General features: G+C 39.5%; 3 protein-coding genes across 10 annotated transcripts; 1 reads left to right on the top strand and 2 right to left on the bottom strand.

Moving 5' to 3' along the window:
* Positions 1–356: 356 nt before the first annotated feature.
* TMEM60 (transmembrane protein 60) lies at positions 357–5,514 on the bottom strand. Of its 5 annotated transcripts, none has more exons than XM_089526870.1 (2): positions 5,420–5,514; positions 357–1,017 (listed from the first exon to the last, which is right to left on the bottom strand). In XM_089526870.1, the coding sequence occupies exon 2, from the start codon at positions 969–971 to the stop codon at positions 567–569; it is 405 nt and encodes a 134-aa protein (XP_089382996.1). In that variant the 5' UTR covers positions 972–1,017; positions 5,420–5,514; the 3' UTR covers positions 357–566. The 5 variants fall into 5 exon arrangements, with proteins under 5 accessions (XP_089382996.1, XP_089382999.1, XP_089382995.1 ...); XM_089526873.1 differs by lacking the exon at positions 5,420–5,514 and adding an exon at positions 4,882–5,270 and having other exon boundaries at positions 357–979; XM_089526869.1 differs by lacking the exon at positions 5,420–5,514 and adding an exon at positions 4,882–5,270.
* A 585-nt stretch (positions 5,515–6,099) lies between these two features.
* PHTF2 (putative homeodomain transcription factor 2) lies at positions 6,100–96,624 on the top strand. Of its 3 annotated transcripts, XR_016281256.1 has the most exons (19): positions 6,100–6,198; positions 26,900–26,979; positions 43,421–43,477; positions 52,378–52,447; positions 54,085–54,243; positions 55,789–55,954; positions 56,541–56,705; positions 68,385–68,586; positions 71,763–71,921; positions 74,966–75,184; positions 75,373–75,501; positions 77,547–77,819; positions 78,187–78,318; positions 82,456–82,542; positions 86,930–87,085; positions 87,754–87,793; positions 88,716–88,811; positions 91,161–91,286; positions 92,988–96,624. XR_016281256.1 is itself a non-coding variant. In XM_089524608.1 (18 exons), exons 2-18 carry the CDS (start codon positions 26,935–26,937, stop codon positions 93,006–93,008), a joined length of 2,262 nt encoding a protein of 753 aa, XP_089380734.1. In that variant the 5' UTR covers positions 6,100–6,198; positions 26,900–26,934; the 3' UTR covers positions 93,009–96,624. The 3 variants fall into 3 exon arrangements, 2 of the variants coding, with proteins under 2 accessions (XP_089380734.1, XP_089380736.1); XM_089524608.1 differs by lacking the exon at positions 87,754–87,793; XM_089524610.1 differs by lacking the exons at positions 56,541–56,705; positions 87,754–87,793.
* Positions 96,625–183,914: 87,290 nt separating this feature from the next.
* MAGI2 (membrane associated guanylate kinase, WW and PDZ domain containing 2) lies at positions 183,915–973,593 on the bottom strand. Of its 2 annotated transcripts, XM_089524611.1 has the most exons (25): positions 973,217–973,593; positions 818,604–818,720; positions 568,070–568,189; positions 518,347–518,562; positions 503,541–503,751; positions 490,288–490,367; positions 444,920–445,000; positions 416,810–416,867; positions 405,025–405,146; positions 401,329–401,457; positions 400,325–400,507; positions 369,398–370,033; positions 325,708–325,739; positions 314,135–314,324; positions 296,202–296,243; positions 288,477–288,568; positions 285,438–285,630; positions 284,119–284,205; positions 278,635–278,883; positions 263,210–263,395; positions 256,814–256,988; positions 251,432–251,672; positions 244,009–244,152; positions 221,768–221,906; positions 183,915–186,895 (listed from the first exon to the last, which is right to left on the bottom strand). In XM_089524611.1, exons 1-25 carry the CDS (start codon positions 973,527–973,529, stop codon positions 186,096–186,098), a joined length of 4,836 nt encoding a protein of 1,611 aa, XP_089380737.1. In that variant the 5' UTR covers positions 973,530–973,593; the 3' UTR covers positions 183,915–186,095. The 2 variants fall into 2 exon arrangements, with proteins under 2 accessions (XP_089380737.1, XP_089380738.1); XM_089524612.1 differs by lacking the exons at positions 284,119–284,205; positions 401,329–401,457; positions 444,920–445,000.
* Positions 973,594–1,153,433: the final 179,840 nt, after the last annotated feature.

The raw sequence follows: 1,153,433 nt of genomic DNA on the forward strand, positions 1-1,153,433 counted from the left end.
TTTCAGAGATATTTCACTTATTAGTGTTCTATCTTAATTCACTCTCTGTATACAACATTGTAGCCATACCTGAGTGCATCTGCTCTGTTACTGACTTTATTTGTATCAGTGTTGTTGGAGCTTAATTACGTGAAAGACTTTATCTTCCAAAATAGACTTCTGTGCCTCAGATCAGTGTTTAACTTTAGAGCATAAAATGGCTGCTGAAATTGCAGAAGCTTCCCATCTGTGCCTAAATTTTGGAAGATCTAATTCCAGCCATTCTACTATATTGTGCAATAGAAAGCGTTATCCTCTTGTGACCCAAATTCAGTAAACACACCACTTCACACATTAAAGCACAAACACAGAGAAAATACATAGAAAAAAACTGGCTGTTTTATTTACAGTATGTACAGAAGTCCAGACGGCGATGCTCCGTACATTGAATTGTCAGTTCCGGCAGGATAAAGAACATCGGCACATGGCTCCATCTGTAGTTCCTTTAGGTGTGTTGAGCACGTAAACAGGATGATCAGGGATGTGACCTTCATTAACAAAAGGCTAACCCTAGTTTATAAAAGAAGTTAGTCCCTTCGTCCGCAGAAGATGTTGTATCCGAGTTCTATCATTCCTCCAATGAGCAAAGCCCAAAGGGGAATAAAGACATAAGCTAGCCTCATTACAGCAAACTGCTCCAATTTTGCACAGAGCGCAAGGCAGAAGGCCAGCTTAAGCAACATTGCTACCAGGTACCAGGCTTTCTTCTTGAGGTTTAGGGAGCCATTGCGGGGATCAAATCCAGACTTACAGCGGCGAGCCATTTTCACTATTATCATAACCAGAAGGATGGTGTCAAATATCCAAACCGGTATAAATATTAGGAACCAGTTCCATGGTGCTTTTTCATCCAGTTTTAACACCAACATGATCAAGAAGAGTAATGTGAAGAGCCATGTGAGCAGCACTCTCTGTGCCAAGGACATTCTCATTTAAACAGCTTTAGTAGGTGGTTCGTAAGAGTAGAAAGGATGGTCCCTAGAATAAAGGGAAACAAAACAAAAAGTAAACTGGAGAGAGGTGTCTTGCATGCTTATCAAAAAGACATAGTCTATGTCTACAAATGACGCTACCTCCCAACTTCCATCTTTTTATGAACAGCCTTTCATGCCAAGAGTAGTTCCTGCTTTTTTCTCCCATGAGTTGATTTAAACTAGTGGTTCCCAAACTGTGTCCTTTCAGAGATCTTGGACTTCAGCTCCCAGAAGCCTCAGCCACATTCCTTAATCAAACTATTTGCTTTGTAAGAGTTTTATCAGATTAGACTTTATATATCTATACAGGAGACGTTTAGAGTAAGAACTTCATTTCTGTTTACTAGAAACCTCTCCACCTGCTAAGTATTTCTGTCAAATGCTATGGCATCTAGTGGATTTCCATGCCTCTTACAAAAATTTTTGTATTCACATATCATCCAGTATAGCTTTTATATGACTGTCTGGCTGTTCCAACAAATTCTTCTTATGTGCTCTACCGTCTCAATAATTGTAGTTGTAAGAAATGTAACAAAAAAGTCTCTGTATACCGATTTAAGATACAGTGCACCAGGACACTGCATTAATACCAGTTCATATACTGGTACCAGTTATACCCTTTGAGCATATAGGTGCCATACAAATTTATGCACTCTTTGCCATTTTATTGTCAATACTTCAGTCAAAGAAACTGGGAACAGTAATATGATGATGGCACCAAAGAAATCCCACCATAGAACTACAATTCTCTGAAAATATAGAATGACAATTATGCAGAATGATCTTTATGGCAGCTGAAGGGTTGCTTTCTCTAATACTAGGAACTCTGTTATATCCAGACTCCTGGGTCAGATTTTTAAAAGGCCTTTAGACCTCCTTGTTGTGCAGATGTAGGAAAAAAAACAGCAAAAATGTAATGGCCCAGAAAGAATATCAAACTACTGACTGAATGTATTACACATTTCTTTTAAACTTGACATATTTTACATGAATTAATTTGACAAATTTGGGCCAAACAGTTTCACATTCACTGCTTACTTCTAGTCCATGTTGCTAAGAATTACAAAATTTCTAGGACTACTGACTATAACAATACTGTACCCTCTGTCTTTTATATTTGCTGCGCTGTCAGTCATTTAATGCGTGGTAATGCCATATCAAGTTAGCCAGCCAAGTGCAGTTCAACATATATTATAGGTTGCTTTCAATACTGAAGTTTTATTTCCCACTGATTTTATTATTTCCCTGACAACTGCAGACAAAAATAACCTCACAGGAACCACAAATGCAAAAGAACTGCCCAGTTTGTCTCCTAAAGAGAAGACTTCTCTAGGCATTTGTAGGTTCTCCAACGCAATTCTATGGTCAACCACTGGCAGATGTTGACTATTGAGTTACACTGGAGGACCAGGGATTCATAAAGAGATGTTCTCTCAGGTTAAAAAAAGGGTTTTCCCACTTTCATGGGGGTTCTGCACTCCTAACCCCAGTGAATGTAGAGGGCCCACTGTAGTTCTTTCAAATATTACTCAGTGGACATCTATTGGTAAGCACATATATGGTTTGCACACATTAACTGACCACTGTAAAGATCTGCAAGGCCTCTATCATCTTATGCAGCCTTCTGAAAATTTAAGACATGATTTGCATCTTTCAGGATCCTATTACGTTCCAGCCGACTCTCACAACTGTGTAAATATGCTTTCTATCCTGAGGCCTCAATATCACCCTGTATTGCATCTGAAGAAGTGGGTTTATATCCATGAGAGCTCATGCTATAATTAAAAAGTTAGTCTCAAAGGTCTTGTTACATTCCTTCCTCCTCCCTTCCACCTTCCTCCTTTTTATGCTGCAAGAGACTAGCACTTCTTTGAAAGCACATGTATATAATATTCATACTGTGCTGGCCAAATGGCCGTAATAAAGTTATTATTATTATTATAATATTCATACAAAGCCACAGCATCCATGTATTATAAACCAGCACACAAAACTAAAGCAATCACAATATTTCACCCAAACAAATTGTTACAAAAGCCAACAGCAACATGTATAACCGCCGCAACAATGGCATGCAACAAAGTGTGTGCGCTTCCATCATTATGTTTGCTATTGTCCTCCTACTATTTCCTGCTTCGATTTCTATGCTAATAGGTAATACATTTTAATGCGTTGCTAGCATTTGACATCACACAACCCCAAATGCTTTGAAGGTGCAAGAATATCAGGATGATTGATTGGGTGCAGTATGGAAATGTACTAAGAAGAGAGAAACTAGAATACCTAATTTACATCAAGGATGAACAGAGGGTACAGTTAGGTGTTACATCTTTCATTGAGTTCTTGCCAACTACTGGGATCCTTGCAACACAGACTAAATGAACTCATGAAGCATACTCTTGCAGTATATGCTCAAGGTAATTTTGCCAAGACTGGTTAAACCCAAGCTATTAAGAGATAGAATCATAGAGTTGGAAGAGACTGCAAGGGCAATCCAGTCCAACCCCATTCTGCCATGCAGGAAATCACAATCAAAGCATCACTGACAGATGGCCATCCAGCCTCTGTTTGAAGACCTCCAAAGAAGGAGACTCCACTACACTCCGAGGGAGTTTGTTCCACTGTCGAACAGCCCTGACTGTCAGGAAGTTCCTCCTAATGTTGAGATGGAATCTCTTTTCCTGGAGCTTGCATCCATTGCTCCGAGTCCTGTTCTCTGGAGCAGCAGAAAACAACCTTGCTCCCTCCTCAATATGACATCCCTTCAAATATTTAAATAGTCAACTTCCCTTTGCTTACATTCCCAAACTTGGCACCACCTCACATGAAGGTGGCAAAACATTACAATTGCAAGTATGGGTTCATGTAACTTGGCATTAGAGAGCCACTGTGGTATATTATGAGTATATGAAGACCCTGAAGACCAGGATCCGAATCCCTGCTTGGCCATGGAAGCCCATTGGGTGATGCTTGGCAAGTCACACTCTCTCAGCTGCAGAAGAAAGGAAGCGAATCCCTATGATAGGGTCACCATAGGTCAAATGGCTTGGAGGCAGACAAGGACAACTCCTCTGTTGTTTTCTTTCTGTCTCAATGTACAAAACCAGATAACAAGGAATGGCATGGAAGCCCAACAAAAGCATGGACCTCAATCTGGGGCCTAAAGCAATACATTCTAGACACAGACTCATCTCTTGACTGGTCTGGATGCCGCTCCTGCTTCCTTCAGCCAACACAAAGTGGCACAACAGCATGCCTTTTCACCAAACCTTTTAGCAGGTGAGTGCTATGTTAGCATCAATATAAAGACTCCCTTGGTCAGAGTGACATGTCCTACATTTAGCCAGGGCATGTCCTACATGCCGACCTTCTGTCCAGGAGGAATTCCAAAGCGTCCTCCATTTTGAGCATGACTAAGAAGCACAAGAGGAGGACGTTTTTGCTGTCCTGAGAAGTTGGGCTACTTGGCAGCCTGTGCTCTCTGCAAATAGGTCAGGATGGATCTGTCGAAGGTTAAAGGCTTCCACAGATGGCATCCATGGCTTTTGCTGTGGGTTCTTCTGGCCATGTTTGCTGCTAGCAAAACACAACTTTAAGCGTTTGCCTTCAGAGTTCTGCAAGTGTTCTGCAAGCCAATGAGATGAATCCATGCGTGTGCTTCCAGCTTCCCTTTGGCCACAGACAGAGCCCCCCCCCCCCTCAGAGCCATGGACTCGCCCATTTGCCAGCGCTGAAAGGCCCCTAGGGTCGTACCAACGGGGCAAAGCGGGGGGGTGCTCCCTAGTCACGGACCGAGCCTTGTTTCGTCAGCACCCCCCCCGCCCTCTCCGCCTGGTGGTCTCTCCCGCTTCACTTTCAAATTACCCACCAGTCAAGGCTCCGGCGCCCCCGTAGCAACGGCCGCCTTAAGAGGGACCCCTGACGACCCCGCTCATCACAGCGTAGCTCCACTTGAGCAGCCACAGGAAGGACATTGAAGCGAATGGGTGCCCATATAGGCCTACACCCGACGAGGGATAAAACCCTGCTCCAGGCTATCATTGGTTGCGGTGGTTGTCCGTCACAGCCGTGCTCCACGCTCATTGGGCCCTCGAGCTAGGGACACGCCTCCGCGAGCGCCCCATTGGGCGCAATCTCCGCTTCCTTTCCGAGCCCTGGCCAATCAGAGAGCCTGGTTTTCGTCACTCAGACTGCGGCATTAGGATTGCAGACCGTTGCGTTTGGTCGCGGGGGCTGATGGGAGTTGAAGTTCACAACCTCTAGTTGCCAAAAGGCTGGCATCGTTATCATCATCGTTATTATAATTATTGTCCCGCCCCCTCGGCTCTCGCTTTCCCCCGACTCGTCAGAACCCATGCCTATCCCCGCCCCCCCCCCACAACTGCGCCACCGCCAATCACTTTTACCCGCTTCCTTTTCTCGGCTTTTCATTGGGCAAGGCGCGCGCGGTCAGTCAAGCCCTACCGCCTTAAAGGATTCTGCCGTCCAATGAAAACAACTTGTAGGTCGTGCGGCTGCGGGCAGACAGACAGAGAAAAAAAGTGGGCGGAGCCAATCCCACGCTGGACAAGAATCTCATGCTAAAAATGTCTCTCGTCAGCGCGCGCCTCGCAATCCCCGCCCATTAGCGGGAGGGAACTATAGGGGGAGGGAGGGACGATTAATTGACGCGCGCCTCGCAATCCCCGCCCTCCAATGGGAGGGGAGTATAAGAGGAGAGATGATTGATTGACGCGCGCTTCGCCATCCCCGCCCTCCAATGGGAGGGGACTATAGGGGAGGGAAGGCGGGACGATTGATGATTGACGCGCGCCTCTCAATCCCCGCCCTCCAATGGGAGGAGACTATAGGGGAGGGAAGGCGGGACGATTGATGATTGACGCGCGCCTCGCAATCCCCGCCCTCTAATGGGAGGGAGGGAGGGAGGCTTGATTGATTGGCGCGCGCCTGCCTCATTTTATTTATTCATTTTAACAGCACGGCAGCGCGCTGTTGCTGCCGCCGCCGCCGCCGCCGCCACTAGTGCTGCTGCTGCTGCTGCTGCTGCTGCTGCCTGGGCAGTGCGCGCGCGGCAGCCATCCCTCCAGCCAACCGCTGCCTCGCAGCCTTCTCTCTCCGTCTGGCGCGTGCCGTCGTTCCCGCTGGGACCGTTCTTCATCTTCTTGGAGGAGGAGGAGGAGGAGGGGTAAGGAAGGAAGGCTCGCAACCGAAGGCTCGGCGCCTGTGGGTCTGGCTTAACGGTCGCCGGGGAGAAGGAGGAGGAGGAGGAGGAGGAGGAGGGGGGCACTTGTAGGCAGAGCTCCGCCACTTGTGGCAGCCAGTATGAAGGAGCCTGTGCTCCAGGAGGGTCTGGGAGGGAGAGAGAGAGAGAGAGAGAGAGAGAGGGGCGGCGGGGAGGGGGCTTTCGCGCGTGGCTCCAAAAGGGGCGTCGGCGGGGGACTGGAGGAGGTCATGCGAGGCCAGGACTCGGGAGGAGGAGGAGGAGAAGAGCCCTCCCTCCTCCGGTCCATCATCTGCCTTGGTCCAGGCCTCAGAGGGAGAGAAGAAAGCTGGACCTGATCCTCCCCCCCTCCTTTTGTGCCCTGTCTCTTCAGATTGTAAAGCCAGAGGGAAACGTCTAATTAAAAACCATGACAATTGCCAGCCCTGCCAATGAAGAGCAGGGTATCATCATCATATAATAACAATAATAACAAATGATTTCTTAATAGCCCACCCAATCACAAGGAATCCAGGCGGGTTACGGCAATACAATAGATATAAACACGCTCTTCCCTCCATGTTTATGGATTTGATGATTTGCAGATTTGGTTAATATGCTCCCTTTAGGAATCTCTATGGTCAGCTTTAACTACAAGTTGCACTGAAAGACCTAGAGATTCCTAGAGAGAACACTCTACTAGGCCTTTGTAGCTCCTCCATTGCAGTTCTATGGCCTGTGTATGTCAGATGTTGACCACCTAGAGATCCCTAGAGAGGTGTCCTCTCAGGTAAAGTACATGCTGTTTTTGTTGTTTGTGGTGTTTCCACATTCACGGGGGTGTTGTGACCCCCAACCCTAGCGAACATGGAGGGACAAGTGTGCTCTCAATAACCCTTGACCACCTTCTGTCAAGGAGCCTGTCGCGGTCTTAAGCCGCAGCCTCTCAGGGGAGGAGTGTGGACAGGCACCCTCCTCTGAAGAAACCCTGCTGAGACAACCCCCGTTAGGGTCACCGTTTAAGATCCTTTAAGGTGTAAATACCGTAAATGAATAAATAAATGGGTCAGAAACAGCTTGAAGGCACACAACGACAACAGAAATAAAGCCTGTGGACATCCATGCCCTAAGTCGGCTGGCAGCTTGAAGGCACAGACAGACCCATGTGAAGTCAGAGGCTTTCACAGCCACCATCCATAGTCTTTGTGGGTTTTTAATACTATGTGTCCATGTTCTAGAAGACTTTCTTCCTGAGGTTTAGCCGGCATAAAGGATCAGGGTTTTTTCCCCCAGCAGACAATGGACCTCTAATGAAGCAGACACTAGTCCTCCTTGTATATCCTCCCCCCCTGAGGCCTTGCCATCAAGAACAGAACAATACACCGATTAACATGGGAATCACTCTTCCCAACCTGGAGTCACACAGTGTATATTTACCTAACTCCTTTCCATGCCAGCATTCTCTGAAGATGCCAGCCACAGATGCTGGCGAAACGTCAGGAATAAACCAATTGCCCTGACTCCTGTCCTGCTTGGGATTTGTAGTTTGGGTGAGGTATGCAGCCTGGTCTGTAGGAGAGCCCCAGGTGCCTCGCCAAACTAAAGATCCCAGGATTCTGCAGGACAGAGTCATGGCTGACAAAATGGTGTCCCACTGCTTTCATTCTGCAATGTGGATACACTCTTAGGTCCAAAACACACTGCAGAAATAACCCAGTTTGATACCACTCTAACTGCCCTGGCTCAGTGCCAGGGAATCCTAGGCATTGTAGTTTGTTGTGGCACCGGAGCTCTCTGACAGAGAAGGCTAAATGCCCCACAAAACTACAGTTCCCAGAATTCCCTAGCATTGAGCCAGGGCAGTTAAAGCAGTCTCAAACTGGATAATTTCTGCAGTATGTTTTGGACTTAAGTGATCATTGTTATGATGAGTTTAGTACATTCGGACTTTGGTATCTGTTGGGGTTTAGTTTCAGGAGCCAAAATTGGGTACCAAAATCTGTGGATGTTCAAGTCCTATTATATATTATATTGTGTCCCTTATATAAAATAGCAAAATCAAGCTTTGCTTCTTGGATTTTATATATGTATTATTTATTCAATTGCAATACTTGATACAGCTTTCTATCAGAACCACCAAAGCAAAGTACTGTACAACAAACATTTCCTATGCTCTTTGTAATTATGGGATTTCGTCTGAATATATTTCAGGGTGTATTGCATTTAGGCTACCAAGTTGTTTGTTTTTTCACTGAATTACTCTTTTTTCCCTTCTGAGCCAAGGAGTCAATTCTTAAGCGGCTGGGAGAGGTATTGCCCAACCTTACTTTAAGAGTATGGCCCTTCCAGAAGTGCAGAAGATAGTGGCCTGTTTTTGTTTGTTGTCAAAGTAAGCTTAAGTAGCCAGGATTTATTCTCTAACCTGCCAATGCCCTGCTAAATGACCTCAGGCACGTTGTGAAACAACATTTAATTATGTGCTTTACACTGCAAAGTCAGTTTTATTTCATGTGATTAGTCAATGTTATGAGGTCCTTTGAAAAATAATGGTCAGATAGTACAGAAGAAATGGATCCATTTAACACAAATAGCACAGTCTTTGTCGTGAAAAAAAAAAAAGACTGAACACACATTTAGTACAACAATCTGAGCATAAAAATGAAAGCCCTGGTACTAAGAAGCCGTTAAATGTAGTTTCTGGAATTAAAGTGTTGTTAGCTTTTTTTCACCACTGGTAAATATAGAATTGTACTTGTAGGTTCCTGAAATCATGGACTTTCTTTACAATGTGGTTATTAACTCTCTCTGTCCTTTCCATCCAGTCCCAAGGAAGCTGATTCTGTACTAAACCAGGGTCTGCTGTCAGTAATGGACTGGAAGAGGGAAAACAAATTGAAACGTAATCCAGACAAGACAGAGGTGTTCCTGGTCAGTTGTATGGCAGAGCTGGCAGTAGGGACTCGGCCTGTGCTAGATAGGGTTACCCTTCACCTGAAATCTCAGTCTTGCATCTTGGGTGTTCTCCTGGACTCTACTCTAAGTTTGGATGTCCAGGTTTCAGTTGTGGCCAGGAGTGCATTTGCACAGCTAAAACTAGTGTGCCTTGAGACATCAGACCCAGTTATGGTGATACATGCCTTGATTACATCCCATTTGGACTACTGTAATGCACTCTGAGTGGGGCTGCTTTTTGAAACTGGAAACTTCAGGGGGTTCAAAATGTGGCAGCCACAATGGTTGAGCAGGGCCAGTTATCGCAAGCATGTAACTCCTTTGTTAAAACAACTTCACTGGCTACTTGTTCTTTTCCTGGCACAGTTCACAGTGCTGGCCATGACCTATAAAGCCCTACACAGCTTAGGTCCAGAATATTTGAGAGACAGGAATCCTCATACGAACCTGCTAGAGCAAGATCTTCAGGAGAAGGCTTTCTCTTGGTCCTCTCTTGGTGAGGACACGAGAGAGAGCCTTCTCCTTGGCTGCTCCCACTCTTTGGAATGCCCTCCCACGGGAAGCTAGATTGGCTCCCACCCGGTTGGCATTTTGCTGGCAAGGCTTTTAACATATAACCGTGTCAGGGAGGCTTTTATTTGGCGTGTGTTTTTTAGTTATATTTTTAACTTCTGTATGTGGTCATGGGGATGATCTTATCTAAACTTTGAAGTTCTTTTAAATGTTGTTTTATTTAGTTGTCTGGAACTTTATTATGTTTAATGTATAAAATTTGGATGTTAGTTATTTGATGGAGCATTTTATAATTCTGAATTTCTGTCATTGATTTTACATTTTAATCATGCGAATGGCCTTAAGCATTAATAAAATTGATTGATTGATTGAACTTCTGTATGTGATGTGATTCTATACATTTTTAGCTAGTTGATTTTAATTGTCTTTTTAAATTTCTGTTGTAAAGTTTTAAAACAGTTTTATTTGTGAGCCTCCTTAGGTTCCTTTCTGGGAGAAAGTCAATGTAAAAATGGAATAAATAAATATATATTTGTTTATTCTTTAAATGAGTAATGTGTTTTAATACTGTATCATTTTAATTCTATCATAACGTTCACTTTTGTATGGTTTTAGTTGTATTTTTTAAAAATTGTAAGCTGCTTTGCGTTCAACTTTGGAAAAAGATCTGGGTATTAATAATAATAATAATAATAATAATAATGGTTCACTATTCTGTAGTGACAGATTTATTTTGGTGTTTTAACTTTTCTTTATGGAAAGGATTATTTCACAGCAATATAAATTTGTAGAAAGATGCTTTGGACTCCAAGAACTGTGTTCAAAATATAAATTTAGAGCAAAATCGAACTAAATCAGATTTTATCCATGGATTGGAATTATGAAGTTTTCCACATGCTGCTGGACTGCAGTTCCCATCAGCCCTAGCGGACATAGGCAAATTAGAAGAATGATGGGAGCTGTAGTCTAAAACATCTGGAGAGCTGCCTGATTTTCACCCCTGATTTCGTTAGGCCTTTACTTTTAACTTTTATTTTAGGGATTTAAAAAAAGTTTTATTGGATGGTACAGGAAGAGTGATTAAAGAAACATTTCTGTAAAATCTTTATAGTTTTTATGAATCATATAGAATGAAGTATGATTAATATAAAATATGAATATTTCATGGAATTGAATTTAAAATAATATATAATTATATTGGATTGCAGTTTAGAGGAATTTTTTCTAATGTTAAAGTTTATTCCAGGAATGAAATGGTGACAAAGGGACCTAAATATTCTAGTACTTTTGGCAATCCTCTCTGTGCATTGGCACATGAGACATAGTGCTAAATCCAGCATCTGCCTTCTGTTAATGGAAAGCTTTCAATCCTCTCTTTAGATCATCCCATTCAGCAAGGTCACCTAACTCTGTGCACCATTTTCATTGGATGGGGAGGGGGCTGTGAAGTCCAAGTCTGCATACTGTATGCTTAAATCTTGATCTAGCCCACTGTCTTGAATGCATCCAAAAACAAATGGATACTTGAAGATTGGTCTCTACAGCAATTTAGCCCATCTCTTTGGAGAACCTTTACATAGGAACTAGTGTACTTTAACAGCAGAATGGGTACATTTGTAGCATGGTTCTGTTTGCATTTACCCTGAATAGAGTTCCACTCACTTAAATAGGATTTAATTTCCAGTAAGTGCCACTTTTCTGTTTTAATTACATTTAAGTTATTGGCTTTACCTGCTTTGGGAATGTACAAGTGTAAGAATTAATGCATTAAATTCCTTGGCCAGGATCCCAAGAACTACTTTAGGCAAGCTCAGTGGGTTGTGTGTGTGTTTTTAAATGGAATAGAGGTCAGACTTGGTATGTTGGAAACTGCTTTGAGAATACCCCTAAATTTCAAAATCCATTTGTGGAGATGTTTGCTTGGATACTCGAAGACCTTAGCCCTCCTGGGTGTTTGTTACTGTTGAGATTATGGGAGCAGAGGTGGGGGATCTAATTAAATCCACAAGCTTTCGCTTTTTGCTGGCCCCCCACCAGTTTAATACCTTCCTTCATTAGCTGTACCTCTAGTCTTCCAACTCTGCTCATGAGAGCATGCAGAACTCCCCTGAAATGGGAAAACTATTTGTAAAACTGAGTGTGAAAAAGCAGTGCAGAGCTGCAAGTGAAATGACTCTCCTCAAACATACACTTGGTCTCACAGAGACACAGTGGAGTGAACCAAGCAGTGAAATGATAGGGTTCTTGGATAAAGTAAAGAGAAAACAGTGGTTTAGGGGACATTGCACAGAACGATTCTCTGTATTGTATGTAGAAGTAAACATCTTATCAATAGATGCCAATGTATTCTCTAAAATGTTTTACTTCCTTGACAAGGATGACAAGCTATTTTGAATAACTATTTGTGTGTGTGTGTGTGTGTGTGCGAGAGAGAGAGAAAGAGAGAACAGACCACTTTAGAATTAAAGAATTCAGAGCCATCGACTCCCCCCCCCCAAAAAAAATAATCAGAGCTCACAGTCCTTCCAAAAAAAAAAATCTATTACTGTATATACTCATGTATAAATCTAGAAATTTTGGTCAAAAATTTGACCCATTAAACCTGAGTTGACTTAGCCATGGGTCAATGTAAGTACTGTATCTTAACTCTTATTTAAAAGAAGGAACCATCCCCTGGTGAAAAGCAAGAGTATAATCTGTCTTGGAAGCACCAGCCCCCACTACTCTCTGATCCATCTAATCTTAAGACTAAATACTAAAGTTTTTGATATTGCTTTGCTTCATCCTTTAGATCGTTTGCTATATGCCCCTAAGTTTTACCTTTGGAGTATCCACGGGTCACAGCAAAATCAATGGTTTTGGCCCTAAATCTTGCCCTCGACTTATACATGAGGTCAGTTTATAGTTGAGTATATACGGTTTTCTTCATTTCAGCAGTTGAATTTATATGTTTGTGAAATGAAGAAAGCTCACAGGAGGAAAATCAACTCATTTGAAATGTGGTGCTGGAGAAGAGTTCTGTGGATACCATGGGCCGCTAAAAAGACAAATGAATGGATCCAAGAGCAAATCAAGCCTGAATTCTTCCCTAGATGACTAAACTGAGGCTGTTATACTATCGATATATGAGGAGATCTAAATCATTGGAAAAGATGATAATGCTTGGTAAAGTGGAAGATAGTAACAAAAAAGGAAGGCCACGTTATGGGTGGATTGATTCAGTCAAATAAACCACAGTTCTAAATTTCCAAGACTTGAGCAAGACTGTTGATGGAATAAGGTCAGCATAGGTCAGCATAAGTTGAAGTTGACTTGACAGCAAACGACAACAAATTCTCAAACATCTGAGAGTCCGAAATCCTTGCTGATCATTCACAGTGGATCCAGATTTACTGGCTCGGTTGCTGATCCCTATGCCAGATGATCCAGATTATGTAGAAGAATCCACTACCATGGTTCCTTCCTGCATCAATACATCCCAGTTTTTAGAAAGGTCATGGCACGGGGATATACAGTGGATCCTTGTTATACGCTGGGGTTTGGTTCCAAGATCCCCCGTGTATAACAAAATCCGTGTATGCTCAAGTCCCATTAAGTATAATGACATAGCAAAATGGTGTTCCTAATAAAAAATGGAACATCAAGGTAAATTTATACTTTTTTGAACATTTTCAAACCGTGTATGCATAAATCCGTGTATAAAAAATCCCAGAATTTGTCACATTTTCTTGCAAAAACAACCGTGTTATAAACAGAACATTGTTAATCACCATATAATGTGTTAAATTCTGAATGGCCCATTTGAATTTACTTTGGACAGTTGACTGGTCAAATTTTATGTTGGCCACAGGTTTTTTTAAGAGTGAAAGACTTCATGAAATCCTGGGAAGACTGAGTGAAGTTGTATGGTAAAACCGTTACAGGTGATTTTCTTGTCACCAGTTGTTAGACTATTTCTTAATGGTGATGTAGCTGGGAGCTGTATATGTCCCCCAGCAGCCAAACAACAAGGTTAGAATTTAGCAAAATAAAGCTCAAGAAATGTTGCATGAAATTCTAAGCAAAAGTGAAAAGTGTGATTATGAAAATGGTACAGAAGTTATCCTTCCTACACTGCCGTACAGTTCATTTCTCAGTGACTCGGTAATACATTCCTTAGGATACATGTATATATAATTACATAGCAGAAACAGTCTGAAATTGCCTTTATTGCAGGTCATTGTGATAATTTTGACGTTTGTATTCATTTTTAAAGGACACATCCACAGACACGCACACATACAAAATGCTTGTGAACACCAGTGGGGGAATTTGTTGAAACTACAGTGGACCCTTGTTATACGCTTGGGTTTGGTTCCAAGATCCCCCGTGTATAATGAAATCTGTGTATGCTCAAGTCCCATTAACTATAATGACATAGCAAAATTGTGTCCCTTATAAAAAATGGGAAATCAATCTTTGATATTTTAAATTTATACTGTTTTTTGAACATTTTCAAACTGTGGCTGTGCCTGAATCCGTGTATAAAAAATCCGTGTATAAGAAGGGCTGACTGTATATAGAAGATTCTTCAGGAGAGAACATTTGGTGAATCTCCAATTTTTTGGTGGTTTCCTGATTTTAAAAATACATTCCTACACGTTTTGGAGCTACACTCCTGCAGTGTAAACACCTTGCCCTATTGCTCATTCTAAAAAGAAGCAGTAGCAGCAGCTGAATTTTTTGGCAGCGCCTCATCTTGCGCCTCTGTATAAAATTGCTGTAACTCCTTTTGGAATTACTAAAGCAATTGAAATCTTTTTCACACTTTATCTGTCCAGTTCTGTCCCTCTCAACTTGCCCTTTGCTTTTTACAAATAATTTCATTGTGTTTTGAATATGAACCTGTTAATTAAATTATTTTATCTCTTTTCAGTATCATCACAATAATTATAATTAATATTATGGGCTGTCATAGAAAATTGATAAAGCTTTTAAAAGAATGATTTATTAAAAATTATTTTGGAAAAGGTAATACTTGACCAGGGAAATGAGGTGTGTGTGTGTGTTTATGTTTGTGTATAAGAATAATGATGAAGTAAAGGAGCATGTTTATGTATTACAGGAATATGACATTTAGCATTGCTGCTTCCAGTCATAAACAACAAAGCTGTAGTTGTACAGGCAGAGTGCTGGCATTCATGGCTCTGCTGACACAGGCATTTGGAAAGAATTAGGAAGTCTTTCTTTTCAGTAGCCTTATGGATGAATGATTTTATTTACTGCTGTAGAGCTTTGTCATAGACAAGGACATCTGTGTGTATATATCGCATAGTACTTTAGAAAAACGTTCGTGTTACAGATTCTTATTTTAACATAAATTACAAGATAAGAATAAGTGTGGAAAGAGGTGCTTGTTTGTATTTTTGGATGAGGTGGCTGTGATTCAATAATGCAAAGTATTATTTATGGCTGAGATCCTGCATAGTGCACACACAGTGTCATCACTCCATGCATGCATCTCTGTAGTGCCTCTTTTCCCAGGCAGCTGCCAAGCCCTTTATAGCTATTAAACATGGAGCAGGAGGCAGGAAAAGAAGCAGCAAAGCAGCAGGGATTACATTTGTCCCTGGACATTTGCAGCTTTGACACTCGCTGTTTTGATTATTTGTGAGGTCAAGGCTGCTGCCCACGCACTCCTGCTCCCCATCCCTCCCAGGCTTTTCCCCTGGAGAGGGAAAAAGCCCAGCAGGGAGAAGCCGGGAAGGGTGCACACATCAATCCTGGCCCTTTCCAGGACAGAGAGCTGCCTCTTCCTCCAAGCAGCTCCCTTGTCTTGGGAAGAGGTTTGGGAAAAATAATCCCTCACTCTTTTCCAGGACAGGGAGCTGCCTGGGGAAATACAGCTCTCCTGCCTTGGGAAGGAGTTTGGGAAAAGCGAACGCGCCCTCCTTCCTGCCATTTCAAGGCTCCAGAGAGCTCCCTGGAGCTCCCTGAAGCCTTGGAATAGCAGGAAGGAGGGAACCGCAAATGTGCACTCCGCTGCCCTTCCAGCACCCCAGAGAGCTTGTTAGAGCTGTTTGAGGCTTCAGAAGGGGAATGGCACGCACATGCACACTGTTCTGACCCCTGCTTTATTCACAAATTTTGACTATCACGGGAGTCTTGTACCCTTAACCCCCATGAATGTCAAGGGTTGACTGTACCTCTCATCCCCAGCAGTGGCGTCACTAGGGTTGGCATCACCTGGTGATGCCATGTGTCACCCTCTCTTCACTGATCTCCTTCCATACCACACCATATAGAATCTTTAGTCATGTTTTTGTACTAATGTTACTTATTGTAATTCCTCCATATCACTGACATTACGGTAATAGTGGTGATATAAACAACTAGCAAAATTAAAATTAACTATATACCTTTCAAATACAATATCATACGCACAGAGTGCATTTCCATATACACTCATCCCTCCATATTTGCGGATTTGATTATTCACGGATTTGATTAATACGTTCTCTCTAGGAATATCTAGGTTCTCCAATGCAACTCTATGGTCAACTTTAACTAAAAGTCGCACTGAAAGACTTAGGGATTCCAAAAAGAATACCCTTCTAGGCATTTGTAGCTCCTCCAGTGCAGTTCTATGGCAAGTGTCTGTCAGACATTGACCACAGAGTTGCACTGGAGGACCTAGAGATTCACAGAGAGGTGTCCTCTCAGGTAAAAACATTGTGTTTTTATTATTTGCGGTTTTCCCATATTCACAGGGGTCTTGTGCCCCTAACCCTAACACATATGGAGGGACAAGGGTATATAGTTTGATGTGGTTGACGTGAAAATTATTCCTTTGACCAATGAGACATGCAGTCAGGAGGTGTCTCAGGGAGACAGTGATCAGAGCTAACAACTTTCTGGGTGGAGGTGAGATCCCAGCAGAAAAGATGCTGGCTATCCAGTCAGACTGTTTTTGTATTTCAAGATATTGTGGAATGGAATGTGCCTGGATGGCTTGCCCTGAAGGAGGCTGTTCACCATCCAGCGGGGTGCAGACCTCACCAATTGATACCCAGAACCAGGGGTGACACCTGGTTGGATCTTCCTCCTCCTATGGGGTGGAAGGGGTGCTTGCAAGCCCTTGCAGGCTCTGTCCTGGGCTTCCTCTCCATGGAGAAAGCCCAGGATGCAGGAGGAAGGCCAGCATATCACCACCATCACTCTAATTGCTGTCCAAGTCAGTGTGGATTTGGAAGGCATGTGGGAGGGAGGTTTCCCTTTTGGCCCTGTCCCTATAAGATCTGCCCCTTGGATGCCTCACCCCCTGCCCTGGGTGACACCCTGGGCAAGGATGCCACTGTCCCCATCCACTGTAGGGAATAGCAATTTAACAAATCAATGAGATCCAGACAATTAAGGTGTTGTCAGAAACTGAACTAGCAATTTCTCAAAGAAGTGTTAGTCTCTTGTAGCATTAAAAAAAAGGTGGGGAGAAAAATGTAGCAGTACCTTTAAAGCTATAGTAATAGCAATAAAGTCCATTTCTATGCCACCTATCAGTGAACTAACAGTCTCTAATCAGTTTATAGTAACAGGACAACACTGGAATGCTTCTGATGGATGTGTGCATTATATAGCATGTAAAAGGTGCAGGAGTCTATGCCCAGGCACCTCATAGTTGGTATGTTGTTTCAGAATGTAATGAATGTTAGTTTAAAAGTATCACCTGAAGTAGTCTGTTTAGTGAACCAGATAGTTCTACGCAGCTATTAAGTACCGCCAAAGTCCTATAAGAGCAAAATGTTGCTCTTACAAATACAGCAAGTGATATATTTTAGTGGTGATTTAATGCACTTGGCTTCTTGATATAAAACAGTTGGATTGCTGTTTTTTAAAATATAAAAGCATTATACAGTCTTGTTAATAAATAAATCATCATTTTGGTCTAAGAACAAATGTTTGAGTCTAAGTAAATAGCTGTTTGGGTCTAAGAACGCAAACTGTTAGAGGAGAAATGGGAATGAGTCTGAAAATAAGCAGAGGGTATTCACCTAGTTTTTATGCCATTGGTCATAAGAATGACTTACCCCAAATTTGGATGTCTAACAGAACTATTCCTGACATGTCTAAGGTTGAAGCACTAGTAGAGACAGTATAAAAATTTAAATTCTAAGTTTTTTTCTGACTTATCTACATATTATTTCAATTACACTGTTACAAACGCTTGCCATATGACATTTTAAAAAGAGCCTGTTATATTCATTTTAACAAACAGATCAGCGTTCAAATGCCAAACTAAAAAACCCCACCGAGTTGGATGGAGTAAAAGTAGTTTTGAAAGATGCAGAACACATTTATAATAGTGTCGAGATTTCATGGACTGTGAGCTGCTTAAGCAGATTAATGTAATGTTATCTAGAACTTAAAGTATGCATTCAGTGAACATGCTTGAGGATGAGATTGTAAACAGTGTAGTCAGTGGAAAATTAAATGCAGAAAGTATTAACAGAGATACATTATTAACACTATCTGTTCAAATAATTGTTTGTTGATAAACATCCTGGTCCTAGGTAAGTCATTTAACTTATAGTGTGATAAGAATCCTTTATATTTATTCATAACTCATAATAGGATTGGAACAGCCTAATGATTTGTAATTCAGTGCTCCAGTTTCCCTTGAGGTTTTGTTCCACAGTTTGTTGAGGTTGGGGACATAGTCCCCTGGGAAGCTAGTGTCCTTCCACTGGTTTTTAAATATTGCTATTTCTGTTGCTAGATTTGCTTCCATTTATTTTGTTTCACAGAGACTAGCCAGTTTGTCCTGAAGTGAGTACAGAATAGCATTGGTAGCTCAAGGTCACATACATCGCTTTGGAAGATGAGTAATGATTTATGTAGATAACATTTCCATATCCTGTAATAGTGGCAGAATAACTATGAGGACAGAGTTGCTGTCAGGGTTTTTAGCAGGGTCTTGTGCCTCTGCTTTCTTTCTTTTATGCAGCCTGCTGTTGTTTGTGAGTAATTGTTTAGGGTCCTATATTTTCCCTTGCTATGTCCAGGCCCACCACTCAAGGCCTGTGAAAGGAAAATGCCTTTGGACAGTTTGATTATAGGGAGCTTGCATAGTGTAGTGGTTTGAGCATTGGACTACAGCTATTAGAGTATAGTTCCCTGCTCTTCCATATAAACCTAGTGGGTGACCTTGGGCAATTGACACACTCTCAGCCCCAGAAAACCTTACGATAAATTCACCTTAGGTCTGCCATGAGTTGGAAACAACGTTCGGGCACACAACAACATCAATAAGATGATTATAGTCATTGATACTTCAGTATACTTTAGCTGGGGCCTGTAGATGACAATAAGTTCTATTCCATGCCTTTTTTTACTTTGACTCTTTCCTATATTAAATTATTTTGGGGTACAAGCCTGGTCTTCTCAATTTCTTGCCTCCCAGAACCATTGGGTGGATATTGAAGTTTGAGAAATGTCTGGTATAAATCATAATTGCATATAAATCCATTGCACTATATTGATATTTTTGTGTTAGCTGGTCATACCTGAGGTATATTTTCAATGCAACTTTGGCCCAGACTTTCAGACTAGTTCCCAATCACACTTTGAACCTAATGTTAGAACAAAATTTGCAAATCTTGCAGAATACAGACTATCTTCAAATAATTTTTTAGGAATGCAATTCAGGATTGGGCCAAGCATATATATCTTTTGGCATAATAACAAGGCTTTTGCCTAACACAACTTGAACTCATTTGCTTCTTGACTGCTTCAGATTGTTCCATCCATGCCTGGAAATATTCATCCACAAATCGAGATAAACTGATGTGTTAAAAGGGCTTATCAGTCTGGGCAAACCCTCAGTTTTTAGGCATCCATTAAGATGATTAAAATGCCAGGTCAGAAAAAATAACAACAAACTACTGATAGCTAGAGCTCAGAAAATGAAACTGGTAAAACTTTCAGGTAACAAAAATAGTATCTCCCCTATGTGCTTTTCTCTTCCATTGTACTTGTTCTTGCTTTGTCTCTCTTGACGCTGCTGACTGAACACTTCGGTAAGTGAAGTCCAAACAAGATGTGTCTGAATGCCCTGTCCATGCCTGTTTTGTTGGCTAAGTAGTAGCTGAGGAGAACTCTTTCCCACTGACCTATGTTGATAGGCATATAATAGGCTTTCAGCAGTAGTCAAAACTAGAAGCTTTTTTGTGTTTATGAAAAAGGGTCTAGTCACATAAGAAATGGATGACATAACTTGGCAACCACAGTGAAATGCTGGTTAGCTTTCTTCCTAGATGTTTGTTTTTGGTATGGTAGAGTATTGACATTTAATTTAACAGTAAATACTTTTTATTGAAAATTCGTAGAGAGAGTCAGCATGGTGTAGTAGTTTGAGTGTTGAATGACGACTCTGGGGACATACAACTTTGTCTAAGTGTTTTGTGTTGAAGGCATTGCGGTAAATAGTGATGCATTATACAAACATGGTCTTCAGATTTTTGCAGAACTGTTTATCGTTCTGTGCTGTTTATAGTAGTTAACCTGTTTGAAAGAAAAACATAGAGCTACTTATGGCTTAGGGGTTTTCAACTGGTGGGTCTTCTCCCCTCTCCTGGGGTGTGTGTGACCTCTAGAGTTTTCCAGCATCCCCTTCAGCATCAGGCTGTATGGCAGGGAATGAGAGAGGAAGAGAAGGAAGTGAGTGTCAGGTTGTGGTGGGGCTTCTGTGTTTGTGTGGTTGTAGTAAAACTTGCTTTTCCCCATTCCTCTTGACTCACAAGGTGGGTGGAAGGAGCAGCGGTTGCAGCAGATGTGTGGAGGAGGGCAAAAAATAGAGATGGCTTAAATTGTAGTTTCCCCCAAAAAATCATCAGAGAAATTTCAGAGCTTGAGGAAGGTTGAAGGGAATGTCTCCCTCAAAGGCAATACAGAGCTGTGCTAGGGCAGCAGGAGAAAAGGGGATTTTAAGCCCCTTGGCAGCATTTTGGATTAGTATTTGACAAGAATATCTTGCATTAAGTGAAAAGGCTATGAAACTGCTCATACTGTTTGCAGGTTCCTACTTTTGTGAAACTGGGTTCTCAGCTCTGGCAGCTATGAAGGGTAAATATTGTGCAAGACTTGATGTCACCAATAAACTGAGAGTTGCTCTTTCTAATATTATTCTTTATTTTAGTAAACTCTGCCCTCAGAAACAAGCACATGCATCACTGTAAATATAACCATTGTTGAGTTGGGTGTTGAATTTATTGAAATAAAAATGTTCTAATTTGAACAGTATTATTCCCTTATAATGAGTATACGTAAACGTGTGAATGAAGATACATTAAAAACCAAAATACTTTCGTTCATATACTGCATCAAGTACCGGCTCCTGACATGCGTGCACATGTAGATGTAAAAGTGGGGCCTGGGGGAAAGTTTAAGAACCACTGATTTAGAGAATTGCATACTATTTGGATGTACTGCTTTGGGGTAAGTTTAAAATTAGATTGAAAGATTCTTCCTGTACCTGATCACAGACTGTTATTGGAATGCATGTCTCAGCATCTGCAAGCAAAAGAAGAAACAAAGCTTCACATACTTATAGATGGTTGCATTTTATTCTTTTAATTTTTAAAAAGGTTTTATGATTATCATGTTTTGCAGTGTGCCCAACATGTTTCCAGCCTTTGCTCTTCAAAGAGGTGGTTGTTGTTGTTGTATAGCAGTCCAGTTATATGGAGAGAGATTTTGAATCCACTCCAGAAATTTCTGCTGTGGAGAGATTGAATGTCTCTGAAGAAGGCAGTGTAGTAGTTTGCACATTTGGGGGGAAATGCTGAATTACATGGCATGATTGTTTTTAGAGAATAAGTTCATGTCTTCTATAGACTGGTTTCGTTACTCCCCCCCTGTTTAACTGAAATTATTCATGCCATTATATTAAAAAGAATGTCCCCGAGACATTTATTTAAAGTGTCTGTAATGAAATTCTTTAAATGTGGTGTTTTTCATCCTTAACCCACCCCCACAGGCAAATATTCTAGTTCCTTGTTGTAGTGCAGCATAACTCATAATTAGATCGTCTGACTTTCTATCACCCAGTTCCTAGGTACGTGGGGGGAAAATCTGTCAGTGTTGATAAATGTGCTGGGGTAGTAGGAATGCAGTTGTTCTACAAAGAGCAGGAGCTCTTGAACTGCTTTTCAAAACATGTTACTGGTTCTGTTAGTCCATGCCTAACAGAGCATCCAAGCCCTGTAACTGAGGTGAGATACATTGTCTCTTTCACACATTGGCATGTGTTTTGTGTATGTGTGTACAGTGTTCTCTTCTCTGTAACCCTGCAATTGCATTCAGACTGGAAATGAGGGAAATGGCTCCATAATGACTTTGCTGGTGGAGGCCAGATTAGCTGTTGAGAGATTGAAGGGCAGGCTTAGAATCCAAAGCAGTGTCATCCTCCAATGCAGTACTTCTTAATGTAACAATGAATTCATTTACTGAATACTAAAAATGTATGCAACCAAATGTTCTTAGGGTGAGAGTTAGAACTGTTCCGTATTTCCAGAGATTCAAACATTTAAAAATAAAATTTGCTCTTACTTGTATGTCCCTACTTTGGATTCTGTGCTTTGGATTTTGCAGAGTATACCTGTGTGTCAGAAGGGAATTTGTTAAATTGCATGTCAGTATGATAGCCTTGTGCTAAAAGGAATGTGAATGTCACAACATCCAATAGTCCTAATGTGTAACCTGTACTCAGGACAAGAGGCTGCCGTCAGAACAGAATGCAGAGAAACAGAATGGTTCCCAGTCATCAAAGGGGTCAGGCAAGGCTGCATACTATCATCTTATGTATTCAGTATGTATGTAGAAAATGTACACAGAGCAGGGTTTAAATTCAGAGGCAGGAGAATTAAAGATAGGAGGAAGGAACATTAATAACCAAAGATACACAGATGATATGGTACTACTAGAGGAAGCAAGACTGGGAGCAATTATTTGAGAAGATCAAGATGGAAAGTGTCAAGGTCTGATTAATGCTGAATATTAAAAAACAAAATAATGACCACAGAAGATCTACAAGAATTTACCATAGACAATGAGAAAATTGAAATAGTCAAAAGAGTTCACATACCTTGGTCAAATATTTATCAGAATGGAGATTGCAGTCAAGAAGAAGAAGACTAGGATTGGAAAGGGCAGCCATGAAAGAAGTGGAAAAGATCACAAAGTGAATTAAATGAGAATTCAGTCTTCCAGTTGTCAATCTGGAGTTTTTGATGGCATCACTTTTTGAGATAATTGCATACTTCAGTAAAATTATTTTAGAGTGAGTGTTATCTTTTTCAGTTTGATTCATAGATTAATATATTGCCCAAAGCCACAGTTATTACATGTTTTAGCTCAGGAGAGCTACAACTTGTTTTGCCCACAAATAATTACAGTCGCCCCTCCATTTTCACAGACCTGAGATCTGTGGTTTTGATTATTGGGCGACCTCCATTAAAGTTAATGGTGCACGCGCCTGTGACACGTAGACATGGCCTTACTCAGGAGCACACAGGCATTCAAATCTGTGGGGCTTGAATATATGCGAATTTCCAAATTCATGAAGGGGGGTCCAGAATGGATCCCCGCAAATTCAGAGGGATGACTGTATTTTATTTTTTTGGCTTAGGGAGGGTTGGGGGTACTGACCACAAAAGAGGTCTTGGGAACTGCATTGTAGCCCTTTCTCTAGCTCTGCTCCAGAGTGACGAGTTTATACATTTTTAAAATATTTACAAGCATTCTCTGAACAAACCTTGCCAAAAAAATAGGTTCACCTTAGGATCACCATGAGTCAGAAACCATTTAAAGGCACACAACAGCAGCAACAAATATATTTACAGCATTTATGTCTGTGTTTACCTTGATTTTCATCCACTTCTTGAGTTTCCTGTTTCTTGTTTTGGGTAAATGTAGATAAAAGCTGTTGGAGAACAAAGGGATGTGTTCTGTGTTTTAACTGGATGATTTCAGATCATTTTCTGATAACCGTAGCAAGTGTACAGTGGAAGAGGTTTTTCCCTCCATTACACAAGGCCACTTGTTGTGTGCCTTCAAGTCATTTCCAGCTTATGGCGACCATAAGGTGAACCTATCATAGAGTTTTCTGAGACTGAGAGTATGTGACTTGCCCAAGGTCTCTCACTTGGTTTCCACGGCCAAGGGAGGACTCAAACTCTGGTTTCCAGAATCATAGTCCAATATGCAAACCACTACACCACGCTGGCTCTACACAAGGCCAGTATCTGCTATTTAAGTTACAGGAGTCTTGATCTGCTTTGGTAAAATTTACAATGTAAGTGTAATTTTGCATACAATTTTTCTATAGACAATTACAAACTGGGTTGGCATGTATTTGTTCAAAAACATTTGATAAGTTAATCAGATAATCACATATTTAAAACATTATTATTTAGGACAAGAACCCAGAGTTGCAATACTTATCAAACTGTGTTACCCTAGAAATGTTACAAGTTCATTCCTTTATGGAGCATCATGCCAGATCACATGGAGGCCCATGTTCACTACAGCAAATACAATAGATCCAGTAATATATTTAATTCTTGGGTGCTGTTAGCATGGTATAAGATTGTTTATTGCTCATAAAAACTCTGGTATCTCGAACTGAGCACCTGAGCACATGTAGAATTCCTTTGTAAGGGGTAAAAGTCTGAAAACAAACTCAGGAACACATAGGGAAGAATCCTTTTACCTTTCTTTGGGCACTGGAATCTGCCTAGATTTCCCACACAGATGTGCACTGTCTGAAAAATGATCTTGGGTTCTGATGGTTGACAGCCATATGGAAAGCTCAAGCTCTAGTTTAGTAGGACTATCTGCATGATATCTGAGAGGTACAGGGCTTTACAGATTGCATATGCCAAAACAGCACCAGGTACTTCTGTGATCTTCCTGTTAGTGGGTATAGCTCTGCAGAACAACATAGTGATTGTGTTCATAGCCAAAACCTTTGGTAACACACATGTACATCATTGCTAATGTAGGAGCCACTGGCAGCTTCCTCCCTATGTAAAATTCTTCCATTGGTCTGTGCCAGGAATAATAATTATTTATAGTATTTATACCCCGCTCTTCAGCCAAAAGGCTATCAGAGAGGCTTACATTATTTTAAATTAGACATTTCCCTGCCCTCAGGCTTACAATCTAAAAAGACAAGACACAAATGGAGAAGGGAATGGAAGTGGGGAAAGGGGAAAGTCCAGCAAACCTTCTCTCCCTCTGAGGCCTGGACCAAGGCAGATGGACTGGAGGGAGGGCCCTTATTCTTTTTCAGGCAAGGCCTGGAGTTGGCCTGCCCATCTCTACCTCTGGATGGTGGTGGATAGAGGGAGGGCCTTCTGAATACGTGCTTAAGTCTTCCTTCTGAGACATACGTGTTTCTAATCAGAGATAAGAAATGTGAAGGCCTAGGTAAAATGGAATAATTCAGGGGAAAACTCCTCACCCCCCCCCCAAAAAAAATCCTTTTCCAGAAATGGGGGAAAATAAATTATGGTTTAGGGTTTTTTAGAATGACAGCTAAAATTGACAGAGAAGATGTGCATATATTTATTTCCTCTACATTATTTTTAAAAACTAGCAAGTAAACTTTTATGTAAAACTATAGACATTGTGCCCACTTACAGTGGTGGTCCAAGGTAACTGCCAGTATGCACAACCCATTAACTTGCAGTCCACAGCAGATTTCCAAGAAGGAAATAGCAACTGAAGCCGGTGGGTACAAATATGAGATAGGCTGAGAAGGACTGATGACTGCAATTCATGGTGCAAGTAATTGTAACCATTGTAATTCATGCCTCTGGTTTTCTTTTCTCATTTTTTTTATGAGCATCTGGATTTTACATCTGCTTGACACTATGGGGGACTAGAGAAGACAAAATAGTTTTTTTTTTACTCAAGTTGAAGGCTTATCCTTTTCTTATGTTTTTTCCCTTTAATTTGCATAAATGGACAAAACCAGAGTTGTTTTTGTTTGTTTTTGCAGCTCAGGAACTTCTCCATTTGTAAACAATTTTTAAAAAAATAAATAAATGCAATTTTAGAATTTTTTTCCTGAATAAACTACTTTCAGTTTACTAAACATGTTAATTTTATGGCAAATGAAGTTATATATAATGCATGTTATGTTCCTAAACTAACAAAATGACTTTCAGCCTGTAAAAGGTGCTAATACTGTATTTTTCCATTATTCAAAAAAGAAGCAATTTTTGAGGGAGCTCTGCTCCCCCAAAAAACATACCCCTGGCTTCAGAATTTCAGCAAAATTTTACCTCTCTGTCTGAAATGTCAGTCATTAAGCAAACAGCAAGCAGAAGAAGCTACGTAATGGAGATTGTATGGAAAGGTTGAGGATAGTAACGCTTTGGAAAAGGGCAATAGAAGACCATGGGCTGGATACCACTTGAGGGCTTGCTGACTTCCCTGTTGCCCTTACCTCTGATCAGTGATGAAAGAGAAAAGATTTTCCCCTTCTTCCTCCTACACTGCAGTGAGTCTTTAAAAATGCATACTTTGGTGTAAGTGGAGGCTTTTAAAAGGTTAATTGCAGCATGAAAAGAATTTAGGGAGGTCACCTTCCTAATGCTGCAACCCCACCTTTAAAAAATTGCCCTTTCATGCAAGGAGATTTTGTAAAAGCATGATGGTGCATGTTCTCTCCCTCTCTCTGTATGTGAGAGAGTGAATGTGAAAGGGTGAGTTGGGGGTCGAGGATGAGGGTGTGAGATCTCAGGAGTTATATCAGAGTGATTGGCTCTAATCAGTTCTGGCATATGGCTTCCAGTGTGCTTGCCCCAAACCAGTTTGGCCCTTAGGCTAAAATGCTCAGTCATGCTTTAGAAAAGGCTGAAGGCAAAGCTGGAGTGTCTGATGAGCATGGTACAGAGAGATTGATACTGGCATCTGTAAGTCTAGGAGCAAACCACATGCACTCCCATCATCCCAGTTCAGTGACTATAATATAATAAGAAGGTAGTGTGTTATTCATACAGCAGTGATCTTGGCTTCAAGGAATATGTGACAAGATTAGAACATGAAAGAGCCTTAATGGTTTAGTTGGCAGTGTTTGACTGGCCAGTAAACTGGTCACCAAACATTAAACAATATGTTTTTTGTTTGTTCTTTATATTACTTTATATGAATGTAAAATTGTCCCTCTTTTTTTTTACAGCATAAAATGATTACTGTATAAATGCCACAGAATAAATGGCGTCAAAGGTTACAGATGCTATAGTCTGGTACCAGAAGAAGGTAAGATGTTTTAATCTATAATGTAAAAATGTATACAAAAATCTATAAATGTATGCATATAAAACATGTCTTTCAGTTTGTTTGATTATTCAGTATAACATTTAATTTTTAAGAGTGCTTGCTTACCACTCTTCTTTATCCTTTTTCTCTGACATGCACACCCATTCGTCTGCTGATCCTTCCTCCCACAGTTTCCTCTAGGTTTCCTCTTGTAACTTTGACTGGGCACTAAAAATGTAACAGAAGGAGTCTGCCTGAATTTTAAACTCTATGATATATGCATGTTGGATGCAAGGGACGTCTGTCTTTTCAGGTTTAGGGTAGAGTTTCTGTGACACAGTGGTTTAAACAGAACCACAATATTGAAGCTCTTTCTTTGCTTTAGGTATTTAAAGAACTAGTAGTTCCTCAAGATTAGAAGGAAGTGAGAAAGCCACCTTTCTATCCTTAGAAGAAAGAGAACTACCCTGGTCGCCTCGAAGTTTTGCATGTCTTGGTTCAGTCTCTGACATCTCAGTTAAAGGATTTTGGATAGGAAGATTGGGAAAGTTCTCCAAGATTCTAATGTTTGTACCAATCAGGCCTCCAGTGAGAGTGAATTACACAATCAGGGTGCCCCACAGAAAAGGCTAGTTTTCTACTTAATATTTATTTAGATATCAGTTCTCTATCCTTCTGGTATTTGGGTGGCTGTTTTTTCCAATATTATATGTAGACCCTTTTGTATGTGATGGATATAGAAGCATTATTATTATGTTTAATTAATTTTGTTGAACAATAGATACATAAAGTAAAACCTGAATAACATTCAACAGTAGCAAAGTACATACAAGTTACTACAACAACATACTACAAGTGACAGAACTATACTACAGGTAACAAAATACAAAAGCAAAAGATTACTTCCAGCTAACTAGGAGCCCTGGTGGCGCAGTGGTTAAATGCCAGTAGTGCAGCCACTCACTCACAAACCACAAGGTTGTGGGTTCAGTCACAACCAGGGCTCAGGGTCGACTTAGTCTTCCATCCTTCTGAGATTGCCAAAATGAGTACCCAGCTTGATGGGCGCAATTAGCTTACAGTTGTAAACTGCTTAGAAACTGCTTGGTGTGGTATGAAGTGGTATATAAATGAAGCTGCTATTGCTATTGCTATCTCTTCTACAGGTCCCTTTCACCGTTAATTTCATTCCCTCCCTATCCAAACTATTAGTTACACTCCATCTGTGTTTAACTCATTTTCATTGATAAAACCAATAACCATCAAATCACCCTCTTTTTTCCACAAAAAATCAGTTAATTTCCAGTCTACAAAAGAGGATTGATGTCTGCTTGATAGTGCTCATTGTCTGCTGAGAGATTTCTCATTTGCATTTGTTGTGTCTTTGTCTTGCTATCTTTGAGGACTGGTAGCCAAACCTTGTTTACTTTAAGGGTTTCCTCTTTTCTGTTGAAATTGTCCAGATGTTTGTGAATTTCAATGGCTTCCCTGTGCATCCTGACATGGTAGTGGTTGGCATTGTCCAGAACTTCAGTGTTTTCAAACAGTATTTTATGCCCAGGATGGTTTGTGGCATGTTCTGCTACTTCTGATTTTTCTGGCTGGCCCAGTTTGCAGTGTCTCTCGTGTTCCTTGATTCTTGTTTGCACACTGTGTTTGGTGGTCCCTATGTAGACTTGTCCGCAGCTGCATGGTATGCAGTAAACTCCTGCGGCTGTGAGAGGGTCTCTCTGGTCCTTGGCTGAGCGAAGCATTTGCTGGATTTTCTTCGTCAGTTTATAAACCATTTGGAGGTTGTGCTTCTTCACCACTTTGCCTATTCTGTCTGTGACTCCTTTGATGTATGGTAAAAATACCTTTCCTTTGGGCGGCTGCTTGTCTTCACTTCTCTGGGTTTTCCTGGGCCTGGAGTCCTTTCCAGGCAAACATTCTCTAAAGATGCCAGCCACATATGCTGGCGAAACATCAGGAAGAAACTTTTCTGGAACATGGCCACATAGCCCGAAAAACGCACAAAAAACTATAAATTAAATCATTTTACCTTTCTGAGCATATAATATCCTTGCCACTCACACCATATATCAAACTATTCTTCCATGGATCTCCAGCTGTTCATCCATCATTCTCAGCAGAAAAAGTTCAAGTTTCAGTTGAATATTAATCATTACATTTTTTGCAGCATAATGTATATTTGAGTCCAATATCTTTTAGCTTTTTTGTATGTTCACCACATACAATAAAAAGTTCCTTCTTGTTTGCTGCATTTCCAATGTATTCCATGATCCTTTATACATCTGAGACAATTTCTCTGATGTCATGTACCAACCATTCATCATTTTACAAAAGTTCTCTTTAAAATCATAGCATAAAGTAAATTTCAGATCTTATGACCACATTCTTTCTCACCGCTCATTTGTATATCCAGAATTTTACTATACAGTCTTTCACTTGCTCATCTTCCATCTCAAATCTTAATAAAAGTTCATAAATTTTACATGATGGAAAGTAGGCCAGTGTTGTTATCCTAATATAGTATCTGAGGAGGAAGCTGAAAGAGAATGACTTTCCTAAGATTGTCTATTGAGGTAAACAAGGTTCTGCTTGATACACTGTTCAGTTTCTTTGCCTCTAATGTCTAATAGAACATTTTTTTCTGTTTTATGGAGTTTCAGTGGTGGTCTGTATGAAAAGTGGGAATATTCAGTACTGTTCTTTGTCTTAAACAAATGTTACAATAATGGAATGCAGTAGATTCTCTAGGTCAGTGCTTCCCAACCTTTTCTATGTCCCACACCCCTAGAAAATGTTTGATTAATGCTCACGTGCCCTACAAAAGTAATATCTTTAAGTACAAGAAATTAGAGATTTGTTTTAAGGGGAAACCCTGGAGGTTAATATGAATGTAAAGAATACTATTATACTAAAAGATGAAAGAATACTATCTACAGCAGCGGTTCCCAAGCTTTGTTGGGCCGCGACCCCCATTCCGAGCGAAAGTCCCACTCGCACCCTCCCTCATTGGTTGGGAGGCGAGGAAGGGGCGGGACTTTCGACTGACTACAAGCCCCAGCGGGCTTTGCGGCCGGATGTCCCACCCCTTCCCAACCTCCCAAACAATCGGAGGCCACCGGGGAAGAAGGGGCGGGACTTCCGGTAGCAAAAGCCGCTGGGGTTTGTAGTCCCGGCCCTCTCGCCTTCTCCTCGCGGGTGCCTTGGAGGGCACCCACGGGGAGGAGGCGAGCAGAGGAGGCAACCCCGGCCCTCTCACCTTCTCCTCCCAGGTGACTTCGAGGGCACCCGTGAGGAGAAGGCAAGGGGAGGAGGCGACCCCAGCCCTTTCTCCTTGCGGTTGCCAGCACTAGCGCCGGCACCCGCGAGTAAAAAGGGAGGAGGGGGGCAGGGGGAATCCCAACCTGGCGACCCCCAGGTTGGGAACCCCTGATCTACAGTATTGTTTATATGTGTAAGTGTTTCTTTAGTATAAATTACAACTACTGTAATTTAAGTTAAGATGATGCATGGGAGGTAAGCCAGTAGAATTTCTTAAGGATTACAAGTGTCACAAGAAAAGGATAGGATGTGATAGAGAAAAAGATTGTACAGGTCGTTCCAGTTATTCGGGGATAGGAAGTATGTTAAAATTAACAAAATTGAATGTAAATATTAATTTGAAAGAAACAGAGGGGATTGTGGGGTATGGGAAAATATGTTGATGTAACAATATCAAAAGACATATGATGTACTAGGTAATGAAAATAAAATTTTCATTAAAAAAAAAGACATAATAGAGTTTACAAAATGAATTAACACTGCAGTTGCATTGACTGCCTTAGATGCAATTAAAGATGCAAAAATCAATTTTGATCATCTGGACTGACAGTATATGTTTGAACTCCTTAGATGCATGAATATGGGCAAGAGTTCGTGAACATGCTTCAGAAACGCTCAAAGATTTTCACAGTCCTATGGTACCAAACAGGGATGCCCTCTTTCACCTCTGTTATTTGTTCTTACATTAGAACCATTAGCTAAACTAATTTGCAGAGATTCAGTCAGTAAGAGTGTGTTGATAAAAACAAGGATTATATAATAGTCTTTTTGTTGATGCCTCCCCCCCATGCCCTAAATAAAATTTTAAGTTTAAAATGATTTTGAATGTTATATTCTGGCCTAAAAATCAACTATGAGAAGTGAAAATCGTTTTGTATAAGCACCTCAGTGGAGGAACAGAAACAATTCCAGGTAATCTCACATCTGTCCTTCAGCTACTCTTATACAAGATATCTACAGTAGGTGTAGGTTATCAAATTATAGGCAGGTATGTCAAATTAAAATAGAAGAAATGGTCTGATTTAAAGCTGCCAGGTAAAATAAAACTAGTAAAAGCTTATACCTGAATTTCTATTTCTTTTTCAAACTATTCCCTTAAACCCTGGGACAAAACATCTGGAAAATTAGTAAATAAATATTGAAATGTTTATTATGGGATGGGGGCACTTATGATATAGCTAATAGGATGAAATATAATCAAGTTACAATGGCAGAGCTTGCACTTTCTAATTTAGAGAAATATTATTTGGTGTTTCAGTTAGTATAATTTACTAAATTTATTAAAGCTTATGGAATGGATGTATGTGTTTGTTGTGTGCCTTCAAGTCATTGCCTGTTTATGGTGACCCTAAGGCCATAAAAGTGTCTTCATGGGATTTTCTTGGCATGTTTTGTTCAGAGGAGGTTTGTCTTTGCCTTCCCCTGAGGTAGAGAGTGTGTGACTTGCCTAAGATCACCCAGTGGGTTTCCATGGCCAAGGGGGGAATTGATCCCTAATCTCAACTCACTACAACACACCGAAACAGTTAACATGGCTTCAGATGGAAAGGGATGACAGTTTAGGTATAGCAAATGCCTTTTTTTTTTTACCAGTTTTTAGGAAAAACATTGGATTAACAAAGTAACTATGGTAATCAAAACATATTCCTTTGGGTATCCACAGTTTTACTGCTTGACTATTTATCCTTTTATTCTTGTTTTTAGTAGTTAGATTTGTAGTTTAGCATGATTGCTTTCCCCTATAAATTTGTTTTATGTATATAGAAATGTAATGTTTTGATTTGTTATTGTTATTGTTTGTGTTGTGGTTGTTGTAAGTAATACAATATTTAAAAAAACAACACATGTGCTTTACTGATCTTATCAATTTATGATAAAGAAATGAAAATGCCCTGTGTAAAGGTATTATTTCTACCTTCCTGTATTCAGCAAGGATGGAGATAGTGGAAGAATTTACTGTATTTGTCTGTTATTAGTTAGACACAGTTTGGACACTTGCATTATTAGAGAAACTGACATATGAACTCCACTTTGCCAGAAGTGAAATAGCTGAAGACACCTATAAGACTACATGAATAATCAATTGTTTTCCCAAACCAGTGGGAGTAGTTATGGATGGTGTTGTTAGCTGCTGTCCGGTGCACCATGTATTTTATGACGGTAAGCAGAGCTTAGCGAAAACCTTAGTGTAATCACTTTATGATTTATGGGTGGAATCTTTAACAGCAGGTTATTTTGAACGGCTTCCTTCAGGCAAACACAGATTTCTGCATATAAGTGATTGGGGTCTGTTTTCAGGATAGGCATGTAAACTCAACAAATTCAGGAGTGTTTAGAAAGCAAAAATATTTGTACAAATGCTACTGCATTTGTGTCTGTGCTGTCCATTCATTAAACTGTAGTTTAATTGGAATAAATCCAGAAGTGTATCGATTCTCACTTGAAATGTGTGTAGTTTCTTTCAGTTACAATGTTTAATTTGTATTTGCAGTACCTAACTTGCATTTATATTCTTTGTTAAGGCTTGATGTAATTTTTTTTTTAATGTCCTTAAAATAGTGTAACATTGATTAAATTATATTTTTGATTTGGATTGTCATCTTGAAGGATGGTCGTCCTCTTGGGCATGAATTATAAATGTCTTCTGAAATATTTATTGTTTCTATTAGAAACAGCAGGCTTGGTGAGTATTGGACTACATGGTGATACTGTCACAGCCTATGCTTGAAGTGAATAGCACCGTCTTTCACAAAGCTCAAGTTTAATCCTGGAAATAATACATGTTATTCTTTCCATAGTAAAGCTGCTGAAAAGAACTTATTATGGATTTAGTTAAAGCCCTAATTTTAAAAATTATCTGTGTTTGAAATTTAGAAACAAATTCACTGTTTAAAAGAAAATTACAGGTTTCTAGTTTTCAAAAGAAAATTCTGACTTAGGGATCTTTTGCTATTGTGTGCTACCTACCCCTTTTTTATTTTTACTAACTTCAAGTAAACTCCCCTATTGATATGTTTAATTTCACTGTCTGATATTTGTAAGAGACCTTCTCTGATACTGACTGATCTATAAAAATGAGCAGAGTAATATGCCAGTTACAGGTAAGTCCCTTCAGATTTTATATTAGATCAGAGGAACACAGAATGATATTAATAGGCAGTTTACTTTTTTGTTTGAGAACATGAACTGTATGACTATAATCCCCAAATTTCATAGTTTGTGGTACTATAGTAACTGTAATAATTTGAAAAAACATAGACTGTATTAAACCATCTTGTTTAGTTGTATTGTGTTTTTCAACCCTCTTTATGCAAACTTTCATAAGGTTACTGTATGAGTTAGAGAAAAACAGGGAGACGTGACTATGCAATGTCAATACGTATGTCTATGAAATTTATAGAGAACTGTTAGTACCATGTTTTCCCGAAAATAAGATACTGTCTTATATTTATTTTTCCTCAAGAAGACACACTATGGCTTATTTTCAGGGAATGTCTTATTTTTATTAAGTATGGTACAACAGTCTACATTTATTAAAATATAGTTGTCTTCTTCTCAAACATCGTCATAACCCTCCAAACCCTATCACTATGTCTTATTTTCGGGGTATGGCTTATGTTGCGCAAATGCTTAGAAATCCTGCTACGGCTTATTTTATGGGTATGTCTTATTTTCGGGGAAGCAGGGTAGTTCTTTTGAAAGGTTGTTCTAGGCCATGATCTATTAGCTTATTCCAGATAATTTATACAGTGTTACATTTTTAATGTAAAAAGAGATAAGGAAAGAAAAGGGGGAAAATTTATTTTATTTATTTTTATTTATAATAAAATATACTGGGCCCAGACAAAATGCTAAGCACTGGTTTAACTCTTTGTGTGTAAACACTAAATTCATGGTGTCTCTTACTGTGTCCTGGTGCAGCTGCAAGGAGAAGATTGGAAGTGCTGCTTACACTTCTAAATTAACCAAAATATAAGTCTGAATCCAGTGGAAATCTGATTAGTTTAAGATGAGATGGATGAAGTGCAGCCCATAGGCTGTTTTTGTGGCCTCTAGGGGCCAACTTTCTCTTTTGTTTTTGGCTTCGTAATGCCCTAAAATGATCTCTAATGGTTGAGCAGGACATTTCCATCATGTTTCGAACGCCTCTAGTCCTCACAGGGGTCAAAACTGCAGTCTTTCTAAATTGTCCATCTCAAATGCCCAATGAAGCAGAGCCCCAAAACATTGTGAGAATGCCCCCATGTTCCTTAGAGGGCATATGAGAGCAAAACATGTGGAATTTTTTAATGGTGAGGGGATGGCAGCATTTGCACATGTGGTCCTCCAAGGTCTCCTGAGGAGACAGCTCGCCTTTCACATTGCTTCCCCTGGTTTTAGCAATTTTTTAAAAAAAAAACTAAATCATCATAATAAAATGCAGCTTGATTTTAGCCTTTTGAATAAATACTATGAATTAAGCAGCATTCCCATGAGTTTGGATGTAAGTAGAAGAGCAGGGAACTTAAAACATGAAGTAAACAATCCAGTTCTCCTTGCAGGCACACATGAGGTTAGAAGCTGTGGGGACCACACAATTACTGGTTCCTTGGACTGTTGTCAGATCTTCTCTTCAAAGAAAAAACAAATCTTTCCATGTCTGTATATTAATTGGATTGTTTTATTCTCTTTCTCTCTCTTTGCTTACGCTGTTAGACCAGTGTTTGTTGTTGTTGTTGTTGTTGTTGTGTGTTTTCAAGTCATTTCCAACTTGTGATCAGCCAGTGGTAATCAAACTTTTTATCCTTGGGATGCTGGCCTGCATTCTGTTCTTATTTGAGCAGAAAAGCTGAAGTGGTTTTCTGCCTTTATTTGCAGCCTTTATGTTGGTTCCCTTAAAAGCTTTCAGACTACTGAGATGCAGACATTTTTTTCAGCAGAAATTTTGTTTAATCAAGGCACCCTGAAGGTAAGAATGAACAAAAGGTACATAACATCAGTTTTCTCTGCTACCAGAAGCTTGGTGGCTATTTTTGAAACAAGTCCTTTTGATCTGACTCATGGCTGTTTTTGCCTCCTTGGCATAAATGTTTGGTCGCTAGGATTCTTTAGGAATGAATCATAAATTAGAAAAATGAACAGATTTGCCGAGCAAGTATTTTTGTCACTCGGCAGTTTGTCAGTTGAAACTACATACTTGTGCTTTAAGGTCAGCACCACAGCCTGTTTCACATGTCATGTTCAATGATGAAGAATGAGTTACAGTCACTGTTGTGTTCACATATTTACCGCACCCATCTCCCTTAGAGTAGTTGTAAGGCTTTGGAAGCTTTCATTTTATCTCTACTTAATAACAGCTTGTTTTATCATCTAAGCCAACAAACTGTGTTTACGTTTAGCTGTGGGTTTTGAAACTGAGTTGTTTCAAACAAATCATAGACGCTTTACAGACCGCCCGAAAGGGCAGTCTGCCGCCGTCCTTGTTTGCTGCGTGAGGGAGCCAGAGCGGACAAACCGTGCGGCTCCCCCGCGCAGCAAAAAGAAGCCGCAAAGTGGCTTCTTTTTCCAGCGCGGTTGTGACGCCGCAAGGCGCCAATGGCGCCCTTGCGGCATCACAAGGGTGCCGAGATATGCGGACGCTAGGCATCCGTCACATCAAAATGGCGGCACCCATGTGTATAGGGCACTACCATTTTGATGCCCTCGTCACGTGTGAGGGGTGTCTAAAAGCGCTGCCCCTCGCACGTGACAACGGCGCCTCTATGGGCCCATCTATAAAGTACCGTAATTTACTTTAATCACATTTTTTTTTTGTTCTGAGTGATGGTGCAAATTAGACTAAGTGAAGTACAGCGAGCTCTTCCCATTCATGAGGGTTTGGTTCTGCCCCCACCCCACATACGGAAGGAAGAAAAACGTGGGAGCTCTATTATTATTATTATTATTATTATTAACCTTTATTTATAAAGCGCTGTAAATTTACACAGCACTGTACATACCATCTTTTTAATTAGACGGTTCCCTGCCCTCAGGCTTACAATCTAAAAAGACACCACACAAAAGGAGAAGGGAGTAAGTGGTAGGGAAGGGGATGAGGTCCAGCAGTTCCTCTCTGCCTAACTCTAGCTCTAGCCAATATTTGTCTGTGGGAGGTGATGTGCATGTTTTGAAAAGGTGCACACTGCCACTGGCTGATAAGTGGTAGAGTGATCCACTGGAGTGTCAATCTGTGGATAGCTTGCAAATTGCTATAGAAGCAAAAACCTCTATGATCCTCCTCTGTGTGGCAGCAGAGAAAGGAGGAGTGCAAGGACTGAGAGATTACTGTGGCTATCCTTGCCATACTGAACTGTGGTAATAAAACAGAACAACTCTGCCTAAGCTTTCTTTAATACCAAAGGTTTTAGACAAGCAATTTTCTAATTGCTACAATTGCTGGCTAAACCCATTAGCACAGTGGTTCTGAAATGCAGATGTAAAGAGGGGTCCCAAGGGTAAAAGGTTTGAGTAGCACTGCTGCAGAATATTGAGACATTGCAATATGCAGAGAAGTTATCCTTTCTTCTTCCCTTTCACATTTTATATGTGCAAAATTAGATCCAGAGAAGACCAAGTTACCTTTTTTCATATTGCTCGATTTGATAACTTCCACGCATTATTCCCCAGTGATGCTTCCCCAGAGTTGTTTCTGAAGGTTGAGGGAATATGGAATAGAAACGTTTCATAAGATTGGGGTGGGTGGTAGTGATGATGTGTACAGTCAAATGGGTAAATTGAAAGAATTGGTCGGGGCTACCTTGAGCAAGCCAAAGTGCCCTTCCTTTCACGTAAGATACCTTTCAATACAAACCTGCCTTTGCTGTAGTGAAATGAAGTCTTAGAAACAGATTTCAAAGTTTTTTGTGGGTTTTTCGGGCTATGTGGCCACGTTCTAGAAGAGTTTCATGGCCACATAGCCTGGAAAACCCACAAAAAAACTATGGATGCCGGCCATGAAAGCCTTCGACTACAGATTTCAAACTTGGCGTACATTTTGGGTTCTAAAGGTCATAGAGCAGTTTGCCCAAACATTATGTTTTGGATTGCAGTTCCATTCACTGTCAGTAGGAAAGGATTGTAGGGGTTGGTGCAAAACAGCTGAAGGATGCCAGGTTAAAAATGATGTTAGAAATTAGCAAGCTTGGCTAAACCCAAACATTTAAAAAGTGTTATTTATATACTGTATGTCATTATTATTTGTATCATTCTGCTTTGGACAAATAAGCGTATCCCTGTATTACTGTATTCTGAGTTTATTTACTTAAAGACTAATGTCTGCTCAGGTTGGGTGTTAGGCAAAATAAAAGGCTGTCCCATAAATTGTACAGTGTAGTAAATAAATAGAAGTGAAGAACATTTTCTTTACAACACAATAACCCCATTTCTTGGATTTTGTGGAAAGGAATGGCTAGGTAAGCATCTCCACCTTTCTATTCTGCAGTGGGATACTAGCTGTTATGTGAAGGTATCTGGATATTTACCCTCAGTGGATAATGATTTACAGTAGTTTCCTTCTTAGCTGAAATTTTTTTGGGGGGTGAAGTTCCAGATCTATGTTACTGACTTCCTGTGTCAAATGCAAACTTATATTCATGATCAAAGCATACATCTGAATGCAGACTAATGTAGACTGGATTAACAGTTAAAACAATTCTGACTGTTAAGTAACAAAGATACTGGATTGAACTAACCTATTCCTGTTTGTCTGCATTCACCTTCTATACTAACAAAGACACACTGAAGATATAAACATTCATTTGAAAGATCATCATTGTGTAAGTGGCTTGTAGTTTACCAAGTTAATTTCCTGTTATGGTAAGAGGCAGTAGTTTGATGACTGAACTATTGTAGTTATTATTCAGGTTGTCAAAATTAATGACAAGCATTATTAGATAAGTACTGAAGGATAAGAGCACAGTCTGAGTGGCTCCTTTATTAATGGTGTTTCTTTCTTTCCTTGTATTTTCATTACTAGTAGACTTCATCATTGATTTTCAGTACTAGAGTGCCTGCTAATTCCTTTTCCTTGGTCTTGGTCTTTTCCAGCTATCCTTTGTGTCACTTTAGTTTGAATTAACAGATTACAGTAAATTGTGCTTTTGATTTTAATCTGTGTATGAAGCCTTTACATTACCCTATAGATAAAAGAGTTGTGGAGTAGTCTTAATTTAATCCCAGATTATATTCAATCACTTTAGAAAAAGAAAGAACAATTTCCTAATCACTGTAGACTGTAAATTTTGATTCAAGTAGGAGGTCAAAACCTATTGGTAAATTTAGTCTTCTCCCATCACCTCTCTGTGAATTGCAACTTGTTGCCATCTACATTCCAAACACTGTTTAATGTTTCACATTACTGAGTATTGGGAGTTTATTCAGTTCTTTTCTGAAGTGAAGCCCAGCAAGAGAGGCAGGGCCAAATGCTCTCAAATTGTTTCACATTCAGGCCCACACAACTGTGGAGCTGGAACTTGAGCTGGAAAATGTGCTTCATCATATTGACGTTTAAAAAAAAAAAGGTTCAGGCTTGATTGTATATGCTTTTTCAGCTGCTGTTCTGTTTTACATTTTTTGTTCTGTAATTATGACGCTTAGATACTTGTATATTACTGTGACTCAGATACTGCTTTACGTAATGTAATTCACTTAAGCAGTGGACAAACAATCACTTTTTTCACCCATTTTTTCCCTTTCCTTTCTTGAACATAGTTGATATACAGTGTTTTCTTGCCAATATAGTTTGTCTTTACCTGGTTTTATATTTATATGTGGGGGAGATACATCAGATTTACAGTGTACAGTGGCAATTCATTTTAGAATTCTATCTGGAAAGAAAAGATGTGGACCTTGGGTGTTCACTGTATATGAGAACCACACTGTCACACATTTTCACTACATTGCAGATTAAGGCTCTATCTACCATGTAGTGCTGAAATCCCCAATGTGAGTCCCACGAAGTGCCCTCTGCCCTCCAGCACATGCCATGGCACCCACCAAGGTCTCCTGATCCTCTTGATATTTTATTTTTTTTTAAATTCAAAACTTGTTTTTCCATAGTAAAGTCCCTAACTTGCATCTACCTTCCACCTTCACTTTCCACTCCACCTGATTGCAGTTTACAAATATTGCTCGGAATGATGATGGTGGGTGCCTGCAAGTTAGGTGCTTCATTTTATGGTACAGAAAAATGCTTGCTAACCCAGGATGTGCAGCTTCAGTTATCTGCATATTTTGGACTTTGTTGTTACTGTATTACTGTCAGGTTGACTTCATTTTATGGCACCCTGTGAATGACAGCCCTCAAAAGCCCTGATCATCATCTGTCCTGTTCAAGTCTTCCAAACTCAGGGTCATGGCTTCCTTGATTGAATCAGTCGTTTCTAGGTTCTCTCTTTTCCTACTGCTTTCCACTTTGTCAACTATTACTGCCTTTTCCATTGAGTCATGTTGTTTCATGATATGTCTGATGCCTCTTAACTTCTAGTGAGATTTGTTTGATTTGTACTGAGGCTTGATTTGTTCTAAGACCCATTCATTTGTCTTTTAGGACTCTTCTCCAGAACCAGGTTTCTTCACTGTCTGGCTTTCACAACTGTACATACAAATCAGAAATACAGTGGCTTGGATAATTGTGACTTTGAATTTAATAATATGTCTTTATACTTGATGATCTTATCTAATTCCTTCATGGCTGCCTTTCCAAGTCTTAGCTGTTTTCTGATTTCTTGGCTGCAGTTGCCATTTTGATTAATTACTAAGCCAAAGTATAGGAAATCTCTAATTAATTAATTATGTTCATTAATCAATTTAAAGTTGTGTAAATCATCTGTGTTCATTATTTTTTTCTACTTAATATTTACCTGTAACTTTGCATTTTTATCCTCAGCTTTCTTTGGTAGTCATTCAAAGTCTCTTTTCTGCAAGTAATATTGTGTCATCTGAACATCTTAAATTGTTGGTGTTCCTTTTCTCTGTTTTCACACCTGCTTCCTTTGAGTCGTAGTTTCTGTATAATATGTTCTGCACATAAATTAAACAGATGGGTTTTTAAAATGCAGGCTTCCACTTTAACTGCCATAATTCTGGCCTCTGGAGTCATGGGATTTGCAGTTTAAGGAGAGGTATTTAGAATACTTAGCCAGAGAACTCTGGTACAGTAGTTCTGAACATTTGGCTTTTCAGATGCTTTGGACTTCATGATTGGCTGGGTTTCAAGGAGCGGAGTCCAAAATATTTGGTGAACCAAGGACTGAGAGCCATTGCTCTAGTATCTTAGAAAACCACAAACCCTAGAATTCGATGAAATGTTACTGTGTAGTTAAAGTACAATATAGTGCTATAATTGTGTCATGTGAAAGGGTCCAGTAAAATATAAAGAAAGATCTGAATAGTTCAGTATTTTAAAGTGAGCTTTTACTGACACTGCAAGCTTATACTTCTCTGCTTAGAAGCAAGCCAAAATGGAATTCAATCATTCGTATGTGAGAATAGAACTACAGCTCTAATGTGCTTCCTAGGAATACTTCTATAGCTAAACGTCTGGTTTTGTATAGTGATTTCTCTTTCAGTGCACCACCTCTGAGTTTCCCAAGGGTTGTTACCTTGAGGTTAATGATGTCCTTCTATTTAAAACATCTCCTGGCACTATTTACAGGCTTTGCAAACAGGAATTGCTTCATAGTATGACGGAATTACCTTAAGCACCTGTAACTGTATCTACAAATGGAATTTAAGTAGACAGAGTGTATGCCAAAACTAGGTTTAGCCATGAAAAGAGGCTTAAAATACTGTAAGATTTTGTAGATAAAAAGCCAAATCAGTCTTCCTGTTAGGAAGATCAAACATCTTACAGCTATCCTCTTGTGCTATATGTTGCAGTTTTCCAAAAAGTATGACTTTCATGATCTGTAAAACATCTAGGGGTAGCTGTATTGGCCATATAGCAAATTCAATAATATCCAAACAATGATACCTTTATTGGGCCTACCAAAATGCACAGTACATGATCTCTGTTAAACTTCTTGACTGTTCAATATGTGCTTCTTTTTAAAACTTATTTTATTTATTCTTTACATTTTTATATGGTGAATGTGTACGTAGCATGGGTCATGATACTCCTTTAAAGTTTGATTAAGCTGAATGATAGTAAAGGGACCAAGGATTTCAGCATATTTTCCTTGATGCAACACTTTAACTACTGTATGTATTACAGTGGTTCATGAAATGAATATTACTGTTCCCTTACTTTCTAGTAGAGCTTCTATTCAGGGTTCCTGGTCTTGAGTGTGGCGCGTTACAGGCCCCTTTGGGGCGGCCTGTAGGCGCACCTTTCCCCGCCGGATCGGGGCCTCAGTGTCTAGAGCGGCAGCCGCTGAGGCCCCGATCCGCCGCTTTCTGGGCCGCGGGGAAGTGGCAAAAGGCCCCTTCCCCGCAGCCTGGAAAGGGGTGTCCTTGGGGCTTCAAGCCCCAAGGACAACCCGCGGCGGCGGGGAGGAGGAGGAAGGGGCCGTTTGACCCCTTTCTCTTTTGGTCCGCTGGGCGCAGCCGTCTGAAGGCTGCGCCCAGCGGACCAAACCAGGAAGAAGCTCCAAAATGGAGCTCCTTCCGGGGTCGTGGAAAGGGCGCCCTAGGCGCCCTGCCGCAACCCCAATACGTCACAACCGCGCCACCTCGTTTGGAGGCGGCACGGTCGTCACGTATAGATGGCGGCGGCCGTGTGGAACGGCCGCTGCCATTTTGTGCGCGCACAGCGCGCACTAGGGTTAGGGCGGTGCAGAAGCACCGCCCCTCTTAACCCTAGTATGCGCTCCGCGCGTACTTTTAAGCCCGTCTGTAATGGGCCTGTGTCTTCTTAAAATATGCTGTAAATTGTAAGGCTTGCAAGAGAGGTGTTCTGCCCACAGTTCTCCATTCTTTACCAGACCACATTTAACTGCCCATGACTACTGAGCAAGTGAAGTCAGTCCTCTTTGGTGGAATGGTGCAGATTTAATGTCTCCCTGAGCAAGCTATTTCATCTAGTTTCTGAAACAGCAAAGTATGATGGAATGAAACTGTGCAATCTCTGTGTGTGACAAGGATGTGATACAAGAACCTGAGATTTTTCTTGTAATGTATGGTTCAGCATAACATCATAAAGGTACTTTAGCTTTTACTCCTGTACAGTCAGTACAGTGGAAGCCCAGAGCCACTCTTCATTGAATGCCTGATATTTGTGGGATGATAGTCTTCAGTTGCAGTTCTTGTTAGAACATTCAAACACAAACATTTCTTGGTGGAATAAATTATGTCTGTTGCAAAATCTAATCAAGGCCTGGTGTAAGAATCTAGGATCAGACCAACAGAAGAAATACCTGGACATGTTATGCAGATTTTGAGATGGCATTTCTGCATGTATGCTTTTTTGAGAGCTGTTCTTGTAATTAATCTTAGCACCAAACAATTTATTGTGAAGAGACTTTCAGACTGCAATTTAACAAGGCATTCTTTTTATTTTGATGGGGTTTGATGTATTCAGTGGATAGGACACATATTTAATATTGTTTCTTTACCTACTAGTGACTAAGGTGCATTGGCACATTTCTAGCTCTGTTTAATATGAAGTTGTGTATTTTGACTTCAACTGACTTCTAGTTTAGATTGTCTAATACCACCCCTCGTATTATGAGTTCTTAAATTATTTTCACTGGCCCAGAAAGATTACCTACAAAAGAGTTGCCGTATTTCCTTATAATTCTTAGTATTATATCTTTTGTATAGTGGCTACATACCAAAGTACTGTAATGCAGTTAAACTGGAAACATACCATAGCGTACCAGCAAATCTGTTTAATCAAACATGGTATTTACAGATGCATAACCAGAGTGAGGCCCCTGCTAAATAAATTCCTAATGCTAAGAAGACATTAAATTTACTCAAAGCTGTGTGCTAGGCTCCTCATGATAATTTTGTACTTGATAAATTGAATCTTGTTTCTGTCCTGTTTTTGACATTGTCCTGATTTTCTCTGATTTTCTTTTCTTTGAAAGATACTGCATCATGTAATTATGTTCTTCAATCCTGTTTTAATATGGACTTTCCTCTTTCCTGTTAGATTGGTGCATATGACCAGCAAATATGGGAAAAATCTGTAGAACAAAGAGAAATCAAGGTAAAGTTTTATCATTTCATATTTTGTGGCCTTGAGTTTCAAACTTTCTATCTTCCATAAACTCATTTTGCATTTATTAGTGTAGAATTCCTGTGCACAGGATTCATGAATATACTGTTGCCTAATATGAACAATGCTCTTAAACCTGGCTCTTCTCCTGTGGAAGTAATGTGCACCCAAGAGTTATCTAGTGCAGTCCACCCTCCATATTTGTGGGTGTTATGGACAAAATACCTGCAAAGTTGGAAAAACCATGAATATTGTTACTCCTTCCCCATCAAAAAATGTATGGTACAGACTCGTGTGATTAGTGCCAGCCCATCACTTACTTTCCCAGCTTGCCAGCGTCACACCTCATCTAGGTTTTAAACCCCTTCCTTAGCCCATCAACCTTGCGTACCCCACTTCTCTTTCTCCCAGTTGTCCTTCTCTTCCAGGACCACTAGCTCATCACTCCAGGTTGGTGCTGGCAAGCTGGGAAAGCAAATGAGGGGCTGGTGGTATTGGAAGGAAAGGAGATTGAGAGGAGGAGGATTGGGAGGTAGATACATTCTTGTTTAGCTTCCTTTCTATTACTTCTCTTATTGAGGTGTCTGTATACCAAGTTCTGAGAAGCAACATGATTTAAATAATAGAGTTTGAAAACCATTTATTTCCATTGCACTATAATCCATAATTTACTTTGAAAATTTTAATACATATAGTTGGATCCAGACTTAACACCAATCAGAGTGGATTCAGTAAAATCTACAGGAGCTCTAATGACTGATTTATCCATTGATTTTCATGACTGACCTATGTTCCATTTGCTCTGACTTTGCCTGAATCCAACTTGTTGGATATGACAGTTAAGAATTCTTACTCATTTTGTAGCTTGTAATAGTAACAGCAGTATTTTGTTTGGTTAGTTCTTATATATCTGCAGCATTTAGAGCCAGTTTCACTTCTCTTGAAGTGAAAGACTTGCAGAAGAACAGGTTGGGGGGGGGGTGTTTAGGAAATCTTTATCTTATTGAGGTGTGGATAAATTGTATGTTATATAAATCTAAACTCCTTGCTGTTTTGGTGTGTAGATGCTGGTTTATATGTAGAAGAACCTGCTTTTAATAGAGGGAAATGCTCTAGATGATCTTTTGGGGAAGTTCCATATTCCAATGCTCTAATAAAATGTTTTAGTTGGCATTGTGTGTGTTAAACTGTGTTTTCAATTTGCCGTATCATAGTATGCTTCCCCTTATATTTTTATGTGAATTTTATCATATATCACTGGTTTTCACTTCGTTACCTTTATAGTTCCAGTTTACTTTTCCTCCTTTTTCATCCTATCATTGTTTTGAACAGTTTATTAAATTGGTAAGTACTTGATGATGGAAATTTGTGTTAAACAAAACAGCTTTTGTAGATTAACTGTGTTTCTGCATCTTAGTGTGACTAACAAAATCCCATTAGTATCTGATAAACTAGTATCAGATAAACTAGGAACTACTTCAAAAGCATCTGAATGCTTTAGCATCCTTTCTAGAGAAGAGGTTTAGGCTGCTGTCCTATACGTACTATGTTATAGTAAGACCCATACATGAACAAGATGGCACTGTTAAGTTCACTTTTAGGACTCATACACTCTTCTAAAAGCATTGCAAAATATAATTATAAGATTATAATTAACTGTAATTGTTGTAGAGAACAAAAAACCATCTGAAAGTGCTTCTAAATGTTGGCCATTTATTATGTTTCTGACATACTTTCATATATTGCATATATTTTGCATACATCATACTTTCATATTTTGTTCATAAGTTTATTTTTCCAAACTGCATCTTTTCAGTTTTTAGGAAAGAAATAGAAGGAAGCCATTCGATTTTCCAAGGGCTGCACAGGCAAAAAAATAAGTTTAAAAATTCATTCATTTGATAACATTTCCAATGAGTCAAATGTTATGATCAAAGTGTTGGGAGCCTAATGGCTTCTTCTACAGATGCTAGAATGAGACTCCTTGTTAACAGACATTAAGACACCCTTGTAACTTACTGCTAACCTCCAGCACTTGTCTCTGTGCAAGCAGATATTTAGCAAATGCATCTTCCTACTCATTCCTCCTTTTGTTGCTTACCTGCATGAACCCTTTTCAGCATGAGGCTTACAGCCACCACTGTACTTTGTGGCACCATCTAGGGAAACATAAGTGGCCAACAGGAATTGTGTGTGTGCATTATGTCTGCTAGCAAAGAGAGAGAGAGCGAGTGAGAGAGAGAAGGAATGAGGCAAGACTGAGTGCTGTGCCTGCTGCATGTGCATCCATTCTCTCTTGGCAGAAGGAATAATTCAAAGTAATGGTAGAACTGGGAGTGAGAGAAGACTGGCTACTGAAGTAGTGGGTGTGCATATTAATGTTTCAGTATTTATTAACAAGGATGCAATATAATTAATCAGTTATTTGCTCCTGTTGAACTGTATAAGCTCTTCAGCCTGCCTTAATAGATGTCCATCTAGTTAGGCTCCTTCTTTGTCAGTGGCTGACCAAATGTCCTTGGGATGCAGAGTTTGGGAGAGATACCCCATCCCTCCTCTATTACCTGTTTGGTAATCAGGAGTACACTACTTCCATATGTCAAATTTTCATTTTCACCTGTTTCATTAAATGGTGTAGTATATGAAGAATAACATTTTATCTTGATTTTTTAAAAAATTAAGGCGGTTTACAGACCGCCCGTTTGAGGCGGCCTGTAACCGGCCCTTTCCCCGCCGGATCAGGGCCTCAGCTGCCACAACGGCAGCCTCCGAGGCCCCGATCCGCCGCTTTCCAGGCCGCGGGGAAGCGGAAAAAGGCCGCTTCCCCACGGCCTGGAAAGGGGTGTCCTTGGGGCTTCAAGCCCCAAGGACACCTGATGGCAGCAGGGAGGAGGAGAATCTCCCTTGCGTCGCTGGCGCAGCCGTCTAAAGGTTGCGCCAGCGACACAAACCACAGAAGGAGCTCCGTTTTGGAGCTCCTTCTCGCGCCGCAGAAAGGGCGCTCTGCACCCCTGCGCGGTGCGATGACGTCACGTCTGCGCCGCCCCGTTTGGAGGTGGCGTGTTCGTGACGTCGTAATGGCGGCCCTGTGTGGAACAGGTGCCGCCATTTTGTACGTCCTGGGGACGTACTAGGGTTAGGTGCATGCATAAGGCACGCACTTTGCCTAACCCTATACGCCCATGCGGAACGGGCCTAAGTTTCTATTGCAAGTGTAAAAAAGAAGAAAGATGAAAAGGGGAAAAGTACATAGGAGGTAGCCACGAAGTAGGTACTTACATTGATACCAGCTGACCATATGACCAAAAAAACCTGCCTGAACAAGAAATTAATGTCTGGAAAATGCATCTATTAATAGCACATGCATGCTTTGGTAAAGCAGCAAGATTCTTTGGCAATTGAACAAAGATTAGTGAGGCTTTATGTTCCCAACCTTGGTATATAAATTATTTAGTACAACACTCATCCTCCAGCCACACTGACCACCAGTTAAGCTCAGAATTTCAGAAATATACATCTAAGTCTACAGATATCAAACATTTTTCTATACAGTACTAATGTGCGGCAAAACATAAGAGCAATCAATGGGAACACCTATGTCATATGTCACAGGGAAGTGTTATGTGTGATACACTCTGAAAGATTTAGCTGAACTAGCCTTTTCTTCATTAGGAGATACAGTCATGTCCAACACACTCAAAACACAAATTGAAATCTAGAAAAACTTTAGATTGTGAATCAGGAGCAATTTCCCCTTTTCTAATGTATATGGGATTGTCTCTTTATTGCACTCAAAACTAACGAGCATCAAACTTAGAACAAAGATTTAGAACTTTAGAAGAAATGCTGATAAACTATAGTTGGTTTTTTCCCCTGTGGATGCAGTTAATACTCCCAGCACACCAAGAGTTGCTGAAACTCATAAAGCTGATAGCCTGTATAAGAGTTTAAGCTCGAGTAAAATGGCAAAGAATATAAATGTGGAGTTTTCTGTACCTTTTCTACTTTGCAGTATGCTTTTTACTATAAGAGGAAAATTCTACCTGTGTGCCTGATATCATCTTTATCACAAGGTGATAAATCTTGCTATTTTTATACTTGTTGAAATAATTTTTGGTATTTTTTAATGTAACACTAATATATTCACTAAATTTCCCACTGTGTTTCCTAGTTTGTTGTTAACCGTTCAGACTATGTCAACAGTTTATATACAGAGAGACAGAGAATTGGGTTTGTTGTTTGCTTAATTGGATCTTATCTGCTATTATGTTGTCCTTTCATCAAATCTGGAAATAATCCTTTTTCAGCAGCATGTTTGCTTTGGTGTTATTGTCTTAACACCCTATGAGGAGCGACTTAGGGAGCTGGATATGTTTAGCATGGAGAAGAAAAGATTAAGAGGTGCTATGATAGCCCTGTTTAATTTTTTTTTTGAAAGAATGTCATACTGAAGAGGTAGCAAGTTTGTTTTCTGCAGCTCCAGAGAATAGGACCCAGAGCAGAGGATGCAAGCTACAGGAAAAGAGATTCCACCTCAGCATTAGGAAGAACATCCTGACAGTAAGAGCTGTTTGACAGTGGAACACACTCCCTCGTAGAGTGGTGAAATCTCCTTCTTTGGAGGTCTTTAAACAGGGGCTAGATGGTCATCTGTTGGGGTACTTTGACTGTAAGTTCCTGCGTGGCAGGGGATTGGACTGGATGGCTCTTGTGGTCTCCTCCACCTCTATGATTCTGTCATTCTTTGGAGATTACTGCACATCTTAATAATGTGACTTACCTCTCCCAAGTTGAAGTCTAATTTGGGCTGCATCCAGGTCCTATCGCATGGCTTATGTCTCTAAATTTGCCATCCGAGTACAGCCTGGCTGCAGCCCAGGTCCCTTAATGTGCTTTGGCAGCCATTTCTCAAAGCTGAAAAGCTCCCGACTTTGGGAAATGGCTGCCGTAGTGCATTAAGGGACATGGGTTGCAGCCGGGCTGTACTCGGGTGGTGGATTTGGCAACAAAAGCCATGCAAAAGGACCTGGATACAGCCCAAATTAGACGTCAGTTCTAGAGAGGTAAATCGCATTATTGAGATGTGCAATAATCTCTTATGAATAATTAGTGACTGTTTCAGAATATTTTCATGTAAACTTCAACAAATAGAAAGGCACACAGTGTGTAACTGGTACCTATCAGTGTATTTGTACTCTCTCTGTATTTCTACCTTTCTTTGCGTTAAAAACCCCCAAACTTCTGATAGAACTTTGCCTATCATCGGATATGATGAAGCACCAGATGCGGCGGGTGAGGGGTGCAGTAGCCAATGGCTTGTACTTCTCTGCTGGAAGGCAGAGCTGTGAAAGCCAAACAGCCCTTTCTGGGTTTTAGGGTAACCTCTTCCCTCAGCTGTAGTGGAGGGTGCTGTCTCATCACTAATATTAAAGTAAGATTAATCTGGGAATCCACTAGCTTCTCTGTTTCCTCAGGCAGCTAAATATCTTGGGCCAGCCCTCAAAGGACCTATTCTGTGATAGGATGGGAAGTTTAATTTTAATTATATCACTCTTAACTTTTCAATAACCTTGCAGGGAAAGCCACCTTCCTTTGGTGAAATCTTACCTGTTTTACTTCATCCTTTTACCACATTTTTATTTAGACATTAAGATGTTCTCCTGAAATATAACATCTCTGCTTTGCATGTCTTTCAGTTTCATTGAACTTGCTTTTGCAACACTGCTATGTTTCTTTGAGTTCTCAATGAATGTCTTTGTCATCTAATGGTATCATGCATATATAATAGACTTCTTTTCTGTTGGTGGTGTTCCTTCTTACTTCACTGTGGAGCTAATCCAAAAATTATTTCTTGACTGCTATTGTCAACTGAAATTTTAGTATGTGCTACTTTTGTGTCTTGTTCTACAGGGAGTAATCTTACCCTCACTATCTTAATTTATTGTTGTTTAACTAAGCATTATTTGAAATTGTATGTTCTTAGCGTTATTTGTTTAGCCTGAACCTTTGTCAATTTAAATAGCCTCCATGGTGATTTGACTCTCCTAAAAGAGCTTTTAGAGTTTCCTTTTAATCATAAGTGGAACCACACATTATCTTGGCAAATGTATCTCTCAGCCCACCATTACTGAATTAATGTGATATATGGGAACAGAAGAGACATATGTGAAGAGAAATTTAACAATGGAAGTGGTAGGGTAAAACAGTCAGCCTCAGGTGGCATGACTATGGAGGTGGAGACGAAAGATAACATTGTTGTCTGGATGATGCAGCCTATCTCCGACAGCTAAATGTCTTGGGCCAACATGTGGCAAAGTGCTCAGCCACTCCATGCCTGCTACTTCTCTTCTGCTGTTTAATCGTGCTGAGCTGCACTAGGCTTTGGATTCTTGCTGGGGTTCCAACCTTGGCTGGAAATTTTTTGGGAGTAGGAGAATTGGTGCACAGGCAAAGGACGAAGTTCCACTGCCATATTTGTTTCACAAGGAAAGCAGGAGTGGAGGACCCATGTTTCTCATACTGTGCCATTTCTTTCTTTCCCTCCTGCCATTAAATATTGGGCCTGTACAGACAGGCCAAAATAAAGCTGCTTCAGGTCACTTTGGAGATATGCTGTTTAAATGACATACGCATCTTAAGAAGCCAGAAGCTGTGTCAAAGCTGCGTTCCAATCCTTAGGACTGGAGTGTGCCTTTGGTGCGGCTTCTGGCATCTTAGGACGCATGCATCATTTAAACGGCATACTTCCAAAGTGATCCGAAGCAGCTTTATTTTGGCCTGTCTGTACGGGCTCATTGTCTCCTTTGGGAGATCATTCGGACATTGATTAGTTGAGCTGATCTGATGGCATGGAGTCTTGCATGTAAAGATTCCATTTGTTCAGAATAGTAAAACTAACAATATTACAGGGTGTTTTCTGTTTCTTCTTTGTTTGTTTTTGAGGGAGTGGGAAACTTTTATATTATTTGAAACATTTTTGCCACGAGTTTGCATGACCTGAGTAGGACAGGGGAAGACCAGGGGTCTTAGAGATCTCTCATCCATAGGGTTGCCATAAGTCAAAGTCAATTGGATAATAAATAACGATAACAACAAGAAGGAGCATTGTGCTGCTGGCAGGAAGAAAATAGACGAAAAGAAAAGAAAATCAGTTCTGGGGATGGTGTGTTAAGAAGCTAAGTGGGGATCAAGTTAGTAGGTCTTAATACTGAATGATTGTGATTTGGCAACCCCAAAGACAGCAAGCTGGGACATACTAATTTGAGAAATTTAAGCTTGGTTTTATTATGAGTGCACTGCACTTCTATTACCATTTGCAGTTCAGCTATATGTTGGAATTTGGTAGCACTCTGGACGCTGTTTTAAACAGTTGGATAATGCATTCATTTATTTATTTCACTGCTTTCCAGTAGAATTCCATTGATGATTATTTATGTCAGAAGAAAATATAATACTACAATGCGCATTAGAACTTGATTAGGATTAATACAAGAGTTGCTTCTTGCATTACTGTGTTAGATTCAGGATTATGAACTGGACAAATTGATATTCTGAGCTAGGTAACTAGCAGTACCTGCGGAGAATACCAGTGAGCTTTTTTTAATCTTCCCATGGAAAAGAATATAAATTGGTCACTGAAAACACTGAAAGCAATTAAATGTTTCAGATGGGCCCTTTTGATCTTGTTACCGTTGTGCCTTATCTCCATTGATTAGCAGAAAACTTGACAGAGATGTGTATCTTTCTTTTCAGGAAAAGTTAGTAATTAAGGTTCTTTCTGCAGCTGAATACTTGGTCAGTTAAAAAGGTTTTTCTCCAGTGTTCCAACTTACTTTAAGGCAATACAGATCCTTAATGGTATAATGCATTTACAAAACTATCGGCTTTTGAAGCTGTGTATATTCGATACAGTCATGCTGGCCATATGACCACCAGAGCAGTCCTTGGACAACGCTCGCTCTTCGGCTTAGTAATGGAGATGAGCACTGCTCCCTACAGCTGGTTACAACTAGACAGTCATGTCAAGGGACTACCTTTACGTTTACCTTTATATTTACAGGAGCTGTAACTTGGAAATTAAAGGGATAATTCCTGATTTCCATGCTTATTAAGGTACATACTTGACCTTATAGAGGAACATAGTTTATTGCAAAGATTCACATTTATCACAGTTGAGAGGAAGGATATGATAATTCAACATCTATTATTGCATCACAGTTCAAATATCAAAGTCTGATGAATGATGCTGCTTTAAAAATTAAAAGAGAGAATTAAATAGATATTGCAAGAAATATACTAACGTTGGAAGCATGTGTATGTGGTTGCATAATTGAATTAACATCCCTAGGTGTTTTAAAGATGATAATAAAAGGGACAGTAATTTTAATTATTTTAATTCCTGTTGATCATTTTGAAAATGTATTTGTTGCTTTATCACAACATTTAGTAATGATAAAATATGTTCAATCCAGAGTCCCCTTCATCCAGTGGTGGCACTCCACAAGTGCTCTGGATGTTCTGGTCATTGGGCAGAGGATGGGTAAACTTTGTCCCTCTCTCCCTCCATCTGCACCTGTCAGTGCCAGCCCTTCTGCTGTTTTGGAGTGCAGGAGTGGGGGAAACAGAAATCTCCTATTTGACAGTGGAAATGCTTGGTAGGACCAAGAATTTTCCACAGACAGAAGAAGACTTTCTGTACATAGGAAACAGATTTTATATTCAAGTCAATTTAAATGGGAATGTGTGTTAAACTGAACTTCAGTGTAATAAATATTACACATTTGGAGGAAAAGGGAATGTGGAAATTCAGGTTTGGCACTATTACTGGCCTCTTTTCCAATTTAAACATTTTTTCTTTTAGTATAATAGTTATGATTCTTTGAATATTGCAGGGTTTGAGGAACAAGCCAAAGAAAACTGGACACGTAAAGCCAGATCTCATAGATGTTGATCTTGTGAGAGGTAAAGATGAATCTTCTAAACATGCAGTGCTAATCAATGTGAAGTGATTTAGTTTACATATTTCAGCATTCCTAATGTGGATTTTTTTTATTAATTGAGGACATGCTTATTTTTCATGGGGGAAAAAGGATATAGTAATAAGAGCTACATTTCTATAATTCTTCACACTGAACTAAGCAGTCTCTAAGTGGTTTGCAGTGTGTAAGCAAACTGCTTCCAGCATGCTGGGTACTCACTTTAGCGACCTCGGAAGGATGCTAGGCTGAATCGACCTTGGAGGTCTTGTCTGGAATCAAACTCATAACCTTGTGGTTGTGAGTGAGTGGCTGCAGTACTGGCATTTAACCACTGTGCACCAAGGCTCCTTAATATACCCATAGTCAAGACATCTTGGAACTGGTATATGGATAAGAAATGTTCACTAGCCTAATATGCAGTTTATTAAGGGTATGGGGTTAGTTGTAATGGAGAAGTTTCATGGGCTGATTCCTGCCTATCTGGTGAGAGAGAATGTGGATACTGCTAAAATGCACATACTTGGAAATTTGAAAAAAGATAATGAGTAATTTGAATTGTTATGAATAGTAGCTTTCAGTTACAGTTTCACTAAAACACTAGCCTTGCTTCAGTGTAGTTAATGCACCACCTTCTAAATTTGGTATATCTGAAATAACTTCAATAAATGTAAGCAAATTAGCTGTTCCCACTGATTTGACATAGTCGATATAGACCTGAAATCCGCTCTGTGGTATGATGAGTGGGTGCTGGAAATACCTCTCCTATCTTAGCCTGAAGACCTTAATGATGATGACTTCAGTTGTCATTACATAGTACATATAATGTAGCTGCTAAATTGTAGCATGTTGATTACTAAATCTTTTAGAAACATTGTTCAAATTCTGGTGGTTGTGTTATGGATCAAAGATGTGAATCATGCAGCTCTTCAGAAACTGCTGGATTGCAACTCATTCCTTGGTATTGGTTATGCTGGCTTGATTTTATGAGACTAGCAATTCAACATCATCTGGAGGGCCACATGATTTCTACTGTTATTGTAAATAGTAATATAATCAGTCATTTCAAACAGATTGATATAAAATTAATAACGCAGTTTGGTAGTAAATGCGCACCAAATGCCAGTCTACTGTATTTGCAGATTTGCAAATCTAAAGATAAGCATACACACTCCAGTCTTTCTATACAAGACAGGAAATCATAATTTCCCTCTTAATTAAGGAAAGAAGGCTTTTTATCCTTCTTACTTATGAAAAACTGGTTTTGAGAAAATTAAGCACAGATCTTTGTTTCATTCTGTTGTTCTATTTCTGCAGAACACCGGCAGAAAACCTGTTCCTTCATGGGCAACTTTTTAACCCACTCCCCTATCCCTGCTCAGCCTCTTCCCATCTAGGATTTATGTATTGGATTTATATCCTACCTTTCTCTCAGAATAGGATTCAAGGCAGTCATTCTTCCATGATGGGACTTTTTTTTCATATAGCCTTTCTTCCTCAACAGGAAGCTTGTCATTGGGTTCTTTACATATATATTTGAAAATTTAGTGTTGCAGCTTAGATCAATAGTAACTAGAACTCTTCTGTATTGCTAAAGAAGTAATTAATTTTTCTTCTATTTAGGCTCTGCTTTTGCTAAAGCTAAACCAGAAAGTCCATGGACCTCCCTGACTCGAAAAGGAATTGTTAGAGTTGTTTTCTTCCCCTTCTTCTTCAGGTGGTGGCTACAAGTGACATCAAAGGTTATTTTCTTCTGGCTCCTTGTCCTTTATCTTCTTCAAGGTACATCTGAGTGAGATCCTGTGTCAAACACATACCTTAAAAACACTTAACTTCATCTTCCTGAGTTCTAGTAGACATTTTAATTTCTTTCTTTAAAATGCAAATTAACTGAAAAAATTGAAGTTGTGGTTAAGAAGCTAAATTACATTAATTCCAGCAATAATATAGAACTTGACCATGTTAAAAAGAGAGTTGAGAGAAGCGTATAATTTTACCATTGTCCCTAATGTTGGGGCCTAAATCTGGTTGTTGGTCCCAGCTACAGTAGACTCATTGATTAATGGGATTTATATAATCATTCAGCAATTGATCAAATGGGCCTACTCTATAGGTTTGCTCTAGCAGTTGGATTTAAGCCCAGCAGAGCAGTATTAGAAAGTTTAAGGAAAGTTTGAGGTTAGAAGGGATTTAGATAATTAAAAAAAAATAGTTGACAATTTTTCTGCATTAGAATAATGAGAATATAAGAATAGTCTTGCTAAGTCAGGTGAAAGACCTTTTTTGTCCAACATTCAGTTCTCAGTGGTCAACTAGTTGAGCGAAATAGCACTCTCCCATTCATATTCTCTAGCAACTGGTGTTCAGAAGCATACTGCCTCTGATACAGGATCCTTATTATATAAGCATAATGTGAAGTAGCCATAGATACCTTCTTCTCCATAATGATAGTGTTCTATCATGGCTAATATTTGTTCTCAGGGAGCAATAATATCCTTATACCAATGTTTCAGTTGAACTTTTCATTTATCCATTGTACAGCATTTCATTACACCACTCGTACTAATAGATGAGTGCCAATGTGGTATAGTGGTTTGTGTGCTGGACTAAGACTCTGGAGATCAGCATTCAAATCCCGCTCATCCATGGAAACCCACTGTGTGACCTTGGGCAAGCCATATTCTTTTAGCCTGCAAAGGCAAAGCCTCTCTGAACAAATCTTGCCAAGAAGAGCCCATGATAGGTTCACCTTAGGGTCTTCATAAGTTGGAAATGACTTTAAGGCACATGACAATAACAACAATTAATATATATCTAGTCCCTGCTAAACTGGCAACTTGCCTTTAGGTACTTTTTGTACAAATCCATACATATATTAGACAGACCATAGTTAACATGTAGACTCTTATTTTGTTCTGATTTCTGTGATAGTTTGGAAAGCATTGCATTTTAGAACTTTCTTCTCAGGTCAGCACACCTGAGAATTGCTTCCAGGAATGTTAATTGTAAGAAGATATTTGTACTTGTACATGGCATAGGATTTAAGTAGTATTGCCAGTTGCTAGCATTTTAAGGCTGTGTCACTTATGATTAAATATCAGAAAACATGTTAATACATAGCACTCTCGAAACAACATCAAGAAAATTAAGACCCATTTGGTATATGTTTGATTTGGAATTGTATTAATTTCTAACTAAATGAGCAATGATCTCCAATAATAATAGGAAAAAATCTTCAACTGAACAGTGTTTCTGTTATTTGTGTAATTATGAATTATTGATGCAGACTGGATACTTTACTTTCTCCTCTTTTATTTCTTTTAAAAGTTGCTGCAGTAGTATTGTTCTATACTATAGAAGGCCCGCATAATATACCTCTGACTGAAGTAATAGGGCCTGTATGGCTTATGTTGCTCCTTGGAACAGTGCATTGTCAGATTGTTTCAACAAGAACACCTAAACCACCTCCAAGTACAGGAGGGAGAAGGCGAAGGTACAGTTTGTGCTAACATTGTGGGTCCCTTATGCATGCAATTGCACCAGTTTACTTCTGAATCTAAAATATTTTTGAAAAACTTCAATTAAAACCTGATAGTATGCATTAAAATACATTGTGTCTATGTTTTTATTGAGTCTTGAGGATTTTTAAATTTATATTGTTCTTCTTACAACGTAGCCCCTAAACATGGGAAGGGTTACCCTATAAATACTGTTGGGTAGTTTTATTAAACTGCATACCATATACATTAGTATTTTGTTACAGAGAACTAAATAAAATATTAAAAGGTTCAGCACTGAACACTGACTGTGAACCCACCAGAACTAAAGTAATTAGCCAAAAATGGGAAATGAATTGAAGTTCTTGTGTTTTTTTGGGGTTGTCTGATAAGGAAACTGTACTTAGAGAGGGTGGTAATGAAAACTTAATTTCTGTCATGTGCAATAGCAAAGCATTTTAAGCCAACATGATGGCTGGATTTAAAGCACATGTTGCATGCTTACAAGAACGCTAATCATATTTTAGTGTTAGTGAATGACACTTACAAGATCCCTTCCACTTTTGATCTCTTCTGATGAAGGAAATTAAGGAAAGCAGCACATTTGGAAGTACATAGGGAAGGAGATGGCTCTAGTACCACAGATAACACACAGGAAGGAACAGTGCAGAACTACGGTACAAGCACCTCTTACAGTATTGGCGCTGTCTTCAGAGATATCTGGCATGCCGCTTTCCTTTTATCAGGGTTTGTATTTTATTCAAGCCTATGTCTGTCTTGAAGATGCACTATCCCCTTTCGGACATAGTAAGCAGTTATCTGTTTCCAACGTACCTCTGTACATTCAGCTAAGTGAGTGGTTCCAAAATTATGTTCCTTCAGATGCTTTGGACTTCAGCTCCCTGAATTCCACAATTTTGGCAAAGCTATCTGGGGCTTCTGGGAGCTAAGGTCCAAAGCACCCGGAGGACCAGAGTTTGAAAGCTACTGAGCTAAGTGTTCCTGATTCCTGATTTATTACTTTCTCTTTAATGTAATCTATAAGGATGTTGGGACTTGAATCTCTGTTTAGACAAAGAGCCATAATCGTCTGATGGTTTAGATACAAACTTTTTTTTTTTAGAAAGACCAAATTAAAACAAATTAGGTTCTGTTCTTCTGAATTATTTATTATCTTGCAGTGCTTGTTTCCTTATTCTACTTTTTAAGAGATTATATTTCCAGTTCATCAATGCAGTCAACTTTAACTTGTCTGTGTCAAGGACTCTTCTGTAATCTCAGTCAGTAATACAGAGTCTATTTTTAGTTCCTTCAATTTTGTTTGCAAAATTATGACAACAGGATATTCAATACTGTTCAGTTTGTGTCAGACTAAAACACATGCTGATTTAATTGATTCAAAAACTGAGGATGGCAGGACAAAATAGTCTCATCTAGATATCATGGGGAGGAACAAGATGCAGAATTAGGGATTGCCTGCCATTGTGTAGGATAAAAAAGATGAAACATGAATGGGCATTTTAGGAACTTTTTGGAAAGACGATCTGTACTTGACTTATCTGCTACTGCTCAGATGGATCATTGATCAGAATAAAAAATTAGAACATTAATCTAGGTCTAGATGGGGAAAGAGTGACCCCCTAAGACATGCACCATCCAAGGGTATTTTTGAGACTTCCTTTGCTTTCAGATACCCTCAATGCCCTGTGGGTGGCATGGGGACAGTTTTGTCACAGCTGTGGTCCAGGAGATCCGTTTTTATTCCCAACAGGGAGTAATTGAAGGGCTGGTGGAGACATCTTCCAAGGTACTCTAGAAAGCCAAGCAGCCTCCTGACCCTGGACAGTTGCCCACCTCTGCACTAGGGGATGTGGGGGGCAACATTGTTATGCCTTTGCCCTTCTCCATGCAATTTAAGCCCCAAAGAGGCTTTTATTTAACCATGATGTAAACATGAACTCAACTTGGAAGGATTGTTAAAAAGTGAAATACCCACCTCTGATTGTTTGTTTGAAACTGTAAATTCTGTTGCGTTGGCCACTGTTTTTAAAAGCAAGTGATAATATCTAGATATAGATGTTTTCACTCTTTATTGTTTAAAAGCAGCCATTGCAGTACACTCATCCCCCCACATTTGCGGCTTTGACTTTTGTGGAGTTGATTATTTGTGGATTTTATTATTATGTTATCTCTAGGAATATCTAGGTCCTTCAGCACAACTCTATGATCAACTTTAACCAAAAAGCACACTGAAGGATTTAGAGATTCTTAGAGAGAACACTCCACTAGCCATTTTAGCTCTTCTAGTACAATTCTGTGGTCAATGTCTGGCAGATGTTGACCACAGAGTTGCACTAGAAGACCTAGAGATTCCTAGAAAGGTGTTCTCTCAGGTAAAAACATAGTGTTTTTGTTTTTTGTGTTTTTTCCACATTTACAGAGGTCTTGTGCCCCTAATCCCAGCAAATGTGGAAGGATGAGTGTACAAAGCAGTACGGTTTCAGGCAAGCAATCAGCAATTGCCCTTTTTGCTTTAAACTCTCCTAGTGCTATCTGAAAGAAGGGGAAAAGGGAAAGATTTCGAGAAATACTTGACTATTAGTTGCCCTTCTATTTATTGTTTATTTAACAGTGCTTATAGCATTAATGCAATTCAGTTTATGGCTGTTCGCTGAAACATTGGTGGATTGTGTTCACTAAAAACCAGCGAAACAGTGAGCTGAAATAGCTCTACAGTGCACTTTATGATTCACTGACAAATTATATGAATTACAAAGATAGTTGTACTGGTTGGAATTTATATAAAGCCAAGATTTGTAGATTAGTATAGGCTCTATAAGAGAGCCAATGTGGCATAGTGGTCTGAGTGAACTATGACTCTGGAGACCAGGGTTTGATTCCCTACTCGGCCATGAAACCCACTGGGCAAGTTGCATGCCCTCAGGTTCAGTGGAAGGCAATGTCAAGCCTCCTCTGAATAAATCTTGCCAAGAAAACCCCATGATAGGTTCGCCTTACGGTTGCCATAAGTCAGAAACGACTCGAAGGCACACAACAAGAACAACAACAGGCTCTAACATTAAAATTACTTGTGAAACCTACTAAGGAACATCACCTCACACTTGATTTTTAAATTATAAACCTAACTAAACATCAATATATTATTTCTTCAAATTTTGGTTCAGATGTTTGAGAAAAGATCTGCACACTCATGCTATGTGATAATGTATTACTGTTTTTACAGTATCAGGAAAGGGGATAGTGCAGTTTACTAATTAACATATTTTGTATCTGTTACACTAATATGTGTCATACCTGTATTGTCGATGACTGTGATGTTAACTAAAATTGTGGCATATATGTTGGTTTCAGCAGGGGCACTCATGTTTCATCCCACTTTAGTTTGCATAAATCAACTCATTTTCATTGTATGAAACATTTGAAAGGCACAAAAGAATCATATTTAGACATGGTTTGACTGAGGCATCTTCGGAACAAGAGGAATGTGGTCATACACACTGCTTTCAGCTTTTCCTTCTCTTTAACAAGATTCTCAAAAGCATGGACAAAACTTTTATATGGAAAATGAATAATGTGAAATGTACTTAAAGTTTGGCTTGTTATGTTTAATGTGTGATAAAGCTTTAACGCTCTAGTAGAGGGAATTCCAAGCTAGAGTTTAATCTTCATAAGATTTATTATAAAACACTCTGGTTTTTATTTTTAAAGGCCACACAGATTGTGTTTGCAAATGTTTTGTGTATGATATACATATGTGATATGTGCATCATGCTTGGATAATTTTTTAGACATTGGTGATTTTATGCAAAGCTTTAAAGATATTAGCCTAAACTCTATTGATTGTCCCAATTAGAGAAGGCTCATTTAGTAAGTTGAATTTACTTGTGTATTTTCTCATCATTCAACAGTTGATTCAGTGGGTTTACTCAAGGTGGGACTAGCCAACAAGATTTCAATCAGCCTTATTTAAAATAGTGTAATGAAAAAGTCGTTGGAATATGATATAGAAGGGAGCCCTTGTACATGGAATGGTAGTAGACAAATGCTTTAAATAACTAAATAGAAAACAGAGTGAGAGGACGAATGCCACCTTTTCAGGAGAAAGATAATCCAGCAGTCTTGGAATGATTACTTCTATTACTGGTACAATAAAATTGTACTATTGAAGCAACAGTCTCTGCTTTTTTCAAAGTCAAAATACTTTAAATAAAGCTCTGTTTAATCATAAATGTGGCAATGCATTTTTTTTATTTCCTTAATCAAAAGAATCTAGTTTGCAGTTGAACTCTACTACTTTTCTAATGGAACTACTAATACAGAAAATTCTATTTCTGTATTTGCTGTTAGTATTGAATGATCATCTTATTATCTTGATTTTTTTTAACATCACTGGAAATTTTATCTATGAAACAGAATGGTTCTAAATTGGCGAAGGGGTAATGCAAGGCTGCATTCTGTCACGGGAAGTATCATTTGAAGAACAGATTTAGACTCAGAAGAAAGAGGCATGAAGATAGGAAGAAAGAACTCGATAGTCTAAGTTAGGCAGATGACCCCATAATATTAGTGCAAGCATCATAGACTTGGAAAAAATACTAAGGAAAGTTAAAGAAGGAAGTGGAAAGGCAGGCTTACTGCTGAACATAAAGAAGATTTTCACATGGGGAAAAAGTGTTAAGGAATTGTATTTATACCATTATTCTTGCCTGAATAAAACAAACGCTTTAAAAGCATGGATGGCTTAGCAAATGCAGTTCATTTGCACATTTGCAGAATGTCTGAAAATTTTTATGACAATATAAAGACATTTCACCAATCCATCCGGGTATTGCCTCAGAGTGAAGTTCAGCTGAAACACTTCCTGTGTCACAGGAGGATTAAGTAAGCGGCAAGAGGTTAACCAGTTTTTAACCCCCATTACAACAAAATGTCTTTTTGAAAGTCATGAATTCCAGCAGAAAAGTAAAAGTAATCACATGCTCCAGATATGGACCATGAGTGTACTAACACTCAACAAGGTCTCCACATTCTTCGTTCTTGCTCAAGATAGCAATAAAAAATCATTGCAAATGCAATAGCCAACAAACTGCCGAACTGCCAAAACGTCACTCTCGTCCCATCTGCGCAGATACGAGATTTCCCAAGAATTATTAGCAAACGCTAAAGGCTGTCAATGTGTAGAAAGCAAATGTGCTATTTTCCATTCTTGAATTGTTAATGAAGCATTATTGCCTTCCGTGTGTGAAAAGTAAGTTTTTGAAATTGCTTTTATATCATTCTTGCCAATTTCAATATACTAACGCTATAATAACATTTACAGCCCCTGTGTGAAAATCTTCAAAGAAAACAAAAATAACAAACATATAGGATCTACATAAATTCAAATTAGACAATAAGGAAATCAAAGTAGTCAAAGATTTCCCAATCTTGAATCAAATATTGATGAGAATGGAGACTGCAGTCAAGAAATCAGAAGATTAGGAAAAGGAAGGGCAGCTATGAAACAACTAGACAAGAACCATGGTATGGATGTGAGAGCTGGCCAGTGAATAAAGTGAACTCATTTGGGATGTGGTAATGGAGAAGAGTGCTGAGGATACTGTGGATGGCAAAAAAGACAAACAAATGAGTCTTTGAACAGATCAAGCCTGAACTCTCCCTGGAAGCCAAGATGACAAAAACGAGGCAGTGTGTGTTTGGGGGGGGGGGGGGGGGAATAAGAAAAAAAATCAACTCATTTGAGATGTGGTTCTGAAGAAGAGTGCTGAGGATACCATGGACACCCAATGGGTTTGAGAACAGATCAAGCCTGAAATCTCCCTGGAGGCCAAGATGATCAGGCTGAGGCTGTCATTCTTTGGCCACATCATGAGAAGTCATGACTCATTAGAAAAGACAATAATGCTAGGAAAGTAGAAGGTAGTATAAAAAGAAGAAGACTGCATGCCAGATGGCTGGGCTTAAATCAGGGATATCATGGGCCTGCACCTACAGGACTTAACTAGAACAGTAAAGGATAGGGAGTCTTGGAGATGTCTCATCCACAGGGTTGCCACAAGTCAGGATCAATTCAAGGGCAATTAACAACAACAAAATTTTTGCATTAGTGATTCATGTCCATCTCTTGATGTGACTTTGGGCTCTATTACTGCCAGGTCATGTCAAATACCTGGTGTTTTTTTAAAAAAATAAAATATAAAGTATAGAAAATATTATTGCATATTAAGCTGCTGAACTTAATTAAAAAAACGATTAAAGAGATAAGTAAATGTGCCAATTCTTTGAGAGCTTTTTCAGCAGGTAGCAAGAATTAAAAAATGCCCTTTACCATAGATTGAGGCTGCTGCCACACTGCAGAATTAATGCAGTTTGACACCACTTTACCTGCCACAGTTCCATCCTGTGGAATCCTAGGATTTGTAGTTTGTTGTGGCATCAGAGCTCTCTGAGGGAGAACGACTAAATATCACACAAAACAATAAATCCCAGAATTTTGTATCATTGAGCCATGGCAGTTAGAATAGTGTTAAACTGCATTACCTCTACAGTGTAGATGCAGCCTGAGAGTAAGAGACAGGTTTAATGTGTCTGTTTTTGTGAAATGTTTCATTAGCCAAATGTATTCTCTTCCTTTGGGAGATACATGTGAAACCTTTCCTGACTTATGTTAAGATCTGTAGTTGTGATTGTGTCTATAGTAGGTTGCATGTCTTAATTGTGAGCTGAGCTGTATCTACATTTTTAACATAGTATTATGCACACTTCACATCCCCACATGGTGAGAAACAACTAGGTCACAGTGATTATTTGAGTTTTGTTTCTGTTAGAAGGTTACATCCCCAGAAATATATGGTGCTCCTGTAATATTTACCAATCTACAAGATGGACACAGTTGAAGACATTGATTTGGTCTTCTGTTCGGATGCGGAAAATCCGTGGGCGGAAATAACTAATATTTCCCCCCTGCCATGGACGGATCACTTCCTGGTTGAGGCAAAAATCAAGGTCTCTACCCAGATCCCTCCCGGGGGTGGTGGACCTATTAGGATGGTCCACCCTCGAAGGCTGATGGAACCCAAAAGGTTCCAGGAAGCCCTAGAGGGACACATGGTTGGAAGTGACGGCGACTCTGTTGATGCCCTGACTGGTATATGGAATACCGGTCTTTCGAGGGCTATACACAGCATCGCTCCCAAGCGCCCTCTCAGACCCGCTTCCAAACGTAAGCCCTGGTATACGGAAGATCTCCGGGCAAGGAAGCGGGAACTGCGACGGCTAGAGTACCGTTGGCGAAAACACCTTCGCTTAGACGACAAGACTCTCCTAGACCAACTGTTAGTGGACTACGGAGAGGCGATACGAGCAGCTAAGAACTCGTTCTATGGTGCTCGTGTCGTGTCCGCGGAGTCGCGTCCAGCAGAGTTGTTCAGGGTAGTCAGGGAGCTAACTCAGCTCCCTCCTGCCCCGAACCAGATCCTTGAACCTTCTAAGGCCTGCTGTGACCAATTTAATAACTTCTTCGCGGATAAAACTTCTCGGATAAGCGAAGGTCTTAACGCCGACATTCAAGCAGAACCTAGGGTAGAGGCATCCAGAGCCTCCGTGGACTTTGTTAAACTGGATCGGTTTGAGTTGGTAAGTACCGATGATGTGGACAAGATCCTCGGAAGTGTTCGGAAAACGACTTGCTCTCTCGATCCCTGTCCCTCGTGGCTAGCAGCCCAGGGGGGACCGGCTGTGACTTTATTGTTATGCCGGATTATTAATACATCCTTGAGGGATGGGCAATTTCCATCTGATCTTAAATTGGCCATTGTAAAACCTTTATTAAAAAAGCCCTCCCTCGACCCCCTGGTACATAATAATTATCGGCCAGTTTCACTGCTGCCATTTTTGGGGAAGGTGATCGAGAGGGCGGTTGCAATCCAGCTTCAGGCGGTCTTGGATGAAACGGATTATCTGGACCCATTTCAAACTGGCTTTCGGGCGGGTTACAGGGTTGAGACGGCCATGGTCGCCTTGGTCGATGACCTCCGTCTGGGCATCGACAGGGGAAGCGTGTCCCTGTTGGTGCTCTTGGACATCTCAGCGGCTTTTGATACCATAGACCATGGTATCCTTCTGGGGCGCCTGGCAGAGGTGGGAATCGGGGGCACCGCGCTCCAGTGGTTCCGGTCCTACCTCTCTGGGAGGTCCCAGATGGTGCAGCTGGGAGACGTGTGCTCCAATGAGAGGGCCCTTAACACTGGGGTCCCTCAAGGAGCCATTCTGTCTCCCATGCTATTTAACATTTACATGAAACCGCTGGGAGAGATCATCCGGAGACATGGGGCGCGGGGTTATCAGTACGCTGATGACACCCAAATAATCTTCTCTATGTCTCCGACTGATGCAGTGACTGAGGATGGCGTCTCTCCTCTCGTGGCCTGTCTGGAGTCAGTAATGGGCTGGATGAGGGAAAACCGACTCAAGCTGAATCCAGAGAAAACTGAGGTACTTGTGATAGGTTCCCCTGGTCCAGGAATGACGGTGGTTCCACCTGTCCTGAACGGGGTCATGCTCCCTGTGAAGGACTCCGTGCTCAGTCTGGGGGTGCTTCTTGACTCGTCCCTTCACCTGACTGCTCAGGTGAATGCGACGGTCAAGAGCACCTGTCATCAGCTTCGGCTTATTCGCCAGCTGCGCCCATACCTGGCCCAGAGGGACCTTGAAACTGTGGTACATGCTCTGGTAACCTCGAGACTGGATTTCTGCAACGCACTCTACATGGGGCAACCCTTATACCAAACCCGGAAGCTACAAATGGTACAAAACATGGCAGCCAGGCTGGTCACTGGTACCTCCAGGGCCAGCCACATTACACCAGTGTTAAAAGATCTGCATTGGCTGCCGATCCGCTTCCGGGCGCAATATAAGGTGTTGGTGATGACCTATAAAGCCCTAAATGGCTTGGGCCCAGGATACCTGAAGGACCGCCTCTCCCCATACATTCCATCCCGCACCCTCAGAACATCTGGGCAGCAACTATTTAGGGCCCCCGGGGCTAGGCTTGTCTCCACCACTAGGAAGACATTTTCCATCGCCGCCCCGGCCCTTTGGAATACGCTGCCCATAGAGCTCCGCTCGGCCACCTCCCTGGCCCAATTCAGGAGGGAGTTAAAGACCTTCCTTTTTAATGTTGCATTCCCCGATTAAAAATCCTATGGGCCTCCCTCCTCTTCACTGGCAAGGGGATTGGCTAACTCGGGGCTTTTCTGTTTTTATTGAATTTGTATTGTATTGTATTGATGCTTTTATTGTATTGTTTTAATGTGTTGTTAACCGCCCTGATCTGTTGGAAGGGCGGTATATAAATAAAAATTTTATTTTATTTATTTTATTATTGCTTAAAGCTTACAAAATGCCACTCCCCCATATCTACCCTCCAGAAAAGTGGCCCCTTAAAAGGCAGTTTCTTGAGCTGAAAGGCAGCTATTTGCTTAAGTTTCATTCAAAAACTGCAATTGGTGGCCTTCTCACATACAATTGGAGAACTTCTACTGAGAAATACAAATTGTATTGGGATTTCACAATAGCTTTAAAGCACTTAAAATGGTTGTTTGGCTTGTATCCAGTGTGTTGTATAATTCCCCACGTTTGCTAGTTATGCTGCTTCATTTCCCCATTTGGTGTGGCTTCTGTTGCAGTTCATTGATCAACAGGTATGAACACATTAAGGGTGTAAATATATCTTCTTGTATTCACGTGTTTTGTTTTGGATTGCATCACATTTGTGGACTTGAGATAAAGAATCTTTTTAGAGAATGTTTGATAAAGTTATTGGTCACTTCTGTTCTTTGAATTTGCTCTGTACACAGACACAATTTAGCATGTGTTTAAAAAGTTGTAATTTCCCAGAGCTTGAAAATAATGAATTGATTAACCAGTATCAAGTTATTAACTTGTTAGCTTTTCCAACCAATGTGGATTCACTTGCTAGATTTCAGTGCTAGGTCCTATATTTTCATATATTAGTTATTTTTGGACACTAGAACTAAATTAAATAAAACTTCCCTGTCTACTCAGAGGGACCATTTCCTTCTCTCCTGGCTTTCCTTTCTCTTTCTCTTCCCATCCCTCCTATTCTTCTGTACACACCCACATCTATTATATCACACACTTTTTTTTCTGTAAGCTTGGGGCTTACAGCCAAAAGATGAAACTAGTTAAATTTATATCTTTCCATCCCTGCCTTTTTCATTCTTTTTAAAAATATCTATAAAGTAAGCTCCATGGAGTTAAATAATGAAAACATTGGCTTTGACACTGATCTTTGCTTATTGATAGGGAATGGGGAGGCTGAAAGCATGGAGGGATTCTGTGGTGTAAAAATATTCTGCATGAACATAGAGACACTCCAAAAATTTCTGAGTAAGAATTCTCCATCCTTCATTCGCTATCCACTTACTGCTGCAGTGGATCAGGGTCTTCTAGCTGAAATTAACATATTATTACTTATTAATCTTTCATTTCACTACTTACGAATCTTCAATAATTGATACACAAGTGTTTGAAGAGCAACTGAACTATGCACTTTTTGGTGAAGTTAGAAGGGAATATATGAAAAAAAAGGAGAGATACAAATCAGGGACAAAAGATAAGATCCCAAAATTTAGAGCAACCTTTTCTAATATGACAATTTCCAAATATGTTAAAGACTCACTGACACCCGACAACAGTTGCATTATAGGCTTTGCAGTCTATCTTGGGGGGGAAGATAGGTTGACATTTTCTACTTTGGAAGGTTCCAATAACAAAATGTGCCCATAGGGTCAATGAGGATAACTTGTATGTGATTCTCTGCTAATTTCATGGCCAAGTAACTCCCACTTAAATAATAAGTTGATTGACAATTTCAGACCTAAGTTCTGAATTGTCCTTAGAGGTTTCATCTTCTTCCATCTGTGATTTTCTTTTTGTGCTTTTGTTCTCCCCACCCCCCCACCCCATCTGTATTTTTCAAACACAGATATACTAGCACTGGTTTACTTTTTTTCTTTCACTGATGTTCTCACCTTCTTCCTTCATGACTTCATCCTTTTTCCTATTTGATGAGAGAGCCCTTCTGTACTGGGCCCAATAGGTTGGAGTTGAAAGTTGATTGACAAAATAGAAGGTGGGCAAAAGTTTGTTATCAACTTCCCTATTCCTGATTCTTTTCTTTTTGTTTGGGGGCAGGGGGCAGATGAAGTCCAAGCCCTCTTCTTCATAAGGGTAGAAACAAGAATTCAGAGGGGCGTGTTAGACTTGTTCTGCCAGAATTTTTTTTCCTTTAAAGCCAGAGGGGTTGCTTTCTTTTCTAGTATATCCTGTTGGCAGCAGTGTTGATGATACTGTTGTTAAAAGCTGTGTTGTGTTCAGGGACATTTTATCCTAAAGTTTCTAACCTACTACTTAAGCCATACAGAAAGTTATCTTTTGACAGCTAATGATTAAATATGCATAACATGCAATAAAGATCAATGAAATAATAACAGAACAAGCAAACTAAAGTAACTTGGCCATATTATATAAGCAGCGTGTTCCAGTCACTTCCTTGAACCACGTATTGCTGTGTTTCTTACTGTTTCTTCTGATACCAATTCTCATAATCTTAATTAATATATACTTAGGTAAGCAATGCTTTCGGTTTTTTATGAAGTTCAGAAAACTTTACTTCTCATATTATAAATGATTATGTCTGTGTGAGCATTCATGCATATGTCAACGTTCTAATGAACTGTAAACAGTATGAGTAAATAGGAGTACCTATGAATTAGATGGAAAAACAACATTACTGTAAGACTCAGTGAGTTGTTTTGCAGTATTCAAACCTTTCTGCACATTATGATTGTACTTTCCATTCACCCCATTCATCATCATTCATCCCATTCATATTTTTAATAACAATTGCCCTCAATTCTTTGTCTGCACTTCATTTAGTTTCTTTGGTTTTTCAGACAGAGGAAAATCGCCATGTAATCTTCAGTTCAGCTTCTGCTGCTTAGAGGCCTTACCTGTCTAGTATTATTTTAAATGTTACAGGCAAATACGGGCACGCATTCAACATTTTCTCCTTTTGTGGGAAGCCAAGGCCTTTTTGCCCTGAGCATACTGGATTAAGGAGCTGTGTATTTCAGTGGGCATAGCCAAATCTTTGTTAAAAGAAAATGTTGCCTTTGGGGAAAGCAGTTGACTTTGACAATTAGCTTTATATATCCAGAATCATGAATTCTTTGGGGGCATTTTGTGTATTAAAATATAACATTAATATACCACATGTTAAATTTGGTATGCATATTACATCTGTTGCATAGCAGTTGGAGAAAAGGAGGAACCTGTAGCATAAATAGTGACTCTTAATTTCATGTGTATGTTTAACTCTAGAGTGAAAAAGACCAAGAACTCTATAGATAAGTCTACAGAGACTGACAATGGGTACGTCTCCCTTGATGGAAAAAAGACAGGTAAAGGCAACGAAGATGTTTTACAGTCTCCTGAGTCACACTCTGAAATTATCAGATCAGAAGAGACATGCTGGAGCACAGGAACAGTCAGAAATGCATATAGTAATCCAAATCATCACAAAGTAAGTGTCACTTGTAGACTGTTTTCTGAGCTCATTATCAGTATTTTCATATTTTGACAATGTAAGAATTGCCATGATAGGTCACATCAAAAAATGATCTTGCTCAAGTTTCTGTCTCTTATAGTAAGACTTCCCCATCATGTCAAAAGTTTTGAACATCTGTTATGTTCTTATGATGACCCCATGAATGTCTTTGTTTTCGTAGGCAGGGAATACTCAGAGGTGGTTTTCCCAATTATTTTCTCTGACAGATAACCTACAGTAGCTGGTATCCATTGGTGGTTCCCCATTCAGGTTCTAACCAGGGCTAGCCCTGCTTAGCTGCCATGACCAGACATGACCTGGTGTCATTAGGGTCTTTAAACAGGACTTTTAAGCTCTAGTTTAAAATAGTTTCTCTGAAACAGACTTTTTAGCTAAAGGATTATCACAGTTCTGGAAACCTTTAGCCTACCCCACATTTAGGGAAACTAGACTATAAGTAGCTGTTGGTAGTTATTTCAGCAAATGGTGGAGCCAAGGATGCTCCACATACTTTCCCTCTGCACAGTTGATCAGCCAGTATAGTGTGGAGGAAGAAACGTACAGGTGTTGCAGAGAAGCAACAACATTTGTGAAAATCACTGGAAAGAAACAGAGAGGTTTCAGTCTCTATGCTGTCAGCAGTCCTTATACAGATCTCTTTTCTCACAACAGTAAATTGGGGGGGGGGGAGTGATCTGGAACTCCTCTAGTCTCATCTATTGATCTCATCAAATGGGGAATGGGGGTTAAAATATTCCCATTCCTTGAGGGTGGAGGATTCATCACGTGTGAAGTTTTGATCTACCACCTAGCACTGCATGTTGCCCTTAGGGCCAAATTTTAAGTACCGTGGATCCTTGTTATACACTGGTTTTTGGTTCCAAGATCCCCCGTGTATAACAAAATCCGTGTACGCTCAAGTCCCATTAAGTATAATGACATAGCAAAATGGTGTCCCTAATAAAAAATGGAACATCAAGGTAAATTTATACTTTTTTTGGAACATTTTCAAACCGTGTATGCTTAAATCCGTGTATAAAAAATCCGTGTATAAGAAGGGCCGACTGTATACAGTCTTCCCTCCCGATTCATGGACTTGGAGTCTGAGGTCTCGATTATTCGTAGACGGCAACCAGAGAGGGACAAAATGGTGCATGTGCCCAGGCGCGCGCAACCATTCAGATCAATGGGGCTTGGATATGTGCAATTTTCTGGATTTGCAGGGGCTCCTAAATGGATCGATCCCCTGCGAATTGGGAGGGACAACTGTATAAATTTAGATGTGATAGAATACCTGATAGAAATGTCTTGGCTCATGACATTTCCTATAAGGAGATTAAATGAGAATAATATTATTTCCCATTTCCTTGATTTGTAACACTGGCAACCTAATACATGGAAAAATACATTTCCATAAAAGAAGTTGCATTTAGGTTTGTATAGCAAGTCATTTGTTGTTGTTGACTTAAAAACAAACTGTTTTCAACATTTGGACGAGACGGCTTAAATTTAAAAGGATTTCGCAACCTTTTAGTCACCATTTCCAGAAATAGGAACATAGAAGAATCACAAATAATCCTCCTTTTTTTACTTTTTGAGGATGTGTGCTGAACCAAGCAATTAGTGTTGTTCTCTATGGAGCTGTTGTTTCAAGTGATAAAATACAATTGAATCAGTCATTCATAAGTAAATTGAGATGGTGCTTCATTTTGACTTTTATTTCTCTTTTGATGCTAAAACCTGAACCAGTATAAATTATTAAATTCAGATTCTATTTTCAGTCTATAATATGTTTATTTTTTCTTTGCACTCCTTCTTGTTACTTAAAAATTTTCCCCCTGTCAGTTAATTTTATGGTAAAAATTAGTCTTTTCAAGTTTTCATTGTAATTTTGTTTGTTCCAAATTAGTCTGTTGAAGAAAATAAATTTTCAGTGCAATAAACTAACTAGTAGGCAAAATTTAGTGCCAATGCTTATCTGTATTTTTTGGATGAGGAAGTTCATAGCTATCATCAGACTTTCAGAGAGGTCCATGACTCAAAAAAGGTCAAGAATCACTGGTCTGGTAAATTATTTTAAGATTGTTCCTGGAGTATTTCTTAAATGCTTTGTAATTTTCTGAAGCATCAGTTATGCCAAATACATTAAAATGTATCTGTATTGTAATTATCAGGTTAAGTGTTTCATAGAAAGAGGATAATTACGATTATTCTGATTGAGGAGAAATTGTTTCCTAGGACAAGTAACATACTGTTTCCCGCTATTAAAAGGCTATCCCTGTTAGATTAAAGTATGGTCAAGGATTCTCGCCTCTCCTATGGTGGTTGTTGGCTCTTCTTTTTCTTTATTTTAATGTCGTAACAGTGGTCTAAAGACATCTGCTATAGTGTATTTCTGAAGAAGCTATGGTCTAAGAAAGGAGAGAATTCATAAATGCTGCCACATTACCTTCCTTTGAGGGAAGGTGGATTGGAAAAGTAACAAATCAGATAAAATTACTTGCTAGGGTGGAAGGAAGCCCCCATGCTTCAGAATGCCATAACTGCATGAAACAGCATGACTATTTCTAAAATAATACTTAATAGCAACAACATTTCCAGTGTGTCCGTTACGTTAAATCTTTGACTAATTGAATTGTCAGCCTCTTCCTCTTTCTCCAAGCTTTTTTAGCTTGTGGTCTGCCCTATTCAGGAAATGCTACTGCTGCTAATGTATGAAAGAAAAACGCTGTTTCTCTAGTTTGCTTGCCATCTGACTGGCTTTAGCAACAGTACCATCCATGCCAAGATTTTCCCACCTATGTTTGGTTTTGTGTTTGTATGCGCTTAGTGTACTCTTATTGTAAAAAGGATAACAAAACTAGAATGATATAAACAGAATTGCTTTCCTTTTCAATTCTTTTTATACATAATGGAATTGAAGACTAAGACTGAGTGCTTGCAATTTCTCTAGCCAGAAAAGAAATAACATGAATGTATTCCCACTGCTTTCTCTCCTGTACCCCTTTCAAGTTCTTGATTAAATTTGCTGTTGACATGTACTGTACAAACATATGTGCATTCGATTCTGCACTGAATTGAATTACTAGTCAATTATATTTAAAGTAAAAGCAATGTGTATTTTGCTAATAGCTAATTCTTAATTGGACTAGGACAATCACAGAACAGTGACAAATGTTTCTGATGAAGTTTCAAGTGAGGAGGGGCCAGAAACTGGATATACCTTGCGCCGTAACGCAGAACGTGCTTCCAGTGACTGTGCATTTCGAAACAGGAAATCCCATCACTATAAGAAACATTATCCTGTGGAGGTATGCTGTGCACTGACCCTATCTATCATCTTTTCCACCCATCTACATTTATCTATCCAAGTATAGACTCTTTTTTCCCTTTATGATTGGAAAAACATGACTGTCAACCTCACGTTCACTGACCCTTCCCTCACTGGTGGATGTCAGGGACAGAGCCTTCCTGTCCCTTTGGTGGCATCCAGGCTGCAAAATGGTCTTCCTGCAGACATTTTACCAGCACCAAGTGTTTTTGTTTTGTTTTGTTTTTTCATTTTGATGCTGGATTAAAATTTTTTAAAATTATGGATGTAATAATAGATGATGACATGATGGTAGTTTGCTGTTTCAAATATGTTGCTTTTTTGTTATTACTGTCATCAGTGCAACATTTTGTCTTGAATTGTATCTTAAATAACAGTAGAAAGAAAACTATGTTTTCCTCACCCTTTTTAATATGTCTCACATTTTAAGAGTTGAGTAACTCTATAATATGATCAAGGCTTCATAATATAATATGATTAAGGCTTCATCCAGGTATGGAATTCATTTCTGCATAATGTCATCCCATGACATTATCCACAATCATATAGCCACAATCATAGCATTGCCTCTTTTGTCCACACTCCCCAATGGCATGAGATCATATCATGAGAAAATAGTTTCCCATCCCACTAGGGGTGATATGGCTATGAAGAGGCTGCTCTTGGTGGGAAAGATAGCACTATAGGAGAGAGCATTGTATGTTTGCTAGTATGATATCAAGAAATCCTGAATGTACCACCCAGTACTTATCATTCATATCACTACTTGCTGTGTAAGATACTTGTAACTTGTCGAAGCCAATCTTAGACCCTGAGAATGAAGTAGGCACAAATAGAAAATAGATGTTTTCTGAATGATTGCTAAAAACCTTTTCCCTTTTAAAATAACAATGTGATGTTTTATATTACCTGAACAATTCATACAGAGTTAAACATACTTTTAAATTAGACACACTTCTACCCATGTCTCAGACTCTTAAGGTTTAATTTAAAGCTATAATTTACACTGTGTTTGGAAAGCTTGTAATAACATAAATAATATTATATAACCATATAAATAAATTATGTTAACTATGAGTTAAATTATATTAATTTAAATTCTATAAAGTCTATAATTATTTAAATTATATAAATTACAAATTATATAATCATATACATGTAAGGCCCTCCCTACATCTTGGCTGTTATCATCCGGGCCTCGGAGGAAAAGAAGGAGAGGGAAGCACAGCTCCACCATGCCTAGCTCCAGAAGAAGATCAAAAGTCCTCCTTCATTCTTGGCTGCTATTGCCTTGGCGGGAGAGAAGAACCAGCAGTATCTGCTGGACTTGATCCCCTTCCCCACTGCCATTCTCTTTTCCTTTTGTGTCTGTCTTTTTAGATGGTAATCCTGAGCTCAGGGAACTGTCAAATTAACAGTGTGTAAGTCACTCTGAGAGCCTTTGTGGCTGAATAATGGGGTATAAATACTCATAAATAAATAAATAAAATCATAAAGCATTGTTGGCACAAAATAATGAACAAAGTCTATGAAAAGGTTTCTGGATGCCTTAAGGAAAAAGATATGTGTGCATGTTTGGCATAAGTTGAATCCAAATATCACCTCCACCATCCACTGTTCACATTTTGCAGAAGGCAGACTATTGAGGCTGGGAGACAATCCACTTTTTAAAAAATGACACACACTCCTCCCAGTTCATGTCCTTATCCGTCTTCCTTTCTTTGGCTGCATACTTACAGAAGACTCCCACTGACTTAGTGGGACTTAATTCTGAGTAGACCTGCATAATATTATTTTGTCTGTTCCATACATGCGCACACCCTCACCAGCCTAAATCTTGTAGCCTGAAAAGAAGAGAGTAAGGGCAAAGCTTCCCTGTTCCTCAGTCCTTGCCTAGTCTCCTATAGTGAGAGCCCCTGCCCAGAAAGATAAATGTGTTTGGGAGTAGGAGAGTACATCAGCTGCCTAAAAACTGCATCAGCTGCTTAACAGTAGCTTCTTAACAGTAGGGCTAGCTTTGCATGGTAATTATTATTTTGAAAGAAAATCCATTTCATAAGAGACTTGAAACAAAGAGACTTATGGGTGCTGTTGGAAGCCTCCACAGGTGTGAAGTTAACTGATTCACTCTGTTAGGAACCCCAGTGTTTCTCATGCATCCCTGTTCTTTGACTGTTGCATGCACTGAAATTAGTTAATTTTTAAAGCTAAATTCAACTTGACAGCTTAGTACTATTCTGCATTTTGTCTGCTCACCTGCTAGAATGGCATATATCATTTTTAACCATTTCACCCATTGTACAAGCACCTGTACATCATATATAACTTAGAATTGAGGTTTCTTATTGCTGAGAGTTTGGTTTGTTACACGAATTGAATCAGAACTGTTTCCTTAGATTACTGGTGTGGAAGCCACAATAGGAAGTTTTTCCTGGGGAAGAACAAAGTGGCAGTATGCATTAAAGGAAGAAATAAGTGTCACATGTTGTATCTGATGTTCATTTAAATATTTTCTAATAGAAAATACAGTACATTTTTAACAGAGCTGAAATAGCAAAAACAACAGAAGACATATTCTTTTGGTCTTATATATGTAAAGATTCTGGGAATTACAGTCTTAAATGTAAATTACATACACAGTAGTTCAAAAGTTATTGTCGTGTGCTTTCAATTTGTCTCTGACTTACGGCAAACCCTATCACAGGATTTTCTTGGCAAGATTTCTTCAGAGGGGATTTGCCTTTGTCTTCCTCTCAGACTGAGAGACTATGACTTGCCCAAGGTTACTCAGTGGGTTTCCTTGGCTAAGTGAGAATTCGAACCCTGGTCTCCAGAGCCATAGTCCAACTACTGCAGCACACTGGGTCTCTAGTTCAAAGTACTTTGACTAATTTTTTGTGTAGCAGAAAACATTTTATTTTGTCAAAGGGCCTATAAGTGTGTGTTTGATTATAAATCAAGGTAGTTTCAGATTACAGAATAAAACCATTTGGACTTTAATATGTACCTAATGTATATGTTTAGGATGTCCCTAAATCTGGAACTAGTTGCAGTTCACGATGTTCAAGTTCCAGACAAGATTCTGAGAGCACAAGACCAGAGTCTGAGACAGAAGATGTGTTGTGGGAGGATCTTTTGCATTGTGCAGAGTGTCACTCATCCTGTACCAGCGAAACAGATGTGGAGAACTCTCAAGTCAATTCATGTATAAAAAAAGAGTATAGAGATGACCCCTTTCATCAGGTTAGTTCAAAAAGAACAAATTGTACGTATCTTACCGTATTTGTCATTAATTAAATGTGGCGATTGAAGAATTAACAGCATGAAGTACAATTACCTGTGAATACAATGTAATGTTCACTTTTATAATGATGAATTAATCTTGAATATTCTAAGCAGTTTCCTCTCCCCTGTTATTTCCCCTCCACCAGAGCCATTTGCCCTGGTTTCATAGTTCTAACCCTGGCCTAGAAAAAGTGAGTGCAATTGTTTGGGAAGGTAATGACTGCAAAAAGGCTGATATGTCAGTGCTTGAGATAAGTGGCATGATTATGAACCGGGTGAGTATTTTTACTTTATTTGGATATACATAACACTGTGAGCTTAGGTTAAGATGTTCTGTGTTTCCCAGAGGGGTCATAATCTATAAATATGCTTGTACTTTGTTTAGGTTTTAATTTATTTAATCTACTTTAGATTTTACTTTGTTTTGTAATAAAACTGGACATGAGACTAGGGTTGCCATAATGGAGGACCTCCAAACCGGGACAAATGTAGGACAAGGTTTGAAAATGTAGGACATTTTTTAAAAAAAATTTCCTGGCTAGGAAATTAAAAAAAAAAGTCCTAGATTTTTAAACCTTGTCCTCCTCCTCCTCCTCCTCCTGGCCTGGGAGGGAGCCTAGGCCTGCTCCCAGGCCGGGAAGGAGACGGGGGCCGCCCCTCATCGTGGCGATCGCCACGAGGGGAAGCGGCCTCCTCCTCCTCCCGGCCTGGGAAGAAGCCTCGGCCGGCTCCCAGGCCGGGAAGGAGGCGGGGGCTGCCCCTCACCGCGGCGATTGCCGCGGTGGGAAGCGGCCTCCTCCTCCTCCCTGGCCTCGCGTAGGCCTTGGAGGACCCCGCGGCCGGAGCTCCGACCGCAGAGCCGCCTCCAAGGCCTCGCTGGGGCCCGGGAGGGAGCGTCTCCGCGGCTGGAGCTCCAACCGCGGAGAGCCTTCCCAGGCCTCAGCAAGGCCTTGGAGCCGCCGCGGGGGCTGAGGTGGCCGCGGTGGGCGCGGCCGTCCCGGTTTGGGCGCCAAACCGGACCGGGACCGGGTTGGCACCGCCCAAACCGGGATTGTCCCGCCCCCCGGCGGGATATGGCACCCATTCATTTTTACAGCAAGTAGGACAGACATATCTAATATGTGCCTTGCCTGGTTGGCACAGCATATAACCTCTACAGGGCATTCAATAATTTCCAGTCCTTTTAAAAATATAAAATAAGTTGTGGTTTGTATCAGTTAGAATACAGGCCTGGTCTCTTTTATCCAAAATGCTTGGGACCAGAGGTATTTTGGAGTTTTTTTGGAATACTTGTATTTTCATATATGTACATAATGAGATACCTTTGAGATGGGTTTTGTTGTTGTTGGGCCTTCAAGTCATTTTTGACTTATCCCTAAGGCAACCCTATCATGGGGTTTTCTTAGAAAGATTTGTTCAGAGGCAGTTTGTCATAGGGAAGTCACATGCCCTCAGGTTGAGAGCATGTGACTTCCTCATGGTCATCTAGTCGGTTTTATGTCTGAGTGTGGAATTGAATCTTGACCTCCAGAGCTGTAGTCCAACACTTAAATCACAGGGGACCCAAGTCTAAACACAAAATTCATTTATGTTTCATATGCATCTTACACATGTAGCCTGAAGTTATTTTATACAATAGTTTAAAATAATTTTGTGAATGAAACAAAGTGTGTGTCCATGGGACCATCAGAAAGCAAAGGTGTCACTACCTCAACCCCACATGAAAAAAAGATTTTGGGTTTTGGAATATTTCGGAATTCTGGATAAGGGAGATTATAGTAACCAATAGTAACATTTAGATGTTAACTTATTCGGTCCGTTTGACAAAGCTGAGAGTTCAGTTTGAACCATTTCCCAAACAGATTGGGTCACTTGTGGTAGTAGGAAGAAGGGTACCTTGTTTTAGTTGATTATGATCTCTAGCTGTAGGCCTTCCCCATGCCACATCCCATTCCTTGCATGTTGGAGAGGAACAGTTCACTTCCATTCAGTTTTTCAGTGCTTGTAGCAGGAATGAAAAGGCCAGATAACCTCCTCCTTTGGAAGAACTCTGCTTCAGGTTATTAAGATTCAACCCCTTATCATTTTTGAACCTCTGGCAGTTTATCATCTAAACATAATAATCCTACAAAATGTCTAAAAATTATGGTGTTATTTCAGATCACAGTGATTGTTTCTCTTATACTGACTTCTGAATTGCATTTTAGCAATGTTTTAAAAATGCATGACTATTTTGACTATAACTACTTTTGTGGAGCAGAATTAAACAGGATTTATTATGTTACAGTGTTATAGCTTTGTTTTGTTTTCTCATGTTTAGGTGAACAGCTATGTACCAGGAATAGGCTATCAGATATTTGGAAATGTTGTGTCTATAATCCTGGGCTTAACACCATTTGTATTTCGACTTTCCCAAGCTAAGGATCTGGAGCACTTAGCAACACATTCTGCTACTGAACTTTATACTATTGCTTTTGGGTCAAATGGAGATATCATGGTCCTTTCCATGGTAATAGTATGCTTTATTGTTCGCGCCTCTCTTGTATGGATTTTCTTCTTCCTCTTATGTGTGGCTGAGAGAACTTATAAACAGGTAGGCATTAGTATCAAACCCTTCACATTTGAGGAAGGAAACCATAATATATTCTGACTTGAATGTACTATTTTATTTTGCATAGTCTGTTTCTAATGTGCTTTGGTTTGGATATTTATAATATTGTACTATTTATTACAATCCAGCCTTTAAAAATACTATTTTGCAGGATAGCTGTTGGCATTATAAAAGAAAAAATATTCACTGAAACACCCAACAGCATAACAACTGTTCATGCATTCTCTTTCCTTTCCAGCAATTTTCCTCTTCCCCACATCCAGATAAAAGTAGTATAGAGTGATGAACCAGTTTCAGAGATATGTTTTTGTAGTCATTTAATTAATTTAAAATAACTTTTATTTTGCAGAGGCTACTATTTGCAAAACTATTTGGTCATTTAACATCTGCAAGAAGAGCACGAAAATCAGAGGTTCCTCACTTCAGGTTAAAGAAAGTGCAGAATATTAAAATGTGGCTTTCCCTCCGCTCCTACCTGAAGGTTTGTTGGACATTATTTCTTTTTTGACATTTTACAGTGCAGTCTTAGCTATGTCTACTCAGAAATAAGGCTCATTCAGTTCATTGCATTTATTTTTCAGATAAGAAGGTATGAGGTTGCACTTTTATGCTATCAACCCAAATTTATGTTATTTAATATACTTCTGATTTTGAACATTTAACATTTCCCTCCTTTGAATCTTTGCTTTTTTGAGTTTTGTGCTTCAAACTAGTAGCCCAGTATTTTTCACTGAGTAAAAGATAATGTAGATTTCTTTGTTTTACTGTACTTCCTTTCTTCCAATATGGGACCCATATAAATTAAAACAAATTATAGCTAGACTATTTATAGTAGAAATGTTTAAAACTAAATAATCCTGTTAAAACATTATTTTGAAACAGTTTAAAAGTATTTAATACATAATAGTGAAGATGAAGGGAAAAAATGTAGTGTTTGAGTGTTGGAGAAGGGCCTCGGGAGACCAGAGTTCAAAACCCCACTCAGCCATGGACATCCACTGGGTGATCTTGGGCAAGTCACACTCTCACAACTTAGAAGGCAGTGGCAAACTTTCCCTGAAGAATTTTTGCCAAGAAAATTTCATGATTGGGTTGCCATAAGTTGGAAATGACTTGAAGGTACACAATAACAACAATTGAAGATGAAAGTAATAAAAGTCATCAGATGAAATACTCTGCCAGTTTTGACCACTCTTTGCATAAGGACAAGTTTCTTATTTCTAACTGCAAATTGGATTTAATCTTTTCAATTTTCCATTATTCTTAACTACTGTCCAGCCTGTAGACAAGAAGCATGTACATAGTGCCTTTTTGTCAGCTTCTTGTTTGCTAAATCATGGACCTCAGTTGTAGAGGAATGAAACTGTAAGGCCATTATCTTTATTGATATCAAAAATATATGCCTGAAAAACATTGTAACAGAATAGATAAATTCTGTCCAAAAGCATACTAGCAGCAAGTACAGTTTGTAGTGTGGTATACATTCTGAACTAATAATTTCTTTTTGAGGTAATGCCAGGATTTTATTGGTCTTCATTATTTACACAGCTAGTTTGAAAGGAGGAGAATTGGATTTTGGGATAGAAGCTTTATCTTAGGCGGGATACAGACGGGCAAAAAGGGGTGTATTCATGACGTCATGAAGGTAGAGCCTTCAGACGGCCCTTACCTGAATGCCGCCATGAACACGCCCCCCGCACGCCCCAAGCGGGAAGAAGCGGCATTAAAAAGGTGCTGCTTTTCTCCGCTTCTTTTCCGTTTGATGCGCAGCTGCGCAGCTCCGTCTGTAAGCTGCTGCACCGGTACGCCAGAATTGCTACGCCGCTAATTTAAGTTGCCCATTTAAAAGCTCCGTGTCTGCTGCGTCGCATAATGAGTCGGGGTCCTGGAACATGCGCAGTTTGCAGTCAGGCTTTAATTGCAGCGTCAGCTGCCATGCAGGTGTGGAAGCTGCAGCACAGCTGCAGCGCATTTTAAGACTCGTAACGCTAACCCTAACCCTAACCCTAACCCTAACCCTAGAGCAACATGTACGCATGCGCTGCTTGGAAAGTTTGGACTTTAAAGTGAGCCCCTACACACATTCCTGTGCCATTTTCACCTAACAATAAAAACCGCTAAAACTGTAAATATTTACATATGTACAAGGGAGGTGATGGGGGATGGCAGGGGGACAGCGGTGGCAGTGGCGACAGCTGTGGCTGCGCATTGCAGATTCAGCAGGAGCGCGGGGACCAAAGGAGAGGAGGCATCTATGATGCTGGTGACACTGGCAAAGTGCAAGCGGACAAGGATGCCAACACCAGCTGATCACCAGCTGGCAGGAGACCACCATTGTTCTTGGGCAGAGCGGGGGGAAAAGTTTTAAAGGGGTTTGGGCACTTTAAATGTGCCCATAGGCTTTCTGCCGCCGCTGCTTAGCCGCCCGTGAGGAAGCTGCCTCTCTCTTTGCAGCGTCCTCCGAGGCGGCAGTTTGGAAACTGCGGGTCAGAAACGGCCCCAGGTGAGGCGTCTTCACTGCCCCCCATGTAGAAGCCCCATCTCCTGAGCCACGCCCCCGGGGTGGGCGGTCTGGAGGCTCCGTATTCAGCAGAATACACCTCCAAGACGTCTTCCCCTGCCCGTCTGTATCCCGCCTTACTGCATAATGTTTTTCAATCTTTGCCTCAGTATGTTATAGAACTTACAAACCACCAGTCGGAATAATTACTCATAATTATTCTTCTAGATCCTGTTTAACAACTGCCAGGCTGTGGATGAAATTGCCCAAGCACATTGCTTTGCTAGAGGAATAGCTATTATTAATAATGCTTCTGAAAGATGTTTCTCAGAAGCTGTGGTTTCTTGATTCCCAAGTCATCCTCATTGTACTTCCAGCAATGTAAAGAAATTTAGTTGGGCCTTGCTATCTGCAGATTTGAGCATCCATAGACGGCAAGCCCTGTTGTCCCCATTGGAGGTGTGTGCACTGCAGATACAGTGCAAGACTAGTGCACTCTCCTCTGACATGTATGTTGCAAGTGACTAGTACTAATATACTACCATCTCTGTGCTGTGAAAACATAGCCCCTCTCAGTCTGGAAAGTTAGTATGCAAAGGAATCTTGTAGCCTCTTTGAGATTAAGTGAAAGAAAGGATCTACTTGCAGGGGCTTTTGTAGACATGAGCCTACTCCGTTGCTACCAGATCTTTGTTAAGCATTATAGGAGCTGGTGTCACGGAGACATCATTGTATTAATATTGAATACAATACTAGAGTCATATTTTTCAGTATTAGTTTATAATAGCAAGACTTTTTGATGCTGTTCAACTATGCATTACCTAGTGTCACACTGATATTGTAGGGCAGTGATGGTGAACCTATGGCATGTGTGCCAGAGGTGGCACTCAGAGTCATCTCTGTGGGCACATGTGCCATCATCCCAGCACAGAGTTTGCCAGGGTTTGTTACTAGAAAGCCAGAGGGACATGGCACTTTGCAATAAATAAGTGGATTTTGGGTTGCAGTTTGGGCACTTGGCTTCTAAAAGTTTCTCCATCACTGTTGTAGAGAAAGCACTGTGGCTGTGTGTTATTTCCTTGAAAAGAGAGCAGACGCTAAATTCAGAGTCCATTTAAGGATACCTATATGTTTCTTTAGATTCTATGTATCATAAAATAAAAATGAACAAGTCTTTGACTAGACATGTATTTCTTCATGTCTCTTCCTTTGCACTTGTCAAGATTTAATATTGTGGTGTTGTGAGAGTCCTTTTGTTGCTCTGCAATCCAGTAGAGGGAGCTCACCTCTCAAAGGATGCAAATACTAGCTTCCTCTTCTGTGAGTATCTAATAGTAAAATTTAAAAATGATGAATCTTTCTATTCCATGTTACCATATCAATTTATAATACAAATAATTCCACAATACTACCAGCAGAAGGTCAGACTGATCCATAGATCATTTTCTTAATAATCCAGTAAAGCACTTTTCATCCTCCTGTTCAGGAGCTGCTGTGTTCTCAAGACTGAGTTATAATATCTTCCTTAGCAATCAGAGCTTCATGCAGCCACAAAACAAAACACAGGGCAAAACAAAAAAAGTACCCAAACCCAAAGAAAAAAACGAAAAGAAACAAAAGCTCTCACAGTAAACTATTTCCTTCCTCTTCAGTCTAGTTGCTCTATGTCTTTCCAGTGGTGTGAGGTTTTTGTATCTTGGAAGTACTTCTTTTTAGTTTTCATATACTATATGTTTTATAGTAGCTGCTTTGTTAACTTTGTAGTAAAGATTCAATTTTTCCATATTTGTGTACAGCTTATTTTGAAGTAAAAGATGCATTGCACAGCTGAGATTCAGCCCATTGTGATCAAGCCAGTCATATGCCATAGAGATGAAACTATCCTATTAACAGGAATGTTTTTCACCAGTCACCATGTTTCCCTATACATTGTATAAATATGAACATGCTGCCACATTATCATATTTTATCATTAATTCCTGCAGGCAGTTCTCTGAAGATGCCAGCCACAGATGCGGGCAAAATGTCAGGAAGAAACTCTTCTAGAACATGGCCACATAGCCCGAAAACCCCACAAAAAACTATAGTCACTTAATACATATTTCCTTTTATTTTCAGCGGCGAGGTCCTCAACGATCAGTTGATGTTATAGTCTCATCTGCTTTTTTGTTGACCATTTCTGTTGTGTTCATCTGCTGTGCACAGGTAAGGAAAACATATCAGGAACTATTTTACTTCGTTTTTAGAGTAGAGGAATAACAGTGAGTTCTCCAACAGTCATGGAACAAGAGCAAATGCAAAACAGAGGCAGGTTCATGTGTTCATCCAACAGATCCCAGAACACCACCCCAGTTGTTCCTAGTCTTCTAATTGACAACTCCTATTTAGATAGATAGCTAAAAGCCTGTATATGCAAAGATAAATGTGTAACATGCAGCAACATTCATCTCCTCACAATTGAAAGGCCCTGTTACTCCCAGCTCCATGGTCATACAGCTGCTCAGTTGGTTAGAGAATTTATCTCCACTGGCCGTGAGTATCAAAAGTTGAGGAATCAACAAGAAAGTGAGTTACTGTATATACTCCTGTATAAGTCTAGAAATTTTAGTCAAAAAATTGACACAAAAAAACCTGAGTCAACCTATTCATGGGTCAGTGTAAATACTGTACCTGAACTCTTATGGGAAAAGAAACCACCTACTTCTTCGAGTATAGTGGCAAAGGTTGAGAGCTTAGTCCATCCTGGTAGCACCTAAAAGAAGCTACTCCCCCACAACTCTCCCTGCCATGGTGCTGCTTCTGGCCTTTTTGAATGCTTAGGTGGGGAACTGGTGGTGGCAGGAGCAGCTCTTTGGCACTTCCTCTAAAAGGAACACCAAGAGGAATTGGGTTTTGAAGGATTTGAATTCAGACATTTGTTTGTCAGGTTTTCTGGGTTAAAATCAGGCAAAATTATTACATTCAGTTAAAGGCTATAACTACTGCTAATGCAGTTGCCATTTTCTTTGCTTTGCCTTTTCATTCTTTTTTACATGTGTAAATTTTCTAGCCGCACCTGCGCCTCTTAGCCTCCCACATACATGCCATGATTTATCATAATTCCCTCCTCATCCAGCCAGCCTTTGGCTGAGCACAAACAATTATGTCTGTTGGAATTTTGTAAGTTCTTTGGCATTGTTTTCCTTCCCATCATTCTTACATCCTTCGATACACACCCCTAAGTCTTACCCTCGACTTATCCATGGATTATATCAAAATCTATAATTTTGGCTCCAAAACCTGCCCTCATATTTATACATATGGTCAACTTACAGTTGACTATATATGGTGGATTTAATTCTTTACATTTGTGTCAGTTTTATTCTTGGTGAACAGGGCAGGCTCCAAAATCTGCTCTCAACTTACATAAGGTCGACTTATAGTTCAATCAGTCAATCTTTATTTATGGCCAGTGGACCCAGCAATATCTTTAAACAAATTAAAATAGAGAAGTTACATAGGAAGATACAAATAATTTACATGCTATCAAGTTATCAGATTGAGTTACAGCACAAGATTTGTTTTTTATAAATTTGGCTTATATTATCATTAGCCAGACCTCTTTTTAATAATTCATTCTCTCTAATTTTAGTGGCTAGAGAGATTTTTTTTCCCCCAACTGACAAGGTAATATTCAAGCATTTGTCTTGCAATAATATTTTGATGTAAAATATTTCAGAATGGTCCAGCTTACAGCTCAGTGGGGCGAGGGGGAGGAATTAGCTGGTTATGGCTGTTGTTATAAAAGATACATATCAAAATGTGTGATAATGTTTCAACTATTTGCCATCCACAAAGGCAGAATCTAGCAGAGGTGGGTAGCCTAGCATATCTACCAAAAAGTAGGTTAAAAGGAAAAACATTGCATCTTGCCTTAGTGAAACAGATGTGATACCTTGGTACCATTAGATTTTTAAGGTAAGAAAGCTGACGAAAGGTACCTACATAATGACCATTTAAGGTACTTGTAGAGCAAGATGTAATAGAGTTGGTCCTGAGATTGCAAAAGGCAGTGCCCCAGAGTTTAGTCTCAGTGATTTTAATGCAACCTCATGGCCTAAATTTAAAAGCAGGGATGCAGAAAAGCCAATGGAGGCCACTTTATGAGCAACATATTCAACCACCAACTAGTAAAATTATCTGAGGCCTACCAAGGCCACACTTAATTTGAAGACAAATACTCTGAGCTAAAGTTTGAACATAAGCAACCAGGTCTTAATAGAAAGAGGACATTCTCCCATTTCTAATGAACTGAATTGGGGACACTTCTAGGATCACATAGAAGAACCCATAGAAATTTTACTTGAAATCTATCAAGTTCAGAATTGGCATCTTTGATCCAAGTAGCTATTGCATATAACAGTTTAGCTGCGATCTTTGCATTAAAAACTTTGAGGGTCATTGGTATGAATTGATTCCCTTTAGTATGAAAGAATCTCATGTTACTAGATTTGCTACCCAGGAATCCATTCAGCACTAAAGATCTATGATGGCTCCACAGGACTCTATGATGAAATGTTAACTGCAGGTATTTAAAGCTTTTAACTTGCTCTAGAGGGCAGTGTCCTATGTCTTCATCTGCAATGATGATAATTATGCTCAAAGATGAAGATTTTAGACTTGGTGGCATTTATTTTGAGGTCCTTTTCTCTAACAGTAGAAGGAGTATTTACAAGGAGGCATTTGAACACCAGTCTTGTTCTAGAGAGGATCACAGTATTGTCAGCATAGAGCAGAACTGGGATTTTCCTATCACCTAATTTGGGCAGCTCGATTTCAATATCATTTAGGTAAAGGTTGAACAGGGTTGGTGCAAGGATACAACCCTGTGTCACCCCTCTGTACGTGGGAATGGTTTCAGAGAGATGCCCCTCCCTTACTGTTAGTTAATTTGAGTTGGGAACTAAGGCCCGTTACAGACCGCCCAAAAGGGGCGGTCTTGGGCCGCTGCCGGTTGCAGCGTGGGGAAGCCGCTGCAGCCAAACCGCGCGACTCCCCCGCGCTGTAAAAAAGGAGCGTGAAAATCGCGCTCCTTCCGGCAACCCAGAAGAGACGTCGCAAGTGCCAAAGCGCGCACTCGTGACGTCTCTTCTGGGTTTAGACGTCCGGATGCTGTGCGTCCGTTACGTCAAGATGGCCGCACCCGTCTGTATAGGGCGCCGCCATCTTGCCGTATGGAATACGCGCAAAGGGTAAGGCGCGTCCGGAAGCGCCGCCCCTCGCTCGTATTCCTGGCGCAATGACGGTGCCGCTTAGGCCCGTCTGTAAGGCGCCTAAGTTTGATGATGTTTTCAATGGTCACTGGTTCCCAGGGTGGAGCCCTTTGTAGCTGAAGCTCAGTAGATCTGTCATGAGTGCTAGATGTAGCATTGTCCACATCAAAAATTTCCCTGAAATTTCGCATACCTCAGAAGGGATGTCACAACTGGAGGTGTGGGTTCAGGAGCTTAAGGTGCCAGATACCAGCTTCCAAAATAGTTTGGTGTTATTGTTGAGAGAAGCATTTAGTAGCAGAGATCAGGAGTTGAGGTTTTTTATCTTTTTAATGCACTATAAGGGACTTGCCTGAATTTGTATCCCTGTTCTTAAGAAGTGATAATTTGAGAAGTTTATAGTTGAGTATTTATGGTAGGTTTAATTTTGCACATTTGTGCCAATAATGTTTTTCGTGAACAGTGCATCAGCATGTTCTTGTGTGCTGGTGGACCAAAACAAATGGGAACTGCTCAAGAATCTTAGAGAATTATAGAACTCTAGGATAGAATGGACCACAACAGCCAACATCCTGCCATGCAAGAATGGACCGTCAAAGCACTCATGAGAGTTGGCCAAAAAAGGAGTCTCTACCACCCTCTGAGGCAGTCTATTTACATCATTTCCACTCTCTGCACTCCTCCTATCATTTCAGTGAGGGTTCCATTGAACAAATTCTATTTTAGCATTAGAATCCAATCCTTTGTTTGTTCCCTGAAAAATAAATCCCACTGAATTCATTTGGACTTACACTCAAGGAAGTGATTACTGTATATACTCATCTATAAGTCTAAAACTTTATGCCCCAAAATTGACCCCAAAATCCCAGGTTGATTTATTTATGAGTAACTATGGAAACATGATAGCAGCTCTTTCAGATTTCCCCATGCTGTGCGGAGTGGAATTTAGCAAGAAAGAGCCAAGCAGAAAGAGTCCTATGTGACTGACTGGTATTGCTGTTTGTTTAGGAGTCCCTCCCCCACCCTCACGTCTGGCTGAATCAAAAGCTGAAACAATGAAGAAAAGGCTCAATGAGAGTCTCTTTTGCCATACATACACATACACCCACTGAAGGAACCTCCAAGTTTTACCCTCGACCTATCCACGGATTATGGCAAAATCCATAGTTTTGGCCCCCATACCTGACCTCCTCTTATACATGGGTTCGACTTATGGTTGAGTATATACCGTAATAACATTCACAGTAAAGTTAAGCCTCTGCAAAATGTAAGTATTAGAACATTTCCTATTTTCTGAAGTATTAATACTTCAGTTTTGTTTTTTATTTCCTTTCTTTCAGCTGCTTCATGTACATGAAATCTTCCTTGATTGCCATTATAATTGGGAACTAGTGATATGGTGCATTTCACTGACTTTGTTTCTTTTAAGATTTGTTACACTTGGATCGGAAACGAGTAAAAAATACAGCAATACCTCGATATTACTTACTGAACAGGTGAGAACTTTGTTGGAAAGAATGATAATGTGTGGTGGTGTTTGGCATTTCATCCTGTTTGTGCTCAAGGAGAGTTAATAAATATATCTCTTTCTAATATGAATCTGTAACAAATTTTACCAAATTGTATTTATACTTATCACATATTGTGCATTCATGAAATAATATACACAGGATACCAGATTCAGTCTTCAGATTATTCCACTGAGGAAACATTAAAACGTCCAAAATTTTCTGGCTATTGAAATAGTACATAGATGCTATTGCTTGAAGTTCTAAAAATAGATACATTCTTTATAAGCATATAAGAGGCTGTTGCCATTATTTTTCCAGTGTGTATTTACCTTGAATAAGCTATCCAGCCCAGTTAGAATGTGTAGATTTTTTTAAAAGGCAGTCATACAGTTTCATTCTGAGGTCAGATAGAGATCATCTTCAAAACTGCTAAAACTGTCTTTCCAAGATGAGGTTTTGTTTGAACAGATACTAAATTTCTGATGTGAGGATTTTTGTGAAGACTGCAAGGTAGACTACATATTAGTTATTGAAAATTATATTAACATACATACAGAAGGAGAGCTAAATTTTCCAATTTATTTATATTTCCCCCTTGATTTTCAGATAGTTCTCTTAGCATTAATTTCTGTGTGTTTATGTTTCTTCATCAGTATTCTTTACAATATTCGCTGCACAGCGTGACAGTTGAGAGTGAGTATAGAAGTTCAGTTGATACTTAGAATCATTATTCCTCATATGCATAAGTCCTGTTTTGCAAACTGCAAAACATTAATATGGTAGCCTGAGACAAAAATAAAAACATACATACATATATATATAGCTGTGGCACGTGATGATATTTGATTACATATATTTAAAGGAATTAAAAACCTTTCTGTTACTATTTTCTCTCTCTTAATTTTCTTGCTAGCGAGGCTTGTTTTTCTTTATTTTTCTGTGTTTGCACCAACCCTTTGAATCTTCATAAATCAGCAATGATTCTGCCATTAAGATAAAGATTACTAAAATTCTTAACTACTTAGAGCATCTGCATTGTAGCATTACACCCAAGAGATGATTCAGAATTTAGGAGTTTCTTAAGTGTTAAGATTGTGCTAGAAGGGACATGATTCTGGGTAAATGTGCATAGGATTGTGGTATGAACTTTTAAGGTAAGATAAACACAAGGTTACTGAAGATGCATCTTCTATCAACACTGCATTCATCTTCAGCATCTTCCTGTGTTGTGTGTGCGTTTTTAATTAGTGGTGACCAGCAAGAGACCATCTTGATTGGTGTTAAAATTGGGATCTTTTCAGCACCAGCCTGAATACTTTTCATGTGTCTAGGCATTAAAGCAAGTTGTGTGGCAGGGTTTAATTTACATTTTTGATATTGCTTGCTGCTTTCTTCTCTTGTTAATTTATTTTATTTTCATTTTGAAACTTGTGTGCTGTCATGAGACGCTTATGGTGCAGGGTGGCTTATGCATTTTTCGACATAAATAAATTTTAATTACAGGGTAATGAGTGGGAATCACTGTGAATATACTCAGGTGTCCAAGACGCATGATATTAGCTCTGGAAGTGAATTACTCTTTTAAAATTTCACTCTGGTTTGTTTATTTTTTAAGATAAATTTGTACTTGAAAATGGAAAAGAAGCCGAACAAGAAGGAAGAACTGACATTAGTGAACAATGTTTTAAAGCTTGCAACAAAATTACTCAAGGTAAAAATAAGCACCTTAAAATAGATCAGGCCTTAAGAGTTAGATCAATTACCATTACATGCCACAGTCGACAGGTGACTTAAGGCACATACGTACACATCTTGCTCAATCTGCCTGTCTGTCTTTCTCTAGCTAATTAATTTGGAAGTTGTATCCAGCTAATTCATATTATTTATTTAAAAAGTTATATCTTACTATTTCTGCCCCCAGCAGTGCCAGATGTTACTAATAACAAATTAAAAATGGGTTAGTAACCATTAAAAACCAAAATATTGATACAATACAAAGGAATGTAGAGCTTACTTTGCTCCCATTCCCTCCCTAGTGGAAGAGCATTAAGGTTGACCCTCCATATCTCAAGATTGTTGATTCACAGATTCAACTTCCATGGCTTGAACATATTAAAACAACAACAAATTCCAAAATGCAAACCTTGACTTTGCTATTTTATGTAAGGGATACTATTTTACTATGCCACTGTATTTAATGGGACCTGAACATCCATAGATTTTGGAGGCCACAGTGGATCCTGGAACTAAACCCCAGTGAATACAAAGAGCCCAGTATACTTTTGCTTTTCTGTGAAGTAACTAAAATGGGGGCGGGGGGATCATTTTTCAAAACATTACATAACCAGTTGTTGTTATTGTTGCTGTATGCCTTCAGGTTGTTTCTGACTTAGAGTGGCCCTAAGGTGAATGCCTCTCACAAGAGTTTTATTATTGGAAATACAGTCAGCCCTTCTTATACACAGATTTTTTATACACGGAGTCAAGCATCCACAGTTTGAAAATGTTCAAAAACAGTATAAGTTTCAAATATCAAACCTTGATTTTCCATTTTTCATAAGGGACACCATTTTGCTATGTCATTATATTTAATGGGACTTGAGCATACAAGGATTTTGTTATCCATGGGGGATCTTGGAACCAAACCCCAGCGTATAACAAGGGTCCACTGTATTTGTTCAGAGGGGGTTTGCCATTGCCTTCCTCTGTGGATGAGAGAATGTGACTTGCCAAAGATTATCTAGTGGGTTTCCACAACCAATAACTATATGAATAGAGACAAAGTAGTATGCACCTAGATTCATTCCTCACATTCAGTCCTGCAAATTCATTATGTATGCATGAAAGCTATTTGACACAATACCATTGTAGAAAAAATGATAAATGTATTTTAAAATCTTTTTTAAAAGTTTTTAGCTGTTTTCAAACTATTTAAGCTACAGATAGCACAAAACTTTCACATACAGGAAATTGATATTACATTTGCAAAGTTATCTAATACTACTTTCATTATGTAAAAGTGCTTAATTTTTCAAACCTAAATCATGATTTTGAGTCTGTGTCTCCGTGTGTATGCACACAAGTGAGATCCTACTACATAAGAATGTGTGGAATGTGTTTCTTTAGGGTTCCAGGCTTTGAGTTTTATCTTCGTTATTCCCTCTGACAGTCAGTTGTGATATGTTAGCCTGTTTTGGGTTACATTTCTCAGTCTTTGCATTCTTCATCATTTAATATCAAAAATGTGAACTTTTTTGTTGATATCTTTATTCTCTGTTCTTTGGTTATTTTCTTTTGAAAATAGCTTTTCAGAAAAGTTTTAGATGCATTTTTATCACGCCATTGCATTGCCTCATTCATTGAATTGGAGGAGGGAGCTGTTGATGATATAGTCCTTCACTTGTAACCCTCCCTTCCTTTTCCATCCCTTCTTCAATTTTTTTCTTCTCTGCAGAAAACCATTAAAAACAAAAAGAGGGAATAGCTGCATGATATCTTTTAATTGCTAGCCTGAGGAATCTCCAGCTGGACCAAAGAATTTTGTCCAGATAATGAGATGTTTCCTCTGGCCATTTAATATGTCCTTCCTTCGTCAGCTAGTCCATTCATTCCCTTTGCATGCTTACCCAGAGCATGTCAGGTCCTGCAACCCCTAGGCTCAGTTAACCAACATGGTTGCAGCAATGAATGCTTTATGAGGCTGTTCTGGGGTAAAATCCTTAAGGATTTTACAACTTTTTAAAAGCATGTCAAAAATGTAGTTACCTCATGTCTCTTCTTGCCTCCATCTTGTATATATGTGGTGGACTCTTATTTTCAGCTCCATGAACGCAAGAAGATTTGAATTGGAAATAGTGGAGAAGATTTTCTCTTCTTTGAAGTGAGAACTCCATTACCACCACAGCACTGTTTTCATGATAGCAACAGCAGTCAGGGGGAGAGAATTTTGTTCAGGCTTTCATAAAGTAGCAACCAACATGGCTCTCCAAGGCTTGGAAGGAGACCTCAGTTATGTGACATTTCATAGGCTTCTATTTATGTAACTATTTCTCATTCTTAGGAACTGGACAGCCCCTTCAGGTTATATGGATTGACGATGAATCCTCTACTTTATAACATCACTCAAGTTGTCATTCTGTCTGCTGTTTCTGGTGTTATCAGTGACTTGCTTGGATTTAATCTAAAGGTAAAATATAGCCATAGCCATGTTGATCATAAAATTAAGGTCCATTTGGTGATTATACTGCTAGCAGGGGTGTAAAGAAGAAACAAAATCTCGCTGTTGAAAAATATGATTTTATTCTTGCAATTAGCCCAACACATTTTGGCCTAGTAAAATTTAATGGCCTCCTTCAGGGGCTATTAAAAAATAAAATAAAGAAATGGGACAATACATAAACAACAAATTATAACAGGAGACAAGTTACAATTCGCAAAATGATTCAGTTTTAAAAATGCCTATTAACCCAAATAAACTTATGCAAGTACAAAATATTATTTATAGTGCAACTTTAAAACTGCAAGGATTCCAAAAAGAGTATTTCCAAAGCTCATGCCAAGCAAATGATAGATAATTGCAAGAATAAAATCATTTTTTCACAAGCTGTATCTTCTCTACATCTCTTCTTTTGGGGTATCACCAGTCCTCTTTGTTGCCACCCAAAAAGGGAAAAAAATCTCAGGGCACTAGCTTTCGATCAAAGATGTTTGGAGTGTGGGGAATTAAGATGTTAGAATCAGATAAATAAATAACACATTTATTTATACCCCGCTGTTCTGCTACAGGAGCAATCAAAGCAGCTTACATGATTAAAAGACAGTCAATATACACTACATACAGTCTGTACATTAATATATCTACCCCCCCTTAAAAAAAGGATTAAACACATTACAATTTAAAATCAATTGTTAAAATACTGATAATAACAACAAACTACTGGGAAATAGTAGAACAATACTTTAAGGTGGGGAGAAATCATTAGCTGATTGTTTTATTCGGGGACAGCCTGCTGGAGGAGATCCGTCTTAACAGCTTTTTTAAAGTTGTGTAGACTGGAAATTGGATGGATCTCCTCCAGCAAGGCACTCCACAAACCGGGAGCGGCATCATAGAATGTCCTCTGGTAGGTTGCAGCTAGTCTGGTCTTTATAGGTTGCAATAAATTCCACCCAGAGGACCTGAGGGTGTGGGGTAGATTAGATAGTCTTTATGTTGTCTTTTGATGGTATGGAGAAGAGCTTGCAGATTCTCAACATAAGTTAGTCATGCACCACCCTCAACTGCCCTGTGTTTGCTGGGAACAAGAAAAGTAATAAACAAAGTGATAAAAATTTGGTTCTCCTGAAGATTCCCTTTGGATTTTTAAAATTCTCAAATATAATACCACATTTTAGAATCTAAAAGCAATTTTTCACTGTTATTGCCTTAAACAATAAATACAGTTTGAAAACCCACAGTAATCATATTTTTAAAAATTAGATTATCCATACTGTTTAAAATAATTTTCTTTTTGAATTATACAGTGTAAACTTGCAAGGATTATACTGGTTTTGTAATCTTCCTTGAAATTCGGTCTTAAATATTTACCTTATTATGTTTATCATGGAACCCCAAATTAATAATCCTGGAACAATACCATACTAGTGTGGTTAGTGACACTGCACTGTTATCTTGAATAGTTATTTGATTTGAATATTGGATTTGTAAGAAAAGGAGTTTTAATGTGAATCCACTATCTTTAAAGGTAATAATAGTTTTCAAGGAGATTCTAGCATACTGATGAAATATGTTATCGTGTAGGAGAAAGCCAAGCAAAGGTTATAACGAAATGGTAAAACTACTTTTGAACTTACATCTCAACATGTTCTCTGCTGGCTTAACTTTTAGCTCTGGAAGATCAAATCCTGACACTTCTCAAAAAGGAGACGGAGGTCAATACTCTGGAAAGAGAGCTGATCGACTAAGCTGCCTCACTGCAGTTGCTGGTTCTGCATTTCAGATGTTATAATCTCTCTAAGGATATCATTTGAAAGAACTGAAGTGTTTACATCTGACTATCTTGTGCAATCTTTATATTTATTTTATCTTTTCACTTTTTGTAAAGGTTTATTTGAGCTGACATTGTATTTTATTTTGAAACATTAATATGTGTTGGCTATTGAAAAGGTCAAAAATGGATATCAAGATACTTGGGGTCCTGGTAACTGGTCACATTAAATTACTGAAACATGCTTCATCTGTTATGAAAGATGATGCCCTAATGCTAGGCTTTTGTACTTCAGAAGTTCTCAATACAACAATGTCATGCTGAAGTCACTTTATTGAACTTGTACTATAAAATGTTTAGGACATTTTATTTTGTACCATTCTTTCAGGGGTAGTATCAGAGCACCAGCATATTGTTGGTTACAGTAGAAGACGACGCTTACTGTAATGACAATGTTTTAGGACTGATAGCTAAATTTTTATATAGATATAGATAGATATAGATATATAAAAATATAAATGCTAGAGCCAGCAGGTATCTTAACAGAATTGATTCCAGGATCTGAAATACTTTGAAATGAAGTTTGAGTATTAAGTATCAATAAGGTATTACATAACATGTCAACAAGTGCTCTTTGATAACATTTTTATTAGAGCAATAACTGTAAACTGTTACCATACTGTAAGATATTTTGATAAAGATTAGCTATGCTATTTATTTTAAAACACTGAGATGTTTGCACAGTGCTGACTGTGCCGCTCAACATGTGCACTTTTATTGTTACTTTTAATAATGATCTTTATATATATATATATATACTAAATAGAATATAGTATGGTGGACTGTGGTGCAATAGTGTTACTTTTGCAAGAGGGATACATTATGTATGTTCAAGATAATTGCTCTCCCATAGTACACTGTAGTATATATGACTTGTACCACACATAGATTATAAACTAAACAACTATTCAGAACTCCTGAATTTTAATTTTTTATAGAAACAATTTTAGAAATTTTAATTTTCAGAGCTCAGTCCTAATCCTGTTTATAACTTAGCACTGATTATTTCAGTTGGACTTTCCCCCATGCAGACATCACTGAATTGCAAATTTAGGCTATTGTTCCATCCTGACTTTGGGATGAATCCTGTTGAACCTCTTGGGTTTACTTCAGAGAAACAGACTCCTGTTTAGTTTAAATGTTCTTTATTCAGATTAATGTGTTCACTGGGTTTATATTCAGATAAGTGTGCAAAAGACTGGATCTATATTGATTTCTCTAGGAAGGGAGCAGATAGATTTGCTGGACTAAGGCTAAATCATGCTCACTTCTTATTTGGCAGTATCTATAAGCAATTTTTTGAAGATTGGGACTGCAGTCTCAGTACATACTTACTTGGGAATAAGTTTCATTGAAATGAATGCAGTGAATGCTCATTTTGATGCCTGTAACAGTGTTACCATATATTAGTGATGTGTTGTGATATGTTAAATGCACACAAAGTATTTGTTTTGTGCCTACAAGATTTCTGGGATTTTCCTATTCACTTCAGTGGAGTGGTCAACTTTACACGCACAAAGATATGTATACACCAAGCTGCCTCTCCCTAAGTGAATGGAATAGTTCTTATTCTCTGTATATGCACTGGAGGAGGCATACACATCCATACAGATAGAACTAAGTCCTTGGTTTTAGGTGGTAGATTGATTCACTGTTTGGAGAGCTTATTTTTTAATCTAAAAAATGTTGGGATCATCAGTTTGGGCTACACTATGAAACTTAATGAACAATGTTATGACAGCTGATAGTATAATGTCAAGCATATATAGCATATTCTATACTAGAGAATGTGTGCATTGTGATTACAATTCCAAAGCACAATTCTTTTGAACCATAAAGAAAAAAATAGGTAGGTGATATAAAAAGAAGTAAAAAGAGGTAAAAATATTCCAACTTCATTCCCTTCCTTTCAGAATTATTATATTAACTTGTGTGGTATAACATTCAGGGGTAGCTGTGTTGGCCATTTAACAAATACAAACAAAAAATCCATCAGTGATACCTTAATTGGCCAACTGAAATGCACAATATACTTGTTGCAAGCTTTCAAAGCTCCATGGGCTTTTTCATCAGGAAAATGTTACAAATCAAACAGGAGGGAAAAAAACAATTGGAGATGTTAGTCAGATGCCTGCAAACAATATCTTCCTTATCATAACTTCTTTACTAAGGACTGAAACAACATGCAGGCATGTGACTAACATCTCCAGTTGTTTTTTCTTCAGTTTAGTTTGTAACATCTTGCCTGATGAAGAAGCCCATGGAGCTTCAAAATATTGCAACAAGTATATTGTGCATTTTGATTGGCCAATAAAGGTATCATTGATGGATTTTTGATTGTGTGGTATAAGGCATTTTTATATATAAAGCAACACAGACATTTTGTATTTTATTTGTTGCTGTACTAATGTTTAATAATGACCAAAGTGCTTTCTGTTGTTGTTTCCCCCCCAAGGAATGTATTATCGGAGCTTTAAGAACATGCTATGTCTAGTTTATCATGTAAAAAAAGTCTGATCTGTTCTTCTTCCTCTATGTTGTCTGAAGTTAGGGGTGTGTTTAGGAATTAAGTCTATTTTATATATTTCCCAAATGACGGTACAGACCTACACACAACTAAGTTTTGCACAGAATATATTTCAAAAAGAAGAAAAGTACAGTGTGCTTTGTGTAGAGGTAAAAGGTAACTCTCCATTTTCACAGTCTGCTTCTTGTTTTTTAAAGGGGAAACAGTTGTTTTCTGATAATTACTTTTAGACACTTAGATGTTGACTGTGATCTTGTCAGAGACAGCAGTTTGAGTTCAAGGAAGAAGTTTGATTGTAATGATACAATACCTCAGCAACTAGCAATATGCTGGATTGTTGCACTACTTAAGGCAGCATGGGAAAACCTAAAACTGAGGGCTAACAAATATGAATTGTACCTCATGATAAAGAAAGTTATGTTTAAACGTGCTGTTTTGTATATCAATCATACTTGTAAAATACTAAATATATTTTACATCACTTTGACGAAATAGAGGAAAGCAGAAACATGGCAGATCTTGTTAACTGTTTTTGACACATGTTTGTAACAGACAGCGTGATCAAGCTTAGAATAAAACATTCTGTGGCTGATGGTACGAAAGAAACATTGAGTTGTGTATTTGTCTATTTTGGGTTTTTAAAAAAATGCTTAAAAACTCAGTAGTGGTCTTCAAGAAAGTAGAATACCAGGGACTGTAATTCACTTCCCATAGACTTAGAACAGTGATGGCGAACCTTTTAGGGACCAAGTGCCCAAACCAAAAGGCTTTCTGACACCAGGTGTTACCCGGTGCTGGAGGCGGGACTTCTGGGGGGGCTGGACTCCCAGGGTGGGACTTATGCCCTCTGGGGGGTAGAGGAGCAAACTGCAGGCGTCCGGGACGCCGGGATATGGAAAAAGCCGTGTTTGCGCTACCACTCTGATAGTCTTGGCGACAGGGAGGGCTGGGCAGGCAGGGAGAGCTGACCAATCCAAGCAGGCTTTGTATACAAGTTTTCCTGCTAAATACCTGCAGGTCATAAGCATTTGAATTAAAATTACCATATTGAAATCAAATCTGATGTTTTTTAAATTTTTATTTGGTGTGCGTTGGAAGAGGGGTAGTCTTATATGGCGAGTATATCCCAAACTATATTTTAACTGGAAAGGTTGGGGGTCGTCTTATACATCCAGTCATCTTATATGCTGGAAAATACAGTATGACATTAATTAACATACTTTTTATTATGTAAAGCTTTGACGAGCTTGTATTTCAGTGTCTAATTTTGACATGAAGCAGTGAGATTAACTGGAAGTTTAAACTGTATAATCAACTTTGAGATTCTTAATTAATTGCAGTTTTGTGTGTACTTACCTGGGAGTAGGCTGCATGAACACGCAGAGATTTTGGGATATAAATATCCATTAGATTGTGTTGTAATACTAGGATGAGAAGTTAGTGCCTTGTGTAGAGCAGACACACTGAAACACTGATAAACTCTAAGGGGCAGATATGTTTTTATCAAAGGTACTCTGGGAGGTACACTCTCAGCAAGGTTTGTTTCTCCAGAACATTATCGTCCAACTAAAAGTCTAGGGAGGAAAGGATGGTATCTTAATTTTGCAGCCTCCCATTTAGATTCCAGCAATAGGAACAGATGTGGGTCATGTCTTATACCAAATTTACTTGAGGAGCTTGATCTTATTGATGCTTGGTGTGAGATTCATCCAATGCATAAAGATGATACCTTCTCCTCCAACAACAATGTCTTGTGAAAACTTAAAGACAAGTCTTATTTGGCATAAACTTCCCTGGACTGCAACCCACCCCTTCAGGCAGAAAATATATTTGCTTCAGTAGACTAGCACAATTACACTTTTGTGAATTTCCACAAACTTGATTTATACATTATAATAAATACAAGCAAAATTGGTTGATTGTATAACAGCAATTAGAAAACTCGTGCTTTGTTAGATTATCCTATATTAGTGAAAATCAGGACAAAAAGATGCTATACAGGCATCTGATTTGAACAATATTATCTAGGAAATAGAATCTGTCTATTTTCAGTTTTGACATCTGTCCTTGTGTGCGTTTGAGTGTGTGTGTGTGTGAAACAGAGAGAGAGAGAGGTCCCTTTTCACCAAACAGAAGACCAATGAGAATCTAATCAGGGAACACAAACATTTCAACTCCCGGAGTGGCTATTTTGAATGCATCATTTGAATGTCTGGAGTGGCTATTTTGAATGCATCTTTCCCCCTGTCAAACATAACTACAAATGTAGCATACAAATACTGTTTTTCTGCAGTGTCACTGAGTTTGCAAGGATCTGTGTGCCTGTTCAGTTGCAGGCCTGGCTGGTTTATCTGTCACATTTTCAATAGATTGAAATTAGTCTCTGTGTTTAATGATTTCTTGCAAAGGAAGAATTGGGGTTGAAGAGACTTACCTTCTCATACGATTACTGAGTTAAGCATAAGTTTCTAGGTTGCATTTATGATTACGTCAATTACATCATTCCTCTGACAATGGAGGACTCTTTCAATAGCTGTTGGACAGAAACATTGCTGACTCCTTTTTTGAGCTGATGCTCTATTATCAAGCTCGCAGAAGATTGTTTTTTTCACAGTGCTGGGAAACCCAGGGGTTCCTGAAATGCTTTTCACTGAGATTTATAATACTAGACAAACTTGCCTACTACTACCACTCCTAGCTTCCAGTGTGCACTCACAGCAGGGAATATTTCTTCTGAGGCACCTTAATTTACCAGTAGTAATGGCAATACCTGCTCAATTTCATTCTTGCATTCCTCTAACAGTGAGGTATTAACTAGGTACAAAAAATGCTCCTACAGTAAATGGATTTCCTATACTTTTTGATAATGGATGCGCTTCTTTTCATTGTAATCGAACAATGGCCGGACCCAGTCCCTTGTTGCATCTCATTTGACCTAATATAAACTATTTGCTTGTTCAGTACTAGCAAGTCTTCTTTTATGCCTGTTCAGTCCTTAGAAGCCATTATTTACTAACTGCTTCCAAATGAGCTTAATCTATCTGTTAATGACAGTTATTTATGAGGGATTAGGGGGCTGCCTTTCTAACACCATCACAGTCCAAAGCCCTGGAGGCATGATAGTCAATTAAATGAATCTCTTGCTTTCTCTTTTTCTGAACATACAGCCAAATAGGATGCACATCATATTAACAGCCCAAATGGTTGTTATTCTCTGAAATCTTCAGATGCTAGTGTTAGGGTATATGCTCAACAACTTGTGTGGCAAAAGGGGACCCAGGACCTCAAAAACACTGCTCTGAGTTATTACTGAGAGGACACTTAAATTGTCATCAGCTTTTTATTTTCCACAGCTTCTACAACTTAGCCCAAGTAAGTCTAACTGCTCTGATCACTTGTTCCTTTTAGCCCTGCCTCTATTTCTTTGCTCTTCATTTATCACATGTGTTGTTTTTTCTCTTGGAACAGACCTGTTCTCTAAAGCACCACACCTATGAAATATATAAGATATATAAGTAATAAAGTGTTGGATTGTTGTTGTTGTTATTTGGGAACTGTAATAACTTACTTTGAAAGGAGCCATGACAGTAAGGAACAATTTTCATATACCCCTCTGCTATTATAATGATCAGAAGAACAAAACCAGATTAAGGCCATTGTCCAGGGTCAAAATCCAATTATTCGCCTTTTAGAGTTAACTCATTATTTCAATGGAATATATGTAAGTGCTGATTGAAGCTGCATCTGCACTGTAGAATTAATGCAGTTTGACACTGCTTTGACTTCCACAGCTCAGTGCTGCAGAAGTCTGGGTTTTGTAGTTTTGCGAGATGCTTAGCTGCCTTTGTCAGAGAGTTCTGGTGCCACAACAAACTACAGATCCCAGGATTCCATAGGATGGAGCCATGGCAGTTAAAAGTGGTGTCATACTGCATTAATTCTACAGTTTGTCAGAAGCCTGAGTTATTAATTCAATGGGTCTGTTCCTGCCAAGATTAACTATTGGGTGCAGGTCTGGGGTCCAACACCTATCTGCGTCCTCCAGCATATTCAGTGATCAGGAATTATGAGAATTGGAGTCCAGTAATACATGGATGGCCACAGGTGCATATGAATAGACTTGCTTAAAAATGTAAAGATGCTTATAGACAAGTCTTGTACTGTTCAGTTACCTGATAGAGACTCAGAATTTTACAAGAGTCCCTGACAACATTGTAATGGCCTTTCTACTTGTCACCCTCTTGTCTTTTTCTATTGCTGCTTCCATATATATTTTTTCTTATCATACATGTACACATCTGTTCAGGAGGAAGAAGCAGAACAACTGAGCTGTGCTTTTGGTTTGGTGGAAGTAGGAGCTGTTTCTTTGGAAGTACTGTGCAGCCTAATCAGGTGTTACTTACCTGTTCTTTAACATGTGGCCTAGCCTCTGTCCGCACTGGAAAGTGCCTCAAAAGGAGGTTTTTCTGCTGGTGTAGAAGCTGTCCACAACTCCAATGCTGCATCCACACTGCAGAAATCATTGTTTGACCCCACTTTAAGTGCCATGGCTTAATGCTGTGGAATTCTGGGAATTGCAGTTTGTTGAATTTTGTTCTACAAAATGCTAACTACAACAAACTGCAATTCCCAGAATTCCTCAACAAACTACAATTCTGACAGTCCCATAGCATTGAGCCATGGCTCTTAAAGTGGGGTCACACCGGATTATTTCTGCAGTGTGGATGCCACCCAAGATTCTTGATGTTCCAGAATCCTGACACACATGGAGAGCCTCCACAACAACTTGAACTTGTCCAGATGTGTCACTTTACACATGAAACAAGCAATGACAGAGTAGATGAGTCTAAGCTTTCCCCTACTTCCTTGCTGAAGAAGTTGACAAGGGATACCTGCACAAAGTTCAAGTCTTGTAAATGAAAAATTAAGCCCCACCAACACTCAAGAAATCTAGCTAGATAGAAACATTATTCAGGTATTCAGAAAGAACCTTACTGTGCCATGGCTTCACTCTTGGTGTTTGTAGTGCATGGTTCATAGGGCCTCCACCACAGCATCTGCTTCTATGTACAGTGGGCCCTTGGTATCCACTGTGGTTTGGTTCCAGGATGCTCCATGGATACCAAAATCCATAGATGCTCAGGTCCTTCCTTAAATGCAGTAGCATAGTACAGTATAAAATGGCAAAATCAAGGCTTGCTTATTGAAATTATATATATATATATATATATATATTATTTTCAAGCTGAGGATGGTTGAATCCATGGAAAGCCAATTGTAAAATGGTATCCCTTATATAAAGTGGCAAAATTAAAGTTTATTTAATGTGGCAAAATAAAAACTTTTTGAAATTTTGAATATCTTCAAGCCATGGACAGTTGAATCTGTGGAAGCAGAATCCATGAATATGGAGGACCGGCTATACAATGAAAGCATATGCAAGGATGTCCATACCGCTGTGAGTTAGGATCTTGAGCTATTACGATGGTGTCGTGGCACATATGTGCGTAGTAATAAATGTGGCTTGAGCATTGGACTATGACTCTGAACTATAACTCTGGAGAGCAGGGTTTGAATCCCTGCTAAGCAATGAAAATCCACTGAGTAATGGTGGGTAAGTCACAGTCTCTCAACGTCAAAGGATGACAATGGCAAAACCTCTCTAAAGAAACTTGCCCTCACCCCCCCAAAAAACTGACCCTGACCCTCGACCTTTGACCCTTGACCCCTGACCCTTGACCCATGGCCCTTGACCCATGGCCCTGACCCCCTGACCTTTGACCTTTGACCCAGATCCTGACCTCTGACCCTCGACCTTTGACCCTGGCCCTTGACCCCTGAACCTGACCCTTGACCTTTGACCCAGATCCTGACCTCTGATCTCTGACCCCTGATCCTCGACCTTTGACCCCTGTCCTTGACCCTTGACCCTTGGCACCTGACCCCCCCTTGACCCTTGACCCCTGGCCCTGACGGTTTTTATACTGGTCTCCTTATTTTCCTGCCCAAGGCGGGAGATGCCACGCTTCCAGAAAACTGGCGTCCCATCACCCTCACTAATGTGGACTACAGGATTTTGGCCAAAGTCCTGAATAATAGACTGGTAAAGGTCATATCGAAACTGGTGGTAGGTACTCAGACGAGTGCGGTGCCTGGGAGGAAAATGACAGCATCCTTCGCTTTGTTGCGAGAATTCTTCCAAGGGACGGGGAGCATTAAGGACACGAACGGGATCCTGCAAGAAGATCAATCTAACCCTAACCCTAACCCTAACCCTAACCCTTGACTCTTGGCCCTTGGCCCTTGACCCCAGACCCCCGACCCCTGACCCTGACCCCTGACCTTGACCCTTGCCCCTTGCCCCTGACCCTTGACCCTTGACATTTGACCCTGCCCCTTGACCCTTGACCCCTGCCCTGGCCTCTGACCCCTGACCCTGCCCCTTGACCCCTGACCCTGGCCCTTGACCTTTGACCCCTGACCGTGGCCCTTGACCCTTGGCACCTGACCTCTGACCCTTGACCCTTGACCTCTGACCCCTGACCATCGACCACTGGCCCTGGCCATTGACCCCCCTGCCCTTGACCCTTGACCTTTGACCCTCATCCTGACCTCTGACCTCTGACCCTTGACCTTGACCCTTGACCCTTGGCACCTGACCCTTGACCCTTGACCCCTGACCCTGACCCCTGACCCTGACCCTTGCCCCCTGGCCCCTGGCCCTGACCCTGCCACCTGCGTTTTGCAAGTCGTTTAGACCGGATTTCGGCAGAAAAATGTTGGATTCCGGAAAGTACCAAAGTAATTCTGACTCCATGGTCTGATCATGGGATGCTTAGGATAGGATTCCGGATGGGAACCAAAGTAGAGAAGGGGAGGCCTCTTTGGAGGATCTCACCCCGAATGATGGAGGACGAAAGATGTGTCCTAGAGCTGGAAAAGAAAATCGCTCTTCTGCAATTGTTAAAAGGAAAAGGAGACTTTGTCCCAGTTTCGTGGTGGGAAGAGCTCAAGAGAGCCATGAAAGAACGGTGTGTGCAGTTACTGAAGGGCTATTATAAACAAGAGCTAAAAGATGACCAAGAAGCACTTTATCTCTTTTTGAAGATCCATTATAGGATTAGTAAGGGGTTTCCTTATGATCAGCAAAAGCTGGATCAAGCCAAGATGAAGATTAGAGACTATCACAAACAACAGAGGAAGATCAGGGTAGAAAGGCAGAGGAATAGGACAAAAGGACCGGTTTTGGAGAAAGGAGAATGGGAAAAAGACAGGATAGGAAAGATTAGAAGTGAGGAAATGACTAGCCTCCAGAATAAGAAAGACGGTCAGACCGTAAGCAATACTAGGGAGATGCTTTCGCTGATGGGACAGCTGTATGGAGAATTGTACGAGGGACAAAACATTGAGGCTGAGACGATAGATAACTTCTTGAAAAGGGTGAACAGGGATAGCCATCAGGGCCTCTTGACGGAAGAGGAGAAGGAAGAGTTTTGTAGACCCATCACACCGGAGGAGGTCAAGAGAGTGATTACGGAAGGGAGGGTCAAGTCGGCCCCTGGCCCCGACGGTCTCAATTATAGCTTCTACAAAAGGTATAAAGAGACCATGAGTACCATTTTGGCAGGAGTTTTTAACACCGCTCTGGAGACAGAGAACTTGGGAGACGGTTTTTATACTGGTCTCCTTATTTTCCTGCCCAAGGCGGGAGATGCCACGCTTCCAGAAAACTGGCGTCCCATCACCCTCACTAATGTGGACTACAGGATTTTGGCCAAAGTCCTGAATAATAGACTGGTAAAGGTCATATCGAAACTGGTGGTAGGTACTCAGACGAGTGCGGTGCCTGGGAGGAAAATGACAGCATCCTTCGCTTTGTTGCGAGAATTCTTCCAAGGGACGGGGAGCATTAAGGACACGAACGGGATCCTGCAAGTAGATCAATCTAACCCTAACCCTAACCCTAACCCTAACCCTAATCCTAACCCTAACCCTTGACTCTTGGCCCTTGACCCCAGACCCCCGACCCCCTGACCCTGACCCTTGACCCTGACCCCTGACCCTTGACCACTGACCCTGACCTTTGACCCCTGATCTTGACCCTTGCCCCCTTACCTTGACCCTTGACCCCTGACCTTGGCCCTTGACCCTTGACCTTTGACCATGACCCTTGACCTTTGACCATGACCCTTGACCTTTGACCCTGGCCCTTGACCCTTGACCCCTGACCCTGACCTTTGACCCCTGACCTTGACCCTTGACCCTTTGCATCTGACCCCCCTTGACCCTTGCCCCCTCGCCCTGACCCCTGACCCTGACCCTGACCCTTGACCCCTGGCCCCTGGCCCTGGCCCTGACCCTGCCACCTGCGTTTTGCAAGTCGTTTAGACCGGATTTCGGCAGAAAAATGTTGGATTCCGGAAAGTACCAAAGTAATTCTGACTCCATGGTCTGATCATGGGATGCTTAGGATAGGATTCCGGATGGGAACCAAAGTAGAGAAGGGGAGGCCTCTTTGGAGGATCTCACCCCGAATGATGGAGGACGAAAGATGTGTCCTAGAGCTGGAAAAGAAAATCGCTCCTCTGCGATTGTTAAAAGGAAAAGGAGACTTTGTCCCAGTTTCGTGGTGGGAAGAGCTCAAGAGAGCCATGAAAGAACGGTGTGTGCAGTTACTGAAGGGCTATTATAAACAAGAGCTAAAAGATGACCAAGAAGCACTTTATCTCTTTTTGAAGATCCATTATAGGATTAGTAAGGGGTTTCCTTATGATCAGCAAAAGCTGGATCAAGCCAAGATGAAGATTAGAGACTATCACAAACAACAGAGGAAGATCAGGGTAGAAAGGCAGAGGAATAGGACAAAAGGACCGGTTTTGGAGAAAGGAGAATGGGAAAAAGACAGGATAGGAAAGATTAGAAGTGAGGAAATGACTAGCCTCCAGAATAAGAAAGACGGTCAGACCGTAAGCAATACTAGGGAGATGCTTTCGCTGATGGGACAGCTGTATGGAGAATTGTACGAGGGACAAAACATTGAGGCTGAGACGATAGATAACTTCTTGAAAAGGGTGAACAGGGATAGCCATCAGGGCCTCTTGACGGAAGAGGAGAAGGAAGAGTTTTGTAGACCCATCACACCGGAGGAGGTCAAGAGAGTGATTACGGAAGGGAGGGTCAAGTCGGCCCCTGGCCCCGACGGTCTCAATTATAGCTTCTACAAAAGGTTTAAAGAGACCATGAGTACCATTTTGGCAGGAGTTTTTAACACCGCTCTGGAGACAGAGAACTTGGGAGACGGTTTTTATACTGGTCTCCTTATTTTCCTGCCCAAGGCGGGAGATGCCACGCTTCCAGAAAACTTTAAAGATAATGAAGGCTTATGCATTGCAATTGAAATTAAGCTCAAAAATATGACAATACTAGCGGTAGGAATATACGCGCCCTCGGAAAATCAAGAAAAATACTTTGCAGAGATTAAGAAGCAAATAAAAGATACCAACTATCAGAATATTATATTACTGGGCGATTTTAATGCAGTCCCCGATCCTATAGTAGACAGGAAATCAAATACGGGGAGAAAAATAAGACCAAACCAGGGAAAACTGCCACTCTCCTTTTTTGAACTTAAACAGGATAATGCTCTAGAAGATGTATGGAGACTAAAATACAGGAATGAGAAGGGCTTTACCTTTTTCTCAGAAAGCCACAATTCCTTTTCACGTATTGATTTATTTTATGTATCGAAAAATTTAATACCTCAAGTCCAAGATATGGATATCCTCCCGAAAAGATCATCGGACCATAATCCCATAAACTTAGAACTAAAAGAAAGAAAAGTGGAATATAATTGGAGATTACAAAACAATTTACTAAAAGATGATAAGATCAAAGATAAAATCAAAGAAACCTTGAAACTATATTTTAAGGAAAATAAAACAGAAGGAATAGCGAATAAAATCATCTGGGACGCAGGGAAAGCCGTAATAAGAGGCGAACTTATAAAAATGCAAATAGAACTTAGAAAGAAAGAGAAACAAAAAGAGAAACAACTGATGGAGGATCTAAGATCTACAGAGAAGGAATGGAAAAGGACAGGAGACATAGTACTCAAACACCGAATAGAAGAGATACAACATCAATTAAAGATAATAACATTGAAAGAAATAGAAAGAAAATTAAAACTAGTCAAACAAAAACATTTTGAATCAGGAAACAAGACCGGAAAATTTTTAGCAAGTAAATTAAAATATTATCACGGAAGGAAAATCACGACGGAACTAATGTATAAAGGGAAAAGATTGACTGCTCAGGAAAACATCTTAAATGCTTTTAAGGAATTCTTTGGAACCCTATATAAAGAAAACCTAAAAACGGAACAGGGAAAAAAAGAAATATGTAATTATCTAGACAAACAGGAAGTCCTAAAATTGGACGAGGAAGAAAAGACGAAATTGAATCAACCCTTTACCACTGGAGAGATTAGAACAGCAATACAGAGATTGAAACTCAGCAAAACACCTGGTCCAGATGGTTTCACCTCCGAATATTATAAACAAATGCAAGAGATCCTGATAGACCCTCTGAAAGAGACTCTAAACGAAATTAATATTTACGGGATTCCTGATTCATGGAAATTTGCCTACATATCTCTGATCCCAAAAGAAAATAAAGACAACAAAGAGGTCAAGAATTATAGACCGATCTCTCTGCTCAACGTCGATTATAAGATATTTTCTTCTATCATAGCAGAGAGATTAAAAAAAGATCCTAGGTAGAATAATACACGAAGATCAGAGTGGCTTCCTTCCTAGAAGGCTCTTAAAGGATAACATCAGAACAACGATTGATATTATTGAATACTTTGAACACCACAATGAAAAAAAAATGGCTATAGTTCTTTTGGATGCGGAAAAAGCATTTGACCGGGTAAATTGGCAATTCTTGTTGGAGACTATTAAGAGAATGAACACAGGAGAAAACTTTTTGAGTTGGATTGAGAATATATATGGAGACCAAAAAGCTCAAATAATTGTCAATGAAGAAAGAACTTCTAGTATCAATATTGAAAGGGGAACAAGACAGGGATGTCCTCTTTCACCTTTATTGTTTATAATGACTTTAGAAATTCTGAACACCAAAATAAGAAGTGACCAATTAATAAAAGGTGTTCAAATCAAAAAACATCAATTTAAGTTGAGAGCCTTTGCAGATGATACTGTTCTTTACCTAGAAGATCCTAAGACATCTATAAAACACATAGAAGAGATCTTGATCGAATATGGAAGAGTCTCAGGCTTTAAAGTAAATCAAGAAAAGACGGTAATGTTGACTAAAAATACAACACAGAAAGAGGATAAAGAACTCACTGAGCTATCAGGATATAAAATTCAAAAAGAAGTTAAATATTTGGGAATAAATCTGACTAAAAGGAACATAGACCTTTTCCGTAACAATTATTTAAGAACTTGGAAAGAAATACAGAAAGATCTAGTGAAATGGACCAAACTACAACCTTCCTTTTCTGGCAAAGTAGCTGCCATTAAAATGAATATTCTACCAAGATTTATGTTTCTTTTTCAAAATCTGCCGATCATTTCACATCTGCGCTTCTTGGAATTATGGCAGAGAGAACTTTCTAAGTTTCTGTGGTCTGGCAAGAAAGCAAGAATAAGCTGGAAAGTACTAACAGATGACCCCAAAAGAGGAGGCTGTGCCTTGCCGAATTTAAGACTATATTTCTTTGCATCCTGTTTACTATGGATAGAAGAATGGGTTAAACTAGAGAACAAGAAATTGTTATGCCTGGAGAGTGTCAAATTAAGATACGGATTCCATGCCTTTTTGTGGTATGGAAAACAGAAAGAGAATAAGGACTTTTCCCATCATTTTGTGAGAAATGCGTTGTTAAATTCATGGCTCAAAATTAGGGATATCTTTTATAACAAGCTACCATCATGGGTATCACCCCACGAAGCTCTTTGGCAAAGAACACAAACAGGTCATGAAAATAAGTATATAACTTATAACGCAATACTTGAAGGAAGAAAGGATATTAAATTAAAATCATTGGAACAACTACAAGAGGAAGAAATAGTAAAGGACTGGTTCATGTACAGACAAATGACAGAGAGATTCAAAGTAGACACAAAAAACATGGGAATAAGTATGAAGCATAATGAACTGGATGAGATTATCTTTGATAAAAAATCAAAACATGTTTCCAAATATTATAAATTGTTAAAAAGTAGAGATCTTGAAAATGAAACTATAAAACACAACATGATAAAATGGTCACAGGACCTTGGGAAAGTTATAGAACTGGAAAAATGGGAAAAAACTTGCTCATTTTCCAATAAATTTACACTTTGTCAGAATTATAAAGAAAACTTCCTGAAAATGTTACATCGATGGTACATTTCCCCGCATAAAATTAATTTAATATACAAAAAACAAGACGCAGCTTGCTGGAAATGTAACAAAAAAGATGCAAATCTCCTACATATATGGTGGACGTGCAAGGAAGCAGGGAAATTCTGGAAAAGAATACATCAAGCAATGTGTGAGATCTTAGACTGTACTCTCCCATTTGACCCCTGTCTCTTCTTATTAAATATGATCCCAGACCTAAATGTTGGAAAAGAGAAAAGATATAAATACATTATACTGTACATGGTAACAATAGCAAGGATCATCTTTGCCAAATCGTGGAAAAACCCTGTATCACCCAAGTTAGAAGATTGGCTTTCAAACCTTTATGAAGCCATGGAGATGGACATACTAACAGCTTTGATGAGAGGTAAAACAAAGGAAAAAATTGAAGAAGATTGGTGGTGCGTAACAAAATATAGAGAAAAAGAAAAAAAGAAAGAAAGAAAACAAGAATGCGAGATGGAAACAAGGATATCTACATAATTTATCTGCTCTTTCCTCTACTCTCCTTCCTTACTTCTTATGTATTAGTCACAACACTAGATCGTATGTGGTATAAGAAAATAATTTTAATTGCTAATGGGGTATAACGCCTCTAGCTAGAAGCCTGCAAACACCATTGATAATTTCATATTAATCCCCTTTCAAATATGTAAGAAATGTATTGTTACCGCTTGTAGGCAACTAGGAAGCATGTTGACATAAAGCTTACATTATGATATGGGAAATACATAGAAAGCCTCAAAGGAAGGTTGGAAAATCTATCTCGGAAGTAATTAGGAATATTCAGTTATAATAAGGTATAAGGCAATCTATGTTTACTTGCTACTTTGGCATAGTAGCGATATGTGTTGTTTTGTAAAGTGTACGTCAATGTGGATGTGGACGTATGTTATTATGTGTTTATGTGAATTCCCAAGTGTTGTACTTTGTACTTTGTAAAAGTGTATGTTAAGGTGGATGTATGTGAATTTATATTTTTAATAATAAAAATTACAAAAAAAAAAAAAAAAAAAAAAAAAACTGGCGTCCCATCACCCTCACTAATGTGGACTACAGGATTTTGGCCAAAGTCCTGAATAATAGACTGGTAAAGGTCATATCGAAACTGGTGGTAGGTACTCAGACGAGTGCGGTGCCTGGGAGGAAAATGACAGCATCCTTCGCTTTGTTGCGAGAATTCTTCCAAGGGACGGGGAGCATTAAGGACACGAACGGGATCCTGCAAGTAGATCAATCTAACCCTAACCCTAACCCTAATCCTAACCCTAACCCTTGACTCTTGGCCCTTGGCCCTTGACCCCCGACCCCCGACCCCCTGACCCCGATCCTGACCTTTGACCCAGATCCTGACCTCTGACCTCTGACCCCCGAACCTGACCCTTGACCTTTGACCCAGATCCTGACCTCTGACCTTTGACCCTGGCCCTTGACCTTTGACCCTGGCCCTCGACCTTTTGACCCCTGACCTTTGACCCCTGACCTTGACCTTTGACCTTTGACCTTGACCTTTGACCTTGACCCTTGACCCTTGACCCTTGACCCCTGACCTTGACCTTTGACCCCCCCGGCCCTGACCTTTGACCTTTGACCCCTGACCTTGACCTTTGACCCCGACCCCGACCCTTGACCTTTGACCCTGACCTTTGACCCTTGACCCTTGACCCCTGACCCTGACCTTTGACCCCTGCCCTTGACCCTTGACGCTTTGCACCTGACCCCCCTTGACCCTTGCCCCCTCGCCCTGACCCCTGACCCTGACCCTGACCCTTGACCCCTGGCCCCTGGCCCTGGCCCTGACCCTGCCACCTGCGTTTTGCAAGTCGTTTAGACCGGATTTCGGCAGAAAAATGTTGGATTCCGGAAAGTACCAAAGTAATTCTGACTCCATGGTCTGATCATGGGATGCTTAGGATAGGATTCCGGATGGGAACCAAAGTAGAGAAGGGGAGGCCTCTTTGGAGGATCTCACCCCGAATGATGGAGGACGAAAGATGTGTCCTAGAGCTGGAAAAGAAAATCGCTCCTCTGCGATTGTTAAAAGGAAAAGGAGACTTTGTCCCAGTTTCGTGGTGGGAAGAGCTCAAGAGAGCCATGAAAGAACGGTGTGTGCAGTTACTGAAGGGCTATTATAAACAAGAGCTAAAAGATGACCAAGAAGCACTTTATCTCTTTTTGAAGATCCATTATAGGATTAGTAAGGGGTTTCCTTATGATCAGCAAAAGCTGGATCAAGCCAAGATGAAGATTAGAGACTATCACAAACAACAGAGGAAGATCAGGGTAGAAAGGCAGAGGAATAGGACAAAAGGACCGGTTTTGGAGAAAGGAGAATGGGAAAAAGACAGGATAGGAAAGATTAGAAGTGAGGAAATGACTAGCCTCCAGAATAAGAAAGACGGTCAGACCGTAAGCAATACTAGGGAGATGCTTTCGCTGATGGGACAGCTGTATGGAGAATTGTACGAGGGACAAAACATTGAGGCTGAGACGATAGATAACTTCTTGAAAAGGGTGAACAGGGATAGCCATCAGGGCCTCTTGACGGAAGAGGAGAAGGAAGAGTTTTGTAGACCCATCACACCGGAGGAGGTCAAGAGAGTGATTACGGAAGGGAGGGTCAAGTCGGCCCCAGGCCTCGACGGTCTCAATTATAGCTTCTACAAAAGGTTTAAAGAGACCATGAGTACCATTTTGGCAGGAGTTTTTAACACCGCTCTGGAGACAGAGAACTTGGGAGACGGTTTTTATACTGGTCTCCTTATTTTCCTGCCCAAGGCGGGAGATGCCACGCTTCCAGAAAACTTTAAAGATAATGAAGGCTTATGCATTGCAATTGAAATTAAGCTCAAAAATATGACAATACTAGCGGTAGGAATATACGCGCCCTCGGAAAATCAAGAAAAATACTTTGCAGAGATTAAGAAGCAAATAAAAGATACCAACTATCAGAATATTATATTACTGGGCGATTTTAATGCAGTCCCCGATCCTACAGTAGACAGGAAATCAAATACGGGGAGAAAAATAAGACCAAACCAGGGAAAACTGCCACTCTCCTTTTTTGAACTTAAACAGGATAATGCTCTAGAAGATGTATGGAGACTAAAATACAGGAATGAGAAGGGCTTTACCTTTTTCTCAGAAAGCCACAATTCCTTTTCACGTATTGATTTATTTTATGTATCGAAAAATTTAATACCTCAAGTCCAAGATATGGATATCCTCCCGAAAAGATCATCGGACCATAATCCCATAAACTTAGAACTAAAAGAAAGAAAAGTGGAATATAATTGGAGATTACAAAACAATTTACTAAAAGATGATAAGATCAAAGATAAAATCAAAGAAACCTTGAAACTATATTTTAAGGAAAATAAAACAGAAGGAATAGCGAATAAAATCATCTGGGACGCAGGGAAAGCCGTAATAAGAGGCGAACTTATAAAAATGCAAATAGAACTTAGAAAGAAAGAGAAACAAAAAGAGAAACAACTGATGGAGGATCTAAGATCTACAGAGAAGGAATGGAAAAGGACAGGAGACATAGTACTCAAACACCGAATAGAAGAGATACAACATCAATTAAAGATAATAACATTGAAAGAAATAGAAAGAAAATTAAAACTAGTCAAACAAAAACATTTTGAATCAGGAAACAAGACCGGAAAATTTTTAGCAAGTAAATTAAAATATTATCACGGAAGGAAAATCACGACGGAACTAATGTATAAAGGGAAAAGATTGACTGCTCAGGAAAACATCTTAAATGCTTTTAAGGAATTCTTTGGAACCCTATATAAAGAAAACCTAAAAACGGAACAGGGAAAAAAAGAAATATGTAATTATCTAGACAAACAGGAAGTCCTAAAATTGGACGAGGAAGAAAAGACGAAATTGAATCAACCCTTTACCACTGGAGAGATTAGAACAGCAATACAGAGATTGAAACTCAGCAAAACACCTGGTCCAGATGGTTTCACCTCCGAATATTATAAACAAATGCAAGAGATCCTGATAGACCCTCTGAAAGAGACTCTAAACGAAATTAATATTTACGGGATTCCTGATTCATGGAAATTTGCCTACATATCTCTGATCCCAAAAGAAAATAAAGACAACAAAGAGGTCAAGAATTATAGACCGATCTCTCTGCTCAACGTCGATTATAAGATATTTTCTTCTATCATAGCAGAGAGATTAAAAAAAGATCCTAGGTAGAATAATACACGAAGATCAGAGTGGCTTCCTTCCTAGAAGGCTCTTAAAGGATAACATCAGAACAACGATTGATATTATTGAATACTTTGAACACCACAATGAAAAAAAAAATGGCTATAGTTCTTTTGGATGCGGAAAAAGCATTTGACCGGGTAAATTGGCAATTCTTGTTGGAGACTATTAAGAGAATGAACACAGGAGAAAACTTTTTGAGTTGGATTGAGAATATATATGGAGACCAAAAAGCTCAAATAATTGTCAATGAAGAAAGAACTTCTAGTATCAATATTGAAAGGGGAACAAGACAGGGATGTCCTCTTTCACCTTTATTGTTTATAATGACTTTAGAAATTCTGAACACCAAAATAAGAAGTGACCAATTAATAAAAGGTGTTCAAATCAAAAAACATCAGTTTAAGTTGAGAGCCTTTGCAGATGATATTGTTCTTTACCTAGAAGATCCTAAGACATCTATAAAACACATAGAAGAGATCTTGATCGAATATGGAAGAGTCTCAGGCTTTAAAGTAAATCAAGAAAAGACGGTAATGTTGACTAAAAATACAACACAGAAAGAGGATAAAGAACTCACTGAGCTATCAGGATATAAAATTCAAAAAGAAGTTAAATATTTGGGAATAAATCTGACTAAAAGGAACATAGACCTTTTCCGTAACAATTATTTAAGAACTTGGAAAGAAATACAGAAAGATCTAGTGAAATGGACCAAACTACAACCTTCCTTTTCTGGCAAAGTAGCTGCCATTAAAATGAATATTGTGCCAAGATTTATGTTTCTTTTTCAAAATCTGCCGATCATTTCACATCTGCGCTTCTTGGAATTATGGCAGAGAGAACTTTCTAAGTTTCTGTGGTCTGGCAAGAAAGCAAGAATAAGCTGGAAAGTACTAACAGATGACCCCAAAAGAGGAGGCTGTGCCTTGCCGAATTTAAGACTATATTTCTTTGCATCCTGTTTACTATGGATAGAAGAATGGGTTAAACTAGAGAACAAGAAATTGTTATGCCTGGAGAGTGTCAAATTAAGATACGGATTCCATGCCTTTTTGTGGTATGGAAAACAGAAAGAGAATAAGGACTTTTCCCATCATTTTGTGAGAAATGCGTTGTTAAATTCATGGCTCAAAATTAGGGATATCTTTTATAACAAGCTACCATCATGGGTATCACCCCACGAAGCTCTTTGGCAAAGAACACAAACAGGTCATGAAAATAAGTATATAACTTATAACGCAATACTTGAAGGAAGAAAGGATATTAAATTAAAATCATTGGAACAACTACAAGAGGAAGAAATAGTAAAGGACTGGTTCATGTACAGACAAATGACAGAGAGATTCAAAGTAGACACAAAAAACATGGGAATAAGTATGAAGCATAATGAACTGGATGAGATTATCTTTGATAAAAAATCAAAACATGTTTCCAAATATTATAAATTGTTAAAAAGTAGAGATCTTGAAAATGAAACTATAAAACACAACATGATAAAATGGTCACAGGACCTTGGGAAAGTTATAGAACTGGAAAAATGGGAAAAAACTTGCTCATTTTCCAATAAATTTACACTTTGTCAGAATTATAAAGAAAACTTCCTGAAAATGTTACATCGATGGTACATTTCCCCGCATAAAATTAATTTAATATACAAAAAACAAGACGCAGCTTGCTGGAAATGTAACAAAAAAGATGCAAATCTCCTACATATATGGTGGACGTGCAAGGAAGCAGAGAAATTCTGGAAAAGAATACATCAAGCAATGTGTGAGATCTTAGACTGTACTCTCCCATTTGACCCCTGTCTCTTCTTATTAAATATGATCCCAGACCTAAATGTTGGAAAAGAGAAAAGATATAAATACATTATACTGTACATGGTAACAATAGCAAGGATCATCTTTGCCAAATCGTGGAAAAACCCTGTATCACCCAAGTTAGAAGATTGGCTTTCAAACCTTTATGAAGCCATGGAGATGGACATACTAACAGCTTTGATGAGAGGTAAAACAAAGGAAAAAATTGAAGAAGATTGGTGGTGCGTAACAAAATATAGAGAAAAAGAAAAAAAGAAAGAAAGAAAACAAGAATGCGAGATGGAAACAAGGATATCTACATAATTTATCTGCTCTTTCCTCTACTCTCCTTCCTTACTTCTTATGTATTAGTCACAACACTAGATCGTATGTGGTATAAGAAAATAATTTTAATTGCTAATGGGGTATAACGCCTCTAGCTAGAAGCCTGCAAACACCATTGATAATTTCATATTAATCCCCTTTCAAATATGTAAGAAATGTATTGTTACCGCTTGTAGGCAACTAGGAAGCATGTTGACATAAAGCTTACATTATGATATGGGAAATACATAGAAAGCCTCAAAGGAAGGTTGGAAAATCTATCTCGGAAGTAATTAGGAATATTCAGTTATAATAAGGTATAAGGCAATCTATGTTTACTTGCTACTTTGGCATAGTAGCGATATGTGTTGTTTTGTAAAGTGTACGTCAATGTGGATGTGGACGTATGTTATTATGTGTTTATGTGAATTCCCAAGTGTTGTACTTTGTACTTTGTAAAAGTGTATGTTAAGGTGGATGTATGTGAATTTATATTTTTAATAATAAAAATTAAAAAAAAAAAAAAAAAAACTGGCGTCCCATCACCCTCACTAATGTGGACTACAGGATTTTGGCCAAAGTCCTGAATAATAGACTGGTAAAGGTCATATCGAAACTGGTGGTAGGTACTCAGACGAGTGCGGTGCCTGGGAGGAAAATGACAGCATCCTTCGCTTTGTTGCGAGAATTCTTCCAAGGGACGGGGAGCATTAAGGACACGAACGGGATCCTGCAAGTAGATCAATCTAACCCTAACCCTAACCCTAACCCTAACCCTAATCCTAACCCTAACCCTTGACTCTTGGCCCTTGGCCCTTGACCCCCGACCCCCGACCCCCTGACCCCGATCCTGACCTTTGACCCAGATCCTGACCTCTGACCTCTGACCCCCGAACCTGACCCTTGACCTTTGACCCAGATCCTGACCTCTGATCTTTGACCCTGGCCCTTGACCTTTGACCCTGGCCCTCGACCTTTTGACCCCTGACCCTGACCTTTGACCCCTGACCTTGACCCTTGACCCCTGGCCCTGACCTTTGACCTCTGACCCTGACCCTTGACCTTTGACCTCTGACCCTGACCCTTGACCTTTGACCCCTGACCCTGACCTTTGACCTTTGACCCAGACCCTTGACCTTTGACCCCTGACCTTGACCTTTGACCCCTGACCTTGACCTTTGACCTTTGACCCTGACCCTTGACCTCTGACCCCTGACCTTGACCTTCGACCCCTGACCTTGACCTTTGACATTTGACCCCTGACCTTGACCTTTGACCCCGGCCCTGACCCTTGACCTTTGACCCCTGACCTTGACCTTTGACCCCGACCCGACCCTTGACCTTTGACCCTGACCTTTGACCCTTGACCCCTGACCCTGACCTTTGACCCCTGCCCTTGACCCTTGACCCTTTGCACCTGACCCCCCTTGACCCTTGCCCCCTCGCCCTGACCCCTGACCCTGACCCTGACCCTTGACCCCTGGCCCCTGGCCCTGGCCCTGACCCTGCCACCTGCGTTTTGCAAGTCGTTTAGACCGGATTTCGGCAGAAAAATGTTGGATTCCGGAAAGTACCAAAGTAATTCTGACTCCATGGTCTGATCATGGGATGCTTAGGATAGGATTCCGGATGGGAACCAAAGTAGAGAAGGGGAGGCCTCTTTGGAGGATCTCACCCCGAATGATGGAGGACGAAAGATGTGTCCTAGAGCTGGAAAAGAAAATCGCTCCTCTGCGATTGTTAAAAGGAAAAGGAGACTTTGTCCCAGTTTCGTGGTGGGAAGAGCTCAAGAGAGCCATGAAAGAACGGTGTGTGCAGTTACTGAAGGGCTATTATAAACAAGAGCTAAAAGATGACCAAGAAGCACTTTATCTCTTTTTGAAGATCCATTATAGGATTAGTAAGGGGTTTCCTTATGATCAGCAAAAGCTGGATCAAGCCAAGATGAAGATTAGAGACTATCACAAACAACAGAGGAAGATCAGGGTAGAAAGGCAGAGGAATAGGACAAAAGGACCGGTTTTGGAGAAAGGAGAATGGGAAAAAGACAGGATAGGAAAGATTAGAAGTGAGGAAATGACTAGCCTCCAGAATAAGAAAGACGGTCAGACCGTAAGCAATACTAGGGAGATGCTTTCGCTGATGGGACAGCTGTATGGAGAATTGTACGAGGGACAAAACATTGAGGCTGAGACGATAGATAACTTCTTGAAAAGGGTGAACAGGGATAGCCATCAGGGCCTCTTGACGGAAGAGGAGAAGGAAGAGTTTTGTAGACCCATCACACCGGAGGAGGTCAAGAGAGTGATTACGGAAGGGAGGGTCAAGTCGGCCCCTGGCCTCGACGGTCTCAATTATAGCTTCTACAAAAGGTTTAAAGAGACCATGAGTACCATTTTGGCAGGAGTTTTTAACACCGCTCTGGAGACAGAGAACTTGGGAGACGGTTTTTATACTGGTCTCCTTATTTTCCTGCCCAAGGCGGGAGATGCCACGCTTCCAGAAAACTTTAAAGATAATGAAGGCTTATGCATTGCAATTGAAATTAAGCTCAAAAATATGACAATACTAGCGGTAGGAATATACGCGCCCTCGGAAAATCAAGAAAAATACTTTGCAGAGATTAAGAAGCAAATAAAAGATACCAACTATCAGAATATTATATTACTGGGCGATTTTAATGCAGTCCCCGATCCTACAGTAGACAGGAAATCAAATACGGGGAGAAAAATAAGACCAAACCAGGGAAAACTGCCACTCTCCTTTTTTGAACTTAAACAGGATAATGCTCTAGAAGATGTATGGAGACTAAAATACAGGAATGAGAAGGGCTTTACCTTTTTCTCAGAAAGCCACAATTCCTTTTCACGTATTGATTTATTTTATGTATCGAAAAATTTAATACCTCAAGTCCAAGATATGGATATCCTCCCGAAAAGATCATCGGACCATAATCCCATAAACTTAGAACTAAAAGAAAGAAAAGTGGAATATAATTGGAGATTACAAAACAATTTACTAAAAGATGATAAGATCAAAGATAAAATCAAAGAAACCTTGAAACTATATTTTAAGGAAAATAAAACAGAAGGAATAGCGAATAAAATCATCTGGGACGCAGGGAAAGCCGTAATAAGAGGCGAACTTATAAAAATGCAAATAGAACTTAGAAAGAAAGAGAAACAAAAAGAGAAACAACTGATGGAGGATCTAAGATCTACAGAGAAGGAATGGAAAAGGACAGGAGACATAGTACTCAAACACCGAATAGAAGAGATACAACATCAATTAAAGATAATAACATTGAAAGAAATAGAAAGAAAATTAAAACTAGTCAAACAAAAACATTTTGAATCAGGAAACAAGACCGGAAAATTTTTAGCAAGTAAATTAAAATATTATCACGGAAGGAAAATCACGACGGAACTAATGTATAAAGGGAAAAGATTGACTGCTCAGGAAAACATCTTAAATGCTTTTAAGGAATTCTTTGGAACCCTATATAAAGAAAACCTAAAAACGGAACAGGGAAAAAAAGAAATATGTAATTATCTAGACAAACAGGAAGTCCTAAAATTGGACGAGGAAGAAAAGACGAAATTGAATCAACCCTTTACCACTGGAGAGATTAGAATAGCAATACAGAGATTGAAACTCAGCAAAACACCTGGTCCAGATGGTTTCACCTCCGAATATTATAAACAAATGCAAGAGATCCTGATAGACCCTCTGAAAGAGACTCTAAACGAAATTAATATTTACGGGATTCCTGATTCATGGAAATTTGCCTACATATCTCTGATCCCAAAAGAAAATAAAGACAACAAAGAGGTCAAGAATTATAGACCGATCTCTCTGCTCAACGTCGATTATAAGATATTTTCTTCTATCATAGCAGAGAGATTAAAAAAAGATCCTAGGTAGAATAATACACGAAGATCAGAGTGGCTTCCTTCCTAGAAGGCTCTTAAAGGATAACATCAGAACAACGATTGATATTATTGAATACTTTGAACACCACAATGAAAAAAAAAATGGCTATAGTTCTTTTGGATGCGGAAAAAGCATTTGACCGGGTAAATTGGCAATTCTTGTTGGAGACTATTAAGAGAATGAACACAGGAGAAAACTTTTTGAGTTGGATTGAGAATATATATGGAGACCAAAAAGCTCAAATAATTGTCAATGAAGAAAGAACTTCTAGTATCAATATTGAAAGGGGAACAAGACAGGGATGTCCTCTTTCACCTTTATTGTTTATAATGACTTTAGAAATTCTGAACACCAAAATAAGAAGTGACCAATTAATAAAAGGTGTTCAAATCAAAAAACATCAATTTAAGTTGAGAGCCTTTGCAGATGATACTGTTCTTTACCTAGAAGATCCTAAGACATCTATAAAACACATAGAAGAGATCTTGATCGAATATGGAAGAGTCTCAGGCTTTAAAGTAAATCAAGAAAAGACGGTAATGTTGACTAAAAATACAACACAGAAAGAGGATAAAGAACTCACTGAGCTATCAGGATATAAAATTCAAAAAGAAGTTAAATATTTGGGAATAAATCTGACTAAAAGGAACATAGACCTTTTCCGTAACAATTATTTAAGAACTTGGAAAGAAATACAGAAAGATCTAGTGAAATGGACCAAACTACAACCTTCCTTTTCTGGCAAAGTAGCTGCCATTAAAATGAATATTCTACCAAGATTTATGTTTCTTTTTCAAAATCTGCCGATCATTTCACATCTGCGCTTCTTGGAATTATGGCAGAGAGAACTTTCTAAGTTTCTGTGGTCTGGCAAGAAAGCAAGAATAAGCTGGAAAGTACTAACAGATGACCCCAAAAGAGGAGGCTGTGCCTTGCCGAATTTAAGACTATATTTCTTTGCATCCTGTTTACTATGGATAGAAGAATGGGTTAAACTAGAGAACAAGAAATTGTTATGCCTGGAGAGTGTCAAATTAAGATACGGATTCCATGCCTTTTTGTGGTATGGAAAACAGAAAGAGAATAAGGACTTTTCCCATCATTTTGTGAGAAATGCGTTGTTAAATTCATGGCTCAAAATTAGGGATATCTTTTATAACAAGCTACCATCATGGGTATCACCCCACGAAGCTCTTTGGCAAAGAACACAAACAGGTCATGAAAATAAGTATATAACTTATAACGCAATACTTGAAGGAAGAAAGGATATTAAATTAAAATCATTGGAACAACTACAAGAGGAAGAAATAGTAAAGGACTGGTTCATGTACAGACAAATGACAGAGAGATTCAAAGTAGACACAAAAAACATGGGAATAAGTATGAAGCATAATGAACTGGATGAGATTATCTTTGATAAAAAATCAAAACATGTTTCCAAATATTATAAATTGTTAAAAAGTAGAGATCTTGAAAATGAAACTATAAAACACAACATGATAAAATGGTCACAGGACCTTGGGAAAGTTATAGAACTGGAAAAATGGGAAAAAACTTGCTCATTTTCCAATAAATTTACACTTTGTCAGAATTATAAAGAAAACTTCCTGAAAATGTTACATCGATGGTACATTTCCCCGCATAAAATTAATTTAATATACAAAAAACAAGACGCAGCTTGCTGGAAATGTAACAAAAAAGATGCAAATCTCCTACATATATGGTGGACGTGCAAGGAAGCAGAGAAATTCTGGAAAAGAATACATCAAGCAATGTGTGAGATCTTAGACTGTACTCTCCCATTTGACCCCTGTCTCTTCTTATTAAATATGATCCCAGACCTAAATGTTGGAAAAGAGAAAAGATATAAATACATTATACTGTACATGGTAACAATAGCAAGGATCATCTTTGCCAAATCGTGGAAAAACCCTGTATCACCCAAGTTAGAAGATTGGCTTTCAAACCTTTATGAAGCCATGGAGATGGACATACTAACAGCTTTGATGAGAGGTAAAACAAAGGAAAAAATTGAAGAAGATTGGTGGTGCGTAACAAAATATAGAGAAAAAGAAAAAAAGAAAGAAAGAAAACAAGAATGCGAGATGGAAACAAGGATATCTACATAATTTATCTGCTCTTTCCTCTACTCTCCTTCCTTACTTCTTATGTATTAGTCACAACACTAGATCGTATGTGGTATAAGAAAATAATTTTAATTGCTAATGGGGTATAACGCCTCTAGCTAGAAGCCTGCAAACACCATTGATAATTTCATATTAATCCCCTTTCAAATATGTAAGAAATGTATTGTTACCGCTTGTAGGCAACTAGGAAGCATGTTGACATAAAGCTTACATTATGATATGGGAAATACATAGAAAGCCTCAAAGGAAGGTTGGAAAATCTATCTCGGAAGTAATTAGGAATATTCAGTTATAATAAGGTATAAGGCAATCTATGTTTACTTGCTACTTTGGCATAGTAGCGATATGTGTTGTTTTGTAAAGTGTACGTCAATGTGGATGTGGACGTATGTTATTATGTGTTTATGTGAATTCCCAAGTGTTGTACTTTGTACTTTGTAAAAGTGTATGTTAAGGTGGATGTATGTGAATTTATATTTTTAATAATAAAAATTACAAAAAAAAAAAAAAAAAAAAAAAACTGGCGTCCCATCACCCTCACTAATGTGGACTACAGGATTTTGGCCAAAGTCCTGAATAATAGACTGGTAAAGGTCATATCGAAACTGGTGGTAGGTACTCAGACGAGTGCGGTGCCTGGGAGGAAAATGACAGCATCCTTCGCTTTGTTGCGAGAATTCTTCCAAGGGACGGGGAGCATTAAGGACACGAACGGGATCCTGCAAGTAGATCAATCTAACCCTAACCCTAACCCTAACCCTAACCCTAATCCTAACCCTAACCCTTGACTCTTGGCCCTTGGCCCTTGACCCCCGACCCCCGACCCCCTGACCCCGATCCTGACCTTTGACCCAGATCCTGACCTCTGACCTCTGACCCCCGAACCTGACCCTTGACCTTTGACCCAGATCCTGACCTCTGACCTTTGACCCTGGCCCTTGGCCTTTGACCCTGGCCCTCGACCTTTTGACCCCTGACCCTGACCTTTGACCCCTGACCTTGACCCTTGACCCCTGGCCCTGACCTTTGACCTCTGACCCTGACCCTTGACCTTTGACCTTTGACATCTGACCCTGACCCTTGACCTTTGACCCTGACCCTGACCTTTGACCTTTGACCCCTGACCTTGACCTTTGACCTTTGACCCTGACCCTCGACCTTTGACCCCTGACCTTGACCTTTGACCTTTGACCTTGACCCTTGACCCTTGACCCCTGACCTTGACCTTTGACCCCGGCCCTGACCCTTGACCTTTGACCCCTGACCTTGACCTTTGACCCCGACCCCGACCCTTGACCTTTGACCCTGACCTTTGACCCTTGACCCTTGACCCCTGACCCTGACCTTTGACCCCTGCCCTTGACCCTTGACCCTTTGCACCTGACCCCCCTTGACCCTTGCCCCCTCGCCCTGACCCCTGACCCTGACCCTGACCCTTGACCCCTGGCCCCTGGCCCTGGCCCTGACCCTGCCACCTGCGTTTTGCAAGTCGTTTAGACCGGATTTCGGCAGAAAAATGTTGGATTCCGGAAAGTACCAAAGTAATTCTGACTCCATGGTCTGATCATGGGATGCTTAGGATAGGATTCCGGATGGGAACCAAAGTAGAGAAGGGGAGGCCTCTTTGGAGGATCTCACCCCGAATGATGGAGGACGAAAGATGTGTCCTAGAGCTGGAAAAGAAAATCGCTCCTCTGCGATTGTTAAAAGGAAAAGGAGACTTTGTCCCAGTTTCGTGGTGGGAAGAGCTCAAGAGAGCCATGAAAGAACGGTGTGTGCAGTTACTGAAGGGCTATTATAAACAAGAGCTAAAAGATGACCAAGAAGCACTTTATCTCTTTTTGAAGATCCATTATAGGATTAGTAAGGGGTTTCCTTATGATCAGCAAAAGCTGGATCAAGCCAAGATGAAGATTAGAGACTATCACAAACAACAGAGGAAGATCAGGGTAGAAAGGCAGAGGAATAGGACAAAAGGACCGGTTTTGGAGAAAGGAGAATGGGAAAAAGACAGGATAGGAAAGATTAGAAGTGAGGAAATGACTAGCCTCCAGAATAAGAAAGACGGTCAGACCGTAAGCAATACTAGGGAGATGCTTTCGCTGATGGGACAGCTGTATGGAGAATTGTACGAGGGACAAAACATTGAGGCTGAGACGATAGATAACTTCTTGAAAAGGGTGAACAGGGATAGCCATCAGGGCCTCTTGACGGAAGAGGAGAAGGAAGAGTTTTGTAGACCCATCACACCGGAGGAGGTCAAGAGAGTGATTACGGAAGGGAGGGTCAAGTCGGCCCCTGGCCTCGACGGTCTCAATTATAGCTTCTACAAAAGGTTTAAAGAGACCATGAGTACCATTTTGGCAGGAGTTTTTAACACCGCTCTGGAGACAGAGAACTTGGGAGACGGTTTTTATACTGGTCTCCTTATTTTCCTGCCCAAGGCGGGAGATGCCACGCTTCCAGAAAACTTTAAAGATAATGAAGGCTTATGCATTGCAATTGAAATTAAGCTCAAAAATATGACAATACTAGCGGTAGGAATATACGCGCCCTCGGAAAATCAAGAAAAATACTTTGCAGAGATTAAGAAGCAAATAAAAGATACCAACTATCAGAATATTATATTACTGGGCGATTTTAATGCAGTCCCCGATCCTACAGTAGACAGGAAATCAAATACGGGGAGAAAAATAAGACCAAACCAGGGAAAACTGCCACTCTCCTTTTTTGAACTTAAACAGGATAATGCTCTAGAAGATGTATGGAGACTAAAATACAGGAATGAGAAGGGCTTTACCTTTTTCTCAGAAAGCCACAATTCCTTTTCACGTATTGATTTATTTTATGTATCGAAAAATTTAATACCTCAAGTCCAAGATATGGATATCCTCCCGAAAAGATCATCGGACCATAATCCCATAAACTTAGAACTAAAAGAAAGAAAAGTGGAATATAATTGGAGATTACAAAACAATTTACTAAAAGATGATAAGATCAAAGATAAAATCAAAGAAACCTTGAAACTATATTTTAAGGAAAATAAAACAGAAGGAATAGCGAATAAAATCATCTGGGACGCAGGGAAAGCCGTAATAAGAGGCGAACTTATAAAAATGCAAATAGAACTTAGAAAGAAAGAGAAACAAAAAGAGAAACAACTGATGGAGGATCTAAGATCTACAGAGAAGGAATGGAAAAGGACAGGAGACATAGTACTCAAACACCGAATAGAAGAGATACAACATCAATTAAAGATAATAACATTGAAAGAAATAGAAAGAAAATTAAAACTAGTCAAACAAAAACATTTTGAATCAGGAAACAAGACCGGAAAATTTTTAGCAAGTAAATTAAAATATTATCACGGAAGGAAAATCACGACGGAACTAATGTATAAAGGGAAAAGATTGACTGCTCAGGAAAACATCTTAAATGCTTTTAAGGAATTCTTTGGAACCCTATATAAAGAAAACCTAAAAACGGAACAGGGAAAAAAAGAAATATGTAATTATCTAGACAAACAGGAAGTCCTAAAATTGGACGAGGAAGAAAAGACGAAATTGAATCAACCCTTTACCACTGGAGAGATTAGAACAGCAATACAGAGATTGAAACTCAGCAAAACACCTGGTCCAGATGGTTTCACCTCCGAATATTATAAACAAATGCAAGAGATCCTGATAGACCCTCTGAAAGAGACTCTAAACGAAATTAATATTTACGGGATTCCTGATTCATGGAAATTTGCCTACATATCTCTGATCCCAAAAGAAAATAAAGACAACAAAGAGGTCAAGAATTATAGACCGATCTCTCTGCTCAACGTCGATTATAAGATATTTTCTTCTATCATAGCAGAGAGATTAAAAAAAGATCCTAGGTAGAATAATACACGAAGATCAGAGTGGCTTCCTTCCTAGAAGGCTCTTAAAGGATAACATCAGAACAACGATTGATATTATTGAATACTTTGAACACCACAATGAAAAAAAAAATGGCTATAGTTCTTTTGGATGCGGAAAAAGCATTTGACCGGGTAAATTGGCAATTCTTGTTGGAGACTATTAAGAGAATGAACACAGGAGAAAACTTTTTGAGTTGGATTGAGAATATATATGGAGACCAAAAAGCTCAAATAATTGTCAATGAAGAAAGAACTTCTAGTATCAATATTGAAAGGGGAACAAGACAGGGATGTCCTCTTTCACCTTTATTGTTTATAATGACTTTAGAAATTCTGAACACCAAAATAAGAAGTGACCAATTAATAAAAGGTGTTCAAATCAAAAAACATCAATTTAAGTTGAGAGCCTTTGCAGATGATACTGTTCTTTACCTAGAAGATCCTAAGACATCTATAAAACACATAGAAGAGATCTTGATCGAATATGGAAGAGTCTCAGGCTTTAAAGTAAATCAAGAAAAGACGGTAATGTTGACTAAAAATACAACACAGAAAGAGGATAAAGAACTCACTGAGCTATCAGGATATAAAATTCAAAAAGAAGTTAAATATTTGGGAATAAATCTGACTAAAAGGAACATAGACCTTTTCCGTAACAATTATTTAAGAACTTGGAAAGAAATACAGAAAGATCTAGTGAAATGGACCAAACTACAACCTTCCTTTTCTGGCAAAGTAGCTGCCATTAAAATGAATATTGTGCCAAGATTTATGTTTCTTTTTCAAAATCTGCCGATCATTTCACATCTGCGCTTCTTGGAATTATGGCAGAGAGAACTTTCTAAGTTTCTGTGGTCTGGCAAGAAAGCAAGAATAAGCTGGAAAGTACTAACAGATGACCCCAAAAGAGGAGGCTGTGCCTTGCCGAATTTAAGACTATATTTCTTTGCATCCTGTTTACTATGGATAGAAGAATGGGTTAAACTAGAGAACAAGAAATTGTTATGCCTGGAGAGTGTCAAATTAAGATACGGATTCCATGCCTTTTTGTGGTATGGAAAACAGAAAGAGAATAAGGACTTTTCCCATCATTTTGTGAGAAATGCGTTGTTAAATTCATGGCTCAAAATTAGGGATATCTTTTATAACAAGCTACCATCATGGGTATCACCCCACGAAGCTCTTTGGCAAAGAACACAAACAGGTCATGAAAATAAGTATATAACTTATAACGCAATACTTGAAGGAAGAAAGGATATTAAATTAAAATCATTGGAACAACTACAAGAGGAAGAAATAGTAAAGGACTGGTTCATGTACAGACAAATGACAGAGAGATTCAAAGTAGACACAAAAAACATGGGAATAAGTATGAAGCATAATGAACTGGATGAGATTATCTTTGATAAAAAATCAAAACATGTTTCCAAATATTATAAATTGTTAAAAAGTAGAGATCTTGAAAATGAAACTATAAAACACAACATGATAAAATGGTCACAGGACCTTGGGAAAGTTATAGAACTGGAAAAATGGGAAAAAACTTGCTCATTTTCCAATAAATTTACACTTTGTCAGAATTATAAAGAAAACTTCCTGAAAATGTTACATCGATGGTACATTTCCCCGCATAAAATTAATTTAATATACAAAAAACAAGACGCAGCTTGCTGGAAATGTAACAAAAAAGATGCAAATCTCCTACATATATGGTGGACGTGCAAGGAAGCAGAGAAATTCTGGAAAAGAATACATCAAGCAATGTGTGAGATCTTAGACTGTACTCTCCCATTTGACCCCTGTCTCTTCTTATTAAATATGATCCCAGACCTAAATGTTGGAAAAGAGAAAAGATATAAATACATTATACTGTACATGGTAACAATAGCAAGGATCATCTTTGCCAAATCGTGGAAAAACCCTGTATCACCCAAGTTAGAAGATTGGCTTTCAAACCTTTATGAAGCCATGGAGATGGACATACTAACAGCTTTGATGAGAGGTAAAACAAAGGAAAAAATTGAAGAAGATTGGTGGTGCGTAACAAAATATAGAGAAAAAGAAAAAAAGAAAGAAAGAAAACAAGAATGCGAGATGGAAACAAGGATATCTACATAATTTATCTGCTCTTTCCTCTACTCTCCTTCCTTACTTCTTATGTATTAGTCACAACACTAGATCGTATGTGGTATAAGAAAATAATTTTAATTGCTAATGGGGTATAACGCCTCTAGCTAGAAGCCTGCAAACACCATTGATAATTTCATATTAATCCCCTTTCAAATATGTAAGAAATGTATTGTTACCGCTTGTAGGCAACTAGGAAGCATGTTGACATAAAGCTTACATTATGATATGGGAAATACATAGAAAGCCTCAAAGGAAGGTTGGAAAATCTATCTCGGAAGTAATTAGGAATATTCAGTTATAATAAGGTATAAGGCAATCTATGTTTACTTGCTACTTTGGCATAGTAGCGATATGTGTTGTTTTGTAAAGTGTACGTCAATGTGGATGTGGACGTATGTTATTATGTGTTTATGTGAATTCCCAAGTGTTGTACTTTGTACTTTGTAAAAGTGTATGTTAAGGTGGATGTATGTGAATTTATATTTTTAATAATAAAAATTACAAAAAAAAAAAAAAAAAAACTGGCGTCCCATCACCCTCACTAATGTGGACTACAGGATTTTGGCCAAAGTCCTGAATAATAGACTGGTAAAGGTCATATCGAAACTGGTGGTAGGTACTCAGACGAGTGCGGTGCCTGGGAGGAAAATGACAGCATCCTTCGCTTTGTTGCGAGAATTCTTCCAAGGGACGGGGAGCATTAAGGACACGAACGGGATCCTGCAAGTAGATCAATCTAACCCTAACCCTAACCCTAACCCTAACCCTAATCCTAACCCTAACCCTTGACTCTTGGCCCTTGGCCCTTGACCCCCGACCCCCGACCCCCTGACCCCGATCCTGACCTTTGACCCAGATCCTGACCTCTGACCTCTGACCCCCGAACCTGACCCTTGACCTTTGACCCAGATCCTGACCTCTGACCTTTGACCCTGGCCCTTGACCTTTGACCCTGGCCCTCGACCTTTTGACCCCTGACCCTGACCTTTGACCCCTGACCTTGACCCTTGACCCCTGGCCCTGACCTTTGACCTCTGACCCTGACCCTTGACCTTTGACCTTTGACATCTGACCCTGACCCTTGACCTTTGACCCCTGACCCTGACCTTTGACCTTTGACCCCTGACCTTGACCTTTGACCCTGACCCTTGACCTTTGACCCCTGACCTTGACCTTTGACCCCTGACCTTGACCTTTGACCTTTGACCTTGACCCTTGACCCCTGACCTTGACCTTTGACCCCGGCCCTGACCCTTGACCTTTGACCCCTGACCTTGACCTTTGACCCCGACCCCGACCCTTGACCTTTGACCCTGACCTTTGACCCTTGACCCTTGACCCCTGACCCTGACCTTTGACCCCTGCCCTTGACCCTTGACGCTTTGCACCTGACCCCCCTTGACCCTTGCCCCCTCGCCCTGACCCCTGACCCTGACCCTGACCCTTGACCCCTGGCCCCTGGCCCTGGCCCTGACCCTGCCACCTGCGTTTTGCAAGTCGTTTAGACCGGATTTCGGCAGAAAAATGTTGGATTCCGGAAAGTACCAAAGTAATTCTGACTCCATGGTCTGATCATGGGATGCTTAGGATAGGATTCCGGATGGGAACCAAAGTAGAGAAGGGGAGGCCTCTTTGGAGGATCTCACCCCGAATGATGGAGGACGAAAGATGTGTCCTAGAGCTGGAAAAGAAAATCGCTCCTCTGCGATTGTTAAAAGGAAAAGGAGACTTTGTCCCAGTTTCGTGGTGGGAAGAGCTCAAGAGAGCCATGAAAGAACGGTGTGTGCAGTTACTGAAGGGCTATTATAAACAAGAGCTAAAAGATGACCAAGAAGCACTTTATCTCTTTTTGAAGATCCATTATAGGATTAGTAAGGGGTTTCCTTATGATCAGCAAAAGCTGGATCAAGCCAAGATGAAGATTAGAGACTATCACAAACAACAGAGGAAGATCAGGGTAGAAAGGCAGAGGAATAGGACAAAAGGACCGGTTTTGGAGAAAGGAGAATGGGAAAAAGACAGGATAGGAAAGATTAGAAGTGAGGAAATGACTAGCCTCCAGAATAAGAAAGACGGTCAGACCGTAAGCAATACTAGGGAGATGCTTTCGCTGATGGGACAGCTGTATGGAGAATTGTACGAGGGACAAAACATTGAGGCTGAGACGATAGATAACTTCTTGAAAAGGGTGAACAGGGATAGCCATCAGGGCCTCTTGACGGAAGAGGAGAAGGAAGAGTTTTGTAGACCCATCACACCGGAGGAGGTCAAGAGAGTGATTACGGAAGGGAGGGTCAAGTCGGCCCCTGGCCCCGACGGTCTCAATTATAGCTTCTACAAAAGGTTTAAAGAGACCATGAGTACCATTTTGGCAGGAGTTTTTAACACCGCTCTGGAGACAGAGAACTTGGGAGACGGTTTTTATACTGGTCTCCTTATTTTCCTGCCCAAGGCGGGAGATGCCACGCTTCCAGAAAACTTTAAAGATAATGAAGGCTTATGCATTGCAATTGAAATTAAGCTCAAAAATATGACAATACTAGCGGTAGGAATATACGCGCCCTCGGAAAATCAAGAAAAATACTTTGCAGAGATTAACAAGCAAATAAAAGATACCAACTATCAGAATATTATATTACTGGGCGATTTTAATGCAGTCCCCGATCCTACAGTAGACAGGAAATCAAATACGGGGAGAAAAATAAGACCAAACCAGGGAAAACTGCCACTCTCCTTTTTTGAACTTAAACAGGATAATGCTCTAGAAGATGTATGGAGACTAAAATACAGGAATGAGAAGGGCTTTACCTTTTTCTCAGAAAGCCACAATTCCTTTTCACGTATTGATTTATTTTATGTATCGAAAAATTTAATACCTCAAGTCCAAGATATGGATATCCTCCCGAAAAGATCATCGGACCATAATCCCATAAACTTAGAACTAAAAGAAAGAAAAGTGGAATATAATTGGAGATTACAAAACAATTTACTAAAAGATGATAAGATCAAAGATAAAATCAAAGAAACCTTGAAACTATATTTTAAGGAAAATAAAACAGAAGGAATAGCGAATAAAATCATCTGGGACGCAGGGAAAGCCGTAATAAGAGGCGAACTTATAAAAATGCAAATAGAACTTAGAAAGAAAGAGAAACAAAAAGAGAAACAACTGATGGAGGATCTAAGATCTACAGAGAAGGAATGGAAAAGGACAGGAGACATAGTACTCAAACACCGAATAGAAGAGATACAACATCAATTAAAGATAATAACATTGAAAGAAATAGAAAGAAAATTAAAACTAGTCAAACAAAAACATTTTGAATCAGGAAACAAGACCGGAAAATTTTTAGCAAGTAAATTAAAATATTATCACGGAAGGAAAATCACGACGGAACTAATGTATAAAGGGAAAAGATTGACTGCTCAGGAAAACATCTTAAATGCTTTTAAGGAATTCTTTGGAACCCTATATAAAGAAAACCTAAAAACGGAACAGGGAAAAAAAGAAATATGTAATTATCTAGACAAACAGGAAGTCCTAAAATTGGACGAGGAAGAAAAGACGAAATTGAATCAACCCTTTACCACTGGAGAGATTAGAACAGCAATACAGAGATTGAAACTCAGCAAAACACCTGGTCCAGATGGTTTCACCTCCGAATATTATAAACAAATGCAAGAGATCCTGATAGACCCTCTGAAAGAGACTCTAAACGAAATTAATATTTACGGGATTCCTGATTCATGGAAATTTGCCTACATATCTCTGATCCCAAAAGAAAATAAAGACAACAAAGAGGTCAAGAATTATAGACCGATCTCTCTGCTCAACGTCGATTATAAGATATTTTCTTCTATCATAGCAGAGAGATTAAAAAAAGATCCTAGGTAGAATAATACACGAAGATCAGAGTGGCTTCCTTCCTAGAAGGCTCTTAAAGGATAACATCAGAACAACGATTGATATTATTGAATACTTTGAACACCACAATGAAAAAAAAAATGGCTATAGTTCTTTTGGATGCGGAAAAAGCATTTGACCGGGTAAATTGGCAATTCTTGTTGGAGACTATTAAGAGAATGAACACAGGAGAAAACTTTTTGAGTTGGATTGAGAATATATATGGAGACCAAAAAGCTCAAATAATTGTCAATGAAGAAAGAACTTCTAGTATCAATATTGAAAGGGGAACAAGACAGGGATGTCCTCTTTCACCTTTATTGTTTATAATGACTTTAGAAATTCTGAACACCAAAATAAGAAGTGACCAATTAATAAAAGGTGTTCAAATCAAAAAACATCAGTTTAAGTTGAGAGCCTTTGCAGATGATATTGTTCTTTACCTAGAAGATCCTAAGACATCTATAAAACACATAGAAGAGATCTTGATCGAATATGGAAGAGTCTCAGGCTTTAAAGTAAATCAAGAAAAGACGGTAATGTTGACTAAAAATACAACACAGAAAGAGGATAAAGAACTCACTGAGCTATCAGGATATAAAATTCAAAAAGAAGTTAAATATTTGGGAATAAATCTGACTAAAAGGAACATAGACCTTTTCCGTAACAATTATTTAAGAACTTGGAAAGAAATACAGAAAGATCTAGTGAAATGGACCAAACTACAACCTTCCTTTTCTGGCAAAGTAGCTGCCATTAAAATGAATATTGTGCCAAGATTTATGTTTCTTTTTCAAAATCTGCCGATCATTTCACATCTGCGCTTCTTGGAATTATGGCAGAGAGAACTTTCTAAGTTTCTGTGGTCTGGCAAGAAAGCAAGAATAAGCTGGAAAGTACTAACAGATGACCCCAAAAGAGGAGGCTGTGCCTTGCCGAATTTAAGACTATATTTCTTTGCATCCTGTTTACTATGGATAGAAGAATGGGTTAAACTAGAGAACAAGAAATTGTTATGCCTGGAGAGTGTCAAATTAAGATACGGATTCCATGCCTTTTTGTGGTATGGAAAACAGAAAGAGAATAAGGACTTTTCCCATCATTTTGTGAGAAATGCGTTGTTAAATTCATGGCTCAAAATTAGGGATATCTTTTATAACAAGCTACCATCATGGGTATCACCCCACGAAGCTCTTTGGCAAAGAACACAAACAGGTCATGAAAATAAGTATATAACTTATAACGCAATACTTGAAGGAAGAAAGGATATTAAATTAAAATCATTGGAACAACTACAAGAGGAAGAAATAGTAAAGGACTGGTTCATGTACAGACAAATGACAGAGAGATTCAAAGTAGACACAAAAAACATGGGAATAAGTATGAAGCATAATGAACTGGATGAGATTATCTTTGATAAAAAATCAAAACATGTTTCCAAATATTATAAATTGTTAAAAAGTAGAGATCTTGAAAATGAAACTATAAAACACAACATGATAAAATGGTCACAGGACCTTGGGAAAGTTATAGAACTGGAAAAATGGGAAAAAACTTGCTCATTTTCCAATAAATTTACACTTTGTCAGAATTATAAAGAAAACTTCCTGAAAATGTTACATCGATGGTACATTTCCCCGCATAAAATTAATTTAATATACAAAAAACAAGACGCAGCTTGCTGGAAATGTAACAAAAAAGATGCAAATCTCCTACATATATGGTGGACGTGCAAGGAAGCAGAGAAATTCTGGAAAAGAATACATCAAGCAATGTGTGAGATCTTAGACTGTACTCTCCCATTTGACCCCTGTCTCTTCTTATTAAATATGATCCCAGACCTAAATGTTGGAAAAGAGAAAAGATATAAATACATTATACTGTACATGGTAACAATAGCAAGGATCATCTTTGCCAAATCGTGGAAAAACCCTGTATCACCCAAGTTAGAAGATTGGCTTTCAAACCTTTATGAAGCCATGGAGATGGACATACTAACAGCTTTGATGAGAGGTAAAACAAAGGAAAAAATTGAAGAAGATTGGTGGTGCGTAACAAAATATAGAGAAAAAGAAAAAAAGAAAGAAAGAAAACAAGAATGCGAGATGGAAACAAGGATATCTACATAATTTATCTGCTCTTTCCTCTACTCTCCTTCCTTACTTCTTATGTATTAGTCACAACACTAGATCGTATGTGGTATAAGAAAATAATTTTAATTGCTAATGGGGTATAACGCCTCTAGCTAGAAGCCTGCAAACACCATTGATAATTTCATATTAATCCCCTTTCAAATATGTAAGAAATGTATTGTTACCGCTTGTAGGCAACTAGGAAGCATGTTGACATAAAGCTTACATTATGATATGGGAAATACATAGAAAGCCTCAAAGGAAGGTTGGAAAATCTATCTCGGAAGTAATTAGGAATATTCAGTTATAATAAGGTATAAGGCAATCTATGTTTACTTGCTACTTTGGCATAGTAGCGATATGTGTTGTTTTGTAAAGTGTACGTCAATGTGGATGTGGACGTATGTTATTATGTGTTTATGTGAATTCCCAAGTGTTGTACTTTGTACTTTGTAAAAGTGTATGTTAAGGTGGATGTATGTGAATTTATATTTTTAATAATAAAAATTAAAAAAAAAAAAAAAAAAAAAAACTGGCGTCCCATCACCCTCACTAATGTGGACTACAGGATTTTGGCCAAAGTCCTGAATAATAGACTGGTAAAGGTCATATCGAAACTGGTGGTAGGTACTCAGACGAGTGCGGTGCCTGGGAGGAAAATGACAGCATCCTTCGCTTTGTTGCGAGAATTCTTCCAAGGGACGGGGAGCATTAAGGACACGAACGGGATCCTGCAAGTAGATCAATCTAACCCTAACCCTAACCCTAACCCTAACCCTAATCCTAACCCTAACCCTTGACTCTTGGCCCTTGGCCCTTGGCCCCCGACCCCCGACCCCCTGACCCCGATCCTGACCTTTGACCCAGATCCTGACCTCTGACCTCTGACCCCCGAACCTGACCCTTGACCTTTGACCCAGATCCTGACCTCTGACCTTTGACCCTGGCCCTTGACCTTTGACCCTGGCCCTCGACCTTTTGACCCCTGACCCTGACCTTTGACCCCTGACCTTGACCCTTGACCCCTGGCCCTGACCTCTGACCCTGACCCTTGACCTTTGACCTTTGACCTCTGACCCTGACCCTTGACCTTTGACCCCTGACCCTGACCTTTGACCCCTGACCCTGGCCTTTGACCTTTGACCCTGACCCTTGACCTTTGACCCCTGACCCCGACCTTTGACCTTTGACCCCTGACCTTGACCTTCGACCTTTGACCTTGACCCTTGACCTTTGACCCCTGACCTTGACATTTGACCCCGGCCCTGACCCTTGACATTTGACCCCTGACCTTGACCTTTGACCCCGACCCCGACCCTTGACCTTTGACCCTGACCTTTGACCCTTGACCCTTGACCCCTGACCCTGACCTTTGACCCCTGCCCTTGACCCTTGACGCTTTGCACCTGACCCCCCTTGACCCTTGCCCCCTCGCCCTGACCCCTGACCCTGACCCTGACCCTTGACCCCTGGCCCCTGGCCCTGGCCCTGACCCTGCCACCTGCGTTTTGCAAGTCGTTTAGACCGGATTTCGGCAGAAAAATGTTGGATTCCGGAAAGTACCAAAGTAATTCTGACTCCATGGTCTGATCATGGGATGCTTAGGATAGGATTCCGGATGGGAACCAAAGTAGAGAAGGGGAGGCCTCTTTGGAGGATCTCACCCCGAATGATGGAGGACGAAAGATGTGTCCTAGAGCTGGAAAAGAAAATCGCTCCTCTGCGATTGTTAAAAGGAAAAGGAGACTTTGTCCCAGTTTCGTGGTGGGAAGAGCTCAAGAGAGCCATGAAAGAACGGTGTGTGCAGTTACTGAAGGGCTATTATAAACAAGAGCTAAAAGATGACCAAGAAGCACTTTATCTCTTTTTGAAGATCCATTATAGGATTAGTAAGGGGTTTCCTTATGATCAGCAAAAGCTGGATCAAGCCAAGATGAAGATTAGAGACTATCACAAACAACAGAGGAAGATCAGGGTAGAAAGGCAGAGGAATAGGACAAAAGGACCGGTTTTGGAGAAAGGAGAATGGGAAAAAGACAGGATAGGAAAGATTAGAAGTGAGGAAATGACTAGCCTCCAGAATAAGAAAGACGGTCAGACCGTAAGCAATACTAGGGAGATGCTTTCGCTGATGGGACAGCTGTATGGAGAATTGTACGAGGGACAAAACATTGAGGCTGAGACGATAGATAACTTCTTGAAAAGGGTGAACAGGGATAGCCATCAGGGCCTCTTGACGGAAGAGGAGAAGGAAGAGTTTTGTAGACCCATCACACCGGAGGAGGTCAAGAGAGTGATTACGGAAGGGAGGGTCAAGTCGGCCCCTGGCCTCGACGGTCTCAATTATAGCTTCTACAAAAGGTTTAAAGAGACCATGAGTACCATTTTGGCAGGAGTTTTTAACACCGCTCTGGAGACAGAGAACTTGGGAGACGGTTTTTATACTGGTCTCCTTATTTTCCTGCCCAAGGCGGGAGATGCCACGCTTCCAGAAAACTTTAAAGATAATGAAGGCTTATGCATTGCAATTGAAATTAAGCTCAAAAATATGACAATACTAGCGGTAGGAATATACGCGCCCTCGGAAAATCAAGAAAAATACTTTGCAGAGATTAACAAGCAAATAAAAGATACCAACTATCAGAATATTATATTACTGGGCGATTTTAATGCAGTCCCCGATCCTACAGTAGACAGGAAATCAAATACGGGGAGAAAAATAAGACCAAACCAGGGAAAACTGCCACTCTCCTTTTTTGAACTTAAACAGGATAATGCTCTAGAAGATGTATGGAGACTAAAATACAGGAATGAGAAGGGCTTTACCTTTTTCTCAGAAAGCCACAATTCCTTTTCACGTATTGATTTATTTTATGTATCGAAAAATTTAATACCTCAAGTCCAAGATATGGATATCCTCCCGAAAAGATCATCGGACCATAATCCCATAAACTTAGAACTAAAAGAAAGAAAAGTGGAATATAATTGGAGATTACAAAACAATTTACTAAAAGATGATAAGATCAAAGATAAAATCAAAGAAACCTTGAAACTATATTTTAAGGAAAATAAAACAGAAGGAATAGCGAATAAAATCATCTGGGACGCAGGGAAAGCCGTAATAAGAGGCGAACTTATAAAAATGCAAATAGAACTTAGAAAGAAAGAGAAACAAAAAGAGAAACAACTGATGGAGGATCTAAGATCTACAGAGAAGGAATGGAAAAGGACAGGAGACATAGTACTCAAACACCGAATAGAAGAGATACAACATCAATTAAAGATAATAACATTGAAAGAAATAGAAAGAAAATTAAAACTAGTCAAACAAAAACATTTTGAATCAGGAAACAAGACCGGAAAATTTTTAGCAAGTAAATTAAAATATTATCACAGAAGGAAAATCACGACGGAACTAATGTATAAAGGGAAAAGATTGACTGCTCAGGAAAACATCTTAAATGCTTTTAAGGAATTCTTTGGAACCCTATATAAAGAAAACCTAAAAACGGAACAGGGAAAAAAAGAAATATGTAATTATCTAGACAAACAGGAAGTCCTAAAATTGGACGAGGAAGAAAAGACGAAATTGAATCAACCCTTTACCACTGGAGAGATTAGAACAGCAATACAGAGATTGAAACTCAGCAAAACACCTGGTCCAGATGGTTTCACCTCCGAATATTATAAACAAATGCAAGAGATCCTGATAGACCCTCTGAAAGAGACTCTAAACGAAATTAATATTTACGGGATTCCTGATTCATGGAAATTTGCCTACATATCTCTGATCCCAAAAGAAAATAAAGACAACAAAGAGGTCAAGAATTATAGACCGATCTCTCTGCTCAACGTCGATTATAAGATATTTTCTTCTATCATAGCAGAGAGATTAAAAAAAGATCCTAGGTAGAATAATACACGAAGATCAGAGTGGCTTCCTTCCTAGAAGGCTCTTAAAGGATAACATCAGAACAACGATTGATATTATTGAATACTTTGAACACCACAATGAAAAAAAAATGGCTATAGTTCTTTTGGATGCGGAAAAAGCATTTGACCGGGTAAATTGGCAATTCTTGTTGGAGACTATTAAGAGAATGAACACAGGAGAAAACTTTTTGAGTTGGATTGAGAATATATATGGAGACCAAAAAGCTCAAATAATTGTCAATGAAGAAAGAACTTCTAGTATCAATATTGAAAGGGGAACAAGACAGGGATGTCCTCTTTCACCTTTATTGTTTATAATGACTTTAGAAATTCTGAACACCAAAATAAGAAGTGACCAATTAATAAAAGGTGTTCAAATCAAAAAACATCAATTTAAGTTGAGAGCCTTTGCAGATGATACTGTTCTTTACCTAGAAGATCCTAAGACATCTATAAAACACATAGAAGAGATCTTGATCGAATATGGAAGAGTCTCAGGCTTTAAAGTAAATCAAGAAAAGACGGTAATGTTGACTAAAAATACAACACAGAAAGAGGATAAAGAACTCACTGAGCTATCAGGATATAAAATTCAAAAAGAAGTTAAATATTTGGGAATAAATCTGACTAAAAGGAACATAGACCTTTTCCGTAACAATTATTTAAGAACTTGGAAAGAAATACAGAAAGATCTAGTGAAATGGACCAAACTACAACCTTCCTTTTCTGGCAAAGTAGCTGCCATTAAAATGAATATTGTGCCAAGATTTATGTTTCTTTTTCAAAATCTGCCGATCATTTCACATCTGCGCTTCTTGGAATTATGGCAGAGAGAACTTTCTAAGTTTCTGTGGTCTGGCAAGAAAGCAAGAATAAGCTGGAAAGTACTAACAGATGACCCCAAAAGAGGAGGCTGTGCCTTGCCGAATTTAAGACTATATTTCTTTGCATCCTGTTTACTATGGATAGAAGAATGGGTTAAACTAGAGAACAAGAAATTGTTATGCCTGGAGAGTGTCAAATTAAGATACGGATTCCATGCCTTTTTGTGGTATGGAAAACAGAAAGAGAATAAGGACTTTTCCCATCATTTTGTGAGAAATGCGTTGTTAAATTCATGGCTCAAAATTAGGGATATCTTTTATAACAAGCTACCATCATGGGTATCACCCCACGAAGCTCTTTGGCAAAGAACACAAACAGGTCATGAAAATAAGTATATAACTTATAACGCAATACTTGAAGGAAGAAAGGATATTAAATTAAAATCATTGGAACAACTACAAGAGGAAGAAATAGTAAAGGACTGGTTCATGTACAGACAAATGACAGAGAGATTCAAAGTAGACACAAAAAACATGGGAATAAGTATGAAGCATAATGAACTGGATGAGATTATCTTTGATAAAAAATCAAAACATGTTTCCAAATATTATAAATTGTTAAAAAGTAGAGATCTTGAAAATGAAACTATAAAACACAACATGATAAAATGGTCACAGGACCTTGGGAAAGTTATAGAACTGGAAAAATGGGAAAAAACTTGCTCATTTTCCAATAAATTTACACTTTGTCAGAATTATAAAGAAAACTTCCTGAAAATGTTACATCGATGGTACATTTCCCCGCATAAAATTAATTTAATATACAAAAAACAAGACGCAGCTTGCTGGAAATGTAACAAAAAAGATGCAAATCTCCTACATATATGGTGGACGTGCAAGGAAGCAGAGAAATTCTGGAAAAGAATACATCAAGCAATGTGTGAGATCTTAGACTGTACTCTCCCATTTGACCCCTGTCTCTTCTTATTAAATATGATCCCAGACCTAAATGTTGGAAAAGAGAAAAGATATAAATACATTATACTGTACATGGTAACAATAGCAAGGATCATCTTTGCCAAATCGTGGAAAAACCCTGTATCACCCAAGTTAGAAGATTGGCTTTCAAACCTTTATGAAGCCATGGAGATGGACATACTAACAGCTTTGATGAGAGGTAAAACAAAGGAAAAAATTGAAGAAGATTGGTGGTGCGTAACAAAATATAGAGAAAAAGAAAAAAAGAAAGAAAGAAAACAAGAATGCGAGATGGAAACAAGGATATCTACATAATTTATCTGCTCTTTCCTCTACTCTCCTTCCTTACTTCTTATGTATTAGTCACAACACTAGATCGTATGTGGTATAAGAAAATAATTTTAATTGCTAATGGGGTATAACGCCTCTAGCTAGAAGCCTGCAAACACCATTGATAATTTCATATTAATCCCCTTTCAAATATGTAAGAAATGTATTGTTACCGCTTGTAGGCAACTAGGAAGCATGTTGACATAAAGCTTACATTATGATATGGGAAATACATAGAAAGCCTCAAAGGAAGGTTGGAAAATCTATCTCGGAAGTAATTAGGAATATTCAGTTATAATAAGGTATAAGGCAATCTATGTTTACTTGCTACTTTGGCATAGTAGCGATATGTGTTGTTTTGTAAAGTGTACGTCAATGTGGATGTGGACGTATGTTATTATGTGTTTATGTGAATTCCCAAGTGTTGTACTTTGTACTTTGTAAAAGTGTATGTTAAGGTGGATGTATGTGAATTTATATTTTTAATAATAAAAATTACAAAAAAAAAAAAAAAAAAAAAAAAAAAAAAAACTGGCGTCCCATCACCCTCACTAATGTGGACTACAGGATTTTGGCCAAAGTCCTGAATAATAGACTGGTAAAGGTCATATCGAAACTGGTGGTAGGTACTCAGACGAGTGCGGTGCCTGGGAGGAAAATGACAGCATCCTTCGCTTTGTTGCGAGAATTCTTCCAAGGGACGGGGAGCATTAAGGACACGAACGGGATCCTGCAAGTAGAGCAATCTAACCCTAACCCTAACCCTAACCCTAACCCTAATCCTAACCCTAACCCTTGACTCTTGGCCCTTGGCCCTTGACCCCCGACCCCCGACCCCCTGACCCCGATCCTGACCTTTGACCCAGATCCTGACCTCTGACCTCTGACCCCCGAACCTGACCCTTGACCTTTGACCCAGATCCTGACCTCTGACCTTTGACCCTGGCCCTTGACCTTTGACCCTGGCCCTCGACCTTTTGACCCCTGACCCTGACCTTTGACCCCTGACCTTGACCCTTGACCCCTGGCCCTGACCTCTGACCCTGACCCTTGACCTTTGACCTTTGACCTCTGACCCTGACCCTTGACCTTTGACCCCTGACCCTGACCTTTGACCCCTGACCCTGACCTTTGACCTTTGATCCTGACCCTTGACCTTTGACCCCTGACCTTGACCTTTGACCCCTGACCCCGACCTTTGACCTTTGACCCCTGACCTTGACCTTCGACCTTTGACCTTGACCCTTGACCTTTGACCCCTGACCTTGACCTTTGACCCCGGCCCTGACCCTTGACCTTTGACCCCTGACCTTGACCTTTGACCCCGACCCCGACCCTTGACCTTTGACCCTGACCTTTGACCCTTGACCCTTGACCCCTGACCCTGACCTTTGACCCCTGCCCTTGACCCTTGACGCTTTGCACCTGACCCCCCTTGACCCTTGCCCCCTCGCCCTGACCCCTGACCCTGACCCTGACCCTTGACCCCTGGCCCCTGGCCCCGGCCCTGACCCTGCCACCTGCGTTTTGCAAGTCGTTTAGACCGGATTTCGGCAGAAAAATGTTGGATTCCGGAAAGTACCAAAGTAATTCTGACTCCATGGTCTGATCATGGGATGCTTAGGATAGGATTCCGGATGGGAACCAAAGTAGAGAAGGGGAGGCCTCTTTGGAGGATCTCACCCCGAATGATGGAGGACGAAAGATGTGTCCTAGAGCTGGAAAAGAAAATCGCTCCTCTGCGATTGTTAAAAGGAAAAGGAGACTTTGTCCCAGTTTCGTGGTGGGAAGAGCTCAAGAGAGCCATGAAAGAACGGTGTGTGCAGTTACTGAAGGGCTATTATAAACAAGAGCTAAAAGATGACCAAGAAGCACTTTATCTCTTTTTGAAGATCCATTATAGGATTAGTAAGGGGTTTCCTTATGATCAGCAAAAGCTGGATCAAGCCAAGATGAAGATTAGAGACTATCACAAACAACAGAGGAAGATCAGGGTAGAAAGGCAGAGGAATAGGACAAAAGGACCGGTTTTGGAGAAAGGAGAATGGGAAAAAGACAGGATAGGAAAGATTAGAAGTGAGGAAATGACTAGCCTCCAGAATAAGAAAGACGGTCAGACCGTAAGCAATACTAGGGAGATGCTTTCGCTGATGGGACAGCTGTATGGAGAATTGTACGAGGGACAAAACATTGAGGCTGAGACGATAGATAACTTCTTGAAAAGGGTGAACAGGGATAGCCATCAGGGCCTCTTGACGGAAGAGGAGAAGGAAGAGTTTTGTAGACCCATCACACCGGAGGAGGTCAAGAGAGTGATTACGGAAGGGAGGGTCAAGTCGGCCCCTGGCCCCGACGGTCTCAATTATAGCTTCTACAAAAGGTTTAAAGAGACCATGAGTACCATTTTGGCAGGAGTTTTTAACACCGCTCTGGAGACAGAGAACTTGGGAGACGGTTTTTATACTGGTCTCCTTATTTTCCTGCCCAAGGCGGGAGATGCCACGCTTCCAGAAAACTTTAAAGATAATGAAGGCTTATGCATTGCAATTGAAATTAAGCTCAAAAATATGACAATACTAGCGGTAGGAATATACGCGCCCTCGGAAAATCAAGAAAAATACTTTGCAGAGATTAACAAGCAAATAAAAGATACCAACTATCAGAATATTATATTACTGGGCGATTTTAATGCAGTCCCCGATCCTACAGTAGACAGGAAATCAAATACGGGGAGAAAAATAAGACCAAACCAGGGAAAACTGCCACTCTCCTTTTTTGAACTTAAACAGGATAATGCTCTAGAAGATGTATGGAGACTAAAATACAGGAATGAGAAGGGCTTTACCTTTTTCTCAGAAAGCCACAATTCCTTTTCACGTATTGATTTATTTTATGTATCGAAAAATTTAATACCTCAAGTCCAAGATATGGATATCCTCCCGAAAAGATCATCGGACCATAATCCCATAAACTTAGAACTAAAAGAAAGAAAAGTGGAATATAATTGGAGATTACAAAACAATTTACTAAAAGATGATAAGATCAAAGATAAAATCAAAGAAACCTTGAAACTATATTTTAAGGAAAATAAAACAGAAGGAATAGCGAATAAAATCATCTGGGACGCAGGGAAAGCCGTAATAAGAGGCGAACTTATAAAAATGCAAATAGAACTTAGAAAGAAAGAGAAACAAAAAGAGAAACAACTGATGGAGGATCTAAGATCTACAGAGAAGGAATGGAAAAGGACAGGAGACATAGTACTCAAACACCGAATAGAAGAGATACAACATCAATTAAAGATAATAACATTGAAAGAAATAGAAAGAAAATTAAAACTAGTCAAACAAAAACATTTTGAATCAGGAAACAAGACCGGAAAATTTTTAGCAAGTAAATTAAAATATTATCACGGAAGGAAAATCACGACGGAACTAATGTATAAAGGGAAAAGATTGACTGCTCAGGAAAACATCTTAAATGCTTTTAAGGAATTCTTTGGAACCCTATATAAAGAAAACCTAAAAACGGAACAGGGAAAAAAAGAAATATGTAATTATCTAGACAAACAGGAAGTCCTAAAATTGGACGAGGAAGAAAAGACGAAATTGAATCAACCCTTTACCACTGGAGAGATTAGAACAGCAATACAGAGATTGAAACTCAGCAAAACACCTGGTCCAGATGGTTTCACCTCCGAATATTATAAACAAATGCAAGAGATCCTGATAGACCCTCTGAAAGAGACTCTAAACGAAATTAATATTTACGGGATTCCTGATTCATGGAAATTTGCCTACATATCTCTGATCCCAAAAGAAAATAAAGACAACAAAGAGGTCAAGAATTATAGACCGATCTCTCTGCTCAACGTCGATTATAAGATATTTTCTTCTATCATAGCAGAGAGATTAAAAAATGATCCTAGGTAGAATAATACACGAAGATCAGAGTGGCTTCCTTCCTAGAAGGCTCTTAAAGGATAACATCAGAACAACGATTGATATTATTGAATACTTTGAACACCACAATGAAAAAAAAATGGCTATAGTTCTTTTGGATGCGGAAAAAGCATTTGACCGGGTAAATTGGCAATTCTTGTTGGAGACTATTAAGAGAATGAACACAGGAGAAAACTTTTTGAGTTGGATTGAGAATATATATGGAGACCAAAAAGCTCAAATAATTGTCAATGAAGAAAGAACTTCTAGTATCAATATTGAAAGGGGAACAAGACAGGGATGTCCTCTTTCACCTTTATTGTTTATAATGACTTTAGAAATTCTGAACACCAAAATAAGAAGTGACCAATTAATAAAAGGTGTTCAAATCAAAAAACATCAATTTAAGTTGAGAGCCTTTGCAGATGATATTGTTCTTTACCTAGAAGATCCTAAGACATCTATAAAACACATAGAAGAGATCTTGATCGAATATGGAAGAGTCTCAGGCTTTAAAGTAAATCAAGAAAAGACGGTAATGTTGACTAAAAATACAACACAGAAAGAGGATAAAGAACTCACTGAGCTATCAGGATATAAAATTCAAAAAGAAGTTAAATATTTGGGAATAAATCTGACTAAAAGGAACATAGACCTTTTCCGTAACAATTATTTAAGAACTTGGAAAGAAATACAGAAAGATCTAGTGAAATGGACCAAACTACAACCTTCCTTTTCTGGCAAAGTAGCTGCCATTAAAATGAATATTGTGCCAAGATTTATGTTTCTTTTTCAAAATCTGCCGATCATTTCACATCTGCGCTTCTTGGAATTATGGCAGAGAGAACTTTCTAAGTTTCTGTGGTCTGGCAAGAAAGCAAGAATAAGCTGGAAAGTACTAACAGATGACCCCAAAAGAGGAGGCTGTGCCTTGCCGAATTTAAGACTATATTTCTTTGCATCCTGTTTACTATGGATAGAAGAATGGGTTAAACTAGAGAACAAGAAATTGTTATGCCTGGAGAGTGTCAAATTAAGATACGGATTCCATGCCTTTTTGTGGTATGGAAAACAGAAAGAGAATAAGGACTTTTCCCATCATTTTGTGAGAAATGCGTTGTTAAATTCATGGCTCAAAATTAGGGATATCTTTTATAACAAGCTACCATCATGGGTATCACCCCACGAAGCTCTTTGGCAAAGAACACAAACAGGTCATGAAAATAAGTATATAACTTATAACGCAATACTTGAAGGAAGAAAGGATATTAAATTAAAATCATTGGAACAACTACAAGAGGAAGAAATAGTAAAGGACTGGTTCATGTACAGACAAATGACAGAGAGATTCAAAGTAGACACAAAAAACATGGGAATAAGTATGAAGCATAATGAACTGGATGAGATTATCTTTGATAAAAAATCAAAACATGTTTCCAAATATTATAAATTGTTAAAAAGTAGAGATCTTGAAAATGAAACTATAAAACACAACATGATAAAATGGTCACAGGACCTTGGGAAAGTTATAGAACTGGAAAAATGGGAAAAAACTTGCTCATTTTCCAATAAATTTACACTTTGTCAGAATTATAAAGAAAACTTCCTGAAAATGTTACATCGATGGTACATTTCCCCGCATAAAATTAATTTAATATACAAAAAACAAGACGCAGCTTGCTGGAAATGTAACAAAAAAGATGCAAATCTCCTACATATATGGTGGACGTGCAAGGAAGCAGAGAAATTCTGGAAAAGAATACATCAAGCAATGTGTGAGATCTTAGACTGTACTCTCCCATTTGACCCCTGTCTCTTCTTATTAAATATGATCCCAGACCTAAATGTTGGAAAAGAGAAAAGATATAAATACATTATACTGTACATGGTAACAATAGCAAGGATCATCTTTGCCAAATCGTGGAAAAACCCTGTATCACCCAAGTTAGAAGATTGGCTTTCAAACCTTTATGAAGCCATGGAGATGGACATACTAACAGCTTTGATGAGAGGTAAAACAAAGGAAAAAATTGAAGAAGATTGGTGGTGCGTAACAAAATATAGAGAAAAAGAAAAAAAGAAAGAAAGAAAACAAGAATGCGAGATGGAAACAAGGATATCTACATAATTTATCTGCTCTTTCCTCTACTCTCCTTCCTTACTTCTTATGTATTAGTCACAACACTAGATCGTATGTGGTATAAGAAAATAATTTTAATTGCTAATGGGGTATAACGCCTCTAGCTAGAAGCCTGCAAACACCATTGATAATTTCATATTAATCCCCTTTCAAATATGTAAGAAATGTATTGTTACCGCTTGTAGGCAACTAGGAAGCATGTTGACATAAAGCTTACATTATGATATGGGAAATACATAGAAAGCCTCAAAGGAAGGTTGGAAAATCTATCTCGGAAGTAATTAGGAATATTCAGTTATAATAAGGTATAAGGCAATCTATGTTTACTTGCTACTTTGGCATAGTAGCGATATGTGTTGTTTTGTAAAGTGTACGTCAATGTGGATGTGGACGTATGTTATTATGTGTTTATGTGAATTCCCAAGTGTTGTACTTTGTACTTTGTAAAAGTGTATGTTAAGGTGGATGTATGTGAATTTATATTTTTAATAATAAAAATTACAAAAAAAAAAAAAAAAAAAAACTGGCGTCCCATCACCCTCACTAATGTGGACTACAGGATTTTGGCCAAAGTCCTGAATAATAGACTGGTAAAGGTCATATCGAAACTGGTGGTAGGTACTCAGACGAGTGCGGTGCCTGGGAGGAAAATGACAGCATCCTTCGCTTTGTTGCGAGAATTCTTCCAAGGGACGGGGAGCATTAAGGACACGAACGGGATCCTGCAAGTAGATCAATCTAACCCTAACCCTAACCCTAACCCTAACCCTAATCCTAACCCTAACCCTTGACTCTTGGCCCTTGGCCCTTGACCCCCGACCCCCGACCCCCTGACCCCGATCCTGACCTTTGACCCAGATCCTGACCTCTGACCTCTGACCCCCGAACCTGACCCTTGACCTTTGACCCAGATCCTGACCTCTGACCTTTGACCCTGGCCCTTGACCTTTGACCCTGGCCCTCGACCTTTTGACCCCTGACCCTGACCTTTGACCCCTGACCTTGACCCTTAACCCCTGGCCCTGACCTTTGACCTCTGACCCTGGCCCTTGACCTTTGACCTTTGACCTTTGACCTTTGACCTCTGACCCCTGACCTTGACCTTTGACCTTTGACCCTGACCCTTGACCTTTGACCCCTGACCTTGACCCTTGACCTTTGACCCTGACCCTTGACCCTTGACCCTTGACCCCTGACCCTGACCTTTGACCCCTGCCCTTGACCCTTGACGCTTTGCACCTGACCCCCCTTGACCCTTGACCCCTCGCCCTGACCCCTGACCCTGACCCTGACCCTTGACCCCTGGCCCCTGGCCCTGGCCCTGACCCTGCCACCTGCGTTGTGTAAGTCGTTTAGACCGGATTTCGGCAGAAAAATGTTGGATTCCGGAAAGTACCAAAGTAATTCTGACTCCATGGTCTGATCATGGGATGCTTAGGATAGGATTCCCGATGGGAACCAAAGTAGAGAAGGGGAGGCCTCTTTGGAGGATCTCACCCCGAATGATGGAGGACGAAAGATGTGTCCTAGAGCTGGAAAAGAAAATCGCTCTTCTGCAATTGTTAAAAGGAAAAGGAGACTTTGTCCCAGTTTCATGGTGGGAAGAGCTCAAGAGAGCCATGAAAGAACGGTGTGTGCAGTTACTGAAGGGCTATTATAAACAAGAGCTAAAAGATGACCAAGAAGCACTTTATCTCTTTTTGAAGATCCATTATAGGATTAGTAAGGGGTTTCCTTATGATCAGCAAAAGCTGGATCAAGCCAAGATGAAGATTAGAGACTATCACAAACAACAGAGGAAGATCAGGGTAGAAAGGCAGAGGAATAGGACAAAAGGACCGGTTTTGGAGAAAGGAGAATGGGAAAAAGACAGGATAGGAAAGATTAGAAGTGAGGAAATGACTAGCCTCCAGAATAAGAAAGACGGTCAGACCGTAAGCAATACTAGGGAGATGCTTTCGCTGATGGGACAGCTGTATGGAGAATTGTACGAGGGACAAAACATTGAGGCTGAGACGATAGATAACTTCTTGAAAAGGGTGAACAGGGATAGCCATCAGGGCCTCTTGACGGAAGAGGAGAAGGAAGAGTTTTGTAGACCCATCACACCGGAGGAGGTCAAGAGAGTGATTACGGAAGGGAGGGTCAAGTCGGCCCCTGGCCCCGACGGTCTCAATTATAGCTTCTACAAAAGGTATAAAGAGACCATGAGTACCATTTTGGCAGGAGTTTTTAACACCGCTCTGGAGACAGAGAACTTGGGAGACGGTTTTTATACTGGTCTCCTTATTTTCCTGCCCAAGGCGGGAGATGCCACGCTTCCAGAAAACTGGCGTCCCATCACCCTCACTAATGTGGACTACAGGATTTTGGCCAAAGTCCTGAATAATAGACTGGTAAAGGTCATATCGAAACTGGTGGTAGGTACTCAGACGAGTGCGATGCCTGGGAGGAAAATGACAGCATCCTTCGCTTTGTTGCGAGAATTCTTCCAAGGGACGGGGAGCATTAAGGACACGAACGGGATCCTGCAAGTAGATCAATCTAACCCTAACCCTAACCCTAACCCTTGACTCTTGGCCCTTGACCCCCGACCCCCGACCCCCTGACCCCGATCCTGACCTTTGACCCAGATCCTGACCTCTGACCTCTGACCCCCGAACCTGACCCTTGACCTTTGACCCAGATCCTGACCTCTGACCTTTGACCCTGGCCCTTGACCTTTGACCCTGGTCCTCGACCTTTTGACCCCTGACCCTGACCTTTGACCCCTGACCTTGACCCTTGACCCCTGGCCCTGACCTTTGACCTCTGACCCTGACCCTTGACCTTTGACCTCTGACCTTTGACCTTTGACCTCTGACCCTTGACCTTTGACCCCTGACCTTGACCTTTGACCTTTGACCCTGACCTTTGACCCTGACCCTTGACCTTTGACCCTTGACCTTGACCCTTGACATTTGACCCCTGACCTTGACCTTTGACCTTTGACCCTGACCCCCGACCTTTGACCCTGACCCCTGACCTTTGACCCCTGACCTTGACCTTTGACCCCTGACCTTGACCTTTGACCTTTGACCCTGACCCTTGACCTTTGACCCCTGACCTTGACCCTTGACCTTTGACCCTGACCCTTGACCCTTGACCCTTGACCCCTGACCCTGACCTTTGACCCCTGCCCTTGACCCTTGACGCTTTGCACCTGACCCCCCTTGACCCTTGACCCCTCGCCCTGACCCCTGACCCTGACCCTGACCCTTGACCCCTGGCCCTGACCTTTGACCCCTGCCCTTGACCCTTGACGCTTTGCACCTGACCCCCCTTGACCCTTGACCCCTCGCCCTGACCCCTGACCCTGACCCTGACCCTGACCCTGACCCTTGACCCCTGGCCCCTGGCCCCGGCCCTGACCCTGCCACCTGCGTTGTGCAAGTCGTTTAGACCGGATTTCGGCAGAAAAATGTTGGATTCCGGAAAGTACCAAAGTAATTCTGACTCCATGGTCTGATCATGGGATGCTTAGGATAGGATTCCGGATGGGAACCAAAGTAGAGAAGGGGAGGCCTCTTTGGAGGATCTCACCCCGAATGATGGAGGACGAAAGATGTGTCCTAGAGCTGGAAAAGAAAATCGCTCTTCTGCAATTGTTAAAAGGAAAAGGAGACTTTGTCCCAGTTTCGTGGTGGGAAGAGCTCAAGAGAGCCATGAAAGAACGGTGTGTGCAGTTACTGAAGGGCTATTATAAACAAGAGCTAAAAGATGACCAAGAAGCACTTTATCTCTTTTTGAAGATCCATTATAGGATTAGTGAGGGGTTTCCTTATGATCAGCAAAAGCTGGATCAAGCCAAGATGAAGATTAGAGACTATCACAAACAACAGAGGAAGATCAGGGTAGAAAGGCAGAGGAATAGGACAAAAGGACCGGTTTTGGAGAAAGGAGAATGGGAAAAAGACAGGATAGGAAAGATTAGAAGTGAGGAAATGACTAGCCTCCAGAATAAGAAAGACGGTCAGACCGTAAGCAATACTAGGGAGATGCTTTCGCTGATGGGACAGCTGTATGGAGAATTGTACGAGGGACAAAACATTGAGGCTGAGACGATAGATAACTTCTTGAAAAGGGTGAACAGGGATAGCCATCAGGGCCTCTTGACGGAAGAGGAGAAGGAAGAGTTTTGTAGACCCATCACACCGGAGGAGGTCAAGAGAGTGATTACGGAAGGGAGGGTCAAGTCGGCCCCTGGCCCCGACGGTCTCAATTATAGCTTCTACAAAAGGTATAAAGAGACCATGAGTACCATTTTGGCAGGAGTTTTTAACACCGCTCTGGAGACAGAGAACTTGGGAGACGGTTTTTATACTGGTCTCCTTATTTTCCTGCCCAAGGCGGGAGATGCCACGCTTCCAGAAAACTGGCGTCCCATCACCCTCACTAATGTGGACTACAGGATTTTGGCCAAAGTCCTGAATAATAGACTGGTAAAGGTCATATCGAAACTGGTGGTAGGTACTCAGACGAGTGCGATGCCTGGGAGGAAAATGACAGCATCCTTCGCTTTGTTGCGAGAATTCTTCCAAGGGACGGGGAGCATTAAGGACACGAACGGGATCCTGCAAGTAGATCAATCTAACCCTAACCCTAACCCTAACCCTTGACTCTTGGCCCTTGACCCCCGACCCCCGACCCCCTGACCCCGATCCTGACCTTTGACCCAGATCCTGACCTCTGACCTCTGACCCCCGAACCTGACCCTTGACCTTTGACCCAGATCCTGACCTCTGACCTTTGACCCTGGCCCTTGACCTTTGACCCTGGTCCTCGACCTTTTGACCCAGATCCTGACCTTTGACCCCTGACCTTGACCCTTGACCCCTGGCCCTGACCTTTGACCTCTGACCCTGACCCTTGACCTTTGACCTCTGACCTTTGACCTTTGACCTCTGACACTTGACCTTTGACCCCTGACCTTGACCTTTGACCTTTGACCCTGACCTTTGACCCTGACCCTTGACCTTTGACCCTTGACCTTGACCCTTGACATTTGACCCCTGACCTTGACCTTTGACCTTTGACCCTGACCCCCGACCTTTGACCCTGACCCCTGACCTTTGACCCCTGACCTTGACCTTTGACCCCTGACCTTGACCTTTGACCTTTGACCCTGACCCTTGACCTTTGACCCCTGACCTTGACCCTTGACCTTTGACCCTGACCCTTGACCCTTGACCCTTGACCCCTGACCCTGACCTTTGACCCCTGCCCTTGACCCTTGACGCTTTGCACCTGACCCCCCTTGACCCTTGACCCCTCGCCCTGACCCCTGACCCTGACCCTGACCCTTGACCCCTGGCCCTGACCTTTGACCCCTGCCCTTGACCCTTGACGCTTTGCACCTGACCCCCCTTGACCCTTGACCCCTCGCCCTGACCCCTGACCCTGACCCTGACCCTGACCCTGACCCTTGACCCCTGGCCCCTGGCCCCGGCCCTGACCCTGCCACCTGCGTTGTGCAAGTCGTTTAGACCGGATTTCGGCAGAAAAATGTTGGATTCCGGAAAGTACCAAAGTAATTCTGACTCCATGGTCTGATCATGGGATGCTTAGGATAGGATTCCGGATGGGAACCAAAGTAGAGAAGGGGAGGCCTCTTTGGAGGATCTCACCCCGAATGATGGAGGACGAAAGATGTGTCCTAGAGCTGGAAAAGAAAATCGCTCTTCTGCAATTGTTAAAAGGAAAAGGAGACTTTGTCCCAGTTTCGTGGTGGGAAGAGCTCAAGAGAGCCATGAAAGAACGGTGTGTGCAGTTACTGAAGGGCTATTATAAACAAGAGCTAAAAGATGACCAAGAAGCACTTTATCTCTTTTTGAAGATCCATTATAGGATTAGTGAGGGGTTTCCTTATGATCAGCAAAAGCTGGATCAAGCCAAGATGAAGATTAGAGACTATCACAAACAACAGAGGAAGATCAGGGTAGAAAGGCAGAGGAATAGGACAAAAGGACCGGTTTTGGAGAAAGGAGAATGGGAAAAAGACAGGATAGGAAAGATTAGAAGTGAGGAAATGACTAGCCTCCAGAATAAGAAAGACGGTCAGACCGTAAGCAATACTAGGGAGATGCTTTCGCTGATGGGACAGCTGTATGGAGAATTGTACGAGGGACAAAACATTGAGGCTGAGACGATAGATAACTTCTTGAAAAGGGTGAACAGGGATAGCCATCAGGGCCTCTTGACGGAAGAGGAGAAGGAAGAGTTTTGTAGACCCATCACACCGGAGGAGGTCAAGAGAGTGATTACGGAAGGGAGGGTCAAGTCGGCCCCTGGCCCCGACGGTCTCAATTATAGCTTCTACAAAAGGTTTAAAGAGACCATGAGTACCATTTTGGCAGGAGTTTTTAACACCGCTCTGGAGACAGAGAACTTGGGAGACGGTTTTTATACTGGTCTCCTTATTTTCCTGCCCAAGGCGGGAGATGCCACGCTTCCAGAAAACTTTAAAGATAATGAAGGCTTATGCATTGCAATTGAAATTAAGCTCAAAAATATGACAATACTAGCGGTAGGAATATACGCGCCCTCGGAAAATCAAGAAAAATACTTTGCAGAGATTAACAAGCAAATAAAAGATACCAACTATCAGAATATTATATTACTGGGCGATTTTAATGCAGTCCCCGATCCTACAGTAGACAGGAAATCAAATACGGGGAGAAAAATAAGACCAAACCAGGGAAAACTGCCACTCTCCTTTTTTGAACTTAAACAGGATAATGCTCTAGAAGATGTATGGAGACTAAAATACAGGAATGAGAAGGGCTTTACCTTTTTCTCAGAAAGCCACAATTCCTTTTCACGTATTGATTTATTTTATGTATCGAAAAATTTAATACCTCAAGTCCAAGATATGGATATCCTCCCGAAAAGATCATCGGACCATAATCCCATAAACTTAGAACTAAAAGAAAGAAAAGTGGAATATAATTGGAGATTACAAAACAATTTACTAAAAGATGATAAGATCAAAGATAAAATCAAAGAAACCTTGAAACTATATTTTAAGGAAAATAAAACAGAAGGAATAGCGAATAAAATCATCTGGGACGCAGGGAAAGCCGTAATAAGAGGCGAACTTATAAAAATGCAAATAGAACTTAGAAAGAAAGAGAAACAAAAAGAGAAACAACTGATGGAGGATCTAAGATCTACAGAGAAGGAATGGAAAAGGACAGGAGACATAGTACTCAAACACCGAATAGAAGAGATACAACATCAATTAAAGATAATAACATTGAAAGAAATAGAAAGAAAATTAAAACTAGTCAAACAAAAACATTTTGAATCAGGAAACAAGACCGGAAAATTTTTAGCAAGTAAATTAAAATATTATCACGGAAGGAAAATCACGACGGAACTAATGTATAAAGGGAAAAGATTGACTGCTCAGGAAAACATCTTAAATGCTTTTAAGGAATTCTTTGGAACCCTATATAAAGAAAACCTAAAAACGGAACAGGGAAAAAAAGAAATATGTAATTATCTAGACAAACAGGAAGTCCTAAAATTGGACGAGGAAGAAAAGACGAAATTGAATCAACCCTTTACCACTGGAGAGATTAGAACAGCAATACAGAGATTGAAACTCAGCAAAACACCTGGTCCAGATGGTTTCACCTCCGAATATTATAAACAAATGCAAGAGATCCTGATAGACCCTCTGAAAGAGACTCTAAACGAAATTAATATTTACGGGATTCCTGATTCATGGAAATTTGCCTACATATCTCTGATCCCAAAAGAAAATAAAGACAACAAAGAGGTCAAGAATTATAGACCGATCTCTCTGCTCAACGTCGATTATAAGATATTTTCTTCTATCATAGCAGAGAGATTAAAAAAAGATCCTAGGTAGAATAATACACGAAGATCAGAGTGGCTTCCTTCCTAGAAGGCTCTTAAAGGATAACATCAGAACAACGATTGATATTATTGAATACTTTGAACACCACAATGAAAAAAAAATGGCTATAGTTCTTTTGGATGCGGAAAAAGCATTTGACCGGGTAAATTGGCAATTCTTGTTGGAGACTATTAAGAGAATGAACACAGGAGAAAACTTTTTGAGTTGGATTGAGAATATATATGGAGACCAAAAAGCTCAAATAATTGTCAATGAAGAAAGAACTTCTAGTATCAATATTGAAAGGGGAACAAGACAGGGATGTCCTCTTTCACCTTTATTGTTTATAATGACTTTAGAAATTCTGAACACCAAAATAAGAAGTGACCAATTAATAAAAGGTGTTCAAATCAAAAAACATCAATTTAAGTTGAGAGCCTTTGCAGATGATATTGTTCTTTACCTAGAAGATCCTAAGACATCTATAAAACACATAGAAGAGATCTTGATCGAATATGGAAGAGTCTCAGGCTTTAAAGTAAATCAAGAAAAGACGGTAATGTTGACTAAAAATACAACACAGAAAGAGGATAAAGAACTCACTGAGCTATCAGGATATAAAATTCAAAAAGAAGTTAAATATTTGGGAATAAATCTGACTAAAAGGAACATAGACCTTTTCCGTAACAATTATTTAAGAACTTGGAAAGAAATACAGAAAGATCTAGTGAAATGGACCAAACTACAACCTTCCTTTTCTGGCAAAGTAGCTGCCATTAAAATGAATATTGTGCCAAGATTTATGTTTCTTTTTCAAAATCTGCCGATCATTTCACATCTGCGCTTCTTGGAATTATGGCAGAGAGAACTTTCTAAGTTTCTGTGGTCTGGCAAGAAAGCAAGAATAAGCTGGAAAGTACTAACAGATGACCCCAAAAGAGGAGGCTGTGCCTTGCCGAATTTAAGACTATATTTCTTTGCATCCTGTTTACTATGGATAGAAGAATGGGTTAAACTAGAGAACAAGAAATTGTTATGCCTGGAGAGTGTCAAATTAAGATACGGATTCCATGCCTTTTTGTGGTATGGAAAACAGAAAGAGAATAAGGACTTTTCCCATCATTTTGTGAGAAATGCGTTGTTAAATTCATGGCTCAAAATTAGGGATATCTTTTATAACAAGCTACCATCATGGGTATCACCCCACGAAGCTCTTTGGCAAAGAACACAAACAGGTCATGAAAATAAGTATATAACTTATAACGCAATACTTGAAGGAAGAAAGGATATTAAATTAAAATCATTGGAACAACTACAAGAGGAAGAAATAGTAAAGGACTGGTTCATGTACAGACAAATGACAGAGAGATTCAAAGTAGACACAAAAAACATGGGAATAAGTATGAAGCATAATGAACTGGATGAGATTATCTTTGATAAAAAATCAAAACATGTTTCCAAATATTATAAATTGTTAAAAAGTAGAGATCTTGAAAATGAAACTATAAAACACAACATGATAAAATGGTCACAGGACCTTGGGAAAGTTATAGAACTGGAAAAATGGGAAAAAACTTGCTCATTTTCCAATAAATTTACACTTTGTCAGAATTATAAAGAAAACTTCCTGAAAATGTTACATCGATGGTACATTTCCCCGCATAAAATTAATTTAATATACAAAAAACAAGACGCAGCTTGCTGGAAATGTAACAAAAAAGATGCAAATCTCCTACATATATGGTGGACGTGCAAGGAAGCAGAGAAATTCTGGAAAAGAATACATCAAGCAATGTGTGAGATCTTAGACTGTACTCTCCCATTTGACCCCTGTCTCTTCTTATTAAATATGATCCCAGACCTAAATGTTGGAAAAGAGAAAAGATATAAATACATTATACTGTACATGGTAACAATAGCAAGGATCATCTTTGCCAAATCGTGGAAAAACCCTGTATCACCCAAGTTAGAAGATTGGCTTTCAAACCTTTATGAAGCCATGGAGATGGACATACTAACAGCTTTGATGAGAGGTAAAACAAAGGAAAAAATTGAAGAAGATTGGTGGTGCGTAACAAAATATAGAGAAAAAGAAAAAAAGAAAGAAAGAAAACAAGAATGCGAGATGGAAACAAGGATATCTACATAATTTATCTGCTCTTTCCTCTACTCTCCTTCCTTACTTCTTATGTATTAGTCACAACACTAGATCGTATGTGGTATAAGAAAATAATTTTAATTGCTAATGGGGTATAACGCCTCTAGCTAGAAGCCTGCAAACACCATTGATAATTTCATATTAATCCCCTTTCAAATATGTAAGAAATGTATTGTTACCGCTTGTAGGCAACTAGGAAGCATGTTGACATAAAGCTTACATTATGATATGGGAAATACATAGAAAGCCTCAAAGGAAGGTTGGAAAATCTATCTCGGAAGTAATTAGGAATATTCAGTTATAATAAGGTATAAGGCAATCTATGTTTACTTGCTACTTTGGCATAGTAGCGATATGTGTTGTTTTGTAAAGTGTACGTCAATGTGGATGTGGACGTATGTTATTATGTGTTTATGTGAATTCCCAAGTGTTGTACTTTGTACTTTGTAAAAGTGTATGTTAAGGTGGATGTATGTGAATTTATATTTTTAATAATAAAAATTACAAAAAAAAAAAAAAAAAAAAAAAAAAAAAAAAAAAAACTGGCGTCCCATCACCCTCACTAATGTGGACTACAGGATTTTGGCCAAAGTCCTGAATAATAGACTGGTAAAGGTCATATCGAAACTGGTGGTAGGTACTCAGACGAGTGCGGTGCCTGGGAGGAAAATGACAGCATCCTTCGCTTTGTTGCGAGAATTCTTCCAAGGGACGGGGAGCATTAAGGACACGAACGGGATCCTGCAAGTAGATCAATCTAACCCTAACCCTAACCCTAACCCTAACCCTAATCCTAACCCTAACCCTTGACTCTTGGCCCTTGGCCCTTGACCCCCGACCCCCTGACCCCGATCCTGACCTTTGACCCAGATCCTGACCTCTGACCTCTGACCCCCGAACTTGACCCTTGACCTTTGACCCAGATCCTGACCTCTGACCTTTGACCCTGGCCCTTGACCTTTGACCCTGGCCCTCGACCTTTTGACCCCTGACCCTGACCTTTGACCCCTGACCTTGACCCTTGACCCCTGGCCCTGACCTTTGACCTCTGACCCTGGCCCTTGACCTTTGACCTTTGACCTTTGACCTCTGACCCCTGACCTTGACCTTTGACCTTTGACCCTGACCTTTGACCTTTGACCCCTGACCTTGACCTTTGACCTTTGACCCTGACCCTTGACCCTTGACCCCTGACCCTGACCTTTGACCCCTGCCCTTGACCCTTGACGCTTTGCACCTGACCCCCCTTGACCCTTGACCCCTCGCCCTGACCCCTGACCCTGACCCTGACCCTTGACCCCTGGCCCCTGGCCCTGGTCCTGACCCTGCCACCTGCGTTGTGCAAGTCGTTTAGACCGGATTTCGGCAGAAAAATGTTGGATTCCGGAAAGTACCAAAGTAATTCTGACTCCATGGTCTGATCATGGGATGCTTAGGATAGGATTCCGGATGGGAACCAAAGTAGAGAAGGGGAGGCCTCTTTGGAGGATCTCACCCCGAATGATGGAGGACGAAAGATGTGTCCTAGAGCTGGAAAAGAAAATCGCTCTTCTGCAATTGTTAAAAGGAAAAGGAGACTTTGTCCCAGTTTCATGGTGGGAAGAGCTCAAGAGAGCCATGAAAGAACGGTGTGTGCAGTTACTGAAGGGCTATTATAAACAAGAGCTAAAAGATGACCAAGAAGCACTTTATCTCTTTTTGAAGATCCATTATAGGATTAGTAAGGGGTTTCCTTATGATCAGCAAAAGCTGGATCAAGCCAAGATGAAGATTAGAGACTATCACAAACAACAGAGGAAGATCAGGGTAGAAAGGCAGAGGAATAGGACAAAAGGACCGGTTTTGGAGAAAGGAGAATGGGAAAAAGACAGGATAGGAAAGATTAGAAGTGAGGAAATGACTAGCCTCCAGAATAAGAAAGACGGTCAGACCGTAAGCAATACTAGGGAGATGCTTTCGCTGATGGGACAGCTGTATGGAGAATTGTACGAGGGACAAAACATTGAGGCTGAGACGATAGATAACTTCTTGAAAAGGGTGAACAGGGATAGCCATCAGGGCCTCTTGACGGAAGAGGAGAAGGAAGAGTTTTGTAGACCCATCACACCGGAGGAGGTCAAGAGAGTGATTACGGAAGGGAGGGTCAAGTCGGCCCCTGGCCCCGACGGTCTCAATTATAGCTTCTACAAAAGGTATAAAGAGACCATGAGTACCATTTTGGCAGGAGTTTTTAACACCGCTCTGGAGACAGAGAACTTGGGAGACGGTTTTTATACTGGTCTCCTTATTTTCCTGCCCAAGGCGGGAGATGCCACGCTTCCAGAAAACTGGCGTCCCATCACCCTCACTAATGTGGACTACAGGATTTTGGCCAAAGTCCTGAATAATAGACTGGTAAAGGTCATATCGAAACTGGTGGTAGGTACTCAGACGAGTGCGGTGCCTGGGAGGAAAATGACAGCATCCTTCGCTTTGTTGCGAGAATTCTTCCAAGGGACGGGGAGCATTAAGGACACGAACGGGATCCTGCAAGTAGATCAATCTAACCCTAACCCTAACCCTAACCCTTGACTCTTGGCCCTTGACCCCCGACCCCCGACCCCCTGACCCCGATCCTGACCTTTGACCCAGATCCTGACCTCTGACCTCTGACCCCCGAACCTGACCCTTGACCTTTGACCCAGATCCTGACCTCTGACCTTTGACCCTGGCCCTTGACCTTTGACCCTGGTCCTCGACCTTTTGACCCCTGACCCTGACCTTTGACCCCTGACCTTGACCCTTGACCCCTGGCCCTGACCTTTGACCTCTGACCCTGACCCTTGACCTTTGACCTCTGACCTCTGACCTTTGACCTCTGACCCTTGACCTTTGACCTCTGACCTTGACCTTTAACCTTTGACCCTGACCTTTGACCCTGACCCTTGACCTTTGACCCTTGACCTTGACCCTTGACATTTGACCCCTGACCTTGACCTTTGACCTTTGACCCTGACCCCCGACCTTTGACCCTGACCCCTGACCTTTGACACCTGACCTTGACCTTTGACCCCTGACCTTGACCTTTGACCTTTGACCCTGACCCTTGACCTTTGACCCCTGACCTTGACCCTTGACCTTTGACCCTGACCCTTGACCCTTGACCCTTGACCCCTGACCCTGACCTTTGACCCCTGCCCTTGACCCTTGACGCTTTGCACCTGACCCCCCTTGACCCTTGACCCCTCGCCCTGACCCCTGACCCTGACCCTGACCCTTGACCCCTGGCCCCTGGCCCCGGCCCTGACCCTGCCACCTGCGTTGTGCAAGTCGTTTAGACCGGATTTCGGCAGAAAAATGTTGGATTCCGGAAAGTACCAAAGTAATTCTGACTCCATGGTCTGATCATGGGATGCTTAGGATAGGATTCCGGATGGGAACCAAAGTAGAGAAGGGGAGGCCTCTTTGGAGGATCTCACCCCGAATGATGGAGGACGAAAGATGTGTCCTAGAGCTGGAAAAGAAAATCGCTCTTCTGCAATTGTTAAAAGGAAAAGGAGACTTTGTCCCAGTTTCGTGGTGGGAAGAGCTCAAGAGAGCCATGAAAGAACGGTGTGTGCAGTTACTGAAGGGCTATTATAAACAAGAGCTAAAAGATGACCAAGAAGCACTTTATCTCTTTTTGAAGATCCATTATAGGATTAGTGAGGGGTTTCCTTATGATCAGCAAAAGCTGGATCAAGCCAAGATGAAGATTAGAGACTATCACAAACAACAGAGGAAGATCAGGGTAGAAAGGCAGAGGAATAGGACAAAAGGACCGGTTTTGGAGAAAGGAGAATGGGAAAAAGACAGGATAGGAAAGATTAGAAGTGAGGAAATGACTAGCCTCCAGAATAAGAAAGACGGTCAGACCGTAAGCAATACTAGGGAGATGCTTTCGCTGATGGGACAGCTGTATGGAGAATTGTACGAGGGACAAAACATTGAGGCTGAGACGATAGATAACTTCTTGAAAAGGGTGAACAGGGATAGCCATCAGGGCCTCTTGACGGAAGAGGAGAAGGAAGAGTTTTGTAGACCCATCACACCGGAGGAGGTCAAGAGAGTGATTACGGAAGGGAGGGTCAAGTCGGCCCCTGGCCTCGACGGTCTCAATTATAGCTTCTACAAAAGGTTTAAAGAGACCATGAGTACCATTTTGGCAGGAGTTTTTAACACCGCTCTGGAGACAGAGAACTTGGGAGACGGTTTTTATACTGGTCTCCTTATTTTCCTGCCCAAGGCGGGAGATGCCACGCTTCCAGAAAACTTTAAAGATAATGAAGGCTTATGCATTGCAATTGAAATTAAGCTCAAAAATATGACAATACTAGCGGTAGGAATATACGCGCCCTCGGAAAATCAAGAAAAATACTTTGCAGAGATTAAGAAGCAAATAAAAGATACCAACTATCAGAATATTATATTACTGGGCGATTTTAATGCAGTCCCCGATCCTACAGTAGACAGGAAATCAAATACGGGGAGAAAAATAAGACCAAACCAGGGAAAACTGCCACTCTCCTTTTTTGAACTTAAACAGGATAATGCTCTAGAAGATGTATGGAGACTAAAATACAGGAATGAGAAGGGCTTTACCTTTTTCTCAGAAAGCCACAATTCCTTTTCACGTATTGATTTATTTTATGTATCGAAAAATTTAATACCTCAAGTCCAAGATATGGATATCCTCCCGAAAAGATCATCGGACCATAATCCCATAAACTTAGAACTAAAAGAAAGAAAAGTGGAATATAATTGGAGATTACAAAACAATTTACTAAAAGATGATAAGATCAAAGATAAAATCAAAGAAACCTTGAAACTATATTTTAAGGAAAATAAAACAGAAGGAATAGCGAATAAAATCATCTGGGACGCAGGGAAAGCCGTAATAAGAGGCGAACTTATAAAAATGCAAATAGAACTTAGAAAGAAAGAGAAACAAAAAGAGAAACAACTGATGGAGGATCTAAGATCTACAGAGAAGGAATGGAAAAGGACAGGAGACATAGTACTCAAACACCGAATAGAAGAGATACAACATCAATTAAAGATAATAACATTGAAAGAAATAGAAAGAAAATTAAAACTAGTCAAACAAAAACATTTTGAATCAGGAAACAAGACCGGAAAATTTTTAGCAAGTAAATTAAAATATTATCACGGAAGGAAAATCACGACGGAACTAATGTATAAAGGGAAAAGATTGACTGCTCAGGAAAACATCTTAAATGCTTTTAAGGAATTCTTTGGAACCCTATATAAAGAAAACCTAAAAACGGAACAGGGAAAAAAAGAAATATGTAATTATCTAGACAAACAGGAAGTCCTAAAATTGGACGAGGAAGAAAAGACGAAATTGAATCAACCCTTTACCACTGGAGAGATTAGAACAGCAATACAGAGATTGAAACTCAGCAAAACACCTGGTCCAGATGGTTTCACCTCCGAATATTATAAACAAATGCAAGAGATCCTGATAGACCCTCTGAAAGAGACTCTAAACGAAATTAATATTTACGGGATTCCTGATTCATGGAAATTTGCCTACATATCTCTGATCCCAAAAGAAAATAAAGACAACAAAGAGGTCAAGAATTATAGACCGATCTCTCTGCTCAACGTCGATTATAAGATATTTTCTTCTATCATAGCAGAGAGATTAAAAAAAGATCCTAGGTAGAATAATACACGAAGATCAGAGTGGCTTCCTTCCTAGAAGGCTCTTAAAGGATAACATCAGAACAACGATTGATATTATTGAATACTTTGAACACCACAATGAAAAAAAAATGGCTATAGTTCTTTTGGATGCGGAAAAAGCATTTGACCGGGTAAATTGGCAATTCTTGTTGGAGACTATTAAGAGAATGAACACAGGAGAAAACTTTTTGAGTTGGATTGAGAATATATATGGAGACCAAAAAGCTCAAATAATTGTCAATGAAGAAAGAACTTCTAGTATCAATATTGAAAGGGGAACAAGACAGGGATGTCCTCTTTCACCTTTATTGTTTATAATGACTTTAGAAATTCTGAACACCAAAATAAGAAGTGACCAATTAATAAAAGGTGTTCAAATCAAAAAACATCAATTTAAGTTGAGAGCCTTTGCAGATGATATTGTTCTTTACCTAGAAGATCCTAAGACATCTATAAAACACATAGAAGAGATCTTGATCGAATATGGAAGAGTCTCAGGCTTTAAAGTAAATCAAGAAAAGACGGTAATGTTGACTAAAAATACAACACAGAAAGAGGATAAAGAACTCACTGAGCTATCAGGATATAAAATTCAAAAAGAAGTTAAATATTTGGGAATAAATCTGACTAAAAGGAACATAGACCTTTTCCGTAACAATTATTTAAGAACTTGGAAAGAAATACAGAAAGATCTAGTGAAATGGACCAAACTACAACCTTCCTTTTCTGGCAAAGTAGCTGCCATTAAAATGAATATTCTGCCAAGATTTATGTTTCTTTTTCAAAATCTGCCGATCATTTCACATCTGCGCTTCTTGGAATTATGGCAGAGAGAACTTTCTAAGTTTCTGTGGTCTGGCAAGAAAGCAAGAATAAGCTGGAAAGTACTAACAGATGACCCCAAAAGAGGAGGCTGTGCCTTGCCGAATTTAAGACTATATTTCTTTGCATCCTGTTTACTATGGATAGAAGAATGGGTTAAACTAGAGAACAAGAAATTGTTATGCCTGGAGAGTGTCAAATTAAGATACGGATTCCATGCCTTTTTGTGGTATGGAAAACAGAAAGAGAATAAGGACTTTTCCCATCATTTTGTGAGAAATGCGTTGTTAAATTCATGGCTCAAAATTAGGGATATCTTTTATAACAAGCTACCATCATGGGTATCACCCCACGAAGCTCTTTGGCAAAGAACACAAACAGGTCATGAAAATAAGTATATAACTTATAACGCAATACTTGAAGGAAGAAAGGATATTAAATTAAAATCATTGGAACAACTACAAGAGGAAGAAATAGTAAAGGACTGGTTCATGTACAGACAAATGACAGAGAGATTCAAAGTAGACACAAAAAACATGGGAATAAGTATGAAGCATAATGAACTGGATGAGATTATCTTTGATAAAAAATCAAAACATGTTTCCAAATATTATAAATTGTTAAAAAGTAGAGATCTTGAAAATGAAACTATAAAACACAACATGATAAAATGGTCACAGGACCTTGGGAAAGTTATAGAACTGGAAAAATGGGAAAAAACTTGCTCATTTTCCAATAAATTTACACTTTGTCAGAATTATAAAGAAAACTTCCTGAAAATGTTACATCGATGGTACATTTCCCCGCATAAAATTAATTTAATATACAAAAAACAAGACGCAGCTTGCTGGAAATGTAACAAAAAAGATGCAAATCTCCTACATATATGGTGGACGTGCAAGGAAGCAGAGAAATTCTGGAAAAGAATACATCAAGCAATGTGTGAGATCTTAGACTGTACTCTCCCATTTGACCCCTGTCTCTTCTTATTAAATATGATCCCAGACCTAAATGTTGGAAAAGAGAAAAGATATAAATACATTATACTGTACATGGTAACAATAGCAAGGATCATCTTTGCCAAATCGTGGAAAAACCCTGTATCACCCAAGTTAGAAGATTGGCTTTCAAACCTTTATGAAGCCATGGAGATGGACATACTAACAGCTTTGATGAGAGGTAAAACAAAGGAAAAAATTGAAGAAGATTGGTGGTGCGTAACAAAATATAGAGAAAAAGAAAAAAAGAAAGAAAGAAAACAAGAATGCGAGATGGAAACAAGGATATCTACATAATTTATCTGCTCTTTCCTCTACTCTCCTTCCTTACTTCTTATGTATTAGTCACAACACTAGATCGTATGTGGTATAAGAAAATAATTTTAATTGCTAATGGGGTATAACGCCTCTAGCTAGAAGCCTGCAAACACCATTGATAATTTCATATTAATCCCCTTTCAAATATGTAAGAAATGTATTGTTACCGCTTGTAGGCAACTAGGAAGCATGTTGACATAAAGCTTACATTATGATATGGGAAATACATAGAAAGCCTCAAAGGAAGGTTGGAAAATCTATCTCGGAAGTAATTAGGAATATTCAGTTATAATAAGGTATAAGGCAATCTATGTTTACTTGCTACTTTGGCATAGTAGCGATATGTGTTGTTTTGTAAAGTGTACGTCAATGTGGATGTGGACGTATGTTATTATGTGTTTATGTGAATTCCCAAGTGTTGTACTTTGTACTTTGTAAAAGTGTATGTTAAGGTGGATGTATGTGAATTTATATTTTTAATAATAAAAATTACAAAAAAAAAAAAAAAAAAAAAAAAAAAAAAAAAAAAAAAAAAAAACTGGCGTCCCATCACCCTCACTAATGTGGACTACAGGATTTTGGCCAAAGTCCTGAATAATAGACTGGTAAAGGTCATATCGAAACTGGTGGTAGGTACTCAGACGAGTGCGGTGCCTGGGAGGAAAATGACAGCATCCTTCGCTTTGTTGCGAGAATTCTTCCAAGGGACGGGGAGCATTAAGGACACGAACGGGATCCTGCAAGTAGAGCAATCTAACCCTAACCCTAACCCTAACCCTAATCCTAACCCTAACCCTTGACTCTTGGCCCTTGGCCCTTGACCCCAGACCCCCGACCCCCTGACCCCGATCCTGACCTTTGACCCAGATCCTGACCTCTGACCTCTGACCCCCGAACCTGACCCTTGACCTTTGACCCAGATCCTGACCTCTGACCTTTGACCCTGGCCCTTGACCTTTGACCCTGGCCCTCGACCTTTTGACCGCTGACCCTGACCTTTGACCCCTGACCTTGACCCTTGACCCCTGGCCCTGACCTTTGACCTCTGACCCTGACCCTTGACCTTTGACCTTTGACCTCTGACCCTGACCCTTGACCTCTGACCCTGACCCTGACCTTTGACCTTTGACCCTGACCCTTGACCCTTGACCCCTGACCTTGACCTTTGACCCCTGACCTTGACCTTTGACCTTTGACCCCGACCCTTGACCTTCAACCCCTGACCTTGACCTTTGACCCCTGACCTTGACCTTCGACCTTGACCTTCGACCTTGACCCTTGACCCTTGACCCCTGACCTTGACCTTTGACCCCGGCCCTGACCCTTGACCTTTGACCCCTGACCTTGACCTTTGACCCCGACCCTTGACCTTTGACCCTGACCTTTGACCCTTGACCCTTGACCCCTGATCCTGACCTTTGACCCCTGCCCTTGACCCTTGACGCTTTGCACCTGACCCCCCTTGACCCTTGCCCCCTCGCCCTGACCCCTGACCCTGACCCTGACCCTTGACCCCTGGCCCCTGGCCCTGGCCCTGACCCTGCCACCTGCGTTTTGCAAGTCGTTTAGACCGGATTTCGGCAGAAAAATGTTGGATTCCGGAAAGTACCAAAGTAATTCTGACTCCATGGTCTGATCATGGGATGCTTAGGATAGGATTCCGGATGGGAACCAAAGTAGAGAAGGGGAGGCCTCTTTGGAGGATCTCACCCCGAATGATGGAGGACGAAAGATGTGTCCTAGAGCTGGAAAAGAAAATCGCTCCTCTGCGATTGTTAAAAGGAAAAGGAGACTTTGTCCCAGTTTCGTGGTGGGAAGAGCTCAAGAGAGCCATGAAAGAACGGTGTGTGCAGTTACTGAAGGGCTATTATAAACAAGAGCTAAAAGATGACCAAGAAGCACTTTATCTCTTTTTGAAGATCCATTATAGGATTAGTAAGGGGTTTCCTTATGATCAGCAAAAGCTGGATCAAGCCAAGATGAAGATTAGAGACTATCACAAACAACAGAGGAAGATCAGGGTAGAAAGGCAGAGGAATAGGACAAAAGGACCGGTTTTGGAGAAAGGAGAATGGGAAAAAGACAGGATAGGAAAGATTAGAAGTGAGGAAATGACTAGCCTCCAGAATAAGAAAGACGGTCAGACCGTAAGCAATACTAGGGAGATGCTTTCGCTGATGGGACAGCTGTATGGAGAATTGTACGAGGGACAAAACATTGAGGCTGAGACGATAGATAACTTCTTGAAAAGGGTGAACAGGGATAGCCATCAGGGCCTCTTGACGGAAGAGGAGAAGGAAGAGTTTTGTAGACCCATCACACCGGAGGAGGTCAAGAGAGTGATTACGGAAGGGAGGGTCAAGTCGGCCCCTGGCCTCGACGGTCTCAATTATAGCTTCTACAAAAGGTTTAAAGAGACCATGAGTACCATTTTGGCAGGAGTTTTTAACACCGCTCTGGAGACAGAGAACTTGGGAGACGGTTTTTATACTGGTCTCCTTATTTTCCTGCCCAAGGCGGGAGATGCCACGCTTCCAGAAAACTTTAAAGATAATGAAGGCTTATGCATTGCAATTGAAATTAAGCTCAAAAATATGACAATACTAGCGGTAGGAATATACGCGCCCTCGGAAAATCAAGAAAAATACTTTGCAGAGATTAAGAAGCAAATAAAAGATACCAACTATCAGAATATTATATTACTGGGCGATTTTAATGCAGTCCCCGATCCTACAGTAGACAGGAAATCAAATACGGGGAGAAAAATAAGACCAAACCAGGGAAAACTGCCACTCTCCTTTTTTGAACTTAAACAGGATAATGCTCTAGAAGATGTATGGAGACTAAAATACAGGAATGAGAAGGGCTTTACCTTTTTCTCAGAAAGCCACAATTCCTTTTCACGTATTGATTTATTTTATGTATCGAAAAATTTAATACCTCAAGTCCAAGATATGGATATCCTCCCGAAAAGATCATCGGACCATAATCCCATAAACTTAGAACTAAAAGAAAGAAAAGTGGAATATAATTGGAGATTACAAAACAATTTACTAAAAGATGATAAGATCAAAGATAAAATCAAAGAAACCTTGAAACTATATTTTAAGGAAAATAAAACAGAAGGAATAGCGAATAAAATCATCTGGGACGCAGGGAAAGCCGTAATAAGAGGCGAACTTATAAAAATGCAAATAGAACTTAGAAAGAAAGAGAAACAAAAAGAGAAACAACTGATGGAGGATCTAAGATCTACAGAGAAGGAATGGAAAAGGACAGGAGACATAGTACTCAAACACCGAATAGAAGAGATACAACATCAATTAAAGATAATAACATTGAAAGAAATAGAAAGAAAATTAAAACTAGTCAAACAAAAACATTTTGAATCAGGAAACAAGACCGGAAAATTTTTAGCAAGTAAATTAAAATATTATCACGGAAGGAAAATCACGACGGAACTAATGTATAAAGGGAAAAGATTGACTGCTCAGGAAAACATCTTAAATGCTTTTAAGGAATTCTTTGGAACCCTATATAAAGAAAACCTAAAAACGGAACAGGGAAAAAAAGAAATATGTAATTATCTAGACAAACAGGAAGTCCTAAAATTGGACGAGGAAGAAAAGACGAAATTGAATCAACCCTTTACCACTGGAGAGATTAGAACAGCAATACAGAGATTGAAACTCAGCAAAACACCTGGTCCAGATGGTTTCACCTCCGAATATTATAAACAAATGCAAGAGATCCTGATAGACCCTCTGAAAGAGACTCTAAACGAAATTAATATTTACGGGATTCCTGATTCATGGAAATTTGCCTACATATCTCTGATCCCAAAAGAAAATAAAGACAACAAAGAGGTCAAGAATTATAGACCGATCTCTCTGCTCAACGTCGATTATAAGATATTTTCTTCTATCATAGCAGAGAGATTAAAAAAAGATCCTAGGTAGAATAATACACGAAGATCAGAGTGGCTTCCTTCCTAGAAGGCTCTTAAAGGATAACATCAGAACAACGATTGATATTATTGAATACTTTGAACACCACAATGAAAAAAAAAATGGCTATAGTTCTTTTGGATGCGGAAAAAGCATTTGACCGGGTAAATTGGCAATTCTTGTTGGAGACTATTAAGAGAATGAACACAGGAGAAAACTTTTTGAGTTGGATTGAGAATATATATGGAGACCAAAAAGCTCAAATAATTGTCAATGAAGAAAGAACTTCTAGTATCAATATTGAAAGGGGAACAAGACAGGGATGTCCTCTTTCACCTTTATTGTTTATAATGACTTTAGAAATTCTGAACACCAAAATAAGAAGTGACCAATTAATAAAAGGTGTTCAAATCAAAAAACATCAATTTAAGTTGAGAGCCTTTGCAGATGAGACTGTTCTTTACCTAGAAGATCCTAAGACATCTATAAAACACATAGAAGAGATCTTGATCGAATATGGAAGAGTCTCAGGCTTTAAAGTAAATCAAGAAAAGACGGTAATGTTGACTAAAAATACAACACAGAAAGAGGATAAAGAACTCACTGAGCTATCAGGATATAAAATTCAAAAAGAAGTTAAATATTTGGGAATAAATCTGACTAAAAGGAACATAGACCTTTTCCGTAACAATTATTTAAGAACTTGGAAAGAAATACAGAAAGATCTAGTGAAATGGACCAAACTACAACCTTCCTTTTCTGGCAAAGTAGCTGCCATTAAAATGAATATTGTGCCAAGATTTATGTTTCTTTTTCAAAATCTGCCGATCATTTCACATCTGCGCTTCTTGGAATTATGGCAGAGAGAACTTTCTAAGTTTCTGTGGTCTGGCAAGAAAGCAAGAATAAGCTGGAAAGTACTAACAGATGACCCCAAAAGAGGAGGCTGTGCCTTGCCGAATTTAAGACTATATTTCTTTGCATCCTGTTTACTATGGATAGAAGAATGGGTTAAACTAGAGAACAAGAAATTGTTATGCCTGGAGAGTGTCAAATTAAGATACGGATTCCATGCCTTTTTGTGGTATGGAAAACAGAAAGAGAATAAGGACTTTTCCCATCATTTTGTGAGAAATGCGTTGTTAAATTCATGGCTCAAAATTAGGGATATCTTTTATAACAAGCTACCATCATGGGTATCACCCCACGAAGCTCTTTGGCAAAGAACACAAACAGGTCATGAAAATAAGTATATAACTTATAACGCAATACTTGAAGGAAGAAAGGATATTAAATTAAAATCATTGGAACAACTACAAGAGGAAGAAATAGTAAAGGACTGGTTCATGTACAGACAAATGACAGAGAGATTCAAAGTAGACACAAAAAACATGGGAATAAGTATGAAGCATAATGAACTGGATGAGATTATCTTTGATAAAAAATCAAAACATGTTTCCAAATATTATAAATTGTTAAAAAGTAGAGATCTTGAAAATGAAACTATAAAACACAACATGATAAAATGGTCACAGGACCTTGGGAAAGTTATAGAACTGGAAAAATGGGAAAAAACTTGCTCATTTTCCAATAAATTTACACTTTGTCAGAATTATAAAGAAAACTTCCTGAAAATGTTACATCGATGGTACATTTCCCCGCATAAAATTAATTTAATATACAAAAAACAAGACGCAGCTTGCTGGAAATGTAACAAAAAAGATGCAAATCTCCTACATATATGGTGGACGTGCAAGGAAGCAGAGAAATTCTGGAAAAGAATACATCAAGCAATGTGTGAGATCTTAGACTGTACTCTCCCATTTGACCCCTGTCTCTTCTTATTAAATATGATCCCAGACCTAAATGTTGGAAAAGAGAAAAGATATAAATACATTATACTGTACATGGTAACAATAGCAAGGATCATCTTTGCCAAATCGTGGAAAAACCCTGTATCACCCAAGTTAGAAGATTGGCTTTCAAACCTTTATGAAGCCATGGAGATGGACATACTAACAGCTTTGATGAGAGGTAAAACAAAGGAAAAAATTGAAGAAGATTGGTGGTGCGTAACAAAATATAGAGAAAAAGAAAAAAAGAAAGAAAGAAAACAAGAATGCGAGATGGAAACAAGGATATCTACATAATTTATCTGCTCTTTCCTCTACTCTCCTTCCTTACTTCTTATGTATTAGTCACAACACTAGATCGTATGTGGTATAAGAAAATAATTTTAATTGCTAATGGGGTATAACGCCTCTAGCTAGAAGCCTGCAAACACCATTGATAATTTCATATTAATCCCCTTTCAAATATGTAAGAAATGTATTGTTACCGCTTGTAGGCAACTAGGAAGCATGTTGACATAAAGCTTACATTATGATATGGGAAATACATAGAAAGCCTCAAAGGAAGGTTGGAAAATCTATCTCGGAAGTAATTAGGAATATTCAGTTATAATAAGGTATAAGGCAATCTATGTTTACTTGCTACTTTGGCATAGTAGCGATATGTGTTGTTTTGTAAAGTGTACGTCAATGTGGATGTGGACGTATGTTATTATGTGTTTATGTGAATTCCCAAGTGTTGTACTTTGTACTTTGTAAAAGTGTATGTTAAGGTGGATGTATGTGAATTTATATTTTTAATAATAAAAATTACAAAAAAAAAAAAAAAAAAAAAAAAAAACTGGCGTCCCATCACCCTCACTAATGTGGACTACAGGATTTTGGCCAAAGTCCTGAATAATAGACTGGTAAAGGTCATATCGAAACTGGTGGTAGGTACTCAGACGAGTGCGGTGCCTGGGAGGAAAATGACAGCATCCTTCGCTTTGTTGCGAGAATTCTTCCAAGGGACGGGGAGCATTAAGGACACGAACGGGATCCTGCAAGTAGAGCAATCTAACCCTAACCCTAACCCTAACCCTAACCCTAATCCTAACCCTAACCCTTGACTCTTGGCCCTTGGCCCTTGACCCCAGACCCCCGACCCCCTGACCCTGACCCTGACCCTTGACCCTGACCCCTGACCCTTGACCCATGGCCCTGACCCCTGACCCTTGACCCCGAGCCTCACCTCTGACCCCTGGCCCTTGACCCTTGACCCCGAACCCGCAATGTAACAAACACCTGATGGTTTTCCCAGGGAATCAACACTGGGAATCAACCACTAATGCCTTTAACTTCAGATTAACAAAAACATCAATTGGATTTAGGAGACCACCAAGACAGGTGAATAGGAAAGTAGTCTGGAAACACAGCAGAGGGTAGGTAGGAAGTGTTGGCTTACTCACATTTGCCTTTGTCTCCAGTGCAAGGGGACATGAGGAAAGCCTGGGGGGAGAATGAACTGGAGGAAAGTAGGAAGACAGGAAGGTTACATGCCCAATGGATGGACTTTATTAAAGAGGTCATGGGTTTTATGTGGTTGCAAAAATTAAGCAGGGCAGGTCTTGGAGATGTCTCATCCATAGGGTCTCCATGAGTCGAGGTCGACTCGAAGGCAGTTACCAACAACAATAGTACAAAACCATAGACTTGAATGTAGTTGTTGGAAACACTTACTCAATGGAGCTTACATAAATCTTAGCTTACCAAGTTTGCATTGTTTTCAGTGTTGGGTGTATTCAAATTTTCCCTTCTGAAACCAAGCCTCTGTTCTGGCTACTGGATACAGCTTAAATACAGAAAAATCAGGCATAATAAAAGACAAAAAAATTATATGATCTGAAGAAAAACCAGAGTATATCTAAATCAGAGTGTCTATAAAATCCAGCATGACAGGTTTTCTGTAGTTGTTCTTGCCATATGATGCAAGGTGCAGGTGGCTACCAGAAAGAGGACATTCTTTGTGGTGGGAAACCAGTTGTGGAACATTCTGCCACGGAGACTCATTGAGCATCATTTTCTATGCCAGGTAAACACCCTTTTTGCTCCCCAAGCTTTGAAGATACACATTTAGTCCTTCTGCTTTATGCCGCTTTTATGATTCTGTGGCTTCTACTGCATTTAAGTAGCACATGCTTGCTCAGGAGTAAGTCCCATCAAGATCAATGGTAGAGGACCTTCCTAGTAGCTGCTCCCAGTAGCCACTCTGGAACTCATTTCCAAGCATGCATCTACATTGTAAAAATAATGCAGGGTGATGCTACTGTAAGTGCTGTAGCCCTATCCTATGGAATCCTGGGGTTTGTACTGTTATAAGGTCTTTAGCCTTTTCTTCCAAAGAATGACCATGCCTCACAAAACTACAAATCCCAGGATTCTGTGGGATGGAAACATGGTGCCAAATTGCATTATTTCTACAGTGTAGAGGCACCTTTAGAGCAATAGGACCCTCCTGGCTCTCCTTTCGTAGGAAGATAAAAAACCTATTTATTTCAGCAGACCTTTGAAGGCTGACTGTTCAGGTGGAAGGGCCTTTCATGGGTTGCATTTTAAACTTTTTAATGTTTATGCTTCTACCTGGTTTTAATTTTATGGATAGTTATAGTTTTAACTTTTGTATGATGTAATTTTTGCATTTGTTTTAACTTGGATCCTGGACTGGGAGAAAGGCAGGAAGCATATTATTGTTGTTGTTATTATGGTTAGATGATGATGATGATGATGAAGATGATGATGATGACGACAATTTTATTGAATAATTTTATTCTTTTCATCCTGGCAATATAGTTGATGGATGGTCTAAACACAACTTAAATATCATCATCATCATCATCATCATCATCATCATCATCATCATCATCATCATCATCTTGCCCATCCTCCAAATCTCTATGGTTCATTCTATTGTTAATAGTTGGGCTTTTTATAATGAACTCTACACTAGGATGGCAGCCATTTCTAATGAACGCCAGACTCAGTGTGGCAGTTTAGTGTGTTTACTTGCATTACCTGCACACACATGTCCTCCCCAAATGCAATTCCCTTCCTCTATTCCCTATGACAGAATGAACATGTGCCTACCATATTCAAGAATGGCTCAGCTTATTTCTATTTAATTGGTTGGCTTTGTGTTCTGGCTACTGGATACAATACCTAAGTTGCCACAAAGAATTAGTCTCAGCGGCAAAGTTAAGCAAATCACATTGGTCAAGTTTGGAGGAGGTGCAATTCCTTGCAGTAAAGCCATCTTTTCAAGCTAAGTGGGATGTGTCTTCTCAGATCTGGCCCAACTCGGGATCACACCAAGTCTGTTATTATCCCTTTTATTTGTTCAAACCAACAAGTCTAATCCACAGTCTCCACTACTCTTATCACTGACCCTGTGGTGAACTTTCCATCCCAAGGTAATCCTACAGTTTAGCAGGTTATCTTAGCCAAAGAGAAAAAAAAGCACCTTTCCAGTGTTGAAGATCCAAATGTCAGACTTTTAAAGAAAATCAAAAAAGCTTTTCTTTATGAGTTCTATCATACTGCAAACTTGTCACAAATACATTTGCAGCAGGGCTGGAAACCCTTTGTCTCTCCCAATACATTCAAGATCAACCCCCATAGTGTCTTGCCATTGACTCTGCTGGGTTTCTGATGATCATAGTGACAAATTTTCAAACAAATCTAATAAGGCTTGGAACTTCTTCTTCATTTTAAACATCAGAACATTCTTCTTAGCAAGGCTTTCCCTTTATCAAATCTTCATTTATAGTAACTACATGTGAAAAGATCTGGAAATCCATTGAAGCTTTTACTTAGGAGTTTATCACTCAGAAGCAGAAACTAGATTTAAAGTGAAAACAACCAGCTTTTGCGGATTGTTTTGCACATGACGTTTGAGATTAACTCGAACAGAAAGGAGAAAACCCCCACACATGGGGGTTGTTTTTCAGATAACCTGTGGGTGAAAGAGAAATAATGTGAAAATAACCCTCTAAACCTGCTGATTTTCAGGATTTTATTGACCGAGAGAAAAATACATGTATTAGACTTGTGCATGTAATTTTGCCTTCCCTCTTGTCACTTTTACAGGAATGAGGATGTTGTTAAACTTCCAGTTCCCACTACCTTCAGCTATGGACTTCTTGGTTGATATGGATCAATTCAGCTGGTTCGATTTTTGGTGTCTCTTTGGAGCTGTGGGGGGTTCTTTTCTTGAATGTAAACCACTGTTCCAGGTTTGGAAGATTTAAAAGGGCACAAAAAGACCCTCTTAGATAATGCCTCCTGGAATAGCAGAAGCGGGAACTTATCTAGTAGCAGTGGAACAGACTACTTCAGCAAAGTTTAGGGAACTTATTTCTTGGAGTACAACTCCCCAAATGGAGGTATTTCGGCCAGCATGGAGGTATTTCTGCAGAGGCTGTCATGGGCTGTGATGTAGCTGTGCACTTCATTGTAGACGAGTCTATCTGATTTCCAAGGTTCTTTTCAGTACTGTCATTCAATTATCCTTCTGCATTCTGTTTTCTACAAAGCTTCCTAAAGCAACCACTTGGTGAAGCAACAACTCTTCTGTGCCCACACTGACAATATCACAATCTTCTTTGTATACAGCAGGGCTTATTCAAAGCACAATGATCCCTTAATGGCTTAACATGCCTGTTTGCTTATACATTCATTCATTCATGTTTCTTTGAGACTATCAGTCAGAGGTGGAGCACATACACTGAATGCAGAAGATTCTGGCACAGGTCAAAAAACAACAACAAGGAATGGAGGGAATGCGGAAAATCTCTGATGTCAGTCACATACAGCGCTAGATTGACAAATAGTCTGATTGGGGAAAAACAGCTTTGTATTCATGTATTCACATGTGGAAGCAAATATGTATATAATGAGTTACGTAAAGAAGTAAATGAAGTGAAAAAATAGATGAAAGAATTTAGTAAGGCCACATATCTGCACACACTTATGCGGGAGAACCCCTATTCAACTTGGTAGGATTTGCATCTAAGAGGACTGCAATCTTTCTTCTCTTTATTGGTTTTATGCAGGCAATCAACATTTGTGTCAAGGGTGGAAAGGGAAGAAATTGTTGAGATTGTACATCATTATAGAAAGGGACTGGATCTGCATAGGTAAAATAAATTCGTTTTTAGGGTCATTGTTGAAGGTGACTGGAGAAGACTGTTTCTGACTATGCAAAGACTGCTATTATGTTATCCCTATCAACTCACTTCTAACAAATTAGAAATCAATTTATTCCTAACCAATTAGAAACCACCACTTCCATATGGGGTACTCCCTTTACGTGTAACATTATACATCTTTGTGTATTATATATGAATAGTGTTTTCAGTATTTGATAGAAGTACCCACCAGGGTTTAAAAGTATGAACATTATTTCATTTTTGCTTACTGGGCTAACAAAAGATTATTCCATGTATCTGATCTCTTGATGATTCCCTCTCCTTGCCACAAGATGGCTCTGTGACCAAACAAAAATGTATGAGGCTGGCTTTCTGAGTCAACACAGAGTCCCTGCACAGGAACATGGTTTATTTGCCTGGAGTTAACTATTGCCACACATTATTTTGTCAGTATGCTGTAATACAAAGAATAAAAGCCATCACCCAGTCTAGAGAAATCTCTGCTAATATATAGGCTCTTGTAGATATATATTTTTGGTGGATTGGACATAGATATGCCTTTTACTGCTGTCCTCCCTATACTGTCTCAGATCAGCTGGCTGAGTGCAAGCACCACTGAAAAGAGACCTCTGTATTTTCTATGAATCAAGGTATCTCTTGCCTGACTTGCCACTACCTTTTCAGTCACTAAATATCCATAGATGTATGATTGAATCAAACCCTGTTAAGTGTGTGGCAAAAGTCTCATCAGGGACGTAGCCAAGGGGGGGGGGTTCTTGGGGTCCGGACCCCCCCTTCCATTAGAAAAATGAATGGTGTGTGCTGCTGCGCCACCATTATAATGGTGGTACTTAGTCTGGAACCCCCCCCCCCTTCCTAAAATCCTAGCTACGTCCCTGGTCCCATTGCTTGTAAATCTGTGATTGGTGTAAGACATACTCCTTCTCATCCTGAAAGGACTACAGCAACATGTTTCACCAGCAGGGCGCCCCTCCCATTAGGCAGAATGGGGCAACTGCCTCAGATAGAAAATACTAATGGGGTACAATCAGGAGTAGCTCAGGACTTCCTGTCCTCCATGACGATCATGGATATCCACACCTTGGCCCATTCCCACTACATAATAAACCGGTTTGCAAACGGGTTTGAAGTGGTTTAAATGGCCCTTGTTTGCACTTACACTGAATCCCTGGTGCGGTTTGTTTGGGGGGGGGGTAGTGCTAGACCCATTTAAAGTATTTCTTCCAGATCTGTAAATTCCCTGTGTCTTTTGCTATAAATCAATTCAGCGTTAGTGTGAATGGGCTGCAGATTGGAATCAGTTCCTATGGCGCGGTCACCCCTATGAGGTGACTCCATGTTAAATCGATCCATCGCTGAATGTGAATGTGAAGTGGATTAAACTGAAACAGGTAGGTAAATCAAAGGCTCGAGTAAATTGCGTAATCGATTCGACTTAAAAAATGATTTGTTTTGTAGTGGGAATGAGGCTCTTGATCACCATCATTCAACCCAACAAAGAAAGCCAGTTACTCATGAAGGACATGAAGGTCCCAAACTGCTCCTGACAGAGTGGCCTCAGCATGGATGTTCAAGTCTCCAAGCATAATAAACTGAGGAGACTTCAGCATTGCTGCCAAGGCCAACTCAGCCCAGCTCAGGAAAGGAGATAATTGAGAAGCAGGGTGGTTGGTTGTTTGTTGTTGTTATTGTTGTTGTCTGCCTTCAAGTCAATTCCGACTCATGTCGACCCTAAGACAAATCTGTCATGGAGTTTTCTTGACAAGATTTTTTCAGAGGAGGTTTGTGATTGCGTTCCCCTGAGACTGAAAGAGTGTAGCTTGCTCAAGGTCTCCCAGTGGGTTTCATGGCTGAGCTGGGAATCAAAACCTGGTCTCCAGAGTTGTAGTCCAGCCCTCAAAGCAAAAGGCCACAGTGACTCGTATGGCAAGGAGGTGGAGTTGCAGTGGTCTGTTAGGACTCCATCTCCCCCACCAAATGCCCCATCTCACAGTCTGCTTTGTCTGAGTGTTTGTACCTGAAATTGGATGGCCAGAGCAGAATAGGGATTCTATTGGGGTAGCCAGTACACCAACAGAATCCCTATTCTGTCCTGGCTACCCAACTTCATGCACCTGGTGCAGTAGATAGAGTCCTAGTTGACCACTGCGACTCCACCTCCTCATCTCCAGGCCTTGCCTGCTGCTGCACTGAGCATCCTGGAGGACAAAGCTGGGAGAGGTTCACCCCTCTGCTTCATCCAGTCAGGTTTCTGTTATGCAAGCCACGCCAGCATGCTCATTCAGGATTAAGTCTTGGATTAGAGGTGTTTTTCCAATCACCAATGTGGGTTTAAGCAAAATAATTTTTAGCCCAGCAGGGCCTCTTGCCAAGTCTATCCTGACTATTTGCAGTGGGGGACAATTTGGAGGCAGCCAACACCCGGTGGTTTCACTTTCTCTCATGCTGATGCTACTGTCTGTCCACTCTATCTCTTATTGTTGGAATGGCTGCTCCTTGGGCTTCTTCCCTTCCCATGCTCTCCAGAACACACCTTTTTTCCTTTGGCTGGCCAGGAAGAATTGATTAAAAAAAGAAATGTATATTGGTTTAAAATATAAAAAATAGATTAAAAATATAACTAGAAAAAGGAAAGTCATTCCTACTACCAAAAAGACTAACTGCCTCTTGACCTTCCTCCACTCATGAAGTGGCTGCCCAGAAGGGTGACCCCTTTTGGTGTTGCTCTATTGGCACTGACCCCACTGGTGGGAAGCCTGAAGCTCCAGCAGGTAGCTTATATCCCCTTGCAGAAAAGGGACAGGTGTGAGTCTGGCTGACTAGCCAGGTGGTTAGCTCAGTATCTGGGGTCTGGTTCTGCAGGCACTGGTGGTCTTACAGGCAGGCAGCATTCTGCAGGACAGAAAGAGGCAACTCCTGGCAGCAGCAAGCAGGTAAGCTTAACGGGGCCCAGTGGCAGTACTAGCTCAGGTGTCTACCATTGTGAAGGGCTGCTGGTGGTCTCCCTTGCCTCCTCTCCCTCTCCAGCTGCTGTGTCACCCTTGCTGGGCAACTAAGGCAGTGGAAGGAAACAGAAACCAGGTGTTTGCTCCTCCTGCTCCTCCATCTTTGGGTTTCTTCCCCAGAGAGAAAGCCTGGCAATGGAGAAGCTAGGAAGGGTACATGTTAGGAGGGCCTAACTGGGAGTCATCCCTCCTCTGGGGTGTCACCCAGTGTGGTTCACACACCCCTCCCAGTGATGCCACTGCTGGGGTCTTGCTAATAAGGATCCTACATCTAGGGATGTAGCTACATATTGTAGCTATGATAATCTCCCATCGACCCCCCCCCCATCTTTTCTCTGCTGCAGCCCCTGGAGCCCAGGCATTTCTGTGTCAGTGGAGAGCATCACTTTATTTTTTGATAGCTGGATGCAGAACAACGGTGTATCTGTACAGACCTGGAGGTCCTTGTAGCCATCTTTCACTGTGTATCCACCTATGGGAAAATAAAGGGATGCTTGTTGGGCTGCTCTCCAGCAACCAGAAAATGGGCAGTTCAGGGAACTACAGATGAGAAGTGGTATTTTTCAGGGGGGATTTGGGTTGCTGGTAGAGAATTCTAGCTCCTGCAGTGACTAAAAAAATGTGAGTTGTGTGGGTGTAACTCTGGCTTTTATTGTTGTTGCGTGCCTTCAAGTTGTTTGTAACTTATGCTAACCCCAACACTGTAAGTCTTGGGTTTTTCTCGAGAAGATTTGTTCATAGGGGGTTTGCCATTGGTGCCTTCTGAAGCTGGGAGATGGTAATTTACCTTCACGCAAGCAGTTTCCATGGCTGAGCAGGGATTTGAGCCCTGGTCTACCAGAGTGCAGGACTCAAATAACTACACTATGCTGGCTCTCAAGTCTGACCATTGCCATCATAATTCACCAGCAGAGTACCAACCCTTACCTTGATGGTACAGAGAAGGCTAGAGGAAGTAGTCTGTTCCTCAGCTGAAGCCAGAAGACCAAGCACTCAAGCCCCAAAAAGAATACATGAGACACATCTCTTCCAAGTGGCAGATTGTCATGAGGTCATATATCACTGACAGGGTTAGCTATCTGGATTATTACTTTTAGGCATGGATATTATAAGATCAAAGTAGAAATCTAGGATTTGGAATATTTGCCAAGAGAAACGGTTTCCCCCTCAGTCCATGGGACCATCAGTGGCCCCATTTCTTTGCAAACCCTGTTTCACTTACACTGTCACTGGTATAATAATCTACCATTGCTCCAAAAGGAGGAACTGTTGTACTTTTGTGCTTGAATATAAGTTAACCTTCATATTGACTTCTTCCTACCCTTTCACTGTAAAAATGCTTAGTTCAGCACATGGGCATGCTTCCAAAGTGCATTATGATTACTTTTCCTTTTTTTTTTTTTGTCAGAAATCTCTATTGCTCACTTTGAAACTACACATTCAGCTCATCCCCGTACTAATAGGATGGCGAGGGAACCCTAAACACATCTCCTTGAATGACAGTAAAGGAAGATGAATAAAGCTACCAAGACATGGAGGCATGGAATGATAGAAAATAGGACAAAATTCATTCTAAAAATATCTCACTACATTCTTTGGACAGGCATCACAATTCCGTAGCATAGCTTATGCTTCCACACAGAATGTCCCCGATTAAAATCTTCATTTAGAAAAATCAGTGTTCTGATGATGAGATCACTTCTTCACAGTATTGGAAGTAACACTTTAAGTAACAACATTACCTGTAATACATTTGTTTTGGGGTAGTAACATCATAACAGAATTATTCTGTAAAAGTTAACTTTTATTAAATATGATTTTTTTTAACTGAATCATGTTTTAAATTACTGTAAGTCACCTTGGATTCCATTCCAGGGTGTACAATCAATCAATCAATCAATCAATCAATCTATACTATGGTTAGATTCCTGCTGATGCTTTATGCATGCATAAGTTTCCTTACTGAAGTGGTGGACATTTAGCGTGAGAGTCTGTATTGCAAAGTGTAGTAAAAGTTCTACAGGTGGACTGGCCTAACCACCTACATTTTTAATGAACCTGTCAGTTTGGTGGTTGCTGATAGCATTAAATTATTTAAAGACTGGGAACGGAAAGGCGTATATTGTATTCATGATCTTTACTGCAATAATTATCCTAAATCAGGAGTGCAGTTGTAAGAGCAATCACATCATCTATTGTGCAATCTCCAACTACAAAAGTGAAGGCATTACAACCACTGAGTAGTACTGGGAAAAATGTTTAAATGGCAAGAATTCTATGAAGGATTTAGCCTTGAAACTTTACACTCTGGCATTAGAATTCTTTTATGGCAAACTGGTAGAAATTAAAGATGTTTTAGAAAAAGATCTGGGAATTTAGGTTGAAGCTATATTTTGGAATGTTAAATGGTCTGAATCTCCACTGAAATCTGTCTCCCCATTGGAGGGAACTTCTTCACAGATGGTATCTAACACCAGTTAAATCTATCTAACTCTGATTTAAGTGAATTATGTTGGTGCAGCTGTGATGTTTTCAGCAGTTAGATGTATTTGTAGTGGTTTTGACCATGGACAGAAGGTTTCTGGACAGCTGTTCTTACAAAAATGAGCTTAATTGCAGGCCAAACATTGCAAGCTTCACCAAAATTTGGATTTCAGTGGATGGATGACGGACAATTAAAACATAACAGTTAATAAGTTTATGTGTGCAGCAGTATATTTAGAAACTGCTACAATCCGAAAAGGAGTACCTAGTCTGTTTCTGGACAGAGGGAGAGAAAGATTATGTAGTTCAGTCTAAAATTTTGAATGGTATACAAACGACTAAAAACTTTACATGTTTTGCTATCATTTACAGTGCATGTCAATATTTGCTTATGTACCATTTGTCACTTAAAGATACATGTCAAATTTTGTGATGATGTGCTTTTTCTCTTAAATTTTGATCAACGGACTAGACACAGTTATTGCTTTCTTCCCTTTCAATCGAAGATGTCCAACGTTTGTTGTTTTTGCTTATTTCATGTAAAGCTACTCTTTTTTTTAATCGTTGTGTTATCCAAATAACAATGTATTATTTTTATTATTGCAGACTTCAATACAAACTACCAGAGACCAGACACTAATATCAGACACTAAGGAGCTTTAAAAAAAACATATTTGAAAAAAGAAAAAGAATTCATTGCCCTTTGGGTTTCAGAAAGATAATACATTGTGGATTTAAGAGACAACAGGATAGCTGCCTGGATCAAAAAAACATTTATTAAAGTATCAGTAGTAGTATTTTGTAGTTAGATGTTTTTGTGTTAGCTGTGCCAATGATATACACAAGAGTTCAGAAAGCTAAAAGGCACCCTCTTCTGTCTGGATAATTTTGCACACTGGATTGGGAATAATGTGGTTTTACAGATATTATGGAACATCAGTTCCCCAAGGACTGTCAAATGATGTGAAGTATTGAGATTTTCAGCTCAACTTTGGGGTGGAGTATACAATTCCTACCCCTGTTCTACATGAAATGAGATATTATGTGGATTCCTATCATGTATCTACATGATACATGATACATATATCCCATGGTACATGAGAGCCATCATGGTGTAGTGGTTTGAGAGTTGGACTAGGACTCTGGGGATCAGGGTTTGATTCCCCACTCAGCCATGGAAAACTACATGACTGAGCGAGTCGCACACTCTCAGCTCCAGAAAACCTCACGACAGGTTCATCTTAGGGTCACCATAAGATGTAAATGACTTGAAGGCATACAACAGCAGCAACAGCAGCAGCACAAGCAACAACAACATCTACCCATAGTTATTGTTGTTATGTGTCTTCAAGTTGACTATGACTTATGTCTCCCTATTATAGGGTTTCCTTGGCAAGATTTATTCAGATAAGGTTTACTATGGCCTTCCTCTTAGGCTGAAAGAATGTGATTTCTACAAAGGCACCCAAATGGCCTTTCATGACTCAGTGGGGATTCAAATGTGCCCCCCCTGAGTCCTAGTCCAACACTCAAACCACTATACCATGCAAGCTCTTTTTTACTGTTTAAAGCCTAGCGGTTAAGATGCTGACTTTGACAATTGCAAGGCCAGCAGCTCAGTAGTTCGAGATCCAAGCGATGCATGATGGAGTGAGCTCCGATCACTAGTCCTAGCTTCTGCCAACACAGCAGTTTGAAAGCATGTAAAAGTGCAAGTAGATAAATAGGTACCATTATGGTGGGAAGGTAACAGTATTCTGCACAGTCATGCCGGCCACATGATCATAGAGTTGTCTTTGACAACGCTGGCTCCCCCAGCTAAGTAACAGAGATGAGCACTGCCCCCCTACAGTCGGATACGACATGACAATCTTGTCAAAAGGGAAACCTGCCATATAATTTCTTTTTGTGATTTGCAATGTTGAATGTTTCTGCCTGCTCACCTTCATATAAAGCACCAAGGAATAGTACACTATTGGGTACACTGGTCACTAAACTTTGTTGTATGTAGTTAAATATCTTCTAAAGATATACACACCACATAGAGTGTCTGAAGTGTCGGTCTCAGCAGATTACATTTCCTAATAAGATATAATTTGTGGTCCCACAATCCTGATGACAGGTGTGTGGCAACTTTTTTAAAAAATCTAGAACTGGCAATAAAACCACAATTTATCAATTCTGCCATCTATTCCATGGATGATGAGCTACATCCAGCAAAGATGGTCACATGAGACTGTTCAAGGGTTCAGCAGTAAATATGAGCTTACGTTGCTGCTATTGTGGGTAGGTGGGGAACCCATTATACAAATCCATGTCCAGATTGGTACATGGGTGAATACTGTGGCAATCCATTGGTTCAGTATTCATACACATGGGAAAGCAATGCTCCATGACTCCCACCCTGCTTCTAAAATTTCTAATTCAGCTCTCCTCAGTGGCAGCCAGCAACCAGAAGCTTCTGTGGCAGTTGCATGGTAAATTTGTTTCTGGTTTCAGTTTGGGGACTGCATTTAATAACTTGGACAGCTGGACAGTTCTTAACATTCTTTAACATTCAGACTTAACCCCAATATGACTTCATCACCCCATGGACATAGAAAATCATGAGCTCTCCTTGCTCCTCACTGAATGTCCACTGGTACTGTGGGCCCTTGGGGTTTGGTTCCAGGACCCACTGTGACTGCTCAATGAATGCTCAAAACCCATCATATGCATTGGGTGCTGAAATGGTGTCCTTTATATAAAATGACAAAATCAAGATTTGCTTTTTGGAATTTTTTGGAGGATTTTAAACCATGGATGGTTGAATCCATGGATGCAGAATCCATGGATATGGAGGACCAACTGTATATCAGTTGGAAAATGGGTTCCTTTATTCTCCATTCATCACAGCACAGGCATGTCAGGGGAAAACACACAGCCTTACAATAACCTTGAGTCTCAGATCCAACTCAGTGAGATGCCCAACTGAGAGACTGGGGTGGGGACACTGCCATGACCCCATCCCACATTACATTGTTAGTGTGGTAGTTGTTGATCTTGTTTGGACCACTGCGATAATGTGAAAAGTCCTGCGTGAAACAGAAGGCTGTATAGTTGCTTCTTCCCATACCAACTTGAGGCTCTACCCCAGTGAGATAGGAAGAAGCACTGCTTCACTCCACAATGAACAGCGCACCACACTGTAACATTTGTTGCCAGTGATTTTTTAGTAGCAGTGTGCACTACAACAGTTTGCAGAACACTGGTAGTGGTGGCTTATCAACGATTTTTAATCTGAAAGAAGAACTTGATGGAAACAATTGGAAGGGAATGCTGGTAGAATAAGAGAAGCCAATCTTGTTAGTCTTACATGAGATACTTGTGTGGCTTTGCATGGAGAAATTAATATAATAAATTGGCATTGTGTATATCAGTCTTTAGTTTTCATAGTATGTATTATTCCTCTGTGAGTGCGTGCCGGTGGCATCAACCCTTTGGTACCAAACAGCAATTTCTTTCACTCTATGTATGCTTTCCTTGAGATAAGACCCAAAACTCCTTCCTCTGTGCTGTGGTCCTAATCCTCTCATCTCCACCTCTAGTATCTTGCAGATCATGCTTTTTTAAAGGAGATTTCTGTAATCTCAAGTGATGTACCAGGGAACTTTAAGAAAAGAACTGAAAATGTCCCAAGACAAATCTAGATTATACACATTGGTGATGTGATTACACACAGAATACTGTGTACAGTTCTGGTCAACACACCTGAAATCAGTATATTGTGTTGCTGTAGAATACGTAGAAAAGGGAAGTCATAACAACCAGGGACTAAAGTGCTTTTCCTGTCCAGAAAGATTACATTTGGGGATTTTTAGAATAGATATTAAAGTCAGTTGGTAGTAGTGGTGGTGGGAGGTAATGATGTGAACAAAGTGACTAGACAGATGTTTTTCTTGCTCCCCCTGAGTATTAAAATCAGGAAATAATCAGAAGGTCAATGATAGATGCTTCAGGACAGGTAAGAAAAAGTACATAATTTCAGAGTTTCATAATCAAACTTTGCTATGGCAAAGTGGCCCAGTGAAGCTTGGGTGGCTTTCAAAACAAAGTAGATAAACCTAGGATGGACAACTGGTAATGGTTATTAATCATGATGGCTGCATATTACATCTAGTATCAGAAGCATATTACATCTAGTATCGAACCATTTCCTGTATTGCAATGTACTTTATATGTATTAGCCTACTAGCCCCACCACCTTTCCCTTCTCCTTTTATGTCATGTCTTTTTAGATTGTAAGCCTGAGGGCAGGGAACCGTCTAATTAAAAAGATTGTATGTACAGCGCTGTGTAAATTTACAGCGCTTTATAAATAAAGGTTAATAATAATAATAATAATAATAATAATAATAATAGGCAGTATTGCAAGGGAACACACTGTTGTGTCGTATATTGTTTGTGGGTTTTCCATGAGTATTTATTTGGCCAGAGTACGAAGGGAATATGGAACTAGATAGGCCTTTAGTCTGAGCCAGTATAGCACTTTGTTTGTTGTTAACCATAGCTTCCGCATCAGAACAAAACAATGGCATAATATGGCAATGAAATTGTGTGTCTTTCTCCCCAGGCACATACAATCAATATTTTCTTAATGAACAAATTTCCCCACAAAGTGCCCTGTAATTAATTACACAGTATAAACAGTTGGGAAAAAAGATTCTTGGATATATATTTTATTTGAGTGGTTTAGAATATCATACAGTAAACAAGATTTCTGTAAAAGTTAATTTATCCATAGTGGTGCGTTTCATAAAAATAGTTGCTCACTTACAGCCTTTCTGTGACTATTAATACATGGAATTATATTTATAGCGATAGAGCTGTACAAGGTAAATTCACAGCTAACACTACACAGAAATATTATTTGGAATGGGGTTTAGATGATGTGCTGTCTTCACAGGTTATCAATTACAGCCGCATAAAGCAATTACTGCACAAGGAATCGCTGGGCACTGTGCAAATTGGAGTTTATGCAAGCATAATCTCGACTGTTTGTTTTTTCCCATTGCTGTTTGTTTCTGTTCATTGTGTGTAGGAAATAATATAGTTGGACATGCGTTTCCATTTTGATTAGGGAAACACTATCCGAAGTCCAGATTTAATAAATTAACATCAAATTATGCCAAATATCTAGACTGGGGATAAAGATATATCTCTAATTTCTTAATTAAAAACTATATATATATATTTTGTAAACAGCTACATATCTTTGTGCTTTCTTAAAAAATTATAAAGGGACTAGTTCTTAAATAAGCGTTTTGTTTCAAAGGTGCAAAATCCTTTCTTTCCCAACTACTATGGCAGAAATATGTCTCCATATCTCCTGAAGGAAAAACAGAACTTCAGTAGCTCTCATTGAGAAATGCTTTAGGAGAGCTAGCAAGATGCTGATCTCTTGCACCAAGAATGATCTTAATGGCTAATATCCCATCACCTTTTCACGCTCTTCTCCAAATCAAAACTTCCACTGACTTTCAACAGTAACTGGACTTTACTCAAGTCATTGAGCAGTGCATTTCCAGGTTGCATGAGAGTCTGCCTAGGACATATTCCCAAGTGTTGCATCTTTGTGTGTGTGGTTGTTTTTGCTCTTCTTTGTATTGCTGTTGATATTTTTTTTATCCTCTCAGGGATAAAGAGCTGATAAATGGAGCTCATTGGAGAAGCTGCACTTCATCGGTGTGGAATAAAATGTTCTTGTGGCACTTACGATTTTGAACTTTAAAAGCAAGACAGACATAAATAAGAACATAGACGGAAGAAAAGAACAGGATGCCTGATGAATGTATGACCATATAATGAGGATTTCCCCTCTAAATCTCTTATCTTTGAATTTTGACTGTGGGATGGAGGACACATGTGAAAGATAGTCATATCAAAAGAAAGTTGACCAAATGTTCAGGTAGTTATGAATTCCTGCAGGAGACAGAGGCTGTTTTGAAAGGAAACTGCAGCTTTTAAAATCTTCCAAGAATCACCCTGACATCATAGTGGTGTTTGAAAACTGTATACTACAGTTCTCCATGTTGAAATTGGTGTGGCATCTGGTAAATCCAGTGTGTGTGTGTGTGTGTGTGTGTGTGTGTATACACACTTGTGAGTGGGGTAGTAACTTGTGGTAAACTGCTTTTGAGGCTTGATTTGCAAGTACAATTCCACCCTAACTCTTTCCCGAACATACAGAAATATGGTTTGTTCACAAAAAATGGCAGTAGAAATGGTATCGCACCAGCTAATCCACTAGGGTTCCTCACCTTGCATAATGAATTATGCTACTGGTATTGGGTGGTCTATTCCAAAGTGTTAACAGTAGAGACATGTCATGGATGTACAATTTCAAAGGTTTCAAACCCCCATCTGGATATGTCAATAACAATTTATTTACAACATTTAACTCAGATAAAAGATTCTATTTCCACTTTTAGCTTGCTCCGTGCAGTTTTATTTAAGGCGATGTTCCAGTTTGTGATTGCTCTAACTTCTTCCAGTTTCTTGATATAAAGTTTGAATGAAAAATCCCAAATCCTTCATGCAGTGGAAAACAACAAACTAAAGCTACACTGCACTGTCCTCATGGTCAACTGTCCTTCATATTATTTTGGTTTCTTCCATAGCTGCCAAAGTCTCTGAAGTGAAACTGGGGACTTGTGGGTCACATTTAAATACTGTGTGGTTATTATGTTGCTTCAACTTATTAAGACATTATGCACGTTTTGTCATGGAATTACATATTACTGTTTCCGTTCCTCAATGTTTTGAGTATGTATGGGTGTGATAGTTAAAATAAATTAAAGTAAATCAATGTGAGACAGAAGCTAAGAAGGATGTTCTGCGTCACTGTGAAACAGTTAGAAGGCAACAGTCATGGATTTATCTGCTCATAGCAGAAGTGCCAGATTTTAGTACACCTGGCAGCTTATCAGAACCTGGAATCTTCCACGGTCCTGGTGAGACCGTTGCCTTCCGAGCTGTTGTGTTGGTGCTGCGTGTGTTAATGGAGTGGAGATGTCCCTTCCGTGGGAACTCGCCGGGCTTCCTCTCTGATTCCTTCTGGTTGTGATCCGTATCACTTCCATGAGAACTGCAGCTATTGCTACTGTACGCCTTTGTAGCACCAGTGGAATCCAGCTTGACGTGTTCAGAAGCTGCAGCCGGTTTCTTCACTGCGGCAACTGTGGTATTATGGTCTTTTATGCCAAGAGATCCTCCTCTTTTGCTTTCCAGCCACTTGTATCTCCCGGCCAGTTCATCATTGGTTCCAGCACTCCCATGATCTTGTACTTGAGCCTCGGCCATTGCGTTCAGTCCGACCGCCTTACTTTCTGATGCCGGCCTGCCACTTTCACCAGTCTTACTCTTGCCTTCCGAGCTTCCTTTCCTAGAAGCCTCTTCATGCTTTGACCTGTCTATCTTTTTAGGACTTACAGACCTTTCTCTTTGCTCACCTAACCTTTTCTTTTTGTGGCCATTTGCTGAAAGCTCCTTTGGTTTTCTTACATCATGTTCCCTCTTAGTATCCCAAGTTGTTTCTGGGTTTATATGGTGGGAAGGGTCAGAGGGTTGGGCTAGATGTGATGAAGATAATGGTGAAACAATGTCATCAAGGGAAATAGTTACTTCCGGCAGACCTGGGGAGGCGGCAGTGGGAGAACTCCAGGAGTTTGGTTCGTCTGTTGTAAAAAAAAGGAACAAGGTCAGTTCCATCAGTTTTTTACAGAATGAATATTATAAACAGAGGTTGGACTCCATTTTCTAAAATACTCCCAGGCCATGCTGGCTAGTTGGGAACTGTATAATTGTTTGGAATTGGTTGCAGCCATTCTGTCTGGGAGATTTTAGAAAATGGGCTCCATAACAGTACCTACTTCAAGGTCTCTCTGCAACTCTTAGTTGTTAAATTGAAACTAAACTCAAGTTTAAGCTACATTAAGATACTGGAGACTTTGAGAGGGAATAGAGAAGTCAAGGTAAATGTAATCTGCACTGTGACTCCCGGAGATCTGCTGACAGAGCAACCGAAGAGGGTAATCTGCCAACTGAGATCAGATGGCAGAAGAATGAAAAAGAGGGTCTAGAAGAGAGTGCAAGTATTATGCCAGATCCAAACCTTCTCCAGCCCAGGGAGTCAGCCACAATTCTAGCACAAAGTTAGACTAGGCTGAATGAGATTTAGATTGTAGCTGGGCTGAGAGAGGTTTAGATTTAGCACAGCTTCAATTTGCCTAATGTTGTCTTAATTGACCTCAGCAACCTTGGTTATCAGGGTTCACACTCTTGATAGGAACTATGCAACGAAGGCGATAGACAGAAGGCGTTATTCCCACACTGAATTCCTGATCCAACTGCTGCCTTTGCAACTAAAAGCAGGCAGGGTAAGACCTAAGTCAGGTAACTGGCAAATAGTGGGAATTCTCCTTCCTCCACGCTCCATTCCTACTTCAATTTCCATAAAATATATATAAAATAAAGACATTGGGAGTGCCAGTCAGGGGCATTCTACAGCACATGTAGTTTGATCCTTGCATGCAGGATTAAATTAGCTACCAATAAAATTGCAGTGAAAAATATGCTATATAAACCATTATGATATACACCCTACCGAACAAAGTCAAAATGCAGCCAGCATTCCATTTTAACTGCAACCCTCTGAAAGCACAGCACCGATCTTTGAAACTTCTCAGATGGAAGGATTTTTTATATCCACATATCATGCAGATAGTTAATTGACCTTTCAATAATAAATTGGGGATAGCTTTAGATATTATATATATCAGAAAAGGAACAACCTTCCACAGTGGAACCTCAGTATACGCAGGGGATCCGCTCTGCCCCTCCCAGCAGATACCAAAATCTGTGTATGCTCAAGTCGCATACGCATAGCACCATTGAGGACAATAGGGGTTGCACCTAATGGCGGCATGGCCGTGTGCATGCACCGCCATTGGTCACAATGTGGGCTTGCTGTCCTCAGATGGTTAAATCCTCGGATGCCAAGTCCATGGATACTGAGGTCCTACTGTATGTATTTTTTAAAATCACATCACATTTTTAAATGGGTTTTGCAGCATATGATGGTTATGTGTTTACTTCAGGGCCAGTATTAGTAACCCCACAGGTGAGGCAGTCACCTCAAACAGCAGATGCTGAGGGATGCGGAGGAGACAAAGCTGTGTGGGCCATACAGACTGCCCTGTGTCCCCTTGGCTGGCCTGCTGGCCTCAGTGAGTGTGAAGGATATTCTTCACTCCCATTCAGTGGCATCACTAGGGGGTGCTGGGGTTGAGGCCTGCACCGGGTGACATCCTAGAAGAGGGGTGACACCCAGTCCAGTCCTCCTCTCACTGCACCTTTCCTGGCTTTGCTGCCCACTCACAAGGAAACTTCTACAGTGGCAGTGAAGGAGGAGGCAAAGTGTGTCTCCTCTGGCTTTGCTGCAGCAGTGGAAGTCTCCTTGTGAAGAGGCCTCCACTGCAGCAAAGGAGAGGGCTGAGCATGTCCTTTTGGCTGCCACCGCCATGGGGTGACACCAAAGATGGGAACATTACTGCCATCACTGATGAACCAAAAAAGCTGTCAAGACGAATTTCTTCTAGAAGGCCTTTCCCAAATAAATTCCCCGGCCACAGATTGATTACCACCTCACACCATGTATTTACTACCTCCCTGCCTATGTTATCTTTATTATAAATTGATTTTAAAACTCTTTTAAATGTAATATATTTAATTCTTTTTAAAGGGGGGATATTATAATTTTACATATTATATTGTATGTGGACGTTTTAGTGTGAGCCACTCTGATTGTCTTGCTACAGAAGGGTGGGATATAAATAAAAGTTTTATTTTATTTTATTTAAGACTGGCTAGATTCTGTGGATGCCCTGGGACAAAAGCATCATCTTATCTTTCACTTCAGGCATCAAAACATTTTGGACTGTTCTCAGTATTACTTTTTGGAGAATATACACAAGAAGCCAGGCAATCAGTGCGTGTTCATACAGAGCCCAGATAATGGAACGCTGCATCTAGAATTATTTCAGGGATTGTCCATAAACTATGACACATTTTAAAATAACCATTAATCTTACCTGTCCCCTTGTAACATTTTGCCCTATATTAACAAATATCCCATCTAGGACTCTGATCCTCTCCTCTTCTTGCCTCAAACATGCTTTCCATGAAGGAATGTAACAATGTTTTAAGACTCTAGTAAATCGGGGTTGGATTCAGACTGTTTGTTGACCTTTGTTTCCACAAAAATCAATGGGACTTCAGTTAAGTCATGATTATTTTGTCCCATTTATTTCACTGATGCCTATGTTCAGATAACCTAGTCTGAATTGTTGTGCCCAAGTTTATGAGTACTCATTAGCTTTTCTGTAATTAAAGGGTTTATTTGGACAATAAGGCTGCAATCCTATGCACACTTACCTGAAAGTAAGATCCACTGAACACAGTTAGACTTGCTTTGGAACAAGCATGAACAGTGTTATGTTCTAAAAGTTAAACAAGCCCAAAGCAAAAACAACAAGAGCCACTGTTCAGAACATGCAAATATTCAAGAACCAACGTCATTAACCCATGTCATTAATTATCTTCTTCCGCTTTTATGCACAGATAAAAGACAACACAATACTGGGACACTGTAGAAAAATATTGTCTAATGTTTCTACAAATAAAGCTGAAGTGAGCTGGGGGATGAGTTCTGTGAGCATTCTTGGATGCCTGTTTTTGATGGTCCAAAATGGTGAAAATGATCACATGCAATGTACAGTATTTCTATCACCTTGATAACTGCAATGCTACTCCATTTTACTTCCCTGCTCTAGGGGAATGAATCTACCATAGCAAGGCAAATCAGGGAGTATTGTTTGCATGATACCCTTCAAAGACAAATTGTATTTAAATATAAATATAGGAGCACATTCTCTTGGTAAATTACGACTGTGTAAGTTGGAGTTCTGCCATCACAACTTGCTTTTTTGGTTGTGGCAGAGCTGGAATTCTGTTCTGACCATGCAAGGGTCCAACTCCCCATACACCCACCATGTATGCAGCACAATGTTCAATGTAGTAATAGCAATAGCAGCTTCATTTATATACTGCTTCATACCGCACTGAACAGGCTCTAAGTGGTTTATGAATTGTCTCCATCAAGCTGGGTACTCATTTTAGTGACCTCGGAAGGGTGCAAGGCTGAGTCGACCCTGAGCACCTGGCTGGGATTGAACTCATAACCTTGTGGTTTGGGAGTGAGTGGCTGCAGTACTGGCTGTGTAAGCAGCACAATATAAGCAGACCATGTAAGTGGCCCTCACAACACTGCCATTTCCATATTTTCAGAGAGCAGCAGGGGTGGCAGGTGGGGGAGGAGGATCAGCAAGGTCATGCCCAGCTATTTCCCTGTAGCTGGATGTACTGCAATGACATCTACACCCTGTTGTTAGTTGTGACTTGGTTCACAGATTTACCTATGTGCTAACCTACCATTCAACAATTGATCAAATAGGTCTACTCTAGTTGAAAGTAACCAACGATCTACAAGGACATCCTAAAGGTGTCCAGAGGGTCATATAGATGTTGTTGCAGTGCATCCATCTACAAGAAAACAGCAGGATGCATCCACACAGAAGTGGGTGTGTTGTGGGGGGCTGCACTGTTTACAAGATGGGTTTTGTTGGGGTTAGCATCAGGAGATACAGCAATAAAGATGAAGCTATGTGATACAAATGCCTTGACAGAAAATCTCAGTCAATGTCTATTGGAATGTACAGTATGTACTGAATGAGATGCATCTGTGAGTGTACATTTCAATGAGCAATAAGAGCTACACTGCAGAATTAATACAGTTTGACATCACCTTATCAGCCATGGCTCAATGCTATGGAATTCTGGGATTTGTAGTTTTGTGAGATATTTAGTCTTCTCTTTCAGAGAGCTCTGGGGCCACAACAAATTACAAATGCCAGGATTCCATAGGATAGATCCATCACAGTTGAAGTGGTATCAAAATGCATTCATTCTGCAGTGTGGCAGCAGCCCAAGTAGCTCTAAGTTACAATGCAGCACCATTCAGCCTTATAACACTATCGTACGGCCATATCTGAAGACACCTGTGATCTCATAATATTTACTATGAGATTCTTGATTGGTTGAGTGAAAATAAAGGTTACTAATATTAAAATATGTCACTGAAATGGCAGCAGTTTAAGAGAACGGTGGGGAGAAAAGGAAGGAAGGAAGGAAGGAAGGAAGGAAGGAAAACGTCATGAAGAAGTGGAAGACAAGTTTTGTTGGGGAGAGGAGGGAATGCTTTTCATGCCCCTTGAAAACACACTTTTTGCCTTTAAATTGTTCTATGGGACACATTCAGCACCATTCTGCATCCATCCTCATAAAGGCTGTTAACAAACAGTTCCATTTTGCTGTCTCTTTAAATAATTATTAAAGATGGAAAACAACACATACACGGCTGGTCTAATCAGCAATTACTGAGCCAAGGCTACACCAAATTATGGTCCACATAAGTATAATTATCTAGCACATTCAAAGCTAATTTCACAAATTATATTCATGGGTGATGATAGCTAACAGATTTTAATCTCTGCCTCCTCATATCATCCTTAGCAGCAAGACGGGCCTTGCCCCATGGGGATCAAAATCTAAAGTCCAACAATGAAAAGGAGACAGAAGGAGGAAATGCACCACTACTGCTAAGACTCTCATGTAACTTGGGATATAGAAACTTGGATCCACATAATACATGTGTACTGGGGCTGTCAGAAGCAAACTCCTCTGGCCATTCACCCCCAGTGTAACCCCTCTAGCCCCCTAAAAATCCCACAAGGAGGGCTGAGCCTGGCTGACTCTCCAGTGGAGGAGGAAGTGATGCCTATAAATCAGTTGGATGCATCTTCTGTCAATGGAGCCCTTTGGCAGAGCATAAACTGCCCCCCCAATTCCATTGTGTTAAACTGAGCCTTCCTTTTTGTGTGTTTTTTCTTCCCCACACCCCAATTTTAGTTTTTCAGTCTGGTCCCCCTGCTGTTGTGGATCACTGAGTCCCATTCTGCCCCAAGAACTTCTTGATCATCTTACATTCTACTGCATTTATTTTCATCTACTTTTGCGTTAGAAGTGTACAGTCGTTTCAAATGAAGTAGTATGAAACACACAGGTCCCTAGAGCTACATTTCATTTGTCTGGATTTCCTGTCCCAGAACCCTCCAACTTCCCATACCTGTTTGGGTGGACTGCTGTAGCTATTGTGACATGTTCTTGCAAGTGACAGAGTGGAAGGACCCCCTGCAGAATGAAAAGGGGGGAAGCTGGAAGTAAAGTGGGGCCTGAATTGTGTGCTACTCTTTCACAGCATGAAACCCAGAAAGAGCCATGTACCACTGAGTTCAATGGAAGTTATGATCAAATAAGTGTCAGGTAGGGCCAGGATGCAAGGAACTGTGTGTGAGGAGGGCCATCTGTTCAGAGAAGCATGGAAATGGGGGACTGTTTCTTAGAGTCTGGAAAAGTTACTTTTCAGAGTACAACTCTCAGAATTCCTCGGCTAGATTCTGGTATTTACATTAAAAATATTAATTCTCCAAGTTTCTCCCCACCCACTCACCCACAAGCAATATCTCACCTCACCTGGCTGGGGAGCAATCCTTCCTATTTGATTTATCTACCTGGCTAACTTTCTGCTGCTAGGCCTTTTCTTTCTTTCTCTAGCTAAGGGTGCCCAGGAAAGGATTTGAATTTCTTCTGTTGCAGTTATTCATTTAATGGCTTAACTCTCTCTTCCCCTCCCAATATATCTCAAATATATCATAGGACATTAAGATCAAGTGCGTTGCTGTTCAAAAGGAAATCCTTCAAAGAGCTGTGTTCAAACTTTAATAATGGTTCATTTGGATTTGTTCAACCATCACTAAGGTGATTGCTTTTCATAACATATCTAAGCATGAAAAATGCACAATTTTATGCTTTAGAGGCACGAGATTAATCATTTTGCTCTTTTTCTGATTACAGGAAATTTCTGGAGTCATTTATTAGTGTCTAAAGTGTGTATTTGTCTTCACTTGTTAATACGTTTCAAAGATGGAACAAAACCCTATGCTAATATGCATCAATATTATATTTTCCTCCTTCCCACATAATCCCATTTTAAAGTAATTTCAGGCTAGAAGCACATAAATTATGGTTGCTAAGAACATCTTTGTTGCACCAGCTGAATCTATGGAAGATTCACATATATTAATTAATGTATCTGCAGACTTCTTCTTCATGATGGGGACACTTTAGATAAAAAGGCAGTGACTTGTTGAGCTTTCACAGTGACCTAAACAACCAAGGGTGCTGCTACACTGTAGAAATAATGCAGTTTGACACCATTTTAAATACTGTAGCTCCATTATACGGAATCCTGGGATTTGTAGTTTTACAAGGTCTTTAGCCTTCTCTGACCAGAGAATGCCTCACCAAATTACAAAGCCCAGGATTCTGCAGGATTGGCACCATGGCAGTTAACATAGTGTCTAACTGTATTATTTCTACAGTGCAGACACAACCTCTGAGGGATTTTAGAATCTATGGGCTTGAACAGACAGGCCAAAATAAAGCTGCTTCGGGCCACTTTGGAGGTATGCTGTTTAAATGACACATGCATCTTAAGAGGCCTGAAGCTGCGCCAAAGCTGTGCTCCAGTCCTAAGGACTGCAGTGTGGCTTTAGTGTGGCTTCCAGCTTCTTAGGATGCATGCTTCATTTAAACAGCAACTTCCAAAGTGGCCCGAAGCAGCTTTATTTTGGCCTGTCTGTTCGGACCCTATGTCTCCTAGGGCTAAACCCACCATGCCAGCTACACAATCTCACTTCTGCTCCAGCAGGTATGCAAGAGAGTGAAAATATTTTATCACACTGATGCTGTGATCTTATGCTGGTTTAGCAGACCCCAAAGCTTGACCAAAGAGATCTCTGCCTCCTTTCTCCCCCCTTCCCTCTGCATGCAACTGATCTGCTTTCTGTAGGAGTATGATCCCAAGGCCATTTAGTGCCCAGAGGAGAGTGGGATTCCAGGCAGCATCCAGTTGCATTTCTGCAGTCAGAAGCACAAAAATGGCTAGTGGCCCTGCTATCCTAGGAGTTTATCACACAGGGGAAATTCCATGCAAAAATGGGATTTAAAAGGTAGAAAAAACCAGCAAAAGCAGATTGGTTTTCACACATGTCATTGTTAAATTTGTGTTAACCTAAACGGAAAGTAAACAAAAGCCACTCCTTTTTATTTTGGGAATTTTTGGAAGTAAAAAGGAGCAGCATTTGTCAACTTTCCCTCCACTTTCTGTTCCGGTTAACATTAGTTTAACAATGATGTCATGTGAAAATCAACCCACTTTTGCAGGTTTTTTCCAATTTAAACCCCCATTTTTGCACAGGATTTTCCCTGTGTTATAAACTCCCTACTTTGTGTCTTATTGCACAAGAATGTAGTCGGATGCCCCCCTCCACCCCAGTCACAAAGTAGTCAAGGTGACACACTGTCAGATAATGGTCTATTGGTCCTCTGAAGAAGATTATGCAAGAATATACTGGATACTTTCTTTTGCAATGACCTTGAAATGACAAATACTGGCATAGGGAGTGTGTGTGTGTGTGTGTGTGTGTGTGTGTGTGTGTGTATTAAAATTAGGTTTCTAAGAACATAATCATACCAAATCCCATATAAAACATATATACTAAAATGCATAACCTATTGCATATTATTACATTTTAAAAAATACTTATCCATTAAGAGCAAATACTGACATCACCATCAATTTTGAAATCTTTCTCTTTCCATCTAATAACCTTTCACTAAGTATTTTCACTCCCTATACTCTCTATATGTATATTTCCAAAAGGAATTCTAGCCTAGGTCTTCTAAACTGGTAAAATCTATCAAGGAATTCAGCATCTTCTAGCCCCAAAACCCCACGAAAAACTATGGATGCCGGCCATGAAAGCCTTTAACTCCACAATCCAGCATTAAGTTAATGGAATTATTTAAGTGATTACAGAGATAAGAGCACTAGGTTCCACTTTAACTGCAATGGCAACACCCTACAGAATACCTGTAGTTCAGGGAGGGCCATATAGAAGTCTCAGCTAGAGATCTCTAGTGTCTCACCAAACTACAAACTCTAGGATGTTGCCATGGCACTTGTGGAATTATATTGCTATAATTGTATAGTAGGGAAGGCATCTGGAACAAAGCATCTAGAGTTGTCTTGTTTGTAGCACATGCTTAGGCTGGCGATAAGCCTGAATGAGGGGATTGCTTCATACCTCAAAATTCAAGTGTCATGAAAGGGCAGCAAATTCTAAATCATGCATTTTTTAATTGTTCTGTTTTTGCTGGTAGACGGGGGTGGTGTACGTGAAAGATCTGTCCACTGTGACAAAATAACTTGGCCAGCTATGCATCCAGATTGGGTGGGTGTCATTTGCTGCTCCCATCTCAGGCAGCAAAATGGCAGCCTGCCCTTCCTTCAGCCATTATGCCATCATCATCATGCTTTAGGTGCATCCTCAAGGGACAGAATATTGTTATATGGCTGTAACCAACATCTTCGGGCAACCATGAAGAGTTAAAATAAGCTACAGCATGACTTCTTTGACAAAAAAGATTGCTAGAATGTGGTAATTTTTGGACTGCAGATACAGAGAACAAAGGCGATGATGATTTCTGATACGGCCAGAATAATGTTACCTCTCAAATGAATTTATAGCCCTTTGTGATGAACTCTCAGCATGCATATGATTGCCATAATTTTGCCCTTCTGCATTTTCCAGTTAATATGATACCCATTAAGCCTTTGTTTTGCAAAGGCTCCTTCTGCAGCTCTTTAAGTTGGCACCTTCACTTAGCATTTATTTAATTAAATACAAGCAGCAAGAAGACCGTCAGTCCCCCCCAGACCTTTGCATCTTGATTTATGGTATTACATATTCCAACTTCTCTTTTTGCCTCAGATGGGGACAGAGTTCTCTTAAGCCTGTAACTGCATAGAGAAAAAGAGCAGTAATATGCTGGGATCCCTTTTCACAGAAAGAAAGGTAATATGCATTTAAATAAGAGCAACCTCAGGAGGCATACACTAATTCTTTCTTCCTACAGGCAACCTAGAACAGGTTTCTCCAGTGCTTTCATTACCAGATCCTCAACAGCAGTGTTTCTTTTTCTGCTGTTTCCCCCCAAATGGGGTGAAATAGCAACAATGGAACTGAACAGAAAATAAAATACATATTCATAAAAAAGAAAAGAAATCAGATGTACCTATTGTTAAAAATACAAAGAGGAGAAAAGTAAGAAAACAGAAAAAATTAATTTCAGGAAAATGTAGAAGGAACATTATACTGAGATCGTCATTTTGTTAATTTGAAAACTTTCTGATTCATTGAAGAGAGAGTTGTAGAAAAGGAAGTAATGGATGGTGTATGCTGCATGGTAGTTAACTGTTTAGTATGTTATGTTGTGTTCGCTGTGCAAATGTTTTATAATTATTTTAATTATTTTGAATGACATTAACAAATATAGTTTTTAAAAAATAACATTGGTGTGGCTGAACATCAAAATTATGCCATTCAGGATACAAACTGGACATGCTTGTCCAGTGCTCCTGTATTTCAGTATAGGCAAATCCCTTTGAAGGCAATTCTCTGTCTTCTCTGCTGCCCTCACTTGTGGTATAGGATGCTCTCCTGCTTCCACTGTTGATGTTAAATCCAACAGCCAGTTGGGCTGCCTTTTGTACAGAGAAGGAAGAGGGAAGGAAGAGAAATCTATTTCTTCTCCAGTCCTTTCAATGCTACCTTGGTGGGAAGAATGAAAGGGAAAAGATGAAAAGGGAGGAAAATAGCTCACTGTCTTTGTTCCAACTGCCATTGTGGTCAGAGCAGCTCCAGTTGTAGTAGGATAAGAGTTGATTGTTTGTACTTCCAATAATCTTTCTGGGAATGGGGATGCAGTATGGTACAACTGGGGTTCAAATTATGCCTAGGAAGGTGTGGAATAGTTGTCTTTCTCAGACCTAGGTCTGAGCTGGAACTGGGATGTGTGTGTGTATGTATATTCTTGTTACTGTCAGGGACATATGCCAGAAAGAGAAGCATGGTTGATATGCATGCAAACCTGGCGGAACCACCACTATATCAGCATGGCAAGGGTTACAGGATCTGTGCTAGCCATTACCAAAGGTCATGCCATCTTGAATTTCATTTCTTTTACCTTTTCTTTTTCAGTCTGTGGAAGAGAGAAGTGAGCCAGGCAGTGATCTGAGCATCTTTTCAGAGAGTCTGTGCTCCTTGGGATGCCTTTATTCAAAAGAGGCCATTGATTTCTCCCTTTTGCTCCCTGCTCTTAAGAGATGAGGACTCAAATACGGGAACCTCTTGAAAATCACTGCCACTGCCTTTAAAATGGTGGAAATATTATGTTGGGTGGCCAGAGGCTCACTTAACACAGAATTAAGATAAATGTTTCACAGAATTCACATCTCAGAGAGGTACAAGGAAAGGGTTATCGGAGTATCAAGGAGGTTGAAACCTTGTGTGAAGTTGAAGGCTTTCATGGCCAGCATCCATATTTTTATGGGTTTTTCAGGCTATGTGGCCATGTTATAGAAGAGTTTATTCCTCACATTTTGCCAGCATCTGTAGCTGGCATCGTCAGAGAATGCCATTATCTGAAGATGCCAGTACCAGATGTTGGTGAAATGTCAGGAATAAACTCTTCTAGAACATGGCCACATAGTCCAAAAAGCCCACAAAAAACTTAAGCTGTTTTCTGCATTCATTTTTATTGAATGGTTGCTTTACAGAATAGTGATTTGATTTGATTATCTTAAACAAGATAAACAAGAATAGAATCATTGCAGAATTAGCATGGATCTAAATAGATGAAAATCATTATCACAAAGAGCCCCTTATTGGACTTCTGCTCCTTCTCTACTTACACAGTTACCTGCATTATTTCCTAATGGATAAATTATAATGAAAAGCAAAAATGCATTATGAATTTTCAGCACCCTCTCTAATGCTAGGATAATTTATCCTTCTGCAGCAGAGTTAATGACAACTCTTGTGTCTCAGGGCAAAACCAATTTGAACTTTGGCTTTTCTTTAATAGCAGGCCACAGAGGGAGCCACTGCTCTCGAGGAGCAAAATGCTAACTGTCAACGCTAGGACTTAAAACTATTCCAGCATGTGGGAGCAGCGTAATGTATCAGAGTGAATGAATTATTATAATTTAAACTGTTCCTTACTGTTCTAGCATGCCCATAAGTGTTCTTTTGTGATAGAGACTGCAACATACTCTAAAGGATCCTGGAGGAGCTAAGGGAATAAACTCATATCCTACTAAACAAAACAGATTTCTATACGTTTTCAACCATTAGATAACATTATAATGTATAAGCCTGTTTTCGTTTGAAAAGGAAAGGAGGGAAGGAATCTAGTGGCAGCTTTAAGGTTAACTGATTTATTTCGGCATGAGGTTTCACAGATTTCAGTTCACTTCCTCATGTATTAATGGATGCATTAATGGAATAGACTCATCAAACCATGAGCATTTAAGCATCTTTACATAGCTGCAAATGTGAAATTAGAGTGTAAATGGATACAGAAAGCTTCAAAAGGAATACAGTATACATTCAACCACACTGAGGTAAATGAATTCTGAACTTGATTGCAGAACTAAATGACAGTAACAAAAAAGGGAAATAAAGGAACTGTGGGATGAGTGGTGAGATGAGTGGCAGGATGAGGTAAAAAAGAAAAGAGTAGCCAAGGCCCTGTAGATAGCTGCCCCCCCCCCCCCCCCCCGAGGAGAACAAAATAGGTAAGACTTATTCAGACCAATCAATCAAACACACATACAAAAAGTCAGTCCTGATCAGTTGACAGAAGATCTATATGCAACACATTTATAATTACAATTTATGCCAATAGACCATAACATAAATGTTCTGTTGGGAAAGAACAGCTATGTAAGATAATTCGGGTCTGTCAAGCAGCTGATCTGTTAGCCTGGAGATTTAAAAGCAATAAGTTCTGCTTACCCAAAAGTAAGAAGATTATCCCACTTGTGTCCAAAGTGAAACCTGCATCAGTATACACCAGAATCCCAGATGAGGTTACCAGTTTAAACATTGGAGAGGATTTGTATATCTTGCCTGGTTGTTGCAGAAATTGGTATTCTTTCCCACCCTTTGCAATGACCAAAGCTGCCCCCTCACTACAGCCACTAAAGCCACCAATGTGGCCACTCCATGGCTGGTGGGGAGAGAAGACAAGTGATCAGAGAAGTGTCTGGCTATGTTTCAGTAAGCAGACACAGAATGATTACAGAATCCATTGAGACTTCTGGAAGACCCTAGTGGATGTTGGTGAGTAATGTAATAATTTTATATCTGGCTACGGGGACATACCTAGATGTTTCTCCAATCTCCTCCACTCTCTAATAGTAATGGAATGGTTGGGGTAAGCTATAGAAGCTAAATGGTGAATCTTGGGGGTGTTGAGAGAAGAGGTGTAGTGCATTATCGCATGCAGAACTATTTCATTTTGTGGTATGCAGGATCATTGTCTTTGAGCATTGGCACCCCAGTCATTCATGTGAATGATTTGGTACATCAAATTAAATAGAAAAGGTAATTTTGATTTCTGGTTCTCCTTTAAATGTACTCTTCCTTGGCATAATGAAATCCTGCCAACATGTATCTTGCACAGAGCAGAAGGAAAAACTATATCACAAGTTTCTATATAATTAGAAATTATAATGACTTTCAGATTCATTTTCTCTTAGTATAACTAAGTTATAGTCAATCATACTCATGAGTAACTTCACGATATGGGTAACATTAATGAACGTACAAATGAGGTTGATATTATATACACTGAATCATTTGGGAGATAAGTAGTACACAATTTGTTACCATGGTGTTTATCACACTATGCTCTTAAAGAGGTACTATTCCAGTGTGACTCCTCTAGCTGCCTCCTGTTGCATGCTGGGATTGGCAGTTTTAAGGAGGGGTATTTAGAATTCTCAGGCAGAGAAGTTCAGCTCCTTAAAACTGCCAATCCCAGCATGCAACAGGAGGCTGCTAGAGGAGTCACGCTGGAATAGTAGCTCTTTAAGAGCATAGTGTGATAAACATCCCAGAGTCCTTTAGAAGAAGTCAGCACTTCTTAAGTCCATCCATTTCAGCGGCAGTCATTGTGCTTGGTGATTAAATGTATTTATTAGCACACTCAATAAGCATGATCATTTTAAGAACATCACCCAAAACAGTGAAATGGTGTTAAAGGGAAAAAAATATATATATGAATGAATTGGTAACCCAGCAATTATGTGTGAAGTGTATTGGATGTGTGTACAGTCACATGCCCCCAACAAGCTGCAACATGAAAAAAGTGCTGTGGACATGTACACAGCTTTATCCCCTGCAAGAGCAGATAGACAAACCAGGTCTTCCATTCAGTTGATTCTTATTTTGTCCAAACCAGGAAACCATGGGACAAGCTGCGATATTATGGCATGGTATGAAATTGGATTAATAATCTGGCTTTTGTTAACCATGATTTCCAATTTTGGATAGAATCCAAACCGGGGAAAATCCGGGTTTGTATCCTTACTCATGTAAATGAAAACTGCTACCAACTTAGGTGTGTTAGGTCTATAGTTCGTTTCAGTTTATTAAAGCAGGGACTTTATTTAAAACTTATTTAAATCTTTGCTCTACTTTTACTGCAAGTTTAATTCTGCCTTTCCTCTTACAATGGTCTTCTTCTTTCTCATTTTACCAGGCTCCTTTATTCCATAATTTTCTGTCAACTATTTTAACAACATTGGCTTGAAGGCCTGTCATTCTTCTTCAAGCTGTTTTTTCTGCTCAGACAGCTCTTCGTAGTTCCTTCTCTTTCTTACTGGTATGCTACTTCAAATATTTTCAGTTTTAAATCTCCATCTATTTATTTTGTCATAAATGCTCTTGCTGGATACCTTATTTTCAAAAAATGACCTGAGCTGACATTTTTTAATGGCTACGCATAACATTCACATGCTGTGATAAAGGTTTGTGAGACTATTAATACTTCAAGTCAGCAATATCTGGAAGTTGCTTTGGATTATTCTGCTTTGGAGATTTATTTGGATAATTAAACCATAACCTAGGCTAGTAGGTTCTAGTAGATGTTTTGAAATGTCTTCTAGCAATCCCTGACCATTGGACATACTGGCTGATGATGGCCACCCTGGCAAGTTCTGGGAACTGGGGTCCCAAGTATTTGGAAGACTAAAACTTGATTTGGCTACAGGTTTGTAATTACACAGACATAATGGCCCCACATAGGTATACCCCCCAATTGCCCTGATCTGGCAGGGATATTCCTGATCAATTCTCTGCCACCCCACTTTTCAGCTTTTCTTAAAATGTCCTAGTTTCTTGCTCCTCCTTCAACTCCCCCCTCCCCACTGTACTCAGCTTACTTCAATTGCTACAAACTGAGTTCATGTCAGGGATGATGGGAGTTGTGGCTCTTCACCTCTGGCCTGGAACTCACCACCTGGTTGTGCACCACGCTGACCAGTTTTGGCCAGTTGTTATATCTTTGCAAGAGTTGCAGAGAACAGGCTGAAGACCCCGACAAACTCTCCAAGCCTTCTCACTCTTGCTTCCACAGAAGTCTTCACCCTTCTTCACCAGGGTCCTGCTGGTTCTTGTAGCTTCACCCAAGACACCAGACAACTCAGTAGTCTTATATAAAAGATCTACTTTATTCTACTATATACACAGCTCCACAACAATACTCAACTCCTCACTCTAATACCCACACAATACAATGGGATCCATAGTCATTATTATAGTCAAAGCATGGTACCACCCACTGTGGTCTGTTTCCACCCAGTAGGCGTGTACATCATTCCCATTGGTTCTCTTTGTTCATCCTACAATTAATGATTTCATCATCTCAGCCTTGACCACTTTACAATTGTCAGGTGTGTCCAATTATTCACTATGCATTTCTTGTCCTTGGCACTCAGTACTTGTTAATTGTATTACCATTCACACCTGTGTGGTTCTCCATTGGCTTCTGCTGAGTCACTCTGACTCTCACATACATGTTTTATTTCACTTACTGTATATCCCATGTGGCTTTTTCCTTAACAGTTCAGGTTGTAAAAAAGTTGTTTATATTCAAATAACTGAGCTGGGGGGGAACACAGGGGGCAGAAATCTGCATTTCCCACTAGACTCAGGCAAAAGCAAACTGTTTTAGTCTCTCCTAGCTTACGTATTTTTCTTCATTGATAACATTTGCCATCTTGATCACACTTTGACATTGCTTGACCATATTGCTTGGTTTTTATCTATGAAATGGAAGGTATCCATATGGCTTTTGTGTAGCCCTCCTTTATCCTGCCTATTTTGCATTCAATGCATGGATATTGTCTCACATAAACCTGGGATGTCATTCACTTGACATTAAGAACTAAAACTATTTGTACAACAGAGGTTTCCAAAGGACATATTAGGTTAGATCCAACCATCTAAAGCAGTGGTTCCCAACCTGTGCTCCAAGGAGCCCTTAGGGCTCCATGTGCACTTTCCAGGTGCTTTGTGGCCACTCCCAGAAAATGAAAGAAATAAAAATTAAATGAAATTAAAGAACAAGAAACAAAAAGTAACACTACTCCCAAACACCATTAACTTGTAAGACATAGGGTAGGCCCCTTAGGGGCTTCGTCATAGAAACTGATTCTAAAAAGGGCTTCATGAGTCAAAAAGGTTGGGAACCCCTTATCTAAAGCAAACTAGTGTCCTCCAGATATTTTGGACAGTGAACTCCATAATCCTTGATGATTGTGCATGTTAACTGAAGCTGATGGGAGCTGTAGCCCAAAATATCTGGAGGGCACCATGTTATGGAAGATGCCATAGATTTCTAAAGGACTGCCTTCAAAATGACTACCTCTAAAGGGGGATGGGAATAAAAAAAAATCTGATTACCCAAATGACTATTTTATCAAAATGTCTTGACCTTTGAATTCTCTTTTAAAAGAATATTTGTATGCAGCTCACCTCTTTTCAAACAGTTCTAATTTTCTCCTCTGAATTTAAATACTAGATATACAAAAAACCTGCTAAAGATATGTCTGCACATCACTAATATTTTAACAATTCAAGTGCGCTTATTCTCATCCTAACTGCTACTTATTTCTTATTGAATTCTGTATTTCCACCTTGAATAATTGTTTACCCAGAGGCATAAGACTGCTAGAACCTTTTTGGATATGATATTTTAATTGAGTGCTATAAGACAATGTTATTAACTTCTATTTTGATCCATTTAATTAAGCTCTTCTTTTCCACACCACAGGTTTTTGAAATTGGTAATGATAGCAAAGGATGGCTACTGGGAATGAAGCAGTAGTATGAATAAACATTCTTAGCTTCATGGGGGTTGTCACACAATGAAATGACAACATTAGTATTTCTTTTTGACAGTACGCAGCAAGGGCCTGAAAGTCAAAGCCTTGAAATATAAGGGTCAAGAGAAGGCTGTATGAAAAAGAAAATACTGAACGGGATTGGATACCCTTCCGATGGAGAGATGCAAAGCCAATGGAGATGACAATTAAAGACAACATCCTGGGTTTCCAATGCATCATCTGTGGGCTCAAGGGCACCTCTCAGGGCAGGCTGTACCCCCCAGCTCGCGAATGGTGTGGTTCTTCATTCATTTGAGAATGGGAGATAGAGAGGAATCCCTATCTTGGCTCAAAATGTCTGGGGGAGTAGAAATTCACCATTAAGAACCCTTAAGGCATCAAGGTCCTTGCTGAGAAATGGCATCTTTTCTCTTCCCCCAAGTAAATAGAGAGAGAAATTGTTCCATTTATTGCAGGGTGGGGAAGAAAAGAGAACCAGTGGGAAGAGAAAAGAGAAAATGAAAGAATGGTTAGACAGAAAAAAGAAAGTTAGGAAGGAAGGAACAAATGCATGCCACCTAATGGTAGGTAAAACTCCAAGGAAGAACACATCCCAGCCAGGGTGATAATATCCAATATACCCCTAAAGGTTGCCAGGTTAGCAGTGTCTCGTTCCCTGACATTTTTTTACTCTCTCTCTGTATGTGTGATGGAGAGTGAGACAAACAGTGTGGATTTCCTGCACTATCTACTAAATAAACATTAAACAGATGGCCAGAGGCTACTACTCATACATATCTTAAAGTGCCCCCAAATATATGTTCCATATAGACAATAATTTATGGCCTAAATACCCTAGAGGCGCCAGATCTCATCTGATCTTGGAAGCCAAGCAGGGGTCATCCCTACTTAGCACTTGGATGAGAGACTGGCAATGAATACCAGGTGCTGTAGGCTATATTTCAGAGGAAGGAACTGGCAAAACCATCTCTGAGTGTTCCTTGCCTAAGATAACCCTATGAAATGCATGGGATTGCCGTAAATAAACAAATGACTTGAAGGCACATACACACATACTATAATTTCCTACATACATGTTGGTTTAAAATAGTTAAGCATGACCTAGAATCTGCTTAATTTAGAATTTAGACACTGCCGCCAGAATCCTGTTGGGCAATTGCTGCATATTCAAGATCCCTACACAGTTCCTAGTTTAGAGGCTACGTGGGGACCATGAACGTCCCCTAAACCTCACTTACAAGCAAGTAGCCACTGTGATTGAAAGAGGACCATTTCCCTGTCAATCAGGAAGGAGTTGTGATTGACATTCCCACAGCATGCCACAGATCACTCACGGGTATAGCACTTGATTCTCAGTGGAAAAGGGAATGGACAAGGGAATTAGTAAATGAAGTATAGAGGACTTTGATGGTCCATATGTAGCCAAATATTCTAAGGCAAGTATTGCATATTGTGTTACCAGTTAATATAACAGAATACTTCATTGGCATAAAAATGTCTGAATCCCAGCTGGGTATGAACAAGTCTTATTGAATGTTCCACTAAAATGTCTAATGACAACCATAAGATTTTGGAATATCACATCCCCTAAAACTGTGCTGTGACTGCAAATGCTCAAGAGGAATCATCCATGGCTTTCATAAAGTTTAAGGCCAGCATAATTATTAATGCTTATTAAATACATTTTGCACACAATAACGCTGAGGAAGACCTTTCCTTTTAAAATAAAAATACTTCTCTGGAGAGAAGGGCATGCATGTACACATGTGGATCATTTATATGTTTATACCTTGAGGGGTCAGCCTAGTTCTTCCCAAACAGCATTCCAAACAACATGCTTTATGGTTTATCACTTCCCACAAGTTCCCCTTTAACATCAGTGTGTCATGAAGTGGCTACAGGATTGGATTAGAGTTGAGGAATCCAGGTTCTAGTGAACCATGAAACTCACTGGCTAACCATGGGTGAGTTACTCACTGTCTGTTGTGAGGATAAAGTGGGAGGAACAGAGCCACGTATGGTGCCTTGAGCTCAGTGGAGTAATCATGACAAACTGGTTTCTCAGATGCCAGAAAAATGGGTCTTTTGAATCCTACCTGCTTGGCATCAATTTATATGTAACAATGATCTGCTCACTAACTGAAGAATCTTTAATATTAATTGTTCTTATTACTCTTGGTAGCATGTTGGTAACTGTAAATTACTTCAGGCAACTCCTTGTTGAACTCAAACAAAAGACCTTATAGATTTTGAAATTTGATCTCAGGAGTGAGTATAAAAGGAGGAGGCACTCCTGAGATCAACCCCCACCTTTTTCCAGCATGATTCCTATTGGCTGCCCCAAATAGTCTATTCTGCCTATGTTTCTCCACAGTAATGAGGACAATGAAGGGAACTAATAAAATAATTAATATTTTTAATATTCCTTTCCTGCAAAAACCTGTTTGAAAATCCTTTGAATTAACATTGTTGTGTATAGTGGGCCTTTGGTATTCGCTGGAGTTTGGTTCCAGGGCCCCCTGTAGATACCAAAATCTGTGGATGTTCATGTCCTATTATATACAGTGTGGTAGTAAAATGGTGTCCCTTATATAAAATGGCAAAATCAAGGCTGACCTTTTGGATTTTTTGGAAAAAAATATTTTCAAGCTGTAGATGATTGAATCCGTGGATGTAGAATCTGTGGATATGGAGGGCTGACAGTATTTTCAAGTTTTTTCTGACATATGATGATTGGAGACCCGAGCTCAGTTCCCAGCTCACCCATGAAAGCCATTGGATGACCCACTTGGGGAAGTCACACACCCTTCATAGACATCATTACTGTTTTCTCGGCAGGACTGGTTCAGAGGTAGCTTGTCATTGCCTTTCCTTGAGGCTGAGAGAGTGTGACTTTCCCAAGTGAGTCACACAGTGGGTTTCATGGGTGAGCTGGGAATTGAACTCTGGTCTCCAGTCACAGTTCAGCAATCAAACCACTACACCACACTGGCTTTCTATCACATTATTGTACAGCTGTCAGATGTATGCAAATTCACTTTTAAAACCCTTCAAGTGATCCAGCATATACGGATATTTTCATTTATCATGTTGGCTCAAGATACTATAACAACTTTTCAGCTATGAAGGAATAGATGGAAGTGGGCATGGAAATGCCAGCAGGAGTTAACTAACAACTGCACCCAGAAGTTGTAGCACTTTTTGCCATTCTCACTGGAGCTCATGTCTAGACAACCTCACCACATGCAACGTTGTTGTAGATTGCCAGCCCACTGGGAGAGTTTCCCAGGCTCTGCTCCAGGGCTGCCATAAATTGTGCAAGAAGAAGAAGAAGAAGAAGCATGGATTGTGTCTCTGGGGCTCAGCTCACTGCCTTCTTCCAAATGGGTACAAGTGCCTGCAAGTCTTTTGCCATAGTCACCTCCTCCTTTTGACTTACTCAAGGGCGACACCTTTGCACTGAGCCAGTGAGTCTTGCTGCCAGTTGGCAGCCATAAGAAGGTGTTCACTCTTGGTTTAACAATCATCTCACAGAGTAAACACAAACCTTTTCCTCCTTGCAGCACTTGCCTTAAGATTTGTTTTCCTGATGGAGAAGCACAACAGCTCCCTGATTTCAATAAGTGTCCTGAGACCCAGCAACTGTTACAATCAACAATGATTTGCAACATCAGATGACATTTTTTCAATGACATTTCCCACCACATGTAAAAAAAAATGTTATGATTACAAATACATCTGAAATTAAACTATGAGAAATTAGAGAAATTAGGAGCCCTGGTGGCGCAGTGGTTAAATGCCTGTACTGCAGCCATTCAGTCGAAACCACAAGGTTGCGAGTTCAAGACCAGCAAAAGGGCCCAAGCTCGACTCAGGCTTGCATCCTTCCGAGGTCGCTAAAATGAGTACCCAGACTGTTGGGGGCAAATTAGCTTACTTGCTAATTAGCTTACTTGCTGTTCACCGCTATGATCTTTGGAATAGCGGTATATAAATAAAACAAATTATTATTATTATTATTAAACTAGATTTTGTCTTGGCTAATTTTCCTCTTTGTGGCATAATTGACTATTCTACTGTACTTTCTTTCCCAAACAGGAACAAATGACAGATGCTTACTTCACTGCTGAATCTTGGATACCTAGCCATGATGCTTCATTAAGATCAATGTACTTCATACATGCCTCTTTTTGCTTAGAAGAATATTCAGAAGTTTTTGGCACTATGATTAATACCATCTGACTGGATGCATGCCTTTCTGAAAAATGGATCTCCTGACAATTCTGTACATCTCTCTATAACTCATTATTTGGTTACATCTGTTTCCACCGCCTTTCCAATAAACACATACCTCATGGCAGGCATGATACAATTAAAACCATGCTGTTTAGGGATGGAAAAAGAATTTAAAAATATGGACAAACCTCCTTTAGTCAGTGGAGAAAAGGCGATCCAGAACTGATACATTAAGAAAAGTGTTTAAGGTGTGGACAATATGGAACACATATATGGAAAAGTCTACATTTTTATAGAAGGAAAAACACACAACACCAAACGTTGGCATTTTTCAGTTTAGCTCTGACTCCATTGTGTAAGGTACTTAGTATAATGAGTAATCTTGCCCTGCTATTAGATCAATCATACTCCTGGTACACATAAGGACAGGGGGCAGGTAGAGAAAGAATAGATTTAGGGAAGCTTGGCCTTTAACAGAGGATATAGTTATGGGACAGGGCAAAATGAGAACATTGACCCTCCAAATGTGAATCTTGCTCCTCCAACAAAATCTTCCTACAGTCCCCAATTTCTTAGATTACAAAGCGAGACACTGAAAACCATTCATACTCAGAACTCTTAGATTTACTGTGTTCGCATTCCCTTGGTAACTTTGGCCCCATACAGACAGGCCAAAATAAAGCTGCTTTGGGCCACTTTGGAAGTATGCTGTTTGAATGACACACACATCTTAAGAGGCCACAAGCTGTGCCAAAGCTGCACTTCAGTCCTTAGGACTGGATTGTAGCTTTGGCGTGGCTTCCATACTCTTACGACGCATGCATCATTTCAATAGCATACCTCCAAAGCGGCCCAAAGCAGCTTTATTTTGGCCTGTTTGTATGGGGCCTTAGTCTTGCTAAATGTTCAACTGCAATGCTAGAAATTTGAGGAGTGAAGGAAAAATTCATAGAGGGAAGAAGAATTCTTATTTAGGGGAGAAATGGCTTCATTTTGCTCCTCCCGCAGCTACATCCCTGGTCCCTTGACTAGATGCAATGCAGTTATTTGGTCTTTCAAATGCTTGTGTACAGGGGATATTAGTAAGATGTGCTTCTGTCATGACAACTGTAATCTATTGGAGACCTGAAGATAAGAGTACACTAATGACAGCAAATGGGTTTCCCTCCCATCCTGATCCATATGTTCAGTTATTTTAAATGATGGAAACAAAGCAGGCTTTAATCAGAAACCCCATTAGCTGGAACTGTACACATCATACAGTGTATGTGACTTTCCAAATGCTGTTGAACTTCAACACCCATTTTCCAGCACAGCCATTTTTGAGGGCTGCTAGGAGTTGTAGTCCAGCATCTGAAGTTCCAGAAATTGTCTACCCTTGCTATCCCCCCCATCTCCCAGACTGACTGTGAAGCAGTGAAATCCCCCCACCCGCTCATGACCATTTGTGCCTGGAGATTGGGGTCATAAAGAAGAGTCTGGCTATTTTCCCATAGTCATATGAAGAATTATTACATCAGTTGCTGAGGCCTCCACAGGATCCTGGTGGATGATGCAGTCACTTCACATCTGGCTATAGGGACATAGTCAGGCACTTCTATGATTCCTCACTCTCCCACAATAATGAATGGTTGTGTGGGGACTTAATACTATCCCCTGATTCATTTGGAGCTTGCCCACATTTTGAGTAAAAGCATTTACTAAATCTGTGAAGCCTGAATATGTCCCAAATAAAATGCAGTGCGCCCTTACTTTACGCGGGGGATCTGTTCTGGACTCCCCCGTGTAAAGCGAATACCACCTATGCTCGAGCCCCATTTAAATGAATGGGGCTCGTGCGCATGGCAGTGCGGCGGTGTGGTGGCACATTGTTGGCGTGCATGTGCCATTGACACGCACCCCATTCATCCCTATGGGACGCGCCACCCCTTCTCCCCGCATGGCTTTCAGCGTATGCTGAAAGCCACGTATGGCGTGGGTGCACTGTACTACTTCTCAAAAACTAAATTTCAATGCAGTGTTGTTTGCTTTAGTCAATTTACGCTTCCCAGCTTTTGGCTAGTGAGCATATCTCCCAAATAATCCTGTCTTTATATGAAATGGAGATGAGCATAGAAATGAAATAATGGCATGGAGAATCTCTTGGCTCCATGCCTTTTGGCTGTATGAATTCAAAACTGGGCACATTCAAAACATGTCAGCACCAGCTTCTGCTAAACTGGAGAATTTCATTTTGAAAAAAGTTTGTGACTGAAAAAAATCAACCAAGCAGGAAGTCTTTTATTTTGACCTCTTAATTAAAGAAGGAAGGCCAATTTGTGTGCCACCAGCATATCATTCTGCCAACTCCGTCAAGGTGCATTTCAAAGGAACCAAATAAGCAGAGCACTATAGGATACAGACAAAAGTATGTCTATGCTTCCAACTATGATGATCGGTATGCTGTCTGTTTTTTATGAAGGTCACACAAAAGTCATAGATTTTATAATGGGAAAATCTATCAGTACAGTGCAACATTATTAAGCACTCCTAAGAACTGTGTTGTTTTCTGTAGGAGAGTCCAATTCTATACATGCTTATTCAGATATACTAAGGCTGCATCTGCACTGCAGAAATAATGCACTCTGACACAGCTTTAACTGTCATGGCTCAGTGCTAAGGAATCCTGGGATTTGTAGTTTGTTGTGGCACCAGAATGTTCTGACAGTAAAGGTCAAATATTTCACAAAATTGCAAATCCTAGAATTCCATAGTATTGAGCCATGGCAGTTAAAGCAGTGTCAAACTGCATTATTTCTGCAGTGCAGATTAGCCCCTGGTTCCTGTGATTTCACTGTGAATTACTCCTAAATTATATGATTAGAAAACAACTTTTTAGACTCTCTTAGCCAGCATGGTGAATGTGTTCTGGAACCTGTAGTCTAAAAGGTAACTTTTCCAAGTTCTGTGACTGTTTATTGGACTGTAGCCTTAAGAACATTTTAAGGGTGCATCTGTACTGTAGAAATAAAGCAGTTTGCATACTGTATCCTACAGAATCCTAGGAGCTATAGTTTTGAGAAGTACCAGCATTCCTTGGTAGAGAAAGCTAAAGACCTTGCAAAACTACATATCCCAGGATTTCACAGAATGGAGATGGAGCTACAGCTTAAAATGGTGGCAAACTGCATTATTTCTCTTGTACAGATGGATCCTAAAGTCTGCTCTTGCCTCTTCAGAATCAATGCGATCACAAAGTGCCTGTCTTTAACAAAATAATTTGATATATTTTTTAGGTTTTTATTTTCGAGTGGAACAGAAAGCTTCTAGATTTGTTTTAATGACATTACAAAGGAAAGAGCTGAGCAATAAAAATGACAAATCGATAAAAGTTTACAAAATGGATGCAACTTTTTTTTAAAAAAAGGCATTATCTACATAAAAGCTCTTTGGAAACTGGTCAAAATCCTGTGCATGTAATTTCACACAAGAAAATTATATATTTTACTTTCCATCTATTGTGCTGGTTGTAACACAAGTGAGAACCATTAGGAAGGGATGTTTCACGTATTCATACATAATCATATTTGCACAGTGTTCCCATATATTTGGGAACCAGAACACATTCCAGCTCATTGCCAACTGCCTTACCAATGGCCATTGCTGTAGTCTCCAAGGGAGAGAAGAACCAGCAGTTTCTGCTGGGCTTAACTGTCTTCCCTACTGCCATTCCATTTTCTTTATGTTTCATCTATTTTTAAAATTGTAAGCCTAAGGGCAAGGAATTGTCAAATTAATCATTTGTAAGCTGCTCTGGGAGCCTTTTGGGCTGAAGGTTAGAATATAAATGATCTAAATAAATGAATAAATAAATAACCATATGACATATACATGACATCTATAGCATGTACTGATGTCTATGTCATCAGTTTAGCAGAGATACAGTGCTTTAGTGGGTACTTGTTATAACTGTAATAAGACAGAAAGGACTGCATATTACAGAAGAAAATTGCTCAAGGTCCACAATTTACGTTGTAGTATCAAAGTAGACTTCTACATCTCTGGGAAGCTTTGTTGCTTTCTGATAATCACATCACACCCTGTTTTATCTAGAACAGTAATTCCCAAATTTTGGTCTCCAGCTCTGTTGGAATTCAGCTCTCAAAGCCCCAGCCAACTTGCCCAAAGATCAGGAATTTGGGGAACTGAAGTCCAAAACACCGGAAGGACTGAAGTTTGGAAACTTTAAATATATGTTCTAGATCCACAGCACTTAAAATGGTGCTGTAGATCTACAAATTGAATATATGTTCTAGTCCTAAAGTTCTAGTTCTATATTCAGTTTCTATTTTGACAGCACTGTTTTAAGTGCTGTAGATCTAGAACAATTTACTCTAGCACAGAAGTAGGCCTAAAAACAGCCTGAACCTCAAAGAAAGCAATTGGGAGATGGGTAAAGTCAAGCCACCCTGCTTCTAAGGCACATAATAGTAACAATTTTAGGGGAGCAACAAATGCTTTAGCATTATATCCAAACTGGACCAATGAATTCAATGACGTTCTGTAACTGTACATATGATTGCAGCCTTAGGATATTGCCTTCTTGTATTTGATCATTCATGTTAAATACTAAATAAATGTTCTTTATAAACCCCACAGAAACATATGAAACATCCTGAAATGCAGGGATGTGGGCGAATTTACAGAATAAAAAGTCCCATCAATTAAATAAAAAACGTTCATGGATTTGTTTTTTAAAATGGCATTTTAACTTGACTCATTTATTGTATTTTCAGTTCCAAGCAGACATTAGTATTAATAGAGGCACCAAACAAGTTAAGATGTAAGAGAAAACATGGCAAAGACTCAGTTAAGACAGTTCTGTAAAGTGAAAGTATATTAGAGAGCAATAAATATACATGCAGAGTTTACACACCGTGTCTTTAGGGTGGCCCAATAAGTAGAAATATGGGGAACCATGCTTGTCACTTTTCATGCACATGGAGAGGCTGGAAGGTACCATTCCTAAAGGAAGGGGAGGAACAGCCTAGGACCAATCATTAGAATTAACAGAACCAGTGACATAAGACATTATTATTATTATCATTGCTATTATTATTGCAAAGAATACTTAGTTTATTAGAATAGCTGAGCAAGATGTTTATAAGTAACAGCCTACAACTTACTTTCTAAAATAGGTCAGACAAAAAGGCATGCAGACAGTTAATATTAGTGAAATAATGAACTGCTCTACCGACATATTCTAGCAAGATATGGGATAAATCTTGAGTTACTTGCAAAAGACATCCTAAGTCACTGTAACAGACATATAATATGGTCTGGAACCAAATTATTTATATGAAAAGATAACAGTTCTGCCCTTCATAAAAAAAAAGCAATGTAGGATGGAACCTGAAAATTCACTTTCGATTTGGCTGTGCATGATTCCTGAATGTATTCACAGTGGACAGGTTCCCTCCACCCCAAACCATACAGATAACTATAGGGGTTATGGGAGGTTTCTTTTTTGACAGAAGTACCAGTTATTACCCAGAATGCACAGTTAACTCAATTTCTGCTTATCTATCAGATTTTCCCATCTTCTCCCTAGTTCTTCCCTCTTTTGATCCTAGCTATGGAAGTACTGATGCTCTGGAAGTATCCAGTTTATGAGCCACCTTGAGTCCTACTCCAAGAAAAAGGCAGCATATAAGAGAAATGAATGAATGAAAGAATGAATGAATAAAACTCTAGGAAGAAGAGGGAGCAATGTATAGACCAGTTGAGAATTCACCACCCTCCCATTCTGGGTAATGGCTGGCAGGCTGTGGTATGCAAACCTTAATGGGGCTGAGAAATCTGGAGAAGAAGATGGCTATAAAGGAGTATAAATCTTCATTGGTTCTGATGGTGATCTCTTTGAGGTCCTCCAGCTGCCTATGCTTAGAGAGGGATTATATTTAATGCCATAGGGCTTCCTTGTTTATTGTTGTTGTATGCCTTCAAGTTGTTCCTGACTTATGGAGGCCCTAAGGCAACCCTCTCATGGGGTTTTCTTGGCAAGAATTGTTCAGACGGGCTTCCTTGTTATGTACTACATATTTAACTATAAACCAATTCAATAGTTTGGGGATTTTCCTGGATCCATTCCTAGACCTCAACGCCCAGGGCTATGTGCTTATTTATTTCAAAATCATGCCTTCACCGAGAGAAAGGATTTTAGAAGTTATAGGAACACACATTAAATTGAAATGTTAAACAAGGTAAAAACAAGCTACAATCTGAACGTTTACACATTGAATTTGAGAGTCATAAAAGTGCTGCTAAAATACATTTTCCCCAATGCCTAGGCAAACCGAATACATTGATGGAGCTGGCTAACTGCTTTTGCCCAGCTGAGGCTGGTTCACTGACAACCATTTCTAGAGGTGTCTGGCTACAGTGACACCAGATAGGAGACAACAATTCTACAGTCTAATGGAAGGAGAAAGCAAGACACATCTGCCTCTGTCCTGAAAGAATATGTGGGTATTGGTATGTGCATGTGGGTAGGTGTGCACTTCCACATTACGCAATTAAAGCACTTTAATGTATGTGGCTGTGTCATATGGAATCTCACAATTTGAAATTTGGTGCGGGCACTAGAACCAGTGGTGTCGCCACCCAGGGTGTCATCCACTTTGGGGGCAGAGCTCCCACGAGTGGGGCCAAAAGGGCACTGCCCACCTCAGTACTGCGTGCTGCTCTACCTGTAAATAGAATGGTGTGTGGCAGGGAGAGGGGGCTAGGCATGCTCCCTCCCTGCTGTATGCTGTTATATCTACGTGCAGAGTGTCATGCGGCAGGGAGGGAGCATATTCACCCTCCCTGCCGTGCACCATTCTAAGCATGTGTACAGCCATACACAAGAGTGGGGCTGGCATGGTTCCTCACTGCTTCACGCAGGGGATGGCACCAAAGTGTGTATGTGCTCAGCTCCTTTGGTGCTGCCGTGTCATTCTCCTCATGATACTGTTTCCATGACAGAATGAGGCAAAAGCACCAATGGCAATGGGGGGGTGGGGGCAACCAGGTGTCACCCCTCTTCTGGGGTGTAACCTGGTGCAGTCCACAGCCCCCACACTCCCCTAGTAATGCCACTGACTAGAACTCTCTTATTGAGAATTCTACATACCCCTCCCTAAACGCCCTAAACAACAGAGCCAAGGCAGTTAAAGCTGAATTATAATGCTATATTTGAGTAATGTGAAAGGGTCCTAAAGGGTGGACAACTTTGGTGGAGACCATTTTTTTCTGAATACTTGCAGCTTGCTCTTTGGCCCAGAAATGGCAAATGTACACATAAACAATTATACAGTGATGGCAGAGTGATGAGTCAGAGCACTCACTATGGAGATTTTCACATGGGGATGGGATAGGGACAGGGTCCTTATCCTGTCTTTAACCTGTTGGTGACTGCAGTGGTGCAAAAGGCTTTCAAATCATAGCGATGATCCCACCATAAACTGTCATTAAAGCGGCATTGCATTAACACAAACTTCCTTTAATGCAAACTGCTGGCCAATGGCACTTTTATGGTGGGATAATGATGGGATCTGCATGACTTCATCTGAAAGCCTGTTGCATGATCACTGTCATTTACCTTCCCAGATGGGATAAGCATGGATCCTATCTGAAAGTCCTTCCCATGATCACGCAGGAAGGACAGGAACATGAGGGGACAGGACATCCCTCGTCCGATAATCTACATAGAAGAAACAGAGGCACTCTAGCGATAGGGTGGGTTGACAGGGCAGAACATCTATAAAAGTGGTTCTCCCATTCAAAGGGTAAAGGACTCCCTAAGCCTTAAAGAGGGAGACTTCCTCTGTCCTATGGGGTCTCTGGGGTGCCTTCCAAGAGAGCACAGGATTGTAGCCTGAGCTGTATCCCATTTGGTTTACTGCAATACAGTCAGGGCAATGGTAAGATATGCTGAGGTCCAAAGATAAGTCATTATTTATAGGCCCCATAGCCTTCTACTAAACAAGTGTATTATTTTAACAATTATGTAAAACTTGAAATTTAGTAATTGTGTATATGTGTGCATATGTATATGGAGGTCCTTAGCTTGCAGACCACTGCAGTAGTTCTCAGACAGTGGGGTGGGACCCCCAGTTGCTTGGGGGGGCGGAATGAGACCTGGAGGCCCTGATCCCCCTCCTCTTCCTCCCTCTCCTCCTCCTCTTTCCAAACCTTTTCTGACCTAGAGGATAAGAAAAAGACACGGAGGGCACTTGGAACCTCTGCTTGAGGGGAGTGGGCAGGAGGAGCAGAAGGAGAACAATGACAATGGGCTATTTCCTTATAAGATGTTAAAAAATGAATATACATGAATGTGTGAATGTGTAAACAAAGAAAATATTTTGATTCCTATACTACATCAGGTGTGGTGGAGCAACAACTGGATGTAGATGTAAAGGGAGATCATAAGGATAAAATATCTGAGAATGACTGGCCTATTCAGCTTTGAACATGTTATTTCTGGTGTTGCTTTTGGTGACTGTTCAGCAAGTTCAGAGTCCTGTTGTCAGGTGCATTTTTTTTTGGGGGGGGGAGGGAATAGATATAGGAAATACATGACTCCTAGGTTACAGAAGCTACACTGAGCTGTGGTCTAGTTCTAGGCATAGGGCCTATAGAGCTATGAAGATCTTCATAGGAAAATCATTAGTGGTATAAGTAATTCACATTAATTCTTTCTATAAACCACTGGTGCCTCAGCCATTGCCTGGCCCACAGGAAGAAAGGATATTTTTCAAGAATCAAGCTGCTTGATACATCAGTATTACTGAAAAGCACTGAGAGATCCCTTCATTTAGTTTGAATCAATCACAGCACTTTAGCCAATCATGATACGTATATATCCAGACTCTCCTTTTAAAAGTCCACAACCTCTCTAAGGAACTTGTTCCTTCTGTTGATTTGATTACACAACCTTTTTAAAAAGGTACTAATCATATATTTCTTCTTGACATGGAAAAGCCACCATTAGGTGACTTGTATTATTTCAGTTTTGTGCCATCTGTTGTATGAACATACACTGACTTTTGATGGCGAGAGTTTACATTTGTTACTGAAAAGGAATGCTAGTTTTCAGTGGGTTGCTTCATTGTGATAGTAAGACTTAAAAAACCCCAGCAAAAACCCTGGGAGATAAATTGACTGCATTCACAGCACTTTTTGCTCTGGCTTTTGGGGATGTGTGCTGCTTTCAGATACATTTTTTATGAGCTCTTCACTATCCTCTCCCCATACCTGAGAAAAATAACCTGGATGTGGAATTCAAAGCTGTTCAAACCCCTACGCAGTTAATATTAATAGCTTGCCATGCCATGAAGTAAACTATACATATGCTATATGAAAACATGCCATTTTTTTATTTTGCACAAGCCTGAATATTAACATTTTATTTAGTTAGCACAAAACTAAAATTAGTTTTTTGGTCCTGGGTTCTACTTCTAATTCCTGATCAAGCTTGTGCGTCTTTTAATTAGGGCATTTTGCATTGTCGCAAGTCTCAGAAGCTTCCTTGTTAGCCAGATAATTGAACTACCTTCAGAAAAACAAGATAGGAAATTCAAACAGGGAAGTCAACTGCTGAAATGAAATGAAATTTGGGGACTCAGAAATTAAATTTTCATGTTGAATTTTAAGTGCATCTTGGCAAACTGGGAAGCAGACTGCTATGTCAAAGTGAGACAAGGCAAGTCAATGGCCTTGATTATGTTTCTTTTCCAAATGTGGACCTCATTCCTATTAAACAAAAATAAAGCAAAAACAACAGTGAAAGGACTCATGTGCATTGTCAGGTAATTTTATATGATCTGGATCTATTTTGTTTTATTTTATATCTCAGGGTTGGGTCACACACAATTAACTGGGATCTACTATGCCTGAGGGATAATTCCAATCTTGTGTGGTGTTTTGCGGGTCTGTGCTATGATAGACAAAAAAAACACTTATACCTGTATGTATGTAGATTTTACCAAATCCTCCATCTCTTTGGGAAGGAGCACATGATTTGGGAATACAGTGAGCCAAGGCTTCAAGCACTTAAATGTATCTGCTGCACTCCACCCCTTCCTTCCTTCCTTCCTTCCTTCCTTCCTTCCTTCCTTCTTCTTCTTCTTCTTTTTTTTTTTTGCTTCAAAACAATTTTCCTAATGTTGGTGGGTGCAGTTGGGTTTGGACACTCCGTTACCCATATTTCCCTCATTAAATATAGTTGGGGGGTTATTCAGCTATTAGATGGTGCATCCTTCCATGAAGGCATCTCAGAACATCAGTTATTTCCTTTACTCCTATAGATAACAGTAGCATATGGGGATGTTCTGGCAACACGTTAGGGCCATGTCCCTTTTCTGCCTTAATAACCGGATCTTTTAAATCTTCCCACACTAGTCTTGCATTCCCAGAGACAGGTGGATTACTCTTTGTATTAATTGTACATCAAATCGCTCTCTCAGCTTATCATCACCAAGGAATCTTAAGTGATGCTGTTAGTCAAATCAGCTCCTAACAAGCCCCCAACCCACCTCTTGGATGTGTATGTTGAAACTCACAGTGTGTTTTTTGAAATGAACCCTCAAACAAATGCAGGTGGATAAAGTTGTATATGGACTGATTATTTATCCATCCTTTCTTACAATTCTGGCACCATTATGTGCTCATAGTTTCATTTCAAAACTCTCCCTATGGTTGTCAAATGCTAAGTAAGATAAAAACTAGAAAAATACCTGGCTGCGCAATCACGGTGTCATGACATTCTGGATTGGAGTGATTGCTCATAAATATAATCCTTGCTAATTTAAAAGCATCATTTAGCTCTTCTGAGGAGATGACAAGCTGGGCACTGTTTTCAACTCTCTTACTCTAATTTGTATGTTCCATTTTATTCATTATTCTGTGACATCCCTACATTTTTATTTTTATCTATGTGAAGTTTGTGCCTGTTAGGGGACCCCCCCCCCCCCCCAAAATATCTGATGGTTTATAACAAAAATGCCATCTTGCATTGTTTAATGCTTGGTCAGTGCAATAGATGAATAAAATCTGCTCTAGGGATTCAGTGCCTCTAGAATTCTGAAATACTAGACCAGAAATGAGAAAAGTTACTGTTTTAGCTAAAACCCCCAGAATCCCACAACACTGGCACCTAATAGTAATTTTTCCAAGCTCTGATAGGATAACTTCTACAAAATGACATATCACTGATGAATAACATTTTAAAAATTTTTTTTTGAGATTAACTAATGAACCTCTGAAATATAAATCTAATCTAATCTAAATATAACATAATCAGATAAGCAGATGCTTATGAAACAAACCCTTAATTAGATTAAGCAATAAACAAAACTGTAACTTGTTGGTGAATTACAATGATGTTAATTGGAGTTACACCATTGCAGCTCACTTTTTTTAGTGGTTGAGGAGTCCAGAATTCACTACCAACCATGCGGTGACCAAAATCCCTAATTGGTAGAGTGTGATGATAGGGGAGGCCAGCAGACAAGCATCCAGATATTTTCTTAGAGCTGGATGTGGAACAATGACATCATATACAAATACATCGAGAGGGTCCCTGGAGGTCCTTGTAGAGGCTTGTCACTCCACATCCCGCTATAGCAGTGATCCCTAAACATTTGTCCTCTAGGTGTTTTGGACTTCAACTCCCAGAAACCCCACCCAGCTTGGCCAACAGCCAGGATCTCTGGGCATATCAGAAGGACCAAAGTTTGGCAACCACTGCTCTATAGGAAAATCTTTGGACGCTTCCTTGCTGTTCCCCAGCAATCTAACCAAGCCAGAAATGGCCAGATTTAGGGTACAGCAGCTAAGAAAAGATGGGTTTTGGTTGGATGGGAAATTATTGTTGCTACATCTTATAGCTCTGTTTCTTGAGGCAGAATCATGACATTATTTTTCCATTTAAACATACTTTAGATTGTTAGCAATCAAAAGTCCCCCTCCCTCACTTTGAACCGGCCAGCTTAATTTACCTCTTATGTCCCCCGGACTTACTCTCTCAGCTGAGCATACTCTGCAGGTGTATTTCTATTGATTTATTCTCATGAATGCCTGGGAACATATTTAGTCATCTATCTCATCATAACAAGGGGAGTCAGTGCATTTTCAAACAACAGGATGGGGAGAGGAAGGACTAAGAAAACGACTCAGCCCATCAGAGCATGAAAAAAATTACTTTTGGACTACAACTCCCAAAATCACCCAGTGAGCCTTACCAGTGACCATACTGGCCCGAGGATTTAAGAGCTGTGTTCCCAAAAAAGTAATTTTCCCAGTGCTGCAGGTAGCAATTCAGTTAAGGCCCAAGATATTTGTTAGGGATGTTGTGGACTTTCTTTCATTGAAATTTGTCTCCCAGAATCTAGGTAAGTACCAGTCAGGAATGGTTCCAGGACCAGTTAAGAATGTATCAGTATATTCTTTGGCAGATGTGGTGGTACACATTTTGAAGTCAGAATCTGGAGGAAAGGTTTCCAAAATAGCTTCAAGCTAAACAAATATTACATGGCTTTAAAATTTGTAAAGATAATTATTTAAGTCTAAATCCGTTACTCTAAACTAGAATAGATCAACTGAATCATTCAATTCAATGCATTTATTTTAGTCAGATACTATATGTGAAAAACAGGAAAAAGGGAAAATGACAATACAGCATTACATTCAATCAAGGGAATTTACCAAGTTCTCATTAAATTAATGGCTTTATTTGAACTGAGACTAGCACCTGGATTTAGGTTTTAGGCTTCTATGTTTTTTCATATTGACATAAAAAAGAATTTGAAAGTAAGACTATTGCAAGGGGAAAATGACAAACTGTTTTCTTTCGGAACAAATTTCTAAATTTCTAATTGCACCTTGGAGACTATTCCTTTAATTAAAAGTGTCAAGAAATAACTCTAGGTTACTTAATATAATGAAGGGATGCCTGCATTCTAATATCCCCCTGCCATCCTCATTTTTAAAAACATAATGTTTTTGTGGTTATATTGAGAAAATGCATAAATGGCTGGTTGTACTATGCCGAAATAAAAATGATTGTTATTCCTTTTTAAAATGTGCATTCCTCCTTTTCCCCACATTACAACCATGACAATAAAATCAATTCCATCCAGCCCGCAAAATAAAAACATCAGAGCAGTAGCAAATCCCCCAAATAACCCCAAGGAAGCATTAATAGAGAAATAAAATATATATGTTATGAAAATACTTGTAACTATTTAACTCTTAGAAAGTTTGTTGTTACCAAAATCTTCCCATGCATCTATCCATGTGCATATACAGTTCTGTTTATAAAAAAGCCATGTGAAAATCAGTCAGAAGACATTCCATTGGTGCTTAAAGCATCTCTTATCCAACCAGGTAAGTCATGAAAGTATTTGGGATCAATATAATAGAAAGTAAAGCAGTTGCTGCAGCTAAGTATCTCTAGAAGTCATACAACCACTTAAGTAAATGTTACAGCATGTACCTCCATCTTGATTTGGGGCGTTTACAAGAGATGCATAGCATTGAATGGGTCCCATCTCAATGCACCAGTCTGCCAGTGAAACAGACACCACTGGAAGAAGGAATTTCCTTTTCCCCCTTGTATCTGCTTCACCTCTTCAAATCATCTGAAGAGGGTAGAGGCACCCTCCCAAGCAGATCTGAAAAGGTGTAGAGAGGAAGGGGAAATCCACTAGTACAATGCGGGATGGAGTCCTATACATGTAATTTAAAACACAAAGATGCTGCAAATGATTCAAGAATAAAAAAAGTGAAAACCCACCATATTCTGGGACTTGTCCAGTTCCACGTTTCAATAGCAACCGCACTCTCCTGCCACCAGATTTGATTAGTTCTATTGCTCTGGCGTGTGTCATGTCCCTTGTGCTCTCCCCATTAATTTCAATTATTTGATCTCCCACCTGCCAGATTAAAGAAAAGAAAAGAAAGAAGAGAGAGAGATGCAAAGTTAAACAAATGCAAATAGTGTATTTAATTTTGCATACTCAAATGCCTAATATGTACAATTATGTGCACATATTATTCACATACCATAAGTTTTAATGTACATGGATTGCAGCTATATATCTGTATACATGGAACAAGGAGACACCAGATTCCTCCTTCCTCAAACCCATTGAAAATACTTAATTGGCCTAGCTGGCCTAGCTATACCACCACCAGCCATTGACAGAACACAGATGCAAATCTTCTACCACTAGAGGCCAAATCAATCTGCCCAATGGGATAGCTGGCCCTGATGCGATAATGACAAACAAAAAAGTAACACAACATGCAGTCATATCTTTCTGCCATCTTTGATACTTAAGTGCTCTTTTGCTGAAATCGCAACTTGTACAGGATACAAGAACCACTTTGCTCAGTACACTGAACAACTGCTAGGAATTTTGAGAGTATCCCATACATAGAAGTAGTAAAGAAGGATGCAAGCCTGAGTCGAGCTTGAGCCCCTAGCTAGTAGTGAACTCGAACCTTATGGTTTGTGAATGAGTGGCTGCAGTACAGGCATTTAACTACTGCGCCACCAAGAAGACTCTCAACAAGACTGTCTGAAAATATTGAGAATGCCCAGTTCTTTTTGTTTTGATTGTACCTAGTAGTGTTGCTGGGTTGTGTGTGTGTGTGTGTGTGTGTGTGTGTAGTGGTGCAGCCCACACTGGGGTGAGGGTGCCCTTCCTATTTTTGCCACCGAGGCTATGTCTCTTAAGAAGGGGACTGCACTAGCACTGTACTTGAGAGTAGGGAGCTGCTGTGGTGGTCTGCTCACAAGCAGGGAGTCATTGCCACCCCTACTTGCAAGTAGATCATTGGGGTCAATTCCTACTCATGAGTAGACCACCACTGCTTCCCCCTTTGCTGCAGGGAAGGAGAAGGCATTAATGGACCCTTTTGGCCACACCACTGGCAGCCCCTGCAACGGGTGACACCAGGGGGGGGCAATGCGTCTGATTGTACCTGCATTGTCATAGGTTTTTCTGCTTTTCCATCTAATCCTTTTGTAAAACATGCCAGGTTTCCCTTTCTCCCTTATGTCCCTTCTCTCCTCCATCTCATTGATCATGTGTCACATTGAGTGTGAAGTAGCATTTCAAAAATCAATTTTCACCAATTTCCATCCATTTCCACAGAGCCTTTATTATTAATCAGGAATTACAGTTATTGTACTAAAGTGCTTCAGCAATATCACCAGTTAAGTATTAGAATCAGAATCTTTTAGTGATAACATTCCTCTTTCCCTCACTTGATCTCTGTTGAATCTTCATCGTGGAAATAACAGCAGTGCTTACTTGGTAGCCATCTTTACTAGTTCTGAGATAATTAGAACACATAGGCAAGTACCTAATCTTTTTATTTTAGAATGCATTGGGTTAAAAATAAATCCTCCCCAGGCATGGGAATAAAAAGGTCTTGGCAGTACCAAGAATTCAGTGGAAATATAAAAAAGCAATCAATATGTCACCAGGATATCAGAAATAAAATTGGTTCGATTATGGATAAAACTGGCATTTTAAGAGATTTTAATAAACCATCTGGATGCTGCCTAATGCATTGTTGGTAGTGCCCAATATCCTGGCCCTGCATTTGTCCCTACCTGTCCCACTTAACTTGGTTTCTGTTCTCACACTGCAACAGCTGTCTGCATGGGTGTCCTGCAGAGCCACCTGGTACAGCTATTGCCACCATAGGCTGATTGCTTCTGAGGTCAGAATGATGCACCCCGTGATAGTCAGGTGGTGGGTGCCTCATTCTGACCTTGTATATATAACAAGGGAAACCATTTCTGCTGGGAAACCATTTGTATATTTTGTACAAATGAATCTTTCTCAGTGAAGTTCCAAAGTGCAAAGAACTTTCCCACTTTTTGTTGTTGAGGATGCAAATATTAACATTAGTTCCTAGCACAGTGCCGTCACCAAGGCTGGTGTCACCTGGTGTGGTAACTCACAGTGTCACCCCCCTCCATTCACCTTGTCCTATACTACACCATACAGAATCCCCAGTAATGTGTTTTAATAAATAATAAATAATAAAAATTTTATTTGTATACCGCCCTTCCAATGATCAGGGCGGTGAACAACACATTACAATTACATACAACCATATACAATAAAAACAAACTCTTAAAAAAGCTAAAACCCCATCAACCAGTTACCATTGCTGTCAGCAAGGGGGAGACTAGCTGGAACCTATTTCAGGGAATGCCAAACGAAACAGGAAGGTTTTTAATTCCTTCCTGAATTGGGCCAGGGAGGTGGCCGAGCGGAGCTCTATGGGCAGCGTATTCCAGAGGGTCGGGACGATGATGGTATATGCCCTCCTTGTTGTGGAGGCTAATCTAGCCCCAGGGACCCTCAGTAATTGCTGCCCAGATGTTCTGAGTGTGTGGGGCGGAATGTATGGGGAGAGGCGGTCCTCAAGGTATCCTGGGCCCAAGCCATGTAGGGCTTTATAGGTTATAACCAACACCTTGTATTGTGCCCGGAAGCGAATGGGCAGCCAATGCAGATCTTTAAGTACAGGTGTAATATGACTGGCCCTGGAAGTACCAGTGACCAGTCTGGCTGCCATATTCTGTACCATCTGTAGCTTCCGGGTGTGGTACAAGGGTTGCCCCATGTAGAGCGCATTGCAGAAATCCAATCGAGAGGTTACCAGAGCGTGTACTACCGTTTCAAGGTCTCTCTGGGCCAGGTATGGGCGCAGCTGGCGTATAAGCCGAAGCTGATAACAGGTGCTCCTGACCGTCGCATCCACCTGAGCTGTAAGGTGAAGCGACGAGTCTAGAAGCACCCCCAGACTGCGCACGGAGTCCTTCATAGGAAGCGTGATCCCGTTCAGGACAGGTGGAACCACCGCCATTCCTGGACCAGGGGAACCTATCACAAGTACCTCCGTTTTCTCTGGATTCAGACTGAGTCAATTTTCCCTCATCCAGCCCATTACCGACTCCAGACAGGCCACGAGAGGAGAGACGCCATCCTCAGTCACTGCATCAGTCGGAGACATAGAGAAGACTATTTGGGTGTCATCAGCGTACTGATAACCCCGCGCCCCATGTCTCCGGATGATCTCTCCCAGCGGTTTCATGTAAATGTTGAAAAGCATGGGAGACAGAATGGCTCCTTGAGGGACCCCAGTTGCGAGAGCCCTCTTATCGGAGCACACGTCTCCCAGCTGCACCATCTGGAACCTCCCAGGAGGTAGGACCGGAACCACTGGAGCGCAGTGCCCCCGATTCCCACCTCTGCCAGGCGCTCCAGAAGGATACCATGGTCTATGGTATCGAAAGCCGCTGAGATGTCCAAGAGCACCAACAGGGACACGCTTCCCCTGTCGATGCCCAGACGGAGATCATCGACCAAGGCGACCATGGCCGTCTCAACCCCGTAACCTGCCCGAAAGCCAGTTTGAAATGGGCCCAGATAATCCGTTTCATCCAAGATCGATCGAAGCTGGATTGCAACCGCCCTCTCGATCACCTTCCCCAAGAATGGCAGTAGCGAGACTGGCCGATAATTACTATGTATCAGGGGGTCGAGGGAGGGCTTTTTTAACAGCGGTTTTATAGTGGCCAATTTCAAGCTGGATGGAAATTGCCCGTCCCTCAGAGATGTATTAATAATCCGGTGTAACATCGAAGTTACCACCGGTCCCCCCTGAGCTACTAGCCATTGAGAGAGCAGGTTGTCTTCCGAACACTTCCAAGGATCTTGTCCACATCATCAGTACTCACCAACTCAAACTGATCCAGTTTAATAGAGTCCACGGAGGCTCTGGACGCCTCTACCCTAGGTTCTGCTCTAATGCCGGCGTTAAGACCCTCGCTTATCCGAGAGGTTTTATCCGCGAAGAAGTTGTTAAATTGGTCACAGCAGGCCTTAGAAGGTTCAAGGATCTGGTTCAGGGTGGGAGGGAGCTGAGTTAGCTCCCTGACCACCCTGAACAACTCTGCTGGACGCGACTCCGCGGATGCGACACGAGCACCATAGAACGAATTCTTAGCTGCTCGTATCGCCTCTCCGTAGTCCTCCAAAAGGCGGTCTAGGAGAGCCTTGTCGGCTAAGCGTAGGTGTTTCCGCCAGCGGTGCTCTAGCCGTCGCAGGACCCGCTTCCTTGCCCGGAGGTCTTCCGTATACCAGGGCTTACGTTTGGAAGCGGGTCTGAGAGGGCGCTTGGGAGCGATACTGTGTATAGCCCTAGAGAGACCGGTATTCCAGATACCAGTCAGGGCATCAACAGAGTCGCCGTCACTTCCAACCATGTGCCCCTCTAAGGCTTCCTGGAACCTTTTGGGTTCCATCAGCCTTCGAGGGTGGACCATCCTAATAGGTCCACCACCCCCGGGGGGGATCTGGGTAGAAGCCTTGATTTTTGCCTCCACGAGGAAATGATCCGTCCATGACAGGGGGGAAATATTAGTTATTTCCGCCCACGGATTTTCCGCATCCGTACAAAAGACCAAATCCAGTGTATTTCCTGCAAAATGCGTAGGACCCGAGATCAGCTGGGACAGGCCCATGGCCGTCATGGTATCCATGAATTCCCGAGCCGCACCGGATGGAACGTAGTTGGCCGCAAAGGGGATGTTGAAATCGCCCAGGACAAGTAGCCTGGGCGTTTCCAACATCAGCTCCACAACCAGCTGTGTCAGCTCGTTAAGGGAGTCTGTTAGCGCACAGGGTGGCCGATACACCAACAAAATCCCTAGACTATCATTTTAGTCATAAATTATAATTCCCATATAGCAATAGCATTTACATTTCTATATCATTCCATACTGAAGTGAGTAGGCTCTAAGAGGTTTACAGCATGTAAGGTAATTGCCCCCAACAAGCTGGGTACTCATTTTACCAACCTACAAAAGGGTAGAAGGCTGAGCACTGAGGCACTGGGATCGAACTCGCAACCTTTTGGCTGCAATACTGGCCAACTGGTATTTAACCACTGCACCATCAGGGCTCCCTAATCACTGAATGTAATGGCAACAGTTGTGACAGAAACCCTAGCAAAATTAAAATTATACCTTTCAATTACAATATCACAGGCAAAGCCCAAATGCATTTACATGTACAGTACATAGTTTCATGTGGTTAAAGTGAAAAATTGATGATGTGATGTTTTTAATTTTTTTTAAAAAAAGAATATTTTTTTAAAAATTAAATTTAAATTATACACACACACACACACACACACACACACACACACACACCTCTTTTCTCCTCCCACTGAGCCTCAGCCCACTGAACTACCTCTTCAGCCTTTTAAAAGGCAAACATCGCAGTCTGTTTCTGCCCAAAGGCAGATGCTTGAGGAGCAGTGGTGTCATAATCTTAGGGTATCTGCACTCCCTGCCCTCCCTAGTGATGCCCCTGCCCTAGGGCATACACAGAGAGGAGAGAGGTAGAAATCGGCCATCTATTCATTCATGGTAGAAAGACCTTATGAAGGTTGGCTGCTCTTGTTCCTTTAAAAAACAACAACAACTACCCCATAATTCATCTCCAGCAAGGTCACAAACTGCATCACTTCTGCTCCAAGCACAAACATACCCTTTGTTCATGGTTGCAATGTAACTGTTGTCTTGCTTGACAAACATTTAGAAGCTTCTCCCCAAGAGCAATTCTCTTCATTTGTCAAACAAGCCCAGACTGTGAAGAACAGACAATGCCACACAATGGCTCCCTAAACCCCATAGCTCAGCTGTCGCTTGACAGGCCAAGGGTTATCACTCATGCGGCCAAGTGAATGTGCAGTCAGTCAAAGAAGTGTGGTATCAACAGAACAACAGGTTGCCCATCAGCTCCAGCTAAATAAAACTTCAATTCCTTTGGCTGGGACATTTGATCACTGTGGCATAAAATGACGGATAACTTAGGAAGCTTTTTCTTTGAAAGGCAAGGTACAGCTGCTAGACAGGAGGACACATGGCTGAGCAGATTAAATAAACACAGTTATCAAGAGAAGAGCAATGCATCTGTTTTGCAATCGCTCAATGTGAGCAGAGTTCTGTCTGCCAAAGAAGGAAGAAGTCAGACTATAGGAGGTATCTGGCCACCAATACATAGAAATGCCATTTTAGTGAGAATGGGAAATAGATTATATGGCAGTGGTCTCTTAGAGGATAAACAGGATAAGATTTCAGAGTTCTTTACAATAAATTAGAAAAATTAAGTACACTGAAATTACAAAAAAGGAAAGACATGTGATGGATTCAATCAATGTGGCTTAGTTCATCTTGAGAGAACCTAAAAGAAGCACCAATCCCCTCTATTCTCTTGTTTCTTTTAGGGGAAATACCAAAGAGCCACCACAGTCATTATTTTTCCATTCAGGCATTCAAAAAGGCCAGAAGCTGTGCCACAGTAGAGAGAGTAGAGGGGGCTGGTGCCTTCTTTAGGTTTTCCTGGGACAGACTAAGCTCTTGCCTTTTGTTACCCTATTCAGAGAAGGGGATGGTTCCTTTAAAACAAAGAATTAAGGTACAGTACTTATATTGACCCATGAATTTGCTGACCCAGGATTTTTGGGTCTATTTTTTGACTAAAATTTCTAGAGCTATACATGAGTTTATAGTCGGCCCTCCTTATTCCCGGATTTTTTTATCTACAGATTCAAGCATCCACGGTTTAAAAATATTCAAAAGAAGTATAAATTCCATATAGCAAACCTTGATTTTCCACTTTATATAAGGGACACCATTTTGCTCTGCCATTATATTTAATGGGACTTGAGCATCCACAGATTTTGTTATCAACAGGGGATCCTAGAACCAAACCCCAGCAGACAACAAGGTCCCACTGTATACAGTACATTAGCAGGTAGGTATGTATTATTAAATAGGATGGCCAAGTGGTTTCACATGTCTTTTTCTGTAGTTAATTTACAAAGGTGAGCCACTGCTTAGCCAGCCAGTGCTTTCATATTGGAGCGTTGTGTATCCCTAGGCAGTTCCCATGAGGCTAGCTATATTTTTTCTCATTGGAAGCATGATCATGCAGTGTCATTCCCAGTGATATTTCAGATATTGATTTTAAAATTCACCTGCCACTATGTCCCATCATAAGAATCTCTCCCACTGAACTTCACTCCACAGAGCATTTGTTGCCCTGCAAAAGGATTTCATGCTCCCTGCTCAGTTTCCAAAAGATACAGCTGAGCCCAATTTAAATAATCCACACAAATGCCTGAAATCAATAAACAGAATATGTTTTTTTTCTCTGCAGAATGAAGTGCTCTGTCACATTCACAAATCATTTGCACTTCTTTGATACAACTGTAAGCTACATCGTCATTATTCTTTTCATTGACACCTATTGAAAGCAGGGGAGTGCTTTGCTTAAAAGAAAGAGTCATTGCAGCTCAGATTAATTCAGATTCACCAGCCATGCACCGGAACAACTGAGCTATGAAATTGGGCGGCTTGTTTTGTAACAATAATGAGGAGATAATATTCCAAGGGAACATCTAAGTTACATTATTATTGATAGGTTAATTATGAATAAAAGTGTATAGCTTTTAAAAACCATTAAAATAACGAGACTTGGATGAATGCAACATTTACACATGTTTAAAAAATACTTCTGGTTAGCAAGAAGATCATTGATGTCCTTCTTATCATGCCTTTTGTGTAAGATCAGGAAACATCTATCAATTTTCTTTGAATTGCCACAGACAAGTATGTTTACATGGATCCTGCAGAATGAAGGATCCTTGATTTCCATTAAGTCAATGTTTCTTCATGTATCTGATGTGGAAGACTGGCAATTATTAGTGCCAGGGACCAGCATTACAGTTGTGCCCACTGGGTATTTATTTATTTATTTCATTTGTATGCTGCCTTTTCCCCAGAAGGGACCCAAGGCAGTTCACACATAAAAACATTACCAAAAATTTTAAAATAAAAATTAAAACAATTAAAATAATTTAAAAGTAGTATAAAATTACATAAAAAATTGTTATATACAATTGTTTTTCTCTCTTGGAACTTGCCAGGGCCAGCTACCAATGGCTCAGAGCCTCATGGACGCTGGTCAAAGGACCACCACTGAGTAGCTCTGCCTTATGTCATCTTCATCTAAGTTTCTAAGGGATCTGGTTTGGTATTGCTGCAATATCTGAGAAGTCAGAAAAGTGTTCTTACAGTAAAGAGTTACAATGAGGTGCTGAAATATGCTGTAATAGCACCCAAAATTTGGTTATATTATCTTTTTGAACTCCAAATTCCCAGCCAGCATGGAAAAGCCTGGGAAATGTAGTAAAAAAGGTAACTTTTCCATGTTCTTCCCAATTGTGCACCCTCCACATTCTGCTGTAGCCTCCTGTTATTGTATTCTTTTGCAGACAGTGGCCTAAATCCAATTGCTACCCTAAAGTAGAGTTGACTCATTGAATACATAAGTATTGAATTACCATTTAGCAGTGGATTCACTGGGTCTTCTTTAGTTGGGACTAACAGCTGCATTTAGGCCAGTGATGTCCTGCATGCCAGCAAGGAGTGATCCATATATATTGAAAGAACTGGGCAATAATTGCAGCCCATCTTTTTGAAACTGATATGCAGAGGCACTACCTCAAAACCAGGGGCAGACAATGTGCAGCCCTTTAGATGATGCACTGCAACTCCCACCAGCCCTAGCCAGCACAGCCAATGCTAAGGGAAAATGGAAGTTGTAGTCCACCAACAGCTGGAGGGTCACAATCTTCTCATCTCTGCCCTTAATGGTCTTCACTATTGGGTCAAATCTCAAAATAACTCAGCTTTAAGTTGACAGTACAAGACTCACATAGAAAGAGACACATAAATTTTCTACATTGGAATTTCTTATACAGAAAGGTTGGGAAGAAATCATGGAGAAAGACTAGCTAGAAAACTGACAACGGCGTTGTGATCTGTGTCTTGGAAAAAAAAATCCAGAATACTGAGGAGGAGATGGTCTGTGGTGGGTTTAGTGGGAAGGATACTTATTAACTGGAGCATGCGATGGCTTGGAATAAATGCAAGTTCCTAGAGGTATTTAGAGGGTTAGTAAATATTGTCAGGCAATGTGCACGGTTGACTTATGACGTCTCAAAGCAATTACAGTAGCCTAACTTAAAGCAAGTTGCCTGCTGTGCCATTCTTGAATAAGCAAGGCTCTGCCAACAAAAAAAAGCTCATTACAGGTGCACCACTTCCCTGCTGCACCAGAAATGAATGTAATTGCTGGCATAGGCTTTCAACCTGTGTTAAGTGAGGAAATTTAATGGTAAAAACAGCACCCGATGATTGTGCACAAAGGGCACTGCTGTCTGTCGTCTTCTTAATGCATTTTATAATTAAACCTCTTGAAAGAGACTAATTGCCCTACGGAAAGTGACATCTCCTGTTTAGACATGCATTGCGGTTTCCAAATTAAACACTCAATATCTTATTATTATTTTTTACCGGCATCCTTGCTGCTGACAAAAAGAGGCAACATGGGAAGGCACAGCATTATGAAATTTTCTTAACAGCAGTGGTCCCCCCTTGCCCCTTCTACTTGTGGATCTTTTGTTGGTGAAATATAACTAATTATAGAAGTTGTCATAACAGCAAACAGATTCAGGGAGTCAGCTGGGGTCATACATGGCTGGTATATGGTGCATGAGACAGGATCCTCTTGGTTCAGTTTTTATCTCAGATGCTAATGTACTGTGTGGCCTTCAATAAGTCACTCTCCTACATCCGCAGCAACACTTCTGTAGTATGGAGACAGTAACACTGGCCAACCTTATGTGACACATTCTGAAACTTAAAACACTACATAATATTAAGTACGATTACAATAGGTGCGTACATTTACAGTGACTTTGTATGCTAGGGCTATTTCACAGTACACAATTATAGCACTGCACACTACACATTTATAGCACAGTCTAACTGCTGTGGCAACATCCTATGGAATCCTGGGAATTGCAGTATAGGGAGGAATAATTACATTTTTAATCAAGAAGGCCCTCGTGTCCCCACAACTACAAACCTCGTTTCAATAGGATTGAACCATGGCAGTTAAAATGGCATCAGAGTACTATAACTATTCATTATGAAAGTGCCCCTGATTACTACCACCAATCTAGCCTTCATAGAAAAGGCCTTATAGTTTTTCAGCGGGACCTTGCTTAGTGGAGAGATGTGTCTTCCTCATAAGTGGATCTGCAAACAGTAGAAGCATAAGCCAATAAAGCACAAGTTCTTCGCTAATTCCTTGGTCTGTGTTTCTAATAGAAATCATCCTTACTGAACTGGTGGGGATGATGGAGTTTAGACAAGAGCGTTCTCTCCCTGCTCTACAGAATAAACCTGGTGGACAGCAACCTGTAGGGACAGCTAAGGTAATTCCCTCATCTTGGACAGGTAAGCAACCTTAAGCTCTCTGGATGTTTGGCTTACAACTCCCACTATCCCTACCTTGCATCACCAATGGTTGCTTGTAGGAGTTATAATCCAAGCCATTTGGGAGACCAGAGATTTACCATCTTGATTTAAGGCTAGTTAATAGCAATAGGCAACCACTTCAAAAGGCAACCATGCCACTTCTTAGAACCACAGTCATAGAATCATAGAGTTGGAAGAAACCACAAAGGCCATCCAGTCCAACCCTCTGCCATGCAGGAAATCTCAATCAAAGCACCCTCTGTGACAGATGGCCATCCAGACTCTGCTTAAAGGCCTCCAAAGAAGGAGACTCCACTACACTCCAAGGGAGTGTGTTCCACAGTCGAACAGCCCTACTGTCAGGAAGTTCCTCCTAATGTTGAGGTGGAATCGCTTTTCCTGGAGCTTGCATCCATTGTTCCAGGTCCTGTTCTCTGGAGCAGCAGAAAACAAATTTGCTCCCTCCTCATTCTTGCTTGCAAGAATGTCATGGGAAACGTTATATATTATATATCCATAGCATCCCCTTCATCTACCAAGCTGGTAATTTTATCAAAGAAAGAGATAAGATTTGTAGACTGAAACGTATGTTGATTCTTTGTGATTATGGAATTGCCTTCTAAATATGCACAGACTCTCTGTTTAATTATCTGCTCTAGAATCTTTCCAGGTATTGATGTCAGACTAATTGGACGATAAATGTTAGGATCCTCTTTTTCTCCTTTTTTGAAGATGGGGACAACGTTTGCCCTCCTCCAGTCCTCTGGGACTTCTCCTGTTCTCCAGGAGTTCTCAAAGATTATTGCCAATGGCTCCCATAACATTTTCCAGTTCTTTTAATACTCTTGGATGTAGTTCATCTGGTCCTGGAGACTTATATTCATTTAGATTAAACAGGCATTCCTGTACTATCTCTTTACTTATTCTGTGCTGAAATTCCCCCGTTCTGTCCTCTACTCTATTTTCCTGAGGATGAGCACCCTTTTCCTTTTCTGAGAACACAGAGGCAAAGAAGGTGTTAATTCTGCCTTTTCTCTGTCTTCTGTTAGCATTTTGCCATCTTCTCCGTTCAGCAGCCCTACCATTTCCTTCTTCTTCCTTTTGCTGTGGACATGCCCTTTTTATTTTTTTAACCTCTCTAGCAAGCCTGAGTTCATGCTGCGCTTTAGCTTTTCTGACTTTACCCCTACACAGGCTAGCTATTTGTTTGAATTCCCCTTTGGTGATTTCCCAATTTTTCCATTTTTTATACATGTTCCGTTTAAAGGTTAACTCAGTTGAAAGCTCCTTAGTCAACCATCCATCTGTCCACACAGAACTTTTAACCGCCATGGGATTTTTAGACAGGGTAAGGTGGAGTGGCATGACAGGGGAAGCAGAACAGCAATGCCCACACACTGGAAATGTTTTCTTAAAGAAAGATCTGCAAATCAATTGGAGCAAAACATGGTTGTGTATGGCTTTATGAAAAAGCTATTGTCTTGAAGGGGACATCCACACTGCAGAATTTGGTTTGACACCACTTGAACTGCCATGGTTCAATGCTATGGAATTCTGGGAATTACTGTCAAAACAGATTGTTTCTGCAGTGCAGATGCTTCTGAAATCTCCTTAGAATCAAACTACTCTTTGTCCAGATGACAGTGCCCATGGCCTCCAAAGTAAAGCAGTAAGCAAAAATGTTAATTTATTCTGCTTTCCATACCCTGCTTCTTAATTCACCAGCCTTCCTAAAATAATAATAAAAAATAATCCTCCAAATTTACTTAAGTAGTGACACTCCTTTGGCTTACATGTTTGTTTTAACTAGAAACCCCAATACCTGAATCTGGAATCTTCTGTGAGGAAAAAAATGGATTCTGTTATTCTAGGCATTTGTAAAAATACCTTCTTGATTTTTAATAATTCAATGAAATATTGCAAAACTCACAAATAGGTCACTTTCTCGGTTTGTCAGGAGTTCTGAGGAGAGATGGGGCTGGGTATATTTCAAACTAATACACCTCTCCTAGCAGCTGCCAGGGATAGCAGCCAATCCTTTTCTGGCATTTTCGTGTCTGAAAAATATTGAGGGAGATCTGGCAAAAGGTCCAGGCAAAAGTTATTGTTGTGTGCCTTCAAGTCATTTCTGACTTATGGTGACCCTAAGATGGACATGGTGGTTCCATGGTTAAGACTGTGACTCTGACGATCGGCAGGTTGGCAGTTTGAGACCCAAGTGCTGCGTGACGGGTGAGCTCCTGTCACTAGTCCCAGCTTCTGCCAGCCTGGCAGTTTAAAAGAATGTAAAAGTGCAAGTAGATAAATAGGTACCATTTTGGTGGGAAGATAACAGTGTCCTGTGCAATCATGCTGGCCGCATAACCATGGAGTTGTCTTTGACAACACTGGTTTGGTAAAGGGGGAACTTTTACCTTTATCCTTTTAATTTTGGCAAGATTGATTTAGAAGGAGTTTGCCTTTGGCTTCCTCTGCTGTTGAGAGAGTGTGACTTGCCCAAGGTCATCCAGTGCATTTCCATGGCTGAATGGGGATTTGAACTTTGGTCTCCATTCATAGTCTAAGGTTCAAACCACTACACCATGCTGGTTCTCTCCAGGTGAGCACATGGGGTATTAAAAGGGGTTGGGGGCTGCAATCTCCCCACTCACATTTTCCCCATGAAGCATGCGTGTGGGTGTTTTGGTGTACACACACTGAGCCTAGAGAACCCCATGAATTAAAAATCAAAACAATGGTGTTGGATTCAAACAACCTTTTTTCCCTTGGAAGAAGTTGCCCTCCTTCTTGCCCCATCTCTTCCCTCCTGCAGGCTTTTGCTGCCCACTGACTCCTTAACTCCAGTGCAGCATAATACAACTGGACTAATTTTTTCCTTGTTTTCTATTTGCTAGACCTTCACTCTTTGGAAAGTGATGAGCTGCTTCTCTTTGATCTCGCTGGGACTGAACGTTCTTTTGCTCCTGCTGTAAACAAATGATAGGAAGGGTTGTCTTTCATCGCCCTCGGTTGGATAACTGGAGCTACCGCATATTAGTTTGGTGTCCCTTGACTGAGAAGATAACAAGAAGTTGAGGGTTTGATGTTGCTGCTAGTATTGAGGAAGATGTTGCATTTATTTTTCTCTCTGTGGCTCCCACCTGAATGCCACAGAAGACAAAGAAATTGTAAAGCACCAGTGTTTTTCAGAATACAGTTTTAATTATTTATGTGGCTAAATCTTACCCATGATGCTCTGATAAGAAGTCTTGAGGTTTGTCTATTTGACATCTTTGAGAGCTGTAATTTTATTTAAGTACATATTCTAGAATATTATGCATAATTTACCAGGGGCTATGCTAATTCAGTTTACAATATCAAAAATGTGTATTTTATAATAGGACATGCAGGCTTAAAAACAATAGTATTTTACATTCCAGTCTCTCTCTCTCTCTCTCTCTCTCTCTCCGGCTGTGTCTGCATGGGCCAAGTAGCATGTCCTCCCTCATCCTCATGCAGATCAGTCCAACTGACACAGGGCCTAATCCCTGGTTCTGGTGCAAACTATCTAGGTGATGCACAGACAGTTCAGCATCAAATATGCCTTATACCATCCTTACCACAGATTTTAAAAACTCAATTTTCACTTCACTTCTTCCCAAAAAAATCTGGGGCTCTTTGAAGTGACACCAGGTGGCTGTTTACTTACAATGCATCCCAATGTGCCACCCAGCGCTGCTGGTACAAGAGGCTCCCTCTGAGGTCAGAATGAGGTGCCCAACCTTGTGTTTTGTTCTCAGAAACAGTGATTTGCAACAGCAGTAGTAGTAGTGGGTGGCACAGTGGGATGTTGTGCAGACAGATGCCCACTGTCGTTCCACAGTGCCTGGGTAACAGGACAACTTCAGGGCAGCTTTGGTGCCAGAATACTCTGGACTGTTCCTGGAGTATCCCTGGCCCATCGAGACACCACTTCTCTTTCTCTCTTCTACTACTGTTAATTAAACCTGATTTAAAGTGGCTATTGTTTCTTTTCTGGAGGTTTTAAAAATTTCTCATGCTCCATGGAACTATAAAGACATATGTAATGAATCAAGCAGGGGTGGTTTGTGAGAAGCAAGTTAGCCATACCTGAAAAAAATGGGTAGCCTTTTCCTTTTCCTTTATCTTTCACTGGATAAATACTATTGTGTTCGTTCTTGGCTTTTATAAAGGTACTGTATAATGGATTGCCTATTTGCTCCTGATTTACGATGGAATCAGCTGTACAGCTGAACTCCATTTAGCATTCTAGAGCATTTCTTTGCCACATTTGTGCTACATCCAGCCAATTTGTGTCTCTTTGCCTATGCAAGCTTCTTTGGGACCAGCTGATTATGGAAAGCAGGCTAATGGATGTCTCGCTGTGCTACACAGCTTTATTATTCAGTTTGGTTCCAAGAATTAACAGGTAAATTAGAAGCTAGAGACAACATGACTAAAAAGGAATACTGATATCTGCCATAGAGAGTCAGGGTAAAGTCCTCCAAATGTGTTTGGAGTCAGTGTTTCAGAAAGAAAAGGAAATTTTTGAAAACTTTTGGGACTTATCGTTCAGCAATAGATTTCATGGGTCTACTGTAGTTGAGACTAGTAGCTGGATTTAGGCTTTACATAATTTATTTCCTGTAATCTTCCACAGATTCTGGCACACTTAAACAGATGCATCTGATGGAATGGGTTAGAGTTTATGAACGATTATAGTAAATAAAAGATTATAGCAAATAGAACTTGTTAGCCTTTAAGGAGCCACAGATTCTTGGATTGTCTTACTGCAATGGACTAACAACATTGCTACAGTTCTGTAGCTGGGGTTTGGTATGATACTGGTGTCGTCATAACTGGTGTTGCATCTACACTTTAGAAATAATACACCACTTTAAGTGCTGCAGCTCCAGCCTATGAGATTTTAGGATTTGTAGTTTTACAAGGTCTTTAGCCTTCTCTACCAAAGCATGCTCCCAGGATTAAGTAGGATGGAGCATGGCTGTTAAAGTGGTGTCAAATTGTATTATTTCTACAGTCTAGATGCAGCCTAAGTTCTCTCACTATCTCCTGCACCCTCCTCTGAATCCTCCTACAGCCATTACATGGCCTGGGGACAATGGGAGATAGCCATTCATCAAATGGCTGTGCTTGAGCAGCCAGCCCCAGCCTTTCAGCTTCTTGAGGATGCCTCTGTTGTCGTACTGAATCACAGGGGAATCAGGTTAGAGCATGGATGGCAGAGCTGTATCTGAACTGACCATAAAAACACACACATGCATGTCACCAACCTGATGCCAGCCTATGTATTTATGGGATTGTATTTTCAGCTATCCTTCCTCCAAAAAGTTTTATGTTGTTTGCTCTGTTAGGCAGGTTATGCAGAGAGGTGAAAGGGATTTTTGAAGGCCATCCAGTGATGTTCAAAGTTGAAAGGACTTGAACCAACCCAAGTGCAAAATTTTGTTAGCTACAGAAGAGTCCCATGCAGAAAACAAAGCATGTATAAAGGAGGGGTAGTTGGGTGAGTGGGAATGCTGCTCATGGATCGCCTGCTTTCCACAACCTCTGCCTGCTTTCCAGAGACTGTGAACAAAACCCACAGACATATAAAGTGCAGCAAAAATCAGTAAATACTAATTTTACAGAATTTGGTACAGAGATGATGAGACTGCTGAGCCAGCAGGGAAACATGTCAAACAAAACCTCATTGTATCAGGATTGTTGATTGCAAAAAGAAAGCACCTCCAGGTAATTTTAATTCCCTGTTTGTTCTCCTAAGTATCTCTATATCATTGTAAACCCAAGGCAAAGAGTTCTCCTGTTTACTCAAATATTTCATTAGTTCAGTGCTAGATGTGCTCCAGGGCATCCAGAAAATGAAATTTCACTGTATTTTTGTCCCCAGCACCTGGGAGACTTTGATGTTTTCCACTTGTTGAACTCAGACAAACTCTGTTTGTTTCCTTTTCCAGCGGGCATTTTCAATTGTCTTTTAAAAATGTCTTTGGTATTGCTACTCATCTGTCTTCTATAAACAGATACCTCTTCTCTAGTTTCTGATAAGCTCTGTACTCTCGTTCTTGTGTATCCATCATTCTCAGTTCATGCATTTGTACTGAGTCTATTGACCCAGTCAGTGATCTTCTCTGAAGAGGCTCTCACATCCTTTACTGAATGCACTACTGCTGTTTCTCTTTCTTCCTCTATTTATTCCTGTTGCATGAGTTTGCTGAAAGGGCTTCATCATACCAGCAACTGCAAGCTTTTAAACTTTGGAAACCCTGCAAGTTTATTCCTCTCATTTCTCTTTTGCCTTATAGCATTTCACTTGTTCTGATCTGAGTGCTATAAGACTAGGCACAGGTTAATTCTTGTGGAGGGGACATATATGTATATATATAATATAGTTTAAAAAGGGACACATGTATGATAAAAAGCAAACACAACAAAATTGTGCCCCCGATGTAATTCTTCAGTCTGTTCAAGGGACTTTTTGATATCACACCTGCTTAAAATTCTGTATTAATGTCTGTGTTTAATAATGGAATGGACCAAAGAATTTCAGAAGAAAATCAGCCTGTGCTTTATAGATTACAGCAAAAAACTTTGATTGTGTACATCATGCAAACCATTATTTGCATTCAAAGAAATAGGTGTGCCACAACACCTGATTGTCCTGGTGTGCAACCTCTGTTCATGACAAGAGGTCACTGTTAGGACAGAATATGGATAAACAGAATGGTTTCTTATTGACAAGGGGGTCAGGCAAGTCTGCTTTTTATCACCCTATGCATGCATGGTATAGATGGAACATAACACATAGAAAGTGGGAATAGAGATGTGAAAATTGAAGGAAGGACCATTAACAACTTAAGATATGCAGATGATAGCATATTACTTGCAGAAAATAGCAAGACTTAGAATGACTGCTGATGACAGTTAAGGAAGAAAGTGTAAAGGCAGGTTTCCAGCTGAACATTAAGAAAACTAATATAATGACGGCAGATGATTTACGTAACTTTAAAGTGGGTGAGGAAATAAAGATTCTATACCTTGGTTCAGTCATTAATTAAAATGGAGGATGTAGTTAAGCAATGAGAAGACTGCTAAGACCTGGAAAGATAGCTATGAAGGAATGAGAGAAGATCCTCACGTGGAAAGATATATAATTAAATACCAAAATCAGGATTATCCATGCCACAGTGTTCCCTATTTCTATGTATGGTTGTGAAAGTGGAACAGTCAAGAAAGCTGATAGAAAGAGCCCAAACTCATCTGAAATGCGGTGCTGGGGGAGAATTCTGCAGAGGTCACAAGCTCACAAGCTACTGATACAGTCACTAAGGTGGAGAATCTGGCGCCATACGTTGACGTGTTGCTTCACGCGCTGCATAACAACGTCAAAAGCGTTTTAACACTGCCAAAAGGAAAACAAATGGTTCCTAGAGCAAACCAAGCTTGAGCTCTCTCTAGAAGCCAAAATGACTAAACTGAGGTTATCATACTTTGAGTACATCATGATATGGCATGATTTACTGGAAAAGCTAATAATGCTCTGTAAAGTGAAAGGCAGCAGGAGAAGAGGAAGACCGTGCTGTAGATGGGTTGATTCAATCGAGGAAGCTATGGCTCTGAATTTGCAAGACCTGAGAAGGTCTGTTAAAAGCAGGATTTCTTGGAGGTTTCTCATTCATAAGGTCATCATATACTGAAGTTGATTAGATGACAAACAACAACAGTGAATTAATGTCAGCAAAGAGCATTGTCAGAAGGACTCCTCATATTTGTAATTATAAGGCATTATGAGGCTGCTTTGCCTTTTTCTCCTTAACAAATTTTCTGCAGTAATGAAAAAGATGTAACAAACAGCGGAAAAATAAAGGAGGGTTACAAATAAAGGCTGATGAAATATGAAGATCCTATAAAGGATAATGGAGTGATAAAAAACATTTAATATCTCACAATGCAATCCAAAATGCTACATGTGTTCTTCCAATTAGACATTCTAAAATCATCAGTGGTTGTTTTTCAAAAGCTCAGGCACTGTCTGTTTCATAAAAACAATTTAAATTTCTGGCCTGTTTTGATAGCTGTGAGAGATACTTAGAGCCTCTTACATTGCTCTTATACCCATGATTCAGACAACTTTCTGACACATGTAGCCTTATGTCTCTACAGCAAATAAAGCTGATTCTATGCAGACTCCAGCCCAGACCATTCTGTGAAAGCAATGTTCTGTGGTAACTATATATGGGAGGTGATCGCTCAACTAATCTTTCATCACTGGTTTCAAACAGGGTGACTCTAAGCAGAGTGGGTAAATGGCAGAATTAGGAAAAACATCCAACAGTTCCTCCCATTAATGAAATACAACTGATAGTTATATGTCCAGGGAATGCTAATATAGTGCCAGAAAGGAGAGACAAATGCACAGTGTAAGAAACAAGCAAGTCTCTACATAATTTCTTCCATATATACAGTGCTTTTTCATTTATACTGATATTGCATTATTGATGTTTGTAGCTCTGTGAGTTTACTCTCATCATTCACAGCTACAAAAATGTAATTTTCTCATTTGCAATAAGATTTTTTTAAAGTACAGATTAATATTTATACAGACTGAGTATATCCAAAATGCTTATGACCGGAAGTAATTTGGATTTGGGGGGATTTTAGATTACCTGTACAGTACTTGCATACATGTATATAAAGAGGATATCTTGGAAATGAGACCTAGCTAAGGACCTTATTACACTAGAGGAATCCCGCTAAGAAATGGGATTTAAAGTAGATGTGAAGTAGAAAAAATGCGAGAGGTTTATCACACAACATTTCTGCAAACCTGAAATAACAGGAAAATAAAGTGAATATAAAGGGGAGAAAAATGACACCTTTTTAATTTCGAGATGTTCCGAAAGTAAAAAGGTGTTGTTCTTCTCCCCTTTATGTTTGCTTTATTTTAGTGTTATTTCAGGTTTGCAGAAACATGGTGTGATAACCCTCCTGCATTTGTGGGTTTTTCTACTTTAAATCTACTTTAAATCCTGCTTCTGAGCTAGTGTGATAAGGTCCTATGTCTAAACACAAAATTCATTTATGTTTCATATGCACCTTATACACATTGCCTGAAGGTAATTTTATACAATATACTGTAATAATTTTGTGAATGAAACAAAGTTTGTATACATTATACCATCAGAAAGTAAATGTGTCACTATCCCAGGCACACATGTGGACAGTTCTGGATTTTGGAATACTTCAGATTTCAGACTTCCTGATAAGGGAGACTCAATCTGTATCATGTTCTTCTGAAGTCAGGCAGTTCCATCTGGCATGTTAGTTTCCCTGAAAACCCCTAGCTGTGAAGAGATGACTATGCAGTTATGGTTTTTAGTACTCATAATAATTGTTATTTTAAAAGAAGGTGGGTAGAATCCTGTTGGGCAGTGACAAATACATAACCTACAGCTATGCAATCATAACTGCTATGTATTCACAATCCCTATGTAGCTCCCAGTTTAGGGGCTACATAGGGACCGGGAAAGTCGTTCAGACCCCACATACTGGTAAGCAGCCACTGGGATTGATGGGGGTCTATTTCTCTATTGATCGAGAAGCAGTTTCCTCCCCTTCTTGCATGAGTGATCTCAAGTGTGAATGGGATTTGCAACAGGGGTACTTTATCTGCCTTCTGCATTAGTGATTGTTCATGGGAGGGGATGTGAAAGTCAGGCAGTTACTTCTTGACTGACAAGGCAACAGATCTTTGTTGGTCCCAGTGGCTGCTTGCTGGTAAGTGGGGTTTGACGGGGTCTGGCTGGAAACCACTAGGTAGCAGAGTATTTGCAGTGCTACATAGTACATAATGGTTGTATAGGATTCCACCAGCTGTTTTCTGCAGTAAGAAGAAGGGGAACCCACAGAACATTTGGATGAGTTTAACTGACAATTATGTAGGAATAAATAGGACCAAGGTTCCTTTAAAAAAAAAAAATCTCTCTGCACAGGCTGACCTGTTTGTTCAGAGGTAACAGCATGGCATAGTGGTTTGAGTATTGGACTACAACTCTGGGGACCAGGGTTTGATTCCCCATTCAGCCATAAAACCCACTAGGTGACCTTATGGGAAGGCAATGACAAACCACCTCCGAACAAATGTTGCCATGAAAACCCAGTTATCTGTTTGCCTTAGCGTAGTCATAAATTAGAAGACACAGAACAACAACTTGAAGGCACACAACAACAGCAAAGTCCCACTAAGTTCTGTTGGGCTTCTTTCCTGGTAAGGAGGCATAGCATTGCAGCCCAAGGATGCATTTCTACAGCCCAATGTTCTAAGCCCCACTGAGTTCAGACTCACAAGATAGAGTTGCTTATAAAAGACAATTGTAAGGTCTTTAGACCCAAGTCCTGTTGCCTAGTCCGAGCAAGAACGGAATCACTAAATCAATTCCTGAATGACAAATCAACAGGTAGGCAAATCCAATTGAAACAATGGGCTTACTCTAGCTTGTACTAACAGTATCATTTAAGCCATATTGGCTAGGGCTCTGTAAATTGACTCAGAAAGAAGCACAGCATGAATCCAATTTCACAAAATAATACCTCTAAGTAAGAGATAAGAAAGAAGTCTTGGAAAATCCCAGGTTTTGTTCTTGTCCAAACCAATTTTATTTTGTGGCTCCATCCTGAAGCATTTCCTGTGAACCTTCGCCCCTACCAAGGATTTGTCATTCCTACTTCCCAGGTCAGTTCAAATTAAGCTACTATTTTTTAAAGTTGAAATTTTGTTATCAATACTTGGCTGTCAGTTTGTATTATCCCAGAATTAACTACGGCCAGCATGGGGCAAATAAGGCGGGGGTGTGGGGTTTACATGACGCATACCCCCAAAGTGACCGGAAGCCAGAAGCTGCTCTGAGGCCATGCAGGGGAAAAGCTGGCCCAAGAAGGAATGGATTTAATCCACTCCTGCCAGTGGTCCAGCGGCAGCCTGCTTTGGAAGTGGGCCATGTGGTTGCTGTCGTCCTGGCGCAGTTGAGGCTGGAGCAACCTAGGCCACTCCTTCCAAGCCATGTGCTTCGGCACTAAGATGGTTGCTACCAGTAAATGCAACTATTACTTCTAGGACATAGTTTCAACAGAAATCAAGCAAGAGAAAGAGGAATCCCTGTACCCAAGCAAAATTATCCTAATGTAATTTAACTAGTGTAAGAGTGCTAATGTAATTTAATATTTTGTCTATAACTATTGAATAATAATAATAATAGGCTTAGTGAAAATTGGTGAAAATCAGTTTCTGAAATGTTGCATGAATCTAAGTGCGACACATGATCACTAAGGGAGGTTTGAGGAGAACACAAGGGTGTGTGTGTGAGGGAAACCTAGGAAAGTTCAAGAAAGTGTTTGGATGCAAACCTGGGACTATGTAGGTAAAATCAGAACTGGAAACTCTCAATATTTCTGGAGACTGTTCTCCCTTTCAGATGAGTTGTGTGCAAAAGAATGCACCCTTGCAGCCTGAGTCTCTGCCTGTTTACTTGGAAATGAATTTTTACTTTGTTTAATATTGCTTCCTTTCAAATCTCCTCAATCTGTCTTACCCTCATCCTTCCATTTCTTATTGCTGGCCCATCTTCTGCCAACCTCAGGACATAGAGATCCATTTTGTACTCTCGTCCTCCTCGAATACTGAATCCAAACCCTTTGGCTCCCTTTTCCATGTCGACAGTAAAATAATCAAAATCCTGTGTGAGAAACACAGATAAAACAGATTATTTGGTTTGCGATCCATTTGAACATATAAAAAGAACACAGGGAAAATAGATTATTTTATTTGCAACAACACTTTTTTTCTGTAATGAGATTCAGATTCCTAATTCACAGCTCACTTAAATGAAAGCACATAGATCAAAATGATTTACTGTTTAATACCTGGCCCAATTCACACTAGTTGGTAGCAGCCCTGGTATTATTAGTGAGCACCCAATCTAAAGTACTTCACATGGGGTCCAAATACACAACCTTTTGAGGGTAAAAATTCATGAAAACATGGTAGTCACACACTCAGGACTTCCTGCAGTGTACCTGTGTCACACATTTTGGTATGTGGTGGAACAGAGAGGTGGGTGTACATGCTTTCCCCATCAACGGCAATTGTTGCCATCTGGAAAGTGTCCAAAGTAGACCTAACATTTACTGGTTTGGACATCACAATAAATAATAATTTATTGCACCAAGAAGGAACCTAAACAAGAAGTGGCTTTATGTGCTCTTTCTCACCCCAACTGCTTCTCATCTCATATTACCAAGGCATTCCCAACAGATATCCATCCAGCCTCTGCTTCAAAACCACCAAAGAAAGAGACCATCTTTCTCTGAGGCAGTGCATTTCACTGCTGAATAGCATTTACTGTCAGAAAGTTCTTCTTCGTGTTTATCTGGAATCTCTTTTTCTGTAGTTTGCATCCATTGCTCCAGGTCCTAGTCTCTGGAGCAGCAGAAAACAAGCTTGTTCCATCCTCAATGAGACATCCCTTCAAATATTTAAACATGACTATCATGTCACCTCTTAATCTTATCTTCTCCAGGCTAAACATACCCAGCTCTCTAAGCTGCTCCTCATAGGGCATGGTTTCCAGACCTTTCACCACTGTTTACTGAAATATAGTATACCCAACTTGATACAAAGGCTGTTGTGAATTAGTCTGTTTGAATGAAAATAAATAAATAATAAATACAAACCCACAAACCCACACACCTCCTGCTAGTTAAAGACTCAAGTTAAGGCTTGAGAAACTGGAGTGTGTCCAAAGGAGCATGACTAAAATGGTAAAGGGCCTGGAAACCATGCCCTATGAAGAACGACTTAGGGAGCTGGGGATGTTTAGCCAGGAGAAGAGAAGGTTAAGAGGTCCTGTTTAAATACTTGAAGGGATGTCACATTGTGGAGGAAGCTAGCTTGTTTTTTGCTGCTCCAGAAACTAGGACCCAGAGCAATGGATGCAAGCTGCAGGAAAAGAGATTCCACCTCAACATTAGGAGAAATTTCCTGACAGTAAGGGCTGTTCGACAGTGGAACAAAATCCCTCGGAGTGTAGTGGAGTCTCCTTCTTTAGAGGTCTTTAAACAGAGGCTGGATGGCCATCTGTCGGGGATGCTTTGATTGTGATTTCCTGCATGGCAGGGGGTTGGACTGGATGGCCCTTGCGGTCTCTTGCAACTCTATGATTCTGTGATTCTAAGGCTTTCCTCATCTCAGCTAAAATTCTACAATGCCAAGAAATCAGAAGTTACATCTGAAGTCTCAACAGACATACCCTTTCTTTGGGAATGATGTTGGGAAATGTCATGGGTTGTACTTGCATACTATTTAGTCAACTTGCACTTGATCTTTCAAGCTGAAATCCATAGGAGGAGGAGTCCCTTGGATATTGATTTTAAAGTACAGTGGTTACTTAAACACTACCTCAATTCAGAGCTTCTGCCAGATAATAAGTAGTGTAATGCTCAGAACCCACCTTACCTTTCAAAAGGTTTGCAGTACACATCTCAGTTAAATGTAGCACTCCATGGTCAATATAACAAAAGAGTGTGTGCAGAGGAAGATATCGTACTCGCAGCCATTAACACATGGTTAATCAACCCACTTTTTTAAAACATCTGCCTAGCTATGTAGATTTCAGTGGCGAGTCCCCTTAAAAACAGTTTTTCCATCTGAGGATCAGTTTATGCCATCATCAGAATTAAGGAGAAAACCTTTTCTTGAACTCAATGTTAGTGACTATGAGTAGGTTTAGTAACTATGGCCCTGTACAGACTGCTGGAAAGTAGTGGCATGTGGCCAATTTTAGGGCTCAGGAATACGGAGTGTCCATATGCTCCCAAGCCCTATCGGGCACTGTTGGTGCCATGATGTGCCCCATCCACATGGGGGCTGCCATGGTGATGCAGGTGTGGCACAGCATCCAAATGTTGCCGCTCCATGCGTGCGTCATCAGTGCATGCGAGTGTGCCAATGGCACAACAATGGCGCCTGGCGCATGGACTAAAACGAACCCACTTTCAGCAGGTTCTTTTTAGTCCTGACGGAGGCCGTGCTGTTTGGTGCAGCCTCCTTGCAGCATAAAAACGGGTGGCTACAGACCACCCTTTCAGCTCCTATGTTAGATTATGAGCTGGGTGAAGATGTGTTACATGTCTGGAGTATTTATCAGACATTGCACACCCTCTGTAAAGTCCTGAGAAGAACAAAAGTAGGGGTGCACATGTGAAATGGGTGTGCTGCTTATATAATATGTTTTTTATGTGCTTAATGACTTAAAAGCAGTATTTTCATTGGGTTGATTATTTAATTTTTTTAAAAAACCTTTGCACCAAACTTTTTAAAAAGTTATTTTGCTTTCACTTATTTGGAAATTTCTTTGAGTCCTCTTTTGGGAAAAAGCGAGGATGTAAATTAAATAAATGAAGAAATAATATGGAACACATCCTGATATGCATTGGCCAGGAAGTATGTTATCTGCATTCGGTCTCTACTCATTCCACAATGAGGCCTGAGACGCATTGCAAAATGTGATGCCAAAGTGTGTCCATTATGCATTATAATTACACAACAGGGTGCTGGGGTGTGCACATTTGGCAGTGACCCACAAACACTGCAATGTGGCAGCATCCAGCACTGGGACTATATAAAGCAATCGTAACTCCATTGGACAGTTATTTACAACACACTGCAGCAATATAGGATCTCAGCATATGGCTCCCAATTGCACCTGTTTTTTGTATATTTGAATATTTCTGCAGAAGAATCTATCTGCATGCTGTAAACCAGCAGGTGACAGAGCAGGCATATAGCATGGCACATTCCCAGCACACTATTTTTTGTAGATGAAGAGAGGGTTTCCTTGCATAAGAACTTTTAAGCTGTAACGTTGCACCCAACCAGTCTAGTAAATGCTTTATTACTTCATTTTGTTGATTTGCTCCCCTGAATTATGCATGTGAATCTACACACAGAGAGAAAGACACATACTCAAAGAGGGAAAGATTATATAGTGTATATATTTTTTAAAAAGTACTGCACAGAAATTCAGAAGAGCAGGGAAATATCACCTTTGGAAATTATGCATAAGCAGACATTTAAAATATTGTAAGAGACATGTCTGATATTCTCTTGATCTCCTTTGCCACATTGTCTGTAATCCACAATTAAAATAGTAAGATTTAAACAGATTTGCATCCCAATCTTATAACAGTTTTTTGGGGAACTGCGCCAGTGTGTTTGTTCTAGCCTCTTTGATTCTATTTGTATGGATATATTTGCCTATGACAAATCTTAATAAGCCAGTATTGCGATAATAACATATTTCTGACATTGACCTTTCACAGCTGTAGATATATCCTCATCCTAACCACTTAACTGCTGATAGCCTAAGTACTAATATGTGCTTGGATGTCACAATACATAAACCAGAATAGGAAAACCTCTGGCTGACTCTAAGAAGCTTATTGCACACATTTTTTTCCTCTGGGAAGGGGACACTTGGGGCTGTGCGTGGCAGAGAAAAAATGGATTTTAGCGCACACCAAAGTGTCTCAAAATGCATCCATTCCATTCCCCAGCCCCAAGCCATCCCCATTCAGTGCTGAGGCATGCCATTTTACTTGGCTGGAAGACTTCCGACCCGAACGTTTAATGCCCCTCAGCACTGAATAGGGACGGCTTGGGGATGGGGAATGGAATGGGGCCATTTTGAGGACACTTTGGTGTGCAGTAAAATCCATTTTTACTTGGTCACATGTGGCTCCGAGTGTCTCCTTCCCGTTCCCATAATGAGAAAAAATGTGTGCGATAAGCTTCTAAAGCTTGCACACTATCTTCTTCATTTCACCATCTTTTCTTTCACATGACACTACTACAGCTTAGGTCCAGGCTATCTGGCAGACCATGGCTGCACCCACACTGTAGAATTAATGTAGTTTGACATCACTTTAACTGCTATGGCTCAATGCTATGGAATTTTGTAGTTTTGTGAAATACTTAGCCTTCTCTGTCAGAGAGCTCTGCTGCCCCAAGAAAATACAAATCCCAGAATTCCATAGCATTGAGCCAGGCCAGTTCAAACGGTGTCAAATCTGCAGTCTAGATCTCCCCATATGAGCCACCTCGGACCCTGAGATTATAATGAGAGGCCCTTCTTTCAGGACCACCATCTTCAGAGGCATAGTGGCTGGTATACAAGACAGGGCCTTTTCAGTTGCTGCTCCTAAATTCTGGAACACCTTCCCCTAGAGATGCTAAAATGGGCCTTTGTTGTCCTTGCATTAGCAGGCAAAGACTTAAAATTTTTTTGACAGGATTTTGGAACTGAAGGTTTTTACGGAAAGTGCATTTAAAAGTGTGCTGTATTGTTTTAAACTGTATTCTTTGTAACTGATTTTATAATTTTTAAAGTATGGTTTTAATTGTTTTAATATCGTTAATAATTCAGTCTTAATGGTCTTCTGTATGTTTTTAACTATATTGTAATTACTTCCCAATTTTTGGGAACAGGTAGAGTCTAAATAATGATGATGATGATTTTTTAATTAAAAAAGGAAAGGTTTTTCAAAAACAAATAATTTAATTAGCCTCATTTTCCCTATAAGCAATGTATTTTAATTTTGTAACAATTTATTTCTTTTTTTTAAGGTATCACTTTTCTATGTTTTTAATATTATTTTTTTAATGCTGTGACTCGCTCTGGGTCCTAGTTTTGGGAAAAGTGTGGATGATGATGATGATGATGATGATGATGATAATGTCATTTGAAACTGACTTCTTTTGAAAAAAAGAAACTAATCACAGTTTGTCAAACCTGGATGATACAACAAACTGTGGTAATCAAAACTAGAGGTGAAAGCTTATTTTCTTCTACTCCCAGCAAGGACTGGAAAACCCTCATGGTCTCATCCAACTCTGTGATTCTATGATTTTGGTATGACCATTGTATAAGTAGAGTGACCATGACGGGGGAGGCACATGTGAGCACATCTCACTTTCTTAATGTAAATTGTAAACGTTTGGCCTAATGTTGTATCTGCTTATTCTGTCTCCCTGATTCCCAGCATTTATGGAGTTATTAGACTGTCGAGATTGAAAATGTCAGGATCTGAGCGCTCTGTGAAGAGAGGCACCTGTTCAATTCATGCAGAGATAGTGTCTGCTTCCATAAAATTTAAATCACAATGCAAGGACACGCATACGTATGACCTTTTGAACAAACAGTAGCTTCCCTTGAGTGCTTTTGCAGGGAGTTTTATGATTTTCTAATTATAAGCAGTCTCTGTCTAAAGCAGTCACCGAAGAGACAGCATTTATGCAGCAAGTCCCTCTGCTTTGTATTTACGCAATCTGCTTGGTGAGCCTGCTTAAACTATTCATATGATAAAAGAGGTTTTCTTAACTTTCCCCCCCAAGTATCCAATTCATTGAGCTGTATTATGCATGCAAAAGGTGTTACAAGCATGGAGCGAGACCTTGGTTTATGAACATTATTACCCACATTTTATAACAAAAAACACTTTTGAAATCTTGAAGGTTTATGCAACATTTGTAATGTTGGTACCGGTTGCTTCCATTCAGAATAAAAGTATACGAAATAGCAATTGTATTTATTAATTAAATATATTTACAATCTGTTCTTCAATAACAAAAGAGTCATCAAAGCAGTTAATAATTAAAACTATTAAGAAAATGTTCTCAGTATTAATATAAATGGAGGCACAGAGAAACTGACAGACAGATATTAAAATAGAGAACAGGAGAACATTAAAAACATAGGTAGTTATTTTAAAGCACACCAACTGAGAATGAGGACAAAAATACATGTTAACAACAGAGAAAAGCCCTGGTTCACTAAAAGGTGCCAGACAGACAGAGTCAGTGCCAGGTGGGCCCTCTGGGGAGGACATTCCAAAGATGGGGCACTACCACAAACAAAGCCCTATCTCTGGGTTTCCCACATGTCAGGGGATCTGAAAAGGGCCTTAGAAGGATATTTGCATGTCCATGTGAGTTCATGTGGCAGTAAGCCATGTTTGTATACGCTGGTCCCAAGCAATTAATAGATTTAGAATTAAAACAGAATAAATCAATGCGAGACCTTGAATTATATTTGGAGTGAAGCCAGTACGTAGTTTTATTTGAACACTAGCAAGTAACACTGGCAAGTAAACACTGGTCATCACTTCTTTAACCAGTTTCAAAATGGAGTTGAAGACTATATTATTCAGGGAAGTGTTCCCAGGCACTGTGTGATTTGATATCTGACTCTTTTTGATACTTGCTCTGATATGTGAACACTGGAGGTCGACATTGTGCAACAAGGAGTGAGTGATTTAATTGCGGACCAATGCAGTTTTATGTGATATTTGATGTTTTTAATTTGTTGCTTGCTTATTTTATCTAATGCGATTTTGTATTATTATCCATTGTTTTATATATGTATTTTGTTATTATCCTGTAGAATGTACGCTATTGGTTTCATTTTCATTTTTATCAATTTTTTAACTGAATGTACAGAGCTGTGAAAATCTACAGCACTATATAAATAAAGTTTAATAATAATAAGTAACTCATCACTTCTGCATTTCTGAAAAGTAACATCTAAGACAAAATGTAAGCCAGTGAATCACTTTTCTTCTCTTGTATGACTTTTAACATCTTTGCCTGATGAAGAAGCCAGTGAAGTTTCGAAAGCTCGTATGGTGTATTTTGTGCTTTTCAATTGCTACTATAAAGGTATGACTGTTTCATGGAATTTGGATTTGGTTTTATTTCCCTGCATGGCCAACATGGCTACTCCTGAATATGCCACTGTGCTTTGGTTCTTGCCTTTTTCTGATGCAAAAAATGTGGTGATGCTAATTTGGAGTTTTTAGTTTCATATTCGTAGATAGTAAGGTCAAGTTCATTACAAACTGCTTTGGGCATGTTTCATGGAAAAAGCACTATGGAATTTATACATACAAGCAAACAAATACCTGGGGCGGTCTGTAATCTGATAAGGGGTATTGCCTGGTATCAGGAGAATGTTGTCTGTAGTCTATTAAGGGGGGTTGCCGGTAGTCCAGAGGAGGTGGTTGCTGGTAATCCAATACTGGAGGATGCCTGTAGTCTAATGGAGGTTGCCTATAATCCGTTGAAGGCTGCCTATAGTCTGTAAACGGAGGTTGTCGGATGTCAGGTTTCACATCCTGCCTTGCTTTTACCTCTGACCTGTAACTAAGTAATAAAAAATAGTTACATTAGAAGAGTGACCATCTTTACTATACTTTTTATTTTTATTAACAACAGCAACAATTTCTTACCCGTCTCTCCCTGCAGATTGAGGTGGGGACAATAATAAATAACACAACACATCACATAAGAGCATATTGAACCAATACATATTAAAACTCATCAATATGTACTTTAAAAACTATAATATAAAAATAGTATGGATAGGCCTGCTAGAAGGGACTGATTTAAACTTAGCTTCTTGAGCTGACAAAGCTCTTCTGGCAGGTTATTCTACAATATGGGGGTACACAAAGAAAATATCCTCTGGGTTACAGTAAGTCTAGTTTTGGCTGACTGAAGTACATGTCTCTGAGAGGACCTTAGTGTATGGAGTGGATTATATGGGAGAAGGTGATGCTGTGGTAACTCGGACCCATACCATGTAGAGCTTTAAAGGTAATAACCAACACTTTGTACTTTACCCAGAAACTAATTGGCAGCTGGTGGAGTGATTTCAATATTGGCATAATGTGGTCACTCTTAGATGTACCCATAACCAATCTGAATGCCATGTTTTGAACTAATTGATGTTTCCTAACTTTGTATAGAGGCAGCCCAATATACAGAGCATTGCAGAAGTTCAACCTTCAGGTTATCAGTGGATGCACTACCATCTTTAGTTCCTCCAGTTCTAGGAAAGGGTTTTTGTACACTTAAGAACTGGGTAGCTGCTACAGAGTCAGCATTGTGTAGAGATCTGAGCACTAGACTATGATTCTGGAGACCAGTGTTCAAATCCCTGCTCAGCATGGAATCCCACTGGGTGACCTTGGGCACGGGACACTCTTTTACCCTCAGAGGAAGGCAAAGGCAATCACCCTCTGAAAAATTTTGCTCAGGAAACCCTGTGATAGGGCTGGCATAAGTCAGAAATGACTTGAAAGCACACAACAACAAGCTGCTACATAAAAATCAAAAGCATACTGCCAGATTGTTCCTTTAGGCTTCTCTAAGCAATAAAATCATGAGATGACATAACTCATTGGGAAAACCCCCCCAATAATATTGGACAAATGAAACGCAGTAAGAAAAGCAGAAGACAATAATACAAGTGGATTGGATCAGTCAAGGAAGCCACAGCTCTGAGTCTGCAAGATCTGAGCAGGACTCGATGATGAGGGTGCTCTTGAAGGTTTCCCATGGGTTGAAACTGACTTGACAGCAAAGAACAACAATATGATGCAATAAAACCCTACACAGAATTTGAAAAAGTTCCTTTTTTTGTACAACTCCCAGAACTTTCCAGCCCACGTGGGCATCTCTGAGAGCGGTGATCCCAAAAATAAACATCTCTAATCTCTTGGTCCTGAATGGTTTTGAATTCTCATATGTTTGGAGGACAATTTCCAAAATAATCATGTCTTGGGTGCCACGAATCCAAATCCAAAGAATGAGAGTATGCCACTCCTGGTTGCACTATGACACATGTGCTCCATGAACAGCTGGTAAAACTGTATGTCCTTTTTGGCAATCCAGTTTTAATAGCAACTATATGTAAAATTAAGCATGGACTTATTATGTTAGTTTTATCCCCCAATTTATTTTGAAACCAAGGGAAAATGTATACAGTGGCGTTGCTGGGTGTGTGTGCGGTGGTGCGACCTGCACTGGGTGATATCCTAGAAGAGGGATGACACTGAATCGGGCTCCAGAGGGGTGGAAGAGGCAAGTGTGCCCCTCCAGTTTTCGTCACTGAGGCCACAGCTGCTCTGGGAGGGAGGTGCACTGACAGTCTATTCATGGGTAGGGGACTATTGTCATCCCTACTCATGGGCTACACACTAGGGCTACTCCTTACTTGTGAATAGACTGCTGCTGCTGTCCCCTTTGCCGCAGGGAAGGAGAAGGGGTTAATGGGCCCTTCTGGCCATGCTTCCAGCAGCCCTCCCTGCACTGGGTGACACCAGGGGAGGGGCAAAGCCAGTTAATATATATCTTGACCATTTTCTTGCTTAGAGATGTTTGAAGCCATACTTCCTTTTTAAATGATTTTCTGCATCTCAGCTGTTAAGCATATGGCTGTATCTGCACTGTATAATTAATGCACTTTGATGCTGCTTTAACTGCTACGGCTCAATGCTATGGAATTCTGGGATTTGTAGTTTTGTGAGATACTGTATTGACCCATCTCTATCCTCTGGCGCCACAACAAAATAAAAATCCCAAGATTCCATAGGATGGAGCCATGACAGTTAAAGTGGTTTCAAACTGCATTAATTATGCATGGCAGCAGGTGATAACTGATTAGGCATGATTCATGGAGTGTGAACATGGGAGTGTGCTTCATGGAGTGTGAACGCTCTGTCAAATTTTTGTTACTGACCAAATACCACACTTAGTATTGTATAAGTTGATGCAGGGAGGTCCATATGACCTCCATACATCAATTAAGCTGGAGACCATAGAGGAAGTTTTTGAGTCCAGACTGAGCCCTAGAAACTCCCATTGTTTATTTCTACTCAGCACTAAGAATGCAAAGAATTGTGCCACTATTTCTACCCACTCAATGTTGCTCTGGATTTGGGCTTCTCTGATAGCAGTCCTTCATCCTCCAAGACAAAAGGTTTTGTTTATTTGTACTCAGGGAAGAAATACCTGGCAGTCTGCCATTCTGAGTCAGGTTTGCTTAGCTTCTAGAAGACTTCAATCTTCTTAGTTTTGGAAAAGCTGCTATATCAGATACCTCCTTTGGAAACTGAAGCAAGTTTCAAAATTTGTGCTACAGTATAGGGAAGTCTACTGTGCAAAAAGTTTTCTTTTAAATATACACTTGTATCTAGAGCCTACCTTCTCCTAAAAGAATGGCTCTGCATGACTTAAGGGAGTATCCTTCCCTCACTCCATACCTTAGTTCACCCCATCAATTGTATCCCTTGACCTTCTGGAGGGATGGCCAGGAAAGAAGGGGCCAGGAAAGTCTGCTTTCACTAGCCTAACATCACACCTCTGAATCTGTCTCCAACCTACAAAAACATTAAATACTCCTGGTTCTGGGAGCTGAAGCTGTTTGGAGCCTGGATTTACAAATATTTTACATAACTGCCACCCCAGTCTGTTGCACATTGTTTGAAAATTGTAGGAATTTATCTTAAATTGTGTAGGAATGTTTAATAAAAATGACAAATGGGGCATTATCTTTGAACCCCTGGCAATTAATCCATTTAAAATACATTATGGAGGCTGCTGTTTACTGTCAAGTCAATGTGTGGTTGAGGTATATTGGTAAATCAATGATGTGAATGATAATGTGTTTGGTTACATTTTACAAGGCAAAAACTAATCCAGTGACAAAATATAACTGTCTGGAAATTACAAAATGGCAGCAAACATTTTAAATTGATTAATTTCTCTTAAGCTGGTATTTTCATACTTGTGCTGAGCTGGAAGAGGGGAAGGATAGTCAGAACTAACATGGAAAAATGAGTAATAGTAAAACTGTGACTATAAACAGAGACAGTTCTCAGGTTGCTTAACAATCTGTTTTGTAATGTTGATTTAATTGTGTGCAGAGCATTGGGAGCCAGTCTTATTAATAAAAAGATGGAAGTTTATCATTATTGTAACAAATCTAACTTTTATGGTCACTTTTGATGTAAAACGAGTTAGCATACATTTGATTTAGTCATCAGTGAACTTGTGCTGATGATTGTTTCACAAGATGTTTTTGCACAAATTGATTTTTGCCCACTATGCTTATATAAAGGTCAACATGAATTGAGCTTTTAAACAATTAAACAACATCTTAAAGCATCTGGAGATGTGTTGCCTTCATTTGTGGACTCTGTAATTAGCAATTATTTTATTTCGAAGGGAACAGAACCATAAAAAAAAAGGTCCCCCCAAAAGAGAACAATATGTTGACTATTGCCAAGTGAAAATGGGGACATATATGATTTACTGAAACGTTTCCTTCAATAATTTTTAGCCTTATCATTTACAATGAACCACATTTGATCTCTGGAACAAAATCTGTCAATGGAAGAATATATAGCTTGATACTTATTTCCCCAATAGGGCTGATAGGATGAGGAACAAGTGGTCAGAAAACCCTTCTACAGATCAGAACTCGGACAAATCCCTGAATTCCCCAGCCAGTATGTCCACTGGCTTGCTGGCTGGGGGATTCTGGTAGCTGTAGTCCAAACAAGTAAATTTCTTAAGCTCTGCTATGGATCCAATTGAAAATGCTGAATGTAGTGGAACCTTGTTCGCTGGGTTTGGTTCCAGGATGCCCTGTGGATAACAAAATCTGTGGATGCTCAAGTCCCATTAAATATAATGGCATAGCAAAATGGTGCGCACTTAGCGCGGAGCAGAAAGGAACTCCGTTTCGGAGCTTCTGTCTGGTTTGGTCCGCTGGGCGCAGCCTTCACACGGCTACGCCCAGCGGACCAAAGGAGAAAGGGGCCAAGCGGCCCCTTTCTCCTCCTCCCTGCCGCCGCGGGGTGTCCTTGGGGCTTGAAGCCCTTTTCAGGCTGCGGGGAAGCGTTTTGCCGCTTCCCCGCAGCCTGAAAAGCGGCATATCAGGGCCTCAGCGGCTGCCGTTCTAGCAGCTCAGGCCCCAATACACCGGGGAAAGGGGCGGGTACAGCCTGCCCCAAATGGGCGGTCTGTAACCCGCCAATGTTATATCAAATGGCAAAATCAAGGTTTTCTTTTTGGAATTTATACTTTTTTGGAATGTTTTCAAGCCATGGATGCTTGAATTCATCGATAAAAAAATCTGTGGAAAAGGAGGGCCAACTATACTCTTGCTGGTCTTCCACACTGGAAAAATAAAGCAGCTTGACCCCACTTTAACTGCCATGGCTCCATCCTGTAGAATCCTGGGATTTGTAGTTTGGTGAGGTATTCAGCCTGGTCTGTCAGACAGCTCTGGTGCCTCACCAAACTGCAAAGGATTCTGTAGGCCAGTGCCATGACAGTTAAAGTGGTGTTAAACTGCTTTATTTCTGCAGTGTGGATACACCCCTTGCTTGCTATATTTACTCTCCAAGCCTCCCCCCCCATCCACACTTAGAAAATCCTGTTTTTATACTGTATATCTAGAAGAGGCAGGAATGGGCTAGAGATTCTTTCCTTACCTGTTCTCATGTCCTTGAGACTGGAGCGGCTGTGGAGGTGTTGGCTGTGCTACGGGGCTCTGCTGTGCTACAGGACTCTGCTGTGAGTGGGGACTTTGCTGAGCCATTGGGCTGTGCTGCTGTGCCATGGGGCTCTGTTTCTCTGAGCTGGGTGCGGAAGCTGGGCTGTTCAGCTCTGCAGAACAGAACATAGAAATTAGAGACCTGATCCTACATGGCATTCAGTAAAGGGCAAAGAGAGGCAATCGCTGCTCCACTTTAGACAAATCCTCAGTGTCTCCCTTTTATTACTTTAGATCATACTTTGACTTTAAAACCCTCAAATATAATTTTATTCATTTGGCATTCACCATAATTTTAAATCCCATACAGGATGAGTCTCCCTTATCTGAAATGCTTGGGTCCAGAAGTGTTTTGGATTTCAGGGTTGTTTTTTTTTTGGGGGGGGGGGATTTTGGAATATTTGCATATACATAATGAGGTATCTGGGAGATGAGACCTCAGACTAAACATGAAATTCATTTATGTTTTTTTATATTCACATACTGAAGGTAATTTTATAGATAATATTGGCAATAATTTTGTGCATGCATCAATGTTTGTGTACACTGAAGCATCAGAAAGCTTCACTATCTCAGCCACCTATGTGGACGGAGTCACTATCTCCGTCACTCACATGTCAGCATCCCAGTCACCCATGTGGACAATTTTCGATTTGGAATATTTTCGATTTTGGAATTCCAGATAACGGAGACTCAGTCCCTATAATTTCTGCTGTATGCTTGTGACATAAAACTTTGTTGCAATCAGCACATCAGTTCCATGTTACACAAACCTTTTATAGGTATATGAGCAGTACAGAAATTGACCCCATTGTGAGCATTTTGTTGTTATGAAACCTGGACTTTAAATAGCTTAGGGCCACATGTCTCAAACATGAGGAGTGGGCAGTGCAGGGCCCAAAATGTGCTACAAATAACAACAGTATCTGTACTGTGCCATTATGGATATAATGAAAGACATTTTGAAAATAACAACTCTAGTAATGTTAATATTTTTTCCATGTAGCGAGTAACATTTATTCATTCTTTTTTCTTGTTATGGTGGGGGGAAAGCTAAAATGTAAAATGCTTTCAGAGCATTTTGAGCAGATATTTAAAAAATCTTACTTTTTATATCTCCCCCCCCCCCCCCCGGAAAGTAACAGAAAAATAATGGAAATGTAACAAGTAATGCAATGATCTTAAAACAACAGCAACAGTAACCATAGTGACCTCCTGCAACCTTTCTAGCCAGAAGAAGGAAAAATCTTTCGGTGAAGTGGAGTTATTGCCAGGACAAAATAATGACAGAGAGAAAATCTCCATCAAGTGTGGAGAACCTTTTTAAAATAAGCATTGCCCAGAGCATAAAATGTAATCATATGTTTTAACAACACAGTTGATTTTAGGATTTATGATTTTAGCATTTTACTCACCACTCTAAAAGAAAAGGAAAAAATGGTTTGAAAAAAAAAAGAGGAAATGGCTTTCTTCTGAATTCCACCCCCCCCCGCCTTCATTTCTATAAACCTAACAAATTAATCAATTTCAATTATTGGTGATGTTGAAGGCTTTCATGGTCAGCATCCATAGTTTTTTGTAGGTTTTTTGGGCTATGTGGCCATGTTCTAGAAGAGTTTATTCCTGACGTTTCGCCAGCATCTGTGGCTAGCATGTTCAGAAAATGTTGACCTGGAAAAGAGTGGGTATATATATACTGTGTGACCCTGTGTAAGGAAGAGTGAGTCCCATGTTTGAACATTGCCTCACCACAAGCTATTTCTAGTGGGACAATGGATTCTATCAGCAGAGAGATGGGCTAGCAATGGGAAGCCCTCTAAGCCCTGTGAAACAGCACCAAAAAAGCCCATAACATAGTTCTGATATGTGGATAACACTTTCACCATTTGGAGCCATGGAGAAGAAGATCTGGCTGTGTTCCTGAACCATCTGAACAACATCCATCCTAACATCCAATCAGTCAAAGCATTGGTGTGCAAGAATGACAAAGGAAACTCAGCCTTTAGGCTTATGGTAGGGATGAGGATTATATTAAACTTCTTTTCCGGGTCCCCTAAAACCACCACACAGCCTTGCTGATAGTTTTGTGTGGTGATGTGTCCTGCTCTTCACCTGCTTGCATGAGCTCTCTCCCTTAGCTGTTTCTTTCGCTAGTTGTGGCAGTGGCAGTTGGGAAGCTTTCGTGAGGTTTGGGTACAGGACAGTGTTTCTGTGGCTCAGAGTGGTGCCATTTGGTGTAGACTGACTGACCAGAGCAAGGCATTACAGCATGTAGTGGTGGGGGAGAACTGGTGGCAAACAGGAGCGTTCAGATTTGGATCCTGTTTAAGGTTTGTGAGCTTTGCTGGGACTTGACTGGCAGGTTGGAGCTGTGCTGCTTTCTTTTACTGGAAAGGATGAAAGAAGAGATAGCAGAAAAAAACAGTTTGTGTCTGTGTTGTGGGAGGGTACATGAAGCTTTGTGGGGAAGACATGTCTCTTGGGAAAGAGGCGAAGGGGTATCCAAGGTTGATTCTTGGAGGCCTTCGCCTTGGAGAAACTCCTGTAGTTAAAATGTCTCTCTTTCCCCGTACAGTCTCCAGTCCAGAGCATGTGGCCTCTGTAAACCGACACACACACTTGTTGCACCCCTGTCTGCCCCAACAAAGAAGTTCTTCCTTACCAGGGATAAGCTTCTCCCTTTGCACCCAGTCACCTTGGGAGCAGCAACCTAGAAGCCTCTTGCCCATGCTGGCCTTTGCAACAAGGCTGGCACAGGTGAGAGGCTCCTTGGTCGCTGCTCAGTTGCTAATCCCAAGGTGACTGGATGCAAAGAGAACAGTAACCAAGTTTGGTTGTTTTGAATTTGCAATAGAACAACAGATCTCATATTAAGAAATATGCATGGGGGAGGCACTAGAGTTGTTGTCAAGAGGAAAGAGGCTGGTATCCCAAAAGGTTTTGCGGACTATTGCTCTAAGGCAGGGGTAGGCAACCTTTTTGAGCCGGGGGCCGGGTTGCTGTCCCTGAGACAACTGGGGGGCCGAAAGGGGGGGGGGAGCTTCCACCCTCCGGGGGCGGGGCCGCGTGCTGGGGGTGGAGCTTCCACCTTCCGGGGTGGGACTGTGTGCCGGGGGTGGAGCTTCCACCCTCTGGGGGTGGGGCTGCGTGCCAGGGGCGGAGCTTCCACCCTCTGGGGGCAGGGCTTTCTCTGCTCCCTTTCCCAACCTCCCGCTGTCTGAGAGACAGCTAGAAGGGGGGGATTGGGAGAGGGGGTGACAGGCGCGCGCCTCCTCCTCCTGCCCTTCCGTGGACCCCAGCTGCCTCTCAGAGAAGCAGTAAGGGCCCGTGAGAGGCAGGAGCAACAGGCGCGCGGCCCCAGCTCCTGTCCTCGGGGCTTTGCCAGGCCTGAGGTGTCCTCCGAAAGACACCTCAGGGCTGCCAAAGCCCTGTGGGGAGGAGGAGGCGTGTGCCTGCCCTCTCCTCCTTCGCCCCTTCTTTCAGCCGAAAGGGCTCCAAGGGGCCCTTTCAGCCGAAGGGGAAGGCCGAAACCACTCTCACTGTTAAAGCAGACCTTTTAGCATTGAAAGCACTGAAAATACACAGAAATGCACTTTGGAAAGTCACACTGTCTCACCTTCAGAAAGAGTGCATGTCCCACAAACTGACATATCACCATCACTACCACTCTCCTTGTAAAAGCACACCTTTCAGCATTGAAAGCACTGAAAATACATAGAAATGCACTTTGGAAAGTCACACTGTCTCACCTTCAGAAAGACTGCATGTCCCACAAACTGACATATCACCATCACTACCACTCTCCTTGTAAAAGCACACCTTTCAGCATTGAAAGCACTGAAAATACACAGAAATGCACTTTGGAAAGTCACACTGTCTCACCTTCAGAAAGACTGCATGTCCCACAAACTGACATATCACCATCACTACCACTCTCCTTGTAAAAGCACACCTTTCAGCATTGAAAGCACTGAAAATACATAGAAATGCACTTTGGAAAGTCACACTGTCTCACCTTCAGAAAGACTGCATGTCCCATAAACTGACATATCACCATCACTACCACTCTCATTGTAAAAGCACACCTTTCAGCATTGAAAGCACTAAAAATACATAGAAATGCACTTTGGAAAGTCACACTGTCTCACCTTCAGAAAGACTGCATGTCCCATAAACTGACATATCACCATCACTACCACTCTCCTTGTAAAAGCACACCTTTCAGCATTGAAAGCACTGAAAATGCATAGAAATGCACTTTGGAAAGTCACACTGTCTCACCTTCAGAAAGACTGCATGTCTTCATCTTCCTCCTCCCTCCCTCCCTCCTCCTCCTGCTCTTTCTCTCCTTCCTTCCTCCTTCTTCATCCTCCCTCCCTCCCTCCTCCTCTTGCTCCTTCCTTCCTTCCTCCTTCTTCCTTCTCTTCTTCATCCTCCCTCCCTCCCTCCCTCCCTCCTCCTCTTGCTCCTTCTCTCCTTCCTTCTCTCCTTCCTTCCTCCTCTTCTTCATCCTCCCTCCCTCCCTCCTCCTCTTGCTCCTTCCTTCCTTCCTTCCTCCTTCTTCCTCCTCCCTCCCTCCTCCTCTTGCTCCTTCCCTCCTTCCTTCCTCCTTCTTCCTCCTCTTCTTCATCCTCCCTCCCTCCCTCCTCCTCTTGCTCCTTCTCTCCTTCCTTCCTCCTCCTTCCTCCTCTTCTTCATCCTCCCTCCCTCCCTCCTCCTCTTGCTCCTTCCTTCCTTCCTCCTTCTTCCTCCTCCCTCCCTCTTCCTCTTGCTCCTTCCCTCCTTCCTTCCTCCTTCTTCCTCCTCTTCTTCATCCTCCCTCCCTCCCTCCTACTCCTGCTCCCTTCCTTCCTTCCTTCCTCCTTCTTCCTCCTCTTCTTCATCCTCCCTCCCTCCTCCTCTTGCTCCTTCCTTCCTTCCTCCATCTTCCTCCTCTTCTTCATCCTTCCTCTTCCCTTCCTCCCTCCTCCTCCTCCATTCCTCCTTCTTCCCCAGCGCTTGCCCCCGCCCCCTGGGAGGCCAGAGGCCATCCCAGGGGGCGGGGGGAAGGAGCGCTCCGGCGGCCCCAGCGCTTGCCCCCGCCCCCTGGGAGGCCAGAGGCCATCCCAGGGGGTGGGGAAACGGAGCGCTCCGGCGGCCCTAGCGCTTGCCCCCGCCCCCTGGGAGGCCAGAGGCCATCCCAGGGGGTGGGGAAACGGAGCGCTCCGGCGGCCCCAGCGCTTGCCCCCGCCCCCTGGGAGGCCAGAGGCCATCCCAGGGGGCGGGGAAACGGAGCGCTCCGGCGGCCCTAGCGCTTGCCCCCGCCCCCTGGGAGGCCAGAGGCCATCCCAGGGGGTGGGGAAACGGAGCGCTCGGCGGCCCCAGTGCTTGCCCCCGCCCCCTGGGGCGGCGGCAATCGGCGGCAGGGTCGGCCAGGGGCCGGTCCTACAGTGCTCGCGGGCCGCATCCGGCCCGCGGGCCGTAGGTTGCCGACCCATGCTCTAAGGGTAGAGCCAAATTATCTTTAGGCAGTACTCAAACTATTCTAGATGAATTAGGTTTTTTGCTAAACTAATTAAGTCACAGTTAATGTTTCACACAGATTTCAGAGGAAAGTAAGCACAACTAACTCATTATTACTATTTAGCTAAGCAAAATAATTACCTTTTAAATTTACCTTGGCCAGAATAACAAAAGTAAAACATAGACAGAGGAAAACAGAAGGAATAATCAGATGGGGGAAAAAAATTCAACAAGTGTTACTCCTAGTGGGGAAGAACATATCACTTCCAGGTTGTAAGGTAACTTTACAAAATTAAGCCCCAATGTCATGTCAACTTAAAGCTCTCTCCTTACAGCAACACTGCTCAAACAAAAGCAGGTATACCAAGTGAAAAGCTTGTAAAAGAGGTTTCTAAAGCTCAGTACTCATTTTGTTAGCACTCCTGTTGTTCTGAGCCTGTTCTCAGTTGCATAACTGGAAGAAAAACCCCAAAGCAAGCCAATCAGTTGACCTGAGGAGAGCTGTAATTATGTAAAATGATGGAACAGGGTTGTTAGGGATTATGTCAACTGCTGGATAATGTTACTTCTCCCATGAGCCAAAGGAACAGACCCTGAAGTGCTTCATCAAGGCTTTTCCTGGTGGTTCAAATGTGCTTTTGCCATCTGAAGTGTTTTTGAAGGGCTTGGACTCTGTTCTAGCAGGGTCTCTGGTGATGCAGCAGTAACATTTACAGAATGCGGCACACTAGCTGCACAGATAAAAACTCCCTTAACTTTCCCAAGGGTGCAGTTCAGATTAATTGGTTGCAACTTCTATTTTCCTCTTGGGTTTTAAGGGTCAATTACTTACCCTCCTGAGGAATGATGCGAAGAGTTACACTAAGACCAGCATCTTTAATTAGCTTCACAATATCGGCATGAGGCATGTTAATAATAGACTGGCCATTCACAGCTAAAATCCGGTCTCCGACTTTTAATTTCGCACAGCGATCAGCAGGGCTTCCATCAATTATCCGGCCTATTTTATGGGGTACAGCTAGAAAACAGAAATATATGCATACATAACTAACATAAGTCAACAGTCAACATGATGTCTTAAGCAGAAGCACACAAACACATGTTTATATATAGGCAAAATGGCTCCTACTGGGAAATGTCTAGACCATCATACTGTGTTCTATAAGTGGCTGCTGCAAGCAGCATCTCTCTCTCAATCCCTCCCTCTCCCCCCTTTTTTCACACATAAGCTTCTATCTTCAGCCCACTTGGAGTTCGTCTTCAAAATCCCAGCTGCTAAATTATTGCTTCCGGAGCCTAATGCTGACAATAACGTACAGAATCAATAGTTACTTTGGAAGACATGACATCCATAATAAAATGTTTGTGTTTTTTTAAGATTAACCTGGAGAAAATCTCTTTCTTTGACTAAATTCATAACTTTGCCATTCATGCAGTTTTGGCTGGTGAAGGTATAACCAAAGAATAGTAATGTTTCTGTCTTTTAAATGATGGTAGTGACACAAATCTGACCAATTAAAAAAAAATAACCCTTTATGAATGTTCTCTGAAGTTTCTTCAGGAATGATGCAAGGTAGAAGAGATAATAAAAGTTATAAATGTGGAATACTTGTGGATATTGCACCCAACCAGCACACTGAAACTATATTAAGAGCAGAAAACAGGATGAGGATGCTGTGGCTCAGTGCTATGGAATTTTGGGAACTGTAGTTTTAGGAGACATTTAGCCTTCTCTGTCAGAGAGCTCTGGTGTCACAACAAACTGCAGTTCCCAGAATTCCAAAGCATTGAGCCATGACAGTTAAAGTGGTGTCAAAATGGATTATTTCTACCATATTCATGTTTTGGTTAAATCTGAGTTAAGTAAACAAATAAGGAACAGGAAGAGAGAGAGAAAATCCTATGAGAGTCACATACAAAAAACTTCCAGTCTCAGCAAATCAATGCTGTTAAACAAACAATTAAATTGTACTAATCACTCTGCTAGCATAAACCATGGCATTTTATAAGCACTTGTAAGGGCCAAACAGTTCATATTTCTTTTCAGTGGAAACAAGAGGCTAGAATTAATCACACGGCAGGAAAGTCCAATAAATATATTGGTTATTATGGTAAACTGGATTTTTGCAAGTTTGATTTCTGTTTGCCCCTAGAATTTCTGAGTTTCTGTGTTACAAAAAAAAGGATCACCCATTTTGATCTGTCTTTATGTCTGTTAGGAAGATACTTAAGATGATGCAGATGAAGTTCTATTTATACATTTAGAATGGAGCTGCTCAACAGCATCTGAAAGCTATTTTAGTTTTGGAGCTGTCCCCCACAAAGGCTAGTTAAGTCCTCCATTACTTTATTCAGTCGTCTTTGGAAAGCTTGTAGAAAAAAACAGTTTTGGACAGCAACTCCCCTGGCCATGCTGGTTAGGAGGTTCTGGGACTAGCAATTCAAGATACTAAAGGTTCCAAACTTTGCATCTTTGCAATAGGATGCTGCTATGCTGGTAAAATTTCTTTTTAAAATTATTTTTATTGAATAAAAACTACATGAAATAAAAAAACGAATAACACAATTAACACTAACAGACAAAGTTACAGCACTATTAGCCCACTTTGACTACCATGGCTACATTCTGTGGAATAACATAATATGCAGTTTTGTGAGGTACTAGAACTCTCTGGCTGAGATTTCTAGGACCTTTGCTAAACTACAAATACCAGGATTCCACAGGATGGAACCATCACAGTTAAAGTGAAATAATAGCATTATAATTCTGTAGTGTGAAATAGCCCCCAACATTTTTTCTCACATCACATAACACACTAAAACCAGGGGTAAGCAACTCCCCCCCCCCCCCCGCAGGTATTCCTAGGGTAAAACTCACACCAGCTCTGGCCACTGGGTATAGTAGGCAATGGCTGCTACAAACAGCTAACAAATGGCTCATCTAGGTTAATAACATTTGGAGGCACACAGTCCATCTCTAATAAGTAACTATATTCAGGCTCTCAGGGTGCAATCCAGTATGCTTACTTGGAATGAGTAAATCCAGTTTAACTTCTGAGTAGAACACAAGTATAAGACTACTCATATTTGTAAGCTTCATTGAGCTCAGCAGCAGAACTTACTCCAGCATAAATATACATCAGTTCAGCAGCAGGGTACATTTCCTTTGACCTCAGATGATTGGAAAGGATGATTCTTTTCCAATCATATATTAAAACTGTAAAAGGACACAGTGCAGGGGGAAACCCAATCTGCACTTTCTTATTTGTTTCTATTAGGACCAACCAAAACATCATTAAGTCTTGAGAATTTCCCCCAGTTTCTCTGAATTCTTCAGGTTCATTATCTGGAGACTTCTAGAGAACCTGAAAGCTTGCTCACAGTGACAGGGTAGTTGGCCCTGACACAGAGGTATTACCATGCTGTGGATTTGGAATTTACATCATTCTCATCAAATTGATTTGATTGTAGTGCTACTTATTCATTTCACCCAGAAGCAAGTCCTCAGTGTAAGTTTATTCCCAAGTGAGCCCAACTCTACATATCCACACAGAAGCAGGTTTTGGAATTTCAGTAGGATTTTACTGTCAGGAAAGTGGGCACAAGATTACAAATGACACTACTCAAAAGGGACCCCTTTGTCTGGTAGCCCAATCCAATGCATGCTTACAATTCAGAAGGACAGCTCATTGCATTTTTGAGTGGCTTAACTGTAGGTGAGCACCTTGACTTTCAGTGGGATTGTTCCTTCCTCTCACAAGCCCTTCACTTGGGAACTCAAAGAGGAAAACATTCACCTTCCAGCTTATTTCCATGAAAATGCTATGTTGGCTAGGGATCCACATCTCTCTTTGTCTCATGCCCAGAATCTTCCCAGTAATAAAAGACTGCTTGCTGTTGTGAATTGCTTTTCTTTGAGGAAAGATTGCATTGCTGCTGTCAAGGCAGAAAGGTGAGACTTTCTTTCTATGCATCTGCCTGCTATAGTTCTATTCATATGTGCAGAGGAGTGGGGGCATGTTTCTTTCTGGAAAGAATAAATTTTATGAGTTAGGCAAAGGCCACCAGTTTAAGAGTAGAATTAATTACAGATCCCTTTAAGGAAAAGGACCAGTGGCATGAGCTCAGGCAAGAACCTTAATATGACACGTTGGCTACTACATGTTGTCCATGGCTTTCTCTCCCTTGCTCCCAAGAAAGTAGGAGGTGATTACAGAGGGGCTAGATAGGCAGCTGGATTGTGGGAATGCAGGTCTTTCTCCTTCCCTTGCTTCTTTTACAGACAACTTGGAAAAAAGAAAGGAGAGCCAACCATAGCTGTTGCCACAGCCCACCACTAGGACCTAGTAGAAAACTCAGCCGTTGTCTTTACTCCCAGTCCTTGCTCCAGTCATCCTGGAAAGGGGTCAGATGCACCACTCCTAGCAATCTGCTGACTCAGGTAGCTGCCTCACTTTGCCTAATAGGTTGGCCAGCTAGCCTTGAATCTCACTGACACTGAAGCCAACAGCTACCACAAATGATGGCACCCAGGAAGCAATGGCTCAAGAGATTTCATCATCTAAGGCAAAGTACAAGATGGTGGCTCTCCCCACTGGTTGTACAAACCTGACTGGCCTTGCCCTTGAACCATAGTTTAACACAGAAAACAGGAGAGTGTCTTCCATTATACCTCAGTGGAGTCTTACAGAGAGGGCACAGCTCTGTGTCTTCTAAAACTATGCCAGCAGTCTCTTTCCCTCCCCATCCTCCACCTGAAACAGCTGTCTAAGGGGTCATTCCCACTTGTTGGTTGAATCGAATCCTGATTTGCTCTCGCTGCATTTTGTCATTCACTTAAAAAATGCCCCTTGTTCCCATTATGAAATGGGTTTTTTCTTATCCCTATGAAATTGGTTCTATTTGTGGCTCGGTTGTCATTCCCACTAGCTGCCCAATACATCAATCATTGTGATGTAAGCAGCAGCCCGGACTTACAAGCGGGGAGGAGGGGGGCTGAAATGGAAGGTAGGACATCAGTGGCAGGGGGGCATACCCCTGCCATGTTTGGATCACTCAATCCAGGCATGGCAGGGAGGAGGGGGAAGAGAATGAGTCAAGAAAGGTCACAAAATCGATAGTGTGATTACATGCATTTGCAAGTAATTGCCAAATCAAACTATCAATTTATCGATTAACTTTTATTTAAAAACAAACAAACGAAAAGGCAGCACGGGGTGTGTGTGACATCTCCCACCCCCGCTGTCATTTGTTCCTCCCCCTCCAGAAATAATCGATTCCGATCTGTAGTTCCCACTTGCTGAACACTCTTTGGAATCGATTCTTTCCAAAAGAACCACTTTGAAAGTAGTCTCAGGAAAGATCTTTTTTTGCATTTGCCCTGCTTTATCGCCACTAAAATCGATCAAATAAGGATCAGGATTGATTTCAAGTGGGAACTAGAGTCATATAGTTGAATGGTGCTTCGGATTAAATCGTAGTGAGAATCACCCCTTTATCTGTCTCAAGGGCCATGGCAGGGCTGGTCTTGTACCTAGCAATAGCATTGCAACCCAGTGGGAGAGGACTGTACTAAAGTGTGGCATGAGGCTCTTCTCTGTGCTTGGGAAAACAGGGTTGTATCATTTTCCTCAGGACACAAAGAAAAACCTCTTAGAAGGACTGAAAATGTTTCACTAGAAGAGAGGACTTTAGTTTAAACACATTTCTTTTCTCTTCCTGCAGAGTTTAAAACCGGCAAATATTAAATGTCAGATTAAAATGGAAGTGTCTAGATGAATCTTGGCCTTTTCACTATACTTTCCTTCTGTGCCTGAAACACTTCTTGAACTTCTTATTAAGTACATCTTCTTAAACTTGCTGATAAACTATAGTTTTTAAAACAAAAAGTGCTTTCACGGTGCTTTCTTCTAGCAACAGATAATGATGCCTGGCTTTTAGCACAGAAGTAATTTCTTCTCATTAATTTCTAGTGCTTTATTTTTAAAAGCACTTTTAATTAAGCAAATTGTAATTTGATTTAATGTTCTGGTTTCCTAGAAGCCACTTCATTGTGCAATGACAAATAAATACCATCTTTGCTTGTTGTTCCTCCAGAAGCACAAAACTGGCTGCACATTTTCAAATCATTACATCTAAGGGGGAAAATAAATGACATTTATAACTTTAACAAGATAACATTATTTATGCTAGGATATGAGTTCTAATAAAGTTGCAGGATAGGCATAATGACTTATACAGTCGTCCCTTCCAATTCGCAAAGGATCTGTTCCAGACTTCCTGAGAATTGGGAAAATTGCTAATATTGGAGCCCTATTAATTACAATGGGGGCATGTTCCTGGGTGCGTGTGCCATTATGTCCCTCCTGGCTTGTCGTAAGCGAAAGACCGAGGGATGCGAATGGCAAGACCGCAAATCAGGAGGGATGACTGTAGTAGCCACAGATCAGGGGATGGGCTAAGTGTGCTCCTGCAGATGTTGTTGGATTGTAACTCCCATAATTCCTCACCATTTGCTGGTGGCAGGGGCTGACTGGAGTTGTAGTTCTACAATATTCAGAGGGCTACATTTTGCCTGCCCCTGCCATAAATATTGATCACTCATATAGGTCTCTGCTGTGTCCTGTAAAGGGTACGAAAGGTTGGATAAAGCCTTAGCATAAACATTTGGTTCTATTCTAGGTACAGATAGGTACAGAATAGGATTTTTCATTTGATCACAAAACATCACCATTTTGGCAGTTCTGTTTTCTGCAGCCATAATTTACATAATGGATTTTATGTATGTATACCAGTGGCATCCATCCCTCTGTGTCTATTCAGAGAACGATCACATCGCTGCCTTTTTGAAATGTTATGTACTCTTTTCATTTCTTATCTACAACATGAGTAATATTTATTCCCATACATGCTAACACAGTTGTTCAACACTTAACCAGAGAAAAGCAAATTTTTCTGATGAAGGAGGAAATTTGGAGGAATTTCAAATGGACTACAAATCTGCAGAGAAATCATGGAGTGTTAGACTTCATTGACATTTCAGATTATTATAGCAGAATGGCTTGTACAATTTTGCATTTATTTCTAGTTGCTGTCATTTAGTTTACACAGCTATTTTGCATGTGGAAAATATTGTGTTGATTTGCTTTTTGGGGAAGCATCACAACAGACTTTCTAATTAAAATGTATTAGTTGGAGGTTATTTTTTGTCATTTCCTACCAAAATGTTTTACAGAAGAAACCTCTCTTATAATGACCAATGAACAAACCCTTTTGACCCTGATTTTTTTTTGCCTCTGTCCCTACGTATGAAAACTGCCTCATGATATCCCTGCATGTATGTGGGATGGAAAAAAGTATCATTCACAGTTTCTCTTTCTCTCTCACACACGCTCTCTCTGAGTGTGTGAATGGATTTGTACCATTTGATTCACTTCATAATGGATTACTGGCCATAATGAACACAAGAAAACTCATATAGCACTAAATACAGCCTGAACTGGATAGTTGCAGTGATAGCTTTTAGAAGTAGTTGCTGTGAAATGTAATGAAGGACACACAGTGTTTAATCCAGCACCAGCAGATGAGGTTTTAAAATCATCCTGGTCTATCCAAAATGCATATAGCACAGTGGGGTTGATGAGCAATAAAAATCAAAGGCAGTTGAAGGGAGCATTTGGTTCAGGACTCAGTTCTATTTGCTTGGATGACCTCTATATGGGGGAAATGCCTCCCCTTGCCCAGAATTCCCTATACATATTTTGAGAGTAGAGAACTTATTCCTGGTAGCTGTAAAACTATAATTTTATACTTTTCTTTGGCTGATATCCATCTCAATCATAAAACCCTGTGGTTTCTCATCTTTGCTTTTTTTTTTTTTAAGAAATATTTCTTGTAACTCATGAGCTTCCCCTTATCCTTTTCCTGTTGTCTTCTCATTATCCTCCTTTCCTATTCACTCAAATTTGCATGTTGTTATTATACTTGGTGTCACTTTGGTAGAAATTGCATATAGCAGGCAGTTACATGGATATTTCCCTTGACTTAAAATTTTTAAACTAAGAGGCAGGGATGCCAGATTGAAATGTTAATGTAAAGCTAAGAAATACTAGGAAAAAAGCCCCCCAAAAGCCAAATGTATTTTAAATATATTTTTCATATTTTGTTGCTAATAAATGATTTATAAAAACAGCCAAAGGTGTCACAGTTTCACCACGAAACCTTATTACTTCACAGTAGTTGAGTAGGATTATAAGTCACATCCAAATGCTTTGGAGGCCCAAGACAAACTGGAGGAAGAGTGAACATGTGAACTCTCTGAAGCCCTGCCCTTGTGCTGGACATTTAGATGGCTACTATGTTCAGTGCACGACTCTGGGGCATGTTTGCCCAGCAGAAATTCATATACTGCCAAATGTAACTGACCCCAAAAAATAAATAAAAATCAAACATTTCTCTTAAAGGAAAATGATTTAGAAAAAAGATGGTATGTAATTTTCTTGAAGGTAATTTTAGTATGTTAAAAGAACCAGGAAAAATCCAAAAATCCAAATTAATTCTCTGATGCTAATCAATTTTTTAAAAAGCCACCTTTCTAGTATCTGGCTTTTAAAAAACCATTCTAACAACTGTGCTAAAAGGAACCAGATAGAATGCAGTCTTGAGCAGAGGATCAGCAAGACTTTTGAGCAGGAAACACTATTTAATCCCTTCACCTATGGCCATTTTGTTCACTCAGCCCTACCTAACCCCCAATCACTTTTTTCTTTGCACGTGGAAAGATAACAATGGGACCTACAGAAAACATATTCAGGGCTATCCATGTTGGCCCTACAGCAAAGTACAATAATATCCCAAATCCACCAAACAATGGTTTTATCCAGCCAACCAAAATTGCCAAAATACATGATGCAAGCTTTTGAAGCTCCACTGACTTCTCCATCAGGCAAAAGTACAGGGACGTAGCCAAGGGGGGGTTTCTTGGGGTCCGGACCCCCCCTTCCATTAGAAAAATGAATGGTGTGTGCTGCTGTGCCACCGCACACAAGCCCCATTATAATGGTGGCACTTAGTCTGGACCCACTGCCTTCCTAAAATCCTGGCTACGTCCCTGAAAGGTATTAAAAAATCATACAGGAGGAAAAAAAGTAAAATTTTTTCTTCTGAGGGTAAGGTGGAAAAACAGAGAAGTGGTTAGAAGGGGGAAAAGTAAACAGCCCCACCAAATCTCTGAAGCTCCTTTTGGTTGTAATAAGAAGCAAATGCAGGGAAAGCATAAACAAAACTGAATCTCCTCTAAACCTTTAGTCTCATTTATACCGTAATTCATTTATTGCTATTTCCTCTTATCTCAAAATGTATAAAGCATTTTTGAAAACCCTGCCATGTAAAAAAGTAACATATTAGAGGGAAAGCTTCTAACCTAGCTAACTCCCTGGGCTATCCAATTTTCACATGCAGGGAACTTTTAAAGTAATTTCAGACAAGCACTTGGTTTTCTGAGATGTATTGTAAATGGAATTCTAAAACCATTAAATTCATTGGTCTAAAGCAGGGGTGTGAGGTATTCCCCCCTCCATACCTTTTGGACCACAAGGCTTTACCATCAGCTATGCTGTTTAGGGCTGGAATTGAAGTCCCAAATGTTTAGAGAGCCAAAAGTCCCCCAGCTCTAATTTTAAGGCACTGGAAAAATGTACCAAATACATCCCTCTTGGAATAAATGGAATACCAAGGGTGTAAATCATAGTCTCAAATACTAATGGCCACATATCATTAGCACAAAGATAATGAATTTCCGCTCTGCATTAGCCAGATCTCCCACAGTCTTTCCATACCGTACAAGACCCCTGGCTGCCAATTATCTCAGCTGTCAACTACAGAGCTGGGCACCAATGCAGAGAAGTTTGCACTTAGTTCTGAAAACCGCAAGGGTCTTTTATCCTTTCGTTTCCTGGCAGTATACTCTTCTGCCCACAACTAGATCTGAAGGTGTTTTGGAAATTCAGAGGAGATTCAAAGGGATTTTTAAAAAGGTGAGCAGCGCATTACTAAGGGGGAACCATTCTTTCCTTCATCTTCCACAGCTATGTATTTCTGTATGTCAAAAGGCTAGGATCATGTGGTGCTGGGCTGCAATCACAGGGCCGAACAAAAGCCTACTTTAAAAGGTGAAGGATGGAGAGAAATGTTACTACATACTTTTTTGACAAAGGAAACAGGGAAATATATTGCTTTAAGGTACAGTTAAATGTTTGCAAAGATTTATAGTTATATATTCCAGGTACGTAAACATTTGGTCTATTTATTTACTGACTCCTCTGCATCACGGTGATTCCAAAGTGGACATGCTGATTTTCCCCATTGACACTCCCCATTAACTTCCAATGGAGATCTGTATACCCAGAGATACACATGTAAGCCTGTGTGGCATGGTAGTTAGAATGTTAGCCTGGTCATGGAATTACTTTTTTCAAGTACTGGAGAGAACAAACTTTGGTAAAAATATTATTTGTGCTATAAAGACAATATACAGTCAGCCCTTCTTATACATGGATTTTTTATACACGGATTCAAGCATCTATGATTTGAAAATGTTCAAAAAAAGTATAAATTTCAAATATCAAACCTTGATTTTCCATTTTTTATAAGGGACACCATTTTGCTATGTCATTATATTTAATGGGACTTGAGCAGCCACAGATTTTGTTATCCTCGGGGGATCTTGGAACGAAACCCCAGCGTATAACAAGGGCCCACTGTACTCAGTTGAAAAAGCCCAGAAATTGTTGTTTTATGGTGATCTTTTGTATTTTTAACATGGTGTCTGGGAACTCAGATAAAGAAAGATACTTCTTAGGGAAGGCAAAAATCTTAAGTGGTTCACTTCTCTGCATCTTAAGGAAATATTTGAACAAGATCAGAGAGATTTAGACACAGAGCTACAGAAAATGATTGATACTTAGAATTGTGTAAGGATGGCTCCATCCACACTGCAGAAATAATGCAGTTGGACACCACTTTAACTGCTATGGCTCAATGCTATAGAATTTTGGAAATTGTAGGTTTGTGAGACATTTAGCCTTCTCTGTCAATGAACTCTGGTGCCACAACTAACTACAATTCCCAGAATTTCATAGTACTCAGTCATGACACTTAGAGTACAGTCAAAATATTTCTGCAGTGCAGATGTTGCCAATTATGACAATTTTATTTAAAAAGTGTATAAATGTCTTTTGAAACTAGAGGCAGAAGATGAAGTTGTGGAATAGTATATGATAAGGTGGGCACAAAATTTTATACATAATGCGCTAGTAGATGGACTTTTTGAGCAATAACAAATCCAACAATGGAATAATTTGTGGCTATGGCTACTAGTAATTTTAGTAGTTGAACTATCTTGTTGGGACTATAATGATAGAATAATATATTTTGTCTTTCTTTTTGCTTTTTTCCTTCATTACAGTCTTGATTGAGGAGTCAGAACCCTTTTGTGTTTTAATTAGTACAAAGTGTTATAGCATTTCAGTACTGTATTATGCAGTAGTTTTAGTTATATAAATGCATATATTTTTATTTATTTGTCTTTTTTGTCTTCTCTTTGTCTTCATGTTTTTCTTTTTATATAGTTTGGGTTATAAATTAGATTGTTTGCATTAAAACTGATAAATGCATAACTCACAAAAGGATATTTGCCTGGAACTTGGAAAATCTGGGTTGAATAGTCAGCCATGAAAACTTGGCCTAGACTCTCTGACCCACCTTCCAGATGGGGTGAAGATAAAGTAAGGAACAGACATATTAATCTCAATAGAGGAGATACGGAATATAAAACCAATCATCATAAAGCAAATAAAGCTGGGCCTTTGAATGAAGTTTGAAATTTTCTGTATATATATCATAGGTTTTTCCCAAGGAGAAAAACATCCCAGGATTTTCAGATAGTATTCTATGGCGGGTTACAAACCGCTATAAAGTACGTATTCACTACATATTAGGGTTAGGAAGGGGCGGTGCTTCTGCACCCCCCTAACCCTAGTATGTAGTGAATACGTACAATATGGCGGTGGCCGTTCCACACGGCCGCCGTCATATTGACGTAGCGGACGCTGTGCGTCCGCATGTCGCGCGGCGCTTATGACATCGCGAGTGCACCATTGGTGCCTTGCGGCATCATAACTGCACCAAAGAAAGAAGCTCCATTTTGGAGCTTCTTTTTTGCTCCGCGCGGGAGTCGCTGCTGTGGCTTCCTCGAGGAGCAAACAGCAGCGCCAGCAGACGGCGGTCTGTAACGCACCTATCTTTCCCTCATTCCACAGGTTTATGTAAGGTAAATGCTACAAAAGGTAAAACCTGTCTTTTATTATGAAGATGATATTCTTGTTGCCTTTATCATTTACATACAGAAAGCTCAAAGAAACAAGGAGTGCCAAACAAAACATGGTGCCTTTCTCTGTTTCTCTCTTTGTATGTTTAAACAAAAAATAATAATCCTCCTGACAGAAAATCACTAAACTCATACTGAGCTCCAGCTAATATCACAGCATGCCCCCAGACAGCACTGATCATTACAAGCTGGTGTCACTGACAAATAATGTTTCACACGTTTACATGTACAGTGTCTTTTCATCTGTTTGGTATGTATTTCCCTTAACAGTTGAGAGATTGTATTTTGTAAAAAGCCACTTGCCTGTTTTCTCACATTTATTCCTATAATAAAGTAGGTAAATGTCAGAAGTGATCAGGTGAAAGGGGATGGGGAAAAAACTCCTCAACCTGACCCTCTCTTATACTATATCCATTGGCAGATAATAACTTCTTGCAATATTTTAAAAAGTAAACAGAGATCTGATACTACTAAACCAAGCAAATGAATTCTCCAGAGCTGCTTGTCCTATTCAATATGTTAACCAGCTGATCGCATTGCGTCCTCAATTCTCCGTAGGTTTGTGGGCTTTAATTGAGCTTTAACTCCCAGCATGTTACAATTTAATTGGGAGAAATAATAATAGTCCAGTATCTTAGCTTGTAGCCTTCAAATGTGTTCTTTGTAACCAACAGCATCTTTCAGTAGGCCTATGCAGTCATTCAGTCTAAACAGGGGATTTTCAGTGCATGAGTAGGATACAACCCTGTGTTCCAGTAAATGTTAGCTCTACTTCCTCAGTTCAGATGCTACTGAAATGTTTGTGACAGATCTATTCCTTTAACCAGGCCAGATTTGTTAGGAGTTGTCTGAACTGGCAAAATAAAGTGGCTTCAAATAGACTTGAAGCCAAGCTGTTTAGACATATGATGCAAAACCGGGTGGGAACTGACACGAAGCCACGCTCCAGGGCTAAAAACTGGGGAAAAAAGAAGCTCTGATACTCTGCTTCACCACGGAAAATGTGTGTCATCACACATGCATATAAATAGCATGATGCGAGTGCGGGGAATGCAAAAGTATGACATATATGGCAGGTCACCAACAATGGTATGGATGTAATTACAACATACACAAATCACAGTCCAATGGAAGGGGGGCATGAGGAGACAGGGAGAAAGGGGGCATGTATGAGCACACTGTGCTTTGCCAGTATGTCACTGGATTCACTGAACAGGTGGTGTATCACACATGGGACTGTGTGGTCAGTCACATGGAGTGTCTAATGGGATGACAGCTGGGCAGGAGGAGGGAGGTAATTGGTAGTCACAGGTGGTGTGTTTGTGTGATGGTGAGCATGCATGGATGGGGATAGGCAAAAAAGTTAACTGAGCAGTGCAGCTTGCTGCCACGTGGTGTGGAGGTGGCTATGCAGACAAAAGGGCTTCCACCACTTTCATTAAAACTGGTATCAACCCATTTTTTCTACCCATCTGCTCAGTCCCTTAGACTGTCCAGGACTAAATATAGATAGCCAAATCTAGGTTTGTTGTTGTTGTCTGGGTAACTGGCAGATCTATTCCATCAGAGTGACTCTCAGTTTTATGGCCAGTCCTTCTACAGGTGTTCTGGATTGTACTGGAAATGTCCCAAACTGCTGGACTCCACTCCCACCAGAGATTTGGTACAGGGAGAGCTCCTGTACCATCTGAAGCACCTGCAGAAGCAGCAGGTCTAACACCAAGAGTGAATTCAACTACCCCCTACTGAAAAGGCAAGGGTTCTTGGGTTGTGGCTTTAGATAGATAAGGAACTTTGGAATAATAAAGTTTACATCTCAAAGGCTTTTAGTGAATTTAAGCCTTTCTCTTGATTGCATCAAATTGTTTCTTCTAGCCTTGTTCTCTTGAAACTCAGGAAGTTTCTGAAGCTAAAAGGTTTTATAGCAGCAGCAGCAGCAGTCCAAATAATTTCTTAAAATGTCATGCCTTCAGCAAGTGAAGGAAGAAAACACCAACAAACACCTGCAACACATTTCTACAATGAAATCATGCCACAAATGAAGATCTAAGTAAGCATTAACATCTGAAATTAGGGAATTTGCAGCCAAAAAAAAACACACAAAACAAAACACACACAAACACCTACAATAAATGTCTACAATGAAATCAAGCCATAAGTGAAGCTCCAAGTAAGCATAGCCATCTGAAATAAGGTAATTTGAAGCTATACTCTTGGAAAATTTTCTTGGAGGAGTGGGGTCATCACAATTCAAAGCATCCTAAAAAAATTTCTTAGGTGTACCATAGCCACTGGATTTTTCTTCAACCTCTGAGGGCACCAGGATACTTAGGAAGAAACTTGCAGAATCCCTAAGCCAACTTTTTTCTGACCAAAAATAGGATGAATTACTGCTCCCTTTGGGAGACAGCTGGGCTGGGGAAGTGACTATATTGACCCATGAGTAAGTCAGCCCAGACTTCTTGGGTCAATTTTTTTGTAATTTTTTTTACCAACTTATACACAGGTATATATGGTATTCTTGCAGTAAGGTGATGTAGAGTACAGATCTCTTTATGGAGCAGTTACAGATCTCTACCTCCAGGTTACAAAAGGTAACCACAATACAGAATGCCAGGGACTATTTGTTGTTTCGCTGTTTGTTGTATGCTATGCTTAGTGCTCATTGGTAGATTTATTTCTGCAGAGGATAGCTTAGAGGGAGGCAGAACTGTTCATGCAAACAATGCATCAAATCATCTGTGACAAGCACTGAACATTTTAAACAGAAGGCTGAATGTAGGTGCAGTTCTTCTGTACACCAGGGGGGGGGGGGAAATCTGTACCCACCTCGGTTCTCATTCTATAGGAACACACAATGCAGGTCTGTTTTAGCAGTGAAAGTGCTTGTTTTAAGCTTTAATGTGACTTTTGAAAACTTACTTCAGGCTCTGAGGTTTCCAGAAAAATCTGGTCTTTTTTACATGTGCCCATCTGCATCGGGGCAGTGGCAGGATAGATAGGTGTGTGGCAAGCATCACCATTTAACAATTATGTTCAGGGTTTTTTTTCTCTTTGGGATCACTGCCTCTGGGCTTTTCACCTTCTCTGAGGTCAGAATGGGGCGCCCATCCATGAGAGCAACAATGATGGGGGACGGTGGTTGAGCAAGCTATCACCTCCCTGTAGACAGCGAAGATTATCACATAGGGTCTTACCATGAGTCAGTCGTCAAGGAAATGTTGGGGAAGCGTGCGTGTATGAATGCCAGGCATGCCCCCCAAACATCATGGAATCGTGAACTCCCTCTAGTGTCCTGGAATCATTTCCGTTAATTGGAAAGTCACTCTCCCTGAACGATTCCAGAATTCTGGAGGAGCTCACAATTCCATGTCGTTGGGGAAGCGTGCCTGGCGTTCATACACGTGCACTTCCCCAATGTTTCCTTGATGACTGACTCATAGTAAGACCCTGTGTGATAATCTTCAGTATGGCTAGGTCCCTTGTCCCAGGAGAGAGAAAGTGGTGCAGAAAATTTAATTTGGGCAGAATACTCTGAAATGCAGGTGGATTATTTTGGCTGGTATAGACAAGTCCCTGGTCATACTCAGAGCAGACTCACTGAAAACAGAAAGACTTAAATTAGTCACAACTAAGTCCCCTTAGTTTCAGTGGGTCTGCTCTGGGTGTGGCCAAATCTAACTCCAACTTAGACATGCAAAACAGCTAATCAGTCTCTTGACTCAATGGACATCTAAGCAGGTGTAATGCTATAAACACTGGACTGTTTGTATAATTGGTATGCAAACTCATGCAACTGGCAGAGAAGTTTTTTTGGGGGGGGAGGTGGATAAAAAATTTGGAAGAGCAATTGGCAGAAAGATTTAACTTACTTATTGTAGATCCTGATTCAGGCCTGTTCAAGGAGCTTATGATAACGAAGCCAAACCCTTCATTCTCTTTGCGATGGATGACAACATCACTCGTCTGCAAGCTGTGTGAAGCAAAGCCCTCTGGGGGTGTAGCATTGCTACTTGATCCAGCATGGTTGCTGTTTGCGTAGGTGGCATAGTCGCTTCTTGGAGAACTGTGGTGTGTTGACACAGAGCCTGGACTTCTGCCATTCTCTGGGCATGGTTCTCCTGAAAAAGGGAATTGAATTGAGATTAAGGCACTGGTTTGTTGACAAACACATGCTTTTCTTTAATAAGACAGTGAAAGCTCCCTTCTTTATACTAATTCCAATGTTATAATTGGAGCTGTAACATTCCAGGCTAACAAGCACTATTGAGTCCTGAGTCAAATTAGACATGATCTCTCTGGATTTTTTTTGAAATCACACTTAATCTGTTTTTATTCGACTTGCCATACAAAAATCCCACCTTAGTCATTTTTGGAATAAATCATCTTTGCCCTTATGCTAGGTTACTTAAGGTACACTCATAATAATAATTACAGGTAACAATGACAAGCAAAAGAAATAGTGGGATCAACACTGACCCTTTCAGTGGTGAAACCCGGATCTGAAATTTGTCTCATCATAGAAGATTTCCTATTGAGTGTTGAGTATGGTCTATTTTCAGCAGCATATCGCCTTTGAAAGCTGCCAGTTTTAAGTCTAGCCCTTGCTGGCTGTGCCACTATTTTTTTATTTAAAAAACAACAACACCTTAGCAATCTCTTTATATATTTTGTTGCTATTTGTTGTTGTTGTGAGCCTTCAAGTAGTTTTCAGTTTATGGTGACACTAAGACAACCTTATCACCAGGTTTTCTTGGTATTATAGATTTTAACTTTTCCTTTAGGCTACTCTGAAAATCCAGGCTAGATCAGGTACTCTCCAGGTGGGGACTGGAAATGAGTAATACTTAGACTTCTGGATAATGTTCAGGCCTACCACTGCTGTCACCTTCAACATTTCTTTTGACAACAGGGAGAAACCAAAACTATATAAGGCATTTTCTCCATAGATCTGGGAACACTGACAACACAGTGCATTACATTAAAAATAACCACAACGTGCTATATAAATTATATTGTTATTGAAACAGAGCCAGCATTGTGTAGTGGTTTGATCATTGGATTACGACTTGGTTATACAACCCCACTGGATGATCTTGGGCAAGTCACACATTCTCAGCCTCCCAAAACCCATAGTAGGTTTGCCTTAGGGCTAACATAAATTGGAAACAACTTGAAGGCACACAATAACAACACAACAGCAGCAATTACTAAAGGATGCATCGTTCCAAGAAAGTGAATCAAAATTATTTGTCTATGTGCTCTGGGTCATATATTTTTAGTTCAAAGTCTAGTTCAACACTGAGTTCAATATACTAAATACATAACTTCAAATTAAAATAAGTGACGTGAACCAACACAGGATTAGCTGTACCCCCTTTAAAAGGACCACTTATTCAAAATATTTTGGGAAGTGGGCTATTATTCAGCATAGCCTAAAGCAAAATCTCTCTTCCCAATGAACCAATCTATATTTGGCAATAGAGTAATTATACATAATGATGATCATGATAATGATGATAAAAATAAAAATAACAGAATGTTATGACAGAATTATGATTATTCTGTTGTCAAATATAATTATTTTTCTTAGGAAAAAGGAAGCTATCCCTGCATACAGAAATGGAATAATTAGCATTATTTACATAGTAGACCAGAGAGAACCAGGGATGGGGAGAGTGGGTAAGAAAGGCATAGGGAAAAAAAAATGAGAGTTCATAATAATTATATCTTTCACAGCAAAAAATTTCAAAAGGTTAAACCTGCATTTTAGATAATACACAAACCACTGGCAGATGCTCTATTGCAGAGTCATCTGTAACTTCCCAGTCTAATTCCATGTGCTATAGTGGAAACTGTTTTAGTGACAGAAGCTGGTTTGTTGTGACCACTGGGCAGTACTATGCCCAAATAGGCTTCCCAAGTCAGGAGTATCACAGACCCAAAATGTCGGGCTGAAACCTGAGATCAAGGGACTTCGCCTATCCATTAAAAAAAAAAAAAGAATGATGCCTTAAGGATCAACCACAGCTGCACAGAACACATAATTTGTACAATAAACTTTAAAGTCTAGCAAACGTCAAAAATATTTCTCAGATTGGAAACCAGGTTTTCCAAGCCTTACATTGAACATGGAAAAAAAGCTTCCCCAGCTACATTTGTAATACCTTTGCAAGAACTCTTTTGATGAGCACATGGGAGCTGTAGGCTAACCAAAGTAAGTTTCTAAAGCTCTGGCATGAACAGTAAACAGGTTACAAAAGCTGGTCCAAAGCAGCCTGTTGCAACAAGGGGCCAAAAACACACAGATATGTAATGTTTAGGGCAATGCTCTTGCCCCAAGGTTTCATTCCCTTGTCCTAAGTATTAGAGAAGAGAGGCTAGGCTCTAAGATCTGGGAACCCTAACTCTAGAATTGAGAATTAGTGTCTCTCTTTCTCTTTGGCTACTTGTGTACACATCTTTGATACAGAGTATCATATCCTTTTCTTTTCTTTTTGCCAAGTTGTCAGGGGGCAACACAGTTTGTCTTGGATCAGTGGTGATCTTGGGCATCTAGCGCTGGGTGAGTGTTGTTGGTAGTACAGTTCTATGTGTCACGGAAGGCTTTGATGAGATACCAACCAGGAAGCTAGACAAGGACTTTATTGTCTTTCTTGGACAAGAACTGAACAGAGGAAACAGCTGGCTCCATCCAGATAAACTAAATCCAGTGCCAGCTAAGGCCCATTCACACTATTCCAGTTTAATTGCCATGGTCTTCCATCCTATAGAATCCTGGGATTTCTAGTTTGTTGAGGCACTAGAACACTCTGGCTGAGACTTCTAAATGCTCCTCACTAAACTGCAAATCCAAAGATTCCATGGAATGTTGCCATGGCAAACTGGAATCATAGCACTATAACTGGGCAGTGTGAATAGGCTGCAGTTGCTGAACTATACAATGATGCTCTCAACATTGCTATACATGACTAGTGAGAAGAAACTCTGTAGAGTTAATTGGTGCCTACCTCCAACTAAGCACTTAACGTAGCTGGGAACTAACTCCCAGCCATGCAACCAGCTGCCTGCTGTTTAATAAACTAATACTTCCAGCACTGTCATTTCAGATAAAATCAAAACCAACAATTAATTCATTGATAGAGAGGCATATTACAAAACCACTGGTTTGTTTTCTTCCTATTATACGTATCTCAATATACAAGGCAATATCTTCGGAGTACAAAATAATGCTTTGTGTCCCTGAATCCAGGAAAGTTATTCTTTTCTCAAGCAGGTAAGTATGTCCTTCTACAACTTTGAAATAAAGTGATTAACAGAAGGAAGATGAAAGCAAAATAAACAATCATTATGCCACTACATCCCAAATTGAAAATCTCCAAAAGTTACTGAACCAAAGCTGCAACTAAATGCTATTGTCATTGACAAGAAAGATCTCATTTTCTGGCTGTCATGTTTTAGAAGGCTCAATGCTGTTAATGTCAATGTGGGTGCAAAAGAAAGAAAATTATCTCACCCTACTGAATTACCAACTGCTGTCTCTGCTATAAATGAATGTAACAGATTCCCATTAAGCACTGGAAAGAATGATGTACCAGGTAAAGCAGATTTTATATGGCGATTGGATTTCCATCTATTCTGAAAAATCTACTCACTGCTGGGTGCGAGGGGGGGATGGTAATGCTCAGTTTTAGGAGTAGTCTACGTGTGAGTGTGTTATGTGCAGTGCTGCAGATTTCCACACATTCACATCAGTGGTTAACAGTCTTCACTTTCCTGTGCAAATTCACATCTATTCACTCTTACCCGGCTGAAAATGCACAACCACTCCAATCTATTCAAAGCAGACAGACATCCACATGTGTGATACTGTACGTTTCTGTGGATTTCTGCAGATACACAGGTAAAAAAAACCATGAATCTCTTTTATGCAGTTTAAGTAGTCCCCCCCCCCCCAACAACCCGAACTCCTGTGAATTGCATGGGGCAGGATCTTTCAAACTGTTTACTTTCAGAGTACCAAAGCTATAGTTGGTGGCTTCCATGTCAGTGGAATGGTGAATCCACTCTGAGTCTTAGGATTTGTCTACATCGGCCATAATACTCTCGGTTACTCCCAGAGTTTTCTGGCTCTGGAGCAGTCCTAGATCCCCCCCATTACCTCTATACCATTGGCATGAGTCACTCCCTCTGAGGTCTGACACAAGGCACCTAGCATTGATCACATAGCTGGGCATGTTGTGACCTCAGTGGAAGTGACCTATGCCAGTTGTGGCAGCACTAGGTGACAGAGAGACAACTGCCCAGCATCACTACAGAATGCTCTGGATTTTCCTGCAAAATCAGGAGCAAAAAGTAATTTTTAAAAAATGGCTTAAGGGAGGGATAGGACGGATTCGGTGTAGAAGTGGCCTTAGGCTGTGAAGACAGCCCACATTCCAATCAGGGATTTGGCCCTGAGTTATGAAGACAAGTCTTTGTGAGGACTCGGTGAGACTGTTTTATTTGGCCCCTGTAGATGAAGCCAATGTTTGAACTTTAAAGGAGCTATCCAAGGTGTTGAATCCTTTTGACAATAGTGTTTCAGCACCAAAGACCTGACACAGATGGGCTGACAAGAGCAGCTTTCAGCCACTCTGGGGGCATGGTGTTTAGATGACACACAACCTCAGAGCATCTGGACACCCCAGGGTTGGGCCAAGTCTGCCTAAGATGGCCCAAAACCCGCCCAAAAGGAGTAGATATTTTCTGCTCCTTTCCGCAGTCTATTTAGGACTGCAGCAGCAGGAGCCTGTGGGACCATGATGTGTGGTCGCCGCGGTCCTGAGGTGATCAGGTCGGGAGTGGGCCCTGACCAAAATGAGGAAATAAATGATGCATGCAAAAAAAGATAGCAAAAAAGAAAGAAAGAAAAAAGAAAAAAGGGACAGAGCCCTATAAAAACAGCCCTAAAATCATAGTTCCAATAGATCTGTAGGCTAATTATTTGTGCAATTTTTTTCAAAAACAGACAACTAGAAATGAAATAAAATGAGAAACAAAAATAGTTTTACAGTGGAGTGTTAACTGGAGTGCAACACTAAATAACTCTGCAGCCCTCAAAGCCTAGATTCTCCTTTTGCTCTTTCCTATATTAGTGAAATTGCTGTGTTCTACCAACATCTGGAAGACTGCCTGTTCCCCATCAGAATATAATGGAATAAGTGGCTTGGAGGTATCAAAGAGAATCTTTAACTAAATTTTTCAGATATGCAGTTACCAGCCAGGGTCAGCCACAAATAAAACGGACCATTTCACAAGCAAAAGCAGAAATCATTTTCCCTGCTAAGGTGCCAAATAGGTGCTGTGTATATTACCTTGATTATTGGCCATTTTCCTAGGGTTTGGGGAGCTGCTAGGGGGCGTTGCACCAGGCTGGAGGGAATTTTTCTGACTCCAGGAGTCTACAATGGGCAACAGAATACATCAGTCTCCAAACTGGGATGACTGTGACAAAAGGAATGGGATTGTGCCAAAAGGGTAGATGGCACTATAAACAATAAGATGGATTTGGGAATATTAAAGTTTTGCCAGCTAAGGCACACATGCTAGGCACAGAATGCAAAGGCTGGGGAGGTAAATGGGAAAGGGAAAGGGCTCTTTGTGACAGAGAAGACACAAGGGGGTTGAAGACATGTCTGCTTATGCCAATATGTCCCACATATTCATGAAATACATTTTTAGATGTACTCCTAAAAATGTAAAATGTAAAGGTGACAAACAGGTGTCTGCAAACACGAGTAGTATAGAGGTATATCTCAAAGAAGAGGATTGATTACAACTTTCTGCTGTTACTGTACAGCGTACAGTAGAATGACCCACAAAGCATAGATGCTGAGATGTCAAACACAGGTTCCTCAACATTTTTTTTTCACTTAGCAAGGAAATGAACAGATTGATCTAAGGAATCTCCAGTTGAAAAACATGATTTAGGGCTAGGGATAGAGGAGATATTTCTTCATATTTTAATGGAAACTTAACTATTTTATCATGCTCAAACTAACATGTCAACTGAAACAGAAGACCAAAACACAGTGAAGAAGTAACCCAATTTGAGTCAGGTTTAACTGCCCTGGCTCAATGGTAGGGAATTCTGGGTACTGTTGTTTTGGAGCCATGGTAGCTGAAGTGGTGCCAATCTGCATTATTTCTACAGTATAAATGCACCCCTAGTTTCTGCTAAAAGAGGTTTTTATTATGCTCCAATTGAATGAGTTTGAGCCAAAAATGCAAGCAATGACTTCTTGCCTTGAAGAACTGATAGTTTTGATGCTTATTTCATCTGCATGCACTCTGTTGGCCATTTATGGATGTGAACAAAACAATTAGCAAAAGGACAGTATGTGTGCTGATGCTGGAGATGTTGGGAGAACAATTTAACATGGAATGCAGAGTCACTCATGACCATTACAGTTCTCTGCAAGTTTTAATTTCTCACTCTCTATAAAACAAGTAAAATGCTTTAGCGTTGATCTTACATGCACTGCAAGAGAAAGCTGGAACACAATTATTTTCTATGTTTTCATTTATAAGAATGCTTTTTACATATGATTTGACTTTGATTGTATCTTATTTCGTATCTTAATTTAATCTTAATAAGCTATATTTGACTTCCTTCTTTTTTCTCTCTGCATACCTGTGGATAGCACCTTTCTTCTCACAGTTAGATTCACTTGACCATTTCGAGCTGCATTATGCATGAGATCAATCACATATCGGTGGGTTTTGCCAGCTACTGGAATTCCATCTACATAAACCAGCTCATCACCAGGATGCAGGCGACCATCTCTGTCTGCTGAGCCCATGGCAATTACTGCTCCAATTAGAATCTAAGACATAACACAAAAGGAATGGTACAAAAATAAGTCTAACATGGCAAGGCGCCAAAGAAATTCCACAATATTTCTAGCAATCATTATAGAGAACTTTCCTTTTCTTCAGTGGTGTTAAAGTCATCCTTCTAAAAAATCTTGGAGAAGGGACCCATGGGCCACAATCACTCAATTTCCACAACCCTCAGACTTATGTTGGCCACACATGTACCTCTGCAAAAATCTTCAAAAGGCTGTGGTCTGGATCTCCATGCAGTGTTTAGGGAGAGGGACAATGGGAGGATCCTGGACCTCAGCAGTAATTCAAGCATAGGGGGAATATGACAGGACCAGTGTCCTCTACTGCTCAAATGAAGGGATTTGGGACTTGGGAGTGTTTATAAAAAGTCTACATTCAGTTTGGGGAAAAAGGGGAGCTCACTTCATTTTGAGTTTGAAGAAGATAGGGTAGGGTAAGCCCTCTCTTTCCACCTTAGAAAAAAACAGGAGATAGTAAAATTATATAATAAAGGAATACAAATCATATGAATTATATTTTCCTGAGGAATCAGTCATCATATGAAGAAAGTCATCAAGTGTGAGATGCTAAGTGATGGAACACTGAGAGAGGCATATGTACACATCAACCATCCATTACCAAAGTCATGGCCATAGGCAGATGCAATGACATTCAATTGTTTCAGAGGTAAATATGCTGACACCACTGTTAAATATCAGAATTTAAACAAGCTAGGTTCAGCATTAAAAATATGTATATTTTTACTTTTCCATCCTACAAAGGTTTCTTTTAAAAGCTGACTGTAGTTTAACTATGTAGCCCGATGCAATTCCTACTTACTATAACAATGGCTTTAAAAAGAAGAAATAAAACATGACATTCCAGACTTTTTTTTTTTTAAAAAAAGATTCCACATATTTATTGTCTCATCTGAAGAGTTCAGTGTTGCTTTTGGAAAACAAAACCACAAAGAATTTTTTTAAAGAAAAAAAAACTTTTCCCTTTTACTTTTTGTTGCTGTGTGAGAGAGTACTTTTTCATGTCTCAGATCTTACAGGTAGGAAAGTTAAGCAGCTAGTAGGACAAATTAACCTCATGTTCAAACCAGTTCCCATCTTTCATTTAGCATATTTTCTTTTTGCTTGTTGCATCAACACAAAACTTTGTATTCCCAAATAATATAGGCATTCTTCTTCTGGAATTTTTGATCTTTGATGTTATGGCTTCCTCTCCAAATAACACTGAATATATATGCCTTCCTGTTTCATCATTTCCAACAATTGTGAGTTGGTGACTTAGAGTCCGAACAGACAGGCCAAAATAAAGCTGTTTCTGGTCACTTTGGACGTATGCTGTTTAAATGATGCATGTGTCCTAAGAGGCCAGAAGCTGTGCCAAAGCCACGCTCCAGTCCTAAGGACTAGAGCACAGCTTTGGCGCAGCTTCTGGCCTCTTAAGATGCATGTGTCATTTAAACAGCATACCTCCAAAGTGACCAGAAGCAGCTTTATTTTGTCCTGTCTGTTCAGGCTCTAAGTCACCAACTCAGAATTGTTGGCAATGATGGAACAGGAAGGTACCAGACTCCTCCTTGGACTTACATAAATCATGGTTTTTCAGACTAAGATCATTACGCTTGTACTGAATCAAACTGCTGGTGAATGGATAATGAGTGCACTGGCAGATTTCAAGAAGAGTTGTGATGAAGTTTGGGGAGAGGACAGAGTTTGGAAAATTATCTTAAAGAAGAATGACATGCCAATCTGTCCATAAATGAGTAGTGGCACAATGATGCATGTTTGCCTGCCCTTACTCCAAGCAGCTATCACTAATGTATGGCATGTACATTCAAAATGGTGAGAGGGTGAATAAGTTGTTCAAGATTACATATGTTGAATTAAATGTCTGCTTGACACATTTGTGGGCAGCCACATGTTGAATGTGATATGTTAATAGTATTCTATAAGGATTTCTTCCCTTCACAGTCAGTTGGACAAAGTACCCATACTCAGATGCTTGTGTATCCCATCTTAAAGGAAAGGGGAAGGAGAGTTTATAAGGTCTAAACAGAAAGCACCAGAGACTTTTGTTTAACACCCCATCATGTTTGGTATAAAAAAAATGCCTTGGATCCCAAATGACTTGCAATCCATGCAAATCATGGCATTGCAAAATAAAACAAATAATCCTTCTGCTTGATATGTCTGATGCACTGTTGTAACTCATAAGTCCTTAAAGCCGTCACAGGTTCAAGAGAATTATAGGAACTGGAAATATAATGTCACCATACTGACACAATACAATTTTCTTTTGGTGTATGACTAATGCAAGTCATTATGCAATGTGTTCCAGAATTCAATTTACATTATTGCAGGACATGGTGAATATTTTCACAAAAGAGCAATATGCACAGCAGACAGTGTCACACCTTAAAATTACTGTATTTGTCAAGCAAAGGATTTCTTAGTATTGCAAACTGAATCATAGCATTCATTTGCTTCCACAGAGTTTAAATGTTATTTTTGTTGGTCCTGTTGTTAAAACAAGCCCTTGACCATTGGTGGAAGCCAGCCATGTCCTGTAAGTTAATAACTGAAAGATGTCAAGCAAAAAGAGTGCAGGATGTTAAAGGCTGGAGAATATATCCTTACTAGCTTAGCACAGACTGATTCACAGTGACAGCTTATAGATGGAGATGCTGATAGCTTGAGAGACCTGTCTTTTTCAATGTCTGAACAAGAAAAAGTGCCATTCCAATATGACTGTTATACAAAGTGATATTTTATCTGACAGATAACAAAGATACCAAAGTTATAAAGTGGAAACTCAAGAGGAAGCAACTCACGGGCTGTCCAGGTTCATCTCCTCCAAGGATTCTGAAGCCAAATCCAGATTCCATTCTCCGAAGATGAACATCCAACTCCTTATAATCCGGACCTAGTTTAAAGTAAAACCTCATTGAATTGCAGTGTTTTGGGGAGAGATCCTTAAGAGACCTCGCTTACTGATGTTTAGTTCAATGATGCATGACATTCTCACTAGAGCCAATGCAAGCATCAAAGAGACAATGTGTGCTGAACACAGAGAGGCAAGAAACATGGATGGAAGGACATATACATATCTCTGTTGAGGAACATGGGAATGTAACTAAAATCAAAGTAGAAACTGGCTGAAAAATCTCTTGCAAAGTTACCTTTAAGAAGAATGACTATAAAGATAGGCTGACTCCAATCATAAATGAGCAATGCCAGGATGATACTTTGGGTCTCAGTACTGCTCAATTATGTCTACGTTCAGCATGTCATTATATTTATTTTTCTTAAAAGTAACTTTTCAATCTCTGTTCTAAATAGGAACATGTGTGTTGGTAAAGACTCGCTATTAGGAAAATATGGTTTTATTGAAATGTCTGGGGCATGCTATGTGAACTTTTTCCTATTATGAGTGCAGGCTTTAATTGGGAAGGTGATGTAAGAAAAATATAATGTGAAAAGTGCCCAGCAGTACCACAGATTTTAAGGACACTAACTCCCAAAGGGTATACACTTTGTAACATTCCTCACAGAAATGATGGCAATAAACACTCTAACATCATTTAGTAGCTGCTTTTCCTTTGTCCCACTTCCCATAATGGATGCGATACGAGCATGGGCCCTTTCATACTTCACATTTATAGCACCATGATTCCATCTTAATTGTCATGGTTTCATCCTGTGGAATCATGGAGAAGCGTTTAGGTAAAGAGCATTTAACATTTTCCCCAGAGAAGATGTGCCATGGCAGTTAAAGTGGAATTATAGTGCTATAATTGTGCAGTATTAAAGGTACTAATAAGAATAACCTTGCTGGATCAGACCAAAGACCTATCTAGCCTTGGTTGTATCTACATTCTAAAGATAACTTTAAGTGCTGTACTGCCAGCCTATGGAAACCTGCAATTTGTAGTTTTACAAGGTCTTAAACCTTCTCTGCCAAAGAGTGTTGGTGCCCCACAAAACTACAAATCCCAGGATTCTGCAGGATGGAGCCATGACACTTAAAGTGGTGCCAAACTGCATTATTTCTACAGTGTAGATGCACTCCTAGTTTTGCACAATCACATTCATTTTTTTCAGACTGATTAAAAATAACATATACATTCTTTAAAGCTAAGCTAGTTTTGGAGGACCTGAAGGCTGCAGCAAATTTTTAAGCTCTGTGAATGAAAATGCATGACATCTGGATATGACAGCAACTCTGCTAATATATGGCAGAGTGGGCCATTTTTTCCTGTTCTCGCTGCCAACACTTCCATCTTGAGAAATGCTGGTCTGCAACAGCACCAATTTATCAAGGAGAATCTATAAAATGGACTACATAACAAATCATCAGATTCTCTATAACCCACTGAAAAATCTGGTGTGTAAAATACCTGTTTGGTATAGGCATGGCTAACAAGATTTCCTGTTCACTGCCATATTTAAAAGGGACAAATGGATTGTGAGTGACAAGTTTGTTTGTTTAAATCTGGATTTTCTCTAATTTACACACTGAGTGTATATCTCTGTGTTGAATTTTAACATTTTAACACCAAAAGAGGCTTATATGTGACGGATGCTGACACTACCCTCATCCTCTTTATCTTCAGACAGCCTGTTGCCTATATGCACTAGGCATTTTCACTTCACCTTGTTCCAGTAGTGGAACTGAACTTAGTTCAGCAAATACAACTTTCAGTGGGTGGAGGGATGGATGCATGCCCATCATCATTGCAGCCAGCTTTCTATATTGCAGCAGATGTTGACTGAAATGAACAGAATTACTGCCTTTTGATCCCAGCTATCATAAATTTGCCTCCAATGAATCTAAGGGGCTTTAAGGTGTGATCAGTTTTACAGATAATGAAGGATGTAAACAGATACATCTTGAGGACTCACAACACAAAATATTTCTCAGGTGCTGTTTGACATTCATTCTGTACATTATGAGATGCTGGTGAAATGGACTTCTACATTAACAGATTTCTATAGAGACTACTTTAAGTATTTTCTTAGTATTTACATTCCTAGAATGAGCATCATGCCAGATTCTTACTCTTGAATAGTATTCAAGGTTTTTGTACTGCAGAAGTTCCTTTCAATCTTAAACTTCTAATATTATTAAAGAAATCATTTAATGTGTTAACAAGTGTTTACCTGGTGGCACAGTGGTTAAATGCCTGTACTGCAGCCACTCACTCAAAAACCACAGGGTTGCGAGTTCAAGACCAGTAAAAGGGCTAAAGCTTGACTCAGGCTTGCATCATTCCAAAGTTGCTAAAATGAGTACCCAGATTGTTGGGGACAAATTAGCTTACAGTTGTAAACCGCTTAGGCAGTATGAAGTGGTATATAAATGAAGCTTGGGGTTTTTTGTTTGTTTTCTATAGTTAATAATTTAAACATTGCTTTAGACACTGGTGTACTGAGAGGTGATAAATAAATATTAATCTAAAATAAAATAAACAAATGCATCCAGGAATAAAGAATGGATTTCCGTTACCACATCAGGCCTCAGACAGTAGACCTGCATATTATGAATGTAGCCACAAAAACACACACACACACACACGTCCCTATATGCAGAATACAAGCATACCAGGGAGAAAAGTTATGCTAAATCTGTTTTGATACACTTTCTACATTCAAGAAGGGGAGGTATCTGTCTGTCTGTACATCTGCATTCAGAAATGCAGATCTCATTTGTGTAGTGTGTAGTGCCTTCAGATCTCATTGTTAGGATGTTCATACCCTTTTGAGTCAGAAAATGTGTTCCAGACAGATTCTTTTTAACATTTGTACTAGTAAAAGTCTTATGTGACCCCTTCAAAAGTCTTATCAGCCCCAGCTGGCATGGCCACTGGCTAATGGGCCAAGGAGTTATAGCCCACCAAAAACTTGAAGGGCCTCAAGCTGTTTAGGTTCTAATCAATTTCTATATGATACTGTTGTAAATATATTAGGACTGAGTGCTGATGGAATCTGTGCCAATAGAAAATCCATATAGATTTTCAAGAAACATTTACAAGTGGGACTTAAGGTTTTTGAACTGCAAAGATTCCCTGAAAAACTCCAAAATGTAGCTTTCCATATGTGCTCATTCATTGGAATGATTTCAAATGCTTTTCAGTGAAAGAAGATGTTATATAAGAAATAGCCTGGCATTTTAAGCTGATTTTTAAAAGGAGGGCATTCAATGCCAAATCAACACATTTGGCACATGAAGGCTGTGTTGTCATTGGGTATTTTGTTCAAATTTTGCAGAGCTATCATATATATAATTCTGTCAATCTGTCACAAGAATCTAACATGAAGCAGGGCTATAGCGGTCTAAAAATTTTGATCAAGATAGCTTTTCCTATGAAACATGTTATATTCCCTTGTGCCATAAAACAACCATAGGGAATATTTAGTTTTCCAGTTCATTTGGACTGTTAACTTCTATAATCCCTTACTCTAAGGCTTCTGGGAACTCCAAGTGATTTGGAGGGCCAAGTAATCCATTCCTGCCACAAAACAAAATGGATTAATTCTGTTCATATGACAGGTCTGAAAGCAGATTACACCTAATATGAACAACTATAATCATAGTTTGAAAATATAATGAATTCAAAGATCAAGATGATTTTCCTTGGCGATCTCCAAAGTAGCAAACAATTTTGAACGTTGTAATACCTTTCAGCACCCTGTCATGAATACAACACAACACTGGTGTTGCAGGCACAGACTCCATTCACACTACATAACTATAGCACTGCATTCCATTTTAAATGCCACTGTAACATACTATGGGAACCTTGGGTTTGTAGTCTGGTGAGAACAAGAGCTCCCTGTAAGAGAATACTAAACACTACTCCCCAAACTGCAAATTCCAACATTCCATAGAATTGAAAGATGGTAATCATATTGTAGTGCTAGAATTATGTAGTATGAAAAGGGCCCTGGAGTGACAGATATTCCTAACCCTTTCTCTTCCATTTCTCCTGCAGCTTATGGCCCGATCCAGACGGGCCTATAGTGTGCCCTCGTCACATGCTAGGGGTTGGCCGAGGGCACACCACCCCTAGCACATGACGAGGGCATCAAAATGGCAGCGCCCTGTACAGACGGGCGCTGCCATTTTGACGTGACGGATGCCTAGCGTCTGCATGTCACAGCAACATAATGATGACACAAGTGTGCCATTGGAGCACTGCGGCGTCATTATGGAGCCGCAAAAAGAACCGCTTTTTGTGGGTTCTTTTTGCTCCACGAGGGAGCTGCGTGGTTTGTCCGCTGCGGCTTCCTCGTGGAGCAAATCAAGGCATGGACAGACAGCCCTTTTTGGGTGGTTTGTACCACGCTTTAACTACCTTGCATTCTGGAGTTCCCCTGCATGGAAAACTAGAGTGGGAAGAGATTGCCTTCTCCTACTTTTTCCTGCTTCCACTGTTCCACCAGCAGCTATTCAGGACTTGATCCTGCCCAATGATTTGTGGGAAGGAAAAGAGGGCAGTTTTTAATAAGATTATTTTGGGGGGGGAGGAGAAGTTTGATAGCTTAAAACACTCCATTTCCAGGGGAATGCCACAATGAAATGTGTGTGATAAACTAATAATTGGTAGGTGAAAAATATTTGCATATAAGAGAGAAGGGATAACAGAATGCTGAAAAGCTGGACATTTTCTCAGTGTTTGGATATCAGTTACTGTCAGTTTTGGCACCCTAAACTCAACATTTTTGAACGCGGTCCTGAGCTCAAAAAATATAAGGGAGCCATTGTTGTAAGTAAAATATTTTTCATTATATGGCAAAAATATAAGCATTTGAACACCTCTCCTCCAGAGAATAGCAGCCTTGCACTGAATAACAAGATTTTTTTTATATAAAAAGAATTTCCTGATACATTTCAACCCTGCAAAATTTCAACAATACCCATGACAATGGTATTAACACTCATTTGTTGATCTGAAATGTGAAACTTAAATTTGAGTTAAGAATACACTCAAGGATAAAATATTTCAAGGAATGGACTTTATTTGGAGATATTGTCAATAAATAACAGCAAGATCTGAGATAGTCCTTCAGTATGAAAACACTACCATTTTTCAAGTGGAATATTTCATGAGGCACATCTGAATAATTTCTCATTGATAAATGTAGAAATCTGTGTTGAAGCCTCAAAACTGGGCTAAAGCAATGTTTCAGGGGATTAACTTTTCACACGGAATGAATCTACAAATACAGCATTATATATTACTCTACTAGAATACTGTCTGGTTTTTAGTGAAAAGAAATAGACACCCTCATAAAAAGGACTGATATCTGTGTTCATTCAGTTTGCCTGAAAACTACAAATTTTGGAAGTCTACAAAAATGACTCCTCCAGGAAAACATTGTGCTAATTTTTATATTGTACAGTGCACTGGTAAGACACTACCAATGATAAGAAATGGTTTGAGACAGACAGACAAATGCCTCTTTGTCTGAAAGATAAAACATAAAGATGGAAAAGGTATATTCCAGCCTTTCAAATACATGTGGAAAACAGTGTAGTGAATCTAAAGTTTCTGCTCCTCCAACAGAAAGCCCTTCCTCCATTGGACAAAGACTCCTCCTGGAGAGATTTCCTTCAGTCAGAAAAAGTGAATCTTTGGATCCAATCTGATGGATTGGATCTAGACTTAATCCTGTTGAAAGATGACCCACTGCAATCAATGGGACTGACAACTGTCACAAATAATTTAAATCCCATTGGCCTAAATCCAATGTAAAATTAAGGGAGGATAACAGTACAGAGTTTGGCTTTTACAATTGTGCAAGTGGCAGCACACTTTTCCTCTGATCGCCAGGCAAACAATTGATCACACAACTGACCTCACAGTTGCATTCTACACTGGATTATCCATTTATGCATAATCTGGAATTAGTATGGTTATGTGTTGATCCACCCCAGTGTTTTCATTTCAGCAAAAGGGGAAACTGCAGAAAACTAGAGCAAGAAATATGATCATTTTAATCATGTGGATCTTCCAGAAGAAAGTTTAAGGCCAACCTTTAGTGTTTGGGTTATATTTGGGCAGGGGCCATATGCACAACAACAGCTCTATAAGAGGTAGTAGTTTAATCAGGGACGTAGCCAAGGGGGGGATCTTGGGGTCCGGACCCCCCCTTCCATTAGAAAAAAGAATGGTGTGTGCTGCTGTGCCGCCGCACCCAAGCCCCATTATAATGGTGGCACTTAGTCTAGACCCCCCCCTTCCTAAAATCCTGGCTACGTCCCTGGTTTAATAAATGCTGCTTTTCCCAGTATGGAGCAGCAGGTTTCATATGTATCAAGAGCCCTACCATATGAACAAGGGACACAGCTTTTGTTTATTTCAGTGTGTGCCATAACATCATATTGTCACCATCCTTTTTTATTTGGAAAAAATGAACACAATTAAAAATATCCAGAATACAGTACTTAATGTTAATGACATAGGGTTAAGGCCACAAAGGATAACTATTGAAATAGGTTCTTTTAAAATAAAGGAGTAAGTGGCATTTCAAAAGGATGAGATTGTGCCTGATTTGTAACAGGCTTCTTTCACAAGACATGAAGTTTAGAGATCAGAGCTTCAGGAAAGTCCATATGTTTTGCTTCTTAATGAATATGTTCTCTCACAGATATTATTAAAGCTACTAGCCTAATGAGAATGAGCATGATCCAGTGTTTTCACACAGACTGGAGTGGAACAGACGCCCTGAATGGGCAACTTGAAGCCGCCCCTGAGAAAGCCAGATTGGGGCTGCGACAATCACATGTTGCCACCCCAACCTGCCTTTTTGCCAGTACAAAAAGAAGCAGCAAACTGCCGCTCCCTTTTACGCTGGCAAAAAGCCAGCTTTCCTTGCCCCACTGAGGCTTTACAGCACTCCTGCAGCATGCTGTGTCTAAACATCACACTGCCAGAGCCCAGAAACCACCCCACATGTGGGCAACTGGGTGGTATGAAGCCAGCATCTGGGTAGCTTCAGAGCATGTGGCATCAAAACGCCACACTCTGAAGCCATCCAGATGGTGGTGCAAAGAGGTGGTGTGTTTTGCTCCATTGTCTCTGAAAGTTAAGCTCTTTTTTCATTTTACAACACATATATATATTAGATAAAAACTTTCTGTTTAGTAAATTACCAGGGTTGGCCCTAGAATTAGGTAGAGTGAGGTGGATGCCTTAGGCAGTCATGAAAGGGGAACGACTTGTTAGCTTTTTCTAAAAACTGTTATAATTGCACCTTTACTGCCAAAGATGCAGAGTGGTGACTGTGGGATTTTCTGTCCCAAAGCAAGTGGACTGCTTTTGAGTCATATGCATCTTAACTTAGTAAAGTAAATGGGCTTCATCTTAGGCAGCAAAATGTTTCAGAGTAACTTTGTTAACTATAAAAACTAAAAAAGCTATATTATGCAGCATGGTGACTGGATACTCATGACTGACTATGTCCCTGAACCATGATTAGAGGAAGCACAGTCACTGAAACATAAAATGGAGGACAGTTATGTTACTGCACAATGAAGGCTGAAGAATACTTGCCAGAGGAATCCATTCGAAAACCAGTCCTGGGCGGCACTTGCTCTGAATAGGAAAATGTGGAATTAAAAATGAAATAAATTTCTCCAGACATTTCAATATGCAATAGTGTTTTCCCTGCATTGGCATGAAATATCAAACTTACAATTGTGTAACTTTCAGCAAGTAAATTTTACTTTCATACTTATATGTCTGATTTTTGGGTTAGTATGGCTTTTTTATGTTTCCAGAAATATTATTTGTAAAAAAAGATAGTAAGTTAATTCAATACCATCACAATTGCTGGTTGTTGCTATTATACAGTTTTGGTAATCATTATTTATTTTTAAAAAAATTGACCATATTTATTCTTTGAATGACAGTTGTCAGGGTTGGTTAAGTACTTCAACTGAAAGGAACCTGTGGTGCTACATATATCTCAAGCAGAGAACCTGTTTTATAGATGCACAGCACACATGTTATTGGTCACACTTGGATGAGGCCAGGATTTAAAAGTGTAGCCTTTTTACTGGAACATTTTCTGGCTCTTACAGGCTCTTTCTCGAATAGTCTATTTAAATACAAGGTGAAATACTGTTGTCTGAGAAGAAATACACATAACCAGTTGATTTTTATTAGGACAAATGGGATGTTTCTGGAAGCGTCTTAGAAGTGCTTTCTCTTTTGTTATCTAGCATCCCTGAGACAATGGATAACTGGAACAAAATTGTCCTTAATCTGTTTTTAAAGAATGTTTTTGATGCAGATAAACAGGTAGACAGAAGATATGCAGTGTGTTTGCCTTCTGTGCTTTTCTAAACAGAATTACATCCTCATGACTATAATACCCTCAAGGAAGTGTGCAAATAACTAAGGTACAGAGGTAGGTTTATTACTCGTATACTAGTGGCATAAATCTACCATAAGGGTGTAAGCCTTGGCAAAATGTCCCACTGAACTCAGAGTAGACAAGCCTACCATCCCTCTATACAATACACTAACATTCTGTAAAATTCAGTACACTAAAATAGCTACTGAGAACGCATTTGCTTTCAACGCTGGGTGCTTCAGTGAACAGATCTAACTTAGGGGGCAACTTGCCAGTTTCTAATGTCTAACCTCTCAACTCTTCATTTCAAAAGCTTATTGTAAATTTTTTTGGTTAATTTAACCCAATGCACTAGCACATTGCCAACAGGCTTGCTAGAAACTCACCATAGCACAAAACACAGGTTGGCTTAACCAGAAAGTTAGGTTTATTCTTTTACTTAGCAAACATAAGATTTCAGTAAGAAAAATATACATAACGTAGCTTCTAGCTTGATGTACTTTCCCTAAGTGTTGTAACAAACCAAAAGTTTTATTGCTTGTCTGGTCACTAAATCCAAAGGTAGTACCCAAAGATTCAGGAGACTCTTACCTTTTGGACAAAGAAACATACCAGCTCACTGACATTTAACTGCTAACAGCAGGCCTGACTATATATTTATAAAAAGGATATTGACTGACTATGGGGAAAGAATGATACCTGGACAACAGAAAGGCAACTTGAGACTTGTTATAGTAAACAAAACATTTGCCAATATGCATTTGGGCATAAGATCTGTGATAGTACAGATGAAGACCAGGAACAGGGTGGAGCTTTGAGCATCTTGAATAATAAGAAATAAGGCACTGTTGCAAATATAGGCCTAGATTTATATACACTTACACAATCTCAAACTTCTCAGCCCTATATAACAATCCTGAACTTCTATTTGGATTAAATGCCCAGCAATAAATGCCTGTACTGCAGCCATTCACTCGAAACCACAAGGTTGTGAGTTCAAGACCAGCAAAAGGGCCCAAGCTCGACTCAGGCTTGCATCCTTCCGAGGTCGCTAAAATGAGTACCCAGACTGTTGGGGGCAAACTAGCTTACTTGCTAATTAGCTTACTTGCTGTTCACCGCTATGATCTTTGTAATAGCGGTATATAAATAAAACAAATTAATTAAATTAATTAATAAGTCTTATATCCCCTGGAAAATCTTGCAGCGGTGCCATAACTAACTTCTTGTAGAAGAAAGAATGCAACTGGTCTTGATTTTCAATTTGATCAATACTGTAATTATACTTTAGACTTAAGACCAACCATTATTTTATGATAAATGTGGTGTGTTGAAGCATATCAGAATTAGTAACTGATACATGGGGAGATGGGGGATTTAATCAGGTTCGCAATATGTGAAAAGGAAGTATAGCTCATTCCTCTCTACCTAGAATCATGAAGAAAATTCCTCCCCTGGTGCAGCTATTAGCCTTAGGAGAATGAAAGATCTTTCACTGGCACGAATGGCTTCCTACCTGGGCTTAACAACAGAGGGGCACATCTGGATCACAGTGGAATTGTTAGGCTTCCCATCTGTACACTATAAACCTGGCTAAAACTGCCCCCTCCATTTGCTATGAAAAACCAGCATCAAACTTCAAATGTGCTTTCAAATGATAAGTTTGGTATCATAGCTAGCTTGGCCTTTAACATAATATAAATTTAATCTTCCCATTTGTTGGGAAAATGGGAAACTATATTTCTATGTGGGCGGTTGTGTTTTCAGACTAAGGCTGCTGCCACATTGTCGAAATAATCACAAAACTACAAATCCCAGAATTCCATAGCATTGAGCCATGCAAGTTAAATGTTGTTAAATTGCTTTATTTTTGCACTGCAGCAGCAGCCAGAATTCTAAGTGACTTCAGCAAAATCCAATCCCAGCATGCTCTGGAAGTTTCATAGGAATCAAACTAGTAGAAGACTGACTTAAGTTTGTACTACAGCTATAATCCAAGTCTTTGTGAAGAGAATCCACATTGGTTTAAATTATGGCCTAATACACCTATTTTATAAACATTCATAATATGAAATCTATGTGTAAAAGGAAATTAACCAAATAGTATTAAAGAATATTGACAAATGGGAATGTAACATGAAATGAGACTACAGTTATTGAAAATGCATAGAACAAATAACTGAAATAGTATATGACATACTGTGTATATATATTTAAAAATTCTCTCTCTCTCCATGCAATTTAAAAGGTAAATTAAATTATTTGAAACCTCTTCCAGCACTGGAGAGTGAACTGTAGGCAACATGACCTGAAATGAGGGCTCTTGTCTGGAATGAGCCCTGCAGGTATGAACTGACCACATCAGATCCCAGATAACATAATGGTAAGCTACTGAAGAGAAGTATTCCTGGGGTTGGAGTCAGAGGAGATAGGCATGGAAATTTGAAGAAGGAATATCAGCAATCTAAGGTATGCAGATGACACCATGATACGACCAGAAAATATCAGAGATATGGAAAGGTTATTAAAGAAGGTCAAGGCAGAAAGAGCAAAGGCAGATTTACAGCTGAACATCAAGAAAACAAAAATTATGACCACAGAGGTTCTACATAATTTTAAAGTAGATGACATTGGCGGGTTACAGACCACCATTTGGGATGACCTTAGGATGTCCCAGTTTAAAAAAGGGGCGTCTTCTAGACGCCCCTACTCCTGTTACGGACTCTGTCCACAACAAATGGCGGCGGCCATTCCACACGGCCACCGCCATCTTGACGTCTTGGACGCGTAGTGTCCAGACGTGTCGCGGAGGAAGTGACACTGCGAAAGCGCACCTTGCACTTTGCGGCGCCACTTCCGGGGCCCAGGAAGAAGCGCGATTTCCGCGCTCCTTCCTCGCAGCGTCTGGGAGTCCCGTGGTTTAGAAGCTGCAGCTCCTGGATGCTGCAAGCAGCGGCGGAGCCAGACCGCTGCTTTCGGCGGTCTATAACCCGCCATAGAGACTGAAATAGTCCAAGGTTCTCCATACTTTGGCTCAATCATCAATTAGAGCGGAACCTGCAGTCGAGAAATCAGAAGAAGACTAGGACTTGGAAGGGCAGCTATGAAAGAACTAGAAAGGATCCTGAAGATATATAATTGAATACTAAGTTTAGGATGCCCATTTCTATGTATAGTTTTGAAAGCTGGATGGTGAAGAAAGATGATAGAAAAAAATCAACTCATTTGAGATGTGGCGATAGAGAAGATTTCTGAGAATACAGTGGGCTGTTAAAAAGACCAATAGATGGGTCCTAGAGCAGATCAGGACCAAACTCTCCCTGGAAGCAAAGATCACTAAACTGAGGTTGTTGTATATTGGCCATAACATGTGAAGACAGGACTCACTAGACAAGGCTACAATAAAGTGGAGGGCAATCGGAAGACTACATTCCAGATGGATAGACTCAATCAGAAAACCCATGGCTGTGAGTCTGCAGGAGCTGAGCAGGGCAGTTGAGGAAAGGGTGACTTGGAGGTCTCTCATACATAGGATTGCCATGGGTCAAAATCAGCTGGAAGGCAATGAACAAGAACAAGAATGGTAGTTCATGGATAGATTATGCAGTCAAATGTGTCCAGTTTCTGGAGCAAGAATCCAGCACTCATACACTGTAATGTACTCATTCAGTTAAGTCCAGTATATGTCACTAGAGGCTACAATCCTATAAAGCAGTCCTCATGGCACCCCACTGGATCTGCCTCTAAGGAATCATGGACAGTATAGAAGTGTGAAAATGCATTCCTATGGGCCCACAGTAAACACCAAAGAACATACTGCTGAGTACATATGATAGAATTCACCATCAGATCCTTATAAACAATGATTTCTAATTTTTTATTTGCATTCTTTCAACCACAAGGTGAAAATTCTATGGTATGTCTAGCCCCTCTGCCAATTAAATCTATCAGTTTTTTAAAAATGAGAATAACGACCTGTGCAACTTTCTGCAAAGCTTGCAGTGTTTATGGGAAATGGATTGCCACATCTTTAATACAGCCATCAATTGCAGAGTTGACATTTTCTATTAGCATAATTCCTCTGGGGCCTTCTTGCCAGCCAGCAATCAAAACCTCTACTCATCCATAGTACTTTCTCTAGTGCTGATATTTTCATAATCTCATCTGAAAATGCTTTTGGATATATTGTCAGCTCCTATAACCAACAAAAATATTTTGTCATGATGAGTAACTCTCTCTACCAAGATGAAGAGTACAGGGGAAAGTTTAGTTATTGTTGCTTCCATTTTCCTCTCCATTTGAAATATATTCCCTGGAAAAGAGAATAATTTTTCCATCTTTTTTTTAAAGGGTTTCCATGCCATTTGTGGCAAATAGGATGTTTTGATGATACCCCTATGGTTTATTTAGACTTCTTTAAAAAAGATATGCCCTACTTAATATAATACATTAAAAATACTTTTAAATGTAAGCAAAAGGTAGTCCATCTTATATTTTATCTGAATGAAGACAGATTAAATAAATTCAAATATTTTCTTTTTTGTACATTGCTCTTCTCCCTTTTTGTTTTTACCAGAGAAATGTGGACATTACAAAGTTGTCATTGCAACCCACAATAATCATGTCAATAAGAATGAATGGCCCGAAACAGATGGGCAGGAAAAAGTGGAGGGAACCTGCATTTTCTGGAAGCGGGTTGAGACCCAGCTGTCCTCATGGAACGTTCTCAAGATGGCCTGAATGTACCCAGCATGGCATCAAGCTGTGCTGCTGGGCAATGTTTTTGGTCACTCCCCCCATTGTACAAACACACTAACAGCGACTGTTTGCTGCCTAGATGCCATCCTATTGGGTAGTCACCCCTTTGATCCACCATATAGTCGCACCTGTGATCCTCTAAAGGTACAGGGTGTCAGAGCATTGGTGTGCCCAGTAAAATACTGGTAAAGCACAATTATGCCCTCCCTCCACATGTCCCCTTCACCTTCCTTCACCCCATTCCCCCTCTTGGACTGTCTGGTTTATGTATGTTGTACTTATATCCATTGGAGGTATCACACTTTCACTTTTCTGCATTGCCATGCCAACTCCTTGAGTATGCCAGCTCCATCCTTTTTTAATGCACACCTGCATTTATGCATTTATATGCAGATTTAGGGTTAGAGTTAGGGTGGATGGATCACTACTTCAGAACTCCTCTCACATCAAGGCATTTATATGCACTACTGTGGATTCTTTTTATTCTGTTTTATATCCCTGTGGCTTCAATCTGGTTTCTACCCACTTTGGAGATTTGCATCATCTAAATGCCCTGCCTTCAAAGTGGGAGGAAACCACTTTTTTTGGCCAGTCTGTTTCACCTCAGTATTCCCAGTCACACCTCCACTGATGTTACAAAGCCTAGCTGAAACTTCTTTGGCTTGTCCCAACTAGACCAACTGAATCAAGGGTTGAAACACTGGGTTTAATTCAGCTGGATTTATAAAAGGGTCAGTCCACTAAGGTTTGAGCAGACTTAGGCAAGGAAAGACCCCTGGCAGAATCTTACCAGGCCCCCTTATGACTGACTTGTGTCCCCTCATCATATATTGACTGGGCAGAAGCTACTGTTGCTAGGTCTGCAAAATAGCAATAAGGGACAGTTGAAATTTCTGACATGCAAGGTTGACAATCAGGAAGTAGATACTAATGAGTTTATGTTCTGCCTAAAAACCAAGTGAAAGTATTAATTTCAGTTATGCATTTCTCTATAAAATTAACATATTGTCCATGTTCATAAATTGCATGATGGATGCATTTCTGTTTTTATGAAGGGTCCACATCCCCAAATAGAGGATTTTTGGCAACTTGTCCAGTCTATATGAAAAGAAAATATTTCCTACCCTCAAATAAGGGACAACACTTATAATCAGGGACACCTGGCAACCCTCACAGTAGTTGGGGATGCAGCAATAAGTCAAATATTTATTTATTAAAAAAATAAGCTGTTCTTTATTTTTCAATCACTTTTTAAAAAACAGCCCATCATGGATAAGAGAATTAGCCACCACAACCTTTATTTTTCCGATTGCCATGGAATTTGCCACCAATTACGGCCCCACATTATATCAAGGCCAGAGGTATTGTGGAGAAATAAAGATGGCAGTGGCTGAGCCGATCCATACTAGACCATATAAAACAGTTTTAATCCAGATTTTCAGACTTGCTTAATCTGTATGTCACAAAGCCAATATTTAACAAGGAGACATATCCATATAAAACTAATAGATTAATATAAATAAAACTTTCACAAAAATCAATATTATATATAACAATCTTAACATTTTAGATTGCCATGATATCCCTCTATTAAAATTTCCCTATTTCAACACAAGAAATGAAAAAGCCCACAGAGGTGAATGTAATTAAGATGGATCATGAAGCTAATATTCTTAGGTTGCCTAACAGTCTACAATGTTATCTTTTACATATTTTCTCCTGATATCTGTTAATGCAGGCTAAACAATTGCCAGCTTTGCAAGTTTGATGTTTAGCTTGCCTATAAATACCTAACTTTATAGGCAAGCTATAAAGCAGATAGATGATAATCTCACAGATGAGCCTCCCCACCTATGTCCTCAAAATCTGTTGTGCATATTGTTCTCTTAGTGTGATACACTAAAGACAATAATAATATGTTAATAATATGTTAAAGGTACTCCACCTGTTTTAAACCATATAGGCAGTAAGATTGCCAGACCCTGAAATTTCCAGGCCAAAACCTGAGACTTAGGGACAGCTCCTGATGATGTTTTATGCCTTAAATACCCACCACAGTAGCTGACTATCTGACATTCAAACAAGTACCTTGCTTGAAAGAGAAAATATGTTTTCCTATTTGGACAGAAGTCTGAAAAAGCCTGTTTTATCAAGGAGAAATGAGAGGATTCTTCCTTCTTACTTGTTTAGGGAGATGGGAAAAGAAACACTTAATCTAGGCCACTTTCTTCTAGTCAGAAAGTGGATGAAGATCAGATTAGAGGGTGAGCCCTGGCAGCACAATGACTGAGAGACAAGTAAGAAGCTATGCAAATATACAGATCCCTTCTAGAGAGTATTTGGAAATTTCAGGAACAACTGAATATCATTTAAGCCCTGCAAGCTGCTGCTCTACTAACTGCATTGGAGATCCGAACACAGGCCTTTCCTCCTGCCTGGAGATGAGCCCACCAAAACTGGGATTTTGTACCTTGGAGATGATCCATGAAAATTGGAGATTCAGGGCCAGGCAAGCTTAGAAAATGACCTTTTCATGTATCTTCCTTCTAACACCATTGAGGCATAAAATTTGTGTTCCTGTTCTGGGAATACTGTAGTGACTTAACAGTCTACTTTATTATCACTCTTCTGCGGATGCACTACAGACACTCTTCTACCAATTTGCCTGATTGCATATATACTTAGCTAATTCTCCAATTTATCACCTGCACTTATATATGTGAGGATATTTAAAGTGTGAACTATGCATTAAAATGCATGAGGATGTCAATTACAGAAAGGGTTATTAATAAGTCTTGGCATGAAAAAGTTTAGCCGTTTTTTTCCATGATAGGAAAATAATGTAATATAAAGCTGCATATACTAGATTTGTTTCAAGTGACTTGTTTTACATTACTTGTTTTGCATGAATCTTAGATCTTTCAGAACCTTTCCTATGTATATATCATTATATCACAAATATAAGAGAGCTGAAATTAAATCTGCCTGATTAAAATTAAATAAGTCTAATAATTTCAAATAAATTTGTCACATCTTTTACCAGAAAGGCCAATATGCCAAGAGTTCGCAATGAGGAACATATCAGACATGCACTGTTGCAGTTCTCCACAAGTTTCTAATTGAGTTTAATGGGACCCAGTCACAGTTAAATGGGTACAGAATTGAAAACTGGGTCTGCTGTTCATGTTTATAGGGCAGAGCTGAAAGTGTCTGTCTTTCACTTTCAATCAGATATTCTCACTGGTTTATTGTGTTGCACTTTTATGTCCATTGCAATATAGAGTGCCAGAAAGCTGTAATGATAATGTCTATAATTTTAATCTCAGAAACAAAAATGAAAATGTTGTTGTTGTTGTTGTTGTTGTTGTTGTTGTTGTTGTGTGCCCTTAAGTCATTTCTGATTTATGGCAACCCTATCATGGTGTTATCTTGGCATAATTTGTTTAAGGGGCATTTACTCTTGCCTTCCCATGAGAGTGTATGACTTGCCCAAGCTCATCTAATAAGTTTCCATGGCTGAGTGGGGATTCGAACCCTGGTTTCCCAATGTCCTCGTCCAATACTCAAACCAGTAAACCATGCTCGCTCTCTGCATAATATTGCTTTCCTGGAAAGAAAAACACAAAGGATATTCCATTGTATACTTCTCAGTTTGTGTGTGTATCTTTGACAACTTTATACTTCGGTGCATGATTGATGTTTTAATCTAGAAAGCTTCAGGGAAACTCTCACTTTCTAAGCAGCAGCCAGTTTTCAAAGCAGAACAATAACTGAGAGAAGGTGGGGGACAACTAATGTAACATAATAGGCTCACAGGGTAAAATAAAAACCTACTCTGTTTTTGTAAACCCTGCCTAGCTCATTTCAATCTCTATCTAAAATGTTACATGGATTTTTCTTAATCTAAGCAAGGAATATAACTCATTTCCCAATTAAGGGTACACATCCTACCTCCGTTGGGGGAAAGTCTTGGAATGTAAAAGATAACAAAAGTAAGGGCCGGTACAGACAGCCCTGAAGGGATGGCTTCATACCGTCCCTTTGAATGCCGGATTGGGGCCTTGGCAACTGCACACTGTGGCCCCAATCCAACTATTTGCTGGCTCAAAAAGAGGTGACAAAATGCCACTCCTTTTTGAGCCAGCAAAAGGTGCCCTTTCTGCTGCCACCATAGCTTTTCTGTGCTCCTGTGGTGTGTGGCGCATGAACACCATGCCTCCGGAGTGCTGCAAAGCCAATGCACATGTGTTTGGTCAGGCGGCTTCCTGCTGGCTTGGGGGTGTGTGTCATCTAAATGATACACCACCAAGTTGTCAGGAAGCCATCCCTTCAGGTCTATCTGTACTGGCCCTAAGTTACATAACTATGGACTTCATCAGTTAAATGTGGTGAACTTACATTATGGTGCAGTCTGACTGAATGTTGTGATTGAACTGAATTACAAATAGTCAACATCCACAGAGGTACATGGAGACATTAACATGTATGACAAAGTTTAAAAGAAACTCCCTCAAGGCTGGATCTACCATTTGACATTTTGAGTGCCCTGGCCATTCTATTTCACGTAGTTAGTCCAGAGCTGACAAAGTTAATTTTAAATTCGTTATTAACAGTGTTTAAGAAGCAGCCTGTTGTCATTTGTCATTACGATGATGCAAAGATGAAAACCTACGTAATCAATTATTGCACTGCTTGTTACTTCTCCTTCACTTTCTGATAGCTTTTGTGGGGGAAAAACCCCTAAAGACTGGTAAAAGAATAGACTAGAATTTGAAACATAGCTGTCCAAATGCCTAAACAAGTGCTATTTCAAAATAAAATATAAAAGTAGCTGTGCAAGTAAAAATGTGAAAGTAATTACTTACATAATTTCATTCTTATGCATTATGTTATTTTGGAAACAAGGCAATGTTACATCTTTATTACCCCAAATTAACTAGTTACTAGTTAGCATTGCTTATAACATGTTTCTTCCAACAAGTAGCCCACAGATTTGATGGAAGATTCTGTCTTGTTGCCAATGTTGAAATGAGATTCAGGTGCCACACCATTTGGCTTCTTTACATGCAATGGAGGAAGCAAGTATCTTGTTCTTTGTCTCGGGCCTCATCTGTACTACAGATATAATGCAGTTTGTCATTGCTTTAACTGCTGTGGCTCAATGCTAGGGAATTCTGGGATTTGTAGTTCTGTGAGATATTTAGCTTTGTCTGTAAAGAGCTCTGGTGCCATCACAAACTACAAATCCTAGGAGGCAGATGAGGCCTCAGGCCCCAAATTTCCAGTCCTCTCAATTTAAAGAACGCATTAGTGTTCAATACAAAGAAGACTAGTTTTGAAGAAAGGAATGATAAAAGCCCCCAGTAGGGCTATCAAAGAAATGTTCTTGGAACTAAGTGCAGAGAATAATTTTTCTGTATTATCTTGACAAGATAGTAAGTTGCACACAATTAAGTAGACTAACCAGAAAACATATTAACAACAAGCTGATATAGCCAGAAAACAGAGAAACATCATATTGCAGCAAGATGGAAAAAGGTATTTGGCTGTGTAGTTTTAAGGCTTGCTTGGCAATGGTTTTCTATAATGCATGTCTTTGCTTATGAACGTATGGTCTCTGAAGCCATTGGCATAATCGACATGGTATTAAATATTCAAATAATTTTATTACTATCACACATATAGGGGGAAGAGTTGGGATGGCAACACAAGACTCCCCAAATCACTGTCAATTGTTTGCCACTGAAACAGTAATATTAGATTAGTACATTTTAAAGATATCTCTTTTAAAAATATAGTTCTAATTAGATATTTTAAACAAGACATCTGTAATAAAAGACACCCCACTTCCTGTATTTAGATGAGTAAAACTTTTGGTTTGAAATGTAAAACCTTAAAAATTGGAAACATATATATATTTCATCATATGTACTGCATTGCTGATCAAAGTTATCTTATACAGAAGCTTAAAACAAAACTTTTAGTTTGGAAAGAAAAATAATTAACAAAAATGCCATGTAAATAAATAAGAGGTAATTTCTCAAAGATATTTTTTCACCTCCACTCAAACATCTCCCAGAAAATATACTCTAACTCTGCCAGAGGGACCATGGTAGTGTTATCAGTAGACAGGAGTATATTGGGGGGAACTAAGGTTGTAGCTTCAGGGGGACAAAATAATAACCAGTGCAAGGCTCTGTGAAAAGATTTCATTTACAGCTGAGTGAATCCCGTATGGGAAGCAATTATTAAAGTACGGACGGTCCTGTCTTTGCCTTCCCCAGATAAGAATTCTGCCCCCATTAAATTATCCTTCAGACTCCGAATTTTTACCACTGCAGAAAATGAGAAATTGAAAACAATTCACAGCTAGAACTTTTATACTGGCTGTATTTGCATTCTCTTGGTAATGATGTCTGCCCCTTTCCTTTGGATACTTAAACTCTATTTCTAAATGCTCAAGTGAAATTTTAAATTATAGCACTGCCAGAAATTTGGGGACTAAAATTTCATTGGACAGCAGCATTCTTATTTTGGGGGCAATGCGTTCATTCTCCTTCTCATAACTATAACCCTGGGTACTATATGTGATGAATTATGACTCCTGACATCCCTCTACACTAGTCAAACTGGTTTGATATGGTGAGAACAGGAGTCTGCATTCATCTGGAAGGTTCCTCAGCTCCAGAAACTGTAGTAATTTAAACTGAAGATAATACAGCACTGTTTTGCTGAATTCCCCTGGTAAACAACAGTATTTAGGATCCCTTTCTAAGGCCTGTTTCAGACTGCCAAAATAAAGCTGCTTCGGGTCTCTTTGGAGGTATGCTGTTTAAATGATGCATGGGTCCTAAGAGTCCGGAGGTCGCACCCAAGCCACACTCCATTCCTAAGCACTGGAGTGCAGCTTTTGGTGCAGCTTCCGGAATCTTAGGATGCATGCATCATTTAAACAGCATACCTCCAAAGAGACCCAAAGCAGCTTTATTTTGGCAGTCTGTAACAGGCCTAAGAGTTTTAAAAATGATTGATTTTAAAAATCTACTACATTTTAATCACTTTCTGCTTAACTTTTAGGCTTGGAATGAATTTTATACCTAATATAAATATGATTTGTATCCACAGATACCCTAAAGGCACTGGATCTTGTCTAATCTTGGAGGCTGAACAGGATCAGCTCTGGTTCATATATGGATGAGAGACTTCCAATGAATACAATATGCTGTAGGCTACGTTTCAGAGGAAGGAACTGACAAAACCACCTCTGAATATTCCTGGCCTAATAAAACACTATGAAATTCATGGAGGTTGCCAGAAGTCAACAGGTGATTTGAAGGCTCATACACTCATGGTGTACTTATAGTATACACATAATGCAATTCTATACATGAATCTTGTGATGGAAGACGGGCATGAATAAAATAAATTAAATAATAAATAAATAAATGTGTGCTCATAATTAAGCCCTACTGAATTCAATGCTCCAAATAAGTGTGCATAGGACTGCAGATTTAATATCAGAAAGAACATTGAAAAGTGCCTTCTTTGCCTTAGGTTTGATGGTTTTATAATCTCTCTTGCTCATTCACCCCTTCTTTATCCCTCAGGTTTTGTACAAGTGTGTGTCTGTTTTCTGCCTTACTAGGTCAAAGTTAATCTTCACTTTCTTGACTTGTCTATCGTAGTTTTATTCAAGAGACTCCCTGCTGAATAACAAGTGCAAGGCTCTGTGAAAAGATTTCATTTACTGCTGAGTGACTCTCGTATGGGGAGCAATTATTGGGAAAGGACTGCCCTGTGTTTAAAATGTTAGATCAAGTCAAGTATCTTTTAAGCATAGATGCTGAGTTACAACAAAGAATTCTTGCTAATTACAGGCCCTTCCTTCATTCTTTCTGACAGTCATTCCCAGAAGGGATATCCCTGGGGTATAACCTTTCTGCCACTAAAGCTATGGATGTACAAGGCAGAAAAGAGGAAAAGTCAATCTGTGCTTGAGAGGTTTTCCAGATACGGGTTTGAATAGATCCATTGCACTTTCTGTTTGAAGTCTCTTAGTGCATATTTGTAAACCAAATCAAGGAGATTCATTGAAATGCCAGGACTGCAATCCATAGCTCTAACTGCTCACTTCTTTGAGACCCAGCAAAGAAACAGGGCTATGGGGAAGATCCATATTTTGTAGTGTTGGAGAGACTCTTATAGTTTGAATGGAGGTTCTGCATCAAAATTAGGAATCATGTGCCCCTTCATATATTACTGAACTCCCAGATTTCCTCAGCCTTGCTATGATGGCTAGGGGCAATGGGAGCTACAGTCCACAAGCATCTTATTCCAACTTCAAATCTGGGTTGGTGGGGAGCATTGATTCTCTAGAGCAGTGGTTCCCAACCTTTAGTTCTCCACAATTCATGACTGTTGGCCAAGTTAGATGTGGCTTCTAGGAGCTGAAGTCTAAAACAAACAGAGCACCAAAGGTTGGAAACCACTGCTCTAGAGGGAAGCCCTGCCATCTTGGATGAGACAGACCATGGCTGAATCCAAACATTACACTAAACCACAGGATGGCATTGCTGAAATGAGCCTGGGTGAACTTGCTGTTTGCACACTACTCTCTTATCCTCTCCTCATCTGGTTCAGTTGAGAACAGGAGATCAAAAACATTCACTTCCATTTCCCACTAATGTTTAGGTAACTCTTATGTCCGAGCCAACAGTCTTAAGTACAATTTTAAGGAAATACACAGACTGTCAACACTAATTTGAGGCCAAGCATATTTAATAGATTTGGTGGTGGTGGGGAGGAGGAGAATCTGTGTCCCTGCAAGAATCCACTGTGAGCCAAAACTCTGGCATCATAATATAAAATAAATACATAATATAATAATATAAAATATAACATATTTATATAATATAATATATTATAAATATTTATATAATATAACATATAAATATGTATATAATATGAAATAATATAAGATAAGTGTTGCACAGCATGGTCTAATGGTTTAAGTATTGGACTAGGGCTCTGGAGACCAGAATTCAAATCTCCACTCAGCCATGGAAAACCACTGGGCAATGGCAAATCTGCATCTGAACAAATCTTTCTAAGTAGACTCTGTGATAGTCACCTTAGGGTCACCATAATTTGGTGGAAGGCACACAACAACAACAACAACAACAACAACAACAACAACATTCTTCACAAGTTTTCTTCTCAAAGAAAGCAACAAGTAATTTTTTCCACTATGAGAAAGTCTTCAAAAACCATTGAGTTTTCAAAGCCTATTTGCAATTAGCTATTTATTTTGCATAAAATGTGCATGTACCCCACTTGCAATATTGTGTCCAGTTCTGGACACCACAATTAAAAAAGGATGTTGAGAAACTGGAGCATGTCCAAAAGAGGGTGACTAAAATGGTGAAGGATCTGGAAACCATGTCCTATGAGGAATGACTTAGGGAGCTGGGGATGTTTATTTAGCTTGGAGAAGAGAAGGTTAAGAGGTGATATGATAGCCCTGTTTAAATATTTGAAGGGATGTCATATTGAGGAGGGAGCAAGCTTGTTTTCTGCTGCTCCAGAGAACAGGACCCGGAACAATGGATGCAAGCTACAGGAAAAGGGATTCCACCTCAGCATTCGGAGGAACTTCCTGACAGTAAGGGCTGTTTGACAGTGGAACACACTCCCTCGGTGTGTAGTGGAGTCTCCTTCTTTGGAGGCCTTTAAGCAGAGGCTGGATGGCCATCTGTCGGGGATGCTTTGATTGAGAGTTCCTGTATGGCAGGGGGTTGGACTGGATGGACCTTGTGGTCTCTTCCAACTCTATGATTCTATGTGGTTGTTTTCCACAGAAAGTGGCATTTTCTGTAACAGAAATAACATTTTCTGCAAAAGAAAAACTGTATCCTGTGCAGAAAAAGGTATTTTTATGCACATCATCCATTTTGGGCGATTTTGCACAGAATAACTCACCAGTTACTGAATTTTCTCTGCAGGAAACAGGGTTTTTTCTGTACATAAAATGCAGAAAACAACCACTTACAATTTTTTTCACAGAATAAGTCTCAAAGTGTGAAGATTCTCATCAGTCCAGATTCTTCTCATCAGAAACCATTTTTCAACCATTTTTGAATATTCTTTTCATCCATACACCAACATTATGTAGCAGACTGGAAATGCTGCTTTAAAATAAATAGGGAATGCTTGCTTTAAAAGGTTTTGAAGGTTTTCATCTGAATCTCAGTGGCAAACTGGAAAAACAATGCAACTGAACACTCCCTGATTATTGTAAAGAAGCATTCCTGGTTTGCTACCAAACTGAAGTGATGCAGACAGTTACTGAATTTTGATGGTGCAGTTGTGCCCCTGGTGTATTAAAAAGTAGTCTTGTTGTATGTGGCCTTTGTGCCACATGTTGTTACCTCCTGCCTAAATCTGTGTTAAGATGAACCGTGATTCACTGTAAACGGAAATGAAAATTTTTTCCCATTTCCTTGCATCTGAACTGGAAGATAGAGAAAAGGGGAGTGCATGAAATAATGCATGTGGTGTTAAATCATATTTTACTGTGAAGGGTGGCACACTAAGTTCATGTCAGTGAACTGAAAGGAACAATTTTGCTTTTGCAGTAGAAACCTGTATAAGAGTTGAGAATTAGAGAGTTATGAACAATTCTGAGCTAAGAAAGAACCATATACAATTCCCAGTTAAGTCATACATGATAATTCTCCATTGTAAGTTTTCTTCATCTGGCTTTACCCAGCTAATTGTGAATGATTAATTGTTAACTTAATAAGAGAAGTGTAATGTGTGTAACAGCGCTTTATAAATAAAGGTTAATAATAATAATAATTCTCCTGCAGAAAGGAAAGGAAGCTTTCCTCAATTCTTTCTCAGGAAATGGAGTTTGGATTTAGTTTGCAGAGTACAGGATCAGCTCAAGTCTGGAAACACATTCCTTAGCTCCACCTGTATCAATAGTTTCAGTATTGGGTGAGAGACCAGGGAATAAAGATGAAAAAGCATGGAAATGGGGATGGTGAGAAAAGATCCAGCAGTCTCCACCCATCCCCCCACCTTCTGTATCAAATGTGATATATGTTTGGCTAGCGTAAAAATATGAATAAATAGCAGTACACTGCATGATGACTGAATTCCAATTACTAAGCAGTGGAACATTTGGAATAGCTTTGCAATCTCTTTGTATTTTTTTTTAATGAGCGTCAATAAAGTATAAAGTATAGTTATAAAGTTTTTTTAAAAAAAACAACAGCATCAGCAGCAGCAGCAACAATAAGAACAACAATAACAACAACAGCCCAATTTGCATGATGAGGGAGCAAGACTGTGAATTTCATTTCTGCTTCCCTCATATACTATTCCAAGCTCTCCAATCGTCCACAATAGGCATATAAGTGAGCTGGACCTGTATATGTAAAATCTCACATTGCACAAATGCTATTGTTCAATAAAATCTGGGACCCCTGATGTAATCTGAGATATCAGTTGCATTGTTAAAATTAAAATATTATGTCCAGGTATGGATTTGCCTTGGACCGGAAGGTGACATAGGTGTGTCACGTACATAGAGAGAAGGCACATTCTGGAACCTGAATTCTACAAGAAATAGGTGAAACCATAAAGCTAATGAACCCAAAGTAGCAGTAATAGCAGTAACAACAATAACCACCACAACAATATATGTTGTGATATGTCTTGGTTCTTTACATGCATGGCCTCATGTTAATACCCACACAGTTACACCTGAACAAGTCTCATCCTCATTTGTCCCTTTCTACTATCACAATGCTCCCATTGTCATGTCTAGTCTGTCCCTGGAGAACTTAAAGGTGTCTACCTGGCACCCTATATAACGTGCTGATTGAAAATACACTTTACATTATCAGTAAAAATCTAATTGTTAGATTTTAAAACTCACTGTTATAACAATTAAAAATGCACAAACAAATTAACATGTGTTTTAAATCATTTTGAAATATAAAAATAATGGGGCACTGATGGTTCGGCATACTCGGGTGGAGATTCAGAGCAAAGAAACCTCAACAAAATGCCAATGTACATGGACCAAATGAGTAAAGGCACAAAATGGAAGGCACGGCTATTGGGCAACTCCCTCTACATTTCCACTTAAATTTGCCAGTAGAAATTTTAGATGGGTTGCATATTCAAATGGAGGCAAATTTAGGATCCGTGCATGAATGCAAGAATGTATAGTTAGAATTGTTGTTTGGTTTGCTTTGAGTTCTAATCACCAGTGCCTCTGTGCCAGCTCTGGAGCATGTAAAGGCCAATATTTAAAGTTTTCAAGTGCTCTGCAGAGGGGGGGACCATAGTTTTCACTTACGCCTACTTTCATAAATAGCTCGTGATTTTTCATACAGCTCATATGGGTCAGGTTTTCTTGGGTCGAAGGCCTCTGTTGAATCAGGAAAAGAACTCCTGTGAAGGGTGGGTGGAAAAGGAATATTCTGTGGTATAGCTGGAGCAGATAAACTCGTCTGAGGACTGCCTTGATTCTCCCATCGTTCCATCACCTATAATAAATAATAGAAAATCAAGCAAACAAGATTTAGATTGAAATGTTGTAAGGACAGTCTATGTCCACAGTACCTGGAAGGAGACTGTGTGTGGGGATGGTGGTCTTCTCTGTCCCCTCCCCTCCCATTTTCTCACTCATCTGCCCTCTGGCCAAGGACCACCTTCCCAGTTGCCCACCCAGGTCTGCTGGGAGCTGGGTGGTTAACCAGGTAAGTGAGGCAACAGGAGGAGATGAAGGGACATGCACTGCCCTTCTCTCTCCAGTGCTTTGGCTCCCTCATTCGAGAGAGACATGGCAGTGGAGAAGGCAAGACGAGGGACTGACTGGGTGTCATCCTCATGTGAGGTGTCATCCAGTGGAGTCCAAACTTCCTGCACCTCCCAGCTGCTGCATACACAGTACCTGGATATTTTACAGTGCAATCCAACATCTAAGAGTAAGTCATGCAGAGCTCAATGAGACTTCCATAAAGGTAGGGCTTAGAAAAGTTACTTTTTGGGAGTACAACACACCCTGCTGCTGGCCATGCTGGCTTACGTATTTTATAAATAATAAGTGTTGTTATCAATAACTGGAGCATATTTTGCATTCTAGTTTGTTATGCTGTCAGGAAATACACACTAGAACAAATGCCAAAACTTCAACAAGTTTCAAAATAGTTGATATTTAGCTGCTATTTAGGCGAACTTTTTTGAGACACGTTATCTGCCCAAGGCAAAGTATTGATGTACTTAATCAAAAACTTAAATATTTAAATATTTTAACATATTAAAAATAAAAAAAAATAATTTTAAAATTTAAAATATTGAGAACAAAGGTTCCCAGTGCTGCATGCAATAAAATCAGTCCAGTAGCCGTGCTTTGCACTCAGCTTCTGAATGATTTTCAAGGGCAGCCCCATACAGACCATATTGGTCTGATTGGGAAGTTATAGGGTCGTGAATTACTTAGATTAGACCAGTGGTGACCCCCAACCATAAAATTATTTTTCATTGCTACTTCATAACTGCAATGAAGTAGCAGTTGGTCCAATGGTTTTAGGTGACCTCTGTGAAAGGGTCATTCGATCCCCAAAGGGGTCATGACCCACAGGTTGAGAACCACTGGTTAGACTATCCCTGTCCAGGAAAGGCTGTGCCGATCAGGTATTTTTCCAGCCCCTCAAATCCAGGGAGCTACTTTACATATTTTACAAATTATTATAATTATGGGTATTACTAATTTCCCCGATTATGCAAATTCAACACATTAATCATTGCATTTTTCCACCACTGTGTTTCAGCCTTTGTAACTACTTTTCTGAGACAAGAGCAATGTTTATAGTTCTGGGCTTGGAACACAGAGACACACTTTCAGATCATGGTTTGGTCATGAAATTTACCATGTGCGCTTTAGCCATCACTGTCTCTCCACCTCACAGGGTTGTTGTGAGGAGTGACAGCTACGATAAATAACAATAACAATCTCTTGTCGTGCATAGGCACTTCCAATGCTATTGTATTCTCACATTGTAGTTGTGTACCTTCAAGTCATTTCCAACTTATGGTAACCGTAAAGTGAACCTATCGCAGGGTTTTCTTGGCATATGTCTTCAGCATATGGATTTGCCACTACCATCCTTTCAGGCTGAGAGAGTATAACTTGCCCAGGGTCACCAGTGGTTTCATGGCCGAGCAGGGACTTGAACCCTGTTCTTCAGAGTCATAGTTCAACACTGAAACCTCTACTCCACACTGCCTTGCCCCTGTGTTATCATAGATCACTATCATTTTTTTAACCATAATTTTTTTTAATGATGGAAAAAACTGTACCAATCCATGAAAGTCCAAGAAAGCCCATCTTGTACCTTGACCATGTCCTTTGCTTCCTGCACTCCACTGCTTGCATCTCTCACCCTCCCTTCCTGCTTAGACTATCTCTCTTGCAGCTTCCATCTTTTATGCCCATCCCTCTTGCTTCTAGTTGGTAGCAGGGGGAGCAGTGAGGAGGAAAGCGAGATGAGGGAGAAATAACATGACAAAATAGGATTAGCTGAATAGCCCAGAGAGATCATTTTTGAGAGCCTATGGAGTTATAGGCCATCTTCCAGAATTGGGGGGGGGGGGCAAAATGAATACTAAGAAGTGGTCTCGATGGAATTTTTCTGGCTTGTTGGGTTGCTCTTATCCAGTTTTGTGCTACTGGTGAATTTTATGAGCATGGCTGTCTAAAAAGTTGGGGGTTTCTTGGCATGTTTCTTTAGAGGGGGTTTGCCATTGCCATCCTCTGTGGTTGATAGTGGCCAAGGTCACTAAAAAGGTTTCTATGGCTGAGACTCCTGCCCTCCAGGGTCATCGACCAATGCTGAAATCTGGCCCCCTGGATAGTTAGACCATTTTCTGGAGTCTAAATGATTTGCCTGGAATGGCACAAGAAAGTGATTCCTGAGGAATTTTTTTGGGGTGTCTTCTGGCACCACTCCCATCTAGTTTCTTGTAACTGGTGGATTTCGTGGGCATTCTGTGTGTTCTTTTCTGTTAACAGATTGTTTCAGGGCATTAAGGGTTTAATAGAGGACAATTCTTTAACACTTCCATTTTGTTATCTTGTTCTAAGGTATGCCTGACAAATCCCAAAGCTATTTGCTTGCTTGTTTGTTTGTTTAAATATTTATATCCTGCCTATATGTCAGGATCTCTTTTACTATCAGTTTTTTCCTCTCTCTCTCTCTCTCTCTCTCTCTGTGTGTGTGTGTGTGTGTTTTGGCCCATTCAGTTGAAGCTTTTACCTTCAGGCAGCAGGGGAAGTCTAATTGTACCTAAAAAACAAACAAACAAACAAAAAAAAAAACACCCCACAACAAAAAAGGTACCGATTTTTTTTGAACATGTAATAAAAATGCACACTATTGCTACATGAAATAAATCATGAAAAACAATAGGTGCCATGGAATCTTAAATATTATCACAATATTCCAGGTTTTACCCTGCATGGTTACAACCCTCTTTCTGCACTCTAATGCTCTGCTATTTTATGTGCCGTATTTCCAAAAATTTCTGCAAAACAGACTTCAGTTGGACTGCTCTTGAAATGTGATAGGTCTTGGTAAATGTATATCTCTATAGTATACCATAAAGGCATCAGATCTTGTCTGATCATAGAATCATAGAGTTGGAAGAGACCATAAGGGCCATCCAATCCAACCCCCTGCCACGCAGGAAATCTCAATCAAAGCACCCCCGACAGATGGTCATCCAGCCTCTGCTTAAAGGCCTCCAAAGAAGGAGACTCCACTACATGCCAAGGGAGTGTGTTCCACTGTCAAACAGCCCTTACTGTCAGGAAGTTCCTCCAAATGCTGAGGTGGAATCCCTTTTCCTGTAGCTTGCATCCATTGTTCCAGGTCCTGTTCTCTGGAGCAGCAGAAAACAAGCTTGCTCCCTCCTCAATATGACATCCCTTCAAATATTTAAACAGGGCTATCATATCACCTCTTAACCTTCTCTTCTCCAAGCTAAATAAACATCCCCAGCTCCCTAAGTCATTCCTCATAGGACATGGTTTCCAGATCCTTCACCATTTTAGTCACCCTCTTTTGGACATGCTCCAGTTTCTCAACATCCTTTTTTAATTGTGGTGTCCAGAACTGGACACAATATTGCAAGTGGGGTACATGCACATTTTATGCAAAATAAATAGCTAATTGCAAATAGGCTTTGAAAACTCAATGGTTTTTGAAGACTTTCTCATAGTGGAAAAAATTACTTGTTGCTTTCTTTGAGAAGAAAACTTGTGAAGAATGTTGTTGTTGTTGTTGTTGTTGTTGTTGTTGTTGTGTGCTTTCCACCAAATTATGGTGACCCTAAGGTGACTATCACAGAGTCTACTTAGAAAGATTTGTTCAGATGCAGATTTGCCATTGCCCAGTGGTTAGTTCCTCCTAATGTTGAGGTGGAATCTCTTTTCCTGGAACTTGCATCCATTATTCCAGGTCCTGTTCTCTGGAGCAGCAGAAAACAAGCTTGTTCCCTCCTCAATATGACATCCCTTCAAATATTTAAACAGGACTATCATATCACCTCTTAACCTTCTTTTCTCCAGGCTAAACATCCCCAGCTCCCTGAGTCTTTCCTCATAGGACATGGTTTCCAGACCCTTCATCATTTTAGTCGCCCTCCTTTGGACACGCTCCAGTTTCTCAATGTCCTTTTTGTATTGTGGTGCCCAGAACTGGACACAATATTCCAGGTGGGGCCTGACCAAAGCAGAATACAGTGGCACTATTATGTCTCTTGATCTAGACACTATACTTTTATTGATGCAGCCTAAAATTGCATTGGCCTTTTTAGCTGCCACATCGCACTGTTGACTCATGTTCAACTTGTAGTCTACTTGGACTCCCAGATGCCTTTCACACGTAGTCTCCTTCAGCCAGGTGTCCCCCATCTTATATCTGTGCATTTTATTTTTCCGCCCTAAGTGCTGTACCTTACATTTCTCCATGTTGAATTTCATTTTGTTAGCTTTGGCCCAGCTTTCTAGTATATTCAGGTCATTTTGAATTTTGATCCTGTCCTCTGCAGTATTAGCTATTCCTCCTAATTTGGTGTCATCTGCAAATTTGATGAGCATGCCCCCAATTCTGTCATCCAAGTCACTGATACAGATGTTGAATAACACTGGCCCCAGGACAGTCAACCAATTACAAATCCATGTAACAGTTACCTTGTCTAGTCCACATTTGACAAGCTTGTTTGCAAGAATGTCATGGGAAACCTTGATCGTGGAAGTTAAACAGGATCAGCCCTGGCTAGTACTTGGATGGGAAACCACCAATGAATACCAAGTGATGTACAGTATATTTCACAGGATGCAACTGAGACCACCACCTCTGAATATTCCTTGCCTAAGAAAACCCTGTGAAATTCATGAGGTAGCCATGTCAACAGGTGACATACATACATACACACATACACACATCTCTATTAATACCATTTGAGAATTCAACTGGCTGAACACATGCAAAGGCTTGGCAGATATGTTTTGTGTGGCTGTATACAGTGAGCCCTTGGTATCCACTGGGATTTGGTTCCAGAACCCCCTGTGGATAACTAAATCCATGGGTGGTCAAATCCATTAAATACAATGGCATAGTGAAATCGTTTCCCACATATAAAATGGCAAAATCAAGGTTTGCTTTTTGGAATTCATATGTATTTTAAAATATTTTCAAGCTATGAATAGTTGTATCTTTGGATAAGTAATCTGTGGATATAGAGGGCCGGCTATATTTTATTCCATAATTCTGCTTGTGCAAGGGCTAGAGATTTTTTTAACAAATAAAAGCTTAGAACCTGGGACAGATAATAATCCAAACAGGCACTGGGTAGAATGCCAAAAGTCAAGATAAAGTTTAGCTAAACTGGGGATATGTTAACCCTATTGGCAGATCAGCTGAAGCTGTTCTCAAGCACTCTGAGCCATAAACTCCTCACCTAGGCCACCAATATCAGAAACAGATCTATAACCTCTCCCAACTTACACACTTGCTTCCTCAGGAGTACTACAACCTCGTTCATGTCAGGGTGGTTACCCAATTGGTTTACCAAGTCTTTCTGTCTTAGCAGAATTCATCTCATTGGCCTTCATATAGCCCATGACAACACCCAGGCACTGGTCCAGGCACCTGCATAGCCCCAGCAGAGTCCAACAACAATCAATGGGAATGTGGCAAGTCAACAGTTACACAAATACGATGAGTAGAAACCCTTTCCAATTGTTCTGCTCTACTTGGGAGTAACAATAGGATTAGACCTGAGCTTGTATAGTACACACTTTTCTTAATGCATTAATGAAATATGTAAAAGGGGAAGGGGTAGGATTTTCAGACTAGATTATATAGTAGCCTGGTTTACTTTCCATTATTAGAAGAAATTAGCAGATAAAACAAACCAGGGTACAAATTCAGATGAAACAAACAACAAACAAACAAACAAAAAAAAAAAAAAAAAAAGGAAGGGAGGGAGGAAGGAAGGAGAGAGAGAGAGAGAGAGAGAGAGCAAGTGAGCGAGAGGAACCAATCATACAGCTCTTGGTATCACTTTAATGAGAAGATACTAGATTTTTCATAGATAATTAAAACAAACCAGAAACTTCAACACAAACAATGACATAAAGATAAGCAAGATGGCTGGACCACCTTTTGTTTGTTACAAGTGAGCACCCATGAAAAATAGCTGGGAACATTCTTTTAGGAACACAGTCCATTATATATTGGAATCAATCTGTTTTATCTTTCTCTAATGAAAAGAGAATGCAGCTATAGTCAGATCCCATAATAACACAGAGGCATTTTGTTGTCAGATGAGCCATTGCTCATCTGCAAGTATTCATCCCCCCTCCTGATTGTCTCCTGCTAGTTCACAATATGGTTTTATGTTCTCTTTTACAAATGACTAAACAAACCCCAAGGCAAGGTGCATGCTATATACAAATGTGCTTAACAAAGATTTATCAGTTTTAAATGGGAAGAAACAATTTTAAATGCAGAAGAAATGGGAAGGAAAAAGAAAGTGGATACTCAGTTCCTTGCCTAGCTTACATTTTTTTCTGTTTCACTTTTTCTGCTCCTCCCTCTGTTTTCATAAGCTAATTTTGAAAACAGAGCAGAATTGTTCCCAACTGTAAGCATCAATCCAAAACACACTGCAGAAATAATCCCTTTTGAGAACGCTTTAACTGCCCCGGTTCAATAGTAGGGAGTTCTGGAAAAGTAGTTTTGTGAGACATTTAGGTTTTTTTGTGCTCCAGTGCCACAATACACTACAATCTCCAGGATTCTAGCACTGAGCCAGTACAGTTAAAGCTGTCTCAAACTGGGTTATTTCTGTTTGTCTTGGACCATCATCTTGCCTGTTCCTCCCCATCATTCTTTTCATTGACACAAAAAGCCTTATGTTTTTGAAAATGTTATTGGAAGGTATAGCAAAGCCAAAAGGGACAGGAAAAGTCAACCTTTTTATTCATTTTAAAGTGACATAAATGATCTGGAATGCTCATGTGTACATGTGGAGAGGAACACATTCTTTCAATGCTTAAAAATAAAGATATCTAATAAAAGACATGAAAACAGTTTCCAGACTACTTGAGGGCAAAGCTACTGTCATAGACACTAACAGTAGTGTTCTTCAAGAGTTTTCTTGGCTTTCATTCATTTTCTTTGATTCTCATTTGCACCATCTGAATGACAGTGTTCATTAGAACTCAACGATCTTTTAAATTTTGTACTTGTCTGAAATTTGCATTGAGGCTTTGGGCTTTAAATTGTACGAAGATTCACATAAAACTGTAATTTACAATAAAATGCACATTTTACTATAATGTGTATAAAAATATGCAGTGCACTATAAACTGCACATAAAATTTCAAATTTTACCATAAAATATTATAAAATCAACCTTTTAAACCATAAAGCAAATAAATATCTATATATATATATATTCATAAGGTAAATGTTTACATTCCTGAGGAAATAGAATGAAGTCTACGAAAGCTCATGCTGCGGATCTCTTCCTTTCAGTTAGTATCAAAGATGCTACAAGTTCTTTCTACATACTCATTCTACAGACTAACACAGCTGTATCTTTATATCCCTCCACTCCAAAATCCCAAAGTTTAATGGAGAAATGGAATGGAATAGGCTTAAGAAGGAAAACATGGGAAACTGATCTGGACCAAAAATCATCTGATCACTTTGTTGCCACTCAAAAGGTGCTCACAACATCAAAATGTAGAAATATTTATGGCGATACCACTAGGATTAAGTTTGGCTTTTCCAGAATTTGCCTTAAAGTACTAAGAAAACCTACAAATTCAGTTTGAAGAAAGATCGTGACTATGCAGCACACATAGTATATGTGTTTTTTATAGGTAACAGTGGGTCCACCATCCAACATCCAGCTAAAGTGTGTTAATATTAGAAAAACCTGGGCAAAGGAGAACTTTAAACAACAACAATGAAAAAAAAAAAGCTGTTAAGGAACTTGTGCTTTCCCCTCTTAGTGTTTTGTTAATGTCCGAATTGAGATCTGTCAGTTCCAACTTGACAAAAAAGAAACCTAAGGACTTTAGCATATGTGGCTTTCAACAATGCCTTTGGAGGTACTTATCATATAACAGTGTCTGCATCTCGTGCTGGCCAATTGGCCGTAATAAAGTTATTATTATAGTGTCTCCACTATACACTTGCCCTCCAAGTGTTGTTAAAATGCCCCTTGTCATTGACAGGGAAAACCTGTCATGAAGTCTCAAATGTGCTGCTGTAGCATTAACCCTCAGATGTGATTAAGTTTCTCATGTGACAGTTCCAGTGTTGAGCAGTCATGTGGTGTCAGTGTCTTCTCCTCTCCCTCGGTCCCCCCTACCCTCACTATTCTCAAACAGGTTTCTTTTCTTTTTTTTAAAAAATGTTATTTTATTTTATTTTTAAAAATCATATTAGTACACTTCTGGAATTGGATTAAAAAACACAGCAACCCAGAAAGGCACACTGGGTAAGGCATAGGGCAGGAAGGCTAGAGAGGAGTGCAGAAGAGAGCACAAGGGTCGAGTCATGCAATTGCAGAGATGTGTAAGACAGAATGATCCCAAATGGTATGTATCTGGTTCCCCTTCTTAGTGCGAGCACAATGGGAACTGGGCTCATATGGTAAATTCCTGAGTCACTCTGTAACCCTTTTGTCATAGTGGGCCTTCATGAGAAATCATGTAGAATGAACGTGATGAGGGCTATCAATACAGTGGTGTAGGCCCTGTACAGACAGGCCAAAATAAAGCTGCTTCAGGTCACTTTGGAGGTATGCTGTTTAAATGATGCAGGTGTCCTAAGAGGCCAGAAGCCATGCCAAAGCCATACTCCAGTCCTAAGGATTAGAGTATAGCTTTGGTGTGGCTTTCAGACTAATAGGACGCGTGCATAATTTAAACAGCATACCTCCAAAGTGAGCTGAAACAGCTTTATTTTGGCCTGTCTGTACGGGCCCGTAGTTAACTTAATTAGGATTATTGGTCTGTTAGGAGTTCCTGTATTTAGATCAAGGGTGGACGGACTGTGGTCCAGAGGCTATATTCCACATCCCAGGAAAGCCCTGAAACTTCATCTCCCCATCTACTGCCAACATGTCTCTTTGGCAGATTTCCCACCAAATTCATACAGGGTATTGTTTTCCTGTTCATACCTACTCCTCCCCTCACATATTCCAATAAAGAAGAGCCTTTCCTTGCTCATGCTTGGGGGAGAAGATAGGAAACAGTCTTTCCACTTCATTCCAAAAAGGAGAAGAGGATTGCTAGCATATGTATGAATATATAACCTATAACACATGTAGCTCTTGTTCTAGATGGGCCTTCCTGCCAAAGGTTGCCTTCTTGCTCATTTGGCTGTGGGAACCCTCTCCTCTACTCCAAAGCTCTACTCTGATGGTATCTGCTCAGCTGGTTGTTGTGTGACTGCTAGCTGAGTTTATAGAACTGCACACAAATAATCATTTTATTTGGAAAGCCATGCAGTTGATAAATGCCACAATCAACAATTACACTCATGCTATGTCATTTGCCCTTGTGTTATATGAAGATTACAATGACTCTATAATTAACCCAGTTGGATGAACTCTCCAGTATGCCAGCAACTGTAGGAACAACTCTCAGTGACAATATGTCAAATTACCTTAATATGGAACCAATCAGCCACAATTATATGAAACACTACAGGGCTGATTCCATTTTGAGGGGTGTTGTCTGTGGGGTCTTCCTTGGCAAGATGTACTCTCCTTATGCTTGAGAGGTCTCACCTTACCATTATCTACTGTATGCCTCAGAGCCTCTAGCCAGCATGGACAATGATGAGGCATTTTGCTCTGAAATGCATTTGGAGCTACCTGAATATAAATAAATTAGCATTCCATGGGAAAATCTGCCTTGTGAATTTTATTATTATTATTAAAGAGGATTAGATCTGGGCTACATGTTCCACTCACCATTTGAAAAGTATTTAGACTTTGCTCTAAATTGGGTGACCTTGGGCAAGTCAAACTCTTTCAGCTTCAGAGGAAGGCAAAGGCAGTGTGGTGTAGTTGTATGAGCACAGGACTACAATTTTGGAAACCAGGTTTCGTGTCCCATTCAGCACTCGAAACCCATTGGGTGACTTTGGGCAAGTCACACTCTCCTGGTTTCAGAAGAAGGCAAAGGCAAATCCTCTCCATGATAGGTTCACCTTTGGGTTGCCATAAGTAATAAACAATGTGAAGGCACACAACAAGAACAAAAACAACAACTTATCAAGAAAGCAGATATATATATATATTTATTCCTTGGAGCAAAGCAAAGATAGTGGTTTAATCAAATGCATGTTTAGGTGCTCTTGAACTGCCCTGGTTAAGGAAGGCAACTTATTAGCTTCTTAATTTTCATGGTTCTATTCCAGATAGGGCTAATGTTGCATTTAGCCCGCAGATAAGCACCACTAATTCCAACAGGACTTTTTTCATTGTAACCACACAGTTCTTTATTTACATCAGTGGTGAGAATCATACAGTCCATAACTTAGCCAGCATAGGCAATTGGTGGAGAATACTGGGAGTTGCAGGTCAACAACATATTGAAGGCCACATGGTTTCCACCTCTGACTAGTGTTCAATGATTGATATATATATATATATATATATATATATATATACATACACACACACACACACACACACACACACACACACACACACAGACAGACACACACACACATTAAAACCAGCTATTAAATCAAGAGCTTATCTTTCAAGCAAGTAAATAAAATGCTTTCAGGAGGTGCTGGAAAGAAAGCAACATTGTTAACTGTCTAACATCATCTGAAAGAAACTTTTGCAAAGTGGGAGCTGGTCATTAAAAGATCTAAAAAGGGACTTTAAACGTTGGAACCGACAGGAAAGCTGACAACTTCAGTAACTGTGTTGAATATTAAAACTGGTCATGTTTCTTATGCTTACGGTAATTGTTTAGGACTTAAATCTGTCCTAGTAGGCTGCACTCATAAGCATGCCTACTTGGACTTGAGATAGGATTAAAATCCTTAAGAGGTAAGGATAAATGATAATTCCTAATTGTGCATATTCACAAATTATCCTCATTAAGTCTTGTGAGATATATTTTCAAGTACTTATAGATAGCATGGCAATATAAAAATAAAGAAATTGTTATCATACACAACCCAGCCAAAGTAAGTCTGCTTGTTTTTGGCGGGAAAGAGTTAAGCACATAGTCAGTTCTATCCAACTGAAAAGGATGAGTTTTAAAAGCACCTTATGCTCATGGTCACATATACAAATAATTTTTCCAAGAAAACTTACAGGCTTTGGAGTCTTCCATGGTGAAAAGAATCCTTTAAAAAAAAGAAAAGAAAAAAGCATCAGTGCATCTATCTTTTATTTTTATGCTCCAGAAGGGCTAACAATACAACTATTTTCTTCTTGTTGGTTCAAATATGTACCTTTTATTAAGAGACAGTGAGGGAGAAAAGCCCTCAGAGAACATTATAGCTGCTGAACAAAAGCGTCACATCACAGGTCACTGTGATATGCACTTGGTGAAGTCAGAAGTAGGTTTGCTGTTATCTTTAGAAAGAGTGGGGTCAAGTATAAATAATCTAATACTGGATTCTTTATTTGTTCATGAGATAACAAAAGCCAAAAGAATTACTGTATTCCTATATATTTCAACTGCACTCCAGGTTGATTTCAAGGTACCCAGCAGAGTATCATTTACTTTTGGCATTGGCTCAAAAGACTTGTATTGATTAACAATATATCCCAAATGGCACATTGGCCATCAAGTGATATTGCCTACAAAAATGAAATATGTAATTGTTTTGGATAATTAAACCACAGTTATTTCTTCAGGAAAATAACTTCCTTTTTATCTGTGACTTCAAAGCTGTGAACCATCTTAATTTGGGGTAAATGGCCTTTCTCAAGTGAAATTAGCATCTATATATTTATGCAATTTCATTGCAAAATACATACACACATTGCAAAATCTGTGGATGCTCAAAGTCCTATTAAATACAATGGTGTACTGAAATGGTGTCCCTTATATAAAATGGCAAAATCGAGCTTTGCTTTTTGGAATTTATATATTTTTTAAATATTTTCAAGCCACAGATGCATGAATCCATGGACAAAGAATCCATGCTTATGGAGGGCCAACTGTATATCACAAAATAAAGAGCAACAAAAACCATCTAGCATACGAATCCGATATAATTTTAAAACATACTTACAGATGCAATTAAAGAAAAGACATTTCTTAACACAGAAGCAGAACACATGGAAAGACATTGCTTCATATATTACACCAAATGTAAATAAAAGATTAAGTAAATAAGTTGGTTGGGTGGTTGTGGTTTAGGAATGCTGCTCCCTCAGCAGTGTGTCCAAGAATTTATCTATGTGAGAGGCAAAATGAATGCACTGTCCTTTGAGTAAGGATTCTGCCCACCTAAATAATATTTTTGTTCACTCCACTATCTATCCTCTGGATTTGACTAGGGATGCAATTCTTTGCTAATTTTTTTTCTTGAAGGAAGCAGTGAGTAATTTCAGCAGTGTTCTTCTCCCTGGAGGAAATTGTTGAAAACTGTTAAAGACTATTTGCAATTTGCGATTTATTTTGTGCAAAATTTGCATGTGGTTGTTTTGTAAAGAAAATAGCATTTTCTGGCAGAAAATAATATTCTGCACAGAAATGGCTTGTTTTTGTGTAGAAAATTATTTATGCTAAAAACAACTTTGTGCAAATTTGGTGTAGAATAAGCCCTGAGCTGTGAAGATTTCTTGTCATTCCAGTATTCTTCCTATCAGAGTTTCTCAGCAATTGACAAACATATTTTTCCTCCCCCCTAAAATGTTCAAATATTCTTCCCATCCATGCAACTGATATAGTCCTTTACAGTGGACCCTTGTTATACGCTGGGGTTTGGTTCCAAGATCCCCCGTGGATAACAAAATCCGTGTGTGCTCAAGTCCCATTAAATATAATGACATAGCAAAATGGTGTCCCTTATAAAAAATGGAAAATCGAGGTTTGATATTTGAAATTTATACTTTTAAAAAAACTTTTTCAAACTGTGGATGCTTGAATCCGTGTATAAAAAATCCATGTATAAGAAGTGCCGACTGTATTACATTTTCTTGCCTATCACATAAGTTCAGCTTTAATAATTGCTATTTCCCCCAGTTTTAAGTCATCCAACATAGAAATATTCCAGCCTGTTGCAACAATCCATGCCTGGAGTTATCTGATCAGGGAGATAACAGAAAGGGTAAGGGAAAGGGAGTTGTGATGCCGTGCATTCCAAACACAAATGCATACACTGACTCACAGAAGACCCTAAGTTCAGGTACAACTAAAGTCTGGATGACAGAAGGAAGGTATTTTGTGTGAAGATTGGGTGACTGAAACTATGCCTTTGCAAAGTTTGTAAAGATGGCCACTATCCAGTGAACAGTCCTGAAATCAGTGACCGTTAAGTATGCCTAATAATGCTGTGCTGGACTTAAAATATATTTCAACATACCAAAGAACTTTGGTTTAAACAAATATCCTTGCATTGTTTTGGAAACTTTGAAAACATCTACATGCCAAATTACGTCTTTATGAGATTGACAGGATTTATGGTGTACTTCTGTTGGAAGTAGTTGAACACAGAACCTTTAAGCTAAGGTGTCAGGGATGCCATCTTGTTTCCACATCATTTGTCTCATGAATAACAACACCCACAAGACTTTGCTGATCTTACTGCATTTTGAAACAGAATTGCACATTCACATATGGCTTCCTTAATCTGTTGAAGAGTACTATATGAGATCGTCATTGGAAATTTACAGATGGCTTTCTGACACTTTTCTGGGGGATAATAGAGCCTTGGCGTGTACTTTGAAGGTCCTGAGAGGTGTGTATTTTAGTTAACATAAAGCAAAAACTTTGCTTCCAGAAATGTCATTCATTTCTTTTTAGATTTACATTTTTTGAGTCTATATCCAAAACGACATACTTGATGTTCTACCTTTGATATTAACAAAGTTAACAAACATTTCAAATCTGTGAAAGGCTGTGAGTTAGACCTTAAGGGTACCATTCTGTTCATGAAAGGGTATTTGATGCAGTGAAAGCCCCTGCTAATGGAAAAGAGATTTTTTAACTGATTCTTTCTACTGTAAGTCCTTTGCAGGGCCAAAGGAGGAGTTGGTAAAAGCCACTTCTCACCCTTTGAAAGCGGGTGCCTGAAATGCCCCTTCAAGAGCAGGATTCTGCAGGAATAGGACTCAGTTTAACCCATCCATCCATCCATCCATCCATCCATCCATCCATCCATCCATCTCTTTATTTATACTCTGCCTTTTCCCCAAGACAGGGATTTAAGGAGACTTACAGATTGAAAGAAATATAAACAAAATCACATATAGCTAAAACATAGAAAAAATCAAGATTGAAACATTATTGGACTACCTGTAAAACTAATACTATTTAAAAGATCAAAAGCACATAATAATAATACTAGTACAACACACTAAACAGAAAGATGTGCATGCAACACAGATTCAAGAGTCTTATTGATAAATAAGACTCATAAATGAGTCTGATGTTCAGATTCAAGGATTCAAATCAGCCTGAGAAAAGAGGTTGTTTCAAAGCCCAGACATGAGGCAAACCAAAATGAGGTGGAAAAAAGATGTCAGTGAAAACAGCAGCTGATTGACTATGTACAAAGGGCTGTCTCTCACCCTCTCTAATTCCATGATCTCTTGTGGTAGAGAAGTCTTCCTGCCATCCTCACACACAGATAACATGGCTCTGCTTCCCAAGTTCTCCAGGTGGGGAGAGAAATCTCAGGATGAGAAGAGGGGGAGGATGAGAAAGTATGGTTTTTCTAAGTGAGGTGGCTTTAACACCAGAACTTCAATTTCTACCCATTCCCATCTGTGCCAGGGATCTCATGTTGACTGTAAATAATAAGTGACTTGAAAGCACATAACAATGTGAACAAAGTTTGGCTACCAGTCCTGAAAAACAGCAAAATCAGGACTCAGCAAATGCAAATAAGAAACCACCCAAGGTCAGGGGTTTTCCTAGCAGACAGTGATCACTAATTAAACAGACACTAATCCTCTTTGCATATCCTCCCACCTTGAGGCCTTGCCATCAACAACAGAATAATACACAGATTAATATGGGAATCACTTCTCCCTACGCAGGGTCACACAGTGTATATATATATATATACACACCCAACTGTCTTCCATGCCAGCATGCCAGTGAAACATCAGGAATAAACTCTTCTATAACATGGCCACATAGCCTGAAAAACCTACAAAAAAACCTATGGCCTGTTACAGACAGGCCAAAATAAAGCTGCTTCGAGTCACTTTGGAGGTATGCTATTTCAATGATGCATGCGTCCTATGAGTCCAAAAGCCGCACCAAAGGCACACTCCAGTTCTAAGGACTGGAGTGCGGCTTTGGTGTGGCTTTTGGACTCTTGGGACACATGCATCATTGAAATAGCATACCTCCAAAGTGACTCGAAGCAGCTTTATTTTGGCCTGTCTGTAACAGGCCTATGCCTCTGAATATTCCTTGCCTAAGAAAAACCTATGAAATTTTCATGGGGTTGCTGTAAATTGAAAGGCTACTTGAAGGCATTCACACACCCATCATAAATGTGATAGCAATATTTTGGTGTTGTGGATCTTCATGTCATTTCTGACTTATGTGACCCTAAGGCAAACCTATCATAGCCTTCCTCTGAGGCTGAGATCATGTGACTTACCCAGGGACACCCAATAGGTTTTTATGGCAGAGCAGGGATTCACACTCTGGTCGCCAGGGACATAGTGCAAAGTAGTGAGAGGATCATCAGCATTAAGACTTTTGACTATTAGTTGTAGTGGTGCAAGGCGGTGGTGTAGTGGTGGGGAGAAGGCCCTCTCTTAGGCAGTGAGCCTTCCACTTCTGCAGACAGTCCCCACATGTCATATTTACTGCAGTTAAGGTAGTGAGTGATAGATTTAGCATTTTCAGCATTTTAAATTGATTTATATTGCATTTTAAAGGTGTGTCTATGATTTATTTATGTTGCATTTTTAAAGGTATATCTGTGCATGAACCACTGAGAGAACATCTGCAATATGTTCCATGTAGACACAGTTAATTAATAAATACAATAAATAAGCAATGCTAACATACACAGGAAAAACTCTAAGGGGTTTTTAATCGCCTTCTCCCAACAGTAGTATTGTAGTGATGGATTAGAACACAAAAATGGATGAAAGAACCTAGTATCATTACAGCCAAGGATGTTTAAAGCCCAATTGTAATTAAAAAGGTTTAGATTTTAATTGAAAGCATGGCCATTCTGACAAATACAACAGCCTATGTTGGCAACTAGCAAGAAATATGATAATATTTAGGTACCCACTAATCCCACAAAGAAAAATAATCACCATAACTTTATACAAGCTCTTAGAGAATTAAAGTGTTTTACCTTGTGGTCAAGAATAGATTATAGGTGATGGAAAACACAAGCTCTTTAGATACAGTTAACTGTTCTAATTGACTGGCCTTTGCATTTCAGAATGATGATGCTGTGTCACTGAACACACTTAGGCTAATCTATCTTTTGTTATTACCAAAGCCCAGTATAAAAAAGCATAGTCAGGCATACAAGGACAGCCCCTGTGCAGTCAACATGAATCACAACAGGGTGGCTCAGATGCAGAACAAATCCCAGTCACCTTTTGCACCTCCATATACCTCCCTATACAAATGGAAATCCATATCTCAGGCATGGCACATATCATCAATAAGCGGCATACCAGCACTGATTCTAGGGTTAGGAACTGTGCGGCAACCGCACAGTCCTTAACCCTAGTACATGCAGGCAGCGTAACAATGGTGGCACCCTGTGTACACGGGCACCACCATTGTTATGTAAGCACCGTGCAGTGTCTGCACATTGCTGCATGGTGCTTACATAATGAGTGCACTAGTGGCACACTTATTAAGCCACCCCTGCGGCTTAAAAAGAACCTGTTTTTCCGGGTTCTTTTTCCTGCGGAGGGAAGCCACACGATTTGGCGGCTGTGGATTCCCTCAGGAGGAAATTAGGCTGCTGCCAGCCTGGACATTACCAAAAGTATGTACTAGGCCTCAGTTACTATAGGGTTAGTTTTTTTGTGGGTTTTTCGGCTATGTGGCCATGTTCTAGAAGAGTTTGTTCCTGATGTTTCGCCAGCATTTGTGGCTGGCATCTTCAGAGAATGCTGGCATGGAAGAGAGAGGGGTATATATATACTGTGTGACCCCGGGTAGGGAGAAGTGATTTCCATCTTAATCTGTGTATTGCTCAGTTGTTGAATGTTTTGTTGTTGTATGGTTTTATTAGTGATCGTTGTCTGCTGGGAAAACCCCTGACCTTGGGTGGTTTTCATTTGCATTCTGCTGGGTCTTGATTTTAGTGTTTTTCAGGACTGGTAGCCAAACTTTGTTAATGTTAAGGGTTTCTTCTTTCCTTTTGAAGTTGTCCAGGTGCTTGTGAATTTCAGTGGCTTCCCTGTGCATTGTGACCTGATAGCTTTTGGCATGGTCCACAATTTCAGTATTTTCAAATAGCATTATATGCCCAAGAGGTTTATACTGTAACATTTTCTGCTACTGCTGATTTTTCTGGCTAACCCAGTCTGTAGTGTCTGGAAATCACTTCTCCCCACCCAGGGTCACAGAGTATATATATATACACACACACACACACACACACACACACACACACACACACACACACTCTACTCTCTATCATGCCAGTTTCGCAGCAGATGCTGGCAAAATGTCAGGAATAAACTCTTCTAGAACATGGCCACATAGCCTGAAAAATCCACAAAAAACTATGGATGTCGGCCATGAAAGCCTTCGACTTTACACTATAGGATTAATATCACCAAAAACTCCCTCCCATCCTTTCAGTAAGAAGCAAGCCAGGGGACAGGCCATTTTGGATATTCCAACATCTGATATGGAGTTAGGCTACTTTGTTGTAACTTAATGGTACAATAATCTAAGACATTAGATGATTTTAGTCTAAGATATTTGACAACCTCAGAGTGTGGTATATTAACTTTACAGACGCAGAGTTTCAGGGTAAGGAACTATTTTAAATTATTGCTAGTTGTCAAGGTTCCCTTGATAGTAGAAATAAATAAACTAGTTTGTTAGTGTTACAGCTACATTTTTTTAAAGGAAATAACACTTAATTTCCGCATTTCTCAAAAGTAATCAAAATAAAGCTTTGTCACTTTAAAAAATAGACATCTCAGTGCCAGAGGCTGCTGGCCTGACATACAAAGCACACTTTTCTCCCATTCAGTGGCATCACTGGGGTGTGCGGACTAGACTAGGTGACACCTGGCGGCTCCCCCAACATGGCAAGGGGGTTTGCTTGTGCGTGCACTGCTTTCACACAAAAAATCCGCTGAACAAATGATTGCCGGTGCTAAGGGGGGGGGCTGCGGAAAGGCACACAACAAGTAACAATGGGGGGGGGGAAGAGGGCACATGCAGGGAGAAATGAGGGAAAGCGTGAGCATACCTGTGGAGAGGATAAGAGCGCTCAACGGTCACCGGCACCCTGAGGTGCCTCTTTCCCCTAAAGCGAGAAGACCTGTTTTGGTATCCTATGGTGCATGGCAGAGAGGGAGAGGGCCTGGCACCTCCCATCCCTACCCTGTGTGGCTTTACTTGGAAGGCCCGGTGCCCCCCCCCCCCCCCACGTTCCTGGCTCACATGGCTTTACTCATGAGTAAAGCCATGTGGGACAGGGAGTTTGGGGCACATCTTTTTAGTTCCACCCCTAAAATGCTAACCCCACACTGGGTGACATCCCAATGTGGAATGCCACTGCTCCCATTGCCTAAACATTCACAGCAGAATGCAAGGCAACAGGACAAAGCAGGGCAAGAGCAATCTCTGAATCCATATTCTTTCTCCAACATTTAATAGATCACATTCTCAAAAGTGATGAAGTTATCACTCATACAGGTACAATAATAATGTAGCTAGGTTGTACTCTCATATTGGGGAAAGGAATTGATTAAAATTAACTAATCACTTGTAGAGACCCAGTGTTGTGTAGTGGTCTGAGCACCGGACTAGGAGTCTGGAGACCAATGTTCAAATCTTGGCTCAGTGGTGGAAACTTACTGGATGACCTTGGGCAAGTCACACTCTCAACCTCACAGGAAGGCAAAGGCAGACTTTCTCTGAACAAATCTTGACAAGAAAAAACCATGATAGGTTCACTTTACTAATCCCATAAGTAGGAAATGACCTGAAGCCAAACAGCAACAACAATCACTTGTTTTTTCCTCTAAAAAGTATACAGCTATTTCATCTTTTTAAAAGTTCATGGCTGCCAAAGCTTGACCTCACATGAGGTCAAGCTTTCACTGATCTCAGCACAGTCCAAACAAAAACCAAATAATGCAATGCCTTGTCCAGTGAGTGATGCACCATCTCTCCTGCTTTTCCCCACCAGATCTTGAAGACTGCTTTATTCTGGCAAGCTTTAGTTGTTCAGTTGTCAAGAAACTCTTTATTCTGACAGATTGTAAGTGACAGATAACCTCCAACTGTTTCAATTTGGTTGGGACACTCCCAATGAATCGTCTGTCATCCCACTTTTTGAGCTGCTTTTAAAATGTCCTAGTTTGTCTCTACTACTCCCACTTTCTCCCTTTTGTCCTAGATTTATTTCAGTTTGTAGAAACTGATGTCAGAATTCAAAGGTAACTCAGCAGATGGGAAGAACAGGACAATATGGAGCCCACCCTTCCCAGTAGGTTCAGGCAAAAGCAAACTGCTACAGCAGTGATTCTCACACTCTGGCCCTTCAGGTGTTTTGGACTTTGGCTCCCAGAATCCCAGACGATTGGCCATGATAGCTGAGGCTTCTGAGAGCCGAAGTCCAAAACACCAGGAGGACAAGTGTTTGGTATTCAGTGTGCTACAGTCTCTCCTAGTTTATGTGGTTTTCTTCATTAATAACTGTTGCCACCTTGATCATGCTCTGATGTTGCTTGGCCACACAAGTCTTGGTTTTCACCTGTGAAGTGTTGGAGGGTATGGATAATGTTTGCTGTTTAACTTGGTCTTGCTTCACCAGTTTGTTTTAACCTGCTGTTTTTATGAAATAGCATTTTAACATATTGTAAGGCAAGTGGTGTGGGTTTTTTGTTTTGTTTTAGAACAGCAAATGCAGATGTTGAAGCAATTAATATAAAGTAAAGTCAAATACCACAGCCCAAAAGAAGAAAACCATGAAAAGTCCACGTAGAGTAGATAACACAGGAAAAATGAACCTGCCTTAAACTACAGATGTTATCATATAGACAACAGAGTGTAGAGTATAACTGACAATGAAAGCACACAGAAGGAAAGATTTATTTCACTTTCAAACCTGACAGATGACTTGTCAAATGTTTTCAACATCTGTGCTATAAAATATCAAGCAGTACTACACAAAGCCGGAGAACCAGCATAGTGTAGTGGTTTGGGCACTGAATTATTACTCTGGAGACCAGGGTTTGATTCCCAGCTCAACCATGAAACCCACTGGGTGACCTTGGGCAAGTCACATTCCATCAGCCTCAGGGGAAGGCAATGCAAATCTCCTCTGAACAATTCTTGCCATGAAAACTCCATGATAGGTTCCCCTTAGGATTGTCATAAGTCATAAGTAACTTGAAGGCACACAACAGCAGAACATGGCAAGCCAGGCAACATATCTACGGCACAACATAGTCCAATGACATAGATTAAAACACAATGAACTGTCTACAAAATCTAGGCTATAATTTTGCCACCACTGGAAAGGAGAACAAAAGAAAGGGAGATGAACACCAGATTCCATGCTGAGCAACCTATATTTAACATGAGGATAAATATGAGAAGCCATTGGGCAAAAGAGCTATTGGTCCTCTCTCACAGATGGAAAACACTGAGGTCCACAGAACATAAATTATTTCATGTATTGATGGCAAATAATTTCAAGCATGGAAATGAACACTGCACCTATTTCTTGACCAAGATAAGAGAGGTATGCACATGTCTTAAGCTGGCTAGGGTACCACACTCAAAGCATGACAGTCTGGGAAGCTGCAGAGATGTTTGGAGGCAGGGCTACATATTTGGAGGCAGTCCTACATGCAAGAGACTTTGCAGCTGAGTAGTTTCACTGACCATGACCCTGAACAGGTAGACTCAAGTGCTAAAGAAATATAGAGTTCTTTCAACCAACCAAGTCCAGTTGCACAAGAATTTCCATGCACCAGGTTCCTGCTTGAACAAGTGAGACTGGGAAAGAGAGAGCAGGCCAATGCCTGTTAAATTGGAAACGGAATGGGCTCTGCTTGCCCCTTACCTAGGCTCTGCACAGTAACTGGAATCAGATCCAGATCTCTCCTGTAAAAAAGTGGCAGCCTTGCTTAAACCCTGAGCATGGAAAAGTTACTTTTTGGGGATACAACTCCCAGAATTTTCCAGACAGCAGGCTGGGAACTCAGGAGTCTGTTCACAGGGACGTAGCCAAGGGGGGGGGGGTTCTTGGGGTCCGGACCCCCCCCCCCCTTCCATTAGAAAAATGAATGGTGTGTGCTGCTGTGCCGCCGCGCTCAAGCCCCATTATAATGGTGGCACTTAGTCTGGACCCCCACCTTCCTAAAATCCTGGCTACATCCCTGCTGTTCATGCAAAGAGAGTGGTTAGAAAGTACTTGCAGCTCTGTTGGTCAAAAGATAGTCTAGTGAGGCAGAATTGATAACAGAAATGGGAAAAGAAAATGTGTTGCTGATTTTTTTTAAAAAACCCATAAAAAGTGTAACAATGAAGGCCTACCAACCACAGATTGACTGTGCGACAACTACCTCCCCCTTGAGTCAATCTGCGGTTGGACAGCCTCCCTTTCTCTAATAGTAGGGTCTGCCTTGAGAATCAGCCATTGCTTTGGTTATATTAAGGCATAGTGATGATGATTTCAGGAAATTTAACATGTTTCCCAGCAGGGATCTGGCCATCAGTAAAGGTCAGGTGCTGACATAGTGGTTATTATGTGCTTGTTTCCATTGGAACAAACAAAGTGCTACCCATTTTATGTGCTTCCCCATTGCTCTGTGAACTGTCTATCAATGCATTTCTTAATTTTTTTATATAGTTTTTTTAGAAGATATTGAATAAAGACCAACAGTCTCCAAGGAATCTAAGCAGAAAGCAAAGTGTTTCAAACATGTTATACTCAGAGCAACATAAAATAATGTGTGTACTGCCATGGCAGTCCCAGGATGTTTTGCTGTCGACCAATGGACAAAATGGTGCCTTATCCATTCTATGTATAGATGCAAAATGGCCCAGAAATTGATTATACTTCAACACTAGAGATGGGACAGCACCTTCCACAACATGCGAGACTAACAGTCAAATTTATCACAAGAGGAGTAGCCGTATGGCACACTACTACTGCTGACTTCCAGTGCCTGCCACTTGAGGTATCTGCTGGTCCTTTGCACTGTTTTGTTTTTACTCAGTAGTATATAATTAAAATGTAAAACTAAAACAACAGCAACAGTAACATATCAAAATTCTCCAATCCAACAGATTTGCTTCCATTCCAGTAGATTTTATTTTAACATGTGAAAATATCATTGTAATTGCACTGACTATTAAGTCAGGCTTTAGAGAAGTATTTTGATATTGAATACCTAGAATGCTGGGTTTGGATGTAGAAAACTTAAGTTCAAATCTCTAGCTGATATTACTGCACAATAGTTACTTTTGGAAATTTCACACTTGGTTCCTCAGGCTCTTTTATTGTAGCCTCTTGGACTTTGTTTTTAAAATGGACATTGGTGGCAAACTTTTGTCAGTGGGGGTAGAAATGACATTGACTGTAGGATTGACTATTCCATTGACTATAGTTCATGAGACAGTCAGCATGACAGTGAACATGGTATTGCATAGTCACTAATAGTAGATACTATCTAAATCAATTTAAATAGTATTTAAAGAAGTAAACATGTTAGTCTGTGGCAGCATAAACAAGAGGAAGGAAGGGAGAGAAGGGGGGAAAAATGAGATAGTACCATTAAGACTTATGGAGACATGAACAGATAATATGAAATATAATTCAAAACAACAAAACCAAAAATCTTTTCAGGAAAAATAGCTCCCTTTTATAGATTATATTAATACGAATATTATACCAGTTTCTCCCCCATTTAGCCATTGGCCTTTATGATCCGATCTATTTCAAATAAATTGAATTGTATAAACCTTTAATAACAGATGTTCTTGCATGACGTGAAAGTTTTTACACCATTGTTTTATAATTGTAAGATTTTAATCATTTTTTAAAATTTCCTTTTGAAAATTTTATTACATTTCTTAAAAAAAAAAAAAAGACTTTTTTGCCCCAGGTTTCATGAATATATTCTCAGCTCTTTGGATGTAGTATCAAGTGACAATTTAAGTAATTCTACATTGATTAATATATAAATATAAATCTTATATGTAGCATGAGTTGAGGGATTTTTTGTTGATAATGAATGGGGCATCTGTCTTTGTTAATATGTAATAAAGTTAGTCTTTCCAAATATGAATTAATGAAGTATGGAAGACTGAATAATTTGTCATTAATTTAGTGTGTGTTTTGGGGAATTTATTAATAATGAAATTTAAGTATAAAATAGAATAAAACAGAAAAGCAATCTGTTTTAATAGATTTTACATTTTTTTTATTTTAAAAGTGCACTAAGCTCCATCCCTTCCCCTTGGGTGATGCTGCTTGGGTGGGCTTCATTTTAGCAGTTGCCCATGCTGAAAAGTTGCCCTTGACACTGTGGTATTTTACTATACCAGGCATGCTTTAATTTTGTCACAAGGAGCAAAATGGAAATTTAATTTTTTTTAAATGGCCTGGCATATTTGCTTTTATTATATCTTTGGAAGACTGTAACCCTAGAAGACAGCTTAAAAATCTTAAGGAGGAAGGTTGTGTACCTTCAAGTTGTTTCTGACTTATGGCGACCCTAAGGCAAACCTATCATGCAGGTTTCCTGGCAGGATTTGCCATTACCATCCTCTGAGGTTGAGAGAGTATGATATGCCCAGGGACACTCAGTGGATTTACATGACCAAGCCGAGATTTGAATCCTGGTCTCCAACACTCAAACCACAGCCACACTATGCTTTTATTTTATCCTTGGAAGACTGTAACCCTAGAATACATCTTAGAAATTTTATGGAGGAAGGTACCATAAATATATTATGGTAAATTTAAAGTGGGATGGAATAAATAGGCTTGGCCATTAAAAATAACACCTGGAATCAATGAAGATAAAGACAAAAAATAATGGTGTAAAAGAGCCATCTGATCTTGAAAGCTAAGCATGATCAGCTTTGGTTAGTACTTGTATGGAAGACCACTAATGAATACAAAGTGTTGTAGGCTATATTTTAGAGAAAGGAACTGGCAAAACCACCTCTGAGTATTCCTTACCTAAGAAAACCTTATGAAATTCATGGGGTCACCATGACTCAACAGCAGGCTTGACAGTGCATGTGTACACACACATACGCACACATAGCATAAAAAAGATCAATACAAATAGATGATGTAGGGTAAAATTTGAAAGATTAAATACATACTCTAACTTAAAGCTACATAGGTTGTGAAGGCTGGCACAGCATTTTCTCCTCCAACAAGAATTCTGTGCACAATAGAAAATAACAAGTTAAGTTCTGGCAGCTATTGGCGGGAAGTGATTTCTCAGTTTCTTCCCCCGTTCTCTCCATCTGCTATCAAAGCTGATGCTTCAGCAACTTCCATTGCTTCTGACTGAAAATGGTTCACTCCCTGGGTGTTTAGTATCTATGCAGGACACTCTAAGATTAAACTATTCTGAAAGAAAAGGGTGAATTTTACATGCAGATGTTAGATAATGATCTGTGGCAATTAATCTCCTCACAGCCTCCTTTGCAAAATGTTTGTGTCAAAAGTCTTCAGAGAGCAGCTAACGCATCATTAACTAAAAGTATATACTATGAAATGTTTCCTGCAAATGCAAGAGTGGCTTTCCTTATAAAGCTACAACTAAGAGGCCCAATAACTACTGGGAGCATAGGTGATTTTTTAAAAAAGTGGTAGTGTTCTGGTATACTCAAATATTGCGACAACAAAAGACATTACTGAGCAATAAACACTGATTCTATCTCATAGCAAGACAGAGGTCTATGACCTTCAAACTGAAGAGAACAGAAAAAAGCAAGTGGAAAGTGTACTGAGCAAAGGCTCTACAACAAAACAAAAGGCACCACTTCAGAAGGAATGCTCTGTTCTTCATCTCTTGACTTGATCTTCCTACACTGAACAGTGAGTGATGCAAACAGGGGGTGCAAACAAAGGCTGGTACTGTACACTCTGTGCATGTGTTCATTTATGCCACCACTTTAGAAAGAGTTTCTCCTAATCCCTCTACACAGATCCCTAACATCATCAGCCTATAACTCACATTACCTTCCGGTAGCAAAATTTTTGCTAGGCACTCAGTGGTGAATTTTAATCCTATGGATTCATTTAGCAATCATAGCAAAAATGAAGTTTAGGTTTCAATACCTAGATGACACAATTGCTTTTCATAATGATAAATACAGGATTAAAGCTATGTTCTTCTCCAAATTCTAACACATACATGAGATGGATACTGGGGTGGGGAATCTATGGCCCTCCAGGTTCTGATGAACTACCATTCTCAGCGTGCCTCATCATGATCCAAACTGAAGGAAATTTTAGCCAGGCTCATGAGAGCTTGGTTGTAGCTCCTCCCTCTATACGGCTTATCAGTGAACTCATGATACTACTCATGATGGGAATGGTAATTCATCAGAACTTGGAGGGTCGTAGGTTCCCCAGCCTTGCTTTACATTGGAACATGTAAAATGATGCCAAAAAGGGGAGAAGGCAAAAGAAACTGCCATTAATGTTGGGGGAAGTTTCATTCATGCAAACAGAATGACTAACATTCAAGGTCCCTAAACAAATTGCTCATACTGAAAAAAATATTAGAAAAATACCAGGAAGTAATAACCTGAATGCTGCATGTAAATATATGAGGTTTAATGCAGCAAGATTATTCAGAAATGATATAAAGGAAGGAATGTAATTCAAAGGGAAGGAACTCTAAAAGCTCCATAACACAAACAATGGAAAAGAGTGTAAGTGGTACCAGAAATAGTTTCTTTTAAGTAGAGTGGGAAGACTGATGGATGATAAGATAGCTGAGATGCTTTCTTAAGATGAGATGCTGAACTGTGGAAATTTTGTTTTATCACAATTATTGCACAAAAAAACCCTCCTCGGTTCTCATACATTACCTGTCTAGTGACTAATATTAAATAATGCATCTATAAATGCTAGGATTCACCAAAAACATTTGGCAGCCTGGGACAAAAATCAAGATGTCACCCCCAGCCATTCATTGTACATTAGATGCCTCGAGTAGCCAATGGCACATAGCAACAATAGACCCAAAACACATTGCAGAAACAATCCAGTGTGAGACTGCTTTAACTGCCCTGGCTCAATACTAGGGAATTCTGGGAACTGTAGTTTTGTGAGACATTTAGCCTTTTCTGTTAGAGTGCTCTGGGGTAACAATAAACTACAATTCCCAGGCTCTCTTAGCAGTGATCCGTGGCAGTTAAAGCAATCTCAAACGGGATTATTTCTGCAGTGTATTTTGGACCAATGTTTTCTACTGCAGCTGAAGGCAGTAGGCTACCTTAGGTAGCTCAGAGAACACCATATGTTGCAGAATTGTAAAATCTAAAATTTTGTAGTTTCCCCCCAGTGCCTGCTGCCTGAGACAACTGTATCACTCTGCCTAATGGCAGAGCCAGTTCTAATAAAGGAGCTTATTGTGTTGCTTGTAAAACCGGCTTACCTCTAACTGGTTTAAATCTTGAATCAGGTGGCATCTTGATGTTATCAAATGGATTTGGCCACCTAATCTGCCACCCGGGTGCATCCTAGGTGCATCCCTGCTTCCAGGAGGGCTCCTCCTGGCTCTTTTAGGATCCGGGAGTTTTCTGATTTAAGAAAATGGCTGCCGGAATCCTCCTGGAAGTGGAGATGGACCCAGGATGCACCTGGGTGGCAGATTAGGTGGCCAAAGATGGATAGGTGGCCAAATCCATCTCATAACATCAGATGCCACCCGATTTAAGCCTGTTAGTGATAAGCTGGTTTTACAAGCGATGCAATAAGCTCCTAAGACATGCAGAACTAAGTTCATTCCTGTGCTTTTAACTTCTACTCCTGCCACCAATACATGGGTTAATTATTCGATCCTTCTCCCACATCTGGCCTTGCATAAGCTCATTTGTCCACTACCATATTATCTGCTATCTAGATTTTTCTTTATGCTTGCCACATTTTCCCTTTCAGACTGTTTAGAATTCAGACTTCCCCATTGCCAGTACTGTGCAAAGGCAGTGCAGCACCAGAGAGGTAATTTGTTTGGTTTTAGTAGTGCTATAAGAATCCATTCTGGTCTGCTGATAAGTGCTGTCAGAAGCTAAAGGTGACTTATTAAGAGGCATGCATGATCAGGCTTAAGTAAACCATGAAGGCTGTTTAAGAGATTTAGTGAACACAGATAAGAAATAGATTAGAATCCCCTTGAATGAAAAGGAGGAGGTGGAGGAAAGGACAGCTCTCAGCAGGAATCGCCCATCACCGTAAGGAGATGGCCATGTTTCACTGCACTTCATTTTTACCAGATCAGGTGATGCATTCAAGACCATCTTCATGTCTTGCAGCATCGAAAGACAAAGTCTGAATCACTGGGAAGATGGTGAGATAAAAGGAATAAGAAAACATAACCAAAGCACCAAATGTTGCCAACAAGACCAGTGAGATATTTTGTTAATTTTCCTCTAATGCATTAAATAACCACTTTATGGCATATTGTAATTATTGTAGAATTACAATTATAATATGGTAAATTTCAATTTGGTATAGTACAATATTGTAACTAACAATATCATAACTTATAATGTATTAAGTTTGAACTCCTAGGTTGAAGATGCATAACCTGCGACCGTATTTTGGAGTAACGTTAATTTGTTTTAGAAACCAATTTTTATAACACTGATAAACGTCAGTATATTGGTAATATAACAGTCCATTTTCAGCTAGCCTATTTTAAAAAACATAGCTTAATGAACAATGCTGATGGCTAAAGCAATCATTTTTAAAGCAATTATTGTACATGGCAAAGGTAATTAGAGCTCATTTAAATAATAGTAGATTCCTGTTAAACTACTAATTCATCACTCCCATGCCAGGTGTATAACTAATTTAACAGGGTAATGGTCACTTTCTGGTTGGTTTTCTACTGAAAAAGTTGACAACAGTTAAGAACAACAACCACAACAGGTAGCAATGTAGCAAAGAAAAAAGAATTGTAATCATGTAGTAATCCCCCTGATAACTGTCAGATAATTCTATTGGGCTGCCATTCAAAATAAGCATGGAGTAATTGTAAACTAGCAGCACATTTAATTTCTGAGATTCCTATCAAACATCTTTCCTTGAGAATGCCATCCAGAAGGAAGGGATTCTCAAGGCAAATATTCCGTTTTTAAAAACAGCTCTGCATTTGTTTGTCTCAGCTGAGCATTTAAGTCACCGTCCAATATAATATTGGAATGTCCATGTTGACTGGGAGACTATGGGAGTTCTAGTTGAACAGATATTCTCCCTTCCCATATGTTTACTATGATAGAAACCAGGTAAGAAGGCACTTATTTCACTGGGTTATAAATTGTTAGCTAAATTATAATTGTTTTTTTGCCCTTGTGGAGCAGTACTAGGTCCCAAAATGCTTTCCCAACATGTTTTTAATGAAACTCTCGAACTGCTTCTTTCAGAGCAAGTCCTATTTTTAGTAATACAGAACACAGCCAGACAAAAACCAATTTCTTTAGGAGCAGGAAACCTGCGAATGATATTCAGGAGAAAGCATTGTAAGCCTGACACAATCCTTTCACAAGACAAATCCCAGCAAAGAATGGGGTGGGTGGGGGCGAGAACAGTGTTACATGTGGGACCCATAGGAAGCTTTCACGGTTGTCAGCACCATAATGTTCTTCATTTAACATGTCATGTTTATGCACCATTTCCAATTTCCTAGGTACTGAGGGGGTTACTTTCGTTTTGTTAGCCATGCCTTTTAAATCTCAGCAGTCTAGTTCTATTTCTGTCCCAACGAGAGATGGAGGACTGTCAGAACATGCAAGAGGTGGGGGCATGTCACTTGTTCACAGCTGTGTTTACTTTCTTGTCCTTCCAATGTGCTTATTTAATATTGATATGAAGCTCTCCTCAAGGGTCTTGGAAGGATGCTTTATCCACATGGCTTTCCTCTCATGTGCTCCTTCATTTTTTAAATTACATTGTGCCACACAAGACACCTTGTGTGGAACCTATGTATGGCCCCATACAGACAGGCCAAAATAAAGCTGCTTTGGGTCACTTTGGAGGTATACTGTTTAAATGCTGCATGCGTCCTAAGAGGTCGGAAGCTGCACCAAAGCCATGCTCCAGTCTTAAAGACTAGAGTGAGGCTTTGACACAGTTTCTGGCCTCTTAAGATGCATGTGTCATTTAAACAGCATACCTCCAAACTGACCCGAAGCAGCTTTATTTTGGCCTGTCTGTATGGGGCCTATGTAAACTATATAAACACCCTAAAGCCTTGAGTGCTAGTGATCCCCTTGCATTCAACATTTATTTATTATTTTATTTTTAAATTTCATTTCTATGTTGCCTTTCTCTCTGAAAGGAACCCAAGGAGGCTAACAGATAAAAAAAGATTTTAAAAACTTTACAATAAAATTTTAAAAACAATTAAAATCATCTAACAATCTAACTAATAAAATTGTATCACCATACAATATCTCAGATATTTTATTTTATTGATATGCCACCTTCCTCCCAGAAAGGGACCCAGGGCAGCTCACAGATAAAAATAATTTAAACTTACTAATAACAATTTAAAACCACTAATAAGCTTGGAAGGAGCAAGCTACAATTAACATAATTACCACTGACAAGTTAAAATATTCTTGGGGGGAAAGCATAACAAAGCCACCTTTTAAAACTAAAAAAGCAAGTAGAAATAAATTGAACTTTGGTGCATGTGCACACAGCCACTTCGATCTTTACTGAAGAGGTGGGATAGAAATAAATTATCATCATCATCATCATCATCATCATCATCATCATCATCATCATCATCATCATCTCTGTATGTTTTCTAAATTTTGGGCCACTTCCTTATCAATCTTGAGAAGCTCCCTCCCACAAAGTAATAGAAACATAATATAATAAATATTTGTAAAAAGCAATATAATAAATTATTTGTAAAAAAAAAGGTACCAAAGCAAAAATAGTGCCTCAAGTTACAGAAAGAAATTACTGATACTGTTGAAAAGTAACTTTCCAAGTGCTGCAATAACTTTCTTTTGCCTTCCAACATCTCCATCAATCCATTATTTTCTTGTTTACATGAAAACAACTAAGCAGCTTCATCATTAGTCTAACTCACTTTGTAGGATCATCTATTTTGTACTTGATCACTAGGCACCTTTTTCTTTTAAGCCTCCTGACACCTTTGTTTTCTAGCATCCTTCTGATTTATATACAGTCTGTGTTTGTGTTACTGTTTAGCACAGACATGAAGAAGAACTTCTCGTTTTGAGAAATAGAAATTATGCACGACCTTCTCCTGACCAGTTTAACTTAAATATGTGGGAAACATCACATATTCAGGACATCTAAAGCTGTCAAAATCACGTCAGGTGAAAAAAACAGTGAGTGACAAGACAGACAGGCAAATATCACTGCATCAATCTGAGTAATTGGGCAGTTCAGTCTTCATCTAATCCAACATTTGAGTGAGCCTGTTACTATTTTAAAGATAACTGTTTAAAAGCTCTAAATAAATGTGAATGGGCCCGGTCTAGACTGGGAGTGGCATAAATAACCAGGTTTAGATTTAAAGAATTTATCAGCAGGGGACTTTAAATAAAGTCTTCAAATGCAGAAAAAAAACCCTTCCCTTTATTTAGACTCTGTTGAAAGTTGACATCCCTTGCCAAATCAATGGTCACATCAGTTCTGCAACACTTTAGTGAGTGACAGGAACTGTTCAGGAGTACAAATGTGAATGATCTATTAAAATTGTTTAGAGACAGTCTGGGGAAGAGGAATAATCCAAAATGAGTAAGTCACATATTATCTTCCCTTTTATATAATCACATGTAAACACTTTCATTTTCTTTCATGGCTGGCTGAAGGACATTCAATAAACCTCCCTCTATAGAGGTATAAACATCTATTGCATTTCTGTTTGAACCAGTTTTGAAAAGTAAAGGGAAGGAAAAAATCGACAACGATCCCTAAATGAGTAAACAGAATAGCAAGACGAAAAACTTCTGCTTTCTAGCCCCGGAGTTGTTTAACAGAGACATTTATTTTTGTTGTGTGCCTTCAAGTCATTTCTGACTTATGGTGACCTTAATGGTGTTTTCAGGGCAAGTTTCTTTGGAGGGGGTTTGCCATTGGCATCCTCTGAGGCTGAGAGCATGTGATTTGCCCAAGGTTGGTTTATATGGCGGAGCCAGGATTTGAATTCAGGTCTCCAGAGTCCTAGTCCAAACCACTATTCTACACTATTCTACACTGTCACTTGTTGTTTCACATTTGTTAACAATGGATCCCCATCCTTACATTATGTGTTTTGGACAGAGATGAGTTGAAAGAGAGCTTGATTGAAAAAGCTACACTGATTTACACAAGGCAACATTATATCATGCTAAAGTGGCAATGTGTCTCATTTTATAGTGGAGCCTTGTATTAGAAGATACAATCTAGGACAGGCATATTCCTGATTCTGAAGACATAATCTATTCCAGTTCAAGTCTAGTTTAAAGATGAAGAACAATAAGAGGGGAACCAAGTGAAGTTGCACATCAATAGAGCACCTGCATAACTCTCTGAACATGCCACCAATTAGTCTTCCTCATTATGGTGAGAAGCATTGTATGAATATTTAAACTTCTGTTTCAATTGTTTAAATTTATTACATTTCTATTTAAATTTCCACTTATATTTTTGAATGCATGTGTATATGCCAAATATGTCATTCCCCCCACCACAGCAATCCTACATTCTGTTTGAGCCTCCTTTTTGGTGAGGCTTTTTTGAGTGTTTCCTAAGTGGCCAATTTGTTGTAATTGTGTACCTTCAAGACATTTCCAATTTATGGCAACCCTAAGGCAAAATTATCATGGGGTTTTCTTGGTGAGATTTGTTCAGAGGAGGTTTGTCATCCCCTTCCCCTGAGGCTGAGAGCATATGACTTGCCCAATACATAAAACATCTGCTGATTGTGCTGTTCCACATCCCTATCATCGTGTGTTCCTAAGTGCACTACATAGGAAGCATTCAATTTAGAGCCAGATCAGTAGTGCATCTAGTTCAGTACAGTATTGACTACAATGATTGGGAGCATAAGAAGGAGGAAAAGAAAGGATGGGTTTTATGAATGGAAAAGAAATGGAAAGGCTGTGAAGTGTAAATAGTGGAGATGAAAGGGAAGGAACAAGTGAAGAATAAAATAAAGTTTGCGGCCGGATGTTAAGAGAGAAACTTTGGGACTAAGACTTAATGACTGAAGGAAGGTTAACAATGGATATATTTTAATTGGAGATTGGTTGAATATTAATATTGGTATGAAAGTATTGGTATATAATTATTAATATTGGTATTATTGGTATGTATGTATACCGTATAAACTCAACTATAAGTTAACCTCATGCATAAGTCGAGGGTAGGGTTTGGGGTCAAAATTATGGATTTTGATATGATCCATGTATAAGTCGAGGGTAAAACTTAGGGGCATGAGACAAAGGATCTAAATGATGAAGCAAGAAAAACAATGCCAAACAACTTACAAAATTCCAGCAGGCACAATTTTTGAGCCTAAAGGCTGAATGGATGAAAGAATAGAGTGTGTGTGTGTAAATGTTTCCAGGACAGATAATACTCTTGCTTTTCACCAGGGCATGGTTTCTTTTAAATAAGAGTTAAAGTACAGGACTTCTATTGACTCATGGATAAATCAACTCAGGTTTCTAGACGTATACAGTACATGAGTACAGTGGGACCTTGTAATCTGCTGGAGTTTGGTTCCAGGATCCCCCATGGATAACAAAATCCATGGATGCACAAGTCTCATTAAATATAATGGCAGAACAAAATAGTGTCCCTTATATAAAATGGAAAACCGAGGTTTGCTATTTGGAATTTATACATTTTAAAAAATATTTTCAAGATGGGGATGCTTGAATCCATGGATAAAAAAATCTGTGGATAAGAATGTTTGACTGTATATACAGTAAGTATAGATGCAATAAAATATTTTTTTTAAAAGGAGGAAGAGAGGGAGAGGGGAAAAGGGAATGTGGTAGCATCTTTAAGACTAACCAGTTTTTATTTTTGCATGACCTTTCATGAATATAAAATCCCTTCTTCAGATGCAGTGCAGAGAGCTATCCAAACCTCAAAATATAAAGCATGTGGACAGAGTGGTGGGAGTGGGAATGAAAACTACTACAGTGATTGGCAGCAGTTTTCTAGGGTTTTTCACAAGAGATTTCCCAAAATCTAATTTGAGAAATTAGGGACTGGTATGAAGCACTGACTCACCACCCATGTGTAGTTAGTAGTACACCCACATATTAGTAGTACATCCACTGATTCAATGTGCTGGCGGTACACATAACAGAAACATTATGGGATATCTCTTTATGCATTCCCTGTTGTGGAGAGTGAGTCCCAGTGCCAGAGACTCCCATTTCATGAGTGTGAAAAGGGAAGCGTGTAAAGGATAAAACTGGAAGAGAGCTTGGGTGGAGATATAAACCATGTTCAACACTTCACATTGGTATACACTTTGCCAATATCATGGTTACATTGTGCTTTGCATAAATATGGGTTATAAATGTTGAAAAAGCCACATTTTTTTTTACTGCTTTCCTATGTCCCAGCAATATTTCCAGACAGGCTCCTTTTATCTTTTATTTTTAAGTTGTTTTAATCAAAAGTCAGTTGCACAACTACTTTTTATAAACAATTGGTACGTTTTTGTTCTGGTGAGATATATAGTTTGAAAAATGGTATGTTTAGTCTGACTGAATGGTAGATACTCTCCCAAGAGCATTTCCAGACTCCAGATACATCAAGCCAGCTGCATGTAATGCACACTCTATGCTTATGATTACATCAATTCTCCCACTAAAATAGTTAGGAAAACTAAAAAAGAAATAGTACACACACCTAATAAAGTCCTATCCAAAACTATGAATGTAGAAGGTAAAAGCAAAAACAAATGTCACCCAATGTCTTTTCAATTGTTTTTGTGTGCCTTCAAGTCATTTCAAATCATTTGTGTGCCTTCAAGTCATATGCTGACCCCTAAGACAAAACTGTCGTAGAGTTTTCTTGGCAAGATTTGTTCAGAAGAGGTTTGCCATCCCCTTCCCCTGAGGCTGAGAGCAATTTTCCTCTGAGACTGAGAGAGTGTGACTTACCCAAGGTCACCCAGTGGGTCTCCATGACTGAGACGGCAATCGAACCCTGGTCTCCAAAGTCCTAGTGCAACATGCAAACTATCATACCACATTGGCTCTCTAGTGAATGTTCACTTGGTAGTCCCAACTAAACCCATTGAATCAACAGGTAAATGGTAAGTTGATAGTAATGTAAATCCCACTGATTCAAAAGGGCTGCTTTGTTTGGGACTTCTAGTTGGCATTAATTCATCATGCCACCTTCCCCATGGGACTGAGCCTTCTATATGGGTCCCTATCTAAATTGGCCCAATACATTTGGCTACCTGGGGAAAGCACAAAGTGACCCCCCATTACATGTATAAATGTCAAGATTGGCAAATGAATGTTAATTCAGCAGTGCCTGTCATCAACCAATGCACACTTGCTTTTGAGGTGCAGAACAGATTCTGTGGTGCATAGCCAGCTCCATCCTCCAACATCTTGCCAGGATTCCCTGTCTTCTGCATCTGTGAACTGAGGCACATCATTCATCCTTGTAGTAGGGCTGATCCTAGGGTCAACACTCATGGACCAGTATGTATGCAGTGATTAGAGACTGGGATACTGGGAAGTCTCACTGCAGAGAAATGGAATCTAAAAGAAATGGAATCTATTCTATCCACATTAGAACAATTATAGGATTATAGCAATTGTGGCAGTTGAATGCCTCTTAAATATAGCTCCATCCTACGGAATCCTAGGCTTTTTAGTATAAGAAATATTTAGAACTCTCTCCTAGATGGCCTTGCAGTACTTCCAAGTTCTATAGAAGATACTTTTGAATACTTCACCAAGCCATGATTCGCAAGATTCTGTAGAATGGCCTCATGGCTGTTAAAGTGATATCAAACTGCTGTAACTGTGCAGCATGGATACGCCATCCAGGAAGCCATGCAGAAAAGGAAAAATAGTTCTATTCAGGTATGACTACCTGAAGCCTTGGAGGGTGGAGCAGCTCCACACTTGGCTTCTCATTCTAAGTGGGAAGTTTGGAAGCGGGATTTTTCATGCCATCACTTCCATCTCCTCTCAGATTGTTCCATGATCTGGAATCTGGCCCTATTGAGGTTTTTGATTGTTGGGAGGAATTTATGCAATAGATGGAGCAGGACAGACAGCTCAAGTCTCCCTCCATGCTATTAGAAGGTGTACCTGAACCTGAACAGAATGCTTGCAAGCTCTGACTGCAAGGGCAAAGGGAGCTTTGGGATAGGAGCATACAAGGCAAGGAGTTTATTTAGGGTTATGTAAGGATCCAGTTCAAATTCAGGACTCCTATTGAAACTCATTTGGATTAATTGAATTAATTAACTGAATTATTTCAAGCTTCTAGCAAGTCAAGGTATGCAGGCTAATCTCTGATGAGAGGAATATAGTAGCCTCTTTAAACTTGTCATAAAAAATCCTGAAGGTAACCTCCCAAGGACATTAGGAACAAAGCATGGTTGTGTAGTCTTATTTCCAGCAATGTTTGTAACTCCAAATGTCCAGATCATACTGAAGTAGCAAAACTATTTGAAACTCCCCTACCCATCCTTTTCATGAGGCTAGCGAATCCTGGATGAATTATTTAACATAAGCTACTTCTATTCTTTTTTTCTGTTTGAAAGAAGCAGCATTAATTTATTCTTTTTCTAGATGTTAGCAGATTGTTCTATTAGAAACACTGAAATGTAATTTACTTTCAGCACCAAAGAACATGACGAAGGCTCTTCTTTAAGACTCACATGTGGAGACTTTGATTTCTTTCCACACTGCAAATTTATCATGGGTTTTTAAAATACTAACAATATGAATACTAATATTATTAATAATAATATCCCTGCACTTTGTTCAAACATCCAAAGGGAAAATATTTTTTTTAAAAGAAATACAAGTGATCTCACAAGATTCAAACAATGACACTGTTCTAAAAATAGAAATGTGTTCTTGATGTATATATAAACCCAACTCTCTATAAGCTAAAGGCAATGCAAAGGAGTACAAGATAAACTGAAGTGGAGTTTGGCTCCAAAAAAAGAGATAAAAGATGAAGCATATGTTTGTGGAAAATGAATGGGTTTGAATGTAGCTATGAACTGAAAGTCCCCCTTTCAATAATTTTCATCAGCATATTCTTGCATGTATAAGTTTGCAATACACATTTTGGCATGTAGAAGTCTCCCTGAATACCTGCTTACTGGTGACAGTATTAAAATAATATCAACACATAGTTTTGTTTTTACTAATGTATGCATTTCTGTTATTTTGTTACCTGAGGTTACGTGGCAAAACTCAGAAAACAAAAGGACAAATGCTTTCCGTTTTCTGAGATAACAGAAAAGATTGGTTTTGTATTAACATGAAAACCAAGCATATTTCAACCCTGAAGTGTCTCCTCCTGGAGGAGTGGTATGTTTCCCTCAGATGTCTTTGAGACGCTCACAGAAAATTCTGGCATTACTCTTAGGAACAGGATTGTAGGACATGTCAGGGGAGACCTTTTACCATTTGATCTGAAGCCCCCTCTTTTCACCAATCAGGACCAAATCCATAACCCACAGCAGCATTGAACTAGTAAAAAACAAACATCCTACTGGATTCAAAAAGGTGGTAGTGGTGGGGAGCTACCAAGAGCAACAGAGACAAATCTGTCGTTTGTTTCTACTGATTTCTCTATTCCCACTACACACACACACACACACACACACACACACACATACACAAAAGCAATATGTAGCTTATAACACTGGCCCATTTTGCAGTACGCTTGTCAGGATTACATATACAGAGAGCCCTCTGTGTCCACAAAGTCTTCATCCACAGATTCAACCAACTATGATTTGAAAATATTTAATAAAAGAAAAAAAATCAAAAAACAAACCTTGATTCTGCCACTTTATATAAGGAATGCCATTCTACTATACCACTGCACATAACGGGACTTGGGCATCCACAGATTTAGGCATCCACAGAAGGTTCTTGAACCAAACTCCAGCTGATACCGAGGGCCCACTATACAACAGAAGTGCGATTTTGCTGCTCTTCCAAAATATATTTAGATTGAGGGCTGAAACAGACCGGCAGTAAGCGCCGGCTTGGGGGCGGCGTGTTTAGATGACACGTGCCCCAACACCACCCCTAAGCTGGTGTCACTCCACCCATCCGCCCAGATAGCAGACAGTGTTATAGTGCTCCAGTGGAATGGTGTTCAGATGCTGCACGCTGCAGGAGTGCACAAGACCCACCGCCATGATGGAAAGGGCAGCTCTTTTATGCTCCAAAAAGGAGAGGCATTTTGCCATTCTTTTTGAACTGGAAAAATGCCAGATTGGGGCCAAAACTGTGAAAGCTAATTATAGAAGTAGATGGATTGATGGGAAAACAATACTCTTGCTTTAGTATTTGGTGTTTCTTTTAAAAAATAATGTTTCCTGTGCTGTTGTAACATTACTGTTTTCAACTTCATACTTGTTTCCACTGAAAACATTGTATGGGCACAGCAATGTGGGCTGCTTTTGCTTCTGCATAGGCCATAGGGAATGGTGGAAACACAACTTGGGCCTGTTACAGACTGCCAAAATAAAGCTGCTTCGGGTCTCTTTGGAGGTATGCTATTTAAATGAAGCATGGGTCCTAAGAGTCCAGAGGTCGCGCCAAAGCCACACTCCATTCCTAAGCACTGGAGTGCAGCTTTGGTGCAGCTTCCGGATTCTTAGGATGCATGCATCATTTAAACAGCATACCTCCAAAGAGACCTGAAGCAGCTTTATTTTGGCAGTCTGTAACAGGCCTTAGTCACCTAATTGCCTTTTGGCTATTATGGGATCAAATATCAGTGCATGTTCTCTGTGCACCTTTGACACCATTGCAATTGGTTGTAATGGGATTGCAGCTGATGTGCCACATTGTATCCAGTAGCGGTTGTCATCTCAGCATGGGTCACTCAGTGCACTAGCCCCAACAAAATGAATTTAAGGGGGAGTTATAAAGGATAACGATTTCATGCTTTTGGACTTTAAGGTGAATTTCATTCATCATTAGATCACTCCCAAGCACTACATCTAATGTTTCTCTCACAATAATGATATCACTTGTTTCATAGAATATTATCTCATTTTATTTCTGTTTTTCCACACAATATTGTTCTGAGGTTACAGATCATATTCTTGACACAGTGTACTCCAACAAAAGTTTGGAAAGTCCAACAGAGAGCTTAATAGGAACATTACACAAACTGTGCAGAGCAAAATAAAAGACATTCAACATATTGAAGTAATCTTTACATACACCCTAAATAACATAAGCACAGAATTGTTAGTTGAGTATATCTTGACACCTCTCTCTTAAATGCTACCTTTGGCAAACTCATAAGATATGGAGGATTGGGTTTGGCTGGCTCTTGAGTGACAAAATTTTAAGAAAAAAATCTTTTTTCCTATTAGCATATTTCTTGACTAAATCCAGTTGTTAGTCCCATTTAGAACAGGCCCATTAAATGAATGGGAATTGTTAAGTCAATAATTAAATGAGGCCCACTGATTCAATGGATCTCCTCTGGCTGAAACTAAACATTGGACCACTCTTGCCTTCCAAATCAACATTAAACCATTATCTCACATGATGCTTTGATATGTTTCCAAATGTTGTAATTTATCCCCACAACCACAAGACATTAGTCACTGCACAATAAACATTATGCAAAACTTTCAACAAGGACAAAAGTTCAGGTCCTTCTGTTCTGATTACATCCCAGTCTACATAATTGCTTTCTCTCTAGCTACGCAGTTGTACTACTTCATATGGGGAAAAAATGTTCAATTTCTGTCCTAAAGCTCTTCTTGGCAGAATTTCAACAGCTGCAGAATTAAAATGGGATACTATTGCCTCACTTTGCACGCAGAGGCTTTAATGTGTAATTCCCATACTTTATGTAACAGAAGTGCCAACACCTGTATCTGAATAATGAACATTTTTCTCCAATAAAAAGAATTCTTCAGAGATGTTTTCTCTCCTGTTTCCACTGAATTAATGCTAATACAAGTTAAGGCCCCCCCCATCTCCATACCTGCACACACTTTATATGCATGTTCCACCAGCAGCTTCCTTTTGAATTTATTAATAAAATTACCACTAAAGCTTAGTACACACGTAAGCATGCGTTTGAGCATTGTTCTACTAGTAATACCACTTTACAAAGACTGTTAATTCAAATTATCATAATGAAATATATAGGAGAATTGAATCACTAACATAAAAACAATATTTTACATAAGTACACTATACAAAGACACGTTAACAACAAGAAGTGACACCTTAACAACAAGCTACCTTTTGGGTACAATACACAAACTGTTATCAACACAGTTTAATACCTATTAAACCATAACTACAATTTATTCTAAAGTCTTAAATTCATATTCTCAATATGATGGTTTATGGTTTCCTATTTATAATTCTGATATAATTCACACAACTCTATGGAGATGAATGACAAAGGTCCAAAGCACACAGAAGAAATAGTCCAGTTTGAGACTTCTTTATCTATCCTAGATCAATGCTAGGGAATTCTGGGAAGAGTAGTTTTGTAAGACATTTAGCCTTCTCTGTTAGAGAGCTCTGGTGCCACAACAAACTACATATCCCAGGATTCCACAGCATTGTGTCATGATATTTAAAGTGATCTCAAAGTTGATTATTTCTGCAGTGTATTTTGGACCAAAGATTTGAAAACAAATAATTATAACTTCATTGTTTAGGTTCAAATCTTTAGACAATATGGAAACATATTTCTCCATATCCCCTGTAGTTTAGAAGATGGTTGGTAATAAATATTACTAAATCAGACTTTCTGGAAACATATGCACTAATCAGTCTTTTTACAGAAACTCGTGGAAACACCACAGGGAAAGATGATCAGAATACTCCCATATGTGAAAACAAAATTAGCTTGAAGCCACGCTTTCTGAGATTCTGACAGAATCTTGAAATGCAAAGTGTTGGAAAGGAAAAGGAGCAAGTATTCATCAGTGCTATCTTTAACTGAAATTAATGTGGAGAAGGAGAATCAGAGGTGAAGGGATAAATGAAAGGGTGGTAAGTCACTGCATGCTGTTAAAGAGATTAGAAAGAGAAATGTTTATGTACATGGCTACTAGATACAAGATGCAGAAGAGAAGAGGAAGAATGAGCAGGAATCAAAATGTGAAAAGAAAACAGCACTAAATACCGTGGGGCATAATTTACAGAAGGCAAGCAATGCACATCTCTGCATAGGAATACACAGTGACCTTGGAGATTTGATTCTGGTGAAAAAGACATTGCTTAATTGCCTATTTGCAGGAAGGTTTTCACAGTGAAAATGCAGTATACAATTTCATTAAGACAACAACCAGTACAGCAACTAAAGGTGGCAACTTTATGACTGCCACAAAATAATAGCTAACTGAAATAAATGAATGAATGAATAAATGAATAATCAGATGAAAGCCAGAGTAGTGTAGTGGTTTGAGCACTAGATTATGACTTTGGAGATCAGGGTAAGAATCCCCACTTGACCATGAAACCCACAGGGTTACCTTGGCCAAGCCACACTCTCAGCCTCAGGGGATGGGAATGGCAAACATTCTCTGAGCAGAACATGCCAAGAAAACCATGTGATAGGGTTGCCATAAGTTGGAAATTACTTACACAACAACAACAACAGCAACAACTTATCAAGGAAAGGGGTAAATGTATATGGACTTATTAAGAGAACACAAAACTACCTATAAAGTACTAACACTAGCAGCCAGTATACTACCTTAAGAAGAATAGTTGTGGTGGAGATACGTCAGAAGACAAAGGATTGCAGATAAAACACAAGGTTGAGATTCAGAGACTCGCCTAATGCAAAACGTGGAGTTAGGCATGTGCACTCACATGGCTTTATATATATACCGATGGGATCTGAGTTGGGAGCGACTGGCAAAGGAATCCTGACGTTATGGTGAATGTCTCTCTGAAACTGTCATTCGATTGTATGGTTGCTATAAAAACAGGCAGCTTCCATCTTGGGCGTAATTAGAAAAGAAATGAGAAATAAAACTGCCAATATCATATCCTTATCAAAATTCATTGTGTGCATACTGCGTACAGTTCTAGTTACTGCGCTTACAAAAGGATATTATGGATATGGAAGCCTCAAAGGAAGGCAAAGGCTACCCCCTTTGAACAAATTTGGCCAAGAAAACTCTGTGATTGTTTTGCCTTAGGTTTGTTCGAAATGACTTGAAGGCATACAACAACAGAAGAAATATAATGCAAATTTAAACAGTAATCTAGAATCAATGTAGTTAAAATAAGCATTCACCTTCTAACATAAAGGTAATCAGTACAAATCATTTTAGGTTTCTGAGGCCTGTTACAGACTGCCAAAATAAAGCTGCTTCGGGTCTCTTTGGAGGTATGCTGTTTAAATGATGCATGCGCCCTAAGAATCCGGAAGCTGCACCAAAGCTTAGGAATGGAGTGTGGCTTTGGCACGACCTCCGGACTCTTAGGACCCATGCATCATTTAAATAGCATACCACCAAAGAGACCCGAAGCAGCTTTATTTTGGCAGTCTGTAACAGGCCTGAGTATAAGCATAAGTGCCACTTTTTCACTAACTTTCCTCTCTTAGGAAGGAGTGAGAACCATGAGATTATTGTGTATCACAAATTGAGGTGACCCTACATTTTTGGATTATCTTCTTCAGAAAAGAGTACAGTTGGCCCTTCTTATACACAGATTTTTTTATACATGGATTCAAGCATCCATGGTTTGAAAATGTTCAAAAAAAGTATAAATTTCAAATATCAAACCTTGATTTTCCATTTTTTATAAGGGACACCATTTTGCTATGTCATTATATTTAATGGGACTTGAGCATCCACAGATTTTGTTATCCACGGGGGATCTTGGAACCAAACCCCAGCGTATAACAAGGGTCTACTGTATGCAGTTGCTCTTTGCTGATCTTTAGAAACATTTAAAAACCTATTTATTCCAGTCTGCATTTAGTTAATTTTATTGTGGTGTCCTTTTAACTGAGGTTTTATCTGTTGCTGCTATACAGTGGGCCTTTCTTAGTTGTGAGTTTTCCATTCCAGGCCCCCTACAGCTGGCAAAAATCATGGGACCTCAAGTCTCTCAGTACTCAATGGCGGTATGTGTGGGGCTGCTGTGCTGGGTCTTCATGCATGTGCAGCCATTGAAGTCAATAGGGCTTGCTGTCTGTGGATGCTCAAATCTTGCTCAAATCTGTGTGCTGTATTTATCTTAAATTATTGTAATTATTTGTCATTGTAGGATAAATTGATTGAATACTGTTGTTTTAAAGCTCTGATTGCTTATTATCAATCAATCCAAAAATCAAATCTGGATTTCCTGGAATTACAGGTTGAATCTCTCTTATCCAGAATTCCCAAAGCCAAAATATTCCAAAATCCAACCTGGGTGGTTTAGGAACACATTCGCTCTCTGACTGTTCAGCATACATAAATGTTGTTTTATGCACAAAATTATTAAAAACATCATGAATAAAATTACCTTTATGCTACGTGCATAAAGTGTATACATGAACGTCTTGTTTAGACTTGGATCCCATCTCTAATCTCATTATGTATATGCATATATTCCAAAATCCAGAAAACCAAAACCAAAATCCAGAACACTTCTGGCCCCAAGCATTTTGGATAAAGGAGACTCAACCTGTAGTAAACTTAGCCATAAGAAAATGGAATTGCGACCAAGAAGCAACAATTGGAAAAGCAGTTATGTTGTAATCTGCTCTGATCCTAGAAATCAGATTACCAATCCATGAAATAAATAAATACTTATTTTGTTAAAGTAAAGTGGATGCATATGCAGACATTATACATGCAGATTACTATCATATTTTATTATCCACTTTCCTCTTAACTAATCATGGTCTTAATATTTAGATCTGAAAAATAAAAGATGTTTATCAATGCAGATTTACCAAGGTAATCTGTTATTTCCACTTGCCTCTTTGCTTGCCTGTGCATAGCTCACATCATATATACAAGATTTCCAGATCACTAAGATCACCAGCAGCTATTTCCATATCATCAGATTGTTAAATTACACAGAAATGCCAAGACTATGATGAACTTTGTTATGTCAACCTTCAAAAGCTGTTGACAACCCAGATGTATCACATCCCTTCCTTAATTACAGCAATCAATATGCATGCAAAGCTAAATAGCATTTCACAGTGACATAACCATTATTCACTAGATTTAAAATATAAGATTTGACTGATATTAAAATGAAAAAAAAAACTTGCACAATCAGTTTCTACTGTCATTCCAAACAAACACACATGCAAACATGCAGAATTACAGAATATTATTGTGAGGTCACACATTTTTTCTGACATGTCAAAAATATTAAGTAAATATTAAGAAATAGAAACTTTTGTAGAAGTCCACTGGCTGTCTTTAGCAACTGGCATTTTAATGATATAGAAAATTTATCAGGGTCTTATGTTAACAGATGTACAGATTAAATCTAGAAAACAGTAATTTACTTTAACAAAACATGTACCTTTTTGTTCTTTCTGCATGTTTATGATTTCAAACATTTAAAAGATTTTGCTTTGTATACCGTCATTCATTCATTTTTTTGCTCTCTATAGGTCAATCTTATTCAAAGCCTAGTATTTTAAAGAAAATGCAAGCAGAGCAAGCGATTCAAGATTCAGAATAGCATATCCAAGTGTTCATTTATAAAGGAAAAGAGTCATTTAAGATGCTTGATCAAATATTTGCAAGAAAGAAACATTAGCTATTGTTGGTGTATTCTATGTAGACAGTAAGGCCATTTGCTAGCCCCAAATTGAGTGGTCCGAGTGAGTTAATGGGGTTTCCATAACAAATTCAATGGCTCTGTTGTTGCTGGAACTAGCAACTGGATTTATATGTAAGTGTTAAGATGAGCAAAGAGTGAGTAGTGGTTATGAAAAATGAAAAAGAAACCCTGAAAGATTAATTTTTTTTAAAGAATCCTGTACTTTCATCGACTGACTCAAACATAAACTGATACAGATTTAGTTTTACACTGCTGTATCTGTATATATTGATAAAATATTGTTCAATTAAATGTGAAAGGACTGAATTCTGGGAATATATGAAAAAAAGTTTTCTGGGATATTAAAAAATAATAATGTATCTTTCACTTCATTAAAAAGCCAATGAAAAATATCTAGAAACATAAATAATATAAGGGAAATACCATTCAAGATATAACTTTTAAAAAAATGGAAGAATGTTCTCAGTTCAATATCTCCCCAGTTATGAGCTGAGGGACAGTCATCTAAACATTGTAGGAGTATCGAAAGCAGTTATGAGAGGTTTTTTTCATTAAACAAACATCTTTTGACATGAAGAAAACACACAAAAATATTATACCAATTTAAAAGCCCCAACTATTAGAACAGGAACAGAAATGAATTTGCAACCAAAATGTACACAAACACTTATTAGTTCATTTCAAAGGAACCTGGGACAGTAAATTATGGAAAGGAAACAGAATCCATTTTTTCCATTTTTTTGACACAAAGTGATACTGAAAAATGTTATTACTGAGAAAAAAAAATCTAGCAAAGATAATGAAGAAAAAAAGTGAGCGGAAAAGGGCAACAAATGGAAAAAGAACAAGAGGTTTCCAGTGATTGTGTAAGCAACATTTTGTTTTTGTTGCTGTTAGCTGCCATCAGGTTAACTTGGCCTTATAACAACCCTATGAATAAAAGACCTCCAAGTCACCCTATCATCTCAGGTCTTGAAGATTCAGGGCCATGGTTTATTTGACTTAATCTATCCATCTGGAATGTGGTCTTCCTCTTTTCCTACTGCCTTCTAGCTTACCAGACATTATTGTCTTTTCTAGTGGTCATATCTTCTTATATGGCCAAAATACAACAGTGTCAGTTTAGCCATCTTGGCTTCTAGGAATTCATGCTTGATTTGCCCTAGGACTCATTTATTGATATTTTTAGTGGATCTTAGTATCCACAGAACTCTTCTTGAGCACAATATTTCAAATGAATTCATTTTCTTCCTATCAGCTTTCTTCACTGTCTAGATTTAAAACCATACAAAGAAATGGGAAATATGATGGCACGGACAAGCCTATTTTTAGTATTATATATCTCTACACTCCAGGTTCTTGTCTAGGTCCTTCACAGTTGCCCTTCCAAGTCCAAGTCATCTGATTTTTTTGGACTGTAGTCTCCTTTCTGTGGTAAGATATGGGAAATCCTGAACTATTTCAATGTCTTTATCATATACTTTAAAGTTATGTAGATCATAGAATCATAGAGTAATAAAGTTGGAAGAGACCGCAAGGGCCATCCAGTCCAACCTCCTGCCATGCAGGAAATCCAAATCAAAGCATCCCCGACAGATGGCCATCCAGCCTCTGTTTAAAGACCTCCAAGGAGGGAGATTCCACTACACTCCGAGGGAGGGCATTCCACTGTTGGACAGCCCTTACTATCAGGAAGTTCCTCCTAATGTTGAGATGGAATCTCTTTTGCTGTAGCTTGCATCCATTGTTCTGGGTCCTAGTCTCTGGAGCAGCAGAAAACAAGCTTGCTCCCTCCTCAATATGACATCCCTTCAAATATTTAAACAGGACTATCATATCACCTCTTAAACTTCTCTTCTCCAGGCTAAACATCCCCAGCTCCCTAAGTCATTCCTCGTAGGGCATGGCTTACAGACCCTTCACCATTTTAGTCGCTCTCCTTTGGACATGCTCTAGTTTCTCCACATGGTTATTATTTTGTTTTCTTAATGTTCATCTGCAAACCTGACTTTGCACTTTCTTCCTTGACTTGCTTCAGTATTTGTTCCAAGTCTATGCTATGTTCTGCTAGTAGTATGGTGTCATCTGTATATCTTAAATTATTGGTGTTTCTTCCTCCAATTTCCACACCTTTATGTATTTATCTCTAAATGTTTACACAACAGAAAATCAGTATGATACACGGATATATGAATTTCTCAAAGACTGATTCATATTATTATAGCATGTAAAATGTGTAAGTTTAACAGTGACTTTGAACTGATAAGAATAATGAAAAAGCAAACAATAATGCCCTTGTTAAAGTGAGACACCATAAATCCTTTTTCAGCATCTAAGAAGAGCTGCAATGGATCAGTATAAGGGCTTATCGTGTATAGTATTCTGTTCCTATAGTAGCTAAACAGTTACTATGGCAAGCTCACAAGCCAGACATCAGTGCAGTATTCCTTAGACCCCATGGATATTGATGTCAGTAAGCCAGTAGATAAACCATTGATAGCCTTATCCTCCAATATCTATGGGCCATAACAGATGGCCAAAAAGGTTTGGAGCCTCCCTTTTTAGGCTGGATTGGGGCCACAGCAAACAGATGCACAACCCTAATCCTGCCAGCTTCCACTTTAAATAGGAGAGGAAAAATTCTGTTCCTATTTGGGATGGAAAAAAGCTGCACCTTTGCCTGTAGAGCCAGCTTTTGTAATCGTGGTGCAGCTTTTGTCCAGCTTTTGGGCATGGCACATCTAAACGCCATGCTCCCAAGCTGGCTCAAAGCCAGCTTAACAGGGCCATCTGTTTCAGCCCTATGTTATCCCTTTTCAAGACTTTATGCCTTAGATTCAGAGCAGCTGAAAGACATTGGGACAAACCAGCTGGGACTGGCCCCCAATCAGCTGGGACTTCCAAAGCAGGATGCCGTTGCAGTCCCAAACAAGCTGTGGCCTCTGGCTGTGTTGGGGCTGTGCGTTGTCTGCTCCTTTTGGTCCATCTGTTTTGAGTCTATGTCTCCCCATATGAGCATGTCCAAATTTTGAGTTCCTCAGGGGATAGCCTTCTTTCAGTCTCACCACCTTCAAAGAATGTTTGGAGAGAACATGGGAGTCAGCCTTTTATGGTGGCTGATCCCAGGCAATAGAACTCTCTGCCACGGAATACCAGGGTGGCCTCCTCCCTGCTGTCCTTCTTCCAGCAGGTAAAGCCTTTTTATTTGAATAAGCATTTGGCGATTAGCTTGCTTTTGGAAAAGTTTTTAATGGCATGTGTGTGCTGCAATTTTTTTTAACTGTTCTTGCCATGATTTTATATTGTTTTCAAGTGCAGTTTGTCTTCGGTATCCACAGACTTGCCATCTGTAGATTTGAGTGTCTCTGGATGGCAAACCTGTGTTGTTCCCAATGGCGTCACATGCACGTGGCTGCAACTGTTGTCCCCAGTGGTGGCGCGTGCATGTGGCCAAGTCACTATTAGGGACAATGGGGTTTCACCTAAACTGTCCCTAATGGTGCAGCTACATGCACACACTGCCATTGAAGTACCATTGTCCCTAATACTGGTGCTGTATGCATGCATACATGGCCACAAAGGACAGCAGAACTTGAGCATCCGTGGATTTTGGTATCCGTGGTGTGTGTGTGTCCAGAACGGATATCCCATGGATACCAAGGCCCGACTATATTGATGCTTTAATATTTGTATCTTATTTTATTAGTAACCACTCATTTTTAATTAATGTATTCTATTTTAACTGATGTGTGAGTCACCTTGGGTCACACAGAGTGGGGGAAGAAAAAGATGCATTATAAATTGAAAAAATAAACCAAAATAAAATAAATTGCCCAAGTCTGTGGTTGTTCCCTACACCTTGTGGCACTGAATTCCATAATTAACTACCTGACATGTTGAAACAGACTTTTTGTTGTATGTGCTGAATCTCCAACTATTTAGCTTTTCTACATGACTTTGCGTTCTAATATGAGAGAGAGAGAGAGAGAGAGAGAGCGCTCTCCATTTGTTTTTTTTCACATCATGCATCATTTTATAATCTGTACTTTTACATGCCTTTCCCCACTAAATTAAACAGCTCCAAACAGTGTTTCTAGAATGAAAACTGGAGGAGGGTTCCTTTACTTTTAATGATTGTGCAGAAGAGGGAATTTCAGCAGGTGTTGCTTTGTACCTTGTTGCATGACAAACAACACCTAATGAAATCACTTCTAGACAACCAGTACATATACAGGAGCCCCTTCTAATTTTCAGTTTGGCAACCCTAGCCCCAAATATAGCAAGCTTCCCTTTTGAGAGAGTTGCTTCCCTTCTTAACTCATGTTTGTTGCCATTTTTCTCTACCATTTCCAGCTTTGCAATACCTTTTGTTGAAGTGCAGTTGTCAGAACAATACCTATTTTTCAAGTATGGCTGCACCGTAAATATGGATAAATGCAAAATGATGTTGAATGTCATATTTTCTAACGATCCCTAACATGGGGAACATTGTGAAATCTGCTGCAATGAGCTTATGTAAAAGCATATATATCCAGAACCTTATATTATTGCATCTTGAAAGGTAGAAACATTGGTCTCAGTCAGAATCTTAAAGACTGATACCACTTTTAAGGCAGAATAGACAAATCTAGATGAATTGCACATTAGGTAAATAATTTAGATTGAGTAATATACAGGAAAAGCATGTCCTAAATGGATAATATTACATGATTATTACATTGAATAATATATCCAATATATTCAAACTAGATTAGCTCAAGCAAATTGTCTAAAAACATCCAGAAATTATAAATATCATGCATCACATATATGACCAATATACAATATAGTAAATTGCATCTAGATGCTGACATGCTGACATAACCAATAGAAGTAAGCAAGTAATTTAAAAATATGATATAGTACTATAGCAAGAAAGATACATTAAAATAAATAATATAATGTGGGAGATTATGTTCAGTTTGGGATGGTTCAAAAGACAAATTGATCTCATTCTTAGCTGCATTTTTTAAAAGAGCTACTGAATAAAGCTGAGACATTGTGGTAAAGTTGAATATCCCTTATGCAGAATTCTGAAATCCTAAGTACTCCAAAATTGGGAGCCACATGGGTGCCTGAGATAGTGACACTTTGCTTCCTCATGGTTCAGTGTACAAAAAAACTTTGTTTCATGTACAAACTTACTAAACATATTATGTATAAAATTATTTAATTTAATTTAAGGAATATATGAAACATAAATGATTTTCATGTTTAGACTTGGGTCCCATCTCCAAGATTTCTCATTATGTATATGGTAATAACCCAAAATCCAAAAATAAAATAAAATAAAATAAAATAATTCCAAAATACTTCTGGTCCCAAGCATTTCAGATAAAGAAGACTGAATCTGTACAGTGGTTTGAGCATGCACTAAGACTTTGAGATACCAGGGTTCAAATCCCTGCTTTCAGCCATGGAAATGCATTGGGTGACCTCAAGCAAGTCACACTCTCTTAATCTCAGAGGAAGGCATGGCCAAACTCTTCTGAAGAAACCTTTCCATGAAATTCCCATGATAGGTTCACCTTTGGGCTGTCATAAGTCTGAGATGACTTGAAGGCACACAACAACAAACAGAATAAAGATTTATTGGGGGAAAAATAGCTATTGGGATGAAACCAATATACTAAGATAAAACACATGATGATGAATGGGACAGAATGTTTGTGTAACAAAAAGAGACTGAGATTATTGAACAACTTATGTTTTCTGTTATTTCTATATTAGACATAAATGACTAGATCCTATGGCATCATACTACTTGTGGAACAGTTTTTCAAACCGTGGAATAGTGGCAGGGTGAGGGATACGCTGTCTCTTATGTGGCCCCTGTGTGCCTTCAAAAATTTCCTCTGGAGGACTAGTAAATCTGACCTAATGGGTTTTGGGTGGAGTGAACAGGTTCAGGGTGGATGGGGGATAATAAAGCCGTTGAAGAAGCAGATGTCCAGTAGTGTGTTGTTAAATTTAAATCAAACTAATTTCTTTAATGAATGAATGTAGACTGAATTGATTTAATGGAGCATTGGGACAAATTTACAAAATTCTTATTAAACTAGATGCACAGTGGATATCTTACCAGGGCAGATAGAAGCAGGTGGTAGGAATATATCATGATTCTTGGAGATATGCATGTGATTGCTTCTAAGTTTTGAGATTTACAGTGCAATCATCAAAACATGTACTTACAAATAAATACCACTGTGTTCTAGGTAAGAGTGTATATATTTGTAATTCAGCAGTGCATCCTATGCATATCGGCTCAGATGCAAGTGATTATGATACTTAATGGGACTGACTGGGTAACAAATAAGAGGATATGGGAATTTGCCACACGGGAGGCAAAGCGCCCAAATCCCATGGACTTTGAGATACCAGGGTTCAAATCCCTCTTTTCAGCCATGGAAATGCATTGTGTGACCTCAGGCAAGTCACACTCTCTCAGTCTCAGAGGAAGGCAATGGCCAAACTCCTCTAAAGAAACCTTGCCATGAAATTCCCATCATAGGTTCACCTTCAGGCTGTCATAAGTCTGAGATGACTTGAAGGCACACAACAACAAACAGAATAAAGATTTATTGGGGGAGGGGGGGAGAAAACTATTGGGATCCGGGAATATCCTGCTTTCAGACATGCTGGGCGATTTTGACATTAACCCAACATTAACCTGTGCAGAAAGCTACAAAATCGTTTCCTGAAGTTAAAAAATAGTGCGATTTTCAGCTTTCTGCACGGGTTGATGTTGCATTAACGCCCAAGTCATGCTATGTCATCTGAAAATATTCCTGGGTTTAAACCCCATTTATCCACATGATTTTGGTGTTTCTTTCCTGTGTGATAAATTCCCTAGAGTTTCAGTCTGAGGGCTTGTCTATATGTGTTATTTACTCTGAATTCACCCCAGGCTCCTGTCTACATGATACAGGCTCCAAATCCCAAATTGGGCACAAACTGTGTTAATGATGTCTGCACTTGATTTGGCATTTCCTCCCCTTAACTAGATTTTTATGACCTTACCTATTGCTTTGGGTTTTCATCTCTCCCCACAGCAATGACAAGCAGCCTCCCTATATGGTACATGCTCTGAGGTCAGAATGAGGGGCCCAGCATTGATAACATGTCTGGGTGTCTTGTAATGACCTCAACGGCAGTGCTGGGCAATGGACGGGGATTGCATAGAAAGGCAGCCACTGTGGAGAGAGACATTGCTTGTGGGCAAGAGGTAACAAGGATTGGGAATCCAGGGGAAATTCAGGGCCAGAGTATTTTGAGGGCAGCCTGGAGTATTCTGGCCAGTGAAGACAAGTCACAGTCTTGTCAGGTGGAACAGGTTGTCTACCTGAGTCACAGTCATCTAGGTTGTTGAAAATGTGTCTTTGAGGCTACAGATTTTGTACATTTATAATGGGTGTTTCAGAATAAAGTTACACAGAACCGTGATTTTGGAAAATATATGCTGTTTTATGATTTCTCTTGAAACCCAGCATTAATAACAATGTAGACTTTTTGTAGTATAAGAAGATATGGAAAATACTATTATTTCATTGATTGTTGCTGGAATGTCAATTAGTTACAGATTGAAACATCCAGATAGCCCTTCCCTTGTGGATTAAACACAAATTGATATGCATGATAAAATTAATGCATTATTATGGTTAGTGATGTGGAGTTTAGATTTTTTTTTTTTTGAGAAAAGTCCATTTACAAGAAGTTCTGAAATATGGTAAAAGACAATGTATAACTATATAAACTATTAAGAAAATTAAAACCAAATTTTTATTCTGTTGAAAAGGAACTATTGTAAGTGGTTTAATGCCTATGTAAATGTATAATACCTATGTAAATATTTACAGATAGTAAATAGATTTTTAAGAATGATTTTATTTAGTAATTATAATGTTTGTCAACTATAAAGGTAAAGGTAAAGGTAGTCCCTTGATATGAATGTCTAGTTGTAACTGACTGTAGGGAATGGTGCTTATCTCTGTTACTAAGCCAAAGAGCCAGCATTGTCCGAGGATTGCTCTGGAGGTCATGTGGCCAGCAAGACTTCACCGAATGCTGTTATCTTCCCACCGAAGTGGTACCTATTTATCTACTTGCATTTGCATGTTTGTGAACTGCTAAACTGGCAGAAGCTGGGACTAGTGACAGCAGCTCAACCCATCATGCAGCATTCGGGTCTTGAACTGCCAACCTTCCGAGCTTAACCACTAAGCCAGCACATCCCCTATATTTACAGATAATGAATATATTTTTAAGAAAGATTCACTTAGTAAACCAGTAATACTTATAATGTTAGTCAACTATATATGTTTGCTTATAATTAAGATATGTATAACATAATCACTGTTAACAAAATTTTATTTATATAGAATTTGTGGGGTTCACAATAAGAATAGATCTAATTAAGACAAAGAAAATGAAATATTGAACACTGTTTTCCGTCCTCTAAATTATTTCTGATATTTGTTCCTGTTTACCTAGGACACATAGGGGCAAAGCAGACTGGCAGCTTGGAACCAGATTGGTGTGGGACCACAGTAACCGGAGACTGTGGTTTTGGAGCGGCTGCTGCCATGCCCCTGAATGGGCTGCCATCAAGGAGTGCTTTTTTACATTCCTATTTTGACTGGCTTCGGGTTGCCTTAGGCGGTGGCTGAGCAGCTTCCAGCTGCTCCAGGAACATGCATCAATTGCATGCCCTGCCCCTGAAGCAGCTGGAAGCTGCTCTTTCCTGCCCATCTGTTTTGGGCGATAGAAACGGTGATCATATGGATTATAGTGAGTGTTATAGTGAGTGCTCTGTGGTCTTAATGTAAGCAATATGACACTGGATTTTTAGGTAGAGGCTGGACTAGAAGCTTCTCCACTTGTATGATTCTATGTGTACAAAAGACTTTAGAAAAACTGGAAAAACTTCATCTTGACAAGGTCTGCAAAAGGGTAGAATTCATTATGCAACAGATTTATGTCTGTCATAACCATGCTTGCACAAGCAATGAAATTTATCATTTCAAGATGCAAACTCTTTGCATTACATTAACACTACTCAGATAATTCTCACAATGCTTCTCCCATGTTAGTTCAGATTCCAGCTATGGCATTAAATGGGAAGAAGAAGGGATCACACCAATGCTCCTCTCTAAGTAGGTAACCTGAGTCAGTACTTATACAAACCCTTTTCACATTTACAAAGATCTAATTCCAATGTACATTGATGGAACTTCCAACCCTCCTTTTCTCCTCCACTGCAGCTCTTCAGTGGTTTGGAAGGAAAGGAGACAATTTGTTCCCTATGTACCCACACACAAACGCTTACACACAGAGGATGCAGGAACACCATTACATTATCTTAAATTACTTAAAACAGTGGGCAACAGTGTAAGAGATGACAGTCAATTCTTGCCCTCAGTCATGGAACAGTCTAGTCCTTGGTGACCTGAAATTGATATCATGTCACTTCTGGCTCCCAGTTTGGGCTGCAAGTTTTTTTAATAGGTTTTTCACAGAGTGCACCCTTCCCATGACTGCTTCAAATGCTATGCTAATTTTTGTATGTGCATTTTTAAACCATTTTTTTAACGTTTCCTTTTTTTAACCAATTTAACATTTGTTGCTTTATAAAAATGCTTGAAAATTCCCACTTTAGCAATTGTAATGAATTGAGGGCCCCTTCAGAGTATATTATCAAATCTTCCCTTTTTGGGGGGGAAATGTCTCCATCAATTTTAATTCTATAGGGTAGCTTCTAATTAAATCTAATGTGTAGTAATTGTTCACAAAATTCTTGTAGATATGAGTAATCACATATTTATGCCACAGGGATAATGATCAAATCTGTAATTGAATCACTTAATTTGGACTGAATCAGATATTAAATTTTCCAAATCAGAGAAAGCTCTCATAACTAACTGCTGTGTCTAATACCTACAAAATGATATGGAAGAGGATGTAATAAATCAAACAGCCTGCTTCTGGATGAACCATATAAACTTTGCCAGCATTATCATATGATCTCCTTGAATCAATTCACATATGAGAGTTAAATACGGCTATGTTGTACATTTTGTAACATTCTATGTACAGATGTCATGCAAAACAAAAATAAAAATAAAATAAAAAATATGGAAGCCCAGACAGACAGAAACAACTACATTTTCACTTACGGAGACAAAAATACTCATGTATTTTTAATGTCTCAAAATAAAAGAGAAGGGGAACTGACACTATAATTTTATATTATGCCTACATGCCTCATTAAGTTTACATTTTTTACAGACTTAGGAAGAGAAGTTTCTTCCACTTTGTGCACAATGAAACAGCAAACATATTTGAAATCCTTTCACACATATTATTGTAATTGTGCAGACTTTCTAGACTTACCTCCTCTATGGATAATCAAAGAGGTCTCACTTCCAACTGGACATTCTTTAAGTATATCCACTACTTCTGCATGGCTCAGGTTCTGTACATTCTGCTGGTTGATCTCAACAATGAGGTCACCTTCACATAAACCAGGGCACCCCTGAATGTCTAGAATTTGCTTCACTCTCTGTCCTGTGGGACTGTCTGCTATAGTGAAGCCAAAGCCCTGGGTCCCTTTCACAATGGTTAAGGTCATGAGTTCAGCTTGCGTGGCCCCTGAAGAAGCCATTGAAACATTATCATCATGAATAGGTGGTGGGAATGTGCTATCAAGCTGACTATCTGCTGGAATGGAGTGCAAGGAGTGTGGTGGCCGATCTGTTACATCTGGAACAGACTGAGAAGTTCTAGAAATATATTCCAAATAAGTTTCATAGTTATGTCTTCCATTTACTACTACTGGAGGCCTCTCCGTGACTGCAAGTGGTGGCACCATGCTGTTGGCAGGATCTTCAGGATCAAAGGGCAGAGGGTATCCACGACATAGCACCAGGTTGACACTTTGACCAATGGGAACAGACTGGAAGAGTTTGACTACATCTGCGTGAGTATGCCCAAGGACACAAACTTCATTAATATAGACAATGACATCACCTAGAAAGAGAAAAAAATAGTGACATGAGATAACTTCAACTACTCTTAAATGTAAAAAGTGAATTCATTTGGGATCTCCAGGAGGGATCACCACTCTGGCGGCAACTGACCTGTGACTTAAAAAAAACTGAGGCTGTAGTCTGTCTGCCTACAAAAAGTATTCTGGTGGTTAAATAGATGGCTTTGCTTCAAGTCTAGAAATATTTGCTAATTAAATAATGACAAAGAACACCACTTGGGGACAGAAAACATTCTATCTTTTGTTCACAGAACTGCAGTTTTTGGTTTTTCCCCCAAAGCCACAAAGAAAAGCAAAATCCTAATTATTTTCTAATTCCTTACAGAAACTGATATTTAAAGTGGAATCTTTTTTCTTCCAAACACCTGTGTGAAACAGGAGTCATTGCATCGGACACTGTCATGAATAGTCATAAAAATGCAGAACAACCTTTTATTTCTATGTATCCTAAAAAGAAATTTAATATTCACCGTCTGCGAATATCGACCATTATGCCCAGTGATTGCATGCACTGGCCACTATACATATGTAGATTCTATTTCTGTTTCACCCTAGAACACATTGCAAGATCCACTGTCCAAAGTTAAGACCCGTGAATCAACTGCATTTGTTTCCGCTCCAAAAAGGATCATCAACTAGCATTTTTGAGACCACAATGCCCACCTGATGAAGTGAAAAAGCTTGTCAACCAAGTCAGATGTGCACTTAGAAATAATCTTTATAGCCTTGACAAGAAAGTGACAGAACACTGTTTATTGTGTAACCCTCCCCCCCAACTAAAACTCTTCCAATGTACCATCCATGGTTTTCAGTCCATTGTGGATAATGGCACTGTGCTTCTCAGTGGCTTTGGTGATAGACCTGACATTGCTAACAGACATCCCCAATCTATAATGGCTCCTCAGTAGTAAGAAGCCACAGACTAGAACCACAAACATCAGCTCCTGTGTCAATGCACCACTTGTCAATGACTTGATTATGACAACTCCATAAAGGACCTTAGAACGTCAGCTGTGGCATCAAGGAATCTTTCTCCTGCTCAACCTCTGACATGATTTACTGAGTGTGAGAAGGTGCCTCATTGACAAAATTTTTCAGCCCCATCTCTTAAGGTAAAAATTACTGAATTTCACATACAAAATAAACATCCATTCTGAGGGTGCTCAACTGAAAATACATTACTCCCCCCCGCCCCCCATGAAGGGAATTTGTTAAAAGGAATGTGGTTGCTATCTAATATAGTGTATTCTCACATGTAATATTAACTGATGCATAGAAATCACATATGTGAATTCAGTGCAATGAGCTTGTTGCCATCAGAAATGACCTCATTCAGTCAGTAGAGAGATAGGCAATTGTCTTTGTTCTAAAGGTGTAGGTCCGTCAAAGACATTAAAAACAGAAATTGAGCAAGAAGCAGTGAAGCTCTCTGTAAGATGGGTCTTAAACATTGAAAATGTAATACATCTTTATAAATGGGAAAAGTGGTGGGATAAAAATTAAAGTTTCTATTAAATATGGATAGAAAAAAGAATTACTATAAGATGTTCCACAGATTATATTTAACACCAGCCAAATTAGCCAAAATATACAAAAATGGTCATGAAAAATACTGGAAGTGTGGCAAAAACTAAAGGGACTTTCTATCGTATGTGGTGGACATGTCCACATACTAAAAATTTTAGGGTGGAAGTATATAACAATGCAGATGATATTCCAAATTAAAATTAAGATGGAATCTGAATTTTTTTTTTTTGCTGAGTATGTTAGTCAGAGAAAAGGAAAGGAAACATACCAAATTACAATCAGCCCACCACAACTATGGGTTTGCCATCCATGGATCTGAGCATCTGTGGATGGCCGGGCCTCATTCACCCTGATGGCAGCACAAGGTCCTGTGTTTTTGGCATCTGTGGGGTTCCTCCATGGATATGAAGGGCCAATTCTATTTTATATCTCATATCTGCAGCAAAAATGTTATTCACCGCAAAAGGGAAGGATAATATGACCCCAACAACTGGTGGTTGGCTTTTTAAAATGCTTTGAGATGCTGGAGATAAATTAATAAAAGAAAAGTAACTGAGAAAGCATGAAAAAGACTGGGGTTGTATGCTAAAATTTTGGGCAGAGAAACTGGGTCATACAATAACTATTGTACATAAGAAATAATTAACTAAAAGATTCAAAGAAGAGAAAGGATTAAGTATTAAAGCTGAAATTTAAGATATCATATATATATATATATGAAAGCATTAGCGAACAATGACATATGGCTGCTTAATACTAAATTGGTAAAAAAATTAGACTGTTATGAGGTGAAGGACCAAGAAGTATAAATACAGAAATGCCACCCAGTTATAATATGTATGAAAGGAATAAAATGTATTGCAAAGAGGTGGAATGTATTATAAATACAATACAACATTAGAAGAAACAAAATGGCATAGCTCATAAGGATGAACCCAACAAAAGTTGTTCTATATTGAATGTAATGGGGGAGGGAGATGGATTTGTAACTAAGTGTAAAATTATATATGACTGACTGTTATACAGAAAGTAACTGTTGTTCAGGTTTATATTCTGTGAGGAAAAATGTAGGTCCAATGAGATGTGAAGGGAGTACCTATCTGATGAAAAACTGTGGGTATAACATCTTGATAGTGCTGCAGACAGTGTTATGGTGGAATCGGTGGCTATAGTGCACATCAAAACCAGAGCCATGGGAAATGGATTAGTTTGAGGTCAAATTTAGGGCTACTAAGTTTGCTTTCTCTGATGTGCTAACCATTCCATGTGCAAGGTTGATTAGACAGGCAAAGCTAGACTGGCCCTTCAGACACTAATCTAGAATGTGTGTGTGTGTGTGTGTGTGTTTGCATTTATTAAGCACTGGGAAGCATTTTGGGACAAAGGGGATGGACTCCACTTCTGGAATTATGAATCAAGAAGAGAATTAGATTGTTAAAAAGTGATGGCACAGCAGCTTGTAAACTGAATGGGGGGAGTAGATGGCTAAAGTAAGGGAACATGAATGTGATCAATGTGAGTTGTAAATAAATATGATAGTAATAATAAAAACTTTATTTATATCCTGCCTCTCTGTCAACGACAATCGAGGCGGCTTACAAGTTAAAATTCCATATAATCCCATCTTCCAACATCCCACCCTCCACTAAAACATCAATTAAACAATTATAATTTAAAATCATACATTAAAATAACAAATTAAGCGAACAGGCATAGCGAGTTCAGAGGGGTGGTAAATTCAGATTGGTGGCCGGGTTTTTTTTATTTCTAATTTAAGAGGCCTTGGGACCTTTCTCTCAGTAGACACAGAAGATACAGTAGAAACAGTGGAAACTTGGTAAAATGGAGAAATAGTCCAAGATCAATGGGATAAGGGCATTTCTGGATAAATCCTCTTTACAAATAAAGAGAAAAAACATCTGGAGGGAAGTGGCACTCCATACATCAAAGGAGATATTAGGTCAAGTGAATGAAAAGCCTTCAAAGAGGCTGACTTCTCCACAAAACCACTCAGGTGACAGCACTAGACCTCTATAGTAATTCAGACATGCAATCATCCCCTTCAACAAAATGCTCAGAATGGCCTTGAGATAGAGAAAAGAATCAGAGAGGCATCCAAAGTAACAGAGGGTTGTGGTAATGGGGAACTTCAATTACTGTCATATTTACTGGACAAATGTGTGATCCAGTCATGGAAAATGTATCGTAACTACTGTGGCTGCAAATGGAACCAACTGAGGGAAGGTGAATATCCCAGACTTAATCCTAAATGGTGCTGCCCAAGATAATAGCGTGAGATGTGTTAGTGAACCAACTGAGATCTGAGACTGCAGTGCTATCACATTTACAGATAATTTGAAAAGGGCCAAGGAACTCTTAGCACAGTCATTTTGACTTCAGAGAGAGAAAGAGAATGAAAGTGAGAGAGAAATAAAAAGAAAGTAAAATGAAATATGTGTAAAAGAAAAAGAAGCTGAGAGAAAAAGAAGGCCAAACTTCTGCAGAAATATCAGGGGTTCCTCAAAATCACAATAATACAGACTAGAATATATACTACTCTAGAGAAACTGAATATACAGTAAGTTCCTGAATATCAAGAAGAACAATTTAATATTTTCTAAATACACTGGGATCCGGAAGAGAGAGAAACAAACAAACAAGCAAACAAACAAAATTAAGACGTCCTATTCAAGAGGTCCCAAAGAAGCCATATCATGTTGCTGGTTTTCTAATAAAGATGTCCCTGTTTACCAGGATAGGACTAGCCAATTTAATGACAGTCTGACTAGAATCTGAGATATTAAAGAACAATAAGCTTAATGTCTGTTCTACGTAAGTTGTTGGAAGGCATCGTTAAAAGATTAAAAATATTAAACACATAAGGACAAGTCCCCCCCCCCCCCCCCAAATCCAGCATGTCTTCTGCAAACCAATTCACTAACATTTGACAGTGCCTTAAAATGGTCAATAAACATGTGGACAAGGTGGTTTGATAGGCATTGCTTTTTTAAACTTCACAAATAGTTTTGGCAAAATTCCTCACCAAAGAGTCCTGAGCAAACCTATCAGCCATGCGATAAGATACAATAACTACTGTACGTGAGTCCTCTTATAGGCGGGTTACAGACCACCCGTTTGGGGCGGCGTGTACCCGCCCCTTTTCCCGCTGTATCGAGGCCTCAGCTGCCAGACCGGCAGCCTCTGAGGCCCCGATCCGTTGCTTTCCAGGTTGCGTGGAAGCTGCAAAAGGCCACTTCCCCGCGGCCTGGAAAGGGGTGTCCTTGGGGCTTCAAGCCCCAAGGACACCCCGTGACGGCGGGGAGGAGGAGAAAGGGGCCGCTTGGCCCCTTTCCCCTCTGCGTCGCTGGCGCAGCCGTCTGAAGGCTGCGCCCAGCGACGCAAACCCAGAAGGAGCTCCGAAATGGAGCTCCTTCCGGGGTGGCGGAAAGGGTGCCCTAGGCGCCCTGGTGCGGCCCCAATACGTCACAACTGCGCCGCCTCGTTTGGAGGCAGCGCAGTTGTGACGTAGTGATGGCGGTGGTCGTGTGGAACAGCCGCTGCCATTTTCTATGTGCGGAGCGCGTACTAGGGTTAGGGGGTGCGGAAGCACCGCCCCTTCCTAACTCTAGTATGTGCTCCGCGTGTACTTTCTGGCGGTCTGTAACCCGCCATAGATTGGTAACTGGCTAAAGAACAGAGGGAAGGAACCAATGGTTAGTTTTCACAATGGAGGGATATAAAACTGCTCACTGAGAAAATTGCCTTGGGACTTGAGCTTACTCTACTGTTGAAAAATGGTTTGGAAGTAGTGATTAGCTGTGAGAGGTTGCTTGATGGCAGCACCAAATTATTTAAGTTTTGTTTTAAAATAGATTGAACATGGCAAAGGACTCCAAAATGATCTCTCTAAACTAGATGAATGGGCACTAAAATAGCCAATGGAGTGCAATGTAAGCAAGCATAGAGTAATATGGATTATGACAAAACACCCTAACTTGGGACCTAAGTTAGTGGTTACTGTCTGAGAAAGAGATCTATGGTTCATGGAGTGGCTTGGTGAAAATGTCAACCTGGTCTGGGACGGCTGTGAAAAACGTGTTCGTGTTGGAGATCAGTAAAAAAAGAATGGACAGTACAATGCAAATATCAGTTTACAAATGTATGATATAACCAAACTTGGAAAACATTGACCAGTTCCGTTCATCACACTTTGAAAGACTATTGTAGAGCATGGACTCTAAATGTGCATAACATTAGGAAGATGCTGTCTGGGGTAGATTATTAATGTATTTGTAACTGAGGCCAAAAACACCACTTTTACTGCTCTGGCTCTGCTAGGGAATTCTGGGAACTGCAGTTTTGTAGGCATGGGGTACATTTTAGGTTTTTTAAAAAACAACAACAAACTACTTCAAACAAGCAACTCTATAACACACAGGTAAGCTAAGGACAGTTTCATAAAACTGGTTTGTGACTCCTTGACCCTTTCCAAATTCTTATTGTTTTATTACCGAAACCATCCCTTTTCTAACTAGGAGTGGCCATTCACGTTTTAAATTAAAAATAAATTGATTGCATCTCCCTCTGCACTTCTTATCATTAAAAAAAAAATCAATTTTTCTAAGGCAGAAATGAACATATGACCACTTCTAGGGGGTTTGGTCATTGTTTCTGGCAGTACTCCTAACCAGGAGTACCAGGGATAAAAGTTTGGCCCCCAGACCTGCTGCAGTTGCCCATGCATACTGTAGAACAAGATGGGAACTGTGCAGTTTGCATGCACCCCTTTCAGATATCCAATGTAGCCCTTGGATTCCCACTGACACGCCCTCCCCAAAGGCCCAAGTACCACCATATCTGTCTAAAACACAGTTGGAGAATTAAAATCCCATAGCAGAGATATTATATGTGAAGTCGAAGGCTTTCATGGCCGGCATCCATAGTTTTTTGTGGGTTTTGGGGCTATGTGGCCCTGTTCTAAAAGGTGTTTATTCCTGACATTTCACCTGCATGTGTGGCTGGCATCTTCAGAGATGAATGTGCCAGCCACAGATGCAGGCGAAACATCAGGAATAAACTCTTCTAGACCAGGGCCACATAGCCCCAAAAACCCACAAAAATCATAGAGATATCTTTTTTTGGTGGGGTGCTCCTCTCCTCAAATTAGATGAAACTACCTTAAAGCTGAAGGAAGAGCAATGAAAAGGATTACCAAAATGGTGGCTGTGACAGTATAGCTTCAACTTTCTAGAGCTCTAGAATTGGTGGTGCAGCTTCTCAAACTCCTGAAACTGCTCATCTGTTTTGTAGATGACACCTAATGCCTGCATAGGGTCAGTACTAAAGTTAATAGTAGTTTATAAGTAAAATACCCTGGGGGGAAAAGGAGAACACCAGAACAAAGTATAATTCACACATCAGAATATAATATGGGTAAAAAGGAGGTAGGCATTGATCCAGACCAAAGTTAATTAAACTTAGGCCTGTTACAGACTGCCAAAATAAAGCTGCTTCGGGTCTCTTTGGAGGTATGCTGTTTAAATGATGCATGCACCCTAAGAATCCGGAAGCTGCACCAAAGTTGCTCTCCAGTCCTTAGGAATGGAGTGTGGCTTTGGCGCGACTTCTGGACTCTTAGGACCCATGCATCATTTAAATAGCATACCTCCAAAGAGACCCGAAGCAGCTTTATTTTGGCAGTCTGTAACAGGCCTGAGTTTCCATGGCCTGTTACAGACAGCCAAAATAAAGCTGCTTTGAGTCACAGTGGAGGTATGGTGTTTCAATGATGCATGCGTCCTAAGAGTCCAGAAGTTGCACCAAAGCCACGCTCCAGCCCTAAGGACTGGAGCGTGGCTTTGGTGTGGTTTCTGGACTCTTAGGACGTATGCATCATTGAAACACCATACCTCCACTGTGACTCGAAGCAGCTTTATTTTGGCTGTCTGTAACAGGCCCATGAAACTTGATCCAGACTAAAGTTAATTAAATTTAGTTTCAATGAAACTGATGAAAGTTGAGGTTAAATATGATTAACCTGGCCCCTTGATATCAACGGGAGATAAATCCCTTATTAACGTAATTTTGATCCGAACCACAAAGTATATGTATGCTTTTTATTTTTAGTGTTATATGTCTTTCATTTACTTTGTAATTATGTTATCAAGACACCACATTGCTAGGCTCTCACATAATCTTTCAGCACAGAATTTTTAAAAATTACCACACATCACAAAGCAGATGAAATACAGTGTGTGAGAGTGTTGGCTGCCATGTCCTTAGTTCAGATCTTGCCTTAATGGGCATGCATGAGGTTGCTTTCAGCTACCTCCTATTCTTTCAGTTCCAAAACCCCAATTTCCATATAGGTCCATAAATATGTGGCTAATAACCCCAGTCTAGCTTCTATGTTTGATGTAAGAATTAATGAGATAATGTGTGACAAAGACTTTTAATTCATGCAAGGAGAAAGTTCATTGGTGTTATGTGCTTTCAAGTTGTTTCTAACTTATGAGAAACTTATCATGGAGTTCTTTTTGGCAAGATTTGCTCAGATGGGTTTTTGCCTTTGCCTTCCTCTGAGGCTGAGAGAATGTGACTTGCCTGAGGTCACCCAGTGGGTTTCCATGGCTGATCAGGGATTCAAATCTTGGTTTCAGAGTTATAGTTCAGTGCTCAAATCACCATGCTGGCCATGCCATGCTGGCTCTCCAGAAATCCCATACTTCTATTAAATTACATCACAGATGAAATAAGGCACATTATATCAGAAAGGTCATGTGTTCTTGCTTCTGATGAAGCACAAATGGCTCTTTCTCTGATCACTGCTAAGAGTTTACCGTATTACATGAAAATACTTTTGTTATCGAGAAGTCCTTTCAGTCAGTTATACAAAATTGTGAAATGTTCCCTGTTGGATATTACAGCCATTGCCATGACATGTCATTGTTCACACCATTGTTCTTCTATTATCTTTCCTCTACCCAAAGGATCTTTCAGACAACAGCTGCTAAGTAACAGTGAGAAAGACCAAAGTGTAGCTGAGCAGTTCTCATGAGGTGTGCAACACCATGCTGCACACTGGTCGTAACGAAACTTGATCCAATGGATTCTCATATCGGCACTGTGGAACAACAGAAAAACTAATGTATATGTATATGCATGTATTTCATGTTTTGCCAAGGAATACTGTCCATTCATAAACTTTATTTTCTGCTGAATTTTGTAAAGTTGTATTTTTTCAGCAATAATTCAGCCCCCCCCCCCCAAAAAAATCTTAAGGACTGCTACACTCTGACCAGTCCATTAGTTCAGAAGATGTAGATAAGCTCTGTTTGTTTCAAAATTAAAAATGACCAAATTCTTCAAGCATTCTTACTATGTTTACTATCAAGATGGACCAGTTCCCACACGTTTCTGTTGGCCTGTTTAAAGAACCTGTCAAGAAAAAGGATTCACTCTATTCTTTTACAGGTGAAGACTGAATCAATTGGCAAAATGTACCAACCGTAATCTCTCATGTCTATAAAGCAGCGAATATTGATTGGAAGAGAGCTGTGCATTTAACCCGTCAGACTTCACCAGAGTGCTATTAACTTTAACACTGATATACCGTAATAAATGATATTTTTGCAGACATCTGTAGAATTAAACAGGCCCAGTGGAAAAGAAAGGACTTCTGAGAAACCTATAAAACTATTTGCAGCTTTTCTACTCACAGAAATATCTTGTCATCAAGCTTTGCTTGTGGTCATGAATGAAATTCAGGCCTTTCCTATTAAGAATGATTTGGCCATCCTCAACTTCTTCTATTGTGAGGGCTCTCGCTTCTCTATAGAAGTTCAGATCTCTTCATGAGTTGCTGCAGTGAAACCAGAGATAACAAGTCCCTCTCAACATCCATCAAATGTTGTGCTGAGTTAGAGATATCATTTTTCACTGAAATGGTGACATGCTTGATAGCTGGTATTATGACTCTGATCTTGAGCAGCAACCAAGCGCTGCAATAAAACAAGAGTTACAACAGAGTTTTGGCAAGTGCTGTTTGGGTGGCTAAGGAACTGGGTTTGTTTCCCAATGAATATATTATTTTGGAAACCTGCTGCTGATATTTTGTAGGTGGGCTTTTGCCCCTCCCAAGATGGACCCTCCCTGAACAAATGACATATCCTCTGCTGAAAGTCTTGGGGTTATGGGACCTCTTTTATTAAAATGCCATCTAATCTATCCTGAAACTAAAGACAAAGATGGGGTATATGACTGAAAGACAGAGTAGAGAATGTGAAAACTAGAATAGTTCAGGATATAAAAGTCATTCAAGATCTAGAAGTAGTAAGAACAAATTGTGTGTTTCCTTAGAAATTTTCCCATGTTCTGCCATTCCTACTGTGTATTACTTTTCTGCTTCCTGACTATTTTTCTGCACCAGGCTGAATCTTGGAAACCTTTCTTTGTACTAGATAGAATAGAATTATCTATAGCTCCTGGTGGATTAAGGTGAGCTCAGTATGAACATCTTTGTCAGTTCTGACCTACCAAGAAAAATATTCCTTTGAGGAATATCATCACCCTTTCTGCTACTGTTCTATTATTATAGACATATAGCTTAAAAATATTCCAAACAGCAAAGTTAGAAATAACATTAAACTACCCATAAAATTAAAAACAGTTCAAAACCCCCCATAAACTATTAAAAATGACAAATAAACTAAAAACAGATACAGGGAGTACAGCAGAATTCTGCAAGGCTCTATTCTTCACTACATAGACTAAAGAAGCAAACCTTGGTAAAGAGAGGCTGACCTAGGTAACAAGTTTAGTCTGGATCCAAGGGTAGAAAGCAACCACAGTGATTAAGAGTAAGGGAAGGTGCCTTACATAAGGAGCTTATTGCACTGCCTCCGGTGCATGACTTACTTCTTCCAAATTTGGCTCAAATTCGGAAGTTAGTCTGATTTTATTGCATGGACTTTTCTCTCAAAATGGCTTCCCGTTGCCTCCAGTGATGAATCCAGGCCCTGTAATTCACTTTGCCAGCCATTTTCTCCAAATTGGTCGATTTGGAAAAAATGGTCACCGAATCAACTTATGGGGTCCGAATTCAGCACTGGAGGCAATGGGAAGCCATTTTGAGAGAAAAGTCAATGCAATAAAATCAGCCTAACTTCAAATTTGAGCCAAATTTGGAAAAGGTAAGTCAGGCACCGGAGGCAGTGCAACAAGCTCCTGAGTCATTCTTTAGCCCATTCAGCCAGGTACTGTGGACACCATTTGACAGCAGCACTCCAGAATTTCAGGCATTAATTCTTCTCATTTTACTTGGAGACACTGAGGATTAAGCATGGGGCCTTCTACATGTAAATCATGTCCTCTACCAGGTTCAGTGCCTTCCAAGTGGGAACAGCAATCAAGGCACTGAAATAAAACAGGAGTTGACATAGAGTTCTGGCATGTGTTGCTTTGGCTGCTGAGGAGCTGGGTTTGGTTCCTAATAAATATATCAGTTTGGTAAACTGCTGAATCCAGTCTGCATTATATTTATGGGAGCTATTCTAGCAGCTGAAGCTATATTTTCAGCACCTTGGTTGGGTCTTTTGAAGTTCAGACAAAACTAGTTTAGATGGGCCGCTGTCACAAGTAACAGTCCTTTCCCTAATTCAAGAAAAGGCAGACTTAGGCCCTATACAGACTGGTCCAAAAACACAGCCTCTGGGCAGAGTCAGGGCATGGCGTCCTGATGATGCATGCCCTAACTTAGCCCCCAGGGCACCATGACACACCTCCAATGCTGTATCCACATGATGCAGTGCCAAAAGGCACCATACAGCTGCACCGCTGCAGCTATGGCACCCTTTGGAGGGCAGAAAAAGGAGCCGCTTTTTGCGGTTCCTTTTTTCACCCTCCAAAGGCCAGACTGGGGCCACAGCATGAGGTTGCCGTGGCCCCAATCTGACCAGGAAAGTGGTGGCCTCCCGCTGCCCCTTAAGGGGTGCTCTGTAGAGCCTCTTGGTGTGAGTGAGTTACCATTTTAGAATGGTAGCTTAGCCAGGGAACAGGATACAGAAAAAATCTGGATAGAAACTTTCTTTCCTGGATGTCATCCCTCTGTTGAAGACAGCACTTAATAATAATAATACCAAAATTCATTCATCCTAATGGCAAGACAGGGCATGAAGGGAAGTTTTGTTTGTTTGTTTATGTTCTGAAAAAAAAAACACACCACATTTGATTTCCACAAGAAAAATAATACTTTCTATTTGGAAAACAGCAAAAACACTATTGGAAAAAGGTTCAGGAGCATAGTGCCATCAATATTACTTTGATGTTTAAAGAAAGACTTTCTAACCACCAGAACTTCAAGTTAGGAGGAGAATCTGAAACTAGAAAGATAGCTATTTAGAAGATATTTTCTTTTTTAAAGGAGCATTTTTTAAAAAGTCGACACTGGTAATCATGATCATACATGATTTTCATCTATGATTATTGGTAATGATTATCTTCAGTGACTGTCCTTATGAATTCCTGTGTAATTCAAATGAACGTAATGCATCTGGGATTGGATTGGAATTATGTATAGCTTCATTTTTCTGGCCACCTTCTTTCCTGCCTTTTAATATTTCCTTGTTTTCTTTAAATATCTTCAGAAAAGGTCCATCTGTGTATGAAGAACGTAGAAAGCTACTTTGAAAAAGTAATCAAGTCCCTTGTCACTAGTAATTGTTACAGTTATAATTTTAGAAGTACCCCCCATGCTGTTTCATTTCATAAGAGTAGCAAAAATAATTACATTAGTTACTTAAAAAAAAAAAAAATCTGTATGCCTATCAAGCTGTTGGCCAAAACAGCCTCCTCCCACCCCATTTTGTCACCACTTCAACAACCTCAACAGCACACAAGGCAGATCACGAAACAGGACATGAATAATATGGTATCCCTCTTATGCTATTTAATGAGTTTGCATCCCATAACTAAAAAGGTAACTACAAAATTACATTACAAAGGTAATTCCAAACTCTGATTCTATGTGTCAGCTGCAACTGTAAATTCATTTATAAATTGTATGGTTATAGATATTTCTTTTTGGTGAAATAGCGATGCTGGCGAAACGTCAGGAATAAACTCTTATAGAACATGGCCACATAGCCCGAAAAACCCACAAAAAACTATTTCCCTTTGGCTTCTTTTATAAAGCTGCAAGGAACCCAATGGTCCCCTTCCAGCCCATTGTGAGAGAAAAGAGTGCAGGTAACCTCCAGCAGTTCCTCTGCACATGTGGGCTGGCACAAAAGAAGCCCAAAGAAATGCAGGGTAACAAGACACTTGCTGCAGATACGTTCTCTAAGATGTTGCCATTTCTCAGAGATTCCCCTTCCCTTTTTTTTTTCTTTTTAAGAGACCTGGTGTAATTCTGTTTTTGCCCTGTGCCTATGTTTTAATTAAAAAGCTGGCTTTTCAAATTTTTTGTGCTAAACCAGCATGCATCCAGTAATTACACACAGGCAGATGTGGATTAGTCGGCAAGGCTATTTACATTTCTATTGTGTTCTGCATACAGTGGCGAGATCTATTTAAATGAAAGCATTTAACTTTCTCCTTTTTTTGCAAGAAAGGAGCATAAAATAAATTATGATAATCTAAAGACTTTGATTATCTGCTGATGTGGGGAACATGAAACACCACCGTTTAAAACTGCAAGGCAAGCACAAAGTAGGGATACAGAAATAAATACCATTTGCAAAGAGAGAGCTGGCAGGTTCTTCTTTTTGTGCCATATACTATGCACGGAACTGGTCTTATAAGCCTGAGTTGTGCTAAACCATAATGCATTTGAAACAAAAATAATGAAGCCTTTCAAATCGAGACCATATGAAATAAGAACAATTTTACTTGGTTTCTTACGCAGGAGGTAAATGAGAGACTCTATTTTAGGCTTTGCATCTGGAAGCGCTTTATCGTCTTAAAAAACCCGGAGTAAGCAAGCAGCAATGACAAAGCATTGGTGGATTTGAAAAGCAGAACAAAAATCATCTGCCACACTAACACTGCTGTTTCGGAGCACAGTAAAATCTAGCTGTTTATATGGAAACAGACATCCATACACAAACATTTGGTTTTTTTTAAATGTAAGGAGGTCAAAATTGATAACACCTTTGTGCTCCTCAGGATGCTATATTTTATTTCTCCACGTGAAACTTCACATTTTTGTCGGTAATGGCTCCCAGAAGCAAGGGAAGCAGCTCAGTTAGCCTCCCAGCAGCCTAAAGGCTTAGTTGTATGACAGAGCATGAGGGGTAACTACAAAGACACCACTGTGACTGTCCGGGAAGCCTGGCAAGAAGCCATGTATCTTCAAATGACAAAAGTCTTTTAACTGCTTTCTTAGCTGTGCTGCCCTGCAATTCTCAGGACCTCTCAGCAATTGCTTGTTAGGAAGGTAAAACAGAAAATGGGTATGATGAACTGGCTGGGGTTGATGGGTGAAGGAAGAGGTAGTAATCCCACGACCTTGAAATATATCAATCATAACCTAAAATTATGATCACATTTATGACAATAATTTAAATCCCCAATTCGCTGAATGGGGTAAAAACAAATTCATTGCGTTTCAATGGTCGTGAGGCAGATGACAACAGTTATTGTATGGACCAGGAAGCTTAAAGGGTTTGGCCTTAGAAAAACAATTTCTTAACAGTTAATGCAATGAATGAACTCTGTACATCTCAGGGAAGAACAAAATGTTCAATTTTGTCTAACAAACAGGGCTCAGCTGAGCATAAGATACAGCTACAGCTGGAGCCATTCAAGATGCTCTGGTGCAGCAGATAAAGCCAACATACCAGAATAAAATGCATATGTTATCTGTGTGGTTCAGTCCAGTTATTATTTTACATCACTTGTAGCATGCTTTACTAGCTGTTATAGCTGTCTAAATATTCAGTTCTGGAAAGTATGGGCTACTTCACTCAGGTTACGGAATTTCTACTGAAAAGTCTTTTCCATGACGGACATTATGTGACTCTTGTGTGTGACATCCTAGATATGTACATTACTCTCATGCATCTATTTAGGTTCCTATAGGATTAAAAGATGATAACCCACATTTTGGATTTGAAGTAACCCATATAAAAGTAGTGTAGAAATATTTAAATGAAAATTAAACACCATGTTGGCATAATTGAATATGGCAAACCTTATTTTCTTAATTTTAAAACCTTTTTAATACTATAAAATAAAAACCCCATATCTTTCTTTATAAGACTTAATAAATAAATTGATCTCATTTCTCCTCATATGTAAGACATTCAGTGTTTCCAGTTTACATATCTATACTGACCCCAGTTACTAATAAAAGGTATGCAGTTTTTCTAAAAAGTCTGTGTCAGGGTTATGCTCCCATACCATTAAGAGTTTATAAAAAGTGATTTTATTTATATTCATCTGCTGGTATGGGGGTTACTCTCCAAACCTTTGCTAGGATAATTTATATCACAAGATAGCCTATTGCCACCTGACTTTTCATGTACTTCACAAGTATTGTGAAAAGGTTAAATAGCAGCTCCAAACCTTCAATATCCTTATAGATTTAATTCTTACACTGGGTTATACAATCTCCTTCTTCTTTAACTGGATAATATAACAGTGATTGGGAACCTGTAGTCTTCCCGAAGCTGATAAACTACTAGTCCCATTATCCTTCACAATTAACTAAGGCTGATGGGACTGACAGTTAAACATATGGAATGATACAGGATTCAGAGTAATGCTTCATCATGCATCTGATGTAGTTGAAAATATTTTTTAAAATTTAACTGGAATATAATATCTCACAAGGATGATTTTATTTTCATAAAATAGCTAATATAGTCCCCAGTAGACTCTTACATGCAACACCAACTTGTGAAGTATTAGAAAGCATGTGCAAACAACTCCTAAAATTCCTGTGATAATAGTCTTTAAACAACATTTATTTCTATTACTTGAGGACATTTAGACTCACTAGTATTTGAATTAAATTCTTTTTAAAAATCAGAACAAAAAAAGATACCAGGGTGGGATGGTTTTGGGGTTTTTTTTTGTCTCTTTAAATTTAGTATAAATGCGTGCATTAAAAACAATTTCTTGGTTTTTATTACTACCCAGTGGAAAAAATAGGAGAGGAGTTTAGAGTGGTAATGATTAAGCCTTAATGTATTCCAAAGTTCATTTGATAAAAAAGTGCAGAAAATCTAAGCAGTAGGAAATGAAGAACAGTAATTTTCATCTTTTAAAAAAAAAACTTCAAATATATCAGTCTTATGGATTTCAGGAGGCTGCTCAACAGGCATAGCAAAGAATAAATTAAACTGACTAAGTCAGGGGCACATGTTCTCATATACCCGAAAAACAAGTATAAGATTAAAAGCTATCTCTACAAAAAGAGAGAAAAAGAGGTTGCCTATGTGAATATTATACAAGATTTCCCATCTCCTGAATTAAGGAACAAAAGGACTGGCTAAGTCAAACACCAAAATATATGAGGTATTCATTCCTCTAAAGGCAAATGAATGAGACAGAGTAAAAGTGTGACTCCAATGCAAATTCACACATGGGAAAATATTCAGAGAGTTCAACTGCACAACACTATTTTATTCAACATTACAAGAAATGTCACTGAAATCTAAAATACATTTATCTGTCAATCCCCACTTTCCATCTCAATAAAGCTGATATTATTCCGGATACAACGTTCCTATGAATTTTTATGCTTATATTTTTTTCTTACCCCAATTTCAGAGAAAGAAGAGTGAGTCTAGAAATAGAGGTCATGCTTCAGTAAATCAGTGACAGAAAGGAGTACTGGCCAAATACCAGAATTTGGTATGATTACAATGATTCCCAGAATCTTTCTGACAGCAATCTAGGGTAGGGAAGGTAAAGTCTAGTCCATGAGCCGAATACAGTCTCCAGGACTGCTTCTGAGGTCATAAACTTTTTTGGGGGGAAGTCCCTATGACAAAATGAGGTGGGTAGACAGTTTCACTGTTTTGGTTCCTACAGCCCTCTGACCCCAACATTACCTACCCTAGTTTAGGATACTCTTGACAGCTGTAATCTAAAAAGATACCTTTCCAAAGCTCAACTTGACAATGGACTGCATCTGGGCAGGAATAAAGCTCCATACACCAAAGGACAAACACATGTCTAGTTTTCAGTTTTTCCTCCCAGAACCTCAGATTCAGAAACTGGAATCAACACAGTGGCCGAGACATACATCTGGGTGAATTAAGGAAGATCATGCCTCTTGATCTGGCTCAGACCAAGATTTCACACACACCTTACTCCCAGGTCCTCTCTAGTAAGCTTTCAACAGATTTATTTAGGAGGCTAAAGGAAATCTTTTTTATTGTTAAGAGTCAGAAACCTTTATCAATGTAAGAAAAGATTTGCTAGTTTTGATATAGGGAAATCCTATTTAAAAGCACTGTTTGGCCATGCACATCAGTGGGAAGAAAACTTCTCTCTCCATATCTGGGGCCCCTACACACTATACAATTATAGCATTATGCTTCCAGCTTAGTTGCTATAGATGCATTCTATGGAATCCTGGGGTTTGTAGTTTGGGTAGGCATTACAGGTCTCTGGCTGAGAATTCCAAATGCCTATCCTCAAAAGTCCAAATCTCATGATTCCACAAGATGGAACCATGGCAGTTAAGTGGAATCATAATGCTATAATTGTACAGTGTGGAAGGTCTAAAGGAGCCCTGGTGGAGCAGTGGTTAAATGCCTGTACTGCAGCCACTCACTCAAAACCACAAGGTTGCGAGTTCAAGACCAGCAAAAGGGCTCAAGCTTGACTCAGACTTGCATCCTTCTGAGGTCACTAAAATGAGTACCCAGATTGTTGGGAGCAAATTAGCTTACAGTTGTAAACCGCTTAGACACTAGTTAGGTGGTATAAAGCGGTATATAAATGAAGCTTGTTTGTAAAGGTGTTTACAAAGTGAAGGATAACAAGGAGGGTGACAAGTCGAACCTCACTGGAAAGGGTGTCCCAGAAACGGGGAACAGTTACCAAGAAGACCCTCTCCCATGTTTCCACCAGATGTACCCATGAGATATACACTACCATGATATTCTTGGTGAGAAGGTAAAAGTAAAAATCGAAATCTAAATGGCATAGTTATATGGTAACACACAAGATCCAAGTGATTTCAGGGTTTAGAAGAAGCAAACAAAGCCAACAAATAAGTTTTGATCTCAGCAATGTCAGACAAAACCTGTCAAGATGCTGAAGATAATTTGTCAGTCTTCAAACACCTGTAAACGAGTTATTTCCATATCGTTTCTACTTCAGATTTGGCAGAGACCGATCAATCTCTGCCACACTGCCATGTTTCAATTCAATCTACTGAGCTGTTTTCTGAATGTATGCCATATGGGAGATTATCGCACTGCGTTCTGAGAACGTTCTCATCACGTGATGAGAACGGAACGCATTTGAGTATACCGCACGTATGTGTTCCAATCGGGTTCTCAGAACGTTTAAATGTGTTCCAAATGTGTTCCAGGAGGGTACAGATATGAATGTGTTCCCAGAGAGCTGAAACGTGATGAGAACGTTCCAACAGAGGTGTGTGCGGTATTCTTATCTGTTCTCAAATCCGTTCTCTCATTCCTCCGTCTCCTGATTGGCTGAAAGAATGACAGGCAGGGAGGGAGGCAGGCAGGCGAGCGACTGCAGTGAGGGAAGGTGTGTGTGTGTGAGGGGGGAAAGAAGGAGGGAGGGAAGGGAGGAAAGTTGGGACAAGTGAGAGAAGAGGAAAGAAGGGAAAGAGAGAGAAAGAGAGAGGGAAACAGGGGGGCCAGAGCAGAGAGCAAGAGGGAGAGGGTCTGGCTGCTTCTGCGGGGGCCTCTAGTGTCATGTCCAGCGGGGCTCCTGTGCTGGCAGCCTGCAGGAGGCAAGGATGGCAGGGATGCCCAGGACCTTCTCCTCCTTCCCTCCAGGAAGGAACCCACAAAAGCTCCTCTGTTTGGAGCAACACACAAAAGCAAGCAAACAACTCCCAGAATTCCATAGCAAAGAGCCAGACAAGAATTAAAGCGGGGAGGGAAGCTCACAGGCCCCACCTGGAATATTGTGTCCAGTTCTGGGCACCACAATTCAAAAAGGACATTGAGAAACTGGAGCGTGTCCAAAGGAGGGCGACTAAAATGGTGAAAGGTTTGGAAACCATGCCCTACAAGGAACGACTTAGGGAGCTGGGGATGTTTAGCCTGGAGAAGAGAAGATTAAGAGGTGATATGATAGCCCTGTTTAAATATTTGAAGGGATGTCACATTGATGAGGGAGCAAGCTTGTTTTCTGCTGCTGCAGAGACTAGGACCCGGAGCAATGGATGCAAGCTCCAGGAAAAGAGATCCCACTTCAATATTAGGAGGAACTTCCTGAGAGTAAGGGCTGTTCGACAGTGGAACACACTCTTTCCTCAGAGTGTAGTGGAGTCTCCTTCCTTGGAGGTCTTTAAGCAGAGGCTGGATGGCCATCTGTTGGGGATGCTTTGATTGTGATTTCCTGCATGGCAGAATGGGGTTGGACTGGATGGCCCTTGTGGTCTCTTCCAACTCTATGATTCTATGATTCTATGAAGGCACACATTACATGCGCACACACACAGGAGGCAAAAGGCTGACAAGCAGCCAAAATGGGGAATTGGGATGACAGCAGAGGACTCTTCTTTTCTAACCGGTTTAAAGAGCTGCTATGGCTGCCAGGGCTCTGCCCTTGGCCCAGTCCCCTTCCTGGCAACTTGCTTTCCTTCGGCTTGAAGAGACCTGCATGGAGCTCCTCCTTCTTCCAAGCCTTGCAAAGGAGGTTTGGGATGTAACTTGCAAGGCTCATCTCTCCCCATTTCTCTTTCTCCCTGCCTTCCTCCCGATCCCTCCTTCTTCCCTCCCTTCCCTCCCTCCTCCTTTCCCCCCTCTCTCTCACACACACACCCCTTCCCTCACTGCAGTCGCTCGCCTGCCTGCTTCCCTGCCTCCCTGCCTGTCATTCTTTCAGCCAATCAGGAGACGGAGGCGGCCTTGGTGGAATATGTTCTCGGAACGGTTTCAGGAATCGCTGTGCGGTAAAATGCAGTTCTGATCACGTTCTAGTTTACTAATGCAGTAATATCTGTTCCAGGAACGTTCTCATCACGTGATGATACAGAACGTTCTCAGAACGCAGTGCGATAATCTCCATAGTCTACTGTCTCCCCTGATTTCATTACAATAATGGAACACAGTTTTCCAACTGAGCCTTAGCACAGGCCTATAGGTCCTATAATTATTGTATTTTGTTTCATCTCTTAGATTTAACTAATTCATTTTACATGGTACTTCCCTGATTCAGACACAACTCTAGGGATGATTAAATCTCACATGTTTTTAAAAAATCTGTGTTGTTGCTGCTGCTGCTTGTCTGCCAGTCATTTCTGACTTATGGCAACCCTGAGATGAACCTGTCATGGGCTTTTCTTGGCAGAATTTGTTCAGAGGGGATTTGCTTTGCCTTCCTCAGAGGCTGAGAGACTATGTCTTGCCCAAAGCCATCCAGTGGGTTTTTATAACTGAGCAAGGAATCAAATGGTGGTTTCCCAGTGCCCTGGCCCATCATTCAAACCAGTACACTATGCCAGGGTAAATTACTGGTTAATGTATATCTTACTTTAAAAAAACTTAAATACTTGTAACAGCATCTATTCATAATATGAGAAAATTGTCTGGAAAGCTAATTAAGACCAGATCCTACAAAAAGCTCTCCACCGAAAACCCATATACTACAAATCTACCCAGACCATCTAGGCTACAGAATCATTCACAGAGTAGATATATTGTAGCTAAGACTTCTATGGAACAAAAAAGCTGACCAAAACAACATGGGAATGGGGACATAGAAAAACTCAATAGCTAATTTGGCCTGGAGGTTTGATACCAAATTTAGAGATCACTTGGCTCTTGGAAATTATCAAAATCCACACACAGATACTCTCAGTAGAAATTTGATACACACAAATTATCCAACAGCTTGATTTGGAAGCTCTAGGAATAAACATAGTTCTCATGTATGTATAGCTCAGAGCTTGGAAAAAACAGTCTTTTGGGCTTTGGCTCTCAGAATACTCTAGCCAGCATGGCCAGTGGACATAGAATGAAAGAAATGGTCTATGTATTTGGGAGCTGTGGTTCAAAAAGTAACATACTTCCATGTAATATACTTCCAAGCTCTAGTATAGACCAGTCCATTTATTTTAATGGTGGACCAGTTCCACACATGTGTCCCTTACAGTTACTTATAGCCTCAGTTTTGTCTTCTGGCTAGTTGTCAGAGTTGATTCCCCAGTCACTGGCATAAGCTGCCTGAGATAACAAAGCGGTAATACAAAGTCATCATTGTTGTGACACTCAAAAAAGAAGACCAGCAGCTCTGTTCAGTCTGTTTCTCCAACACACTTGCAAGGCTGGCTTGGAAAACCTTGTCCTCTTAAAAAATTATGTTTAATCAAGTAATGGGATGTACTCCTTCTCCATAATATACTTCAGGCCTGCATACTAACACAGCAAAGCAAAGCAAAGCAAGCAAAGTCAATTTATTATGAGAAACACAAACCCTCAGCGAGTACAAGACATAAAAGCTGAATAATTTATGCTATTAGTTCTTAACACCAAATGACTTATTTTCCATGTTGCATGATTTATTAGAAACAAAATGTAACTAACCATAACAATACTCAAGGCCATTTTCATGAAGTTTTAAAAACAAGAGGTGGTTAGTTGTTTCAGAAGATGATTCTATGAGGCTCAAAAAGTAGAACAGAAACAGGATAGACTAGAGCGTCTATAGCTGACCCTTATCAGACAATGTCATCACTGACCTGTAGCAGGTTTGTAGACCACCCATGACTGTGATGCATCATTTCACTGCTGAGGTTGCTATGCTCCTTTTGCATGAGCCCTCCGGGTTTCTAGTTATAATTCTGGGACTGGGCAGTCACGTGGTCTCAGTATGCCCATCCTAAAAAGGCTGGTTTTATCCTTTTTAATTTTCTTTTCTTTTCTTCACTGTTGTTGTTAATTGTCCTCGACATTTGACCCTGACATATGGCGACCCTGTGGATGAGATATCTCCAAGATCCCCTATCCTCCACTGCTCTGCTCAGGTCCAGCAAATTCAGGCCCATGACCTTCCTGAATGTGTACATCCATGTGGTGTGTGGTCTTCCTTTTTTCTACTATCCTCTGCCTTTCCTAGCATTATTATCTTTTCTCATGATGTGATCAAAGTACAACAGCCTCAGTTTGATCATCTTGCCTTCCAGGGAGATGCCAGGTTTGATCTGTTCAAGGACCCTGTTTGTCTTTTTGGCTATCCACAATGTCCACAGTGCTCTTCTCTGCCAGCACATCTCAAATGAATTGATTTTCTTTTTATCAACTTTCTTCACGGTCCAGATTTCACATCCATACATAGTGATGGTTTCGTTTCTTCCCCTATCCCCACTAAATCACATTGCTATAGCTGCTAAATTGTGTTGAAAAGGGAAATAAAAAACAAAACAAAACAAAAGGAAAGGAAAGGAAAGAAAGGAAAGACATGCTGCATAGAGCCATAGGGCAAGAAAGTGGAGTTAAGGAGAATTCTGGGAAAGAAAGAATGGGACTGTCAATGGCAGCAACAGCCCTACTCCCATGATTGAAGACACATGCGATAAGCACTGCTCCAAAACTGGTATGTATCTGGTTCCTTACATTAATGCAACTGATGAGAACTAGGCTCATTCAATAATCTCCTCAGATTCAGGAAGGGGTGAGGGATTCCCCTGTCAATTCCTAGATATTACTCCAGCAAAAGATCCTAAAAAATGTTCTTTATTAAACTATAACTACTACAGAACACTTGAAAAGTTACTTCTTAAAGATGAGTAATTGTGCTGGAAAATTTATTTGTTTATTTATTTTATTCCTTTATATCCTGGCTTTCTCCCAATAATGGGAATCAAGACAGCTAACAACATATTTTTTAAAAAATAAAGATTACAACTATATAAAGTCATTAAGGATCAAGTCATTAAATATAAGAATTATCAATTAAACCATTTATGAAGTTAAAATATTAAACATTAAAATATTAAAATTAATTAAAAGTCCACACATGTGTATGTGCCTTCTAGTTGCCTGTTGATTTAGACCATATACAAGCTTTATAAACAGCACTGCACAGTATTAAAACTTCACCTCAGCCAGCTTTTAAAAGTCTGATGGCATAAAAATGTTTTGACTTGCTGATGGAAAGAGAGAAAGTATGGGGCCATTTGGTTTTCCTAGAGTGGGAGTTCCAAAATCTCAGAGCAGCTACCAAGAAGGCCTTCTCACTTGTTATCACCAAATGAGCCTAGGGGTTTTGTAGGACACAGAGAGGGCCACTCCAGATGATCATAGAGCTCTAAGGGACTCATAATTGGGGATATGGTCCTTGAAATACTGACTACATTTGAAAGGCAGCCTCATTCAGAGCTTTATCACACTAGAGATCCCATGGGCAAACGGGAGTTAAACACAATTTAAATTAAATTCGAATTTAAACAAAACTTGCAAATTTGGGGAGTTCATCACACCGAATGGCTTCCAAAATGAAATAACGCGAAGTTAAACCGCAGTTAAAGCGGAGAAAACCAGCAGCTTTTTACTTTCGGGATGTTCCGAAAGTAAAAAGCTGCTGGTTTTCTCTGCTTTAACTGCGGTTTAACTTCGCGTTATTTCACGTTAACTGCAACGTGTGATAAACTTCGGGCATTTCCAGGTTTTTTTCATGTTAAATCACGTTTAACTCCTGTGGAGTTAATGTCACTAGTGTGATAAACTCCTGTGGAGTGCATTACTGTAATTCAAAAGGATAACCAAGGTGTGGACCACTGTAGTCAGATCTGACTTTGAAAAGCAAACATTTGTATTGATTGCTGCACTTCTTCTTTGTTACTTTTCATTGCTTTGGAAACAAAAACCTTAGGCTTGATAAGAGAATGTCATCCCAATTTTGGGAGAACAGTGGGATGTAACAATGGATTACTCTTTATACCAATAAAATAATTTCATTCCAACTCATGATAGCTTTGAAATATAGCTTAATTCTTCCCCCATTACTGTTAGGAGTAGCAGTTTTAGCATGCCTGTACTCAGCAGTTGCTAGTTTGCATCTGTCTCTTGAGTTTAACCACAGTATATATTCATGCAATTCTTTATTTGTTTTAATTGTACTGTTTCTATATTAATTGTACAGTTTTAAGCACTTTTGTCTTTTTAAACTGCATGTTATTCTTTTAATGAGTGATGTGTTTCCATGCTGTAATAGCTGAATTTTATTTTAATCCTCATTTTTGTTATGTTTTTAATTGTATTGTTTTTTTAAATTGTAAGCTGCCTTGAGTCACAATTTGGGGGGAAAGCAGGATATAAATATATAACAACAACAACAACAACAACAACAACAATTATGTCATTTCCTGTTTGTTGGTCTTACTATATCAGTTAGTCCGAGTTGTTTTATCCAGCTCTGCAGTACTCTCCTCCATGTTTGAAGAGCACATATTACTGAGTCTTTTATCATGATATATTATGAAACCTTTAGCATGTGTAAGTAATTCTACTTCACATGGTTTTATAAAGGAGATTATTTTTCTGCCTGACCCTACTATGTGTGTGGTTATTGCTCACCTTCTGCTTCTGAAAACTAAGGACTCTGCTTGTAAAATAATCTCTTACATCCCCCAACAGGTACCATTCTGCATTTATGGGAATGCTGCCCCTGATACTGACAGTAATATATAACCATCATGACTAATAACCACCGATAGTCTTATCTTCACTAAATGTGTCTAATCCTTCTTTAAAGCTGCCCAACCATCACTATACTTCATGAGGCAAAAGCAGAATGTCTCGGCAGCATTATTTCTTGTGTGAAAATACAATAACAATAAATTAATTATAAATGCCCTGCTTTGTCATGACATCCAGAATCAGCCACTTGAAGCAGCTGTCTCAGCTTGTCCAACAAGAGATCCAGCTCAGTTAACTCAGGAATAGAATGATCATTTGAGAATCACAAAATAATTTTTAAAATAATTTTTAATAATATGGTGTTTACACTTTTATACAGTTGGTGTGCATTCGTGTGTGTGTGTTTAAAGGCAATGCCTCCTAGGTCTTTGCAGTCAAGTTAGGGCTCATGCAAACTCCCTAAAAGAGTTGAGAATTTCCAAGTTATCTTGATTTCTTGGTATGATAAGGGGCCTGGGGTAGCAGCTTCTTAATCTATCGGTCCCAGTGCCACTCTGATTGTCCTGTTGTTGTTGTTGTTGTTGTTGCTGCTGCTGTTGTTGTGTGCCTTCAAGTCATTTCTGACTTATCACACACCTAAGGTGAATTTATCATCTTTTGTTTTGTTTTTGGCAAGTTTCTACAGAGGGGTTTGCCTGCGATGCTGACACAGTGTGTCTTGCCCATGGTCACCCAATGGATTTCCATGGCTGAGCTGGGATTCAAACCATGGTTGTCAAAGCTCAACCACTATGCCATGCTGGCTAAGATTTTTTTTTTAATGAGCTACAAGGTGGAGGTTATTGCTACTCATTTCCAGAGCTGAAAGTTATTTTGGAACAGGAATAGCTGCTTTTATGTGTTAATCAATCCCTCCTTTTTATTATCATTACTGACTACTTAATTATCCACTATGTGTTATATTACTCATTACTTTTTTAGGGGAGAAGGGGATACCCATTGAAAAAATCTACTGCTAGAATGTGAAAACACATCCTTCAGTTGTCCTCATTCATTATGTTCAGAGGAGAAAGAACTGGAATGAAAGTAGCAAGAAGCATAAGAGGAAAGGGAGCACAAGGGAGAGAAGAGAAAGAGAGCAAATAGAAATCCATCAGCAAGCAGAGCTCAGTACCAGTGCAATCATATACAGATATGCACATATGAAGATAACATTTCATAGTGAAGAAAGAGGTGGAAAGGGGAAAGGATTAGAAAAATGGCAATAGTGCAGTAAAGAGCAAAGAAAATATAGGAGCAATTTTTAAAAAAGAAATGTTCATAAATAATTCTTCCTTCCAGAAGCAAATGTACTGATGGAATGCTGAAGCTTTTATTTGAAGATTAGTTCTTCTCCTGCAAATTTAAACACTTCTACATCAGCCCCCAAACCAATGCTCCTTATATGATATTTCACTCCTGATTCCTATCCGACTATTTTTCATCACAAACCGATGAAGTCTTGAGCTCTGCAATATTTGAAATCTCATTAGAAACTGTGGCTTAGCTTAGGCTTTCAATGGCATACAGAAAATATAGAGATCTTCCCCACTCAGAAAGGAAAAGGCGCCCATGGTGGGGGTAGGGAGCTCAGAGCGAAATGCAATAAAACTGAAACCACAAGGGGATTTGAAGTCAATAACTTTGAAATACAAGCAAAGGCTTTATCCAGAGATTTGTTTAACATAAACGAGAATATAAAGGTATTATTCTAACACTGGAGGGAGCTCAGATTAAATGAAAGTGATAGAATTACAGTGAAGTTTCAAAAACATATATATATATATTAAAAAAGGAAGAGAAGGGCTGTGAAGTGGATCCTCGAAGGTCTTATCAATATAGGTGGAAACAAATGTTTAGTGAATGACTTCCTCAGAAAAAACAAAGAATTCACATGTCTCTGTGAAAAGAACACAATGTTTGCTTCTCTATAGTAAGAGCAAAATGGCCATAGATGTTTCTTGACTGAATCTCTCTATATAGATGTGTATGTGCAAGTAAGAGAAAGAGAAAAAGGAAGAAATAACATTTATGAATGTTATTACAAGGGCTGCCTCTTTAGACAGAGTATGCTTATGCGACTGCAACAGGAATACAGCTAGAGTTGTCACTGAATAACAGATATAACAACAATTCTAGCATGACTGATAGTAGCTAACAATACTGAGTTCTTCTGGAGCTATGACTAGTCCAAGTAAGCCTGGTCATATTTCCAGATGTTTTGAAACACGCATCTGCATTCAGCATTCACACCATGGAGTTTATCACACGGGGGAAATCCTGTGCAAAACTGGGGGTTTAAATTGGAAAAAAACCACAAAAGTGGGTTGATTTTCACACAATGTTATTGTTAAACTAATGTTAACCTGAACAGAAAGTGGAGGAAAAGTAGACAAAAGCTGCTCCTTTTTACTTTCGGAAAACCTCAAAAGTAAAAAGGAGCAGCTTTTGTTTACTTTCTGGTTGGGCTAACACAAGTTTAACAACAATATGTGTAAAACTCAACCCGCTTTTGTGGGATTTTTCTATTTTTTAAATCCTGTTTTTGTATGGGATTTTCCTCATGTGATAAACTCCCATGACAAGGCTCAAATTTTATAAACTCAACAGATTCTGAACTCTTGTAAGCGAACAACCCTGTTTTTAAAACCTTAGGAAAACTTGCTAGGTTGTTTATATTAATTAGTAATTTCATTTTAGAAAACATTTCTCCTAGGATCTGTACAATCTGTGCTCCAACCCTTGCTTGCCTTGGTAATGTTAAAAATTGTCTCCTTTTAACTCCATTATTGCCATTATAGACCTGAGAATCAAAAGTACTGAATGCAAACATTAGGAAGATAAGTATGATGGGACATAAATATTCAACTCCATAGTTCATGGAAGAAAGAGAATATGTAAGTACCAACGATCTGGATCCTTCTTATCATGGAAGAACAAAGTTACTGGAGCAAATTTGGCTCAGAGAGAGTATTTAGTAAATGTGAACTCAATGAATCTAATTCAGTAAGACCCTCCTATGTGTAGGAGATTACTGCACTACACTCTTATAGTAAAGTGAGCCCATGCCATGCATGGGCTCATTATAGGTGGCTTTCAGCTTACACTGAAGTCGCCCAGCAAAAGGGAGAATGGTGCCTGCTGCATGGCCATGCAGCGCACGCATGGCTGCGCAGTGAGCATGAGTCCATTATATCCAATGGGGCTAGAGCATACCTACTTTTTGCCTTATGTGAGAGGGTGGGAGGTGGGTTCCAGAATGGATCCCCTCATAAGACAAGAGGCAGCTAGGGCAGTTGAAGTAGAATAGGCACACTATAAGAGTATAGTACAGTAATCTAGTGCTGTGTCTTCCTCATGCTCTATTTCATGTGTGTTTTATTTTATCCATGTAATTTGCTAGTGTACAGTGCACAAATCTAAGGTTACAAGGAAAGTAGAAGATATTCTGTTTTGAATTATCTTGCTCACAGAGTTAGAAATTTCTTTACCCACAGCCTTATTTGCCATTACTTGCCTCCTTCAGTTCTCTCTCCCATTTTGAACATTGGCACAAAAACATATTATTTATTCCTATCCTCAGCAACTTTGGGTACAAAGGCTTGTAACTGATACACTCCAGGATAGATTCAACTAATCTATTGCAGGATGACATGCAGCTTTACTGCCAAAAGCCAACACTGGTATGTAGAACTTTATGATTCACAAAATACTTTATGACTTTGTTTTCATTTAGCAGTAGATGAAGTGGTAGAAACAATATTGGAAATTGTATTAAACTTTATTTTTTCCTAATATGTATATTCAACCAATTCTGGAATAAAATAAATGTGCAATCTGAATGTTTCTTTAGTTTATTGTCTTTCATTTGTGAGAAGTCTAACTGTAAACAAAAGAATGGAACACTGAAACACCACTACAAAACTCAGCTCTGATACAACATGTCACGAAAAAGTTACCAGTGTGCTTTCATTCTTGCTTGTTCTGTCAGGATTACATTCATAAATTTAATTTCAAGGGCATGCAAAGCTCCTCTTCAGATCCACAAGATGCCTTGTTGCTATTCCCTGCCAAAACCTCTTTGACAGAAGCAAGAAGATATAAAGGTCACAATCCAGTTCAAAGGTGACTAATTGGTTTTTATGGTTAACACTGCTCCCGGGACTAATCTGATTTCAAAAAGTTCCAGTGCTCCATTTCTTTTACTACCCAACCATATGGAAATTTGCTGTGTTTTACCATTGTTCATCTTAAGGTCAAGGAGAACAATGCAAACGAACCTCCAACAGGATGGATTAGGAGCTTTTAATGTTAAGAATCACAGCCTAGATTAAATTGCATTATTTTAACAAGCTGGCAGATCTTACAGTCATCCCATTTTAAAACCAGGAAACTTAAAAGAACTTTAATATTTCTGAAGGTTTTCCACATACACATTATTGTCAATATGTTGTGCACAATGTTATGGATATTGATTCTGGATGATATTAAAAAGACCAAATTATTTCTCCTATATGTACTTACAACTAAAGAAGCATGATATAAATATAACTTGCCAATTCCTATCTCATTCCCCTGCTGGTGTTTACTTTTAACTGTGTTCTAAGACTCTTTTCATTAAAAGAAAAAGAAAAAAATGATCTTAACTTGGGAAACAATATCCTTCAAACAGATGGCTGGACCTTCTGAGAATGAAGCACCTAAAGGTCCCATCTGAATGAAGCATTTGGGTGCTTCATTCATCTGAATGAAACACCCAAAGGTGCTGCTTTAAGTCCATATGTTGGGAGAAAGGTGGAATATAAGAAAACCATCATCGTCGTCATCATCTAATCTGGTAAGATGCTGTCTTACAGCCGAATTGTCCACAGGTGACTTAATGACAGACTTGTGAATTTCTGAGTGTTCAGCCATAGCGTGCTGAGAAAAATCCCTTCACTAGTGAGACATCCCTATCTTCCATGAATGCATACATAATGTTTACATTTTTGGCTCTGAATATGGAAAGTGGAGGATGGGCAAATTGAAAGCTTGTTTTCTGCACTTTGGAGTAGCCTCTAGACATGATTACATTATTACCTAAATCCAATGGCTAGTCCCAACCAAAGTAAATCTAATGAATCAGTTGCTGAGTAATAAATCAACTTTTATGTTAATCCCACTGATTCAATGGCTCTGCTCTAGTGGCACTAGAAATTAGATTTAGGTCTCTTTTTGTCTGGAGTGACAATTGGGTAGCCTTCCTGCTGTTGGGCTACAAGTTCCAGCAACCTTATCCACCATGAGCGCTAGCAATAGCTGGAGGACCATATTATGTCCATCTCTGAAACTTGTGAAATGCACATACAGTAAGTCCTTGGTATCTGCTGATATTTGGTTCCAGTATTCCCCGTGAAATCAAAATCCATGGATGTGCAAGTCCTATTAAATTTAATGGCATAGTAAAATAGGGTCCCTTATATTACATGACAAAATCAAGGTTTGCTTGTTGGAATTTATACATTTTAAAAATATTTTCAAATCTTGGATACTTGAATCCATGGGGGGAAAATCTATGGATACGGACTACTTTTCACTTACTTGTAATTTGTTTAAAAAATTAAAATATTTCAAAAAGTCAGAAATAATCCCAGTTTTCCTAAGTAATGTTCTTCAAGCAACAAGAAACTTTACTCAACATACTAAAAAAGTCATGGTTACCATCACATTACTTTTTATCAGTATTAGCAATGACATTACAAAAAAAGGTAACAGGCTGCAGCTAAAACTGTTACTGGTAATGGATAACTTCCAGTTCCTGCTGGAAAATAACCACCAAAATTACTGTCATATTTTCTGCCCAAGAAGTATAGTTCAGTCGCCTTGAGCTGAGTTTATCCTCCACCACATGAAAGAAACCCTTTGACTTACCTGTCTCCATTTTGGCATCCTGTGCGGCAGGCCCATCGGGAATAACACTCTTCACCTGGAGAAACTCGTCGGGCTCATCCCCACCAATGATGGTAAATCCAAAGCCCATATTGCTTTTCTTAAGTGTGGTGCTGAGGAAAGTCCCCTTCAGTTGTGAGGCATCCCGGGTGAAAAGTGGTTTTTCTACATCAGTCAACATAAAGAAAAAAACAAACAGACAACGTTTGGGTCTTGCTGTAATAAATAAATAAATGAAAACGACTGGGTTCCCAAAGTGCAGTAGAAGCAATAGCAGGCAACAGGGTGGCATTTTGGAAAAATAAAAGCAAAATAAAAGTGCAAGCATTCCCAGAGAAACAAAAGCATTAGTGAGTTATCTACTACTTAATGCCAAAACCAGCAAGGGAAAGATTTGCTTAACTACTGTGGTGTTTCTTACAGAGTATCTTAGTGAACTCACTATTAAATTGGAATTGGAGTGCTGGGAAGCTAAAAAAACAAATCAAAAAACTATACATAACTGAAACGTTGATATGTAGTAGTTAGTTAAATTAATATGTAGTAGTCATTTAACAGATTTTTTTAAAAGTAGCTTTGTAAAAATAGCTAAATAGCTGTATAATACAAAAATATTAAATAGCTATATATTTAGTTTTTCTGTAGCCATAAAAGGTGTGTGTCTGTGTGTGTCTGTGTGTGCATGTGTGTAATTTCAACAACCAGGATTTGAATATCAGACAAATAACGTGTACAACTTGTGAGATTGTTCAGTGATGCTGACATCAGCTTTCAGTTTCAGTGTTATTCTTTGTAAAGTGTGACAAAGACCAGCAGGCAAAAGAAAGGCCTCACCTGACATCCAGTGCCTCTGTTTTGTGCTTAACATGTGTGAAAAGGTATGGGAAAAGGTGAAAAGATTGGTGATTTTTTTGGTGGTCAAAACAAATTAGCTCACTACTTTTTACAAAAGTGCAGCCTGGGTAAGTAGCAGCACTTGGACATACCATACAGCCTGTACACTCCGGCAATGTCCCGCCGACACTGAGACAGGTCACTCACACTGCGAGACCTCTGAGGAGCAGGGCGCGGGTGAACATGTTTGGGCCTAGGTAATGTTGATGAGGAGCTTTCTACTGTTATAAAGGAGAAGAAGCCTCATTCTTTGCCTGAAATCTTATGTAAATAATTTTATTTCTATACCCAATATAGACCATTAACCATTTTTACCCCCCTGCTTCCATTAGTGTCTTTGCCATCAACATATTTATTCTCACAGCTTTCCACCAAACAGGGCTATAAGCCATTATTCTCAAAATATGAGCTACAATTCCTCAAGGAAGTAGAGATAATTTGAATGAAAAGTACAGGTGTCTCTGTCACAAGGGTAAATACCCTGGTACACTTCAGACGATGTGAACTACAATCCATACATGAAAGACAACATGGCCAGTCACTAGGGATTATGGGAACTGGAGGCCAAACTAACTAGAGAACACCTACTCCTTCTCTAACAAAACAAAGCCCAAGCTGAAGGTAAGTTTTTAGATGAAATACGTGATATGAAATGCTTGAATGCAATTAATGTGTTCCTTTAACAATATTCCCAGAAAAGGATTTAGTAGAATCAGAAAATGAGTTCAACCTTTCCCCTTCATACTGCAATCCTGCTGAAATTCACCCTTCTGTCAGGTAGGAGAAGAGACAGGCATAAAGTGTTAGTTGCCCCCAAACTGTGTACCAACTAAAATAAAGTGAATAGCCCTGGCAAGAATTTTCCTGGGCTGAAAGTGCTGCTGGTGATGCCAAATTAGTGCATGGGAAAAACCCTATATTCAGAGCTTGATCTTAGATGAGCAGGCTGTGTATAGTGGCTTAATCCCTCTCAGTTTTATTCACAAGGATTCTCTGTGCAACAGCATGTGAGATTGAAGGGGAGAGGTAGAGTCACTGTGGTCTACTGGGGTTTGATCTGCCTGATCAAGTCCTCTATCCCACAACTTTCTGGATTCAAGTGTGTGTATCTGAAACTGGGAAGCTGGGACAGATTAGGATAGCCACATACTTGTTCGTGTACCACCCACCATGCTGCTCAACAGTCCCCCTACCTGAGCTAGCCAGATTGTTCTAAGGGATGATGTTGGTGATCCTATGGCTTGTAATGCTAAGAGATATCAGCAACCATGTAGAGACTGCCGTGTTCACTGAATTTTATGCCTACCATGACACACATGGTTCTGTCCCAAGTATCTGAGCCCAGACTCTGGACCTCATTTTCTGTGCTGGTTGGGGTGATGGTGATCTGGGAGTGAAGGGACATTCTGTAGTTGTATTGTCATGGACAGGCCACAAACTTGTAGGATTGAGACTTGCTGGGATACAGAAGCTGTCCTGGGGTGGAGGACATATTAAGTGTATGGATCCAGATAGCTCCTGGTGGCTTTTCTGCTGCTTTGACAGGCAAATCTATTGAAACTCTAGGCAACTCATGGAATAGGGTCAGGGTGCTGTATATTATTGTTTCTAAGTGTCCCCTTTCAAGAGGTGGAGTCAAACCAGCCTCTGGTTTTTCAGGGATGGTGATGAAACACGTAAAATGGTGACTACTGAGAGATTGGCTGAAAATGTAAGAGTGGATCTAATCAAGCACAGACTAGAGCCTATCTGACAACCTATTCTGTGACAATGTTGACAGTAAAAACTGATTTTTTCTCTATTACCACTGACCTGGCCAACAATGCTGTTTTGAGTGGTCAGGGGTCTTTTACAGAAGTCCAGTATCCAGAACACTTGACAGCCCACTATAAACAACTTGCAGATAAAATGACTTGTATAACTAATACAGATTCAGTGAATCTAACTTTAGCCCCTGCTTGTCCAGTGCTAATGGATATTTTTCAGTTTATACAGCTAGCGGGTGTAGATAGGATTCTTGGAGAAGTGAGAGCCACTACAAGTGTGTTGGATCCTTGCACTTACTGGATTAGGAAAAAAGCCAGAAGGGACCTGGCTGAGCTGGTAGAGGAAGTAGTCAATGCCTTGGTAAAGCAAATGAGAGTCCCATCATGCCTGAAGGAGGTGGCTATAAGACCATTGTTGAAAAAAGACCTCTCTGGATCCCACTATATTGGACAGCTACTGGATTGCAGCATATTGGACAGCCAGTGAAATGGAATTTCTATATTGTTTGCATTTTTTGGTACTGGAATGTGCAGTATCCTTCCAGCCGCAGAGTTTTTTTGTGTGTGCAGAAGATGGACTATCTAGATCAATTTCAGTATTGCTTCAGGTCCGTAGCTATAAGCCGAGGTAGTTCTGGTTGCCTTGGTGGACAACTTAGCCCAGGAACTGGACAGGGGGAAAGTCTTTATCTTGACTCTGCTGGACCTCTCAGTGGCTTTCTGTACCATCAACCTTAGTTTCCTTCTGGATTGTCTTGTTATGATGGGACTAGGAGTTATTATTTTATAGTGGCTCCATTCCTTCCTGGAGGGGTGAAGCCAGGAGGTAGTTCTGGGTAGAAACCAACCCATTAGCCAATAGTGTTCCTTAGGGGTTGGTTCTTTGTCCACACTATTTAACGCATATGTGAAACTGTGTGGTGACATCCAGATTTTTAGCATCTGTGTCATCAGTACATGGATAGCACACAACTCTATCATTCCTTTCCATCTCAATCCAAAGAATATGTCTTGATTTTAAACTGGTGTGTGTTACCTGTAATGGACCAGACAAAGGTGATCATACTGAAATTTAGTACAGAAAAGGTACTCCTAGTCATTTGAAAGGGAGATCTGGTGGAAAGGACTGTCACACCACTCTCACAGAAACATTTGGTGGAAACATGTGGGGTTGGCTTTCTCAGTGGCTACTCCCAAACTCAAGAATTTTGTTTTAATTTTTCTAACCTGCTGAAATGGGGAAAAGGCAGGATACTACTACTACTCCATCTAGGCAGTACTGGGTAGGGGCAGGGTTTTTTGAAGGCCAACGTGAAGAAAATAGTAAATGTCCTTTCATGGGTACCATAGTAGCAACACCCCATTCAGTTGCAATTAGTAAAAGGCAAAAGGAAGACACATCCAATGCATTCGAGCATTTATTATCATATCTGTTTGACCCTACAATTGAATGAACAGCCAGAATATCTGCATTGTTATCTTTTGCACATTATGAATAGCTGTGTGCCTACTAAAGTTTTCAGGTGAGAGCACAGAAGACTAAGTCACCTTACTTTGTATTGGATTCTTGCATTTTCAAAGGATCCCTCCCTTTGGGGCAATAAAAACTTTGCATGGTCTCATCTTTGTAATTTTCATATTAATATTTTCTCTTTGCTCTCTTTCTGATCTCATGCAGAAGAATATGTCTAACCAGCTAACCATTTGTGCCTCTGTTTTGTCATTAACAGGACTGAAAACATAGAATATCTTTTTTTACTGAGTTAATTTTATTACAACCCCCTTTGCTAGATGTCAAAGATTCATTTTGACATGTTTTTGCTAGATTTTTCATTTTGGCAATTTTAAAGTTATGACCTCAACCCAAATCAACAAAGACAAGTTTGTCCTCAATTTTGTTTTGGAGAAAATAGAAATGAAGCCTATTCTTATTCATATCTTAACAATGTACCTATGAAATAATAGAAAACTTAATGGAATTGTTTTAACTGTAAGATATGGTACACTGACATGATACTGTACCTCGGAAACCTTGGGCCGGCATAGGCTTGGTTCCAAGTTCTGCGTTGGGCATGGTACGCTGTTGTAGCTTTCTTTTTGCTTCCAAAACAGGATTTTCAAATTGTGTCCTTCTATTTATGTGGCTGAAAAATAGAGAAATAAATAAATCAAAGATGATCCTTTTTGAGACCTGTTTTTTAAATAAAGATTAATGGTAGCTTGCTATCACACAAGCAAACATTTCACATCTCTATATTAGTCAGCCACGCCACTTCTTGAGATGTGTTTATGTGGAAAGTCCTCTAGCAGAGAACTGTATTTTGTATAAATACCTATCAAGTGTTGTGGGAAAGGGCTATTGGTCAATGGTAAAACATATGCTGAAGGTAACAGGTTCAGGCCTTGACATTTCCCTGTAAGACTGGGAAAGGCAGAAACTGGTGTGTAGCTCTGAGCTAGATGGAGCAATACTCTGACTCAGTAAGCATTCTCCTATGTTCCTATGGAGACAAGAGGTATATCATGGATAGGATTGTTGGGAAGTTCATCATCAGTGAAGTGCATTATAATCAGATATATTAATATAGTCTATCATAGTGGTTTGGACTTAGACAAAAAGTCAAATTCAAGGACCAAGAAGGCCAAGAGAAGACCATAAACAAGCCATTGGCTTCCAGTGTAATCTTGTGAGGCTAACATGATCCTTTGATCTCTTTAGAAAAGGTAGCAAGTTACAGATAATGAAGAAGCAGAGGATACAAATAAATAAATAAATATTGCAACTACAATGACAGAAACAATGGTATCATATGCACACTATTAAATATTTAGTGCTTATGTGGCAATGCAGGATCATTAGGAATGGCATAGCAAGCAATGCAACTGCTCATCATTGCCTTGTGAATTTTACTAGGTAGAAAGTAGCAATCCTTCATAAGGCAGCATAATTATCTTTTATTCAGAACCTTAATATGATGAGGCAAGCATATTTTTCAAAGAAATTGAAACAAACAAGCAGAGCCAGGAAATCAATTAATATAAATGAAATAAACATTAATTGTTTGTCTGAAATTAGAAAGTGTAATAATAAATCTGTGACAATCAATAATCCACATAAAACATATAGGGAGACCAAACAAATCAGTAGCCATAGGTGTGAAGGGCTGTAACCAGAGGAAGATTGATGGCCACAGATTTTAGTAAGTTTTCAATAGATCAAGGGCCAACTGTGTTTTGACCCTGTTGTCTTCTCCCCACCAAACTAAGTCTGAATTGTTAGTTAAAAAACAACTGCTTTGTCATATTTAAAATACATGGAGCCACAAAATCAGTTGCAATAGTTATCAAACATATCGGTGTAAAATATCTCTCAGAGTAAAACTAGTCTCTTGTCTTCACTATCCGCAATCTGATATCAAAGCTGAAAGGTTCTGTTTTTACAGTGAGCCTTCTGCCTGCCATCAATCTTCTTCCAATTACAGAGTCATGCCCAACAGCCCTTCACACCTACTGTTGCTGCTTGGACTATGCATTTTGAATATGGTACATAGATTATTTATTGTGACACTGAAACAGGTGGAGTTCCCCATGCCTATCTCTTTAGACTGGGGGATCTGGGGGTCCTTTGTTGATGGTTAACTGATCTGTACCTGTTTGGAGGTACCTCTCATCATCTTCTGGTTGTTTGGTCTCCCAGTTTTGGAACAATGGTATATTCCAAGCAGGCAGAGTTAGCATCAACACTCCAGTTAAGCACTCTTAAGCCTTGGATCTCAGGATATTTAATTTAGAATAATGAGCAACCTCTTTGTTATCCTTTTAGGGTATTTTATTAAACATTGTAATAGGTATAGAAATATACACTTCTCTCAGGGAGGAACACAGACCTTTCAGTGTCTAGGCACATTACATTCATTACATAACCCCTGATTTCAAACAGTCTAAACAGCCTTGGCAAAAGATCCCTGGGTTAAAAATGCTGTTGCTCAATGCCAGGTTGGTGAATAGAAAAATATCCCTGATCCAGGACCTGATCCTGGATGAGCATGGCAACTTGGCTTGTATTATGGAGATCAGGATCAGTGGGGGTGAGGTCAACCTTACACAGCTTTGTCCACCTGGGTTCTCTGTAAGGCAGCAGGTGAGGCCTGGAGGGTGGGGAGGTACAGTTATATAGTGGTCTATTGGGATTTCATATCCCTCACCAGGTGCCCTGTTCCACAATGTTCGAGGTGTTTTTGTGTGTGGTTGTGTGTGTATGTTTAAAGGTGGGTGGCTGAGACAGAATAGGGATTCTGCTGATGAACCACCTGCACCTCTGCTCAACAGTGTCTCTTGCTGAGCTAGCTAAGTTGACCTCAGTGGTGATGTTGGAGTCTTCTCAGCTTGTTGTATTTGGGGACTTCAACATCCATGTGGAGATTGCTCTGCTAGGAGCAACTCAGGACTTCATGTCCCCCATGACAACCATGGGTCTCTCCCAAGTAATATCTGAGATCACTCATGTTGCAAGGCACATTCTGGACCTAGTGTTCTGCTCTGAGCAGTATGAAGGTGATCTGGATGTGGAGGAACTTTCTGTAGTTTTATTACCATGGACTGATCATTACCTGATAGATGTTTAGGCTTTCGATACCATCAACCATGGGCACCTCTCTGAGATGGGACTTGGAGGCACTGTTGTGCATTGGTTCCCATCTCTCTTAGATGGGGAAACTCAGGAGATGGTGCTGTTGGCCTCCTGTTCAACTCCCTGGCTGTTGGCCTGCAGGGTCCCACAGGGTTCTGTTTTGTCCCACATTTAATGGCTGGAAGAGATCATTTGGATTTTTGGGGTGTGGTATCACCAGTATGCTGATAACAGCAAACTCTATCTCTCTTTTCCATCTGATTCTAAGGAAGCTGTTTTGATAATGAACCAGTAAATACATGAAGTAAATAAATAAATTGCAGATAACACATTATACTTTCATAAGGACTGAATGTTTATATTCTCTGCTTTTCCCTAGCAGACATCTCTATACTTAACACACATAGGAACGTGAATGTGTTGTCTGTGAGGCACATTACAGCCTATTCACTGTAGCATCCATTACAAGCATAACTGGCATGTATCTATCCAGACAGAATTTATATCATTATTATAGCCTATTTGAGAACAGTCTTTCTGCCTCATGATCTTTGTAGTTATCAGCAAGTAACAGCATTATCAGCATCAAAGCTGTTAAAAAACAGCCATATTCATATGGGAGGCTGATGCTCAATCAGCCTGACTTCTATGTCCCTGAGCTGATTTTATATTATCTGCAGCCTTTGTTGATCCAGTCAGAGACAGATCTTTACTAGCCTCCACTAATATACACTAAGCAATGTTAAATTGTTTGTATAAACGACAATTCCCATCCAATCAGATTAGCGTTTACTGCTCTTTACTCAGTGTTGTATCACCTGGAGGCTAGTGGTTCTGCCCTCCATCTGATTAAATCAGCCATTAAAAGGCAACCATTTGTTTGTTACCTTTCAAGCCATTTCTCCCTCCATCATGTTTACAGTTAGGTTGGCTTCCTGTCTGGAACCAGCCAGCTACTAAACCCTTCTCATTACACAAATTTTCCAGTTGTATACTTTAAAAACACACTTATTACACTGCTATTCAGGCTTAACGGGCTTAAATTTTGGAAACTGTAACCCAAATCAGTGCAAATCTGTAACCACAAATTTAATATTAGTTATTTATTATTACTTCTCAATATTTATTTATTACATTTATATTTTTATTCATTTCCCAAGTCTGCCTGTTTCTCTGCTTTTGACTTGGTTTGCAAGTCTGGTCATCTCTCTCTCTTTTTCTTTTGCTGTTTTTCTGACATCTCATCTTGTTGCTAACACATTCACTGCATATTTTTTATTGTGGTGGGGAATGATGCAGAATAATAGATTTTTGCCTATATCAGGCCACATCTTAGGATCACATCTTGTGATCAGCACAATTCTTATCATTTCCCCCACAGTCAAAAGTGCTCTTTGGCAGTCCAATAACTACTGGGGCTCAAGTCTTCTGACCCTACCTTTATGTAAGCTTGATGTCTGATTATTTACTCTATCTTTTTAAAACATCTGGAAAGGTTCTTTTCATCTTTCCTTTCAGCTCAGCAATGATGATTGTACAGATTTCACAAAGCAAAACAGAATTATCCACAGCTACTTCTCTAACATTCAAAAACTGAAGTCAGTTTTGTAGGGAATTATCTGTAGGATAAATACGTTAAAAGTGATAACGTGGATAAATGGATTTGCTTTTGAAAAATCTAATTTAATCCCCCATGTCTGAAAAGGGATCTTTGTTTTTGTTTTCACAAGAGTAACTTTCCCCTCTTTTTCTCACCTCTGAAGCTTCAGTCAATTTAATTTTACACTGCTGTGCTTCATGTATGTATTTCTAAACCTAATATACTCACAGATTTGTCACCTATCACTTCTGAGGTTCAAATCATTAACCGTGACTTTACTGGACAGTTATTACCTGGTCTCAGTTACCTCCCTAAAAAATCCTGGGCCCTGATCATATTTGTTCGCTGTCGTCTGCTTTGGATGCTTTGTCCTGGTTACCTGCCTATGGTAAACTGGTTATGTGTCTTGCCTTTCTGAACATTTGTTATTCGTTTGAACTCAATGTGTGTGTGCTTGTGTGTGTGTGTGGGGAGGGGGAATCAAAGCTCTCTTGATGCTGTGGGAACTAGTGTTCCAGGAGTCATGGCTCTGTGGGAAAATACATGGTTTTACAAGCAAAAGGTCACAATTTCCATTCATGCCACTTCCATTCAAGAGACGCAGGTTGCAAGGTGATGGGTAAGATCTCTGCATAAGATCCTAGAGAGAGATTCCACTAGAATATATGACTGGGCAAAATGGACCAAATCAGATTGCTTTCAGAACATGGAAATATCATGTCCATGACTGTGCAGTAGTACACTTACACAGCTCAAAATCACAGCAGGAAGAATGCAAACTATGATGGCTACAGGTTCAGAGAGTTGTGTAAAGTGTCCAGCAGAAAGATAAAGTTGACTTCAGAAGCAGACGAGATCACATTTTTTGCCTCCAGTGACTACATTTGCCATGCAATCAAACTTTTTTATGATTTATCCATTTTTACGACATAATTAAGACACTATATTATAATGGGATATTGTCTCCTTAAAAACGAACTCATCTGTTAAACACCAGTAATAAAAGAAAGTGTAACACTGTCACTTTTTATAATGAAAAATGGGAAGCAATTTTCACTTCAAACCTATTGAGCTTAGACAGCAGATTAAAACACAGATCTTTATGCTGACTATAAAATTCTTTATGAACATGGTACTGCTGCACTTTTAATACCACTGAGGTATTACCCTATTATTACAAATCTTGATTAGAATTCCCTTACTGATTCTTTCAAAAAAAAAATGTTATAATATGTAGCACTACTGTTCTCTACATTTAAAAAAAAGATATGTGGTGGGACGAGTGAACTAAAACCTTTGAAATAACCCTCCAGGATTAAAGTTTCACAAACTTTCTGAACTCAGTTCCTCTCCCCCAACAACCATCTTCTGAACTTGCCCACCCTTCAGAGCCCTCCAACCTACCAGCAGTCATTTCTTTACCAGGTGAATTTGCCAAAAAAATTTAGCCCTAACTTTATGGACTTTCCCCATGGGGTTGGGTTTGGGGTTCCCCTTGCTGCAGCAAATAGCAGTTTCTGAGGAGAGGTTTTCTATATGACTAGGGAGAAGGCAAAGGATTAGAAACGTAGGAGGCTGCCTTACATTGAGTCAGACCACTGGTCCAAAATTCTGACACAGACTGGTAAGTGATCTAGGGTTTCAGGGAGGATTCTTCATTAATACTGTTTTGAGATGTTGAGGTCTGAACCTGAAATCTTCTGGATGGAAAGCATGTGATCCTCTCCACTGAGCTATGGCCCCTCCACATCTGTTCAGATTTCATAAATTATCAGGTTCTGTTTCCCCCCTGGAGGTGGTGCAACTTTCATTTAATACCTGAACATGAAACGGAAAGGTGCATTTAACAAAGGCTGCATTCAACCACCAGTATAGTGTGGCCCTGAAATCAGGGAGTCAAGGATGCAGCTTAGCAACAGCTCCTAGGTATGAGAGCAAACTAGGTGAGAAAGGACATAATTCTATCAATGTGTGGCTGCTGCTGACAACACCAAACATATGCTAAGTTCAGATGCAGAAGTGAATGGATCATATGACTGCAGCCAGCATGTGATGATGATGAAGTTTTAGCTGCTTCTTTGACATGGCCTAGTCCCTTTAACTATTGTACCAAGACCCAACCCACTTGGAGTTCATCACATGCTGACATCTGCCAAAGGACCAAGTGGATTTTTTTTTAAAATGAAGTGTTCATTCTTCCTGAAAAGCATCTCCTCCCATTTGGGTAATGAAATAGATAGGATTTCTCCAACACCATGTGACACTTGAGCCACTTCGCACTTCAGAATTACACCAGTATGGTTCTGGTTTAACTGCTATGGCTGGATCCTATGGAATCCTGGGTTTTGTAATTTGATGAGGCACTAAAGGTATCTGGCTGAGAATTCTAAATTAAGGATGTAAAGTATATTTGTAATTATTCATCCCCAGGTTAAAAAACAGGCTTGAACAAAGACAGAGAGGCCACACACTGAGATTATCGGTAAATAAGGATGGCCACAACTTTATTATACAGTAAATTAGCATAAATAAGTACTTTTCCAAACAATGAAAGAAAGAGATGGAGAATATGATACACTAGGTAACCCAGACCAATACCTGTCCAATACCAATACCAAGCAGGCCAGGGAACAATTATGTGTCCGGTAAATGCCACCTAACACTTGCTAAGATTTGCTATCCAAGGAGGTATCAGGATCAATAAAAGAGGTACACCAAAACGGCAGATTCACAAACACATAGGTTAGCCCTGTTCAATCAGCTGTTCCAACCCCCAGGGCTTTCCCTACCCAAATTCGTATAGTGCTCAATATTCATATCTGCCAGTTGTGACAGAGCAGCCCCTAACTATATAGTACACCATACATCAAGTGAACGTAAACCATCTGAATGTATGCCACTCTACCCATACTTTTAGATCTAGGACTGGGGTAAAGTCAATCAAGTTGGTCCACCATCTATCTCAGGCAGTGATAGATATCAGGGTCTTTTCTGTGGTGAGCCCTAACAATGGAATCTCTTCCTTCAAGACGAATTGGGCCAGATGCCAGCATGTTTGAAATTGTGGTACCAGACAAAGACCCTGAGTAGTTAATTGCAACTGCAATGAATCTCAATGAATCTTAGCAATTGTTTGTACTGTATATTTTTTTAAAATATTATATTTTGTTCTGAGCTGTTTAGTATTATTATTAGTTTTAAATGGAAGGCTGTCATATAAGCTGAAGTAATTACATACCATACTTCTACCTCCTCCCCACTATAATGACAGCTTATGTGTGTTTTGCTTGCTCACACTGCACATTGGTAGTGCTGCGATTCCATTTTAACTGCCATGGTTCCTAAGGAATGCTAAGGGTTGTAGTTTGGTGAGGCAACAGAGCACTCTGGCAGAGAATTCTAAAATCCCCTCCCAAAATGACAAATCCCAGGATTTCATAAAATGGAACCATGCCAATTTCTACTTTAATTGGCATGGTTCCATTTTATGAAATCCTGGGATCATTGCACTATAAGTATGTAGTGTGAAGCTATGCAACACAGCTAGAGGGACTAGGATACATTTTTATTACTATCAATAGTACTATTATATTATTTATTTACAGTTGGCCTTCCACATTTATGGCTTTGACTTTTACGGATTATTCACAGATTATTTGCTGCCACATCCACTGCTGCTCTATGCCATTTTTAATAGAGATGGCAAGCCTCATGAGACCCAGAGACTGAATGTGCATTGAGGCTTGTAAGTCCCTATTAAAAATGTCATAGGCCAGCAGCGAAGGTAGTGATAAACCCTGATGGCTCTCCATTTCTACCTTATGAAGAAACACCACTGCCTTGAAGGCATCCATGGTGCGTTGAATATGTGGTTCACATTTTTGAGTGTGTGTGTCAAATATGGGGGGCGGGTGGGCTAGAGTTATTCACAGTTTTTGCACTTTTGTGGGGGATCCTGAGCTCCTAACCCCAGCAAATGTGGAAGGCTAATTGTATATCCTACCTTTTACCCAATATTGGGACTGAAGGCAACTTAGAAAAGTATGCACATTTTTAACAGAAGTTATGAAATGAAGAGTTGTTGGACAGGGCTTTAACTAGGCATCACGTATACACATATATAACTCAACTTTGACACCATTTTTAAACCCTCAGAAACTGCAGGTGGATGGTGGTGACATTTAAGTCTTTTGTAACTCACTGATTCTTTGCTACAATTTACCCCTCCCCAAAAGACTATCAACTCAGTGGCAGATCACTGCCTCAATGTGTGTGTGCTCACAGGTTCAATCTCCAGCTTTGTGAGGTAGGGCAGTGGGAGTCTTTTGTTAAAAACTTTAGATAGCTGCTTTCAGTTGGGAAGACAATTCTGAGCTAGCAATGGAGCCAATTGCCTGACCCCATACATAGTGTCTTCTATGTTTTCAAAGGACATTTTGTTAAATGGGGGATTGGCTAAGTGTTTGCTCCAGATGTTGGATGTGCAATTTCCAGCACTCCTCATCATTGGCGATGCTGAGAAAGGCAGATGGCAATTGCAGTCCAACAATATCTGGAGAACCAGATTCACCCCCCCCCCCCCCCGATCTGGACAGCAGAAGCTAAAAGAAAGACAGATTCTCTTTTCTGGTCCTGGTTTTTTTTTTTTTTTTCTTGTCTAAATTCCTACCTCCTGGAGTGTTTCTGCCTCCTCAGAATTCAGTATTACAGTTCTTTGCATGCAGTTAGCCTTAATGTCAAAACCAATTAAGTAGCACATAAGGTCTTATGACAAAATAAATTTGACAGCAGAATTGGAAACTGCTAATAGAAACAAAACTGCTTGTAACAAGTCTCATATGCTGACTCGGAGAAGGGAGAAGAATAAGGATAAAAGATTTATTCTCACAAGAAGAGTAGGTAATGATTTACCTACCATGATTCACACTTTTCCCATGGCATAGCTTTAATGTTTGTTAAGGCAGAAGGTATATTACCCTGCATTCTTTCCAATTTATTATACTATAGTAAGATTCCGGATACTTCTTTTTCCTGTTTCCTGGAGCTGAACGACATAGATTCTTATTTCATTTTTATGACCCATACATGCTTTCTCTTTCATAAAATAAGATATGGAAAATGCATAGGGGAAAGTGGCAAATAGAGATATTCTCACCCTCACTGTAAAATCAATCCAAATAATAGTACAATAGTATATCAGGCACTTCTGATCCTGATTTTGTTGATACGGTATTCTGATTTGTAGTGTTTATAATCAGTGAGATCTCATAATGTAAAGCAGTATAGTAAATAAATAAATAATCTCCACTGTTTCTTTTCACAACACAGGTGAAAGGGAGGCATTTTTCAGAAATAGTAACCTGAGGTTGTAATTTGTTCAAGGTTCATACAAGTATAATGTAATAATGTAGCAGCACAGCCGGCCATGTTGACTGGGAGATACTGGAGATGGCAGTAAAAAAAACGTTACTTTTCAAGCTTTTGGGAGTAACTAATTAACAGACTCAGGAATATTATGTGGCCAAAACAGGTAGGCAGATGATACCCAGGAACCTTATATAATGTTATCGGCTATGCTATAGATGCATCACATTTGTAGGCTTTGATTGTAGCAAATGATCATGATGACTAATGCTGCATCCGCACTGCAGCAATAATCTGGTTGGACACCACTTTAACTGTCATGACTCAATGCTATGGAATTATGGAAAGTGTAGTTTGTTGCAGCACCAGAGTTCTGCTACACTTCCCAACTATGTTTTTCAGAATTCTATTGCACTAAGCCATGGCAGTTAAAGTGGCGTCAAACCAGATTATTTATGCAGTGCAGATGCAGCCTAAGATATTGAAATTTTGTTGAGGCGTTTGTCTTGGGCCAAGGAAGAATCCCAAGTCTTAAGCTTCAATGTTGACAGAGAGGTGCCAGTAATGTAAGGGTGCTCCCATTTGTGGGAAGCTCTTCGCCCACAGGAGTGAGTTAATTAGGAGGTTTAATACATTTATATGTTCTATGTTCATCCTTCACTTTCCAGCCCCAGTGAACTACTGAAGAAATTGTGTGGAGTTGTGCTAGAGATATCACATTTCCTTGCCAATCAGTGCTTTTCACAATTTGCAATGCAATTGTAGACATGTATAGTTACTAGGGAGGAAGTCCCAGTAAAATCACTGCTACTTGCCCCTGAGAAATTATTTATGGGATTCTGCTATCACTCTGCAATACTCTGAAAAGTTACAAGCCATCCTTCCATTCAGGCTGCCACCTCATAGGAGACAAATGGATGGATGGTTTTGAATTTGTGTGGGTACTTCCAAACCTCCTTCTTATGAATCCTAGGCCTCTCTTCATGTTAGTATTAATGCTCTTGTACTAGAGGATTGGTACTTTTTTGGTCAAAGCTACCTTTCACTCAGATTTCTCCATTATGATCATGAATTTCCAGACTGTGTGGTTTATTAGCTCTTCCTACACAAATACATAAACTCTCCAACTTCTTAAGTGTGTGACTGCATAAAGTGGAAGCAACGGAGGATTGCCTTGCATTTTCTTCTCTTTCATGGCTTGCATATTTGAAACAGAGACTCACTGTAGTCAGATCGTTAATTTTATCTATTTATGGAAGCAATTTATCATAGCCACCTATTTGCATACAGAGCAGGGTATGTATAAATCTTTCTAGAAGCAGCAATGATGTTGGGGAAAACATTAGCTGCACCATTTCCCACATTCCCTCATACATACTACAGACTCTTCCCATAAAGATTTCCCCAGGAACAAGACCCTTGGAGTGTTGCTAGTTCCTAAACTGTCCTCCAGGAAGCAGTAATGGCTGCAAATTGGTGATTATTTTGGAGGCAGACTCATAGCAAGCCTGCAATGCAGGGGAGATGTAGGGTTGTCTGTACCTGAAGGACTTTAGGAACCAGAGAAATTGATGGAAAATTGGCCTATATTAAAACAGGAAGTTAGCAAAATCACTTCTTTTTTATTTTTGCTAATTTTCAGCTGATTTCTTGGGCTGCTCACTTTCAACTTCAATTTTGGTTGTTTTTTTTGAGCAAAGGTTGGTAGGTTTTTGTAAAGTACTTAGGACCTTGGAGGGATTGGGGGAGAAAAAACACCATTGCACTCTACAGTGCTTTTGAGCCTTTTGGGGGTCAAAATTGGCTAAAGGCATCACCTGGAAAAAGTTTGGGGGATGTGGGAGCTAGAAGGGGCTTCAGGGAATGAACTTTGGGACCCTGAGAGTTCCATCTGGCCCACTACTGGTGTAGAAAGAAGTGTGGAGGCAATGATACACAAGTAACAGTTTTCTGAGATTGTCAACAGAGTCATTCCTCTGTCTGTATCTGGAAAAGAAAGCAGGAGGACACGCAACTCTTTCTAGTGGAGGTCCCAATGCCTTTGCATTTTACACACAGTTACTTTCTGTTTGGCTTTCTATTTCCCAGCGCATTTCTAGGTGTAGCAGAAAAACAGTGGGGCGTACACCTTCTCAACATGAAGCACTGCACGAGACATTAACAACAGTTTATGCAAGATTAATAGTCAATTAATAATGAATTTGGAAACTTACTCAACATAGTAAGTGCCATAAATGGGATCATCAATTTTCTCCCAGCCATATGGTAGCTCTGAAAAACAAAGAATAATGCCTCTGAGTAAATACAGCACAGGATGCCAAGATTTCTAATAATAATGAAAGAATACTGTTGTCAGTGGTGGCAACTGTATAACGTAGTTAAATATAGTGCTCAAAACCAAGGCCAGGTTTTAGACCTATTCCATGGCACTAGCAACTAGTTTTGGCATGAAAAGTGGCATGGCAATCCAGGATAATCAGTGCCTAAGAAGAATACATTTTAGTTTCTCTGCTACTGTGCATTTGTCTTGGCCAGATACAGTAGCACATCATCTGTGATATTGTTGTCTAGGGAAATTAGAAAGCATGTTTCCCAGAGTTTGGAAGAAATGACAGTATTTACAAGCAATTGTAATTCTTTTTTTAAATTTTATTTTATTATTATTTTTTTGCCACAACTGAGGCACAATTAGGTTATGTTACAACCATAACACAACGGGTAATAATGCAATCCTTTTGCGATGTAAGACAGTTTTAGTTGCTTTTATAGTTACATGTGACGGAACTATAAAAGTAGCCCTGCTTTGATATATTTTCTACGATAGACCAGTAGTTTGTAGAATTCTGATTTTAAATAAGTAGGTAAAACAAGTATTTAAACACATTATGAATAACAAGGAAACAGTTAATTTTAAAAAGTGTAACAACAATGACAGCTAACTGAGAAATGTGAACACTTTTTAAAAAACTAATTCTATGATGTTAAAGTTTCTAGCACTCACAATGCCTTCATAATGTAGCAAGCACTGAATCATTGCATGTTAGAACTGTTGCTAAAGAGGGAGAGGAGGACCTTTCCCACCGATCAAAATAAATGAAAATAAAAAATTGCCAAAGTTGCTGCTCAATGGGATACAACCAACAGTGAATCCAAATTCAAATAAAACAAAAATAAATTATAAAGGGAAGAGAGGTTTGTTTTGTTTTGGATCTGTATCAACTCTACACAGCCCTCTTTTTTCATGCCAAAAATTTGCCATAGAATATCCAAAACATTCATTAATTTTAGAAACTATGTATCATCAGTTGGTTCCCTGGAAAGCTTCCTGATTAAATATAGAAATACACAAGCATAATAAAAAGGAAAATATATACCACACATTAATTAATTTTTAAAACCAGAAGCAAAGGAGCGAAAGGGAGAAATAGAAACAGAGAAGTACATTTCATGCACAGCACGTTTCTGTACAGTGCTGAATATAAGTTTAACTTCTGGATTATTGCTGCCATGTGACCTCAAGTCATTTCTGACTTATGACGGCCCTAAGGTGACCCTATCATGGGGTTTTTCTGGCAAGTTTTTTCAGAGGGGCTTTGCTATTGCCATCCTCTGATGCTGAGAAAGTGTGATATGCCCAAAGTTACCCAGTGGGTTTCTTGGTTCAGCAGGGATTCGAATCCTGGCTTCAGAGTCATAGTCCAATACTCAAAACATTATGCCATGCTGGCTCTCAGCCTCTAGATTGCTGTGTCACAAAAACTATCTATAACTAAATATGGATGCTATGAAAAGCTAGATGAAAAGAAAAGCCCTCAATAGCCATTACTGGCATAGTCAGCAGATTGTCTACACATTATGTCTAGTCTGAACTTGGTCCAGCTAGCTTCCTCGCCCATCACATATACTGTGATTATGTGACAGTTTTGTTATCCTTATAGCTAGCCCTACCTAACCATTTGCTCATTCAGCAAGTCATAGGATCTGGACATGTGTCTGTCAAAAAGTCCATTTCATGGAAATAATACTATACTTATTGCTGGCAGTTTAACAATGGTCACAAACCGAGCTGAATATCAGCACTTATCCAGCAGCACTTATTCCATCCATGATTGACAGAAGATTGTTCATAAGAAACAGTGGGAAGCAGATTCTGCTCAGAGCATTGACGATTACACTTACATATTCCACAAATGCTGTTTTAAATGTATTCAGCAACACAGCCATAGGCCATGGCCTTTGGAGATATGTGTGCTTTGAGACTAACAGAGTGAAAGAAATCATGGTACAAACTTCTTTCACTCAGTCTCAAAGGTGTTACAAGATCCCTTTGTATACTTTTAAAAAATGTTTTTAAAATACAATGTCACTTGACCCTTAGGCTTGACATAAAAGGTGTTGTTAACTTGAACTAAAGAAAAAATCAATGCGCAGGAAAAGGGCAGGGCCATAGCTTCTTCCCTCACAGTTGCTCCCCCTGCGTCAAACTTGGTGATATCTGAAAAGGGACGTTTTCAAGTTGATCCTCTCTGAACAGCTGTACACAACAGGTGTTGTGTACTCCTCTCACAGGTGTTGTGTACTCCTCTCACAGACACTACAAAGAACTGGGTTAAGTGAGCATCACTGCCATATGACAAAATCACCTTGAAGGCAAATGACAACAACAACAAACTGGGAAGGGGAAAACTTCACAGTCCTCCTCTCCTCTTTCTCCTACTTTTCCACATGGCACTCAGTTTGCAGCAACAGAATAAGTTAAGGACAAAGGGGGGAAAGTGGGAGGATGAGAGAGAAAATGAGACTTTTTAAAAGGAACTGGGGGAAAAAATTGGAATGACAGAGGATTAATGGCAACTATCCCTGCCAAACTGGAACTATTGTAAGGTATGGAAACACTGGATGAATTGTTTGTGTCTCTTGCTCCATCTTCCAGTCCTAATGGGCATGCTACATGTGTGTGCACATTCTTGGCTTCATAGGCAAAAGACACTAATTTTGTACAGAGACATTTTCTACAAGAAGGCTTCTTGGGAGAAAAGTGCTCTTCTCATTTTTATTTTTATATTTTGTTTTATGGTGAGAAAATTAGCAGGGGTTAATGAATGCTTAACAGGCTATCTTGACCCGTCAAGATAATCTGCCTGGTCAAGAAGGAGTAATTTAGCAAGATTTATTCACATGCTTAGTCAATTCCCAAACTACATGCTTGGAATCTGCAGTAGTATGTAATTAAAGAACCAAAGGCTCCTGTTTAATTTTATTTACTTGATTTACTGTATCTGTACAGCTGCCCCATAGCACCTATTCTCTGAGTGACTCATAACACAAAATCAAGATTAAAAGGAAGTTAGTATAGAATAATTTAAAAAAATATTTAAATTAAGTTGTGATTAAAACATACCCTGCAAAACTGAGAGGCCCTGAGTGTTTTAAACAACACAATGCGCGCGCAACCCCCCCCCCCCCCAAGGTCTGGGTAAAGAAAAAGGACTTAATACAGTACTGGGAAGATGATAAAGACAGTATCAGAGGAGACTATGGGCCTATACACTCAGGCAGGATACCATGGGCCAACCCAGTGGTATCCTGCCCATGGTTCTGACCTGTTTCTGCCTTCGGACTAAAACAGCAATGAGCAAGTGTTCACACCTGCCACCATGTGATGGACCCACAAGCCCCTTACCTGCCACCATCACTGTGTTCTCTCTGAAGGCCCCCACCATTGGCTGGAAGGGCAGGAATGGTGTCCCTGGCTTCACCCATGTGGCCAGGCACCCCTTCCCAATGTCACAGGCCATGATTGGGGCCTTCAGAAGGAAAGAGGTGGCAAGTAAGGGGTGCATAGCTGTTATCTGCTGGTTATTGCAGTGGGGTTTCCAGGAAACTCTACCACAAACAACAGGACCACAATCCAGTTTGGCCAATCCTGACCCAGCACTATTGGCCTGCATCATGGAGGATGCTAGGTCAGGGGAAACAATTGCCTTTTGGCCCATGTGTTACTGGCCTTTTGGCCCATACAGCCCCTATATGGATTAGAAAAAAATAATAATTGTTTGTACTCTTTTTTCTCTTAAGGGCTTGATCCAGAGAAGAAGGGCTTCCCAAAATCTCATAACCCTTTCTGGACATATCTGCAAAGAAAATAATGAGCCCAAAGCTTCCACCTAGAGAGGAAACTGTTCACTGCATCTTGGCTAAGACCTTGGAAAAGTTGGACTACAATTTCCACTGTCAATGCTAGTTAAGGGATTCAGGAAATAGTAGTCCCAAAGAGTAACTTTTCCAGACTTTGGTTTCATCATGATACTGCTTTCTTCCAATATTTTATATTTTTCTATACCTATTTCCTCTGCTTTACAGAAATAGAACAGCCAAAAGTTATTTAAGATCTTTAGGAAATGAGAAGTTTCTTGCCTAGAATAGCAATTCAATATCTTTCGGAACTGATCAAGCTATGCACCCTTGCTCTTATTTTCTACAGTCGATGCCTTATTCAAAAGACTTTGACACGAGCGAAAGCTTTTTATGACTAGTACAGTGTCTGCAATAAAAAAATACCATTTCACTTCATTCATATTCCCTTATGTATACTTTTCCCTTGCATAGTAGAAACAGTGCACGCTTGAATGAAGCATACTTATTCTATAAATGCCTTTCAGCTTTAATAAATTCAATGGTTTTATCTAAGCTTTATTTAGTTTGACAAAGTTATATTATATCCAAATTAGACTTGACTAAAAAAAAAATATTACTATCAGTTTTACATTTTAAAAAAATCTCTCAGGATTGTTGAAATAAAATGCAAAGGCATTTACACAGCAGGAAGTGGTATTTTCCTCTCTGTTAAAAAACTCAATAAAACATGGTACTGAAAATTTACATCCTGCCCTGTGAAAAAAGAAGTAATCCTTACAGTTTTTGACAGAAATCACATTTTATTTAAAATAAGGGACTGAATCCTGAGTTGTGTAAATCTACATTTGGTTGTGCAACCCCTTCACAGTGACCCTGATAAGATGCTTGTCAGTGTCGGTGGACCCAATTGGATGGGAGTGTTTGTGTGGTGGTGGTGGTGAGACTTTGGTTGTATCTACACTGCAGAACTGATGCAGTTTGATGCTGCTTAAACTTTCATGGCTCCATGTTACGGAATGCTGGGATTTGTAGTTTACTGGGATATTTAACCTTCTTGCACTGGTGCCACAACAAACTACAAATCCCATGATTGCATAGGATTGAACCATGAGAGTTAAAGCAGTGTCAAACTGCATTAACTGTGCAGTGTGGTAGCAACCTTTGAGCGTGAAGAAATAACTGAGGTATTTTTGGAAGAGAGAACTTGTGTAAATAGGTCAAGCAAAACATAGAGAAATAGTCCACAAATCCAAGCACTTTCATATTTGAACTCTCCATTGGGTACAACATGGATGAAAAACAACACAGACAGTCCATAATAATGACATATAAGAATATTCACCATCACAGCCTACATACTGCTATTGCTTCCATGGCCACTTCCCTGCCACAGTCATGCACCAGTGCAGGCACACTGATTTATAGGAGTGCTCACTTATTTCACAACATGCATAGACCTGACCCACCCCCAATCTGATGTTACCAATCACTGCAATGATCATCTGCTTTAAAATACAAACTCTTCTTGCTTGTATTGTAGAAATGTATTGTAAATTGTTTTAGCTCTTTCCACAAATTCTTCTGCTAGATTAAAATGGCACTTTTCCAGCTTCCCTTTAGCATTTCAACTGTCTTAGGCAGTAATCAGTGCTCAGACAGAGAAGAGCAAAAGTCACGGAAAGCTGGTAGTGTATTTCATGAACCCACACAACTGTGCATTCCCTAAGCAACTGATCCACGAGGCACAATTAAAGAATGTCCCAAGCTTCAGGAAAGGGAGCTGTGTTTCACCACCAGGGGTAGACCTAGCATTTTTTTCTGCCTCAGGTGTGCCCTCTTTTCCATTCCCCATAGAGGCTGACTTACCTACCAGTTGAATCTTCAGTGAATAAGATGTCATAGCATCCCACCATACCTGAGGCCAACAGGCTACTTTTAGCAGATGAATACCAGTTCTAGACTAGTGCTGAGTATTTCTGCATCTCACATCTGCCCTCCAGGAAAGGTGAACACCTGGGATGGTTCATGTTCCAAATACCAACTACAATGCCATATTTATATAAGTGCTGAATTACTAATCAGCAATGCATTTAATGGTTTAGTTGGGTCTAGCAGTAAGATTTAGATCACAGAGAGCATCCACAGGAAATCGCGGCTACTGACATTTACAGGAGTGGCAGCTAGTGGCTTCCACACCAGTGGGATGGTAAATCTATAATGGCTTTTAGTCTGAACATTAGACCAGTCACCCTATGTCCCAAAAAGGATAGTTTGTCTAAAAATAAGCCTACATCCCAGAATCTTCTCTGAAGATTCCAACCACAGATGCTGGTGAAACGTCAGGAAGAAACTCTTCTAGAACATGGCCACATAGTCCGAAAAACCCACAAAAAACTATCCCAGAATGGATTACCCATCCCACTAATGGGAATTATTAGCTGCCAGTGCTTCCCAAGTTTCAGTTCCTTGAGGCGATTGCCTCACTCTGCCAAATGGTTGGGGAATCTTCACTCACCAGGCTTGGAGAACCTCTCTGAGTCATATGAACTCCAGCTTAAGCAGTTAAAATGATTAGTAAAGTTGTTCAAGAATAAAAGTATTCTTTTGTCAATGTCCCATTTCACAAATTTCATGCCAATGCCTCAAGGGTTTATTTGCATTTGCTGGGTAACAACACCGTCAGTTTATATTTCTTTATTAATGGTATGCATCTCTCCCTTCATCAGACCATTTTGGGGGGGAAATACATTTAAAGTGAGACTATGCTGCCATTTCACCACATTTATCACTAAATGCTGTTCTGTTGGGTTTGAATGGAATCAAATCTTAAGTGGTCATTTGAATCACTCCCTTTAGGCTACTTCCTGTATAATTTTTTTGACATGGAGACTAATTTCTGTGTCTGCAAAAGCACATAGGACATACAGTGTGATTGATGCTGAAAAGTGTCATTTGTGCCTGGAGCACATGTAACAGGAAGCAGAATTATAGCAGTTTTTTTTTTTTAATTCTGGGCCTATCCTTGTGGTAGTATGAATTTATCAAGCCATGCAAAGTCACAGGGCCTTTATAGAAATGGACATGGCCACTTTGCTAGGAGTTGCTGCTCCCTATTTAAAAATAAAACCATACCACCTCATGTATGAAGATCCCATCACACCACCATCATGTCCACCTGAACTGTAGAATTTGCAATGTTCAATATTGCTATTCACACCCAATGAGAAACAAATACTGTTTGACAGTATTTCCTCCTCTCTGAATATAATTTTAAAATTGTGGCCCTCACTTGTGCATCACTGATCTATGTCAATATGTACTCTCTCAAAAGAGTTCATCGGACAAGAAGTAAACTACCATTCTAGAGTGATGTGTTATCTGGCTCCTTTCCAGCCGTTGGCACTTAAGGCAGACTACCAAAATTCAAACATACAGGTTGGTCACTCCAATCCTGAATTTCAATATCCCCCCTCCCCCAAAAGGAACTGTTTGGTGGCAGCCAACTCCTTCTGCCTTCAAGGTATCTAACTGGAGTGCTCCTATATGTTCGTCTCTCATATCCTCAGTCTCTCTCCAGCCTTGTATCTCATACAGAAGTAGCAAATAAACAAGACATGAGGATGGAGACAGATGAATGGAGTGTCACAGCCACTGCTTCGAAGGCAGAAGTAGACAGCAAGAAGAAAAAGATATGAGACTGGAGAGAGACTCAGGATCTGTGAAATGATGGCAATCAAAGTGTAGTGCTTGGCATGAATCCACCGCTCCTGCCATTTTAGAGATCCGCATGTCTCTCTCTAGCCTTGTGTCTCTCTCTCTCCAGCCTTGCAAATACAGTACAGGCAGGTACTATGCTACTTGTGTATTCCAAAATCTGAAAAACCCCTCCGAAACACTTTTGGTCTCAAGCATTTTGGATTAGGGATACTGAACCTGCACAGCTAAAAGCATACATTACACATGTTAGTTGTACAATGGAATAGGAGTGCTTGTCTCAAAACTAACTAGGATGTTGATGTTTCAAATCTTTCTAGAAGATAGTAAAGAAGTGTCAGCTCAGACAAGCAGAGGGTACAAATAAATGTACATACATCAATAGCTTCTCAGTTATTTTACTTGTCAGTATCCATGATGCTCTTATTGTAACAGGGATTACATGTTTGAAGAATGAAAACAGAAGTCAGAGTGATGGGATCAGGTATTGTCACAGCTGCATTTAAAGAACTGCCATGGTGGTTTAGGATTCTCGATTTGTTTCCTGGGCAGTCCCTTTTTCTAAGATTACTAACATCAGTTCATCCACAACCTTTTGCTGTTAGATTCTTGCATTAAATTGTAGAGCAGGTTTAAGATCCAAAATAGGCCTAGATCCTAAAGCCACCAATTATAAGACTGGATGCTGATGCTAGAGATAATGCTTCTCCTTTTTCAAGACCGTTGCAGCCTCGAGAGAATAAAAAACACCATAACATAATTACCTGTTTTCTTTAAAACTTTCCCAGTTCTTTCCACCAACACCTATATTTGAACCTGCCAAACGGCTGCAGCAGAATTACCAACACTAACCCAGCCTTGTCCTAAAACTTAATTCTGTTGAGGAATGAATCAGAACAAATACCAATTACACAAAATTGTGCTGAGCTGATGGACATTATCCACCAGCCACTTCCCAGGAATCACATGAAATGGAAGAAAATCTTCCTGTCCATATACAACAAAGCTAATAATAACAATAATGATAATGTTGACTCATTACTTTAAGGTAAAGATAGATGGCTGCAGTTTTCCAGAGTCAAGGCACTTACTTGAGTGAGATGCCCCACTTATATTCTTGTATATCTACATGCTTCTTATGTTTTTTTATGTCTGTTCCTGCCCTTTCTTGGCTTAGAACTCAATAACCTTTCTGTCTCAGCTCATCATCCAGTTTGATGTTTTTCCAACGTTTCTGTTGTGTAAAGTATTTTTACACTAGATCATTATTTTACTGCAGATATTGTTTAGAAAAACTCATATGGCACTGAAATGTGCTTTGTTTGTTTCACAACAGATCAGTGTCATTTCAGTTGCCTGTTAGTGCTGTCTGATAACAACAAGCAGCAGTCATAACTTACAGTTCATCATCATCATCCAGGAGCAATGGCTAGATTTATGACGGCACTTGGACTAAGTCATTCCAGGTTTAGAAACCACGTTGAACAATCCCCATGCATTTTGAATGACAAGGAAGTATGCATGCATTTGGAAGCTTATTTCCCTTTATTTGAATTGCAATGCCATCTGCCAAGCTAACACACTCTTTCGGCCTGTAAGTGCTTTTTCTTCTGACAGCATCATCAGAAAAGGAAGTCTTCAAAACAAAGAGGCATCTGGTCTTAATCTAAAAGTGACACATTTTGTTTGCTTTCAAAAAGATACAAGGGCATTTTGCAAACTGTGGGGGCAATTAATATTCCATTTTGTTTTTTAAAAATGACAGAAATAATAAGATTCTTAACTAAATCATTTTTTTCTACAGAGGATAAAAATAAAATGGTTATTAAAAGATCTAACCATATTCTAATTAATTGTAATTAATTCATATTCCCCCTTTGTCTTAAGAATTAGTGGGCAGATTATGTTTGGGGTGTGTATGAGAGACAGAAAAATACATGTAAAAATCCTATTGATTGAAATCATTAGCATTGTATTTTGTTTTTCTAAAATGTTATGTCCATTTGTCAATGCCACATTTTGTCCTATAAAATTTTCAATGGCACTGAAACTTACAAATTCAGTATGCTACAATTACTGTACTCAGTTGCATTACTCAAAAGTCTGAACTATTCTTCCCCAATACAATTATTGTCTGATAAACTGCATCTAATTATGAAGGTCCTCCCCAATAGGTTTTATACCAAAAAGCCACAATCTCCAAAGTTTAGATCTTCAAGGAAACCTTTACAGCTGGTGTAGGAATCACATGGACCTCCATATGTTGTTGGACTGCAATTCCCAGGAACACTGGCCAGAATACTGACTGATGAGAGACATTGGGACTTGTAGTCCAACAACATTTAAAGGTTGCATGAATTCCATCCCTACTTTATATCTACAACCATCTGCAATGAAACAACGTTGAAGAGCAAAGATTTACGGGAAGGAGCAAGATAGATTGTAGACTCAGATCAGTTGAGGAACTAGCCAAGGCTCTTCTCCCTCACTGCTGTGCAGTCAAAAATGGAACACGTTGACACAATCCTGTGTCTGATCACTGCAGAGGAAGATCAATAATGGAAGACAAGTTGTTTTTTAGATAAGCTTGTCTGCATTATTGATCTTCTCCTTGAGGAATCCTTGTTAAGCTTCCAAAGAGCCACAGGGAACACAGTTTCAAATCAAGTGCACTAAAGTAATCAGCCTTTCGGCTGCCTACCATGAAGCTTGGTGTGCTGAATGGCTTTGCCAATACCTTATGCTATGAGTAGGGGATGGCTGAATCTGTTTTGTTTTCTGTGACTTTTGAATTTTTTAAAATTTTGAATTTATTCTGTTTGCTTCCACACTAAATGCTAATTTCTGGTGAAAAAGGTTTACATGCTTTTTGGGGAACAAAATTTTCATATATATATATATATATATATATACACACACACACACACACACATACACACATACACACACACACAGAGAGAGAGAGAGAGAGAGAAAGAGAGAGAGAGAGAACTAATTTGTCCTAATATGAGAAACAAATTTCTCTCTCTCTGGGCCCATACAAACAGGCCAAAATAAAGCTGCTTTGGGTCATTTTGGAGGTATGCAGTTTAAATGATGCATGTGTCCTAAGAGTCTGGAAGCCATGCCAAAGCCACACTCCAGTCCTTAGGACTGAAGCATGGCTTTGGTATGGCTTCCAGACTCTAAGGACACATGCATCATTCAAACAGCATACCTCCAAAGTGACCTGAAGCACCTTTATTTTGGCCTGTCTGTATAGGGTCTCTCTCTCTCTCTCACACACACACACACACACAGGCACAGTACTAATTCTCCTAATATACACACTTTTACACACTCATTTGTATTTTCTTGACTACAGTATATGCATTTTTGTGTACAACATGGGATAGAGTAGGGTAGAGAATCATACCACACTATCAGAGATTGTGAAAAATTTGAAGGACAACTAGATTTCAGTTTGTGTATATGTTTTGGAAGTGAAAATTATGTTTGTTTTTAGCTGCCATCAAATTGACTGCAACCCCATGAGTGACAGACCTCCAACTCACCTTATCAATAGCCCTGCTCAAATACTTTTATTAATACATTCATGGGTATCTCAGGAAATGTGAGAGGCTCTAGAGATGCCAGAGGCCACAGCAAAGCTTTAAACAAATTAAAAGTGAAAGCAATGATTTCTCACCAGCATATGCTGGAAGCCATGCCAGAAAAAATGCTGACATGCCTGGAAGAAGTAATGGGGCACGCGCCCACGGCATGCATCCCACAGCGTCCCACAAGCACAAGCCCATTACTTCTAATGGGACTTGAGCGTACACATTTTTTCCCTAATGCGGGGGGAGGGGGTCCGGAACAGATCCCCGTGTAAGGAAAGGGCCGACTGTACATGAAACCGGGAGACGGGAAAAACCACACTGTATGATAATTCAGCCACAAGAATTTTATTCTTGCTATGTAGAATGCTTTAGAAGGTAGTAAAGTGCACCACAGAGAACTAACATAAATTCAAACTACACAATGAGGAAATAGAAATAGTAAAAGAGTTCTCATAACTGGGATCAAACATCGATGGGAATGGGGACTGCAGCCAAGAAATCAGAAGAAGATTAAGAATGGGGGGGAGAGTGGCTATGGAAGAACTAGAAAAGATTCTAAAATGCAAAGATATACAATTCAGCACAAACATTAGAATCATACAAGCCATTGTATTCCCTATTACTGTGAATGGATGTGAGAGCTGGACAGTTAAGAAAGACAATAGGAGAAAAATCAATTCATTTGAGCTGTGATGCTGGAGAACAGTGCTGAGGATTCCATGGACAGCCAAAAAGACAAACAAGTGGGTCCTAGAGCAGATCAAACCAAAAATCTCCCTGGAAGCTAAATTGACAAAATTTAGGCTGGCATACTCTGGATACATCATGAGAAGACACAATACTGCTAGGAAAGGTGGAGGGAAGTAGAAAGAGAGGAAGGCCGCATGCTAGATGGATGGACAGGGGGTCCTGAGATGTCTCATCAGCAGAAGGGCCTAATTACATATCAAAGAAGAAGAAGAAAGGACCAGACAAAACCACATGTCTACTCTGTAACTCAGTGCAAAAGTTATGTCCAGCTACTTGCTCTAGATATCCTGAATCTAGGTATCATTCCTTCGAAGGAATCAAGTTCAGAAGACAAAACTTAACCAATTAGTGATCAAAGTCAAGAAGAGAACTAACAGCTACACATTAACTGTAGGAAATGTTTCCCATCAATCTGTTTGGACTTCTCATTTGCAGGTATAAAATGTTTCTGATCCTTCTTTCCTTCCTTTTTCACTTGTTAGGGTCCAAAAATAATGTGCAGTGAAGAAATCACAATATAACAGCAAAACAGAAACAAAACATTATTTAAAAATGGGTAGGTGTCTCAAACAATAGTGTGGTAGACTAGACACCATTTCCCCAACCATTTTCATTTGCCAGCCATGAGATGTGCCAACGTGCTGATGCAACAATCCAATGAAACCGTATGGAAAAGTTTTGAACGGTATCTATTCTAAAACAAGAAGAAAACAAAAATAGCTGTCATAGGCAAAAAGAGGGACAAAGGAATGTTGCTTAAGGTAGTAGTAACTCAATCAGGAACTTATACGCAAAGGATATGGAAAACCAGTGTAGACCAGGGTGAGAGTGCTGGATGGGGATTTTAACAATACAGGTTATATTCTTAGTGAGAAATATTCCACTGGATGACCACAGGCCAGTCACTGTCCCTCAAAGTCACCTGCTTGGCTGGGTGAGGAGTGAACCATGGAAACTGCCTTGAGCGAACTGAAGGTAAAAGGAAGAAAACTCCAGCCAACATGACTTATAAAAGAGCAATATGGTGCATTTCCCTTTAGCACTGGAGACTCCTGGGGCAGCTTCTCTTGTCTTCCTCCAAACACCATGTAAAACTCAAACAGGAATGAGCACTGAATATGACATTACAACTTAAGTAGTTCTAGCAACTGTGCTCTAAAGGGTCAAATTGGCCTGAAGAGTGGGATGACCTTTGCAACACAAAAAAGCAAGAGTATATTTAAGTCACATTGCACTAGAAAAGCAAAGTACCATATATACTTGTGTCTAAGTTGAAAAGTTTATGCTAAAATATTGACTAAAATTTCTGGATTGACTGATTCACAGGTCAATGGGATACTTCTGTCGGTGGTGGAAGAACTGCTTGGCACTTCCCTGCCATAGCAGGGAAAGCAGAAGTGGTGGGTACTTCTTTCATGCTCTCTCAGCATGAACTAAGCTCAGAGAGTCAGACAGCTTAGTTGGTGCTGGGAAAGCATGAAGGAAGCAACAGCCCCCTCAGTTCTTTTTCTGGTGGTTCTTTGGAGCTTCCCTGTCAGGACGGGAAGTTTGGAGGGGATCAAGAGAAGTTGGGAAAAGCCTCAATCTCCTCTGCTCTCCCCTCCACAGAAGTGGCTCTTTGGTGCTACCCAGCAGAGGTGGGGAGAGTGGAAGGTGTCAGGGATTGTCTTAGGCTCTCCATGGATGGGCTAAGCTCTCACCTTGAGAACTCTGTCTGTCTGAAGATAACATAAAAGCACTGACCCCTTCTACACTCTTCAGTGGCTTTTTGCAATGCCTGAGTGGGAAAATGCAGCAGCCAGGCGCAACTGAGCTCCAGGGGTGGTGCTGGTGCTTTCACCTCTCTGCAAAATGGCTCTGAGGAGTCCTGGCCTGATCCCAAAGTTTTACCCTCCACTCATTAATGGGACATATCAAAACTTACAAGTTTGGCACAAAAATCTGCCCCTGATGTATACATGGGGTCGACTTGTACAGAAGCATAGATAGTAGATACAAGCAGTAAAAGAGGAAAGTTGGATCTGTTGAAAACTGAAAAGAACAGACTGTATCCTGCTCATATTTAATTTAAGAACACCTTATCCATATTTTTACTCTGTTAGCAGGATGATTTTAGATAACATTTATCTTTACAGCTTTTTGGGTGGTGGTGAAAGGGTGTTAATGGACTATAACATGCTGCTGTGCTACAACATATGGCTAAATTGTCTGCTTTTGTCGGTAAGCATCTCCGTCTAACATATGATGCATACAAATGGGTTTTTGTAACTTTTTCATTGTTGTTAGAAGTAGGAAACAATGCAAGAGCATTGAAGCTGTTCAATATGAATGGGTTTTGTTGCTAGGATGAGGGAAGAATTCATGGAATTATAGAGCTGGAAGAGGCCTCATGGACCACATAGTTCAATCCCCTACTCAACCTAGGAACTCCAGATAAAACATCCCTGCAGGTAGCTCACCAGCCTCTTTCTGAAGATGTCCAAAGAAGGAGACCCTACCTCCTTTCTAGACAATTGGTTCCATAGCCAAACTGCTCTTACTGTCAAGAAGTTCCTTCTAATGTTCAACCAAAATCTTTCCTGTACATATATCCATTAGACACATCCCTACCCTCTGCGGCACCAGAGAACAGGCCTGTCTCCTCTTCTCTGTGACTGCCCTTAAGGTATTTCAAGACTGTAATCATGTCACCCCCTCAGTCTCCTCTTTAGTTTCTTTAGTGAAAAGGTATGCATTTTCTATTCTGCTGTAGATGTCTTCCAGGAAATATGGATTTTAGTCCTGCTATGCAACCACGATAATGCTAGGAAAGGTGGAGTGAAGTAGAAAGAGAGGAAGGCCTTATGCGAGATGGATGGACTCTATTAGAGATCATGAGTATGAGCTTGCAGGAGCTGGGCAGAGCAGTAGAGGACAGGAGGTCTTTGAGATGTCTCAGCAGGATCACCATGGGTTGAGATTGAATCGAAGGCAGTTAACAACATGCAAGCCTTCATTTACAGTGGGCTGGATATTGTGTATCTTTCCTGTCATTCACCATCATTGGCCAGAATGGGTGGGAACTGAAGCACAATAACACCTGGAATTTGTCAGCTTTGCAGCTCAGGTTCAGATTGCCCATGGTTGTGGTCATAACATAAACTCATAACATGGCTCTTGAGAGGTGTTAATTTATCTCATCTAATCCAAAATTTCATGTGCTAATGATAGTTTCAGTTTAATAAAATGAATTTTATGCCAGTTGGCACATTATGAGAGCTCACATGATTGGCTTGTCTTCTTTTCCTGTACTATTGCTATCTGCAGTGGAACTGGCCTTTACTAGGACAAAGCAGGCTACCTGAAACACTGTACATCCCCATTTGATCCTGCCTGAATTTTAAGACACATGGAGGAGGGCTTTTTCTCACTCTCATCACCGGCACATATGGTGAAGATATGGCCTTCTTGGTGGCTGTTCCAGCTGTAGAATTCCTTCTCATATGAAGCTAAGTTGACTCCTTCTCTGTCTTCTTTCCACCATCAGGTGGAAGACCTACCTTTCGTTTACCCAGGGCTTTGAGTGACACCTATCTGTTACAGAAGATCTTTTAATTGGGGTATGTTGTGTTTGTATTGGTATTCTTTTTATCATTAATCTTATATTTTAACTGCCTATTTAAATTAATGTTTTTAATGTTTTTACTATTTAACTCTATTTTATTTTATCTCAAATTTGTCATAGGTCTCACATTGGCTGAAAGTATAAATATAAAATGAAAAATAAAATAAAATAAAATAAACCTACTCAATCAATTGTTGAATGGTAAGTTAACACATAGGTAAATCCCACTGATTGAATTTACTCTAATAAGGACTAGCAAGAGAATTCTGACCATTAACTGTCACCTTGCTTTCTCAGATCTCCCCATTGCTGCTGAGCTTAGTTGCAGTATTCACAGAGGCAGGGAACTGGCTGGAGTGGGGATTCACCCAACAATCTTGTTGTGAGCTATTATTATTATAATGCAAAGTATTTTGGGGCAGCTTGGTCTTGAACAGGCATCCAAGATGCATCCAGTTGACAAAAGAGATGCTTCTTGTGATGATGATGATAATAATGATACTGGCGACAACATTTCTTCCATCAAAGGGCAGAACATCAGACACATATAATCAAAAATGAAACAATAAAACACAACACTACAGTATACTAAAGATAAAATCCTCACCATTCCACCAGTTGCTACCCATCTTGGCAAACGTAGTGCAGCTAGAACTAATTTGCTTACTTTTCAGCTAAAGAGTTGTTGCTAGGAGAGGAATAGAAAGCATATATCCACGTACAAGTACATACACAGATGAATCAACACAGCTGCTTGCATTTGTGGACACCTTGGTAGACATGGCTACGGAAACTGTCATAGCAAGTGCCAGCACATCAGTGCACACTTCCCACAGTACATAATGAATGACATGCACCCCTATCTATTCCAAAGTGGAACATACAATGCCATAATACATGATGTACAAAAGTTTGATATGAAAAATCCTTAAGCTAAGGAAATGGGAGGAAAACTCTGATGGAAGATGTGAATTCTCTAAAGATGCCAGCCACAGATGCTGGCGAAACGTCAGTAAGAAATTCTTCTAGAACATGGCCACATAGCCCAACCCCCCCCCCCAAAAAAAAAAAACAAAAAACTATCTGATGGAAGAGTTTCAGTTCTATTCTTACAATGTCCTTGGGGGTTTTTGGAATCTGGAACACATTGTTAAAAGGCCTCGTGATTCCCAAATACTAAGTTTGTAGCTATCTGTTGCCCTGAAATGACTTTAAATAGTTAATAGATACACCCAGCTTTTATTTCAGGGACATCATTAGTCTCCAAGAGTCTAGTCTATATCTTTTCTATTTTCTATCAAGCACCCTTTTCTGTTCAATTTATTATATACTAATAAATTAGAGATTGTCTTCTTGCTTCCTGAGATGACTTTCAGAGGCACGTATCCTATTTTTTTAAAGTCTATATCCCATCGAACTCTTAATTACACTCATATATCTGGTAGGTCCTCTACTAATTATGCAGGTAACATCAAATTGACTTATTAGAGTTCCATCTCATTAAATACAGCTGTCGACAATGATTATGGGGAAATAGGATAAAAACAAAAATGGAAGATAAACCTTAGTGGCTAAAAGAAATTGAAGCTGGATGGAATTGCTAGTTTAAGCACAAGATTTTTCTTGACTCCTGTGAAGCAGTCATTTTTATCATCCTGTGCCCTGGGTTAAGCATGTTCCACTGCTATTAGCCTAAATGGTCTAATTAAAGTACTGTTTTGATTTATAGCCACAATTGCAATGAAATGGGACATACTCTAAACAAGTATCTCAGAGTGAGGTTTATTATGCCAAGAGCACAGGGCTTCCAACAGAGGGTAAACAGAACTTGGCAAAAACCATACTGATAATACATATCTCTATAATTTACAGAACGATGAAGAAACATTTATCTGTGGCTTATGTAGCTTATGACAAAATGGAAATAGGTGGGCTTCAAAATAATTCAGAGCCTCAGTAATTAAGATATCAAGGGCTGGTTCAAATATAACAACACTACCATGATCTTGCTTTCTGAGTACAGGCCAGCATGAATGCCAGGTTGCTCTGCAAACTGACCCCTCTGTGTACAAGGCTCCAGATCTAAAACATTGATTTTCAATTCTAGTTTTTCATTTTATCCTCTTAGATGGGGAGATCATGTTCTCATGTGGAAGAACCAGAAAGCTCACCACTTTATTTCCTGCCTAAAAGACAGCGAGAGTGGTCCGTGCATTCATTTTTAGGAAGTCTATCTTCACATGTGATGACTTTTTGGGGGGACAGGAATGGCATGAATGGTTTTTCCACAATCTTCAACAGCTATGACATTGCTGCATGCCCTTTAAAAAGGTATAAAGATTAGATGGGTTGCTTTTATCTGTTTGGTCAACACACCTTTTGTCCTTGCTGTGTATTTGTGCTGTGTTTTGTGATGGGAAAAGAAAGAAGTTCTACACACAGAAACAAATAAAGGGGTCACCATCATTGTCTCACTCAAAAAGAGAAACATCTTGCATGGTTATCAGCATTTTTCTTGACAGGAAGTCTCAATGAGTATAGACATTATGGTTGCTGGCACACTGCAGAAATAAAACAATTTTGACACTTTAATGCTATGGATTCTGAGATTTGTAGTTTGGTGGGACACAGTGGCATCCCTGCATTGGGTGTCACCTGCTGTGGGAAACAGGGCTTCTGGGGACAGACAATGAGGCTCCCTCCCTCCTGCGCCTCCCTGTGTGTGCTCCCTGCCCCTCTTGGCCACATTGCTCCTGCATGCTTCTGTCCCCATCCCTTGGTGTGTGATCCTGGCCCCTAATGCTCCCCTACCCATGCTCCCACAACTCCCTGTGCCCAGCTGCATTCTTTCTCTCAACAGGAAAAGAACAGGATGGGGTGGTGACAGGAAGATGAACAGGGAGTGCAGGCAGGGCAGGAATTTGTGCAGGGAGGTATGGAGCACATGAGGGTGTGAGCATGCGAAGGTGGCATGGGATAGGTAGGAACGTGCATGGAGAGCATGAGAGGGACAAATATGTGTGTAAGGTAGCACGGTGAGAGTGTGTGAGGATGGTGCAGGGGGAAGGCCCAGAGGGTGCCACCTGATGCGGGCTGCACCATTGCACCCCACTAGTGATGCTACTGGTGAAAGACTAGATCCCTGTGACAGGGAAGGCTAAATATCTCACAGAAATAAAAATCCCAGAATTTTATAACACTGAGCTATGGTGTCAAACTGCCTTATTTCTGTAATGTGGATGAAACCCATGTCTGAAGAGAATCAGTAGTTTTGCAAATATTTTTTCATTTTGCTACTCTGTAGCCATGGTTGGGTATGGCTGTATGGGTGATGGGTCACAATTCAGCAGCTGAGAAGATGCTTTCTGTGTGAAGGCACTGAACAGGAAAGGTCAGTAAGAGATCACAAAGGCTAAGTAAGGTAGAGCCACACTGAAGAAAAGGTCTACTTAGATATAAAAAACGTTCTAAGCCCATAGAGACTGCAGGTTACATCAAACAAATTCAGAGCATTCTGACCTATATCACAAAACATGTTGACTTGTTCATCTGGTAAAAAGACCTGCTAAGACATCAATATGAGATACAAAGTAAAAGTGTTTGAGTTTGGAAACAGTGTTTGTTCATGCCTCTGAGGAAGTAGGCTCAAATCTATGAAAGCTCAAGGTACCAACTTTCTTTCAGTTAGTTTCAAAGGTGTCACAAGATCCCTTTGTGTACAATAAAAAAATAGTAATTTTTCTCAAGCTCTAACTGTGGTTGGTAGAAAATGCCATTTCTAGTGCATGGATGAACTGGGAAATGTTGGTTTTGAAGGAAGTTTAGAAGGCTTAACTCTTCTTTTAAAGGAGATGGAAAGTGTACAAGCCCAGCTGGTGATGGCTCATGCTCATAACCACTAATAATGTTCGTCACGCCTCAACCACATGTGATCCTTAGAACATCTCTAAGTCTTAGAATTAAGCTATGACTAAAGGTTTACATACAGGCAAACACTTCTGTGTTGGCCTAATGTTTCTCAGATGGGATGAATTAGTTTCCAATTTTTAAAAGAATACTGATTGAAATGATCAGTGGATACCATGTAAATACTAAAAACAGAGGCAAGAAAAATCCAGGACTGGTGCATAGGGGGCAGCTGGGGGGAATGCATCATTCTGCCACTATTGGATAGAGCTCCCTCTGAGCTCAGACCATGGGCCACCAGTGGGGAAAGTGTGGGAAAACTTGATCGGGGCTGGATGTTCAGGCTATCCACCAGAAATAAAGTCAGAAGAGAACAAGACTCATTCAGAAGTGTAAGTTGTTCTCTCTCTAACTGTTTCTGCTTATGTACTTCAATTAAGACGCAGTTTGTCATTCTGAGTAGTGTGCACTTCTCTATGCAACATACTCTTTTAAGAACTGCTTACCTGAACGCCTGCCTTCTCCTTCTTAGACTTATTCTGTCAGTGAAATTATCTGGAGAGGTGCTCCTAGCAGTGCCACGCGCTCCTGAGTTTCACTTTTTTGACATTTGTAGCAGAGCACTCCTGAGTTTCACTTTTTTGACATTTGTAGCAGAGCACTTAACTATTCTTGGTTTCAGACAGGTTTTTGCAGGTCTTCCCTGTTTAGTCGTGCATAACATCTTTTTATGTATGTTGATTTGAATATTGTATATTTTGAGAGTTATAATCCAAAAAAGTTGCAGGTCCAAGTTCTGCTATAAATACAGATCAGGAGATTTTATGTATGGAACGGGGTCATAGTAAGTGTGTGTGCGCGGAGGACGCCTTGGAAGCATAAACATTCCGCCCTCCAGATCCTCAGTTTCAATCATCCATAGCTTGAACATATTTAAAAATTCAAAAAGCAAACCTTGATTTTGCCATTTTATATAAGGGAAGCAGTTTTACTACACCATTGTATTTAATGGGACTTGAGCATCGATAGACTTTGATATCTACAGGGGGTTCTGGAAACAAACCTCAGAGCATACCAAGGGCCAGTTGCAGTTCTCCCCTATTATTCTTGAGCTTCACTTGGATGGGAGAAGAGGGGATAGGAAGGAGAGGATGTACCGAGAGAATGAGTAGCAGAGAAGGTGCAAGATTTAGTGTAAACTGATGGCTAGGTGTGTACAACCATGGTGCATAGGTAAATAACAAAAGGATACTTGAGCTTATATGTATGTGGGAAATAAAATATTTTTACTCCATTTGAATAGTTGTATGTTATATACTAATACATTTTATGTCCAATATCATCAGTAACTAGAACATTTGGCCTGAATGTTTTCTGTTCTTGCTAGAAACAGTCCTATCCTTGACATCTGCCAAGCAAATACCAAGCCAGCAATGAAAGGAAGTAGAAGGGTGCGATAAAGGACTCTTATCTGAGACAAGAGGAAGCTTTTGCTGCAGCCAACAGGAAAACAATTTAATTTTCTTATCAAGGCCTGTGTTGCGGCAGATTAAGATAGCTGAGTTATGCTTGTAGTTTGTATGCACTGCTGAATTTTGTGTTTTTCACATGGCACTTTGTTTTCTTCTAAAAGAAACTGATGACTATTTGCTGCATATTCTGCTCTCTGAGTTAGACTTTTTATTCTGCTTTCATTTATTTTTAGTTCAGCTTTCAGTGCAGCCTCCATTTATTTCTAAGAGCTTTAGAGAACAGGAAATGCTCAATGACTAACTCAAATATCTTTTTGAACTGCAGCAGGCAACTTCATAACTGTTCTTTGGACTATTTGCCAGATGCAGAGAATGTATTCAGGGAGAAACCTCATCCTGGCTGTTATGTACCAGGCTTTCCAAATTAAAAATATAAAATAAAAAGGCACATATACATTTATATGACTATATATACACAAACACTTCTGGATATATTTGTCCTTCATCTACTTTCTTTCTGAACAATGATTTTTTTGGATGTTAATAGTTATGCTAATGATCTCATAGCTGCTAGTCAACCATAGCTGTATCATATTCAGCACTAACCTGAAGACTACATTTTTGCCTCAGAATTGTTTGACTTTTTTAAAGTACATGAGTTTTGAGAGCAGCAAAGGTACTATTAAACTTGTACCAATACAATTAAAATACAGTGGGCCCTTGATATCCACCACTTTGTTTCCAGGAACTCCACCCTTCCCTATGGTCACCAAAATCAATGAATGCTCAGATCCCATTAATTGTAATGGCATAGTAAAATGGTGGTCCTTATACGAACTTTATATGGCAAAATCTAGATTCGCTTTTTGGAATGTGTGTGTGTGTATTTTCAAGCCATGGATGCTTGATTCCGAGGATAAGAAATCTCTGGATACAAAGGGCCAACTGTAGCAGTAAAACTGACTGTATGGCTCCCCCCACCAATACTAGCATGGGTGATTCTTTCATATCCATACCACAAAATATTTAAATATCACCCTGTATCTATGACTGTTTCCTTGCAAATGTATTAAAACATGCATTAAAGTGACACTTAGGTTTTCCAGGTGGTGTTGCCAATTTCTGTCATTGTAGATGCTACAATAGATCATTGAAGTAGGCCAAAATATAACATTGACATTTGGCTATAAGATAAATATGATTAGAGTACTCAAAAATAATTTGTGTCTGAAAGGATTAACCCGCCTACACTGCACATAATTATGGATGGCTTAAGAGAATTAGAGCTGCCCTTAAAGTATTAAGCAGTCAGATCCCTTTAAATAGATAAACAAGTGAGGAACTCCACTAAACAAACAGACAGATAAAATAAATAAATAGACCTTATTAAAACTAAATCTGAAAATATGTACTCTAGATAAATTAAATTTGCTGATTGCCATATAAGAACTGACAGCATACAAGAATTGAGAGCCACTGTGGTATAGTGGTTTGAATGTTGGACCATGAGTCTGGAGAGGAGGGTTTGATTCCCTACTCAGCCATGGAAACCCATTGAGTGAGCTAGGGTGAGCCACACACTTTCAGCCCCAGAAAACCTCATGATAGGTTTGCCTTGGGGTCGCTATAACTTTGAAGGCACACAACAACACAACAATATTTAACTACTCAGTGCCATCTGCTTTTCAAGCTGGTTTTGAAATGTGTCAAACTAAGGAGCTGACATGTAGCCAATTTGATATTTCTCCTAAATGCCTAACTACTGAAGGGGCAATTGCATATGCATTAACACTAACCATTAATTAAAAATAATATACATATTTTTGAAGAGACTAATATGGGTTTGAGGGGTTTGTTTACCAGGGAGGATTTAGGAATGCTGCCAGCCATGTAGTTGCTTGTTACATAAGTTCTATCCACAAGCAGAACACATTGAAAAGGTTTTGTAATAGGAGTACCTAGAAGGACCACACAATGTTTCCTCTCATAGAAAATTAGAGAGCTGTTGTTATTCCAGCTATGCCAAATAGCAGGTGGGTTGGAATGAACTGCATGGAAACTGGTATCAAGCGCAGCATTTCTTCACTGACCGGGCTAATCTTGTTGTTTCATACACAGCTAATCCCTGCTAGCTTAAAATGGTAATCACAGACGTGTAAATGCAAAACCTAGTATCTGCTTCAAACATTCAGCACCTGCAAGGCAAGAAGGGCAACCTAAGTTAGTGCTGCCCCTTGAGTCATACAGGCGTCTGAACATTTCACACACCTGTGCACATGTGTCCACAGGCCCAGCACATTTCATTTCATTCTTAATTCTCAACAGTGTGTGAACTGGAGTGAATATTTATACCTTCCTCACCATTGAACTGGGAACTGTCCTATTCATGGTTCCCTTCAGCAACCATGCAATACCATTAAAGCCCTGGCAAAATAACTGGATTAATTTTGAGGATTGTACCAATCCACAAATCACTGTGAGCCAGAAATGCTTTTCAGACTGCTTAGTTCACTGAGCTGTATAGCTCGAAGGCAAGCAGGCTGGCATCTACTCCTTTAAAGAGTCTAGCCTAAAATGCTATTATTCTGCATGCAGATTCTTATTCATGCATGTTTATGCAGGATATTTGCTGCAAAACTGCAAAAGAATTGTCAAGGGAAACAAAACATTCTTCAAACCTAAATGCAGGCAGTTCTTATCCTAGGGCAACTATTTCACACCAACATGTGTAACAAATACATATGTCAACACATTCTACATCTTCCACAGCAAACCTATTAATTTGTGCCTTTATCAGGGATTTCCAAATATGATCACCGGTAAACATCAAAGTGCCTTAATCACACAGCTGCTTCACAGGGACAGCATGTACCTCAGAAGAATGTTTATTGATAAGAGTGAATGGTGAATATGGTAAAATAACCCCAGGAGAAATTTCCTGAAATGTCAGGTTGAAGACAAAAAACATGAAAAAAGAAATAAAAAATTAAAATAAAAATCCAAGTTAAATCCGGATTAGCAGACTACTATGTATTAGCATGGCAGCATGGTGTAGTGGTTTGAGTGTTGGGCTATATGCCTGTAACCCATGCTACTCACTGTACCCAATGAGTAGCTACAGAGTTAATGTTATCTATTCTGACAGAATAAAAATATGACAGAAGTAATTCTCCTTCTCCAATTCTGTAACTTGTTTACCATTTCCGATCACTTATTTTCAAATTCAGTACAGACTCCTGGCAAGTATGGACAAGACAGAATCACGATCACTTATTACATTTATGATAAAGGTCACTTATTCCATTTATGATAACCTGCTTTTAAAGATCTCTTATTATACAAATTCACTGGCAAGGAATCATAACAAAACACTCTTTCTTTCAGAATACTTTCATTACATAAAGTATAGAAAACAAAACACTTCAGCTCTTTGCTTTAATTTCTTTTTTATTGTCTTCATTTTGACTGTCTCATCAGCGCACAGGAAAGGAAAGATGGAACTCACTAGGTCATACTGTAGCATGGCCAAAAATCACAAACATATGACACACCCTGACCAAGATGGGGTTCTAATACTGAATAAACACAAACACATAGGACTAGATCCTGGTTTCAATTTGTCTAGAGTAGAACACTTAATCAATTCAACCTATATTGACTCACCTCTCAACAGTTGACTGAATGTGCCTATTCGAGTTGGGACTAACCCACAGAACTGCAGCCTATACCAATTCAGACCTCCTCTGATTCTGAAGAAAGTGAAGGGAATTGAAATGGGACACACTTCTTCCCATCTCTTGTATCAATATATGACTTGGGTCCAGACTATCTGAAAGACAGCACCTCCCTATATGAACCTAGAATCATAGTGTTGGAAGAGACCACAAGGGCCATCCAGTCCAACCCCCTGCTAGAGACTTAAGAGCCACAGGAGAAAGTTTTCTCTCAGTCCTGTCATTATTTGCTTAGTGAGGACATGGAAGAGTTTTCTGTGGCTGCTCCAATCCTCTGGAATTCCCTCCATGGGAGGCTAGACTGGCCCCTTCCCTGCTGTCCTATTGCTGCTGTTGTTCTGTGAATTCAAGTAATTCCTGACTCATGGCAAATCTAAGATGGACCTATCATAGGGTTTTCTTGGCAACATTTGTTCAGAGAGGGTTTGCCTTTGGCTTCCTCTAAGGCTGAGAGAATGTGATTTGCCCAAGATCATCCAACTGGATTCCATGGCCAAGCAGGGATTTGAACCCTGGTCTCCAGAGTCATACTCCAACACTCAAACCATTACACCACTCTGTTTCTTTTTCTGGCAGGCAAAGATATTTTTTTGTTTAAGCAGGCTTTTAATATGTAATTGCTTGCAGTGAGGTTTCTTATGGGGGAGGTTGCTTTATTTTTTAACTGTTGTATGCTTTCACATGATTTTTAAAAATACTGTTCTAATTTGATTAATTTTAATTGTTTTAAAAACATTATTGTTTAGTTTTAATTGATTCTTCAATTGAGCTGCTTTGGGTATGCCAAGGGCACATGCCACACTACAGGAATCAGCCAAGGTTATAAACAGAATGGGACATGGGCCAGGGCAGAGTATCTGTTATATACTGCTGATATGGCCTATCATTTCCCTACATTTGGCATCCTGGAGAAGTAAGAGTAACAGATAAGCTGACAATCATTTCAACTCTCTCCAAGCCTGTCAAGATTTAGGACTAAAATATGTTCATAAGGTACCCTTGCATTATGAACCAAAAATACACTGATGGGTTAATGTTGTAGAAACTGTGATTTTGGCCAATTAAGGAGATTTACCAATTTAATAATTGTGAAATCTGGCTGGTGAAATAATGGACGATATTGATAGCCTCAGTTACTGTGATGGACCATAAGAAAATGAAAGGTCTTTCCTCTCATCTGAATTTTCATTTTGTCTGTTGAAATACAGGAAAATAATATGAAGGCACTTAGTTGTTCTTTCATCTTATCTGAACCTCTGTGTTTGTTTAGATGCAAAGTAGTACCAAGGGTAGATTTAGCTGTTCTCTTGCTTTGTAGTCTCTTTTCTTTTTATTTGGATATAAAGGGGGGACAAGAGTAAATTTATTTGTTCCCTCATCTCATTTGTAATCCTGGCTGTTGCGGGTCCATGGATATAAACAAGCAAAATGAGGGCACTTAGTTATTCTCTCACTTTGATTGAACTTTCTGTGCTTGTTTAGAGTCAAAGAAGTAACATGGGCAGACCTAGTTATTTTCTTGCCTTCTTTGGACTTATTTGGGCATCTTTGGAGACAAAGAAATAATAAGCACATTGTTTAAATTGCAATGTTTGGATTTTTGAAAGTAATATTATGTATACACAGAATTAGCAAAGGTAATAATTTGATTTGCATATCCAACACGTCTAGAATTTGTCGAAAGGCAGGATTTATTTTAATCAACTGAACATATGATTTTTATCACAATTCTTAAATGCTTTTTGTTTACTATTTAAGATTTCTTTTGCTTTTGGTCAGACAGAAAGCAAAGTGTATAGTCCAAATCAATTAACTATAATATCCAACTGACTTTATTTTGAGACAGGGTTTTATTCACGCTAACAGATACTTCTAATAGACAGATTAATAGATACTTCAATCTTCTCATTTTCTACGTCTTTAGCAAGGGCAAATGTAAAAAAAAATGTTTTTGGAATAATAGAAAGAAAATGGCAGGAAGGTACTGTGCTTGGATGGAGAAGAAGCAGAGAGACCATTTTTATATTTTCTTTTGGAATAATCAGATATATTTTTTCCATTTTTTAAAAATATGTGTGTTTTTTGGATGTTGTTCTGTTCCCTTCTGCTTCACATATTCTTTCTTGTTCTACCTTTTCTTTCCTGTGTTAATGTTCATTTTGTAATCCCCCACCTCTGCTGGTGGACTGAACATAGAACCGTACCGCACAGGGCTCCTGTGACGGCCTGTGAACGGTCCAAAAGGGGCCAGGAAGGGAACGGAATGAGTAAGGGATGCCTTTTACTGCACACAAGGAAGTCCCTCACTCATTCTGTTCCCTTTCCTTCTGTTCCCATTCCATTCCAGAGGAGGTGATTTTTGAGAATTGTTCAGAACAGTTCTCAAAAATTGTGTCCTCTAGAACAGATTGGGAATGGAAGGGAAGGGAACGGAATGAGTGAGGGACATCTGTGTGCAGTAAAATGCATCTCCCACTCATTCCACACTAGTTCCAGGCCCCTTCCATTCCATTCTCAGGCCGTTCCACAGAGCTCCTGTGCAGTAAGGTCCATAGTGTGAGTGGTTTGGGGATCCTTATAGCAAGCCTGACACTATCATGGGGCTTTCTGGGGCTCAGGGTGTGTGACTCACCGTGGGTTTCCATGGCAGAGCAGAGAATTGAACCCTGATCTTCAGAGTTGCAGTCCAGTGCTCACTACTTCTCTGTATTTTTTAAAAAAACCTTCTACATTTGAAAAAATAACAAAAGAACTTAAAATCAGACTACTTATTTTGGAAGATTCATAAACAGGTTACATTTCAGTGCTGCCTGAAAACTGATTCCAGACATTCTCCCAGCCTTTTGCAGTTGGCTTTGGGGTGCATAGGAGCAGTTGCAGTGCTGTTGGGTACCACTGTAGATATACCGATTTTAAAAGAAAACTAAAGCAAAGTGTTCATTTTGGAAATAGAGGAAAACAGAAGATGAATTAAACACTACGGATGAGATTACTTCATTTGCAGATAAACTAGGTGAATATACTTAAATCTTGATAAGATAAGCAAAGTTATATACATGTATCTACAGAAAGAGAAACACTTATTGCTAGAAGTGTAAAGGAGTTGGAAAATAAAGAGCATTTATATTGGTTAGAACTCTACAGATTAAGGAGAAGACCAGTAGCATTTCAGAACCAGACAAAGAGGCACAATTTAAAAATTAATGAGATTCCTGAGACAGCAGAAGGAAAGTATTTGCAATATCTTATTTCTTAAATTTTAGGGGAAATTTTAGAAGTTCTAAATTTAAACAGCTTTGCAGCAGCAGGGGTTACAACAGCCTTCCAGATAGCTAAGTTAGATTAAAAAAATAAAGAAACCTAGAAACATGTTAATTTTATTACATTAATTTAGTTTTTTTACCTTTATTCTCTTCCTCTGTCAGAGGAAAGCTTCCTCCGTCGGAAGAAGGGAACCTTGGGATCCAACCCATTAGATTAAGATCTGTATGGGGAAGAGGAAATTGAAGACTGAGGGCCATGAAATGATGGTACTCAATTACATTTATCCAGATACTCTTGTGACGTATCAGTACTTCCAGTTTTAACTTAAAAACATAGGTTTTGCAGCATCAATTTTCATTGGAGTATTCAACTCCATTCAAACATATTTACTTATCATATGGTTAGTAATTCAAACAGTTCAGGAGTCTAATCAATTGGTTAAATCTTAAAGAAGAGTTTTTAAAAAGGCACCTTTGAAAAGAATTGAATGATTTAACAGATAATGGATTCTTATGTTTTAACCATCATCCAGTAGACTGAGGCTGACTCTGCAATGTAGAGATAATCCAGTTTGACACCACTTTAATTGCCCTGGCTCAATGCTATGGAATTCTGGGAACTGTTATTTTGTGAGACATTTAGCTTTCTCTGTCAGAGTTCTAGTGCCACAACAAACTACAAATCCCAGAATTCCACAGCATTGAGCCAAGGCAATTGAAGTGGTGTGAAACTAGATTATTTCTGCATTAAGGTAGCCTGACTGAGTTCTGGGGCATTTTCTGACTCCAAAATAGTGAAGGTTAGGAATGGGGTTAGTGTTAACATTACCCATCTTATATTTCCTGGACTCACTAAATATTCCCTTTCCTTCTCCCAATGGAAACAGCCTACTGACAACCAGAATACATCATGTCTGCTTCTTGAAATTATGGGGCACCAAAATCAGCACAAGCCACTTTTTGCCCCAACAGATGACTGCAGTGGCCAAATAATAATTAAAAAAAGGTTTGTCAGGCAACATTTTGTTCTAACCCTCTTTTGTTCAAAAAACTGTACTTGGTTGGGATCCTTTCACATCCAGCAATAGTGCTATGATTCAACTTGGAAAAATCCAAAGGAATCATGAGATATTCAGTTTGGCGAAGGGGCATTAAGATTCTCAGTCATCTAGGGCAGTAGTTCTCAACCTTTGGCCCTCCAGCTGTTTTGGACTTCAGCTTCCAGATGTCTCAGCCAGGATAGCCAATGCTCAAAAATTCTGGGTGCTGAAGTCCATAACAGCTGGAGATCCAAAGGCAGAAACATTGCTCCTCACCAGACTTCAAACCCCAAGGTTACATAGAAAGTTGTCATGGAAGGTGGAATGGAATCATAGTGCTATAACTAAGGAGATTATCACATTGAATTCAAAGAGACTTAACCTTGATGGGATAAAGCCATGTTTAATTTTAAAAGCGGTTGTTATTACATGCAGCCGCCGTTGAGTGAGTGCTACCCGTATGCTGCCTGGGCTCCAGCTGAGCTTATCCAGTGGCTTTTCAAAAAAGGGAGCTTGCCATTTTTGAAAAGCCGCTGGCTAAGCGTGTCTGGAATCCAGGCTGCATACAGGTTGCACTTGCCTGACTGTGTGCGATAACACCCGCTTTTAAAATTAAATGCGACTTTATCTTATTGGGGGTAGGTTGTCTTAAATTCAATGCAATAATATCCTATGTAGTGTGAGAGTATCTCCAAACTCAGGAGCATTGATTACAACTCTTCAAATGATAAGAATGTAAAATATCTACCATTTAGGTCTAATTTTGCATGAATTCTGAAAAATAAAACAAGACACCAACAACATGGGACTAAAATCTCTTGTCTGAGTTCATGAGGGCTAGTCATATGAATAATATATTACAGAAGATATAATCTACTCTGAAGATATAATCAGTGAATTTAAATCCACTGAACTTTCTAAATAAAAGAAAATGTTTAAGACTATTATTTTTAAAAAATCCAATACAGTCATTATTTTATTCATTTAAGGAACAGATCAAAAAGAAGGGAAAAAAATCTGGAAAAATATTGAGAGAAGTATAGTGCTTTTTACAGATAATGAAACTAACAATGCATTGTTATGGGGCTTCTTTATTTACTGGACAAGCTGTTAGATATGAAGTTACAGTGTCAGGGCTTTGCCTTGGGCTGTATGTCACATCAGACACACTTCCAGAGATTCTTGGAAATGTTCTCTAAAAATAAGCAGTATGTTCTGAAAATATGGGATGATATTTTAATACAGTAGTATATTCAAAGTTAAATTGGTCCAGAAGTAATATAATATCTATTATTCTAAATTAAAACCCTACCAAATAATTGAATAGGCTTCCGTTTGTTGATGAATGGTGATTTAGACACCTTAATTCAACAGGTAATATATTTCTGCTCTGCATAAATCTTATTCCAGAATCAACTATTTTTGAGCTTATCCTAACACTATTTTGTCAAAAATGTATAGAATGTCCTGATTCTGGTTCTGCAAGCATTTCTTGGGTGGTTCAAGGGCACTGTACATCAAGAGACTGAAAGGTGGATCACAAACCTTTAGATAAGTGTGAGATAAGTGTGAGTTTGGTTAAATGAAGAGTGCTTTATTCAGTGTAAAATTACTGTAGGTTTGAACTGGTTAAATCAATAGTACACTGTCAAGGGATATTTCATAACCACTTCAACAATTCAAAGATGAAAACTGGGACACATGTGGCCAAGCAATATCTGAGAGTGAGCAAGATGGGAAGAGTTAATAAGGAAGAACACACAACTAGGAGAGGCTGCAGTAGTTTGCTTTAGCCTGAGCCTCCTGGGAAAGGCAAGATTTGACCCTGTCTTCACCTCCCCTTGTTGAATTAATTCAGTGCAAACTTCTGAAAGTAATCTGAGAACCAAGGCAGAAGGTGGGACATGTTAAAAGCAGCTGGAACAGTCAGACGATAAAGGGTTTTTTTTGTACCTGTCAAATCAGGCCAGTTGGATGGTATGATATTTATCTACATTTTCTTTTGGTTTTTAAAGGCTTAGACATGAGTCTTCTTCCATAAATTTGTTCCTCCTTCACCAAATGAAAAAGGGGCCTGTGAATTTTCAAAGTGTGCAGGACGACAAGACTGAGCAATGACAATGGGATTCTATAGTGTTATTTTAAACAACTTTTGGTTGTTTTCACTTTAAATTTCACTGTTGCTTGAGACAGTGGTTCTTGGTAGGTGCCACTCTCCCACTTCCCAGAAAATCCTTGAGACAATGGCATAAATTGAGAGAGAGAGAGAGAGAGTGCACAATAGCCATGATTCTCAGATTATTTCAGTGGCTCGAGTTCAAGAGGTTTGCGCCTCCAACAAGATGTCTGAATTTTGTCTTCCACAACCTGATCTCCTTTACTGATATAGCAACAAGAAGTTATCTTTCAAAAATAAATTTTAAATAGTTAAAAAAAGAGCAAACATCACCACTGGCTATTGATAAGTTTCTATTTTTTTAGGAGACAGAAATGAACTAATCTGTAATTTTTTTTAAAGGGAAAGATGCAATGACATGTTGGGATAAATAACTGGAGGGGCAATCAGATTTAAATCTTTTTAAAATAGCAATCTTACCACAAAATTGCTGAAACAAGCTGAATATAAAAATAGTATATGGCATAAAAATCCCCATGGATATTCCAACAGATAATTAAACCAGACATTGAAATATACCATTTAAATTAATTCTGTTATCTGAGGCCTGCATAAACCACTATGGACTATGTGCTGAAAAAGAGGAATTGAAAAATTTCAGTTAACACAGTGCACTCGAAGTAACCACTACTATTACTACAAAGAAGATTCTTAGCCCTTTCCAGGAATTCAGTTCCTCATGCAGTTAGAATCTTGTGAAGATAAAATGGGCTTTCTCACCTGCCTTTTTCATGGTTGGAAAACCATTGCTGGACTACATCTGCCCAAATCCACCAGAATGCTGACAGGGGCATTCTGGGAACTGGTAGTCCAAAAAAAGTAACTTTGACATATTCTCTGTACTGGTTGCTTGTCCTTTCTGTTATCCCTGCACTGGAGAAGAAAATCTGGAAAGAAGATTCTAATCTATATGTGTAAGAGTCCTATGCAATTTAGATATTGTACAGCCAAAACTTTAAGCCATGTGGGAAAAGTCTATGCATGTAAAACAGACTCTTCACTTCAGAACTTCTCCTCCATGATGTGGAAAGAGAAAAGGTCAAGGGATGGAGGAGGAGGATGGAGACAATGCGTATGGCCCCATCCCCTTCTCATGTATTTTGTCTTGTGTGAAGGATATGGGTACATAAATAAGGCTCTAGTTGTAATTCCTTCAGTACTTGGCTCCATCCTAGGTTTTTTTACTAGTAAAAATTAGGACTCTATGAAAAAAAAAATGCAATCACACAGAGACAGGTTTTTGAGAAGCCCCCACAAAAGCCAGGGTGCATATGATGGTCCTAGGTCTGAGGGAACCCATCCCATGCAGGATGTTGTTTCTGTTTGAGGAGTGCAGAATCTAAAAGTGTCAGTAGTAAGCTTAGCACACCAGAGTGCATGACCCACTTGAGCATCTGGACTCAGTGCTGGATTTAGTTCAAGTGGGACTTGAAAGATGAAGTCTTGAGAGTGCAAGGCTTAGAGGGGCTAATTGGGTTTGACTCATTGTAACGAGCTCCCAGCAGTTCTTCACATTGGTCCAAAACACACTACATAAATAATCCAGTTTGAAACCACTTTAATTGCCCTGGCTCAATGTTAGGGAATTCTGGGAACTGGGGTTTTGTGAGACATTAAGCCTTCCCAGGATTCCCTAGCACTGAGCCTGGGCAGTTAAAGCTGTCTCAAACTGGATTATTTCCACAGTGTGTTTTGGACCCCTGTTACATGCCTTGGTTGATTTTATCCTGTTCCTCATTATTTCTTCTGTTCCTTGAGGCAGCAGAGTAAAAAAAAGAAAAAACTGTTTCTCTTACATTCATCAGCCATATGTACACTTTGCCTTTCTCATGCGTGGGAAAGGAGCTAGTCAAAGCTTGGTACAGTTATATTTTTTGGACTACAGCTCCTATCATTTCACATTCACAGGCTATGCTGGCTTTGGTGATAAGTAGACTCAGAGCTATTGTCCAAAATACATACAAAAATATTTCAAGCTGTAAAAATAAGTTGGGTACTTTTCTAGATTTTCAAATGTATAACTGAGGGAGCACAAATATTTTGACTTTTAAAGAGATGTGGACTTTGAGTTTCTTTTCATTTTCTCTGAAATTTCATAAATCTACCTGGTTAGAAATTGCACTCTGAACAGTGGGTCTAGAGTCCAAAAACCAGTCTATGTTCATGGTCATTTTCACATTACTAGGATTCAGGGGAGGTGATGAAAGGGACCAGAATCCAAGAAGCACCAGAAAGAGCCATTTTTCTCCAAGTATATAATATCAAACTATCCCCTCCCTGCTCCTCCCTAGTATTTCCAGCTAAAGGTATGCATACTGTACCCTGATTCTGCTTTCACACCACTTTTCTACTTGAACTCTGTTTGCAGCAACTGAAGTAAAGTGAAAATCAAGGGGGAAATTGGGAAGAGGAAACAAAAACTGGTAAATTTTTAAAAGTTTTAAAAAGTAGGACAATGGGGGAATCAATCAAGACTCTTCCCTCCACACCAGGATAGTTGGTTAGTTTGAAGAAGATACCAGAGGAAGCATACCAATCCATAACTCCATAATGTTTCAAGTGATGTTTCCAGGAGTTCTACCTTTACTATCTGTCTATCTACCCACTTATTATCAACAGAAACAATATGGATTACACAAAACAAAAACTATTACATTAATCCTTCACTTCAGGCAAGTATAGATAATGTGAGGTCTGGATTTATTATTGTCAATTTAGCCACAATCTCTTTTGTTTTGCTTTGTTTCTTATAATAAACAAAGTTTCCACTGGCTAACCATTTTGCAGTTGCATCAAGAATGGGCATGTTATATTCTGCATTTGCATTCATAACCCAAGCTAAGATTGCCACTAAAATTATGCAATTAAACAGAATCCTGGCAAAGATACAAAAACAACATTAAAAGTCAATGCATTATAGGGGGAAAAACACTTGTGTGGGTGTTCTATGCTTCTGTTATGCATTTATCGCATAACTCATGGAGAGCTCTATAAATACCTGATACAAAGAAGCCAACAAGACCTATAACATGACAGAAAAATAACAGTAGATAACCCGGTATTAGCACTACAGTACACTTCAATGCCTTTTATAAAGCATTCATTTTGGAAGTAAATTTTCTATTTGTTACCAGCAGCTCTTCTTTGTCATTTCAAGTAGCCAGTTTAAAATTCAAGGCTACAGACAAAATAGTTTTGCAAAATATTAAGTAAGAGTACTATCAATGCTGATAGAAGCAATTACTTGGTAATTTTTTGGAAAAAAAACCAAGGAAGAATATAAAGTAGAAAAAATGTTTGGCACTTTGCTTTTACATTACAGAACAAAGTATTCTAAAAGAAAAATATGAAATTTTATCTGTTTCAAAAGAAATAATAACAACATCTGGTTTTGTTTGATTAAAAAAAAAAATAGGATCACTTCATCATCTGTATGATGCTCCAGTCAGCAAGGACCCTGAAAGCAGGTGGCTGGTGTGTAAGAACTGTCAGGTAGTTAATTCAGCCAATGTTAGTCTTAGGGTATCCAAACAAGATTACAGAAGCAGCAAGAGGGTGGTCATCAGCTGGTCCAAAAGTCATTACAGAAAATTAGTACTCCCATACATGAAAGCAGCAAAGAGTAAACAGAGTGATCTAATCACAAATGTGCAAGAGTACTATCAGTCACCTAGATAATCAACAGGGATGACAGGAAGCTGATGGGAGATTTATAGGTAGCTGTCTCAAAACACCAGGTACCTAATTAATCATTGTCTCCTATTTAACAACTTCGGGGAGTGGCATAGTCTCTCTTTGCATCTTCACCAATCTGCAAATGATGGTACCATGTCTTTAGGATCTGCCACCTGCTTTGGGGAGTAGGGCTTCCCTCTGCATCAGCCCCCAGCTTCCTGGACTTGGAGAGACCATGGTCATCAGGAGCTATAAATTCCTGGACATTTGAATGTGAATTGCCCAATTCCAGAGGGTGAGTTATGACATCCATGTAAGGGTGAAATCCACTAGTGCCTCATAGTTTGACGAGGTATCCAGTTTTCATGAGTTATCTCCAGGCAACAACACCAATAACCATAATCATCCTACATCAAATAACAGTTGATGATTATGACAGCCCAAGGCTGAAGTTGCTGCCTCATTCTAACCTTGAGCTACAGTTTGCTTGTGTTAAACAAAAACAAATTGTTTGAAAATTCATGAGAATAAATAAATAAAACTTTTATTTGTACCCCACTTTTTGTAATAAAACAATCAAAGCGACTAACATAGTTAAAACATCCTACATGTTAGGGAACAAATGCAGAATATAAATAAAATTTTCAAAAAGCAGTTGAAAATGCTACTATATGCTAAATCTTTGCATGAAAACTATAGTTCTTAAATTAATTTTCTCAGCCAGTCACAGGAGTTTATTCAACAATGCATCCAGAGCTCCCTTCAGCAGAAGGAAGAATAGTCCCCTTCATAGAAGGAATACTGCTGGGGGGCTTTATTTTGAATAACAATTCAGTACTTTTGAATCTGTATGTCCAGATGGCTTCATCCATGGGTCCCCTTTTCACACTTAGATGAGAACTACTTAATGAGCAGGCCTATGGCAAGAGTGACAACAGTGTGGCCAACCACAGCAAGCCACTATTTCATACCAGAGAGCGAACACAGAACATCTACAAACTTGTTAATATTATCAGTGAAGAACAAAGGCCTACTGTCATCCCCTAGGTAGTGACCAAATCCATCTATTCAGTATATACTGAGATTCAGACTGGCTCTACTTCTGTCAATAGAACTTGGAATGGTTATAGAATATGGAGGGCAATACAGCAAGTGCTTTAAAATTGCCTTTAATAATTGCATTATTTTAGGCAGCATACTTCATGTCAATTGTCTGTACTGAGACAGGAGATCGATTTCCCACTTATATACATAAGTGGTTGTTATATAATTATACTACAACTATTGGCCTATGCTCCAATCAGCAAGTGTCCCAGGAAGCAGGTGGTTAAAATACAAGACCTGCTGAGCAGTTAATTCAGTCCAGGTCATTCACAGGGTATTGAGAAAGATGATGGGAGAACCAAGAGAGTGGTCATCAGCCTCTCCAGAGGTTATTCAGCAAGTCAGTAGTCCAGTTAAACAAAGCCAGCAAGAAGGGAAACAGAGTAGTAAATCATAGCCAGCCCATGGTCAGAAATACACAAAAGCTGAAGAGTGCTGCTAGTTATCAAGAAAGATGTTTGAATGCAAGAAGTGGCCAGGGAGTGGCTGGGAAATTTATAGGCAGGTGTTTCAAGACCCCAGGTGTCTAATTAGGTCAATAGCTCCTACTTAATAACCTTTGGGAGCAACACCATCTTTCTTTATTTTCTTATTGCTCAAGGAATGATGGCCATTTATCGTCAAAGTCTGCATTCTCTTGCTGGGGAACAGAGCCCCCCCTCCAACTGCTAGCTCCTCAGACTCAGATAGAACATGGTTATGAGGAGCTGCAGATTCTTGGATATTTGCCTCCTACTCTCCCTCTGAATTGTCAGATTCTAGAGGGTGAGTTATGACAACTATCAATGAAATCATATCCATCTGCCAGATGGTGGAAGAGCTGGCTATAGTAGCTTTAACTACAGTTTGCACTAAAAAGTGAAGAAATGACTTGCTCCCCACTCTCATAGTGCCTCTGTACATGGACTCAATGAGATATCTGCCTGGAATGAAGTTTCCTTGTCCTCTTTAAACCCTCGTTAAACATGTATAAGGAGGCACATATAAAGCAATAGCTTACCTTCTACTACCTTCACAAATGTGACTAATTCAAAAAGCAGCTAGAAAGAAAATCATATTATTCAAGTTGATCTGGGGTTCATAATTCCTTTCTCGTGAAACCAGTAAGTTCTAGATTCTGAGTACTTTTGCAATCTTGCAAGAATGATGCAGCTGAGTCTCATGACTGTCCAATGGGAAACTACCATAACTGGCAAAATTATGCTTTGTTTATATCAGAAACTATCGGAAACCATTTTGTTCTGAATAAAAAGATTATTCCTTCTATTCCCTAGTACAAAACATGTGGGGGTCACATCTAAACAGCAAATGCCTGGTTTCCTGGTCTTCCATAACTATGGAAGACTTTCATTAAATTGCCATTGTAAAGCAATGTATGCAATTGCCATTGTAAAGCAATGTATAAATAGAGACACAGTAATGTTGTTGCCCTCCTGTATGTAACCTTTTCTTTTAAAACAATGATAAGAGCAACCATGGCAACTTTTTCTATTTATTAGCTGGACAGTTTGGGTCAAACATGATGCTAGTGTAGATGGAAGGAAGAAAATACCACCAATTCAGAGATAACTACATGTTTGGAGGAAAAGTAACACAGGAAATTATCTTCTGTCACATTATTCATCCAGCTAGCCCAATACTATCCACTCTTAATAGTAACAGCATTACCGAGGTTCAAAGGTGTGTTACTATCACCTACTACCTGATCCATTAGATGTAGGCACTTCAGGAACTGAGCGGCTCTGCCACTGAGTTATGAGTCCTCCTCAAGTGAAGGGAGCAGACATGCAAGTGTTGATATGCATAAGAGCTGCTGACTATGAAGTCTTGGAATTAACTGATCTGGGTGGGTTTGCCTTTTTTAATGTCTCAGGCACTATAGGGAGCACTTTGTATGTGCAGCACGTGGGTGATAGAGGGCCCCATATGATTGTGCCAATGACTACAAAATAAGTGTGTGAATTCTAGGAACAAAGGGATATGTGCATCCACATGCCATATGTTTTCAATAATTAAGGCTTCAGTCTAAAACTTATTTAGGAGATTATCGCATGGCAAAAAAAAAAAAAAAAAGCGTGACTTACCCCTGCTGGGATACAGTCGCTTATGGGATGCAGTCTGGAATTATCACATTAAAAATGCCATTGATGCCACCGGGCGACTGCAAATTGGCTGGCTGAGCATGGCTGGGAGCCAGGATGCAGTTGCCTGGAAGCATCAGCAGCATTTTTAATGTGATAATTCTCGACTGCATCCCGTAAGCGACTGTATCCCAGCATGGGTAAGTCATTTGTTTTTTTGTTTTGTTTTTTGCTATGCAATAATCTCCTTGGTATGGAACAAATCCTTTTGCTTATGATAAAACTAGTTTTTGCCTAAATAGTTATAAGAAGTGTTACAACAGGTAGTTATTATTATACCTACTGTATATGCTAGAAAATCTTCTGCACTGGTAGTGGATGGGTGAGTGAATTAGATAACCCCTTATTCTTGAAAGAGGACATATTGGCCTGGCCAATTTTAGTTTAACCAACAATTTTAGTTTAACCAACTAATGTTTAAGGCTTCCCACCACCAACATTACTACTTCACTATCAGATGTATTCACTTGGGTTTCACTGAAAAATAGAGCCAAGGTATATGATGAACATTTCAAAGGTACTGCAGTGCTGGATCAACTGCACTGATAATTTCCATCTGTGAGATCAAGGGCAAACACATGTTAATATCTGTAAAGAATCAAGCACAGATTGAAATACCAGGCCAGCTCTGTAAGCAATCAATTGCAGGCACATTGGTCTTGGTGCTATACATATTCTTTTCTGTGGATATTCTCTTCTGTCATTCTGTGATAGCACTGTAGAATGAAATCTAGCCAATGAATTTGGTCCCTCCATGTATGTTTTCACTAGAAATAATGAGACTTTTTAATGCACAACATTTTTATTTCTATCTGTTATTATTCATCATATTAAAAAAATTCAGTCTCATGTCTATGCTCCCCTGAACTGTTAGTCATATTATATGCTTTAACAATGTGTCCTATTTTTACATGGTACTGTATCTTTAAGCTTTGAGCTGCTCTGGATACAACAGAAGAGTAGCATATTTGTAAATCATCATATTTGTCATTGTCATCAATAATTTCATCTACTCTGCATTTATGAGTGCCAACAAATGATACATATATATTCAACATATTGCACAGGCACACGCAAGACAAGCTGAGACATTAGAGTCTGGGCAAAAATCCACATTGGCTGATAAAGGTTGGTCCCACAAACTGAAATACAGTATTTGTGAGAACAAGTAAGGTGGCCCTTTCTTAATAATCTCCTTCACTTGGAATGGACTGAGCCCTCTGATCTGGCATGTGAGAAATACAGTTTTAAAAATGTTGATGCTCTACTGCACACAGGGATCTTGTATATGCATTTATAAGCTGGAGACATTCACTTTAGAAACAAAGTTACCCACGCCTAAATCTTACTCTCTGGAATTTGAGACCAACACACAAGAAATCCAATGATGTGTGAGGAATAAAAAAGAGCACCATTGTGTTTCCCATGGTTTTATCATTTTGTTCATAAACATAATGGTACTATGGATTTCAAACTTACTTTTATAAAGAGTAAAACTTCATTATTATGACTTGGAGGGTTATAATACTATACTACTGTGTTTTTAAAATGCTGAATAAATTTTGTAAGGCTGGGAACAGTGTTTCCAGAAGCTTTGAATTTAAGTTTAGTTGGGGCTATTTTTGTTAAATACAAACTGTGTAGTTTAAGATCCTGTTTTGTTCCACTTTCTCAAAGTGTGCATGACACTGATTTAGATCTGGACTAGTGCACTTATGAGTGGGACAATGGAGATTCCACCCAAGATCATTTTAATTTCAGTATTACCTCCAGCCCCACCTCAAATGGGACTTCACTGGCAATCTTTTCTTGACTTTAGGAAAGAGAGTGCCCTAAACCCAACAGCTAGCCTAGGTTAGACTCATTGAATGAATTGCTGAATGGTATGCCAACATTTATGTAAGCACAACTGATTCAATAGATCTACTTCAAATGGTGCTAGCGAATGGATTTAGGTCAATGTGTCTAGGAGGTATCAGTCTTATTCAGCATTGTAACATATGGATATTCTCTATGTTACTTCCTAAAGCTTACATTATTTCTGATAGATAGCCCCCTTTCATTACAAGACTTCATTTCCTTAGTTCTACAGTGTTTGACCACAATAACCTTCCTTGTTCCTAGAAAGAATAAAAACTGGAAGGATGGACCTTCCCTGATCCCATAAATTAGAAACGTCATGATTTGCTCTCAACAGAATCAAATTAATTTGTCATTCTTTGAAAAGTTGCTGAAATATATTCCCCTTTCATGTTTCCATGCCTTTTCTTTGCAGTGTGTCTAATGTTTTTTTTTAATAATGGAGCTCTCCTTTTGCACTTATCTTTTGAAAGCCTTAATAGGTGCAAAAGTCTGGCAAATTCAATTCAGTGTAACATGTGATATGAATTTCCTCCTTCAGCTGCATTTTTAATCCACTAAATAGTATAGGCAACTCATTTTTATTATACTTTTATCAATATTTAACTTTCTCTGTATTTCTAAGGAAACATATCCAAATTAAGGTACTTAACACAACTGAGTGATATTGCTGCTGGAATTGCCAGTTCTCCATTTTAGAACTACAAGCCACAGAGGCATGTTGTAATAATGAGTTAGAGGTCTCATTACACAGAAATATGAAAAAAGCAGCTTGTCCAGCTGCAGTAGAGCCTAATGTGCTTTTCGTGTAGCATTTCTAAATCAGAGCATAGTGTTGTGCCATTTTGTCAAACAGGCCAGGGCACTGTTTATATTTAGCTTTCAGTTGCTAAATGCTTAAATGAGCTGGCCTGCAAACCAGAGTGAGAAATATTTGGCCCTCCCAATGTTCTGGGATTCAGTTTCCATACTTTACCATGGGCTATGTGCTAACTGGGGTTTCAGAGAGTTTGCCAAATGAAGGCCAATTTTTTCACCCCTTCTGTCAATTAACTAGATTATTACATGAAGTACATGTAAGTGTGTGTGAGTGTGTGTGTGTGTCTATACACACACACACACACACATATACACACACATACATAAAACAATAGGTAGTTTTTTGTGGGGTTTTCGGGCTATGTGGCCATGTTCTAGAAGAGTTTCTTCCTGACTTTTTGCCAGCATCTGTGGCTGGCCTGAAAACCCCACCAAACACTATGGATGCCGGCCATGAAAGCCTTCGACTAAACAATAGGTAGCTTGAGCTCAGTGGGCAAAGGCAAGCATATATATATATATATATATATATATATATATATATATATAGTTTTCCTTTGCCCACTGAGCTCAACTGACTTATTGTTTTATGACTAAGGGAAGCATGGCAGGTCAGTGGAAAAGCACATGGTTTTCATGACAATCTGGCATTGCCATGGAAGTGTGGGAAAGATTCCTTTTTGAAGCCCCGGAGAGCTGCTACCAGCCAGTTGTCAATTCTTTTATTTTTATAATTAGATTTCAGCAAAGAAATAACACTTTGAATGGCATTTCAGATTTTAGCGAAGTTCCTTTTCCCATTTCAAACAATTACATTCAGCCAAGAAGGAATGCACTTTTTACTTGACATAAGCTATTACAAAAAAAATAACAGGTTTAAAAACATGTAGATTTACAAAGAATGTACAAAACAGTCCAATACCTGAGAGAGGATTTGCTATCCTAAACTGAAAGGTGTACTGAGCAATTCCAATGAAAGTAAATAGTACACCTGAGTTGACAAGGTGGATCTGTCCCACAGCTTTGTAGGGACACAGGGAGAACGATATGAAAATAGACAGGTATCTTTGCTGATTAATTTGTTTTACAAAGCATGTTAGAGCACTAGTTCTCCGTCTTTGGTTCTACAAAAGTTTAGGGACTAAATCACATAATTCTTGAGCATTGGTCATAGTAGCGAGGATTTTGGAGAGTTGAAGTGCAAAATATCTGGAAGACCCAGAGTTTGAGAACAACTGCTCAAAAGACTAAGTATATAGTACTGAGTATATAGTTATACTAAATATAAACAGAGGGTACTTTGTTCCTATGGAAAAGTTTGAGATCACATTATATGTCACCACCAGCACTCAGTAGGTTTGAGGAATTTTCAATTGGCACTTTGAACATAACAAAATTCCAAGTGTTTAAGATGTACAGCTGGTTAACAGAGGAGGGCTTGTGGAAAAGTTAAAGGTTCATGGCTAGCATGGCAAATGGACCTTAAAACAGTATTTACAGATTTCTCAATGAAATCAATTCTGGATGCCCCTCTCTTTCAAATCAGTAGCTCTTCAGGTATGCAACAGCAGAGTTAAAAATAACTGATGCCATCTTGTTTTTGTTGTCTGCCTTCAAGTTGTTTCTGACTTACGGTGAACCTATCATGGGGTTTTCTTGCAAGATTTGTTCAAAGGAGGTTTGCCATTGCCTTCCCCCGAGGTTGAGAGCACTTATCTTGCCCAAGATCAATGTGGGAATCGAATCCTGGTATCCAGAGTCATAGTCCAGTGCTCAAAGCACTATACCATTCTGGCTCTTGATGCCATTTAACATGGACTAAATTATGCCTGAATAATACTGAGACAATCTCATTAGTTGTAAAGGATGTGGTAAAGAGGCATTTCTGTTATATATGTGGTTTACCTGTTCTGTTGTCTTTGTATTTGGGTCACAAGTACAAGTGGTAAATGCATTGACACTGATAATTTGGCAATAAATCAGCCATTGAAGCATCGTGGGAAGCTATTACTATTATCCCTTTCTACTGGCAGCATGAAGAAATAATAAACTTAATGCTCACAATGGCACAAGAATACTACAGACAACCTCATTATGTGGTTTGGTTGGTCTGCATTTAGTCAATAGTAAGATATTTAATTCAAGAACTACTAAAGGGAACAAAACATTATCATCATTTTGGTCTCCTTTTATTGTATTTTCAAACTCTGGGATTGCTTTGTCCTCCAACAATTCTTATAAGATGTTGGAAAAACAATTTGTAAGGGCCCTGCACTGAATATTACTGTTTCTGCTGTGGAGACACAGAACTTCAGAATGGAGAGCTAGATGTTTCATTATTGCCTGTAGGTAATTGTTAACTGTTCTTTTATAGTTCTACAATATAAATATTTTAAGAAGGAACATAACATTTTGTGCAGTCTCTCTTTATGATGAACTGACATGTACTCAGGTAGTACAGGCAGTGGAAAAGCCCCCAAAGCCTGTGATAAGTCTAAGATGCCTGTGAACTGATTATGAACCCTAGAATATGCTCCAAAAGTCTTTGTAGAATTATGGGGGCCATTTGGTAGGAAAATTGATGTAAAAAAAAAAAAAACAAAGAGGGAGGGAGGAGGACGTTTGAATTATAGCATTATCAGATGTTAGTCAGAATTGCCTTGTATAAGCTGAGGACGAAACAGAAGTAGTCAGCAAACAGTTGGGATCAAAGCATCTGGGCAGCCCCCCCTAAGGGGAATAGGTATAGGGAACCATGCAATGGAGAATGGAATGGAGCATGAATCAACAAAAAGGTATGTTGAGCACCAAGAATCAGAACAGTAGGGCAGAGACTCATTGTGGCTCTATGTTATACACAAAGCAAGAGGAAATGTCACATTCCTTTTTTATTCAAGGATAATTTCTTCAAATGATGCTGGGCAACATAAGCAAGATGGATATCACTGTGGAGTTCAACGATGGAATGGGAGTATGTTTTTTTCATATGTTATGCTAATATGTATTTGATGAGGAATCTGTACTCGGGAAAAGAGGCTACTGTCAGAACAGAACACAGATAAACAGAATAGGTCCTAATTAGCAAAGGGGTAAGAAAAAAGATGCATCCTGTCACCCTACTGGTTCAGCTGAGATGCAGAATATATTATATCAAAAGCTGGCTTGGACACATAAGGAGCAGGGAAAACAGGAGGACAGGATATCAACCATCTAAGATATGCAGACGGCATCATACTACTAGCAGAAAACATCATAGACCTAGAACACCTACTAAGGAAGAAAGTGTAAAGTCAGGATTACTGTTGAACATAAAGGAAAGAAAATGACCATGAGAAATATACACAAATTAAACCTAGACAATGAGGAAATAGAAATAGTAAAGGAATTTTGATACCTGGGATGAGAAATCAGAGATTTGACCAGAAATCAGAAGAAGATTAAGAATGGGAAGGGAAGCCATACAAGAACTAGGAAAGATCCTAAAATGCAAGGATATACAACTGAGCATGGGAGTTAGAATCAAACAAGCCAATGTATTCCCTATTACCATGTATGGATGTGACAGTTGGTCAATTAAGAAGGCAGATAGGAATAAAATCAATTCATTTGAGATATGGTGCTAGAGAAGAGCACTAAAAATTCTAAGGACAGCCAAAAAGAAAACAAATGGGACTTAGGACAGATCAAACTGGAAATCTCCTTGGAAGACAAGATGACTAAACTGAGACTGCCGTATTTTATGAGAAGGCACAGACCGCTGGAAAAACAATAATGCTAGGAAAGGTGGAGAAAGAGAAGAAGGCTGAGTGCTAGATGGATGGACTCTATTAGGGAGGTCATGAGTATGAGTTTGCAGGAACTAAGCAGATCAGTGGAGGATAGGGAATCCTGGAGAAGTACCAACCACAGGGTTGCATGAGTCGAGATCAACTCATGGGCAGTTAAAAACAACAACAAATGCTAAATCCAACAGTAGTCCCACACAGACCAAAACCACTAAAACCAAAATGACCATGTTTGGGCCTCTGATTATGGCTGGAATGGACTGTGGAATCCATTCCAGTTTCAATAATCATCAACAATAATTTGACACAGAGGAAGAATCTGCCTTGCTCTCTCCCAAAACTTTGCAAAGTGCAATGGCTTGCTTTCTGCTCAGAACTATGCATGGTTGCCTATCTTCTCGAAAGTGTGTAATGTGAGAGATTCTTAAGAACAATATTATACCAATTGTAAGCTTATGCTAACTCAACATATTCTGCAGTTCCTGATTGCAAATATACTTGATTTTGCACCCATTGCTCACTCCTTTTTATCTCTTGGAGAAATGTCTTTGCTTTTGACAATGAAATCCTCTCCATCACAGTTGAATTATAATGGGGTAGCAAGTGTACATATAATACAAGAGTATCTGTCTGTCCATCCATCCATCTTATCTATTTTCAGCTCCTCTACATGTCCTCAAAGAAAGCACGGATATATTTCCCATGATGTTGATGTATTACAAGCAGCTGGGTTTCCTCCCTGTCTGACAACCCACCAGAACTACCATATGGCCACACCATTTAAATGCTCCAAAAAGATGGTTCATATAGCAAAGAGTACCATTCCACTCTTTTGCTAATTAAATAATGCAGTTTTCTGATCCCTGTCACTCTGGATGTGAGCACTGTGGGGGAAATATATAATCAAGTGATTATACAACAACAATGAAGGGTTGTGGTCTCCTTGCCCTATCTTTTCTTTGCAGCTGAAGAATAACTTTCTTTAAACAAAACAAAGCAACAAAAAGACACAAAAGAAAAATAGCCATAGTACTCATATACTTGTATTCATAAAAAGTTACTTGTGTGTCAAGATTATTTCATTGTTGGTGTATTTGTAGCCTCATTCCCACAGATAAATTGGTGTGCGATCTGAATCGATGGATCAATTCTACAGTGGAGCATGGTTCCCACTACATTTGCCCCGATCACATTTTTCCCCTCTAAAATAATCCACTCGTGGTTCACATTCATGCATGAATGAATTCAAAATGGACCTGCTCCAGCCGTCCAAAGGGCAAATTTAAATTGATTCCGATCCGCATCTGGTTCAAACTTGTGCGGAATCCATTTATAGAAAAAGATGCGGTTAAATGGGTCTGATGCATGGCCCCCCTCACCAAATCGCTTCAGCGATTCAATTTAAATGGGAACTAGAATCATTTGAACTGGTTCAAACTGAATTACGATCCAGTTTAAAAGGTAGTGGAAATGAGGCCCTAGTTGTCATTATTGTTGTTGTCAACTTCAACTCATGGCAACTGTGTGAATGAGACATCTCCAAGCCCCTCTATCCTCAACCACTCTGCTCAAGTCCTGCAGGCTTAAGGCTGTGGTCTGCTTGATTGAGTTATCCATCTAATATGTGGTCTACCACCCTCTGCCTTTCCTAGCATTACTGTCTTTTCTAGCGAGTCCTGTCTTGTCATGATGTGACCAAAGTATGGCAGTCTTAGTTTAGTCATCTTGGCCTCCAGGGAGAGTTTTGGCTTTGTCTATTTAAGGACCCATTTGTTAGTGTTTTGAGCCATTCACAGTATATTCTGCAATCTTCTACAGCACCACCTCCCAAATGAGTTGATTTTCTTTCTATTTGCTTTCTTCACTGTCCAGTTCTTGCATCTGTACATGGTGATGGGAAATACAATGGCTTGGTATTATGACCCTCACCCAGGCAAAGGAGACATGAAGAGTGGGAATCCTGCCTGGGGATCTTACTACCACATACGTCACGCTTTTTAAATGGAGCCAGAGACATCACAAGCCAAATCCAAATCCAAATCAAAGTCAAAAAATGTACAAATTGGTCAACAACACATGGGGGGGGGGAGTCAGAGTGAAAATGGTCAAGCAAGCTGAAGGTCAGGATTTCCAGTAAACAAGTGGATTTCAGAGCGAAGTTCCTAAAGCAGCAAAAGCGGCGGAAAGAAGAAACTGAGGAAAGAGCGGGAACACAGGGGACTTGTATGGGGTGGGCAGAGCTACCACCAAAAAGCTGCAAAATTAACTTTTCCCAGTGATTCCAGAGGTTTCCGAGCAGAACTGTGTAGGTGCAGTACAACCCATTTGTATGATTCGCAGAGACCACAAAGAAGAAATAATTATATTTCTCTGTAATCTGTTCTCACAGTAATCTCTTGTCCAGATTACAGGTTACACATGAGGACAATCAAATGTAGTAGAACTCCCCTTACTTCAAGAGTAGTCCATAGTTTTTCATGGTTTATGCATTTAACAGCTGTGCTGTAATCTATAAAGCACCTGCTGATTTTCTTTTTGAGTTCTCTGATGCATTCCATTATCCATCATATGTTTGCTATGTGATCCCTAATGCTTTTTTTCCTTTCCTGAACCCGCCTTGCACCACTGCAATTTCTCTCTCCATGTATGGTAAGAGTGTTTAGTGCAAAATTTTGACCATGACTTTGCTTGCATGGGAGATTAATACAACAGTATTGTAGTTGCTGCAATCTTTTGTGTCTACTTTTTTGTGGATGGGAATGTATACTGATAATTTCTAATCTGTGGGCCACTGTTTTGTTTTCCATTTTTGTTGGCAGATTTTAGTTAAAGCTAAAGTCGATTCTGCCTCTGTGGATTGTAGCAGTTCTGTTGGTATGTCATCTATTCCTGGTGATTTTAATTTCTAGTCATTATCTTCCTCTACGTTTCAACACTGAAAGTCATATTGAAAGAAAATTATGTCTTGTTTTCTCTTTTCCTTTCAGGGAATGATGGAAGCATTAGACTAAACAGATCTGGGAGGCGTCAGGTCCAGGAGGGCTGGCATAAGCTTCTCATAGACTACTACCTACTTTGTCAGAGTGGACATATGTCATTATAGGAACAAACTCTTCTAGAACATGGCCTCATAGCCCGAAAAACTCACAAAAAACTATGGATGCCAGCTGTTAAAGCCTTCGACTTCACATATGTCATATTCTTTGTAGTTTTTCCCCCTAGCTAGTCAGTGCATGCTCATGATGAAGGAATAGTGATAGATCAACAGTACATATTTCCTACTCATGACTGAATGTTGGGTTTTTTGTAAACTTGTGCATTTTTACTGATGAGATATATAAATTACAAATTAAAAGAAATGCCTTGATGTGTGATGCTCTTTAACATCTATTGGAAAATGCATAAACTTCATAATATAAAATCAATGCAGAGATTCAAATTGAATTAATACTTTTTTACAGGAATCTACAGGATTTAAAGACCATTTCAATGTTATTTCCATATTTGCAATAACAAATGTGAGAAAAACGGGGAAAAGGCTATGAAACTCTGCCAGTAACATTAAAGGAAATGACAGGTTGCAGTACATACTTATATCACAAAGGCATTACCCACAGAGAATTACACGTTGATGTGATATAGCAAAGGCCAGCAGATGCACATTTGCTGATGGCAACTTGTTTTGCTTTCCTACAAATCAAGGTGTGTCTATTGGTTAACACACCTTTTTTCTGCAGTCCCCAAGCCCTTTTAGAACAGAGTTGCATTCAGTGTGAATGCAAGCAGAAAGATGCCAGCCATAAGGATGAGAATTCTACACCTGTCCTGCCTGAAACAGCCCCCCCCCCCGCCACAGTGAAAATTATAACAAGACTTCAGAGGCTAATGGAATAGCAGGCAATTATTCAGAATCAAGTGCAAAGAAAAATTAATAGCCTTGAAAGCTTATCTTATACACATAGCCAATGGCCATGCTGGCAGGGAGATTGTGGAATTTGTAACCCAGAGCTTGTACTTCCAAGTTCTGGAGAAAACTGGATATAGCTTGACATAAGGGTAGTTAACTGCACAGTCTTATGCAAAGGGATCTTGTAGCACTTTTGGGACTTATTGAAAGAAAGAAGCTAATAGCATGACCTTTTGTAGACTTCAGTATACATCCTCAGATACATCTGAGAAAGTAGAGTCAAGTCTATGAAAACTCATGCATCTTTCTTTAAGTTATTCTCAAAAGTGCTGCAAGATCCCTTTGCATAATGATTTTCCAGACTAGCATGGCTAGATTCTTATTCATGCCTCTTAATAAGTAAGTTACATTGAACTAAGTGGGTGCTGCTTCTAAAGTGGGTGTGTATAGGATTTTAGCCTATATAACAGGGAGAGAAGGGCAGGCCAGCTCCATCAGGCCTTTGCCTGAAAAGAAGAAGGCCCTCCCTCCACTGCATCTGCCAAGGTCCTGGCCTCTGAGGGAGAAAAGATCTGCTGGACTTTCCTCCTTCCCCACTGCCATTCCCTTCTCCTTTTGTGTCTTGTCTTTTTAGATTGTAAGCCTGAGGGCAGGGAAATGTGTAATTAACAATTTGTAAGCCGTTCTGATAGTCTTTTGGCTAAAAATCAGGGTATTATTATTATTTTTATTAATAATAATAATAATAATTAGCCATTGGCTTTGATATGAAGCAGTCTCACTTAGAGGCAAACCCCATTGAAAACATTAGGATCCAACACAAACATGCATAAGACAGTGTTCTAATTTTAAATCTTTTTTTCCAAAATCTTAATGACTTAGTTGTGGCCACCCATGGCCCATTCTCTCTCTCCTTGCTTCCAGCAACCACTGAAATCTTTTTTCGTCTTATGGCCAGCATTGTCCTGCTTACCTCTACTGAGGCAAGCACATCAGGGGAATGTACAAAGGAATAGTCCAGAGTCCAGTCCAAAGATCACACAATACCAGTCAGTCACAGCAGAGGCAAGAGCATAATCACAAGGCAAGTCCAGAGGTCAGATAACCAGAATCATGAATCCAAGAGCAAGAAACAACAATACTAGCTGTCAGCTGCAAAGAATCTCTGCAGCTGGAGGTCTTTTAAAAGGCCTCTGCTTCTCTCAGCTGAAACCTATTAGCTCTCCTCTTGGCTTTTAGCCTGGAAGAATGCCTGAAATACTCCTTGACCTGCCTCTGCTCTATAGGTCCTAGCACCTGCAGCCTAGAGTTCACAGAGGCTGTTTTTCCCTCTGCAGCTTCCTGAGTCTCCTCTGAGACTGTTGTTCCAGGCAGCCCCAGATCTGCCCCTGTCTCAGCTTCCTCCATGTCTTCAGAGTCTGAGTCCTCTGACTCTAAGTCAGGTCCAGGGCAGTCCATGATAAGCATCCTGTTAGTGACTTAGGGAGTGCTTAAGTGCACTGATAAGCAGTATAGAAATGTATTTGCTATTGCTATAAGTCCCTTTCTGGATGGGTCACAAAGAGCTGTTCTCTTGTCCTTGCCCTCTGCCAAAAATATCCCATGCCTAGTAGCCATCAAGGCTCCTGCTCCATCTTGTGCAGTTAACCAGAGGAAGGGAAGGGAAAGGTGAGACCATGGATATCTATCTGCTCTGAGCTTCTGGGAAAAGGGAAATGCCATCTCACTTTGTTTGAGAGAGCACCCTCATTTCTTTTATTTCAACTGAGCACAGACCAGCTACTTTTCTGTAGTCTCAGTTGCCTCCTGCTACCAGATCTGGTGTATGAATATGAGTGAGAATACATCATAGCTATGAGAGGCATAACCCTTGCCATTGGTATTGGATTCTCTTGTTCCATTAATTTGAAGTCCAGCATGACAGGACTTATTTGAATAGGATTGAAATGGTATTTGCTTGGAAAGTGCTAAACAAAAAGCCCAGTAGTATTTTGGCAATGCAAGAAAAGTGCAAGTACTCTCCCATCTGTTTGTGGATCAAACAGACCTTTTCAACACTGAAGCAAAACCAGAAAGCAAATATTATCACTCTTTCTTCTTTACTGAAGCTGCTACTTGCCAAAACTATAACAGTTTTCAATGTTGGTTAACATGGAAAATTCCTGACAGAATAGAAATTAAATAATAGGCCACATCTTGCAAACAGATAGTTCAAGGGGTGGAAGTAAAATGTATAGACATCTCATACACATGAAAGTAGCGTAAAACAATTGGGAAAAAGGAGACATTCATTCTTCCTTTATCCTTCTTGAAAACTGTCTTTAAAAGGCAACAAAGGCCTGGTACAGACTAATGCTATGCACTGGCCTGGGGTCGATTTTAGGGTTCAAGATAGCAGCATGTCTGCATGCTTCTGAGCCCTACCACACCATCTGGGTGCCATCTTGGCTCACCCCCATCCACACGGGGGCCGCCATGATGACATACATGTGGTGCCGCATCCAAACAGCATGGCGGCATGCGAATGTCATCATTGCGCATGAGGGCAGAAATTGTGCCCTGCACACAGCGCAAAAAGAACCCATCAGGAGTGGGTTCTTTTTATGCCTCCTGGAGGCCGTGCTATTTGGTTGGTGTGGCTTCCATGTGGGGCAAAAATGGGCAGCTGCAGGCCTCCCTTTTGGGGCAGTCTGTACAGCCCCAAAGTAGACTTAATTCTGACAGATTTGTTTAACCGTATTCAAAAGTGAGGCCAGAATCCAAAAAAGTATGCAACTAATTCTGAAATAGGTGCCATTTTCTCTATCACCTTCATCTGATACAAAAAAAAATAAAAAATAAAAAAAAATAAAAAATAAAAAAAAATAAAAATAAAAATCAGTTTTGAGGTGATGGTTAAAACTAGTCTATAATCACATTTCTATTGGATTTGCTTTTCCAAGGGGCTGAGCAGATGGGCCAGGATAGTATGGGCTGAGTCTGTGCTATCTTGTTCCTAGTGCTCATGTGGGTCAGTCTGTGGGTTGGTGTGGGGATGGGCAGGTGTTTATACACCCATCCCCACATCAACCTGGGACCTGCTACCAGAATGGGTTCCTTACCTTGCTGCCCCATCACTCATACTGAGAATCCACTCTACTCCATGCCTGACAGGGAAATGGAGCACCAGGTTGAACCCACATAATTAAGCAGCTTGTTCATGTGTCAGACGTGGTCACAGGGGGCTTCTCAGTATGTCTGGTGGCATGACAAGGTAAGGAACATGGGGGCCATCTAAATAGGCAGGGTTTAGATGTTTCCATGAAACTCTGTGGCAAACCAGGGGTTGAATTACCCCAGATAAATGGCTATTTACCCTGAGTTCAGGCTGGATCCTTCAGACCCACATGTGGTCTGGCAGAATCAGGCCCAATCCTGCCCCTGGGGTTTTGGCTTGCATCATCTGAACTAGAGGACATGAAGCCAAGAGGAACCTGGGCCTTTTGACCTGTGCAGACAACCCAAAGAAGCAGATAACCTATTATGGAAAAATATCTACTGTGAAATAAACCCCCAAACAGTCTGTACTTACCCTGGACACCAAAATTGGTTAAATATGCAAGCCTATACACACACACACACCACATATACTCCACTATAAGTCAACTTCAAGGGAAGATTTTGGGGCCAAAATATGGATTTTGATATGACTGGTGGTTAAGTCGAGGGTAAAACCTAGGGGCATGTAACAAAGGATGTATAGGACGAAGAAAAGGAAAATGATGCCAAAGAACTTACAAAATTCCAGCAGGCACAACTGTTTGTACTCATCCTAAAGGTTGAATGGATGAGACAGTAGAGGGGGAACAGTGCTTCCGGGACAGATTACACTCTTGCCTTTTACCAAGGGATGGTTTCTTGTTTAAAATAGGAGTTAAAGTAGAGTACTTAAATTGCCCCATGAACTCAGTTTTTTGGGGTCAGTTTTTTTTTTGACAAAGATTTCTAGACTTATACATGAGTATATACAGTGTGGGCATGTGTATATGTGCATGACTTCTTTAGTAGCTAATTCTCTTAGCAAACAGAGGCTCAGAATGCACATTTGGTATGAAGACATTTAAGAGAAGAATAAAATTATTGTTTTCAAAAAATGTTATACCTATAAAGAGATGAACAAGCTTTTGCATGAAACATTGTCTTAAAAGAAAATAATGAAACTGAAATCTTCATTGCTTAAGTTAGGTCATTTCCAAAAATCCTTTGTCTGATGTTGATCACATAATTAACAGAAAATATTTATTATTTGTATTTATTAGTTACCTCATAAAATAAATTCTGTAGGAAACACATCAAATGAACATGAAATGGCTAGTAAATGAAGTGGGATGAGATTTTCTTGTGCTGCTCTGGTGCCACAACAAACTCCAGTTCCCAGAATTTCATAGCATGGAGCCACGGCAATTAAACCAGATCATTTCTTCTGTGCAAATGCACCCTAAGTCCCCTGTAGTTTAGGCACCTCACGATAGGAGCCCACTTTGCTCCTATGGGTACCGTCACTCAGTATGCTTCCAAAATATCTTTACAACAAAGAATAAATGAACTTCACAAAACATTACTGCCTTCTCTTCTTCTAATGGGTGTCCATGAAGGCCAGTCCCTAGGTTTTTAAAATTTTGCTTATTATGTTGTCTGCTTGTTCCAGAGTACCTATTTGATACACGTTGGCTGTATCCAGCTGGCTTTCTTTCCAGCAGTTGCTTTGATAGAGCATCACATGAGGCTCCTCATTACTTCAGATAAATTATTCAGAAACTCCCAGATGCAAAGTTCCACAGTTCACTAAGCTCCTGCCTGAATGTGACAAAAAATGTGAGCCTTTCACATCACAAAACAAATGTGAGTTTGTGAATACTGTACATTTCTAATTAGCTAAAAGGAACCATGTACTGCCTCATGGGTCACTGGATTGCATTTAAAGAGATTAGCTGTTTCGGTTATAGTGCCCTGTACAGGCAAAGTTCTTCTCTTTTGTTTTACCACAAAGGTCTGTTAAGTTTATTCTTGAGAATTACTGATCAAATCATCTTAATCAAAAAATTGAATGAAGGGTTCATTTAAAGTGCAAAAATAACACCAACAGTCCAAATGGTGCAGCACTTGAACCTAAAACAGAGCTTTTCTTACTCCTAATGAAATGCAAAAATGTAGACTGTTTACATGGGTAGTTAAAGGTTTTTCTCTCTCTGTAAATCCAGGTTTATGAAATGCCAGCTACATCCATATTTACTTAGGCTGCATCTGCACTGGAAAAATAATCCAGTTTGCCACCACTTTTAACTGCCTGGCTCAATGATATGGGATTCTGGGAATTTGATGTCACACCAGAGTTCTCTGAAAGAGAAGGCTAAAAGTCTCACAAAACTACAATTCCCAGAATTCCAGAGCATTGAGCCATTCCAATTAAAGTGGTGACAGACTGGAATAAATCAGCAGTGTGGATGCAGACTTGGAGTTCTTTTAGAAGACAAATACACAGGTGCATATTACAGGGAGACTGAATCTATGTCCTGTTACAGACAGCCAAAATAAAGCTGCTTCGAGTCACAGTGGAGGTATGGTGTTTCAATGATGCATGCGTCCTAAGAGTCCAGAAGTTGCACCAAAGCCACGCTCCAGTCTGGAGTGTGGCTTTGGTGCGGCTTCTGGACTCTTAGGATGCATGCATCATTGAAACACCATACCTCCACTGTGACTCGAAGCAGCTTTATTTTGACTGTCTGTAACAGGCCTATGTTTCTTTACTTCATGCCACTGTGGGGAAATTTCAAATTCAGTCAGAAGAGAGATGTCTGAAAAGTAATGGGCAATCCATGTAGGGCACACACATATTTGCATGAAGAATTTATTTCCTATACATGCAGTTTTCTAAGGCTACGCGTTGCAAAGAGAGACAGAACTTACATATTTGTGTATCGGCTGTCCAAATGTGGGTGAACTTTCCTAGAACTTTATTTTGAACAAATTCAATTTGTATTCCTAACTAGAGTAGAAATATTAAATCAGTGCAATTGAAGGTAAGAACAGAACACTTACCTTCAATTGCGCTGATTTAATGTTTCTTCAATTGCACTTATTTAATGTTTCAAATCAATGAGACTTTTCTATTTGGGGCTGACAATGGGATTTAGGCCAAAGTTTTGTTCCACAAAAACACTTGAGTAGTTAATGTTCTGAACTATTAAATGGAGCTATATATTAAGCATACATGTTATAGTCATGCATTACTTTTTTAAAAAAATTACTTTTACTTTTAAACCATGTGATAATGCGTTTGATAGTATAGCCAATTTCTATAATTATATGCATAAACAGGCACCTCCAATAAGTAGTAGTAATAATAATAATAATAATAATAATAATAATACTGTTTATTTATAGCCCGCTTTTCCAAAAAGAGATCAAAGCCGGTTACAACAAGGGTACAAAACATTGTACAATTTACAACAGTATCAACATCATAAAATATCATAAAAAATACACCATGTTAAAAACAGAATAAAATTACAGACATTAAAAACCAACAACAAACTAGCTTGAAAGTGCAATGTGATGGGGAGAGAACAGATGTCACAACGCATGGGGGAAAGCCTGTTGGAAGAGGTAGGTCTTCAGCTTCTTCCTAAACAGGTTAAGGGAGGTAACAGAGCGGAGCTTGTCAGGAAGAGAGTTCCAGATGTGCGGGGCCGAGACAGAAAAAGGCCCTTTGAGAAGACGAGGTGTATCTTGTCTTGGGAACCCTTAGCAATTGCTTCCCAACCGATCTGAGAGTGCGGGGCCGATTGTATGGGGAGAGGCGGTCCTCCAAGTACCCTGGGCCCAAGCCATTTAGGGCTTTATAGGTGATAACCAACACCTTGTATTGCGCCCGGAAGCGAATGGGCAGCCAATGTAGATCTTGTAAGACAGGTGTTATGTGGCTGGTCCTGGAGCATCCAGTGACCAACCTCGCTGCCATGTTCTGAAGTAATTGAAGCTTCCGGGTTTGGTACAAGGGTTGCCCCATGTAGGGCACATTGCAGAAATCCAGCCGAGAGGTTACCAGAGCATGTACCACCGTTTCAAGGTCCCCCCGGCCCAGGTAGGGTCGCAGCTGGCATATCCGCCGAAGCTGATAACAAGTGCTCCTGACTGTCACATCCACCTGAGATGTGAGGTGAAGCGACGAGTCCAGAAGCACCCCCAGACTGCGAACAGAGTCCTTCAAGGGGAGCATGACCTCGTTCAGGACAGGTGGACAAATTTCTTTCCCCGGGCCAGGAGAAACTATCACGAGTACTTCTGTTTTCTCTGGATTCAAACTGAGTCTGTTTTCCCTCATCCAGCCCATTACTGACTCCAGAGAGGCATTAAGAGGAGAGAAGTAGTGTTAAATTAAATTTGCTACCCAGATCAATATACAGTATCTGAGAATGGGCTCTAAAATCTTGATGAGAATCTCTCCTGTACTGAAATGTTAATATCCACTGCACAGTGAAGGAATTTGAAGGAACCACAATCTTATTTTACTTAACATGAAAACCAGCCTTAAGTCGTAGTATATAACATTACTCAACAAGTTATGGAACAGAAAAATTGTCTGTCAAGTAGAAACTACTGTATATACTCATGTATAAGTCTAGAAATTTAGGTCAAAAAATTGACCCAAAAAACCTGAATCGACTTATCCACAGGTAAGTAGAGTACTGTATCTTAACTCTGATTTAAAAGAAAGAACCATCCCCTGGTGAAAAGCAAGAGTATAATCTGTCCTGGAAGCACTTACCCTCTATATTCTCTCATCCATCCAGCCTTAAGACTACGCACATAGAGTTATATCTGCTAAAATTTTCTAAGCTCTTTGACACTGTTTTACTTTGCTTCATCCTTTAGGTCCTTTACTATATGCCCTTAAACTTTACCGTCAACTTATCATGGGTCACAGTTGGCCCCAAAACTTGCTCTCGATTTATACATAAGGCCGACTTATAATTGAGTATATATGGTAATCTATGAATGACAGTCAGGGAAATGGTTTGGTTATTTAGTTCTTGACTCTTTGTTGTTCTTGTTAAATGTGCTGTTTTTCTTTACTTTTGAATACTAAACATCTTACCCAGTTTATAGACACAGGAGATCAACCATGGCTGCTGTTCCAAAGAAAGTGACTTGGAGCAGAGCTAAAAAATCTATGTTAATATTCACTCCAGATGTTGTTGCGCTACAATCGTTATGCATTCCAGCCAATATGGGAGTTGCAGTCTACCAATACCTGGAAGGGTCACAGTTGCCCCTGAGCAGAAATTGGTGTCTTTGTCCAACAGAATATGAATTTTAACTTTTATTAAACAAACTGAGAAGTGTGTTTTGCCATCTCAGAACCTAGTCACGCCATTGCGGCACGATACAGAAGTGGCAGTCCTATACACACACATATATAGGAATAAATCTGAACTAACTTAGTGGGACTTATTACTTAGACATGAACAGTGGGAAATAACCTATTAACTGAATGCATGAGTGGGCTGGAAACATGAGTAAGCTGATACATGAATACTTCTACAGACTGGTAACAAAAGTATACATACAGAAAGCTATACCTTGCTGTCTTGTGAGCATCAGAAACTGAAAATGCAAAAACTGGAAAAGGAGCAATAATATCTTTACCTTAAAAAACAAACAAGGTTAATTTTATAACTCAATAGTCCATTTCTATGAGAAACAAAATTCACAAATGAAAGGAATACATATCAGCAAAACAATAATCTGCTTTTTGTTCTCTTTTATTAATTTAAAATACTTTTACTTAATCTCTCCACTTTTATAGTGAGAGCAATTACAGTCAAATCAACTCAAAATGCCAACAACCAAAACTAAATAACAACACTAACAACTTAACAGTCCTTTATCAGCTGTGCATTTACCAGGCGTAACCATCTCACTTTCCCAAGGCCTATTATGGATTCTGTTTGCAAAGTTTTCTTCAGAACAAGTTGCTTAACAATTTGTTCCCAGAGTTTGGCACTACTGTGGGAAACACATCTTTCCTTCAAATGTTCTTGCCTCTTTGAACAAAAGGACTCCAAGCAATGTTGGCCAATGAATCCAAGACTAAGAACATAAGGCCATAATAACAACCATGCTGAATCAAAGGCTTATCTAGTCCATAGTTCTGTTCCCATAGGGCCAACCAGGTGCCTATGAGAAGTCCACAATAGTCACACTCCTGTATGTGTTTCCCAGGAACTAGTATTCAGAGGCATCCTGCCTCAGATACTGGAGGCAACATATAACCATAACAAACAATAGCACTAATAGGCAGAATTTATGATTGGGTCAAGAGTAGATTTGATTCATAGGGCTTCTCAGATCAGAGCTCGATTCACATGTTCTGAGCTGGTATGAAGAGGTTATAACAAATTCAGAAAGAAGAATGCTAAAGTTTGCTTGGCAAAGAGCTCTCCATGGTACTTATTCTTGCTGCATGACCAAGTACATCTATCTCAGCTTCAGCCTGGAACAAGAGAAATGGAGATTGAAAGATTGGGTCCAGTGTTTGACTCTGGTCTTCATCAACCATTAGAATATTCCCTGTCAACCCCTGTCAACCTCAGGGGGCAAATTGAGTGGTGAACTGGGGTGAGACATATCAGTAACCTGTGTGAATTTGTTTCCCTCATAAAGTTTAATATGGAAAGCAGTTTTTGTTCAGTGAACTTCAGTCCTATGTTCTAGTACTTGGAAGAAGCCTTCTCAAACATAACAAAAATCACCTTTGAGGAAAGCATGGGATCTTGCTTATATTTTTCTTGGATATATTTTTCTTGTAGAACAACAAGCTGGTGGAACAATAAGCCATAAGACTACTTAACAGTTTCACTTCCAATGTAGTCCAAGAGAAGGCAAGATTTGCAAAGTACCTGACAAATTTGGAAGGATCTTTTTTCACTATTTCTTGTCATCCTGGCTCATTTTGGACATCCCAGTAGCATCTTCTAGTTATCCATTAATGAAAAACAACAGGAGTATGTCAGGAAGTGGAAATAAAACAGAGTAAGGTTTAATTCTGGATGGATATCTATGGCTGGAATTTTATAAACCAGGAAATTACTTTATGAATTGTTTCATTTAGAATAGGTTCAGACAGGAGTAAACTTCATCCAAACTGTTTCCACACCCCAAAGTTATAAGCAGTTCTAGATTTTCCATGCTAATGAATGCAGTGAAGAAACTGGAGCATCATAAAATGAAAAGAGACTCCAGTTCAGACCTGACATGGTATCAATCTGAAGCAGTGAGCCAAGGAAACACAATGTCTAAAGCAATGAGATACATTCTGAGGCTCATTTTGTTTTGCACAGCCATAGCAGATATTGGCCGTGCCACATTACTACTCAGATGCCTTTAAAGATTGACCAGTGTCACTTTCAGGCATCATGGACATGGATTCAGTGAAAGGTGTAGCAGAAATATGGGCTGATTTTACAAAGATATTTTGTGTATAAGTAGGTAGTCAATCAGATCCAGATCAAGTTGATATATTTGGCGCTGGGGCTCTTTCTCTATCAATCTGTTCTTTACCCCAGGAGTGGGGGAAATTTGACCCATGATCAGTATGCATCCCCTAAGACTATTTTAGGACCTAGAGGGTAACATTCACTTAGAGGGTGCTGAGACTTATTTTGCCATCCTAGAAGCTGCTCCAACCCCAATCACCCCGGGCTATGGCAAACACATGCCACAGCACTGAGGGCACCTCCTCTTGTGGCCCCAAATAGGAGCTGAAAAGATCTCCTCCTTCTGGGGTTGGTTTTGGGATGTCTTAGGCAGCCGTGCTGTGGCCCTGGAGTCATGCCCCAGAGCAGTTGGAAGCCACCCCCATGTGTTTTGGTCCTTATTTGGAAAGGCCTCTTCCATATCTAAACCGTTAAAGGAATTATATACAGTCAGCCCTCGTTATCAATGGATTCAAGCATCCACAGCTTGAAAATCATTTTAAAATATATAAATTCCCATAGGCATGTCAGGGATGATGGGAGTTGTAGCTCTTCACCTCTGGCTCGAACTCACCACCTTGTTACGCACCGGCGCTGACCAGTTTTGGCCAGTGGTTAAAGCTTTGCTCTAAAGCAGCAGAGTTACAGAGAATAGGCTGAAGACCCTGACAAACTCTCCAAGCCTTCTCACTCTTGCTTCCACAGAAGTCTTCCCACTTCTTCAGGATCCAGCTGGCTCTTGTATCTTCTGCCAAGACACCAGACAACTCAGTAGTCTTATATAAAAGATCTACTTTATTCTACTATATACAGCTCCAAAACTATCCAACACAACTCCAATACTCCTCACTACTACTACCCACAAAATACATTGGGATTCATAGCCATTATTATAGTCATTGGATAATACCACCCACTGTTGTCTGTTTCCACCCAGTGGGCGTGTACATCCACTCTCATTGGTTCTCTTGTTTCTACCCAGAATTAATGATTTCATCATCTCAGCCTTGACCACTTAACAATTCTCAGGTGTGTTCTATTATCCACTTTACATTTCTGTCCTTGGCATTTAGGACTTGCTAATTCCATTACCTTTTACACCTGTGTGGCTTCTAATTGCTTCTGCTGAGTCACCCTGACTCTCACATACATGTTTTATTTCATTCACTGTATATCCCATGTTGCATTTTCCTTAACAAGGCAAACCTTGATTTTGCCCTTTTATATAAGGGGCACCATTTTACTGTGCCATTATATTTAATTGGACTTGAACATCCATGGATTTTGGTATCCATGGGGGGTCCTGGAATCAAACCTCAGCGGATACCAAGGGACCACTGTATATGGCATAATTGTACCTCACACCTCCTGAAGGGAGCAGGTAACATTTGGAGTTAAAGAAAATGTCTTTAAATAAGGAAATAAAGAACAAAGGAAGTGAAGTAGGGGTTACCCTTCCAGATCGTTGTTAGTTGTTCACCCAACTATGTGTGTATGTTCCTTCAAGTTGCCTGTCAACATATGGTGATCCCATGAATTTCATAGGGTTTTCTTAGGCAAGCAATACTCAGAGGTGGTTTTGGCAGTGGTTTAGCCTCTAAGGCATTTCCGAATTATAATGGGATTTTCTGTGGTTGCGTGTGTGTGATGCTCCCAAGGTCACTTGGTGGGTTTCCATAGCTGATCAAAGAATTGAGCCCTGATCTCCAGAGTCATTGTATCATATCAAGCCACTACAGGATAACTAAGATAGCTATGACTAAGTTAAATGACACTGATTTGAACAATTCTACACTAAGTGTTTGACCATGTAAACTCAATGGATGACCTTGGCCAAGTCGCACACTCACAACTTCAGAAGAAGGCAAACACAACCCCTCCTTTGAATAAATCCTGCCAAGAAAACCAAATGCTTGGGTTGCCTTGGGGTTGGCATAAATCAGACATGACTTGAAGGCACATAAGGACAACTCTGAATGTGGATTTGACTTCTGGCTTTGCTCATTAAAGACTAATAGGAAAGAATAGAAAGAAGTAATACTGTATATATTAGCATATTTCTGCAGGGTGTCCAGAATCTCCTGCCGAGGCTTACCACAAAACATATTCTTTATAACTAAACAGTAAGAAAATGAAGTGCCTGGTTCCAAATATACATAAAAAATATTTTACTGAGATCAACAAGCTTCATTCACTCAGATTTAAATATATTGACATTTCACAGTAATATTTCTGCTCTTGAATATTTTCAGGATCAAATAATAATTATAGCCAGAGTGACTTGGAGAGCTCTTATGCAGATGAGGAACTAGCAAAATGCTGCTAATTGCCTGACATGTTTCTTCTCCCTTGATTTGATTTGTGTTTTCCCCAGTTATAAACATTAACATATTCTAAATAAGACTTATATTCCTGAGATTCACTTGCTAGAGCAAACCAAAAGCAGGACAGCCTGCATCCTCTCCTTGATATTTTTTGGTACTTGTGTTGATTGAAAGAGAAGATAGGATATTTAGCATATGCTGGCACTTCATTTATTCTCTCTGGGTCATCAACTGAGATGGAAGGAACATGCCAGAAATAATAAAGAGCTTTATTCCATTTCCATCAACAGGAATTTGGAAAGTTAGAGTTTTTGGACTACAGCTGCCAGAATCGTCCAGAGAGCATGACTACTAGCCACGATGTCTGAGAGGGAGGTTCTAGGAGTTATACAGTACAAAATTTGACATGCTTTGACCATCAGGTACTGTGTTCTGAAGCTCTACTACTTGCCACTGTATAAATGTCATGTACATGATATCTGGTCAATAAAGTCTCATTGACAGTCAGTACAGACAAGATGGTTGGGCTAAATAATCACAACATGGACCAGACAGAAGCAGAACGGGTCCACTGCTATATTGTAACCAGCCAATGAATGTGGAAGTGGGGAGTCAGGAAACCTGGTGGGGTTTTTTTCACTGTGCCAGTTACAGGCTGGTATGTTTGATAGTGCCCCAAACTGCCCACTCCTTTTCCTGCTTGAATTCTTGTTAAAGGACGTCCTAACTAAGCAGCAGAAGGTGTGTGTGGGTGTGTGAAAGAGAGAGACACACACACACATAGACAGACTGTAGAGAGATCTTGTGTCACCTTTGAGACTAACTAAAAAAAGAAATTGGCACAATGAGCTTTTGTAGACTTAAGTCTACTTCCTCAGATGTATTTAAATATATTGACACAGATATATTGGCTCAGATGCCAGATAGACAGATAGAGAGATAACAACAGCATCTGCATATCAGTTCAGCCCAGTAATGGCAGCCTGTGTCCAGTTTGGGCCTTCTCATACTACACTGTTATAAACACCATGCTTCCATTCTTCCATTGCTGCATCCAATGGGATTCTGTAATTTGGTGAGGCACAAGAGGAGTTATCTGGCTAAAATGTCTACATGTCTCTCCCTAAATTGCAGATCCAAAGATTCCATAAGATGATGCCATGGCAGTAGAAGTGGAATACAACACTATAATTGTGTAGTGTGAAGGGTACCTGGATTCCAGAGGAGGGAACCATGACAGTTAAAGCAGAATCATAGTGCTATAACTGGGTATTGCACCCAGTTAACCTCATGGCTTAGTAATAATTTGAACCTGTCTCTCACTAGTCCTAGTCAAAGCCCCTAACTAAGGCACCCACATCAACTCTCATGTCAGGATATTTAATGTGGAAACTTTTATTACATCACTTTATTGCTGTTGTTGTTAATTGCCCTTGAGTCAACCTTGACTCAAGGCCACCTGTGAATGAGACATCTCCAAGACCCCCTATCATCTACTGCTCTGTCCAAGTTCTGCAGGCTTAGGTTCATGGCCTCCCTGATTGAGTTTCCCTATCTAGCACTTAGTCTTCCTCTCTTTCTATTGCCTTCCACTTTTTCTAGGTTCATTGCCTTCTCAGGATGTGACCAAAGTATGACAGCATCAGTTTCATCTTCTTGGCTTCCAGAGGCAGTTTGGGCTTGATCTGTTCTAAAATCCATTTGTTTATGTTCTTGGCTATCCACAGTATCCACAGCACTCTTCTCCAGCACCACATCTGGAATACGCTGCCCATAGAGCTCTGCTCGGCTACCTCCCTGGCTCAGTTTAGAAGGGAGTTAAAAACCTTCTTATTTCGATCAGCATTCCCCGAAGCAAGCTCCAACTAGTCTTCTCCCTTCGACGGCAGTGGTAGCTGGCTGACAGGGTTTTAATTTGATTTTAATATGCTGCGTTGTATTTCTATTGTGTTTTATGATGTAATTGTACTGTGTTATTAACATGTTGTTCACCGCCCTGATCGTTGGAAGGGCGGTATACAAATAAAATTTTTATTATTATTTATTATTTTCTTTCTGCCTGATTTTTTCACTGTCCAGCTCTCACATCCCTACATGGTGATAGGGAATATGATGGCTTGGAAGATCCTCACTTTAGAGTTATATCTTTACAGTTTTGGGATCATGTCCAGTTGTTTCATAGCTGCCCATCCCAATCCTAGTTTTTTTCTAATTTCTTGACTGCAGTCTCCATTCTATTCAATGTTTGATCCAAGATATGGGAACTCTCTGAATATTTAATTTCTTCATTGTCTAGAATGAATTCTTGTGGATCTTCTGTGGTCATTGTTGTTGTTGTTGTTGTTGGTGGTGATGTTGTTATTAAACTATTATCCATCATATGTTTGCAATGTGATCTGTGGGCCACTACTTTGTTTTCCATATTTGTTGGAAGATTTTAGTTAGTACTGCATTAGATTCTGTGAATTGTTGCAGTTCTGTTAGTAAGACATCCATTCCTGGTGATTTGTTCTTCCCAGTTGTTTATAGAGTTTATTACGTCCCCTCAAAATCCCATGTGTTGGGAAAAAACTGAATTGTACTCTGCCAACTACACAATTGATCTTGCCCTTATTCATATAAAAGACCAAAGAGCCTCATCTATACTACATATGATGGTCACCAATATTAGCTACATGAAGCTTGCATCATGGTTATTATGAACTGCCATTAAGCATTTCATCAAACAAGTTGCTAACTAACAATTACATAAGATTATTAACTAGATGTTGATACACAAGTATCTATGTAATGGTTTAGTGAGTTTTCAGGAACCTCTTATGCCTGATAATAACAGGCTACAAACAAACAAAAGTGTAAGGGTGGCTGAAAAGGGGATACTTACATCCACAATATGCAGTATGACTGTATACAGAATAAGCACACACTGATTAAGCATGCTTGCACGCAATATTCACATATATGCATTTTTAGTCATGTGTTGTGTTTGTGCATATTTTGGAGGAGAGGGGAATCTGATACCTTCAGCTTTCTCCTGATGATGGGAAATGAAAATAATTGTTGGCAAAAACATATTTCTTTTCCATTTCTATACAACACATCTTGTCTTGGTACATGTGTTGGCAAAAGGTTAGTAATGTTAGAAAGAACAACATTGTCCCCCCCCCCTTTCATCACATGGTTGTAGAAATCACAGTTTTTATGACTCACCAACCATTACAAAAACAAGATAATGATAGCAGAACCTCCATTTTTTGGTTCAGTAAAGGCAGACACAAATACATGGCTGACGCTTCTCCTCATATTGCATTTTGTGTTTGGGTTCCTTTATCTCATCACAAAGTACAGATGTGGTAACAGAGGGTACATGTGTGCATGCATAGTTTTTTCTTTCCAAATCTTCAACAGTGGCAAGCATGACTAAACAGTATTAAACAAGAAATAACTATTATACTCATATTGTGCTCTGCAGTCTTTAGCAATTTGTTGTCTCAAGAGCAACATGTTTATGAGGAAATGATTACAAGGCATATACATCTAGGGGCATATAAAGAACAAGATGTTTCTCTTATAAATTCAGAAAACCCACAAATGACCTTCTAGCCTCCTTGGCTGCATTTTCAAAGAGCTTTATCTCTTATTCCACTATGAGGCTTTCCATTCCTGTTCCACTAGTGAGCTGAGTTAAAAGAGCTTTTAGGAAATATTCCAGGGAGAACTATAGTAATAACGTTTAAGATGCCAAGAAACACTGTCGAGGATGTGATCATGAAAATGTTCTTTGTTAAAACTATCATGCATCTCAGACATTTAGAAATTATGTTCTGGATTAAGGATAGTGAAAAATGGAATTAGGGAATCATTTACTTTGTGCTCTACTTGTGATGAGGAAAACATTGCTTCAGGAACTCAAATAGAAATGTCCAGTCATTATATAGATGTATGTGGCCTGCTGCAACTGCAGAAGATCATGTGCCATAAATTACTTTTCGTATTATGCTAAACCATCATTCTAAATTAAAAATCCTACAGAACATTACGGAGCACAGAGTATATATTCACCCAATAGAACAGGAAAATATGGGATGCTTTTAAAGATGTGCAGTGTTGTACAGTGCCATTCTATCTGCTCTAAATCACAGGGAGGGACTGTCAAGGGAGAGCTAGGGGAAGTGTATCATCTCTACTCCTGCCTCATATTTTTCATGTGAGCAATAATGTAAAATATATCATTACTTTATTTCTTTTAGAAATCTAACATGTGAAATGAAGCTTCCTATATCACTCTTCTGTTCCCCACAACATTATTATTGTTGTTGTTGCTATGCCTTCAAATCATTTCTGACTTGTGGCAACCCTATCACAGTATTTTCAGGGCAGGAATTGTTCAGAAGAGGTTTGCCATTGCCCTTCCCTGAGACTGAGAGTGTGTGACTTGCTCAAGTTCACCCAGTGTGTTTCTGTAGCTGAGTGAGGATTCAAACTCTGTTCTTCAGAGATGTAGTCCAACACTCAAACCACCACATTGGTTCTACCACTGCTCTAGCTTATTGGCATGGGAGCAATGACAGACAAAATGATAACCACTTTGCTCAAAGTGGTGTAGAATAATCAATGGGTTCTCACATATTACAGAATAGCACTATAGTTCTAATATAACTGTAATTGTTCCAGCCTGTGGAATCCTGGGGTTTTCAGTTTTAGGAGGGTCATTCAAACATCTCAGGCAGAGATTCTGTACAATGCTGCCATGGCAGTTAAAGTGGAATCATAGTCATGTAACTGTGTAGTAGCAAAGGACGATTGTCCACTCAAGACAGCAAAAACATCAAATACTCTTGTGCCACCTTTAAGACTAAATAATGTAAAATAGATGAATGGTTGTGGAGGAGACCCCCCCTTTTCAAGTCTTTGAAAGCTCAGGCTATGATAAATTGGCTGGTCATTTAGATGCCACATGTTGTTTTTGCTGCAGCACATTCACAATGAGCAAGGTATGTTGAAAGCCAGTGTGGTATATCTGTCTGAGTGTAGTACTCACATAGTTTGAATCTCTGCTTGGCCATGGAACCCACTGGGTGACCTTGGACAATTCACACTGTCTGAACCCGAGATGAAGGCAATAGCAACTCTTCCTCCCCCAAACAAATCTTGCTGACAAAATGCCATGATAGGTTTGTCTTAAAATCACTGTAAGATGGAAATGACTTGATGGTATACAACAACAAAGTATTGTACCTAAATATATATAATTTTTTGAATGGAAGAATTTCCACTCGTTCCAGTTTCAAAACAGCACATGAATGAAGAGTTTGGTGAAAGTGTCACTACTGTCATCTTCTTTTCATGGCAACTTCTCCCACTCTATCTCATGTAAAATCCTATAAACAGAGTTGAGGGTACCTTCTTAATGGTGTGTGTATAGGGAGGGGGAAGGGGTATAGTTTCCAATGTTGAGCAAAAGTCCTTTCCACACTTCCTCTTGCCTCTGCTTGATTTTTGGGTACATCCCATTTTCTTCTGCACACATATCACAATACAGTCCACCCCATTCAGGAGGGTACACTAAATCTTTGCATAGAATTTATGGGAGCCTACTGGAAGGTGGACAAGAACAGGTAATATCACACCTGCTAGCCTCATTGTGCACATATAGCTCTAAATCCAGCCCATTTTTAAAAAAAAGGTTTACTAATCTTTAACCTCCAACTCTCTATTATTTGTAGATATAGTAACTATTTGGACCATTGTATTGATCTCTCGTGTAAGCAAAGTGATGCTCAAGATTTTACAAGAAAGGCTTTCACCATATATAGTGTGAGAAATGCCAGATGACTATGCTGAGTTCAGAAAGGGAAGAGGCACTAGGGATCCTATTGCAAACATATGTTGAATAAGAGGACATGCCAAAGAATTTCAAAAGAAAATCAACCTGAGCTTTATAGATTTCAGCAAAACCTTCAACTATGTAGATCATGAAAAATTATAATTCACTGTAAAAGAAATGAGAAGGCCACAACATCTAGACAAGAGACCACGATTATGACACAATACAGTTGGCCCTTCTTATACACAGATTTTTTATACATGGATTCAAGCATACACGGTTTGAAAATGTTCAAAAAAAGTATAAATTTCAAAGATCAAACCTTAATTTTCCATTTTTTATAAGGGACACCATTTTCCTATGTCATTATATTTAATGGGACTTGAGCATACACGGATTTTGTTATCCACGGGAGCTCTTTTTATAAGGGACACCATTTTGCTATGTCATTATAGTTAATGGGACTTGAGCATACATGGATTTTGTTATACACGGGAGATCTTGGAACCAAACCCCAGCGTATAACAAGGGTCCACTGTACTGAGAAACAGACTGGTTTCCCATTAGCAAGGAGGTCAGACAAGGCTGCATTTTACTATCCTATCTGTTTAATTTATATGCTGAACATATCATACAGAAACCAAGATCAGACTCAGAAGAATGAGGCATGAAAAATGGGTGAAGGATCACCAACAATGTAAGATACATGGATGGTCCTATATTATTCAGAAAATAGCAAAGACTTGGAATTACTACTGATGAGAAATTCAGGAAGAAAGTGCAAAACTAGGATTACAACTGAAAATCAAGAAGACAAAAATAATTTCAAGGTGGGTAATAAATAGTTAAAGATTTAATCTTGGCTCAGTCATTAAACAAAATGGAAACTGTAGTCAAAAATTCAGAAGTTTAAGACTTGGAAAGGCAGGCATGAAGGAAGTAGATATGATCATCAAGTGTAAAAAATAGCATTATACTACAGTCAAAATCATCCGGGGTATACTATTTCCAGTGTCAGTGTATGATTGTGAAAGCTGGAAATAAAGAAAGCTGACAAGAAGAAAACCAGTTTGTTTGAAATGTGGTGGTGGAGGAGAGTTCGGTGGATACTATGGAATTCTAAAAAGGCAAACAAATGGGTCTTAGAGCAAATCGAGTCTGAAGTCTCACTAGAAGCAAAGATGACTAAATGAGGCTGCCATACTTTATAGGTATCATGAGATGACTTTATGCACTGAAAAAGACAATAGTGCTTGGTAAAGTAAGACACAGAGCAAACTAAACTAGGGTAATATATAAAGTAACAACAGCAGGGCATGCTTTGAAGAACCTAATGCTATATAAAGTTATCAAACTCTTTGCTATCTGCCATTTCTTTATAACTGGACATCATGGGCTATATGGAAGCATACAGAAAGAGGCTTTAGGAGTTATTCACTTTTTAATGAATACCTCCCAAATTTCTTTGTCAGATCACTTAAACTTTTGTCTGTTTTGTGAGAAAATCTTCTTTGTATTACCGTATCTTTTTTAGTATTATCGTACATCAGCAAAGCAAAATAAGATCACAAAGTAAGATATAAATGTTTGCACACATAGGTAGACAAGCTAAGTAGACACTTAGCCTGTCTATCTATCTGTGCAAACATTTATATCATTCCCTGTATGAAAATATCTCGGGGTAGGGATCAGACAACAATCTAAAGCCGGGTAACAACTTAAAATATTTAAAATTTAAAAACAATATAAGATTATTTAAAAATTTACCATTTAAGATGATTTAAAACAAGTTAAAACCATCTTCACTGGAGCAGGTTAACTATGAACACCCAGCCCCGATAACTTTAACACACAGCAAAGGTTCAAAAATCATTACCAACATCTAGACTACTATGGTCAGTTTATTCTTGTTCAGGTAAGTATGTACATGGAGGGTCTGCTTCTGGCCCCAAGTACTCTATGGTATAGTGTATATTTGGGGGGGTCTATTGAAAAAGATGGATCCTGGAATATTTCCAAACTACATACCCACTCCTTCAGGAAGAATGTTATTCAATCCAGGGCAAGTCATTTATTCAGTTCCCAGAGCTAGGAACCAGCAGAACAGCTAGGTATGATTCCAAATTTCCTGATACTCTCACCCAGTGGTTTAATATATGCAAGGGAAAATTATATTATATTATATTATATTATATTATATTATATTATATTATATTATATCTCACTGGAGCAAATCACAGAGTCTCCATCTTTAATTTTTTGTGGGTTTTGTATGCCGGCCACTTCACAGTCTCTCTCCATCTTGTTGGGATTCAGCTTCAGTTTGTTGTCCTTCATCCAGGCTATTCAGTACCACCGAAACCTAGCCTAATGCTGATGTCCAAGAATGCTGGTGAGATTTAATTTTTTCCAGTGCCACTTTCTGGTGTTACCCCATTGGCTGGAGTGAAATCACTGTAACACAGTGATCGGCCCCTTTCCTCCATGCTAGTTTAATAGAATATTACTGTATAACTAATGGTTAGAAAGGTGAGAGATCCAAGAGTTTCAACAGGGTAGCACATCACTGTTTTTTTCTCTCCCTCTATAGCAGTTCATTAGTAAAGAAGATCAAGATTGCTTGCCAGGTTCTGAATCCCAGTCTCAAAACAGACAGAAATGATATCTAGTAACATCTGATGTTGCCTTGCCACCATAGACTCAAACACATTGCCCCAAAAGGGGATATTTGTGACAGGGTGATTGTTTTCACAAATCTCTGCAGTCAAGTAGGTCTTATTATGGAGAGAAACATCACTGCCTCTTTCCAAGTGTCAGAGAGTGGACCTTAACATAATCAGGCATTTACTGTACTCTTAGATTCATCCAGTTAAACTATCTACTTAGATCTTATCTGCAATGATGGGAAAGGGTCAAGCTTCCTTGTGGTCAGGCAGACAATTTAAGCATCTTGACATCATCAGGCTGTAACCACTGATACCTATGCCTGCCTTGATGGTACTCTGAACACCTTCACAAACACGGCCTAACTATGGGGTAAGATTGTCCAAAAATAGGACAATACAAGCAATTTCCTCTTCAAAAATTTGTATATGTCAACAGATACTAATTGGGGGTAATGCATATGCAATAGCCACCCTATTGAATATTTGTAAAATACTCTACAAAGCTGTTAACTATTTGTATAGAACTGTGCATGCAACTGGGCACAATGTAGAGTGAGTGCCTTCCTTCAGGGCACCACAAATGGGTCCTTCAAATGCGTTCTCTTGTGGCACAGAAGGAAACATCCTGTTAAGTATGGGGATTGCTAAATAACATTAACCATTTTCTGGAGCAATTTAAAATGTCCTACAAAATCGCACTCAACACTCCTACAGTGGTACTTAGATACCCAGCATCATAGGTTTTCATCCTTCAAACAACAATATCTCGTGCCGTTTTGGGCTATATGTTTTAATCTGTTCAAACTGTGATAACATTTCCTGTGAAACTGCCATTCATGCATACACAAAGTGAAGGGCCATCCACAATATCTTAAGCTTCTACAAATCTTCCTAAAATCTTTAATGGAAGCAGTTGGAACATGAACAGTTCCAAGCACTATTCATGTATTTCTATGAAAATTAAACATGTCCCTTCCCCCTTTGTCACTGTTTCTGTCTCCATGTATGCATGAAGGGCAATTTTATGAAAGAAAGAGCCTGTCTATCTGGAGTCTCTTCATGCAATTTAAAAGTCTGATTAGTACATAGATACAGAAAACCTAACTAGCAGTACAATCATAGTGCTATGATTAGAGATACAATAGCCTAGCTATTAAGTGCATGGGATTAAGATCAATGAGATCCACATTCAAATCTCTGAATGTATGATTTTGGGCCAGTCTCTCTCTTGCAGTGATCTCTTTCAACAGTCAGCTATTAGAGACAAACTTCTCAGCCGGTGGAAGAATGCTTCCCTATGCCCTCAATCCAAATACAGCTCCCTGGTCCCATAAAATACTACACAAAGGGTCAGGGGACAGGGATGAATTTGGCAGGCTGTGAGGGAGAGAAGAAAGCTTCACCAAAGTTGGACAGAGCCATCTTCCATGATCAAAACCTGTCAGGGCATGTTTAGGTCTGCAAAGATCTAGAAAGACACTTCAAACAACGAGCATATTTATAAAACAAGAAATTTAAAAATGTACTTACATGTATTAATTGTTTTTGATCAAGTTATTTTTCTAACAGTAGATACAACAACATCCATAATGAGGAAGGATATTTTGCACTTTTTAAAATGTATAGTAAATATATACATACAGTGCACCCACACCAAATGGGGGTTTGCCATCCATGGATTTGAGCATCTGTTGATTTCAATGGCCATACATGCACATGTCCCCAGGGGAGCCACTATGTGCATACGCACCACCATTGAATACCACAGGACTTGAGGTCTTGCGGGTTTTGCCATCCATGGAGGGAGGGTCTAGAATTGAACCCTTGAAGATTAAAAAAGGGCTCACTGTATAGAAAGTGGTCTATCACTACAAATACTTCCAGGAATAGGCTTGGAGAAGAGTGAAATACTTTTTTGTGATACTGTATACGAAACATAGTCTTCAAGATTCTGGTATCTGGGAAACAGACTGCATCTGTCCCTTGTACTCTTACTCTTTCTGGACTCTATTTTGGACTGTTACTTCCACAATTCCAGTGTAGCTTGTGCACTGATATGAACTGTAATTCAGCATATCAGAATGTAGAGTAGCACTTCGTTGCTCTATTCTACACACCTACTCTAGCCACAAGGCTGCTCTAAACAGCCCAATGAGATCCATTGGCTAAGTGTAATATTTGGTTTTAGAAACATGCATTCAATCGTGTTTTAAGAACAGAATGTGGACAATTTTTGCAAGACACCCCCCCCCCCCCCAAAACATGTATGGAGCACATAATCTATGATGAAAAATTGTAGGAATTGCAGTTTTTTTAAAATGATTTTAAAAACAAAACAAAATGATGAAATAAATCAGTATTTTCTTCAGTATGGAGCAAAACAAAAATATCACTAGGCCACCTACAATGGCTTTTTCCACATAAAACTGTTGTGTAAATTCACCCTTGAAGAACATAACTGCCTGAGTGAATGATTTGATGTTTTCAAACATCTAACAGGTTGTCATCAAGAAGACAGAAAGCAAGTGTTAATTGCCGCTATTAGAGGCACCGCAAGAAACAACAGGTACAAGAAGCAGCAGGGAAAATGTTGGAAATTACATGTTTTTTTCCCAGGGAATCTGAGTATATTTGTCTGCAAGACATTTAAAAGCATGTTGAATGCGAAACTCTTCTGCCTCAGAAAAAACTGTGTGCCTGAGCAATGGTGGTGGAGGATTTCCACCCACCCAATCTGCAGATTTCAACTGTTTCCATAGTTCTAAGATGGTAGTTCATACATTTTGAGGTAACGTAAGGACTGCTGTGCAAAAAAATCACGATTCCCTGTACCCAAAATAGAAACAGAGATGATAGCTGGGGGGGGGGGGGGGAAGTATCAACATAAATTTATAGCTGTAAAAATGGCTTGACCAACCCAGTTTCTGTGTACATTTCTCATATTGGAAAGCCTAGGTAAAAATTCATTGCTTATCAAGATATACAGCTCTGTGGGATCTACATGTTGGCCATCGTCGTACTAACAAATACACTTATTACTTGGTTTAAAGCTGTCTGAAAGAAGACGATTAAATGATTCTTCAGAGTGATACATGATCCCAGCATGGAAATAAACATCTTTTTACTGAGAAAGCAACTGTTTTGACATTTCCTCCTCCTCCTCCTTTCCTCCCTCCTCCCAGACCTTGGTTTAATCTTAACTGGCAACTACTTAACAGCACAGAACTGCTCTTTCTACAAAACAAATCACATCATAATATTCACTCTCTGGCTCTGTAACAATCACTTTGGGCACTGTGTGTAGCAGAGACTGAAAAGCTCAGAATCTCAGCACACTCGGCAGAGCAGCAGGGGAGGAAAGGGCAGCCCAAGAGTCAAATATGCCACAAACAACACCCACCCTACCCACCCCATCATGCCCTCACTCTCCCTGGACACACACTTGTTAATCTCAGCTTTGAATATCATCGCGAGAACATATTACACACAGAGAAGCAGAAAAACATGGTAGGTCAAGAACTAAGACACATAACTACAGACATAATGAAAACACTCATTCTCCACATCCCCTAAGTATTTTATCTTTATAAAAAATCAGATAAAACTCATCTTTTTGGTGTTTTTTAAAAAAATTGTTAGCAGCAGCAATGAAAACTAAATTGCCTACCATTTTCTTTGCACTCTTCAGGGGGTTTAGCCTTTTTTGCAAGTCGTGGATCCAGCCATGATGTTGTCTTTGTGTTATGGCTGAAAAGAAAAGAGATCGCCCTGATCAGACACATACTGAATGGAATCAAGTTATTCCTTCCGAAGCGTTGGGGGAGAGGGGGAGGAGAGAGGTTAGCGCAATAAAATTGCAATCAATATACTTAATTTGCTTACAGGTTCTAAGTAGACCTGAAGGAGGTGTATGAAGCAATTGTGTAAGGCAGTCTCTAAATTTGGCAGCCTGTGTTCCTTGTCCTCAAAGCTGCTATTTTTATTAAAATCAACTTGAATGTTGCCAAGTTAACCTCATTGAAAATGCAGAACTCATCCAGGGCAAAAGGAATTTACAGCAATCTCCAACTGAAAGAGGGTGCAACCGCCAGCCTTCTATACCCTTTTCCTGGAGATTAGGTATAGAATTTATTTTAATCCTAATGCGTACACACACACACATGCACATTTCTGAACAGCCAAGCTGGCAGAAAGAAATGCAAATTGCAGCAAGCCTTTGCATAGCCTGTTTTCTAACAGGATGATTAATGACACTTTGATTAACCAACTGTTATCTATTCCATATCTAATCAGCTCTCATGATAAAAGTACATTTTGTGGAAGCAGGAAAGAAATATGTGGCCCATCCTACCAAGTCTAGCAGAGCTCTTTCCCTCCAGGAACCAGCAAGAAAGATAACAGGAACTGAACTGGTACAAAACTCTTCCTCAAGATAATCATTTCTCAGATAAATGTAATTAATTAATTAATTATCCCATTTTTGTTCTGGTATGGGACCCAAAGCAGGTTACATCATTTTAAAAACTAAAATCTTATTCTGCAAAAGTTAGAAAACAATGAAATGAACACATCTAATCAAAGGTATATTGTTAAACCTTTTTAAAAACACATTTAAGACATAATCAAAAATAATAAACAGATAAAAGGATTTCAAAAAATTCAAAAGATGTGAAGAACAGCTAAATATCAAATTTGCTAAAAATGCACTTTTTTCATGGCCAAGTTTTACATGAATTGAGATTAAAAAAAATATAAGGACTTTGGATCATAAACTAGAAAGGAAATTTGATTGATTCAATTGGTGTTTTCATGTAAGTGGAAAACACCTTCCCTCTTATAACGTGGCACCGCATATTGTGTTTTTCTTATCAACATTGAGCAATCTGAAAAGCTGATCCTGAGCTTGAGGGACCTTCTGAAACAGTAAAGGACACTGTGAAGAATTTGGGATATGATACCATAGTTGTGTAGGTGGTGGTGCTGGCAAATACTGAGTTCCCTGCCATCTACAAGTCAAAGAGTTTTCTGCTAGTACAATCAACAGTTCTATAAAGGATATAATCAACAGTTCTATATTTTACTTCTCCCTCTCTCCTTTTTCACACATGCACTGACAGCCCTTTGTAATGCATGATTTATTTATTAAACATATCCTAGGAGGCTACTCGCTTTGTACTGTTTACATATTGCTGAATTATTAAACTTTTTTATTTATGTATCAGTTCGTGAATATTTTTTTAAAACACATGTAAGCTGTCTGTTATAAAGGGTGGTGCTGATAGTAAAGAATTAAGAAGTCCTGTAAAAGTTGAACCAAAAAATTCTGGACACAAATTCATAGTGTAATATGAGATATCTTGCAAATAAATCTAAAGAAGAGCCAAAAACCTTTACACTAGATATGGTAGAAGAGGAAATGAAGAGAGAGAAAAAACATAGAAAGATCTTGTTTTACAGTGTGTCTGCACCATACAGGATGCACTATACATGGCTTTGAGCTTACGCTGAAGCTGTGTAACAATTAAAGAAGTGGCGCACATGCCTGTATAATACTTATTGTATTATACATGTTTTTCAACTAAAGTGAAAATCTCCACTCATATTGTACACTGCCTGCTTGCACAATGCACAATGCATATGTATCCAAGTCTAAAAATGAGAATCTAGTGGAAGAATCATCTCTCCCCCTGATTCCCACTATATGAATATGAGGAGGATGAGTGTGGTGTAGCTGAAGAGAACAAGTAGAGTATAGGACTGTGACTTGGGAGATCCAGGTTTGACTCCACACTGAACTGTGAAAAATCAATGTGTGAGTTTGAGCCAATTGCTCTCAAGCACTCTCACTGATAGAGAATGCAAATCTTTATTGAATTCTTGTGCACAAGAAAAAATGTTTCAGTCATTTTTCACTGATCCATAAGAATGCAAAGATTTCTATGCTATATATTTTTTTAGGACTATCTGTTTTCCTTGCTAATTGGTTGGGGAACATTCAATTTGTGCAAAATTACATGTGTTTTCATTCATGGAAAACATCTGTGGACAGAAAACATGTATTTTGCACAAAATACACATTCCTGTTTAAAATATTGTATTTTGCACAGAAAATACATGAAGCAAAGCTATGCATGGTTTTTCTGCCCAGGAAGCCATATATTTGTGCAAACCGCATAAATTTGACACGTTTCTCTCCCTTTCTTTCTGGTTGTATCAATCTAACCATACTCCATAAGTCTGTTATGTCATCTATCTATTTACTTAAACAACCATGCATCTGCAACTGATATCTGCATTTACAAATACTGCCATCTGCACTGGTGTTTTTTTTTATTACAAAAATTGAGTTTTATATATTACTATTCATTTTAAACTCCTTTAACAAACTTCTACAGAAATTTGATACCCTACGACAGCAATGACTGGGGCTTATAAGTGTCCAGATAAATTTAAATTAAATATTCATAGAAAAAACTTTCTACATTCATGTTCCAGTGGTAGGTAGTTTATGTCCTACAATGCAAAGGAATACAAAGGTTGGATTATTTTAATTTCTCATTGCACAGTTTTTGTACTACACAGATGGAAGTAGAATAAGATGAATTTTCAGGTTAAAAAAATGAAAGAATAGTTTCCAGTATTTTCTGCATGAGTAAATTCACAACACTACATAATTTCTCTGCCCTTAACTGAAAAAAGGGAAGACATTTCACTCTGCAGCAAAGCATTATATGAGCAATTATGACTCTAGCCTTCTAATCCTCTGATCCCATATAGAACCCACTTGCATTCTGCTTGCAGACTGTGCTTTTTGAAACTTAACCTTTCCCATTTCTGAAACTTCAATTACATCAAAGTCCTGAAATAGGGAAACTAAGAATTATTTTCTAAATGTCACCTTCTGCTCGCCCACTCATTCAAGCCATTTCTGCCACTCATGCACTCATTCAAGGCGCTCCATTCAAGGCATTCATTGAAGGCAAATTATCACTGGCAGAGAGGACCGAGTAGAAGGATACAAGAAGAGAACCCAGAAAGGGATGATTATTTCAGTGCCATTAACTTTTTATTTCCTGGCTGGCTACCATTCGGTCAGCCAAGAATCCCGCTGACCTCATCACTGGAAGAAGAACATTCAGTAAAACTCAACTTAATCTCCATGAGCCTGATTACTAAATTCGCTAATTAGCTTGGAAGGTATATATCTGCAGCAATCAGGGGGCATACAACAACTTCAATGGTTAGTCTGAGGTCAAGAGTATTTCCCCCAAGGCTGCAATCACAGAATACAAAGAAAAGGCTCTAGCTAGACTCCATGCATACTGAGTTTTATGACACTGTAACTGTCACAGTGTCCTGGTTCCTGAAATCCAGGGTACTTAAGTTTGGCGCAGATGCCAAGAATAATAGGATCTTTAGCTTCACCATCCTAGATGCATGGTTTCAATGTTCTCCGAGAAAAGGGAATGATTATAAATCAGTTTGTGTTTGGAGTCTTTGATACGCCAATGAAGTTGCTAAGCAAAACTGGCCTCCTTTACATCATGGTGCCTTATTTCCATAAACCATAATACTCCTAGTTTATACAGTAGAGAAGAACAAATTCCAGAGTCCCCTCACTATGAGGGGATAATATTTTTTACACCTAGGACTGTTGGGAGAGGGAGGTCAACAACTACTCAAAATAAAAGTACACTTGTCCCTCCATATTCGCTAGGGTTAGGGGCACAAGACCCCTATGAATATGGAAAAAGATAATATAATAACAACACAATTTTTTTACCTCTCTGTGAATCTATAGGTCCTCCAGGACAAGTCTGTGGTCAATGTCCAACAGACATTGACCGTAGAACTGCACTGGAGGAACTACAAATGCCTAGTGGAGTGTTCTCTCTAGGACTCACTAGGTCTTTCAGTACAACTTTTAGTTAAAGTTGACCATAGATAATCCTAGAGAGAACATATTAATCAAATCCGTGAATAATCGAATCCTCAAATATCAAATCTGCAAATATGGAGGGATGAGTGTAAAAGCAGCTGAAAATCTGCTTCCAGTTTTGTGAAATCCCCCCTCCCCTTTTATTTTTGAGTTTCAGAGCAGGATGGATTTGGTATTGCAAATGTTCTTCCCTCAAATGTTCTTCCTTCATATGCCAAAGCCAAAGGGTGCTCAACAATGGCTCATTTTCATCCTGGAGAGAAGTGACCAGTGGGATTCCACAGAGCTCTGTTCTCGGCCCAGTGCTATTCAACATTTTTATCAATGACTTGGAGGAAAAAATTGGGGGCATACTTATCAAATCTGCAGATGACACCAAATTAGGAGGAGTAGCTAATACCCTAGAGGACAGGATCACAATTCAAAGTGACCTGAATGGACTGGAAAGCGGGGTCAAGGCTAACAAAATGAAATTTAACATGGAGAAATGTAAGGTACTGCATTTAGGCTACCCCCTACCATGCAGGAAATCTAAAGCAGAGCATCCCTGACAGATGACCATCCAGCCTCTGCTTAAAGACCTCCAAAGGAGACTCTACCACACTCTGAGGGAGTGTGTTCCACTGTCGAACAGCCCTTACTGTCAGGAAGTTTCTCCTAATGTTGAGGTGGAATCTCTTTTGCTGTAGCTTGCATCCATTGTTCCGTGTTCTAGTTTCTGGAGCAGCAGAAAACAAGCTTGCTTCCTCTGCAATATGACATCCCTTCAAATATTTAAACAGGGCTATCATATCATCTCTTAACCTTCTCCAGGCTAAACATCCCCAGCTTCCTAAAGTGTTCCTCATAGGGCATGGTTTCCAGACCCTTCACCATTTTAGCTGCCCTTCTTTGGACATGCTCTAGTTTCTCAATGTCCTTTTTGAATTGTGGTGCCCAGAACTGGACACAGTATTCCAGGTGAGGCCTGACCAAAGCAGAATAGAGTGGCACTATTACTTCCTTTGATTTAGACACTATACTTCTATTGCTGCAGCCTAAAATCACATTAGCCTTGTTAGCTGCTGCATCACACTGTTGACTCATGTTCAATCTGTGGTCTACTTGGAGTCCTAGATCCCTTTCACACGTAGTTTCATTCACCCAGGTGTCCCCCATCCTATATCTGTGCATTTCATTTTTCCACCCTAAGTGCCCCTACCATTTCCTTCTTCTTTTTGCTGTGAACATACCCCCACAAAAGCCATTTTTATTGTTCTTAACCTCTCTATTATGTATTCTTATAGGGTAAGCTCTGAATATTCTGTCAGCAATTTAGTACAGGTTCGGGTTGCCTAATCAGGAGCATCCTGAGTCCTGAAATTTCAGGGCCAAAAACCTGAAACCTAGGGATAGTGTTATATTCTAATCAATGAAAGTTTGCCAAGGGGAGAGAATGAGGCAGATGATGAGAACGAGGGATGGGGACTATAAAATTAGTGTGATGATGAGAGCATCTAGGAAATGTGGGGAGGAAGAAGAGAGGGAAGGGGAGAAGAATGAGAAGATGTTTAGCTAGGAGTTATGAGGAGGAGAGAAGGAGAAAGAAGGCAGGGACAGGAAAATGTGTTTACCAAGGACCTATGGCATGTGGAAGAAAAAGATGACAAAAAAGAGAGAAAAGAACAAAGGAGACAATGCTGGCAGGCAGGAGTTGTGGACATGGGTGAGAGAGAGAAAGAAGATGGAGTGGGAGAAGGAGAAAACATTTATTCAGCAAATACAAAGGGGGATGAAAAGAAGAAAAAAGATAAGGAAGAGAAAGAGGCATAAATTAAATCAAGAATGAAGAGAGAAAGAAATAAAGTGCCTAAGGAGAGTTAAAGGCAATATCCATAACAGGCCTTTTCTTTGCTAACAGTGGTGCAATTCACATGCACCTCAGACCAAGAAACAACACTATATTACAATTTCAACCATTAGAGTAGGATGAGAGTAAGAGTGGGATAGAATTAAGAAAGTTAATAACCAAAGAGGAGAAGCAAAGCAGTCCTATAGTACTACACTTTGCAAATTCTTTGGCAGTAAATCCTGAAGATGTTCAGGATTTCCACCTTTGTGCCAGTTGGAAAACATTTATGATGTACAAATGGTGGCCCTTTGGGAGTCTCTAGCAGCCACTCTGAAGCAGTCTGCAGCAGTGGAAGCCAGCAGCATACAGTAAAAACAATGAACCAGCCAAACAAATCCTCATGTTTTCCTTTTAACAGCTGTGCTCTCACTCATATCATGAGGCCCAAAGAGTCACACCCCTGACATCTGAAAATTCTACTAATGGTACATCAGGGCCTTTGGATTGGACCTGTATTTAGATGTGTACAGAAATTGGAAGAAATTGATACCCTGTTGCTTCCTCTGTAAATGCTACTCAGAGGGCAGAGATGGCCTTCAGTTTTTGAAGACTATTCACAGTTTAGGACTCCTTCTGGGGAAAATTTGCACATTTGGTTCAGAAAATGCTGCTTTCTCTGCACCTGACTTTTGCTCAGAAGTAACAACGTTTATAACAAGCACACAAAATAAGATTTCTGCACAGAAATATTACCTTGGGTAGAGGAAATGCTTCTTTTTGCACTATAATACCAGGTGCAGATTTTGTGTAGAATAGGTCCCAAACTGAAGATTCTTGTCAATCTAGGATTCTTGTCATTTAGCTTTCTCAGCACTCAAGGAACATGTTTTTGACATTTTTTATATATTCGTCCCATCCCCAATACTGAAAGCAAAACTCTTCTATCTGCAGAGGGTAGTGTTACTCTCATTTTTATTTTAATTTTAAAAGAACTCATAATGTAGCCGAGGAGCTGGCCAAGGGGACATTTTCTCTATATCTTTGTTTCTCCAGACTTCTTTAGGCCTTTTTCTAAATCAGGAAGTAAGCAAACATCACTTTTGATTTTGATAAATAGCCTACTTGGTATAAAACAACTCATGGGGCATGTAGCAAAAATCACTTATTCGTTTTAGAAGATTAAAGTGACACTTTGAGTCAGATGCCCTCCCCAAAAGGAGATGGGAGCCCTTGAGGGCTACAAAAATAATCTTGGGGGCCCATATAGCCCATATGCTGCACATATTAGCCCCAGATTATGAGGGCCCCCTAAATATAATCTGTTTGAATAATACAAGTGCATGTGGGTGGTGGGGGGGATAATGCTAAATGATCTGCTTAAACTTGATATAATTTAAAGATTATCATGTCTTAATCAAGATGTAAACTTGATATAATTTAAAGATTATTTTATCTTTATCTAGCCCTGTTGCTCAGGCCTTTGTCTGGCTTTCCTTATCCTCCCTTATGGGTTCTGTTTACCTCTGAATGAATCCCATGTAATCCCAAATGGATCCTTCCTCCCAGAACCCACTGAAGAAATTGCAGATAACCTAGCCTATGATATGACCACTTCTTATATAATTAACTATCATATATTGCTTTTAACGTTTGGGGTGACAATAAAGAGAAAGTGATATTGTATGCTCAGAAAGACAGTGATCCTTGTGTTGGTGGTTGCTGTTACCACGATGCAGCTGTAACACAGTTATGACCAGTTAAATGTGGACACTGGTCTAATGACAATGGTATAGCAGAAAAGCCTTGGGCAATTCACTTCATCTAGGAAATGCTGAAAGCAGTCAAAGAGCTCAATAATCTGCATCACCACTGAACAGTAGGAGCTGCTAATTATCATATCATTCCTCCAAAAGGTTTGGTGCAGAGAGGCAAAGGCTTTATTACTTACATAATGTACAATACCCCATGAGATTAGACTATTACAATTACAAAAACCAATTCAGAATGAATGCTTACTCAGATAGTTAATGAGTAGGGTCTGCAAAGGCAAACAATTACAAACATTACACTTAACAGGCATCAGAGAGGAAATCATTTAGAAGCTGATGGATACTTCAAGCAACCGGGAAAGAAGATGAGAGTTGAGGGAGAATGTAGTGTAGAATTTTTGGCAAAGAGGATGAAATTATTTCTCCATTTGTTTCTTGCAACCCTAAACTCTACATGTTTAAAGACTGAATTATGCAACATGACTAGAACATACTTAGAGAACACAGGGGCATCACCAGCAGGTGTGGGGGGTGAGGATCTCACCAGGTGAGGCCTTTTGGCAGAAACAAGCTTTTTGGCAGAAGCAGGATGTGGCATTTGCCTGTGTCCCTTTAAATGCTGGAGCTTGGTGGAAGAGATGGTGTGAGTGGGGCAAGACTCAGTGGAAGGAGAAAGTAGAGGCCCTAGGCTTTTAAATGGAAATTTTAATATTTAAATAAAATTTGCATATGGGAAAATGCAAACTCAATGACTAGAATGATATCCAGGGGAAGGGGATTCTGAGAATTAAATAAAGCTCCTACTTACAAATTCTGGAATGTCAAGAAGGGAGAGGGCCATTCTTTGTTTACTTTTATTGAAATATTTAATAAGTATTTCCCCTATCCCTAAAGACTGTTACTCGTACATTAAAATGGAAACAAACAATTCCAATACTAAATAATAAATCTCCTTTCAAAGAATGGCAAGATGATATAATTTTTTTTTTGGAAAGATAAGAAACCTCAAGTAAACTGGAAAACTATAGCAAGGGAAAAAGAAGAAGGTGGAAGAGGTGTGCCAGATTTGCAGTCATACTATCAAGCAAATGTACTGAACTGGTTATCACAGTGGATAACCTTGAAAAATGAGAGATTACTGAATTTAGAAGGATTCAATAACGGATACGGATGGCACACCTATCTCTGGTATGGTAAAGTGGCAGTTCATAGCAAATTTAAACATCATATTATCAAAAGATCATTATTAAAAAATTGGGAACAGATCAGAAAAAATTTTTATAGGAAAATTCCTTTATGGGTTTCTCCATAAGAGGCCTTCTCAGGAAGGTGGAAATTAGTTAATAATTGGCTCACATATGGTGATATTGTGGTTAACAAAGGGTGGAAAACCATAATGGACATAAGGCCTATGGAATAATTATCTCAGTTAGATCCAAAAATGCACTGGTTATTGTACACTCAGTTGAAGGAAAGATTCAAAATGGACTTCAGAGCAGAGGACTTTAATGCAGAAAAAGTATATTTGGATAACATATGGTTTGAGGCAGAGAGCAAAAACGTTTTAAGATTTTATAAGCTTCTTCAAGAATACGAACAGGAAAAGGAGTTAATTTCAGAGGAAATGATTAAATAGGCTACAGATTATGGTAAAAGCATTAGTTTAGAGAGCTGGAATATGTAAGAAAAAAAAAATAAGAAAGTTACCAAATCCCAGGCTTTGAGAGAAAATTATTGGAAGATGGAAAGAAGATGACACCTAACTCCTAAGAAAATGGCCAAAATCTATAATACAAAATCAAGTAATTGTTGGCAATGCAATTCTGCTATTGGAACATTGTTCCATGTTTGGTGACGCTGTCCAAAACTGGCAAAATACTGGAAGAAGGTACATGTAACGATTGAAAAGATGTTAAATATAAAGTTCAAAATGGAACTGGAAGTTTATTTACTAAACATGTTAGATAATACACCTTCTCAGATAGAAAGGAAATATGGAAGAATTATGTTGCATTTGATTACAATGGCTAGGTTGATTTTAGCATAGAATTGGAGAAATCAGGAAGTACTGATGATAGATGAGTGGATATTAAACGTTAATAATGGATAAACTAACTGGTTACTTGAACAATAAAGTGATTGAAGATAGTGAGGAGGAATTGTATCCAGCAGCGGAATATTGTAAAAAAAGATGGGAATAAATAAGCAGGAATATGTAAACATGAATGGTGGGCATATTTAGGAGCACTGTTTAGAATTTTGTTTGAAGGAAAAATGATGAAAAGGAGTCTAGAAGAATAAGGGAGTCGGAGGAGTAGACACAAATTGAACTCTTGCAAAGTCACATCATATGGACATGTCTAAACAGGGTTATTTGTACTGGTACAAATGATCACAATTATTGTATATTCTTGTTTTATAAATCATTGTTTTAATTATTAATAATTTTTAAATTAAAATAAATAATAAAATGGAAACAAAGAAAACTAACTCCTCCTGTAAGCTGATGGCATCTTAGGTTTCCTTGGTTGCATTTAAGTTCAAATATATTTATCTAGTTGAACTCTGAATTTCATTACATGATCTGCTGGCTACAAAAAAATCCATTTTGATTGATAGGCTGAATATAAATTGATTCAATCCACTTTTTGATTAGATACCTCCCATGTGATCTTAGGGGAATATAATTAGGATAGCATTTACAGGCATACCTCAGTTAACAAAGCCTCTGATAAAGAAGCTCTTTTCTACAAAGCATTCATATACTTATTGTTGTTGTATGCCTTCAAGTTGTTTCCAACTTATGGTATTATCATGAATTTTTTTGGCCAAATTTCTTCAGAGGTGGTTTGCTTTTGCTTTCCTCTGATACTGAGAGAGTGTGATATGCCCAAGATCTCCTAGTGAGTTTTATAGGTGAGCAGGAATTTGATCCCTGGTCTCCAGATATGTAGTCCAACACTCAAACTACTACATTACTATGGTTCTGTCCAACCTCTTTCCCATCTTGCCTTCTGTCAAGTTTAAAGTTTCTTTTTAGTTAAGTGGCAATGGGAGGATTTATGAGAGTGGTGGACAAATACAACCTGATGTCAAGTTAATGCAGCATGTTTGTAGTAAATAATGCAATAAAGCTGAAGCTGCAAAAGAGAAGGATTCTGCTCTAGCCTATACTATTGTAGTTGTGAGTACCTGCCTACAACAGGTAAGGTAAACAGCAGCTTCTCCATGATCTCTTGCTAAGCATGTGTGAACAGTAAAAGAGAGAAAAGGGAGATCAGCCTGCTGGACTAGCTACCTGCATGTTAAAGAAGCAGAGATCTATAAATCTGGTCACAAACACAGAAATAAGAAAAATTGAGATTGGATAAATTAAAATGATTTTGGAAGAAGCTTACAAGTGGTCTTTAGAAGGTTGAAATGTGTTTTTTTACTTGTGCAAGGCTCACCTCACCTGGAACCTTATCACACAAGAAAACAAAGCAGAAACAGATCCAGAGCTTTCTTCATGCCTTACCGCATGATATTATAATGCTTCAGTACTCTTCCCATGGGAGATGATTGTAAAAAGCATGGGTTTTGTCGAACAGATTTTTCCAGCTAGAAAAAAGATGCATGTTTACAACTGTCTCATGTGAGAAGAGAACTGAAGTGGCATGAAACCATGTGGTAAGGCATGGAGAAAGCTGCTACTCTCTGGCTCCATTTCCATTTTGTTTTCTTGTGTAAGAAAGGTAGCTGGTTGTTTCATTTTGCATTTGCATATTGTTACGTTTGATTTAAAAGCTGGCTGAAATATTGTTGAATTGCTCTTCTTTTTTGTGGCATAGAAACATATTCTTTCCATGTCATTTCAGTCTCTGGTACCAGATTTTCTGTTAAAGAAGTAATGCCCAAGAGCACATTTACTTTTTTAACTGAGGCACTCCTGTACTTCAACAAAATTGATGTGAATTTATGGAAGTTTAGGTTTGTGGACAGGTGTTTAAATAGAAACTCCAGTAGATAATGAATGGGAAGAAGGCCAATGATGACTTGAGACTGAGTTTGGATGTTACAAAGTGGTAGTGATAACAATATCCCTCATTCAAGTGTTTGGGACGTGAGCCAAAGAACAATTACTATTTGCAAAGCTTTGGATGATGTTGTAACAAAAACTTCACAAGCATGACATTTTCCAATTTAGTCTGATTTACACATTATAGTATCTGTTTTTCATCTATTATTTAACAATCTGATATTCTTATTATGGTTCTTTTCAGGGAAGTGTTAAACAAATAGCTTTTTGATGTCTTCTTTTCACTAAAGCAAACTGAGTCTTTTTATGGCATCAACTCAATTGAGTCATAAACAAAGAAAATTTCACAGAGCCTCCACAACACTAAACCTTCTGAAGTCTGGACAACATGAAAAAACAACCAATGAGAAAGTCAACAGAGATTGTGAAAGTCTACATTCTAGCACATACTGGTAATCTAAATAAATATATTATGCCTTAGTCTAAACTATACATTTGTATAAGATGATTTGTTTGTTCCAAATATTTACTTTGCAACCACCATTTCTGACTAGTGTGTGTAACACATAATAATAAAATCTAGAGATGTTGTATAAACACGTGTTCATATCTATAAGAGAACTTCCCAGCACATTTTGCCCAATAAAGCTTCAAAACAGGAGTAGTAATAGAAATAAATTAGATGTGTAGCTTGGATGCTGTTCTCATTTTATAGATGGACTTGTCAGATGGGTTGAGAATCTGTGTTGCATTCTTGGTCTGAAATCTAGAATTAACTTTACCTGAGAGTAAGCCTCACTGAACTCAGGCCCTGTCTGCACTAGAGCAGGGCAGCCCAGAATAACTTGTCCCCTGAGTTGCCCTGACCATCTTCTGTTGCGAAGACCTCCATTCTGAAACTGGGTGGCTGACTACACATGCATCTTGATGAGCCACCCATCCCATACACTGTGGGTTGCTTCACTCTGAGTTGAGAACAAGGTGCCCAGTGATGGTTACATGGTTGGGCACATTATTCTGACCTCGGAGCGAGCAAGCAAGCAGTGGCAGCTCTTGTTGTGCCAGCTGCTCAGTGAGATATATTTCAAAACAGCTGCCCAACTTCTAAATCTTCCCAAAGATCCAAAGCAACTGGTGACTTATTATAATCTGGGGTAAGAAGAGTAAAAACTGGTTCTGGTACCTAGTGAGCAGGTTTGTTCACACCCGAACTGGGCTTTGGGATGGGTATCATCTGGTTTCCCACTGTAAGGGAACTGGGAGATGCTGTTTTATTTGGCCCATGCAGATAGGGCCCTAGAGGTACAGTGTTTTCAGGAATCCATATAGGAAGGCATTATCAACTTCATTTTCAAATACTTACTCAATAAAATAGACCTCTCCCTTCTCTGTGTAAGCCATCTCCCAATTGTCAGGTAGTGGGCCCAATTCATCATTTTCTTCAGGTTTTGGCTGCTTTGTTACATCCATATCTTCTTTTCCTTCTTCAGGTTGGCTGTATACAGGTGCAGGATAAGGCTGAGAGGAGGTTTCACCTGAGGCACCTGTACTCTTCTCTTCATGTTCACTTGATTCTACATAAGAAGAGACATGTGTGTCAAGACATGTGTGTCACTCCTATGCAATTCATGCAGCAAATGCAGTAAAAATAGGTGCTATTTTTAGGGGCCTTGCATACTGGGAACAAAAACTATGGTCCTATGATCCGAATTAAAGAAATCTTTAGTTTGGTTCATATACAGCATGACTGACCTTTTCTTGTATAGAAAGTGACAGAGTTATCTAGGCCAGGACCTTTAGGTTAGTGGAAAGAACAAATAGACAGAAAAACTGTTGCTGTGGTGACAAAGCCTTGGTGAAATTTCAGGACAATGGAACAGTATGAAGAAACTACAAAATTAAATGCTTTCAATGACTCTAATATCATGAAGACACCATGATGTTGGAAGGTAAACAGGGTTGGCCCTGGATAGTACTTGGATAGAACACTGCCAAGGAATACCAGGTGCTGTTATGCTGTATTTCAGAGGAAGGAACAGGAAGAACCACCTCTGAGTATTCCATGCTTAAGAAAATCCTATGAAATTCATGGGGCTGCAATAAGTTGACAGCAACTTGAAGACACAGACACACAGACAAGATCCACGAATTCCAATGAGGCACTAGTTCAGAGCTTTATTTGCACAACCAAGAAAGGGTGGAATTTTAAAACACAGAGAGCCTTGCAACACCTTAAAGACTAACATGTTTTATCTGAGAAATGCTCTTGTAGACTCCCATCCACTTTATCATAAGCACATTGCATCTGATGATGTAAACTGTGACATGGAGCAGCTTATGTCAAATAAAATGTGCTAGTATGGAATATGTTAGCTAAAACATATCATTACACCTAACTTCCCTCTCTCTCTCTCTCTCTCTATATATATATATATATATAAATTTTAAGCACACTTAATTTGATTCCATCTATTTGGTGTGATGCCATCCAGTGTTAGATATAGCTGAACCCATTAATGGGAAATACATGCAATTCTTTACAATTACATGTAGGTCTGAAGGCCAAAGGAAATTAACATTTTATGCCTAGCCACAAAAAGGAAAGTAATAAACCCATGTCTGTTCAGTGGTTGAGATTATTTTTCACTTCTTTAAGCATTCATTCATACTATCAATCATATTAATTCATTCTGCCTTTCCACTTTTGTTACTGTGGCAATGTATAGCAAAGTGAAATAAAACAACAACTCTATAGAAAGTAGCATTAAAACTAAGGTCACTCAGAAGGCCAGAAGTTAAAGTGCACCCTTCCCATCTGTGGGGATCAGATTATTATTATTATTAGTAGTATTAGTATTATTATCCTTTTCTAAATCTCTCTCAGCTTTAAAATTTTGGTTCTGAGATGGGAAGCCTAGAATGGCTGACCTGGGTGGGATCTCCAGATCCATTTGGCACAGCCATCCCATTGCTTGTGTGTGTGTATGTGTGTGTGTGTATGTTTTGGGGGGATGCTGGGTGATCAGTTGCCTCAGTATCTCCTCCTTTCACCACAGTTCTGTAAGCATTCCCTAGGTGCCATTTAAGCTCCTGCATAAATGAAAACCTGATCAGTTTTATCACCAATCTCTGATTCTATGCTAACTGTTGTGACTTTTATTATTTTCTAAGACTCCAGAGTGGAGGATTAGCTCTGGCTCCTTGATCCTCTTCCCCACCTTGGATATATCCTGAGAGGCATCCAAGGGGGAGAGGAGAATGGAGGGTTAACTCTGGCTTCCTGACCAGAGTTGGATGTACCTTGAGAGGAATCTGATGTGCAGGGAGGGGGGCCGCCAAGGAGAAAAGGAAGAAGGTGCTGCTTTAAACTAGAACCCGGATCCCAGTAACTGTCTCCAGTCTGGGGTTTTATGGAGCTCCAGTGGCCACAGGGGCAGAGGGAAGCCTCGCCTGGGAGAATGAAGTGGCAGCGGCGGAAGAGATCTCTTGGCAGCATTTAGAGCAATTGGGGCAGGGTTCCACGTGGAGCCTGGAAGGAGGGCTTTCAGGGAAGGACTCTGCCTGGTCAACCTTCCTCTAGTGCAGTGATGGTGAACCTATGGCACGTGTGCCAGAGGTGGCACTCAGAGCCCTCTCTGTGGGCCACACATGCTGTCGCCCTAGCACAGAGTTTGTCAGAGTTTCTTACTAGAAAGCCAGTGGGGTATGGGTTACAGTTTGGGCACTTGGTCTGTAAAAGGTTCACCATCACTGCTGTAGTGAGTCTCTTTTACTCCCATCTGCTTACTATTTTACTGTATTGCCCCATCTATAAGTCTACCTAGGATTTTGGAGTCCATTTTGGGGCATATAATTCTCAACTTATAGTCAAGTACAGTGGTACCCCGGGTTACGAAAATAATTCGTTCCGCCGCCGCTTTCGTAACCCGAAAGGCTTTCGCAAGCCGAAAAGCCATAGGCGCTAATGGGGAAAAGCCGCGATTTGGTGCGAAATAGCGCAGAAAAGCACCAAAAGTTTTTTCGTAACCCGAAAAAACATTCGTAACGCGGAACAGTTTTTTTAAATAGATTTTTTTCGTAACCCGGAAATTTCGTAAGGCGGCGCATTCGTATCCCGGGGTACCACTGTATATGTGGTACTTCCCTGTAACTATGCATACGATTGTGCAGTTGTTGTTACAAAATGATTCCTCGCTATACTCTGATGCTCAGTTACTTTGGTGTTTAAGCACTGTGCAGTTCAATGGGCTCACTTATTACCAGCAAAAGGCAACATAAAATCATAACTTTGAATAGTTTGCATATATTGTAAACACAGTAGTCATCACCATCACATTTTTCATTGATTCAGAAACATTTATTCAGTCCCAACCCAATAAAGAGAAAAATAATACAAATATCCAGAAAGTTTGCAGCCAAGGGGTTGCAGAAGTTATGTCCATGTTTGAGGAGAAAATATAAGTGAACAAACATAAAATACTCAGACAAATTTTTTCTTCTCCTTCAGTGACAGAAGAAGAGAGGAGGATGAGAATAACACCCCTCAAACTTGCTCAGCCACAGGGCTCACCTTAAGGAGCGGGCTACAAAAAACTCTGTTGCTGGAACAGATGAAACTCACAGTGTAAGAAGAAAAAGGCTTTTTAAAAAGCTTGTGCTTCATGGACTGAAAACCACTCCTTTGGGCCGGCTAGAGAGTTAGGTGTTTAGACACTGCTCACACTGATGCTGACTTCAAGTCAGTGTCATGCCACCTGCCTGACCACATAGCGAGCAGCTTTCTGGCACTCTGGCGATGCAGTGTTTATATGCCACACACTGCAGGAGCACTTCAAAGCCGCAGCAGCAGTAGAGGAGCCGGCTTGTTGCCGACTCAGAAAGGAGTGGAATTTTGCAACTTCTTTTTGTGCTGACAAAAAGCCAGGTTGGGGGTGTGGTGTGTGATTTTCACAGCCCCAACCCAGCATTCAAAGGGGCTGTCTAATGGGTGGCTCCCACTGGCTGTTTGACACACAGGAGATTGTCAGATGGGAGACAAAACGTTCTTGTTATGTCCTTTTCCTGTTCTTATAGCATACTCGCGAGAAGATTTTCATACAACATCATGCTTATCTGGACATTATCCTATCGGAAAGTGAAACTGACTGCGAATGCATGAAAGACTTTGGTGATACAGGGAATTAAATGAATGGCTGAATACCAAAGAATGACATTAACAAGAATGACATTTAGATTATAAATTAAAGGATTTCAGTATGTAAATCAGGGAAGGGGAAGAACTGCCATGCGCCTCAGGAAGTGCAAGATTTTGTAATAAATAATGAATCTACAGTTGATCCTCCACATTTGTGACTTTGACTTTTGCATATTTGATTATTCATGGACTTGACTAAAATGTTCTCTCTAGGAATCTCTAGGTCCTCTAGCCTGATTCTATGGCCAATGTCCATCAGAAGTTGCACTGGAGGACCTAGAGATTCCTAGCAAGAACACCTTTCTAGGCATTTGTAGGTCCTCCAGTGCAGTTCTGTGGTCAGCTTCTGGTGGATGTTGACCACAGAGTTGTGTTGGAGGACCTAGAGATTTCTAGACAGGTGTTCTCCCAGGTTAAAAAAATATATATTTCTTAATTTGTGGTTTTTCCATTTTCAGGAGGATCCTGCACCCCTAACCCCAGCTAATATGGAGGGCCCATTGTATGCAGGGCTTAAGTTTTCTATTGCTGGATCATACTGTTCTATTTAATTGTTGTAATCCACCTTGATTCCCCTGGGAAAAGGCGGAATATAAATTATTATTATTATTATTATTATTATTATTATATAATGTTGACTTTTTGGTTTTAAAGTGCTGGAATTCCATATATATATATATATATATATATATATATATATATATATCCATCCATTTAAAATAATATCCAGAATTTGTGTGCCAGATATCTTAAGTCAGTATGTTAAACACTGGCAAAGTTTTCTATGATTCAAAATGAGATTCTGAATTAAGGCTTCCTTCCTGTAACCATGGGCAACATTCTTGCATTTTTAGGCGACCTACTTTCAAAAATTAAGCTGCTTCTAAAAGAAAGAAAGAAAAAGAAAGACAGACAGCAGGGGGAGATAGATAGTGCAAATATGTCCTTCATCTAAATGTTTTGTTGCAGGAAAAGGTTATCAGATGATGACTTCCTGTCAAAATGACAGCAGCAAAACAAGGAAACAATTGTCCTCACATTCTGGATCTGTGGAGCTTTCCATAGTGCTGGTTCATCATTTAGTTCCTCTAGGGCTTTCTAAAATGTTACCTGAAATGTTTGAATTGTGTGTCACTTGGATGATATTGATGATGACAACTAGTATCACTTAACATTTATTTTGTCTTAAAGAGATTCCTATAAATTATTTTACTATCATTCTGAAGGATGAGTCAACCGTGTTTATTAAAACAACACAGTAGATAGAGGGCTGAAGCTGGCCATCAACTGACCTGACTGCAGATGTGAAATTTAAGACATGGTATTTCCTGATTCATAGTTATGCTAGGCCACAATGGTATCACTAGGGTTGGTGTCACCCAGTGTGGTAACTTAGGGTGTCACTGCCTCCTTGATCTCCTCCCATACCACATCATACAGAATCCTTAGTAATGTTTTCTGTACTAATGTTTCTCATAAATCATAATTCCAGTATATCACTGAATGCAATGGCAATAGTTGTGATATAAATAACTAGAAAAAAATTATATCTTCAAATTAAAATATCATATGCATAGCCTAAATGTATATGCAATATTACAATATCATATACACAGCCTAAATGTATTTACATATACATAATTTCATATGGTTAACATGAACATTTGGTTAAGATATGATATTTTTAAATTTAATTTTTTTCCAATTTTAATTGTTTAAAATTAACTTTTTTAAAAATCTGGGGCCTCTCCTGTATCCTCCCACTGAGCCTTGCTCCATTCACACCACCTCTTTAGCATTTTAAAGGGATTTAGGAGAATACCACAGCCTGTTTCCACCCAAAGGTAGATGTTTGGGGAGCATTTGTGTCATCCTTATTTTGCTTATTTTATCGACTCCTTATCATCTATTATTATATATTACTTTATATGTATATTATTATTATTTTGTAGATTGTACATCTTAGGTTTATTTTTATCTATTTTATTGATTGTATGTACAACCCTGTGTAAAGCTACAGCGCTATATAAATAAAGTATAATAATGATAATAATAATAATCCCTTAGGATGTCACTAGGAGTGGCCTGCATCCTCCGTACTCCTTGCCAGGTTAGGTGTAAAATAATTTGAATAGGTTTGGGGGTACATACAGTCCCCATGTGGCTTGGAGATTTTAATGCTGTGAACCAGCACATTTTATTTATTATTAGTTGGAGGAGTTGGGAGATCTTTTTTTTTTTATGAGAAATGAGTTTGGAAAATTATTAAAGGAGCTCAGCAGCTAAAAAGCATTCTTAAAAGCATTCTTTCACCCACAGTTTTGAATATGTTGTAGAAGTGGTTTTGGTATACATTTTCTACAGAAGGTAGTTCATATGTCAAAACCATTTCAGTGGCACTTAAATATACAGCCACCTTCAACCCTCAGGCACCTGAAGCCACAAAGTTTTCATATAATGGAGAAATGTCAGGTCCACATTTGTTCAGGATCATAGTATTACACAGCCCAGGCATCACTAATGAATGTAAAATGTGACAACCAAGCAACCACAAGAAAGCTACTACTTTTGCTTTTTGTGCTGCCCTGGATATAATCAGGCAAAAACGTAAGAAAGAAGGATGATGTAGAAGCAGACCGTATGCTTTGAACAGAGAAGGTCTTATGCTTGGTTATTGGCATCTCCAGTTAAAAGGGAGAAGACAGAGACATCTGTTGAAGAGTTACCACAGAATAAACAATAGTTGGATATGTGGTTGAAATAGTTGAAAATATACAGCAGCTTTGTATGTTCGTAAGCAAGTTAGTTAATAACAAAGTGATATTTTAAAATAAAAGAACACAGAGCATGGGTTGGAAATTTGAGGGGTTACTGGAAACAGCGGAGACTTCTCCCATCTTGGGGGGAGATAGGCAGGCTAGCTCCAACTGCCTGTCTGAAGAAGAAAAGCCCTCCCTTCAGCCACCATCTTGAGGGGAGAGAGGTAGGCTAGCTCCAACTGCCTGCCTGAAGAAGAAAAGCCCTCCCTTCAGCCACCATCTTGAGGGGGAGAGAGGCCTGTTATGTTTGTTTGTTTGTTTGTTTTTACTTTGTATTGTACTTCCTGTTGTACACCGCTTTGATCTACTTTGGAAAAGCGGTATATAAATAAACATTATTATTATTATTTATTATTATTATTCTCTATTGATGCAGAGGGATAAGTAGACAAGTAGACAGAGGAGCGTTACAGACTGCCCCTTTGGGGCAGCCTGTAGACGCTCCTTTCCCTGCCGGATCGGGGCCTCAGCTGCCAGAACGGCAGCCTCTGGGGCCCCAATCTGCCGCTTTCCAGGCCGCGGGGAAGCGAGAAAAGGCCACTTCCCTGCAGCCTGGAAAGGAGTGTCCTTGGGGCTTCAAGCCCCAAGGACAGCAGGTGGTGGCAGGGAGGAGGAAAAAGGGGCCGCTTGGCCCCTTTCTCCCTTGTACCGCTGGCACAGCCATCTAAAGGCTGCACTAGTGATGCAAATCGCGGAAGGAGCTCCGTTTCGGAGCTCCTTCTAGCGCCGTGGAAAGGGCGCTCTATGCACCCTCACATGGCACAAAAATATCGAGGCGGCACGTTCGTGATGTCGTAATGCGGCCCCCGTGTGGAACGGGCGCCGCCATTTTGTATGTCCTGGGGACATACTTTACGCCCGTCTGTAACGGGCCAGAGATAAGATGTTGGAGAAGAGTGCTAAGAATACCTTGGACAGCCAAAAAGACACACAAATGTGTCCTTGAACAGATCAAGCCTGAAATCTCCCTGGAAACCAGGATGATCAAACTGTGGCTGTCATACTTCGGCCACATCATGAGAAGACATGAATTATTAAAAAAGACAATAATGCTGGGAAAGGAAGAACGTAGTAGTAGAGAGAGGAAAACTGTATGTGAGATGGATAGGTTCAATCAGGGAGGACACAGGCCTGCATTTGCAGGACCTAAGCAGAGCAGTGGAGGACAGGGGGTTGCCCTGAGTCAGGATCAACTCAAGGGCAGTTAAACAACAGACTTCAGTCCATGAAAGTTTATGCTACCAACTTTTTTCTCTCAGTCTCAAAGGTGCTACAAAATCCCTTTCCATTCTGATCCATACTGACATGGCTATGTCTTTGAATTATACCATGCTGGATTTGCAGTCACTGTTGAATTTGTCATTGGTATCAGCAACAATGATGGCCCTCTATATATCCCTCTCGCTATGATGCAGGAGGGTGCTAGAGTAGTCTCCAAACACATAGACCAGCTATATGCAAGGTGAGTTCCACTCCATCCATTCATCTCTATATTTATAACAAGTTGTCTTCCCAAACTAAGACTCAAGGTGGCTTATGTAGTATAGAGAATTAAAACTAAACACACATATGATTAAAAACATAAAGGTGTGATTAAAACAGTATGAAACTAACAATAAAACTACACGTTGAAACAATCATTTAAAAAGAGAGAATAAAAATAGTACAGCACACTAATATATATATATATTCCTTGTAAAACAATGCAAATCCCCAAAGTCTGCTAGAATGAAAAGGTCTTTGCCTGCTGCTGAAAGGACAGCAGAGTCATCCTAAACTTCCCTGAAGGGAGAGAAAGGGAAGAGAAGGGATGGGGCTCTTACAGTTTTGATGGCACCGATGAGGTAGAGAGATGTTGGTACTATACCCTTGAAATGTTTGTCATGTTCTGCTTTCTACACACACATATATATTTTAAATTGCAATGTTTTGACTGTGCAGCCAGTATGTAGCCTTTCTTCTCTGGCCTGAAATAGTTCTGCGTGATAGGTGATAAAGGAAGAGAAGGGCAGAAGTGACTGCAATCTGGGTGGAACAGGGAGCAGAAGTGGATAACAATGTAGGAAGAGGACCCCCTTGTCCTAAGGATCATGGTTGTTATTGCTGTTGTGAGGCTTCAAGTTGTTTCTGATGTATGGCGACCCTAAGGCGAACCTATCATGGGGTTTTCTTAGCAAGCTTCTTCAGAGGGAGTTTGCCACTGCCATCCTTTGAGGCTCAGAGAGTGTGACTTGCTCAAGGTCACTCAGTGGGGTTATATTGGCTGAGCCAGGAGTCAGATCTGGTTTTCAGAGTCATAGTCCAACACTCAAACCACTACACCCTGCTGGCTCCCAAGGATCATGAGAGCCATGTTTAAATATTTGAAAGGATGTTATATAGAGAAAGAAGAAGCAAGCTTATTTTCTGCTGCTCGAGAGACTAGGGCCCAAAGCACACTGCAGAAATAATCCAGTTTGAGACCACTTTAATTGACCTGGCTCAACACTAGGGAATCCTGGGGACTGTAGTTTATTGCAGCACCAGAGCTCTCTGACAGAGAAGGCTAAATGTCTCACAAAACTCCAGTTCCCAGAATTCCCTAGCATTGAGCCAGGGCAGTTAAAGCAGTCTCAAACTGGACTGTTTCTGCAGTGTTGTTTTGGACCTAGGACACAGAGCAATGGAGTCAAACTACAGGAAAAGAGATTCCACCTAAACATTAGGAAGACAGTAAGAGCTGTTCAACAGTGGAATACATTGTCTTGGAGTGTGGTAGACCCTCTTTCCTTGGAGGTCTTTAAGCAGAGGATGAATGGCTATCTGTTGGAAATGCTTTGATTGTGTCATCCTGCATGGCAGGGGATCAGACTGGATGGCTCTTATGGTCTGTTCCATGTTTCTATGTATTGCTCATTCCTGAGGCAAAAGAAGACGACTACTACCACTCCTACTATGTCACTGTCTCCTCCTCCTGCTCCTCCTCCATCTCCTTACATTCTAGGTAACAGTAAACAATGAAGCTCTTAATCCATGACATTGGTGAACCTGGCATTATCACATCAGTTTTATTATCTGACAGCCAAATAAAGGATATAGCCAAAAGAAAATCCAATAATAAGCAATCAAATCATACAATAAAAGATAAGGTCACAAGTTTTACATATTCTTAAAAGATAGCTCCAAATAGTAAATATGCAACATACAACACATACTTGTGAAAATATTTACTGAATCTGAATTTCTTATAAGAAATTATTCTCATGGACAGTTCTAAATTGGGCTACTTTCACTGCAAATCTAGACAAATTAACCAGGACTGACAAAGTTGACCTAGACAGCTAGTGCATAATTTTACTCTCATCATTAAGGTTAGTTATAGCCTCTGAACATCTTACCAAGTATTTATCTGTTGGAATGTTAAGTAATTTGCAATATCACCTAGGCAATATCAACATGGGTTTTAAATCCTGGAGAAGAAAAGGAATAATACCAATAACAGTCATTCTTCCCCAAAATGTAGCACAATGGTATTTACATTGCAAAATGTGATAGTACTTGTTTTGGGTGCTGCTCCTTTTTAAAGTACTGATTTTAAATTATGAAATGCTTTTCAGGATTCAGAAACCCATAAATATTCACTGCTGCCTAAGGAATGTGTAATTAATGGGAGATTCGAACTCTTCTTCCATGCTTTTAGAACACCAGAGAAAGCAAAATTCCACCATAAAGAATCAAATGACATCAACACAATTTCTTTCCGTTTTATCCCCAGAGTGGCACACAGAATGATTATTAACACATTTATTATTTTTATTCTTTAAAAAGAGGGGGGAGGAGGGAGCCCTGGAAATAGCTATTTTGCTTCTGGCTAATTTGGGCTTCTGCTGCATCTTGTAGTCACATCCTTGTTTGTGTAAGTATAGATTTATTTCTCCATCTCAAACTTTATCATCACCCTTTGACTCTTCCACCTTTCCACCTACCCCTCCTTTTTCTGCTTTCCATCCTTCATCTGGGAGTAGACATGTTTCCTTCGGCTGTTTCTGCAATGGATGGATGAAGGTGGATAATGTCTATATAACAATCTCTGTAACTAATCCACTGGTGATCCAAAGAAGCTTTTAAGTGTTCTTTGCGGGTCAACTGCTTTTCTAGGGCAAATTATTTGGCAAGAAATTCACATTTCTTCTCTAACATGATTAAATCAGCACATGCACAAACAATATTTTTTACTGCATGTTCAAGTCAGTATAGCCTTCTGTCTTGAGAACATATGTATCATGCAAAGCATAAATTCCTGTTCTAACACTGGTGGCTAGTGGCTTTTGTGTCAGTAGGACAGGCATCTGTTCCAGATTTTGTCTGAAGTTAGAAGGAACTGTACAAGGTGCTAAATCCTACAGATGGACATGGAAGCCACCAGTAGCCACTGTGACCAATGATGTTTCAATGCAGGGACGTAGCCAGGATTTTAGGAAGGGGGGGTCCAGACTAAGTGCCACCATTATAATGGGGCTTGGGTGTGGCAGCACAGCAGCACACACCATTCATTTTTCTAATGGAAGGGGGGGTCCGGACCCCAGGAACCCCCCTCCCCTTGGCTACGTCCCTGTTCAATGCCATGGATGAAGAATTAACACATTCTTTTGGATCATCCTTTGTATTTGAATAAAAATTAAAATAAATTACTATAAATAAATATACATAAGTTACAACAACGTTTTCATATTCTTGGTGAACATGGTGTATTTATTTATTCATTTAATTTCTATGCTGCCTTTCTTGCAGAAAGGGACCCAAAGCAGCTCACAGGTAATGTACTACCAATAGCAGTCTCCTCCAGCAGGCTTATTCAGATGAATTTTAAACTTTGAATTTTAAATGATGAATTTTAAATGTAGATTGTTTTAGAATATGAAGGACTTATTTGTTCTTTTAAACTGTGGCATGTTTTAATTAATGTGTTTTAACTGATGCTGGTTAGGCGTGATATGTAGCAATCACCATAGACAGCCACTTTGGGGTGGCATTTCATGGCAGCAAATTGTAAGTTGCTGTATTAAATTTATTATTACAACTTTGCAGCCAGTGATGAGGTGAGGTTGGACTTGTGAGCCAACCAGTCATTGGTATTGTAGCCATCCTGATGGCAATTCTTCACTGGCAAAAAGTCCCATACCTACTACTTGACCACTTGGAAACAGAGCAGTCACACTGGGACCACCTTCTGGGTTATCATTTATTCTTTAGTAACTGAGCCACAACTCTTAACTTACAATATCAGCAAGTAAAACCAACCCTTGAGTGGAGTTGGGCTTCCTTGGTAAATATTTGAATCCATCTAGCTTAGAATTCCTTTGTTACCTCAGGATAGGAAGGAATAGATGAATGGGGGCTTGTTTTTGGGCCTGGGGTGTGAGCAGTGCTAGAAGTTTCTTTTTTAAACAATTTGTTCCTGCTCCTAGTTACATTGTTTGAAAAGTAACTCATGGCCACTGCTTATTATAATGTGAAAAAAACACCTTGTTGTGCAACTTGTTGCACTATAAATTGGTTTTTCATTGCTTTCTGCTATTTTTTTCGGGGGGGGGGAGGGGGATAGTAAAACCTTAGACAGGTGGCATAGAATCTGAAACATGCCTGTCAAAATGCCTTCAGAAAAGCTCACTAGAGACGACGGCACACCACACACCAATAAAATAACTCTGCTTTTGTGCACTGTGCTACATTTGAAACATTATTTCATTGCATCCTCATTACCCTTCAAAAGTAACTAGTTAAAGTAAGTAATAGCAAACAGAAAAAGCAGATGAGGATGATCCAGTCAAGCAGTGATTTGAAACCAGTCAAGTGCAAGCAACAGACAGCCCAAGCCAAACCAAGTCCAAGGCTAGACATGGACAGATCAGTCACAACTAGAACCAGGAAATACAGAAATTCCTGATACACTCTAAAGCCCAGCATAAATGTTGTTTCAGATGACCCACATTCCTAGGCTGATATTGCTGATCTGCCTAGACATTACCCAGACCTAACTTCAGGCGTTTCAGGAGTCAAACCTCCTGGAAGGAGTATTAAGGAAAACTCTCTTACTGTCAAGGAAGCCCATATTGCCAAGGGGTGCTCTTTTGTAGCTGACCTAGTAGCCTTTAGCTGAACTAGTGTTGTTCTTGCAAACTGGGAGGAGGTCCAGCCTTCTCTTATACTCTACAGCCAAGCTGCCATTATTTCTCAATAATGCTTCGTATCATCCTGAGCCAAGACCAGAAGTAGTTGGTTCCTTGCCATCCTCAGGCATGGAGAGTTTGAACTTGTCTTCACTAAAGACAAAGCAGAATTAGGGAAATGACTTCATGACTCACAGAAAGACCTTTGAGAGATGGGAAACTCAATTCCAGTTTGTTTCTTTCCTCATTAAATTGCTATCTCAGCCACAAACACAGACTCCTTGACATTGACCCAAATGAGCCTGGGCCTGCAGGACCTGAGAAGAGTGATTGAGGACAGAGTGTCTTGGAGATGTCTCATCCACATGGTCACCATGAGTCAAAGTTGACTTGAGAGCAGTTAAAAACAACAACATGTTGCAAACCATACTTGAGAAATCAGCCAAAGAATCCAGATCGTGAACTACATCTGTGTTACTCAAAAGTGTGGACTGCTGTGGTCTGTGAACCATTGTTTGCTGATCCAAAGTTCACAAATATAGTACCAGTTCTGCCACATTGGATAGAATGAGGACCACTGTACTATATCACAGGGATCCTGAAGTAAATGACTGGCTTCAGATAAGTAAAATAGGCAAGGAAAGTTACACACTACAAATGGAAGCAACCTTTGTCAATACGTTATCTTAAAAAAAAATCTTACAGTTTTATTCAGAAGGACCACTGTATTCAGTGACAGGCATATATGGGATTGCAGCTTTAATAACAATAAATAAACATGATGGTTTCATTTTATCTCTTGATTTTATTAACTTTCTTACCAGACAGTGGTGGGTAGCCAGTTTAGCACTAACCACTGCAACTAGCTTAGCACTACACAAAGAACATCAGAAAGGTGAGATGCAAATAATAATAATAATAATAATAATAATTATTATTATTATTATTTTTAGCCCCCCTCTCCCTATGGCTCATGGCAGGTTACAATAGAAATAGTTAAAGTACAAATACAATAAATCATAAAATATTCACAGTCCCCAGCCCATCAGCAACATAAAAAATAATATGGGGAAGGAATTTGAATTTATGAGGGTTTAACAACAACAACAACAACAATAATAATAATAATAATATAGTTTATTTATACCTCCCGCCTCTCCCACGGATCAAGGCGGGATTACAACCTTAAAAGACACTTAGTACAATTTACAATCAATACAACAATAAAATACTAACCCTGAATTTACCAAGAATTCCTATTCATTCTCTAAAAATTTCAATTCGTCCATCAGCCAACAATCAGAGTCAAGGAAGAGCAGTCGTCATAACCTTTTTATATGGAATTCAGTGGATAAGCCCACCAGAAGAGATCCATTTTGAGTGCCTTCTTAAAGGCCTCTAAGGTAGTAATGAGACGGATTTCTTCCGGGAGGTCATTCCATAATCTTGGGGCCGTGGCAGTGAATGCCTTATGGGAAGTTGTCATTAACCTGGTATTATAATATTCTAATTTTTTAATTAAAAACTCAGTTTTATTTTATATAATTCAATCAGAAAACACCTTATTCTGGCTCTGAGTGTTTAGGTGAAATTAGCTTGATTTTGTACAATCACTAATTTCAAATATGGCATATATACACACTGGAATTCTCTTTACGGAAGAAAATACTGCACAACCCACACAATGCAAAAAATCCAAGTGTATTATCTATGAAGACTACTAGAACTTATATCATCTTGTAACATTATGAAATTCTGTATTTCCCTGCTTCCTTTCTTTTGACCTCTAATGATGTAAAGCAGAGGGAGCAAAATGCAGACTATAATGTCACGCAGTAAGCTGTAGAAGATATTGCAGATGAGGATTGGCTGTTTTCAGTACCTACCATCCTTTTGCTAAAACATTTAGTTCTTTCATTCATTCATAGAGGCAAATTTAAAAAAAAACATGTGCAAAATGACAGGGGATGGGCTGAGGGAAGCCTTGTTTCATACAAGAGCACTGACCTGGTGTTATTGCCATGCCATTCCCATTGACTACAGCTCTTTCTTCCTCCTCTTCCTCTGGAGGCTCTATTCCAGTCTTCTCCATATTGCTCACTGACTTATTCCTTTTGCGTTTGCCTTCAGCACTGGGTGTTGCACCTGGGAGTATCTGGTCTGTTACATTTAACAGTAATGGGGTTGGCTCTGCTGGAGGCTTTGGAGTACCGTAGTAGTTATCTAGGAAGCAAAACAAAACAAAGAGCAGAAATGAAGGTGCGTGGAGCCTACACTTTTATAGCCATAGTATTTCCAGCGTTGTCTCCCCATGCCCTCAAATGTTGCTGAACATCCTGTGGAGTGTCTTGTTAAATGTGTTGATGCACTCCTGTTAAATAGTTACTCTTGTAGTTTTGAATATATATTTCAACGTGTACAGCAATATGTACAGCAATGTACATTCCACAGAGACAATTACTCAAAAAAGGAACTGCATAAGCAGTAATACATTGTAGCCATGGGTTGATGCACTCCTGTTGGATAGTTACACTTATTGTCATTGTGAATATGTATTTAAACGTGTACATCAATGTACCTTCCACAGAGATTTACACATTACAGCCATAGGGTGATGCACTCCTGTTAAACAGTTACTCTTGTGGTTGTGAATATATATTTAAATGTGTACAGCATGTATACGGCAATGTGCATTCCACAGAGATATATTACTCAAAAAGGAACAGTGTAAGCAGTTACAGCCATGAGATGATGCAATCCTGTTAGATAGTTACTCTCACTGTGGTTGTGAAAATGAATTTAAATGTGTACAACAATGTGTGTTCCACAGAGATATAGTACTCAAAAAGGAACTGCGTAAGCTGTTATACATTACAGCCTTGGGTTAATGCACTCCTGTTAGATTTTTACTCTCATTTTGGTTGTGAATATGTATTTAAATGTATACAGCAACGTGTGTTCCACAGAGAATGATGCTGTATTGGTAGATTTTGCTGCTGCTATTTCCCTCCTCATTGCCTAGCCTGTGGAAGTGTTTGCTTTTCAATTTATAAGAAAATACGTATCCTGCTTTCTGCTAATGAAAATGCTAATTACTAACAAATACCCTGGAGGTTCTTTAAAAAATCAAATTAACAAACAAACACAAAAATATATATATTTAAATACACCAGACACTTAAACATATGTTAGCTGATAATGCAACCATTTTCCAATGAGTGGACCATGATCCAAAATTTTTAAATGTCACGGCCAGATATTTGTTAAGAGTCAACTTGTTCCACTTCCTGATTTTCTGTCATTAATATTTCTGCCTTCTCTATCCAAACTCCACAATTTTGCTTTCAAGTGATTAACATTCAGGTGTTCTTTAATATTGCATGAAGCCTACGTATTCTCAACTATGAAGGAATATACAGTACATATTTTCTCTAGTATTCACCCACCTAATTTCTGAGATGGGCCTCAGAAAACTAGTTCAAGAATGTAGAGAAAAATATACTCTTTCAGATAATCTGTCTCCTAACATTAATTTGAATTTTAAATAAACATGGGCAACCTGTAGCCCTCCAGGTGCTTTTGAAATGTAACTCTCATTTTTCCTAGCCAGTAAAAACATTTTCCTAGCCAGATCACAAAACACTAAGTTTATATGATCGTATTTGTTGTTGTAGTGTGCCTTCAAGTCATTTCTGACTTATGACAACCATAAAGCAAGCCAATCATGGGGTTTTCGTTGAAAGATTTGTTCAGAGGGGTTTGTTTTTGCCTTCCTCTGAGGTTGAGAGAGTGTGATTTGCCTAAGGCTAGCCAATGGATTTCAACTGGTGAGCAGAGATTTGAAACTTGCTCCCCAGAGTCATAGTCCAATGCTCAAACTTCCCATGCTTCCTCACTTATATAATCATATTGTCCAGTCCGAACTAGTAATCTTGTTAATCTATTATAGATTAGTTGAAGTTTCTGGATCATTTTCAGAAATCAAAACAATAGTTAGCACAACATTTTGTACAAATAAAGGCATAAATCTCACAGGGAATAGGTTTTGTTTTGCTAAAGGAATTTAAAGTTTATTTCCTGGATTGAATCTCCGGGGCCAGTCACACTTACATTTTTTGCATGGAGAGATTCACATCTCTGAATCGATTCAAAATCGATTCACCATTCCGACTACATTTTAAGGCAGCGAATCTCTCCGTGGCATTTAATTAAGAAGCCAGTAGAGCTTCAGATGTTTGCAACGTGTATAACGTACATTTTGGGTGGCCCAATAAGTGTATCAAAGTTTAGTGGATTTTGGATGATACTATATTTTGCTATATGGCCAACACGACTATTTTGGGATATATCAACTTTGGACGATCTTAAGACATGTTGGATTCAGAACTATTTCCAAATCAGGAAAAAGATAATTTTAAGAGGAGTACAGCCCTCTCCACAACAGGTCAAACACCACACAGCAGAGCAGAGAAACACACACTAATAGCTTTTATGTCCTATCTGCATAGTTTTCCATTTGTTTGCCCATTAATTACATCTATTCTATTCCAGTTCCATCCATTCTGAACAGTGTACATTGGACCCTTTGTATTGATGGCCTGATGATCTGTGGATCTGACAACCCACCAATCACTATGGCCCATATTATTCACTAGTGGCATGTGCACACATTCATGCTGATACATCCATATACACATCACCACCATTGAATATTATAGGGCATGACTGTCCACATTTTTTGCCATTTGTGTAGGAGCGCAGCCTGAACCCCCATGGATGGGATGGGTCCACTGTACTCTGACACAGTTCATTCACCTTGTAACTGAAAAGGAAAGGTAGGTCTGGTTGACATTCGTATATTGGTTCACACCTCAGTCAACATCTACTAAAGATCTCTCCTAGTAGTTTCATCAAGATATTAAATAGCATAATCCTGTGAAATCCTATAGTATAACTTCCACAAGGCAGAGTGCTCATGAGTAATCACTGTGTACTGTGATTGAGCATCTTCACAGCACTTACTCCTGTAGCTGCCCAACCTGGTATGATTAAGGCATGATCATATGACCAAAGAGACTTGAATTCAGTGCTTGCTTAGCCATGGCATTCAACAGAGTACACTAGACATGTGAGTTTGTCTACACTTCAATTACTTAACAAAATTATTGGAAAGGTAGCACTGTGGAATAAAATTGCTATTAGCTCTTCGGATAGTAGGACTGGAATGTGGGAAACAGACACATGGCTTTTGGTGGGTTTGCATGGCACAAGTATTCTGGGGATTTTAACATGAATCATGATCCTCAAAATCCCACAAATTTTGTGTTTCATGATGCACAGTGTGTTTGAATTAATTTGAACTGTTTCTTCCTCAAAATCAATTAAATTTCAATTTTAAATTCATGCAAGGATTGTGGAACAACTCAGGAAAGAACTGCTCCATGCTTACAAATATGTCATCACTGGATCCCACTAGAAGGAAAGGCATGGAGAAGGAACAGAAGTGTTTTAAAATATTTTTTTCTGGTTAAAGATGCTGCACTAATCCACAAGGTTCAAGTTTCAATGCAGATACTGTGACCCTTCTGGTACAACCAAGTATCTCATACATTTCTGGTTATGCCCAATTTTATACCATTTTGCTGAGCAGCTGGTGAGGATTAGAAGTGGGAAACTGGCACAGGCATCTGGCTTCTGCCCACCTTATTTGTTTAAATGGCTGTTTAAATTTGGTCATTTTAATGAATTTTGACTCTTTCTCACCAGTGCCTGGATATGGAATTTCCACTCAAGGAAGGCTTGACTCAGTAAGAGAATGACACATTACTAGAAACGTTCTACTGAAATGCCAAGAATGCCATAAAATGCCTTTTAAAAGCAAGAAAAGACAATATGCATTACACAGACAGACAGACAGACAGACAGACACTGTTATGAACCCATTACAAAAAGGCTCTGGTTTGCTCACATAATATCGTTCCATTTCATGAGCTGAAAAACTGATTTCGTTCAGACTATCTTTTCCTGTCTGTCCATCTGTTCATTTGTCTGTCCACCTGTAAATCCCTGTATCTTTACCTTAACCAACTCCCTTCCCGCTTCAACTCTGTCCTTTTCAGTTTAAAGTGCTGTGGTAAAGTATTACCAAATTTATTCAGTCTCTAAACTGGTAGAGAAGTTCAGCAGTTAAGAGCAATGTTTGTTCGAGCTGCACCACTTCCTTGTCCCAGATTTGTCATCTCTTTGAAATTGACAGAGGGAGTCTCTGCAACTGAACATATAACCGAAGCTATTATACAATTTTTTCTCATTAAAATTTATATCCATCCATATAGAATGACAGAGTTAGATAGCTACCTCCTAGTTTTTACTGAGATGGGTTGAAAAAAATATCACATTTTTATTTTAATTTTTTAAAAATGCAAGTATGTCACACTGCTAGTAGGGCAAAATGTATACTAGACCTTTCCTAACTTTGATGAAATGACTAGTTCGTGAAAGACACAGTGGAACCTAACTAAAAAAAGTAGATGATAAATTTTAATGCCAACAAAGGGCCTGAACAGACTGGCCACAATCAAGCTGCTTCAGGTCACTTTGGAGGTATGCTGTTTAAATGATACATGCATCCTAAGAGGCTGGAAGCCACACCAAAGCCATGCTCCAGTCCTAAGGACTGGAGTGCAGCTTCTGGTCTCTTAAGATGCATGTGTCATTTAAATGGCATACCTCCAAAGTGACCTGAAGCAGCTTTATTTTGGCCTGTCTGTTTGGTCCCAAAATCTATTGGGGAGGGGGATAAACAATTCCAGACAAAGTACTGGATATTATTTATTGAAGATAAATTTCTAGAAATGTCACATGTCTGATGCTTCCTACATCAAAATTGGCATGGACTATCCTCAAATTCACATCTCCAAAAATGTCAATGCAGTGAGCCTCTTCCTGAGTAAAAGATCTCAAGGCTACTGCCCTGATTTCTAGTTATAACAGGGAAATGCATTTCACCTGACCTAACCAATGCCCTTACAATGAATCACAGCAATAAGACAAAAGAGGCAGTGCATGAACTGCATCTGTTCGCAGAATAATAAACTCTGAAACATTAGACAAGTCAATTAATACATAGAAATCCACAGTCCTGGAATTTCCCGATCAACTCTTATGTTCCTTAAGTTGGTCTTCATTTATATGGTTCCTAAAGACATATCATTAGCATCTTCAATTGGCTTAGGAAAAAAAGAGTTCTTTATGTCAGTCCACAAATGACTGCGTTTTAAAACTGCCTTTTTAAATTTATGTCTCCTCTATAGCAGCAGAGTGTTGAAATATGTTAACTGCACATACATAAATAAGATAGGCCAGCAATAGTGGGGTGGGGGAACTGAACACATATAATGCTCAGGCAGCTTACCTGATCTTACTAGAGAGGTAATCAACAAATTTAACAACTCAAGAGTTCTTTGCACTGCAATAACATTGTATAGAGCAGATGTTTTTATAAAAGTGAAACACTGAGATGATGCCTAATGGCTCAAAAACTCATAAAATGATTTTAGTGTGTAGTATATTTGAATACTTTTAAATAGATACTGCAAACTTTTCTATCACAATTTGCCATTTGTTTTAGCAAAAACATAATGCTTCAGACAAAGGAACACTTGTAATTCACATGGCAAAATTAGAAAGGGCATTCATCAAACTGTTTACAATGACTGAAGCATGAACTAAAATGGATGAGAAGTCGAAGGCTTTCATAGCCGGCATCCATAGTTTTTTGTGGTTTTTCGGGCTATGTGGCCATGTTCTAGAAGAGTTTATTTCTGATGTTTTGCCAGCATCTGTGGCTGCCACCTTCACAGAACGGATGGATGAGTTTGAAGATAACACTAACACTTTTAACAAGAGCAAACACACATTCTCTAGGTCGAGTATCGGCCAAATAAAGAGAAAAAGAAGCATACTGAACTGTATTCATTATTCTAAATCTCAGCTACTCACACATTTTCATGTATAAATCCATGATTGGTGTGTGTGTGTGTGTGTGTTTGTGTGTGTGTGTGTATGTGTGTGTGTGTGTATGCTTGTTCACCATTAATTATGCAAGTAACCAGACTATTTTATTTATTATCATTTCTGCAAGTACTGGTACTTCTGTTTCTTGGGCAGGTGTTGTCTCATTCCACGTAATGCTTCTGCACTGAAATATTAACCATATTTGACTCACTTAACTTGATCAACCTTGAGTTGTCCTTGGGAATGGCTTGGGAGTTCAGTTAATGTAGAATATAGCAATTTCATTAGATAACAAGAGCATATGACTCCATGCACTCTATTGTGGCACTGAACAGAAAATGTTTTGTTTGAAACTAGCCCCATGAATTGTTCACCTAGCAAAACACATGCATGAGAGAAAATCTGGTGATGGCAATGAATGGTACAAAAGTAAAATATCTAAAACTAAAATTAACATTAGTAGTTTAGAATCAGTTGTTGTAATCTAAACATTTCCTGATTTACCTTGTTGTCCTCATGACAATGTCTTTGGACTTAAGGTTTCAGACTGCCTCTTATATAAATGGGAGCTTCAGAATAGTTGGATAGAGATAAAACTAAAGTGAAAATACAAATACTATTTGGGAAGCAATATACCCCATGGCAAAAGAGCAATTAATTCTACTTTGTAAGAGTGGATCAGGTACTTGCTATACAAATACAATTTCCATCCTTAAGACTGTATACATAGATAAATCTAAGCATTCTCTGCATTTGCAATAGTAATCCACCAACAATAGGATGGGCTATTATTTTGCTTACACCAGTGTCAAAAGATTCATTTCTCAGAGATGCTGAAGTTTTGCCAGGGTGAAACAACTTTCAATAGAGTCCTGATAAACAAACAAAAACAACAACAACAACAAAATAGGCACAGTTTCTCCCCATTTGGACTGAAAACAGCTGTGTGGACTGTTCTCCATTTCTCCATATGCTTCCTATGTTTTAAAAGATAAACTAGAGATACACTTCCTTGTCGTTACAGTACACCCTCTGTATCTGCAGACTTGCCATCCATGGATTCCAGCATCCATGGATGGCAAGCCACGTTGGGGGGGGGGGGTGGCGGCAGAGGAGGAGGCGGAGGGAGGAGGAATAGGTGGCAGTGGCAGAGGTAAATAATAAATAATGATAAAAACTTTATTTATATCCTGCTTCTCTGTTACAAAAACAACTGAAGCGGCTTACAGTTAAAAATACCAGAAAGTACACTATATATAATACATGAAACTTAGCCATTTACCTCGGGGCTCAGACAGTGGGGGGTCTCCCATCCGTCAATGGCTCACGTGGCAGTGCTGGCAGTGACTCCGGTCTGGAGAGAAGGAAGGTTCCCCTGCTTGTCCTGCCCAAACCCAGCAAAACTGACCCACCCCATCCCACCTCTCCACCAGAGTAGGGAGGCCCTGGGCATGGGCAGAGTGCCAGCACTGTCTGGCACCCCCGAGAGGCTGCTGCCTGAGGTCCCAGAGCTGGGAAGGGGGTCTCTCCTAGCCTTGAAAGTGTAGGACAAAATTGTTATTACTAATTAATATACTTTAGCTTTTTATGAAGGAATTGGAGACAGAATCAGAGTCAAAAGTTTGGCATACCGACTTCACAGCCATGATGATAAAAATAAAACATACTCTACTCTTGGTATTTGGGAATGCATGATTTTCCCCATTCACATGTTGGTTCATATGCACATTTGTTTACCAATACTATTTTATGATTTTTTAAAAAAAGATGTACAACCTTATTTATTTATTTCGTTTATATGATGCATTTCTTCCAGATTGGAAGCCAAGGCTGCTCCCAGAGAGTGTCAATAAAAAAATAATTTCACAATAAAACTTAAAAAGGAAATCACTACATAAAATAGTATACAATCATTTAAAAGACCAAAATAAGTTTAAAAAGATTAATTAACCATCCTAGTAAGAAAGTCCCCTGCTTACACATTAAAAACGTGCTTAAACAAAAAAGTATTTGCCTTCTGGCAAAAGGAAAGTAAGAAGCGGGGCAGCCTAGCCTCCCACAGAAGGGAGTTCCATGGGGTCGGAGCAGCCACTGAGAAGGCTCTCTCTGTTGTGTCCTCACCAAACAAGGCTGTGATGGTGGACAGAAAGAGAGAAAGCTTTCTCTTGTAGACCTTAGAATTCTGAATGTAGTACATAAGATCTGCATCTTTACTAGAGTTAGCAAATGCAGAATAGATAAATGTGGGATTATTTTGATGATTGTTTTCCAGTGTACTGCTGGTGGTAAATGGGGATCATTTTCTGAATATTTTCACTGCTGTGCCTACAAATAATAATAAAAAATGAAATTAAAAATTCTCAGAAAATTTTTCAAAGTATTTTCAGAGAAATTTCAATGTTAAAGAGCTATGTCATATAGTTCCCAGGAATTTTCTCTGAAATGATGGAATGAAGATGATTAGGGATGTAAAGGTTTGCTCATTTTATTCTCATGTGCAATAATTAATAATTTAAGAAGTTTCTTCTCATTGAGTAAGAAGTGGTTTTGCACATGTTTATTGCTATTTTTGTATTTTGGCCATTTTTGAAAAATGTCTTACTTTTGTGTATACACACACACACACACACACACACACAGAGTATTTTTCTTGCACGGAGCCAATGTTTTGGACAGAAAATAATAGTTTTGTTGCTTTTGCAGAAAGCACTGTCTTTGTGAAACCAAAGTTTAAGTCCTAAGAGGTGAAAAATTTCAGATAACTTTTTTTGACAGAAAAGTGTCTGACCATATATATTATCACTAGTGATGTTAAAATTTGGGAGCAGTCTTTACATCCCTAGAAGAGACTGGTAGCTGTCTTGTCAATCCATTAAATAAACAGGATTGTGAGAGAGGTGCTGAATCTCTACATGAATTCTGTTCCCCAGAAAAAACAAATGAATCAATTACTTCACAAGAATACAGTAGTATTTTGTCATATTCTCATTAGGTACTGGGTGTGAAGATGCAAAATGCTCTGAAAAACCTACAGTTGATAACAAATTTGTAACTGGTAAGTTCTTGTTGTTTAATGTATCCTAGGGGGTCAAACAGACGGGTAACTTGGAGGGGCCTCTGGCCGCTCCATACATGAGCAAGCCCCAATAGGTGCAGGACCACAGCGACTGGATGCCATGGTCTCAAAGCTGGCGATTGCCATGGACCTGAACAGGCTGTTGGCAAGGAGTGGCCTTAGAGCGGCTTCTGGACGATACGGGCGCATGTATCATCTGCATGCCATGCCCTTGAGGTGGCAAGAAGCTGCTCTTTTTTGCCCTTGTGTTTGGGCCCTGGATATTTTTTTGGCATTAATAACCCTCATTTCCCACAGAGCTATAATTTTTATATAATTTATCTTTTACTTTACAATATGGAAGTTGAAGGCCTTAGTAAGTCATACAACCTAGAACCTATTCAGTTCTAGGCACTGACTTCAGAAGTTAGAAGTGCTATATACACATTTTCTGAAAACATGCCATCTCAATTTGTGCTTAGCAGTTACTGAACTGATCTCATTACTTCTATATGATTCTTTTCAGGATAAACAGGCAGTGAATTACAGACCAAACCACCCAAAATGACACTGCAAAATCAATAGAATCAAAATCAAGAGCTGTTTCACTGAGCAGTATATTGACTACGTTCTCTTCTAAAGCCTTCACCTGTTGGAATATGGATCTTCTCCCTTTTAAAGTTTGAAATTGTAATGATTACTTCTATTTCAAGCCCAAAGTATCTTTCATTTAATCATCAACAAAGATGTAAAAAAAAAAAGAGCTACATGTATATTTGACTCACAAATAAATTTATTTATAAGTACAGGGAAAACACTATCAAGATTTTGAAGTTGTTAGGCAAGGTATAATTTCTAAAATAATAAAAGAGCCTTTTGCTTTTTCCTACTCATCCCCCTATTACCACCTCAACCTGGAAATCTATTTCAGATGCCTGTTTAACCAATGACAAGAGGGTTTTTAATACCTTCACATTATCACTCTTGACCTTTTTGTTTTAATAACCAATCAATATCAACTGCTTATATTCTTCAGCTCTGATCAAGAGGCTCCCTGTAGCCTCTTCATTTCACAATCCTGAGCCACTAAGCCTGGGGATTAGTGATGCCATATAGGGGCCATCTGAATTCAAAAGGTAGGTGACCTCTTGGAAAAGTTATGTTTTGGAGTACAACTCCAGAGCCCCTTGCCAGCATGGCATACCACACCTCTGCCATGATATAACTATACCTTAGTCTTTGAGAACACCTCTTTAGGATCTCCTTCTGATGGCTCTCCTTGGTAACATAAAAGTAGAGTTATGTCCTCTTATTCAAAGGTATCATTAGTGATTTGTAAAGAATTTGCAGAGACATGTTACCTTTCAAAGTGAATATGCTTTAGTTCATTGTAAGTATGTTCCAATCCTTGTTCAGTATGTGAAAAAGTGGATACTTCACTATTCTTGTCAGCAATGCCTCAAAATGTTCAACAATATGACCCTATGCTGTTCCAGATCCAAGATTATTTTGTAGCCTTTTACTATCAATTTCAAGTTCATTTTATTCACATCCAACATAGAGACAACCCTCACAAAGCCCAAACACTTTCTCCTATTCTTCTGTATGCTGCTAGAAGTATGCACATCAGTATTGATTTTCCAGCTTTTCATTGACTTGTTTTCCAAAACAGATTTGCCATAGCTTGTTGTTCTTTTTGCTTTGGAGGGTAGTAGCTTGCATTCTACTGCCTTTAGATCACCTTTGACTATTTTAAGGCAGCTTTCTACAATATTTGGTTTGGGTAGCTGACATTGTATCTCAATCTCCTTGCAATTTAGCAGGCTATAGAGCTGGGAACTAGCAAAACCAGTAGCCTCTGGTTATTCCTTGCCTAAGAAAATCCTATCAAATTCATGGCAATAATAATAATAATGCTTTATTTACATAGTGCTATAGATTTACACAGCGCTGTACATACACACAATAAAATAGATAAAGTAAACCTGCCCATGGCATACAATCTAAGAAATAACTTGACAGGTAACTTGAAGACATGTTCACAGATGGTTAGCAGCCAGGTTTACTGAGTCATTTAAACTGTTCCTGAGATTAAGACCATATATTGGCCCTGCTTTAAGATGTATGCAACAATATTCTCTAATTCCATCTAATTTTCCTGGCCTGAAGAAATCTAATGTTGTGTGCAGTTGGCTTCATGCTTCTGATAGTCTCAGTAAAAACAAACAAGAAACAAGAAACAACATGCATTAAGATATTCAGCAGCAAGAAGAGAAAGAACTTCCTAAAGCTGAATACTACAAAAACATTATAAATATTGCTAGAATATACATTTTCTGCATTTCTAAGCACCAAGGAGTAGGTGCCACTGAAACGGTGGGATTGGCTACATATGCATGGTTTTGTGCTAAGATTGCTAGGTGAAATAAAGGACTCTGGTACCTTTAATAGTTGTATAGAGGAGAAAATATCAACAGGTTTTGTTTGTCAGGAACACTGTGTTGTGTGTAAAAATTATATTGAAAATATGTTGTTTTCAAAGGTCTTGTCATAGAATAAAGTGAAATTACACATATATCTACACTTAGGCTGATATTAAAAACCATCTTTTATGTATATAAATACAGAATACATTAATTTACCAATAGACTAATCTAAATCCCATTTTTCTCCCAAAATGAGATTCAAGGCTTCCCACAAGGAGACTAAAAAACACCAAGTATAAGTATAAACACAAAAAGCTATAATATCAAAACATGGTTAAACAAACTATAACATTAAAATATAACTGAATTAAAAGCAATCTAAACACATATCAGTGAACAACACCCAACCATTTAAAGGTCATTTCTTTAAAAGCCACTCAACTGCGAAGTCATCCTGAATGAAAAGGTCTTTAGGTGCAGCAGGAAGAACCACAGGGACCTAATAGCAGCCATCAAGAAGCTCTAAAATTAAAACACGGCAAAAGCAGAGCTTGTTAAAGTTTTCCTTTTTGGACTACAGCTCCCAGAATGATGATGCTGACTGAAGAATTCTGGGACTGAAATCCAAAAACAACATTTCCAAGGTCTGCAGTGACAATACTTTCATTATTGATCCAGGCCAGAATCCAAAGAATGTGAGAACTATTTCCATGTGCTAACGAGAGAGGGAAAGTCTTCTGTTTCTTGAACAGCAGCCCACTGTGCCAGACTGCACACTGTGTTTTGGCATAATGGATCTGCGAGGTTGGCATAAGCCTTCAGACACACCTAAAATAGCAGTTTGCATCCTGGCTATGGTGCAACTGCTGTGCATGTTGTTGAGTCTTGCAGCAACACACATATGCAAGCACAAATAATATAAGGCTTCTGAGAGGTAAAATGTACAAGATGAGATCAGTAATGGAAAGAGGATTAATTCAATGAATAAATTTGGATTACAATGTGATTTCCCATTAGTCTGCACTAATGGACTATAAGCACTTAGATCAATTTTTCCAAACAAAGCCAGTATGAGTTTGTAAACTGAGAGACCACAGGATGATATATCCTATCAAGGACAACCAAAGCTTGTTTGACGTTTGAGCCAACCTCGCAGTTCAACATCCAGGAGAAATTAATGTATCTTTGGTTTCTCACTGAACAATTATTTTGGTCAGTGTTAACTATATTTGTTTGGTCTCATCTCATGTCTTGCCTTCCTTAGGTACGTGCATTTTTACATATTGTCATGGATGCCTGTACACACAGGAAACAAGGGGAACAAAAATAAAACTATATTATGTCCATTATATGAATATGTAAATTTGCAGGTCTGTTACTTCAGTATTTCCTCGCAGGCATTCACTTATTGTGGCTGGCTGGAAGGCCAGCTTATGGTCTGTCCAAACAATCTGGGAAGAATCTCAGGGGCTGCATTCCAGGAATAGGCAGAGCTTAGGGACAGGGTAGGACTGGAGCAAAGTGGGTTCCTGACACTGCAACATCTCTTCACCTGAGATACGTTAAGGCATCTTTATCATCTGGACTTCTTAAAAGGAAAAACTTGAGAAGACCCACTTTTATTCTGCCATCAACCTGAACTTAGACAAGTTCACACAAGAAGTACATTTTTATACTATTTTTCAGTTTGTTGTTGTTGTGTGCCTTCAAGTCATTTTTTATTTACGGTGACCCTACAGCAAATTTATCATGGAGTTTTCTGGGGCTGAGAGTGTGTAACTCATGCAAGGTCACCCTAGCTTTACAGGGAATCAAACACCAGTCTCCAGAGTGGGGCTCCTACAGTCAAACTACTACACCATTTCCTCTGCTGGGAAGGCATGTGGTTTGGCGGCTGTAGCTTCCCTGCATAGGAAAAACAGGCGCCGGCAGGCCTCCCTTTTTGGGAGGTCTGTACCACATCTTAGTTTAGCTTAAAATCATTTTTTCAGAATTTCCCCTCATTTCCAGTTTTGTCATACCGTAAGTGTCTGATGTGAGCATGATAGATGCTACAGTTAATGAAAATGGCCTCCTTCATTCATGCCCCCATCTATGATGCACCTTATGCATTTATGTCTGAAGACTGACCAATACATTCAGGCCGTATGAAGACTGCACTGTAAGCCATGAACAGTTTGTGCTGTAATAAATCTCTTACCCCTGAAAATTCTGTATTATTTTTCTATAAAATGCCACAGATTTTGCATTGTATGCTATTTAAGCTAAATCCATCCCAACTGTTCTCCTGAATGCTGGAGATGTAATTTGACAGATGTAGATATTATTCACCTTTGTTGGCACTTGGAAGGGGGATCTATATTGGATGGCAGTAAATGGTATTTTAAATTAGATATTAGGCATTAGTATTAACCTGATACCATTCCTGGCTTTACTTATATTAATTAAAGGTGTGCCTTCCCACATTTATAAAGCAAATGGGTCTGATTTGTCTGCAGACTAATATAGCTAGAAATTGGGAAATGAATAAAAGTTTGTTATTAATTCTTAAGGTGAACTTTTAAAGGATTTTTTTTAAATGAATGAATTATCTTACTGAACAGACATTGGAAAATGAATAAAAGTTTGTTATTAATTCTTAAGGTGAACTTGTAAAGGATTTTGTTTGAAATGAATGAATTATCTTACTGAACAGACATTGAAATCTCTACTTCTTGCTTCACTGTCAGATCACTTCCTTGCCATGGGCTGAAGTGTGTGCTGTTTTTAAAAAAAATAAAATAAAAGGATACATGATTTTTCAGTGCCTGGGTCTCCACAGTGAGTACTGGTATAGCTGTTGCTGGATCGTTCACATTGCTGTTACCTCCTCTTGCATAGCCAAGTTGAATATTTCCCCAAACTAATCCAACATTAAAGATAGATTGCAAATGTCGGTGGAGGCTCTACCAGTCCCATAAAAAGGGTTAAAGAAGTGATGGAGAAAACAAGCAACACCCTATACTGCCTTCTAAATCCATGAAGTCTACACACATGGTCTGGGTGGTTCAGATGTCAGGAAACTTTTGGAGACTCTAGTAGGCTTTTCGTATGTGTGAATGTGTGAGTGTGGATCTGTCTGTGTGAGTCAGAGCTAACTATCTGGGGCTGGAATATGCTCTCTGTTTTGCTTACTGTCCCGGGAATCTTTCCTGCTCTTTCGGTGTATCCTAGTGTGGGATCCAAGAGTTAGGATTTTCGGGTTAGAGTACACACACCCATTCAGGACATGTGAGGGATAGGAGCTCCCCACTTCACAGATGGTACACAAGTGATAGGAAGTTCCCACTGCATTCAGGACATGCGAGGGACAGGAAGTCTCCATTCTACAGTTAAGGAGGGTGTTAGAAGCAGAACCTCTTAACTGCAATTGTGTACCCTAAACAAGGTCAGTGTACCTTTCAATTTTCCTTCAGGGGAGCTCCCTGGAGAAGAGCAGTTTTGCATGTTGGAGGTCGCAGCAAATTACTTTTTGGGTTACGTGATTCCCTGGAATCTGAAAGAAGGAACCCCTCAGTTCCAAAAACCAGCCTTTCATCAGTAGGACTCAGTAAGGATCTTACCTTTGACTTTCCTTTGTCACTAGACCAAGCGATAGTATGTTCTTTGGCATTCACCTCCCCATCCCCAGAGACCTTGGTGGTTCACCTGTCACTGGGATTCTGGATTGCCTTCTCAAAGCTTTGGTAGGGCTCAGCAAGGACCCCGTCCCTTTTTCCTCTAGTGCTAGGGTAGTGCTAAGTTCTGCAGAGTTTGTTCCGCTCCCCATGGATCCTCATGATTTTCTCATTCCTGAGCTTGTAGCCAACCTTTGGAAAGGATTTCGTTTTCTTTGGTTTTGTTTGTTGTTAGAGTTATGAGTCAGAAAGTAAATCATCCATTTCTCCTCCAGTGCCAGGGTGCTGGTAAGTTCCTCAGAACTTGTTTTCCTCCCTATGGATCCTGGTGATCCTCCCATTCCTGAGGGCCATCTCCATTATTTTTGTAACTAGCAAGTCTCAAGAAGTTCCCTAGACATCTTTCCTTCATTGCTAGGGTAGGCAGTGACACCCACAGAGTTTGTCTTCCTGTCCCCAAAGAATTTCTAGTTATCTACAAATGATATATTATTAATTTCTTGCTCCAAAATACCTGAAATACTTCTGGTGGTATGTTAAGGATGTGTGTGTGTGTGTGTGTGTGTGTGTGTATGCATGCACACGCGCACAGATACTCATGTGTGCTGTTTTGGAAATGAAGATGATACTTTTTATCAACAAGAAGTGACCTAGAAGTTAAAGTTGATCTCCAGGTTATTTCTGTTAGGGAAAAAAATACCTCTCCTACACCCAATTTCTGGTTAGCATTTGGGTAGGAGACCACCAATGGTGTAAGTTATATTTTAGATGAACTGACAAACTACTTCTGAGCATTCCTGGCATAAGAAAACCCTAGGAAATTCATGGGGTTGCCATAAGTCAACAGGTGGTTTGAAAGACATACACACACACACCAAATTTGGTCAGGAGGGCTAAAGTGACCAGAGTGCCCCCATGTTTCCTATGGCTCATTTGCAGGCATTTTTAAAGAAGAAAGATACTCACAGGTGGAAGTGCAATGGGGGATATATGGCTCTCCAAGTCATCCACTCCTATTGTGGATTGAGCCATTGATCTTGTACTTCAATGCAAAAGCATGTACTGTATGTAGTGTGCAAATCACCACATTAAAAGTCATTGCTGTTAAAGGGTTAAAGTGGCAACCCTGCATTGGGGCTGGGGACAAGAAGGTTATAAAGAGTAAGGGGGGATGGCAAAGGTCACATTTTAAAGCAACTTTGACTTTAAAGCTTAATCCTTCCTATATCCACGTGTACAAAAGTAATACCCACCTTTGAGTAAAAGACAAGTAAAAGATGGAACTGGGAAGTGAGATTTCAACAAGAAAATAAATTTATGTAAAAGGTGAGGATCCTGCACTTTTTCCAAAGATAATCACTTCAGTTCTTAGGTTCATTCCTTAAAAGAGAAACCACTTCCTTCCTCACAGAAACAGCATTCTAGAGAGGCATTCTATTACTCCATCTTTGCTATAAAATATAATTACCACTATCACTACCACCACAACTACCATCACCACTACCTCCTCCTACGAGGTTTTTGAGCATACTGAGCAGTTTTTCTGAGTTTAGCTCACTGAAACTTTCAGCAGCCCTAACGTGGAGTCTGTTCAGTATAGTTACTCTCATTTTTCAGATGTGGTGTGGGCATGACAAGGAACATTGGCCTTGTCAGGAAATTTTATGATCCTCAAGTTCCAAACTTGGTGAAGAGCCATTTCCTGGGGAAGCTATATCTGTTGAACATATGTAAATCTTCCAAATCTTAAAGCCAGGATGGTAAACTGTATAATGACCGGGAGGGGGGGCACATTAGCCCCTCAGAAGAAAATGAAGGACCACATCCTTGCCACAATCCTGCAAAAATATTCTCCCCTCCTTCAAATGCTCTTCAAAGGGATAGGGGGATATTTTCTGGCCCTTCCTGGACCATTTTCACTCAGGCAAGGTGTTTTGAATGCAAAATCACTCTCTTTTCACTCCCTGTTTCAAACAGAGACCTTCCTTGGGCCTAAATTGGCCTGAGTTGGCCCAAAATATGGTAGAAATGCTCCCCCACACTTGGGCATTTGGTGGAGAACATCTGGAACATTTTGCAATCACACACACACACACACACACACACACGTTTGAATCCTGAGCAGCTCAAGGGCCTACAAACATGGTGGAAATGACCTCTACATCCCCATAGAGAGCATTGTGGGAACGTTAGAAAGCTCTTTTTCTTTTTCTTTCTTTTTCTTTTTGCAATTTTTGCAAAAGAAAAATTGCCCTGGAGCCCATAGGTTATACTCTGCCCACTCCTATTTTAAATACACAGAAGCTCTGTTAGAAGAAAAGGAGGTGAAGATAAAGAGGTGCACAAAACATATGGACATCTGGGTGTGCTCCACTATATTACATGCAATTAATTTTAAATAAATACATACATACCAGAATACTCAAACAGCTCCTTCCTTTTGTAAAGCAACTCTGAAAGGAGTTGCTTTTGAGTGAGATGTTAGTAGCGTGCATGTTGGTCAACTACTTCATAACCTTCCCCATGATTTCCATACTAAACAAGTTAAGTTGGATGATATGCAAATATGGCTCTCTGAAGGGTTAGTGGGATGATGGGTTTAGAACTCTGGTGCAGCTGGATACATTTACTAATATTCAGTAGTTTAAGCATACATATGTGAAATACCAGGTAGAATGCTGATTTCTTTTACAGGACACTGTTAGCACTAAAGGCATAACAGAATAATGACTTTATACTCAGCAATGTTGTTTTTATGAGCCCATTCAGATCACATTAACTGTTCTCTGTTTAAAAGGGTAGATTCTCAATGGGGAGTGGTAATGAAAAGCAAAGAAATATCAAATCCAGTGTGCACTGTCTGCCTTTGGTTTCTCAACCATTTAATTTCTGGGCTTTATTGAAGGTATACACTTGTCTGTGCTACTAAGCTTTTACTACTTCTCTGCTGTCTGCCTGTACTTTTCATTCTTCTTTCCTACATTCAGAGCCTATTGTTGAGGTTGCTTTTCTAGAGATGATCAGCCATCTCACTGCCACTGCAGCTGTTTCTTTTCTCCTTTGTTTCTTCTGTTGTGTTCCCAGTGTTATCCAATTCTTCCTTGTCTAACTGTCAACTTTTTTGCTAGGTCTGTTCATCTTCCTCCACATGCACAGCAAAATTCAATAAACCCTCATCGCTTTATGTTAGGACTTAACTGTTGGTCTGTGTTTTACCAGAATTGTTCTGGCAAAGCACTGGAAACTCAGCACCTGATCACATAAAAAGGAATGGCAAATTAAGTTTTCAGAAATCACAGAAATGTGTTCTGCAGCTTTTATAGATTTTGTACAAAGAAGAAAGGCTTTGTTTGTTATGTTTAATCTGTGTTGACAGTGATTAGATTAGATAGGTTTTCTTGGTTATTAAAGGAGAGAAAATCCTGTTGGAGGAAGCAAAATACAACAAAAATTCATACAATAGTGGCCCGATACAGACGGGCACTTTGTGGCATGGCAGCGGTGATACTAGGGTTAGGGACTGCGTAGCAACCGCATGGTCCCAAATCCTAGTATGGAGCAGCGGTGCACATGGGTGCTGCCATTGTGACGTAAGCACCACGCAGCGTCCGCATGGCGCTGCCATCACTTACGTCGTGAGTGCACCAGTGGCACACTCACAACATCACTCTGGCACTGTAAAAAGAACCTGGTTTTTCTGGGTTCTTTTTACTCCAGAGGGAAGCCACGCAGTTTGGCAGCTGCAGCTTCCCTTTGGAAGGAAATAGGCCACTGGTAGGCTGCCCCTTTGGGGCGGTCTGTCCCAGGCTTGTGATACCTATCTTGGGCCACCTCAAATGTATAAAATATTCCAAGCTTTCAAAGTTTTACTGGCTTCTTCCTTAGGTAAAGATGTTAAAAATCATACAGGAAAAGAAAGTATGCAAAGGTATCTTGTAGTACCCTTGCGACATACTTAAAGAGAACAGTTGGTAGCCTGAACTTTCATAGACTTGAACTGACTTCCTCAGATACATGGGGAAGAGGTGCTACAATGGTGCTACAAGATCACTTTCCATACTTATTTTCCAGACTAACCCAGCTCTATCTTTGAACTCTACTATGACATTGTCTGCTATGTTAGTTCCAAGTTACTAAGTTATTTGAAAGTTGCTTTGCTGCAGCAAATGGATCTGAAATTTTATTGTCTGTATTCTACTACCTTTTCTCTTGGTCTCCACATGGCCAAGAAGGGGAGTGACCTCTGCCTGCACTGATATCCTTCCAGACCATCTTAATTGACAACAGAAGTAACATCTGAGACACTAACCTCATCATTTTGCTTCTCTCATGTGGTTTTTAAAACCTTTACCTAAGAAGGATGTGAGTGAAGTTTCAAAAGCTTGAATGGTAATTTTGTGCATTTGAGTTTTCCCAATAATTGTATCACTATTTTGTGGGTTTGGGATTTTGTTGTATTTTGCTGCATGGCCAACATGGCTACCCCTGAATATGTATGTTGGACAAAGTAAACCTTTTCAAATTCAATGTATGGTACTTGAGGTAACTTTTGGTATCTATTGACATTCAATCATATTGTCTTTCTCTATTGCCCTCCTTTGTCTTTTAGCTGAAAAAAAATCACATCTATTCAAGTGGAAGGATATTGTTTGGTTTTCACTACTTCTAACAGTACTAGATCAAGCACACTTAAGTCACAACATGCATGCTGCAACCTGTCTGCACTTCACCTTCCAAATGATCATATCCCAAAGTTGAAGAAACCAATTCCTCTGTGGTAAGTGGAGGAAAATACTGAGACTGCAATCTTTCTGCTATTGCCATACTGCAGTTCTATATGGTTCACCAAGTCTCAGAAATGAAAATTATTTGGAAAAGAAAATCCAAAGGCAAAGATGCTTGTCAGTTGAAGAGAATGTGCCACAAGTGAAAACCAATTCTGGAATTCTGAGTCAAAGCTTTGGACTCACACATTCCTTTCTTCCTTTACACACTCTGCTACACAGTGGGATGTTATGTCCAAACTGAAAAAATATACTTTGCACTTTCCTTCTGAATTAAGAATAGAAACAATGTTCAAAGTGAAGTAGACTTTTAATTTTGCTTTATAGAAAAAGTACAAGCTGTAACTCTTCTAATTTGAACATAGTAGCAAACTCAGGGAATTGGAGGAGTCAAGTAGAGTAAGCAATCATTCGATGGAAGGGAGTGTAATGTTTGTGACAGATTGATCCACACAAGGATTTCAGAATGCCATGGGTGGGTTATTTACATACTAATCCACTCTGAGGAAGAATTGAAACTGCAAACCCATTTTTGTTTGAGGCTTTGCTGCACTAGTATTCTTTGGATTCTGCAAGTGTTTCACAGTGAACAGATATCGGCTAGTTTTGCACAACATTCTTTGTTAAGGGCATAGCAGGCAGTCTTAGGCTGAATCTGCACTGCAGAAATAATGCAGTTTGACACTGCTTTAACTGCCATGGTTCCATGCTATGCAGTTCCAGGATTTGTAGTTTGTTGTGACACCAGAGCGCTCTGACAGTGACAGCTGAATATTTCACAAAACTACAAATCCAGAATTCCATAGAACTGAGGTGTCAAACTGCATTATTCAGCCTTAGAGAAGGAAAGACAGGAGAAACATGATGGAAATGGGAGAATTAGCTGCATGTTCACCAATATCTTTTCTATGAGAGCTAGATGTGACTGGACCTCTCTCTATAATAGTGAGTATACTTGTAGGACCTTAGTGAAGGCCCTATTTACTGGAGATATTAGAGTGAACAAGTCACACAAGCATACTTTTCTTTGTTGTAAGAAAATAGGTGCACAGCTCCCAAGTCGGTTGAGGATGTGACTGTCTGATCTGCTTACCATTCCCCTGTGTTTGTTTTCTGGCTCCAGTTCACTTCCAACACTATTTAATTTGTCAAGACCTCAAATTCACCTGGAAAACTGCTTTCAATCAAATCAAGTATTGCTCATGCTCCATACCTTAACTCACTCTAGAGCCATTTGATTTAAAGGGTGAGCTTTTATCGGGTATTTCATTTTGTGCTGCATGCTTTTTTTTATTCTCCAAGTTGCTGTATGCCCTCAGAAAATACTTAATTCCTTTGTGCATTTTCTGACAAATGGTTTATCACTTTCACAAAGTCAAGTAAATCTTTCCTTCTCAGCACCCAGAGAGTTATTTCTTTAACTAAAACCACAATGACAAATCTAGATGTTAGAGTGCAATCCTACTTATTCAGAAGCAAGCCCTAAGGTAATCTACACTGTAGAAATAAAGTAATTTGACATCACATTAAATGCAGTAGCTACATCTTATGGAATCCTGGGATTTGTAGTTTTACAAGGTCTTTAGCCTTCTCTGCCTCACAAAACTACAAATCCCAGGGTTCTGTAGGATAGAGCCATGGCAGTTAGTGGTATCAAATTGCATTGTTTATACAGTGTAAATGCACCCCTTGTGAGTTCCGTGTGGTTTATGTCCAGATAAGTGAGTATAGTTTTGCAGCCTTAAAGAAATGAAGTATACCTACCTAATGGATGTATATTTCTGGGGTTTTCCTTTTCAATGTCCATAATGTTTATTTAATACAATGCATATAATTTTATAGGGCAAGATCCTGCAGACTTCTTACTACAACCCCAAACCTCTGATCTGAAGGGTTGGGGAGCTCTCTGCATCTAGTTCTTGGGTGCCACAAAGGGTTAAAGTGAGGGAATGGTGCAGAATAAAGTCTGATGGAAACTATCAATGGAATGTTGGATTTAGCCTACATTTTGTGTGATATTATGGATGCAGTAAGTATTTACATTAGAGAAAACCTACTACCTTTCTGCCATTGTGCCCAGATTCTGCAAACTGAGGAAGGCACTAATCCCCAGTTCACTATTCATCAAATGTATATGTACACCTCCAGTGCTGAGGCAAAGTCCAATTTGAGGTTGAAAATATTAAAAATCTAAATAAAGAAATCTCTATTGAAAGACACAATCTCTCTCTCTCTCTCCAGGAAGCCTGGAGAACATTAACAAACTGAACAGCAAAAGTAGAAATTACTCTGACACACATCACCAGCCTCTTCCTTCCTTAATTTTTTTGGAAAACCATGGATGCTTATATCTGAGGACTGGCTGAAGGTATAAAACAAAAAAAGTACCTATAACTATAAACTACTGAACTACTTATAACTAAAGTTACATAATTATAGTAATGACTTATAACTAGTTATATAACTACTTAATAAAAATTAACCAACTGCATAACTATTGTTACTTAAATAGGTAACTAAAGTTATTTAAATACTTGGTGATAGTTACTTATTTACTCAAATTAGTTACAAGTAGTTATAACTAGTTACTAAGCTGTGTAGCTATAGTTACTTCACTAAATATTTAATTCTAAAAAGAACCCATGAAAGTAAAAATAAAAAGAAGCACGGCCCCTTGTTTAAAGAGGCAAAATCCTAGTTTGCTTTTTGGAAGTTATATAGCTTAAAAATATTTTCATAACCCTGGGACCGCCTCCCGCTCTCTCACTGATGGCTTTTCAGCTGTCTCATCTTGGTTTTCTGGGTGAAATGATCTCGCAAAGAGGGAGACCTTTTGCTTCCTTTTGCACAGTGCTGAGAAGTGTCAGTTATGGTGACACTACTGTTCTCTCCGTGAGAGTTGACTTCAGTGTCACCCACCACAACTTCCACAACCCAGTAGCTGCTCCTATGTTATTTATGCCTCTTAACCTGCCTCTTATTCCCCCTTCCCTTCCTCAGTTCTCTTTTTTCTCTCCCATTTACACTCCTATATGTTATGTAGTTAAGTAATAGCAGTTATGTAGTTAATGTTGCATAAGTAGTTATAGTCGTAGTTGAGAGTTACAGTCAGTCCTCCAAGCATTCACAGTTTGCAGTTTGGAGTTGCAGTCGGTGATTGGCTATATTAATGATAAATAGGCACAACACATCTTAGGTAACCTTGCTGCTCAAGGTCCTTTCCATACTTCTTCTTTATCTCAGAAGAAGCCAATGGCCAGCCAATGTAGAGTCGGGGTAGAAGCTTCTTCACACAGAAAATACAGCAATATATTTTGCCTTTCTGGAGGGTGGTCAGTATTTTCTGGCATTTTTTTGTCAGCCAACCTTTTCCTGCAGTTGCAACTATTGTCATTAAAGGCCTCATTCTCAGGTCAGGAGATGGAGGCCCTCTACTAAGTTCCACTTTTGGCATTGACAAATCTAGAACCATTGTTATGATCAAGATGAAGGTGTGTTACGCAGTTATCCGCATTTTTCAAACAAAATGCTTTTCTGGAATGCTGGGATTTGGCGTTAAAATTGGTATTTTGCTTTTCTAGACCAAATAGACAGCTTGTACCATCCTGAGACATCTGTTTTGCAGTTGCTAAGCAGCAAGGCCTTCCTTTTATATGTAAGCGCTACATTTATGCATGCCTTCCTGTGGCCGAAAGCAGAGGGGTGTGTGAAATCAAAGTCCCCTGGCATCTGAAACAGTGTAACTATAGTTGTAATTCCACACCTAGAATATGTGATGAGAGCTCATTTGCAAAAGAAAATAAATCATACATTCATCCAGTCAGGCACAATGAAAGGGGCATGCAGAGAACTGCCACAAATATTGTGTGCACCTTCTCAGGCCTCCCTGCGTCATTCCATTATCACATTCCCTTGCTCTCTCAAACTACTGTTGTACCTGCTCATGGCAGAAATATATCTTATTTCAGAAAGATCAGTAAAAGTAAATTTTACTGCATGCTCATGAACTGTGAGGCTGTCATTTACAATTCAAATGAGCAGACATGTGAAGCAATGAATTCAGCAATAAAAAATCACAGTTAAGGAACAGCAATGGTATGTCTGATCTTTCTGATTAGGGATGCTTAAATACAAGAACCAAAGTGTTGTATTCTCCCATCCTTCCAAGGAACTAATTTGAATTAATTACTTTCTGGGGGGAAATTAGTTACTTGCAGTATTTTGATGACTGGAAAATGTAAAGCATGAAAATGAACATAAAAAGTATTACAACCACCTGTAAACTGTTTATTAGGTTATATAAAATATGCAATTTGTATAGTATATTATATACACCATAGAAAAGTGTATAACTATTAACTCTTTTAATATGTTTTATATATCAAATATATACTCTCTTTTCTTGTGTGTGTTGTGGGGCTAGGAGAGAGACAGAGAAACAACTGTCATCTCAGGGTTGTTGACTTGAGATAACACTAGTTATTCATGAAATAAATCAGTTGCTGGCTTCAGGTTTTGGAAAGTTCCCAGGAAAGACACCTACAGGGTCGGCTTCTTCAGGTTAGATTTGCCTCTTCTTTACTGCCATTATTACCATGATCGCATGAGGAGGCAAAAGCTGTTCCTGCTTCTCCTCCTCCTTGTAACCATCTTCTCCAGGTGAGTCAGAAAGGAATTAGAATTAACTTACTGAAGGGCTCTTTAGACTGGCCATTAAGACTGGCCTAGGGGTGGAGTCTGGGCATCGCAGCCACATGACGTATGCCCTGACTCTGCCCCCCAGGGTGCTGTGACACCGCACGCCACTGTACATGATGTGCGGCATCACAGCACTTCTCCTACTGTGTCCAGCTAGTCCCAGCAGGTTAAAAAAAGTGTAGACCTCTAAGCTTGACCACCAACATGGAAATCATAAGAAAAGTAGAGGCTGAAGAAAGTGGAAGTCATCATTTGATGAACTTTGGAAGAACCCATAAAGTGGACTCTAGAAGCTTCAATATGTTTTTTCTTTATTTATGCAAGATATACCTGATCAGGTTATTTTATTTCACAGGCATATATTGTTAGTTTTGAATAAAACACTAGCTGAAACATGTTAAACAGCTCTACTTTATTGTACAGTAGGGACCTATCCCTATTCTTTCCATGTTATTTCTGCCTCTGATATTAAATCTGTTGCTAAACAGCTAATGCTCAGAAACACATTTACTGGAGCATACCTGTATTATATTAAACTTTAGGCCATTGGTTATGGTAAAGATGGCTACCTATTTGGGCAGCTGTACCTATGAAACATGATTCAGAGTTTGAATTAAAAAAATTGACAAGGCTTGGTAAGCTGTCATACAATTACTGAAAATGGGATGATTTGCCTTTTTAAAAATCTCTTCTCTATTACCCATTTTTGTTGCTGTGTGTCTTTTTCAGGTAGTTTCTGATTTATGGTGACCCTAAGGCAATTCTAGCATGGGGTTTTCTTGGCATGATTTGTTTAGAAGAGGTTTGCATTGCCTTCCCCTGAGGCTGAGAGTATGACTTGCCCAAGTTAACAAAGACGGGGTACAGACCACCAGAAAGAAGTGGCCGGGAGCTGCCACTCTTTTTTGCGTAGCCGTGCCAACCAAATTGCGTGGCATGGTTGCACCAAAAAAGGAGCGATGAAAAGTGGCTCCTTTTTGTGCCACCATAAACAGCTGGCGGTGGTGTGAGCACGTCACTGCTGCGTGGCTCCATCTAGATGCTGTGCAACAGTGACATCATAACTGTGTGCACTGTCTGGATGGTGCCGCACAGCTACGGCATCATGGCAATGTATTAAGGTTGCGGGGCGTGTGCACACGCTGCCCCAAGGCAACCCTAGCACGTCGCCATGATGCTGGAAAGGGCCTGTCTGTACAGGGCCATAGCCTCTGATAAAGAAGCTCCTTTTTACAAAGTCTAATGACCACCCAGCCCCTCTTTCTTCCTCATCTTTGGTCTAACTGAACGTTTTTGCATGGGGTAACAGTGGGTTTCATGGCCGAGCTGGGAATTGAACCTGGGTCTCCAGAGTCCTAGTCATACACTCTTACCACTAGGTTACACTGTCTCTACCTATTCTTAGAACTGTCTAAATTCAGTATGACAGTAACATGACATCATATCCATACACAGCACCAATAGCCTATTCCCAAATTGTTGATGTTCACATGTTGATGTTACTTAGTTGTTACACATATCCTTTGGATTTGTCTAATTCTGTATCAGGTGCATACAACTGAGCTTTTGATTTCCATTACGTGTATAATGATTTCTTGAAGTTGAAAGACAGATATACTGTATCCAGCTAATATGATGACTATTTTCCTTACAAGTTTCTATTGAGTGACAAACCTTTTAAAAGCCAAATTAAAAGCTGGGGAATACCACATCTAATTTGAATAATCAATGATTCATAATAGCTTAAATTCATATCAGTATACTAGTATCAAATAAAGACAGAAGGTTTGAATCAATAAAATTGTCTTTTAATTCCAGTAGCTAGTATGTGCATTTCCTTAAATGAATCACATTACGTTTTAAATAGTGTCAACTGTTTACATTGAGTTTCCTTCTTTCACTGATGGATGTATTTGGAAATGTTGTGTTGGTATAGTGGATAGAATTTAGAATGGGGAGAACCTGAATTGAAAGTCACGAATGAAATTCACTGGGTGGTCTTGGATGGAATACTGTCTTTCAGTCAATGCACTTCATAAGACAGTTGTAAAACAAAATGTCAATAGCACAAAAGTACTGCCTATGCCTTGTTCTCCCTGCATAATAGCTTGAATGCAAAAAGGACCAACACAACACTTCCAAAGCTACATAGCTGTTGGCACATGGGAGAACTATTTATTGTGCATGAACCAATAGGGAAACTTCAAGGATAAAATACAGTAATATATATTATAGTAAAGCTAAGGAACAAAAGAGATGTTAATAATTCATGGCTCCATAGGCTAGATAAGTAGAAATTATTTATGGTACACATTCACTTATTTTGTGCACACAGAAGCACCTTGGTTTTACACAAGAAAGTATACTTTTCCCAGGCTTGTGAAAAATAGCCCATAACTTCAGTGTTCTGTTCTAGAACAGAAATAACCTCCAGAAACACTGAAGGGAGACATTTGCAAAGCACAGGCATACCTGAATAAGTGCTTCTACTCTTTATGATATAAATCCAATGTGTTAGTCAAGTTCCATTGAGTTTCCATTTGCTAGGCGGTAGTACATGACCACACTAGTAGTCTGAATGGCACTACTGGACAAGACAGCCCACTATTTCAATAATCCTCCTTGTCCCTACCTGTAATAGAATTCCAGTTCCAGTTTATGTATCTATACAGTCATTTGCTAGAAAGAAAAGGAGAGAAGACACTGCCTTGAGGTAGCACATAGTCTACAAGTAGGCTTTCCCCTCTTTCTGGATTATGTTAATGTTATGGTCCTTGTGCTAGAAGATTGTCCCCACTGAATATTGACATGTAAGTCTGCCTTCAGTGAAAATACTATATGGAGAAATAGGACAAGAGATAGTCAAGAGTTGCTGGTTCAAGGTGTGGAGCCTGTCAATGATTAACAGTAGAATAATGTGTCTGGAAAAGCAGTGGTCCTTCCCTGAGATGCATTTGATGTCATCCAGGATTTTTCACATCCATGCTTTTAATGAAGACAAATATGCACACCTCAGTACCACACAGCATTTTAAAGGATCCAGAGTCTCAGGTCACCAGATAGTTTTGGAAAGACTTTACAGAAGCCTTTCTTTATTTACAATAAGCATTGAGATTTCATTAATTCCACTTTTCATCTCCCAATACCCTGCTGTGAAGTTGTCTTTCTGCAAGCCAGACTCAAAGTGACACAGATGTCCCAGGCACTGAAATAAAAAGGAAGCGGTTTCCCTGGCAACAATAATGGCACAAAAGCTCTCAGAAATTTCTCTCTTGCTCATGTGGAGCTTGGGTAATCCAAACAGTACAGAAGAATAATAATAAGCATCTGAGCTGAATGTACCATGATGGGGAGATTGAGGGAGAGAGAGGGAGAGAGAGAGAGGGAGGGAGGGAGGGAGGGAGAAGGAGAGAGAGAGAGAGAGAGAGAGAGAGAGAGAGAATGTGTATGCATATGTGTGTGATTTGTAAACTGGGATATAGCATGACTTATTTCACATTTGTTTCTGAAAGAGACATTTACAATGTCATTTTTATCAAGTCAGGGTAAAAACAATATTCTCTCATTACATTCCAGTCTTACCAAGGTCAGAAAACTGGAATTGATAGGGAGGATCAAATCAAATGTGAAAAGATGTCATGAGAAACGACTAGAAATGTGAATGTTGTTAAAGGCAGCTCAGCTAATACCTAAAGGAATAGACTGGATAATTTCATTTTCAAAACAACCAAAATAAAACTCTGATGATTTTGTGGTTTAAGGGCTCTCATTGATACTTGTCCTTGATGCTTCCTGCATATCTGGCTAAACCTATGCAGGACACACCAAGGACAAATATAACAGCTTGCCTAATATTGAACACACTTTACATTTTTAATTATAAAAAAATACAGCAGAAAAGGTTGCATAACCAGTTTTTGTAATATGATGGTAGAACTTGGCAATAAAGTGTACCTGTTCTGGGAATAGAAAACAAACCAGGGAAAAAAAGATCAGAAAGTCTTGGTATACATTTTTGGTATTTCATTTAAGAAGCTGTATATCCAGGCAGGTTGGTGGAAGCTTTAAATATCTCTATTTGATGGGAGCTTTGAGCCTGGATAAATAGTAATGCAGGTGGAGCAGTAACAACAGCACCCAAGGGTCATCACAGAAAAGCAAAACTATTGGATATATGTAGGTGGGTGCACTGTACAGACACCATGATCCTGGTCAGAGTTGGAAAAGTTGCTTTCCCAAGCTCTGATTTCTCTACAGTTTTAAGAATCAGGCACAGTACCTGCTATGTGCTAACTGTTAGATAACATAGGCAACCGAGAATGTTGATGCACAGCAGCATAATTTTAAAATATAATTAAAATAGAAGCCCTCATGCCTTTCTACAGGTTGATTTTTCTAGTTTTTATAAAGGGATGTAATGGCATATTTGTCTGCAACCTAAGTTCATTTTGGGGAAAAGCAATAGATGGCCTACATTTTAAATATATTCAGATTTTGGTTCATATCCAAAATGCATATTTTTATGCACACATAGTTAATGAATGCTAGAGGCCTAGAACAGGCCTGCATAACTTGTGACCCAACTGACCTCAGTCAACTAGCAACATATGGCGTTTCCTGCCTTTGCAAAAGCAGAGAGTTAAAAATGGAGCTGTTGGGTCTGCAACTTGGCAGACTGCAATGCATGGCTGGTGGCTTGCATCGAAAGCCACAGAAAGACTGTTAAAACTGTAATGCTCAGTGAGATCAGGGCTAGTCCTACCATTAGGCAGAGCAGAGCAGTTGTCCTAGCACATGCTGAACAGGGATGTAGCCAGGATTTTGGGAACGGAGGGTCCAGACTAAGTGCCACCATTATAATGGGGCTTGGGCACGGCAGCACAGCAGTGCACACCATTCATTATATCTAACGGAAGGGGGGGTGGACCCCCCAGACCCCCCTGGCTACATCCCTGTGCTGAAGATCACAAGAGGCAGGGCTAGTCCTACCATTAGCCTGCCTTCTGTTCCCCTAATGTAGCCTAAAATACAGGATGAACTGCCTTAAATAACATTGGCAGGGTACAGAGCGCCCAAAAAGAGTGGCCTGCTGTGCCTGTTTTTCTGCCAGAGGGAAGCCTCACCCACCAAACAGCGAGGGTTCCTGCTGGCACAAAAAGAACCCGCAAAAAGCGGGTTCTTTCTATGCCGCAGTGGCGGTGTAATGAGCGCATCACAGTGTGCCACTGACACACTCGTTACGCAAATGCTACATGGCATCATGCAGATGACACATGGTGCTTGTGTAACAATGGTGGCACCCATATGTACAGGGCACCGTCATTTTGACGCCCTCATCATGTGCAAGGGTTGCGGGGCGTGTGGGCGCTCCGCCCACCAGGCAACCCTCGCACATGACAAGGGTGCTTTAAAGGCTCATCTCTACAGGGCCATTGTCAAATACTGAAGTAAAATTCACTTCCTAGTCTAGTTGACTTATGTATGGAGAAGAGGGCACAATCTTGTCCACTGCAGGCACCAAAGTAACATTATCTGGCTGTAGCTGATGTAGGAGTAAAGGTAAAGATAAAGGTATTCCCTGTTGACAAGGTTGTCAAGTTGTGTCTGACCATAAGGGACATTGTTCATCTCTGTTACCAAGCCAGAGAGCCAGCATTGTCAGAGACTACTGACAGCATGGTTGCACAGAACGCTGTTTACCTTCCCACCGGTGTGGTACCTATTTATCTACTTGCATTTGCATGCTTTTGAACTGCTAGGTTGGCAGAAGCTAGGACCAGTGATGGGAGTTCACCCCATCATGCAGCACCCGGGCCTTGAATGGCCAACCTGCCGATCTTGCAATCAACAGAAACCACTTGAGCCACCACATCCCCTTGTGGTATGTAGGAGTAGGTAGTCCCTATTCTCTCTCACATACACACACACGCTGACGCTTAAAAAAATAACTTCTAACCATACACTGAAAGAGAGAGGCCTTTAAGATTTGTATGAAATTCCTCCCCTACTGTTACTGTATTCAAGTTCCTGAAATATGGGTACCTAATTTGCACAATATGCAAATTTATTTAATTATGTAAATTATTCAACATTGGCATTCTAATTAGGGTAATTTAGACTTTGTTGCATTTTTTCTTGCACTGTGTTTCAGCCTTCATGCTCTTTTTAGTTACTTTACCTGGGAGAATTAGTGTCCAAAGTGCTTGACCAGGAACAGGGATTCCCAAATCTCTGCTTGGTCATGTTACTTTCAGTCTTCACAACCTTTCAGCAAACCTGCTTAAAATCCCTGTACTTCTTGTACTCTGTTGCTTACATTCCATTTCTTTCTATTCCATTTCCACAGTGTGCTCCTTCCTTGCCTCCTAGAGACTGCTACTCAGACTACTCACTCTCCCTTCCCACCTTATCCTTGCCTCATTTTGCCTCCTCAGAATACTTCCTTCTTATATGACGTTGTCTACACTGCTTACTCCCTTCTCTTCTACTCCAACAATGCTTTCCTCCCTTGGTTCTTACATGCCACTGCTCATACAGTCCACTCTTCTTGTCTCTTACACCTTCAGTGGCCTCACCTTGCCCCCTTGCAAGGTATCCCTCCCTCTTGCTTCTTACCCACTGTTGCTTGCACAGCTCACTCCCTGCCTCTCCTACTCCCCTGTTCACTTCACCTCACACCCTCACAATGCCTTGCTCCCTTGCTTCTTTCACACCACTGCTTATACATGTTTTGTACTCCCCCTCCTACCTCTCCTCATTTCACGCCATCCAGCAGTAAATCGCTCTCTTGTTGCTTGCATTTCACTGCTAACACTGCTTGCTCTTTTTTGCCTCCTACTCCTTCTCTAGCCTTACCTTTTGCCCTGACAGTGCAAGCCTTGTTGCTTGCCCACTGCTGCTTGCACCACTGACTCCCCTTCCCTTCAACTGTCTTTCTCACCTCACGCCTTTGCCATGCACCTCTCACTTGCTTCTTACATGCTGCTGCTCACACTACTGATTCTCTCTTCCCTTCTACTTCCCCCTTTGGCTCAATTTACTCATTCCTCCACAACCTACAGATCTAGCTTTCCCTTCCTTGTGCCGGAAAGGCAAGAGTGGACTTATTTCTTGCAGAACAACTTTACAGATGACAGCTTCCACTCTTTGCCTCATATGTCAGATGTAACCCCCAAAGGGAAACTTGGAATCTGGGCCAGATGATGGTCCAAATGGGCACTGGGTGACATGCTGAGAATCCAGGTAAAGTTCAACCAAACTGGGGTACGGCATCCTTACACCCCTTCAATCTCATTTTTCTAGATAATAATTCTTTAAGAAGCAACAGAAACAAGTCACGACCTGATTTAGTTCCATCTCATTAAAGTTGTCAGCCCAGAGGACAATGTGGTACACACAGGTATAAACAGGAATGAGTTCTACTGACCTCAACTCTCTCAAGAGGGTGATCTACACATTTGATTGCCGAGGCATGAAAACCCCTTTAAAATAATCTCTTGTGGTGTGTGTGAGCTCCCACGCTTCTAGACAATTCCTTACATAAATAACCAGAGAAGCCAGTTCTTTAGAATACTAAAGCAATCTTAAGCTCAGTCACTTGAAAAGGAAGAACGTGGAGGCATGTTTATCAAAATGTTCACATATCAAACACCTACAAACAAAGAACACTTGGAATAGCATTCAAGTGTCTGTCTTTATTTTCCTAATTTACACCTTCAAGTGTTTTGAAAACATTTTCATTTTCTTTGTATGAAATAATTGTTATGCCAAATATCAAGCTAGTCATTTCCAAATTATTATGTATTCACAATTTTGCAAATCATTCAGACAAAAGTACTTTCTCAAGTGTGCATATAGCATTAAAATGACACTTGTTGACCTCAAGGTTGTAGTTAGGATAAACAGGATTAAACGAGCATTGTAATAATAGGGGCCTACTTTAAATAAAACAGCCTTCTCTTTCCAGGGCTGTTCACAGAACAAGGCTGGTTTAAAGATGAATCCTAGTAAAGCTAGAGAAAGAGTAGAACAGTGTCCTTGATTCTGCACATTAAAAATGAGCAGCTGAGAAGCAATGTGAAGAAGAAAACATTTCATCAAGACAATCTTCCCTACAGTGGTGAAATCTCTTGTATTTCTATTGAAATGGTACTAATAATTTCTACATGTGCATTAACACATATCATGTGCTTTAACCTCTTCAGATGTTTTCCCAGTCCCGGTGTACCCCTCTCCCCCTTTTCTGGCTATGTGTAAGTGGCCACCCTAACTATGATCCAGTCACATAGATCTTTATCAAATATCCCAGTCAGATGATCTATGGAGAGGACTTTTGTGATCTAGTCACTCAACCTTCAGAAGCATACTCTGTGTCATTTTGGGATGTGTGAGAAATTAGTGATTTTCTATTGCGTCCTCTCTCACAAGGACAAAGGGTACTTGTCACAACTGCTCTTGCCTGAACTAACAATCACATTGTAAATGTGGTATCTTCTGTGCTTATAGTCTGGCTTTTCTAGGTCCTGCAGTTCTAAGTACAGGGAAACAGTCTCTGCTTGTGTTGATGAGGATCTTCCTAGGCCTCAGCAGGACTTTGACAAGGGTGTAAGTATGTTGATCACAAGCTATATATATATATATTTCGTGAGGAAGCCCTCCTAGCCTTACTGATGTAGATGAAATATAGCCAATAGATGCAACAACCTGTAATTCTCAGCCACATGCTGTGAACATCCAACAAGTCACACCAGGAGCACAGTCTATCCGTGCTCTACATCTTCATTCATTGGAAAATCTCATCCCAGCCATTACATGAGCAGAGCATATACAGGGGGAAAATCCAATCACTTTAGAATCTCTTTCATTACTTTGGATAGAAAGCAGTTTTGCTGTGGACTATCTTGAACATGACCCATTTTGCTTCATATTCAAGGAGAAAAGTCATTTTGCACTTCTGAACCTTCAGATGTATCCTTACTCAGTACAATGGGGATATCAATGAAGAGAGCTTTTTTTTTTTTTTTTTTTAAATGGCACCCTGTCTTGGGGGTGTGAAACCAGACCTTTCAAAAGTTACTTTTTGGATTACAGCTCTCAAAATAGTCATGCTGTGTACAGACTGTGTGAGCTGTGGTCCAAGAAAAGTAAGCTCTGGATTAAGCCTATCAGATTTCAGAAAGATATATGTGAGGCATTTTGTTCAGTGAATCTCTCAATCTTTCTTTAAAAGAGAACACATATAACGTTTTAATGTTTTATTAATATTGGATGAATTTTTTAAGGCTTGGAGGTCTCTTTACAGGACATGCCAAATTTCAGAAAAATAGGTGGAAGGAGTTTGAAGTACCTTTAAAGTTAATTTGACATTTGGATGAAAGTGGACTTGGATGAAAGCTTTCTTGTGTTCCAGCTTCACCACTGATAGGGTAGAGAACACATATTGAAAGTGTACAGGATTGTAGTGCATTTTGTGCATGGACCAATTACAACAATGTAGTTCAAACCCCAATTTGGTGATTCTGAAAACACTCAGTTTAAGAAAACCATCAGATTAGATCCATTTGGGGTTGACTTGAGTTTTTCTTTCCCCCTTTTCTGCTTTATTGGCACCACAGTGTGATGGGGTGAATGGTGGTGAGGCAGATGAATTTGAACATTCAATACTTTCCAAGCATGTGCTCAATCAATTGTAGTTAGTAGCTTCCATGTCACCTGGCTGGTGAATGTTCTTGGGGTTTTAACCTGAACTTTAAAGGTGCTTGACCCTATTCCCAAAATAAGTTCAACACCTTGGATGGCTCATTTAAAGTACTAAACCTGCAACATATTACCATTCCACTGACATGACAACATGCCACGATACCCAACGTTCTATGTCCCTGCCCACCCCTGGGCCCCACACACTTCATAAGAAATTTTTTTGCCATTCCTGTACACAGCACTGCAACAGTTCTGCAACATATTCCTTTTACGATGCACTTGTTTGGAGAACCCTGGTAAAATTATTATTATTATTATTATTATTATTATTAACATTTATTTATAGAGCACTGTAAAGTTTGCACAGCGCTTTACATAGTAAAGGTCAAGAAAAGTAAGAATAAAAGAACAACAACCTTCCAAGCAGCATACAATCTAACACAACAAAATTACATGATTAAAATATCTCTAAATACTAACTAGTATACAATAAAGACAAAGTAAGCAGTGACTGTGATTAGAATATGGAGCCCTGCAGTTTTGTGTCCTAAGAAACACAAAAAACCAAGTCCCAGCAAATGCAAATGAGAACCACCCAAGGTCAAGGGTTTTCCCAGCACCACAATTCAAAAAGGACATTGAGAAACTGGAGCGTGTCCAGAGGAGGGTGACTAAAATGGTGAAAGGTCTGGAAACCTTGCCTTATGAGGAACGACTCAGGGAGCTGGGGATGTTTAGCCTGGAGAAGAGAAGGTTAAGAGGTGATATGATAGCCCTGTTTAAATATTTGAAGGGATGTCATATTGAGGAGGGAGCAAGCTTGTTTTCTGCTGCTCCAGAGACTAGGACCCGAAGCAATGGATGCAAGCTACAGGAAAAGAGATTCCACCTCAACATTAGGAGGAACTTCCTGACAGTAAGGGCTGTTCGACAGTGGAACAAACTCCCTCGGAGTGTAGTGGAGTCTCCTTCCTTGGAGGTCTTCAAGCAGAGGCTGGATGGCCATCTGTCGGGGATGCTTTGATTGGGATTTCCTGCATGGCAGGGGGTTGGACTGGATGGCCCTTGTGGTCTCTTCCAACTCTATGATTCTATGATTCTAATTAAACAGACACAAATCCTCTTTGCATATCCTCCCACCCTGAGACCTTGCCATTCAACAACAGAATAATACACAGATTAACATGAAATCACTCCTCCCAACCCAGGGTCATACAGTATATACACACACACACCTCACTCACTTCCATGCCAGCATTCTCTGAAGATGGCAGCCACAGATGCTGGCAGGAACAAACTCTTCTAGAACATGGCCACAGCCTGAAAAACCCACAAAAAACTATGGATGCCGGCCATGAAAGCCTTCAACTTCACATTGTTTCTCATTCATTGCTATTATTATATGTACATTATTGTAGTTGTTGTTGTCCCCTATCTCCCTCACTGAGTTTGGAGAAGTGTATATAGATCTCAATTTTATCCATTTTATCCTCAAAATAACTGTGAGATAGTTCAGGATGAGAGGAACTGACAGGTCCATGGTTCACTGAGACCTAAAACCGCAATCTTCTCAGTCTCATTCATTACACTAACCACTACAATATAGGCGGCTAATAATTAAATAATATATAGTGGACCCTTGTATCTGTTGGAGGGTGGTTCCAGTACCTTCTATGGATACTAAAATCTATGGATGCTCAAGACCCATTGTATATTGTAGTAAAATTGTATCTTTTATGTAAAACAGCAGAATCAAGGTTTGCTTTTTGGTTTTAAAAAAAATTAAACCATTCATGGTTGAATCTAGGAGTTTTGGTGGCACAGTGGTTAAATGCCTGTACTGCAGCCACTCGCTCACAAACCACAAGGTTGGGAATTCAATACCAGCAAAAGGGCTCAAGCTCAACTCAAGCTTGTATCCTTCTGAGGTCACTAAAATGAGTACCCAGATTGTTGGGTCCAATTAGCTTACACTTTGTAAATCGCTTAGGGAGTGCTTAAGTGCACTGATAAGCGGTATAGAAATGTACTTGCTATTGCTATTGCTACTGAATCTGTGGCTGCAGAATCCATGGATAGAAAGGGCTGACTGTTACTAGAGTTAAAAACAAGGAGGTTTTTGAAATACAAAATCAGTTCTGCAAACTGTACTGCCTGTGGAATGTAGTTTCTTTCATTGCTCCCCCTTATCTAATCAGACTGCCAGACTTCAACAGTTACTATCTCTTGTGGTTATAAGCTGTCACACCAGTAAATACAATTTTTTTTAAAAAAAACCCAACTCTTTACAAGCACTGTTCTTTTAAAGTAAACACTGCTAACAAAGATAATATATATGTAAAGATAAACCACTGAAGAAGTATTCTGAAATATGAATGGCTCCCTGAAGATATTATCCTTTAATCTTTTCACACTAGGAGTCTTTTCCTGCCCCACATGAAACTCACTGACAAAACTGCTGCTGCAATGAAACTGACAGCACTTTTTGGGATGGAGAAAGAAAGAAAGAAAGAAAGAAAGAAAGAAAGAAAGTCCAAGTTCTTTGACAGCAGGCATTTTTCTACAAAGGCCTTATAAGGTGTCTCCTCTACAAACTAACCCATTTAAAATGGAGCCCAAGGCAGAACCTCAGGGCTGTTGTAAACCAGAGGTTCATCTCTCATGCATTTGGAGAGTATTATCATTGCAAAATGGATAACACCAGGAGGCCAAACCGTCAACTTCTGTTCACAGTTGACTTCTTAACCTTTTGGGCAGAATGGCACATATGGTACAGACCAATTCTAGCAATGCCAAATCAGCTTCACATTTCTGGCAAATGACTAGTTGATAATTTTAATAGAGAGATGACAATATGGTTCCCACTGGCATAATATGAACGGTTAATACAGCTAAAATATTCATCTATATAATCCGTTCTCTGTGTTTGTAATATGCATCTGTAAACCTTATACTTTTAGAACCATCTTATAGTGTGTGCCTGTGTTTTAAATTAAGAGAATAAAGAAAGATCAGGGACATGAAGAGAACATGTAGAACTGGAATAAAAGCTCCTTGTGGGGCTTGTTCTTCTGATAATGATTAAAACTCTTAAAAATAGGATCTGCTTTTTAATACCTCTTGCCTTGCCATTGTCTCCTTCTCTGAGTAGGTTCACGTAATCTAAACTCTGCAGCAAATTCAGTGACTATTATAGTTGGCAGCATCATGGGGCTTTGGTCTGACTGGCTCTGTCATTTATTCAGATCCAGTTCCCATTCAGAGTATGGTGCATATCTCCCCTAAGATAAATTGAAGAAGAAAAAGAGAGGGTGACATATAGTGCCCCTTTTTGCCCTTTGCCCGAAAAATAATAACACTGACCTCTGACTGTAAACAGTCAATGAAACCCCATATGCATAAGGAAATAATGAATTCGATTGACCCTACAGAGCAATCAGAACTTTTCCCCCTTACAACCCAATTGGTCTTTATTCCCATGCATTCTCAGAACTATCAAATGGATTGCTCGCTAGAATAAGTCTGATACACAAGCCAATTAACCCCTCAAGATTCCAGTGCATCAGGTCAATGTAACAACAAAGCCACTTGGTTAAATGGCCAGCTGTAGGATACTGAGTAACTGCCATCATGATGACCATAGTATGCATCTGCTACAAATCTCCTATTATGACAGTAATGAACTGGATTTAAGGTTTGCTTCCATCTCACTAGTTTTGATATATCTAGACCTGAGGTGACTGGATTCACACTTTGAAGCTAAGCTGTACATTAATTTAGCCTTGCTGCTTTATAATTCAGCTATTAATTTCATGGATGTTCCTTTCTTAACTTCAAGAGACAGATGCCTCCTATTTTAGGCACTCTGTGGTAATTTTGGAAGGAAACATTTTAAAGCCATTAGAGATTATGATACTTGCTAAAGTATCCCAAGGGAACACCTAACTTTTCCATTACAGTAGAACCTTTTAACAATAAGAGGTTTGCAGATATCACATTTCTCATTCTTGTTCATTCCTGAACTAAGAGTTGTTCCCCAAAGACTGAATGTTGTCTTTCAGGTTTAGTAAGACAGCATGAATAATTATTTAATTTAAATATTTCTGAGCAATATGGATTTGGGCATGGGTCAGAAAGAGTATGATAGCACTTTCACATATAGCATTCTGCTTAAAATATTATTACAGAGTTGAACTCTTCCCCCCAAGATTAACAACGAATATGGTAGAGGGGCAAGATCAGTTTCCCTATGAAGAAAGGTTACAATATTTGGATGTCTTTAGTTTTGATGTTGGGATTTTTTAAAGCAAGAAAGGGAAGTGACAAAGACACATAAACCTGTGCATTATGTGGAGAAATTGGATAAGATACTTTGTTACTATCTCCCTGTCTCATAATAGTAGCACTCAGCATCATCCAATGGGAATGTTTTTTTGTGGGTTTTCCGGGCTATGTGGCCATGTTCTAGAAGATTTTCCTCCCGACGTTTCGCCAGCATCCGTGGCTGGCATCTTCAGAGAAACGGGAAGTTTATGACAAATGAAAAGAAGCATGTTTTCGCATGGTATATAATACGTTAAAACTTTGGAATTTTAACTATGCATAGCATTTTAACTATGCAGCACAAAAATATAGCAACCACCACCAATCTGGATGGCTAGAAAAGAGAATTTAAAAAATTCAGGGAAGACAAGTCTGTCCCTGGCTACTAGTTATGATGAGTATCTATTACAGTCGGCTCTTTATATCCATGGGCTTCCTTTCTGGATACCCACCACCACCACCACGGATATCAAAATCTGCAGCACCTCAAGTCCTGTTGTTCCCGATGGCAGCACAGCCATGTGCACATGCCACCATTGGGGAGAATGGGCTGGAGCCATTCGTGACTGAGCCAATTCATGGATGGCAAGCCCACAGAAGAAGAGAGCTGACTGTATTTCTATTATCAGAGTACCATGACTTTGAAATACTTATGAATGTCTCTGAATCACAGAAGAGCATAAACTGGAGGTCTCCATTGCTTCTGGTCCTGTTTGTGGGGTTCGTACTGGGGCATCTGCTTGGTCACTGTGGGGACAGAATCATGGACTAAACAGGTTTGATTCCATACCTATAACCATGGTACTGTCAATATACATATGGCTTTAACATGAATACCATCAGTGCATCTGAAGAAGTGGACTGAAATCAATGAAAGCAGGTATAGAAACAAACTACTTAGTCTTAAAGGTCCTTCTACATTATTCCTTGCCTGATTTCCTTCTTATTTGGGACAGATTGAGATGGCTATCTCTTCTGAAAATAGGCAACACAAATTAACTACTAAAACAGGAGAGCGGTTTTAAAATCAGGTTTCATTACATTCTACCCTTTACTACTTCCAGATTAATCTGTGCAAACAAGTATGCCCTTTGTATTCATTCAGTTAAAAATGAGATAGCACACATTTTTATTACAAATACCCAAAGTGAAAGCCAGTAAAATATGAAATAATATCAACACAGCAGGAAAAAAAGCAATGATGAACAATGGGCTATACTACATTGTGATCATTAATGACCCACAATCTGCAATGTGTTTTCCCATAGGGTAAGCAGAATAAAAAAGATGCTGGGATGCAAGCCAGGTGGCTGTCAACAGGGGATGTGTAGCACAACTGTATCATTACAACAAAGAAGGGGAGCACAGAACTTCATATTGCTGGATTGCTATAGGCCACTGATCTCCTGGGGACAGTGGGAAGATCCAATGGAGCAGTGAGAGAAAAAGGGGACCTTAGTTAGAGTACCGGCATGCAGGAAAGTCAAGGGAACTAGTAGCCTTTAGGACCATGGTAGATATGAGTATTTAGAGCATGTGGCTGAGGGAGAGAAGTGGTGGCAAAAAGAGGTTTTCACATTGGGGACTCTGCTTAAGGTTTGTGAGTTTGCCAGAACTTGACTGGCAGGTTGGAGTTGCATTGCTGGTCCTGCTTTCTTTCATCAGACAGGCTAAGAGAAGGAAGGACTCATTAGAAAAGGCAATGATGCTAGGAAAGATGGAAGGCAATAGAAAGAGGAGACGACCACATGCTAGATGGCTAGACTGAAATCAGGGAAGCCACAGCCTTGAGCCTATAGGATCTGAGCAGTTTGGTAGAGGAAAGGAGGTACTGGAAGTCAATTTGAGGGTAGTTAACAACAACAACAACAACAACAACAACAACAACAACTGGAAACATAAGCTTGAACACTTGTCTGGATGCTGTCATAAGATGCAGCTGCCTTGCTTTTGTCTAGGGATGTATATCTTTGCTTATGTAATTCTCACATGTGAGAATGTACAAAAATCTGCCCCCCCCCCCCCCCATTGAGCATGATTAAGAGAGTTTGTCTTCATTTTTTATACTTTTTCCTCCAGATCTGGGGACCTATTGAAGAAAATTTCAGGAAGGTCATTTTGTGCAGAATACTTTTCTGCACAAAATAACTTTTTTGAAATGCAAAAATGCCGAGGCCCATTCAACACTACACAATTATAGTGCTACTATTATTCCAGTTAACTTTCCTGGTTCCATTCTATGGACTCCTGGGGTCTGTAGTTTGGTAAGGCACAAGAGAATTCTAAATGTCCCTCCCTAAACTTCTGTGTATAAGATTCCATGGGATACTATGCTGGCAGTTAAAGTGGAATATTGCATTATAGTTGTGTAGTGTGATTGGGACCCCAGTTTGAGCTGAGTAGCATGAAGTTTTAGGAACCAGGGGGTGCAACTGCTAGGAATCAGGGAATGCAAAATCAGTGATAAAGATGGGTCATCTTATGCTTGAAAACTTCTGCTCCTTGGAGGAGCTCAGCCTGATGCAAGAGGACCAGTTAGGTTACAAACTGGACCCCATATGTCTGAAAAATTCCTAAGCAGAGCAGAGGTTGGAGGGCATTGTTAGACTACTGCTCTCCTTAATTGTTATAGGTTTTAGGACTGGCAATAGTGTTCTCTTTCACCTCTTCCAGTTATTTTTCTGGTTCTGACAAGCCAGTGATAGACCATGGCAGCACAGAAAAAAGCCCTAGACCCTTTATCATTCAATGTATCAACAGTTAACTGCTCTGCCTTACTGGATAGCCAATGGGGAAAAACGGCGTTGTCATTTGGAATCACATTCTGCTCAAATTCTTTACAGTGCTTGAACATATATCTTGACGTGAAGCATGCATTTCCCATATGTTTCATCTTGTTTCTAACTAACAAGGCTTTTATTTCACCAGATAATTATTTGAAGAATTCTCAAATCTGGTTCTAGTAATTATCAGGAAGGCTGTAGTAGAATTATATGGGTCCCATAATAATCCCTACCTACTTTTAAATTGTTCTTATGGTAGCTGTCCAACCTCTGCTCCACCCTTTTGGCTCAGCAGTCACATTAGTTGCAATGACTGGAATCTATCATTCCCCCAACCCCCATGAATGTGGAGGGAGAGACTGTATTTGCTTTAGTAAATAAGGTATCTTTGTTAAAATGCTGACTCCCATGACAGTTTTGCATGGTCCTCAGCCTGTTGGTGTTGGGGATTTATTGGACCAAAACAAATAAGTTCAAGTTTTGTTGTGCAGTTGCTTTCTGTGGTGAGTGACAGCTTGGTACATTACCCAACAGTGAGATATTCTGAGTCTCTGGACTAGCTGCATCGATAGAGGTTGGTTATTGGAGTCCCCTGCTGAAGGACTATAAATGCTTTCTCTGAGGATCAGAAGTTTGCCTGAGGTCTTCCAGGATCTTGTGTGTCCTTCAGCAATGATTCCTAGCTTTGTACTTGTGTTCTGAATCTCAGGGTCACATTCTTGGCTGACCTCTGACAGCTGCCTACTACTCAGCCTTGCCAGCTACTGTTCAGAAATTATTGATTTGTCTTCCTTTCTGCTCTCTCATGTGATTCTACAGCATCTAGAATCTGGCAATCTGATGTGAGATATCTCATGTCCTTAAGCATGCTGCCTAGCTCATTACATGTGCTCAGCTTCATAGCGGGTTCCCACATGGTTACTACAGAAGTGCCCTTTTAACACTAAAGTCTTATGAAAACATAAACTTTAACTCTCTGTGTCTCACTCCTACTCTCCCCCAACACCAGCTTTCATTCAGCCATCACTATCCTCATATTCTCATTTAAATGTTTTGGAAACAATAGCCAGGAATGGAAGAGAAGCATCTGAATCACAATGGAAACACCGTTACTGAGAGACTTAATGCTTTCATCTGAGTCAAAAATATGAAGGAGTAAAATATGCCATATGTAACTAGAAGTGCCATTAACTCCCTGAGATCAGTTATCAGGTCTTGAAATGTTAAGAGAGATTTCAAGGCAGCTGCAAATTAGAACTCCAAATTAGAACTGCAGCAGAAAAGACCTAAAGATCTACTGTATATACTCGTCTATAAATCTAAAACTTTATGCCCAAAAATTGACCCAAAAATCCCAGGCTGATGTATTTATGGGTCACTATGGTAATGTGATAGCAGCTCTTTCAGATTTCCCCATATGGTGCAGAGAGGAGTTTATTTCTCCCTGGAGCCAAGCAGAAAGAGTCCTGGGTGATTGATTGATACTGCTGTTTGCTTAAGAGTCCCTCTCCTGCCTGCATGCCTAGCTGAAACGAAAGCTGAAACAATGAAGCAAAAAGCCTCAATGAGGCTCTTGTCATATGCACACATACACACACCTCCAAGTTTTACCCTCAGCCTATCCATGGGTCATGGCAAAATTTTGACCCCCAAACCTGACCTTGATTTATACATAAGGTCAACTTATAGTTGAGTATATATGGTATTACTGGTTACCAAACTGTCTCTCTCTATGCGTGGGCATGTGTGCATGTGTGTGTGTGTGTGTGTGTGTGTGTGTGTGAGAGAGAGAGAGAGAGAGAGAGAGAGAGAAAGAAACCCCATTTTATCTTCTCTTTCTTCACTTAAAAATCAAACATAACCATCTCCCTGAACATTAAAACATACATATATTTACAAGAATTAAGGACACAGTACTCCAGTGAAATTGGAAATAACACAAAAAATAACCACTTTTTTTTTACCTGACACAATACCTTTCTAGGAATCTCTAGGTCCTCCAATACAACTCTATTGTCAACGTCTACCAGCAGTTGACCATAGAATCATGGTGCAGGACGTACAAATGCCTAGAGAAGTGTTTTCTATAGAAATCTCTCGGACCTCCTATGCAACTCAATGGTCAGCTTCAAGCAGAATGTGTTGGAGGACCTAGAGATTCCAAGACATAACATATTAATCAAATCTGCAAATAATCCCATCCGCAAAAGTCAAATCTGCAAACGTGGAGGGCCAATTGCACTCATTCCTCTTTCAAAGATATTGCATTTCCTGTATCTAAGCTAACATGATGGTTAAATTAACACTGAAAACTTTGTTATGCTAAGGATTAGAATATTAATCCATCTATTTACAGCTCCTAGAATCTCCAGCCAATTTGGTCAAAAGCCAGAAATTAAAACAACTGAAGGCCAAATCACCTGGAAGACCAAACGTTGGGATCCACTTCTATAGGCAAACATTAGTAAAGATGTGATTCCCTGCCCCTAAGAAATTTTCTTTCCCTCCCACCCAAAATCTCTCCTAGAGAGTTCCTAAAGAATATTTTATCTTATCAGAAACTGTTGCTTTGCCATTAGGTTTCAAATTGAGCAACATTTTCCAGTAAATCTATGTCTCATTTATGCCATACCTTAGGGATGGTATTACAGGCAATGGGTCAAATCTGACATTGTTAGAGGTATCAGATGGCCCCCAGCAGCCAAGCAAAAATGAGAAAGAGATGTGAAGAAAAGGCTTCAAAGGAAACAGAACTTGCTAGTAGGATACCTCAGGAGGTAAGGCTTGAACACTGATCAGTCACCCCTTCTTACAGTGGGCATCCTAGGAAAATGAAAACCAGCTGCATGCAGAGGCACACTGACCACATCAGCAGTTTGAAAAGCAATATAATCCAAATCACTGAACTGGCAGATTTGTGGATGGAATTCTTGTCCCCAAGATCCAACAGCCCTCATATACTAGGAAAGTAAGTTTTTGTTTTGGTCATCCCTGTAATTTAGATTAACAATTCTAGCAATTTAAAGTGGATGTGGGATTTAACATAGAAAGAACACCTCCCATTTATGATTTTTGTGCCACACATGTCTCTGGATGGTTAGATCAGAGTTACAGGAATGAAACTCTGCTTAGCGTATCAATTCTTGAGAAGAAAAAATGTGTGAGCTTAGCTTTAGGGATGTAAGACATTTTTCTTATCCTTTACAAGACAGAGTATTTCCACATACTGTACTGAAGAAAAAAAGGTCCATCAAATAGTTGTGGGGTTCTTTCCCTTCCACATTTTCATATTAAATATTTTGCATGGGAGGTTTTGGGAGAAAAACATTGGATTTTTGCCACAAAACATGTCTTCTGGCATATATATTAGAAGAAACCTTGCAATGAGAAAAAAATAGTGAAAAATCTTCCCAGTGGGAAGAAAATATTTAAAATCCTCACTTGCGTATACAGATGCAAGAAACAAAGCTTTACAGTCTTATTTAACACCAATATCCTAGTTTTTGTTCTACTCTGTATATCAGTTCTTAAAAAGAATGAGCCATGGCAAACTTTCCGGCAGCATTTCAGATAATCAGTTGATCTGATAAAAGGTGCCAGTTTACTTGCTCTGCATTTCTGATCATCAAATTTATCAAGTAATTCTGCCACACTCTTATCCAATTAAAAAACAAGGGCAGCTAAACCTCATTTTTATTCTTCCAGCCAAATACCACAGTTAAACAGCCAAACAGGAGTTACACCCACAGATGAAATGCACATTGGACATTGCTTTATCTCAATTAATAATCCAATTACACAATTTGTAATTAAACCAGTTCCAGTGTCGGGAAGCATCTTCTTACTGTCACATACTCTTGTATAGCTTTTGCCAGTGAAAATCTCTTTGAACAACTGCTTCATTCAACTCACGCTGCAAACATACACTTAAATGAATAGGAGCTCCACAGAAGTATCCATGTCCTTTTTCAAAACATGCATTTTAGTGGGTCTCCTGCAACAGAGTTCTCCAGTGGACTGTGACCATTTTGCCCAACTGCTGAAAATGTTTGTATAGTGAATCACATGTAAGAGTGACAACACTACAAGACCCTTTTAGTAATATGTCAATATTGCTCTAATTGAATTAAGCTCTTCCATGCCTCAAAGCTCGTTAGAGAGACATATCTTCTTAAGAAGCGGGAAGACAGAATGCCAATTATTAAGGCAATCAATATTTATACAGTAGATAAAATGCACCTGAAGCAGATTTCAGAACCATCTATCAAATCATCTCTGAAATGAGGAAGTCTGAAAATGCACACCAGATATTTGTGAAAGTCACCTTTGTAGTTTGATAGTACAAACAAGATTGATAAGTTTTCTCTCTAGGGGTTGGAGGAAAACAGAGAAAAGGATAATTAAATTTTAATTTCACTTTTTTTTCCAGTACAGCACATGAATACATAGTGAACAAATAACAAAAATGTATTATTGTCATGGCTGATGGTAAGTACTGGAGACCTAGCAAATTATAATGGGTATGATCCAACCAATATGAACTATGAATTCCAATTTATTTCAATCACAGAGTTGAGCTTATTCCTTAACAATGGTGCTGACCAGTGGTTCTATGGTGTCCTACTGAACTGTGAATTATTTGCTTATTACTGTAATTGGATTTCTTCAGCTTTTACAATGCAATCACAGATTTTGAAGAGTAACCATTCTTGTGAGGTAGATATAAAGTGATATATAGCTGTGACCACAGGTACAAACGCAATTACTTTTGTGCACACACACACACACACACAAAAAGCAAAAATACAACCCACCTTGGATTGTAATACAGTTACTTCCCATTACACACTAACTGGAGAAATCTGATTTAAAGTGAGTTAATAAACTAAGAAAGCAAGGAAACTTATTTACAATGAAGGCTGGGAGCTATGAGATGATGAGAGCTGGAGTGAGGTAAGAGTAAAAAAGAGTGTGTCTCTACATTCCTATCCCCACACTGTATTCCCTTTTCTTGTTCTATAGATGCAAGTAACAGTTACTTTTTATTGAACTATGTCAAATAATGGGAAATATCTTGGCTACCACAACAGTACCTACCATATATAATCGACAATAAGTCAACCTGTGTATTGTGTCTGTGTGCATAAAGTTTAATTATTCACTAATACAATTCTTTTCCTTTGAAGCATTCTACTATTTCTCCCCTGTAGAGAGCAGCAGAACAGGAATTTGTAACTCCTAAAGAAAAAAAGGCATAATCTTGTCCTCTTATTGTTGTTCTTGTTGTGTTCCTTCAAGTCGTTTCCAACTTATGGTGATGCTATCACCCATCATGGGTTTTTCTTAGCAAATTTCTTCCCTAGGCCTGAGGGTTTTTTCTTTTAAAACCCAAACAAATGCCTTCATATCCTTTAGAGGTGTTCGCGGAGCAATTTTTGTTGTTGCTGTTGTTGCAGGAGCAGGTACAGCCCTCAAAGGTTTCCTTGGGGCTAACACCACTTTCCAGAGTTGTCCACCCCTGGTTCAGGTCCAGGCTCCTTTAGCTTTCAGTGTTTCTTCAACACTATTTAGTGCAAGGATGCACAATTTTTTTGTCTGGAGGGTTGGGGGAGGACTGAGAGTTGCAAATATGTTGCCTCCCCTCCCAAAATGAGGTCTAGGGCTCATAGAAGTGAAAGATTTCCATACCAGTAATCTCCATAAAGATCATTGTTTGTCCATAGCTAATGTATAACAAGGATGGACACAGGATCACTGAGGGTCTGGAGAGGCCTTTACCACTCCTATCCCAGAAATCCCAGTAGAAATATCTAGGTGCTCCTAATAGAATTGAAAAAACAAAAACAAAAAAACAATTCTTCTGCACTTAGATGATCTTAGGAGAAAAGTAGTGTTGGAGGGCCATATTGTCAATACAGTCAAATGCACTCTGACCTAATGAAAAATATTGCACCCATTTTATGTGTAAGTCTTTTTATTTAATCTTTTTTTATTAAAAAGAAAGTTGAGATGTCTTACATATTTTGAAATTCTCATTATCTTCTGTTGCTTAACACATTATTTATGTTGCTAGATTTCTCTTTCCACAATGCAGAGTTTACACGCTTAAAAAAAGAAAGAAAAATATTGACTGCATTTTGCCGACTTTCACCTCTATTACCCATACTGTATATGAAAAGGATAAGTAGAATAAAGAGATATTCTACTCCAGAGTTCCTTTTCAAGAAATAACTTATTCCCTTCCCCATATACAATTCCTATTCTTTTAAGATATGCTTTCATATTTTGTTAACCTTGGCCTTTTAGGCTGCTAGTTATTTAATGGTTTTTACAATCTACAAAGCTTGTCTTATTATTGTTTTGCCCTTTTACCCTTTTATAGCTCCTCTTATAAAGTAATCAACAAGAGAAAAAAAACTTTGTTTCAGCAGATAATGAATAATACTATTCATTCCCTCTAAGGTTTAAACCCAGAGTTTAGTTACTTTTCTCCATTTTCTTTGGGAATTTTGTTCCGATAGGTCCTTAATTTCCATTGGTATTTTATCCATCATCATAAGTTTACTGATTTTTACCATCCAGTCCTCCAACATATGTTCATTTTCACATTTTTGCGTTCTCGCATATATTAAGTGTGCCGCCATAACCAAATAAAAAATGATATCTATTTCTTCCTTGTTAAGTTTTCCTTTTAAATCTTCCATAATATTCAGTAAGTATAATTTAGGTTCCTTTTCAAGGTTTATTTGAAGCACCATCTGAAGTTTTAGAGGGATCTTTTCCCCAATTTTTCTTGCCTCATCGCAAATCCACCACATGTGGTAGAAGGAAGCATTATTCTGTCTGCATTTCCAACATCTGTCATCCTTATTATTCTTCATCTTCGCCAATTGAGCAGGTGAAAGATACCATCTATAAAGTACTTTAGAGTAGTTTTCAATTAGCTGGGCACATTTAGTAAACTTTAAGTTTTTCTTCCATATCCTCTCCCAGCTCTCCAGGGGTATTTGTTGTCCTAGGTCTTCAGGACACATGCAGTGTAAGTCTTCAGGACACATGCAGTGTTTAATAAAGTGTTTCATTCCACCCTCTGATTTTCATTATAGCTTTTGGGCAGGTTTCCAAAATTTAGAGTACACTACAGTGCAATCTAGATCCTAGAAAAATGGGCTAGTCTCTCATTGTGTTGCCACCACAAACATGGGAGGAAAGGTGTTCGTACAAAAGAACAGAATTCAGGACGAAAGGCTCTCAGACACAAGTCTACACTGATGAAAGTGCTTGTCAAAAGGCATATCTGTGTATCAGCACACTAACCTTTATAATACTTTATATCAGAGAATAGAAATGCCATTACCTTGACTGCTACAGTGACCATAATGGCAGGGGAATCGGAGAATAGTTCAAGACGGTTCCCGCCCCCTGCCAGTTCTGCTCTGCTTTACAACATATTGAACATATTTAAATACTAATTTTCAAATTCCAATGTACTTTTACCTCAAGTTGTACAACTTTTGGAATGGTTTGGATCTATTTTTGTTTCAATGGGATGCAACATATTTTCTTTTCACACACATGTTTTTGTGATGTTGAACAAGGTTGACATATGGGAAATCAACAGTAACTTTAGAGGAGTCCTTAAGCTGACAGTTCACCTCGGAAGCAGATACTGTGAATCTACATATTACTGAAATTCCCCATCTATTTGTGCCAGTTAGTCAAAGCAATAGATATTTTTTCTACATAATTTTTTAAGATTTGAAAAAAAGAATGTTTGACATTACCAGACTTTCTTTTCTTATTCTAAAATTGTTGACTCAGCGTCAGTGTACATTGAAATTTGCAGAGCCATCACATGTGTAAGAAGATGTGGTAGAACTGTATGTGAATGAAGGGGGTGAAATGTTGACCCCAATAGAGCATTTTCATTCAGTTTCTTTCCATGAGATGTGCTGAATGAGAAAGTTAAGCAATGATCAAGTGTATGGTATAATAAAGTGAAATGCATTTCAAACAATTAAAAACATGATGCTGTTCCACTTCAAGATCCTCTAGCTTTGCAGGTCAGTGACTGGTTTGGCTTTTACTTGTCATTCTCTCTTCCTCTTAATTGGCGAAATAATGCCTTCTGATTATAGTAAATCAATTGCGTGTAGCTTTTTGTTCACATACATACCAAACTCTTTCCTCATTGCTATCTCATTTTTCATAAATTCAAGATAATGCATCCTATGACACAGTGGAAAAAAATCCTAAGGCACTTACAGAAAAGCAGTAAAAATACACTTACCTTCATATGTTCCACTTTCTAAAAGAGCACCACTTTTCTCTAGTTCCATAAAATCTTCAACAGTGATGAAAATATAATCCACACCAGGGACTTCCCCCTCCTTATGAGGCCTTGTAGTGCCTAAATTGAAAGAGAAAAAAAGACATTATACATAAGCACAAAAACATATTAAGGGGCATTTGATATCTGACAGGCTAATAGCAGGTTTGATTTATTGCATGGTTTCATTGAAAACTATAGGTTGCTAACAGAAATATTTTATTGGTTTAGCTTTCTGCTCAGTGAGATTTACAGAACTTCATGTGCAAATACACATGTTGAAGGTGCAGTACAATGATTTAAATGTTGATAGGCAGCAAGACAAAACGCACTAAAGTGGCTATAGATTGCTGAAAGAGTACCTGCTTTGCATACAGGAGGCTCAGATCTAATCCCTGCTGTTTCTAGGGGTCCATTCACAGGAAAAAATATTGTGCATTGATTCTATTTTAACTACCCTGTCAACATCCCAAGGAATCCTGGAATTGGCAGTTTAAGGAGGGGCATTCTTAGTCAAAATAATAATAAAAACCCCTCTAGTGCCTCTGAGCAAATCACAAGCCCCAGGATATAGCCACAACAATTAAAGAGGAAAATAGTGTTCTATTTTTGTTGTATGAATGGGCCCAAAGGAGAGCTAGGAAACACCATTGCATAAAATCTATCATCCAATGCAGAAAACAGTACTAACCAACATCTATCATAGTATGACTCAGTATAAGGCAGTTTCTTGCATAACAACATTTTTTTAAAAAAATCAGTATTAGTATTAATATTAGCATCAGCAATGGCAGCTGATAGCTTTCATGTCAATGGGATGGCTAATCCACTAGTCCAGGTTTAATTTTAAATTTAGAGGAACTATTTAAGGTGTTGAGCCTCAGCTCCTTTAAAAATTCATCTCTTTTCAAATTTGGTTCAGCTTTCAGTCTAAAACCCAGATGTTTTAAAACTCACCACCCAACAGATATGGAAGCCACCAGTCTAGCAGTAGTGGTCTTAGTAGCAGCAGTAATAATATCCCACTTTTCAGTCTAAAAGAACGCTTCTTCCAGCAATTCCCCAAACATCTGCCATTTAAAACAGCCACACCATTCTGTCTGATGCTAAACTTGCATACTGCCAACAAAAACAAGGCAGTCATTGCCCCTGTAGTTAGTAGGTGTGTTGCCTCATTGTCAAAGCTAAAGTATTTTTTGTTTCATTTAAGATTAGCATTCTATGCTACTTAGAATAACTAAAGGTGTGTGTTCAATCATAATTATTATTGTCTCCAGAATCCTCCATATTCAAGGGTAGACCAGGATTCAAATCCCCACTCAGCCATGGAAACCTGCTGGGTGAACTTGGGCAAGTCATACCCTGTCAGGCTCAGATGAAGGCAAAGGCAAATTTCTGAACAAATCTTGCCAAGTAAACCCTATGATAGGTTTGCCATAAATCAGAAACTACTTGAGGGCATACAACAACAACAGGAAGAAAGCAACCATATGTACATTCTTAGTTGTGACCCAGCAAGGTGCTGTGTACAGCACAAAGATCTGTCAGTTCATCATTACAAAATCCTCTTGCCATAGTACACCATCATTGTGATCAATTAGATTTTGCGGTGGACTGTGTTATATCACTATTTTGCAGAACAGTGAGACATAAGCAAAAGACAATTCACTGCCACTAAGACATGACAATGAAAATGTAGACTGGAAGGTGAACAATAAGGACCACAGATTAGGGAAAGGAGAAGCAAGGGTAACATAGGATAAATATATGTATAAACAGTTCCATCTGCAGGATGTTATTTGATATACACTTGTGGATGATGATCACGAATACTATACTAAAATTGTAAAATCTCTTTACTTCTCCAAAATCCCTCATCCAGAAATTCTGCCACAACCCTCTAGGCCTTAATAGAAAAGGAGTGGGACTGGTTTCAGAAAAAGGGACCAATTAAACCATCAGGCCTTGCCAATATAACCCACTGTCTCATACAATTGCTATGCTGGACAAGAAAGAGCTTTGCAAATTGAAGATAGCCTCAATGCCAAATTCCCTTTGGACTGATATTCTCCCATATCCAACTGTGATTAATCCTTCTATTCCCTACCCATCCTGGTTTTTGGGGATACCACTCCCCAGAACCATTTTCAAACAGGACAGTATGATGCATGATCAAAATGATGAATCTGCTGCACAGCCTGGGGAGAGTACTTTCTGGAGTACAGCTTCTGAAATTCCCCCATCCAGCCCTTGGGGAATTCTGGGGGTTGGAGTCCAAGAAAAGCAACTTTTTTAAACTCTGTATATTTTAATTTCTTTTCCAAGGCTTGGCTCATTCGCAGCTGTTAGCATGGGTTTACTATTCTGCACCACATGCCCATGTTCAACTAAATCCCTTGACATGCTCTGACAACTCATCTCTACTCATGTTAGTGGAACCTATGCCATCAGATTTAATACAGGCTGTAAATGTAGAAGTCAAGTTTGTTGTTTTCTATAATAACTGAGTAGTGAGACTTTTTTTCTCATTCTGCTAATAAGTACTTTGGGGACACTTGGACTGTCTACTAGTTCTGTGGCAGGACAAAACCAGTGCCTCCATCCCATTGGTTAAAAATTGTGATGCTACAATGAATGAGCCAATTGTGATAATTAATGCAACATCCTGTCTTCCTTATTCTGACTTAAACAGCAGTGCACAATTTATAACACTGCCACATTCTAATGCTGAAAGCAGCCACTATTTAAAATTAAAGGGATTGCCCTCTAAAAACATGTCATTTGCATTTTAGCTAAAACACTTCATAACTCTAATGTTGCCACAGCTACTCAGAGCAATTAAAGGGCACCAGGGTTCCACTTAGGCTACTTCACAATAATAATAAAAAATCTATGTGAATAGCTAAGGGCCATTACCCAAATGCTTTTAAATATTGTTTGTCATGCCATCCCAATTTTCCCAACCAGAGAAAAATTCCAGGGTTAATGCAAGAGGGTTTATTTTCCTTTGGATACATGCACCCTGGAGACTTAACAGTGTACTATTTGTTTTCTTTCCAAACAGAATTGCAGGGCCTAGAACAGTGATGGTGAATTTTTTAGAGACAGAGTGCCCAAACTGCAACCCAAAACCCACTTATTTATTGCAAAGTGCCATGTCCCTCTGGCTTTCTAGTAACAAACTCTGGCAAACTCTATGCTGGGGTGATGGCACATGTGCACACAGAGAGGGCTCTGAGTGCCACCTCTGGCACACATGCCATAGGTTCGCCATCACTGGCCTAGAAGCTAGTACACCCATATCAACAGGCAAGATATTTGGCAAACTCTGCACCACATGCCCATGTTCAACTAAATTCAGCAACACCACAGACCCATTTTTCTCCAACAACCCCAACTGCATGTTTTTCACCCCAGAGGTCCAAGCCAGTAAACTGACCACTCAGGGAAGAAAAATCCAAATTTAGGCGGGTTACACACCGCCATTTAGTACGTATTCTATACGTACTAGGGTTAGGAAGGGGCGGTGCTTCCGCACCCCCTAACCCTAGTACATATAGAATACGTACAAGATGGCAGCGCCCTGTTCATACAGGCGCCGCCATCTTTACGTATCGGACGCATAGCGTCCAGACGTGTCGCGGCGCCTATGACATAGTGAATGTGCCAGTGGCGCCTCGAGACGTCACAGAGGTGCCGCAAGAAGGAGCTCCATTTTGGAGCTCCTTTTTTGCTCCGCGGGGGAGCCGCACGGTGTGACTGCTACGGCTCCCACACGGAGCAAGCGGTGGCGGCGGCAGACCGCCGCAAAGCAGCGGTCTGTAGCCTGCCTTAGTTAGAAATATGAAGGTACTTTTGTCAGGTCTTACATGACTATCAGTCCTATCAAATAACCTGGTAGGCAAAATCACAGCGATGGTTGTAAAGACATCCACTCACTCAACAATAATGTGCTTTTTAAGGATAAATCTGTTATTTTGTATTGGAATACTGGGTTGTTGTTGTTGTTGTTGTTGTTAAAAACCAATAGTAATAGGTTTGTCTGATCTTGAGATTCCAAATGACTGTCAAAGCAAGAGTTTTTTTGCCTACAGAATCTCAACTTCTAGGATGTAAATACATGTCTTAAGAGTATGGGAAATGTCTGGTAAAATCTTCTCTTAGATCTTCACTAAGATTGCAGTGTTGTGCAACTTCTTCCTCAATAAAGGGGAAAGCAAAGGACTTGTCTGGCCCCACCTCCTTTTTTGACTGCCATATGTCACTTTACCCCATTTCACTATGTTCCTGAATTAGTCCAGAAGAAAATAGTCCTAGTTATGAGGGAAAGAAGGGTTTAATTGATCAGAACTAGGCATGTGTAATGTGAACTCTGAAAAAGATAATACAACAACCCCTGTGTGAGTTCCCACATGAAATACCACAGTTCTGGAGTCTGGATAGCTCCTCAGATTCCTGAAGGAAGATAAGAAAGCAGAGGCTAAAGGATAGAAGCAATGTGACATGGAAAACTACACATGACTATTATTGGTTTTGATAATCACAGTGTCCTTGAATTGTAGCATTAACATAAGTGGTTCCAGACTTCAGAACAGCGGTCCTTGAACTAGAAAAAAAAAACCTACAAAGGAAGTTTGGAAAGAGAAACAACAGAGTTTTTTGTGGGGTTTTCGGGCTATGTGGCCATGTTCTAGAAGAGTTTCTTTTGGATGTTTCAGCAGCAGTTGTGGCTGGCATCTTCATCTTGGCATTTTTCAGGACTGGTAGCCAAACCTTGTTTACTTTAAGGGTTTCCTCTTTCCTGTTGAAATTGTCCAGGTGTTTGTGGATTTCAATGGCTTCTCTGTGCATCCTGACATTATAGTTGTTGGCATGGTCCAGAATTTCAGTGTTTTCAAACAGTATTTTATGCCCAGGATGGTTTGTAACATGTTCTGCTACTGCTGATTTTTCCAGCTGACCCAATCTGCAGAGGAAACCCTTAAAGTAAACAAGGGAGTTTACTGCATTGGGCTCCAGGGACAGCCTCAGAACGGAACGGAAGGGAACAGAACAAGTGGGGGATGGATTTTACCGCACACAAGGAAATCCTTCACTCGTTCCATTCCCCTCTCTTCCGTTCTCATTCCGTTCCAGAAGGGAAAGGTTTTTGAGAACTGTTCTGAACAGTTCTCAAAAATTACCCCCTCTGGAACAAAATGGGCATGGAAGAGAAGGGAACTGAGCAGAACAGGGATTTTTGTGTGCGGTAAAATCCATCCCCCACTCGTTCCCCACTCATTCCGCACTTGTTCCTGCTCCTTCCATTCCGTTCTGAGGCCGGACCGAGGAGGACCTGTGCGGTAAACTCTAAGGTTTGGCTGCCAGTCCTGAAAAATAGCAAGAGGAAGATTCAACTAATGCAAATGAGAAATCTCCCAGGGTCAGGGGCTTCCCAGCAGACAATGAGCACTAACCAAGCAGACACTAATCCTCCTTTGCAGACCTTCCCACCCCGAGGCCTGCCATTAGCAACAGAACAATCCACATGCAAATCACTCCTGCCTCTTCAGGTCACACAGTACATATATACCCAACTCCTTTCCAGGCAAGCATTCTCTGAAGATGCAAGCCACAGATGCTGGTGAAATGTCAGTAAGAAACTCTTCTAGAACATGGCCACATAGCCCTGAAAACCCCACAAAAAACTATGGATGGCAGCCATGAAAGCCTTCAACTTCACATTTGAAACAACAGAATATACAACAACAACAACATGTATATATAGCAGGGTTACCTTGTATTGCATACATGTGATATGTAAGCCATTTACTTGGCTGCTTCAGTGAGAAAGATGAGAAGCAAGAACACCCAGAGAAGAGAATATTTGGCGCCTCCTTTTCTTGAACTGTTTCATTCCAGTTGGTCAATAGAAGTGTCTGGGTTTCATTGTTACTCTTTCCTCCCTACTCATTTTCCCCCTTTGTATTGTATTTTTCAGGTGGCAAACCTGAAAGCGTGGACTGACCTGTTTGTTTCCCTTGTGCAGGATGCTCTGGGAGTCTGTTCAGCTAAAACTGAACTAGACTAAAAGTGGCTTCATCCCATTGATTTTAAGGGGGCAGCAGCCATTTTGATACATGTTCCAGTCCTATAGCACTCACCTGATATTTAAACTACAACTACTGTGAGAGATGATAACTATGAGGCTGTGCAGACTGCCCCAAAGAGGTGGCCTGCAACTGCCTCCATCTTTGCTGGATTGGGGCTGTGCCAACTGTATGCCATGGCCCCAACCTAGCTTTCCCATGGTGCAAAAAGGAACTGCAAAAATTGGTTCCTTTTTGTGCCCTGGAAAGGGTGCAATACCCGAGGCAATGTGGCTTTAAGGCACTCCTTTGGCACTGCATCATGTAAACGCAGTGCCAGAGGAGCACTGTGATGGAGCATGCTGTGTGGAGCAGTGCATGGCGTCATGCTGCCATGAGGGCGGAGTTGGGGCATGCGCGTTGGATGCCATGCCCCGACTCTGCCCCCAGGCTGGCCTTAATGTCCAGTCTGCACAGCCCCTATGTCTTTGTTTCAGGGTTTGTTCTGCTTGAGTAATCTCAAAAGAACATTTAGTGGCATAGCAGGTGCACAAAATTAAGCTAACAGAAAATATAGCTTAACTGCAAGGCCAATGGGAACTTAGAACAAGCCTAAGTTAACCAACCCTGGTAGAAACCACACAGATAGAGGATTAGACCTTTGTAGAAACCTTTCTGTAACTTTTATCCAAAAGGCACATGCTTAATAAGCTGCTGAATATTACTATTCATGCCCTAGAAGGCATAAATGAAGCTTTTAATGATAATGCAATGTATGTTGAGGGTGGGGGGGGGGGACATATCAAGGAGAAATATGTAATAGGCAGATCGGAAAGTTGTACACCCCTTAGTACACCCAGCCAATGGGAAGCAGGGGGAAGAACCATGCAACCGGGAAAAGGGAATAAATACAGTGTGAAATGGGTAACTGGTGTGCCTTTTTCTTTGGGACACCCACTTCTACAGACCTATAATAAAATTGCTGCTATTATAAATTCTGCTTGCTTCAAGACTTTGTCCTTGGGAAAGGGTCAAGTAAGTGAGGGCCCTGTTTCTCACAACTACTATCAGCTTCAACCAGCAAGGTCAATGATGAAAACTGCAAGCTAAAAATCTGTTCCCACACTGAAGAATTAATGCAGTTTGACACCACTTTAACTGTCATGACTCCATCCTATCGAATCTTTGTATTTGTAGTTTGTTGTGGCACTAGAGCTCTCTGAAACAAAAGGCAAAATATCTTACAAAACCACAATGCCCAGAATTCCATAGCATTGAGCCATGACAGCTAAAGTGGTGTTGAACTGCATTAATTCTGCATTGTAAATGCAGCCTAGGATGGCAGAGGTTGCCACACCAATCAGTGACCCTGCTACCCTACCATCTTGCTTAATACGACTTCAAAGCTGGCATGATTTTGCTAGTTATAAGGCCCTCAATTCATCTGTTGTGCATGTTACCATTTTTAAAAAAATAGTTTGCACTGAAATAAAATGTAAAATCCCACATACATACTTTTTAGGCTGAAACAACTAGGGATCAAGCTGTCTGATCTTAGTGACTTCATCCTTTGGTGTCCTGACATAAGAGTTTACTGTTAGGTCAGCTGAGGGACTGTTGTTTTTCCATGCCTAAGGGTCATTTTGTCCTCAAAAGACTTCTCTTTTTACTCCTTCCTTTTTTTCCTTGCTTGGAACTTCCAACCAGCTTGAATTTTATGCTCAATTTGCTGACACCGTGACAGTCTTTGGGCTCTCTCTTTGACAGATGGGAAGCAGAATGTCATGCACATGGGAGAGCTATATAATTTATATATCCTTTTGTTTCTTAGTTGTTCCTAAGACATTTAAAATGTGAGAGTGAATGCTATACTCCGAAAGGCCAGTGCAGGAAACATGCCAGTTCTCAGCATATAAACAGAATGTGTGGGGAAAGGGGGGAAGTGGGCTTGTGCCTGCTGGCTCTCTCCCCAGCCTTCACACATTCACATGATGAAGAAAGTCTGAACAAGGCTTTTGAGAGAAGGTAGAGGGTATAGTAACAAAACCTCCAGCTGCAGACTGAATAATCTCCAATGAGGATCTTATTGCAGCCACCAAAATTCAGGGACTTTAAGGCAAACCATTATTCTCTCTTGGGGTCATGTCTACAAGAGGGTTGTTGTGAGAATATACACTGAAGATTTAGGTGGCCTACATTTTAAACCTCAATATCCTCCGCAAGCCACACACGCAGGCCTGGAAATGGCAGAAAATGTCCAAAACATACACAAAAATGAAATAAATGAACCCAGAAATGCCTGGATCTCCACTTCCAATTTTTACTTCCAGGGGAATGGTGATTAGATAGGAGGGGTTTAAGCAAAAACCACACTGCTTGCTATCTTCTAAAAATGAAAACATATTTCAAAATAAAACTGGACATAAGTGTGGGTATTGGAGAGGCTCTAGACATGTGAAATCAGGTGCCAAGTTAAGTCCATATCCTCCTCAGTCTAATGAGATAGTATATGTGGGGTGTTTTAAACACTCAACATGTTATTTTATAAATGCATATGGCTGGACACTTAACTTAAAGGTTAAGTATCCTTTCTCTGAAGATCTAAAATAATAATAATAAAAAACCCTCCAAATTCCAAAAACTTTTTCCATGGGTGGCTGAGATAGTGACACCTTTGCTTTCTGATGGTTCAATGTACACAAACTTTGTTTCATGCACAAAATTTTATTTAAAAAATTATATAAAATTAGATCCAGGCTATGTGTATAAGATGCATATAAAACATAAATGAATTTTGTGTTTAAACATGGGTCCTGTCTTTTAAGATATGGTACCTCATTATGTATATGCAAATAGTCCAAAATCCAAACATTTCTGGTACCAAATATTTTGGGTAAGGGGTACACAACCTGTACAAATGGATAAGGTTACCTGATAAAGTGAAGGAAGATGAAAACAAGGATAATTATTGTGGTTATGAATGATCCACTCTTCCAGTGTTCTCTCTCTGTATGTGTGTCAGATTCAACTGATAGTCATCCAAATGCCATGATGAAATTGTCCCTAGAGAGCCAGCATGGCACAGTGGTTTGAGTGTTAACTATAACTCTGAAGATCAGGGTTCAATTTCCAGCTCGGCCATGAAACCCACTGGACCTTGGGCAAGTCATAGGAGACATCTCATCGCTATGCTGTCCTTCCCAAGCACTTGTGGAAAGGACTTTCAAACAGGTTGTGTTTATCTGGACATTATCCCATCCGAAAAGTGTGAGTGACAAGGATCGCATGAAAGCCTTTCATGATGTCGTGCAGATCCTGTCATTGTCTTGTCAATGAACTGGTATTGCCCAGCATTTTGCATTAACAGGAGTTCGTGTTGATGCAAAGCCACTGCAATGACAGGATAATGACAGGATCTGTCATGGATGGGATAAGGACAGGAGAGCGATCCCGTCCCTATCTTGTCTGTGTCTGATAATTTCCTCAGTCTCTCAGCCTCAGGCGAAAGCAACAGCAATACTCCTCTGAATAAATCTTGCCAAGAAAATGCCATGACAGGTTCAGATAAGTATTGCCAGAAGTCAGAAATGACTTGAAGGTACACAATAACAACAAATTTTAAAACTAGGTGGGGGAGAGCCTGCCACAATAGCATTAATCATGGCTGGGAATATTGTCCCCATATGTGACATCCCACAAGCAATTCTATGAGTGCTGGTGAGTACCTGAACCTTGGCAGGGCCAGCACTGGAGGCTGCTGTTCCAGGCAGCTGATTCTGGCTGTCTTCAAGGAAAACAATTGAACTTGTTATGTTCCTGAAAAGCATAGGGAGAGCAGTTTGTGGGATTTTCTCTTTCAAGTACAAAAAATAACTTGGGTAGCTTTGACCTTGTTGCACTATGCATTCAGAGACACCGTTTGCTGTTCTGCCTGAGGCAGCAAAATGTCTTGCTATAGAACTGGAGGTATGCATAAGGCTCCTCCAGATGGGCAGTTTTGGTAAATGCCAGGCTCTTATGATTCTGCATTTCATACTTTGTAAGGGTTGTTCCTGATCATGCATCCAGTCATGCCCTAAATACATCAGGGCTTCACACACTCTTTTCTTTTTTTCTGTTTGAAGAGTAGGTATCTGTGTTGTGGGCAGGGTTTCATTCTTTCCCTGTCATCCTCTACATGAAATCAACACCCACTCCCCACTTCTTACATGGTAGCTACATTGCCAGTTTTGCACATTATTATTTTTTGTTGTTAAAAATGTAGTTATTGGAGTGCTAAAGTAAAGCATAGCTGAAGCTATACTACTTCAACATCACAAGTGTAAAGAAAGAAAGAAAGAAAGAAAGAAAGAAAGAAAGAAAGAAAAGCAGGGAACAGGAGGGACAGCGAAATGCTCTATCTGGTAACTGGAAAAGGAATGAGGGAAGGAAAATCAGAGGATAGGGGCTTTGTAAAGGTCACACTCTGATTCAACCTGTCATCACGGGGACTACCAAGGAGTATGAGAGACAGTAGCATCACTAGGAGGGTGCCAGGGATGTGGACCACACCAGGTGGCGCCCTAAGTGGAGGTGACACCACTGCTCCTCAAGCACCTACTTTTTTTTGCAGTAGGCTATGGTATTCATTTGCTTCCCTTTAAAATGCTTTAAAAGATAGTAGGAATGGGGTGAAGCTCAGTGGGAAGAGAAAGAAGAGGCCCCAGAATTTTTTAAAATTCAAATTTCAAAATTTCAATTTTTATTTTTTAAAACAAAAATTGACACTTAAAATTTTCTTTCAGAACTTCACATTTTAACCAAATCTTCACTACACATATGTAAATACATTTAGTTTGTGCATATGATATTGTAATTTGAAGGTATAATCTTAATTTTGCTAGTTGTTTATGTCATAACTATTAGAATTACACTCAGTGCTATATGGGAATTATGATTTATGAGTAACATTGATGCAAAAAAGCATTGCTAAGGATTCTGTCTGTTGTGAAATGGGAGGAGGTCAATGAGGGATGGCACCATGAATTACTGTATCGGGTGACACCAACCTAGAGATGCCACTGATGAGAGGTACTGAAACAAAGGACAGAAACACTGGAATTTACTTTGCCTGTACTAGAAATTCCAAACATAAGAGAAAACAAAAACAATGCTTGCTAGCCCCAGGTTTAAAAAGTCATGACTGGTTCTGAAAATTCATGAAAACCAGACTGGGACAGGAGGTACATTATTATTTTTAATTTAAAAATCCTGATAAATACAGGTAACAACTCCTGAAGCTTTTGGCCTGTCTGAACAAGCCAACAGTTTATTTTCCAAGCACTGAATGTATAGTAGTTTGTACCTAGGACAGCTGAACTACCTCCCCTCCATTTCCTACCATAATATCTGCAATAGGGTTGTTCAGCAGATATGGAGTATTTTCAGTGAAATAACGCTTTTTAAAAACAAGATTTTTTTTCCTGACACTGTGCAGTTCCAGTCTCATGTACTAGTAAAACCTATCTGGAGGCAAAGTGATCTATAGTTTGAGGATGGCCACTGTAAAAAAGCTAAAATAAAGCCAGAACTTGCTTGAATTGATAACATAGAAAGCCCTACAGTGTCGGTTCCCAACTGCAGAGAAAAATAAACCAATGTAAATGAAGAGTTCAGGAAAAAGTATCTTTTATTCGATTTCTAGCAAGAAGGAAGATGAACTCTAATCTCCTAAATATGCCATGCTCTGTGGTTTTGCAGGACACGTGCCGAAAGCAAGTGCACATTTTGCAGCTGAAACAGCTTCTTACTGACATATGTATGCAATGCTTATCATGCCTTAATATAGCCAGAGGGCTCCTACAGAATTGGATTGCTAATCTTTAATAAACATCAGATGAGACCTCAGTATGACCTTGCATACACCTTTCCACAGCAAACGTTCACAATATGTAATGAGCTCTTTTTGTTCACTTTCCCATTTTACATAACGATAATATTGTCACAAGAACTAACACTGGTAGGATATCCGCTTTTACCTCTGTCAGAGGGACATAAAACAGAGAAATTCTACATTTGTCTTGCTCTTCTAAACTCCCAGATGGCACACATGGTGAATGTTATTTTCAAGGAAACTGATTTGATATGTATTACAAGGCACAGAGCCCCAAGGTGTTTATGATACTTGTTCAAAGCTGTGGAGTAAAACACACCATGATAAAAATTTAGAAATCCTTCTGTAGGCAAGAGTTGTAATGAGAAAATGGACTACACAGTTGCTACATTACACGCCTTACATGCAACAGCTACAGATAAACCATTGTGTTTCACATAAATGTTGCCCCTATGACATGAATTCTTACCAGCGTCTCTGCCCACTTCTGAAGGTGATCAAATCGAGTCAGTGTATACACAAACTGAGTTGCTGCAACAATACTGTAGCATCCTTCTCTATGCTTATGTTTAGAGTGTTCATCTGGACCTTCCTAAGTGCAGCTATTCCTTGAAATGTTAAAAAAAGATACTTCTGGAAGCAACATTAAAGATGATGGTGCTGAAGTGGAGAATTTGGGAATGACTGTAGCTGAGTGACAAAGTGCATGCTTTCCAGGCAAAACATCCCCAAAACAGTTCCTGATATCTCAAGGAAAGGCTGGGAAAGACGTTTAGCTAACCACTGCCAGTGATTGCTGACAATATTGACTTAGCTGGCCCTATGATTTCTTTTGGTACAAGGCAGCTTCCTGTATTTGTTTTCTAATATGTCGTCATATTGGGATGAAGTACAAGTGCAAACTGGCATGACTTCAGCATCATTCCAATACAGATGTTCTAAATTGTGCTTTAACTGGTGTGTTTTAACTATGTTTTGTTAGTACTTCATATTTCATCTGACCCATTTTTATTGTAGTGAGCAGTATTTTTAGTGCAAAGGTGGGATACGTATTACATAAATGAATTAATATTCTACAAATGCTGCTAGGTGGCAAGGACTGATCGCTGAATAGTTTTATAGTAAAATTACATGCCTTTGATCCAAAGGTGAACTTTCACATTTGGAAACCAGCTCAAAGAATGGCTGTTTTAGATGTTCCACCAAAATGTGTATGAAAGCAAACTGGATCCAAAGATGTTCTTCCATTTGTGCAAGTGGAAACAACAAGAACCTTTACCGAACGAATCTACTATAGCAATTGCAAAGACTGTACTCCTTCACCAGGGTTCATGCAAGCATTTGCAGAGTGGTGCTAATGGCAACTTCCCTTCCATTCATGGCTCTTGGATGTAATATCATGATTTGTAGACAAGCAACCAGAGTGTTAATTGAGCTGTCTTTGTCAAATTGGCAAACTCCCAAGTCCATCCACAATGCATCTACTTTCAAGAACAGCTCTGACCGAGGATTAAACCCATCTACAAAGCAGCTCATTCTTAGCTCAGCTCCTGACCCATAAAACATCTTTCCCCCCATTATCTTTGCCAAAAGTGCATTCAAGACCTTAATAATAATATTCACAGGGTTAAAAAAAAAGACCCACAAACGTAATAGGAGAGGTGTACATTCCCTGGGTTACATTCTTAAGAAATTATGGGCATTTAAACATTTAGCTGCAACACAGGGGTCAGGAATTTAACTTTGTAAAGGATTCTTCATTGTTTATTACTTGACAGACATACAAGGAAGCTACCTTTGAATTCTATCAAACTCTAAATTGTTATCTCAAAAGGATGAATAATGTGTGTGATTCAGGAAAGCTAAAGCCAGTTTTCTGTAAGACACAGAGCTCTATTTGATGAAATTCATGGGTGCCCCTGATGATCCTTTCATAAAGTTTCTATCTCTATGGTCCTTATTTCGGTAACATTCTAAGCAGGAGACTAGTGATTGCTACAAGCAGATGGAAAAGGGATTTCTTTTTCTCCTCTCAAAAAAAAAAAAAAAAATAGAGACGATACAATACAATAAGGGAGAACAAGCAGCCATGTCTCTTTCTACTTGCTAAAAGTGGTGGATGAGGAGACTGGTAAAAGGAGGAAAGTAAAGAAAAATGTTTTGAACACATAATGTAACAATTTTTATCCCAGACTCATGAAAGCCCTCACAGTTTACCATTCACAGTTCAGGACTCATACTGCAATCCCACCCCAGGGAAATCCCATTTTTCATCCTGGATTCAAATATTTACAAATATTGTTTCCATTCCCTAGCATTCAGTACTGAACATGAAGGAATTGCTACATTATTTTACCAGCTTGGCCTTAATTACTATTAGTTTAGTATCCACACCAGCAGGGCATACTATCATCTGATCATGTTTTGGTCTCAACCAATTCCATATTAATTGTTTCACATTATGGAATTTGTTTGGAATTCTGTCACAACTTGGTATTAAACCAAAACTAAATGGAATGCAAACATGTAGTTTAAAGGAGTTATGTAGCTTTGAATACAACACAATACTCAACAAAATATGGTTGCACTTAATGCCCATGTTTTGTATCACCCCAACAATTACTTTGATTGACAGTATCACAGATATTGAATGGCTCAATTCAACACGGTGAGAAATATTCTAACTAATATTGTGGACTCATCATGCAAGTAAGTTTGCACCTATAGAGAAACCCCATCCTGCTTCTTCTGTTCCTTTACTAACATGCCACATTTCTTTCTCTACAGTTGTGTCCACAAGCCTTGTGGAATTAAAGACAATGAAACACACTGTCACACTCAGGTAAATTAGAACTTCATCTCAAATTCAGAACTAATTATGCCCCCCCCCTCCATTCTGCAAGCTTTTGACAACAAAATAAACCTTGATTTCCATATGTAAATTCCATGGCAGCTTATGTTATTTTACTATGAAGCTGCATTACCCAATCTGTAAAAAAAATTCTCAGAACTGAACAATGCTCAATGGACAAATGATGAATTTTCAGTAGGGTATCATTTGAAATGACAGAGGCTGCATGTTTAGCTTCCTATGTCACATACTTATCCCACTCATCTGGCTATTTGTATGTAGAACATGCCTTTAGAGTTGTTATGCAGTGTGACAGTAAAGCAGAAAGGTAATCATTCTTTTGAGAGTCGCTAAACCTCTCTTGGTGAGTCTTAGCGGGATTTCTTTATCCTTTGGTTTGGCACCTCCAATTACCTGCTTTGGCAAAGACAGCCAGAAGCCAAGCACAGAACAGTGTAGCTTGAACTTAAATTAATCGCCTTTTACCTAAAGCTGTTTAGTAAAGGGCAGCAGCTCAGGTGCTTTCAGTGAGATAAAAAATGATGTTTAAGTTCTTTTAGTGAGACAAAAACAGTTGAGATTCTCCTCCCTGGTTTCAACATATAGCCGAGGAACTAGCCAAAAGCTTCCCTAACTATCTCTGCACTATTTTTTCATATGCAGCTTGTTGGAAACATGGCCACAGCTAAACAGGTGAGCTGTAATTTGGCTAACCTACTTTTGGATCAATTAGGTTCTCATCATCAACAATCAGCTGCAGGTCAGTGGCTCAGAGAAGAACTAAATTTTAGTCCAAGGGCTCTGCTTTAACTGCAATCAATGGAGTGCATAAGCTCATAAATGTTTTTCACTGTACATTTCAAATGATTCTTGAGCAAAGAAGGGAAAAGTTTGGGTGCTGTTGATGTTGTTGGGGCTAAATGTTTCTTTTTGCCATTTCACATGTTTTACCTCAGAACGAATGCTACAGGCAAGCCTGCCACAAGGACGCATAACCTTTACACAAAGTACTTGGGTGCCTACATACCTAGTGTGTATTGTTCTTTTAAAATTTAAATGAATAGCATGAGTGGAATGAACTAAGTGAAACCAAAACAAAGCAACACCTATGGACTTCCTTTGATTCCATTCCATTCTCAGGAAACAGGTCTTACGCTGATTTGAAGGTTTCAACACTAGATGGGTTATGAGAAAGATGGATAAAATTCTTCACTATTTTTTCATGAAGGAAGCCACTAGTACTTATAACAATTTTCCTCCCATTGTAGGAAAGTTTTTGGAAACTGCACCATTTTAAAAGACTATTTACAATTTGGAGCCTTCTGTACAACACTGGCATGTTTTATTTTTATTTTATTTTTGCACAAAAAATGGCCTTTTATGCAAAGAAAACAGCATTTCTGCACAGAATATTTCAATCAAAACACTGGCCAACTAGTCTTTGTTTTAAAAGTTCCAAAGAGGAAGCCTCCACCACACTCTAAAATAGCATGTTCCCCTATAGAACAGCTTTTATCATCAGTAAGTTCTTTCTAATATTGGGTAGAATATTTTTTCCTGTAGTTTGAATCCCTTGTCTCATGTCCTAGATCAACAGAAAAACAAGCTTGCTTCATGATTAAGATGACATCCTTTCCAATATTTAAACTTGGTTATCATGCCATCCCTTAATTTTCTCTTCCCCAGGCTGAACATACCCAGCTCCCTAAGTCTCTCCCCATAGGGCATGGTTTCTAGACCTTTCACCATTTTAGTCGCTCTCCTTTGGACACGCTCCAGCTTGTCTACATCCTTCTTGAGTTGTGGTGGATGCAGTATTCCAGCTGAGATCTAACCACAGCAAAACAGAGTGGCAATATTACTTTCTTAAGTCTAGACACTATTCTCCTATTGGTGCATCCTAGGATCACACTGGCTTTTTAGCTGCTGCATCACACTGTTGATATTTAGCTGATGTTTAGCTTGTGGACTACTAAGACTCCTGGGTCTCTTTCACATGCACCGTTGTCAAGTCAGGTGTCACCCATCATATATCTCAGTCTTTCATTTTTTTTCTGCCTAAGTGTAGGACCTTACATTTCTGTTGAAATTCATTTTGTTAGTTTTGCCTCAACTCTCTAATCTGTTAAAGTCATTTTAAATTCTCATACTGTCCTCTGGAGTATTAGCTACCCCTCTTAATTTTGTGTCATCTGCAAATTTGATAAAGCATGTCCTCTATTCCATCATCCAGCTCATTGGTAAAGATGTTGAATAGCAGTGAAACATGGCAGAACCCTGTGGTACCCCACTAGTCATTTCTCTCCAGGATGAAGAGGAGCCTCTGGTGAGCACCCTTTGAGTTCAGTTGGTCAGCTAATTACAAATCCACCTAATAATTGTGTTGTCTAGCCCGCATTTTACTAGCTCTTTTGCAAGGATATCATGGGAGAGCAAATTACAAATCCTTGCATATGGTTAATTGCAATATGTTCTTTAATTCAGAGCATGTTACAAATTCTTTGATACTGTTTCCAGAAAGAGGATGTTGTTATGAGGTTAAATTCTGAAATTAAATTCCACAAACAATAAATTTAAAGAAAATTAAAGACTTCCATTGTAGCAATTGGTATAAGTATAGCCCTAAGCTAATAATTTATTTGTCACCATCATTTTTGAAATAATAGATTCCGAGTTTCCTTAACAACCAAGATGCCACTTTCAAGTACTTTGATAAATACAAAATATTGTTATTTTGAAAAATCAACTACCCACAACAACATTATCTTTCTGGAAACAATGCAGAGTTAAATGGGGTAACATCTTCAAGTCAATGGCCAGTCATAAAATGCAAGACTGAGAGAAAATACATTTCTCTGTACTTCTTTTGCCAGGAATATATATATAACTATTTGCCTTCAAATTGTTGAAATATGAGATAGAAAAATGTGATGCCATAAAATGTATATTATACATATATTAATGTGATACTTTTGAGAAATGAGGCATGAAATACAGCAATATTTGATACGAAGAGACCAGGCACTTAATTTGTTGTCAGCTTACAGAATAACATGGGGAAGACACATGGAGAAGAGGCAAGAAACACTGAAATGGAGGGTTAAAAAAAAATAGGACCACCACCCCTCTTCTCCTTCCCTTTCCCCTCTGCTCCTCTCAAATCAATTCTCAATACTATTCTGTCATTGCAAACATTTTTAAAAAGCAGAATTCACAGAGGGGAAATGAAAGCTCCACAACCTCCAACATTTCACAAATGAAAATTGGGACACATGTAACCACACCAGAGCGTGGTTAAGCAACATCAGAGTATGGTTAAGATGGCAACCTTTATTAAAACAGGAGAGGCTGCAGCAGTTTGCTCTTGCCTAAGTCTCTACTGGGAAGGGCAAGATTATACTCCTCCTCTGTCTTCCTCTTTTGAGTTAACTAAGTACAAAAAGGAAAGTGGAAGAGAAGGAATAATTAAAACTTTTTAAAAAGTGGTTTCAAAAGTGGGATTGCAGAGGATTAAACATGACTAGCCCAGGCAAATCGGGACAGTTGGAGAGGATGAAGCTAATAGACCAATATTAGCTTGGCTCAGTTCTTAATGGGTGCCATTGGATAATATAGGTTGCAGTCTGGGCCATGACTGAAAATTGACAAAACATAACTCTTAGACAATGGGACCCATTAGATCTCTGAGTGCACACTGGTACTTTTTATACCTAAGTGAATGATTGCAATTCATCTTTTTTTTTTTTAGAGGAAAGCCACTTAGACACAATTTTATGGGTTGCACTTTAAATAATAATAAATAAACATTTTATTTGTATACCGCCCTTCCATAAGATCAGGGCGGTTTACAGCAGTTAAAAATACACAATATACAAGCTAAAACCATATCAAAAATTACATAAACATACTATAGACAAAAACAAAACAAGACAAAAAGCAAAATAAAAGCAAAAACCAAAAGCCCCCGGGTTAGCCAGACCATTGCCTGTGAGGCCTGTGCGGCAGGGGGGGGGGGGGACTATAGGGACTTAATCGGGGAATGCAATTTGAAACAGGTAGGTCTTCAAGTCCCGTTTAAATTGGGCCAGGGAGGCAACTGAGCGGAGCTCTATGGGCAGCGTATTCCACAGGGATGTGGAAAGTATTCCACACTTTCTTCACATCTGCTGTGAAGTAGCATCAGTGCCTAGGAAGATTGTATGTGTGTGAGGTGGAGGGGTGTGTTACCTTTCTTTCTCTCCAGTTATTGCAATTTTTTCAGCATTTCATATTAGAAAAAAAAGTTTATCTAAAAATAAGGTTGTGCATTTATGTGGGGAAACCAAAACAGGCATTCTTCTATTGGAAAATCATCTACTCCAGCTTGCTGCTAAAGATGGGAGCTGTGATCTAACATATCTGGTGGGCACATATTTGGAAAGGGTGCTTTGTAGTGTGAAGTGGTCTATCCAGTAAGTGCTGTTCAGACAGATTCTGCTGATTGTTAAAGTTGGCTTCCAGTTCTGTAGTATGTGAAAAAAAAGCTACATCAAGTGAAACTAGTGAATGATCATGGCACAGCTAGTCCAAGGCATGCATTTGCTAATACAGCTTTTATGCATCTCATTCAGTTGTCTCCCTTTGTTAGATACGGAACATTGAGCCTCTAAAGTGCACTTCCACTTTTCATACCATTCTTTAAAAGTAGCAATGGTAGTAGTGTTTGTTAATCCTTTCTATTTAAATGAATAGATAAGGTGGGAGTTTTATTTTCGCTTTTTTTTTTAAAAAAAATATTCTTCAGCTGAAATGGAATACAAATCCTCAAAATAAGAGATATTACATTTTCTTTTTTAGAGCACGATGAACTTTGACCACACAAATAACAGAAAACACATGCAGGTTGTCAATAATGCCAAATGCAATTTAACTGTAGAACATCAGCTTCATGGTTTTTTATATATATACATACATATAGGCAGGGTACAGACCTCCAGAAAGAGCGGCCAGTAGCCACCTCTTTTTCATGTAGCTGCGCCACAGCAACCAAATTGTGTGGTGTGGCTGCACAAAAAAAGGAGTGCTGAAAAGCGGCTACTTTTTGTGCCACCCTTGCTGCTGCGTGGATCCATCTAGATGCCGTGCAGCGGTGACGTCATAGCTGTGCGTGTTGTCTGGACGGTGCTGCACAGCTATGGCATCATGGCGACATGCTAGGGTTGCAGGGTGTGTGCACGCACTGCCCTGAGGCAACTCTAGCATGTCACCATGATGCCACAAAGGGCCCGTCTGTACAGGGCCATATATTCCTTTCCTGCATGGGGGAAAACCATGTTATGATTCTTCTCTAACTGGTTTTTTCCAGATGCCTTGTGTGTGTGTGTGTGTGTGTGTGTGTGCTGTTAGCTAGGAAAGATGTGGCACCACAGACTTCTCCCCTTCCTGCCATCATTGTGCCCAGCTGGCTGCTGGGCAGCAGAAGCAGATCGTTACAGCTGCCGGAGACTACCCCTTCTTCTCCACTGCCATGGTTCCCTCTGCCAAGGGAGGGAAGATAGTGAACAAGAAGGGGTGGGCACAGACCCATTCTGGCTTCTTCATGTCCATGGGTCTCTTTGTTGAAGGAGCCAAGGCAGGGGAAGGCACATCCATTCCAGATTCTCTGCAGCTATGGCAATCTTGGCCAAGGGAGCCAAGGTAATGGAGAAGCCCGGACAAAAAACCCTTAGTTTCCCTTTTATCCTCTTCTATTGCCTCACTTGCCTGACTACCTACCCACCCATTCTAGGTCTGGGTGAGAGAACAGCTAGGGACAGGGAAGCAAGGCAGCTGTGTGTGTGTGTGGGGGGGGGATCAGGGCAATGTACCACTATCCCAGCAGCCCTTTGTGGGAAACTATAGCCAGTGACATCAACCCTAGTGATGTCACATCTGGTTTTTCAACTAGGGATTACCACTATAGTCCTAGGTTCAGTTTCTCCTATACACTGAACCATGATGTTTGGGGCATTCTGCTGCAATAGATGGTAAGGCAAGTTCATATTGTACTAAATTTGGAAAATGAAAATGCATTTTAATATGTTCCAGGAAAGTTCGGGTGCAGGCTGTCTGAATATGGTAGGAGTGATGGTAAGACACATAAAGCAAAGGGTTCTTGTAGCACTGTTGTGACTAACTGTGCAAGTTGTAGCATAAGCTTTTGTAGACTGGGTCTAATTTCTAGATGATTGGTAAGTCACAGGAGTAGTGATAAATTCTGTCCCCAAAGGCTCTGCTTCAGTAGCACCCCTATCTTGTGCTCAGATATTTTTTTCTCTCTCAACACCTTTGCTAAATCCATCCCACTTACCATATATACTTCTGTACATTTCTATCTCATGTATAAGTCGAGGGTAAGTTAAAAATCATGGATTTTGATATGACCCGTGGATAAGTCAAGGGTAAAACTTAGGGGGCTATATCAAAGGATCACACCATTACAATAGCATTATACTATATACTATAATCACTTAAAATACAAGAAGCTTGTACAGCTACTTACACCCTACAACCACCTTATACAATATGAAGGTATAGTCAGCCATCTGTATCCATGGATCCAACCATCCACAGCTTGAAAATATTTGTTATACACACACACACACACACTCCAAAAAAAAACCAACAACAAGCAAACTTGATTTTACCATTTTATGTAGTGGGCACCATTTTACTCCAGCATTGTATTTAATGTGACTTGGGCCGGTTACAGACCGGCACTTGGGACATCTGCAGGACGTCCCATTTTAAAAAAGGGGCGTCTCTTCTAGACGCCCCTGGCTCTAATACGGACTCTGTCCGTACAATATGGCGCCGGCCGTTCCACACGGCCGGCGCCATCTTTACATATCGGACACTGTGCGTCCGAACGTGTTGCGGCGCCTGTGACGTCGCGAGTGCGCCAGCGGTGCCTCGTGACGTCATTAGGGCGCCGCAGAAAGAAGCTCCATTTTGGAGCTTCGCTTTTGCTCCGCAAGGGAGCCGCGCGGTGTGGCTGCGACGGCTCCCTTACGGAGTAAACGGCGGCGGCAGACCGCCTCAAAGCGGCGGTCTATAACCCGCCTTGAGCACCCATATGATCAAACCAAACCTCAGCAGAAACCAAGGGCCCATTGTAAAAGACATAATTCCCCCCCACTTTCTCCACACAATGGCTGTGTATGTATTCCTGATGACCAATGCAAGGACTATTGCAAGAGGTATTGCCCCCAACAGATAGCATGTAAATTGTTACCTTTACTTTCATTCATTGCTTGCAAGACTGAATAATATTGAACATATTCTTGTTGCTGGGCAAAATTTTGTGTGTGTGTGTGTGTGTGTGTGTGATCTTTCCCAATCATTTTTCAAAATTTGGGACTTTTGGGCAAACAAGTCACAAAGAGTTTGTTTTATTTAAAAAAGCATAGTTGGGGCACAAAACAATGGCTTGTATGAAAAATACTTTTTACAATTCTTTGATGTTCATACTCAATTTTCACAAAAAAAGTCCAGAAGTGAGGAAAAATGGAGCTGACATTTTTTTCGACAGTGTCAAGTGTGTCAACACACTTTCGTTTATAGAAGACGAGAAAACTTGAGAATATTCTTACAGCATATCAAGAAGTAACACAAGGACCTAGAGTGAAAAGGGAAAAGCAACAAGTAATAGACTAGATTTCTTTTTCTAAATAACGTTCCAAGTTCTGAAGACAATTTTATATACCACTCTTCATGTGGCTGCCTCCGAGATATTGGTCTTGTTGTTGTGTGCCTTCAAGTCATTTCCAACTTGTGGGGAGCCTAAAGCAAATCTCTTGTGGCAAGATTTGTTGAGAAGGGGAGGGGGGTTGCCTTTGTTTTTCTCTACAGCTGAAAAAGTGAGATTTGCCCAAAGTCACCCAGTGGGTTATCATGACTGAGTGAGGATTCAAACCCTGGACTCCAGTGTTGTAGTCCAACACTCAAACTACTATATCACATTGGCTCTTTGCCTCACAGACATATGTGTCTTAATATGGCACTAATAAGCATGCTATGTCATACTGTATGTCCAATTCAGAGGTGGCCTGCATTTTTTGTGTATGTGTAGCTTGTCCCTAATGCTGGCAAATTTGCGAATGTATTGAAAAATGAAGGTGGCAGAATTTTATTTGATGTGCTATTAAAAAGTACAAGCCCAGGCCCTTCCAGTCATATGATTCTATAATATTCTCTTTCATGCTCATGTGCATGCCCCTGTACATCTTGTTTTGAAGAGAAATTGGTTTTTGTTTTTGTTTTGTTCCTAGATAAACAGTGTGGTGTTTGATTTCATGGTTTCAGAGTATCCTTCAGTAGGTCATATGGCTTTTGGATAAATGTTCATAATACAGTACGCCCATGTCATATGTGGAAGCACTATACGTGCTGAAAGCCGTGAGGGAGAGCATGGGGCACAAGGAGCGGCATATCCCATTTAGATTAATGGGGCATGCACCCGTGACACACGCGCACTGCTTTGCTGCCGCCACATGCCCCATTACTTTCAATGGGGCTCGAGCATATGCATTTTTTTATGCCGGGGGGGTCTGGAACGGATGCCCAGCATTAAAAAAGGGCGCACTATATATTACTGGTCTGAAGAGATGGCTAGACTAGCCCCCCCCCCCCCCCCCCAGAAATAACCTGAGAAGGGATGACAGACCTATTTTCCCCAGTCAGTACTTTAGAGCACATTCCCTGTTATGAGGTAGGAAGAACTGAACACAGACTGAGTGGTAATAGATTAACTGTGATAAAACAAAGGGCAGATTTATAATGTTCAAAGGTGTGTTTAAATTCCCATAGGTATCATTCAAAATTTTAATAACACTCTGGAAACATTACCTGGGAGGACAAAGCAACAACCATTTTCAGCTGCCAGATCACCAAAAACTCAGCTGCCAGATCATCCATCCTATAAAACAAGTAACTGGGTACAGAACATCACAAACATCTAAGAGTCTGTTCAACCATGCACTAAATCTTCATTGATCTTCTTGTATTTTTTGTGTGTTTCAGAGCAATTTGCACCCACCAGGAACTGCCAGCTCTGACATAAAAAGACACTGAAATTGTCCAGTCTCCTTCAAGTGGGGATGATCTCCAATGAAACTAAATATACCTGGCAGAAGTAATAGGGTTAACAGTTGTAGCACTAAAGATATTTCTCAGGGTACTGAAATGCAACTGGAGACACACAGATGCACACACAAGCAAACACTTGCAGCTCTTTCACCAACAATTTGTCAAGTTCATGCAGTTAAGTTACTTAAAGTTGTTGTAGGAAAAAAATACACCTTAGGAGATTTTTTTTTTTACTCTGGATACTCCAAAGTATAAGAATCACTTTTCGGAAACAGTATTCTGTTTGCAAGTGCCTGTGGGTGTTAACAAGCAATAATTGGGAAGATGTCTTTCTCCTTTCTCCTCAGTACCTACTACTGAATATTTCAGACCATTGTAGCTCCCTTTAATTGTCCCCACCAGCAAATATTGATTTCCATTTTGGGGGACTTGTATTTCTCTGCTTTTCCTGCTAGAGGATAATTCCCTGAATATAAGAATCAATTTTGATTATTGTTTAACCTAGAAAATGAGAACAGTGTTAAGTTATATGGAAATATAATGGCTCAACAAGTTGAGTCAGCAGTGACTGCTAACTATGGCATAAATACATTCATTAAAGATTTCTGTTTGGCCAGCTTTCACTATAAACTGTTACAGCACAGACAAAAAACAGTATACACTATAGATGTGTATATCTATATCTATATATAAAATACTCCCTATTAAATGGCTGAGGCAGCAATAAATACATATTGGCCTGGGGGCAAAAGAACATGGCAGAATGTTATTGGCCAAATATGGTTGATACCAGCATGTAAATTATATAAATTAATCAGAGTATAATCTTATTATACTTCCATATTCCTGGAGTAACTAAAAGCAAGTTACTTTGAGAAACGAGAGTGTAATGTATTACTTTTAAAAATGGCAAAGATGATAGTTACTATTCACTTTGAGGGCCTTGGACCTATAACAGCAACAAAGTACTTTTTAAAAGTCAGTTTTCAAATTCTGGAAATTAGGAATACAGTGAACACAGACAGTGAGCAAGACAAGAGGAAGGAAACTCAACTTAGATGGATCCATGAGAATCCATATGGTATAGTGGTTTAAGCACTGGACTATGACTTTGGAGAGCAGGGTTCGAATGTCCGCTTGATCGTGGAAACCCATCTTGGGCAAGTCACTCTCTCTCAGCCTCAGAGGAAGGCAATGGAAAACCTCATTTGAAGAAACATGCCAAGAAAACTCTGTGATGGATTTACCTTAGAGTTGCCATTAGTCAGAAACTGCTCTAAGGCACACAATAACAACAACATCTGACTCCATCTTGCATGGGAGGGAGTGAAAAGACAGACCCAGTGCCTATCCTTAAGAAGAAGAGCCCTCCCTCCATGGCATAAGACTCCATCTGGCCTGGGAGGGAGTGAAAAGACAAGTCCAATGCCATTGGGCCTATCCTTAAGAAACAGAGCCCTCCCTCCAGTCCATCTGCCTTGGTCCAAGCCTCAGAGGGAGAGAAGAACTGCTGGACCTGATCCCTTTCCCCACCACCATTCCCTTCTCCTTTTGTGTCGTGTCTTTTTAGATTGTAAGCCTGAGGGCAGGGAACTATCTAATTAAAAATAATAATTGTAAGCTGCTCTGATAGCCTTTAGGGCTGAAGGGCAGGGTATAAGTACCATAATCATCATCATCATCATCATCATCATCATCATCATCATCATCATCATCTCAAAAAGTTTGTGGACCACTGATTTAGAAGTACAGTTTAAACATCCAAAAAAACAGGCAGGCATAGTTGTCAAGGGGACTCAAACCAAGCAAAAAACGAGTTCTAGGTATTTAAATCATCAATGTCTCACTTTCTCCGAGTCTTAGTTCACAGCCTGCATTGCCTCATAAAAGTCATGTCAAAGAGTAAACTCAAAAGTACAGTACACTGGGCATGCAGTAAGGGATTTCCAGGTTACAGTCCTTGAACAAAGAAATTGCAAAGGAAGACTAAAAAGAGAAACAGTTGAATTGAATTATATTCATGAATTCCAATCCATTAGCAGAGATATGAACAAAGGCAATAACTTCATTGCATGCATATATTAATGAAAGAGTCCTGGCTACTGTATATATAAAGGAAAGGGATAGTCTCAGAGAGAGTTGAGAACCCAGGGAAACTGACCTTTGGTAGGCAGATTTATTGCATTCTGTAAAGATATGAAAGACTTGTATTACTTGGACCAGGACTTTGAAAATTTAGGGAGAGCCATGATTTGTATCTTCCTGGATGCTATTACATTTCATCCCATACCCACAACTGTATAAATATGCTTTATAACCTGAGGATTTAATATCATTTTGTATTGCCTCTGAAGAAATGTATTTATATCTATGAAAGCTTATGCTAAAATAAAAGCCAGTTAGTCTTAAGGGTGATGCCACATTCCTTTTTTCTCCCTTTCCTCCTTTTTATGCCTAAAAAGAAAGCTTCTCATGCTGGTCAATGCTTTCATTTTGCTTCCCCCCTCCCTCCAATAGCCATATCCCTGGAAGGCTGTCCGTTGTTTAGTGCTGCTGGTACTTTATGAAGCATATTGAAAGTTCACCCAAATCAACTGAGGCTAGTGGTTGCAGGGAGAGCTGTAGAGAAATGAAATGCTAGTGATTTGAGAATCTGCATAGGCCATCTGGGGATTAAAGACACAGCCAGGGAATGAAGCCAAATCAAAGCTTCGGTGGCTGAGATTGCCACCGAACGGCTGTTGTGCTTTTCATGTCAGCAAGGATCTATATGTATCATCATGGCCCACCAAGGCTGGCTTGATTAGGACTATTAATATCCATGCCTTTTATTAAGAGTAATGTGCATTGCTGCTGTGCCTCTGTGATTATAGTCTTGTTTTAAAAAACCCTCTTTGACCTGAATTTGCACCTCAAACTGAGCATTTGGGCTCTTTATTGAAAGAACTAGGCAACACGAATAATTTGCTCTGAGAAGTAAGTGGTGTCCTCAGTGACATCCCATCATCTTTGCTTGTGAGTTTGGAAATGATGATCTAGATATATGTGTGTTTGCACATGGAAGCTTTCACAGATTGTATTATTATAAAGCTATTTTGGACAGCTTTGATGGTGCTGGTGTACCATGCTAAGAATGTGACAGTTAGCTTGGAAGTTTCCAGTTCATATCTTATTGGAACTATGAATCTACTCATGCCCTTCAACAGGCCATTGTTGGCTTTATTATTCTTTCCTCCAACCTCTCCTTAAGATGTTTTGCCTTACAGGATTGTTTTAAGGACTATGAAATGATTTAAGCACACTCTGTAGAACAGGAAAGAAAACACTATATAATAGCATTATTTTAGTGTAGAATATCACTTATGCATTCCATAAACTGTTTAATGTTTCAATTTAAATTCACCTTCATATGACTCTTCAATCTATATGTCCTTCATTTTGTTATCCCTTTTATATAGCTCTTATTTTATATAGCTCTAATTTAAATAATATTTTACAATATTATTTATTAATTTTAATGCTTGTATGTTACCGATCCCTGTTCATTTTTCTTTTAAAATTTCACTTATATATGCCTTTCAAAATATAAATCTCTTTTTAATGCCAAAGATTATATGTAATATTTCATGTACCTGTCTACTATTTTTATTATTTTAGCAGTGTCTCATCTTTAAAGCTCATTAAAGGTTTAGTTCCTCCCATTCTTTAGGAGGTGTGTCAAGACATATCTGTTTTTCTCTGATTCACCGAGATCTAAACTTTCAACAATATCTTAAGAATGTTTTCACAAAAGTTTATTTGTTGAGTAACAAGGGGCCTTTTCTAGTAACTGTAAATCTTATTATAGTTCTAATCCAGTTTCCCCAATCTGATGGTCTCCAAATGAACTGAAGCACAACTCCCATAAAATTGCCATCTGGGGATAATGGGAGATGTAATATGACGCAAATAGACTGTTCCAAATTGGAGAAAGTCGACTAAATGCATTTATTCCTCCATTGTCTTTCTTTTGAATGTTATCTAGTAAGAAAGGTTTTGCAATTATTCATTTATTGTTTTATTTCAGTGTAATACATCCCACTAATATTATTTTATTTTATTGCAGACATGCTACCAGGTTTTAGAGTTTTGTTTTCAAATCCCTAATCAGTTTTGCAACTCAAATATAGATCTGTACTCACATATTGAAAAAAATGAAATGAAATAAAACAAAATAGAGTAGGGTGTTCCAGTGTAGGCTGTGACAGCTTTAAACAGGCCCTACCCATTGAGGCACTGTTTGGTACCTGATTCTAGGCAATGGGTCTTAGAGGTCTATCAAAGCCACAAGCCAGATCCCACAAAACTGAGGTCAGGGCAGACCAGTCCTTCTAGCAATGCTCAACTCAATTGTACTTAAACTCCACAAAATCTTTCCTTGCTATTAATCTCTTGATTTTAAACTATGCTTCCAGAAACCACTGTGATCTTGGTGAGTCTGCCTGAGACTGAAAACAAGGTTAAGCTATACAGTCCTGCACCACACATGAATTCTTGGAATTATGTTCCATCAAGTTACACTAACTTCTGTTTTCCTTCTAACAATGGAAAGAAGGTTAAATGATAGCCTTTGAGGGCTCCAGGCTAGCAACAATTTAGTAGGCTTTGTGCATCTTCTGTCCTTATGCAATTCACAGGCTTAAAACAGAACATAGCTGTAATTCTCAAATCTTGTATAGGAATTTCATTGGAAAGGCAAATTAATATGAAACAATATAGTGTCCAACATTACTGTGACTACTATTATTCTATGCCCTATTAGAAGTCAGTTTTCACACATCTACTAGTAACTTGACTGGATTAAAAAAACAACAGGATTATATACAACTCCACAGTAGGGCTTTAAACAAAAAAAATTCTCTTAGTCTGAAGGAGAAAGGAGTCTTGGAATTAAGGAGGCAATATACAGAAAATTCACTTTGCCTGAATATAACATATCCCCTCCTTAAACTCTGTTGTTATTCACTGGAGTCCACTCATCTTCAATTTATGGTGACCATATGAATGAGAAATCTCCAAGACACCCTGTCACTGACAGCCCTGTTCCAGGTCCTTCAGACTCAGGGCTGTAGCATCCTGGAGTGAGTCTATCCATTTGTAATGTGATCTGCTTCTTTTCCTGCTTCCTTCCACTTTATTGAGCATTATCATTTCTTCTTGGTTCCAAAGCAAAATCTGATCTAGTGATCTCTCACAGCATTTTCTCCTAACCACTATGATACGCCAGTACAATAGGAACGTCTCAAGCAGAGACAGTTATCAAAACATTACTATATGCACAAGTCAGCCACCTATTGTGTTTATAAGCAACAAAATAAATTTGATACCTGTGTAGTGCCTTAAAAGTAACAGTATATTGACTCTGAAAGGAGAAAACTACATGAGTTGTCTACACGGTCATTCTGCCCTGCCATTCTTTTTCTTGGCACAGATCACAATCTCTCCTTGTTATTGGGGGTTGAGGTACATAAGGAAAAAGAGACAGATATGAGTTAAATAAACTAGACTGAGTCAAGCAGATCAGACTGAGGGCACAAGGCCACCGTAAATAAGGTTTAATCCAGTAGAACATACTGAAGTCAGGTCAGATCAAAGCAAGGCAATTAACTATCAGTTGGTTTTTGACAGGAACTGGCAGGCAGCAATAAAGGCACTGAACTGGCGGGAGGGGGGATGATGTTAGAAAAAGATGGGAGACAACTTCAAGAGCCCTGGATATTCAGTAGATCCAACCCTCCTGGATGCCTCATGGCTGCTGTAGTTTGATACATCTCTGTGGCTGAGGGACTGGAGAAGCTGCAAAGGAATCAGTCTCAGAGGCTGTTGAGAGAACTGCATCCTCAGATTTAAAGAGTAGAGAAGGGAGTAGCAAGGGCTCCTCTAGTGTGAGGTGACCTGTGCTTCAGAAAACATAATCTGCACCCTGTGTGAAACGGTCATCTACATCTGTAGCAATCATGCAGCAACGTGTGTGCCAACAGACAGTTTTGTGAGAAGAGCTCCCATTGACAAGACCTAGCCTATGCACGTCTCATAGTTTGATGGGGTGTGGAACCATCTTGTTACCTTCTCCCGCAGCAGACCTATGCTAAGAGAAGAGTACAGAGGGAAAGGAGGACACAGGGATTTTCGCCAAGGATTTCTCCACAGACCCAGTCCAAGAGGGTTTATCAGACAAAAAATGGCTAAGGATTACAAACATGAAGCTGCAGACACCCAGCTTAAGTGGAAGTGTAATCAAACATGTTTCATTTGAAGTCTGCTGTATGGCTGGAAGAGAGTGAGAGAGAAAATGGTAGGAAAGACAAAAAACAGACTACAAAAGAAAGGGAGTGAAAACACTCATTTATATGAGGTGCATGTACAGCATTGCCATGGTGATTTCTAGCTCTGGGGCATCACGTTTGATGTAGCAAAACTGAATGCTTCCCATTGAATTTACTTTATAATTCATCTGAAATCTGTCCTACTACTATATTCATGAGAGGCTGGTTAAGATAGGGGGATGCTTTTTAATTCCTTAAAGGTGAACAGAATAAATGTCCTTCTTATGCAAGAAGCAATTTAAGAAATGTTCCATATTCCATACTGGGCAAGACGTCTGTCTAGAAGATGACTCGTTCTCTGTTCCTTTAAATGCACAACCTCTTTCCCCTTGGGATTTCTATGTATCCAAAAGACACACACCGAGAGAATTTTTATCTAAATTACCTGCACTATTTCCACTACTGTCCTTTACACTTACATACAAAGTTATTTCATTGTGGAATACTGAAATTTACCATTCTCTCATTTTTTTGCTTTTCATTCATCAATAACAAAATTGTAGTTTGAGTGTGAAATAGGTTGCTGATGTTTTCAAAACTAAAGTAACAAAAGCGTATTTACTAACCAATTTTGGAGATAAAAGCTTGTATCCATGGGCATATCTTTCAAATATTATTGTTTCCAACACCATAATGGATTTATTTATTCTTATTTATTTATAGGATTTATATTCTGAGTTCCTTCCAAATACAGGATTTAAGTTGGTTCTCAGTAGTATTAAAAAATGAGTACCATTAAAATAGAAAACAAGATCAACTATTAAAACAGAATTAAATCAGAAGTGTAATTTTTAAAAGTTCAAAAGCATTAAAAAAAACAGTATTAAAAGCACTCTGATAACAAAGTCCACCCTCAGAAGCTGGTTAATTCCCCATAACCTCTCTCTCTCTTTTCTTTTTTAAGTCTTTCACTTGCTAGGGGAAAGACAACAGGGAGAAAAGCCTGTGTAAACTCCCTTGAAAGAGATCCTGGGAACAACCACCAAGGCTTCATCTACATTGCAAAAACAATCCAGTTTGACACCAATTTAACTGCCATGGCTCAGTGCTCGGAATTCTAGGCATTGCAGTTTTGTGAGACATTGAGTGGCTGTATAGATTGGCATTATACGTTGGCCTCAGGCCAGAGTGGGGGCATGACATCCACATGATGCACGGCTTGATGCTTCCCTGACGCCACCATCATGCCATGCACCCGACCATATGGTGGGCAGTGTCACGGCACTGATTTGGTGCCGCGGCAGCAAAAGCACCTTTTGCTCAGTGTGAAAAGGAGTTGGTGCAGCCCTGATCCAGCACTTTAAGGGATGGTCTGTTTAGCCCCTTAGTCTTCTCTGTCAGAGAGCTCTGGTGCCAAAACAAACTACAGTTCCAAGCATTCCATAGTAGTGAGCCAACCATAATCCAATATGCCTCTGAAGATGTTGGAGCTGAGAGTAGTGTGGCAATGACAATCTCAGGTGTATAAGGCATGCCATATATCCTTTTCATATCTGGCTCCATCGCTGCTAAAACATCCCCCAAATGTCTCTAAAAGGGGAAGGAAGCACCTGTGTCTGAAAGCCAGGGATGCTTCCTCAATCGCTATGGAAGCATGGCTCTCTCTAGTGTACCTGAATTGTCTCATGGGGAGCAGATTTCCTATGAATGCAAACTTTGCTTTCAGAGGAATTCTGCTTCACAGGAACAATTCGGGATGCTAAGAGGGAGCCGATGCAGGAAGCGTGCCTGGCTTTCAGACACAGGCACGTCCTTCCCCTTTTAGGGACATTTGGGGGACATTTTAGCAGCGATGGAGACAGGAATGAAAATCTTCCATGAGTCAACCTCATGTGTAAGTCGAGAACAGGTTTTAGGGCCAAAATTATGGATTTTTATGTTACTTGTGGATAAGTTCAGGATAAAACATAGGGGCATGTAACAAAGGCTGTAAAGGATGAGGTGAAGGAAAATTATGCCAAAGAACTTACAAAATTCTGGCAGGCATGACTGTGCTCACCCTAAGGACTGGATGGATAAGGAGAGAATTATAGTACACTCATCCCTCCCAATTTGCAGACTTGGAGTCTGTGGTCTTGGTCCTTTTCAGATGGCAAACAGGGAGGGATAAAATGACACACACACGCTTGAGGTGTATGCACAGGAGGGCACATCCATTATAACCAATGGCGAAGTGAATATTTGCATTTTTCTGAATTTGTGGGGTTTTTTTTAATGGTTCCCCCACGAATCAGGAGGGATGCCTGTAAATTGTGTGATGTGTGGGAGAGTGACTAAATACAGCAGGGCTAAGAAAAGACAGACACTTAAAAATGATGAAAGGGCAAGAAAAAGAAAATGGCAACCGCATTAGCAGAGTCTATAGCCTTTAACTTTACTGTGAAAACTTTGTCCCATTTGAACCCAGAAAAGCTGACAAATATATCAAATGTCTTACTGTACTCAAATCCTTTGAAGCTTGATTCCTCTTGGTGCTTCTTTGACAGAAACACCACAGAGCTACCACCGCTGCCATTTTGCCACCCAGGTTTTCAAAAAGATCAGAAGTGGCACTGTGGCAAAGAGAATAAACCTCTTAAACACTAATTTCTACAACCATTCCCTTTCTATCAGTTAGGCCTATCAGCACTAGTAATCTGGCCCATACATTAGAGTGTGGGTATATTAACCAAGCCATCCTCTTCTACAAATCCAGATGTTGTGAATGCTAAAATATGTAACAATAGGAATGTTTGAGCAAAATTAGCCTATTTTTAAAGCAATGAGTGATAGTATAATGAATAAATTGACCTTGTGCATATCCCATTTCTGGTAAAAGGCCCTTTTAGTTCACTGACACCAACAATGGTGTCATTCTAGTCCCAAATAAATATGTGGGTTTTCATTAACACTTATGAGGTTTTACTGATTTTATTCAAATTTCCACATGTTTTATGGTTCCAAATGATTTTAATGTGTTCTGGCTGGTCTTAATTATGTTGTTTCAACTTGTTGAATTGTTTAATGTGCTTTTGGTCTGTTTAAATTATTTGTTACTGTTTTATACTGGATAAATTGGTGAAATTGATTTTACTGTATGTGTGAACCATAAGGGGCTTAAATATCCTAAAGGCACCAGATCCCACCCTGACCTTGTAAGTTAAGCAGGGTCAGTACTTGGTTAGTATTTGGATGGAAGAATAATACCAGGTGCTGTAGGCTACATTTCAGAAGAAGGAAATGGAAAAACCACCTCTGAATATTCCTTGCCTAAGAAAACCCTATGAAAGTCAATAGGTGACTTGAAAGCACACACAAACATACAGGAATCATATGATAGAGGGTGAGATATAAGTATCTAAATAAATAAGTGTGCATGAGTACATGCAGCAAAAAGGTCTAGAGCAGGGGATGGAAAAACTCAAGGTGTGTTGGGACTTCAAAATCTTGCTAGTAGAGCAGTTGAGTGGTCACTGCAGGGTAGTTAATAGCTTGCACTGATTCCAGCATGTGCTAGATCTTATAATGTCATTTTCCATCTCTGAGGAGGTCCAGCTAGTTTTAGCCAGGTCCCCAAAAGGAAAGGGGGTGTTTTATAATCTTTCATATGTGTTCACAACACATTCTTGTAAATTAGATTAGCAATACTCTAATTTTGGTGCTATGAGTCTGAAATAGAAAAATAACAGCATAAACAACTTGCCCAAATCTGTAAAAATGTTTTTGCTTTAGACATGTCTTATATCATCTGCTTATCCCCTGCACTTTATATATATTATATAACTATTGAGAGAAATTGGCCTTTGGGTTCTGGAAAACCATCATTGTGGATTTCATTCATCCCGCCACATATTTTCTCATTTCCTCTGAAATTCTATACATGTTTTGCCCAAGTAGGCAACTCCTCCCATTTTGCTTTGAAGTTCATTCCAGATGAAATATTGTAGCAATTTTGATTTATGATGTAAGAAAAACCAATATGCATATTGCTTATTTGAAGAGCCCTCTACCAATTTCAGAAACTATTGAAGCTCAGTTACTCGTCTGTACCAGGCCTTTTCAGCTGACATTGTCAAACAAGAATGCAATTCAAAGCAATTTCACAGCATGAACATCTATCTACAAGAAATGAGCCAGACAGTCCTAGCCTAATTTCAAGATATTACACTTAACAGGTCACTAACTCAGGTCATACAGAACAGGTCTATTGCTCAGTTGTAGAACATAGATCTAAATGCAGTGGGGTATAGTGATTATATACAGTTTCATACCAGACATTTCAGTCTAAATGTTGACATATTATTATGGCTCTTGGCTGAGAACCAGCTACAAAGATGGTTCTGCTAGTGACATTTCTGTAACTTATCAGTATTCTTTCAGTTGATTATTATTCCCACTGCTGCTTTCTCTGCCAGAAAACAATATACTCTTTAATATGCAGCTTTAGCTTTGCGCCACTCCAATTCAGAATATTTGCAGAAGCAGCATTTGGCCATAATTTGTAAATAATAAAAAAGCGAATGATTATATGGCAGTATACATTACATGTGTAGGCCCAAAGATATATACATAGCATCTTTAATATACTGGCTAACTCACTGGAAGGGAAACTACAAACAGGAAAAGTATCAGACATTTTCACCACAGGTCAGTATGATGTCTTTCTACAGTAAGATTATTCAGTCTTTCTAAGCAAGAGTAAATGATTTCCATAGAGTTCTGTGGAATACTTAAGGTGGTTTCAGATTCATAATAAGAAATTACCAACATCCCAAGGCTTGAGACCCCAGAGTCTGGGGAAGAAAATACAAAGTATCCCCCACCTCTACCCAAAGCTCACCCTTGAAGTTGCTCTGACCACCTCTCTTCTAGGTAGAGTCCCCAGATCTCAAGGTCTGACTTCCTTTCCCAGTTCTTACGGTTATAGGAGGAATCTCAGTGTGAGAATGCTGCCTCAAAAAGATTTCTTTAACAACAATATGGCACAGCATTCTATGGCACAGATCCATGGAGTCTGTCTGATTATCTCATTCCCTCCTTCCTCAAATTTCTCAAACTGCATCATGAAGGCCACCCCTAGGTTTCAGGTTTTGGTCCTGCAACCTCAGGACCTAGAATACTCTTATCATGGCAACTTTAAGAGATGCAAAGCTAACAAAAGATCAAGTCTGAGAATGAATATTCAAACCAACACTTATTCAGCATTTTTAACTCCCCAAATTCTGCTTCCCCTTGTTTCACATGGAAATAACTCAACTAGAAAGTGTCTCCTTTAGCTCACATAAGAATTAAGGCTGCGGCCTTATTAAATAATTTTAATAGACTGATGCCATGCACTTGAACAGATCAACTATAAATTTGCACATAGGCAAAACAATGTTTCTGGAATACTTTTTCTTTTTCAGATGATGTGTCCCGTGCTACCATCAGTCAGTGACCCATGGTGGTTATCAGGTAAAGAGCTGTATAGTTGTTAATCCTCTCAAAGTCTGGCACAAGAAATCTAGCAAGATGAAGGGAGAACAATAACATTATCATTAGCCAATTCAGGAGTAGTTACTCCAAGCCAGTAATCAGATAAATGCAGTCAAAAAGGAATAAGTCACAGAATCATTGATCATAGCCAATCCAAAATCAAGATGAGAGCAGCCAGTTGCTGAGATAGAATTGTTGCAAACAACAAAAACTCCAGGGAGCTGTTAGGAGACTTATAGGCAGCTACCTTTGGACATCAGTTGCTTAATGAGTCAGTTTTCTATTTAACAGATCTATAAGAAGCCTCTTGTTATCTTGTCTGTGATCTTCAAAGAAATGAGCTTTGTCCTCAGCATCTGCCATGTCCTACTGTGGAGTGTGCGCCACAACTGCATCTGTCCTCATCTCCTTGGACTCAAAGCGGCTACTATTATATGGAGCTATAAACTCCTGGCAGTTTAACTCCTGTGTGTCCCAGTTTTCAGATTTCAGTGGATGAGGTATGACATGATACACAGATATGTCAAAGCAGACTTCAACTTAGATTCTTCCTTTGTGAGAAACAGCCAACTACAGTTTTTATAAGCATGCACAACTGGAAATACACTGTATTTTGCAGGGACAACCCCCCGTTTGTTTTCTGAAAGCATTATGAAGTATATAGAGTTTGCAGACAAATGTTATTTTTAAAAGTGTTATAAACACTGACTCAGACCATCAGTGCATCTGCCCCAGTCCTGTGAATTCTGACTGGCAGCAGCACTCTGTTGTTCTGTCACATAGTGAGCTGGTACCTCAAATTCTAACCAATTCTCTCTTTCTGTCTTTCTTAATAGACTTCAGAATCCCTAACTTGCTGCAGCAGCCATAAGAAAGCTCTCAGCAGGACTGATTATTTACTAGGATCATCCTGAACTGCTTGTGGAATGAATCCAAATGTAGAGGTTAGGCAGGGCTTTTTGGAATGACAAGGAAGGGATTAAGTGTGTGCCATTCTGGACAAAATGAAGCAGTTGAGAGGCAGTGCTGGCTCAGGCACAATGCCTGCACATAAGACTGCTTGAGACCAATGGCCCTATACTTCATTGGGTCTCACTTTCATTTCTAATCCCAGGGGAAAGTCAAATCCTGCCCTCCTTGGTTCCTTTAAACTTCCTCTTATTTATTATTTAGCTCTATTACAGTATTATTTAAAATCAGCCAAGCAGAAGGTGCTATAGCTTGTGCGAACAATACTGAGCAACATTTTGTACTCTCGGTAAGTGCTCACAGCATGCCATCAGCCCACACAGCTAACAATGTTACACAACAGCATATAAACATTTGTACCACAGTTCAGTATAGAGCTCACTTGAGCTCATTTGTTTCAATGGCCTTGAACACCATAAGTTGGGAGTGACTACAAGGCTCCAGAATATTGGTGGTTTCCCATGTAGCTCCATGTCTATGAAATTCGGGGGTGCCATAGGGTTCCCTCCTATCCCTCTGCATGTGGATAGGATGGAAACTTGTGGCACCTCACATTTTAGTAGTGACGAGGTTATGTAAGAATCCACCACTGTTTTTGAACCTTGCATCTATATGGAGCCGAAGTCATTAGTAGTAGTGGGGTATAAAGCAGTAAGCTGGACAAGCCAAGTAGAACCAGCTAAACAATGTATGGAATGCTGTGAAGGGGTTCCTATGCAGGAAGGGAAGCTTGTTTGTTAAAGAAACAGACAGGGGCATGATGTGATAGAATTAGGACAGTCAGAGCAATGGACAGTTAGGAAGAGAGGCCCTGATGAGATCTGAACAGGATTTTGGGAGACTGGAACAAGGGAGTTCAAGTTTTCTGTTTTCCATTTAACAATTTAAAAGGGAGAATGCATCACGTTTTACCACAGTGAACCCACTGCTCACATAACCCCTTGTCCAATATAGAGATCACTTTGAGACTTGAGTAGCGGCTCCAGAGAGATCCTGAGGATAAAAGTGTGAACTAAGTGACAGAAGCCATAGAGCTGGAACTGTAGAGGCAGCCTGGACAAGGTTCTATTACAGGGCAGCTGGGTGCCATCAGTATGTTACTGACACTAAACTCTTATTTCTTCTTGTTGGTGGGATCAGTTGGGTTTATGCAGGTGCTGAAACAGTGCCTGGACTTTGTAATAGTGTGGGTGAAGATTAAGAAACTGAAGATGAATTCTATAAGGCAGAGCCCAATGATTCTCAGGTCTAGGAATTAGGTACACTACCTGTCCAGATGGTGTTGCATTCCATGAAGGAGCAGCGTAACAGCCGGGAGTAATAGATGCAGCTCTGTTACTGGAAGCTCAGACGGGCTCTTTAGTTCAGTGTGCTTGGACCAGCTTCAGCTAGTGTAACAGCTACAGCTATTCCTGGATTGGCATATCCTAGCTATGGTAGTTCATGCACTGATAACTTTCCAATTAGACTACAACACGCTGCACATGAGGCCAAAGCAGAATACATTACATAGTTATGCTGAGTATCTGTCTTTTAATGAGACAGAAATACCTGTGAAATCCCTATGAAATATGGAACTTTTGCATATCACCACATTAAGCTCCTTTGATTTCAGAGGGAGCACACTACCAAACACATTTATTATGGCTTATGTGTTTGTAGATGAACTTTTTAGGGGACATAATAATCAGAACAGTAAAGGATGAAGTCCAAATGCCAATGCACAAATGAATATGCCACTTGAATGAGTCTGCTCTTTAGAATAGAGATGGACTTTGTTATCTTCCTGAACCATACTTTTGACATTGAGGGAAAGATCAGATGGCACAGCCTTGGTTGCCTGCATTCCTGGCTAACTATAAAAACCAGAGCTAAACAAACAAACAAATGAACAAACAAATTTAATGACCAGGGAATGGCTTTCTGCAAAGATGCAATATTTTTTGTTCTTGAACCACCTGTCGTAGCCATGCTGCAGCCATCTATGGATATCCACACATTAGGGAAATAATCATAGAAGTCACAACAGACTGCCATAACTAGACAATACTCATCTTGACATTATTCATAACAATCTGCTCTTTTGTTTCATAGCGTTTGACAGGTTGTCAGGTGAAGAGGAACAAAACACCTTCCCGCTTGCAATGAAATGCGAAACATGTCACTATAGTAAACTTAAACTGAAGACTGCAGGGAAATTATGAGATTTAACTCCAACTGCTCCTCAGGTCAGGTTATATTTTTATACTGGACTTAGCTGCAAATTTTTATTTAAACTGTAACCAGTAATATGTCAGTTCAACATAATAGTGTATGCTACTAGCATGTGAAATTAGTCCATCTGGTACAGTACTCACTACTGTAATGTAAGGCAACTCTTCACAACCTCACACTTGCTACCCTATCATACAGGCTGATATCCTATATAAGTGCACAGTTCTGCATGTGCAGTCTTGCATCCTCTCTCTGCTTGGCATCTATCTTCCCCTTTTATAGCTAGTTTCAAGGCAGATTGGGGCTGCGGTGTCTGTTCGCCATGGCCCCAATCCATCTTCAGAAGGGCCAGCTGCCCATCTGTTTTTCCCCAAGACACTTTAGTCCTCATTAACAAGACCTGCTATGGAGTGATTTAATCTTTTATTCCATTCTGATAGCCACAAAGTGTTGCTTTACATAACCCTCATAACCATATAACAAATATACAGATCTTGTATATTTGGCAAATAATTATAGCTTCAACTTCTTCTTCTTGCACAAAAATAATGAGAAAACCACATTACAAAATAAGTTTCTAAAAAGAACAAACCATGGGAATTGTGGAACAAGTGGCTCTTAATGAAGAAAACTCTTCAGTTTAATGAAAAGGTTTCATTTAAAAGATGAAATAAACTTATTGCATATTTGGGAAATTCTATCATAGTTAGAAATTCTCATCAAACACTTTTGTTTACTGATGACCATCATACCCCCTTTAAGTAACTAGGAAGAATGTTCAAATTATTCTGTGCCAATTGGAATACATCTGGGACTCCTGTAATTCCATCTTCTTATATGTCCCTTGACTCTCTAAAACAAAGGCCTGAAACCCACTGTCAGTTGAAACATGGGTCCTATTAAAATCAGTGGAACAGGTTCCATTGATTTCACTGGGAACTAAGTGCAACTACATTGTCTGGACTCAACCCAATATCTGTATGGGGATTACTTGGTAATAGGAGCAAGAACAGTAATGGTAACAATACTCTTGGCAAACTCCTGTTTGCTTTAATGGGATTTGTGTAGAAAAAGGGCTCAATGGATTATTCCAGTCATTGCGAATAAGCTGTGCTCATGCAGATTTCCGTAATCTGGTTATCTGAAGACCACACTTACAAAAGGTTGGATAATCAAAGAGTGATGCCAAAATAAACTGGAAGGCCATCTGCTTGTACATTTCCTGTTTTAACAAAGTCTGTAGAGTTGAATATGGATAGATACCCATATTTTTTGACACAGAGTGGGAGACCATCCGAATCATCCTTACGAGCCCAGAGAACATGTGGGAAATGAATATCCTTTCTTGTTCTCATGTGAGAAATTAATGTATAAGCTGAATGGTCTGTCTTGTTTTACTGTTTTGTCTCCTGTACTTTTAGACTATTCAAGATATAACACTATACAACACCCCCACCTTATTATAATCTTTTGACAGCAAAGTCAGAGGCTCATAGATCACTGCTATTAATATTGTTAATGCTTAAACTCCATTAATTATTTAATTGCTTTTTAAAAGTTATATTTATACTTTTAATGGTTTGTATTGTTTTTAATTTGTATTGTATTAAATATGTTGTTCTTTTTGTTGTGTATCTCAAAGTCACTTTTGATTTATGGTAAACCTGAAGTGACTGTCATAGGGTTTTCTTGGCAAGTTTCTTCAGAGGGAATTTGCCATTACCCTCTGAAGCTGAGAGAGTGTGACTTGCCTAAGGTCACCCAGTGGATTTTTGTGTTTGAGGAGGAATCTGAATCCTGGTCTCCAGAGTCATAATCCAGCACTCAAAACACTACACCACACTGATACAAATGAATAAAATAATACAGGAGCTGGAGTTATCTCTATTTTGTGTTAATAAGGAAATTCATTTCCCCCCTCTTACTTGTTGCTGCCTTGTATAGGGAGATACCTCCTTTCACTGTACTCATACTGAAAACTCTCAGAATTAGCCTAATAAATCAATATTATTATTTTAAAATAGAAAACAAGAGGGAAAAACTTGAGCATATCAGGGGGGAAAAACCTAACCATCAGCAGTACAAAAAGAATATTGGATTGCAGCAACAGAGCCAAGAATAAAACTTCTGTAATGAGCTGTAAATATTTTCTTTTAATTAACTTGTCCAATAATTTGCTTAAGTTGCATGCATGCAAATGCAATGAATCTTTTATTTATTTAGTTATTTTCAGTGATGCCTTGCTTTACTGCTTTTCCATAAATACCAATGTCCTTTGCAAACCAAATGGCTGGACTGCTGAAGCCTTACCAGGTTGGTTCTGAACAGATGATGCAAAAATACATAATGAAGACTGATGTTAAAAGTGCACATGCAATTTTTGAGGTGGGTAGTACAACGCGGAGATATATTGTAAAAGAACCCCCCCCCCCCCGACTCCTACCTTTGAGTAGGAGAGAGGGTCCCACCTACTAACAGCTGTTTGCTAGGCGCGACCACTACCCCACTTTTTCCTTTCTAGGACATCCCCCAAAATTGGTGATGGGACAAATGTCACAAAGACTTTTCATTTACCAACTTCTAGCATCCCACAACTTTCCCTCTCCCTTCTATAGGAAACAGGAACTACACATGTACACATTAAGCATTGAACTGCTCTTACCGTCAAGGAGTTCTTTCTAATGTTTAGGTGGGATCTGTTTTCATTGCTGAAGATCTCAAATTCCAATTAGTTTCATATGGGAGAAGTGCTCTTTCAGATATCTTGACCCTAAAGCCATTTAATGTTAATTTCAACACTGACCCCATCATTAGGGAACCATGTTCCAGTTAGAATTCAACAAGCTGTATCCTCTTCTAAATGTATTTTCCCAGTTGTCTTTAAGGACATCACTTTACAAATGCATTACAACAATCTAAAGAAGAGGTTACTAGATCTTGGATAACTGTGGCAAGGGAATTAATGGGACTACTCAAGTGTAGTGATGGAACTACTCAAGTGTAATTTCTTTAAGAGATTTAGCTTAAATGAAATAAATCTTTCATGCAGGAAGATATTAAACATCTGCCAGATGAGCTCTTTGATGCTCAAAATGCAGTCTCAAAGTCCTCCATTTATAGAAAGTATTACCTGCCCTTTCAAACTGAGAAATGTTTTCAGACATAAAAGCCTTCCCCAATAAGCAGATCATTACGTCACTGTCTGCACATGGGAACAATCAGCTAAAGAAAGCAACATGCATGATAAGATTGAAATTTTACTCCTTTTCAAAAGGAATGTGCACTAGCTATTTGCAGAGCCAGAGTTCAAGAGAGTGAGTGAGAGAAGACTTTTTAAAATCATAATTTTATGTGCAAAGAGATAGTCATTATTTACACTTAAAATGTAAAATCAACACTGACCTTACCTTACTTTAAGCGCAACTGTTAGTTTATTTGTTTGGAAGTAGGTCTCCTCTGATCCAATAGTCATGAGGAGGTTATCATGTGGTCCTCAACATTTTCTTGGACAGCAACTCCCATCATCCATTGCCAGCATAGCCTAAGGATAATTAATGTTTTAGGCCAACAAAATGCAGAGGGCCACAGCTGCCTTCCTTGTGCTTTAAATTCTAATAAATGTACAAAGAAATGTGCTATATACACATCTGTGATAATATGGAAGAGGCAAGATTTTCCACAGCAGGTATAGACTATTGTTCCTTCCCCCAACCTCAGTGTTGGTTCTGATCAAACAGATTAGGAATAGAAAGAATATTAGTAATTATTTTGTTCCATGGTTGAAAGAACCAGATTCTCATCGGAAAGAACAATAGACCAATGAGAATTTTGCACAATTTTCCCCTGGTATTTGAAGTTGTGGAGGGTGTTGCGGAATAATACTGCAGAGCAAAACCCACTTTTCTGTTTGAAACATTGGCCCGGGACAGACGTGTGCAATAGGGCGCCCTCATCATGTGAGCACCATGTTGACAGAGCCCAGCTGTAAAGGTCTGTATTTGAGGTGAAATTTGAGCCCCTGGGTACTACCCTCTCTCTAGACATACTGGAGTTTGAAAGTCTGGGCCTTTCAGAAAGGTCTATCGCCTCAAAGGAGAGAGGGCATCAAGGCCATACTAAGATAAAATTCAAGCTCCAACAGATGATGGATGCCTCAGAAACAGATTTTTCTAAGTGGCTGAAAATGTGTGAAGGAGTCTCCCAGTAGCAGCTATATTAGAAAGTTGTGGTTCAGAAGCCAGTACACTTCAGCTTTCTATCATCAGGTCCTCTGCTTCTTTGAACTTCTGCACTATTTTCACCACATACTAATCCTACCTACCTATCTAGATTTCCTCTTTTGACATTTTTCTGAGGTTGTCTCTTTGCCTGCCAAACTCTCTTGGCTGCTGGTCACTTATAGGCAGGATCAGGACAGTGGGTTGCAACAACTGCAACAGTCTCTGGGCTCTCTAAGCCTGCTATAGAAAGAGGCAATCTTTTATCCACAACAAAATGTTTTTGCAGTCCTCTTTGAAACTGCAAAGTAACCAAGATATAATCCACTGAATGTTAAAAAAGAAAACTGAATGCTGGAACATCTGATTGTCCTGATACATAACCTATACTCTGGACAAGAGACCACTAATAGGACAAAATATGGGAAAACCAACTGGTTTCCTACCTGGAATGGAATCAGCATGCTATCACCTTATCTGTTTAAACTGCATTCAGAACATATAATTTTATATTAGGTTCAGAGAACTGAGCTGTGAAACTTGGGGGAAGGAACATTAACAACTTAAGATATGCAGATGACACCATATTACGTGCAGAAAAAGTTAAGGAAGGAAGTGCAAAAGCAGAGTTGCAACTGAACATTATGAAGACAAAATAATGACCACAGAGATTTAAGTAACTTCAAAGTGAGTAATGAAGACTTTGAAATTGTTAAAGGTTTCCTGTATCTTGCCTGCGTCATTAAGAAAAATGGAGACTGCAATCAAGAAATCAGAAGAAGACTAAAATCTGGAAATGAAGGCACTAGACAAGATTCTCAAGTACAACGATTTATCATGAAATACCAAAGTCAAAATCACCAGGTCATAATATTTCTAGTTTATATGCATGACTGAAAGCTTGACTATGAAGAAAGCTGACAGGAAGAGAACCAACTCATTTGAAATTTGAAATGTGGTACTAGAAAAGAATCCTGCAGAGACCAAGGATTGCTAAAAAGACAAGTGCATGGGTCTAAGAGCAAATTGGGCCTGAACTCTCACTAGAAGCAAAGATGACTAAACTGAGGCTGTCATTCTTTGGAAATATCATGAAACGCATGGGAAAATAATGTTTAGTGAAGTGGAAGCCAGTAGGAAAAGAGAAAAACCACACTATAGGTGTATTGATTCAATTCAGAAAGCCACATACTTCCTGAGTATGGAAGACCTGAGCTGTGCTCTTGATGACCGGGGGGATCTTGGAGGTCACTCATTCACTTCTCTATAAGCAGAAGTTGACCTGACAGCAAATAATTTTTTTTTATTTAAAAAAAAAATCACCTTTGAGCTGTAATCCATTGTTATGTGAAAAAAATCACCTTCAAGATAATGTTTGCAACGCAGTTATAAATAGCATGTAAGAATAAAATGCAGTACTGAATTACTTTCTTCCAGGGTAGATATCAATATAGGTTGCTGAACTGGAGTCATTACCATGCCCACAATCCTTCTGCTATGGCACATCACAATGTGGGGATACCAATGAATGTATGTAAACATTCTACTGCTCTTCAGGCTCAGCTTTCTACTTTTTTGTTGATGAACCTTTCCCTTCTATTTTTCTTACAGCACATAACAGGTTCACAGTTAGTCAAATAAGGCTTAGCTATTACATAATTGTGACACAGAAAATATTAATAGTCATAATCATTCTGACGATATTCTCTCCCCAGATTTTTTTATATTTCTCTTAAAGTCCTTGTATCTCCAAATAATTTGACTTCAGAAGCATCCTTCTTCCTTACCCTGAAACCTTTTGAACACCACCTCCACTGGCTGTTTCAGATGTCAAAAGCAAACCTTTTGAGCTTGTTATTTATTCTGGGTAGACATATAACTTCAATTATCACAAGAGAGCAATGTGCAACTTTTAATATTCTTATCCTCATATAATCCCTGTAAGCTACGAAAATAGCATTAGTACCATTTAGCAAAAATGAAATGGAAGCCTGAACAAATAAACAAATGAAAAAGTATTTAGAATACTAAGTGCAGTGGGGTCCAGATACATAGCTAATGCATTAAGAATGCAAGAGGTTTAAACCTTTAACTCAGGAAGCCTTTGGTTCTGTCCTTCCCCTAGCCATGAATTTATTGGGTGGCCTCAGTCAAGGTACTTTCTTTCAATGTCTTGTCCTTTAATCTTCACAATAAAGAAACCCACTGACCTTTGTTGCACATCTATTGTGAGGATTGTTGACATGATACATATAAAACAATTTTATAAGCTTTAAAGGCATTACATTATAAACTATAAATATAAAAAGATCTTCTCCCTGTACCTGTTGAGGCTTTTAAATGTGGGGATGCTTTCAAACAATCTGTGCACGTTCCATAGTGGTATGATCCAGCCGATGATTGCATTATTTGACTTTACTATGATTTAACTCAATTCTCTCTCTCTCTCTCATTGATACTGCCAATCAAATGATGCAGGCTTGTTGACTGCCCTGTAATTCATCATCCTAACTCTCTGATAGGAGAAGTACAACTTATACAGGTACTAATCAATCATGTATTGGTCTATAATTTATGCAAGTAATCACTACAACCTTCTACTACTGCATTTGGACTCATCAGTTAATTATATGTTTGTTACTTAAAAAAACACACAGTCTTTTGGATTGTTAGCCAATACCTGTTACTTTAACCAGGGCAAAATATTTCAGGTATTTATAGTGCCTGGAATGGCATGTATCTGGACAAAATGCTTGGAGTAAATATGTATTTGATACCTAGTATTTTAACCAGAGCAAAATATTTCTGGTATTTGTGTGGAACTAGACAAAATGCTTAGGTTAAACATGTATCTGATACCTGTTACTTTAACCAGGGCAATATATTTCAGGTATTTATAGTGCTTGGAATGGAATGTATCTGGAACTAGACAAAATGCTTGGAGTAAATATGTGTAGTGACAACTATTTTAATGTGAAACTTGATTTGCTTATTTTTCTATTAAGTCATCCTGTCGCTAGATCCAAGAATGAAAAGCTTATTGACTCAGGCAGACCAGCCGCCGGATCCAAGCCATGCATACAAATCCCACGATTCAGAGCTTTGCATACATAACGCTTCCTATGGGCAGGAGAGATATGCAAGCATATGCGGTTCCTTTGTGCCGCTAACAAAAAGGAAAGCCAGTGCCTTCTCTTTTGGATCTCAATCAAAATGTATAATTACAACATCACCAATTTTTAGTGTTTTTCCAGTTATTTGTATTAACCAGTGCATATACAAATATCCTTACAACAAATTCTTGCAAAAAATGTTCAAGGTGAAAATGCTCACTCTTCTACCAAACTGACACTGACACTTCATTTTGAGTCTTCACACAAAAGGTAACAAATACATGCATATTCATGGCTGCTTAGCACATTCCAAGTTCATATACTTGGGAAAATGTTGTGTTTCCTATATTCAAATAGGTGAACAGATTGCAGTTTATGTATATGTCTTTTCATGACATAAGGCACCCACTCATGGAAAAAAACTCTTCCCTGGATAATTGGCATTGTTATGCACCATTTTAAATTTTATTATTTGGCTTTCAATCTGCTTTCCATTTCTCCCCCTTGAGCTTCTTATTGCTTTAATGAGATCATCTTCATTTGGCATATATGCATTTTTAAAATTACCATCAGAAAATAGCACCTTTTAACCCACCCACACAGTCTACAGCAGTGCACACAGCCATACAACCTAAAACCCCTTGCCTTCGATAACAACACTCACTTCAAAAGAGATTCACCTGATGCCTAAGTTTAGGTGCCAGGCAAAACATTCTGCTTTGGTCAGGCCCCACCTGGAATACTGTGTCCAGTTCTGGGCTCCACAATTCAAAAAGGATGTTGAGAAACTGGAGTGTGTCCAAAGGAGGGTGACAAAAATGGTGAAGTGTCTGGAAACCATGCCCTATGAGGAACGACTCAGGGAGCTGGGGATGTTTAGCCTGGAGAAGAGAAGATTAAGAGGTGATATGATAGCCCTGTTTAAATATTTGAAGGAATGTCATATTGAGAAGGGAGCAAGCTTGTTTTCTGCTGCTCCAGAGAACAAGACCCAGAACAATGGATGCAAACTACAGGAAAAAGATTCCACCTCAATATTAGGAGGAACTTCCTGACAGTAAGGGCTGTTCAACAGTGGAACACAATCCCTCGGAGTGTAGTGGAATCTCTATTCTTGGAAGTCTTTAAACAGAGGCTGGATGGCCATCTGTTGGGGATGCTTTGACTGAGAGTTCCTGCATGGCAGTTGGTTGGACTGGATGGCCCTTGTGGTCTCTTCCAACTCTACGATTCTATGATTCTATGAGTCTAGTGTCCCAGACTTATAAAGTATTTCTAAATAATTTGGAGCATTTGAATTTTTCTTACTACCATTTCATTGGATCTTGTTTGGCCTTTATAGAATTGCATTAGAAAATCTCTGAGGAAAGACAGCTTGAAGTACAGTAAATACATACATACAGTAGTCCCTTCCCTTATGCGGGGATCCGTTCTGGACCCCCCCCCCCCCCCCACTGTGTAAGGGTAATTCCATGTAAGCTCAAGCCCCATTAAAGCCAATGGGGCTTGGGCTTGTGGTGGCGCAGGCACCATTACTCTTTCTGGTGCGCCATGCCATTTCTTCTGATGTGCCTTCCAGCATATGCTGGAAGCTGCATAAGACGCGCCCGCGTATAACACCGGCACACTGTAAATAAAACATATAATTCTGATTGTTCAATGGTAACCAATCAGGGCTCAGACCAAAAATCTGTATAGACACTTAGAGGCTCCTAGCAACTGGTTAAGCACATGCACAAAAAACACATATCCATATAAGAATCTAAGAACCAGCACGGCGTAGTGTTGAACTATGACTCTCAAGTCCAGGGTTTGATTCCCAGGTTGGCCATGAAACCCATTGCGTGACGTTAAGCAAGTCGTATGTTCTCAGCCTCAGGGGGAGGCAATGGCTCTGAACAAACCTTGCCAAGAAAACCCCATGACATGTATGCATTGATTTGATACTGAAATTATTCTCCAAATATAAATTACTGTAAAAAACATAAATTTAAAGATTTGATTGCTAGGGTGATAAACCTATTGAATATTGGTGGAGTGGAAAGCAATTCAGTGTTTCCAGTCCTTACTTTTCCACATGGGGTGATCAACCCACTCTCACCAGGGTCTGTGGAGCAAGTGGTGTGAATCAAGAGGTTAAGAGGTCATCTGATATGCCACTAACAGTAAGATATCAAAGCTCAAGAAATACTCTTTTTTTCAAGCTGGTCTTTTTTTGGTTAACAATATGACATCTCTCTGTAATAAAAGAAAAATATTAAGTTAATTATATTTGCTTTGACTAGTGAAGGCATTGTGCATTCAGTATGATTACATAATACTAAATACTTTCATTTAGAATTAATTTGATGCTCCTGGTTTCTCCAGATCAAATGCACTCAGTAGGGCTTATTATTTCAGAAAATTATGACTTCTGACAGACTAGCTTATCAACCAGGGTCAGATTTATGCCTGTGGACATACAATTTAGGAGAGTTAAGTAGGCAGGTCATGCATTACAGAAAGCCGTAACATTGAGATGTAAATGGTTTTAAAGATCAGTAAAGCACATGTTGCATTCCAAGTTCTAACTAGATTCATAAGAGTGGAGATGATATGGTTACAAACAATTATATAACTAAGTATGCAGTTATGACATATAGGTTATGTCAGCATAAATTATTTGCTCTCGCCATCAGACTTACACTTATAAGCACAGAAGGGATGAAAGTAATTGACTCTTTCATCCTCAAAAAATGAGAATAAATAATTTCCAAAGTTTTATTCTCAGTGCAGAGGAAATGAATATAGGTCACCCCCTCCCTTAGCCATGAGATTGCAATTTCACTTATCCATGTTGAACTGGGTTTGTCTGGAGATGGGTGGGAAGATGGGATCAAAGCAAGAGAAAGTATGTGGGAGAGAGAAAGAGAAAGCCCCCCGCCCATGGTTGAACAAGCCAATAAGAGGGGGATGCCATTCATCCTGAAGACAGAAAGTGAATGAGGGAGCAGGCAGGCAGGTAGTTGGATGCAGGAGATGCCCAATAACCCTCCATCATTGCTGCCATGGCTGTGTCTCATTGGACAAGGCCCCGGCTGACTCCTGTCTACTCCTGGCTGCTGAAGTGAGCCCTCATGCCAGTCACTTGCCAGCCATCCCTCCCTCCTGGCATCCAGCCCAGAAGAAGAGGCAGTATTGGTTTCCGGCAGAGGAGAGAGGGAAGGAAGGAGATGTGCTCCCTGTTCACTTCTCATGGCCTACCCACTTCTCACCACAGTCACCCTCCAGGGCTCCTTTCTTCTGCTGTGCCTAGTGCCTCCATGGGTATTGCAGCAGGAGAGAGGGGCAGAGAGGACGAGTGCTTGAAAAAAGAGGCAGAGAGTGGCAGCATTTTGGTAGGAAGGACATGTTGGTGGAGAGACAGGGAGAGTGGCAGCAAGACCCTGTCCTCTTTCTGAGAGGGTCCCACTGAGGAAAGGGGAGGGCTATGGTGGAAAAAAAGGGTTTGATACTATCCACAAATTTTCTCTATCTGTGCAACGTCCTGGGACATATTCCTGGCAGATACAGGAGATCACCTGAATTCCTGCATTTTTCTCCTAGTATCTGCACATCCCAAAATGTTTTGGGATGCTATTCTGCACAGAAATAGGTTTTTGTGTGTGTGTGTGTGTGTGCAGGGTTTTTTTCAGGCAGACTGGGGGTTGCACAAAAGCCCTGTTTCCTGGCAGCCACATGTGGTTATTGTGCAACACAGTGCACAGGACACTGTGAAGTTTACTTCATTAATACAGTCCACCCTTATACACGTATTTTTTATACACAGACTCAAACATCCATGGTTTGAAATTTTCAAAAAAAGTATAAATTTCAAATATGAAACCTTGATTTTCCATTTTTTATAAGGGACACCATTTTGCTATGTCATTATATTTAATGGGACTTCAGCATACACGGATTTTGTTATCCACGGGGGATCTTGGAACCAAACACGAGCGTATAACAAGGGTCCACTGTATAGTATCCTGAAAGATTCCTGAGAATGTTGAGGGCTAAATCCAGCAGTTAGTCCCAGAGCATACCAAATAAATTAATAGGATTTGTTAAATCAGCACTTATACCAGTTCTGTCAATTTTATGGATCTATAAAAAGTCATAAAATATGGATGATAGATAGTGCTATAGGCTCAGAAATTATGGAGGACCTTCCAAATTCTATACTTGATGCGGCACTGAAATAGGATATTGCTTTCCTCTGTAACATTTATAGACATAATGTCAGTATGGAATATCGGTATGAAAAGGCATCTTGTAGCACCTTTGAGGCTAACTGTGTGAAAGAAAATGTAGCATAAACTTTCATAGACTTGGTCTATGTCCTTCCTCTGTGATAGTTACTAAGGTGTAAATCCAATTGCTAGTCCCAAATACCAGAAAAGAGATATTTTACCACACTAACCTAACAGCTGAGTGGGAGAAGTTTAGGATCCCTCAGATATGACTTTTAGCATTTCCCCCAAAATGCTATTGGGGTGCATGTGCCACTGGCAGTTTTATTGGTATAAAACCAATAGAGAATTACTACTTCAAGATCAACATTGGCCTGTTACAGACTGCCAAAATAAAGCTGCTTCGGGTCTCTTTGGAGGTATGCTATTTAAATGATGCATGGGTCCAAAGAATCTGGAGGTCGCGCCAAAGCCACACTCCATTCCTAAGCCCTGGAGTGCAGCTTTGGTGCAGCTTCCGGATGCTTAGGATGCATGCATCATTTAAACAGCATATTATTATTATTATTAACCTTTATTTATGAAGCGCTGTAAATTTACACAGTGCTGTACATGCAATTTTTTTAGTTAGACGGTTCCCTGCCCTCAGGCTTACAATCTAAAAAGACATGACACAGAAGGAGAAGGGAGTGGTGACGGGAAAGGGTAAGAGGTCCAGCAGTTCCTCTCAACCTCCGAGGCCTGGACCAAGGCAGATGGACAGGAGGGAGGGCTTGGCTTCAAAATGGAAGGTTAATCATTATCCAGGGAAAATACATACTCACAAGTAGGATAATACATATACAGTACATAGCAATACAGGAAATGGATCGATAAACAGTCAACAACAGAACATCAGATAGTAAGCGACAATTATGTGATGTCTGGGAAGGCTTCTCTGAACAGGATGGTTTTCAACTCTGTTTTGAAGCTGGTTAAAGAAGTGATGACTCTTGCTTGTGGAGGAAGAAGGTTCCAGGAGTGAGGGGCAGCAAGTGAAAAGGGGCGAATCCGGGATGGGGCAGAGGAAATCCTGGGCTGAGACAGGAACCCTTGACTACCAGAACGGAGGGCCCGAGTGGGAAGGTGAGGAGAAAGAAGGTCTGATAAGTAAGGAGGGGCCAGTCCATGGAGGGCTTTGAATGTCGACAGCAGGAGCTTATACTGAATGCGGAAAGGGAGAGGGAGCCAGTGAAGGGATGCCAACACAGGAGAGATAAGGTCGGATTTTGGCAATATTGTACAAAAAGAATCTACAAGCCTTGGCTGTGGTCTGGATCTGAGGGATACACGACAGAGAAGAGTCAAAGATAAAGCCAAGACTGCGGGCTTGCTGGACTGGTTGAATGGAAATGTTGTCCACAGAGACAGAAAAGGAGTGTTGAAGGTTGGGCTTAGGAGGAAAGACAAGAAGCTCCGTCTTGGACATGTTGAGCTTCAAACGCCGATGGCGCATCCACTGTGAGACAGCTGTAAGGCAAGACGAGACTTGCTGTTCAAGCCTTGGAGAAAGGTCAGGGGCAGAAAGATACAGCTGGGTGTCATCGGCATACAGATGGTAGGAAAAGCCAAAAGAGCTGATGAGTTTTCCTAAGGACAGTGTGTAGAGAGAAAACAGAAGGGGACCCAGAACAGAGCCCTGGGGAACTCCAACAGATAAGGGAACAGGAGAAGAAGTCTGACCCCCTGCAACTACTTCAAAAGATCTGCCAGACAAGTAAGATCTAAACCAGTCAAGAACAGAGTCTGAGAACCCAAGGTCAGAGAGTATGTCAATTAGGAGACAGTGATCAACAGTGTCGAAGGCTGCAGACAAATCGAGAAGAATGAGAACAGAGTAAAGGCCATTAGCCTTGGCCTGTAAAAGGTCATTCGAGATCTTTGTGAGAGCTGTCTCTGTGGAATGCCTTGGGCGGAAACCAGACTGATAGGGATCAAGGATGGAGTTGGTTTCGAGAAACTTGAGACAGCGCGAATAAACAACCTGTTCCAAAACCTTAGAAAGAAAGGGGAGAAGAGAAATCGGACGATAGCTAGACAAAGAGGAGGGGTCAAGAGAAGGTTTTTTCAGAACTGGGGAAATGAGAGCATGTTTGAAGTCCGAAGGGAAGGAGCCTGTAGAGAGAGAGAGATTGAAGATATGGAGAAGCGAGGGCAGAAAGGAGGGAGCTATAGAGATTAGAAGACGAGTAGGAATAGGATCAAGAGGACAGGTAGCAGGTTTGGAAGAGTTCAGAAGTGTAGAGAGTTCATCCAAGGAGGCAGGAGGAAAGACAGAAAATTTGTTAGGCGAAGGCGATAGAAGATTAGATTTGTTAGGCGAAGGCGATAGAAGATTAAGAGCAGAAGAAGAATCAGGAGGGACTATCTCAGAGCGAATAGTGGTAATCTCCAAAGAGACCCAAAGCAGCTTTATTTTGGCAGTCTGTAACAGGCCTTTATCTTGAAATGCTTTACATTCCAATCCCCAAGATAGCAGGCACCAGGGGTTGCATTAACCACAGGACCATTGTATTCATCTCCAATGCAAGCAAAATAAAATATCTACAACAGAGGTAGGCAACCTTTTTGAGCCAGGGGCCGGGTTGCTGTCCCTCAGACAACTGGGGGGCCGAAGCCAAAAAATAAATAATTAAATAATTTTTAAAAGAAATTAAATATATAAATAAACCAGGACAAATGTAGGACAAAATTTTCAAATAGAAGACATTTAAAAAAAAAATATGGAGGACACGTGAAAAAATTTGCTGATTTTTTTAAAAATGTTAATATAAATGCATGTTTCTGAGGCTTCTATAGACAATTGCCCCCTAAAGGCCCCGGTGGCAATCGGCGGCAGGGCCAGGCTGGGGCCGGTCCCAAGGCCTTGCCGGGCCGCATCCGGCCCGCGGGCCGCAGGTTGCCTACCCCTGATCTACAACAAAGACTTTTTACCATATATGGAGAGAGAAGTGCCAGATGTCCAAGCTAAATACAGGAAAGGAAGAGGCATTAGGGTTCATATTGCAAACATATGTTGGACAATGGAGTGCACTAAAGAATTTCAAAAGAAAATTAGTCTGTGTTTTATAGATTATAGCAAAGTTTTAGATTGTATAGATTATGATTGTTCCTGTATTCAGAAGAAGAGGCTACTCTTAGGACAGAATATTGTTCAGGTAGAATACGAAGAAAAGGAATGATATCCAATTGGCAGGGCGGGGGGCAGGCAAATCTGCATGTTCTCACTCCTATCTGTTTAACTTGTACACCAAACACACACACACACACACACACACACACACACACATATATATATATATATATAGCGCAGGATTAGACTCAGAGAAAAGCACAATGAAAATGGAGGAAGGAACATCAACAATTTAAAATATGCAGAGGATACCATACTACAATAATAAAACAGCAAAGACTTGGAATGATTACTGAAGAAAGTCAAGGAAAAATGTGCAAAGGCAGGTTTACAGTTGAGCATTAAGAAAACAAAAATAATGACAGCAGATGACTGACAGAACTTTAATGAAGATAATTAAATAGTTCAAGATTTTCTATACCTTGGACAGTCATTAATCAGAATGGAAACTGCAGTCAAGAAATCAAAAGAAGACTGGGACGTGTAAGGGCAATTATGAAGAACTAGACAAGTTCCTGAAATGTCTAGATATACATCTGAATGCTAAAGTTAGCATTGTCCATGCCATTGTTTTTTCCATTTCTATGAATGGTTGTGAAAGCTGGACAGTGAATACAGCTGACATGAAGAAATTAATCTCATTTGAAATGTGGTGCTGGAGAAGAATTCTGTGGATACCATGTTAAAAAGACAAATCAATAGGTCTTCGAGCAAATCAAGCCTGAGCCTTCCTTAGAAACCAACTTATACTGTCATATTTTGACCATATCATGACATGACATGACACACTAGAAAAGACAATAATGCTTGGTAAGGTAGAAGGAAGCAGGAAAAGAAGAAGACCACATTCCAGATGGATGGACTCAATCAAGGAAGCCACAGGCCTGAGCCTGCAAGACCTGAGCAGGGCTGTTGATGATAGCATAACTTGGAGGTATCTCAAATGGGGAAAAGAAATGCATAAATAAAATAGGTGCATGCATATACTGATTTATACAAATAGATGCCAATTTTGAAAGAATAATTCCAAAAAGATTCTTTTAAATTACATATAGTAAGAAGCCCAAGGCCTTATTGAATGAGGAACACTGCTCTTAATTACAAAATTTTACAGCTGGACTACAAACAGTGAAGTTATCAATCACTAAGTTACAAATGTTACACAGCTATATCATTGTTTTTTAACAAGGAAATAAATTACAAATAATTGCTTATTGATAACTAGTTATTGCCACATTCAGATTTAATTAGAAATAAAATATTTCTCACCGAAGTTGAGCATCCTGAGGCCTGGTGATTTGCACACCTGCTTAGTCTGCTTCGCACTCACTAATTGTTGATGAAGAACCTCAAGGGGCTGATTAGCTTTCTTATAAATCATTATCTTTAAACAGAACTACAATACGACAACTCTTCAAATAGAGGCCTATACTCTGGAAAATAGGGCACATGTTCCCCCTGTTTTCAACCTACAACTCTCATACTGCACCAACACATTTAACAGCAGGAGTGATGGATCTGGCAGAAATGTAAATGGAAGGTGATCAGAGGAACTGAATTATTCTCACTTATACATGTCCTGTTCCTGAGCTGGGTTCATGAATCCTGAAATCTCATTTTTCTTTGTCCTGTGTTTAACATATAGATAAAAAGTGGAATTTCCTCCTTGATTTACACTTGTTAATCCCTGGTTTTACAAGTGTTAATCAAGAAATTACCCCCTTTTTTTACTCCCTGTTTTAATCATCTAATGTTCCTGTTGACTGAATTTCATGTACAATTTGTTTTTATAAACCATTAGTAAAAACACAGCCATCTCTGGACAGCCCAACGGTAGACATTGATAGACAGAATGTGCTTTGATCTAACGGTAACAAGGGGTAATAGGGTATAAAGCTGGACTCTGAGAACCATTCAGTTGTCTCACACTGAACCTTTCCAAGTGGGTCTATTTCTGAAAAGTAAACCGTTCCCCCTATACCTTGTTCGCATTGCTTCTGCTACTTTGGACTCTCTGCTGCACAACAAATCCCCGTCTTGTGCCAAAAGCATGCCTGCCACCTTGAAAACATGCCTTAAGAGGGATATATACAAGTCCAGTAGTCTGGCTACTTGCTTAATCTATAAGCAAACTCTAAAGGCTCTCCTAATCATTATCCCTAAATACATAATCTTAAGCCTCTTTATATGAGCTTTATATCCAAGCAGCATATATGGGGCTAATAGACCAATGAGATGGGAAAAAACAACATTGGTTTAGATATTTCCAATAACCTCTAGTTTTTATTTCCAACTCATTTCTTCTCCTGCTTTTTTTTTGTCTCCATCCCTCCTCCACCCCCAAGATTAGTGCTGTGACTCCAATTGATTCTAGCTTTTCGGAACATGCCCAGACAACAAGAAAATGGTTTCTCAGGCAACAGCAATTATGTGAAACCTATTTGTACCCTCCCTCTTTCCTAGGTCTCTTCATTTCTAGCTGTTCACAAATAGACAACAATAGGGCATTAGACCTCTAGCCTTGTAATTAAAATTTATCAAGATAAATCATTGTAGGACAGATTGCGTTCAATAGATGTATTCCTTGTAAACAACTAAGCATTGTATACGTGTTTAATGCTAAGATGCAGCTCACTATAAAGAACAATGATAACAAAAGAAAAGAAAGTAGTCAATACAATTTAAGGTCTGGATTGATTTCTTTTATTAAGTATGCCCTATTAATCCTTGTAAATGCACTATCACCATAAGCATTCTGTTTGTGAATGATGTCAATCAGCTAGGCTGAGGTCACAATTTTCTCAAAACAGCAACCACACCACATTGAGATAAGGTGATATAACTCATAGAATGTGATCAGCTAGCTAATCTATATCATCTAGGTGAAATGCATGTTTTTTTGTGATCTAATGATTAAACATTTGTGTTTTCTAGGGTTACAACCAATGTTTTTGCTTCACTATTCACTTGTATTTATTTTACATTACTTCTTTTCACTATTCATCTGAACTGGCAAAACCATCTCTTGTGTAATCTTTGCCTGAGAAAACCCTATGAAATCCATGTGGTCACTGTAAGCAAACAGATGATCTGAAGGCACATACACAGACATGTAGGTTTCACTTGCGTAAAACTGTGTCACCAAAAAGCAAGGAGTGCAGTAAAGCAATTATGGAGAAAAGTGGTGGATGGATATATGTGACCCCTATCACATTATTCAAAACACGGCAGGGAGTAGGAAATTAGTGTTGCCATTCACAAATCCTCTTACTGTACAAGCCCTAGTCTGCAAGGGCCAGAAGCCACAACAGCAACTGCCAAGAAAAACCCCTAAAGTGTGAATCCTAGGAATGGTGTGAACTGTTGCAGCTATGGGGCACATTTTGCCAGTTACCCATCCATCAAAAACATTTGCTTTATCCCTTGGCCCTAGGGTTTTAAATTACCCTGGTGAACCAGGTTTTAGAGTTGCCTCAAGTTGGAAACATTACTGTACATTATTCCACTTAATATGTGTGAATGCATACAACAACAACAACAACAACAACAACCCAGGTAATGTACAAAGGTAGAGCTAGGGAGAGATGATTCTGAGAGATTCCATTATCAGGTGACCTGGAAACTGCTCCTGCTCACCTCTCACCCTTTGCTTTCTCTGTCCCTTTGATATCACACACACACACCCTGTGTCATCACAAGAAGCCACCTTTTTATATCAGAAGGACCTCTGGGTTTGGCCCTGAAATTTCAGGCAATAGGATGCTACTGACCTGGCAACCCTAGCATAGAGGCAACATGTGAGGCATTATGTAGTGGAAAGAGCACCAGGCAGCACCAAAATGAGCTCCACTGCTGGAGGAAATGGCGAGGAAAAGCACAACCATTTATAACACATGTGTGCTGTCCTTGTGACAAATGAAAAGTTAATTGAACAGAATATGAAACCACCTCCAGTTTTGCTTATTAATTACTAGAGTGTGGAAATTTACTTTAAAAAATGGTTACATAATAGGTTAGAAGCCCTTCCCATTAATATGGGCCATTAAAATTTATTTTAAAGATTCATGGAGTTACATATTATATTCCTGTTACTTCGTATTTATTTTCTTGCTAATTAAAAAAATTGCTTAGGATGGACAGGAAAAAAAATACATTATTCCACTTAATATGCTTTAAAATCTCCTTTCCAACCAACTAAGAAGAAAACATAAAAGCACTTCTCATTTTACACACACACACACACACACACACACACACACATCATTCGGTAGACTGTTCCCACTTATTATTTTACTTTTGAAATGTGACTTGGGACCTTATCGGACACATTTTTAAAAACGTTCTGGGCATGGGTCGGAGCCACTTGGGGCTGCGCATGACTGAGAAAAAAACAGATTTTACTGCACACCGAAGTGTCTTCAAAATGGCGCCATTCCATTGTCCGGTGCCAAACTGTTCCAATTCAGTGCTGAGGCATGTCCTTTGCTTCTGATAGAAACTAGAGATGCCACTGCCATTGCACTCTTTTCCTGATGCCTCCCTGGCCTAATCTCTATGCAACATGCTTCACTTTTTTCACACAGTTCTGGAGCTCTGCTACTACAATTTAAGGTGTGTTAAAGAAAAACTGGGAAAAAATTGAAGGTAATCAGGTTGTTTCGGAATATCAAAGAGGGAAGGGGACAACAGGAGAGGAAGGACTCTGACACCATGTGATTGCCAATACTGCAATTGCCCAAGCAGCAGTGTTTTTCACCTGCGGATTAGTGAAATTGCAAGCACACTGATGGTTTTTCCACTTCAATGAACCACACTTGGGGAATGCAGCAGCTGCAGGTTGGTGGCATCATTGTGCTATAAGTATCGCCAAAGGTGCTTTTTTTCTAAGTCTAATCATAGTTTAAAAGCCATGTGTAGTAATCTCCTAAACCTTTTATAGGTGGATTGATCTCTGTAAGGATACCATTTGTGCATTTGTTCTAATTTGCTGTTGGAACTATTAGATCTAGAACACAAACCAAATATTAAGTAACAGTTTAGAAATGAATACATAAAAGTTCAGTTTTTAGCAAAGGTGGAAGGAAGTGGGAAAAATCCTGTAACAAGATAGCAAGGCTGATCGTAAATCTGTATCAGATTAACCAGCATAGAGGAGGAGAGGTTTTTTCTTTTTTTAAAAAAAAGAGAATTTGCTGTGTTTGAATGTTAGATAACAAACAGCTACAGACGTGTTCACGAGGAACTGAGGGTGGGCGGGCGGGGAGAACATCCCCCTGCACCTTGGGACCCAGTAAACATAAGGACCAAAGAATTATGAATGGATTTGGCAGAATCCTAAAATCCAGGATTCTCTGAAGCCTGAAAGGTTCCTGTAGAACAGAAGGAATGTGTCAGAGAAAAAAGATGCTCGTAGATCACAATGAAATTATTCTACCCTGTCCCTTCTTTGGTGTATGAAAAAACTGTATAAACCTCCAGGCATCAGAATAACACACACATTCTCTTGGGTCATCTGTGAAACTAGAAATTAGCCTCAGATAGAAGGAAAACAATGTTTTCATGGTTCAAGTGTGAGCCATAAATGCTTGCTAAACACAGGGACAGCTTCCTACTGTTTTTCAAACCGCTTGGTAAATATCAGCTAGCCAAGTTTCCGTTTATCATTTCCTGAGGCAATTTTAGCATCCTTGGCTCAGTCAGGAATTGTGTCAAGTCAATGGTAGCAACTACCTGTAACAAGATCTAAACATAGACTTGAAAAGCTGTTCTTGTAGTGCTCCAATACTTCCCTTCTTATTATCCTTCCATATACAATGTTAGGTATGAGGAGAGTGCAGCCTATGGGCCACATGCAGCTTTCAACCCCCCATTTTGTGACTTTCTGAATCCCCAAGCCCTTTGAATTGCTGTTTTCAGGTATTGTCTGAAAATGGTCTCAAAAAGGAGTGTCATTAGGGGTGTGCAAGGGGTTCAGACCGCACTAGGTGACACCCCAAGGGGAGTGACACCACTGCTCTCCAAAAACCTGATTTTGGGCAGAAATGTGCCGTGGTGTTCTCCTATGTCCCTCTAAAATGCCAAAGAGATTGTGTGAGTAGGGTGAGGCTCAGGGGGAAGAGAAAAGAGAGGGCCCAGGGTTTTGTTTTATTTTTTAAATAAAGTTAAATATTAATATTTTTAAAAAAATAAAAAATGATTTTATTCTTTTTAAATTTTATTTTAAAATGTCACATCAATTTTTGACTTCAACCATATGAAACTATGTACAGTCATCCCTCCACATTTGCAAGGGTTAGGGTCACAAGACCCCCACAAATGTGGAAAAACTGCAAATAACTCCTCCCCAGGAAGCCAGTTAAAGGGACATGTGGGTGGGGCAAGAGGAGCAGGAGCATGCACACTCCTTCCCCTGCCCTCCCATCACTTTAACTGCCCCCGCCCCTTTCCCAGGTGTATCTCTGCCCTTCCCCGGGCAGCTCTCTGTCCTGGAAAGGGGTAAGGTTGGCACATGCACCCTTCCCAGCTGCTCCCTCCCTTCTGGACTTTTTTCCCCTGAAGGAGAAAAGCCTAGAAGGGAGGAGGAATGCGTGCACATGGCAACCTTGACATTGCGAGTGTCAAAGTCGCAAATCTCGAGAGACACTGTATATGTAAATACATTTAGGCTGTGCATATGTTATTGTAATTTGGAAGTTCAACACAGGATCTCAAGTCCATTCTCCCTAATGGTGCCATGGCATGCATACAGCTGTGCTAGCATCACCATTGTAGACAACCGGAGCTTGCTATCTGAGGATGCTTAAATCTGCAGATAGGAAGCTTGCAGATAAGGAGGCTCCACTGTATAATTTTAATTGTGCTAGTTGTTTATGTCACCACTATGGCCATTACAATCAGCAATATACAGGAATTATGATTTATGAGTAACATTAACACAAAAAAAAAAATTACTTGAAGATTCTGTATGGTGTGGTACGGGAGGAGGTCAATAGGGTGGTGACACCATGAGTTACCAAACTGAGTGATGCCAACCATAGTTACACCACTGGTCTCAGATATCACAGAAATACTCCCACAGGAATTTCCCTTTTTTGCACACTTCCCTACCCTCCTTCCAAACTGGCCAAAATCAGTCAAGGACACTGGAAGCAGAAATCTGAAGTAGATATGCCATGACTTGTACTTTCCGTTGATTTTTGGTGTGAGGGCACTGGGGCAAAAAATTGGTCCCTGCTGTAATACATAGTTCTCAGCCTATGTATTAAGTGACTGGAAAGAGACATCATCATCTGGCCCACTGCCAAGCTCCAGACATTCTATATAAGGTGAGAACAGACTCTGTTAATGCATTGCTGCATGTGTGTGGTACAGGGCTCCTCAACCATTTGGGACTTGCAAACACATTTGGACTGTAGGGAAGCCATCACAGATACTATCACCAATAGCTGTGAGGGAAAGTGTGGCCAGTCACAAAATGAAGAGGATTTCACATCACAGAGTCAGAAAACAAGTTCACATGAGGTGGAACATTTGTTTTAAACACCTCCTTTTCCAGAGAGAGAGAAAAAGCAGTATCGACCACCATTTCTACACTACAGATATATTCAAGTACCCTCTCTTGCACTGTTGCATCTTCAAATTAGGAGCCAGATATAAATCGTGAAATAAAACTGCTGTTTTCATTTATTTGCAAGAACATTAAAGGTATCATGGTTTCCATTTGCCCCAACAAGGAAATAATTGTATTCAGAGAAATGTTCCAAAATCAAGTGCCATTCTTTGTGCTGACCATCCTACAGATAACCACAGTAATTTATCGGGATGCTTTACACATGCTAGCATTTGCAAGAAAATTTAAACATGTGGTACACTATCTGCTGACTTTCTCATCCATTCCCCTATTGCAGAAGTAACAGTGTGTATATGTGTCTTATAATTTGGCAGATAGGCAACATCCATAGGTTTTTGGCTAGCAGACCTTCTGCTGGATATACACTGCTGGAAAAAAAAACTTCCACATTTATTCTAGTGTGGAAATATGGCTCAAATAGTTTTGCCACAATACTGTAATCAGGTTGGATTTTGTATAGTACCATGCTGCCTTGCCTTGCTGAAATAATAGGAAATTGATATATATTTTTCTGGTTTATTCGGCATACACAAATGGATTGGATATTATCCTCTCAACTCAAACAGGTGTTCATCACTGGTTTCATAAATCTCTAATGTGTACCACATTTGAAGTGGCTCAACAAACATGTCCGAAAGGCATTCAGGTTATCAGTCACTTTACAACTATTATTGTTTCCTTGTTGTTGAACCTCAAGTACTGTACAAGTGCACATAATCTCCTCAAGCTCACTGTTTCTTTCAGGTGACAGTTCAATGAGAATAAATGCTACAGGACCTGCAAGGCTTCATGTCATTTGTTAAAAGCTCTAGGCCAACATGTGCCTTTAATATAGTTATGTCAAGTGGACCCCATACTTTGACAAGGTTCTCATTTCTATGCTCCAAGTGCAAGACTATTTGTTTCATAGATTTTTGTTTCTGTGGTTGCAGACTTCTTTGGCATTGATAAGGCCTCCATAAAGAATAGCTTGGTCTTTGCTCCTTACCCTGGTCAACACTATAGTATCATCTGTGTGCTATACTGCAGACTCCTAGATTTTCTGCTTTTCCAGGTCCAGTTCCCCAAATTATCTGGGCAAGGCTGTTTTGTCAACTGACCTCAAAGTTCCTGGAGGACACATCCTTACACTCTAGTCTGGTTCTTGGGTGGGGAATTGCCAGGAGTTGGCAGTGTGCATTGGTCCTTCTTGGAACATTGGAGGACTAAACCCTACCACCAGCCCTTGGACCAAACCCCAGTCCTTGTGCCCATTTTTAAAATCTTCCCATAATTCCCCTAAATTGTCCCAAGATGGGTTTATGGGGCAATTTCACCTATTTTGCTCATGTTCTTGGCCAGTTTAAGCCCAGGAAAGACTTTAAAAACAAACACAAATTGGACTGGGGGTTTTACTCCATTTAAATTTTGGGGATTTGGGGGGAGAATTCTGAGGCCCCTGGAGCCCTCAAAAACATCTAGAGAGGGACATTTTCCACACATGTGCCCTATATCCACTCACAATCCCCAACTTAACCCTGAAACAAGCTGTGTACTTGGAAATCATGGCATTTTCCAAGGAGCTTGTGTGCCTATTGAAATGATAGCCTCAAAATGATTGATAGCTTGGATCCGGAGGTCCTCCAGTTCTACACCTCTTTGATGGAGTGAAAGTTTCCTAAGAGAGTTATTTAAGGGAATTATCAAAGTGAGTAGTACTTTCTTTTTTAATTGAACTGTTTGATTCACGTTAAATACCTATAGCACAGAATGTGATGAACTCCTTTCCTGTCAGAGGAGCACTCAGCTATAAATAGTTTCTTTTATCTGAAATCGCAAAGCAGCACAGCGCACAAGGTGTGCCAAATTTCTTCCAAAGGGAGGAATGCCGTCATCTCTAGCAAATGCGCCTGTGGGTGTACTCTGGAAAACATACATACGCACACATACACCACTATCATTTATAGGTCCCTAAGCTATTAAAATGATGGTCTTATTCTAAGCGTACGTTATAGATTTTAATGGGCACTGCAGAATAAAGACAATCCCATTTTAAATTATTCTTTGTCTATAGTTCAAAACACACTGCAGAAATAATCCAGATTGAGTCTGCTTTAACTGCCCTGGCTCAGTACTAGAGAATCCTGGGAACTGTAGTTAATTGTGGCACCAGAGCTCTTAGACAGAGAAGGCTAAATGTCCCACAGAACTACAGTTTCCAGATTTCCCTAGCATTGAGCCAGGGCAGCTAAAGCAGCCTCAAACTGGATTATTTTTGTAGCGTGTTTTGGACCTAAGAGATAAAAGCAGGGATACAAGCACAAATCCTAGGAGACAGATAGGTTTTTTTAAAGGGGTGGGTTAGAAGTTCCAGTACACCCATTCCCTCATTCTTGAACAATTCATAACACGGCATGAATTTAACAAAATTATGAATTTTTTTTTTTAAAAAGAAAGGGAATGGGTGTAAGTAACTTCTCAAGACAGCTTAATATGCAACGATATATTGGCAATATTTAAATTCTGTTTTTACTATTTAAAATTTACCTTCCCTTGACTATTTGTGAATAGAGAATAGATTTGAACCTGAGTTCATCTTCTGAACCTGATATCCTATAAGGCAAACTGCTTTCCCATTCTTGAACCCCAGGGCTATATCTCCACATCTGTATGTTAGAAGTACTGGATATACTCGTGTATAAGTTGATCTCATGTATATGTCAAGGGGACGTTTTCAGGCCAAAATTATGGATTTTGATATGGCCCATAGATAAGTTGAGGGTCAAATTTCCAAGCATGTAACCAAGGAAGCAAAGGAAAATTATGTTGAAGGATGTACAGAATTCCAGCAGGCATTCCATCCTCCTCTCTTTCTTCCAGTCTTCATACATTTCCCCTTTGCCCCACACAAATCTGCCTGAGTGTTAAGATCTATTTTAGAGCACTTTCTGGCACTCCACCAGCAGTAGAGGTGAGATGGATATGTAAGTGAAGATAAGGGCATCTCATTATTGACCTCTTGATTCCACAACTTTCTCTCTAGAGAGATTCACGTGGGCTAGGCTTGTTATTTTTTCAGTACCAAGTAACATCCTTTTTACTTTGCCAACATTTTTAATGCTACATTTTATTAGATTGTTGTGCTTTACTAATTTGTTACTGCTGTTTTTCATTATCTCCATGCTTTCCACTTTTATTGCAAATTAGTCTAGGAATCCTAAGCAGCAAGGACCAAATTGTGAAACAAAAGCCAAAATGTTACTGCTCCAGCCTAACTTTTCAATTATTTAAACACCCCTGACTTTCCTTCCTTTTTTGTAGCAGAGTATTTACATCTACGGCTGCAATACTAATCACATTTACTACAAAGTACATCCTGCAGAATACTAAGATATAGCCATGTTAGTCTGTAGAATCAGTATGTAGAGAGATCTTGTAGCAGCTGTGAGACTAACTGAAAGAAAGAAGTTGGCATCATGAGCTTTTGTAAACTTAAGTCTAAGAAAGCTCATGCTGCCAACTTCTTTCTTTCAGTTAGTCTCAAAGGTGCTAAAAGATCTCTCTACATACTACAGAATACTGTTTGACTAATTTCAATCTAAACATATATAAGATTGCAATTCATTATTTTTAAAATGTTGTAAGCCATCTTCTGCCAGTGTTTTGAAGAATACTCCTTGCTGATACGGATTATTTGCAAATTGTTCCTTGTGTAGTTTTTGGGAAGAGGAAAAACAGTAGCTTTCCTGAGGGCTATGGAAACAATTCGTAAGCAGTTTGTTAAAGTTCTGAAAATATTAAAACCCGCCAATCTATTGGGGGACACATTTGAATTGTCTGTCCTCACAGACTTAATGATCCCTGCCAGGGAGTACAATTTATGAACCAGCTCCTCCTTTCTTTAAAACATTGAAGAATGATTGAATGCATACCGCACCACCTTCAGGTACAGACAACTTCTGCAGCTCATCGTTCTGAGATTTCACTTTCAATGCTTTACTCTTTCTTTATGGGAAAGCCATTTTCTCTCTCATAGGTATTAGATATATAATTATATGGTTCATAGTAAACAAACTACTGCAGTTTTTAGCATGAAAAACTGCCTCATCTATTTCTGTGTCCACACATCCAGTGTGTGGTATTTTAGACAACCCCTAGCTTTCCAGAAAAAACTGGATACAACAACTAGAGGTCTTTTTATCATTCTCAAGGGTAGAATTACTTCACCTTAATGTGGGTAAATGTGAATTCAAATTGCTGACCACTTCTGAAATGGATTGTGGGAAAGCAACACAATGCTCAATATACAAAAGTGCCTTTCAGTAATTTCACTTTGCATGTCCTACTGTGTAGAGGTTGGAAAACATTATATATTAATACCACCTCATCTGGCAAAGTGAAGTCGTACAGCTAAAGAAAGCTGATGGGATGACTTGGCAAGCCAGCCATTTAGTTTACTTTTAAAAAGTGCATCATGTACTAAAAGCTCAGGTACAGCTCTAAAGACTACCTTGTGGCCAGCAAATGTACTGCTGTAATGATGCTCCAGAAGGAAATGGGTTTGCATCATTGGGGGTAGGTGGATTGCCTTATAATTTACCCTAGTGTTGCTGCTTTCATTGTCATCTAGCAAGACCTGTCTTTCTGCAGTGAAGGAATTATTCACTGTATCCGTCTATTCTTCTGTCATTTTTAATTTCAATCATTCTGAATATTCCCCACTGCAGTCCTACATGTTATCTAACATCTTTCATCAATTCAGTTTTATTATCTATTGTTTTGCAATATCCTGTACACAAACTATTCAAAAGTAACTCACCTTTAGTTAAATGGGACTCATTTCCAGCTAAATGTAGCTAAATGATTCCGCCTCAACTAGTATTTAGAGGGTTTAACCTCATGCATCTTTACTTGTGAGCAGTTCACATTAAACTCAAAGAAAATATGGATATACTGTAAATTTGCACAAAAATAAATGCATAATGCAGTTGAATATTGATTCAGGCATGATTGACTTTTGTTTTGAACCAGTATTATGTATTTATTTATCTACATTTATATTGCACGTTATCTCAGTAGCTTAAGGGAGCAATAGAGTTCCCCATCAAAAGATGATGCACATGATGCATAGATTTCACTATGGGTGAGAACTGACAACCTTGTGTAGCATGTTTACTCTTGGCAATATGGTTGTATGGGAAACATGCAGCAGTGCATCTGCATTTCTGCATCCTTTTTATTTAAATCCTTCTTATTTAATGCTTGAACTGTCTGACAATAAAATGAGGCTCCTAAGGATTCCAGACAACTACAGTAAAACCATGGGGGCAGAAAAAGAATGGGGTAAAAGAATAAAAATAACATGGGGACTAGAGTCGGGCAGTGGGGTTTCACTCCAAGTTAAGCAGAATATTTCCACTAGCGCTAAATAAAAATGCAAAAGACCATAGTCAGTACTAACAGCAAAACTTTGGGAAGACAACATTGCATATTTTGATGTTATGTTTTCTCCCATTGAAGGTATGTATGCAAAATTAAATTCCTTTTACATAGCCACTGTTGCCCTGTAGGATCTAGTTCTCCACAGAACTGCACCTTTTGTATAATTCAGGTGGGGGAAAAAATACTTCACGCAGTGAGATTCCAAAACCTAGAATTGTTTCTAGTAAAATGTTACCCCCCCACGCAATAGTGCTAGAAATAACTTCTCTCTGCCCTAGTATTTCTGGCAATTAGAAGAATAGTTTTTATTCATGTTACTGGGCACAACAGGTGCCATGTAACATCTAATCAAACTGCTGCAACTATATTCTCCATCAAGCTCAAAGAAAATGGCCTTTGTTCTATGCATTTTCTCAAAGTTTCCACGACAATATTTTCTCCTACATTTTGTGGTGATTTATAGTGAGATCACTGTATCGTTCTGGTTCTTTGCTATATTTTGATAATTGGTATATTATAGTATACGTTTTAATAACAAGTGCCTCTTATGCGTCATGTTTAGTTTTGCAAAATCAGTAGCTTCCTTTCAGTTACCCGTTTTGATCCAATACAAGGAGAGGCGGGATAGAAATAAATATTATTATTATTATTATTATTATTATTATTATTATTATTATTAGTACTGAAATAATGATGTCCATTTAATAATGCTCTTATTTATAAATACTGAAATCTTTTAATTTTATGTTTATTCTGAAGAAGGACATAAAAGATGCTGATATCAAAACCAGGTGTTTTTCTTCCAAATTTTGTAGCAACCATTCCCTGAATACAGATTCAACCTGTTAGCTTAAAGTCCGCATTGGATTTAACCAAGTACTAGAAATGGCTCCAACTGAAGCTAAAGTCAAACATTATCAGAGCTCTGTGGGAGCTGATTTTCCCACTGTCTTTTCTCATGTCATTTCAATTACTTCTGTAAGATACAAAACCTAAACTGTGTGATGAGTCAACCAAACAGAGAAAGAGAACGAGTGAGCACAAAATGCTGTGCTTTGAGGGCTGGGATTGACCTAAAAAGGGTATTGCCCTAATGTGGATTTTGGATTTTACTTTTGCATCAACATGGTTACTTCTGTATTATCTGTAATATAGAACTACATGCAAACCACATAAAAATACAAAAATACAGTCGGCCCTGTGTAGCCACAGATTCTGCATTCATGGATTTAATGGCCAACAACTTGAAAATATTAAATAACAGTAATAATTCCAAAAAGCAAGCCTTGATTTTGCCATTTTATACAAGGAACACTATTTTACTACACCAACTGAATATAATGGAACTTGAGCATCCATGGATTTTGGAATGTGTGTATGTGTGTCCTGGAACCAAATCCCAGAAGATACCAAAGGCCCACTGTATGTGGTTTGAGTTTAGATTAGTATTGCATGGCCTCCAAAGAGGGGCATCACATGGAAAGAAAAGAACCATGCAACTACTTCATGACGATACAGAATGTATTCTGTATCAGCCATATTAATTAGATTGGTAGTACATTAATAGACAATTTAAAAAGATGTGCGAATGAATGTAATCAACATGCACTTAGTAATTTCCACCTATAAAGTTGCTAAGAGTGAAAACCAGATCCTCTATGGTGGTGGAGAAATCTGAAGCCTTTTTCAATCAGTACATTTCTCACCACTGTTCTATGACAGTGTCTCACCCTGTTTAATAACTTTTCACTTCATAAATAGCTTTGACTGACTCTACTGAAGAAAGAAAGTGAGAAGAAAAACTAACCATAAATGACTTCCAATTAACCAAAGCACTGCACAGCTAGCCCTGGTAAAATCCTATTTTACAAGACGCCACAAACGTAGGTGTCTTCATCACTCCATACTGTGTGAAGAATAAAAGAAAGATGATAGAAAACGCAGGGAGCAATGTCAGGAAAGAAATAATGAGTATAAGACCATTGCCTTAACTGCAGACTCCATCAGAATGATGACGGTACCTCTCTAAAGTAAGATTAAAGTTACAGTAGTCATCCATGGTTGACACAGGATTGTGTCCAACCATGAAAGTCCATCTAATAATAGAAACTACACTATTTAAAAATTTTTTTGACCTACTTGTTCTCTGTACCACAGTTCTATTTGGCAAAGGTCAGTGATCCTCCAAAGTTTAAACCAAAGCATCTCCTTTTTATTAATCTCTGGTAGCATCTGAACAGAGAAGGCCACATTTGCTTTTATACTATTTAATATAATCTCACATTCTTTCTATATTTTAGCATAATCTATAGACCACTTATGGGGAATGAGTGGTCTTCTAGATGATGTTGGACTCAAATTTACATGAGCTCTAGCCAGCATATTCAATGGTGAGGGCACTTCAGTCCAACACTGGAGTGCTATGTGTCTCCATCTGTGCTAGAGACTTGAGTGGAAGTCAACTAGAATTGTGATAAAAGTTATGTATCATTGGCACAAATTTCCTTGATGGACCTTCTGATCACCATGCCATCCAAACAGGAACACAATCAATGGGTTTATGACACTGCAGAGGATGAAATGATATTTGATCACTTGAAGGTGTCACTCTAATGGCAGGTTGACACCACTGCACCAGGTAAATATTGCTTACTTCTGTGAAAAGATGCTTTATGAGAGAATCTTGATATGAAATCTGTTAATCTGTGGCGCGCGCACACACACACACACACACTGTATAGTATGTATGTATGTATGTCTATGACAAATGTCAGTATGTGGCATGAGGAGGAAAAAACACCATTTTAAAATTAACCATATATTCTAGCCAGTGCAGCTAATTTGTTCTACAGGAGGGGGAGGATGCTCTTCAGTGATGATTGAATATGCCCTTCTCATTTTACAATGAATAAGACACCAACCAATTCAACACTTGCATTATATATGTGAGGTTCTGACACATCTTAACAGGTTTGTCACAAGGAGATAATGCAATGTCATTAAACTGACTCCTTCCCAATTGCCGTGATTGCCTATCATGATCACTAACATGGCCTGTCACAAGATCACAGAACTATTAATCTGGAGTGTGAGTGACAAAGAGCAGTGAAAGTAAGCTATCATTTCACATTTCAACATGCATGACTTTTGTCATAATTTGTTTTTGTGTGATTAAGGCTCAGTCATTTTATTAATTAGCAGCTGGAGCACTGACATGATTAATATGGCAATGCAAAAATAGATTTGTTTTCTTGCAGGTTTCTAGAGTCACAAGATTGTAATTAAGGTTAACTCTTATAAACAGTAAACAGTATGTAGTCCATAGAGGAGCTTTGTGTTTGTAGATTTATGCTGTGTTTTACTATACACTGTTTGATTATACACTATTGTATTACACACACACAAACACACACACAAACTTGAACAAAAATCACATGTAGTATTCATTTGAATGTTTAAAACCATTTCCCATAAATGAACAATACAGAAGTACGTATGTATTTTCAGGATTGGAGAGAGGGGCAAATTATTTGGTAGCAAATGGGAAGAAAAAGGGAAAGGCGTATGAATAACTCATACTTGAGTGTCAAACTTTCACATATCTATTGCTAAGACACAAGCCATAAAAGATGTGAACAGAAGTTTGTACACATTTGCTTCATGGTTCATAGCTGCAAGCTCTAATTAAAAATACACAATATTAACCAATCAGTATCAGTGAATATAAGGCTGGGACTCTTAAGATTTGGACCTAGTGTCATTTCAGCTGTGGATCATTTGGTATTGTTTGATAAATATTTAACACATGTATTGAACTAGCCAGTTAAAATCTCTCTTCTGAAGCAGTATGAAGTGGCAAAGTTTACGATTTAAGAACTACTGATGATGTGGAGTACAGAATTTCCTGGAAGAATTGGTTTCTGTCCACAAAATGGCACACCTATATCCAGGCTACCTATAATTACCTATTAATCATGATGCTGTAGTTAAATTAGTTGGTGTGTTTTAAAAGATTCAGGATAACATTTTTCAAAAGATATAATATTTTGGAATTCATACTAAAGCAAGGATCTAAATAATTAACCACAATTCTTTTCACTTGCCGTATATACTTGACTGTAAGTTGACCTCATGAGGAAGTCAAGGGCAGGTATTGGGGCCAGAATTTGGATGTTGATATGACCCATGGATAAGTCAAGAATAAAACTTAGGGACATGTAACAAAGGAGGAAGCAAAGGAAGATGAGGCCAAAGAACTTACAAAATTTCAGCAGGCATAACCGTTTGTGGTCATACTAAAGGCTGGATGGATAAGAGAGTATAGCGGGGTCAGTGCTTCCAGAACAGATTACCCTTTTGCCTTTCACCAGGGAATGGTCCATTTTTTGAGAAGAGTTAAAGTACAGTACTTACATTGACCCATGGATAAGTTTACTCAAGTTTTTTGGGTCAATTTTCCCCCTAAAATTTCTAGACTTATACATCAATATATACAGTAATTGGGTGAATTGATTTTCCAAATAACAAAGGTACAACTGACTTTAAAATTCTTTTAGGTATAGCACAACCTTCAAACCAAATTCTTTTAGACAGGCATAATTTTAGATTTAGATCTTCATCAATCTAAGACAGTATCCTCCTCTTGGAAAGACTGTAAGTATAATATACTTTGGATTTGTAAGAAAGGACAGCAAAACTGTAAAATATCTCAGTGTATCTACTCTGAAACCTAATATAATTTTGGAGAGCATCTCTTGTATTTCATTCCCTCCTCTTGTTCTGACTTTAAGCCCAGGAGAGTCCTTTAACTATAAAATCACCTAATTAGAATACCTCTGGTTCACTTCTGATTTTGAACATATACTTCCATCTTAAAACAATGGAAAGGGCAAAAACGTGGCCTCCACATTGCCCAAACAGTATATGTGTGGATTTTGATAACAGGGTTAATAATAATAATAACAATAATAATAATAATAATAATAATAATAATAATAATAATGAGCCTGAACAGTCAGGCCAAAATAAAGCTGATTTGGGTCACTTTAGAGGTATGCTGTTTAAATGACACACGCATCTTAAGAGGTCAAAAGCTGCACCAAAGCCGCACTCCAGTTCTTAGGACTGGAGTGTGGCTTTGGTGCAGCTTCCAGCCTCTTAGGATGCATGCATCATTTCAACATCACACTTCCAAAGTGGCCCGAAGCAGTTTTATTTGGCCTGTCTGTTCAGGCCCAATAAGAGAGGCACAGGAGTGTTGGTGAGCTATTCCAAAGTCCCTGATAGATGGGTGACAGACAACATTTTGCCTACCCCTCCTTTATATCCACTGAGCCTCCTGCAATGTGGTAGGCTATCTGCTGCAGATAAATAAATTCTGAGAACTAAGCATTATTTTAAAACTCTGATAACTACCTCTTTTAAACTGTTCCAATGCAAGCCATGTCAGTTTGGGGCCTATAATTAACAAATACGTAAGTTGACTCAATAGGTCTTGCAGCATAGGATGCAAGTCCAACATTTTCTGAGCATTATATTAGGCAGATATTTGTGATGGACTAAATTTTTGCTTAATTAACAAAAGGTGACAATATGAAGTAAATGATATTGAAGTAGAAGAAATTGTGGCTATAACTGGTTATTCCAATTAGAGTACAATATATACATTTCTTCTGAGGGTTGCCCTCTTTTGGTGATGTACTTTTTATCTGAACTGTGGATTCCTCATGCCTGTGAAGCCTTCACCCCGTGAATTTGATCATGGACTTCTACTTTCCATCTTCTAACTTAATAGATTAGAAAGTTGGGCCAAAGAAAACCAATTTAAGTTCAACACAGAGAAATATAAAGTACTGAATTTAGGACTGAAAAATAAAATGCATAGATATAGGATGGGGGACACCTGGCTGTGAAAGGGACCTAGGTGTTTTAGCAGACCACAAGTTGAACATGAGTCAACAGTGTGATGCAGCAGCTAAAAAGAACAATGCGCTTCCAGGCTGCATCAACAGAAGTATAGTGTCTAGATCAAGGGAAGTAATAGTGCCACTCTATTCTGCCTTGGTCATGTATCACCTAGAATACTGTGTCCAATTCTGGGCACCACAGTTCAAGGAGGATATTGAGAAGCTGTAGTGTGTCCAAAGGAGAGCCATCAAAATGGTGAAGGGTCTAGAAACCATGCCTTATGAGGAGAGACTTAGCGAGCTGGGTATGTTTAGCCTGGAGAAAACATGGTTAAGAGGTGATATGATAGCCTTGTTTAAATATTTGAAGTGATGTCATATTGAGGATGGAGCAAGCTTATTTTCTGCTGCTCCAGAGAACAAGACCCAGAACAATGGGTGCAAACTACAGGAAAAGAGATTCCACCTCAATATTAGGAGGAACTTCCTGACAGTAAGGGCTGTTTGACAGTGGGACAAACTCCCTTGGATGGTGGTGGATTCTCCATCCTTAGAGGTCTTTAAATAGAGGCTGGATGGCCATCTGTCAGGGATGCTTTGATTGTGATTTCCTGCATGGCTTGGACTGGATGGTCCTTGTTTTCTCTTCCAGTTCTATGATTCTTTGAACTCACACTATTCAGATGACACAAGTTGTGAAGAGGCATACTTAAATATCCAGAAACTAATGTTAAGGTAAATAGAAGAACATTCTTGGATCTCTTTCTTTTTTTGTCAAAAGTACAAGGCATCTTAATACCTCCACTCCACACATATCCACTTTGCCTCTGCCATTTCTATTATTTTTGAGATGGATATTTGTCATTTTACAGTTGGTTAAACTCAATCAAGGAAGCCATGACCCTGCATTTGGAAGATCTTAGCTGGACTCTTAATAATAGGGTGTCTTGGATGTCTGTCATTCATAGGGTCACTGTAAGTGGAAGCCAACTTGACAGCATTATACAGCAACAAATTTATATGTTTATCCTGTATTACTGGAAACAAAGGTGATTATGTGTGTACACTCTCCTCTTCCATAAGAAACTTCAGTGCTTGACAGATGTTGATCGAATCTCATCAGGATCTTGAAGACATATGTTGCCAACAATCTATTATCTATCCCCTATAGTTTTGAGGGAATTCTGTCCCATGTTCATAGATGCTATACTTAGCCTTGTGAATAATAATGAGCCATGATATATTCACCAAACATCCTGTAGAATACTGTATCAATAATATGAAAAACTCTAACAAGTAATTTAAAATATGTGACATGCAACCAACAAAACCATTGTTTTATAACACACTTGCTTTAAGATTTCTTGCTATTAAACTTTAAAGGTTTAAGTGCTCAGAATCTGCAAGCAGTGCTGAGTTTCCTCAGCAGATCCAAGTCAGAAGCAGTTAAATGTAATTGTCTCTGATCTGTATCAAGAGAAACACAACTCTCTCTAAGCTTGCATTTTAGGGTATGATTCTTCTGAATGTGGAATACAGTTAGGAAAACTGTATACTAAAAGCAATGAGATCATTTTTGGTACAGATTATAAATGTGTTTTATGCCCAAATTATACTAAAAGCAAGTAGGAATATATAAAACCCAAGAGCGATATCTTTCCCCTCATTAATGAATTCTATCATACCCAGACTGTTTGCGTTCCTTCACACTGAAATTCTTAATGCAGATCAGTACAATTTAACTTCAGCATTCATTGTGCTATAAAACACAGATACTAATGAAAATAAATATGGGATTACCTTTCAAGAACATTTTTCTGATTCTTCAATGATGATAGAGACCTAACACAGTAAGACAATTGCTGTAGTATTACCTCCCGTTTACATAGAGTCATTGCAAGATCTGTGGTATAATTAAGCAATATTTATTGATCAGTCATTTTTACTGGATGACCTTTGCCAAGGAACATTCCCTTTTTGTTGTTCTTTATGCTGTTTCTAGCACACTGATAAGAGTAAACAAAATACTATTGTTAACCACTACAACATTTCTATTCTTCCAGTTTCTGAGTGAGTTGCTGTAGTTCATCTGAAGCCCATGCACATCAAATGGCTGCCACAGAGGCGATTTTATCCCAGTAGCAGCTGTCTCTACATAGTAAACAGTTTGTGTGTTTTTGATTCCCAAGTAGATTGAGATATTATCCCTGCCACTGCAAACACCTTTCATAATAGAAAATGTTTGCTCTGGCATGGAGAAAATCATTTGCATCAGTGTGATACACCATCACCAACGACATATGTGCTACCTGGAAATATCTTCCAGAGATAAATATTGATAAAGCAGGGCTGTGGCAGCCATTTTGTGTTCACCAGCTCACCTGAGAAGAGTATGAAGGGTAATTAGAAGGTTCAATAACTAGGAAATTCTCCTCCCCCAGTCATCTGCCTTTAGTATAGATGTGGATCTTGTAACACTTTTGAGACTTGCTGTGTAGAAGAAGTTGTAGCAGAAGCTTTCATAGACTTCAAGTCTATGAAAGCTTATGCAACAACTTCTTCTACATAGTATCAATAGTGCTACAAGATCTTCTTGCATACTCATATTCCAGACGAACACAGCTTTGTCTTCCTTTAAGGTCATGGATGAAGAACCATATGGAGGGGGCACAGTGCTCTCCCCCATGTAATGTTCTGTGGGTTGGATTGGGTTCCAACCCAAGTGTGAGAATGGAGGGAGAAGAGGAGGAGGTGGACAAGCAAAGTGTTAATCACCACAGCCTATCACTAGTTGACCTCTAAAGAGGAAACTCTGCTGGCACATGAAAATATTAAGTGAGCCTACAGAGGAGGGGTTAGGGCAGTGGTTCTCAACCTCTGGTCCTCCAGATGTTTTTGACTTCATCTCCCAAATTCCCTCATCATTGGCCATGCTGGCAAAGGCTTCTGGGTGCTGAAGTCCAAAACAGCTGGAGGATCAAAGGTTGAGAGTTTCTGGGTTAGGGGAAGAGGCTTGGGTACCACTTCTGCAGGCTGGTTACATGCCCTCACTTCATCCACTAGCATTTACAATTTTCTACCTTTTGTTTTTTAGTCTGTTAAGTACAGTGCACCCACATCATACATGCGGTTTCTAACATAAGCTGGAAGCCAAGCCAGAAATTGCAGTGCCGCGCGCCAGAAAAGACAATGGTGTGCATGTCGCGTGCCGCCATGGATACAAGCCCCATTCACTTGAATAGGGCTTGAGCATCCACGTTTTTTCCCTTACGCGGGGTGGGTGGGTAGGTGGGTCCGGAACGGATCCCTCACATAAGGGAAGGGATGACTGTATTTGGAAGTCATGGCAATATAGCCATATGGAGCAGCTTAACCTATAGGTCCAGTCATATGATTTAACCACATGACTAAAGCAATGAGAACGAAAGCTTTAGAGGGCACAGTTAGATACATAATATATGGAAAGGAGGGAATTCAGAAATAATCATGTCTTCAATGGAGGAAGTCTTTCTATTTTAATCTTATCTGTTAAACTTTCTGTCAAGCCTTAGAGAATAAATGGTTCTTCGTTGAATTATAAGAAGGAGAAGGGAAAAAAAGAAGCATCCGCCATCCCCATCCTGTATCCCATTTTGGGATAAAGGTGGGATATAAATGCAATCAATCTATTTTTTTTATTACTAACCCACCTCTCCCCAAGATTTGAACACCTACCAAGCAAGGAAAATTGCTGAAAAAATATCACAAAAATCAATGTACCTGTCACTAACCTTTGGAGGATGCTGTACAGGGCCATCAGAAGTATTTGGCTATGCCTCTATCAGCTACATGTCTATTAAAAATCAAGACATTCAACACCATTGCATCACCATATCAGCGGGGGAAAAGAACCACCTTTTGTATATGCCTGATGTGAAGTTGTTAAAATCAATGAACTTGGTCCATTAAAAGGAAAAACACATTTTAGAGATATTTCATTAAATGTGATACTGGAGAAAGGGGTTGTAAATCTATTGCTGCTTACTTTTAAAATGTCCTGGCAGTTGGAAATGAGAGTGCTACTTGGGGAGATGAAATTAATTGGCTACTATGAATTCTGTATCCATATGCAGTCCAAGATACCTGAGCTACTGAGATATATTGACATCCAGGCAGAAGTTTCTATTGCCAAGAGAAAACTCTCATTCATCTGTCAGATCATTCTCATGAAACTTGGACAACTTTCAGGAAAAGTTAAAAGTTAAGTGACACTGGCTTTAAGATTAAAACTAACCTTGTCTGGTTGAGTGACAAATCTGGTAAGATTTAAGATGATTTCTCTAGGTTTTTTTAAAAATAAGTTCTTATAAGCTCACAGTCAGTCAACCTGTTCATAAGGGTGTATGTCAACTACAGTTGTCTTGTTAAAATAACAACTCCTGAAATGTTAATGGAGAAAGACACTAAATTTATCTATGTATGAACCAAAGAAAAATTATATCTGAGAACTTTACAATATATTGCTGGACTTTTGTTATATTTTGGGGAGGGGAACCATCAGCAAGAATATGGTTTAACAGATTATGCAAATTGGAAAATAACTGGAATAACGTGAGTCACCACAGTTCACAGGAAATGTATACAAATATATTTAAATCTCGATTCTATACATATGATTAATATACTGTAAATGGGGAAATTGAGAAGCCCTGGTGCTACAGTGGATGAATGTCTGTACTGTAGCTACTCATTCACAGTCGCAAGGTTGTGAGTTCAATACCAGACAGGATTTCCAGGGTCAACTCAGCCTTGCATCCTTCTGAGGTCGCTAAAATGATCACCCATATTGTTGGGGGCAATTAGCTTACACATTGTAAACCTCAGTTAGGGAATGCTTAAGTGCACTGATAAGTGGTATAGAAATGTACTTGCTGTTGCTTGCTATTGTGTCAGCATAATAGATTTAGGTTTGGCTTAGTGATTGAATAAAGCTACTTATCATATTTATGTATTTCTATGGACTGATATTTCCCTAACCAGTTGTTGTTGCTGCTGCTGTTGTTATTCTGTGCTTTCACATCATTTCCAACGTATGGCAACCCTAAGCTGAACCTATCACAGGGTTATCTGGGGCTGAGTTTGTGTGACTTGGCCAAGGTCACCCAGCAACTTTCCATGGCTGAGTAGGGAACGAAGCCCAGATCTCCAGAGTGGTACTCCAACACTTACCCTCCAGATATTCCGGCGCCAATTTCTCATGAAACAAGCCCAAATGGCCAATTGTAAGGTATGCTGGAAGCTGTAGTGTAAAGCATCTGTACCATAGATAAAAACTGCTGTATGGATATCCGGCATTCCTTTAAAAAAACAATCTAGTAATGGGAAGGTTCTGGCTGATTGGTTTATTTTAATGACTTATTGCTTAGAACTGGGTGCTTTTCCTCTTCCAAGTATCAGTGGAAACCTAAATGAGAAGATATGCTGTATTAAAATGCATTTTCTTTCCCCATCTTTACTGGGCAGTCATCAATACAGTCACCAAATTTATTTATAACTCTTTTCTTCAACTTCCTTGGAGCAATGACAAATCGTTATGAGTTGAGTAGGGATTTATATGAACCAATGAACAGTAGGCCTTGAGCTACTTTCCTAGGGTGAAAAAAACAGTATTTTTTTCTTGTCCTCCTCCTTTTGTCATTAAAGGTAAAGGAAATATTTAAGTAGGTCTTCAAATATTTTATGCTTTAAATGATATATGTGGGAAATATTCTTTTTGTTAATGCAACCAAGCACAAAAATACCTCTTTATAACTGATACCACACAATTTGCTGATCCAGATTCAATATACATTTTAATAGCCCTGAGAAAATACAGGCATACACACACAAAATTATCTGCCTGGAAATGGAAAGGTTAGCATCTTTCAGAGAGGCAGGCAATAATAGACAATATTCAGGACAACATGCTGCAAGATAAGATAAGCATAACTTTTCTATTTATATTTATGAAGCTTAAACAGCAATTCAGCAAACTTCAGGCCTCTGTTTATCTCCATTTAAACACTTGGTGGGTTCAGCAGAAGAGTGGGCATTGTGTGTGTGTGTGTGTGTGTGTGTGTAAAGCATTTATCCAGAATTGGAAAATGAAACTGAGTATCTTTCAAGATGACTGGAAGAGAGTTTTTCAGTAATTTGCCCTAACCTTTGGCTTGAAACAATCTGAGCATCAACTCAGGTATTTCAGAAATAACATTTGTGCTTCCAGAAAGTTGTAAGATTTTCAGATACAACATGTGTCATTGTTCCCTCACCTGAAATATAAATACCATATATGAGAGAGAGAGATCACATCCACATATCCTTAGTACCAAGAGGAAGTCATAAAAATTCCTCTCTCTCCAAATAGCTACAATGCCTGAATCATGCTTACTGCCTGCATAATTTTAGTCAAAAGGAGAAGAAGCAGTGGCTGTTTTAAAATTTGCCCTCAAACATTTTATAATAGTTATTTGTTTTATATTGATCTAGCGAACCCAACAAAAAGACTGCTCTGTTGGATCAGACCAAGTCTAAAAGCCAAATGGTCTATTTTGGGAGGTGTCTTGTAGCAACTTTGAGACTAACTGACTAACTACTCTGAGGAAGTAGACTGAAGTCTAGGAAAGCTCATGATGCCAATTTCGTTCGTTCAGTTAGTCTCAAAGGTGCTACAAGATCTCTCTACATACTGATTCTACAGGCTAACAGGGCTATATCTTTGTATTTTGGGAGGGTAACCATAATTCTGATGGACACAGCAATTGTCTTAAAAATTATGTAATGTATATAACACACATAACATTATAATGCAAATACCGCTTCAGAATTTTAATATAGAAGAGCTACATAATATAGCCACTAAAAGATGTCCAATAAGCCAGAAAATCATCTGATTTCATTGTTAATTATAATAAAGTTGAATGCCTATCTTCCTAGGCAAGATGTGAATCTAGCAAATGAGGGATGAATGAATCTCTATTTTGATCTCTCAGAAGCCTTCTGTTCCCTTCTATTGTGCTATTGAAAGTAATTAAGAACTCAGCACAATCTACTGAGCAATTATTTTGTTTAAAAAAAAGATAAGGAAGGGATCATAGATTACAGAACTAGGCATCAAGAAGGGAATAACAGATTTGTGGGATGCAGTACTACAATGAAATGAAAATACCTGCCAAGAAGAAAAAAACAACCCTATTATTTTGAGAACTCGATTTGATACTTAAATTTAAAATAATCCCTCCATTCATTCTTGATACTGGAGGACTAACCCCAGAATGCAAACTGCAATAGTTTCCAGCTTGCTGGAACCAATGACTAAATGACAGCAAGACTCTGACTATCTACATCCAGCTATTCTTCAGATTCAGCCTTGGATAGCTACACTGATATGAATAAGGATAAATGAGCTGAGGCTGTATCCCGATAAAAGAGAGGCAATGGTAATTGGTAGTTTCTCAATTGCATGTTGGAATGGATTTCCATTACCAATCTACTTTGTATTTTTGCTTTGCTGAGATGTAGCAGTCAGGGTCTGTGGTGCCCTCTATTTCCTAATGATCATGTCATAGATGATGGCTAGATCTAAAAGTACCATGGGATAAGGATTTCAGTCTTCGTATTTTTCAATCTCATAGTCAAGAATGAGTAATTTTATCATATTTCTCCCTGTTATAAAAACGTTCATGAAAGCTATACAATTTTTGAGATTTAATTTGGGATTTATTCTGGGGGGGGGGGGACGTGAATGGGTTGTTGTTCTTTGCATAGAAAATGGCAATGGTGGAGTAGAAAACTATTTTATGTGTAGAAATGTATATTTACTGAGCGAAAGACTATGTTTTCAGCAGAACAAGACCTGTGTACATTTTTCCATGGAGAATTAGTCCAGAACTGAAGTTTCCCATCTGTCCAGGATTTTCCTCGTCAGGATTTCCTAACACTCAGGAAACACATATTAAAAATATCTACAAGTATTTTTTCCATCCTTGTTATGGATCCATCCTTGCAGACTGCATCAAACATTCCTAGAGCTTGGTTAATTTAACTCACATTTTTGCAACTACTTGGGTTGGCTCTTATCTGTTATGATTTACTACATGTATTTATATTGCAACTTCCAGAGTGCAAATCCTTCCAAGACACCTTGAAAGTGCAACAGACTCAGCTGATGGTAAGGAGTGCTGCTAGTATATGCATCATCATTCTAGGGTCAGAGCTAGTCCCACACATTCCTGAAACATCTGTCAGGTTTTTTGAAGTGAACACCTGAAGGAGGTTATAACATACTTACTTTTCTGTCTTCTATCCACCCCCACATCCATCCTTCACTAAAAGCAGCACAAATGAAAGCAAGAACAGTTGGGGTTTGACACCAACTTGGGTGGAGATGTTTTAACTAAAACATTTTTTTTAATTCCATGAAGTGTCAGTCTCCCTCCCTTGCATTTTCCTATTCATAGCCTTTTTAAAAAAACTTACACTAACAATTTAGCATATGTTTTAAAAATCCATTCTTTGATTTCTTTGGAGTACATGCTAGTAAGATACCATTCCTGTACATTTCTTCCTACAAAAGTGTAGGAAGTATTGGCATAAAACTAAATATGTTCCAAGTCCCATGTTCTTTAGGATACTATGCTTCAAAAGGTAGGCAGATGTCACAGTACGTAGTTTTTAGATGCATCAAAAATAAACAAGTTGACAAGCCACTCAGCGAACAAAAATAAGTTTCAAAGATTAAGTTAGCCCAGATAGGCCTGCTAAATACACAAATGGAAGGAAATCAATATTTCAAGATGTTCATGATGATTTATAGTTGATAACATCTGATTACAATAAGGGCTATTTTTAGTGTTTTCCTATTAAGTTAAATGAAATTTCAACATTTATCAAGTGTCGTGACTCAAGTGTCTTTGGACCAAGTTGTCCAATTTGTCTTGTGAACAAGACATGGATGCATAAGAAGAATCAAGCTTTTAAAGTATCTATGCATGTATAAACATGGGCCCAATAAGTGGAATCCAGGGCTATGGGAAATGGAGGTAGAGTAAATAAGCTGTCATGGGGAAAAACCTGCTACTAAGTACCACTCTTTTCCCTTCATTTTTCTCATACCAGAATGTCTGCATAGGGCTTACGATAAATGCACATTGAAGATTCATTCTGAACTACATATGGGCTAGACAGCAAAATGAGAAGTCCACTTGACTCAAAACTACAGAAATATATAGAATAATCTTCTACTTACAATGACTTGTTTATTGCTATGTATTGTGATAGGTGGTGTATGACGATGAAGTCTATATTGCCATAAACCAGCTATCAGGGCAATCCTTGCTCAGCTGCCTTGCCAATCTCTGAAATCCGAAGGGTAGGAGCCAAGTCAGTCATGAAAAGCTATGGCCTCCTCAATTCTCATTTGGCTTCCCTTGATGCAGTACCAAGTTGCAGGCTGCAGGTGTGAAGAGAAGTCTATAGACGGTTATAGCCTCTCTAATGCTTATACAGATCCTCCTCACCCCCACTGAGATTTCTTCAAAAATTGATTGTTATTTTTAAAGCTATCTAGTAGTAGGGGAAAAATTCATAATATACTGATCATCTGCTATCATTGTATGTGTCTCCATTATACCTTGATTATTGTTCTGGAGAACATGGAGTATAACCGAAAAGTAATCTCTGCTTTTGTGTGTGATCCTTATGTTACAATTCAGGTTGGGCTCACTCAGGAAAACCATTAGTGATAGTGCTGGCCCAAATCCACCTCTTAGGCTACATTCACAATGCAGAAATAATCCAGTTGGACACCACTTTAACTGTCATGGTTCAGTGCTATAGAATTCTGGGAACTGTAGTTTGTTGTGTCACCAGGGTTCTCTGACAGAGAAGATTAAATATCTCTCAAAATTACAATTCCCAGAAATCCATAGCATTGAGCTATGGCAATTAAAGTGATGTCAGACTGGATTATTTCTGCAGTGTGGATGCAGCCTTAATCTATAAAAGACCCATCAATTCAGCTACTGAACAGTAAATTTACATGTAAATAAATTACATTATTTCAATTGTTCTACTCCAACTACAGCTAGAAATTGGATTTAGGCCACTGCACCTAATGTTGGCAAAAATTCTAGTATAGGCTGAGTCTCCCTTATCCAGAATTACAAAATCTGAAGTATTCCAAAAACCAAAACCTTTTTCATGGGTGGTTGAGATACAGACACATTTGCTTTCTATGGTTCAAAAGTGTAAATAGGATTGGCATAAACTTTGTTTCATACACACAATTATTAAAAATTATTGTATAAAATTACCTTCAGGCTTTGTGTAAAAGGTGTATATGAATTTTATGTTTTCCCTTGAGTCCCATCTCCAAGTTACATCATTAGGTATGTATATGTAAATACTGCCATTCTGAAATCCAAAACATTTCTTGTCCCAAGATTTTGGATAAGGGAGGCTCAACAACATCAAAAATGATGGAACCTCAAAGAATTTTGCCAATGTCAAACTTTTTAAAGTCTTACTATAAGAATAGCTGATCAAAGAGTAGCATTCATTTCAAAGGCAAAACATCCATTTGAAAGCTAGTGTACATTTTTTTTTCAATTAGAAGTATGGAAAATACAGATACTCAATGTGCCTTTTGCTTTGGAACAGTTTGTGGATGCAAGAGGGGTTTATAGCATACCTGAAACTGACATGACTATGATATACTGTAGAGCAGTATCTCAGTCATTTGTTACAATTATAGCTCCATGACCCAAAATAATGGCTAGTTGACATTATAATTGATTTTTTAAAAAGCAGTTCTTTATTTTGTCATTTTCCAAAAGTAATTAAAATTTTAAAATTAATTTAAACCTAAAAGGCATTGGACTGAGGTACAACGTACTCTCCCCTTCTACACATTTTGTTATCTTCTCAATACCCATGACCAAGCGCCTGCCAACAACTGAACCAGGTAAAATTTCTTTTCCGCCATTTAGTGAGGCCACAGGGCCACCATAAATATAAAAGTAAATAAAGAGTCGTGCTATCTGTTCTTAATCTATAACCTTAATCTAATTTAATTATAGAATACCTAATTAATTACAAATCAAGTAGTTACGTCACTAATTACTTCCACACTCAGTAAGAGAGTCAAGGATCCACTTCTGCCTGCCCCTGCAGGGCTGTGTAATTGCTTGCTTTCTGTTTTAGTAACTCTCAGTATGCAAGTTAACTAGTGTGCACTAGCAACATATAATACCATATTCTGAATTTAAGGCACACTTGTCAAACTGACTAGGCCTGACTAATTCAACATACATGTCAATAAGGAAAGAATGAAGCACTTTCAGTTTCAATAATAAATGAATCTGAGAGATCCAAAGAAAAAAAGGGTGGTGATTCCCTCTCTCTTCCATGTTCTTCTGCTTTCAAAAGAGTTATATGGTCTTGTTTCACGTACAGTGTATGGAAATAGCTGCTACTATCTTCCCCAATGTGTTGTAGTTGTAGGTGAAACATGTCATCTTGGGAGTCAGACAAAAGAAACAGGTCTAGGATAGCTGGGTGCTTTATCCTGTAGTACCTGAATAGAACACTGAATATCAGACACATCTTGGCTGACATAGTTCCATTCTTACTTTTCTGAACAGGTCTAATCTTACATTTGCCTTGACACCTAGGTCTTTTTTTTTAAATAAAACATATTCAGGTGGCTGTTTGAACACAACAGATAATCTGACAATGAAAGTTTACAAGTCGGTTGTTTCGACAAAGGTTGCAGGATTGCAAACAGAGAAAACATAACCTTATTCTGATGGTTGCTCCAGTGTCATCTTGGGCACAAGGAAAGAGGTATTTTTTGTTTGCATCTTCCTCTATTGCTACCTACAAACTCTCTAAGATGCAAACGATGCATCACACTTTTTCTCAACATCTCATCATGAAAATATAATCACAGATTTAATGGAAGGTTTTGAGCTCATTTCCCCAACAAGATAATCCCGTTATTTTTTGTATTGATTTCCAAGGAACATACACAATATACAGTATGATGGTATTTTAGATGACGTGCCCATTCTTCACCCAAATACCCAAGTAAGGCAACTGAACACTGCATTCCACTGTTCCACCACATTATCTAACACAGTGCTCTTAGAAGAACACTAACGGCTACTTATAAACGTCAGTGACATTCTTTTTAGAAATTATTACCAGTTTAAGTCTACAAAAGCTTTGTTCCAAAGGAATATTAGCATTTCCACAAATTTACAATATGAAAGCTGCAATGCTGTACATATAATTGGGAGAAAATGCCACAGAAATCAATAGGACTTACTTTGGAGTAGTCATACATAGGGTTCAGTGTAAGTTGCTGAGTCGTTTCCTTTGCATATGTGTGAACTATAACCACAAACAGTCTCCTTACATAGAATGCTTGAATTAGATGGTTATGCAAATCATCCAGAGCACCTATAGAAAGCTAAGAGGCAGCTTCTTGGAGGGAGAATGCAAGTGTTCTACTTTGCACCCTGGTCAGACCAACATTCCTTGCATTTGATTTATGTTATACATTCTACAAGATGTTGTTCCCACGGGATATTACACTGTGACAACTAGTTTTGATGAATTAATGTAGGCATAATTAGCAGCTAGCCTGGCTTAGAGGAGATGGCAAGAGATGATGGAACATTTTGCTTCAGGGATAGGAAGTGGTTTAAAGCAGGACAGGCTCAAAAGTGATCTGAAACCACTCTTCTCTGTTCTATTTTTGTTTTATCACATATGCTTGATATATTATATATCTAAGTAAACTTTAACAATCAACAACAACTTCTTGCCCGCCTGAAAGTGGAGGCCAATGACTCAAGATCTGAGCTTGGGAATTTTTCTTTCTTTTCCTTTTCCTTAACATTAGGAAGAATTTCTTGTTGGTAGGAGCTGTTTGACACTGGAATACATTGTGGTGGAGTCTCCTACTTTGGAGGTTTTTAAACAGAGGCTAGATGACCATCTTCTGGGAGCAGTTTGATTGTGTCTTGCCACATGGGATTGGACTGGATGGCCTTTGGGGTCTCCTCCAATTCTATGATCTTATAGATGTCTATTCAGCCTGGACTCTGGTTATACTGAGTCAGCTATCTTAGAAGGATCACCATACATCAGAAATGACTTGAAGGCACACAACAAGAAGTCTTAAACATGGCAAAGGTTTGCTAAGGAATGAATGGTGCAAAAAAAGTGGGTTTTTGGAATTGTTTGGCTCTAGCAGCAGTAGTTTTCAATAAGACATCCTTGGCATCAGACCTATACAATTTTACAACAGTGTCCTTGTTTTGTGGCATTTTGAATAACGTTCATTTACAATTCTGCCAACAACAGGAAAATCTGTGCAGTTTTCAGATTTTTGCTGCGGCTTTAAATGGTTATCGCTTAATGGTCCCTTTCAAAAGCAGCTAGGGTAAGTCATATTTTATCCAGTTTTGTGACTGCTTTTTGAGATGGTTTTGGAGGTGTGTGTGTGATATTTTGACACAGGCCATGGTTGTCTGTGTTTTGAGACTGGCTAACAGCACAGCAAAAAATCGCAGGGGTGAAGTTGGTGCTGTCAATGATGTGATGCTTTTCTTCCATAGTGAGTAATGTGATTCCATTCAGCCCAGTTTACATCCACATGAAAGCAATAACAACAGCAGCAAAGGGACAAGCAAATACTCCACAAGGGATAAATTTGGGCCTTGTTTATTAAGATTTTGCCACAGAAGCTTTTTCAGAGAGGCAAGATGATTTCCCCATTCCTCACATTTAAAGATGCACAAAAGCCATTGTCTATCCTCATAAGTATGTTGGCAAGTGTACCTACTGACAATGTATTGCATGGCATGGCAGGCTGACCCAAGGAACATTTGAACATTTATATAACTATTGAGGTAGCATTTTGTCCTAATTTTGTTTGATTTTATTGTATATTTTTTGGTCAGCTGCTTTATTAAAAATGGTTTACACATGTTTAGAAATAAACACCTATTGTTACCTAGATTTTATGCCAAAAATTCTCTGAGATTGTTTTTTTGTAACAAACATTATGCTGTTTGGAAGGTGGGAAACTATAGGGAATAAAGGAAGCATCAGGAGTAAATTGGAAGCCATTAAAAAAAGAGTATGGAGGGATATGAGGAAGAACCTCCCCCCCCCTTTTTTTTCTTTTTTAAAAAAACTACCCCAACATTATAGAGTACATTACTGAATAAATTCAAACTAAGTTAATCAATTTTTGGAGATTTTCCTTCATGTATTATTCTTACCATTCTCTCCAAACAACCCATCGAATAACAACATATCTAGTTTTAAGCAGGTTATTCTGAAGGAGTAATTGCTAATAAAGTATCTCAAAGGAGGAAGCAATTTATATGTTGCAGGCATGAGGATAGTCTGGTTTAACAATATGATTTCTCCTACAGGAATAAGAATCATCAAAATAAGCCAGGTTTTTAATGTACTCACTGCTGTAAAGACATGGGACCCATCAAGCAGAAGGGAATAAGATGCTAATTCTGGGCCATGATATCAAATGGACCAGAAAGGGATAAAATTGTTCTTTCAATGAGATTGTTCACATTCACTTGACCTATCCTGGCAATGTATAGAACAAAATTATATTCCCTTGAATAAGAAATGAGATGGATTTCTACTCAAGTTGTTAACTCACTAAGGGGCCATTCACACTGGCGGCATTGCACTGGAAGGAACTGGGCAGATTTTTTTTTTGGGGGGGCATCCTGAATCTCTCCATTAGCAAGTGCCCACTACGATTTGAAGGGCATTTAAACCCAAATGCCTTACTCAGAAATCGGGTTTGACTTGAAGGCGCCTGCTGTCAATCAAGTGATCGTCATAGGTGACGTTTGCAGCACTCACTGGGGCATGTTTCCCCCTCCTTTTTTAAAAAAAGAGCCAGGCACAAAATGCACCAAAATGCGCACATTTTTCAAATAAACCTCTTTTGTGTGTCTGTGTGTGTGTCGTGGGCATTTGGGTCAGTGCAGGTTATGATCTGCCCTTAGGCCCATTTTTAACCCCAAAAGGCAAGCTAATGCATCCTGTATCCCCCACTCCTTGCCACCCCAGAATGCCTCTTACACATGTAATAATAATAATAATAATAATAATAATAATAAATTCCTCAGCTCAGAAATGCCAGAAAAGGATGCAGTTGTCATGCATTCTTTTTTGCTTTTAAAAGGCTACCCCTGAATTCCTTAGAGACAGTAGCAAAAGCATGTATCATTTGCCAATTTGAAGAGCAACAAATGTAACATTCGAATTTTTCCATTCATTTGCAATTCTAGCCCTTTGCAACATTTCCCCTTTGCTGGAAGCCAGCAAATGAAAGGGAAAGTTAACAAACTGCTAGCCACATTCTATCCATCTATATATTTGCCTGAAGAAGAAAAAAACATGCGCATATTTTGTCAAAAATAATTTCAAAAAATAAAAAAGGGGGGGAAGGTGCCTGATGGGAGCTCCGTTCGTGCCTTTGCCTTTGACCTGACCTGAACTGACCCTTTTCTTCCTGCTACATTCTCTTCAGAGGAGCTTTGCCATTGCCTTCCACTGAGGCTGAGAGAGTGTGACCTATCAGTTACCCCAAAAAAATCATGCACATAAATCGTCAAAAATAAAAGAGGCTGCCTCTGTTGCAGCCTGTTAGCCCCGCAGCCCAATTTCCCTTGGCAATCCTCCTCCTCCTCCTTCCTTCCAACCCTCCCCTCCCTCTGAGCTGCCCTGAATTGACCCTTCCCCCCGCTCCTTCATCCTCCTCCTCTTGCTCCGTTAGAGAATGCTCTCCATGCCTCCCTTCTTCCCACAGTTCCTTCATCCTCCTCCTCCCCCCCTCCTCCTCATCCATCACTTTCTCCACTCCCCCCCACCAGCCCTTTGCAGCCCAGTCACCCTGATTTCCCCTTTTGCCTCCTGTCACCCTTTGCATCCAGATTCCCCTTTTTCCTTCAACTCTTTCCTCCTCCCCCTCCCCTCGGATGAGGGGAGGGAATGCTCTGACCTCTGCCCGCCCTCTGACCTTAATCCCTCCCTGAATTTGCCCCGATCATGATCGAGGGCAAGTTCATATTTCGCAGAACCAGGGTCTTTTCAGAAAAGATGGAGTTTAGCCTGATTCCCGATAACCTGCGCTAAGGGGCATTTCCTTGTGCAAGCCTCAACATGGATTGTGACAGAATCGGGCCCAATATGAACTTCACGTGGAAGAATCGATTTCAAAACCGGTGTAAAAGGAAATGTAAATGGGCCCTAAGAACTGTGTTTATATTGGTTACTGAGTGACTCATTGTCTGTTCTGATAATACTGGATGAACTATCCTAATAGGGTAGACCTATATGTTGTTTGCCTTCAAGTTGTTTCCAGCTCATGGCAACCCTAAGGTGAAACTATCACAGAGATTTCTTGACAAGTTTCTTCAGAGGAAGTTTGACATTGCCATCCTCTGAGGCTGAGAGACTGTGGCTTGCCCAAGGTCACCCAGTGGATTTTCATGTGCAAATGGGGATTTTAACACTGCTCTCCAAAGTCATAGTCCAACAAACAAACCACTACACACTACTGTCTCTCCTGGTTGTAGACATAGTTGTGACTAAAGAAAATGACTCAAAAATATGAAGATGTCACTATTCCCCAGACAAGCATGTCATGGGAAAAACTTTTTAGTGAATTTTAGTAGCTCTGAGTGTTATCCTTTAATTTGGAAATCAAATGAACTAGCCTGGCAAAAGGTCTTGACCTAGAATGGGAACAGGAGGAAAATACCCCTGGTCCAAACCTACTTCAAATAGCTCAAGTTCTATTAGGGACTGAAAGTCTGATTGTCACACGAAATGTAATGAGTTTCTTGTAATTCTACTGAGGTATGTTTTCTGACATCTTTTGTGCATTGTAGAGACAGACAAAGAATGATGTGAACATACAAATACATCTGCTTGAAAACCAACCAATACCAGTTTAAGAAACTGCTGCATGGAGAATAATGAAGCACCAGTTGTAGAAGATACAAAACACACGCACACGCACACGCACACGCACACGCACACGCACATACCAGATAAAGATGTGATATTGTCTGATAACCACTGTGCAAATAAACAAAAGATGCTTCAATTGTGTAAAACCATGAGGAAAATAGATTATCTTGGATGAGCCAAGCCCCCTTAGGAAGAATAAGGTAGTCTTCTACTGATTCCATGTTTAGCAATACATTCAAATCTCAGGAGTTTCCACTACTATTATTCTAAAATTTTCTTGCCATATTGAAAATCTGTTGCTGAAATACAATTGAATTATATACACACATAGAATACATTTCATGAACACACATAATGGAACAGCACTACATAGGCACAACTCTGAAACTTTTAAAAAATATCTGGGATATATATGATCACAGGTAGAATATGCAACCTTTAAATGTTACACCTTTTTATCTTGAAGGAAAGGTCATAAGTAAAAGACACATCAAGCATGAACAGAGCTGAGAAATAACTACTTAAACACAATTAGTTACTTAGATTAACTCTTTTGCCATAACTATGGGTTAACTACATTACATTTCAAACACAGCTTGCAAGGATGCAGTGCAATGGTTATTTTTAAAAATTATTTTTTATCACTCCAAGGGTGATCCCACACTAAATGGCAAAGAAAGACTACCACATGGTTCACATGAGGTGGGTGCTGAGGTGATGACAAAGAAAACATAAAGAGACCATTTTGAACTACAGACCAGCAGCTTCTAATATCCACATTTTAAAATTCTCCAGTGGGGATTAATGTTTGGATTTTATTAATGTAGCATTCTGAACCAACATGGAAGGATATAAAAACTGATCCTGAGTTCCAATATGAATCTCCCTCCTCATGACAATGTTAATAGTAGAAGATGTGTTGATCTAGAATTACCTTTGAATACCAAGGTCTCCCCTTCTTTGCTTTGGTCTTGCCCAGTAATGAGAAACAGCAAACCTTATGGAATCTGTCCCAGTGTTACAGCCTAGACAGACTGGCATCAAAGAACAACACTGGGGCGGAGTGTGGGCGTGTATGCCCTGACTCCACCCCCATGCCGACATGATGCCCCACGCCCCACCACACAGTGGGTGGCATCATGGTGCTGTTCTGGTGCTGTGTCCAGATGAAGCAGCGCCAAAGGAGTACAAAAAAGCTGGGGTGCTGGTACCTAGGGTGCTCTTTCCACAGCGCAAATAGGATCCACTATTTGCAGCTCCTTTTTGTGCAGGCCACCCTTAGGAGCAATCTGTTCAGTCCCTTAGTTTCCAAGACTCATAAGTGGCTGCCACCTCAAATTTATTAATACAATGTGTAGGGGGAGGGGGCGCACACACTTTAAAAGTAAAAGAAATGAAAAAGAAATTGGTGCGCTTCCCTCTTCTTCATTGCAAACAAAATACAATAATAGTTTTTGTACTTCACTATGTTTAACTAAGTTTCTTGGTTAACCAGCCCTCACATGTGCATGTGGAATAATCTCTTCCAAAACAACAATTGTAGGGCCCATGGCACTTTAAAAAAACTCTTGGCAAGACCTCAGAATTATGCATATTAACAACAAGTAGAAAACTCTGAAAAGAGCCGAATATGAGGATATTCAGCTGAAGACAAACAAGTTGCATGTGTGTGTGCCCCTCTGTGTGTGAAATGAACAGTAGCTCTCCTTGGAAAAGGCAGGACAGCAATGAAGGATTTAGTGGCATCTGGCCATGATAGGAAGAGCATTTGTAAATGCTCAGCAGGACTCTTAATAAATACCTGGATATGACAGGCTTTCACAGATGGCTGCTGCTTGGAGATCTGCCCAATAATATACTCAATATTATGTACCATATTTTGTTTACAAAAGAAAATGGATTATCTGATCACTGGTGTTACATGTACTTAAAACCTAGAACTGCATTATCACTCTACGTCAATAGATAACAAACTTGCAAACACATTTGAACAGTTTGGAAGTAACTAGTTATGCACAGTTACTTGTAATTCATTTCTTTCTGCAATAACGACAGCATGATCCAAGCTACACTGCAACTGTAACAAAGGAAGCACAGTAATAAGGGGGCATGCCACTCCTTTTATAGTGTAAATGTACCCTTTAAGTTTGTTGATAGTGACTGGGTGTTGCTTCACTAAATTGTGGAATTAGAAAGCCACATACAGCTATTTTTGGCTTATGCTCCATTTTAGATGTTTCGATTACAAGAGGATTGGAGAAGACCAAGAGCTTCTAGTATTCAAAATCTTTAGTAAGCCACCTTAACTATTGCAGATATGTCTATGAAGCATAAAAGAGTCACTTTTTAAAAATGGAGCTATAACAGCAACCAGTTACTCTGGGGCTGTAGAATTAAATCCACTTGGATTCCAAGTGATTAAGCAGAATATAAATTATTATTATTATTATTATTAAACTTCAATCAATTAGTTCTAAAAAAATAAATAAATTGTAAGCTCTGCAGTTGAATATTGCACATCACTAAGGGTGGCACAAACATTCACTGAGCATTTGGCCTAAGAACATTACTTTTCCTGGCATCATAAAATCAATGAGTATCTAACCGGAAATACCTTCTTCTTATTGCAGTAAAATAAAAATTAAAAATAATCTGGTGCAATGGTTCAGTTAAAAACAATTCTAGAAAGTTTTCAAGATGCTTTCTTCATTTATTCAAAGAAACTATTTTTCATTTTTCAGGTTTGTATTTCTGTTCAAATGTTCAGATGAGCATTTTAAACAGATACAGTACAGTTCATTCCCTTGTATTCAAGGATTGGTCATTGAGACACGGATTCAAGCATCCACGATTTGAAAATGTTAAAAACAGTATAAAATGTTAAAAACAGTATAAATTTCAAATATCAAACTTTAATTTTCCATTTTTATAAGGGACACCATTTTCCTATGTCATTATATTTAATGAGACCTCAGCATCCACTGATTTTGTTATCCACGGGGGATCTTGGAACCAAACCCCAGGGTATAACAAGGGTCCACTGTATTATCCCATTGTATGTAATGGGACTTGAGTATTCATTGATTCTGGTATCCAGGAGGGTCCTGGAACCAAACACCAGCAGTTAGCAGAGGCCCACTTAATTTGCCTGTTGTTTCCTATATTGTGACAGGAAGGTGAAATTTCAACTGATTCTGCCTTTGTGAGCAGAGCAGGTCAGAATCAGGATTCCTCTTAAGTTTGCATTGCCACTGCAATGTAGTAACAGTAGAGAAAAGCAGAGCTAAAGAAAAGCATAATGCACTTGTAACCATTTGCAGTCAGAGGCACAAGCAGGAAATATACTAGTCTAGTTTTCAACTGTATTTAGAAGGCAAAAGCAGAGAAAAACCTTAATGTTTTCATATTAACCTCAACATTCTCTTCTGATCCACATTTTATTGCCAGAAAGATCATTACCCAGTTTTGTATAGTGGTCAGAAAATATTGTGAGTAAATCCTCCATATTTTATTCTATCCTGATCATTATTAGCAAGCACTGTAGACTTTTTGTACAGTACACATAAAATAAAATTCAGTGCCACAAAATACTGAATTATGTTATTTGTATAAATCAAGCCAAAAGTCTGCATCCTGGTGTTTGGAAAAGGTGTGTGGATACTGGGCTAAATCCAAGGTTATTCCTCCATAGAGTAGAAATCAATACAACATACATTAAGTGTTGACTTAACATTTGTTTCGATTGGTCTGCTTTAGTTGGGACAAACACTAGATTTAGTCCACTGAAACCCTGTTTCAGGCAAGGAAAAATCTCTGAATTTCACAGTCAATGCTCAAATGCTTATAAGCCTCTCTCTCCAGTGACAAAAAAGAGAACCTTAATGTTTAAAAAGCTTTAAAGGTTCATAAAGCTTAAAATGTTTATTAAGCTTAATGTTTATAAAGCTTCAAAAATAAAAATAAAATCCTTATCTTACCAAGAAGCCAGATTCAATACCTTTTCTGCACAGAGCTATAGAAAATGACGGAAGCATTTTATTTCCACACTTCCACCTCTCACTAAAACCAGTGTATCTCTTTAATTTTATGTGCAGAACTTATGAACTGCCCCTTCCTGGGAAGTAGCCAAGCTAGCAAGCAGTAACTTTCACAAACCATAAGAATATCCTATTTTGCCTTCCTCTGAAGTTGAGAGTGTGTGACTTGCCCAAGGTCATCAAGTGGATTTACATACTAGTCAAGCATTTATAGCAGCACTTTTGAAATCAGCAAGATTTAACTTAGGGGTGGCCTGCAGCCGCCTTCAGCTGCACTAGATCAGGGCTGCAGCAACTGCACTCTGTGGCCCCAATCTGGCCTTTCCAGGGCACAAAAAAGCTGCAAAAAGTGGCTTTTTGCACCCTGAAAGGGCACGATAGCTGCAGTGCCGTGGCTTTAAGGGACTCCTTTTGTGCTGTGTTGTGTGGACATCACACCCGACTCTGCCCCCGGGCTGGCCTTTATGGCCAGTCTGCATAGGCTCTTAGTCATAGCTATCTCACCTATCCTGTAGTGCTTTGATATGATACCATGACTCAGGAGATCAGGGCTCAATGCTTTGGCTGACCATGGAAGCCCTCTGAGTGACCTTCATATACTCTCAGCCCCACAAAACCCCACAATAAAGTTTGGCTTGGGGTCACAATAAGTCAGAACAGCCTCCTTGGCAGGCACCTTTCAAGGATTCAGCAGAAGCCTGGGCCCTGCTTCTTGGGATTTTTTAAACCAGAGATTAGTGAACCTGGAGCAATTTGCATGGAAAAGCTTGTGTTTTACAACCCATCCCCAAACCATTATGTAATCTTCTAGTGAACACAATCAAAGAGAGTCTGCCGCCCTTGCCCTCAACATGCTCTAATATCTACCATTATTGACCCTTACATTGATTTTGCTGATGTAACTACAGTAGATACACTTGTGGTGGTGTAGAAAAGAGTGAAGTATTAGATAACATGGGGAAAAATTGGCTTCCCCAAATTAAACCAATTAAATACATTCAATTTATCTGCATGTCTTTAACCATTATTCTACAAAGCAGTTATTCTCAACCCAGCTTCTGATACTTTAAAAAAATACATATTACTCTTATAACAGCATGAAAGAATATTAGCTTTGACTGTTATTGCTTGCCTTTCAGTACACATATATTTATTGCCAACATTAGAAAAAGAAATGGGGGAAAGATCTGGGATAGCAATCCCAGTTCAAAGCTAAAAATAAAATCTCCTGCTCCATGGTTGCTAACTGCAGAGCAGCTTTGAGTTGGTAAAGTTTTTCTTCCTATCACATGACAGCAGTTTTGTCTTTTACCCATTATAAACTTTTAGTATGGGGATGGAGCTTCTGTGAATGGTGCAACTGAAGCTCATGTTACAGGGCTCTTGGGATCTAAGAGCCATATGCTGCTGCTGCTGCTGTTGGCATGCCTGCATATGCAGAAATCCACGTATACACTTCTTGAACTGTAATGCTGTCAAGGACTATGGTTCTCTGTCCCCAAACTCTCCCCAAGAAGTGGTAGCATTTGGAACCTACCATATCCCAATGTTTGAGCTACATACAGAGTGAGTGAAAAGGCAGGCAATATAATGGAATTACAGCTGAAATTTCCATTTTGGGCTCACCAAGTGGAACACTGACACAGGGGATGCCCTGAGCTTCTCACTCCCTCAGGCCTGAAATGGGCTGGATCTGACAACAAGTGAATATCCTTTTGGTCCACAAGTATCATAAGGAAAAGAAATTCCACCTCAACATTAAGAGGAACTTCCTGACAGTGGGGGCTATTTGACAGTGGAACAAATTCCCTTGGAGTGTAGTGGAGTCTCCTTCCTTGGAGATATTTAAGCAGAGGTTAGATGGCCATCTGTCAGGGATGCTTTGATTTGGATTTCCTGCATGGCAGGGGGTTGGACTGGATGGCCCTTGCGGTCTCTTCCAACTCTATGATTCTATATATCCACTTTAGTATGAAGCATGTACGTCCATGACAGACCTCGTTTACATGCATAAAGGCATCCCAGCCACCTCAGCCTAACCTTACATGGGGTCCACTCATACATACATAATCATAATGATGACTGTACGGATCAAACAGCCATGGCTTTTCAAACAATACTTTCAGTGGAGTCAGTTCATCCATTCAGAACTGATCCAGACATTAAAGATTTTCACACGAGGACTGAAATATCAGGACAACAATGTATATGTTTAAATGTTTCACTGTAAAGACAACACTCCAGACAAAACTTCTAGGTGCCCTCATCACAAACTCTGAAACTCCTTGCTTTTCAGTAGGAGAAGTTAGTCAGTGGTTGGCCAGACATCAAATTATATTTCACGTATATATACATAAATATATCCATACATATGTGATATGGCCCCAAATTTACCCAGTGATATGCATCTCTGCCTGCCATCGGCAAAATTGCTCACAAAGATGAGACTGCCCTCAAAAGCTGCATTTGGCAGCATATAACCATGGTAACTGGCTTATTTTGATCATCCGTCCCCCACTTCTTGTATGAAAAAAAAATGCTGAAAAGGAAAGGCAGATAAGAAGCTATACACCCAACATAACAAGTCTTTAGAGAGTTCTTGGAAATAATGTTTTTTGCAAGGGCATGCCAGTAGAAAGGGCTAAGAAGAGGGGTGATATTTTCAGCAGAAAGCCTGCATATGACAGAATGGTCACTTGTTTGTATCAAGGGCTACTTGAACTAATGACCTTATCTGTTACCTGCCCTAGTGGTTTCCCTGGGGGCTATCTCTCCATGTGTGGATTTAACAGAGGTTTTCTGCAATCACTGTTTCACGTGATTTTCAAGTTATGATTCCTTGGACCTCTGCCCATGACAACTAAACAGCAAAGTGCTTTCCATCCTCAAATGTGCTTTTCTTCTATTTGTTCTTAAGAAAAAAAAATAATTGCTATTTTTTGTTCTTATTATTCAATATTGTGTTAATATATAACTGTATTATAGAGTGCATAGCTTCCTATGACTCTTGATCATTTTACTTCATTCTGCTAGGGCTACCTCTTCCTCTTGGAAGGCTTTCCCATATGTTACTGGGAAATTGCTACAAAAATCAGTGATCTCCCTCAGAACACCACCACTGCCTTCCACTCATGCAACATTACTTGAGACTCAAAGCCAATAGCTCAGTTTTGTCTTTCATTTGGAAGTTTATTATTTCAGCAGCATTCCAACCAAGCCTCCCTAAATCCCATTATGGCAGAAAGGCAGGATACAAATTCAATAAATCAATCAAGCAATCAATTAATTAGAAACAAATAATATGCACAAAGCAATTTGCACTTCAGCAACTAATTCACAACATGGTTTGAAGGCTATGCTTTCAATATATTTGACTGCAAGAGGAAGGGTATAGTTCAAGAACATTTTGTTCAAGAGTACAATGCCTCCTATTAACAAGGGATTCGTGTATTCCTGCAAAATCAACATGTCTGAAATGCAATGTAGAGGCTAGTCCCTGAGCCCACTGAAGTGTGTGTTCATGCAGGAGTGGTGTTTATTATAGGGAACAATCATGCCCCTGTTCCAGTTCTCTGCCTACACAAGCCACTAAATTTATGTTTTGTTTTTTTAAAGGCACCATTCCAAATTTAATTGGGTTCTCTCTCTCTCTCTTCCCACACACATAAATTGAAATTTATCTTTAAAAGCAGGTCACTTTTAATCTTTTTGTCACTTCAAAAAACATAAATGATGATATAAAAGGAGCAACTTGCACACCAAAGTCCATGGAAAGGGCAATGACCAAGATTCACACTCTTCACGAATGGATACCCTTGTTGTTTTCATTCTGTGAAAGGGTTACTTATAGCTTGGCAAAAGTTACAAAAATCCCTTATTGTAAGAATGTCAAAATCCCTTCAAGAGAATGTCTCTATAACACATAAACCTGGATATGAACTCAGCAAGCATCTTCTAGTATGCTATTGTAGAACGGGAAGAAACACTGGCCATTAGGTCAGTCCAGAACACAGACAAAAGTTTCCTAAAGCAAAAAAAAATGTACTTGCCTCTGGCTTACTCCACTTTTTCTCATCCCCTTTGTTTGTGCTTTAATGAAAACTGGATTTAGTGGCCATTAAGAAAGTCTCTTTAATGAAAGGAAGGATTGTCCCACCTTTCTGATTACAGTCAGACATCATGTATCTTTAAATAGGGCTTGAAAAATGACCTATAATAAATTGATTTGCAAAACGATGTGATTCAAAGGCTTTAGCACTCTATGTGAACATAATATGAAAAGCAAGCGTAGGCACTATGTGGTCTTCCTGATCCTGTAGGATTGCAACTCACAGCAGCCCCAGGCAGCATAGCCAATAGTGAGGAATGCTGGGACTTGTAGTCTAACAACATTTGGAGGGCCACATGATTCCCACCCTTTGAATCAAAAAACATTACTGCAATAGACACATACATTTATGCATGCTAAAGAAGGTGAACCACTGCCTGTATGAGCTCTTTGAAGTGTGCATCAGCAAACAAATACAGTTTTCAGTACTCATTCTTGTCATGCTGCATGCTTCTATTGCTTCTGTTAACCAGCACATCAAATCTAACCTTTAACTTACAATCTGAAATATGAACCTTCTAAATGCAGGATGGAAAACGTGTATTCCTCAGATATTGCAACTCCAATCATCCCTCATTGTTGGCTACTCTAGCTTGGGCTGATAGGGAGTTGCAGATGGATGTAAATGAGAGGCACTTGTCACATCATGTTGTCGCCCCTTCTGAAAACTGAAATCTCCAGGGAATCTCACATATAACATAAAATATTCTCACATGCATCCAAAACTTTATTCCCTAAAAGGTTCATTCTATGATCTGTGAAACATGATGCCTAATTGCTCAAAAAACTGCATCACTGCCAAGAGATACAGTGTGTTTGACCTGTTGAACATGCTGCCAGCGTGTTATGTATCAAGTAGTAAATTTGTTTGAAGGGGGGGGGGAGACACCGTTTCTCACTCCAGATTTCTGTTATCTGTGTTGGAATGGAAATAAAAGATTTTATGGGCCTGAACAGACAGGCCAAAATAAAGCTGCTTCGGGTCACTTTGGAGGTATGCTGTTTAAATGGTGCATGTGCCTAAGACGCCAGAAGCTGTGCAAAAGCCACGCTCCAGCCCACAGCTTCTGGACTCTTAAGATACATGTGTCATTTAAACAGTTTTATTTTGGCCTATCTGTTCGGGCCCTGTTTTGTATTTACAGTCAGACTTTAGGGCTCTTTATGAGACACAGTCAGTGCTGTATGATCTTGAGCAGATCTTGAAGAGTGAAAAATCACTGCCAAGTCACCCCCAGAATGGCCAAAAATGATCAAGGGCAGTGCCTGAAACTCTCCAGGGTTTTATCTTTTCTCTTTTTTTAACCCTATCTCAATGCAGTAAACTGTTAAGATCCCAACCAGAACTTACTTCACATCACTTGTTTTATTATTATTGCTCACCCTTAGCATAAGCCATTGCTTAGTGTAGTGTCTGCATCCAATTTGTATGCCTTGTTCTATGTGAGTTCACATAGGGATACTGTCTCAATGTGTTTTAACAAATTAATTGGTGGTAAAATAATTAAAGATAATTAATTTGGATAAAATAACTAATCTAGGGTACTGCAGAGGTCACTGTACATCAGTTTGGGGTGGTTTTGATGGGAAATTAATTGGCTTATTTTTTTATTACATTTCAATCCAAATAATTACTCACCATTTTGCATCTATGTTGTTATTTGTGTGCCTTCAAGTTTTTTCTGACGTATGGCAACCCTAAGGCAAACCTATTGTGGGCTTTTCTTGCCAAAGTTTCTTGCCAAAAACCCTTCAGAAAGGGGTTGCCTTTGCCTTTCTCTGAGGCTGAGAATATGTGACTCACCCAAAGTCACCCAGCAGGTTTCCATGGCCAGGTAGGGATTCAAACCCTGGCCTCCCAGAATTCTGGTCCAACGCTCAAACCACTACACTCCATTGGCTCTCACTGCATATATGTACATAATATAAATTAATATTAATATTATATCTGTGTTCTGTTTTATCTTATCTTTGGCTGGTAAACGTTTTCTGTCTCTCTCTGTGTGTGTAACACACGAGTGACCATTCACGGCTTCTATTACCAGAAAATCTTAAACTAGATTCCAAAAAGTTTTAATATCTGGCATGACCTAGGATAGGTGGTTGTTCCAAGCTCCCCACTGAAAAGTCCAACTATAATTGAGATGCTTTAATATTCTGACGGGGGAGCAAGTCCCACTAAAAACAGTTGGATTTACTTCTAAGTAAATATGTATACAATTTCACGGCAAATTATCAATGTTTTCAAGAAAAGCTGCCGTTCATGTACTCCATAAGGTATGCCATATATTTTGTGCCCTCTTCTGTGAAACCAGCTATTCAATAAGGCTGGTACTAAGTAACATATCCTACTATTTCCCCTTTGCCCTTGTAATACTTTCTTTGGAAGAGGTACCTTGTAAACTGTATGCTGCCTACTGATATCTTTGAGGATGCTCCAACATGCCAGAAGAGAAATTGAAAAATGCCTTAAGGACCACCCTAGCATGCTGTGAGAATATTTTTTTAAAAAAAGGATATCATGGATATACCAGAGGCAATGTGGATATTAATACCAATATTGTTCTTCTGTCAAAAGACTCGGAGCTAAGCTATTGCAGGTTGTCTGTTGTTAGAAATAAGCCTTCGAAAGATGGAAGAGTGCCAGATAAGAAGACATGCTTTCATACCCAAAGTGTGTGTGTGAGCGGGGAGGAAGGATGAATCACTTACTGTTGTTCATAGCAACATACATAGCTAAGCTACTTTGAACAGTACAGACCTTTCTTTTCTTTGTTCTTTTTAATGTATTTTTATTAACATGTACAGACCTTTCATAGAGAAGGGGAATCTTTAAGTACCCCTTCAATGACAGGAATGTCTTGGGGGATTATTGAAACTATTTTTCTTCATGCTTTTATCAAATGCTACTTCTAAGTGTTTTGCCATAATTTATGTGGTGAGATTCATTTGAGTATTTGTATAATACAGTGAGCCCTTAGTATCTGCTGGGTTTGGTTCCAGGACTCCCCAAGGCTTCCAAAATACATGGATGCTTAAATTCCATTAAATACAATGGCACAATAAAATGGTGTCCCTTACATAAAATGGCAGAATTAAGGTTTGCTTTTTGGAATTTATTTATTTTTAAATATTTTCACACCTTGAATGATTAAATCCATGGATAAATAATCTGTGGAAACAGAGAGCCAACTATACCATGACTGCTGATTATGCAAACAGAACATAACGTATTGCCTGTTGTGCAGGAGGGCTCCCTAGGCCATTATTTTCTTCTTCAACCCTTCTTTCTTACACGACTAGATCCTTCTGAGAAAAATCAGTATATCTAGCAATTCACTGTTTGATATACAAACAATGTACTCACTGCAGTTTGATCTTTACCACAGAGCAGTTGAATCATTCTGGACAAATCAGTGGTTCAAAATTATCAGAGCAAAGTTACTGTTAAATTAAGCATTCTTCACCCCAGATTTATGACTAGTAAACTGTTCCCATTCACCAGTAAATTTCCTAAGTCACCCTAATATTTTGCCTTAAATATTGCCCTGGACATTAAATAATATTACATCTTGGAGCACCAGTATGGTGTAGTGATTTGAGAGTAAGACCATGACTCTGGAGACCAGGGTTCAGTTCCCCACTTGATCATGGAAACCTACTGGGTGACCTTGGGCAAGTCACACTCTCTTAGCTCCAGAAACCCCCTTAAATCAGAAACGACTTGAAGGCACACACCAAGAATAATATTATATCATATTATTTTGTGGCTTGGCATGGGTGATTAAGAGCTTACATTCTTTGGACCCAAACCCAGAAATATTTGCATTTCAGCCGGATAAGTGTAAAAGAAATGATAGAACGTTTTAAACTTTTCCAACAATATGCCATTGGAAAAGTTCCTGTGAAATGTGTCTTTTGCTGTGGTTGGTGGTCAAATCTGTGGGTTGGCACTAAGACTAGACTCAATTCTTTTCTTAATGTCTACATTATCTTTCATAAGTAGCCATACTCCCAATGACAACCATTTCACAGCTTCCCATAGTTCTCTCAAGTTCCAAATGTTAGGGCACTTTAGATGAAACAGCTTTCAGAACAGTCTTCCATATTTGCTAGCAATCCGACAAAAATATCCTGTGTATGAGCTGCCTTTAAATCCACTCATTCTTTGTTTTTGCCACAGCACATCTTTCAAAAATCTCTTAGATACTTGACTTTGCTTTCTTTTGCAAGGCTCTGATCTAACCTTTGTCCATTCTCTTGGGTTTGCAGTACACATCATGAGCTGAAACCTGACATCATCAAACAAGGAGTTGCATCAATGGACTACATTAAGTTCAATGATTTCAATGGGTCTGTTCTAAGTATGACTGAGCCAGGATCCAGCACTATGTTGGATATTGACACTTGGTTCAACAAAAGCAAACATAGCGGCCATTTGGATACACAAAAAGGCTGACAGAATTGAACTGAGCACTGTAAATAAGAATTCATAACCAGACTTGCAGTCCTTCTTGGTTCATTCAGGGTTTACATCTAAGATTGAACAGTAGATCCTGTACTAATATAACACTGAAGAAGCTGCCACCATGATGTTAATCCTGTCTTACACAGTTATTGGAATTGAACATAGTGCATTGTTACCTGTTTTGTAGACAAAGGCAATAGGAAATCTGGCACAAAATGGAGTCTGTTTTACACTCAAGAGCCATTGCCCTAAATAGTGGAACATATATAAGTGTAGACTTATGTTCATATTGATTCAATGGGACTTTTATAGCTGGGACTTACAAAGGAATTTAGCTCTGTTTTAAAAACATGAACATTTAGAAAGCCCACAACACAACTTTTCATTAAAAAAAAAGTTTTTGGTCTTTTCTCGTTCAAGTACTCAACTTTCTTTCAAGTAACTAAATGTCCAACCTAGTGACAATGTAAAAAGAAGCTATATGATCATTTTTCATAGGTATTACTGCTATTTCCTTAGCCATCCATTTTTTAAAAGTTAAAAGAGCAAAAGTGTCACCTCACATTTTTCAAACAAGATGTCCAAACAGTGTTTCAACTATAATGCAGAGAAGCAATTTTAATAAGCTGGCGGGGGTGGGGATCCAAGTCTATTTATATATGAGATTAATGTTAGCAATTCACATTTATATTCTTTCCTTAGCACACTTGCATGCTAAGTATGGAAAGACTGACATAATTTAAGGCAGCTTTCTCCAACATTGTACCCTCTTTGTGTTGGCCTAGAACTTCCACAATCTCACAACCATAGCTTTGGTCTTTTTGGGGAAAGCTGTTATAGAATGCATTTCAACAACAAAACAAAATTGTTACCATTACACCTAGTAATAGCAACAGCAAAAGACATGCAACAAATACTTCCTCCACTCATTAATATCAGTTGTCTTTACATGGAGAGTTAAATATTAAATGGTAAGCAAAATAATGGCACAAGGCTAGACTGACATTTCAACCACATCTACTATAGAATTTGTACATTTATGAGATGAAATATATCCATCTTGACTAGTATCCATTGATGGCTCCATCTTCCATTAATTCATCCAATTTCTCTTTAATCCCTCTTTCTGTGTCAGTGAATTTTGCAGTTTAACTGTGTGCAGTGGATAAGCAGTTTTTAAAACCTGTCCTAAATCTCCTTTCATTATGTTTTAGTGGATGGCTCTAGATCTAGTATTACAAGAAGAGGAGAAAATGCCTCTGAATCTAATTTTTCCATACCATGCATATATTTGTACACCTCTGTCATGTCTGTCCTTCATCATATTGTTTAAAGAATAAACAGCCCTATCTGTATAGGATAGTTGCTCCAGTCCCTTGTTTTAGTGGTACCATATATGGTTTATTAATCTTAATTTACATAATTCTGACCAAATTTTGACTGATTTAAATTATTTCTATTGATCTAATATAGGTCTAGCATTGCCATCTTCTCTTGTAGTATCTTCCTTATCTCTTTCTTATTTAACCTATTAGTCAAGGCATCTAACTCTTGCATATCCATTAGTTTCATCGATCATTCATCTACATTTGGGGTTTCTTTTTTCTTCTCCTTTTTTGCCAGGACTATTCTTGCAGATGTGACCATATATGTTAACAGACCCCAATGATCTTTCTCCACGTTTTCATTTGTTTTATTGATCACATTTAATAGATATCTATATATAGATATCTTTTTAGACTGCATGGCACAGCTTGGAAAGTTACTTTGAAGGAGAATGGATGCAATGACATGATGAAACCAACTATAACTGAGAATTTGTAGGATAATATTTGTAGGATATCACATATTCCAAATGTGGTTCAAGTATCTCCAACACATTACCCAGGACAGGCCCTTTCTTCTCCTTCAATTCCCTTCTGAGCAGCAAATCATTCATGGTTCTTAGGAGTCGGGAGGGGACTAACTTCATATTCCTTGAATTTAATAAAGCTAAATCAATTTAACAACTCTTATCCCTGTTCTGATATGTACATATATTTGTTGAATGACAGGAAATTTTATATGTATATAGGGTTTCAACTTCCAGCTTCTGTGCTTCTCTTTGTTATCTCTCTGCCTTTTAATATTTCACCTGTCAGCCCCAAAGTACAAAGCCCTCTACTATCAGAGATGCAAAACTCATTTGTAAAGAAGTGTTTATCTTTGATTTCCTTTTGACAGTTTTTAACAATGCATCTCTCATTTTGCAACACTGAAAGGCAAATAAAGAGGACCAAACTGATAACAGGATTCTTCAGTTCCCGATTACCATCTCTCTTTCATCAAGATTGTAGGATACTTATTCTTAAACTTGAGGAAAGAGAAAATGATTGCTTTGCCACATCGGATCTCTATATTTCTTTATTAAAACATTCTTTTTTATTAATTTTAACACAAACAATCTAATTTACAATCAAAATAATATATAATCAAAGATAAAGAAACTGGAGGGGGGAATGAAGAAGAAAAAAGAAAGAGAGAGAGAGAGAGAGAGAGATACAACTAATACACAGTAGGGCTCTGACTCCCCAAACCTGACTGTAATGTTTAATATTCTACCATTACAGATCCAACTAAATAAGCTTATTAAAATCACTAATAACCCTAATTAGAGCTTATTACATCATTAGATTTAACTTATTGCTCAGAAAGTCCATAAATGGTTTCCAATCTTTCAAAACATTTTCCATTGTTTATCCTTTAGAACCCAGTTTATTATTATTATTATTATGGTATTTATACCCTGCCCTTCAGCCTTAAAGGCTATCAGAGCGGCTTACAATTATTATTTTTATTTAGACAGTTCCCTCCCCTCAGGCTTACAATCTAAAAAGACACGACACAAAAGAAGGGAATGGTGGTGGGGAAAGGGATCAGGTCCAGCAGTTCTTCTCTCCCTCTGAGGCCTGGACCAAGGCAGTTGGACTGGAGGGAGGGCTCAGCTTCTTAAGGATAGGCCCAATGGCATTGGGCCTGTCTTTTCAGTTTAATTTGGCCATTTGGACTAACTCAGCAACCTTAACCCTCCATTCTTCCATTGTTCCTTCATTCTATATTTCATGGCAATTGATGGATCTAGCATTCTGGTTAGGGAAAAATTGTAAACTTATCACTCATGAGCTGGTTCCTCATTATTGCAAGACATATCATTAACAGATTAAACTGTTATCTTTGCCCTTCACTCTAGTAGAAAATTATTACAACAGCAACAGTCAGATACATTTAAGCTGAATAACTGACTATGCTAACATTACACCCACTCACACACCAACATCAATAAATAAATGAGAGAGATCATAGACTGGCTTTGCTGAAGCATTAGATATTTTTACTTGTAAACTGTTGGCTCTCTTGATCACAGAACATAATTTTTTATATGCATAGGCTATTTCTGACACATAACGATCTATTTTTAAAGCTTCACGACTGTGCCATGAGAAGAGGATTTTTCTTTGGCACATCTCTTGGCACAGCTATGACATTTAATGGGTATTACCCTGCAAAGCAAGATCATACAGAGAGCAGCTTAACAGTTCTGGTGATATTATGCTACAGACCATGTCTTGACCCATGTGGCTGTGTCCCTTTATTCTTCCCATGAACTCACAAAAAATGGTTGCCTGAGGTTGCTGAAATTTTAAAGGAATACATGAGTTGTCAATTGCTATTTCCTTTCCCCAGCTATTTAGCTGGGGAAAAAAATGATACTAGTCACTCCATATCCCAAAGAATAACCCTCTTAGGAGCTGTTCAACCATTTTAGAAGGAGCAATTACAGACAATTTTCTGCTTTATCATACCTGTTACACAGTGGTGGCCAACAACTTTGGCAGGTATGTTAAAAATCAAATCCAAGAATGAAATAATGAATGAAATGATTCTCCTCTGGTGTGCAGTTCAGTGCACATGCTACCTCCAGTGCCCTGGATGGTTTTGCATCTAGTCTATTGAACCAGGGAGCAGGTGGTGAAGCAGATAGGAGTTTAGACTCACCATCTTCCCAACTTCAGTCAAGAATGCCATGACCTTCCATTTCCTATATTACCAGAGATGCTCATGTTGCAGCCTGGAAAGTGACAAGCAGTAATATGCCCATCCGTTGATCCACTTGCATTTGCAGACAGTGTTTAGTACAATTAGATTTACCAGTATTTTTTTTAAAAAATCTCCCAGCCTTTACAACCTTACAAACAGGACATAATCCCCTGTTCACTAGGCACTCCATTTGGATTAAGACCTTAGACTTTGATGCTTCTGAAGATCTTTGCACAAGCACAGAATGGCTCCTATGTGAGAGTCATAGAAACCATGAAGAAGAAAGAATATTTCTTCCAGAATTATTTGATAGGATCCCAGAAATGCAAACAGGCTTTCATTGTGTAGTTAGTGAAATGCAGTTGGTCTGGACTACTGGAAAATAAGAGCTTTGATAACTAAAACTAACTTATTTTTTAAAAAACACAAAGAAAGAAATAGTCGCAAAACAAGGAAACAAAAATACAGTTTACCATATGCCAGCCAATCCCTTGCTTTGAACATTGATCAGATCTATCAGTTTTAGTATTCCTTTTGGATACTTTTCAACATGTTTTGTTCAAATATAATTGGATTCATTTTATCTCATATGTAACTAATCAAATCAAAATTAAAGAATAATTCATCTCTGTAAATTTTTACACAATATGAAAGTGATGGGTCTTTTTTCTAAATGAGAAATTCAAGGCACTTAAAATATTTACTAGAAATTCCTGAAATGGCTCTTCTTCAAGCATTTAATACAGGAAGCATTTTGACACTAATTTCAGGCTTTTTAGATAATGGTTAATTAAATAAGTAATTGTCAAGATGAGAGCCAGAGGGAAAGGCTGTGACATATGCAACATGTTTCTTATTTTTTCTGTGTAGTCTTCACCAATATTTGCAATATTTATCTATGGGAGTATGCCTGTTTGGGGATGTTATTTGTGCACTCCGACATGATGAAATGACAGTTGTTTAATATAATGAAAAAGACATAGCAACATGGCAGTGGAATGAATGGGTGGCAAATTTCTAAACTAAAACTTGTATCATTTTGTTCTGTGTTTGTGTCATGTTTACCTTGAACCCGTGTTAAGACATTTAGCTCAAAGCAGTCAGTCACATTTTCCAATATTTATCTTACACTCACAGTAGAAAAGAGTCATTATTTATATATTTCATTTCTAATACCGCCTTTCAAACCATGAAGAACCCCTCTACAGTTTGCCAAAAACAAAATATAACATAACAGTGAACCACCTTACCCTCTTTTTTATATAGTGTGGGGCTGTACAGATAATTCTGAAAGGGTGGACATGTAGCCACCCCTGTTTCAGTTAGATCATGGCTGCGGCAACTGCACGCCGTGGCCCCAATCTGGCCTTTGCTGGGTGCAAAAAGAAGTGGCAAAAAGCAGCTCCTTTTTGCACCCTGCAAAGGATGTGAAAGTTGTGTTGCTGCAACTTGGCGGCATTCTCCCAGCGCTGCTGATGGTCTGTGCAGTGTGGCATGTGGGATCACATCGCCCTGGGGGCGGAGCCAAGGCATGCGTTGTGCGAATGCTACGCCTCGACTCACCCCTGCTGGTGTGAACAGCCCTTATGGCTACAGAAGAAGAAATCATGTCCCCAGAATGACAGTTTTCACAGGTGGTTATTTTTACCACCTTTCACCCTATCTTATTCATTCAGCTCAGTCATTGATGGCTTGACTGCCAGCTTCTTCCTTTCTTCCCTTTATGAAGAAGCACTGCTCCCCTCACCATCATTCTGAAGATAATTTTGTAGTCACGCATTTCCATAATCCCTGAAACAGGAAAAGCTCAGTGGCAAACCAACTTGGTGGGCACATTCCCCTTTCCACCCCATTGCATGTGAACTGAATGAGACATAGGGTAATTAGGAGATGGCAGCAGGGAATAGGGTTTGGAAAAAAGATGGATGTGGAAAATTGCTGAAATGTAGGATAAAAGGGGGTGAGAACAAGTAAGGACCTACACAGAAGTAAAATAAATGGAAAGGAGAAGATCTTTCCACCCTTTTCCAAAACATTTCCTAAGCCGTCTGTGAAGTTTCTTGATAAAACACAATTAATATTTCACTTAGAGACTATTGTTAAGAGCAATGCACTGGTCTTTATGGGGGAAAGCTCTTCTGGGCACTAGATCTCTTCAGGATCTTAAAGGCTGAAGGCTTCAAAAATGGACAATTTCTCCAAGTAAAAGTGAGGTAGAAGGGCAAGCTGATTTGTTAGCAAAAAATATTTATTAAAAAGACAGAAATAGCATCAGAAACCAACAGAACAATCTATAATCAATGCATTCAGTTTCTCAGAAGAAGGGAAAAATAATAACATGGACACTAAAAACCCTTCTCCTAACCAATTAAGGGGGCTTATTGACTAAGGGTGCTTACTGACTAAAACACATACAGGGATTTTCTCACCCTCCAACATGAAGAAGGTGACTGGGGAAGGGAAGAGAAAGAAAGAGAGAGGTCCAAGAGAGGTCAAGTCAAAAACTGAGATTTTCTCTGTGTGTCTGTATTTTAAAGGTCTTCCTAACTGGAGGGGCAGTCTCCTAAGAGTGAAGGGAACTCCTCTTGGTGGGGCAAACATGACCTCACCATGTTCTGGCAAAAAGGGCAGAGGCAAAGTGCCCTTCTGGCTCTGATAATGGCTCTTAAGTGGTCTGAGCAAGATTGAGCAATGGAGTTGTGTACACAGGACTATCCAATCAAATATAGATAATTCTGCTCTTTGAAATCCAGATGTGTTTGCCAGCCTTTCTGAAGGCAGCACTACACCTCACCATTGGACATATCCCAGTGTGAGCCAGTTTGGCAGGGTCACCATTCAGAGGTAGATAGGACAGTTAAGCATGTATTGCTTTCTATCAGTGAGCCTATTTCATGTTTAGTGAGGGGGTTAAAGAAATTTCCAGCCTTGCAGTCTAAAATGAGCCTTGGCTTTTCCAAGATGGACAAGTCCAGGCCACAACCCTAGTTTGTGAATTCTTTAGAATCTGGTAACATACTTTTCCTGGCTTATATATCAAAGTCTAATATTCATATTTACTTGAACACAACTGGCAACACTATTACCATTTTTTCATGATAGAGAACTCTGAAAGCTGTGTACGTCCCCCCACCCATTTTTTTCTTAAGCTCCTGCAGAAGTGTTTTATATTCCTGTTTCTTGATACAATATACTGGACATGTGCCGTAATAAATTATTGTTATTGATACAATATATATTCTGCACCTTTCCTTTAGCCATGTTGCTTCTGATCTTCCTGTCTCTCAATTTTCTCTCTTCCACAGTCTTGTTCCAGTCCTGATAAACATAGCTACACTTACTCTTTGGGGCTATACAGTTTCAGTCCCAGACAATTTGAATTTTGATGTCTAAGCTACTCTATCAGTCTTCTTATACCATCAGTTCCTGGGTGGGGGAACATTCATTAACATTCCATATCCTCACAGCAGCTGAACAAATTGGTTGCAGAACTGTCATTGCCCCAAATATAATACAGTATAGATTGTTCCCAGATGCTGTTATAGTTACTCTAAAGGTATTTTTGTTAAATATATATTTTTAACAACAGATTTAAAAAAAAAAAAAACCCAATGTGGGCAATGAGCATAGTTTCAGTCACATCTGCCTTGCTTAACCTTTTCAATGACCTCTGAACAATCATATACATTCTATTGCACAGAGTTATGCCCTTTAGGCAACAGATGGAAATTTGGGAGTCCAGATTGTGCTTATTCTGCAGTTTGGAAAATCAACATACATTGAAGCTTGGGATGGAATACCAAAAGAAACAAATGTAACTTTCATTTTCTAATCTGGAAGCCACCAGGAGGCAGTACTGTACAATTAGAAAGGACAGATCTAAGACAGAGATGACATACAAATCTTTAGTGGCTTTACAATGCCAGTATCATATATTACTGTAAGTTAATGTTACTGTTAGACTTGTACAGGACTAAAGAGCTTCCTGCACCACATTGCCATGGCAACACATGGATGCATCATCATTTCATCTGTGGCTGCAACTGTTCCTTTAGTAGCTCTTCAGCTCAAGACGGAACTCCTCTTGCGGAAAGGCTTAGAAATAAAAGGGGTGGGCAGGATGAAATTACTTTAAAAATAATTGTAGCAAAAGCAAGGCTATCTTCAAAAGCTTGGAAAAGACTTATCAGATAGTACGAGCCCTGTAGCAAAACTTCCCTTGAAGCCTGAGACAGTGCACCAGATTAAAAAGGGGTGAAACATCTGAAAAGGTGACTCATTGGAAACAGCTACTGTCTCCATGTAGATTTGCATGCCTGCTCAAGCTGTTATTACTGTGTGATAAATCCATCGTATGCATGCCCCTTGTCTTGGGAGACTGCATGCATGTGACAGGAATGTAATACTTGGCTAAGTCTGTTTTCACAGACAGCAACTAGTAATTTTAGCAATTTTCTTCTCATTGAGACAGACTCACAGCACAAATTCCACATATGATTTTTTAAAAAATGTTTCTGTGCAGAAATATTATTTTTCTGCTTGGAAAATGCTGTTTCCTATGCACAAAAAAGCATGTGTGAAATTTGTACAGAAATAAGTCATAAACTGCAAAGATTCTCATCAGTCCAAAATTCCTTTCAGCAGCATTTTCTGACACCTGGCAATGTTTATATGTACACCCGAGAACTACACACACACACATATTCAAATACTCATTCCATCCCAAACATTTACTGAAATGGTGCTGCCATGCAGCACTAAAATAGAATTTGTATCCCAGACCTCTATGATGCCTCATGACCATCACCTATTACATATGAATTTATCCTATATGTATATTAACTGGTGTCATATTAGTGTCATCAATGGTGTCATCTCTCTTTTTTCTCCCTGTAGATAATTTTAATACATTAAAGCCATGGTGCCCAAACTAGAGTCTCCTGATGTAGTTGGAGTTCAGCTCCCAGAAGCACCAGGTAGAATGGCCAATGGTCAGGATGAGTTGTAGTCCAACAACATCCAGGAACCCAATAATATTAAAATGTACTGCCATCGTCATTCACCACAGCAAAGATTCCCTGCTGGTGACAATCAAAAGAGGAATTCCAAGTTTCCATTATGACCTGAACTAGGTCAGGGTGATAGAGACATTGTCACACATGCCCTGTGATCAAGATGCAGATTACAAAGATGATCTCTACAACATTTCTCCACACTAAACGGCAGAGGAGAAGCCTGGGAGTGGCTTTTTTTGTTATTGGGCTGTAGAGGTGCTCTGAATATTTTGATAGCCCAGCCCTGAAGCAAGTATTATCTTTCATTTTCCGCTCTGCAGCATCATCACTAGAACAGAAGGGAGCAACAAATTGCTATCACTGATCTTAGACAAGGTTAAAGGGAGGAGAAATGTCATGGCAGTGACCACTTTTTCTTTTCTTTTTTAAGTGCCTAATCTAGCCCATGGATATTCATCCTTCCCCCTTCTTATGTTGACTCCTAAATATGCGTGATATACTTCCAAGTCCAGACCTAAATATCATAATGACCCCATTTCATCTTGAAACCTAGGCAGGACCAGTCCTGGTTAGTACTTAGATGGGAGTCTTGCCAACCAATACTTGGTGATGTTGACTATATTTCAGAAGAAGGAAATGGAAAAACCACCTCAGAATATTCATTGCCTAAGAAAACCCTATGAAACTCACCATAACTTGACACACAATGTGAACACTCACCCACAAACATTACCAAGTGCACACAACCACACTGCTTGTCTCATTGATATATAGCGCTACTGCCCAAAAGATACTGGGTATCAATATTCCAGTAAAATATTTATTATATAGGTATTCATACATATTTATTTACATTTTCATTACAATATTTCATATTTATTGTCCATACAGCTCTAAAGAAACATAACACAAGTAGTCTTTCAGCCTTTTTGCACTGTCTCATACTTTCCTTTCACTCTAAAATGATAAATTAGCTGCTTTTTTTGTGAATTTCTCTGCATTGGCAAATGCACTACAGCTTCAAAAGTGTCTTCATGAACTCAATATGAGATCTCATGGAAAGTCAAAAACACACAATATGTTCTGTACACCATGTATGGAGCTCTGCATAACCATGGGCTGTTTTATTCTCTCTCATATTATGTCCATCCAGCGATGATGAGCCATTTCTTGATTTTTGAGGGAATGAAACAATTTCCTGCTTTTTTGGTACTCATTTTCTCATTGTGTCTCATAGGCTCCAGGATTGTAGCAACACATTTTAACAGGAACTACAAATGGCATTCAGAACATGTAGTCACAATGAATTACAGCAAGCCTGCACAGTAAATGGCCCCTTTTTGCAGGAAAGATGTGTTCTTGCAGCAGCAGCTGACAATATTTTCATCAGCTTCTCCCCCTAAAAAGGTCATTTGGAGTAGGGAGGAAGGCAGCATTTGTGCACCATCTAGGTTTTGAGATGAATCATTACTACTCTGTGCAATAAAGCACAAAACCACTGCTCCTCTCAGATTATAATCCTTTGTGAGAGTGATGCTCTAAAGCGGCTCTTTCAGTCTAGATTCCTGATCTCAAATTGAAAACCTTCTGTGAACACTTCCTTTAGGTGTTTTTATAATGACAGATCTCCTTACTCTTTCTCAGACTAGCCAGGAAATCAGATGTTCTTGTGTATTTTTTCCTTGGTGAAGTCAAATCTATACCGTTGAGATAGGATTTTTTCTTCTTGTGGAACAGCATACATGAAGCGCTTCTATCAATCCTTCTAGGCTATAAGGATTCCTCTTGAAAGATAGATAGGACTTTGAGGAAAACAAGTGTCTTTTCCTGCCAAAACAAAGGGGTTTCTCCTTTTCTAACCTTCACAGTAATGTTAGGCTAACATAGACAACAAGGGCTCTGTGTAAATCAGATTTTTGGGGGGTGGGGTGACCATTGGAAGATTGCCCTTAAAATTTCCAACAGGCCCTTGGAGACAGAGCAGGGATTCAAAATCCCATTTACAAATAACACTCTTATGACTTCCCATCCATAACCAGAGAAAGTTCCCAATACTTCTCTTGGGGAGGAGATGCTGCTATTTATTTCTCAATTTACTACATGTTTTCCCTCACAAGAATCAGAATAAACAAAAGTGTGCAGAGTAAATATTGAGAGAGAAATCATGTACAGCAGACCCCTTTCATATTGTACAAGAACAACTAGCATGCAAAACAGCAGTCGTTTCTTTGAAATTCTGGATTTGGCTAGACAGAATGAAAACTGTTCCATTAAAGAAGTTATACTGTATATCAATTTTTAAGAGTGAGAAAAAAGAGAGAACATGTTCTGGATGCTCCATGCTCCCACTTCTCACCTCCCTACTCCTCATTGTTTATTTGTCACTTTCAACCTGGCTGAAAAGAAATGCAGGGAAATAGGATGCAAAGAGACAAAGACAGGGGACAATCCTTCACTTGCACACTTCATTGATTGTTAAAATAAGAGTCTCATGCCTCTTCTTTCTATAACCTTGGACCAGTTTTACGCTTTAACACTCAGAAATGCCACTGTCAAATGTTGTGTGGTCCTCAAAAAAAGTAGCAAAGTCCAAATTCTGATTTTCAACAGTTATGTGAATGATGCTCAATCATCATGCTGCCACGCTATGTATTTCTACAGCCATATAGTTAAGAGTTCCACTGCAGACAAAATACTACTACTTTCACTCAACCACCTATTTTAAAATAAAGAATTATTCCCAGCATGGGCTTTTTACAGAAAATACTGTTTAGTAGAGAGTCTGGAATATCACTTTCAAAAAGCAACAGTTTCTATGTTGCCCATTAATTATATTTCCCCCACACTATAAGTAACACATTAGCCATTGCACATTGCTTTAAGAGCAGCACACCAGTGATGCCTTTTTAACAAGTTAATTTTTAATTATTTTCAGAATTATTTTTGTTTACAAGAACATAAATAGAATAATGACTGACATGGTCCTCCTCTGCACCAGAAGCAAATGACCCCTTCCCCCAAAGATATCTTATGTGCTATCATAAGTTCTGAGACTAGAAGAAATATTTGACAAAACTAATACTGTAGAATCCAAAAAGCTGCATATAGTATTCATTCCATCTACCAGGGCTTTTGCAATATTTCCTTACCAAGGTAACTTCTTTCATCCCCTTCTGAAGGTCAAAAGAGAGATTTCACAACTAGAAGTGCACACCCAGAAGTGCTTTGCATGCATCACCTGTACTTCCTCCCTCAGTAGCTACGCATTTTTAAATGCACCGATCTCCAGAATATCTGGATAACTAGTTTAAGTAGTGCATTTTTTAATTGGGATCTTTGGTTAAAGAAGCAGCAGAAATCACCATTCTTATGCTTATCAACAAGTCAGGAGCCTGCATTACATATAGGGCTTTTGTGATAATGGACTGGCACTGAACAGTTTCACAAATGAGTAAAATAAAATATCTTTTTTATTTTTTCTTTCTACAAACAAATAAAGAATCATCATCATCATCATCATCATCATCATCATCATCATCATCATCATCATCATCATCATATCTGTGGCCAAAATGAAAACAGGGATGGAGCCAGCCTGCCTCTCTAAGGAGGGAGTTCCAGAGCCCAGGAGCAGCCACTGAGAAGGCCCTCTCTCTTGTTCCCATCAAACAGGGTGATGGGACAGAGATAAGGGCCTCTCTGGATGATCTCAACATTTTAGTGGGCTCATAAAGGGAGATACGGTCCTTCAAATAACGTGGACCCAAGCCAAATAGGGCTTTATAGGTCAAATCCAGCACTTTAAATTATGCCTGGAAATGGACCAGCAGCCAATGGAGTTGTTTGCTCCCTATAGCCAGCTCCAGCTAATAACCTGGCTGCAGCTTTTTCAGCCAACTGAAGTTTCTGAGCACATTTCGAAGGCAGCCCCATTACAGTAATCCAAATAGGATGTAATCAAGCCATGTACCATCGTGGTCAGATCTGGCTTCTCCAAGAATGGGTGAAGTTGGTGCACTAATTTTAGCTGTGCAAAAGCACTCCTGGTCACCACTGATACCTGGGCCTGGGGACTCAGAGCTGAATCCAGGAATACGCCCAAACTGTGAACCTGTGTTTTCAGGAGAGTATAACCCATCTAACACAGGCTGAATCCCTATTTGCAGATCTGTCTTTTAACTGACCAGGAGTACCTCTGTCTTGTCTGGATTAAGCTTCAATTTGTTTGCCCTCATCCAGTCCATTACAGCTGCCAGATACTGATTTAGGATAGGAACAGCTTCCTGTGGATTAGGTGTAAAGAAGTGATAGAACTGGGTATCATCAGCATACTGGTCACACCTTACTCCAAAACTCCGGACAACCTCTCCCAGCAGTTTCATACAGATGTTAAAAATCATAGGGGACAGAACTGAGCTCTGAATGACAGCACACGCCAGTGGCCAAGGAGTCAAACAGGAATTCCCCAGCACCACCTTCTGAGAATGCCCCTCCAGGAAAGGACAGAGCCACTGTAGAACAGTATCCCCAAGCCCCATCCCAGAGAGGTGACTCAGAAGGATATCATGGTCAATTATGTTGAAAGCTGCTGAGAGGTCCAGTGGAACCAACAGGGACACATTCACTCTGTCCAGTTCCCTGCATAGGTCATCCACCAAGGTGACCAAAGCAGTTTCTGTCCTGAAGCCAGGCCTAAAACCAGACTGACATGGATTTAGATAATCCATCTCATCCAGGAACCCCTGGAGCGGAGAAGCCACCACACACTCTAACACCTTGCCTAAAAATGGAAGATGAAGACTGGCCTATAGTTATACAGTAGAGTAGGATCCAGAGTAGGGAAGGGTTTTTTTCAGAACAAGTCTTACCACAGCCTCCTTCAGGCATATTAGGACGTTGCCTTGATGTAAGGAGGCATCAATCACTTCCCTTACCCGCTCTTACAGTCCTGCTAATTAGCCAGAATACATGTGGTCACTCTCACTTTTCCAAGTGTCCACATCCTTTGGCTGCAGAAACTGAAGAGTATCCATCAACACTGGACAAGTGAACTGAATCAACTCTGGCATCTAATTCAGAGCAAATTCAAGTGATTTTATTTGCAAAATGGTAGGCAAATTCTTCACAGCGAATTGTTGAGTGGTTTTCATTCTTCTCTGCTCCAGATCACAACAGTTCCCTGACCACACCAAAGAACTCAGCTGAGTGGTTCTGTGCAGCTGCAATAGTTTTAGCCAGAAAGGCCTTTTTTGCTCCCTATGGTCTGTTACAGACTGCCAAAATAAAGCTGCTTCGGGTCTCTTTGGAGGTATGCTGTTTAAATGATGCATGCATCCTAAGAATCCAAAAGCTGCACCAAAGCTGCACTCCAGTGCTTAGGAATGGAGTGTGGCTTTGGTGCGACCTCTGGACTCTTAGGACCCAAGCATCATTTAAATAGCATACCTCCAAAGAGACCCGAAGCAGCTTTATTTTGGCAGTCTGTAACAGGCCTTTATTTCCCTACCATATGCTTTCAGGTAAATTTCAGCCTGTTTCTTGTTTCCTATGCCTTTTGGATGCTCCACTTATGCTGTTATGAATCCTTTAAAACAGCATCTCTTTCTGCCTTCCAAAAACAAAAGTGTCCATTCTGTGGCCCTTCTTAACAGTCCTTCAGTTAATCCGAGCATTCTTAGAGACTGTAAATCTGAGCATTCTGGGAGCCAAAAAGTGGGATCAGGTAATTTCCCCCCCCAAAGGAGCTGGAAGATCATGAAGACACAAAAAATGGTGTACTTCAAGCATCATTATGATTATGTTCTTTTTCTCATTGGCCCTGGCCAGATAGGCCAAAAAGCACATACTGAGTACGTGCTAAGGTTGCCTGGGAGCATCCTTTTCAGACGATCCCTAACCCTAGTACGTATTCAGTACGTCAAAATGGTGGCTCCCTGTCTACACGGGCGCTACCATTTTGACACAACGGATGCGTAGCATCCACATGTCCTGTCGCGCTTGCGATGTCACGAGTGCGTCATTTGCACACTCGGGTGTTGCAAGAGCGATGCAAAAAGAACCCACTTTTTGTGGGTTCTTTTTCCACCGCCGGGAAGCCTCACTGTTTCACAGTTGAGGCTTCCCACTGGCGGAAATGGAGGCGGTGGCAGACTGCCCTTTTTGGGCGGTCTGTATCCTGCCTATATTCCTACTTCCAAGGACAGTACTATGGGGGGGGGGGGGAGCTAAACTTGGATGTGTGGAATATAGTCCTCTGACTTGTGTGCTTTCCCCCCTGTAATTGCCAAACACTATCTTGGACTAACTTCCTCTGTGAATATGTTGGAGCATGACATTCCCCCACCCAACTTTAGGCTCTGGCTAGGGACATTCCTCTTTGGGGCTACTTGAAGTAATTCTCCCAAACCTTTTGGTCCTGGACTAAGGTTAGGGAAACTTTTTTCTCCCCAGCTATCTCTGTCATACCCAGCAATTTTAACAATCAACATTCCATCTCACCTTGAGAAGAAAAGCATGAATGATTGCTGAACCCATAATGAAGCCATAGTTCACCAATTTCACCTCAGTGCCAATGAAATATTGATGCTTCTTTTATGTGAATAGTGACAGATGACTCTATTTCTGGTGTATGCCACTTTTGCACCCATGATTTCTCTCCATTTTTACATTAATCTACATTTTTGAAAACTTTCTAAAAAACAGAATATATATATATATATATATATATGCACTCAAATACATATTTCCTCTCAAAATAATATTTAAATATGCATGTATTTTCTTTCATAACACAATTTAGATGTGTATGTTTAAAATACTAGAAAACACATATAAATCCAGTAAAAGTGAGGATCAGTAAAACCCCACATCATCACAGTTACATTAAAATAAAATCGTGGAATGCAACAATATTGCAGTTTAGTTAGGAAAAGAATGTCAAACATATGGACTGTGCACAAAATGAATTCCAGCTTTTAGTAATATTCCTGAGGTCCTGATCATGAGTTTGTCTTTACTAACACCTCATGTTAACATCCTTTTCATATATTGCTTCATCTTTTATCTCCCATAATCTTTTACCAGCTGGCTATGCCATCTGGGTCTTCTAGAAGCTGAAATCCAAAAGCTCTTGGAGGGCCAATGGCTGTCCATATCTTATTTCTGTCGATGACTTCAAGTAATGCCATAGCTGTATATGTTAGATATCTTTATGAAATAACATATTTCCATAGGAACACATCCTGGAACATTCACTGACAGGAACACAAACAAGGAAGAAGCCACCAAAAGACTATAGTCCTGCAAGAAGCAAAGCTGCTTGACTCCTACTGATGTCAAATGGAATATGCATACAGAATGGCATATAAGATTGCAGCTTGGGAAATTACAGTAAGCATTCAGCCTAAATTTGAGGCCACTCATCCTGGGCTCAAGGAGTTAGTCAGAGCTATTCTTCTTCTTCCTTCACATGTAGAATCCTTATTGGACAGAGTGCTCTAAGCATGCATGGAGAACAGTTTTCTCATTACCAAGTGACTAGAGATGGAAAGAATACTTCTAATTATAATTTGTTTCCGGGTCAGCAGATACGTTTCCTGACAATTGGAAGCCCCATTTGGAAGAATAATAGACCAATTTTCTCTTGGTTTTTGAATGCCCTCACATGTTGCAGAATTATGCTGCAGAGAAAACCACATGAGGGCCTTGTCACAGAACCACAGACAATAGCTTTCCTGCACATAAAACAGGGGGCTTTTTGGTGCAAAAAAACACCACCAACAACAAAGGAAAAACCCAACAACCGTATATGTTTCTCCACTAAAAATACTGCAATACTTCAGGACATTTGAATACAGGAAGAATACCACCAAGGAACATTTCTTTTGTCTGACAAAGTGGAGAAAAATACTGTAATTACTCATCCTCAGATATAAAAGTGAAGTAGTCATGGCTTTCCATCCTTACAAGTGACCACAGCTGGCTAGCCTCCAATAGAGTCTTGACTGATAATCCTTCCACCTTCTGCATCTCTCTCTCTCTCTTTTAATAGATGAAGTACTTCTTAGGTGCTCTGGCTTCACTGATAGATGGCATCTTCCTAATGATTCAGGAACAAATGATTTCTTTTAGCAGCAACAAAGTCATCAGGATTTTTTTATTAGGTCAATTAAAATTATCAATAGTCTCCCCTCCCCCTTGCCAAGGACACCTGAAAGAAGGAGATCTATTTCCCAGCTTGAAAGGCAAAGAACTGAGCGGGCAATTCTAAATGTAATAGGCAGTAACTTCACAATTGGGAAGTATAATTACCAAGTGCCCTCCCTCCCAGTAGCTCAAGGTTATAGCTAGGATTAACTACTGGGACTGCTGACTCTGCAGAACCCAATTGCAAGTTTCCCAAATGACACCTATCCTCCCAGATTAGAAGTCTCTGAAAGCCAACTGGGTTAGCTTGACACACAACTGTATGATGATATAATACAATAAACATTGGCTGTGACTAATGCACTTACAGGCACTGAGAGAATTTAAGAAACCCACCCAATTCACATATTTTAAGTAAATCAATCTCCCTCCTTCCCTCTACCCCCTCTCTCTCTGTGTTAGAGTGAGAGCAAGAGCAAGAGAGAATAGTATTATGCTAATTGGTTTAAAAGCTGGGGGAACAAGAATAGCTTAACAGATACTATTGTTGGTATTTCTATTGACTGCACATATAAGTAGTACTTGTTTCATGTTTGGAGGCCTTTTGGTAAGATGCTGTCTATGCTTATCCTTTTTCTTGCTACTAGTTGCTTGGTCTGCTGGGCCCAGTCTACACCATCTTTTTAATGAAAAGGACAAGGAACTTACTGCATCTCCTGATTTCTCCTCTCTCTGATAATTTGCTTGCAGGCGGATGGTGAACTGGGAGAAGGAGCAAGAACAAAAGATGATCTGTGGTGGCCAGTAGCTTCCATATGAGGGGAGCAGTGTGTCCAATCTAGGTTTAGGGCAAATTTTAAAGGAAATATCCATGGTGCCAAATGCTGTCACTGAAATAGATTCAACATCTTGGATACTGGCTTTAAAATGTGGTCCAAAATAAAAGCAGAGCTATTGCCTCACTAGTGTTGGAGATACCAGCCACCACTAAGGAGATCTGGGTCTGGAGTCTCCAGGTAAAGGGATTCACACCTGGTCTCCTATTGGAGATGCCCAACAATGCCAACTTTGATGACACACCACTCATGGGTGTCTTTGCAACCAGAAAGCAGACTCAACAACCTGTAATATCTGACAATAAAATTTTGTCAGAAAAGATTCTCAGGAAGCATTTGTTGATAAGTTCTGAGTATGACCACCTCTCATGACAATTACACAAATGGTAGTCAGGTCATACCTTTTTCTGGCACATTTTATTTCAGCAAATGATTATGAATAACCTTAAGCAACACCTTCCTGTGCGGCACATCTATTCTGACTAATTGTGCACTCAACATAAAAGCTTGAGTTTTTTTTTTTGTGACTGCACACAAACCAATAAAAAAAAAAAAAAACCAAGGATCTACAATAAGCACAGAATCAAATCAGCATACCTTTGAATGTAGCACTGCAAGTAAATATATCATGTTGGTTCCATGAAGTGCAAACATTATAAGGTGAATCAGGTAGCTTCTGCACTATGAAGCCATTTTCTCATTATTGCTAACTTTTACTTTGAGGTTGCTCCTTATGCAAGTCTTAAAAGACTAAAATCACTCTTAATTTCTAACAGAAGGACATTTAATTTACCTGGTTTCAAGTCAAGATGCATGTCTACAAACCTGATCTCATACTGTACTATTTCAGAGTTAGTTGTGCTACAAACTTTGCCTTTTTAAATTATGCTTTATCTTCATGGAGGACTTCCACATTTTAAACCTATGCAGTTAAGTCAATAAGGCTGATGTTAAACATGTCCATTGATAAACAATAAATTAAATCTCCTATAGATTTCACCTTCACCGTTTATCAATTCTAAGTTATCCTGACTGATATTTAAATAAAGTGGAACAAAAAGACTTCCCCAATGTGGTGCCCTATAGATGTGGTGGACTAAAATCTCTTCCAGACAGCAGTGGACAGGATTTATTTGTTTGACTGTTTTTCATTTTAGTATTTGTATCCCATCCTATATCTGAAAATCTTAGGGCAGCTTACAATAAAAACTGAATACAATAAATATTTTAATTGTGCTTTAACTTATGTTTTAATATTAAAAATGTTTAATAATTGCTTAAACTTTTTTCAAATTAACACTTTTACTTTTGTCTTTTAAAATTATTTTCTCTTTTTAAATTATTGTAACCTGGGAAAAAGGCAGGATATAAATCTTTTAAATAAATAAATTTTTAAAACCCAAATATAATGAAAAAAATATTAAATCATTTATCAATTAAAATCCAGCCAATTTAAAACTGACTAAAATGATTTAAGAGAGCCAGTGCAGTGTAGTGCTTTGGGTGTTGGACTAGAACACAGGGAGACCAGAGTCTGAATGCCTGCTTGGCCATGGAAACCCAGTTGGTAACCCTGGACTAATCATACTCTCTCAGCCTCAAAGGAAAGCAAGGGTAAATCCTCTCTGAACAATTCCTGCCAAGAAAACTCTATCATAGGTCTGCCTTATGTCGACCCAGAAGCTTTAAAGTGAACTGATACCTGTGTTGGAGCCAACCTGGTCTTCAAGGGGAGGATATTCCACAACTGGGGTGCTATCACAGAAAAGCCCCCTCCCATGTCACCCTACAATGTATTTTCCCTACATGTGGGACCTAGTGCGGGACCTCTCTAATAGACTTCATTTTCCTAAGTATTGAGCTCACTAAGTACTGTCGTTCCAAGTCATTTAGGGCTTTCAATGCTATCACCAGCACAATACCAGAGGTGTACTGAAAGCCAGTGTAATTCCTTCAGAACTGCTGTTACATGGTTTCTGAATGGAGTGCCGGTCTAGCTGCTGCATTTTGTACTAGCTGACATTTCTCAGCCATCTTCAAGTGTTTCAAGACTCATGTAGAAAGTATTACAGTAGCCTAATGTTATCAGTGCATAGATTACTGCGACTAATTTATCCTTGCTCAGGTAAGGATGTAGCTGGTGGACCAGTCAATCCTGGCCCCAACCAGTCCGAGTCGCTGAATCCATCTTGACCTTCAGAGACAAAGATGGATCTAGGAGTATTTCCAGGCTACATACCTGCTCTTTCAGGGGTAATGCACCTCATCCAGAGCAGGTAGCATATCCAGTTCCTGGGCCTTAGAACCACCACTCTAGAAAGCCTTCATCCTATTGGGATTCAGGTTCAGTTTATTGACCCTCATCCAGATCATTACAGCATCCAGACCCTGCTCCAGCACCTCCACAGCTCCAGATGACTCTCATAGCATGAGGAACTAGAGCTGAGGACCAACAGCTAGTGATAGCATCCAACGCAAACACTCCCAATGTTCCACCCACTGGTTTCATATCATATAGATATTGAACATTGTGAGGAACAAAATGTAATTCTGTGGCACTCCACAGCATTGCCCATGGGCCTGAACAGGAGTCCCCCAATACCACTCTTTGGAATGACTTTGTAGATAGGGACCACTGTAACAAAGTTCCTCTTACTTCCATCTGCCATTGCCAGTCTAGTAGGATATGACAATCAATTGTATCAAAACCACCGAGAGATCCAGGAAGATCAACAGGATAGCACTTTTCCCCAGAGCAGGTAGTCAGTCAGAAAAATCAAGGCTGTCTTGGTACTCTATCCTGGCCTTAAGCCAGACTGAAATGGGTCCAAATAATCTATAAAAATGTTTGAACCTGCCTTGCCACAACGATTTCAAGCCCAAATATAGGGTAGTCATGATAAGGTAGCAGTTCTTGCATACTTTTGGTATGTTCCTCTTCAGAATAAGGCATACTTCAAGATATCAGACACTTCCTCCTAACATAGTGAGGTATTTACCACCCTTCAGACCCAGTCAATCAATCCATGTCTAATAGATCTTGACAACCAAGATGGGCAAGGGTCTACATGTGGTGGGACTGACCTACTCAAGTGTTTTGTCTACATCATCAAGCTGCAACAACTGATTCCAAGAAAATCAGTTTCCCAGACTGCAATAACTGCAGTGTCAAGCAACTTTCTCTACAAAGTACTTAACAAATGTATCACAGCAGGCAACCAAAGGTTCTAATCCTGGCGTCCCTGAGACTGATCTCAGTAGGGTCCTCACCAATCAGAAAAGCTCTGCTGGAAGGTATGCTGAAAATAGAATAGTGGGAGCATAATAATTATGGGAATTGGGTTACAAAACATCTGGAACACTCTGCTGATTTCTGCTTTAAAGGAATGTGGAATATAAGCCGAACTACAAACAATATAGTTCCATCCTCTCCTTGATTTAATGAACTGATGGCTAGCCATGATCAAAGGAGAAGTAAAAGGTTATGTCCACTATTTTGTCATGTTCCAAGAATTATTTGTTCTGCAAAAGAAAGCTGCCTTTGTTTCCTGTTGTATAATGAGTCATACTGCTGGTCTGTCATTGTTCTGCCACCATCATTGCTTATGTATTCAACTGGAAGGCTTGTCAGAGCAATATGATGCAAGGCTTTTCAGGGCTTTTCTCCCTATGTAAACCGTTTTTTTTCCTGAAATCTAACATGGCTGAAAACAAAGAGAACACTTCTTTGCAGCTTGTATAGAATAAAGAACTGTCACACAAATGCTTTTAAATATATCCACTGTTACACCTGTAGGCTTCAGATGTTTTTTCTGGCAGATTAATCGACTGTACTTTAGTGCAAGGCAGCTTGGTGGCAGCCCATAGGCCTGTCCTACCTTGGAGCCATTTTGTCTGGCTTCTAGCTGGCTCTACCAGATTTTAGTTGTGTTGTGCTAAGAAGCCTTCTCCAACCTTCCAGATGTTTTGCACTGCCCTCAGCAAATCAACCTGGCTAGGGATCAGGTATGAGGGCAGTAGTAGTCCAAAATATCTGGAAGCCACTGGATTGGGGAAGGTAGGAATACAGTTTGAAAATACAAAATGCTATGAGTTTGCAAAACATAAATACACATATAGAGAAGCTCTTTGGGAGTATGGCTCTTCAAAGATTTTATGGATACTGCTCCAGCTATACCTAAGCATATTAATCTCTGATGCCTTTTACTGCTAGATAGGTCCAGCTTCATTATGAAGCTTGAACACTTATAAATGAACTAGGAGCCATCCATGCCACAGAACACATGATATCTCCAAGTATAAAGTCTGGAGAGCACAGAGGTTTCTGACATGCAAGTTGCTCAGTCCTGCTGCAGTTGATTTTTGATTAGCAAATTCTGATTGGTGAATGCTAATTTGAACTGGTAACTAAAAAATAATGACACACTATTTGCTTTGTGTGCTATGTTGGTATTCTGTAGCCTAAATAACCTAAAGGCACCAGATCCTGTATGATCTTGGAAGATAAGCAAGGTCAGCTCTGGTTAGTATATTCCACATGCTGTAGGCTATAGAATTGGCAAAACAACCTCAAGAGTATTCCTTGCCTAAGAAAACCCTGTGAAATTCATGGGATTGCCAAAAATCAACAGATGACTTGAAGACACAAATAGGTGCACACACATATTGCAATGGGAAATTACAATTTAAGGCGGCCTTTCTTTCTAGCACAAACTCACATGCTTTTGCCACTACCTAAATCAGAAAGAGCTATACTGTCACTCCCACTGCCACACAGCCACCCTTTCTACCTTTGCTGCCACAACTTCTTTTGCAAGCACTATCACCGGGCTATAAGAAGGCCCTTCCATATAGTTTACTGTTCTGGGAAAAGTGCCCAGGTGACTGTCTACACCAATTCTGCAAGCAATCTTCTGGAACAAATCTCTCACCAAGCCTGACTCTGAGGATAGGCCTTCTCAGAGTGAAACGCTTGAGTTTGGTTGGCTTTGAGGAGAGATGTGCTCTCCACAGAGCCAATCTATTGACTCTTACTTAGGGGACCTACAGCAAAATAGTGGACTGAGTATTCTCCACAGCTCCGGCTATTACATTATTTGTGAAACACATTAGCCTAGTAAAACACTTCCAGAGCTCTCTGGTCACTAGAGCCCCTGAAGTGCCAAGGTACCATTGTGAGACAGTGAGAAGATCCTAATGTAGGTGGGCTACATTAATTCTCTACTACAGCCCTACCAAGCACAAGGATATCCAGTGTACTCAACCCATTTCACTAAAGAAGGATACATTTTTCTTGACATAGATTTCTTTTACAGGATAAATATCTAGAGTATCGCAACTTCCAATGCTATCCTTACTGAATTAATAATATGTGTAGCAAGCAATGTCCTATTTGTTTCCAGAAGAGAAAGAAAATATTCAAGATTACCTCTTATCTTCCTGGGAAAACAGATTTGATTTTCTCTCAGTTCTGCTATAAACAAAAAGTCACTGCAATCACATCAACAGTGCATAGAACACTCTTAGTTGTCAACAATTTACCCTTGTCTATTTCATTCACGCTGGCTTGTTTATGGTCATTTAGTATTTTTGCGCCCATTTATTGAGAGATTTTTTTTGTCAGCCTTGCTGAATCCCTTTATAAAAAGCAACCACATCAGAAAAATAATCACTTCCTGTTTAGCATTTGCTTTTCATTGTTTACAGTTATGATCATATATGCTTGGAAATCAGCTGGATTGTCTAGCATCCAAGACTGCAGCTGCCTTGCTCCATTTGCAAACATTGTCAGCTGAAATTAGGCATCTGGAATTTCTTCATTCTGTTTATGAGGGATATGTAATGTTGACATAATGTTATTTCCCCCTTCCAATGTCATCATAGAAGACTTTTCACTGGCATCGTGTTCTCTTTTTACATTTTCCCACTGTGCAAATTGCATGGCTCTTCTCTGAGCAGGCCGTTTATGATGGTGAAATTATCTAGGTTGATAAAAGCATGAATCAGACCACATGTGTGCACTTAAAGGTCCATTTCTACCATTTTCTCTGATGAAGTGAAATTACACTGCATCTCCAAGCTTTTAGTTCTGTGAAAATGAATTGAAGCAGGCATTGGGGAAGAGTGTTTTGATACATTACACCATTTCTAAACACCATCTAAAGGGTGGTGACTTTTATACTGGGTAATTGGCACCACATTTGTGCCACTAGAATAGAAGCCCTGAAAATTACCGCTTGCCTGTTTCCAGTCATATTCAAAATTCAATAGAGATTATTGCATTTGCAGACTCATTTCTAGGTGTTTTGAGGTTGTGTTTTTAAAAAAATCCTAATTTCACATTCATAAATCAATCTCAGCACTATTTTTGGAGACTATATCCTTAGTCATCCCATTTTTCTAGCCCACACTTATGCTGGGAGCTAATATTGTGACACTTTAACTCTTGCTGAGCACAATGGGAGTGTGAAGGAGATTCTGTTTCCTTTTAAGCCAACTCCACTCGAGCTCTGCAAATCATATCACACATGGCATTATGGAGGAAGAGAAAGATTATCAAGTTTACACCCCCTACTTTTCCTTTCTATAAATGCAGAGCCTTTTGCAAGCACTTCTCTGTTCCTGCTGTCCAAAATACACAGACGAAAACCAACAACAGAGCTGGTTTGCTAATATTTGACATCTCCTTGATTTCAGCTGATTATTGTTAGTGATTTATTTCTTCTTGTAGAATAAAGCCATAAAAATAAGACTTCTTCTCTTCTTCATTGCCTACTAACATGTGACCGCAAGCTTCCCCTTTCGAATCCCAAACCAGAGAGTTCACCATAAAAGCCACATTTATTCATTCATAAATGGATTATCTTTCAAGGACTGGTGTCTATGCCTTTCACTTAAATGTGCCTTTGCATATATTTCTAGTGGGTGGTGTGTCATCTAACCCACATACATTTTGGACACACTTTCTTTCCCATTAATACTGTCAGAAGTGGTGTCGCCTGCCAGCATTCATACATCCTTTCTGTAATATATATTTCCTGTCTATTGAGGCAGTCATTTTGCCTCTGGTTTTCACTCCAAGAGGGGAAAAATCTACTAACATTCTCCCTGCACTTGCCCGCCCTCTTCAAATTACCACAGACAATAGACAAGACAGATTTCAAACAAGTGAACTGAAATTAACTAGAGAGGAAGCGGCAGCAAAGGACAGTTGTTCCAGAGAAATGCATGGCTACTCAGAGACCATCGTTTTGGAACTCAAGAAGAGATGTGGAGCCATTTTTCACCAGGTTCACAAGAAAATGTCAGCACGCAGCTGCTCCACGCATTGTCAGACTGCATCTTATTTTGGCCAAAGGGGAGACCCAGCTAGTCACCCCGTAAAGAGAAAAATGTAAAGGACCCATTACAAATCTGATTTATTACTATGCTCTGAAAGCACACACTCTGCAGTTTTCCATGGAAAATGGAGTTAAATGTCAGCCACTGCTAAAGCTATGTTTCTGTGTGTATTTGTGGTGACAGAAATTCAAAAATCCAAGATACAAACTGGTCCCTTGCCCCTTTTCCACCACTGCTTCTTTCTTGATACCTCCAGGCAGTTCACTTCAGAACCAACAGAACATAACCTAGTACACAATGGGTGATTTGTATACATAGCTCCAGCTAAAATTAACATAAATACAAAGCCCTTATGCATTCAGATGAAGTGTTTTTGGGGGCTTGTTCTTCCAGAGGCAAAAGGCATGTCACAGAACAAAAAAGGAATTTCATCCTTTACCAGGAAAGCAAAGAAATGCATTCCGATTTGATAGATGCAGCTAGCCTATGTTTTACATAATGACAGCCACAATGAAGCAGACACAAAAGTCTGAAATACAAAATCCCAGCTTTACTCCAGCACACTGGGTGTCTGTGCAGTTATTTTAAATGGTCTCTCTTCTCTTCATTGTTGTCAGAAAGTGACATTAAACTGGGTGCTAGCTGCTTTTGTTACTACTGGTGAATGGTGCCCTCAAAAGTTATCTGTCTTGAAATTTGGTCAAGGTGGACAAACAGCCTGAATAAAATTTCACCCTCACTTCCAGATCATGCTACTATCCCTCCCACCTTTCCCCCCCCTAAAAGTCCATTCTTTTTGTTGCTAAAAGCCAAGAATCAATACCTCAGTTCAGCCTTTCTGTCACTCTGGGGGTGTGTTGATTCCACTGTTTTTGTTTCCTACACAACAGCAATTATCTGGCATTTCCTCAAGGAAAGAAAAGGTGTGTAGGTCTCTCTCTGTGTGTGTATGTGTGGGTCAATCACACAAAAACAGCATTGCAAATAATTCCCAACATCCTTAACACAACCAAGCGAGACTCTGAATTACATTTAGGTTCCACACCTGCTCAATTCTAGGTAGCTTTCTCCATTCTGAGCGGGCATTGTCAGACTTAAATGCCCACACTGGACTGGTCACCTCTCCCCCCAGCTCACTGAAACATTGGCTCCAGGCAAAAATACAAGAAAGCAAGCAAAGAAAGAAGGGGGGGGGGGTAAGAGACAAATGGGGATGGGGGAGGAACAGCCAGAAGCTTTCCCCTACCTTTCCATGGTCCTCCTTCAACCAATCTGCCTTTTCTTGATGTTGAAGCCACCTGTACTGATCCAGCCCATTTTGAAGGGCAAGAAAATAATCTTACAGAAATGGGAGAAGCCTCAGCTGGGCTTGGGGAGTTTTCAGCATGGATGTCTAGAATTTTCCGCTTAAGCCAGACACAGCAACACAAAACTGCAGCTGAGCGCTTTTGTTTTCCCTCCTCTGTAAAGGCAAAGCAAGCAAGCATGCAAGCAGCCTAGCCTCCCTGCTCCTCTCTCTCTCTCTCTCTCTCTCTCTCTCTTTTCTCTCTGTCACACTCACACTCTCACACACACTTCCCAGCCCCCACCAGCCGCCTAACTCTCTTCTCCTTCAGTCAGGGTCCTTTACGCTGCTGAGCAGCAATGACCTATTCTGTGCCCATCTCTACCTATCACTCTTGGTTTCCCTTCGATAAAAGCACATGCCCAGAGAGATGGCAGTCAGGTGGCCCCCTCCTCTCCTAAAAGCACAAGGCACACTGAAAGGGAACCTTTGGGCTACCTCTAGCTCTCACTCTTTTTTTTCAAAAACAAAAATAATTTACATTACAAAGCAAGAGAGAAAAAATATAACTCTAGAGAGAGATAATGAGTGTTTTATTCCACCTCACACTCAACCTCCTCTCTACCCACTCATCAAAGAAAGCTAGTTGAGTGTGGCAGAAAGGTGTATAATTAAGCTTTCCAGTGGGAAAAGCCAGGTACGCATGAACAGTGCATCTTCATCACACTAAAATAAACACACAACTGATATTACACATTAATTGATAAGATGAATTAAATGGTCTCACTCAGGGAATTAAGGGCATTCCTCTGCTAAAAGCACACATCATAGCCTCATATGGCCATTTCACCCCATAGGGAAATACAGGGATACACAGAGGGAGGAAGGGCCCTCCACATTCACTGGGATTAGGGACACAGGACCCCTGTGAAAGTGGAAAAACCGCAAATAGTAAAACACTATTTTTTTTTAATCTGAGAGAACACCTCTCTAAGAATCTCTAGGTCCTCCAGTGAAACATCTGTCAGAGGTTGACCATAGAATCATGCTGGAAAACCTATAAAATGCCTACAGAAATGTTCTGTGTATGTGTATGTGTATACACACAAACACACACACACTCTGTTTGTTGTTATTGTAATTTTGTTCTGTCCGTCTTCCAAAATGTCTATTGTGATAACAGTTTCTTCTCCCATTTTATCCTCACCATAACCTCCCAGGTAGGTTATGCTGAATGGAAGTGTCTAGTGGAATTTGAATCTTGGTCTCCTTGGTTCTGCTTGACATCCTGGCCACTGCATCACATTGTGAGGACTGTGGAATTCAAAATACCCATCAGAATACTCATACGGGTTTATTACATGGAAGGTGAATTGGTAAAATCCCGTGCAGAAATGGGATTTTAAAATCTGGGTGTTGTTAGATGTGTTAGTGTGAAAGAGAAATAATGCAAAAATAATCCAAATGGAAAGCGCCTTTATACTTTTGGAATTTAACAAAAGTAAAAAGAAGCTAGTTTTTATGAATTTGTGTTCTGGTTATTTTCGTGTTATTTCTCTTTCATGCAAACATCATCTGAAAAACATCTCACAAATGTGTTTTTTTTTTCAACTTTCTGTTTGGGTTAACCCCAAACGTCATCTGAAAAACAGGTGTTTTTGTCAGTTTCTTCCCCTGAAATGGAGCTTACAGCACCTGGTATCCATTGATACTCTCCTATCCAAACAGGGCCTAGCTTCCAAGATCAGGATCTGGTGGTTTTAGGGCATCTAGGATATTTTAAAGTTTTGGTCTTGCTCCTGCCAGGACCCAACAGTTGACCTGGGTCTCTCCTTTGGGCATAACTAAATCATTCAGGCTCTCTGAATGCAGTGATTGCTGCAGAACTGTTCATACCCCTTTTTTTTCCAGTTGGCCCGCCATACCCACAGATTCTGTATCTATGGATTCAACTATCCACAGTTTGAATATATATAAAATCCAAAAAGCAAACCTTGACACAATTGTATATGATGGGCCTTGAGCAGCCACAGATTTTGGTATCTGAGGGCATCCTGGAACCAAACCTAATGGACACCCCATGGATACTGTGTGTGTTTATGTGGAGAATAATAATATAATCCATATGGTTAATTGGTCCTTCAGTACAGATAAGTCAGAAATGACTAGAAGGCACCCAACCACAAAAACCAAAATAGCAGGTGCGGTAGGGTGGGTCCAGAGGAGAAAAATAATGGATGCGTTTTCTCACTTTCATGCCAGTAAGGTTCTTAGTGCAGTAATGTAGCATAAATTTAAACCACCAAGTTAGGATTAATGTACAGATAATGTGCATGATTTCAATACAATCCTGACATGAGTGTGGCGATTTTATTGCCTTTTATATTGCAAATATAACATAGTGACACTTTACAACTAACTTTTTATTTTGAGGGGGGATGCCACATGTACAATACAATAATTAGTAATGAGAGAGCTTCTCTCAGCTTGAGTTACAATTGGTGGGAGTTTTGGAAGCTTTTTTTTGACAAATATTTGTAAAACAACAACAACCCTCATTCAACCCGGGGTGATTATGAGCCTTACTAGGATGGTTTCATCTGTTCTGAACTTATCTCATGCCTAGCACTAGCCATGACCAAGAGCCATTTGTACGCGTAATTAGGGTTGCCATAAATCAGGACCTTCAAACCGGGAAAAAAGTAGGACAACATTTTCAAATGTAGGGCACTTTTTTTTTTTAGCAGATCCAAGCCTCTCCCTCCCAGCTTCACTTTCCTTCCCCCCAACCCCTTCAGGGGAGAGGAAATCCCCAGAAAGGAGAAGCCTGGGCAGCAGAGGACAAGCCTAGACTGAGGACGTAGTCTCCTGAGGGTCTTGTGTGCTCGGCCCAGGCCTGTCCTCCGAGGCCACTCTCCTCAGACCTCCCCTTTCCTCCAAAGGGCTCTTTGGAGCTCTTTGAAGGGAAGGGAAGAGAGGCAGGAAAGGAGAGGAGAGACCTGGGCACTAGCCCGGTCCTGCTCTTCCCAGACCTCCCCTTTCCTCCAAAGGGCTCTTTTTGGAGCCCTTTGAAGGGAAGGGAGCAGGGAAGGCAAGGACTTGGTGGCTGTGAAGGACAGCCCCAGGCCTCTCCTCCGAGGCTTCATTTTCCTCAGGCCAAAGGGAGAAGCCTGACCCAAGCAGGGAAGGTAAGTAGGGAACTAGGAAGGGAGGGAGGGAGGGAGGGAGGAGGCAAGGCGAGGGACTTTTGTCCCTAATCCGATGTCCTATGCTTCTTCACCGAGACTCTACTGTACACAGAAAGTGCACTTTGGGGGGGGGGACCTTTGAAAATGGGCACCCACCTCCTCCTCCTCCTGTTTCCCCCTCCTCCTCCTCCTCACCATGCACTAAGAAAGGGCGCTTTCCCCTCCCCCTGGCTGGTCCAGAGTCTCACTCCTCCTCCTCCTCCTCCTCCAAGGGTCCACCTCCTCCTTGAGGCTGGCCAATGGCAGAGTGGGGCTGGAAACAGCTCCGCCCCAGCTGCTGTGCCATTGGCCAGCCAGCCTCAAGGGGACGAGTGTTCCCTTTAGGCGCGATGGCTGCCGGCCGGGCCCAAACCAGGGATTTAGAGTGAACCGGACCGTGACCGTGCCAAACCGCAAAAAACGTTACAAGCACGGGCGCAGCCGGGTTATGCCATCCCTACGCGTAATCCCTTGGTTTTTTGCAACAAACATGCCTAAGCATCATAGAAAGGTTTTAGGGTCTGGATGTGGGGTGAAAGAAAAACTTAAAAATATGTTTTTTAAAAAATCAAACCAATGGATTCTCACAACTGAGGAGAATATAACCGAAGAGATGGCAACTTGGTTAGGATGCCTAATCACACTGTTTATAACAATCATACCTTTTCACAAAGAACATTAAAGAGCTTTTGCACAGTGTTTGTATATCTGCATCTGAAGTATTATTGAACACTAATTGTACAGCTGCTAAATCTAATTTAACATTGCAGTCTGGACAAGAACATCTATGAGAAAGCCTATCATGTACCAAACAACCACATAGTTAATTATTTAATTTCAAAGTTCTTAACCTTACAAACAATTATAAAGGTGTGGTGTATGATGTCTGTACAGGTAATTATATATGTCTGGTGTATAAATGTACAGAGAGTGTTATGCCTAGTCAGTTAGATGGTACAAACCAACACAGCATTGTAAGTAGAACTTAAAACAATGAAATGTTTGTTTCTGTGTTTCTTACTGATCTGATCTGAGAACTTCACTGTGGAAATAAGATGGACTCTGGGCTTCCAACCCCTTGTTCTTTAAAGGAAACAACAACAAAAAAAACCTATGAAACACACTTTCATGACAACATTTGTGGTGAGCAAGTTGAACCAAATGATTGGCATTTCAGTTCTACTATTAATTAATACTATTAATTAATTAGAAGCTCTCACATTGCTATTAAATTTTTAAAGAGGGGTTTCTGTTCAATCCAGGAAAACTATATCATCTTCTGACAGATGGGCTATCTTTATATTCAGCTCTTAGAGTGTTGTGAGATCTTCTCTTCCTCTCCATCTAGCTAGGTCTGTACTCAAACTATCACATGTGGTTAAATTGTGTGTGCCTAAAACAAACTAACTTTGATCTTATTGCAAGATCCCGGTACACTTTTCTTTATGGCCAGAGATATAACAACTATAAAGCATCATGTCAGACAGCACAGTTCCTACTTGTACATCATCCAACAGTCAGTGGTAATAATAAATGTTAGGGCCCTTCACTCACAGTATACAATATTAAAGCACTTTACATTGCTTTGGAGAAAATAGCCTTGGTATTTTCATAGGAAGCATAGGAAGCTAGATGTTTCCAGTTATGCACACACATATCCCTCCATGATTTAGAACAGGCTCAACCTAGGCCCCATACAGATAGGCCAAAATAAAGCTGCTTTGGGTCACGTTGGAGGTATGCTGTTTAAATTATGCATGTGTCCTAAGAGTTCGGAAGCTGCACCAAAGCTGCGCTCCAGTACTTACGACTGGATCGTGGCTTTGGCACAGCTTCCAGACTCTTAAGACGCATGCATCATGTAAACAGCTTACCTCCAAAGTGACCCAAAGCAGCTTTATTTTGGCCTGTCTGTATGGGGCCCTAGATTCCTTTTTGTTTTCTCCATTCAGTGGGGCGGGGGGCTGTACCCCTAAACCAAGTATATAAAACAGGACCGGGGATTGTGTGGGGCCATTCAATTGCTCTCAGATTGCAACTCTCATTGACTCTCATCAACACAGACAATGGTGAGGGCTGATGGAAGCTGCAATCCACCAATGTTTGGAGGGTCACATGTTCTTGTTGTTGAAGGAGTTCTTGCTCTTCAGCAAAGTTCATCCTATGTTCATCCTGCTCCCTGTAGCTGTCCTGCTTCCTCAATCAACTCATCTTCCCATCTTCTCTTCTATTTCCCTCTACTGTTACTGTTTTGCCTTCAGTGTAGTTGGGGGATAAAAAGAATGCTCCAGTACACAATCCCTCTCTAGTGCTATATGGAAGGGAGCCCTATGGCAGAGAAGGCCCCATGAACATGAACATGCTTGCTTGCCTTGTCTTCAGTTTCTCACTGCAGAGAACTCAAACAGCCTGGCGGCAAGGACAGCCTCTTGATCCATCAATAGAAGTGAAAACCCCAATTCCTCTTCACTTTAAGAGATGCAGTCTTCCAAATCTTCTGCCTCTCTAGCTTTCTGTTTTCTCTGAATGGTCTCTCTGAGGTATAATCTGCACTGCAAAATTAATGCAGGTTGACAACACCTTAACTGTTACGGCTCAATGCTATAACATCCTGGGTTTTGTAGTTTGTTGTGGCACCAGCATTGTCTAACAGGGAAGGCTAAATATCTCACAAAACTACAAATTCCAGAATTCCATAGCACTGAGCCATAGCAGTTAAAGTGGTGTCAAACAGCATTAATTCTGCAGCCCATGACAAAGGACAGTAAAAATTTAACTCCGTTAGCAGCAGTTTAAATGGAGTTTAAATGTTACTAATGACGTTTTAATTTTACTGCTTCATCCCCACATGGCCAAGAGAGGCCAAGAGAGGCCAAGAGAGGAATATTCTCTACCTGCATTGGGATCCCTTCAAACCAAGTGAACCATAATGGAAACAACATCTGGTACAAAATATATACAAAAATAAAGATGATAGGGTTTGGGATGTGTAAACACCTTTAAAACTAACTGCTGGGGGTTTTTAGGCCTGGAGAAGAGAAGGTTAAGAGGTTGGCACAAGCTTGTTTTCTGCTGTTCCAGAGAATAGGATCTGGAACAATGGATTCAAACTACAGGGAAAGAGATTTCACCTCAACATTAGGAAGAACTTTCTGACAGTAAGAGCTGTTGGATGGTAGAATACACTCCCACAGAGAATTGTGGAGTCTCCTTCTTTGGAGCTTTAAAAAAAGAAGCTGGATGGCTATCTGTCGGGGGTGCTTTGATAGTGTATTCCTGCATGGCAGGGGGTTGTCTGGATAGCCCTTGCAGTCTCTTCCAGCTCTATGATTCTATAATTTGGGCTCAAAATAATTTTTGTAAAAATATGAAAGTGATTGGAATTGGTGCATGTTTGACTTCATTTACACCATTTTTTTTCTCCAGCATGGGGCTTGAGAGAGAGATTTGCAGTAGGTGCTCAGTGTGTAGCAGAGCCAGGATTCCTGGGTTAAAGCCCTGACTTTTCTATTAGTAGGGTAGATGGCATTATGCCTGTCCCTCAGGTTTTGCTTTTTCCCTCTAAGCTGAGATTTAGTTGTCACTGGAGGAATAGCAGGTTTTTTGAGCAACAGCAAACACACATTAGCTAACTCTGCCATGGTGCAAAATATTTTCGTGTCACTTTCTCTTGAACAAGCAATCACACCTCAATCATTTTACAAAACATCTGCCCTCAGTGGGAATGAAAATTGCTAGTCCTGGGTGGATTATATAGATCAACATAGTGACCTGCAATTTTGGATTTTGCTTGGTGGTGTGATTATGATGATTGTCATTATGAGTGCCTACACTTCAGAATTAACATATACCACTGCAGATATGGATTGTCTTTAAATCTTCCATCCATAACTGTTTGTAACCCTGTTCCCCTGGGATGTAAAACAGACTAATTTGCTGCTGCTCTTGTCTACTTACTCTGTGATTTTTACCTCAAGCAGAACATTTCTGTGAGGAACACACAGATTGTGAAATGCTAGAATATCTTTAAACTGGGCCCCTTTCACACTACAGAATTAAAAGTGCTGTATTCTACTATAACTGCCATGCTAACAGCCCATGGAATCCAGATACATGTAGTTTGGTGAGATATTAGATCTTTCTGGCTAAGAATTTTAAATACTATTCCTTAAATTAAAATCTGAGGATCCAATGGAATTTTGCCATCGCAGTTAAAGTAGAATATAGTACTATGATCATATAGTCTGAAAGGTTTCCTGCTGGATATGGTTTCTTTCACAAGAATAACTCTGTGTACTTTTGCTTCTGATTCTTGCAAGAGGAAACATGGAATAACTTCAGCAAGAAGCAACAACCTCTTCTTTCCAAGGATGGAAAGAAATTTTTCTCTGCTCATTGAGGAGAAGTCACTGTAGTCTGAAAATTGGAACTTTTAACACTTATTCAACTCCCAAAGTCTCACTGGAAGTTAAAAGAACAGGTTTCCCATGAGGGAAGATGCCAAAGGCACATACCAGTCAAATGTGCACATACAAGTGTAGATGATAACACATTACATTAACACTAGTTATCCCCAAGAATACAAGAAAAGCCAAATATGACAGCATTCTTCCACTCTGTGTGTGTTGTGTGGCTTCAAGTTGTTTCTGACTTATAGTGATCCTAAGCTGAACCTATCATGGGGTTTCCTTGGCAAGATTTGTTCAGAGGTTTGTTATCACTTTCCCCTGAGGCTGAGAGACTATGACTTGCCCAAGGTCACCCAATGGGTTTCATGGCTGAGCTAGGAATCGACCCCTGGTCTCCAAAGGTATAGTCCAACACTCAAACCACTATGCTACACTGGCTCTCTACTATAAATTAAAAATCCTTTTTGCATATGAGCCATGAACATGATTTCCCTCCATCAGGATTTTACTCCTTGAAAAGAGAAAGTATACTTATGGTATGCTATCAGTTTTCTCAGCATAAGCACACAACTCTTGTTAGCTCATCGTCCTACTGCAGAACTGAGGCTTGTGACTATTACATAGATCTCAACCATATAACTTATCAAGCAACCCAGTCATCTATCAGCCTTATCCAATCCACTCTGAACAGGTATTCCATAGCTAAAGGAAATAAAAATAATATATAGGTCTATGTAATTGTCATTGGTTGCCACAGTCAAAAGTATCTACTTTATTGCTGTTTTAGGTATGCCACTGTTAGATGAGGAAGATGCTTGGTATATTATTCACCTTAGTATCAGAGCTATATATAAGATCTGGAGTATTTGCATTGACTACAGAAATGTTCCAGTACCTAGAGTTATTGTTAGTAGGGGAATAAGGTGTGCTCATAAATGTCTACATTTAATAGTACAGATTCTCATCTAGACAAGACTAGATAAGAGAATTTTTACTGTTGCTAGGTAGTATTCACGACCAACTTTCTTAGGCTTCCTCTTTGTAGGACTATGGGGAGCTTAAGAACATATAACAATGTTTTTAGACACCCACAATTTATTGTAGCTGAACAAAGTTATAGTGGGACCTTTGTACAAATTTAGATTCCTTCTAGTCATTATTGCAATACTGTAGGGGTCACACCACAACTAATTTTCAAATAAGCAATATATTTTGATAACAATGTCATAATATTTAACAGGAGTAATTTTAGATAGAATCATAGAATCCTACAGTTGGAAGAGACCACAAAGGACATCCAGTCGATCCCTCTGCCATGCAAGAATACACAGTCAAAGCACTCCCAACAGATGGTGATCCATCCTCTGTTTAAAAATCTCCCAAGGAGACTCCACCAGATAAAGTGTCTGCTCTCCTTGTCTTAGGATGCAGGAGAAAGAGACACTGGTGAGGGACACATTTTACCACACACCAGAATGCCATTGAATGCCACTGGAAGTCTGCATTCCATTTTGTTCCCCATCCGTCCCAGAGGAGGCGATTTTTGAGAATTGTTGTGGTGTGTGGTAAAATGCATCCCCCACCCATTCCGTTCCCTTCCCGGCTCCTTTTGTACCATTCCATTTGCATGCCAGGAGCCCTGTGCATTAAACTCAACTGGTTTAGTTTGCTCCTCTATCTGTTCCTGAGGGCTGACTGCCTGAGGAGAATGTCTGACTTTGCTGCCTCTTCAGAGGGTTAGGATGTGTCCCTGACTGAGTTTAATTTCCCCACCATGTGCCTACTAGACTGAGTTCCTCTTTCTGTTGCCCTGGGAGATTATACATCATTCTGACCACATCAATGCTGTCTTCATAACAACTAGCCAACTGGGAACAAGAGTGGCACCTGCCAGTGAATGCAATGATCAATCAGCATGTCTTCTGGGGCCACTGGGTGTGGAACAGCTAGAGTAGTTCCTGGACAACTGCAGTATATGGTTAATGATGAAAAGGGAAAATAGGATATCTGTAGTAGAGAGAAAGATGGGGAGAAGAAAGTATGAATTCCTCCAGCACTCCCAGAATAGGATGAAACAAATAAACAGGAAAAGAGGAAGACCACATTATAGATAGATAAAGAGTCAATCAAGGAAGACACAGCCCTGAGTCTGCAAGACCTAAACAGGGCCTCTTGGAAATATCTCATACATAGGATTGCTGTAAATCAAGGCAGTTAACATGTCCACACCCATCCACATACCCTGGAGTAAAGCTGCCAAAATATCCAGACTCTGTAGATAAAGAAACACATTCTCACAAAACTTATTTTGTATTATTAACCAAAGCATTGCATTATTATTTTGTATAATATGCCAGCCATGAAATTCCTATAAAGCATTTTATTTGTAATAGAAACTTAGGCCCGGTACAAACTGCCCAAAAAGGGCGGTCTGCTGGTGCCTTGTTTTGCTGTGCAAGGCGCACTCGCAACAACATTATGACACCACGATGTGCGGACGCTAAGCGTCCATCGCGTCAAAATGGTGGTGCCCATCTGTACAAGGTGCCGCCATTTTAACGTCCTCATCACGTGTGAGGGGTGAGAGGCGTCTGGAAGCGTCGCCCCTCGCATGTGACGAGGGCACCCTATTGCGCCCATCTGTTCCGCGCCTTAAACACCTTTTTAAAAGCACTGTAAAGATTCTTTATCAATGTAATACATTTATATGCAAGTTAAACATTTTAGATACTTATATGGGAAACTGATTGGTGGTAAAAAAAAAAGCAACAACAATGAGGAGTTTGTACTAGCTTTGTTTGACAGGGAATGAAAATAATTTCAGTGCATCATGATTAAGATTAAGGTGTATTCTTATTAACATAGGCCCTTTCCATCACATTGACTTGAATATAATTCTATATACACGGCTTTGAAAAGTGCCCTTTGTAAATGCTGTAAGTCATGAAGAGCCTTAGGCAATATAGTCACTGTAACAGTGAGAAATGATGGAAAGCAACTGCCTTATGGCTAGGGATTATGGGAGTTGTAGTTAGAAGAACTTTTCCAAGCTCTGCCCTATTTCCTCGTTGTTCTATTGTTTTTCGGAGTATTGAGTTGGATTTTAGGAATAGAATGAAACAAATAAACAACACAGTGATGCTGGAAGAACTCTCAGTGGTGTTAAATTACAGTAAGAACAATGAAACTGTAGGAAGATATTATTTCTTTAACTTGGTTTATATTAAAAGTGCCCATCTGTTGCTTTCTGCAATTTCACACTGCTATAAACAGGGAAAATCAAAGACATCCATCAACCTCATTGAAAAACCTTTTCTTCATATCAAAAACAACTTTACTTTTTGTATTTTGCAGTGTCTTGACTATACCCCTTCTTTTGGAGACTGTCTTTTTCAGCTAGTGATTCCTGGATCAGTAAAAATCCCACAGATTGCTTCCTGCTGCTGAACATTAAGGTGAAAGTACAGCTACTTGTGTTTGAGTCCAAATGCCTATTCTCTGCTTCCTTGAGCCATCGTGCATTACTTTGGGAGAGATTCTATAGCCATCCCAGTCAATGGTGTTGCCACCCCCGTTGTCGCCCAATGTAGAGAGGCATGGTTGGTAGAGGGCATGGTTCACCCTTTCTCCTTCCTCACACTGGCAGCACCTCCTCACAAGGAATCACTGCCTCCATGGGGAAGCAGGGGTGGGTGACCTCTCCCCTTTGCCCAGTGGGAGGACGGACTGATCGGGTGTCACCCTTCTTCTGGGGTGTCACCCAGTGCAGGCTGCATCATTACAGTCCCCCTAGCGATGCCATTGATCCCAGTTCTCACATTACTGGTGGGTTATCACATCTGCATGACACAAATTTGTGTGTGGTTTTAAGGTTTTGTTTGCTGAAAACAGAGCTTTAGACAAAGCTTTAAGAGGGTAAGCATGTTTTTCTGCCTCACCTTAGGAGGTGCATCTGCACCACACATATAGCAGTTTCATACCACTTGGACTGCAATGGATCCAGTCTATAAAATCTTTGAATCTGTAGTTTGGTGAGGTCTTAGACTTTTCGGCAGAGAAGCCTAGAGCTCTGTAACAGAGAATGCAAAATGCCTTACTAAACTACAAATTCCACAGGATGGCAGCATTCACAGACCCCAAGCTTAGGCTGGAGGCTAATTTATCTCTGAAGTGATTTGACAAATCTGGACCACCAAGACTGCTGTAAGTCTCCTCTGGAATTATCCATCAGAAGTGTACTAAATGATCAAGTACTCAGAAATGTGAGGACAGATGTTGATGAACACTCCCAGGAATAATAAAGGCTGTCTGCAGTCTATCTTATGCATACTTGCTTGGTGGCAAGCTACACTTAACACATGGAGGGGATTTGTAAGTGTACATGTGATTGCAGAAGTCTTCATATTTAAGGATTTTTCAGAGTTAATGAATGGATAAAGTAATCTGCCCTCCCCTGCAAGTAAAAAAATAATAATAGCAACTGCCTGCTACTGTTGAGCTCCCCTTTAAAAACAATTCTTGGTCTCTGGCACCATTGTAGTTGGTGCAGACACTTTTCAGACACATATTTTAAACCTCACATAGCAATGTTCTGTTTTGTGTATGTGCAAGTGTATGCACACATGTTGGGACATTTCCATATGGAGTTCTTTCTGAGAATCATGCATGGAAACTGAGCAACCCTCAAAACCTACTTGCCAAACAGTACCTGAGAACTGCTTCCTGATCTTGCAACTGACATATATGGATAACTCCAGGTAGTGCACAGTAGATTTGTTTCATACACGGGATGGTGCAAAGCTAGAGGAAGGAATTCCTCCTCTGCTCCTCTTCACAGGGCTGCCTCCCCGTTTTTGTTTGCTTATGATGCAGACTGGGGGTATAGAAAGCTCTAATCCAGTAGTTCCCAACCTGTGCTCTGAGGAGCCCTTAGAGCTCCATGTGCATTTCAAGTGCTCCACGGCTGCTCCAGGAAAATAAAATAAATAAAAATAGAATAAAATTAAAGAATAAGAATATATTCTTATATATAGTCCTAAACACCATTAACTTGTAAGACACAGAGTAGGCCTGTTAGGGGCTCCACCAGAAACAAGGGCTCCACAAGTCAAAAAGGTCTAATTTATTTACATCTTTAAAATTATTCTGTCACGGCCACCCTACCATAAAGTTTTCTTGGCAGGATTTATTCTGAGGAGACTTGTCGTTGCTTTTCTCTTAGGCTGAGAGAGTGTGACTTGCTCGGGATCATCTAACTGGTTCCATAGCTGAGTGGGGATTTAAATCCTGGTCTCTCAGACTCCTAGCCCAACACTTAAACTACCATGCCATCATGGGTAATGCTAAAGGGAGATTCCCCATAGAACAAATCATTAGCTTCAGAAAACCCTTTTCCTCCAGGAAAGGGTAAAATTGGTGCATACTTCTCTGATCCTGTTATCAGTCACACCAGCTGCTGATCCAATTTGCACTTTGAAAGGTTACATTAAAACAGAGCTTGGAGTGATTCTAAAAAGTCATTACTTACACTTAGAAGGTTTCCCAGGCAGTTAGTTGTCATTACACTTGCAATTTTTTAAAAACTATCCATTGACTTTTCCATTTCTCAACAACAGTTAAATAATTAATTTTTGTTACTTAAAAACAACAGCAACCCTGAGTTTGACAAATTGGCAGCCTATGCTACAAAATACACTTCTCTCATCCAACTCATCGCCTGAACACTCACATGAGAGCTGAAGACGGCAGCTCTTGAACTTGAACGGGAAGTAGTTGAACTTCTACCACTTAGTCGTGTTGGTCTGTAGAATCAGTATGTGGAGAGATCTTGTAGCACCTTTGAGACTAACTGAAAGAAAGAAATTGGCAGCATGAGCTTTCGTAGACTTCGGTTTACTTCCTCAGATGCATCTGAGGAAGTAGACTGAAGTCTATGAAAGCTCATGTTGCCAATTTCTTTCCACCATTTAGTTCAGTCATACCCCTACCCCTACAAAGATAAGTAACTAACATTTACACTTTCATTACAAAAGGAGTTTCATTATAGTTGCAAACTAATGTACCATTAGAAGAAGAATTAATTACAAGTCATTTGTAATTAGTTATACCTCTAAGCTGAGGTTGTAAAGATTAATTCACTGTCACTGAAATGATATAGAAGATGTGTGGTGCTCCAGATGTTGCAGGCTTTCAACTGCCATCATCCCTTAGAACTGGTTGTGATAGCTAGGAATGATAGGATTTACAGCATTTGGAGGGCCACATCTCTTTCAGCCCTGCTCTTCTTGTTAACTGCCCTCGAATCAAGCTCCACTAATGGTGACTATATGGATAGATATCTACAAGACCTCCTGCTTTGCTCAAGTGCTGCAGTGTCAGAACTCCAAAGCCAATTACTAATCAATATTCACAGTCACTATAGTCACTGCTCATCTTGCTTAGCAATTGCTTTAGATTGTAGTTCTGCCTGCTTGCAGTGGGGGAGATGGGTGCTGGCTAGTGCTTGGGAATGATTGCTGCTATGGAATGGAATGTGATAAGGCCGAGACATCTGTGAGCGTCTTCAAGGCCGCTGTGCTTGCTTCTCAGGCACAGGAAAAAAAGGTGGGGAGGAGTAGCTGTTTTAACTTAGTGCTTGGGGCTTGGCTTGCCAGATTCTGCTGAAAAGTTTGTCTAGTCACATCTACCTGTATTTCCAATAAAACTTCACTGCTTTGAAGCAAGTTGCTGTTGTGGATTTCTGGTGGAGGTTGCTGGGTCTTACAGTCAGCAGAATCTGCTAAGCATCATGACTGAGGTGAAGGTGCAGGTTGAACAACCCGACATCGAGACTGATGTTGTGGAGGACACAGAAGACCTCGGGACCGAGGGGATCCTGAACAGCTTCCATTCTTCCTCGCGCAGGTCGCCGGGCACATGCGAGCCAGAGGGGACTACTTCCCGGATGAGGCCGAGAAGGTGAGATGCGTGGCCGGCAGGCTGGAGGGCCAAGCGGCTCAGTGGCTGGTGCAGCTGTATGACTGTGGGGCGCGTGAGCTGCGGTCCCTGGCAGCTTTCATGATGGCGCTTCGAGCCCATTTCGAGGACCCGTTCAGAGTGGATCGGGCCAAGGCCAAGTTCGCCACCCTACAGCAAGGGAGCCGAACCGTGGCGGAATATGTGCTGGAGTTCTGAAGCGTGGCCGCCCACATCCCTGATTACCCGGAGGCGATGATGACCCGTCAATTCCAGGATGGGCTCCACGCGGAACTGCTGGAGTGGATCCTGATGAAGGAAACGCCAGTGGGGCTACGGGGTGGATTCGCTGTGCCGGCAAGGCAGAGGCCACCAGGGAGCGGATTCGGCTGGCGAAGCAGCGGGCAGCGTTCCAACAAGGGAAGGTGGCAGCAACCCCGGGCCGAGACAGCGGATCGGGCAAACCCAAAGCGGCGGTGGAGACGGAGAAACAGCGGCGAATGAGGCTGGGCCTCTGTTTGGCCTGTGGAAAAAAAGGCCACATGATTGCCACCTGCCCTGAGAGGGCCAACTTCAAAAGAGCTCCTAAGGCGGCGTCCGCCGGCACCGGAGGCCCAGGGAAGGAGGCCGCCGGCCAGGCAGCCGTGCAGGCTGGGGCCGAGGACGAGCGCCCCGCTGGACCGGCTCAGGACCAGACAATCCCAGACTTGGTGAGTGGAGGGGTCTCCATATATTTCTTGGAAGTTAAATTGGGACATAAAATAAAGGGGACTACAGAGCCAATGCTGGCAGCTTTGGACTCGGGGTGCACCCGATGTCTGATCAGTGAAAGGCTGGTGCAATCGCTCCAGATTGAGCAGGAACCTTTGCCGGAGCTGATCCCGTTCCTACAGATGGACGGGACGGTCATGGGGGGAGCACCCAGCAGTTATCAGACGGAGAAACTTACCTTGCAGATTTCAGGACACTGGGAAGCTATTCGGTTTGTGGTTGGGCCTACCAGGGGTTGTGATTTGGTGCTGGGAATAGACTGGCTGGCGTTCCACAACCCATTCATCAATTGGAAAACTAAGCAACTGGTGTTTAACGACCCTGGTTGCAGTAATCATGTGGCCCCCGGTAGGCTCAGGCCCATGATCTCTCTTATTGAGTCCAGCCATCTGGCATGTGATCTCCCTCTCTTTCTTCGGACTTCTACCTTTACTAGCACTGTAGTCTTTTCAAATTATGTGTCCTTCTCATGATGTAGCCAAAATATGACAGCTTCAATTTAGTCACTCTGACTTTCAGGGATAGTTCAGGCTTGACATGTTCAAGGACACATTTGTTTGTCTTTTTGGCTGTCCATGGTATCCAGCACTCTTCTCCAGCACCACATCTCAAATGAGTTTGTTTTCTTCCTATCCACTTTCTTCACTGTCCAGCACTCACATCCGTACATGATGATGGGGAATACGTTGGCTTGGACAATCCTCACTTTAGTGTTCATCTTTGTTCTTTAGGATATTATCCAGTTCTTTCATAGCTGCCCTTCCCAATCCTAGCCTTCTTCTAATTTGTTGACTGCAGTCTCAGTTGTGAGTGGTATGGAAACTCTTTTATTATTTCAATTTTCTCGGTGTCTAGGATGAATTCTTTACATCTTCTGTAGTCATTATTTTTATTTTCACTGCAGCTTTCTGGCAAGGGGATCAGATTTTGTCCTCAAAAGTCCTTGTAATGATATGCTTCTGTGACTCAAAACATACATGGATATATTCACTGAATTCTGTTTCAGAATGAAGACTTCTGCTTTTCATGTAATAGCAACTTGCCTTTTTCCCCTCTTTCATGACAACCTTGTTTATGTGGTGAGACAGAACCAAACATTTGGTTTACTATTCCATAGAGAGTGTATGCTCCATGAGTTTCTATAAAAGTACCGTGCAGCTTCTACAAATATGCAATCTTTTATACACATACGGAAGGAGGCCTCAATAACATTTTAGTCAGTGCCCGATAGCTATATACAGGACAGAATGTAGTAGGGCTGGTCCTAGGACTTCCAGCTAAATAACTCTTTCCTAGTAGTATGTAACTAACTCCTGGTTAAAGAGTAAGGCTATGATATCACTTCTTGTGTGGTTAAAGCAACATATTATCTAATGTATGTTTTAAAACTGAGTGACACATCTCTCAATGTGGAAAACAACATAAAAATGAAGTGTACCATTGAAATATGTCATGCTTGTTAGTTCAGTCAGTGGCATGGGACATCTGTTCTGAAAAGATGGCATGGCTCGTTCAAACTGTTCAGGGTCAAAAGAAATCTCAGTGGTTGTTGAAACAGATGCATTGTAATGAACAAGAACTATATTTCAAGCTAACGGAAGAGAAACAGTACAATACTCTTTAATTTAATGGAAGCTGTTCATTTGAAAATGAGGGAGCATCTCAAGTTTTTATTGCAATGTGAACAAAGGAGAATGTTGTTACAGGCTTTGTGTAATATATTTATTTATTTATTTATTTATTTAATTTCAAAAAAATATTTTTATTTCACCTTGTATCTAAAGATCTCAGAGCAGCATATAATAAAATCAATTAAAATAATAAATAACAACAACAATGTAAAAGATTGAATATATTAAATATAATATTTTAATACATTATACATATTTATTAAAAGTATATTAAATAGATTATCAGTGAAAACCCAGACAATTGAGAGCTAGTTAAAACAATTTTAAATAACGTAACTGAAAGGCATGTGCAGCATAAGATAAAATCTTTCCACAGTCTCCAGAAAAAAAAATGGGGAAAAACCCCCAAGGAATATTGTTTCAGGAAAAAAAATTGGGGCAAGGGAGGAAGACAAAAAGATATGGTGGGAAATACAATTTTCTGATGTCCAATGGCGAGTGGCCATGTGTGATCCAAGGACCTAAGCAGCTGTCCATCTCTCTCATACAGCCCTGTCATTGTAATGTTATATTAGGACAGGGGTAGGCAATCTTTTTGAGCCGGGGGCCAGGTTGCTGTCCCTCAGACAACTGGGGGGCCGAAGCCAAAAAATAAATAATTGAATAAATTTTTTTAAAAAATTAAATATATAAATAAAGCAGGACAAATGTAGGACAAAGTTTTCTAATGGAAGACACTTTTTTTAAAAAAAATGGAGGACACGCGAAAAAATTTGCTGATTTTTTAAAAAATGTTAATATAAATGCATGTTTCTGAGGCTTCTATAGACAATTGTCCCCCAAAGGCCATGGCGGCAATTGGCGGCAGGACTGGGCTGGGGCCGGTCCCAAGGCCTCGCCGGGCCGCATCCGGCCCGCGGGCCGCAGGTTGCCTACCCCTGTATTAGGAGCACAGGAATGCTGATATCCTTGTAAAGTCCACTTCAGAAGGTGGTACATGTTGTCTGCTAATATAAAGAGACACAATGGAATGTGAAATGGGGTCTTATTTCTTGAAGTCTATCTGTATGATACAGAAAGCTGAAAATATTAGTATCAGAGCTCAGGAGATATATTTTTAAAGGAGACGTAGTTACTGTTATAGTTGCAAGGCTGCAACATTTATTTCTCATAAGGCCCGAACAGACAGGCCAAATTAAAGCTGCTTTGGGTCACTTTGGAGGTATGCTGGTTAAATGACACACACATTTTAAGAGGCCAGAAGCTGCACCAAAGCTGTGCTCCAGTCCTTAGGACTAGAGCATGGTTTTGGCATGGCTTCCGCCCTCTTAGGACACATGCATCATTTAAACAGCATAGTTCCAAAGTGACCTGAAGCAGCTTTATTTTGGCCTGTCAATTCATTTCTCTCTCTCTCTCTCTCTCTCTCTCAGCTAGAAAAGGTTGACCTGGGGATTCTGGAGGTGTTGAGGGCCATAAAACCATGCTGGGGCATGTGCGCATGTAGCCCCAGGGCTGCATGTTTTCCACCCTTGCTGTAATATTCTATCTTTATTTGGAAAAAGGAATTAATTACAAGTAATTAGTTATACACTTCTTGCATGTGCTTGTAATGCATTCAGCCAGAACAATTCAGCTGATACTAAATACTGAAGTTATGCAATCAGATTTTATTCCCCATTTAGCCTCATGTGCTGCCATGATACACAGGAAAATAAAGAGGAAGCACATTAGAATTATATAATTTCGTTCTTCAGAATACCAGGACCCAAAAGCCATACAAATAATATTATTATCCCCTACCCCCTTTTGAGACACTTAAGCTATTATTACATGAAGCTTCTATTGTGGGCCTGGAGCAAGATAGCAAAGTTATTGAGTGGTACTTACCACCGGACATCATCTCCATGCTGGTATGTGCTTCAGTCATTTCTGAGGCACATTTTGCCATTCGTGGGGAAAGCCATCAATGACTCCCAACTGTGCTGCTATCCAGGTAGTTCCCCTTGTGTAATAATCTCTTCCACTTCAGAATCAGAAAAGACACAAGTCACATGGCATGATGGGACGGGATTTGACTGCTCTTCACTACTCCCCCCTTCCTCTCCTCTATTCTCAAACAGGCAAAGCCATTCCTTTCACTTTTATTTTATTTTTGCTGTCATCTGCTGCCTGCTCTCTCTTGTCCCTTCCGCCACCCAATTTCTCTCCCCTTCCATCACCTACTCTCTCTTCTCCCCCTGCCAGACCGATCAACATTCTCTAAGCAGGGCAATAATGGAGATGGAGAAGAAGCAGGGCAGTGTGGAAGGAACATACAGCACCAAACCAGTATTGAGGTGTGATAAAGATTTTTTTTGATACCTATATATTTCCATGTGCTTCAGAAACATGATTGCTGCGCAGTAGAAGCCTCACAGAATAATCTCCTTAGTATTCTCTTTGGAATCCTTATTTTACTGGATTTTGTTTACATGAAAAGCCCTCCCCCCTTTTTGTAGTTGCACTTATATCAAGAGCTTGGGAAAGGTTCCTGAAGAGGGATTCTGGAAGTTGAGTCCCCAAAAGTAACTTTTTATAATGTATGTAAATCATTTACCACCTTCAAAATGGGGGGGGGGGAACCTTTCTGTTTAGGCAGGCTCTAGGTTTATGAGATGCATATCTTTCATCTGATGCTATTGTTTTATCATCTGTCTCTATTTTTATTGTATTGCATTTTTGCAATGTTATTGTATTTTACAGTTATTTTTAATTGCTATATGCGAATCAGCTGAGATTTACCCATCTATTTTATTTATTTATGCAAAGATTCATATTCTGTATTTTTAGTGCCTATGCACCATGCAACAATTAAAAACAACTATAAAACAGAATAATCAGCATATAAACCAAATACATGAACTTTAGCGATTCTCCAGAGGAGGCAAAAATGTGTTGGGAGGTTGCAATATTTGTTGCTATGATTATCAGGGTGTTTTTTTTTTTTTTTTTTTTTTTGGGGGGGGGGGGGTTGATCCAGATTACATCTCTGTTAATTCTGAGCACCTACTGCAACATTTTATTCCCACCTTTGAATGGATTTCTTTTTAATTCTAAGATGTAAGAGAACATAAAAAATATTCTCCTTGCTCTGCTACTCCCCTCCCTGTTATAGAGTTACAGTGCATAAGTGAAATGACACTATAATGTGAAAGCTAGCATGGTATAGTGGTTAGAGAGTTGGATTAGGACACTGGAAGATCAGGTGAGTCATGGACACCCACTGACTAACCTCAGGCAAATCATGCTCTCTCAATCTTAGAGGAAGGCAAGGGCAACCTCCCTCTGGACAAATTCTGCAGAGCAAACCCCATGATAGGGTCATGATAGGTTGACATAAGTCAGAAATCACTTGAAGGCAAGCAACAACAACTACTATATAAAGTGTTGATGTTATTTTTTTTTTAAAAAAAATACACTTCAAAACACAGAACTAGCTTAGCATACCAGGCCCCAATTTTTGAAAACCTATGACGGTATGAAACATATGGAAGCTCTCTACTGAGATCCAACAAATCACTACAGCCAGCCCCTCAAAAGAATGGAACAAGTGGATACCAGGACAATAATAACCAGCAGTATCCAAGCAACTACATCACATAAACTCACACTTCTTTACAAAGGACTTGCAAAGCCCTTAAATTCACATATTTGTAAAATTTCTGTATTTTAATTGTGTGTCAATAGATTATTGGTCATTGCAAGAGATTGGAAGTAACATATTACTTACAAGGAATTCATTTTATATCTAGTTACTTTTTGCAGTAACAATCTGTAGTGTTTCTTTTTTGCTTGCAACAAGGAGGGCTGTGGTTGACCACTTATCAGAGTTCAGTCAGCTCTCCATACCCATGAATTCTTTATCTAAGCATTTAATCATCCACAGCTTGAAAATATTTTAAAAATATATAAATTCCAAAAGTCAAAGCCTGATTTTGCTATTTTATATAAGGGACACAATTTTGCTATGTCACTGTATTTACTCAGACTTGAGCAAGCATTTTGGTATCCACAGCAAGTCCCAGAACCCAGCAGAGCCCACTGTAATGTAATATGTTACTATTTTGGCTAATTAACAAGTGAAATAACTAGCTCCTTTTAAAAAGTAACATTCCAACCACAGGTACTAGAGCGAAAGGAATGAAAAAGGCCTGAAGAAGAAGAAGAAGAAGAAGAAGAAGAAGAAGAAGAAGAAGAAGAAGAGCTATTTTTGTCTTGCCCAAGGAAGAGAGATTCCCTAAAGATGCCAGCCACAGATGCTGGTGAAACGTCAGGCATAAACTCTTCTAGAACATGGTCACATAGCCCGAAACCCCCCCAAAAAACTATGGATGCCAGCCATGAAAGCCTATGGCTTCACACAGAAGAAATATTTATTCACAAATTCTGGCTATGGCTTTCCATATCAAAGATAGATGGCTGCACGACCATACAATGCAAACTATATTGCAGTATCATAGAGCAGTCCTCTATAACTGTGCAATCATGATGGTGAATGAATCCATAGTAGAGAAACCATTACTTCCTATGCCTTGCCAGCTTGTGCTAACCAGGCCAAATGGGTCTCTCTCTCTGTGTGTATGTGTGCATGTAGATTTCCACACAAGCGTAGCTCCCTCTTCTTGTGACATTAGTAGGGCATCATTGTGATTGGAATTCAGGCTCTGTTTATGAGGTCCTAACTATTTGTCCTCATCCTGATTCAGCCCACTTTCAAAGCTGCTATTGGCACTGGGAGAACTAAACATATCAGTATACCATGTTTACTCATATATTTCCTCCTCTGTGGTTACTGACTCCTTCGAGAAATAGCAAGAGCTGCACAGATTTTATTGTGTCCAGTGCAAACCAATGTTCCCTATTGGTTACCTGGTGTCCAGAACATGGTAATCATGGCACTGTCCAGAGTCTCTCATGTTCTGTTAAAATATTTTTTTTTCCACACCTGATGTGTTGGGATGTTGAATGCTGGCTCTGAAAAGCAGCATTCCCTGAGAATGCTTCAGGCCCCACAGCCATTCAGGGGAAAAATGTAAAGTAAAAGTTATGGGGAATAACATGGAAAAACTGGGATGTGATTATCCTCCAGTCTGTGGAAATGACAAGAATTGAGAAGTGTTTTGCTTGTGTTATATGTTTACATTTTGTCTGTATATGCATATGTAGAACGATCTTGTAGCACCTTGGAGACTAACTGAAAGAAAGTTGACAGCATGAGTTTTTGTAGACTTCAGTCTACTTCCCCAGAAAGCTCATGCTGCCAATTTCTTTCTTTCAGTTAGTCTCAAAGGTGCTACAAGATCTCTATACATACATTTACATACTAACATGGCTATATCTTTGAATTCTATCCTTGTGCCTACATATGTTGTCCTTTGTGCCATCTGGAATGTTTGCTCACCTTTGATGTGTTGTTGTTGTTTGTTTTTGTTTTGCTTGTTTGTATAAGTGTGTGTTTTCCTGTGGATCAACAGTTTATCCTCCTTGAAGTTTTGCTGTGTTTTGTAGGGTCTAATATGTGTTTGACGTTTAGGGATCATGCTCCACCTCTTGCTTTTTAGACAGTTTCTGGGTCACATTCTGAGCATCATCGGCCTGTTACAGACTGCCAAAATAAAGCTGCTTCGGGTCTCTTTGGAAGTATGCTGTTTAAATGATGCATGCACCCTAAGAATCCGGAAGCTGCACCAAAGCTGCACTCCAGTGCTTAGGAATGGAGTGTGGCTTTGGCGCGACCTCCGGACTCTTAGGACTCATGCATCATTTAAATAGCAAACCTCCAAAGAGACCCGAAGCAGCTTTATTTTGGTAGTCTGTAACAGGCCATCAATTTGTTTTTTGTGAAATCAGTCCTGAAGAGGGAAATGTGGATTCTCTTAAATTTTGTTCTTTGATCACTGTTGCAAAAACTTTGCAGGCCAGTGACAGAATAGTGAATGACAGAAAGGGAAATTTAGCTGAGATCACACAATTCCAGGTTTTAACAAACCAACATTCCTTTTAATAATACTTGGATGTGTTGCACACCATGTTATTAGTAAACCTCCCTTTCTAAAGGAGAACAGAACAGAATTGGGTGACAGTTACATTTTATTATATATCAAATAATTTAATAAAAACCACAAAATTTGATGTTGCTACTGTGTAACAAGTTAAATTTCAAACTTACAGATCTAGCAAGATCTCATGATGGATGACCAGCATTTGAAAAATATTTTCAATGAGTACATACATTTTATTTAAAAGATATTGTGAGAATGGGAGCAGATAAACTCTTTACATAATAATATTTTATTCAGTTAAGGACAATCTAATTTTTCATCATTGCATCCAAATATAAAGTGATCACTCCCTTTCTAAGCCTGTGGAAACAGTGTAGAAGGCATGCAGTTCCAATGTTCTCCACCAGCATACCTTAAAATAATTCCACAAATATTGTAACATGCCAAAAGGAAAGACCAGGAATGAATAAGAATTATGGCAGGTCAGGAAGTGAATGATGTCAAAATAGCCAAGTAACAGCCAATATCACACTGTGGAGCTAACAAGGGTATACAAAGAGCCAGTCAAACAGAGTCTGTAGAATCTATTCTGAGAGGAGGCATATGAGAGATGTTTATTAAACATATACATGATTTAGAGAAAGAAGACAGACTTCCCCCTTCCCCCTCTATCTGCTAAGGATAGAAACTGCAATAATCCAGTCAAGTGAGAATTTCAGTCGGTGAAGCTCACAGGCTCAGCTACTCCTACTGAAACTTCCCATTACACACAAAAGAAGCCCTGTCTTCTTTTTTCCATGGGCTATTTTATTCAAGGCAGACACTCAGAAGCAACATGGTATAGTGATTGGACTGCTGCATTAAGACTAGGTAGTAAGAATGGAAGGAGCCAGAATGGTCTAGTGGTTTGAGCATTGGACTATGACTCGAGACTTGGGTTCAAATTCCCACACAGCCATAGAAATCCACTGGATTACCCTGGGCACACACCTCCAGCCTCAACCTTGTGATAGGTTTGTCATTAGGTTGGAAATGACGAGTTGGAAACGACCTGAAAGAGTGTGACTTGCTCAAGCTCACCCAGTTGGTTTCCATGGCAGACCCCAGTCTCCAGAGTCCAATGCTCAAACCACTACACCATGATGGATCATATCGAGTACTGGTCACTATTTTCTGTGTGAAAATGCTGGTTAGTAGGAAGAAAATGCTGTTTTTTGTGCAAAACTACCACCTGTGAATTTTCTGCTGCATATGTTCCAAACTCTCAAGAGTTTTCAAGACTGTGCAGTTTTCAAACACACCCTTGCAGTGGAATGAAAACTGCTAAAATTATTCATTGCTTATTCTGAGATCAAATTTAGCAAATAAGTGCATCCCTATTAGGGAGATTGATTGAAATCCCCAGCCAGTTATCACAGGATGAACATAGGTTAATAATTGTCTTTCAGCATAATCTTGAGAGAAGGTTATTGGAAATAAAAATGAAAGAAGAGAGACTTCTATATGGTGCACTGAACTCTTTAGAATAAAAAGGCAGCATATAAATATAATAAACAAATGATGGTGTATGCTTTTACACAATTTGTTACTTATCTATATGTTAGTTTATATTCCACCCTGTCATCTCAGGTCTTGCCCCCAGAGTGTCCTGTCCCCAGAGATGCCCTGACTCTCCCGCATTACAAAGGCTCTCATTCCAATGCTGGCTGGCTGTCTACATGTGCATCCCACTGAGCCACCTGGCATGTCCACCACCACAGCAGTTTTGCTTTACCCTGAGGTCAGAATGAGTGACTGGCAGCAGCAGTGGACATGTCAGCTGGCAGAGTGGTGCAGATTTGAAACAGCTACCCAGCATCAGAAAAGAAGGCTCCGGATCTTCTAGGGTATTGCTACAGATCTTGCTTTCCAGATCTTCCAGGAGATCCAAACCAACAGGAGGTATTTTAATGTATGTGAAGAAGGATATGCCCCAGGTCTGGCACTGAACAGGCTGGATATCATTTGGTCTATTCACACTAGAACCGGGGTTGGACCATGTGTTGTTCAGTCTCCCTGCTGAGAGGACAAAGGGAGGCCATTTTATTTTTCCTGCACAGATAGGGTCCATAACTAAGAAATACGTTCAGCCATTGTAAGCAACATCTGACATCATCCAGCCTCAGAGGGAGAGAAAGGCAGTTTCAAGTCCAGGTCCCAGGCCTAGTCTAAAGTAAGAAGAGCCCTCCCTCCGGTCCCTTTGCCATGGTCCAGGCACCAAAGGGCGATAAGAACTGCTGGACTTATACCCCATCCCCACTGCCACTCCCTTCTCTTTTTGTGTCATGTCTTTTTAGATTGTAAGCCTGAGGGCAGGGAAATGTCTAATTAACTAGCTGTAATAGTTAATAGTTAAATTTTGTAGCTGAGGAGTAGAGTATAAATACAGTAAATAAATAAATAAACATTGTTTTAAAAATGTGGACAGACCAAAAGCATTATTTTACAGTATTCAATATGTTACACTATTTTACAGTATTTTACAATATGTTAGGTATTTCTAACGTCTTTTTTTGAACAGTGTACTTCTGTTAGTAAATTAGTAAAATCCACACAGTGAAAGGCTGGCACAAATGGTAAAGTGGTTTGGTCCTATTCTTGTATAGCACAATTGCATTTCAAATTTTGGAATGCTTTTTCCCCCTAGTTAGTTAACACAACTGCAGCCATTTCTGAAAATGATGGTTGTGCAATTTATGTTTAGATCTGTCACCTCAATCCCTTTGTAAATTAAACACATCTTTAATTGGGAGCATTTCCATTACAGCATTTGCATCTATTGATCTTGCTTTTTCTAATCACCTAGGAACCTGTATTAAAATGGATTACGTTTAAAATAATTCACTTAGCAATTAGGTATTTTACTCCTTAGACAAATAAATGTTTAAGTCTAGTAAAGCTAAATTGATTTGAATTTAATTTAATTTAATAGCTAAATGATTTTTTGGGGGAGGGGGCTAATAATGCTGATGTGATCATTTGAGATATGCCTTTTTGGTAGATTTTACCTCACAGGTTCAGCAAAAGTCTGGATGCTAAAACACTACTGAGTCATGAAGATGGCCAGTAAATTACTATATGCATAAAACTTTCCCTCTAATATGCAGGAAGGTGAACTGGGAATCAGAATTGTAATAATTAACAGTAATATATTTTGCTCTCCCTCTGGCAAACAAACGAAGCACTCCTTTGTGTGCCTCCCTAAGAGAAACAGTGATTAACTTAGCATAAGCACTAGAAAGGCAACATTACATTGACACTCACTGCTTTGTCTTTGAGAGCCTGAGGGTTCATAATGAGACTTAATAACAATTTTAGAAAAGCATACACTGCATTGCAGCAGGAGTGGGAATACTGACATTTATAATATGAAATAATGCTGCCCACAACATTCTCTCTCTCTCTCTCTCTTTCTCTCTCTCTTTCTCTCTCTCTCTCTCTCTCTCACACACACACACACACACACCGTATATGCATATCAGCTTATCTTCAGAAAGCGCACTCTTTATCATGACATAGTAAATATATATTTTCCTTTTTAATGGCGCGTCTATTATTTAAACCATTTAAGAACATCCAAACATTTGGTATGCCAGGGTCAAACACTGCACATTTAGATCAGGATATGAATCACCAAATGCACCAGTACATGATCAGGGAACTTGAAATGTCATTAAATCTACATTAATCAGATGTTACCAAATAGACACTTTTATTTAGGGAAAGATTCCTATACTGCCTCTCACCTGGCAATCTCTCAGTATATCATTTCATGGCATGAACTGAAATACACAGATGACCAGCAAAAATGCAAATCATATATATATATTAAAAAAACATACAAGTTTAACACCAAGCAGATAGCATGCTGGATGGTCTAACCTACTAAAGGTGTGATTTCACTGGTGCCAGAAATCTTTGAATGTGGTGCTAGATGAGCCTCTGCAGAAAAAACATTCCACATTGTGTGACCACAAGTGGAAGACAATAGAACTCTTTTACCTTTAAACAGTTATACAGACAAAAGGATGTAGCTTTCTGAAACATTGTCTTCTGCATGGTTATGAAACTTTCAAGAACCCTGTACTATTCCATATCTTGGAATCCTAGTTTTACATTCAGGGTACCACAATATTGCTCATAAAACCAATTTCTTTCCAGTTACATCTACCCAAATTCTGAAACTAGGACCAACCTCCATTGATAAATGTAATATTCAGGTGGCGTAGGATCACATGAGGATAACCAGATTAGACTAGATTCAACCCAAGATTTCTCAGAAGAAATTTCCGAGACTTTTTTTTCCTTTGCTTCTTAGAAAATACAAGGCCATTGCATACAACATGTGCCTCACAGTTGCCTGGAATAACATGATGTCTGGGAAGTGTGGAGGGTGAAAAATGGTGGCTGGGCTGCCAATACAGTTTCTTGCTCCTGTCCTTTCAGCAGGTGCAACAAAAACAAACCAAACCCCTTAGAAATAAAGATGATATACTTATCAGTGGAAAGACGCTTCCTCCAGGAAACTCTTAGAGAATTCCTCCACATCCTGAAAATGTGGTGAAATTATTAGCTTAGTTTCTCTGCCCAAAAAATATGTTAGAGGATTTTGAGAAGACATTGGATTTAGTATTCTGTTCAGGACCTTGGACAGCAACATCACCAAAATGCATTTAAGAAGTTGTTTATTTTTTTCTTTAGGGAAAATGAGGCTGGACTGCTAAAATACTAAAAGCCTACCCTATTATCTCATCCTGTGATTTACTTTCTGTAAAAGGAACTAATTGTTATAGGAGGCACAGCCATCTGATGGTCAACAGCAAAAACAGGAAACAAAACACCATAGTCATAACACTCTGCATATAATGGATATTGCATATTTGGATGTTAAAATTGTACACTTATAGAACATCGTCCTTATTAAAATATTACATTAAAACTGCTAATCCAACCTGAAATGTTTTAAGATTAACTTGAAAATTTGGAGCGCCCACCATACTTTGAAAAATAAGGTGTCAAATCATACCAAGTGGAGTTATGATTTCTTCATCAATCTGATTTTATTGATGTAGCAAAGGAAATTTGGGACAATGCTTCTTTTCTCCTGAATACAAGCACCTCCCTGTATTCTGTTTCCAAGTATTTCATTTCCATTAAAACAGGAGGTGAAATTGAAGGTTTTCATGACCGGCATCCATAGGTTTTTTGTGGGTTTTTCAGGCTATGTGGCCAGCTCTCTTCTATGCCAACAATCTCTGAAGATGCCAGCCACAGATGCTGACAAAATGTCAGGAATAAACTCTTCTAGAACATGGCCATATAGCCTGAAAAACCCACAAAAAAACAGGAGTTGTTTTGCTAATGAGACACACAGCTGGCCCTACCTTTGTGTAGAATAAGCTGACTACCCAAGACAGTAGAGTAGGAGATAAAGAGCAACAGTATGTGCTACTCTAAGCACCCAGGTACCTTTCTGCTTTCAGGTGAAGAACTTTATCTCCTTAACAAAACTGAGTCAATAGTCAGATTTCAGCCCAGTCAGCCATTCAGTAGATTTATGTCGGTCTTTGTCTCAGATGCTTAGGCCTGACTTGATCTTTTATCCAAAGCATTTTACAAGGCAAGGAAATCAATTGTTGTCTTCACTCTGCTAATCTTTTTACCAAAAGACAAGCACATGAATTTCATGTGGACTGCATTTCCCCCTATGACTGGCAACATGGCTGAAGAAACAAATTCAGATGAATCCTAAACATTTCACTTTAATTTCAGCTATGTTCCACCCATCAGCCAGCATTATTCTTAGGGCCACTTTTGAAGCAAGGTACCATCAACAGAAAAGAGACTACTTGGGAGACTCATGATATTTTGGGCAGTCCTATACAGTGGACCCTTGTTATACGCTGGGGTTTGGTTCCAAGATCACCTGTGTATAACAAAATCCATGGATGCTCAAGTCCCATTAAATATAATGACATAGCAAAATGGTGTCCCTTATTAAAAAATGGAAAATCGAGGTTTGATATTTGAAATTTATACTGTTTTGGAACATTTTCAAACCATGTATGCTTGAATCCGTGTATAAAAAAATCAGTGTATAAGAAGGGTCGACTGTATAACAGAAAAAATAAAGGCCTAAACTCTTCCTAGAAGCCAGGATGACTAAACTGAGACTGTCATACTTTGGACATATCATGAGAAGACAGGACTTCCTGGAGGAAACAATTATGCTTGGTAAGTTAGTATGCAGCAGGAAAATAGCAAGACCACCTTCCAGATGAATGGACTCAGCCTTGGAAGTGACAGTCCTGTGTCTTTAAAACCTGGACAGGTTGGTTTGGTTGAGGATAGGATGACTTGGAGTTCCCTCATGCACAGAGTCACCATAAGCCAAAGTAGACTTGACTGGAGTTTACAACAACAACAACAACAATAACAACAATAAATATTTAATGGGTAAGAAAATGACAGCAGCAGTAATGTTGTGGGTGGTGAACTATACATAGAGAAGGTGAGGATGGCATATTATGGTTTCTCTTCTTTGTTTTTAATCTGATAATTGGGACAACTCTGGTTTTGTATCTACTGTAACTTTACATTGCTCCATAACTTTATTTCATCATTGCATTTACTTTTCTTCCATTGTTCACATGTTTTGTTACTAAGTTGAAAATGACAATAAATGCATTGATATTTTGGTCTTCTGTAGAACTTCTGTATATTCACAGACCAGCTTCACAGATAAGTCATTTTATGGCAGACACCCAAACAGTGAACAGAAATCTTATGAATGATTTCATCATAACTGAGAGCACAAAACATGGTTGGAAAGTTGTGATTTGTTAGCGAAAGGGAGAAATTATTTGGGTTGTAATTTAATCGCACTGTGAATCACACATAAAATCAGATTATATGAGTGTTTTTCTCATAAAGTCAATAAAATGTCCATTGTGTGGTAGATTCATTACTTGATCATGAATAGAACATTATCACTCCACCTCAATTCCATATGTATAGAATTTACAAATAAAACACTGTAGCATTAAAATGTGCAGGCTTCAGAATTATTACTTCATTTTTAGCCAGCTGTATTTTCAGTGAATATTTTGTCTGCATGAAGATTACAGAACTAGATGCAAAGCATAAAGGATCTATTTTTTATGGAAGGAGAAACATAAACAATGCAGGTTTCCCCATAAACTGGGCCTTTGTTTGGTAACCAGACATGACACCAGTAGCTTGAATATTCCATTATATTTTTCTTCCCTCTAAGGGTGCCATCTCGCATAAATAGAAACCCTTTTTTGACATATATGTCAAGATTTTTAAAATCACATTTTACTTCACTGGAACGCTACAACTCCTGAAAGGGCAAATTTGTGAATAAAGAGCTATATGGTTAGGTCTTAGGCATGCTCAGTTAAATATTAAATGTTCTGAAAACAATAACTTTATGTATTTATGAAATGATGAAATTTCTGTTGTTATACTGATGAATTCTGGAGAAAAAATCTCTGCTTTGTCAATGAAGATCCAATCCTTATTTCAATTTTTGCTGTACATACTGTGCATGTAGGGTTGGGAAAAAAAAACATTTGAAGCTCTTGTATGGCAGGATCAAAATTTTAGAAATCTGAAAAGTTAGGTGAATGACGTTATTTAAAAATAAAAACAAGGAGAGAACAAGCAATGATATTCAGTGAGATATGCAACAGTCTTCATCAGCATGACCTGGAAGACTTTTTAAATGTGATTTCTAGTTAAGATATGATTCTTAATTTTGAATCTTAAGTGTTTCTTATTCAGGATATGAAAAGATTTTTTTTTTAAAAAAAGGTAAAAATAATGTTGACCATTTGAAGGCATATAAGGGCAGTAGCTTCAATGCTGCATTTTCCCTACTGTTTGCCTGTACTTCAGCTTAATCAAACTCAACAGGTGACTGGGTCTATCATATTTGCCCATTTCTGCATGCCATAAAGTATAAACCAGGCCATTTATCTGCAGCTTGGATGTCAGCAGGGCATCTATCTAGCCCACAGATTTGTCATGCTCACACTGAGTACAAAAAATCTGGCAAAAGCAGTAAGTCCCATTTAAAAGGTAGAGCTGTTGCATAAAATGCCTACATCGAAAGAACTGTTTCCCACATGCCCTCCTCACATTTAAATTAGATCAATCAAGACTATGAGAATTCCAAGTCAACATGTTTAGGATTGAGGTCCAGGCACCATTGGCAAATATATGGAACAGTAAAGAGCAATAAAAATAGGATGTCCAGATCTCTTATCAGTCTATGGCGGGGAAGCCCTGTCCTTGAATCACAGGGTCATTGGAAACACAACTGCCAAGGAAATTTCAATATGATGAATGTAAATCCCAATAAGAGGCTTTCTCCTTCCCTCCCACTTTTTCACAGATGAGCAAACTGACACATGGATGGATGTAATTATGATTACTGAGCTGTGTAAAGCCCTTAAACAAGGAAACTGGCATCTTGGTCTAAGCTGCCAGTGCCTCTAAACTGCTGAGCAAAATTACTTGGCTCTTGTGTTCAGAAAAAGTGATTTTACATTTGTCCCAAATGTAATCACTCATTGATCAGAAACTATCTACTAGAACTATTTTAAGTGCATCATGGTAGCACTTAAACTCATGATCAATAGAACTAGGATAGAATTAAGATATTTAGGACCAAAAATGCAAGAGGGACTTTTTACATTTGCCAATAACACAAGTAACTGCACTAACCAACCAAGTGAGAGACGAGCACTTCCTAGTCCTTTTACAACATATTTTAGAAATCATAATGTATACCACTTTGAAGATATACATGCAGCTATTTATGATATTCCTCCAAACCAGTCTCTGAATCTACAAAGAACAAAATATATTGGATCACTGCAAGTATCACTAACAAGTAAGTCTGCTATCCATTTTTTAAAATGATTTTTGCGGTCTTTATTACTAAGACAACACTTAAAGGTGTTGTTTTAAACTATGTCTGTTTTAAACTATGTGCCAACAATTTAAAATCTACATTACTGTAGGGTGAAGAGTTATGACTTTGTTACATAAACCTAGAATGTGGAATTTCAACAGAATAAGAGTGTCTTTGGCTAGTACTTATCATACATTGTCATGTTGCTACTTTGCATTCCATCCATTTCTGAAGTGCTCCTTTCCATTGTCGGGCAAAATCCATTGATGCCTCCCAATTGTGCTGATTTTTTTACAATGGATTTCCATGCAATAGACACCTTCCAATGCAGTTCCACTTCTCAGTCTGCCTCTCTCCTCCTCATCCCCACTTGCTATTGCCAAGCAGGTTGTTTCCTTTCCTTTCCTTTTCTATTTCTTTCTTTTTATTTCATCACATTGCTTATTGCAGTAACAAATAAAAATAAAAACCAGAAGGCAGGTTGAGTAGGGTAAAGGGCAGGAATGTGGAGTTATGGAGCATGGGCAGAAGAGAAATCACATTATCATGGATCACCAAAGCATTATTGGAGAGAAAAGTGTGACAATACATGATCCCAAACTGGTATGATTCCATTCTTAATCTAGTGGGATTGCAGTGGGACAGTGAACTGGTGTGATAAAGTCTTATGTGTCTTATTGATTTCTTCCCAAGGTATCCTGAGACCATTTATTATTAACATTACTACTTCTTCTTCAAAGAACTCAGGACAGTATAGTGGGCCCTCAGTATCCGTCGGAGTTTGGTTCCAGGACCCCTCATGGATACCAAGATCTGTGGATGCCCAAGTCCCATTATATACAGTGGTGTAGTAAAATGGCAAAATCATGGTTTGCCTTTTGAATCCCCACTCCAAGGAGGCATTATTTACAAGCCATGGATGGTGGAATTCATGGATAAGACTTAAGTGTAAATGCCATTCGATCCTCCCAAATAAAATGTGTCATAGGCAGGGTGTGTAAGCAGCCCAAACAGTGCTTTGAACAGATTACTTAGGTCCAAGCCAAGCTTTTATATACTACTTGACACTGGCTGAAAATTCAAAATGTTCATATGAAGATTGTGAAAATGCTGTAATCTAGAAAGACATTTGGTTCAACATACTTTTAATTTTCATGGTATTTAGGATGGTGAACTTTCTTTGCACTGGGGCCATGAGAACAATGTCCTGAATAGAATGTTAATGCACCACTGCCTTTCCAAAGGTATCCACGATGCTGACATTTGTACGAATGAATGAAATAATATTTTACAAGTCTGTTGATAAGGTAGAAAAATAATTGCAGTCAAATGTCCAAAAGGTACAAGTAAGTATATAATGAAGATCTGCTACTCGATAAATGTTAACAACATGAAAATTTATGGAAACAGACTCATATTTAACCTTCTTTAAAAAAAAAAGACATGATCTGTGGAAATAATTCTTTTTAGTCTGGGAAAAATGGCAGTATAGACAATAGAATTAAACGCAGAATGCCTATAGCATGATATAATTAGGGAAAGAAATAAAAGTCAAAAGAAATAAAGCAAACTTTGAGGCACCATAGAACCTGTGCTTCAGCACATAGGAGATTGATGGATTAGAGGGCTTTTTGGAGTCTTTCATTTGCAGCTAAATCCAAAGTGAAACACCAGAGCATTAGAGTAAAAAAAAAGTCTGGAGGTTTGCATTTTTTTCAATGAGCAAAGTATTATGAGTATTCCCTAAGTGAGCACTTTCTTTTGTTACATAAATTCATGTTCACTGAACCGATTTCCTGTTTGTAGACGCAACCGTGGATTAGGTAAATTTGATCTGAAGAATGTTGCTAATGAAACAAATCATCAGGATTTTTTTTAAAAAGATGAAAGTGCAGTAGAGGGAAATGCATTTATGTTTTTCTGAAGTCTGTGGAAAAAAAACAGTTGTAATGGAACAAATCAAAGATAGCTTTCAGTACAAAGATAAGACCAGTAATTTGAGTGAGTAGACGGAAAAATATTCCACTGATAATAATAATAAAAGTGGTGCTACGTCTATGAGCTACTCTGCAAGTAAAGTTCAAAAGCCAAATTCATCCCACAAGCCACCCTTATTAATGTATTTCAGCTGCTTCGCCTGTACTGAACTTGGGGAAAATGAGTTATTTGGACTATAGTCCTCAGAATTCCCCCGTCCCCAGTCAGCATTGGGCTTATACAGGGATCAGACTCTCTCCGTGAAATTTTGCCCCTTCCCCAGGTGTGTTGTGAGGTAGGGTCACTGTACATGTGGCATTCAGAACGGAGTAATTTTATCCCTCTCCCAACACAGACACATTCATCTCTATTAATTCAATCTTTTTTATAAAAAAATTATAACAGGATTACAGCTAGCAGCAAGCAGAGCATGACAGCCTTGACACAGTTGCCAAACATAACACAAAGATAGAGCTGCAGCTAAATCTATGCCAGTTGTGCCCTTCTTGTGCTATTGGTAGTTATGCCAGTTGTGCCACCCTTGTGCTATTGTAGCTATTTATATCTTTAGCACACGGGGTGCCAATTTTTCTATGTGAAAAAAGCATACTGTGTGCCAAGAGAGCTCAGTTATTATTTACAAAGCACTTCAAGATCAAACATTAGCTGCAGTCCTACACAAATGAATACAAGTTATGAAAACTGAATGTTGCCATGTGTAACAACAGACACAATTCCAGACTCCAGAGCTCAATACGCTCAGCCCTCTGTATTCATGGGTTCTGCACCCACAGATTCAATCTACCATGACTTGAAAATATTTTTGGGGGGTGCGGGTGGGGATCCAAAAACCAAAACCTTGCTGTTTGCCATTTTATATAAGGGATACCATTTTATTATGTCATTGTATATAATGGGGCTGGAGCCTCTACAGGGATCTGGGAACCTAATCCCAATGGATACTTTATATAGAAATGGCTCTTGTGCAAATGGAGCAGAAGAGCTTCCATCCACAGATCATATCTCTTTTCAATTCAATATTATATATACAAGAAAAGAGAAAGAAACATATACAGAGGAGAATTTAAGTAGGACACAGAGCAGTATTGGTCTATACCAGTTTTAGAGTAAACTTCACCTAAATTCAGCAGCCACACTCCCATGTGGTTTGCCTTAGGACATTTGATATGGTGAGACAGTTTGGCTGGCAGACAGTCAAATATAAGTTCCCATTTTTAACAAGAAAAAAGCTAGTTCGGTATTCATATTTCAGAACACTGCAATTGTGCAGCTTATCATGTGCATGAGAAAAGCATAAGCACTATCTTCCCCACTGTTTAACTTTGCTTTATAAGCAAAGAGATCTTGTAGCACCTTTGAGACTGAGAGAAAGAAGTTGGTAGGATAAGCTTTTGTAGACGTACTTCCTCAGATGCTTATGCTACCAGCTTCTTTCATTCTCTCAGTCTCAAAGGTACTACAAGACTCATTTGCATACTGACTGAGACTAACACAGCTATGTCTTTGGTTTATAAATCACCTTTTACACATAATGTTAGTAGATGAATTAATCTGGCATACAGCAAACCTGGGCTGACTACAGTCTTATGTGTCCTTTCCTTAAAAAAAGAATTCCTGTGTGTATAATGCTACATTTACACAGCTATCTAATTATTTATCATGGATTGTTATACTGTAAAGCCCAGCATTCTGAACCAATCTCTCAGCAGGCTAGGGCTAATGGGGCTTGTACTCAAACAATACCTGGAGGGCCATATGTTTCTCGCCAGTGCTCTTATCCTGTTTTGCCATTTTCTGAAAGGATGTATCAAGAGTGATTTAGATCTGGATCTGGACACAAAGGCTAAGGAGGCAGTTGTGCCAAAAGAATAAATGCTGGGCCTGAACATCTCTGTAAAACCAGTAGCCCTTGAGTCCAAGATGCAGAAGACCCCTGGGCTTAGAATAGCTGAGCCTGAACCAACAGCTCCCAAGCTTTACCTCAGCCATAGGGCAACACACTAATCTCTCAAGAGCTCCACAGATCAGGATACCAAGCCAGAATCTCTCAAAGTGATAATCACCAGGTCAGAGAACTCTTCCTCTAAGTGTTTCCAGATGGTGTTAGGGTATGAAATGTAACAGAGGACTTCTAGACTGAAGCATAAAGGTTGTACTTGCCCTGTCTCAGACTTATTTCCTCATTTTTTGATTACATGTCCAAATTAATCTGGACATTAGGGATGAGAAAGGGTTTTATGAATATCTGAAAGCCCTGTCAGGGAAAATTTTCCTGGTGCCTTTCACAGTTTTTTTTCTTACTCTTCAAACAGAACCTCTCCCACCCCCTACCCTACCTATAACCTGTCCCTCTAAACCAGGGGTAGGCAACCTTTCTGAGCCGGGGGCCAGGTTGCTGTCCCTCAGACAACTGGGGGGCCAAAGCTAAAAAATAAATAATTAAATAATTTTTAAATAAATAAATAAATAAACAGGGACAAATGTAGGGCAAAATTTTCAAATGGAGGACACTTTTTTAAAAAATGGAGGACACACGAAAACATTTGCTGATTTTTTTAAAAATGTTAATATAAATGCATGTTTCTGAGGCTTCTATAGACAATTGCCCCCCTTTCCCACCACTCGCCCCCCCCTTGCCCGCCTCCTCCTGATAGGCCAAAGGCCCCACGCCCTCACGCGAGGGGCCAAAGGCTCTGGCGGCAATCGGCGGCAGGACTGGGCTGGGGCCGGTCCCAAGGCCTTGCCGTGGGCCGTAGGTTGCCTACCCCTGCTCTAAACTGAGAGGGCAGAGGGGCAGCCCAGGGAAGAGGCTCATCATCATATGCAGTGTTCAGATAGCCAGTGCATGATGTGACATCTACATAGCTGTGAACTAGCTAACAGAGCACTAGTGGAGAAGTTATAACCTGTCCATCCTTGTTTGCCTTCACTTCCACATTTTTGATACCAGATGGTGGGCAGGGGTAGAGAAGTTAGGTGTAGATCCTGGATGGCTATTGCCTGCCAATTTTCACCTGCCTTCCCTCCTCTTCCAATGTTGTGTGGAGCAGATGGAGGGAGGTCACAAGAGGATCCTGGAAGGGTATACAAAATAATCCTTGCTTTCCTTTCCCACTTCCAATGTCATGTTGGGCAGGTGTATATGTGGGGAGCCATAGCCTGCTGATCCTGACCTGCCTTCTCCATCACCCTTCTGATGTTGTTCAAGTTGAAATGTGGGATGGAAGCCACAAGAAGAACCTGGAAGGAAATAGCTTGCTGATCCTCACCTGCCTCCCCCTTACCCTCTTGATTTCAAAAGAAACAGATTGGGGGGAAGCCAGGATCTCTGCTACTGGAGAGCCCTTCTAGACAAGAGTGAGAAAACTGATTAAATTGTTCATTCTACCTTGCAGAAATGAATAATTTTAACAAAGTGTATCCCTACAGGATACCTATTATGGGAACTCTCCTGGGTGCTGACTTTGGCCTCTTTGGCTTCTGCTTCAAACCAAAGCTTGACAATATCTAATGTATAGTATGAGGCATCAGATGAAATTTCTAAGGTACTCTTTCAGTGAAATAAGATAGATAATTTAAACACTGGCATTACTGCAGTAAAAGAGCAAATGTTTTGGACATTCATATGGTTATGTTTGAGCTCAGTTGTTTCAATTTTTTTTATTCCTGCCCTGTCTTTCTGCATAATAACAGTAATCTCTCCAGAACGACTAAAAAAGGATATGTTAAATGATTCTACATCATTGTTGTATTTCAACCATATGCAGTAGTAACAGGGCAGATATGAAACTCTGTCCGCATTTTTTATATAGGAGGACCTGGAGAATTTGGCTGTGTGTTGCACTCCATAGAAATGCTTTGAATTTTATTATAGAAAATTGTTACCATTTTCTATAAGGCCAGGGTTCTTCCTGATCTTCTCCAACACTAGCGTCCCAACCCATATTTTGTTTCTCATGCCTACTTCTCATTAAAGAAAGAGTTATGCATAGCTGATGGCTGGTCCAATCCAGTACAGTTTGTAGGGGGTTAGGATTAGGCAAAAACCTCTTTTGCTGGCAGGAATTTCATTCTGCCAGCTGATCTCAGAAATCTGCCAACAGAGCAGCAGAACTGTCTTGCCGGTTAAGATCTTCTGGAAGAAGAACTATTTGCTCCCCCTCCCCCAAAATTGAAAAGAGACTGGGTGAAGGTGGTTTCAAATTGTGCCAGATCCAAAACTCTTCCAGCTCAGAGACAAAGCTTCAATGTCAGCACAAGATTAAACTAGGACAAGGGTAGTCGTTTGAAATTTCCAGGATCCCTAGGCAGAGAGTGAGTTAGATTCAGCACAGCTTTGACTGTACTAATGATGGCTCAGCTGGCCCTTTGCCAGCTAGGTAAGGTGGTATTCTGTCCTTAAAATAGTGTATAAGTCTCTAAGAACACAACATTCATGATGGAACCTGGATCTGGCCCCAGTTTCTTCAAACTTCAAAGGGTAATGGGCATCATCCTTTCTTTTAACTAAGCCTGCCCAGAAACTAATGAATTAATGCTTCCCTTTGAAGATGTTTGTTACAACAAGATAGACAGATGTGGGCCAGTAGATAGCCCAGTTTAAGAATGATCTCAGATTTCCACCCCACCCCCCTTTAGATGCCAGTAAAAATTTCAAAGGGGGCATTCACACTTACTTTTTTGTACTGAGATGTGGATCTCTGTGGTGATGTGATACCAAATCAATGTTCCCACTATGTTTAGTGCAATTGAATTTCTCCAAGGCACTTTAACTCAGTCCAGCATTCACACTGGTGCCATTCGCATCAGCGTGGCAGTGCCTCATAGCTGGGAACAATCCCAGTGATCGATTCTGTAGTGCATTTGCACTACTGAAGATTCGAATTGCTCCAGCCCTAAAAAAAGAGATGTGGTTAGGTACCCAGTGAAAAATGCACCGGGTTAAGTGGGTTTTTCACCGACCCCCCCCCCCAAAAAAAAAATGCCAGGTGCATTTGGGGCCAGTGTGAACATCATGGAATTAACTTGGTTTCACACTAGGTTATCTCCATAGTGTGAATGGGCCTAATTCACCCTAGAATTGTGAAATATTTTACTATAGTAGATATGTAAAAGTCTTACTTTTAATTGTGTTTTTTATCAGCTGGTTGTATTTTATCTATTCATTATGTTTATTTTAATTATTATTAAGTATCTTGAAATCCCTGATAAAAGTTAGCATACAAGTGTTTTCAGTGAAGAAATAAACTGGTAACAGCCTGCACTATAAAGCTTTTCCAAATGTTTCTCCTCCACTCACACCAATAAGTCATTTGCATTTGTTTCTAGTACTAGGGCTACATGCTCCCAAATCAGCCCAAATGATTGTCTACATTGCATTGTCTGTCCAATTGTGCTGGCTAGTTTTCTAGCAGCTCCAGAGTTTTGCATGGCCCCTTAGCGCAGACTGCAACTTCTCTGTCATACCTTTGTGAGTATGAAATTACAAAAGGAAAATTAGAACATTTGAGTTCATCTAAAGAGATTTTCATTTGAACCTTTTCAAATAATTGATTCACCAAATTGCTAAATTGGGTTGAAACTGAAATATATCTATCTCCTCCCATAATACAAAGGATGAACAGATGGGTGCTGCCTGAGAAGACAAAATTATTCCTTGAAGTAAGTGAGCATAAAGCATTCAATTTTTGAGCCTTTCTAAAAAGTATTATGAGCTGGAGAATATTCATGTGTATAAATGAAGATACAGAGAATGAAAATAACCATTCCTACAGCACAGTACAGAAAATCTCCCAATTTCTAACATTTAAAGACCACATTAAGATGTGACACACACACACACAAATATAATCTTAAGAAGAAAAATTAATTGGTCAGTCCATGAACAAAAGATGTTCTGATTTGCTCCACAGAACCTTACTCTTATCAAGCAAATAAATATTACATGAATTGAAACAAAATGAATTCTGGGCAGAATAACAGATGAAGAGAGTAGTATTATACACGTTTAGTCAAAAGGAAGCCTCCCACTGTGTTCAGTGCAGCCTACTTCCAGGTAGGTGTACAAAAGGGCTGCAGCTTGAGGATATCACTCAGTATTTCTTTGAAAAACTGATCTACGCATGCATTTCCAGCACTGGTGTAGAAACTAGTGCTAGAATGCACTCTTGCTCTGTCATTCCTTTTCTTAGTTCCCATCTAGGCAATATCACCTTTTTTGTCCTGGCATTGCTGTGGGAGAGGGGGTTGAAGGAGGGGACAAGAGGCTATTGCTGTCTTCAGATCTTCAATGCAAATCTTTGTGTATCTCAGTTCTATTCTTCTTCATAGACTCCTGACAAAGCATCACTCCTGTTCAGTGTAATCTGATGACAAAAGGAGATTTTTTTTTAACATGTGTAACTTGTTGTGACATGACCTTTCATTGGCAAGAATTTTCCTCAACAGATATATGAAGTAGTGTCTGAAGTTGTAGGATAGTACTTTGGAATGCAAAGTGAGACCGAGATTCAAAGGAACATATTCTGAAGGCAATGAAATCAATACATTTATCAGTCATACAACTATGAAGAACCTGAGAATGGATTTTGAATGATATCCAAGGTTTTGAATTGAGTCCCTAAATTAATATATCAAAAATATGTTTCTGGGAGGACTGAAGCTGTGATTATGCAAATATTTCATACCTTTTGAAAGGAAACTTGGACTTTCATCTTTTTCATCATGGCTTTTCGGACCTTTTCAGATCTACAGTTCTATGATTTGTTCTTACCCTGAAGCTTACAAATATATGAAGAAGGAACATGTTATCTCCTCATTAAGAAAAGCCATCCATACTGAACTTCCACCAATGGACTGTAACCTACTCTTACATTCTTAATTATTCCAAAATATATTTTTAACAGTTCCAAATTACATGCTTAACTGGACTATTCAAAAGTGTTCCAGATCTTATGTGTAAAGAACTTGTCAAGAAACAAATTCTAATTGAATTGCATATATTTTACCGATTTTTAGATGAAAGAGAATAAAAAGAATAAACTGCTTTTAACTACTAATTCATCAAACTACTTGATGAATAAGACCGAATAATTCTCATTTTTTATTACAGAATGAAAGGAAATTAAGAGAAATAGGAAACCACAGCATGAATTTACAGGCACCTCAGGTACCGGAAATCACATTATACCAAAAATGTCTGAAAAATACCATTTCTTGGGCTGTATCTGTACCGCAGAAATAATCCAGTCTGATACCATTTTAACTGCCATGGCTCAGTGCTATAGAATTCTGGGAACTATAGTTTGTGAAACATTCAGCCTTTTTTGTCAGAGAGTTCTGGTGTCACAACATACAATTCCCAGAACTCCATTGCATTACGTTATGGCAGTTAAGGTAGTGTCAGTCTCTATTATTTCTGAAGTATAAGTGCAGCCTTGGTTATGTTGAACAATTAGTAACTGAGCTTATTTCAATCTTCATTTTCTTGTTTGGAAACAAGGCATAAATGCTAGTACTGGGGAGATATAGAACACAACTAAACATTACAGCAGGCATTTCCAGAATTCTCAGTGCTGGTCTTCCCCAGGGGTTATTCATTTCATCCAGTCAGATACCAGTGCTAATACTGTGCTTGTAGAAAAATCAATATTGTGACTGGGGATGTAAAGAGTGAGGCAGTCTTAGAAGTTCTCACAAAGATCTATACATGAAACAGCAACATGGAAGATGGAGCAAGCTCAAATGGGAAAACTTCTGACTATGGCTATGCTTCAAAAGCAGAATATATCCTTCAGTGAAATAAATGGCTGATCACATATGACGAGACCTGGGAAGCAAGGTTTGATTTCACTTTGGTGATTAACGTCCTGTTTAAGTTTTACCAAAGTGTTAATTATACTTAAAATTTTCACATAGGTCATACCTGCAATTTTAGCCAGCAAAAATAGCAGAACCAGGAAGGCAAAAGTTACACTTATTTTTTGCTTTATGTCTTCACATACATCAAGAAATACTGAAGTGTTAAGGTAACCTAATGTGTTATACTGTGTTAAACAGTATTATACAAACAAGAATAAAAATATACTGTGAAAGTCATCATCCTAGTACCAACATTACATTGATCTTGGTAGAAGGTATTTATGGATTTCACTGAGTTTTATGTGAATTTGAGATTAAAATGGATATATATATTAATTCATAGACTCAGCCCACTGGTACATCAAGTCTCTTTATTCTAAATGGTGTGGAAGAGAGACTGTTATAACTTTTGTAGAGATATCTGAAGGACTCTTAATCCAGACCAGTTGTAAGTACTGATGTCAGCCCTGAACATCGCTTTGGTCTTCCCAAGGAAATTATGAAAGAACTTGAGTATGATGATGATATTCCCTTCAAAGAAGCTATGTTAAGTGGTTTAGAAGGATTATGTTCTTATATATATTAATTATGGCCTGTTGAAGTCTGTTAAAACACATGAAGAGTTTAATACAGAGATCAAGGTTCAATCCATATGAAAGTCCCTATGAAAGTGTAACATCTTGATGGCCATACAATATGATTTACAATGGGCCCTTGGTATCCCCTGGGGTTTGGTTCCAGGTCCCCCCATGGATACCAGAATCCATGCATGCTCATGTCCCATTGTATACAAGGCGTAGTAAAATGGTGTCTCTTACATAAAATGGCAAAATCAAGGATTGTTTTTTATTTGTGTGTGTGTGTGTATGCATATTTTCAAGTTATGGATGGTGGAATCCATGGATGCAGAATCTGTGGATATGGAGGGGGAATTGTAATGATGCCTTATGCACAATATAATGTTACAGAAGGAAGCTAAGGCACCCAGACCTTACCATGCCTTTGTTTCTCCCTTAAGGGAATCTCTCTCTCTCTCTCTCTCTCTCTCTCTCTCTCTCTTATAATAAATAGTGTAAAAAGAGTACCAAAAGAGCCTGCTTATTTTCCATGTAAATGTCTTGAAATCCCAAGATTTAATATTCTCAAGTTGATGTTAACTTGCCCTGTCTGGTTTAACCACCATCATGAGTTGGCCACTCTGGTGACCAGAAATTGATAATGGGAGCCCAGACAGAATCCAGTATCAGCTGACAAGTGGCAAAGACTCCCAGTCCCTCATTCTAAAAGATAGGGGTGGGGAACCATATCTGTTTCACATCTCTTGCACTCCATCCACCTTGTCATGTGCTGACTGGACCATAGGACAGCCTCCCTCAAAGATCCTAAAGCTCAGGGAGTCTCATACACTCTTTCATGTAACCTGGACCTGAGCTGTATGTTTCTAATCTTTTTTTCTGAGTTATGAAGGACCACGTAGGACAAAGGTGGTGAACCTTTGGCTCTTAAAATGTAGCAGATGACAATTCTAAAAATTCCTTACCATATTTAGTGGGGATAATTGATAGCCAAAGTTTTGCTACTCAAGCTGTAGGAACCTCCCAAGAGGAATATTGTACAGCAGAAGTAGAAGCCCTGGCAGATAATTTTATTTCCACTGACAAGAAGATAGAATGTGAATAACAGGGAGAAAGGTTTTTGCACAGCTCTGGATCAGTCTGCTCCAGAGAACACCATCAGATATCTAATCTAATGCTTTGCTCAATATTGGAAGAAATTCTGGCAGAACTTGTAAAGATTCTTAAGCAGAACACATTAGAATACTGTAGGTTCTCAGAATTCTCCAGTCATTGGCTCTGTTGGCTGTGGGTTCCAGGGGACTAGAGTCCCAACAACTAACTTTTACAAGTTTGCCCAAGATAAAGGCTTCCTGTCTGGTAAAACATTATGTTCTTAAAGTGAGAAAAATATCATGTTGCACTGGAAGGTACCAAACAAACAAGAAATAAAAGAAAAGAAGGGGGAATGGGGGGGGGGGGAAACTGCCCCGAGCATGAACTTTGTTGTTGTTTTCTCCTATTATATTTCTAATGTTATATGATGGCTTTTTTATTTAAAGGTTTTGAAATATTAAAACAAATACAAGGCCAAATTGCAGTTGTGCATTACTACCTCCTTTATTTTATTTTTGTCTCATGAAAGATTTAACATGCTATTCAGATCTAAAATAGAGTAACCTTTCGAATTACCTTCTTGCTGAAATAGAGCAGAAAAAGTACTTTAACCTCTAACTAAAAGTACAAAATGAATTCCATTAAGAACCAATGACGACTTTGGCAATGACTTTAAAAAACTGTTGATTGCACCCCATATGATGCACTGCGTACGGACTTCGAGTAAAAGCATGGAAAAGAGCATATATTTATATTCTTTATACTGTAACTGTTTTTGCTAATTATATTATGCTGTCATGTCAACAGGGTGCTGTACTATTTTTAAAGGCTGCATACACATTAATCTGGCATAGAGCTACATACTTACTCTTTACAGAGTTAAAATATTTATTAAACCCTTTTAAAGGGTACAACATTGTATAGACATTGAAGGGAAAGCATTCTGCCTCCTGTTGCTAGTAATGCCACAGGCTTAAATCTATAGAGGAACTACACCAAGATTCCCTTCCTTCGTTATTATGGCAAATATCCAATGGTGTCATTTCACTAGAGCTAGTAGAAGAACTAGTACTGGGATAGAGGATTCTCAGAGTTTTGTTTATGCAAACTCAAAATAGTATTTGTTTCTGTTTTTCCTTTCTAACACACAAATATACATACACATTCCCTTGCAGGTAATGAAAAACAGCTATTTTGTCTAGTAGTCCTCTATGGGAGCCAGCATGGTGTAATGGTCTGTGAGCTGGACCAGGACTAGAAATCTCCACTCAGATATGGAAACCTACTGGGTGACCTAGGGCAAGTCACACTCTCACAACCAAAGAGAAAGGCAATGACAAATGTCTTCTGGATAAATCTTGCTAAGAAAATTCCATGATAAGGTCACCATAATTTGGAGTTGACTTGAAGGAACACAATAACAACAAAGTGCTATGATGTCAACTAGTACATGCATGATCTACCACTCCTCCAACTGGAAAATTCAACAGAACTTTGTCAGTACATTAGTTTTCTCTGTATGGCATATATTGACCCATGTTTTCGTGTGGCACATACAAATACAACAAATAATTAGTGAAATATTGCATGCAGTTGCTTGTACTGCTATCCTGTATCAAAGACTACTGAGTTAAAAGGTTAAAACTGGAGCTTCAGCATACTATCAAAAAACCCAATACGTCACTGGAATGGGGAAAAAATATTTGAGTGCAACACTTTGGCAGTTAACATGCTTTGCTGGAAAGATACATAAAAGGAATGGCTGAAAACAGAGTAGAGTTGCAGCATACTATAGGGAGCTTATGCTAGTTAGCTGATCCCTCCTCATGGTCTATATAAAATCAGATGATTATTTGGCTGAGTCGCTTGAAGAGAACAGCTTGTGAACTGTATCAAGCACAGAGCTTGGACAAATTAATGTTATGTTCCTTCAAAAAGTTGTTTTTATAGACTAAAACTTTAGGAATCCCCAAGTCAGGATGGACAAACTTGGAGGTTTAGTCCATAAAAAATGACTTTTCTGAACTCTGACCTGTTCCATTTAAACAGGCACACATTAGATTTGTAACTATTCTGCAAACACAGTGGGGACAAGCTGCTTGGCCCAGTGTAATGTGAGTAGATTGAGATGGCTGCAGTGTCCCTCATAGGCTCCAGTAGCACCATACATTTATTGCCAAACATTTGTGTTCTCATCTCAAATGTTTAGAGATGTGTGAGAATAATTTTTAATCCAAAATATTCAAAAGCAATCTCCAAACTGGGGGGGGGGGGGGGGGGACGGAGAACTGGCCATTTGAGGGAATGATGTCCTCTTTAAAGGCTTCTATCCAATCATTCAAGGATAGGAGCCCTGGTACCCCTATAAACACAGGACTCTAGAGGCCTAAAAATGTGACTCCCCTCCATTGAAACATGGAAAAATGGTTAACAGTACCACCAGAGGCTCCAGAGGGGATAAAATAATTTCACTCCCCAGACACTGGAGGGGGCCATGAGAACACTGAAGGGGTGTTAAAATGGCTTTGGAGGCCTGCATGCTGTCCATGGATGAAACTTTGGTCGTTCACAGAGTATAACATTGCCATGCAAACCAACTGGTTAAAGATCATAGAGCAGATGATAACTGAAAATATAACTACCACCTCTCGTCGTCTTGCAGCTCCAAATATCCTAAACATATTTTTCATTCAGTTTCATCATGTTTCCTGAGTGTGATAGGAACTGATTTGTTTCTATCAAACCTAACTCCCTCTGTTGCCAAACAGATAAGTAAATATGTACACATCTTCCCCTTGAACAGTAATCAATTGTCTGAAACCAAACAATGAGTAATATTTTTCCTCCCAGAGCAACTTCTGTCTGTGCTTGTCATAATGTTCATAAACAAATTAAGAAATGTCAAAGAGGCATTTATTCTGAAGGATTGCACTATAAGTTATCTTTTTAATTAACTGCAGAATTTAGCTTATGTTTTTCTTCCAGCTCCTCTGCAGCATGTTAGCACATCATACAATGGCTTTATTGAGATTTCATTCTTTGTTACTGACAGAGCTGTTTCTAGGCTTGGGGTCTCCTTCCCTCTTTCTCTCTTTTTCAGCAAAGCATATGTTCTAGCACATTTCATGGGATCCTGGGAAAGCAAAGGCTATTTCTGTGTTTTGATCACATTGATCAGTTATTGTGGCTAACATGTTGGTCTGAGGCCTCAACAGACCACAACAGAAAGAAGTCAGAGAAGGCTGGCAGATTATTTTTCAGCCTATCATTCATTGTTTGTTATGCCCATTTTATATATATATATATATATATATATATATATATATATATATATACATACACACACACACACACACACACACACACACACACACACCACAGGAGTAAGATACACTGCTGAGTTTATCTTCATCAATTTCACTCATGTCAGTCAACATGAGAGCGAGTGTGGTGTAGTAGTTTGAGCATCAGACCATGATTCTGGCAGCCAGGCAAAGCACATTCCCTCAGCTTCACAAGAAGGCAAAGGCAACCTCTCTCTGAACAAATCTTGCCAATAAAACCCATGATAGGGTTGCCACAAGTTAAAAAATACTTGAAGGTGCACAACTACAAAACTCACCACAGTGAGTCTGTGTTCCAAGGCTCTTTAAAGATAGTGATACAAGGAGCATCCGCAGGTTTAAATTGAGGCTGCGTCAGCACTGCAAAAATAATCTAGTTTGACCCTGTTTTAACTGCCATGGCTCCATGCAATGGAATCCTGGGATTTGTAGTTTGTTGTGGCACCAGAGCTCTCTCTGACAGAGGTGGCTACATGTGTCACAAAACTACCAATCCAAGAATTCCATAGAATGGAGCCGTGGCAGTTAAAGCAGTGTGCAACTGGATTATTTCTGCATCACGGATGCAATCTGAAAAGGAAAATGGGCTATCCTTGCAGTTGCACAGGGCCACATAAGATGATCCTTCAATCCCTCCATGTTCCAGGCTTCACCTTCACATCTCAGAAGAAAGTCCCATGATACAACAATAACAGATACATATACGCAAAGAAGTAGCACATGTCTCTACCAAACGGTCCTTGTTCTGCTGCTATATTTTATTTTATTCATTTATATCCCCACTTTCTCCCAATAATAGGACTCAAGGGGGATAACAACATATTTAACATATTTAATAGGGATGATAAGAATATTGAAAAATATTGGGGGTGGTCATAAAATATGCATTTCTCGAGTGTCGGGAAACTAATGAGGAACATCCCAGACTGAGAAGAAATTTGTAGTTCAGGACCTGTTCTGTGTAGAATTGCAAGTGTGGTGTTGGGGAGCTGCAGAGGAAACAGCATTTTATGTGCAGGAAATCTTTTTTTGTGTGCAGAAATATTTCCTGTGCAGAAAAATGGCATTGCCTGCACAGACACTACTACTATGTGTGCAAATTTTGTGCAGAAAGAAGTCCTCAACAACAGTATATTCTGTACTGCAATTTTTTTCAATATTTGTACAGAATAAATTCCAAAATGCAAATATTTCTCATAGTGGGAAGTAAATTCCTTGCTACTCTTTCTTTGTTTTGATGACAAATTTGTGAAGAATTACACAAATGAATTCAAGAATCTTCCTCTCTCGTGGAACTGGAGGATTGGTATAAAGAAGTCTGGCAAATAGTGATTAATGATAAATTAACATGTAAATTGAAAGTGAAGAAAGGATTATGAAAAAGAAATGCTTTTGATGAAATATAGAAAAAAATTATTGAAAAAGTATTAAGAAAAGAAGATGGAAAATTACCTTCATGAGATGAATTAAAATTTTGGTTGGAGTAAATGGATGGGAATGGCTCTGGGGAAGGGGTGCACTGAGGCAATTTTTAGTATAAAATAAGCAAAGTGTTAAAGCATATATATATGTATGAAGAAGAGTGTAACAATTTGTATTGTAAAATCTAAAAATATTAATAATGATAAAAAAGAATCTCCCTCTCTCCAATTTTAAGTCATTTTCTTACTTTTTTTTTAGTTGACTATTTTTAAGTGGCCAAAATAATTATTAACATAATGAGTAACAGGGAAAACTAAGTAGTGCGTAATGGTAAAGCATAACAGGTAATGACAACAATTTATTTTTAAAAGTTTCTTTCCATGCTATGAGTATGGTTTTTCTTAGTTGTGAACAACTCTGAATTTGTAGAGAAAAGCAATATATACATATATTTTAATAAATAATATATAAATTTTGTTCTTGCAGAATGGTGACTACCAGCTCACTTGAGGTCATAATAGGATAGGTATAAGAACTTTTAATGGCCAATTCATGTTAATGAATTAACATTTAACTTCAATAAAATTTATTTCCCCTTCCCCCTCTTTGAAAATCATTGGTTTCTTGGAGGTTTTTCACCGAGGAATTAGTAACTTCAATCTAGATACATGACTTTATTTATTTATGGAGCATATTTAAACTATAAATAAAAATGATTCTGTCAAATTTTGCTTTCATTTCCATACAATATAATCATTTTCAATGAACAGCCTACATATTTCCCTAATGATTTTCTTTATACTCTGGAGGGAAAAAAAATTCCTACATGCTTCTTTGTGAAATGAATGTCATAACTCATGAAGAATCAAGTTATTTCTAGCTTGTTTGATAACAAAACAGGAGAAATATGATGGATGATATATGTTCTCAAGCAGTGATACCATTTAAAAGAAAAATACTCAAGCATGGTTGTCAAGCTCCCGTTCCATTATTTATACAAGAGCAACCATGCTCGCCCATTCTATCATCTATAAATACCTTTTTTTTAGTTGGTTTCTTTACGCATTGGATAATGTTCAAGTACCACAAAGCCGAAAGGAACATCTGTCAAAGTTACTTGCAGCATGTTTAAACTCTAAAAATAGTATGTTAAGAGCTTCATATTTACTTTCTGCAGGACTGAATTAAGTATTATGCCAAAAAATTTATGTTATAGTGCCCTAATTAAGTAAACAGTCTTGTTATTTCCCGTTATGTAAAATCTGTTTTTCTTAATCCTTGCATTCTTTCTGCTTAACACAATACTATAGCAAAAGCTATTTCCCTACTTTATCTCTCAAGTATCCTGCTTTGTAAGCAGTATCCCAATATTCAGTTTCACTCTTAATGCTGTTTGCTGACATGGCTGGGTTAACACTGCTTAAGGCATGCTGCTTTTCCAGGCAAGGCATATGAAAAATCCCACTTCTGCTCCAGTATTTTAGTAGATTACTACATAAGATGCTAATGATGGAAATGAAATGGATTTACAACCTATGGTTCCTCTCCTTTTTGCATGACGTTGTCACACATCTGTTGCCGATTTGTTGTTATACCATTATTGTAGTGCAATTTTCATTGAGAGGTATCTCTCATTAATGTGAAATTGTGCAATAACAATGGTATAACAATGGATTAGCAATGGATCAGCAACAGATGAGTGATGATGTTGTGCGAAAAGAAGAGGAATCACAAATTGTAATTCCATCACTAGTATCTTGTGCAGTAGTCCCCTTCGATTCTTCTACATTCTTATTTTTTCTGTCAGTTTAGAAATGAAGTAGCACTTCCCATATGGCACAGAAACCTTTAAATCAAGACTGGGTACATCCCCAGATTAGGGGAATAAACAAATAAAATAAAAAGTTGTGATTTTTTCCCCTGAATAGCGATAGGCTGCAACAAAAGATGTACAAATATAACAATTTAAACAACAACAACCCCATATTTTTTTTTAAACACAAGGAGTAATCAGCTATTTTGCCAAGAATGCTATAGCACAGTGCCAGAGTGACATTTTCAAAGTGAGAATAATTCTTATTTTTTGAGTTCCAGATTGCATGCATAAGGATGTGCTTGGGGCATCTTGATGGTCTTTATTAACTCAAGTACCAACTTGCATTAAGCAGCTTCTTATATAGTATATTCCGATATTTGCTTTTTGGAAGAAATAGAATTGACTGTATAACATTGCATAAATAAGATATATTAAAAGGACAAAACACTATAAGACAAGATGAGCATTGGAACGCATGAACTTCACCTTGAAGATCCCTGATTAGCCCCCCGTTTCTATGCATAAAATTAACAGGCTTCTTTCTAAATTTAACGACAGTAAACCTCTGTGGAATAATAACATTCCTCCTGAGATACTCATTGCAAGTAAGAATAGGTGGGCCCCAGTCCTAGCAATACTTTTCACATGCATTGATCAGTTTGCATATATGCCAGAGGACTGGAGGTTCATCATCATTATCCCAATATATAATAAAGAAAAAATATTAGATCTGGCAAATTACAGGCCAATCAGTTTGCTAAGTCTTATCCGCAATCTTTATGCCCATCATCTTCTCAAAAATTATTAATCTGGATGGAAGAGGAAAATCTTGAAGATGAGCAGGCAGGTTTCAGGCAGGGTTGCTCTACAAGAGATGGTGATATAGTTTTAAAACATCTTGTGGACAAATATTCAAGGGAACTCTTTACACAGCCTTTACTGACTTCAAATCTGTCTTTCATGTGATTCCCTGAGACAGGCTATCTGATATCAATAGGCACCTGTTGTTTTTGATACACAGCTTCTATGCGAAAATGTGTTTGAATATGGTTCTGAATATGTTAGATGGGCTAGGCCATCTAAGGCCATCCCAACTAATGTGGGTGTCAAACAATGCCATGTGTTAGCCCCCTCTTTGTTTTTTTATATATATATATATATATATATATATATATATATATATATATATGTGGACCAAGTTTCCACTCTCACAATCCACTCTCACGTCTCTACTTTCAGTAATTATTGCAAAACTGAAGAGTTAGTAATTAATTACAATAAATCTAAAGTCTTAGTGTTTACTAGGAAACAGAGCATATATAACTGGTAAATAAATGACCATCCAATTGAGCCCGTATAATCTTACAATAATCTTAGTACTAATTTTCAGCCTCCTGCAAAGTGTAATCCTCTAATGCCATTGTAAATGCTCAAGTCACTTACATCCTCTGTGTGTGTGTGTGTGCAAAAGGAGGACAACATGTTCCATCAGCCATTCAGATCTTTAATATGATGGTATTGGCATAGATTTTTTATGTTGTGCAGTGGTGTGTTTATAATAATTTTGTTTTCATAGAATCCATACAGACAAATTTTTTTTTAGATCAATTCTTGGTCTTCCTAGTTGTATGCTTAATGCACTTTTACATTTAGAGACAAGCCAAATGACAATTAGAATCATACAATCATAGAACCATAGAGTTGGAAGAGACTGCAAGGGCCATCCAGTCCAACCCCCTGCCATGCAGGAAATTTAAATCAAAGCATCCCCGACAGATGGCCATCCAGCCTCTGTTTAAAGACCTCTAAGGAAGGAGACAATTAAGTCAAGGGCATGGGCTCTTAAATTAAAATTTTGGCTAAGAATGTTTTTACCTCGGTGGGATTGGCTTCTTTGGTATTAACTTATTTTCTCATTCTAGGTGGAATAAGACTCTACCAAAGTTGGGTCTTCCACAAACCACTATTTTGGCAATGGGTTATATGAAAGCAAAACAGGAAATTCATCAGTGTATTATATACAATGAGTTGCAATAACATGTAAGGGCAGCCACGGCATACCTTGATTTTAGAGATAATGGTCATGCTTTTTTGTTAAATAGCCATTAATATTTTAACCCTTCCAACATATAGGAAAGCATTCAATCTAGCAAAATTTTATGTATCACACTAAGCTTTATTAGAAGGGAGATATAATAATGTCCTTTATGATGCACATTTATGTTCCTGTGGAGCTGGCACGGTAGAGACAGCAGGACATGTATTGTTGCATTGCCCTTTCTATAATCTTTATCATCACATTTTTTTATTTATCCAGTTCTCAGAGGTATTCCTGGAAGAACTGGTGAGCTTTATGTGTCCCATTTGCAGGCAGACCAGTGTCCATTGGAAACAATTAAAGTGCATGGCTTCTCTGCAGAAGCAATGATCTGTTGGTGTAAAACTGTATTATAATTTTCTTTAATAATTAATTTTAAATTTAAATTTTAAATGTTTGATGAGCAAACTTAGTATTTTGATCTCCAGTTAATAATATCATTTTTTTTATAATCTGGTGCTAATTTGATTTGGCTTCTTTTATTTATATGTCTGATATTTATCTGTATTCCAGATCTCTTGAGATAATAATAATAATAATAATAATAATAATAATAACAATAATAATATCAATATCAAGTGCCTTTATTAGTCTTGCTCAAAGTTAAAGCCTTTTTTCAGATCCAGGTCACTCTATGAACTCTATGTAGTTATGTGTCTTCAAGTCATTTTCAATTTATGGAGTCTCTAAGTCCCTGGGTTTTCTGGGGGTCAGCATTGTATGACTTACCCAGTCACTCAGTGGGTTTCCATGGCTGAGTGGGGAAATCAAACCCTTGTCTCCAGAGTCATAGTCCAGTGCTCAAACCACTATACCATGTTGGATCTTGTATGAACTCTACCCATTTTGTGGAGTAAAGTAAATATCAAGGACTCCACCTTGTTTTCTGTTAAATTTCCTCTCTTCCAAAGCAGGGGAATTTTCGAGGGAAGTAGGGAGAGCACTGAAAAACCATCCACTGACTTCACTCACAGTCTAGACAACTGATAAAGAAGATTGTGTTTGTAACTATTGATAAATTGCCACTAATGGTCTACAAATTGGATGCCTTTACGGGACACAGATTATATTTTAATGTACCAGGGGTAGTCTCTTACTTTTTAATAGAACTAAAATTAAAGTAAATAATCACTTTTTAAGTTCTTCAGAGCTCTTAAACTGCAAACGAATAATTCCCAAAGGTTCTCTGTCCATTGTAGTGGCCTTATTTCAGGCCAACAAGCCTTTAGCATGGAAATGATTGTCCTGTAATTGCTGAAGTTGAGTGGGTGCCCTGTATATAATGATTTAATTGGTATGAAGAGTGAAAACTGATTAAGTCAGTGTTGAAATGTACAGCAATAGAAACCAAAATTTTCCCTCTAATTAGGCCTATGAAGAAACCTTTCAATTCCAAACTGAGCATTCTAATTTTTTCATGTACCTCTCCCATAACATGTTAATATGCAGCAATTATGATTGAAAACTAATCGAAGATCATCTGCAAGTCAAAGAGGCCTGCCATATTTCCTTAGGGAAGAGATGGACACTTTGTGGAGCCTAGATTATTTGGTTTTCTGTTCCTCCAGGCTGCCATTTCAGATTACTAGAATGATGTTATGTCATTGTGGTTTGGTTTGGGTTTTTGTAGGGATATCTTGCTGATTTAGGGTTGGGGACTCTCAAAATTGCATTTTATTGCTTTTTGGTTAATTTTCCCCCAAGAGATGTTGTGGGTCTTTAGAGGTGAGTGGAGATAGGTGTAGCCTTCACAATTAATTCATCTCCCCCCCTCCCCATTTAGGTATACACAGAAAAAAGAAAGAAAGAAAGAAAGAAAGAAAGAAAGAAAGAAAGAAAGAGCATTCATTTTCAACAGATTCACCAGAGCTTAGAAAAAGAATTTTTCCATGCTTTGTGAATAACATGTGATAATTTGATTTTAAATCCAGGGCCTCTGAAGCCAGAGGGCTGCTGGTAACATCAAAGCAGCTGTGTGGAGATGCCAGAGAAAGGCTTCATTGTTGTCATGATCATAATTCTGCTGAGGGCTATAATGGGGCATTAGCCATATGGTGTACTGATGTTATTTGTTGTGTTGTTTATAAGAATCTAAATATATCTCACTCCAGTCCATAAGAATGGAATTCTTGGAATAAGAGTTTTGTAAGGAAATTCAGCCAAGAGCTGTTGCACTTCATGTACAGGAATTCACTCCCCTTGGAACTGTCTACCATACAGTAAGCTTCAGGATAAGAAAACTGACAGAATAAAGGATAAAGATATACCACACTGCCCCTCATATTTATGAGCAAAATTTAAGAACAGGTAGGATTAAGCCTAGGATGTTCGGTGGGCCCTTCATGCTCATTGGGGTTGGGGGCACAGGATTCCCCTAAAAGTGGAAAACCCACAAATAAAAAGCCACCTTATAAAAAGAACAACTGAGAAAACACCTCTCTAGGAATCTCCAGGTCCTCCAGTGTGACTTCTGCCACACATTGACCATAGAGTTGTGCTGGAGAGTTTAGGTATTTCTAGAGAGAACATATTAATCAAATCTGTGAATAATCAAAGTCACAAAAGTCAGAGCTGCAAATGTGGAGGGCTGACTGTAATTGGCAGAAACTTGGTTGCTATCAAAATTGATCTTTCCTTTATTCCCCTTTCTCAGTGGCTTGAACAGGTGCTCTTTTCAGAACAGGTAGATAATGTTGGGCTCTCCCATTTTTAATTATTTTCTACACCCATCATTTTTCCAATAGCCAAGAGGGCTAGGGCTGATGGAAACTGGAGTTCAACAATATGTGAAGAATCAGACATCCAAGAGCACTTTTAAGATAAATGTAAGGTTCACATTCATTCACTGGTGTTCCATTGTTTAGTCAGGACTCCACTCCAGGGAGACAACATAAACCAAGATGAATCACAAAAGCAGAATTATCACCATAATAAAAAAGTTTTGAAAAACAAGAATGGGTCCCAAAAGACATAGTTGATTTCAAGGTGGAATATAGTTTAAAGGTTAAAGAATTCTCAACTACATGATCTATTATATCTATGATTTAATTAAAAGACAAAAGAAAGGTCAAGAAAGGAAAGGAAAGGAAATACAAAAGCCAGTGAGAGCTCCTTACCTAACTGGGATTATTTCAGAAGTAGGGAAAATGAATCCCCAATCATTTCCCCAATAGATCTCCTCCCTACTGCCATAAGCTACTATTTGCCACAGGAGAGAATCCATTATAGGCACAAATAGCATTTTCCATCCTGAGGGAAATGTCAAAATTGGGGACAATTTTTGTTAGGAAAGTAATGCATCCTATGGTCCCAGTATGGATCAATGCCCGCCCCCCCCACAAGTATCTAGATTTAGGCAAATAGATGAAGGCAAAGAACTGAATAGCATTTCATCAGAATTAAATGATCTAATGAAACATGGATTCCATTTCTTAACAATTCAAGCAATACATATGCTTAAAATAATGGCAGAAGCCAAAAATCAGTTTAAAAATGGACAAGTGTTTTCTTTATGTAATCCTTTTTTGTGGTGAATCCACCAAATCATCAAAGTAAAGCAAACATCCCACAATGTGGCTATTTCTGCATGCTTTGAAGACAAAACCTGTTTTCACAACATTTATTGGTGCAGTAAGCAAAACAGGGAGAAATGAAAAATTGGGATTAAAAATCCACAGTGTTACTGATAAATATAGCATCTCGGTTTCAACTGTCTAGTACAGCTGGGAGATCCCTACACCAGGAGTGATTAACATTTTGTTATCTCCCATCATCTGTTAGAATTGCTCATTCTGGGAGTTGAAGATTAACTAATGCACCAAATCCACCTCCTTGGAGACAGAAATAGTAGTATGAGCAACAGCACATGCAGCAAAGTAATAATAAAGATAGCAACACTGGAATAGTACCCGAAATCCACCTCTTTGCATGTAATACTATTTACAGTAGCATCAATCCTAGTGTCTCTCTTTCTCCACGATCATCACCACCCAATATAGTTTCAGGACATTCGTTCCCTCCAGACACCCCCTTTGCACACATATGTCATGGCCAGCCAAGATGAGCTCTCGGAGGATGAGGAGGAGGAGGATGAGCCTCCTCCAGAGCAAGGGCTGATTGAGGCTATGCCAGGTGTTAGTTCTGCTCTGCCAGATCCCAGCTGTGTTTCCCCAGCCCCAGAGCAGGAGGTCCAACCAGGTCCTAGTGCTGAGGAAAGGCCTTCTATGGTGCCACAGCCTAGTGGTGATTCAGGAGACGAGGCGTGCCTGCAAGTGCCTTCTTATCAAGAGAGAAGGGCCGAGAGTGCTTGCAGGCGCAGATCTAGGAGGATTGCAGAAAGACAATCGGCAAACCAGCCTCAGGTGGCTCGAGGGAGAGCTTCCCTGATTTAAGTGGGAGAGAGGCTTGAGTTTGTTGCTAGAGTTTATTGCATGAGCCCTTGGTGTGATTGCTGTCGCTCTAGCTCCTGACATCTTGTTATCTTGCTACCTTGACCTCGGACCGGACCTTTGTTATCTCTTGGCTATTGTGACCTCGGACTGTTTTGACCATGCTGCTTTCTGGCTTCCTGACTTTGGCTCGTCTTTCGGCACACTTGACTTTCTGCAACCCCGACACCGGCTTGTTTTCTCGGCTTGCTCCTTGACTGCTTCTCCACAAGGTTTGTTTTGCCTACACGTGTTGGTTGCAGGCTTGGTTATCAGCATAAGTCAGAGATTGCTGGCAGCAATCCCGGACAACATACATGTATGCAAACTTACAGACAGACAAAATGGCCTCTGGCTCCCAACTCCCACTGCTAATGCTATTCAGATTATGAGCGTTTCATCCCTGCAGTTTCTCTGCAACATACAGTTCGCCCAGGCAACTGCAAGTAACTGCACTACTGCTGCTTTTAGCTCCCACTACTGAGTCCCAGCCCTCTTCTGTTTCTCTGTCTCCATCACTTTACTAGTCTCCCCAAAATATTCCTTCCCATTGCTGCTCCCCATTGCTGTTGGTTATTACCTTTAAAGCCCTACGTGGCTTGTGTCCAAGTTACCTGTGACATTGCTTCCTCCCATATAATCGGCCCATGCATTCATATCCTATAGGGGATATTTACTTCAACTGGCCAGGTCTAGACTGGCAACTCTCACCCAGAGGACATTTTCTTCAGCTGCCTCTAGACTATGGAATGACCTGACAGGAGAGATTTGACAGCTAAACATGCTGTCTGAATTTAAAACAGCATTAAGGACCTATCTCTTCTGGAAGGCCTACCCTGTTGATCTTAAACTGTGAATCTTAAATTTGTATATTTTAAATTTTATGATTGGATGATTTTAATGTGTCCAATGTTTATGTGCTTTAATGTCTGTGTTTAAATAGTTTTATGTACTTTAATTTATTTATACCCTGCCTCTAGCCTTGGGGAGAGATGGATAATCACTGTTTTTATGATTGGAGGGAGGGTTGGGGTTTGGGGGGTTTTAAATTGTAATTTTTAATTGTTTGATGTTTTATTTATATTGTTGGAAAACACTTTGATTCCTTTGTGAAAAAGTGGAATACTATTATTATTATTATTATTATTATTATTATTATTATTTGATATAATATAATATAATAATTTCAGCCTCAGCTGCTAACACATTCTGCCACTTATCAGTCAAAAGGAAGGGTAGATTGCCTGAAAACAACCAAAGTTTGCAAGCTGCCCTCTTGTCTTTTTAATACTTTTAAGCTTTATCTAAAGGAAACCTATAAGGAATGGATACAAGTTCCAAAGAAGAGAGGTGACAAGCAAAGATTTGGGCTCGAAGACAGCTCCCCATGAATTCATTTAGTAGATCCTGGAAGGGGTTCTCATTTGCCCAAATGTGGCAGTTACTCAGGATGCCCTCTCTCACTGCCCTGTCTAAATGTAGCCAGGTAAGACCTTCTCCATATGCATGCAAAATCTGTCTGTCTTTTAAACACACACACACACACACACCACAATGAGTTAAGCTAACAAAAGTATCACTGCTGCAGAGCAGGCAGCCAAATGAAAACTATGCACAGAATGCCTGCCTATTTTTAATCATTAATTAACACTTCTGGGAGTTTGCACGGCATGCCCCCTATTGTCAAGGCACATAGGTAGTATCTGCCAGGGTATTATTTATGCTGCCTATTATTCTAATGTGGGTCCATTTCAACCCACTCAGCCATTGGAAAGGTCTTCTGTTAAGCAAGTTCAACAAAATTTGGAAGAATTAAGACTAAAATAGGCCTAATTCCCACTACCGTTTAAACTGGATCATAATTTGGGTTAAACGGGCATGGTTCCCACTGAATCTGAATTCAGAAAGCGATTCAGAAGGGAGAGTATGATTTTGCTCATTTAGCATATATCAAAAAGACACTGATTTTTTCCACTCCTTTTCCTCAAAACCGAATTATTGTAAGTAGGAACCATAACCATAGCGGAATCGGCTTCATGATTTGGTTTAGAATCACTCGCTTCCCGTGCAAATGGAAAACAGATGTGCGGATTGAAATCAGTGTATTCGAATGGAAATGGATCCCTTGTGCCTGCCCATGGCAGTGGTGAGGCCTTCACACTTTGGCCTTGTGCCTTGGGCATCTGCACGGCAGCGGTGAGACCTTTGCTCCTCGGCTTTGCGCCTCGGGCACTTGCATGGCAGTGGTGAGGCCTTCGCAGTTCAGCCTGGTGTCTCAGGCATTTGCACGGTAGCAGTGAGGCCTTCATGCTTCGGCTTCACAATTTGGGCATTTGTAACAACTTGTGTATAAGATAACTCAACAGTAAAAGATAATCAGATGTAGTCTAAACATGTGTATTTAAAACAGCAAAATTTAGTTTTTACTTTAATACAAAACAAGCAACGTATGCCATTCAACAATATCCATAATTTACTCTTTATGTTAAAAAACATACTATCATACCATAATGAAATGTCCAATGAACAGCAGAAGAGACTAAAACGAACAGTGGAGACCAGCTGCCTCTTCCAGTTTATAAACAACTAATTCTTTAACAGCACTGTCTGTAATCTGCAACATTACAGAAAAGTATTCAGGCAAATTAGTTTTTAAAGATCATCTAGGTTTTCATTTAAAACTAGTGAATCTAACTAACCCAACAAACACTTTTTAAAGAGACATTTAATTGCATTCCAAATGGTCAAATAATTAAGAACTTAATGTTGTAATGCTGTTTATTTTTCAGCTTAAATCGTGATCCCATTATCTGTTCACTCATAAAGAAAAAGAGAATAGACAAAAGCATCCAGCAGTTCCACTGTACATTACAAAACAGCAGTGATCAGACTAGTTGGTATCTTAATTACTAGAGATATCATTAGCTTTGTACACTGGGACAGTTTTCTTTTATTATAGCTGTAATTGTATTTGCCAGGCACTTGAATTGCACTGAAAGATAAATAGCTGTGTACTGAAACTTTCAGAGAATGAATGACTATAGTGACTTGATTCATTACTTCTCTGTTCCCTCTTCCTATTTATAGGCACAATTAAAGTACCTACAGTTTTTTAAAATTCATTTACAGTTCAATTTATCAGATGTAAATAATAAATAAAACCAGTGAATGTGTTGCTGAGATGTGAGCAAAGTTGTTAGAGACTCATGATTGTATTTTTTGACAGGAAATTAATTCTGATGTCCCTTCAGAATAAAGGAGAATGAAGAACCTCCCAAACCTATGCCCATGTGTTAAGGTTATCATTGGGGGTTTTGTCTGCTGGTCCACCATAAACATCTGAAAGACTGTGTAGTGACAGAGATCCAAGACCCCATACCAGTGTAGTAATGCTGAAGGCAAAAGGAAAGGGCAATAGCAAGTGGTAATGCCCATTATTTTTATTGTGTTATTTTATTTATTTCTATCCCACCCTCACTCCAATAATGGGACTCAAGGTGTACAACTTATTAAAAACTGTACAAATTAAAAACAATATAAAAATCAACAAAAGAGCACAGCACACCATTAAAAGCCCATCACGATTTCTAAACGCCTAACAGAATAATAGTTCTTATCTACTGGTGGAAGAAGAGCATGGAAGGAGCTATCCTAGCATTCATAAGGAGGGAGTTCAAAAGTCTGGGATCAGCTGCTGAGAAGGCACTCTCTCTCTCTTGTTCTGATCAAATGAGCATGAGAAGGGGCAGGAAGAAGGGCCTCTCCTGAAGATCTTAGAGCTCTGACAGGCTTACAGTATATATGGATATACAGTTCTCCAAATAGACTGGACTCAAGTAATGGTGAATAAAGAGAAGATAGGGCCACTGGTAGTGGCTAAAAGAGAAGAAGGCAGACAGGTCCAAGTCACCAATTCCTTGAATACTGAGGAATGCTCCTGTCCTGAAGTCATGGAATAGGCAGACTGGAACCTGCTGCCTTTCTCCTACCATTGCCTCTGCCTATGCTGCCACTACATCCATAAGCATGGGAAATATTAAACCGCTCATGCAACAGAATGGGGCTGCATCTACACTACAGCTTGACACCACTTTAACTGCCATGGATCAATGCTATGGAATTCTGGGATTTGTAGTTTTGTAAGATACTTTGATGGGTCCAAAACACACTGCACAAATAACCCAGTTTGAGAGCACTTTAACTGCCCTGGCTCAATGTTCTGGAATTCTGGGAACTGTAGTTTTGTGAGACATTGACCCTTCTCTGTCAGAGAGCTCTGGTACCACATTAAACTACAATCCCCAGGATACCTTAGCACTGAGCCAGGGCAGTTTAAGCTGTCTCAAACTGAATAATAATAATAATAATAATAATAATAATAATAATTATTATTATTATTATCCCATCTCTCCCTAGGGATTGAGGTGGTTACAAAGAAATAAAAAAAATACAGAGCGTAACATAATCAAAATTACACAATCTCAACCCTCCACCAACATAGAAAAAGCAATCAATTACAAATTCAAGATTAACATTATAAAAAGTTAAAAGATGAGTAAATGGAGTAGAACAACTAGGGGTGGATGGGGTTATCTTTTTAATGGAAGGTCAGTCTGGAAAGGCTTGTTGGAAGAGATCTGTCTTGGCAGCCTTTTTAAAGGCGTCAAGGGTGATATCCTGTTATCTCTCATGTCCCAGTTTCCCACAGATAGTGTCTTCTTGATGTGAAGAAAAAAAACAGTATTCTTAAAGTGCTTTTTAGCTGGCTAGAATTAGAACATTTATTCTAGTTCTGGCATTCATGACATTCCTCATACTCCATCATTTCCTAGACTAAGAACCACCTTGCCATCTTCCTGACTCATCCCTTTTTTCCAATATTAGGATGTTGCTCACATCAGCTCTGCAATCCCTTCCTTCAGGAGGTTTCAAACTTCCTCTATACAAGATTGACCCAGCTTGCAACCCACTAAGATGAATACGACCCTTCAGCTATGTACGGTAGAATATCATTGATAAATGCCTATATCTTATTCTACTTGTCCTTCTTCAATCTGAGTTTCATAATATTCAATTATGATTCTTGGTTTTCTCAATAAAAAGTCTGCATTTCAACTGTGTTTGAAGATTTATCAGAACAGAGGAAAGACACGTTTTGTAAGATGTTCCCTGCTGCTAATCTATAGAACTCTTCAAGAAGTATAGTTACATTTTTTAAAGAAACTGTTAAAACAGTTAGAATACAAAATGGGAAGGTAACTTGAATCAAAATGTATCACTTTGGGGTTTATTGGCTCCTCTCATAATATTCCAGGTTCATGAAATGTTGTGCTGAAATGAGGAAATTAAAAGGTTTAGAGTTGTAATTTTGCAAAGCAGCCATAGCTGCATTATATATACACACAATATCTATACATCCAATGTACAAACTTATATATTGCTAGTGAATCAATAAGCAGCACAGTTTCATTTCTATTTCTTGTATTATTCCACTTCTGGAAAATGGGACTACCTCCAATATCTTCATCAATATATACAGCGAAAAATTCAATTCTCTTTATTACCTCACTCCAATTTTTTTGGGGGGGGATATGCAAGCTTATATTTTTGATAGATTCAGCCTCTACTCTGAGCTGAAGAAGATACAAGCCCTGGAAAAAGGAAGGCAGGAAGATATACAGAGCAAAATAAAATAATAATAAAAATACAGCCCTAGAAATAGTCTCAGAGCAGAGACAGGAACTAGACTGAGGGCTGTTGGAGGTTGCTCCCTCTGGTGATCTTACCTCAAAGTCTACTCATTGCCTACCAGAGTGATGAAGAGGAATAATTCATGACAGGATGTTTCTTCCTCTACCAATGGAAATGATGGGAAAGAACCAGCAAGTGGTATATGTAAAGATAAGCAACTAAAGAAAAATGAGAAATGAAGAGCAATGATGCTCTTGTACTTTGCTGAGTAAGGAGAGATCAGCAGCTGAGAAGTCAAGTAGCCAGGGGACCAGGCTGTAACTGGGAAAACTAAGACAGGCAGAGGGATGCACAGAAGAGTGATTAGGATCCAATCCCAAGGGAGAACAGAGAAGAGTCTCTGGGTAGGCTTAGATGTCTTTTCCATAGAGTGGGAGACAGATTTTGCTTCCAGTGTATGACCAGTGTTGCTATCTGCCTTATCTAGGCAGACTGATTGCTCAGTGAGACTGGATGAGACAACACCACCAGAGCAGATGTGTTGAACCCCGCTCCAAACACTCCTGTGCTATTCCAGAGGGTGGCACAACAAGTGGGAAGAATAGGGGGGAAAGCTGATTAGGAGGAAGGGTTGGTGTGAAATGCAAGTCATCTAGACTGAGAATTCAGCCTGTACAACCTTAGCACTACCAAACTGAGTACCTACACCAGCACATTTATGTGCATGACACCACACCCTTCTTTGTAGTTACAGCCAAGAAAGTTTGACCTATGGAACTGGAAAGCTGCCTCAGTTATGCCTACTTTTGACAAGCAGTCCCATTCAGTCATGGAAATTCATTGGGTGACCCTGAACAAATCAAACTCTCTATCATCCTCTTCTGAATAAATCTTTCCAAGAAAACCCTGTGATAGGGTCGTTATTCGTCAGAATCAGCTCTAAGGTGTGGAACAACAGCAACAATATAGGGAAAAGAGTGAAAAAATCTAAGGACTGGTTGCCATTTTCCAACATGGTTGCTTCTTCCCGTGGTTTGATCATGGTAATACAGTGGGCCCTCCGCATCAACAGATTATTTTTATCCATGGATTCAACCACCCACAGATAGAAAATATGCCAAAAATATATAAATTCCAAAAAGGAAACCTTGATTTTGCCATTTTATATAAGGGACACCAATTTTATTGTATCATTGTGTTTAATGGGACTTGAACATCCCTGGATTTTGGTATCCATGAGGGGACCTGGAATCAAACCCTAGTTGTTAGTGAGGGCCCACAGTATAACAGAGAGGTCATCTGAAGGAAGACAGGTTATGGTTTAATTATTTCCCATTATTTCAGATGGCTTCACTGTCATGGGCTGCACTACTAGGAAAATAACTGTAGTACAGTACTCCCGTGCCATACATGGGTATACTATATGTGGCTTTCAGCTTATGCTGAAGCTGTGCGACAAAGGAATGAATGGTGTGTGCACACCCATGGCATGCACACTTTGCCGTGTTGTGAGTACGAGCCCTATTATACTGAATGGGGCTCGAGCATATGCGTTTTTCAGTTTACTCTGGATGGGTGGGTTGAGAATGGATCCCCCATGTAAGATAAGGGTCCACTGTATATGTCCAAACAAGATAATCTGTCTAGTTCATAGGTTTAAGGAGCTGCATGAGAAGTGACTGAGTGGAATTGGCAATTATATTGATGAGGCATGAAGTGGAGCTTCTGAAGAAGGATGGCCAAGGAGGTTATTTAGAGGAGATGGTCCTGTGGGAAAGAATCTGGCTCCATTAGCACATCAAAGAGAAAACCCAAGAAACTGTCAAGTACGGGAAACATCTAATCAAGAATATTCCCTTACAGAGAACCAAAGCAAAGCAATTCTCAATGCAGAATTAAAAGCTTTATCATTGATGTTTCACTAATAAAATGATGACTTAATTACAGTGTTCAGATACGAATGTCAAATCTGGAGGATAGTTAAGTCTATTTTTGCCTTCTCTTTTAGTCTAGTGGGCATCCACAATACCTACATTTCCCTGAATTAATCTATGTTCAAGACACCAAACGAAAGGAAACTTAAAAAAATTAAAAAGCACAATGTGGTATACTTCCAGTGGTTATTTATTGAAGAAAAGCATGCAAAACTATAATGCCATCCAGGTCTAGCAAAATCCTCCCTTTGTGGGTTTTAAATTGTACTGCTGGAAAGTGCAGCATTCTTTGGAAGTTTTCTAGGGAAACAATAAGAAAAATGAGAAAAACAAGAACCGAAGAGCAAGATTCCCTGAGAGCTAGAGGGTCTACTACTCCTGAATAACCCTATGTTATGCAGAGGCTGAAGAATCAAAAGTATCCAGGACCAGAGATCAGTCTTGCATTTACCTTGTTTAAGTCCCCATTTAGCTTGTTTAATTTTTTTTAAATACCTTAGATTTCAGAGGCCCATACCAGTGATATGGAGCATCCTATGACAGATTCTGAGTTAGAATTGACCTCTGGAGCCTCTAAAATTGCTCATTCAGTTCTAAAGCAAGAATACCTTTTGTGAACCATCCAACTATTAATCTTTGTATTTTTAAATCTGGGTATGGGTTTCGGGGAGACTTTTCCTCAATGTTAATTGCTGGCAGTTACTAGGAAGATATAACAGAGATACAGTCCAACCAGTCTCTGCTGCTGAGAGTGATATGCTAGCAGTGGGGATGCTTGTATTACTGGTCTGTACCAGCAACAAGCACTGAAGTCAGAGCATTGAAAATCTGAAATCTGATGGCACTGTAGTTATAGAGAATGCTCTTCTATATTATATCCACACATTAAAAATATTTCCCCATTTTTATTTGATGCCAGCCTATAATTATACATTTGTTTAAACCTGCAAAGACACCACCCACAAGTCCATTTTCTAGCAACCTGAATGCAAATAGGCTGTGTAGGAAATTGTTGCAATGTCTATGTAGTTTAAAAAAAAAAAACGAGGAAGAAAAAGTGTATTCAGCCTTGAGCTTTTCTTCTTTCTTCTTCTCTAGCAAAGCATGCCAATCCTGTCTAGTCTGTAATGGTTCAGCTTTGTGAACCAAACCACTGACAAAAATGTGATGTCAAACTCAATTCACATGAAACTATTTGTAGCTGAAAGTTTAGAAATGATGTTTCACCAGTCATGTCAGGAATGAGTGCATGACCTAATGCACAATTCCTTCCCTTAGTAGTATATTCTGGCTTCAGTGATGTCTTTGAAATAGTGTTACATGTTCTAGAACTATCTTCTGCTGCTTCAACTGTTTTATAAATCTCTTTTGAGTATCAGTGACACAAATCTTTAATAGTGTTTAGTTATTTTAGAACATTAACATCCATTTGGATTATAATTTACAAAATGTACTCTTCATAGCCTAATTTTAAAATAATTTGATCATTTTGTTGTGAATTACAACCTAAATCCAGTAATTATTCCCTGCAAAGTAGGTGCATTGAATCAATTACTGAACAGCAAATCAGTGTTTCAGCATATCAGCGCATACTTTAACTGAAGCAGTGGTGGTGTATTCTACAATCAGATTGGTAATCTGATTGAAACATCCCATTTGAATTTGACAGGACAAGAACAATCAGGGATACAGTGGATCCTTGTTATACGCTGGAGTTTGGTTCCAAGATCTCCCGTGGGTAACAAAATCTGTGGATGCTCAAGTCCTATTAAATATAATGACATAGCAAAATGATGTCCCTTATAAAATATGGAAAAATCAAGGTTTGAGATTTGAAATTTGTACTTTTTTTGAACATTTTCAAACTGTGGATACTTGAATCCATGTATAAAAAATCCATGTATAAGAAGAGCCGACTGTACTAGGAATGCAGCTCATCAGCTTGATACTTAGCTGTATTTGTCCTGTATCTGACATACAAACAAACATGACAAGCTATGATCAGTTAGCCAACTCTGTTAGTTTTACATCTTAAAGTATTATAGAATAAGGAATACTCCTCCACTATCACAGAGCTGTGCCCAGGGATAAAGATCATTGTCTTGCATCTCTTCATTACTCAACAAACCACTTCTTGAATAACAAGATCATTCCACAGCCAGAAAGAGACCTAAACATTTACAGAAACTACACACTGTTTGCAATGTTTTAAAAGGAGCCAAGTACAGGTATATTTAGTCAAGAAAATACAGTTAATCTCAGAGTTAGTTTCTAGAGCCTCCTGTGAAATCAGGGCTGATAGGGGCCTTTCTGACATTCAGGGAAACAGCTGTCTGAAGAAACAATGCTGGGGTTAGCAGGACCAATAATAATCAAGTAGGGCTGAATTTTCAAGTATTCTAGGAAACTGCTAGATATATAGAGATAGGGAATAATTAGGGATGCAAAGCAAGGAAAGCACCAGAAACAAGTACTGAAGAACAGTTCAAAGTCTTTTTAGAATCAAATAGATTCTTTTAAATCATTATTATTTATCCATTTGTCACACTGCAACCTCCAAAATTGGATCCATCCATTTCCAAAAATGAATATTTGAAATTTCATTTTGTGTATGCTGAAGCCTATCATGAATAATGTAAGAAGGTGTAGTCTATTCCTCATTGGCTCCCATATTGGCAAAGGGAACCATCTCTGCCACTTAATTAATGAGAATGATAATGAGAAATCACATTTCTTATCACCTTTCAATTCAGTTAGTAAATTTTAATCTAATACTAATTTTCTGCTTGGAAAATTTACTGCTTCTCATGCACTGTAGTTAGTGAGATATCATGAATTTTAAGCATTAAGGCCTGTACATTCTTTGTTTTCCCTGTAACACACACACACACACACACACACACACACACACACACACATCTGTATGCGTGTATGTTCCTTCATCATAGTTGTGGTGTCTATTTTGTTTTATCCTGTTACCAATTATAAAATAATACAGGTTGAATCTCCCTTATCTGAAATGTTTGAGAGTAGAGGTGTTTTGGACTGGGGTGGTGGTGGTGGATTTTGGAATACCTGCATTTGCATATAAGTATTAAGTGAGATGTCTTGGAATGTGACTAAAGTCTACAGACCAAATTCATTTATATTTCATGCATCCCTTATACACATAGTTCAAAGGCAATTTTATACAATATTTTAAAAATTTTGTGCATGAAACAAAGTTTGTGTACGTTGAACCATCAGAAAGCAAAGGTGTCAGTCACCACCTCAGCCACCCATAAAAAAAGTTTCAATTTTTGCAATATTTGTATTCTAGAATTCCAGATAAAGGATACTCACCCTATATGCTATGGAACACAAAATTTATATCCCTCTTCAGTGATAAAATATGGAAATAACCCTAAAAATATACACTTTGATTATGAAATACTTATCCTCAATAAAAAGCCCGAGATACAACTAATTCAAAAGTACCCAAGAAACTGAAATCAATCACTACTTTGAGTGTTTGAGTGTTCCTGAGATTCTCAACTTTTCATTAGTTTGATTCAGATATTGGTAGAGTTGTTATCATGAATCCACTGCCACAAACCTCTCTTTTTTTTCCAAAAATGAGTTTATCTTATGGCCTGACAAAATGCTAACAAGGATCCACAATGTTTGGAAGGGATGGGACATTTGTCATAACCAACAATCATGCAGAATCTGCAGGGTGACAGGTGACATTATATAATCATTCCAACAGTAACATAGCGGTGAAGCACTTTCTTGGACCTTCTTTCATTTTTCTTTCTTTCATCACCTTTTGCCATGTTAAGTAAGGTATGGCTTGATCCATTTTCTAATACTTAGAATGCTGTAAAATTAGTTGTATGTCAAACTGATACAAAATCTTATGCAGTATGTTCAAAATGTCTTGCTCAATTTACAAAACTCCTTCTCTTCAACTCTCTTTGCTATTTTCTACTGACTACTTCCATAGTGAACTGAAATCTCTACATTGCTGTGTGACCATCATTGCAACCTAAGATGAAACAGGACAAATCATGGAGGTATTGTTTCCTTTCTTTTTTCCAATTATTTGCTTAAATAAAAACAGGGCTCTTTTCTGTAGTCTGTATTCTGAAAATCATGGTTTTATTCATCTTCAGCATAAAAATGAAGAGAAACAGTTTGGATTGAATTTACCATTAGCTTTATGTAATCCTTTTGACGTGTACATCTGACTGTTGAAGCTCCATCTGTTGTTCAGTCATGTAAGCAATATCAAGTTTACTAAATATTACTCTTACATACAAAATGTTTATATGGTCTACAGGTTCACCCAATTACAAGATGGCCTTTTGCCTCTAGGAATTTTGGTTACTTTCCAATTCCTCATTGCCCTAATCATTGTACTGAAATTACAGCAAAAAAAAGTTATGTCCCAAATCATAGGTTAACATTTATGAGGACCTTTGCAGATATTTGATGACAAGTTCTTTTGCTACAGTCTATCATAAGTTCAACATAGGCTAAACTGAACTGACAACTTGTGTGAAAATGATGACTCGATGTCTCTTGACTATGAATGACATTTTCTCTTATGCAATTAAACGGTGTTTCCTTTATATCAAGGTTGCAAGTTGTTGATGTTGGTGATGACAGGAAAGATGCTGGGGAAAAAGTGCTTTGTTTCTCTCACACCCCTGGCTAGTCAAAATGGTTGCCAGTCACAGTTGTTCATATTCTGTGTTAGTTTAAGACACCTTTTCCCATTATGTCACAGCAGCATAAAGATGGGGAATCTAGTTAAAATTAGGCATACTGGGTATGAACCTTATATTCTTTTGATATTAAAAAGTTAATGTGGCTAGGCTAGCCTTGAAAAAAGTGGGCAAAGGAATTGGAAATGTGAACACTTTATCAGTTTTATACATGTCTGTTCAAAGTAAGTCTCACTGAAGGGGGTTTCTTTTCCATTAGATATATGATTGAAATGTAACCATCACAAAGACCCTGTTTTATTTTGGTAGCTAACGTTCAAAACAAGATAAGATTGAAGAATTATGATTTCATTATTATGGCTATTTCCCACAACTATTCATATTTGACAAAAGACACTCTGTGGATCATCAAAGAGCAACCCAGAGTGGTGAAAACAGGCAATTTGCTTAAGTTTAATTTGCAATATGTTTGCTTCACTTCAGAGAATTGTGCTTTAATGCAGAGAAATGTCCATGAGAATATTGGAAACCCCATTGAAATGAATGAGGAAACTGCTTGGGTGGCAACAATCCACCAGTAGAGCATTTGGCTGGATTAGAATCACTGCATATCAGATGAGCAGCTGTCTCTCACAATATTCTAAATGCAAAAATGCCCCCAAAACAACTGTCCAGAATCAGACAGTACTGTTGGCCTTTGGTATCTAGGGACTTTCATCCACAGATTTGAGTATATGGAGATGGCAAGCTCGCATTGTCAACAAGGCCACCATTTGGGACAGCCCCTGTTGTCCCCATTAGTGGTGAATCTATGCAGCCGCATAGCCATTAGGGACAATGGGACTTCAGGGGCTGTCTCTAGTGCATGACCATTGAAGTCCCATCCCTAATGGCGGGGTGGCTGTGCGAACATGCCACCACTGGCGATGATGGGGACTGTCCCTAATGGTAGTGTGGCCATGTGCACATGCCAACATTGAAGTTCCATTGTCCCTAATGTTGGCACAGTCACATGCATGCACTGCTACTGGAGATGAAGGAACTTGAACATCCACAGATTTTGGTATCTGCGAGGAGGTCCAGAACAGATCCCTCACGGATACCAAAGGCCGACTGTATTTGGATAGAATCTTGGAAAGGAAGGGAAGGTACTAGAGATGCATTTCACTAGTTTAATTGTGGAACTAAATATTCTTCATGTTACAACAAAGTCTTTTAGAACTCTCTAGGTTTTGGTGACTATTTGCAGTTTGGGACTTACTGGGGCAAAATTCATATATGGACTTTTATGCAAATAAAACACAATTTTCTGTACGGGTGTATTCTGTACAGGTGTATAAAATGATGCATTCTATTCCAAATGAAAATGTATGAATTTTGCACAGAATAAGTCCCCAACCAGCACACTTTCTGTATAGGTAATATAATTTTCTGTCCATAAATCAATATTTCATAGAATCTTAAACTGGAAGGGCCAAAGGGGCCATCTAATGCCATGCAGGACACACCCTCAAAGTACTCCTGAGAGATAGTCATCCAACCTCTGTTTAAGATTTCCAAAGTAGGAGAATTTATCATTCTCTAACGCAGTCTGTTCCACTTTGGAAGAGCTCTAACTGTCAGGAAGTTCGTCCTAATGTTTAGGCGGTATGTACTTTTGTGCAATTTGAATCCATTGGATCATATTCTAGTCTGGGAAGCAGCTGAAAATAAGCTTGCTCCATCTTAAACGTGGCATCTTTTCAAATATTTAAAAATGACTCTCATACCACTTCTCAGACTTCCCTTCTTTCAGCTAAACATTTCCAGACCCTAAGCTGTTCCTCATAGGATTTGGTTGATCCATACATTATGCTCCTGTTGATGAATTGGCCACACCCAGTGCAGTAATTCATGGTATCACTCAGCCCTTATTCACAGATTTTATTAATATGCTCTCTCTAGTAATATCTAGATCCTCCAACACAACTGTATGTCAACTTTAACCAAAAGTGACACTGAAGGACCCAGAGATCTCTAGAGAGAACACTCCACTAGGCATTTGTAGTTCCTCCAGTGCAACTCTATGGTCAATGTCTGGCAGATGTTGACCACAGAGTTGCACTGGAGGACCTAGAGATTCCTAGAGATGTGTTCTCTCAAGAAAAAAACCCATAGTATTTTTATTTGTGTTTTTTTCAGATTCATAGGCGCCCTAGTGAATGTGAAGGGACAAGTGCATATATATATATATATATATATATATATATATATATATATATAACCTGGGAGCCCTCCTTTTTCCTCCCACAGAGCCTTATCCCACTCACACTATCTCTTCAGTGTTTTAGAGTGATGCAGGTGAATGCCACAGTCTGTTTCTGCCCAAAGGCAGATGTTTGGGGAACAGTGGTGCCACACATCCCTTTGGGTGTTACCTGGTGCAGCACACACCCCTCCACATCCTCTAGTCATGCCCCTGGTTAGAAGTGTTGCTATTACCTAGAATGTGTTATGTTTGGGGGTAATGATTTTGTAATGAAGTTACATTTAAAGAATACTGCAATAAATTGGGACTGTGTGAGATTTCTGGCATTATGTATAATATTTTCTACTTACTTTTTAGTTTTCTACTTTTTGTTACACAGAGATAGTAAAGAGTAAACATTCAGAGATATTTTAGGCAGTATCATCACTGTGTGTGTGTGTGTGTGTGCAGAGTATGTGGACTGCATTCAGTGACACTGTCAGCCCATTCTACCTGGTTGGGTGGCTGGGTGGTAGAGCAGAAGTGGGTTGATGTAGACCAGGCCTGGCCATTTATGTTTCTGCATGTAAGTGTGACAAGGATCATAGTTTTAGTCAGTTGCAATTGGGAAATCATCAAGGATACCTAAGGCACATGAGGGTCAGGAGAGGAGATGGAAAAGAAGATTAAATATATTGCACGTCCATGATTTTGAAGTAATGTTTTTCCCACAGGGTGACACCAATGCTGTGATGGCACTAATTTTAGGAAAGTTTTTCTGTGTGCACATGATACAGAAGACCTTTGCTTTAAGTCTGGGTTACAATCCAGAAGAATGCATATAACATCTGTACAGTACATAAACATACAGTAGATACATAAAGGTGCACCCAGAGGGAACACTGCTGCCCTAGAGCTGTTTACTTTCTGCAAGTGGTGTGGAAGAACAAAGCGTAATGAACTCTGAAAGACAATCAGGTGATGTAGGCAAGCTGAGTTAAATTATCTCTCTGCATATGCAGTCTAAGGCAACACTGCCCAAATAAAAAGGTCTACTGATTTATTCTGCTGTATTTATAAACTGGATTATGTAAGAGAAGGAAGGGAGGCTAAATGTCAGATGTACTGGTTGGGTCCTGTTGTTTTTTGTGTGCCTTCAAGTCATCTCCAACTTATGGTGACCATATCATGGCGTTTTCATGGCAAGATTTGCTCACAGGAGTTTGTGTTTGCCTCACTCTGAGGCTGAGAATGTGTGACTTATCCAAAATCACCCAGTGCGTTTCCATGGCAGAGTGGGGATTTGAACCCTGGTCCCCAGAGTTGTTAGTCCAACACTCAAACCACTTTACAACACTGGCTCGCTCAGGCTGGGTCTACTGTCTAGCTGAAAGGAAAACATGGCAGAGTGAGCTGAAGCCCTTTCCACCAGGCATCCCTGTTTCGGCAACACAGAGAGGTTTTTCAGCCAGAAGTGAGCGATGGTTAGATTGCCTATGCTGACTAGGACTGCTTAGAGTTATAGTTACCAGCCACCCAACATTTCTTTTTTTACTTTCACACTTCATTAACTAAGCCCCAACAAAGAATCTGGGGACCCTTCAATTAAGCTGCTTTAGAAGCAATCTAATGGGGAACTAGATCTGATGAAATGGCAGCCCATGTTAAAGTCCTGCAATTGCTATGGTATTAGATTCAACCTTCCATCTTCCCCTTTTGTAGCAAAAAATAAAATAAATTAAAGGAGCATGGCTACTTTGGTTGTTCCCTGCAGCTGTGATTCCCACTAACCCTAGCAAAAGAGGCTTAGGGCGCAAAGCTCACAGAAGCCTCATTGAAGCAGCTGTTCACTTGGCTTCACAGACACTTCTTTTCTCAATACCTGCACATCAATTTGATCACCAACTCCTGCCCCCATAATCCTGGTTCACAACCTTATTTCAGCCTATGTCTAGTTCCTGCTCTTCCTAGGCCCTTCCTCCAAGTTGCACAAGAGAGGAAGAAGTCCAGCTGCACTTGCTTTCATCACATTAAATTAAATCATGCCTTTAAAATGCACTGCAAGACTAGGTAAGACTGACATCTCAATGAAAGTTTGACTGGGGAAAAAAAGATGAAGCTTCCTTTGATGAATGGGTTAAAACTGCTGCTGTCTGCTTCAGCATAATTAGCACAGTTGATATGCAAAGAATTGCTCTGTCAGGGAATGTCACTGTCATTAAGCACTCTCCCCCTGTTTTGCATTCTTTGTCCCCCCCTTTTCATTCTTTCTTTTCTTTCTTTTTTGGTCTGGCTCAGTGTTAATAACAGGCCACAATTTACACGTAAAAAAATAACCAATTTTATTTTGAGAGGTGGCCCCACCCTCATCTTAAGTGCCAATTGTCATTTATAGTCTAATGTGTTGTTGCGTCTTCTATAAAATTATGGGGCAAAAATTACTAAATTCTTCATTGTTGTTTTTCGTTTGTTATTCCTGTCAAGAATGCTTCAAGGTCACTTGCAAATTCTGTAAGGTTGTTGTTTGAAAATGTGAGGCTTGGGGAAAGAGAACAGATGTGTTCATTTCCTTCATTTCAAACAGCAGAGTTATAGTTTTTTGTGGGTTTTTCGGGCTATGTGCCCATGTTCTAGAAGAGTTTCTTCCTGACATTTCACCAACATCTGTGGCTGCCATCTTCAGAGTAGAGGTATACTTTTTGAATTAGAAGAGGAGGCACCACACCATTTTTGCAGTAGAAAAGACTTCCTACAGTAGAGAAGAGCAGAGTCAGTGTACAGTCATAGAAACCATAATCTCCAAGCAGGAGGTTCCAATTTCAATAGGAGGTAGCATCCATTTAGAAAGTAAGCAAACAAAAGATCAAGTAGGCAGTGATGGGAAAGACTTCTGCCTGAGTTCCAGGTGAGCTACTGTTAGATGGACTAATGGACTGAGATACTATAAGGCAGATTCCTATGTTCCGAAGAGCAAGAAATGAGTAGCAGTGCCATTGAGATACAACTCTGAGCCAGAACTCCAGGATCCAATTTGCAAGAAGGAGTAGGAGGTCTCCCAAACACAGCAGGGCAGGTTTGTCACATATTGAAGTAACTGCAGCAATAGTATTACCATCTATCTATAAAGATGGTGCCTCCTATAAAAGCACTGTGAGAAGAATCTAGAACCATCAAACTGTCCTACTGATAGCTGTCTACTTTGAGTTGAGCCTGTTACCTATTTCTAAGGGTAGATCATACTTTTGCAGCTCTGTAACAAGAACTATTGAACAGTCCAACCATATCCACTTGGAGAAACAGCAAAATTTATTTTTCTACTAGGAGATAATCGGAAAGAGGCAAGACTAGAGCACTGAACCTACCAGAGAGAGACAAGAATGGATTTAATTGAGTGGATATTTTGAGTTCAAAAGATCATTAATCATTTCATTAAATAGTTCCTTACAACACATTACGTTCTTGTTTGATTTGCTAGTGAAGCCATCACTAACCCAACACACTTCAAATGTTCTGGACTACAGTTCTCATTAGTTTCAGCCAGCATGGTCAACAATGATGGATGATAGGAGTTGTGCTTCTAAACAGCTGGGGAGAGAGGGCATTACTCTAGGGAATGCTAGTGTGAAAAAGGGCATTGTCCAAGGCAATGGGAAGCAAAAGTAAGAGCTTTTACGGGTGACACATTTCTGTGGGAATGTTTGTTACTTTTGCTTGGTTGCTGTGCTGCTCAGAAAACTTCATAGGCTTGATTCAACCGAGTATGGTTGGCAGCACAGTAATAAACACCAGGCTCAAATGAAAGTAGTAGGAGCCATAGGAACAAATTATATTTTCTCCTAGCTAGTGTCAAATACTGGGCTATCTCTTAGGGACAGGGGGACATTGCATATGAAAATAAATATCCCTTTACCCTTTTGCGGGCACTCCGAAATAGCAAAGCCTGATCTATAAACAGACTTGCTAACTTGCAAAAGCCTTATGACTTTAATGTCTCTGCAGCATATTGAAATTGTGAAGTGTGATAGAAGAAGTGCTAAACATTATGCAAACAGCTACTTATTCCAGTCAAATGCCTTTGCTCCCAGAGGAGAAGTGCAAGGTTGCTTGTGTGGGTTTATCAATAACGTCAGGGAGGAAAACTAATTCTCTCATTTTAAAAAATTATTTGTTATTGGTTCATATTAACTGTGGTATCCAATAACCCCAGAAAATGGGATAGTAGACTTCCAAATGTATTACTGTCTTAAGGAATGGTTTTATTTACAGGCTCACACATCTCTGAGACCTACACACCTCTATAGCTACTGCAAGAAGACACAAGGATGGTAGTGGAAGGTCAGAACTGCAGTGCATCTGTCAAGGCCAACTGTTAATTCCTGGAGCCTCCTGCTCCTGCAGATTTTTCTACTTGTTATTCTAACTTGTTTACTTATCCCCCTCTGAGCTTGGGAGAAAGCAATAACAGCAGCAAGGAGAAGAATTAGACATCTCTTCATGATTTGCCATGATTTCACTAGCAGCATCTTGCCCAGCACTTCCCTCTAACTTAAAATGAACACTGCAAAATCACCAGTCATGTTTATCTTGCAGTGATAAGCTTGCCAATGATCCTGCTTACCATTGGGATGGATAGGTAAGGCTAAGAAACCTTTTGCATGTAGACTGAAGCACTGGCATACACCGAATTTATTAATTGGACACATAAAGGCTACCTTTCACTGAAACCATCCAAGACAAATTGCCATCCTCCTGGCACTGTTGAAGAGCAGAACTATTATATTATATTATATTATATTATATTATATTATATTATGTGTAAATTTACAGCGCTTTATAAATAAAGGTTAATAATAATAATAATAATAATAATAATAATAATTTTAAAAAAATTAGTAATAGCCAACTATTCAATCTATTCTGCCTGACATACTTGGACATTTGATAACACAGGATGGAGGATGTTCAGTTGGATTGCAGTTTCCATCAGCCTTAGCCATGGGGTTGGCAGGTACAGTCTTATCATAACCAAAACGCCACATTGCCTGACCCTGCTATATGGGCTGTAGCTACTATAGCTTGGGAGATGTTTCTGCAGCAAGGAGAGACTGTGGTCATCATCATGGGTCAGTTTTTCTACCTGCTCTGCACCACAATGCTATCCGAAGCGCATGAGTTAGAGGTGACTCTAACTCTGTTTTGGATTGCATCTCGGATTTTTGTTTAAATGGTGTGTATAACAACAACAACAACAAGCACCAACTGCGCAGGGTTGGGGCCCCAGTTTTGGCTACCATTTTGAAAGAGAAACAGAGGTATAATAAGGTATTTGACAGTGGTGAGGTTCTGAAGGGGGTGGGGATGAGGGGGGATTCTGTGTTTGCCTCAGAAAAAGGTACCATTTTCAGGTGTTTTTCACTTGAAAATCAAACTGATTTTTTTGAAAGCTGGGGTGGTGATGGAGACTTAAGGAATTAGTAGGGGGTCTCATGGGCCACAAAACTTTGGTCCTGAAAAGACATATTACGTCTAGGCTGTTATGTCCCCACTGTTGCTGCTGCATGCTTTCATGTCATTTCTAAATTATGGCAATGGGGCCTGGTGTTATCAATATGCCGATGACACCCAAATCCACTTCTCTATGTCTCTGACTGTTGCAGTGACTAAGGATGACATCTCTCCTCTGAATGCCTGCCTTGAGCCAGTAATGAACTTGCTGAGGGAAAACAAAGTCAAGCTGAATCCAGAGAAAACGGAGGTGCTCATGATAGGTGCCCCTGGTCTGGGGAAGGAGATTTCCCAGCCCATCCTTGACGGGTCACACTTCACCTGAAAAATGAAGTTTGCAGTTTGGGAGTACTCCTGGACTCGTCTCTACAGCTGACATCTCAGGTGGAGGCGATAGCCAGGAGTGCATGGTGTCATTTTCGGCTGATACGCCAACTGTGTCCCTACCTGGCTCAGGGAGACCTTGAAACAGTAGTACATGCACTGGTAACCTCTCGTTTAGATTTCTGTAATGCGCTCTACATGGCGCTACCTTTGTATCAAGTTCGGAAGCTCCAATTGATTCAGAATGCTGCAGCCAGATTGATCACCAAGACACTGAGATCAGAGCACATTACACCGGTGGTGAAATCTCTACATTGGCTGCCGATTAGCTTCTGGGCACAATACAAAGTGTCGGTTATTACCTATAAAGCCCTACATGGCCTGGGCCCGAGTTACTTAAGGGAACGCCTCTCCTTACATAATCCGCCCCGCACTCTCAGGACATCTGGCACAAAAATATTAGAACACCCCAAAACCAGGTTGAAAACCACCTCTTGTAAAATGTTTTTTGCGATGGCCCCTAGACTTTAGAACAACTTACCGGAAGAGATCCGTCTTATACCTTCTTTGGAAGCCTTCAAGAGGGCATTGAAGATGGATCTCTTCTGGCGGGTCTATCCAACGGATCTCCTCTAATCTGATTTTGAACATCTGAATATGATGACTCGATTCTTACGTCTGTGAGCAATACTTTAACAACTCTTCCCATTTTTATTTTTGATTGGTGCATTCTGTATGTATTTTATGATGCTTTTACTGTTGTAATCCCGCTTCGATCCGAAGGGAGAAGCGGGAGATGTTAAAAAATATTTATTATTATTATTATTATTATTATTATTATTATTATTATTATTATTATTTCTAAAGTGAACCTATCACAGGATTTTCTTGGCAAAAATTGTTCAAAGGATGTTTGCCTTTGTCTTCTCCTGGGACTGCTATGTCCCCATCCAGTTTAGATACATATTGCCAAACTGCTGCTTTAGATTTGTAAGTTATATTTTATTGTATGAGAGGCAGTGTATGTAGTAGTTTGAGCATTGGACTACGACTTTGGAGATCAGAGTTCAATTTCCCACTCAGCCATGAAAACGCACTGGTGACCTTGGCAAGTCACACATTCTTAGCTCAGCAAACCCTGTTATAGGTTCACCTTAGGGTTGTCTTAAGTTGGAAACAACTTGAAAGCATACAGCACCATTTTAATGTATTGATTGGATATTGTATTACTTTTGGGAGCTACCAATAGGGACCAGTATTCTTTGATTAAGGCGGGTTACAAACCGCCACTAACGATGCACTCCGTGCGTGTTAGGGTTAGGAAGGGGCATGTTAGGGTTAGGAAGAGTCACTCCTTCCTAACCCTCCCTGGTCCCAACACGCGCAGAGCGCATCGTAAATGGCGGCGCCCATCCACATGGGCGCTGCCATTTTGACGTCTTGGACGCTGTGCGTCCAGACGTGTCGCGGCGGAAGTGATGCCACGAGGGCGCACTCCACCCCTCACGGCGCCACTTCCGCGTTTCGAAAAGGAGCGCCATTTCGGCGTTCCTTTTTCGCTGCGCGGGGAAGCCTCGCGGTCTGGCCACTGGGGCTTCCCTATGCAGCGAATGGCGGCGGCGGGAAAACGGCCCCTTGAGGGCCATTTGTAACCCGCCTAAGACAGCCAATTTCGATTATCAGCCTCCAGTTATGGGGCACATTCACACTACACAATTATAGCACTATTGTTCCACTTTAACTGCCAAGCTTCCATCGTATGAAATCCTGGGGTTTATAGATTGGTGAAGCGCTAGAGCATTCTGACTGCAAATTCTAAAGGCCCATCTCTAAACTCAAATCCCAGGATTCCACAGGATGGTACTGTGGCAGTTAAAGTAGAATAATAATACTATAGTTTTTTGTGGGTTTTTCGGGCTGAAGATGCCAGCCACAGATGCTAGAGAAATGTCAGGAATAAACTCTTCTAGAATATGGCCACATAGCCCGAAAATTCACAAAAAACTATGGATGCCGGCAATGAAAGCCTTCGACTTCACAATAATACTATAATTGGTTGGATAAAAACAAAACAAAACCCAAAACATGAAGAATCTCTGAAAATTAAACTAAAATAACATCATTCAGACAAAATCGTTTTATCTCCATTTCCATACTTGTCTGATAGGAGTTGGCATTGTATCCCACTTTCCAGCCTGCAAATGGAATCCTACAGATCAATTCCACAGAAGAGTCAGTAACCTCTCTATGCAGAGGACAAAAATACAAGCGGAATTGCCTTGAACTCATATGTGCAGCCCCCTCCTGGGACCAGAGTACAGATGAGGAGTAAATGGAACACTTGCATCAACAGCCTGCCGAAAGCAATTTTGCTGCCTATCCCCTCCCCTCAGGACATATTTTACTCCACCTTTACCATGTGAATAACATGATTTCCATAGTAATGAAAAGTGACAGGAGATAAGTAATTAGGAAGGCTCCAGCCTGGTATGTAGTTTAGAATTGGCAAATGGTGCTTCTAGAATAAATGAGTAGTCAGTCCCTTTCCTAATTTTCTTCTTAATTAGAAAGCTGAATTAATTCACTTTTTAATAATTTCAGTATATACCTTACATGGATAAATAATTGGAAAGAAAAATACATTACATAACAACCCTTTAGCACACAGCCGCTCAACCTCAGTTCCATGTTGTTTGGTTATAATCTTCTGTCAGCAGGGCCAGTTCAAGGCATTTTGCTGACTGAAGTCAAAGGCAAGATGGCATCCCTTCCTCATTCCACAGACAGAAGCAGATGGATTGCTAGTTTGAACCTTACTTCAGCAATGGCAACAAGAAAGGATCCTTCACTATACTCTGAGGCAGTAGCCCAGTTTAGAGACTGCTGGGGTTAGACCATGTTGCAGTGGAGAAAAAATATAGTGAGTTCAGCAGGAGCATACAGCTGTTCCTTCCCAGCCTCTGCTGCTTGAAGCAGCTGCCTCACTATGCCTGACTTCAAAGCGGACCCTGCTTGCTCAGGATGCTATTTTACATTCAAGAGAAAACATTAAAGAATAAAATTTCTAGATTCTCCTATATTCTCATAATTTGTACTACTGTATTAAGTAACTGCCCTGTAATGGAAGTACACACTATACATATAAAAAGTAAGGACTGCTTTATGCAAATACAGGAGTAGCCTTTACCAACAAAACATTAGTAAAGTCCAAAGAAATATCATTGTAGTTCTGAAAAAAAAAATACAATATACTTCTACCATTTTGTCTGGTATGTTAAGCACCTAATTGGGAAAGTATTTGTGGAATATGAGTTTGTGAATGGATTCTCTACAACACTGGTGGATTAGACTGGCATGTACCCTGTGAGTTGTGCCAGGTGTATACACTAGGATTCTGGTTTATACACCAGAATAGTTAAGAGGGACTGCAATCTCTACCAGAATGGCCAGACAATATCCCAGGACAAGAAGATGGTTATGTGAATTCATTTAGTTTGCATTCTTCCACTTTAGACCAGCATTTGACTAATGTCACACTTGTTAGCATTATACACATGCCCTTCATATTAGTACAGTGAACCAATGTTTGAATGTGACATTCAAGTGACTGCAATATACAACATGACTGCAATATTAATCATAGTATAGTATAAAAACTTCACCCACTCCAAGGTTTTCGAGGGATCTCTTATAAAATACAGTTACATTCTGCACAGACTGAAGTCATGCACCTATAATAATAATAATAATAATAATAAATTTTTATTTATATTACATTTACTGTACATTTACATATCTTTTTAGGGACACTGAAGAATCCTCAGTGAAGAATGATTAGCATTCTTTCAGTGCTTTCTAGAGTTGCTAGAGTTCTTTGTAGAATATGGATCGAAAGCCTTGTGCAAAAGAACTCAGATGGATTTGCAAATGGTGTACTTGAACTGGGCTCAGTGAGTCCTCAGACTTGGAGAAACCTTGTCCAGACAGAACTAGTTCTCTGTCACTACAAAAGCCCAGGTAGGAAGTGCTATTAAATGTTTTCCATCCCGCCTGTTCTACTGCTATTTGGATAGCTCAATGCCCCCAAACCATGCCATATCCTATCACTTCAAAAGCTGTCACTGCCACTATGAGCTATGCACCACTGGGATAAACTGGCACCTGAATTCTAAGCCCATTTACTTGGAAATAAGTACCCTCAGTTTCAAAGTTTGTCTACGGTTGGCTGCCTGAGTTAGAAAGGATGCAGTTTTCAGAATAAAACGTTTCTTCTCTGGGTAGGGATATATAGCTGTTTGTGGATTTGCTTTCCCATTGTTATAATGATCAGTCATTGCTATAATGAGGCCAAACCCAGCTATTAGGCAAAGTTGGGCAGCCATATCAGGTAGAAGGAAGGGAAAGGCATGAAGCTTTTAGTTATCTAACTTATTACTGGTATATTGGGGGAAGGGAAGAGAGGTACTGTACATGTGGGAATTTCTGCCTTAGGTGTTAAAATTCATTTATTTTATTTGCTTAACAGCTGGTTAACAACTGAATTAGAAGATGGCACCATTAGTTCCTCTGACAGTAAAATTTTTGGGACAGCCTTTCAATGGACAATAAGTCAGTGACTGTGGCAGTCTATTCTTCTTTTCACAGGCCTTCATGCTCAGACCATCATCAGGTCCTTGTGTCATTCAGCATATTTTTCCCTGAAGAAAATAAGCACTGAGTTGCCAGATCAGAGAAAGAGGCCATTTAATTCAGGATGCGGTCTATAAAGGCCAATCAGAGGCCTTTGGAAAGCTCACAAACATGGTCTAGGAAGGATAGCTCATGTTACCTCTTTCCAGTGTCTGGTAATCAAAGGCATATCATTTCTGAACACAGAGGCCATCAAAGATCCGTTGTGAGCTCGGTGACAATTATTTTCCACATGCAGAATCATATTAGAGGAACACTGCAGAAAACCATAAAGTAAGATAGATAAAACTGATGTGCCACAAAATTCATGACACCTGCCCTCTTTTTCAGTCTTTGATCCCAATTTCAGGCTACATGCGCCAAATGTTCCAAAAATGGAAACTGAGTAATGATGATATTGAATACTCAGAATAGATTAACTCTCTCTAGTCTTCTTGGACTAGAGTTTTCAGTGGGATATGAAATCAATGGAACTTATTTCTGACTAAACATGCTTAGGATTTAGAGTTGGTTAATATTTTTTTACATTCTGCCCACCAGAAAACCAAACTAGGTGAATTATGAGAGGAAATGATGAAACAAAGTAGGAAGATGTTTCTTAACTATTTTTTGTAAAAAATAAAATAAAATAAAAAGATGCTATATCCATGATTTCAACCATTTTGAAGGTGGATAACAAATCACTACTAAGCTATTTATTCTAAATATAACAGCTATGCTTGTCTCCAAATGGCAATTCCACCAAGCTAGCAACAACTACCAGCTTGTAGTACTTGAAATCTGAAAAAAGAACTTTCCTGTACTGAGCCAAAAACTGGAGCTTACTTTACAGACAGAAGGTTTTAGAAACAGCTCAAGTCAACAGGTAAAGTGAGTATATTTTCCATCTGTTGAGATACATTTTTCTCTCAATTAACCCCAAGGCCTGTGTTTCATAATTCAATTGACAGTTTATCTGTCCTGAAAATAAATGCAAACATTTTAGATGAAGAATGAAGGCAACATATTAAATGCTCAGAGCAAAATGTTTTCCTTGAGCTCTTGGTTTTCTAAAGGTTAATAGTCCACAATCAACCTTTTCACCTGGCATTACTGGTGAAATATCAGTCTGGATGTCTGCTGAAGATGTGGCACCTGACAGGAAGGATGGCTGGGTACATGGGCAAGTGGGGGTGGGGGGCTTTAGGTGTAGATGCTTTTAAACTTTACAATATAATGCATTATTTTCTTAAATTTGAAGAAAAGCTATGCATTCACATGGCAAATCTAAGCTTCTAAGTGCACAGCATACAGTCTGGCTGAGTGAAAAATATGCTGTGCCATCACTGAGATTTAATATTGATTACATGATGTTCTAACACTTACTTTTCTCTACGGTTGGGGACGTATCATGAAGCAAAGCAAAACTGATGAAGTATTACAATTGATCATTACAGGATTGGTAAGCAACACTACTGAAAGATTTATATTCTGCATCCGACAGATCATCGATAAAAACAGGGACAGTTGGTTTTCTGCTTTTGTGCGGTAAAAGTATATAACAAAAAGGCATTATCCAAATAACATTTATCTTCCAATTTATTTTTGGAAATTTCCAGGGACAAAATCTCTGCAGGAAAGGAGTCTAGCTTAGTGTTTTCTTTGACATCACATGCAGGACATTTTGATGCTGGAGGAGCATTCAAATATGTAATCTGCCATCTGATGTTTTGCAGTCCCAAGTGGCCCGTACTTTTGACCTTTGGTGTGCACAATAAACATGCACATAGCAACAGAGTACTAAACAACTAGAGAAAGTTCAGAATATCTGTTAAAATTGCTTGTTAAGTGAGGAGATAATCAGAAATTAGTTTTTAATGAATTGCATCTTCCCAGTCTCTATGCTGATCAGGCTAAATTACTCCATTGGTCCCTTTCAACTTTGTTTCTGTGATGTTAAAATGCAACCCAGCAAAATTACTCATTTCAAGTCATATTATGCAAATATGTTTCAAAAAAGCAACTAATGAACTAAGGCTATTATGTTGTTTGTTAGGCCTATGAATTGGCTGGCAATACCTTTTTTGCTACTGGGGCACTGAAAATCAAAGCAAAACATCATTCCAGCTCATAGCCAGCCATCTTTTAGCTCTTGTGCAGCTGCTTTATATTTAATACACCACAAGAAGAGACGTGTGTTCCTGTATTACAACAAATGTATGTCATTCTGCTGTTGCCAATGTCCTTGTGTCTGACAATTAGCTAAAGTAGGTCAGGAAAAGCTAAAATAAACACTGACTTCTTTTTATGCCTGCTGTCACTTTACAGAGCCAAAGAAAAATGAGCATCATTTTTTTAAAAAAGACTGATAATATTAGATACACTGCTTTCCAAAATGCATGAGGCTAATTGTAAAATGGGAAATACTGAAAAGGCTGGAGAAATAGCCAGAATACTCAAGCAATCACAGACCTTCAGGAAATGAAGAATGTTACTTCAGGCATTTTCTTCATCCATCACATTCAACAAGTATATCTCTCTCACACTAATAGCTGAGTATGTAATGTTTGAATAAATAATGTCATTGAGTTGTCCTGAACAGTCCTATCCTTTCATTGCACCAGTTAGCTTACTCTCCATTAGCTTATTTGATTTCTGTGAATGCACAGCACACACACAGGTTGAGTTCCTATTTCCGAGCAGTGAGCATGAGAAATTTAAGAGCTTCTTGTGAGTTACGGACAATATTAATTTTTTTACATATTGCTTTTATTCTTTTTTGTTTTTTACAAAGTCTAAAACAAAGAAAAATCCTGATAGAGCACTCTGTTATTATGCTGTTTGAGAAACAGATGTTCTTTCATATGCTTCCATTTTCAAAGAGCTGTATAGATTCTTCAGTGCCAAAGCTTGCAAAAATCCTATCAAAACCAGATGCAGAATATGGTTCAAGTCAAGTCAGTGTGACTGGGGCAATTTGTTTCTACTCTGCTGTCACATATAGCCTCACGGAAGAATTCTAAATTGATTGCTGCTTAAAAAGGGAAAGAACCTTCAGAATCACAGGTAGCATTCTGGTAACTGTTGTTTAGTGAGGGCGCTGAGCATTTCCTTTGTTTATTTGTTCCCATATTAGAGCATGGGCCACCACATGTTTCAGGGCTGTAACTTCCTCAAAACCAGCTTCTGGCCACAGGCTAATGGGAGTTGAAGGCAGTAATCATCTTGAGGACTACAACTGCCCAGTCCTGAAATGTTTTTGTGATTTGGGTGAGAGGGACTGATCATTAAACCAATTTTGGTGTGTAGTCTATTACAACCACAAAGACAAGATATCAGTATGACATGACAATAAGGAAGTCCAATTCAATATTACAATACATCTGAAAGTGAAGCATAGTATATCTTAATAACTTAATTCACAGTTCCTCCACATTTATCATACTATATGCTATCCTCACATTTTGGCCACAAGCTTACTAAGCACTGTGATATCATGAACTTCTGCCGTAATGTTGCTTAAGTGTGCAATTACAGCATTTTTGTTCAGGAAGCAATCTTTTTAATATTTCTGTGCAGCAATTGCTGTTTTGTATGTAAAAAAAGTGGGCAAATTTTGTACAGAATAAGTACCAAATTGCAAATTGTCTTTGAAAATTGCCCACATTTGAATAAAATCTCTAAAATTATTCATTGCTTCCTTTGAGGAGAACATCTCTAGAAAGGCACAAATAAATAAATTATCTTTATATTATATAATTATAATTATTTGTATCCAACTCTTTTCCCAGAGTAGCAGCTTCACAACATTAAAACACAGCACTTTTAAAAACATAGAAAAAAAGTATATTAAAGAATAAAACACATTTTAAATATATATATATATATATATATATATATATATATATATTTGTATCAAAATTTATTGAAGTGTTACAACATCCCTGTCTAGCCTTATAATTCCATAAAAGCCTGTGTGAACAGGTAGGTCTTCACCTGCCGGCGGAAGGCCATCAAAGAAGGAGCTGTTGTGATCTCCCTGGGCAGGGAGTTCCAGAGTCTAGGGGCAGCCACCAAGAAGGCCCTCTCTCGCGTCCCCACCAACTGTGCTTGTGATGGTGTTGGGATGGAGAGGAGGGCCTCTCCAGAGGATCTCAGAGTTCAGCTGGTTCATAAAAGGAGATACGGTCTGCCAAATAATAATAATAATAATAATAATAATAATTTATATTCTGCTTAATCACTTGGAATCCAAGCAGATTACAACAATAAAAGAGGATATAGTTAAAATTCTAAAACCCCTATCCCTCCCCCCCAGTATAAAAACATAGTAATACTAAAAAGAAATTAAACCAGACAGATATTAAAACAGTAGTATAAAATCACAGTTAAAATCAATGGAAGATTTGTAAAAAAAGAAATGTATAGCGGGGACCAGATAGGATGGAAAAAGGGATGGAGAAAAGGGGAGAGAAGTGGAGGGGAGGGGGAGGCAGGAAAATAGAGGTGGACCTAGTCTGGAAAAGCCTGCCGGAAGAGATCCGTCTTAATAGCCTTCTTAAAGGTTTCCAAGGTGGTAATCTGACAGATCTCATCCGGCAGGTCGTTCCAGAGTCTAGAAGCCATTGCTGAAAAGGAGCGCTGGGTCACTGCCGAAAGTCTAGTCCTCTTTGGTTGAAGTAGATTCTTCCCAGCAGAACGAAGAGTGCAGGGAGGATGATATGGGAGAAGGCGTTCCCGCAAGAAGTCAGGACCCAAGCCATGTAGGGCTTTAAAGGTTAAAACCAACACTTTGTATCTTGCCTGGAAACTAACAGGCAGCCAGTGAAGGGATTTTAAAACTGATGTAATGTGGGCAAATCTAGATGTGCCAGTAACCAGCCTGGCTGCCATATTCTGTATCAGTTGAAGTTTCCGAACTTGACACAGAGGTAGACCCATGTAGAGCACATTACAAAAGTCGAGCTGAGAGGTTACCAGTGCATGTACTACTGTTTCAAGATCTTCCCGCTCCAGGAAGGGCCACAGTTGGCATATCAACTGAAGCTGAAAGCAAGTGCTCCTGACCGTCACATCCACCTGAGCTGTCAGATGGAGAGACAAGTCTAGGAGCACCCCCAAACTGTGGACAGAGTCCTTCAGGAGAAGTGTTACCCCATCCAGAACTTGCTGACATAACTCCATTCCCGGATTGGGAGTCCCTATTACTAGTACCTGGACCTGAGCCATATAGGGTTTTATAGGTAATAACCAGCATCAGTGTAAATAGTTATGAGCCATAATAGTTCCACACTGAAGAGCCATATTTAGAAATTACAGTACATATCTCAGTACATATTTTTTCCTCCAGCTCAAATAAAACCGACACCCTTAAACATGCAATAGGATGTACATGATGTTACTCATTCAGTTGAAACATATAAGCGAGACATCTGGCCCAGTTAATATTAATGATTGTGTTTAGCAGCATGCTCTTGCCCTCAGTGCTATTTAATATCTATATGAAATAACTGGCTATATTTATTAGAGAATTACGAACACTGCAGTAAAGTAAACAAATCACTTCCCCCTCCTTGCTATAAGAACATTTCTATCTTAAACTATGGGACAACTGAACATTATGAAAATCATACTTCTTACCAGGGCACAACGAACTGGAGGAGAGGGTAGCATATCCCATTCTGCCTCCTCATAAAGCTGGTTTTTGCACAAAATGCCTTGAAATTATTTTCTCAAAGATGCCATGGTTGATACCCTCAGAAGAGACAACTGTCTTTACAAATGTCACCCAGATCTGTTAAAAATGTTTAAAGTTTGTGGTAGTTAGTTGTTGTTGCTTTTTAAATAGAAGTATGTAAGAGTGTGCAGCTTGCCCCTCCCCAAAACCCTTTATCTGCAATTTGGTATGCACTTTCAATTTCATCCACTTTTGACACAGAAGAAAAACACTAGACATATTGGATTCTTTTGCTAGTGAACAGAAGGAACAAAGATTACAATTTCCAGACTGAGATTCTACTTTAGACCCAAAGCTGAACTGGGCAGCCTCTGAACTCTGAATCAGTTCAAGACAAACATCTGAAAGGCTATTTGAAAGACCGTATCTCCCCATATCAACCTGAAAGAACTCTAAGATATTCAAAGGAAGGCTTTCTCTTGGTTCCACACCATCACAGGCTCACTTGATGAGGATGTGAGAGAAAGCTAAAAAGAGAAAGAGAAAGAGAGTCTTCTGGAACACCCCTTCACAGGAGGGTAAGTTGGCCCCCTCTCTACTTTCCTTTTGTAGACAAGGAAAAATGTTTTGGTTCTAGCAGGCTTTTAACATGTGTATAATTGAGCCAGAGAAGTTTATTATTATTATTATTATTATTATTATTATTGGGCTATATAAATTTAAAAACTTTTACATGATTTCAATAATTTTATATTGCTTTAATTGTGACAATTTTAATTGTTTTTAAAACTGCATAGGTAGATTTTAATTTTTTAAAAAAAGGTTTTAAGTTTTACAACAAAAACACAAAGCCAACCAACAGATATTTGACATATACACATATTCTTTCCATTCTACACGTATACTTTCCATTCCATTCTTCCAAACACTAACACTAACACTCAAATCCTCACTACCAATGGCGCATTACAGACCGCCAGAAAGCGGCGGTCTGCCACTGCTGCCATTAGCGGTGCAGCGGAGCCCAGTGGCCAAACCGCGATGCTCCTCGGCACTGCAAAAAAGAAGCGCCAAAATGGCGCTTCTTGTTGCGGCGTGCTAATGACGCCACAAGGCGACAATGGTGCACTCGCGGCATCATTAGCGCCATGCGACGTGCAGACGCTAAGCGTCCGCTACGTCAAGATGGCGGCACCTGTGTAGAATGGGTGCCACCATTTTGTACGTCCCCAGGACGTACAAGGGTTAGGGGCATGCGTAAAGTACGCCCTTTCCTAACCCTAGTACGTCCTGGGGACGTACTTTATGCCTGTGTGGAACGGGCCTATATTATACTATTGCCTTCTTAGCTATCCCTCCCTCCTATATTCTGCCTAAACCTTTAACCTACCCCTTGCATAGGTAGATTTTAATTGTCCTCTTTCCTTGAGATGCCTTGCATCCCACTCCAGGAGAAATGTGGCATGTAAAACAAACAAACAAACAAACCTCTCTTCTTAATTGCCAAACTGGCCTGGACCAGTCCAAATCTTGTGTTCAGTGCATATGTCTAATTGTGTATAAGAATTCCCACTTCCAATCATTTCCAAAGCACTATGGATGTAATGTATATAACGTAACATTTTATTGAGCTGGAATTCTTTCAGTTAAACTATAATCAATCTCCCTTAAGTATGCAAATTTGGTTTTAGAAGTCTGAATATTTGGATTTGCATAAAGGATAGGACTGGAGACTTCTTGGAGACTTTTATCTCCTTTTGGAGTAGAATACAAACTAACTGCAGTTGCCCTGAATGTGCGCCATAATTCACTCATCCACCTCTTCTTCCCAAGGGAACTAACTGACAAGTTGGTAAGGAATGAAAAACAGGATGGAGGAGCAAATGTGCATGAACAGCTGAGGCTGCTTTACCTCTTGCTGCAAGATCTAAAAGACCTGCATCCAGTATATGAAGTGTCAGAAGATTAGGCTGTTTGGACAATGTTCTGATCACTTTTTTGGAGCTGGGGACATCATATGTGTGGCTGGGAAACACTGCATATCCAGCCAACCAATCCACATTAAGGGAAATATCACTGATGTTTTTAATCCTATGGAAAAGAACTTTCAGTTTTTACAGTCAGAATTGAGTTCTCAGGTGAACCTTCACTCACTGTCCTTTAGAGGTTCTTGAGAAGAGACAAAAATGTCTCTGCAAGGTGACCTTTTCCTGAGGCATTTGTTAAAACTTTACAAATGTCAGCACAACAATAAAAAGGTTCCAGGCAGAACCACCATGAGCAAAGAATATTTATTCAGAATTTTACTTCAAAATACAGACATACAGGCCTACATCTAATTATTAGTCCCGACTAGAGTAGGTCCACTGAGTCAACTTAGGTCCCATTCCCACTGGGGCATTTGCCCTGGGTAAACCTGGGCAGATCCGGTAACCCTCATACCGAATCTCCCCGGTAAGAAGTTCCCACTACCTTTACCTGATCAGTGTAAATTGCCCTGCAGATGTTCACACTCACCATAATTGTGGTTTAAGATGGAGCCTCCTTGTTGTCAATCAAATGATGTCAATGGTGATGTGTAATGCAGCCATTCGTCAATGGCATGAGTGCTTCCCCTTTTTTTAAAAAAAAAAAACTTAACGGCAAGGTTTGCACATTGTGTCAAATTGTCAATTGTGTTTAATCATGCTTCCTTTCCATGGGAATTCCCCTCCGATCTGCCACAAACCACAAGTATCCTTGCCCTGGGGTTTCCTCCCTTGATCTGCTCCCAAAGAAGCCTTCATGGGGATTCTCTCCCAATCTGCCCCAAACCACAAGCATCCTTGCCCTGGGGTTTCTCCCCCGATCTGTTCCCAACGAGGCCTTCCTTTCCATGGGGTTTCTCCCCTGATCTGCCGCCAAAGAAGCCTTTGCTTTTTTGCTTTTATTTTGGCTGCCATGCCGTCCCGGCAGCAAGCACACAAAAGGGAAATGTAGCACAAGCATACACATTCTATCAATATATATCACTCTGTAGCACAAGCGTTCACATAATCTGTCAAAATAAAAATTACAAAAGCAGAGAGAGAAAGCTGCTTTCAAAGCGACTGGTGCAAGAGGGGAGGCATGTTCCGCCCACTGCCCACACTCTGACCTAAATTCCTCCCCTGAACTTGACCTGATCATGACCGGGGCCAAGCTCACATTTGCCAGCAGCAGGGAAGAAACAGGTTTTCCAAAAAGGGAAATAATCCACTTTTGAAAAATCCGCTCTAAGAAGGATTTACCCTTGATGTGGTGTGCAAACCCCTGATCTGGGTGTGTTAAAATCAGCACCAGTGGGAACTTCCCACTTTTAATCCGGGTTACAATCTGGTGCAAAAGGTAGTCTGAATGGCCGATTATGTAACTTATTTATCTAAGTGTAGACTTGCCAGTGAGACCCAGCATGGTGTAGTGGTTTGAGTGTTGGACTACAACTCTGGAGATTAGAGTTTGATTCTGTGCTTGGCCATGAAAATCCACTGGATGATCTTGAGTATGTCACATACTCTTAGCTCCAGAAACCCCATGAGGCACACAAAAACAAGACTTGACAATAGCTGAATAGGCCCACAATAATTTGGACCAATTATTAGATTTAGGACATAATAAGTATCCTGCTATTGTTGTGTCCAATGACCAATTAACTATATGGGAATAAGAGCTACGTCTTCTTCAAAATTTACCAAAGGGTTCGTCTTAAAAATGGACGATAGGCTTTTTATCTGTTCATTATTAAGTTTTAAGAGAATCACAATGTGATGATGTGAGTGGATGGCAAATGCAGAACCATCCAATGTCTGTATGCAAATAGATTAAAATGGACTCTCTCTTCTACAGGCTTCCAGTCTTTTTTTCACGCAAAGAACCAAAATTCTCCATCACTACAGTAAGTGATTCATCACTACAGTCAGGACTAGAGATTCCTTCTTGTTAAGGCATAAGATGTCAGTGAATTGTGACTGAAAGCAGATTATGGAAAAGTTACATATTTACATAACAGTTCCCTGTCCATATTGGCTGAGAGAACTTGACCGTTTTAGTTAAATATATATATTTTTACAAACTCTGACTAAAAGTAATTTGACTTCAGATGTAACCAAGGAAAATGTCAGTGCCTTTATTATTACCAGAAAATCTAGTCAGAAAAAGAACTGTCATGAGACATTCTTACAAATGTCATTGAATGAGAAACTCACATGTAAGCCACAATACAATACAAGCCTCAACCTCACTCTTTGGCTACTGTTCAGTTTGGAAGACAGTTGATAAACTTTTGCTAAGCCCTGAAATAATGTTTCTTATATTTTTAGAAATAAATAAATCTGCCCCAAAGTTTTTTGTGGGTTTTTCAGGCTATGTGGCCATGTTCCAGAAAAGTTTCTTCCTGACGTTTTGTCAGCATCTTTGGCTGGCATCTTCAGAGAATGCTTTGCCTGGAAAAATTTGGTGTATATATACTGTGTGAGGCTGGGAATGCATGAGTGATTTGCATGTGTATTTGTTCTGTGCTGATGGCAGGCCTCAGTCTGGGAGGCTAATGCAAAAGAGGATTAGTGTCTGCTAATTGGTGATCATTATCTGCTGGGAAAGCCCCTGACTCTGAATTGTTTTCCCATTTGCATTTGCTGAGTCCTTATTATTTTGCCATTCCTCAGGACTGGTAGCCAAATTTTGTTCACTTTAAGGGTTTCTTCTTTCCAGTTGAAATCTGCCCCAAGTTTTTGATTAACAGAGAAGGCTTAGCAGAAAATAGTTGACACCCTGCCTGAAAATATCTATTGTGTGCAGAGAAGCCATAGTGTCTGGTGGTTTCCATGTCACTCTTCTGAGTCTTATTATGAAAACTTTAGTGGATTTCCAAGGTGCTGAACCTTTTAGGTAGACAGGGTTTCGCACCTTGGATATTTTATTTAAATTTCAACCTAAAACAGTGATTGACTTCACCATTCCACTGACATGGAACTCCTGAGCCACCAGAACCTAGATGTGTGTGTGTGTGTGTTTGTGTGTGTGTGTGTGTGTGTAATTAATGAATGCCATGCAGTTATTTTATCCTCTCCACTCTTGCCTAATTCCTCCAATCAACTAACTCTTTAAGGCCATGTCTGCACACACCAAATAACATGTCATCCCTGCATCTTCATGGTGATCAGTCTAGATGATGCAGGGCCCAATCCCTGATTCTGATGTGAACTGTCTTGACAACAGCTCAGCACTGAATCTACATCATACCACCATTAAAATGGATTTTAAAAACTCACTTTGTGTGTGTGTGTGTGTGTGTGTGTGTGTATAAAATATCACCATGTATGTTTAGTGCTCCTAAAATGAGAAATATACTTAATAACTGCTTCATAGGGACATTTTGGCCTCATTCCCACTTACCTCTCAATTTGATTTCTGAACCGATTCCTGAAACTGGTTCAGCAAACACAGGGGTCCCCACTATGTTTGTGCCGGTTTCAAGAATCAGTGCAGGAAGTGACAGCCGTGGCTTCCCTGCCATGCCTCCCTCTGTTCTCCTGGCCATACCAGGGACAGAGGAGAGGCTGGGGCGGAAGGAGAGAGGCAGGCCAGGAGGATGGAGGACTGAGGATGGAGCATGGAGGTATGGCTGGGAAAGCCACTGCCAGTGGGAACCAGGGCGGATTTGAATCCAATCCAATTCCGCCTGGTTCCCACTTGGGCTGAATCGATTTATTTCCAAATAAATCGATTCATCCCCCCAAACACCACATTTTACCTTTTGATGCAGGTTAAATGGGTAAAATCCATGCCCCCCTTTCCAAATAGCTTCAGGGATTCGAATTAAGTGGAAACCACAGTGGTTTAAACCGGATCATTTGGAATCATGATTCGGTTTAAACCATAGTGGGAACCAGGCCTTTATTTCCTGATGTAAATTCCTCCAAATTATGGTAGCACATATCTGATTTGCTATAGTCACATGAATGGCTGCCTAGAATCCATCACTGTATCCCTGGAGGGATCGCTGATCCATGCAAATACTTTCCTGAGGGAAGCTGAGAATTTTGCTTAGAGTCCAGATTCACACCAGCTGGTACAAATAAATCCTATTAGCCTTTGATTTCCACATGTCTAAAGTAAGAACAGGGTGCACCATCTGTATACATCTTTATTGACTCTTTAAGTATTCCATACAGCAGCTATGTGAAGTCATTAATAGAAACCCACTAATCAAACATGCATAGTCCCAATCTGGCTACTTATCATTCATTCATGTTTAAACTGAAATGCCTTGTGAATAATTTAACAGATATCAAATTACCACTTTATGTTTTGTGCATGCAGCACTTCACTCACCCACTTCAATATTGCATGGTGTGCCGCGTCATTTACATTTCCAAAAAGTTAATTATCACACACTTCATTATTTATATCAAACTATAGCCATGTTCCCAATCAATTACTAATATAGTGAATTATAACAAAGTTGGCAAGTGGCAGGAGCACATGCTGAAATTCATGACAACAATCTCACTTGGGATAACAAAAACCTGGCTGAGGTCATCTGAGAAACTGAGGTGAAGTGTCAGATCAATTTCCTCTTTTCATCAGCTACAGATGAGATGATAGATATTCTATATAGGTGTCTATCAATAATAGACTGGAATTCTGTAAACAAACTGAGGCTCATCCCAAGCAAGTTAGAGTTGACAGGCAACTGATCTGTTCAATTATTATTATTATTATTATTATTATTATTATTATTATTAACCTTTATTTATAAAGCACTGTAAATTTACACAGCTCTGTACATACAATATTTTTAATTGGACGGTTCCCTGCCCTCAGGCTTACAATGTTCAAAAAGGTGACATTCCATCTCTTCTGGACTGAGTTGAATTCCTCCTAAAGCAGAGTGGGCAAAACATGGATCATGGGCTGCATACAGCCACCACCTGTCTTTGTCACCTTTGGACTTGTCCCTTCCTGAGTAAAACAATCTTCCCTCCTTAAATAAGGAAAAGCCTCCAAGGATTTAACTCCTCTTAACTATAAGAGCTACAATTCCCTGCACATCTATTAATGAAAAAGATTTTCAGTTGAAACATAGTGTAAACTTCTGGTGGAATCAGAAGCTAGTATCAACAATGGAAAAATTAGCACTCCCCTAATGGATCAAGTTCACACTTTACAGATAATGTCAGAGCTAGTCCTTGCTCCTTGGCTATGAAGCACTTTGTACCAGTTGTAGTTGAAGGGCTAACTGCAATCCCCTTTGAACTGTATCTGTAATGTATATGTAGAGTATTATTTGAAGGTCATACGGAAGACTACCTTAGTTGGTTCAGAATATGGCAGAGAGATTATGAACTTGAAGTAGTTGGGTGAAACTAATATTGCTAATTTTAAAATATCTTCACTGGCATCTACTCTGTTACTATTCATGATTCACAGAGACTTAAAAAAATAATACTGAAAGCCTCAGTACAGAGTATGGCAGATCTCTATGGGTGGGGCATGATTCTATGGGGTTCTTCTTATAGTTTTATAGGAAGCCATTCAGTTCATGCAGAATTCTGTACCACGATGACATACTTAATAATTATTAGATCCCATGATTATTTTATAAAATAAACATAGTTGGGGGAAATTGACAAAGCATTTTATTAGTCAAAGAAGCAAAGTTTGCTAGAAAATGGAATATTTGAAAGTTTAAACATCAATGGAGGAATGAATCTATGCAATGTTTTATGTGCTTTGATCTTGTTCCCATGTATTTACTCTATTTTGAAATCACTGAACTCTATGACATCCTTTGTATTACAGTTCCCTCTACTGGCTGAGCTGTTGCACGTACTTCAGTTTATAGTGGAAATGTATAACTTTAATTTTACTCTTGCAGCCAACAGGGTATATCTAAGAAAAATATGTAGTCTTCCAGAACAACCTTCAGAAATCACAATGACAAGTATGTAATGATAACCTTGCTATACTGCAGCACACAAGATATATCGTATGTACATTAGATACTTGATAATGGAGATAAATGAAAAGATTGATTCTTCTGGTGGCAATAATGGATAAAAAATAGATAGTTCACCTTTTTTTTGTACTGTATAGATCGAAAAAATATTAGTGGACATAATGATGGGTAATGGCTATAGCTGGGTGTAACTTTTCAGAGAGATCGTTGTCATTTTATTGTTATTATTAATAATATTTAGAAAATGCAGGTCAACTATAGTATTGCTTCTTTGTTTCACAATCTGAGATGTAATTTGATATTTTCTACACATTATTGTTATTAACCACCCTCGATTCAATCTCGATTTATGGTGACCCTGTGGATGAGACATCTCTAAGACCCCCTATTCATCACTACTCTTCCCAGTTTCTGCAGATTCATACCCATGACTTTCTTAATTGAGTCCATCCACTTAACATGTGGTCTTCCTCTCCTTCTAATTCCCTCCACTTTTCCCAATATTTTTGTGTTTTCTAATGAGTCGTGTCTTCTCATGATGTGGCCAAAGTACGACAGCCTCAGTTTAGTTATCTTTGCCTCCAGGGAAATTTCAGACTTGATCTGCTCTAGGGCCCACCTATTTGTTTTTGTTTGTTTATTTATTTTGCTGCCCAGGATATCCTCAGCACTCTTCTCCAGCAGCACATCTCAAATGAATTTATTTTCTTTTTGTCCATTTTCTTAATTGTCCAACTCTCACATCCATACACTGTAATGGGGTACAATTGCTTGTACGATTATGAATTTCATGTTTAGTTGTATATCTTTGCTCTTTAGGACCCTTTCCCATTCTTAGTTTTCGTCTTATTTCTTAACTGCAGTCTCCATTCTGATCTATGTTTGATCCAAGACAGAGGAACTCTTACAATTTCTATGTCATTGTTTAGATTAAACTTGTTAAGATCCTCCATGGTCATTATTGTTGTTTTCTTTATGTTTAACAGTAATCCTGCCTTTCCACTTTCTTCCTTGACCTTCCTCAGTAGTTGCGCTAGGTCTGCATGATTTTCTGCTAATAGTATGGTGTCATCTGCACATCTTAGATTGTTGGTCTTCCTTCCTCCTATTTTCACTCCTCCTTCTTATGCGTCCAGGTCTGCTTTTCGTATAATATGCTCTGCTTTTCGTATAATACATTCTGCATACAAGTTGAAAAGATAGGGTGAAAGGATACAGCCTTTGCCAGTTGGGAACCATTCTGTTTCTCCATGTTCTGTTCTAACTGTAGCCTCTTGTCCTGAGTACAGATTCCTCATTAGGATTATTAGATGTGTCGGTACTTCCATGTCTTTAATGGCATTCCATTGCCTTTCATGAATTGTGCAGTCAGAGGCTTTGCTATAGTTTATAAAGCACATGCTGATTTTCTTTTGGAAGGCCTTGGTGCATTCCATTAGCCATTGTTATGTTTGCATTGTAGTCTCTAATGCCTCTTCTCCTGAATTCCACTTGGACCTCGGGGTTTCTCTCCCCATATATGGTTGGAGTCTATGTTGCAGAATTTTGAGCATGATTTTGCTTGCATGGAAGATTAGCACTATGGTCCTATAGTTGCTGCAGCCTTTCGTGTCTTCTTTCTTGTGGATGGGGTGTAAATTGATCATTTCCAATCCGTTGGTCACTGTTTTTTATCTGTTGACATATTTTGGTTAAGACTGGAGTTAATTCCATCTGTGTGAGCTGTAATAGTTTGACTGGAATGTCATCTGTTCCTGGTGATTTGTTTTCCCCCATTCTCTAACTGCAGCTTCTACCTCATTTTTAGAATGTGGAGTTCATCTTCACATGGGTCTTTGTTCCATGCATTCTTCATTTTTTCATCTATTTTTTTAATTCCCTCCTGGTCTTGAATTATGTTATTTGTGTTATTTATCTGCATCATCATAGAACATCCCAGTCCCTAGTCTGAATTTTCCTTAATTTCCCAGACCTTGAGGAAAAGGTCTCTTGTTTTTTGTTATTGTCTTCTAGTTCCTTGCATTGGTCATTGTAGTAATTTTCTTTGTCTTTTCGCACTAGTCTTTGCACTGTTGTACTCATGGTTCTGACTTTGTTCCTGTCTCCCTTTTGTTTTGCTTCTTTTCTTTCCTGAGTTTGGAATGCCACTATGAATGGTTGCATACTTATTGTGATATTATGATTTGTCCTAATAAAGGTGATTTTTTAATTGTTCCAGCATACTAATTCAGTTCCAGCATACTAATTCAGCATGTTAACTATGGTAAACCATAGCTTCTAAAGATAACAGCATGTCTTTAAGTCCTGCCATGCAGTACTTATTTTGGCTATGATATGAACATGACTATCATCAGAAAGACTGTTCAGTTCATAAAGGTGCCTTTTGAAAATTAGAATTTAGGTGGTTTTTTTTCCTTAATAGTATGGCTTTGTTCTATTCTAAGTTAAGCAACCGTGGCACAGCTGCTAAAGGGTTTTTAAATGTTGCCAATCACTGCAGACTTTGTTATCAACTAGTATCTCTCATTTGATTACCATTTGAAATGTTTCCCATGGAGGGCTGTGGGCATATTGATGTTTCTGTCTGATTATCTGGAACCTAAGTATGTATTTTAAAAAACAACAGCAGCAGTAAAAATGTTCATGTATCTTCTTGCCAGGATCCACAGCTGTTCTACCAGTACTAGAAATTTCAACCCTTTGCCCAGCTATCCCTTTCCAAAAAGAGAATTGAGCTCTGTCCAGAATTATGGCATTTAATGAAAGTATGATAATTATTGGTTCCTGTTAGTCAGTCAAGTGGTAGTCTTTCAGTCTAAAGGATTTCAGGACTTCATATTTATAGCAGAACTGCTATAGTATGAAGGAAAATGAACTGTGTAAATAGTATTAAAGTAGGGAAAGGGTTGAATATAAAATTTGCTAGAAATAGCTCATGCACACTTGTGTTATAGAAATGAATTCAAAAATGCTTGGCCAGCAGAATCCTAATCCTTTAATCCAGGTCTGGGAAATGTATAGCCCTCCAGATGTTGCTGGATTGCACATTCCAGTATATCTAACCAACATAATCAAAGGCAAGAAACACTTGGGGTTGTGGTTTAAGCAATTCCAGCCCCTGTTTTAAATGGCTGAGTGGAGTAAGGTAGTAGTAGTAGCTTGAAGCCACTCTGCCAGCCTTTGCTGGTAGAAAAAATGAAATAAATTAAGAGGCTCCAGTTCAGTAGAAACTCTTGTTGTATTTGTTGCATGGGAGAACTATGACCAGCCGATTTCCTTTGGAAGAAAAGCCTTTTTGGATCCATTGGGTCTAAAGTTGCTCTAATAGGAGTAGGAGTAGTTATGCTATTAGTCATTTTACATTTATTTTTTAGTTATATAACTTAAACATGCAAAGGCATAATATTAAAATGTAATTAGATGATCTAGAATCATTTATCAACATGGGGTGGGGGGGAACCTCCCTAGGAATGAAACAGCTATCCAGAGGGTTTAATCTTGAGTCCCAATGAAGAGTGCCAGTAAGGTGATGAAACTGAGAAAAAGGCTCATTAATACCCTAGATTTAAACTGTGTAGTGCTATATGCATCAAAACCAGCATTTTGAATTGTACCTGCAAATTTATTTTTTATATAACCAGAGGAGTTGTTGTAACAAAGGAGTTGTTAAATAGCCCTTCTTTTAATTTAACATGCTTAGGGTGCAAAACTAAAAGTGTATCTATTATGTCGTACTAACAGTTTACATTTGATTGCAGTCCAAAACTATCCATAGCAAATATATAGAATAATATGACTTCTAGTGCATTTGATTTAAAAACCAAAAAATATCTGGGTTAAGACTATGTGCTTATTATATGCTACTACTTATCTCTGAATATGCTAATCCACCCCATCCCAGGGGCTTGAGGAGAGTAGCAATGAACATATCCCCATACTGGAAAAGAATAGTGAAATAAAATGCTTATTAAAATGCAAACTGCACCATACTAAGATAAATATAAATTACCCCATACTAGCTTAATTCCACTGTTAAAAATCAAGTGCTTCCTGAAAATTATTGCTCAGGCACGAAATTAGAAATCACAAGTATCTAATGCTGACTGTGCTTCATAATGAAAATCCAGGGAAAGGATGATTGGGAGACAATTGCTACTGCAAGACAGTACTGTAACAAGTAATTGTCATCTGTGGGATTCTGTGAATTCTTTCTTGTAATGGTTTCAAGGGGGATTTCTTTCCCAATCATATATTCAAAAGAAATCCTAAAAAAGAAAAGGAAAGAAAACTTTGAATGCTCTCTCTTTCTCCCTCTCTCTCTTTTAAATGAAGCATGCCATAGGAATTAACAAACTAATAATTAGAAAATAAACTATTTCAAGAATTTGTCCTCCTTTGGAAGAAACGTGCACACATCTATTAAAAAAAGTTAATCAAAATTAACATCGATTCCATAGGACATTTGCTAGAAATTGTTCTTCATCTTTCAAACTCCTGAATGATGTGTTCTGACAGATTTGGAAGAGTTGTCTTTTTCAAAACAGACTGCAGGTCATCCCCTTCTTTAAAGAATAGTTTAAAATACTGTATTGTAAAAAGAAACAGTACGATCTCTGACTTTTATAAGGTTCAAGATTAGTCACGTTTTAATAATTACAACACACATTCAGGCAGATATTCTTTTGTTACACTAAAAGGAGTTATCTTGTTCTTTCTAAATAAATCTTACTTCTCCTGTTAATTTCTTCTAAGTCAGAATATTTTGTTAAATAAAACACTGACTGAAAAGACAATAAAATAACAAAGGGTTGGAAGTTGGAAATGATTATGAGAGGAGCAGGACCAAAAATGGGAAGAACTATCGAAACACACGAAAATATTTTGGGAAGGGTTTTTCAGCAAGGAATGGCTATCTGGTTTTGCACTGCACAACTAGCCACTCTGAGAGCCTTTAGGGCTGAAGAGCAGGGTATAAATACCGTAAATAAATAATAAATAAATAAAGGTTCAGTGTGGACATAATGTTGAGGAAAAATTCATTGGGAGGCAGAATTCGTATATAGGACAATGTTTTCATCACCTTTCCCAGCCTCAGCTACGCTCTTGGACTGTGAGTTTTTTCCACCCATTGTGTTGCTGTAATACACCACCGCTGTGAAAGCCAAATTACTATCCTAAAATGCTTTTGTGTTGCCTAAGGTTAGCAATGCATCAATCTAATTATAAAAATAAGGAGAAGAACATGAACATTCACCTCCTCAATATTTATTTTCTCAGCAAAATTAGGCTAAAATTTCATTTCCTTCCCTGATTGTATTTATACATCCAATAGTATATTTTTTATCTAATAAGGTCAAGGTAGTGTAATGCAGCCCTGCTATGATGATATTAATTTCTTCAATAGATGCACTTGCATTTAACATACGGATACACTAGAGTTGACTACATGACAGGCAACTGGAAAATGCCGCATCTTGTATTCACAAAATTATTCAGCACTGATTTACATGCCCTGCAAACAAATGATAGTTCCTAAAGTTTTCTTTCCAACCATTACTTTAATGCTATTAATTATGGGAATAAGAGAGGAGTTTGCATTTACTGGAAATTGTATATTTTTCTCACTATGCAGTTTCAGTATGTGAAAAAATGCAGTAGTTAATTAAACCTTTGTTAGGGTAAATCACATTTCTTGGGGTCTTTACAGACTTTTTACTATATCAAATTAAAACTTAATGTATAAAATTATATATTTGTATGCAAAATATTTTAAATTAGTTATCTCCAATTTCATATTTAAGAAAGTAAATATTGAAATATTTAAGGAAGTACATATGTTCATATTAGAAGGAAGTGGCCAACACTATGCTACACTAGCATCTTTACCACTTTATCCAGAAAAAAATGTCGCCAAACATCAGCTGCTCAAAGTTCCCACTAAACTCATTCGGCTGCAGCAAGCTCACTTCTATAATTCTATTCACCCCTAAAAATATCAAGCAGAGGGAAGTTTTGCCAAGCAAACAAAGAATTCCAACAAGATTAAAACCTCATCTAGTTGACATAATGAAAATGCCATCAATTCTTGGACTGCCAGTTTAAATCCATGAGTTAGGTAAACTGATTGCTTGAATATGTTACTTCAACATTCCATTACTCCCACTGTCACCAAGTAGCATTTCCTTTTCAACCTTAGGCTTTTTCAGCCTGGTCCCATTATTAATTATTGTGGAGACAGGATTCTTCCATTTTCAAGGGATGATCTATTCATTACAGAGGAGTAAGCAAAGGTACATTACTTGGCAAGTTCAAACATGGGTCAGATATATATCAAAATGAATCTATAGATGCTTTTTCTTCTTCCCAAACATATTGTGTGATCAAAATGGAACCAGCTATTGCCTCAGGTTAAAATTAGAATATGGTCTGGTAGTTCAACAGGATTCCATAGCTGTTCGATTTTATCATTTCAATCATACTCAAGTCTCGGAGCTTGGACACTGACTTTTCAGAAGAATGAACATAATGCCATGGTGAAGTCATCCACAGATGAGCAACCACATGGAAGCTTCAGCTTTAAGATGCCATGATAGTCTTTAAGCTGTTATTACATGCTTCCTTATTATAAGTCACTGTCTTTACTGCACTTATTTATTTCATTATGCATCCATGTGCAGTGATGGCTGGTGGTTTATATGTCACTGAGGTAGGAAATTTGCTCTCAGTTTTAGTGGGAACTTTAAAGATGCTATTCAAGTCATTGAATTTATTTAAAGAATAGGGTTTGGTACCTTAACTATTTCCACTAAATTCAGATAAAACCCAAAATTGTTGCTGTTGCTATTTATCATCTAGTTGTTTCTGACTTATAGCGACCCTAAAGTGAGCCTATCATATGGTCTTCTTGGCAAGATTTTATTCAGAGGAGGATTGTCACTGTCTTCCTCTGGGGCTGAGAATGTGTGACTTGCCTAAAGCGCCCAGTGGTTTCATGGCTGAGCTGGGAATCGAATCCTGGTCTCCATCCAACACTCAAATCACTACCCCACACTGGCTCTCTACTGATGTGGAAGACACCAGCTGCCACTGTCTGGATGGTACTGTAACTAAGCTCAAGATTGTGGGCCCATCCACTCACTGTGCATAGCAAAGGTAACCATGTTTTATTTTTCAAGGGGGGAGTTTTCCAACCTCCACCCCAGGCTGTATCTCCATCTCAGCATGACAAAATAGATTGTTCCCCCACCCACCCCCAGGCTGTGTTTCCTTTTTCTTTTTCTTTTTAAAAAAATCATTTTTATTAAATCTTAACACGACTAGAAACAGACTGAATGTCTGAATATTTTTTTAACATTGGCTTGAACTATTTTTTATAGATTTTGATAATCTATCTGCTGTCAAGTACCATCTGTGCATCATTTTATGAAAATTCTCCCTTACACCATAACTGAATGTAAATTTCAAACCGTTTGTATACATTATTTCCCACTGTTCCACAGTTTCTGCTTCATTCTAAAGGAGAAAAGAAGGGATTTGAAAGGTGATAGGGGGTTCTAAGGAAGCTTTAGTAGGTTGGCTAGGTGTTTTGCATGTTTGTATGGATATCATGGGCAGTGGCTTCAATTTGGGGGCAATTTTCACCTGAAAAAAGGCTGATTTTTTCTTTAAAAACTGTGGACTCAGAGGCCTTAGAGTGCTGAAAGGTGGAGTCCAGTGGCCACATGAAGCCTATAGGTCACAATTTTCTCACTCCTGATCTATAGTGACTGGCAGTTGAACTCTAGGGTTTCCTAGCAAAAAAAGAGGCCAAGGATTGGACTTATCTTGTGCCTATTGGCCCAGTACAGACCACCCAAAAAGGGCAGTCTTCCGGCACCTAATTTTCTGCTGGGGGGAACGCAGCGGACAAACCACGCGGTTTCCCGCTGGTGGAAAAAGAACCCTCAAAAAGCAGGTTCCTTTTGCTGCACGATACTGACATCACAGTGCGCCAATGGGTCATTTGTGATGTCAGTATCACACCATGACGTGCGGATGCTAAGGGTCCGTCACGTCAAAATGGCGGTGCCCATATGTACAGGGCGCTGCCATTTTGACATATGGAATACATGCTAAGGTTGCGGGGTGTCTGTAAGCAACGCCCCGAGGCAACCCTAGCACATCATCAAGACATGCATTAAGGCCCATCTGTACCGGGACATTGTTGACCTACAAGGTCAACAAAGTGATTTACTTGCCTCCTAGAGGGGAAAAAATTGCCCAGCTTCAGTTCTCTCAATAAGGAAGCATTCTACCCCAAGGAGATAAACTAAAAATACATGTGAATAAGGATGGTAATAATATTAAAAATGATTGAAAAATTGATGAGAAGACTCCTGGATGGATAAAAAAGTCTTTGCAGTTTGGAACTTATTCTGTGCAAAATTCTGACATGCTTGTTTTGTAGAAATATTATTTTCTGTGCAGAAAAAGCTGTTTCATGTGCAGAAAAGCTGCAACTGAGGACATTCCAAATAAAATCAGCACATGGTTAATTTGCAAACAACTTTTTTGCAATAAATAAAACAAAAACAGGTAATGTTGAACATATAAATCAACAGCAATAGGCCAGCAGACTGTGGTTTCCCCTAAATTCCAGAAGCCTCCAACTCATGTCTTCTAGATATTACCAAAGCAGCCTTTTATTCAAAACATTTTCAATAGAATGGTTTGCAATGCCAATATAGTAATTGGTTAGGCCAACGAATTTCAAGGATTGCTCCCTATTTCAAGAGAGGACTTTGTTTTTTGGTCTGTGTGGATGTGTGTGTGTGCACATGCATACATGACATATCCCATATTTCTTTATTTTGCAGCAGCTGCTGGAATAAAATGCTTTACAGCTTCTACTGTAGCATCCCCCTACTCCTGCACTGTTGGAGTGGTCTCTCCCGCCTGCAACAATTGACTCTGATTCTCTGCTGTCTCAGTTTGCCAACAGTTCTGGATCTATGAAGACCAGTTACCAAGCTGTAAAGCACATGCTAGGGCAAAAGGGCTTGTTGATGAAAACCATCAGCATGGCTGTAAATTTATTTAAGAACAGGAGTGGTGGAGAAAATAGACTATTTGTGCACAGCTGCATCTGCACTGCATAAATAATGCAGCCTGATGCTGTTTTAACTGCCATGGCTCAATGGTATGGATTCCTGCGATTTGTAGTTTGTTGTGGCAACAAAGTTCTCTGAAAGAGAAGGCTAAACATCTAATGAAACAGAATTCCACAGCACTGCCATAGCTGTTAAAGTGGGCACAAACTGCATTATTTATGCAGTGCAGATGCAGCCTAGGATAAGAGCTTTATAACAACTAGCTATAATCCAATCAATCAAATCTTTCACTTAAATGAAAGGCAAATATGAATAAAGTTGGCCTTCAGTATCCTCAGATTCTGCATCTACAGATTCAACCATCTGTAGCTTGACTCCCCCCCCCCCATATATATAATTTCAAAAACCAAATGTTGATTTTGCCATTTTATCATTTTACTACACCATTGTATACAATAGGACTTAATCCTCCATGGATTTTGGTATCAACTGAGGGTTCTGGAACCAAATCCAAGCAGATAGCAAGGGCTCATTGTAGAGCCCACCCAAATCCGCTCCCAAAAACCCAGCTCTGAAATGAAAAACTTTCACAGAGTGATGGATTTATTTTCCTTTTTCTGAAGCCTTTTCTTCAGCTGTCACCCTTGATCAAGGAAGCGTTTGAGATGTCAAGTACTCTGGCTAACATGCCCAAGGAATGCTTTGTACAGCACCTGAAATATCTTTCTGCTGCAATCGATTTATCAGGTATCCATCTGACAGCAAAGACATATTACTATATTCAATCTACGTAGTACTTATTATACATTACTCATCCCACATGTTAAAGCTAATTTCAATATATGGACATTTTTTTTAATTAACAGTATCACCTGAATCCATGTTTGGATACTGTGAACTTGAAGGTTGTGACAAGAAAGTAAACAGAAGATATTGTGAACTCACCATGTTATTTTTAGCTGTAAATCTTGCAGCAACTTAGCAGCAAGATAGATAGATAGATAGATAGATAGATAGATAGATAGACAGAGATAAGTTCATTAGTGCTGTCTAGAAATCATATGTTTAGCTTCTTGATTTTATGCTACAGAAATGACAGAAGACTATAGGTTCAGTCTCCCTTATCCAAAATGCTTGGGACCAGAAGTGTTGTGGATTTTTTTTTAGATTTCATAATATTTGTATATACATAATGAAAGATCTTGCAGTTGAGACCCACGTATAAACATGAAAATCATTTATGTTTCATATACAATTTATACACATAACCTGAAGGTAATTTTATACATAATATTTCTAATAATTTTGCGCATTACATGAAGTTTGTACACACACTGAACCATCAGAAAACAAAGGTGTCACTTTCTCAGCCACCCATGTGGACAATTTTGGATTGGAGTATTTTAGAATTTGAAATCCTGGATATAGGATACTCAGCCTGCAATATTATATTATATTTATGATATTTATACCCTGCCCTTCAGCCCTAATATATTCAGTAAGGTACAGTTTTGCTTATGTAGATTTAAGAAAACAGAACTTTATAATTTGGGAATTGGAAGAATTGCTGCCAAGAAAATCCCATGTTAGGTTCATCTTAGGGTTGTCATAGATCAGAAATGGCTTGAAAGCACATAACAACATTACATTTATATTCTTACCGAACTCTTGCCAGAAAATGTCTTTTTAATTTTCAAGACAACATGAATATCTAGCCTAGAATCTCAATATGTTGCAGAGGATTTCTAGGAAGCATTCTAGGGTGCAGTTTCATTTGGGAATGCCTGTCTAGTCCAGTCAGTTGGACCTCACTGATAGGTAGTAATTCCCATGTCAAAGGCATGGTGTATTTGCTTGGAATTTTAGTCCAGATTTTGAAGCAGCTATCTAACATGCTGAATTAGTTCCCGAAGATGTCTCCTTTAATGTTCATACTAAACCCCAGAGCAGATTTACAACCCCACTTCTTACTCTGCAAGGATCACACCCTTGTGATTTGGTAAATACCTTAAGCATACTGTCACTTTTAGGAGCACAGGGACTACAGGACATCATCTGCCAGTCATTCAGTTTTATTTATGTGATTGGATGTAGGCTTACAGAATGTTATCTATAGTACATTGGCAAAACAAGCACAGACCTATGTACATGTTTCAGGAACTGTAAGTGTGCTATTCTAACCAGGAATCTAGAGCTACCAGTAGCCAGCTGTTTCAACTCAAAACATCACAGATTCTCTGATTTTGTCCCTTTATGGCACTGAGCAGCTCCGTGCCATCCCCTTCAGACATTTTACAGAAAAGGGAGAATTTTTGGATTTATAGACTAAAAACTCTAAGACCACATAGTCTCAATTTAGAGGGGGAAAATAACATCCATCAAGAATGCTGCTAACACAGAGTTCTTAGCACCCAGTACACAGCTGAGTGTCACATTTGGCAACTGAAGAAGCTGGGAACTGGCATCTTTTGCCAACTTTTCCTGCCCTGCCGCAGTTGGAAACTGGCTTTAAGACGGTCTAGTGGCATGCAATGTATAAACGCCATGCAGCCAGAGTGCCCAGAAGCTGGCCCATGTCTGGGGAGCTGCGCGGCTTGAAGCCAGCTTCTAATTGGCTTCACAGCGTGCAGTGGATAAACTCTGCATTCTGAAGCTGCCCAAATGGTGATGCAAAAAGTCCATCTGTTTCAGCCCTAATGAATGCCAACATGATATGCATGCAATGAAAGTCTTTCTGTGTCTCATACATGCTGCGGGGGGGGGGGGGGGGCGATGGATGAAATGTGGACAGTTTTCTTTTATCATGAAAGAATTTTGAATTTTCTTTTTAAATTTTTTTTTTACTCATAATATAAAGTGGAAACATTAGTGTAAATCTAGCTCTGTGTGTGCAGTGCTCACTCTACTCATTCCAGAACATAGAATCTTGAGTTGGCTTTTGAAAAACAATTAATTCTCAAGAGGGACAAGTGAGCAGGCATCAGAACATGAATTTAATGGTAGTGCCACCAGCATCTGACACCATTTTCCCCAGCTCACTGTGCATTCAAGGCCAAAGTAGTAAATATTTCACAACACAATATTTGTTCCCCGAGGTTTTGTATTGCACACAAGAGTTCATTTTGCAGAGCAAAAACACTATACTTCTCAAAAATGTCAAAATCCTTTGCCAAGAAGCTGACAGAACCTTTAATTATGAATTTTCTCAGGGCATACTGCTATAATAAAAAACACTGTTTTCTTATGTTACGGGTGCCTATAATGATAAAGTATGCATTCCAAGACAACATTATTGTGACCTTCAAGCATTTTATTAAGACAGAGCTACTATTTTTTTTTAAAAAATCTAAAATGTTACATCTTCCAAATAATACAAATATTTTTGTCTTCATATGTTACTAGGAATATGTAAGATTTATGTAGCATGCTGTTAAAAGACAATGCCTAGAGACAAATGATCATAAATAAACAATGTTCATTGTTATCATTATGAGTACATTGAAGATCAGTTAGAAAAGAAGCCTTTCATATTTGTTGCTGTTGGGTGCCTTCAAGTCATTTCCGAAGTATGACAACCGTAAAGTGACGCTGTCACGGGGTTTTCTCATTTACATTGGTTCAGAGAGGGTTTGCCTTTGTCTTCCTCTCAGGATGAAAGAACATGACTTGCCAAGGTCATCCAGTGGGTTTCCATGGCAGAGCACAGTTCAAACCCAGGTCTCCAGAGCCCTACTGCTATGCTTATACCACATTAAACTGGCTCTCACATTTGAGCCACCTGCAAATCAAATTCTCAATGTGATTCTGTCTCATGCTCTCAAAAGCAAGCTCATCTAATTTGTTTGCACCAGACTAGTGCCAGTCCCTTAAAAACATGCAGCAAGAAGTTGCTAACATACTGTACTAGTCAATAACTTTTGTTGAGAGCTTCTAGGCCATTCATCCAGTCTCCTTTTGCTCGATGGTTGTAATCTCTCAGTTCATATGCCCCATGGCTCACAAACAAAAGTTTCAGTCACCCAAGGATAAACATGAAATGCATTTATGTTTCATATACTGTATGCCTTCTACATATAGCCTCAAGGTTATTTTTAAAAATAATTTAGTGCATGGAACAAAGGTTGTGTACAGTGAACCATTAGAAAACAAAAGCATCAGAAGCTACCTGTGAAAAAAGTTTCAGATTTTGGAGTATCTCAGATTTCAGATTTTTGAATAAAAAAGAATGCTCAGGCTGTATAGTCAAAAGAATCAGAAGCTGCTTCCTTCCTCTGCTCAAACACTTAGCATGTTACCGCCACACTTTCTATAGCATTTCCCTATAATTCTCCGACATAAATTCTCACTTTCGCCTCATGTAACATCATTCATCTCTGTGAGACCATTTGTGTAATGCACAACTGCTACTTATCTCTTCCTGCAGGGAAAGGACCTGGGAGGCATACCCCTAATGTGGCAATGAATGGGTCTTCCTGCTCTGTTCCCATGGAAATGATGGCCTGTTGATCCACAGTCAGAACTGCCTTCAGAATAAATTGCTTGGTGATTGCTTCTTTATTAATAAGCAGTATATCCCTATTACCTTAAGATATTTAGTTACTAATTAAGATCAAACCCAAGATCATTTACATAAACTGATGACAGCTAGGGAGCTAAACACAAAGACATGAAGGATTCCAGTACAGTACTGATTGGCTTCAGACTGTTTCTTGCCAAAGCCTCTCTCTCTCTCTCTCTCTCTCTCTCTCTCTATATATATATATATATATATATATATATATATGTATACACACACACACACACACACACACACACATAAATGTGAGGCACCATATATATTATTATTGTTGTATTATTGTAACCCTTTTACTTTACTTTTACTGAAATCAGTGTGAATTCTGTTTAACTGATAACTTAAAGTCAGAGGGCTCGAAATGGGACCTAATAAAATGAGAGTTTTTCTTCACACAACTGGAAGTGTGGCCTGCAACACCCTAGCGATGCCACTGGTAGCTTTCTTGGAGACTGCTCCCACACTCTGGAATTCCCTTCCATGGTATGCTGGGTTGCCCACCACCACCCCTGCTTTCTTTCCATCAGCAAGAAAAGATTTTTCTGTTTACTTAGGTTTTGACTGTTAAATGTCAGATGCAGTCTTTCAGTTTTGCTGTGTTGCATTTTTTAAATATCATTTTAGCAACATTTTAGAACTATTTTAAATTAATGCTTTTAATATCTTATTGTTATGTACCTTCCAGTTGTTCCATATTTATGGTGGTCCTAAGGAGAACCTATCACTGAGTTTTCTTAGCAAGATTTATTCAAAGGAGATTTGCCTTTCTCTCCCTCTGAGGTTCATAGAGTGTGACTTGTCCAAGGTCACCAAGTGGATTTCCATGAACTTAATGGGAATTTGTCCCTGGACTTTCACAGTTATTGTCCAGCATTCAAACCACTGTTTGTTTAACTAATTTATATTCTAAAAAAATAATTTGTATTTTCCATGGTTTTTATTGTATTTTGTTTTAAATCCTATCATAGTCTTTGCATTGAGTCCATACTGAGAGAAAGCCAAGATATTAATTAATAGAATACATAAATATATTCTATTCAAAAAAGAAGTGACTTGAAAGTTGACTTCTACGACACTTCCTAGGGCCTAAAATAAGCTAGGAGCACAAAGATCATACAGCAAAAATATCAAATGCCTCCAGGATATTTGGTGGCATTTGAGGCAAATTTTGGGTCAGGGGAGAATCTCTAGAGGCCACAAAACGCTTCCCTGAAGGAAGCCTGCTGGCTGCACTTTTCCCACCCCTGACATAACAGTTTCTTATTTAGTCATGAACTCCAAAACCTTAGTTTAGTAGCAGGGAGTGTGGTTGCAAATGAATATGGTTTGTTATTTCACAGCTCGGGATATCTTTTACCTTATATCAGTTTCTGCACCTTCTTTTCTTTTTGATACATTAAAAAATCAGCACACATGATGTATCTTTTCATCCATGGTTGATTGCAAAGAAATGTTTCTAAGTGTACTATGGATAAAAAGAAGTCAGTGGGAAGTGGTCTTCTATTCTATTTACATGTGAAATTTGGGAAGAAGAAAAAATGAAATGGAAAATAAGGCAAAAGATAGCTCCAAATGTTCAGAAGGAATTGGCGCTTCAGTGCTGGTTTGAGATAATCAGTCCAGCTGTTCCCCAATTGCCTGGAGTTCTTTGGAGATAAAACAGATCAAGAAATATTTTCTATGTATCCATGCTGTGTAATTGTCTGACTATCTGGTCAGACATTCCCTGACCTCTTGTGAAGCAGAATTGATTTCTTTTTCAGCCTTATATCAATGTATCTTACTTATATTCCATTGAGGACCTCTGCAACAGAAACATTTTCTTATTCACATCTTCAGCTACAGACTTGGTATTCAGCCAGTTTGTGTACTGCACTTCCCTTCTCTCATTTAATGGGCACAGTGTCATCAGAGTGGAACTGAGAAGCAATTTCTTCATTTTAACCAGATACAGAATGGTTTCAAATAAATGGAAAACTATTTCTTCAAAAGCTGTCTTTACTTGTTTTCTTCCTACTAGTTCTTTTACCAGCATTTCCTCCCTCTTTTTCATACATCCTTCCTGCAAATTATCTCTTTACCCTTTGTCCAGTCCCATTATCAAGCTCCATTCCACAAAAGATTTTTATACTTGTTATTTTAAAACAACCCATGGAATTATTAGAAATTATTAATGTAATTAATAGATGAAATCTATTAGAGATAATAACTAGCCTCTGTAATGACTAATTGGCTGCTGCCACACTGCAGATTTAATGCAGTTTGACAGCCATGGCTACATCCTACAGAATCCTGAGATTTGTAGTTTATTGGGGCACCCAAGCTCTCTGCCAGAGAAGGCTAAATATCTCACGAAACTACAAATACCAGAATTCCATAGCATTGAGTCATGGCAGTTGATGTAGTGCCAGGCTGCATTATGTCTGCAGTGAAGATGCAATCATTGTGTGCAACTGATAAGGAAACCTGAAACCAACTGACGTAGGGGAATGAATTACAGAGAGCTAATTGCCAGGCATCCTGCCACAAAACAGACTTATAGTTGGTAAGCAGAACTGGGCAGGAGGAGCATCACCTGAGAGTGGACTGACAATCAGGAGCTGTGAACTCTAGCTCATGCAGGTATTTGGATCACTGAAGCTTCTCAGCAAAGGGACATGTGGCAGGCTATGTCACTACATCTCTTTAGTAAAGAACATTTCAGATGCTTTTGCACATGCAGGTCACTAGCTATTCCTGGAAAGGAAAGTGTATAAGAAAACTTCCTTCCTCGGTGAAACTTTGAATAACAAAGTCTGGCATGAGCTATGTTTCTGGTCTTGATCTCCACTCTTCGAATGCTAGGTTTTTTTTCAGGACTACATTTTGGTTTGCCCTCTGATCTTGATTGTTCTTACTTTGGGACTCACAGGTCCTCATTAATTATTTACAAACGGTTCCCTGTGGTCCAGCTATGTTGTGGGATGAAAAACTGAGCATATAGAAGAGACAGCATACTCTATTGGTTCAGAATCTTCAAAAGCCAGGGCAATGCATTTCCTTTAAATCTGTTGGGGGCAAATAGCACATTTGCCAAGTGTAATGAAGGGCAACTTAATAACATAGAGAATACTGAAAATAAGGAATTGTCCCTAACGGTTAGCAGGAGCACTTGAGAAAGATGTGTTTAACAATCACACATGTTGAGAATGAAACAGCATATCCCTATAGATGACTAAATTAACTCATTCTGTGAAAGCTTGGTCCCAAGGCAACTTGGTTGCCAATATCACCATTACAAGTTAAAAGAATAAAAATGTTTAAATGCTAAATTTGCTAACAAATGGTAAACATGCAACACTATGATATGTATGCCATCTGCATGAATTTAGATAATATTTAATAAATAATAATAATAATAAAGTGATGGAGAATCTGGTGATAAACACGACTTTATTAGAAAGCTTTTGATTTTTTGGTTTTGTCCTAACTCTAGAAGTTTATCCTGGAAACCTCTGACCTTTGACAGAGGTGCAACTTCATATACAGGTATTCATAACCAATATAATTGGAAATGATATCACTGTTTTGAAGAATTTCTTCCCACCCACAGTCAAAATATGGTCATGGTGAATGCACTAGCAGAACTATCATTATGCCAGCCCTCAAATCTGTTGCTAAAATATCAATAAAAAGATTATTATTATTATGGAGTTAACAACTCTAGGGCTGCATTTTTCCCTAGCTGTATGATTAAGAAAGAAAGGCAAGTGATACAAAACTGACCTTGGGAAAATCTATTTGTCCCTGAAAATCAATTATAGTAGACACATAACTTAATGTCTTGCTCCAAAATTAGCTCTCCAGAGCCATGTCTAACTTGCACATGCACACACATGCATATGTTCCCCTGTCATGGAAATAGCAAGAAAAATATATTTAATGACTGACATAAAGGCTGGTGCATTTACAGATCCTTGCAGCAAGAGAAAAATAATCTTTATTCAAAACAATTATTGTGTAGAATGTGGATGTGTCAGCTAATTAGTTTCACAAGAATATTACAGTTGGCCCTCTATAGCCACAGATTCTGCATCCATGAATTCAACCATCCATAGCTTAGAAATATCTCTAACCTCCAGCATAAACTGCCATAAAAGAAAATCTTGATTTTGGCATTTTATATAAGGGATGCATATTCTGTGCCATCCTATATAATGGAACTTGAGCATCCATATATTATATCCCCATTTTGGTATGGGGGAGGGTCCTGGAACCAAACCCCAATGGAAAACAAAGGCTCACTGTAGTGCACAACTACCTACCAATGCAACCTAGCTCCCTTTATGGCTGACTAGAGCTTCAATTCAGGTTTGCAGCATTCAAAATTCAACTCATGTAAATCCTTATTGGCTCAGAAAAATCTCCAGTAAGTTAAGATATAGCGTCTACAATAAGGATGTGCTCCCTTTATACAGTCTATAGTTTGCTGATACATGTGAACCAATTGACAACTATAATTTCTATGAATTTTCCAAATCAGGACTAATAATTTGGGTTGGATGCTGAGCTGGAGTTCTTGTGCACTGTTAAATTTGTTGGTTTAACATATCACATCAAAATATAGCTTGGACAAACAATACAGGAGGGGAGTGTCTGAGTACTGGGTTTACTTATGTTAACAACAACATTAATATAACACTTTAATAGGCCACAACCCTTTCTGTCTGTTTCCCATCAATCGTCCATTGCCCATGATATATGTATTACTGTAATACAAATTCATGCTCTGAGTAAGATATTTTCTAAGCCTGCGAAATGGGGTTGCCTTGTTCTGAATTCACAGAACTGCATGATCAGGCTGGATGAACTCAAAGTAGTTATACTGTTTTAATATTACTTTGGATAGCATTCTACCAGGAATGAATAGAGCAACAAAGTGACCCATGAGATGAACTTGACTGAACAAACCAGCCAATGACCCAGATGTTTTAAGACAAATAAAATATGGACAAGATCCAGGAGCAACAATGATCCAGATGGATTGCTTTGTTATAACTGCTTATATACTAACTCCAGTATGAATCCATTTTTAAACAAACAAACAAACAAACAAACTGCCTATCTCTTTTAATTGGCCTTCAAGATTATGTACTAAACAAGGAATTTAAAAGAAAATTACAACAAACAAGATTGAAAAGAGAATTAGCACTAACTATGTATTTATTTCAAGGATTTCGGAATGGTGATTTAAATTGTTTTAAATAAATAACTAGCTTTATAAAATAGTTTCCTCTAAAAGTGGGCTTCATAGCTAAATGTGATAGGAACTGCACATGTTGTGTGCTTTAAATCATTTCCGACTTGTGGTGACTCTATGGCCTATCATGGTTTGTTGGTTTGTTTTTGGCAAGACTTGTTCGGAGGGGGTTTGCCATTGCCTTCCTCTAAGGCTGAGAGCATGTGACTTGCATAAGGTCACCCAGTGGGTTTCATGGCCAAGTGGGAATCAAACCTTGGTTTCCACAGTCAAATAACTACCCCATGCTGGCTCTCTCCTTCAACTCACAATGGCTGTTCAAGAAAAACGCATTTCATGCAATGGGAATTTGAATCATATACAAAGTTAAGCAAACGAAGCAGTCAAAGCAATTCAGAAGGACATGGAAACAAATGGATCTCTGATTTCATGATGCTACAAGATCAAGGGGGGTAGATAAAGACAAGGGAAAGCACATAAGAAATATTGAAACATTTCTGAAAATTGCTTCTGAATCATGAATGCTAGGAGTCATTTCTAAGAATTATTATTATCTCTTCTTTGGTATAATCCTGTGCTTTTATTAATCCTCCTGGCCACCAGCATGAAGGGTTTGTGTCCTCCAGTTTAATGGCCCTGACTAAACTGACTGTGGCTCATTCAGCTTGGAAGTCTCCCTGCTTTTGTCTACAGCACACCCTTAAAGACACCACAAGGAATTTATGCAATGAAAGGGAATTAAGATGCTGCAAACATTCTTGTGGGGTCCAGGGGACAATGAACAGTCATTATAGCATCTTAACAAAATGCATGCAGGGGCTAAAAAGGAATCAAACTAATTTCTACTGCTGTTGCGTTTTGAGAAATAATTAGAGAGGATAAAACTCCAGAGCCCCATATAATACTATGATGACTGTGTGAGCAAAATGGTGGCAGCTGATAGCAATATAAAATATACTTCAATATGAAGTGAAAGATGATGGAAGAAATATTCCCAACCAGGCACAAATACACATATTAAAACATTTTGCAATAAAGAAATAAGTAGCCATTTACAAATGGAAAGCATGGACACTATTAAATGTTCCCCTGTCTCATGTTTCCATTACCTCAGTATATGGGAAAGGGAGGGGAAAAGGGTAAAATGGCCATCATTCCTAGCCTCGGTCATTAATTGTAGCAATCTTCACTTGGCAGCTGACTGCAACTTTGATATATGGAAATAGCCAAACTGGTTAAAACATGGCACGCTGCCAGTCTCTACTGTTGATCTCCTTGAAAGTGCCAGATACTTTGTGCTGGAGCCCTACTTCCTTGCTGTTTGGAGACTTTATTAATATATTCATTTTATATTCCACCTTTCTCCCAATACGAGACCCAAGGCAGCTCAAACAGATTAAAACAAAATGCAGCTAAAAACAATCATTTTAATAGAAAAGATTAAAACTATTAAATAAGCGATCCTATTAAAACAACACTAATTTTAATCAGTTTAGAAGCATGTGTATGCATGTGTGTAATATTCAGAGGAATGCTAGACTGCAACTCTTCTGCTATGTCATTTCAAAGAAAAATCTCAATTAAAAAACATTAAACCATATAACATTTATAGACACACCTGCAGCCTAAGGTGATTCTGCTAAGAGATTTACTAGTGACAGTGAAAACAAGGCAATTCACACACCTGACCATGAATACCATTTTCTTTGTACAATATACATTTTTGTCCTGTTTAATTTGAGCCTGTTTCAGAATGCCAGACATGAGGAGAAAACAAATCACAGCACTTATTCCAGTGAAAATTTTCCCTAGGGAGATTCCTGAGAGACGCAATCCAAAAGACAATGTTTCCAAACTCTGTGCTGTAAATAATTGAAAGCTATATAATATTATTCATTGTTTCTGAAATAATGACAGCAATCTGTATAAATATATTTTCACTGTATATGCTTTATGGATCAAATTTGGACTCACCATATGTTATGTAAGTCAGTCTACACTCTCTTGCCACCTTAACTAGTGGTCTCTGTTCATGGAAAGTAAAGATATATTCATGATGTTTATTGTGCCAGTAATATGGAAGCATGTGCCCTGTTGCTTCACAAAATACTACAGAAGCTATGTACCACAGTGGGTAACTGTGGAAGGCTAAGGGGCTGCATTAACGGCCATGGGACCTTGGAGAGCTGCACTTGTCCTCCACACCAGCTCCCACCAAAATGTCCAAAATGTCCCCATATGCCTTCTAGGGGGCATGGATAGTATTTTCACTATGGTTTTGGTCCATCCTGGATCCTTTAAGGCCCTGGAAAGCCCTTTTTCACAACAGGAATTGAGCAAAAGTCACTTTTTATTTACTTGCTGTTTCAGAAAAAAAAAAAAAGCCTCTCCTGACCCTAACTGGCCCAGGGAACTTCCAAACATGGCGGAAAGGCTATGTGCAAAAACATTCTGAAATATATATATATATATATATATATATACATACACATACATATTCTTGACCCCTGGAGGGCTCCAGTGGCTACTAAATTGGCCTTAGGCCCACTTGTGGCCCACAATCTGCCTTTTCCCCATCCCTGATACAGAACGATAAATATACACTTGTCTGCCTTGGCATTTGGCCAGCACTAGGGAGTACTATGGACCGATTTAAAACAAACTGCTCAAAGACAAATTCACAATATGCTACAAGGACAGTTACAGTAACTTCTCACGGTTCCCACACTCTTAGCCACAAAGCCACATCACGTTTCTCAGCTTGGGAATGCTAGTGCTAGGGAATTCTGTGCTCTGCCAATGCTAAGGGAACTCTGTGCACCAGATGGGCAAAATGGGAGGATGGCCATTTGCATGCTCACCCCTCACTATCTCACTAGAGAAACATAATGGGTGTACTGCAGAGCCTCAGTCTGCCACGCATGTAAAAGATACATCAAGAGAGTAGCTGGCAGAGGGCAGCAGCCTATCTGAGGTCTCATCCTGAGGATCCCTTGCAGTGAGACATCAGGTAGGTTTCATGTACTCTGGTGGGTTCCCAGGATGAGATACCCCCTGAGAGTGACTTTTCTTAGAGTGAGGGACCAGAGACTATGTAGCAATATTGAACACCCTCTGTGCCAAGACTCTAAGGGTGCATCTACACTTTAAAAGTAATACAGTTTCATACCACTTTAAGTCCTTTTGCAGAGATAAAGTTCTATCTGTGTCATCGTCCCCCAACCTACTGCTACAAAAGAGCCGAGTGAGAGATTTTACTTGAACCTTGAAGATGGAACTGCTCTGTCCAAATTTGACATAGGACAGTGGAACAGTTCCTAACTGGTTTCTGATCTTAAATTTGTACTATGAAACAAAGAATAGCAAAGGATAATCTTCAAATCTCTTTTAGTTATTCATAATAAGAAAACAGGAATTATTAGGTATCAGTGCTGATAATATATTGGTGCATATGTTTAATAGTAATGAAAAGCAGTAAAATATGCTCATTTGACAGTCTGAGCGCAACCAGTGTGCAATTAATGCCACTCAAAACCTTTCCCAAAAGTCTTTAAATAATTTGAAGATGAAGAACTGGCTTATAATGTATTATATAATAAGCTACCTGTGGCATAAAGAGATTGTCTGAAATATTTATTTTGAATTAGTATAATGAATCAATTGGATTTGTTTGGCTGGTGGGGAGCACAGATTCCTAATAATTAACTATTCACAAAGTTACTTCAATTTGTATTTTGATTATGGGAAATTATTCATAAATGACAGTGAATTCTTTCCTATGGCTTCATTGCAGCTGTGTCAGCATCTGATAATCTCACCTCATTCATTCTTCCTCAGATGAAGTTTCCCCCTTGTTTTTCTGTTCTTCACACTCCTTCACTAGCACACATAGAAAGGGACAGTCAATGGACAATTGTGTATTTTAGACTCTGGACTTACTCATTTTACAGAGTTGTCCTTCTTTTAAGGGCAGTGTATATTATTTCACTTATAGTATAATTCTACACATTTATTCAAACAGAAGTCCCACTCTGGTCAGTGGGGGATTATTCCCTAATATGTTTGTACAGGATCTCAGGCTTTAGTTCAAAAGATAACAAGATAGTCCTGCTGTGTTGGGAGCACTCCTGTTATTTCTGCTGGCTACAGCCGAAACATTTTCCCTAGTGCTCTTGGTGGCAGCACTAGTTGTTTTCATAAAATTTGTCATGGCATATTTTTCAAGCTGCTACACCCCAGTTCACTTTTGAAAAGAGTGTATTTCCCAGCAATGTTTCTTGTTACTATATACTATACATAAGTAGGAAGATCTAATCATCTTAACATTTTCATTTTTACTTAAAAGCAACTCTAGCATATTGTCATCCATTTCCCATAACCCCACATACACCTTCATTTCAAGTTAAGTCTTCTCACCAGTTATAATTCCAAGTAACCTCCATCAAGCAGATTTTGTTAAACATAAGAACATAAGATTTTGTTAAACAAAAGAAAACCTCAAGATTCTTTGAAGCATTCACTTCTGTGTTCTTATTCATGGTAAGTTGAGGTGGAAGAGTACTATTTCTAAAATCATGCCCTCCTACTTCAGTTATTTTGGTATTTTCATTAATGTTACTGTCATAGTAATGTCTTATGATTGATGTTCCAGTCTCTGTCAGGCTTCCTTTATCAGAGAGTGGAAAAACTATGACATGGTCACCACTTCCAGCCTATCTCAGTAGTTCTAACACTACTTCACCTATTCTATTTTTATTGCAATACATTTCAACTTAATTCAAGTTTCATCTGTGGGGGAGCTTGCCTGGAAATCAGTGATCTTACTTTAAAATGAAAAAGAAAAATCTTTTTCTTTGGGAAACTTTGGTTTCCCTATCACAAGAGTGGAAAATGCAAAGCTCTTTGACTACACCCCAACCTGTTTTTTTTTGTTTTTTTTTTGAGGGGGCTGCCAATTAATGTGCTAGGAACCATGGTGTATGAAGAACATATGCTTCTTCTGCCTCGGTAAATCATACCCTCAAAAGCCTACTAAGAGTGCAGTTCTGCAGGGAAAGGATTAATGGGACTTGGTACATTTATGAAACACAATTGGTAGGTCCGTGACAATGGTAGTGGATGTGGTACTGTGGCTTAGCTACCAGTCCAGAGAAACACCAAAATCAAGACTCAGCACATGCAAATGAACAGGGGGTATCCCCATGGTCAATGGATTACTAATGAAATAGACCCGTGTATCCTCCCACCCTGAGATCTTGCTATTCACAACAGACCAACACACAGATTAACATATACATCACTTCCTCCCAACCAAGGATCCCACAGTATATATAACCCACACACTTCCATGCCACTACCCTCTGAAAATGCCAGACACAGATGCAGCCGAAACATCAGGAATAAATTCTTCTAGAACATGGCCACATAGCCTGAAAAACCCAGAAATCTTTGTCAAATCAATTGACTTAGCAAGAATGAAACAGCTATACAGTAATATTCAATTCACTGAGCAAACATACACAGAATATTATCTATCCAAATGCATATATACACAGAATATTATCTGTCTAAATCAGATTCTATGATAATGCTGAAAACTGACAAGCTATCCATGGGACACGAACGTTTGTGCCATAGCAAAGTCCAGAAAATGTCAGCAAGAAGTAGCATCTGAACAAACCCATGTTAAAAAGAGAACAATTTTACAATACATGTATATGCAATTTATAGTACATTTGTCATGGCATATAGGGCTACTGATGGCACAGTCTACTGATAGTAATATCTCCAACCTGTCTGCTGCTGAAGTATCTGGGGACAAGAACTTGCCACTACGTTATGGATCTCTACCACCAGCAACTAGGAAAAAAGTCAGAGTTTGCCCAAAAACATACCTGCTCACCACCACCAGTTTGACAAATATTTAAGCAATAAATGAGAATATCAAAGGCAAAAGAAACTTGATTATGTTTGGTGTAAGGAAGGTAAAAAAACGAACAAACCTAAATCCAAAGACCATATGTGGCTACCAGAAGAAATTCTTTCCCACTCATCTCATTTGGAAACTGACAAGTATAACACTAAGGGATACTGAACCTAAAAGTGGCAAAGCAGAGAAACAGGGTACTGAGAACGAAAGGTGTAACATTAGCTACTGATTGAACTGCCCTTCTCCCAATATATAGCCTAAGAATAAACCAGGTGACAGAAGTCAATTTTTTCATGTTTACTCTCAACTGTGATCTTTCCAGAGCCACTGAGCAACAGACCATTCTAGGGAATCCATGGGGTGCCAGTGCTCCATAAAGGCACAAAAATCACTTCCTACTACTAGTGAACCTCCAGACAGGGTTTGGACAAAGCATATCCAACTTTTGTATGAGTTGAGGTTAACTTGAAGGCAGCTAACAACAACAACAACAACAACAACAAACCAACATCTCATTTTAATGTAGTACTTTTGATTGTATTTTACACTATTAAAGCCAACCTAGCTAGTCAAAAATTTCCAACAAACAATAAGGCTGACCCTTCAACATTTTCTGCTCACACACAGGGTCAAACAGAGAACCCTTCAAGCCTTTTTTTCAGCTAAGCCTGAAAGCAATTTTATGTGCTTTGGTGCTCTCTTCTTTCATGACGTGGAAAAAGTTAAATTCATTGAAGAAAAGTAATATTTCAGATGTCAAAATGCATTCATATATAACAACATACAGTAACTTATCACAACCTTACATTTATCTTCATTTATCACAAACCAAGCATGATAAAGAATTCAGTTACAGTGCTGGGTTTAAAAGTCATCATTTTTGTGCCTTGAGCATGTTTCAGTGTTGAGTTAACAGGTTAAGCAAAATTAACTACACCCACCTAAATAGCAGATCTTGTTTGAACTGGGGGGGGGGGGGGGGTTACATCTTGTACCTAATTGATTTATCCCTTCTTTTCTTTTAACTTCCTACATTTCCCAAAGACTAGAAGATCTTACTCTGGCTCTGACCATCATCAATACAGTTCTGTGTATTTGACTATTCTACCAATTGAGGACCACCTTCAACAGCCCATACTATTATCATCTTTTGTTTAATGACACAAAATAAATCCACTGCAGCAACAGTTTGAATACAAAGTTCAATACCAGCCTACATTATTCCTGGAAGATCTCCATGCAACAAGAAGAATCTGATAACAATCTGTTGGCATGGACACACCATCGTTTACAATTTTCTTATTGCAATAGTACTGCTATCTCTGTTATCCATTGCATCCATAAGAATCAGTAGTATTAAATGCCATTATAAACTCACATGGCACTGTTCGGAGGTAGAGGTTGTCTCGGATGATCTGCTGCAGCTCGTGGTCCACTGAGCCCTTCTGGAACCTTAAATTGAGGTAGTGACGAAGATCCTTATCCACAATGCCTCCTAGTAAAGATAACAAAGCATCAACTGATTAATTAAAAAAAAAACAAACAAGAAGGGCCCACTCATTTCTTTTTCATTTACATCATTGCCTTTACTTGTAATAGCATCAATCACTTCCCAGCTCTGTTCTCTTCATCTGTGCCACCAGAGATTACATATTTCCAAACTGAAAAATAATTGGGTCCCAGATCTCAACGTATGTACAAATCTAGCCCTCTCAGAAAACTAACAATTATGCAGATCAGATGGTTGATGGTGAAATGGGAGCAAAGAAAACTAAACATACACACATACATGCGTAGTTGTTCATTCCCATCTACTGAAAGGAAAAAAAATGTCATTTATATGGGGCTCATCCACAAAGGGAGACTTGAATAGGAATGAATAGGTTTACATTCAGTTTCTTCTCTTGATATCAGCAAGATGGATAACAGTGTTGAGATATGTAGTCTGGATTATGGTTAAATTTAGATATAATCAGACAGAAATGAAATGCCTGTGGAGATGGTCAGAAACTTTGATCTAATGCAGAATGTGGCATCCAGAATTGCAAGCAGTGTAACCAAGGGTAATACTCCAATTCTGAAGGAGTTGCACTGGTTAGTTGTTTGCTTCTGAGCCCAATACAAGTGTGGTGTTAAAAAGACAAAACATCTTGGGATCATAATATATGCAGAAATGTCTCTCCTATATTAGTCTGCCCTTGACTGAAGATAACCACAGGAAACTTTTCTTTAAAGATGTTTCTTAATAAAGGGAAGAAACATCTTGGTTGAGGTGTCCCTGCTTTTAACTTTAAAGGAGATACCTGTGGCTAAATCTAACTGGTAGTCAATAAAATAAACCTAATGAATCTATGGGAGTTCATTGATTGTAAAGGACTGCTATACAGCACAACCCCCATATCTGTGGGACCGTCACCTGAGGGTTCACTTACCCATGCCCAAAATATTAAGAGCTTTCTAGGCATTTTCATGGTCCTTCAGTGGAATTTTGTGGTATGCTTCCAGTGAAATTTGACCATATAGTCATGCTGGAAAACCTAGGAATGTGTAGAGAGGTGTTATCTCTAGGAATATCTCAATCCTCCAGTGCAACTCTATGGTCAACTTCCACCAGAAGTTATTAATTTCAATAGGAGTCACTATTATCCAAAGTTTTGTGTTTCCATAGTAAGTCTGGAAAATATCTCACACAGATATGAGGAGGAGGGGGGTCATACTGTAGTAGGGATTAACAAATGGATTTAGACTATAGGAATTAAATTATTAAATTCAAAACATTCTAAAAGTGTATACACAGCTATTAAAAATATTATTTGTATAGAGCCCAGCAAAAGTGAAAAAGGATTTCCCCTCATTTCACCAACACATTACTACCTTCATTATTCAGTCATAGGGAAATGCATAAATTGGGATGCGGGACCTAGAGTCTCCTAATCTTGCTGAAAATGGTTACCATGGATGAGACAACATGTATTCATTTCCATAAATATCCAAATCATTTTTTTCAGGCAATTTCTTTTTTGGGCTACCATGTTTTTAATCTCTAACTTTCTGACAGCTTTTATGATGGATAATTCATTACATGCTTTCAGAGAAATTAGCTCCGGAGACAGACTGCAAGGGAAAAAATGTTCTGGTAATGATTGCAATTAGTTGTTCTTTCTGACTGGCGGAAAAGAGTAGAAGTCCTACAGCTCTCCCCCTCACCCTCCTAGAATACAAACAGTGAAATGGATGCCTACTGACATTGGAAAATGCTAGCTATATGCAATGTGGAATGGGAAACTGGAATCATTCAACTTATGGAAAGGACAAAGGAAGACATACCATGCAACACTAAGAAGTCTAAAATTCTGTTTTCCTAACCACAAAGAAGCAACCATCATCGTTATCATTCCTCCGCTCCTATTTGCACTTGGCTTACTTATATAATATGTTGGCTTTTTACATATTGTCAATTGCTTGCTTCCATTAAATGCATTAATTATTATTATTATTATTATTATTATTATTATTATTTTGCTTAATCACTTGGAATCCAAGTGGGTTACAACAATAAAATGAGATACAGTTAAAAATTCTAAAAACCAGTTACGAGTAATACTGTTATTTGTAGCAGACTGCTCCCATTCTTAGATCCTGAATGTCTCACCACTTAACTATCATCCAAGGGTCTAATATTATGAGAGAATAAAAGAAATATCTCCAAAACTGCAATCTCCATATCATATGTAAGTTTAAATACATTTATTATGAGGAACCCTACTCATTACTCACTTTTTGCAGTATGTTATCGACTTATTACAAGTAAATACTGTAGTAAGCAACAAATAATATTAATGAGCCACCCTTTTAAAATAAGAATTAAAATAAATAAATAACAATAAAATGAGTAATGAATTACTTTTTTAAAAATCCAAGCTCTGTTCTAGATTGATAAAAATATGTTTTTTAGAAGTGAGGTATTTCTTTATACTGTACATAATTAAACTGCAGAATTCATAGTTGCAGTTAATAGAGATAGCCCACCAACCTGGATGGTTTTAGAAGGGAATTAGGCTTCACAAAAGACAAGGATATCAACTGATACCAGACATGATGGCTCTCTATTCTTGGAGGTAATTGATCAGAACAACTATGTCTATGAATACTAGTTGTTATAAAACATGACCAGGAGGGTGCTATTGTGTTCATTTTCTTGCTGTGGGATTCCCACAGATTTCTGGCTAGCCACTGTGCAGACATAATGCTGGACTAGATAGACATTTAGTTTGATCTAGCATGGCTTTGCTTATTGGATATTTCTCCAAAGCTATTCACAGCAAACAACTTACTGAGAAACACAATAACCACCTGAAACAAATGGATATTAATACTGAGTCACTAATTAAAAGTTCCAAGTCCATGATGTTCATTATCATATTTTAAGGAAAATGACATGGACAAACACAAGGAGACTTATAAGAAGACTTATAATTTTCTCTAAAAAAGAATAAAAAAGAGTAAAAGTAGAGGTTTTGTAACCCACGGATGTATTGAAGGAGCCCTGGTGGCGCAGTGGTTAAATGCCTGTACTGCAGCCATTCACTCAAAACCACAAGGTTGCGAGTTCAAGACCAGCAAAAGGGCCCAAGCTCGACTCAGGCTTGCATCCTTCTGAGGTTGCTAAAAGAGTACCCAGACTGTTGGGGGCAAATTAGCTTACTTGCTAATTAGCTTATTGGCTGTTCACTGCTATGATCTTTGGAACAGCGGTATATAAATAAAACAAATTATTATTATTATTATTATTATTATTGATAAAACATTATTACTGAATTTTATTTCTCAGTTCTTGTCTGGCTGTAAAATACATTTTCTTGTATCTGTTGCTCAAAAATAAAATATTTTTTAGTGCTACATCATTTTTATTATATTTTCTTTAAAGATATATTTGACGCAACTCATGTACTTCTACTTACTCATCTTTTATCATTGTTCAGAACTTGGTATGCTACGTGCTATTTTTTACTTTGAGAATTTAATCAATTTCATCTCAGCCATGAAAAATTTGCCTGGGAGCACAGAGATACTATGATTAGAAATGAAATAATTTCTTTTTCATTACGATTCCAAAAATGTTTTATGTAAAACACAGCTTATGATTCCACCAACCTGACCTATGTGCTTAAAGAAGATGCATTTCTTAAATGGTAGATTTACACAACCACACAACAAGCGCAACTGCTTGTACAAGGGTTGTTGTTTGAAATGGCAACCAAAGTGACCTTTGTGCCATCATGTATCTGAACAAAAGCAGAATATGCTGGAAAATATCATTATTTGGGTTTAAGCCACTAGCATTTCACAAAGGCATAGCTGTTAAAGCTTTATAGCAATCTGAAATGTTACTGACAACACTTCAGTTCCTGCAGTTTAAGAAGACACATCAAAAAAAGTATTATTTAATAACATTACCTCCCTGAATTGGTCTTCCTAAAAGAAGTCTGATTTCCATATTCACATTTTAAACAGAAAGCACTATCTGTCCCATCAAGTGAGGTGTGGGAAATTGTGACCCATGGGCTATGTGAAACCCAACAGGGCCTACAGTGCATCCTCCAGGGTATCTCCAAGGACCCAGATGCAAAGGTATAGAATAAAACAGTCAATCATGATGCCTTAAAAGCTGCCGGGGATACAACTGGTCTTTTAAAATAATTTTTTCTCTCTTAGTCTGGTTTAGACACCAAATACTGACCACTTCTGGAATTTAAAAATGGGTGGATCCCACTGAATTATGGAGAAGGGCAACACCTCCCCCCACAAGATCCACACCTGAATTTAATAATAACTGGACTAGAGAGATCTAAGGACTTCAATCTAGACCAAGAGTAGTATTTTTTTATGGGGGAGGGATAACTTGTTAAAAGAGGATTCTAGGCACTGCAGTCCAAAAGGTACCTTTCCTTTTGGATCCAGTCTTTCTCAGTGGAGAAACAGCAACTGCTGTCCTCTGTACTGTTGCTTTTTATCACATAAATTTAAAATTAGTAAAACTTTGACTAAACTAAAACTGAAATCCAAAATGTTTCTGGTCACAAACATATCAGATAAGGGACTTGCATTACTTTTTTCTGTCTGGGAGTGGAGTGGTTGTAAAACTAGCTGAAAATACTTAAGTTACTTCAAACAGATTAAAATAGTTGTGATTAATTTTACTGACATATAATTAATGACTAGCTAAAACAATTGCTAGAAGTTAGTACCTGTAGAGCACAAGTAGTCATGTCTACTCAGGAGTAAGCTCTGATAATGTCAGTGGCACTTGCTGTCAGATAAATGTGCATAGTATTCAAACCTTAAATAGTTAGCAGTCTCTATTAGTTGCCACCAGATCCAAATTTTTCATAAGAGGTGGACAGTATGCAAAAGGAGAAAAATTGTGGACTGGCACTAGTGCAGAAGAAATGGGGGATCAACATATATTTATTTCTCAACAGCTTTAATAAATAAACAGAATTGATCAAAAGACTACATTGCCATTGTCCTAATTTGCTACTGACAACATGAAATAGAAACATTTGTATTTAAGGTATCATTTTTACCTCTGACATGAAGCTAGAAGAGTTCAATTCTGAGAGGTAAATGTACCAACAAGGCAAATGCTGGGTATTATGGGGTAGTGCAGTGGTCCCCATGAGATGGACATTGTGCTCTTTAAGAGATTTTGGACAATAGTCTGGGACCTCTGGGGTAGTGGTTTGAGTGCTGGACTAGGATTCTGGAAGGCCAGGGCTTGAACTCTCATTCAGCAAGGAAACCTACTGGGTGACCTCGGTAAGTCATGTAGTACTCAGTCTAAGAGGAAGGCAATGGCAAGCTTCCTCTGAATAAATCTTGCCAAGCAAACCTTATGATAGGGTCACCAAAAGTCTGCTTTGACTTGGCCTTATCTTGTTCCCTTTTGACAGGAAATTGTCACAAACTGGGCAGTTGGAAACCACATAGAGCAGAAGAGGGAGCTATTTGGCCTTCCAGATGTTGTTGGCTTGCAAGTCCAGCATTCCTCACCATTGGTTTAGCTGACTAGCACTGTTGGGACTTATAGTTCAACAATATCTGAAAGTCTGCATGACTGCCATCACAGGTAGAAAGCAAAGTCTTAACTAACTTAGCATCAGATTTGGAAGGTGAGTTCTTATTCACCCTTTTAAAAACATCTGCGTTAAACTATGGCGCATTACAGACCCCCATTTAGTCTGCGCTCCGCACATACTAGGATTAAAAAGGGGTGTGTTAGGGTTAGGAAGGGTCTTACCTTCCTAACTGGCCCCGTCCCTAGTACGCACAGAGTGCGCAGTAAATGGCAGCACCCATCCACACGGGCGCCACCATCTTTATGTCTCGGACGCACAGTGTCTGGATGTGGTGTGGTGGAAGTGACGCCATGAGTGTGCCACGGCGCCACTTCCGGGTGCCAAGAAGAAGCGCCATTTTTGTGCTTCTTTTTAGCTGCGCCGGGAAGCCTCGCGGTCTGGCCGCTGGGGCTTCTCGGCGCAGCTAATGACGGCGGCGGCAGACCGCCTGCTTTTGGGCAATCTGTAACGCGCCTATATGATGAAAATGAGCCAATATGCACTCCATACTCCTGATTTTTAAAGATAGTCACAGTGATGTTAGTTGGGTTTGGCAGATCTCTGAAGAATACCACAGATGTAAAGTATGTTCAGCTGGTGCTCATGGCTCTTATTTGAAAAGTCTGTTGTTTTCTACCTTGTAAATATCAACTGCACATTTGCCAAAAGCCACACAGAACTCAGCAAGGCAAACAAAAACTTTGGGAATCATTTCTGAGAGCATCGAAATTACATTTTTCAAATAAAAACTACCCAACCAATTGTACAAGCTGCTTTAATTATATTGTGAAACATGACAAAGAAGTAATCATAAGCGTATACACCAGTCCCAAAATGACAGATTGTTGTCTGAGTTCCATTAACAGAACAACTTTACTTCAAAACAAACAAGTGGAGCCAGAAAGCATACATTTTGATTGCTTTGTTTAGAAAGAAGGTGCAGAAGAGTATTGATGCCAATTCAGATTCCACTGAAATCAAAAAGACTTTCATAAATGACTTGCATATGATTAGGCTGGCAAGCTTCTGTGTGTATGTGTGTTTTCCAAACAAGAATTGTGATAAAATCGTCTAATAGCAAAATGGTCTAAGACAGATGGCAGTTTTCACCATTACACAATCCCCTGTGAAACCGTTCTCTGGCACAATCACTCCAGATTGAAAATTGACTAGTCAAAATACTATTAAATAAACACTAACATTATACATTGCTGCATCATGCTACAATTTAAAAGAAAAAACTAAAAAAATGAACAATTTTGTTCAGTTGAACAAGAGAGAATACATATATCTGACTTATTTTGAGAGTATCTCCAGAAATTAGATTTGATTAAACTTTTATTTGCTTGAGTTTTACCAAACAGCATCAGTAAGACAGAAGGAATAATTAAAAAGCAGCAAACAAGTTTAGGGATATGGTTATCACATACACAACTATAGTTGCATCCAAAATCAAAATATATATAAATTATAAATTAAAAATATAAATTCAAAACCTGATATACATATTTTATATGTTTATTATATAGCTGTTATTGTATGTATAATAAGTTATGCAGTCGTGTGATAAAACTAATGAAATAAATCAGCAGATAAGCTTTTAAGTAATGGAATATGGCACATGTACAATTCAGTTCTCTAAAGCACAGCACAGAAGTAAGTGTGCAACTACAATAATATCAAGGCTAGGAAACAAAATAACCAGATTTTCCATGTCGTTTCATTACTAAAACGGCAATTGATCCAAAAACCTTCATGTTATAAGACAAGAATTTACCCCTAATGTTCATAAAAGCATAACACACAGCAAGACAATGATAACTTGTACTGAGAATCTTCTAGAGTCGAGTCAACTGCTCCATGTTTTAAAAATACTCTCATCCGCTAGTTATGTTAAACTCTTAAGTATTTGTATAATTTCCACTGTAGGCAAATGCAAATGATTGAAACAAAAGCACTTATTTAAATGAAATATAGCTGCTCAGAAATATATGTTCATAATCCTATAAACTGGACACAGACATAGTGTGAACACTTTTGGATGTGGTTTGTGTATATGTGTAGCTCCTCACTGCTAGGAAAAAGATCTTGACAGCCAGTGTGGTGTAGGGGTTTGAGAGTTGGACTATGACTCTAGAAACCAGATTTCTAATCTCCACTCAGCCATGGATACCCACTGCAGTGATATTTTCACCTGTGTATACTGGTGATTACTGCAGAGAGACCTTCAGTCTTGGTGAAGGAGTTTTGCAGAGAGAGGGTAGGGAGAAACAAAGGAATCTGACATGGAATTTTGGGACAAAACTACTTCAACAACAAGAACAATAACAACAACAGAAAAAACTACTTGTTCTTTTGGAACAGTATTTCAAACTTATGAGACCAGATTAATTACTATATACAGCGGAATAACATAAACATGACAAAAAGGAAGTAAGAGGAGAAATGCTCCCAGTCCGTAAGAATAGCATTGTTTGCATTGTGACACATACAGAAATATGATGGTAGAGAGCACACAATGACAAACCCCACCCCAATTGTGTGTGTTCATTAGGCTGTCGATTGGCAGGCAGAGAATGTACACTCAACTGAGGTCAATGTTTTCTGCATAGAAGTCTAGGCATTGTACAAAGAATCTTAAGGCCAAATTCACTCTGTGCCATAATCACATGAATGGTGCTAATCTAATTCACTGAGTCAACTATCTAATTATCTTTCTACAGCCTCACTGTAACACCACACAGGAGATGTAATGTCAGCCATGACATTTAGAAATTAAAAGATTATAGTTACAGCGTTCTGACCTCCCCCCTCCCTATATATATGGACAAAATTACTGCTTTTCTCTGTCATAGAGGAACCATTCTGAAACTATTAAATCCTGTGAAAAGCTTTGCCAGTAAGGGAATGCACCAATCAGCATTCACCTTTAATAGTTCAGTAGGATTGCTATCTGGTCCAGGTGCCTTATAGGATGGTTATTGATATCCTAAGCATTTTAGAATGCTTAATGGAAACACTAAAGGCATGCATTTTGTTTATCCTGGAAATACTATTCCCATACAAATGATCAAATATTATTCTGGGTACCCTAGTGGGCAAATAAATGCTTCTGATACTAATATCCAAAAAAATTATCTAGTGTTTTTGGTTATTAAACTATTTGGCAACAGTTGCAATGCTTCCTTCTGTGTTTGTTTCTTCTTTGAAGTTATCAGATGGTTATATACCTTCCAGACATGAAAATAATACTTAGTGAGGTACTCTTTCACATTTGCCCTATATTCAGAGTAAATTTCCCCAGTTTCTTCCTCAGCTTGCAACAACAATATTTATTTCTTCACCATCTGTCCCCATGGATCAAAGTGGGGAACAACAACACTCCAACAACAAGATTTATAAAACCACTTTCGGGTGCTTTTTAGGAGACCAACTTTCCTATCTCTATTTCAGGCTCATCTCTGGCCTTGTTGATGCCAGTGCATTTCATTAAATGTTTGAATTGTTAATCCTATCCACAGAGTACTGGTTCTCTGTGATTTCTAAAATATAATTTACCAGTATTCCTGAATTCCTAGAAATTCCTTTCAGCCTTAAGAGTTCACCTTATTTTTTACTTACTGTTGCTATTAAACCTCTGTTGTCCAACACTGGCATTTTCTGAATCCAGTGGCACCCAGCTTTTAATGCCAGTGTTAGCAACTCCAGAAGGCGTTCACTTGCATTTTATCCCTGTTTTAAAGTTGCACACACATTTGTATTCTGGAATTCAGAATCATATTTGATTCTGAAATTAAACAATGATCTAACCACAGGAACTATATTTGTATACAGTTGCCCCTCCATTTTGCAGACTTCAGATCCATGACCCTCATTTACTCGCGAGAAGCAAATGGAGGGTGTTAAAATGGGGCATGCATTGCCATTCAAGCCTATGGGGCTTTAATATCTGCAAGTTTCCATTTCGGGGGGTGGGGGTGGAACAGATCCCCCACAAAAACAGACAGCTGACTGCACTTAACCATATCCTCCTTGATTATCAGTCCATCTCAAGATGTTCAGAATGGACAGGTCATGTCTTCTTGAAAAGGAAGCTAAGTAACTGATTGTTCTGTCCTTTGAATTGCTAAAAGTACACTATCCGTTGTTCTTATCCAGTTCAGATGTTTCATTCCATTAAGGTCTGATCAGACAATAATTTTATAGCATTAAATTAATCACCTAATGAAATCGGGGCAGTAAGATGTAATGTAATTACAACCAGAAAATATTCTTCAGTTCATTAATTTAAGGATTCTACTTCAGGGTTTCTTTTTGGACCCAATGGTAAATAATATGAATAATGGCATATGTTCCATTGAATCTAAGCAAAATTGCTTAAGTCTTATATACTAAATTGTAACACAAAGATCAACATATTTGCAGACCTTCAAAGTTACTTTTAAAAAGTAATTTATTGTGTAATTATTTCAGTGCCTCCCAAAGTAACATTATGTTCATATTTCAAGAGAATTTTGTTGAAATGTTCTTTTTGTGGCTTTTTAATTCCTTTTTGTGTATCTGTAAAAAAAGAATCTATATAAAAAATAAAGAACATTGAATAATTATTGAAAATTCTCCTCAGAACCCCACAAGAAAGTCTTTTGACCCTCCCAAAAAGGTAACAATAAAATAATAGTAAGCAAACATTACTTGTTAACATGGAATATTCTAGTTTCAATGACAACTAAACCCATACACTCCTGTAAATATTGAGATGGCAACAAATTGTGTATGCATAGGAAATGACATTCCCACCCACCTGTCTTACTTGAGGTGTATAATTTTTAGCAAAGATGGAAAGAACGCTCTAAATAAAGAAAGATACAAAGCAGCAATATCTAATGGAGATGGAATGAGTTGAAATGGCTGGAGCTGCTCTTTTAAACCTGGACCATATACAGGAAAATAACTGCTCTACTTCTAAGGCATTTTTTGAACAAGCCAACAAATTGTATTGGCATTGGTTCAAGAATTGATCCCTCCCCCATACTGAGCATAAGCTATACAGACCTGAAGGATACAATTAATAGTGTCATCTAAATATACAGCTTTTCTCTCAACCAGTCTTGAAAGTAATTATATTCTAAAGACTAACAATTTTATAACTGATTTATGAGTTGGAGGGAATCAGAATATTACAGAAAGAGATTTCCTTCCATGGCCTGAAAGCAGAAATTGGTTTCTAACTAATTCTTTATTCACATGGGCCTAGGGGGTTTATTCCCCTTGTATTTTTTAATCATGAAAAGAAATTAGTGCCTTATAAACCTATAGACACAGTTCTATAGAACCTATAGACAGGAATTGGGAAATATTGGGTTCTCTTCATTTTTCTTTTGTGTATCACAAAGGGTAACCAGAAATGGATATTCCTGATTTTAAACTAACCAGGATTCTCCATTATGTTTATGGCAACTATGGTTTATTTAAAATGAGATCACTTTAAGATGGGAGGAGAAGTAGACATTTTTCTTATACACCAAGGTGATTTATGCCAATTTGTATTGCACCATTTAATGTCCTTCCTTGACATTTCTTAAAATTTCTTGTTGCTTCTCCACCGAAATGTTATCCTGAGATTATTTTTTCAAAAGAATCTTCAGTAAGAAGGTGGTACACTTCTGTGCATTTGTGGGCACCTGTCATGTACTGTTTAACTTCACTTCAGGAACACAAGCCTTAGCAAAGTCAGATGGCTTTATTCAGAAACCTGAGGTGATCACAGCATAACAATGTTGTCAGGACTGAAGCAGTTTCAGTTACACAATATATTATAAGCACATAGAAATTCATTTTCATGCACTCACATCCCATTTGCCTTCAAACCGAAACATTATTTTTCCCCAGACTACCCCCTCTTTCCTCTCCATGCCAAATGTTTCCACAGAATGACTTTGATAGCTCACCTTGCATATTTTCTCCTCTCCCATCTGCTCATTATCCAGCACCAAGCAAGATAAATAATCTTCCCACATAGGATCACCAATTGTCTAACATATCCCATCATCCAATATTATCAAGCATGTACAGAATATATGGCTAGCAAGCCTGACAAGAACAATGATCCTGACAGTATCTTGTTTGTGACATGTGTTGTGATATTACATGGGGATATAGCCAACTCTCTCAAATCTCCCAGATGTGTCTCCAGACTGTTGAAGCCCACACATGATTTCTTCCTGTTTCTTTCAGTGCCTCCTATATTTTGTTTTTATTTTTCAAAACTTTCTGTAGTGCTATAGTGCTTTGCATAAGTATTCATTCCCCCCTTGACTTTTCCATGTATTGTTGTGGCACAACCTTGAACTGAAGTGGATTCAATCAGCATGGTTACCACTTAATATACTCAAGATATTCAACACGGTGAGGCTGCAAAATATTTTTGTTGTTGCACAAAGGCTGAGTACACAAAGCACTTAGCTTTTGGAATGCTATGCAAAAGAGGTCAGGGTACTTATGCTCTCCTCCACTTTCCTCTCCAGACAAAACTTACTAAAATTGACAAAGGGAATGTTTTTAAAGAGGACTGGGGGGGGGGGGGGGAGCATACTTTTCCTTCTTCTTGTCCTTGCAAAATATCACCACTCTTACCCTCTTTGCCATATGAGGGAAGCATGTAGTTTCTACTGAAGCATATTTCTTTTATAGTTCTACCCAGACTGTTCAGCACAATGAAAGCATGTTCTCCATTGTATTCTCAACAGTACACTATAGTTCCATCTTAGTACATAAAAACTACCCCACAAGGGAATAGTTTACTCATATTAAAAACTGTTTTGTCGCCTGACTTTTTCAGTACAAACTCCTAAGTTTCCTGGTGACATCTCTTAGCGCAATTTGTAGTCTCAAGGTCCCAAAAGCTGTGAGACTACAGCTCCCCACAATCCCCAGCTATTTTGTATGACAGCCAGGGTTTCTGGGGATTGAAGTCCAAAAACATTTGGAGATTCACAGTATCTAAATTCTTTGTACTACATTGTACTTGAAAAGAGCTCAAACATTTATTGACAAATGTATTCATATTTCCACTTATTTTACCATTTGTAAGCAATATAGACTGTTCTACAAATCTGGAAGCACCAGAATTTGACTTATCTGTTTGTAATCATTTTTTCCTCGTGTGTGTGTGTGTGTGTGTGTGTGTGTGTGTGTGTGTTGGGGGGGTATATTTGCCTTAACAGAACTTCAGTTGACAAGGAAAGCCATGAATACACAAGAGTTTTACTACAACACACCCAACAATAATTGCTGGGAATTGCCTGGACTGAAAAATCACATCCAAAATGTAGAACAAATGTGTTCGCCATTTAGGTCATACATTTAATACACTACATCCATTAAGAGAATAAATGTACGTAAAACATCTAACTATAAAAATAATTCAAATCAAAATTAAATCTTTTTTGTTAAGTATTTTCCAAAAAAAAAAAAAGTCTATCTATAAGCAGCAAATTTCAGTTCTGTTGTCATGTACAAACTTAAGTCACTATGAAGCCTGTAGCTTCACAAGAAACAAAGAGATCCTATATCCCAAGAAATGTAACCTTACTGCTGCTCCTGGTGTTTAAATTTTATTGTCCTTTCTCTCACTCCTCCTATGGCTAGGAGAGGTGTAGCTTCAGACTACAGCGTGATTCTTCCAAACCAACTGAACTACAGCAGATACAATATCTATAGAAAATGTAGGCCTGCCACTCCAACAATGACACTTTTTTCCTTTTTCCTTTTTCTTTAAAAACACTTTTTGCTTGATGAAGAAACAAGTGGAGCTTTGAAAGCTTGCATTATGTCTTTTGAGCATTTTTGTTGGCCAATAAAGGCATCATTCTTTTGTGGACTGTGAATTTTGTTTTATTTTAGGTCAGTATGTGACTTTCTAAAATGTGAAGATACTGAAATATTTCAGAATGGATAATGTTTCTTGTTTATGGTGCTTCTTGTTGAGCAACAGAGAGTGATTCCAGGCACACAAAAAATGATAGTATTTAGTATGTACAAGCAACTGAATTATTGGAAGAGCACACAGCTCAGAATGGCTTTGTGTATTTATTACTTTGTGTCCCAGTGTGGATTCAAGGCTAAATAAGCATGAAACATTTAAAAAGCTCTGACAACTCTCCAGTCACTCCAAGCACAGCTTTCTATACCTGTTCAGTGCCAAGGGGCTTGTACTTCCTTCAGCCTCTGGTCATTACTATTTGTAAAAAGCAGAACACTAATTCAAAAACCACAGATTTCACTCATGCCTATTGTCTCATGAGAAATGAAAGTTCACTCATGTAGGAACCAGAATTCCTGTGTCATGTTTTATAGGTTTTACTGACAAGAGGAAAGTTCATATGCCCAAGAGCAGTAGGAGAACAGATTCCAGGAGACAGCTTTAAATGTTAGCCAAGTACAAAGGATTGTTTATTTATTTAGGGATTCATGCTGGGAAGAGTTTGTGGGCTTTTTTGTTTCAGTAAATTTCATCTGATATGCTCTGGCATGAGAGAGCAAATTACAGAGAAATGAAACTTAAACCATAGCATAACAGACGACTATAACTGTGGTTCCTTGAGTGGCTCTTTGCAAGCTCCCACACATGGGTTTTGCACCTACAAAGCATCCTAGAGGTGAGTAGAAATTCAGCAGGAGCCTCACCAGAACTTTTATGGAACATGCTACTGTTGCATTTCAGTGCCTTCTCCTCAGTTCTGAATCCACTACATTGAGAGAACAATAAGCACAGACATGGAAAATGGGGAGATGGCTATATTGTGTAAATTCACAGATGACCAATCCCAAAACAACAGATAGAGATACTTCTCCCTCATGGTTTCTGTGACTCAAACATATGGGTCACAGGCAAGCTAGTTTGCTGGAGGTGGGTCCCATGTCAAGCCAGGATATTTTTAAAAAGGAGCATTTTTGACTGCTGAGCCCTTATTTCTATGGCAGAGCTCCTAAGAGGCCTACCCTATGTCTAACAAGTTAATGGTGTTTAGGAGTATATATAAGAAAATACTCTTATTCTTTAATATCATTCAATTTTTATTTATTTCACTTTCCTGGAGAAGGCATGGAACACCTGGGGAGTGCATGCGAAGCCCTAAGGGCTTCTCAGAGCACAGGTTGGGAACCCCTGATCTAGCCAAAGGAATTGTGAATTCTGGCCAGATAAACTGGTAATGTGGGTATTTGAGACCAAGTAGCAACTTTACTGAGATTGTGGCATAGTGGTTTGAGTGTTGGAAGAGGTTAACAGACTGTAGATATAGAAGCTTGTGTGAAGGAGAATGAGAAAAAAACTACTTAAGGTATCTGTCACCAATAAGTTGCCAAGTGCTTTCTTTTTCAATTCACAGGACCTACACTCAGTAGGCATCTAATAGGTGGAAACCAAACGTGAACTAGAAGGAGCAAAAAGATCACCCTTATTTTCTTTTCCATGTTGTTTAGTTTTTCTGTCCTTTTCTTTTTCCATCACAGGACCACCAGACGTGTGCTAGTCAGTGCAACACAGAGTGACCAGATGGCTTAACTGCAAAGGAGAACAAGGCACTACAAAATGTAGGACAATCAACAAAAATGGAGGGCATGACCAAATAAAAGCTAAAAACACTCACAGAAATATAAATTCATGCTTCTTGGTCATGCTCAAAATGGAGGGTGTTTTGGAATTCCTCCTGGATAGAAGGCTAAAATGTAGGACATGTCCTGGAAAAAGAAGACGTCTGGTCACCCTGGGGCAATGTCTAGGACCAGACTTCTTCTAGAAGTAATTCTACACTGTTACAAGACACATATGAGACACAAAGTCAGAAAGAAGAAATATAGGCTGTGATCAGATATAATGAAAATTACAGTTTATCAAAGTGATAAAGAGCTTAATCAAGTATTGGGATCACATACTTTCCTTGCAGTGCAGCTGATCACATAGATGACATTTGTTTTTTTAATTAACTACGGTTGTAATATGACATCCAAACTCAAAAATCTGATTAATCTTAACTGTGGCATGTTGAAATAACCCAGCTTCATAAATCAAGATTTGAAATTGTCTTGTTTCAGAAGATCACAGTTAAAATACATTGGATAAAATACCAATCGGTAGTTAGTAAAAAATGGAAATGGAAAGCTCTGATCCCTTCCTTACAGCCAGGATAGAAGAAAAGAAGAGAAGCAAACAAATATATTAGACCATAGGTAATCTCCATATTACCACATATTCAATATAAAAGCTACTTTTTCACAAATTATTAACAATTTGAAAGGGATGCATTTAGTTGCAAAATACATTACTTTGTAATGCCTGCAAGTAAGGCTTGCTTTTTACTAACTGGACTCTATGCCTGATTATAATAAAGTCATATCTGTTTAGATAAAGGCACATTATATGTCCTCAGGATTGAAGTGACTACAAATGTGCATCCTGCCTTTTGGTTTGCTTCATTGCTGCTTCCCACCCTTCACTGAATTTGATTGGCCGTGAATTTACATGGATTTGTTTATGTTCACGAAATTATTATGTTAGACAGATCAAAATGATGCCATAAATAAAAATGAAAGCCTAATCAGAGTTAACACGATGAAATGATAGTGGAAGAAAACAAAGCCAAATATTTGGGCAAAGGAGGAGAAAATGGCATAGAGACGAGCATTGAAAGTGCTTACAAGTGCCAAAGCCTAGGGGGCCAATTTTTAATGCTCAAGAGAAAAGAACACTGTAAATATTTTTCTGCAGTTCCAATTTTATATATATGTCCTGGGCATCACTGACTGGAGATAATTCAAACATGCAGAAAGAGCATATGGTAAAAGCCTTCTGAGACCATATCACTTCAGTGAGTAGGTGGTATTCCCCTCCCTCCTCCAGACTGAATGTTTCATTAAAATAATACTCCCGCAGTGGCTTCTTCTGTGAATATTTGTAATTTTATGGCAACACAGCATAGATACATTCCAGTCCCCCCAATATTTTTTTTTCTGTAGATAAATGTTTTGGGGGACTGCAATTCTAAAGCCTCTCCATCCATTCAAGGCCAGTGGACATGCTGACCAGTGGATTCTTGGAATTGCAGTTGTATTAAAAAAAAAAAGCAGCTCAGCTGATTTGATGGCAATTACCCACCACCACCACCTCAGTTATGCCCTTATTACTCCAAAGTTCCAGTGAGCCCAGTATCTGGGTCCCACAGTGGGATGTGGATCCCACATTAGCAGGATTTCAGACCAATTGGACATTCCTGGTTGCCTCTTTTCTCCCAAAACATGTCTGCTCATATCCACTGACAGATATCTTTCCCTCCCATGACCTTATGTAATCCATTTCCATTCCCAATGTATGGTAAGCCTAAGATGAACCTACCATGGGGTTTTCTGAGGCTCGGTGTGTGTGACTCACCCAAGGTCACTTTGTGGATTTCCATGGCCAAGCAAGGAATTGAACCCTGATCTCCAGAGGCATTGTTCAGTGTTACCACTAAACCACACTGCCTCTATATTAAACTAAAATTCCAAAATTAAACTAAAATTCCAAAAAACAAGAAAGTGTTTAATTGAGATTTTAAAATAACAAGGGAAGGAATAGTCTGCAAATGTTCAGGAAGACAATTCAAAAAGTGTGGACCAGTGAGTAAAGCTACTATTTGGCATTGCCATGGTTCAGCACATTCTGCAAATAGAGTGGAGGGAGAGGATTAACCTAAAATCATAGGGGCCTCAAAACAGCAAATCGTAGAAAACAAACCATTGCCTAAATGGAAAATTAAGACAGTTCTAAACTAGGGATGTAATCTTCCACACTGCAGGAAAAAAACAGCTTGATAGCACTTTAATTGTTATGGCTCCATCCTAGGGAATCTTGGCATTTGTAGTTTGGTGAGGTATTTGGTAGTCTCTCAGAGAGGCCTCACCAAACCACAAATCCCAGGATTTTCTATGATAAAATCATGGCAGTTAAAGTGGTGTCCAACAGTTTTATTTCTGCAGTGTAGATACATATAAGTTTCTTTTTGGATGGAGCAATGAGTAATTTTAACCATTTTCTTCCTGCTCTAAGAAAGTCTTCAAAAAACCATTCAGCTTTGAAGCCTTATTTGGAGCAGAATTTGCATGTGGATTGTTCTCGCTGGTAAAACAAATTGTGGATTTTATTTTATTCTTTTTTCACTTTCACAGGGGTCCTCTGTACCCAACCCCAGCAAATATGGAGGGCCCACTGTATTTCCTATCTTCTCTTCTGAATATTCAATCATTTCTGGCTTCAGTAGATGACCCCATGTTCTAGTATTATGAGAAAAGAAAAAGATATCCCCATCTGCTTTCTCCCCATGCGGCATTTTTTCTACACATGTATTATACAGCTGTTCCAATATTTACTGAGCTATAGTTTTTTTGTGGGGCTTTGGGCTATGTGACTATGTTCTAGAAGAGTTTATTCCTGATGCATCTTATTCTTTGAAGATGCCAGTCACAGATGCTGGAGAAACATCAAAAATAAACTCTTCTAGAACATGGACACATAGCCCAAAAAACCCACAAAAAACTATGGATGCCGGCCATGAAAGCCTTCGACCACATTTCCTGAGCTGTTTCTGCCATCCCCAGGATGAAGTAGTAGGAAAAAATGGAATGCAACAGTGTCTGCACTCTCCACAAAATTTCATGTTTGAGACAGGGCTACTGCAGGATGAGTGCCTTATCTGGAAACGCTGCAAGTAACATTTAACAATTCATGGCCTCCAGGGGTCTGAACATGTTACCTAATTCTAATTCTAAACATGTTCAGACCTAATTCATCTGGCAGGAAGAAACCTCTTTAGACTATTTTGTCCAGAATGCACAGGAAGATAAAAATAATACTACTCAGACATCCTTCCTTCTGTTCTCCATCATTAGATCCATTCTCCCTATGGAGAAAGAACCTGAAGTGTACTATGACTTCCAACAGCTGTGGGCAAACTTTTTCAGGATCATACTCCTTCCCTGGAGTGTGGACTGCACCATATATACCTGCACAACCATTTACATGGCTGCATTCATCAACACACCACAGAGAATCATACGAACATGGAATCTTGGAATTGGAAGGGGCTAGTCCAACCCCTTGCCATAGTAATACAAAGCTAAAGCAATGCTGAAAAAGTAACACCCAACCTCTGTTTGAAAGCCTCCAAAGAAGAACCACACTCCAAGTTAGTCTATTCCACTGTCAGACTATCCTTATAGTAAAAACCTTCTTTCTAATGTTTAAGTGGAACGTCTGTTCATTAACTATCTATTCAGACACTTTTCTTCCACTGTTACACATTCCTAATTTCTTATTCCATTCAACTATACACATTTAGGCTTATCCCCATTACAAGTAATTGGAACCTTACCCCTCATGCCTAATTGTAGTCTGAAAGGGCAGAGCCAAGGTTCGGAAAAGAATTGTCTTCTAGTTTCAAAGCCTGGTCTAGCGTGAAACCAGAGATTCCTCATCCATCTCTGATCTCCAATAAGGCCAATAAAGCTTCCTCCTGTTCCCATCACCCCATGTGCTGTACTACATTATATTGCAGTATGAAATGAATTGAGAAGAAGTTTGTGTGGTCAACTGTTGACTTATGCCAGCCCGATGAATTTCATACACACTGCCTAGGCAAACAACAAACAAACAAAAACAATGACAATGAAGAATCCTGACAAATTCAACCTAGATAATGAAGAAATAGAAGTGGTAAAAGAGTTCTCATACCTGGGATCAAACATTGCTAGATATAGGGACTGCAGCCAGGAAATCAGAAGATTAAGAATGGGAAGAGCAGCTATGAAAGAACTAGAAAAGATTCTAAAATGCAAAGATATACAACTAAACATAAAAGTGAGAATCGCACAAGCCATTTATTCCCTATTAATATGTATGAATGTGAGAGCTGGACAGTGAAGAAAGCAGATAGGAAGAAAATCAATTCGTTTGAGATGTGGTGCCGGAAAAGAGTGCTGAGGATCCCATGGACATCCAAAAAAGAGAAATGAATGGGTTCTGGAGTAGATCAAGCCAGAGATCTCCCTGGAAGCCAAGATGCCGAAACTCAGGCTGTCGTACTTGGGACACATCATGAGAAGGGAGAACTCACTGGGAAAAAAAAATAATGCTAGGAAAGTTGGAGGGAACCTAAAAGAGAGGAAGGTCACATGCTAGATGGATGGACTCTATTAAAGAGAGCACAGATATGAGTTTACAGAACCTAAGCAGAGCAGTGGAATATAGGGAGTCACCATGGGTCAAGATCAACTCGAGGGCAGTTAACAACAACAAGCCTAGACATGGATAACTCAGAGATTGTTTCACCAGTACTTTCCTCTGAAATACAGCATATAGTACAGCTTTCACTGGTGGTTTCCAATCCAAGCACTAACCAGGGCTGATCCTGCTTAGTTTCTAAAATCAGACAAGTTATGGTGCCTGCAGGATATTTAGGCCCTTGAGATGAAGTTATGTTGTTGTGTACCTTCAAGTCATTTCTGACTTAGGGAAACCCTAAGGCAAACCTATCTTGGTATTTTTGGAAAGATTTGTTTAGAGGGGAATTGCCTCTGCCTTTGCCTTCCTCTGAGGTTGAGAGAATGTGACTTGTCCCAGGTCACCCAGTGAGTTTCCATAACTGAATTCAAACCCTGGACTCCAGAGTCATAAATCCCATGTTCAAACCACTATACCAGTGTAGCTAACAATAAAAAAAAGAAAGAAAGAAACAAGATGCAGTTTCAGCAATATCTGTGAAAGCTACAGGTTCTTGTGCTAAAAGTTATTCCTGTTCTCTTATTAAAGCACTGTTAAAATGGGGAACAGTCTGCCTGCTTCATTTAATTTTAGAAGGGAGGAAACCCTTCCAAACCATGAGCACATGCGCGTGCGCACACACACACACACACACACACACACAACCAGAGAGAAATTTAATATTTTTTCCTACTCGTTTCTATATTTCTTACAAGCCATCCTTTTGGCAAAATAAGCACCTTCTCAGTCTTTGAGAAAATCCATTTCACTACTTAAATCAGCTTGCTGTCTACATATATTGCTGTGCAGCCCACACTTGCTGGATACACCATTAAAGAAAATAAACAGTGACTTTATGCATCACTAATCCCTTTCTATATCACATGTAAGTAAAGGCTGACAGCCTTACAATTTAATAAATAACTTCTCAATGTGTGAACATTTATACTGCAGCTCTTAGCTTTGCATTCACGGGGTCTATGAAAAACAATTTATCGTTCAGTAAGGCACTTTTCAGATTTAGTACGCAAAAAGCACTAAATAATCCCCAACAGAATATTAAATGAACTATCTCATATTTAAAGATTAATGAATCTTTCAGTGGCACAACTGACTTATTGAACTGCTGTTGTTCACATAAAAGTATGTATTAAGAATTGCTGATGCTAAAGGAAGATTAAGCAGATAATAATCTTCTCTTCTGTGTGTATTTACCTGTTATTGTAATGCCCACAGGGAAGCAGTTCAAGAATCTAAAAAGTATCTAATTGTAATTTAAATTGTAAGAGCTTACTCATCCCCTTTAGTAATAAAACAGTTTGTACATCATTTTGGCAAGTGAAAGTACCTGTCTCTGGATGTCTTCAACCTATTTTTTTATCAGCCTTTCCCCCTCTACTAGTGCTACAAACCTATCTTCATGTCAGGATAAAGCATAGATAGTAATCTAAAGGGAACATAGCTAGAAGTGAAAACTAGAATGGTGATAACTTCAAACTGTTCCAGACAGAATGGGCATCACATTCAGGCCCAGTATACAATCCTCTTTCTATATATTTTTTTATTTTATTTATTTTATTTCCATTCTGCCTTTCTCCCAAAAGCAACTCAGTGTGGCTCAAAATATAAAAACACATTAAAACAACTTTTAAGACAATTAAAATAACCTAATTAAAACACTACAAATTTAAAATTTAAACATACAAAAGTTAAAAAACATAATCTAAAACAACCGTCCCTAAATAAAAGCAGGCTTGCATGATTTTTAAAAAGTCTTCCTGCATAGGAATGTTTTTACCTGCCAGAGAAAGGCCAACAGGAAAGGGGCCACTGCAGCCTCCTGTGGAAGGGAGTTTCAGAGGGTGGGAGCAGCCACCAAGAAGGCACTCTCTCATGTCTTCACAAAGTGAGCCTGAGATGGTGGTTGGACCAAAAGAAAGCCTTCTCTTGAGGATCCTAGGGCTCTGGCTAAGGGAGAGGGGAGATATGGTCTCTCAAATAGTCTGGACCTAAATTGTGTAGGGCTTTATAGGTCATGACCAGGGCTTTGAATTGTGCCTGGAAAAGAACTAGTAGCCAGTGAATCTGTTTCAATATGGGAGTTATATGCTCCTTATAACTGCCTCCGGTCAGCATTCTGGCTGCGGCATTTTGAACCTGCTGAAGTTTCCGAACGGTTTCCAAAGGCAGCTCCATGTAAAGTGCATTACAGTAGTCCAAACGAGAAGTAATCAAGGCATGTGACATCATAGCCAGATCTGATGTCTCAAAGACTGGATGCAGCTGGCACACTAGTTTTAGCTCTGCAAATGTACTCCTGGACACAGCTGAATCCTGGGCATTCAGACTCAGTTGTGTCCTGTACAATATTCAAACTGTGAGCCTGAGATTTCAGGGGAAGTGTAACCTCATCCAGCAAATTACAAACTTTTTTCTGAAAAAGTAACTTCAATTCTGAAACAACTGATGCATATTTCATATTTCTTTTTTTCCTTTTCCTTTGTTACTTTTATTTCACAAACACCATTGAGCCTGAGCATTCTACAGATTTGCTAACCTCTTTGTTACATTTTAGTCATTAACAAAGAGATAATCCTGTCAATGGCTGAATCTACATTGTAGTAATAATCCATTTTAAGTGGCTTCCTATGCAAACTCCCTTGTCTTTTTTTCTGTGCAGAAAACAGTATTTTTGCACAATGCCCCCCCCCCCCCAAATCCCTCATATATGTTTTCTACACAGAATAATTACAACATAACACTTTGGAGTGTTCAAATATCAGGTGCATACTTTATGGGGATATCTGTTTTCTCTGGCAGCCGGGAGAATACTACCTTAAGTATTTATGCTCACATGCAAAGAAGAAACAGTATATTCTTGGAGCAGCCTCAGCCAGGCCTATCTGGTCCTCCAGACCTCTCTGAACCTCTGGGCCCTGATAAATAGTATATCCACCACAGTGGTCCCTCTAACATGTGTTAAAAGTCAACATGGGGGCAAGACCAATTGTGTAATTGCTTTCTGTACAAGATTTCTCTTTATGTTATATTTCTCGTCATCTTTAGCTGAAATCTGCTGCTTTGTAATTTCTACCTACTGGTCCCTAAAGTTGGACAGATAGCCTGAAAATTCAAATTAGAGAAGAACTATTACTCCCTAGGACTGCACATTACTGGACACTATGTGTCTGTAAATGTAGCCAAAGATTACAGTAGCTTTTCTTAGTAGCTTTATCATCATACAAACTAAAATTCATGTTAGTATACACCAGGACACCTTTTTCTATGTACTGCTGCCTAACTAAGCATTTGCAAATGTGATATGCAATGGTTCTATTTATCCAGATCACCTCAGGGACTAGTTTGAACCCCGAAACTACTTGATAAGCCACTTTGCTTTAGTATAATCCAGCCTGGTTTTTTACCTTCTTGTTGAAAAGGCTATAAAGAGAAGCCTTTAGAGACCCCCCTCCCCCCAAATAACACATTTATGTCTAGGATTCCAATGATTTACCAAAGTAGTAACTTCGTCAAATAAGAAAATAAGTTTGCTCTGTCATGACATATTTCTGAAAAACTCCTGGTGGCTCCTGGTAATCAATTACATTACTTTCTATGTTCACTTGCACATCTTTTGTGATCTTCTCTAGAATATGCCTGATATTGGTGTCAGACTGAACCTACCACTCTTTAAGGTACCTACTACTTAAACTCCACCAAGAATTTCTCCCCTCTTGGTGAGAATTAAGTCTGGAACAGCAGATTGCCTTGCTCCTTCGTCTATCTTCTGAGAAAGGAAAATGCTCAATTCAGTCAATCAGGGTCAAACTAGAGTTTAAGAGGAAAGTATAGTCCCTATAATTAACTTACTTTCTCACAATATGATTTCTTCAGAGATATGTCCCTCAGCACTTAGTTCACAAATGAAGTCACCATTTACCCTATAATCACCAATCATGAAAGTAATTACTGTACAGTAAATGCAAGGAGCATGGTATGCCAAACATGCCAAACAAGTCTTTAACTTCTTAAGAGAACACCTCTTCTAGTAGTATGTAAATACACTGTCTAGTTTGAACTTCTCAGGAAACAGATCTCTAAATGTTGTTGGAATACAACCCATAATTCCACATCATTGGTCATGTGGGCTAGGGGCTGATGAAGTTGTAGTCCAACAGTATCTGGAGAGCCACACATTTTCTATGGCCGTAGAAAAGCAGTAGGATAGTAGGATAAGAATGTTGAAGTTGGTCAGAGTTCAAATCATTGCAGAGCTCTAGGTTCATCCTGACAGAAGTGAACAGAAGCTAAATCACTTGTGCTATATAAGGGAACAGTGTAAAAAACACACATAGAGGTATCAGTTCTAGTTTTCCTTATGGTTTTTAAATGAACATTCCTTCCACTTTACCCACTCAGCAACTTACTTTCATATACTATACTTGCTGAACCATTTAACTGACAAATGTACTCCTGCCAGGATGCAGTCCATGATTAATTCCCATTAGGACAGATTCCTTGAATAATGCTTCTCCAAAGAACTATAAAGGATCTTAATGTATTTGTGCTGTAGGGATTTTAAGCAAGGCACTCACTAAGATCTGCATTAGTCCTATACATTTTGAACTACAAATGGAAATGATCTGTGACAGCATTTCAGAAGTTGAACCCTGTGGCTCAGCAGTTGCATGTTGTCAAGAACTTTGCCTTTGGCTCTTCAAGCTTACAAATCAATTGGCTGCTTTAAGCTTTATACCACTAATGTCAGTTTTTAAGCTCTTGTAGAACTCAACAAGCTAAAAACTTCAGAGAGAGATCTTTTAAAATTACCTTGCACTTGAACAAAAGACAAACAGAAAGTTAAATGGAAGCTTTATAGCTTTAGACTTTGACAGACACACAGAGAGGTATATGAAGAGAAGGAAGAGCCCCCAAGTGTTCCTGATAAGAGTTTTGTTTTCTCAAATTATTTGCAAGTCAGAGTTTAATCTCTTCTGTTTGTATCTGAACCTGGAATGACTAAAAATGATGAAAGCAAGGAATCTGATGAAGTCTAGCCTCCAGTAAATAACCTAACATAAGATTTATAAAGGGGGTAGAATTCAGAGACATAGCCATGTTAGTCTAGCATATTAGTATGAAAAGGGATCTTGTAGCACTTTTGAGATTAACTGTGTGAAAGAAGCTATCACATAAGCTTTTGTAGACATGGGCCTGAAGCAGTAAGGCAAAATAGTACCATTAGACTCAAATGTGCTACAAGATCCCTTTGCATAATGAGAATTATTAAGTATTTTGAACATAGAACAACATAGTACCAAACAGAATATCAGGCATTCATGGTGATTCAAAGCAATGAATTATCTACTTACCAGAAACCCCCAATTTCTTGCATACATGAACAGGTCAGATACGGTTGGGACAGAACTCCTCAAAACACTAGCTAGCATTACTACAACTTCTTAAATAGTCTAAATCCTAAATATTTATATATTAGGAACCAGTAGGTTACCCCAAATGAAAAGAGGGCTCCTATGCCCTGAGTAATTGAACAGAATACTGTATATACTTATGTACAAGTGTAAAAATTTTAGTCAAAAAATCAACCCAAAAACAGTGTATGTACTATACTTTTAACTCTTACCAAATAGAAAATATCCCCTTCTCTGAGTAGTGAACGGCAAGAGATTAGTCCATCCTGAGAGAAACTAAAAGCACCAGCCCCCTCTGCTTCATCCATTGCTGCTATGCCTCTGGCCTTTTTTAAACCCTGGTTGGGAAAATGGTGCTTCTTTGGCATCGTTTTTCTTTGCTTTGTTCTTTATATCTTTTGTTACATGTCCTTAGGTTTTACCCTCGACTTATCCAAGGATCATATCAAAATCCATAATTTTGGCTCCAAATCTTGCCCTCAACTTATACATGAGATCGACTTATGGTTCAGTACCTACGGGAACCTCAGGGCACTCTTATGAGAAATCTATTAGATTAATTCTGGTTGTTAAGGCATTTGGCAGCTTTTATTTTTAACTCTGTGTTTAATATATATATATATATATATATATATATACACACATATATATGGATAATTGAGTGGGTTCTCAAGGCAAGAAAACAATTGCATAACAGAACTATTTTAAGGACTTCATTTTAATCTGCAATTAGATGCTTCCAAAATATTTTTTATCACTATGTGATATTTTTTTATTCAACTGCAGCTCTAACTCAGCCAGGATACTGGTTATAAGATCCAGATACTTCAATTATTTTTTACATTAATAAAATACAAATAAAATATAGTTTCCCCTACTTAGTACTAAATTTAATATTTGTTTATAATAATACAGTATTAACATGATTCATGTGATTCATCTCCTTAACCTAGCTAAGTTTTGTTAATGAAGATGATGTTTTCCTTTTCTGAGCTATTATCAACAAAGTTAAGAAATCCATGAGCCCCCCCCCCCCCCAGTGTGTTTTAGTATTCTTAAACTGATTGCTTTCATGCATATTGTTGTTTATGATTTGGAATTGAAGTCTTCAATACATCAATGTGTGCATGATCTACAACACCTTAGTCTTTTAATTACAATAGTCAATTGAGATGTAATTTCTTTCTGCAGGATACTATTAAATGCAAGTCTCTGGAAAAGACTGGGTGGCTAGGCAGAGTATGATTATTTTATCAGAAGATTTTAAAAAAATCTTGACAGCAAGATGTTAAATGTAAGGTTTCTAACTGGCGATTAATAATGAAGAAGAAATCAGCAAAACTGAGAAAGTAAAATACTGTGACAGAAACTTTACTCAATTTCTGCATGGGAAGGTAAATGAGCTTTTAGAAATACTTGGCATAAATGTGTAGGTTTATGAAGGTTTTTATATGACAGAGAACCTATCCAGTATGGATGTATGGGTTAACCAGTATTGGTTAATGGAGAGGAAAGCTGGCTGCAAAGGGAAATACCACTTCATAAAATGATCTATTGTTAACATTTAGAATTCATACAAATATATATATCTGCAAAAGGAATTACTTCTCTATCCGTTCCAGACCCCGCCGAGAAAATGAAAAAAACATGCATATTCAAGTCCTATTGGCTTGAATCAAGCTGCGCTCCCACAGGGGCATGCGGGTGTGCACCACAGGCTTGCGCCCCATTTTAACTCCCTCTGTTCAGCCCCCATGAATATTCAAGGGGCATGGATCTGAAGTCCGCAAGAATGGAGGGGGCATTGTAGATGTGATGCCAGAATTGGCATCTGGGTTTATAGCAGTGCCTTTTCTCTCTGTTTCCACTGATGTTGTGTGAGTAGTTGTTTAAGACCATAATTTGCATCTATATCCAATTACACTCCAGTTCCATCTCCACAACAATTTAATTGTTTATAAACCTATGGATTAATATTAAATCCAACAGTGAATTGCAAATTGAAATCTACCAAGATCATACTGAAATAAATATGCTAGTCTTAAAAGTTCAGTTAGATTCCTTCACTATCCCCATTTTTCTTTCTACCTTTAAATAACTCATCTTAACTGCCCATTGTCAGTTTCTCTTACTGTTGTCAAGGTAGGAAATTTTATTATCCCTGAATGGAAATTTATTTTGTTGGTGAAAGACTCTTTCCAACAGATGAAGTATTAAATTGAACTCACATGCCTTATTTATAGAACACCAAGGTTAGGAAACTACTTGCCTGGCCAATAGCATTGACCCCCATATCCTTTTCTCACTTTTTAAAATTCTGAGTCTGCAAAATTCTGAATCTGTATTGAAGGAGCAGTTATCAAGGCAATCCAGAGTACAAAGACACAACATATATTCCCCATACATAGTGACAATGCTTTAAGGGCAATATACATGCTGCTCATAACCTTCTTATGTTAAATTATCAGGTAGGTTTTATAAATGTCCCACAGGTTCTGTTCACAGAGAAAGCTGCAAGAATGGAATGTTACAGACTGCCAAAATAAAGCTGCTTCGGGACTCTTTGGAGGTATGCTGTTTAAATGACGCATGCATCCTAAGAATCCAGAAGCTGCACCAAAACTGCACTCCAGTGCTTAGGAATGGAGTGTGGCTTTGGTGCAACCTCTGGACTCTTAGGACCCATGCATCATTTAAATAGCATACCTCCAAAGAGACCCGAAGCAGCATTATTTTGGCCGTCTGTAACAGGCCAATGTGTCTCTTCTGTTTTTGCCACATGCTAAAAATAATATATTTTTCCTATTCTTACCAGACTCCACTAAATTCATTTCAAGGGTTGGTTTTACAAGAACAATGCCCAAAATCTATCACCTGCACACAGAACAAGCAGGTGAAATAAGGGACAAGACTCTTGTCCCCTTAATGGTTGCAGAGAAGAGGAATGTTCAGCTGAAATTCACCTGGCAGCCCTACCTGCAGATCTAATACATTCCTGCAGTCCCACATTTATAAGGACTTCTCTGTGCACTCTGAGGTAGGTTTCACATATAAAACATGAAAAAATACCTATTTCAGCATGGAGAGATGTAATGTTCAGCCGTGTAAAAAGCATCACTCAACTTCACACGCTAAATTTCAAGTGGATTTTATACACTCAAAATCACTGTTTATGGAGGAGACATCATACAACACAGAACAGAAGTGTAAGGACTGGTCAATTCAAAATGCTTTTAGAACATGTTTCTATCAGGAAGAAATGCACACACACACACACACACACAATTTCATGAAAAATGCTTTAAAAAGTTACAATGTGCAGTTGATATCTTGTTATTACTTAGTAGTTACGCAGCCACATAGATGTGGTTTTCATATCAATATTTTGGGTTTGATTAATAATTAGAATGTCTCATTGGGACAAAAGAAATTCTCATGTCACAAATTGTATTGTGCTTCTGATATGACTTCCATTTCTGCTCTGGAGGAAAACAGAAGCATTTAAGCCTAATTTGTGAGAACTGATTTCATCTTTCACAGGTTTCTCTGGCTTCTGATTTTATTATCCAGCCATTTGCCAAATGATAATTTGGCCCTCAAATGCAGTCATTAGCACAACAGCCAAATCAAACCTTAATTGCTACAAATACTACCAGAAGAGTAACACCGTTTTTTTGTAGAAAGATGGAAGCTAGCCCTATATTTCATGGATGGTATTAGTTCCTCTTTGGCAAAGATACAGCATACAATTTACAGAACTTTAGTAATGAGGCTACAAGTAATGTAGTAGCCTTTAATTAGTTAAAATAAATTGGGCAACAAAGGCAGAAAAAATGTGACATTCGAAGAGCAACACAAGTGGGAACATTACTTTCGCTCTTGAGGGGGGGGGTGTACACAATGAGCATCAGGTCTTACATTGAAGAGTCATTCTTATGAGCTCCAGCAGGAGGAATCTAAGGAGGACAGGGATAACTTGTAGTCTGTGCATAGTAACTTCCTAAATAGACTACTGCTACATGTTCTACATGGGTCTGCCCTTGAATACAACTTCGAAATTGCAGCAGCTAGACTGCACACTGGAATTCCACTCAGATACCATATAACAAAGGATCTGAAGAAATTGCACTGGCTGCCAATATGCTCCTGATCTTAATTCAAGGTGCTGGTGATAACGTATAAGTCCCTAAAAGGTTTGGGACCTAGATACCTGAATGTGATGAGACCTTCTTTCAAGTCTATGGTTACTTTTACCTCTTATCCACAGAAGGCCCCTAGTCACTTACAATTGCCCTGCTTCTTCCATATTAACACCAGTTTTAAGTGTATAAGGGCTAGGGCCCCAAGTGTCCCCATAAACCAGTTAAATGTTTTGAGTAGCGTGCTTTCCTTTGTTTATAGTTTACAGAAATCACTTCAGACAGAGACATCCCCTAGAAAAACAAACTGTAACATTTATTGAGTCACATTAAGAAATAAAGTAGCCTGTGTGGGTTACTTCAAGCTTAACATGGTTACATTAACAACAAACAATTCAATTCTTTTAAATATAGTCAGCCCTCTATTTACATGGAGGATCCGTTTTGGACCCTCCCCCACGAAAACAGACTCGAACTTATTGAAGTCCCATAGAGTTGAATGGGGCATGCCCCACTGAGGATAACGGAGGTCGCCCCTCCATGTGTAATCAAGAACGCGGATCTCAAGTTCTGAGAAAGGAGGGGTGGCTGTACTCTACTCTCTCACTCTCAGAAGGAATACAAAACAGACCTGCTAGTCTAATTGTATCATATTCCCAACTAGACTAACTGAACTAAACTTCCTCTCATGTCAGAATGAGATCTTAACTGATCTTAACTGAAAACCCTTTCTCTCTCTCTCTCTCTCTCTCTCTCTCTCTCTCTCTCTCTCTCACACACACACACACACACACACACACACCAGCTTTTATACATTCCAATCCTTTGTAGCCCCATCCTCACAGCATTCCTGAACTGTGACTGGCTGCCAGGAAGCCAAGTCTTCCTAGCAATCCTCTCTCTCTCTCTGTGTGTGTGTGTGTGTGTGTGTGTACATGCGCCTGTCAAAGAACTGAGATCCATTAAGGGGGCATGGCACTCCTTTGTGTGAAACCATTAGGGAAAGTAAATTGGGGGAGAGAGGATTCTCTGCTGTGGCTCCCCAGTTATGAAATTCCCTCCCCCTGAAAACCCCACTGACACGAAGTTGGGATCATTTCATCACCAAGTCAAAAACTGGCATTTTATGAAATCCTTTAGGCCTGAATTCATCCATGTGTCTTATGGTTAGATTCATACAGTTGTAGACACAACATGAGGAGGGATTTAAGATGGATAAAAGAAACTTTGTGGTACTAAATTGATGGAATCAGAATTTGAACATCACTTTTGTTCAGATGATGATCATTTAATTGTCAAAATGTGTGAAATGTTAAGAATAGAACTGGAAGATTAAGAAATGTATAATAAAATAGGCACAAAATATTGGTACTCAAATACACTTAAAACAGTGGGAAATATTTGTAAATAATCATTAATAGTTACAATGAGCTATGATCTGAAAGATTTTTTTATACATATAAAATAAGGTATAGGTGGTATTTAACACAAGAAAAAACATTTAAAGCTGTTTAAAATTTTACCAATAAATGGTGGACAAAAGGTTGGGACAGTTTTGATAATGTGATAAAGGTCAGAAATTTTGGACTCAGAATCATGTAATGTTGGGGGAAATTTCAAAAAATAAAGATCCAGAAAAGATCTAAATTTTACTCATTGGGAGTGATGGAAGGACAGATTGAAAGGAAATAAGGACAAATTCTATAACATATGATTAGAGCAGCAAGAATTGTGTACACCATGAAATGGAAAGAAGCTGTTATTCCAAAATAAGAAAATTGGTTTGTGAAGATATATGAGCTTGCTGAAAAGGACTAATTGACAATGTTAATTAAAGAAAACTTTAACTAGGTTAACTTTATGAAAGTATTGAATATGTTCCCCCTTTGATGGGGAACATATCCAAGTCTTTCTTAGATCGGTTTTGGGTTTTATAAGATAACACAAATATAACAGTAATGTGCTTACAGTGAATGTAGTGATAAGGAAGTTTAATGTGGTTTGAGTTAAACATTTTCAGTTGAGGGGAAGTCATATATGTAGTCATTATTTTATGTGTGCATGTTATGTTGGGTGTGTGTCTGTTTTGTGTTTTTCTGTTATTTTTATGTATTCAAATTTATGTGTTGAATAAAAATAATTGTAAAAAAAAAAAAAAGAATCATAGAGTTGGAAGAGACCACAAAGGGCATACAGGAACACACAATCAGAGCAGTTGGCTATCTAGCCTCTGTTTAAAAACATCCAAAGAAGGGGACTCCACCACACAAGGCAGCATATTCCACTGTCAAACAGCTCTTACCATCAGGAAGTCCTTCCTAATGTTTAAATGGAATCTATTTTCCTGTAGTTTGAAGGCATTGTTCTATGTCCTAGTCTCTGGAGCAGCAGAAAACAAGCTAGCTCCATTGTCAATATGACATCTCTTCAAATATTTAAACATGACTATCATGTCAACCCTTACCCTTCTTTTCTCCAGATTATACATACCCAGCTCACTAGGACATAGTTTCTAGACCTGTCACCATTTTGGCTGTCCTTCTCTGGACACGCTTCAGCTTGTCAACATCCTTCTTGTATTGTGATGGTCAGAACATGACCACAGAGTTCCAGCTGAGGTATGACCGAAGCATAGTTTTGTGCTATTCTCTTCATTCAAGTTTTAAAAAAAGAAAATGTAATGAAAAAGTAACATGTAATGAAGGGCCTAAATACTTCAAAGGCAACAGATCCCCTCTGACCTTGGATGCTAAGCAGGCTCAGCCCTGGTTAGTACCTGGATGGGAGGTCACCAACAATTGCCATATGTTGTGGGCTATATTTCAGAGGAAAGACTTGGCAAAACCACCTCTGAATATTCCTTGCCTATGAAACCTATGAAATTCATGAGGTTGCCATAAGTCAGCAGGCAATTGGAAGGCACAGACACACAAACAGTGAAGAATAAGTAATGTAATAAGACCATAAGACACTATGCAGGGAAGATTATATAACCATTTGTTTTCCAAATCTAATGTTTCAGGCTCCGAATGTTAACAAATCAGCAGTCCGTTTTTTTTTTAAAAAAGCTAACAACTTTCAAATGTTTTATTACTTATAGTTGTCACAAGATATCCTGTCAGCTTTGCAGTCCAAGGACTTAAGCAAACCTATCTGACTGCATAATGCTTGATAGGTATTAGTTAGACACTATGTGACACTTAAACCAACTTCTGATAAAAGTTTGAGCCCTAGTGTGTCTAGTCAGGACATGACATTCTCAGACAATTATGAGCAGCCCTATTCATCATCTACCAACAAAACTCTCTGGCTTCAGGGCAATGAATCTCATAACAGAGGTAATAAAACTTTCAAAATGAAAATGCACAGGGGCTGAGATCCTATTTAATATAGTTAATTCTTGTAACAATTACCTCCACCTCTGTCATTTAAAAAAACTGAACTGTTTTTCTACATTATTTATCTATACGTTTTGGGACACAGAGATCATGCTGTCTATGTCCCTGAAGAACAGCTTGATAGTACTTACAGCAGATGTGGGCAACTGTTGCCTTCCACATATTGTTGGAGTGTAACTTCCATCAGCCCTAGTCAATGCAGTCAATGGTACAGAACAGTGTGAGATGCTGCAGTCCAACACCAATTGGACACCGACAGCATTATCCTCCCTCATGCTAGTTACATCATATTTTAAGTAAAACAGTATCAGGACAGCTTGGAGATGTTACTTATTTGGAATGCAGTTCTCAGAATCTTCCATCCAGCTTCATTACTGGCTGTGCTATCCTTGAAATTTTAGTCAAAGGAAGTAATATATCCACATATACAAGGTCTTCCTCATCTAATCTGAGAAAAGCTCTATGTGTACTGAAAATAATGGCAATATGGCGTGCATGAACTTGGGTTTGTTACATAACAGCTTGTCAGGAACTTAAAATAAATGAAATTGCCCCTATGGAAAGCACACAGTTGTAATACACTGGAACCTCACTTTCACAGTTCAAATGGTCACAGTTTCTGGGTAAATGGAAATGAAAAATCTATAATCAGATCTCTGCTCTACCATATACTTTTTGAAAAGTCCTACTTTTTCCATTCTCACTGAATTTTCCAGGATTTTTTCATTCTCAACATAGTCATCCTTATTGCAAAACTTTACATGGCCTAGCATTATTGCCTTATGATTGTCATAGGAAATCTGGATGATGTTCTTAACTGGAGAAAATATAAACTGATTTTTTAAAAGAGTGCTAATTATATGAGCAGAATACTCTCTGTAACCAGTAAGAATACAGTAGAAAAGAATGAGGAAAAGTGTGAAGGTGTGTGCATTGTGCAAGTGTACACATATCTCTATCCCCATCCCTATGTATCTTCTTTGGAATGGGAACACAGTTACTTAATGTTCCAAGACATATAGGGCCACCGGGGGGGGGGGGGGAGTCATTATAAAATCTCTTTTGACCTTTTAACCAGCCTTGTTAGGACAAATACTCAACAGAAGCCCTCCCCTAAACATTTGCTCTAGTGGCAGCAACAGGTCAGAGACAAGTGCTTCAGTGCTACAGCAACTTTTATGTCTCCCATTAGGCCTTGTCCTTACCTTTTAGTCCTGCTAAAAATGAGCATAAGCATATTAAACAGAACCCAAAGCATATTCTTGTACTTTAAACCTTACTTTTCTCCCCTTTTAGTTCCTTACTCTGTGCTGATTTTATGACTGAAACGCAAAAGGGTTTTTTGATATATTTGATATATTTATCAATTTATTTATTTATTTATTATTATTTTTTTTATCACAGGCTCAATAATTTCGAATAGAACATTTCCTGAGGTACTCTGTTCCACTTTCCATTACTTCTTACCATTAGGTTTCTTATTCAATTAAGCTGAAGTTGGTCACAGAGGCTAATTCCATAAATTGATTTCACTTTTGCTCTCTAAAGCAAAAGGATGCAAAGGAGAACTTGTTTGTGCCACATTCTGTGTGAAGGCCTTTCTTAGATTTGGAGATCACTATCTTGTCATCTTGTAAAAGGATTTCAAACCATATCAGTATGGCCTGGAACTTTAGTGCTACTCAAAGTAGTGGCCCATGGACCTATGCTGATGCACAAGCCATTAGCTCCCGGCCCACAGGGAGCTTCAAGCAATATGGCCTTGATATGATACTGGACAGCTTGAGAACAACAATTTCAAAGAACATTTGATTGAAGACTGCAGAAGAAATACCTAAGGCAGGTGGCTGACCTGCACAAAAATATAATCAGTTATAATATAATTGGAGGCTTACTTTTGCACTAATGATTGGTCTTTATCATGAAAGCTTATCTTTCAGCAGTGGGGCACTTTGCATACTGGAAGTTTTTAAATGAAGAATACATTAATACAATGCCTGGAGTTAAAATTATTCTCTGTACCCTTCCACCATTCCTCTTCAGAGGATGTAGAGAACAGAGTAGATCTCAAAGGAATCAAATTAATTTATCTACCATGTAACCTATCCTTGCAGCTGGTCTCATCTGTCTTGGGAATATTTCCCACCAAGACTGGGACAACAAAGATGATTTCCAATTGCTTAAAAATTCTAATTATCTGTCATGCATGAAATACAGCAACATGATTAATTAACAATGCTATAATAAACCATGTACTGATAAAAGGAAGAAAGGAAAGGGGGAAATGGGAGTCAGAGAGACTACAGTCACTATAAAAGATCCTCATACTGTACAAACCAAACAGGACAATCCATTTATGGAAAGCTAAGTAAGCAAACAGAATAGTTCAACAAACCCCACAGTATCACATTGCAGTTGACTCTATTATAAATACTCACACACAATCACTTTGAATTAATCAAATTCCTGTGACACTCACCTTTCCTCCTCTTGCCCTTATGTCATAGCTGAGAAAAACACAATTCCTTTTTTCAATAATATTGCAATTACTAAGTGTTATTGTTTTGAATGTCACCTAGACTGCTTCTCTAACTGAGCAGAACTAACCTTCAGAGTATCTGAAGGCTATAGAATACACACTTCATAGCCCCAGTGTGCTTCATATGCAAAATGGAGTCATCAAAGTGTGACAGTAAAATACAGTTTATTGGGGATGAACAGTTTTATCTTGAAGGAATAGGAATTTCTTGCATCCTGATCACTTGACCCATTACACATTGCTTGAGACTCCGAAATCTTCTCAATAATTACTATCCAATCCATCGCATCAGACAACCACAATGCTGTATAAAATAAGAATAACAATAAAGAATAAAAATAAATTGAAGAATGGCCAACTTAGCACTATGGGGGGGGGGGAAGCCTTTGGCTCACCTACCCCCATCCTCTTGACCCTTTAGGTATGCCTGATCTTCTGATCAGAATTGTATTATTCTGCTTTAGATTAACCAGGGATTTTCAATGCACCATAATGGAATTCTGGTTAATTCAAACTATGGTTAGTGAAACAGCTAGGTTCATAACTCCATGTTTGACCTTGGCTTGTTTGAATGAACAGTGGCTCTAATTAAGTTTCTCCTGAGTTTGGATATAATGGGAAACCACAGAAGTAAGAGTGTACAATCTTACTTTTGTAGCTGCACCAGCGGTGAGGAAGGGAATGGGAAACACTAGAACCCAGAACCCATCCAAGTTCATCTTGTCAGTGTTAATGCAGAGGTAGGGAACCACTAGTGCTCTAAGTCTACAATTCCAACAATCCCTTATCATTAGCCATTGTGGCTTGCTGTTGTTGTCGTTGCTGCTGCTGCTGTGAACCTTCATGTATTTTCTGACATGGCAACCCTAAAGTGAATTTATCATGGGGTTTTCTTGGTAGATTTTGTTCAGAGGGGGTTTGCCTTTGCCTTCCTCTGAGGTTGATAGAATGTGGCTTGCCTAAGGTTTCCAGTGGGTTTCCATGGCCAAGAAGGGATTTGAACCCTTGTCTCCAGAATCATAAGCAAATGCTCAAACCACTACATGTAGCAATTGTAGGGTAATACGCCTCCCTGGTTTAGTATTGGTTCATTGTGTACCTAATATCAACTAACTGTCACATAAATAAATCAGCAGACAACACTTAATTTCTCACCTTGCAATGCAGGTAAAGATCAGACAAATTAAACTCTTGAGTTTTCCGGCCCTACATTCACTGCCTGTGTGAAATAGAGGAATCTTGATCAGGGTGGCAGGGGCTGTTTTTCTGCATGATGATTTGAACATGCACATAATGGCTAATACACTTTGATGGTAATACCTTCATTGTTTCTCTGGGGCAGGGAATCCTTATGTACATGGGATTCATATACCTATGTATCCATATTTACATGGGAAGGTCAGATATGTAGGAGACTTGTTGACAAGTCAATAAAAAATCACTTCCCTGCACACTGAGAGGAATGACTGCATACAGCTCTCATATTTAAATCACTGTGAAACCATTTATTTCATAGTGTGTGTGTGTGTGTGTGTGTGAGAGAGAGAGAGAGAGAGAGAGAGAGAGATTTTAAAGGAAAAATATTCTTGATTTTTAACATTGGTGAGTAATGCTGTTAAAAATATCAGGAATATTTTAGATAGATTAAAAAAACCAACACCTCAAATACCTGAAAAGATGTATGCCCAGTATATATCCAAGAAATCCAGAAACTTTTTTTAAATGTTATTTTCCTCTATGGATCTACATTTATTTCCTTTCCCCTTTGGTAAAAAAAAATATCTCTCAAATAAGTGAGGGGAAAATGAAGGTTATTTTAACAAAACTCTATTGTGATCATTTTGTATCACAGGGGAATTGATTCTGTGTGAAATCATTTATGCTTCACTGGATTTTCCTTTTCCTTCTTTTTTATTTTTGGACATAATGGAATTTTTTTTCTTCTGCATTAATAGTCTGACATTCTTTTCTAGTATTTGAAATAGAGTGGCACATTCTTTGTGACTGAAACCTACTCTGTTCAGAGACATATACTTTTCTGGGGGTGCAGGGAAACTATGCTAAAATAGACATTTCTTTAATAAGGTACTTAGCATTGATGCCCTTATGCCACTGCTCTTTATAACTTCAAGAATATTCTCTTCCAGACTGGTGAACAAGCCATGTCCTTGCATTTCAGTTATTTCACTTTATAGCTGAACATGCTTCCGTTTGTTCTTAGTCACACAATCCATAGAAGAACAGCTCAGTAGTTGAAACTATGATGTAGGCTTATATTATTCTTAGGCAAGACTGACAAATGTGTGGTCTTCCAGATGTGGTTGAACTAAGTCTCGTTAGACCTAACCAAAATGACCAACAGTTAGGGATAATGGCAACTGTAGTTCAGTATCTGGAGGGCCATGTGTTTCCAACTAATATTCTGGGAAAACATGGCTCAGGAACAGCAAAAGGAAAAAAACAACAACAACCCAATTGAGACTTAAGAATAAAGGTGCCTTTTGAGCAGCATCCTCTTTTCAACTGTTGTTATCTCAATACTTCTGCAAAGGTGATGGCAAGCTATGAAAGAATTACAGGGTATTTGCTTCCCCCCCCCCCCCCCCGCAACTGATATCTAAAGCAATACTGTTCCAAATCTCAAAGATTCATTTAGCTTCCATAATTAATAGCAAGAGCTAGACTTGACCTCAATATTTTTCTCTAATTTTATTTTACAACCATCTAAGCCTCTGGTCAACTTGTGGCAGAAAATTATCTATACTAATTATACATTATATGGAAAAAGTGCACACTCTGAGTTTAGCTAAGGGGCCCCCAAACGGTAGTACTATGAGAATATCTGTCCCTCCAAGTTGTAGTATTCTGAGAAAACATGTCACTTACTGCTCTTTCAACAGAATGCATTACATATACCAATGAGAGTCTCTTTGGTTTTCTTATCAAAATGAGCCCCAAAATCCTGTTGTGTGCATGTGTGTGGGTATAATATGAAATAGTTTTTAAATGAATTTGGTTGTACTCGTGTATACTCTTCCCTCCCCCTTTTATGATGTCTTTTGTGAAATGTTGTAGACACACTAGCCCAAATTAAGTTATTATAAGATATTCTGAAAATGATCATTTTACTTTAAACCTCTTCCTTATTAATCCTTAGGATTTTCATTGATACATTGATACATTTAGTATGCTACCATGTAGTGATGTCACTGGTGGGTACAGGAGGTGCAGACTGCACTAGGTGACATCGCACAGGAGGGGATTACACCCTGATGGGGTCCTCTTTCCACTGTGGCAGAGGGGCAAGTGTGCCCCTTGTGGCTTTGTCACCGGCCCAGCTTTCTGCATGGGAAGGGAGCCCAGCCAGCAATGAAGCCATGAGCGGAGAGCAGTGGCTAGGGATGGGGAAGGCTGCTGCCACTGTCACTCCTTGGTAGGACCCTACACAGTGGGAGGGAGCAAGGGCAGTGGAGGGTTGAGGACTCCCCTCTTGCTGGCCTGGCTTCCTCAATGGAAGCCATGAAGTCACAAAGGATAAGCAGGGGGGGGGCACTTCCCTTCAGCAGTCCCCCCCCACACACACACATTGGGTCTCACCAAGCCTGGTGACACCACGGCTACCAACCCTTTTCCTGATTGGTCATTATGAATTCAGACCAAAAAAATATTGCATGCATCATTTAAATAGCATACCTCCAAAGTGACCCGAAGCAGGTTTATTTTGGCCTGTCTGTACAGACTCATAGTTTAGCCCACATTTTACTTCTTTGTCTGTGATAATATAATGGGTGACCTTATTGTAATCAACATATACTATATCCACAGCACTCCCCTCACCTACCAAGCTCGTAACTCTATCAAGAAAGAGAGAACAATTATCAGACATTACTTGTTTTTGAGAAACCCATGCTGACTCTTAGTAATCAACATCCCTCTCTAAGCGCTCACAAACAGACAGTTTAATGATCTGTTCCAGAAACTTTCCTGGTACTGACATCAAGATGACCAGTTGGTAATTGCTCAGGTTCTCTCTTTCCTCTTTTTGAAGATGGTGACAACATTTATCCACCTCCATTTGCTGGAACCTCCACTGTTGTCCAAGAATTCTCAAATATTAACATCGGCTGTGAGGTTGCATTTCCATGTTTCTTTAGCATTCATGAATGAAGTTCCTGGAGACATGAATTCATTTAGAGTAGCTAAGTATTCCTGTACTACTTCTTTATCTATTCTGGGCTACACTTTCCTTACTGCATCATTTGTTCTATTTTTACCAGGTAGAATGCTTTTTTCCCCCTTTTGCGAGAAGACTGAGGAAAATAAAGTTTTCTGTTTTCTCTCTGTCTCCTATTAGCATTTCACCATCTCATCCATACAGTGGCCATAGTATGTCTCTGTGCTTTCTCTTGCTTCAAACATAGTCAAAACTCTTTAAAAATTATTTTTATCATCTCTAGCAAGCCTGAGCTCATTCTGACCATAACCTTCTCTGACTACAAGAACAGGCTATTTATATGTATTCCTCTTTGTCAAATTAATCCTCCTTGTATTTCTTGTACGTGTCTGTTTTAAATCTCAGTTCATCTTAAAGTTCCTTACATATCCACCTTGCTTCCATAGTCACCATACAGGTCCCCCCCCCCCCCCACACCCTTATTGGAACTGTGCAATTGAGCCTTCAATATCTCACCTTTAAGAAATGCTCAAGCATCATGAACTTCCTTACCTTTGAGCACATTTGACCATGGGATCTCACCCAGTGAAATTCACCTGAGCTTAGTGAAATCAGCTTTCTGAACAATCCAGAGTGTGTGTCTATGTTTGGAATCCCATTCCCTCTGTATAATAAATTCAAGGAGTAAAATGGTCACTCACACAGAATGATCTTACTATTTCCACCTGTTGACCAGTTCTCCCCTGTATCTTAGGCTGTATGCAGAAATAATCCAGTTTGAACCACTTTAACTGCCGTGGCTCAATGCTATGGAATTCTGGGAACTGTAGTTTGTTGTAGCACCAGAGCTCTCTGATGGAGAAGGCTACATGTTTCATAAAACTATAATTCCCAGAATTCCATAGCATTGAGCCACTGCACTTAAAGATGGATAATTTCTGCGTTATTTCTGCAGTATCAAACTGGATTCTTTGTCCTTCCCATACACCTTCAGACTACCACCTCTTTAGTCCACATTAAAGACAATTTTGTTTAGGGAAGCATTCCGACTTACAACCTGATTTCTAATGGCTGATAATGTGTATTAATGTGAACTGTCCTATAGTTCTTTGTTTTAGAGTTATTTTAATAATACAATGTTAATTTTACAATTTTTGTTTTTGATCTTAGACTGTACACGGTTGGCAGGCTTTTATCTATACAGTTGGGCTTCCATATCCATGGATTCTTTATCCATGGATTTAAGCATCCATGGTTTGGAAATATTCCAAAAAGATATAAATTCCAAAAAAAGCAAACCTTGATCTTGCCATTTTATATAAGGTACACCATTTCATTATGCCATTATGTTTAATGGGACTTGAGCATCCATGGATTTTGCTATCCACAGAGGGTCCTGGAAACAAACCCCATCAGATACCAAGGACCCACTGAATTTTGCTTGCTCACTATGTAAAGTGCCTATATAAATAAACTATACTACTACTACTACTACTACTAATAATAATAATAATGCACTGATCCCCTTGTTGACTCCTTCATGTTTTGTACATTGATATTATCTGCAAGACAAATGAGGAATTTGTTGTACCTTTGTTAGATTCTTGGAAGGGTTTGCCCACCAACAAATATGAGGGTAGAAGTCTCTCACTGGGCTACCCAAATATTGCTGAACTGGGTTTAAGGTTTTAGTACTAGTTCATAAAGTGTTAAACAACTCACAACTGAGGTGCTGAAGACACTGACTGACCCCATATTTCCTGTGTTGATGCTGTGGTTTTGGTCAGTTGCTTGGACAGTGTGGTCAACTACCTGGAAACAGGAATTTGGGGTCCTAGAACCTAAAATTTAGGATTGTCTATTAATCCAAATTAGGCAGGCACTGAATGTTATGTAGTTTGAGAACTATAGTAAGCTTACTAATTCAAACAAGCTTTCCAAAATAGCAATTTCATTTATTGGCGGGATACATACCGCCATTTAGTACGTATAGGATACGTACTAGGGTTAGGAAGGGGCGGTGCTTCCGCACCCCCCTAACCCTAGTACGTATCCTATACGTACAAGATGGCGGCGCCCCTTCCACATGGGCGCCGCCATCTTTATGTATCGGATGCTGAGCGTCCGTACGTGTCGCAGCCTTTATGACGTAACGAGTGCGCCTCTGGCGCCTCGCTACGTCACAAACGCGACTGAAAAAGAAGCTCCATTTTGGAGCTTCTTTTTCGGTCCGCGCGGGAGCCGCGCCGTCTGAAGGCTCCGGCTCCCCCACGGATCTACCGGCGGTGGCGGCAGACCGCCGCAAAGCGGCGGTTTGTACCCCGCCATATATTGCTTTGTTATTTTAGTGTATGCAAATTGTAGCTATCATTTTAAAAAAAAAGAAGCTAAATAAAGTTTTGTCCTAGCTCAGCTTTTAGAAGACAGCCGCCTGAAAATTGTGGAAAAGTGTCCTGTGGGATGGACAGCACTGTTTTTAACTGCAAGCCACACATAGCATCCATGGAAGCACAGAGTGGCACCATGAAATAAGGAAGACATAATGATAATAGCATGGCTCCAAAACTATGAGCAGATTCCAACAACAACAATTTCTTATCCCCCTTCCCCCATAGATTGAGGCAGGAAACAACACAGACCAAAAAATATACATAAGTTAAGAACATAACATCAATTAAAACATACATCAATTTAAAAGAATAATCAGTGTCTTCTATCTTTGGTGCCCATCTTTGCTTTGGAAATATAGTGCTTATGCATTTTAGCTTCATTAAACCCATTAATTTCTAGTTATGAATCAAACTGTTCTTTTGGCAAAACAAAATGTCTCCTCTCCCTTTTTAAAGCCCCTGTTGCTTTTTAAAATTTGTGTCTATAAAACATCAGGCAGCATACAGATACATAATCTTTTAATGCAGTAATACCAGTGGAAATGGATAAATGTTTCAGGAAAAAGACATACAAACAACACTGGAGGTTTTTCCCCCTACATGTGCAAAAAAAATCTACTGTACTCTTGGTGTAGTTACACTTAAAATGAAAGGCCCTGTAGCATTGGAAGCCAAGGCACAGCAGAGGCAAACATCTGTAAAATGATGTAACTCAACAGAAACTTAATCATGATCAAATTCATTATATTAATTCATTTAAAAATGAATGTCCACAGGAAATTGACACCTTCAAAGTATGGAATAGATTACAAAAACAACACTACACCAGAGTCACTTGTGACTAAACAGATGACTTGTAATGCCATAAACAACAACATCAGCGACAAGATAAACAACAACCTTGATCCATTGTCAGATCACACAACAGGAAGAACTTGAAAATGTGCACTCAGGAGTCCCTATCAAATAGTCTCACTCAGGAGGGTACTATGTAAACTGCAAAGGTGTTCATGATAGGAAGTGTCAGCTGCCTTGGAAAAATCATTAAAATCACAACAGGATAGCACTTAATCCTTGGTATACAGGTTTTTCCAACAGAGGTTTTAACTGTTTGCAGGCTATTAAACTGACACAATGATCTATCAATGTTAAAATTCACCAGATTGATCTTTGAAAGCTATGTCTAAAAAGACAAAGAGCTAAAATAAGGATAATGCCTGCTCCTCTGTCTTGAGCTTCTGTGTGATGCATCAATAGGGCTCCAGAGGTCCATTAAAACTCTGCTTTCTAATATCTTAAAACTGCCTGGAAGCATGGATAGTGAACCATGTATGGCTCATCACTATCACAGAAGTCTCTATATTGATTTCCTACATTCTTTGCCTACAGACAGTTTTAATTCCAACTGTTCTAGCCACTAACCTCAGCCAGTACTGAGCAAACAATAATACTTGTGTGTCTAACTTTGAAGAGTCGGTTAAGGTCTACATGTGCTTTCACAATGCTTCAGTTTTGTGATAAAACAAGACAGGCAAACACAGAAGCTTAATTGCACATCATGTTCCTCTGATATTTTCAGTTAAAGCTCTTTGCTGCCCTCTAAGGGCATGCTTAAAAATGGATAATTACTGAAAAAGTGTATCCAAGCCCAAGTGCTACTTCAGTTCTTGAATGGAATAAACAGTTATATTATCATGTGCAAATCAGTTTATGGAAATTGTCACAGATTTAATGTCTAAAGCCTCTTAAGATTTAAAACTATCTTTGGGACAATAAGAGTTGATGTTTCGGGTATACTGCACATCACTGAACCCCTTTAGAAAGTAACAGTCACTTGTGCTAAATTTTGGAGATGTAACACAGTTAATGCTTCTTTGTGGCACATGATGTAGGTATTACCAGTGGCTACTCCTTTCTACTTGGATATACAAAAATGTATTAATGTTCAGTTAGAAAAATCTTCAATCCAAGTTTCTTCAGTATCTGTAGACATTTTTTTTAAAATGTATTGAAACCTATTTTAAACCTATATTTCTGCAACTGGAAAGGTTGATGGTGACTAATGTTGTCTTGGACCCTGCGTGTTCTTAATAGGGCTGAAAAAAATATGCATGATAATTAATTCCCGGGTTGAAATGAAAGTTGGGAATTCCTGTCAGGAAGAATTACATACCAGTAAGAATTTGGGGCAATTTTTCCTCTGGTGTTTAAATGTCCCAAAGTGTTATGAAGTGACACAGGTGTGTGTGTGTGCATGCTCGCACAAAGAAAAACACCCTGTTTTCTGTATATAAAATGATTGTTCTGCACAGAAAACTCTATTTCGTCTGCAGAAATCCTATTTTATGCACAAAAAGCATTTCTGTGCAAAAGAAAATGTTCACGTTTTTCCCTACAGAATAATCCCTCCATAACATTTCGGGACATTCCAATACAAGGGGAATACTGCAGTAGAATACTCCTTTCCTCCTCCACCAAAAAGAAAAGGGCTGCTATTATTTGTCCTTGCATCCAAGGACAAAATTGCTAAGGATTTACTTTCCTACTTCTTGATTTAGCTTTAATTTATTTTAGTACATTTACTTTCTTTAGTATAAAGAATTCATACTCCTAGACTAAAAAGACCAATATTCACCATCTGTCATTCAAGAGTCAAAAGCTCTTACTATTTTAGTCACACATGAATATATATACTACAGATGTCAACTCTAACTAACTTTTGGGGGGCTTTTTTAAAAAACATAAAGTCAGCCTAGATCAGTGTGGGAATCATGTGGCTCACAGAGTGAATGAACATTTCAAAGGGTCCCATGGATCCCTCCTCCCAGACCCTGAAGGGACAGCTTTGGCCCCAAAACAATATTTCTGGTGTCCTACCCTGAAAACAGGAGGAGGGGTATAGGCTGCACTTTCCCGCCCTTGTTAGATGTGTTTTAATACTTTAGAGGTAGAAGCTTTTGTTTGGAGACTCATGATAGATGACTTTGTTGGGTGAACAGTCACCACTGATTAAATACCACTAACAGAGTTTCTTTAATACTTAAACTTAAACAATTTCATACAAGTGTGGATTATGTTTGAAATATTCATGCAGGTATCAATTAAATATTTACAGCATGATATATGGCATTTGTTCAATTCTGTATTTTAAAAAGCAACAACAAAATGATGGTAATCTTTGGAGTTTTGTTCCGTACATGCATATGTTTTTGATTAATACTTTTACATTGTGCAAAAATGTCTATTATTATGGTCCTTTTTCCTTTCTAAAAACAATCCACCAGGCTTTGATGTCATTAAACAAGACAACACAGAGCCTCTCATATAACCATTAGGAAATTATACACACACAAATTTGTAGCAGTCCAGTGGGAATCAGATAAAGGATTATGAATTGAAAATATAATCTGTCAGGCTTTCATTTCCTACTAATTTCAAGCTTCTCAAAGCTGACTATTCAAACGAGAATATAGAAAGCTAATGGGATTCTGAATCTTGCTGTAATGAACATCTTTGGTGAAAGAACTACCCAGGCTCAACTGAAAATACTTCTGAAGATAGCTGGTCTCATAATTATTGGGTTTCATGCCCATACCCAATTACAAAAACTAATAAACAATAATATGGTTTTTGTAGTACTGGCAAGAAGAAGATTTCAGCTAGTACTCCTAACAATGTAAACATCTAAGACATTGCATTGAACTGGAATATTTTAACACTAGGAGACCATATTCATTTTTAGTTTTATTTCTGATAAAAGACAAAACAAAATGTGCTGTACACGAAGGATCAAAGAAATGTGTCTATGGCACAACAACAGACTACAGAAGGAATATCTGATTAACAAAGGGAAATATCCAGGACAAAGATGGATCAATAAGGCAAAAATTCTGAGAAATGGATAAAGCACAGTTTAATTTGTGCTTAAGACTTTAAAAGAATAATGTCTCTTTAATTGTCTCTTTTTGTCTACCGTTGAAGCTGGGTGAGTGAACTCATATGTGGAAAGACTGTTGCCACAACTCTATGATTATATATTTTTAACAACTTCAATGAACTTTAAATAAAAATGGAGCAAGTACAGATATTCATATTATACCCATTCCCAATCCCAGAATCCAAGAGCACACATAAAGCTTCCTGTACTCTTCATCCATTTCTAACACTAAAAAATGTTTGCAATCTCCACCTTCTCTCAGCACTGAAGTAAACGGGAAAGCTATTACAGCACATCCAAAACTTTGCAGCTTTCTTACATCATTAAGATGTTATTCAAAATCAAATGAAAACAGATATATCAAAAAAGACATGATTGTGGCTTTCATTTGTAACAGCAATAAAAACCACTTTTTATGGTTACTTATTTCTCCCATACAAACTGATGCTACAGCCAACATAAATGTGTGTAACAGCACAATTACATATCCCTAATTGGCCCACAGGTGCAAATTAACCCTTAAATCATACTTTGCTTCAAAAATGACAGGAAAATACAGTTGTTGTTTTCTTTTTAAATCAGTGCCCATGCACATGTCATGTCAAAATGAAAAGAGAACAAAAATTAATGAGAGAGCAGAACTCAATACAGTACAGATGAAAAGAAAGTCCCAGTATATATATATATATATATGTGTGTGTGTGTGTGTGTGTGTGTGTGTGTGAGTGAGTGTGTGTATACATATGCATCTTACCTACATTAGAAAGATATTTATTTTCATTACAATAGAACAGCAACATGTTGTTTATAGACAGTCAATTGTACATAAAAGGCCGAGACATATTTTTGAAACTGGAGTAAATTACAGCCAGGCTAAATTACAGAACATTCACATTCAAAGAAACCAGAGAATGGTTACATTTACATCAGCACATTGTTAGATTTGCTTAATACATCAGTAGTCTTTTTTTCTGAATGGTGATAATTGGAGCTTGGGAGTAATATGTCAGGAATAATGTAGTGTGCTATCCTCTCCCTCCCCCCCCCCCAAAAAAAAACAGGATAATGGCGCTACATTTTGCTTCTAATGAAACAAGGGAATGCAACAAGGGTTAGACTGACTAACTCTTGTGGCATAACTCTTAACAATTTTACTGTTACAGTCGGTTTTGAGTTTATGTGGAAGGCAAGAAACAATGAAGTGCGTACTCATGCCGTGCGCACTGTGCACTGTCGTGAGCATGCACCCCATTATTTTCTATGGGCTTGAGCATATGCTCTTTTCTCCATATGCAGGGAGGTCTGGAATGGATCCCCCACGTATGGGGAGGGTGGGCTGTACAATAAATAGTGGTTCAGTAGGAAAGCATAGTTCCATTGAGCCTCCTGTCTTGTGCCAGGTTGCCTTGTGCAGGGATCATTGTCCATGTTGAGGTTAGAAAAGGGATCAGAGAGCTAGCTATACACTAGCATCAACATCATTAGTGTTTGGGTCCCATACAGAACAAAGGTGTGACATAAATTATTATATTATTACTATTATTATTATAATTTTTATATGCTGATCCACTACCCCAATAATGAGATTGAAGGTGGCTAACACATTATTAAAACAGCACTGGTTTAAAACACATAAAAACATCAGAGGCGTGTGTGTACTGTTTTAAAATGACTAAACAATCTATAGTGTTGAAACCATTAAAGATTAATTAAAAAATGTAACATAAGAAAAATCAACAGCGTACCCAAATACCCTCAAAGGCACCAGATCCGATCGTATCTTGGAAGCTAAACAAGGTCAGCCTTGGTTAGTATTTGGATGGGAGACTGCCAATGAATACCAGGTTCTGTAAGCTATATTTCAGAGGAACAGACTGGCAAAACCACCTGAGTATGCCTTCCCTAAGAAACCCCTATGAAAAATTCTTGGGGTCATCATATGTCCACAGGTCACTTGACAGTGACTGTGCACACACATGCACACACGGAGCATGAAAATGCCACCACAAGTCAGTTCCTTAAACCCTACTAGAATAGGAAGGTTTTCATTTACTGGTGGTAGGAGAACAAGAAGCGAAAGTCTAGGACCAGCACGCAAGAATCAACATCTCCTCACACACACATTGCCACCAAACAATTCTAAGAAGGCAGTGGGACAGAGAGAAAGGTGTCTCTTCTGAAGATTTGCAACACACTCATGTAGGCACATCCTCATGAACAGATTGCATAGGGGATGGGGGCTAAGAAAGAGAAGATGAAATAATGAAAGAATCTGGACACTGAGATCTGAAGATTAGAGGTCAGCAGTCAACCTCCCTTTCTCGGGGTGCGTTACAGACCGCCGGATTGCAGCGGTCTGGCTCCGCCTCTGCTTTCAGCGTCCGGGAGCCGCAGCGGCCAAACTGCGCGGCTCCTGGACGCTCTGAGGAAGGAGCGAGGAAATCGTGCTCCTTCCTGGGCCCTGGAAGAGACGCCATGAGGCGCTAGTCACGCACTCGTGGTGTCACTTCCGGGGCGCGACGTGCGGATGCACAGCGTCCACTATGTCAGTATGACGGCGGCCGTGTGGAACGGCCGCTGCCATTTGTCACAGACTCTGTCTGTGATAGGGTTAGGGGCGTCTGGAAGAGACGCCCCTTTTTCAAACTGGGACGTCCTCAAGACGTCCCTAATGGCAGTCTGTAACCTGCCAATGTAAACCTTTTTAGTCCAAATAGGAGAAGGAAAGAAGAATCTGCTTCTCAGGTGGGTGAGGCCTCTGCAGACTCAGGATGTGTGAGGCTGGGCAGTACTCTATACTGCTCTTGCATTGAACGGCATAGCCAATATTTCCAGATCTACTGCATTAAAAAAAATAATCACGAGGTCTACTAAACCTCAGGAATATAGTGCTGGAGGAGAGTTTAAAACAAATAACAAATAAACAAAAAAGCAAGATTTTTATCCTTGCATTGTTACATTTTCCATGTATGAATGATGATGGCCCTCTCCAATGGGAAATGGAAGATAAAAGTTTTACATATATTTTATTAAAATACCACTCTATTTTACCATGTGGCATGGAATTCTATGACAGTACACAATAAAGTGACTTAGGCCCTGTACAGACCGGCACTTTGTGCTGGCCTGTGAGTGGGGTCAGGACGCAGCATCCTGACACTGGACGCCTTAACTCACCCCCAGGGCATCATGATGTCGTGTGCCATTTCAGATAGTGTGCGGCATCATGGTGTGACTCCAGCACTGCATCCAGATGATGCAGCGCCGAAGGGGTTCAATACAACTGTGCTGCCGTGGCTATGGCACCCTTTGGAGGGCACAAAAAGGAATTGCTTTTTGTGGCTCCTTTTTGCGCCCTCCAGAGGTCGGACCGGGGCTGTGGCATGAGGTTGCCGTGGCCGCAATCCGGCCAGGAAAGGGGCGGTCTGTATAGCCCCTTAAACTGATTTCAAACAATTAAAGACAGTATATAAATACCTGTCAGTTAACTGAAAGTATAGGTATTGGTTGTATAGATACCCTTCTCTCCATGTCTAGAAATGGGCTTTTAAGCTAACAAAGTAGTTGTACCTCCCACATCTTGGCTCAGTACATCTATATTAAGTATAATAACAGAGCTGGAATAGGTCATCTCATGCTAAATTATACCTAATTAAGGATTTTTTTTTCTTCTTAAAGCAAACACTTGTGGCTGGTGGTTTTCAGTTTTCAAAATACAGACACTTTTAAAAATAATGAAAACAATTAGCTTAGCAACAAATGTAATAAATCAAAAGCATCCCCACTAGTATTAATGACAATGGATGATCTTTTTTTGTGCTCATTAACGACTGACACAACATGCTGTTTAAATTGATTTCACAAGCTCTGAAAGGGGGTCATTCCTACTAGATTTGGAGAGAGGGACTGCTGCATACAGTTTGCTGATCCAGAAAAATGCACATTAACCTCTCTAAACAAAACACAATAACCTATGTTTAGTGCACAAAGGAAAAAGAAAAGGAAAAAAGGAAGGATGAAACTGAAGCTTCTGAACATAACACTCATTCACAGTTGTCCAAACCATATATACAAGGCAGAAATGGATGGGAATTTCATATGGCTCATTTTCAAATTTGTAAAGCTCTTCATAAATACACTGGAGGGAAAAGAACATGATTTAAACCATTTCAGTGCAGTAGAATGCAAAACTGACAAACATCCATGTGTGGAATACTGAGTACACAGCTTATAAAATCTGGACATGTATTCAAGCCATGTTCATTGTGCTGAATGGTGTGGTTCATACCTTCTCTCTCTGTTTAAATGCTGCACTGCTTGTAAGAGCAACTAGGTTCTCTCCATGCTAGAGATAGTTACTGAATTTGGCCAATACTACTACCTGAGCACTTCCACTCATTTGCTTTTGAAAAGAACTTACTAAACTTTGTAGAAGGAACTGGAGAGAGAGAGAGAGAGAGAGAGAGAGAGTAGGAAAGTGAAAATGATAGATAGGGCCGTTATTCTTTGCTATTTTTATTTTTGAAGGAAACAGTGAATAATTTTAACCATTTTCTCTTCATTGTGAAAGTAAATTAACCACACATGCCTTTTGTGCAATGTAAGTCTTGAACTTCAAAGATTCTCCAGTACATTATTTCCATCCAATGCAAGATCACTTGTATTCTTTGCTTTATCGCCTTGTAAAACAAGTAAAACACATTTTATGTTCACCTGACTATTGAATTTTCAACGAGACACAAATACTACTTATTAACAAATTATGACAAATTTTACATTTCTGCACTATGAACAAGCATGTCCCAAAGCTTGTTATAAATTCTCATCATGGAAGGATTTCTGTGACCTGAAATGCACTGGGTTTTTTGAGCGATCTAAAAAAAAACAGCAACAGTTTTCTGGATAGCTTCCAAAAGAAATAAACACTAGAGACAAGATGCAGAAGTTTTGGGTTCTTCTACTGTTAAAAATAATATTCTGAACAGAAATCTAGCAATTCAGATAGTAGACATTATTTCTGATGTTTAAAACACAGAGCTTAAAATGTTGTTGTTCTGTGCCTTCAAGTTATTTCTGACTTATCACAGGGTGTTTTTTTCTTTGAGGTTGAGAGCCTGTGACTTGCCCAAGTTCAAAACAATACAAGAATATCTATTGGAGCGGCATAGTTGAATTCGTAAGTAAAAGGTAACCTTGGTTTTCTGTGATGTGAATGGACTGGAGACTCATATGCTTCCGCCTCACCTCATTTCCAATGTTATACAGCATGTGAGACCAGAAGCTGCTTCTGATTTTAAACATACCATAGTACCGCATAATGTCCATATTTATTTGTTTAAACTCTAGTGAGAGCAACATAAAATCATGTTCAGGCATAAAAGAGAACTCTGATACATTTAGATATAAAAGCAAAAGCTAGTGTTATTTATAACCTATTTTTTCTGTATGTATGTCAGTGAGAAAGCAATGGCATTAATGTTTAATTCCTCAGTTCAAATGCTGTAGAATTTTGCAGAATGAAAATGTTTGCTTGTTTTTCCAGTGTATTAAATTTGGTGGAGCTTTTTGTTCTTCTTTTTTTTTTAAAGTTTCCACCAATGGTTCTGTACATCAGCACCAAATATTATTCTCCCCTCCCTTTCCTTAAAACTCTCTTTTCTTCCTTTTTATTTTCCTAAACCAAAAGAGTCCTTTTGCAGCTCTTATAAAAACATTGTTAGTATGCTGGGAAGCTTCCCAGAACTGGAGGAGGAAATGTAAACAAAGTTACACTTGTGTGTTTTAATTGCTTTCATCCAGAAACAAGACAAAATCAATTACAGGGTACCCATCTCCTTGCTTAAATTTCACTTCCCACATATTGCCTTCATACAAATTGCTATATGGGAGAAGAGGAGGAGGAGATTAAGTTTAAAGATTTAGAAAAAGATCGCCCAGGGGTGTGTTTGGCAGATTTATTTATTTATATTTATTTTATTTCAAGAATTTATATCCCACCGGCTGCAAGGGCAGCCCCACATGAAGCATATTACAACAGTCCAAATAACCAAGGCATATGTCATTGTATGTCATTGTAGCCATATTCGACTTCTCAAGGAACGGGAGCAGCTGACATACTCGTTTTAACTGTGCAAATGCACTCCTGGTCACAGCTGAAACCTGGGCAGCCAGGCTCAGAGTTGAGTCCAGGAGCACATTCAAGTTGTGAACCTGAGATTTCAGGGGGAGTGTAACAGCATCCAACACAGGCTGAACCCCTGTTCCCTGATCTGCCTTCCGATTGACCAGAAGCACTTCTGTCTTGTCTGGATTAAGTTTCAATTTGTTCACCCTTATCCAGTCCATTACTGACAGCAAACACTGGTTTGGTACAGGGACAGCTTCTTTGGAATCAGATGGAAGAGAGAGAGAGAGAGTTGGATGTCAACAGCATACTGGTGACACTGAACCTCAAAACTCTGGATTCTCTCCCAGCAGTTTCGTGTAGATATTGAACAGCATGAGGGACAGGACTGAGGGATACCACAGGTCCAAACAGGCATCCCCATCACAATATTCTGGGTCTGTCCCTCCAAGAAAGACCAAAGCCACTGTAAGACAGTGTCCCCAAGCCTCATCCCAGGGAAGCAACCTAGAAGGATATATACATGTCAATGGCACTGAAAGCTGCTGAGAGGTCCAGCAGAACCAACTGTCCCGATTCACCAAACAGGTACACAGGCTGGCTGGGAAGAAACCATCAACTGATAATGCAGGCAGGGGCAATGAATTACAAGCAGCTAGAAAGCATCCTTGCCTGTGGGAGTGCATTAAGAAAAAAGCATTGGTCAAGGAGTCCAAATCAAGGGAAACAAGAGGAATCTAGGTCAACACGGCCCAAGGGCTGAAAAAGCCAGGAAGTCCAAAGTAGGAAATGCAGGAGTCTGAAAACAGGTAATGGGGTCAGGCATGCTGCCCAGGAAACAGACAAGTTGTTTCCAGCAACTGCCTTAGGCAAAGGTAAAGGCAGTCCTTTGACATGAATGTCTAGTTTTAACTGGCCGTGTCTAAGCCAAACAGTCAGCATTGTCCGAGAACCACTCTGGTAGTCATGTGGCTGCACCAAACTCTGTTATATTCCCACTGAGAAGTGGTACCTATCTATCTACGTGCATTTGCATACTTTCAAACTGCTAAGTTGGCAGAGCTGGGACTAGTGACAGGAGCTCATCTCATTGTGCAGCACTCAGCCCTCGAACTGCCAACCTCCCAATCTTCTGATCATCAGAACTGGCAACTTGAAGGCACACACAACCCACATGTTAAACCACCCTCAGGTAATATAATAAATAAATAAATAGTTCATTTTTAAATAGCTGGAAGGTTTGTTCTTTTTGTTTCATACAAACAAGACCAATATTTTGTAGGCAATAGTGCTTACCCTTTCTATTACAGCTTACCAAGAAGAAACATTTAATTGAAAGGGGGGAAGACAAAAGGAGGAGGGAAAAGACTGATTTTTTCCCCCAAATTAAGAAAATGCATCAGGGAACCAGATAGCTGTAACTATGATTTCAGTGGGCACAAATACTAAAAACTAATTTACCACCTGCTGTCATAGAGAAATTTTTACAAAACTTGGGAAGCAATTGATTGATCAAACTTGACTTTAAACTTTAATTTTCTTATGTGATAACAGCAAATTCTGCACGACCTGTAGATTTTTTTAAAAAAATGTTTAATCCATCACTTCAGAAGGAATTACGGAGAAGACCTGTGCTGTTCCTATACACAATCCAGAAACAAAGCACTTTAATTACAAGCATGATCTCTTTATTTATTTATTTAAAAAGGTGTATTTTGCAGACATGTAATACAAGTTAAGACTGCCTTATCTGAAATGCCTGGGATCACAAGTGGTTTGGATTTCAGACTTTTTTGGATTTTGGAATACTGAATTTGCATATATGTACATAATGAGATATCTTAGAGATAGAATCTAAATACAAAATTCTAAATACAAAATTCATTTATGTTTCATATACATCTTATACACATAATCTGAAGGTAACTTTAGACAATATTTTTGATAATTCTGTGCATGAAACAAAGTTTGTGTTCACTGAACCATCAGAAACAAAGGTTCACTATCTCAGCCAGCCATGAAAAAAGCCTTTGGTTTTTGGCGTATTTCAGATTTTGGAATTCTGGATAAGGGAGGCCTCTATAGTAACCACTACATTTGTACAGCAGGTCCCCAGTCTAGTTTTATTGTCTATACTGGGCTAAGCAGCTTTAGAGGATGGGTTACTTTTCTACTACAGAGACCTTCTAAAGACTGGCAAAAATGCCAAAATAAATAATTGTTCAATTTGTATAAAGAATACAATTTCAAAGCAGAAGTGTTGGGAGCACTGTTCCACCTGAAGTTTCTTTGTTATTGCATTTTCAATTGTTTGGAGCTTTTATCTTTCAAGGTATTTATTTTTTAACTTTATTGTGACTTTATGGAAGACTCTTTCCTCCTAGTATGAAAGTTGACTGCTTGTTTTGTAGATTTTGGGAAGGCTGAGAGGTGAAAATTAATAAATAGATATAATAAAGAAGTAGCCAGAATAAATTTCTGGGTTTTTTTTTTTGGGGGGGGGGGAGGCTGTTGTGTTTTGTTTTTAAATGTTGAACAGTACAACCTATTTGAAGGATTATTTCCTGCATATGGAAGCTTCTGGGCAATTCATGCACTTTTACCAGGGGAAAAAAAGCAGCCCAGGCAAATTTGAAGGGCATTCAGCCACAACAATAATTTGGGAATACATACAGCCACAAGGTCACACTTTACCTTTCCTGGGATAGACTCTTATTGGCTAAAGTACAAATATCATGTGCCCATTTGCATATTGCTAAAACACACCAACATATACAGTACATCACTAAGGAAATGCTTTAATATTTACATTAAGGCAAAGATATTATTTAGGCAAAGATATTATTTGGACAGACTTGTAAAATGAAGGTTTTCAAAAGAAGGGTTTTTAAGAGAGTGCTGTCCTGTGCTGCTTTTTAATGGCTTTTTATAATGTTAAGTGTATGCTTTAAATTGTTTTAATACTGGTAATAGTTTAATACTATTTTAGTTTTGATATTTTGCATGTTTTAACCGTATTTGCTTTAAATCGTAAGCTGACTTGAGTCACAATTTTGGGAAAAGGATCAGATAGAAATAAAGATAATGTCAATGATGATAATGTTAATGATGATGATTACGATGCTAAGCCTACCCAGCGAAAAAATATTAGCTGCCATTACATGCCATGCAAAAAGACATTCATGGGATGTTGTAATCCTGGACATGTGGCTACTGCAACATATTATATCTATTTCTAACTATAACCAATGTAAAATGTATGCTGTGATGTCAAAAAAGAGATAACTCATGCATACTACCCTACATTTTTTTGAAGAAGTGAACAAATGTGAATACAAAAAAAATGACAAAACAAAACATTTTGGCTCAGAACATGCTGAAGTTACTTGTGGTGACCTGTCTGCCTATTTTACTACATTCAGTTTTGTATGTTTTAGGATGTAATTTTGATCTATAACTCTAGATATTTTTTCAAAAAAATAGTGGATCATAAATCATTATAGCATCACTGCCAGTCTTATCAGAATCCATCCTTCTGAAGTGATGGATTAAGGGAGGAAAGCACATTAGGTAGACTGAAAAGAGCAGCAGAATTACGCACACACACACTGGGTTTCCATTGCTTCATGCTACCTCTCTCCCTCCATGGAGAAAGCAGTCAGACTGTCGGCCAGCTATTCAGCATTTTCCCCTTCTTGCTGCAGATGACACCATCAAAGAGCCATTACTGTGCAGCTACAGCTTCACTACTGTAAAATTATTCAACGGGTGAACCGGGCAGCAACAGTCACCTCCCTGAGAGCACTGCTTCACAAAAATAGTGACCGCAGATTGCTGAACTCATGTGAAGAAAGAAGAGGTAGTAGGGCAGGCAATGCTGAACCCAAATGCATTCCTCCAGCACCAAAGTGTTTCCTTCTCTCTTTTTAACCTTGTCCTCTTCTGTAGTGTCTTAAGACATTCACTGTCTGGGCAGCAAGCCAAGAAATCTCTGGAGTCCTAAAGAGCTGTTTGCTTTTCCCTCTCACCTTTTGCCCTCCTTTCTGCTAGCATCAGTTGGTGGAGACAGAAAAAAACAGATAGCAAGAGAGCTTGTCCTCTCTGTGTGCATGTTTAGTCTCCTAGGTAGTTATAACATATGCTTCTAACACATTTGAAAATCATAGGACTCCCCATTTTGTAAAAGTGGTAACAGTTCTGAAATCATTTACTCTTGGCTCTGCTTATACAACTCAGAGAAATAACATAATTGGCAGGGTGAGCAAAAGAATATCCTTCCTATATTGGTTGCAAAAAATGTGAAAACTCCAAAGAGGCCTAGACATTACAAGGAAAAGAAATGCAGGCACTTATGTACCATGTTTTAATTGGGTACAAGTCCCACCGCATCCTGTGTAGGGGAAAAGGCAGGATATTAATTAATAAATTATATTCAAATGACCTATTCTGATTAATTCTTACTGCAATGCTATATAAATCAACTCAGAATTAAAATCCACTGCCTTCAGTAAACCTTACTGCAAGACAAGTGGGTATACTGTTGAAAGCTCAGGATCATTACCACCTTTTGTGTGAGCAAGGGACTGGAGCATTTACAGCAAAGGATTCTGAATCATCGCACTACAAATCCTTAGATATCAAATATAAATAGCTCAAGACATTTAAAATGTAGAGGCATAAAACAAAATGAAGTTTAATACAATTAAATAATTACTATCACAATAAAACAATTGTACACATTAAAACAATCACATGTGATAGATAACACAGTGACTTTGTACTCTGTGGGAGAGAGACTTGAAAGGTAGACACATGTTTTTTAAACTGATTTTTTTTTAAAAAAATTCAGTAACTTGGTAGAATACTTAATGTGCAGTTTTTCTTGTATTTCTGTGCATAAAAAACTAGACACTTTAAAAATGAAAACAGAAAAGTTTGTCTTCCACTGCCTTCCTCCTGTGTCTAAGGCCTGATATAGCTTCTCATAGACGTCAGTCATTAAAGACACACTAAGAACAGGTATTTTAAAAATGATAATCTGATCTTTAATAATTATCACGTCCTTTCTAACAACATTTAACTATAAATCACTATATGGCTTAGGTCCAGACTAAGGGGAGGGGGGAGCACAGTAAAGATTCCTATAGTTTCTTAATGATAAACAAATTTCAACTGAATGTACGACAAGGTGCTAAATGAGTCATCATTGTTTTTGCTACACCAAACTAACATAGCTAACTCCGAAATGCAACATTTTGTGTTTCTTCCTGTTATCACAATAGAGTATGCTGCTATGAAGCTATGTTGTTGACAAGTGGCTAGTATGACATTAAAATCCTCAGTAAAAAGGAAGCATCCTGTTTTACTTCACATAACATTCACACAGTGAAGTCTACTTCTCAATCCTACTGTGAGAAGTAGAAACATATGAGAGACTGGATTACTTCAGAATGCAGTTAGTAGCTCACATGGCTGAGTGTTCTTCAACATGTTAGCTATGAAAAAGCTAGCACAACAGAAAGGAAGCGGAGGTAGTGACTCATTTGCTATAGTGGCACTATCTCATGATACTATGCATGAGAAAAGAGCTATATCCAACTCTGTTGGTAGAGGATTTCAACTCACATTGAAGATTCCTATGAGCAAAAAGCCCTCACAGAATACATCTCTAATGGAGTACCAATGAGGCCTTCTTGCTGAGGAAGAGCACTTCAATGGTCAAAAATGGTAACTGCAACAAGCCAAACCATAACTTTCTTTATAGGAGTCAATATCATGCTTCTGTACAGCTATTTTGATCCTTGTGAAACAACTCATGAGATATTCTGCAATATGGAAGTTCTGAGAATTTAGCCAGTATTTTAGCTTTCAAATACTGCTAATAAAAATTAGAATGTTATCTCCCTCTCTGCTTAATACTTGCTTAGTTTAGCTTGCAGTTATGGTTTATAAATTTAAAGTTTCTGCCAATGACAAACAGAGGCGGGTTACAGACCGCCATTAAAGTACGCGTGGAGCTTCCGCACCCCCCTAAGCCTAGCACGTGCTCCGCGCATACAAAATGGCTGCAGCTGTTCCACACGGCCGCCGCCATGATGGCATCACGAACGCACCGCCATCACTCCGCGAGAGGGCACTTAATGCACCCTTTGCGCGGAGCAGGAAGGAGCTCCGTTTCGGAGCTCCTTCCTGGTTTGCCTCGCTGGGCGCAGCCTTTAGACACCTGCGCTAGCAACGCAGAGGAGAAAGGGGCCAAGCGGCCCCTTTCTCCTCCTCCCCGCCACCTTGAAGCCCCAAGGACACCCCTTTCCAGGCTGCGGGGAAGCGGCTTTTTGCCGCTTCCCCGCAGCCCGGAAAGTGGCGGATCGGGGCCTCAGCGGATGCCATTCTGGCCGCTGAGCCCCGATACACCGGGGAAAGGCGCGCCTACAGGCCGCCCCAAAGGGGCGGTCTGTAACGCACGACAGAAAAACCCTTAAAGGAGCAGTTTCAGCTGAAGTGTAATGTAACAGTTAAAAGACTGTACGGTGCCACACATATTCCCATCTATACAACATCTCAGATCTGACCTCAGAAAATATACCTAGAAAGGACAAGATAATTTCACCCAGTTGTAGCAGGGATGTAATACTGACCTACTTTAAAGAGTTGTCATAGTAATCATTGAGATAATTAATGTACATGGCTCTGTAAAAATTATTAAATTCAATAAGAAGTTCTTCACTCCACCAATACCACATACTAAAGATCTACATAATTCCAGCTACACTCACAGAACAGTATGTGCATGTATGTATAGCATGTATGTGCAGCAAGCACAGCAGCATCTGTTCATTACACTAAATCTCAACACTCTCTCATACTATGGACTTACTTCTAGCGGTATAGATCTGTGGCTTTTTTATTCTCGATAAGTACATTAATATTATTCCAAAACACCCTAGACATATACATTACAGACAATGCATTTGTGAATAGTCCCCTGTTCTCTCTCATCTCTGTAGGGTTCAGTATTGTTCTTGGATTGCATATGGTTAAGAACAAGATGGCATTTGCACTTCACTCTTTGTAAGGAATTCTGGAATACATTTTGATTTTGTGTTGTTCACAGGGTTCTGAAAAACACTGCTATCCTAAGGAACCAGTTGGATTGCTTCTGTAGTCAAAACATGCCTTGCCCTTCTATCACAGAGTTCAAAGGGATGTCTTGACTACCAGGTTTAATCTATATAATCATGTAACTTCTCTATAATCACAGCTGTGCTATCACTCTCCCAGAATATATCCACAGGTACTTCTACAGTGATCACATGGAATTAAGTTATATACATCCAAAAAGATGATCTGTAGAGAGATTTAATGACATACAACCACAAATACAGCAGACTAGCAGGAGAGACTATGGCAATTAGAGACTGATCAACTGCTATAAGAAGAAGTAACTGTGAAAGCAATTACTGTTGCCAATCTGGGCTCTCATCAGGTGGTGAAGGAGGAAAAGCAGTGCTGATACAGCAGCTGTCATCCTGTCTGACACTGCAACATCTGCTGTTTTCTACTCCTGCCATTGCAACTACAGCATCCTTCTGATGATGATAAAATCTGTGCTGCATGGACATAAAGATGCTGAAATCCCCAAAACTGGGGTGCTGCCATGTATTTAGATGTGTCTATTTCACTCCTTCCTTTAATATGAATAATAGGATCGTGTTTAAAATATCCCCAAAAAACCCTGTCTTATATTGAATGTGCCTTTACATAGAGCTAGAGAGAGGTGTTTCTTCAGGTGTCTTCTCACATTGACATCTGAACTGCTATACACCACTAAAAACAATTAGAGACAATATTATAACACCTGTGCTTGATACTTGTACATTTTTGACATACAGTAGAACAAATTTTAACGCAGGGCCAGTTAATTCACACTACTTGATTTCTTTACTTATGATCAGCTTTTCAAAACCGCAAATAAATTCTCAGGGTGCCTAAAACATTTCTTTTAAAAGTTTGGTTTATATGAGTATAGCTAGGATTTAATGCTCTAGCACAGGCTATCAATAAAAACAGACTGCTTCAAATCATTTGAAGACCTTAAGTCAGAAGTTCCCTGCAAACTGCCTAATGTCAATATCTGCAGTTCATAAACTGTATAAGGTTAGATTCACTCCAGATGTCTTGGCAACATCAGAGATTCCTGCCACACTTAGATTTCTCCACATGATTAAAATCATGCCCATGGGAACACAGATTCCTGTATTCCGGTTAGAACAGGGTACTGCATTAGATAAACTCTGGGTCAAATGGGCAACAGAAATGGAAAAGCCACTGAATATCTTTCAATGCATCTGTATCCCCACAAACATAGAAAAACGTTTCCTTCCATCTATGACTAGAGTTAATCTAACAGAAAATTATTTTACTGCAGACACTGGCAGGAAAATTAGTGACTAACTATATTAGATCACAACAAATGCTGGAGATGCTCTGAACACAGAGGAACTCTAGTCCAAATGCTTGGTCATGTTTAATCATTAATTATCCCTCTTCTAGGTAATAAACTTAAAATAGAATTGGACATTTCTGTATGAAGCTTATTTGGTGTGATATTTGTCACTGGAATGAAACTCTTAAGAGAGGGAAAGATTATGGATTCTACAGGAGGCATTAGTGGCTAAACACAGTATCATACAAAATGATGAGTCCCCAACTACATTACATATAGAATATTTGACTTTGCTGACCTAGCCACAAAAGGGGAAAAAATTAATAAGAGAGAGATGAGAGAAAACTTACTCTATAAGTCACTTTTGTTGTATTCTGTGTTAACCTGGATTAATTCAGCATTCAGAAAGTTGTTAGGCTGGTACTGCATGTGGTATTTATGAATGATCATGTTAATATCATTTTTGAAAAATAAATAAATAAAATTTATGGAACATATTTGGAAGATTGATTTGCTCATTATTCACTACTCAATAATGACATAATAATCAAGCATTATTTCCATAAAGGTAAGAAGTTTTGCCCTTTGTCAAGCTTGTCTAGTCGTGTCTGACTGTAGGGGGTGGATCTCCATTACTAAACTCCATGGTCATGTGGCTAGCATGACTGCATGCAACACTGTTACCTTCCCGCCAAAGTGGTACCTATTTATCTACTTGCACTTTTACATGCTTTCGAACTGCTAGGTTGGTAAAAGCTGGGACTGATAGGAGTTCACTCCACCATACCCATGTTGTTTCAGGTGTATACATACACACTACACAAGGGATTACTATGAAAGAGATCTCAGAATTAAGCTGTCCGTGTTCTGAAGCTTTTATATCATCATGATACAGCTCTATTTAGAAAACTTTGAGGCTATATCAACCTTAACAGGATGTTGCAAAAGAGTCAGAAAATGGGGAGTGAAGGCTTTGGAGCTTTTTAGTTTTAAAAGTTACAGTTCAGAAATGTGATATAAGACCAACAGAGAAAGCTATGACATGGATAATATAGGGAAAGAATTCAGTTCAACAAATGATGGGAACTAAAGTCCCACAATGTTACTTAAAGGAGAAGTCAAGAAGGGCAACAGCTGTCAACTGTGTGATGAGATAAGGGAGGTGTCTTGATGCATCCACTTTGGCAATTACAGGTTGAACATGTCTTATCTGAATGCCTGGGACCAGAAGTGTTTCAGATTTTGGAATATTTGCATATACATAATGAGATAGGATTTAAATCTAAACACAAAATTCATTTATGTTTCATACCCACTTTATACACGTAGCCTGGAGGTAATTTTATAAAATATTTTAGAAGAATTTTGTTTGTGAAAGAAAGCTTGTGCACATTGAACCATCAGAAAACAAAGGTGTCTCTATCTCAGCCACCTATGAAAAAAGTTTACAGTTTTGAAGCTTTTGGGATTTCAATTTCTTGGATTAGGGATGATCCACCTGAAATAACTGTTCCAAGTTTGTGGTGTAGATGTACCTGGGCACTACTGGCAGCCATTGCATAACTGAACAAAAAATGCTGCACAAGGAAATACTGTATTATAGTTCTTTTTGCAGCACACACACAGGTTTGCATAATCCATAGCTGTTTTGGTTGTTGTTGTTACTACTACTATTATTTATTGATATCCTGCCTTTCTCCCGATATCGGGACTCAAGACAGCTATGCTAGGTTGTATCACCAAGAGTATTCTGTCCAGACAGCATTTTTTGGCCTCTTTTTAAAACACCAGGACTTTCAGGAATCATTGAAAGTAACTGTAACAGTTGGGGGTGGAGGAGCAGTCTTGACAGTCTGTTGCAGCAAAGACAACAGATTACAGACAAGCAAGTTTTATTTATTTAAGATGCATAATCATTTGTGGAATTCAGTTCAACAAACTCTATGAGCTGTAGATTCAGGAAAAATGACAGAAAGCACTTCTTCGTGCAATTTATGAATTATTAACATAATCTAACACTTACATATATATTTTTTCATTTACAAGATGTGCTGATAGTCACAACCTTTAAAGGGGGATCAGAAGCAGAGAGTAGAAGAGCTCTTTCTGCCTTGATACAGTGTTTGTGGGCTTTCTGAAAGCATCTGAGTGATCACTGTTGACAACAAAATGCTGGACTAATGGCCTCTAGGTCTGACCCAACATATCTCTTTTATGTTCTTACATTCTCTGCATTTTTAAAAAGCATAAACCAGTTTTCTGGCCATCCACAGTCACATAATCATACTTGTCATTTTTCTTATCCCTCCCCTCTCCTTCTGCTGAATGTTCTCAATAACACCATTTCTTTCACATCTGCTGCTGCTTCCAATTATAGCTAGTCAGAAAACAGCTCCCCTGTGGAAAGCACTGTAACACCTTCTCAAGAATACCAGAATGGCATTCCACAAGGAGGCCTACAGCTGAATCAGCACATCCAAGACTACAGATGAGTACTAGTACTATGTAGGCTTAATGCTGACTTCTCCTGGGATTTGAGGAAAACAGCAAACCAGTTCTCCAACTCTTATGGTTTAAAGGTTTGTATCCCACCCTGTCAGGATGAAAACGTTTCAGAGAGTGAACACATCATTTAAATATAGTAAGAATAATAAAAAAAAAAAATTAAAAACACAGCAAAAAAGTGCATAGAAGAAGGAAAAGATTTTTATCTCATATTGAAAAGATATCTGAAGGTGCATCTACACTGTGGAAATAATGCAGTCTGATATCACTTTAATTGAAATGGCATCATCCTACACAATCCTGGGGTTTGTAGTTTTGTGAGGCACCAGTATGGTTTGGCAGAGAAGGCAAAAGACATTATAAAGCTACAAATCCCAGGATTCCGTAGGGTGGAGCTACAGCAATTAAAAGTGGTGTCAAACTGCATTATTTATACAGTGTAGATACATAACTCTGAGTCAGTGTCAAAGTTTCTGGCTTCCAAAACAAGAAACATCACAGCAAAAAGCTACTGGGACTATCCTAATGGGAGGGGGGTGCCTTCTCCATGAAACAACCTAAGAAAATTACTGTATATACTTGTCTATAAGTCTAAAAATGTATGCCCAAAAATTGACCCCAAAATCCCAGATCAACTTATTTATGGGTCACTCTGGTAATGTCATAGTAGCTCTTTCAGATTTCCCTATGCAGTTTCTTTCTCCCTTGAGCCAAGCAGAAAGAGTCCAGGGTGATTGATTGATAATGCTCTTTGTTTAAGGGTCCCTCTCCTGCTTGCGTGTCTTGCTGTCTGGGGAGTGAAAGCTGGAACGAAAGCTGAAAGCTGAAGCAAAAAGCCTCAGTGAGAGTCCCTCCTGCCACATGCACACATACATACACTGAAGGAACCTCCAAGTTTTACCCTTGACCTATCCACGATTCATGGCAAAATCCATAATTTTGGTCCCAAAACTGCCCTCGACTTACATGAGGTCGACGTATAGTCAAGTTAAATTCTTTATTTTAAGTGATGAAGAAGAAATAAACAAGAGGAGACAGGATTAAAGAATTAGAAACTATAAGCAAATATCAGTATGTATTTTTTCTCTTTCTCTTTGGTCTGTCAAAACAATGGGACACCTGAAGAAATTATCTACAGTATGTCCAAGGAAAATCAAAATAACTGAATCATGCAAATCAGGAAAAAAAAACTAATTTGGAGTAATGAGTGGAGAAATATGGAGGAATGTTCAATCTTAGCATTCTCTGTAATGCTTGTCCACAGATGGCAGGAGGCGGGGATCTGTCATACATGTGGGACTCCCATTCCAGAACAGCACTCTACCAATGGGGGACTGGATGGAACAAAAAAGCCATATCAAAAGAAAATCTTATCTTTAATTACCCCTCCAGAGATATGGGAACATTTCAGAACTGAAAGAGCTTTAAAATTTTTACATTTTCTTTATTTGTTTATTTATTTACAAGTCAGCCAATCATGTTTCCTCAGGGAAGGAGCTCCATAGGAGGTCAGGTCTCTTGAGATTTAGGAAACAGAGACTTGGAGCCAAGAAATAATCAAAATTTAAAAGATAACTGTACCAAAGTATTTTTCCATGAACATTTCAAAAATGTCTGAGCCAGTTCTTTCTGAACAGTAATGCCTGAAAAATCAGAGGATCCGTTTTAGTGCCCCCTCTTTGGAAATGCAGGATAGCAACAGGCAGGACAAGGAAGAACCCAATCTAGTATCATAAAAGTGGAACATTAGACATGAGAAGTAAACTGGTGGCAAAAGTGCTTGATCCCAGAAGAAAATATGCCAAACACACACACACCTCTGCATCACTATAACCCATGAAAACTCAGAGAAGAAGACCAAACCCTGAAACTTCATGTGAAATCTTTCAAATTGGCAATACAATTGTTTTAAAGATGAGATATCTACAACAGAGAACAACCGTAATTGCCAAAAGTAAGAGCACAAAAAGCACAGTCTCATTTGCAAACCTTAGGCCAGAACAAGTCATCGAGCACATCTACCACAAGTCTCTTGGGCTAACATAAAACCGACTGAAACTTTAAGTTAATTTAATTCAACTGGTAGTAAAAGTTATTTTAAATATCCCCTTTGTACCTCTAGAATAATCTTTAGTCTAAAATTCATATCTCATAAAGTATGCATCAGTGCCCACCTCTAAAAAAACATCAGATACCAGAGTTTATTCTACTTTGTGGAAATATAATAGAACAATTCCCAGTGCACTTATCCCTCAGATGCTTGGTATATGTATCTTCGTGAGTGAAATTAATTAGCTTGTCTGTAAAGATTAAAAAGCTGCCAAGAAGATGGGACAAATGCATATAGATTATTTCAAAGGACAAATGTCAAAGTAAATCCTATGTGTAGATCATTCACCATTTGCATCTCTTATAATTTATTAATTTCACTGCATTACTGAAGTGGTCATAAGCAGCTGCTACTTGATTAATATACAGCATTAATAATAGATAGCGGGAAAGACCTCAAACAACACACTACTTTATATCCAAAGCCCACAATGAGCATCACAATAGTATTGCACAAGGGGGTTCTAGTAGAGCTATGTCAATTACAAACAAAATCCAAAGCACAATAAACAGTCTCAGAAAATAATATTCAATTCATTTTAGGCCAGCTGGATTACAGATGGTGAACTGTTCCCTATTGTACGTTTTATTTGCATTTCAGTGTACTAATATGACCCCTCATTTGCCCAAGGTAGCTTTCTTTTTCATGTGAGTAACTCACTATAAGCAATGCTCAGCCTGTGACACTCAAGTATATTTCATCAATGAGTTGAAATGTTATTTTAAATTTTCTATGCTTATACTTTAGCTTAAAATTAAATGTATCCTTGAAAATACCTTCATATTAAAGTAAACCATTTAAACATTTTAATAATGAAGAATTGATTATAATAAAGGCATGTAACTACAGTGGGTATTTGTTATCCGCTGGAGTTTGGTTCCAGGACCACTTGTGTATAAAAAAAATCCATGGATTCTCAAGCCCCATTAAATACAATGGCATAGTAAAATGGTATCCCTTATATAAAATGGAAAATCAAGATTTGATGTTTGGAATTTATACTTTTTTTAATATTTTGAATATTGAAGTAGGGCTGACTGTATACAATACTGTATAAGTTCTCAAAAATGTTATTATTTCATGGTCAATCTATTATTCTGTTCTATTCAAAATCTTCTACAGGTCTAAAAAAACCCAAAGCATTTTATTCAGACTGCCATGTCTCAAGTGGTACATCACTGCAAACTAGCCACTGCATTTATAAAAAAGACTTTTTCTGTGATGGAATTGTGTATGTTTCCAATCTGCAGCACCTCATATATCCATAGATTCTGCATCCACAGATTCAATCTTCCACAGCATGAAAATATTTGCAGAAAAATTTCCTGAAACCACATCTTGATTTACCATTTTATATTAGGGACACCATTTTACTACCCCCACTGTATATAACAGGATTTAAGCATCTACAAATATTGGTATCCTGGAACCAAACTTCATTGGATACCAAGAGCCCACTGTACATTTTAATTGAGGTCTCATTTTTGCACTTTTTAGTAAAAAATACAGAGTGGGTGAGGGAGGGGTGGTTAAACATAATGCTTCAGAACAAACCATTCTTCTTATCTCAGAACAGGGGAAGACAACTTTGGCCCTCCAGTTGTTTTTATCCATGAATTCCCATAAGTCCCTGCTAGAATAGCTAATGGTGGAAAAGTGCACTGAAAGCTGTAGGGTCACTGTAGCCTACCCCTCTTTTAGATGAAGACACAGTAATACACAAACTGGGAGGAAATATTCTGCAGAATGTGTTTGCATGTGTCCATATGGAAATAAGTATGCAACTAAGGACTGCTCTTGACAACCAGTTTCAGGTGAAGTTTGCCAATTATGGTTTCAACTTCATAGGAAATAGCTAATTGGGGGAAAGAGAAGGAAAAGGAAGAATATATTGAGTATATTTAAATCACACAGATACAGCAATGACACCATTTTGTTATAGCTCCATCAGAATGCTGGGATTTGTAGTTTGGTGAGGGTGCTTATTGCCCTGTTGTGTGTGTGCGTGTGTGTATGGGTTGGATAGTTCAACTGCATTTCTCTGAACTACAGCACTACAGCTTCCTCAGAGACAATTTTATTTAATGCCACATAGGGCATGGAAACCTAGGCTACTAATAAAGCTTTCACAGTCCCTATGCAATGTGTACTGAATCAATCAGATTGTCCAAAAGATAAGTGACAAAGCAAGATCAGCTCAAGTCTCAGTGTTTCTCTTTTGCTGATTAGGATCTCTTGAATGTCTGTTCAAGTGATTATAAAAGCCTATCTCATCAGCAAATCTATACCAATGGTTTATAGGGATTTAAATTTAAAGAACAGAACAAGTAATGAATCTCTATGTGAGATACACATTTTAAAAGGCTCTGAATCCTGCTGCCAGTGAAGAATTCCTACTGGATGGTGAGTCTACTAGTTAATGAAATAACATGAAGTTTAGCATTCAATATACATTTTAATGCAGAAGAGGAGTCTAAATACAATATTCTGGCAGAATCAACCGCTAACATCTTTGTGTTTTAATATTAGTTTTATGGAAGCTTTGTAGACCACCAAGGACTTTCACAAGTTCAACCTTGACAATGAAGAAATAGAAATAGTAAAAGAATTCCCATACCTGGGATCAAACATTGGCCTGTTACAGACTGCCAAAATAAAGCTGCTTCAGGTCTCTTTGGAGGTATGCTATTTAAATGATGCATGGGTCCTAAGAGTCCGGAGGTCACGCCGAAGCCACACTCCATTCCTAAGCACTGGAGTGCAGCTTTGGTGCAGCTTCCGGATTCTTAGGATGCATGCATCATTTAAACAGCATACCTCCAAAGAGACCCGAAGCAGCTTTATTTTGGCAGTCTGTAACAGGCCATTGATAGAAATGGGGACTACAGTCAGGAGATCAGAAGAAGATTAAGAATGGGGAGTGTGGCTATGAAAAAACTAGAAAAGATTCTAAAATGCAAAGATATACAACTCTGCACAAAAGTTAGACTCATACAAGCCATCATATTCCCTATTACTATGTATGGATGTGAGAGCTGGACAGTTTAAGAAAGATGACAGGAAGAAAATCAATTCATTTGAGATATGGTGCTGGAGAAGAGTACTGAGGATCCCAGAGACAGCCAAAAGGACAAACAAATGGGTCCTAGAGCAGATTGAGCCAGAAACCTCCCTGGAGCCAAGATGACTAAACGGCGGCTGTCGTACTTTGGACACATCATGAGAAGGAAGGACTGACTGGAAAAGGCAATAATGCTGGGAAAGGTGAAGGGAAGCAGGGAGAGGATGGACTCAGTTAAGGAGGTCACAGGTTTTATGGGGTTGCAGGAATCGAGCAGAGTAGTGGAAGACAGAGGGTCTTGGAGATGTCTCATCCATAGGGTCACCATGAGTCGAGATCATCTCAAAGGCAGTTAACAACAGATTTCAGCTACGTGGTTGCATGGATATGTTTAAATATGTTTGTTACTTTAATCAGTACTTTACTCAGCATCCTCAATTAAGAGCCCCTTCAAATAGACATGATTATTTACTTATATGTAGCATAAATATATATAAAAATATTAGTATGAAATTAACAGTAAAATGAACATGGTTAAACTAAAATGGACTATATAATGAGGGACATATATAACAAGAGGCAATGTTAGTTTTAGAACAAGAGCATGGATTCAGCTCCCTACTCCACCTTGGGGACAATCCTCACTCACCTCCCACCAATCTGTAAACTGAAAATAGTGTTAATTTCCAAACATTGTTGAAAGAACAAAAAATGTAAAACGTACAGGAAATTAAAATGTGCAAACAATTTAATGTGTGTAAATATATGAGCAGAACAATTTGGTTCAGGACAGGTGTTGTCCACTTTTCTATTTTATATATATTAATAGGTCTCCGTTTTGAAATACATGTTTATTTGGATGCCCCCTGAAACAAATGATACATGACATGATAGGAAGATGTTTTGTCTGAACAACATCAAGAACAGAATAATTGACTCAATTATTCTTGGCACAAAACTAACAAGGGGGCAAGAAAGAAGTCAGGAAGGCCATGCATTTTTACTTATTAAATCTCACAGGCCATCTATGGCATCTAGGGCTGTATCCTTCATATCATTTATTCTAGAATAATCCCATTGATGTTGACAGACAGTCACTATCACTAAAAGGGATTAGCAGTGAAATACTGCATGTTTCCTTTGAAGCAAGTCCCACGGTATTCAAGAGAGATTTTTTTTACTAGGAAGAAAGCCAGTATGGTGAAGTGCTTTGAGCACTGGACAACAACTCTGGAAACCAGGGTTCATTTCCCCAGTTGGCCACAGAAACCCACTGGGTGATGTTGAGCGAGTCACACACTCTCAGACTCAGAAGAACCCATGATAGGTTCACCTTAGGGTCACCTAAGGGGAAACTACTTAAAGGCATACAGCAACAAGGTTCCATTAAAATTGGAAATTACTTTCTAGAACACATGAAACTGATTTTGTTATACAGTAGCCAATGTTCTTTATCACCTCTAAAACATTTCATGGCCATGGTGGAATGTCAAATATGTCATAATTTTCCATCCTTCCACAAGAGCTAAACATTTTCTATTGTAGCCTATCAAACTGGGCAGTACATGACATTGGATAGTATCACATGGTGGATGCCAGTGTCCTCCTCCCCTCATTAAATCATCCTTAAATCCTGTTAATTTCCGTTAAGACCAAATGACACCTCCATTACTCTCTTCAGATGAGACAAGAACGAGAAAAGCACACAGGTGTATGATAATCTTCCCCCTGATCATTAAGAGGATTTAATGACAATTTAATAACAGGAGGAGGACGCTTGCCTCCTGTGTAATAAAATCGATTAGCTCTGAACCATGTTATGAATATGATTGTGCTGTGGGCTCATTTAATGCTAATATATGGAGGTTCAAAATAATTTTTACAAGGGATTTATAGCATAATAATGGGTTAATCGAAGCAATTACGTGCTGCTTTTGACAACAGAATGATATAGCCGCAGCTGTCAATCACTCTAATGTATTGGGCTTTCAAATAAGCAAACTTAAAGCAGTATATTCTATCTTGTCTTGCTAAATATTATGCAGTGTAACAAGTACACACAGCAATGCAGTAGATGGCACTAAGGAACCAGTAATGAATTAATATCCACACACGACACTTGGATTGCTGATACTACCAGGCAAATAATATAAAAAGTCTTTTAGCCAAATATATGAAGACAAAACTAGAGTATCGATAGCATAACTGCAGCAAATACTCCAAGGCCTTCCATGGCATACTTTACATGCACAAAATCTTGTACTGTGATACTGATGTGACAGAAATCTTCTTATGGAGGAGAGGTTTAGATCTCTCTGTTCCCCTGCCCACCCCAAGGGCTGGGAGCATTTCACAGCCTAATCCACCTCCTTTCGCCAGCTGTGGAAAGATGTTTGTTGGGATTGCCGATACTGCTCTATAACTGATGTTAAGTTGAACTGTCACTCGTATGTACTTTCAGGAAAGGCAATTTACTTCCTTTTGCCAGAAAAAGTGGAGTTTGTGAGAGTCAGAGATTGCAGAAATAGTCTTGGAGGCTGGCTGTAGCAGCAGGGAAACATTTCACCAGCCTTGTATTAAATCAGTGATTTCCAAACTTTGGTCCTGCAGGTGTTTTGGACTCCCCAAAATCCCAGGCGCTGTGACCAGCAGTCAAGAATTATGGGAGCTGAAATTCAAAACACCTGGAGGACCACAATTTTGGAATCACTTTATTAAATTTAACACACAAAAATACTAGGTGAAAGAAGCACAGGTCCTTCAAAAAGTGTGGAGATGAAAAATTAGATTCCCATCTAAATTTAGCATTACCATTAGTTCTGAGTACCTATAAATCCCAATTGATTATGGTTTTTTGAGAAGAGGTTGAAGATGTCTTAGAGGAGACACAATTCCACATTTAACTGGTAAGTAGAAATTAGATTATTAGAACATGAAGTGAGCCAATGTAGTGTAGTTGTTTGGGTGTTGGACTATGAGTCTGGAGATCAGGATTCAGTTCCGGGTGACCTTGGGCAAGTCACAGGTCACCATAAGTCAGAAACAACTGTAAAGTAAACAATAACACAACACAACAAGTGTTTTCTGAACATTAAAAACAAACTTTTACATACAGCACTTCCTATAGGCTTTTCTGAATGTTTTATCTCCAGATCAAGAAAACTCTCTCCAAGTACTGCAGGAATATATGCATTCTTCTAAATTCCTTCCATGTGAATATATCTAAACATATTATTGAGTTATTTAGCAGCTGCTCCATATTAATCATAAGCATAGAGGAACAGCAGAGACACATTTCAAGAAAAATGGTCTTTGACACATAAATCAAAATAAAGGCATATAAGTAGGTATAGTTTCAAGTGATATCTATAACAATTAAATTAGAAAGTAGCATGTTTTTCTCTTGTGCCACACCAGTCACAATGGCTTTTGCAAAATTCAAATCACAGAAGATTACTGAGTGTATGTTCCTGAGGTACTACAGGCCTAAGGCTCTGCAATCTTGCCAATGATTTCTGGTTTTATGACTGGCAAGCTAGACAAGAAATTAAATATGTTTTCTCACTTAAAGCTGCTGTTGATGCTAATGGTAAGTTTTCTCCCCCAAGAAGCAGAAACACTGGAGTGATTTTCATCATGACCTAAGCAGGGGAAGATAAGGTCTCACCTCCTGTCACTGCATGGTGCTAACTTGATAATTATCAGCTTGGTTCACTCTCTGAAGCTGTTATTTGGATTTTTATGATCTTGCACTTTAAAGTATGGCTTGGAGGGTCTTCTTTTATAAAACAAAGTGCATAAAACTGGTGCCCAAGTAAATAGGTTGAAGACAATTTGGCTTCAATCCAGACAGCCTTAGGAACAGAAGGCAGAACTGACATTTGGAATAAGGGTCAAGAGGGGAAAGACTAAATTTCTCAGTGTTTCAGACGCCTAGTGATTATTAATCAGGAACACGTATAGTTCACTGTTTTTATATACAATTTGACTATTATTAAAAGTGACTAAATAGACCTCTGCCAGGGTAGGGAACCTCCACCTCCAAATTTTAGACTCCCTTTTACACAACCGTTTATCATTAATTTGGGCTTCTCAAAACTAAAGTTCTAAACTTCAGTAAGGCCAGAGTTTCTCTACTTCTAGTCTACGTACTAAGTACCAAAGTACAAAAGGGCTGAATTGAGAAAATTTGATTTGCCTACAAAAAGTAATCACAACAATATGCTCTGTTCTTGCTGTATGTCACCCAATGACAAAATGGAATTATGCTAAAGCTCAATATTCATATTACTCCAGAAGCACAGGTGCCTGAAAGTGCCATTTCTCATAGTACAGTGTGCCCTTCCCTTATGCAGGGATCCATTCCGGACCCCCCATTTAAGGGAAAAAAACATGTATGCTTGAGCCCAATTGGAAGTAATGGGTCTTGTTTCTGGGGGGCGCACCATGGGTGTGGTCCCTATTATTTCTTCCAGTGCATGCCAGTGTTTTTTCCAGCACGACTTCCATGTAAGGCTTGTCCACATATTATGCAGGCGTACTGTACTAGGATAATACAAATAATAAATAATAATAACTTTATTATGGCCAATTGGTCAGCAGTGCCAAGGTTTGTGGTCATCTCAACATGTATGGACACCACCAGGATAATACAAGTGGTGTCCATACATGTTGAGATGACCACAAACCTTGGCACTACAATGGAGAATAGTCGGCTCCAATTAACCAGAGGTACAGGAGGAGTAAGTATGTTGTGGTTCCTGAGACAACTAAGTAATTGGAAGAAACATAGCTGCTAAGGTTAAGAACATGTTTATCAGAAAATAAAATAAAAAAGTAGAAAGGGATATGCTAAATGCTAACGCACGTAGTTAGATTCACCCTAATTTACAGGAATTATTTTCATCTGCAAATTTGGTGTTAATATTTTCTATACATTAACAACCGGCCACTAGCACAATTGTCAATTAATGTAGAACATTTTAAATAACACCTCATATAAATTATTTAGCAAAATTCTATTGAATGGGACACAAATCTGCCCTATTAAGGGGTACCAATCATTGTTCATTCTGTGATTCCTTTATGGATGAAGGAGGAGAATCTGAAATGTTTAACTGTAGAGATTGATCTCTTGGCTTAATAGTCAAATTATTGATTGCTTCCTGAACTCATCCAAAGAACACAAGGATGTTTCCTCTCAGATGAACTGACCTTCAGTTCTGCTACAGAATCCAACCCAATCTACTTGTTCATTTAAGCAAGCAACAAAACTACAGTGGTGGTGATGGTGGGAGGTTCTCAGAATATGGACCCAAATAAAGGTTAAAATAAAATCTGGTATTTAAAATTTCTACAGCTTTTGTTCTCTAGTAGAACAAAAAGAAATTATAGGATCAGAAATCTCTTATTTGTGTGTGTTTTACTTATATGCATGGATATTATTAGTCAAAGTAAGAATGGAGGCTTATTTTACAGATGGATGTTGACTAGAGGTTAATGTTAAGATACTGATGAAACAGTGCTGATTTTCTACTAATGAAAATTTAAACAGCTTCCCATTAGGAGTGCAAATTATTTTGCACACCTAGAAAGGAAAAGTGAAAAGTTCTTAAATAGCAATTGCAAATTTAAAAAAGAATATACCATATAGACTCGTCTACATGTCTAAAAATTTATGCCCAAAATTGACCCCAAAATCCAGGTTGACTTATTTACAGATCACTATAGAAACATGACAGCAGCTCTTTCGGATTTCCCCATGTCATGTGGAGAGAGGAGTTTAGCAAGAAAGAGCCAAACAGAAAACTGTGAGATCACTAAACTTCCAAAGCACTTAAGACACTTTACCTAGTCAACTCATACCAATCCTTCCTCTCACAAAATGGATGGTTTGGGGGCAAAAAATTAAACTGGACATGTTAGGATATCACTTTCAAGTGACCCAATGGAGGTGCTGATATAAGACTGAAAATTAGCTCCTGGTGCAATTGTCTTTGTCTGATGTGTTGTAATATCGCAGCTGTGGCTTTTACAGTTGTTCTGGTCTGTATTTAAATACTATTTTGGTTTTAACATTTTTTGTGTGTCTGTGAAAATTGTACCTCATTTCAAGGGCCCTAGTGGGCAGGAAAGTATATATCATTTTAGTACTAACAGCCTCAATCCTGTTGTTATTCCTCACCAGAGTATACCCATTCAGTCAGTGGGAGTTGCTTGTGTTTACTTATCATTCAATACTTGATTGAATGGGTCTACTTTACTTGGAACTAACCAACATGATGTTATCCAATATAAATATTTTATATGTAGCAGGAAAGTCAGGCCTGCTGTTAAAATATTCTTACAGGTAGATAATATATCACTCTAATTTTTGAAGACCATCAGGCTGGGAAGGTAAGTGATAGTATTAGAGTCAACATGTCTACATACTGTAGTTAGGTCTTTTGGAAGTTATTACTGTTTAGAAGACAACAGGGTTCCTTTATCTGTTTCATAAAGGATATTCTTTTTATACCAGAATCTCAGGATTTTTTAACAGATAAACTGTTTTATGTATAAAGTTATGCTATTTATGTTTTAGGACTTGAACAAACGTATTATTACTGCCATGCAGCATCTTGGTTGTGTCCCAACTAAAATGTGAACCAGCCTCCTATCGAATTTTCAAAAGTGGTTATGTTTGAACTATGGAGAAAATACAGGGTTTTGAATTGACAAATTGATTGCTAACCTCTAGGTTACATCTGCACTGCAGAAATGATACAGGTTGACACCACTTTAACTGTCATGGCTCAGTTCCATGGAATACTGAGAACAGTAGTTTTGTGAGATGTTTAGCCTTCTCTGGCAGAGTGTTCTGGTACCATAACCAACAACAAATCCTAGAATTCCATAAAACTGAGCCATGGCACAGGGACGTAGCCAAGGAGGGGGGGGTCTTGGGGTCCGGACCCCCCCTTCCATTATAAAAATGAATGGTGTGTGCTGCTGCGCCGCCGCACCCAAGCCCCATTATAATGGTGGCACTTAGTCTGGACCCCCCCTTCCTAAAATCCTAGCTATGTCCCTGCATGGCAGTTAAAGTGATGTCAACCGGGATTATTTCTGCAGTGTGGGTGCCACCCTAGTCAATGTTAAGCATTATTTTTGGAGTAAGTTTTGGTGACTAAGGATTTCCTTTCCTATTAATGCAGTAAAGTTGACTAATTTTAATATTTATTGTGATATTTTATAGGCATTTTGTCATTTAGGAGATAGATTTCAGTACAAACCCTATTCTTGGTGTTTGAAGGTTTTTTTGTTTTTGTTTTTAGATAAATGTATTCAGTTCAGTAGCTGAGTTTCTATTAATTTCATCTGGATCAAGGAAATATTTTCAAAACAATATTTTAGCAATACATGATGGTGATATTCTACTTCAAAACTTGCTTTAAAATTGTTGTTGCTAAATACTAATTCCAAAATTCAGAACTCAACATGCTTAGGTTACTGTTTGAAATGGAGTGACTGAAGGACAGATTGTGAAAGACAATTTGAAGCCTACCAACTTACTAGAAAACCTATTAGAGATTGGTCTTTATAGGACTGTGGATATGTTATGTGATATATAATTTTGTCTGAAATCAGGGACTTTCCATTGTCCAACATTTTTTGCTCATGATACATAGTATTTTTCCATTGTTCTACAGTTTAATTGTACTCCAACAGTAACAACTGTATCCTTAACTGACAATGCCATTGATACTAAATTGTCCCTACCTACTAATCAATTGCACTATTATGAATTAAATTAAGCTGATTAAAGCTTTCACTCTAATGTGACACACTTAGACTCTGTTTGAATGTGTCAGGTTTGGTTATTTTGTAATGTAAATTTAATAAATGTTTAATGCCCTATGAATTACTTCACTCTTAGCACTCCAATGGCAGCATTCTGTTACAGTCTCCCTTTAAAATCAGGAAACAAAAATATACAGGATATTTTATAGGCATTTTAATAAGATGTCATTACGAAAATCAGCTTGTGAAAAATCACTTAATTTATCAGCATGTGTTTCATTTAAGTGCCCTTTAATTACTTGGGTGCTTGGGATAATGCTTTTCAGAACTATAGATTGATTTAATGCCACAATAAAGACTTTCTGCTTTAATCTTTAATTACTTCACTGAACTTGCATTTACTTAATAGCAATGACTAGATTTTGCTGGTGATAGCCAGTTGTCAAAGATGAAACAGCCTCCGCTATACTCCTCAAACTCCAAAAAAAAAAAAAAAGTTTACATCTAAGTGTATAATACATTTTCAACATTAAAGCTAAGTTAACTTAGAGCCCGAACAGATAGTCCAAATAAAGCTGCTTCGGGTCACTTTGGAGGTATGCTGTTTAAATGACACACGCATCTTAAGACACCAGAAGCTACCCTAAAGCTGCGTTCCAGTCCTTAAGACTGGAGCATGGCATTGGCGTGGCTTACGGCCAATTAGGGCACATGCAGCATTTAAACAGCATACCTCCAAAGTGACCTGAAGCAGATTTATTTTGGCCTGTCTATTCAGGCCCTTAGAATGCTAGTTTTTGAATCAAACTAGTGACATTACTCTGATCCCCCAAAAGACCATTACCTGTTACTGAAAATTACAACAGTTTGTTGTTGTTTTGTGCCGTGAAGTTCTTTCAGATGTATGGTGACCTTAATGCAAATCTATTATGGGATTTTCTTGGCAAATTTATTTAGAGGGGGTTTGCCACTGCCTCAGTTGAGAGAGTATGACAAGCCCAAGGCCACCCAGTAAGTTTACATGGCACAGCTGTCATTCAATCCCTGGTCTATAGAATCATAGTCCAAGACTGAAACTACTACACCCTGCTGACCCTCATCCACAAAGGTAACCTGTTATTACTGCTACTATCAAGCCATCAAAAAATACAGGAAAGTACTTTCTGGTTCCCCCAACTGGCCAATTTAAATTGCACCTCAAAAATTCTGGGAAAAATTAAATACAGATTGCAAAGCAATCTTCCTGGCTGAAGCAAAATGCAGTTGTGCATGTGACTCTCTTTCTTTCTCACTCCCATTGCTCATACACTGTCAGTACGCATTGCACAGCCAGTGACAGGCAACCCATTTCTGTTCCAATGAAATTAGTAAGTAACAGCCATGGCCATTATAGACAAAAAATAAATAAAAGTAATGCAGTTTAACCTTGTTACTGCAAAAAGTAACTTGCTGTCAAAACAAGTCATTAAATATGCATTACTGGTCAGCTCTGAAAACCACTTCATCTATTTATTTATTATTTATTATTTATTTATGGTATTTATACCCCGCCCTTCAGCCCTAAAGGCTATCAGAGCGGCTTTAGTTGGATATTTCTTATACATGTTGATTTGCTGTTATTCAATTTGCATTTCTCTCATTTTAAAGTCGATTACAGTCAGTATCCTGGGCTGGGTGAGCCTAATGCAGGGAATGGCACCTACACACAGTCCCACAAGACTCAGTATTTCTCTAATCCTGTACTAACAAAGTGCACAGTTTTGTCACATAATTATTTATTCGGGGAAATATTTCTAGCCTTGTGTGCCACATCAACAACTTTTTAAAAAAAAAAAGGGGGGGGGGGAACCAAACATTTTCTAGTTCAGAAATGTCCCCCCTCCTGTTCACCTGGAAATAGTTACTACATACTTAACAAGACAAGTGACAATTTTCTAATAAAAGAACATTATTATTTTTTTCTTCATATTAACAGGACAATCCTATGCATGTCGAAATAAACAATAATGATATAAACTGTGTTTATTCCCAGATAAATGGTACAGGACTGCAGTCTAAGCCAGTTTTAAACAAGCAACAAATATCATTTTAACAAGACAAGTGTATGGACATTTACTGAAGTATAAATCCCATAATGTTCCCTTAGGCTGATTTCCATTTAAGAGCGCATGGAAAGTTTGTTTTAAAAAAAACAACAACACTGTATTTCAGTAAAAATCTGTAGTTTGTTGTGGTTTCAGAAAGCAACTAGCCTATTCATTTTTAACAATAAAAAATAACAAAAACACAAGTGACAAACATTTGAAAAGTTTCAAGTATTGAGAAAAATCTGGGACTGATCTGATTAATGAATTATGACTACATCAGTGTAACAGGAATGAGATGTAATTAGTCTAGTTTTACTAACACTTTATTAATTATGCAAATAAACTTTAGTTTCTACACTTTATGATTGCCAAATATATATTATTTAAAATGTCAGAGAAGAAGATTGATGTGTTTTATTTTAGCTGTAGATTTGTTGATGCAGAGAATTCAATAGTGTCAATGCTGTCCTTATCTTCAAGTTTTGCAAGGTCAGTTATTACAACAGGTTCAACCGTTATAAACCATTTTTCAGGGTCAGTTATTACAAGAGGTTCAACCAATATAAAAAGCATTACCAAGTAAATGACACAAAATCATAAAGACGGAACAAAACAACAGGCAGAATCAGTTATATTTCTTCAGAGATAGGGAGAGTGAAGGAGTATTTACATGTCAGCATTAAGACAATAAGGCAAGCACCAGACAAACCCCTTTGGGAGGAACATTTCACAAAGGGAGTGCCAGAACTGAATATGTGCTCTCTCTGCTAGCCACCAGCCTCATTTCAGGTGGCAGAAGAACCCACAGCACACTCTTTACTGAAGACATTTGGCATTACCTGGGTAATAATGGTCAAAGCTAGCACTCTGTAGTAACAGTAGTAAATAGGGCTGAGAGGAAGTGCATTTAGTACAGCACAGGTAGTACAATCATCATGTCCAGACCTAGACAGCAATCTAGGAACCAAATTCCGCACTAACTTCAGTGTCTGAAGAAACCTATAAAATAGCCCCACATTAAGAACACCACAGTAGTCTAAATTGTTAGAACATCAAAGAAGTCTAAACTGTCAGAACATCAAAGGGTGATTCACTATTAACTAAGTGGGTTGAAGTGTGGTATAACTGAAAAGAAAGACTCCTGGTGAAAAAGGGATGTTTGGGATTTAACAGATTTGAGTCCATGCCATTGTGTGGGTGACAGAGACCCAGAAGTGTTTTTATGCATGGGTGCAGGTTCAAGTCTAGCAGGTGGGTCCTTATGAATTTTGCATACTTGATGATGAATTTTTACAAAACAGCAAACAAGAACAGTATATCAATTGAGGCAGCTCACAACATGACTAACAAAAGAATACATGAAATGTTACTCAATTGATTAAAGCATAAGTCAATATACCAAGTAAAGTGAAGATTTTACTCAGTTAAGTCAAATATGGCTGTAAGGTCTCCTAACAAAGAGCATCTCAAACTGTCAGATGTGAAACTTGCCACAGACTGGCACTCAATGGCTTGTCAATTGGTCTCATCTTGGCACAACCAGGCTACTGCTTAAAAATATGTGAAATGTGTTAGCACATAAAGGACTGTAGACAAAATACAGTACTCTCACAAGAAAGTGCAAAACATATATATCTACTAGCAATAGCAATAGCACTTATAGTTCTATACTGCTTTTTAGTGCTAAGCATTCTTTAAGTTTACTACATGTTACACAGGTATACAATGTGTTAGCCAATTGCCCCCAATAAACTAGGTACTCATTTTACTGACCATTGAAAGGGTGGTAGTGCAATTCTGCTTGATAATTTTTTGGAGGAAGGCTCACTATTAGCTTAGTATTGGGGGGCTTGAGCCCTCTTGTCATCCATTATGGGATCCATGGAAACTGTAGAAAGATATCTCTCTCTCTCTCTCTCTAACACAACCCCCTAGAAGCATTTCTAAATTCAAACTGTTTTAATTTCCCATGAAATTCCTATAAAAATTCACCAGGACCAAATTTATTTCATATTTTGCTTCAAATGAATTTTCCTGAAAATTCCAGTGCTGAGGAAGAAGGCAGATACATTGCAAGGGATTACTTAAAGGATAGTAGAGCAATGACAGCCTGAAGTCAGGCATTCCACATATGGCAGAGGTGGTTTGAACAAATAAATATTCTGCGCCCCAAAAAGAAATGTTTCAGAATTCTGCAAATTAGTTTTCAAACTACTTCCAGTACACTTTAGACTATATGGATTACATCTCATGCAAAGCTAAAGATAGGATGCATGTACACTGTAGAAATACAGTGGTCCTTCGACATTTGCAGCTTTGATACTCGCGGTTTCGATTATTTGCGAAGTCAAGGCCACTGTGCACACATTCCTCCTCCTCCTTGGGGGTGGAAAAAGTCCAGGAGGGAGAAGCCAGGAAGGATGCGTAAGCCCATCCCTCCCCTTTTCAGAATGAAGAGCTGCCTCTTTCCCCAAGCAGCTTTCTATCTTGGGGAGGGATTTGGATAAAGCAAATGTGCCCTTTCCTGCCATTCCAAGGCTTCAGAGAGCTCCCTGGAGCTCCCTGAAGCCTTGGAAGGACAGGAGGGAGCTGCGAATGCACATTCCCCTGCCCTTCCAGCACCTCAGAGAGCTTGCTAGAGCTGTTTGAGGCTTCAAGAGAGAGATGGGGGCACACACATGCACACTGCTCTTACTTCCCCACTTTAATCACAATTTTTGACTTTTGCAGGGGTCTTGTGCCCTAACCCACATGAATGTCAAGCGTTGACTGTAATGCATTTTGGCACCCGTTTAATTGTTGTAGCTCCATACTATGGAATCCTGGGATATGCAGTTTTACAAAGTCTTTAGCTTCTCTGCCCAAGAGTGCTGGTGCCTTGCAAAACTACAAATCCCAGGATTTTGTAGGATGGCACCGTGGTAGTTAAAGTGGTGTCAAACTGAGTAGGTGCACCCACAGATAGCTCTCCTGCTGATCCTTAACATGGAACAGGTATTGTTTGAGAGTACTCAGTTTTACTCAGCAAAAGAGATCAAAGGTAAATAGAGCAATCAAGAAAAACATAGAGCAAAATCTGATCCACGGCCTCAAAGGAAGAGTTAATTAAAACAATGAAAGTAGTACAACCCATGTTTTCCCACCATTTCACTGCTGACATAAATTTAGATCAAAACACTGCAAGAATATTTTAACAGTTTCCTACTGCGTATATACAAATTCAACAGCCACCATGGAATACTCTTTTGGTTAACAAATTTGTGTAATACAAACAGGAAGATCAACACATGAAAAGAATCCTGTATTAGCATCGTTATAGCAAAGGTAACATGTTGGGTAACAGCTTATATTTTTATATGCTATAAACCATACTATCATAAAAATCAAATGGCCCGTTTTAAATTATATGGTAGTCTGTTTATAAAATCTTGCCATACAGATTCTTAAAGATGGACCATATCAAATTCTAATACCATGAGTATTCCAAATGTGTGTACATTTGCCCTACCTCAATTAGGAGAGAGAGAGAGAGATTGTTTTTCAACTTCAGTTTAAAACATCTTTGAAAACACTTATCCAGAAATTACAGCAATGGACATATAACAAGCTGAGGACCATTCAAAGTTCATGCAGTAGATAATTACCATAGTTTCTCTTTTCATTCTCAAAATACCATCTTAATTCCCCTCGTATCTGCACCATGACATATCCTTTTCTTCAAAATAAATTTTACATATTGTAATCTTCAATATGCAACAGTGATATGCAAGTGGGCAACTAAACAATCTCAGCATACCTGATATAAATGGTGTTTGATATGTTTTTCAGAAATGAGGAGATAAAATGAAGTTCAAAGTAAAAGTCAAAAAACCCTAAACCTCTCCTGTTTTTAGGACATTTTCAAAGCAATAACAGAATCTCAGTTAGATGTATAAGGCACTTTAAGAAGATACTGGTATGATTAATGAACAGGATCAAATAAGTTTAGAAAGGCAAGAAGTCTTCCTTCTGAAAATGGGAAGCTTGTTCAAATGAAGAAAAGAAATAAAAACAGGTAAGAAGAAAAGATGAATATATTTGTATGTGTGTGTTTTCAAAATGCATCATAAGGTAAGCAGGCTGCAAAAGAATCTAAACATCCTGAGGTGAGATATGTTCTGTAATATTTATAAGTGTGCTGTGTAATGTTATCATTATAATTACAAAAATTATCTCTGTGAAAAAAGAAAAGTTAAGACTAGGACATCACAGTCAGCCCTCTTTATTCACTGAATCTGCATCCATAGATTCCATTATGCATAGCTTGAAAATATTCCAGAAAAATACATCCCAAAAAGCAAAACTTGATTTTGTCATTTTTATAAGGAACATCATTCTACTACACCACTGTTTATAATAGTACTTAAAAATCCACAAATTTTTGTATCTACAGGGGGCTCTGGAAACAAATCCCATATGAAACCAAGGTTCCACTATTTATTTTGCCTTCTCTTATCAGTAAAGTACTTGGTAATGACGCTGCTGTTACCATAGTTGTGCTCTTTCATTAGACCTGTCAGCTTATTATACTAGACAGGAGGATTCAAAAAGTCAAGTTTTGACAAGTTATTTGTGAGCTTTCACCTTTCCATTGATTTAAAGTTTATCTGGCCAATATTAAGGAATGGTGGGTCCTGAACAGAACTTCATAAAAGGGGCAGTTCCACAAAATAAAAGGTGAGTTGAAGTAGTGTGGTCTGGTGGAGAACAATTTTGCTTACCACCAAAATAACTGAAGCCAAATGCTGCAAGATATGAAGCTCCTGCAGGTGGTTATCCAGGTAGGTTCTATCACAGTGACAAGAAAAGAGAAGGCAATTCATCTCAAGGAGGAAGAAGATTCTAGAGGCAATTACACATTTTGTGGATGTGTTCTGCTCTTCAATTAACTAAATCAAATGACAACGTCTAACTCAAGTAAGCCTGAGAGAGAAAGAGCATCAGTCTCACACAGTTAAAGCCTACAAAGTTATACTAGAGAAATGAACTGTGTGGAAACAAATTAACAAAGATGATTTTTGTAAAGTAAACCTCAAAATCTGCCTTCTTGATGCATACATTAATCTATAAAGTGGTAAAGAGTCATTTCAGATAAAGGCAGTATATCTGACATACAAAGAAATCACATGTATAAGTTCCTTTCCTTTTTTCTAATGTTACATTCCCCCCATCCAACTCCCTTGTGAAATTCATAGTTCTTCCTGCTTAGCATACTTGAAACTTCTGATTTTATAACATTTCTCAGGTTAAAATGAGGGTTGTCATCCTCTTTCCACTCCTAAGCACAGCAACTGCTCTAAACGCGGCAGCCACCACAATTGCGGCTTCTGTTGGGAACCTGGGTCTGTTACTGTCTGCCTGCATCTCCCTTTGTAAGCACCAGCTGTTGATCCTCCACCCACAAAAAAGCACTCTGTTGGCTCTTCCTCAACACCCTCCAACCTTTCATCAATGAAACTGGGAAACATTTGCCGAGCAACATCAGAATGTGATCAAGATGGCAACGTTATTAATAAGGAAGAACACACAAGTGAGGAGGGGTTGCAGCAGTTTGCTTTTGACTAAGACTACAGGGAAGGGCATGATTCCACCCCCCTCATTTCCTCTTATCTTCCCTGCTGAACTAACTGAGTAAAAATTACTTTTGAACCCTAAACTCAGTTTTTAGCAAGTGAAATAAGCTGAGTGCAAAGGGGGAAAGTGGGAGGAGGAGAGAGAAACTGGGATACTTTAAAAGCAGCTGAAAAAGAAGTTTGGGAGTGTCCCTGCCAAATTTGGACAGTTGGAAGTCATGAGAAAGAAGATGTTGTTTCAAGTGCTACATAACATTTTCAACATTAATAACTCAAAGGATATTTATCATGAACTGACTAAAATCCATGCAAACATAGATCGATGTCAGGTATAAATTCATATGGTGTCGTCTTGAGTGATTATATGGCAGAAAACCATGCTTTTGTTTAATAAAAATGTAATAGTAAAAAAGACAGTATAGTTTTCAAGACATGGTAACCATGACAAAACAATTCCAAGATGTTGTTAGGGATGTGAAATGACTGCATAATTCTTCTTGTGCCTGAAGAAGAGAAGGAAATAAAACTACTGTTCTCACCACATGAGAAGATTTAGATAATTATATATAATTAGTGTAGACTTTGCAAAACAAGTGCCTTCACTCTGGAAGAGTAACATCAGTCACTAAACAACCACTTCTGATACACATAACCAAAATCCAATGAACATACCCCAGGAACCTAATCCAGGCATCTTCTGTTTACTACCCAAATTCACAAACAAGGCAATCCAGGAAGACCCATTTTCTCAAGCATTATAACCCTTAGCGTTGGGACATCTGGATATATGCACTCAGTTCTCATGCCATATGCCATCAACACTCCAGAGTCCATAAATGATATAACTGATTTCCTGAGGAAAATGCCCCTCACCTCCCAGACAACACGATCCTAGCCATTATGGATGTGGAATCCTTATACATCCTGCACATCAATATCCCATACCAAGATGGACTACAAGCCACCAAGAATACCATCCTGAATGAGTCTACAACACAACTAGCCACCAAATGTTGACACTTTATACTTGCTTCACTTTTGGAAATCATGTGTACCTTCAAGTCAATGGGCACCTTCATGGCACCACAGTAAGGAAACATCCTCATGCTGACCTGATACAATGCTTCCTCAGAATATGCACCCAAAACCTTCCACTCCGCTTATGATTTTTCATGTGAAATGCAAACACTTGAGAATGTCCACCAGGATTTCAACAGCTTCAGCTCTATCAACCTGAGCCTGGAACAATCCACAGAACAAATTCATTTTCTTGACAATGCACAATGGACTTCTAAGAACCACACTGAGAACTTTTATCGCACAGGCCCTGAAACGGGCCGGCCGCATTCTAAAAGGGAACGTTATGGGGACGGGAGGTGGCAAAGAACACATTTTACCACACAGCGAGAACACTGCCGCCGCTGCCGATCATTCCCATCACGTTCCGGATGTGTTCCCCAGGGGGTGATTTTCAGGAACACTTCTCAAGCATTCCTGAAAATCGCTCCCTCTGGGACACATCCGGAATGTGATGGGAACAATCGGTGACAGTGGCAATGTTCTCGCTGTGCAGCAAGATGCATTCTTTGCCACCTCCTGTCACCATAACGTTCCCTTTTAGAATGCAACAGGCCCGTTCCAGGGCTTGTGTGATAAAGTTCTCAGTCTATTCAAAACCCAGTGATCGCTACAAATACTTAAATGCCTTCAGCTTCCAGCCAGAACACACCACTGAATCTGTTGTTTACCATCCAGCCGCAATCACATCTGCTCAGTCCCACAAGGCAGAGACTCAAAATTCTTGGATTTACAACAGACATTTCTCAAACTAAATACCCACCTGAGCAGGTGAAGAAACAAATCAACAAGGCAAGATTAATACCCAGGAACCATTTACTTCAAACAAAAAATGAGAATAAAAAACAAATCAACATGATCAAGATAAACAGGAATATTTCTTGGAGAAGAATATCCCCCTTCCCTCAGTGTTAGGTAATTTGATGAAAAGTGGCCAATTTGTGAAACAGCAAATATTTGGCAAAAACTCAAAGGTTAAATTCAGTTAGGAAAGAGTAAAGAAGTAAGGATTGGCTTTTCTGACTTTATGGTGTTAATATGTGTCTCATTTCCTTTTGTATAAAAGGAATGGGTAATAAAGAAAGCTTGCTGATTTAAGAAATTACGCAAAAAGGTTACTAAGGTCAATTTATATGGGTTTTAATGGCCTGGGTGTCAAAGAGTGATATGAATATGGGATAAGGCTATATAGAGAAAAATTAAAGCTAGCATAGAAAAATAATAATTTGAAAAGAGCTAGACAATTATATTTTTAAAAAGGGGAAGTATGTAACTTTTTCCCATGGATAGTTTATTTGTTTTATTCATTTACTTAGTTAATTTATATGCTGCCTTTTCCCCAAGATGAGACACAAGGCAGCTTCCAAAAACAGCAAATTAAAACTGTTTGGAAACGGTTGGGAAATACAGCATATGCTATGACAGATTGATTGAACGGGAAATTGAGAGGATGAAATTTGATGAGTTTAATAGAAATTGTTTACATCTGAGAGACAAGGTGATATAGTTTCTCTTAATTTAACTTAGATTACATATTATATATATTAATACTTGATTGACTTTATGATTGTATAAGATTTTATTTTGATTAATGATGACTACTGTACAGAAAGGAGATTGGTGGTTTATTGTGAGAGATGGTTTAATATTGTTTAATAAAAACTGAAGAGAAGACTGAAAGTCACTTTTACTGCTCTTCTTTTCTTTTTTCTCCTTTTTCTATTTGTATCTACTTTTCTCTCTTTCTAGCCTTTTTTCTGTTTTTTCCCTATTCTATATTGTCATTGTTCTGTTTTATATATTTTGAAAATCTGAAATATTTTTTTTTTAAAAAAAAGAAGACACACCAAAAACACAAAATGACAAAACACTTACGATGGTCACCTAAAGTCCCCTGCTGACACCACTCAAACACATCATCATTGAGCTCAAATTGTTTTGTAAAATAACACATCCCTCTCACAAGCTCTGAGAGGCAGGCCTTTATTGTCCTACAGACTACTTCAAAATCAACTCATTTGCTATGTGTTGCTGGAGAAGAGTTCTATAGATACTGTGAACTGCTAAAAAGATGAATAAATGAGTCTTAGAGCAAATCAACATTGAACACATACTTTGGCTATATTATCGAGAAAACATGACTCACTAGAAAAGACAATAATGCTGGGTAAGGTAGAAGCTAGTAGAAAAAGAGGAAGACAACATTCTAGATGGATAGACTTGATCAAGGAAAGCATGGCTCTGAGTCTGCAGGACCTGAGCAGGGCTGTTAGAGGATAGGGTAACCTGGAGGTCCCTCATACACTGGGGTCACCATTAGTCGAAGTCAACTTGAGAGCAGTTAACAACAAATGCCAGCAATGCGCCTCTGTACTCTTGATTGGACAAACAGGACATTCTCTATGCATGAGGATTAATGGACACACATCTAACATTAGAAATGGCAATTACCAAAACTAGTTGCAGAACATTTCAACTTTCCTGGATACACAGCTTTACTGATTGCAGTCCTTGAAGAAGGAAATTACAAAGGAAGATTTGAAAGAGAAATTCCTGGATTGAATTATATTAACAAATTCCAATCCATTAGCAGAGATATGAACAAGGACAATAACTTCATGCCACACTATACGTATATATGAGTGTGCAAATATAACAAAAGGAATCTTCTTAGAGAGAGTTTTGAACCCAGATAAACTGAATTTTGCTATACAGAATTTGCTAGGCTTCACATGTCAAAACTAACTGACCACTGTAAAGATCTGAAAGACCTTTGAAAAATTAGGACAAGGATCATGATTTGCAACTTTCTGAATCCTATTACATTCTTTCTCACTCCAACAACATTATAAATATGCTTCATGCCTGTGGCCTTATACCACTCAAGTATCTGAAGAAGTAAGTTTATATCCATGAAAGTTCATGCAAAATTAAAGGCCAGTTAGTCTTAAAAGTGTTATCACATTTTTCCTCTCCCTGTTTTACAGTGTTCATCTTCACATTACATCTTAAATTTTGAGTGGACTGAGGAATATTTTTAAAAGGTATGAACAGTTTGAAATACAGCAAGAAAAATACTCTATACCCATTGCTTGCTCAAGTAGCACATCAAGTCTTTAGCAGTGTTTTCCTAGTCTGGGTAACTAGCAACACAATATAACATTGTAAACCACTTTCCGATTTGAGATAACTGATTCATACAACCAAAACAGCCGCTGCTGGTATTTCAGATAGTCATGTGGCAATATGGTCATTCAATTGTTCCATCATATGAACAGATACATTTTCATCACAAATGCATTTTGTACACTCATCTTACTGAATAAATCATTCTGAATACATGAAAGAACAATAAGATGACTACTGATGAGCAAAGAGACTTGAATGAAATGATAGCTCCAGAATCTATCGATATATGAAATGACTCTCAACAGAGAATCTTTCATGTATTTCCCCAGCCAGTAGACCCGCACACTTAAAATGGTCACATAAACAATCATGGATTCATAGAACAACAGAACATTTGAAAATGGAACCAGCTCCAAGCAATTTGAATACTGTAGTCCGGGTTTAATGAAGAATGAGAATTGCAAGAATTCCCATGAAATTAATGAGAGAATATTTCAGAGCCAGAAGATTTGCCATTTCCTATAATAGATAGAGGTGCAGTAATCAGTGCTAAAAAGCTGTTTTTCCCCAAGTGGTCTGTCTGATATTTAAAACAAAGCCTTCCCTACACAAATGAGAAGTCATCATGTGATTTTGAAAATAATCTCTGAAGTGCATTAGAGATCCTGGCAAAGAGAAAGTAAATATGAGACAATCTAAAAACAATGCTAATTAGAATTAGCTGGCAAATTCTTTTTCCACCCTCCCCCCAACCCTGTTAGACATAAACAAAATAGAAATTTGTCAAGTGGGGGGGGGTGCTTTGTTGAGCTTATATAAATACCATGTTCTCTGTGCATTTAGATCTTTATTAAGGACCTCTCATTATACTTCCTCTTATGCAATTTAATTTTGTTTATTGGACATTTATTCTGTTCTAGCAGCAGCACGTTAAACTCATTCAGCCAATCAAAACATTTTTTGCTGTTTTTTGTTTATGGACCTTAAAGTAGCCTGTTTACTTACAGCAACCCTATGAATTCCATAGGGTTTTCTTAGGCAGCAAATGCTAAGAGGTGGCTTTGCCAGTTCATTCCTCTGAAATATAGCCTGTTAGCATGAACTAAAACCTTGACCACTAGAGGAAGAACATAGGAAAGAAGTGAAGTATTTTTATAAGGCATTAGTCATGTATACCATTAGTGCAAGTTATACAAATCAGTTTCAAAGAACACAGAGGAATTGCTTTTAAATGGGACAATGAAGCCAGCCATTTTACCTTTCAGGCAAAGATGCTGTGAAGGCGGTAAAAAGAACAGGGTTCAGGCAGAATGCGTAATTTGTTCATACACTACAATAACCAATGGTGAACCAACGTTTATTATTTTATCATGCACCACTTATTAGACCATAATCAATGAGGGGGGATCCCTCTACTTTAAAATGTTATTGAAAACAAAAGTACATGATAAAATATTGCAAATTCATGGCTTGTTAAATTATAGGTACGGTAGTTACCTCAGTATCTATTCTAGACCATAAGCATCAGTAATATTTCACTAATTAAATTGGCAGTGTACATTGAATCACAACAAATGATGTAGCATTCTTCTGATATACTTAGAAGACAGTATTCTTTCCCTTTGTATGCCTTAGGAGAGAGAGAGGAGGCCTCTACCAAGAGAAGGCACAGATATCTGAGTGGCTCTCTGGTACTCATGTTGGGTTGCAGTCAAGCAGCTGTGTTCTTCCTGCATTCACCCACAACTGTAGCCTGACTTAAACAACTTTTCTCATAAGCACATCCCATGCATTTAAATTTCTACCAGTAGGAAACAGTATGAAGCTCTGAAGTGAGAAATACTCAAATAGACAAAAAAAATCAAATACTGAAATCTCAGCTTTAGCTTGCAATTTGTCTGTTGGTAAATATCCAAGGCAGTCTAAATATCCTCGAAGGTGCCAGATCCTGTCTGATCTTGGATGCTGAGTAGGGTCAGGCCTTGTTAGTATTTCAACGGGGAAATACCAGAGAATACCAGATGCCGTAAGCTGTATGTAAAGCAAGGAAATGGCAAAACATCCCTGAATAAATCTTACCAAGAAAACCCTATACCACCATGGATTGGAGTCAGCTTAAAGGCACATAACAACAAAATACCCAAGGACCATCCATGATTCAACAACATGGAAGCCAATTCAATCTGGCTCCATCCCATACTTTAGCACTCATTTTGGAATTCTAATGTCATAAGAGAGAGGCCACCATACCAGGAATGCCATTTCTGTGAAGAAGAGGACCCCTAGTCTTCAGGGTTAATATGAGGAAGAGTTCTATTGTATTATTGTGCATCTCACACTGCTTTGGTAACTGCTGCTGGCTACAGCTCTGTATATGCTTATGTATTTCACATGCACACATGCAGAAAAACAGCTTGAAAACAAGGCAAGCAGCAACAAGGTTCATGTGCTTGAATTCCTGAACCCGTTGCTGGATTCTCAAGGCCTAGTGAAGTACAGGTAAAAGCATTTTTGTCCTGCCAGACAGAATAGGAAGGTTATTATTACCACTTCCCCGCCCCCCAGTAAAAACAGAAGCAGAGGCCTAAACATGGAAGAAAATTGCTGTGTTTATAATTTAGACAACTGTTTTCTTAGATACAAATTATTTTGCATTTAATGAGGCAATGCACATACCATTCAATAATTTACAAATATTATGCAAGAATAACATATTTAATATCTCAGACGTCCTTACTACATAGCCTCATAGGACAGACATTGTTTATTATCCTCATGTTGTGGATTGGTGAGCTGGGACTGTTCAGATAATGACTTGTGTACTATCTTGCTGTGTGTTAATAAAGCAAGTGAAATCTGAATCAAGAGTCTTATGGTTTACATCTCTGTCATGTACCACTAGACACACACATGCACGCACACACACCAGCTAAAAAGTAGTTTAAAGTGTCTGTGTTTTGTTATTTTTTTAAATAAAATCCAGGGAGTTGATTATATATGTTGTTCTGTAACTCAGTATTTTTATCTTCAAAGCCATTTTATCTTTGCTACCCAAAGTACTGAGAAAAGAAAAGTATACCCCAGGGTTTAACATACCAGTATCTTGCCTCTTCTTGTTCAGCTTAAGTTATTCAGCCTTTGTAGCTCAGGATTCTAGAGGCATAACAATATCCATCACAACATATACTCAGTTGTGCCTCCAAGCTCAGCCACTAAATACATACATATAAAGAAGAAGAAAAATAAACATCTGATAACATGTTTCTGGAGACAACAAATGCCTCTGGCACATGGTGTGCCTTTGCTAGAAATGGGAGAAGAGTTATGTGCCTGACACAATAAGTTACCCCATATCGTGATGGAGATATTATAGGAGATGGAAGTGATCCCCCATTGATTTGAGGTTTCCTTTTAATGAACACAACATGCCAAAAATTGTCCAGATAATTTTAAATAAACACACAGGCAGATCTACACGCATTTCTACTTTTCAACAATTATATGCCATTTCTCCTCTCACATATGCTAAATTTGTATCATCATCTCTCATTGTTTAGTAGCAGCCACAGTACCATGTCTGCACTACTGGACAGGATAGGGAGAAGGAGGAGGTCAAATATAGTGGGGAGGTCAGATATAGGAAACTGGCTCATATTGAATTTAGACCAATAAGTCTACTAGCTCCAATTAGAAACAATTCCCAAGGGTCTTAATCAGATGCCATTCCTTCTCCTGATACCCAAGATCCTTTAATGACTGAAAACTAAGTCTGAAATGTTAACTATTAAAAATGTGCCTTATATGTATGGTTTAATCTGGATTTCTCCAGTGCGGTGTCCGTGACGTCCTACATATCGCTCCTACTTGGTGGTGGTAGTGATTTTAAACAATCCTGTGCCTCCCATCCTGGGGACACTGGTAAGGAGAATCCTGAGCCAAGCTCTAGCCTCCCTATTCTATCTTTTTTAAAAAGGACTTTCTCATTGTTACCTGAAAAATTTAAAGGGGAAAGGTTTAGAAAACATTGTGGGAAAAGGGAGAAGGATTGCAGAGTGGCTATGGATCAATAGAATATTTGGGAGAAGCAATAGGGAGTGAAAAGTATAAAGCATGTAGAGGGAGTCCAGAGGTTGGTAGGAGGGAAAGGATGAAGAAATGGCAAATAAAAGACAGCTGATGATGGTGGGTGGTTTGAGAGAAAGAGAGTGGAAAGGGTGAGGAAAAATGAGTGTTTCAGAGCAAATTTAATAGGAATAGATCTGAATAATGAATGTTGCATGAACTAATTCTGAAGTGATCTTCCACCAATTAGGGGAAATAAATTAAATTTAGAGGATTTTAAAGAGGTCATTTGGAGTAATTACTTTGCTTGACTTCTGTGAAATGGCTGATATGTTTTAGTATATGAAGTCAAACAAGTGGTTTTCAATTTTGGCATCAAATCTTACATTCTGTTTCTTAGGCAAGTTGCCTGCTCATTTTATCTTCTACAACATGACATTTTTGAACTATGTGGGGTCAAATCTGTGCTTGATATTTGGATCACAAACTCAGCTTGTTCTGTACTCATACTCTTGGATCTTGCATTTTTGTCAGCACATGGCAGTCATTTTGTTACTAGTCACCACCAAAGCAGCCATATTTTTGGTGGTACCTATAGCAGTTTCAGATGGGCCCCAAAGATTCTGGAGCATTTGATTCATCCGTATGGTTTTCTAACTGTAGAATGTAAGAACCAGGTGTGAACATGTAATAACCTCCTTGCTGAAAACTGTAAATATAGATAAATAGGCACAGGATACTTTTAATATTTTAGCCATGGACACAAGCAAGAAGCAGAGGTTGTCATGTGATAATTTTGTTTTGTTTTTTAATTCAAAAAAGAAGGCTTTACTAGGAAGGCAAGTTTCAACATTTACTGGAATGTGATGTTTACATTTTTTTTACCGATCCAAATACTCCATCATTTTCTTTGATCATTATAGTATCATGATCACCATCACCTCACTGTTATCACCATCATCAGTCAGTTTGATGCCTAAATTAAAAACCACATATTTAGCCCTCTCTGACTGCCACTCTAAATAAATAAAAAACAAATAGTTAAGCACTGGTTGGGGTGGAAGCAGTAGCTGCCTATTAGAAAAACATTAGCCCAAAATCTCTGTGAAGATTTTGAGCAAGTTGAACCCTTCCTAAATTGTATCAAGATAATGAAACAGAACTGCAGTTCTTACCACAGTTAAGGACTCTCCAAGGCTGAAAGAATGCTGCAATTCTGAACTTTTCACCAGGAATAATACAGACACGACTGGGAGAAGTCCAAAGGGATGAAAAGTGATCAAGTCTTTATATATGAGCCTACAGGCTTGAAACATCACCATACACAAACAAACAGGAATTATGATGTAGATCTCATTGTGTACAGTACATAGACTTCTACTATGTGAAGTGGAAAGATTAAGAACTTAGTTCATGTAAGAAAAAACAGATTAGCTCAACTCCCATTTCTTACTCTTACAACATATTTGACAAACAGCTCCCACAAATGTAAATATTACACTTTGCCAATGTGTATATCTTATAAAGCATTACACAGTTGCTAAGGGATGGAATATGTCAGTGGAAGTGCATTTCAAGGTAGGGGGGAATCTTTTAAAGTATGCAGAACCATAATTAATGCTTACAAAACATGAATGATGATTAGTGTAATTATTGTGGCCATACTTGTGACTGATTATTGTAATTCCTAAATCTTCCTCCATCTGCTTTAATTAAAGATTTAGGAGTTTAAAGATGCTTTGGAACATAGATACAGAAAGCAGCAATGCTGGGATTTATATTCAGACCTATAACTGAATTCAACTTCTCTTAAATAAGCATTAAGCACCATTCATTTGATTCCAGGATAAGGATTTACAGATATTGTCATTTGATTCCAGTGTTGACTATCCCTTAGCCAGAATTCCAAAATCTGAAGTGGTCCAAAATCCAAAACTTTTGAGCTACAACACAAGTAGTGTATTACCATATTTGCAAGGCTCAAGAAATGTGTGGCTGGAAAGAGAAAGATGTGGCTGGAAAGGGACACAAGGACTGTGAAATGGTGGGAATCTACACCTCCCACCATTTATCATATCCTCAGTCTCTTTCAAGCCTCATTATGTCTCACTATGTATATGCAAATACAGCTATCCCAAAATTGAAAAAACCCAAAAACAAAAAACCAAGCATTGTGGATAAGGGATGCTCACCCTGTATTATCTCTCTCTCTCTCTCTCTCTCTTTTATTATTAACAAACATGCAGAGCAACATGTAAATGTAATGTCCTCTTTATTATTTTGGCCATGATACCTTGCAATGAAATAAGGAAGCTGGGAATTAAGCTGTTTAGCCATCCCTCTATCAAAGAAAGATGTCATTCTGATGCTCAGCACCTTATGCAACTAAGGTCCGGTACACAGCCAGGACATGGTGTATCTAGACAAATAAAACAACACATTTCTATTACCATACTGCTATACTAGTATGTCAAGATAGATGATACAGTGTTAAAATATACAGTTATGTCTTAAATACCAAGACATTCTGCATGCAGCATTGGTTTCATATTTTTTCCCCTCACCTAGCTAGCAAACCTGGGATGGTTGTGTGAACAAACACTCTCTCGGGATCTGCCTTTGCAATAAGTTTCTTTTTTAAAAAAATAATTTTTATTATTATAATAAACATACAAAATGCAAGTCACATATACCAAAATAAAACAAGACAGACAAACAATATTTTCTCATACAAAATACAAAAACATAAAACACAATTGTATCAAATTTTCGTTTATCTACTAACGAAATGCAATAAGTTTCAAACAAATATCTAGTTAAGTGTAACATTGAGCTCTGCTGGATCTAAAGAATTGTAAATGAGTTCATTTTTTTGAATTCAGAAAGGTATTGGAAGTCCCTGCTGTCTAAATTATAGTTACCAGCTGCTTTGATTTGGGCACTACCAACAATTTAAAACTGAAATTATTAATCTTATATAGCGTTGTTCTATATAGAGCAGAAAACAATTAACTCTTTTTTTAAAAAAATGGAATGTGAAAGGTGTTGTATTGGTCCAAAAAAAATGTAAAGTATTATTTTAGGTTATTTGTTCTTTGTCTTTAATGTAGCAACATTTCCAATGGAAGGGAGTCACCATAAGCATGAAACAGCACACATCCATTGGATGGGAAAGGCCACAACTTTATTAATAACAGCTGTAAAGTAGAATTAGTCTACCAAAGAATGAGGTCTGCCATCAACCAATCCCTGATTGATCGATGAATGCATTTGCTTGGTCACGGCCAAGCTTCAGGATGACCAGTTACTCACCCATGCACACCTTTGGTAACCAGCTGATTGCTTAACTGCATCATCACCCTTAGTCACCGGGAGATGCAGGCTCAGTGCTTCCCCTGAAATGGCAACACTGGGACACTCCCAGCACCCTCGGGTCCCCGTAGGACTCCCAATCCAGTGTTTCACAGGCTTGGAAACCGCACCCAGTAGATTTGTGAGTCTACATCCTCAAGCAGTAATGTCAAGTAGTAATCAACTGTTTGTCCTGGAAATTTTTGTAAAACTGGGTAAATTAAAGTGGCGTGCACACCTTGATAGAATGGGCAGTGCAATATGATGTGGAGAACTGATTCAACTGAAGTATCAGATCATAAGCATGTCCGATTCTCATAAGGGAGCTTCTTATATTTTCCTTCCAAAACTGCAGAGGGAGGGACGTTAAAATGGGCTGAAGTGAAGGTTGCCCTAGGTTTGGGTGCTGTTAGCTAATCCAAATAGGATGGCCTAGCAAAAGTCACTTCCAATCTTCCTAAAACTTGGATATTCCTAATTTTACGCCTGTGGCTCTGTAATTCTACATCCCAGATAGGCTGTCTAAAGGCTGATTTTGCCTTTTCGTAGCCCATTTGTATCAGGGTTAGATTAAGAAAATCAATTGAGCATAATTTCTGTTATAACAGTAAATAGGCCATTGTTTAAAGGCACATGTCAAGAAAATTCAGTGAAGGTCTAGAGAGGAATTCATGATGGAATACATATAAATTAAAATCTTGGGTTCTTAAACATTAGTTCTTAATTTTTTAAAGAAAGGGTGAAATATTGCATCATTATTACTCAGTTTATACATTAATCCTTAACATTTTTGAAATCCATTAAAGATGCCAAACTTAAAATAATTAATCACATTCCATCCTCCCACAGAGATTTCCAATGCTGTGGGTTTTTTTTTCAAATACATTTTACAGTTTAATCTCTGAACATTAAAAAAAATACTACTTTCCATGGACTTTTCTTCCCCATGGATCCCTCTGCCAGTTGTGGCAGCCCCACCAACTCAGGACACCAACTCTCCTCCTTTCTCCCTCCCAAGGACTGTTGGGCTCAACCCCACACTGAAAAACAATGAGAGAAAGAGAGAGGAAGGAGGAAGAGGAGTAAGAGTTTGATCCCCTCTGCCAGCCCAAGTAGCAGCAGCAGTACCAGTAGCAGCAGCAGCAGCAGCATGGCTCTGCCTCCCCAGTCTCTCTCTCTTGCTTCTGCCTTCCTCCTTACCTTGGCCTTTCCACAATGGTTTCTCCAGGAACTCTGAAAGAAAAGAAGATGCGCCCATGGCAAAGATGCCTTGGCCAAACAGGTTCCAGCAGTCCCAGGTGGGTTCTCTCCTTGCTTACTGGCTCTCTGGCTCCCTCCCACCCCCCCAACCACCTGCCTACCTCCTTTCTCTGGCTACCCTTCAGCAGCATATGGCCAAGCTCTGATGGCCAAACCTTGAAAAGGTCCCCTGAAGCTGTACTTGGCTATGGGACTGGGGCTCCTGGATGCTCCTGCTGCCATCTTATTCTCACTGTATGAGTGTTTATGTGTTTCCTTCCTCCATTCGTTGGTCTCTAACTGGAACACATTGGTCTCTAACTGGAACAGAAAAAACTATGTTGTGCACAATGACAGGCTGCCAGTGTGCACATAATCAAAGGTGAAGGAAGACAGCCAGAGGCGGACAGGTGGGTGGGAAGACTGGCAGGCACTTGTGACCAAGGGAATGTATTATGCATGTGTACTTCTCTCTTCAGGAACCTCCCCACCACATGCATCAAAGCAGCACACAGGATGGAGGAATGAGAAGCAAGCTTGATCTGTTTGCCTCTCATGCATCCATATAAGCACACACAGCAATCAAAGTCCCAACTACTACTGACAAATACAGAGTGGTGGAGATACATCAGAGAGGTCTTTGGGGGCTAGAAAGTGTGGCAGAGGAGCAAGGAGAGGCAATCTAGTCAGCTCAGTTTAGGGGATTTTTTTTTTTTTTTTGAAGTCCTTCTGCACACATGCCACAACTTTAAATAAATGTTTATCAATTTTAAATAAATATCTGATGCACTTTAGGGTTTAAAATCTTAAATTAAGTCTCAGTGGTCTGTGGCAACAAAAGATATTTGTAAGGGTTCTGTGGTAAAAACAAAACAAAACAAAAGTTTAAGAACAGCTGCTCTAGTACATAACAGTAATACTCTGCTGAGGCACATGCTGTTAAGAATCCAAGAGTTTCTCCCCCTCCCAATCTTATTACTTTTGTGAGAATGTAAATTATTCACACTGTTCATTCTTTCAGTATATTCTCTATACAGCACTCCTGTTGTGGCATGTCTTATCTTTAGAGGATTGATCGATGCTGATATTAACTTCATTATGCTGCCAAGCTAAAACATAGTTCTTTACCAAAGTCTTCATGATCTGAGTATCTCTGCTTGAATCTGAATTGTTCATTTTTAAAAATATGTTTTAGACTGTTTTCAGGAGCTACTGTACATACTCATGTATAAGTCTAGATATTTTAGTTAAAAAAAAGGATCCCAAAAACCTGAGTTGACTTATCCACAAGTCAATGTAAGTACTCTACTTTAACTCTTATTTAAAAAAGGAACCATCCCCTGGTGAAAGGTAGGAGTGTAAGCTCTCCTGGAAGCACTGACACCCCCCCATTCTCTCATCCATCCACCCTTTAGTGTGAGTACACAGTTCTGCTTGCCGAAATTTGGTATGTTCTTTGGCATTGTTTTCCTTTGCTTCATCTTTTATATCCTCTGTTACATATTTCCTAAATTTAACCCTTGACTTATCCATAGGCCATATCAAAATCCAGAATTTTGGCGCCATAACCTGGCCTCGATTAATAGTCAAGTATATATGGCATTGACAGTTTTAAATGTTTTAGAATGCTTTCTGACTGTATACTGCCATGAAATTTGTTGATGTGTGGGGTGGGGGGAGATAAATATTTAAATGAATAAACATTATATATTATGAATCGAATGGAAAAACAACAGTGAGTAACATGTGGCCATGCTTTTAGCCTCTGAAGGAACTGAGGTTATTTTAAAATAAGATAGCCTGGCTGGCTTTAAAGGGATAAAAATAGGTAAAATCATGCATCTGCATGTGCGTATCTTGCAAGCATATGATAATATGATTTTAAAAAATACTTGAAGTGAAAAAAAGTAAATGGAAAAACCACAAAACAGTAACCTGTTATCATTTGGGGATTTTTTTGGATGTGTGGACAGCCAAGTCTGATTTGGCCTAATTGAATTGTTGGCACACCAAGTGCAATGCCATCCTGTTTCCTCACACTTAGCAGTACAGGGAAGGGAGACGGCCTGTTTTCAGAAACGCTGCCACCATTTCTACTGAGGGCAGAAACAGGGGACATGACTCCTGGTTGATCACACGTCCAGACAGAAATTTCTGGCCTAGCAAACATGGCAACACATTGGGCAGGCTTTACACAGAGCTCCTGCCCATGAGGAAGTGGACGCAGTGGCTGTGAAATCCGGGGATGGACCAGTGGGGCTGTTGCAGAGTTGGCCTAGCTGGCCCATGTGCACAACAATGTGGTGTCACACCAGATTCGTTCCAGTGTGTGTGGTCACCATCATGGTTGTTCCAAGGCCAGATTAAGCAGCCAGTGTAGATGTGTCCTAGTCAGACTGAATTCAGTTAACTCTCAGGTAAGTACGCAGGTCTTCAGCTTTGTTCCAGACTTTTCAGTGTTGCTTCGGCTTATGAGCTTCCTTCCTAAGGAAGTAAGAACAGCCACCTCCTTGTTGCCCTTCTGTTGACATGCAAATATGTCTTTTTACCTAGAACTGAACTGAAGATTTTTAAAGGAAGGGCTTTTAAGAGGCTGCCATATCTTTTAAACTGTACTGTTTCTTATCATTCTTAATAGTTTGCTTTAATTTATTTTTAGCATTCTAAATACTTTAATGTCCTTTTAATTATTTCTGTTTTAACTATATGGCATTTATTCCCATTTATAATCCATCTTGAGTTCTAGTTTTGTGGGAAAGGTAGAGTGACCTCCAGATTGATATGATGATAGTTTGATATCATTAAAAAAGAAAGACAAAAACAAACCATAGTCTTGAAGTATACACAAAATGTAAATCATTTTAAAGTTGTAACAATCCTGAATCAATTAATCTTCTTTCACGGTAGACACTGAAGAAAATTGTACAAATACCTTTGTCAATAGTAATAGCATCTCTCATCCATTTACATTTGCTCCTGCAGCCAACATGAAATTTATATTACCATTTGGCAAATAAAATTAGAAATGTATAATTAAATTTTGCCAAAGAGGTTTACTGAACCATTTAACTTTTTCCCAATGTAATCAATTGGTCGTCATTTTAAAAATATACCCAGGAAAATGAAGCTTCTCACTTTCTTTGTACCAATGTCTAGTTTTTATCAGGCAAAGGAAAAACCAGAAGTGGTTTGGAAAAGACAAAGGGATACTTTCTGTATTATAAGTCTTTGAAGAATGATATCAAGATTGCCAGACAAGTAAACATTTTTTTTTCCTTTTTGGTAGGACACACCAACCATAAAGAAAAAGTTGCCATTTCAGAAACATGAATGTAGCATTCTAGTATTTCATTTCCTTTTTTTAGTTACACTGAACCTTCTACATTGCTACAGTGAACCACTATGGAACACTCTTCCCAAACATATTTTGTGACAGATTTAGACAACATAGTCTTTCTAAGACATTACCATCAGCACAGTTGTAAGCCACATACCATTTGTAATTGTCTTTCCATATAACAAACAGATAAACAAAAATGCTACCAGTCCTGAAGAACAACAAAATGAGGACTCAGCAAATGCAAATGGGAAACCACTCAGAGTCAGGGGCTTTCCCAGCAGATAATGATCACCAGTTAGCAGACACTAATCCTCTTTTGCATTAGCCTCCCAGCCTGAGGCCAGCCATCAACACAGAACACTGGGTGCCACAATTCAAAAAGGACACTGAGAAACTGGAGCGTGTCCAAAGGAGGGGGACTAAAATGCTGAAAGGTCTGGAAACCTTGCCCTATGAGGAACGACTCAGGGAGCTGGGGATGTTTAGCCTGGAGAAGAGAAGGTTAAGAGGTGATATGATAGCCCTATTTAAATACTTGAAGGGATGTCATATTGAGGAGGGAGCAAGCTTGTTTTCTGCTGCTCCAGAGACTAGGACCCGGAGCAATGGATGCAAGCTGCAGGAAAAGAGATTCCACCTCAACATTAGGAGGAATTTCCTGAAAGTAAGGGCTGTTCGACAGTGGAACACACTTCCTCGGAGTGTAGTGGAGTCTCCCTCCTTGGAGGTCTTCAAACGGAGGCTGGATGGCCATCTGTCGGCGATGCTTTGATCTGGATTTCCTGCATGGCAGGGGGTTGGACTGGATGGCCCTTGCGGTCTCTTCCAACTCTATGATTCTATGATTCTATGATTCAATACACATGGAAATCACTCCTGCATTCCCAGCCTCACACAGTGTGTATATGTATGTGTGTGTATATATATGTGTGTGTGTGTACACACACACATACACATACACATACATACATACACACACCCCCACATTTTCCAGGCAAGCATTATCTGAAGATGCTAGCCACAGATGCTGGTGAAACGTCAGGGAGAAACTCTTCTAGAACATGGCCACATAGCCTGAAAAACCCACAGAAAACTATGAATGCTGGCCATGAAAGCCTTTGACTTCACAAATAAACAAAAAGCATGGGACAAAACATCCCAACATAGTCAATGGGGGTTTTTTTTGTCTCAACCTCAACTTTTTTTGTCTCAACCAGACAACATATTAGAACTTGTGATTAATTTAAGTTGGTATATATATTTGTTTGTTTTTGCAACAGCTATATCCCACAGCTTCATTTACCATAAATGTAATGTCAAAAAGCCCAGCAATTTTCTAGCAAAGGAAATTTTTGTTTATATTTGCCATGTTTAAAGAGATAAATGAATATTTATCCCTGGTGGCTCAGTGGTTAAATGCCTGTACTGCAAGCCACAAGGTTGTGAGTTCAATCCCAGGGGCTCCAAGGGCCACTCAACCTTGTATCTTTCCATAGGCTGCAAAAATGAGTACCCAGCTTGTTGGGGGCAATTATCTTACATGTTGTAAACCACTTAGGGAGTGCTTAGTTCACTGATAAGTGGTATAAAAATGTAATTGCTATTGCTATTATTTTACAACCTTTGCAACAGAGACCTATCTGCTCACCCTCTGTTTTGCAGCTGCTAGAAAGAAGTTGCTTCCTTTTCCTTCCCTGAAAGCCACTTGTCAGATACTGCTGTAGCCTCTCCTCATGTGGCTCCTCTTGCAGAGGAATTATAGGGTGAATACTGACAGTCCAAACTGAGAAAGAATTTCTATTCCAACTTTATGACTCCCCCAATGACAATGGGCTCCAGGAATTCCTGGATGAAACAAATCATCTAGATCAGTGGTTCTCAACGTTTGGCTCTCCTAATGTTTTGGACTTCAACTCCCAGAAGTCCCAGCCAGCTTGCCCAAATGATCAGGGATCCTGGGAACTGAAGTCTAAAATGCCTGGAGGACCCAAGGTTAAGAACCACTGATCTAGATCCATTTCAATCTGGCTTCAAACCTAGATATGGAACAGAGACAGCTTTGGTCGCCTAGGTGGATAACGTACGCAGGGAGCTGGACGGGGGGGGGGGGGGGCTGTTGGTCCTGCTAGATCTCTCAGCGGCTTTCAATACCATCAACCATGGTATCCTTCTGGGATGCCTTTCTAGGATGGGACTTGTAGCGACTGTTATGCAGTGGTTCCAGTATTTCTTGAAGGGGTAGACTCAAAAGGAGGATGCCTGTTCGACTCCTTGGCCATTGGCCTGTGGGGTCCCTCAGGGTTCTGTTCTGTCCTCCTTCCACCGGCAGCTGAAGACATTTTTATTTAGGCAGCTTTTTGGGGGCTAGATTTTATTTGAATACTGTTTTAATGTTTAATGTGTAATGTTTTAATTGCTGTGATTATTGTAGGTTTGAATTAGGCTGTTTTATCTATGTTTTAGTTGTTAGTAGTGTTTATTTTCAACTTTTGTATTCAATGTTTTAACCTTGTATTTTTTAATATATTGTAAACCGCTTTGAATCCCACTGCGGGAGAAAGGCAGGACATAAATCTTGGAAATAAATACAGGCGCAATAATTCCATGGCATCCAACTTCCTACCTTTCTTCAAGTAATAGGAAAAAGCTGCTCATCCTCATCTAAGGCTAGTAAGTCAGGAATAATAATTCTACAGTGTTCAGATGCAGTGTGAGAAAATATATTTTCTAAATGTGTAATTCCCAATTTGCATTCTAAAGTAGTACAATCCTCAAATATGCTGCACCATTTGATATTTCTAAAAATGTATTCCAGTTCTAGCCTAACTTTTAATGATCACATGTGGTTTGTAGGATTATGGAGGAATGACAGAAGGAATACCTAACATGCTGACCTACTCCTGATCCTAACCTTGTTTACTCAGAGGTAAGGATCTTTGATTCGAAAGTTCAAGGCAATATGCTTAGGACTGCAACCATAGATTGTGTTTTACTTAGATTCTGAGAAAAAAGCTAATGATTATATTTGCAATTAATTCGCCCAAAGGCAAAATGTTAATCCTGACAAGAATTAAACAAATTATCTTAGCTTTGTGTTTTATGGCACCTACTTTAATTAAAAAAAACATTGAAATGGATTATTACAAAGCATGTATTTGTACCTATGCTATGTGAAAAATAAATCAATAACACCCATTTTTTATTTTAAAGATATAACAAAGTTCTTGATGCATTATTTTTAGAAAAGGAAGTCATTACATAGTGTATGCATTTAAGTAGTCTGAACTTGCACCTGAAGTTAAGTGTTCCCTAGTCTATAACTTTGAAACACACACCATGTAGTGTCTTTCTCTCTGAGCATGATTTATGCAACAGTGTTGATGCTGAAAGATCAAGAGCAAACAGATTTACAGTTATTTTCTTTAAACAACATAGACCTCAAACAAAAATTAACTTTTCAAGGGTATTAATTATAGGCTGGCAGCTTAAAGGTCTGGATTCTAACATCAATTAATGATTTGCTTAGTTTTAACTAAGAGTACAGTGTTGAGTCAGACTTCTCACAAAATTCAGGAGGACTCACTTCATAGTAGATGGCTACAAGATTATACTTTTAGTCTACTATTCAGCTAGATTAACTGGTGTGAAAGATTTTCATCAAAAAGCTGGACCAACTAATGAGGCAGAAAGGTTTTTTGTTATTTACTTAAGATAAGGCATGCAGTACAGAAAGAAAAATGGAGAACACCTTCAGGATGTCAGTTTTTGGACAAGTTGGGAAAAATGACATTTACAAGGAAAGCAAAGTGGATTGCAAGGAAAATTTATAAACCCTTAGGAGAATTTTATTGAAAAGATTAATCTATAAAACAAAACAAAAATGTATGAGAAACAGCTATGAAATATTTGAAATGTTAAACTAATTTTATTAAGAAGATAAAACAATCATTAAGTTGGAATGATTTTCTGCCAGGTTCCTGGACTGGAACAGCTAATGAATAACCCATTGTGTTACAAATCTCCAGTCGTCCACAGTAATCTATACTATCAGTTGCCACTAATGAAGAGAACTGGAGTAACATCTATTTTCTAGGGAAGACATTATTATACCAAAGTTACTCAGCACAACATCAACATTAAAATAAAGGAAAGAAAGATGATTGAACAGATTAAAACTGCAAATACTTTTTAGAACCAAAACTATTAAAATCATGAGCTTGAAATTGATTATAAAAACATTTCCTGTGGGGTGTTAACACTGCTGGAAGTAATACATTCTTGCACACATTTATTCATCTACTTTTTTAATGCATTTATAACCTAGGTTTCAGCTCAAACAAGGTCTCCAGAGCGGTGTACAAAAAGAAAAGAATATTAAAACAAATTCGAAATAGCAAGCCAAATTAACAACAAAGCTACCACTGAAACCCTAAGGGACAGAGTAAGCCTCATGTGAAAAATAATTAAAAGTCATATGTAACAAAAAGAAAATCTTCCAGCACCTTCTTAAAAAGGAACAAAGATGGGTACAATATCACTTCCTTGGGGAGGGAATTCTATAATCAGTTTGCTGCCTCAGAAAGGGCCCTGCACACACTCTCAGCCTCAGGGGAAGGCAAGGGCAACCCTCCCAATGCATTCTGCCAGGAAAACCCCATGATAGGGCCACCATAAGGCAGAAATGACTTGAAGGTACACAATAACAGTGTTCTAATACACTTAAGACTTTCTAACTAGTCATGGAATGCCTAGTAGAAAGCATGTGATCATTTCCTGAAATCATGTTCTAGCACCATCACATCTTGAACCCATGGTTATATTGTCATGAGGAACTTTAAGTGAATACAGTTGGTCCTCTGCATTTGCACCTTTCACTTTTGCAGATTTGATTATTAGAGGGTTTGATTGCCATATATACTTGTCTATAAATTGAAAAAATTGACCCCATAATCCCAGGTCGACTTAGAGACAAAACAGACTGCCCCTTTGTGCCAGCTTGGGGGTGGAATCAGAGCGTGGCATTTAGATGCCGCACACTCTTACACATGGCCACATGGCGGGCTGCTTTGTGGCACTCAAGTGTTTATATGCTGCATGCCACAGGAGCATTGCAAAGCCATAGCGGCGGAAGAAAAGCAGGCTTTTTGCCAGCTCAAAAAGGAGCAACATTTTGTCGTTTCTTTTTGTACCCACAAAAAAAACAGGTTGGGGCTTGGTGTGCGGTTGCTGTGGCCCCAACCCATCATTTAAAGGGGCAGCGTCAAGCCTTCAGGGCCATATGTTTCAGACCTTATTTATGGGTCAGTATGGTAATGTGATAGCAGCTCTTTCAGATTTCCCCATGCAGTGGGGAGAGCAGTTTCTTTCTCTTTTGAGCCAGGTAGAAAGAGTCCTGGGATTGCTGTTAAACAAACAGAATCCCACTCCTGCTGTGCTGACCGGCCACCACTGTTTGGGAGTGAAGGCTGAAACCAAGGCTGAAATGCTGAACCAAAAAGCCTCAATTAGAGTCCCTCTTGCTGCGTGCACACTGAAGGAGCCTTTACCCTTGATATATCCACGGGTCATGCCAAAATCCATAATTTTGACCCCCAACCTGCCCTTGACTTATACATTATAGTTGTGTATATATGGTAATATATTCCCTCTAGGAATCTCTAGGTCCTCTAGTACAACTTGGCCAGAAGTTGACCATAGAGTTGTATTAGAGAACCTAGAGCTTCCTAGAGAAAACAGTTCTTTAGGCATTTGTTGGTCCTCCAGTATGACTCTATGATCAACTTCCAGCAGATATTGAACATAGAGTTACATAGGAAGACCTGGAGATTCCTAGAAAGGTATTCTTTCAGGTAAAAAGAATAGTGTTTTTTATGTGTGCTTTTTCCACATTCACAGGGGTCCTTCACCCCTAACCCCAGCAAATGGGCCACTGTATGCACCTGTGGTATTTGCATGAGTTCAGCTGTTATCCCAAAGAGGAAAATTCTCTCAAATGCAGACTATGCACAACAAGATATAAAACAAGATAAGGCATAGTTTCCATTAAAAATGACACCAGAGCATATGGAATGCATCTAAATATATGAAATTGTACAAGGCTTAAGAATTTAATCCAAGGTCATTTGTTCTGTTCAGCATATGCCTTTGGAACTGAAACTTAACTGTCAAACAAGCTTAACCATTCAAATGGGATGACATACCAGGGGGTATGGTATTTCTAAATGAATAAAGAATAACGACAAGATTATGAAGCCAAAGTCTAATAATGGAATGGAGCCACACAAGGCAACAACTCTGCATCTCTTTAGAATTTTGACACTTCATCCCAGAAAGTGTTCTTTCTTCAAAGCAACACAAAAGAGGCTGAGTTTTCCTCACTGAGCTAGCAGTTTGGACACTGCAGTTATGTTACCCAAGTCAGCGCACATTTTGAAAAGTAGCAGGATTATTACACCAACCCTCTGAAGACATAGTATCTTTCAATGAATTTTTTTTTGCCTTCTATCAAAGGAGACACCTTTATGAATAATTAATACTGTGAGCATCAAAGAAACTCACAGTTAAATTATACTAACTTCAGTGGGTTTGTATTTACAATGAACTTAGTCCAATACAGCTGCTTTTCTCTTTATACCTAAAGTCTCAAATATGATTTCCTTATGACTGCAAACAAGACAGAGTAAGGGTTGCTAAATGGCTATAGGGCAAAGCAGACAAGACAAAAGGAGTGGCTACAGGCCACTGCTGCCTTGATCACTCCAGGACCACAGCGATTAGATGCTGCAGTCCCAAAGTCAGCCACTGCTGTGGTCCTAAATGCCTTAATGGGCCACCAGCAGGAGGGGCTTTTCGCTGCTCCTTTTTTCAGTGGCTTCAGGCCATATTAGCCAACATCAGAATGGCTTCTGGCCACTTCGGGGGGGGGGGGGGTGCATTGTATAACTGCCACACTGCCCAAGCGGCCAGAAGCCCTGTGGGAAGTTGTCATTAACCTGGTACTATGATGTTCCAGTAAATAATGCCCTGATGTTCTGAGAGTACAGGATGAATTGTGTAGGGAGAGGCGTTCCTGCAAGTAACTCAGGCCCAAGCCATGTAGGGCTTTAAAGGTAATGACCGACGTCTTGTATTGCACCCAGAAGGTAATTGGCAGCCAGTGAAGAGATTTTAAAACTGGTTTTATATGGTCAAACCTAGATGTGCTGGTGACCAATCTGGCTGTTTCATTTTGGACCAATTAAAGCTTCCGAACGTGGTACAAGGGTAGCCCCAAGTACAGCGTGTTACAAAAGTCTAAACGAGAGATTACCAGTGCATGTACCACTGCTTCTAGGTCCTTTTGGTCCAGATAGGGGCGCAGTTGGCGTATCAACCAAAGCTGATACCAAGCACTCCTGGCCGTCGCATCTATATGGGATGACAACTGCAGAGATGGATCAAGGAGTACTCCCAAACTGTGAACTTCATCCTTTAGGGGAAGTGTGACCCCGTCCAAGACTGGCTGACAAATCTCCATGCCTGGACTTAGGGTACCTATCGCGAGTACCTCCGTTTTTTCTGGATTCAGTCTGAGTTTGTTTTCCCTCATCCAGCCCATTACCGACCCAAGTACATAATTCTGAAAAAGTGTGAAGATACCATGGACAGCCAAGAAGACAAGCAAATGGGTTCTAGAAGAGATCAAGCCCAAACTCCCCAGCAATGACTAAATTGAGGCTATTGTACTTTGGCCATGGCCCCATCATCAGAAGGCATGAATCATTAGAAAAGACAATAATGCTACAAAAGGTGGAGGGCAGTAGAAAGTGAGGGGGACCATATGGAAGATGGCTGGACTCAATCAGACAGGCCACAGAGCAATGGGGGTCTTGGAGAGCTCTCACTGACATGGTTGCCATGAGTTGAGGTCAATTCGAGGACAGTTAATAATAATATCAACATTATAACTATAAGTCTATTCCATTAAACTTGCTAGGTATTATTTAAAAGTTGTGCTCTCCTAAACTGTGAGTTGAGGTACACTACTATGCTGTAAGAAAAACATTGATAACTACTCTTCTGGCTTTGCTCTCCCCCCTCCCCCCAATCCTATTTGACTAGAGAAAAACAATCCTGCCGCATTTATGCACTGGGTGGAATTGTTATATCATTCAATCACTCCTTATGAGGTGAAAGACTAGAAGTAACAACAGTAAGAAAAGTACTGCCTTTTGCAGTGAATCATTACTCTGGCTTCCTTCCAGAAAGGATTTAGGCTCACAACACTGAGTCATGCAAAAACACAGGGGGTTGCTTTGAGAGTGAGTAACCTTCATACTTTTATAGTCCAAGGGGCAAACTTTTCTAGTGTAAGAGGGAAGCATGCATCCAATTTTAACTTAGGAAATTAAACTGAAGGTGTCCTTCAACTAAACAAAATTTGGAATTATTTTAAAATCACAAAAATTACATTTTAGACTTTAGACTAACTTCCATGCTACAAAGTAACCATTCATAATAAAAAGCACAAAGTAAACCATATAGAAACATAAGCCTAGTTTATACTAGCAATACTGAATAGGTTAACTCTTTCAATGAATAATTAATTACCCGTACAAGACTTTTTGGAAATTCTCCAATAGGTCATTCCCTTATCTTCAGTGACAATACCAATGGGAGAACTAGCAATCGTGTCAAAACAGCTTTAAATAGTGTTCAATTAGAATATGAGCTGTTAGAAACAAGTAGCTTTACAGTACAATCCTCTACATGCCTACAAAGAAGCCACACTAAGTTTAACGAAACATATTCCTAGATACATATGTGTAGGATTCTGTTGTAAATTAAGGTACTACAAATAAATTTTAAAAATCTATTTTTTTTTTGTTTTTGTTAAATCTGATGAACAGTTTGGAAAATACAGTAAGAATTACTATATAGAGCTTTTAAAAAAGAAAAAGAAATTAGAAAAAAGGAAAAAGAAAAAAATATGACGTCTAGTCTTCCTTACAGGGTTTATATATACATTATAATTATTCATGTCTCACTCTCTAAAATTACAAATTTCCTTCTACCAATAATCTATTCTTCCTAATTATCAAAACCAAACTTGCCAAGTCATTTTCTTATTTTTGCAAAATTTCCAGTCTTTTTTTTTTTAATTAAAAATCAAACCAATCTCTAATCAAATCAATCAGCATATCTACTTCTACTAAATTTATCAACCCTCTGCCAACCTGGGTTGTGGTAAATTTTTCCATCTTACACTTATAACAGTTTGGTTGCCATATACATTCTAAGCAAATCTACTTCTCAGAGATTTACTGTATATACACCTGTATATGTGTAGAAATTTTAGTCAAAAATTGATCCAAAAGTCCTAAGTTGACTTACCCATGGGCCAATGTAAGTACTGTACTTTAACTCTTACAAAAGAAAGGAACCATCCCCTGGTGAAAAGCAAGAGTGCAATCTATCTTTGAAGCAATTAAAGGCTTAAGAATGAAATCAAACCTTTAATTTCTCTCTTCCATTTCTGACTTTGGACGACATGCAAGCACCACAGTTTCAGTAAAATCACTTGGCTATTTTGGGCCTTATCTTTTTGTAAAAACACAAGTACACATTCCCACTGAGGTCTAATTTCTGCCATACTTCAAGGTTCCCAAACACATTGGAATACAAAATCATCTATCTTCTTTTAAAATCGCTGTCCCTTTTGTCCAATTGAAACTTTGGCCCCTTTCCCACTGGCCTAGTTAACATGGGTGGAACTGGGTAGATCCGGATGCCCCTCCCCGAATCTCTCCGTGAGCGAGTGCCCACTACGACTGAGGGGCATTTTAACCCGAATGCCTTATTGGGTTTAACTTGAGGGCGCCTGCTGTCAATCAAGCAATCGTCATAGGTGACGTTTGCAGGAGCATCGGAAGTGTCCTCCCCCCTCCTTTTTTTTAAAGAGCCATGCACAAGATACCCCAAAGTGCACACCTTTTGTCAAATAAACCTCTTTGTGTGTGTGTGTGGGGGTGCAGGTTATGATCTCCCCCTGGCCCCATTTTCACCCCCAAATGCAAGTTAATGCATCCAGTATCCCCCATTCCTTGCCACCCCAGAATGCCTGATACACAGGTAATCATAATAATAATATCAATAATATTAATTCCTCACCTCAGAAGGCCAGAAAAGGATGCATTTTTTTTTTTGCTCTCGCTAGGCTACCCCTGAATTCCTAGCAAAAGCTGTTTCAATTTGTCAATTTACATAATTGGAAAGGGAAGCATTACATTCAGTTGGTAACATTCATCCAGCAGTCATTACAAAGGAAATAACAGCCTGCCCTAGCAAAAGCTGTATCAATTTGCCAAGTTGCAACATTCGATTGGTAACATTCATTCGCAATACAGCAGTTATTCCAAAGGAAATAATAGCCTGCCCTAGCAAAAGCTGTATCAGTTTGCCAAGTTGCAACATTACATTCGGTTTGTAACATTCATTCACAATCCAGCTGTCATTCCAAAGGAGAAAAATAATTTTAAAAGAATACACATCAAAGGGAAAAGGTTCCTGATGGATAGGAGAGGCTTGTCTTGCTCTGCCCCCCCCCCCCACCTGCCCTGAAATGACCCTTGGTCCTGCTCACCATCTCTCTCTCTCTCTCTCTCTCTCTCTATCTATCTATCTATCTATTGCCAAGAACATGCACATTTTTTGCCAAAAATAATTCTAAAAAAATACACATCAAAGGGAAATTATCAGAAATAGAAGAGGCTGCTTCTGCTGCAGCTGGATTTCCCTACATGCCCCAGCGTAGCCTCGCAACCCAATTCCCCCTGGAAATCCTCCTCCTCCTCCTCCTTCCTTCAGACCCTCTCCTTCCTCAGGGATGCCCATTGACTCTACCTCCCAGCTTCTTCATGCTCCTCCTCCTCTTCTTCCTCCTCCTTCATCACTTTCTCCACCCCCACCTCTCTCTGACAGTCCTCTGCAGCCCAAAAGTCACCCCTTTGCATCCAGATTCCCCCTTTTTTTCAGCTCTTTTCTCCTCTTCCTCATCCTCCTCCCTCCTTTCTGATGATGGGAGGGAATGCACTGCCCTTTGCCCACCCTCTGACCTAAATCCCTCCCTCAATTTGCTCCGGTCATGATCGGGTGCAAGTTCATATTCCACAGAACCCGGGGTTTCTCAAAAGAAACGCTATTTGCGCCGATTTATTTTAACCCGCTCTAAGGGGCATTTGCCACGGAACGGGTGTGCAAGCTTCTAATTCGCTTGTGGGGGATTCGGGGTGAATATGAACTTCACGTGCAAGAATCGATTTCAGAACCGGGGTAAATTGTAATGTGAATGGCCCCTTTGTTAAATCATCTTCCCTGTTAAGCTTTTTGATTTTAAATCAAGATTTTATTAAAAAAAAAAATTCTTACCCCTTGTGCACAGGAAGAAGACAACTCATTGAGGAATCATACTTATCACCAAAACAGAAGATCTTTCTTCAAATGTAGATTATAGATCATTAAGTGATTAATCATTAAGTGATTAAAGGGATGTCATATTGATGAGGGAGCAAGCTTGTTTTCTGCTGCTCCAGAGACTAGGACCAGGAACAATGGATGCAAGCTACAGGAATAGAGATTCCACCTCAACATTAGGAGGAACATCCTGATAGTAAGGGCTGTTCGACAGTGGAACACATTCCCTCAGAGTGTAATGGAGTCTCCTACCCTGGAGGTCATTAAGCAGAGGCTGGATGGCCATCTGTCGGGCATGCTTTGATTGAGATTTCCTGCATGGCAGGGGGTTGGACTGGATGGCCCTTGTGGGCTCTATGAAAGTGCCCTGAAACTCCAGTAGTTGCGTTTTTCTTGCAATTGTGCAGGGAGAAGGTTCTAAAAAAGATAGAAGGAGGCAGCTGCTGTTTCTGAGCAATCTATTTCTGAGTATTAGGCTGTGTGTGTGTCATGGGTGCCTTGGAGCTCAGGCTGTGTGTGTGTGTGTGTGTGTGTGTGTGTGTGATGGATGTCTTGGAGCTCAGGCTCTTTGATAGGAGTGGAACAGAACACTTTTCACCATGTGGAGAGACATACACAGCCCAGAGGCAAGGCATTTGGAGACTGGCACTTCAGAACTGGCAGCATCCTCCTCCTGTTGCTGCTGTCACTGATGTTGTCATTCTTTCCTCAGCTCCATTGTGCCTACAGCCTTTCAAACCTTGCTGCCACACCACTCCCCCCATCTCCTGTCACTAGCAGCAAAAGCGCTCTGGCAAAACCAACAGTATCCCAGACTTGCACATTAAAAATATAAAGTATTTTTCCTAGCGTTGTGACTCTCTCTCTCTCTCTCTCTTTTGTGTATTCTCTCCCAACTATCAGTTTTCCAAAAGTCAGCTGCTGGTTGTTGTTGTTTTTTTTTTTTTTTTTTTTAAGGTTAATGTCAAATACTAAAAAAGGAGCTGAGTGAAATTAAATCTTCTATACAACCTCATGTATACACAGCATATTTGTGGGATAGGCTATGTAAAAGCCTATCTTTTACACAGAAATTGTGTTTCCATGCCATCTTTTGTTTAGACAGTGCCACTTTACACTACTGACATAAATACATTTAATAAAACACCGTAGTCAGCAGAATGAATCCCACAGCTGAAGACATAAGAAATAAAAATGTAGGTCAAAAATACAACCCCTGACTTTCAGGTTTTATGTAAATTCTATATGTTTATCACCTATTATTTTTGAGTTATAGTTATTTTTAAATGTGTATTACAACAAATGTTCCAAATAATGTTGATGTTGATGTAATTAATGTTAATAAACACTGGAGAAAATAATAAAATGTTATTCATTGGCATCAAATTAGCAAACTTCTCAGGGAAAGAGATATTGTTTCTTTTCATCACTCCGGAAATTCTAGGAAATGTTAACATTTTGCCTTGCCTCTCTGCATTCTTTTTCAAGTTACTAATAAGAATTGTTTCACTGTGATGAAAAAATAACAGCATTTTTGATGTTGGAAGCATAACCTCCATATTGAGATGCACAAGGGGCTGAGAGGCATCCACAGAATTCTCCACAACTGGGTTCAAAATTAGGTTTTGGGACTAAGAGAAATGAGCTTTAGAAATTCTGAAAATGGGTAGATTAAACCCACAGTGGTGGAAAGGAGGAGTCTCAGCTTTGTGAAGCCGAAGGCTTTCATCCATTCTCTCAGCAATCATTCATTTCTCTTCACTTATAAACAAGGGCAGCAGCAGTATACAAGGTGAAGAGAGAAAGGATTGTCCCTAAACTCAATCTGTCTTGATGACACACCTCATCAAAGTGCAAAGCCTAAGGAGCCATGGCGGGAGCGGCTACAATTGTGGCATGTGTCAGAAACCAGATTTCCAGCAATTCAGTGGCCTTTTTCTTTGCAAACTGGAGTAAATTTGGGACCAGTCCTCCAGATTCTATTGCTCTTTGCCAGAATATGGAGACTGAATTTTATCGTTCTAGTGGAGGGAAGAATTAAAGCATGGTTTCCCTCTCCAGCTTTTGCTACTGTTCTCTGCTATTCTATTGGCAATGCATGCTTTAAAAAAAAAGGATAGAAATGTCCTGCTTTTGATGCAGCCTCTAGAGACTGTATTAATGTGATGGCATATATTATATGAGAGCATGTATGGAATTATACTGTGTAGAGAGCTGCAGCCAAGCTAGTGTTATATTAATTTTTGCTAGGGGACACCAACAGTATTCCAGTCTTACACATTAAATAATACATATAAAGTGTTTTTTCTAGCATTGTGACTTCCCCATGTTCTTTTGCCTTGTTGTGTATATGAGATTTTCTTATAGATTTTTCCTCCCAGCCTTGTTGTGAGACAATGAAAGCACTGAGAAAGGACTTCAAGGTCACCTCTATATATCCCTCAATACATCTTTTTGCAAGAACAGCACTATCTAGAGGCTGCTGTTGGCTTTCTAAATATTGAAACCTGCAGTGAGATTTCAAAAATGAGCCAGTACAGCTGAGTACACCCTAAGCCAACTATGGTTCATCAGGCCAATATTGTTGCCCTGCTGCTGTGATATAAGGGAAGGTGTGAGCTTTGGCATACAGTCCACCTTCCAAAATACTTTCCAAGGGTTTCAAAGTGAAATTAATTCATATCTTTGAACCACCTCTGAAGGTCTTTGGATAATTCTCAAATGAAATTGCTGGAATTAGAATGTTTGATTATTTATCTACAAAAGAACTGAAACTTTTTTAATTCCAAAAAAGTAAGAAACTGTGGCAAATAATCTCTTTTCAGGGAGTTAATTATTTTTCCTATCTTCTGTCAAATTAAAAGATGGCATGGAAAGGTATGAACGTATAATAAAAACTACAAAGACATTAAAAGTGACCATTCTTCCAACATCATGTTTAGGGGTGAACAATTAGGAATAGGGTGTTAAGCAGCCAAAACTAGAATTTGATCAATCTGTACAGGCAGCTAGATCAAAAGAAGTCATTCTTGATTGTTTATAATAATAAAAGAGATAATGAAGTACAAAAACTAAAAAAAAAGAAAGGGGGAAAGGCTGTCCAGAAACACCTATGCATGAAGTCAGGCTTATCAACAAATATTCTATATACCAAATGAAATTCCCTTTCCCAAACCACCTAATTAATGCAGCCATCATATCTATGGGATGTGTGAGGTGCCTCAACTGTTTATGTCATCTACTGCCTAGAATTCATGCAAACAGCTGAACACCTTCAACATGTGAAGAAATGTGCAACACAAGGAGATTTCTTTCTTAAAATGTTACCCCACTTATATAAAATGCATTGTGGTCAATTTTGGTAGCTGTGACTTAACGTCCTTTTTTGCTATACATTCTGTCCTCCAACGTAATCTTGAATTGCAGAAGACAGTTTACAACCATTATGCCTATCAGGCAAGGGAGTAGTAGGGGGGTGAGAGGGAGAAACACAGAACTACATCTTTTGATAATTGGCACTTTTGATAAAAAGCACTTAAGAACTTGGAGCCTGTTTTTGAAGAACATAGAAAGATAGTGAAAGGCCTGAAGACAGGGGTATTTGGCAGACTTTCTGCTACAGCAAGAATTTGGCTGGTGAGATGATAAATTGAACACAAAGAAGCATTTTTTCCCCTATGTTCAGGACGTTTATCATTTGAGAGCATGAGTAGTATAAGCATGGTACATATATATGCACATATAGCTTTTAAACAAAACTCTTGTTTAAGAGTTAAGATAAGATTTTTAGACAAAAGACTTTTTCAGAAGTATTTTGTAACTACTGTTACATAAAGAGTGAAGTTTGTTCATTTGTGAACAATGGGAGGTTTGCTATGGTAGCATCTGAGAGGGGCATATTGATACGGATAAAAGAAAATTATTATAAATTGATTTGGAAATGGTATTTGACACCAGTGAGACTACATAATTTAGATAAGAATAAGTCAAAAAATTGTTGGAGAGGTTGTCATGAAGTAGGGTCATATATGCATATGTGGTGGCAATGTAAATATGTACAAAAATTTTGGGGAAATGTGATATTAGAAATAAAAATATTATCAATATAAAAATAGATAGGAAACCAAGTATAGCTTTATTATCATTATATAATACTGTGGGATGGAAAAAAGAGGGGAAATTTTGGTAACAAATTTGCTTACAGCAGCAAAATTAATTACAGCAAAATGTTGGGAAACAAATAAATGTAGAATTGGAGGACTGGTATAAAGAAGTATGGAAATTAGAGATTAATGATAAATTAAAATGTAAATTGAAAGTTAAAAAAAGGATTGTAGAAAAGAAATTATTTTGACGAGATATGGAAAAAATATTGAAAAAGTATTAAGAAAAGAAGATAGAAAATTACCTTCACAAGATGAATTAAAATTTTGGATGGAGTACAGTGCCCCTTTCTTTTACACGGGGAATCCGTTCCAGACTCCTCCCCACGTAAAAGAAAAAGCGCATATGCTCGAGCCCCACCGTGCTTGTGGTGGTGTGGTGCAACTGCAGCGCACACTGTATAAGGATGGAAATGGCTATGGAGAAGGGGAGCACTGAGGTGGTATGTTAAATGCAAAGAATATTTCCTTTATAGAAATGTTATGTGTTGTATTGTATTGTATATTGCAAGAATATTAAATAAAAACTTAAAAAAGAACACGGAAATTGAATGAGCAATGTCAGAAACGTCCTTCCATTTCACCATATCATATGAAAAACAATTTGAATTCAGAGGGTCTTTGAGCACAAACTTCCAAAGCACACATAAACTTCCATAGCACACCACCTTGTCCCATTCTGGTATTCTGGAACTCACAGTTTTTGGTTTGATGAATGCAAGACAAAGATGTATTAGGAAGTGATTTTACATGATTCAGATTCATTCAACTAGAACATGACATACCAAATCTAATGAAAGAGCTACCTTCCTTTATGCCTCATGGATACAGTATCTATCACCTTGATTTGTACCACAGTGCATGAGCCAAAGGGGTAAAAGGAAAACAAAGGAAAAACAATCTGTGTTGGAGAAAGACCACAACCATATCAGCTATAGCTTTAGTGCAGTTTTGCCACTGAATGAGGTTGATGTTACAATATTAGTTGGCATCACTGCCAAACAATGAACATTTCAGCCTAGCGTTGAGAGGCCATGAAGTGGGGCTGGAATAGGGGGTTCCACTAGATTGTCACCCTCAGGAGGGAGAAAGGTCAGTTTACCAGTCCCTGCACTGGGTCAACATTTTTAAACTTCAGCCTTTAAAGTCTACCTGCTTCCCTATGAATGGCTCCAGCTTAATGCCAAATATGCATCAAGCAAGGCTGTGGCAATGAGGTGCATGTATATTAACAATGTCTGTAAGATGAGTCTAAACTTTGCCACAGAGGAGAGGATGGATGCAAAGATCAATTGACTACAGAGGTCAAAATCCTCCTCAGGCCTCAGAGAAACAAGTGTAACCCATCTGACAGAAGGTGAATGGGTGGGACTAAGAAGAGAATGAGGCCTGAGCCAGTCAGAATTCCTCTGCTTATGCCCAGACAGTACAGTGGAGTGAAGCCTTCGTCTTCCAAAATCTGCATCCTGTATAAACAGGGATAAAGGCCATCTTTTACATATCAGATGCATATGTGGGTCAGTCAGCAGAGGGCAAAATATGTCTCCATGCACTGCAAAGACCGATAGCTGAGAGGTTGCAAATTTAAGAGAGGCATTGGGAACAACAGATGAACTTGCCAAGAATATACCTTATAGCACAGAGATAGTCATCCTATACTTCATGTGCTGTCTGCCGAGGCCGTGTTTCATTTAGAATATTTTGCTGTGATGTACATGTGCCACTTTTCTCATTATCTCAATGCTACTCTGTCTGCATCTACACTGCAGAATTAACACAGTCTGACACTGGTTTAACTGCCATGGCTCAATGCTATGAAATTTTGAGATTTGTAATTTTGTGAGATCTTTAGCCTTCACTCTCAGAGAATGCCACAGCCTACAAATTCCAGAATTCCATAGAACGGAGCCATGACAGTCGTGTCAAACTGCATTAGTTCTGCATTGTGAGAGCAGTCTCTGTTCCATTATAGTTCAGAGATCCACTTATTTTGTATAATATGATGCCAGTTAAGACTATTAATTGTTTTGTACAAAATTTGTAGGGTTAGGTTGCCGAATTTATTGAAAGCCCATTGACATTTGGCCCCACAGGTTGGATGCACAAGGGCAAAAATCAGCTAGCAGCCCAAAAGGCATGTTCCCATGTTGCCTTCTGGGCTTAACAGCATGCTGTCTTAATTTGGAATTACTTTCTCCCCCTCATACAAAAAACTAAAGCCAGAATAATAACACAGATGACTCAGTTGAGAAACAGAGTTGAAAACCAACACATTTTGATATGTTGATCAGCTTCACAGCAGTGAAATACCAAAGGGGCTTTAAAGTTAATCCCTTGCAGAATACCCAGCAGCATTTATTAACACTCCCTCAGCATCAGGATATTTCTAGGCCACTCTTCACTCCACTTTCCCTCAGGCATCAGCATTACTAACTGCTCTCTGTGCTGCAAGTACAGCAGCACATATGGCTCAAATCACTGCAGATTGACCTCAATATCCTGCATCTGACCCCAAGTAGCACTGAGCCTCCTATGTTCTGCATCAGAAACCAATAGATGGTTGCAGTGATCAGCACATGGGGAAGCTGGGCCCCTTGCAAAAACTATGTTTGCATAAACCAGAAAGAATGGAATGCTAACTCCAGGGATGTAAAGGAAGGGATTTTAAGTTGCAGTTGCATGGCCTGACAATGTCTTGGCTTTTACTTTTTACATGATTTAGGGGAGTGGGGGAGGGAGACTCATTTTCCCAAATAGATCCTAACAGACAGAAATGGAATATGCAAAACAAAACAAAACAAAACACTGATATTATTTGTCAAATACTTCGTCTAGCCAAAATGCTGATATCAATTGTTTTAAAGCCATTCCCATTAATCCAGATTTCCCTTATTTGCAAAGTAGTTTCAATGCAGATGTAGGACTTATTCTTTTGCTTATGTGCCCTTTCCTTCTTGCTCTATCCAAAGTGTATTTCTTTATCCCCTCCACAATCAGATATAAATGATTGGACCCATACAAATACTAATTGCAGTTAACACTAATCAGGTTTATTAGCCTAGTTTCAAATTCTGGTTTGAAATTTGAAATGTGATTTCAAATTCTCAGATGAGAATTGTGGCGAATTCCTCAAAATCAATACCCTGATGTTTATAACAATGCTCAGTTCCACCACCACCACCCCAAAAAACATCCTACTATTTCAACTGAACTCATTCTTGTAGCAATCAGATGTTGCTGCAGAAGAAATTACTGAAACAAAGGAAGTTTCTTACGACAAGTTATTGGAAATCTGAAAAGTTGGTCATGCACTATACATCTTGGATTATTGTTTGTAGAGAAGTAGATTTAATTATATAGTTTAATTACATTTTAAAAACAGCTTTTGTATGTTTTTACTTATGCCTTTGTTGGGTTTTTTAATGTATGAGGTTTATTTTTTGCCACATATAGGTCTGCGTCCAGCTATGGGGCATAGCCAGACACTTCACCAGTCTGCTGCATTCGCAACCAGCTACAGAATGGCCATTCAGGGAGCGATCACAGCAAAACAATTAGTCTTTTGGGGCAGTATTCATTTATTTTGTTATTGAAAAACAAGGCAGAAACAGCTTAAACAAATATGCTGGCAGCCATTCAGTTTTAACAGGTGCCACTAAATACATGGAAGGGAAGGAAAGGAAAGTATTTTGGTGGTGGCCAGGTTGGAATTCCAAGGTTGGAATCAATCTGAGATAACTCAGAAAACTATTCCAGAGGGACTGATGTGTGTATTCTATAGTTATATCTGGATACATCATGAGGTTTCATGGTAATATCTCTTTAAGGACACAAGAGCAGGACACATGCTGGCAAATACAATTTTTCAAATAAGACAGACAGCTTTATCGCATTTGGCTCTTTCCATTCCGTTCTGAGCACGGAACGGAAGGAGCAGGGACGAGTGCGGAACGAGTGGGGGACGGATTTTACCGCACATACCCATCCCTCATTTGTTCCGTTCCCCCTCTCTTCCGTTCTTAATCCATTCCAGAGGGGGAAATTTTTGAGAACTGTTCTGAACAGAATGAGAAGGGAAGAGAGGGAGAACGGAACGAGTGAGGGACGGGTGTGTGCGGTAAAATCCGTCCCCCACTCGTTCCGTTTCCTGCCGGGCCGTTCTCAGAGCAGCCCTAAAGCCCAACGCGATAAAGTTCAGATTTGAACAATTAAGACCTAGGGGCCTTATGGTTTACATGGAATCCACAGGCTGCACCTCACCCATATCTGCCTTAGATGAACAATTCATTTTATGTTCAATCTGCCCTTTTATTGGTTGGCTTTTACCACTGGGCACTATGTTTCCACTACTAGATAATAAAATTGTCCTCACTAAATAAGAGACAAAACTGGGTTTATATATAGTCTTCTATTAACATTTGGAAAAGGTAGCCACTATATTCTGTACTAATACTGATGGGATAATTAGTCTGAAATAATATTTTCATAGTTATAATGCTTCTGTGGCCTGGAACAGATGAGCCAAATGCGCAGTCCTGGAGCCGATTTTAGGGTTAGGGACCACGCACCAACCACATAGCTAACCCTTGTATGTGCTGGCGGCGTAGTAATGACGGCATCCCGTCCTTAAGGGGGTCCGCCATTTTGACATAAGCAATGCGCAGCATCCCCATATCACTGTGCATCGCTTACATAACGAGTGCGCCATTGGCGCACTCATTACATCTGCTGGCCACCAAAAAGAACCCGTTTTTTCCAGGTTCTTTTTACTCCAGATGGATGCCGCATCGTTTGGTAGCTGCAGTGTCCTTCTGGAGGGGGGGGGAACGCCAGCAGGCCCCCCTTTTGGAACGGTCTGTCCCATGCCTGTTTCTGTCCTTTAGATATAGGGACTACCTCTGGAAAGACAAGACTTCAGTTCATCAGTGATATATCTCATCCTTCTGGATAAGAAACAGGTTTGTTTTACAACCACTGATATAAGACACCCGAATTCAAATTGTGGCGGCATATCCATTGCAGAAATAAAGCAGTTTGACACCACTTTAACAGCCGTCTCAGTGCTATGGAATTCAGGGATTTGTAGTTTGAGATATTAGTCTTATCTATCAGAGAGCTCTGACGTCCCAACAGACTACAAATTCCAGGATTCCATAGCATGAAGCCATGTCAGTTAAAATGTTGTAAAACTGCATTATTTCTGCAGTGCAGTTGCAGCCTGTTTCACAAATAAAGATTATTAACAATATGCATTGCCACTAGGTTTTGGTGATCCTTTCTGGGTAAGTAACATGTGAATTGTCTCAGCTAAGTTTTATTTAATAAAGGTATATTCCCATCTTTCAGGATAAATTCTTTCAGTTCTCTGCTCTTCCACATTGCACTTCCTAATACATCTTTTCATTGTTCAAATATGTCAAAGGTGTATTTAGTCAGTGTGTCCGCAGCAAATGGTGTTTGAAATTGGGTGACATCTTATGTATGCTTGAGGAATCTAATCGTTCTGAATTCTGATGTGAACAGATATGACTGGGCAAGATAAATATTTCTTCGCTGTGATGTAGTGCTGCATTAAGATAGCACTGACCCCCAAATTTACTTTCTTCTTCAAAAAACAAACAAAAATTGACTGGCTGCTAAAAGGCAAAAGACCACAAATTGCCAAAAATCCAATGTATCCAGTAGTGAAAATTTGAGCTGCTTTTCAACTATAACAAATATTGCTCCTGTTACAGCACAATAAAGAGAAACCTTGGGGCATCACTGAATTGAAGAAGGATAACCCATGGCTATTATAACCCAAACTAAATAGCCTAGTTCACTGGTTAGAAAAGATCAGGTTATAGAGGATGCTTAAATTTTACCCATAGAACAGGCAACTCGCTAGACCACAAATAAAAGTCACATTACCATATCGCCCACAAGCCTACCAGAGTCTACATTTTCTCACTAATAAAAGAAGTAATTCAGAAAACTACCAAACTTTTGTCCCCTTCAAACAACTGATCAACTGTTTAATTACAGTGAAGGGACCCATTAGATGACTTAGCTTTGGTTGGTCATCTTGGTAGCAGGGACTGCAAGCTGAATAGGGTGAATTAGGTTAGCACACCATAGGAAGCAATACAATATTTTTGTGTGGAAAGGATGTCCTTAAAACCTCCTTAGAAACAATCATCTTGGAATAGTAGATGAAATAGCTTACTTTTTGAATTGTTGCTTGGATAAGCATAGTGTTTCCTCTTTTGCAGACCATTGTGTCATTAATTCTTACTCTTCAGTTTATTAGCAGTCTACACTCTATTTGGGATTTATTTTCCATACCTGTTGCAGTTTTAGTTATTTCAATAAAGATGTGGCCTGATTTAAATACTATATTGTTGTCTTGAGTCTTCATTTCAGGGTCTGTGGCAAATTACAGCAATGGAACCAAAGTTATGTTAGTATTACATCAATGTACCTCATACAGGATCTCAAGGAAATAGGTGAATAGGAATTGGATCACCCCATTTCAGAAAATGATTGGAATTGAGTTTGGAAAAAGAAACCAATGAAAGCTGTTTCAGCAAATGTGGCATTAAAATAGGTTACAGGATCAAATTCCCTAAAAGACCCTTCATCATTTTGGTTGGTTACCTCTGGGCACAGTCCAGTTTGTCAACATCCTTTTTGAATTGTGGTGCCCAGAACTGGACACAGTATTCCAGGTGAAGCCTGACCAAAGCAGAATAGAGTGGCACAAATACTTCCATGGAGTGCTATACCTGCCCACCACATCTGCAAAACAATGCCTTCTAGGGGAGATGGGTGCATCCTCGCCATCCTTCAAGCCTCCTTGGGCTCTAGAGGGCATTTTGGGTTACTTTTGGGAAATGGGGATTTTAAAAATACCCTGCAAATATATAAGGGGACTCCAAACATGGTAGAAATGTCCTCTACACAGCTGGAGGTCCTTTGAGGGCATTTTGGAGCAAACAAAAAATTGGAAACAAAAATTTGTTTTTAAAAAATTGACCTCATGGGGTCACAATGAGGTTGCACACAGCTCACAGGACACACTTGGCTCATACCTGCAGTACTGTATGGGTGAGAGGGGGGTTAAAACAGAGAGAGCAACTGCTACCATTAGATCCAAGTCTAGCAGTGACAAATGATTTTGTTGGAAATAACTAGAATATCATATATCAAATGCTGATTACAGTCAGCCCTCCACATTTGTGGCTTTGACTTTTGCAGATTTGATTATCTGAGGGTTTGAGTAATATATTCTTCTCTAAATCCTCCAGAGAATTTCTGGGGGATGTTGACCATATAGTTTGCCGCTCCCAACCGGAAGTTCTTAAATTTTCCTAGAAACCATTCGGTAGCTAGACTTCACAGATTAAAAACAAACAAACATATTTTAGTGGAAGAATGGCAAGGAAGGGATAATGAAAAGTATGTTAGCATCCAATTTGGAAGGATATTGGAATATTTTAGTTTCAAGCTTGGACAGTTGTTGGTTTTGCCTTTTTAAATGTTGCACACGTCACACGTGTGCACTAGAACTGTATAGGTTTTTGCAGGAGTCCCTGTCTGTAGATTCATAATTTGCCTTTGGACAACATAACTGGAACTTCAGAAATATGTAATTGCACACACACACAAAACACATCTCACTATCCTGTTGTCTTCCCAAGACTATCACATCACCAAGCTAATCTAGAGAGTGGCCTAGTTCTGATAATCAAGTCCACACTTGATAACTTAGGATATTAAGGTACAATAATATCAAAAATCCACAAAACAGTGATACCTTTATTTGACCAACAAAATACACAAAATACATGATGCCAGCTTTCAAAGCAAGAGATCCAATGTGTCCCTATCCTTATGAGGTCACAACCCTTTTTGTTAGGCTGAGAACTGAATTTCTCAAGAGAAGCCTCCTCCATGATTTTGCAATAAAGGAAAGTTTTAGGTGTTGTTTTGGTAAAACATGCCAAATGTAGACCCAATTTTTATAAGTGTTTTACCATTGTTGTTAGTAAAGCCCCAGCCCATTGGCTCTCTCTTTAGGATTCCCTTGTAGCAGCTAAAATACAGTATCTTCACATCCAGGAAACCTAGTCAAGGGTAGCCGTGTTGGCCATATAGCAGAATATAATAACATCCAATACCAATATTGCCTGATGAAGAAGACAGTAGGGCTACGAAAGCTTTGCTTTATGGCCAACATGGCTAGCCCTGAATATTCTTCTAGGATGTTAGAGGTATTGAAATGAAATGGTCTTTTTGCTCTTTGTTCCTGCTTTTGCAGAATTGTTTCCCACTACTTCTGAACTGCAAACCTATGGTAATGGCTTCCAAATGAACTAGCACTCCCAAAGTAGGGTTCAAAATCTTGACTTGTTTGGAAGCTAGGAATCACAGGTCCAGTTTGGATGCAACAGGAAGCTGTGGATTTGTTGGGAAACCATGGCCTTCTAGTTTGTTTCAACACTCATGAAAAGGGGAGGCAGCAGCAAAGTGGCAGTGAGTGAGAGGACACACATACATGAAACATATGTACATTCTGGATTAACAACCCAGGTTTTTTAATTGTCTCAACATAGCTAGATGATGTTACTGAATGCATGAACTGCAGCTTGTTTACAATACATACAACCTGATCAGTTGTAAGAGTCAACATCACATTATCCTCTTTTATAAAAACGAAACCCAGAATCATTTTATAAAATTTAAAGGTCTTGTTTGCTTAAGGGAACACAGAAGAAGAGTACAAGGCAGCTCATGCCATTATATTTTTGAGAAACCACCAAAGGTCTGAGACAAGGCATGCTTTTATTCAGAAGCCATTATGAAACTGCTTGTTGCTGAATACATGAATAAAATATCAGCAGGTAGGGAATTAAATATTTGTAATAATGAAGTAAAAAAACCCAGAGTACTGGAGAATTCTGACTTATTGTTAAAGGGCTTCTTGCAAGCCTGAGGATTCCTGTTCCTCCTATGAGAAGGTTTAAATAGCCAGGAATTCAAAGTGTAGTGTTGTATCTTTAACTAGGGCTCCTAGCTTGTTGCTTGGGAACAAGGCAAATTCACACACCGAGAGCAAACTTTTGTTTGTAAATCAAGTTAGTGGTGTGTGATAAGCCAGAACCCTCACTTTGTATATAATTTGTTGTTGTGTGCCTTCAAGTCATTACAAAATTATGGTGACCCTAAAGTCACCCTAACACAGGGTTTTCAGAGGCTGAGAGTATATGACTTGCCCAAGGCCACCCAGCGGGTTTCCACTGCCAAGTGGGGATTTGAACCCTTGTTTCAGATTAAGATGGACTATATGGTGAAACACCTCTACCATGAATTTGAGAATTCCTTAGTGCGTGTGTTTATTGAGCAGTATATATGAAGTCACACATTTATCAAATATTTTTAAATGAATACACCATTAAATTAGTCATTGCAATAACTTTGCTCAAGGCTAGAAAATAAGGTATGCACACACACACACACGCGGCAAGAGTCATTTAGTCAAAGTGGAAAAAGAAGAAGCATTATTTTATTTCTAAGGCAAAATAATCACATTGCTTCATTCCTAGGTCACATTGTTAAAAACATCAGCCTTAGGCGACTGATCCTGTAAACAATGGTTCATTACCACAGCTAATAGATAACTCTAATCTGAAGTCATCTTTCAAAGAAAATAGTCATTCCTGTTAATATAGAAACCTTTTAAAAATAGGACCACACTTGTTATTTTGACCCTAGTTCAGTTCAAAAGAAGAAACCATCTTTGTCCTGGGATTCTGCAAATTAATAGTATTGAACAAGTAATCTAGTTATTAGAGGTGGGATGACTTCATGCAAAATTTGTCTCTTCTTGATCTTCAGTTTCAAGTCCACAAATGGGGGGGGGGGGGGGGGAGACTTCATATTTCTCAAGCTTTGCTTAGATCAGTTCCAAAACATGATTGTCAACTCCAGCTTATACACAAGAATGAAACATGATATATGCAGTATTTTTGAGTGCTAGCCAAATTTCCAGTTCATCTCTTCTTGTATGTATTACGTAAGGCAAACAACCCAACATCTTTTATACCATTGCAAATATAGTGTGGCTAAAAATAAAGAAAGTACTGATACACTGTTACAGGAGTACACTTCTAAGGTCTGCTGAAAAATGTAACAAAATGTTTTAGGTGAGAAGAAGAAATTATTCAAGCCTAAATTCCATTCTCAGACCTAGAGCCTCATTTTTCTAGTATTACTTGCCTTCCATTAATTCATATCAAACCTGATTTTACAGTTAGCATAATTTAACAAAACTGTGTTAAGATTGTGGGGGTGTCGCTGTCCAGTTTGAAATCCCACTGAGCTCAGTGGGACTTAAAAGTTTATTTTTTTAGAACTGCCTCTATGTTTCAATCCTATCATACAACAACATCATCTCTGCTGAATACAGTGGGACCACTCAATGAATGGCTGTGTCATTTCCACTCAAAGGTTCCTATAACCAAAGTCAAAGAACCTACCACTAGAGTCAATTAGATAAATTACAGAATAGCAATGTTCAGACAAATACTCCCGTATATTCAGGGAACAGGTCAGAGGGAGTAGCATCATGCTGGTATGCATTGTGAGTCAGATACTAATGCATGCAGGGCATCCATCCAACATCATGTTCAGGTGCTGGCTCAAAGCAGGAACCCTGGGAAAACTCACTTTAAACCCGCATGAACAAGCACAGCATATGTAAATTTGCATATGTGAGACACCCTCCTTCACATTGGTCTCAAATGTGCAATCATCAGGACACATAGGGATCATATCAATATGTGGCTTCTGGATGTGATCCTCTTCACACACATTTCATAGGATTTAACAACCACTCTAGTATTACAAGCAAACACAGAGCCTGGATGATGCTTGAAATAATACTGGGATTTGAAAGGAACATCAAAGTGATATATTTGATCATATCATGAAAACAGTACTTTACAATTCAAGTGGCAATAAATATTTAAAGAGAAGTCTTACCATTTACATTGTAAGGTTTCTCTACAAGAAGACAGAACCGCTTGGATGATGTGTCCACCCTCCTTTAAGAAGATAAGAGAACTTTTCCCCACAGCCATAGGATTTGTTGGGTGCTCTTCTCTGGATCCTGAGATTGCTGTTTATCTAATGCTTATCTATTTGTGAAAGTAAGCCACAATCTCAGTAGAGATTGCTGGTGAATGGAACACATGAAATAAACATTTTGATGCATTTCAAAAGTCTACCCTAGCCTATCTGACTAACCAATTTTGGATAGGAATGTGCACATGTATGTGCATAAGCGGTCTTTTAGGGCTTGTAACTAATGATGTATTTGGGGAAAGTGTATATGGCCAACAGCATATATACCCAATGGTAAAGGAACTGGATTCTCACAATACCTGGAGGGCCACAGGTTTCCAACTCCAATTTACCCATTAAATGCTGCCAAAGAATAGATAAAATAGGGAGAGCAAATACCTATAGCCTGCCTAGCCTGTTTGATCTTAGAAGCTATGAAGGGTCAGTTAGTTCTTGGATGAGAGACTGTCAATGACTATCAAGTGCTGGTGACTATATTTCAGAGGAAGGTGCCACCTCTAAGTGTCCCTTGCCACATAAAACCCTATGAAAAATACATGAAGTTGCTACAGATCCACAGGTGACTTCAAGACATGCACATGAATGCACGCACACACGCGTGCGCACACACACAGCAGTTCGTGTGCAGTGAACTGTAAAGCTGTGATATGTATGCCCTGGGATCCATCAGGTCTCACAAGATAAGCAGGTTTTAACACATCTGCGTTAACATGCAGAGCCCTTTAACAATGGTGCATTTCACTTAACACTGAGTTAGGAACACACAGTTTTCCTTAACAGTTGGGAATGAACTCTGATCACTTCTAGATTAGAGGACAGAAAAACCTATAGTGTACACAAAGATTGTGCATCCACGGATTCAACTTCCACAGCTTAATTTTTGTTTTAGTCCAAAAAGCAAAGCTTGATTTTCCCATTTTATGTAAGGGACACCATTTTACTACCCAATTCCACATAATGGGTCATGAACATCCTTGGAGTTTGGTGTGCAAGGGAGATTCTGGAAGCAAACCCAGCAGATACCAAGGGCCCACTATAGAAACTAAAAATACAGCACCTTTTCCATGAAAGCTGAAGCCAATTCTCACCCCTGAATTTGACAACCCATCTGATGGATACAAAACCAATAAGTGCTTACTGATTTAGTAACTGGCCCTATTCCTTAACAGTTTCAAAAAAGTTGTCCAACTCTTTATTAGCTCAAATAATTGCATTTGTATTTATATACTACACACAGTAAGAAGCATGGGAGACCCATCTCTCAGTAACACACAGGAGTCAACCAACCTTTCACTTCCAGCTTCCACAGCAAAAAGAAAGAAGCAGTCTCCTTTGATAACAATCCTAAAGAGAATGTATATATGTATAAAATGCAGTAGGTGTACTTTACTCAGTGTTTCTTGTGCTCATAAGTCAAGGTAGACACATTTTATACAGCCTATTTATCAGCAGCTACATTTACTGTATTTAAACTACACAACTCTGAACAGCATATTTGGAACATCATGCAAAGTGTCACTAATATGTAAATTAGAGACATGCAAACAGTGCCACATCAGCTTATGCCATTTTCAACAGGTGTTTAATCTTTGTATCAGCTGAGTACCAAGCCTGGCAATGGAAAATTTTCCCATCATACCATTTTTCATTGTCAGAGAAGACAGCATTTGCATTGTATCTTTGTGACATTTTTCTCAACATACAGCAATGCATGCTGGCAACAAGGCTGTCTCTATTGTTAAAGTATCGCTGCTTTCCCATTTCCTTCAAACAGTGCCAATCTTATCATCTCAGTTTCAGAACTCATATGATACATACTGTATAATGCAAAACATCTAGTGTCAAGAACATGTTACTGAAAATCTGAGCTGAAAGTAACTAGGATATTTGAGCATAGCAAGATACCTTACACTGAGGGATCTTCCAGATGCAACCTTTATGTTACTTTGCAAAGGGCTCTGTATTGCAACATGTTTTTTCCCCTTCACAGCAAACAACATTTTTGCTGGTTCTCAAATTTTCACTGTAATTTTCTATGCATTTCAGTTGTCAACTCTGTCCTTCAATTCAACTAATTTGCACATATTTAGACATAATTCAATTTATTATTGTTTCTGATGTGTGGAACGAAGTTCCTGGCTTTATTTCTCCATCCAATTCACCAAAGTGTTCCATTTGCATTTCTAGTTGCTCATACTGTGGCTCGTGGGGGGAATGGACTATTTCTCCCTTTTCAAACTTACTACTTTTCTTTCCAAAAGTAATTTTAAGTCTTCCCCATCATTTTAATAATAGCACTGTTATACCATGCTGCAATGTGAGCACCTGGGAGAACTTTTTCTGAAAGGGGCAGTATGTCAGATAGATGGAATACTTTAACTTCTCATCAGTGTGAACTACAGAGTATCCTTTACCTTGAGCCAATATAGAAAGACAGTGGTCATCACACTGGAATTGCATAGTGAATTGTGTGTGTGTGTGTGTGTGTGTGTGTGTGCGCGTGTGTGTGTGTGTACGTGTGTGTGTAGGGGGGATGTATACAGTAAACATTATGAAAATGTTGTGATACATCACTGTAATTCTATAGTGACATGAGTGCTTTAATTAAAATTAATAACACTGAGCAAAAAAGTGGACAATTAGCAAATAGATTACTATATATCAGCAGTTCAACTCAGCTGCAACACCCATCACCATCAGCAAATGGTAAGGCAAAAGTGATGGAAGCTATTCAGAGGGAACGAAGAATGAGAAGACGGAGACTAGAAAGAGAGGAGAAGACAGGGTGGGGAAGAGGTAGTGAAAGAGTGGGTCTGAAGTACAGATGGCACATTATAGCTACCTTATGTGGGACAGAAGTCTTGAACATCACGGGAAAAATGAAGATGCAAGTGAAGGAAGATTTGTAAACCAAGGTACCAAGAAGCAAAATTAAGTAAATGATGATCCAGTAAGACATATGAAGACAAAAAACAAAAAACAAACAAACCCCCAAACACATGCTTTTGGAAGAGCCTTGTGTAAGTCTGCCTGCTGTATGAGCCCAGTACTGCCTACTCTTACTCTTGAACAGAGGGCTGAATGTGGGGCCACCTGCACGTAAATACCTGTGAGCTCTGTCCTATGGGATGCCTTCCAATCCAGAAAAGGGAAACTGTGAACTACAAGCTGCAAAAAAGAGCCAGTTATTCTCTCTGTTACATCTTTAAGATAGTAATGCCCAGTGTGTTGTGAAAGAAATAAATTAAACCCAGAGGATGATCTCAATCATTGAATTGCATGGCTGTCCCTCTTTCCAAGCATCACTGCAGAGACACAGAAGCTGAAGAACTTCTTCCTGTTATACACAAACAGTATATTTCTCAAAAACAGGGGTGGACAATATGTGGCCCTCCAGATATTGCTGGATTGCAAATCCCATTATCCTTTACTATTGGCTTTGCTGACTAATGTTGCAGTCAAACAATATCTGAAGGACTACATGTTTCCCACAAGAAAGAAGACGTATACTTTAACATTAAAACTTTTCAGGTGTAAGAGTTCTGTATGCCTTTAAAAAAGTGTCAGAGAAAAAGAATGAACTTCAGCTATTTAATGTTTGAAAATCAACACCTTTAGCTTAGAAAATTACGGTGAAAATACACTTGTGCAAATGGCTAGTCCATAATGCACCTTCCAAATACTGCACAGTATTTTCTTCATTTGTCCAGAATTAAAATCAGAGGAGTTAAAGAGTGTTTAAAGCTTTTCTGGTGCAAAATTTTGGGCTGACCTACAATTATGATTTTCTGGAATCTACAAATATTGACTTGGTTTCTAGCCAAGACTTAGCTATTCTTCAAGTCCTCTCATTGTCATACAAGGGTGCAAGGAAGAAGGAGTCTTGCCTCAGATTTAAGGAAGCTTAGACAAGAAAAAATGAGATAAATGTTCACTATTTCGTTTATTGGTGTGTTTTTTTCCAAAATGTAATCAGCAGAACTAGTGAATGCTGCAAGCTGCTGAGAGTCCTTCTTACAGAAGGAAGGGAGCACTTATCCCTAATAATAAAGTGACTACAACTGTAGACACCTCATTTGTTCTATTCTGAATTAAAAACAGTGGGTGGTTTCATAGCTATTGTGTCACAATTATTGTACTCTGGATAGTGTGGTCATGAGAATCTATACTCACTTTTCCTGGCATGTCAGTTACAGATACGTTGGCAGGATGGGAATAGAGGGACAGAAATGAAGAAAATCTATTTAACAGAGATATGAAATGATTAAAGCCATTTAAGCGAAGGTCTAATGCCTGCTCCTTTTAGAAGGCACATAATATCTTATCTGCCCCCCTCACATGTAAACAAAGTGCCTTTCAAAATCATTTTTTTTTAAATGTAGTTTCAACGGAAATATCTAATGTTAACATTCAGTACTTTGATTTTCCATTTTGTTCCCCCTCTGCCTGAAGTGTTAAACAGAGAGAAGGAGGTAGGGAGGGAACGAGGGGAAGGGAAGGGAGACTGTCTGTGTGTCTGTAGGCCTCCTTTAGCATTATGCCTTGCTAGATAGAGCACAGAAGAAATATAATGTTATGGAAAAAGCACACCCTTTGCATTGCCTTAGTGAAAACCCCATATGTTGTTTTAAAAGGTACAGGAAGAAGAGAAATAAAAGTGAAAGGATTGGAACACACATATAATGTGTATTTATTAAATCTATATTACTAACAGCAAGCTATGAGGACTTCAAAAAAAAACATAGTATGTTACTATCTTTAGACTGGTAGTCATGGATGCAGGTCAATGAACAGCACACAGTAACTAAGTAGGAAGCAATACAATTTGGTAGTTATCACTGGTCAAAATTATTTCTAGAATAATAAAGCAGAAGAACTACACTGATGATGCAAGTAGTATACTGCAACACCGTTTGTTCCGAAACATTCCAAAGGGCTACATACAACTTTATATATTAACACAACAGTATGGAAATTGTGAAGGCCAAGGTACTTCCTTGACTCCCACTTCCAAAACCTATGAGCTCCAATTAGACTGCCACCACTCTGCACCTTCTGTCTTTAGCGTCCCAGGACAGAAACCAGTAAACATCAATAAATGGTTATGTATTGGGTCCTATGCCATGGCAATGTGAAATAAGCACATACAAATTTATAACAAGGTGAGTTTATTTACAAGGAAAAGGACAGAGATTAAAAATAGAGAACAAACAGTATCAATACACAGGCAAAAGCAGCAGGTTTTCTATCCTAGGAGATGGTTACCAGAACACAGCTCATTATCAAGGCAGTTGTACAAAACCTCATCATCTACTACAACCTTAACATTCTTTACATGTCTCCAGCTAGAAGATACTGATCAACCAAAACCACACTAAATTGGTGAAACATTCTAGCATCTGGTACATGTTTTCTCCCCAGGCCAACATATATAATTACTCTAATTATCAAAAGCCACTTTGTTAACCAAACTGCTGACAGCACAGGCATTTGGAACATTACATTAGTTCAACTTGTTTGCAATAAAAGTTTCTAGAAAAGTTTCCAGACCCCAAAAGATAAAAAAAATATTGGAGCAGGGACTGATTAGAATACGAAGAATCCCCCATGTAGTCCAAACAGTAACTTTTAAAGTCTCTGAATATACATGTTTTGATGCATAACATCATCAAGACATAAATCACTTTTAACTCTTGCTGTCCATTTTAAAATTAATTTATGACTTTATCACACATTGCTGCTGACCTGTCACAATTACATTACTTTAATAACAGAAGCACACCAGTTTTGCTTTACTGTTTATCGCAACATTCTCCACATTAGCATTTTAGTGCTGCTTTGGTAACCCATGGCCATGCGATTTGATTTCTGCATCACCGCCATAATACCACCTCTATCCTTGTGAGGAGAAAAATCTAATCTCCTCTTTTGCAGTGGCCAGGAAGAAGCCAGCTGCACCCCTCAATACACCAAAGAAGAAACAAAAGTCTCCTCTTCATGAGTGGAAGGTGGAGAGGGGCAATAAAAAAAAAAAGGGGGGGGGAAACCAAACAAACAGCCTGCTCTGGAATAGTGAGAGTGGGGAAAGGACAGAGGAGGAAATACTGACAACATGTGACAGCTGGAACTGCTGCATGAAAAATGATCACACCTGATGACAAATGCTACAACAGTGCATTTGTGAGCCTATTGACAAATTTTCCCCATCACTGAGAAGGGATACTCTAACAACACCTTATAGCAAAGCAGTGATGAAATGACAACAAAGTTGTGTGATTAGTATTGACAAATGTGCTACTTTCTAGCTTTAACAGTGGATTTAAAGCCTCATGTGATAATCTCCTATGGGAATTATTAAGAAGGCATAACAATACACACTCTTTATAGATCACAGAAAGTATGGATTAGTCAGGAGAGATCCATGCAATTGGCCCTAGCCACATGGTTCCTTGATCTATTCATATTTCCCCACTATTGCTCCCTATCCATAAAAGAATTCTTGGTTCTTATACATTAAAGGGCAAACAATAAATGAAGGGCAACGAGTATGAACAAAATGTGAAACAATTTTGCTTAATGTTACAGAAATCACAACATATCAACTGAGTAGCCATTACAAAAGATTCTGTAGGCATTGCAGGCAAGATTAATTTAAAGGAGGATTTAGGGAGGCTAATGCAATGGCTTTGCAGATAATTAGCTGGATAATTACACTCTGCCTAACCCTAATCCCCTGATAGTTTTATAGGGAAAGGGTGTTTTTTACCTCCTAGTCCTGAACTCTTAAGTAGCTCTGCTGTGTGTTGTTAAGCAGCTGTTATGTATCTCCATTCTAGATATAACCACACTTTAAGTGGTGCCTGGGTAAAAAATTACACTCAAGATGTTACACTTGTGAGACACAATTATAGCACTTTGAAGCAAGAAGTTTTGAAAAAAGTCATGTTGTGTTGTTTTTAATTTAAGTGAAAAGTCCCTCTCCATCACATTCATGTCTCATTCACAGGCTGTTTAATTCTTTTCTCAGTGAATATCTGAACATAGAGAGCTAAAATATAAGGCCATTTTACCCTACTGGCGTAAGTTCTTCTGGTTCTTTTTCTAGATAGACCCCAGCTATCACATCAACAATGCTTTGGGCCTAAAACTTCTCCTATTAAATGTCAGGTCAATGCATAACTATTTCCATTCAGGTCTGGATCCTCAAAGAACAGATGAACCTAATGTACATAACAGAGGCCTCAATAGTTGAAACAAATCTACCCTATAGTATTTACATTTCTATACCACTTATCAGTGAACTCAGCACTCTTTAAGTGGTTTACAATCTGTAAGCCACTTGCCCCTATGGTGACCCAGTGTCCTGGCTTACACAGGATTCCTCACCTTTTCCCTGTAAAGTAGTTCAAGGCTTTTCTTCCCTCAGAAACTATGATCGCATTCACACTTACATTTTTGTCCTGATGAGATACAAATCTCCATAGTGACACAATACCAGATTGATGTTCCCACTACGGTTTACATACCCAAATCTATCTGTAGCATTTGAACCCTGGTCAAGATTCACACATGCACTGGATCGATTCAAAATGGAGGCACCTCCATTTCTGGAAATGATCCTAGGCAATCTGGATCGATTTAGTAATGTACTCAAACTACTGAAGATCTGGATGGTTCCAGACCTTTACAAAAGACACGGTAAGGGACCTGGTGTCAAATACAAATACTTCTCCATACCCATCACCACAAACAGTGCCAGGTGCATTTGGGCCAGTGTGAATGTTGCAGAAATAACCCTGTTTCACACTGGGTTATTTCCATAGTGTGAATGGGGCCTAAATATCTATCACTGGGTCCTACCACACTCAACTTTACACTTTACCACTCTTTATTAATAAATGTTTTCAGAGACTTGGTAGCATTTCTACTGTTGTTATTAAATAATCACTTCAGGCCACTCTGTTGTGAACAAGAAAAAAATGTTTTTTTATTTACACAAAAAGCTGATGATTAGTTTTTTTGTGGGCTTTTCGGGCTATGTGGCCATGTTCTAGAAGAGTTTATTCCTGATGTTTTGCCGGTATCTGTGGCTGGCATCTTTCTCTGCCAGTGAAAAGTCTCATAGCCCAAAATACCCACAAAAAACTATGGATGCGAGCCATGAAAGCCTTTGACTTCACAGCTTATGATTCTATTTCTCTTGGTAGTTCATAAAGCCTGTGGTTACAAAATGTTATTTTACTTCACTGGTTACAAAATTATCACTGTTTCAGTTCATTTAAGATCTTCAGTTACACTTCAATGGTGTTATATTTGTTTACACATACTATTCCATACAATCTATTCAATAGGAATATGGATACTTTTGAGTATTAGACTTTACAGACAATTCACAATTCTTCAGAACTATTGTGGATCTGAGCCTTCATTTCACTCATTCTCTACTTCTCACAGGACCTATTACTTCAAACTGGTTTCCTAGGACTTTTCTTGTCCCTTTTAAATTTATCCTTCCCTGTCTGGGAACCTAACTCCCAACTGCTGCACAGGTAGTTTCTGTCACCCCCTGTCTACTTGGCTGTTGATCCCTCAGGATCATAACATAGGAGTTTATCGCAGGGACGTGATGGGGCGTGACGAAAGAGAGCAGGATGGGAACTGGATGGGGCAAAGAACGCATTTTACCGCACAGGAGAATGCCGCCGCCACCGCCAGACATTCTCATTGCTTTCCACATCTATAAAATGACCCCCAACTATAAAATTATTTTCATTTTCTACATACAAATATGTATTTTCTGATGGTCTTAGGCGACCAACGTAAAAGGGTCATTTGACCCCCAAAGGGGTCCCGACCAGGTTGGGAACCACTGCTCTAGAGGATGGGATTCTGGGAAGATCTTTTCAGTAACTGCCTCACCACAGCTTTTTAAAGGCAAGATAAAACTACTTTGCCACACAGATGCTTTTGCCACTCCCCTTATCCACTTGGCCAGCTGCTTGTAGCTGCTTTCAACATGAGGTGGCTCTCTCTTCTCCAAAGATCCTATGCAAATCCTCAGGCTGCACAAATGGAAATGTACTCAGTGATACAGGACAAGAAGGTCCCAAGGTTACATTCACTGGACCTGTTTCAACTATAATGTCCAAGTCAAAGCAGAGCCAAGCAATTTTATCTGCAAAGTGTCTTCACAGAGTGCTGTTGAACAGTCTGTTTGTTCTTCTTGTGTGACAAAATGTAAGAGGCCCTGGGCCACCTGAGTCAGGTCCACTCAACAACCTGTATAATTTGTCATCACTGCTAGACTGCCACAGCTTAGTCTTTCCAATGGGCTTCCATCTGTGTTTTGTAAGTCTCCCTTCAATTGTCCACCAGCAGTGTACTAGTCCCTGTCCCACCCATGTCATTGCTGCCAGCTCCTTAGTAAGCCAGAGGATTGGATTACCTCCTTTCCCTCTTCCAGAGATCAGCTAAGGATTTGATAGGATCAGCTGACATGGGAACAGGAAACTCCCTAAGAACCATTAGGAATCCATCTAGATCCACAAGCTTAATGGGATGGGGCATCTTAAATGCCCCACCCCTGTACAGACTCTGAATTTCAGTGAATCTGTCTATGGTAACGAGACAATGGACTTTATCACAATGGGAACAAAAACAGGAGCATAGTGCAGTGCTCCCATCAATATTGCACAATTTGGCAAAGATCATCACACGATGTCATGGGACATCACAAATATCCCACAATTATCCTATGAATAAAGAGGAATTACAGCGTTGCTTTTTATTCACAGGATTTTCCCATGAATAAAATGCAGCACTATAATTCCTTTTTATTCACGGGATAATTGTGGGATATTTGTGCGTCAAATGACTTTGTATGATAATCTTTGCCAAATCATGTACATGGACTGTAATACTGATGGGAGCATTTTACTATGTTCCCATCTTTGTTCCTGATGTGATAAAAGTCCTATGAAAAGTTCTTTCACACTCAGTCCACCATCATCCCACACAGGAAAGGTCTAGATCTGTCCTGCAACATGGGTGGCACCAGATATTGCTTGGGACAGATTCATGGTCATCATGAAAAACATGACATGACTCCTGACAGCATGGTCTCAGCATGGAAGTGGCGATCCTCCAGCACAAGGGAAATCCAACATCACCACCAAGATCAACTCAGCCAGCTCAGTAAGCGAGGCTGCTAAAAAGCAGATGCACAGTATACCACAGAGTCCCTGTTTTAAACATGCTTTTTGTCCACCTACTTATTTGTAGGTACTGTATCAACAATAGTTAATATATTATTTATCACAGAAGGTTCTTGCAGATCCACTGTGGGATACAAAGCCTAGAGAACTCCATATGCCAATTTTCTGACACTGCTATTGTGTTCATTGTTCTTGTACAGTCCATGTGAAACTTCTCAGTGGATTTAATCTAGTGCACTTAAAGCCTGAAGAAGAAAGCAATCAAAATTCAGAGGTAGGAGAGAAGTGTCCAGGTTGACATATTTGATCTTGAAAAGCTGCATGGGAATCATTATTTGTTTTACATGTTATCCAAAGAATGTACACAGGAATGAATGAACGACTATACAGTGTTATGGCAGAAATAATACACTTCTAGTAAGATATTTTATTTGGTTCCAAGCTGCCTTTCTGTTGTATTAAGCCATATGTTAGAATTAATGAACTTATGATTCATCTACATATTGTTCAGGTAAATACTTGGCAGATTTATAAGAAACTCTTCCATCAATCAAGCTTTTCAGAAAACCTTTGAAGTATGGATATATAAGGTCATTAGAAAAACTTTGATTAAAAATATAATTTAATAGGAGGTCTGAATGTAGCAGCTGGCAGTTACATTTTCAGGCACACCTGCTCTTAAATAGTATGAGAAATGTCTTCCTTGACTTGCAAAATGGGGACTAAATTTTCTTGACTTTGAAAATCTACCAGTGACCATGTGGCCAAAGGGGAAGGTGCCAGCCTGCAGATAGCCCTCCCTACCACCTGAACTAAGACCAGAAACAGAAAATGCAGGCCTGTGACTAACAGCTTCCATTTTTTCTCTCCTGTTTGCCTGATGAAGAAGCCAGTGTGACTCCGAAAGCTTGCAACATGTGGTTGTGCATTGTGGTTGGCCCAATAAAGGTATCATTGTTAGTATGAGAAATAATTAGTCAGATGCTTTAGTTCAACCCCAGGAAATATCCCAACATTTTACCACATTGGAGTTTATCACATGAGAGAGAAAGCGTCATGCTCCCGTTTTTTCCCCATTACCATTGCTCAATTGCGAAGAAGATGATCACATGACGTCAAGATGATCGCATTGCCCACAAGTTATCAAAGTGTCATGTTCCCGTCAGATTGTATTAACTATTTAAATCGTTAATAACATCTCAAAAGTGCAATCTAAATGTTATTACCACAAATGTGTACTTAACAAAGCACTACAATTGCACAATTGCACATTTCTGCAATTGTGGTTTCATTCCCAGCTTGCTATTCAAAATAACAGCAATGACAGTTGAGGGGGAGGGGAGAACTGCAAGGATATCTCTTCTGCACCTGAGCAGAGACTACAAAAATGGAACCATAACACTTCAGGTATGTACATTAAAAGGGAGATTCTTCTCTAAGTGGAACTGCATCATTTTTGGTTTAGGTGCGATCATTTCTCATTACTGTTTCATTGCTACTGCGCATTGTGAAATGGTAAGAGAAAAAAACAGGAGCATGATGCTTTCTCCCCCATGTGATTCACTCCATAGTGGCCAGCATCCTGTTTAGTCCCATCTAGAGTAGACCTATCCACTGAGATGCTGAATGATGAGTCAACATGTAGGTAAATCCCATTAGTAGAAAGGGTTTACTTTAATCATGACTAACAATAGGATTTAGAAGGTAGGCAACCTGGTTCACTCCAGATGTTTTCAACTAAAATTTCCATTAAGGCAGCCAAAAGGTCAATGGCTAGGGACTATGGGAGTTGTAGTTCAAAACATATAGAGGCTATCTATTTTTTTGTTTTTGTTTTGGGGAGGGGTTGGAGTACAAGCACACCTTAAACAAAGCCCTTGAGAGCAAAACTTTTTAATATTTTGAATGCCTTCTATCTCCTTTATATCTTTAACTCTGTTTTTAAAAATTCTCCTGTGGTTGGGGTGGAGACCTCTTTTCAAAAGCCTACATGTATAATGGATAACAGTTGTTTTCACTGCTATTTCTATGCCAAACCAAGAATTCAGAAATGGCTTCAGGAGAGAAATTACTGGTTCTTAATCTTGGAATGAAAGAAGCAGACAAATGAAAGCTTTTTTAAAAGAAGAAAGAAAATATTGCTTAAAATATGACCAATTTCCTACGCTAGCTTTGATAACAGCACCATAAAAGTGTTCACCAAGGATAATATAATGTTCACTGGAATGAATTTTTGGAGGATGTAGACTTTTGGTTGTTCCTCCTATCTGTTTTGCAGAAGAGATTCCCTCCCCCCATCCCCGGTATTTAACTGGGGATATGCCTTACAGTAAATGATTAAAGATCCAAAGAATCTAAAACATGCCCAATGGATAACATTACATCCATGATAAAGGCCCAACATATAAAATAAAATATAGACATACACATTTTAAAAATGCAACTCAGCACACCACAGCCTTAAGGGAAATAAATGTGAATTAAATATCCCTGAGGATGAAAGTGAAAACTAAACTAATTTTCATAATTTTGGCATGTTCTCCATTGCCTGCGCCACCCCACTCTACCCCACCTACAACACTGAAGGCTTGGGAAAGGACAGTGGTGCAAATGCAGCAATTATAGGTCTGGCTTTAACATTAGAGACAATGAACACTGTGCAGATTAACAAATATGTAGGCCTAACAACTGTTATGTTTCATACACTGGCCAAATACTATAGAAATTTTGTTTCCATCTCCCCTTCCCTAGTGGCTAGTAGCAGTTGGGGAGCATGGATAGGAGTTTATAGCAATAGCAACAGCATTTCTATACTGCATAACAGTGAATGCAGCACTCTCTAAGCAGTCTACCATCTGTAAGCCAATTGCCACCAACAAGGTGGTGACTCATTTTATTGACCTACAAAAGGATGGAAGGAGCCTTGGATCCCTGGGATCAAACTCACAATGTTGTGGCTGCAGTATTGGCTTGCTTGCTTGCTTAATTAATTAATTAATTTAATATGCCACCTTTCTCCCAGGCTGGAACCTAAGGTGGCTTTTTAAAAAAAATATTATTTTTTGATATTTTACTCAGAACAATATTGAATCTACTGCATACTTCACTGTTATAACTCTAGTTCAAATTCTGTGTTGCCACAGTTGGCCTATTTTTTTTTTAAAATGTAACAGCAGATCCTTTCTCATATCTTCAGCATCAATGCAGCTTGATCTTGACCTTAAGAGAAGGAACATAGTATGTTTGGATATCATCAGTTTGCAAAGTACTATTGTATATGTCTACCTCAAAGTGACTAGAACCCTATTTTGGCCTCTTGCTTCTGGAGATTAGGCCAATTTTGGCTGGTTTTTTATATTGTGAGTGTGTGTGTATGTGTGTGTGTGTGTATGTGAGAGAGAGAAATCCAGCAGGCTTTAAAATGGAGAATATGGCAGCAGACATCATTTTCATCCCTGGTTAAGGGAACTGGGGAACACCAAGAAGGTTTTGGTGGTGACATGTGGCCCATGGGCCACACATTCCCAGTCCCTGATTTATTTAGAGAAAATTGTATATGACAGGGGACAAAAAGTAATGCATGCCTCTAAGATTTGCCAAGGCAACCTGGAGTTAGGGCTACAGGAGGAAGGCAGAGATACCTTACCTGCATCACATTGTCCTTCCCTGCCTCAATGGTGAATTGTACCACTGCAAATAAGGCAGTGTACATTTGAGGGATGTGATGGATCAGATGTGAAGATGCTGACTGTGACAATCACAAGGTTAGAAGATTGGGCATTTGAGACCCAAGCACTGCATGATGGGGTGAGCTCCTGTCACCAGTCCCAGCTTCTACCAACCTAGCAGTTTGAAAGCATGAAAAAGGATAAGTAGTACCACTTTGGTGGGAAGTTACCAGCGTTCTGTGCAGTCATGCTAGCCACATGACCATGTAGTTGTCTTTGACAAGGCTGGCTCCCTTGGCTTAATAAGCATGATGAGCACTGCTCCCTACAGTCGGAAACAATTAGACAATCTTTTACCTTTATATTTCAGGAACTTAATGGGATGGGAGCTCAAAGTGAGATTTTGGGGAGAATCAGACTGTGATTCTCAACTGATACACCTAACATCTCTTTCTTGCTCAGTGGATGTTTCAGGAACTAACTACCAAGCACTTCCGGAATAGGAAAAGGAGGGAGAAGCAGACTGAACAAGTTAATCATGCCCATGATGTCAGTGCATCCTACTAGCCATGCCTCACTGTCCACATTTTCTGTTGAATATATGAAAGAAATTCCTATACATGTACATATGAGTATACACAGGGTTGTTGTTGTTTGCTGCCCTTGAGTCAATCTTGTCTCATGGTAACCCTGTGGATAAGACGTCTCCAAGATCCCTTGTCCTCATCTGCTCTGCTCAAGTCCTGCAGGCTCAGGCCCTTGACATTCCTGGTTGAGTCTAACCATCTGGCATGTGATCACCTTCTCTCTCTACTATCTTTCTTGACATTATTGTCTTTTCTTTCATGGCTTCTCATAATTAAGCCAAAGTACAACAATCTCAGTTTAGTCATCCTGACCACAGGATCACACATCCTGGCATGCCGGGACTTTCATGCCACCAGAAAACCTGTGCTATTGAGGCACTCAGTTATGTGGGAGCCTGTGTGTATGTGTGTTAGAGCCTCTCTTAAAAAATAATAATAAAATTTGTCTGCATTAAGGCCACAGCAATGCACTACTACTTTGCTCAGAATGTGAATATTGTTACTCTTTTCCCTCTCAAATGGAGGATAAAAAGTATACCTCCATATTCTTGTGTCCAAGTTACCCATTAAGTTGAAATCTGATTCATGTGTAGCTAAGACAATCTGATTTACTGCAGACTGTACATTCTTTGTACATAAGAAATCAAAATGTATGGCATAAAATGCACCTAACAGAGAGGCCAGCATTCCAGCAGAGAGGAAGCCAAGCATCAGATGGGAAAGAATGTGGAGAGCATGGGAATAACTGCTTCAATCCACAGAGATACACATCTGTATTTGCAGAATGTGAGCTTAATTTCCCAGCATATACACAATATTACTAATTTCTTGAGAAGAAATGTCTAAAAGATTATAAAGCTAAAGACAGTCATGTATGATTTAGCTGACATACCAGTAATATCAAATTTCAGCTTTTATCTGCTAGGAACTATTATTAGTTTCCAGAAACCATACCATTTTATGAAGAATTTGTATCCTATTTTTACAAGGAAAATTGCTTTAATAAAGCAAAAGGAAATAATAGTCCTGTTTAGTCCTGCTTTGCAATATCAAATCATATGTTGGTCATGGCCTTCTAAAATGTTATTGTTGTAAACACATTTTTATGTAACTACTATATTCATGTGGACAACAGCTCCTCCCTCTCTATCTCTCACATTATAGTTCCATTATTTTTACAGCACAGCTCTCACCAAGTGGCCATAATATCTGGCATGTTATGCTTTCTTTTTTTTTAAGGGTTTTGTTTGGTTTTGTTTGAGTGATGCTGAGTATGCACTACTGCCTAAGAAGCCCCTTGTTGGACCAGATGAAGATCCATCTAGTGTACATTCTTGGCAATAATGTCACCAACCAGCAGACACTACTAAGTATTTCAACAAATGCTGATTCACAAATTGTAGTCTTTCCTCTCCTCATCTTTAACCAAAATATTCATATATACAGTGGACTCTTTGTATTGATGAGCTAGTGATCCATGGATCTGATCATCTGCAGATCACCACACCTCATATTATTCAGTGGTGGACACTGATGTGTCCATATGCATGCTGCTGCCATAGAATGACATGAGGCACAACCATCCATATTTGTCATGTGCGGGGGGGGGGGGAGCAAGCTCAACCCCCAAAGATGAGAAGGGCCCACTGTACTTTTAAAAGTTGGATTATATAGACTTGAAGAAAGAGCATACAGGCCTTAATCCGAATACCAGTCTCGGCTAGACTTGCCCTACTGAAATAATTGATGCATGTTAAATCAACATCTATACAAATCTCATTAATTTAGTAGATCTACTCTAGTTAGGCCACTGTGCTTCTTTATTTTCTCTTTTTCAGTATTTAAGGAGTGGCTGGGAATTGTGCCAGATGTTGATGAACTGTAATTCCTAGCAGCCCTAGCCAATATAGCCAAAGGTGAAGAATGCTGGGAATTGCACTGCAAAAATCATCTAGAGATCTGCTTAATTCCTGCCCTGATTTAAAGCAAGGACCAGTCAGTGAGATGGGTACCTGAGAAAGTTTGTTCTGAACATCACAGAGAGTACATTATTTCATTTACTATCCTTGTGTGTGTTTAATTCCAAGAAATAGAGATGTTAGTAGCATTTACTGTCTTTGGACACCATGTACCTTGTTTTCCACAAATGTCTGTAATGATACAGATGCCTGAGTATTTGTTCCACTCAGGAGATTAAAGTTCAATTCCTTACAAGTGTTAAATCATACAGCTGTCTCTTAATTAACATTTGCTAAGATGAATAACAAAGAATCTAAAGAAAATCCTAATATCCTGAAAGATGAGTGTGCATTACACGAACATTACATGTATATTCTCCCTTTGTTGGACAAAGGCGCTATTGAAATAAAATGAAATAAAAATAAATAAATAATGAAGTGTAAATGTAAAGTCACAATATATAAGATATATTGTATATACTCATGTATAAGCCTAGAAATTTAGGTCGAAAAATTGACCCAAAAAACTTGAGTCGACTTATCCATGAGTGAATGTAAGTACTGTATCTTAATTCTTATTTAAAAGAAGAAACCAGCTCCTGGTGAAAAGCAAGATTATAATATGTGAAGCACCAACCCTCTCTATTCTCTCATCCATCCAGCCTTAAGAGTAAGCACAAAGAGCTATGTCTGCTGGAATTTTATAAGTTCTTTCACATTGTTTTGCTTTGCTTCATCCTTTAGATCCTTTGCTATGTGCCCCTAAGTTTTCCCCTCGACTTATCCACGGGTCATAGCAAAATCCATAATTTTGGCCCGAAAACTTGCCCTCAACTTATACATGAAGTCGACTAGTCGAGTATATACGGTATACCTAGACAGTGAGAAGTCTGTGTTGCTGTCCAAGCGGCGGTAATGTGTGTCTTTGTCTCTGTGTATGTGTCCCCCATCAATAAAACAATGTAAAAGATTACCAGGCTGCCTAGTCATTCTTCAATATTAATATATTCTGACAGTCCAATACTCACAGACTGTTTAGGTGGCACTTTGATCCTAAATCTGTCTTTTTGGGCTGTACTGTTGATCACAACATGTGAGCCCAGGTAACCCAATAATGAGAGGGATCTCCAAACAGACAACAAATGGTGAAGAACTCTCACTTCCTTAGTCTAAAGAGATGGGGGGGGGGGGGGCTGCCTGTTTGCAGTCCTGGCTCAGAAAGCAAAATCTCTTGGATTGGCACTAAACATATATTATGATTACATCACACAATATATCCCCATAAACTCCATATTTATTATCTGAACAAGAAGACACAAATTGTGGTATCGCATGATGCATTATTTGTGTCAAAGTACAATCAATATCCCCTATTGTTAATTAATTGTTCTTAACTGACTGAATTCTCTGTAATATGTAGGGAAGATATATCAACAGCAGAGCTTTGAAATATACTTTTCTTTACAACTCAAAGCGTGGGAGGCCAAACTACCCAGAAGATTCTGGAAGATATAGTCCAAAAAAGCACAATTTCCCAGTCCTGATCAAGATACAAGTGTGACAAGTTTCCCACTTTGAGGAATCACCAAATTAGAACCAGGAACATTTGGCTCTGGATGCATCTGACAAATCTTCTTGATAATAAAGTATTTGTCTAGGTCTTGACTGTACTCAACCAGATAGGACAGGAAAGACTATGAAAGTCCTCCCTATTTTGGTTGAGATTGCCAGACCAACAGCTACCTTCTTGTGTTATTTTGTGTTCCATGGTACAGACTCCATAGCACAATTTATGACCCTCGTCTGAAAGTTGCCTGTGCATCAGTCCTCATAGCCTGCACCCCACATTACCTATTTTTACATTTCCTCCTATGTCCTGCTGCATATTATGTTTTCACAACAGTCACTCAAGCATAAATCATTTTAAAGATCCATTGTTCCCCAGAGGCATATTGAGAACCACCAGTAGTTAAAAGATTCATCTGCAAAATGAATTAACACCAGACAGGATTCTAACACTTGCCACACTGAACATGCTAAAATGAATGGGCTGTAACTTTGTGTTTAAATGTAGTTTATTCACTTTACTAGCTACATTGAGAACACTTACTCAGTGACAAATCTGTAACAGGGAACAGAAAGAAGTATGCTGAGTGGGCAGGCATGTTTCTTTTTCATGGAAATTTGCCAGAGCATGAACTGAATATCTTTTGAAAGCATTTTCAAATTTGTTTTGTATGGTTTGGTTTTGGGTCAGGGCAAGAGAGATATAATGTGGGATTATAATGCATGATTAGATATTTGCTTTACATGTGGTTGGTTTTTTTTCCCGACTCTGTACAGCGCTGTGTATAATTACAGCGCTTTGGAAATAAAGTTTAATAATAATAAAAATAATTGTGTATGTCCTGTAAAGTCACTCGCCAACCTATTTCATAGAGTTGTCTTAGACAAGGAATTATTATTATTATTATTATTATTATTATTATTAGCCCACCTCTCCCATTCAAATTGAGGTGCATTCCAAAAACAGCAAAATTACAATTACATAGTACAGAAATCATAAAAATCTACAATCCCCAACATAAATGACATTCAAAATACACATTCTAAAAGCATACTCAGGTGGTTTGCCTTTGACTTCCTCTGAAATATATCCTACAGTACAATGTATTCTTTGGCAATTCCCCCATTCAAATACTGACCAAAGCTAACCCTGCTTAGCTTCAAAGATTAGACATATCTGCTTCCTCCAAGGTATCAGGTCCATAGTAAGTATGTATGTATGTATGTATGTATGTATCTGTATAGCTTGATAAACATGTGGCCTCTGAAAGTGGTCAATGACAACTTGAAATCTAAACAGCACTCTACTGTATACCTTTATGAAAAATAACTATTATAGTAAGAGTGAGAGTAGGGTGGCAAGGGAATAACTAGTTCATAGAAAAACTGAGCCTTTTATCTTATACTGGAATGAGAAAATCAAGGATTCAGCTCTTCCTCATTTACTCTTAGGGCTATTTGATTTAATTATGTCTAACCTTGTGTATGCATAAATCCATAATTACTGTCATTGAATATCACCTCTATATGCCTATTTTCCATCAATGCAAACTGTCTGAATAGCTTAAAAATAGTACATGAAAGGGGGATGGAACAACTAAACACCTTCAAACAAATATACTTCTACCAAAATGCCAGAGACCTAAAATACAAAACTATTTCATCCTAGTGAACTATAGTACTGAATCCTTATAATAAAAGCTATGTAGAGTCTATGGGGTTATCACACGGAGGCTTACCATCTCTGATAGGTCACTAAATCATCTGTAAAGTATGAGGGTGTGATTGCCTGTCGCGCTTTTCCACCGTGATTAAATCGTCATGGAGGCATCCCACCATTAAAGCGTTCGCGAAGCAGCCATTTCTCTGCATAACAGAAGTTCCCATTATGCAGAGAAATAGTTACTCAGCGAATGCTTTAATGATGGGATGCCCCATGACCCTCATGCTTTACGGATGATTAAGTGACCTTTCAGAGATGGCAAGCCTCAATGTGATAATCCCCATAAAAACTGAATTATTTCAGTGTTTGAAAGTTAACTTTTTTGGAATATTGCTTCCGTGACGACTTCGGTATTTTTTGAAGTTGCAGTTCAAAAAGTAACTTTTCCAAAGACTGAATGGTGGATTTTCAGTTTCTCACTATCAGCCTCTGAGGAGAAACTGTCCAGCCCTATTTACAGTTTTAGGAACAGCTAAATAGCCTCTAGTAAGCATTGCTTCTCCCTTCAGTGCAAGATCAGAGAGAGGTCTACAAAATTCAGTAAGGATGTGCAAATAAAACATTTACTAGCTGCTCGGTGAACTGCATATTTAGGAAACAGGAATTCTCATTCATGTAAAGAAACTGCACTACCTATTACAATCACTAATTGGATGGGCATTCTGGTCAAGGTTTTAAAAAAGAAGATACAAACATTATATGGTGCACCCTTGCTATCTGCGGGGTGAATCCACTGCAGATCCCCCAAGTACCATTCTTCTCAGTGGGCATGCACTCCTGCTCACATTGTAGTGTGTGCACCTACCCATTCAGAAAGCTGGGGCTTGCCATCTGCAGAAGCTCAAACAGTGGATGGTAAGCCCACGCTTGGCGCAGGCGCATTGTAAAAATTATCAGCAGAGAAAAATACATATGTTAGTTCTATAGAAGGAAATTAATTTGCAACTAAGAAAAAGAAAAACAAACCCACAGCTCAGCAGGTGAGCTCATGCTTTGCACGTATAAGGTCCCAGGACATCTCCAGGTAGAATCAGAAAAAACCCTGCCCTTGGTCTAGAATTCTGAGAAGCTGTCTCCATTTTTTGTTTTAAAAATTGCATATCACATTAATCAAGTTTCTTATATTGTTGTTGAATGAAAAAGTAAGTCACAGAAAAGTATTAGCTTAATTAAGGCCCCTAGCAGCTGTACCATTTAAAATGGCCATAATATATAAAAATACTTTGTTAGTCTGTTCCAGTTTCCAGATAATTCTATCTATCTATCTATCTATCTATCTATCTATCTATCTATCTAATCTATCTATTTATTTATTTTAGACAATACACAAAGTACATACAGAAAGAATATTTAATAATATTTGGGAAATGGTCAGAAAAGGGTTTTGTCTAGTGTTACCGAACACTGATGAAGAGAATCCTAGTTTGATGAGAATCTTCACACTTCAGGACTTATACTGTGCTAGATTTGCATATGTGTTTTGCATGTTGTTGTTACTGAATTTTGAGATATGCAGTTTTGTGAGAAATTTAACCTTCTTTGTCAGACACTGTAACTAAAGCAGTGTCAAACTGCATTATTGCTGCAGTGCAGATTCAGTCCAAACTTCCATAGCTGTGATTTTAAAAGATGTGTTGAATCACTACCTAAACAAACAACATGCAATCTCTAGCAGCACAGGCACAGGGATCCCATCCCATAAGAAGAACTACAGGCAGCTTGCACACTGTTTAGTTACAAATTAAATCAGGGATTGGAATAATGCGGCTTGCAAACCAAATGCAGAATTTGATTGTCCTGTGTAGCCCTTGACCACATAGACACCCCAAACCCAGTTTTAAAATTGGAGGCAAAAATCATTTTTATTTATTTATTTGGACTGGAAAATGACTCCAGTGTTAAATATTTTGCACTCTAATACCATCTCCTGACCTCCACACTGAAAAATATCTATAGCTTCTGCTAGAATATAGGAAGCTATCAGATACTGAATCAAATAGTTGGTCCATCTAGCTCAGTGTCACCTATGCTGACGTGCAAGGTTTTATGAGGGCATCATTCTCAGCCCTAACTGAAGAATGAACCTGGCACCTCCTGCATACAAGGTGATGTGCTGCACGGCTAGGGAAGTTAAGAATATATACCCATGTTCTCAGCCTTGACAAGGAAGGGTGTCCCATCACATTAAGACATTGACAGATTTAGACATCCCATCAAAAAGAATTTCACATCACTGTGGGGGTTTTCATCCTTGAGTGAGCATGAGAAGAATGGCACTTTCCTCTTGTTTTTTAAAGGATTTATGAAGAAAAGTTTGAGAAAAAAAAAAGGCATTTCAAACCATGTTTTCTTCACAAAAATGTTTTTGCACAAACAAGAATGGTTTTGCACAAACAAAAATTTTGCTGAAATTCAAAAATATGAAAAATGTGCAAAAAAAAAACCCTCAAAATTTCACCTATCTAGTGGAAATCATTGAAATATCACTTTTTATATGTAAAACAAGGTAACATTAAGATTAATACCCCTAACTATCACTACTAATTATGCATTTGACCATAGTTTACAATTCTTACTGCCATCTGGGAACAATTTACATGCCATATGACATGCATCTGGACCAGCTATCCATGTCAATGCAGACCTCTACATTTGATATGCAATCATAACTTGTTAAAATATGACACCAATCATTAAGGTGCTTTGTAGAAATGACTTGCCTCGCAAGGATGCAGCATAGCTGTGCCAGTTCATATTATACTATGCACCACCACAACAAAAGAAATTCAAATTCATAAAATTAACCAACAATTATTAACTTCCACACAAGCATGAGAGGAAAAACAGTTCACTAAAATTGCATGCAGATAGCTACTAAGATTTTGTCTGCTTGTTTCTGGCTAAGGAGGCCCAAAAGGTCAAGTCCAACCAACTTCTCTTCAGAACAGCCAAAGATCATCATGCCAAGATGCCTGCTAAGAAAATGTCATGTAACTCAGGCAATTTGGCTTAGTTAACACACTGCTGATTAAGACTACTTGTTTGCTTGCTTGCTTGGGAGGAAATGTGAAGCTCACTCACTTGGAAGCAGGCATTATTGAAATTTAGTATACAGTTTATTTCCACATAAGGTTGCTCAGAATTGTAGCATCATAATGGGTAACATTTAATAGCTCTGCATCTACAGATTAAGCTCTTCTGTAGTATCTTAGAGACAATCCCACCTCTCCACAAAGGAACATAGGAAACAGAGGGCCCGAACAGACAGGCCAAAATAAAGCTGCTTTGGGTCACTTTGAAGGTATGCTGTTTAAATGATGCATGTGTCCTAAGAGGCTGGAAGCCACACCAAAGCCACACTTCAGTCCTAAGGACTGGAACATAGCTTTGGCGCAACTTCTGACCTCTTCAGATGTGTGTGACATTTAAACAGAATACCTCCAAAGTGACCCGAAGCAGTTTTATTTTGGCCTGTCTGTTCGGGCCAAGAGTTAGATTACTAGTCCATTGAGCATTTTATTGTCAATACAACAGGTTTTTGGCATCTGCTAGGGTTTGGTTCCATAGATACCGAAATCTGTTGATGCTCCAGTCCCATTATATACAATGCCATAATAAAATGATATCCCTTATATAAAATGGCAATATCAAGCTTGGCTTTTTGCCTTTTTAAAAAATTAAGTCATGGTTGTGTGAATCCAGGGATGCAAAATACATGGATATGAGGTGCCAACTTTAGTCATTGCCAGCAACCCATCAGGGTTTCAGGCAGAATTTTTTACCCCTCACAGTGGAGATGTGACATGAGCATCAGCACACAACACATAGGCTCTATCACTAAGCAATGGCCTCTCCGGGGAAAATGATTATAAGAGTTTTAAGTCTTATAAATGGACAAACTTGTTTTTAACTATTTGAAAATTTGGACCCATAGAAGTAGCATCTTAAATAATTCAAGAAATACTACTCTGGTTTTCGATAATGCTGAAAGAGTTCAACAAGTTACGGTGAGACAGACCTGAAACAACTTAGTAATTTCATTTCAATAATGAACCTGTCAACTGTTTTGTATGAATGTTCAAGAAAAATATATGCTCACAGACCTTTAACAACCACATTAGTAGTAGAAATGTTCTACCTACATATTTTATGCTGTGATTTGACTCTGACAGCACTTAATTCTGAGAGAGGGAAGCCAAAACAGTCACGTGGCCCATCCAAGGTCATGATGTTTTAATTAACTGTCTGCAGTGAAAGAATTTATAGTGAGATCACTGATAAATATATGCAGAAATTATGGTAATGACTTCATTAACCTTGGTCCAAGCAGTCTTATAAACAGACAGAGAACAAAGTTATAAAAAAACCCAGATAATATTTATTGATCATCCCTCTTGGGTATCTATGGGGGATGAGAAAGAAGACAGCACCACTGAGTAAATTTAATACTTAGCTATTTCAAATAAGGATATGTATAGATTCTAAATGAAAGTGTCCTCTTCAAGGCCCAGTCTGTCTGCTTTATAGGATCTGCAACCTATACAAGTCCCTGATCCTACATATTTTTGCAAGGGTAACAAATAGGAATATGTTAACTTGAATAGCTAACTCCAAACCAGACAGAGTTTAGTGATGAGAGAGAGGATGATGCAGGATGAAGCACATATCAACTGGAAATGCTATTTCTATTAGGAAGCTGAGTCATGTGATATAGACGCTTTGAAGGAACTGCCAGATGATGGCAGGGAACAACAGTACAAGTTACTGTGAGGGAAAAAAATCTAATTAGAGGCATATGTTGCAACATAATCACAAAATTGCCATATGATCACACACAATTTGAAAAATGCATTAAAACAACTTATTTCAAATACTGCTTCATTTTTACGTGCATACAAAAAGAAATACTATCTTTATTCAAACAATAATCTTCCATGAAAACTGTTTTGTTACTGCAATCTAAAAAGTTAAAAACTAATCATAAGGAATCATCATTGATACTGGATAGAGTCACATATTGAAATGCTACTAAACCAGTAAGCTTGTGCAAGACTTCAGTATATACATAGCTGAACCCAGCTTCTATGATTTTGGCTTTACAAGAGCAACCTTTTCCAACTTTCTTTCCCCTGATTGTTACATGAATTACTTGTGCCCCTATACTTTAAAAGAAAAATACAGAGCTCTGATCTACATGCCTGGCTGCAGTGCAAAAGTCGAGACATAAGACACAGAAAGTTCAAACTCTTGATTCAAACTTTGGATCAGATCCATAATCTGAGGCATGCAAAACCTAGAAATCATTACAAGCAATTGACCAGAGAGGATATTACAGTTTTCTAGTGGAAACTGATATAAGAAAAGCTATGCTTTTCCACTGCTACGTTTATCATTCAAAGTCAGTAGTATGCACACAACACAAATATTACTGTAGTTCTTACATCTCAGGGCCCTACAAACTAGCATTATTTGTCCTGCAATAAACCTGAGCATTATCTGACCTACGGACCACTTTAACTATCATACCAAAACTTAAAATCGGTTCTTTAATAGTGTACGCCTCAACACAAATGCACAGAAGTAAACCCTTTCAAATCTAATGGGACTTACTCCCCAGTAAATGTGCACAGTCTGGACTGCAGCCTCAGAGCCATAGGGATCTCTCAGGAGAATTTAAAATCCCAGTCCCATAGAATAGATGAAGCCACTATTGTGAACCCTTCATTCTGTCTTTATAGGTTCTCATTGTCTATGCATGCTTTTTGCTAAATCATTTTTTATTGTTAAGTTTCCTCCACACCTTCCAGTTTAGGTTTCAAAGTCCTGGGGCCACTTTTCTAATTATATATATTTGACAGATATTGATTAGCTGTAATTAATGAGCCTTCCACCTCATTCCCTACAGGAATGCTGCTTTGACATCCATGTTCTCTGGAGTAAGTCTCTTTGGGAATGGGAAAGGCAAGGCTACTTTCCTTATCTTACTGACTAGCAATGCATCCTCTGAAAGCAACACATGCAGCTGAACATTTATTAACATAGATGTTGCTTCTAAAACAAAGCAGTCAAGTTCCAGAACTGAAGCAGAACACAGCCACATTCCCTACAATTAGCTTTTGGCTTCAGACTCCAAATGTGGAACACTTTAAAAGGGTTTTTTTCTCCTGATGAGTAGCAAACACCCTGTTGTTACTCTCTTTCCTTACAACTGAATGCAAAGATATATAACCATCATGGTCTGTAGAATCAGTAGGTAGAGAGATCTTGCGGCACCTTTGAGACTAACTGAAAGAAAGAAGTTGGCAGCATAAGTCCTTAGGACAGAGAATGGCTTTGGAGTGGTTTCCAGACTCTTAGGACACAGGCATCATTTAAACAGCATATCTCCAAAGTGACCTGAAGCAGCTTTATTTTGGACTGTCTGTTTGGGCCCTAAAGTCTAATGCATCTGAGGAAGTAGACTAGTGGTCCAAAACACAGTGCAGAAATAATCCAGTTTCGCTGCCCTGGCTCAATGCTGGGGAATTCTGGGAACTGTAGTTTTGAGAAACATTTAGCCTTCCCTGCCTGAGAGCTCTGATGCCACAATAAACTACAATTCCCAGGATTGTCTAGCACTGAGCCAGGCAGTTAAAGCGGCCCAGTAAGGATGCTGTCAGACAAGGGCTTTGCAACCCTTGGAGGAGGGGGGGAGCAGCCCCGCCTTGTGACGATGTCGATCCAGGGGAAAACCCAGCTCAATTAAACCCCCTTAAGCCCCGCCCCCGGCCCGGCCCCGCCCTCCCATTGGTCCAAATCCCCCTCAACAGCAGCATCCCCATCCCAGGGGCCTGCGGTGCGGCGGCGGGTCCTTCCTTCCTCCTTCTCCCCGGGAGAAGGGTTAGTCACCAGCGCCAGCCTCGCCAGGGAAGGCGCCTCTTCCTTTCAGAGCTGTCACAATGTTTATCCACACTTCTTCCCCCTCCTTCCTGCCTCCCTTGGAACAGGGCAAGCGCTTCAGCTCTCTCGATATATATTCAAAAGATCCCAGGAACAATTCAATCCCATCTAGATCCAGGACATATTGGGGTCCTCCAAGCAGTCCGATCCCACGCAGCATGGCTTTAGGGCCCCTGCAGCGTCGCAGTCCCTTCCCTAGGGCTCTTTTAGCCCAGCGATGATGGGGCTGCAGGACGCAGGAGAGGGAGCTCGCTTGCAGTTGGAGGGATGGGACTCGGGAGCTCCAGGGTCCTCCTCAATCCCGCAGAGAGACGCGGGGGTCAGGGTCGGAATAGGTAGTCCCTGCACTTCCCTCAGAAGCCCCCTGCACTCCCACAAAAGCCCTCTACACTTTCTCTGAAGCCATTGGGTTCTCTCAGAAGCCCTCTGCACATTCTCCCAGAGGAGCCCTGCATTCTCCCCAAAGTCCGATGCACTCCCTCAGAGGCCCTCTGCACTTCTGCAAAACCTTTCTGCACTCCCTCAGTGGCCCTCACCACATTCTCCCAGAGGCCCCCTGCACTCTCCTCAAAGCCCTCTGATTCCCTCAGTAGCCCTCTGCACTTCCAGAAGTCCCCCTGCCTTCTCCCCAAAGCCCTCTGAGTCTCTGAGAGGCCCTCTGCACTTCTGCAAAAGCTCTCTGCACTCCCTCAGAGACCCTCTCCACACTCCCCCAGAGGTGCACTCTCCCCAAACCCTCTTTCCCCCAGAAGCTCTCCTCACTCCCTCAGAGGCCCTTCGCCCTCCCTCAGCAAAGGAGGTCGCCTGGTCACCTCACAGGAGCCCCTTTTCTCTCCTCCGAAGCCCTGGCTTTCCCCTCTTTGCTGAGGAGGGCGGGGACCAGGGTGCAGATCCCGGGAGCAGGGGAGGCGGCCTGTCTTCCAGAGCCCCGCTTCCCTCCCTCCCTCCCCGCCTGGGCCTTGCTGCTGCCCGAACTTTCTTTTGCGGCGGCGTCTGCAGCATCTTCCCGCTGACGCACATGAAAATTCGCCACATTGGAGTCATAACCTGGTTTGGCAGCGCTTTAACTCTTTGTCTGGCTCAAGGCTATGGGATTCTGGGAGTTGGAGTTTGTTGTGGGGTCCAGAGCGGACTCCAACTCCCAGAATCCCATAGCCTTGAACCAAAGAGTCAAAGCGCTACCAAACCGGGTTATGGCTCCAATGTGGATGCAACCTTTTGTAGTCTCCCTCTTAATCCTCCTCCTGTGAGGGTACCTTGCTTGACACACTTGAGCCGGACGGGGTCCTTGCAGTGCTTGATGACGGCCAGCACGTCCCGGATGGTGAGCCCGGCCACGGGGGTCTCGTTCACCTCCAGGAGCAGCTCCTCGGGCACCAGCTTGTTGCCTCCTCCACCGGCGGCTTCGTAGAGCACCTGCCCGGGCTTGACTTCGCCCAGATAGGGAAACTGCCCGTTCTCGGCGCCCCCTTTGAGCTCGAAGCCCAGCTGGCCCTCGGCGCCCCTCAGCACCGCGCACTCATGGACCCGGCTCGTCCAGTGGCTTTTCTTCTTCAAGCCCTTGGACATTGCCGAAAAGGGGGTCCGGGGGGGAAAGGGGAGCGAGGCGGGGGGCTCCCCTCTCTCTCTCTCTCTCTCTCTCTCTCTGTCTGCCCTTGGAGTTGCCTTTAGAGGAGGAGGAGGAGGAGGAGGAAGGCTGAGAGGGGCGTGAGGCGGCGGCTTCCTTTCCCTCTCTGAAAAGGAACGAGGGAATGAGGCAGAAAAAAAGGAAGGAAGGAAGGAAGGAAAGCAGGAAGGGTGGCCCTTTTCCAAGCTCTAACTGCGGGAGCCGCCGCCGCCGCCGCCAGCCATGGCTGCAGCTGCAGCAACTGAGCTGCTGCTGCTGCTGCTGGTTGCCTCAGTGTGTAATGTGTGTGTGTGAGAGTGTGTACTAGTTGTACAGTAAAGGGATGGAGGGAAGGGAAAGGAGGAGGAGGAGGAGGAGGGCGGGCTGTGTGTGCTGGAGATGGAGAAAGAGGCGGGAGACGAGGCGGGAAGAGGTGGAGAGATGGCTGGCTGGCTGGCTCCCAGCCTCGCTCTCCAACGCGCCTGACCCGGTAGTGAAGACCCAGAGAGAGGCTCGGGCCTTGGCTTGGCCACAGCAGAAGGCGGGGAGAAGCAGCAGCAGCAGCAGCAGCCAGCTGTGGGTGGGGAGGGAGGAAGAAGGAGAAGAGATGGAGAAGAAGGAGAAGAGGCGCTTGTGGTGCTTGGTGGGGTGGCTGACTGCTGAGGGGAAAGGGACGTCACGTGCCTGCCTCCCCTTCTCCCTCCTCAGCTGCTCATGTGGGGAGGGGAACCTATTTTTCCCGCCCAAGGGGCAAGGACCCCCCTTCCCCACGGACCACAACGACGACGCCTCAGAAGCAATGGGGCCAAGAAGGGAGTCTCCTTCAGGGAGTTGTCCAGTGAACGGGGACAACAAGGGAATGGAGGGGGAATAGCTCAAAACACTCATATTCTCAATATAAATATATGCCTTGTGTTTTAGGAAAGGAGGAGGAGGAGGAGGAAGGGCTGGTCAACCCCTGGTCCCAGATGCCAAGAGACTGCAACGCCTCAGAGGCTAGGAGCCTCATTCTAGGTGCCCGGATGTCCTCCTCGCCTCAGAAGAGGAAAAGGCACCACCAAATGTAGGACTTTGGAGAGGGAAGCAAGAAGGAGGACGTGACCAAAGGAAAACTCAAAGCACTCCTAGGAATGTAAATTCATACTTTCTTAGCCATGCCCCAAAGGGAGGACCTTTTGGAATTCCTCCTGGACAGAAGATGGAAATGGAGGACACGTCCTGGAAAAGGAGGACGTGTGGTCACCCTGGTTTCATTGCATCTTCAGGCCACCGAGGGACCAGAAGGACGCTGCAGCCATCGCCTCAGAAGCAAGCACTAAAGGAGTCTCCTCACATCCACACTGGAGAGATAAATCCAGTTTGATGCCACTTGAACTGCCCTGGCTCCATGCTAGGGAATGCTGGGATTTGTTGGTTTCTTGTGCCACCACAGCTCTTTGACAGCGAAGGCTAAATGTCTCACAAAACGAACATTCCCAGAATTCTATAGCACTGAGCCCTGGCATTTACAGCTGTATCCACACTGCAGAATAATCCAGTTTGGCACCACTTTACCTGCTATGGTTGAGTGCTGTAATTCAGGGAATGGTAGTTTCTGCTCTGGTGCCACAAGAAGCTACCACTACCAGAATCCCATAGCAATGAACCATGACAGATAAAGTGGTGTCAAACCGAATTTATTTCTGCAATGTGGATGCAGCCAAAGTGGTGTCATACTCGATCATTTCTGTAGTGATGTTGGAGCTGGGAGGGGAGCTCCAGAAGGGGGCAATGCCCAAAGAGAAAGCTTGGGCCCCAAGTCTGTCTCAGGGTGGGATGGGAGGGCAAGGTGGGGCAAAATCTCAGCCAGACACCCTTGCAGTTTGAAAACTGAGTTTAATCATCTCTTTTGGAAGGTTCCCTGCTTCAGTCAAGAGACATTTGAGTTATGGCTTTCCCAGTTTAAATGTCATGAGGAAATAGTTCCCATATATTGGATCAAACATTGAACAGAATGAAGTCTGTAGTCAGGAAGAAGAAGAAGAAGACTAGGAATGGGAAAGGCAGCTATGAAAGAACTAGACAAGATCTTAAAAAGTAAAGATGTACAACTGAGCGCTAAAGTTAGAATTGCCCAAGCCATTGTTTTCCCTGTTACCAGGTAGGGACAGTGAGGAAGGCAGATAAAAGGAAAATCAACATATTTGAGATGTGGTGCTGAAGAAGAGTGCTGAGGATACATACCATGGTGCTGATAAAGGCTGCTGAGCCAAAAAGACAAATGGGTTCTAGAACAGTTCAAGTCTGAGCTCTCCCTGGAAGCTAAGATGAAAACATTGGGGCTGTTGTACTTTAGCCACATCATGAGAAGGCATGAATCATTGGAAAAGTCAATAATGCTGGGAAAGCCAGAAGGCAGCAAAAAGAAAAGAAGACCAAAGACCAGATGGATAGACTCAATCAGGGCAGCCAAGGGCCTGAATTTGCAGGCAACTAACAGAGCAGTGAAATAGGGGCTCTTGGAGATGTCTCACCCACAGAGTCGCCATAAATTGAGGACAGCTTGAGGGCAGTTAACAACAATAACATCATCCTGTAATAAAGAGTGAAAAAGTAACTCAGCTATTTATTTATCAGTAGGCTTGGGAAGGTTTCATGTAGTACTCTGCTGTGAAATATTAGGGATGCTTTCCAGTCAAGGCTTTTATTGTGCAATTGTCCTGCTTCCTTTATAACATTTTACAGGGGTTTCCGACAATTTTATCTTCAAGTGCACTCCTTCCATGTTTTTATTTTTTACCTCATAAATTCTTTGAAAGAGAAAAGGGCAGAATACCTGTGCAATGGTTAGCATTTTGACCAGTAATATTCACTGTTTATTTGACAAATGTATATTCCACGTATGCATTACTGAGCCAAAAGCAGTGTACTTGGCTCTCCTCCTAACCATTTTATCTTTGCAAAAAACCTTTGAGTAAATTTTGGCTGAGAGAGTGACTGGCCCAATGTAAGTCGCATCTAATCTAATTTCTCATCCTTTGTTGACATATTGTGTATGTTGACTCCTGAGTAGGACCGACATGTGCCCCTTATCATAAGGGGTGTCTCTTATTTGAGGGCCAAAAAGCTTGTCCCTTACAAAACTGACAGTATCCCATATTTTATGGGCTACCGTCTATTTAAAGTTTGGAAAAAATTCTTTTTATATATACTGAATAAGATGCTCCAGAATCCAATACTTTTGGTGTAGGACATTCATAAAAGCAGGGACATGTTTATCATACAATTTATGAATGTGGGCAATGTGTTAATTTTGCAGAAATCCATCCCTTTTTTCTTCTTCTTTCTTTCCAGCTGGCATGGTATGGTGATTTGAGCATTGAGATGCTCAAGGTTTGAATCCACACTCAAATGGCCTTAAGGTCACCATAGGATGGAAATAACATGAAGGCACACAGCAGCAACAAGCCCGGGAGTATGCACACATACACACCATCACAATACCTACCTCAGCTGGTATGGGCAGGGGTATGGGTGGGAGTTCATGTTCTCCAGCAAAGACAAATGGGGGTGGCAGGTGCCGAGGTGCTGTTGCTTTAAAGTGATCCATGGCAACTGGAGGTTTGCTGATGTGGCAAAAGTTGTTTACTATTTTCCTTTCTCACCAAAGTAAAAGGAAAACTCGAGAGAGGATCTTTACCTGTAAGTAGCTTCCACAAAGGGGCTTACTCCTGAATAGGTACACACCAGGTTGTACTGTATGAAGCAAAGGTAACACAGAGGGGTGGCACAGATAAGATTATTTAAAATACAAATAAACACATTGCAAATGAATATTTTGACAAGATATTCGAATCTGCCATATATACATATAAATATTTTTGGATGAGTGCTTTTGTGTATTTTAAAAAGAAAATAAACCATCCCTCTACATCTGACCAAGCAAAACACTGGATATCATGCTAATGTGGTACCCAAATGCACACTATTGGCACAGTCCCTTTGTTTTGATTATACACCTGAAAGCCATCCCATGTGGCTCAAAAAACTAGTTCAGATTAAAACACTAATGGGTTTTAAAACGTCTCAGGGTTAACCTGGATCAAAAGGAAAGTGAAGCAGGTTTAAACACATAAGTATGGATATTCTATTCCAGTGACTTTCACATGGGGACTTGTGACACAAACATTTTACTGCATTGACTCATGGATCCCTCTCCCTAGAAGCATCCTTAGGCCCCATTCCCACTGGCCCAGTTAATGTGGGTGGAACTGGGTAGATCCGGATGCCCCTCCCCTGAATCTCTCCATTAGCAAGTGCCCACTAGATTTGAGGGGCATTTTAACCTGAATGCCTTATCGGGTTTAACTTGAAGGCATCTGCTGTCAATCAAGCGATTGTCATAGGTGACGTTTGCAGGGGCATCAGAAGTGTGGGTTCCCCTCCTTTTTTTTAAAGAGCCATGCACAAAATGCCCCAAAGCACGCACATTTTGTCAAAATTTAAAATCTCTTGTGTGTGTGTGTGTGTGTGTGTGTGTGTGTGTGTGAGAGAGAGAGAGAGAGAGAGAGAGAGCATTTGGGTCAGTGCAGGTTATGATCTGCCTTTGGCCCCATTTTCAACCCCAAAATGCAAGTTAATGCATCTTCTATCCCCCACTCCTTGCCACCCCAGAATGCCTCATACACATCTAATAATAATAATAATAATAATAATAATAATAATAATAATAAATTCCTCACCTCGAAAATGCCAGAAAAGGATGTGATTGTCATGCATTCTTTTTTGCTTTTAAAAGCAATTCAGGGCTAGTCCTGAAGAGACAGTAGCAAAAGCATGTATCGTTTTGCCAATTGCCTAATTTACAAGAGCAACAAATGTAACATTCGAATTGTGGGATTGATTAGCAAAGGAAAAAACAGTCTAGACCATTTGCAACATTTCCCCTTTGATGGAAGCCAGCAAATAGAAGGGAAAGTGAACAAGCAGCTAGCCATGTTGTATCCATATATATCTGCCTCAAGAAAAAAAAACCATGCACATATTTTGTCAAAAATAATTTTAAAAAATAAAAAAGGAGGGGAAGGTGCCTGATGGGAGCTCTGTTCGTGCCCTGCCTTTGAACTGACCTGAACTGACCCTTTTCCTCCTGCTAGAGGAGCTTTGCCATTGCCTTCCACTGAGGCTGAGAGAGAGTGACCTGTCAGTTCCAACTGACCCATGGAATCAATTGGGAATAAAAGTGAAATGCAGCGCAGGCATTCTGACTGTAGCATCCTCATATAACACAAATAACAATAACAACAACAACAATAATAATCCAGGAGCAAAAGGAAATGCAAGTAGAACAAGCAAGCACCGAAAAAATCATGCATATAAATTGTCAAAAGAGGCTGCTTCTGCTGCATTCATTTCCCTACATCCCCCAGCTTGGCCCCACAGCCCTATTTCCCTGGGCAATGCTCTTCCTCCTCCTTCCTTCTGCCCCTCACCTCCCTCTAAGCTGTCCTGGCTCCTTCATCCTCCTCCTAATGCTCCATTATAGGATGCCCTCCATGGCTCCCTTCTTCCCAAGGCTCCCTCCTCCTCCTCCTCCTCCTCCTCCTCCTCCTCCTCCATCACTTTCTCAACTCCCCCCGCCCTCCCTCTTACAGCCCTTTGCAACCCAAAAGTCACCCTGATTTCCCCTTTTGCCTCCTCTCAGCCTCCAGTCCTTCAGCTCTTTCCTCCTCCTCCTCTTCCTCCCCCTCCCCTCAGATGAGGGGAAGGAATGCTCTGACCTCTGCCCACCCTCCGACCCGAATCCCTCCCTGAATTTGCCCTGGTCGTGATCGAGGGCAAGTTCATATTTCACAGAACCCGGGTCTTTTGAGAAAAGATGGATTTTAGCCTGATTCTGGATACCCCGGGGTAAGGGGCATTTCCTTGTGCAAACCTCGACATGGATTGTGACAGAATCGGGCCCAATATGAACTTCACGTGGAAGAATCGATTTCAAAACCGGTGTAAAAGGTAATGTGAATGGGCCCTTAGATGCAAAGCCACATTACACCATCCTGTACCACCTGTTTTGTTGAACACACAATCTGCACTGTACAAAGCATTTGCCTTGTCTGCAGCAGGGGCACACCACCCCATGTCAGTAGGGTGGTGAATCTGCTCTGATTTTATCCTGAATTTTGAAAGCGCTACCCCAGACACTGAACACTATCTCCAAAATGGATTCAACCTCCTGGACAGCTGCTTGAAACCTTGGAAACCTGGAGAAGATTCATGACCCCACTGACCTGGAAGCCTCAACCCACCAACAGCAGAGAAGGAGATAGGAATCAGGGCTGGCCCGATTTTTTTCTCCTCATTCTAAATTGTTTCTATTCAAACTAGTTATGTTAGGAATGTAAAACTTTTAGGAATGGGCACTGATATTTTGTAGTTTTCTTCCCTCTTCATCTCTTTTTCCTTTTGTAATGTGCCTTTTAGATTGTGAGGTGTGAGATTTTTTTATTTTATGGGATTATTTTTTTTCACCAGTAGAAGAGACTAAAATATACTTTATATTAATAAATGTAGCCAATTATATTTTGCCTTTCCTCCTCATTCATGTTTCCTCTTATTCCTAATAGTTTTTACAGAGGTTTTTAGCTTCAGTGCCCAGCATGCCCAAGAATAACCTCTGCAAAAATTAAGTTTTGAAAGAAGACAATAAAAGGCAGACATTGATTCCCTCCTTGCTGTTTACTAAGTGGTAGCAGGAGGATCAGTCACTAGGCACAGGGCACAGTATCGGACAGGGGACCAACAGGTTTCCCCCCCTCTTTTCGGACCCCTGTCTTTTGTTGCTGCCAACAACCTTGAACACTGTAGTACTTCTGTAAAATAGTTTGAAAAATGAAGTAAAGGGGATTTGCCCCCTTAGCTGGTGTTTGGTCAGAGACAGTCACAACAGCCATCCTGACTGACCACACTGCGTCCAGAGTCACTTTGATAATAGGGAGATGAATCTAATGAATGTGCCTGCCAAGTTTCCTTCCACAGCACACCCAACCTAACTTTGGTGCTGTACAGACCAGGGCTGAGCATCTGCACCCTCGAAGCCCTTACCGCACCACCCGGCTGCCATTATGGTATGTGCCCGTCCACATGGCGTGCGCCATGATGATGCACACTGGACACAATGCCCAAACGGCTTCTTTTTGGGGCTTCTCTTTGCTCCCTCTGGAGGTTGCGGCGTGCAGTTGCTGTGGCCTCCATCTGGGGCACAAAGGGGCAACACTGAGCCACCCATATATACAGCCCCTTTATTTGCCAATTAGTTTTGGAGCAAAGTACAAAGTGTTGGTTATTACCTTTAAAGGTCTACATAGTTTGGGCCTATGTTACCTACAGGATCATCTTCTCCCATAAAATCCTCCCTGGACACTCAGGTTCTTTTTCAACCAGCTAAGACTAGACTGGTAATAGTTTTGCAAAGGACTTTTTTCATCTGCTGTCCCCACACTGGAATGAGCTGCTGAATGAGCTGAAAATGCTGACTGCATTTGAAACAGCAATAAAGACATATCTCTTCCAGCAGGCCTGTCCAGTCAATATTAAATCTTGACTTTTAAATCTGTATGTGAACTCTTATGAGTGTATTTTAATTATTTTATAGCATTGTATTTTAGCTGTGGGTTTGTCTTTAATTGTGTTTTATATTTTAATATTTTAGATTTTCCCACCCTGAAAAGAGGTGGGAAGAAAAGAAAATGATGATGATGATGATGATGATGATGATGATGATGATGATTCATATCGGTTTTAAGGCAAAACATTGCACTGTTATTTGGGAGGTTTCATCAGACCCTGTACTACATAGTCTGGCAAAGGATAGTTTCTTATCAACGTAACCTCTGTGGTAGCCCAGTTGAACCTTTTTACATGGATTATACAGTGTTAATGATAGCCTTTTTAAACATTGTTTTTACACACTTAAAATGAATGCCTATGTAAGGGGGATCAGCAGCCCATCCTGTTCTATGTACAGTACGTTCATTAGAATACCTGAATGGAGCTCCTGGCATATGCCCTCTAATGCTCATAATTCATATTTAGAAGCTACTGATCCTTGAGTAATAAATTCTGAAAAGGGTAGGTGGACACACACAGGGTCTGTTCAGGTAACAAACTGCAGGCAAGGAACAGCTCCTCTCTGCAAGCCCTAACTGACCTAGTTACAAGGACTAGTGACTTGCCTTTTTCTTTTTTAAAGGAAAAGATATTTTGTTTTCCACACTGCTGTGGAAAAGTTGACTTTTGAACAACCACGTTTAAATGCTTGTGAATGTGAATGTGGGAGGAAGAGCAGAAAAATGAATGAGTGCATTTCCAGCTGCATGATGATGGCAGGCGCAGAAGGGAAGGGTGTGCCAGTTTGGCTCCCTTCATTCATATTTATGTAGAGGAACCAGTGTATGGGAATGCCTCCGAGAGGCAGTCAGTGCCCAGAGAATGGTGGCTTCTTCTGGTGTCATTGGAGTGCTCCCCTTTCATTTGCTGAGCTTTATTTTCTCCTCCTTCTGCCCACCCTTTCTTCAAGAGCTTTTGCAAATCAGAATTGTGCTGGCACAATGTTCTAACTTCTGAACTGTGATGCCTATTATGGTAATCCAGGAGACACTTCAAAACAGGAAGCTGAGGTTAAAGTGTCAAAAAGCAACTCCTGCTGCTGGCATTGCCATTCCCAAATGTATTCTATGTATTCAACTCTATAGGGAAGAGGTGGGTAAGTAAAGTACTAAAATGTGCTTCGGACGGGACACTTCTGTTCTTTGATGTCATAAAAATTGCTGGAAGGTTGAAATGCAATTGTAAATCTACTTTGCTGCATGGCCCTCAATCACTTTAAGAACTTGCTGTACAAACACACTGAAAATAGCATCTCTGCCTTTAATACCTACAGTATTTACCAGCTGCAGGAGAGAGTTTCAAAAGCCCTATGAAATTCACGTATGAATTCAGGGGAAGGTTAAATTGCAACATGCACAGCACTGTGCCATGAACGGGGCATATAAACATCATTCATTGTTTTGTGGTTATCTTCAGGTAAAATAAGCGGCAGAGCTCCTATCCCTTTAAAATGGTTGTGCACAAGATGGACTTTTAGCAGCGGATGCTTGTGAGTCTTCTGGCCTCTCCCTTTTAGTGGGACAACACTGGGGGAGGGAATAACACTGTGTGCAAACAAGTGAGTAGGGGAAGTCTTCCTGATCACTCACCTTTCATAGTTGAGATTGTGTACACCTAAACAGGCTTAAATCTAGTAGGTCCTAATTAGAAAACCTTTCGGTCAGTGGAATTTACAGAAGTGCTGATTAACCAAGTAACCAAGCTTCCATTGATTCCATGAATTTCCTCTAGTTGTGACCAACAATTGGATTTAGGTTATTACCAGTATGGAATATATATATATATATATATATATATATATATATATATAGAGAGAGAGAGAGAGAGAGAGAGAGAGAACACATGATGGTGGCAGATCACTGTCTTCAAACTTGGCTTGCTGTTCACCATCTGAAATCAGAGAAAAACATCAAGCTGAAAAAAGACAAGCCAGAAAAGGATGCTCACTCCCCTGCTGCTTTTCTCCCTACAGCCCCTCATTTCAGAGTCAGTTTTCTTCAGGACGAGTTGATTTCCAGTCACAAGGCTCATCTGGAGGATTTGGATTCACCAGAGAAATCAAAAGGGTGGCAAAAGTGTCCAAGAATACCGTGTTCATCCACATCTTAAAATTAGCCATCACTTAGGTTGCACCTACCTTTTGAGGACACAGAGCCCTTGCTTTCACAACCATGTTTTCCTCTTAAATGTTGGCCATTAATGTTGAGGAGAAAGCAATAAAATGGAGGCAACACTGTAGCCATAATTTGGATTTTAAAAAATCTAGGAAAAACATCTCATTTCATACTGTCTTTCTTCCGAGGATCTCCACTTATCCTCAGCTGGCCAGCTCCATTCAAAAATTGTCCCTATATGATACCATGTTTTTCATTCTCTTCCTTCACTTGGGGGGGAGGAACTTATCCATGAAGCCCTGTGCTTAATGTGCAATGAGAACATCAAAATTAATTAATAGATGGGTTAAAGACCACAATGCCAACAGCATCCCTGAAATCCCACCTCTGTCATAGGAGGAATTTATGGAGAGTTTTAAGTGTCGGATAGGTGGATAAGGTATGCTGCCCATTTTGTGTATCATTTTAATAATTAGAAGAACATTCCTTATTTTTATTTTCTAGCATTTAGGTGTCCATATTGCCTTAAACAAGCCTGATTCATTAGGATTATATGATATTTCCAGACCTTGTTAAAACCCGACTGTTGATGATCTGACAATTACGCATAATATCCTGTCTCTTAAGTGATACTCCCACTTTAAAGACACTGCATTTTAAAGTGTTCCCATTTTAAAACCTATCTCTAACAATTTGAGCCTACATGAGATATTAATTTGTAACAGGTATGATACTTTAGATAATTACACTCCTTTGATTGCATTGTCACAGGAGTGATGGATACGCAACTATAAAGCTGGGAGTACTCATTGAATTTCACAGAATGGAAGGTGTATCTGTATCTTCAACAGGGCTGGAATTCAACAGAAGCACCATCCAGCTGGTGATTTTGCAATGTGAAATTCCTTGTAAATGAAAAATCTGTTGTTTAAATTGCATGAGTTGGTGTGATAAACATTCACCTTGTTGCGTTTTGAATTGTTACCACTTTGCTACCTTTTTTAAAATGTAAAATGTTTATGTACTGTTTTTCATCTTGTTTGTGCTTCTGGGCAGTGTATGATCAGTTTAACATAGTGCAAACTAAATAATAGACAAGCAGATAGGGCATTTAAAAATACAATATTTGGGTATGTAGGAACATTTTTGTCTAGAGTGAAAGTATCACAGCATAGGCATCAAGGGAACCACTTATGGGTGTGAGGAAGAGACATAACTGGCACACCACTTCTGAAAAAGGCCTCTCCCTTGTAACCTTCAAAGGAAAGAGGTTGTCTGAGAAAGTCCTCAGTGGGAAATCTTAAAACATGGGCAGGTTCATATGGGGGGAAAGATGCAACTAAGTCATGGCAGTAAGCATTAATGATAGGTATCAGCACCTCCCAAGGGCACACTGGTTTTGAAAGATTTCTCTGGAAAATAAAATAAACAGGACTTGAAGTGCATCATAGCCTGACCCTGCATACGTCCATTGACTAGGGATGGAAAGAATGTTTGGAAATACTCAAAAATGGTTTGAAAAATAGTTTCTCAAGTGCCACGAAATCTTGACAAAAAGAAGCCTGGACTGGTAAGAATCTTTGCAGCATGAGAATTATTCTGCACAAAATTGGTGAAAACGTTTTGCATACTGAAAACATCATCTTCTGTACAGAGTTTAATATTTCTGCACACACACACAAAAAACCTCTGTGCAGAGAAATCTACAGAAAATGCTGAGTTGGTATAATAATAGAGCAGCAAGACTGTTATGCAGTTTCCTCCCAGTTCAAATGCACTGAAGTGTTGGCATGACTTTTTTGCACAGAGAAACATGTGGCTTTTTTTTGGTTGCACAAAACATGTAGAAAATATGTTTCTTGTGCAGGACACTGTGTTTTCTGGGCAGGGAACATGGCAAGGGTGCTCAGGAAGTGTGTTTTGCACTCCGTGTGCTTTTCTGCACAGACAAATCCTTCAGAAAACTTTGGGATGCTCAAATGCAGGGGGAATAGTGGAGAAAACTATTCATTTCCCCCTGCATTGGGCACAAAGCTGCACAAATTATTTGTCTTTGCATGCAAGGAGAAAATAACTGAGTATTTGCATCCCACTTTCTCTTTCAGACGCAAACCCATTCATACACACCCCATTCATGTCATTCAGCCCACTCTATTCACATATATAGATTGCAGCACTGAAAGACAGTGATCACTTCTTGATGAAGAGACTGTTCTTTTCCTCCCTAAGCAATTTTCTGCATTTCTGTGATCTGTGACAAGCGAGGCCTTCCTAATTTGAAATCTCAAATGGGATATTTGAAATCTCAAATCAGCAGAGCTGCACGAAGTAGAAGAGATCATGGGCATCTCCCACAGGTTTATCTGTCCCTCAGTCCCTCACAGCCTCCTCAGAAGGTTTAAGATTAGTTTAGATATGGGAGCAGGATTTACATCAAGCATGACTGAGTCTGGCTCCAACCTTAAGAATGAGTAAATTGCAAAAAACAAAACAAAACAAAACAAAAATCCCCAGCATTTTATGTTTGTCTTATATATATATTTTAAAATGCTATCCATATTTCTAAGGATAAAAAGCCCCACTTTTTATTTTAGGATGATTCAAGTTGACAACAAAACAAGGAGTGAAATTAACAATGCTTATTTGAATTATATCTCAAACTGTTGTGGGTGTTGTGCGAAAGGGCTTTTATATCCTTGCTTGCGTACTAATGCTTTTCTGTAGACCTTTGTGATCCCTTTGTTATTTACCGTGGAGAAATATTAGTTCCCATCTGGTCTCTTCAACATGTATCATTTCCTGCAAAATTTCAGATGGCGATTGCTTTAGCATCCTCTTTGCAAATTGTTTGGAGCTTTTCCAGATTATTTAAACTGAGGATGCGAACAGGTCGGTTAAGTAGCACCAGACAGCTACCTGTGGTTCTGGATGCTAGCCAGCTTGTAAAATCATGTCAAATGAGACTAACTTTGATGCTGAAAGTAGCAGTGAGCACATTTCTTAAGAAGGAAATGAGCCAGTACCAATTTCTAAAATACTGTTTATCCTTTTAAGGCCCTCTAAAAGAAGGGCTAGGCCCCAAATATCCCAAAGGCTCTAGATCTCTTTGATCATGGAAGCTAAGCAGGGTAAGTTTTGGTTAGTACTTGGATGGGAGACTGATGAATACCAGGTGCTGTAGGCTATATTTCCAAGGAAGGAATTGACAAAACCACCTCTGACTATTCCTTGTCTCAGACAACCCTATGAAATTCATAGAGTCTCCTTAGGTTGACAGTCAATTTGAATTATTTAAACACACAAAAGAAGAGCTGTCTGAAGATGTTTTCCCTCACCCTCCTGTGTCATGGTATATAGTAACTAAAGCCAAACATGTCATTTGACATACTGTATAAGGTAGGAAATCACATAGGATCACTTCTTTTCCTGGAAGTAAAAAGACAATAATAACAAATCAATTATTATTTTTTAAAAAGCCACTCAAAAATGGCTGCTTGAGCTAATTGCCTCACTGAGGAACCAGATATTTCTTATCATTTATGAACATGTAACACTGGGGTGCTCGGTGGTGTTAAAGAGCGATAGGGAAGGTTCTACTGTCTTTAGTACTCACCTTTCCTAGTAAAAGCTGGGGGGAAAGCCTGCTGGAGCAATCTGAAGGTTTTTTTTATGATTTTTAAAACTCTAGCTGTAAGTATTGTTGTGTGCGTACTAGTCATTTCTGGCAACCCTAAGGTGAACCTATCATGGGGTTTTCTAGGCAAAATTTGTTCAGAGGGAGGGTTCCCTTGGCTGAGGCTGAGAGAGTGTGACTTGCCCAGGGTCATCCTGTAGGTTTCCATGGCCAAGAAAGGATTGAAACTTGGTCTCCTAGGACAGGCACTTTGTGGTGGCCTGGTGCCAAAATTAGGGCTCAGGGGTGCGGAATATCCACACACTCCCAACCCCTAGTGCACAGCAGTGCCATCATGTTTTGGCCCCATCCACATGGGGGCCACCATGATGACACATGCACCGCACAGCGAGCAGACATTGATCGCAGGAAGCGGCATCATGGTGGTGCCCTTTCCTGTTTACAGTGCCACAAAAAAAGAAGCTGGTCTAGGAAGCTTCTTTTTGGCAGCACATCATTGCCATGCCATTTGGTGACTGTGGCAACAATGCGGGTCAAAAATGGGCAGCATGGAGCCACCCGTCTGTCGAGCCCCCTAGTGTCCTAATCAAACTTTCAAATCATTACATCATAGTGGTTCCCAGTTGTATTACCACAATGATTTTCCTGCTAACTCTCTCTCTCTCACTCTTTCTCTCTCTGTGTGTGTGTGTGTATTAAAATCCATGCCTGTGCAAAAGGCCAAATGGAGGAAATAATGTTCCATCGTGTCGTTATTCCTATACAATCATGGCCTTAGTGTGTGATTGCAACCATCCTACAAGTAGCCACGTTTAGTGTCCTGGAGAAATGGAATCATTGTATTCATATAATGGAAAAATCAATACTATGTCTCTTTGTGGACAGGAAGCTATAAAAACTGAGGCTTCCTCAGCTTTGGGGTTTGGGAAAGAGCAGTGGCTCAACAAAAAGCTATCAAGTTTGCAGTTTCATTTTCCTACTGAAATTCACCTGGCATATTAATGATCGACTGCCTGAGCCATCAGTGCAAGCCAAGACTGGACTCTATAACAACTTAGGTAGAATTATTTAAAAATAAAACAAAGCAAGCCTTCTTAAAGGCCATCTTTGGAGATGAAAAAATAAAAGCCCTGACTAAAGAGACAGGGCTGCATTATCCTGTTAAGGAAGCTTGTTGGCAGTAGTAATAACTGGGTTCTCCCCACTACTCTAGAGCCCAGGGGAAGATTACTTTCTGGACTACTTTCTGGAATTCTTCAGCCAGATGGTCACTTCCCATGCTGACTCAGGTATTCCAGGAACTGTAGTCCAAAAAAATATTTCCCCTAAATCCTAATTCAAAGCATTCAGAATTACAGCATGAACTGTGATCAGCTACTACTTTAACTGTCACATCACTAGCAACCATTCCCCAGGCTACAGACCAGAGGGAGATAGGGCAAAGGAGGGTGCTATGCACACCTGCATCCCCTGTGCTGTATTTTGGGGTCTTCATATTTTGATATCTCACGTATGGAGATAACATGTTTTTGAGGGATCCATGACCTTTCAGGAGCCCTAAAAATGTCAGGTTCCCAGGGATTGCTCTCCCAAGGCATGTGTACATCCAAGTAAACAAAACTATTAAATCTTAACATACTTCATCCCTCCCCCAAATAGTTCACATTTCCTCTCGAAACAAATAATCTGTTTGCACCTAAAGCAATAAGCCAATCTCTCTCTCTCTGCCTACCCCCTATTGTGATCCCAACAAAACATCTCCATCCATGCATCTCAGGTATATCCCAATTCAATCACTACTATTGTTGAAACCATCAGCCAGTCTGGAATCCCACTGTCGATTCATGGGACAAACCATTCAGTTTTTGTTGCCTAGCTAGATAGCCCATCATCTAGGGCTAGTTTGAAGGTATAAATATGTCTTCAAAACCTAACTACTGTGCACATGGCCCAGCCTACACACCTGCCTACAGTCTGTGTATGTTCTGTGTCACCTTGAAACCTTCCAGTCTAAGCCACTCCAGTCTTCCAAGATCTGCTGTTTGGACAGGTGAATGTAACCTCATTGCAGTCCCTAAAACTCCGCTATCCCCTTTCCAATTTTGCATACTCCATATTTTCTAAATATTTGTTTAAATTTCACAGATAACCTGGAGTCATCCCAGTTACTACTGGCATATATTGATGCCCCCCCCCCCACCAGTCCAATGTTGCCAAAGCCTTTTGCAAAGCTATTTCCCCCCAACATTTGAACTATCCATGACAGCTGTGGGGAACTCCAAATCCCCCACCTATTCTTTAGGTAACAAGGACTATCTCACTGTCTGTTCTGGGGGACAAGCTATCTTGAGTTCTACACAGTTATTAGCTATCCAGTCCCTTTTCCATCAGGCTTCCTGATCCTGAACTCTTTCCATCCCAGACTGACACCTGTGAAAATACAATGCAGCTAAACAAAGGGGTTGTTCCCACTTAAGATTTGAAACGATTTAAAATACAACGTTTTTAATAAAATCGATTCAAAATAACACTGTTCTTATCCCGCTATCCGAATCGCTTTGTTCATCGTTCCCATCTGGTTATTTAAATTGAAGTTTTTACCTGCAAGCGTTCCTACTTGGCATGAAATCGGTGTTTAAATAAAGCGATTCTTCTCCTCCATACCTTATTTGGAGCTGTCAATCAATAGTACGTCAGAATGACGTAACGTTAATCCGGAATATTTGGAAGCGATTTATCTTTTGGCATCGTTTCCATTTCATTGACTGTTTGTGAATTTAGCGAATTTAGGAAAGCGAATTTAGGAAACCCAAGCTCTTTCCAGAGGAACTATGGGATAGGTTTTCCATGACAGCATCCCCTCTTCATGTCTCCCAAGACAGCCAGGGAGAATCCCTTCAGAGAGCACAGAGATCAATGGGGGAGGCTGCTGGAAAAGCGAATTTAGGAAACCCAAGCTCTTTCCAGAGGAACTATGGGATAGGTTTTCCATCACAGCATCCCCTCTTCATGTCTCCCAAGACAGCCAGGGAGAATCGCTTCAGAGAGCACAGAGATCAATGGGGGAGGCTGCTGGAAAAGCGAATTTAGGAAACCCAAGCTCTTTCCAGAGGAACTATGGGATAGGTTTTCCATGACAGCCTCCCCTCTTCATGTCTCCCAAGACAGCCAGGGAGAATCCCTTCAGAGAGCACAGAGATCAATGGGGGAGGCTGCTGGAAAAGCAGGGAGGGAGCACTCTTCCCAAAGATTCTCTTTCCAGGGTTGGAGGAGAAGGCAGATTCCATTTGAGAAATGGAGGGAGAAAGGCTCTATCCCCCCCCCCCCCCATTGATCAGAGCCCTTCCTTGCCTGGGCGAGATCAGATGCCTCCTCGCGAGGAGCCTTCCCTTCCCTGTCTGGGCGAGATCAGATCCCAAGCGGGCAGGGAATGCCTCTTCGAGAGGAGCCTTCCCTTCCTGCCTCTCCTCCGTTAGAAATGGGCTCTCCCCACACAGAGGGGAGGTTGCAATCCACTGGCAGATGCAGGCACTTGAGCAGCCGAGACTTCAGGCGCTTAAAGCGCTGAAGAGATTAAGCGCCTGTAAACCATTAAAATAAAAAATAAAAATAATCCTTATCTCTTATTGAAAGACCACAGTGGACAAAGGGGTGAGGGAAGCAAAAATGGCGACAGCCATGACGGATGGGGACAGAAAGGGCAACTCCCCCAAGGCCAGCCCCATTGCACTCGGCTCCTCCCATCCATCTAACCCAATTCAAAGGCTGTCGTTCCTATTTAAATACTCCGGTTCCTAACTCGAATCAATGGAAAAACGTAGGTCGGACCCTAGTGTTTTTTTAACACGCGTTAAATGAGGAAAATTCAATTTAAATTTTTATCCTGCTCTACGATTCGATTTGTAGTGGGGACGATTGCGGGTTGCTCTAGAACCGTTCTAGGTTTAAATCGGATCCTAATAGGAACGCCACTCCTTGGATTCGATTCAGAACGCGGGGTTTCACCTAGTGGGAACAACCCCAAAGCAGAGCACATAACCTCATTGTTATGTGCTTTTAAGTTGACTCCAGTTTATGGTAAGGATTTTCTTGATAAGATTTATTGAAAGGTTTGCCATTGCCTTTATCTGAGAGAGAGTGACTTGTCCAAATCCCCCACTGAATTTCTATGGCTAGGTAGTGATTTAAACAATTGTCTCCCAGAGTCCTACTCCAGCATTTAAACCACTGCACCATGCTTGGTCTCTACAACATAAAGCTACATAACGGACACTAAACAGCCAGCCACTGGTATGGAAGGAGTCCAATGAGCAAATAATCATGTCTCTCATCTTATAGGGCATTCGACAGAATACTTGCCACATAGATAAGGCTTTTTTATTATTAATTGTTCCTAGGCTTTAAAAATGGGGGTACAGTGACATATTCCCAGAAAATGTTAGATCAACTAGGGCAGTGATGTATTTCTGTTGTTTGGTGAACTGCACCTCCCATCAGCCCTAGCCGATACAGTCAGTAGCAAGGAATGCTTAAACTTAATTGTTTAGAGTCTTCAAAGGTCAAAACCCAACACTTTAAATTGACCCTGTGAATGAATAGGAAGCTAACCACAATGTAGGCTACACCTAACGAGATTAGTGGGATTTTCTCCCCTAAAAACCAAAAAACGTTCTGCTTTGAAATGAAGACCTCCCTCTCCCTGCATTGTTACAAATTACTATTGAAATATCTTTTAGCAAAGTGGCTTTTCATTTGGTGTGGGTGAGGTTTCCTATTTGAGTAACACATTTCCAAAAACCCCTTCACCAGGCAGGCAGAATGGATTGTCATCATTTTGTGGATACTGGCCAAGCAATTTTTAAAATTTTATTTTAATGAAAGAGCTTTATAGTATTGTAGACATTATTTAAAAATTTTGCTTTCTCCACAATCCACTGATCACTTTTTTTGAGTCATCAAGTCTGTGCTGAATGAGTTGTAAAAGGTTAGTTTGATTTCTATAAAATAAAGTTGTACAAAATGTAAATGTCTTGTTGAAATGTTCTGGAGTTTTTCACTACCCACAAATCTGCTTCAGTTACTGTTAAAAAACAACAACTACTCATTAAGAAGTTTGGGCCTCAAGAATAATAATTTTAATGCAGTCTTTAAAACAGTAAATTAATGCACTGTTAAATAATTAAGCATTAAATAATCAGTATGTATTAAATAATCACTATTATTAAAGATACCAGATCCCGTCTGATCTTGGAAGCTAAGCAGAATCATCTCTGGTTAATATTTGGATGGGAGACTGCCAATGAATACCAGGTTCTGTAGGCTACCTTTCAGAAGAAGGAATGACAAAACCAACTTTGAGATTTTTGTAGAGAAAACTGCACAAAATGTTGTTTTCTATTTTCAAATATTGTTATAATTCATCCCCCCCCCCCAATAGAAAACAACATTTCTGCCCTGAAAATGCAGGGTTTTGGTTTGTTTTTGTTTTTGCAGCATATGTTGATTTTTTGTTGAATAAATCCCAAACTGAGAATAGTTCTCGAAAACTGCACAGGTTTTGAGGACTTTTCCAGAATGTGAAGAAAAAAATTATTCATTTTTGCCCATGAGAATGAAATACAGGAACATTTACATCACTAATATAAGCATTAATGATTGTATAACTACTCACATATACTGTAATCCTATTGTACATTTCTCCACTCAACACTTGGTTGTGTCTGATAATCGCTCACACTTGATGTGAGATTGTAAACTGGCCCTTCTAACAGTACTAATGGCATTGTGTTGCCTTAGCAAATGTACCTTGGTATTATGAAAGGAATTAAAATTCTTTGAGCTGGAACTTCCTTTTGAAAATATCCATTTCATACTGCCTGAGAAAGGCAACAGGACAAAGCACATCTTGCTTTGGGACTTTGTATGTTTCCAAGGCTTGCAAGGCATTAGAATGAAGAAAAACAAACACACAGTCATGCATACTTTGGGGAAATGTATACAAATACACGTTAAGTCAATGGAAAAAAATGTATAAAATGCATACATTAATAGTAAAGTGTACAAAATGCAAATATTCTGGGGAAAATCCAACAAGCTTCTCTCACTTTGGCTTTCTCCTCATTTGTTTCCAGTTGTGAAAAAAATCTAAGGGAATAGAAAGAATTAAAAATAAAATGTTTGAAGTAGGAAATGTTTGGTGGGTCTGCTAGGTTTATCATTTGCCTTTAGATGCTGGCGGCCCATATTTTATTGGTGCCCCCTGGATATAAGGGGCAGTTTGTTTCACCTGTAGGACTTAACTATCTGTTGACCTAGTCTTCCAATTTCAAGGCACTTTATATGAAGCCTCCAAAACCCTGGCTTCTGTATTTGTGTTACTCCATATGGTGAAACACTAAACAAAATATAAAATACAACTAAAACAATAGAGGAAAATACTGAAAATGAGAGCATTATTAAAAGCTGTAGCATAAAAATGGGCATCTGTTCATTTACAAGAGACCTGGTGGCGCAGTGGTTAAATGCAGCCACTCATTCACTAACCATCAGGTTGCGAGTTCAATACCAGCCAGGGGCTCAAGCTCGATTTAGGCTTGCATCCTTCCGAGGTTGCTAAAATGAGTATCTAGATTGTTGGGGGCAATTAGCTTACACTTTGTAAACTGCTTAGGGAGTGCTTAAGTGCACTGATAAGCAGAATGGAAATGTACTTGCTATTGCAATTGCTATTAAAAACAGGTTGGAACATCCAGGTCTTTAAAGCTCAATTAAAAATAGTCTGGGAGGTAGCCACAAAGGCAGGACCCAACTTATTTTTAGTACATCAGGCCCGACTGGGAGACTGTGTTCTTCTCTAGCAAGTTACTTTTCCATGTAGTAGAAAGGTTGACAGAAGTGTAGTAATGCTGTCCCTTCATTTTTCAGATTTAAGGTCAAAACAATAGTCAGTGACAGTTGAGTATGTGACATAATTGAATTGCTCACATATTTGGCATCAGCAGACATACACAATTTCTTCAAACAACTTCCTGGAGGTGACTTTTAAAAGCATCATTATTACTATATTCCCTGGACAAAGCCTATTTTCTGTGAGTGTAAGATTTTGAATCCCCCCCCCCCCCACAAATTTATGAACTAAGAGTTACAGCTGAAAAAAGAAAAAAGGATCCAGTTCTCATTGAGGCCTGGGTTGTGTATATACCCACTTGTTTGCCATTGGAGTCATATTAAAACAAAATAACTGGTTGTGAACCCATCCTTGATCTGAAGTCTTCTCGGAAGTCTTTTGATTCCCCCTTTTTAGAGGAAGCTTGGCTATTCATGGTTATGATTAAGCAAGCTAAATTGTACTCACTTGCCCCAAATCTAGTTTCGTGATGGTGTTTCTTGCTTCAGTTTGAGAAATGAGAGGATACAGCCAGTTAGCTTCATTGAAAAGTCTACAGACATGAGAGGCAAGGAGTATTTTGAACTTACAATTTTGCATCTCCGATACTACACCAGAGCAATGAATATGATTTAAACCCCCACTGGCCTGGTGTCTTCACTGACTGCTCTTGCAAGCTCAGCTGATTGGTACCATTTATCCTGCTGTCAGATTGAGCATTGTGTGATTTTTGTATTCACATGCTCCAAAACCATGTGATTTGGGGTAGTGCAAAATAAATTAAACAAGCAGGCTGCATTCAAGAGGATTCAATTGCACTATTGTACCAGTTAGATTTTGTATACAAAATGGTCTTTTCTGAACACAGTGAAATGTTCAGATAGTATTTTCCAATGGTACAATGAATAAACAAAAGCTCCACCCCCACTCCTCCACTCACCAACAATCTCTGTCAACAAAAACACCCCATAATGACACTATATTGGTTGCTGTACCAGAAGGTGATAGCATTGGAGCACATGTAATCAGTTTGGTTCTCTTAAAGAAAACCCAGATTCATACTTCCCTGAAATTCTGTATCTTCTTCTATTTCATGAGCACATTTATGGATTCTAATCAGCTCCCTTTGTAGCATACTATCAAGCTGTGAGTAGCTGGAGGTTACCGTTATCAAGAAGGGCTGTAGTTGACTTTGTAGGATTTGCTCTGATTTGTTTCCATAAGCACTACCTTTACCTCATTCATTTCCTGAAATGTCAAGAGTTTAAGGCTGGGGCTGTTTGTGCTCAGGCCCTTCTCCAAAGCCTCTTCAAAATGGCAGAGATAAGGAGAACATAGGGCCCAAATGTGAGTGGGGCAGTAATAATATACTCTGCCAAGGTTCATGGTAGCCCAGCCTGGGCTGCAAGCCCATTAGCAAGGAAACCAGGGTTGAAGGCCTGTGTGGTGTAGTGGTGAGAGTAACAGTGAGCTGACAACTTTCTGCTGGGGGTTAGATGTGTCTGCAGTCAGTGGGGAAAAAATGAAAATATATAGAGTCAACCCCAGCATGACTCACACTCAATCCTAGCATCTGAACTGGTGACGTGTAGGGGACTTTCCCCTATCCTTCCATCACTACATCCATTTCCACTCCATCCGTCTTCCCCTCTCCCAGCTATAAATTTTTATTGATCACTTGTGAAAGGCTCTGCCTTTTCTAGGCAAAGGCAGACAGAATTCAGGTTGGTGGGATCCCTGAACTCTGTGCCAGTCTACACATGCAAAGGGATCTTGTATAGCACCTTTAGGACTAACTGGTAGGACAAAGTTGCATCTGAGATAGTAGACTTAGGGGCTCAACAGATGGGCAGCTAAAAGGCACCCATCGTTGCCCCTGGTTGGTGCCTCAGCAGCCACATGCTGTGGCACTGACATGCTCCCTAAAAGAAGCTGCTCTAGGCAGCTTCTTTTTAGGGGTGTCACAGGCATACTCATGCACCATGATGATGCCTCTTCCGCGGAGCACCGTTTGGATGCTCTGATGCCTGTGCATCATTATGATGTGCCCCATATGGACGGGCATGCGCCATGATGGCGCACGGGTGCCGATAGTAGGGCTTGCAGCATGTAAATGCTGAGCCCTACCTAGCCCTACTTTTGGGCCCTGGGCAGTGCAAAGCCCCTGTCTGTACCACCCCCTAGTCTACACATGCTTAAACTACAACCTCTTTTGCACATTCATAGGTGCTACAAGATCCCTTTGTATACTGATATTCCAGACTAACACAGTTATGTCTCTGAATTATGTGGCCCTCCAATTTAGATGTTTAGTCAAACATCTACGAAGGAACAATTTTGTGTGTAACCTGCCCTTACTTGATGGTCAACATCATGGAAAATGCTTTCCATGACTATCTTGTGTTTGGTGGATATAAGATTGTAGCTTTAGTTAGAAGAATAACTATCTCCTAAACCAGGGGTGGTGGGAATTATATGGTCCTATAGCTGTTGTTGGACAACAACTCCTACTAGTTAATGATAAAAAAAACTGGAAGTTATACTCTAATAACATCTGGGGGAGGGGTTGCATGGCTCCTACCCTGTTTTAGGGCCCTTTCATGCGGCACAGTTATACCATTATTTTCCAACTCAATTGCCATGGCAACATTCTATGGAATCCTTGAATTTGCAGTTTATAAAAGGGCATTTTGAATTCTTTACCAGAGAGATGTAAAGGTGAAGAAGATAGGGCTATCTAGGATCCAGGCCCTGGAAGATGAGTATGGAGCCCTCTGTTCTTTCTAGTACACAACATCCAGGTCCAGATCCAAAATGCGATAAATAGTTGGAGGATCACATCCCTGCTAGTAGAGAAGGTCCCCTGGGTTAAGTCTCTGATTTCAGGAAGTTGTCCCTGGATCAGGTGCCCTTCAAACTGGTCAGTGGGTGTAGGATCATAGGCCCAGATTCAGTGAGACATGGCAGAATTGGTCCCTTCTTGGTTGTAGAAAGTCCTGCCCAGCTTTGCCCTGGCTGCTGTCATTCTAATCCTCTCAGTTCCCTCCTTGAAGAACTTTCTCTTCTTGGTCTGGTCCCGAGAGTCCTGCAACCCCTTCTCAGTTTCCTCTGAACTTTCCCTCTTGTTCTCCTGTTCCAGAGACAGTTATCTTTGCCTGGGCTCTTTCCTTGGTCAGCTGTACTTAAAAACTTGAAGTGTTGCTGAGCAACATTTGGTTACCTGAATGCCCTCCTGCAGAAGTCTCACCAGCAGAAAGTACCAGATCACCTGAGATGAACTGTGATGGCCTGCTATAGGCCCTAATACTTTCTCAGAATGTAAAGGATAATGTTTTAATGGTCTGTTGACTGATGATGATGATGATGATGGGTGTAGAAATAATGGAATTTGACACCACTTTATGTGCTGTAGGTCCATCTTATGGAATCCTGGGATTTTTAGTTTTACAAGGCTTTTAGTATTCTCTGCCAAAGAATGTTGGTTCCTCACAAAACTACAAATCCCAGGTTCCTGTAGGATGGATCCCTGGCAATTAAATGGTGTCACACTGCATTATTACTACAGTGTATATGCACCCAGTCATGGTATAATGGATAGTGCTCATTTGAATATATGGCAATGGTGCAAAACAGATCTGTTTTTTAAATTTTAAAGAAGTGTCTAAATCTTTCAAAAAGTACAGCTTCAGCTAATCTCCACCTAAAAACCATGAAGAGGAAAATCTGCAAGAAATAGTTAAGGCCTTTTGTTGACATTTCATCCATTGAGCAGTCATGTCTCAGCTACATATCCCACACAATTAATGTTTAGCCAGCCTAGGTCCTGTTTAGGTCTCCGGAGAGTATTTCAGGGGGAGATTGAACATGGCAGAATATATTTTGACATAATTGTGCTTGGTTTTTCTGTTTCTTTTGTAAGGAGTAAATATTTACATAAAAATGTAGGAAACACATCTTTATTATTGCCTTGTTATACAATAGCTGGAAACCAAAGAAGGGCTACCCATGGTTAACTCTGAAAAAAGTGTTGAATATTTTATCACCACCCAGTGCTGACTGGCTGCAGAGATATAAACAAGCATACAAAAGGAATAGACTGCCTAAGCAAACACACTGGGGGCTTTGTAAATATCCTGCGAGCTGCTTAACAAGAGTGGTGGCATCATTTCAAGGGGGGAAAAAAAACAATTTAATTTGCTCCGTAACAGAACTGTCTGGGCTCCAGCAGCTCCTTCTAATAATGATCGTATCCAACCTTTTCCTTTATCCATGAACAGTGTGATTAGATGTAGGCTTAGAGCATTCAGAAATCTGGTCAAATTCCGAGCTCTTGGGTCTTATATATGATTAGAGTGGCAGGATAAGATAGTTCCCCTGCCTTTTGTATGTTTTGGATAATGTCTCCAAAGTTAACACAAAACTGAGATAAGCGACTGTTATTTCCCACTCACTGGAGTAACCAAGAGATTAAAACTAGATTAGTCCATATGGACCCATAGCATATTTTTAAGATGGGGAAGGGAATTTGAGGTGAGCGTAAAATGTACAGAAGTATCAGGGGGACTAAGGCCCCATACAGACAGGCCAAAATAAAGCTGCTTTGGGTCACTTTGGAGGTATGCTGTTTAAGGGATGCATGCATCCCAAGAGTCCAGAAGCCACACCAAAGTCACGTTCCAGTCCTTAGGACTGGAGCATGGCTTTGGCATGGCTTCTGGACTCTTAGGATGCATGCATAATTTAAACAGTGACCCGAAACAGCTTTATTTTGGCCTGTCTGTTTGGGCCCTAACTTACCCATAAAGATTCTCAAAAAGGACTACATATAGCCATATCTGTTGTGCTGCAAAACAAGAAAAAAGAAGATTCGTCTGCATGAACTTCCTGGTAGAGCCTACTTTATTATTCATACAACAGTATTCTTTCTGCTCAAGATTATGTGCTGTTGTCTGATTTAGCTATATGCAACATGGCTGATGGAAAGATACTTTCTTGCTGCATCCTCATGCCAACAGGATGCTTTGAAATAACACCGTCCTCAGGAGAAGAGAAAAGCCTTGCTGTTCTCTGCTTGCGGTTGCAGCTGCCATTACTCTCCCCAGTGGATTGCTGCCTCACATTCTACACCCTTCAGAACAAGGCCTCTCAGGTATAGAGAAAGCTGGCAAGTATCACCTGCCTCTTTCCTGTACAGGTAACAGTTGGCTGCCAAATGAAGCTGCTATTGCTTAATTTAGGACAGTGGTTATCAAACTTTATTCTCTAGATTTTTGAGACTTCAACTCCCAGAATTCCTCAACAATGAGCATACAGACTGGCACTTCTGGGAATTGAAGTCCAAAAACCTGGAGGCCCAAAGGTTGAGAACCACTGGGTTAAGAGCTACCAAGACTTTGCAGCTCTCCTTTCTCCCATGTTGGTAAAACTGACTCCCTTTGTTGCTTGTTGTTGTGTGCCTTCAGGTTGTTTCTGACTTATGGCAACCCATTATAACTTCAATAACTGCCCCCTAGACTGTTCCCTCTCCTGCCCCCTTTGAAATTATAATGGGTACAGAGAGATATGGAGTGGGGAGTCAGTTTCATCATCATGAAAAAGAAGAGAGACACAGAGTCTTAGTGAATATAACATCTATCCTTTTTGCAAGAAGCACACTTAGAAATCACTTCAGAAAAATGGAATCTCCATTTCTTTAAATTATTTGGGAAAGCCGGTAAGAGCTGTAGGGATGAAGTGAGATATAAACCAAGCACAAGTATTTTGTTTTTTAAATTCAGTGGGACCTTGTTATCCGCTGGGGTTTGATTCGTATAATTCTAGAAGAGTAATAAAATTAAAAACTGTTTTCCATCTCAGATTAATGAATGCTTTCCTCCATTTTGACCATGTTAAGGCTGCTGATCCTGCACACTAGCTTGTACAGTGAAAGAATGACCAGCAAAGTTTTCACTGCTACATTGACATATCTCCTAAAACTCACCCAATCCATTGTTCTGAGACACTTTGCTGGAAAGGTCAGTTAATGTACCATAATGGCAATTATATTTGAACAGATGGAGGTTATTATCACCACGTGAATTCAAGCTATGGAGAGAAAGAATTTAGGGTTAAATATCTGTAATGGAAAAAAATTGTGAGAAGCCATTCCTAAATTCCTGTTGTCTCAAAAAGTTAAGTACATTATACTTAATTAGTTCCAAGCAGAAATTAGAAGAGTTCCTTTTGGGGGCTGTAACTACAAGAATTTCCAAGCTCTGGTTCCAAGGTTGTATTTGTGCCAATCTGGTAGGAAAGCAAAGTACAAGTATAATGTTGGGAAAGAATTGTGTTTTGTTAAAGGAAATTCAGCATTTCTCCAGCCTTCTTCCACTGGTGATGGAACCTTTGGTGAGCACTTTTTCGTAGGTTAGGAGAAGCCTATTTTGAAAGTGTATATTTTATTGTACATTATTATCATCTAGTTATAATGTCTGCCAAAAAAGCACCCTTCTAGAATAGTAATTAAGAAATAGAATCATTGGAGGATAACAACATTTTTATTCAAGGCATGCACAATCTGAGGCAAGATATGAAGGGCAGCTGTTCTATTGTGTATTTTAATGCATTGCATTAAAAGTACTTTTGATTTTTTGAAGGGTTCATTTTCATTTACTTCAAAGCTCAGGAAAGTCACCTTGTTACTTCAACAGTAATAATCAAACTGTTAGAAAAATAACAAAACCAGACATTATGTTTCTACTTCTAAGTGCACTTCTGTGGAGGGTTTTAAAAAAAGCATGTACACAGTTTAGGGAAAATGTAAATTTAAGAATGACTTGTTCTTTTGAGCATTTACTTAACTTTATAGTCAACTGCTGTCTTGACCAGATATGCCCAAACTTTAAGAAACCACAGGAATCAAGCATTACATGTAAATTTTGTCTTTTTGTGTTTCTATGACTCCTACTATGAACCAGTTAGGTTTCTTTGCAAAACAAAAGTTTTCATTTAAAACAAATGTCCAGGAACAAAACATAAATCCAGCCCAAATAGTTACCCCTTTAAGATTTTATAGAGAAGTCATAGGGAGAGTATGACCCTTCCTTAGTTGTTGGGCTGCAACTGCAGCCCACCCTTGCTAGCACAATCAACATTAAAAGATGGTTGGTGTTCTGCTTCAGCAACATGTACAGGACCACATACCCCCAACCATACTATATAAGGGCCAAAGGAATGGAAACAGATAGCTGAGCTGGGATAGCAGGGCAAAGGAAGGTTCATCAATCCAAACCCAGTTAAGTAAACTCCCAAGAAAAGAGATGCAAGATAAAGTTTTTATGCAAAGGAAAGGTCATCAGTTAGAAAATAGATGTCCCAAAACAAATAATATAGTGGCCAGTGCTGTTGTCCATTAAAGGTAAAGGTAAAGGTAGTCCCTTGACATGAATGTCTAGTTGTAACTGACTGTAGGGGCGGTGCTCATCTCCATTTCTAAGCCTATGAGCCAGTGTTGTCTGAGGACTGCTCTGGTGGTCATGTGGCCAGCATGACTGCACCAAACACTGTTACTGTTACTGCACCAAACACTGAGAAGTGGTACCTATCTATCTACATGCATTTGATGCTTTCAAACTAATAGGTTGGCAGAAACTGGGACTAGTGACAGGAGCAGCACTTACTGCCAACCTTCCAATCTTCTGATAATCAGAACTGGTGTCTAAACAACTAAGTCACAGCATGTCTAATTTTATAGTGGGGAAATAAGCTTAGATACATAAATTACTTTCTTCCAATGGAACATAGGGAACTGCCTCATACTGAGTCAAACCAATAGACCATATAGTTCTGTATGTCTGTTGCCAGAAGTTCCCCAAATTTAGACAGACATCTTTCCACAGCACTACCTGCAGGTGCTAAGGTTTGAAGCTGTAGTCTTCTCTATGTAATTTTTTTTCTGACCTACAGTCCTCATCCGATGAAAGATTTTGTCTTCCAACTGAGCAACCAACCAACCAATCAAGGAAGCTGTTTGATGATATGGGAGGTGAGGGGCCTCAATATACAATGAAATGAGTTTGAATACCATTGACTTGAATGGTGGTAGCACACACTTGAAAGCACATGGGAGCAACTCAGTGTAAAGTGAGAAGATGAAGAACCACAGTGTAGCCTTTCTGGCTGTCATAATTCACCCTGTAGAAGCTAATGAATCTGATGCAGACATATAGAATTGGGAGGAGTTCTGGCTCCAGATATGGCTCCCTCTTTGAATCTGAGAAGTTAGTGGCCAAGGCAATTGAAGGGCCATTTTCATGACAGGACTTAGGAGTCTTTGGAGTCTTAGGAGTCAGTGACACGGTGCAGACCACTCCTAAGGGGCGGCCTGTAGCTGCCTCTAGCTGTGCTGGATCAGGGTTGCAGCAACTGCATGTCGCGACCCCAATCTCGCCTTTCCAGGGCATAAAAAGGAGCCACAAAAAGTGGCTCCTTTTTGCACCCTGGAAAGGGCGCAATAGCCACATCTTTAAGGTGCTCCTTTGGCAGTGCGTCATGTAAACACAGCAGCAGGGGAGTTCCATGATGCTGCACGCTGTGTGGAGCAGCGTGCAGCATCATGCCGCCATGGAGGCAGAGGCAGAGTGTGCGTCATATGGATGCCATGCCCTGACTCCATCCTCAGGCAGGTCTTAATGGCATATCTGCACAGCCCCAATGTCTGTTAAATAGAAAATGCTGAGTAATCAAGCACCTAGCATCCAGATTCAGTCACATATCAGTCTCCCAGCTTGTTGCTTTCAACCATTCAACCTCCTTGAGAGGCAGTGCACTCTGTGCTCATGTACTTCTTAATTCTTGACCTTTGGACTGGCTATATTTAATATCTACTAAACCTACCTTTTCAGCTTTGGTTATCTAGACTACTGGTGTCATATAATGGATTCTGCTGAGACCTTGTCGTTGTGCCTCACTTCATCTTCTATGAACTTTCTGAATTACTTATATATGATCTGGACTGATCTGATTTACCTCTGACTGCTTCCCATGTGGTAGCCTGTCTCTCCAAGCACTTGCTACCTGTAAGCATATGACACTGGGTTTTTTCATTTCCTGTTTTTAATTTGGCCCTATGGTTTGACAACTTGTGTTCCAAATTGGAAGAGGGCTCACCCCATCATTTCTCAGTGAGGTTCTCCCTCTGGCCTAAAGACCACCCAAGCCCATTTTGCAGATTTACTTTCTAGTCCCCCTTTTAGCTCATCTTTTAAAAAAATCTTATGTAAACACACTTTATATTTTATATAATAAAGTAAGGGATTGTTCTATATTGTTGGTATTGAACAGAATATGATAAGTAGTCTGTTCGGAGGTTTGAGAGCATGGGATGTGAGAGGTGAAAGGTGATTGGCTTGGAATTTAAAAAGCTTTTAAATTGCTTATGTGTGAAAGGGGTGGTTAGATTTGGCAGCGCAATAGGTTTTATAATTAAAGTAGATAGTGTCAGGTTTATTTAGAGAACAGAACTTTTGTCAAGGCTGAGAGTATCATCTGTGGCATGTGACTGTTAGAAAGCTAGTTAGAAAAAAAATAAAGAATTATTGCTAACCACTAAGCTATAACACTTTATATAAACATATGATTCTAAAACATGGGTAATCATGACAGTTTTAGTACCTACTGCACAATACATTCTTTTGTTAACATATATACATGCCTCTTGGGTCACTATGCTATTGTTAAACTGGTGATATTTGGTTATAAAGTTAGTGATATCAGTGACTGTGGCAGTAGAGGCAATACAAGTGAAGTTATTATCTTTGGAGACTGGTCTTGGGATTTCAGTATAGAAATTTCACAAAAGTGTCCCAAAGATTGTTGTCACAATTTAAGGTGGACTTTCACCGATGATGACAGCAGACTAGATAATAATTAGAAGAGAAATATCATAGGTTGTGGTAACAAAAAGATTGACCAAATAGCAATGGTCACATCATGAGTGGTGGTAGCAGAAGGAACAAGTAGGGTTCCTCACAAAACCCCCAGTATAAACAGGAATTTACACATATAAATGCAAGTGGTAAAGTCAATACAAGCAGGGATCGATCTTATAGATGTTTGAGTTCACACAGAGCAGGACCAATGGGCCTATCTTTTTTTTTTCTGATACTCTACCAGACTTACAGAGCTACAGAAAAGCTTGAAGTCTGAACTGATAAGTTTATTGCAAAGTACTCATGATGTGTTGCTTAACACAGAAGGGCATTTTCCACATGGAAGCAGATAATTCCTATCATCACCTTTTATAGCAAGGATGGGAAACTTGCAGCCCTGAGGCCGCATTGAGCCTTCTGTAGCTGCTTTGGCAGCCTATGTCCCATTCTGACTTCTCCTTCCCACAGAGTAACATAAAACTTTCAGTTTTCCAAAACATGAACTAGACTTCCAGCCAACCCTTAAAACATTCACAATGACCTACCTTCTGGCTTCAGGCTTTGGTGCTTACATCTCAAGGAATGAAATGTTGCTACGTTGATAATCCTACAGCAGCAAAGAAACTCATGGCAGTCATTTTAGAAACAGTGCATAGGATACGGTAAAAGCAAAGTGCCGGCTGCTTTTGAATAATGCATTTAATGATAGTTCTAAGGGCCCCAATAGGTCAGAATTAAGCTTTCTTTGAAGGGAAAAATAATTTTCTCTTGTCTTTTCCTTTGTGTTCATCACATTAAATAATATATTTCAACATATTCATCTGCCTTAGGAGAACTGCCAGTTCAGAAATTCCTTGTTGGATAGAATTCCATGAATGTCCCACATAATAATCCTCCCAAAAACAATGTTTGCATTTTTAGTAGAAATATTAACGGAGCTGTCATACTAAAGTGTTTTTGATGCTAAGTTAGCCATCACTCTTGTACCCAAGGTAGCATGTTCTGCTATTGTACAAATGAAGCAGGGGAACTAGAGGAATGAAAAAAATTGTTTTGAATGATTTATCTATAAAGACAAGCTTCAATATCTAGAAAATGTTACTAAATATTTTAGAGATTTTTTAAAAAATCAACTGTCTACGAACTGTGCGAAAGAAATTATTGATGGTATTTTCCTTTGGTTTATTTATACCTCTTTTTTTGTTCAGGTTGCTCAGGGTGGTGTAAATGAGATCTGTCCATTTTATATTCTCATCTTCCTGTATCTTCATAGTTCAAGGCTAGCACACTATCCTTTATCACAATCTCCCTCTCTTGAAACCACTGGCTCCCATGCTCCCAAAAGACACTTTTGTTAGGGTTTTCCACTCCATCCAGAATATGCCTCTCCATGTAACACATATGCATTGGTTTCAATATATCCCTTACTGGGAAAACCTATGGCTTTGAGGAATAAATATAACCTCAGTGTCACATATGACTAAGGCATTCCCTTACTCACAAATCTAAATGGATGATCTGGTGACAAGTAAATTTCCTCGTATAAAGAATATAAATTTATCTAATTAATTTATATTCTTTCTCCCAACATGGGCACCAAGCTAGCTTACAAAAGGTTCATTCCTGTAAGTACAGACTTAGGAAAAAATGGAATATATTTCTTTATTTATAGGTGTGGAAGAGAAAATAAATGAATGGGAATATAACACTTCCATTCTTAACACAACACAAAATCCTCCTTTAGACTTATTTCAGCACAAATTAAGGTCAATTTATAAAACAGGGATAAGAATCATGCAGACCTCCAGATGTTGTCCAACTGTAAATTCAAGAGGTTCCAGCCAATATAGCCAATGAAATGATGGAAGCTGCAATTCTGCTACATCTGGAATGCCCTATAATTCACATGTCTGCTCTAGGAAACAGTAACCTTTTCAGATTTCACCCCACAGTGGTGGGAAATGCCTTTAAAATCCAACAACTTGAATATTTACAATACAATCCTAAATGCATTACATTAGTCTGACTAATATAAATCAGTCCCACTTTTAGTCCCACTAATATAAATAGGTTTACTACCAGGAATATTGATAAGGGCTTATTTACTGGTGGAGTTTTCAGTTGCTGTTGTTTTTAAATATATATATATATACATAAGGATTTTCTTTAATTGGTTTATCCTACCATGCAGACTGTTGGATTCTGGGAACGATGATCCAAAACACCAATACTAAGAAAATTTGTGTATATCAGAATTATGCATACAAAAGTTAATGACATGCTTTCATGAGATGACAGCATGAAAACAGACATTAAAAAACAATTCAGTGTTGTTACTATAATTACAGCTACTAATATTTTTTCACCAAATAATCTGCAGTATGGATTATTGTTTTTTTCAGTGCCCCAGAGGAAGGTTGAAACCAAACCACATTCAGCATAGAGGATCTTTGATTAAAACTTCTTGCATACCTCAGCACCATTTTGAAGCTCTAAGTCTTTGTGTGTGTGTGTGTGTGTGTGTGTGTGTGAATTTGCTGAAATTCTTCTTGCAATAACTATTCTGGCTGTGCCTTGGCTATCAAAGAAATTATTCTTAAAGATTCTCTGAAGACGCCAGCCACAGATGCTGGTGAAACTTCAGGAATAAACTCTTCTAGAACATGGCCACATAGCCTGAAAAACCCACAAAAAACTATTCTTAAAGTTGCCAGTCTGTGTGGTTTGGCCTAAAATCTAGCCATGCCACCTGATGCCTGTTTGGGCAAAGATGCAAGGCAAACTCTGCAGACAATATCTTGCCCGGTCTTCTTATGTGAAACAAAGCTGCTCCTTGCAGCCTTTCATTGTTTTTATGGATGTTATGGAATTTCCTGTGTTAAAAATGAGAGTCACACCCTTAAGGAAGTGATGATTTCAACTAGACAAGAAAGATAAGAGTGGCATTCCATTCTGGGAGAAGTTCTATCTTGCTTCACTTTGAAGCCATTTCGAGTGGAAACCTTCCCTGTAACAGCAGTGAGGTGTGTGTCTGTGTGTATTCAAATCTCCTGTCGACATATGGTGAATCCATTTTCTTAGGCAAGAAATCCTCAGAGATGGTTTTACCAGTTCCTTCCTCTACAGCACTTTGTATTTGTAGTTCCCATTCAAGTATTAACCAGGGGTGACCCTGCTTAGCTTCTGAATTCAGATGGAATCTGGTGTCTATATGGTATTTAAGCTCTGCAGTGACAACAACACACAACAAATGGAAGTGGGGGAACCAGGAGTTTAATGTACCTACGACTGAAAAAGAGCACACTTACCAGAAAGAAATAGCAGAAGTGCCAAAGACAAAGTTCATGCTGTAACTCACAAGGCTGGAAGAAGAGACAGCTATGAATAGTAGTGCTTATGCTCCTCTTGCAGTGTAGACCAGCATCATTATCCAGTCTCTCCACTTTCTTTTCTTTTTTCTTATTTATGAAAAAGCATTTGCAAGTGCAAATGAAAATTGGAAGCAATGGTTATTCTGGTCAAAGAAAACCCTAGCCTGAAGAATGTACTTCTCATGTTTTCCCAAGGGCAGCTGTTGCAATCAGCTTGCTTGGTAGAATTTTCCAAAATATGAAAAACAGCCCCAGATAAACACAAGTGTTGTTTGAGCTTCAGCACTATTAACATTTTTAAAGAAATAGCCCATGTTAGTATCCTGAAGCATAAAAGGGAGGAAGGGAGAGGAGAGAGGGGAAAGGAATGTAGCAGAATCTTTAAGACTAAATGGTATTTATTTTTGCATAAACTGTCATGGATATAAACCTACTTCTTTAAATGCAATACAGTGATCTCCAAACCCCAAGATATAAATCCTATTTACACAGTTGTGAGAGTGGGATGGAATGCAATAGGATCTAGAAAGATGCAAATCATAACTCTTGCCCTAAATTTTCAAAGTGCTGCATAAAGTGATACAGGTTGTTCAGAGCAGACAGTGGTCAGTTAAGTGTTGATGTGTCAAAGCAATAAAACTGCTTAGCAAAAGTCAGATTCCTTTGGTTCTAAATCTTTTCTGAGAAGATTCCTTTTATTATATGTGCAGTAGCAAGGACTTTTGAATTAACAGATGTAGTGTGCTATGCAGCCATTGTCTTGGATATTGGGTATTGTAGTTTAAGAAATGCCATTGTAAATTAAAGAGTTTTGAGTCTCTGTGTTGTGAGTCTGAGCACATGTGGTTGTATCAGAGAGCAACAGATTTTGAGGGATTATTCTGTATGGATTCTGGAGGCATATAAAGATGTGTACCAATCAGTGATTTTTGATAGAGTGTAGTACTTAGAAGTCCAGTGTACAGTAATGTCAAGAAAGTGAATTGTGTGGATTGTTCGAGGCTCAGATTGATGATAAGGTGGAAGTTGTTGAAATCATGGTGAAACTTTTCAAGTGATTCATTTGCATGTGTCCAAATAATAAAGATATCATCAAGATATCATAGGTAGAGGAGAGGTCCCTGGGTGTCTGTGCTGAAAAAGGTCAGCCATGAAGATGTTTGCATAATATGTGCAAAAGGTATCTATACCAGTGGCACCATCTTGAAAGTACATGCTTTTCTCAAAAATGAAGTAGCTATGTGAGTACAAATTGTCAGATTTTGGTAGCTGAGTGTGCTGTAGTCTCATTCAGGATGGTATTCTTGATGGCTTGTAGTCTACCCTGGTGTGGCCTCTTGGTGTATAGGGAATCCACATCCACAGTGGCTAAGACGATGTTCTCTGGGAGGTTATGGATGGACTGTATTTTTCCTCAGGAACTCAGTTGTATCCTTCACATGGCTTGGAATGTTGATGGTATATGGTCTGACCATTCCTTTTCTCCTTTTTCAGAACTATTAAATAATGCTTCAAAATGCTATGACAGAAACATTACTCATCCTCTAATAATTAGGCTTTTTACTATGTGTTTAGGCAGGGTTTTTAGATCTAGATATCCAGTCCTAAATACTCTTAACAAATACCATTTTGGGTCAGCCTTGTGCAGGGGAGTGGAACATGTATCTTGCATGTAGTCTTGAAGGCCACATATTGGCTTCTGCAATGTTGCTCTGTCTCCATTACCATAAAAAACTTGCTGCTGAAAATTGCAGTGGTGTCATCACCAAAATCTCAAGCAAAACAGGCCAAACATCTACTTAGATCACACTTCTGTTATTTCACCCACTCTTGGGAAAGTAAGCTACTCTTGTCTGCTTTCCACCATTACCCCACAATAGCTGCCCTGGTTTCCTGATGTGCTTGTTTTGTTGGTCTCTCTGCCCTCTCTTGGCTCTTGTTCTGTGATGGGCCTCTGTGTGCCAGGAGAATGTGCTTGCAGCTTCTTGTATCATAGAGATCCTGGAAAGGTGAAATAGTGCTAGCTGTCAAGGCAAGGGACTGTCCCTTTAAGATTTCCCACTTTGTGGTAAGAAGTAGAGTCTGGAAATCTTGGCCTAGAGCAGTCATGTTCAACTCTGGCCTTCCAGGTATTTTGGACTTCAGCTCCCAGAAGCCTCAGCCATCTTGGCTAATGGTCTGGGATTCTGGGAGCTGAAATCCAAAACATCTGGGGGGCCAGAGTTTGGACATCACTTGCCTAGAGGAACAAAATGCCTTAGTCGTATTGACGTGAAGCTCTCTCAGGAGCTCTGACAATTGTTATGCTACTTTGGGGTCTCATATTCCATGGACTTTTCTTGCTGAACAGAATGTGATCAATAAAGAAGATTTCTGCTCTCTTGACTTAATTTTAGATATTTATATATTTATTTATAAATACGAATATCCAAATACAAAACAGTTGGGGACAGCAATATAGCTTTCCTATGTGTATTGTACTAGTCTAATATCACATACTCTTACCTTGAACTGTATTGATAATAGGACAGATGTAGGAAGCCTTTCTGGTTCAGTGTTCATCAAAGTTACAGCTGTAGATCAGCCCTTTTCAACTTTTTGTTTACTTACTCTTAAAATAATTTCCAGGTCTCAAGGACAACTTGTATAAAAATTATTATACAAGCAGATGAAATAAATAAGTAAATAAAAGACAAAAATGTTTATTCTTTTATCAGTTGTGATCTCGCATGGAAACCCTATGACCTCTAGAGGAATTCCTAGAGTTCTGGAGAACAATGGTTAAGAAATTCTGGTCTAGATACTAGATCAATGATAGCAAAACATTTAGGGACCGAGTGCCCAAACTAAAAGGCCTTCTGACACAAGCTGTTACCTGGTGTCATGGGTAAGACTTCTCTTTGGTACAGGACTTCCGGGCTGGGACTTCCAGCCTCTGGGGGGTGGGACTTCTGGAACGGGACTTCTTCCCGCTATTCTTCCAGGCCTTCAGCTACCTCTCTGAAGACAGCTGAAGTCCTGGAACAGCCAGGAAGGAGAAGGAACAGGTACATGCTTGTTCCTCCTCTTCTCCGCCCTCTGCGTGCTACAAAAATGGCTTTACATGTCATCTCTGGCATCTGTACAATAGCTTCGCCACCACATTACTAGATAATTAATTTGTGACTAAGGATGTGACAGATTAACATCTTGAAATATGTTTTTACTGCTCGTCTGCTTAAAGAGACTAGACTAAATTAAGGACTACTGTAACTGTATCGTTTATGCTGTCAGGTTTGGGCAATGTTTCTTAGAGTTACCGCATTTTTTCCACTCAAAAGTGCTGAAATTTTTACTACACAGCAGACATAAATTCAACTAACCAGATCATCTTTGCAGAAAGATGAGCAAAAGGTAATGCTGTTGGATTTCTAATTTCTAAATGCAGATGTTAAAATAGCCACAGTTTATCAAGTAAAGGTAGCAACTCTATTCTTTACTCTTTTGTATACCAAGCCTATAGCAGAAATCGCTAATCTTGGCTGTCATCCAAAGAGGTAAAAATCTTTGCATATTTCTGGGAGAAATACAGTGGTGAAGTTTTGTAGGAGTGTCTGTGTTTAACTGCTGCAAGATGTTTTTAGAAAATGCCAAGCAGACAGTTTTCTTGTTTACTCTGTTGATGTGTGCAGGCATCTCAGAGCAGGAATGCAAGCGAAGATATTACTGCAAACAAATGAGAAATTCTTGGCAAGCAAGGAGTCACCTGGAGGCACCCGTTTATTGGCAGTGGGAAGGCAGACATAAAGCAGGCGGGAGGGAGAGGAATTGTTAAATGTAGTGGTATGTGAAACAGAGGAGGTTAAGACTGCTGTGTTCCTCCCAAATCATGGTGCTTCAAAAGATCATAGAGGCAAATACAGCTTGGAATGGTGGTATCATTTTTCAGTTGTGTATGTGTGAAGGAGGGGATGTGGAACCAGACAGTGGTTTGTGAGATGCTGGATCCTGGACACCCAGCCATAGCTTGAGGCCAAGCAGACATAACATCGATAGAAACATAAGAAACCATGTGAGATTTTATTTTTAAATGAATTTCAGGTACAGGGTACTTCATTTTCATTGTTTCACAGTGGGAGTTTTCTTTCTGGGCTAATAGCAGCTTTGGATAGGAAGGAAGGATCAAGTTTCATCAGTACCATGAGCAAAAGCAGTTTGGAGGTGCTTCTGAATCCATTTCTGTCACTAGAAGCCTGAAATGGTCTGGTGTGTCGACTGCTAGATCTGGCTGGTACATTAACTATGCTCATTCCTAGACAGAGACAGCTTGGCCAAGATGACTCATGTACCAGTAACATTATGACTAGCCTACTCTAATGTGCTCTATTTAGTGTTACCCATCCACTTGGTTGGGAAGCTATAGTTATTGCACAATGCAGCAGGTAGAATGCTCCACGGAATGCTGAGTTATCAGATTAAGGAGCTGCGCTGGCTGCCCATTACTAATAGCAAACTATGTTCAATTTTTTGTTAACATACAAAACTCTAAATAACTGAAAACCTGTATACCTAGTAGAACACCTTTCCTTATGCAGTTGGCCCTCAGCTTTTGTGAGGTTTAGGAGCACAGGATCTTTTAAAAGATCTTCTCCAGGTATTTCTAGGTCCTCTAGCATGATTCCAGCTTCAGCTGGAATTTGACCATAGAAGCATGCTGGAGGCCCTAAAAATGCTAGAGAGAACATATTTTTTTTTCAGTCACAAATTGGGCAGTGGAAGTGGTGCTGGTGGCAGGAAAGACAGCAATCTGTGAATAATCAAATCCTGAAATGTTCAACCCACAAATGTAATGGGACATATCAACTACTTGCCAAATACTTCCTCTTTGCTGGAAGTCTTATTATTAATAATAAAACAATACAATTTATTTCTATACCACTTTTCCACAGTGGGTGACATTGCAAAGATAGGCCATTTCACACCTTTTCAGCTTTTGGAATATTACTTTAGCATAGTTAAAAAATAAAGAAAAACTAGAAGCTGTGTCAGGTTTTAAATGCCTCTCAAAATGTTGCTTATTTACATGGACATCCGCTGCCTAGTAATATGTATTTCCTGCACCCATTTGTTCATTATTCTAATCTGTAAATGCTAAACTGTTTTTAGATTGTTTTGCATTGAGTTATGGAAGACTTGTACCAGTTAGAGGGTTTAATATATTAGGCAGTATACACATACAAACAAAGTAAGGGAGGAAAGGGTTAACTCCCCTCCCCTTTGTACTTGTATAATTTTCACACACACACACACACACACACACACACACACACACACACACGCCTCCTCATTATTTTGGAAAATCCTGGCATGGTTCATGTACAGAGCTTCATTTCCAGGGAAGACTTAGAGGTCCAGGATCACAGGATTTGCCCTTGGAGATGGCCATGCCTGATGCATAGACATTGAGGGCAGGATTGACAGAAGTAGCACATTAGCACAACCCATAGCATATGCAAATTATGATTTTTCAGTTTTCTAAAATAAGAATGGTCCTGTCACACATCCTGAAGCTTTGTATTTCTGATGTTTGGTGGCATGCACCATTGGTGCAGCATCAGCCATTTACTCTTTCATTTGTTCATTATCTCTTTTTTCTTAATTGTGTTTGCCTTCCCTTGTTCATCCTGTGCTTCAAAATCTCTCCTCACTGAAAAGGGAATAGCGGTTGAGCTCATGCTACAAGCAAGATTTTACACTGTGCAATATTTTAGTGATGTACAAATGCAATCCCTGGAACCTTGGTAGGACGCCACATAAAACAATTTTGATGCTATGTGAAGTCGAAGGCTATCATGGCTGGCATCCATGGTTTTTTGTGGGGTTTTCGTGCTATGTGGCCATGTTCTAGAAGAGCTTTTTCCCTGACATTTTGCCAGCATCTGTAGCTGTTCTCTGAAGATGCCAACCACAAATCCTGGAGAAACATCAGGAAAAACTCTTCTGGAACATGGCCACATTGGTGTGTGTTTTTTTTAAAAAAAAAACCCACAAAAAACTATATAATTTTGATGTAATCATGTGTGCAATCTTATCAAGATTACTTTTTTCAGGGGAAATGTTTTCTTCATGCTTATCTTCCTCTTCCTTCTGCTGTATCATCAATGCCCAGGAGCCAATTAATATTGTGTGTGTATGTGTGTGTGTTTATGCATGGTGGGATATGAAAGATGTATTAAAAGAACTGAATATTGAAGTAAATTGTAGGAGAATTAATTAGGTGAAGAGACTTTGCCTTCTTTGAAAACCAGATGAGGTCTTTCAGAACTCTAAAATCTTAAGAGAAATTCAGACAAGGAGAATTTCTGAAGCCTTTCTATTTTCCAGCCTCTGGCCTGGTCTTTCCTCATCTGCACATGGCTTCTTTCCTTCATTAAGCTCATGTCATATGTTGTGCTGGGAAGAGGAAGTGCTACAGTCAACATCTTGCTCTAATCAAAAGCACTGCAAATAGATGTGAATTAGTAAGCATACATGCACATACTAACACATACGGAGAACAAAGCTGAACTTCCAAGGACATTTTTAAAAATGAAAATGGCCCAACTGCAGATTCTCATTGGCAAGGACAGTGTAAAGTCAGTAGAGCCCAGCAGCACTTGGAAATAACTACTTACAACTAACACTGTGACTTGCAGCTCTTTTCTTTGTGAGTAACAAGGGGTGTAACATTTGAAAAGCAATGTAACAAGTAAGACCAAATTTAACCTATTGGTACAACAAGTGCAAGTTCCTAGTTATTTCCAAAAAAATACTTTTGGTGTGTATGGTATTTGGTAGATAATTGTATTTTCCCTGTACTCCTAATTAGGATCCTTTGGTTCTCAAGATGTTTAGACCTATAACTCCCATCAGCCCCAGTAAGCATGGTCAATGGAAAGGGAAGACCCAAAGGTTTTCCACCTCTAGTCTCAGATTTAAAAAGTAGACAGTTAGCATAATTACCTCCTTGCTTTAGACTTGTGAGAGAAATGCAAGATCATACTATAACCTAAGAGGGGAATGGCCCTTCCTCAGCGACAAAATTATGTTTGATGATGAAACCATTTTCTCATGTACTCACTGGAAAAGCCTTCATTATTATTTTTTTAAATATTTGTTTTGTACTAATTTACTTCCATTGTAAGATGGGAGCACTTTGTTAGGTGGAAAGGCAGGAAAAACATTTTAGGGCAAGTCATCAGGTGTGCATACAGTATCAAGAAGAGTGACATATACTATTCATCTGTGATTCCAGGATAGAATTAGGCTACTAAGTACTACTTCCGAAGATTTCTTAAATTAAGTAAGAGCTAGAAAGGATATTACGAACATAATACATTTCTTTGGGGAAATATAACTTTTGAACTAGAGTGTGCAGTGACCACAATGTTCACTTTGGATCTCAAATCAGGAAACGGTATGTTCATGCCAATCTGGAGGCTTCCCAATTCAGCTTGGGTCTGAATCAGTTATTTGATCTAGAAATCTAAATCTTTCTGCCTCTTATTGGCTATAGTTGGAATTCCACAAATGACTGTATGTAACTGTTTTCTTTTAGAACTTCAGATGAACTTTGATGAAAATGCAAGACTAGTAGTTCCTCGGGGTTGCAAAGGCACAAGAACGTTTATGTCATGTTCTGTTAATCTCTCTTTTTAAGGGAGTGACTCAAAATACATTTTAAAAATTCTAGGCAGAATTGGATAAAAATGGCAGGGGTCATTGCTTCTTCTGAAGGAATTAAGACTGCCAAGACTCAGAGGAATGACTGCAGGTAGTTGTGTGCAAAACCAGCCTTTACTGTATTTGAAAAGGAAATGCTTGTTATTCTCTCCAAATGAGAAAATGAGCCCAATAGTATCCAGAAAAATCTAAAAATAGTTCTCTGCTGTGGTTGGATTTCTCTAAGGTATTTATTTTCCAGTTACACTTTTCTTCCTCATCTGAAAGGAAGTTGTCTCCTAGCGCTTTGTTGGCCAGTTTAAAATTCTTAAAATAAGGATGGGGCTAGTGAGACCCTCCAGATGTTTTTGGACTGCGGTTCCACTATTCCTTGCCTTGGGTTATGCTGCCTAGTGCTGATGGGAGTAACTGTTTAACAACAGCTAGAGGGCCACACCACTTTCAGCAGAATGCTACTTGGGTTAGTTTGTTCTTGTGATATAGCCACAAGAAAGTCCTACTGAATCTGTGTCTTTCAAGATTTTCTAGGCCCTTTCCTTGAATCTTCAGCTTTTGTTTTGTTAAAGAGAATGGGAATAACTCTGATAGACAATAACAAGCAATTGTGTTCCAAGCTTTCCTTCTCACATTTTTGATAGGATACCTTCAGTTTTCCATGGGTTTTCTGAATACTGATAACAATCAATCTTCTCTCAACCACCTTGTCACCCTCACCATGCTATATGCTTCAGTGCAGCTTCATTTAAAGTCCCTGAGCCAAGTTGACTTTTCTTTGGGCTTTCATAGACCCAGGTCATCTGGGGTGAAACTTACCAGGTAAGGATTAGCACCTATTCCGCTCCTCTCCTGACTACAGTGGGAAGCATAATGGCCCTCCCAGTTGCCTAAGGCAACATAGCCAATAGTGATGATCTTTGGCCAACAACATTTGAAGATCTGTGGGATTCCCATCCCTATCTTCTAAAGTCATAGACCAGAAGGCAAGGCAAGTAGCTTGCCATGTCTTTTTGAAGGCTGTTCCTAGGCCATGAAACTCCCTTCCTAGACAGGCTAGACAGATACCCTCCTTCCTATCCTTCGATGGGCAGATAAAGACTTTGCCTCAACAGGTCTTTAAGAATTGTTTGCAAATGGGAAATGGGACTTTAATAATATGCTATATTGTCTACATTTGTTGTTTTTATTTTTTTAAAAAAGGTTAGTCTTTGAAATTGCTTTTTAATCATGCTGGTGGTTTCATTATATTTTAACTTCTGTATTATGTGTTCTGTTATTTCTATCTGTTTTGACTTTTGCCTTGTAGTTGCTGTCAAAAATAACCACATAACACAAACTTGGGAGAAAGGCCACAACTTTATTAAATCATTGGTAGGGTTGGCACAAAGCATAAGGTCAGGATCTGTGCAATCAAACAACCACTCTGTTGTTTGATTATCCAAAGCCGGGTCCCTACCCGGTGCTTGGGATGACCTAGGGGTTAAGGAACACTGCTTGAGCGCAAACCATGCCTTGCGTTCCCCCATTCACAAAGCCCCTAGTCACTGGGAGGCGCACCTGTGTTCTGGCCCCCGCAATGGCCAAACGCCCTCGCTCATCGCCCCCGGGTACCTTGTGACTCCCAAACCAGAACTCCATAGCCCTGGTGCCAACCAAATTCAGATCCTGGCCTATGCTGCCACCACAAAGGCCTACGCAGAAGGCCTGCCGCCAACCCTGCCAAGAGCGATTTAATGTCCGCCACATTGGTCCAGATGTGGGCGAACATAACCTGCAAAGGCCTTAGATCTCCAGCGACCCACATGTTTTATAACCACTGAGGGCAAACCAGCCCTAGAAGCAGCAGTGGCAGCACCAATCCGAAAAGAATGTCCACCGAACTCTTTTGCAGGGAAACCCAAACAAGAAATGGTTTTTTTTAGCACAGAAACAAATTGATATCTGGTGAGGGGAGAACCATCAACATGAATAAACAAAAATTTGGCCACCAAAGGCCTAATGTCCCAAAAGAGTCTGAGAGCTTTAACAGGACAAACAGGGGAGCCACGAAAACGACGCAGCACCACAGTCTGGCCAACCCCCAGCTGATCGCACTTAGAGCGACGCAAAGTAAGAGAAACAGCATGTTTTAAAAAGGCAAGATCAGAAGCACACAGTGTCCTGTCGGACAAATCGCTCTTGGACCCTGCAACTAATTCGCCTAAGCGAAAAGCGCCAAAAAATGCCACTGAAAACGCAGCGATGAACAGCTGAACCTCATAACTTGACGAACAAACATCAGGGAGAGTGCTGCAAATGTTACAAAGCATTTGTAAACATATAGGGCGTCTGGCATCCTTATTACAAGAATAAGCACGTTTCCAACCTTCTACAGCCCTTTTAACTAAAAAAGAGGCGCATGGATCTGCAAATCCTCCAGCCTTTGAAAAGAATGAAATGCCAGCCAGGTGTATGGACATTGTTTTAGGCGCTACATTATTATGACGTAGCCAAACAAGGAAATGTAAAACCACCTCAGTTGACAAAGGCCACATATGCTGAGTTCCAGAGTCCTGAAAATACACTGTAAGTTTTTTAATGGCATTTTTGTAAGTCTTTAACGTGGAAGGAGCAATGGAATCAAGAATTCCTTCCATTATTTCTGACGGCCAACCTCCCACATTGAAGCAGGACATGGGGTAGGCTGAAGGTCTGACTCTGGGGCTAATTGTTGAAAGCGCTGAAACTGAAAACGAGAAATTGAATCAGCAATGCCATTATCTAATCCTGGAACATGTTGCGCTATAAAGGAAATATTGTTAATTAATAACACAACACAAATTTTCTCAACAATCCCACAACCCTCGGGGATTTTGTTGACTGCTTATTTATGATAGACACCACAGCTTTGTTGTCGCACCAAAAATGAACTTTTTTGTTAGCAAACTCAGTGTACCAAAGATGAATGGCCACAACAATAGGAAAAAATTCCAAAAATGTCATGTCCCTGAGGATGTCAGACCCTTGCCAAGCCTCGGGCCAACGTTCAGCACACCAATGGCCTTTGTAAAATAAACCAAAACCAATGCTCCCCGCTGTATCTGAATGAACCTGCAAAGAATCTTGAATGTGCCATGTCCTCTGCCAAATGGCAGTACCATTAAAGCTTTTAAGAAAAAGAAGCCAAATGCGAAGATCATCTTTTATATCTTTAGAAATCCTGATGTGGTGATGCAGCAACCTAGGACCTGCTAAGGACCTAGCTAACCTAGCACAAAAGGCTCTGCCAGGAGCCACCACCTTACAGGCAAAATTAAGATGGCCCAAAAGAGACTGCACCTTTCTGAGAGTGAGCTTGGAAGCCTGAAGGGCTTGCTCCAATAGGTCACATAATGTAATAATTTTTGCCTGTGGTAAGGCAGAAAAACCTTTAACAGAATCTAACTGAATTCCTAGGAAGGACATGGAGGTGGAAGGACCCTCCGTTTTGTCGTCAGCCAGCGGGATCCCAATTTCCGAAGCCAAAGATGAAAAAGTATTCAGTAACTCTAAACACACATTGGAATTGGCAGGCCCAACAAACATAAAATCATCCAGATAATGTGTTACCGCAAAAGAAGAGGCCCTGCGCCTAAGCTCCCACTCCAAAAAGGTGCTAAAAGTTTCAAACGCTGAACAACTGATTGAACAGCCCATGGGCATGGCTTTGTCAAAATAAAATTGGCCTTCAAACTGGAAACCAAGGAAATGAAAATCGTCCGGGTGAACCGGAAGGAGCCTAAAAGCAGACTGAATGTCACACTTGGCCATCAGAGCCCCAGTGCCACAGGCCCTGACCAACTGGACTGCATGATCAAAGGAAGCATATTTTACGGAGCAAAGCTTGTCGGGGATGGCATCATTAACAGAAGAACCCAGGGGGTGAGAAAGGTGATGAATTATCCTGAACTCACCAGGAGCTTTTTTGGGTACAACACCCAAAGGAGAAATATGCAGATTGTCAAAGGGAGGGTGAGGAAATGGGCCAGCGACACGCCCTGCCTGGATCTCTTTAGTGATCTTTAAACGAAGAACCTCAGGCATGGATCTAGCTGATAGCAAGTTCTTAGGGAACTGATGTGACAATTGGCCAGAAACAGGGATCCTAAATCCAAATAAAAAACCATTGGCCAGATAGGAAGCAGCTTGCTTATTAGGGTATGCTTCCAACAAAGGAATAAGAGCCTTAGGATCGACAGGCGAAAAGGCTAAAGAAAAAACATTAGGAGGAACCACCAGATCATTTTTGGCTCCCTGCTTGCCCGGCAACTGACCCCCCAGTCCCATCACCCTTTCCGGTGGTTGGTGCAGCAGGGCGCCCCCCGCGAAAGGGCTGAGAACCAAGAGTTGATCGGGTGCAGGACGTTTTAGGATGAGACCCTCTACAATTAGCACAACAATGTTCATATTTACAATTGATACGTGTACAACGACTGGAATTATAGTCCCAACATGACAAAAACTTGGAGTCCTTTTTTACAGGCCCTTTCTGAGGGCCTTTGAGCCTAGCAGACGTGCCCACTTCCAGGAGCCAAATTTCATGATGCAGCAGGTCCCACTGCTCATGAGAGTTCTGAGAGGCGTGCTGTCGAAATGCTGCGTCATAGGCGATGGCCGCTGCATCCCCAGCAAAGGCCCTGGCACGTTGAACATTCAAAAGGTGACTCAGAAGATGCCAAGCACGCTCAGGGAAAGCCATGGAAACCACAGCCGCAAATATGGTATAGCCCTCTAGCCAATTAGAAAAAGTAGGCTCATCAGGAGCTGCCTTGGGCTCATGCCTACCCTTTTTGATTGAAGTAACGGCGACAGCCTCTTTTCCTTTCGGCTGTAGAAGGGTGAAAACATCTACGTAACAACCTCTGAGAATGTTGTTACGTATCTTCTTGGACAGATGGGCTCCGGGAGGGCGCTCTCCAGGAGAGCAAACTGGAAACTCAGATGCAAGGGGGTCAACCCAAACACCTTGCAAGCCAGGTCGCCAAGTCCGCTTCTTGATGGCCCAACGTGGCAAACCAGGGACCATGGCATGCTCAACCCAAAAACCATCCCTCCCCACTGGCACATCAGGTAAAGCACCACCTGTAGCCGAAGCTTGTGCAGATCCAGCCTTGCGGGCTCTCCTTCTCTTCCTCTTAGCCTTGCGCTTCCTCTTCCTCTCTCTGCGCCGCTGCGCTGCTGAAACACCCGAAGGATCGTCGTCATCCGACGACGTCGACGATGAACTGGAACTAGAAGAGCTGGATGAACTGGAAAGCTGTACGGCCTGTCGATGAGACGCGGATCCGGACAACTGTGGATCTTGACTAGCCGCAGACGTATAAGGCTGGTCCGTTGCTCTGGCACACCGAAGTCTGGATTGGGGCACAGGAACGGAAGGCGTTGAAATGCTGGGCATCCGACCGGCGCCAACGGCTTGCTGAATAAACTCCGTGATGGATCTGGATAAATTAGCAATCGCCGCAGGATCCATAGCTGCAGGGGCTATCGGCTGAGACGGGCCCGGCACGAGATGATCAGACTCACTGTCCAAAACCACCTCGGCCGAAGAGAGACAAGGAGACTCTAGGCCGGAAGTATGAAGCCGTCCAGGAAAAACATCTGAATCCATGGCAGACCTAGCCTTGCGAATTGCAATCCTATTCGACCTCTTAGGAGGCATGATGATAGAAAATGCACAAAGGGGCAACAAAATAATGGCAAGGCCACAGCAGAACCACAATGACTAGTGCAAAGGAGCAAATACTGAAGTTCCACAAAAGTATACTTAGTAGGCCATAAAATAACACAGGAGCCTTCAGCAAGTGTGAAAGACACTCATGTAAAACATATTTTGCCCCACCAAAAAGCCTCTCACAAAGTAGCATGGAAGTGATTAGGCCTAAAAGAACAGTCAAAGTGGCGCTCCCACCAAAATAGTGCTGTAAAAATGGCGCTCCCGCCAAAAACAGAGACAAAATGGTGTTCCCGCCAAATTAGGAGTCCAAAATGGCGGCTCCCGCCAAAACCGTGGCCCACAAAGGCCTCAAGGAATGCCCAGAGCAGCGCCTGGCGCCTGTTAGGCCCCAAGAGGGAAGGGGACTCACCTAATGGCCCCTCCAGGGCCAAGGGGCTGGTCGGCAGAAAGCCGCGGACCCGGGCAGTTATGCCCGACGGAATGGGGATCCGGGGAGGACACCGCCCCGGACCTCACCACCCCGCCAACCCAGGCCCGGCAAGCCTAATGGAAGGGAGAGGCTCAAGGCTATCTCCCTTCCAGCTTCGCTCCGTGCCTGTTCGGAGCCAAGCGCCGACTGAGGGGAGAGGCCTCCGCGCAGTATATTTATACCACTCGGCCCCTCCCCTCTGCTTCAAATTGCGGGGCTCCGCCCCCAAGGCCGAGCCCACCAATGAGCAGCCTTGGAGGACCGGAAGCCCCGCACCATAAAGTCCGGCTCCCAGAGCGCCGCCCCGGGCCGGAAGGGCCGCCCCTTCTGGCCCTATTGGCCAATGGGGAAGCCGGACAAGCCCCAGGGAACGCTGGGGCTTGTAGTTTTTTGCCGCAAACGGCGGCAAAGCATTCTGCCTCCGTAGTGAGGCGAATGCTTTTTGTTGCTTCCTTAAGCCCCAGGCCTGGGAATAAGGTAGGATAGGAGGAGAACAGAAGGACAAGGACCAGGAGAAGAAGAAGTAGTGGTGATGGCAGCGGCAGCGGCAGTAGCATGAGGAATGTCTAATGATGTGCTTTGCTTTGATTTAGATTTCCTGCATGGCAGGCGGTTGGACTGGATGGCCCTTGTTATCTCTTCCAACTCTATGATTCTATGTGGAAGTGTTGTCTGTGGAGTCTTGCTAGTTCTGCTGTACCCCAACATAGTTATGCTTGTTATGGGTTATATCTCCTCTTATTAGAATATGGCATTCTTTCATCTGTTTCTGTTTTGAATGTGACGGTCTTTGGTGTGTGTATGGGCAAAAACCGGATGGAAATTCTGTAGGAAATTTTGGCTTGGCTAAGAACCTGAGAAAAGTTAGGGTTTTTAAAATTAAAATTACTGACCCTCCTCTCCTTTTTTCTCATCTGTTTTCTTTGTCTTATTCCTCTCTGACCCTTCCTCCCTTCTTCTTCTTCTTTATGCTTTCTTGCTTCTTTCTCCTCTGACCATCCCCTCCTCCTCTGTTCTCCTCCCTTTTTTCTACTCTCTTCCTTGCCTCCTTTTCCTCATCCCCCCTTTTTTTCTCTCTTCCCATTTCCCATTGTTTTTGTACCTCCTCCATATTTTATGAATGAAGCATGGGGACATCTGCAATCTTTTTTGTATAAACAAAATATTTTTTGCACAAAAGTGCTGAAATGTGAAAAATCATCCAGAAATGCCTAATATTTTTTGTAATCATGCCCAGTAGGGAGAAAAGCTTTGACATTTTTTTTCAAATGGGCAAAGATTTACATCCTTAAAACTGACAGAGCAATCTTTGTTTTCACTGGATTCTTCTCAGGTCAAGCTGAAGAGGTGCTATCAGCTGTATCCCCTTCTTTACTGTTTCCCCCAAATGTACACAAGCTGGTGTGCATGTTTTAAGTTGCACCTAGTTCTTGAATATATCCTTCATTGATGAAAGCAGAGGTGGGCAATTGTGCCAGAGGCAGGGGCCACTTTTAGTCTTCATGGTGCCAATATGCTGAACCAATGCATTTTTGTTCAAAGTTAAGAAGCATAGTTGGAGATTTTTGGTTGTAAATGAGGCCAAACTACTATATTTGGAGGGGCATTTTGGATCATTGACAGATGGATTTCCTGGCCAAAATTTTAAATTTCACAATCCCAGAAGTGATTTCTATGTGAGAGAGAGAAAAAGAGAGAGAAAGAAAGATTGGGTTGCACATGCAGAATTTCAGCTATGCTTTGCCCTGGACTAAACCATGATTAATATTTTTGTGCCCTTTTTCTATGCACGTTCCTCAAATGTGCACAATTTTAGCTGTGTTCCAACAATAATACATGGGTGCTAATTGTATACATTCTTAGGAACACTCTGTGAAGTGGTACTAACCACAAGTCTATTGAACCTCATATCAAAACTGGATTATTCATCCTCCCTAAATCCTCTTTTAAATACTTTCAAAACAAATAGGTTCAACAAGAAATATAGAAACCTAGTCTAATATTTTCTACTTGGCAATGACTCTCCATTGTCTTGCACAGAGGTTTGTCATGATAGACAGAGCATCTTATATTGGTATGATGATATGACAGACTGAAGGAAAACAAACAAGATATAGCTACAGTGTGTGAGAAAGAGAGAGAGAAGGAAAGAAAGAGGAAGAGGGGAGGCCATTTCCATCTACAAATAAGTATTCTTCCTGTTAAATTTTTCATTGTTTTCCTCTGAGTCTGAGAGAGTGTGATTTACTCAAGATCACCCAGTAGGTTTCCATGGCTGAGTGGGGATTAAACTCTCATTCCTCAGAGTTCTAGTCTAACTCTCAAATTGTTCTACCACACTGGCTTAACTGACTGGGACAAGAAATCATCTGAAGATTTCCAGTGCAAGAGAAACATATGTAAGCCACTGACTTTTATGCACTGACTCAGAAGTACAGAAACTGTGGACTTTATTGCACCACCTCCAGTGCCCGACTAACCTAGGCTAATTTTAACGCATGGGCATTTCCCTCAAAATGGTTTCCCGTTGCCTCCTGTGTTGAATTCAAGCCCTGTAAGTTGCTTTGGTGCCCATTTTTTCCAAATTGGAAGGTTTGGGATTGGAAAAAATGGCCACCAAAGCAATTTACTGGGCCCGAATTCAACACTGGAGGCAATATAAAGCTGTTTTGAGGGGAAAGTTTGTGCAATAAAATCAACCTAACTTCCGAATTTGGTTAAAATTCAGAAGAAGCAAGTTGAGCACTGTAGGCGGTGTGATAAAGTCCTGTGTTTGTGCTCCTTTGTAGACAATGTAAGTAATGGATTTATTGCTGATATGTTCATCTTATTCTCATGTCATGCAACATTTCCCCCTTTTTGGATTGGCCCCCTCCCACCAAGATATTGTATGCAAGGTAAGTTTGAGTTTAAATGTGCTTTACGATGTTTCAAATAAAGATGTCAGTATTACATTCTAGTCCAGAGAGAGACACCTAATCAAATCAAATACTCTGCCACTGCTTATGTTTGCCACATAAAAAATGTTAAAACAAATCAAGATGTGTACTGCTGTTGTTAATATTGCATTTGAATCTATTTGGTTTGGCTATGTAAGAACTAAAGTTTAAAAAGTATTGAACATGCACATTTTGAATGATACAAAAAGCTCAGGGGACAATCGGTATGTTGGGCTGAGATTAATGAAATCTCAGCAACAGAGTTTGTTTCATATGTTACAAAACTTAGAACTTCCATCGTGGGTCTGTTTGTGCCAGTGTAGCCATTGTTGGCTGTAGTACTTACAGATCAGTTACCCTAGTCCAGTATGGAAAACTAGATTAAAAGTATCTAGCCACATGTATTGGGATAGAGATTATTTAAATCATATTGATAGCTGACCTAGCAGTTATAAAATCCTAAAAAGATAAGGGTAACGATATTCCCATTGAAAAAGTTGTTAAGTCCTGTTTGGCCATAGGGGGTGGTGTTCATCTCTGTTACTAAGCCGAAGAGCCAGCATTGTCAGAGACTGTTCTGTGATCATGTGGACGATTGTACTGTACTGTGTATTGTATGGTTATTCTTAACCATTAGTTAATATGTTGGATTTAATCTTCATAATTGGTTAGAGAATTTTAATTATATGTACTGTGATTTTATTAGTCTGTAACCTCGCTTCGATCCAATTGGGAGAGGTGAGGAAACACAAATAAAATTATTATTATTATTATTATTATTATTATTATTACACAGAAAGCTGTTTACCTTCCCACCAAAGTAGTATCTATTTATCTACTTGCATTTGCATGCTTTTGAACTACTAGGTTGCCAGAAGCTGGGACTAGTGATGGGGGCTCACCCCATCAAGCAGCACCCGGGCCTCGAACTGCCAACCTGCTGATCTTGCAATCAACAGAGTCAGCATCTTAGCAACTTTAGCCACAGTGTTCCTAAAAAGGTAGGACAGTATAATTACCAAAGTTCAAGACTACCAAGGCTTTGTACCCTTAATAACTCACTCAAGATCACTTTCATCTTCCCAATACCAGCTACAGCCTTAAAAGTACATGGAATTATCGTTGAATCGGTCACATGTCATAGTTTTGACAATCACTTTCATATAGGACCAATTACTACTTACTAATTTGTAATCACACACTAATTTTTTGCCCAATAAGGGCAACTTTTTGGGGAGGTGAGTATGGAGCCCTGGTGGCACAGTGGTTAAATGTCTGTACTGCAGCCACAACATTGTAAGCTCAGTCCTAGAGAAGGGCTCCAAGGTCCACTCAGTCTTCCATCCTTTTGTAGATCAGTAAAATGAATACCCAGCTTGTTGGGGGCAATTGGCTTAAACACTGTAAACCCCTTAGAGAATGCTTGTTCACTGATAAGCAATATAGAAATGTACTTGCTATTGCTATTAATTGCACTGGTGTCGTTGGCACATATTAGACAGTGGCTATGAATGACTATCTAACCCACATATGCACTTTTGAATGAATTGCACACTTTAGGTCATATGGACCCATCTTTTCCTCTATTTTTCTTTGGAGGCTATTTGATCTTTTCCCCCCAGAGTTCACTCAAGCAAACTGCAGTGGGCTCTCCACATTCATGGGAGTTAGGTGCACCTATGAAAGAAGAAATACCACAAATAAAAAGCACTATTTTTTTTTACCTGTGAGAACACCTCTCTAGGAATCTCTAAGCCCTCCAACACAACTCCCAGAAGCTAACCACAGAATCATGCTGGAGGACCTACAAAAGCCTAGAGAAGTGTTTTCTCTAGGAATGTCTAGGTCCCCCACTGCAACTCTATTGTCAATTTCTGGCAGTCATGCTGGAAATCACCTACAGATTCCTTGAGAAAACACATTAATCAAAACCATGAATAATAAAAGCCACAAAAGTCAAAGTTGCAAATGTGGAGGGCCAACTATACAGGAATAGAACCTGTGTACCCAAGGGATGCAAAGAACCTGAAATATTTAAAAATGCAGGAGAAAGTGGTCCTGGTAAGATTAATCATTCCTGATCTTAATAACATTCTGTTTGTCTAGCTCACCTGAAGCTCAGTGACCCTTGCATTAATTGATTAGGAGACAAAACCTGTCAGTTGCTTCATATATGTATGTAAGACACTTGATTGGTATATCTTCAGAACTGATAGCTCTGTACTTGGCAACATTCATGTTCTTCACTTCATCACTGCATGTGATTCACTGAAAAATATCATGATTGAAAACATGTAAGAAGATAAGGAAATTCTATTTGCAGTGTTACATCTTTGCTGAACCATCATAGTTTCAGGTCAAACTGACAGCTCTGAATGACTTGATGATGAAGGTGTGAAGTGACCCCCCACTAAAAGCATTGTGCTTAAAACAATTTGAGAGTTCCAGCTTGTGATGACTCATTGACACTTCCAGGTCAGTACTTGATCCTGCAGCAGCTGTGTGATTAATAGGCACAGAAGAATCAGCCTAGCCTCTTATACCAAGTTCCCAAGTACAGAGATACTGATGTCCTGATATACAGTAACTAAGAATAAGAGATGAGAAAGACTGGCAACAGCCTTGCTTTTGAATCTGTCATTTTCATGATATGTTTTCATCCTTCCTGAACACTGAAAGTGTCTTGCCATACATATAATAATAATTATATGACCACTGCCACATAGAAAGTCTTTGCTTCCATGGGCTACTTTTCTGGTAGCTATAAGCCAGGAGCATAACAGTAACAGCAATTTGTATAATGATGCATTCTAAAGGTAGAAGCTGAGAGACTGTAAACTTGGCATGGGATACTATGCTTCAAGGGATGTAGAACTGGGGTTGGGGGAATCAGGACATTCTGCCCCCAAATGAAATTTTACTTTGGTCCCCAAATTTCGAGCATTGCCATAATTTAAATCTTCAGATGAGCATTTAGTAATTTAGGTATCCAAAGTAAAGGGGCACGGAGAGTTACTGCAGGAATGCAAACACAGCAAGTATAAGAATTCTAGGCATGAACAATTTTCAGTGTCTCATTCTCTGGAATGCTAGAAATGTGGGGACTGAAGGAGAATTTCATGGGGGGGGCTGAGTTCTTATTGGGGGGGGTCTTGCACTCATTTTACCCTTTCTCTGTAGCTACACACCTTCTTCAAGGTAAAAGTAATACGGATTAAGGCACGAATAGGTGAGCTGGATAAGATTGCTTTAAGGGTAATGGCTCAATTCATTTGACGTTCTGGATGTTCTTATCAAGGAAAACTTGTATTAAAGGGCAATTTTTTTATGAAAGAGAATTATGGATTAGCATTCAGCTTCTCAAGGAATCTATGCTTGGATGAAAGCACAAAGCCATTGATTTTCATGTGAGCATTTAGTTTACATCCATACAGTATTTGTTGAGTTTGCTGCACCTTGAATGAGCAAGCAGCCTGAAATTGCAGCAAACAAGATGAATGTTCAGATTCTGAATATTTTGTAACTCCAAACCTTCAGTTCTAGAGAAAACTAAATTAGATCCTCTGTTCACATTTTCATCTATTTACCTCACTGAGTTTCTTGCTAGCAGTTAACTATTGCAAAGTGGCTGTATATTGTGCAGTTCAAAAAAGAAAGAAAGAAAAGAATGAAGATTAATTGGGTCAAAATTGAAGTGAGTCACAATCCAGTCAGCCAATAAGGGGGCATTTTAAGTCTCTCCCCAGGACTGCATTTTTCAGCTAACATTAAAGAACACTTTTCATGAAAACTATAAAAGCTGTATATAAAAGCTTTGACTGAATAACTGTTGACAATACACTGAATTCTGAAATGCAGGAGAAATCCCTGTGCAACCCAGGTGATATATCTGTATAAGTCAGTACTGCTGTAGTTTCACAGAGCTGGTCATGACCTGTAAAGCCCTGTTCAGCTTAGGTCCAGGATATCTGACAGACTGTATCTTCTTATATGAACCTTCTTATATGGCCTCTGAGATCCTCAGAGAGATCCTTGTCTCACTCTCATCACTTTCACAGAAACAACTGGTGGGACTGTGAGGCAAGGCCATTTGGTGGAGTTGCTCCTAAGCTCTAGTATCCCCTTTCTAGAGATGCTACAACTGCCCCCTCCTTGCTCTTCTTACGTTGGCAACCAGTCATTTTCTTATTCCAAAAAGTGTTTGAGAAATTGATGTTTTTAAAGAGAGGATTTTAAAGAGGATACCATACTATTTCAATCACATTGGGTCCTTATCTTATGCGGGACCCTCCACATATTGCAAAAAGCATGTATGCTTGAGCCCCATTGAATATAATGGGGCTCGTGCTCACTGTGCGGCAGAGCATACATCCTATGGATGCGTGCACCATTCATTCTTTTGTTGCGTGGCTTCAGTGTAAGCTGAAAACTGCACATAGTGCGCCTGTGTATGGTGGATATCACACGACTGAAACTGGAAGTATAATCCAGTGTCATCCTGAATGCAATCCTGCGTATTCACGTTATTGCGCTAAAGGTTACCACACACAATCACTGGCAGTCCGAACGCACTCCAAACGCCATCACGTGTCAACCCACAGTTAAGTAAATTCGGTGAACTAGCGAAGTCACAAACCCTATTCCTAGGCAACTTCGCACTCAGTGCGCTGTTGTTTGGTGTGATGTACATGTCTCCTTTGGTCCTGGTTTCCCCCCCAATCTGGAAAGGGGGGTTGCCATGAAGCCATGCTGCAATTCTGCTTCAATTTTGCTTCTGCTTGTCCTTCAGCATTGCTGGGGGGGGGGGGGCTGCTAATTAAGAGGCATGGACCGGGAGCTATTGGATAACCATTATATTCATGTTTTAAGATGACAAGAGTGAATATATGCTCGTTTTAACGTGAATAGAGCATGTTCTTTCAACCATTCTTCCCCCCCCACCAGTCTCTTTTGTAAATTGTGTTGTTCCTTGCTTCCTCTCTCTCACTCGCCTAAATATGCTATGCTCCAGTCATCTGGAGTCTCACCGAGCAGGCACAAGGGTGCCAATTTGCAACTGAGAACCCACAGATGTGATGGCTTACTTTGCACAGAATCTGGGTCACGTTCGGGGAGGCCATTACAGTGAATTTAAGGTGGGATAAGTAATCACGTAATTGCATGCATTTTCGAATTGACCTTACTGTCTTCTCTTTTGAAATTGAGAGCCTCCTGTCCCGTATGATAAACTCCTGAGTTTCCAATGGCTGCATCTTGCTTCCACCACTGGGGGGCACATATCTGTCATTTGTTGATATACTATTAAAAATATGGTTGGTGGCCTGTTCACTTGTATTAACGTATTTTGTTTGATGCTGCATTTTTAGTGACTTTTTGCAACTGGTCCTTAGCAAATTTGGCACATGCTTTTTATTAAGACAGTGCGCTTATTTATTAGAACTCTGTTTTGCCAGACATTTGGCTATGGAAAGGCATGATATGACTACTTAAAAGCATTTTACAGTTAGCAGGAAAGAAGGCATCTTGTTTGAAACTTGTAGCAATAACTGGCTTTGATTACAATTTTCAGCACCTCATATTACCAAAACAGATGCCTTACTATAAAGCAAACTTTACAGCATTAATTTATAGGAAGAGTTCAGGCTAATAATTTATGAGTAGCTATTTTGGAAACATCACTTAATCAGTTTGTCTTTTAATAGGTAAATATAGTGCCTCTTTCCCATCCATGGGGATTTGGTTCTGGGTCATCCCATGGATGAGAAAAAACATGCATACTCAAGCAACATTATACACAATGGGATGTTACATGTGTGTGGCTGCATCAATATAGCCATGAGCATATGCCACCATTGACTATAATGGGGTGGGGTGATCTGCTGATGTGTGAATCCACTGATGGCTACCCTGCTGATATGGTACTGTATAAGAAGCTTTTTTATTATGGCAGAAAAGGAAAAAAATAGAATAACATTTTAATTAACTGGAAGTGAATTTTTTTAAAAATGTGGGAACAAATCATATGAAAATATCTCATGTTACACAAGGCCAGTGAGTTGTTTAATCTTGTAGTATTAACTGATTTTATTCTGACTTCTTTGCAGCTGTCCAAAAGAGCAGTATAACTTGGAGAGCTTACTTTTATGGACTACCAGTACCAGCATTCCATGGTTCTGGCCACAACCATGCCTACTCAGGGATTCTGAGCCATGCTGGTTGGTAAGTTTCCACAGCCAGTGCCCTGCACAATTCTGGGAATGCTCCAAAAATATTTTTCCAAGATCCATTCGAAAGTACTGGCTCAGACGAGCTATTTGGAATCCTTCAGTTTACCCTTCCCCAACCTGGGATCCTCCAGGACATGTTGGACTACAAACCCTACAAACTTCAGCCAGTTATCAGGCTGGCTGAGAATTGTGGGAGTTGTGGTCAAAATATTTATTTATTTATTTATTTTATACCCCACCATTTTCTTAGCACAACATTCTAGGTGGCACAGAAATACATATAGAGGACTCCAGTCTGAAGAAAACTACTTTATTGAGGTACTCTGGACTGAACTTGAAAGCTTCTGCACACTCTACCTCTGATAACCTCAATAAGTGCTAAATATTAGTTTAATCTGGGCATTTTTGTACATAAAATCAGATAGAAATCAGAGTACCACAACTACTTACCTACCGGTAAATTCAGTGAGATTACAAACAGCCCCGAAGGGATGGCCTCCAGCTGCCCCTTCTTCAGCCAGATCGGGGCCATGGCAACCACACACCGCGGCCCCAATTTGGCCTTTCCAGGGTGCGAAAAGTAGCTGCAAAAAGCCAGAGGAGCACATTGATACTGCACACCATGTGGAGGGGGGGGGAGAGTTGGGGCATATGTCATGTGGATGAGATGCCCTGACACCGACCCCAGGCCGACCTTAATGGCCGGTCTGAAGAGGCGCATAGTTCTGAGAAAGGTTTGCACTATAAAGCCAACTTTATTTTTTTCAATCCTGGAAGTTTTGTTAAAGTCAGTAAGGAGACAGTAACCAATAAAAGAGAATAGTCTTAAAGAAAGAGTATTTTTAACAAGAAAATTACCCAGTTCCACATTTCTGTGATCCATTTCAATATCTTTGATCCAAAACATAATGCAAAAATAATCCAGTTTGAGACAGCTTTAACTGCCCTAGCTCAATGCTAGGGAATTCTGAGAACTGTAGATTTGTGAGACATTTTGCCTTCTCTGTCAGAGAGCTCTGGTGTAAGAATAAACTACAATTCCCAGGATTCCCCAGCACTTAGCCAAGGCAGTTAAAGCTATCTCAAATTGAATTATTTATGCAGTGTGTTTTGGACCTTTGAGTCCTCCTGGATTCTCTTCCTGGATCCTGCTCTTTGGATAGAATGAGTTATATATTTTGATATCCTACTTCCCCAGTTTTATTTCTTAAGGAAGCTTCTATGGATAGAGATAAAAAGCCACACAGTCTTTGTATTCTCTTGCTGCACTACCACGTGTTTGGTGAAAGGGGATACAGTGCAACTTGTAATAAATCAGGCACAAGACAAAGCAGTTAGTTATCCTTTACGGGTGTGTGTACCAGATTTTTATAGCATTTTACTGTTAGTGAAAACCATCAGAGAGGTTCAAGTGCTCATAATTTATGGTGGCTGTTTAATTTTATTAACTGAATTAAGTGGCAGCTTGTATTTCCTTTACTCCAAAACCTACATCCTTTGATAATGGATTTAACTCATACACCTGATATAAAGAGCTTCATTAACTCCACTTCTTCTTCTCTTTTCATGGGTGTGCCATGAAATCGTTGTAATTTTCTATGGATACATAGACCTCAGTAAGAATTCATATGGAAAAGACAGTGACTGTTGGGTTATGTAACATGTTAATGACTTCCAGGACTATGGCCACTGAGAAGAACAGCCATTGAGATAAATCGTATTCACATAAATTGCTCTTTTTACCATGCTCAGTGTCCATCATTCTAGAGAAGGACCCCCAGCTAGACTTCACAGATAGACTGCAACCTTATGCATATTCACCTGGGATTGTGTGTCAATGAAATTAACAGAGCTTACCTTTGAACAGATGTGTAGGTTTGCACTGTTATCATACTTTTCTGAGCTGGGGTCGCACAAGTGATAGCAGTTCAGGAAGTAAGTCTTATAATTGCCATTGTGGCTTCCTCCCAGTTAAGCATGTATAGGATTCTAGCCTATGACAGGAATGTAAGAACAAGAAGAGAACATCTTCACCCCCATTACTTTGAAAACTCTCTTCTGTCACTATTTCTGGGTACTGGAAAATGATAGTTCTCTCTTGACCTACCTAATTGTATTTCTGTGTAAAAACCATATAGGGGAAAAGAAATTGAAGATGTTAGTCATAGACCTGCATTTTGCTGTTTTTGTTCTCAGTTCAGATATGGAGGGGTAAATCTTGCAAGTTGGCATCTGCTCCTTCTGGTTATATGCTTACAGGAAATTTAACATCTGTTTGCAAAACACAAAGATACTTCCTTTGCAATCCAATATGTCTCCATCCTTTGTGAGGCCACAGCTTTGCAACATGTATATTGTACATTTTGGTTGTCCCAATAAAGGTATCACTGTTTGGTGGATTTTTGATGTTACTAGATTGGCAAGATGCAGTCACTCTTTTGTTGTTAGTTAGTACTTAGCTGAATAATGTAAATGCCTTCCCTATCTAGCCATTTCAGTATCAACAAGTTAGGAATCAGACTATTCTACAAATAATAATAATAATAATAATAATAATAATGTTTATTTATATCCCGCCTCTTCCCTTTTGGGGATCGAGGTGGGTAACAGAAGTCAATACAATACAAAATAATCGAACAACGCAAACCCCCGCAACGCAAGTAGTTGCATTATAAACAACGGTAGTTGTATTATAATCAGTGGCCAGGCCATTGTAATAACATTGTGTGTTTGAATGTTGGACAAGAATTTGAGAGACATAGCTGATTTTAGGCATGCTATACAGAGGAAGGCAATGGCAAACTACCTCTGAACAAATCTTGCTGAAAAATCCCCATGATAGATTCACCTTAGCGTCTCATGTCAGAAATGATTTGAAGGCACAAAACACAGTTAACAAAGTTGTATTAAGTAAATAGTTTTCGGGAACAGCCAGTAAGGAAAAAGATATCAAAGAAAAGATCACTGATATCCTTGGAAGCAATGCACGTCATTCAAACAAAGCTACATTCTTAATGTGCAACTTCATATCTAAAATCTGCAAAAACAAACATTACACCTATTTTTTTTGGGGGGGGGAGGCTGTGAGAGAAGCTACTCCTCCACTAAGTGTTGAGAGTCCTTATAATTTCTAAGTGTGTTTACCAGAGATGATTTAAAAAGAAACACACATTTTAAGGACTCTCATTTGAATTTTAAAACTGATATTTTCTGTTCCGTTTCACTTCCTCTATTTTCATATGCTCAGAGCTAAAATGTGTTCATGAAATTCTCTTGTTTAATGGAGGGAAATCTTAACTGCTTTGTCATACTAGGGGAAAGCTGCACTTGCTAAAACCTATTCTTCTCCACTAGAAGTTAGAAGTAATGTGTACAAGCAATGACACAGGATATTACCCTTTAGAGTACTGAGGGCATAATCACATTTGTGTGTGTGTGTGTGTGTGTGTGTGTGAGAGAGAGAGAGAGAGAGAGAACCTCTAAGTAACAGCACTATATTTTCAAAAGTATTGTTCACTCATTCTTCCAAACCATTACTTTTAGAAATCATTCTTAATTTTTTTTGGTCATTTTACTGTTTTTAAAGTAATTAACTATATATACATTATTTAACTTTTTAACTTATAATGTATAGCAAATACTGACAAATGTGTTCCTTTTGGCCATCCAGTAGTGTAAGACTGGCATGGGTGAAGGAAACCAGGGTACATCTATACACATGATGTGACTGGAGAATAAAAGACAACAACTTTGATGATTATAGTGGTTTACTGGATTCAGGTGTTGAATAATATACTAGTCATTCAATGGTCCCTGGTCCACCTGCTGATAGATAACCATGTAGTGACATTGTAGAATCCATGTCAGCACAAAGCCACTGTGTAAGTGCTCCCTGTCTTATGAGAGTGTGGCAGTTCTAACACCCTATGAGCTAGGCCTGACCCTGGTTGCATGTACCCTCAGTGTACCTTAAGGGGCCCCCTGGAAAGGGAATAACAAAGGTAAACAACCTTTGTTTCCCTTAAACTGGGGCCAATCCCATGGCACACTGTTGTGTCAAATAAAGAATTACAAAATCACAGACCATAGCACAGAAGAAATACAAGTGGAAGACTAGAGACAATTAAAACCCACATGGCAGGGGAACATAGGTGGAAGCAAATATATTATTCTGAGCAGACCAGGGTGGGGAATAGACAGTGTGGCATGATGGTTTGAGTGTTGGACTGTGACTCTGGACACCAGGATTCATTTCCCAGTTCAGCCATGAAACCCACTGGGTCACATTCTCTTAGCCACCAGGGAAGGCAATGGCAAACCTCCTCTGGACAAATCATGCCAAGAAAACCCCATGATAGATTCACCTTAGGGTTGTCATAAATTGGAAATGACTTGAAAGAACACAACAACAACAACAACAACAACAACAACAACAGACCAGAGTGAAGCCTATTGCTTCTATGTTCATTTGGGGCTCCTGTCTAAATAGATGTCATTGGTTCAGAGCAGACAGCCAGGAAGGAGCAACTTCTGGCTACAGTCAGGCCAGGACGGTGGTAACCAGACAGCCTGTTGTTGTTGTTGTTGTTGTTGTTGTTGTTAACATTTATTTATATAGTGTTGTAAAATTTTATACAGCATTTTACTACAGGAGTTAACATAGACATAAAACCTGCCAGATGATGTACAATCTATCAACCAAACAAAGTTATAAAATTAAAGCATCACATAGTAAAATACTGACAATTATAAAAGAGTACAAACACAAGGAAGGTGTTAATAGCTGGTGAATGAGGTGGTAGTCTGGAACACTTCCCTGAATAAAACTGTCCTCAGCTCAGCTTTAAAACTGACCAAGGAAGTGGTGGACCACAATAGTGTGGGAAGAAGACTCCAGGCATGGGGAGCAGCAAGGAAGAAGGGGCGGATTAGAAGAGATCCTCAGCTGTATCAAGAGACCAGAGTTGCAAGATCTTAGTGCATGAGGAGGGTGGTAGGGAGAGACAAGTGTTGACAAGGAGGGAGGTGCCAATCCATGAAAGACTTAAAAAAGTTAGTAAAAGATGTTTATAGTGGATTCTAAAAGAAATAGGGAGCCAATGAAGGAATAGAAGCAGAGGGGTAATATGATCGAAATGATAGGCTGAAAAGATCATTCTGCTCCCAAAGCAGGAACTGTGGTAAATTTTGACATGAAGCCATTTGCCATGAGCATCTCCACAGCCATGTCCCAAAGGAGAGTCCAAAACTGCAGGCAGCCATAATAATCCATTTCAGCAAACCAGTGGAAATCAGGTACACATGTATATGCCATAGGTATGTGAGAAAGTCAATTCAAATTCAAAATCCTTTGGGTATGGAAATGAAATAGCAAGTCCAGTTTTAACGGTGGTCATTTGTGGACAGAGATATAGCCAGTGGATTTGGAAATGAAATGGCAAGACCAGTTTGACTTTGGAAACTAGCCTGCAGGTGGGTTCTGCTTGGGTAGAACTCAAACCTACCTGTGAAAACAATGGCCTGTTACAGACTGCCAAAATAAAGCTGCTTCGGGTCTCTTTGGAGGTATGCTGTTTAAATGATGCTTGCATCCTAAGAATCCGGAAACTGCACCAAAGCTGCACTCCAGTGCATAGGAATGGAGTGTGGCTTTGGCGTGACCTCCGGACTCTTAGGACCCATGCATCATTTAAATAGCATACTTCCAAAGAGACCCGAAGCAGCTTTATTTTGGCAGTCTGTAACAGGCCAATGAGACTTTGGGGCTATACAGGCCGTCCCTATCCTGGCCAGATTGGGGCCACTGCAAAATCACACCACGGCCCTGATCCAGCCTCTGGAGGGTGCAAGAGGAGCTGCAAATAGCGGCTTCTTTTTGTGCCCTCCAAAGAGTGCCATAGGCACGACAGCATGGCTGTATGGCACCACTGCATCATCTGGATGCAGCACACAGCATCATGACGCCCTGGGGCAGAGTCAGGGCATCCAGTGAGGATGCTGCGCCCTCACTCTGCCCACAGGCTGGCCTTTAGGCTGGTCTGTATAGGGCCCAAATGTTCTTGAGGGCCTAGTTAAGATCCAAATCACTGACTTCAATGGTTGCCAAATACGTGTGCATGGAAGTGGAGAACATGTTTTTAAATGTTTTGTTAGAGTGATTTAAAAAAAATCTGGAGTCTGAATGATAATGGGGCTGTGTAGACAGCCCCGAAGGGGAAGCCTCCAGCCACCCCTTTTACATCCAGATTGGGGCTGTGGCAACTGCATGCTGCAGCCTCGATCTGGCCTTTCCAGGGTGCGAAAGGGAGGCGCAAAAAGTGGCTCCATTTTGCATGCTGAAAAGGACGTGATAGCAGATGCAGTGCCAGAGGAGCACCATGATGCCACACACTGTGCGGTGCAGCATACAGCATCACGTTACCCTGGAAGCGGAGCTAGGGCATGCATCATATGGATGCTATACCCTGACTCCACCCCCAACCCAAAGCCAATGTGTGTTAATAAGGCAGCAGGAGATGTCAATTCCAATTGAAAATATGCCCAAGTTATGTTAATAAATACCTTATTTGCCTGTAAACATATTTTTATTTGGTGACATCCAAGATGGATCATTTTTTCTCTATTACCTTTTTTAAAAAAAACCCTGATAGTTCTCAGGTCTCTCCTAAAGCAATACAGTCAGTTTTCCATATCCACAGATTCTTTATCCATGGATTCAAGCATCCACAGTTTGAAAATATATATATTTTAAAAAATCTGAAAAACAGTTGCAGTTTCACAAAAGTGTGGGGGTTTACACAAAAACCCTACAATATTCACACAGAAAATATCCATGTGCATTTCTGTGGAAAACAATTTCTAAAACATTTTAAGATGTATGGATTATGTGGGGATGGGGTGGGGGTTTGCACAAAATTATCACCAATCTGGTTTTCCTCTCAACCAGGTTTTCCCAGGGATGAGAAAACCATTTTTTCCAGTCAGGAAACAAATAATGCCAAAGGTGGTGGGAAGATCTGTTGTTTATTATCCTCCAGTGACAATACACACACAAACACACACACGCATATATCACATACTAATACCTCCAGTCATTAATTAGATGCTTAGATATGCCTGAGGGCAATGCTGGAGATATAAAAAAAGATCAAGCAGATTTTGGGCACATTTGCTGGCACTGTAAAAAGATTCAAACCCATTGGAAAGATGTACTAAGCAATGTGAAAGAAACAGCAGGGTTGCTTATTCCAGCTTCTCTGATAGCTGTTTTCTTGAAGCTTTTTGAAATACTGTGCCAAGCCAGAATGTTGACAATTGGTAGTCACTTTATTGACAGCCTCAGGACAGATGCTTGCTAAAATCTTTGCAGGAGGGATATAATGCTGCTCTTACTGTGGAAGAATGGAGAAACTTTTTTTCTTGAATAAACTGTTTTGTGAATAAATAAACCCATTTCAAACCATAAACAAAAGAATCCACATAACTAACTAGCGGTTGGGAAGGGAGGAATGGAAGGTGGCCATGATTTTTTTTGAATAGGATTAAATTGCAGAATAATGGGAGTTATTGTACTTGTTGCTGAGGGGGTGGAGCTTCTGTGAGTCACACCTGTGAGTCGCTAGGGGGTGGAGTTAGCAGACTAGCTCTATATAACTCCTCCCATAGTTTTTCCAGAGCAGTTCCTGCCACAGAGAGGAGAAGCAGAGAAGTAGATGGGTGGCCATTTTGAGTGTGAGTGTTTGAATTTTTTTTAAAACCTTTAGGAGAGTGTACTTGTTGCAGAGGGGTGGAGCTTCTGTGAGGCACATCTGTGACTCACTAGGGGGTGGAGCTAGCAGACTAGCTCTATATAACTCCTCCCAGATTTTTTTCAGAGGCTGAGTTGATTGAACTCACTGCCAGAGATTGGTGAAAAGGCCAGGTCATCAGGGGCCTTAACGTTGGTGTTTACCGGAGGATTTTTTGAGGAGGAAGCCCACAGTCCTGTTGCAGTAATTACTTAAGACTTCTCAGTATGGACATTGACGGAACAACTGCAGTCACCTGCAACATTTGTGGGATGTTTGTCTTCTTGCCTACAGAAGTGGAGAACTTTGCATGCACCAAGTGCAAGTTGGTAGCACTCTTGGAGGAGAAGGTCCAGCAGCTGGATGGCCATCTGTCGGGGATGCCTTGATGGAGAGTTCCTGCGTGGCAGGTGGTTGGACTGGATGGCCCTTGTGGTCTCTTCCAACTCTACGATTCTATGATTCTATGATAATAAATAATCTAAAATAGTTTATCTAGTGTGTCTCTTTCCTCACTTTATTCTGTAAGTTGTCAGAGTTGAAAATGAAACACTTGAAACACTAACCATACTGGTTTAGGTACTTGCCAAGTTATTTATTGATTGATATGGAATGCATCCCGTTATATTGTGATGTTGTTGATTATCTTTTGTTCTCCTTATATAAACACTCTGTAAAAACATCCTTTTCCAGTAGGAATCTAAAGATCCTAAAAATGGGGGGGGGGGGGGGATGGCCAAAATTCTCCAGGAATGACTCCCCAAAAGCTAACACACTTGTGCTGATGTTATTTTTTCTTTCTTTTAAGGCTTCATATTACAGACTTACCTGGATAGCCTGTTTGTAGAGTGTGTGGCACCACAGTGTGGCAGGGAGCCATCTTTTTCTTATCTTGGTATTTCAATCTCCTTTATAGTATAACATGTATCATTTCATTGGCACTGATGGCTTCACCCAATCAGAAGGCAAGGCCCAGAACACACAGACCAAAGAAGCAATTTCTAGCTGCTTAGGGGTGTGGTGTATAGATGATGCATAGCTGCTTTGGTGGGGTGTTGTTCAGATGATGCATACCCTCAAAGTGCCCAGAAACAGCTCCGATGCTGTGCCCCAGTCCAAAGAACTGGATGAAAAAGCGGCACTGAAGCAAGAAGGACTTGCTTTCCCATCACTGCTAGTCATAACTGAACGACTGAGTCCACAAGCAGAGTTAACAATTTGGTTACTTCCAAGGCAATGTCTGCCAACTCTCTGAATTTTCACAGCAAACCACCTTCTATCCACTTGTCCCCTGCAGATCTTCTTTGTCCTTCCTCCTGTATCAGAGCTGCTAGCAAGTGAAAGTACAGACCAATTACAACAAGGCATGGTGTGTGGGCAGAACTTTGGCAGTCATTCATTCTATTTCAACTGGGGACATAATTTGCTTTCTGTTTGTCTAATAGTTTTTGATTTTCATTTAATTTTTTTACTACAGCAATGCAGCTGGAATCCCCTTGAGAATATCTAAAGCTGTATTAGGGAGATTTTCATTTACATTGCAGCTAAATTCCCAGTTCAGTTTCCTAATTAATGAAACAAAATCTCTTCATATTACACATAACCTAAGTTACAGACATACGTTCAGCAATGTAGAGGTTTGCATCTTCTCTCCATACAAACTGAACCCTTTATAAGAGTAGATTCGTATCAGTACAGCTGACCCTGTAATGATATCAAAGATTTACTTTACTGGATTAGAAGAGGGCAGGCACGTCACCCCAGAATGAAAAGGCTGAGTTCCTCCTTGTGGTTTGTCAGGATTGAGAACTACAGGGGGAAGGAAGTCATGTATTGATGACTTCCTCACCACATCTTTCTTCCCTTCAAAACTACAACTCCCTCCAGCCCACAAAATCATACTTATTATCATGGAAGAAAGCCAGGATTCATTTGGCCAACCAAATCAGAGTGTGGTCAAGATGGTAAAAATTACTAATGAGGAAAAACACACAAGCTAGGAAAGGCTATAACAGTTTGGTTTGGCCTGTGTCTACAGTAAAGGGCAAGATTCTCACCCTTCTATCCACTCCTCCAATTGAGTTAAGTTTGAATTCAGTTTGCAGCAATTGAAGTAAGCTGAAGATAAAGAGGGAAAGTAGGAGATAGAAACTGGCACATTTTAAAAGAAGGTGAGAAAGTGGGAGAAGAGAAGATTAATCAGAATTTCCCCTGTCAGATCAGCATCATTGCAGGGTATGCAAAACACAGTACAGTGCACCCTTTCTTTATATGTAAAAAAACCCGCATATGCTTGAGCCCCATTGAAAATAATGGGGCTTGTGCATGGTCAGATCCCTTTCACACGTAGTCTCATTCAGCCAGGTGTCCCGCATTCTATACCTGTCTAAATCAGGGATGGGGAAACTGTAGCCTCTGGACTGAATGTAGTCCCCAAGGACCTTTTGTGGGTCCTAGTTCCTTTTGGGGTGTGAGGATTTTTCCCAGTTGTGGGGACAATATTGCCAAGTTTTTAGTCTCTGTGCCAAGTTAGGACCAGGAAAGGCCTTGACTTGTGTGCCACTTCCTGTTTAATGAATGCCTTTGAAAAACCCATAGAGATACAAAACACCCAGCAATTGCTCCATCACTGCCTAGGAAGCAGTAGGCAAACAAATCAATATTTTCAGTAGTGAGGGCTGTGAGTGGAGATGCTCAGAACTACAAAAAGATGCCCTGGGTGGGATGAATGTCACCTGCAGCATTTGCCCACCTCTGGTTTAAATGAATTAGGGCCATTGATGTGGAATTGCCCTTAACTCTTTCTTTAGGCTATAATGAAAGAAGGGAAGATAGCTCTCATCTGCCTCCTTTCCCTGTTGTAAGCTTAGGGTTGCTTTTAGACACATCTGGTACAACATTATTATTAAATGAGGGATTTTAAAATGATTCATCTAATTTGCATGAACTAATGAACTATTCCTTTACATGTTTGAAATGGCTGCTCCGGTTTGAAATTGTAGTGTACTGCCACAAGACTTTTATCGTGAACCCTTGAAAAAGTCTTGCAGCACCATTCTGTACCAGTTTAAGCCTTCATCCCCCCCCCCCCTTAGTGTCACCCAAAGCGACTCATCTTGCTGCATGGGAGAGCCACTCCTCAGAAAAAGCTGAGAGTTCTCATGTGGGGAGAAAGATGGAATTGGAACTGAATGACCGAATAGTTAAATAAGGCATGAAAAACCAATCCCCCTTTTAATCTAAATACTGGGTTAACAATCTTTTTTGTTACATGAATAATAATAAGAGTGAAATCTAAAGCAGCAAAGTATTAAATGATCAGCAGACTGATAGCTATTGCTTAAGCTTCTTCAGGATCCTAGCCTTAACTTCGCTAACATGACTATGGGAACAGTGACTTTAGAAAGCTTACAGAAAACGAGATTCATTGCTGAAGGAGAAGCAGTGGGTTTAATAAAAGCACCCAACCTTAATGAGGGATGAGAGCATTCTCTTAATGGCACCTTCTGTTTTTAAGGATTAGGGAACTTTTTTTCCCTTGCAAGATCAGGAAACAGTGATATTTCTAAGATCTACCAGTGTTGAAACAGTTGCATTCATTATAGTACATTTTGGGGCTCAAATCATGTTTATGGCCTTGCTTGAAGTGGAGTGAGCAATCCCTTGGAGCTGGAGAGGGTGGTGGGGTCACTGATTACACCAGAAGGCATCAGGACTACTGCCTCCTGCCACAGCTGTAGCTACAAGTGTGATGCCATTGCTTTGGCCACCAAGATATGGGGCAGGGTTCCCATAAATCCATAAATCAGGGCCTGAACTCTCTTCCCTAGTCTTCCAGATGAGAGAGAAATCTCAAGGAAAGAGTGCTGCCTGAAAGTGTCTGTATTTAGGGATCTCTCTCTCTCTCTCTCTCTCTCTCTCTCTCTCTATATATATATATATATATATATATATACACACACACACACACACACACACACACACACACACACATCATCAAAGTACACTCCTGTGATATCACAAGGGGGGGTTGTCGTATATGTCACTTCACAGGAAGCAGAGCCTTCCGTTTGTCTGCTCCAGAACTTTGGTATACCTTTCCATGGACCAAACATTTGACACTGTGGCTTCTGGTGTTTTGGAAACAAACTGAACAGATAAAAGCATATTCAAAACCTGATAGATGCATGCCACCATCACTACCACAAAATCAGCTAACATTAAAATCCAGTCAATATGCCAAATAAGAAGTAGGCACTAAAGACCATATTGTGAACTTCTGCTAGCATCTATTTTATTTTCTGGAATCTGTGTGCATGTGTATGTTATAGATACAATGATGTTGCAATCTTAATTTAGGTAAGAAAAAACACACCATTCACTTTGGATCCAAAGGAGGAACATTTGCTAATATGCTTAGTTTTGCAAAAACAACACATCTGGATTTTGCCTGGAGTGATGGGCTTTGGGATAATCATTGCCTGTACAGACTGGGAGACTGCAAACAAATACCACATGCTGTAACCTGTATATTAGGGGAAGGTACTGGCGAAACCACCTTTGAATATTTCTTGACCAAGAAACCCCTATGAAATTTGTGGGGTTGCCATAAGTTGACAGATGACTTGAAGGCACATACGCATACATTGCTGCTTATCATCTGCTCAATCTGTACATTTAAATTAGAAATAAACTGATATTTTATAAACAGTAAATGAAAGCCAGCAAGGTGTGGTGGTTGAGTATTGGACTACAACCCTGGATATCAGGGAATGAGTCCTTGCTCAGGCATGGAAATCTACTGGATCACCTTGGGCTACAGGCTCCTTCCCTTCGGACTTCAAACATGCTTTCATTTCCCCAGTTCTGAAAAAACCTTCTCTTGGCCCCTCCTCTTTGTTTAGCTATCGTCCGATTTCTCTTCTTCCCTTTCTTTCTAAGGTTTTGGAATGGGTTGTTTATTCTCGCTGTCTTGAGTTTCTTGAAGCCAACTCCATTCTCGATCCCTTTCAGTCTGGCTTCTGCCCACGGCATTCTACAGAGACAGCCCTCACCAAGATCTCAAACGATCTTTTACTGGCCAAGGCAAATGGCCTTTACTCTGTTGTCATCCTTCTTGATCTGTCTGCAGCCTTTGACACTGTTGATCACTCTCTTCTAGTTAATATACTTTCTGACCTTGGGTTCTCAGACTCTGTTCTCGACTGGTTTCGATCTTATTTGTCTGGCAGATCTTTTGCAGTGGTTGCTGGCGGTCAGACTTCTTCTCCTGTTCCCTTATCTGTTGGAGTGCTCCAGGGCTCTGTTCTGGGTCCCCTTCTGTTTTCTCTCTACAGACTGTCCTTAGGTAAACTCATTAGCTCTTTTGGTTTTTCCTACCATCTGTATGCCGATGACACCCAGCTGTATCTTTCCACCCCTGACCTTTCTCCAAGGCTTGAATTGCAAGTTTCGTCTTGTCTCACAGCTGTGTCGCAGTGGATGCGCCATTGGCGTTTGATGCTCAACATGTCCAAGACGGAGCTTCTTGTCTTTCCTCCTAAGTCCACCCTTCAACACTCCTTTTCTGTCTCTGTGGACAACATTTCTGTTCAACCAGTCCAGCAAGCCCACAGTCTTCGTTCTATCTTTGATTCTTCTCTGTCGTGTATCCCTCAGATCCAGACCACAGCCAAGGCTTGTAGATTCTTTCTATACAATATTGCCAAAATCCAACCATATTTCTCCGCCTCCACTGCCAAGATTCTGGTCCATGCCCTGGTGGTCTCACAACTCGATTACTGTAACATCCTTCTGGCTGGGCTTCCTCTTTCTCACCTCCGTCCTTTAATTTCTGTCCAGCATTCAGCTGCACGCATTATCACATCCACCCACTGCTCTGACCACATCTCTCCTGTGTTGGCATCCCTTCACTGGCTTCCCCCTCCCTTTCCGCATTCAGTATAAGCTCCTGCTGTCGACATTTAAAGCCCTCCATGGACTGGCCCCTCCTTACTTATCAGACCTTCTTTCTCCTCACCTTCCCACTCGGGCCCTCCGTTCTGGTAGTCAAGGTCTGCTGTCCCAGCCCAGGATTTCCTCTGCCCCATCCCGGATTTGCCCCTTTTCACTTGCTGTCCCTCACTTCTGGAACCTTCTTCCTCCACAAGCAAGAGCCATCACTTCTTTAACCAGCTTCAAAACGGAGCTGAAGACCATCTTGTTCAGAGAAGCGTTCCCAGGCATTGCATAATTGTCACTTGCTATTTGATGTTCTTTTGTTGTATGTTTTATTGAATCATTTCCTGTATTGCTATGTATTTTATATTTATTATCCTACTAGAAAGGCCCCTTCCCCACCACTCCTCTCTTCTCCTTTTGTGTCGTGTCTTTCTAGATTGTAAGCCTGAGGGCAGGGAACCGTCCAATTAAAAAGATTGCATGTACAGTGCTGTGTAAATTTACAGCGCTTTATAAATAAAGATTAATAATAATAATAATAATAATAATAATAATAATAATAATAATATGCTCTCAGCACCAGCAAGGCCCATGATAGTTCTACAGTTCTACACAAAACCATTTCAGAACTGTAGATTTTATGAAATAAATAATGTAGTGATACAACCTTACAAACATTTGAGTTCCTAAAATATCATGTCTGAAGTATGAAGAACCAGATTCTAGTTTTTTTATATGGTGGGGTTGCCACTTGTCATGAGTTGCCTGCCAAAGACATTTGACCAAAAACAATGATCAGTTCTGAACTTTGGAATCAAATGTTTTATGACAGGTTACTGCTTTGGCAGGTGAAGCATGTTGCTAGTAATTCAAAATAGGATGTGAGTCAATGCTGTCAGTAAAGCCAACAAATTTGAATTCAGGTTCCCATGAAATCCAAGAAAATGGTCTCTCAAGGTACGATTACTGAGCCATGGGAATATATCTTTACCTTTGAAGATATCTTGAGTCAATATGCAACAACACACTACTTTGTGTTGATATAACCACTTTGTCACGGGATCAATGCTGGAAGTTCTTTTTCCAGCTCAGATAAAGTGGTTGAGGTAATCAGGTGGATGTTTCACACCTCTATTGTATAGTCTTATCTTGCACGTTCCACATTCATTTCATATGGAAATTCATTGATGCTAATTCATCAGGGTTGCTGGGTTTGGGAAGAAAGGTATCATGCTGTCTTATTGTGGTGGGAGATTTTGTAATAATAACCTTCCAATAAGCACAAAACAGTGATGATTTTGTAGCTTGTTGGTGATCATTTTTACCCCAATGTGGTAGCCTTTAAACTACAGATCAAGACAGCAGACTTATCTAAAAGGGGTGAAGGAATTCAAATGAATTCTGAAAACTAAATACTGATGTCAGCTTTTCATTGTCTTAAATTGGAGTTGTTTGCCAACATGACTTTGATATGCTTTTTTCCACCAACATAATTTTAATGAATTTATTATATTTGTATGGTGACTCTTAATGTATCACCAGCAGAACCTTCATATCAGGACTGTAAAGAAGAGGGCAAAAATATTGCAAAATCATCCCCAAGATTATTGATTAGGAGCTGTTGTGCTTGTTATATCAACTTCAGGATTTCTCCATTGTTTTAATAATTTCAAGAAGCTGTACACAACCCCCATTTCCTGACAAGGTATAGGCCCATGTTGCTAACATTCATTCAATGTTTGTAGGTGTGTAGTGTGTACACATCTGGAGTATCCTGTTGTTTGTGTGGAGTTTTAATTTTTTACTGGAACAGGTTATCAACATTGATCACAGATCATAAGAGAGATGAAGATCCTTATATAATTCCCTTTATTCTGAGCACATGATAGGATAAAATAGCATTTCATCTGAGCTTTCATTATCCTGGGCCTAGTGACAGGATAGTAAACTCCTGTATACAATGAAAACATGTGGGGACTCTGGGGTATTGTGAAGGAGCCATGATACCACCATGAGGTATCATGAAGAACCCAGCACTTGCTTGCTTGTGATGGGTCTGATTAAACCAGGGTAGGCAGATTCTGCCCCATGAGCTGAATGGGCTCCCAAGGCCGTTCCTTGAACTCCAGGACTCTCATAGAGTTCTCCATGGCCCTTATGCTGATTCCTCCCCACACCAGCAAAAATGGATTTCTTACAGTTTTTGTTTTGGGTAATTGTGCATGGTCTATGACTGGGGATTCTCAGAGCTGTAGTTGAAAAAGCATGCTAATTTAAATCTCCTAACTGCTGTTAGCTCCCTGCGTAAGGGTGTTATAGAGCAGCAGAATGATTTAAATCTGTGGGATCATGTGAAGGTAAAATCCTATTCACACACTAAAAATAATCCAGGTTGAATTCCAGTTGTTCACACGCACTCTGAATGCACCTGATTCAGTTGGGGGGGGGGGGCTTAAAAAACCCCCACTTAACCCGGGATATTTGACACTGGGTCTTTTCCTGAGGTTTTTTTTAATTGCATTATTGGTAATGTGAATAATGATGTGAACAGACTTGGATTAAATTCTGCATACCTTGGGTGGGTTTTGAATACATTCACATCATTGACTCATTGGCGGGGCAAGGCCCTGGCCATCTGGCTTTATGAGGAGACTTTACTGCTCTTCCTTTTCCCCTGCACACCCGTTGCTACAGGTGCCTTTGGGAGGTTTCTGGGAAGAAAGTGGCATGTTTACCCCCCTCAGACTGTGGAGGCTGAGGCCAGGACCAATGATGCCTCCCCCTTCCTCAACCACTTGCTCCCACTAAAATCCTAAAGAGATGCAGGTCACTACCATTTCAAAGTGTGAATAACAAAACCAGAATGCATGAGTGAGGATGTTCGTATTATTCTAGTAAAAATAAAAGATGTGTGAATTACCCCTGAGATTCACTGCAGATGCTATTTAGCCATCTTTGCAGCATGTTGTCTTGGCTCCCCTCCCCCTTCCTAGGTCAGAAAGGTAAGGGAATCTTCAACACATTTGTGAACAAATGCAGAGAAGGAGTTGCAATGGGAGAAATGTTGATAGCACTTGAACCTGTTCCCTGCTGCTTAATATAGAGATGATGAAAGACAGAATGAACAGCCCTGGACAGGCGTGCCCCTGACTGTCTATTGTTTACTCTAATCCACTCTCATGATTTATTCCAACATATTAGATCTTGATTTACATCACCTTACACAGGCATATGTGTGGAAAATTGTGTTTTGGAAAGAATTTCTCAACCCCCCCCCCCCCCCATGCTTCAGCCCAGTATATACAGATGGCAAGGAATAATGAAGTTTAATTATGTAAATCAAATTATGCAAATTGGTCAATAAGGCAAAGCAGCCCATGTGGCAGCGCTGTTTCTGTTTTTTACGTAATTGTTTGTGTGAGCCTAACCTGTTTGCCACTACAGCTGAGCTCCGTTCTGCTCAGGCATACTTTACCCATTTTTAGGTGCCAAATTCCCATATTGTGCTCTCTCTTTCTCTCCCCGCATTCTTTCTCTGGAAGTTCTTTTTTTAATATATATATAAAAAATCTCTATTTAACTCAGATAGCATTATCAGATAGCATTCATGTTGAAGCATTAATGCAGAGCAGTGGCATATGTATGTGTGTACGTATGTATGTATGTATGTGACTATATGTGTGTCCACAACTCCCACAGTATCCAAGATGAAACTATAGGCTATAAACCAACCCATGGTATGATCACACACACACACATGCACACATACATACATACATTCTGTCAAAGCTTTGAATAAAGTTAATAAGATTAGGCTATCTCACTTCTTTTTCTTCATTTCTTTTTCTTTTTCCTTGGGCAGGAATTCTGGAACTATCAAAAGAAAATATAAGCCCAGATTGGTCACACTGAATTACTTTGCTTCCCTCTGGGACCTTAGAGCTTTTTTGATGATACATTCATGAATTTCACTTCTATTTTTCTTAATATTTGTCTGTGAAAGTGTGTGTATGTGAGACAGAGAGCGAAAACGAGAGCATGGCATCACACTGTGACTTTCTTTTGAAGGTGGAAAACAATAAATGAAAATTATGAAGCCGTTATCCAGCAGTAACAAAGATAATTCCTTTTTCTCGTTTTTACATTTCTATGGAGAATCATCATTTCATGGAAGAATCTGAAATTAGGGGATTGTTCGTGTTTGGGACTGATATTTCTATAACTGAAGTTGCTAAGAACTGGTTTACATTTGTAGTGTAGACATGCTCTTAGTTCTCAAATCAGAGTTAAAATAGAAAAGGTACATACTGCAGTGCTAACAAGAGTAACACATATAGTAAGAGAGAAAAGTGTGTGTGTGTGTGTGTGAATTATTTGTCTGATAAACTCCTGTTGCTGAAACCAGTCCTGTTTGCTTTTAGCTATAAAGGATGCAAAAAACTGGATGAAAAACAGAAAACCTCAATGTGTTCCCACCGCAAAACACATTAAAATAGGGCGAAATTAGAGCAGAAGGATGAGGCGGAGACAGCAATCCACCTGTAAGAGATGGGAGTGTTTATCCTTCCAAGATAAATTACGGTGGTCGTGGTTATATAGCGGGAGGGAATTTGGGTAAACGACAGAGCTTGGGGGAGCACAATGCTTTTTTCCAGAGGAAAATCCTTTTCTTTTTCAGTGGTTGCCACCATGCTCACTTCAGCCCACATCTCCTAGGGCCTTACATATAGCCCCACACAATAGGTGGGATGTTTTTCAGAGCCTGCATTGCTGTTGAGGCATCACCACAAGCTCACTGCAAAATGTTTTTCTCCCCAGAGGTTAGAGTGCTCTTGCTTCCTTTGCCCAAAGGAAGGGTCATGAGTTGTGACTCTGGATTTCTGCTCAGTGTCTTGCTCCAAATGGTGTGACAGACACAAGTACATGTACTTATTGGTTCTCTCTGAAGTTCATGCACATGTATAACACATATGGAATTGCCTTTGTACTGAGAAAGTGAGACGGGCTTTTTGACATCATATAGTTACAGCCTTATGACTTCACTCTAACCGCCAGGGCAATATCCTATGGAATCCTGGAGTGTTCATATTAAGCTATGACAGTTAAGAAAATACTACGATAACTGTGCAGTATGACAGGGTTCTTGGAGACAGTGGGGAGGAGATGGCTGCTGAGCCTTTAAAGCCACCTTACATACATACACACCCCAAACTTTCTTTTCCTCCAGCACCACATGCTCACTTGCAGAAACATAGCAAAACCTTGATGCTTCAGCTGGCACTTTGAGACCTGCTAACTCTTTGATAGACCATTTATTATTGCAATGCTGACTGAGATACAGAGGTTTAATTTAAGAAAAGTAGGCATGGTATCCAAGTAACAAGCTGAGAGAAGTTATTTTCTCATTTGTTGCAGTTGCTGTTGCTGAAAAAGAATCTACTTGCCGTTTACATTTTGTGTCAGGTATTCATTGCTAACTGATACAAATGGTTACTGTAAAAAAGTTGTGGAAAAGGTTCTCATGTGCATTAGTATTGGAAGGCCAACACTTTACTTGTACCATCAGTGATCATTGTTTAGTGATGAATATGGCAAGATTGGCCATAGCCCCTCTGCTAAGCAAAGTGGTTTCAGGGTCAAATGGTGGTGGTGACAGTGAAGCTACTGTTTGCAGGAACTATAGAGCCAGGAACTGTGGTATCAAAGACTGAAATCATGGCCAATAGGAGGGAAAATGTCTTCCTGTCAACTATTTTCCCCTTCGCTTCTCTATGAAAGTTTTTTTTAATTGTATCTTATTTGAATTTATTAATTTCAACTGGGTTAATAAAGTACTATTTCGGGGGTGAGACTCATATGACCCTCCAGGTTTTGTTGAATTTCAACTTCTATGAGCTTTAACCACTACCACCACTGGTGAGGAATGCTGTGAATTGTAGTCCCAACAACATCTGGTGGGCTGCATGATTTCCCTCCATTGCTCTATTTGCTCAGCCACTCAATGCATAAAAGAGAGGGGTTGGGACTATGTAGCCAATGTATTAATGTATTATTATTTTTCTGGACACGATTCATAGATATGTGGGCTTTTCCCAAGCAATCCCTAGCCTGTGATTTGCAGGTTTGACATTGCTCAGAAGGAGCATGTATGAGATGTTCTGTCCAGAAGTCTAGCATCCTGAGGCCAGAGAGGGAGAGTGTTCATACATCCCTCTCCCATTCCACAAATTTGGTGGTCATCTGAAGAGGATTCCTGATCTTTTTCTCTTGCATTTTGTTAGATTTTCTTCTCTTTCATTTTTTGTTTTATGTTTTTTGTTCCTTAACCTTCTTGTTTAATATATTGAAAGTGAAAAAAAAAATGCTTATACAGTATTTTCATTGTAATATGACAGTTTAGAATATTTGTCAGTCCTGAAATACATGGTTTGAAACAAAGGACTGAGGAGATGGATTGGTCACTGTACCTTTTCTGTATTTGAATTTGAAATTCTCTCCCCAACCGCTCACCCCAAAATATTGCATTCCCAGCCTAAATGGAAATTCATATGTATTTTTCTTTGCATTATTCCTAAGGTATGCATTTTTAAAATGTATTTAAATGTATCTAAATTGAGTTTTGTATGTTTTTGAAATATACACATTTGAGTTGCATACTTCCCCAACTCCAAATTGAATGCATTGTGTCCCACTAAGTTTTACTTTGTTAAAACACATAGGTCTGGCACATATATGGATTTCATTCTTTTACAGTCTCAGTGGATGCAACACTGATATTTTCATGACCCACCCAAATTCCATAACTTCACTGGCCTCTCTGACGTATTTTCCTGGTTTCCTATCAGATGCTTATTCTCCTGAAGCTTGTTCAGAAGCATAAATTTGGCAAGACACATTTCTCTGAGAGTGCAGACAAGACAGAAAGCTGAAAGCCAAGTGTGTCACTTGGCCAGTTTTCTTGAAGAGTTATGCTCACCATGTGGTGAAAAATGTAGATCTTAATTAGGAAGTGTTCAGAAGCACTTTATGTGCAACAAGAGTTTAGGTTTCAACACTTGACAGATCTATTTCAATGCATTGTTTTCACTACCATTTTGCTCTGCAGAGATAGTAGAATGAATCTTGTAACTTAGCAATTATTTGCAAGAGGGGCTGTCACTTCCAAACATTCAACAATTCAATAAAATAAAATAAAAACGGACTCTTAAGGTTTGGCTGGCAAGATACTCCAGTCATGTTTGTGAAACCAGGGAAAGACTGTTTGTACTTGAATTTTCTGATGAAGCCGCTCTACCAACAGATCAAGAAGGCTGAGCACCTCATTTACATTGTACTAGGACACATGTCTTGAAAATGGTGATGAGAAAGTCACATTAGAATTGCAAATGATAAATATCCTACCGTTGAAGCTGAAAGGGAGCAGACACAAAAATTCAGTTATGCCCAGGCTTTCCTCAAAATATTCAGGTTGTTTTCAAATAGAAACAAAATGTGTTGTATATACATGAGCATTTAGTGTCTGTCCACAAATGCAAAATACACTAATTACATACCTACAGAAAATGAATTATGGATGTTAGCAATCAGTTGTGATGTTTGCAGCTATAATGCGGTTGATAATCTGCCCTTTTCATATTATTTCCTGCCTAGTTTACCCTTAGTTTTTTAAAAATGTGATAATAATAAGCCATCAAAATACTTATCATAACCTTGAAGGTCAAACTAGATAATCTGCAGCTTTGTATGATGTATATGCTGTTGGATGCTAGTCAGCAGTGTCTTGTAGCTTCCATGCCACTGAGGGAGTGAATCCGCTAAGAGCATCTGTCCAAACATTGAAAAAACTATCCATGCTGATGAACTTATATACAGGATAGAGTTAACCACCTTGCATAGTTTCTTTAAAATTTGGAATAAAACCTGGATCAGATTCATCACTCCACCGACATGAAAGCCACTAGCCCCCCCCCCCCCCCCATTCTGACTGTAGGTGGACAATAATTCAACAAATGCTCTCAGAACATTGAAAATCAGTACATTTGGAACAATGCTTAGACAGATGCACCTCCCACTGTAGCATAACAATAACAATGGAAGAAAATGCTTGCACTGGATGTCTATGACTAATATTTTCTGCACAAAAGCTGGGTGTGAGGGAATCCCAGTATGCCCTGGAACTTGTTAAAATTTTCTCTTGTTCACATTTATTCAGTGATTAAGTATTATTTATTTATTAATTAAATTTATAGCCCAGATGTCCTCCAAAGTGCTCGCTAGCGTTTCCTCCACACTTTATCCTCGTAACAAATGTGTGCACATGTAGAGAGCTGAAATTTAAAGTTGGAGTTGCCTCAGTGTAACTGGGAGGGGAACAGAATAGCTAAGTAAAAAGTAGATGAATTGTCACAAATATGTAATGAAAAGCAAAAGGAACAGGAAATATCCAGTAAGTCATACGTTAAGGATATCCTGAGGCTCAAGTTTTTAAAAAGAAAAGAAAAGGGAGGGGGGTTGAGTTTATTCTTCAGTTTAGTCCAAATGTGAGGGAGATTCTCACATCATACTCCTTGAGATTTACTGAGGGGGTTTGGTTGTTGTTGCCTCTTCATCTAGTAATTCCATTCTTGGTGGAGGTGGAGGTAGGTATGTTGCAGTGATCTACGAAAGGGGTCTTCAAGGTAAAACTGGGGTACTTTTTGCTGAGGTGGTCCTATGGTTTAAAGAGCAAATTTTCTTCCCTCTGGGTTTTAAAAAAGAGTTATAGGGTTTTAGTGTGAAAGTGTCATTTTACTGATGCACTACAGCTAAAAAAAAATCAAAAGAGAAAGAATGAGAAGGGTAGAGAATACATCGTACTGATAAAAAGCAACCCACTTGAGGGTGGGTATAAAATGTTGCAGCTGGTACCAGGAATTGCCAGAAAATAGTCCAGGACAACAGAGATTTTCTGAGGAGCCTTCAGTCTCACTCCTGCATCCAATTGTTTTATTAAACAGCCTCCATATCTACATTCAGAATATATGCTCAGACAAAACAGGTACAGCCTGGTGACATCTGTGCCCCCCATGTCTGGGAGGTGAGGCCAGAGGGACATCCAGAGTGGTCACACCTCCATGTCAACCCCTAGCCATGTGGCTACAGGTTTGCCTGTAGCCTGAGAATGAGAGACTTAACCGAGGTGACATAGTGAAATTTAGTTCACTGTAAAGACTAGAACCTGGAGTTCTCTAGTCTTTGTCCAACATTCTGGGGGGGGGGGGGGGGTGACACCACTGCTCTCATGCATCTGCTTTCTTGCAGAAACAGGCTATGGCATTCAACTGTATCCCATTAAAACGACGAAGAACGTGAGTGGGATGAGGCCCAGTGGGAGGAGAAAGGAGATGTCCCAGTTTTTTTTAAATAAAATTTCCAATTTAATTTAAAAAAAAAATCACATTTTACCAAATTTTCACTTTAAGCACATGAAACTATGTATATGTATATACATTTGGGCTGTGCATACAATATTGTAATTTAAAAATATAATTTTAATTGTGCCAGTTGTTATTTTTCACAACTGTTACCATTACATACAGTGATACGTAGAAATTATGATTTTTGAGTAATGTTAGCACAGAACAGACAGGCCAAAATGAAGCTGCTTCAGGTCACTTTGGAAGTATGCTGTTTAAATGACACATGCATGCTAAGAGGCCAGAAGCTGCACCAAAGCTGCGCTCCAGTCCTTAAGACAGCATACCTCCAAAGTGACCTGAAGCAGCTTTATTTTGGCATGTCTGTTCTGTGCTAACATTACTCAAAAATCATAATTTCCACATGTCTGTTCGGGCCCATTATTAAGGATCCTATATGGTTTGGCATGGGAGGAGGTCAATAGTGTGTGTGTGAAACCATAAGTTACTGCACCAGGTGACACCAAACCTATTGATGCTACTACTTCTTGTGGGCCTGTAATAGCAGCCAAACAGGGGAAAAAACAACAACCATCTAGCATGATAGCATACAGCCTGTTAGATATGGCTCTCTAGTGTTATCGTGAGTCTAATGTCTGTGGGGTGGTAAATATGTTCTGGGCTTTAATCCAAAATTTAAAGGACACTGTACTTAATTTGAAGCAAGGCTTCTGTATCTTGGCTTGATAGCTCTTTTAACGTTCAAAGTAACACCCAGAGCATATTCTCTGTCCCTGTAACACAGGAGCCACTAACTGCCACTGTTACATTTTTTGGCATGCTTCTGATTCCATGACATCCTCACCTATGAAAAATCTCTGGAGTGTGTGTGCATGTGTGTGTTTGAAGGAGCAAGGCAGGTCTGTGAACAGCAAACTGTGAAGATTTTAGACCAGCCCTCCTCAGAACTAGTAATCGTAAATAAGATATAAGGAGATGAAGACTGGAAATAATTTTTGAAAAACTTTGGCGTGTTAAAGACCGCCCAAAATGGGCGGTCTTGTGCTGCTGCCGGTTGCTCCGCGAGGGAGCCGCAGCAGCCAAACCGCGCGGCTCCCTCACGGAGCAAAAAGAAGCCCCAAAATGGTGCTTCTTCTTGCGCCCTGGATGGGACGCCGCGAGGCACTACTCATGCACTTACGGCGTCATATCCGGGGTGCGACGTGCGGACACTATGCATCTGGCACATAAAAACGGTGGTGCCTTTGTGTATAGGGCACCTCCATTTTTACATCCCCGTCACATGCTAGGGGTGAGGCCGGTGTGGACGCTAGGTCCTCGGCCAACCCCTAGCACGTGACGGGGCGCCACAAAGGCCCGTTTGTAAAGGGCCTAAATTACAGCCAAAAATCTCCTATATATGGAATACTTGCGCAAGGAAATTGGGATACTTGGCATTAAATTTCACTATGAAAATGTAGTGTGCCTTCAGTTGTATAGTCAACACTGTGTATTGAGTTGTACTCTTAATTTGTTTCTTCAGTTCTTCTAACCATTCAGGGAGTTGCCACAGGGGACTTATTAAAAGTTTGTAGGACACAGCAAAATCTCTTTAATTGAAAGCTGGCTACAAGTGTGTGCAGAATGCAACAAAAACTAAGGAATGAGTGGTGAGAGACACATCAGTGACTCTAATTGCTTGGTCTCTCAGCAGTGGTAAAATCCACAAGCTCTTTCTTTGTGACTGAACCAGGGATTATCTTTACAGCAGCTGCCATCCTTTGCCACATACATTGTGTAAACATCACTATTGCTGCCAGCAGTGTTAGAATCAGATACAACAGATACAACAAGAAGATGAATATTTTTAAAGCCAGCAGGCAAAGTGGTGTTTCTAAACCACCTTGGATATCACATCCTGCTGTCTAACATGCCAGAACCATTGCCTGTGCCAGTAGAAGGCTGCTAATGAAACCATACTCTTTGCTTTAAGAAAGGGGTTAGTCTCCACCACTAGGCTCTAAAACAGTGCTCCCCAAACTGTGCCTTTTAAGAGATTTAGTACTTCAGCTTCCAGAAGCCTCAGCCATGTTGGATTCTAGGAGCTGAACTCCAAAACCCCTTAAAGAGCACAGCTTGGGGACCCCTGCTCTAAAAGAATTAAAAGCTGGGATGGTAGTTTTAGTGATGGGGTGGGTGCATTCACTAGTAGTACAATATATGGAAAGGTATGCATTGCCCAGAGCCAGTGTGATGTAGTAGTTTGAGTGCTGAACTATGACTCTGGAGATCAGGGCTCAGTTCCCCGCTTGGCCATGAAAACCCACTGTGTGACCTTGTGCAAGTCACATGCTTTCAGCCGCAGAGAAATCTGTGATAGATTCACTTTAGGGGCATCATGAGTCAGAAATATGACTTGAAGGTACGCAACAACAACAACAACAACAACAACAACAACAAGCACTTCTCAATGGCAGCCTTAAAATGATGAAAATACCCTTGTGCATTTTGGGTTTTTTTTTGGGGGGGGGGGAGAGGAGAGACAGTTCCAACTGGCCAAAATGGGAGCTTGTGTGTGTGTGTGTGTGTGTGAAATTGATGTGGAGGGAGGGATTTTTATCAGGATTGCAGTTAGGAGGAGTTAAAAATGCACCGTGGCCCCACTGAAAATCATAGTATTTATTTATTTTAAAAAGCATGGTATTTATTTATTTATTTATTTATTTATTTATTTATTTATTTATTTATTTATTTATAAATAAAACCAGATGTGGTGGCTAACCATTTATCTTTCTTTAACAGCGAGACTTCTCAGTAGCTTAGTTTTAATTCTAACACTTGATGTTTTCAGTCATTGCCTAGCAATAGGGAGTCTGCAAAATCAACACTTCGGGGAGCTAGTTTTGGGGAAGATCAGAAGGAGGGAATGAGCTGACAATGTATTTTTCCTAATGTAAGGAATTGTTTTCAAGCAAGACTTAGATAAATGGTTTGGAGAGGGATGCAGCAAATGAATTGCTTCATGTCTTCTGACTTTCCTAGAGACAGTTGCTGAGTTAGCAGAAGAACCAAGTAAATAGTGGGTCCCACATTATATGGGATACATATTAGTGTAATGTTGCCATTCATAAATTGTGTGTTGAACTGTTATTGAGGATCAAATTCTGAGTAACATTAAATCCATGGCCTGTTACAGACTGCCAAAATAAAGCTGCTTCGGGTCTCTTTGGAGATATGCTATTTAAATGATGCATGGGTCCTAAGAATCCGGAAGCTGCACCAAAGCTGCACTCCAGTGCTTAGGAATGGAGTGTGGCTTTGGCGCGACCTCTGGACTCTTAGGTCCCATGCATCATTTAAATAGCATATCTCCAAAGAGACCCGAAGCAGCTTTATTTTGGCAGTCTGTAACAGGCCCATGTCTTTAAATTGCCTGAACCATTTAAAAAATTCAAATAACAGCCAGAAGGGGGCCCAATCAGCTTTGAGATTATAAAATGCATGAGGTCCCAGTTAGCTGCCTCCTGTGGCAGTCTCCAAGCTGTTATTTGCATGCTGTTGCAGATGGGAAGGCTTACATCTGGAGATCATGAAAGGGCAGGAAAGACTTATAATCTTTGCAACTACTAATTGCATTCCTAGAAAGACTCATTCAACTTAAAGAGACAGATTTTAGCATCTTGTGTAGTTTGATCCTTAAATGAATAGTGGGATCAGCCACTTCATACTGTTGTTAAACCTAAATTGTCTGCTTGACATGCATCTATTATCAGGGTCAACCAAGGTGATGGTTTTCCAGATAAACTGCTTTTCTGAATATATAACTTGTTACTCATATGGTCAATCAAAAGTTATACTTCAAAACATTTGGAAGCTACCTTATTGCTAATATCTGATCTATGTTTACAAAGGGTTTTATGTAAAAATGATACAGATTTCAGTTGCTGCTTAAAAGAAAGGTGTGGTTATTTTTCTGATGCAAGGAAAATACCTTAGGCAGAATTGCATTTTATCTGAAGTCTATATACTTGTTTATACCTACCTAACTATACTACTTACTGTCAAAATAGACTGCCTGTCTCATTGTTTGTGATGTACTATTCATATGACACATTTGAAATGGCAAGAGTTCATATTCATTGATAAGCAGTTCACCACTATTATGCAGAATTGCCAAACTGAAATTGCTCCAAATTTATTTTTCTTTTTATACTTCCTAAGGCTGGTGGCTCCATTGTGAGTGGAATGGTGAATCCATTCCAGACTTTAGTCCAAACTTTAAAAGAACTATCCAATAGCAATAGCAAGCACTTTTCTATAGCACTTATCAGTGAACTAACGCTCCCTAAGCGGTTTACAATGTGTAAGCTAACTGCCCCCAACAAGCTGGGTACTTGTTTTAGCAACCTATGGAAGGATGCAAGACTGAGTGGACCTTGGAGCCCCTGGGATCGAACTCCCAACCTCGTAACTTGCAGTACAGGTATTTAACCACTGCACCACCGAGGCTCCCTGCTGCTGAATCTATTTTGGAGAATGGATTGCAACACCTTAGCTAGTCTCCTTAAAACATGGACTAAACACTGACCCACCAATACTGGAGCCAAGAGCTGATAGAGACATGATTTAGAATTTACTGTTGGTTCCAAGCAATTGTCATGCATCGTTTCTTAATTTCTTCCCAGAAAAGATCTGTCATCATTTGCCAGGAACTCAAAAGTGTGTTTGACAACAAAGAAGACACAAGAAATAACATATATCTTTTTAAAGTAGACTGCATAACTCTCAATAAACAGGCTATTCAATAAATGTAGCCTTTAATTTTCAGTCCATATTAGAAGTCACACCCAGATGGTGTATTCTTGAAGTCTTCTACCTTCCTCACATAGCCACAGTTCAGTCCTGTGTTTAATCACCATTCAATGATTAAAAAACATCTTTATTTAAAAGGACAACAGAATTTCCTTATCTTACCCCTGCTCCCCCCCCCCCAAAGCAATTTAAAATCAGAATTAGATACAGCAACAAGTTCTGACTTTGGATCAGATTTCACAGTCATAAAAAGTAAGTGGCAAAGCTGCCATAGAGAGTTATCATATGGCTGTGGCTGCGTCAGGGATCCTGTTCCTGCCTTTGACTAGCCCTCGCTAAACAATGGAAAATAAAATAAAAATTATTTAGATCATATGGTCCAATGCCTGTTTTTCAATATTGTTCTCTAATGCCTTCAAAGAAGTCACTATTCTCATATTCCAGTCATATGCTAGACAGAGAAGATTTTGATAGCCAAGAAGGACAAGGGTCCAAAGAGCAAGTGGCAGATCTCAGTCCACAACCTCAGGTTGAACAAATCCAAATAATTCAATGCAACAAGATCACCAACCAGGTTATGGCTGAATCTTTCTTTGACTATTAAAAATTGCTGCCCACCACCTCCTATTCCTTCCTTCTACATTAAAGAAGAACAAATGTGCATACTTTACTCTGTAAAATGCAATATGAATGGTCACACCTGCACTTTGTCCACACCATTAATCAATTTTGTGCTCTGTTGTGCAAAAAATTCATACTCTCTAAAATTTCACAGATGGAAATAGGGATATGTGTAGATGAGCAGCAGACTGTGGTCAAAAGGGTTTGAACAGAGAAGAAGGCGACAGGTATTAATGAAGAAGAACACATAAAACTACTGTTTTGAGCAATGAGATCTTGGAATTTATTTACTGAGTTTAAGAGACCAAGGGGGGGTGAATAAACAAACCAATAAAGAAAATAATCTTTGTGTGTGTATGTGTGTGCGTGCATGTATATTGGATAATTATACTGTATAATACATTCCTGTAAAATAAAAAATATCTTTATCAAACCATGCTCAAAATTATAGCTTTTGCTCAGGCCTATAGTCATGCCTGAGTTCTGTTGTCTCATTCACACATTGTGGCCAATGCACATTATATATCAGATCACATCTCAACTTCCGCTTAACACTCACATGGTCACCTTGAACCAATCATACTCCACAGTGTTGCCCCGCTCCACAGGGTTGCTGTTAGGACAAAATGGGAGTGGATAGAGGTTCAGGAAATAAATGGGATGAAATTAACTAAGATATAGCTAGAAAAAAGTATGATTGTCAAAAGATTTTCCATGCATTCCAATGAACTTTATAATATCTCATGTAGTCTGTAATCCTGTACTCAATAGGTCTTACCTGCTTGCTTCTGAGGAAATAGCAATAGATCTTACTGGCTTGCTTCTGAGTAAATGTAATACCACTATTAATGCAAATAGAATATTGTTGGTGAAGATGACTCACCCAAAGTTATTAATTAGCAAATCTTTTCCAATGCTGGACCTCTACACGTTGCAATTCCCCCCCCCCCCCATGACACTATGCTGCCTGGGAACATGTGCAGACACATAACAATAGATTAGTAAATCAAAAGACATGGCTGGAAAGAAGAGAAACAATAAAACTAAGCCTTAAATTATAAGGTTTATGCAAATCTGAAAAACATACAGATATATGGAAGGAAGTGAAGATGGGAGAAACATATTGGGATGGGAGAACTGATGTTTTAATTGGAAAATTAGAGATGGAGGAAGCATCTAAAATCCATTGTGTCTGTGATAAGGTGATTGAAAGAGAAAGAGAGAGAGAGAGAGAGAGAGAGAGAGAGAGAGAGACTTCTGCTGTAATTCAAATGAGATTTTTTTTGTAAAGCAGGAGTCTATACTTCCTGTAGGTACGTTCTTATTCTTTTTGCTTATTGTAAGAAGCTTTAAGGAAAACATAGTGTTGAAATGATGCAAACCTCCCCATGGCTTCAGTAATTCCTCTTTGATCTTGCCCTGATACTACTGGGAAGGGCAAGGTCCCACCCTTCCTTTTCTGTGTTTCTAGGCCCCCTCTTGCTGAGCCCAGTGTAAAGTACCCAATTGCAGCAGCCCTAGTGTCAGCTTGTGGGCTGTAACAAGCAATGTGATTGGTAGGAGGAGGGAGAAACTGGGACTCTTTACTACCAACTAAGAATATAGGAATGTAGAGAACTAGCCAGGATCAGCAATTTAGCTCTTATGAAAGGACATCTCCATATAAAAGAAGGCTGTATGAAGGGCAGCTCCTCTGCTCCTCTAAAATGTTCCTCAGAGAAATGTATGTGTGCAAAAACAACTCCTGATATGGCCTCTCTGCAGTTCATCATGACTTGGAATTGCTGATAATCAGCAGAGTTACTAATTCACCAGGTAATTGTGTTATTTTGGTAAGTGACTGATTTTTATCAGATTTGATGGACCCCCCCATGAAAAAAGGTCACTGACTCCCTGAAGAGCTTCTCCCCTTCACTCTTCCAGAGTTGTACCATTTTATCAGCGAGCCTTTGAAATACAATTACACCCATTTTGTTAACAAGAGAGTTCTATTTGATCAGAGCCTGTGGTGTTAGCTTGACATGACTTTGCCATTTTAAACATTTACCCAGTGCTTTTCTAAGTTGTGACCTCCTGTGATAATGACAGTGGCAGTGTGTTAATCTTCTGGGTCATACACAAAGCACATTTTCTTTTTATAACCCACAGGCAGACTGAATGGAAATGGCATTTCCCCCTATAATTCAATTCATGTAATGGCAGCTTATTATATATAAAAAGGCTTATACATGTGTTTCTGATGTAACCTAGTTGTGAGGCTTGAGGTCCTTTAAGAGTCAGTACTGAACTTGAGTGTCAGTTTGGTGAGGCTGTAATCTTCATGATTTGAGCCATGTCAATCAAATGTCTCTTGTGTGGCTAACATCCCTTAAGAAATTGATAGAAATTGGAACATTCTGATCTTTTCCGACATGGCCTCTGTTATTACAGCTATTTCAGGGAAACTGAGCCAAGTCAATCTTCATGTTAATTATGTATAGAGTTACCATAAGTTGGAAATGACATGAAGGCACACAACAACAACGACAAAAAGAATTTCATGCACGCTCTGCATTCACACACATTGAAACTTCACATTAAGGCAAGCCACTTAAATAAATGTACACATATGCCCAAAACGCAGATGTGCTTACTGTCTTATTTCGCACAATTCATTCTTCAATTTTTACTAGTTTGGTTGCAGGTTATTTTGCTTTATTTGACGAGGGGGGAGGGGGGTAAACAAGAAGTACTGAACTCTCTGAATACTGGAAATAAACAGTGTAATTCCTAACCGTGTTGGCTGTGTGTTTCTTTGTGTGTGCTCCCTCAGATCATTTCCTACTTATGGAAATTTAAGGCACATTTATCATGTGATTTTCTCAGCAAGATTAATTTGGCAAGGATTTGCCATTGCCTTCCTCTGATATTGAGAGAGTGTGACCTGCCCAAGGACACCCAGTGTCAGGAATGGAATTCCTGCCAGAAAGGTTTGGGGCTGTACAAATAAAGAGATGGGAAATAGAGTAGTTTAAAAGAAAGGGGATTTCAATTGGTTTGGTCAAAATAGGGTTAATGTGTTTCTAATGCACAGAACTGGTGTGAGCTGACTAGACGAGGAATGTAGAGGAGTGATTTTACTCCAGAGACTTGCATTGGTGAAGGGGGGCAATGTGGGGGTGACTTAAAATGTTTGGTTTAAAGCTGGATTTAGATAGTTATATAGTTTTATGATTTGATGTTAATGGTTAATAAAGTTTATATATAGTTATTGGTTGATGCCTATGAATAAAAATATAGATGGTTATTTTAAGGCTTCAAATATTGACTGCAGGTGCATCTCCCCTAAGGATGTTTAGACTAGGAGCTGGTGAGAACAAATTGGCTCTCAGGCTCCTGGCCATTATGCCGGATGTCTAGGACTCTTAGTCATGAAATCGTAATGCTGGATAATGGCGGGAAGGTTTATCCAATCATTTGGTTACATCAATTCAATGGGGAAGGATTTAACATACATCTATAAAAGTATTGTTAAGGTGTTGGTGCTTTAGATCTGACAAAAAAGTTATAGCCTGTTTGTTAAGGTTTCTTCACTGTAAATAAAAGCTGTTCATTTAGACCAAGGAGTCTGGATTCTGCTTTTTGTTTCTGGAGGAGACCTGTGGACAGGGCTCACTGACACCCAGTGGGTTTCAATGGCCAAGCAGGGATGTGAACCCTGGTGTCCCAGGATCCTAGTCCAATACTTAAACCACTTCACCATGTTTGCTTTCATATTGACTGTGAAGGGAAGGTTAAAATCAAATACAAGCCCCTTTCTGCCAGCAGAATCCTTTTCTGTTGTCTGATTTCAGAGATCTGAAATCTTTGCCAGTAAAATTTCTCAGCTGACACAGGTCTGTCACCAGAAAATCCCCAAATAGGACACTACCAAGGAGATGCTGAATTACACCAGATCTAAACCTGTTTCAGTCACCTCTTTCCTCAGTTCACCTCTTCTCCATTCCCTTTCTTTCACTTACATTGAGGCAATGAAGGAACCCTGGTGGCACTGTGGTTAAATGCCTGTACTGCAGCCACTTACTCAAAACCATAAGGTTGCGAGTTCAAGACCAGCAAAAGGGCTCAAGCTTGACTCAGGCTTGCATCCTTCTGAGGTCGCAAAAATGAGTACCCAGATTGTTGGGGGCAAATTAGCTTACAGTTGTAAACCACTTAGACACTGCTTAGGTGGTATGAAGCGGTATATAAATGAAGCTTGTTTTGTTTGTATACACTGGCTATTAAGGCTGGCATGAGGGTGGAGTTGGAGCATAGCATTCTCACAACGCATACCCATCTTCACCTCCCAGGGTGCCCTGATGCTGCAAACTGCTCCACATGGTGCACGGCATCATGGCACTCCTCTGATACTGCATCCATATGATGCAGCATAGAAGGAGTGCTGTGTATCAGTGGCAATGTGGCTGTGGCACCCTTTTGATGGATCAAAAAGGAACCACTTTTTGTGGCTCCTTTTCACACCCTTGAAAGGCCAGATTGGGGCCACGGCCTGAGGTTCCCGTGGCCCCAATCCAGCTAGGAAAGGGGCAGCATCTTGCCGCCCCTTAGGGGCCCTGAGTCTGCAGATATTGATCAGCAACTCTCTGAGGGTTCTCTTGGCAGAAGAGGCTGATCTTAAGCTGTTATAGCTGTTGTATCTTTGATTTAGGATTCTATCACACAAGGCTGCAATCATGCTGCTTTTCCACCACTGATTCACATGTAGGTTTCTTCATTGCAGCTAGAATATGCAGGCAGTCACATGTTATGAATGGGCATTACTGTGTTCCTCTCCTCATTCCCTGTCACAATTCCCAAGCAGGCTGTGTTTTACCGCCCCCCCCCCCCCCCATTTCTTTTCTTTTACTTAATCAATTGATGTGACAGCATATTTGGGGGAAAAGATTGAAAGGCATAGAACAGAAGGGTAGAGTTATGAAGGCCAGCATGCTCAAGACAGAGACCAAAACTATAGAAGCACCAAAGCCTTTTTGAAGAGTTATGCAAACATGATTGCCCCCAAAACAGCATGTTTGTGTTTCCTGTTGTTGTTGTGTGCCTTCAAGTTATTTTGGACTTATGGTGACCCTAAGGCAAACCAATCATGGTTTTTTTGTGGCAAGTTTCTTCAGAGGGGTTTTGCCATTGCCATCCTCTGTGGCTGAGAGAGTATGACTTGCTTGAGGTCACCCAGTTGCTTTACATGGCTGAGCCAGGATTCAAACCCTGGTGACAGAGTCATAGTCCAATGCTTAAGTGAGTAGACCATGCTGGCTCAACATGGTATAGTGTTTCCTACATTAAGACAATTGTGACATCTTAGCAGCCTGGTGTGGTAAATCCTTAAATTTGCATTAAAGCTCACGTACTGAGCTTTCAGTAGACATGGGACAAGCATACTTTTGTAACCATAACATCTAGATACTTACATTGGAAAACCAAGTGAAAACCATCATGACATTGAACACTTAATTTTTGCACCCAGTGACAAATTAGGAAGAGTTTTCACACTTGCATGGACTTGTGACCTCCACAGGATCCTGGCTAAAGGAGGCTGTTTAAATATACCCCTCTCTTTGGAAATATTCCTAGTACTTTTCTGATGCAAAACTCATATGTCAAGGGTATATACTTTTGTGAGTGAATAACTCATTTTATGTATCTTATTAGGCAAAACATTTCCTCCCTCTGGAGAAAGAACACAGACAAATGGCTTACTACTGCATTCAGTATTGATATACTTATCAATGTATGATAAAGGTAAGAAAATAATGTTGTCTAATTTAATCACCACACAGCTCTGTAAATTGCTAGCTACACTCTTTATAGTTCATTGCTAATCCCAGTTGACACACCATTATTTTATACTCAGGATGAAAGGCTGAAAACAACTCTCTTGTCATACATAACCCTTTAGCTTTTGTATGCAAGAGATTCACAGCAGCATTATCCTTAGGCATCTTTATGGAAACTCAGAAATCTAAAGTTGCTGATTTTGTCTTTAAATTTTCCTCTGAGTGAAAATTTTCCTGTTTCACCATTGTGGGGCTGGGTGTTGACTTTTTCCATAAAGCAGCCTAGTCAGTTTTTAATGTATGGATAATGTAAATGATTAGGGACATATATATTTAATATATCAATTATCAATTAGAAAAGATAGGAAAAAATTCAGGTGGGAATCATTGCCTTTGCACTTCAGTTCAGTTGCTATTTCCAATTAGAGCACACTCACTGAAACAATGAAAATTCAGTAAGTCAACACTGGTTTACTCTAGTTGGGAATAGCAGTTGGATTTAGGATCTGATATTACTTTTGATCAACTAAAGCAACTGCAAGATTCACTTACATTAGCATTCCTAAACATATTTTCTAGTATTTCTCTTCTTTCCCCAACTTTGCCTGTTCAGCACAAGCAGCATTGTGATTTTCCCATGCACTTAAAAGCTTTAATATATACACAACAGGACTCTCCTGAAACTTAAAGTTTTCCCTGGTACAATAACCTATACCTAAGTTAGAATGGACTGTGAGATGGCTAGAGTTCTATGTTAGAGTTTCCTATAGCCAGTCTCTATGGTCTGAAATGTTATGGTCTAGTAGAGTTCTTCTTTTACTACATGAAGAGCTGTTTGCCTAGGAAATATCCTTCCAGATATGTCCATCCGTGTATGTCTGCTTCTAAATAGCTTCATGTTTCATTCAGTGTTTGATACAAAGATGTATTTTAAAGCAGAATTGACAAGTGAACAGTGAACGGTTTTTCTTTTCTTGTCAGTTGCAAGAGTGAAGTGGTTTATTCTTCTTCAGAGTGTTTTGTTTTAAATGATGTATGCCTTTGTGTGGTGAAGAGCTAAGAAGAGCATGCTTGTTATTTTTTAAAAATTCCACGCTGTGTCCAATGGTTAGAAGAATGGGAAATGTCATATGTGGCCTTCCAGATATTGTTGAACTTCAGTTTCTGCAGTCCCTCACCATTTGACTGGCTATGCCTGGCTGGAACTGTAGTCCAACAATACTTGTGTTCTTCACCCCTGGATAAAAATCTTCATTTCAAATTTTGTTATGTCACCCAGTAAGTTCTAAGATATATAACATGAGAATTTGGTTGTGTGATTTACCTGACTGGCTGATTTGTAGTCCAGGATAGAGCATAGCTATGGCAGCCTCCTTCCTACCTGCTCATTGGGTTTCTCTCTCCCAGGGGGCAGTATGGCAAGCCTTGGCCAAGATGGAGGTGGCAGTTTCTGCCAGTTGGCTGATGAGCCCAGCTAGAGTGAGAGGGAGTTTTTATTCTGGCCAGGCATAGGGGTTTATTTAGGGTAAGAAGGAGGAAGGCAAGTGTGGAATGCAGTGTTGGTGCATGTGAATGGCAGTGGCAGCAGCAGTGAGCACAAGTGATAGTGGCAGCAGTCAGCACTGTCTTGTAAGGGGGCAGAGAATCATGCATGGGGTGGTCTCTCCTGGGGTAAATCCCTCCTACCTCGCTTCCATTTCCAGCTATGGGCCAGGAGTTTAGTTCATTAATCAACAGGTGGGTTGGCTGATGCCCAGATCTAGTCCCCATGCATTTTCCAACACATCTGCAGCTGTAATCCATACACAGTTATGGCTTTTTTTTTCCTCCCAAGACCATCCAGTGTGGTGAGTTTTGTGTGGATTGGGCTCACTCCTTGATGAGATCTGTCTGTATAGGAAATCTCTTCAGTTCATTCCTCTTATCCTTTCTACCTCGGATGCTGGAAGGTGTTCATAGCTCACTTCCAATATTCCTCCATGTTTTTGGTGGCAGGCTTTGCCTTAAGTATGACTGAAGAAATTATAACCTGTTCAATGATGCCACAGCAAATGTCTTCCTCTCTGAAGTTACAGAGGAAATATATAGTGGGTCCTATACAATATTGGCTTCCCTTTGATAGTCCTTTATCTTTTTGCAGCTCACCAGAGGTCCAAGATGAACTGTCATCACTCAGCCCATACTTTAGTTTCCAAGGACTCTTTAAGATTCTTCCAAATGAAGATTGTGATCACCTACTTGCAGAAAATTTTAGACCTATATCTCTACTAAATGTATATAATAATAATAATAATAATAATAATAATAATAATAATAAGTATTCCCTCCTCTCCCTTTATTGGATCGAGGCAGGTAACAACAAACAAGAACAATAAAATCAAACATGAATATCAATAGATAAAAACATAACAGGACATATTAGATCCAATTATAAATTGCTTTCTGCAATATTAGCTAAAAGAATAAAAAAAAGAGTTGGGTGGTGTCCCGCACAACCCTAAGGGAGAGTTTCGGTTGAAGCCTGGCCAACCTAGAAGGGACTTGGTGGGACTCGAGGGGAGAGAAGTGGGAGCAAGGTCCCTGCCCCGTTGAGCTAGAGAAGGTGGAGGTGGAGTATTCTGAAAAAGGCTTTAGCTGAGCGGAGAGCAACGCACGTTAAGAACCTTGATGAAGTAACCAAGGAAGGTCAACGGTGCAGCCTCTAAGTCTGAAGTGAAAGACAATCAGCCCCAGTGGTGCAACTAGGGCTTATTTTTGTTTGTTGAGCTACCTTATTAAAGTATTTCCGTTTGTTGAACTGCAACTCATTTGGATCCATGTGTTTATTATTGTGGTAGAAGAGCTCTCCATGGAGCCGGAGGGAGCCAACACCAAGCCAAGCCCCCTAGCTGTTTACTGTCTGATGGAGTTCAGGGGAGTGGCAGAGAAGCATCCACCCAATTTCTTACAGCTGGATACATAATGACAAAACATCCTCCAGGACCTCCTGCGGAGTTTTCTGTAGATCTTGGATCATGATGTCAGTGCCTATACCTATAGAAATACAGCTGGATGTTTCTCTGCAATTCTCCTGCTATCTACAATACAGTAAGTGGCTGGAGGTGGCTGCTAGCATTGAAGAGAAGAGTGTTAGCAATAAATCAGAAATAAAGTGAAGATAAGTACTTGCCACACAACTGTATGCCTTTTGCAGACCTTAGAAAACTGTCTTAAAAATTATGATTATGTTGGCCAAGTGGCCATGCTGGCTGGGATATATTGAGAGTTGATTGTCCCCAAAATAACCTTCAAAACCTTGGGTAGGCACCAGATTTTTGGTGTTGAGAAGGAGAAACCAAATTTTAAGTCATTCCATAAAGGAGTTACGTGCTACATCTACAGTGTGATATTTGAAGATAGACTATAGCTTGTATTTTTATAGAGGTTTCAAGGAAATGCACTGTTGTTTTCCTAACCTTCATTTGTAATTTTACAGATTTGCTAGCCAAGGAGGTTAAGTGTTCAGTCTAGCAACAGCATGGAGCAAACATATATTGTGCTGTGACCTCTCTATACAACAATGCCAAGCTAATTGGGTGCAATCAAGAGAAATATTAAACACATAAATTCCATTGAAGTCAATGGAGTGTAATTGTCCACTCAACACTCATTGATTTCACCACTTGTATTAGCTGGTTTACCTTGAATTTCTCTTTGCTATTATGGAAGTTGTTTTCATAAGCTGTAGAGCAATTGTAACCTTTAACAAAGAAAGCAATTGCCAAAAAGTATGTACAAATGTTGAAAAGCAGAATCACGTAGGCTACTAAATTAATGTGTTTTCCTTCAGCATTTAGGCAATTGGATCCAATCTACAAACATTCTATGGAAAATAATAATAATAATAATAATAATAATAAAATTTATTTATATACCGCTATTCCATGGATCATAGCGGTTTACAGCATAATAAAAACAATTTAAAAATACAATATACAATAAAATAGCAAGTTAAAAACAACAGTACAATTACAAGGCTGACAGGATGGAATGCACAAATTCATGGTTGAAAGGTTTTGTACCTGCATTGATTCATCTACATAAGACATGGTAGTACTTCAGACTTGTTTGTTTGTTGAATATGAAACTCTATATAGGGATATGGAATCATCTTCAGTTGAATGTGGTTATTACAGATTCACTGTAATTGGGAATCCTGTTATCACAGTGTTAATCATGGGCTCTCTGTAAATGAGTTGTATTTCATCACTATCCCTGTCTCCATTTTATATGTATACAGTTGTCCCTTCCCTTATGTGGGGGATCTGCATGGTGCACATGCCATTGCCTTTTCCAGCGTGTGGTGCTGCTCTTTCTTGCACAGCTTCCAGTTATTATTATTATTATTAACCTTTATTTATGAAGCGCTGTAAATTTAGACAGCGCTGTACACGCAATCTTTTTAGTTAGACGGTTCCCTGCCCTCGGGCTTACAATCTAAAAAGACATGACACAGAAGGAGAAGGGAGGGGTGGAGGGAAAGGGTAAGAGGTCCAGCAGTTCCTCTCTACCTCCGAGGCCTGGACCAAGGCAGATGGACTGGAGGGAGGGCTTGGCTTCATAATGGAAGGTTAATCTTCATCCAGGGAAAATACATACTCTCAAGTAGGATAATACATATACAATACATAGCAATACAGGAAATGGTTTGATAAACAGGCACCAAAAGAACATCAGCTGGTAAGTGACAATTATGCAATGCCTGGGAAGGCTTCTCTGAACAGGATGGTTTTCAACTCCGTTTTGAAGCTAGTTAAAGAAGTGATGGCTCTTGCTTGTGGGGGAAGAAGGTTCCAGGAGTGGGGGGCAGTAAGTGAAAAGGGGCGAATCCGGGATGGGGCAGAGGAAATCCTGGGCTGAGACAGCAGACCTTGACTACCAGAATGGAGGGCCCGAGTGGGAAGGTGAGGAGAAAGAAGGTCTGATAAGTAAGGAGGGGCCAGTCCATGGAGGGCTTTAAATGTCGACAGCAGGAGCTTATACTGAATGTGGAAAGGGAGGGGGAGCCAGTGAAGGGATGCCAACACAGGAGCGATGTGGTCAGAGCGGTGGGTGGAAGTGATAATGCGTGCAGCTGAATGCTGGACAGAGGTTAAAGGACGGAGGTGAGAAAGAGGAAGCCCAGCCAGGAGGACGTTATAGTAATCAAGTCGGGAGATCACTAGGGTATGGACCAGGATCTTGGCAGTAGAGGCGGAGAGATATGGTCGGATTTTGGCAATACTGTATTGTACAAAAAGAATCTACAATACTTGGCTGTGGTCTGGATCTGAGGGATACATGACAGAGAAGAGTCAAAGATAAAACCAAGACTGCGGGCTTGCTGGACTGGTTGAATAGAAATGTTGTCCAGAGAGACAGAAAAGGAGTGTTGAAGGGTGGGCTTAGGAGGAAAGACAAGAAGCTCCGTCTTGGACATGTTGAGCTTCAAACACCGATGGCGCATCCACTGCGAGACAGCTGTGAGGCAGGATGAGACTTGCTGTTGAAACTTTGGAGAAAGGTCAGGGGCGGAAAGATACAGCTGGGTGTCATCGGCATACAGATGGTAGGAAAAGTGTATGCTGGAAGCTGCATAAGATGCACCTGCGTACAACACGGGCACACTGTATGTATATATCTTGCAACCTGGGACCCTTTCACACTACACAGTTGTACAGTGGTCCCTTGCCTTATGTGGGGATCCATTCTGGATCCCGCTGTGTAAGGCAAATTCTGCCTATGCTTGAGCTCCATTGAGAATAATGGGGCTCGTGCTCGCGGCGCACCACGTTACATGCACCACAGGCATGCACACCATTCAGGAAATAGCATGGGGCTTTCAGTGTAAAAGGCACCCGTGTATGATGTGGGCTCACTATATCAGTATTGTTCCACTTTAACTGATATAGCTCCAAAACACACTGCAGAAATAATCCATTTTGAAACCACTTTAACTGCCCTGGCTCAATGCTAGGGTATTCTGAGAACTGTACTTTTGTGATATAATTAGCTTTTTCTGTCTGAGAGCTCTGGTGACAAAACAAACAACAGTTCCTAGGATTCTCTAGCACTGAGCAAGGACAGTTAATGCACTCCCAAACTGGATTGTTTCTGCAGTGTGTTTTTACCATAGATACATCCTGTAGAATCTTTTGTTAAACAATGATAATCTAAAACTGAACTACAGTCGGCCCTCCTTATACACGGAATTTTTATACACAAATTCAAGCATCCACAGTTTGAAAATGTTCCAAAACAGTATAAATTTCAAATATCAAATCTTGATTTTCCATTTTTATAAGGGACACCATTTTGCTATGTCATTATATTTAATGGGACTTGAGCATCCATGGATTTTGTTATACATTGGGGATCTTGGAACCAAACCCCAGCATATAATAAGGGTCCACTGTATGTCATTTCCCCCCCTACAAATAAATACATTTTTCTGTAATGTCCCTATGCCTTCAAGATATACCTGGGGATTATAATCACACTGTTCTGATGATATTGAAATCTCTTTGGCTAATACAGTCATTCAGAGATATAGACTTAAATTTCCCAGTTCCAACTTCTTGCAAATAGCTTTTTAAAAGGCCACACAATTCACAGTTAGAATGAACTGGACCGTTTCAAACTCAGAAAGGAAATACTAGAGACTACAGGTGAGTATGCTCAAGTGAAGTGCATAAAGATATTTCCACATAGAAAATTCATGGTGAGAGACTTGTAGTTGCTCAAAATAACTGATTAAATGAAATACAATTAAAAGACAAATGTTAAAATGTTAAAACACAACTAAAAATTGACTCAGTTTAAAATATACCCAAACAGAATATAGTATCCACCTGGTAGGCCTCATCATCAGCCAAAGATGTGAACAGTCATAGAGGAGAAAAATTGTGATGTTAGAGTCATTGGCCTACAATCTGTCTGAGATGTTGTCAGTTTAGATGGCAATTTTCCAAAGCCTGCTTAAATAATTTTTGAAAGTCCTTTACTTGCCAGTGGAAGAACAACGAAAATGGGGCCAGTGTACTTTCCCTTGGACAGGAACCGAAAGCTTGAAAATAGCCACCAAGAAGGCCCTCTCTTTTCCCCACCAGGTACGTCTTGATCCCAGATTGCATATTGTAGTAGAAATGTGCCCCTTGCCATTTGGGTTCAAGAAAGGAGGCATTAGTGAGATGAAGACAGCAGTTTAGTTAACAGTATAGCAGTCAAGATGTCCAGCATTAAATGGAACAATCGAACCATGAAGCCACCAATACAAAACAACCACACACCCCGCAAGAAGCAAACAAACAAATACATTACTATTTATAGCACTTTGGGAAAATCTACCCAACAAGACCATATAACAACAGGTAAGAAATCATAGGAATATACTATATATATATATATTAACCATCATTAAACAGCACTTATTAAACCATAGTTGAAAATTATTAAGTAAGCACCGAGTAAAAACTATTCTTAGTGAACCTTTCCCTTGTATTTAGCAGACAGTGCCCATTATTCAATGGTTGGGTCAAAATGTTCTGGAAATGCTTAATCTCTTTGAGATTAATAACTCTGTATCTTCTCAATTTTTCCCTGTTTGAAAATATTTTTTCTTTAGCATGACTCTACCTAACCTAGGCCCTACAGTCATCCTTGATGGAAATCCTCTAGTTGACCATCCCTTTATGAGAAGGGAAGGGTCAGTATAATTTTAATTTTGTCAAATAACAAGTTATTTTTTTAAACTTAGAAACACAAAATATCAAAATCATTTCTTTTGCAGTAAAAGTGTCTGTGAGTGTAAAAATTTTGAACATGAGAAATCAATTGGAATAGTGTAAAGATTTGATTATGGAACTATTTTGAGTCTTTTTGATTATCTATTTTAAGCTAAGAAATAATAAAACTAAGCAATCATCCTACACATTGAGTTCAGTGGGACTTCCTTTTGGCTAAATAGGTGTAAGAGTACCAGCTTAAGAAAACCTTAGTCTTCTACATGGAAGGACTATTTGGAGCTTTCAATCCTGAAGCTCTTTCACCTGCAGCACACGTTTCACCTCCCCTGCAAAGAATTAGGCCCAACACAGCTACACAAATACACCAACCAAAGTGGATTTTATGAACAGCATCCTGGAGGTCAACAGAACATATTTGTAAGGTTGTTCTAAATCAGTTACATATTAACATACCTATGTTGAAATGTCCCCCAGTAGATCTAGATTGTGAATTGCTGCTACACATTCATGAGGGGAATATTTTCAAGTATTCTTAACAGCAGATCTGTGCAATAGGAAGCAATTCCTAAGAGTGTTTATTAAAAGAAAAGGAGAGAAGATGGAAATGCCCTTTGATGAAGAAACACTCTTGAGCGTGCCTGAGATTTTAATGTAGGAGTGTTCTACAACACTGCTTCCAAAAATGCTCCTTTTAAAATATCATAACATTTGGGAATAAAATAGTAATTTTGTGACTAGTCTAAAATACCCTTCTTTTTATGTATCTCTTTTTAGATATGTTTGAATAAAATTTAAAAATAAAATAAAATACCCTACTTTAAAGAGCTATAGATCTAATATGTAAATTGATGGTTAAATTCTTTGCTAAATACATTATGATTTACTCAGTACAGCAAAGTGTGCCATTTATATTTTTCTCCTTGCTTCCTATTCTGTTTCCTTCTCTCTTTTTAAAAGTGCAGATTCAGGAATTTGAATCTATGACTGTAATCAGAACATGTTTGATTTCTGAAACATAATGGGAATACTGTTTACTCTTTACAAATAGGCCCAGGGCAGGCATTTAGTATCTGTGGCTATTGATCAAGTGAAAGCAGTAGGGAGAATGCATTGGTAAGTTTAAATCTCCTGCACACCCACCAAACATGCCTGCTTCTATCACTATTCTACATCAATTTGAAAGAAAGCCATGTGGATTAAGAGATACACACCTAGGATATCTTCCATAGGAGCAGCAGGCAACATTTCTGGAAGGAGTCCTACATGAATGCATCTATATTCACATAGGTTGCCTTCAGTCTGATGATAGTAAACATATGGCAACAGCAGGCATAAAAGGTGAAAGCATCATGGAGGATAGAAAGAGTATATGTGGCCATCATGCCCACCAGCAGCCAGGGGCCTGTACATTCAAAATAAAATGGCTAAATAAAGCCTTGGTTTCTTCTTATTGGTGTCAGTTTTTAGACCAGTGTAAAATTCCTAAACTCACAGCTGCCTTGAAAATCTCTAGTTTAGAGCACCATTTATAACACAGATGAGAATCATAAAACATATAGGTCATATGTTGTTGTTTTCAGTTAAAAAGTGAATTTATTTTTTACTAAAACCTATTCTGGGGTGTACAGTTTTTCTTTAAATTACTCTTTTGACCATCCTGCCATTCTGAAACAGCAGTAAATAGCCCCTCTCTCCAAATCGTCTAGAAGTGACTTCTGAGTATTGGAAACCAACTTGTAGATCAGCAATAATGCTGAGATTTAGCCCACTGAAGCCTTAAAAGACTTTATGTATGCATAAAGAATGCTCCCATAATTTCTTCTTCTCAACGAGAAAAGGCATCTAAACCTGTTATGGCAGTTTTTGCACATTTTGTTGACTTTTTTTCTTTGCCTTTTGGGAATTTTTTCTTGAATTCCCATCCCCACCTCCATGATGTTATTTTGTGCAAAGTGTGGTTTCTCTTTGCACAAAATATTTATTAAAAATGCACACAAACCTCTGTGGTCCTGCAGTGAGGAGAAAATATTGTTTTGTTTTCATGCACAAAAATGAAATAAGCAAAAATTGACATCTCTAGTCCTGGCAGTGGTGGCTTGTAGGTCTGATGTTAGTGGGGCTGTGAATCCGTGCTGGGGTTTTGTCTGCATTTTAAAAAGTATCCAGGGTGCTGATTTTTGGGAAAGGGTTCAGCAAGCCTGGGTTGCTTCACTAGAGGTCAGGCTATATATTCAATGGATCCACGCCTAGTCTGACATGGGAGCCACCCACCAATACTCAGTGCAGATGCTTCTCATTATTCATGCTGGAAAAGCTTCTATTGGGAAACAGGTTCTGACACATACGAATAGCTCCCAAATGGCAACTATCGAGTCCACTGTTTAAGGGCATCCCATCCCATCAAGGTAATGTAGAAATGGTCCTTTCTGTTTTTGTATCTCTGTGTAGGAACATCCATGAGGCAGTCATTTCCTTGGTCCAATGCTTTCTATCACCCCTATCCAAAACGGGCCATAGCTTATGGCATCATGAAACCCATGTCCAGCAGGAACCGTGATCAAAATTAAGTTCCTGCTGGGCATGTAGTAACCTAATCAGTGTTAAATTCCTGACAGGACACGTGTTTCAATTGTGTTAGCAAATGTGAGAAGATTGGCAATGTAACTCACAGCTTTTGCTGATTTTTTAAAAAACATATCTACCAATAGTTTACCATTCATTATGTTTTTCTGCTAAAGGAAAATCCAGGGTTATTTCAGGCATGAGCCCTGGGTTAATTACACAGTATGATGTGAGAATTCATCCTTTAGAAAGTGACAAGTTGTACTTAATTGTATATAATACATACATATGTATTCAGCAACTATACTTTCATCCCCCTGCATTTATTTGTTCACTAGTTGGAGAAAATACTCTAAAAGCTTTCTTACTTTCCTCAGAACATGTTATATATAAAACAGATGGACATTGATTTTCCATCTAATATAAAATTACAATTTTGCATTTGTTTACAGTTGGTTTGCATTCATTTGCATTAAGAAAAGATATCAGTAGAGGCAGGGGAAAACAGAGTGAGAACCATTGTATCAATGTTCTAACTGAATTTTGAGTTATCGTGTTAATACCAGTGTGGTGAAATGGCTACACTGTCAATCTAGTGTCAGAACTAGGGGGATTTAGCTTCACAGTTCATAAGGGGTACTGGTCAGGCCAAGTGAGCTTCATTCTTATTGTTCACATGAATTGCAAGGGTATATTCTTCAGTTGTACTTTCAGTTGTACATCAAAATGACCTTTCCACTGAAGTAAACTAGACAAGTTGGTGTTCCAAGAAACTCCAAGGTTACCTGGAATAGAGCTGGAAAACCACAAGGGAAGAATCCTATTGTGGCTCTGTGCTGGTATAAAGGCCATTATGTGGGACTTGGAGTTGTGCAAGGAGACTTGGAAAGTACTGGGCTTAGCTTGGGTGGCGAGATGGAGCAACAGTTCTACAACATAATAGTGCATGACCATTGACTGTTTGATCACCATACTTTATAACCCCGTGTTTCTCCCAATATAGGATACATAGGTTAAAATAAAATGTAGCTGAAGTAATATATAGCAAGCTTTATAACTCATTAAACGAACGATGCAATCAAAACATTGATGTAAAACCATTAAACACATTTAAAACCTGGTAAAGATAAAAAGACAGCACACTCGACTAAAAGATCATTCTGCCACCACCAATTAAAAGCTCACATCTTGTTTAAATAACAAGATGTTTGCCTGCCAGCAAATAAAACTATAAAAGAGGGCCAACTGAGCCTCTTGTGGGAGAGAATTCAATAACCTGGAAGCAGCCAAGAAGAAGGCTCTGTCCTGTGTTCCCACTAGATAACCTTGTAAGTGTGGTAGGACTGAGACCAAGGCTCACCCTTAAAGACAGTAAGACTTGACAGACTCATCTAGGGAGCTAATGGATTTTCAGATAGTCTGGACTGCAAAGGGTTTTATCAGTCATAACCAGTGCTTTGAATTATGCTTGGAAGTGGACTGATAGATGTCTCCAAATGTCTGAACTGTAACAAGTAATCCCCCCCCCCCCCCCCTATTATATGAAGCATATCCTATTCTGTTCATGCCCTGTGCATAAGGTGACACAGGCTTTTGCATCTGAAATTTTAAGGGGGAAAACCAAATCAAAACAAAACAGAGAATCAGACAAACATCAATGGATGCAGCTGACTTCCAGACTGGTAGTAAAACAACAAAATTAGAAACAATTAGATTTAACATTGAAATTAGCATGACTAAAGGATTTCATTAGCAAAACAGGATTTCAGCTGTAATTTGGCAGTTGACTCACTCTGAGGATGACAGGTTACAGTCTGGAGCATAATAGAAAACTGCCTCTGGAATTAATTTTCTTTTACATCTTGCTGCAACACGTTATCCATATGAATAATTTATCAGTGCAGGGATCTTCTTTGAGCAAACTCCCAAACTCTTACCCAGTGCAATAGTCTACTCTCTGATCATACCACAGAGGGAGGTAATTATTCTGAGACCATCTCTGTGATGCAGATTCTCAGCAGCTGCAATCCACACTGTGAAACAGATAACAAGGGCTAAAGTCTCAAAGCTACTGTGCTTCTACTTGCCGCTATAACTGTCTGGCATTGAGATCCAAGGACTGGCACTTGGCAGGCACCTGTGGAGCCAATAAGTAGTTAGGATGGTGGTTAGGTAGAATGATGATAAAATTTTAAAAAAAATAACCTACTAGCTCTTGTCAGTGACATTTTGCACAGCTTCAAACAATGCAGGAGATGCAGGAGCTTTATAAAAGGCAGTAGTTTTGAATGTGCTCATTAGAAATCACCTCCAACCAAGGGAATTATATTTGGGATACCAAATGTCCCTGCAGACATGTGCTAGCTGCAATGCCCTCCACTAGAAGATGACCCTGAAGTGCTTGACAATAGTTTTTGCAGTGACCCAAAACACAAACACAGTTGCATCCTGAATTTGAATTAGGATCAGCATTGAAATGAATTCTGGATCAAAACAAGTGTACACAATCAACACACAACCACCAAATTCCACAATTTCGCCTATGCCGCTGATCCTAGGAGAATCAATTTCTGCTGAAAACAATGACATAATGTGTCATTTGTTATTTCAATTGTTGTTGTCTATACACTAGAAATTGTTGTATGGTGATCCTAAGGTGAACCTATCATGGGGTTTTCTGGGGCTGAGTGTATAGGACTTGCTCAGTGTCACTCAAAGGTTTTTTTTATGGCTAAGTGGGAAATGGAATCCTGGTTTTCAGAGTTGTAGTCCAATGTGCAAACCTCTACACCACTTGTTCTATCACTTCTATATTCCTCCACAAATCATTTTGACTGAGACCCTCTGTAAAGTCATTTTGTGATTGCAAGCTGTCTGTCAACAAATGACACCCTCAACTTTTTTTTTTATAAATTTTTATTGAATATAAAAACAAGCAACATGTAACAAACCAATATACAAATAACCACAAATTTACCAAACAAAAAAGAAAAAAAGAAGCAGACAATAAACAATAAAATACAGTCTTAAGACCTCGAATGGGAATCTCTCTCCTATTTATCCTATGTCCTAACTTCCCCTACACTAGACTCTCCTATAGTTTCCTTACTCTCTTACTCTCTTACTCTTCTTCCTCCTTCTACTCTTATTCTTCCCATCTTCACTCTTCTCCTACCTACCCTAACCTTCTTCAACATTCTGCCTACCTTCTACCTCCAACCCTAGCTTCCCATATACACATAACATATACTAACAAACAAACGAGTATGACACAAACATAATGACTTCCTTACACCAGTATTTTCTCTATTCATGATAATAATGCCTTTCTTACATTCATACTTCTTGACCACTTCTCTCTCTCTCTCTTGGTCTGGAAAATGTGGGAAAGTTCAGAAATCGATCAGTTGGCCAGAGGATAGGGGAGTGAGGGCCTATGAAATAAATTTCCTCTTTGGAACCTCATATTGAGGGTGAAGCTTTCAGTGTAGTCTACTTTGCTTCAGCCTTCTCTGGATAAGATGCATTTCACCTGAGGAGAGATCCAAATACTTCTGGAGTGGCTTGCTTCAGCTTGACTTCTGGGCTTTGCCTGAAGCATGTGTACACTGCTTTTGCTTCCTCTGTTAGCTGCTGCATACATTTTGCTGGTGAGTTTTTTTAAAAAATACAACTCAAATCAGCTTATTTACTTTTAGGACAATATCAGATTCAAGACACAACCACTCAAATCTCATGAGCTCTAGCAGTGTACCTTTACAGTAATTGATGGAATTAGTCCAGATTTATATCAGAGAACTTCCTGACTGACTTTTTATCAGCATGCCACTGAATCACATGGATTCTTTAGAGCTTCTCCCACAGAGCTATTCACAAGGGGGAAGGAAAATTGGAAGGTAGCAAGAAAATTATACTTGAATGATTAGCAAACTTTTGCACTGAATAAATATGAAATTTGCCAAAACTAGGTTTACTATTAAAATCTAAAATTTTACCACTTTCTCTTCATCAGAAGTTTCTAAACTCCAGGCTTGGTTACACAGAGAACTTGTGACTTAAGGCATGCCAGACATGTCTAAGGATGTGTGCCATCTCCACATTCTGGCCAAAGAATGTAGCTATTAATGTATTTATTAATTTAATTATTTATATAAATTTTATAGTAATTTATTAATTGTTAATTCCACTTTCAAAGGAAACCATTAATAATATTTACAGTTTTCTTCCTGCTGTGACAAAGGCTTCAAAAACTGTGCAGTTTTCTGACTATTCACAGTTCAAGGTTTAGTCTCTGCAGATTTTTCATTTTCTTTTGCACAAAAACAAACAAACCACACACACACAAAACACACACATAGAATATGCTTTTTCCTGTACAAAAAAATGCTGTTGTTTGGAACTATGTCTACCCACACAGATAGGATTTTTGCACAGAAAACATTATTTTCTGCACATAACTTTGCAAATTTTATGCAGAATGAGTTCCAAATTACAAAGATTTTTTTTTTTGTCAGTCCAGGATTTTCCTCATCACGGTGTCCTGACACTTGAGAAACAGCATTTATTTTATCATTTTAAAAATATTTTTGAATATACCTTCCATGTCTCCTATAAAGCTTTCTTATACTGACTCAAATTATACGCCTGAACACCTATTTTGGTACTGCCACTATGTGACATACTATGTATACACTAGCATGGGCTACTCCCAGAGTGCCCAAGCTAGTGGCCATCCTCACTTACTTAGTAGTTCAGTAAAGAGTAACTAAAAAAAAGCATCTTCATCTAGCTTTGCTATAGATGTCTATGGTTTTTAGAAAAGTCTTTTCTAGGTCTACCAGGGGACACAAAGGATTGGTCCTGACATTTCATATTCAAAGCATGTGCTCAACTATTAAGCCAGCTGTTTTGGACTTCAGTATCCAGAAGCCTTTACCAGCTTTTGGCCAATGATAAGGGAATCTGGGAGATGAAATAAAAAACATCTGGAGGACCAGAAATTGTGAACCACTGCCATTATGATCTGAAATACTACTGTACCAGTCAAGGAAGTTGGTCAGGGTAGTTCTATGGCTGCTTGGTGGTCTGAGCAAAGGGGAGATCTACTCTTCAAAACATCCTTGCCTTCTTTTTTCATCCTTGCTGCCAAGTTTGACAAGAGAGGATGAATTCATGCAGTGAAATATGCAGAGAGTCCAATTATAACATGTCCACTTGGGAAATTATTCCTTTGCTACCCAGTTGGATATTGGTAAATTTTGAAGTGCAAATGATTGTTGTGACACTCTCCACAGCTACATGCCTAAGGAAGGTCCAAAATGCACACATCTGTGTTAAGCCCAGGGGAAACTGGGATCCATTGTCATGGGTGGTGAACCCACTTTCAGTTTTATGGTCACTTCTGCAGCTGCTCCAAGTTGCATGGGAGCCATCCAGGTGCTGGACTTTACTCCTAGCAGAGATTTGGCTTTGGGAGAGCTCCCACACAATCATTTTTATCTTACTGTTTGGCAATAAACACATGTAGCATAGGATAAAGTACATTATTGTGCACTCCTTTTGGCCTGGTAGGTTACTGTGTTAGAAGACCTTGCCCAGAAAAGTGAAACGATGTGATATGCAGCCATTTTGCTTTTGCTTTCCTACTGTTTTAAAGGTATTGGAAGTTGAAGAGACTGGGCAGGAGCAAAACTGCTTCATTTAGAAGTGGGTTTGAGTATTTTTTTAATAGCTTGGTGAGACTATAAAAATGTTTTGGAGAAGTTCCAATGTTACAAGAAGGAGGTATGAGTTTATTTGTGGCCCACTTGCTTCATTCTCCCCATTCCATATCTTATGACTACTTGAGAGAAATGTGATTCCCCATGTGATTTGGCTGATTCAAGCTTATAGAGATGGAGTCTTTCTTATCTGGATTTCAGAAATCTCAACTATTCCAAAATCCAAAATAGTCTACATGGGTGGCTGAGACAGTGACACCTTTGTTTTCTGATGGTTGAATGTACACAAACTTTGTTTCATGCACAAAGTTATTAAAAATATTGTGTATGAAATTACCTTCAGGCTATGTATTTAATGTGTATACAAAATATAAATGAATTTCTATTCAGAAATTCTATTTATGAATTTCTAATTCCTATTTAGACTGGGTACCATCTCCAAGATCACTCATTATGTATATGCAAATATTTCAAAACCTGAAAGACTCTGAAATCCCAAACACGTCTGATCTCAAGCATTTTGGATAAGGGAGATTCAACTTGTAATCAAAAGTCCTCCCTCCTCAAAGACGCAAGGATGAAAGCATCAGGACTCCCATTTCTCTTTTCCTCTATGTTAACTTGAACCAGAATACCAAAATACAAGTCTACTGATGGGAAATTCTCCCTGAAAGTGGCAGCAAGTATCAATGGCATTTCCTCCTGCCTTTCACCTTGGGCAAGGTTATTCTGTAGTAGCAATGTTCTCAAAAGAAGATCATTAAAACTCAGTGAATTTGCTTGGCCATTCAACTTTGAAAAGAAAGAAAGAAAATGATGTGATCCTATTTAAAAACACCAAAAGGGTTCCCAGTAGTGCTCAGGACAGATCTCAAGGCTACTTTAAATAGCTTTGGCTGTACTAAAACTAAAGGAAGCCATTAGAAGAAAAGACCTAATTATCATTATCACTATGAAACACGATGATAATATCAAAGGTGTTCTAATGTTTCATCTATTTCAGAGAACGGAAAGTTCAGATAAAAGTATTGGCCTTTCTCTCAGGAACAGACTATTTAGAGACAGTGGTAGAGTATCTGGCTAAGGGGCATCATGTGACAAATAGCAGAGCTTGGACATAATGTGTTAGAAATAAAGTTGCCATTGGTATTCATTACTTTACCATGCAGCAAGGGATTCTGAAAATATTTTTTTAAAGATAACAGCCAGAATCAATTTGTGCAGTTAGAAATGCATAATGTAGAATTACACATTTGTAACTGTTTCACATTTATGATTCCTATATATCCCCTACTTCACATTGGAACTAATAAGTCCCCATTTATCCAGCAGCAGCAACTGTGATTAATGGGGATCTGTACCCCTGTCATTTGGGAAGCAGATGACTGATGTTTCCACCACCTCCTTCATGTGTGCAATCTTCAGTGCAAGGGGGATTGCAACAGGTACTCCGCTTCTGTCTATTGCAAAGAAGATAGCTCATGGGATAGAGCAGGAACATCAGTCAGATGCTTCCCAAGTGACAGGGCAATGGACCACATTGATCACAGCAGCTGCTCCCTGGTAAATAGGAATTAATGGGGCCAAACTAAAGGTTACTGTATAATCACATAACTATCGTAATTACACATTTGTAAGCAACCAAGTGGATTCGGGCCAAAGGAAGTAGTAGTAGTAGTAGTAGTAGTAGTAGTAATTTCTTACCAATCCCTCCCTATGGATCTAGTTGGGGAACAACAGATTAAAATACAGCAACAAATACAGTGGAACTCTAATCTCTAGAGTCATATCCCAATGCTCAAACCACTACACCACAGTGATTACAGTGGACCCTTGTTATATGCTGGGGTTTGGTTCCAAGATCTCCTGTGGATAACAAAATATGTGTATGCTCAAGTCCCATTAAATATAATGACATAGCAAAATGGTGTCCCTTATAAAAATGGAAAATCAAGGTTTGATTATTTGAAATTTATACTTTTTGTGAACTTTTTCAAACTGTGGATGCTTGAATCTGTGTATAAAAAAATCCATGTATAAGAATGGCCGACTGTAGATACATCACAGTCAGATTCAAGGAGACCAATTTAAAATACATAATCAGAAGAGCACTAGCATCATTTAAAATGCATAGATATTAAAAACAACTAATTCATAGTTTTAAAACCATCTGGATAGGCAGGCTGGAAAAGGTTGGTCTTTAATGCTGCTTTAAAGTCAGAGAGCATGTCCATCAGTCAAATCTCTTCTGGCAGGTCATTCCACAATTTGGGGGTAGCTGGAGAAAAAGTCCTCTGGTTAACACTCACCAGTCTAGTCCTGGCTGAATGAAATAAATGTCCCCCAAAAGACATGGGTGTATGGGGCAGATTAAATGGGAGGAGATAATCATGTAGGGTTTTAAAGGTAACAATCAACACACTGTACCTTGCCCAGAAACTAAGGCCTGTTACACACGGGCTCTTGAGGCGACCCCATCATGTGATAGGGGTTGGCTGGGGACCTGGCGTCCACACAGGCCTCACCCCTATCACCTGACGGTGGCGTAATAATGGCTGCGCCCTATACACACAGGCGCCGCCATTATTACGTGTCAGACGCATAGTGTCCGCACGTCGCGCAGCGCTTATGATGTCGTGAGTGCGTGATTGGCGCCTCATGGCATCATAACCATGCCACGGGAAGAAGCGCCATTTTGGGGCTTCTTTTTTGCTCCGTGCGGGAGCCACGCGGTTTGGCTGCTGCGGCTCCCTCACGGAGCAACCAGCAGCGCAGGCAGACCGCCGCTTTTAGGCGGTCTGTAACGGGCCTAATTGGCACAGTGAAATGATTTTAATATACAGGTAGATGTAATATAGGGATGCAGTGGCTCAATGGTTAAGGCACTTTGGAAGCATGTAAAAGTGCAAGTAGATAAATAGATACTACTTTGGTGGGAAGCTTGCAGCATTCTGTGCAGAGTAGTCTTTTACAATGCTGGTTCTTTGGCTTAATAACGGACATGACATGCCAATCTTGTCAAAGGGGAAACCTTTACCTTTACCTTTAATATAGGTGTAATCACTCCTAAATGTACAAGTAACCAATTTGGCTGCCATGTTCTGCACTAATGAAGTTGCTGAATCGGTACAGAGGTAACCCAATGTACAGCACATTGCAGAAGTCCAGCCTGGATAGAACATTTCCTGGTCTAAACATAATGGATGGAATCCAGTTGGTGTTTTACATGTGTGTAAGCATCTCTATTAAAGGAGTTGGACATTTTTTGTCCAATGCACAATAACCAGATGCAGTTCAAGGTCACAGATTTAATATCATTTGGTGCCATTGTGTATGTGGATGCACATTCTCAGCTAATACAAATTTCTCTGGTTCTTCTGAAACTGATAATACTATTCCTTTAAAAGTGCACTGAGTAGAGATTCGGTTGTTCATTCTGTTGTGGAGTGCTACCATTTAATACAAGGTCTGTGGTGCACAACCAGTGCTTAACTCTACATGCAGAGATTTACACTATAGAAAGTTTTTTGTGGGTTTTTTGGGCTATGTGCCAAAGAAGCACCAAATAACCACAGCACTGGTTGCTATGGCACCCTTTCCACAGCGCAAAAATGAGCCACTTTTTAATGGCTCCTTTTTGCACCACAGAAAAGCCAGATCAGTGCCATGGCATATACTCTAGTTACCACAGCCCTAATCCAGTGAAGACAGAGCCGGTGTGTTCAGCCCTTAAGTCAGCAATGCTTAATTTATGTCAGTTTAAAGCAGAAAAGTTTGAAACTTCATCAGTAGCTGCACTCTTTACAATATGGATCTTGAGCATAATGTGATGGAGAGTTTGGGGGAATATTACTAAGTCTCTAGATGTTTGTTTTCCCTTCTGCAACATTTTTGCTGGTGTGAGGGCTGTTCATTAGAGGTAGGTTTATTTCTTCATGTAGTTACATTGATCAAAGGAAAAGAAATTGACTCCAAACCAGGATCCCTGATTCTATTAAGTAGTATGCAAATGATACCTAGGGGTAGAACTAGTCTTCAAAAAGATGTGCGATTGGCATAATGTACATATATGTCAAAGCACTATGGGCTGCTTTTATGCACATGTTTCTTTTGCAGGAATATCCTTTTAATATTACATTAGGACATTTTAAAAGAAGACTAGTAGGAAAAAGAAGTCTGGAAGAAAAGTACATTTCTTGTTTTTTAGGAACATATTAGGGCAGCTAAAAACCAAAAAAACTATGGGTTTTGTTTTTGGTAGACTAATTTTGGATATCTTTTGACTGAAATGTAGATTATGATGAAAAACAAATTCTGCAGAAATGACTAGGTTATGCATATAAAACCATTACATAGCAGAGACTCATGGGACAATACCAAGTAGCTGAAAAGTGATGCAGGGCTCAATATTTTAGTAAATGCCATATGAATGCAAAGATATTAGGGACTTTCCTGTTTTTATTTTCAAAATGGCAAGCAAGACAGACTTTAAGACTTATCTTTCTTTCTCATCTACGTTGTAAGTTATTTTATTTAGCCTCATGTGTGTTTACAGAAGATAGTGGTTGCAAGCATTCATAAATTTAATTCATAAAGTAAAGTGAAAATAGCTTTTTGAACAATTTGTGAATATCGCACGCTTAGGTGGCTCTGTGTGTGCGTGTGTGAGTGTATTTTACAGAAATATTGGATACTGAGAAAGAAAAAGGCTTTCCACAGCTCCTCCCAGGCTCTGGAATTCCCTCACAGGAGGCTGGTCTGGTGTCTACCTGCTCCGTTTCTGTTAGCAGACAAAGACCTTTTGTTTTGTTTTGCTTATGCAGCCCTTTGACTGTTACCTTCCCATTGCTGAAGGCTTTTTTTATTGGGATGTGCTGCATTTCCATCATCATTATTATTACATTTTAACTGATTGATAATTATTTGTTTTCAAAGTTCTGTATTATCTATTGTTTGAACTCTATTTTGTTAGAACTTATATTGTGGTTGCCTTGGGTCCCATACTGAAAGAGTGGCAGGATATACAGAGGCCATTTGTATACACTACAGTTTCCTTCCAGGACCCCCCATGGATACCAAAATCTGTGGATGCCCAAGGCCCAGTGTAGTAAAATGGTGCAGTAAAATGAGATCTCTTATATAAAATGGCAAGATCAAGATTATGGAAGGCCAACTGTACGTGTAATGAATGAATGAATGAATGAGGGGTGGTGCTACTTTATTAGTGATCCTTATGACCCACTCTGGAACTTGCTTGAGTTGAAGACAAAGGGATCTTTTTAGATCTCCTTTGGGTACTCCTGGTTCAAAAGTACAATGCAATCTTCCTGTGCTTGGCTACCACAGCACAGATAGCTTCTGATTGGCCCTCATAGGGCATGTTTTCCAAACTTCAGCATTTTGGTCACCCTCCTCTGGACATGTTCCAGCTTGTCCACATTCTTTTTGAATTGTGGCATCTAGAACTGGATGCAGTATTCCAGGTGAGGCCTGACCAAAGCAGAATAGAGTTGCACTATTACTTCTGTTGATCTAGGCACTATACTTCTATTGATGCAGCCTAACCTAGAATTGCATTGGCGCTTTTTTTTTTTTTTTTTTGCTGCTGCTGCATCACACTGTTGACTCATGCTCAACTTATCATATGGCAGGTAAAAAGTCAATGTGAATAGATGCAAAATGTATATGCCTAAATATCCTAAAGTTACCAGATCCTGTTTGAACTTGGAAGCTAATCAGTCAGCCTTTATTTATTTGTTTTCAAAGTTCTGTATTATCTATTGTTTGAACTCTATTTTGTTTGACCTCTATTTCGTTATTATCTATTTTGTTTGAACTTATATTGTTGTTGCATAACTTATATTGTAAGCATAAATCAAAGTGCTGCTTATGACTTATAAAGTCCTATTTGGCTTTAGTCGAAACAATCTGAAAGACAGCCTTCTGTATCAGCTACTTAGCTTCTTGGCTAATTCCTTCAACCCATTATTCACCTACTCTTCAGACATTAGAAAAATTGAGTGGACCTGTTTTTCCCCATGCAGCTGATGCCCTGTAAAGTGTGTTGTAGAGGGTGGAGTTAGGATGCCCTGCAAAGTGTGTTGTAGGGAGTGGAGTTAGGATCATAACAATATTGTCACAATCATGACTAGTAGTGATTGTGAATATGGAACAGTTTTGGATTAATACATTCAGGTAACTGTTCTGTATTCATATCTCCACTTAGTCACAATTGTGACACTAATGCCATAACCATAATTTGCCCCTCCAACCTACTTTACTGGGCATCAGCTGCATATGGAGAAAAAGGTCTATTCTGATGTGATTGAAGCCCAGGCAAATGATATAGCTGATGCAGAGTACTGACCCCCATTTCCCAATATGAGACTGCTGAAGTTATAAGAATCTTGGTTGTGGCCTTATCACATAAGCCCCTCTGCTGCTACAATTGCATTCCCTCTAAAAATGGTGTGTAATTGAGATTGCAGCCTTTCTTCCTGCACCTTCAGAACCAATCCAGGACCAGAGCACCAAAAACACTATCACACACAGTTGCTCCTAGACTGTGGAATTCCTTTCCATGAGAAGTTGTGTTGGCATGTTCTCTGTTCTCTAATGGGAGGCCTTTACATTTGGCCAGGCCTCTATTGCAGAAGATTTAATTGCGTATGTTTTGCATTTGTATTCATCATTAATATATATTAACTACCATTAATAACTATTTCAAATTAACATTTAGCAATAGCAATAGCATTAGCATGCACATTTCTATATCACTTATCAGTGAACTCAGGACTCTCTAAGCAGTTTACAGTCTGTAAGCTAATTGACCCCAACAAGCTGGGTACTCATTTTACTGACCTATGAAAGGATGGAAGGCTGAGTCAACCTTTGAGACCTCTGGGATTGAACAAACAACCTTGTGGCTGCAGTACTGGCATTTCACCACTGCACCACCAGGGCTCCCAATTTTAATGTGTTTTTAAACTGTTATACTAGCTATAATTTTAAATGGATTTTGTTTCAACTCAAATTTGTAAGCTGCCAAGGTCCTAGATAGGGAGAAAGGTGGAATATAAATTAGACAGATGGAAAGACAGACAGACAGACAGACACACAGACAGACAGTTAGAGATAGATAGATTCAATGTAGATGACATTAGTCATCTAGAAGACTGCTACTATAATAAACTATAAATATTATGATACAATATTTAGTTTAACAGTAGAATAGCAGTATCTGTTAAATACTGAACTAAATAAGAAGTGGAGCAGGGCAACTGGAAAATGCAGTGGAAGCAAATATAGGGACTCTATCCAGCTGTTAAAAGAGCCAAATAAAATGTAATTCATAAGACATTGAGACTCCCAAGCGGAAAGAGACTAACATTACATGGTTGACTGTATATTTATTCTTGCTTTACATTTACATTGCAAAACAAAAGAAATTCTTCTCAGATGTTTTTTTCTTCCCAAAATGAAAGCATTGAAAACAACTGAAATGGCATTGAGTATGACAATTTAGCACAGGAAGAGTTGTAAGATAAGATATGATATTTGAATATTCTTGTCTCTGCTTTTGCACTTATTGAGGATTTAAACCCAGAGAGGAAGTAAATTTAGAGGTGGAAAAGTAGTTAGTTATGATGCATGTCCCAACTATTTTCTAGAATTAGCTTGGGATTTGGGCTTCTTGCAAAGCTATGTGTCTCTTCCAAGGATCAATTATGTAATACATGGTATGTAACGGTAGATACATTTAAAATAATGGTCCTAGGCTGCTTTTGTGTAAACTTATTTTCAACCATTTTTGAGAATTTCAGCATAAAATTATGTCAGTCAAAAATGTTATCCACCACACATTCCTTAAACTTAGATTGTACACTCAAGGGAATAGCTTGGAGATCTATCTTTTCTTTAAGTTATTTTATTCAGTGCTATGAATACTGATAGTATTATATAAATGAAAAAAGGAAGAAGAGAAGGAAGGGAAGAGAGACTGTTTTCTGATCTTATATGAACGTAAAGCTCAGTGATTAATAATATGAATCAGAATTCAGGATACCTAACACTGTTGGAAATCCTGGAAAGTCTGGAATGCAAGCAAGTCTTTTTTAAGTCTTTAATAACACAGGCGTTTTTCAAATTTGATTATATTAATGCAAATAAATACATTAATTATGAATTAAAGGATATTACAACACTTGATGATTTGACTCTAAATGTGTGTGAACAGCATCCATACCAAAAGCTGGAGATGATACAGATGTTCTAAGTATGATGTTTCATCACTGATGACTTATTCATACTTATGGATTGCACTTGGTGGTGTTTCTGGTGCATTATTTTGGACATATCAAGTGAAATAAATTCCAGTTAAACTATACCTATTTCCACATCATGGGTAGCAAAAGAGAGACAAGAATTGTCCCCCAAAGGATTGTGTGAAGTCACTCTGGCCTTTCTCTAGCCATTGATTCCATTAACACTTAAAATGTTTAACTCTGGACTGTATCATGCCCCTCTTTTATATGTAGCACAGTTATTTCAGCTGCAGGATAAATTAAAAATGTACAGCTTGGAAGGACAATGAAAAGCAGACCTCTACTACCTGACAAGGTCAGGCAAAGAGTACTTCAATTTGCAGGGAGCTGGAGGAAGAGCAGACTTCAGTGCTTGGGTATAAACAAGATCTGAAAACCTCAGGAACTCTATGGCTGAAACAATTACAATTCAGACAAGATCAGGCTAATTTATTAGTCCCTTGTTGTTCTTGTCAGAGAGTTTTGCAATGTTTTCTTGTTCTGTTTTGCTGCACACTGATGCATGAATAATCAGGGGTTGTAGCAGTGCCCTTGGTTCAGATGTTTACAAATCAGGAAGACCTGTAGCATTTGACTTGCTTATCATTATCGGTAAACATGATGCACACACAAGAGCCAGCAATTGGCCATGCCAATGTTACTGGTGCATCTTGAGAGCATTACAGGAACATTTTGGCAGATTATAAAATATCCACTCAACAAAACAAAAAGCAAAACAAAACAAAACAAAACTGCCCCCCCCCCCCCCCGGTCTGTAAATATTAAGTGCAACATATGTTGTAAATGGGTGTTATTTCTTGCCACAGCAGTAATACTTCTGAATAAATTCATGGTAACATTCTACCAATTAAGAGTTTTCATAAGATTTTAATTCATGTACTCAGACAGATCTGTGGCAGATGTTAGTGGGGTACATGGGGAAGATGTTACCTCTTGTAGCTTAATGGAGCACCGAGAGAGAGAATATGAATGGATATTTTTCAAGTGGTAAATGAGATCCTTTTTAATTTAATTTAATTTAATTTTAAAGTTTGGAAAAGTCTGTTTTTGAGATTTTGGCAGCTGCAATCCAAAAAAAGAACTTAAATCTCTTGTCTGCTACAAATGTGATCTCCAAAGTTTCAGGTCCTAGATGAGGGTGCATTGCATCTCTTTGCTTCAGGTTTCCAGGATGGAAAACATTCATCTGGGAATGATCCAAGAAGCGGCCTTCTCCCAGACACACCTGGGTTTATTGAATTACCTTCACAACATAGGAAGCAGAATCATTCTAATGGCTCCTCTGCTAACAGAAGGACCCTTTGTAGTTATGACTATGCAACCAAATAATCTCCTGAATAGTCTGAAAACATAGAAAGGAAATCTCTCAACACATCCACATCAGATGTTGCTAGGTCATAATTTGGAGATGTTGTAGGTTTAGAACTGACAAAAGAATGGCTTTTCCATTCATTCCACCCAAACCCCCATTCTTTTGTCTTCTCTTTAATCCATTTTAGTAGGATGAACTCCAGGAATTACCTAGATTAGATTAGTATACAAGGAAAGCACCAGGGAAGTAATAAGCTATGTTTATTGTTTGTGGGGTTTTCGTGCTATGTGGCTGTGTTCTAGAAGAGTTTATTCCTGATGTTTTGCCAGCAGCTGTGGTTGGCATCTTCAGAGAATGCTGGCATGGAAGAGAGTGGGATATATATTCTGTCGGTTGAGAGGGAGTGATTTACATGTTAATCCGTGTGGTCTCCTTGTTCACCAAAGTCCCCATAATAGACACCATAGCACTCATCTGACAAATGCTGCAGGAGTTTACTGCATACCATGCAGCTGTGGACAAGTCTATGTAGGGACCACCAAATGCAGTGTTCAAACACGTATCAAGGGACATGAGAGACACTGCAGACTGGCTCAGCCAGAAAAATCAGCAGTAGCGAAACATGTTACAAACCACCCTGGGCATAAAATGCTGTGTGAAAACACGGAAATTCTGGACCATGTCAACAACTATCAGGTCAGAATGCACAGGGAAGCCACTGAAATCCATAAACACCTGGACTATTTCAACAGGAAAGAAGAAACCCTTAAAGTTTGCAACATTAGGCTACCAGTCCTGAAAAACACCAAGATCAAGACCCAACAAATGCAAATGAAAACCACCCAGGGTGAGGGGGGTTTCCCAGCAGACAGTGGGTCATTAAATAAATAGATACCCCAAGGCCTTGCCATTCAACAACAGAACAATACACAGATTAACATGTAAATCACTGCCCCTCAACCAACAGTATATATATCTCATTCTCTTCCATGCCAGCATTCTCTAAAGAGCTGACATTAGCCCTGGTGCCTGGCTGGACCAGTCTCATCACAACAGCACCCCTCATTAGGATCAGTCTTCCTCAAACATTCTTACTCCCTCTCCCTGTCTATGAGTATCTATTGCCTGCAATAGCTGCTTCAATATGTCTCTTGGTAAAACTGACCCTGCTGGACATTAATCTTACAAACTGTGTGTGGTCTTGTTTCACACTCTTTCTATAGGCTCAGCTAGTATGCCGAGTAAATATTCTTAGCCCTTGTGTAATATGTCTCTGGATTTTCTTTTCTGCCAGGTCACCAGACAAATATCTTCTGTGTTGTGACACATTTCATGTCTGGCTCCATTCTTTGGTCTGATTAAAGGACTCTTGACAGTGACCTCTGTACAGAGCAGAGGAGATGAGTTTGAATACTGGAACAGATTTTCATGGCTCCCAATTGATTCTGAAGGCAGTTTAGTTGAATATTGCAAATTTGATTCTTTTTTTTCCCCTGCCAGTATGAATTATCACAAATGGTTCCCTCATATTGTTGAAAAATAAAAGAAGGTCTCTGCTGGCATTGTTATTTATGATTATATTTAATGTGTTGCTGGACGAATGTGCAAAAACACAACAATATATTTCACAAAGTATTTGTAGGTCTTGGAAAGTTGTGTAGACCTCATTTCAAAACCTATTTATTGGATTATGAACATCATTCATATTTAATGAATGATGTTGGCATGACATTCAGTATTCGTATTTATTACTTTTGAGTGCTGCCTAAAAAAGGAAATAATGGATATTAACAATAATGTTTTTCTTTTTGGCATTTCATGATGACTGATTTGTTTTATGTTTTGTTTTTTAGAATTACTTGTCAACATATCGACTGATGCTCAGTCAATGGTAATAATATATAACGTTGCCTTATTAAGCTAGGCTACTGCTCCATGGAGGCCTGTATTATCTTTTCAGACTGGCAGGAACTCTCCATGACAGACTAAAATCTTTCTCAGTATATTTTAACAGATCATCCATGGCGTAGGGATGAGCTATGTGATGTGTCATTTGTATAAAGGTATCATATGTTGCAACGTTTGTGGAAAATGATGTGTAAGAAGAAAAATAGTGCAGAAAACAAAATACAGAGAGTATAGATAGGTTTGTGTCCAATACCAATTCTCTACTATTAGAGGCAACTCGTTGATCCAATGGAAGCTTGTGTTGTGGGGTGGGGGGGGAGGGGACATATGTCCTTCCCCATAATGTTGATAAAATATTATGGGAAGGGAAATATTTCCCTGTACAGTTCTTTCACCCTGAGGCCTTCTGCATCACATCCCATGTTGTTCCTAATGGTTCCCAACCCTCTGGGAAAGATATGGGGTGGATGGTAGGCTGCAAGGAGAGGGGGGCAAATTTGCATAGTGATCCTGTCAGATATAATAGAGAACTTCCTTTCTGGACAGACTACAAGTCAATTCACAATGACAGCTGGAAAAGAATAAAAGAGTATGAGATGAGTGAAGGATGGTCTTCTCTGCTCAGAAGAAGTGTTTGGTTGAAACCGTGGAGAGCTGCTTTTAGGAGAAAGACTATATTGTGAAGACTAAAAATGATTAGTATGTCTTCTCATGTTTCTGGGTTTTGAGAGATTCAGGACTGACAGTGCTATATCTGAGTATATATCAGGAATATTTGAAGCTGTGAAACATTAAAAAGACTGCCATCACAAAGTGGTTTCTTCTGGGGCAGCCACAGTGGCTAAAAGGTAGGTAATTTGTGGAATAAATTGTGAGGAGGAGTCTGATATCAAAACGTGTTACACCCATGTTTACCTGCTCCAGCAGCATTTCACAATATGTATAATGCAGAAATAAAAGATAATTAACAGAGACTGAATTGTTCTTGTCAATGAACTGATTAAGTTAATAATTCACTATTAGAATTTGTTATGATGCATGCCTCTCCCATTGTCACATTCAGGAAAAGGGAAGGCCTACTCCCATTCTGCTTTTTACTCACTTTGAAACATTTTGGTAAGATTGACCCTTGTAGCCAAAAGATAAAGCATTCAAAATTCTTAATCTACTATCCTTTTAAATATCATTTGTAAAAAATGAACTATTGTACTCAAAAATAAGTTTTCTGAATACAGTACCTTTTAATTTCAGTTAAGTGACACTTACTTTTAGGAAAGTGGGATTAAATTCTTACATGTTCTGAGAATTTAAAGCCTCCATGATATATATCTTCTTTAGGTTTCCACAGTATATTCCTTCCATTGCACACTTCAGCCAGTCTAGATTTTAGAACCCGAAATCATTTATTCAAATTGAATTACAGCATTTTTCACTTAATTTCACTAGGCTCATGATACATGGTGATGAGATTTAAACAAATAAGTAGAGTACTAAGCTAAGATCTGCTTCAAAAGGCTGGGGATTGTTAGAAATATGAGCCTTTAGAGATGCCACAAAATAAATTTGGCATTCGCAGCTCAAACATGCAAAACATTTGTTCCACCACTGATTTCTGCAGGCTACACTTCTTGACTGGGAGTGGAGACAGAGGGAGACAGAAAGGACTCTGTTGCACAGAAAAATATTTTGCATATGCCCAGCAGCTCTCAGATCATTTCTGAGTAGGAATTATCCAACTTTAATTCAGTGACCTTTTTAGTTATCCACTCATTGCTGTACTCGTGGTGGACCAATGCCCTCCAGCTGAAATAAATTACTCCTTATTAAGATAGAATGTACCTTTTAGTGACAGTAGAAAGAAGAGAGATGAGAGATGAGTGACCAACTGAACTAAAGAGGTTGTGTTTTTTTTTTTTTGGGGGGGGGGAGTTCTTCTAGACACTAACTTTCTGCAGAACCTTATAGGTGGAAGATTTTAAAATGAACGATTAACCAAAGTGACTCCAACTAAAAATGAGGTAGAAGGACAAGCTGGTTTTGCTGCAAAAACAGTTATTTCTCTATTAAAAAGACAGAAAAGAATAGCAGCAGAAACCAGCAAAACAGTCTATGGTCAATGTACGATGTTTCTCAGTGTAAAAGAGGGCAAAACTTTTCTTGGACAGAGAAGATGGAAGACTTCATAAAAATTATACATCTGAGGATTCCATCCGATGGAGCTATAGCACTCAACAGTCTTTGGACTGAGCAATAAACTAAATTTTCTACATTATTTCTACAGTATAGATGCACCCGCCACACACACACACACACACACACACACACACACACACACACATGTACTTCATAACCTTACAGCATAATTATGCAAAAAACCCATGTTACAAATGACAAACACTCCCAATTTGTTCTATAAGGTGGCAGGAACCTTTTGGTCAGTATAGTGTTTTAGAGCATGTCCATCTCCTTTTGCATTTTGGGGGGAAAGGAGGATTGCAGGGAAATGCAGCAAGAAAGCATCATGTGATTTAAGACATTATGGATCTTATGTTGAGAACCCAGGTAAATATAATCAAACTGGATGTAAAAGAATGATTTGACTTCCTCAGCTATCCAGCTCCTTACTAGGCCAATCTTTAACTTTGTTCTATTTACCATACTCTCATCTGTCTCATCTGACTCCCAGACATCGCTGCTTTCACAGTCTCTTTGGAAACTCACTAAATTACTGAAAAGGGAGATTTTTCTCTTCTTGGCTAAATTGGTTAATCTTGCTGAGAAATGGAAAAAAGAAGAGATCAAAAACGCCCAGCTAACGCATATTGCTGTGATCAAAATTCAAGACACAAACGACACAAGACACAAACATATAGTACATCTAATTACCAGTCTTTAATTAAACCCCAGGGGATGTTTCAGTGAACAAAATAAATGGATTCCCAGCATTTTCTTTTGCTTGGAAATTGAACTTTATGACAGCCCCATCGAAATCGCTTGCCAACAAGTGGTCTGTCTCTAAACAGTACCGGGTGCTGCACTGTAATTAAAGAATCAGCACAGACAGAGATTGCAGGGTTCAAGTAATGCATTATTTATTCTTTTAGGAACAGAGATGGGAAACCTTTGAAACACTACTATCCATTAACTTCAAGGCTTGGGAGAGACAAATGTGCTGGAAAAAAATCTATACAAAAGGAAAAAGAAAAAGACCTTCCAAATGGTTCATCCTCTCTCATGCATGAAGTTCATACAATTGTAGACATGCAAACTGACATGAAACCTGTGGCCTTTACCAGCATGGAAGGAGGTTTTGACTAGCCAGGAAAGGGTTGATTCTAAGGTATTTTCCCACTGTACAAGATGATAGAGGGATAGTAACAGGAAAACACTGTTCCCTGAGCCACTTGGCACCTTGTGCTATTTTGCTGTGAGTGTTTTTGGGGCTTTTTTGGTCATAGCCCAAGAAGAGGGTTTGTCAGAATCACTAATGTCATACATATGTAATATTGATAGTAGTAATAATAATGTTATTATTATATTTATTTATATCCTGCTTTCCCCCCAAAATGGAACTCAAAGCAGCTGCCCATTTGATAGAATACAATTAAAAATATTAAAAAGTGGACATTAAAATAGAATTAAACTGTTACAGTATTAAAACATATTATCCATTAAAAGAATAAAATGCAGTTTAAAAAAGATAAAAGCAATTTAAAACAGTACAAAATTCTCAGGCCATTAGTAAGTAATAGCAACTACTTATCTATACTGCTTACTGATGTACTAAGTGGTTTACAAAGTGTAAGCTAATTGCCCCCAACAAACTGGGTATTCATTTTAGTGACCTACAGGAGGATGCTAGGCTGAGTTGACTCAGAGCCCCTGGCTGGAATTGAACTCACAACCTTGTGGTTTGTGAGTGAGTGGCTGCAGTACAGGCATTTAAACACTGTGCCACCAGAGCCCTATTTTAAAAGACTTTCTGCTTTAAAAGAGTCTGTCTGAATAAAAATGTCTGAGACTTCTGACAGAAAGACAACAAGGAGGGGGCCATTCAACCTCCCCAGGAAGGGAGTTGTAGAATCTAGGGACAGCCACCAAGAAGGCCCTCTCTTGTGTCCCCACCAACCGTGCTTGTGATGGTAGTGGGACTGAGAGAAGAGCCTCTCTTGAAGATCTCAGAGTCTGGGACGACTCATATGGGGAGATATGGTCTGTCAAGTAGCCTAGACTTGAGCCATATAGGGAATTATAGGTCATAATCAGCACTTTGAATTGTGCCCAGAAATGAACTGGCAACCAGTGGAGCGGTTTCAAAAGAGGCAATGTGTGTAACCTGACCCAGTTAACAGTCTGGCTGTAGCTCCTTGGACCAGCTGAAGTTTCTGAACACTCATCAAAGGCAGCCCTAAGTAAAGCACATTACAGTAGTCCAAATGGGATGCAATTAGGGCATGTACCACTGTGGACAGCATCTAAAGGAATGGGTTTAGCTGGCTCACAAGCTTTAGGTGTGCAAAAGCACTGCTGGTCACTGCAGAAACCTGGGCCCCTGGTTCAAAGCTGAGTCCATGTGCACCTAAAAACTGTGATCTTTAGGGCAATCTGAAATAGCATTATATGTCTGTGATATTTACACCAGTGAAAAGATTGAGGACATCAATACTGGAAGCCAGGTGGAGAGCATCTGGATAAAAATTAAAGGGGAGCGAAACAACAGGGATGTTACTGTGGAAGTCTACTACAGAACCCCAAGTCAGACTGAGGAATTGGATTTGACTTGTGGTCTCTTCCAACTCTACAATTCTATGATCCTATAATATCTTATGAAGACTGAAGGGCAACAGTAGTCATTTGAACTTTCTCTCTGTTTGTCTTTTTTTCTATCTCTTTGTTTTAAGAAATAACCCTAATTAAAGCCCATATTGCCAAAAAGTTATTTCGTACTGCTCAAATGTTCTCGCTGCATAACAGAATAATGACTGAGCCAGGGTTGTGTACTCTCTTGTCTGATGGTGAGAGTCTTCCATGTGTCATAAGAAGATTTCTGAATGTTATGCAATTCCAAGGTCCTTTGGGGTGATCTTTGAAAGGGCATGCGTATGCCTATGTTTTCAGATCTAGATTAGTGCTGTGCACAGCTAGTCTGAAATATTTTGTTGCCTGAGCAAGTGGAGCAAATACCCCCTTTAAGTGAAGATGCACTGTATCCCAAAGTCAGACTGAAGGGTAACAGTTGAAAACAGAAAAAGCTAAGAAGCACACAATTGCCATGACATAACATTAGGATGCAAAGGGGATATAAATAATAAAACTGTAGATATTGTAATGTGATTGGAAAATTCATGTTTTACATATGGCTAATAGCAAAAATTGCACAACCCCTAACGTGCATGCAAAAATAATAAACATACTAAAAGCAAACTGAATTATAACAACATTGTTTGATTACAAGAAATAGGCAATATAGCAAATTATAATAATAAGAGCTCAACAGAGACAGAATAATTAAGATAACAAGAGGTTGGGGAAAATGTGCCCTGACAATATTTCAAATGCTGTTATTTATATCCTCTCTGTAGCCCTGATGTTACATAATATCATTACAGCTGTGCGCTTGTTAGCATTTTTGTGGAGCACTGTAACCCAGGCCAGTCAGATTATTTGGTACCTGGGGCAGGAAATCCCACTAGCTACAGTAATTGAAGGAAAGTGAAGAAAAGAACCATCTGCTGCCCTTTCATAACATCCAAAAACTGCTGCCTCAAGTGGCTGCTGTACTCTAACTAACAGTAAGGCTGGTATAAATGACCTGGTCTGTTGCAGAATATCCAGCACAATAGATGCCTCACACTGGCTTGGAAAAGAAGGAGGGGAAATTATCAATAGAATTTCAATAGATATTGCCCCCATGTAAAGGACAAGATCATCCCTCCAGGTTATCAGTGTGGAAACTCATGGTGTCACCCCCACAGACTCCTTAGCAAAGTTTTTTGTACTAATATTACTCATGAATTATAATTCTCCTATATCACTAAATGTAATGCCAACAGTTGTGACATAACCAGCAAAATTAAAATTATACCTTTAAATGGCAATATCATATGCACAGCCTAAATGTATTTAAATATAATAGTTTCATGTGATTAAAGGGAAACTTTGGTAATATGTGTTGTTTTAAAAGAAAATTTGAAAAGAATTCTGTTCTCTAGTTTGTTTTGGTCAGGCTTCACATGGAATACAGGATCCAGTTCTGGGCACCATAACCTAAGAATGATGTTGACAAGCTGGAGTGAGTCCACAGGAGGGTGACCAAAATGGTGAAAAGTCTGGAAACCATGCCCTATGAGGAGATACTTAGGGAGTTAGGTATGTTTATCATGAAGAAGAGACAGCTAAGAGGTGATATGATAGCCCTGTTTAAATATTTGAATGGGATGTCATACTCAAGATGGAGCACATTTGTCATACTCAAGATGCAGCTCCAGAGAATAGGACCTGGAGCAATGGATTCAAAGTACAAGAAAAAAGATTCCACCTCAACATTAGGTAGAGCTTCTTGACAGTAAGATCTACTCAACAGTGGAATACACTGCCTCAGAGTGTGATGGAATTTCCTTCTTTGGAAGTTTTTAAACAGAGGCTGGATGGCAATCTGTCTGAGATTCCAAGATTGTGTGTTGCTCCATGGCAGAGGGTTGGACTTGATGGCCCTTGAGATCTCTTTCAACTCTATGATTTCTGTATAGTAGAATATAATAGAAGGAGAAATGAAATGGCAGACTCAAGAATGTTAGTATAATATTATTCAATATCCTAATGGCATACTGTGGCAGTTACACCTACTAAAGAATGAACTTTAACATTGTGTGAATTAAAAAATGAAAGTTATATCAAGTCAAGCCTTGTGTGGAATTTTTGATGACTATCATTGTGTGAATCTTTTGCAGTAATTCTTTCTAAATATTTTCATGTTCTCTTTCTTTTACAGTGCAGTAATGTGACCTGTTAGATATAACAGCCAAATGACATCCTTCTAGACTTGGAAAACAACATCAGTTACAGTATTGATTTTTCTCCCAGCAACATTGCAGGCTGTTATGCTCTAATTGTTCTCTACTGCCAAAATATTTAGAGTAGAGCAGAGTTCAAACAATAGTTCAACCAACTCTTTCTGATTGGAAATATAATTAGTTATCCTTGCAAAGATCTGGTTTAACCATATGTGAACCTACCATTCAAAAGAATAATGGCCCAGTGTTTCATTTATGAACCAGCATGGTGCAATGGTTCAAATGTTGGACTAGGACTCTGGAAGACCAGGGTTCAAATCACCTCTCAGCCATGGAAACACACTGGGTGACCTTGGGGAAATCACACTCTCTGCACCTCAGAGGAAGGCAAGGGCAAATCCTTTTTGAACAAATCTTGATCAAAACACACCACCACCACCACAATAGGTTGCCACGAGTCAGAACTGACTTGATGGCACATAACGGCATAACAATGTTTCATCTTCCATGCAGGAAACAAATTATGTAGTCTGGGAATGTATTGGGTTGATGGCCTTGTTAAAACTGGTTGGAAGAGTTCTGTCTTGGCCTCAGGCTCCATGTGCTCTGAGTCTGATAATGTCATCCTTCTGCACTTTTGAGCAGTGGCTATGATGCTACAGCAAGGGTTGGAAATATTTAAGGTTTAGCTGGTATTCTGTGGGACCCTGGAGGTTTGCATCTCCTATTGCCATCTGCCATCCCTTTTCCAACCCCAAATTTGGAGAGTCTAAAAATTATTTTGTCACAAAATAGCTTACAGCACCTCCTAAATATCTAATTTTATAAGTCATGTTGCTACATTTGGATGAGTTTGGTACCCCATTATTCTTTTTAGCCTTTCTTCAAACAGAAGGTGACTGACCAGGAAGTTAGATCACTTCCTGGGCTAAAATAATGGCCTCTAAAGGCTGAAGGAAGATCCCAAGTTGCCTAAAAATGGTGAACCTCCAATGCTAAAAATGGCAGATGGCAGTTAAAGTGGAATAACAGTGCTATAACTGTATACTGTGAATAGGGCCCCGGAAAACAATAATCATATATTCCAGTAGCTGTTATGGACCAGACTATCAGCAATCCATCATAATCCACCAAAGTCAAGACTAGAGACTGAAAAACATTGCATATAATTATAAATTCCATTTTTCTCTAAACTATCTAAAAATGCTCTTCTAAAAATAGATGATAAGCCAGTGACCAAACCTTTCTCTCCATACATGAACACACATCTCTCTAATTCTTACTCACCCACACATACACATACATCACAGAGGAATAGTTTAGTATTGTATATTATATCCTCTGTTTAACAGAAGGGGAGACAGCAAATCATGAAAGCTCATTCCATTAATCCTATGTACAGCTTTCAACAAGGCTGACAGCAATGTTCTCTTTCTCCTATAGACCAGCATGGCCAGGAATCTGTGAATTCTGCAGTGAAAAACTTCCAATAAATGCATCTAAACAGCACCTGTATCTAGGTAACTAAGGGGCTGTACAGATGGGTGGCATGGTGCTGCCCCCTTACTGGCCAGATTGGTGACGTAGCAACTGCATGCCATGGCACCGATCTGGCCTTTGGAGAACACAAAAAGGAGACGCAAAAAGTGGCTCCTTTTTGCACCCTCTAAAGGGTATCATAGACACGGTGGCACAGCTTTGCGATGCCCTTTTCATGCTGCATCGTCTAAACATTCTTTATTCCTTTGGGACCCAGTGATTATAGCATGCTGGTGTTGTATGCAGGACAACCAGAACTAGTCAAAGCTTGTTAACAGATAAAGGACACTGCATTGCCAACAATCACTAAGAATGCCACAGCCAATAAACCCAAGACCAAAAGCCCTTTGGCTTTTAACAGAGGTCAAATATTTGCCAAGTCACTGGAGAGAAAAGAAGGGGAAGTAAACCATTAAAATAAAGTGCCAGAGATAGACTGTTCTTTTATCAAGGGGTTCTCTTCCCAATATTATCAGTTTTGTGGGCATTAGATGCTAACTTACCACCAGAGCTTCAACACTAAGTAAGCAATACTCTGCATAAAATTCACTAAAGGTTGCTCCAAAACAGACTTAGTTTAAAGCCACTGTAGCACATAGTTTATTGCTGAATAAACTGTGTGCAATCTAACACTTTGTTTAGTGCTCACAGAGAAGCTGAGCTAATCTAAAAATCTGGCTCCAGGGGACACGTTCTAATTCCACAGAACATTATTGCAATTCTCATTGACTTCAGTAGGACAACTATTTTGCCCAAAGGATATATTACCATTACAGTGCAGTTATATTATGTATTCAAGAAATGCCTATCTCATTAGTAATTTAGAATTTGACCATAATAGTAGGAACAGCATCATGAATCCATGTAATGAGAGAAAAAATTGAGTAGGCATGTGTGTGTGTGCAGGTTCATTCACATATATTAGTCAAATTGGCCTGGAAGGGAGATCAGTGAATTTGGTGAACTTCCAGGAGGCATGTCAACTGAGTGTTTCACAAGTGCAAGTAAAATGGCCCCATCTCCCATTCTATGAAGAATTTGCAGGAGGCAACTTCAGAATTGGCTGGGGAAGCAAAAATATTAGGAGGTTTGTGGCAGACCAATAGAGGGAGATTGCAAGAGACAACCATCTCACCCTGTTTAAAATGGTACTTATTTTTAAAGATATGCAGCTGATAACTAGTGGCTATCCCATACAATTTCAGGTTAGAAATGTGGTTAGACCAGTCATGAGACCATGGCATAATGAGTAAGTGCAGTTCAGCTAGTTAATGGAGATTGCAGTCCCTGTATAAAGTTTTCTTGTGGTAGGAATCAAATATTTTATTGATTAAATTCTATTGAGCAAAGCAGGAACCCATGTTAGGGGCTATTGTGTGCCAGTGATGGCAGTGAAGAAAGCTTACTTAGTAGAAAATATTATATTTGCAAAATGATGTCACTAAAACATTTTGAAATGGTTAAGGGACCTGTTTCAAATAAACCCCTGGAATGCAAGAATCATAGAAGCCTCTCTGTGGCCCCATTCACACTATGGAAATAACTTGACATTAAACTGGGTTATTTCTGCAATGTTCATACTGGCTCTGAATTCACCCAGCACCCTTTGGGGAGAGCAAAGAAACCCACTTAACCAGGTGTATTCGACACCAGGTCCCTTACCATGTCTCTTTTAAAGGTCTGGATTTTCGGTAGTGTGAGTACACTACTGAATCGATCTGGATTGCATGGGAACGTTTCCAGAAATGGAGGTGCCTCCATTTTGAATCAATCTGGTGATTGTTTGAATGTCTACCAGAATTTAAATGCCATGGAGGGATTCAGGCACATAAATTGTAGTGAGATCATAGATTCATTATTGTGTCACTATGGAGATCTGGTTCTCCTCAGGACAAAAATGTAAATGTGAATCCCCCCTGTGAGTAGTTCCCATTATTGTGTTGGGATTTGTGGCTGCAGCACATGGTGGTAGTGGCAGGGGCAGGACAAGCGTGTGTGCTTTTGTGTCTCCCTTACACATTCCTTCAATGTGTTTCAGGAGTTGTATGATTGTCCCTTTTTAGTCTTCACTTGAGAAATTGAGAAAATGGAAGTGTTTTTTTTTAAGTGTGATTCCTCAGTGCATAAAATTCGCTGTCAGCATGGAGAATGAACACTGGTTCAGCTTGGTGGACTTGCTCCTATGTAACTGGACCAGCACACAGATTTATAAAGAGCTTGCTGTTGTTATGCACCATCAAATCATTTCTGATTTATGGTGACCCTAAAGCAAACTTATCACAGGATTTCCATGGCAAGGGTTCAGAGGTTTGTTTTTTTTCCTTTGCCTTCTTCTGAGGCTGAGAGAGTGTGACTTGCCCAAATTTATCCAGTGGGTTTCCTTGGCTAAGAAGGGGATTAAACCCTGGTCTTCAAACTCAAGAGTCATAGTCAATATCATGCAGGCTGCATATGGAACTCAAAGGGAACCAATTCTGAGTAAATGTAATTGAAATTTAGCTGTCAGAGGACAATCTGTGAAGAAAGTTTGCTTCAATTCAGAACAGTGTAGAACAATGAATAATTATTTTGAAATCCATCACGCAGGCATATTTGTCACAAAAGAAATACAATTCCAAAACCAGCTCAGCAGCTACTTGGCTGTTCCCTAGTGGCCCAGGCTAATGTAACAATAAGCAATTTGACACACTGTGAAGGGGCTGGAAATGTGCACCCAACATTTCCAAATATTTTCTGAGAATATCTCTGATAACAGCTCCAAAATGTAATTCAGCCGCGAGATACTGATTAATTACAACAACAAGCATCTGTTACCCAATGGTAAAACTAATCATGCTTTCTTGAATGCTCATTAGATATTAGCTTGCTTTTCTTTAAAAGTGCAGTGTATTAGAGGGGTGTTGGCACAGAGGTTATACTTCTGCAGATGATGAGCTTTTTGTTGACATTTTAATGACATTGTGCATTAGGATACTTATATATTGGGCAGTACTGACTTTGCACAGACGGTGTTGCCAAAATGCGATTTTCACAAATGCCTGTAGTTTTGAAATGGAATGTGACTTCATCACGATCTAGCAGCACTGAATGTATTCTTCCACATGAATGCATATGGCAGATAAATATACTTTTAATAATATTCTGTATGATATTCACTGACGTAAGACACAGGGAGCATGTACATTAACTAACTCATGGAAAGGCCATATAGGCCAACACTTTGGTGTAGTGATCTGAGCACTGACCTAAGGCTCTGGGAGAGCAGGGTTCGAATGTGGCAAGGAAACCCACTTGGTCAAGTCACATTTTCTCAGCTTAAAATAATGGAAAAACTTCTCTGAATAAACCTTGTCAAGAAAACCCTAAGATAGGGTCACTATAAAGCAGAGTTGATGACAGCACATACAGCAATATACACTGCGGAAATTCCTGTCATTTTTGTGGTCGTGACTGCTCTGTTCAAATGGCATGGTCTTACCATTGCTCAATATCATGGTCTTCAGAGATTAAGGCTCAGTAGAGACTGGGGAAAAGTGCCGACCTGTGGGCGGAGTCATGGCATAGCGTCTGCATACTCAATGCCGTGACCCCACCCCCATGGTGCCATTTTGGCACGTGCCCATTTACATGGTGCATGCCATGATGACACTACTCTGATGCTTCATCTACATGATGCAGCACCAAAGGGGCATCATAACACCGCATTGTGGCACCTATGACACCCTTTCCAGGGTGGAAAAAACCTACCGTTTGTGGGTTCATTTTGCACTGGGTTGGGGGTGTGGTATGCAGTTGCTACATCCCCAACACAGTGCTTCCAGAGGCGGCATACAGCCGCCCCTTACAGGCTGTCTGTACAGACCCTCTCTTACTTATTTTGAGGCTTGGGACAAATTTTTAGTCCCAACTGCGCTCCAAATTTTGATTGCATTGAACCTGGATTTTTAAAAGGAAGATTACTAAAAAGGGGGGAAGAAAAAGAAGAAAGACAAGTTGGGGAAGATGTAGGATATGATGGTAGCCTAGGCATATATAGTCCTCTGTATCCACTAATTTTTCCCTCATGAATTCAAGCATCCACAGCTTGAAAATATTAAAAAATAATATACATTCCAAAAGCAAACCTTGATATCATTTTATTTAAGGGACACTATTTCACTATACCATTGTATTTAATAGGGTTTAGCATCCACAGATTTTGGTATCCAATGGGGTCATGGAACCAAACCCTAGCAAATAGTAAGGGCCCACTGTACATTAATATAAGCTGACAATGGCCTCAAACAGATAGTCCAAAAGGGCCTATCTAGGGGCGGTGTGTGCACATGACACACGCCCCCAGATCACTTGGAAGTTGCATAGAGGCTGTGCCAAGGCTGTGCCGGGGCCTCTGAATGTGGCCCAACATCAGCCATGAAAGGAGTGGTTTCTTACCATTCCTTTTTGTAGCCTGTTGAGGGCCACAACGGGTTCAAGGCAATTGGGGTGGGGGCCACCTCTGCCAGTCCTACTGCCCTGCCTGCTTGAGCCCTATATTTCCAAATCACAGATTTCTTGACTGTGATCTCAGTTGCAGTTTATTTTCTTGTGCTTCTAGAGAATATTAGGAAGACCAGTAAGACAAAGGTGTTTCCTCTTGACAGTTTCTCCCTAGGTTGAATTTCATGATCAAACCTGTAATACAATTATGACTGATTTTTTAAATTGAGACTGAACCCCCCCCCCCCCCTCATAAAATAATTAGGGCTTCTGTTGTATGGTAGATGTCGATGACTACATGGTTTCTTTTGTTATAATGACAAATTAGAAGTAGATGAGGAGCAATGTTATGACACCTGTAAGACTAATCCATTTAACAAATCAGTTATTCTTAAAGATGTCACTAGGTTCTTCCTTGATTTCCTTTTGACACTGAAAGAGACTGATAATCTCTTTGAATTGTGTGATATATTTATTACCACAAACTGCATTGCACCAACTCAACTTCTTCAGGGGAGGGTTCTTGCCTTGGAATGCCTACCTTCAAGGGCAGCCTCTCCATCTTGAGGGGGATATCTGTCATACTTTATAGAACTCAGTCTTCTAAAGTATTCTGTTTGACAGACTGTGCAGCTAAGACATAAGAGAAACCCCAAGAATGGAAAGCCGAGGGCTTAATATGCCCTTCTTAGCCATTAGCAGCTGGACAGAAGACTGTGTAGGCACATACATCATATGACTACAGAGTGGCCCACTCCTCTACTCCATTTTCCCCCCAGATCCAAGAAATTATTTCTAAATTTGCATCTGTACATATCAATCTTCATATGGAATTTAAATTTGATGAAATCAAATTTGATGAAATTTCATTTTGAAATTTAAATTTAAAGTTAAATTTGCATCTATACATATAAATTTACATGTCCAAATTTAATGCAAATCTCTGTCCTCTTTGGAGGTGATGCATAAATGGCTACTCTATCCTGCTTTCTTTATTTTTTAAAGTATCTGATTATGCATATTGGCATTCTTTATGTGGTGTCCATATATGCCAAGCCGCATATCAGATAAGTGATTTGCCATGCCAGATATAGGTGTAGAAACCCAAGTAGCACTAAGGAAAATAGTAAGGATCTGAATGTTGCAGCATATACACTTTGAGCTGTGGATAATAACATCCAAAATCCACAATAGACAGATGGATAGACACACATATAGATATAGTTATCTGCTCTTTTGGACTATCTTTGTGGGCATGACTATAGACACTGTGAGCTCCTGTCCCACTGCACCACAGAGAAAAGGTATTTCCTAATTTAATGTAAAACTGGTTCATAGTAAGGTAAAAGTCCAGATTTGCTGTGGAGCAGATGTTTGGGGCTGAATACTCTTAAACTGTGACACTGGAATTTCTATGAATAGTTCTGTGAAACAGTTATTGTTTCCTGTTGCCATAAAAGTGTTAACATTTGTGGTAACTTTTAAATAGCACATAATGAATGGAAATGTATCCTAAAGAATAATATTCATTAAAATGTGGTGGTGTGGAGAACAAGGTAACTTGTTCTCATTGCTAGAATATCATTAGTAAGAATGAACAAAACTTGAAAATTTTCTTTACCAAATCAACCTGTGATGTTCAAATTTTGTTCAAAGGGCAACATTATTTAAATACAGTACAAACCTCATATCTACAGGACCAGTACTCATGGTTTCACTTACCCATGTCTGAAAAACTATGTTCTCCCTAGGTCTTATAGCGTAATTTTATAACATGCTTTTGGTGGATGTTGATCATAAAGTTGCACTGGAGAGTCCTCTTGAAGAGTTTTCGTAGCCAGATTAATTCAGAGAAAGTTTGCCATTGTCTTTGTCTTAGGCTGTGAGAGTGTGACTTCTTCAAGGTCACTCAGTGAATTTCCATGGCTGAATGAAGATTCAGACCCTGGTTTCTCATTGTCCAGGTCCAACATTTCAGCCACTGTAGATTATTTAACTATGGCTTCTGGTATTTTATAGCCTAGATTAGGAGTCCAGGCAAATAACCTTGTAGCAGTATAATGAAGAACTGTTATGGGGCCCAAGTGTTGAACTAAGTGTTGTTCAAGCATAAAATACACTGGGTGATCTCTGGCCAGTCTTTACTTCTCTGACTAATCTACCTCACAGAGTTTTAATGAAGATAAAGTGAGGAAATAATTTCCTGGGTTTATTGCCACAAATAAAAGTAGTAATAATACATTTGGCTTTCCATAGCCATAATTTCTTAGCAACGGATTCGACCCTCCATGGCATGAAAATATTAAAAAAAAAAAAATCCAAAAAGCAAGCCTTGATTTTGCCATTTTATATGGGATCCCATTTTACTATGGCTTGCATTTAATAGGACTTGAACATCTATGGATTTGGGTATCCACAGGGAGTCCTGGAATAAAGCCCCAGTGGATCACCAGGGCCCACTGTACTTAATAAGTACAATGTTTACCTAGTAGGGCTGCTGATGCATTTTTGACATGTCAGGCAGAAAGAAAAATATTAAATATTAAAAATATTAAAAAATTTGCAGTAAGTAGGCAGTAGAGAGTTTATTTCTTGATTTTTTTTAAAAAAGTGTATTCTAATTATTGAAATCATTCCAAGAAAGAGAAGTAAGTACACACACACACACACACATATATGGAATTTACTTCTACTCTTTTTGAGTGTAGAGAATCTATCTATCTATCTATCTATAATAACATTTTATGATGATGATGATGATGATGATGATGTGATCAACTTATTATGGTCATAAGGTTTTCTTTGGCAAGGAAATTCAGAGGAAATTTTGCCAGTTCCTCCACCTGAAATATAGTCTACAGCACATGATTTTCATTGGTGGTCTCCCATCCAAGTACTAACTAGGGCTGACCCTTCTTAGCTTCCAAGTTAATACAGGATCTGATGGCTTTAGGGTATTTAGGCAGGCTGGTCACAAGGACCAAAGGCAAATAAGCATGTATCATCTCCAAGCAGAAAGGCTGCTCTTGCAGAAAACCTCTTTAACCTTTTTGTCTGAAATTTGGCAGCTCGACAGTCTAACAAGAGGCATGTTTTTTCAGTTCCTTCCATGGGTCTCACTTTTTAGGATTTATCAATTTATGAAAAAAATATTTACATTATGTTCAGCCAGTGTCAGTAGAGGAAAAACAGGATTAGCCCAGGTACACTGGATTTTCTAGCTGTTCAAGGAATAGCAAATTCATATGCTGATCACATTGCAATAGTAGATAAGATAATTATATTGGTCAATGACTGAATAAACAGATTGATTGATGACTGATTGATGATAGATGAGATAATTCACATCCATAATTTGCCTAAAACTTATTGCTGCTGCATGTAAAATAACTTCAGCATATAATGAAATAATGAAAGACACTGCCTTAACATTGCTCGAGCAAAAATGGTGTTGCATTCCTTCCTTGCGTATAGTTGAAGGCTGTTTTTTTTTGCTAGCATTATAGTACTTGAAACAGTGAATGACATCATTGAATACTTTTCTTGGTAAATATTTAGTTTCATGCCTAGCTTCTAGATAAGAGAAGAAAACGTATCTTAAAAACCTATCAACACAGCCTTTAATTAAATGCCATGCCTGCTGCTCTTTGTTCACTATAAAATAAGTCGCTGAGAACCTAAGCAATTGAATTTGACATAAAAGTGTTAATGCCTGTAAATCTGCAAGCTAGTTATGGTTGCAGTTCTCAAAAAGCTGAGATCGACTACTCTGAGCAATGCCAGTTGAGCTGGATCCATAAATGTTATTACCTTTAAAAGCCATTGCTCTATTGGGTTATTCTGTTGGCTTTGTTGGTTACGTACATGATTATTATCATTATTCACTTTCATTCTGCATTTTTTCCAAGACTTCCATAACCTTTCTTAAATGTCTTTTCATTTTTATGCGAGAACATCAATAGTTCTGCTTCAGTATCTTTATTGTATGTAGGCTAGACCATTGGGAATGTGCATTAAATCATTTCTATGAAGCAAAAATGGAATTTGGAGAGAGGAAATGGAGAAAGCTTCTTTCCTCCTCCAAAGGCTTCTCATTATATTTAAAAGTTAACATCGATCCTAACACTATTACTTTGTCCTTTCTTAAAACTTTGGCTTTTTCAGCATCTAGAATGATGCTTAAACTATCATTTGAAGTATATCCTCTTAAATTAGGGATTAATATTTGGTAATGCAACAATAGCCTCAAACACACACATTCTTCCTAAACTGAATCAAGTGCATTCCTTACCAAGAGAATTCAAAGATGACAAGTGGAATGTCACAGCTGAGAATGTATGGAGTTGTAAGTAATCACTGCCAAGTTCAATGGAATTTACTCCCGAAAAAAAACACGTAGGACTGCACCCATGGCCTGTAAACTTTGCTATGAGGTACTTAGTAGTAGTTGGTTTGCTTTTTAATTTATTTGGGATGTCTGTAACAGATGATGGAGTTTTAAACTTGGGTCTTATCTTCTTTGACTATAAATAATATAAAAGTGGAATAGAGAAATTAATATATATGATATGTATAGCACTCATTACAGATATACATGTATCTAAATAATTAGCTTTCAGAGCTTGGAGACATTACTTTTTTGGACTGCAGCTCTCAGAATCTCCAACCAATATGGCCAGTGGTCATATTGGCTGGGGATTCTGGAGGTTCTACAGGGGAAAAAAACTTTCCTAAGCTCTGAAAGCTTTATGATACTCTTCTACAACAAGGCCAAGCATTCAACTGGGATGGTATAGTGGTTCAATAGTTGGACTGGGACCCTGAGAGGCCAGGGTTCGAATCACCATTTGGCCATGGAAACCTACTGGGTGACCTTGAGCAAATCATGGTCTGAGGTCTGAAACACATGGCCCAAATGATGTGGCTTCAGGGTGCGTTAGGGGCATGCCGTTTACATGATGCATGCCTCAAATGTGGCCTGAGGCTGTGCCAAGGCCATGTCATTTACAAAGAACCAGGCCAAGAAGGAGTGGCTAGAATCCGCTCCTTCCAGCAGCCCATTTCAGGACCACAGGACTGGACAAGTGTGGTTGCTGTGGTCCTAGCACAAATGGCACTGGCGTGGTCTGCCACTGCTCTGTTTGGCCCATTTTGGTCCTTAGTCTCAGCCTCAGAGTCTCAGCCTCAGAAGAAGGCAAAGTCAAAACACCTCTGAACAAATTCTGCTAAGAAAAACCTATGACAGGTTTATCTTAGAGTTGCCATAAGTCGGAAATGACTTCAAGGCACACAACAGCAACAGTGTTAACCATATAGAAGTTTTACTGTGCCCCTATGTAAATTAATTGCATTTCTCAGATTAAAAGATCCATCAAAGTAATGAAATAGTTGCCTGCTATTGTCCCAAACAATCACTCATTCTCTCCCCTTCTGTCTTTCTTCTTTTAATAATGTACGAGATAAATCCATCAGACCAGTGGTAGAGATGTAATGCACACTCCCAAATTGTTTCCTCCTTGGCAAGAAATTGTCTAGTCCTTGACATATTGAAAAACCCTGTAAAAAACAAACCCTTGTGAGATATTTTGCATATTGGGAACTTTTGTGTGTGTGTGTGTGGGGGGGAGGGATTTGCACAAAACCCTTAGTTTTCCACTTTCAGCATAAAACCTTTTTGGAGGCACCAAATGTTGTGGGTTTTGGGGTTTTTTTTGGTACAAATAATTTTTTCACAAGTCCCTGAAATAATAAAAATAATTGAAAATTGTGTAGAAATTCTTCTTTCCCAGCATGGAGAAAACTCTTGAAATTTTTAATTATTGCATATGAAAATGAAACAAGTGAAGATTTATTTATTTATTTTTAAAGAATTTTATTAGGTTAAAAACATTATCAACATACAATACATGTTTTACATACAATACAATACAATATATACATACGTACCTACAAAACATAATTCAAGTGAAGATTTATAAGAGACATACCATTTTCATTGGTGGTCCCATCTCTCTGGAACTCTCTTCTGAAACACACACACACACACACACACACACACACATTAACTTTTGAACTAGTTTCCATTCCTTCTTTACCTGTGCTCTGTATAATCAACATGAAAGCTAGATTCTTGCTACTATCTTACAGTTCCACAACAGTACTTCTGTGTTGGAATAGGTTATTATTTCAATGATCTGTTAACTATACTTCGAATGACAATTTGCTTTGGCAGAAAAAAAAGTTACATAAGCCTGTACTCTGTGTGTGTGTGTGTGTGTGTGTGTGTGTGTGTGTGTGTGTGTGTGTATGTATGTATATATATATATATATATATATATATATATAAGGTTATACAATATTCTGTATTCTTGATTGTCTTATTTAGTACTTCACAGAATATTGTAGTAACTGTTGGGGAAAAACATTAAAAGATATCAAAAACACAAAGGTGAAAGAAGCAACTTCTGTTATCATAATATATCTTTATTTTTGTACTCTTTGGAGAGTGATAGATTTTAAGTACCAGATCTTGGAAGGTCAGAAGGGTCAACCCTAGTTAATACTTGGATAGGAGACAGCCAATGAATACTGGGTGCTGTAGGGTGTATTTCAGAGGCAGGAACTAGCAAAACCACATCTAAGTATTACTTGATTAAGAAAAATGTTTGAAATTCATAGGGTTGCCATAAGTGAAGTTGCATACACACACAAACATAAACAGGGATAGTTTAGTTTGATTTTGGTTTTATACCCCCCCCCCCCCCCCCAAATTGTGGAAAATTATTGCTAAATTGTAGGGTATCTCAGAGAGCAGGATTTCAGGGGCAGTATTTATATGTTTGGAGTTTATACTGGGAATTGCAGCAAGGTATTTGAGCATGACTATCCTACCACATTAATTCAATCGCCAAAAGCTTAAATTAGGTTTGCATCCATTGTTAAAGGCCAAGGAAACAACAAATTAATTCCTGCCTGTAGAGGAGCTGATAGAAAGTGAAGGATGAAGTAAAATATTTACAAGAAATACACTCAGTCAAGGCAAGAGTATTCTTATTAACATCTGGCATCATTCTGATTTTCACTGTAATGTGTAACACATAATGCTCCTGGGAGGCAAGATTGTAAGGTGCTATTGAATTAAGAGATTGCATTGTCTTTGATGAAGAGCTTAGCAATGAATAGCTAAAGAATAAGATGATATACATGTCAATAGCTTCTAATCACTGGAACCTTTAAACTACTTTCCTATGAAGCAGTCATTCATGAGGCAAATGTTGAAAAACAGTCGGGTGCGGAGATAAAGTGCTGAAGTAGAACTTGGGAGAGTTAGGTTCTATGCTTTATTGACCCGTGACAATTACTGTGTGACCTTACTCAACCTGAACAATTTCAAAGGCTTACTGTGTTGAGAGAGCAGGAAAGGGAGGAAAAATGGCTCATTGGAGGAAAATCCAAATATAAATATTACTAGATTACACAATAAAAAATAATAGACAAACATTCCCAATCTGGTCTAACTGTCTCTCGGTCTAACATTCCCCAAAGAGGTATAAGAATAAAATCGGAGCAAATAGAACCAAGCACATTACCTGTTTGCCATTGGATGACAAGACAGCTACAAAAAGTAATAAACACAATAAGTAAATTAAACTATCCCAAGATTGGTGTCAACATAGAGACAAATATATTGACCTGATAACAGCAGAAGGAGTGATTACAATGGGCATTTCCCCACAATCCTAGTCAGGGGATTCACATAACATTTTCCCTCCAAATGAAGATATATTCAAGGGTTGTCAAAATTGTTTACATGCAGAACAAATGTATTGGATGAAACAGAGATGAATTACAGAAAACGACAGCTGATATAAATCAGTGACTGAAATTGATGGTGGAATGAATGAGAATGAACTAACTGAAATTCAAATCTGGACAATAACAATGACAACAACAACAACAACAACAACAACAAGAGGAGCTATCAGTTAGGAAGACTGTGGTCTAGGAAGAGGGTGTCAGCCTGTTCTAGATGGAGCTGTACTGACTTAAAAAGGTTCAAAGTTGCAGTGGTTTATCGGTTGGTATTATATTAATTTATTGTTGTTTTAACTAGTTATCGTGGTTTTAATTTAGATATGCAGTTTAATAACTTTTTAAGGGGGGGAGGGAAATATATTGTTTTTATGCTGTATGTTATTTTAATGTTGTAAACCGCCAGGATTGGTTCACCACAGGGCGGTATATAAATAAAAATTATTATTATTATTATTATTATTATTAAGTTTGAGAATTCTCCTTTGGTGTGTGCCCCCATCCCCAAATCTAAGATGTCCTCAGGCATCAGTTATTCCCTGGAGTGTTTTTGCTCAGCTGTGTCCACCCCTAGTATGCTCATAAGAAGCCACAGCCCTGCATGTATTGGTTACATCTTGACTGAAATAGTGCAATACATTTGGCATGGAGTAGCCTCCCCCCACACACACACACACCAAATTTACTGGTGACTGCAAAATACAATTTCTAGAGGTTTGACTGAGGAAAAGTTCTGGAAATCTGTGTCCCTTTTATTATATTCATATCCAAGTGCAATTCAAGGTGCTGAGTATTAGCTTTTAAACCATAAATGCATTGGAAGGGACCTGAATTCTTGAAGGAGCATATGCTACCATGTGAATCTTTGTTGTTTTTAACCACAGTCAAGTCAATTTGACTTATGGAGACCCTATGAATGAGAGACCTCCAAAGTGCCTTAGCATCAATAGCCCTTCTCAGCCCATGGCTTCCTTGATTGAGTCTAACCATGTGTAATTCAATCACCCTCTTTTCCTACTGCCTTAAAGCACTATTCTCTTTTCTAATGAGTTATGTCTTCTCATGATATGACCAAAGTATGACAGTCTCAGTTTAGTCATCTTGGCTTCTAAAGAGAGTTCGGGCTTGATTTGCTCTAGGACCCATTTATTTGGCTTTTTAGCAGTCCATGGTATCTGTTCAACTGTTTTCCAGTAGCACATTTCTAATGAGTTGATTTTCTTCCTATCAGCTTTCTTCACTTTCCAGCCTTCACCAATAAATAAATAAATGATACAGAAGTGATTGGGATTGTCACTTTTTGTTACCACTTGTCTTGGTAGTATGGCCACCAAGGGTCAGGAGGTTCTGAAAATGGTCCTCTGATCCTTCATGCATGTCAGTCCCTGAAAGCAGGGTAATATTCCCACCACGTTCCCTCTCAGTTTTTCAAATATCTTGCAATAATTTCAAAGAGGAAGGCTAGAGATAGAAGTGGGGTGGAGCATGTAAGAACTTTAGTGGGCATTCTCTCCTCCCCCCTCCCTTTCATCCAACTGGCACAATTTAAAGCTGTCGTTGAGATGTGTTGCTGAATGGCAAAGTGTCAGTGTTTCTGAGAATGAATATCTGGGGATGCATTAATCAGGATTAGTAACGCTTTACGCTTTACTGCAGTATTAGTGCATTTGGAAAGCTTCGGAGAAATTTGGAATTTTCTTTTGAATGACCCACAACTACTCTTAAAAATGTGCTGTCTATGCTAACAGTAATTTGGGCTGAGATAAAATGATAATACATGGTGGATAGTAGCAAAAACAAACAAACAAACAAACAACAACAAACACCAAAACAAAATCTCCCAAGCAATCCTGGGCAGTTCTATCAACCAATCTGGCTTTGGCTGTGCCAGTCATTGTGCTACACTGTCTAGGGTCAATCAAGGCTGTGTTTCTAGCTAAAATAATCCAACAAGGGTAGCATTTTTGACAAATCGATTACCTTTACACTGAGAACATTGAATGGGCCATTAAAGGGGACATTTCGTTTGGGTAGGTGGTATGTTGCAGTCATTCCACGCACCCATCCTTCTCACCATTCATTTTTGTCGCCTATTAGATATGTATAGAACTACTGAGATCCTGTTCAAGCATCTGAAAAAGAATTGTATCAGTGTATAAAGATCCATGTCTATACCTATAAGGATTATCTTTTCAGTCCCCTTGTACTTCCTGTGTTGAGCAGAAAGATCTCAACAAACACTCTGACCAGGTGGAGTATTCGTTTCAGAATCATTTCTATGTAAGTAGAATATTGCTTCAGTCATTTCCATTCACCAAAACAGCAGAGAATTGTCAGAGAGTGAGGGATCACTGGATGATGTAATAAGTGGTGTTCTCCTGTACGACTGCTCTCCTTCTACTCACTTATAGTCCTCATGCATTGAGCCAAATGCCTGAACCGGGTGGGTTTATCCTATACAGCTTTCATTCTGATTTAAAAGGCCCATGTGATAAAATCCATAGTTTGATTCTCCAGTCTATACAGCAGTCACACTGAAGGAAGCAAGAATTGTAATAGTGACTGTGAAATCTGTAAGACCGTGGTAAAACCCATTAAGATGTCTCATACATGTAACAGAAGCATTTTATTATTGTATTTTTGTTGATTCCATTTATTGAACTCTGTGATTGATTGTTATGGCCTGCTGTTATGATAATAGCATTTGTGGATTGACTGCACTGTCTCAAGATATTATGCAGATGGAAGAGTTCAGGTAGACTAGTCCTTTGTTTAACCCACAATGTAAATCTCAAAGTATTTGACTTTTGAGATACATAAAAAAAATTCTGCTGTGGTTTACACACTAATGGATGCTAAATAGTCTTATTTGTCTACCAATTTCTATAATTTATAAACATTATAATTGTTGAGGATATCTATTGTTTTATGAAAGAAATGAGTCTGCAATAGCTTGAAATACTGATAGGATGAAGGGTATCATATTCAAGCGGCGAATAACTAATTAAATTCTGTGTAACATTGATCAGCACATACAACAGTGATCAAAGTAGCAACTTGACCCAGCCTCCTCAGCGGGCAATCTCAAACTACATCTCAGATTCTGTGATTTAATTTCAGTTCTGTAACACTATGCGGCCCCAGAACCAGTGCTGTATATGATTTTTGATGGTCTTCATGGTCAGAGGCCAGAGGTTACTTTGTCTGGCGCAAGACACCAAGATGCTATGTCTGGAGGAGCAGAGCCAAAGGCTATTTAAAGCCTTTTCATCTCTTTATGTACCTCTTTGATATTTTCTTCATGGCCCACCCTCTCACCTCTAGTGCAGTGGGAGCTTGGCTGATAGATATGGGGCCAGGTATTAATTCCCCACCCCCTCTTTATCTCAAATGTATTGCCTATCGTAAGCTGTATTTGGGGGACTTTGATGATTGACTATGGATGTTGTCTGTATGTATGGCTGTCAATGGGCAGATAACAGGGGGAGAATATGAGTTTCGGTGTATAACATGGCACCCCTTTGCTGAAAGACAGGGCTCTGGAACTGATTCTTTAGGTCCTGTGATCCAGGGTGGGTCTACAATTGAGCTGGGGGATTTTCCTTACTTATAAAGTCTGGAAACTTGGAGAGTTGCTTCAGGTCTGTCTTCCAGTAAATGGCTGGCTGTTACCCAGTTATCACATTGCCCTTGGGGCTCATGTGTTTCACCCAACAGAAAGCTGAGGATGTAGTCAAGGGGTGAAACCTGGCCTCAGCTGATGCCACATCAAGTTGCTCCCCCTTCTTGCTCCTTTCAAGGTTCAATGCAGCTTAAGTAGATTTTAGGTCAAATAAAATGGCCCTTATTTAACACAACTTTTTGAGTCTGGTCTTGTTATTCCATGGTTGGTTATGAAAGAGTAGTTTACAGGCTCAGAAAATCACATTCAGTAATCTCAGATGTACCAGATGAATGAGCAAAGGAAAACTTTTAACAGATGAAGGTTATAGATTGAGTGCTTGACTCAAAATGTACTCCTTGTGAAAGCACATATTTATCAAAAATAAGAAACATGTTCTGTCTTGGAAATATGACTTGCTTCTAAACTGCTAGCACAGAGAGACAAGAACTGAAAAAGTAAACACTGAAACAGAGTCAAGCTGGGAATTCTCTAGTCATTTTTGAACTATGAGAATGTGGTGTTTGGTTGCAGCCTGATAAATTGTCTTTGTGTTCAAAAATTAAAACAAAGTATGGATAAAAATTTAGATGGTATTAAACTCCAAGACTTAGAGTGGCAGCAACTGGCTTCCATGTCAGTGGGCTGATGTGTCAGCTCCAGGTTTTAGTCTAAACTTTAAAGAAAATGTCTATTCTGTGGAAACTACTTTGAACAAAGAGTCAGCAGCTTGGAAAGCTTTTTAAAAGTTTACATGAAAACCTCACTGACAAGGAAGCCACCAGGGAATACTACTCATAAGAAAATATCTGGTTCATGTAGCCCTGTTGAAAATGAAGAAAGAAAGAAAGAAAGAAAGATTACTAGGTATAGGTGATGGTCATGTAAATCAGCAAAACACATTTTAGGAATTGTTAGCATGAAAACTTAAAAGATAAAATATATTAAACTTTCTTTAGGTTAGCGATGGGTAACTTTTTTTTTTCCAATTCAGTGACCAAATTCCAATGTGGAAATATCTTGACTCCACTTTGTGCAATTCAGATGGCTGAGGGTATGGGGCAATGAGTGGGGCCAAGAACAGTGCTAATGGAAGGAAGGTGGGAATAATTTGGACATTTGCACACAAAGGCCAGCATGCTGATAGTGACATACACAAGAAGATATCTTATTTTCCCCCTCTTTCACCTTCCACAACAACGGAAAGCCCCCTGACTCACAGTTTGTCTGTGATATGACCGATAAATCATGCCCCCCCCCCCCCCCCCGGCTCAAGGAAAGCATGGAGAATTGGAAAAGCATACGGCTATGCCCCATGGCCAGATGCAGGCTGATGACATTGCCAAGACCCTGGTGGAATTCACTGGAAGATGATATTAGTGTGTAGCTATGGGGCATAGCCAGATGTTTCTCTGGACCCCCTACTCTCCACAAGAAACAGATTGGCCATTCTGAGGCAGTCACAGCAAAACTATGGCGGGATAGTAATGATCTTACAGGGTTCTTGTTAATTTATATTCCAGCTTTTCCCCAACTATTGGAAACAAGACTGTTTACAGAAAATTAAAACCAGTCAAGATTAAAAATCATCAGTAATCTATCTATCTATCTATCTATCTATCTATCTATCTATCTATCTATCTAATCTATCAAAAAAATTATACAATCTATACAGAAACTATTAAAATGCATTTAAAAACACTATAAAAATTAACAAAACAGCACACCATATAATTCTAAGACTATGTGGTCTTGAGGTCCATATGTTTTTATTTTAGGTGTAGAGTTAATGCACTTTAGTTCCACATGCTAATTTTAGTTTTAAAGCAATGCAGGGCATGAAAAGCTGTGAGAAGGAGCTGTGGTGATGCATGGGTGTGTGCGTACATAAATATGAATGTGAGTATGAACAGGCTGAGTGCTCTGTAGGTGCGATAAGAAATGGAAAGCCTTCTGAATGATTGGGCAGCAAACATTCTGTGTTGAAATTAAAAAAAAATCCACAATATATCAGAGGTCTACACTTGTTTGACCCCATAATATACAATTGACTTTATCTGTGGATAAATGTCACAGTGTATATGATAGTTATCTGGGGCACCTTTGATTGATTATGATGTCTGCAATCTGACAAGAGAAAGTCTTTTGTGATTGCAACCAATGACAATCATCTGGAGATTCATCTGATTGTTTTTCATAAAGTGTGATGTATTGCATCAATCAGAGGAGCTTGGAATAGAAGAGAAAAATATATTGATTTTGAATCATGACGAAAGCTCAGTGGCTAATTCAGAAAACCTCACACTTAATAGAACAGGAAAGATAATGAATGAAAATGTTGCCCAGAGCCTTTAAGTACTGCTCCCACTTTCATCAGCTCCACAGATTTTAGCAATTCATCAACTGAGAAGAATCTTGTCTGTGGCCATTGCTACGTCCAACTTGCTGCCTTTCTTCAAATACACACTTCCTGAAGTGCTGCAGATTGCCCACTCTGTCAGCCTAGGGTTAACAAGCAATCTTGCAGTGAAGGGGAAACTGTGGTATTATTCAGGATCCTTTCTTGCATTCTCTATTGAATAAAGAGCTGACAGACTGGGAAGAGACATCTTAGAAATTAAACAATCAAGACACCTGTATTTGCATAGGCCTGAAGGGGATTCTCTTTAGAAATATATTTGTATATGAAAATGCCTCTGAGAAGCCATCCTTTGAATGCCCTTGCATTTTGCCAGTAAGCCATGGATGCTGAACAATACCCCAAACCACTCTAAATATACTTCAACACTAGAGTAAAATTTATTTTACATATTGTATTAAATATTGCCTCAACATAGAATAATATAAAATGTTAGATTTATCTCATTGGAGGATGATGTGACCAACTGAAAATCACAATGGCTCCACATATGTCTCTCAAGGACACATTTAAAGTGTTTATGGCCTGAGACAGATGGACTGAAAGCGGCATGGCAGCAGCAATACTAGGGTTCTGGACCACACAGCATCCACACACTCCGGAACCCTAGTATGTAATGGCGGCATCCTGATGGCAGCATCCTGTCCCCATGGGCACCACCATCTTGACATAAGGGATATGCAGTGTCCGCACATTGCTGTGCGTCCGTTACATCATGAATGTGCCATTGGTGCATTTGTGACATCCGCCTGCTGGTTGAAAAAGAACCTGGTTTTTCTGGATTCTTTTTACTCTGGAGGGATGTAGCACAGTTTGGTGGCTGCGACGTCCCTCCAGAGGGAAACAGGCCGCCACCAGCCTGCCCTTTTGGGACGGTCTGTCCCAGGCCTATGTTATTTTAGATTTACTGGGTCAGGAGCAGAGTGTGTGCATTTATCAAAAGTGTACATATATCACTTCACATTTTCACTCTATAGTTCACAGGATGATGACTGTATGTGTCACACTGAATCACAGACTATTTTCATTTTCTCTGAAAGATCCTCAAGTGTAGTGCTTCTGAATGGAGCTCGTTTCTGCCTTCGTGTGATGTGTACAGTCATCAAATAGAGAGAAATCTATTAATGTGCATACGATAAGGTAAAAGCACTGGTAAAAGAGTTCCTGTCACATTAGGTAGGATAGTAAGTGCCACTTCTTCTTTGCCATCATACCTCTTTTACTAGAACCCAAAGGGAACAGTCCTTCAGGACTGCTGAGAGACTTTTGCTTAATGCCACTAAGAAGAAAAGTGGTCTCTCTTCTTTCATAGAAGTGTAACTTCTGCTCTTTTCCAATGCTTCACAACAGGAGAAAAGATTAAAACAATGACTCCTCCTCCTCCTCCTCCTCCTCCTCCTCCTCCTTTATTTTAACATGTTTATTATCTTTAGATCTCATGTTGGAAGAAATGTGACATATAAAATAAATCTTCATTATCATCATTGCCGATGTTGTCATTGTCATCATTGGATTGTGATCTTGAAACCAGAAACCCTTTACTTTGTAGAGATAGAATTCAGGTTTATTAACTGTGTCATAAATGAGCCTTTGAATTTGACATAGCTTGGACGACTAAATTTTCCAGGTTCTGAAATTTGGGGTATCTTTCTAAATTTCTTTTGTACTAATAATTATAATAAAATATTTAGTTTTTTTATTGAGATGTTTGGATATGTGCCATTTCATGAACCTAGAAGCAATTATCCAGGTATACAACAAAACCTCCAATAATTTTATTCAAGTCAGTTCACTAAATGGAGCTCACCTTGAGAAAACAGAAATTTTTTTTTCTCAGCAACGTCTGGTTCTATCTTCTAAAAATAAGGTTTGGGCAAATAGTTGCCAGGAGAACTACATATTTTGCTCTGAATTTTTAATTCAAAGCCTGAAACTTTTTAATGTTCTTTGGAGACTAGTGCAGCTGCTTAGTGTAGGTTTTGTGATTTGAATTATCAATACATCTTTTTATTACTAACACTTCACTTGAAGATTACTTTGGCATTGTGAAAATGAAACCCCTCTGAATGATTAAAGAAATGTGGCAATGCTAAAGGACAATGTTCTGCAGATGTGATCCCATGCAGCTGATGCCAGACCATAATCAACCATATCTTGTTTTTAAAAAGAGCATAGACTCTTTTTTGTTATGTGGCTTCTATCACATTGCTTGTTGCCCTCCTCAGGTTTGCCTAGGTAGAAGTCATAATATAATACTGTATAGTATAGTTTTTACACTGCAGAAACACATACAGGCCTGAATTCTATTGGTTAGTCCTTTTGGTTAGAGAAAGCCCATTGAATCAACTGTTGAGTGGTGAGTCACCTAAAGGCAAATTATCCAGTGCTTTTACTCTAATTGGCTTGAAGAACAGGATTCAGGATATTATGTGTTTCTGTAGCCATAATGGTAATGAGAATAACAACATTAAAAATAACGCTCACTAATGCAAATTATTGGTATCAGCATCCCTAACCTCTGCTGCCAAGTCAGCAGTTCAGGCATCAAGGGATTCCAAGATTTCATTTCTTAATTACCGGTATACAATTTTAATGACTGGAGTGTCTTTCTTGTACCACCTTGCTGCAGGAAGTCATGATTTACTTTGGTCACTGAAAACAAATCTCTGGTTTTCTCACTCCTCCCTAGAAAGATATACTTAAAAGCTAATAGTTGCCAAGAAGCTTCAATACAAGCTTCTTAAGAACATTTTTAGTGATTGATGAAACACTACCGAGTATAGAAATTGGAATTAAGGCCCTTCAGATTTGTAATCAGATGCTTTACAATCCTCTACAATCTTTGAAGAAAAGAAGCTCTTTCCTGCCTTCTTGGTTGTGGTTTGTACATTATGCCTGTCAGGAAATATTCCCACTTGGACTCTTTGTGGACAGATTGTGACATAATGTGCAGTGATTAAATAGAATAATCCATAAACCTCTTCATGTGTTAATTGTAAGATAAGACTCCATGGCTGAAACCCAGTTGGTGATCTACACCAGGGGAAGTTTGACTTATAATGGTGTAACTCCATTTTTAGCCAAAGTATACCAGTAACAGAGGGACAGGTGCTAAGGAACTGATAAACCAGCTTTGTCTCCTGATGCTGTGAGCCCTTATGATGTCCCATAAGTCACTGGATGGCCTGTAGCAATTTTTTCCTCTGTTTTGTATGATCCTCTCCTCGTCCACTATAGATGTGCTGACAAACAGGAGCAAAGGTAAGTGCTGGATTGAGACCATGTTGAACACTTTTTCTGCCTCTACGTTTCACATGTTGAATATGGGCAGGACCATCGCTAGGGTGGTGCAGACCATGCCAGATGAACATTCAGAGGAAAACATAGTTAAGCCCTCTGCCTGCTGTGGCTGCTGGTGGCTGCTGCCATTCAGAAGCCCCTTCTGGGTCGGGCAGGGCTAATGTTCTGCCAGGAAAAGCAGCAGCAGTGGCACCATAGATTCCTCCCCTTCTGCTGCCATCACCTCCCTTTCCTGCCCAGTTGGATGCTAGGTGGCAACAGCAGCAGCTCATCTCTGCTACTGCCTCCTGTCCATGTTTCTCCACAGCCTTAAGCTATTTCAACCTTAAGGTCAAGATGGCCTTAGATGACAGAGAAGCACAATTGCAAGCTCACCACAGCCATTGTCTCCCATCTGTGCTTCCCCTTGAGGCCATGGAGAAGCACAAAGGGGAGGCAGTGTTTGAATCAAGACAGTTACAAGCTCACTGTGGCTGCCACCTCCCATCCGTGCTTCTTCTGCCTGTGCCTTGATCTCTCTTAGGGTATCTGAGAGAGCCCACATACTGAACACCTCAGAAAGCGCCCAGGGATGCATGTAGGCAATGCTGAATGGTCAGTCCAGTCCAGGTCAGTCACAGCCTAACTGAGCAGGATACAAGGAGAATAAAAAGGGTTGTCATTAGCCAGTCCAGAACTCCAAGTACACAGGCCACCAGGGAGTAAACAGAATAGTTCAAATGTAGTCAGTCCAAAGACAAGGCAAGATAGGAATACCAGAGAGTAGTGCTAGTAGTTGAGTCAGTTGTCAGCACTAAGGCTGGAAGAGAACAGCCCAGATATTTATGGGTGTTCCTTCCAAATCATGTTACTGTCCAGTTAGTTCAGTGTTTAGTATTTAATCTGAGCTGGGTGTGGCATCTCTCTTTTCTAGGATTCACTGAAGAATGGGTGTGTGCTGTCTTCTATCTGATCAGCTCTACAGACTCTTTGATAGGATTATCAACAGAGTCCTGGCACTCTGCTCTTTTCCTCCTCCTCAACTGGATGATCTGGGGGTGAGTTATGTTTTCTAGCTCTTCCATGGATTCATCCAGGGGGGTGAGCTATGACAGCCCAAGGCCACAGCATAGCACAAACAGGGGGGCATGATGACATGCATGTAGCAATGTCAGTAGAGCCACCAACTTCCATCTGTCCTTCTCCACTGCCTTGAGTTCCCTTGATCTTGGCAGAGACAGCTACAGTGAGTTGATTGCAGCAACAGATGGGGTGGGGCTGCTGAGTGATAGCAGCTCCCTTGCACTGCCACAGCGAGCCAGTTGCAACCATGCAGCCATGAATACCTATCAAATGGATAGGATGATGTGATATTCTTTCCATCTCTAGATGGCAATGGGTGGGAGGATATGAATTTAGGTCTGAGAACAAATTATAAATTTACAAAAGAAGGAAGCAAGAAAGCCAGTATAAAAGGGAATGCTATAGGAAGCCCTAATTGTTGTCTCTTCTTCTATTTCACCCTTCTATTGCACCAAGCATAATTGTACCTCAGGTTGCACCACAAGTCCAAGAGTGGTAAAAGTTCTAGGGTAAATGTAGAAGATCTGTTATGCTAGAACAGTGGTTCTCAACCTTCCTAATACCATGACCCTTTAATACAGATCCTTATGTTGTGGTGACTCCCAACCATAAAACTGCAGTGTCTTGGTTCCTAAGACCATTGGAAATATGTGCTTTCCCATGGTCTTAGGTGTCCCCTGTGAAAAGGTCATTCGACCTCCAAAGGGGTCACAACCCACAGGTTGAGAACCGCTGTGCCAGAGGGATAAAATCCTGGGCACTTGTGTTTTAAAATATTTGTTTATTTACTGTGTAATAGGTACACAGGCTAGCACACTTCAAACATGCCTAAGATAGCATGTTTCCAATAGCTCTTCAAAAGATTTCTTTGTCTTTTTCTGGCCACAATCTGCTTCTCCTTTCCCCTGGGCAGATAAATATGACAGTCCTGGCTGACTGTGACTGCCTAATAAATAGCATCTCTTATATACAGTATGACTATGTCAAGTCAAAGTTACAGGAGAGTTAAATAGCAGGGCAGCCTCATCCACAACATCCTCCCACCCATCAGACAGTTGTTCAAGTCACTCTTAGAAGATGTCCTTGTGGCTAATATTTTTAGATGCGTTAAGATAGATGAATATTATCCAGAGATTTCAAACTATGGGAATTCTGTATCTCACAAACAGAAGAGATTGTATCTGTTAGTTCAGACCTAATCTTCTTTTCAGCTCAGTATTTGTTATTCCCTACTCTTAGAACTGCATTTTACTTTTCCACATCGGATAGATTCTTCTAATAATACTTATACGATTATACACTCTTGTGACATTTGCATGCTCCCCATATAAGCGAGTTCTTCCAGGTTTAGCACAGGGATGACACAAATCTGTAAATTCAAATAATGAGCAGTTTTCTGGGGAGAGATAAGGGGACTATTAATAGAATTACTTCAACAAGTTATTAAACTATGGCCTGTTACAGACTGCCAAAATAAAGTTGCTTCGGATCTCTTTGGAGGTATGCTATTTAAATGATGCATGGGTCCTAAGAGTCCGGAGTTCGCACCAAAGCCACACTCCATTCCTAAGCACTGGAGTGCAGCTTTGGTGCAGCTTCTGGATTCTTAGGATGCATGCATCATTTAAACAGCATACCTCCAAAGAGACCCGAAGCAGCTTTATTTTGACAGTCTGTAACAGGCCTATGTATCTTTCTGTCCTCTATGCAATTTTTAGCCTTGAGTCTCAAGTTGTTTTACATTCCTCTGAAGCCTCAATGGTCAGGGACTCTGAAATTTGTAACCTAAAAACACCTGGGAAGCAAAGGTTGGGAACAACCGATTTATCTGTCTATGCATTTGTAGTCTACAGCTTACAGTGGCATAGCAATGTAAAATGACAAGCCTCTGGTTTTCAGTTACAAAAGAAAAAGAGAATGGGAGGGAAGTTCTTAATATTACAAGGTAGAACAGATTGAGATTAAAGTGGGATGGTTTTACAACAGCAAAATGGAAATGAAAGTAGGTTTGGATGCCGGAACAGGACTTTCACATTTGTGCCCTACTTGAGAACACTTTAATGTATGAGGCTTGCTGCTGTCAGAAACGGACTGGATTTTGCTATAGATGCATGGTATCTTCTAAAATTTTATAATGTTCTTTTGCTAGGGAGGGGAAGAATATTCAGAAATATTTTTAAAGATCAAATATATGTTTCTCGATTGTTGGGAAACCATGAGAAAGACAATCCTGGACTAACAATAGTCTCTACAGTTATTTTGTGCAAAACCTGCCTGTGGGTTTGTTTTTTTTTTTTTTTTGGGGGGGGGGAGCAGAAAACAGTATTTTCAGTACAGAAAATAAAATTCTGCATTGAAAGTGGTGTTTTCTGCACAAAACACCCGTGTGTGATTTCCTTTCACCAAATAAGTCCTGAACTGTGAACTTTCTCATATCAGGTAGAAAACTGTTAGAATTACTCAGTGCTTCCTTCAATGACAAAATTAGTTAAGAGTTATGTCTCTGTGTTATGGTCAGGATGCATTGACTTTAAAATGCTACAGCAGTGAACATGACAGGCAAGTCCTAAACTGGGACTTGGAAGCACAAAACAGAAAGACTTATGTTATGCTGCATAAGGTATAATGGAAAATGATTCCATCACATTGGGAATAGACATAATATCAATGTCAGCCCATGACAAATAAGCCCCTGGTTAATTTGTGGCTTTGGAATGTGGAAACCACAGGCCTCAGCTGCAATCTAAACAGTACTTTTTCATTTTCATAGATCTACTGCATGTGTTTTGCCACTGGGAAATTAAGTTTGTGCATGCATTATTAATACATTTGGTGAATTATTTAGAATAGAAACACACACTATCTATGATGCACATTGGAAAGTAATGGCAGCTAAGCTCCATGTGCACAATTGCCTCTGCTTTCTGAAATGGCTGAATGAGTTTGCTGGATTCATCTTGTTGTTTTTCTGTATGCCAATGTCTCCCCCATTATTAGATGTAAAGGATCAGTTTGATAGTTTTTCTGCCTTTCATCCACCTATGACTCTAACAATGAGCTGGAAGAAGATGAAAATGCATTCATTCTCATCATTCTTTTTAAAAAGTGATATTTTTTCTACAAGGGTGTGGAAGCTAGTTTGTGAACATCAAAGTCACATTCATAGATAATTAGACAACAAGCTGGGATGGTCACAGGAGCATAAAAACATGTTTAAACATTTTGTCAGTGATTGCTATTTGAATTGTATACATGTTTACTTGGAACTAATAGCACCACTTAGTACATTCATATGGGATGCATTGTGCAGTGCTTGATTTCAGATATATTTCCATGGAAGTAAATTCCATGTTATTTTTAATGGAAATTATTTGCTTGATGATGTCAAATGTATACACAAAGCTAGAAAATTAAATATTTCTAAGGGACACACACTTAAGAACACACTCAAAACACATTTCAAAACATGAAGTTTCACTTTGGCTGAATCGTGACCCTAGCCTAGACTGACTGCTATTCGCTGTTACAAGGAAACTTGGATGTTACACTTTTGTGATCATTCTCAAGCCTCAAAGGACTTTATCCTTTTCCTCTAAAATCACTGCTAGGGTGTTATCCCTAGTGGCTGGGACAGCAGAGACCAAGGGCACTGCCTGAAGCATAACTCATCTTGTCTTGCATCTCAGATCTTGTGTCTAGACTTTATGCTGTCATTTTCTGGTTGGAGTCTTTATTACAGTGCACAGTTATTCCTTTGGAACTTGCTGCAATGCTGCCAAAGTATAGTACAGCTCATTTGGAGGATCTTATACATCCTAAGTTTTGGATGCATCCCTGAAGCACAAGTAAGGACAAGGGTAAAGACTTCCATAAGTATCTATAGATTGGGGATAGAGTGGGAAATATTGATATCTTTGGTAGTCACTCTTTTTGGTTGTTTATAGACATATAGCTGCTGCCAGCCTTCCAAATTGCAATCCCTGGTTTTCATGGTGGAAAGGGCTTGAAGCAGAATTTGAAACAGACAGACAAAATAATCTCAAACCCTGAACTAAGCACTGGGGGTAGTCAAAGGGTTATGTCTTTGTTGTATTTGACAAGTGCTTCTTTTTATTTTTATTTTTTGTACTGCAAACATTGCAGTGAAGCCTTCAGAATAAAATTAAATATCTTAAATCAGGCTGGATAACCCACATGTGCTGATATTTAAAAAATATTGATAGAATCCACAGCTTTTTTAAAGGGTTTGATGTACAATGTACAGCATGCCTTCTGTTTAAATGTCATTCCCTTTCACTCCAAAGAGATGAAGTATGGGGAAAAATACCATATTAGTGAATGCAGTTTTATACACTTATGGGAGTTTTGGCTGTAGAATAACTATTTATTTTCTAAAACAATTTCAGGAAAAGCCAACAAAACATTTTTTTATCATCCCTGGAAAGTGATTTTTCTGGCCAAAGTATTCCTTTCCAAACTCCATGTTGATATTTATTATAGTAATGTCTTGAAGTCATTTGTTTCTTGTGTGCTTGGCAATATCTTACATTATTCAGGACTGGTTGAATATTAGCTGCCAATTTCCTACTCATCTGAAAAAAATATGTTGTACACGGGGATCCCCCGTTACTTTGGCCCCATACAGACAGGCCGAAATAAAGCTGCTTCAAGTCACTTTGGAGGTATGCTATTTCAATGATGCATGCCTCCTAAGAGTCCAGAAGCTGCACCAAAGCTGCACTCCAATCCTTAGGAATGGGTTGTGGCTTTGGCGCAGCTTCTGGACTCTTAGGATGCATGCATCATTGAAACAGCATACCTCCAAAGTGACCCAAAGCAGCTTTATTTTGGCCTGTCTGTATGGGGCCTTTGTTTTCCTAATACTGTATGTCAAAGGGTGCTTCAGCAATGCTGGTTTATTGTGGGTTGCTGACAAGAGGAATTTGAGTTAGTTTTCAATTGACCTACAGGATACATGATGAAAACCTCCATTAATCAATACTATTGTCAATGAAAGCTCTTTTATAGAAAACCCCATATCGAAGAGGAAAGAACAAACTTCCTCACTAAAATGATACAGAATGAACATGATGGGGGAAAGTTAAGATTGGATTTTCACAGGCCAAGAAGCCAGAAGAACAGTTGAGAACACAAATGTATAATATTTTCAGCTTACAAACTGGAGATCCATATTGGATGGTGTTTCCATTTCACTTGTTGCTTGGTGGGCTATAGGACTGGGGTGTGAGATAAGTGATGCCCTCTCCTTGAAATGCCATATATACTTCAGATTTTAACAACTACTGCAACCACATGGTTGCATATATTCTGAGGATGGTCAGTTCTCCTGCCTGTCATTGGACTCAGCTAATAAAATGCAGGTGCAGATGTCTGGCTGTGGTAATGGGCTGAGTGAGGCTTAATATTCTATTTAATATACTGAATCTATTAAATATACGTATTCAGAAACGATGTGGTATAGAGATATGAGTGTGGGACTAGGGCTTTGGGAGATCAGGCTTCAAATTCCCACTCACCCATGGCAACCCGCTGGGCGACCTTGGGCAAGTCATATTCTCTCAGCCTCAAAGGAAGACAATGACAAATCTCCTCTGAATAAATCTTGCCAAAAAATCACCAGCATAAGAGTCACCATACACTGGAGTTGACTCAAAGGCATATGCAACAACACACTGAATACATTGAAGCTGAAGCTCTGTTGATCAGTGGTCCTTGGGTCTGGGAACTGGATGTGACCTACCCTGGACTGAGTTCCACAGCTTGGGAATATTTCTAGGTCTGTCTCTGTTACTTGAGGCCCAGGTAGATTCTATGCATCCAAATGATGCAGCACCGAAGGAGCACCCTAGAGCCATGCTGCCACCCTTTGGAGAATGCAAAAAGGAGCCACTTTTTGTGACTCCTTTTGTTCCCCCTCCAAAGGCTGGATCGGGGCTGTTGCATGAGGTTACCATGGCCCTGATCCAGCCAGGAAAGGGATGGTTTCAGACTGCCCCTTTGAGGTGGTCTGTATAGCCCCAAACATACACAACTATGCGAAGTCGAAGGTTTTCATGGCTTGCATCCATAGTTTTTTGTGGGTTTTTCGGGCTATGTGGCCATGTTCTAGAAGAGTTTATTCCTGACATTTTGCTACATCTGTGGCTGGCATCTTTAGAGAAAGATGTTGGCAAAACAGAAACATTGCACAGAATTTATCACATCTGGGTGATAAATCTGGATAAGTTCCACTTTTTCTTTGCTTCTATCTTACAAAAACCAGTCACTACCTGAAATGAGTTATTCTCTGTGGATGTATCTGCACTACAGAAACAATCCAGTTTAACACCATTTTAACTGCCACAATTCCATGCTATGGATTCCTGGGCATTGTAGTTTTATGTACACCAGAGCTCTTTGAGAAGACTAAATGTCTCATACAACTGCAAATCCCAGAATTCCATAGCATTGAGTCATAGCAGTAAAAGCATTGTCACACTGTATTATTTCAGCAATGCAGATGCAGCCCATGAAATCTTATGCTATAATCAGTTTGTCAGTTTTTAAGATGCCACGGAACTCCTAATTGTTTTTGCTGCAATATACTAACCATGCTAACCCTTGGGAGCAATATTCAAAAGCTAGCATCTTGCTTCGTTTCATTACCCAAGCAAAATAATGCTGAGGGGAAATGGTCCACCTTTGACTAGAGTATGCCCAGATGGATTCTGTTAACAATGAAAGTATCAAAGTGTCCTGTGGCACCTTAAATACTAAACTAATGGATTATGGTGTAAATGTCTGTGGATTATAGTCTTCTTCAGTATAATTATTCTACAAGAAATACCACAGTAAAACATATCCTATTATTTGGCCTTCACTGTCCTAGACCCATTGAATTAATTGTTGAATGGTGCATCAGTACAACTCTAGTTAGGATGAGCAGTAGGATTCAGATGCATATTTGTTCAACATTAAGCTGATGTAAGACTCTTCACTATTATCAAGAAATACTTTTTAATTTGACTAAGTAATATCCTTGGACCATGTCCAGGTCATCAACATTTAAAGAGCCAAGTCCTTAAAGATGATGTAAGAGTGTTGCTGCAAATAGAGCTGGACTATCCCCTTTGTCACTAGTCAAAAAAGTTCATTAATCAGTCAAATTAAAAACAAGTCATTGAAGATTTACAGTCCTATTTAATGCAACTGGCTGCAGGAAATTAGAGTTGCCAAGTTTACTTGTAAAGATAAACCATTGGACTCAGTTGCATTCTCTTTTGAGTCAAGTAAAGTTTTGTCCTTTGAATCTTGATGTCCAGCACAATGTTCATTTTTCAAAAATGGGAAAGAAACAGTGTCCAAAGCACAGTATAACCACTCCATCCTAATTGTTTATTCACAGTGCTGCATTTTTTTGTTGTTGCATCTTTTTGCAAGGGGATAGCTTAATAAATATATTTAAATACATAACATTTTTGAAGTTTCATAGACCATATGCATTGTTGTTGTTGTTGTTGTTGTTGTTGTTGTTGTTGTTGCAGGTCGTTCAGTCATTTCCAACCTATGGCAACCCTAAGGAAACCCTATAATGGGATTTCTTGGCAAGATTTGTTCAGAGGAGAGTAGATATTGCCTTTGTATGAGGTCAAGAGTGCATGAAATGGCCAAAGTTACCAAGAGGGTTGAATGGAGAGTTGAACCCTGGCCTTGAGAGTCATAGTCCAATGCTTGAACAACTAAACCAAACAGGCTCTTACCATATGCATTAGCTGTGAACAGATACATTTGGAGAGGGTGAACCTTCATGGCTGTGATTAAGAAAGCCTTCCATTCAGTGTGTGTATGGAAGGATAGATATTAACTGAAATCCAGTTTTTCCCCCACCAAAATAGAGTAAACCCATTCAATCAAATGTGGAATGGTGAGTCACCACTTAAGTAAGTTTTACTGATTTAATGGATCTACTTTAATCAAGACTAACAGTAGAATTTAGGCCATTGAATCTCATTATGTGCTAGAGAGACCCAAAACAGATAGCCCAAATGTGTTTAGAGTGTAACATTTAGATGATGGACACCCTGAGTATAGCCAGAAACCATGCTGATGCAGCATCTTTCAAAAAGAACAGGGCCAAAAAGAAGTGGTAAAATACTGCTTCTTTTGCTGGCCTGGTTCAAAACCCCAATGCTAGCCCATGTTGGCACCATGGGCCCACTGCAAATTGCACCATTGCGGCCCCACCACAGTTTTTTTAGCCCGACGGTTTTGGGCCTAGAGTGTTAGAAAGTTATTTTTTTTAAAAAATGATGCAAATGCAGTGGATGAAAGCATATGATTTTAACATTTATGTCTGGGTTAGAAATGCAGTTTTTTACACTTTCAGAGGAAGCACTGAGTTGTCACTGTTGTTAACTGCTGTCAACTTGACTTTAACGTCTGGCAACTGCACAAAAGAGAGACCTCCAGTTCACACTGTAATCAACAGGCCTGCTCAGGTCTTGCAGACTCAGGGCTGTGGTTTCCTTAATTGAGTCTGAACCTATGCAGACTGGCTATAAAGGCCGGCCTGGAGGTGGAATCGAAGTGTGATTCCACATGCCCCTCCACTTGGCATGTGGCATCATGGTGCTCCTCTGCTGCTGCGTCCACATGATGCAGTGCTGAAGGAGTGCTTTAAAGCTATGGCTCTGCAGCTATCGTGCCCTTTCCAGGGTGCAAACAGGAGCCACTTTTTGCAGCTCTTTTTTGCACCCTGGAAAGGCCAGATTGGGGCTGTGACGTGCAGTTGCCATGGCCCCAATCTGGCTGTAAAAGGGGCTGCTGGAGAGCATTCTTCGGGGCTGTCTGCACAGCCCTTCTGTCTACATGCAATATAGTCTTCCTCTTCCCTAATGCATTCTCCTTTGCCAAGCATTGTTGTCTTTCATACTGAGTCATGTCTTCCCATCATATGTCCAAAATACAATAGACTCAGGTTAGTCATCTCTGCTTCTTGGGAGAGTTAAAATTTGCTTTGCTCTAGAACCAACTAATTTATCTTGCTGGCAGTCCCTGGTACCCATAGAACTCTCCTTCAGTAATGAGTAGCCTGCATAAATTTTGTACAGAAGAAGTCCCAAACGGCAAAGATTTCCATCAGTCCAGAATTCTTGTTGCCATGGTTTCCCACCACTCAGGAAACATACTTTTTGACTATTTATCAAACATTTTCAAATAGCTTCTGGCATCCAATTAGGAGCATGCATACATCACTTTATCCATGTGGGGCCATAAACACTGTGCAATACTTTCATTCTGCTGAAAGGGAAGGAAGTGGAATTGCACAGACAGAAGGTTTCTCCATACAGTGTCTTTGCAAGTTGCAGTTGTGCACTGTGTGTTGCAGGTGTCTATTGTGCATTGCCATTGTCCAGCCTATATTGCTCATTGTGGTTGTGCATTCTGCACTGGGAGAATGCATTCGGGGGATGTGCTGAGAGAATGTTGGACTGCAGCCATTAATTTCATTCCTAGGATGTAAATACATGCATGTGTGTGAAAAATGTTTATCAAGTGGCAGTTTTCTGTGTGCTGGAGGTTGTTGTGGGTGAAGAATGAACTCATTGCCTACTAGTGCAACAATTCTTTTGAATACATGAACACATATTGTTACTTTTATTTGGAGTCATCTGCTTCTTTGGCTCTTTTGTTTGATTTTTTTTTAAAAAAAAAAACCTAACACTTCTCTGTTCAGGAACAGTGCCATTTTGAAATTACATTTTTATTTTTTTATTATTTTTTTCATTGAATTCACATTGCTAACAACCAAATAGATTTCTGTGTCCTTGAACACCTCTCAGCTAATGTTCATTCTTCCTTCCAGAGTCACACCCAGCACCATCTGTGCAAAAACCTCCCAGGCTGCAGTCATTCTCTATGTATTTTCTCCTTTCATTACCACCTAACTCACCACAAGTCAGCCACTACTGTTTCTATCTTCTGTTCCCTCCAGAGATCTGCTTCTGAATATAGAAGTGCAATTAGTTATAACAATGAGGTAAAATGCATACACATACTGATGGACCTTTCTGGCATCAATTTTCTATCTAATAATTCTATCTGAAAGCTTTCTAAGCTAGCAGCCAAAAGCAGCACCAGTAAAAACAAAGCAGTCTTAACTGACCATGTTCTGACGTCCACTACAGGCTTATAATGAAATGCAGTGACCAAAATGTGGCCCTCCAGAAACTGCAGAACTCTAGCATAGACAATGATAAGGAATTGTACACATTATAACCCAGTAACGTCTAGAGGGTTAAACAGTGCACATCTCTAGTTTAAAACCTAGAGCCAGTTTATTTTTGGTTTTGTCAGTTAAAATAATGAAAATCTCTGAAGTGTTTGTTCAGTATTTTTGTCTTGCCCTTCTACCATGAGACTCTCAATGTGGCAAACTAATAAAACAATATACATGCTGGTGGAATCATGTCAGTTAACATTCTTAACCAAGTAGCCTCTTCTGGCCTGACACACCCAAACCTAACAGAAATTACATTGAACTGGTTTCTTTTCACCACCAGAACTGACCTCCTGCTCCCCATTCAGTTGAAAACCAGTTAAGTAGGTTGTGGGGCAAGAGTTAAAATCATAGCAATAGTTTCAAAATCATGGCACAGGAGGTTATCACATGGAAGATAAGGACAGGAGGAAAGCAGATTGCTACCTTCCTTACACTGTCCTATTTACACGATCACGCCAAAGGTTACCACACATGGTGCACTTATCCTGTACTTCTCCCATCAGTGAAGTGTAATGGCCCCATCATTTGCTATTAACAGGAGTTTCCATTAATACTCTGCCGTTTTCCACCGGCAAAAAAGAACCCGCAAAAAGCGGGTTCTTTTCCTGGCGCACTTGTGACGCCCGAGTGCGCCAATGGCACACTCGTGATGTCACAGGTACACCGCGATGTGTGGACGATAAGCATCCGGTATGTCAAAATGGCAGCACCCTTGTGTATAGGGTGCCGCCATTTTGACGTACGGAATATGTACTAGGTTTGCGGGGTGTCTGTAAGCGATGCCCCAAGGCAACCCTAGCATGTATTCCTTATGTGCTAAAAGGCCCATCTCTACTGGGCCTCTATCTCTCTGTGGCGGGTTACAGACCGCCCATTTGGGGCGGGCTGTACCCGCCCCTTTCCCCGGAGTATCGGGGCCTCAGTGGTCAGAACAGCAGCCGCTGAGGCCCCGATCTGCCGCTTTCTGGGCTGCGGGGAAGCAGCAAAAGGCCGCTTCCCCGCAGCCTGGAAAGGGGTGTCCCTGGGGCTTCAAGCCCCAAGGACACCCCACGGCGGCAGGGAGGAGGAGAAAGGGGCCGCTGAGCGCAGCCGTCTGAAGGCTGCACCCAGCGGACCAAACCAGGAAGGAGCTCCGAAACGGAGCTCCTTCCTGCTCCACGGAAAGGGCGCATTATGCGCCCTGGTGTGGAGCAAAGACATCATGTCCGCGCTGCCCCATAGAGAGGCAGCGCGGTCGTGACGTCCTCATGGCGGCGGCCGTGTGGAACGGCCGCCACCATTTTGTGCATGCAGAGCGCGCACTAGGGTTAGGGGGGGTGCGGAAGCACCACCCCTTTCTAACCCTAGTGCGCGCTCCACACTCACAAAACAGCCCGTTTGTAATGGGCCTATGTGTATTTAACTTCTTCCTGTCTTGGGGGCTATCTGCTAAAAGGGAAGGGAATGCCTCTGGGTGGAGCAAAACATGACCTCAGTGTTGTTCGGTAGAGATTCAAAAAACCAAAAACCAACCAACCAAACAAAAACATGTGTTTGCAAAGGGCAGAGGTGGATGTGGGCAGAAGAGAACAGTGGGCTGGGTACACCAAACAATGTCAATGAAGTAGTATAGATTTTTACCCTCTTTCAAATCCAGGTGAGTTGCCTAACATCTATGGAAGCTGCACAATACCTCATAATAGGGGTGATGGTGTATCAGATTCAGACAGTTTTGCCTGTCTCCATTAAGTGGAGGTAACTAAAACAGATTAGTACTATTACTCTCATCAAAGAAATCATTTGCTTGTGAGCAGGAGGGGGGAGTTGGAGGGAATTTCCACTTTGGATTTTAGAGTAAGGCTTGACTTTTTCCCCCAAGAAAGCAAAGGGCCCAGACCATCAGCAGCCCTACCTGTCCAGTATGCTTTCTTTAAAATTTAACAGACAGCTTTTCTGCCTTATGCATCAAAGTCTAATACATTATTTATTGAGCACACCTTGAAGCACCATGTTTGGAGCACAACTGAATGGCATTTCCTTCAGGTTTAGGGACAATTTACTTAGTTAAATATACAGGATTCCAGCCATTGCAAACAATTCCAAATTAAAATCAATAAATGATCTAAACAAGGTAAAATATATTAAATAACAACAACAACAACAACAACAACAACAAACTGAAACAGCTTGAAAAGTCTAAAAGAGTTTTAACCCCCTCCCCCCAAAACAAACAAACAAACAAACAAAAAAACCCTGGACTTCCTTAAAAGTACAGTGAGCTCCAAAGCATTTTTTAAAAAACCATGTCCGGATCTGATGTTGAAATAAAGCAATGTTGATTATTCTGATTATTCAGTTAACAAAACCTCTGACAAAGAAGTTCCTTTTAAGTCCCCTTTTTTTTTGCACATCAAGACTCTTCTTTTTTCTTCATGTCCTCTGTCTAGCTGGAAGTTTTTAAACAGCATTGGCATTGGGAGACGAGTGAAGGATAAGTGGAGAAACACAGACTCTCAGCATAGTGTCTGTAGTAAACAGTGCCATAAAGCTTGAGATGTGGGTGGTGGTGGCCTGCTATACTTTTGTCAAGAAGTACAAACATTTTTTTTTATTCACACATGCCTTTGATACATAATTATGGGGTGGTTTTTATATGGGATGCTTGGTATATGGGGTGTGTGTTACAGTTTTAATGTGTATAATTTTATACTGTTTTTATTTTATGTTTTTAATTATTTTTAAAACTTTTATTGTAAAGTCTTTTAAAATAATTTCATTTGTGAGCTACCTTGGGTTCCTTTCTAGAAGAATGGCAGCATAATAAATAAATAAATAAATAAATAAATAAATAAATAAATAAATAAATAATATTATTAAACTTTATTTCTAAAGCCCTGTAATTATACACATAAATAAATAAATAAATAAATAAATAAATAAATAAATAAATAAATAAGGGACACTCCCCAACTGATCCTACTCTAGTTTTGTGTGCTTGCCTACAACAGACAAAGGGGCTCGACAGATCGTCCCGAAAAGGTGGGTTGGAGCCTCCTGTTTTTCCTCTGGAGGGGGGCTGCAGCAGCCAAACCACACAGCCTTCCTCCATAGCAAAAAGAACCCGCTAAAAACGGGTTCTTTTTGTGGTGCGGGCAGCCACCATCACTGTGCAATTGGCGCACTGTGGCACAGCTATGACACAAGTGTGGCACAACAATGTGTGGATGCTGCGCTGTGCTTGCATCGTCATGGCGGCCCCAATATGGACAGGAGGCCGCCATGATGGCACCGCTGTTGTACACTAGGGTTCGGGAGGATGCGGATGCTGTGTGCTCCCGAACCCTAGAATCGGTGCCAAGATGGCGCTTCCTGCCTGTGTGTCTCAAGTCAAATTTGTAGCAGCTGCCTTCCCTACTGAGCATGCATAAACAGCAAAACAGAGAGAAAAGGAGAAAGCAAATTAGATTGCTGTACCAGCTGTCCCTAGACAGTTAAAAACAAAAGCTTAGATCTGTAAGTTTAGCCACTAAAATGGAAATCATTGGAAAAGTGAGATTGGTGAAAGAGAGAAATGAAAAATCTCTGGATGCATTTTGGAAGAAGTTTTCAAGTGTCCATGTGTATATAGTTAATTTTGGACAAAAAGTTTGCTGAAACATGTTGGATTGTTCTCTTCCTTCCCCTTCTTGTGGTGTAGGAGCCAGCTCCTATTCTGTCATATCTTCCTTTGTTACTAAATTTTCAGCCAAATCAGTAATGTCCAGGAACCCATCTATTTCGTTAATTGCACTATACCAGTGTACTGTTAATTCACGGTTGAAAACTGGTTGAAAACTGTATGGGAACAGAGGAAACAAGATAGTAAATTACAGAAAATTTGACTGTTATACAGTACCTTATTTTAAGATGCTGGAATATAAATTTGCAAGGTATTTCAGTTTGTCAATTATGTGCATTGTCGCCCTATAAAAAGACAGCTAATAATGCTCAGAACAGAGATTTCCCATTAGGGCTCTGCTGATATTTACAACTGCCTCCCTGAATTATGGACAAGAAATGCAGACAATTGGATAATGGATGATTAATTGGTCAGCATTAAAATTGAACTTTTCAAACCCACCCAGTAAATCCAGACACCAAGTTGCCATTTATTTTGAACATTTGGGAATAGGCTCATCCAGATGTCCTAGACAGATATGGAAATCTGAGTGGGGGGGGGGACCCCAAATCCCCGTAGGTATATAGTTTGCCTTGATTTGCTCTCTAATGAAAGGAGAAATATTCACTATAAGTTGAATATAAAATGGTATCTGAAGCTATAATGATGGTCCCCGCCACCTTCATCTCTCTCTCACACACAACTTCTCTGAACCTGTCAGGAGAAATCGATAAATGTTGGTGACTCTCAGGAAAATTTTTGTTCTAATAAAATTATACAGTTTAACAGAATTAGAATACAGTGGACCCTTGTTATATGCTGGGGTTTGGTTCCAAGATCCCCAGTGTATAACAAAATCTGTGTATGTTCAAGTCCCATTAAATATAATGACATAGCAAAATGATGTCCCTTATAAAAATGGAAAATCAAGGTTTGATATTTGAAATTTTTACTTTTTTTTTAATATTTTCACACCGTGGATGCTTGAATCCACGTATAAAAAATCCGTGTATAAGATGGGCTGACTGTATACGTCAATAATTCTCAGGCTATGGCTGCAATCCTGCATGGCTCGGCATAGCATACTAGTTTCACATGTGGAACTACACTCATTGAGCTGTTTACCACTCTCCAGACTTAGTGGCATCACTGAAAACCGCCTTCTCCATGGCCATTTAATGCTTTGTGGACAGGTCGGGCAATCATAGATGCATCTGGCTATGTCTCTATAGGACCTTCATCCACTGAGGTCTGTCAGGATCCTCTTGAGGTCTCAGCTGCTGATATCAAAGTTGCATGTCTTACTATGTTGACATAGCTAGATGCATTTTCATCCTCCCCCCCCCAGGCTCCATGAGCTAATGCATAACTGTGAGTGTGGGGCTACAGTGGCTCCAAGGTAGGTAATGGGGGCTTTGGTTAATGTAGAGGGAGAAAGGGAATACTGAATTTCCACAGCAGTCACAAAAAGACATACACAGGAATAAGGTTGATTTATACCTGCAGATGACACTGGCAGGAGGCCACTCTATGTGTTGGATGCACTCCCTGAGAATGGCTAACACATTTCAATTAAAGAATAAAACAACAATTATAATGAAGTCACACAGCAATGAAATAATGCCATCAGCCCAAATCACCCACTCAGAGAAGGTGGTATTTGGTGTTCTTCTCTGCCCATCACGGCTCAGGGATACTGAAGTAAGATCATGGCAGCTTAAAATGGAAATGAACAATTTTATGGAGGCTATGCAATAATGACAATATGGAAGATTCATGTTCAGAAACATAAACTACTGAAAAACAATTGCAACACCCATCTCTCTCTCTCTCTGTCCTTCATCACACTTTTGGCTTTTGGTGTAATGGCAAGGTCAACACACATGCAACATTTTTGCACTGTGTGTATACATACTGGCATTGGCTGACAGTGGATGAAGATACCTGGGCATTATAGCCACCTTGCTGAGTGTTAGTTTTTGCACTGACTCTGGTCCTGATATGCAGAGATTAAGTGTGATGAAGAGAGGGCAATTTATATGGTTAAGCAAGGTCTGAGGAAGCACTTGGTTTTGGATGCCATTAAAGGATAGCATATTGTTATTTAAGTTATTTTTGTTGCATTTTTACTTTATTTGGGGTGGAAAACCCCAAATAAAGAATCAAAATTCAACTAGCTTTGATTCTGTTATTTTTGACATGCATGGATTACCATTTATTGCTCTTACTGCATCAGACAGAAAAAATGACTTGGGCTGGTTCTGTCTCAAGGAATAACCAGGAAACTGAATAGTGTTGTTCCGTCTTCATTTGGCTGCCTTCTATTCTATGTTCTTTTGCTGTGGAAAGTCCTTATTGGCTTTGATTCTGAATATGCAGCATGTTACGTAAGCTTAATATTTAAAGTAAATTATCACCCAATTAGTACAGGGAGCCATAATGTAACTGAGAGATGCACACATCCATTTCTTATATCAAGAGCATTAACGGGCAACTGTTTGCAAGACCATCCTAGAAGCTGTCAGCATGTATGGAAATATATGCTAATTACTGTTCTCCCTAGAATGTTTGAAAGACAATGAGCAGAATCTACAGTTACAAAAGGTCAACGGGATGTGAATTTCCTCTTCCTTTTCTAATGGCATAGTGCCCATTTTGACAGAATGGATGTAATTTAAAGTAAAAGTCATTTTCTCAATCACCATTTTCTATAACAAAATAAAACGTAGCAGGAGCAACATAGCCAGAGGGTTTAAACAGCACATTCACAAATGACTTGAAGGCAGAAGAAAGGCTACAGAGTGCATTGAATGTAATAAGCAAAACAAACAGGAAACAAGGGATATGTTGTACTGCTAATGAATTTAGCATAATGTTATTTGTAATATTTGGCTTGATTTACTATTATGTCTGCTTATCATTTGGTAAGTTAGCCATACTAGTTTCATGCCATAAGCAAACAGTCTAAGGCTTCAGTCCTATGCATGCTTACTACATAGGTCCTTACTATGGAATCTGGGTAAGTGGAAAGGAGATTAGCATTGGGTTGCATGAGTGTCTGAGACACCTCTTGTACATTACCTCTGTAACTCTCATCACAGCCATGTAAGGCAGCAAAATCAAGAGGAGTGGCTGTTTTAGTTCATTAAAGTTATATGGCATCTTAAAGACAAAAATGGCTGTGGCATCTTTGATAAGAGTCCACTTCATCAGATGCATGAAGTATCCTCTCATTTGGCAGTTCTTTCTTTCTCTTGGAGAGCCAGCGTGTCATGGTGGTTTGAGTGCTAGACTATGACTCTGGAAATCAGGGTTTGATTTCCAGCTCAGCAATGAAACCTATGGGTGACCTTAGGCAAGTCACACTCTCTCAGCTTCAGGGGAAGGCAAGGGCAAGCCTCCTCTGAGCACATCTTGCTAGGAAAATCCCATGATAGGCTTGCTTTAGGGGTCACTCTAAGTTGAAAACAACTTGAAGACACACAACAAATCCATCTCTCATGCATTTTGGTATTGATTTGGAGAGATCTGAGAAACATTGAGTACGGCTATTTCAAACTGATCAAATTCAAATTTAAACTTTGTCAGCAGTTTACATTCATCTAGATGCAGAGACTCTTTTGAAAATATCCCCCCCCCCCAGCTCTTCATACAGTGGACCCTTGGTATGTGATGAGGTTTGGTTCCAGGACCCCTCATGGATACCAAAATCCTTGAATGTTCAAGTCCCATTAAATTCAGTGCAATAGTAAAATAGTGTCCCTTTATATAAAATGGCAAAATCAATAATGTATGTATTTAAAAAATATTTTCATGTTGTGGCTACTTGAATCCATGGATAAAAAATCCATGTATATGGAGGGCTGACTGTACAACAAAAAACTCCAAAGCAGGGAGAGGAGTGAATGTATCTTTGTGACTGGAAGATTTAGTTTCTCGTTACAGTTAATTTTGCCAGGGCTCACTAATCCCTGAGCAGAGCAATTAATGACCAGGACTCTTGGAGCTCTCTCATGTCTAGGGCTGCCACAAGTCAAAGTTGAATTGATAGTAAACAACAACAACTCCAATCCCAGTGCATTGGGAGAGAGATTTGGAAGGAATACATTAAAAGATTTTAGTGCACTGTGCTGGTTTTCTCCTCCAGGAGCAAGATTTTTTTAAAAATGTGGAGTCCCTGGGACATAGGAGCATGGAGCATTAGGTACCTGCATGAAAGTGTTGGATTCTGAAATCCTCTTGTATTCTCCTCATCCATCATCCACCCACTACTGTCCTAGTGCACTTCCTGCAACTTTGGGGGCAATGGTGCAAGAAATAGCAACAAAAAAGCCTTTTATTGATTTCCATTCATCATCACTTTCTCAGCACTGCAACTATTGTGAAAATGTTCATGTTTCTAGCCAAGGGATACCTCTGAAATATGCGTCATTATCACACAAATGGCAAAAGCAAAGGGGGAAAAAACAACAACCAAGAAGATGATAAAGGAAAGCTAGTAATTCTCTCTTCCCTTGTCAAATGTGAACACTCCTCTTTTAAAAAAAAAAAAAAAAAAAATCTTGATTGACCTTCGAATCTGTTTCTCAACAATTACCCACCAAAGTGTGTGCATGTCTGTGTGTGTCTGTGTGTGTAAGCTTGTCTTTAGAAACTCTTCAAACTGTGAAGACACTTCTTGCACCTACCTTCCTATACCTCATCACCTGCAGCTTGGAAGATAAGTGGCAATGATCCTGACACATTTTATCCATTTCCACCACATCATTTTTTTAAAAAAGGTGGCAGTTTCCTTTATTTAAAAATAAAATAACATTGTAAAGGTGAGTAGCATAAAAACATTTACATCTATTTATCTACAAATTATGCTCCTATGCACGAAAATTTCACACAAGTCCAACTATCCTGAAAATGTTATAGCAGTTTGTTGAGTGAGAATATGCCACTAGGGGATTTTCACACGGAGGCTTACTGTTGTTAAATTGCTGGCAAAATGCTCCAGAAGTGCGAAGGTGTGGTAGCCAGTCATGCATCTGAGGCGTCTCCTCTCCCATTGACAAAACATTTGCAGAGCAGCCATTTTTTCATAATGGAAGTTCCTGCTCTGCGAACGCTTTGTTGACAGGAAAAGAGAGGGTGTGCTTCAGTGATGCTTCAGAAGCGTGACTAGCTACCACACCTTCACACTTCTGGAGTGTTTTGCCAGCAATTTAACAATGGTAAGCCTCCCTGTGAAAATCTCCTAGGTTATGGTGGGATTACTTGCACTAGTGGGACTTGCAACAAAATGATGCATTTTGGTGTTCTTCAGCTCAGTGCTACACAAAAATAGAGGTCCCTTGACTGGTTCTGGTTCCTGACTCATTGGCTTCTAATTCCTGGTAAGTTTCCTGAAAAGGGAACAATGGAACCCATTGGACACAACTTTACTGCCATACGCCAGTGTATTCAAAAAGAATAATGTCTGGTCCTGGCATCAGATTGCCTGAGAAGTACTGATTTAGCTGTTTTCTCTCAGCTAAATACACTGTTGTCGCAGGGCCACCAGTCACTTCCGTGGGGTGCTGTATTCTGGGGACTTCCATGCTTCTATAAACAAGTTTCCCACACAAGCACTGATGCTGTAACAACTGTTTATTCTAATACTTTCATAGTCAGATTAACAGGAATGATTCAGGGTATGTTATGCTACAATGTAGAAATAGCAATTACATTTCTATACTGCTTACCAGTGCACTTAAGCACTCCCTAAGTGGTTTACAAAGTTTAAGCTAATTGCCCCCAACAATCTGGCTACTTTTAGCGACCTTGGAAGGATGCAAGCCTGAGTCAAGCTTGATCCCTTTCCTGGTATTGAACTCGCAACCTTATGGTTTGTGAGTGAGTGGCTGCAGTACAGGCATTTAACGACTGCACCAGTCCTTCCTCCTCTTGTTAACACTCCTTCTACTCCCAGTATCAGTGTATCTTCTTTCTGGGGTATCTCTTTTTCCAGCTTCTCTGTCTCTGCCTTTCTCCAACCTTCTGGGTTTCTCCCTAAGGGCCAGTATCTCCCTCTGATATCAAAACACAGGCAAGGCATACATGGCTCTGTTAGAAGAGTGGGTGCTACCCTCTCCCATGACTCTAGTGTAGCAGCCCGAACACTCTCAGCCAGGAATCCCTCCAGCTGGGGGTCCTTCAACCCTTTGGGCCCTGAACTCCTCCTTCTTCCTCTCAAACCTCTCTTGGTCAATGGTGCCATCTAGCCTTCTCATCCTCCCAGCTTTTCCTCCTCCTTTTGCCTTCCCCCACTGCCTCACGCACCACCTCTTCCTCTTCCCTCCTCCCCATGTCTGCATCTCCCTTTTCTCTTTAACCTTCCAGGCCCAACTCCTCCCTTTTCCTTTCCTCCTGAGCTGATCCAGGTTTCTGAGTTTCCACTCCTGTTCCCCCAGTGTACCCTGGGTCCTGTCATCTATCTTCTTCCATCACGGGAAAACAATCTGACCCTGCACTTCCCTCCACTCACTCACAACTGTCTTCTGAGATATTCCACTCTCTTGTCTCCCTTCCTAGATGTTCCTCTCCTCCAACAAGTTGACTCTCTCCTCCCCTCACCCCTCCTGCTGAAATTTTTCCCCCATTCCTTTTTTCTACATGTGTGCAATGCTTCAGATTTCCCAAGGTCATGGCTCTCTCCATCATGTGAGTGAGTGTTGCTTTTTGGATTACATAAAGATTAGAAACTGAAGGACAGAGTTAGCTATTGGGGTTATCCGATACTGAGAATAGAAGATGTTGGCTTGCCTAATGCTACTTCAGGAATTCATAGATGGTGCAAGGCTGAACTGGAGTTTTGTTCATAGTATTTTCACCACTGGACTTTTTCATGAACTATGAATACACTAAGACCAATTTAAAATTTGTCTCTTGATGGTGGGGCAGGGGATGCCTTCTCCCATTGTATGGTGTAATACCCAGTCATGCAGTAAAAAATGCTGTATGTATGTATTTCTGCATCAGTGTGTGTGTGTATCAGAGAGAATGTGGCTTGGTGAGATACTGTCCTTTCTGTTAATGTAATGACAGCCTGTGAGAAATTGATGGAAACTCTCTGCTGTTTTACTGCAGAATCTATCTAATGTCCTTTGGACAAGGGTAAATGCATTGCAACACAACCATCCAGATCCTCTTCCTAATACTTAATGATAGCATATTGAAGAGGAAAAAAATCTTCATGGTTTCCTGTTTCTGCTTTTAACAATTCTGTGTGGCTTTCAGCATATCCATCTTTTTGGGGGTATACTTACATAGATATTGCAGCCCAGAGCAAAGGAACAAGTAGACTAGTTCTCTCTTTTTTTGGTGGTGGAAGGTATGGAGAGAAAAAGAGTAGGCTAGCAAATGTCTCCAATTCTTTTTTTCTTTTTTCTTTTTTTGCTGACAAGGAGCTGGCCAGTGGCCAGGTATTCCTTGCTGGCCTAGCCACTGTGTATGTGATCTGAATGGTGAGGACAAGAAAGACTGCACAGGGCAAAGCAATTTTGCAGACCTGCACTGCATCATCCAGGTGACTGCTAGGAAAGTCTAAACACATATAGCAGTTGCTCAGACAGTTTAGATTTAAACATTCTGATTGGCAAGAGATGGTATACCAGAGAAATTAATGCTGATGTCTGAACTTCTCAGGAAAGTAATGGAAAGCTGGATAGCAAGACAAAAGAGAAATCTATGATGAAGGCAGACACACGCAGAGAAAATATGATAAAGCTGTCAGTAAGAAACCCTGAATATATTGCTGTTTTGATAAATGAGCAAATGCATCTAAATGCTGCAGTTCAAAATGTATGTTGGACTGAATCACATAAGCTCTCAGACTCCAAATGTCACACATATCTACTAACCTGTGATTAGCATTTTAGCCAAGCAAGGGATTGGAAAATCTATCAGTTGTACATTTTCCTTCATTTGGATTTTTGAAAAGCCTTAAGTGTTTTTTTTTTCATTTCCAATATGAAGAAACTGGGGAATTCTGTCAAATTCCTGAAAAAACAAACTAAAACTCCCTCATCTGCAAAGGTCAAATTTAATAGGGACAGCCACTTCTAATATGAGGAGCAGGATGATGTCTACCTGTGTTAAAGGATGTAGAGTATCTAAAAGAAAAGAGGGGCAACCATAATTCAGTCTTGATATGGTCAAACCCACAGGATTCAGATTCACACTCTGAAGAGCGAAGGACTCAAAGAGTGATAAATGACATTGGTCATATCTAGAACAGACTGGTTAAAATCAGTGGAATTGAATTTAGTTTTAACTAATAAGCATGGATTTAAATCTTCATGCTCTTTATTCCTGCAGGCAAGAACAAGTAATTCCTGCTATCTTCTCTCCACTGGATGAGAACACAGAGATTTCTGCACAGTTTTTAATTTCTGATCATGCTTAGGAAGTATTGTTCTGTAAAGAAATGCAAGATTTCCGTGGATCATCTTTAAATTTCCATGTATAATTAGACATAGCTGGCAGTGGACAATCTTGAAAGAAGAGAGATGAATTCCCCTGCCCCATGTTATTTAGTTTTAGAATTAAACTAAGAAAACTATATGCATAAACCCCTCCAAACACACGTTCACAGAAGCATCCTGTCAATGCAATATATTGATCTGTAAGTTTAGTATAATTCAGCAGAGGAAAATGAATCATAGATGCAAAAATACATAAAGATTCAGCCTTGTTCTATTTCAGTAAATACATCTTTTTTTGCACCTTAAACTGTGGTGTGCTTTGTAGAATGCAAATCCACCTGCTAGCATGTGGAATCGTTGCTGCTGTTATTTATTTATGTATATCCTCTGTTTTTCCCACCATTGGGACTCCAGACATCTTAAAGAATTTTTTAAAAGATTACATAGTTCACACCTGTAAAACAGAATAACTTTTACAGAAACTGTTAAACAGAATTAAAAAAAACAGATTGAAAACATAGCTGTTATAAGGCACAAAATAAGAGCAGTAGAACACACTTTTCAGTATAAACAATCACATTCCAAAGGTCTGTTGAATTTAATGAAAAACAGTTCACCTGTTGCTGGAAAAACACGATGAAGAGAGCCAATCTAGCCTCTCTAGGAAGGGAGTTCCAGAACCCTATCCCTTTTCCCTTGTAGTAAAGCTTGTGTGGGGGTAGTAGAATGGTCAGAAGTTAACCACATCTCAAAGCGTTGTCAAGCCCACATGGAAGAATAGAATATTTCAGATAACCTTAACATTTCTCCATGTAATAATAATAATAATAATAATAATAATAATAATAATAATAATAATTTGTTTTATTTATATACCACTATTCCAAAGATCATAGCAGTGAACAGCAAGTAAGCTAATTAGCAAGTAAACTAATTTGCCCCCAACAGTCTGGGTACTCGTTTTAGCGACCTCGGAAGGATGCAAGCCTGAGTCGAGCTTGGGCCCTTTTGTTGTTCTTGAACTCGCAACCTTGTGGTTTTGAGTGAATGGCTGCAGTACAGGCATTTAACCACTGCGCCACCAGGGCTCCATGTAGGACTTTATAGGCAATTATCAGAACTTTGAATTGTGCTCCAAAATAGAGCAGTGGAGCGCTCCTAAAAAGGGAATCGTGTATTCCCAGCAAATAGTCTGACACATGTGTGCATTTGCATGTGGGCAAACACGTTTCAGATTTAATGATGTATATTTTAATCTGGTTTTAATTTTTTGATTGTTTCATCTCCATTTAACTTTTGGAGCATGATGAATTTTTCAGAATGTGTTTCTTTTAAAGCCACTTTGAATCCTGAACTGAGAAAAGGCAGGATAGCACTAAATATAACAGTCAATAGTAATACTATTAGTAATAGTCACTGTGGTGTAGTGGTTTGAGCATTGGGTTATGACTGCAGAGATCAGAGTTCAAATCCCTGTTGGGCCATGGAAAACCACTGGGTGACATTGGGGAAGTCACACACTCTCAGCCCCAGAAAACCCCATTGTAGGTTCACCGTAGGGTCCCCATAAGTCGTAAGTGCCTTGAAGGCACTCAACAACAACAACATTTGCAGGCAAATATTAAATTGCTGGCAAATGCTAAATATAAGCAAGCTTTCTTCCTTCTCTTGAGTTGGAAGACAGATCTTTACCCTAGATATCTCCTGAAGTGACTTTTGAAAACCCTTTTTGGTCTTCACTCCTTTGATAGTGACTCCTGCCCCTATGCAAGAGACCTGTTTATATCCCCTGACTCCCTTAGTTGCCCCACTTAGTATGGAAAGTACTTCCTGGCAGATGGAGCCCACTATTCCTGGGTCTGGTCTTCAAGAAGGTTGTTGTTTGCAGCAAAGACTTCCCACAAGTAGAGACAACACAGTCATGTTCCTTGCTTTCTTTTGGTTTCCTTATAAAGAAAGAGAGTGGTGAGATCTACTGTTAGTATATAGAGGCTAAATTATAGATCAGAAAGGGACCATGCTTGCATGCTGTGGTATGATTTTAAAAGAGCATCTTAGTATGACAATAAGATAACCCCCATTGCATTTTAGAACACAAAAGCATTAGGAGTGTGTAATACTTTCTCCTGTCTTTAGATTCCAAAGCAAAGGCAATGGTACTATCCAGGATGCCCTTTGTTCTTTTTAATGGATGAGGCTTTTGCTGTTGTTGTTTTGGCATGTTTTCCCATAGGAGACTAAGACATCCTCTGGCTATTCATCTGATGGTACCTATTTCCACCTTTTGAGACTCAGCTGCATCTGAGCAAACACAGAATCTTGTTCCACTATGATGTTTGTGTTTTCTTTAGACTGAACCCAAAGTTGCTTGAAATGCTGTGGGGTCTGTCACTTCTTATTCTCCTGACTTGGAGTAGAAAAATGGATTGTAGCTTTTCACTGTCATTAAAAAAAAAAGACCAGTGCTTTCTACTGAATTAGAGCCATGAATATGTTGCATACTTAGCCAGTCAATAAGATACAATATTACTAAATTATATACCTCTCTCCCTTACTGAAGAAAGAGATCTAGTCCAAGGGTATGTCCAAGCACCAGGGACAGAGTTATGAAGGTAGTGTTATGGTAGTGTACAGATACTAGTTTTTTACTTTTCTTTTTTCTTTAGGAAAAATAAAATAAAAGGAGGGAGTCATTTAAATCCTCTTTTCCTATTTATTTATGTAGTCACCATAGATTTGGGTTTGCTCTTTTACAAAGGGAAGTATATCCAGGGGGTAGTTGTTTTAGCCATATAGGAAATCCCATCAAAAATACACCAAACAGTGACACCTTTATTGGCCAATCAAAATGCACAATATACATGTTGCAAGCTTTCGAAGCTTCACTGGCTTCTTCATCAGGCAAGTTACAAACCAAACAGGAGAAAAAAAAATTGAAGATGTCAACCATAAGCCTGCATTTTGCTGTTTCTCTTCTTACTTCTTAGTGGAGTATGTTTTTGTTATTCTTAACTACCATTATGTCAACTTTGAAATGGCGACCCTTATAAATGAGAGACCTCCAGGTCACCCCCATCATCAACAGTCATGCTCAGGTCTTGTAGACTCAGGGGCATGGTTTCCTTGGTTGAGCCTATCCATCTGGAAAGTGGTTTCCCTCTTTTACTATCACCTTCTACTTTAGAAAGAACTACTGACTTTTCTAGTGAATCATGTCTTCTCGTGATTAGACAAACTATGACAATCTCAGTTTAGTCATCTTGGTTTCTAGGGAGAGTTTAAGCTTGATTTGCTTTAGGACCCATTTATTTGTCTTTTAGCAGTCCATGGTATCTTTAGAACTCTACTTCAGATATACTTGGTGTATAAGGGGCTGTGCAGACAGCCCCTTTTATAGCCAGATTGAAGCCCCAGCTACTGCATACCATGGTCGCTATCTGGCCTTTCCAGGATGCAAAAAGCAGCTGCAAAAAGGAGCAGCAAAAAGCTTCTCCTTTTTGCACCCTGGAAATGGCACAATAGCCGTGGTGCTGTGGGTTTCTGGCACTCCTTCAGTGCTGCATCATGTGGACACAGTGTCAGAGGAGCATCATGATGCCACGCGGTGTGGTGCATGGTGTCACACTACCCTGGGGCAGAGCCAGGGCATACATCATATGGATGCTATGCCTTGGCTCTGCCCCCAACCTGGCCTTGAAGACCAGTCTGCACAGGGCCTAAGTTAAATATATGTTCAGGGTATAAGTTAAACAAGGTGATAACATGCAGACTTGCCATTTGGAATGTATTCTATTTCTGCATATTCTATCATGATAATAGCTTCTTGTCCTGGATACAGATCATGCATCAGGACAATCAAATGTCCCATTTCTTTATGAGTAAGCAGTAACTTTACATGACCTATCCAATCAAAGGCTTTGCTACAATGTATAAAGGTGATTATGTAGTCTATTTGATTTCTATATTGGCCATTAAGTGGTGGCCATATATACAGTCACCTCTTGGGTTGCTTGATGAATGTGTCTGTTGGCCTTGCAAAATTCAGTCAGTCACTCTTCTGCTTTGTTTCTTGTTCCTAGGCCAAATTTTACTACAATCTTTGATTCTGCCCTGTTTCCTACTTTTGCATTCCAGTCACCTATGATTAATAACAAATCCTGTTTTATGTGTGAACAATTTGCTCCTGAACTCCAGCATAGATTTTTTTTTTCATTTTCTTCTTCTTCTGCCTCTGTAGTTAGACTCCCTGAAGGGTTTTCCCTAGAGTCTTATTGATATGTTTTGGTCAAGCTTTGCTTTGTATCCTTTGAATGCTTTTTCTTGATCTCTCCCCCCTAATGATGTCACTCCATTTCTTCTTAGATTTCAATTTCCTATATAAAAACGCCGTGTAATTATCTGACTAAAAATGTCCCATTCATGTCCACTTTAGCTCACTCACCCCAAGTTTTGCAATGTTTATACATCCCATTTCCCTTTTTACTACATTAGCCTTCCCTGATTTATGCTTCTCACATGCCATGTTCCCATAATATGTGTTGTGCAGCTTCAGGCTTACTCTACACCTCTGAGTGCACCAACACATGGACGTCCTTTCGGCTTGAATCCAGTTGTGTCTTTAGCCACATTGCTTCTCATACTTGTCCTCTGCTTTTTCCTAGTACCTCACTGAGTGCCATTTGATGTGCAAGTCTCATTACTTGGCACTATACTTGTTTCATCTGACATTGGATTATATTGTTTTCATAGCAAAAGACATTCAAAAGGGGTTTTCCTTGCCTTCTTCTGTACAGTACCAACAAGTGTTAGCTATTGTGTCACTGCCATTTTCTCTGAGAGATCCTTCACCAAAGTCACCTTCTACTGTGTATGTCAGTATATAATTCATACATTTTAAATGGCAAAATGATACTCGGTATCTCTTTTGAGCTATAGATAATTAAGCCTTATTTTTCTGTTTAGTTTAAGAAAACACACAAGGAGGGAAGTGGACTAGTGCCTCCCTTTCACCATTATTCCTCAGCAATGGTCTGCAAAAGAATCTAACCATGCTGACATCAACTTGTCCTCAGTTACTGCAAACTCAGTTCAAAATGCAAAAGTAGTTTGCACTGAATTAACTCATCAGCAAGAGGGGGAAGAAGGTGCAGAATCTTTTTCTTCCTTGTAGTTTCAGGCAAAAGCAAAATGCTGCAGTGACTACTAACTTGTTTGTTCTTTCTCATAAATAACATTTCCCATCTTGACCACATTTGGATGTTGGTTGGCCACTTTTAGTACTGCCACTATTTCTATCAGTGAAATGTGGAAGGTATGCTAGGGCCTGCACTGAAATATAAGGTCTCAGTTGAGCTTTTAATTTCATTAAACCAAGCCGTGTCTCTTGTGAAAGAATTATACTGGGAAATGAACACAAATGAAGTAGATGACAGGGAAGTGTGCAGAAACAACAAACATTATTATAATTAGGGAGGAAAGACACAGGCAGAAGAGATGATATTCCATAATTTGAAAATCTCACATGGAAAAGATCCCAGTTACAGACTAGCACTGCCTGCTGCTCCATACATCCTACCAGTCCATAGCATCACTGTGGTCATAGAAAAGGACATGGATGGCATTGAGATCCACAAATCCAAAGTAAAAGACATTAATTGGCAAACACTGCAAACAGCTACTTATCTGCCAATATGTGTCACCACTGAGATAATCCTGTCACTCTGTCTTTTATCCAACCTCTGACAAAGGTCCATTGTTTCTGATAATTGCTTTCAGCTACATGGTAGTCCTTCAAACATTTGCACAGATTTCCACAGATGAAGCCATTCTCTGTGTGGAAGTGGTTTGCAGTTGCACACATATTCTCCGTATTAGCCATAAATTTTGTAAGATATAGTGAATATGGATTCCTTCCACTATACTTTAGAATGTATGCTTTTGCCCCAAAGCAGTCTCCTCACTGTATTATGGGATAATGTTTTACTGTTCTTCTTGTTCTTGTTCTTCTCCTGCTCCTGCTCCTCCTTCTTCCTCTTCCTCTTCCCCCTTTCCTCTTCCTCCTCTTTCTTTCCTCCCCTACTGCTCCTTCATCACTTTGTGGTCCCAAAATAACCTCCGAGATGCTGTACAATCTGAAATTTTAAAAGTTAAAAATAATATTAACACTTTAAAAAGTAATTTAAAATGTATACTTAAAAATGTGACACAGAGCAAAAAACAATCTTTTTGAAACAGAGCAGTTCTAGTACATTTAAAAATCACTTTCAGTTTTATTGAAAAGAAACACAGAACAGCACCAATGACAACAACAAAGTTTATCAGCTTCCTTAAATGAATGAATGAAAGAATGAATCAGTATAATATCCTTATAAGACAGTTTGATAGGCAGTTTATGACTACTGAGACAGCTCTGCTCCTTGTTTCCACCAATGATTCCTCCCATGTTTGTGGGAAATGCAGAAGACCCTCTGAAGCAGATCCCAAAACCATGGGGAGGCTGGCCAGCAGCAAACAGTCTTTGAAGTATCCTGGTCACAAGCCTTTCAGGGTTTTTATAGATAAGAATCCACATTTTGAAATATGCAAAGAAACACACTGGCGGATCAGCCATGACCCAAGGTGTCTGGCTGGCAGAGATGAGAAGATTCTTAGTTCATCTAAGATGTAACATCTGTAGAACATATCTATGTTCCCTTCCTCATTAATTTGTTGAGGCGAAGTGGTTTTTCATGAAAGAAGTAGCAGGGAATGTTCCTGCCACTATCCTTGAATGTGATTCAGCATCCTCCCAGTATACTTCATGAGACAAGGGATTCACCCCATCTCATGGGAGAGTGGTGCAGTCAGTGCACTGTAACAGAATCAACAATACACACCAGAAGGCAATGGGGCTGCTGCATATTTGAACACTCTTGAAGGGCAGCTCCAAATGGATTGCAATGTGTCAGCTTTTGCAAGCAATTTGGAGTAAGCAGTCTGGCTCCTTATCTCAGTGACAGATTAATTTAAATTGCTGCTGGAAGAAATGTTGCCGTTTCTGAACTGTGTGTGCTGGAATTTGCCTTTAATTATGATTTGAAGTGACTACAGTCTAAATACAACTCATGCTTGTATAGGAGGCAGAAGGCCAGAATATTTTAATACATTAGGAATGGTCTTGGGTGGGTGGGTGGGGTGGAGACGGAAAAAAGAGAATGTCTGCTATCAGACATGGAGCCCAGTCCCAAACTAATGGGTGCATTTTGAGAAATAAACATCAAATTAACATTTAACAAAAAATTGGTTCAAAGCTTTAAAAATGAATTTGGACATAATAACTAAAAATAGTGTGAGAATACTGCTTAAATTTAAAACCTATATTTGGTTGTTTTTTATGCTTAGAAATAATATTGAGATATGTGAATAACGTTTTAGTCCATACTGGTGTTTCCTTCCCACTCATTTCATAGATTTCATCAGATTTCCTTTCAATAGCAAAAATTACAATCCTATAGTCAGAGCTACTCCCTGTTGCATTCAGTTAGAATTACTTCTGGCTAAATGGCTATAGAGTTGCTGTCTAAATTAGTCATCTGATAATTTTGTACAAACCTGTGTTCAGAAGTAAGTTCTACTGAGGTCAGTGAGAATTGCTCCCAGCTAAATGAGAATTGAGTTGAAGCCTTGATT

This window comes from Sceloporus occidentalis, unplaced genomic scaffold (assembly GCF_023333645.1).
Source record: "Sceloporus occidentalis isolate IW3139 unplaced genomic scaffold, rSceOcc1.0.p SCAF_5, whole genome shotgun sequence".
Taxonomy (NCBI): domain Eukaryota; kingdom Metazoa; phylum Chordata; class Lepidosauria; order Squamata; family Phrynosomatidae; genus Sceloporus; species Sceloporus occidentalis.

Bases quoted from the DNA above. Each gene is read 5' to 3' on its own strand.
- TMEM60 (XM_089526870.1), bottom strand. From the start codon at position 971: ATGAGAATGTCCTTGGCACAGAGAGTGCTGCTCACATGGCTCTTCACA.
- PHTF2 (XM_089524608.1), top strand. From the start codon at position 26,935: ATGGCGTCAAAGGTTACAGATGCTATAGTCTGGTACCAGAAGAAG. The intron at 54,244-55,788 runs GTACATCTGAGT...TTCTTTTAAAAG, and splicing joins TGTCCTTTATCTTCTTCAAG to TTGCTGCAGTAGTATTGTTC. The intron at 78,319-82,455 runs GTTTGTTGGACA...TTTTATTTTCAG, and splicing joins CCCTCCGCTCCTACCTGAAG to CGGCGAGGTCCTCAACGATC.
- MAGI2 (XM_089524611.1), bottom strand. From the start codon at position 973,529: ATGTCCAAGGGCTTGAAGAAGAAAAGCCACTGGACGAGCCGGGTCCAT. The intron at 400,508-401,328 runs GTATGTCCAAGT...TGACTGATGTAG, and splicing joins CGGAGTGTACAGGCTGTATG to AAAAACCACTTTTCACCCGG. The intron at 256,989-263,209 runs GTAAGTAATTGA...TCTGTTCTGCAG, and splicing joins TCGCATCATTCCTCAGGAGG to AGCTGAACAGCCCAGCTTCC.